General features: G+C 39.5%; 3 protein-coding genes and 1 pseudogene across 4 annotated transcripts; 2 read left to right on the plus strand and 2 right to left on the minus strand.

Moving 5' to 3' along the window:
• Positions 1 to 20,065: 20,065 nt before the first annotated feature.
• LOC132239341 (ADP-ribose glycohydrolase MACROD2-like) lies at positions 20,066 to 812,988 on the minus strand. The gene is made up of 14 exons (XM_059705503.1): positions 812,873 to 812,988; positions 622,878 to 622,908; positions 552,688 to 552,761; positions 223,348 to 223,429; positions 203,059 to 203,100; positions 195,565 to 195,648; positions 155,718 to 155,780; positions 150,853 to 150,921; positions 112,253 to 112,330; positions 97,935 to 98,009; positions 97,575 to 97,667; positions 32,208 to 32,285; positions 28,847 to 28,915; positions 20,066 to 22,410 (listed from the first exon to the last, which is right to left on the minus strand). Exons 4-13 carry the CDS (start codon positions 223,367 to 223,369, stop codon positions 28,854 to 28,856), a joined length of 666 nt encoding a protein of 221 aa, XP_059561486.1. The 5' UTR covers positions 223,370 to 223,429; positions 552,688 to 552,761; positions 622,878 to 622,908; positions 812,873 to 812,988; the 3' UTR covers positions 20,066 to 22,410; positions 28,847 to 28,853.
• Positions 366,838 to 368,472, plus strand: LOC132239339 (L-lactate dehydrogenase A chain-like). Of its 2 annotated transcripts, XM_059705493.1 has the most exons (2): positions 366,838 to 367,608; positions 367,878 to 368,472. In XM_059705493.1, exons 1-2 carry the CDS (start codon positions 366,922 to 366,924, stop codon positions 368,016 to 368,018), a joined length of 828 nt encoding a protein of 275 aa, XP_059561476.1. In that variant the 5' UTR covers positions 366,838 to 366,921; the 3' UTR covers positions 368,019 to 368,472. The 2 variants fall into 2 exon arrangements, with proteins under 2 accessions (XP_059561476.1, XP_059561475.1); XM_059705492.1 differs by having other exon boundaries at positions 366,838 to 368,472.
• On the plus strand, positions 536,594 to 537,117 carry LOC132240251 (nuclear prelamin A recognition factor-like). The gene has a single exon (XM_059707551.1). The coding sequence runs from the start codon at positions 536,627 to 536,629 to the stop codon at positions 536,939 to 536,941; it is 315 nt and encodes a 104-aa protein (XP_059563534.1). The 5' UTR covers positions 536,594 to 536,626; the 3' UTR covers positions 536,942 to 537,117.
• Positions 812,989 to 1,080,494: 267,506 nt separating the features above from the next.
• On the minus strand, positions 1,080,495 to 1,081,885 carry LOC132240252 (elongation factor 1-alpha 1-like; annotated as a pseudogene).
• Positions 1,081,886 to 1,153,433: the final 71,548 nt, after the last annotated feature.

A 1,153,433-nucleotide genomic window follows, 5' to 3' on the forward strand; every position in this document is an offset into this window, starting at 1 on the left:
CTTCACCTTTGCCAGCTAGGTGACCTTTGGAACATATCCAAAGTATCGTTTCCTCATGTGTAAATGCTGGTAATGACAATGAGACTGCAAATGGTTTATGAGAATTCCATGAAATGATGCATGAAAACTATTTAGTTCAATGCTTTTTAAGGGCTCAATTAATATGAGCTATTATTATTTTAGCCACAGGCAAGAAAGGGCATGTCATGTTGTAATGTTTTTTCTCCGTTTACATTAATTTTAGTCCAATGTAGAGAATACTGGTGGCACAGTAGAAGGACATGCAGAGCTGCTTGCCCTGCATCCTGCAGGAGAAGCCTTGATCAGCATCCTCAAGGGGATTCTGGAGGGACATTGAGGATTAGAGGGGGGGCTTCAGCAGACTATCTGTGGGATGTCACTAGGCCCACCCCAGTAAATAAGCATAGGCACTGTTTACCTTTCACAGCTGGGTTTACAAGTAAATGTCTCTCCCCATGCTTTTGAATTTGGAAGGCCATCACTCTTGCAAAAAAAACAGCAGCTCAGCAAGGGATAGACACTATCATTTCAAATTGCAACCACATTTAGTGTATTTAATGAAAACTGCCCTCCACACTCGACCTTAACCTAGCAATTCTTATCAACGCCAGAAACCTGGCTCATTAATTAAAGTTGCCCTTGGACTGAGCTGCATCCACAGTGATGATTGGCTAGAGAAAAACAAATAATCCTAGAGAGGAAGAAGAATGCTTGGAAGGGGCCTCCAAGGGAAATAGCATCAGTGCAGCTGGCCTGTTGAAAATTCTGGGGCCAGGCTGGCGCCCAAGGACTTCATGTAAGACCTATGTTTATAATACCCTGATATCTTTCGGTCTCCTGTAAACCCAAACCCAGGACAGACTCCATATCTCTCAAACAAATCATATGTGACAGGCTCACAGCACAGCAAAATAAAGTTATAACATTTCAAATTCATAGAGCTTTGTTGTTAAGAAATGATGGGGAATCTGGGCTTGAAAATCAAGGTCATACTAACAGGTTGTTGAATCACAATTTGAATCCAGGTCTGTGCAACTTTAAAAAAAAATGTGAACTAAGCACTTAGCATACCGCTGAAATTTGTGAATGCTAAAGAAAAAAAAGTATTTATTGGTGGTAGGTATAGCAAAAGATCGTTGGAATTCTGGAAAGTTTCTGGCCAGCAGATGATGTCAGACAGAAATGAATCTACCGTATGTTTTGTTATTAATTGAAAATGTGGAAAATATAAATAATAATATACTAATCAGCATTTAGTGTGTTTTTTTCCTTTCATGCATGAGTTGGGTTTGTAAGAGCAGTGATAGACTTACTGTACCCCCCTCCCCTGACCCCCCACAAAATACTTATTTTCTTAAAGTTCTAAGGTGCTCAATGTGAGTTCTTCTAACTTGGGGATTTTTTTGAAACTTAATGCTCCAAGTAGGGCGAGGTTTAATATTGGATGAAGGAAAGTGACTGAGGCCCCAGAATCCAACAGCATTTGGTAACACTCTTCTGAAAGATTTTATTGAAGAACATCTTGAAATAGACTTTTTTCCACCCTCAAATATTATCAGCAAGTTATTTCTGCCTTTCACGATGCTATAATTACACTTTTCCATGGAAATGTCAAATCAGGCAATGATACAGTACAGTGTATAATTACTGAGCAGGAAGAAGAGCTACACAGGTGACTACTGGTGTTTGCAAGAGAACTTGAAAGAACTGGAAAGGGTGGCTTTTCCCAGAGAGTCAGGTGGGCCAGGCTTCGTAGCTGGCCTGGGGACCCAGAACCTGCCTGGGCAGAGAGCATGGCAGATAAGGAAGGAGGAGGTCAAGGTCAGGAGAAAGGGCAGCACAGTGTGTGAGTATGTTGGTGGGGAGGAAGTGACACCGAGACAGGGTCTCAGCATTTGCACAGCACTGCCCAGTAATGAGTTCCATGTTTCAGTCTGAATAATATCAAGAAGTTGGGTATCAGAATTAAAGGGGACAGGACTCCTGTGTCAGGGCTGAAGGTTGCACATACAGGCCAGATCAATTCTTGCTATTGAAAACAACAAGCAGCATGCTCTGGTTCGGCTTTTCTAGAACGGTGGCTTTAGGCTGTAAAATAAAATGTCCCTAGCATCCAAACCATGTGATTGCTGCATACCATTGTTTTCTCTATATGGATTTTAATGTGTTTTGGTCAACAAAATCTCTATGAAATACAGAAAACAAAAGTCTTATCTCTTTTTTTAAATATAAGAGCTTTATTGAAATATAATTTATATGCCATACAATTCATTTAAAGAGTAGAAATCAGTGATTTTTAGCGTATTCACAAAATTGTGCAAAAATCACCACTAATTCCAGAACATTTTTATCCCTCTGAAAAACCATTTTTATTCCCCACTTCCCTGTAACATCCCTCCCCACTGCCTTAGGCAACCATAAATATGCTTTCTGTTTCTATAAATTTGCTTCTTTCACTTAGCATTATATTTTCAAGGTTCATTTATGTTGTTCCATGCATCATTTCTTTTTATTGCCAATTAATATTTCATTGAATGAATATGCAACATTTTATTTATCAGTTGATAAACATTTGGTTTGTGTCTCCTTTTCAGCTATTATAAAAAATGTTGCTATGAACATTTGTGTGCAAGTTTCTCTGTAAATATACTTTTTCATTTCTCTTGCATATATACCCAGGAGTGGAACTGTTGTCATATAATAACTCTATCTTTAACCTTTTGAGAAGCTTCTGGACTCTTTTCCAGAACATCTGCATCATTTTACATTCTTACTAGCAGTGCATGATGCTTCCAATTTCTCTACATCCTTGCAAATACTTGTTATCTGTTTTTTTTATCTTTATTGTAGAAAGCATTACAGATATCCCATTTTTTTCCTTTGTTGACCCCTTCCACTCCACTCCTGCCCCTTCCCCACACCTTCCCCAAACTATTGTTTGTCCATGGATATGCATATCTGCATATAAGTTTTTTGGTTTATTGTAGTTATCTGAATGGCTGGGAAGTGATGATATCTTATTGTGGTTTTGCATTGATTTGCAACTGATTGTGTTGGCTTTGCATTTTCCTAATGACTAGTGATGCTGAACATCTTTTCATATGCATTTATACATTCTCCTCTTTTTAAGAGAATCCTATATAATAAAAGCCTAATATGCTAAGTATCTGGTTGTCCAGTCGGCTGGTCAACCAATCAAAGCATAATATGCTAATGATATGCTAAGGCCGCTCAACCGCTTGCTATGACATGCACTGACCACCAGGGGGCAGATGCTCTGACTGGTAGGTTAGCTTGCTGCTGTGGTCCGGCTGATCGGGACTGAATGAGATGGGCTAGACATGCTCTGAAGCCCTCTCGCAGTCCCTCCCCAGATGGCCAACCTCCTGTGTCCCTCCCCTGCATCAATCATGCACCTGTGGGTCCCTTGGCCTGTCCTGCACCCTCTTGAAATCTGGGACCCCTCAGGGGATGTTGGAGAGCTGGTTTCGCCCTGATGGCAGAACAACTGGTTGCTATGATGCACACTGACCACCAGGGGGTAGACACTCAATGCAGGAGCTGCCCCCTGGTGGTCAGTGTGCTCCCATAGGGGGAGCACCGCTCAGCCAGAAGCCAGGCTCACGGCTGGTGAGTGCAGCAGTGGTGGCAGGAGCCTCTCCCGCCTCTGTGGTAGCACTAAGGATGTCTGACTGTAGGCCTAAGCTGGCAGTCGGACATCCCCTGAGGGCTCCCGGACTACAAGAGTGTGCAGGCTGGGCTGAGGAACACCACCCCGCACCCCCCGCCCCGGAGTGCACAAATTTCATGCACCAGGCCTCTAGTGTCTACATAAAGATAGGTGTTTAAGGGGAGCGGTATAGATGGGAATAGATCAGGAGATAAGGATTTATATATATATTGGGGATATCTGATAGGCAATTAGATATACAGCTCTGTAGCTATGAATGGGGGTCCAAGCAGATGGTAACTGAATGACTGAAGCATTCAGATTATGCAAAGAGGGTGTACAGCATGAAAGGTAGACCCAGGGGGTAGTTAAAAACATGTTCCAAATACTATTGCTGCATTAAAAAATACCTCTTAACTTTGGTGTATACAATTGTCTAACCACTAAGCTGTATACCTGAGACTAATACAAAATAAAGTTGAAAAATAATACCTTTAAACTTTGAGGTTTCAAGACTTGCTCACAAATCGGCTATATGGGCAGGGCTCAGTGGAGAAGGCTCATCTCTACTCCATATACTTTCAGGTGGGGCAACCTGACTGGAGGGGGAGGGTCCATAGATGGCTCTGGGAGTTTTGAAGTAGAGCCCACCTCTATGGCTGGCAAGTTGGTGCTGGCTATCAGCTGGACCCTCAATTCCTCTTCACCTGGGCTTCTCCATGGATGCTCGGGCTTCCTCCCCTTATGGTGGCTGGGTTCCAAGAATAAGTGTCCCGAAAGAATCAGAAGGCAGCTGTGTTGCCTTTTATGACCTCCTCTCAGACTTCAGAGTTTCACTTTTTTGGCAGTCACAAGGCCAGCCCACTTTAGACCACCTTTGTTGTTGTTGTTATTGTTAATCCTCACCTGATTTTTAGAGAGAGTGGAAGGGAAGGATGGGGGGGGGGGGAGAGAGAGAGAGAGAGAGAGAGAGAGAGAGAGAGAGAGAGAGAGAAAGATGTGAGAGAGATACATCAGTTGGTTGCCTCCTGCACATGCCCTGATTGGTAGTGGGATCGAACCTGCAGCCCAGGCAGGTGACCTTGACTGGGAATCAAACCTGTGGTGACCCTTTGGTGTGTGTGGGCTGACACTCTAACCATTTAGTCACACTGGCTAGGACAGAGCCACCTCTTAATGGGAGGAGGGTTGAAGTCACACTTAAGAAGAGCATGTGGAAGGAAGGAGGTACTATTTGGCCATCTTTGAAAATAGATCGGCCACACCCACTGCTTTTGGGGGCAGTCTGAGAAAGAGAATCGGCTGGGGTTGTGGGTGGCCTGACTGTGTGCCTGGTGCTCCTTCCTATCTACTCTGGCCACTGAAAGGCTGATCCCCAGGGCAGCCCCTTAGCATCACCTGGAACTTGTCAGAAATACAGACTCACAACTTAGCCTCAGAGCCGGTAGTGAAAGAGATGCCTGCAGATGCATGTGCACAATCGATTTGAGAACTATTTATCTCCACCAGACGGCTCCTCTGGCTGCTGATGCCCAAGGCAGCATCCCAGTTCTCCCCCACCCCCCTTCTTCCCCAGTCCACTGCAAACCATGTGTCAAAACTGTGCTCCACAGAGACTCCTCCTGCAGGTGCAAGGGTTTAGGAAGCGGCGTGGACACGCTTCCTTTCTCACTCGCATCCCTGGCAGGGCTGCCGAGAGAGCATTTTTCCAGGGCATGGCAAACATCCTCTGACAACAGGCCAGTCCCAGCTGACTGGCACACGGGCACTTGGAGAGAGAGAGCTGCTCAGTTCATTACTTTCTTCACAAAGGCACAGGCCAGGCTGGCATGGAAGCAGAATGCACTTGAAGCGCCTTCAGAAGTCCCATTAACTCTCTGGGCCAGGGCACAGGCCCTTGAGCCTTCTGCTCCAGGAAACAGATTACAAATAGCTTCTGCTGTCATTTGTCAGGATTCTGTTCATGCAAGGAAGGCTGTTTGGGAAAATATAAAAAGCCACAGCTCGTCTGCATGCTAATATATGAAGGCCAGCCTGCGGCCAATTATGGACACTCATGACCTGAAGACTGATGCCACTGCAGTGAGCATCTTAGCCTCTGGTCATTCATTCCTCACAGGTTTGTGAGCTCTGTCTTACACTGTTTGGGGCACTGGGGAGGCAGCAGTGGTGAACAGGCAGGGCAGGGAGGTATAAAAGCAGAAAGTCGAATGTTAGGTTATGAACCAATTGGGTGGCATCCAGCCTTGCCAGCCTATTCCAAGCTCCAGCTCTTAAGGTAATTGCCCTCCAACTCTGCGGCTGTGCGGTGATGAGTGGCAGGCTGGCAGAGCCTGGGGTTTTAGTGTCTCCGCTCGGAAATGAAGGCCAGCATGGCCAGCTCTTCCCACCTTATCAGGACTGATGATGGAGAGGCCAGCACCTGCTGAAGGGACAGCTCCCTCACTGGCCAGGGGCCTGCACTGCCCCACATCCACAATTCACGTGGCCACAATCCTTTGTACTTTTCCAAGTCCTTATTTGGGCAGAATGTCCCCAGAACACCTGAATGACCCTGAACCCCAAGGACAGTTTTGTGGACAAAGTTGGGGGTCCAAGACTCAGCCAACAATCCGGGTTCCCAGTGCTGCTGAGCTCTCAGTCACCGGATGCCTGGTTCTCTGGTTTTAATGTGCTGTGGTCATCTTGAGACCTTGTTAAAAAACAAACAAAACAGACAATGCAAGAGGGTTCCGGGGTGGGGCTGGAGGTGTGCTTTCCTAACAAGCTCCCATGGTTGCCGATGCTGCTAGCCCAGGGACCATGCTTCAGTTAACAGCCATCTAAAGCAGGGTCTGCAAATTATTTTCTGTAAATAAAGTTTATTGTACACAGCCATGCCCACTATTTTATATGCTGTGGCTGCTTTCAGGCCACACTGGCAGGGGCCAGTATTTGGGACAGAGACCAGCTGGCCCACAATCCTAAAATCCTTACTATCTGGCCCTTTACAGAACAGGCTTGTAGACCCTGCTCTAGAGTGGAAGCTGGGACTCAGTCAAGACTGTTTATTCAACACATCTGGGAAATTCTCACGTGGTGCCTAGGCCCCACCCCCAGTCTCTGATTTACTTGCCCTGGGGCGCAGCCTGGGCACTGAGGTGTCTGAAGGCTCCCAGCAATGCCTCAGGGCTGCAGGCCACAGTGGGTTAATTGGAGCACCACTTGGTGCCCTTGCCTCCCTCCTCTCTGAGTCCTCCCCAGCTCAGCCATGTGATTTTCATTTTTAGACTGGGAATTTGCAGCTGATTTCTGCAGCTGTTTCAGGAACAGATTTTGGGGAGAAAGTTTGAATGCACAGCTGAGCCCTGCGGCTCCCCCCACCCCCAGCACATTTATATGCAAATAGCCAAGAGCCTTGTTTTTGCAAGCACTGAAATTGAATCAGAATCTACAGGCCTTGTTAGGTTGTTTAACCTTCGTGATTTTTTTTTCCTTGGCTTTTCTGGGCAGATTTTTATTGTCCTTTGTTTTTCTTCTTGCTTCCTTCAGCCCGTGGTCAGCCTTTTGCTGCCTCCTTATTAATCGAAGGAGATTAAGCCTCATTTTCTTACAGCTGTGTTTACTGGGAGAGGTTGGTATTTAGCGTTTTGCCAGTTTCCACAGGGAAGGGCTCATCCTACTGGGTAGCAGTAGAATAAAATTCTTCCTAAAAGGAACATCCCCAAAGCTGACAGGGGAGGTTAATACTTGTTTGAAGCTGGAGATGATCTGAAGATGCCACCTGATCTCTATCCTTTTCCAAAAGGCAGGAGGGTTCTTGGAGCTACAGCTGTCTGTCTTAGCGTGGACAAAAAGGGCCCACATGCTAACCCGACTAGCTCAGGGAAAGCCTGCGTCCTGCTTGGCGGCCTTGCAGACCCAAAGACCTAAAGTAACCTCAAAAGGTGGCCTGAAATTAAAACTTTTTTCAACTAAAAAGCAGTTTATGGTGGGTAGTCATGGTGGGCAGGTATCTTCCCTGACAAAGGTCAATCTTTAAGTCTGTCTATTGTCTTTTTGCACCTAAAATAACATATTGTTGAAATGTCAACGTAATTTTCCTTCCTTTTTCTGACCCTCTGCGGAGACCACAGATCCCCTCACTGTTATTGAGCTCATTTTGTTGACTGTTAACTATCCTGCACCCACCTAAGTAAAAGAAGTGTGTGTCTATTATTTTACTTTTTATCCAATCTCAGAGGTCCCCCCACCCACCACTTTGCTTTCGCCCACCTCTCTAATCGATCACCAATGGACTTCATGTAACCCACTTACTTCTTGCCTCCACTTTTGATTGTAATGTATTAAAAAGAGGCGCAAAACTGCCACTCCCCAGAGCATTATCTCAATCCCTCGAGATTCTGCTTCCCGGCAGTTGTCAACAGTTTGGCCCAAATAAACTCACAAAGACATTCTTCACAGGTTTGCATGTTTCCCACATTCACATTCGTGCTGATTTCTTCCAGGAGGAAGACTCAGATTCTTCCAGAGAAGCATCTTTCAGAGTCTCCACGGAGCACATCCTCCTTATTCCCATCTCATCTCTTACTCTCCCTAGAAGAGGCTCCCTTTGAGCCTTGGGCTGCAAAGAGATACTCTGGGAGGAGCTGACACCCCTCAGAATGAAGGGATCCTTTAGTGCCCCTTGGACAGAAGGAAACTTTAAGACAAAACCCCCTAAAGACTTACAAAATTCCAAGGTGCTGATCTGGTTAATCTCTTCCATAGTCCACCCCCCCACCCCTTCCCTCTGACATCTGTCAGCCCGCTCAGTGCATCCATGCCTCTGGATCTATTTAGTTCCTTAGTTTATTTTGTTACTTAGATTCCACATATAAGTGAGATCATGCAATATTTATTTTTCTCTGATTGGCTTATTTCGCTTAGCATAATACTCTCCGGGTCTCTCCATGCTGTTGCAAAGGATAACAGATCCTTCTTTTTTGCAGCTGCATAGTATTCCATTATGTAAATGTACCACAGCTTTTTTATCCACTCGCCTAGTGATGGCCACTTGGGCTGTTATCAGATCTTAGCTACTGTAAACAGCACTTTGAACATAGGAGTGCACGTATTTTTTTCTGATGGGTGTTTCTGGATGCTTAGGATATATTCCCAGACGTGGAATCACTGCGTCAAACAGCAGTTCCATTTTTAATTTGGGGCTCTAGTCCCACGATGTTGAGGTATGGGTCTGAGATGTGGTCTGGGCAATGTGTTTTTGTTGGTCTGTTTGTTTGTTTTTTCCATTTTGAAATAATACAGACTTTCAAAAAATATGAAAAAAAAGTACAAAGGATTGCTATGTATCCGTCACCCAGCTTTTCCAAATGTTCACAATTTACTGTACATAACCATAGAATCATGCTCAAAATCAGGAAGTTAACTTTGACACCTGTTATGATCTGTTCTCACTCAGTTTTGTTGACTAGGCCACCTAGGTCATTTTGAGGGATCCCACGTTGCATTTAGTTGTCTTGTCTTCTTAGCCTCCTGTCACCTGGGATAGTTCCTCTGTCTTTTTTATCTTTCTTGACCTTGACACCTTGGAAGAGTACTGACCATTTATTTTATAGAATGTCCCTTAATTTAGCTTTGGGTAAGGCATGTGCAGACTCTCCCTAGATGAATATAATGTGCAAGTAAGTTGGAGGACACTGATCCAACGTGGCTGGGATCATTATACTTAGTAAATTACTGCTTAAGGCCATGAGAAAACTGTGGGGTGAGGAGCGGAGAAGAGAATAAGGGCCAAGAGAATAGCGGATGCATCTTTGGTTTGGTCTCTCCCCAGGTTTTTCCCCTGGACCTCTACTCTTTATTCTCTCTTTTTCCCCCTCTTTCCTCTTCTATATCCTGGCCTGAAATCAGAGACTTCATTAGGTATCAGCCCAACGCACTCACTCTGCATTGACATCAATTCACTTTCGAACTTGGACCATGTCCTTCCTCTGCTTAAAAGCCTGCGAATGTTGACCCATCTTCCTACATGGCCTTCTATGATGGCACCTGGTCCTCCCTCCAACCCCATCTCACATCCCCGATCCTCACCTCACCAACACTGGCCATGCTCAGAGGCTGGGCATGAGCCAGCCTCCAGTCCTCTGCACTGGCCCTTCCTACTACCAGATGCTTCCGACTGATGACCACACAGCTAGTATTCTCATTTCCTCCAGGTCTTTGCTTTCAAGTCTTGTCCCCCACTCCTTCCCTCCCCAGAGTCTTCATATCTCGCTCCTCTGCTGCAGGTGGGGGGAATCTTTGCCTAATATTTGTTACCCTGTATCTCCAGAACCTAGAGTACTGGCTGATACCTGGTGTGTGTGTGTGTGGTGGGGGTAGGGGGAGTGGGGGGAGGGGGGTGTCAATGTATATTTGTTGAATAAATCAATGAAATAGATCAAGAGATTTTACAATAGTTTAATTTTTGACTGAGAGGAGACCCCACTTATAACACTGAGTAAGGTTATTTAAAAATCTGTCTCATTTTTGCTTGGACAGCTGCCCAGACTGCCAAGGTGTAGATTGCCCTGCCCTTTCTGGCACCTCCCATTTTTCCAGTTCATTTCTTATTTCTTTTGCACAAGAAAAGATGGCCCTTGAGATGATTCAGCCCGTAACTCCCTCTCCTTTCAGCAGGAATAGATAGGATGGGGACAGATCGTCAAATATGCTGCTCTCTTTTATATCCTTGTCACAGTTATAAGCTGTAAAGAAAGTTTGGGTGCTCGATGTGACTCTGGCAAACCTTACTGCATGGCTTCTCAAAGTTATACTTCTTGGCTGGTGTCTGAGAGGAAGGAGGGAAACCAGATATGCTCTTTTTTAAAAAATATAATTTTTTATTGATTTCAGAGAGAAAGGGAGAGGGAGAGAGAGATGGAAACATCAATGATGAGAGAGAATCATTGATTGGCTGCCTCCTGCACACCCTATACTGGAAACTGAGTTCACAACCCCAGCATGTGTCCTGACCAGTAATCTCATGGTTCATAGGTCAACACTCAACCACTGAACCACACCAGCCGGGCACATATGCTCTTTTTATAAAATAAATAACCATTATTTCTATGTGCCAGTAATGTGTGTGTTTGTATTAAATTTGCCTTTACTAAAGTCCTAAGTGCCAAATAATAGTCCTCACTATTTTTTGGGTATGATAACTGAAGCTTAGAAAGATAAACTTAGCTGGTAACTGACAGGACTAAGATTTAAACCCAGGTGTTTTGATGCTCCAACCAGTGCTCTTAATTCTCCCCAATATTTGAGTAGTTGGCTATAGCCAAACATAAATAGGAGGAAGGTGGTGCCTTGCAGGCAGTAGCAGTTTTGAGTTGCTTAAGGGACTGGATGAATATAGTAGGAGGTCAGATATTCTGACTTTAGAAGCTAAGAATTAGCTCCATGGCTTAATCATTCTGTGGATTTGTTTATCCTTTCTCATCTTCACAGGAACACAACTGCCTATCATTTCTGTGAAGTGCACTGTGGTGGTTCTCAAAGTGTGGTCCCTGAGTCAATAACAGCAGCAACTGGGACTTGACAGTGGTTCTCAACCTTGGCTGCACATTAGAATCACCTGGGGATCTTTTTAAAATCCTGATTTCTGGGCCTCATCCTCCGGAAATTCTGTTTCTTTGTTATAAGGTGGGGCCACAACATTAGTAATAAAGAAACAGAATTTCCAGAGGATGAGGCTCAGAAATCAAGATTTTAAAAAGATTCCCAGGTGATTCTAATGTGCAGCCAAGGTTGAGGACCACTGTGATAGAAGCATGGAATCCTGGCTTCTAACTTCTGACCTCATAAGTGAGAAACTCTGAGGCTGGGATCCAGAAATCTGTGCTTAACAAGCCTCCAGGTGATCCCAATGCCTGACCTACTTTGAGAATCTCTAGCACAGTGGTTCTCAACTTTCCGAATGCCTCGACCCTTTAATACAGTTCCTCATGTTGTGGTGTCCCCCAACCATAAAATTATTTTCGTTGCTACTTCATAACTGTAATTTTGCTACTGTTATGAACCGTAATGTAAATATCTGATATGCAGCATGTATTTTCATTGTTACAAATTGAACATAATTAAAGCATAGTGATTAATCACAAAAACAATATGTAATTATATATGTGTTTTCCGATGGTCTTAGGCGACCCCTGTGAAAGGGTCGTTCGACCCCCAAAGGGGTCGCGATCCACAGGTTGAGAACCGCTGCTCTAGCACATGGTTAGGATAGTAACCACTGGCTCCAGGCTTCCTGTGTCAAGTCATGGCCCCATTCCTATGAGCTGTGTAGCCTTGTGCAAAATATTTAGAGTCTTTGTGCCTCAATTTGCTCATCTGTAAAGTGGGGATAATAATATTACCTACCTCACTGTCCTCAAGATTAAATGAGTTAACAGATAAAAAGTGGTTTGAACAATAAATAATGTTATTTAACATAGCTACATAGTTGTTCTTTTCCCATATTTATTATATATTCTGTTTGCAAAATAAAGAAAGAAAAAGACAAAACAGAAAAAAAACAACACTCTTTCTTTCCCTGGCTGCCCTGGTTCCTTTAAAGAGGACCCAGCAGCTCCGTGTAGCCTATCAGTCTCTGCCAGGTGAGGCTGCTAATGCGTCACTGCTGAGATGATAATGCCAAGACCAGGTATCAGGTGTAGTAAAACCAAAAGCCACAAGATTGCATTTCAGTTTGCTTCAGGAAGGACTCCGACTCATGTGGTGGTAACAGGAGCATCTGGTGACCAAATGGCGTCTGTCTTTGTCTTTGGACGCTGCGGGTGAGTCGTATGGACCAGCTCCGCTGAACTCTCAGCCCTTGTTTGCAAAGTGGATGATGATGACTCGGGGCACGGTGATATTTACCTAGCTTTGCCTCCTAAATCACTGGCAGGATCAAATGACTCAAATGAGAGTGAAGGGACTAGATGCCAAGGCAGAAGAAAGCTTTGGAGCAGAATATCGGCAAACCGATTGGTATTCAGCCCACGGCCAAGCCTTGTCAGAAGGCCAGGGAGGAACAGGAGTCCAGCTCTTCTGGGGAACATTTCAGGAAGCTGCAGTTATAACAGATGCCCTCTCCGTCTGGCCTAAGTGTGGGCTGACTAAACTGACCAGCTCATCTATTTTTCTGGGGATGATATGAGAGGGAGAATTGAGCAAGGAGGACTGCTTAGCGCAGGGGAGTGTGATAAAGTTATTTTGAAGTTTATCTGGAACACTAAACCATGAGTAATAACCAGGAACATTGGAAAATGAAGAAGGGGAGAGGCATTGATTTTGCCTTAATAGACATGAGCACATACTGTAAGACAGAATGACACTAGAGAAACCAAAGGAAGATGCAGTCAGGAAAAACGGAGCCTTGTATAAATGTAAAATAAGTGTATGGTAAAGAAATAAGCTCAAGGCAATAGGATCTAGATGTATTATTTAATAACTGGTGCTGGTAATATTGTTAGTTACTCTATCAAGTGTCTTCCCACCAAATACCAAAATAAATTCAAGGTGCATTAAAGATGTGCATTTAAAAGTGAAATCACACACATAAACATAAATATCAATAAAATAAAATACAGATGAATATTTGGAACAATTTCCTATTCTCAGACAAGGTACTATTTTTTTGCAATTCAAAAGCTTTACACTTTAGGACCTTAAAATTGTAGACATACAGCAGCTCACATGGACCAGGGCTTCTTTTGATTTTCTTAATAACAACCAACCAGACAAAAACCGGTTCTTGAATAACAAGTGATAGAGGTCAGTCAAGGGCTTATTCTACCAAGTCCTTATGTTTCTATCCAAGACATTCAGATTTTTTCCATCTCATCGTTAAGCCCCTGACCCCACATGGAGTTGTTTTGATCATCTCAGATGCCCAGCCAACACTCCCTCCCTAAGTCACTGTGGCTCATTTGGTCTTGGGAGTGGAAATAGAGGGCTTGTTGGCAGCACACAGCTCTGTCTCAGAGGAGGAAGTTGTTCCACTTCCAAGGCAAAAGCAATGCTAGCTGATCACCAAACACATTTCATTCTCCTGCCAGGTACTTGGCCAATCTACATTTTCTAGGAGTTAGAGTGGAGCCAAGAGACTGAGTTGTGGCCATGAGAGGTGGGCAGCAGGTGTGTCATCCCTCCTGTGCTTGGCTCATAACAATCTCCATTCTCTCCTCTTGTTCCATGGTGATCTGGGAGGAAGCATGCCAAAGGTGACAGCCCCAAGGGGTGGAGTAAGCAAGGGCCCCTGTGTCACAATGTCTGTAGGAAAGCTGCCCAACTCACAAGGGGCTGTGAGGCAAGAGAAAAGTCAATTTTCATTGTGTTCGGCTATTGAGATGGCACTGTTTTCCCAGAGTAGCCTAACCAATACCATCTGAACAGCCCCCGTCATCACCTACCCTTGCGTAAAAAGAAAGACAGCGTGGTAACATCAAACATAATCCGTGTTTTGTTTGATGCAGGGTTAATGAGCATAGTTCCCTTCCCTTCCCTTCCCTTCCCTTCCCTTCCCTTCCCTTCCCTTCCCTTCCCTTCCCTTCCCTTCCCTTCCCTTCCCTTCTCCCCTCACACCTAATAGGGAATAGGCATAATTTCTGAACCAAAGAAAATTTTCACAATAATTTTGCAAACATTATTAGCTCGTTCATTGTACTAATAGTTATTTTCTGGGATGGGTGTAGCCTTTATTAACTTGTTTAATAGCCACAGTTTAATTTTATTTCTCCTCTATATTTTCCCCAACCCCCCTAAAAAGAAAAAATAAATCCTAGTCAGGTGGTCACTAGTCTCATAAAAAGGAATTTGCCAAGGGTTTCCCAGGGGAAAAAAATGAGCAGAATTTAACAAATATGTATTTAATGAGCACGTAATATGTGCTGGGTACTTACTGCTCTGATGCTTGGGATGACTCTTCAGTGAACAAATCAGACAAAAATTCCTGCTGTCCTCAAGCCTATATTTTTCTTATAGAACGGGGAGCTTTTCAATCAATTTTGTAAAATGAATTTAATAAGTAAGTAACTCGTATGGAATATTAGAAAGTGATAAGTGCCATGAAAAAGGGGGGGAAATTAGAGTCCTGAGGAGGCCATAGCTGGGGGTGGTCATGATAAGGCTCCCTGAGAATGCTTTGAACAGACTCCAAGGAGGTGAGCAAAGTAACCATGTATGCATCCAGAGGGCTAACTGGTGCAAGGCTTCGGGGAGAGAAAGATGCCTGGTGCACTTGAGGGGGCCAGTGTGGCTGGAGTAGTGAATGAAGCCCCTGGAGGACATAGGAAGAGCTGAGTTTGCAGAGGTAATGGAGGGTGTGTGTGTGTGTGTGGCATCATATGGGACCCTCGGGACATTTGAAGAATTTTATTCTTTAATCTGAGAGTATTGGCGAGCCATTCAGTTACAAGAGCCAGGAAATTAACTCAAACTTACTTAGAAGGGACTCTATTAGCTCACATAACAGCTTTTTTGGGGGGTGGGGTGTGGAGTGTGTGTGTGTGGGGGGAAGCTGCCCAAATCTCCAGATTTACTTACATGCTCACTGTGACTTGTGAGTTTCTCTCCCAGTAGCCACATATGAAGTCTTAGGGAAGACACTGATTGGTCCAGTTTGGGTCACAGGGCCTTTCTAAACCAGTCACTGAGAACAGGCGATAAAGTCCTGTGATTGGCCAGTCTGGATCCCATGTCTGTCCCCTGTAGAGATTAGGGTTGGGAGATTATCTCCAGAAAATGTATAAAAGAACTTTTCTGCCAGGTTGAAAAGATTCATCACCTGAGGAAGCAGGAATGGATGCTCAGTAGGCACAAGTAATAACTGTGAACTACAAAAGCAATGAAAGTCAGTACAAAGGGAGAGAGATTTGATTGCATGGAACATAAAAAGAAGTCTGTATGTCAGAAAACACCACAATCAAATTCATAAAACAAAGCACAAGTAGAAAATTGTGTGCAGAAAAATATGACAAAAAGATACTCTCAGTATATAAACAATTCATAAATGTCAATAAAAATCAAAATCTCAATTGATAGATGACCAAAATAACATGAACAGATTAATTCGCCAATCAGGAAATACAAATAGCTGACATAAATCTGTTTAACCTTCTTAGTAAATGGAGAATGTTAGTTAAAATAATGACAAACCATTTTTCACACTGACACATCTTGGTGTCAATAGGTGTAGGACCCTCAAGGACAGGGAGAATTTTACCAAATGGAAATTCTGAGTGTTCTGAACTAGCAAATATGGCATTAGGAAGGCAAACACAAGTTGGGGAGGGAGATCTACTTTGAAACAAGGTACTTGGAAAAGTCATCTCCAGGAAGTGACATTTTAGATGGGATCTCAAGAATAACAAGTTGCTAGTCATTGAGAATGGGAAGGAAAGTTTTCAAGTGCAAAGCCTGGAAAGCATTTGGCCTGTTCTAGGAATGGACAGAAGGTCAGCGTGTGGCAGCACTGTGAGCCAAGCAGAGAGTCACACAGGATGAGGTTGGAGAGGCAGGCCGTACAAGTCTTCTCTCCAGGTTTTGTGCTGACAGAACAGCCTCTCTAGGGTGTTGCTGGTCACTGTGATAGAGGGAAGAAGAAAGCATGAGTCCTCAAGCTTCTGTCTGATGTGACATATGCCATTTCTGCCTGCGTATCATGGGCCAAAGCAAATTACACTGTCGAGTCCAATTTCAGTGGGGTGAGGAGGTATACTCCTCTTTTCTTCTGTATTCTTAGATACACTGTAGTTATAAACAGAGAAATGATTACTTAAAGTGATTTACAGTGTATCAGTATTTTGTGATATGAATTTTAAGAGCTCAAATATTCCACTTGTTTAGGTTTTAGAAAACAACTTTCTCTGATTCTCATGGGTCCTTAATTCAGAGGCAAAATTTAAATCAGTAAAAAGGCTTTCATATTTACTGCCCAACTGTAAGGGTTGTTTATTCTTTTGGTTAAGCGTCTTGAGCTCATGAGGGGCCATTTGCCTGTAATCATCAAATAGCAGAATCTAATGGCAATAATTTCGCAAGTGCTTTTCGAAATGGCAAAGTATAATGTCTTGGTACTTTATTCATGTTTAAATTTGTAGGCGAGCACAGGAATGCATCAGTTTTTCCATCTTCCAAACCAAGAGGTGGAGGTTTGTTTTCCAAAGCCCCACAACTGGGCAAGACCATCATAAACACTTATTGTTATCCCTTTTGGCCTAAGAACCACCACTAAAGTTAAGCAACATTTAACAGTACCTTTGGTTGAAGTGAGGCAAAGAGGTAGAAGTATTGGCTAGAAACATAAGAATGACAGGCAAAGAGATGAAAAACTGGCTGCAGATTAAAAACTCTATCTGGCCATGCTTGAATCATGTCACATTCTCTTACTGTCACTCTGAAGCATTTGTGTTGAGGTTGCTCCCTGCAGCATACGACTGTACTTCCTACAATTTTTTATTTTTCTCACCGAACTGTTTACTACTGGAAAATGCTCCTCTGGTACAACAGTTTTAAAAGCCTTATTTTCCTTTAACTATTACATTTCTGACTTTCATGGATAAAGGGGTTGACTTTCTATATTGCTTTCTAGAACAACAAACCAGATAGCACCTCTTCTATAGGAAATGGAGGGGATTAAATTTGATGGAACACAGATTTCCATTTTCAAAGGAACATTGAGTTTTTCACATAGTGATTCTTGTTGATTAATTGCCATACTCTTAACAATTATGTAATTCAATCATAATTCTATCAACAATAGACTGAGGAAGCTCATGCCTGGGTGATCACATAGCCAGCACTGGGACTGGCTCATAAAAGGTGCTCAAAGAGAACCCCAATGATGAGTGATGGGGCGGGGTCCAGGATGGCTCAGACTTGGGAAGTTTTGTCCACTTGCTCCTCGCACTGGTCTGGACGTGCAGCTAAACTGGAGAACATTCGGTCCGAAAAACCATTTGAAAAATAGCTGATCTGAAATATCGTGAGCGGGGAGTGCAGAGAGGGGACAGAGAAATGCGTAGAGAGTAAGTGAAATCTGCAGCTGCGCAGCTGGAGAGCTGGAAGGAAGGTGCGCAGCCCCTGTTCCCTGGGAGCGAGGGGCGGGGGGTCTCAGCCCCAGGCAGGGATCCCCAGTCCAGATCCCCAATCCACAGCCCATGTAGCATTGGGCAAGGGGACTTTGTGGTGATTGGGTCCAGCTGGGCGGGCAGTTCAGCCCACACTGTCCCAGGCCCAGAGCAAGTGCTTTGTTACAACAGCTGCTGGGAAGTTTGCCCCAGTCTGTGTCAGTGGAAGGGCCAAGCAGTGGAACATGGGGCCAGTGGAGGGGTCTGACCGCTTCACCCAGCAGTGAATCTGAGGGACTGTTTATTCTCTGAAAGAACTTTTGGCAGAGAGCAGGACCAGGCCAGGCATAGTGCCCCAGGGGAAAGGGTCGATCCTCCTCAACTCAAGCACAGGGGAGGAGCCCCTGCCTGAATGGCTCTGGGCTGGAAATCTGCGCCTGTGATGCTGGGCCTGGCAGCATGGGGGACTCAGACACCTGGCCTGGTTGCCCAGGGACACAGACAGTATACTGTGTGTTGAAGGCAGGGGCTAGATAGAGGGGGACAAAGTGGGGGAGATAGGGTACATGTGTAATATAGTCAACAATAAAATATACATAAAATAATAATGAATGATGGGTTCTGAAGGATGTACTGATGTTCATAGAACCATTGGCTTTATCTTAATGACTTATATTTTTCACCTCAAAGGCTAGTGTGATTAGCTATCTAGCGTTGAGAGGAAGGTTACACAATGGGATTTGCTTATAGTTTATAGTTGAAAAACATGGTCAAAGCATTAACCAGTATTAGAAAGGGAAGAATGTTGGTAAGTTAAAGTTCATTTAACAGGGCATTATTAAATACATATTTGCAACCAAAATTAAAGTATTTAATGTTCATTTTGAGTTGTTAATTGCTCATGACTAAGGAACAAATTGCACAAACCACAGATAATTCCACCTTATCCTCTCAAACAAATTTTATTTGTATTCTCCTCTAACAAATATAGTATGAAGGCAACAGTTGTTTAGGTTTTAGTGTATGGCAAAGATGAAAAGAAACAGATTTAGAAGCTGTTCAGCATTTAAATGCTGGTTTAACATAAGAGGCACGTATTATTCTACTTAGCAGTTTATACCAGATATCAGAAGACATATTTTTCCTTGCAAGCCACAGACTACATTTATTTGCATTAAGTAAAAACATATCTTGATCAAGAAAATTACTTTTTTTTCTGATTTTCCTTTATATCACAAATGTCAGGGTAAGGCAAATCCTTAATGAATCCTATGATAAAAACCCTACTCCCCAAGAAAATATATTAAACATTCTGCTAACTTTGTTATTTTTCAAAGCAAAGCCGACATGCACCACATACAGGGGAATGTCATTTCAAATCAAGTGCATCAAGCAGAACTGAATTAATTCACAAAGAGGCTTTTCAGTGTTTCACAGAAAGATTTACAATTAGCTGCGGTGACTAATATGTGACCCAGTATCATAGACAGTGTTCCGGACGCCTCCTTTGTATGTTTCTATGAAAGGAGGATTGTCCATCATCTGAATAGTTAACCAGCCAGAGGACAAGCCCCTTTGTCTCTCCTACAGTCAGTACCTTTTTAATTAGAACTCTTCCGTGGAAGGCCTACTTCGTTTTCTGTGTGCAAACATGACTAATATGAGGCTGTTTCCCACCCTTATCCTGTAGCCCCTCATGCCACATAGCTGGGCTGCAGTGTGGCTGGAAACTGACATCCAGAATTCACGTGTAGGAGAGCCAATCAACTTTTCCAGCTTTCCATCGTGTAGCTGTGCAACGACAGTGCCAGTGAAATGAAGATGTCTTCTGTTCAGTTGTCTTCGATCTGGCTCGTGGCTAGATGTTTAATATTTTACTATTAAAATGGAAATTCACTTCATCGTTTATTTTAAAGCATAAAATCTTACAGCCCAATAGCAATCAAACAGCATAAGAAAACAAAAATGGAAGCACAATTCAATCATCAAATGAAGGTTAAACAACTTTGAGAGTGGGGCGGAGGACAGTTACTCCTCCCCCTCTTACTTTCCTGGCCACAAAACGGACTTTCCTTTCTCGATAGTGTTCAGGCAGAGAATGCTTTCCTGGCCTCCCGCACATTGAAAATAAATGAATAAAATGACTGTCCTGGGTGATGAGGAGACACCTGGACTGAAATAATGCCAATCCCAATGTTCCTAGCAGGTGTATTAGGTCTCTTTCTTCTGTTTCCTCTCTTCTCTGGAATGTGTGCTCCCACCAGGTGCACTTGTCAACTACTTCAGAAGAGACAGTGACTTTCAATTAAGTTATAAAGATCAGCCCAGCAGGTGTGATTCTGTGGTTGAGCATCGGCCTATGAACCAGTCAGGGCTTATGTTTGGGTTGTGGGCTTGATCCCCAGTGTGGGATCTGCAGGAGGCAACCAATCAATGATTCTCTCTCATCATTGATGTTTCTCTCTCTTTCTCCCTCTCCCTTCCTCTCTGAAATCGATAAAAACGTATTTTAAAAAGTTATAAAGATGACATAAAATATGAAAAAAATAGTATTAATATGGTGTCATTTCTTGAATTATTTAAAATGAGTCTTCTTTTTTCCCCCCTAGAAAGTGATGTCTAATGGCAGTGGGAGGCTGTAGAATAAATGGCCGGAGACATGGCCAAGTTCCAAAATCATGAGGTCACTTAAAACAGCGGCTCTCAACCTGTGGGTCGCGACCCCTTTGGCAGTCAAACGACCCTTTCACAGGGGTCGCCTAAGACCATCCTGCATATCAGATATTTACATTACGATTCATAACAGTAACAACATTACAGTTATGAAGTAGCAACGAAAATAATTTTATGGTTGGTTCACAACATGAGGAACTGTATTTAAAGGGCCAGAAGGTTGAGAACCACTGACTTGAAAGAAGCATGGCTGCTAGGTTGATGAGATTGTTTTTAAAATATGGACTGTTAAAAATCATATTACATATGCAGAACTGTAACTCACACTTGATTTCAGTATACCAAGTAAACTAGGCATAAGGGCAGCAAATTCAGAGAGGCCAACACAGCTTTCACTGAAAGATAAGGAGTTGAATTTCCATAGAGGAAAGGGCAAAACTGAAGAATTTCATGGAATATTTAAAAAGCAAAACATCCTTTTATTTTAGAAATACTCGATTTGATCCATTACTTTTATCGCTCTACTAAGAAAAATGTATATAAACAACTTACAATTCTAAAGCTCTTATAAGAAAGATGGATTTAAGAAGCTATGCAAGAAATGATAACAGTTTCCACAGTGGGGGGTGGAGGGGGATGGTCTTGGGACCCAAGGAGACTGTGGGAAGCAGTCATCTTGCCCCACGAGGGCCCTTGTTCATGTTGGCTCTTGGACAGACATTTGTGACGTCTGACCTTTTCCTGGGTCCTTCACCCCTGCGCCGACTGTACTTCTGGCCTCTTGGATCTTAACTACAGCTGCTCCCCCCTTTAATGGTCATAATCTGCTGAGAGAGGGGGCCAGCTATCACATTAGTCTTGGACCTGGCGTGGGCAAGCCACACTATTTAAAGGGAACTGGAAGCCAAAATTGCAAGCGAGACCTCTCACTGCCTCTAATTTCAAGTGAGAATCTGCTCTGCAGGCCATCAAACCTTGGGTAAAGATAACATGTTTTATTTTTATGAAAAGCATGTATATAAAGAGAGATTCCAAGTGGAGCTTTTAATATCACAGGCATATGTTTGGATCCTAAATGCAGCAGCCCCCCTCTCTTAATTAAAACACCTAGAAAAGTGTCATCCCTCAGGATGGTGTCAGACTGACTCACAGCCCACTGGGGGGCTCCACATTGCCGCACTCGGTAAAGACCTCACAAACGGAGAAAGCTCTGCTAAAGGTCAGTGTCAAATAAGAACATTCCTGCTGTCCTACCCATGGAAGGAGAGGCATGAAAGCTGTCAGGGCCTGCCCTCCTGTACATCTCTGTGCTCGGCTCTGGATGAAGCCCTGCGGGCATATTCCTCTCTAACCGCATGTTAAACAGAGCTGTAACCCGTGCTGTGGGAATCCCTGAAGAAGGTATCATTTTCAAGTCACCATCCTGACCTTTTCCCAAGTGATTTCTGAGGGTTTTGCCCATTTCCTCTCCTGTCTCCTTTGCCTGTGGATTATACTGATATTGGGCTTGGCGATTCCTGAAATTTAGCCTGCAGCTTATCAAAACAATGGTCTTCCTCCTTTCTTTGAAGAAACTACTGTCCAACCAGCTTTGTGAAATAACCAAGAAAGCAGACAGGGCCAGGATACACACGTGAGTGCTAAACCATGACGCTGGGGCGCAATTGTGAGAAAAAAGACAGAAATTGCAGGAACAGAGCCTGAAAGATGCGTTAATGTGGGTCGCCCCACCAAGTTAAAGAAAGGTTTTGTTTTTTCCTTTTTCTGCAAGTAAAAAGAACAAAATGCAGCTGAGAAATTAGAGCAAAGGATTCCCCATCCTTGTGTGGGACTTGCCTCCCCCACCCCCACCCTCCTCCACAGCACCCCTGCTGGCTCCCGCTCTTCCCCCAGGGCCAGCAGAGGCTGGAATGCTGAGGTGGCATCTACTTCCATTTCTTTGTTCCTTTGCTTCATCGTGTGCCCCTGCCAAAGACAAGGAGAAACCAGCTCTTAGATTAAAGATAAACCATCTTTATAAGCTTAGCAAGGAATATCTTTTTTTTAAAAAAAAAACCTCAACTGAGGATATGTGTTTTTATTGATTTTAGAGAGAGGAACGGGGGGGGGGAGAGAGAGAGAGAGAGAGAGAGAGAGAGAGAGAGAGAGAGAGAAAGAGAGAAAGAAACATTGATGTGAGAGAGAAATATTGACCAGTTGCTTCCCATACTCATCCCGAATGGGGATTGAACTGCAACCCAGGTATGTGCCCTGACCAGGAATTGAACCTGCAGCCTTTTGATGCATGGGAGGACGTGTCAACCAACTGAGCCACCTGGCAACGGCAGGAATATAATTTTAATACAATTGTTGCCCCTTATCTAAGTGGAGGGACACGTTCAAAGACTCCCAGTGGAGGCCTGCAACCCCAGATAATGCCCAACCCTATATATTCTATGTTTTTCTGTATACATGCATACCGATGATAACATTTAATTTAAGAACTAGACATAGTAAGAGAATAACCAGAATTACTAATATTGAAATAGAATAATTATAACAGTATACTTTAATAAAATTACAGGGATGTGGTCTTTCTTCCTCAAAATATCTGGAATTTCCATTTAATATTTTCAGACTGCAATCAACTGAAACCATGAAAAGCAAAACTATATAAGTAGAACCACTATACAGCCATTTAAATGTTTCTCACCCCTCAAGCAGGCCTAGGAATATTTTATTTGACTATCAGAGGACTTTGGCTATCTAAGCTGTAATTGTTGGTACATGGTATTTTTAAAAAGCATCTTAATCACTGTTTAATAAATGTATGCCACACTGACAACTTGCTTCGGCTGATGGGTATGATTAACCCAACTCTTCAAAGTATTCCTTTAAAAACCTCACCTTGACTGGATGTGCCCTCCCTTTTTGGGACCATTCATACATTCTAGTATCCAGAGCTCAACAGAGAAATCATAATAATCACAAATTATATACAATTTATATAATGTTGATTTGCAAAAGTTGTTGATGGTTAGTCCACATTTTGAGATCTTATTAAGTCTCTGCTGTGTTCTTCACCTGAGAGGGCTCTAAGAAGATACCATGCCTTACAAGAGTCTATAGACTTTATATTTTTAAAAACAAGGTATAAATCCACATAGAGGGAAATGCACAGGTCTTAAAGCTACTTCAGTCTGTTTTGAAAAAATGCGTAAATTTAATTTACACCACTATCAAGATGTAAAGCATAGCCATCATCCCAGAAAGCTCCCTTTCCAATCATTAACCCCACTCCTGCTGAAATCAATGATTCATCTGATTTCTGTCACCATAAATTTCCACATTTCTCCAAGGAAGAATTAGAGCAGACGTCCTCAAGGCTAACTTTTACTCTGATATCATATGAGTCTTTTTGGGAAAAAAATACCTTTGAGGTTTGTAGGTGTATGTAAAAGCAATATTTTAGACAATTTAAAAAATATCCATAAGTAGATAAGGAAAGAAAGAATCCTGCATAATCTTCGCTTTAGCAATAACTTCTGTAGTTAATATTGTGGTGTTTTAAAAAAGCATATTAAGTATTTCCTTATAGCAGTGGTTCTCAACCTGTGGGTCGCGACCCCTTTGGGGGTCGAACGACCCTTTCACAGGGGTTGCCTAAGACCATCGGAAAACACATGTTACATATTGTTTTTGTGATTAATCACTATGCTTTAATTATGTTCAATTTGTAACAATGAAATTGGGGTCACCACAACATGAGGCACTGTATTAAAGGGTCATGGCATTAGGAAGGTTGAGAACCACTGCCTTATAGGATTTTTCTATATCTTTCCTACATATATACCATAATTTTAACAATGAAAATTGTAAACATGAAGAAAATTACAGACAATAGTATAACATATTTAGAATATATCTACTATCCAGATTTAATGTGTTAATATTTTTCAAATTCCCTAATAATGTTTTTTAATTTTCATTTTACTTTAAGAAAGAAAACATTACAGATAAATTAATTTAACTTACAGATAAAGAAAAACTATTTCTCTTCCTTCACAGAGATGACCAAATCTTAATATTGGTGTGACTCAATAATTTACATAGTTTTATACTTTTAAGTACATATATTTATAACATGCACACATATAATAAAAATTATATAGCATTACTTTGTATATTATAAAATGTACATAAATAGTAGTTTTGTTTTGCCCTGTTTTTAACCACACACCAATTACTATTATAAATCTATATTCAATATTTATTTTGACTTGCCTTTGTGCTTACAATTTTTCTTAGCTCACAATTGTTTCCTGCATCCTACTCTGTCCTCTGGGCCCAATTTTCTTCTTCCTGTTGTATATGTAGGAGCTTTTAAAGAATTTGAGAGGCAATTTTTTTTTTACCTGAAAAATGGCAAATACCATTTTCTTAAGTGATAGGGCAACTAGTCTAGAACTCTCTATTGGCAATTATTTGTATCCAAGTTTTGAAAACTCACAACTAGTCCACTGTCTTCTGACCTAAACGTTTGTTGGGAAGCCTACTATTCACACAGTCCTGACTGCTTTCTAGGTTAGCTCCTTGTCTCTCAAATTGCTTTAATTTCTTCTCTTTGGTGGATTTATTTGGTGGATTTATAGTGCCTGCATGTGGATTTATTTTAAATATACATCTTTCTTGCGACTTATTGTTCTTCCTTTAATTTAAAATTCATGACTATTATCAACTCTAATAAATTCTGTCATTATCTTTCAGATATTGTTAATCTATCTCCTTTTAAAATGGCTATTGAACACAAAACATCTTGGTTATGTCTTATCCTTCACATCTCTTCATGTGTCTTTTATATTACTACACTTTTATTCGCTTTTTCCAAATTATTAATTTTTCATAGTGTTGCTCTTATTTTATATCTGCTTTTCATCTTTTTGTCATTTTTATATATATTTACTTTATAAAGTCTTCAAAATTTTCTACTCTCTCAAGTTCTTATGGTACTAATTATCCTGTAATTTTACCCTCCAACCAACTCTCATTTTTGATGGATCACTTCCTTGGGTGTTTTATGTCTTAAAATTGTGAACTCACGCTGGCTGGTTGCTCAGTGGTTAGAGCAGGGGGGGGGGTGGGCAAACTTTTTGACTCGAGGGCCACAATGGGTTCTTAAACTGGACCGGAGGGCCGGAACAAAAGCATGGATGGAGTGTTTGTGTGAACTAATATAAATTCAAAGTAAACATCATTACATAAAAGGGTACGGTCTTTTTTCCCAATAGTTTTATTCATTTCGAACGGGCCGGATCTGGCCCGCGGGCCGTAGTTTGCCCACGGCTGGGTTAGAGTATCAGCCTGTGGACTGAAGGGTCACAGGTTTGAATTCCCAGTCAAGGGCACATACCTGGGTTGCATGTTCCATCCCCGGCCCTGCTATGATGTGGGTAGGAGGCAACCAATGTATATGTCTCACACCAATGTTTCTATTCCTATTCCCCTCCTTTCCTCCCTCCCTCCCTCTTTCTCTAAAAATCAATGGGATAAATATCCTTGGCTGCGGATTAACAAATGCAAACAAAAATATTGTGAACTCATCTTCAGATATTTTTTCTTCTGTGACATTTCCAAGTGATATTTCCATTTGCTACCTATAATCAACTATATAAATTAATTTTTGTATATTACTATATGACTTTGGATGGCATGAATTTGTTGCAATGTCATGGTGCATTTATGTTTTCTACTTATGATGGGAGTCTTCTTCTTTCTCCACACTGCACCCTGGGCAGACCCACGTCTCCTTGTTAATTTCTTGAGCTGAGAGTCCCAGATTTATACATGTAGAGGTATCAGTTCCAGCTTCTTACCCTGAGTGGCTCAAGGTCTCAGGTGGGCATTAGAACCCCAACCCTAGCCATAGGGCCTATTTCTGCATCAACAACGATCTGTAGCCCTTAGGGTTGCTGCATCTCCAGCTCATCAGATTATTGTTTTGGCTTTCATTTTCCTCATTACTCCTGGTGCCATTTGCTTTTATGTCCATTGAGCTTTGTACTTTAAAATATTTTTGTTATAGTTTATCTCTCGTTTATAAGTATTTGTGTTGAGAGGAGTTCTGTATTACTTCCATTGCTTCAGTTACCTATTGCAACATTACAAATAATTCCAAAACTTAGTGGCTATGAATATCAGCTATTTATTATTTCTCATGATTCTATAATTTGGTCTGGCATCAACTGGGCAGTTTATCTGCTCCAGGTGGTCTCTACTAGCACCAGAAGGTCTCTGACTTTCTCTCCATGTGGCCTTTGTTATTCTATAGATGTGCCTGAGCTTCACATAAGGTGGCTGAATTCCAGGAGCGGGTATTCTGAGTGAACAAAAATAGAAGCTACAAGGCCTCTTGATACCCAAACTGGAAGCTACAACCCCCTCCACCTGCCATATTTCTCCAAATTTCTGTAGTTCCATAACCATCTTTACATGCCCTCAAATACTTATTAAAATTCTTTTTACATTTGCAGAATGTTCTATTTCTCCATTAATCTGTTCCCTTATTGTTATTTTTGATACCCCTGATTTTTCACAATTATAAATTACACAACACGAAACATTTTTGCATTATGTCTTTGATCTTTCTAATTCTAATTCAGTTTCACTGTAAGTTCTTTAATTTCCTTACAGGTATGATACACAGAACTAAAGGTTAAGTTCTTTCTTCCTGTTGAACTACCAGATAACGTTTACAAACCTAACTGCCTAAATATTTCTGTAGGAATCAGTGAAATTCCTCAGGTCATACTGTTCTCTGTGACACCTGTGTTAAAAAACACCTCACTATTGTTTGAGGAATAATATGGTGATATCAAAGAATTTGTACTTGGAGTATCTAAACTTCCATTGACCAGCCAAGTGACCCTGTGTGAGCCCCTTCTCTTCCTGGAATTGAGTTTCCTTAAACTAATATTGAAGTTTAAGTTTTGACAACTCACTCATTTGGGTAAAGGTATAAACTGGTGTTTATTGTCAAGGAAAATATTTTGACAGTGATCACAGAAAACAGATTTGCCCTGGTACAATATCTGGAAATTGAGCACACTGGAAAATAATAGTGTCGATAAGAAAAAATAATCCAGACAAGAAGTTTACAGTTGTTGCCAACTAAAGGGCAAAAGGTAAAGCAACACTGAAGAACTTGTATTTATAATGTTCAGGTTTAGTCTCACTTCATTACTTTTCAATGGCACTTCTCTACCATATCATTTTTGCAGCTTAGCAGCATATTTAAAATATATGAATGAGGTTATCAGTAAAAAAAGGAGACATGTTTCAAGACCATATTTGTGTGTGTTTATAATTTTTTAGCAGTCCTATGCTATACATGCATTATGCAAATTCTGTTATATCTAGTTTTAAATGATGTTCAAGATCATGATGGGAAGGACAGATGCGTGTGTATTTTCACACGTTTTCAAACGTTGTTCTGCTGTCATGCTGGGACTCAAGGCTCTGGTGCCGCAGGGCCTCCTTGGGGTGCAGAGATCTACTGAGAAGATACAGGGAGTGCAGGGTGGTGCTGGAGGCAACAGTGTCAACACATTTGTGTCTTACACTAGACAACCCACAATTCATTTATTCCGTAGGGTGTTTTTTTTTTAGAATAGCTAACTATTTTAAGTTAGGAATTGGAATAGCAAGCCTGACTTATTTCCTCTAATTTTTCTCACCAGCTTTCAAGATATGGAAAAGACTTATAGACCACTCATCATTCTAGATATACTTCATTCTCTGCTGAGAGATTTAGTGTGTTGGTCTGGAAAAACTCCTAAGTGTGGCCTGGCCCAGACTTTTATTTGCTTTGGGAGTTCCCTGAGGCTCATTCAACTCAACAAACCTTTGTGCAGACATACAGTTCCACAGGTAGTTGTGCGAGAGGTTAGGATATGAGACAGGTTTCTTTCTGCCAACATACTCAAGGGGCTTTACACATTCCCCAGGGCAAAGCTTTAGTTGTTATGCTTAAAAAAAGATCTACTAAAACAACTCAGCAGGTAAATTCTGGAAAAGCAATACTTCAGAATCAGCTAGGGGCTGCTGAAATAATTTAATCACTCCAGGAGGCCAGGAGGTGAGATGAATGGAAAACCTTTTTTTTCCCCCTTGTTGTTAAAGCTCAGAAAACCAGAGTAATGCATGATTTGAATATGCTGTGGCTTTTCTTTTTCTCTGAAAGATGGCAGGCTTCTATGGTAATCTTTGCTCCTTACACTGTGTTATTTGGTATAAAGATTTTTAAAGTTTAGCCTGATCCATGCTGTGGGACTTGGTAGAGTCGAGGGAAATCCAGTATGCCATTTACAAATACTTCCTCAGACCAGTTTAACCAATGAAAAATCCCACCACAAGGACAACTTACCTATTAGTTAATCTTCTTGCTGACTCTCTGTTGGGTCATTTCCACTGTCAACCTGACTATTCATTTCAACTATAACCAGAACGGAAAACAAAAAGGTTAAATATTTATTAAAACCAAATCTCTTAAACACATTAAAATGGCCCATGACTTGATACTTTTCTGATTTCCTGTTTTATACCTCTTTTCAGTTCATTTTCATTCATTTATGATTTTAGGGTCATTCTTGTGGATTTTTACTGAAGAGAAATGGGGAGGGCAGAATTGCCTTTTTCCTGAATTGTAGAAGCTAAGTTGTCATTTCATACCAGATTTTGGGGTTGATATTTGGGGTATATGTATTACCACCCTTAGATAAATTCAAAGGCATTAACAGATATATAAGAAAACAAAGGGAGCCTTAGCCGGTTTGGCTCAGTGGATAGAGCATTGGCCTGCAGACTGAAGGGTCCCAGGTTCGATTCCGGTCAAGGGCATGTACCTTGGTTGTGGGCACATCCCCAGTAGGGGGTGTGCAGGAGGCAGCTGATGGATGTTTCTCTCTCATGGATGTTTCTAATTCTCTATCCCTCTCCCTTCCTCCCTGTAAAAAAAAATCAATAAAATGTATATTTTAAAAAAAGAGAAAACAAAGCAAAAGAGATCATTGATCTGCAAAGAGGTAAGCAGCTCCCTTTGAAGGGGCTAGCTATGTCAATAGTCCTCTTTGTTTTGCCATGTTCTCAATTTTGAAATTCCAAACAGACCTTATAAACCTGCCATTGGGTATAGCGGCAGTAGGTGCTATGAAACAGAAAAGCAAAACATCTAACCGGATCACACAGAAATAATAAAACCTGTGCTTTTACTTCACTGTGTATTGTTCTAGGTGAGCATTTGCATACAAATAGAATTCATAATTACTGCCATTGTCCAGAAGTAGCCAAGAGCAGGCATAGCAATCACTCTGGACATTTTCAAGGGTCATTGGTTTAATTAGGTTGATATTTTTAAAGCATCAAAGCCCATATTATAAACTGAGAAACAGTACACAAATGGACAATGGCTAGGCCATATATAACAATAGAATTCTGACTTAAAACCTATGCAGCAACCAGCCCAGGCAACCAAACCACAACCTCTGCAACAATTAGCTCAGCATGGTCAGTGACTGCTAGGTTCCATATGCTCGCCCCAACCAAGAAAAGCAAAGTATGTCCCCAAGCCAGTCGCCTAAGAAGTCCCACTTCTGCTTAGCCCAAGTGTTCTTTCCTCATGCCAAGAACTTTAATCAGAGGTTGCTTTGAGCCTCCCCCCCTTTTTTAAACATTTATTTTTATTGTTGAAAGTATTATAGATGCCCCCTTTTTTCCCCATTGATCCCCTTCCCCACCTCTGCCCCAGCCCAGGCTTTCACTGCACTATTGTCTGTGTCCATGGGTCATGCATATATGCATATAAGTTCTTTGCTTGATCTCTTTCCACCCACCCACCCATGCCTTCCCTCTGAGATTTCATAGTGAGGGACCTGGAGAGTATTATGCTAAGCAAAATAGAGAAAGACAGGTATCACACGATCTCACTCATGTGGAATCTACAGAATAAAATAAACTGATGAAGAAAATAAATTCAGAGATGTAGAAAGATGGAGCCTCTCTTTTTGTAAACTATAAAAGTTTCTCACTTCCCTGCCTGCCTTTGAGTTGGCCAACCACAAGTGCTAATGGCTGACACTTTGGTAAGCGCGGAATAAGTAACCTTTGAGTTTTCTCATTTGGGTAGCCTGTATTTATTTGCAGGAAATCAACAACTGAAATCAGTTTTTCCTGAACTTCAAAGCATGACTAAAGTAAAATAGTGGCAGATGCTCGTTTTCATTCTCCAAAGAGGTTTGAAAGAGGGAATGACGTCATGTGGTAACCCACCCAACTCTTTCTTAAGGAGGAAGGTTTGAAAAACAGGTCTCTTTGGTCTCACCTGGGTTTCTAATGACATGTGAGCTCATTCTAAACCCAGGTGTAAACTGGCCAGAGGCAGACGATTTACCTATATAAAGAGAATAATACAGGGACTTTCAATCCTGGTCTACAAAATTTTTGTAAGTGTGCCCATCTCAGTGTGGGAGCATAATAAAATATAGTAGAATATGCCTTTTCTGTTTCTTCTTCTAACCCAATAGTCATTAGTTCCAAAACCTATTAATCAATGTTACTATAAAAGCATTCCATGATTGAATACATTTGGGAGAAGCCTGTAGTATGCATGGTGAATCTCCAAGTAAGGACTAAAACTTAGTACTTCTCACATTTATTTCTCTTGTATTCAATGAGCATTATATGGGCTTGGTCTTGGTGTTCTTCAGAACATGCTTTGTAAAAATTAGTTATGAACTATGTCTACAGAGGCAAAACCAAGTTTTGTTCAACTGGGCATGACTAACACGTGGTAGCTTTTAATGGATAGATCTGGTATTTAAAAACATTATTTTTCCAGATAATGTTTGCCCACGAGTGAAAAATCAGTTTGTGGAAAAGGGCCTAGAGCAGGGGGGAATACCCAGTACTATGGGAAACTCTATGTAAAACCACTAAGTAACTTCTACCAGTGGCTAAATTTTTTCCAAGGTCATTTATTGACTCAAAGTAATTTGCAAGTAACTCAAACAGCAAGATACATATAAACAGTTGAACACTGATCGATTCTGTTTCTCCTAAGCTCTGTGGGACAGTGGAATGAAATATTTATTAAATCTCATGTGCTCAAACAGTAGTTTTTTCTAATGCAAGTAATGACCTTACAAAAGGTCCCCAGCAGGAGTTGAGGGTATGCTCGAATTTCAGAAGCTCCAATCTTCAGATGCTTTCAAAATGAGATGTGAATAAAAAAAGGTTTTTGTGAGTTTATTTCTAGGGTGCTTTTAAAGACACAGTACATATTTGGCCAAGACATTAGATGTGATGCAGTGAGATAAAGTGATGAAAGTCCAAGAAAGACCTTAGCCCAAGCTCAAGCCAAAGCTCTGGGGTGGTAACAGTGGTAACAGGGGTAACAGTGGAACAAGCATTTTTTCAGAAGTAAGTGGTGCTTCTGTAAAGTTCACCAGCTGGACTTCCTGCAGTCCAGGCTAGCCCTGGAATTACCCAGCGTGGCCTCATTTTTGCGAGTTACGATTTAACTGAGGCACATGCTGTTTTTTAAAGTTAGAGTCAGTGTTTTAAAAAGGCTGCCAATTTTATTAGTTCCTAGTAGAAAATGGTTTTTGAACTTGACTTTGTCCTAACCGAATGTGTTAATTCATAGAATAGTGAGCTCCCTTAATCCTAGATTACACACAGGAAATGTGCCGCATCTGTAGACTGCCTGGGCTCAGTGCTTAGGACCTTACCATCAGGACTTGCGGAGTTTTCTGTGTCACAGGAGCCTTCGCTTTTCACAGGAACTCTAGGCGTGTCCTCGCCTTGAGCTGAAAGAGTGAAAGGAGACAGTCCCTTGATGAACAGAGAATTAGAGGTGTCTGACTGCCAACTGTTCTGTCCCCCTCCCCTGCCCTCTCAAATTCAAAAATTTTCCTGGGACTCAACTTCTTTTGTAGAAAAAGTTAAATAAGAAAATAGTAGTTTGAGCTGTTGGAATACTGTAGTGCTGCCATCTTGTAAGTCCTCCAATTTATGAGATAATCACATCTATACATACATACACGACTTTTAAAATTAGATATCTGGTGGCATGAAAGCAGGGGAATTTGGTCTAATCAGAATAACCTGCAATTTAAATTTAGGAAAATTTGTATATTTGTGTGTTTAGGTAGCTTCACCTTTGAAGAGAGAAAAGAAAACCTACTTTGCCTTCGGCTTGCCTGAATGAAGAGAGATTCATTCCCCTGGCAAAGAGTTTCTTGTTTAAACACAAATGAATGGCTTAGTTGCTGCCCTAGGAGACCGCTCTGAGCTGCCATTTTGGATTGCCAAGAGTCCAGTCTTTAATTTCTGCTGTGATTGTTCTCTATTTGCACAGCTTCTAAGGTTTGTCATCAACTCACTGTGACTGAGCTGTATCATGTGCTTAAATGTAGCAATAAGGGAATGTTGTTGTTTTTTATTGTAAGAAATTTCCCAGATAGTCAATATCCTCTTATTTCTTTAGTTAAGTATCTATTATGTTTTCACAACTTGAAAGGCCAGAGCATTTGAAAATATAAATACACATGTGGTGTTCTGGAAAAATCCATACTTTCAGAGTTTTAATTATTTCTGTAATTTTTTAAACAGAAGATTAAATTCATGTTTATTACATGAGTGCTTGTTGAGCCTACAGTATATTAAAGTTGGTGTGCCTGAGGGTGAGAATGAAGCAAGGTTGGGAAAGATACAGTTTATAATTTCTTCAGAGAAAAATATCTTCAAAGATGGAACTTGCACTTTTGTAATGATTTACTGACAATAGAGAAGTATGACTCAGAGGTGACCAATCTCTTGAGTCTGGATGTAGTATTTGAAGACATATAAAAGAAGCAAATTTGAGGAAGGTAGAGAAAGACATTTTAGATTGGAAGTCTGAAGTACTGGGTCCTTTCTGTGAAGATGCCAACCCAGCTTTTGCACCCAGGGATGAGGAAGAGAATTATGAATTAGACATGCACGTATTTTGGAGACATCAGTAACCCTGATGATATGAGAGAAGTCAGAAGGAGGATAACACAGGAAGAAATGGAAAGACTCATAGGCTCCCAAGCCCTTCAAGGACAACATAAAAACTGTGTCCATGAGTTCTTTTCATTAGTTCCTGGGGCTGAGGAAGAGAAAACAAAACTTAGGACTTCCAACTGGACTTAACACTGTATCATATCCTTTCTCACTCTGCCAATTCTAGAAAGTGGACCATTTTTTAATTTTTCATCAACACTTTCTTTAAAGACATAATCACAGAAAAAAATATTGGTGGATTTCCCCAATCCTGAGAAGAGAAAATATTTGCTGACTATGCTTGAAAGCACAGAATTAATAACCAAAAAAATGGAACTATTTTACTTTATATAAACATAATAAATTGTGGGTAGAAAAAATACCATAAGCAATGTTTTAAAAAAAGAAAGGTTATAAATTGAGGAAAATATTTATACCTTTTATCATAGACATCTTTAATACATAAAGGACTCTAAAATAGAGATGAAAAAGATAAAGAATACAATAGAAAAAAATTTACAACAGTTCATTAAATTTTTTTTAAATGGCATGTAGTCATGTGAAAAGATGATTCACTTTGCTAATAAGGAAGGACATGCAAATTGAAATTACATTAAGAAAGGAAATTTCTGCCTAGGGTAGAATATTATGATGTAGCCTAACCCTTGTACCAAGAACAGCTAGAAACACTGGAAATCTCTCTATATAAAAAGCCAGTGGCCTAACGCCGTAACGCCGTCATGACCAAAGGAGCAGTGGATCTTCGGGCAGGCAGGGCAGGCATCCTAGCAGTGGAGCTACTAGCAGGGGAGAGCTATGAGCAGTGGAGGGCAGGGTGTGAGCTACAAGCGTCTATGGGCGGGGCGGCCAGCTGAGGCAAGCGGAAGCGAGCTACTCCTCGTGCATGATTTCATGCGCACTGGGCCTCTAGTATTATATAAGACCTTATTTCAAGGCCCCAAGAGTCATCAATGCATCACAGCATTCAGGAGGTGCAACATAGTGAGCCTGAAATTCTACATGTGCCAAGTTGAACAGAGCCTCTTGAAGCCTTAAGAGGTTTGGAGGGGTAAAGATAAGAGGGACAGACAGAACTTGGAGGTCAGGGCCCACCAAGAAAGAGGGGCTCTGATAAGTACCTCCAGTTTTCTGTGGGATCTCCTGAAGGGTGAACTCTGGGGACATGGATGAACTTGAAATAGACCAGCTCTTTAAAAAAAGTGAAGTTATCAGATTGCTGAGCTGGGCGGTTTTGTGTCCATTAGCTAGCTCCTCTCTTGCTGGCCTCATCTTAGAAGAACAGAGTCTTTGAAATATTACACGTATGCACTTTCCCTAATCTACCTTCTCCTAACCAGGGTAAGCAGAGATCTCACCTGTTAGCTTTTCTCTACAAGGCCTTCCACTATTTCTGCCTTTCATTTTGGGCCTGGATGCAGCTGCTGCTGCTTGGAGTAGAGATAAAGAAAATGTTTTCTGTAGGTTGCTTAATGAATAATGAGGATCAGAATAAAGGTCTCTGAACAACTTCAAAACGAAAACAAAACACACACACACTAACCATTAGGGAAAGACTGACGATCTGGAAAACATTCATCAGCATCATTAGTTTATCAAAACACACCATTAAGAGAATGCAAAATAAGCCAGTGGAAGAATATATATACAATATAGGTCATTTACGAAGACTCTGTACTAATACATTAAAAAATCAATATATGAAATAACAGAAAACACAGGAAACTCAACAGAAAAAAAAAGTAAGACACAGATATATCACAAAAGAGGATATCCTGGTTGGCCATTTAATTTTTTGAATGACTTTTACCAAATCTCATAGTATTTAAAAGCCTTGTCTTTTTCATTATTAAAATGACTATAAAATGGTCTAACTCCTTGTCTAACTCTCTGGGAAGCTACTAGAACTAATTAAAACATAACATTATTGTTATTTTAATAAGAAATAAAAGGAAAGGAAATTTAATTGATCTAACACTATTTAAACATTACTTCCTGGACTTTCTCCTCAGGTTTGTTGTTTCTAATGGTAGGATGTAGGGGTACCGATGGCTGATTCTTCCAGGCAATTGCTTTCAAACTCATTATAGTCAATGGTAATAACTTGAGATATTACTATGGAGCAACCTCCTTGACATTGTCAGGATGCTAGCCAATTAAACAATGCTCAATGAAAATGAAGGAGCACTCAAAACACTTTTAAGAGCTGGGTGAGAGAAGAAGGAAGAAGTTGAAGAAAGCACAACCCCAAAGGCAAATCAGACAGTAGTAAATATTTAAGTTGTTGCCCTATGTTTTGTTTTAACTTAATCTATAATAATAAAAGTGTAATATGCTAATTAAACCAGACATCCTTTTGGATGTCCTTCCAGATGACCTTCTGAATGAAGCCAGGGCTGCGAGAGAAGCCAGGGTTCCAGGTGCCTGCCAGCGGTCGGAGAGAAGCCCGGGTCCTGGGTGCCTGCTGGTGGCTGGAGGGAAGCCCATGTCCTGGGTGCCAGAGGGAAGCTAGTGCCAGAAACCGGAGGAAGAAAGGCCTACTCTTGCATGAATTCCGTGCACCAGTGGGGTCTCTCGGGCTGGCCTGTGGGATCCGGCCGAAACTGACTCTCCGACATCCCCCAAGCGGTCCCGGATTGCGAGAGGTTGCAGGCCAGGCCGAGGAACCACACCGGTGCACGATTGGGGCTGGAGAGGGACATGAGCGGTCAGCCAGCCAGGGAGGGACTGTAGGAGGGCTCCAGGGCATGTCCAGCCTGTCTCAGTCCCAATCGGCCAGACCCCAGCAGCAAGGTAACCTACCGGTCAGAGTGTCTGCCCCCTGGTGGTCAGTGCATGTCATAGCAAGCGGTTGAGCGGCCTTAGCATATCATTAGCATATTACGCTTTGATTGGTTGAACGGCCGACTGGACATTTAGCATATTAGGCTTTTATTATATAGGATACAATACATTCATATGAGAATCTTTGGCTTGTGCTGCCATGTAGGAACAGATTAGCATGAGATGCAATGAAAAAGAAAAGCAGAAATCAAGGTTCTGGAAGCAGAATGAGGCATAGTTTGTTAGATCTGCTTTCAAAGACTCTAAAGGTATGTTCGGTAGAAATTATTCATTTATTTAATATCATGATGAATGCATATATGTGTGTACATGTGGTATGAATATATGACTGTGTGCATTCAGTTGCATACTTATGTGACTATGGATGTGCATATATGTATACATGTGCAAGTGTGTGTTATTTGTGTGTGTGTGTGTGTGTGTGTGTGTGTGTATTTGGAAAGAAAAAGAGGAATGACAGACATTTGTTATTCTGGCATGTGTGGAACTGGTATTACCCTAACGATTTCTCTCCTGCTGGGCAATGCAACTGAGTGTCTCAGAGAAATGATTCTATTTCCCATAGACAACAGAATCTGATCAAAACAAAAATTGCCTCTACAGTCTATTTATTCCAGTTTGCCTGTCCCTTTCCCCATTTTGATTACTGCTGCTTGAAACACAAACAAGAGGTGTATTTTAGGGCTCCTAGCAGGAGATAAAAGATACTGAAATAGAAGGAGTCTGGAACATTCAGAACCATTTTAATTTTAATTCACCAACTTCACTGTCTTCCTCAAAGCCTTGATTATGTTAATCCTTTGTAGGTCAGTTGCATTACATAAAAAGTAATAAATGAAGCAGGTCTCATCACAAAGAAAAGATACTGAGATGCATATAGAATGCAATTAACCAGATTTGTAAACACATAAACACAGATGTTAGAGGGACCTTCAAGTTTTTGATTTGAGATTTGTGTTGGCAATACATTCCATGCAACAAATGGAATTACAATTATTTCTCAGAATGTGAGTTTTGTAGGTGTCATGGCAGCTATAGACAGCAGGGCCTGTCTGGGTCTGGATTCAACATTAATGAATTAGAGTGGTGTTGACTTAAAGCAAGCACTCTTGAACCATCTTCAACACTTTTGTCATATCTCTGTTACAACTCTATTATTAATGTTAAATTAGGTTATTTTTCAGAAATGTTCTCTTCCTAGCTTCTTTTTTAAAAAAAATATATTTTATTGATTTTTTACAGAGAGGAAGGGAGAGAGATAGAGAGTTAGAAACATCGATGAGAGAGAAACATCAATCAGCTGCCTCCTGCGCTTCTCCCACTGGGGATATGCCCGCAACCCAGGTACATGCCCTTGATCGGAATCAAACCTGGGACCTTTCAGTCCGCAGGCCGATGCTCTATCCACTGAGCCAAACCGGTTTCGGCTCTCTTCCTAGCTTCTGTCCCTATGGGAGTCCACTGTCCCTTGGCATTGGCTTGGCCAGGGGATTTGCTTTGGCCAATGGGATATTAGCAGAAGTGAGTCAAGCAGAATCTTGAAATGAATTTGTAGAGTTGAGGATTTCTCTCTGTGCTCCTACCTTTTACCCCAAGAAGAATAAGCTTTCAGGAGCAGCATATCTAAGGATTATAAGACATGAACTCCACTCACAGCCTGACCGCCTTTCTGGCTCAGATGATGCGGTGGATCCTCACATGCATGAACAAAAGTATAGATGATTGTTCTAAGCCCCAGAGATTGAAGATGGTTTGTTATGCAGCATTCTTGGACAATAGCTAAAGCATTTAATATGTTTTTAATGGACTCAATCTTAATATTGCTTCTTAATTTTGTCCCATAGCAATTATAGTTATAAATTATGAACTTGATTTATGCCTAATTTATAACACATTATAATAAATATGTTAATTTCTGCATAATCAAAAATTGTCTTTAGAATTATAGATGGTGCATGCATGGAACTTTGAGAAATACCAAATTAATGTATATAGGTGAGAGGTTTCTTAACAAGCTAAACTCTGCTGACTTCATAATGGTATTGAAATGGAAGATAACTGTTGTTAAGAGTTTATGGCATTTGTCACAGTCATTTAAATTATAAGCTCAAGTGGAAAGAGGCTATTATTCCACATGCATAAACATTGATTTATGTTATTTTGAAGCTACTGATAGTTAGAGGAGATGAGCTTAATTAGACCTTGCTTTACCTTAGACTGCTGAGTTCACTTTCTAGGTGTAGAATCCAAGGAAGAACAGACTGTTAATGAAAATACAGGACTTGAAAAGAAGTTGAGTTGCAGTAGTACACTGTGTTATAATGATATTTCCTTACAATCTCTCTTTACAGTCAAGTCACAAACACCACTTAAAATTATCTTTAAAAAGTCACTTTTCTCATTGATGTGGTTACAGTAGCCAGGAACTAAATATGTTTAATCTCACAAAGTAAATTCCAATCCTTGGTAGTGGCATGGGCTTACTTATTTATATAGCTGCTTCTGTGGCATACAGGTTTCATAGCCAGGTGTTTTATGATAATACTAGTGGCCTGGTGCACGAATTCATGCACATTGAAAGGAAATTAATTAGAAGAAATATTTTAATATCGCTATTCACCATTTCTCTATAATAGAAGTGTCAACCAAATTCACAATTGACAATGACAGATCAAAACACATGTGCGATTATGTATGGCGCATGCACAAGTCAACTTAGCCTTTTATAGATATAGAATAAACTTGCTTAATTAGACCTGCTTTCTGATTTAGCTAAACTTTTTCCAGCCCAGTGAAGCACCTCAACTTCTCTTTCAGGTAATTGCCAGCAACACAGCAGTAAATATCAACACGAAGCAGATTATTATTGCAGATCATGCAGGGAGAACAAATGGTGAAATATTTAACTGCAGCAGTGTTTGACTATATTATGTGCAGTGAGAAAACCTGAAGTCATTTTCAAGGCCCACCATTTCTTCTTTTTAGTCAGGTCAAGTTTCCAAGCTTTCTAAATCTCCATTTTCCAGCTAATGAGAAGAAAATAGGATTCCAGTGAGTCTCCTATCTATTTACTCCAGGACTTCTTTGAGGATCAGATGAGATGAGGCACGTGAAAACGCTTCACAGACATTTGGTTACAGTGTGAAATGTTTCCACCTGGCTATAAAGCAAGTCATGTTCTGGGGCTAAGAAACTGCAAGGAGGCTAGTTGTCGCTAGGGAGAGGAAGCTGGGTGTTGCTACGTGACATCATTACCCGAACATTAGGACTCTTAGCATATTAGCCTTATATATATCTATACTAATAAAAGGGTAATATGCTAATTAGACCAGACATCTTCCCGACGTCCTTCTGGACAAAGCCATGGTGGTGGGGGCCAAGGCAGAGGTGGTTAGGGGCGATCAGGCTGGCAGGGGAGAGCAGTTAGGGGTGATCAGGCTGGAAGGGGAGGGCAGTTAGGGGCAATCAGGCCAGCAGGGAAGGGCAGTTAGGGGTGATCAGGCTGGCAGGCAGAGGCAGTTAGGGGCGATCAGGCCGGCAGGCAGATGTGGTTAGAGGCGATCAGGTCAGCAGGCAGAGGCAGTTAGGGGCAATCAGGCAGGCAGGCAGGTGAGTGGTTAGGAGCCAGCAGTCCCAATTGCAAGAGGGATATCCGACTGCTGGTTTAGGCCCAATACTGCAGGATTGGAGAGGGTGCAGGCTGGGTTTAGGGACCCCCCCCCCACCCCTCCATGTACAAATTTTGTGCACTGGGCCTCTAGTATAGATATAAGAGTGCAGGGGTTGAACACCTACTCGTGGGAAAATTCATCTAACGTGAATGGAGGCAAAATCAGGCAGCATTTAACAAACTTTACCACCCACTCTCCTTACAACAAATGCCACAAGTCTGGCTGCTATCCATTCCTTTTCTCCATTGAATATGCCTTTGTTTTGGTTTTGTAATTTTGTTTCCTGTTGAGCAGGCTAGAGTCTGACCCTCAGGACTGCCCATTTCTGGCCACCTTCCTCAGAAGTGTCACTACTGGTGTCAAAGGATGGATTGCAACTCTTTATAGCTGGTCCAAAATCCAAGCTCTGGATTTCTGTTTGTGTGATTGTGGGCAAATCCTGCTCACATCCAGAGTCTCAAGTTTTTTCACTTATGGATGGAGGTTATGATATATCCCTCATAACATTTGAGGATCAAAAGAGATAATGACTGACTGTAATAAGTTCTTGATTAATATTTATTGGCTGAGAGAAACAAGTTTAATATCTACTTCTGAATATTTTTCATCACTGACCCTTATGCACACAAACTTAGCTGAATCACCTTGTTGTATCATTCAAGAATTTATTACATTTCTTTCCTCTCTGGTATCATTAATTCATTAATTCATTCATTTATCCAGCCAGCATATGTATGTTGAGTCCCTGCTATGTATGAAGCTCAATAAAAAGAACTGAATTAAGTAGAGGTCTGGCTTAGCTGGATTAAACTTCAGAGGAGAAAGCACTGTTGTCATTTAAAATAAGTATCAAAAATAAAATGCTACCCATTCCTCTCTTTCAGGCTTTGGAACAAGCCTGGTTCCTTGCAATTTGCTAAAGGTAAGTTGGTCCAAAGTCTTCCATAAAAAAAACAAAATTTCTTTTAGTCTTTAAGTTTTGGGTTGGAAATGGGAAGTTTTAATTAGATGGGTCCAAGAGTGGATTTTTAAAAAAATCAAAACCTAATGCTTAAATTCTTTAACTATACCACTTAAATTAAGCCACATGCTTTTAACTCACTGTCCTGCATTTCAAAGGCATTTTCATTTTCATTTACCTCTTGGTATGTAGTTGTCCAGATTCTCCCTCTCTTCTCCTGTTCTTCCTCTTTCCTTCCCTTTCCCTTCTTCCCTTCTTCTTTCCATTCCTCCTCTGCCCCTCACTCCCTCTTACTGTTCCTCCCTCTTTATTGTCATTTGTTTTGGTATTTTTCCAATTTCCCTATTTGGTTGTTCAATTTTTTTTTCTTATTTACTTTCATATTCTCTTTATAAATTAAGGAAATTAACTCTCTCTGTGTCAAATATGTTGCAAATATTTTCTCCTACATTGTCATCTGTCTTGTTTTTCTTTAAGACACACTAAAGAAACTTAACTCTGCTTTCTTCTAAAAGTTTTAGATATTTTTTAAAGTGATACCTAGATGCCAGGAGAGATATAAATTTTTTTTTCAAATTTATTAACTTATTTCTATTTGACATGTTTTCAGAGTGAGACTTAGCTATTGGTTTTTGAAACAATTCAGTTGTCCCTTCATCTTAGGGAATTTCCCTCTTATATGTGGACTTATAAATTTCAGGGACTTTTAAATTTCAGGGACACGAATTTCCCCCACAAAGGATAGTTTATTTGTTTTCTCTTCTGTATAGAATATTTTTCTCTAATTGTTTTAGAGTTTCTGTGTTCTTTTTCACTGTGATAATCTCAAGTCTTTTTTTCCTTTTTCAGTAATTTAGTCTTTGCTGTTCTTAGTTAATTTATTTCTCTATGGATTAAAAATTTATTTCCTGGATTCTTACATTTAAGTTCCTTTATGTTTAAGCTCTTTAAAAAAAAAACAACACACAAATATTTTATTGATTTTTTTACAGAGAGGAAGGGGGAGGGATAGAGAGTCAGAAACATCAGTGAGAGAGAAACATTGATCAGCTGCCTCCTGCACACCCCCCACTGGGGATGTGCCCGCAACCCAGGTACATGCCCTTGACTGGAATCGAACCTGGGACCCTTGAGTCGCAAGCCGACGCTCTATCCACTGAGCCAAACCGGTCAGGGCACTTTAAGCTCTTTAATATTCTTTAGAAGTTTTCAATAGTAATCATAGAGAATTTAAATATTTTATACTGTTTTATATAATTTGTATTGATTTCAGAGAGGAACGGAAGGGGAGAGAGAGATAGAAACACCAATCATGAGAGAGAATCTTTGATCGGTTCCCTCCTGCACACCCCCTACCGGGGATTGAGTCCAGAACCCGGGCATGTGTCCTGACTGGTAATCTAATCAGTGACCTCTGGCTTCATGGATCTATTACTATCCTCAACCACTGTCCCATACTAGCCAGGCTAAAGACTTTTCTCAGGTCATGCTTTCTTCCATAATATACCCCTCACCTGTCCTTTGCTGGCTTGCACGCTTACTTTCTCTCTCTCTCTCTCTCTCTCTCTCTCTCTCTCTCTCTCTCTCTCTCTCTCTCTCTCTCGGCTTCCGTGTGCTTGCAGAGGGAGGTGTATGGCACACATTAGCAGGCTCCTCACAGGAGGTGTGATCTGTTGGTCCTCTAGGCGTTCTCTAGAAGCGCTTTCTTTTGAGAGTTCTCTCTGGGAGGAGTAGGCAGCCAGAGCACTCACTACATTAGTTGTGCTGAATTTCTCACCATGTGTCCCATGCCCAGCCCAGGTTCACACCAATTTGTCTGCACTGTTGCCTTTCACAGTGGGAAGCTGTTCTTTGCATTTGGATAGTTTTCTCAATTCATCATGAGACAAAACTTTTGTTCCAAGGGCAAGAGTCAGCTAGGGAGGCTCCCTATTCTCTTTTCTGTTTCTCTCTCAGCCTCCCAAACCAGAAGATGGTAATAAATCCTCTGCAGACGCTAAATAAATTCTGTAGGGAGGGAACAGGGCTCCTTCTTATTATTTATTTTGGCCTTAACCCTGTAAGCCCTTTTCACCTCTCATGAACGTTTCCCTTCTCATTTAGGCATTCTTTTATTTTTCTGTAAAAAGCTTTATTGTTTCATTTGGTCCATTGCATGGGAGAGGGCTTCAGGGTGGTTAAAAGAATGACTAGTAGTTTCAGGGGGGCTCAGGTAAAAGCCAGACACCAGGGGAATACACAGGGGCCTTTCAAAGGCCTCTGGGCTCCAAAGGCTCCTAGTCGTGATACTCGCCCAGCCCAGCCTGGGGGCCGGCAGCCTGCAGAGGTGAGTCAGGTGTCGCCCATCTTCTTAATGAGTCAGGTGTCGCCCATCTTCTTGATGAGTTTCGCCTCCTCGCCCAGGAAATGGTTCTCAGGAAGTCACAGAGCTGAAGGTCTGCACAGGTAGAACCCAGGGCCTGCAGCTCCAAAAGGGACTGCGTCAGGTTCCTCTCCACGGCCAGGGCGGCTTCCATGGTATCCTGAGTGTCACCTCACTCACCTTGGGGAGGCTTCAGCACGTCCTGGAAGAGAATGCGGCCACCGCGCTTGTTTTGCAACTTTAAGAGACGCTCAGCGCCCCTCGTGCTTCTCCGCCAACTCGCAGAACAAGTGGCCCTCACCCTCCAGAGTCACATCATTGCAGTGGAAATGGAAGCCCAGAGAGAGGTAGGTGTGGGAGGTCTGCAGATATAGGTTGGCCAGGTTGTTGACTGCAGCCTCCACCTCGATGGAATAATTCTGATGAATTTGGGAACTCATGGTTGTTCAGCAATAAGGAGTTAAAGTAGGGAAGAAACAAAAAAACACCCACACCCACAAAAAAACGGTGTGTTGGCTGGTCACAGAGATGGGTCTGAAGGTGGTGACTGGATAAGATGCAGGAGAGTGGCCAGAGGATGCAAGAAAGGGGTGTCCCTGGGTCTGTTCTGTCCAAACATTGTTGAAGCAGGAGACAGATCTGGGACCGCCGAGGGCACTGCCTAGGAGATATTCTTTTCATTGCATTTCAAAACAAAATGAAGTATGCTGTTCCAGTCTCTATGCGGTCTCCACTTTCGGTCCTCAGTTATCAGGGTTCTCTGCAGTGAGTCTTCTGTTGATTATTCAGGAAGTTGTTCTGTATTTTAGTTGTAATTCCAGTTTGTTCCTGGGAGCATGTATGTGCCACCATTTTTAATCTCCCAGGGCTCCATCTTGAAGGAGGCTCCACCTGAGCCTTTTGAGCACCTCCTTGCCTGCTCCTGCTCACTCCAAAGATCTTGCCTTATTTATTTCCTCTTTTGTTTTCTATTTGGTGAAATACTTGTGTGTTTTGGTTTTTTTTGCTAGAGGTAATTAGTTCTCAACATTTGTTACTGGCCTGCTTTCCCTCTCCCATTTTCCTCTCAGCAGGAGATAGTAAAATGGAGGATTACAGAAAGTTTTCCTGCCTCTTTGGGGAAAGGTGGAATAAAAGGTGTTCATGCCTAACTTCATGTGCCTGTGAAAATTCCCCTGGCTGCCCCTCTCTCAGGGAGGTAATGGTAGCTAGTAAGATCATATTCAGGATTATTTTTGAGCCTGGTGGAGTTAGGGGTGGGTTGGGGTAATACCCTTGCTCCTGCCTTCTGCATTTCTGGAAATGTGTCTTTCCTTTTGCTGGTATGAGCCTGTTCTGTCTGATTACTGTTTTTTGTTGATGTTCTTCGTTTGGTTGTTTTACTTAATCTACTTTCATATTGTTGTGTTTGAAGGAGGGTGACGTTTGGAACCTGACTTCAACCACCAGCTGAAACCCAAGACCAGGTGCCTCGATGCCTTTGATTTGTGTAACTGGGTATTCCCTATGGACCCTACACACACCTGGCCTTTGCCAGCCGCTGATTTCAGGACTATCGATCAAAGTTCGTTCTGATCAGACTTCATGTTATAGACTGAATGTTTGTGTCCCCCCACATTCATATGTTGGAGCCCTAATCCTTCATGTAATTGCATTTACGTCACATAATGATAGGGTCTTTATGGAGGTGATTAAGGTTAAGTGAGGCTCTGATCTGATAGGTCTGTAGCCTTATAAGAAGAATAGAGAGATTTCTCTCCGTCTGCCATGTGCCCATACAGTGAGGGAGGCCATCTACAGGCAAGGAGGAGCACCCCCAACAGAAACTGGCCGGCCCCTTAATCTTGGACTTCCCAGTTTCTGGAACTGTAAGACAATACATTCCCATTGTTTAAACCATCCGCTCTACTGTATTTTGTTATGACAGCCCAAGCAGACTGATACAGTTGATTTACATTTAGTTTATACTTTGGGACAAAGGTATATTTGTACACCATCTGTTCCTCACCTAGCCTGTCCCCCCTCCACGCAAAAAAAAAAAAACAAACCCAGTGCTAAGGTTGCTACTTGACCCTCTACCTCTCTTCATCACTTTGAAAAACGCTATGCACACATGTCCATGGCTTCCTCTCCAAAGACAAATAATGGATAATTAAACTGACAGGGTCATACTGGTGGAAAATTCTCATGTTTCTTTGAAACACCCTTTCCATGGCAACACACCTCTTCATGTATTAATTGAGAATATTTTATCCTAATCAAAATCAGAAGCTGTCCTTAGTAAAAGATGAAAGGCAGTGGTAGTATCTGGGGGTGGACATGAATCCAAATATATATAAATTCTTCTTTTATGTTTAACCAGATACTGTGCCTCAATGTAGTTACTCTGAGAATGATTTGAAAATTCATCATTAGCTATTGTCAGAATAACCACTCTACAGAAACTCAATGTTTAAAAAGAAAAGCCCCCAAAATATCCACTGGTATTTCATGTGATTGGATGCAAAATGAATGAAGCATATGCTGCCTTCATGGAGTTCACAAGCTAGTGTGTGTGTGTGTGTGTGTGTGTGTGTGTGTGTGTGTGTGTGTAAGAAAGCGTGAGAAAGAAAGAGAACTCGCACTAACTACACACAAGCCAAATGACAAGAGCTGTGGCATAAACCAGGAATTATGGGAGCACAAAGGAGAGAGTGATTCACTTTTTCTGAAGGGGGTGAAGAAAAATGTTGGAGGACAAGGAGACGATATGCAAGCTGAAGCCGAATGACTAAGTCAGTTTCAAGTGTTCCGGAGAGGTAGAACTCATGCCAAGCATTTGGATAAATAGAAATATATCTCCCGTGTATAAAACATGTGGAAGATTCAGTTTAGCATCTTCACCCTGACTACCTTGGGCTTGACCCTTCTCCTCCTCCACCCTTCCGTGCTGGTTGTACTGCTCCCCCAGAAATCTAAAACAAAGGTCCGGCCCCTCTGTATGTGATCACACCATTGGAGCCTTCCCAGGTGTTTTCCTGTTAGGCTTAGCTGAGCTGGCTTCTGATCACATTCTCCATGTCGGCTTTTTCTTTCCCTTTTCCAGGCCCCAATGAAGCATCTAATTCTCATTAAGCATTCCCCACCCCTTTGAGGGCCTGGCAGGAATGAAGGCCCCAAGGAGACCCTTCTCAGCCGAGGGCTGCCAGGACTGGCCTCAGATCACAGTCTTTTCAGCAGGAACAATACAAATTGGGTGTCTCTCAAACTCCCCCACTCACCATCACACACCCTTTGTGGCTTTTGTTTCTCTACAGCAACCAGAGACATCTGTACCCAGCAGGGTCCCAGTGAACAGAGTTATGTGTTTTTTCCAGAGGAGCCTCTTGATTCTTTCACTCTAATAGGGCTTTAACTACGTAAGGAGCCTCAGTGGGGCAGCTTTGGGCTTTTCAATGGTTCTTTATGTGGAATCTCTCATAAGGAAGAAACTTACTGCCCGAAATAGCCAAAGCTGGATTCTTAGTAACTTGATCATACACTTAAGGTTCCTGAAATAAAGCATTTTTGACTGCTTGGGTTGAAATCCTGCATAATTATGTCTATAGTTCTCAATCAAAGAATAATTTAATCCTATACATTCTTAATAATAGATTCCTTAGTTATTTCCACTAGATTTCCCCTCTTTGTATGCTACATTTCCCTAAAAAGAGCACAATTTATTTTGAACATTTCATAAAATCTAGTGCATCACCTCTGTCCATGACCAAAGTGCTAGCAATCTATGCCAGGAAGAAAGTTGCATCTGAGAAATAAGGAGCAGATTTACAGACGCTGCAGAGGTCAACTGTGGGAGGGCCCTGAACCGGAGGTGAGTGTGTGCAGTGCTGCTAAGCTAGTCCATTTCTGGTCTTGGCCCCTCAACACTAATTAACGAAAAGTGATAGAATTTTTCCTACTAGAGGGAGTTTTCAAACACACCTGGTATTAAATGAAAGTTCATTTCCACCCAGCTTTTCTTCACAAAACCATATTACAGATACCAGGAAATTAATCTTTGAACTTCTTTGGAGTTAACCATTTTTGCACCTTCAGCTGAGTTTATTACTACCATCGCAAACACCACACACACACACACACACACACACACACACACACACACACCTGTAAACCTGACTAGGCCACATTCACTACACATAAAACTAAAACTACTCGTCAACTCAGCCAAAAGCCTTTCACTAAAGGGGATTCTAAGTTACCTGTGAGAAGTTAATGTTATGTTTGCCAAACCTTTCTGTCTAGGGGCTTTCTTCCCCTTGTAGTTTGTAGGTCACTGTTGCCTTTTTATTATCTGAATAAGACTGCTTTCCTCAAGAAATAAAAGGTCCCTGACCGTATTCCAGTCCAACCAGATCCCTCCACTGGGCCCCAGAGAAGTGGTGTGGCTGTCCCAGGCCACCCAGCAGGGAAGTTGGGGCTAAAAGTTCTAACTTCACTCCTGGGCTTTTTCCCCTGCATCACCCAATGCCAGTGACAGGGGTGACCGAGTACTATGAAGGCAGCTGAAATGGGACTGGAATTTCAAAAGTGGCCCAGAATCTTTTCTCACAGGTCTGTGTGGTCAACCTTAACCCATTTGAAAGCAAGGGATGTGAATGTCTCCCATATCCCTAAAATGGCTTGGGTGAGGGCAAGGCAGCACAAACTGATTCACAATGAAGCGAATAAGTCCTCCTCCAATGCCTGGGACTTCTCTGTGGTCAGCGGCAGGGCAGCAGGTTTAGTAGAAATGGTGGCAGCCAAGGCTCTATCCTTCCATAGCTTCTGCAGGGCCCTGTCACACAGACAGCAGTCCCCCTCCATGTGGTATTTGAGAGTCAAAGCGTAGTAATGTGATTCCCCTTTTGAAGATAGGCTTACCCGATGGCCTCTTTAATCTGGAAAACCAGGTTAATGCCACTCTGGAACTCCTACCACTGGGGTTAGAAGTATATGATGTTTTGTTTTGGAATCCAGGGAGAAGATTCTAAAAATTAAGCCACATAAGGTTTCATGGCTTCCTTGGGCACCAGAGGACTGGTGGTCCCCAGGAGTAAAGTTGGTGGTCAAATCAGCAGTGTTTGGGTCTGTGGTGATGTCATGCCAGGCCTCAGGAGTCTTTCTGTATTCATGCTATAGCACTGGCCTCGGGCTGACATCACTGGGTTGCTCAGGACCCTTCTGATCCCTCTGTGCTGAGCATCTTACTGGCCTGTTGCTTCACAGCTTGATTGACTTCTGACTGCTGAATTTAGCTTTTATCTTGATTGCTGATATCTCTGGACTCCCTCGTATTTCCCATGGTCATGAATCTCTTGCTTGTTCCAGAACTTTTCTACCTGAGAAATCCCTAGCCACCTGTTTGGCTGCCTTTTTTTGCCTCTTTTCTCAGATGGTCAGAGCTACTCCTTCTGTAGTTTTCAAGCTGATTTCATTCTCTGTGTGGAAACAGTGCCTCCAGTGAGAGAAAGGGCTCCGACGTCACTAAATAATGGGCCTCACACCTGCTTTATCTCTTGACATTTAATCTCTTGTTCTAGGAGACAATTCAGTAAACTTTCCCATAATAATAATAAAAAAATAACACCCAGACTTTTTCCTTTCAGGCAAAGAAATCTTAATCCTTTTTTTGTTCATGTATTTTACCAAACCAGAGGCCCTGTCACATAACCTTTTCAGCCAGATAACAATTCACTTTTGAGGAGGAGGCAATCCAATTTTGATTGATTGATCTCAGGACACAATGCTTTTCTAAAAAAAGGTGTATACCAGTCCATACGTGATTGTCAAATAAAAGCTTGAAGACCAAGCTTTTTAAAAAGGAAGAAACGAAGAATTTAATTTCTTTCTTTTTATAGAATTATATAGACATTTTCCCTTGTAAAAAACTTGTCTTTGAAAGTTGAAAATAATGCAGCTAGAAGCAGGAGCATTACCCCTGCCCTGTGGTTTTCCTGGGGTAAATGGAAAGAGTTGTATTAAAAGCTGCCCTCAAATTTTAGTTTTCTGCTGACTTCAATTGAACATTATTTGTGTGATTGTAAATCTTGGAGAAAGAAAGAAGACAGGTTCTCATATACCAGTAAGTGTCCTCCATTATAAAGAGACATCTATTAGAGGTATGATGATGATGATGTGTGTGTGCATGTATGTGTGTCCGTGACAAGTAAACATGTTTGTATGTCCAGGAAAAGAAAGGGAGTGCTCTTATGCAGGAGTCTTCTATTCACAAACCAGCTATCTCCTTCCTACATAAGAAGACTCCCTGCAGCTTCTATGGACCACACTGGGACATGAGTTTAGGACACAACCCTGCATGATTATCACCAGCTTGTGATTCCACTCCTCAAGGGAGACATTTTTAACCTCCCTCTGTCAATGCTAAAGGTAAGACACTCAAGTCCCCCAGCTTTTGTGAGCAGCTATTGGTGCCTGGGCCATCGCTCCTGGGCCAGCTCTGAGATCCCTGCAGTGGACAGTACCCCACGTACTCTGATGGCTTCCCCTTCCAGGCCCTGCATCTGTCTGCCTCTCACTGGAAGTGCCAGGGTAGCTTGTTCAGCGCAGGAGTCCTTGCACATGGGGTCTGAAAATCACTCACTTATTAACTGCTCTTCACCAAAATGTCCTGGGGAACTAATGCCCCCCGACAACGCTCAACCAATGAGGAAAGGGAGTCATTTGGTAATGCCCCAGCTTCCCTGTCGCTCCAAGCAGCAATTCTAAGGTGTGTTCTGCACGGTGCCTCCCAGGGTCCTCAGTGGGACTGAGCGCATTTGCTCACAGCGGCAATCTGCTCATGACATCACGCTTCATTGGTTGCCTTCCCTTCCCTGACTCATTTCCCCGTTACCTCCTTTGTGCTTCCTGGGGACGCTGTCAAATAAACTACCTGCGCACAGGCCTGGATCAGGATTGGCTTTGGGAGGGACACAAACTAAGGCCCTGTCCCCTATTTCTCCTTTAATCTCACCGAGGACATCACTCTTTGTTGTCCTATAATAAATTCTCCATTTTGGAATTGTTTTCTTTCTCAGTGATACTTAATAGATGAGTAATTCTTATGATTGAAGGCATCATAATTTCAATGACATGCTATTAATGGAAAAATAAAACTCTGCTGGGATGACATAAACACATTAAATATGCAAAATGAGTCATTAGCTCCCCCCCCCCCCCGCAAATCAGTATAAAGTATTAAATAGTTGTGAAATATTCTGTCCACCCTGATCCAATGAAGTTAAGCTGGCACATGCATGGGTCTAAGGACTTACAATAGAGTTCTAAAAATCATGATAGGAAATAATGGACATCAAACAGTTTTATTCCAGTAGTTTTACCCTTTGGAAAAGCTATGTTTGTTAAGATTTCTCATATGTGACATATTAGCTGATGGCAGCCCCCATGGTCAACTTGAGTTTTTCAAAATGTGGTCCACAGACCATCTACTGGACTCGCATGGATATTATTATGAAATGCAGATCTCTGGGCTTCTTATCAGATCTACTGAATAAGAATCTGTGGTTGGTAGGGCCTGGCAACCTATATTAGAATGAGCTTCCCCAGTGATTTCTGTGGTTATGGAAGTGTGAGGATCATTTTCTTATTGACTGATTTTCACAAGCAAATAATTAAGGTCAAGACCTAAAATTATATTTTTTCAGTGTCCTAGAGGAGAAGGCTATGTCTTTAAGAACCTCTCCTACTATGTGTACTTAATGTATTAACTACTATAAATCATATATGTATATCATAAAAGCTATTTCTAATATTTTTAAAAAGAAAACTGAATTATTGGGAATAGCATTATCTCAGTAATATGCTCTTTTAAAAAATGACTACAATTCTTTTTGTTGTTTTGACTCAGTTCTATAATTTGACAGAAATTCTGGAAAAGCACGTTGTTCATTCATTCAGCAACTTCTTACTCAGTATCTATAGTTTGTTAGGTTATGTGATTACAAAGATGAATAAAACTTTGGCATCTCAAATGCAATGACAGTGTAAAGAAGGTGGAGTCAGGTCTGAGAGTATGAGTTTAAAGTGTGAATTCTGATTCTGCTACTTAATTGCTGAACAAGTCTGGGCATGATATTTCACCTCACTGAGACTCAGGTTTCTAATATGTAAAAGGCATAAAATAATGTCTGCCTCCCAACTAGGTAATAGATATAACAGGGGACTTTGTGGAGTGCTTGGCCTATAATAAATGATTATAAAAAGCTATGATTTTAGTAGCAATAAAGTACATGATCTAGCAGGGCAGGAGAAAACACAGGCAGTACACTCATTAGTTACACACCTGGATTCTGGAGCCAGATTTGCAGGTTTCAGGTTTTGACACCTATTAGTTGTGTGACTCTGGGCAGGTGACACGGCCACCTCTTCATCTTCCCTACACAACTCTGCCTCCTCTCTTTGACTTTCACATACCTTCTTCCTCAATAAACCTTTTGTTCCTAGCTCCACCTAGGTGTCTACTTCATAGAGAACCCAACGGACATATTGTTATTTTGGACATGTTTCTTTGAAATGAGAGCAGTAGTCATGCTTGTAGACCGAGGGTGAGAGAGAGAGAGAGAGAGAGAGAGAGAGAGAGAGAGAGAGAGAGAGAGAGAGCGCGAGCGCGCGCTGATGAGGTAAAGTCCACTAGAAAAGGGATTATAAGAGAACCAGGAATACAGACAGGCAAGGGTGAGAGACAGTTGCTGCTATATTCTGTTAACTTTCAGAGCTAGTGCTACTTATTTTCATACCCCTATGAAGGGTATTGCTATATTTTTCAAAGGAGAACATTCTCTGAGTTTAACAGTTTTAATTGAAAACTACTCCATCTGAATGAGTCATGGCAAAAGCACTGACAGGAATAGGGGGCTGATTCATCCAATAATTAAGCTACTGAGAGATCTTCCTTGTCCTACCAGCATCAGTAAGCTTTAGTTTCTGTTTTCTAAACAATGTAATTTGATTATACTTCAAATACCGAGCTTTCTTATTTTCCTATTTATTATGTAAATTACATATGTAAATTCACATGGGATTAAAATATGCAGAATTTGTCTATAAAAAAGATGTGTGGACTATAACCAGAGCTTGGCTTTGAGTTGATTTTTCTGGTGATGAGATAACATTTGACTCACCTCAGTCCCACTTGTATGCAGTCCCCTTATATTCAGAGTTGAAGGTCATGGCTATAGCATAGGTGTAGTACTTAATTGAGAAAGAGTAAGAATATTGGCCTTACTAACAAATTCTAGCCAAAGAATACAGACAATCAACATTCTCATCTATAAGCACCTACTGAGCATCTATTAAACCACTTTGAATTAATTACTTAGCAGATATTCACTGAGCATGTACCATGCACCAGGTTCTTTATGGGCAACAAGGAAACAACGGTATGTAAGATACAGTCTGTGCCCTCCAAAGACTTATGTGGTTGAAATGAAAAGTGGTAAGAATTATTCTAGGTCAGTAGAAGGAGTCTAACCTAGTCTTAAAGGAGAAATAGGGAGTGGTTTCAGGGAGATGTTTCTGGACCATGTCACATCCCATCTGAGCCCTGAGAGGTGAATGGGAGCAGCCAGGAGGAAGAGAGCATGGGGAGAGTAGCAGGTGCAGTGGCCCAGAGAAAAGGGCGTGTGGCTGTTATTGTAGCAGTTCAAGACGGATGGAGTTTAGAGTTCAAGGGTGGGGAGCCAGTCCTTGGAAGGTTAAGAAGTGTCATTCAGAGGCTAGGAGATCTTAGTCAAGGAGATTTAGTCGGGAGTGGCACAACAGGTTCACCTTTTAGGAAGATTAGTCTGATTGCTGAGGGCAAATACATTTGGGGCGGAAGAGACGGGAAGTGGGAAGAACAGTTAGGAGAGGAGTTCTTTTCTTCCTGAGCATAGAGCTAGATCAGTGATGGCGAACCTTTTGAGCTCGGCGTGTCACATTTTGAAAAACCCTAACTTAACTCTGGTGCCATGTCACATACAGAAATTTTTTGATATTACAACCATAGTAATACAAAGACTTACATTTTTGATATTTATTTTATATATTTAAATGCCATTTAACAAAGAAAAATCAACCAAAGAAATGAGTTCGCGTGTCACTTCTGACACGTGTGTCATAGGTTCACCATCACTGAGTTAGATTATATGTCCCAACTTCTTAAATAGGTAGGCAGGGCCTCATGACTGAGTAGCAGCCACTGGACTGTGGCGAAAGCAATGTATGCTACTTCTGGGACTATTCCCTAAAAACCCTCCTGTGTGGTCCACACTCCCTGCCCTTCTATGCTAGACCTTAGCAGTGGTTCTCAAACTCGAGAATCACAAAGACAGCTTGTTGAACACATATTTCCATATCCCAGAGCCGAAGACGATGATTCTGCCAGTCTGTGATGAGGCCCAAGCATTTACATTTTTGACAAGTTATCAGGTGATAATGCTGCTGGCTCAAGAGCCACATTTTGGATACTGATGCCCTAAGAAATGCAACTTTAAGACATATAAGAAGAAAAGATCCTGGATTCCTGAATGACTGTGCAGATAAGCTTCTCCCTCCTCAGAACCACTTTGAATATGAAGTGAGTAATAAATATACTTTTCTCATGTTAAGTTACTGAAATTTGGAGGTTGTTTGTTTCTGTAGTTCAACTTCTCAAATTAATACAGGTAACACTTGTAGAAGGGACATATTAGAAAATGTCATGATGTGATGTGTGTGATTGCCAGTACTGTGTCTACCTGACAGGGTGATCATTTTTGTCATAATTGGATGAAGTGGGAGTGTAACTTGAAGACTTAGCTTATCTCCCCCTCCTTGTTGGCCTCAGTCCAGGACTTGCTCTTCCCTTTCACGTGGACTTATTATGATCGCTCATTTGGCCTTTCCCCCATTAGACCATGGGCTGATAGACAACCAGGAATTCTACTCAACTATCCTCACAGAACTGATTCTCCACATGAAATAAGGTACTTAAATAATTTTTAGTTAGCTTGCCAATGTGTCAGTGAACACTCAAGTGCCCAGTGAATGTGAGTGAGTGGAGGTATGCACCCTGTTGTCCTCTCCTATAGACCTTCACACATGCTGTTCTCATTCCCTGAACATTCACCCAACTCAGCCCAAGGGAGCTACCTACTCAGCTTAGACATCTCTTCCACCAGAATGGCTACTCAGATGAAATCCTGGCTCATTGCCCACCCTCTGTCCATTTACTTCCCTCTCTAGTTTATAAAATATGCATGTGTATATATGCATCATTCTATTTTGCAATCTACTTTTCTAAGTACGCTTGTTCTTTCTAAACTTTTTTTTCAGTGTTGTTTCTCTTTGAAGCCCTATAAAATTTTTTGAATCTATTTGCATTCCTGTAAAATAACATTTACATTTGACTCAGTGGTTATCCAACTAGTCTAGTGTCATATGTCTATAACTCATTCAAATATTGGATACACAATGCCCAAACCTTGCCTGGCCCTCAGAAAGTACTCAGTGATATTGGAAATTCATTTATTGTATTACTTAAGCCATAAGAATGGACAAAATCAAAAGGAAAACTTATATAAATAAAGAAGAGTAGAAGGCCTTGAGATGCTGTCTACAGTCCTATCTAATAAAAGAGAAACATGGTAATTAGCCATACCTCTGCTACCCTTCCCATTGGCTAATCAGAGCCATATGCAAATTAACTGCCAGCCAAGATGGCGGCCGGCAGCCAGGCAGCTTGAAGTGAACATGAGGCTTCCTTGCTTCAGTGACGGAGGACTCCAACGTTCCCTGCCTGCCTTGCTGGCCTCTGAGCTTGCAGTTTGAAACATTGTTACAAATATAGAAGTTAAACAAAACCCCAGAAACCTGCTTTCAGCCAGCTGGGATCTCAGAGCTGGAGTTGAAACAGTGTTTCGATTATAGAACCCAAACAAACCAGATACATGCTTTCAGCAGCCGAGGCCTAAGAGCTGGAGCCATGCCTCAGAGCTAAAGCTGGCTCAGAATAAAAAAAAAAAAGAAAAGAAAAAAAGGAGCAGTTGGGAGCTTCAGTCACCTGCCAGCCTGAAAACAGCCCTCAGCCCCTCACCCAGACTGGCCAGGCACCCCAGTGGGGACCCCCACCCTGAAGGATGTGTGACCAGCTGCAAACAGCCATCATCCCCTCATCCAGGCTGGCCAGGCACCCCAGTGGGGACCCCCACCCTGATCCAGGACACCCTTCAGGACAAACCAGCCGGCCCCCACCCATGCACCAGGCCTCTATCCTATATAGTAAAAGGGTAATATGCCTCCCAGCACCGGGATCAGCGGAGCTGCGTGGCCTCCCGGCACTGGGATCAGCGTGACAGGGGGCAGCGCCCAAACACCCTGATCGCCCTGTGGCTCTGTGTGTGACAGGGGGCGGGGCCACAACCTCCCTATCTGCCCTGCTCTGTTCGTGACAGGGGAAGGCACCCCAACCCCCTGATCAGCCCTGCTCTGTGCCTGATAGGGGGGAGCTCCCCAACACCCTGATCGCCCTGCGGCTCTGTGTGTGACAGGGTGCGGCGCCCCAACCCCCTTGATGGGCCCTGTTTTGTGAGTGACAGGGGGCAGCGCCCCAACCCCCTGATTGGCCCTGCTCTGTGCATGACAGGGGGTTGCGCCGCAACCTCCCCATTGACCCTGCCTTGATTGTGACAGGGCGATGCCCCAACCCCCAATCGGCCCTACCCTGAGCGTGACTGAGGGTGGCATCACAACCTCCCAATCTGCCCTGTTCTGTGCATTACAGGGAAAGGCGCCCCAACTCCCCAATCGGCCCTGCTCTGAGCCCGACCAGGGGCTGCACCTAGGGATTGGGCCTGCCCTCTGCCACCTGTGAGCAGGCCTAAGCCAGCAGGTCATTATCTCCCGAGGGGTCCCAGACTGCAAGAGGCCACAGGCTGGGCTGAGGGACACCCCCTCCCCCCCCCGAGTGCACAAATTTTTGTGCACCAGGCCTCTAGGAAAATCTCAAGGAAAACTTATTTAAATAAAGAAGAGTAGAAGGCCTTGAGATGCTGTCTTCAATCTATAATAATAAAAGCCTAATATGCAAATAGACCGAATGACCAAACAGCAGAACGACTGTCTGGATGACCTTCCAGATGACCACCTTATGACATGCAGTGGCGCTAGGCCAGCCAAGGCAGGTGCGATGTGATTGGTTGGGGGGCCCCGCCACGCCATCACCCCTCAGTCGCCCCACAGAGGGAGGCCCAGTCCACCAGCAAGCGATGCTGTGGCGTGTGTGCGGGGCCGGCCAGCAGTCACCCCACAGAGGGAGGCCCAGGCCAGCCAAGTGATCACACCCCATACCTGTCACCCACAGAGGGAGGCAACCAGTGGTGGGGGAGGGGGAACAGCACTGTACAGATAGCAAGCAGTGGCAGTGGTGGGTGCGGGGCCAGCTGCCAGCAGCCTGGGGAAGGAAAGCATCAGTAGGCCCTGATTGCTGGCCAGGCTAGGGACCCTACCCAAGGGGTCCTGGATTGCTAGAGGGCACAGCCCAGGCTGAGGGACACCCTCCCCCAACCCTACCCCCCATGCATGATTTTTCTGCACTAGGCCTCTAGTTAGGAAATAAAAATAATTTGGAGATGATGTCAAAGGAAAAGTCAGTGTGCATGCATCATGCTTTAAAATCAAGTGAAGCTCATGGAATGAATGTTGAATAACAGCCAGGCAGAGTCAACACTGAAAAATGTCCACCAAATGTGAAATGTAGAAACCCATGTTTGGTATTCACATTTGTAGCATGGGAGTCCAATGTGAACAGAGCCACGACTGAAGCATGAGTAGAACTTCATTATAATGGAGGAACTGTACTGTGAAAGAATAGAGCTAGCATGTCATGCATATAAGACACCTAGCCATGAAGATTCATATGGGCTTGATGGGGAGAGATGGGCAACAGTAGCTACCACTGATTTTCTGTGGGAAGACCTGTGGATTTTGTAAGACCAAAGGGAAAAACCTAGTAGAAAGAGATATGCACGATGCTGGTAAATTGGAAAAAATTGAGGAGATAAGCCATCGTTTGACAAACAAAAAGGAAAAGGGTTCATGATGCAATGTTAAGGTTAATTTTTGGAAAGGAGAAATGTAGTTATTATGCAAACACAGAAGAGAATGAAAAGAAAGGTGTGTTGGACCAAAGATGTTTTTGGTAGAGAAGATTGATGTTTATGGAATTTCCTCTATAATGACCTTGATTTTTTCAGAAAAGTTAAAGCTAGGACAATCTGTGGGGAGAAAGGGTTTACAGACAAGAAAAAAAAAAGAGAGAAAAAGAATTGGAAAAGTTTCGAACAGCTACTGAAAAGCTAATAAAAATATGACTTACAGGAACCATTACACATAGCACATCAATAACATTATTTTTTTAGTCTAGAAAAAGAAGACCATGTTAATTTATAGCACCGGAGGTTTGGCATTGCTCTGAAATGAATACCTGAATTGGTGATCTCATTGTTTTATTTCTTTTCCCTATGAGAGTTAATTAATTCTAGGCACTTATTTTTTGCACGTCTTAACTCCTTTGTGTATTCTTTTTATATGGCCTCCCTTGACCATCTTGTAATATTACTTTCTAATATTTTACTCTCTGTGATTCATATTTGCTGTCTTTCAAATGAAAGGAACCTGATGGAAAATTTGTGTGGCCTTTCATGTTTGTTCAGCACACATCTATGCAGTACCACTAACTGCCAGGAGCCGTGGGAAATGGCTGGGAAGTAACTAAGAATTAAACACTGAACCTGTTCTGTGGAAGGCAAACTTACAGATATGTCATTTTAGCACCCTGTGGCTAGTGGATGTCTGGGGGCGGTGGGGCACAGATCTTACGATCTTGGCAGCTACACTAATGGTATCCATTCATCCTCCAAATATTTTGTGAGCGCCCACTATGTGTCATGGGAGGTGAACCTCTGGCTAGATGATGTTGTGGAAAATAACAGGTCTTTGCTCTTGGATATGTACCCTGAGAAAAATAAGAGAATGTGGTGTGATAGAGACAGCAAAGGGGAATTATTCAGTTTGAGTCCTTGGGAAAGGTCTCCAAGAAGGCAGCTTCAAAATGAGACCTGAGTGAGGAGTCACCTTTGTGGAGATGCTTCCCTGCAGAAGGCACATCCAACAAAATGGCCCAAAGGCTCAGATACGCTGGGCCTGTGCAAGCAGAGGGGAGGCCAGTGTGGCTGGAAAGAAGTGAGGGAGGGGGAGAAAGGAATGAGTTGCTGTTGGAGAGCTAGAAAGGGGCAGAGTGAGTTTTATTCTAATGCAATGATTCAGAGCCCAAGCAGTAGTATCTCGGTGTTAGGAATTCAACTAGTTTTGCAGAGGCCACCTGAGGCCACAATATTCTTTATATCACCACCACCAAACAATGATTTCTAGTCAGTATTGTTCATTCAGTCATTCAGTAATCATATATTGTGCATCAGCTAAGTGTCAGACACTGTTCTACGTGTTGAGGATTCAGCAGCTACAAAACAGAAAAGTCCTTGCAGACCTGGTGCATATAGTCAAATGTGCATGGGGGTGAGCATTTCAAATAAAGGAGCACTAAGTACAAACGCCCAGTAAGTACAAGAGAATGCTTTTACTATTTGGAAAAAAACAAACAACAAACAATAACCAAAAAAAAAAAAAGACATGAGTTAATGAAGAGAAACTGCCAGAAGAGGAGAAACCCTGGAGGCAGGGGCATGGCTCAGTCTCACTTGCTTAATGAACTAAAGAGAGGAATGGAGACATGACATTGTACTGAAAGTGGGCCTGTATAAGACTTCCAGACTATTCGTATTTATTTCTAATTTCATAGACTGCTTTTTTAGGGGAAAAAATCAAATAGAAATGATAAAACTTCTGGTTCCTGAAGAGTCTGTTTGCTGGTGATAACCATGTTGGGCCAGCTGCAGTGTGAATAAAAAGTAAACCTATTAAAAAGAATGTTTAATTTTCTCCAGCAAGTTTCACTCAAGTTTCACTTTCACTGGTGTGTTGTGCATTTGCTTATATAAGATTTTCTATAAATTTACTGATTTGCAAATGCTAATAATTAGCTTTAAATTGCCATTTAATTTTCTCAAAATGATTTAAGGTTACTATATCATGAAATAATTAAGAGTGTGATATATGGCAGTTATTTTGTGGGAAAAGCAGTTTCAATTTGCAGTATCAAATATATAAAATATACTTCATAAGAAATTATGTAAATGAAATATAACTTTTGTAATAAAAACAGATTTGGGAGTTAGCAGCTGTTGATGATTAATTTATTAAATTAGGGAACTGTTACTTTAAATCAAATAAAGTAACCAGATAATGCTTAATTTAAGAGGAAAATGAGAAAGGAGGCTAGTATTTGGGAGGGAAACTTCTGGATAAAGATCCAAGGGACATGTTTTCAGTCCTGATTGTCCACCAACTTTCTATGTGGCAATGGAAAGGTCATCTCATCTCAGTTGCTTAATTTGTAGAACAAAGGAGCACAAAAATAATCTCTAAGTCCTCTAGCACCTCTAAACTAAAGATTAAAAATCAATAGCCATAATGTATAAAAGACTCATAAATCAATAACATAAAAAATGAATATTTCAATTCTCCAAAGAAAAAATAAAAATAGTAGTAAGTAACCAAAAATAGTTCTGGCACCAGATTAAATAGTATGACTAAATTTTAAAAAAACACTAATACAAACAATAACAATAAATTGTATTTAAAAATAAACTCAAAACAAAAATGCATGTAAGTGAAAATTTTAAATGCTATTAAGGATTCTAAACAAGAGTATGCTGGTGATGAAGACTGATTGTAAGGATGGCCTAAATTTAGCTTACTCCCATTAAAAAGTACCCATTGTAGAACACAAACTAATGATGAAATTTGTATGGAAAAATAACCATTCAACAATTATTTTCTATCCAGAAAAATTTTCTTAATGAGCTCATTCAACATAGAGGGTTTTTTTTTTTTTTTTTTTTTTTGCTTGAAGTGGATGAACAGAGCTATAGTGTGAATTAAGATTGGGTTAGTTGAATTAAGACTGATTCAGTTCATTAATAAGCAATTGCATGTGGACCGTCCTCCAATTCTCCAGGTCATCACTGTTTTATTTTCTACAGAGATGACAACAATAGTAAAATTCTGTGTGGGTACCATTGAATATTAAACCCTTCAGGATTTTACTTTTAGGGAATGTGTTTCTACTTGGTATATACTTAAACATGATATTTCAGTTGCACTTAAATCATTTGCTTAATTTTAATGGTTAAGTCACCAGTAAGGAAACCCTGTGACCAAATGGTTGAAGAAAAACAAAGAACCAGGTTTCTAAACATATAAATGGGTCCTTCATTTTTAGTCTTCAGGGCCCAACAATATATCAATAGAAGTTGAAAAATAAAATGAAACCCCCCTTAAGGACTGAAGAAATATTGCTTTCCTACAAAAAAAACATAAAGCTGGGAAGAGTAAGTGATGCCTAGCAGTCAATAAGTAACTGGCAGACAGTCCTCCTTTCCTGCCTCTCTGCCTCCCCCTCACCTTTCTATAGGCCAAAGACAAGACTCTAGGATGAGGTTTCATGGGTTACCAGAGTGCCCTAACCCTAACACATACAAATGGTACAGGAGTCGAGGAACTTCAAATGCCGACCATGGTTACCTCAGGAGGCAAGGGTAGGGTCCATCCTTGGCCAAAGGGAGAGATGCTCCAAAAGAAAGGCAGGTGCATTGAACACTACAGCAGATGTTTTGATGAGGAAAAATGGTCCCGGTGGGAAAGGAACACGGCACAGAGATATTTAATCTGCTATGCTGTATTTTTCTTGGCTTCTGTTGAACCCAGATGGTGCTTGGGTTTTTCCCCAGCACACGGACTCATGGAAGAACAGAAGGTTTTTTGCTTTGTAAGTGAGACAGGAAAATTTGACCTAGTTATCTGCAAACTCACACAAGATTTCTCCTTTTGAGTTGATGACAACCTAGGGAGCAGGCATTAGGCTATTGATGCTATCTTCTTCAGCATAACAAGCTGACATTTACTGAGAATACTTTTGGACTAGAAGGAATATAGATCAGATCCTCCTAATAGTGGTCATCATCGGTTCTCCATTTCATAGGTGAGGAACGGAGGCTTGAAGAAGAAAGGAAACTTGCTCACGGTCACCCAATAGGAATTGATAGGCCTGGGATTTGAATTGTGTTTATATGAAGACAAGGCATGTTTCTGACTTGTGTACCTGGCTGTCCTAGATTTTAAAACTCAATAGAGGTAGAGAAAAATGTAAGGAAGCCCAGAGATAAATAATGGCACTCCTAGGGGAGAAGTGCTTGATGTATTAAATGTTAACGCTGGAAGGGAATTTAGAACTTGAGTCAGGGAATCTCCGCATTTTTCAGGTATTCTGGAAATCAAGTGATACAGTTGAGGATGCAGAAGGCAGGTGTAGCCTGGATGAGACATCGTAGGTCTTTTCACTTCAGTGCTCTATTTACATTCCCTGTGGTCTATCTCCACAGACACTTCTCAGGACATCTAAAGGCACAGGCCACACAGACTAAAACCATCTGCTAAAACCTTCTGGCACTAACAGAATACCATTACTTATAGTTATGGTCCAAAGACTCTGCAAGGTGGTAAACTGGAATGCTACTATGTGGATTCTCCATAAATGTTACCTTCTCTCTATATCTCTCCTGGGAGAGTTCAAAATTTAAAAGAATATAAATACAGCAACATTGTGGCAAGCCATGACTCACTAAAATGGAAGGTCTTGGCCATGGAGAATCTAGGCACCTCCAGCTAGGACAGTGATGGTGAACCTATGACATGCGTGACACATGAACTCATTTTTTTGGTGAATTTTTCTTTATTAAATGGCATTTAAATATATAAAATAAATATCAATAATATAAGTCTTTGTTTTACTATGGTTGCAAATATCAAAACATTTCTATATGTGACACGGCACCAGAGTTAGGGTTTTTCAAAATGCTGACACGCCGAGCTCAAAAGGTTCGCCATCACTGAGCTAGGATGTAACACTGCTGTGAGCTGGAGCTTGAGCGCCAGCATTCTGCCTGGGGCAGTGGGAGGCTGTAGTTACCATCAACACAATGGCCTTGACTGATGATAGTCTCCCAAACCATCCCTGATATGCACCACAGTATTGGAATCCCTATTTTATTATTTTTCAATCTGTAGTTTTTGCTAGATATATGGACAAGGTAAAACTTTAGAAATACAGAACCCTTTTTTGTCCCAGACACCCTTCTGTGCTCCACAATTTCTACTTCTTGTTCTCTGGGTGGTCACCTTCTTACCTTTAAATACCATGGAAATAGCTGCTATTTTATTTATCTTTCTTAGATTATATCTATTGACTCTTGTAATGACCAATGGAGATATATCACTTATGCCTCCACCCTCTCTTCCAAGATTTTGATAGCTAAAATAATTTCTAGCTTTTCTGTTGGTTAGATTTAAATTTTTTTTTAAATATATTTTATTGATTTTTTTACAGACAGGAAGGGAGAGAGATAGAGAGTTAGAAACATCGATGAGAGAGAAACATCAATCAGCTGCCTCCCGCACATCTCCCACTGGGGATATGCCCGCAACCCAGGTACATGCCCTTGACCGGAATCGAACCCGGGACCCTTCAGTCCGCAGGCCGACGCTCTATCCACTGAGCCAAACCGGTTTCAGCAGATTTAAATCTTTAATGCACCCAAAGTGTACAAGTTCTACAGACTTTCTGTCGAGCTTTCCGTACTCCCTTTACTGTTCCCGCCATCTGTCACACACTTCCCCTGACATGGTCCAGAATAACATTTATATTCTGTTCTATAACCATAAGAAACCAAAATACTTTAAATCTTAAAACTAAGAAATAGAATGTTTATAATAAAGGCTAAAATGAGACAATGTATTGAATATATTATTTTGATTATGTTTTATCCCTCTTCCTTATCTAACACCTTTTCCAGCGGACAGTGACCATTGTAGCCACTGGAAAGTGGGAAGGCTACTTCCACCTCAGGAAGGAGGGAGAATGTAGAGCAGGGTTCTCACCGTTGGCTACACGTTGTAATCACCTATGGAGCTTTAAATACTGATGCCTTGTTGTCATCCCAGGAACATCTAATATAACTGGTATATCATTTGGCCTGGGAGTTGGGATTTTTGAGGTAATTCTCATTTGCAGTTAAAGTTAAGAGGAATTACTGGTCATGAAGAAAATGTAAATGGAAAGTCTACCCCATATGACATTCCCTTTCAAATGTAGGATAAAGGCTAAATACCCAGAGAGAGGCAGTATGCAGATAGGTTGAGAGGAAAACCAAAACCTAAGGAGGGACTTTTGCTTCACTTCTTATTTGGGATGTAAAGCGTATATCCCAGGAAGGTCTCCCCTCCACCATTCTGCATGAGCTGATAAATGATGGTGTCCCAGTGGGATTAGGTTTAACTCCTCAGAATCTCTCTATGCTTGTTGTAAGCAGAAGTCCCAACATGACCTATGGGTAGGGCACCCAGAATGTAGCTGATGATGCCCACTGGTGAGTTTACTTTGGTAGTCACCATAGCAAGGTGCAAGCAACCTTCAGCAGGACCACCACGTGCAGCTGAGCAGACTATATAAATGACACATCTGCACGGAGCATCAATGTCAGTTGTGTTCCTCCAGAGTTGTGATATATAGAGCCTTGATCCTCTAGCTAAAAAGTGCAAGATGAACCACTAGGGGTAGGAAAAGATTATGAGTCGCAATCACAATGAAGGGCCAATTGAGGTCAATGGGTGGTGTCTTGGGAGAAGCCTGCATTGGACTAGAGAGAACAGACCTTAAATTGATTATTACACTTCTACTTTTCTGTCATATTTTCCATTTCTTGATCTTTCAGCTCATGTATTGATTTTAATTTTGGACTAGAGAGAACAAAATACATAGATTTTGGTGTTAGATGGCAGCAGGGTGCTCATTATTAGGTAGCAAAAGGCATTGCTGGAGAAGCCAGAGGACAATGAAATGAGAGAAAAATATGGAAAACCAAGGATATACATAAAATAGATTAAATCCCCAAAGATACTTTAAATTGTTGGCTCAAATTTAATTTCCTTTTTTTTTTGTTACACAAAAGGATAGAGTTTTAAGAATTATTGTATCTACCAGCATTATCTCATTTAGGTATATATTATCATATTATTTGCATTTTTGAATTAACAAATGTAGATGGTGGGCCATCTTACATAATAATATGAATTTTGTTTTCAAGTGGGTCAAAAGTACACTGTAGTCACAGATCTTCTCCACAGAACCAAGATTACAGCACTAGAGTCACTCAATAGGGAATGACCATAGCATCAAAGTAAAATTAATTAAAATGGTACCACATTTTAGTTTACATCATATTAGGACAAATTTTCTTGGACAGCATTTTGTTTTTCCTCTGGGTTGAGCCCAGTATTTACTGGATCCCCCGTTTTCTTCCATTTTAGTTTTCTCATTTTGTTGGTGTGCTTTATCAAGCAATTTCCTAAGAAAGATAAAATATATTTATTTTGGCTATACCTTTATTAGAGGAGGGTATTCAAGTTCAAATAACTTCCCCCCAAACTTGGAAATCTATGTTCTATTGACTGCTAACACTCAAGAGTTGCTGATTAGTAAATATGGTTTGTTGTTTGATTGCTAGTTTTCTAATCTGAAATTTCATGACAATATCCCTCAGTGTGAGTCACTCATACAGGTATTAGTCTCTTTCAATTAAGTCTGGGAACTTTCCTTAAATTGATTATTACACTTCTACTTTTCTGTCGTATTTTCCATTTCTTGATCTTTTAGCTCATGTATTGATTTTAATTTTGGCAATTTTGTTTTATATTTTAAACACTCCTTATTTTCTAGTTGTTGCTATTTAAATGACAGCCTCTTATTTTGAAGATTTTTTTTTATTCAAGATACTATAAATTACTGCCATTTCTTTTTGTGTGTGTTTTTAGGATTAGTTCTTTCTTAAATTTTTTTTTAAAATATTTTATTGATTTTTCACAGAGAAGAAGGGAGAGGGACAGAGAGTTAGAAACATCGATGAGAGAGATCGATCAGCTGCCTCCTGCATACCCCCTACTGGGGATGTGCCCGCAACCAAGGTACATGCCCTTGGCCGGAATTGAACCTGGGACCCTTCAGTCCGCAGGCTGACGCTCTATCCACTGAGCCAGACCGGTTCGGCGTCTTTCTTAAATTTTTAAAAAATTTATTTTACTTCTATTTTTTAGTCTATCTCTTACTCTTTCTGATTCCCAGTGCTAGCTTTCCTAGTATGTTTACCAATTCAGGGTTGCCATTCATATACATGAATAAGAGACCAGGGTAATACAGGTTTCCTCTGATAGGGACATAGGTCTGTCTCCCTGCCCATGGCTTCCGTAAGGAGGATTTCCGATTGGGTGGGGGATCCTTGTGAAAAGCGGTGTGCGTTGACAGACAGATTTACCTTAAGGTAAAATGACAAGGAGAAAAATGTCAGGCCCTCAAGTGCCAGAATGAGGGGCATTAATCTTGGGTGGTTTCATGTTTGGTTTAAAACAAAATTGAAAATGTGAAATCGAAGCCCCAGCCTTTGTTCAGTGTTGCTTTATTTAGGACAATAGTATTTTCCCGAATGCATTATCATTGGCCCAGTAAGCGTACAATCTACTGTATTGATATTTACTGTCATCAGAGATGGGCAGAACACAGAAGCCAGCAAGCTCAGTTTAATGTTCATTGTAAAACGTATGTTTCTTAGGACAACTTGGGGTTAAGTAAATAATAGCCATGAATATAGTCTTTGCAGTGGAGGAATAATCGGATAAATTTTAATACATTTTTGTCCATGTGAGAACCATTAATGACATTATTATTCCCCCATTTAATTCAACTTGACAATACAGGGGAAAACCCATAATGCTAAAATGTAAGTTATGCTAGAAATGTGGTTGAACATTAAAAAGTCCATATACATATAACTGTATTTAATTTAAAACACATTAGCTATGATACGGCAGTGACATTTTTACACCCCCTTTTCATTTCATATTCTCTGGGTATTATTACCTTTTAGACACAACTAGGCATCCATGACATCTTCCAAAAGTGCAAAGATGATAAAGCATGTGGGTGATACAAATTATCTGGCATATTTTGCTCCCAAAAGTGTTTCCATAAGGCACCACTATTTGCCTTGCACACTTTAAGCATGATCCCTGATGACCTGAGAACATACATGTGTTATCCAGATCTTTGATGGTCATAGGTCATCTGGCTGCTTTGAGCATGGGGTAGTAAGAGCATGTTCCAGAATAAGGTAAGGTACCAAAATAGTTATAATATAGAGAGCCAGTAATTCTGTTATTCTGGACCCCAAAAAGGGAAGGGACATTGGCATTAAAATACTTGCTACTCATAGGAATGTAAGTAAAGTGCTACATAACTATAAAGGCAGTGAACTGGGTTGCTATCCCCACAAACATTCTGCACTTGATATAAACTAACACCATTTCAGAGTGATGGAACATGTAGAGGAGAAACTAAACTCATCAAAACTGAGACCTACTTTGTGCAACCTGGGTTAGAGAAAAGGGAACACAAGCTCCCCATTTTCTGGGTGGTGGTGAGAAAAGTGAGGGAAAAGATAGGTGCGAGTTGAGGTGCTGCTCTAGAAGTCTTCATGTCCATTGCAGGGCACGCTTGGCATGCAGGGCTCCCACACAGGAATCTGCAAATCCTCAGTCTTGCATTCCTTGAAACATTCAGAGTGGGGTAGTGAAAGTTAGTACAGAATACGTTTTCAGATGTGACTACAAAGTAGGGTTAACTTCAGAGCCCTCGATAAAAGCCTACACCTTCTCAAATTCTTTCTTTTGAAAGAAACCTCACTTATTTTGGATGTCTAAATCTCAAATATTTTATAACAAATTTAGGAATAAGACTAGCTTGGTTTTGAGAATTAGCTATACACTTACACTGTGTACTTAAAAAGTAATTTATTGGCTGCTTATCTGAGTTTCTAGGACTTTGAGTGGCAGCCACCCAATCACAGGGAGTGCCATTGACTGAGGGCCCAGCTGCTGGGCGCCAGCTTATTTGTTCTGTGGCCGTGTTTCCCTCAGGCTGTTTCAGACAATGACTGAGGGGAACTAAGGCAAGTCTGTTGTTGGCTAAATTTCCTCAAAGACTCCCAGGTGCTTTGTCAATTCTTACACTGCACACTCCCCAACCCTCCTTCTTTGTCTCCTTCACTTGGAGGTCACTCTTACAACTTAAAATGTGGTCTGATGGCTCTCCCCACCTTCCCCAACCCCCTCCTGCTTTTCTCTCACACAGGCATTTCCCTGAAAAAATATTTCCCAAATGAATCTCAATCTTAACATCATCCCCTAGAAAGACCTAGCCAGTGGTCGGCAGGCTCATTAGTCAACAGAGCTAAATATCAACAGTACTTCAAAATAGACTCGCCCAGGCTGAAAACCGACTTCTGTGCATGGACCATGAAGTTTCAATCGCACTGTATGTGCACCTGCACGTGGTATTTTGTGGAAGAGCCACACTCAAGGGGCCAAAGAGCCGCATGTGGATCGCGAGCCGCAGTTTGCCCACCACGGACTAGACTAACACTCTGCACCTTAGGACAACTTGCATTGCTCATAACCTCTAGAATCTGCTGGTATTTCAACCTATGGTTCAAATCCAGACAATTAGGATTTTACATCTTCCTCAGAGACAAGAAGCCAGGTTCAGCCAAAGGGTATGGTCAATGGGCTCATTCTAGAACAGTGGCTATTGTTTCGGCTTCACACAGTCTGTTGCTGTACTATCCGGCTGGTGAGCATTGACAGACCTTCAACAAACAAATGATGCATCCTCAGTATCTGGTCTCACACCCCATTGTTCAATAGGGGAGCAGAATGCCAGGATCTGGACTAGGAAACATTATTCAGATTCCCAGTTCATAGCACTTCCCATGACACAAAGCATTTCTCTCTCATCAACATGGCCCAGCCATGGGTTGACCAAAAACATCTTGTTTTCTATTTAGGGTAAGATCCACAAAGTCCCAATCTGAATGCATTGAATGTGCTCAGGGAAGCTTTCCCTCCCAGCCTGTGAAAGATTTGAAATGCATTCCTGACATTTGAAAAGGACTGGCTTGGTTTTGAAAATGAGAATGACATTTGGGAAGAAAGGTTTTGGTTTTGATAAGACCGCATAAAATTGTGTTGAGAGGGTACAGTCCCTCTCTCTGGGTTCCCAAGTCTGTTCCCTCATCAGGGATACTTTTTTTTTTAATCCTCATCCAAGGATATTTTTCCATTGATTTTTAGAGAGAGGGAAAGACAGAGAGAAACATCGATGTGAGAGAAACACATCAGGGCTACTTTTATTCCAGTTGCTGATTTGCTAGAATCCAAATCATGAGGAATCTGGATTCACAGGGCCCTAAATGAGATTGGGGGAAAGTGATTGCCAAGGGCTTCTGGTCTATCTCCTAGGGGATGGGGCGAGGGGTGGGGGAGAGAGTGCTAAGTCTCCCCACAAGTTTCTCACACCCTAAGTCCTTCAAAAGCCAAAGGGCCACATCCCAGGCACAGCACACATGGAAGATATGTAATGAGCTGCCCATGTGGGCTTTCAGGCTGCTCCTTGTAGCTGAAATCATGAACACACTCTGAAGAGGGTAAAGCCCAAAGCACTTTGATATAATGGTTGTGGAACCGTAGTGCTATTTCTATTTTCTAAAACTGTCCTGTTGCAATATGGTTGGTACAAAATACAAATTCTAGAGGGAAAATAAGATAAAGTGGTAAAAAGACAAAGCACCATTCTTTTGTATTCTATCCCCTGGTCTTTGTGGCTGTGATCACTGGCATATGCTGAGATAAGTGAGTGCCTGTGGGATTTTGTACCCAGCACGAAATGTCACAAGATGCTAGTCCTATGGGAGCCCTGCAGAGGAGGGCCTTTGGAGGTCAGCTCTCTGCAGTTAGGCTGTGTGGTGCTGCCTGGTGACCCAAATATACCAGGTCTTACATCACAAGCCCATCTCCTCTCTGTCTTTTTCTAAGGTGAGATTTCTATAATCATTAATAATCTTAAAAAGAATTAAGACAGCAATAAATTAAGACAGCAATGATAATGTAGCTTATCTAAAGCATTTAGAATCAAGTAAGTGGAGAGAAAAATTGGACTTCTGCCATTGTAGTCTAAGGTGGAACGCGTCAAGAATGACCTAGAAGGATTAAGAAGGGTTCCCATTGTCTTTTTCAGCAATTCCTTACAGTTACTGACTTGCCAGAATCCAAATTTCTATTTGTCCTCAATCTAACACTTCTCTCTGAGAATGTGGCTCCTTTGGGGATTTTGAGTGTCTGCATAGGATGAACGGGGGAGGGTGTGGGATGATGTTTCTGTCCCCTGCTTTATAATATGCTTTGATTCCAACATCAACAGCTGGAAGAAGTTCTAGTAGATTTAAAACCTCAGAAGAAGGAACATGAGTTAGGAATTAATGATAAATCCTAAAACTTTATAGCTGAGTGATAGCTGTTTCTATACTACTGTGTCTTTGTTTGTCCAGGTTTCTATACAAATGTCAACCAGGATTATGGCAGTCATGTTATATATTCTGCAGCATTTACTATTAGGTGCCTACATAAAAATAATGTCAGTGGGAGCACCTAGATCCACCTCTATTATTTTTGTAACATTTTTAAATTGAACTTTTTGGGATCACATTGGTTAGAAAAAAATTATAAGTTTCAGATATACAATTCTATAATAAATCGCCTGTGTATTGTGTTGTGTGTTTACCACTCCCCACACCTCTTTCCCTCTGGCAATCACCATAACTGCTGTCTGTATCCGTGAGTATTTTTTCTTTGCTTTGCTTAATCCCTTCACCCTTCTCACCCAATCCCCTCTGACAGCTGTCAGTCTGTTCTCTGTATCCATGAGTCTGTCTCCACCTTGTTTGTTAGTATATTTTGTTCATTATATTCCACATATAAGTGAAATCATTTGGTACTTAACTTACTTTCCCTGACTGGCTTATTTCACTTAGCACAATAATCTCAGCTCCTGGGTCCATGCTGTCACAAAAGCTAAGATTTCTTTCTTTCTATGGGTGAGTAACATTCCATTGTGTAAATGTACCACAGCTTTTGTATCCACTCATCTACTGATGGGCACTTGGGCTCCTTTCAAATCTTGGCTATTGTAAATAACACTTCAATGAACATAGCGGTACATACATTCTTTCAAATTAGTGTATTGGATATATTCCCAGAAGTGGAATTGCTGGGTCATAAGGCAGTTCCACTTTTAATTTTTTGAGGTAACTCCATGCTGCTTTCAATAGTGGCTGCACCAAACTGCATTCCCAACAGTGCATCAGGGTTCCCTTTTCTCCACATCCTGGCCAACACTGTTGTTTGTTAATTTATTGATGATAGCCATTCTGGCAGGTGTGAGATGATACCTCATTGTGGTTTTAATTTGCATCTTGATGATTAATGACAATGAGCATTCTTTCATATATCTATTGGTCATCTGTATGTCTTCTTTGGCCATTTCTTAACTGGATTATTTGGTGTTGAGTTTTATAAGTTCCTTATAAATTTTGGATATTAAGCCCTTATCAAATGTATTGGTGAATATGTTCTCCCATTCAGTGGGTTGTCTTTTCAGTTTGTTGATAGTTTCCTGTGCTGTGCAAAAACATTTTAGTTTGATGTTTGTCCCGTTTGTTTTTTCTTTTGTTTTCCTTGCCTAAGGGAGATATATCAGAAAAAATATTGCTACAAGAAATATCTGAGACTCTACTGCCTAAGATTTTTATTGTTTTGAGTCTAACATTTAAGTCTTTAATCTATTTTGAGTTTATTTTTGTGTATAGTGTAAGAAGGTAATCTAGAAAAAAAAATTCAAGAGGAGGGAAGACTCCAAAGTTCATTTTATGAGGCATTATCCTAATTCTAAAACCAGATAAAGATACTACAAAGAAAGAAAAATTATAGGCCATATTGCTGATGAACATAGATGCTAAAATCCTCAACACAATATTAGCACACTGGGTATAGCAATACATTAAAAAGATCATACACCAAGTTGGACTTAATCCAGGCATGCAAATTGGCATAATATCTGCAAATCAATAAATGTGATGAATAAAATGAAAGATAAAAAACACATGATCATATTAATAAATATGCAGAGAAAGCATTTGATAAATCCAGCACCCATTTATGATAAAAAGCTCTCAGCAAAGTGGGAATAGAGGGAACATATCTCCATAATAAAGACCATATATGGTAAACCCACAGCCAACATAATATTCAATAGGGAAAAAAAATGCATTTCCCTTAAGATTGGGAACAAATCAGGGATGTCCACTTTCATCACCTTTATTCAGCATAGTACTGGAAGTACAAGCCACAGAAATCAAAGAAGAAGAAGACATAAAAGACATCTAAATTAGAAAGGAAGAAGTATACCTTCCATTATTTGCAGATGATATCATACTGTATATAGAGAACTCTAACGAGTCCACCAAAAAGGTACTAGAACTGATAATTCAGTAAAGTTGCAGGATACAAAGTAAATATCTGTATATCAGTTATATTTTTTAAATATGTTTTATTGATTTCATAGAAGAAGGGAGAGGGAAATAGAAAGATCAATGATGAGAGAGAATCATTGACTGGCCGTCTCCTGCATGCCCCACACTGGGGATTGAGCCCGCAACCTGAGCATGTGCCTTGACTGGGAATCAAACCCATGACCTCCTGGTTCATAGATCCACACTAAACAACTGAGCCACACTGGCTGGACCCTTCAGTTGTATTTTCGTACACCAATAATGAACTATCAGAAAGAGACACTAAGAAAACAATCCCATTTACAGTTCCTTCAAGAAAAAAGAATACCTAGGAATAAATTTAATTAAGGATGTAAAAGATATACTCAGAAAATGGGGAGGCACGAAAGAAAGAAATTGAAGAAGATACAAATAAATGGAAGCATATACCATGTTCATGGATAGGAAGAATTAACATAATTAAAATGTCCATACTACCCAAAACAACCTTTAGATTTAACACAATTCCTATCAAGATATAAATGGTATATTTCACAGATCTAGAACAAATATTCCACACACACACACAGAAAACAATCACAAGAGCCCCAAATAGCAACAGCAATCTTGAGAAAGAAGAACAAAGTTGGAGGAATCATGCTACAAGTCCACTGTGATCAAACAGCCTATCCTATCTAATAAAAGAGAAAAATGGTAATTGGCGTACGACGATACCCTTTTCATTGGCTAATCAGGGCTATATGCAAATTAACTGCCAACTATGATTGGCAGTTAACTGCCAACTATGATTGGCAGTTAACTGCCAACTAAGATTGGCAGTTAACTGCCAACAAGATGGCGGTTAATTTGCATATGTAGGCACAATGCAGGGAGGCGAAAGGGAAAGCAGGAAGAAGCCCCCTGCCACTGACAGTGATCGGAAACCCAGGGGGGAGCTAAGAGCTGGGGGGCAGGGCAAAGGCGGCCCTGGGGCCACCTTTGCCCTGCCCCCCAGCCATGATTGGAGAATCAGGTGCCTTTGCCGCCCTGGCCAGTGATAGCAGGAAGTGGTGGTGGAGCCAGCGATGGGAGCTGGGCACAGTCGAAGCTGGCAGTCCTGGGAGCTAGGGGTCCCTTGCCTGGGCCTAAAGAGGAGCCCACGATCGCGGGGCCGCTGCAGCTGCGGGTCCCCGCTGCCCGGGCCGGACGCCTAGGCCAGAGGCGTTAGGCCTGGGCAGGGGCGGAGCCTGCAACCGCGGGGAGCTGGGGGTCCCCTGCCCAGGCCTGACACCTCTGCCAGAGGCCTCAGGCCTGGTCAAGGGGCCGATCCGGTGATTGGTGATCGGAGGGTGATGAGGGTCAACTCCTCTGGCCAGAGGCATCAGGCCTGGGTGGGGGGCGGAGCCGGGGATTGGGGGGATATGATGGTCCCCTTGCCCAGGCCTGAAGCCTGGGTCAGAGGCGTCAGGCTTGGGCGGGGGGTGGAGCAAGCGATCAGAGGGAGATGGGAGTCCCCTGCCCAGGCATGATTCCTGGGCCAGAGGCCTCGGGCCTGGGCGGGGGCCAGAGCCAGTGATGAGGGGGAGATGGGGGTCCCCTGTCCAAGCCTGACACCTCTGGCGGAGGTGTCAGGCCTGGGCAAGGGGCCGATCAGGCAATCGGAGGGTGATGGGGGTCTACGCCTCTGGCCGAGGCATCAGGCCTGGGCAAGGGGCCGATCCTGCGATTGGAGGGTGATGGGGGTCAACGCCTGAGGGCTCCCAGTATGTGAGAGGGGGCAGGCTGGGCTGAGGGACACTCCCCTCCCCACACACACCCAGTGCACGAATTTCGTGCACCGGGCCTCTAGTACTAATATAAAAACAGAAATATAGAACAACTGAACAGAATAGAGAGCCATAAAATAAACCTATGCACTTATGGTCAATATTTAACAAGGGAGGCAAAAACATACAATGAATGGAGTAAAGACAGCCTATTCAATAAATCAGGGGTGGGGAACGTCTGTCCTGCTGGCTATATAAGGCCTGCAAAGTTATTTGGTTCTGGCCCTGCCAAAGCATTAGGGATGAGTTAAATGTTTGACCAAATATAGCAGGTTAATTTTTAAGTTGACAATTTTGTATGGCCCGCAAATGATGTTATAAATATCCAAATGGCCCTTGGCAGAAAAAAGGTTCCCCACCCTGCAATAAATGGTACTAGGAAAATTAGATACTAGTACATGCAAGAAAATGAGGCTAGACCACCTTCTTACACCATTAATGTTTTATCCTTAAGTTTGCAGGCCCATTTTTACCAGATTTCAGCACTGTTTGCATGGCCCTGTCATTGCTGCACACAGATAGAATCAGCTGTGACATTCTCATGACACAACGCATCTGCCAGAAGCCAACGGCTGCAGGGTGTTTCTCTTGATCCGCTGTATCCCTTTAATGAGGTCTCTTACTATCAAAAACATCAGCAGCTAAGGAAAACTGTTGGACATCTAGCTGGGGCACATTTGGAGGATGAAGGTAGATGTCTCTCCGGTGCCCTTGTGGTCCCACATTGTGCTGTCAAAACCGGGGAGTAGATTAGCCATGTCATTTTAGGGCAGAAAGTAACATTTCATCCAGGGTTCCTGTAGTCTTTGGGTTTACCACTGTTCATCACAGAAATGTGAGGCTTTTCTTTGGTTTGGAGTATGGACTTCTGTTCAGTACAATGATGACAACATGGTTAATTTAATGAAGAGTTTACTATGTGCCTGGCACTATTGCTAGAACTTTATATGAACTCATTTGAGCCCTATAATTCTCTGAGGTCCGTGCTATTGTTATCCCCATTTACAGATGGGGAAACCAAGTAAACGGTAAATCATTTGTTACTGGCTCATTAGAGGAAAACCTGGCCGCAAGCCTAGGTCATCTGGCTGCAGAACTAGGGTGCTCCTCCCCTCACTGTGAGGGTACTTCCCCAATTCTCTCAGGGGGATGTTTATACTCAGTTGCCAGGGCCTGACGCCATGCCTTTTAAAAATAATGATGATGAAGGGGTTTGGAAACTATGTAATATGAGGGGTGTTTGGACCAAGTAAAGAATGAATTAAATGACTAGTCAGAAAACACAGGAAGTGGCTCTGTAAACTGCCTTCAAATGCTCAAGGGGTTCTCATCATATGGGCCAGGCTCACTTCAGTTCCCTCTCCCAGAAGAACTGGGATGAAGGCGCAGAAGCTTCAGGAAAATCAAATTCATTTTTTAAAATCCTCACTTGAGGATATTCTTATTTGAGAGAGAGAGGAAGAGAGAGAGAAACATTGATGTGAGAGAGAACATTGATCGGTTGCTTTCAGTCTGTGGCCAGACTGGAATCCAACTCACAAACTTTTGGTATATGGGACAACACTCCAACTAACTGAGCCACATCGGCCACAGCTCAAGTACATTTTTGAATACTCAGAATGAACTAGGATGGAAGAACAGCTATGAATGGTAAGAAACTCCTCATATCATGTATGTCCTGTAGTGGAGGCTACACCTGCTGTGCATCAGGGCAGGGGGTTGAACTGGGTGACCTCCAGGATCAAGTCCAACTCCGAGATTACAGTTGGGTGATTTTACCACTTCAGAAATGGGATAAGTTAAATTTCAACAGACACCTCTTGACATTCATATTCTATTAGGCACAACCCTTTTGGGAAGCTTCTAGGGAAAAAGGTAGGGTGGAAAGAACACAGGGGCACAATTTAGACAATAAATGTCGGGTCCTTCCCCCACCATCTACATGTATGACCCTGCTCATGTGCATTACCCCTCACACCTTAATTTTTATAGCTTGGAAATGGAGGAAAATGGGCATCATCATTTTGGGAAGTTCTAAAATAGTGATAACTGGCTCCGAAAGTTTTTTGACTAAACATGTTATTTGGAAAACGGAATGAAACAAAGTTATCCTGCCCATAGCAGTTTGGCCAATGGTGCAACTATTGTACAAGGAGGTCTGTAGAAGATCATTTCTGCACATTTTCTGAACATTGAATTTACCAATAGACTTTGTGCCTCTTTGTATCTTGTTATAAAGTGAAGGTTTTCTCAGCAATTTCTTTTCCTTCTCGTCTTTTTCTGCACCAATAAAACTAGTTTGTCATCTTGACCTATCCCTCTGGCTGGGATGGTCTAGTGTATTCCAGCTTACTGCATTCCCAGAAATAATAGTACAGCTTTACTGTAATTGATTTTCATTCTTCTATGCAAAACAAACATTTTTAAAAAAGCATTATATCATGCATGTCCTATAATGGAGGATATAACACCTGCTGAACACCAAGTTTGTTTTTTGTCCTACCTACAGAAAACTCTCATTCTGCTTATATCCTTCTGTAAGTCAATTTGTGCTTCAAATGTCATATTTTGGAGACAAGTTAATTCCATAAGCGTTTGTAGTCTGCTTTGCAAGCCTCCTCCATGGCATAACATGCTCACAATACACTTCCCATGTTGTAAAAGGAATTTTCCTCTAGATCATTATTATAATGTCCTCTGAAGGCAGGGCGTATATATAAGATCTCCACATATCCATATCTATTTTTAAAAAACACCTCATTAGTTCACTTAAACAACAACAACAACAAAACTCATTCTAATCGCTTTTGGTATTGGTCCCTTTTACCCAAATCTTGATAATGAGAAACTGACATGAAAACAGACCTAATCATCCTACTACCCAACACCTGAGGCTTGGAGCCTCCCACTCCAAGGCTTGGGGAAAATACACATCACACCATCTAAGGATGAGCCCACACCCCTATCCCACCACTTACCGCTCCCCCCAAAAAAAAGAAATCTGCAGTTCATATATCAAATGCTCCTCACACCGTTTAAAAAAAATAGAAAATTAATTTTGTCTCAAAATCTTTTCTCCCAACTATAGGGGGAAAGGGCTTGGGCTGTGGGATCCAGTGTTTCAATACATGTGGCTACTGAGAAATAGTTTCCCCTCCACTCAAAGACAGGGTGCACATCTGTATTGTGGTTAATTTAGCTTTCATATCGAATGATGGGAATGGCAAAGAAGGCTTACCAGCTAGTTTCTAAAGACCAAAGGATAAAAAGCTGAATGAAAATGCTAAGAGGTTTAGCAAACAAGTTGTTTGCCATTTGGGAGTGACAGGCTAGCCAAGAAAATGCCCCTTGGTTGAAATCAATTAAAAGGAACCAAACATTGACCCCACAGAAGGAAGCTTAAATATCCCACCTACCCAGTAGTGGTCCCAATGGAGCCGCAAAGCCCTGGAGACCTCATGAATATTCTAAAAATTTAAAATACAAAAAAGAAAGAGCGATGGGGAGGAGGAGAGAGGTCTTTGCTTCTCAACAATTGTGGCTCTCCTGTGGTTTTGCATAGCTTTCCAAGATTCGCTTTCCAAGCTCTTTATTGAAATTGCTCAGGTCTTTAACTGATCTCCTGCAAGGGCTCAAAAGCCTTAAACTAATTACATTTGGCTGAGATATGCTTGATGAGATGGGAAAAATATAAAGCTGTTGAAAGGGTGAAAAATCTCTAACCATCTGCTGGTGGTGTTACTAAAAGAACAATAGGGGGGAAGGAAGAGGGCAGCCAGCCAGAGTGATAAGGTTCGGGATTTCTTTAATTACTGGGTCAATGATTCTGTCACTGCTTGGAACATCAGGACAGACCGACCAACCAAGTTTAGGGGGCTAAGCAACACCAGTGACTAGCAAATAAGCAAAGCCAAACACTGATACAAAATAAGGGATGCCTTTCAGAGGGAGAAAGAAGAATTAGGTCAGATTAGATTGGAAAGGCATTTCTATTTAGAAATCACTGGTAGTTTTTGGAAAGGAGAGAAAGATGTGCTTGTAAATTGGAATTAGGTTTCAGAACAACCCCTCTGCTTCTTTTCAGGTAACCTGCGCGCTCAAAGGCAGTTTCAGATGGAGCCCTGGTGAGGTGCGTCCTCTCTGATGCGTCAGCCAGACAGTTGCTTCTGTTTTACTTGGCAATCCGGGTGAGCAGCCTGCCTTCAGCTTTCAAATCAGTGCCCCAGGTGTTGCTTCAATATGGCAAACAGCTTATGTGCATTGCTCTAAATGCCCTGCTCAGTTTCTTCTTTTATTTTTTTAAATAACGAATCCCCTCACATTCAGCTGAGAAAATGTTAGATTTTGGAAGACAAACTGACTTAAATCAGTTAGGGACTGCTAAATCAAAGTTTTTTTGTTTTGTGTTTTTTTTCACTTTGTGTAGGGTAACTCCTGTAAGTTGAGCAGCAGTGATGCCTCCAATCTTATTTTTGTTCTTTCTTCAAACTTTGCAGAGGAAATGTCATTTTCTTTCATGTTGTTCCATCTTGCTTCTGTGCCTGAAGGTGGCTAAAACTACTAATATAACAAGGAAATGTTTTTTTGTTTGTCTTCCCTCTTTGTTATTCACTTTTGATCAAAATCAGGGGAAAATTGACTTCAGTGGGGAATGCATTTTTTTCAGATAAACAACTCAAATGCTGTGAATTCTCAGATACACGAGTCAGGATGTTCTTGGAGTAGCCTGGGTCTGCTTTCCAGTGGACAAGCACAGTCTCTTTGTTCTCTCTTCCATGTGCTCTCAGACTGGTCACTGTGGGAGGGACAAACTGTGCCATGAACCACAGGAGAGCACTTGTGGGCAGAGAGGCTTATAAGCAGGTGATTTCAGACACACTGGGGTTTGAGTTGGGAAGAGGTCCCTATCCTACCACAGCTCTCCTATGCTCAGTGTCCCATATGCAGGTCCTGGGAGTTCATGGTGATACTAAAAGGCCTCCGATGATGCCTTTTGTCCGTCAGATGAGTGGATAATAAAGGCTTTGCTAATGGTTCTTAAAGTGCGATCCCTGGACCAGCAGCATCAGCATCTCCTAGGAACTTGTCAAAAAATGCAAACTCTTGCCTGCCCACCATCCCCAGATCTACTAAATCAGAAATTTGAGGCACAGGGCCCAGCAATTCATCCTTTAACAAGATATCCAGGTGATTTGGATCTGCTGAGAAGGGAGTATGTTCTATGTCATTTATCTATCTATATCCATTATCAGCCATCTGCCTATATGTTATCTTTGTCCTGTTTAAACAACCACCCTCCAACAAAAATAAGGCAGAGGGAAAGGTTGAGGGATTTTCAAAAATAATAGTCTAAATTTGGATACAAAATACTAGAGTTGTGGTGCCATTCAAAATGTGGTCCACAGACCAGTAGCATCACCATAGCCTAGAAAGAAGCTAGAGGTAGATTCCAAGGCCATCTAAGACCTACTGTATCAGAATCTCTTGGGCAGGGTCCCAAAACTGTTTCAATAAACACTCTAATTTTTATACAGACCTAAGTTTGTGAGCCATTGTGCTAAAATAATATACTGACAATATCTGTGGTTAGTTTGATCTTAAACTATTGGAAAAAGTTTAAAGTCAAGAGGTTATCAATTTCCAAATTGTGCTGTTACTTAGTTAGGGAAAGCCAAATTGGATAGAATGTTAAACATGAATTTTATATCTTTTATCTTCAAAAGTTATTGTTTGAAAATTAAGAAACCTAGGAATAAACTTAACTAAGGAGGTAAAAGACCTGTACTCAGAAAACTACAGGACATTGAAAAAAGAGATAGAGGAAGGCATGAACAAATGGAAGAATATACTGTGCTCATAGATTGATAGAATCAACATTATTAAAATGTCCATACTACCCAAAGCAATCTATAGATTCAACGTAATCCCCATTAAGATATCAATGGCAATTTCACAGACCTAGAAAAAACTCTTCAAAAATTCATCTGAAAAGAATAAAAAGACCCTGAATAGCTGCAGCAATCCCGAGAAAGAAGAACAAAGTTGGAGGGATCACAATACCAGATATAAAGCTACTAGAGGACTGGTGCATGAAATTCGTGCACTGGAGGGGGTTTCCATCAGCCCAGCCTGCCCCCTCACAGTCCAGGAGCCCTCAGGGGATGTCCTACTGATGACTTAGGCCCACTGGTGGGCCAAAGCCGCATTCTGACCTCCCTCTGCGGGAGGCAACCAGCTGATCAAGGGAAGGCGCCACCCCCATCATCCTGCTGTTGCAGCCGCTGCAGCCACCAAGGTGTTTTCATCAACATGGACTCCAGTCCCTTCACCACGAAAAAATGACAACTTTCTTTAGGCATAAGCTGTCTCTTTCATAGGATATGACATTTCTTTCTTTCTTTTATCCTCACCTGAGGATATCTTTCCATTGATTTTTAAGAGCATGGAAGAGAGAGGGAAAGACAGAGAGAAACATCAATGTGAGAGGGACGCTTCGATTGGTTGCCTCCTGCATGAGCCCTGACCTGGGCCCAGGCCAGGGAGGAGCCTGCAAGTTGGTACATGCCCTTGATCAGAATTGAACCTGGACCCTGCGGTCCACAGGCCAAGGCTCTATCCACTGAGCCAAACCAGCTAGGGCAGAATATGACATTTCTTAGCACGTCTAGCAGTGGACCTTCATTTTTTCCTCCAGGAGCGAGGTGGAGAAACCCTATATTACCTTCTTGGATTCTTATTACCCAAGTTACCAAGAATGCTGCGAGTGGCATACAGGGAGCTTAGCCAATGAGCAATAAGAAAAGGTGTTTCCTCTGCAGCTCACACACAGAAGCAAAACTGCTGGTGCAGTCTCCCAGTGGAGGCGGGCCCCCCTGTGTGTTGTGTCTCTGCTTTGGGCCTGCCCCCAGCCACGCTGCGGCCACTGGGGCTGGCACGCAGTCACCTCCCACCCATCTGCACGCGCAGCTGCTTCCTGAGCCAGTCATGACTGTATGACTGTTATAGCGTCCTGGCTAATTTGCATATTACCTCTCTCTCTCTCTCTCTCTCTCTCTCTCTCTCTCTCTCTCTATATATATATATATATATATATATATATATATATATACACACACACACACACACACACACACACACACACACACACACACACACACACAAAGCCATTGTTCTCAAAACTGCCTGGTACTGTCATCACAAGAACAGACATATAGACCAATGGAGCTATAGAACCCAGAAATCAACCCAACCCATTATGCTCAAATTAATATTTGGCAAAGGAGGCAAGAGCATACAATGGAATCAAGACAGTCTCTTCAATAAATGGTGCTGGGAAAATTGTACAGATACATGCAAAAAAATGAAACTAGACCACCATACACAAAAATAAACTCAAAATGAATAAAGGTCTTAGATGGGAAACCATAAAAATCTTATAAGAATCCACAGGCAGCAAAATATCAGGCATATGTTGTAGCAATATCTTTACCGATATAGCTCCTAGGACAATGGAAACTAAGAAGAAAATAAACAAATGGGACTACATCAAAATAAAAAGCTTCTGCACAGAAAAAGCAGCCATCAACAAAACAACAAGAAAGCCCACTGCATGGGAGAACATATTTGCCAACATTATATCTGATAAGGGTCTGATCTGCAAAATTTATAGGGAACTCATACATCTTTACAAAAAACAAACAATCCAATAAAAAAAAAATGGGAAAAGTCCCTAAATAGACACATGCTCAAAGTCACTAATCATCAGAGAGATGCTAATCAAAATGACAATGAGGTACTATCTCACACCTGTCAGAATGGCTATCATCAACAAAGGACAAGTACTGGTGAGGATGTGGAGAAAAACGAACCTGTGTGCATTGCTGGTGGGAATGCAGACTGGTTCAGCTACTGTGGAAAACAGTATGGAGTTTCCTCAAAAAATTGAAAATAGGACTCACATTTGACCCAGTAGTCCCACTTCTAGGAATATATCCTAAGAAATCAGAAACACCAATCAGAAAGGATATATGCACCCCTATGTTCATAGCAATACAATTTACAATAGCTAAGATTTGGAAACAACCTAAGTGCCCATCAGCAGACGAGTGGATTAAAAAATGGTGCTACATACACAATGGAATACTACACTGCTGTAAAAAAGAAAGAACTCTTACCATGGATGGACCTGGAGAGCGTTATGCTAAGTGAAATAAGCCAGTCAGAGAAAGATAAATATCACATGGTCTCACTCATTTGTGGAATATAATGAGCAAAATAATCTGATGAACAAAAATAGATCCAGAGACAGAGAAGCATCAAACAGACCATCAAACCATAGAGGGGAGTTGCAGGGTGAGGGTAAGAGATCAACCAAAGGACTTGTATGCATGCAAATAAGCATACCCAATGGACGCAGACACTAGAGGGGTGAGGGTATGTGCTGGGACATGGGCATGACAGGGAGAGGTCAATGGGGGAAAAAGACATATGTAATACTTTAAACAATAAAAAATTAAAAATAAAATTCTTTTGCAAAAAAAGTTATTGTTTGAACTTTTATTTTCCCCGACCAGAAATTAGAAAACAGCTTTTTCTCTTCTATCTTTCTTTCTTCTCTCCCTCTTTCATTGTTTTCTTTCTCTCTTCCTCTCCCTTTCTGTATTTTCCTAATGCCTTTACTGTAATTCCTTTTCTTCAAATCTCCTGGAAATGCTAACTCTTCTACTGATTGTGCTCATAGTAATTAGATTTACCTGAATTAAATTCCACTTGTGCAACCAACAAAGACTGACCTTAAAAAGTGATGGGTCATTATAATAAAAAATGCTGCCTAATTTAGCATGGGTTATAGGAGGAGAAATAACTTTATAGCAATTCACAACTAGAACATGGAAGGATACTGGAATCTCTGTTTTCTCTGGGGATCTATTAAGACAAGCCTAAATTTTTAACATGGTTTAGTAAACTATGTTGAGAGGTAACATATTAGTTTCCCATTGTTGTTGTAACATTTCCATAGAGTTGGTGGTTTAACACAGCACAAATTTAATATCTTATAGTTCTGGAGGCCAGAAGTCTGAAATTGATCTTACAGGGCTAAAATCAGTATGTCAGCAGTTACCTTCCTTCTGGAGGCTCTGGCAAGAATCCATTTCCTTACATGTTTTAGTTTTTAGAGGCTCCTTCATCCATCTTCAAAGCTAGCATCATAGCATTTTGAAATCTCAAGTGCTCTCTCTCTCTCACACACACATATTTTTTTATGTCTATTACTTATCCTACTTATTTATAATTACTAGTGGTTTTGCAAGTTTTATTTATTATAAACCTTATTGCATAAGGTTGTCTATACTTTAATGGAAAAATAAGAAAAATGAATATTAATTTTGAACAGTATTCCCTTACATTAAAATTATATGTCCATATCTTAATAAGTTATGAACCATACATCTCTTAATCCTGAATATTATTATTTTATGAACTATGTTCAAAAGAATATGAAGAACAGGTAAAATAATTTTTGAGGAATAAACTAAGTATGATAATGGAAACTTTTTCTTTAAAATATGTCTCCAAGAAGAAATATTTGTGTTTTTTTCTACTAGTTTCAGTTAAAATCCAAGGCTAATAAACTATGACATCCCTGAAAATGAATAGACATGCTTCTGTGTCAAAAAATGTAAGGTGTAAAAATGAGATGATATTTATTGTTTGGAAACATGACTGATTCATCTTGATAATATTTCCTTTAAAGATGAAATAAAGCGACCACATACAATCAGTCTAAACCCCTTGCTATTGTTGAAATGTTTACTTCACTTTTTCCTTTTTTTGAAAAATCATTGCAGCAGATGTTATAAAATAAATGTAGTGAAACAATCAAGCAGCAAGCTCCCTAATTGTTTCTGTCTTGATTATAAAAACACATTGAAAGGTAAATCCTCACAGTGAAATAAATGAAAAATATAATTAACATTCAAAGTACTCCGTATACCACCTGCTCTTTACATACTGCGCTGAAATGAAGGCACCTGATATATAAAGAGTAATGAAAAGAAATTGGGCTTCCTTCGGCGACAAAGAGAAAAGTTAAACTTAAATTTGAAAGCAGATACTCTAATATCTGAGTTTAAGGTTATATGTTAATATTTGGGTTGACAAGATTTTGGTCTTTACAACAAAGTGCGTAAGTGAACACATTTATACATCCGTATTACTACAGTCCCTGTCAACCCCACTCATTTTATGGATCAGACCTGTATCTGTTCTGTCACCTGATGGTCTTTCTGTAAAAATGTTATGATTGGGATGTTCAGTTCACCGTCCTAATGCAAATCTCACTTGCAATATATTCAGAGAAAGCAAAGCACACAGTAGGTTCACTAGTAAGTAAAGGGAGCCCCCTTTTAAGTATAGCAGCAAAAAGAAACGTATTTAAAGGAAACTTACATTTTTATTCTAAGGGAGAGAGATTACGTCACACCATAGCCTGAAATTCTTGGGGCTCAAGCCACAGCCCTATAGGTCACCTCTACTGGAGGTTAACATTGGGAGAGCCATTTTCTCCCAGGCCACCAGTTTGGGGAGAGGTGGACAGAGAAGACTCTGTGCCTAAGAAGGGCAAGGCATTATGAAATAATCTTGTTTTCCCAGTTCTAGTGAAACACACATGTGTATTGATAAACAAACATGTGTATTGATAAAGACTGCATCATTGAAGAGTTCCATATAGCAACGAGAGGCTTCACATTCAGGGTAATTTGGGCTACATTCACATAGATGCTATACACCGCGGGGGGTGGGGGGAGTGTCAGCAATTTTTTTTTCTATTAAGGCCCAGATAGTAAACATTTTAGACTTTGTGTGTTCTAATAAAATTTTATTTATGGACAATAAACTTTGAACTTAATGTAATTTCCATTTCTTATAAATTAATGTTACTCCCCCCCCAACCATTTAAAAATGTGAAAACCATTCTTAGCTCACATGCCATAGGAAAAGGGGCAGCGGGTCACTTTTGGCTTATGGGTCATAGTTTGCTCACCCTTGCTATTCTTGCTCACCCTGATCATTCTCCAAAAATGGTTTCATTTCATCTTTTCCGCAACTGGAAGGAGAATGAGGATAAGTACATCTCTCGCTGAAGAGGAAACTGAGGCTCCGAGGGTCTTAAGAAGCCAACTCTTGGTTATAGCTAGGCAGTGTCAAAGCCAGAACTAAAAAACAGATCTTCTGAATCTTCATCCTAACACACACACACACACACACACACACACACACACACACACACATACACTTTATAGGGTTCATAGGGAATAGTGAGAAAAAAAATCAGAAAAAAAATGAATTGTATATACACAGTGTTCCTTAGTATCTGCTGGGGATTGGTTCCAGAATCACTTCCCCACCCTGCCCCCAGGATAACAAAATCTGCAGATGCTTAAGTCCCTTAGCTCTTAGTATCCACAGTCCTATATCCTAAGCCTAAGGACAGGATAATTTATACTTGTTGTTAGCCTGCACTTCACTTTCTACTTGTCTATAGCCCCCCCTTATTTTTTTCCTTTTGCCCCAAAAGACCTTGGACCAGTGGTTCTCAACCTTGGCTGCACATTAGAATCACTGGGAATCTTTAATATCCTGATTTCTGGGCCTCATCCTCCAGAAATTCTGTTTCTTTGTTATGGGGTGGGGCCACAACATTAGTAACAAAGAAACAGAATTTCTGGAGGATGAGGCCCAGAAATCAGGATTTTAAAAAGATTCCCAGGTGATTCTAATGTGCAGCCACGGTTGAGAACCACTGCCTTAGACCATAATATATCTTCAGTCTCTGTCAATTTTGGTCAACTTTAAGTAAATAGAAAAAGGATTGCTATTTCATATTATACTAGAGTCCCAGTGCACCGGTGGGGTCCCACAGCCTGGCCTGTGGGGATCGGGCCAAAACTGGCTCTCCGACATCCCCTGAGGGGTTCTGGATTGCTAGAGGGTGGTTTTCAGGTGAGGCACCCCAGAATTGGGCTCTCTCCTCTCTGGTTCCAGGTGTGTCACCTGAGAACCGCCGCTGCCAAGTGACCACAGCTTGGCAGCTCCTGCATTGAGCATCTGCCCCCTGGTGGTCAATGCATGGCATAGCTACTGGCCACTCGGCCAGTTGCTTAGGCATATATATATCCTATCTAATAATAGAGAAACATGGTAATTAACTGTAACTTCGCTACCCTTCCCATTGGCTAATCAGCAATATATGCAAATTAACTGACAACCAAGATTGTGGCTCGCAGCCATGCAGCTGAAGTGAACATGAGGCTTGCTTGTTCCAGTGACGGAGGAAGCCAAAGTTCCCCGCCTGCCGCAGCCCACCTCTGAGCTCCGGATGCAACAATGTTGCAATTATAGAAGCTAAACAAACCCAGAAACCTGCTTTCAGCCACCAGCGGGCTCAGAGCTTAGAGCGCCAGTGATGGCAACAGAGTTTCAACTATAGAAGCTAAAAAAAACCCAGATACCTGCTTTCAGCCAGCCACAGCCTCAGAGCTGGAGCCGGGTCTCAGCTCCAGTGACAGCTATAGAAGGTAAATAAATCCCAGAATAAAAAAAAAAAAAGAGGCTGGGAGCTTAAGTCACCCACCAGCCTGAAAACGACCCTCAGCCCCTCACCCAGACTGGCCAGGCACCCCAGGGGGAACCCCCATCCTGAAGGGGGTGTGACCAGCTGCAAACAGCCATCAGCCGGTCATCCAGGCTGGCTAGGCACCCAAGCGGGACCCCCACCCTGATCCGGATCACCCTTCAGGGCAAACCAGCCGGCCACCACCCAGACACCAGGCCTCTATCCTATATAGTAAAAGGGTAATATGCAAACTGACCCTAACAGCAGAAAGACTGGGAATGACTGGTCACTATGACACACACTGACCACCAGGGGGCAGATGCTCAATGTAGGAACTGCCCTCTGGTGGTCAGTGTGCTCTCACAGCGGGGAGCTCTGCTGTGCCACAAGCCAGGCTGATGGCTGCCAGTACAGTGGTGGTGGTGGGAGCCTCTCCTGCCTCCTCAGCAGCGCTAAGGATGTTCAACTGCAGCTTAGGTCTGCTCCCTGCTGGCAAGTGGGCATCCTCTCAGGGCTGCCGGGCTGCCAGAGGGATGTCTGATTGCCATCTTATGCCCAATCCCCTGGGGAGCAGGCCTAAGTCAGCAAGTGGTCACCCCCAAGGGGTCCCAGACTGTGAGAGGGCACAGGCTGGGCTGAGGGACCCCCTACCCCCCGAGTGCACAAATTTTTGTGCACCAGGCCTCTAGTGTATGTATGTGTGTGTGTGTGTGTGTGTGTGTGTGTGTGTATCCTATCTAATAAAAGAGAAAGATGGTAATTAGCGTACAACCGCTACCCTTCCCATTGGCTAATCAGGGCGATATGCAAATTAACTGCCAGCCAAGATGGCAGCCGGCAGCCAGGCAGCTTGAAACTAACATGAGGCTTGCTTGCTTCAGTGACGGAGGAAACCAACGTTCCCCGCCTGCCTTGCGGGCCTCTGAGCTTGCAGTTTATGAAACATTGTAACAAATATAGAATCTAAACAAAACCCCAGAAACCTGCTTTCAGCAAGCCGGGATCTCAGAGCTGGAGTTATACATTGTTTCGATTATAGAACCGAAACAAACCGGATACCTGCTTTCAGCAGCAGCAGAGGCCTCATAGCTGGAGCCTCAGAGCTAAAGCTGGCCCAGAATAAAAAAGAAAAAGAAAAAAAGGAGCAGTTGGGAGCTTCAGCCCTCAGCCCCTCACCCAGACTGGCCAGGTACCCCAGTGGGGACCCCCACCCTGATCCAGGACACCCTTCAGGGCAAACCAGCCAGCCCCACCCATGCACCAGGCCTCTATCCTATATAGTAAAAGGGAAACATGCCTCCCAGCACCGGGATCAGTGGAGCCGCGAGGCCTCCCAGCACCGGGATCAGCGTGACAAGGGGCAGGGCCCAAACCCCCTGATCGCCCTGCAGCTCTGTGTGTGACAGGGGGCAGGGCCACAACCTCCTTATCCGCCCTGCTCTGTTTGTGACAGGGGAAGGCGCCCCAACCTCCTGATCAGTCCTGCTCTGTGCCTGATACGGGGGAGCTCCCCAACCCCCTGATCACCCTGCGGCTCTGTGTGTGACAGTGGCGGTGCCCCAACCCCCTGATTGTCCCTGCTCTGTGTGTGACAGGGTGTGGTGCCCCCCCCCCCCACGGGCCCTACTCTGTGTGTGATGGGGTAGAGCCATAACCTCTCCTTCGGCCCTGCTCTGTGTGTGACAAGGGGTGGTGCCCCAACTCCCCTATCGGCCCTGCTCTGTACGTGACAGGGGGGAGCTCCCCAACCCCCTGATTGACCCTGCTCTGTGCGTGACAGGGTAAGGAGCCCCAACCCCCCTGATGGGCCCTGCTCTGTGCGTGACAGGGGGCAGCGCCCCAACCCCCAGATTGGCCCTTCTCTGTGTGTGACGGGGTGGCGCCACAACCTCCCCATCGACCCTGCCTTGAGTGTGACAGGGGGCGGTGCCCCAACCACCCAATCGGCCCTACCCTGAGCGTGACTGAGGGTGGCATCACAACCTCCCGATCCGCCCTGCTCTGTGCATGACAGGGGGCGGCACCCCAAGTCCCCAATCGGCCCTGCTCTGAGCCGGACCAGGGGCTGCACCTAGGGATTGGGCCTTCCCTCTGCCACCTGGGAACAGGTCTAAGCCAGCAGGGCGTTATCTCCCGAGGGGTCCCAGACTGCTAGAGGACACAGGCCAGTCGGAGGGACCCCCCCCTTCCCCCCAAGTGCACAAATTTTTGTGCACCGGGCCTCTAGTATGTATGTATGTATATATATATATATATATATATATATATATATATATATATATACACACACACACACACACACACACACACACACACACACACACACACATTATCTGACACAAGAAAAAATAATCGGGATGTATGCATTCTATATGACACTTAGAAAAAGTCCAATATGTTCATAATGAAAAATAAATTCAAATAATATCATATAATAATGACACAATGTTAATACAGTTAAAACTTTATGTCAAATATTTCTAAATTTAGCTAGAAATAAAAATATTTAGGAAAACATTTAAATATTTGATGCCAACACATAAGATCCATTTTAGAGGAGACTCCTGTAATATTACTTTCCTATTTGGTTATTAACCTAAGCGATGCTCTTTTACTGGGTTTCATATGTGCTGTAGATCCTGCTGGGGAAGCATAAAGCTGAACTCATTTAGGAAGAGGCAATGTGGCCATATGAGAAAAAATGCCATATGTGAAATCTCACTTTATGCCTGTTGAAATTTTTGTATTTCAGGTCTCCTAGGGACATGTCCATTGTGCTGTTGTATAATTTTATCAGCATGAGCTTCTGCTGAATATTTTCTCTTCTTTTCAAAAGCCATATTTTGGTAGAGCTAACTTCAAAACTTAATGTTGCAACATCTGTGCCCATACACCTGAGAGCCTTAGAAGATGTATCCTGAAGATTATCTACATTTTCTAATCTTACAGAATGTTACAAAATGAGAGGAAAAGGTTATACATTTCTCCTGGTCTGGAATTTTTTGAAAGAAACCCCTTTATATCTCCTTAGGAAGATTCTCAAAATAAAAGAGAACCGATATTTATAGAACTATAAAGAACATCCCTAAAAATGTAATACTAATTTGTTTTTGTTTGCAGATAAGAATGTCTTAATACATATGTGAAACTTTCCATTAAGAGATACTGTGAAGATACACAAAACCTGGAGCTATTTTCTCATTGATGTTTTCAAACAAGATTCTTTAATACGTATATGAAACAAAAGAAAATTCTACTACTTTGAATTTATTTACTATTTTGAGTCTGTGGATCTACCTATAAATCATGGCTGCTTCTTTATGAATCATTATGTTTCAAGCCTGAAACTGATACCATTGTAATGATCTAGTTATTCATAATAGGAAAAGAGCAATGGAAAGGCCAGACATTATAGGGATGTCATTTGGGCAGCTTCACCAGGAAGGAAGTTGCAACTTTGCACTCCCCGGAGAACCACTGGCCCATTCCCTGCAAATTACTGAGGAAAGGAGTGCAACAGAGGGGAGATAGACACATGCCCAGTAAAGTTGGGGTGACATAGGGGAGGTACTTGCTTATCAATCTAGCGGGGGGAACCATGGATTGGCCAGAATGGGCATGGCCACTGCAAGCCCATGAAAATGTGGGAACACGTAATCCCCTAAACAGTGGAGTTCCCTCTCTCTTGTTGCTCTCTTGGCTCTTGACTCACGGGGTGCTCTTGTTCCTGCTTCCTTGCGTTCATTTGTATGGCCCATAGCCATGAGGACCTCACATTCAATGGACTGATGGACTGCAACCAGAAAAACAAACTCGGCTAGCCTGACTGCTCCAACATGGAACAGAAACTCTGGACACTAGCTCTAATTCTAGCTCTATGAAAGCCATAGCTACGCATCTTTTTATTGTGGGGCTGAGGGAGAGGGGACCTTGGAAATTCAGGGATTTAATTCCATGCAAATAAAACTTTCTAATTCTGTGTGATCTCAAAAAAATTTATTTTTTGGGGTGGGGGTGGGAGGGATATCGCAAGAATTCCACTCCCACAAACAACAGTTGGGGACAAGGACCTCTCCCTACCAGTAACAGATGGCAACACAGATGGGACGCTACTAGGAGAATTGACTAATGGAAAGTATGGAAAGCATCTCTTCTCCTCCCCTGCAAAAGCACACTGGCAGCCTGCAGACCAGCACTTGGAGGGTGAAACAGCAGGAGAAGAACCTGGCCTGGGTGGTGGGGAGAAACCCGTCTCCCTGGCCTGGGAGTTTGAGAATTCATTTCTCACCCTATCTACTGAATTGGTGCTTGGCTGGATTTTTCACTTGTTTTTCTCTTCCCTACACCACTTTTGCCTCTTTAGATGCAGACCCAGGAGAAAGCAGCACCCTGCTCCCAGCATCGAAGCCACAACAAGCTCCAGAAAATGCTGGGCAAGTACAAGACCCCGATGTTGCCACAAATTGATGCCTAGTGCCCAAATCTCTTCCCCGTTTATAAAACTCATCTCTCCACACATCTCTGCCTTTTGCCAGTGTTTCTATGGTTTATCTTCCCTCTGCTTCCACCCCAACGTGACTCAGACTACAGCTTTGGATCTGCTGTCTTGGATCCAGCACTGTGGGCCTCTGCAGGGCAATGGGCACATGTGCCAGGAGAATCCAGAATGCATGGAGCTGGCACACACTTGCCACTACCTTGGGATTTACTTCTGGTGCATGAAAGCCCAAATTCTCCCAACTTTCTTAAGCCCTGGGAGGTCCTGGCAGCACTGTGCCTAGGACAGGGCTCTCAGCCCAGCATGGCCTGGGCCCCAGACCCTTGCTACCCTCTGTTCCCCCTCTCCCCTCTGCTTCTGCCCTTAGAGTGTGCCTGCCTAAGCAGGGCACAGATTTAATTTCCAGGTACCAAGGTGCTGACGGGGGAGGGTTTGCAGAGATAGCCACCAACTGAAGCTGCTGGTGAGAGGGACCCACAGTTCCACCTTCTGTCTACACTTGTGAGCTCTCCAGCCAAAGCGCCCCTCGAACCTCTTGGGCCTTTGGCTCTGGTTCATGCCTTTCACCCAGTGGTGGTAGAGAAAGCCTGGATAGAAAGCCACCAAAATAAAGCTGCTGCCAGGGTCCTGCCTTTGACAAGCCAGGACTGCTCCCTGCCTGGCCCAGCCCTCTTCCCTGCTCCTTGCTATGAGGGGAGCACTCCTGGCTATGCCAGAAAGCACCACCCTGACAGCCAGGATGCTTAAGGGCAGAAATCAATTTTAGTTTCTATTACAAATGCAACTGCTATATTTCTGACTTCTGTCAACATTGCTACTTGCCATTAATGCTTCTTCCACGTATAACTAATACAGAAAAACCTCAAATATACAGGTGCTCAGAGAAATGAAAGTTTTTTATGAAGTAACCTTGGAGACTGACTGCAAACACAATTTAATCCCAGGGCCTGGGTGTTAAATCTCTGACTTGCCAAGTTAACAGAGAATGCTCTTTCTCCCCTCCTCTAGCTCAGTGAAAGAATATAATTTTTCTGACCAAGACAGTAAAGGGTGAAAACTTCCAATAGCTTCAGAGACCATCAGAATTACCCCTGTGGAGTTCAATAAACCCAACTAAACAGTGCCTGATCAACACTGACTGTTGGTAAAACTCCACATCTGGGCAAAATTGTATTACTATTTTGGGAAGGTCTTAGCCCCTGATGCAGTCCCATGTCACTGAAACTGATAGTGGGGTGTTGTGTAGCAATCCTAGGCTCTGGCAACATGACATCGAAACTAGGAAAAATGGGGGATACTCATATTTTCCCATAGCTATCAAAAGGACAAAATATTTGGGGTTTTTTCCCCCAAAGATAATAGTAGTACAATCTCAATTCACAGTGCCTTGAAAAGGCCTACTCTGGCAAGGAATTTTATTCTGGGTTTTTCAAGAAAAGGACTGTCTGCCTCTAAAGTGCTAATACCTGGTCTCCAAAAGGACTCTTTTTTGAGCCATCTATTGGAATGCAGAATCTGAGAAATAGATCTTACGTGAACCAAAGCTATCTAAGCCAATCAGTTTAACTCATTGATTTATTAAATCAGTGAATTTTTCTAAATGGTACTTTTATTCATGGAAGTATGTCTTTTAAAATATTAGTGCGTTTGGCAGTAAATGAACCTGTGTTTCTAAAAGTTATAGAATGTGTTTTCCAATCTTGGACATTATAATTACATGATAATTGCTTACTTTTTGCTTTTTCTCCCTACTTACCCCTGCAGAATTTGGCAATTCTTAAGTGGGTCATGGCGATATGTTTTTTTGCATAAATCCCATAAGACCAGTCTTCACCTGTGTTCTTTTAACCAAGACTTTGACCTGAATGCCATGTCTAAGAGACGCATGCCTAGACTCCGGATGTCACCAGAAAGCCTTATGGAACTAATGTTGACTTCCAAAGCCAATCAAAGCCCACTGAAGAAATGGCCTGATACTTTGCGTGGTCACGTGGTTCATGCAGTCTTTTCAGGTAAGGAATGAAAGTTGCTTTCCTGAAAGATGGCAAGGAAGGAACCTCAAGATATCTTTGGGGACCTCAAGGACTTGAGAAATTGATCCAAACCTACAGTTATTACAGGCAAAGCCTGATGGCAACTCTGGCTGGGCTTCTTTACCCTGAGGGTCTGATATAAAGACAATCTAAAGATGTCTTGTGAAAATTCCAGCAAAGCAAATTTGAAAAGGCCTGTGTGATCTATTTGATCAGTTACTATTCTTGTTGTGTTAAGGCAAATAATCAGGCCAAATTAAAACTGGACTTAATGCAGTTTCTTTAATGGAAATGAGGGTAATCTTAGGGAGTAAAACTGTATTTCAAAGGGAAATTAGAAAACGTAATTGAGAATATTGGACTCCAGTGCAGTTAACTGTTTTCAAAGTTTTGTTTTTAAGGCTCTGTCTATGTATGCCATACAGAACTCATCACCGGATGACATCACCAGAGATGTTCTAACTGCAGAAAATCTATCAGGTTGTCACTCCTTGACTTCATTCCAGCAAAAGCCTTGCATCTGGAAGTCTTCTCAACTGGTTTATGATTTGCTGTATTCATTAACCTCTGTGTTTTGTAGTCTTCTATTTTCATAGAATGTATGTCCTTATTTGCCTGATTGCTTGTTCACACAATATAAATCTGACTTTAGAAGCCATCTGCATCACTGTCTCCTGAAATTAGACTCAACAGTTTGGACTTATGGTTGAGTCAATGAAGTATGGATAGTCTACTGGCATTGCTTGAAATTGCTTTTCCTTTTCTGACCAAATGGTTCCGACAGTAGAGGCCCAGAGTTTCTCATGGGGGAAATTTTATAACATTTCCCTTAACTTATTTGAGTTAAGTATGATGGGCAGAAGAGCTTAGAAAGGTTCGACCCACTTCCCTCCAGGGAAGCCACTCCTCCAACCTAATCTAGAACATTGTCAAGTTATTTCCTTTATTACATGGGTTTATACCTCTCACCAGACCTTTAGTTACTATAAGTCCCCTTATATTCAAATTATGCCTTTTAACTTTATTGTCAAGTTTTTCACTTCTAGAATAAAACAAAGATGCCAATTTGTCCAACAAACTAGCCTCTGGACATCACCTATGCCACCTCCCAGGGACACTAGACTGCCCTGAACTGTAAAAAATCCCCTTCCTTGCATGAAGACTCCATTCCTTTTTGCTTCCTCTTCCTCTGTCAGATAGGGGAGAAACTCTAAGCCTTGGGATTGGCAGATCTATGCCCCTTGAGAGCAAGAAGCATACATCGGTTCTCAACCTGTGGGTCGCGACCCCTTTGGCAGTCGAACGACCCTTTCACAGGGGATGCCTAAGACCATCCTGCATATCAGGTATTTACATTACAATTCATAACAATAGCAAAATTACAGTTATGAAGTAGCAACGGAAATAATTTTATGGTTGGGGTTACAACATGAGGAACTATATTTAAAGGGCCAGAAGGTTGAGAACCACTGACGAAGAAGATCTAGAGACCTTTGTCCATTTGCCCTTTGTAGGATTACAAAGAGGTTAGTTCTCTTTAAAGGGGGACTGATACCTTTGTAATTAGCTAGTTATTCATAATAGAAAAGGAACAAACGGAAGGTCAGATATTATAGTCATGTCATTTGGGCAGGAACCTGCAATTTTGCACTCCCCAGGGAACCACTAACCCATTCTATGCAGACTACTGAGGGAAGGGGTCCAACGAAGGGGAGATAGACACATGCTCAGTGAAGCTGGGGTGACATAGGGAAGGTATTGGCTTGTCAGTCTAGCCTGGGGAGCCATGAATTGACCAGAATGGGCATGGCCACTGCAAGCCCATGAAAATTTGGGAATACATAATCCCCTAAACAAAGCAGTTCACTCTCTCGTTGCTCTCCTGGCTCTGGGCTCACGAGACTCACTCATTCCTGCTTCCTTTTATTCATGGCCATGCAGACCCCACATGAAACCGACTGATGGGCTGCAACAGGACACACAAACCCAGCATGGAACAGAAACTCTGGACACTGGCTCTAATTCTAGCACTATTAAGGCCAAAGTTACATATCTTTTATGGTGGGACTGAGGGAGAGGGGACCTTGGAAATTCAAGGATTTAATTCCATGTAAAAAAAAATTACTGACTCTCCTGGGCATGTCTCAGAAAATTATTTTTCTTGGGATATTGCAAGAATTCCACTCCCATGAACAAAATTGGGGACAAGGACTTCTCCCCACCGGTAACAAAATTATTATAATGATGTCTGTCAATTCTCAAAAAAATTAAAATTATGGTTGATTCAGCATTTCTCAAACAGAAGATTGAGATCTTGACAAAGAAAAAGGACGTTATGAATAAGAGATATGCCTTTCATCTCACCTTTTATTAATTATTTTACCTTTATAGAATAAAACATGCCTATTGAAACTTGTTGCAGATGATGGTGCTAAAAATGGAGTGTGCAGAACAATTCTTGTTGAAGGATAATGTAGCATATGTAAAGTTTATATAGATGCAAATAGTTAGGAAGGACAATGAATGTATTTGAGGAACTCCACATGTGGATTCTCTTGACTTTGTCACCAATTTATCGAATAATGATCAATACTAAATGGTACTCGAAGCTTTTCATGTGCTAACTCAAACTTTCACCACAACTGATGTGACTTTTGTCATCACCATCTTACAGATAAGAAAACTGAGGCATTGAAAGATTAAGTAACTTTTCCAGGTTCACCCAGCTTGCTAATTAGGGGCAGAGCTAGAGCAGAGCACCCTGAATCTACGTTGCCCCATTTTCCTTTGGTTACTTGTCTTATACGTAACAGAATAGCTTTGAAGTTTGCTTTGAAGCAAATAATAAAACAATAAAGGCAATGCATTTTAAGTTATTTCAAACTTAAACAGAAATATTCAAGGCAAAGTGAATCTAAGTATTTGTGGTAAAGAAGGGAAGGGCCAATGTAGTTAATTCATGACCACAGGCATTATTACTCTCCTACAGATAAAAGTCAGATCTTAACAAAACACACTAAACTTCAAAGTTTTGACAGTCAAGTAGCAGAAGTTGACCTCATTTCTTTCTCACATGTCATTTCCCTGTTTGCAGAAGAGATTGGTAGCATCACAAGGGAGGGTAAACAGTGGGTAGTTAACCAACTCCTCAGTAGTTACAGGAGTACTCAGTGCTAGAGAAGTTGCTGTGAGGAGGGTGACATGTCCATGTGTGCTGAACATGAGTTTTTTTTTTCCCCTGGAGGACAAGTTAATAAACAGAATATGTATACCACTTAATGTTTCTCATTGGCATGTCTTGACATACACGGTACAAAATAAATACTTTCTGCTATAGAGAAACTATTCAGGCAAGCACCACTCAGCATTTTATATTTTTGAAGTACAATTGAAGGGAGCAATGCCAGGTAACTGTGGCTAAAGTAAGGGTTGTATCAAATGCCTGTTATCATCGTCATACATAAAATACACCAAATATCTCATTTACTTGACTTGCCAGGAACATGGTGACATGAGCCTGAACTAGAATTTGCAATACAGAAAGGCTATTAGATGCAGAGAAATGGAAGACTATCGGGTTCTATATTGAAAATTTTAAAAAAAGAGGTGTCATAATCACTAACATGGCTTACTAATTAAACTGTATCAATGCCCCTGTCAAGAAGAGTTCATAATTTGGAAGCTGTAGCTACTATTGACCTGATTTTACAATTGAGATCATGTCTGTATTTTAATTTGGAAACAAAATTGATCACTGTGTTCTATAAACAAGGCCTGTCAAGTTATTACTTTGCAACTGCTTTGCAAACACATATTTATTTAAGAGCAGCATGATTTATGATATAGTGTTCCAGAGAAATCATTTCACTTCATATTTCATATTTTAGTTTCTTTTAAGAGATTGCTTTATATATGAAAATGGAATTCTTCAAGTTCGTCAGTAAATATTGAATTTCTTTGATAATGGTTTTTTAAAATAGTTTCTTAAAAAGATTGCTATCTTTACTCCAATATATTGACTTCTTGCCCCAAATAGTTTTAAAATTTACAGTGTTCATTCCTCTTATGTCTTCAAAAATTATAATAATGCTATTATTTTTAACAGTATTCTATATTATGGCATCCTAATATTACCAGACAAAACTTGCAATTTAGAAGGTTCATGTAATGTACATATTTCACATAAATTGTTTCTTTAATCACCACCATATAAAGGATGGCGGAATAAAGTCAATACTAAAGGTGACATTTGTTTTATAGCCATTTAAAATTTTCTAAGACTCATCCATTACTTCATAATTTTGATATCTTATAGGCTTTCTCAATAACATAATCTTTAAATTAAATGGAATCTAAATTAAAAAAACATTTATACTATTTAGAAGGACAAAAAACTGTTACCAGTATCTTCTCTTGCTACTTGATAATATTCTACTCACCAAAGTAGATTTAGGATTAAAGAAGTGTTCATCCCTCTGCCCTTAACAGACTGCAGTTGCATAAGGATAACTCTGATGGTGAATTCTAGGCAGGAATCCAAAGAAACTCTCTATTTTGATGGTTTAATATAAGAGCAGGCCTACCTTTTTCTCCTTCTTTTTCTTCTTGGACATCTGTCAGTGGGACCACTTCTGGTTGCTCCACAATCGTGGTATCTCCTTGGTTTGATGAAAGCTCTAAATAGAATGAGAAGGAAGGATACTCAAGGATGTTTTAGTTGAAATCATTGACAAAACGCAGTTACTAAAGCATAGAAAGTTTAATTCAATTCTCCCCGAGCCCTCCAATTTTTAATAGGCATACAAAACAGAACACTACTGTCATTCTCCGTAAATCATTGCCTAAAAACACACATGCACACCACTCGCACACAAGTCTGTATAAGGGTCATGGTTCACAGTTTCATCTCATTCTCTGGTAACAATATGTCCTGGTTTCAGTACCTTCTGTTTCCATGTATGAGCTCTGTGACTCTTCCTCAATTTTTATCTCATTATTCGCTGAATCATCCTCTTGTCCTGTTAAAAATAGTGATTGGAAAATAAAAGAAATGTGATATGCATAACCATAGTTTTACCCCTGGTTTGAAAAAGCAAAAATTTCAGAAACCATGCTTTGATCATACATGGATAGGTAGAAAACAGTTTTAAAGAAAGTGAAGGGTAAAGATACCATTTTGCAAATCAAATTTATCTCAATTATTTTATAAAAAATATCCAGATAATTTAGACAAAATCTTCTTTGAGCTGACTGGTATAATTACTATTTGGCTTATGAACGTACTAACAGCAATGGACACAACCTGGAAGTTTTGAAATTTTAAATAATTTCTGGGCTGCACGAGTTAATTACATTTAAGGTTCCTTTAAGATGTAGATAGTTCCTGTATTGAGGATTCCTGGGAAATTAAAACACTCCTTGCATGTTCTTTCTCCCATCAACAGAGCATGAGAAACTTGAGTAACATGAGCACACACAGATTGGGTCACCTCATAGCTCCACTATTCTCTAATGGCACCTACTAAATACAGCCAAGGTCAGGAGGGAATTCAGCCAACTCTTAGTTACGCTGAGGCTGATTATCTATTAAGTAATAATGCTTTTCTTCTACACACCCTGGCTTCTCCCCCACCCCTTCCCAGTAGAGATTAAAACATTTAAGTGCTCATTAAGAGAGAAAATGGAAATCTTTCCATTTTGCCTAATAATAAAATAATGCTGAGGCTATTTCACTGTTGAATTAAAAAAAAATAAATCCAGAGCTAGGGGTGGTTATAGGCACGAAGGGGATGCAGAGGAGCTTGGGCTCTTTGCCTGCTATGGTCCTGTGGTAGATTGCATTACTGCTCCAGCCTGTCCCTACTGATTTCTGTAAGAGGGCACCACTTCCCTGTCTGTGACCATGTGACCTGTCATGGCCCTTGTGCGACAAGTGTATGTTCCCACCTCATTGATGCCAGGCCTATTCATGTGGCTTGGTTTAGGAAAATGGCACAGCAACAAGCGCGCTGGGTACTGCATTTCAGCAGAAGTTTCGAGATCCATTTCTCTCTTTCTCCTGAAAGAGTATGTTCCTTCAGCCTAAAACTTGTGGAGCAGAACCAAGCAGTGACATGGCAGACCTTTGTGGTTGTAAGCTTTTGGGACTTTTGAGGTTGTTACCACAGCACAGATGACTTAAACAACCTCTCATCTTTATAGCTTCCTCTTTACCACAACTATACTTAATCTGCCTGCTATAGTGCTTCCCCTTGGTTCATTCTCTGACAGATTGACCAACTCTAGGAAAAAAAAAAGTGTGTTTTTTTGACATCCATTGCTCTGGAGCTCAATTTTATTCAAAAGGACCTGATAAAAAAAATTACAGCTATAGTATATTTATATATTTGATCTTTGAAGCTAAAAACCTCAAGCTAACTTGGATGTCTTTCTGTTATCACTCCTAAATTCAATGAAATGCCAAGATTTGACAATTCTGAAAAATGCTTTTTTTTCCCTATATAGTCCCCATCCCCTTTCTTTATTCAGGGATATATTATGTCTCTCTTGGGTCATGTGTGCGTGTGTGTGTGTGTGTGTGTGTGTGTGTGTGTGTGTGTGTGTGTGTGTAATCTATCTTATGAAGTGCTAACATTAATATCTTTTAAAATATGTATTTGATCAAGACCTTTCCACTGCTGATAAACCCCATTCATCCCCATTCTCCCTATTGTTACTCAAAGTGTGGTCCATGGGCAAGAAACATTAGAACTTCCTGAGAGCTTTTCAAAATTACAGGATTTTCAGGCCTCATGTCAGACCTGCAGAATCAGAGTGTGCATTTTAACATTTCTAGGTATTCCATTTGCACATTAAATCTTGCGAAGCACTAGCCTAGAAAATATATTTGCAAATTATTGATTCCGTACAAATGCCATACATTGTCTACCCATTTTATACACATTTTCTCTAATCGTATCAGGCCTGTAAAGTATTATGATCCCTATTCTGCTTTCAGAATTCTTAACTAGGCTTATCTGACTACTAATCCCTTTTTCTTTTTTTTTGCTTTTATTTTGTCTTTTAATTTTTAAATTGCAGTATAGCTTGCATATAATAAAACACTCAAGCCTTCAGAGGACAGGTTTTTAAATATACAACCATGTATCTCCCTGTCAATCACCACCCAGACCAAGAACATTTCTAGCACCAATAGCTCTGCTACCTCTGTTGGTTCCTGCAGATACCCTCCCTGCCCCCATAGGTAATTCTGATGTTTTTGAATTAAATATAAACAGAACATAAAGTATATGCTGTATTTTATCTTACTTTCTTACACGTTTTCTCTGAGGTTAATCCCAGTTGCTGCATGCACTCATAAATTCACTATTTTTCACTGAAGTAGACTATCCCACTGTCTGATTATTCAACAGTATATAGGTGTTAAAATGTCAAATTATTTTCAAAATGAGGTTATTATGAATAATACTGCTAAAAATTCTTGTACATGTATTTTGGTAGACATATGTGCTCATATGTACTCATCTCTCTTAAGTATAAATTCACCAATGAAACTACTAAGGAATCGGAAGCATACATGTTTAGCTTTACGGGGTACTAAAAAACAATGTTCCAAAGAGTTTGCCCCATTTTACACTCCCTCCTGAAATGTATGAGAATTCCACTTCTGCTTTTTATTCTTTACTGTCATGATAATAATCACAAAATTCTTTAATATGGAGGAACCAGGAAAAATCTTTCCCCCAGACCCATTTCCACCCTTCTCGCCTTGGGGGACTATAGAAAGTGATCGTATCTTTGATTATTGAGTTCCTTTGCTCATTCATCTATTTATTATTCTCCTTAGTACACTGTAATACAGTGGGGCCTTGACTTACGAGTGTCCCGACTAACGAGTTTTTTGAGATACCAGCTGTCTCTAGGCTGATTTTTTGCATTGAGTTGATAGAGTAATTTGAGTTAACGAGCTTCTTAACGAGCTCGGTCTCAGAAAGAATTATACTCGTAAGTCAAGGCCCCACTGTAATAGCTTTGTCTGCTTTAGTCTCTCTTACCAGGTTATAAACATGGTGAAGACAAAGATTGTGTTTTATTTGTATTTTCCTTCCTAACACCTACTGATAAGGAGTGATCAATAAATAACTATTTAATTTTCCCTTTATTATAGTACCCATCAGTATCTGTAAATAGTAATCAGGGACTGTAACTTACTTCCCACACACCTTTTAGCAATAAGTGCCTTAGGCTACTAATCTCTTCATAGACTATATTGATGGCAAAGAACCAGGAGAGGAGAACTGGATGCTCTTTGGGATTTACTTTCATTATTATTTTTAAGGCCAAATAAACTACATAATATCTTATATTCTCTCTATATTTGGCTTATATGAAGCTATGTCTCCTGCTAAAGTTTCTAGTCACATTGACATTTATACTTGGGAAGATGATATTGAGAGGGAACCTTCACTGTTTATTGACCGAGCCTCATTCTCTCTCACTGGGAATATTGGGAACTCTCAAAGTCATTGCTGGGAACTGAACTCATTATTTGTGATCTGTACAATGAAGAGAGAGAGGAGAAGCAAGCCGCTCTGTATTCTTGTGCATATCCAGTCCCGTTGCTCCACTTGGACATTTTTAGAGGAATTCGATCAGGAATAGGGAGATCAGGGCCAGGAGCACTGCTGATATGGTGGGGCTGCCCCAGGAGGCAGCCTATGGCTGTTGATGAATACTAACTAGGGCTTTTCTCTGTGACCAGCAAGGTCTGTCACTTCACTTTGTGGATGAGAGGCCATTGCAAGACTTTTGTGTAGTATTTCTCTCCTTTGCCTTTTTCTCTTGTCCCACTATTGTGTTTACCTATTTTACTAATCTTTGCTTGAAATGGAAATGCATATATTTTCTCCTTTCTAATTTTTCTGATAGTAAAAAAAAAAGAAATGAAGTGTATAGCTTTGAAATCTAAGAATAATCATATCTGCTTATTCCTGAACCAAGCCAGGATTTGGCATATCACACAGAGGTATGTGTGGTTCCTTGCCCGGTACCCAGGCCTGCTGCCGGTTAATGATGACTCCAGCCCATCTGCCTTTCTCTCCAGTGCACTCAGATATTCCACATTCCATCTTGCTTTCTTGATCCCATGGGGAAAGCTTTATGTTTAGGTCTCCACATTCAGTCTAGTTGAATTCTATCCCCTGTCCTTTGCCCTAATCCCTCCTGGCTGAGATAAAAAACAAAACAAGAAAACTTAAAGGATCCTGCAGTTTATATGTATATTTTTTATACAGTGATCTCAATCATCCATACTATTGGGAGGGACCATTAGAAAAGATAATCCAAAAATCCATTCAATTTTCTTTAGAAATAGATCACATGATTGCTTCCTGGAGCCCTGGTAATTAAGTGTGGCTCAAGCTAATGTTTTAATTAATTTGCATAAAAATTTGTCTGGGAATGTCAGTCTGGAATTAAACATTTCTAGAGGATAAACCTAAACTCACTTTGTAAATGGACTGTTTTTAACCAATAGCAACAAAAATATGGTTTGCTTGTAGATTATTAGATGCTTATGTCTTCCTAAGGATAAAGACTTTGTTTCTTGGATGTCTGTCTTAAAGATAATAGAAATTGTGTTCTTTTATTAAACTTAAAATGTGATTGCTGCTGTTCTTCAAAATTGTATTTGTTGCCCTGGCAGGCTGGCTCAGTTGGGTTAGAGCATCTTCCATTACCCAAAAAGGTTGTGGTTTCCATTCCTGGTCAGGGCACATACCTAGGTTGAGGGTTTGATTTCTCGGAGGCAACCAATTAATTTTTTTTTCTCACATTGTTCTTTTTTCTCTCTCTCTCAAATCAATAACCATATCCTCGGGTGAGGATAAAAGCAATTGTACCTTTCCGTGTCTAAAGTACCCCAGATAAGAGCAAAACTTTAATTAGAGTGAATTTGATTATCTGTTAGTCATCCTTAGTTTTTTCCTAGGGAAAATACTTTCCAAAATTGTTTTGTTTTGTTTTTTTGTAGTTACAAAAGGCAATTTCCTTATGGAAATACTGAAAATGCAATCAAGTATTGATATTTACAGATATTTACAACTAAGGGGTTGCCACTGTTAATATTGTAAACTTCTATCATTCCCGTGTGTGCACACAGGTATGTACATAACTGTATATATATGTATGTAAATATATGTACTTGTTATATGTGCATACACGCATATACAGAAATATATAAATGCTTTGATTTTTACTATTTTAACTAATATTTTTATAAGCATCTTTACACTGTCATGATAATTTCTTCAGAAATCTTATTTTTAAATGATGCATCTTATTCCATTTTATGAACAAACATTGGATGTTTCCTTCTTTTGTGTCATTAAATTATTGCAATGAACATTTTTGTGAATAAATATATATATACTTTTGGTGGGTGTTAATTTAAAATAAATTCCCAAAGCATAATTTTTGGATCAAAATATGAACATTTCACCTTTTATTAGGTTTTGTCAAAATTACTGATGAGGAAGTTATGCCCATTAGTCTCCCACTAATGGTGTGTGTGTTTGGACACCATATTCAGACTAATGTTATTCACTTTCAATCATACTGAAATATACTATATTCAAAAAGAAAAGATAAAATCATGTTTTATCTTCATTTCTTTAAGTAATGAAGAGATAGGCCATGTCTTCATATTTATAAATAGAGGCCCGGTGCACAAAATTTGTGCACTGGGGTGGGGTGGGGGGGCCTTGAGCCCGGTCTGTGCCCTCTCACAGTCTGGAAGCCCCACGATGGATTGCCCCAAAGAGGTAGGCCCTGCCCACCAAGCCAGGTCTCCACGATGGATCGCCCCACAGAGGGAGGCCCTACCCACCCACCCACCCGCTGCAGCGCCACCACTGGGTAGCCTGGGCCTCCCTCTTTGGGGCAATCGTGGGGCCCCCCGATTGATTGCCCCACCAGCCAGTGGCCTGGGTCTCCCTCTGCAAGGTGATCATGCAATCGATCGTGCCCCTGCAAAGGGAGGCCCTGCCCACCCGCCACAGCCACCAGTTGGTGGTCTGGACCTCCCTCTTTGGGGTGATTGTGGAGTCTCCGATTGACTGATCACCCCACTGGCCGGTGGCCTGGGCCTGCCTCTGCAGGGCTATCATGGGGCGATGGCCATGCCACCAACCAATCGCATTGCACCTGCCTTGGCTGGCCTGGCGCCAGTCGGTGTCACAGCGTGCTCATCTGGAAGGTTGTCCGGAAGGTCATTCTGCTGCTCGGTCGTTTGATTGATTTGCATATTATGCTTTTATTATTATAGGTGACTACATTTTTCTTTGTAAATTATAATTGAGTTTTCTGACCATTTTCCTCTTGGGTTATTATATTTTTTCTTAAGGATTTATGAGGTCTTTCTTTTTGTATTAAAATTGTCATTTAAGCTGAGAACATTTTCCCAGTAGTTTTTTAGAGTGTGTTTATAACCTTTACTTATATGTCAAAATTTATAAATTTAGAATTAGCCATTTCTCTCTTTTATGACATATATTGACATATGTGTGCACACATATTACAGACGTGTGTGTGTATTTTATTGTCTATGTGTATATATTCAAAGCTCAAAAGTAGTCTTTAGCCCTAGCTGGTTTGGCTCAGTGGATAGAACATTGGCCTGCAGACTGAAGGATCGTGGGTCAAGAGCATGTACCTGGGTTGCAGGCTTGATCCCCAGCCCTGGTTGGGGCACCTGTAGCAGGGCTGCATGCAGGAGGCAACCAGTTGATGTATCTCTCTCACATTGATGTTTCTGCCTCTCCCCCTCCCTTCCACTCTCTCTAAAAATCAATGGAAAAATATCCTTGGGTGAGGATTAACAACAACAACAACAACAACAACAACAACAACAACAAAAAGTTGTCTTTATTTCAAAATATAAAAAGATACCTTTTGGTACTTTTAGTCTAGTATTTTTATAGTTTCATTTTTATATTTCATCCTTGATCCTTCTAGAATTTAAGCTGGTGTAAGGAATGAGATTGGGATTCAGCTTATCTTTGCAAATGGTCAAATAGTTGTCTTAATACCATTCAGTGAAGTCATCTGTCTTTGAACTGTCAGCCTAAATATGTACTGAAATCCCTTATCTCCTTGGGTCTATTTCTAAACTCTTTAAACTGTTTCATTGATCAGCCTGTCCATTCCAACAGTAGTTCTGCACTGTTAACCACATTTTTCAAAGATTCTATGTCATTATTTAGTCTATTTATTCTGTCATTGACTGAAAATATATATGGGAATGCCCCATTGCATTTCCAATGGGATTTTATTCATATTGTATCTTTCCATATCATCTGACACATAAAAACCCATTACTGTTGTATTTAATCAGGAGTTTAAATATCCTATATAATAAAAGCCAAATATGCAAATTGTCCCCTTGCGCATTCGTTTGACAAGGAGTTTGACTGGGAGACCAGGAGTTGGACTGCTTGCTATGATGTGCGCTGATCACCAGGGGGCAGCATGGAACATGGCAGGCGTAGGTGACATGCTGTGACATCTCCCTGGCTACCTGGGGGCAAGGGTGACTGGGACAGAGATGAAGTGAGAATGCGGGGTGTCTGCCAAGCTCTCTCTCACTCCCCCTGCTACCCTCCCCTGGGATGCCCACCCCAAACCTGCATGGCCTCTTCTGGGTGAGCCAGGCCACAGCAGCTGGGACCACAAGAGCCAGTCAGGCTCCCTGTGGGTTAGCACAGGAGCTGGTCTGCAAGGCTGGCTGGGAGAGAGCATGCTGGCTGCCCGGCTTCTGTGCAGCACTGCTAGGTGGCCCAGAGGCCCACACTGTGCCCCAGCCTGTGGCATCCTGCCGCACTCACTGCATCTTCACGGGGGACTTGGGCACCATGACTCAGGCGAAGGGGGCCATGTGAGGGCCCAAGAGCTGCCCAGGGCCCAGAGGTGAGGTGGGACATGCCCTTCCACGCCAGATGCTTGTGCTTTGATCACTGGCCAGGCCTAGGGACAATACCTATGCATGGATTTCGTGCACCGGGCCTCTACTTATTTATATAAAATGACAAACTTTCTCATTTGAGACATTTTGCTAGAAAGCTAACTAGGTATATTCTAAAGCAGTTTTTCATGTTTTCTTTTTGATGTTCATTTCCCAACTACACCTTTCTCTAACTTTGTATTTTTAATCTCTTAGTATTTTACTGAAATTAATTCAATCTGATTTTTAACACTTAATAAAGTAACTTAATTACATTTACTATCGTAACTATTTACATGTATTTCTGCCATCTTATTTAATATATTGTGCTGTGTTAGACTATTTTTTAAAATTATTGTTTGCATTACTGACTATACTCTCATGTTTGGTATGAACTTTTCTGGGAAATTCAGAAAGTATGATATCTTCCTTTAATTCTATTGTTATTTAATTCTATTTGTGAGCATCACAAAAATTTTCAAATTATTCTTAAACCTAACATTGTCAGAACCTGTAGCATAGTATGATTTTTAGTTTTTCATTATCTTTATGGAAGACAGCCTTATATGCCATAACCCCAATCCTCATCATAATCTTTGTTTTATAAACTCTGCTGTTGATATTTCCTTTCTTTTTGTTCTTCCTAATTTCCTTCCTTATTACCTTTATTTCTTCTGTCCTATTTTAATTATTTTATAAAAATGCAACATTAGGAAAACTACACACAAAAAAATACAGAGTGCAATTAACCAAAAACAAGTAGAAAATATTCTTAAGGGAACCATTCAGCCCAGAAAGAATTCCAGCTCACAGTCTAATCAGTGCCTCTTTCCCGTCACCAGTTAACCAATAACAATTGTCATAGTAATAGCTACCTAGATTTTCTTTATTGTTTTTATCATGTAAGCACATCTTTCTATCAGTTATTTTTCCTACTTTTAAATGTTGACATAAATGAATTGTACAGAATATAAGCTTTTATGCTTTCTTCAGCTTAATATTATATTTTTGAGATTCATCTTTGTTTCTGCCTGTAATTGTAGTTTATAGTTTATGATGAGACTTCTACTTCATCCTTATGTTTGTTCCTCTTTATGTAACCTGCATTTTCCTTTTGAGATTGCTTTTGAGATATTTCTCTTTATCACTTATGTTGAGCAAGTTGGTTATGATGTACTTAGGTATAATTTTCTTTATGATTTTTGTGTTTTGGGGTCATAGAACTTCTTGGATATATGGGTTCAGAGTTTTAATGAAATATTTGAAAATATCATCCATTATTTTCTCAGATATTTTTTTCTGTCTCTTCCTCTCAGGTCTGTCTTCAGAGATTTTAATTGATGTATATTGGAGTTGGAATTATCCTTGGAGTTGTTCCATAGCTCACCAAGGGCCTTTTCTTTTTCCTCACTTATTCTCTGTTTTTTTTTTTAAAAAAATTTTTATTGATTTAATTGAGGAAGAGAGAGGGAGAGAGATATAGAAACATCAATGATGAGAGAGAATCATTGATAGGCTGCCTCCTGCATGCCCTGCCGGAAGCCAATTCCAGTATGTCATAATTGCAAGAGTTTCATCAAAAGGTAGATGGAACTTGGGGTCTCAAAAAGGGCTGAGTCACATATGTTGTCACCTGTTGGGAATGGCTGAGGGCATTTCCCTAAACCTGAAAAGGATATTAAATTGCTTGCTTGCTGCCAGACAGCTCAGGGCATCTTAATCTATGTTATTGCCTCCTACTGGCCAAACACCTGAACAGCGGTTGGCAAATTCTTCCAATCTGACAATGGATTCTGTACGAAACCCTGCCCTTTGAAGTATATATCTACCTTGCCTTAGGACAAATTGTGTTAATAAAAAGCAAGGGGTCCTGAGATGAGGAGAACTTAGTTCCTTTAGCTAAGTCTTTTCTGACTCCCTATAATGCCTTTCAAAATTATGTTTTGTATGCACAGCCCTTCTCTAGATTTCTGAACCCTTCTAGATGCCAGATCAAAACTACTGGCAATGCCCCCCACTTGGGGATCGAGCCCACAACCCAGGCATGCCCCTTGACTGGAATCGAACTGTGATCTCCTAGTTCATAGGTCAATGCTCAACCAAGGAGCCACACTGGCTGGGCTATTCTGTTTTAATTTGAATAGTTTCTATTGCTACAGCTTCAAATTCACCAATCTTTTCTTTTGCAGTATCTAATCTGCCACAGTTCCTATCAGGTATGATTTTCATCTCAGCCACTGTTTTTAATCTCTAGAAATTACATTTGGATATTTTTTATATTTGCCATGTTTCTAGTTAACATGGAAAATCCTTACTTTATCTTTTGGAAGTTTTGGATACCTGTACAATAATAATATTTTTGTAACATGACCGTTCATATTATTATTCCATTTGTGCCACTTGGATTGGTTTCTATCAATTGACTTCTTCTACTGGTCATCATTTTCTGCTTCTTTTCATGAATTGGGAAGGGTCTGAAATTTTACCTCACTTGCACTTAATAAGTTAGCCAGTCACAATTCCCTGGCTGCTGCCAGAAGACAGACTCCCAGGCCAGAGATGAAGAATAACTTATTATTCAGAGCAATAGCAGTAGCCAGACTAGTTTCACTTGTTTCCTGAGCCTCAGTGCCCACTGGGTGACCAAGTGGTACTTGCACACTCGGTGGGTTGTATTATGGAGAGGACGCTTGACCTTAGATAATTTGACTATTTTCTAATGGACAGTGAGCATGTCTGTCCCTTGGGGGAGGTACACTATTCTTATCTTCCAAGGCTGTAAGCAAGCCTGTTGTTCGCTCCAGAGGGAGACAGTTTTCTGTCTTTGAAGATTGTTCACTATACAACCATCCTGGAAAAGATTGGCCAAACAAAGGCAATCACCCTCTGTAAAATGTACAAAACGGAAGAGATGCATGGAGATTTGTCTTGCAATGCTTTTTTATACCCAGTCATTTTGTCTATTACTCTGATGGGCATGAGATATATTTAGATTTCTATACATATTTTTGAGCTTTATTGTAGGATCAGTTAAGTTATTCAGAAACAGTTTGAACTTTTCAAATCTTGCTTTTAAGCTGAATTGGGGGAGGACAAGAGCAGCACTTAATATATTGCTAGTTTTGGTCCACTACTGAGGCAACGTCCTTCTAAGCCCTCCACGAATTTATATATTTTCCAGTATGGCTGGAACAGGCATTTCTCTCAGAACCTCTGGAAACTTCAGATATTCTCTCAAATCCTTTAGTGTTCTTACCCAGCCTCTCATGCTTGCACTGGTAATTTATAATCATGCATGCACTGATCAGTACTCAGCCAGAGACTTGAGGGATTCCCTTTGTAGATCTCTAAAATGTTCCCTCTGTGGAGCTCTTTCTTCTGTGCTCTGCCCTGAAAATAACTAGATACCTTGGCCTTCCAGGAATTTTAGCTCTAGCTCCTCAACTCAGGAGTCTGTTGAGCTCTGCCTGAGTTCCTCCTCTCTGCATTTTGGTCTGGGAAGTCTCTCCCAGCATTTATCTGGGACATCACATGACTCACCTCATTTCCTGACTTAGGTTATCACAGAGACATTAAATTTTAATGTTAATTGGTGTTTTTATTCTCCACAATGCCAATGTGCCTGGAAAAATAGCACAATTAATTTACCTCATCCCAATACATGCCATTATTGTAGTGTATTTTAATTTGTGATATATCTTTTAAAATTTAATATCTCAATTATACTGTTTTAGTATATCTTAACTCCCACAATACATTGCTATTATAATAATCATTATTATTGATTTGTGCCATCAATATTCATTTAGACTTATTTAATAATTACCATTGACTTTGCTTTTAATTCCTTCCTTCATCTTTGACCTTCTAACTGAAATTGGTATCATCTTACCTAAAGAACACCAGAATTTCTCCAGTGATGAAATTTTCTTTTATTGGTCTGAAACATCCTTAATTAACCTTTATTCTTAAAATATATATTTTCCCTGGATTTAGAATTCTTGGTTAGCAATTTTCTATTTCATCTTTTTATTTTCATCATATCTATTGAAAAGTCAGCTGTCTAAATGTTTAAAGATTGCTTTTTGTGTGTTCTGTTTATCTTTGATTTTCAATAGTTATGCTATGATGGGCCTAGTTGTGAATTTATTTTGCTTATAGTTCAAAGAACTTTTGAAACACATGGCTTGATATCCTTTAACACTATAAAAAAATCTCACCAGAATTTGTTTAAATATTACTTCTGCCAAATTTTCTGTGATAGACTGTCATTTCATCTTCCATGTCTTTTCCTTTTCTGTAGTGTTTGCTACTCTGTGTTTCTCTTTTGGATATATTTTTTTGGATATACTGTTTTTATTTTAGATATATATTTTGTGACATAACTTCACATTCACAATTTTTCTTTCATCTATATCTAAATATGCTATTAAACCGCAAATTCATTCATTGAATTCTTCATTTCAGTTGTGGCATCTTCTACTTTTAGATTTCTTTTCCTCTTTTTTTTTGTTTTGAATTTCCAGTTCTCAGATCATTTTTTTCAATCTTGTCTTTCTTTATATATAGCTTTTGTGTTTTATAATTTGTTTATAACTCTAATATTTTCAGCCCTAGTGGCTTGCCAGTCTTGACTGTTTGTTTGATTTTCATATTACTTTGTTTTCTCATTTATTCTAGCTATTTATTATATGTGTGCTGAATATTATATTTAGCAAATTGCTTATGAAAATTGTTTAAAATTTGTAGCACTCTCCTTTTCATCTAGTAAATATTTTACATTTGCTTTTCTTAGGTGCCTAGAGGAACTAGCAATCTGGGTTGGTTTTAATTTAATTGAGGGATTGAGATGATTTAAATCTGGTCAGCAGTCTTTCAGAAGGCTGATCTGCTGGTTCACTTTTTCTGCTATGGTACATATCTTTGGGGTATCAACCCAAGAAACGGGGGATTTACCAGAGCCCCTTACACTTCTGAGCAATGTGATTCAAGATACCTTCTGAAGAATCAGCAAATGCCTTAAGGTAAAAACAGTTTCAAATTCTGAACTCACATCTCTGGATATCCATTTTCTCCTATAAACCAGCCAGATAATGCTCTATCTCTTAAACCTCTCTGATGCCTTTAATCAGACTCTTGCTCTCTGTGTCTCTGTCTTTCTCTGTCTCTGAGACATATACAAATATTTGTTCTATGTTGTCTTCAGTGAGAATAATGGAGTTATGGTCTAATTTACTTAAAATTTTATTACTAAGAGCAAAGTGTCTCCATCTTTGTAATTTATAAAAAGCCCTTACTATAATTCTAAAAGGTAAAAACAAACATTTAAATAAGATATTTGATACTAATTTGAAACAATCACTACAACATTTTCATATATATAATGAGTCTCTTATCATTCAGTCCTTCTTAACTGTATCTTTCTCAAGCTTGAAGTTTTCTTTCCTTTCTATATTTATTGTTTTTGCACAGTGCTCTGTTAGTTTATTCAGAATGAGTACTTGGGTGGTATATTTTCTTAATCTTTGTATTACTGAGAAAATATTACCCTTGACTTCATGCATGAATAATAATTTCACTAAATATAGAAACTGTGTTATTTGGAGCTCTGGAAATGTTATTCCGTTTTCTTCTACTGTTTAGAGTTATGGAAGAAGAAAGCTAAGGGTAATCTGATTTTGTTGATTAGTTTTTTAAACTGATTTTTGACTTTCCTATTTGCTTTAAAAGCTTTTCTTTATCATTGATCTCCATAAATTCCGTGAGCCCTTATAGATTTCTGTTCTCCTTTGTGTTTTCATTATCTTTCCCCATCCCCATAAATATAATATGTACCTTTGTGTTTTAGATAGAGGAAGTGGTTTGCTTTAGGAAAACTTTTTTTGTTATTTTTAATTTTTGTTTGCTCTGTCTCTCTTCCTTGTATTCCAAGAATATGTAGCTCTAGTATCCTGGATCTATTTTCTATATGTCTCACATTTATTCTCATTGTTATTATATCCTAATTTAAATAGTTGTAAACTCAATGCCTATAGAGTTCAGGCAGTAAAAAGAAATAAAGCCAGGCTTGTACAAATGTAATAAGTGATGAGGATTATGGAGGGCAAATGCCTCTTCTAAATGTGGCCACTACTAATCACCTGGTATTCAGCTCTAATAAAATACTACCAGATTCCATTTTTTCCAGAAAACTAAAATTTGAGTTTCTAAAATGTAATATTCTACAATAGAAACAACAACTTGAAAGAGTACCTCATAACTTACCTTTGGGATGATCTTGGTCACACACTGAATGATCTGTTACTTCACTGTCATTTGCAATATTGTCATCTTTTGCAGAATCTGACACGACAAACAAGTAAAACCTCTAGTCAGCATTTTTAATCAGAAAAGAGAGCAGCTTCCAGCACTAATATGATAGATTTATATTTGGTGGGATAGCACTTATTTTTAAAATAGCATTAAAATACTTACATATTTTCACCAATAAATACAATTTTCTGAAAACACTACATGATATATCTGAATAAATGAAATAGGTCTTTCATTTATTCTACAAAGTTTGCAAAATAAAGATGGTAGAGTTTATTGGGATATATATATTTTTGCAACAAAGAAGAAAATATAAGCAGGCTTTATACATCAGTGAAAGTTTTAGGAGAATTGTGCAAAAGTATATGAAAAGAAGGCAAAATAGAGAAATTAAAAGAATGTCTAATTTTAATGTGCTTAATGCTTCCATTACTGTAGTTGTTCATATTTGAGGGCTTGAGTCAGTAAGAAAGCCAAATGCGGACGTTTGAAATCCAGTGGTAATTAAGTTCATCTTTCTTAGGAACTGTACCAGTAGAACAATGGGAAAGGGGGGGGATGCAAACCTTCTGTTCTGGGCAATTTCATCCTCACCCCTGCATAGCACATTTAAACGTGAGATCAGCATAAGTTCTTTTTTGGCCATCCTATACAATAAAAGCTAATATGCAAATTGTCCCCTTGACTGTGAGTTTGATCGGGAGTTTGACCACTCCCTATGATGTGCGCTGACCACCAGAGGGAGGCACGGGACATGGCGGGCGTCGGCGACAAGGTGCTAGCAATGGGACGGGCAGTAGTGGAGGCGCTGCAGGCCCCAATGGGCCCTGATGACAGTGGGACCATGGCGATAGGTGGAGCAGGTGAGCGGGCAGCTCTAGGCCAAGGTAGGTGCAAGCGGGGCCCGATCACCCTGCCGATCACCCCACAGACAGTGACCAGCGGTGGTGGCAGGGAGCAGGGCCGTCACCTGGCTCCCAGGTGCTGAAGGAGCCAGGCGAGGGCCTGATGACTCAGGCCAAAGGGAGTGCACAGAGCCCTGGGGGTCCAGGTGCTGCCCAGGACCCAGAGGTCAGCTGGGACCTGCCCTTCCCTTCCAGACGCTCACTTTTCGATCGCCGGCCAGGCCTAGGGACCACAGCCATGCACGTATTTCGTGCGTCAGGCCTTTAGTATGATATACTTGATGATGGCTAAAAGGTTTCCAATGACTGTGGACTCTTGCAAAGCTAGAAAGTGTCCCCTGTTAGATGCTTGAGAACTCTCTGGAGGCACCTTAAAAAACGACCATAAAAAACACGTGAGTAGTTCAGCAGGGAAATAGAAAATAGATCTTTCACTTATTCTACAAGTCTTTATTAAGGGCCAATTCTATGCCAGACACTGTTCTTGATTCCGGGGAGTCTACAGTAAACACAATACCAAATTTCTGCCCTCATAGAGGGTACAGTCTATTGGATATTTTCCATGCAGCTAAAAGGGTAGTAATCCAGAGATATAGATAGAGAGTCATGAGTTAATCTTGTATGCACAGGGCCATGAAGAAATCTGGGGATGGTAGAATGGCACCTCTATAACTTACAAATAGGGTCTCTCCTGAGCTCATATTGCTCAGCCCTAACAGAGCTGATTTATGTGGAATCTAAAATAAATCATTTTAATTTTTGGTTTTCCTTTCCCTCTTTTCTCTATCTCTCTCCAAACTAGGAGATAGCTTTAAACAACTCTGCTTGGAATATTATGAGAAAATTTGTTTCTTGAACCTACCACAAGCAACATTTGATGGACAAGTGAGAAAACTGGGTAGTTAACATATGATTCAAATTTAATAACCAGTGAAGCAAGTATCCACCCAAAGTGTATGGTTTTAATTAACTGCAGATAAATCCCTCAAGGCAAATGTTTAATTATCTGCACAGCTTCTTATTTATTTCTGAGACTGACAAAAACTTTCAAAGTCCAAATTTGGAAGCAAAACTAAGCATAGACACATTTTCCAAACTGTTACTGCGCTCATGTCAAATTGTTTTAAACCAGCTGCCATTAAAATATGCCTTCTTAATTTTGAATCTAACATGTGGTTTAAAAAATAGCCTTTGAGTACTTTTTTTTTCCACATTAGCACTGAAAATGAACAACTGAAAAAGGTACTGTATGGATTAGGCTAAATTTTAGTTTTGAAAGTGTTTTAGATTTATTTATAAAATATGATTTATATCATTCAACATTATAGTCTTGTGTACATTTTGCTCATAGTTAAAATTTGTTCATTCTCAATAATTCATTATGCTTTTTAATTTACATGAATATTTACATAAATATTACAAAAGAAATGTCTTAAAAAGTGTTTTACATTGATTTTACAAATTTATGATCTAATGATTCACATATGATAGGTGAAAGTATTTAAAAAGCTAATCAATAGACTGTACCTGTTTTGTCACCAAAATCTGTGTCTTTAACACATGAATTGACCCTTAAATTTCAATTCCCTTAAGGAATTGCTGTAACATTGCTAAGGCAACTTTTGACTTTATGTGCTCTAATCTATACAATGTAATTTATTGAATCCAAGACTCCATCAATTGTTATTTGCAATATTTTTTGTGTGTAGCTTTAGAAAAAAATTCAGCCAAATGAACTATAATACACTATCAATTCTAAGAAGCTATTCTAGTTTCAGAAATAAATTATATGAAAGACTATGCATCATAGAAATATGACATTGGAATATATTCTATGTGTATAGAAATATATACCTTTAAGTAATGCTAAGGATTTCATTCATATCAACATTACTCCACGTTCATTTTGTCTTGTATGTGAGCCTATTCTCCAAAAATGTGTCCACATACACACACATGCTGTATGTACAGCAACAAAGCAGGGTAGCAAGTATAAGCTCATGACAGAATCCACAGCTAACCGGGTGTCTATGGTAGATTGTTACCACTATGGTTCCTCTAGTAAAAAGGCTATTTGAATTCATTTCCAGTGTCATAAACTCCAGCTAAATTTAGATCCTCAATGTTTTAAATCAGGAGCCCCATTACATTACGCTTGCTTGCAGGTTTGAAACAACAGTGGGACTTTTTTGCTTAGGAGGTGATTAAAGCTGCACTGTACATGTATACAAAATTAGTATTCATAATGACAAAGAATGAACACATATGCAGTATCCATGGTCACTAAAAGGGCTTATGATTTCTATGTAAGTTCTATTAATGACCATGGAAAATGTATTTGTATATACTAAATTCTTGCATCACCTTGGATTCACATTTTTCAATTTTTGTATTTATTGAATTTATTGGGATGACATTGGTTAATAAAATTATATAGGTTTTAAGTGTTCAATTCTATAATACATCATCTGTTTATTATATTGTGTGTTCACCACAAGTTAAGTCTCCTCTATCATTATTTATCGCCCCCTTACCCTCTTTTACTTTTTCCCACCTTCTTTCCCTCTGGTAATCACCATGCTGTCATCTGTGTCTATAAGGTTTTTTTCAAAATTATTATTTCCTTCCACATTTTGATTCCAGAAATTACCATCTGACAATGTTTTTAAAAAGTAAGAGTTATTACCTAATTCTGAGACTCAGTCTATGTTATTTTAATAGTAGAGAACTAGAATTAAATGTATGTGTAGATTCTAAGTTTCAAAGTCTTTAAGACCAATATCCTATTAGAGATTTTTTTCAAATGCAGTATTAAGTTGAATATTCAAGCCAAAATTCTTAAGCTAGTCTATCTTTCAAGATGAAAAAAACAAAAAACTTTAATACATTTTTAAAAAATCCTCATTTACAAAGTTGAAAAGAGTTTAAAAGAAAATTTAAACTAGATTAAAACTTAAAAAACAACAACACACACATAAATTCCAAAATGTAGGTTTTTAGTTTTTATTTTTATTGATTTCCAAGAGGGAGAGGGAAAGATAGAAACATCAATGATGAGAGAATCAGTGATTGACTGCCTCCTGCATGCCCCCTACTGGGGATTGACCACAATCTGGGCATGTGCCCTTGACTGGAATCGAACCCAGGGCCCTTCAGTCCTCAGGCCAACATGTTATCCACTGAGCCAAACCAGCTAGGGCCAAAATGTAGGTTATTTTTAATGTAGTCAATTATACATCTACACAGAATAGTACATGTATAGAGTTAAGCTGTGATGGTAAATGACGAAACTATTGAATTTTTAATAAACACATCTAAACTATAAATAAAAATAAATGCTATTTCTTTCTAAGTACATTCCCTTAGCACAAAACTTCTTGATCTGAGGGGACCTCGGAATAGATTCTAGAGGTCCGCAAGCCCTTTAGAAATGATATGAAAAAATGTGTGCATATATTCATTTATATGTTCATTTTTTTCTGGGAGGAAATACCTTCCATAATATTTTCATATGACCTCAACAAGCTTAAAAATTACTACAGACAATCATACCCTAATTCCCATGACACTGCCATCTTACAAAAGATTTTTAGGACTATTATTAAGAAACTAGCTATAGAACTTGTTGCCCACTGCATTAATTCGTCAGTTATGGCAATTCTTGAACTTTTGAGGTAAATTTGGCTTGAAGAAACAGCCAAAAAATAAAGAGATGTGTTTAATAAATGAGGAAGACAAACCAACTCACAAGAAAGACTTTGCATCCAATTTAGAGGGAACTAGAGTGTAAAAATCTAGTAATCATGATTAACTGTCTTTGAAGACATTTTCAAGCCCGGAGGTGTACAAATGCCATCTATAAGAGAGGTTGCCCCTAATGACTATTTAGAGTAGTGGCAGGAGGTCATTGGAAACAGTTATAATGGGTCTGAACAAAATAGTAAATGCTGTATAAAACGCCTACATGTAAAACATTCTCATTCTGTAACATGTAAACATCCGCCCACGTGTACCTTAGCTTGACATAAAAGTTGCACAGAAACCTGGATTTCCTTTAATTTTTGTAAACTGATGTGATTATACTAAGCAATTTATCCTGGCCTGCACATTGATTCACTGGCTTATTATGGAAGCAATTAGAATAAAGTAGTTTTTTCTTTATTAAAAAGTGTGCTTATCCACAATAAACTAGAGTCTCCACAGCCAATTCTGGCTTCATTGAACCTCTTCAGTGGGTATTCCTCTATATAGGAAAAAATGTATTGTAATGCGTTCCCAGAGTATTCAGATGGCCATGATCTGAACCGTGCTTGGTCCCCTGAAGGTGGATATACAAGGCTAAATGATATTTAACTGAAAAGTAACTGGGTCCACAAGACAGGACATTGCCTTGAGCATCGGGAGGCCTGATGAACTATGGCCAGTCATTTATCTTCATTATGCTCTCATTAACCCCCATTAAAAGGCGGCCAATCACTCCCAGAGTTATTGAATCAGTCACTAACAGTTTTGAGAAGATGCTGGGAAAACTACCATCATGCACTACTAACTTTGTTTCTGCTAATAAAAACCATATTTCTAATTCCAAATGATACATTTGTGCAAACCAGCTCATGCTTACATTAGAGGTGATATTCATCTGTAGGTTGTGATTGAAAATATGAGCAAATAGGAAAATCAGTTGGGATGGACACTGGCTTGGGTTAGGATCCTAGATTTACAACTACAAGCTTTGTAACTCTAGCACAACCCAGGCCCCTTACATAATCTCAGTTTCTGCACCCAGAAACTGAGGGTGGTGAGGCAGATAACCTCTCTTAAATACCGTACCACGCTAATCTCCAATTATCTTTGTTCAGAACAACACTTCTCTGTAAACATTCCCAGGCTTCCCTCATTATCTGTCTACCTCAGTTGGACAGTTCTCACTCTGAGACTTTTACTACTTATTTATAAAATATAGGTGAACAGTGGGAGAAGTAGTGCCATGTGACGTCAGTGCCACACTGGTCATCGCTAACTCTGCAATGTGATGAAGAATCATCACCATGTAAAACAGAACAGCTGGATATGACGCTGGGCTGGAACATGATGGAAAAAGAAATGCTTAATTACCCTTCCCATCAAGTTAATTTTTCCCCTTTGGCAAAGTAAACAAAGGCAAATCTGCTCTTGTTTTGGTTGTCTGTGACCTGCTCTCCTTGACCTCCATTCTTCTGATTCCGTTCTCTTCTTGCCTCCCTCTGCCTTGCTAAGCCTCCCACTGCAGGCTCTCTTGACATCATTAAAAAAAAAAATCGGGCCAGGCCACAGACATGTAAAGTAGCTCTGGTTTTAAATATATACGGACTTGGAATTTGTTAAATGTTCATGTATAAATCAGGAAGAATACAAGTGTTTTATTTAAACTTTGGTTTCCTTCCATCTGCTACTGAAAATTTTTTGTGACTGTACTACCAAGGGAGTAATGATGAGGGCTTTTTCGCTCCTAACTCTGAGCATGGTTACAACCACATCCTTGTCTCAGGACTTGTTTTGGAGAACCCAAAATAAGACAACCAAGATAGTCACTAACCTTCTCCTGCTACTTAATAGCAAAACTGTAAATGTTCACTCTACACTCCAGACTCTTATACCATGCTGCCTTTCACTAGGAAACATTGGGTAAATGTCTGCAACCTAAGGAGGGGAACAGGTTGCCATATTTGGCATCACATAATCCTGAGAGCTGGACCACAGATGATTGGTGAGGGATGAATCCTGGGCAGTTGTCTACAGGTTGGCCAACAGACATTAAGGTAGCCTATCATGAGAGTTCCACCTATCAGGAGAGAATTAATATTTTATGATGATGGAAGGAATCCATCAGCTCCTTTGTTCCAGTGTCCTGGCAACTACTTCTCAGTTATTTTATTTCATGGAGAAGGTGAGGAAGAAGACAGAGTCTATTTGTCTATTTACAGAGTTATAAATGCTTCAACTTCTGGGCTTAGGTTGTTTACAGCCAGATGCTTGGAGAGTGTGGCTGAGATACCAGGACCTCATGCTGCTGAGAGCCAGTGATTCCCTACAGTCTTCAATGTGTGAGACATAACTCATCCTCTTGGAGGAAAAGTTCTTTTGTTTTCCCCAAGCGATGAGACATGTGTGGACACTAAGATAAGCATTTGGGCTCTTTATGGGAGTCACTCATTTTATGTGAGCTTCAAAGACCTGGATGACTGCTCATTAGCATCTATTTGTTCCTCCGCCCCCCCACCCCCACCCCCTCAAGGATCCACAAAACCATCCAAAATGAAAATGGTTGTGTTCACTTTTTTCTACACCTTTCCCACATGCTATAATGTGGATGGCTGTCAAGTGGTTCACTGTGTGGATCTTCCACAAGATATTTTACTGTTGCCTCTTTCATCAGACATTCCAATGGAATCCAATTTCTGGCCATTCTAAATAATCCTATGTTGTTGTTGTGCTGGGTATCCCAAGACTGGATTTACTCCACTCTCCTTTCTGTTGCTTTTTCTCAGCTTGCTCCCATCTCTGAGCTCTAGAGCTAGAATAGCTAGAATAGAAATAATCCATGTCAGCTAAACCTTCCCAAAGGATCCAGAAGGTAAAACTCCAGTTTCCTCACTCACCCCACAGGGAGACAATGCAGAATGCACTCTAAATATCCCTTAGACGCCGTGGTTCTCAACCTTCCTAATGCTGCGACCCTTTAATACAGTTCCTCATGTTGTGGTGACCCCCAACCATAAAATTATTTTCATTGCTACTTCATAACTGTAATTTTGCTACTGTTATGAATTGTAATGTAAATATCTGATATGCAGAATGTATTTAGGTGACCCCTGTGAAAGGGGCATTCGACCCCCGAACGGGTCGCGACCCACAGGTTGAGAACCGCTGCCTTAGAGGCATGGCATCCCGGTGCCCCTCAGCAGTAACCTGCTCATTAATGTGCTTTCTATTGGCTATCCTCCCTTCCCTGCCTCACTTTCCTACCCCTCACTTAAGCCTCTTGGGATCACCTCCCAGATAAACCAATTGCACCCACAACCTTGTCTCAGGACTTTTTTTTTGGAGAACCCAAAATAAGACAACCAAGAGAGTCACTAACCTGTCTCCTGCTACTTAATAGGAAAACTGTAAATGTTCACTCTACACTCCTGACTCTTATACCATGCTGCCTTTCACTAGGAAACATTGGGTAAATGTCTGCAACCTAAGGAGGGGAACAGGTTGCCATATTTGGCACCACATAATCCTGAGAGCTGGACCACAGATGATTAGTGAGGGATGAACCCTGGGCAGTTGTCTATAGGTTGGCCAACAGACATTAAGGTAGCCTATCATGAGAGTTCCATCTATCAGGAGAGAATATTTTATGATGATGAAAGGAATCCATCAGCTCCTTTGTCCCAGAGTGTTTCATGGTAACATTTACAAAGAAAGTTTTAAAGTCTAGAGTGGTGTAAAGGCAGAGATTCACTGAAAGCGAAGGGGGCGGGGGGGGGGGGGGCACAAATCATGAATGAGGTAGAACAAAGAAGCATAAAGATTTACTTGGCAGCTTTATAAGAGTAGAAAGGTATTGAAAATCTAGGATACTTCTTGAATGGATGACTGTTGGAGAAGCTTTGAGTGTCTAGAAGAACTGCTTGAGCTATTGCTGCCTCTCAAATAAATAACCCAGTTCATGAGGCTGTTAAAATTATTTCTCCACTCTCAGATTTTTCTACCAACTGAGGTGACCTCAACATGTGTCACTTTTGCATAATTCAAGAGTTTGACTCACTTACTTTATGGTTGTTAAAAGTCCATTATTTAATCATAATGTGTGTGTGTGTATGTGTGTGTGTGTGTGTGTGTGTGTATATATATTTTAAACATTTCTAAAATATTTTTCTTTTTCATACAAATATTATTTTAAGAAGTATGGCATTATTTTAGATCCATTTTTTAAACACTCACCTTTTGGGGCATTTCAAATATACAGCACCCTCATGCACCTTATACACAGATTGAAAGATACTGGATGCAGAAACTTAGAGAAAGTTAAAGAGGGGACTAGCCTTGTCATGCACAATAAAACAAGTTCAGCAAATTTCATTTTCAAGAATGACCCTGGGGGGCGGAAAAATCAGGTGATATCTAGCATTACAGGAAATGGAGTGTAGAGAGGCATTTGTATGATGAGGGCAATGTTTTGCCTCATAAACTGAGAAAAAAATTAAAACAAAATACTGTACAATGCTAGTTTATGGGGACCTTGGGAAGTATACTAAGATTAACTTAAAAGTGCTATTTTCTGTTTCTGGGAATGTTTTATTTTAATCTACTACTAATTTAGACTAGGTTTAACTATAAGGTCCAGAAATCATTATTATAGATTTTCCTAATGCAATGATTGACTATGTTAGTCTACTCAGGCTGCCATAACGAAATAGCACAGATGAGGTGGCTTAAACAACAGAAATTTATTTTCTCATCGTTCTGGAGGTAAGAAATTCAAGATCAGGTACTGACTGACTCTGTTTCTAATGAGGGCCCTGTTTTGGCTTTCAGGAGGATGCCTTCTCATGTCCTCGCATGGCCTTTCCTCAGTGTGTATGTGTGGAGAGACAGCAATTGAGGTCTCTCTCTTCATCATGAGGGCCCTACCTTTGGGACCTAATAAAACCCTAACTACCTCCCAAAGACCCCATCTCCAAATACCATCACATTGGCTAGGGTTCAACTTATGACATTTGTGTTTGAGGGAAACAAACATTCTGTCCACAACGCTGACATGAGCATTTGTGCACATGGCCATCTGGATGACTTATATAGCTTTTGCGCATTAGCTTTCAAGCTGGTATTCCTGTTGTACATCAGAACAAAGTCTCAAAACAGAGTTGAAAATGGGATCTTCCCTAAATGCAAGGTTCCCCTTTCCCATTCCAGTTCTCTTGAGTCAGTTTTCATCAGCCTCTAAACTGCATCAAGTCGTCAGTGTTTGGGTGGATGAAAAAGTGACAAGGGAATCTGGGGTAACAGCTAAGCCTTTATAACGGGCATTAGAGTTGACCAATCAGAATGGGATATCCACAGCACTGGGACAAGGGCAAGGAGCCCGCTGGTGTGCCTGGGATGGTGGTGTCCTGGGGAGGGGAATTACTTGCAAAGTGGGGAGTTAAGTCACTGTTTGCCAAAAATCATGTAACTATGTCAGTCTATCAAAATCCCTTGGTATAGTGGCAGAATATCAGTTCTGTTTATGGTAGAGAACTATATCAATGAGTTTCAAAAAAAAGATAATGTAAGTATTTTAATAATCAACAATCTCTGCTGTGCTGATATTGAAGAGAATGAGAAGTAGCTTTGTTGTTACAGACCCAAAAAGTCTACTGTGCAGGGATAGAATAATTTTTAAACACATATTTCTGGCCACCTCTTATTTTGTGACCTTACCTGATAAAGTACCATTGAAAATAGAACCAATAAAAACTTTAGGTTAGTAGTACTTCTGTCTGGAACACGCATCCAATTAAGGCCACCCTCACAACCCCCACTCCTTTGCTACGAACAGGCTATTCTACTGCTCCCTGCATCACTTCTGAGGTAACACATCTGATCAGGGGCACTGTATTAGCAGATGAAGCTGATGGCCTGATGGCTGTCTATTGTGAGATGTAAGGGGACACCAGATAAAACCATCAGTTCCAAATTTTCCACTCTGTCCTTTCGTCATTCCCAGGATAGCATTTCATTCTTTTGGGACTTGAAGCCTCTCTGTCTTTTGGATTATTTATTTATTTTATTATTATTCAATATATTTTTATTGATTTCAGAGAGGAAGGGAGAGGGAGAGATAGAAACATCAATGATGAGAGAGAGTCATTGATCAGCTGCCTCCTGCATGCCCCCTACTGGGGGTCAAGCTTGAAACCCAGGCATATGCCCTAACAGGGGATTGAACCTTGACCTCCTGGTTCATAGGTCGACGCTCAACCACTGAGCCACACTGGCTGGGCTCTTTTGAAATTTTTTAGATCACCTTGGAAGGATCCTGTTTGAGGCCACTTTATTGTAATGACTTAATAATCAATTGCTAGAAATAGGTCTGAAGGCTGCTGAGAACAAGAAAAGGATGACACTGAGCAGAGACCAAGAGGGAGAGAAGCTCCTTAATTAAATAAGACACAAGAGAGCAGCTTACGATTATCCTCTAACCCTGAGAAGTAGTAACTGGGTCACCCTTGTTTATGGTAGAGAACTAGATCGATAAGTTTCAAAAAAAGGGGAAATCTCTATTTGTTGTTTAAGTGGGGCAATGAAGGGGGGTATGTTGTTACAAGGTATGTTATTCACATACTAAACACTTTCGCAAAGAGTTGCATTCATGTGTTTTGTAAAAGATTTGAAGTCATAACTTTTCACAAAGAAAAGTAAAGCTAAAATATATTGAATTTGGTAACCAAAGTCAATTTGTCTACAAATTGAATTGTACACAATAGATGGTCTTTTACTCTGGTTCTTTTGCTCAACATAACATTGGTAAAATTAATTCATATTGTTGCTTGGGAAAGTGGATTTTAATTGCATTAAGAACGCTGTCCATGTCAACAGATCCTAAGGTGAACCTTATGTGAAGAGTGAAAAAATTTTTTTCTTACCAAACAGCCAACATTTGCTGCCTCCCCATACTTTGCCCTCAACTTATTATTTTTTTACTACAGTGGTCCTTAAATATTAGAGTACCCAGGAGGGCGTTTTAGCACTCAGACTGCTGGACCCCTACCCCCTGAGTTTCTGAGGGCATAGGTCTGGGTGAGGCCTGAGAATTTGCATTTTAACAGGCTCCGTGGGGATGCTGATCCTGCTGATCCTGCTGATCCTGCTGATCCAGGGACTACTGTAAGAAGTACGCTAAAATATATTGAATTTGTTAAGCAAAGCCCATCGGTGTGCATTGCTTTTCTCTATCTAAGTCAACTTCCATTTAAAGTAGGGTTTTCAAAGTAAGTATCCTAATATGAACTGCTCATGCATTTTCTGTTGCGGGGCGGACAGCACCTTATATGTGGTGAGGAAGGACACAAAGTTCCATGTCAGCTGAATCGGTGAGTCCACATCAATATGTGAAGACATGAGAGCCATTTCCAGAATATCCCCACCTTAATCGTAGATATACTGGATCTTACTGTTTAAAAATCGGAAAGACCTTGCAACTTGACATGTATCTAGAAAAAAGCCTGAGCAAGTATCAAGAAAGGCCCCAGTCATATATATCATAGTGCTTCCATCAAATACTACAGGCAAAAGCTCCTAAAGAATGAAGCTTTACTACTCAAAGTAATAAATCACTGCTACAACACATTCCTCTCAAGCTAGTTCTAGATATTGCTCCTTACATTAGCCCCCAGACACGTGGCCAGTGAGTCCTTGTAATGTTGTAAGTCTGAATGACAAGTTTTGGAATTGTAAAATGTGTTCTGGGTTTCACAGATTTAGTACACAAAAATGTAAAATATCTCATCAATAATTTTTATATTGACTATATGTTAAAAGTCATATATATTTTGACTGACTATATATATAATTGACTATATATTTTGGATATATTAGTTGAATAAAGTATGTTATTAAAACAATTTTTTCTGTTGTTTCTTAATGTGGCTGTTGGGGTCCAACCCCAGCAGGGCTTCCGGCATGTGGCTAATAGAAAATTTTATTACACATGTGACTCTCATTTGTGGCTCATACTCATTTCTGTTGAACAGTGCTGTTTTAGATAATTTAGGATTAGCCTGACTTATACAAATATTTTTTTAAATATATTTTTATTGATTTCAGACAGAAAGGGAGAGGAGAGGAGAGGAAGAGGAGGAGGAGGAGGAGGAGGAGGAGGAGGAGGAGGAGGGAGGGAGGGAGGGAGAGAGAGAGAGAAACATCAATGATGAGAGAGAATCATTGATGAGCTGCCTCCTGAGGGCCCCACAATGGAGATCACCGCAACCTGGACATGGGCCTTGACGGGGAATCAAACCATGACCTTTTGGTTCATAGGTTGATGCTCAACCACTGAGTCATGCCAGCTGGGCTATACAAATAATTGAAGACATGTTTGAAGGCCAAAGGTATGAGGATGGAAATCACAACTTGCCAAAGGATGGTTCATCAGAAACTAGAAAATCACACTGAGCTTACAGGAAGCATCTACAAATGCTAATAGCGATGGCTGGGAAGAAAGAAGAGTCTAATTAGGTATAATGAGAGAGGACGTTCTGAGAAGGAATTAGAGGAGAAAAGAGAATGATAAATTCATCAAAAACTACCACGCTAAAAAAGAAACTACTTAAACCCAAACAATATCCAATGGTTGAAAATTTTTGCTTTATGTTGATTTGACCCAGATTTCTTAGCCTGGCATTCAGAGTTCTCTATAATCAGGGCTCTAATGTAGTAACTAATTAATGAGTGGATGGATGGATCCAACATTTAAGCCACGTGGATCTATTCATTGTACCTAAATAGGTTTTTTGTGTCTTATTTCTAATGTTTCATGAATGCTCTTATTCCTCCCAAAAAGAGCTGCTTTCTATTTCATTACATTTGTGCATCTTTCAGATCCTGGCTCAAATATCATATTCTCTTCCTACATTTCACAGATAATTTCAGGCCAGTGATACTTCTTGATCCAAGCTCCTTTAATATGTTTCCTGTAATCCTTTCTTAGTATTCGTCATTCTCTGTCCCTCTTTAACTGTCTTGCAACACAGTTTTGTGGCCTCAGAACACTTACTTATTGCTCTATCTGTAGAGTGGAATGATATTACATTAATATTATAGACTAGGGGCCCGGTGCACGAAATTCGTGCACTGGGTGTGTGTGTGGGGGGAGTGTCCCTCAGCCCAGCCTCCCCCCTCTCACATACTGGGAGCCCTCAGGCGTTGACCCCCATCACCCTCCAATCGCAGGATCGGCCCCTTGCCCAGGCCTGACGCCTCTGGCCTAGGCGTCTGGCCCGGGCAGCGGGGTCCCACAGCTGCAGTGGCCCCGCGATCGTGGTCTTCACTTTAGGCCCAGGCAAGGGACCCCTAGCTCCTGGGACTGCCAGCTCCACCGTGCTCAGCTCCCATCGCTGGCTCCACCCCTACTTCCTGCTATCACTGGCCAGGGCGGCAAAGGCACCTGATTCTCTGATCATGGCTGGGGGGCAGGGCAAAGGCAGCCCCAGGGCCGCCTTTGCCCTGCCCCCCAGCTCTTAGCTTCCCCCTGGGTTTCCGATCACTGTCATTGGCAGGGGGCTTCTTCCTGCTTTCCCTTTCGCCTCCCTGCATTGTGCCTACATATGCAAATTAACCGCCATCTTGTTGGCAGTTAACTGCCAATCTTAGTTGGCAGTTAATTTGCATATAGCCCTGATTAGCCAATGAAAAGGGTATCGTCGTATGCCAATTACCATTTTTCTCTTTTATTAGTGTAGATGAGGGTAGAATGAGTGAAACCATGTAAAATTCTTAGAATAGAATCTGGCATATAATAAGCATTAGATAAATATCAACTGCTATTATTACTGTTGTTGCTGATATCAGCTATGTAACACACACCTGCATATTTATTTTATTTTTTTATCTATATTGTAAATTCCTCAAAGGGAAAGAATATATTTTTTTCTTCATATAAGGTCTTAATGAAAAGTTAAAACCCACTATATATCTGTGGATAATCCTAAACACTGATACATTTCAAATTTGCTACAGGCCATACTGTGTACTAATCATTAGGAATAAAATGATGGACAACACAGATACTGTCTTCCCAACCCACCATGAAACTTAAGTTACAATGGAGAGAGATGGACAAAAGGTAAGTACATAAAAGGAAAAAAGTTCTGCCTAGTTACAAATAGCGGGACGTGTTATGAAGTAAGGAAGAGGAGGCTAGGTTGGAGGTTTAGTGGGTCAAGGTTCTACCTAAAAACATGAGCAGAGAAGGCTGGGACAAGACTGCAGCAAAGTGAGGAAGAGGGGATCCTGTGAGATAAAAATGGAAGGGCGAGAGAGTCCATAATAGTGCATCTTACAACTTATAGTTATGCCTTTGCATTTTATTTTGAGGAAATATCAAGGTATTATAGGAATTCCAGAATGAGTGGGCTGTGATACGTTTATTTTACTTTGCCTGGTAATGTCAGTAGACCTTAGGAGCCGTCACTTTTTACTCGACTTTTGAAATGAGATCATATTCAAGTATTAATATGATCATGAACTTTGACTATATAAGGTTAGCTGATTCATATAGGTTAAAATATATACACTTGACCTTGGATTCATTAAACCAGCTGTGTGAAATCCTAGACCACATATAATAAGATATCTGCTACTAGGAAAACCAATAAGCAGACCCATGAATTACAGTTCTGTTTGAGCCTCCATTGTGACACCTTCACATTTATTAGCTTATGTAAAGACCCTGCTGGTCATGACAGGTGTCATATTTGAGGGAACCACTAACCACTTCAAATAGTAAGGAAGGATAAAAACATTATACAAATGATAGAGTCTGGTATAAAAAAATAGCATGCAAAAATCTGAACATATTATCATTTGGTTCTAGGCATTAGTTATTTTAAAAAACAGCAGACAACTTAACACATACAACTGTCCTTGATAACAGAAATGTAAAAGAAACCCCAATATTTACCATTCATTTTTTCCCTGCAAGATTAACTGACATCCCCTAAAGACTTAATAATGTGTGCATGTTTGTATTTGTGTGTATGTGTGTGTGTGTTCAGAGCAGACTCACGGCATAAGAGAACAAATAAAACAAAACTGAGAAATGGGAGGTTTTTATTTATTTGTTTTTTCAAATGTTGCAAGCTCAAATCTATTCTTTAGCCCTCACTACTTGTGTAGGTATCCTTGGGCAAGCTACCCAGGTTGAATCTTGATTATCTGATTTGTACAATTTTTTGTGGGGGTTGGGGTTGGGGAAATCCTACCTCCTGTCTCTGGAAAAAGCCCCTCAACTGAGTAGCTGTTCAAATCCATTTCCTTTGTGTAGTCTCACAGGAAGGAGGAAGTTGCAGGACGAAGGAAGACCTCCCTTGCAGTCAGATGGGGCCATATGATTGGGCTCTGGCCCATGGAAAGTGAGAAGTGATGTGGGCCACTTTGGGGTCTGGCCATAAAAACCTCCCCTGCAACCCTTTCTCCTCCCTATTTGCCCGCTGGATGTCAAGACTCAGGACAATTTGGGGGACCACAGTTTGAAACTCATAAGCATCTATCATCTTGAGTCCCCAAATGATTGCAAGGAATATGACCTCTCACTGTGGATAATATTATGTAAGAAAATAACTTCTCTTGTGTAAGTTTGATGTTTGTGTTACAGTAGCTAGCAGTACCTAATGTATACTTCATCTCAAAGAGTCATTGAAAACATTAAATGAGATGATTTCTGGAGCACTATTAATTATTGTTAAAAGAGTCATTATTCAATAAAACTATAGAATCTATGGACAAAGCTCTCAGTACACGTACTTTATTATTGCTGAAAGGGTTTTCAAAATAAAGGAGAAATTAGCAAAGATGACATGACAGAAAAGATATACTTAGGGAGAAGAATATAATAATTATTTTAAAAATTTCACCTCTTATTTTTATTTTTTCTTCTCCTGAAAACTTAGCAAAAAACTTGTGGAGACTACAGCCAAATCTAGTTTCCTATGGGTTGATAGTCTTTGCTCAGGGAAAAGTGTTTTTTTTTTTTAAATTATTATTTTCCTCCCATAAATCCCATTTTATAGTTTATAAGAAGATGGAATCTTTGGAGTAAGAATTGTACATAAAAACCCAGGGCATATGGCCACCATGTGGACCAAACGTGAATTCCACTATTGTTGTTTTTTATACTTGATAAAAAAGGGAGATTGTTGAGTGGGAAGTATGGTTCAGTGAGGAGACCCATCAAGTAGAAGAAGGGGAAAGGCATTGGTAGAGATGAAAGAATTGATGCTTGCAAATTTAGGAGACACTGTGTCAGGGTATAAAATAGAAACTGAGAAGACTGGCCTCAGACACCATCCCAGATCCTATATCCACTCTGGTAAAAGACCTATTACCTTATCTGGGACTGCAGCCTACTGTGAGCCACAGAATGTGCACCCCTCCTATCAACCTGCCACTTCAGTCACAGGACCCGGCGCCTGGGCCCTCTGGTGAGTTTCAGAGTGCACAACCCTCCCGCCAAGACAACAGCTTCAGCCACAGGCAGTGTACTACCTTGTGCCTGTGCTCTCCGGTGATGGTGACTCTTGGAGTACATGACCCTCATGCCAAGTCTGCCGCTTCAGCCACAGGCCCCACACTACCTGGCTCCTGGACCCTTCAGTGAGAGCAAAAATGAGGAGACAAAGAACAACCACCAAAGGAAAGAAAAGGAGAAATCACCAGAAAAGGAATTAAATAAAAACAGAGGCATGCAATATGTCAGAAAAAGAATTCAGAGTAAGTGTCATACAGTTCCTAAACTGGCTGGATGAGAAAATTAATAATTTATATAGGAATAAAGAGGAAATCAATAATGATATAGGTACAATAAAAAACAGAAGGAAGGTTTCAACAGTAGACTAGAAGAAGTGGAGGACCAAATTAGTGAGTTAGAAGATGGGATAGGAAAAAAACACAGCCAATCTGAACAGCGATTGGAGAAAAAAATTAGAAAGCAGAAGGAGAGCCTAAGGAAGTTTTGGGCCAATATGAAATGAAGTAACATCCATATAATAGGGGTTCCAGAAAAACAAAAAGAGGAGCAAGGATTAGTAAACCTATTTGATAAAATAATGACAGAAAACTTTACTAATTTGGAAAAGAAAAATGTTACACAAGCACAGAGAATGCCAAATAAGATGAACCCAAAAAGACCCACACGGAGACATGCTGTAATTACAATGGCAAATGTTAACAACAAAGAGAGAATCTTAAAGGCTGCAAGAGAGAGACAGAGAGTTACCTACAAGGGATCGTGCATTAGATTATCAAATGATTTCTTAACAGAAACACACCAGGCCAGATGGGAATCAAATGAAGTATACAAAGTGATGCAAAGCAAAGGACTGAATCCCAAAATCCTCTATCCAGCAAGGCTATCATTCAAAATTGAAGGGGAAATCAGGAGCTTCACAGACAAAAAAAAAAAGGCTAAGGGAGTTTATCACTACCAATCCAGCAATTCAAGAAATGCTAAAGGGACTATTGTAAAAAGAAGAAATAGAAAGGGAAGAAGGAACACAGGCATAAAGAATAAAAATGGCAACACACAAGTACCTATCAATAATAACGTTAAATGTAAGTGGATTAAATGCTCCAATCAAAAGACATGGAGTAGCTGAATGGATAAGAAAACATGACCCATATATATGCTGTCTACAAGAGACACACCTCAGAACAAGGGACTCACACAGACTGAAAGTGAAGGGATGGAAAAATATCTTTCAGGCAAATAAAAAAAAAGCTGGGGTAGCAATACTTATATCTCATAAAATAGACCTCAAAGTGAAGGCCATAATAAGAGATAAGGAAGGCCACTTTATAATACTAAAGGGATTGATACAAGAGGATATAACTCCAGTAAACATATATGCACCCAATGCAGGTGCACCCAAATAAATAAATAAATAATTCTGGAAGATATCAAGGGAGACCAAAAGCAACACAATCATAGTAGGGGACTTTAATAACCCATTGACATCACTGGATAAATCCTCTAGACAAAAAATCAATAAAGAAACAGCAATCTGCTGAAACTGGTTTGACTCAGTGGATAGAGCATCGGCCTGCGGACTGAAAGGTCCCAGGTTCGATTCCGTTCAAGGGCATGTACCTGGGTTGCGGGCACATCCCCAGTGGGAGATGTGCAGGAGGCAGCGGATCAATGTTTCTCTCTCATCGATGTTTCTAGCTCTCTATCTTTCTCCCTTCCTCTCTGTAAAAAATCAATAAAATATACTAAAAAAAAAAGAAACAGCAATCTTATACGACTCACTAGATCAGAGGGACTTAATTGACATCTTCAGGACATTTAACCCCAAAGCTACAGAGTATATATTCTTCTCAAGTGCACATGGGACATTTTCAAAGATAAAGTACATATTGGTACTCAAGGCAAAGTTTCTTCATATTTAAGAAGATTGAAATCATATTAAGCATCTTCTCAGATCACAACGGGATAATATTAGAAATCAACTACAATAAAAACAATTAAAAAATCAAACACTTGGAGGCTAAGTAGCATGTTATTAAACAATGATTGGGTTACCAAAGAGATCAAAGTAGAAATAAAAAAAATACTAGAAATGAATGACAATGAAATAACAACAGTCCAAAATCTATGGGGCATAGTGAAAGCAGTACTGAGAGGGAAGTTCATAGCATTATAGGCCTGCTTCACAAAATAAGAAAAACTGGTAATATATTATCTAACTCTACAACTTAAAGAATTAGAAAGAGAGCAACAAGAAACATCCAGAGTGAGCAGAAGGAAGGAAATAACAAAGATCAGAGTGGAAATAAAAAAAACTACAGAGACCAAATAACACCACAAAAAACAAACAAACAAAAAACACACAAAAACAAATAAACAAACAAAAAAAGCAATACAAAAGTTCAATAAATCCAAGAGCTGGTTCTTTGAAAGGATAAATAAGGTTGACGAACGTCTGGCCAGGCTCTCCAAGAAAATAAGAGAGAGGAACCAAATAAATAAAATCAGAAATGAAAAAGGTGAAGTAAAAACAGACCCCACAGACATAGCAAGGATTGTAAAAAAATGCTATGAACAACTCTATTTCAATGAACTGGTCAATCTAGAAGAAACAGACATATTCCTAGAAAAATATGATCTTCCAAACTCAATCAGGAAGAATAAAAAAATCTGAATAAACTGATAACTATGGAAGAAATTGAAGCAGTAATCAAAAAACTTCCAGCAAACAAAAGCCTTAGGACAGATGGCTTCACAGGGAACTTTGACCAAACATTTAAAGAAGAACTAAAACCTACTTTCCTCAGACTATTCCAAAAAATTTGAGAGGAAGATACACTTCCCAGTTCTTTCTATATAGCCAGCATTACCCTAATCCCAAAACCACATAAAGACACAACAAAGAAAGAATTACAGACCAATATCTTTGATGAACATAGATGCTAAAATCCTCAGCAAAATTCTAGCAAATCAGATCCAGCAATACATTAGAAAGATCATAAACCATAACCAAGTGGGATTTATTCTGGGGATGCAAGGTGGGTACAATATCTGCAAATTAATAAATGTGATACATCACATAAACAAATTGAGAGACAAAAATCACAGTCATATCAATTGATGCAGAAAAAGCATTTAACAAAATCCAACACCCTTTCTTGATAAAAACTCTCAGCAAAGTGAGAATAAAGGAATCATACCCCACATAATAAAAGCCCCACAAACCTACAGCCAACATCATACTCAATTGGCAAAAATTAAAACCATTTCCCCTAAGAACAGGAACAAGGCAGGGATGCCTACTTTCACCACACATGTTTGACATAGTACTGGAAGTGCCAGCCATAGCAATCAGACAAGAAGAAGAAATAAAAGGCATCCAAATTGGAAAAGAAGTAAAACTGTCATTTGCAGATGACATGATATTGTACATAGAAAACCCAAAAAACTCCTTTTAATAAATGAATTTGTCAATGTGGAAGGATACAAAATTAACACCCAGAAATCCATAGCTTTTTTTTTATACACCAATAATGAACTCACAGAAAGAGAAATAAAAAAAAATACCATTTACTATTGCAACAAATAAACTTAACTAAGGAGGTAAAAGACCTGTACTCAGTAAACTAAAGGACATTGAAAAAATAGATAGAGGAAGACATAAACAAATGGGAGAATATATCATGTTCATGGGTTGGTAGAATTGACATCATTAAAATGTCCTTACTACCCAAAGTAATCTATACATTCAAAGCAACCCCCATTAAAATGTCAATTTTAATATTGATATCACAGATCTAGAACAAACTCTCCAAAAATTCACATGGGATAAAAAATAGACCCTGAGTAACCGTAGCAATCCTGAGAAAGAAGAACAAAGTTGGAGGGATCATAATACCAGTTATCAAGCTATATTACAAAGCCACTGTTCTCAAAACTGCCTGGTACTGGCACAGGAATGGACATATAGACTAATGGAGAACCAAGAAATCAACCCAAGCCATTATGCTCAATTAATATTTGGCAAAGGAGGCAAGAGCATACAATGGAGTCAAGACAGTCTCTTCAATAAATGGTGTTGGGAAAATTGGACAGATACATGCAAAAAAATGAAACTAGACCATCAACTTATACCATATATGAAAATAAACTCAAAATGGATAAAGGACTTAAACATAGGATCGGAAATCAAAAAATCTTAGAAGAATCCATGGTAGCAAAATATAAGACATGTAGTAGCAATATCTTCACTGATATAGTTCCTAAGAAACTAAGGAGAAAATAAATGGGACTACATCGAAATAAAAGGCTTCTGCACAGCAAAAGAAACCATCAACAAGATAATAAGAAAGCCTACCGCATGGAGAATATGTTTGCCAATGTTATCACTGATAAGGGTTTAATCTCCAACATTTATAGGGAACTCATACAAGTTAACAAAAGGAAGATAAACAATCCAATCAAAAAATGGGCAGAGGACCTAAATAAACACTTTTAAAAAGAGGACATTCAGAAAGCCAAGAGACATATGAAGACATGCTTAAAGTCACTAATCATCCTAGAGATGCAAATCAAAACAACAATGAGGTACCATCTCACACCTGTCAGAATAGCTAACATCAACAAGTCAACAAACGACAAGTGCTGGAGAGGATGTGGAGAAAAAGAACACTTGTGCACTGCTGGTGGGAATGCAGACTGGTGCAGCCACTGTGGAAGACAGTATGGTTTCCTCAAAAAACTAAAAATGGAACTCCCATTTGACACCATGATCCCACTTCTAGGAATATATCCCAAGAAAACAGAAACACCAATCAGAAAAGATATATGCACCCCTATGTTCATAGCAGCACAATTCACCATAGCTAAGATCTGGAAACAGCCTAAGTGCCCATCAGTAGGTGAATGGATTAGAAAACTGTGGTAGATCTACAGGATGGAATACTATGCTGCTGTAAAAAAGAAGGAATTCTTACCATTTGCAATGGCATGGATGGAACTGGAGAGCATTATGCTAAGTGAAATAAGCCAGTCAGTGAAGGAAAAATACCACATGATCTCACTCATTTATGGATAATAAAGACCATTATAAACTTTTGAACAAAAATAGATACAGAGGCAGAGCAGCCTCGAACAGACTGTCAAACTACCACGGGAAGGCCGGGGAGGGTTGGGGGGCAGGAGGGGAGGGTAAGAGATCAACCGAAGAACTTTTATGCATGCATATAAGCATAACCAATGGACATAAGACACTGGGGGGTAGGGGAGGCCAGGGGATTGTCAAGGGCGGGATAAAAAGGAGACATATGTAATACTCTTTGTAATACTTTAAGCAATAAAACAATAAAAAAATAAAAGCCTATGGCTGGGTGGTAACATGAAAAAAAAAAGGATATGGGTTACTTAATTTATGATGGTACAATGTTATTGAGGAAACATACTCCTAAGTTTCAGAAAAGGATGTAGTCGATCATGCTCTGAAGAAGTGGTCGACAGCAATGTTTGTCTCAGTAAATTAGGATAGAGATTGAGTGAACATTCTGCTTCAAAATGTGGTTGGCTGAGATAACATTGATGGATAGTTTAGGTAAACTGAAGCAGTTTAATATCATTTGAAATATGTTTTATGAAAGTCTTAAATCTTTATGATGTATCAGAGAAACATCATAAATCATAGATCAAACTGAGGTAAATGTTTTCTTATACAGATTTGTGTGGGATCTCAGAACTGTGTGTGTGTGTGTGTGTATGCACATGCATGTGTGTTTTTGTGTATGCACACATGTGTATGTGTTACTCTCCCTCTGCTTGAGGAAAATAACCTGTTTGCCTTTCCACTTCAATTTGACACATCTACTGCAAAGTATCAGGGCCAATTGCTAAATGAAATGGGAAGACACATTTCCATTAAATGTCATCAGTGCTTACTAGGAAACCTTGTCTTTGTACTTGATTTAAAAGTGTTCCAGTTTTTACCCCTAGCTAGCCAACTATCCCTTTCTTTTTGTTAAGGAAGGCAGCAGTTCTGAGACATTCTCTGTCTCTCTGTCTCAAAAAATATAACTGGGACTAGTGGTGGGAGCAATAGATAATAGCAGACATCATTAGGCACGAGGAAGGACAACCCATTTCAACTCATGAAAATCTATTGTCAAAAACTATGATAGACTACATCCTTTTCTGAAACTTAGGAGACTGTTTCCTCAATAACATGGTACCATCATAAATTTAAGGAACCCAGACCCTGTTTTTAAACATAATTTTATCATTGCTTATTTTGTATTATATTAGTGTGATTTATTGACATCAAAGCTTTCTACTGTTCTTTCATTCTTTTGGGTAGGATGTGGAATTTTTTCCTAAGCTATATTTTGTTAGATAAAAGTAAATGTAACAAAAACAATTAAAAATAAGATTTGGTCAATTTATGTTAGAAATGCCTTATGCTTCTGTCTCCTCTGAGCTTCTCAATGCAAGTTATCATGTTAAAGGCTCTGAGAAGTCCTGCACTGTAGAAACTACTTAACTTTGTCAAATATTGTAGTTTCCAAAAATTTTTTACTGCTAAGCTCTTTTTATAAGCAGCATTTATTAACATCCTGAGGGATTCTATAACATTTTAAACCTGGTAATATCTGAAAAAGAACTTCACTATGTTGCTTATGAATTGGAATTATTTTACATTGTCTTTCTTGAGTGCCATTGCCTTCTCCAAATATGATCATGTGCTATTCCGCATGAATTGCCATCACCATCTCTGTTTTTTAGTGAAGTCATATTTTATATAGTAGCAAAAATACGTATCTTCAAAATGAACTCTGAAAATATTTTAAAACACCTTTAAAATACATTATTCTGTTTTTAATTCAAATATTACTGTATATTTGACTCCAATAAATATTAAAGTTTGAGAATCACTGGGTTAGTCTAAAAGATATTTCATAGAAAAATATACAGCACTTAGTTAACAAATGTTCTGGGGCCTGTCCATATTGACTAGGAAACACCATTTGTGGGAATATTCTAAAGAGTAACTCCGAAGATTATTTTTATACTAATTAACAAGGAAGTGTCAAGACCAGAAAAAAAAAGATACTTTAAGAACAGTACATTTTTAAGGGTCAAAGTTCAACAGAGATTTTTGAATATGAGTGAGAGATATAATTTTGATTTGTAGACAGGAAGAACTTCATGCATTTTCAGTAAAGTGAGTACACATCTTGATTTCCCTAGTCTCCATTTGGTTAACTGTTCCAGTATAATTATAAATTATGCCCTCATCACTCTCAAAGGTGTAGCCATTTTGAAGATATGTGATTATTCTTATTAGGCCATGCTGACAAAAGCATCTTAAAGTATGGATATAGAAGCCTTCCATTCAAGGTCTTTTCTATCTATCTATATATAAAAGGCTAATATGCTAAGTGTCCGGCCATCTGACTTGTTGCTATGACACGCACTGACCACCAGGAGGCAGACGCTCAACACAAGAGCTGCTGTGATGCCCACAGAGAAACGGCACCAGGGACCTGGCACCCACAAAACAACACTCAGCTTCCCCCAGCTGGGACACAGTTCCTGCCACCACCCCGGAGTGACACCCCACCAAATTGCAGCCAGTGCTGCTGAGACCCATGGTGCAAAATGTGGCCCAGCCCAGCCTGGAAATGGTGGCTGTGGGCGCCAGGTGATGATGTCACGTAGCAACACCGGCTTCCTCTCCCTAGTGAGGACTAGCCTCCTTGCAGTTTCTTCAGCCCAGGAACATGACTTGTTTTATAGCCAGGTGTAAACATTTTACACTTTAACCCAATATCCGTGAAGCGTTTTCACATGCCTCATCTTATTTGATCCTCACAGAAGTCCTGGAGTAGGTAGATAGGAGACTCGGTGGAATCATATTTTTTTTTCATTAGCCAGAAAATGGAGATTTAGAAAGCTTAGGAACTTGACCCGACTAAAAAGAAGAGATGGTGGACCTTGAAAATGACTTCAGGTTTTCTCACTGCACAGAATATAGTCAAACACTGCTGCAGTTAAATATTTTATACTTTGTTCTCCCTGTGTGATCTACAACAATAATCTGCTTTGTGTTGATATTTACTGCTGTGTTGCTGACAATTACCTGAAAGAGAAGTTGGGGTGCTTCACTGGACTGGAAAAAGTTTAGCTAAATCAGAAAGCAGGTCTAATTAAACAAGTTTATTCTATATCTATAAAAGGCTAAGTTGACTCCTGCATGAGAAATACATATAAAACTCTCACTGGTGCCAATCACACATGTGTGTTTCAATCTGTCATTGTTGATCATGAATTTAGTTGACACTTATATTATAGAGAAAGGGAAAATAGTGATATTAAAATATTTCTTCTAATTAATTTCCTTTCAATGTGCACAGATTCATGTACCAGGTCTCTAATATAAGAATAAAACACAAAGCAGGTAGAATGTCTATAGGATAGACACAGGAAAGTTTCTGTCAGGTATTCAAGTCACGCTACCTATTGGTGTATGGGGCAAGGTGGGGAATTCTGAAGTGTTTCTGCTTGCCTGTTTCTAAATATTCTACTGGTTTCTGCCACAATGGTATACAAGCTGGAGTTCACTTTGATGGGCAGGTACTGGGTCCCAATTGTTGCTAAATATTTTGAACATCACTTATGATTAAGCCTCTCCAACTTTAATGCATGTCAACAGATTCAGTGATTTGGTGATGATTCAATGAGATATGGGAGTCCTACCTGGAGAAGTTAGGATCCTAAAACCAACACATAAATTTAATAATAACAGTAATGTAAAAGAAAAATGGTTATTTGTAGAAGTTAATTCTTTTACATTGCCTTTCTTGAAATATTACTATGCTTGAAAGATTACTATGCTTGAGAAGCTATTCTAAGCACTTTAAATATGTTTACTCTTTTTATTTTCACAACTCCATTATATAAATACTATTATCCCCATTTTATAGGGGTAAACTGAGGCACAACCTAAGAAAGTTACCCAAGATTCATAGCAGTGGTGATATAAATTCAAAATAAATTGAGGCTCTTATAGGTTGCAAGTCTTGTCCCAAAGAATTAAAAGAGTATTGCCAGTGAATCTGAAAAAAGATCACAGAGATGTTCACATTAATCTAGACCAGCCTTGGGCAAACTATGGCCCGCGGGCCGGATCCGGCCCGTTTGAAATGAATAAAACTATTGAAAAAAAAAAACCGTACCCTTTTATGTAATGATGTTTACTTTGAATTTATATTAGTTCACACAAACACTCCATCCATGCTTTTGTTCCGGCCCTCCGGTCCAGTTTAAGAACCCATTGTGGCCCTCGAGTCAAAAAGTTTGCCCACCCCTGATCTAGACCTATCTGGATTTAAATTTAGTTCTAAAATTGTGTATTAGGCAAAGGGGCTGCAATCCTCCCAAATAATCCCTATATCCTAGCTGGGTTGACTTTGTTTCCAAGCCTCACCCACCCGATCTTTAGAAATATGTCCTAAAATATCATATAACTGAAATGATTGTTACAAATATATAATTACTAGAGGCTCAGTGCATGAAATTCATCCACTTGGGGCAGGGGGGGTCTCTCCACCTGGCCTGCACCCTCTCACAGTCTGGGAGCCCTCGGGGGATGTCCAACTGACACAGAGGCAGGAGAAGCTCCCACCACTGCCGCTGTGCTTGCCAGCCGTGAGCCCACTTAGGGCTTCTGGCTGAGTGGTGCTCCCCTTGTGGGAGCACACTGACCACCAGAGGGCAGTTCCTGCGTTGAGCATCTGCCCCCTGGTTGTCAGTGAGTGTCATAGTGACTGGTCATTCCACAGTTTGGTCAATTTGCATATTAGCCTTTTATTATATAGGATAGCCACACTTAATTTGCAAGGAAAAACTATCCTATAAAATAAATGGCTAATATGCAATAGACCAAACAGTGGAACAACTGGGACAACCAAACAACTGAACAACTGGTTGCTATGACATGCACTGACCACCAGGGGGCGTGCTCAGAACATGGCGGGTGGTGGTGGCAGCAGGATGGTGGAGTAGGTGAGAGGGGGTGCCAGACCAAAGCAGGGTACTGGTCGCTATTATTGGGGGCGAGCATCTGGTGGTTACTAAAATTTACTTGCTCCTGTGCACTGCAGTACCGCCTGGTGCATGCACCTGCAGCCAGCAGCTGGCCCCATTCACACTTGCAGCCGGTGCTGGAGCTGCTGCTCACGCCCGCTGCCGGCACCTGGCACCAGTCCCAACGATCGCTCAGTACCATCAGTGGCTGCGAGCGGTGGCTGCTGCCCAGATCACCTCTCAGGAGCAGGGGGAGGGGGAGAAGCCCTCAGGGGCGACTGGGGCCGGCAGCCCCTGCTTGTACCTGCTGACAGCGCCGAATGATTGGGACCAGTGCTGGGTGCTGGCTGTGGGTGCGAGCAGGGCTGGTGCCATCAGTGCATGGGAGTGGTGGCAGAGGGAGCGGGGCTGCCGGTAGAGAGGGGACCAGGAGCATGGTGGGGCCAGGAGGGGGCATGGAGGATGGGCTGAGACCCACCCCCGTGCCCACCATAGCCTCGCGGCCCACAGTTCCTTTCAAGGTGCACAAATTTATGCAGTGGGCCCCTAGTCTATAATAATAAAAGTGTAATATGCTAATTAGACCAGACAGCCAGACAACCTTCTGGATGTCATTCCAGACGTCCTTCTGAATGAAGCCATGGCTGCCGGGGCTGAGGCAGAGGTGGTTAGTCACAATTAGGAAGGCAGGGGAGTGGATAGGGGTGATGAGGCAGGCAGGCAGAGTGATTAGGGACATCAGGCAGGCAAACAGTTAGGAGCAACCAGGCAGGCAGGCAAGTGGTTAGGGACAATTAGGCAGGTGAGGAGTTAAGGGTGATCAGGCAGGCAGGCAGAGTGGTTAGGGGCAACCAGGCAGGTAGGCAGGCAAATAGTTAGGAGCCAGTGGTTCCGGACTGTGAGAGGGATGACCAACTGCCAGTTTAGGCCCTGCAGGGATCCCTGTGGGATAGGGCCTAAACTGGCAGTCAGATATCCCCCAAGGAATCCCAGATTGTGAGAGGGTGCAGGCCAGGCTGAGCGAATCCCCCCCTGCACGAATTTTGTGCACCAGGCCTCTAATATATATATATATATAAAGTGTAATTGGAAGGTACCTGCTACTTGCCTTCCAATTGCCAGGTAAGGGTATTTTAAACTATACTAAAGGTAGATAACTATCTTTTATTAGTAATACTAAAATAGTAGATAAGTGATTTTATTTATGTTCACCTACTTAATCCAAATTTATACATACATAATCGCAGCACTGAAAAATTATCAGAAAAGCTTCATCATAAATAAAGTATGAATAACTGGCTTAAGCCATGGCAAATACTTTATACACACTTGCTACTTAGAAGAACTTTATTTTGTCCTCTTATAGGGTGAGAATATGAACACATAGGAAGTCTCTGGGTTGACTTTACCTTTGTGATATTGCTACATGACATTTGGAAAAAATTCACTTCAGAAACAGGCAAATTCTATAAAGGAATTTCCTCCATTAGAAGCCTTAAGAACAGTAATAAATATCTTAGAAAAGTGGCCATGATATTAACATTATAAGTGGCCTAAAAAGAAGTTTTGTTTCATTTAAATAATCCCCTTCCTCCCTTCCTCTCTTCCTCCCTCCCTCCCTCCCTTCCTCCCTTCCATTTTTTTAGCAAATTAATGGCCAACATAGATTGACGCCAAAATGGGCAGAGAAAACAAAATAGTGACCCGTTTTCTACAATAGCTTCTATATCCAATACAGAGGACCTGCTATGAACAAGTCACTGAGTTGGGCTTTGTACAGAAAATGAATGAGACGTATACCTAATCTTAAGATATGTACATTCTAATGAGGTAGATATATCATGTACACAACTACTCTATTTATCCGCTATACAAGATAATTTTTAAAGTTTTACCAAAATGTTTTCAAGAAGCAGATCGGACAGTTCACTATTGTATGGGTTGAAATATGATGAAAGGGGGAAAATTCAAGAAAATTGAAAATAGGCAGACCATCCTCCCCGCAACATTTCTCACATAATTCCTGTCATTCAAATGTTTGCTGAGATAATTTGTGATGGAGGAAGAGAGGGAGGGAGAGAGGGAAGAAGAGCGTGATGGAGAAGGGCCAGTGTAAGGGTAAAATGTTGGAGATGAATCTTTGGACCCCAGATAAAACTGATGCGACAGAAGGACGGCAGGATGTTGTAGGCCAGTTGTTGTAGGTCTTTGGGAAATGACAAGTAAGTTGGGTTACTGAGCCAGGTATGTGCTGGGCTTTAAGGAGGCATGGAACCAGACTATAGGAAGATCATGGACAACATGCAAAGGGGTTTGGGATTTTTTTCTAGTGGTGTCTATGGTTGGGGGTTTCTATACATCCATTTCATTGTAGGGCCCTGTTAGGGTCAAGATTATGATGTGGACAAAGTGGTTCCCCTCTCTGTTGTCTCAGTCTCAAGGCCCTACTCACCTAGCTTGGGTCTCAACTTTCCCATGCTGCCCTTTGTCTGCTCTGCACCTTCCCGCATCCTACCCACTCAGGCGAGGAATGGCCCTTGCTCTGAAAACATGATGTGGGAAGCAGCAAGGTGGCATGGGGGTAGAAAAAGCATGGGCTATGGGTTCAGGCAGACATGGTTTCCAAATTATGGTTTTATCTTTTGGTTAACTGAACCAGTTACTCACGCTTTCTGAGCTTCAGTTACCTGCAAAATTGGGATAATGGTCCTGACCTTTTACAAACATTGAGATAATACTTTACATCCATTGAACTGTCAAAATTTAGAAAGAACAAAAATAATGTTTGCTGATGGAAATACAAATTGTTATAGCCTTTTAGGAAAGCAATTTGGCAATATCTATTAAAAACACATACCCCTCAAAGCATTCCCACTCCTGGAATCTTTCCCATACAAATAAGAGCACTGCTTATAAGGATATATGGGTAAGGAACGTCTGTTGCAGCCTTGTTTGTAGGCAATAAAGTGGAAAGAAAGTTCTTGCTCATCATAGGAGAATGGTTGAATTAACTGCAGTGCATTCACACTATGGAATATTCTGAGAACTTTAAAATGGATGAATTGGATCTACACCAAATGACTCAGAGAATATATCCATAAAGTTTCGCAGTCTCCAACAAAAGAGGATACAGAAAAGTGTGTATAATATGATACAATATCTGGAAAATAAACATATATTTAACAATGGATAAAAATTTTGAGCCTCCTATTGTCCTAAAATGTTTAAATGAATTGATTTGCTTTAGTATCTTGTGATGGAGTTGCTATTATCCTTCCTGTTTTATGGATGAGGAAGCTGAGGTGCACAGAGATTAAGCAATTTTATCAGGGTCACACAGATCAGGTTAGGGCTGGAATCTGGACTCCGGAAGTTGAAATCAGAGACTAGACTCTGGTCACAGAGTATATGATCAATTTATACAAAATTTTGTTTATGTGCATATATTCACAAAATGATGCATGAAAGGATGGTCCCAAAATGTAAATGGTAGTTATCTTGGGGTGCTGTAATTACATGTTAGTTTACTCTATTCCTTATATTCTCTTTCATTATATGAGTTTTCTATAATGAACATTTAAAGGGTTAAAGAGAATAAAATGGGGCAAAGAAACTTATTGTGCTTAGCATATATCTTGCAGAAAGCTTGCAGCCTTGAGCACAGCATAGCTCAGATAACCAGAAGACACCTGGCATAGGAGGAACCAAGGATGGACCAGACCCTTACGTCAGCAGAGCAGCTTGCAGCCAGCAAAGATTAATAAAAACCTATCTCTCGCTGAACCGGTTTGGCTCAGTGGATAGAGCGTCAGCCTGCAGACTCAAGGGTCCCAGGTTCGATTCCGGTCAAGGGCATGTACCTTGGTTGCGGGCACATCCCCAGTAGGGGACGTGCAGGAGGCAGCTAATCGATGTTTCTCTCTCATCGATGTTTCTAACTCTCTGTCCCTCTCCCTTCTTCTCTGTAAAAAATCAATAAAAATATATTTAAAAAAAAAACACCTATCTCTCCCTCCTCTCTTTGCTGATGCCATTCTCGGTATCAGCCCACCTGCAACCAGGTAATTGGAATAAAATCTTTTTTTGCTACATTAAGGCCTCATGTCATAGGTGCGTGACCCCGGCCCACTCTGAACCTTTCAAACATATATTATTTAAAGAATCAAAAAGGAATGAACTCTATTCGTTGTAGAAAAACAAAGACTTGTATGCATTTCTATTTATTAGAATTTTCTTACAGAAATGTTCATGAACATTTACAAAGTTAAAAGGATATTCCTGACCAGTATAAAATTTAAAACTAAAACTAAAGAAAGGACTCAAAAAGGAGACTGGGTAAGTAAATTATGGATGGTCATTCATAGGAATATACAATAAAGTAATGTTAGACTGTGAAAATATATGAAAAAATTCATAATCTATTGTTATATTTATAAGACAGTTTCAAAATGGTTTGCATTTCAGAGTAGCCTTAAAAAATCCATATATGTATGTGGCATCCCAGAAAAAGACAGAAGTTTATATACCAGCATAAATCTACAAAGAATTAAGAATTTATCCTGAGGTACTGATTATAGTTACACACCAAGATTTATGTAAAACTAGAGGCCCAGCGCACAAAATTTGTGCATGTGGGAGGGGGGTGTTCCTCAGCCTGGCCTGCACTTTCTTGCAATCCTGGACTGCTGGCTCCTAGCCGCTAGCCTGCCTGCTTGCCTGCCTGATCGCCTCTAACCACCTCTGTCTGCCTGATGCCCATAACTGCTCCCCTGCCTACCTGATGCCCCTAACCACTCTGCCTGATTGCCCCTAACCACTCTGCATGCCTGCCTGATGGCTCCCAACTGCCTCTGCCTGCCTGCCTGATGGCCCCTAACAGCCTCTGCCTGCCTGATTGCCCCTAACCACCTCTGCCTTGGCCCCTGCCATCACAGCTTAGTCCAGAAGGACGTCCGGAATGACGTCCAGAAGGTTGTTTGGCTGTCCGGTCTAATTAACATATTATGCTTTTATTAGTATAGATGTTTGCGCTGCATGTCCCTATTATTTGGAATAGAGAGAAAATTGTAAATTACTAAATACTTTAACATAGGGACACTGGCTATGTGAATGGTGGAACAACCATATGATGAAATACTATGCCTCCAATAAAAAATCATGCCTTTGAGGAATATTTCAAGATTTGGGAAAAATGTTCCTGGTATATTGTTAACTAGTAAAACAGAATAAAGATTTGTTTTTAACAATTTAATCCTTAAAGAGAAAATGATTATAGGCTTTTACCTGTTATCCTTTTCTGAATTTATAATTATTTTACAATAAATACATATTATAAACAAAAAATAAATGTTATATTAAAATAGAATAAAACATTATTGTTAATGAGGATTATGTAAGCTTGTAAGTAACAGCTATGGAGTCACCCTTATGAAGTGGTTCTCGTTTCCCCAACCCCACACTCTCTCTCTCTCCCTCCTGAGTCTCAGGTTACTCTTTATGAAATGAAAAATACATTGTAGCTAAACATAACGCATTATGCATAGAAGACACTCTATATATGTTGGTTCTTTCCCCTTCACTGAACTGCCAGTGGGCAGCAGCTTTCATTCCACACTTCAGACTCTTTCTTCTTTCTTTCTTTCTTTCTTTCTTTCTTTCTTTCTTTCTTTCTTTCTTTCTTTCTTTCTTTCTTTCTTTTTAAAGAGTGTATGGGTAATTTTTGGTTTCTCTTTTTTTTATATTTTTTATTGATTTCAGAGAGGAAGGGAGAGGGAGAGACAGAAACATCAATGATGAGAGAGAATCATTGATCAGCTGCCTCCTGCACACCCCACACTAGGAATCAAGCTCACAATACGGGCATGTGCCCTGACCAGGAATCAGATAGCGACTTCCTGGTTCATAGGTTGATGCTCAAACTGAGCCACTCCAGCTGGGCCACATTTCAGACTCTTAAAATCCAAAAGACCCAGGGGTTACAGGGCACCCGCTCCATCAGTGCAGCTCTAGGACAGGGACAGCTTTGTCTCACTTTTGTGGGTAAAGGGGAGGATGCTTAGTAGAGGGGACACCAAGACTAGGAAGACACATCAGCCCAAAGAAGCCTGAGGGGAATTTCGTGGGTGGGCCAATGTTTTGTTTCTCTCCTAAGATTTAGACAAGGGATGGAGATAGCATTCACAGCCATCTGGAGCCCACCACACTGGCCAAGGCTTACAGCGATGTATAGTTGGGAATATTTATGCTCATCTCTCACACACTCTCCAATGTACTTCTTCAGACGTAGCCTCATCCTTTCTCTTTTGTTGTCTTTGGCAAGGCTAACTTTGCTCTCTTTCTCCCTGTTCTATAGAAAATTTGACCGCTAGCAAGTCTTAAACTTAGAGTGAGGGTTAAGAAATCCTTTGCCAGGTGACATCTGACTATATAAATACCAAACAGCAATGGCATGACTTACACAAAGCTCTAAGGAATCCCAGCTTGCTGTGCATGTACCTGAGTATTAATTGATTTTGCCTTTATTATTAACTAGAGACCTGGTGCACGACATCTGTCCACGGAGAGAGGGGGTCCCTCCTCAACCTGACCTGTCCCCTCTCAGGGAGTGGGCCTAAGCCAGCAGGTAGACATCCTCCAAGGGGTCCTTAATGCTGCCACGGAGGTGGGAGAGGCTGCTACCACCACCACTGTACTCGCCAGCCACGAGCCTGGCTTCTGGCTGAGTGGCACTCCCCCTGTGGAAGCGCACTGACCACCAGAGGGCAGCTCCTGCATTGAGCGTCTACTCCCTGGTGGTTAGTGCATGTCACAGGGACTGGTCATTCTGCCGTTCAGTCTATTTGCATATTAGCCTTTTATTATATAGGATGAGCATATGATTTGGTCTAGTTGAGCTTCAAATTCAAATTGGGTAGTAAAATACTAAGACAGGAGAATCAAAATGTGTGTTTAAATAGCTGTCCTCCCCCACCCAAGGTGCCTGGGCCTTGGCTGTGAGTGAGGATGAACTATTATTATGAGTGTTGAGAAAAGTAGAATGAAGAGTTCTCCTTGAATTAAAAAGATTGACTATATTTCAAATAATAATAACTATATAGTAGTTTCAACCAGAGTACTTGATATTACTAATATGAATTTTATTCCTGTATTTATACTCCCCTTTTTGTGATTACCTTTATATTTGATAACTTAAGTAGCCTTAACATTTGTACTCCTGGGTGTTTTTATCTTTATTTTTAGGATTTAAAGTATAAACAGTCATTAAATCAATAATTAGAGTATTTTTTAAGAGTAGAGGAAGAAATCTCTCAAAAATCAAGTGAAAGTAGTATTTTACAAATAACCTTAGAATTTTTATTAACCTATAGATAATTTCTTAAGCCAGCTTTACCTTGGAATTCATTTCAATTAAATCCTGGCTGCCACATCCTGGGCAGGCAGCCCTGTGTGATTAGCTTACTCATCAGTAATCTTCCTCCTCACATCTCATCCTCTCCATGCAACTCCTGCCCATCTGAGGGCTGTAATGATCATTGGAAACAGGTGTCTTCAGTCTGCAGCTCACAATCTAGCTATTGTGACATAAGCCAATCAGTAGTACCTCCTTCTGTCAGCAGCTTGCACTGTTAGCAATTACGTGGGGCACATGGATGATAGGCATCCATTCTAAGTACCCAATGGGAAATATGTCTAGAACATTTGAACAAAATCACTGTGATAGAAGATACCCCCAGAAGACATTTCCTCTTAAAATTATTCAACTTTCACATACCAATTTTAATTTTTTAAAAATCTCAGCTCCCAGACCAAGGCACATGAGCCAGCCCATGTTTTGTTTGCTTGTTTTAAGCCTTGCACTCCAGAAGATGCTAGTATCCTGTGGGGTCCAAAGTTATGACAAATGTAAAGCCAGACAAACCAACGAGAAAAGCTGGAAATGACTGATGAGTCTTGAAGGAGAGAGAGAGAGAGAGAGAGAGAAAGAAAAGGGCAGTTCATTAGATTATTTGTTCCCAACCCAAGAAGAAGACGCTGGGTCAGGATCTGAGTCTGGAAGCAAAGGCAAGAGAGCAAGGGCTCCTTCAGGCTGCTTGGTCAGCAAACATGTTCTGCCTTTTAAATGGGAGAGTTTAATATGCATTTTTATAAGCAATCTTATAACTGCAGAGCTCATAAATAGCCCAATTGTCACCAAGGAGATATACTTCTGCATGAAACTAATAATAGTGAATATTTGAAATGAATCCCCAACCCTATTAACTTCAACTTGACCTCAATCTTGGGAGATTTCAATGGCAAATTCATTTCTTTTTTTCATTCTAAGCTACATAATTACCAGTCAAGATAGCAGTCCTAAGCTTTCAACTAATAATCAATTAAAAACAGTGGTACAATGTCTGTACAGAAGGCCAAGAGACATATGAAAAAATGCTCAAAGTTACTGATCATCAAATATATGCAAATTAAAACAACAATGACGTATCACCTCACTCCTGTCAGAATGGCTATCATCAACAAACCAATAAATGACAAATGCTGGCGAGGATGTGGAGAAAAGGGAACCCTAATACACTGCTGGTGAGAATAGTGCAGCCACTATAGAAAACAGTATGAAGTTTCCTCAAAAAAAATAAAAAATAAAAAAATAAAAAAGAAACTGCCATTTGATCCAATGATTCCACTTCTGGGAATATATCCTAAGAAACTCGACATACCAATCAGAAAGAATATATGCACCCTTATGTTCAAAGCAGCACAATTTACAATAGCCAAGATCTGTAAACAGCCCAAATGCCCTTCAATAGACAAGTGGATGAAAAAGCTGTGGTACATGTACATCATGGAATACTAGGCAGCAGTAAAAACGAAGGATCTCTTACCCTTTGAGACAGCATGAAGGAACCTAGAGAGTACTATGCTAAGCAAAATAAGCCAGTCAGAGAAAGATAAGTATCACATGATCTTACTCATATGAGAATCTAATGAACATATGGAATCTAATGAACAAAATAAACTGTTGAACAAAATAGATTCAGAGACATAGAAGCATGGAATAGACTGATGAATCTCAGAGGGAAGGTGGGGGTGGCACGGTTGGGAGAGATTAACTGGGAAATTTACATGCATATATGCATAGCCCATGGACATAAACAATAGTGTGATGAAGGCTTGGGAAGGGTGGGTGCAAGGTGGAGGGGGTCAATAGGAAAAAAAGTGGGAACATCTGTAATACTTTCAACAATAAAGATAAATTAAAAACAAAAACAGTGGTATATGCTGTTTCAAGAAGGAAAAGGCAAATATTATATCCTATATGCTCTATTTGTAGTGGTTTACATGCTAATGGGGATTTTAAAACACTTTTCCCTAGATCAAGAGGTTAATGAATATTAAAAATGTATTTCAGTAAAATCCTTAAAACTTCACAATTAGTCATTATCAGGGAACTGCATTTGTAATATATGGCAGAACTCTTTGCCACCATTACAAATTTCATGTAGAAAAAAAAAATCCTAAAAGCATTATGAGAAATTGATCCTGGCATGAGCAATTAATGGTGTGGGATCCTGAAAGCATCAAGAAACATCACAAACATTGTGTTTCCATAAAGGTGTGATGTCTCCAAACCTAACAACTCAACAGGGAAACACCTCAGCTTCACGAACGTAAATTAGGTTCTTGTTTCCTAAACTTTGCCATTCAACTTCATGACATTTACAAAAAAGTTCTTTCCCAGCTACATGATTGGGATGTCCAAAATTATTTACTTAGGAGTAACATCACGTTCTGTGTTTTCACTCTGACTTGGTCAGGTTTATTTCTCTGTCTAAAATGATCTTGAGTTTCTTATCGGAACCTATGTGACTATCTGACATTATTTGTATTTTTAGATATAACAAGTGATCAGGGATAAATATATCAGATAAAACCAGGAATGTCAGAACACATATCTGAGTAGATGAAGGGAGTTGCTAAGGGATTCATTTTAAAAGTGGCAATGAACAAGATAAGGGCCACTGAAATAACAGTGTAGAGGATGGTGTTGGGCCACCCAGATCCCCCTTCAGGAATGAGGAACTTATTTTCCCAGCTGCAGGCGGGCCTCACCCATCTCAAACCCCCTCAGTACATAGGAAACCTCATTTAGAAAAGCTCATTTACCAGGCAACATGAAATGAAGGATGCAAATAGCTGTGTATTAAACTTTTAGGACAACTTTAATTTTCTAAACACCAGTTCAAGGCATTTAGAAACTATGCTAGTATCAATTGTCAAGTATGGGTTTGTTTTCATAACACTCCAAACTAAAGAAATGCACTGAGCATATCTACCCAAAAGTCTCAACTAGATCACCAGATGTCCATTTGTACAACTACAACAGAAGGATTTTTCAGTAGTTACCGGTGACAGATATAAAATAATACTGCCTTTTTAAGGTAAAGGGATTAAGAACTGAAAATTGGTAGTTACAAAATAGTCACAGGGATATAAAACACAGCCTAGGGAATATACTCAGTAATATTGTAATAACTGTAAGTGCCAGGTGGGTACTTAAAATATCAAGGGGAGCACTTTGTAAAGTATAGATTGTCTAACCACTATGCTGTACACCTGAAACTAACACAAAATAATACTGAATATAAACTGTAATTGAAAAATAAAATTTAAAAAATATATACCAAAAAATAAATAAAATAATGTTACCTATTTGTGTGGGGAAAGACAAATGTTACCTTTAGTCAGGAGGGAAAGAAAATATTATGGACCCGGCGACATAGAAGCACGAATGTCTCCACTATTTCTCCCTCAAATTTTCTCCTATAACCTAAGTCAACCTTTTTCTTCTTTTGGAGATACTTGGGTCAGCAACATTTCCTCATAGTAACTGTCCATAGAATGAGGAATGATGCTCTTGCCAAAGATTTATTTCTAAGGATCCTTTTCAAACTTCTTCCTTCTTATGTCTGGATAATGAAGCTCTCTGGTAGGTGGATCCCAAAAGCCACTCTTTTAACTTATTCCTGAAGAGTAGCCATAAACAGAAGAAATGCCTAATTCTGTTTAAACATCTTTAAACATAATTTCTCCAATCATTCTCTTGTTTCACAAAGCTACTTTTCAGAGGAACAAATGTAAATGCACATGTAAATTCTAAGAGGCAGATATGGAATAAAGCAGAGTGGGTGAGATAATTTATTGAAATAGAGATGCTTAAAGAGAATTAGATAAGATTTTGCTTGCTGCATCATTTTTCCATATAAAGCAAACTCAAATGGCCTCCTAAGCGATTTTGATTTTTAGATGTAGTAGGAGCCTCTTACCTTCGTCTTTACAGACTTCAGTGGCCTCTTCTGAAGCAGGGCTGTGCACAGTAGCAGCACTGACGCCATCTACAAAGCAGACAAGGGAAACACCAGCTCAGAGTTAATGCTGCCAAGCAGAGCCTCACTGCCAGCATGCCCCCCCCCCCCACTGGACCACAGGAATATGAACCTGTTTCATGCTCTCATACACTGAACAGTCTTTGAAGCGGTTAGTGGTTTGTGATTCCCTCTTATAATTAATGAAACAGAAACCTTCACAAAAGGTTAAGACAGAGCCCAATGAACTAAAAACTATTTTCTGGCAAATAATGCTGTTTGTTGGTACTATCGTACCTTGGCATTTTGTTTCTTCCCCACCTCTAGTAGAATGGTACACCTTTTTCTTAAAACGGATTGTGGAGGAAAGGATACTCTTGCGAGTTTCCACAAAGTGCTTTCATGTGTGTGCTTTTCAGATTTGGTTTTCTTAGCACAGCACCTCTGCGCCTAGTGCCAGGCTGTGAACCTGCAGGGAGCACTTTGAAGGCTGGCAGCACAGACCCCGGAGAAGGGGATCCCTGGTAGGAAAGCACCACAAGCCACTGGGAGATTTTATGTCACCCACGCGCAGAGCGGGGAGAAGGAACTTGGAGGTCCCCGCGCCCCTTAGAGCAGCAATTAACCTCCTCAGAGCCTATCTGTCTTCTCGGTACATGGGCACCCCAGTGATTCCACTCACATTTGCCTTCCAGGGTAATAGATAATTAACTTACTAACATGAAACTGGTAAATTTAAGACATGAAACATCATCAAAAGCATTTGAAATGTTTAATGCTTGACAACTGGAAAAGGAATAGCACATATTATTTTCACGCAGTAACAGGGCCTTTAAACTAAAATGTTATACATGCATGGAGATTGACATACTTTTAAAGGCAAATCCCATACTTTCTAGCATATGTCTTGTCCATAATGTATATGACTATTACTTTTAGGTCATGTCTCTATTGGAACAGAGATTAAAAATTTTAGTAGGGGGATAATTGGAAATAATGAATCATTTTCTTTTGTTAAGTGACCATTTCCTATTTAATAAAGAAAGAATAAACCATTAACCTTGAGGTCACATCTTCCCATTTCTTTATTTCTCTTTACGGCAAAACTCCCTTAAAAGAGCTGTCTGTAATATACTTCCTCGGTGCACAGACTCTCCACAACCTACTCCAACTGGCTTCCATGCTGCCCAGGAATTTTCTTACAAAGTGTGGCGGTGACCTCCCTTTGCCAAAGCCAATGGTTATTCCCCTTATCTTACTTGATTTCTCAGTAGCATTCCTTTACTCTGTTCTTTCTGAAACACTTTCTCCTTGTGGCTGCTCCTTCTCCCCTGTTGCCACATATCTACATGTAACAGTGTCCCAGGGCCCACTGATTTCTTTACTCATGTTCTTTCTAGTGAATCTTATTCAGTCTCATGCTTTTAAATATAATTTATATGCCAGTGACTCTCAAAACCATACCTCTGGCCTAGAGCTCTCCCTAGAAATCCAGACTTCTATATCTGACTGGGTTTTTTGACATTCCTTTGGGCTAAGAGTTCTCTCAAATTTACCATGGCTACAACTGAGCTATTTAACTTTCTCAGCAAAAGCTGTGCCCTATGGCCAATCCTCCACATATTGTATAGGTAAGTGGTACCATCATCCCATAATTAACTAGTGTTAAAAACCTAGGCCTTGTCCAGCTGGCTTTGCTCAGTGGTTGAGCATCGACCTATGAAGCAGGAGGCCACACTTCAATTCCCTGTCAGGGCACATGCCCAGGTTGTGGGTTCGATCCCCAGTGTGGGGCATGCAGGAGGCAGCTGATCAATGATTTTCTTTCATCATTGATGTTTCTATCTCTCTCTCCCTCTCCCTTCCTCTCTGAAATCAATAAAAATATTAAAAACAACAAACCTAGGGCTTTCTTCTTCCCCCATTTCCCACCTCCAACCCACCAGGATAACCTGTTACCTTTGTCTCTAGAATGTAACACAAACCAGTCCATTTTTGTCTCCAGTTGCAGAAACCACCATCATTGCTTTCCTATGGTACCTTCTAACTGTTCTCACTTTGGCTCTTTAGACCATTTTAACTCACAGCCAAAGCAAGCTTATTATATACATATATACATAACCATGGACACATACAATAGTGTGGTGAAGGCCTGTGGGGTGTGCAGGGTGGAGTGGATCAGTGGGGAGGAAAAAGGGGGGACATCTGTAATACTTTTAACAGTAAAGATAAATGTTAAAAAAATAAATTGAACAAAAATAAAAAGTAAAATAAAACATAGCTTATGTCTCTCCTCTTCTTAAAAACTCTCACTGACTTCTCTTTGTAGTTCTAATAAAATCAAATCTCATACAGTCAGAAGTAACCTGGAACTATGACCTCTTACCAGATCTCACACCACACTCCTCCAGTCCACCGTGCTCCAGCCATCCCACCTTCTTTCAGCAACATGCCAACCCAAACTGGCCTAGAGGCATTTGCATTACCCATTCCCTCCATTTTAAAGGACTTTCATCATCTCATCACTTAGATCTCAGGTTTACTTTTTCAATTTAATTTTAAAATGTATCTTTACTGTTGAAAGTATCACAGATGCACCCTTCCCCACCCATTCGTTCCCCTCTTCCCCGTCCCGCTCTCTCCCCAGGCCTTCACAGTATTCCTTCTACATTTCCTCATTTCTCTGCAAGGCATCTGTCACTATCTTACACCTTCTGGTTGTTTATTATTTTTGGACCTCCCCATCAGAATATCAGCTTTGAGCGTTCAGGGATAGTGTCTTTGTAGTTCACTGCTGTGTCCCAGTATCCAGACAGCGACTGTGAATGACTGAGGAATATAATATCCACGACTTTGATTTGGTCTGATTGTGACAACAGTAAGAACGGATGGGTTATGCTAGTTTGAGATTGTGGGGTTTTTTCCTTGATGTGGAAGAAGCCTGCAGAATTGCATAATCAAAATTGAAGTTGGAAATTATATTGAATGAAAAGCAGGTGTTTTTAGTTTGGAAGAATAACTGCAGGTCAAAGGGCTTTAATAACCAGAACCACATCTTCAGTTCCTCTGCACTTGGATTGGGAGGCTATGAAATGAGCAGAGTGGGCATAGCAACATGTGTTGGCACTGGCCAGGGTTGCAGATGAACCCTGCCACTGGGCCCCAGGCCAGCCAGCCGGCTCATCTGGAAGAGCAAGAGGAGCCCCTCAGGTGTGCATTTAGGAGTGTTTTTCACATTGAGAGGTTCCCATCTTGTGGTAATGACACTATTGATCCAAGAGGTAGAGAAGAGGGATTACATTTTACTTGCCTGCTAACAGGCAAGATGATCCCAAATAAAGAAACTGCCTGTTCTCAACTGCTTAAGGGGGAAATGGTAAATAAATAAAACACAGGTAAATGTGTGTGCACATATATACGGGTGTGTGTGTGCATATGTGTGTGTAAACAGGAATAGGACAATTCTATGTTGATCAAGACAATTTGAGACAGAGCAGTGAGTGAAAAAATCTGTGACTCCTCAGCATTCAGAGGATGGCCTAAGCTGTCAGCAGTTAGCTGACTAATATTTATCAGCCCAAACAGTCAAAGCGGTGACAGCTTTTCACATAAGACTCATCTTCCATGGAGGATAATGATGTGTGGGTCGGGAGCTGGGTGGGGGCGTGAATAACAACAGCTTGCTTTATCAGAATTCATTTCATTGCACGCACTGCATCTCAGCAGAGGGAGCCCACTGACCCCGTAGCAGCTGCGCAAGGTCCCTGCTGCCTTGCTTCAGTGCTTTCTCTGATAGGCCTTCCTCAATTCCATCTTCCAGGTCAATAAGAAAAGCCTCCAGTTCTCTTGCTAAAGTTCCAAGGTTAATGTAGGAAGTTTCCATTGCAAAACTTATCCCACCACCTGGTTTATTTCCAAGATTTCAGCAGAGGGCCCAGGACGTGCCTGGCACACATTAGATAGAACCACTATTTCAAAAATGCACACTCCCCCCTCCACCCCAGCACCACAGGCTTATTAAAACTGGGAGAATGACCTGCAAATTAAAGAGGAGAGGGTATTTTAGTCTGGGTGGTTGTGTTGATCGCTGCATAATTGTGTCTATTGTTTTTAAAGGAGCGCGCCTGAGTACAAAATGGGTAGAAAGAGATGATACCTTGAAGGTGATCACAATCTCTTTGGAGTCTTTTGAACATTTTTTAAATGTTCAGTTTGTAATCTACAGTTGAAGATCTGTAAACATTCAATTGATACATCTGTTCTGTGGTGAATAGAGGGGATGTCAAGAAGCCTTCGGATCTCATTTCAGCTTTGTGTGTGGGGTGGTCAGGCTCAGCGACACCACCTCCCACAACACGCAGAGAAATAACCAGACATGTGGCTCTTCAAAATGTCATGCAAAACAGTAAAGAACACTCCACTCATTGTGGCGGGGAAGGCTCTCATTTAATTCCTTTAAACATTTTTCATTTCTTTCTTTCCCCCGCCCAAATCACATCTGCTCATTTAAACCTGCCCTAAGTCAGCCACGCTCTGACTTGACATTCCAACCTCTGCTCATCCCTCTTCGATCTCTGCTAAGCAAGCTGTAATTACATGGAAGAAAAATGGAATCGGCGAATGAGACATGACAATGTCCCCTTCTGAGAGGAAGCCCTGTGACTCCGAGTTAATAGAGTTGGTGGCTTCCTGAGTGAGACCTGAATGAAAGTGAAGTTAACCTGGTAAAAAAGTAGAAGCATTTTCAGAAAACAGTACTGAGTAAAGTCATTGTTCACCTCTGTGGATGAGGCCTAGGAGACTCTTCAAAAGAAATCTGAGCCCACCTGCTTCTTGGCTCGGCCCTTCCATTTCTTCCACGCTTGGCTTTTCCTCTGGACCGTTCTCATCTTTCAAGAAAACCACAGAGGGAAAACATTACATCAAGTCAATTTATAAAATATCTCTTTATGGCTAATATGCAGCACTGAAATTAATTGTAACCAATGTAGCATGACTCCCCATAAAGCAAGGCAGAGAGATGAATCAGAGGTATGAAACAGAAAAATTACCTACATAAAAAGGTGCATTTATACTCCTCCCTTCCACACGATTTGCTTGATGAAATGTTGAACTGCAGTAAACAAAATTCACTCAGCACTTCTAGTAACATCTCTCTTCTCGCACAGCATTTCCCAAAATGCAATACAGATTTTAAATCCAATCTTTTCTCCCTTGACTCAAGCAATATACACTGTGTAAGAAAACTTGGTTAAGTTTCTATGTCCTTTATTTTCCTGTTTGAAATATATTGTAAAAATATCTATTTTTATTTAACATATACATCAAAGCCTAACATATCTACACTATGAAATATTTTGTCTTGAATAAATTATGATGGTCCGGTTTACGCTATCACACATAAATCCTTGAAAAATAAATAACTGGGCAGCTGCAATGGTGGCTATCCACTAGAAACTAACATTTTCTTTAAGCTTAAAGTATATAATATATTTCTCTGAATTTATGTGTAGAAAAACAAACTTTTCAAAGGCAAATAAAGGCATTTTTATAACTCATTTTTGGGAGGCTTTCCAAGTCTCTTTTAGTTTAGAAAAAAATTTTAATGATAAATTTATATAAAGACACAGAAACAAAATATAAAACATGTAGTTAAAGTACAGAAAACAGAGACGCAGACACTACCAGCGTACATTACTGTATCCTTTGTCTATCAGGAAGTGGAATCTCTCTCCCCTTTCCTTGAATCCGGACTGGTGCTGTAACTGAGACCAATGAAACATGGAGGTGATGTAGGCCCTCTGAGCGAAGGGCACTGAGAGCTAGTGGCATCCACTTTCTCCCTTTGGGAAGCCAGCTGTCATGCTACAAAGACACGCGGGCTAGCCTACCAAATAGAGAGAGTGAAGGGCCACACGGCAGAGCACCAAGGGGCCAGGCCTGTGAGTGAAGCCTTCTTATAGCCTCTAACCCAGCCCAGCTGCCAACTGAATGCAGCTGAACAAGGGCCTCAGCCAAAGACACAAGGAGCAGAAGAATAAACCCAGCTGAGCCCTGTTAAAATTCCTGCCCTCAACCAGGCCCAGATCACTTAACCTTGTTTTGTTGGAGTGCTTTGACCCACCATCTGCTATTACTATTAACTCTTCATCCAGAGGCAAGAGGATGGTGAATTTTCCCCAGAAATCTCAACTAGCAGAGCTAAAACAAGAGCCTCAGAGAAGCAATGGGAAACATTTCCCCAAGCAGCGCTGTAAAATAACCTAGTGAAGAGAGTTGCAGGTGGGAAAACATTCAGAATTGACCTGGATGAAAGAAAAAAGCTTATCATAGAATGACAAATGAATAAAAAGAGTGACACTCAGTGGGGAAGAAATGCTATCATTGGATACTTGAGTATGGGTAGAATCACCTCTGCCTTGCACTGGGGGTCAACTTAGGAGACACAGTCAACTTAGGGGTACAGCTCTGTAGCTACCTAAATCCAACGTTCTCCGTTGCGTTTTTACAATGACCACGTGATGATATGACATTTTCTCTCTGGCTCTCTGAGTGGGCTACGGCATTGGCTTTTGTCCTGGGAAGGAAACAGCCATCCCAGCTGCTCTTGCTCCCTTAATGAGGCAAGTTAGTGCAGGAGCACATTTCAAAACATAGGTCAGTATGTCCCCTCTTCCTCTCATCAAACAGGCTGAGTCAAACAGGAAAAATCTGCCAACTTATCTGTCTCACCCAACAGACAGACCTTTTAACACGAATTTCACCATAGGCTTGAAGTTTACAGTGACAGGTTGGCTTTAAAATTAGTCTAGTTACCACATCTCCTAAGGAGTGGGGGGTAAAACACTTTCTTGTGAAGAGAGGAAGGGAAAGAGAACAATTAAGTCATAGGAAAGTGAGAAATTGGTTCCAGCAGTTCTAAATTCATGAAAAGTAAATTCATGGGCAGACCCCTGAGTCAATACAAACCAGTTTGGCTGTCTTCCTAGTCTACTGTTAGTGAGTTTTTACCTTTATCCTCCATGCCCTCTCATTCCCTCATGTAGCCACTGAGTGGCATGCTTTTGTTTTCCACTTTGAGTCTTGGCCAAACAGTGTTCTGGTTACAGCATTTCTGCCTTTGGGCAGAAAACTCAAGAGACACTTTGCATGTTTATCAGGGAGAACATGCATCCTAGAAGAATGCTGGATTTGTCATTGGAGTCATATGCCCTCAACTGAAAGGCTCAGGGATACTGCTTTCACAATTTGCAGACATGCATCTGCAAATCCAGCAGGGGGACCCAGTATAGAAGTCTTGCTTTCAAAACCCAGTTGATGCATTTTTGGGCAATTAGATTAGCACTCATTTCACTCTTTTAAAAGGACAGTTTGGCTGCCTTATAACTTTTCATCCATTTTAAATGCCTCAAATAGGTGAGTTCTTAGTGAAACAGAGGGTTTCTACTGGTAGGAAAAAAAGAAAATCTCATTACACAGTTACCCCTAAGGATTTTATAAGGACAAGCTTTCTTTTATCAGCCTTGTCTGTCTAGTTATCTTCACAGGAAGCACATAAAAAATAAAGTTGAGTGGAGTGGGGAATCTAAATGTCTGGTTTTTAGAAGGGTTTAAAAGGCATATAATAGCCCTGGCTAGTTTGGCTCCATGGATAGAGCGTCAGCCTATGGACTGAAAGGTCTCGGGTTCGATTCTGGTCAAGGGCATATGCCTGGGTTGTGGGCTCGATCTCCAGTAAGGGGCATGCAGGAGTCAGCCAATCAATGATTCTCTGTTATCATTGATGTTTCTATCTCTCTCCCTTCCTCTCTGAAATTAAAAAAAAAAAGGTGTATAATGAACGTGAAGAAAGACAGGAAAGTAACATACTATTTTGTTAGCTAAAAAAGAAAGTACTAGAGGAGCTGAATTATCTGTTAATACACCAAAAGGTGATTATTTACTTCAGAACATAAATTTCCACAGCATTGACGTGTCACATGATGCTTTATTTTCCTATGCTCAAGACCACAGTGACCTGTGAGAATTCTAGGGGTGGCATTATTTTTGTTTCTCCAATATTAATACAGTGCTTCTCACTGTTTCAACCCATATATATTGAGCATATACTATATGCAAGATATATCAGAAATTTTATAAAAATAAATATGAGAGACTCCTGCTATACAGTGAATTCATGTAAGTGGAAGGAATATACCACTGTTTGGAAGATGATAAGTATGCAGTCCATGTGTTATTCTATATAGAAAAGTTTTGCAAGGGCAAAATCTCAATGTCATGGCCACAAATTACTTTCCTGATATCTGTAGTTCCTTTTGTGAACTGTGTGTGGGATGGAGAGTAAATCAGAGCAAATCCATCCTTACAGCTGTGGAAACAACCTGCTGCTTGCTGCTTGCTGCCTGCTGGTACACAGTTGCCATTTCTTACAAAACTCCCGAGATTTCTGGACCTGGACAGAGCACAGGCCAATCAAACACTGTGGATTGCAAATTGGATTATAGACTCCAATTCTTCAGTCTCCTGCAATGTATTATACATCTCAGTGTCCTCCCACTGTAGGCAGAGAATACTTCCCACTCCATTGATGTTGGACTTGACCCCAAGTGACTTGATTTGACTAATGAAATATTAGTGGGCATGATGTGAGCAAGGGGCTTAAATGTGCTGCATAATTGAACTTGGTGCTTGTGCTTCTGACACTTGCTGTGATAAGAAATGCCCTTTAGCACTGGTTTAAAGAAGAGGAGAAATATTATGGCGCAGATTTCAACCTGAGCCACAGTTTGGAGTTAAGCCCAGACAACTCACACCTTGAAAATGTGCTGCCCAACACAGCACTACCTACATCAACTGAGCATAGCCAACCTGCACCACCTGTGATCATGAGAATAGATATTTTTGTTGTAAGGGACTGCATTTTGGGGTGATTTTTCACACAGTATCATTGTAAAATAGCTGATTAATGCAAATACTATAATATTATTTTTTCTCAAGTCAGGAGGGCTCAAAGATTTTTTTAATTAGCACTTTTTATTTATAAAAATTTAGTCTTTAATTTTGTATTTTGACAACCAGCTACATTTTCATCTGTCATATTTTAAAACTCTCTAGAGGATACACACTTGAAAAATAAATGTACCTTATGTAAAGGGAGCATGCTGTCAAAGAGGATGTCCTGCCAACCGTGATGTTTATATTTTATTTGATAGAGCCATGTAGGCAGCAAGATACTAGTTAATACTAGCTAACATTTATTGAATATTAGTTATGTCCTACTCGGTGTCTACATGCTTTGAAAAGATTATCAAATTTAATTCTGAGAACTCAATAAGGTTGACATCATTATTATCCATGTTTCATGAATATTGAAACTAAAGTGCAGTGATGTTAAGTAACGTGCCTAAGGGCCCACTGCTAGCAAGTACTGGCAGCTGGATTTCAACTCAACCAGCTGATGCCAGCACCCAATATTGCTTCCTTGGAAAAATAACTAATATTTGTGTATGGGTAAGATATTTTCATTATTGGTCAGCAAAAATGTGGGAAAATGATAATATGAAAATAGCAGAACTACACTATAGTCTCATAAAGATTAACACAGAACACTGAGAATATGGAGAATTGAGCTCTTCTGACACTTAAACCAAGTGGGTGCAATGCTGTAACTCCAGACTTATTTCTTTAATGCTAAAGGTATTTTTATTTGGGCATAATTTTAAACAATAGAAAGTTACAAGAAACTTTGTTTTCCTGAACCATTTGAGAGCAAATTTGGGACGTAATCACCCCCATCAGCCTTGAATACTTTAGTATATTTTCTACAAACAAGGACATTCTCTTCCATAACTATGGTGCAAACAAGTTTGAACAATTTTCAATACTATCTTTTATAGCAACCGGGGATCACACACTGCATTTAGCTGTCATGTCTCTTAAGTCCCCTTTAATCTGAAACAGACAAGCTTCCCCATCCCTAGCCAAGCTCTGTGCTGGGTATTTTGCATCTTTCACCCTGCCTCCTTCAATGTGAACACCGACCTTGCTAAGCTCTACCTAATGGCTTCAGGAAAAAGGAAAGGAAGGAAGAAAGGAAGGGGGGAAGGAGGGGAAGAAGGAAGGAAGGAAGGAAGGAAGGAAGGAAGGAAGGAAGGAAGGAAGGAAGGAAGGAAGGAAGGAAGGAAGGAAGGAAAGAAGGAAGGAAGGAAGGAAGGAAGGGAGGGAGGAAGGGAAGGAAGGAAGGGAAGGAAGAAGGGAAGGGAGGGAAGGGAAGGAAGGAGGGACCAGGGAAGGTTAGTTTGAAACATTGTGTTCTGGAACTCATCAGCTGATTGAGTTATTTTAATAGATTCATCTTCGGAAAGTAAGTTCCTGAGTTGGCTGCCTCATTATTCTCATGCCTCACATGACTCTTTAAGTGCAATTACCATGACATTGTAACAGTTCTCTGAGTTGGACTTTTATCTACATTTTTAGAGATGAAGAAATCAAGGTTGCAGAGGGTCAAGTTCCCTGAAGTCCCACAATTAGTAGCAGAGCTGGGATTTAACCTCAGATCCAGATATGCCAAAGCCTGAGGTCTCTCTTTCTTGCCTTAAAAATTTCTGTGACCTCTTCTGACCTTTGAGAGTTAAATTGTAAGAGAGATGCCCTCGCTGTTCCTGTGTGGTCCTCAGTACCCAGCACAGTCCTAAAATCCTTGGGGTCACAGGACTGAGAAAGAAATGTCATTTTTCCCTAAGCAGTAATTATTATTTTTTTGCTTGAAATATATTGTAGTTCTCAATGTAGAAAAAGCACCTGGTGTCTATTGAGCCTCTGGTTGAGCCTCATTAAATGGTGGATTAGTTTTAAAATGTCACATCTCTTTGATCACACATAATGGCTCCTAAAAGTCAAATGTAGTGATGTTCAGGGAGCACACGGAGTTCAAGTCCATCTGCTTTCATCACCCCTGGGCCGGCCTCCATCCCTCTCTCCTGGGTTGTGATAATGACTCTAATCATGCTTTCCTCCTTCAGCTCTGTCCTCAAAGTCTATTCTCAACTAAGAAGCTAAATTGTTTGTCTTGAAATGTTAGTCAAATCATACCATTTCCCTGCCAAATGCTCTAAAAAACCTAAAATTATCAAGGCCCTATGTGCTGTAGACTTCTATTGTTTTCCTGCCCTGACCTCTTTCTAGTCTCCTCCCACTTCCTCTGCTTCAGCTGCACTAGGCTAGGGTGCTATTCCTCCAGCACACTAGGTCTCTGCTCTCCTGATCTTTCTACCGCCCATACCCCTGCCTGGAGTGCTTTCCCCAGGTCCTTCAAGTCTGGGCTCATCTGTCCCATTTCCAATTAAGTCTCATCTCCCCATTCACACTCACTCCATTTTTCTTATCCTAATCTACCTTTTATTTTTGTTCCCCCACCCCGCCCCCACCAGTTACTATCACCTTCCATAGAATTTAGATAGGTATTATATTCATTGTTCCTGTCAGTCTATTCCCATTTGACTGTAAATGTCTCCAAGGCAAGCATCTTTGTTTGTGTCATTACCTGATTGATGTCTCCTAAGTACTTAGAAGAGCCATATGGTAGGTGTTCAATAATATTTGTGAATTAATGAAACATGCTCTTCCCGTACTTGGCCTTATATGGCTACCTCACAAATCAATCAGGAAGAAAAAAAGAGAAATTATCTTCTAGTCAAGACTATTAGAAATATACTCATGGAATATAGATTACTTATGAAATACAAGGTTCATCTGATATGTGAGACAGACATAGAACCCAGGCTCTTGTTATGCTATATTTATCACAATTTTGTGTTCTTTTTTTTAAAAATATATATATTTTATTGAATTTTTACAGAGAGGCAGGGAGAGGGATAGAGAGTTAGAAACACTGATGAAAGAGAAACATCGATCAGCTGCCTCCCGCACACCTCCTACTGGGTATGTGCCTGCAACCAAGCTACATGGCCCTGACCAGAATCGAACCTGGGACCTTTCAGTCCACAGGCCAACGCTCTATCCACTGAGCCAAACCGGTCAGGGCAACCATTTTGTGTTCTTACTGGGGCAGTTAAGAGAAGGAATCCCTTCCCTAGGCTAGTGAATATTATCTGTGAACTTGTTATAAAACAGTTACCCAGACTAGAGAGACTGAATACCTCTTAAGAAGATAGTACCTCTTAAGAAGATAGTGGGACATGGATAGTCAGTTGGTGGGAATGCTGAGCAGTGCTGTCCTGGTTGCCAGAACCAGTTCTACTCAGAATAAAATCAAATGGTATTATAAGCATGCCCCATTCACAGAGAGAATGTATGACCTACAAGTTGACCTTTAATTATGGGGCAGAGAAGACAATCATCTTGGTCTTGTATTTTTCTAGGAATGTCCCCAAACAGCATACTTGTCCAGCAGAGGGAAGAGGAAATCATTGAACCTGATGTTTTCAAGAATACGTGTTTGTCAGGGGAGACCTAAGTGTGACGCATGTTGAGAAAAAGACACTTATGAGAGAAGAACATGCAACTGTCCCTTCTAGATATTTTGTATGAACATAGGTAGAGTGCTAAGTATTCAATAAGGTACTCAACAAATACCTGCTGAGGGGCTGACCTCGGCAGATTTCCACACTGAAGGTGTGACCCTGGGCTACTAAAACTTGCCATGGCATATCTTGGTTAAAAATAGCACAGGACAATACCCCAAAGAGCTATTCTAAATACCACACATACCCTCTTAATAGGTAACATATGGTTCTCCCATATGGCATGTTAATACAAGTACTTTTACTCTGATACAGTTAGTTTTAATCCAAGGATTTCCAAATAATTTACAAACACTGTTCATTAGCATGGTCATCCCTGTGGAAGGTGCAGAGCCTCACAGAGACACAAAGCATCCTGCTTACAATCAATAACCATTAAGGAATGACAATAATAAGAAATATATTAATAGGGCATTTTTTTAAAATTACGGAATCAACAAATGGGAATCAAGCAACTTTCCCAAAGACCTTCAATGACTTCATGGTGTAAGCAGGGCTAGAAATCAACTTATGCCGATGCTTATGGCTATTCTGCTAGTTGACCTATGTTGGTGAATTGGCCATGGATTACACTAGTTTTCAGCTGTGCACATAACCTCAAGTCTATACCATAAATGGGAAAATTATGGTATGGTAGACTAGAATAAAGTTAGTATAGTAGTATTACAGTGGGATTTCTTTGAGCTCTCTCACTGTCTTAAACACAACGATAACTGTGTTTTGTCATTAACTTTAAGCACTAAAATATCTCTCTGTATTGTCATTTATGTTTCTGAATTGAGATAACTGGTATGTCTACACATTTGTTTAAAACAGGCACAAATTGTGCTCGATGCAGATGTTAAATCTGAACTGGCAAGAAGAAACATTGTTTTGCTTTTTTTGTTGAAGAATAGAAAGTATATTAAAAATGTTCTTTGAGTCATTCAAAGAGGAATCATTCCAGAAATAAAATCAAAAGCTCTTCGGCACCCCTGTCATCAATTAATGTTTGCTGAGTACCTACAAAGGTCAATATTGTGGAGAGGGAATACATTAGCCTGTTCAGAAGACAAAAGGCCTTCCCTTTAGGAGTTGACAAAACGAAGATGGATGGAGTGGTTTCATGAGAGGCACGAGGTAAAATTGAGGCTAAAGACAATTACACAGAGGAAAATAGAAAATTTTATCTCATTTCTGTAGATCTGAATAAATGGTGGGTATTTGAGCTGAATTAAATGAGGAATATCTAAATAAGTGCTTCTGTTGCTTTATCCACAATGCTCTTCCGGAAATCACTGGTTAAGGATGTATCTGTAGGGGGTACAGGTGCCCTCAGGGAGGGGGTCATTCAATAAATGAACATCTGAATTTGCAAGCAGCCCCACATTATCATAGGAAGTAAAAATCTTAATCTTTTTGTTTCTATCCTGTATCCTCTTTGAAATAGTTGCTCCTTTAGTGTAGAAACATGCTGGTTTAAGTGGTGAAAATAAACATTTTCAGATTCTGGTTTGGAATTTTGAAGTTTAGGATGAAAGCAATGTATGGGTTTTCCACAATTCAGTATGAATGTTCTACAAAATTGTTCCCTTACTCAAATTATCACCCTATAGAGGATGAAAACTGACAAGCATTCCTAAGTGTACTATCAACTATAAAAACAACAGTGCTTTCTATTAGTCTTTTATCTATCTTTTAAAAAGGCAGAAATCTAATAATGGTTTTGTTTAACCAAATGTTTACTTAATAGCTATTTGAAATTGTACCAGAATAAATTTCAACATATTATTCTATTTATTTCACGTGAAAATAATTCATAATGGCAGAAACCACACACCTTTGAGCAGAGAGAGCATGTTTTATTCATGTGAAAATTTAGTTCTGGGAAACTGCCTTCCCTGGGACCCAGTGCTTTCTGTCTGGAGGAATCTGGAGCAGTGTTTCTCAGACTTCTCAGTGCATCAGCATCCCTTTGGGGATGGGGGTGGGGTAGTTAAAATACAGAACTGGGTTCTGGTTCAGCAGAGCTGGAAGAGGCCCGAGCATCTGCATCTCTAACAAATTCCCAGGTGATGCTGCTCTGTGGTCTGGGCACCACACTTTGAGAACCATTGGTCCAGGCTCTGGAGAACAGAAAGTATCCTATGATTTATTTTCATTCATTAAATATGGCTACCAATAGCCATTCTTAGCTTCGTTAATATTGTTGTTCGTTTTCCAACTTCTTCTGACTCTCTGTAGCCACTAGTTGAGTACTCCCTTAAGATTACAGTGATATTTCTTAGTAGAAAGAAGAAATGTTAGACTTTTCATGAAATAAATCTATAAAATGTACCTTTTCAATTTCTGCATATATCCTGTGACTTCCAGACCCACTGCATTTCCACCTTCTCCTACATGTGTTTATTATCTGCATGATTTCTTTCCCATCAGATTTCTTTCCCATCAAGCTGTGCTTTAATAAGACATTGGCTATCATTTTCAATTTAGTGTAAATTACTTTTATTTAATGATTAACCCATCACCTCTCCCAAGACTACTATAACACTCTAATTATCTAGTATCCCTACTTATAACACTAGTTCTATAATTATATACTGAGCATCAAGACCCCTGGTATTGCATGTAAATACTCCCAAATTTCTATTAGGCATATTTAAAAAAGTTGTTGGGTTCATACTTCCCTTTGAACTGTATGTGTGTGTGTGTGTGCATGTGTGTGTGTATATATATATATATATATATATATATATATATATATATATATATTTCAAAGGGAAGTATGGATCATCTCTGTTAGATGATAATCACATTCTTAATAACCACTTGAAACAATTAGTCATCAGACTAAAGGACTAGGAAAATATTGCCTAAGGTGGCTGATGTTATTTTAGACAAATCAACGTAAGTATCAGAAGCCACATCAAAAGACAAATAGAAACATCTGTTTCTTCTCTCTTGGTGACAGAGTAGGCCACAGACAATTAGTGTTGCCAGTATGTGCGATGCTATAGACATAAAAAGCACGTGAATTCCTAGCTGTACAGTGTTTTGGTCCGTGCTTTGTGCTTTCTGCCAAGTTGGTCAGTTTGCAGAAGTCAGCCCTTATCTAATGCACTCTTTTAGAAAACTCTAAAGGAATTCCGGCTGTCTCCTCTTCACATGTTTGTATTTTACCAAACATAGAAATGGAAGTCAGTCTGCCTAGTGGACATAGATGACATTGGCCCATCTCCTCTCCTGGTTCTAGGGACAGCCGTGTAGTATGTAGAGCCCTTCCCACTTAAACTAGTGAAGCCCCATGATGAGGCAGTGAATTCAGCAGAGAGCAATAGATGAAATCAGCCCAGTGGTGGAAGGATGAGGGCGCACAAGCAATAGGGAAGACCACAGGAGAATACTCGCACCGCGATAGCGTGAGAAAGGTTTTCAGGACTGTCTATCTTCTTGGCAGTTTGCTTATGGGAATAAATTACTCTGTCTCCCCTAGTTCTCATTACAAATGTCAGATGATCCCAGACATGGCGGAACCAATTTCCCTGTCTCACCCCAGAAGATCTATGGTTCTAGAATGTCAAAATGGCCTTGAGTTTTTCATATTTATGCTGTGAATATTTTCTTCAGAAAACCCCGAAATAGCAGCATTGTAATGAATGCTGTCTTGTGACTACAAACGTCAATAAAAAACATGTCAGGTTAGAGAAAACATGTTTCTGATCACAGGGCAATGTTTGGACAAATAATCAAATATGTGCTATACCTCTTGAACCATTCAAATGAGTGGCAAGTGAATAATTTCCTCAACAACTAGCTATTAAACTTATGAATGGAATAATTTACAAGAACAAATAATTGCAGGAAGAAACATTATGTATTCAAAATATGAAAGATGGTCCTGCAAAGTCTGTCATATTAAAGCTAATTAAAATATGATTTTGGTCAGTTTTAATGACGCTAATAATGAGTTCTAGTAGTACAAATAAGTTTAATAGGGTTAAACAAAGATTTAAACCTGCAGTTATTATGATTAAAAAGCAAAAATATATGCCAGACGTATTACCCCTTTAAATAACTTATTTTATCCATAGTGCAAACTCCCCACTTATGCAAGAGTTTGCCATGTTTTCATTTATGGTTTTCACGTAGGCCTTTGAGGTAGCAATTTTGTAGTTTGGGCATAGTAGCAAAATAAGAAACCGGCATATCTGAATATCTGGGATATCTGAAACATTAAATATGAACAGCTTTTAATTCCTCCCTTCAGTTTTCATTTTGCCTCGTCTTGAATAAATTCATTAATCATGTACATATTAACATATTATCTTTCATTGACTTGTAAGCTAAATAATATATTTGTACTAATGCTCTGGTAAAATGAAAATGTAGATATTTTTAAAGAATTCCATCAGAGGATTTTGATTCCTGTTGCTGATGAAGACATAGGATGCTTGTGTGTGTGTGTGTGTGTGTGTGTGTGCGTGTGCGCGCGTGCGCGCGCGCATTCACTGTTGTTTGTAATGCATGCTGATATTAGAGAAGGCAGTGCAAACACAAAAAGTCATGGTATAAGAGGGGATTATTTTTCCCCATTAAAAGCCAAATCTGACATAAATTCCCTAAACATCACCACTGTCTTAGAAAGCCTTTCTGATGCCAATATTTAGTGAGCAGTGAGGAGTACTTACCGGCAGTCCATACACTCTTCACTCTGCTTGTTGGAGAAGGTTATTGTTATTCATGTGATGGATAGAAATGCAAAATGAGTTCTCGGAGAGACCATAACCCTGCAGGTCCATAATTCTTCTCTGACAGTAGCACATTAGTCATTTTAGTGACTTAATTTTTGAACCTGTTTCTGTCTCTCTGAAGGAATGTTAGAAATCCTATGCAAAATGCATCCAACCTGTAAAAAAAAGGACTCTCAGCTCTTTACCTCAAGTGAGACCTGGGAAGGAGACTCCGTTTATCATGCCTGGGCAATATGGAGAAGCACTTCTAAGTATTTCCCAACGACACAATGAGCGTCTTTCTATGATTATTACAGAGAAGAGGTCAGCAAATTCCAGCCCACAGCCCTGCTTTTGTATGCCCTCCCTGTAGAGATGGTTTTTACATTTTTAAAGGGTTGTAATAAAAACAAAGAAAAATATGCGACAGGGGCCATATGTGGCCTGTGAAGCCAAAAAGATTTCCCTTCTGGTCCGTTACAGACCTGTGCTGACTCCTGTTGTAGGGCAACCTGATGAAATAGCGGTGAGATGACAGCCTACAAGGCCATACAGCTGAATGCCTTCTTGAGGGGAAGTTATCCTTGTGGCTTAGAGATTAGCTTGATCCACTATTAAGATAACCTTCAACCACCTCCTGTCCACCAACGACATCCCTTTCTTCAAGGCAGTAGAGTCCTGACTCTGACATGTGTTCACTTATTTCAAGACGTCAGATGGTATTGAAAAGGATTTTGGTCTTAAACATGAGCTTAAGTCAAAAGAGGATTTCATATTTGAGGGGAGGGGCAAAGAATATAAGGGCAGAGGCACAGTCAAAATGGAAGAAAGTCTTAGGATAGAAAACTAGAAAATGGAATTAGGGCGATTTTAAAATATGCCTACAAAATTTTTAGATACTCCTCCCTTTAAGAGGTGGTGTAATTTGCTTCCCCTGAGGGGGTACTGGGCTTAGGGACTTGCTTCTAATGAAAAGAATTTGGCAGAGATGATGATATGTGATATGTTATGGCCAAGGTGATGATATGTCACTTTGAGATTAGGATATCAAAGGTTGCCACTTCTGTCTTGAATGTGATCTTATTCTCTTGGTCCCTTGCTCTGGAGGAAGCCAGCTGCTATGTCAGCAGGCCCCAGATCAGCCTACAGAGAGGCCCACATGGTAAACAGCTGAGTTCTCTGGCCAACAGGCAGCAAGAAAGTTCCCAGAGCCCTGACTGCTTTGGCTCAGTGGATAGAGAGTCGGCCTGCTGACTGAAGGGTCCCAGGTTCGATTCCGGTCAAGGGCATGTACCTTGGTTGCGGGCACATCCCCAGTAGGAGGTGTGCAGGAGGCAGCTGATCGATGTTTCTAACTCTCTATCCCTCTCCCTTCCTCTCTGTAAAAAATCAATAAAATATATATTTTAAAAAAAAGTTCTCAGAGTCAGCCTCCCTCAAGAGACAGTGTAGGGAGGGCGTGGGGAGTATGTGGGGACAATGAGCTAAGTAGACACTACAAATATTAGACTTATCCCACCTTCAAGCAGGAATGAAGGACCACCATGGGTTGAGTCAATTCTCATGTATTTATGTTTTTTTTTTTCTTTTTGCAGTCTGCTTTTATCTGCATAGATTGCAGCTCTTCATGATCCAGCCCAGTCTATCAAATTCTTCCTATTGTGTGGAAACTGATTTTTGAATTTCTAAGTTCAGAACAGTGTGTTGTTGTTGTTTTTCCCCAGAAATCCCAATATTGCCTGCAGAGAGTCATTCTCAAGCTATTGAAGGCGTTCACTCCAGCACTCTTCTTTCTCTGTGTCTCCCCTCGCCACTTACCTCCGTTTTCTGCTACTTCACCTGTCCTTCTTCTACCCATGTTACCCTGCCCTGTGCATTTCAGGGTGTCACTGGCAGAAGACAAGCTCCTCCCTCCAACCCCACACCCATAGCTCAAAGAGCCATGGAGGTGAAATGTCATTCCTCCTGATCTGATCCAGTCCTCTCATGGGTACAAAGGGGAAACTGAAATTGCTGTAAGAAGATCCCCTTTGTCATTTGGCATCAAAATGGTAAAGGTTGGTTTGGTCACTTTGGTTTTCCACATACTGAGCACATGCTATTGTGATACAATGAGAAATATATATTCAGTCTGTGACCTCAGTCCCTGGCATAGAGCTCTTAAAACCCCTGCAATTTTCTGAGTAATAGGAGCATCTTTTGTTGTACATAATAAGCATTTTAAAACCATAATTGAGTTTATGCTGATGGGCGACTTTTGATGGGCTCCCAGACAGCTTCAGGATAGAGGCTGGTTGCCAGAGGACTCAACCATGTTATTAGAGGGTTGGTACTTTCAGCCCCAGCCCTGACCTCTGGGGATAACAAAGGAGCTGGAGATTGAGTTTAATCACTAATGACCAACAAGCTAATCATCTGTGTAAGGGAATCTTCATAAACCACCGAAATAATAGGGTTTGAAGACCTTCTAGGTTGGTAAACACTTCCTTGTACTAGAGCAGTGGTTCTCAACCTCTGGCCCTTTAAATACAGTTCCTCATGTTGTGACCCAACCATAAAATTATTTTCGTTGCTACTTCATAACTATAATGTTGCTACTGTTATGAATCGTAATGTAAATATCTTATATGCAGGATGGTCTTAGGCGACCCCTGTGAAAGGGTCGTTCTACCGCCAAAGGGGTCATGACCCAAAGGTTGAGAAGCGTTGTGCTAGAGAGTATTACTCCAACTCCATAGAAGCTACTGCTTTTGAGACCTTTTGGACCCTATGTATATCTTTATTGGCTGGTCATTTGCATCCTTTATAATATTCTTTATAATAAACGGTTAATAGTAGATAAACTGTTTTCCCTGAGTTCCGTGAGCTGTTCTAGAAAATTATAAAACTCCAGGAGGGGGGTATGAGGACCCCCTTACTTTACAGCCAGTCAGTCAAAAGTATGGGTGGCCTGGACTTACAGCTGGCATCTGAAGTGGAAGTAGTCCTGTGGGACTGAGCCCTTAACCTGTGGGGTTTGATACTAACTCTAAGTAGAACAAAGGGGCTGGAGATTGACTCTTTGTTGTACCCAACTCTGAAGGGTTGGTGTCAGAATTAAATTATAGGACACTCAGTTGGTGAAGTTGGAGTTGGAGAATTGCTGGTGTGAGGAAAAAACCCACACATTTGGTGACAGAAGTGTTGTGAGTAGAAAGAGATCCTGGTAATAATAGTACTAGGTACTGTGCTAAGTGCTTTCTCTATACGCGCTGTATCAATCCTCACTCGACATCTTTGCTCTACCTTTTTAGATAAGGCAATTGAGGCTTCCAAGTGATGTATACAAATTCCCACTGAGCAAGTGAGAATGTAGACTCAGTCTGACTATCCTAAAATAATGTCCATAACCTGATTCCCACATCCTTGGCAGCACCCTAACAAAGCCATCGCTGGTTAGCATCGGCCAGAAATGATCTTCACCTCCCAAAGATCTGTGTTTATAGGAAAAACGGAAGTGGCTCTGGGGGTAGATTTAGCTGTTGTCAGATAACCACAGCTCTAACATTCTGGGGGTTATTCTCGGCCCAGGAAAAGAAAGATTTCAAAACTTAAATTGTACACAAGGCAGGCAATCCTAGGAAAGGAAGGGGATTAATAGGCTTCTTGTAACTGTAACTACCACATTCTGCTTTCAGGAGCAATGCTTTATTACACGTTCACTGCTCTCTTAGTCCCTAAAGAACTCTTTCAACAATGATTTATCTTAATTGAACATTCCCTCCCTCCCTACACCCCCAGGAAAGCAAGCAGTACACTTCATTCAAGAGAAATGACTTGCAGTCATGGTAAATTCCCTTTGTTTGTTCACTTATTCATTTGTTCATTTATTTGGCCACCTAAAATATTTACTGAGTGCTGGGTATTAAAAATGCCATTTCTCTAAAATACTATAAGCCCTTCCACTTTTAGAGGTAAATGTATGTGAGACTTTATGACTGCATTTGTGCTCAGTATATTTTTTATAACACACTGTCTGCTTTGACCAGAGTTGAAGTTTCATAGTAAAAGTCTGTTACCTTGGCAATGAAAAAGTGGCCAACCGCCAGTAATAATTGACAGTTTTTTAACATAAAGAGCAAAGAGTGTTCTATAAACTAGAAAAGACACAAACAAACAAGTGCATTCCAAACTTATATATGTTGTAATTTTCAGGAAGCTGGGCTTTTTATTTTTTTCTCGGCTGAAACTTCACTGTTAGCTCATAAGGGTTTATGATTCTTTTTGCTGGAACCTGTTGAAGAAATAATGGCAGACTTACTGAAGGTTGAGCAACAGATAGATGGCCTGGGGTCTTTCTACTCAGAGGAAAACAAAATTATAAATCTCTTTAGGGAAAGAATACCCATGTCAGGGAAAACATAATTTATCCATAGTTTTTCTGTTATACTGGAAAAACTTCCTTGGCCTGGATGTGACTTAGGTAGACCAACTCGCTTTTCAATTCTGCACTCAGGCTATCTAAAATGGTATTGTGTTTTGGGGATTTTCTTCCTATGCAGGGGAAAAATGGATATTTATCACCTAGAAGAAGTAATAATAATAATAATAATAATAATAATAATAATAATAATGAAATAAAAATAATCACAATAATGCCTATAATTTTTGAGTGCCTAGTATATATGTACATGTCAGACTTTAGGCTTGTTCTTATATACTAGAAGCCCGGTGCATGAAATTCGTGCATGGGAGGGGGGGTCCCTCAGCCCGGCCTGCACCCTCTCACAATTCAGGACCACTGGTTCCTAACTTCTCGCCTACCTGCCTGCCTCATTGCCCCTAACCACTCACCTGCCTGCCTGATCACCCCTAACCGTTTGTCTGCCTGCCTGATTGTCCCTAACTGCTTGCCTGCCTGCCTGATCACCCTTAACCGCTCTGCCCCTGCCCCTGCTGCAGTGACTTCATCCAGAAGTACGTCCAGAATGATGTCCGGAAGGTTGTTTGGCTGTCTGGTCTAATTAATATATTACACTTTTATTATTATAGATATTTTACTTCTAATGCTTGCCTAAATCTGGAAAGTAAGAATCACTAGTTCTATTTTACAGAGGAGAAAACTGAGGCTGAGAGGGACTTAAGGAAGTCTACAGACCAGGAAGTGGCAGGACTGGGATTCAAACCTGGATCTGGCTGCTACTGTCGCCTGTGCCCTTTCTGCCATGATGCACTGCACGGTGACCCTCCTACTGGCTTTAGACCAGGAAAACTTTCCCAAATTATTGTATAAAGTACTCAAGTCAAATAATTAAATTTTAGGAAGAATTCTGTTTGAATTAGAATCTAATTAAATCCTCAGGCATACATTTATTGTGACATCATCACAATCTTTTGTTTCAGAACTTTGTTTGCAATCCCTGTCCCAATAAGCATCCTCTTTGCACACCAGTACCCTCCCCTGAAGGCAGCTTTTGGTACTAAGAGACACGATGCTTAATCGTGTTTCACAGATGACTAACTTCTGTTGTCAATGAGCTAGGCTACTTGGAAACTGTCCTTATGAAACTTCATACTTGGACATCTAACACTGTATACAGTATCAATATATAAACTGAAAAGTAAAACTTCAGGGTTCAGCCTCCTAAGATCAAATCAGATCTTAAACTCATAACTTGCTTTTCACAATGTTTTTAAGACCGCTTTTTCTAAAATGCATCCTGCCCTGGCCAATGTGGCTCAGTTGGTTGGAGCATCATCCTGTGCACTGAAGGGCTGGGGATTCTATTCCCAGTTGGGGCACATACTCAGGTTGTGGGTTTGATTCCCAGTTGGGGCATGTGCAGGAGGCAACCAAGATGTTTCTTTCTCACATTGATGTTTCTCCTTCTCTCTCTCTCTCTCTCTCCCTTCCCCCGACCCCCTTTCTTCTTCTCCCTTCCTCTTTCTCGCTAGAACAGCGGTTCTCAACCTGTGGGTCGCGACCCCTTTGGCAGTCAAACGACCCTTTCACAGGGGTCACCTAAGGCCATCCTGCATATCAGATATTTACATTAAGATTCATAACAGTAGCAACATTACAGTTATGAAGTAGCAACGAAAATAATTTTATGGTTAGGTCATAACATGAGGAACTGTATTTAAAGGGCCAGAAGGTTGAGAACCACTGCTTCAGAATCAATGAAGAACATGTTCTTGGGTGAGGATAAACAACTTATAATATAAAAAAAAAACAACAAAAACATATAATAAAATTCATCCTGAGGAAACCTTAACCTGGCCAAACAACACTGAAGGATACTAGTTATCGAAACATGGAGCTGGTAAAGTAAGATTAGAAAGCTAAGCAGATGATGAGGTCCAACTTTCCCTAATTTAAAGAGTGGTAGATAAGGAAATAGGCAGCAGCTGAACACCAAGAGGGACGCAATTCCCTGTGGCTGCTAATATATACACACCCGGCTTCCAAAGACAAAGGATTTTCCAGTGTAAACAGAAGCTCAAATTTCGCCTTTGCCTGGGGCTGCCATTTAAAAGGAAGCCACCCATAAGCACAACTTTTGATGTTCTTTGACCCACCCTCAAACAACCTGGAAATGTCGAATGACATTTTTAAAAGTGAACACGCAAATTTTACAAGTCTAATTTCACACTGCCTCCTGATGCTCGCTCTCTTAGACTAACAGCACTATTAACTTTCTCTAAGTCTCATTCTTATTAGTTACAGGATCTCTTTCCACAAGTCTGTTTCCTATGGGCACATTCCAGCCACCAGTGCCAATCACAACATGCCTTTCTTTTTTATGCCTTTAATTCCTCCTCTGATGTTTTATCGATTCTCCCAGCACATTGATTTTGAAATGGGGAGTCCTTAAGACTGATTCAATTCTAGCTCCTAGTCTATATACGTGTATGTATATATACTCTTAAAGACCTAGCCTCCTCTCTGTCCCCCTGATAATAAACAACCTCAGAGGCACTAGAAGTCAGTAGCCTCACCTCTGGCAGACTAAAGACAACATCTTGACCTAAGTTATGTTTCAACTCCTGAGCCCTAAGTTGGAACAACCCTCTGCTACTTTCCCATGAAACCAGACAGAGGGACCAGAAAGGACTTCAGAGCTGCCTTCATGACCTGAAGAAGTTGTTGGTTACCCTTACCTTACCTTTGACCAATCAGCTCCCAGCCTGGCCAGAAACCCTAATCCATGGTATCTTGTGATTTTGTCCTATATAATTATAGCTTCCTGTTCTCCTGGATGGCATCATTCATAATAAAATAACCAACAGTTCTCCACTGCAATGCTTGGTGTCTAGTGTTTGGTTCTGCTAGTGCCGGGTCAACGAACTCTTTTGTTCTGCAACAATTTTCATTTTATATCCCTTCCTATTCACTTTCACTTGCCCCTGCTTCTTTCCCATCCTTGGGATTTATCTCTGGTGGAGTACACCTTATTTATAGCTTCTCTCCACACCTGCAGTGCTCAAGGTGGGACTTTTGAATAGTATCAATGGTTCCTTGAAAATTCATTTTGATCTGTCATAATGAAGTAACAATAGAAAGGGGGGAATTAGTAACAATGAATATTATTAGCCATAACATTGTGTCCTCTTAACTGTCATTATCTCTCTAAGAAAGCAAAGGCACAATAATTCATTAATCAATAGTATTTACTGATAATGAACTATAGTAGAAATGTTCACTGACCATTCTTCCCACTGACAGTTCTGTTTTTTTCCTAGCAAGCCATTCCACCCCAACTCTTGGTCCATGAGTTTTAAGCATAGTTGACTGGCTCTCTCCCCAACCCTTTTAATCCCAGAGTTTTCATGTGACTAGATCTAGTCAGAGCATTGCATGTCCCTAGAGCAGGGATTGGCTCGGGGGTAGACACTTGACTCAAGACTGGCCAGTCAGTGGCAATGAAACTCAATTCCAGATCTTTTGTTAGAACTGTTGAGAAAAAGAGCACATTATTTTACTGGGTTGATGAGAGGACAGCTGGTGGCAACCTTTGACCCAGTAAGAAAAGAGTCTAAACTGGAGCCAAACACAGAGGAAGGGAGAGCCCAGAGATGGAGAGGAAGAGCCAGCCCTAATGCTATTATTTGTTTCTCTGATGCAGCATTGCCTGGACTTTTTAGATACAGGTTTGCTTAACCAGTTTGATTTGGCTTTCAGTCCTTAAATCTGAGAGTTTTGCTCTACACAAACTTTATGGTGGATTGCTTGTGGCTTCCATACTTGGTTGTGTGAAAATTTTAAATATTATTGATTTAAAAATATCAATAGACTGGTTCGTGCAATGTCATTTATTATGCTCATCACTTAAGCCTCAGCCACGTTGAGCTCTGTTGTGCCTATTGAGCATATCATTGCACGTGAAAATACTTTCCAAAGAGAATTTTGTAGACAATTCTGGGATTGCCTTTTAGTTTATATCCCACTTCTTTTATATCTCTCATCCTTTGAATTTAGTGCTTATTTTGTAACTATGACTTAATATTACCAATATCTGGTTGAAAGATAACATCAGAATGGATGATATCTGATAATGAGCCTGGGCAAAAACTGCATATCACCAGAAATTCCACATTCCCCCTTTCCCACGATTCCCTTATATAGTCTGGCTGAGGTATCTGAGATGATAAGATGATTTTTAAGGACAGGAGTCTGCCATCGTCTCAGGTTGCTAGCACCTGAATAAACCTCTTTCTTTATTCATCATATCTGTCTCATGAGTATTGGCTTTCATAGCAGCAGGCAGCAGGCCTGCGGGTCATTTCCCTGGTTGCACTTTCCTTTTCTACCATCAAAACTGTCTCTTAGAGAAATAGAACAGTGCCAATTTGACTTGGCTACAGTAAAATACCCATTTCCTATTATGCCTCTGATGGCACACATTCAAAATGAAATTTCCATGCACAAAAGAAGAATAACTCTTGAAATAATGCTTGGTGCCATCAAGAACTTGATTTAGTGGAGCTGCATAGACAGCAGAGTATGACTGCTGAGCAAAAACAACAAAATTTGGTCAGCAAATATTGAAAGAGAGTGATTTTAAACAGGAAACAAATAGTGAGAATAAGATGGCATAACTGTATTTCAACCTTTCACAGAACCAGGGGCTTTGGAAGAGACCTCATGATCACGTAGATTAAACATTAATTTGACAGAGTTAGAGACTTGCTGTTATCAATCAGCATAGAGAGGAATCCAGAGTTTTGTTCCCCCAACTATACCTACTGTTCATCTCCCTAATCCTGAGTCCTAAACCCCATGATTATATAAAATAGATTCACAGACTTCCATACTCACATCTTCTTGTCTCTATTTGCTTTTCATTTAGCATTCTCCAGTATTTTCTTCAGAAACTCATTCCATAAGATTTTAACAACACACACACACACACACACACACACACACACACACACACACACGTATAGTGGATACTAGAACAGACTGTGTTTTCAAAAAATGGCTACAATACATATCCCATTTCACATATTTTAAAAATACTGTGACATTTATACTCTTCATCAAGAGATGCAATTTATATGTTCTCCCCTTAAATCCGGGAGGCCTTGTTAACTCTTTCAACTGATAGAATATGGTCAAAATGACACTGCATGACTATCCAGTCTAGACCACGGAAAGTGAGGTGGGTTGTAACTGGCTGTTGCTCTTGCTCCTGAGATATGCACCTTGGGAGTTCTGAGTCAATGTATAAGAAATCAGACTTCAGACTTCCCCAAGCCCCTCATGCAGGTAGGCCACATGGAGAGACCACATCTAGCTAGAGAGATGCATGAGGAGCCCTGGTTATTCCAGTTTTCAATTGTTTATCTTCTCAGCCTTAGACTCAGACAGGTGAGTAAAAACCTATGGGTCGTGACCCCTTTGGGGGTTGAACGACCCTTTCACAGGGGTCGCCTAAGACCATCAGAAAACACATATATAATTACATATTGTTTTTGTGATTAATCACTATGCTTTAATTATGTTCAATTTGTAACAATGAAAATACATCCTGCATATCAGATATTTACATTACGATTCATAACAGTAGCAAAATTACAGTTATGAAGTAGAAACAAAAATAATTTTATGGTTGGGGGTCACCACAACATGAGGAACTGTATTAAAGGGTCGTGGCATTAGGAAGGTTGAGAACCACTGATCTAGATGATTCCACCTCCCAATTTCTAAGCTACTCTAGCTGATGCTGATTGGAGTAGAAACAGCTATCCCGCCTGATCCTACCCAGCTTGCAGAAATAAAAGCTATCATTATTTTAAGTAAATACATATTAGAGTATTTGCTATGCAGCCATAATACTTGGTAGAGACTACATTCCCTCTTGCCAGTAAACAACACTAACCTGTGGGGAGACAATATTCAAGAGCCTGCCTGTCAGCGTAAGTGGGTGTTAGTAAATCTAAGAGAAACTTTGGCATTCAGGACCCAAGATCCCTTGGCTTAATATCCAAATGCAAATCCATGCAAAGCTAATGAAAATGAAACAGGAAGGGAAGAAATAAGAGACATGAAGAAAATCAAACTCTCACCACCAAGGTGCATTTTAAAGAGTAAACACTGTTGCTAAGAAAGGAATAAAGGAAGAGCAAGATTACAACGAGGAAAAAGAAAAGATTAAAGATAGGATGTGATTGAAGTGACACTGTGAGTTGGAGGCTGGGTTACGGAAGGTGACAGGAATTCCATCTGGAAAGAGACCACCCATAGTCCCAGCAGGAGGCAGAGGGTGTGAGGAGTTTCGAAGGGATATTTTAAAAGCTGCATGCGGAATTGAGACATGTAATAAAGGACAGTGGAGCTCCCCAGGGCCAGCAGTGGAGGGAAGTCATTGTTAATCCTGGGCTTGAGAGGAAATGAGTGCTTAACTGGAACCAAGCAATAGCTAGAGATGGGGAGAGCCACCTACAAGTGATGGGGCCTTGGATGGTGGAGCAGTTATTTCTTGTACCCTGGCAGCAAGGTACAAGAATAAATGCCCTGACTGATTTTCTTCCTACCCTCCATCCTCCTGCAATCACTTTCCATTGGTCTAGCCCAGTGGTTGGCAAACTGTAGCCTCTTGAGTGTGGCTCTTACACAAAATACCACATGCGGGTGCGCACGTTCAGTGTGATTGAAACTTCGTGGCCATACTCAAGGGGCCAAAGAGCTGCATGTGGCTCGCGAGCCGCAATTTGCTGACCACTGGTCTAGCCCATGCCTACCAATATGGGGCTAACAGTTGTTCTTGGCAGGACAGAACAAAACATAAGCCCTCCAAAAGGCCACTATCCTATCTAATAAAAGAGAAACATGGTAATTAGCGTACGACCGCTACCCTTCCCATTGGCTAATCAGGGCAATATACAAATTAACTGTCAGCCAAGATGGCGGCCAGCAGCCAGGCAGCTTAAAGCGAACATGAGGCTTGCTTGCTTCAATGATGGAGGACTCCAATGTTCCCCGCCTGCCTTGTTGACCTCTGAGCTGCAACTCTAAGCAACTATGTTACAAATATAGAAGATAAACAAAACCCCAGAAACCTGCTTTAGTCCGCCAGGCTTCAGCCAGCAGGATCGCAACATTGTTTCAAATACAGAAGGTAAACAAAGGCCAGAAGCCTGCTTTCAGCAGCAGAGGCCTAACAGCTGGAGCCAAGACTCAAAGCTAAAGCTGGCCCAGAATAAAAAAAAAAGAAAAAAAGGAGCGGTTGGGAGCTTCAGTCACCCGCCAGCCTGAAAACAGCCCTCAGCCCCTCACCCAGACTGGCCAGGCACCCCAGTAGGGACCTCCACCCTGAAGGGTGTGTGACCAGCTGCAAACAGCCATCATCCCCACATCCAGGCTGGCCAGTGGGTACCCCCACCCTGATCCAGGACACCCTTCAGGGCAAACCAGCCAGCCCCACCCATGCACCAGGCCTCTATCCTGTATAGTAAAAGGGTAATATGCCTCCCAGCACCGGGATCAGCAGAGCCGAGAGGCCTCCTTGTACCGGGATCAGTGTGACAGGGGGCAGCACCCAAACCCCCTGATTGCCCTGCGGCTCTGTGTGTGACAGGGGGTGGGGCCACAACCTCCCTATCTGCCCTGCTCTGTTCCTGACAGGGGAAGGTGCCCCAACCCCCTGATCAGCCCTGCTCTGTGCCTGATAGTGGGGAGCTCCCCAACCCCCTGATCGCCCTGCAGCGCTGTGTATGACAGGGAGCAGCGCCCCAACCCCCTGATTGGCCCTGCTCTGTGCGTGACACAGTATGGAGCCCCAACCCCCTGATGGGCCCTGCTCTGTGCGTGACAGGGGGTGGCGCCGCAACCTCCCCATCGACCTTGCCTTGAGTGTGACAGGGGGCGGTGCCCCAACCCCCCAATCGGCCCTACCCTGAGCGTGACTGAGGGTGGCATCACAACCTCCCAATCTGCCCTGCTCTGTGTATGACAGGGGGCGGCGCCCCAACTCCAGAATCGGCCCTGCTCTGAACCCAACCAGGGGCTGCACCTAGGGATTGGGCCTGCCCTCTGCCACCCGGGAGCAGGCCTAATCCAGCAGGTCGTTATCTCCCGAGGGGTCCCAGACTGCGAGAGGGCACAGGCCCGGCTGAGGGAACTCCCCCTCCACCCCGAGTGCACAAATTTTTGTGCTCCGGGCCTCTAGTATATAATATTTATGGTATTAAAATTTCATGATAGGTGGAGAGAATTAGGACATAATGCCTAAAATAGCTTTTTTAGAGAGTGCGATAATGAAAATCGTTGGAAAAACATTGGCTAACCAAACCCATGCTCAAAGGTGAAGGAGTCCAGTCCATGCATCCCCTTGGAGATGAGCACACAGGGCTTACTAAAATTCTTCCTGATCGCTACCCTTCAGGTCTCTGAGTCTATGCATAGGAACAGATGGTGGTTACAATGGTTAATCCAGAGAAACCATTTACCCAGCAGAACAACTAATGAGTAGATTTAGCAAAATGATTGTCTATAATTGCAGCAAACCTTGCCATCAGTGTAAAAATTACCATTATCTTGGGTGCATTTTAATATTTACAAGAACTGAGTAATATACACCTACATAATTCAAGGTGTATATTAATCCTTTGCTAATTGGTTAATTTGGTAAACAAGCAAAATTTCACAGCAGGGCTGAATTAACACTTTTAGAAATCCTAAACACCAAATAGATTTTGGTGCTCGTTGCTATCAGAATAAAATAATATTCTATTTTTTTTAACTTGGTCAGTCTTCACACATGCTTTAAAAGAAGGCTTTTCTTCAAATTATCTGATTGTAATCTGGATAATTAATTAAAGCTAATCATTTCTCACCCAGCTGGTGTGGCTCGATTCCTGGTCAGGGCACATGCTTAGGTTGCAGGCTCAATCCCAGTGGGGGCCATGCAGGAGGCATCCCCTTGATGATTTCCTCTCTCATTGATGAATCTCTCTCTCTCCCTTCCTCTTTCTCTAAAATCAAATAAAAAATATTATTTTAAAAGCTGTCCTTCCTCATTTATTTTGGGTGGCTCCTCTTTCTTGATACCCCAAAGTGTATGTTCTAGCCTCTATATTGGGAGTTCACCGAGCTTTGACCAGTAGCAGTGGTGATGTGTATCTTCTGACCATGCAGCTCCATTTTATGAAGTGCATTCTTGCCGGGACTTGTTAAGTAGAAAATGTCCTGGTAAAATTTGCTGCCAGGGCCATGTTTTGTGATATTGACATACAGAGCATCACTTTGTGCTTCATTTCAGGTCATACAAGGAGTGCTGTGTCACTTTGATGGTGAAAAAGCCATATGTCTGCCTGGCACCCTGTAAACAAAGTCAAAACATGTCTGCTTGTTTCTCATAGTCCTTACTAACATAGCCTCTCCCATATCTACATTGAACTACGATTTCTCTGACACGTGGGCAAAACTCTATTTCCTGTGTGCCAAAACCTCTTGGGTCTCATGCCTTTTTCTAGCCAGCCTAATAGTCCTTTCCTCCTGCAGTTTCCCTGCTCTGTGGGAAAGCCCTGGGACTGTGGTACAAATTTAAAGGCCCAGTCTCTACCCTCCTTTGATGAATGTGCGCCTCAGGGTTCTTTCTAAACACTCCAGGCGATTCAGATATCAAAAATCCAAAGTTTGAGAAACCAAAGAATTTTGGGTTTAAACCCGAAGTTTGAGAATGACTGGCCTGTGGTCAGGTATCACACTACCTTATTTTTAGGTCTGACTCTCAGAATTCCTAGCCATGTGACTTTGGGCAAGTTCTCCACTTCTCTACGCCTCAGTTTCCTCATCTGTAAAGTGGGGATATTAGAGTGCATGCTCAATAGCATTGTTATAAAAATTAAATGAGTTAATAAATGTGTTGTGCTTAGAATAATGTCTGGCACAGAATAGGGGCATAATAAATGTTACCTAAATGCCCCTTAGGTGCCTGGAAGTGTTAATGTTGCCCTGTAAAGAGCCTAACCAATACAGGCAGGAAAATTATTTTCAGGTTGAGAGAACCTGTAATTCTGGACCAGATTCTCAGTAAACAGGATTGCTTTAACCTGTGATCCTCAACCTTCACTCCATGTTAGGTTCACCAAGGTGCTTTAGAAAATACTGTTGCCTGGGTTCTGCTGTCAGAGATTGGACTTCACTGGTCTGGGGGTGGGACCAATGAAATAGGCATTTTTGCTCCTCAGATGGTTCTAATGTGCAGTCTGATCAACACTGGCTTAAGCAGTTGATCAACAATTTTTGTTTGTTTTTTGTTTTTTTTAGTATCATGACCTCCAATTATCTCCTACTTTTTGAAATGCTGGTTAGTAATTAGCCACTCTCTGTAACCATGCTGGACTATACTCTGGAAAATTTTACCAAAATAAACAATTGACTTTCTTGGCTACAGTTGCAATGGAAGGTCTGCAGGAAGACCATTCTGGCAATTAGAGGACTTCATCAAGAAGCCTGGATCTTGCCCAGCCAGTGTGACTCAGCGGTTGAATGTTGACCTATGAACCAGGAGGTCACAGTTCAATTCCCGGTCAGGGCACATGCCCAGGCTGTGGGCTCAGTCCCCAGTAGCTGATGTGCAGGAGGCAGCCAATGGATGATTCTCTTTCATCATTGATGTTTCTATCACTCTCCTTCTTACTTCCTCTCTCTGAAACTAAAAAAAAAAAAAAAAAAAAAAAGAAGGCTGTATCTTGCCAGCTGGGTCTTCACATTTAATCATCAAAATAATCTGGTTATTCTATTTTATTTTTTATTTTATTTTTATTTATTTTTTTAAAATATATTTTATTGATTTTTTACACAGAGGAAGGGAGAGGGACAGAGAGTTAGAAACATCCATGAGAGAGAAACATCGATCAGCTGCCTCCTGCGCACCCCTTACTGGGGATGTGCCCGCAACCAAGGTACATGCCCTTGACTGGAATCGAACCTGGGACCTTTCAGTCTGCAGGCCGGCGCTCTATCCACTGAGCCAAACTGGTTAGGGCTGGTTATTCTATTTTAGAAAATGTTTCTCAAATTGTGTTCCACACACTTAGCACCCAGATCTAGTTTGTCAATACTGTTCTCCACTAAATAGAATCAAAATTTCTTGAAGAAATGATTGACGTTGGGGCAGGGAAGATATAAAGTGAACTTGGGCATCTAGTTAGCCAAAAAGCAAGGAGGTGCTCAAAAACTGATAAGGGCATATCAAAAGGACACAAACCAACCACACTGAGAAAATCTTATAACTGATAATCCACTGAGCAGAATAGAAAACTATGAGTCATGATGATATAAATAAGTAGATAAATAAATGGAAAGATCAATGCAGAATGGGATATCTACGTAGTTTAACTTACCTCCTGCCAGAGATACATAAACTATAAATGGTGCAAAGAGCATCTGGACAGTGAGGAGCCTTTCACACACATGTTAAGGGAACATGGCCAGTATTGTGAACTGAAGTGACGGGTACCTCACCGCATGCCTTGAGAAGAACACAAATCAGTTCTGTAAAGTTTCAAAACCTAAATTTAGTCATGAAAAATCATCAGACAGACCCAAATTGAAAACATTTTCAATATAATTGGCCTATGATCTTCAAGAGTATCAAGGTCATTGAAGTCAAACAAAGGCCAAGGAACTCTTTCAAAGTGGAGGAGAGTAGAGACATGACAACAAATGAAATATGTGATTTTGACCTGGAACTGTTAGTTATAAAGGACATTATTGGGAAAAGGGGTGAAACCAATGGGGTCTGAAAATTTAGATGATGCTATGTATCAATGCTTATTTTCTGATCTTGCTCATGTGAGAGGACTGGCCATGTTTGTGGAAAATACACAGTGAAGTACAGTGGGGCTTTGACTTACGAGTGTCCTGACTAACGAGTTTTTTGAGATACCAGCTGTCTCTCGGCTGATTTTTTGCACTGAGTTGACAGAGTAATTTGAGTTAACGAGCTCCTTAAGTCAAGGCCCCACTGCATTTGGGGGTTGAGGACACCAGATCTGCAGCTTAATCTCAGTGTTCTAGAAGAAAACAGTTCTTTTTACTGCACTTGCAAATTTGCTATAAGTTTGCAATTTTTTAAAATAAGAAGAAACAAGTACACTGTACATTAAAAATGGTGCTCCAAAGAGGCATTGCATCTAGTTAAAATTCAGCTTTCTGATTTGGTTGAGGGCTGGGACTGGGGCGAGAATTCACATTTTTAGCATTCACTGTAAGTGGCAGCTTTAGACGGAAGGAATAAGCAGTTTTCTGGAGAGGAACAGTTTGCAAGCATTCATCCAACACTCGGCAACACTGCCCCATTTTCACCCCACATCCCAGCGCCAGCCTCCCCATCCCTCCACCCTTTCTTCCCAAAACTTGTATTTACTTTGCTTATGCCAGCAGCAGAGATTGTTAGAGAACAGCAGGGAATTCTCAGGGTGGAGAACTGAGAAATGATTCAAGTGGATCAGCTAGCATTTTTGTCCAAGGAGAATAGAGTTCCCTGGTTTTCTGTGTCTCAGTCCTCAAGCAGGGCAATCCCTGGAGGTAAAGCCATTTCCTAAGATCGCCCTGATGGCTCCAGAGTGACAGGGGTTCAGCAGAAACAGGCCCGCTGGAGCAAGGCATCAGGAGAGCGTGGCAGGCGTCCAGGTAATTCTAGCATCAGTGGCCCATTTTAGGACTCTCTCTGGTATAATAGGAAAGCAAAACTTTGTTATACTAGAAGATTGAAATTTTGAAATATAATGGCAAAATCCTAGTGTGAAAATCCAATATTGTTCAAATAGCAATACTTCTCCTAAAAGATAAAACAAAACAAAACCGGTCTCTGCTGAAAAGTTTGTATTTAATATTTTAAGCTGTCAAGTGTCCTATCAGCATGGTGCCTGCATTGAGGGAAAAAAAAATCACTCTAATGGTTTATCACTGTCAACCCAGGTTTTCAGCAAAACAAGGACAAACACACGTGAGTGATGCATTCTTTATCTTCAATCGAAACAGACAAGTGGTTAAACACACATAGCCTGAATTACTCATCAGCACCTATAAGATTTAAAGAAAGATACTTAAAAAATGACTACTAAACGCCCCACTGTACATGCCATGCTCTTTTAAGTCCTCTTTTCTTTTGTTATTTTTAGTAGCTAACTTAGGGTCACCTTTCCTGTGAGTCCTCTGGACAATTTTAGAGGATTTTTAAAAAAATATATTTTATTTTTTACAGAGAGGAAAGGAGAGGGACAGAGAGTTAGAAACATCAATCAGCTGCCTCCTGCCCACCCCCTACTGGGGATGTGCCCGCAACCAAGGTACATGCCCTTGACTGGAATCGAACCTGGGACCTTTTAGTCTGCAGGCCAACACTCTATCCACTGAGCCAAACTGGTTACAGCATTTTTTAGAGGATTTTTAAAAGAAGTTTCCCCATCTGTGTATTGAGAGAGTTGCCCAGGATACTCTCAGAGCCTATTTGACTATTGGAATGCATGATTCAGAGCTTTTGAATTAAGAATGGAGATTATTTACTGGGCATGAAGGAAAGAGCTCATAAAGAATCAGTTTTCATGAATTTGATGATTTACATAATTTGATATCTGGAGGGGACCTCAGGAACATTGGGTGAAGGATTTGATCATGGGCCTAAGAGATGAAAATAGAATTCAGTGTCCTGGTCCTAGTTGAGGGCCTTCCCCACTACTTTATACCTTTATTTTCCCTTTCATTTCTTTCCCCTTCTGTGCTGCACCAGCATGGCCATGGGTGAACCTGAATGGGGGTGGTGAAGAATTAGAAAAGGTTGTGGGCACATCCCCTTAGGAGGTGTGCAGGAGGCAGCTGATCGATGTTTCTTTCTCCTTGATGTTTCTAACTCTCTATCCCTCTCCCTTCCTCTCTGTAAAAAAATCAATAAAATATATTTTTTTAAAAAGACAGAGAAGAGAATAAAGCTGGGGCTAGGTAGGATGCTATCCTCTGATTAGAGAGACAGTGCCATGGCCTTCAAGCCGAGTCTTTATTTTATAGCCAGATTCCATGAGGCAAAGTAAGGGTGTGGTCAAGATGTTTACAACATTCTCTCAGGTTTCAAATCTACTCAATTACATGCAGTTGATCAAGCTTTGTTTACTTGCTGCACCTCCCACAGCCTATATCACTTAGCCATGTGGGACCACAGGTTTGGACCATAAGGTCAAGCTTACAACTATAGGCTTGAACCTGTCCAAACACTGTAGCCACACTCCACACACTTCCCTTCCTACACCCCTTCTTTTCTTCCTACTTTCCCTCCTTCCTGCCTTTCCTCTCTTCCTCCTGGGCTTAGCAATCATAAATGAAAACAATGCCTTGACCATCCATTGACTGGGAAATTGCTTATTGGAAATAAACACATATCAACAATATTATACACCTCTTGTGGAGAGGAGAACATACTGGAATCCATAGTATCTAGATCATCCTTTATAATAAAAGCCTAGGTGGTATCATGCCCTCATGTGACATCACAAGATGGCCACCACAAGATAACCGCCACAAGATGGCCAGCAGGGGAGGGCAGTTGGGGGCCATCAGGCCAGCAGGGGAGCAGTTAGGTATCAATCAGGCTGGCAGGGGAGTGGTTAGGGGGCGATCAGGCTTGCAGGCAGAAGCGGTTAGGGGCAATGAGGCAGGCAGGGAGGCAGGCAGGCAAGCAGTTAGGAGCCAGCAGTCCAGGATTGTGACAGAAATGACCAACTGCTGGCAGTCTCCCTAGGGGTCCCAGATTGGAGAGGGTGCAGGCCGGGCTGAGGAACTGCCCTCCCCTCCCCCAGCACGAATTTCATGCACTGAGCCTCTAGTTTAAAATAATCTTTATCTGAGTTATCTTTGCTAACACTCCTGTGTTTTCTCTCTTTTGTTGTTATTTATTAGAGTGGTTATGCCTGAATATTTTGCTTTATTGGAAATTTAGCCTTAGGATGGGCTAATATGGCCTTCCTGGGGTGGGGTGAGCAAGGAGTAACTATGCAGATATGCTGGAGGATAGCAATGGGAATAATTCTTTTCCTCAGAAAGTTTGAATTAAGTACAAGCAGGGTACAACTTCTACTCTAGATTCAATAGTTGAAAAGATGATAAACAGACTCATCCTTGACTCCTCTCTTTCAATGCCACAGCCAATGTCAGTGAACTCTGCTGACTTTATCTTTAAAACAGTGGTTCTCAACCTTGGCTGCACATTAGAATCACCTGGGAATCTTTGTAAAATCCTGTTTTCTGGGCCTCATCCTCTGGAAATTGTTTCTTTGTTACTAATGATGAGGCCCAGAAATCAGGATTTTACAAAGATTCCCAGGTGATTCTAATGTGCAGCCAAGATTGAGAACCACTGCTTTAAAACATATCCAGAATCAGACTAATCCTAACTCTTTTCCTCCACTGCTTCTTGGGATAAGCCACGAGTATTTCTTACTTCTGTTCTCTCCTTAGCTCCTTCCAGTACAATTTCAGCACAATGACCAGAAGATTCCTTTTAAAATGTAAGATCAGCCCTAGCCAGTTTAGCTCAGTGGATAGAGCATTGGACTGAGGATCAAAGGGTCCTGGGTTTGAGTCCGGTCAAGGGCACATATTTCGGTTGCAGGCTCCTCCTCCACCTGGGCATGTGCAGGATATATCTCTCTGTCTTTCCCTCTCTTTTCTACTCTCTCTAAAAATCAATGGAAAAATATCCTCAGGTGAGGGTTAAAATATAAAATAAGGTGTAAGATCATGCCCCTTTTCTGCTTAAAATGTTATAGTCTCACTTCACTCAGAGAAAAGACAAAGTTCTTACAGTGGTCCACAATGCCCTAGTCAGCGATTCTAAAAGTGGAATCCTTAGCCCAGGTCATCACCTAGGGAATTATGAGAAATGCATTTGCTCAGTTGCCCCAGACCTCTTGAATGAGAGCCTGGGTTTCATATGCCCTGCAGTGATTCTGTTGCACACTCAAATGTGGACCCACCTCTCTATGAGATCAGTCCTCAATGACCTCTACAGTCACTCACATTGGCCTTGCTTTTCTTAGAATCCGACAGACCTAGCTCTCAGTAGAGCTTTGGTGCTTGCTATTTTCTCTACCGGAACACTCTTTTCCCCCACATAGTTGCTCAGTTTACTTTTTATGTTCTTCAATTTTTTTTTTCCTCTCTCTCTTTCAAATTAAACTTAATAACCAGTGAGATTCAGCATATTTGAAATCTTAAACTATCTCTCTCCTAAATCTCCCTTCCCTGCCACCAACTTACACACACATGAGCATCCCCCGTCTCCTCTTCTCAGCTTGATTTTTCTGCATGCCACTTGGCTTGGGATTGCTCATGAAATTTCTATCAAGATGTCAGTCAGCTCTGTGGTCATCCACAGGCTTGCCTGAAGCTGAAGGATCTGATTCCAGCCAGGATGGCTTGCTCAGATGACATGTCGGTTGGTGCTTACTGTTGGCAAGAAGCCTTGATTCCTTGCCAGATAGACCTCTCCACAATGCTGCTGGAGTGACCTCAGGACATGGCAGCTGCCTTATCCCCCAGTTAATGATCCAAGAGAAAGCCAGGCAAAAACCACACCCTTTTATAACCTAGACTTTTATGACCTAGGATGTCATATCATGTACTATCATGGGATATTATGACCCAGAACCATCAAGGTAAGATACTCTCAAATTTCTGACTCATGGGAAACCTGAGATAATAAATGCTATTATTGCTTTAAGCTGTTAAGTGTTGGAATACATTTTCAGGCAGCAATAGATAAATTTTCAGGCAGCAAAAATTCTTCATGTGCCCCTATTGACTTACTATATATTTTATTTAATTAAAAAATCCATCAACCATTGCCTCCACATATATCCTAGAACAGAAACACTAAAAAAGAAGGGTTCTCTGTGTGTGCTTCTTCAGTGCCCAAAAGAGTGCCTATACCAGTGATGGCAAACCTTTTGAGCTCGGCGTGTCAGCATTTTGAAAAACCCTAACTTAACTCTGGTGCCGTGTCACATATAGAAATGTTTTGATATTTGCAACCATAGTAAAACAAAGACTTATATTTTTGATATTTATTTTATATATTTAAATGCCATTTAACAAAGAAAAATCAACCAAAAAAATGAGTTCGCGTGTCACCTCTGACACGTGTGTCATAGGTTCGCCATCACTGGCCTATACTATCAAATAGACATTTACAAAAGTGCATGGAATTAATACGTAGAGAAGCTGTGCCTGGGTAGCAGGGAGCTATGCTAGGATGGTTGGGGGAAGAAAAGTACTGTGGGAAACCTCTGCGGTACCACTATTTTGCGCAACTCGACAGGGCACCATTTTCACTGTATACCTGGTGAATGAAGGCTTCTGAGATCACAGCTCCATGTGATATTCATTTTGGCCTTGCAGATCCCTTGGGCCACAGTTTGGGAAACACCCAGGAGAACAAGACCAACCACAAGGACTTAGGACAAGACCCAGTTTCAGCAGAGAGATCATTGGTCTGACTCTAGCATCTTATAGAACTAGCAGAGAGTCAGAGACTTCCAAAGACTATGGGCTCTGGACAATGAATGTCTCAGTGGCAAGGTCTGAACTGATGGCCAAAGCCCACCTGATCTAGAGTCCACCTTCTCCTTCACGTCACTGACTCAATCTGGTTTCCTCTATGAAGTTTTAGATGCAGAAAGTAGAGGTTGAGGAATGGCTGAGAGGGGTGGTTGTCTAAATATTGGGCTACTCTAGTTCCTTGGGATACTTGACTTGAAGAAAAGGAGAGTTGAAATCAGGAAGGAGAAGAGAGACTAGGAGAAAGTTGATTTGGAACAGGAATTATGTGGTTGGGGGGAGGGTAGAGTGTGCTGAGTGAGCTTAAGAGAGCAAAGAGAAAAACAAAACAAAACAAAACGCCTAATGAGATATGAGATTTAGTCAGTGCATATTAAACCTTATTTCTACTTGCAAAATTTGTTTTCATATTAAAAGGAATTCCAAGCATTAATAAACAAGGTAGGTGAGTTTTTGGTGGGAACTCTTTCTTTTGCAAATTCAATACATTTTGACTTACTGGCAGGTAATTTCCATATATTATCCTGTTTAAACCTCCCCATAGTCCCACAAAATCAGTGTTTTTTTCCTATATTTAATATGAAGAAACTGAGGTTTAGGTAAAAAAAAAAACTAAAAAAACCCAAAACACCTTCCAGGGGCCTGGCCGATATAGTTCAGTGGTTGAGTGTCAACCTATGAATCAAGAGGTCACTGGTTCAATTCCAGATCAGGGCACTTAGTGTGGGGCATGTAGGAGGCAGCCAATCAATGTTTCTCTCTCATTGATATTTTTTTAAATATATTTTTATTGATTTCAGAGAGGAAGGGAGAGGGAGAGAGAGATAGAAACATCAATGATGAGAGAGAATCATTGATTGGTTGCCTCCTGTATACCCCCTACTGGGGATCAAACCATAACTCGGGCATATACCCTTGACCAGACTTTAACCCAGGACCCTTCAGTCTGCAGGCTGATGCTCTATCTACTGACTGAAACCAGCTAGGGCTCTCTCATTGATATTTCTCTCTATCCTTCTCTCTTCCCCTCTTTTTCTAAAACAGAAGTCAATAAAACATAGTGAAAACAACAACTGCCCAAGTAGGAAGCATAAGTTGGACAATCAAGAGCTCTGTCCACACTCATGCTGAATTGTTTCTCTGTGGGTAGGAGGATTCATGATATTGCCTAAATCAAGACACTTCTAAGAGTGAAAGCAAACATTGCTAATAATATGCCAAGAACAACAGGCATAGACCAGGATCATTCTGGGTCACACAGGATGGACCTAAGGTAATTCTATTCAGGCAGGTGCAGCCTTTGTCACTATGAAAAATCCCTCAGGACTGACTCACTTTCTCTAAGCCCCACTTAAATCCCAGAATTGACTCTGAAACAGGAGTCTATGGTCATAACCACAGCTGTTTAATGGGTAAGTGTGGAGAGCACTACTGAAAATGAAATAGACTGTTGAGTCCTTCTGCTAATTCGCAGCAGGAGGGTGGTTCAGAACGGCCCAGAGCCAAGCAGCACAGGGAGTATAATTAAAGCAAGATGATGACATAAGCTTTTATTATATTCTAATTTTCAGCACAAAAATTTACATTTTGCTTAAATTCTTGTTACTTTAAGGAGAGGATAAAATAAAGATTTTCTTCATGAAAACACTGCTTTTCTCTATTTCCACTTTCTTTTAAAATAAAGCTGGTCAGTCACTAAGCTAAGCTCATTTGAGTGATGGCAAAGTCAAAATTATGACTGCCTGATTTTACCCTTCACTGCACTTGTCACAAGAATTAAATTAAAGATCATGCTTATGAATATAATGCATGAACTGCTGCAAGGCATTCTGAAAGATAGAATGTCCCCCCTGTCCAGCCACTCACAAAACAGCGTGTCACATGATATTTTAATATGCAGAGAAAATAAGAGGGCAGAGAGAAAATTCCAGCGCCCAGGGAATGCGAAGTGCATTCCACCAATGGTTCATGTATTCAGAAAAAAATTATTTTTAGTAAAAACAATAATAATAATACCTACAATAGCAACATTAGATCCTTCAAACTTGTATAGCGATTTCAAGTTTCTAAGACGCTTCCACGTATAATTTCATCTGACAAAAGATATCATTAACATTTTAAAGTGCAGAATAGGGTTGCTTGATTTAGCATTTAAAGGGCCCGGTTTTCTGAAGAATGAGCGTCACACATGCAGGCTTGTTGAATATTCTATGTGGAGGCAATTGTAGAGCAAGAGTCGAAGTGCTAGTGCTTTCTGTACAAATATGAATGGAAATAGCACTCATTTCTAAAACCCACTGAAGGCTTTGAAGGTCTATGTACAGGGAAAATTACTGTTCTTATCTTGCTACTGCATTTTAGAAGCATACTGTACATTCTCTTTTGTTTTTTAATGAAAATATGTTTTTGTTTTATAAATATGAAATGATTCTTGCCATATATATTTTTCAATTACACATACATTTTGAAATTGAATAATAAACACTCCAAAAATCTTCCCTTGCCCCTTCTCTACTCCACCGAGATAATTCCTGAGGTCATTTGATATATATCTTTCATCTTTCCAGACTGTGCATTATAAATGTAGGTATGCATACACATACAGATATGGGTACATATTTATTTGTGGTTATGTACCATCTACCAGTCATTTATGTTCTCTCTCTCTCTCTCTCTCCCCTTCTCTCTATCTGATTCTTGAATACATGGCTGAGTTGATGCTTTTGTAAGGGAACTTCTTAGAAACAGGAAATTATGAAGGAGATTGAATCAAGGATTATAAGCAAGCACTGAAATTATTATTTGCTTTGAGGCATTTGTCAATCCCGGATGATCTAGACTAGAATAGTGATTCTCAAACTTGAACACATATCTGAATACCCAGAAGGCTTTTAAAAGCACAGATAACTGGGCCCCACCTCAGAGTTTCTGATGCAGTAGGTCTGGGATGGGGCCCTTGAATTTGTATTTCTACCAAGTTCCCAGGCGATGTTGGCGATGCAGATACACAAATACTCTCTGAGCACCACTAGCTAGAGCTTGGGTTTGAACAGGCCACGCATGTAAAGCACAGAAGGGCTACTGCTTTGGTCCAAAATATAGTGGAAAATTTGCCTGCCTCAGTTTAGCACTGGTTGGAGAGGGGAAAAGGAAGAAAAAAAAAACATTTGTTGAGAATTCCTGATCTTATACACACACTAATATGAGTTTAAGGACAAGTAGCAAGCAAAACAAAGCCAAAAATCAAACCCTGAGAAAGTTATTTTTTAGTTCAAAGAATTCCTAAGGTGGTAGTATCGCCAGGTACCTCAAACAACAAAATGTGAATAACCCAACTTCAAAAACCATTCACAAATAAAAATGCAAGGAATTTGACAATCAAAAATGATAAAATACAGCCCTGACTGGTTTGGCTCGGTGGATAGAGCGTCGGCCTACAGACTGAAAAGTCCCAGGTTCGATTCCGGCCAAGGGCATGTACCTTGGTTGCGGGCACATCCCCAGTAGGGGGTGTGCAGGAGGCAGCTGATTGATGTTTCTCTCTCATCAATGTTTCTAACTCTCTATCCCTCTCCCTTCCTCTCTGTAAAAAATCAATAAAATATATTAAAAAAAGATAAAATACAAAAAGACAACAATAAGTATGAGTCTTCAGAAACAATAAATGACAGAATTTTACTTACAAAGATTAGAGATATTTAAATTCCAGATACAGGTTATTTTAGAAGATAGTTTATGTTTCAACTAAAATATAAATAACCAGAAAGCATCAAAGGGAGGCAGAGACACAGAGTACCAAGGACACCAGCACTTTCTCCTGAAAGCACCAATGGTGTTTTTCATATGCAGGAGTGAAATCCAGCATTCAAAAGCCCATTAGGGGTCAAGATGCGCCACTCTGACCTCATTCAGAATAAAGCAAACCTCATTCAAAACAAACAAAGTTTTATTTTAAACTTTCTTATAGATTTGCATCCTCAATTGGTTCTGAACCCTGTGAGGGGGAAGGCAGTGCCACTGCTTATCATGTAGAAGCCTGATGCTCACACAGATGCTGTGCAGTCATGGAGGGGAGCTGCTCAAGATCTCCCCTCAAGAGAGAACCTGCTACTGGGAATGAAGTTAGCTGACAGCTTCCAGCACCCACACTTTTGGAATTCACTGCAGCCTAATATTCGTGCCAAGGCTTCTTTCTCTCCAAGCTGCTTGCCGCCAGGGAATGAGCAAGGGAAAGGGACTCAGGAGCCCAGCATTCCTGCCCTGAGCATGGCTCCTCTGATGACCAACCCTTGCTCTGGACCTCCCCAGCCTTTCTGCCTGCAAAGCAGACTGAGGGTCTTCCCGGCGAATCCTCATCCCTCCCTTCACTCCTTCCACCTACGCCTGCTCTCACTCCTGCTCCTCCTTATCCTTCACACACTTTCCCCCTCTAACTTTTCCTGCACTTCTACTTCATCTTGGCATCTTGCTCCGGGAAGACCAAAGCTGACACTGTCAGCATTATTGTTCTCTCTATTTCACAGTGGATGAAGTGGGGTTCCAAACAAGGTAGTAGAATGCATAAGTGTGCTACCCTTTCAGAAGGTTACGCTTGCTCTTAGCTTAGTGGATCGCTTAAAAAATTCCTCACCTACATTTTATTTATTTGTTGTCGTTTTCTTATTAAATTGATTGCAGTGACATTAGTCAACATGAACATCTAGGTTTCATGTGGGTTTCTATGCCACAAGATCTGTATATTGCACCGTGCGCCCACCAGCGAAAGTCAAATCTTCTCCTCTCACCTACATTTTAAAGGAAAAATTTGAATCTCTTGAAAGCGATACTAGTGTTGTAACAGAGAGACAGCTATTTCTTTACAAAACTGAGTCCAATTGAACCTGCTTATTCAATGCCTGAGTGCAAAGATACATTGGCTTCTAGAAAACGGAAGGAAACTCTAAAGACAGGAAGCATTTCCACCACCCAATGCTGAGGTCTGATGCTGGACTCAGAATGTGTTCGTGAGAAAAACAAATGATCACAATAAGCCAACAGCCATGGCACTGCTCATCATGTATAGGTCTCAACTTCAGCCTCACAGGATTTCAGAACGCTACTCTCAACTCCGTGCTTGGCAGAAATGAGAAATGTAAATCACACTGAGAATAAACAATTTTTTTTAAAAAAATTGGTTTTTACCTTAATAAATTAAACTTAAATTTGATTTTTTAAAATCTCATTTAGGGGAGAGTAAACATATTAGGAAAAGAAAAAGAATTGCCCTGTGATTTTTGGACCTTAGAAATATCTGCAAACATGACAGCATACACATAATTTAAAAATTAAAGAGAATTTTTTTTTACCGGCAGGATTTATTAAAGAAAGGAGAAGCATGACTTACCCTCGCTAGAGTCTTTGGAACTTTCCGGCTTCTTGGCTTTGCTTTTCTTGTGGGGTGGAGAGAGGGCTTTTGGCTCTACCCCTTCTGGAAGCACAAAGATTTAAAACATTCTTATTTAAATATTTACCAGTAGAGCTCAACATTATGTTAAAGTTTAAAAATGTTTTCTTCTGAGTAAACCCCCACACACAGTGAGGTCTAATTGCAGATTCATCTGTCATCCTGGTTGAGCTAAGGTTTGTTGATTCTCCTATGAAAATAGACTTACACTTAAGTTCAAGCTTAATTTTTTGTTGTTGACATCATTAATGATTCATACAAATGTGAAATCTTAAGTGCTTTTCATAAAATTAAAATTTCTCTATAAGGCAACCTCAACTTATTTTTTTTCAGGAGAACTTGATTTAAAACTTTATGGATTAATTAATTAACGGTTTTTATTGTGCAGTTTCATACACAATTTTTTTTTAATGTCTGCAGACCTATTCTCCCCATAGTATGGTGCATTTGAAGGAATAATATTGGTATCTACCTAGGAATTAAATTTAAAAAAAACCTGAGATATCCTTAATATTTCTCTTCATTTATTTTTCTAGCAAAGCAACTGTAAGTTCTATCATAAGTCATATCAGCTCTGCTCCAAAATATATCTGACATTCAACCACTGTGCTCATCCTTTGCAATCATCATCCCAGGCCAGACTACCATTTCTCTTACCTGGGATAATAAAATTACCTTCTGAATTCTAACTTATAGCTTTTAAATATTCTTACACTCTATCACTCTCCATATAGTAGCCAGAATTGTCTTTAAAACATAAACCAGATCTTGTTGCTTTCCTGTTAAAAAAACATTGCTCTTAGAATAAGATCTAAATCTAACTTTATGGCCCAGAATAAGATCTAAATCTAAATTGGGCTCCTTCTAGCACTCTAGTTTCATCTCCCCTTTCCTGTTTGGCTTCAGATTATTGGCTCCCTGTGTGTTCTTCATTGACTACTAGATTGGCTCCTGCCTCAGCACCTTTGCACCTTCTGTACTACTCTACTCCCCACTACACACACACACACACACACATACACACACACACACACACACACACTCGTATGCCTACCTTCTTCTTACTTTTTTAAAAAAATCCTCACCTGAGGATATTTTTCCACTGATTTTTTTAGAGAGAGTGGAAGAGTGAGGGAAAGACAGAGAGAAACATTGATGTGAGAGAAATACATTGATTGGTTGCCTTCTGCATGAGCCCTGACCAGGGCCCAGGTCAGAGAGGAGCCTGCAACCTAGATATGTGGACATGACTGGAATCAAACCCAGGATCCTTCAGTCCGCAGGCCGATGCTCTATCCACTGAACCAAACCAGCTAGGGCTAACTTCTTACATCTTAATCTCAGATCAAATTCAGCTTTCAAGAAAGGCTTTCTTTGACCACCTAATGAGAATTCCTGCAAGGAAAATCTCTCTGAAACACATAATTTGGTGTATCTAAAAAAATCTTGTCCCCTTATTTATGTCTTTATTGTGTGTCTCTCTCCTCTACCCCACATGTGAGAATGTAAGTCTAAGGAGAAAAAAGTATTTATGTTTCCTAATCTTTCTTGTGACCCTGCTGCCCAGCAGTGCCTTCAGAATTTCATTTCAAATTCTGTTTTATTTTCCCTTCACCCAGGCCTTTTTTAAAATGGTGCCCATGCCTAATTCTCACTCTCTTAGCAGCTGTGGCCTTATGCCAGCATTATAAAATTACACTACATGGCTATGGCAACTCATTTTTCCTTTCCCATTTATTAAAAGAGGAACCGAACAAAAAATGCACTTGCTAGATATGCCACCAAAAACATTGGAATTATGGACTACAAAGCTTTTGGAGCACTAGGTTAGGTTCTCTGTCGTTGCAAGCCCACCACATCTAAGATCATTACCACAGGCAGGGTGAAACATTTTGCCAATACTAAATTAGTAACTCCCCCAAAATTCTGTCACTAGGTGTGAGATTGGCATTGACCCTTCAGAATTGGTTCAGTACAACAAGAATTGAGGTACTTGGCACAGCTCACAGAGCACAGATGCTCGGCTCAAAGGGATTCATTAAATGGGCAAAAGCAACACTCTCTGGGAGTAGACTCTAAGCCTTCCGTGTCCCTGAAATTCGTGGATCAAGAAGAGTATTTCCAATGCTTGGAACAGAAATTCAAACCAGCATTTCATGAAGGTGGGTGTTTGAGAATTAAGTTCTTAATTTTTGATTTCCCACCCGAATGGGAATTCCCACCTGAGTTAGATTTAAAAAGACAACAATTTGCCCTCTTTTGAGATTTGTAAGAACCCCCAAAGTACTAGTGCTGCACTGTTGAAAAGTTGTAGGGCACTCCTCAGGTAGTCTGTGGGCATGGATACATGGTAATCATGAACATAATCATCTATGACATTAGTACAGTATCATTTCATAACCCCTGTGGAGCAACTCACACAAAAGCCACTGGCACATATGGCCTCTATGCTCAGATTCCTCTTGTGGTCAGCAGGAACCACTCTCCCTCTTGGCCTGGGAAGCTAAAGAAATGTTTCTACAAAAGCACCCACGCTTCTCCTTGACAGTGTATTACATTATGTATGTTGTCTCTGATTCTGGCAGAGAGTGGAAACCTGGACATTTGCCATGAGCTTGGCTTTGCCACTTGAGGAACTCAGCTCTGTTCCTGGCTCTCATGTGGCTGAAATGGCATGGGTGGCTGCTGGTTTTCTGTCCCTGCTGGCTCAGTTTGGGAACAGTGCATGGTCATGGAAATGGAAGGACCTAGGGAAACATTTACTGTGCTAGGATTACAGAAATATTAACACTAGATTGCCCAAGGAAGTCATTTTGACTGCTTTTTAATTTCAATTAGAAAAACAATTATGTATATAAGGACACAATGTCTTAGAATTTTGTGACTTTTTGTACAACATATAAATGCGTTTATTAATAATTGTAGTTACCTCCCCCTCCTTCATTTCTGGTATATATGTGCTATACCTATATTGCCCAAAAGCAGTCATTTTGACTGCTTGGGAAATTTTAAATAATCAAATGACTCTTATTATTGAATTGAGTAAATTTCTTATATGACCAGTTCAGCTCTGTATTGAAATAACAGTTTTCATTTTTTTTCGATTACCGTCACATGATAACATACAAGTACATGATAAATTGTCGATACTTGATAAGTTGCAGTTGCTCAATAAGCTAAACTAGTACTTGTTATTCGAATATTTATGCAGTGATACTTGTTCTAATAAGTTGTTTATTTTATTTCTTTTGTGCCCTAAATTCATGAAAGAAGTGTCAAATAGAAGTGAGTTATTGGAAAAGCTAAGGAACATAAGTGAAGAGTGCTCCGATATTATTCTTTCACAATGCAGTCATTTTGACTGCTTTTGGGCAATATAGGTATATACTAAGTTTCAGTCTTTCTAGTGTTAAAGGACTTAAAATAAACCGTAGGCATTTAAACCAGTCTGTTCCTACCATTTCCCCATGCGGGCAGAGCCTCATCCTGAGTATGACCTAGTCCAGTGGTCGGCAAACTGTGGCCCCTTGAGTGTGGCTCTTCCCCAAATACCACGTGCGGGCGCACACGTAGAGTGTGATTGAAACTTCGTGGCCACACTCAAGGGTCCAAAGAGCCGCACGTGGCTCACGAGCCGCAGTTTGCTGACCACTGACCTAGTCTGACATCAACTGAAATGTTCCTGCCTCTACTTACTATTATAGTTTGGAGACAGGAGCACAAAGTTAAGAATATGAGTTTTGAGATCAGATACAACTAAATTCTGTTTCTAGTATTTAAGCAAGGAACCAATCCTTCTTAAGCCTCTGTAATAACATTCCCGACCTCCTAGAGTTGTTGTGTATCTTAAATGAGTTCATGTATGTTGAGGGATTGGTACAAGGTACATGTTCAATTAAAATATGACTCAGCAGAGGTATGCTGGGGCTGACTTGAACCAGCTCACACCAGCTTATTGTACCCATCTCTCCTCAACTCTGACATGCATCAACCTCATGCTTGGTAGATTTAACAATACCAAGTAGGTGTATTTCATCACGAAATCTGCAAACCCTTCACATTGGGGCTTCTTCTACCCAGAGAGCCAGTTTACCAGCACCCCACTGGCTTTTTGTATTCAAATTATTGTTCACTATTATCTACTAGCATTTGTTGGCTGGTTGCTTCACTCAAGTAGCCTATCATTTTCATTAATTCCATTCTTAAAAAGTCCCTCCAGCATTTCTACTTATATGAGAAGAAGAGGTGATGCATGGTAGAGGGGAAGCAGCAGCTAATGGTCTTGGGAAATTTGTTCAGACCCATCTTGGAGACCAACATGCCCAAATGTGCGATCTCAACTGAAGCCGGCCTGTTCACCAATGTCTGGCAAGCCCAGCTGGCACCCCATGGAACCATCCAGCACAGAAATCACCCATGATTTCAGCAATCATAGATACTAGGAAATGGAGAGCAGCTTCCAAAGTCCATTTTGCCTGCACCCTTGAACAGCTGCGCCCAGCTGCTGGAGACAAAACCCCCAGGAAACGTGGTGGGACTAAAATCAGACATGGTGATCCAATTAAGGACTCCAAACTGCAAGTGCTGACTCCATCCTAGCGGGCTCTTCATTAGCATTACTAATGAGTTCCTCCAAATCACTCAGTGGTTTGGACAGCTATCTGCATCTCATTAAGAAGACAACTCCCTTTGCCTAGAAATGTATGCTTATGGCACTTAGGCAAATGATCCTTAGCAAAATACGGTCTTGATGCTGGCTAGCTAAAAGGACAATACTCCTTTGCTGGGAATATTGAAGGATTTTCCAAGGATACTTTATGTGGGCAGGCTAGATGAGAATAGCAAACATTAACGTTAAATTCATGAATGCAAGCCAAAACAAGGTGACCACGTAAAGTCATTTTTCAACATAAGTTGTTTCCTTTTTTTTTTTTTTTTTAATAATGAGACATCCTGCATGGGGATATGAATTGACACTTTAATTTAAATTTTATCTTGGCCTTTGTGTTTTACAAAAGGCAAGCAGAGTCTTGTTTGAGTTTGGATTGTCTCAGAAATAAGGCACTGAGACAAAGGTTTGAATGTTAGTACTTAGAGAGATTATCCCAGGAAACACCAGAGTAGGGAAGTGAAACAGAAAAGGAAAGGCAGCCAACGCTGGGTGTGCTAATGAGCAAGTTCCACAGTAAACAATCAGGGCTCAGTTCTCCTGGGGACTCTGGGCCATGATACAGAATCTTACTGTCCAACACCACATACTGCCCAGGAGCACTTGAAAGGTGGCTAGTCTGAATTGAGATGTGAGTGTAAAATGCAAACAAATTTCAAAAACATAGGATGAAAAGAAGAAAAATGTCTGACTAATTTTTATATTGTTTATATATTGAAATTATGTTTTATATATATGATGTTATATAACAATTATTAAAATATTATTCAATTAAATCCTCTTTTTTTTTTTCATTGTGACTACTAGAATATCTGAAATTATACCTGAGGCTCGCATTTGAGACTTGCATTATATTTCTACTGAACAGTGCTGGAGAAGAACATGCCTCTGATATGTCCTACAGGGGGGCTGATCAACTCATGACTATCCTTGATTGAGGGTTGCTCCAGAGAAATTAATCTCCTGGTATTTTGAGTTTGCTTTCATGAGCAGAGAAAAGTACTCAGCTGAGAGTCACAAGAACTTTTCCTCAGAAAGCTGTTGAAGTTGGAAAGTGACAGTGAGTGTCAAGGGGACACAGGTAGGAAACTGACAGCTGCTGCTACCATGCCCCATCCACCTAGTTCTTTCCTGCTCCCGAAGTCTAGACTGTCCCTCTGCTTCTAGGACCCTCTGAATATTGCCCTGAGGAGACCAGGGGAACTTTAGAAATCAGACGTGTTCCGACTGAAGAAGAATAGATAGAAGCAATGATCAATGTTCCAATGAACTGTTAGGAAGAAAAGGAACCGGTGTTATTTCTCCAGGAAGATAGTCAGAGATCAGGGAAGGGAGGTAAATTTGATTTAACAAGGAGAAGGACAATTTTAACCAAACTTTACCTAATGAGATTGGTTGCCTCATAATTTAAAGAATTCCCTGTTAATGGAACTGCTCAGACTAAGGCTGTCAGTAATTTGTAGTCAGTTATGAAATTGAATAGAAGTTACACAAAAATTAGAACCGCTAAGATATCTATTTTCATTTTGAAATTTGGATTTAATTCATGCCTTGAGTAGGGTAGCCATCGGAATCGGGAACTTATACCATAGAATTAAGTCCTATACCCTTTCAGTATTTGTTAGAATGAAATAGAGAAAAGTAATAATTTATTGAGTGTTTATTATGCTCCAAGACACATTTTGGACTTGATATAATGTAATCCCTCAAATAAGACTATACGGTGAGTTATTGCCCCCAGAGGTATACACTGAGATTATAGAGAAAAGACAGTTGCCCAAAGTAAAAAAGTGATGGAACCAGAATCGAATTCAGGCCTGTTGATTCATGCATTCATTATCAGGCACAGACTGAGTGGCTACCTCAGTCCAGAGCCTATGCTTTTCGCCACTAGATTTCTCTCATCAAACACTAGTCTTTCTGGAGGAGTTGGCAGGCATCTTAATTTCTGATAATGAGAGCAATATATTACATGTACCAAATGTATTTTCCAAAAATGCCCACAGCAACATTTCAGGTCCTACATGCTTTGCAGAACCTCACTGCTCCTCATTAAGAGATTGAGTCTATTTTCTCTTTCCTTAAGCCTAGGTGAATTGACTGACTGTTCCGAAAAAAGTTCAGTAGAATTGATGCTACAGTTCTCCTGAGGCTGAGTTCTATAAAGAGCTAAGCTCCCTCTGGCTTGCTCACTCTCTCTATAAACCACTTTGGAACCTGGCAGCCATGCTATGAGGAAGCCCAACCAACATAAAGAGGCCATGCATAGGTGTTTCAGAAAACTGCCCCGGCTAAGGTTTCAGCTGATAGCCAATATTAATCACCAGCCAAGCATGTGTGTGAGGGAATCTTCAGAATATTTCAGCCCAGAGATGTTGAGTTTTTCTGCTGAGGCCTCAGGACTGTGAAGGAGGATTATCAAGTCACTCTTGCTATGTTCGGTCTGAATTATTGGTCCACTGAAAATATGGGCACAATGAGTGAGTGTTTTAGCCATCAAGTTATGGGGGTGACATGTTACACAGCTCTATTAACTGCAACCTTATTTTTCATTTTTACCTTAACTCAGGAATCTCAAAGTAAAATTTAATGCTTAAATATAGTAGCTATATTAGCCATAAGAGTTAACAAAACTACTTTATCTTATGATCTTGAACATACATTTCATAAACCTTATTTTGTCTTTTCTTAAAAAAAGTAAAATGTACATAATCAATAGGATGATTTTTTCCCTTCCTCTAAGAATAAATTTATAAATTTAATACCTGAATCTTCTTTCATGTCAACATCTTCTTCTTCATTATCACCTATTAAAAAAAGATAAAGAAAAATTCATATGAAAGCCAGAAGCACTTGAATTCTCCAATTGATTAATTAAAAAAAGAAAAAGAAAAAAACTTAGTAAAAAAGAGGATGATACCAGTATCATATGATCTTACTCATATGTGGAATCTAATGAACAAAATAAACTGATGAACAAAATGGATCCAGAGACATAGAAGCATGGAACCGACTGACAAATATCAGAGGGAAGGTGGGGAAGGCTGGGTGATGAGAAGAGATTAACCAAAGAACTTGTATGCATCCATGCACAACCCATGGACACAGACAATAGGGTGGTGAAGCCTTGATAGGGGGTGGGATGGAGAGGGTCAATGGGGGAAAAAAGGTGACATATGTAATACTTTCAACAATAAAGATAAAAAAACACTACCCAAACTCTACCTTAGAAACATATACATTTATTCTAATACATCATTACAACATGCAAAAATTAGTTTTGCATGTAAGTAAAGACTGAGAATGGTAAAAACTATGGCAGTTTAATTTTGGTCATTTGTGGGATTACATGTATATTTAGTATTTTGCTTTTAATTAAATAAATATTTTGGCAATGTATATGTAATAAATAATTTATTACTATCCCTTTCCAATATGCATTATTCTGTTTAAAAAAAGAGGAAAAGAGAATGATACATCATGCATTTTTACTGTCTTATATTATCAGGTAAATTAAGAAGAAAGTACACACATTAGAGCACCTGGGGTTTATCTTTTTTAAAAAAATATATATTTTATTGATTTTTTACAGAAAGGAAGGGAAAGGGATAGAGAGTTAGAAACATTGATGGGAGAGAACATCGATCAGCTGCCTCCTGCACACCTCCTACTGGGGATGTGCCCGCAAGCAAGGTACATGCCCTTGACCGGAATTGAAACTGGGACCTTTCCGTCCGCACGCGACGCTCTATCCACTGAGCCAAACCAGTTAGGGCTGGGGTTTCTATTTCTTTAAAAAATTGTCATATATTTATAACAAGCTTTATATGCAATAATTTGTTGTAAAAGTTATGCATGCTCACTTAAATAATTTCAGTTCCTAAAAAATAAAACTCACAGACTTTACATACCACCTTTTCTGCATTTAGTAAGATATGCCTGCTCACCTCAAATATCTGAGAAATGTGGGCTCACCACTGGGTTGTAGTACAACATAGTGACCAAGCCCTGACTGCTACACATCTAAGTCCCAGCCTTTAACGCTGTGCTTTCACATGCCCCACCAGAGTCACCACTCCCGTTTTACTCCCCTCCTCTCCGTGCCCAGGCAACCCCTTCAACTGGATAAGGACATGTGCTTCCTCTGTACTCTGGATGACATATTTGCTGTTTTGAACTTTTGTGTTGTTCTTATGTATTCCTCACATCTAGTCAGTGCCAAATACTGTCTATTTCCATGTTTCCTCCTTTCTACTCACATACTGCAACCCACATTCAGACTATCAGTGCCATTTGCCCTACCTGGATTATGATTTCCAAACTGGCCCTCTGTTCTTGCCACTCCTGACTCCAATTCCTTTTACATGTAGCTGCCAAATCAATCTTAAAATACAATTCTGATCTGGTTCACAACCTTTCAGTGACTCTTTTTTGCTTAATGAGAAAAGTCTAGGCTTTTGGGGGGTAACACTCAAGGCCAAGATATCTGGTTCCAACCAGTTTTCCCCATTTCACCACCCCTGTTCCGTCCATGCTGGCACCTACATACTTGACAACACCTGAATCTTCTCTATTTTCTCAGGGACTCCTTTAGCTTCCTTTACCTGCCTCAGTCTTGGAAGCAAGGGTCTGCTCCATTCCTCCACTCTCATCCTTTAAGGACAAGGCTGAGGTGTCCTAACATTTGCTCAAACCAAGTTTGAATGAATAATATTCCCTTTGACATATTTTATTGCTGTCAACATATGAATGTTAAGGACCTTTGGGTTTATGTCTGCATACAGGTTCCTCCACCCACACATTCTCTAGGCATGTGATCTTGGAGAAGTTACCAAACCTTCCTGAGTTTCAGGCTCATCCTATCTAATAAAAGAGAAAAATGGTAATTGGCGTACAACGATACCCTTTTCATTGGCTAATCAGGGCTATATGCAAATTAACTGCCAACTATGATTGCCAACAAGATGGCGGTTAATTTGCATATGTAGGCACAATGCAGGGAGGCGAAAGGGAAAGCAGGAAGAAGCCCCCTGCCACTGACAGTGATCGGAAACCCAGGGGGGAGCTAAGAGCTGGGGGGCAGGGCAAAGGCGGCCTCAGGGCCGCCTTTGCCCTGCCCCCCAGCCCTGATCGGAGAATCAGGCGCCTTTGCCGCCCTGGCCAGTGATAGCAGGAAGTAGGGGTGGAGCCAGCGATGGGAGCTGGGCACCGTCGAAGCTGGCAGTCCCAGGAGCTAGGGGTCCCTTGCCTGGGCCTAAAGCGGAGCCCACGATCGCGGGGCCGCTGCAGCTGCGGGTCCCCGCTGCCTGAGCCGGACGCCTCAGCCAGAGGCGTCAGGCCTGGGCAAGGGGCCGATCCTGCGATTGGAGGGTGATGGGGGTCAACGCCTGAGGGCTCCCAGTATGTGAGAGGGGGCAGGCTGGGCTGAGGGACACTCCCCCCCACACACACCCAGTGCACGAATTTCGTGCACCGGGCCCTTGGTCAACTATAAAGTGGGAAATAATACTGCCTCCTTTATAGAGCTCTAAAAATTCAATGAGATAATGCCACATAAAGCATTAGGACTGCTACTGAAACATTGTCAAGTGCCAAATATTAGCTATTATTACCACCAAATTCTAGTTACTAGTTAATATATCTATCTTCCAAATATTCATCTCTATATCACAAGTTCTGCAAAGGTAAAGACCATGTGTTATGTTCCTTTGTATTCTGTGGTACCTAATGTAATTAATTTTATACATTGAAATCAATAAAGAAATTTTTCACTGGATTAAATTTCTGTTATTTCCTATGTTGCTCCTATATATTAGGACAAAATGTATCTATGTGATGGTCAGAAAATAATGAGGACTCAGTAAAGATTTGCAACTTCCTTCTGGTTGTGTTTTATAATATAGTAATTTTTAGCCACATTTATTCAATATGGCACTCTTCTTAGTGTTAATTATAAATAAAGATTAGAGGTATATTAGTCAGTGGAAATGGAAAATGTATTTAATTTGAGGTATTAGAAAGGTAATTCATGATAACCATCATTAGCTTTTAAAAAGGTAAATCTTTTGTTCAGCTGTTGGAAACATTAGCGATTTTCTATACAATTTCTTTCTTTAATTCTTCCTATAAATACAGTTTTGGGAGAAAGAATACCTATTTCTTAGAAATATAATTTTCTAACTAAATGATTATCAAAATGTTATAAAGAAAACTCTTCACAGATTCTTCCCTGAACTTACTATATTTACACAGAATTCTGTTTTCAGAACCATCTAAAATCTCTATGACGACAGACTCCCTGGAACCTCAGAGTGGGGTGAGAATGAGTCTCTACAGTTTCTAGGAAAAGATAATGGAAGAGTCCAATATTTGTTTGCTTGTCACCCATGTATCCAATAGTCTACCTGGAAAACACTCATTGGTAGTCTGTTGTGTGCAAGGCTTTGTGCTTGTGGAAACAAAAAACACCTGATGAATCAGACTCTTAAGCAGTTGTCTAGAAACATCATTAGTAAGAAAACTAGAACATGAAGATACATCTGAACATATGGTAGTGAGTTGTCAGTGCCATTATGAAAGGTGTCAGAGAAGGGATAGATGCTTCTAGTGGACTACTTGGAAGGGTTCTTAGAAAATGTGACATCAGAGCAAACATTTCAACTTTATAGACTGTTCTAACAGCATCATCCCCAGAATTAGCCTACTGTGTTGAAGAATAAGATTTGGTGATTTCTTTCATTCATTCATTCCTTCCAGTCATTCACTAATTTATACTTATAGTAGTTAAGTATGTATCCAGAACCTGGACTCAGACTGTTTGGACTTACTTCCAGGCCCAACTATAAATAGCTGTATAATCTTGGGCAAATTCTGTAAACCTATATACTTTAGCTCCTCATCAGGAAAATAGGCATAATAAAGGTACTAATATTCTAGAGTTGGTAATACATGTGCAGTGTTTACACAGAATAAGCATTCAATAAATACTGGCTTTCACTATTACGATGTCATTATTATACTACTTTTACTACCTAAACAACCATTTATGGAGCAACACCACATGCCAGAACTATGCAAGGCCCTGAAGCAATGGGTTTACAATTCCTTCCTTCAAAGAGCTCCCAAAGAAGTGGGTGATACAGAAAATTAAAACAATAATCAGAAGAGAAAGTAACAGAGTCTCTGGTGCAGGTATGCAGAGGTTCTACTGAGAAACAGACATGTGGCCGCTAAGTCAGAGAGAAAGTCTGTGAAGGCTTTCCAGAAGAGGTGAGACTTACACGGAATCCTAATTGGTGAGAATTCACTAGGGGGGAAAGGCTGCAGTAGATTCCCAGCAAAAGTGGATGCTCTGCCTATTCCTCCATGTTCCTTGATGCTTCAGTGATTGCCAGTCTAACATCCAGCTGCCAGCCCCTAGGTCTCTTTGTCTGAGGTTTTTCTCTGATTTGTTTGCATCCACTCAAGAAATATAAGGGAATTTTCACACCCTAGAGGGCATCCTATATAATAAAAGCCTAATATGCAAATTGTCCCCTCAACCAGGAGTTTGACTAAGAATTCGGCCGCTCTCTATGACGTGCGCCGACCACCAGGGGGCGGCACAGAACATGGCGGGTGTCGGCAACAAAGAGCTAGCAGCAGGTGGCAGTGGAGGCACTGCTGGCCCTGATGGGTCCTGAGTAGAGCGGGACTATGGTGGGATAGTGAAGCAGGTGACCAGGTGTTGCCAGGCCAAGGTAGGTGCAACAGGAGGCCCAACACCCTGCCAATTGCCCCACAGACGGCAACTAGTGGTGGCTCTGACACTTCCATTACAGAGAAAGGGCAAATAGCAATATTAAAATATTTCTTCTAATTATTTTCCTTTCAATGTGCACAAATCCGTGCACCGGGCCACTAGTTCTTTTGTAAACAACTGACAAGAGTTGCATATAAGTACTCCAGCTCCCTTGCTTCTTGGTGGGCTAATTCAGAAGCATGCTCTATACTGTGTCCGAGTCTCCTTCTCAGCATTGGAAATGAGCCCCAGTTGTCCAGTAGTAATGTGCTTATAACTTAACATTCCTGCCTTCTTCAATTTCCTGTCTCCCTTCCCCATTCCTCTGATGGTATTTCCTGGGATCATGTCCCAAATAAATGACTCCCACTTGAATTATTGTTTCAGATCTACTTCTGTGGGGACCCAACCTAAGACAAGGGTAATTACACTCAAGAAGAGGGAAAGGCAGCTGTAAAAAAACATGGATATAAATAGTCAAGATGCTTTTAAGGAAATAAAACAAGTTCTGAATGACTGGAGAGGGGAGTTATAGGAGAAACTAAGGATAAACTAATCTGTTCCGACTAGATAATGAAGGATCTTCCATGCTGAGTATGATGGTTAATTTTATGTATCAACATGACTAGGTCATGAGGTACCCGGTCATGGGGGGCCAAGACATTTGACAAACATTCTTCTGAGCATGTCTGTGAGGATGTTTCTGGTTGAAATTAACATTTAATCAGTAGACTGAGTAAACTTCTGCTAGAGTTCCTTTGTGCTGGGACACCAGAGTTTTCTTGCCTTTGACTCATATTGAAACACCTGGTCCTCCTGGGTCTCAAGCCTGCAGGCATTTGGATAGAAACTATATAATTCGATCTCCTGGTGCTTAGGTCTTTAGATGCCTACTAAAACTACATTCATCACATATGGATCTCTAGATAGCCAACTACAGATTTTGGGACTTGTCAGCCTTCATAATTGTATAAGCAAAATTCTTTCTAATAAACTAGAGGCCTGATGCATGAAATTCATGCATGGGTAGGGTCCCTAGGCCTGGTTGGTGATCAGGGGCGACCGGCGGGGTGATCTGGGGGGCCCCCTGGCACCCACCTTGGCTGGCATGGGGCCTGCAGGCTGGGGGCAGCTCCTGCATTGAGCATATGCCCCCTGGTGGTCAGTGTGCATCATAGCGACCAGTTGTTCCCCCATTTGTTTGATTTGCATATTATGCTTTTACTAAATAGTATATCTATCTATCTATCTATCTATCTATCTATCTATCTACCATCTATCTACCTATCTATCTATTTATCTATCTATCTGTCTACCTATCTAATATATCTATATATATATGCTCTTGGTCCTATTTCTCTGTAGAATCCTGATTAATGCCCCAGATTGAATCATTTAAACTTTATCTTGAAAATTAAGCAACTTTGAACAGAAGAATAACATGCTATCTTTTGAGAGATAACATTTTTATGATACAAATTTACTAAAAATCTACAAAACATATTGTATTATTTGCATTAAAAATAAGCATAGAATATTTTTGGTCTGCAAAGCATCTAATGTGCTATTACTTGTTAATGAAATCCACTTTAGTTCAACATTATTTTATATAATGTGTTTACTTGAGCCATATTTATGCAACACATTTCTAGAAAAAGAAAAATAATTTCTTTTTCTAACTAAACAAAGAGCCAAAGAGAAAATATATAATAGAAGATGCTAGCCATTATATGCAGGAAATCATGCCATTCAAAAATTGGAGCAGTTAGGAAACTGATGGAGGATGGGCACAGAGCCACTGCCCTTTTTAACAGTTCTTCAAGCATCCTACTTATTTTTTAGAGCACAAAAATAAAACAAAAGGTTCTTAGCCAAAGTGATGCAGATATCATTTCAAAATACAGAGCAGTCCATCAGATGATATTGTTCTGTTTGTTCAGAAATCCAATTCCAGGAAATACCTTCCCTTCCTAGGCAGAGACCACCCAAAAGCTAAAAGCTCTATTTCATCTTAACATCATTAACGCCTCTTTGATGTTAATTTCATTAATTGAGGCTCTTTTTATTCACAGCACCACTGTTAGATTACCCTGTTGAGTTCTGCACAAAATGTGCAAATATAAATGAAGTTCTTATTTTGATCAAAAACTTGTGAAAGAAGGTGAAGAGATAGAACTATATGCATAGCCCACCGACAACAGTGTGTGGTGATGGCCAGAGGGAGGGGTGGCAGGTGCTGGGTGGAGGTGGTGGTGGGGAGATGAGGGATGTCTGTAATAGTCTCAACAATATAAATAATATAAACACAGTATCTGGTACATACTGCGCTTTGTGTAGGTACCCATCTTAGGTATAACTGAAATTGTTATAATTCTTATTTTAAAAATAAATGTGAAAACTGACTAATTTCCTATGAATAACCATTTTCCAGTAACAGCTAGCTTCATACACTTCAGAAACCCTTCATAAGGAAGTATCTAATGCACTTTGAAGTATATAACAGCTACTTCACCTTCTTTTATGAAAGAGTTAATATGAAAATTTGTTGTCTTAAAGATACCCATCCTTTAGAGCAGTATCTCATTTCCCAATAAGAAATAGTCTTTTACTTCTTTGTAAAACAAAATATACCATGGATTTTGCCATGACTCGGGTTTGTCTTAGTCCTTTACCTACTGAAAGTTTGAGACTGGTCTAAAAATAGCCGGCTTGTATCAGAATTGTTGAACTATTTTGCACTGAATAAAGTTTCTTTCTTTACTGCACCCTGCCCCTCCCCCCCAAAAGATATCTTTAAAAGGTCAGTATGAAATTTTCTAAAATAAATAAATAGATAAATAAATAAATAAATAAATAAATAAATAAATAAGCAAGCTGATATTTATGTGTTGGAGGAGAATCTTCTAGAAACAGTAGATGCCCCACTGTTTGTTATCGAAGCTGGGCTAGCTTGTGATTTATAACCAACATTAATGCTGGTAAGGGTATGCCCACATCACACAATTCCTGGGATTGAAGAAGTTATTCTCTCCATAAGATAGTATATATTTTCTTCTGTGCTTGAAGTCACCCAGCTACCATGCAGCTTACTGGTGCGGTTATCAGGGGCCACGCCAAGGACCCTTAGATTGGCCGAGGGACAGGTACATGGATAAAGAATAGCTTAAAGGGACCTGTAGGTTGCAGGGAAAAAGAGTGTGTTTTGAAGGAGAGAAAGTTACCCACGTGGGCTCTTAAGGCAGGCTCTCCACTTCCAAGAAAATAAAAGGACAGGCACCTGAAATAGATCATACAATTTCCTGTCAAAATTTCAGGGACAGCCACACATATGGGCAGGCCTGCCAAAAAATAATTATAGTGATCTTGTGGCTTTTATTTCACGTGCTCCCAAATCCTTCTTTCTCTTAAGGTTTAATTTCATACCACAGGCTTCTTCTGTAGTCTGTTTGTTTTTTGTTTAAATAATTCATTACCAAAGGTTTCTAGCAGCAACTTGCATTTGTAGAGAAAGGAAATATTCATAAAAATAAAGTGCTCCAAGCTTTTTAGGATTTCTCTGAAGTAAGGAAGATGTTGCTATTCTTATGGCTTCTTGTCAAACTTGACAAAGCAGAAATGCCAAGCAAAGAAGTCCTCTCAGAGCAGGGATCCTCCTGCCATTAGTTGAAAACCTGGACTCACTAAATCTAACATTTGCTAAATTCACTTTATGCAAGGTAATTGACAGGGCTATAGAAAATTTTTTAAGAATCCAAAGCCAGATACCAGCACCCCCCCTCCCCCCCCGCCCGCCCCCCCCCCCCCCCGCCTCAACTGGTCGTTGGCGGAGAAGAACACTCAAATCTCATTGATTTATAAATCAATCAACCAATAAAAGGTACTTCTTAGGACATTGCATGGTTCTGCCACTTCTGGCTTGGCCAACATGGGGTTCAGGAGGAGGAGGTTGGGGTAGGGGGAGATTTTGAATTTAGTTTCAGAGGTGTTGAATTGGAGATGCCTGAGGGACTCCCAGCTGGAGATGACCTGTGTGCAGGTGAGAATACCAGAGAGCAATTGTAGGAAGAGAAGTGAAAGAGCATGGTCAACAGGATAAAGGCTGTCCATTTAGGTAAGTTAAAGGCTGCAAAGGGTCATGTCAAGTCATGTGATCAAATATGCACTGGTTTCAATAACTATGCTCCACCCATAAAAGAGGTTCCTATAACCTCAATGAGGACAGAGTGGTAGCAAGGTGGCGAGAATGACAGGATTGCTGTGGATTATGGAATGAATGGCAAGTAAAGGAGATAACTCTTCAAGGACATGTGGCCAAGAGTGGAAGTTAGGTCTACGCATATCGTGCAATATAAGTGGGAGGACTTTCATTTGCTTTTTTATTTTTATCTTTATTCTTACTTCTGTGTCTTATTAGGAATTATTTAATTCACATAGTATTCCTCAAAATTAATTCTTCCTCCCTTCATTTGCCTCAAAATTTTCAACTATAGAACTGAAACCAGAATGTTTGAAGGGTCTTTTAGAAGGACCCAGCAGGGGTCTCTGTTTAGATTCTCAGGGCATTCTCCCTTCTCCAAGCAGCATTTTATCTTGTCTTTTTTTTCTTTTTTCAGAATTTCCTAACTAGATCAAACTGCTTAGTCAATGAATGCTCCTGTCTCTAGGTCTTTATTTGTTCTGCTGTTTATCAGCATTTGCTACACACATTATATATTCCTCGATTTTGAAGGGACAGATTGCTTTCTGTCTATACCTGCTGCTTGTTTCTGTATTCAGGTTGCTTGGTTACAGAAACACTTCACCAAATTTTCATGGAAGGCACAATGTGTACATAGCTTTGAGGCCCATCATGTGGAAATGGTTCACACGCATTTCCTAAGAAGGCAGTCAACTGATTCATGTGACATTACAGAAAGCACATCTTATATAATTCTAAACATCAATGTAATCCACACATTAAAGTGTAGAAATGTGCACAAATATGCCAAATCCCTTTAAATATTCACAATTAAAGAAAACTCTGAATGCATTTTCTTTGTAGTTTTTTTCTACACAGTGAATGTGTCATTGGAAAACATATGTACAATTCAGACTGTATAAGCAGTTTATCTTGCATTTTTTATACTTACTTAAGAACAATTTGTGTATTTGTTTATTGGTGCTGCTGTAACATATTTCTACATACTTAGTCGCTTAAAACAACATAAATTTTTATCTTATAGATCAAATGTCCCACATGGGCCTAATGGGACTAAAATCAAGATGTCGGCAATGCTGCATACCTTTCTGGAGGATCTAGGAGAGAACCTGTTTTCTTGCCTTTCTAGCTAATAGAGGCCACCCACATTCCTTAGATTGTGGCCCCCATTTTCCAGCTTCAAAGCCAGCAATGTTTCCTCTCTGAACATTCTTCCACAGTCATGTTTCCTCTGACCCTCTTCTGCCTCCCTCTTCCAATTTTTAAAGACTTGTAATTACATTTTGCTCATTCAGATAATTCAGGATAACATTCCTATCTTAAAGTCAGCTAATCAGCAACTTAATTCCATCTGCAATCTTATTTTTCCCTTTGCAATATAACTAACATATTCACAAACTAAGGCATCTTCAGTGAGGGGGGAGATGAGAGGAGGCATTTTTCCTCTTAACCACACCTGGTAATCAGGAAGCAGATTGCCTTGCATAAAAAGTATCTGAGTTGTAAAACACAGAACAATTCCATTTAGAAATAAAGTGATTTCCTATGGGATCAAGTACAGAGGATTCAAATCAAGATCTTTTCTGAGTTTTTAGTTTTCAACTTTATTCTCTTATAAAAAGGGTTTCTTATTTTTCTCTTTTTTAACCTTCCTTCCTTCCTTCCTTCCTTCCTTCCTTCCTTCCTTCCTTCCTTCCTTCCTTCCTTCCTTCCTTCCTTCCTTCTTTCCTTCCTTCCACATTTTCTTTTATATATTTTTGTCTTTATTTCTACCTTTCCTCATTGTTTTGTTATAAAAGAATAATGTCAAAAAGACAAATGACAGATGAGGCATCTATTTGCAACATATATTTGAAAATATTACTAACATTATATACAAAGAGCTCTTACAAATTAATAAGAAAAAGATGAAATAATCAAAAATATGCAAAGGATATATTAGCAAGTTCACATGAGACATTTGGAGATACAATAAATAAATAACTGAAAAAAGGATAATCCATACTATTAATAAAATATACTTTGTTACTCATTAATTACCTTATTTCATGTATAAAAGGGATAAACTGTAATATGCCCCATTATGAGAAGTGGGGAAAAGTAAACTCTCACATACTGCTCATGGGAGTGGAAATCCTTTGCAATGAACTGAATGTTTGTATCCCCTCAAACTTATATGTTGAAATCCTAATCCCTAATGTGTTGGTATTAGGAGGTGGAGCCTTTGGGAGGGGATTACTTCATGAGGGTGAAACTGTCATGAACGGGATTAGTGCCCTTATAACAGGTATCAGAGAGGGCTCTCTCTTTCACCAGGTGAGAACACAAGGAGAATGAAAATGACTGTCTACAACTAGGAAGTGGATCCTCACCAGAACCCAATCATGCTGGCACCCTGATCTCACACTTCCAGCCTCCAGACTGTGAGAAATGCATTTCTGTTGTTTATAAGACACCAAGTCTATGCTATTCTGTCATAACAATCCGAAAGGACTACGATATTCAGGTCACTTAATACAGATGTTGGTGTTCATATTTTTGACTCTGTGAATGGAGACCCCTGAAGCTATTCAGCACATGTCATCGACCCATGGTGCTGCAAAAACAATAGCCGATTTGTCAAGTGCTATCAAAAGCATCTTGGTTTTGTATGCATTTTGAAAAAGCAATTCCACTTTTAGAAGAGTATTCTAAAAAAATATGAATGTGTGCCAGTATTTACCTATTTATTCATCTATGTGTTATTTATATAAACAGAGAATAGTTTTCAATAATAATTCTACAATTCAAGAGTATGGTTTTGGGTGAACATTAGGTCTGTTAAAATTATGTTTTGGAAGACTTTATGATGATAGGAAAATATGTTAAGCATTGGTGGTGACACAAGTTATACGACTGCATTTCTGGATATTTGCATTTTCCATTTTAAAACACCTGAAGGATAAACAACAAAATCTAATTCATTTCTGGACCATAGGACAGGAATGGTTTGTATTTTCTTCTTTTTGATTATCTGTTTTTTACTACACATCTGTACTATGTTGATAATAAAAAGTCATATATATTTTTAAAAGGATGGTCCCAAAGTTGAAATACCTCCTTTTAAAATGGTAATAAGAAATAAACATTTAAAAATTTATAATGCTTGGTTTACATGCCTCTGTGAATATTCATTTACATTGTTATTCATACTATTTGAAATTGGCTCATTCCTATGTTTGCACATGACAAAACTGAAGCACAGCAAAGTTACTAGTAAGCAACATGCACAAAGTCACAGAGTTCTAAGGTGGTTGTAATGGAATATAAAGTATTTCTTGTGATTATAAACCCAGTGGCTTCCCTCCACATATAGATGATTTTGACTATGTATTGAGTTCTTCATCTGTCATTTGTTACCTATTTCAGATATTAACCACCATTTTCACCAATATTGCCTTCAAGCTTTGTCTTCTTATCATTATTGTTTTGGGAAAACTGATGTCCATGGAGTAGTTTGGAAGATGAAAAAAAATAGAACATGTAGATATGCCATATGACTGTAGACACACTAGCTTTAGAAAAGCTCTAGCACTATTACTGTAAATAGATCATATATATATATATATATATATATATATATATATATATATATATGCAGAAAGTGTAGCTTTAAACAATTCTCCATGTTTTCAGGATTGCTATGAGAAGTGGATGATGAACCTATGCCATAGGATTATTGTTGGAAGGCCGGACTCTAAGTCAGGACTCAATTAATTCCTTTAAATATAAGAATTAATTCTTAATTCTCCTTAAATGTAGGATCTGTCACAGTACCATTCAGCTCAAGGACTTCCTCTTAGCACCAGCATTTCTTAGGGATTCACAAACTGGATATAAGTATCCTGCTTACTTTTCAAATTCTCCTGTCCGAACTGCCCTTCTTTGCTATGTCACTTCCACAACACTTGGAATCATTTCTCTGTACCTGCTGAACCTTTAAAGATTACTGAATGCACCACATTATTAATGAAATATACCCCTACACCCTGGTCCTCATACGTATTTGCCTCTAAATCCCTGGGTGCTATGACCACACTGATGCTATACATGATTATTTGCTAATATTGTCTTCCAACTGTTCTGCATAATACTTGCCTCTCGGGCATAATATAACAACTCTATCTTAAATGCAGTAGTGATTGAAGCCTTGGCCACATAGTAGGCTAGGCATATAATAAATTATTTGTTTACTGATGGGCAGAAAGATAATGAGTGATGTGGATGAGAAAAAAGAGGGGAGAATGAAGAAGATGTAATGTGAATGCTTTCTCTTTTTCACTTTTAAAGAGTAGATCCAGGTAAATATTTTAAAAATATGTCCTTTTGTCAGATTATATAATTATTAGAAATTTTGGATAAATATTTTTCTTTGTTGTGGAAAGTGAAAAATATAGGGAAAGAAGTGTAATACCCTAATCTAGCTATAATAACAATTCTTATAGTTTCTGGGGGAAAAAACTTTTTACGTGAGACTGGTTAGATAGAGTTTCAGCTTAACCTCATGGTAGTTTGGTATTTACTATAATAAACACCTTACTATATATTTACAAATCTTCCAGATTTATTGGAAATGCAATGGAATATTAGAAGTGGTCTTTGATCTCCAGAAACTTACCTTTTCATTAGTGAGACAAGACAAAGAGATCAAAAAGAAATCATAATATAAAAATCCATCTGGAGCTGCCTTGCATGAATGTGTATAATTTAGACAGAAATAAATGACACAAACACATAGAAAAAAAAAACTTACTCATTTCAATAATATTTACTACATGTTTGGAATAATATAAGCAGGTCAAATGGGGGGGGGGGGGCAGATGCTCAACGCAGGAGCTGCCCTCTGGTGGTCAGTGTGCTCCCACATGGGGGAGCTTTGCTCAGTCACAAGCCAGGCTGATGACTGCCAGTACAGCGGTGGTGGTGGGAGCCTCTCCTGCCTCCTCAGCAGTGCTAAGGATGTCCGACTGCAGTTTAGGTCTGCGTCCCACTGGCAAGTGGACATCCCCCGCGGGCTGCCGGGCTGCCAGAGGGATGTCTGACTGCCAGCTTAGGCCCAATTCCCCGGGGAGCAGGACTAAGCCAGCAGGTGGTCATCCCCCAAGGGGTCCCAGACTTTGAGAGGGCACAGGCCGGGCTGAGAGACCCTCCCCCCCGAGTGCATAAATTTTTGTGCACCGGGCCTCTAGTCCTAATATATAAAAACCCAGGGTCCGTAATGACTGAAGACTCGACTGACCAGAAGTCAGTCCTACAGTCAGTGCTTGGTTGCTGTGGTGACCCAGCACTGACTGCTGAGGGGGCTGTGGATCAGGCCTGGATAGAGGTTCAAAGAGAGAGGCAGGGTCTGATCCACAGCCTCCCTGGCAGCTGTTGATCAGCTGTTGCCTCTCCCTTTCTCTCTGGGCTTTACCATCAGCCGCACCTCTGTTTCTCTCCGGGCCACCATGGGGGCTGCTGATCAGCCCCACCTCTTTGATCAGGCCCAGAGATAGGCCCAGGGATGCTGACTGGCATAGAAAATGCCGGGAGCCGGTCCATGCTTGCTGTTTCACGGGACCTGGCATATATGGCATACTGTTCTTAATATGTTTGCTCACCTTCTTGGCACTATGTGTTTTAACCAAGGTCTCTGAGAAAGGTTGTTTCCCCAGGTAGGGATTTTCCCCTGAAGTTAGGGAGGGAATAAAACCTCTTAACTAAGTGCCAGGTGGGTAATTAATCACTAACTACAAACAATCATGCTTAAGCTACATAATCTTTACTCCCTGGAATGGAGATAAGAAACACCCTAACCTTTGTAATAGAGATTGATAGGATTGAATCAACTGGTATAAATACAGATGTAACAAGACAGAAAGAGTCAGAACTTAGAAGACAGAACTTAGAACACAGAACTTAGAAGACAGAACTTAGAAAACAGAACTTAGAAGACAGAACCGAGAGACAGAACCTACCTAGCGAGAGAACATGGCAAAAGATCTTGGACTGAACCTGTCTATAGAACATGGCAAGAGAACCTGACTAGAACCTGGTGACTTAACCTGGCTGGAGAACCTGGACAGAACCTGGATGGAGAACCTGGAGATCCAAAGCAGAACCTCTCTGGAGATCCAGACAAGAACTTGGCTGGAGATCCTGGCTGGAGATCCTGGCTAGGCTTCTGATCAACTGAACACTGTCTCCGTGTCCTTCCTTCTTCGCCGACTCCATCCACACCTTTGGGGACCCCTGGACCCGCTGGGGTTGGACCCCAGCAAGAAAACAACTAATTAGGACCAAATCTGGGTGAAGTGTGAGGAGCCAATGGCTGCCTAGGAGGCAGAGCTTTTGATGCTGACTGGCATAGAAACCAACCAATTAGAACCTAATATGGGTGAACTGCAAAGGTAGAATCTAAGCTGGGGGCTGAGGAGGGGTTTTAAGGGCAATAGCTGTTTGGTGTAAGGTGTAATAAAGCAGTTCAATTTTTTAATGACTGGTTTGGCAGTATAGTGCATATGGCTAGCTATCAGTCCAGATATAGGGATTATGTGTTTTTGTCTGCCAAGAGCACCTCCTCCTGCTGAAAAAGGCTGCTCCCCCCCCAATTTAAGCAATCCTATCCTATATAATCTATCTATATTAATAAAAGGGTAATATGCTAATTAGACTGAGTGAACTGGCCATCTTCTGGATGTCCAACTTCCTTCCAGACAAAGCCATGGTGGTGGGGGCCGAGGCAGAGAGGGCAGTTGGGGGCGAGATCAGGCTGGCAGGGGAGGGCCATTGGAGGAGAGATCAGGCCAGCAGGGGAGGGCAGTTCGGGGCGATCAGGCAGACAGGCAGGTGAGCAGTTAGGAGCGAGTGGTCCCAGATTGCAAGAGGAATGTCCAACTGCCGGTTTAGGCCCAATCCCTGTGGGGTACCCTATTGGAGAGGGTGCAGGCTGGGCTTAGGAAAACAGCCCCCCCCCCCGCCCATGCACAAATTTTGTGCACCGGGCCATTGGTATATAATATTTGACTATTAATAAGTTGGTACAAATATTTTACCTAAACCAAATAAACTTCTTAGCTGGATAAAATATTTATAAATTTTCTTGCTTTCTGGGTTAAAAAATAAAGAGAATATGGATGTATTTTTAATTTTTTCATATTGATTTCTGAGAGAAAGGGAGAGAGAGACATCAATGATGAGAGAGAATCATTGATTGGCTGCCTCTTGCATGACCCCACCAGGGACTAAGCCCACAACCCAGGCATGTGCCCTTGCCTGGGATTGAACCCAGGACCCTTGAGTCTGTAGGCCAACATTCTATCCACTGAGCCAAATCAGCTAGGGCTGGATGTATTTTTAGTCATAGGTTTTCACTGTGAATGAATCAGTTGAGATTTAGAAGTTGGTGGGGGCTGAAGATTTCTAAAATGAAAACATATTTGTGTGCTTACAAGGGTTTTTATCAACCGATGGTCATTAAGCCAATGATTAATGATAAAAGTGAAAACTTTTAGCCAATGAAGAAAAAAGCTTTGCTTGAGATATGTAGAGAAAATAATTGGTGAATTTTTTTCCCTTGCTTTGTGTATTAGCCTTTACTTCCATACTTATTCATTAGGTGTATAAAACATACATAGCTCTTAATCATATTTTCTGAGAATAATACACTAGAGTCATGGGCAGCAATAGATGAATGATACAAGGACTGGACTGGGGCTGGGAAATCCAGTCAGCTGAGTAGGAAAACCAGGCAGCTGAGGGGCGGGTAACATTGTTAACAGAAGTCAACACATAGAAATCTGTGGTTTGAGAGGAAGTGAAGAGAGGGCAAGTCCAAAAGTCTGGATAAGGAGGGGTCATGAATCTGGAAAGCCAGAGGTTGGGCTAAGGGCACAGTCTCCAAATCCAGCTAGACAAGTTTGGGTAAGACATCACCCTATCAAAATAAACCCAATCTGAAGTTAAAGTTGCTTTAATGGCCTGAACTGTAAGAAAGAGATGGTTCTAGTAACCCAGGGCTTCTTAACCTCTGCGCGGTGGATTTCTGTAGCTGGATAATTCTTTGTTGTGGGAGGCTGTCATGTGCCTTTTGGGATGTTTAGCAGCTTCCCTGGCTTCCACTCCCCCCCCTCCGCCCCCGCCCCCCCCCCCCCCGCCATGGAAACAAAAAATGCCTCAAATGTCCCCTGAAGGGCAAAACCACCCCAACTTGGAACCACTACAGTAAACAAAGTAAAATGAGAGAGGGAGGGAGGAAGTTTGACCATATCTCTCCAATTTCCAACATCAGGATTCTTTGATATAGTTGCAAATTGTAAAATTGACATTGTTATTGGGAGATAAGTTAATATCCCCAAATTCTCTATTAGGATTTAGATTCCTGCCGAAACCGGTTTGGCTCAGTGGATAGAGCGTTGGCCTGCGGACTGAAAGGTCCCAGGTTCGATTCCGGTCAAGGGCATGTACCTTGGTTGCAGGCACATCCCCAGTGGGGAGTGTGCAGGAAGCAGCTGGTCAATGTTTCTCTCTCATCGACGTTTCTAACTCTCTATCTCTCTCCTTTCCTCTCTGTAAAAACTCAATAAAATATATTTTTTAAAAAAAGGATTTAGATTCCAATTTTTTAAAAAAATTATCTTCCATATTCCAAATCAATAAAAACTACACACAATAAATCCTATACACTAAAAAATATAAAGCTTTTATGCTGAGAACAAAGAGATTTGAGCTGAATCATACCAATATTACTTGCTGTAAGCCATGAAATGATGCACTGCAACTATACATTATTTGCAACCAAAGTCTATGGTAATTCCACAAATTTGCCACACTAGACTTCCAAACAACACATCTGGAAGGAAATATGTCAAATGTGCTTCACCAACAGCAAGATATAAAACTGTTGGAAAAAATTGTTACTGGTTTCCTTCCTTTGAAGTTCCTATTGCATTTCCACGATTGGCTTTGTTAGGGCCTTAATTGTACCCCTCTACCCCTAAATATATATGTCAACATCTTAACACCCATTACCTCATCATGTGGCTGTGTTTAGAGATAAGGACTTTGAATAAATAATTAAGTCAAAATGAGGTCGTTAGATGGGCCCTAATTGAATATGATTGGTTTCCTTATAAGAAGAGGTTATTAGGACATAGACACACACAGAAGGAAGACCTCACGAAGATACAGAGGACATGGCCATCTGCAAGGCAAGGAGAGATGTCAGAAGACACAAAACCACCTGATGCCTAGATCCTGGAACTGTGGCCTCCAGAATTTGAGAAAGTACATTTCAGTTGTTTGAGCCATCTGATCTGTGGTCCTTTGTCACAGCAGCCCTAGCGAACTAATACAGGCACTTTTCCATCTTCCTTCATGGCTGTTAGGTCCTTTGACTTCCTGGTGACCACGTTCCTGCTCACCTACCGGTAATAGCACCACAGGGACTGGATGACTTGGATGGGATTTAATTTTGAGATCATCAATTTGACTCATATTAGGAAAGATTTTATGATTGTAGATATTAGAAGAAAGAGAAGCATGGTAGCTTTGAAAAATGATGGGCATTTAATTAAATTAGAAATAAGACTTTCTCAATGTTCCAAATGCAACTGCAAAGTTGAATCCATTCTTCCCTGAAGATGTTCTGAGGAAATTAACCTATTATCACTTGTGCAGTGACAGATGTCATAGTCAATTTTAAAATATGACTCCGTTGCTCCTAGCTGTATACCTCATTATTCTCAAGTATCCATAATCTTCTATATCTAAAAGGTAGGGTTAATATAGTGCCTGCTGTCTTAGAGTTATTATGAAGCTTAACTGACTTGGTCCATGTATCTGGCTAATAGAAAGCAACTATAAATGTTACCTGTTATCCCTATCACTAATATTAGGTAGTACTTATGCATGTGTTGTATGTTTAATACTATCTTTTCTAGCCTAACTTGCATTGTTTTCTCATACATTGTGTTTCAGAAACCTAATTGTAAAATTTAAAGACATATGATTACCCCCAAACATAGATATTCGGTTTAATATAAAAAATGATCTTTTCCCCTTTAAACTATTATCATTATTGCTTTGGAAAGGGTTAAGAAGACTAATTAAAGATACCCTGAATAAGTCAGATTAGGAAGATTATATGGCAAGGAAAATTATATTCTAATCAAATATGATATAGTTATAAATTAACCATAAATTCAAATTTTGGACAGATAATATATGTCATCTATAGTAGTAGTTACATATTCCATTAGATGTTACCCTTATTTTATACTGAATAATTAGAATTTACAAATGGCTGTTGACTCAGCATTGCAAAAATATTTAACAAGTTGGGGGGATTTTGACATTAAGTTTTAAAATGCACTTGCTGTTATAAATATGGACTGGAAATAATTTCATGAACATGCCATGATTTAAAGCATTGATGTAAAATTGAAAGTGATTTTATTATTATTTCAGTGGCTCAAGTATTAAAATGCATTTTGCATTTATTTAGAATAGCAATTTTTCAACAACCATTTATTTGCATAGTTATTAACACATTCTGAACCACTAAAACTGTCTAATTTTAAAAATGTTTGTATGATTTTTGGCTTTGCATCATTGGAAAGACCTGCTAATGGGTAGATTTGTTTCAATATAATGGCTTATACTTATGAATTTTTTTTTTATCTTGGTGGATGTAGGCACAGGCCTGGGCAATTTATAAGTGTGGAGAAGAAACCACAGATCATGCCATTGTGGGCCTGAGGAAGAGCCTTTAGAAGTTATTTGGTCAAATCTGTCTTTTTTGATGTGAGGAACTGAGATTCAAGAGATGCTTTGATGTCCCCAAGATGACACAATGACCTTGTTGGACAGAGATCTTGGGCCTAGATTTTCTATCATCACCCCGAATTCTTAAAAACTATGATACAAGTTCCCTTGGGTGACCTCTGCACAGAGACCACATTTGTTACCATCTTTAAGATGCAAAATGAAATAGAAATATAAGTGATGCCTCCATTTCTTCAATCCTCAATTCCAAAGGAAACAAATTGCTTTACTTACCTACAGGGAAAAAGTCGTTCATTTTCTTCTTGTAGATTTTGAAGTCGACTTCTAAGAAGACACAGAAGATGATTCGGTCCACCTAGAGGCAAACGATAAAACACTCAAAGTGAAAGGAAATATGGCAACTGCCTTCCCAGAACATGGACTTAGAGCAAAAATCAGATGGGAAATCCTCCTACAGATTTTTGGTGCTGTGCTGCTAGCTATATGACAGCACTGAGTGAAGTTTAACTCTGTGTGTGTGTGTGTGTGTGTGTGTGTGTGTGTGTGTGTGTGTGTGTTAGAATATGTGTGTGAGTATATGTGAGTGTGTGAGTATGTGTGTGTGAGTGTGTGTTAGTTTGTGTATGTGTTTGTGTGTGTATGTTTATGTGTGTACTTTTTATTTAAATAAGTCCATGGGCTTTTTCTTGGAAAGATGTTACATAAATCAAATAAGAAATAATGAAAATAAGCCACTTTACAGCGAGCTAAAAATAAGATCTAAGATTCTGAAAGTATACCTAGACTTTATGTCTTATAAAACAGCCACATGAGAGCTGTACAGCAGAGTGACAATAAAGTATGTCAGTAAACAAAGCTCTTTGCCCTACCCTTGTTAAGTAAATACACTTATCAATCCTGATAGACTGAAAAGCTTCTTCCAGTTTAATTTGCATGAGGTCACTTGCTCTTAGCTTAACATATTCGGAAATAAAATACAATTAATTGACAGTTATATGAGGCCAATATAACTTTAATCTAGGAAGTATTATGGGATAAGTAAATGCCACTTCAAAAGTAAACTGTGCATGCAGGACCTTCTTTTGGCTTTGAGAGAGTTTCTGCATGTCAGGAGTTTCTTTGAGACATTCAGAAAGTACGGTAAGCAGAGGAGAGAAATGGAGTATGGGCAATAGCTCACATATATCTGATACTGAATCAGGGACTCAATTTTGTGCCTTGAAATAAATACCCCTTTAGTTCCTTTATTGTAACAATCTACCACAAGTTAAAAATTACTTAATCTATCAAACTACAAGTGGTAATTGAAAAGAACATTAAGGGAGGCATCTTTCAGGACAGTAAGGAATGGAAGTGGGATGTGCTCACGGCAGGACGTGAAAGAACACAAATGGACATGCTCCTCTTAGCCCCTCGGCTCTCCAGCCTGTGGGGTTCGGATCCATGCTAGCCAAGTCCAACGTTCCCAGCAGGAGAGATCTACAGGGGTGCGAGAGCTGGGACACAGGAATCGCCAGGATTCCCTGATGGAAGCTCAGAGTTGTGGCTCCCTGACCCCTGCAGAAGTCTAGACCCACATCTAGATACACTGCCTCCTGGGCACTTACTGGACTTCTATGGTATTATCACTAAACACTATGCAGCCCCGGTAACTGCCTGCATATTACAGATTTTAAGAGAAAGCACCTGGCTTCCCCAAATAGGAGGAATGGTGTGCAGATATCCATATTTTCTTTTCCCTGTATTCACTTGAGCTTCTGGTATCCAGTTCTTTCTGCATATCAATAACATTTTCTTCAAATGCAAAAACCGTCACCATCAACTTACTCTCCAGGTGAACTATAAGATCAGTTACATAAATGATTGACTATCTGCAATACTGAATGCTAGTCGACACTCTCCTCATGGCATGTCTATGCCCTGTGACTAAAGATAAATATCATAATGTCGAGCAATAGAAACAAGTTCCAACGGAACATATATTCTATGATACCATTTATATAAGTTTCTAAAGCACAAAGATACAACAGGGAAGGGAGTCATTCATAAGCATGAATATACAGAAACAACCCAAGAATGTCATACACAAACCTCAGGATGCTGATGATTTCTGGGGAGGGAGGGAAGGTAAAGAGATGAACAAGTAAGTCTTTAACTGGACAGCTAATATTTTATTTGTTTAGAAGGGAAAGAGATTAGAAAAAATATTGCAAATGGATAATAGCTATAACTATGGGGCTAAGTACATGGTTATCACGTAATTTCCTGTATTTTCTTGTATATTTGAAATACTGCATAATTAAGAGTTCTAACACTAAAAATAACACTTGTCTTAGACATACTCTACTCTCCAGTTGCACTGAGCTGCTTGTTGTTTCCAAACACCATAATTATTCTGACTTCTGTACCTATGATGGTTGCCTTTTTCTCTAGGCTTCAAGTAGTCAGATTATTTCTAAAACCACCTAGTTGAGATAAAAATCAAAAAAAGAAAATTTGACTTATCACAGACCTAAGAAGACCAACCAGCACTATCTCATCTATACACATTTTCCTTTATTTTATGGTCTCTTAGTATAAATTATCAATTTTTTAAAAACACTCATGTAGTGTGTGCATGTGCGTGCGTGCGTGCGTGCGTGCGTGTGTGTGTGTGTGTGTGTGTGTGTGTGTGTGTTTGTGTGGAGAGGGGTTAGTGGTAATACTTCACAGACTAAATGCAGATTTCTTAAATATTGCAAAGAATTTTAATCCACTTTCAACATTTTCGGCTTTGTTACCATGGAAATGGTATGACAAATTCAGCAACCTGATTTTATTTTCTCAGAGAGAAAGTAGATGATGAAGAAAAGGTTCATTATTTTAAATTAATTGAGTGGCCAAGTTCCCTGCCCTGTCCTTCCAGCATGACACTGAAAATATCTTGAAAGCAAGGTGAATCCAATAATTAACTTCACTTACCAAGTACTTGTTATGTATGCATCTGTAAATATATTTATATATGTGTGAAAAAGCCTAGTCTCTGTTAGTCAAGACCTCATTTGGGTTACAAGCCTGGTGTTCACAAACTCATGGTTTGTATTGATCAGTGCTTGCAGTAGATTGTATTTTCCAAGATGGTGTTCAGCATGGTGTCTGGTCCTACAGGCTCCTCTTAAAATGTGATGCTAACACTCCTCTCACTGAAAGGCAAGATCTTTATTCCCTCCTCTTGAATCTGGGAGTGTCTGTAGCTCTGGCACAAATGACATGTAACTTCTGAGTCCACATCATAGGAGATGATGTGGCTTCTGTCTGGCCCTCTTTGGAGGCTCACTCTTGTATCCAATCACAATGCTGGAAGGAAGCAGAGATACTGGATGAAGAATCCACACGTAGAAGTTCTAGCCAATAGGCCTGGTCAAAAGTGAGTTGCCTGTAGAATTAGCTCCTGACTTTTGAGTTACCCAAGGCGATACCACCTGGAGCAGAGATATGTTGTTCCTGCTGAACTCTGCCCAAATTGCAGATTCGTGAGTAAAACATAGAATTCTATTCCTAGAGATCTGATATTCTTCTAGCTTCTTCCTCTTGCCACTGTTGGGATTTTTTGTCTTTCAGCTATGTGACACTGGGCTCCTGCTGAAAATCTCAGACTGAATGGATCCAGTAGAAGACACAAAAATATAAATACAGAAAGTCTAACTGCTACATGACCGACAGAGAGATTGGAAACCTGAATTGTGTCCATTCTTGCCCCAGATAAATTTTATGAGAATATGTAGGAATATGTAACGATGGCTTTAATTTTTCTTTTAAGGTAGGCACTAGAACAATTTTATAACATGGTTGTTCTTGAGAGACTGTGTTTATTCATTTATTCATTGGCTATTAACTGAGCATCTTCAATGTGTTGTGCCTCACCCAGGTGCCATTCTCTCACCGGAAAACTTGAATCCAGAATTGAGTATTTTTCCCAAGGCCAAACGATTAATTAATGGCAAAATCTCAGGCATCTTAATTTCACGTCCATAGTTCTTTTTGTAATATCACCCAGATCGACACACATGGGACTGAGTTTATATACCTGTCACTAGCTCTGTGACATTGAACAAGCCAGAATCTCACTGGGCTGCAGTTTTCATGTTTTTATAAAGAAAAGATTGAATTGTATCCTCCTTTTATTTATTCTTTAATCCAAGTTATAGTCTATCCCTGTGGTCATTTTGTGCTCCATCAACCTAGATAAACTGGAACTACATTTCTCTGTATGGTTCTGGGTTAGAGTTGGCCACAGAGAAATTTCCATGAGATTTGGAGGGCAGAAGCATGCAACCACTGCACTAGGCAGGTGAGTACAGGGCATCAGGCTCTGGGCAGGTCATGTACATGTTGATCATCAGCTGGCCCTTGGCTTTTGCAACACTTGATGGTTCCCCTGCCTCAGGTGGTCTGAGTCCTGGGCTGGGCCCACGTGCAGCTCTGCTGCAAGGACACCCACTTCTTCTGCAGGGCATTGCCGTCTGGGGATGCCATGCACTGAGAGACAGATGCATGTGGCAGTCTGTCCCTGTGGGTTCCAGTTTGCTCTCATAGCTTCTACTTTGTCCTTGTTCTTTTCAACTTTGCAGTCAGCTTTCCTCTTGATCATCTCTTGACCTGCCCCTTGATGACCTACTTTACTGACATACTCCAGATCTGGTCAAATGCAGAAGCAATGGCCTTCCATAGACTTCTTCACCAGCTTTGCTCTGCTCAGCTAATCATCCCCTTTGAACATTAACTTCCCCATTTCCACCTACAATTGTATAAAATCAAATCCATATAACAACTCCCTTATTCTATACCATCCACAAGATTCGGCTTCCCTTATTAAACCCTGCCCGATCTAATCTTTAATATCATATCATTGAAGATCAGGTAGAAGAACACAGCGAAGGACAAAAAATAATAACAGTGTTCCTTTTTGGAGGCATTTAACCTGTCAAGGTTACTCAAATTCCATTTACTTCCTTCAATATAAACTTTTATTGGTCCTGCTCATCTTCTTGGTGAACTTCCTAAAGTGTGCAGCCATTCTTTGGTAGTTAAAGCAACTCTGTGTACTTAAAATGACTCACACTTTTTTAAACAAATATTTATCTATCTATTCATTTATTTTAAATATATTTTAATTGATTTCAGAGAGGAAGGGAGAGGGAGAAAGAGATAGAAACATCAATGATGAGAGAGAATCATTGATTGGCTGCCTCCTGCACACCCTCTACTAGGGATTGAGCCTACAACCCGGGCATGTGTCCTTGACTGGAATCGAACCAGGGACTCTTCAGTCTGTAAGCCACTGAGCCAAACTGACTAGGGTTCACACTTTTTTTTTAATGGACAAGTTGTTAGTCAACTCAGATGGGTCCTCAGGCTAAAACATAATAGCAAATAATACAAAAGGCAACATTCATATTTCTAGAAAATAACTGTAGTCCTTATTATATTTTAAACTAGAACCTTATGAAGAATTGAGTGGTGCTCATCGTTATTTCCAGTGTGTGGCATAGGTCCTGATATATAATATGAGCTCCATAAATATTTGCAGTGTATGTGTTCTGGAAAACAGACTTGACTAAAATGTAAGTATATGGCAGATATTGTTCAAGGGTGTTTAGTTCCAGAACCAGAAATTAACTTCTTTAGGAGGTAGAGTTTCCTTTATGTTTTTCAGAAGACCTGAGAACTGAATTATAGAGGCATCTGGGTGATTTTACGAAGTGGGAAAGAGCTATATAAAGAACGTGAGTCGTTTATTGTTACTACCCGTCATCTTACCCAATGATTCTATGCGGAGTACAATGGCTTTTGAGCCCAGTATTGATGTTTTCATATAGGTGCTTATTAGTTTCACAATAGAAACCATGATAACACCTATAAAGTAAAATTTATTAAAAGTTTTAAAAGCTTTTGTAAAATGAAAAGACAATATTAAGTATTGGCAAAGATATGGATTAACGAAACTTTCATATCCTGCTTTTGGAAGTAAAAATTTATACAAAAACTTTGGGAAATTCTATGGCAGTATCTACTAAATTAGCTGAATTTGCCCATAGGCTATGTGTTACTCCCAACACAATGTACATGATATGTTCCCCAAAAGATACACACCACAATGTTCATGACAGCACTATTGTAATATCTCCAAATTGAAAGCCACTTAAATGCCTAAAATGGCAGAATAGATAAATAAATTGTGATTTATTCACACAAGAATCTAGAAAAACAAAGAGTATACGCTGGATGATTCCATGTTGGGGTCCAGCACCAGCAGGTCCAGGGGTCCCCAAAGGTGTGGACCGAGTTGGCGAAGACTATCCACCCTATTCCTACGGTGGAGTCGGATCCTTCCCGAGTGTGGGGCGCTTAACTAGGGGTTCCTGTTCGGGCGCCAGATGCCAGGGTCTGACCCCAGCGGGTCCAGGGGTCCCCAAAGGTGTGGACGGAGTTGGCGAAGAAGGAATGACACGGAGGCAGCGTTCAGTTGATCAGCAGCCTAGCCAGGATCTCTAGCCAGGATCTCCAGCCAAGTTCTGGTCTGGATCTCCAGAGAGGTTCTGCTTCGGATCTCCAGCCAGGTTCTGTGGCCATGTTCCCTCGCTAGGCTCTCCAGCCAGGCTCCGTCCAGGCTCTCCAGCCAGGCTCAGTCACCAGGTTCTAGTCAGGTTCTCTTGCCATGTTCTATAGTCAAGTTCAGTCCAGGATCTATTGCCATGTTCTCTCCAGCGAAGTTTTTCTGTCTCCAGGCTCCGTGTAGGTTCTGTCTTCTGAATTCTGTCTCCTGAGTTCTGAATTCTGTCTGTTGTTGTCTTGTTGCATCTGTATTTATACCAGTTGATTCAATCCTATCAATCTCTATTACAAAGGTTAGGGCGTTTCTTATCTCCATTCCAGGGAGTAAAGATTATGTAGCTTAAGCATGATTGTTCGTAGTTAAAGTGATTAATTACCTGCCTGGCACTTAGTTGAGGGGTTTTATTCCCTCCCTAACTTCAGGGGAAAATCCCTACCTGGGGATTCAACCTTTCTGGGAGAGGTGACCTTGGTTAAAACACAGCGCCAAGAAGGTGAGCAAACATATTAAGAACCGTATGCCATATATGCCAGGTCCTTTGAAACAGCAAGGATGGACCGGCTCCCGGCAATTCCACTTCCATAAAGTACAAAAAATATTACAGAAATAGACAAAATCACCTATGTCGTTAGATGTTAGAAGTTAGACTAGAAATAACTCTGGGTGACAGTAGGTGGAAAGGGACCAAGGGGAATGCTAGGAATCCTGGTTGGTTTTTTGTTTGTTTGTTTGTTTGTTTTTATCTGGGTGCTATTTCTATGTTCAGTTTGTAAGAATGTATCAAGCGGTACACTTAGGATATGTGTTCCTTTCTGTATGTTACACTTCAGTAACAATTTTTTAAAGGTTGAAAGTCTTCTGTTACAGTTGTCTTGGTCAACAACAAAAATCTATTTTCATTGACTTAGAGGTCAAAAAAGTCCTTTTAAAGCTGACCTTCTAAAGTCAATCTCTCCATATATTTCCACTGATGCCAACTGTAGCTCACCCATCAAGGTATAAAGGAGTAAAGATGTATTTCTTTCACCAGGATATCCATTAATCCACAGTTGGGTGTTTTATGCCCCATAAACATGATGACATAGTTCTATTAATCTTTTTTAGCATCACATCCACTGCCCCTGAAAAGCATTACACAGTGAAGCAGGTTTCAAATACCTACAGTGCACCTCCTTTCTTCACAGCTACCAGTCCTAGGGCAATTGACATAGCAAAGATTATCCTGTGTTCAGCGATACTGGGAGAATGAATGGATTCCGATGAGTGTAATTTGCTTTCCCAATGACAAGTGAAAAAACATTCAAATGTCTGGTGTGCATGCAAATAATGCTTTAACGAAGGCCTAATGGAGGGCTACCTGTGTAAGTGCAGCCTGATGAGCAAGGGGTGAAGTCTCAGCCTTCCTAAAAGACAATCCAACAGCCTCACCAATGCAAGCTTGGATATTGGGGCATTTCATAAAACAGTGGCTACTGCTAATAAGTGAATTAAATTTCAGGGTTTAAGTATCAAAGTTGTATTAGGACAGGTTTTGAGAGGGGTGGAAGAACCGCACCATCAGAGCTTGCCTGGTGATATGAGTGAACCAAGGTTCAATAGTGGAACAAGGGGATGAGGTCACTCGTGATTAATTGAAGAACAAAAACAAAAAGTTGGGTTCCCTGAGCCGTAGTTCGTCCCCTCCTTTCAATTGGAGTAAAGAAGAGCAATCTGCCCTTGTCCCAGTGTGGTAATTCTCTGTTGTGCATTACAAATTTAGTAGCTTGAGCCAACAATTGTTATATTATCTCACAGGCGAAAAGTCCAGGCCCAACAGAGTTGGGTTTTCTGCTCAGGGTCCCCAAAGCTGCAGTCAAAGTGTTGGCTGCGCTGCAGTGCCGACCTGGGGTCCTCTTCTGAACGCATCTAGGTTGTTGGCAGAATCTAGGACCTAGGTCCTTACAGTTGTAGAACTGAGATCCCGATTTTTTTTCTAGCAGTCAACCAGGGACAGCTTTTAGCTACCACAGGCCATCTGCAATCCTTGCCAGGGGCCCCGGAAAGGCAGCTCAGGACATGAACACTTTCCTTCTTCCAGGGCGACTGTGTCTCTACGGGTTTCTCCTCTCCAACTTCTAGACTCATTTTGAGAGCCCACCTAATTAGGTCAGCCCACTCTCCCTGTTAATGAACTCAACTGAGTAATGCCTTAATTGCATCTATAAAAATCTTTCACCTAATTGTGTGAATGACTACCCCATCATATTCACAGGTGCCACCACACTCGAGATGAGACTGGACAAGGTTTGCACAAAAGGGAGCAGGTGCCAGAGAGCATCGTAGACTTCTGTCTCCCACAACCAGTCATCTCCTATGTAAAACAGCTGCCTATATTCCAACTTGGACTCGACCATGTACCAGCTCTGTGACCATGAGCAGGTCATCTAACCTTCCTAAGCCTCGGTCGCCTCATCTCTAAAATGGAGGCTGGTATATTAGTGGGGGTTGGTATATTAGTTTTCTATTGCTATTTGACAAATTACCACAAACTTGTAGCTTTAAACAACCCTGCTTATTAGTTCATGGTTGTGTAGCTCAAAGGTCCAGCATGGTGTAACTGGGTTCTCTGGGCATCATAAAGGTGAAATCAAGGTGTCATCTGGACTGAATTCTTGTCTGGAGGAGAAAAATCAAGTGGTACCCCTCATTGTTCTTGTTGGCAGAATTAAGTTACTTGAGGTCCTAGACTGATGTCTCCATTTCCTTTCTGGCTGTCACTTCAGAGTCACTCTCAGTTTCTAGAGGCCATCTGCCTTACTTGCCAACTCTATGTTCAAGTTTGCAAAGGCATTTCAAATCCTTCTTGATTTTGAATCTCTGAGTTCTTCCATATCAGATATCTACACACAGATTTTAAAAACTCATGTGATTAGGTCAGGCCACCTGGATAGTTTATCTTAAGGTCAACTGATTTGGAACCTTAAGTACATCAGCCAGATCCCTTCACAGCATTACCTAGGTTATTTTTTAATAACTCTGAGAAGGTGTGATTCACTGGATGATGGGAATCTTGGGAGAATTTTAGAACCCTAACTGCTACAGTTGTCTATAATGACCACCTGAGATACTCTATGTAAAATGTTTGGCAAAAGGTTTGACATATAGTAAATGCTTCATAAACATCAATTATTTATTTGTAGTTATTATTCATAAGGTTCCTGAAATACCTAGTACAGTCCTGGCATCTGTATATATAAAAGGCTAATATGCAAAGTGTCCACTTGGGAGTCCAGCTGGAAGATTGGGAGTTCGATCTCTTGCTATGGTGTGTGCTGACCACCAGGGGGCAGTGTGGAACATGGTGGGGGACAAACAGCAATGGTGGGGCGCTGAGGGAGTGAGGGAAGGGGGAGGCAGGGAGGCAGGAAACCTGATGGGCTCTGATCACTGGCCAGGCCTAGAAACGCTATCTGTGCACAAATTTCATGCACTGAGCCTCTAGTATAGATATAATCACTATTCACTTGCTCACTTGGTGAGTCCTTTATTTTTATTCTGATCTTTTAAACAGGTCAGGAAAAGTATGAGCCAGTTAGAGAACCTTGGTAGCACTTTTTTGGACTGCTCTGCTGAAAGGCCATTTTATTCCAATTTCACAATTGCTAAGGAATTCTATCTTAAAAGGAACATTTACAAAAATGGCTCATGTTATATATAAAGCAGTTCCTTTTCTTTATTGTTTTTATTATTTTTTTGTCTGGCCATATCAGCCAAGAAGAGAAAGGAAAAAAGAATAACTGAATAGTTGGGCTGCAACAGTGGACAAGACTTCACAACACCCTACAGGAGACTCCGTCCTGATATTTTAATTTCCTTGTCAAATGTCACCAAATATCATTCTTCTAGTTCTTAAGGGCCTTGAGTATGTTCATATTTGTGCACTGCACCACAGAAGCTAGCATTTAAATCTCCAAATTACAGAACAGGAAATTTTTCCTCTCCATGTTCCCAATGACATCGGGATGAGTTGAAGGGCATTTTAAATCCATAAACTCTCAAAGGGCATCTTTGCATTGTAAAATCATTTCTGCATTCTTAAAAAGGATACTGTGGGGTTTTTTTTGTTGTTGTTGTTGTTTTTTGCAAACTCAGTTCATCTGTCATTGCTCTGTGGCAGCACAATTCAGAGTCTCCTTGTTTTGTTTTGATAAATTGCTCTTTGACTTTTCTTCAACTCTGTAAGAAAAAATGGCCATGTAGCTGAAGAACCAAGAGTTATTTTGATTTGTGCTGCAGGCTCATTCATACAAGTTAATTTCCACGCGTGTGTCATATCCATCAAAATGGACAACCTCACAAATGGACACATCTGCCGTGGTCCTTGAAGCTGCTCCATATGCTTAGCACAGAAGAGATAGAAGCACAGACAAGGGTATAGGACCTGCAGTTCTAAATGCTGGCATGGCCCTGGTCATGGATGAAATAATCCTGGGAGATACTGGGGAAAATGCCAGTCAAAGATAAAGAACAGAGAAACATCGATTAGACCATCAAACCTGAGAGGGAAGGCAGGAGAGGGTGGTGGGAAGGGGGAGAGATCAACCAAAGGACTTGTATGCATGCATATAAGCATAACCAATGGCCACAGGCACCAGGGGGGGGTGAAGGCATGAACAGGAAGGTGGGGGGGGGGTAATGGGGAGATAAGGACACATATGTAATGCCTTAATCAATAAAGAAAAAAAGATAAAGAACAGATTCCCTTTTCAGAATTGGAAAGGGTGCTGTGGTATGCTACCTATCTGCCCCTTCCTTCAGAATGAGAGCCATCATTCTTCCCATTGCTGGATGTTTAAGTGACTGACAGTTCTGAAGAGACCCTCTCAGAGGACTGTCCTCTGCTGGAAAGAGCACCTTACCCACACCAACCAGCTTCCTGAAGGAAGGCAGCACCCAGTGACTGGCTAAGGCAGCAGTCCAGAGTCTGAGACCCCCTTCCTCAATTAGGGCCACTAATTATGGGCTGAATTCCCTCCCCTCAATTTATATGTTGAAGTCCTAACACTCAGTATCTCAGAATGGGACTGTACTTGGAATTAGGCTGTTTAAAGAGGTAATTAAGTTACAATGAGATCATGAGGATGGGCCTTAGTTCAGTATGACTGGTGTCCTAACAAGAAGGGGGTATCAGGTCACAGACACACATGGGGAACCATGTGAGGACACAGGGAGAAGACAACCATCTACAAGCCCAGGAGACAGGCTTCAGAAGAAACCTACACTATTGACACCTTGATCTCAGACTTCTGGCCCCCAGAAGTGTGAGAAAATAATTTCTGTTGTTGAAACAGCTGAGTTTGTGGCACTCTGTATGGTAGCCCTAGCAAACTGATGCACCACCCTGGCTTCCGAGCTCCTGGTGTGTTCAATGTTCCGTCTTCCCAACACTGCTCCCCTCATCCCACTCCCAGCACGACCCAATAAACCTCCTGCTCACAGTCTCCTTTTCAGCCTGCTTCTCAGAAAACATCACCTTTGGCAATAACCCTCTATTTTTGGCAATTCGAATTATTTCCTTTTCACATCCACTTGCTATGTCATTTCCAATGATACAAATGACAACGGCCAATCACACATGAAGTCTATCCAACAGCCAACTCTGCTACCAGCTCTTTGTGGAGACACAACCATATTCTGTAGTTGGGCTAACTAATGGGTAAGAGGCTAGGATTCATTTTAAAGAAGTATTAAAAGTCAATACAAGCTATAAACGTGTTCTAAATAATGTGGCAACAGGTTTGTTGAGATCAGGGTTCCCCCTGAAACTCACCATTGGGAAATGACTCTAGGAAAGCTCTTTGTGCCTCTATTCTGAAGATGGGAAATTGGATCCATTCATGGGTGAGAGTGCAATGACAGCCATACCAAGTCTAGGTAAGATCTGTTTTAATATGGCTGATGGTTCCCAGAGCTGAAAAGAAATACATTTCTACAGATGTATTTATTTTTTCTAATGGTGGTTATATATTTTTGTATAAAAGTAATGGATTTCCTTTTGTGTAAGGTCAGTTACTTAGATGGATTTTAACAAATCTATAAAAAAGAAAATGAGTCTGTGTAGTCTGGAGGTGTGATAGGCCCCAAGGTGCCCTATCATATTCCCTCGTGTCTTAGTAGTAGAAGCCAGAGAATGACCAAGCAACTGTATGTCTTTTCCTGAAGGGTTTCTTTGTACTAGGAGATTCTTATCAACTATCTAGTAAGCTGGGAATTTGGAGAATTACTGTCCCTACCCTAGCAGCTCTCAAGCAAAGAATAGCAGGAGTTGATGTTGAAATACCCCCACTTCATCACCCTTGGGTGAACTCTCTGGCAGGGGGTGGGGGTAGGGATTCTGGTTGTTCAGGGTGGTAACTTGCTTGCATGCTCTATGTTGACCTTCTTTACTCTACTAGTACTTCATTCACAAATAATCTAAAGGCATTCTAATCCTTGTCTCAGGGTCTGCTCACAGAGAACCCAAATCTAAGACATGAGAAGAAAATTGGTCAAATCAACTTATTCTCTCAGTATCCAGCCAATCAAAGGTTAATTTAATATGATTCTGCTTCTAACTTGGTTAAGATACATTTTTCTATCACTCACATAGTGCCCTCGGTACCCTTAAACTGAAAAGACAGTGCCAGAAAGAGGTCTTTGACTCAAAATTTTCAGTTTAGTCTGTGATGTGAAATTACCTTCCAGTGATGAAGCTATTGTTTATCAAGCACTCATGCGGAGCTCATTTCAACCCAGCAAACCTAGCTGCAACCCCCGATTGTATATTCCATACTTCTCCTTCTGAGAACATTCTTCCCTTTTTCTTTTTTTGATTAAGAACATCTGCAGAGGTAGTTCAGCTACAAAAGTTAATAATTACTCTTTTGTTTTTTCTCCAAGTGATTAAAAATTTCAAGGAAGAATTGTCATTCACTGCTGCTTAGGAGCTTGCCCATGGAGGACAGTGCTTTATACAGCCAACAAATCACAATCTTAAAGAAAAAAAAATGCCATCATCAGGAGAAATTAAAATCGCTCCTCAAAATGGAAATGCTATGCCAAGTCACAGGATGGCTCTGAAGCCTGGTCATGATGCTGAACAGAATGGGGCCACAGCATAACTGTACAAACCGTCTGTCCAGTGCATTCTCATTTTCTCAACATTTCCATTAGCATCTGAAACCCATGCAGACACTATGTACAGTTCAAAAGAAGCTTATTAACATAGCATCTGAAAGAGCATTTTGTGAGGACAAAAGCTGTTTTTCTCAAGCTGGTGTCCCTCCCACTCCTGCAAAGAAAGGATCTTTTTTTGTTCAAAACCCAAACCCCAAGAGAACAATCATTCTTGAGTAATTTTCCATAGGCTCATGCCTCACACAATAAGAAGAAGCAAACCAGAGTGGTTCTATCCAAAATGCCCCTCGGGGCTGGGTGGTAACAGCAGAGATGCCTGCATGTGTGGGGCACATGTGTGGGTGGGTGTTTTCGTGGAGTGTATAAAAGAGAGAGGAAAGGGAGTGTTTCATCTATGTCGCTCCTCTCACCACCCCCGCCATCTCTTTCTCTCCTCTAAAATGTACTATCTGCTCCAAACCGTGGATAATTACTTTGTGGTTTTATCTACTTGTAGCTATTTTATATTAATTCTCTCTAAGTGCCATATAAAGGAATATGTGCCCAACTAGACTATAGACTCTTGAGGTAGACACCACCTTGTACTTCAGTCCTGCTTCTACCTAGCAATTGATGTAGCCGACAGAAGGGCATAGAGCAAGGCCTCCCTTGTACTTCTCCACTGGACCAGTAGGCAGGCTTTGAATGGCCTGATGACCACAATTCTCTGACACAGGGTCCCCCAAAAGAAAGAAAATATGAGGAAAAGGTAGAAGGGTTGGCCCCTGGCTCCCTCCTTGGAAGAAGTAGCCTTTATTCTCCTCCCTTCTTCTTTCTAAACACATTGCCATCCCCCTGACAGACAAATAGGCTGGTTCCAACTTCATATTTTGAAAATCATTGTATGTTCTTGCCTCCGTTGTCAAATATTAATTGAGCATATTGGTTCGGGCCGATTTCTGGGCTCTCTATTCTATTCCATTGATCTATATGCCTATTCTTGTGCCAGTACCAGGCAGTTTTGAGAACAGTGGCTTTGTAATACAACTTGATATCTGGTATTGAGATCCCACCTACTTTGTTCTTTTTCAGGATTGCTGCAGCTATTCGGGGTCTTTTTTTATTCCAGATGAATTTTTGGAAAGTTCGTTCTAGATCTCTGAAGTATGCTGTTGGTACTTTAATGGGAAGTGCGTTGAATTTATAGATTGCTTTGGGTAGTATGGACATTTTAATGATGTTGATTCTACCAATCCATGAACACGGTATGTTCTTCCATCTGTTTATGTCTTCCTCTATGTCTTTTTTCAATGTCCTGTAGTTTTCTGAGTAGAGGTCTTTTACCTCTTTAGTTAAGTTTATTCCTAGGTAGCTTAGTTTTTTTTCGGTGCAATGGTAAACGGGATTGTTTTTATAATCTCTCTGTCTGAAAGTTCACTATTGGTGTATAGAAATGCCTCAGATTTCTTGGGGTTAATTTTGTATCCTGCTACATTGCCAAATTCATGTATTAAGTCTAGTAGCTTTTTGATGGAATCTCTAGGGTTTTGTATGTATAATATCATGTCGTCTGCAAATAAGGACAGTTTTACTTCCTCTTTTCCAATTTGGATGCCTTTTATTTCTTCTTCTTGCCGAATTGCAATGGCTAACACTTCCAGTACTATGTTGAACAGGAGTGGTGAGAGGGGGCATCCCTGTCTTGTTCCTGTTCTTAGGGGAAATGGTGTTAGTTTTTGTCCGTTGAGTATGATGTTGGCTGTGGGTCTGTCATATATGGCTTTTATTATGTTGAGGTATGATCTTTCTACTCCCACCTTGCTGAGAGTTTTTATCAAAAATGGGTGTTGAATTTTGTCAAATGCTTTTTCTGCATCAATTGATATGACCATGTGGTTTTTTTCTTTCAATTTGTTTATGTGATGTATCACGTTTATTGATTTGCGGATATTGTACCATCCTTGCATCCCTGGGATAAATCCTACTTGGTCATGGTGTATGATCTTTCTGATGTACTGCTGGATCCGATTTGCTAAGATTTTGTTGAGGATTTTGGCATCTATGTTCATGAGGGATATTGGCCTGTAATTCTCTTTCATTGTGTTGTCTTTACCTGGTTTTGGTATTAGGGTGATGCTGGCTTCATAGAATGAGCTTGGAAGTGTTCCTTCCTCTTGAATTTTTTGTAGTAGTCTGAGGAGGATAGGTTTTAGTTCTTCCTTGAATGTTTGGTAAAACTCCCCTGTGAAGCCGTCTGGTCCTGGGCTTTTGTTTGATGGAAGCTTTTTGATGACTGCTTCAATTTCTTCCATAGTTATTGGCCTGTTGAGATTTTTAGATTCTTCCTGATTGAGTTTTGGAATGTTGTATTTTTCTAGGAATTTGTCCATTTCCTCCAGGTTGTCTAGTTTGTTGGAGTAAAGCTGTCCATAGTATTTTTTAACAATCATTTGTATTTCTGTGGGGTCTGTTGTTATTTCGCCTCTATCATTTCTGATTTTATTTATTTGGGTCCTCTCTCTCTGCTTCTTGGTGAGTCTGGCTAGAGGTTTATCAATCTTGTTTATCCTTTCAAAGAACCAGCTCTTGGTTTCATTGATTTTCTGTATTGTTTTTTTGGTCTCTATGTCATTTATTTCTGCTCTAATCTTTATTATCTCCTTCCTTCTGCTCACTCTGGGGTTTTCTTGTTGCTCTCTTTCTAATTCTTTGAGTTGTAGAGTTAGATGATTTACTACCATTTTTTCTTGTTTTTTGAGATAGGCCTGTAGAGCTATAAACTTCCCTCTCAGGACTGCTTTCAATGTGTCCCATAGGTTTTGGATTGTTGTGTTTTCATTGTCATTAGTTTCCAGGAGGCAAGAACATACAATGGAGCCAAGATAGTCTCTTCAATAAATGGTGTTGGGAAAATTGGACAGATATATGCAAGAAAATGAAACTAGACCACCAACTTACACCATACACAAAAATAAACTCAAAATGGATAAAGGACTTAAATGTACGACAGGAAACCATAAAAATTCTAGAAGAATACAAAGGCAAGAAAATCTCAGACATATGCCGAAGCAATTTCTTCACTGATACAGCTCCTAGGGCACTTGAAACTAAAGAAAAAATGAACAAATGGGACTACATCAAAATAAAAAGCTTCTGCACAGCAAAAGAAACCATCAACAAAACAACGAGAAAACCCACTGTGTGGGAAAACATATTTGCCAATGACATATCTGATAAGGGCCTAATCTCCAAAATTTATAGGGAACTCATACAACTTAACAAAAGGAAGATAAACAATCCAATCAAAAAATGGGCAAAGGACCTAAATAGACACCTTTCAAAAGAGGACATTCAGAAAGCCAAGAGACATATGAAAACATGCTCAAAGTCACTAATCATCCGAGAGATGCAAATCAAAACAGCAATGAGGTACCATCTCACACCTGTCAGACTGGCTATCATCAACAAATCAACAAACGACAAGTGCTGGAGAGGATGTGGAGAAAAAGGAACACTTGTGCACTGCTGGTGGGAATGCAGACTGGTGCAGCCACTATGGAAGACAGTATGGAGTTTCCTTAAAAAACTGAAAATGGAACTCCCATTTGACCCTGTGATCCCACTTCTAGGAATATATCCCAAGAAACCAGAAACACCAATCAGAAAGGATATATGCACCCCTATGTTCATAGCAGCACAATTCACCATAGCTAAGATCTGGAAACAGCCTAAGTGCCCATCAGTAGATGAATGGATTAGAAAACTGTGGTACATCTACACGATGGAGTACTATGCTGCTGTAAAAAGGAAGGAACTCTTACCATTTGCAACGGCATGGATGGAACTGGAGAGCATTATGCTAAGTGAAATAAGCCAGTCAATAAAGGAAAAATACCACATGATCTCACTCATTCATGGACAATAGAGACCATTCTAAACTTTTGAACAATAATAGATACAGAGGCAGAGCTGCCTCAAACAGATTGTCAAACTGCAGCGGGAAGGCCGGGGAGGGTTGGGGGGCAGGAGGTAGGGGGGTAAGAGATCAACTAAAGGACTTGTAAGCATAACCAATGGACATAAGACACTGGGTGATAGGGGAGGCTAGGGGACTGTCTAGGGCGGGGGGATAAAATGGATACATATGTAATACCCTTTGTAATACTTTAAGCAATAAAAAAAAAAAAAGAAAATCAAACTCATGACTTTTAGTGGTTTTATCAATTAAGTTTTCTTTTTAAAGAAATGAAATCAGAGAATACTGTGAGGATTGTTAAATCTTCTTTGGGGAGTTGCAATGATGCCCAAAGTGTCCTCTGCAAACTTTTATTTGCCACATGTTTCTTTGTTTAATGGACTGCATGAAATGTCCATGCTTGTATATACAAAAGCAACATTTCTCCTCCCTATTTTTATTGATCTGGGAAGATAGGCTCTGCTCTACAACTGGTCCCAAGTCTTCCCTGGCACATGATTCTCTAACCTCCTTGGGGACAGAACACCACTCCCCAGAGAATGATGACTTAGTGACAGAGTGCAAGTGTGCTTGTTATATTGGTACATTTGCATGATTCGATTATAGATAAATAGATAGATGATAGTTATTGTTAATAATGCAGTCTTCTAAACTCTACATTTTAAGATCAAATACATTATGAAAATTATATCTTCTCAGGGGAAGAGAAGGGAGAGGAAAAAGACTAGTTGTTATTGAACACTTTGTGCTGGACTCGAGGGGTTTGGTTTTATGTGTGTGAGCTCAGGGCACCCAGAACACTAACTGCAAAATATCATTATCCTTAATTTGGTAAGATACTCTTTTTATTTGTCTTTTCAAGCAAAACAAAAATTAAAACAACAGAGAAATAACCAAAAAAAACCCCCAAAATAACAACAACCTTTCCCCACAGAAAAATAAAGGAAAGGAAAACAAGACTAGAACATAGACCTACATGTTAACCTTTTAGTCACTGGGGGCATATGGGGAAAAAAGAACAATAACAAAAAAAAGTCAGGTACTCACCAAGAGCATTTTAAAAGAGGGTAACAGAATGACAGCTTTCTGAAAATAGCCAACAGATGTCCCACCCATTATACTGAGCCTAGTTATGTAATGTTTGCTGCTGTAATCCTTTAAAAATCTATTTTCTAGACTTGATTCTGCTGCAGCATCTGTGATACTAAAGGCTGCAGTGCCTGTTTCCTTATTTGCACTGATGTTTCTAATGCTGGTTACAGGTCAAAAGTTAAGAGTAGTAAAAATAATTTGTTTGCATTTTTATCAGAAAAACAATGCTGTATTCACATGTACCGTATGCTGTATCTAAAAATGTTCTGTGCAACCATCTTTCAGCAGGCGAGAACATGCTCTAATTACAAAGATATGAACATGTAATTGGCATATTTGCACAATTTAGAATAACTAACTGCTCAATTTCTTAGAGAGATGCTTTCCTAAAATAACATTGCCAATATCCACAGGAAACTTTCCATTTGAAGTATGAACTTGTTTCATAGAATTGAACTGCGTGATTTATTTGTTACAAGCAAACTGATCCCCCATGTTATACTTTGGGAAAGTTTGGGAAGGGGAGACATAACTTAATTTTGTGAACATATGTAAAAAGTATTTGGAAAGACCCACTGATGATGTGTTCCTTGAACAACACTAACCAGGATTCTATTTTGCTATTGAATTTAATTTCTAAGTTGGGAAACATATACACCCATTGTGGAAAACAAATTATTTAATATTTAACTCACAGGTCAAATATTTGGGAAACCGCATGTGCAGAAGCCATAAGTCTTTCAACTTGTTTGAGGTCCAGTTTGGAACAGTCCTGGTTTTCAGGGAATTAATTATATTGCTTTGCTTTCTTTCCTTGACATTGAGGATCTTGCTGCTATCCTATTAGTTTACCACACAGTCTAGTCATGCAGTATCCTCCTTGTTTTCTATGTCAATCAGCAGCTCTGACCTTTAGCCAGATTCTTCTCCAACCAGCAGGTATGAAATGAGTAACTCTTTTCTAGACAGCATGGGGCATGGGCTTACATAAGACTTGTCATGGAGCTCTTGATTCTCTCAGTACTAGAAATACCATTTGTTCCCTTTGGTGCCCAATCTAGAAATTATGTTGTTCTGAAAAGGAAAAAAAAAAGACTAAAACCACACACTCATTGTTATGCACTGGGAAAATGGAGTAGGAATAAAAATCAGGGGGCTCAGATGACAGAAAAATGTTTCTCCATTAAGTAAATATCTATAATAATAAAAGTGTAATATGCTAATTAGACCAGAGGTCCTTCTGGACGTCCTTCCAGATGACCTTCTGGATGAAGCAGGGGCTGTGAGGGCCAGGCAGCTGCCTCGGCTGTGAGGGCTGAGCCCATTGCACCAATTTTGTGCATCTGGCCTCTAGTGTTGGCATAAATGCCTACATGTTGCAGAATATATTGGAGAGGCAGACTACTATAGGAACCAATTGAAAAGGACTAAGTAGGGAGACTGCGCCATCTTGGGTGGTTGTTGCCAGCATCCAGAGACCAGCTTCTAACCTGGAAACAGGGGATCTCAAGCAGCGTGACTGCGTGAACTCAGACGAGCACTGCTTCTTCCCACGGAAAGCGCAGCAGAGAGAGAACTACATAACCAAACACCTTGAGAAGAGAAATCATGGTGAAACAAAGAACCAACCCAAATATGAAAGAAAAACAGGCATCATCAGAAAAGGAAGTAAACGAAATGGAGGCAATGGAGGCAAGCAACCTGTCAGAGAAAGAATTCAGAGTAATGGCCATAAGGTGGATGAAAAGGACTAAGTAAAGCAAACTAATAAAATGTCTGCGATGTCCTAAGCAGTCCAGTGTGGAACTAAACTGGTGAGGGAGTCCATGAGATTACTTCACAGTATTTACCATAGAGTAGCCTAGAATGCTGAAAGTTTTAAATGAGGATCCTCACATTTCCCAGCTTACCGATGATGTTCTGAGAAATTCTTGTCAATTGCAAAGTTTCCTTAAATATGCATCTTTTACTTTAAAATATCATTCACTTTTTAAAAAAATTCTACTCAATTATATATTCATGCCTAATTTAGTATACAAACTCTTCTTTTACTAACTATTTGCATACAATTGGGGCTCCTGGAATAGATGGCATGCCTAACCATGACTTCAAGTTCAGCCAGTCTAAATGACAGGGTCAGTTTTAGACAAGCCACATGGTTTTAACAAGGAAGATGCTCTATTCTATGGTAAATGGGAAAGACTGAATAGTATAGGCTTCAATTCAGACCATCAAGATTTTGTATATGAATTTGGTCACTTGTCAGTTCCAGTGAATTGTTTAACTCCTCTAATGTCAGTACTTTCATCAGTAAAATAGGGCTGATAATAGACTGATACCACAGAGTAGTCTAGACTATTCAATGGGGTGATGTGTGTGAAGTAATTGTCACAGAATAATATTGAATACATGGTAGTTGTCACTCTTAACAAAGTGTGGCTTGTTCTGGTGCAAACCTGTTACTGGAACCTCTCCAGGTTGTTTAGTGTTATACTGAAGTTGGAGGCCAAAATAAAATTCTGTAAATCCCTAACACACTTATCTAATGCACTATTCACAATGGCCTCTATGCCTCTGTCTGCCTATAGCACATTTTCATCACAGGATTATCTTGCTTGGTTGAGTGTCAACCTATGAACAGGAGGTCATGGATTGATTCTAGGTCAGGGCACAAGCCAAGTTTAGGGGCTCAATGCTCACTAGGGGGCATGCAGGAGGCAGCCAATTGATGATTCTCATCATTCATATTTCTCTCCCTCTTCTTTCTTCTCTGAAATCAATAAAAACATATTTTTAAAAATTAAAAAATATATCATCCTTTATCATGTCACAACTAAGCTCCTTGATGGAGAATTACACCCAGCAGAGTTATATGCCTTATACATCTTCACCTTTTCAAAAGTCATAGTTTTCAAACTTTAGCAAGCATAAAACCTACAAATAAAAATGCCAATTCTTGACTCTCCTCACAGACACTTTGATTTGGAGGTTTGGAGTGGCACCCAGGAATCAGCATAGCTTTCTCCCACCATTGGGCATTTCTATGCAAGTGATCAGTAGTTCTTCACATGGTCTTCACATGGCTTTCTTATATGAACATCAGTCACACGATTTAGGGCCCATTCTAATTCAGTGTGAACTTATCTTAATTTAAGCAATTACATACGCAAATGCCCTATTCCAAAAAAGTCACATTTTGAGATTCCAGTTAGACATGAACTTTGGAGGTACACTATTGAACCCAATATACTCCCAAAACTTGACTTTGAGAACTGTAGTTTTACTAGCTGATTAGGCTATAGCATAAACCAGTACCATCAAGTGTGATCTCTCTACTATTATTTGAGGTTATTATCAGAATACTATTTGACCATATTTTTATAAAATAGCCTTCTTGCAACAGACTTTTATGCTTCCTATAAAAAACCCTATTCTTCATCATGATCTTTCTGATAAAAATACACTGCTGGTATGCATGCTGGTACATTAATGAGGAATTTTTATATTGAATTGTCATTTTCCTTATCCTTTTACATATCACTATGTATCAAAGATGGAGCTGGCACTCAGCAAATATTGAGTTGAATGCATATCTTAATTCTGCAAGCAATGACAGAGACTATGGAGGACTTAATACTTACAAAATATAAATTCTCCTGTTTTCAAGGATATTTTACTGTAAAGAGGAGAGAATCCCTTACACACACACACACACACACACACACACACACACACACACACACACACAATGCCTGGTGGACAGTGTAGTCTTGGAGCTTATAAATCCTGCTGATATGACTTAACAGCTGCATTATAACCTTGGGCAAGCTACTTAACCTCACCAAAGCTCAGTTTTCATGTCCATAAAATGGGGATTATGCCATCACCTACCTTACAAGACTGCTGCAAGGAATAAAAGATGATCTGTATTAAGTGTTAATTGCATAGCAAGTGTTCAATGAACGTTAGCAATTACAAGGACCCAGGAGAAAGAGAGATGTTGTTACATTGATGATGATATTTTATTTGATAACTAAAGGCCCAGTGCATGAAATTCATGCACTTGGGAGGGGGGGAGGAAGTCCCTCAACTTGGCCTGCACCTTCTCACAGTCCAGGAGCCCTCAGGAGGCAGCTCCCACATTGAGTGTCTGACCCCTGGTGGTCAGTGCATGTAATAGCGACCAGTCGTTTTGCTGTTCGGTCGATTTACATATTAGCCTTTTATTATACAGGATCATGTTTCCCAACTGGATTATAAACTTCCTGACTGCAGGGACACTGTCCTAGTGTCTCTCATAACCCTAGGCAGGTCAGCTCCTCTTAGAACAGTGGTTCTCAACCTTGGCTGCACATTGGAATTACCTGGGAATCTTTTTAAAATCCTGATTTCTGGGCCTCATCCTCCAGAAATTCTGTTTCTTTGTTACTAATGTTGTGGCCCCACCCCATAACAGAGAAACAGAATTTCCAGAGGATGAAGCCCAGAAATCAGGATTTTAAAAAGATTCCTAGGTGATTCTAATGTGCACTCAAGGTTGAGAACCACTGTCTTAGAGGATGTGAATAATGTCACCAAAGGCAGTACTGGCCAATTGATTCACTGAGTCTGTCAGTCTCTTTGTTGGCAGCACTAGCAAAACTTGTAAATGTTCTAGGTTTTTGTTCCTATTTATAGTTTTTTTCTTAAGCAGTGTAAATTTTTGTCACTCAAATAGTTGTATGCAGATGGCAGGGTGTAGTAGGCTGATGGCTGATAAGAGAGAATGCCCAAGTGATGTGGGTTGTGAGGGATGAAGCTAAGATTATTCATATAAGGCCAGAGTGGAGATGGATGAATAATGAAAGAGAACTCTTCATATTCCAACTTTAATGCCATAAAACCGAAGTCATTGCTGATGCCTAATTTAAAATTTTTATAACATAATATGCCATAATACGCAGGGCGTCAGGGAGCAAAGAAAATTGCAGGCGCTAATTACATAGCTTTCTTTTTCCTGGAGTGGCTGGACTTTCAGTGGCAGCTTTCTGATCATACACATAATGCTTTGTTATTTTCACTTTGATGTGATTATTATGATATTGATTTTTTAAATGGGTCCAGGGTAGAAATTGTATGCATATGCTAAAGAAAATTCTACCATGACTTTTACATTTGTACTTCAGAAATTATCCTAAACATGCAGCGGGAGCCTTGAAGTTAATGGATTTTCAGCCAGTTAATTTGGTCTGCGACACCCAAATACTTCCGCATAAATCCACTTAAGTATCAGTTATTGTGAACAGGCCTATTTATTTAGCAGAAGTCACTTTATTATGCTGTTTCCAAAGCAAAAGCACTGGAGGGAAAATATCACATAAAATTAACATAACTGTAGCAATACGCGAACATGATTCGGTATAAACTGCATGAAAAATGTTACTCTGCTCAGACTGTACATGTAGGAAGAGCAGTAATCTTACTTTACCTACGTAACAAACTAGAGTCAGCTACTGGAGATGAGCTCCTGCCTTCTTTGTACTTGTTCTAACCCAGTCAGTTACTAAGGATCAGGAAATGGTGATAATAAATGCTTGATGACAAGCCAATTGGCATCAGCATAAAGCTGTTTAATTGTCAAAGTGTTTTTCATGTCCATTACCTCATTTTACTTCACTATTACAATGGTGGTGTCCAGAGGAGAAGTATGATAAATGGCCCTATTTTTTTCATTAATTTATTAAGATCACATTGATTAATGACATTATATAAACTTTAGTATACAACATTATAAGTTGATATCTGTATACTTTCCAGTGTGCTTATCATCAAAAGTATATTTTCCTTCCACTACCATGTATTTGACCCCCTTTACCCAATTCGCCCTCTCCCATCCCCCTTCCACTTTGGTAACTACCATTCTATTGTGTGTATCTATGAGGTTTTTGTGTTGTTGTCAGTTTTTTTTGTTACTTTTTATTTTATGTACCACATTTGAGTGAAATCATGTGTTTTTTGTCCTTTTATGTCTGACTTATTTCACTTAGCATATTACTGTCCATGTTGTTGCAAATGGCAATATTCCATCTTTTATATGGCTGAATAGTATTCCATTGTATCTCTCTGTCTCTTTTTAAAAATATATATTTTATTGATTTCAGAGATGAAGGGAGAGAAACATCAATGATGAGAGAGAATCATTAACCAGAGCCTCCTGCACATCCTGCACTGGAACCTGGGCATACACTGTGACTGGGAATCAAACCGTGAAATCCTAGTTCATAGGTCAATGCTCAACCACTGAACCATGCTGGCTGGACAATATATCTCTTTATCTATCTATCTATCTATCTATCTATCATCTATCTATCTATCTATCTATCTATCTATCTATCTATCTATCATCTATCTATATCTAATTGCCACATTTTCTTTATCCATTTCTTCTGTCAATGAATCATTAAGCTGTTTTCATATCTTAGCTATCCTATATAATAAAAGGCTAATATATAAATTGACCAAATGGTGGAACGACTGGTTGCTATGACTTGCACTGACCACCAGGGGGCAGATGCTCAATGCAGGAGCTGCCCCCTGGTGGTCAGTGTGCTCCCACAGGGGGAGTGCCACTCAGCCAGAAGCCGGGCTCACAGCTGGCAAACGCAGCAGCGGTAGTGAGAGCCTTTCCTCCTCTGCAGCAGCACTAAGGATGTCCGACTGATGGCTTAGGCCCGCTCCTCACAGGGAAGCATCAATGATGAGAGAGAATCATTAACCAGATGCCTCCTCATAGGAAACAGGTCTAAGCCATCAGTCAGACATACCTCGAGAGCTCCCGGACTGCCAGAGGGTGCAGGCTGGGCTGAGGGACACCCCTGCATTCACGAATTTCATGCGGTCCTCTAGTTATAAATAATGCTGCAATGAACATAGGGCTACATATATTTTTTTTTTCAAATTAATGTTTTTATATTCTTCAGATAAATACCCAGAAGAATTGCTGGATCATATGGTAAGTCTATTTTTAATGTTTTTAAGAAACCTCCATATTGTGTTCCATAGTAGTTTCACCAATTTACAATCTCACCCATATCATAAATAAGGTGAGTATGGCAGCAGAGATATTACACAGTCAGTTAAGTGCCACCAGGTGGTAAAGAAAAGAGTTGAGATCAAAATCTAGTCTTTGGTCTTCTTTCCTGATACTTATCCTACTAAATAATTCTGCCTCAGGATATAGTCGACCTCTAGTCAAATTTTTCTGGGAAATTAATCTTCATATTAAAAAATAAAGTATCTCACATATTAAGCAAAGTCAGATGGAGCAAACTGACTTGGAAGCAAATGAAGCAAACTCCTGAGGCAAAGGAGGTAGAGAGTATCACATGTCTCAAATAAGCTCGAGATGTGTAGTCTGTCCAACAGTGCTGAAAGTTGTCTATCTATATCTCTATCCATCTCTTTTATGTAAGCATTTGAAATAAATCACAATAGAATTTAAAACAAAAATTACTTATGATGTTCAAAATGGCAAGTCAACCAATATGATGATTTTGGGAGTGTATTTCTGTTATTCCCATTAATGTGAGAATCAAGGGAAATTGAGAAAAAATAAATTAATGAAGGAGTTCAGAAAAATTACCTCTAATATGTGCCACTTTGGCATGTGGGCTATTTTGAGCTGAAGGTAATCAAGACCCAGAATATTCAAGAAAACTTTTACCTATTCCTTAACTACCTAAAAAATTTAGTTATAGGGCCTGCCCTTGAAAGAGAACTACCACTAGAAATAACTATAAAATTACAGACTAGTTGTCCTAAGCTGAAGTGGGGACTAGGCAGGGCCTGAAGATCAAAGTCTTCTAAATGTCCTGTTGTTTCTGCGTGGCATGGTACACATTTGTTTACCAAACATTTGCTCTTCCGAACTTCCTATGAATCATCCTCCTCCCTTTTAAATTCCCAGACCCCTACTCCTTCTCCTTAGCTCAGGATGGAATATACGTCTTTTTTCCTGACTGTCTGTGGGTCTTATAATTTTATGGGGCCTCTGTACATATGTAATTAAATTTGTTTTTCTGTTGTTAATATTATTTATGCCAATTTGATTATTAGAGCAACCAAAGAACTTAGAAGGGTAGAAGGAAAAATTTTCCCATTCCTATATTAGCATTGGCCATTTTCTTTGGTGTTTTTCAGAGGTAAAAGAAAAAAAAATATTTTTAAATAAGACTTCTGGCTCATTGATTCTGGGTCTTAATTATTAATATACTAGAGGCCTAGTGCATGAAATTTGTACACTGGAGGGGGGGGAGGGTGTACCTCAGCCCAGCCAGCACCCTCTCCAATCTGGGACCCCTTGGGGGATGTCTGACTGCGGGTTCGGACCTAAACCGGCAGTCAGCCATCCCTCTCACAATCCGGGACTGCTGGCTCCCAAAGGCTCACCTGCCTGGCTGTCTGATTGCCCCTAACCACTTCTGCATACCACTTTGATCACCCCCTAACCACTCCCCTGCCAGCCTGATCAATGCCTAACTGCTCCCCTGACGGCCTGATCGCCCCCAATTGCCCTTGCCTGCTGGCCCGATCGCCCCCAACTGCCCTCGCCTGCTGACCTGATTGCCCCTAACTGCCCTCCCCTGCTGTCCCAGTTGCCCCTAACTGCCCTTCCCTGCAGGCCTAGTCCCCTCTAACTGCCCTCCCCTGCCAGCCATCTTGTGGTGGTCATCTTGGACCACATGGGGGCGGCCATCTTATGCAAGGGCATGGCAGTCAATTTTCAAATTACATCTTTATTATATAAGATCACAGACTGACTCAGAACCTCTGTTTTTCATCTTTGAAATAAAGGGGCTTAAATTGGAAGTTTACAAGGTCTTTATAGCTCTCAAGTTATATTTGATGCTGTAACTTTCCTATTGCCTCTCCTATTGTATGTCCTAGGCACCACAAAGCAGTGCCAGGCACCTGCATATTCAGCTCTACTGAAATCAGTGAAGTCACAAAGCTCACCCTGACAGTGGACATTAATACTGAGAGATGGCATCCCGAAAGAGTCCAATCTAGTTTTGCATCATACTAGAGCTGAATTGTGCCACATATGACCCTGGAAATAGAGTCTTGTTGCAGACTCCTCACATTATTGACCCTTCTCATTTTTCCCTAGTGTCCAGTACCTTTTCAATCTCCTCCCTCAACTGAACCCAACACATCTGCATAATTTCTGTTAATTCCTCTGTCGCTGAGCTTGGCTTCCTATTTACTCTCCTTGAATTGAGCTCAAATCCCACTGCTATATGGGAGGGAATGGGGTTAGAACAGAAGCCACCTGTTTAATTTTTTAATTTTTGCCATCTCTATTTTCTAGGGCTGAACATGCAACTGAACACAGAATATATTACCTCTTCCTTATAAACAAACCATTACCAGAGCCCAGTTAAGCACCACTCTCTAGACTTCTGGCAATCATGCTAACCCTATGTCCTCACATTGGGCCCACAGCTATCTGGGTAGATCCTGACACTGGAAAAGATGATAAAGTCTGCTCATGTTCCCCATGAAACCAGTTTTTGATCTTCCTCTACCTTCATATCCCTTCTGTTCTCATATATCACCTTTTGCTCAGCTCATTCTCTTTCCCATAGCATAGGGTGAGCCACCCCATGAGGAAGGCGAGTGTGTAAATGCAGATAAAGCCATTCAGACCCACCAGGGTGATGTGAAGATAAAATGAGATTACAAGGGTGGAATGCTTTGACAAACTTAAAAGTGAAATACAATATGAGGTTTTATGTGCTATGAACTTTTTTAAAGATTAAAATTTATACAGAATTCAGAGTTTTTCTGTTGAAAAAATACTTTTCTTTATGATGACAAAAAGAATTCTCAGACTTGTGTGTGTGTATTCTTATTTTAATTTAACCAATGTGAGTAATATTGGGTATGTTCTAAAGTCTTTCACGGTGTGCCTTGAGAGATTATTATGCCTTTTAAAATTCCTGCTCTACATGTTTCCCATACTCTTTGGACTAACATGTTATACAGGAAATATTCTCATAGTGGTGGCAAAACTGCAGGATCAGGGAGAGAAACCACACCAGGTGTCTCAAGGCCTAGACTCAGAACTAACACAGATTCACTCCCTGTGTCCTTCCATCAGCCAAAGTATGTCATAAGGTTGAGGCAAAGTTAGGGAATCAGCACATATACTTTCCCCACATTTAGACAATGGCAAGGGTGTGGATGTAGGGAATGGTTGAGAAATTATTTATTCCACTAAGGTGATTAAGGAGACGTGAACTTAATTTGGTCCAATAGTCCGTAGTCTTCAGTTCAATGCTCCACTTCTGGGCAAGAGACACTTCTATTTCTGCTCTTCAGGGAGCAATATATTGTAAGGAGCCTCTTTCAAGGGATGAAGGACTAAAAAAAACCCAAGGCCTGTTCTAATATTTGAGATTTAAGCTGAAATAAGCAGGAGGTGAATAGAATGAGATGAATATTAGACATAAACATATCTGGATATAATTTAGGCAAAAGAGAGTGCATGTATTCATACCTATAACCATGCTAAAAAATACGTTATATGCATACATATTCACATATATTAGTTGGCTATCCAAAGCAGTTCCACCAACTGTCTGGGCTTTCCATTACATTTCTTACAATACCAACTGACTTTTAAGGAAGCATTCTTAGTTTTACAAATGCTTTATCAAATAAAATCAGACTGCAAGTTCACAATTTTTCAGATGTATTTATTTTAAAGGTTCAATCTGCCTTATAACAGAGCAGTTTTTAATGCAAAATGATATTTATCAGTTTTATTTTCATATTCTTTTTTTGTGTATATGAGATCCAAGACCTCACCAGAAGCTAGCTGGCCCACTGGATTTTATCTCACAGTTATTGTGATGTGGCTACACTGGGTAATCTTTTTTCATCAAAACACTATTGCCACAGAAATTCCTAAGTGGATGAAATACAGTTGCTAAAGAATAGTAAAATGAAATGAAACTCAAAGCCATCTTGCCACTATAAATCATGAAATTAAACTGCAGTGATCTGAAAACAGAATATAAGGATGTGTGTAGTCCAAAAAAGGCTAAACTGATGCTGAATTTTTGCATCACATCTGCTAATGAGGTAATTAGGAACTCCACAAGATGAAAACATTAAACATTTTGGGTAGAAAAATAAGAAATGCAAAGATCAGTGTCCAGATTCCTTCTCTTTCTTTGTAATGTGAAATGATTTGTCTAAAACTATCTGGTTGGTTCTTTGTTCATAGTTTGCTTTGTCCCTTGTTAGAGAAACTAAATTTTACTAAATTAAAAGGTAAGAATGGAATGTATCATAGCCCCATCAAAACACTGGGTTTGATAGTCTACGTTGAAAATTGTCTAAGCTTTCCAACAAAATTAACCTAGGCAGCTCCCTAGGCCCTTTAATGAAACATTCATACCCATTTTTCTCAAGCTTCCTAGTCTGAACAAATTTATGAAGCTACAAAACTACTTTGTGCTACAAAACTCAACAACCAACAGTCCCAAATGCTCAGTGGCTGATGATTCTAGGATATCTGATCATATTCCATTTGGACTGCGGGTCCAGGGTGGTGGAGGTGAGAAACCAAGCAGTTGTTGATGGGCTAAGTGTTTCACAAAGTTACACAAACTGAACTTATAAGAAAACTAGGCAGGTTCTAGGACCAGCAACCAGGTTATAAGGGCCTGCTTTTTTTTTTTTTTTTTTGTATACCATCAGAGGTAGACCAGAGTTTTTGTAGCCAGGGGAAATGTAGAAGTCTATTGTTAGAAGCAGCTCACAAATAAACACAAAAGTTACAAAAATTGTTTTACAAATAGATTTTAGAAAACCAAGTTTCCAGAAGGTGAAAACAGAAAGACCAGCCTTTGGTGATCTGAGAAGGAATGGGTATAGAATGTAGCATGTCAGGGAAGACAGATCAATGGCGCTAAGCTCAACACAGGGCCCCCTCATTAGAGACCTCAAGGAGTTCTTGTGATGGCAAGAAGTGGCTCATGCTAGAGGAGGATGAGTCTGCAGGGCTAAGAAAAATGTTGAGGGACCAGCATCCTCTCTGACACAAAGGGAAGGGATCCCATTCACAAGATTTTTTGTGGCTCACTCCCATAGACTTTCTCTCTCGGTTAAAAGAACAGACTCAAGCAATCCCATAGAATAAATAACAATGAATATTCTATTTTTAAAAAAAGGTTTCTGTGGTTAAAAGATGGGGGGAAATACTGGGCATTTAACCTTACTTAAAGGTTAAAAAGTGTTTCCCCAATGCCTTGGTTCTCCTTCATGGTAAAGCCCTGTCCTTCAAAACCAATAGTCTTAGTAACCTAAAGAGAAACCTACAGACTAAGTGCATATGTGTGTGGGTGCCTACAGCCCATATTTTTTCAAAGAAAAACAGATATCCGTATTGAACTCAGGCCAAGTCCTCTTATTTTTCTGATTCCAGTATAGACATCCAGGGGCCCCATCCTTCTGGTTTCCATTTAGCAAGGCGATCCTCATAAGCACAATCTCCACATACAACTGGACCTTCTACAAAGGAATAGCTGTGGTCTACTTGCCAAGTTTCTACCCAATTAGATCCACATTGCTTCCTTGAAAACTGCTGAGGTTTACCATAACTTGGCGTTATTGTTCTACTGCTCAGCTAAGGGGGGGTCTTAGCCAGATCACATTAAAGTGGTCAAGTCCAGCAGTCACTTTCATGTCAAAGCTACAATGGATGGCCAGTCCCTTTTAATGCATCATTTATTTCTTGAAAGCAATTTGTAAAATGGATAAAAGAAGCATTTCAAGTTATAATAACATTACAGAAACTATTTTAAAGTTAAAATACATATTCAGGTCATTGAATGTTTTTCTGGCCAACTACACATAACTAACCCAGCCTCAGTAGACTGATGTGGTAAATTTTATCTCTCGCTCTGGAAAGATCATGCATGGGTTGTGAATAAAGGAGAAAAAAACAATACATATATAATGATTCCTATAACTCAATTCATATAACTGACCTCAAATTGGTTGTAATGAGATTGCTTTTGCAGAAGATGCAGGTTTTAAGGGAGGAGCATATATGTCAATCATAAGGGATTCTCTACCAGATACTTTCCAACTCTCATTCCATAGTGAATGAGATTCCCATCTGTATCAATTCCGTTTACTCTGTCATGCCCAGAGAAAGGAAACAGCTTTGTAATCTCCACAATGCTATTAAAAGTTAAAGCCTTTCCATGATTAGATATCTATTCTGCATCTGAGAATGGCAAAGAATATTGAGTTGCAGCACTGTTTCCTTCCACAGGAATTAGAAGACTCACCCAAGTTTCATAATCCCAGAAAACACTGGGAATCTTATGTGAAAATGGTATGTTTTCCTACCTGGGGTTGCTGCTGCTGATAGCTCTGTCTAATGGCCTGGATCTGGGCACCTCTTAGACTTAATTGGGTAGAAATACTCTGTACATTGTGAAGGGAAGGGAGAGAAAATGGCATGTGTTGCTTGTGCCGTATCTATGTATCATGCAGGGAACTTTACAGTTTTATCTTATTTAATTCTCACAACAACAATACACAGCAGCACAGGTTAAGTATGACTGAAGCAATTGTGCAGGTGAGTAAACTCAAAGCTGTAGCGTTAATTTACACTGCTTATGGCAGATCTCACATTGAATCGTAGTTCAGTATCCTAATAGTTGTTTGAGTTTGAATGAATTAACTGCTCTAAGCCTCAATTTCCTCATTGTTCAAACAAGGATAACAATATTGCTCTCACAATATTAGATAAAATAATACTTAGATAAAATAATACTAATATTTCCATCAAAACATTAGTATTTAATAATATAACAATATTAGTGGCATTTAATAACTCAAATGTTATTTCAAATTAATAGCAATGCTGTCAATATTTTATTATAGTAACAGTATATTAATAACCCTAATATTTATTTATAGTACATTATTAATATTAAATTGAAGACAAGATTTTAATGGCAGACCCATTTTTTTTTTTATGACACTGTTATATCATCCCCCCTGGGAAGAGGTAGAAGGAAGAAATTTTTGTTATCTATTGCTACATAATAAATAATCCCCAAATTTAGTAGTTTAAAACAATAATATTCATTTGTTGTATCTCATTTTCTATGGGAATTTGGGATTGGCTAGGTAGGAGGTTTGTGGCCCCTCATGAGGTTGAAGTTAGATATGGGGGCTGCAGATGACTGAAGGACTGACAAGAATGGAGAATGTGTTTCCAAGATGGCACATTTGGTTTGGCAATTTGGTATTGGCTATTGTCGAAGCCCCAGTTCCTCTCCACATGACCCTTCCCACAGGGTTACTTGAATGTCTTAATGGCATGGTGGCTGGCTTCCTCCAGAGTGAGAGATCCAAAAGACCAAGCAGAAGCTGCAATGACTTTTATGACCTAGACTTAGAGGTCACACACCATGCTCTGGCTGGTGTGGCTCAGTTGGTTGGGTGTTGTCCCTGTGCATGGAAAGGTTGCCTGTTTGATTCTTGGTAGGGTACATGCCTGGATTTTGGGCTCCATCCCTGGTAGGGAGCATGCAGGAGCCAGCTGATTCTTGCTCTCACCTTGATGTTTCTTTCCCTCTCCAATACCCTCTCCCTTGCTCTCTCTAAAAATCAGTAAAAATAAAAACTTATATGGAATCCAAAAGACACAGACAATAGTGTGGTGAAGACCTGGGATAGGGCAGGAACTGAGTGGAGATTGGCAATGGGGAGAAATAGGGGATATCTGTAATTCTCTCAACAATAAAGATTAAAGAAAAACAATTTTTAAAAAAGCACATACCATCACTTCCACCATATTCTGTCACTCCATAGATCAGCTTTGACTCAATATGGGAAGTGTTATACAAGAGCATGCATACTAGAAGGTGAAAATCTGTGGGGCCATTTTTGAGACTGGCTTTCACAAAATCTAAATAAATAAATTATATATATATATAATGTTTTATTGATTTTGAGAGAGAGAGAGAGAGAGAGAGAGAGAGAGAGAGAGAGAGAGAGAGAGGAAGGGAGAGGGATAGAGAGATAGAAACATCAAAAAGAGAGAAACATCATGGGTCAGCTGCCTCCTACACACCCCCTACTGGGGATCAAGCCTGCAACCCAGGCATGTGTCCTGACAGGGAATCAAACCTGTGACCTCTTGGTTCCAGGGTTGACACTCAACCACTGAGCCACAGTGGCCATGCCTAATTTTTAACTAAGCAAAGAAATCTATAAAACCATTCAATTTACTTAATCAGATACTTATTGGTTCTTTATTATGTGCCAGCCTTCAGGGATACAAAGAATTAGATAAAGTCATAATGACTGAAGAAATACTAGTCAAGTAGAGGGTAAATAATAAAAAAGAAATTACTTAAAGCAGGGCAGAGACTTGTATGTGTTGAGAGTCAATAAAGGAAGAGCTTTGGGAACACAAAGGGGAGAGAGGTGAATCTAACTGGGCCATTGGATAGGCAATGGAAGCTTTGGGATTTGATCATGGCTTTAAAAATGGAGAAGTATTTGACAGGTGAGGATGGGATTTGGGTTTTAAAAAGGTACAAATGTTTGAACATATAGAGTGGGTTTAAATAACAGCAAATTGTTCTGAATGATTGCAGTAAGTGGTGAAGACAAAATTCCAATACATATACCTTTACAGGACACAGGTACATTCCTATAGTACAGTCTCATTGAACTGAATGTTCTAAGGGTCCTGATAGAATACCTTATTCTAATCCTGTCATTTCAGTTGAGGAATCCAAAGAACAGAGACTTTGTGAGAGTCACTCAAGATTATCTGGAGACTAGAGGCACAGGAAAAATAACCATTTGCTACACATGTTGGTCTTGCCTTAGTTTGTATCAGACCATGAAACCAGTGATGAGGGGAATGATTGGGTCTAAGATAATCATCAGTCATTGGCACTGTTCTTAATGAGACAAATCTGTGGAATAGCAACACAGAAATCTAATTGTAATGATGTAAACTTCTTATATTAAAAAAGTAAATTACATATTAAAGGTGAATCAATTCTAGTTGGTGAATCAAGTATTCAAATCCTCCAAATCTTCATTCTCTATAAAGAGCAGTGGCCCTATTTTACATATGTCTCTTTCTCTGCCACGCTCCTTCCATATTCTTGTCTTCTCTTCCTACTTACATATAAACTAAAAAACACCCAAATATAAAGTTACCAATCCCTTTTATTAGAAATAAGTGATGCCAGTACAGGGTTTCCCTTAAGGCATCTTGAGTTCATTTGCCACAAAATTCCATGGATTAAATCAGAATGTTTGTATCTGCTTCCCACACCCTTGCACACATAGAACATTTCCATAAATAAAGATTGATGTGTGTTAATCAGGGGAGGCAGTTTAATGCCTTAAGAAAGAGTTAATTACAGTACAGTCTAGAGCTGAATTGAAAAAATAAGGAAGTGTGTGGAGCACTTAGCTAACATGCTCATGGGCTGAGCGGTTCACAATGAATGTGAGTGTGATTTTGGACACTATTCTCATTTGAGGTTTCTATTTTCAGCCATCAGTTTTAGATATTAATAACGATGAATGCTGGAAATAGTTGTACTACATTGTGGAGCTAATTTTAAGTAAATGCACCTCACTTTTTCTATACATATTTGATTATTGTCCAATGTCATTTTTTTTTTTTTGGTTCACTTTTCATGGTTCCTACGGGGCTGTGCAAAAGGAGAAACTTTTTATTACATAAAAAAATTGTAATATAGTCCATGTGTTTTATTTATCATATTTGGTTTGCTTAAAAAAAAAAAAAGCAGAGGAGGAGAGGGCCAGAAAACCTCAACATCTTCCCACCATCAGAATTGATGACTATACTTGTTCTCCTTCATGCGGCCTTATGCAAGAACCTGACAAGGTAAGGAATTTTCCACATTATGGAAAGGTTATACAATGCTGGTGCACACATGCATCATCCAGGCAACTTGCTGAAAATGCACATTCCAGGCTCTCCTTTCAGAGATTTGATTTAATAGGTGTCGTTTGCCTGTTTGCCCTCACCTTTACTCCGTGCTCTGTTGTGTATGGTGGGGACTCACACATCCCTGGTTACCCCAGCCCTGAGGCTTCCTGTGGCATTTGGTCAATGGGAATCCCTGAAGGAAGACTGGCAATTTCAGAAAGGGGGGGAACTTGTGGTATTTGTTCCACTCTCTCCTGTTTCAAGGCCATCTCTGGCAGTGACTGTGCTTCTTCTGAAATTCCAGTTCATAGAGGACAGCCCATACCTTCATGGTCCCAGCCTGTCTGATGGACCTGGCTTCTGGAGTTGGAATAAACACCACCACCTGTGTTCCTTCCCTCCCAGGGCTGGTAAAGCTTTCTGCTGCTGCAGACGCTTGAGTTGTCTCACTGTCTCCCTCAGCCCTGAAGGCAGGTCTGAACAGCACAATGCAGCATCCACTAGTTAAGGGCGGGGTGGGGTGGGGGCGTGGTTCTGGATTCCCCACAGGAAGCCTTCCTGTCTCATGTCTGGCTTGCACTTCTTCAGAAGCTACACACACACACACACACACACACACACACACACACACACACACACACACACACTTTCCCAGGTAAAAATTCACTGTTAAATGAGGACTGTTAAGAAAACTAAAATGTGGGTTTCTCATATCCTTTGGCTACTGACTGAATATTGTCAGTATTGGAACTTTTTGTCCACTTTGAACCACTGGGTAAAATCAGATCATGTAGTTCCAACAAGAACATATGTAAGTAGAACTGATCTGAATTCTCAGCTCTAGTCTCGGTGTAAGGCTTAGATGTTAAGTCCAACAAATCCCAGGGATAGTGGTGTGACATTTAGATAACATTTTCTGGGACTTTGCTGAACAACACAAACATTTCAGCACATACAATCATGAGTGGAGGCTAGGTCACCTAGAGGCAGACTTTATTTTTCCTTTAGCCAGATTGCTTCCAGGACAAAGGCCTGGGCCTTGGGACCAGCTCACCTATCCAGTACCTGATGCTATATGGACAGCATTGGAGAAGTGCCTGAGTCACACTACCAGGTCTACTCGTGGGACCTGAGGCCTGGAGGGAAAAGAAATCATGGGCATAGACCAAGTAATGTCAAGGAATAAGAGAAGAACAAGTTGTGAGAGCAAAAGGCCAGGGGAGCAACATGCAAGCAAGGCCTCAAAGCTGAGCACGGGCTGGGACAGATAGGAGAATAAAGCATAAAATGGATGAAGCACAAAGCAAATGGAGGCAGAGGGAGAGCTGATGCAGGCCATCCTGGACCAGGCAGACATCCTCTGTTATGGGTAAATCAAGCCAGGGGAGGGGCATGAAGCTTTAGGCTCCTCCCTCCAGACACTGTAGTAACTCTTCATACATTCAGGTTTCTCCTTGTAGTTCTTGCAAACACTCACATCTCTTTGACTAAGGCTGGGAAAATGCCCAGAGATGCAGCTGGCAGAGAGCAAATCCCAGAAACAGTCTCTGAGACTCAGGGCCAAGCCCACCTTTGATCAAGACACCTAACAGAGCTCAGCCTCAGAGTCTGTCTTTGCAAGTGGGGTTTTATCACCTGTGGTTATCAGGATCTATGAGAGAACACCCAAAGGGGAGCTATGGAGCCATAGTCATTTAAATTGAGGGCAGCATTATATTTTTTAAGGGCACTCATGATTGTAGACTTTTGTTTATAGTAGCATCTAATGTTTTCATATTTCAAAAAGTACGATTATAAATTCATGTTGGTCTTAAATAATATGAATACTTCACATCTTATATCTAAAGACTGTGAAGATCTGTGTCCATTGGTTAGGCTTATATGCATGTATACAAGTTCTGTGGTTGATCTCTCCTCCTTACCCTCACAAATAAAATGTTTAAAAAAATACATAAATAAAAGAATTGCTTTAAAGATTGTAAAAATATATGATGTACTGATGCTTTTTGTGTTTTCATACCTATTAATTTAGATATATAAAAGAAATAAGTTCATCATATTTTTATTTTAATAGGAAACATGAATGTGTTTCTTCTATTTTAATTTAAAATTTTAAGTATTATTTTTATTTTTCACTTCAAATTGTATACATTTAACAATCCAGTTTTCTAGAGCACAGTTTAAAACAACTGACCTCTGTTTATTGAATGTATTGAAATATTTTGTGTTTTAATAAATTTATTTTATCACCAAAAATAATAAATAAATAAATAAAATAAAGACTGTGAAGATCACATACTCCAACAAAGGCCCTTCTGTGAACAGAAAAATGCTCCCTTAGACTATCACACTATAAATATTCTAAGAAAGAAATCAACTTCCCAAGTATATAATAGACCTATGCATTTATAACATTCAACGATGATAATTTCCATTTACATAGGGCTTTGTGGTTTGTAAATGGCTTGATATAAATTATCTCATTTGGTGAATATTATTTTATTTCCTTGTCATGATACCATTTTTTTAAGTTAAGACAACAGAGGCTCAGAGAGTTCCGTATCTGATAACAAACAACACAGGCCCAAGTCTTCTGATCCTGTTTTCTTTTACTCTACCAGCCCACACACGGCAGGGAGATCCTCTGTGCATTAATGCTCCCTTTTGGAGTCTTCATTCACATTTGTGGGTGCTTCCTCTCTTCAGTGCTTACCTGCTCCCTTCCGTCAAACAACTTGATCCCTGGGTTTAATGTGTTACAGCTCCTCAGAGATACAAATTATATACATGGGCACTTTGGGGGCAAAGACAAAACCCTGCTCATAGGATTTCATTGATCAGCCCCAGCCTGGATATTTCGAAGGCTTTATGGCAGATTGGAATCTTCCTGGCACAGTTCCACCCACTGAGATTTAACAGCCTTTCACTTGCTTATCCCATGTCAGCAGTCCCCTCTGGGGGCTTTGCATGTTGTGCATGCTTTCCTTGCTCCGTCTCTAAGGGATTCACATTGATTTAGAAAGGTTTCATTTGGCATATGGATGTGCTAGGGAGAAATACTTTAGACTGTGTTATGATCTTTCTCCATATCACCCACTGTGGCAGCGGGTCCCCTAAGCCTTTAATGTCTGCCCATCACCCTGACTCTCATGAGACCACATGGCCCTTAATTGTCCAGCACCTTTCATTAGTCCCCTCAAATGCATCTCACATTCCAGTCATACATACCCACCTGGCCTGCATATTCTGGCCAGCTTTGCTGTTGTGTCTATGCTGTTCCTTGAGTCTGTGAAGTCTTTTTCTTTTTCATTCTGTCAAAATATCTTCCACCAATGATTTCTAGATTAACGCCTGCATATGCACCTCTAGGCTGAATTAGGTACCTCTCTACTGTATGCTCACATTGCCTTTATAGAGCTTAGTGTAACACTTAACATATTATTTTGGTATTTTTCATTCACTTATGTATGTCCACTGTCTACTACCCTCATCAAAAGGAACCTGGGTGTATGACTGTGAGGAACTCAACTCTTTCCCTGTATCTAATATATATATATATATATATTAATAATAATATATATATATATTAGAGGCCCGTTGCAGGAAGATTCCTGCAAGAATAAGGCTTTCTCGGGCCAATGGCACTGCCAAGCCCCGCCGCCCAGGGCCGCACATGGGGGGCCCACCGTCCAGGGTTACACACAGGGGTCCCAGCTGTCCAGACCACACACGGGGGTCCTGTTGCCCAGGGCCACACATGGGGGTCCTGGCTGGCGGCAGGCCCCGCTGCCCAGGGCTGCACATGGGGGTCCTGGCTGGCGGCGGGGCTTAGTCGGCACACGGGGGTCCTGGATGGAGGCTCGCACTGGCCTGCCCTGTCTGCAGTATGCAAATTAGACACCATCTTTGTTGCAGTTAATTTGCATATCACTCTGATTGGCTGGTGGGCATAGCGAAGGTACAGTCAATTAGCATCTTTGTCTTTTATTAGAATATATATATATATATATATTTAGGAGAGAGGGATGGAGAGAGACAGAAACATCAATGATGAAAGAGAATGGTCAATTGGCTGCCTCCTGCATGCCCCCTACTGGGGATTGGGCCCACAACATGTGCATGTGCCCTGAATGGGCATTGAACTGTGACCTCCTTGTTCATGGCTCGACACTCAACCACTAACCCACACCAGCCTTTTTCTGTACTTCTGGCACACCACATATGCTCCTTCAGAATGAATGAATGGTAAATAAATGAGTGAATGAATAACTTTGTTGCATGTAGAATCTAATTTAAATTGGGTAAAAAATGAGCTCTCCACAATTTAAGTCTTTGAATGAAGCTTTCCCACTTTGCCTAGAGCAACCAATTGGAGTCCACTCCAATTCAAACAGCATCTGTAGGACAGGGGTGGGGCCAGGAGATGACAGTGTTCATTTAATGTAATTTATGATTGCTACAGCCGGTGTGGATAATAGTGTATTTTTTTTTTAATTTTGTTTTCTAAGTCATGATTCCCTTAAATGATTCTACTTAGCTTGCAGCTGGGGACTAATTCAAATATGAACTGTTAAGACAACATAGAATATGCTGTTTTACTGACAAGTTACTTCAGAGGACTTCTTGGGATAGGATAAAAGAGGAATATCTTACAGTTAAAGGACATAGTAACATTTGAGTATGGATGGGAGAAAACGGAGTAGCATAGGCTAAATTCTAGGGGTGCTTTCTGAGGAAAAGTAATATCCTTTATTTTTAAATATTTTTCCTCTGGGATCTCATGTTCAACTTCAGGGTTGTTCTGTTACGTATAACAATCAGATGAATACTAAAACAACTTATGCTGCTCAAATATTGCCTTGGGCACAAGGCATTTTTTTATTGAATAATCATTAAACATAATCCAAAAAGAATTGCTTTCAAATATCAGCCATGTAATCAACAGCTTGTTAAACTAATATTCGTTCTTCTATAAAAATTATTGAATTTATAAACAACGGAAAGATTGCAGTTCATAGGAACATTTCTGCACTTCATGTAAGACTGAGATTAAAGCGTATCATCCAGCCATTTATCCTCATTCATTCAGTCAACACACGTTTAAGTGCCTATCAGATGCTATCCAGTTTTTCAATGAAAGCGTACACAGAGTACCGCTGAATACAGTTACAATATGAACAGGAATGCTCAAAAACTTAACATATTTTATTTGATTATAAACCAGAAAACACATTTTGGATAGTCCTTTGGAATGTACCCAAAGTACCAATGGATACATTACAATATAGGGCAGTAAAAACTACTATGAAAACATCTCAGCTTTTTCATGTGGAATTATAAACTCATCTAAAGAAAACTGATCTTAATTCTATAATTTGCTCATGGCTTTAAATTGGCAGAAACCAACTGTTCTTCCCCTCAAGAGATCAAGTGGGCATTTGTTACCTTGCATCTCTAAACTGAAAGAGAACAGAGTTTGAGGGTTTCGAGGGGAGAAAGTGGAGTTCCTGGCACACAGGAGAGATAGACTTACATTAGCTAAGTTTCTTCCACTTCAGCCGACATTGAAAATACTTAAAACCGGAAAGAAACTAAGGCAATGTGCAATGACTCCCACTTGTCCTGACCTAAGTGTCGCCTATGTTTATTCTGTGCTTTTCAGAAGAATGCACAAAGGCCACCGGACCCCTGGCCTAGTTGGGCATTGATATGATAAGTGAGAGGGCAGGCGCAGATGGACCACCCAGCTGAAATCCCCCTGTGACGTCCTAGGAGCCACACATCCAGCACTCAGCAGCACTGTCAATCATCCAGACACATGAGCTTGCTCTACCCCCTGCTATGGAGATGTACATTTCAGAGCCAAGCATGTCACATTGTTTTAGACAAAAGCTGTTTAGTACAGCCTTGGCCAGCAGCTAGAAAGAAAGGTAGACAACACATCCACAATCCTGTGTTGAGGATTTATTATGTGATCGTCATTTTCCTAGATGATTGAGCCTATTAATTCTGGACACCTCTCCTAAATCTCCCTCCCACCCGAACCCCATTTCCATAAGCAGAAGAGGGAAAGGCAATGGACAATAGAGAGGGTATTATTCTTCTTTTAAAAGTATATGTGCCTAGACGTATCATCCTTTCTCTTCCACTGCAGTGATCAGGCTACCACGTAGACTCCAAAAGACCACTGAGACACCTTAAGAGCATTTCTTAGGTAGCCTTTGAAGAAACTTCTTGCAGTTTTTGTCTTATTTCCTATGAAGGCTAGGGTTGTACAGAATAGTATGTTTCTTTATAAAGTGTATCACAGGAATAATTATCTTAGCTTTTTCATGATCCTCTTGTCTAAGGAACATCCTCTATACAATAATCTGCCTTAATATTTACTGAAAAGACCTCTAAAGTCTTTTTGAGGAAATAGAGTATAAAGCATATGTATCCTTGAAAAATTGATCTGAGGACAATTGACATTCTCTGAAATACAGCCATTATTTTTCTTTTTATCTTTGAAAAGTTTTACTATATCACCAGTGACTACAGCAATAAAGATTTTACCCATCAGGAGAATGATAGTTTTTGAAAACAGTTTCTGAATAAAACATGGCTTTCAAGAAACAGCCATCAAAGGAAAAGTTTCACTATTTTTAATGCAATTAGTTCACTATTTACCATAATTCAGAACTCCATATTCTCATTAATGATGACAAATAGAACTTATTGCACTTATATTCCTTTAATCACTCACCACCCATTAGAACTGGAATATGTTAATGCTGCAGTATCAGTCATATTTACTATTATTAAAATACTAGAATTTTAGAAGGACCAAAATAAACACAGATGGTAGAAGTAAAAGCTATATCGTTTCACATTATTTTATCGCTTATATTCTTCCCAAGTCCATTGTACAGACTATTTTTCCTCTTCATGTTTTGCAGAAATATAATTTATAAGACATTATACTAAACATCATTGTAAAAAGCAGTTTAATAAAAGAGTATGTGTTCAGTCATGCCTTTGATTATGCCTTTTGTAGAAAACAAATCCACTGATTTAGGAATAAGTAATCTCACAGCAATAATGCTTCAAGGTAGGTGAGATTTCTTCCCTGTTCAAAAGCATAGAAAAGATTTTGAATAAGATAATGTTTACTAATAAAATGTTTAACATAGAGGAAAATATACATGTTTATAGAAATGTGTGCATTATGAAAGCTTTAAAATCTCCAAGTTTTAGAAAAATATAGATAGAAATGACCACATAGTAAGTTTTCAATAAATGTTTTCTCACCTTTCTCTCCCTCCTTCTAACCTATTCAAACCCCTCATCCCCCCAACTGGCTTATTCCCCTACAAGTGACAACAATAATATTAAATAGGACAGTTTAAAATGAGTGATCTGAATAGAATGTCAATACATTTTCCTACAAAGGTATTGACATGTATGAACTATAAATACCAGATTTTTAAAAATTGAAAATTACCAAAATCTGTACAAAACTTCTCATTAATACCAAGGTTTAATGTTATTATATTTTCTAGTAAGCACATATGTTTAAAGATGGGCTGTGCCACCTTTGTGTTGAATATTTTCACTAGAATTGTTTGAGCAAAAATTGCCTAACTGATATTTAGAGGAGGAATTTCTGCAGAGAATGTGAAGTTGGTTTGGGCAGAGGTCTTGAATTCTATAGGTAAATAAAGTTCATTTTAAACATTGGGTGCTACACGGGATTCCCAACTTTTTACTATTCCCAATTAAAGACATACATCTATACATATTGCTGCTCTCTACTCTGACCATCATGCCAAAAAAGTGTACAAAATCAATGGATAAATAAATTATAATATATACATATGATATATTTATGTACATATATAAGTCAACACACACACACAACCCCCCCAACATGCAATGAAATACTATTTAGCCATAAAAAGAAGGAAATCCTGTCTTTTGTAACCACATGGATGGATTTTTTTGAGGTTCAAGTGAATTTTCTTTTTATTGAAATATAGAATGCTTAAGTCATGTAAAAATCATGGCACATTTCAATTTCCCTCATATTTGTGTTAAGACCTTATTGTACATTTTCTGTTTTTTCCTGGAGTTTCTATTTGTTTGTATTGTTTTCTTAAAAACAACAAAAATGTATACATTTCCATATCCCCGAGTTTTAACACGCTCCTTAAAAACGTAACTTGTTTTTATAAGACCCACCTTTTTTCTTTTTTATTGAATTTATTGGGGTGACATTGGTTAATAAAATTATATAGGTTTCAGCTGTACAATTCTATATTGTATGGATTTTAAGGGTATTATTCTAAGTGAAAGAAATCAGACAGCGAAAGACAAATACTGTAGGATCTCATTTATATGTGGCACCTAAAGACATCAAACTCACATAAACAGAGTAAGATGGTTGTCAGAGGATGAGGGGTCAGGGGTCCATGAAATGAATAGATGCTGGTCAAAGGTCACAAACATTTGGTTATGATGAGTAATTTCTGGAGCTACAGAGTACAGCATGGTGATGGTAGCTAACATTATATACTTGAAAATTGCTATGAGAACAGAACATTTTGCAATATGTCAGTGTATCAAGTTATCACATTATATACCTTAAGCTTAATACAATGTTATATGTTAATTATATCTCAATGAAGCTAGAAAAAAATATATATTTTAACATAAACAAAATAGGAAGTACTCCGTGGTTGGCAAACTGTGGCTCACGAGCCACATGCGGCTCTTTGGCCCCTTGAGTGTTGCTCTTCCACAAAATACCACGTGCGGGCGCGCGTACAGTGCGATTGAAACTTCATGGCCCATTCGCAGAAGTCGGTTTTCGGCCTGGGCGAGTCTATTTTGAAGAAGTACTGTTGATATTTTGGCTCTGTTGACTAATGAGTTTGCCGTCCACTGGCTAGGCAATCTGCCTGGCTGGTGTGTTTGGTTGAGCATTGACCTATGAACCAGAAGGTCATAGTTCAATTCCTGGTCAGGGTACATGCCCGGGTTGTGGGCTCTGTCCCAGTAGATGGCATATAAGAGGCAGCCAGTCAAGGATTCTCTCTTATCATTGATGTTTCTGCCTCTCTCTCCCTCTCCCTTCCTCTCTGAAATCAATTAAAAATACATTAAAAATGAAAATAAATGGAATAGGTAATCCTTCTGAGGGAACTAGAGCTGAGAATCTCGCACTGGTGAATACGTATCATTATTACAGTTATCTATGGGTAAAAACAATGCACGCAGAACTTGGTGCCTTAATAGTTAAGACAATAACTATTATCTTAGTTATTAGAGTTAACTATTATCTCTACAATTGTGTGGGTTGACTGAGCTCACACAGTCAACTCACACAATGTAAGTGAGCTTGCTGTGGGTTGGGAGCTCAGCTGTCTCTGTTGCCAGAGTACCTACTGGCAACATGTGGTCTTTCCATGTTACTTGAGGTTTTTTGTTTTTGTTTTTGTTTTTTAGTATGGTGACTGGGTTCTGGGAGAGAATGTCCTAAGAGCAAGATTTCCAACACAGGAGGTAAGTGATTCCAGCCCTCCTAAAATCTAGGCTCAAACTGGCACAGACTACACAAGGACCTCCTACATTTAAGAGAAAGGGAAACAGATTCCACCTCCCAGTAGGAGTCATGAAGAAGGATTTGTGGACATTTTTAATCTCTCCAAACTATCATTCTTATGTGTTTGTTTTAGTTTTCTCATTTTGCTTTTGTCTGGCAAAGATTGGTAGCTGTCTATGGACCATTGTTAGGAAATCACAGGTGGACTAACTCACCTCAAAGTCATTTCCAACTCAGAAATTTATTCTTCTCTTAAAATAAGTACACATGTCTACCTCTACATACCTGTTTGTCTTCAACTATTTGGAGAGCAGTTTTTTGTGTTTGTTTTTTTTTAAATAACACCTACTCAACAGACATTTATTGAGTATCTAGTTCAGGTACAGTTGGGTGGTGGATGTAGCAAATCAATTCCACACAGCAGCCCTGGCAAAGAAGAGCTTGTGTGAGGAGCTAATTCTCTTCTTGGAAGGACAGTTACCATTGGCACTTTCTCTTGATGGGAGGAGGAGAGCTGAAACACTCACTGGATCCATATTTTTTCCATAAAAGTATTACAGCAATTATTTCTTTCTTGTATCATGCCACACTGGCACAAGCTCTTTTTTTGGGCAACTCAGCAAGACAGAGATAGCTGGCATAACTATGTCATAAATAGGTTGCAGTAACCACATGGTGGGCTTTCTCAGATTGGGCATGGAAGGGGGAAGGAAGAATGCTTTTCTATAATTTCTATTCAAATGTGCATTCCCCTCCCATTATAGGAACAAATTGCTCCACAGATCTCTATAACAGTCTATATAGCTTTGCCATGAAACTTACTCAGGCAAGGTAAAATAGCTATATCATCAAGTAACATTATAAATCACTGCTGTCTCACAAATTTATTGCAATTGAGAAATTTAACACACATACTTAAGTATGTGGTGCATCTATAGGGTCAATGAAATCACCAAAATAAAATAAAATCTTCCCCATCCCCAGCATGGTAATTACAAGTTGTACAATCGGCCAGGACACTGTACAGACAGTTCAAGTCTATCACTGACAGCTGAGCTCATCAGTGAGACCACCAGGACCACCAATTGCTCAGCAATTAATTGGATCTCTCTGGTCCATTCAATTACACTATTAAGAAATAACCAGACCAACCATTTTTACAGTCTGGTTACTCCAGTTGTCTTAATGACTGAATTGGATGGGGTTGCCCAGTGACCCAGGCAATGGCTTCACAATTGGCCTGCAAATGATCAAGACAGTCAGTCATCCGTGGCCAGTGTAATTTCACTAATAAAGCGGAGCTGTCTTCTCATATGCTGCAGGAGCACTAACAGGGTTGTTTTCATGATAAGCCATGGTCCCATCTGACAAGAGGACATTTTCTGACAATTATATAGCCATATGCACCTTTGACCAGCCGCCCATCGCTTGGAATAACTCTACCAGCTCAGTCTGGAAGCTGCAGTGTTACTGAAGACCCAAATCTGATTAAGTAAATTGCAGTTTCAAACCAGGCATATTGATAAATAGTTGGAAACTTTTATGAACATTGTGATGACTGCTATTTAATGTAAACATCTTCTCCCCACCCCCACCACCTGCTTTCAAAAGAAATAAATGACCATTTTCTTCCTCGGCTGACATATTTGATCAAAGAATGAAATAAAAACATTGGAGAAGGAGTGCTTTTAAAAGCAACCTAGTCATTTGCAGACTATAAAACCTAAATTACAACCCCTGATTTTCCCGGCAGATGCTTGAATGAAGCACTTCTCTATTCAGCAGATATGGGTCTTATTTTATAAATATGATTTGCTACACACACACACACACACACACACACACACACACACACACACACACACACACCAGGAAGAGCTCACTGGCTCTATGGTACATTTCCCTTTCTCTTTAGTCAGCTCCATTTGCAGAGAGCAGATTTTAAAGCAGTCATTAGAGATATTTTATTGTTCACTTTTGCTTTGTCATTATCAATAGTCTTTCAAATATTTATCCACGTTGTCACCCAACCAAACATTTATGAGGCATTTGCAAATATATTTAGAAGAAAAGCTATTATCTGTGGGCCATAAACTATTCTGCCTACAATAGATATTAATTCAGCAGTTTATTTGAAGGTATGTCAGTGGGAACTAACATGCTGTCTGGTTCATGACCTATAGGAGCATCGATGGCGTCCTGTTTAATGAGCATCACAGAACAGACAAATTAAATTGTCACTAGAGCAGATATTCTTCCTCTCCCTCCCCCACTTGCTGTATCATCTGTGCTCTTTCCTACTTTACAATCCTCTCCTAATCTTTAAAATCTCCTTCTCTCCTCCCCTAGCAAAAGGTCAGACTGAACACACCATTAAATATTGATGGGTAATTTCAAATATGTATATGAAAAACACAGCTGGTCTATCTAACCATATAAATGCTAAATGGGGATCAATTTAACAAAACAATTTATTTCAGTAATGCCATGTATTTTCTTACATGCTAAACTGAAAAGTTACATTTTCTATTTTTCAACCAGTTTTGACATAATTATATAAATATAATTACTTATTTAAATTTTAAAAATAGTAATTTTCAGTTTCATTCCTATGCATTATAAATTCTTATTAATAAATAAAATTTAAGTTATGAGTTCAAACATGATATATTTAAACATAACTTTTCCATAAATTAACCATGAACAAAATAAGGGAAAATCCAATTATTCAAACAGAAGTTTAGAATGCATCACATCATTTGGCTTAGAGAACATTATTATATTTTATATTAATACATTATTATCAAAGCATATGTATCAAATTTTAAATCTCTTTTCAGGCATATGTATGCCAAAAAGATGACAGGACAGTCTCAAGCTGGATTAATTTCCCTGGCTCCACCTTGATTAAATTTGTATCATTATCTTGGCCAATTGACTTGACTTATCTACCCCTAATTTGCAGATCTTTTAAGTGCATTCTGATGTTTTTGATGATTAATGGCTTCTAACTAAAAGTGACAAAGCAATCTTGAATTTCAATGTGCTTCATGTGTATCACTATGCTTTAGACAAAGTACTCTATTTAAATGTTATACACTTAAGTCCCAACATCACATTAAAAGATGTAGTGCTATAAAAGAATGCAATTTTCACACTCTTCATATGCATTTATATAATCATGTCCTTTTTAATAAGATAATTTACAAATTAGCATTTTCAAAGAGGGAGTCTGGAATTTATTTAATGCAAAGGTATCATTGTGGTGTAAGGTTAAGAAATCTATTTTTAGCAGCTAGTACATTTTCTTATTTTAAAACATAAATAATTCTTCAAAAAATATTAAATTCAAATACTATTTACAACCAAAGAATTTGTAAGTTGTCATGGCGGATGGTGGCACTCATAGAATAAAGAAGAGAATTGATGAATATTTAGAAACTACAATTTATATAAGAGAATATGAAAGAAGTATTTTTTTAAAAATTAAAGAGATGATATATACAACTTAAAGACATGAAAATTAATAAACAATGTTATAAGGGCATATATACACAAAGTAAATATAAAGAAGAAAAATTGCATTGCATTAAATTTAAAAACTTGTGTTCATTACAAGCCATCATAAGAGAATAAAAAGGCAAGCCCCAGAGAAGATATTTGCACTCTGGCAAAATTTGTGTACAGAATATATAAAGGATTCTCTTAATAAGAAAAAAAATCCAATAAAAGTAAAAAATGTAATACATGCTTCACAAAAGATATTCAAACGGACAATAAGCATATGGAGACATGCTCAGTGAAATCCAAACCGCATGAAATATCTCTACTCTTGCACCAAAATGGCTAAACATAATAATATTTTAAAAATAAGATATCATTTGGGAAGAATGTGGAGCAAATTGAACTCTCAGACTCTTTGAGAGTGTCAACTGTTGCAGCCACTTTGGGAAGAGGCTTTAGCAATCTCCAGTGAAACTAAGAATACATATTCCGTAGGGCTCAACAATTCCATTCTTGATACGTTTATCCAACAGAAATGATGAACATCATGTGCATCAATATTCTGAGAGGTATTATTTTAATATACAACTAGAAACAACTTAAATGTGCATCAAAAGGAAAATGGAAAATAACCTACCTCATACTATATTCATATAGCGGAATATTCCCCTCAACAATGAAAAGAAAGAAACTATTTGATACATGTATCAGCATAGAAAAATCGTGGGGAGGGCGGGGAGGAGCAAAAAACTAAACTAAAGAAAACATTATATTCAGTAAAATAAACCAAACACAAAACAACAAATACTATATGATTCAATGAACAGGAAAAACAACTCTATGGGGATAGAAACTAAAGAGGGGACAAGCGGATGATCATAGTGGGAGGGAGCATGAGCGAGGTTGCTGGAGTGCTGCTAACACTTACTATATTGATGTGAGTGCTAGGTTAAGGGTATATTTATTTTGCAAAAATCTATGACGCTTCACACTAAAGATGTATGCATTTCATAGAATGTTATTATAATTGGTTTACAAAAATGAAAAAAATATATACAGGGTGTCCCAAAAATGTATAACACTTTAATAACTGATAGCTCAATTTTAAAGATGAAATGGATTTTAATGAACACTGCCTTTATAATTATTCAAAGAGTGTGTATATATTTTTGAGGACACCCAGTATAATATAAATAATTCTGTGTAAGGAGGTTAGAGGCTTGATGCAACATTTTAGTGTAATATACATTTACTTCTACAATATGCATCATGTGACCAAAAATTAGTCTTTATGAAGGAAGCTACTTGCTCACATAATTGTTCCAATGTTCAGACCAGAGTAGACTGACAACCCTGCTCATAGACGGCTTCTAATTTGGAAAGTGTGCAATCATGAGGCCTTCATGAACTACCTTGCTTCAGGAAAAGCAAAGTCAAAGCCAATCTATGCTTTTAAGATATTTTGCTAATTAATAATAAATACAGAATGTATTCTCTATGAATACTAGACCTTTTCCATGATAATTTTTCAACATTACTGAATTTTAAATATAAATATATATTTATTAAATTTGTTTAATTTATATATATAATTACTATACATATTTATGTATTAATACACAACTCATATATTAATGTCAATGTTAACATATATTTATGAACATACTACGGGCCCAGTGCATGAATTCATACACCTTGAAAGGAACTGTGGGCCGCAAGGCTGCAGTGAGCACAGGGGCAGGTCTTGGCCCATCCTCCACATACCCCCTACCCTCCCCTTCCCGCCACTGACCCGGTCCCCTGTCTGCCAGCAGCCCCACTCCCTCTGCCTCTGCTCCCACCTGCTGATGGTAAGAAGCGATTGGGGTTGGCACCAGCAGTGGGTGTGAGTGGCAGCTGCTGCCCCGATTGCCCCTCAGGAGCAGGGGGAGGTGGAGAAGCCCTCAGAGGTGATTGGGTCTGGCACCAGCTCCAGAAGTGGGTGCAAGCAGCGGCTCTGGCATCAGCTGTGGGTGCAAGTGGGGCTGGCGCTGGCAGTGGGTGCAAGATCTAGGTGGGACTGCGGGGCGGAGGAGCAAAGAATTTTCAGTAACCACCAGAAGTTTGCCCTGATGACAGTGACTGGCACCCAGCCTTGTACTGGTGCCCCCGCTCACGTGCTCCACCATCCCACTGTGGCCGACACCCACCATGTTCCGCGCATGCCACCTGGTAGTCAGGAGACAGCATAGCGAAGGGTTGTTTGGTTGTTAGGTTGTTCTGCCATTTGGTCTATTTGCATATTAGGGTTTTATATATATATAGATAACTGCATGTAATTTTTCATTGTTGGATTATTTTTAGCTGAATTATTAAAAACAAGTCAGCAATTGCAAGAACATGTGATGTCTTAGTGAAAGATGCATGATAATTATCTATTTGATGGCAACATTCTCAGAGAGGTGTTCCATTCTGTAATGTAAATTTTGGGTCCTAGTTTCAATGCTGAGCACAATTCATTAAGGCAATTTTGGGTTCTAAAGTCTAAACTAAAGTATTATTTTTTCCTGAGTTGATATAAAATAAATATGAATTACTAAATATGCATTAGAAAAGCTCAGATGACCCCTTAAAGAGAGATAAAGACAACAGCAAGAAAGGTAGCATAATAAAAAAAATCTTTCTTTTTTTAAGGCAGTCCATATTGGGAGGTTTTATAAGCAGAGTTTGGGCTAGGGCAGTGGTCGGCAAACTGTGGCTCATGAGCCACATGCGGCTCTTTGGCCCCTTGAGTGTGGCTCTTCCACAAAATACCGACTTCTGCGCATGGGCCATGAAGTTTCAATCGCACTGTACATGGGCGCCCGCACGTGGTATTTTTGTGGAAGAGCCACACTCATGGGGCCAAAGAGCCGCATGTGGCTCACGAGCCGCGGTTTGCCGACCACTGGGGTAGCGGAATGATAGCAGTGAACACATTTAACAAAATATGTATTAAAGCTGATTTTTTTTCCATTCTAATAGAACTTTGAGAACAAGTAAAGAGTTAATGTAAATGATTCATTGGATTTTAGTTGGAGTCATATCCTATCTTCTTCAAATATTTAAACTAATGTCCTGAAAACTGAAAGTGAGGTCAAGGGTGGTTTGTGGGGGGTACTTTAGGCTTAGCCACAAAGTATAAGGTCAACCTTCTCTGAAGACATTGGAACATGGCATGAATATCACAGCACTATACTTAAAGTCCAAAGAACTGGTTTTTGAATCCCTGCTCTTCCAAATACTAGTTGTGTAACTTTTAACTTCATTTGTCCAGAAGATATTTGCTGAGCAGATGCATAGCACCAGCTTTTCAGAATATATAAGTGAAAAGAATCACAGTTCCTGAATTCCAAGAGGGAGGAGAAAAAACACAAATGAATAGTTGCTTTCATTAGAGCATGGTCAGTGCTATGGCAGAGTCTATTAACTCAGGGCATTTGCTCCGGGAGTATGGGGTAAAACATGCAATCTGAGTTCTAAAGGATGGGCAGGGTTTCACCAAGGAAAGAAGGGATGGGGGCAACACCCATAAGAGAAAGCTTCAGGAAAGAGAAAGCATAACTCTTTGGGGAAGGGCAAGTAGTTTAATGATTAATTAGCATATGAGGCATAAAATGATAAGAAGTAATGCACGAGAGGTAGGAAGGGCCAGGCCAAGTCACACTACGTATCCCCCAAAGATTTATTCTTAGACCAATGAGGAACCTTAGGGAGGAATCAGCCCTATCAGCATTGCAATTCTTAAGATCTCATTGGGATTCTATAGGATGGGATAGAAGGGATGATGGTGGGAGGGATAGACAGGGAGATTAATTAGGAAGGTGTGGCATTGATCTAAGTAAGATACTGTGACTACCTAACCTAAGATATTGACTGAAGGGATGGAGAGAACATAGATTTGAAGGGCATTAGGGGGGGAGGAATTAAAAAAAAAAACTTGATTAGATACAGGTCTTGATGAAAAATCGGAGATCAGCTGGCCAGTGTTGCTCAGTGGTTGAGCATCAACCTATGAACCAAGAGGTCATGGTTCAATTCCGAGTCAGGACACATACATGGGTTTTGGGCTCAGTCCCCAGTAGGGGGTATGCAGGAGGTGGTCAACCAATGATTTTCTCTCACCATAGATGTCTCTGTCTCTCTCTCTCTCTCTCTCTCTCTCTCTCTCTCTCTCTCTCTATCTCTCTCTCTCTCTCTCTCTCCCCCTTCCTCTCTGAAATCAGTAACAACATTTTTTTTTTTAAAAAAAGAGTGAGGGATCAGAAAGAAGGTCTGAATTTTTAGTTTGGGCATCATGGTGTGTAGACACATTAGATACCATTTGAATATGAACAATACAAGCTTCAGATGAGAGTAGCACTTTTCATAACCTTCCACAACAAAATCTGCTCTGAAAAAAGTTACTCTGATGGTTACATTCAAGGAGGCTAATCAGTTGTGAGGAAGATTGCAATAATTTTTCAATGAACACAACAAGAATGCTTTATCACAGGGGTAATAGGACAATCTAAATAAATAGGGCTTATCTCTTTCATTCTTCCTGTTGAGTAATGAGCTTTACTAATTGGTTAGAACACACATTTTGTATTAGAAGTCTATCTTTTCTTTAATTAAAAGGAGACTGAATGCTTGAAATACTCCCTCTCTAGCTGACTTTGTGGCTTTGGTATGCGGTACCAAATCAAACACATACCAATAAATGTTCATAATGAGAAATGTTAATTGAGCTCACAACATGTGAGAAAAATCTTGGGAATTTACAAAGGCTCAGCCTCTTGCTTTCAATGAAGTCCAGAAGGTAAGTTAATGAGTATAATTTTCCTGTTAGTGGACAAGCAGGTATTGAAAACCCACTAGCAGGAAGCATGGCACCTCATTTAAGCCATTAGAGTCCTACCATCAGAATTTATCAATTCATCACTATCAAAGTTTTAAATGCATCTACCTATTTTCATAAAATCCTATTGGGCTTTTACAGCTTAAAGTTCTCTCTTTCCACCTGGGTCATAAGTACAGTGTAGATAGGGATCCTGCCATCCAGTCTCTTTGTGTCTGTGCTTACTATCTAATAACTAGCACAAACCAGAGCTAATGGAACTCCTACTCTCTGAGATTGAACTGTTCAGAGGGTAGAGCATGCTCCCAGAGTATCAGACATAAGCTTGCTTATCAAACATCAGAGGAACATGAGGAAGAAGGTGTTGAAATTATCAAGGTCTTTTTTTTAATATATATATTTTATTGATTTCCCACAGAGAAGAAGGGAGAGAGACAGAGAGCCAGAAACATCGATGAGAGAGAAACATCGATCAGCCGCCTCCTGCACATCTCCCACTGGGGATGTGCCCGCAACCCAGGCACATGCCCCTGACCGGAATCGAGCCTAGGACCCTTCAGTCCGCAAGCTGACGCTCCATCCACTGAGCCAAACCGGCTTCGGCTATCAAGGTCTTCTTGATCGGATATAAGGCCTATGATTATTTAAATCAATTTGTATCTAGTCATTTAGGTTAGTGGCTGCAACTGGCGTATTTCTTTGGCTTGTAGATTTAGAAACTCTGAAATTTCTTGTAAAAATTAGAAATAAATGACAGTTTGAAGCCAATGCCATTTGTGGATAGATGGTGTTTCACACTTGCCAGAAGAATTCAGTTGCCATAGTCTGGTTCACATGAATTAATGCAAAAGTCTGTTTCCAGCATAATCTAGTGGTTCAATGGATCTGACCTAGCATGTAAAAGCCATTTCAGGTCATCCTTGGAGCACACACCACTTAAAAGAAATGTTATCTACTAAGTGGAACAAGAAGGTGAATTATCTACCAGATAATTTATAATACATTAATTCATTGATCTTTCTACCATGAACTCTCCCCATATTACTTCAATTAGGCCTATGAGCAAAGTAGTGCTGGTCAAATAGGCTCTTCATTGTTCTAATGTATATATACACATAATGTGTGTGTGTATATATATTTATATATTTTCCCATAAATAACGATTAAATGTTAGCTTGGTATATTCAAAACTACTTAGGCATTTAGGTTCCAATTAACTAATTATTTTCATAGTCTCCAGATTTAAAAGTTTGAAATGTAGTAATTGGCATGGTGAAATAAACAAACCCTGTCAATGTCTAGCAATTCCTATTCCACTTGAGTGACAATAGTCTAACTGAGGAAAGAAGAAAGTTGCACATTTTGACTAAAAGTTTAAAAGTCAGACATATAATTTCAACTTAAAAGAGATACGTGAGGTAATTATTTTTCCAGGAAATCCCTGCCTCAAATTTCTAGATACCTAGAGTAACAAAATTTCAAGGCTTTGAATGATCCGGGCAACTATCATAATATTTCGCTTTATTATGATAATGAAGACCTAACTCAAGTAGAAGTATTTTTTTTTTTTTTTTTTTTTTTACTATTCTCTTTCATTTCTTCTCTGACCAGAAGAGGTTGAGATTGAGATAAAAGGAGGCATTTTATAATATCATATGAATACCAGCTGTTGTGTTTAGGCCTGAAGCTCCATTTCATTTTAGACTATATTGGGGAAAAATATTGTTTTGCCATTGAAAAACTGTTGAAATATGCCACAAGTTTTCATCTCCGGGCAAATAACCACATTAAAACCCATCGAGTTCTTTATTCTCTAAGCTTGAAGACACTTTAGAGAAGTGTCTGCAAAATAAATTATGTGCATTTTTACCCAATTCAGGCAAGCTTTCACTTTACTATACTCTGAGTGATAAACTTTCTCTCTCTCATATTCACATTTCTTAAGAAAAGAGTCACTGCATACTCAGCTTCCATGGCCAGCACTTGAAACCAAATTCTTCTCATTTGAAAGAGAGTGAGGCATCCAGAGTGACTGGTTTTATGAGTTGGACCTCTGTGATGAATTATTCCCAGATGCTGAGATGAATAAAGCACCCGTCTCTGCTCTGAAATACTTGTGCAAGCAGGTGGATTTCAACCAGATGACTTTAAGCACTGCATGTTGTGCTATTCTTCTGGACACAGTTTAAAGTTGGATAAAGACCTTTCTACTGCCAAGACATAATCATCACACTTCATCTAAAAAAAAAATTATGGGGCATAGTCTTTGTGTATGAACTATAATAAGGCTCAAGCCTTCCATTCATGGAGTTTGTCTACATTCAGAAAATATTTATGAAACACTTTTGATGGGTATTGAGCAGAACAGGGAGAATGGATGTCTCTGGTAAATGCAAAATCATAAAAAATTTGTTAATAGCTCTTAAAAACAGAAGCTGCTATAATTCTGCTTATTGAACTGCAAAGACAAACTTCTATGAGCAGCAATAGCAGTTGTTTTAGTTTGGATTCCACCAGGAACAGAGCCAAGGACTAGGGTTTATTTGGGAGGTGAACTCAGGAATCATGGAGGGAATGGTAAAGTGGCACAGGGTAGGGAAGGCAGTCAATAAAGGTTGTTACCAGCCAGCTACCACAGTGGGTCGCTGGAGCCTAAAGCAGTGGGGAACCCTGAGAATTGGTGTAAAATAGATGTCTTAAATGTATGGCACCCAAGAGGAGAAGAATTGGTGTATTTACACACTAGAGAATCACTGGATGAGGGCAACATTCCCAGAAGACCTCTACTGGTAGAGAAGACATCCACTTATGGAAATAAGCCCGTAGGCACAGAATGGCATATAGTGACAGCTGGGAATTGGTTGGAGCACAGTGAAATGTTAAGGTCCATGGAATATGAACAGGGCACAGGCAGTGCATGGTTCTTCCCTCCTCTTCTCTTCTTTTTTCCAACTATGTCTTTCTCATCTAACTTGATTAGGGGGTATCAGGGCTGAGAGATTAATTTGTCTCTTTCTTAGTTATTATTTTTCCTTTGAGAAAGTTCTTTCACACCTACTTGGTAGTATCATGTGAAGATATATTTCCACAAATAACTAGAATAATAAAACACAAAACGTATAAGAAAAGCGATTCTATGTGAACCAAGCTGTTGTATGTGATGTGAACTACATGAGCTGCTTAATTTCTTCCCTATGTGCACACATATCACAGTGACTTTTCTAAAACATATCTGAAGCTCAGGATGTTTTAATATTCAAGTTTTGATGGCATTCAACTCTACTCATTTGGCATGTAAAAGGGAAAAAAAAAACTTTCTTTAGTTCATGTCTTCCTAGGTCAAGATTTTCTCACAGAAAATCAATTGACTGGGAGACTTAATGTGACTATACAGCACTGGATTGTTTTGCCTTTTATCAGAGCATCATTCACCAATGAGATTAAGAAGTAGCAAATGTTATAAGCAGCAGATTGTCAGATGAGGTAGTGTTTGCACCAAAGTTTTAGACATATTCAACAGCTTTGAGTGTTGAGTTATGATCCAAGAAAGGGTTTCTGTAAATTAGTTTGTACTTCTTTAGGTACATGCTTAATGATTAAATGAAAATGTTCACACAGAAATGAAGACATAGAAAATTAATAAAATATATAGAAAACATATAGCAATAAAGTGAAAAAAAAACACAAAAAACCCAGTCATATGAAATATAAGAAAGCTTTGGGGTACTTCCGATGAATCTGAACCTATTCACATTCCAACTGATTACAGTAATCATTATTATTAGCATATAATTTCTTCATTTTATTCACACTTCTCTGTCATGATAATCACAATAAAATTCCAAGGCTTTTGTTTCAGCCTGTTGTAAACAATGGAACTCTAAAAGATAATTTCTGAAACGATGTACAAGCAAAGGCATCATTTTTCCTTCTGACACTGAAGCGACAAAAGCAAAGCAAACAACATTGCTTAGTGCAATACCAGAATTCTGATCACCAAGACTTGGTTTCTATTTAGAGAGTCATTCAGATGTCTTTAAATAACTTGCTGAAATTGCATCTAATGAAGATGATTCTCTGAAAAAATGGGCAGCCATTTCAGAATTGATCATTCCCACATGAATGCAGCCTTTTCAGGTGAGCTCCTTGATTTATTAAAGAAAATATCCAGTAAAATTTATTTAGTTTCCCTGTTCTTTTCCAACTTGGGGAAAATATATATGCTCAATCTATGTCTCTGGAAAGTCTCTCCTCCACCCTCTTTATTGTCAAGGTGGTGGTTTTCCACAGTGAAAGGCTTTGGAGCATGTTAGTTTATTGTGCATGTCCATCCTCTACATTAATTCAACATAACTGTTACGGAGGATCAATGGAGCATGAGTTATTCTTGCACTTGGTGTGATGTCTCAGCCCCAAATATCTGTTCAGACAATGGCCTATCGAATAATATGGAAAAAGACTGAGTTTAACTCAACAGGCTTTTGCTGGGAATCTACCTGGTACCAGGCACTGTGTTAGATCCAAAAAATAGAAAATAAAAAAAAAATTCAGGAGGTGAGAGAAAGCCTCTGACTTTAAGTTTAGAGTCTCATGAGGAGCTGACACACTGAGGTGAAATAGGCAGAGTTACACAAAATGCAGGCCTCACTTTGTAGAACTTCCAGACACGTGGGTTTATAATAATGTCCAAATCAGGCTCCTTTCACAATCACTTCTTATGAATTGATGGCCACCTGCATACCCAGCCCCTGCCTGCCTGTCCTCACATCTCAACATTAGCCCACTCTTGCTGCAAGTTGACAGAACTTTATGTACTTCTCTGACCATGGCAGCTTCTTTCTGGTCACTGATCCCTTGTTCATCTGTCCAGAAGTTAAGCCTTTTGCTGATTACCTGGATAACTCCTGCTGACAACTTCCGTGCCAGTGAAGGAGCTATATCCTCAAGGAAATGTTCCCTTATCTTCCTAAGCTGGATTTGGTACCACCTCTACTCCCTATCCTAGCCCCTGAATTTTCCTGCCTTGATAATATCAAACTCTATCATATTCCATTCATCCATCCATCAATCCTCCCAGCCAGCCATCCAATCAGGAGAGTTTAATTATTGATGACTTTTTATGTGCCTGGGAAAAAATAATCAAATGCAAGGTATAAGGCTTTTGTCCTCAATTCTAGTGAGAAAAAATAGACAATAGACAACTAAATAAATTTAAAGTAAAATATAATTTTAGATAGACGTTAGCACTACAAAAGTTAAAATGGAAAATTGAGACACAAGGTTACTGTCAGAAGTGTAGGAGAGCTACTTAACATAAGTGATTAGGGATGGCAACTCAGAGGTATCCACAGGGCTGACCCTCCTCTATTTTCCATTATTCTTAAGCTTTAAGAAAGAGTTCCAGGCAGAGGATGGCAATGCTCAATCACTGAGCCACACTGATCTGGCTCAAAGTATATTTTAAATCCCTATCCACAATGGACAAATTAAGCTCATCAAGTTTTTCCATCACCTGGCTCATTCAATTAATAATGCAGTATCCTTAGCAGCTTTCAAATAGTGCAAAATTTACATCATTTCAAGACTGCATGCCCTTTCCTCCACACTAGATATTTAATTAATAAGCTGAAAAGTAATATTAAAATAGTTAAAGACTCTAATAATTATCTGGTGAAAAGTGTTATTTAGGGCTCAGAGAGCTCTATCCTATATAATAAAAGCCTAATGTGCAAATTGACCAAACAGCAGAACAACTGGCAGAATACTAGCAGAATGGCCAGTTGCTATGATGTACACTGACCACCAGGGGGAAGATGCTCAATGCAGGATCTCCCACAGGGGGAGCCAGCAGATGGACATCCTTTGAGGGTCCCGGACTGCGAAAAGGCACAGGCTGGGCTGAGGGGACCACCCTCCTGCCCCCCCCCCAAACACACACACTCTGCATGAATTTCATGCACCAGGCCTCTAGTTTCTTACAAAAAAATATAAAGTCAAGTTGTAAAGTGCTTATTTAACATTTTGTCAGCATTTGAGACCTCTATATTTTCTACTTAGCAATAAATATATAAATAAATAATCAAACACGTATAATAGACAAACAAAAATTCTAAGAAGCTGGGATAGTCAGCGAAGCCCTGTGTAAAGACACTTGAAAGGTGTTAAGTGGCTTGGAAAGCTGTGGGAAGCGGAAGCTCCTGAAAGAGTGGTTCACCTCTGTTATCCAGCAGGGAGCATTCAGTGTCTCCAGTGAACATCTGCAAGTAAGACCACCACTGGCTGTGATGTTGAGAGAGGGCCACCAGTTGCTAAACAGGTCTTGGCTTTGCCAAATTTGGAAACGAAAGATGAATTTCAGCAGATAATGAGTTTGCATCTCAGATAAACATCTACCAGCATTTGGATTTCCCCGTCTCCAGCATTGTAATCCTGGTCCTAGGAACCAGAATATGTCCAAAGAGCCCCTCCCCTGAGATAGTACATGGGTACATAAGAGATGCCTCTTACTCAGGACGGTGTAAAATGTATTTTTATGAATACAAAGCATGGTGGGGTGGGCAAGGCGATTGGAGTTTGTGATTGTGCTACCTTACTCTGAAAATGTGGCCACTTTGAAAACTGTACTTTGCTGGAAATTTGCCAGCCATCACCAACTGGATTTTGATTGTACCTTTTCTCCCACCCTTTAATCTGATCTTGACTTAGTCGGGTGAGGTGGGGCAGCTGACTCAGACTTTTGGAGTTTGTTCTGTTACTAGATGAGCACTCCAGTGTCAGCCACAAACCACTTCATTCCACTGTTTCAGTTTCAAATAAAAGGAAATATATTGAAAAGAAAGGTAGCTCTGATCATTCATTAGAAGGTAGATTGTTAAGAAAATATATCATTTTATTCACAAAGAGAAAAAAAAGTTTGAAGATTTTCAGTGTAGGAAAGAGAGAAGAAATTTGATGTGTACTGGAAGGCTGAATAAAAATGCATAAAAATATATGAGACACTGACTATATCTCCAAAGGTTTCACAAGGCCTATTCTTTTGGAGAAATGGGTCCCGTTCTGATGAACTATCTAAGGTTGCTTTAGGATAGTCTCAAGACCAATAACTATTGCTCTGTAAGCAGAGGCTACAAATTAGTCGTAGAACAAAACTGCCAAGGGCATGGCCATACTCCCGGTTCTCCAATTGGGTTATTTTTGCTTGCTCCATCTTCTTCACTTTTTCATGACCAACTCATATCAATCACCAAGGATTCTCCTTCACCTGTCTTAGATTAATTCCTCATTTTCATTTCCTACTCACTAAGCCAGTGGTTCTCAACCTTCCTAATGCCAGGACCCTTTAATACAGTTCCTCATATTGTGGTGACCCTCAATTTCATTGTTACAAATTGAACATAATTAAAGCATAGTGATTAATCACAAAAACAATATGTAATTATATATGTGTTTTCTGATGGTCTTAGGCGACCACTGTGAAAGGGTCGTTCGACCCCCAAAAGGGTCGCGACCCACAGGTTGAGAACCGCTGCAGCCAAATGCTCTTTGCTTGCCCTGCTCAGTAACCACAATAATAGTGCTAAAACTTGCTTCCCTGGGCTGGAGGCTATCTCCCAGCAACCACTCTCCCCTCAGTGCAAAGCACGCTATACACAACAACTCCCATCATTGTCCATACACAGCATACCTATCCCTCACTCAATAGCCTGTAGCGGTTCTATATCATTGCCTATTCTATTCAGGATTGGGGTTCTCAGATCCCCCTGGCTGTAACTAATCCATACTGTGCCTTTGTGGGGATCAGTCTCACTCTATCTTAAATTGGGTCTCTCCATATACAAACCCCAGAGATACAGACAGAAGTTTGAATAGCTTACTTAGAAAATGATTTTCAGAAGCACCATTAGGGAAATTAGAAAGTGAAGAAGGGAAGGGAGTCAATGCCAATGCATCGTGGAGCAGATAACTATTGTGAGAAACTAGGATTCCGTGTTGCTGGGAGATTTCGAAGACAGTATAAAAAATCCCTCGATTTAACCCACCTGTGATTGAGGGATCTAGGGTATGTGTGATTCAACATCATCGATCCCTGAGTGTTGTGACTTTATTAAATTAATATATGTAAGAAGAACCTCAGGGTGTTGAATAGTGAACCCCAGTTCAAAAAAAGACTATAAGGGAAAAAAGCCAGTCAGAGAAAGACAAGTATCACATAATCTCACTTATATGTGAAATCTGGTGGACAAAATAAACTGAAGGACAAAACAGATCCAGAGGCATTGAAACAGGAAACAAATTGATGTATCTAAAAAGGGGCAGGGGGAGCTGGGAGAGACTAAAGAACTTATATACATATATGCATAACCCATGAACAAAGAATAGTGCAATTAATTGGTGGGGGAAGGGCTGGAGGCCTGGGGAGGGGACAACAGGACTGGGGGTGGGGAGAGGAAAGGGACATTTGTAATACTTTGAACAATAAAGTTTAAAAACTATAAGGGAATTGATGCAGAGAAGTTTATAATCGCCAGGTCCTGGAGGAAGTACATGGCAAGCCTTGAGGAGCCACATGAGAAGGTCAAGGCAAGAAGGTCAAGGCAGAGAGGTAGTGATTGCACATGGGGCACATGCCTGCATTAGGGTCTGTGGAAGAAGTGCAGTAGGGTTCATGAGCTAAGGCTGGATTGATCCATTCAAACCAAAAAGAGCAGGGTTGTGGTAAGCTTCTCAGAAGTTTTTGTTTCGTTTTGTTTTTATTGTTTAAAGTATTACAGATAGTAGTACATATGTCTCCTTTTTCTTTTTCCCCATTGACCTTCCCCAGGCCTCCCCTACCCCCCCAGCCCCCCGCACATGCCCTCACCACCACCCCCCCAGTGTCTTGTGTCCATTGGGTATGCTTATATGCATGCATACAAGTCCTTCGGTTGATCTCTTACCTCCCCCGCCCCACCCCAACTCTCCCCAGCCTTCCCATTGTAATTTGACAGTCTGTTCCATGCTTCTCTGCCTCTGTATCTATCTTTTTGTTCATCAGGTTATAATGCTCTTTATTATCCATAAATGAGTGAGATCATGTGGTGTTTTTCTTTCACTTCCTGGCTTATTTCACTTAGCATAATGCTCTCCAGTTCCATCCATGCTGCTGCAAATGGTAAGAATTCCCTCTTTTTTATAGCAGGATGGTATTCCATTGTGTAGATGTACAACTCAGAAGTTGTGTTTTTTTAAAGAAGCACACAAGGGGAAGGCTCTGAAGGGGGGCACGAGGTTGGCTGTTGCTAACAAGGACTGCTGAGGAAGTCATATGAGGAGTTACAATTCCTTGTGGCATTGCAGGCGGTCATCTAGGGCCTGCACTCAGAGGATGGGCTAATGACAGTCCAAGGCCTCTGTAGGCTATTTGGCCACACAAAGTTGATGCTGAGGTAGCAATATCAAGGAGTAGTTTTTAACCCTCCACACATGGCAGTATGAAGTCCCTAGCTCTTCCTGCCTGCCTCACACACTGGCAGAATGGGCTACAACAGTGAGAGAAGGCCCGTGGCCAAACAGTCACAGGTATTTGCATTTGGAAGCCATTGGATTGGCATTCCTGGGCATTCCGAGTGCCAAGAAAATACAGGTGAGCACTGATATCTTTCTCCAGGAAGATGCAGTCTCAGAACTACATACTCAGCTTGGTGAGAGCTCCACTCATCTTATATGCTCTCCTTTGTGCAGTAACAACCTGAGCTACAGTGTGCAGTGGCCCTGAGGGAGCTCCTCAACTAGACTACCACTATCGATTACAGTTTAGCTACAGTTGTCTCTCCAGAGAATCTAATAAATTTAATTTCCTACTCAGTATGATCATTCCATTCTCATAAAAGAAAAGATGTCCTATCAATGTTATTTCTACCATTTTTCCAGTTTAAAATGGCTTCTTAATAGTCTGATCAAAATTCACTTCCTCTGGAATTAATTCAGCCTCCACATTGGACACCACCTAAACACAAATCTACCATTCATTGGGGTTGTTTTACAACCATTTAGTAATGTAATCTTGACACATTCTGTAAATAAAACTAAGTTGGGAAGAACTTGAAAGCAGTGCATATAGGTTCCAGTCCCAGCTCTATCACCTGGCTAGGGGAAGCTATCTAAGGCCAAAAACTTTGTCAGACCCTTGGTCTCCTCATCAGTAAAATGGAAATGACAGTAATACCTCATAGGTTCTTGTGAGGATTAAATGAGACAATTATTTGATAAATGTTAATTCTTAATATCATTGATAGTAATATGAGTATTCTTAGTGGTGCTACATTGCTGTAAGAAAGGCACTAAAGTTCATGATCATGTGATCTGCTTCTTTGATATACTCTTTATACCTGACTTTTTAAAAAAATATATTTTATTGATTCTCCACAGAGAGGAAGGGAGAGGGATAGTTAGAAACATCGATCAGCTGCCTCCTGCACACTTCCTACTGGGGATGTGCCCTCAACCAAGGTACATGCCCTTGACCGGAATCAAACCTGGGACCCTTGAGTCCGCAGGCTGGTGCTCTATCCACTGAGCAAAACCAGTTAGGGCTATACCTGACTTTTTAAAGACAGATTTTATGTGCAATAAGCAGTCAGTAATAATTATGTTTTAAAACAGAAATAGGCACTATTTAAATTTAAAAAAATTTTAAAATTCTAGCCATGAAAAAGTGTTCAGAGAATTCTTGAGAGCATGCCTTTAGTTTTGGTCCAAATATTGATTTTTTTAGTGTACTAGGGAAAGGAGACAGGCTACTTATCAGTAGAATCTCTCAATTCTAGAGAACACTTTATTAACATACCTTAGTGACATTTTGACAATGCACATGCTCTAATGTAAGTTTTCATTGCTGTGTCAAAAGGCAACTTTTTAAAGCCACTTCACATTTAATAGAGAAATGTACAGTAAATGTTATTCAAATGAAAGTTTGTCATGATTTATAGAACCAGCGAATATTTGGAACGAGGGAGGATTAAAGTGGACCCTTTTCTTGGATGCCAAGGTATTAAATATCATACTATTAGGATGCTTTAAAAAAATAAAAAAAGGTAAGCACAAGGGTTTTTCACACATATATGGGTAGAACTTGTACTGATGTGATGTCATAAGGATTTACTCCCCAACTCCAATGAGACCTATTGAGTCCCACTCTTGCATCATTCAGTACTAGGAAGTTCTTGCCCCAATCTACTATCTCTTTCTTTCCATCCACCCACCCATCCATCCATCAACAGTCCATCCATTCATCTTCTTTTTCTATTATCTTGCAAGTTAATAAATTCCTCCAGTAGGGTGGCTTTTTAAGATATTCAACCTCACTTTAAAGCAATCAAGATGTGTCTCATTTGGCGCACACCCTGTAAATCTCTCTATTGATTTTCATCTTTTTTTATTTTTTATTTATTATTATTATTATTATTATTATTATTATTATTATTATTAGGATAGGTCCACTCTCCCAACGGCTAAGCTCATTAGACAAAAGAAGTGGTGCTTTGGATTTTAAAGCTCCACTATTATTCTTACACAAAAATAAATTCAAGGTGTTTGCTTAATAATGATAAAGAATGATGAATGATACCCACTCTGAGTTTCTTTCTTTGTTCATTTGTTTTGATTCCATTCCTGCAGAGCTGGTCACTGAGACCTACATGACATGACAAGCAATGCAACATGGGAAAGCAGCAGCCCTGGCCAGGTCAAAATTAGTGGTCATCCCTAGATGTGCTCCCATATGATGTTCTGCTAGACCTACATTCTGTGGTCTGAGGTAGGACAGAGACTTCTCATGAGGACTTCTAGAGTCTTAAAAATCCTTCAGCAGTGATGTGTTAAACATTGTTATGTGTCTGCCTATGGCAGGATGTACTTTCCACCAATGGCCACAATAATATCTTGTTAGAAATGCAAACTCTTGACCTCTACTCCAGACCTACTGAGTAAGAAATTTTGGGAGTAGGACACAGAAATTTTTGTTGTAGTTAACTTTTCAGATGAATTTGATGCACACTGTATTTTGAGTCCCATTGCTCTATGATAACACAACCCTGATGTTTTTATGGCTACACTATCCCAAGCTTTAGCTTATAGATTGTGAATTGTCTATCTAAGAAAATCCTGTTTCCTGCTTTTCTCCATTCCATTATAGCTATGCATGACTATGTGACAGTTCTGGCAATGAGGTGGAAAGAGAACACTCCTGGGGGTACTTCTTGAAAAAGCTCGGCTTTACGGATAAAATGACATATGGTGATGGCCTTTCACTCTTTCTTTTGGTCTCTGATGCTGGTAAGAGGTCTGAATGTCACAGCTGCTTTATGATCATGGGATATGTAACTAGCCTCAGGAGAGAAGCCTAAAAGGTAAGAAAATAACAAAGAACCTGGGTCCTCAGAGACTTTCTATCTTGATACCTATTCAAGTATTACCAATAATTACTTAAACCACTGTTAGTGGCAGCCAGATACATTCCTAACATATATAATAGGCATACAAATCTATATTATTTTTTTAAAAAATCTTCAAATACAAACCTGGCCTTGAAGGGACATTCTAAAGCAGCCGTGGGCAAACTACGGCCTGCGGGCCGGATCCGGCCCGTTTGAAATGAATAAAACTAAAAAAAAAAAAAGACCGTACCCTTTTATGTAATGATGTTTACTTTGAATTTATATTAGTTCACACAAACACTCCATCCATGCTTTTTTTTGTTCCGGCCCTCCGGTCCAGTTTAAGAACCCATTGTGGCCCTCGAGTCAAAAAGTTTGCCCACCCCTGTTAAACTATAAGAAGGGTCAAATATACTTATTTGTGGCTGGAATTATAACAGTTCACTTTATTAACAATAATCCTTTTACAATATTTGGAAGTCAAATTTGGCTGCATCAGACACAAGGAGAATTTTGGGGAAGTGAAAATTGTAAGCATTATGGACCACTTGCCAAATCCCTGGCACTTTGCTTACATAACCTCAGATATTTATTTGCATCATGATCCCAATTTCTCCCCATTTCAGAGTAAAAGTTGACTTTTCCAGGTGGTATACCATTCATATCAGCACATAGAATGCCAGTTCCGAGAGTACTTTCCCAACCACCGCTAATATTAAATGACTTATTTATTTAATTGAAAAATCAACAGACATTTATTATTATCTTATATCAAAATTTTTGAAAGACACAATCTTGCAGAAAATGTATAGATCAAGAAGAAAAATAACAAAAAAGTAGTTTTGGGTGTGAAAACGTCCAAAATTTCTGAAACTGGACCGCTCAATGGTTATCGGTCTCCACCTCAAAGTGTATCCATATGCCTTGCATCTTAGCAGGAATGAGAGTTACAGGGATCGAAGAGGAAACATTCTCTGAGTGTTCACATGGGCTTCATATAGTCAACGCCTCTGTGGAAAATTGCTCAGATAAAGCAGGGTGTGTATACCATTCCTTTACATTCTTTATTGCAACTTCCTTCCATAGATACCTACACCCATTTCTGCTTTCCCAAATTGATCCCCTTTCTGACTCTGGAGTTGTTGGGGTACAGCATGAAGCATTTTGACAGACACTTCCCCACTGAGATGGTGCTCTTCAGAGGGCTCGGAAGCACCCCTTTTGTGTCTACAGGTTGAGAAATGTCTCTCCACAGATCTCCCAGACTCTTATGACCACAGAGCATGAGAATAGAAATGCTAATGTGGCATTATGAGTGAGAGGTAAGCACTGTCCAGCCTTTTGTGGATAGGAGGCCTTTGGGGGTGATTGAAATGTGTGCATACAGTAGAGCAAATGCCATCGGCGGATGTTCCCACAGTCAGCACTCAGAGATAGCCCCGGCACTGGTGGGTCTTTTATTTCGGTCCACTTTTGAAAGACAACTTGACATTCTTATAATGTCATGCAAATTTATCCCCCTATACAATGCCAGTGATTACTCAGACTCCCAAGACAAGCCATACATATCTTAATAAATTGAGACTACAGATTAAACAATTTAGTGAAGAATGGTCTTTCACTGAGAGAGAAGCCATGGTTTATGTTCTTCAAATTGCAAGAGAAAGTATTTCCATTATCCTCAGTTAGCATTCACCCCAAACAAATATGGACAACAGTGGCATTCTTGTTGTTCCCCACTACATCATGCTCCATCCTCCAACTCCCCTCCCATCACAGTGTGACTCATTCTGGAATGCCCAAATCAAATGTCATCTCTACAGGGCCTTTCTTGATTCTCACACCACATCCCAACCACAACTCATTAAACCCTCTTTGCTGATTGTGGACTCCTTTATCTGGAGCTGTATAGCTATGTAAGTACAAGTTCAGTTATGAGCTATAGTACCCTGTGGCTATGACTCTTCCCCATGAGTTCTCCCCCCAGTTGTGAGCTCTAAAAGGGAACAATGCCTTATAAGTCATCATCATACAACCCCCTCCAAAATGCTGGCTTAGACTAGTGCACATGCATGGCTGGGCAGGCTGCACACCTCCTGGGGTACTATTCCCATCCAAATCTATAGAAATGGCAACTTCTAGAATTTTGCAGCATGCAGATATTTCTTAGTAGCTTCCTAGCACACAGGAGATGTTTATTAAATGTCTGTTAAATTAAATAATAGAAGACTAGTTGGGGCAGGGATAGGAAAAAAGAAGACAATCATTTATTTAACATTCATATGAACTAGCCAGGGTTCAGCTCTTTTCAATGGCATATCAGCCTATCGGATCATAGCTAATCAGGTATAGCGGCATATGGTTTCAGAGAAATAGTGTTCTCAGAAATAGATGTCAGTTATAAAAAAAAGAAGAATTTGAAAGCTTCGGTTGATGAAACTGCCTGCTTAACTTGAGGCCATAAGGAGACGGTGACAGAAAAGCTTTACGTCCTCTACTTGCAATCAATTTGCTCCTGACCGTGATTCCAAGTATTAACCTTGTTCTGTCAAACCCCTGGAGTGTGGGGCTGGGAAGACAAGAGCATGCACAGCGGAAGCTGTGATCAGCCAGAATAGCTAATGAACCACCGGATTTGATCTGCAGGGGAAAGGGGAAAAAATGGCCTTGGTATAGAAAACAAAACACAAGAATCTATTATTCCCTTGGTAACTCGACCACAGCTTGCTTTGCGGCCGACACGGTCCAGTGCAATGCCTGTTGGCTCAGGTTTTCTGCCCCAACAGACGATCTGGGGGTTGGCAAAAACAGAGATTCAAACTTTTAGCTATTTTGTATTTGTTCCCATATGTTGTACAATGCTCCCAAGGGAGACTATACAATGGATACTGAATCAGTGGAAAAAAAAATCTATAGAAAACAACAATACCAAGAAAAGATTATAGAAATATGGCCCGTTAAAAGAAAAATAAGACAGGGATCGAATTGAACAATCTATTCTTTTTATCATTGTCACTGTTCTAAAGGTTTATAGAATTCTGAACCCGAAGAGGCAATGCAGTAATAAAGATGTATTGATAGAAATACACATAATAATAGAAATACATGGTAGCAAATGCCAATGCCACCAGATCTCCTCAGGAGTTTGTCATTTCATATCTAATGTCACCTTAAATGGTGCCTGTTTAGTGACTGCATGCTGTATATTTGTCATTTCTATTTTACAGAACACAACAATGGCTTTTTTTGTCTCTTACTATTTTATATATAAATTTGGCATTAAATTAGGTATTATGAAAGGATGTGCATCTCAGCATTCTTGAAATATTCTTTTCTTGGAAGAATATCTAAGCCAATGAAACTTCTGTGTTCAAATTTGGACACAAGGAAGTATCTAGGTCCTAATAGGGGTGGGCAAACTTTTTGACTCGAGGGCCACAATGGGTTCTTAAACTGGACCGGAGGGCCAGAACAAAAGCATGGATGGAGTGTTTGTGTGAACTAATATAAATTCAAAGTAAACATCATTACTTAAAAGGGTACGGTCTTTTTTTTTTTTTTAGTTTTATTCATTTCAAACGGGCCGGATCCGGCCCGCAGGCCGTAGTTTGCCCACGGCTGATCTAGGAGTTGGTTAAAAGTGGGAAAGATTTAATACTCCACTACGTCCATTTCTAATGAAATGAATAACCAAACAAAATATTAAGTTTAGGTAAAAAGCAGTGTATTTAATTTTATTTGGTCAATTAAAATTATTTTACTATTGCTTTTAAGCTGATAAGTTTAAAAAATAAAATTAAAATGCCTCAAAATCTTACTACTCAGAGCCACACACAATAAAAAATAAAAAGAATCAAACAGAAAGATATAAAGTTGAGAAGCTTAGTTCTTCCATATCCATGCTCCTCATAGTGTGGTTTCTGGAGCACTAACATCAACATGGCCTAGGGAGTTGTTAGAAATGCACATTCTTAGCCCCCAGCCCAGATCTACTGAATCAGACTCTCTGGGGGTGGAGCCCAGTGATCTGAGTTTTAACAAACCCTCTCCAGTGCAGGATAAAATTTGTAACGTCTGTTCTACACAAAGGCAAACAAAGTTAAATTCCTTATGTCTTCCAGTTGTATCTTAAATACATGTTCACACGCACACAGACATACACAGTTTTTCTTTACACATGAGGAACTATATTTTACAAACTGTGATTGTTGCTCTAATTTTTTGAATTATATCATTTATCTTTAGGTCTTTCCATGTCTGTGCTGAAAGATCTATTCCATGTTTCACAAGACTATACAGTCTTGCACTTGAATAAGACAATTAATTGGCATATGCTTTATGCCTTAAATGGTTCAACCAGGTCCGTTGTAAGATCATTTCTGGTATTTAAGGTTTGTTAGTTTTACCACAAACATTCCTGCTGTTGCATCTTGGAATACATGTGTGAGTATGTTCTTGAATAAATTCTAAGCAGAGGAGATTCAAGATTATAAGGAAATGTATATTTTACATTTTGGTGCATATGACCTAATTGTCTGAAAATGAAGTTGTATCAATTTACACTTTAAGCAACAGTTTACTAACATCATTTGATTTTCTGAATCTTCACTGACACTGATAGTGTCAAACTATATGAACTGTTATCAATCTAATTGATTAAACATGACATCTATTAATGTTTGGTTTGCCTTTCTTTAATATGAAAATGATTTTCATTTTATGTTCTTTTTTTGTTATTTATGTTTCTTTTTGAGTGACTTCTCCATTGTCTTTGGGGTAAGCTTATTTTGTCCTTGCTGATTTGTATGAACTTCTGTAAACTAAGACAACTAATGTTGGTCTGTCATTTGTTTCTACTATATTTTTTATTCAGATTTTTTTAGTTGATCATAACTTTATAGATTTGTTAATGTTTTCCTGTTCACGTTGTGTGTTGTGATCTTCCTGAAAGACTTTCCAATTCCAAAATATCAAATAAATTCACCCAAATGAATTTTCTCCTAAACTTCATAGTTCAGTTTTTAATTTCCATAATTTACTTTGGTAAAAGAAATGAGATGGGGATCCAGTTTTTGTTTTTTCATATGCTAGTCTCTTGATCCAGGATCACTTAGTGAGTACATTCTCTTTTGCCAATGATTTTAATATCCCTGCTGCTCAGATCTGGTAAACTTGGAGACATTGTCCTATAATTTATTGGTTCTCTATATTTGAGCTATTTTAGTTAGGACAGCTTTGTTAACAGGTTTTTTTTTATGCCAGATAGGACTACTTGCTTCTACCTCATTTACTTTTCTTTCTGGAAAATGTCATAACATTTTTCATTTGTGTATTTTTCATGGTGAATTTCATGTCATTTTGTCAAGTACAAAAATAATTTTAGATGAAATGTTGACATGCTGAATTTATAGTTTAATAAATGGAGCTTTTTCAATTCATAATGCACTGGTTTCTTATAAAAGAATACAATTATCTCTAATTTTACTGAAGTCTTCTTTTATGTAACATTAGAACTTCAAGTTTTCTTTATATAGTTCCTTCACATTTCTGATTAATGTGAATATTAGATATTTAACTTTTTGGTTGTAGTTGTAAATGTTTTCTTACTCCAATTGTATTTTCTAACTGTTTATTGATTGCATACAAAGTTACTAATTTTTATATCTTTCACCATATACCTGCACTATACATGATATTTCTGATATATGCATTGAATTCTTAAAAACTTCACATGCAAATAAAAATGCTTACACATCTAAATAAGTGTTAACTAGTGAAAAGAAGACATGAACAGAATTTGTTGAGAATGTATTTTGAACATATTATTTTTTTAATTGCCCACAAGAGAAAATACCCCATTTACTTTATAGTAGCACATGATTTTTTGACACAGATTGACATGCATTTATTTGGTCAACCAGTATATCACTAAGCCTTATTTAGACAAAAGGAACAACTTTCTTATATCATCCTATTAAAAATAAACAGAAGAAGATATATTTCCATTTAGAATATTCCAAAAAATAGAATGTGAATTCTAAAGAAATTTCCCAAAATGAATTTCCATAAATGCCTGGGCCAATGGAGTGAACATCGAGATCCCAGAGAAGAATTTAAAAGAACAACTAACTATACCTACTGACATCAAAAGAATGTAGAAAAAGATTTTTAAAAATTGGAAATACAGCCCTAACCAGTTTGGCTCAGTGGCTAGAGCGTCAGCCTGCAGACTCAAGGGTCCCAGGTTCAATTCCGGTCAAGGGCATGTACCTTGGTTGTGGGCACATCCCCAGTGGGGAGTGTGCAGGAGGCAGCTGATCGATGTTTCTCTCTCATCGATGTTTCCAACTCTCTATCCCTCTCCCTTCCTCTCTGTAAAAAAATTAATAAAATATATTTTTTAAAAAATTGGAAATACAAAAGTAGTAGAATTTATTAGTCAGACTAAGAATTTTAAACTTAAAAAAAAATAAAACAACATAAAAACAAAAGAACACAGATACACAGTATTTAAATAATGGGACAATAACAGATATAAAGGAATATAATTAATGAGAAAAAAACACTTTACAAAACTCATGCACAAATGTAAAATTACCTATTTTCTAGGTATAGTTAAAACTAACCAAAGAGAAAAGATGAGAAACCAAGGCTGATGATTTTATTGCAAGTAACTCTTAGGTATTAATTGTTTTATGAATTTTCAGTTGATTTTATTGGATTTACCAGGAATACAATTATATAAGCAGCAATTAAAAATACATTTTGACTCCTTACTTTCAAACTTTCTTTAGAATCTGTATATTGGATATTTTAAAATATTTACTTATTAAATTTATTGGGGTGACATTGATCAACCTGAACATATAGGTTTCACGTGTGGGTTTCTATGTTACAAGATCTGCATATTGTACCATGTTCCCACCACCCAAAGTCAAATGGTCTCCTGTCATCTTATATTAGCACCACTTTCTGCCACCACCCCCTTCTATCTAATAATCACGACACTGCTGTTTGTGCTCACAATTTCAGTTTTATATCCCACATATGAGTAAAGTCATAAAGTTCTTAGCTTTTTCTGACTGATTTATTTCACTAGCATAATGTTCTCAAGTTCTACCCATACTGTTCCAAATGAGGCTATTTCATTCTTATTTATGGCTGAGTACTATCCCATAGTATATATGTACCACATCTTCTTTGTCTAGTCCTCTATCATCAGAAACTTTGGTTGTTTCCATATCTTGGCCACTGTGAATAATGCTGCAATGAACATAGGGGTGCATATACTTTTGTGAATACATGATTTTGAATTTTTCAGGTATATACCCAGGAGAGAATTGCTGGGTCGTATGGTAGCTCTATCAACTTTAATTTTCATTTCTCAGTTCAACTGAAATCTTTTTATTTCTTTTTTAAAAATATGTTTTTATTGATTTCAGAGAGAGGAAGGGAGAGGGAGAGGAAGAGGAAGAGGAAGAGGAAGAGGGAGAGGGAGAGAGAGAGTTAGAAACATCAATGATGAGCTAGAATCCTGGATCGGCTGCCTCCTGTAAACCCCCTTCTAGGGATCAAGGCGCAACCCAGGCATGTGCCCTGAATGTTACCTGACTGGGAATGGAACCATCACCTCCTGGTTCATGGGTGTATGCTCAATCATTGAGCCACACCAGCCTGGCTGCAATTGTTTGTTGAATAATATTGATAGTGAGGATAGTTGACATCACTATATTTTTCTTGATATGAAAATAAAACTTTAAATGTTTTCCTTTTAAACTTGACATTGGATATTTATTTGAGAAGTATATATTCTTGGTTAATGTTATATTATTCCTTTAATGTACCACTAATGAATTTTCTAACATTTAGTACTTTTGCCTTATATTATGAAGATTGTATTAAAAAAGAATATTGTATTTTATCATTTGCTATTTAAATGTTATGTCTTTGTATAAAGAATTTGGAAGTTTGTATTTTTATGTTGAAAAGTTTAAATAATTTGTAAATCAGCTATTTATGAAGGATTTAAATTCCTCTTTGAAAATTGTTTGAGTCTTGAAATTTCTTTTTCCTATTGCTGTTTAAAAAATTTCTAAATAATTTTCATAGTTACTTACCAACTTGATATTCAACTCTTCTCTAGGGTAACTACTTATAACCTTTAGGTTCTTAAAAATCTGGACATATTTAAATGCATTTTATAAAGGTTTTCAATATAGCATTTCCTTTGTGCCATTTTAAATTTTGTGTGTTTGTATTTTCTTCCTTCTTTATGCTCTGTTTCCAAAAATAGTACTTAGAGTTATTGATCAGCTTTCAAATGTATTTCCTTTTTCTAATCCACTATTTCATTTTTTTTATTTGCCATCTCTTTTTTTTTCACTCTGCATATTTTAAAAAATTATTCTATATCCAATTTTGTTCTTAGATGCTAAATAGTCTTTTGGCCCAGGATATTCTGAAACCTCATGTTGGAAACTCTCTTTAGAATCTGTATTACATTTCTTTGAATTTTTTAAATTGTGACATATCTTTCTCCTTTTTGTGGTATGCTGTAATATAAGAAAAGTGTATGAATATCATTTCAAACAAAGCTTGCCTGATATGGTGGTTGACCAACTTGGTCATATGATTTTATGTAAAAAAATCACGTGATTCTGTGATTAAAAGGGGCATTTTTTTGTGGTTCTCATACACAGACTCTGCAAACAATCCAAAAAATAGTTCAAACCTTGCTTTCACCAAGGCCATTTTGTAGAGCCTAGCATGCCTCTGGATGTGTAAGCACTTCTTTTTGTCATTTAAAGGGCTCATTACCATGCAGTCAGATGTCTTTTCAGTGTGGCTAGAAATCAGAAAGGCAGATAAACCAGAAATGAAAAGCAAGAACTTAGCAAGGCTGGGAACTCTATGGTCCTCGCCCTTAGACAATCTTCATTTAGTCTAAAATGCAGTTATTCATTTAAAGGGAAAGGATACTGCATTTATTTATAGCATTAGATAAATGAGCAAAGGAAAAATATGTTTTTCTAAATGAATAATAAAACACAAGCTAATATAAATACTTTAAAACAGGGTGTGCTTTTGATAAAGAATAATTAAGAGAGAACTATAAAAAAAGGCATGGGTAAACACAAAGTTCTTATGTATGCTTTAGCTGATGCTAGAGTTCTGTACAGTCTCCTAATATCCTTATTCATTGTAATTCTGTCATTTTTTCATTTATGAAGAAAATAGTCACATTTCTTTGATAATTACTGCATACCTACTACAATGAATTATGTCTCCAAAAATGTGCATTTATTCCATTCCATTTGGCTAATGCATATATTTTCCTTCATCATATCTGCTATAATGTCAACACTGCTATGTTGGAAAAATCAATAATTAAATAGCTTTACAGTAATTACCTCCCAGTAATACATTTTTTTCCACCTTAACAACACAAACCAAATCCACTAACATGAACATTACACAAATATATTGGTGAGACAGTCATCATGTAAAAATATAACTCAGTTTATAAAAATTTAAAATTATACTTTCATAGGAGGAAACACTGAGTAAACCTCCTGAGCAGCAATCATGAACTTTAGTTCTACACTTATGAAGAGGCACACTTCATATTCTTGTGGCTCTCAGAATTTGAAGTCAGCCTTAAAATGTACAATTCACCCCCCAAAACAAACAAACAAACAAACAAACAAACAAAAACCCCTGTGAATCTCTGTAATGACAATAGAATATGGTATGTCTCATAAAATTTCAAGGTGCCTTCTAGGTTTTTTAGTAAACCAGTCATTTTGTTTCTAACCTATCAGAAACTAAGTGGAACTGATCACTCCACTGATTTTACCATCTTAATGGCTAACATAGGTGACCATCCAGTCAAAGTAACAGGTCATGCACAACAGAGAGGTCCAGAGAGATGGATAGATCATATAATTATCCTCAAAGTTATTTCTGTGTTCACACAAGATAGAGGTGATTACATTTTAAATAGAAATATGACTATCTTTTGAAAAATATGTAAGTATATTAGAAATAAATACAGAAAAATAAAATATAAAAAGAGCCACTAAAATCCCCAAACCCAGAACCATTGTCATCTTTAGTAAACAGCATTTCATACAGCTTTGTAGGCTTATTCACAGGATAGATTTTACTTGAATTCAAATGATTAAACAGTTAAGCTGTAGCACTCTGTAAATTTCGTTTAAGGTTTCCATGGCATAAAATGTCTCTTAAAATCTTTAAATTAAAAAACAAAACAAAACAAAACAAAAAAAAACACCAGAAACTAGATTTTTTTTTTAAAGTGTTAAAAAAAAAAACTTTAAAAAGTTGGAGTCGATATGTGCATTTTAAAGCTTGGTTTGCAAAATGGTCTTCATACAAGGAGGGCTAGGAGAGACCGAAGAAAGAGGCAGACCACTCCAGATTGGTAGGTGGCAGGTTTAAGAAACAAGGAAATTTACAAACCTGAACACACCCACTTGAGTGACCCCAGTCACAATCAACAGAACAGAAGAACTTCCCAGCAGAGCCCAACACACAGAATTAAGATAAATCATAAATCTTTTTCGTATTAAGCCACTAAGCTTTACAGTGGCATATATGGCTGCTCCTAATTCAGTGGTGATCTTTGTATCTGGCATTCTGCAGGTACAGTGACCCTGCACCCAAGTCCACCTAAAGATTCTTGAGTATCTTACTTATCAAAAAACATTGTCAAATGAAATGGCTGGTTAATTGTTTCAGATTTGTATTAGCTACTGAAACCCTTCTATCGGCTACTTTATTTTCCTATGTTCAGACAATACCACATTGAATGAGCACTCCAAGGTGCAGGGCAATAGCACATTGTTGAAAATAGACTGGTCTAGATAATTTAGGAATGAAATCTGGCCATTTCAAGCAGGAGATGAAATAATCGTCCTTTATCTAGCAATTGCGAGAGATTGAATGATCTCTTTGTGAGAGACTGAATTATCAAATTGTCTTTGTCAAACAAGGTGATGGCATTGCGATGGTTTTACTGAGGTAACTAGATATCTGCCAAAGTGACTTTAGGGGAGGCCAATTAGGGAAGTTCCTATAAGACTATTTAAAGTTTGGGTCAGACTTGTATGCATGCCTATGAGCATAACCAAAAAGGGGGGGTGAGGGCATCTGCTGGGGGTGGGAGTGGCTGAGGAGAGGTCAATGGGGGGGAAAAGGAGACTCATGTAATACTTTAAACAATAAAAAATTTAAATTAAAAAATAAAAAGTAAATAAAGTTTGGGTCAGAAGAATAATGTCACCTAAATCCTTATCTGTGAATCATCTGAATTCTATTTTGTTGATTTTTTTTTTAAGTTGGTCTTTCATGGTTATTCCTCAACTACTATTTTCTCATCTCTCCTGATTCTGGTTCACTCTCATTATCCTTTAATGATTGGTAGTATCATAAACACATCAAGATGTTTTTTACTGTCTTCTCAGATCATCAGGAGTCTTCATAAACACCTGCGGAATTCCCAGCTCCAACCTCACAGGTACTACATTCGGGGAGCTGGTCTTTTCAAGTTTGACACCCCTTCAAATAACAGAGTCCAGAATAGTACAGAACATTTAATAAACATGTCATGATTAGACATGTCTTCTTATTCCATGCACAAACATAGAAATATACATCATATTTGATTTCATGATCTTTTCACCAACTTGGATAAAAATGGTTATGAGGATAATAAGGAACAATGATTAAGAGAAGAATTAGTGGGTTTGGAATCTGATTAGGCTTGAATTCTGACTGTACTTTCTAGCTATGCAACCATGGCCAACTTATCCTCTCTGAGGAATTGCATCCTCATCTTTAACATAGGTAATATTGACTTCATGGGGTTAGTGGAATTGTTGAATTAATTAATGTTTGAAAGTGCCTGCATATAGCAAATACTCAATAAATATTAGTCAAATAAAGTACAAAGAAGATTTGCCTAGAAATTTTGAGCCTTGTGTTCCAAACCTGGCTCTACCACTAACCAGTATCTGACTTTGAAAAAGTCTCATGTCTCTTAGTCTCTTTTCCTCATCTAGAACATAGGCCAGCTGAACTAGATCAGTGTTTTTCTAAAATTTTCTTGTCAATACCATCATTTTTAAAAAGTATAATCTTACATGGAACCTCATTATATAAAACTACATAAAAAGAGTACCTGCTGCCCTAGTTGGAAGCAGAAGCTCAGAATAACACACATGTACATATACTTATACATATCACTTAATCAGTGTATATACATATGTATGTGCACATAGATCACAACATATTTATGGTAATAGCAAGAAGAAACTGTCCCTAAATTCCTAAAACCCCCACAAGTAAGCACTCCAGCAAGAACACTCAGTAGATATTAGTCAGTGCCTCAAACAAGAGCTTTTGTTTTTATAGAATCTAGCACTGAATCACAACGAGCTGAATTTCAACTTTCATTCATCGTTAATGGACAATAGATAAACTAATCTATACTAAGGAGGTTTCTTTTCATTTTAACAGTTACATTCCTTTCAAGTAAGCAATGCAATGTGAAGTACTTATAGTGATTGCAATCTCTTCGAAGATAATCTTCTATGGCACTTAAATATAATCACTATCTAGCTCAGGACAACTTGTGTCATCAATACACTTTCTTGTTGAGTAATCAAGACGTGAGATTTAGTTTTGCTTTTTTTCACCCTTTATAAAATAGAAATTTATTTTTTGCAGTGAACATGCTGATGCTGGGCTGATCTGCAAATATTAACTTTTAAGGAGGCTGTTCTTGTAATTCAGTTTAAAAAGAGAACACTCTTGTAGTTATACATATTAATAGTAAAAGGCAAAAGATTTATGCAATCTGAAGAGAAACCAGAGTATATGTACATATTAATGGCATCAACGCATATCATCGTTGCCTAGAAGTTTAAATATTTTATTATATAACTTGATTTAAATGAATGCTAAGCTGTCATTTGGGTGCAAGGAAAAGGTGGCAGCCTGGGACCCACGATTAGAAGGAGCCAGAGCTGGTGTAGAGAGTAGCCAGTGTTCATCAGGAGAGGCACCAAGGTAGATGGAACTACTCCTTGGGCTAAGAGAAAGCTCACGGGTATACACAGCCCATCATTCCACAGGACATCTTGAGATAGAGGCTGCCTGTTACACACAACAGCCATAGTAGCCCAGCAGATCAAGCAAATAAATGAAGTGTGCCAATAGTCAGACAATTGAGAGTATGTGTATGTGTGAGGGGGATTGCACAGTGTGGTAGGGGAGTGAGATGTGACCACGAAGACCTGGAAAGTATAGACTATAACCAAAAAGAGTAGCTGCTATTTAATTCTTGGGCATGTGTGTCTAAGTCTTCCACGAGAAGCCATCAATTTGGATTTTATATATAACTCTCCATTGTTAAGGGTTGTCAATAACTTTGTTTGGTTTTTAAAATACTGTGAAAATGGAGGCAACCTTATGCTAGCTAAATGGAACACATCTTCAAGACCTCCAAAGCCATAGCACTTCAAGTCTGAGATCTCAGACTTGCATGCAGGGAAAGTATTAGTGTTCCCATACAAATACCTTTATTCCTTTTTCCATCCCCTGAAACTTTATTCTATTTGGAGTTCTTTCCAAGTGGATGCAATGAAAATGCTGAGGTGAGGCTGTCCTCTCCCTCTTTGGCCAGTGCCCCTTACATCTTCGCCTGGCTCTCCCGTTAGCAAGGCCTGTTCTGATGTAAAAGCCTTTCCTCTTCCTTCGCCACTCAGTGTGGAAGAAGGAATTCGGCTCTTCGTTGGATCCCAGAGAAAGTATGACAACTCAGAACCTCCAGAAAGTGTTCAAAAGTAGACAGTGAGCCCTAACCAGTTTGGCTCAGTGGATAGAATGTGGGCCTGCGGACTGAAGGGTCCCAGGTTCGATTCCGGTCAAGGGCATGTACCTTGGTTGCGGGCACATCCCCAGTAGGGGGCGTGCAGGAGGCAGCTGATCGATGTTTCTCTCTCATCGATGTTTCTAACTCTCTATTCCCTCTCCCTTCTTCTCTGTAGAAAAATAAATAAAATATATTATATAAAAAAAAGTAGACAGTGAACCCTCCAAGGAACAACCTTTAAAATGTCAAAGGATAAGGGTGCTGGGAAACTCTAAGTGGCACAGTCTAAAGAAGAAAAGAAGATGGGGCGCCACAAGAGGGGTCAAGCATCTTGAAATGGCATTTAACACAAGTGTCTTGAATTGTTTTAGCATTTTTAAAGCTGCTTCCCTGTGACTTCACTGCTTTTACATATAGATAACTTTTGCCTCTTTAGGCACCAGTTAATACCATCTATTAAAAGTCTTCATACAAAAACCAAGTTTCAAACCAGGCAGTTACAACTGTCTTAGAGCCCAGGAAAGAGAAATGATAGGTCCTCTGACCTGCAGGGATGCTATTTTATTACGCTAAAGAAACACAGGAAGAGAGTAAGAGAGAAAACATTTTCTTTTTTTAACAGCCATAAAATCATACAGATTTTACTATGTGCAAAATATATATCACTATTGCTTTTCCTTGGTGGGAGGCCTTCAACTCATTGCTCCAAGGGAGATATTAAAAACAAAACAGCAACAAAATACTGGAAAAGGAAATTAAATGGAAACTGCATATGGTCTTCATCTTCTTTATTTTCACAAACTTTGCTTTGGGAGTGATGGTACTTCTCTCAAGAGCAATACTGTTCATGACATTATTCATCCTTTTGTATTATCATTTGGGGATGTAGCAACACCTCCTAAAAGGCTGTCTTTTATCCACCATCTTCAGAAAAATAGATAACACTTGAATGTAGTTTAAACATTATAATTTCTAGGTTACCAACTTGTGATTGAAATGCTGCATGGTTCTATTAAATATTAAAATAAATCATTATAATATACTTGGCAAACTGAGCTTAGACTGTTAGAATGAGTTAACAGGAGGATGAATAACTCTAAAATTTATATGGAGCTACACAAAGACCCTGAATAGCCAAATCAATCTTAAGAAAACAGAACAAAGCTGGAGGGATCATGCTCTCTGACTTCAAACTACACTACAAAGCTATAGTGGTCAAAACGGCATGATATTGGCCAAAAACAACAACAACAACAACAACAACAACAACAAAAACATATAGACCAATGGAACAGCAGAGATAGCCCAGAAGTAAACCCACACATATATAGTAAATTAATTTATGGTAAATGAGGAAATAATATACAATGGGAAAAGTACAGTCTTTTCAATAAATGGTATTGGGAAAATTGGATAGTTGCATGCAAAAGGGTAAAACTGGACCACTATCTTATACATATACAAAAACTCACTCAAAATGGATTAAAAATTTTGAAGGTAAGATCTGAAAGCATAAAACTCTAGGAGAAAATATAAACAGTAAACACCTTAACTTGGTCTGGTTTTAGTGATGTTTTTATTATGTTTTATTTTTTATTTCCAAAGGTAAGAACAACAACAAAAACAATTAAATATATGAAACTACATCAAACTCATCAAACTAAAAAGTTTCTGCACAGCAAAGGAAACCATTAACAAAACAAACAGTCAGCCTACTGATTTGGAGAACTTATTCGAAAAGAATATGTTCAATTAAAGTTTAATATCTAAAATATTAAACTTTGCAATGCAATAACAAAAAAAATGCAATTCAATAATAAAAATCAATTGAAAAATGGGCAGAGGGTCTCAATAGGCATTTTATTAAGGAAAGCACACATACCATATGACCAATAGGCATTAGCAAATGTTCATCATCACTAATTATCAGGGAAATACAAATCAAAACCACAATGGCATATCACCATATACCTGTCAGAATAACTACTATAGAAAAGACAAGAAATAACAAGTATTGGCAAAGTTGTGGATAAAAAGGAAACCATTGTGTGCTATTAGTGGGGATGTAACATGGTGCAATCACTATGTAAAACAGTATGGAGGATCATCAAAAATTAAAAATAGAGCTATCATATGATCCAGCAATGTCACTTCTGATGAAAATGAAAATTCCAATTAAAAAAATATGTTCATTGCAACATTATTTATAATAGGTAAGATAAAGAAACAATACAAATGTCCACCAATAAATTAATCAATAAAGAAAATGTGGTATATATATTTATAATGGAAAACTATGCAGCCATGAAGATATTAAAATCTCATCATTTGTGACAACATAGATTGACCTTGAAGGTATTATGCTAAGTAAAATAAGTCAGACAGAAAAAGGCAAATGCCACGTAATTTCAATTACACATAATCTAAAAAGCAAAATAAATAAACAAGCAAAACTCAACAAAAGCCAGGCTCATAAATACAAAGAAGTGGCTAGTGGTTGCCATAGGTAAAGAATCTTGGCAGAGGGCAAAATGGATGAGAGAGATCAAGATATTCAAATTCACATTATAAAATAAGTCACAGGGACATAATATATAGTGGAAAACACAGTCAATAATATTATATTAACTTTGTATGGTGACAGATAGTAGATAAATTTATTATCGTGATCATTTTGCAATGTATAAAAATTTTGAATCACTATGTCATACACATGAAACATAGTCATAATCTTTTTATTTGTTGAGTATCTTGTCTCAGTGTTGATAGTTGTTGTCTGATCAGGATGGTGGCTATGGCAATTTCTTAAAATAAGAAAACAATAAAGTTTGCTGCATCATTTGACTCTTCTCTCCATGAATGATTTTTCATGTGATGCTGTTTGATAGCATTTTATACATACTTTCAAAATTGGAGTTATTCCTCTCAAACACTGCTGCAGCTTTATCAACTAAATTTATGTAATATTCTAAATCCGTTATTATAATTTTAACAATCTTCATAGTATCTTTACCAGGAATCATTTCCATCTCAAGAACATACTTTCTTTCCTCATCTATTAAAGTTTTATCATGAGATTATAATAATCTGATCAAATCTTTAAGTGCCACTTATAACTCTAGTTCTCTTGCTATTTTTGCCATATCTATCATTACTTCTTCTGCTGAAGTCTGAAACCACTCAAAGTCACCCATGAGAGTTGGAATCAACTTCTTGCAAATGACTGTTGATATTTTTACCTCTTCCCAAGAATTGGTAGTGTACTTCATGACATCTTGAATGTTGAATCCTTTTCAAAAATTTTTCTATTGCTTTGCGCAGATATATCAAAGGAATCACTTACTAGAATAGCAATAACTGTACAAAGTGTTTCTTAAATAATAAGGTTTCAAAGTCAGAATAACTGCTTAGATGGATGTTATGTTAGCAGGCATAAAAACAACATTAATCTCATGGTATGTCTTTGTCAGAGTTCTTGGGTGACCTGGTGCATTTTCAATAAGCAATAATATATTGAAAAGTATGTTTGTTTGTTTGTCTGAGCAGTAGGACTCAACAGTGGGCTTCAAATATTAGTAAACCATTAGATAAACAAGACTGATAAAACACTAGCCAGACTCATCAGGAAACAAAGAGAGAGGACCCAAATAAATGAAATCAGAAACAAAAGAGGCGAAGTAACAACTGACACCACAGAAATGCAAAGGATTGGAAGAAATATTACAAACAACAAAATGCCAACAAATTGGACAACCTGGGCAAAATAGACAAATTCCTAGAAAAATACAATCTTCTAAAACTGAATCAGGAATAATCAGAAACTATGAATATACTAATAACAACTAATGAAACTGAGACAGAAATTTAAAACAAAACAAAACTCCCAAGCAAACAAAGGTCTTGGATTGGACAGTTTCACAGGGGAGTTTTACCAAACATTCAAAGAAGAGCTAACACCTATCTTCCTCAAACTTTTCCAAAAAATTTAAGAGGAAGGAAAGCTTCTAACCTCTTTTAATGAGGACAGCTTTATCCTAATTACAAAACCAGATAAAGACACTACAGAGAAATACAATTACAGAACAATATCCCTAATGACCATATATGCCAACATCCTCAACAAAATATTAGCAAATCAGATCCAGCAATATATTAAAAAGATTATTCACCATGACCAAGTGGGATGTTTCCAAGGTATGCAAGGCTGGTTCAATATTTTCAAATCAATAAATGTGATATACCACATAAAGAAAATGAAATGTAAAAATCATGTGATTATGTCATTAGAAGCAGAAAAATCAATAAAATACAGCACTCGTTTTTTGATAAAGACCCTCAGCAAAGTGAAAATAGAGGGATCATACCTCAACATAATAAAGGCCATATATGACAAACCTCTAGCCAACATCATACTCAATGGGAAAAAAACTAAAAGCACTTACCTTAAGTATAGAAACAAGACAGGAATATCTGCTTTCATTGCTCTTACTCAACACTAGAGGCCCGGTGCATGAAATTCATGTATGGGTAGGGTCCCTAGGCCTGGCAGGCAATCAGGGAAAATCTGTTGGGCAACTGGCAGGGCAATTTGGGGGGGAGGGGGGGGCTCTCTGGCACCTGCCTTGGCTGGCTTAGGGCCTGAGGGCAGCTCTTGTGTTGAGCATCTGCCCCCTGGTGGTCAGTGCGAGTCATAGCAATTGGTCATTCCACCAGTTGTTCCACCATTCGGTCAATTTGCAGATTAGATTTTTACTATATAGGATAGTACTGGAAATCTTAGCCACAGTGATCAGACAAGAAAAACAAAAAAACAAAAAGCATCCAAATTGGAAAGGAAGAAATTAAAATGTCATTATTCACACATGACATGATATTGTACATAGAAATCCTTAAGATTCCCCCAAAAAACTACTAGATTTCATAAAAGAAGTTGGCACAGTAGTAGGATACAAAATTAACATCCAGAATGCCATTTTATACACCAATAATGAACTCTCAGAAAGAGAAACTAAACAACAATCCCACTTACCATTGCAATAATAATAATAATAATAATAATAATAATAATAAAATACCTTAGAATAAACTTAACCAAGGAAGTTAAAGACCTGTATGTGGAAAGCTGCAGGATATTGAAAATGGAAAGAGAGGAAGATACATATGAAAGAATATATTGTATTTATGAATAAGAAATATTAACATCATTAAAATGACCAAAACAATCTATAGATTCAAAGCAATCCCAATGAAAATACCAATGACATATTTCACAGATCTAGAACAAATTCTCCAAAACTTTATATGGGACCAAAAAAGATCTGGAATAGTAGCAGCAATCTTGAACAAAGAAGTACAAAGTAGGAGGTATCACAAAACTGAATATCAAATTATACTACAAAGCCACTGTAATAAGAACAGCCTGGTACTGTCACAAGAACAGGCATATAGATCAATGGAACAGATCAGAGAGCCCAGAAATCAACCTAGGCCATTATGCTCAACTAAGATTTGACAAATGAGACAAGAGCATATAATGGAGTAAAGACAGTTTCTTCAACAAATGGTGCTGGGAAAATTGGACAGGTACATGCAAAAAAATGAAATTGGACCACCAACTTCTATCATATACAAGAATAAACTTAAAATGGATAAAAGACTTAAATGTAAGTTGTGAAACTATAAAAATCCCTGAAGAAATCATAGGCAGTAAAATCTCCGACATCTCTCATAGCAATATGTTTGCCAATACATCTCATAGGGCAAGAGAAACAAAGGGAAAAATAAACAAATGGGACTACATCAAATAAAAAGTTTCTTCACAGCAAAGGGAACCAGCAACAAAATGAAAAGGGATCCCACTGTATGGGAGAAATTTTTGCCAGTGATACATCTGCTAAGGGGTTAATTTCCAAAATATATAAAGAATTCATACAACTTAATAAAAGGAATACAAACGACCCAATTAGAAAATGGGCAAAGAACCTAAATAAACAGTTCGCCAAAGAGGACATACAAATGGCCAAGAGACATATGAAAGAATGCTCAACGTCACTAATCATCAGAGAGATGTAAATTGAAACTACAATGAGGTAGTTTCACACCTCTCAAAATGGCTACCATCAATAAATCAACAAGCAACAAGTGTTGGCAAGTATGTGGAGAAAGGAAACCCTAGTGCACTGCTGGTGGGAATGCAGACTGGCGCAGCCACTCTGAAAAACAGTGTGGAGTTTCCTCAAAAAAATAAAAATGGAACTGCCATTTGACTCAGTGATCCCACTTCTAGGAATACATCCTACAAATCCTGAAACACCAATCAGAAAAAAATGTATGCACCCCTATGTTCATAGCAGCGCAATTTACAATAGCTAAGATCTGGAAACAGTCCCAAGTGCCCATCAGCAGATGAATGGATAAAAAAGAGGTGGTACATTCACACCATGGAATACAACGTAGCTGTAAAAAAAAAAATAAAGAAAGAAAAAAAGGATCTCTTACCCTTTGAGACAGCATGGAGGGACCTGGAGAGTATTATGCTAAGCAAAACAAGCCAGTCAGAGAAAGACAAAGTGTCACATGATCTCACTTATATGTGGAATCTAGTGAATAAAATAAACTGACAAACAAAAGAGATCCAGAGACATGGGGGCATGAGACAGACTGAGGAATCTCAGAGGGAAGGGAATTGGGGAGGATGGGAAGAGTTTAACCAAAGGACTTATATGCATACTAGAGGCCCGTTGCATGAAATTCAGCTGCCTCGTGCCCCTTGGCCCTAAACCCCCCACCCACTGGTTGTTCCGGAAGGTGGTTCCAGAAGGTTGTTTGATCATTCCTCCATCCGGTCTAATTAGCATGTTAGCTCTTTATTAGATAGGATATGCATAGCCCATGGACACAAACAATAGTGAGGTGCAGGCCTGGGAGTGATGGGTGAGAGGTAGAGGGGATCAATGGGTGGAAGAAAGGGACATCTGTAATACTTTCAATAATTAAGCTAAATTAAAAAAAGAAAATATGAGGCAATCTTCTCTCTCTCTTCATTCTTACCTCTGTTGAGGATAAAAGCCTTCATTTTGTACAACTCTTCATAGTTCTTTTCTGTTTGCCCAATGGGCCACCTCCTAATTCATGATCATTGAATAAAGCCAATTTAATATTTAAATTTATTCAGTTGAATTTTTTTTTAATAAGGAAAATCAGGGAAAAACATCCAGTGCTTATATGAACGATGGTGATACTAGGAGAAAATTTATTTGAAAGGCAGAGTTAGTGCGACTCCCTCATGGATTGGAGGTGGGGTGTGAGGGAAGGAGAGATATCAAGATACTTCCTAGGCTTGGAAAGCAGTGAGTGGGTAAATCATGAGACCATTTATAATGGTGGGAAAGACCGGGGCAAAACAGGCTTGGTGGAAGGGGAGAAACCAGGTTTTCTTCAGATATTTAATTTTCAGGTGCCTATTAGCCATCCATGTAGAGAACCACGATTCTCAAGGTAGTCAATAATACTCAGTATGGTGCCTGGTAGGTACTGGAAATATTGGGGGGATGCTTTGTAAAGTATATGATTGCCTAGTCATTATGCTGTACACCTGAAACTAACACAAAATAGTAGTGTATGTAACTACAATTGAAAAATAAAATTTAAGTTCATTTCAAAAAAGGAAATCAGTTTAGGGGATAGATATCATGTTCAATGTTATTACTACAATTGAATAAAAATAAAAATGATGACATTGAACAGATGAACACAGAACAAATAAATATTCTTCGCAACAGTGAAGTAAATCAGGACTTGTTAATGATCCAATGTGTTAGCAGTGTTCATCTTAACCAGATCAATATCACAGAAACATTAACTAAATAGAGAACACAGAACTTGAGACCGGAACATAAATATTAGATCATATTTAATTGGGTTGCGAGTTTAATGAGGCAAAAATGGAAAAGGAATTCTCTTCATCACACATTTCTCTCTTTTGAAATGACAGTGGGGCTTTGTTTCCACTGGCTGACCACTTCCCATCTCTCTTCCAGGGAAAAGTCCCCTATACATTCCCCCTCAAACCACCAGGGCGGATGTGCATATTCTCTTCTAAATCCTGGGATCTTCCTATTTACAAATGGAACTCCTTAATACGATATTGAAGTCACACAACTCTTACTAAAATCTAGCCCAAATCAAATAAAAATATGTACTTCCCACTTACTATTATAAAATTAAGGCATATTTTTACACAGATTCCCAACTATCATAAGATACACATTTTATTTACACATTAATAAAGCAAACACTATTTCAAATGAATCAATTTGCCATAAAACTATATAGCCTTTGAATACTTGTATTTGTTTATAATCATTGATCAAAATCTAGATTTTTCAGTGGGATTAGCACAAATCATATTAAGTAAAACATTGAGACCAAAATTGCCTTTCTTAGGTAAGATTATTTGGATCTGATCTTGGTCAAAATTAAGCTAGTCCTCTACTTCATCTTATATATTTAGTCATAGTCTAAGAATGTAGCAACAGCTGTATTAAATATTCATGTCAAGTGCCATATAGGTCAATATGCCAAAAGCCAAAGTTACAAAGGATTTTTAGACCTAATCACAATCTGAGAACAGCTTCAAATGCCTGTGGAATGTATGTGTGCATATGTGTGTGGATGTATGCATTTGGACTCTTTAATTCCTTCTTCATTTAGCCTTTGTTTTGTATCTCAGATCATAAAACTGTGATACCACTTGATAGCGTACTTTGATATTGCATATTTGCCTCCCAATGAACATTTATTCATCACTGCTGACCTTGTTCGAAGTAAAAACCCCCTTGCTAGCCCTGCAGCTGAGAATAAGCGGAGTAGGAGTTGGCAGGCTAGCACTGAACTGTCTCTGCTCTGTGGGGGTCCTGATGCCTCCTTCTTACTGAGATGTGTCAGGTATGCAAAGATGTCCCTGGGAGCCTCAGTTATCAAGTAAAAAGTCATCAAAGACCAAAGCTAGACCGCAGCAGCTAAGCTGTCTTAAAATGTCTCCTTGATTTATAATGGGGAAACTAAGGAAAAATGGAATTGTGATAACTAAAGGAAAATGCAGCTGAAACTCACTCTCTTGTGATAATAATAAATTTATTTGCACCCAATTGCTATCTGGATGTAAGACACCACGACTTATACTCAATTAGGCATGTGTACATGTTTGTGTTTGTATGCATACTCGCCCATTCATTTAGCACATACTCTTCAAAATAAACCACATAGAGTGTATCTGTTGCTATAGTAATTCCAAAAACCACCCAAAAGAAGGGGTCAAAGAGGGGAGGGAAAGGGACGTCTGTAATAAAGTTAAACAATAAAGTTAAAATAATGAAAAAAACTCAGATGGCAATGATTATTTAATAGTGCTTATGCATCTCTGTATCATCTAAGATTTATTAGCAGGTTACCCAAGGAAGCTCTGTCCCATATGTCCCTTACACTCCTCATAGCCATGACAAGGTACATAAGGACACGCAGAAGCACTGGGGCCAATGACAGCCTGGGCCAAGAGCTGCTAACATGCTGTCTGTCACCTCTGCTTCATTATATTGGTCAGAGCAAGTCAAGTTGCCAAACCCAAGATGAAAGAGTGTGGAGTGGGGAATAGACTTAGCTCCTTTAGTGGGAGGAGCTCCAAAATCACATGGAAAAGGGTGTAGGTACAAGGTGGTTGAAGAATTATGCTCAATATTGCCATCGGCACCAAACATTCTATTCATCTTTTATGGAGAAATAAAAGTTGCATAAGATCATTAAAAAAATCATTTTTAGGGGGATAGACAGACCTGAGTTCAAATCCTTTCTAGTTCTAGCCTGGAGCAATCAACATAACCCCCACACCGATAACTAGGAAAGAATAACAGTGGCCTCTCAAAAATTCTGGGATTATTTTAAGACATAATTTATGAACAGTAGTTAGTCCATCCTAGTTTTCAAAGGAGTAATGACAAATTATCATTGTTATTATTGGAATCGTTCCCATTATTATTGTTATTATTCAAACCTAAAAATAGTGGGGGCTTTTATTCTATGGAAGTTGGCAAACTCAATTTATTCCTCAAATTATGCTTCCAGATGTGAATCATTCTACCTCTGTCCACAGAAGGAAACCAAACAGAACAAAATTAAAACTGTGGACCTCATGAGCTACCGCGTCATTTCTGGCCCACATGGCTCTTTAAAGGAGAATCTGTGGAATGAAATGCAGGGTCTCAGTAGGAAATTCAGAGGGAAGCTTTGAAACAATGAATTCAGATAGGGAAACCAATGATCCGTTTGCAGTCAGTTACTGGGGAAAATGAGTTGTTTCGCTTTTGGAGTCCTTAGTTTGTTTTGGACTCATTTGGAGAACAGGTTGCGTGGAAGGGTCAGTGGTTGAATAAGTGGCCGGTGCTGGTACCTGTTCAGGTAGCTGCTGGCTTTCTCAGGGTTGGATCTGCTTGGAAACCTGCGTTTCCCACCCTGCAGCCTCAGCCCTTTCTCCTCATCGCTTGTTCCCATTCTGTGACCATCCTGGTGTTCTCCTGTCATTTTAGCCAGAATATGGAGATATGTTTGTGACATATTCATAAGTCAGCTAAAATAGACCTAAATAAACCTTTTTTATCAATTGAGCACAAACTTGAAGTTATTTTTTTCCATATTTCTTACATAACTAAAGTAATTGTTTTGTTTTCTACTAAACTAAATGTATTCCTTTTCCACTGAGGTTGTATTTGGACAATAACAATTTAATTAATTTTTAACAAAGGAAAATTCAGAATAATTCAAAATTTTAATCTAGATGACTACACACAATAAATTAAATTAATGTTATTGGTTCTCTTGATTGTTTAAGTATATGCAGAGTCTCAATTTCTTTCTTTCTTTCTTTAAACTGTTTTCTGAATCTAGCACCTTTATTGTCTCTCCCTCTACAGAAAAAGTCCTTGCTTTTTCTCTTATTTGAACTTCCAATTTTTACATTTCTACATTATTGAATTATAGTTGCACAACAAAACACCTCCCTTCTAAATCATGGCGTCAAACAAACAGATAAACAAACCAAGCTGTGTACATTCAGGAAATAGTAACTGATAGTCAGCATGCAAAAAACTTCCAGGGATGTTGCTAGAAGGCGTTGGTGGGTGCCTACCTGGAGCATACATTGCTACTTCTATCCGTCCCTATCCTGAGGAGTCCTCCTGGCCTCTTGCTCGGAACTCTGCGCCCAGAGATGGACAACCTGTTTACAGTGGGGACAGTGCTCATGGGAAGGAGGAGGGTGCTTAATGAGCTGGGCCTTTCTCAGCTGTTTGCCAAGCTGCACTTGTAAACACAGCAGAGCCCCTCCCTGTAAGTCCAGCCCCAGCTGGTGAGCCCACCTGGCTATTTGGCGGCATTCACTTTGAGGATGTGGATGAGAAGCAGCTGGGGGGCCCTCCATGCATTGGCAGCTGCTGCCAAATCTTCGGTTTCTCTAGCTTCAGTGAGCAGCCCTGGGTCATTTCTATGGAGCCCAGACACTCCTCGAGATGATTCAATCCAAAGCATCAGATATGACCCTGATTTTTTTTTTTTTTAATCTGAAGTTACAGTACAGGAAGTAGCTTTTTGCGGTCCACTTACAAGTTGGTCTCTGTGGAGCTTCAGCTCAGGAATCTAAGGAAGAACAGCTCTGTTCACTTGTACTGTGAACACAATATCGTCACTATTATTTACACTTTTCTAAGCTTTACCTGGCAAAAATTCAGTCTGCCTCTTGGGGATGCAGCTTTTCTTTAAAGCAAGAATTGCAGCGTTTTCCTAATATAAACGCACACACAGGTTTTGTAACATAAAACTCCTGCAGGCATTTGCTGGTGTTTCCCTTCTGGCCTAAACTGCTGGGTGTGACTAGTTTAAAAGCTGTCAAAATGACTTAAAACAGTTATTAAAACCACTGGCTGCCTCACTGCCAGAGGGCAATAGTGTTCCATAAATAGTCTGCATTGCAACAGCGCTCAGAGCAACCCTGAGCCATCAAACCTAAGGGCAGCAGGCATTTTAAACACACAGCAAAGTGCAATCATATGTAGAATCTCGCATGTAAGTAAATGGAAACATTTTTTTGCAGCAGAAATTTGGGCAATAGGTACAAATGAAACATAGGTATTTTCAGTATCTATTTGAGCACCTAAGTGAACATGTAATTGCACAATGAGCCTTTCACAGCAACTCAATTAAACATGTAAATTATTGTCAAATGTTCCCAGCAGCCACAGAACATTTTTGGTGTCCAATGTCATTATCCTCTATTGGGCATTTGTGCATCAGAGTACACGTTTCTGTAATTAAATAGCAATTATTTTTTACTTCCAGTCACATTAGTAATATTTAAAATCAGAAGTGCTATATGGTCTTTCTTCTTTTTTTTTTTATTGGCTGGGATTCACTAAAAGTTGAATGAAAATATACTTTATGGAATCAGTGGGTCTTCACAGAGGTACCTTTTAACATCCTCTCTCCTGGAAAGGTAGGGTGACTGTGGGGTTCTTTTTTTATGGGGTCCGCGTACAGACAGAATCACATGAATGCATTATTCTAAAATGTCTTTTTAAAAATATATATTTTTATTCTTTTCAGAGAGAGGAAAGAAGAGGGAGAGTGAGATAGAAACATCAATGGTGTAAAAGAATCATTAATCGGCTGCTCCTGCATGCCCTCTACTGGGGATTGAGCACATAACCTGGGCATGTGTCCTGACCAGAAATCAAACTGTGACCTCCTGGTTCATAGGGGAACACTCACCCCTGAGCAAAACTGGCCAGGCTAAAATGTCTTTTTGAGGTGCTCACCCATAGCATTCACTTAGAGATGAGCTGCTGGTAGTTTACACAGAATATTATCAGGCTTAAGAAATTAATACCCAACAAGCACTAGCCCACAGTATTTTTTAAGCAACTGTCTATCCTATGAAACTGATGATAGTTGCTTCTTTGGTTTAATTTATGGCATTGCTTGTAAAAGGTAAATGGACGAGCCCATGGCATTATTCTGAGGTCCTCTGTGTGTGTAGTTTGGAAAGAACTAAACGTAAGAAATCGGAACCTCCTTGTGGAATAACGTCCTGGAGTGAATGGCCGAATTCACATCATGGGTCAGTTTTCAATCCTTCCAAGAGAATTTAAGTAATAATATATCATAAAATATTTGTGATAAGAAGCATAATCTATGATATGGGAGAACATTACTGTCAGCCTCCTGTGTATATCTTCCACAAGGGAACAAAACTACATCAGAATCAGAACTAAACCCTACTAAGAATTACTGAGTTAGCCAAATGAGATGGGGCCAAAACAATCCATTCGACTGGTCTATTTTGGTCTCTCCTTCTACTAAAAAAATAACTATTACTGTTCCTATTTTAACTACTTAGGAGCAGGTGACAGAAATCCTGAACATATAAAATACACAGATTTCCACAGGGCGTTCTTTTCATTGTTTTGGTTTTACTTTCCAATAAATTATGTGAAGGGATGTGTTCTAAAGTTTCAAGCAGTTTAAAAAAAAATCAAACTAATCCAATCAATTTCTCAGTAATTGACTTTGAAGAAACTGAGACAAGAGCAATGCAAACAGAGTGCTTTTAAATAAATCATAATTACCCATGCAAATGTCTCCAATAACTTGAGGGTTTAATCAGATGGCAATTTGGAAACCCTCTTGCATTTGGTAATGTGACAGGCAGCAGAGATGCAGAGGAGAAAGCAGTCTGGTAAGGATCATCTGAGCCGCGAAAAGGAGGAGCTGGATTAACATCTAAAATTATCCAAAGCTGGAAAAGTCTCAGGTTGTTTGTGCATTCACCTGATTAGTGGAGACCTGCATATATATTCAACATTTCCAGCTTGTTTTCAAGCCTTTGAATTGATCTGGAATGGTTGCAGATTGCCTTTTCCCCTTCAGACGATAAAAGCATAAAAGGAGCAGGTGTTGCTGGTTATTCAAATTCGGAGCATGTTACGGCTTCTCCCCACAGCCCCTTCTCTATTTCATGCTGGTGTCCTCCTGTCTTCTCTTGCCACCCAATCTCCTACTTTCTAATTACAGGAAACCTTTCAAAGGAGTGCACTTGTGTAGCTCTAGATGCTGCAACCTTTAACAATGTTGTTTCACTCCTGCTCGAGGGTTAAAAATCAATATGGTGTGTGACTTCCTTGTGATATTTTTTTTCTGAAACCAAGAAGCAAAGTACTCCACTTAGTGCAGTTTTAATTAAACCGAATACATTATGAAACACTCTCCTAATTTGCTTTGCCTAGAAAATGTTTTTTAAAGTGTTACAAATCAATCAACTAATTGAGCTGTGTAGTAGGAAATGCAGATGGCATCTCGTTACTCTGTGTTTTTACTCTGCCAACCAAGTGCCTCTTCAGAGACAGGGTTTGTGATGGGGCTGGAAATTTGCATCCCGTGGCAGCAGTGGGATGCGAGGGTGTGGCTTTGAGCAGCGCCAGGTTAACAAGAAACAACAACACAGAGTGCACTGACCAAGGGCAGAGACGGTGTGTGGAGATGGTGGCCAGGGGAGCTCCTTGCAATCCCAGCTGCCATCTATTCTAATTGGACCAAGAGCAGATGGTTTTATCTGTCTTTTCAGAGTGGATCAACAGAGAGTAAGGGCATACCTGCTTTGGAGACTAACCTCCCCCCCCCCCTCAAATATTAAGGTTAGTCTCCTTCGGTGCCCTTTCAGTTTAATTTCATAAATATCAATTCAGTATCCAGCACTCTACTAGTGCTTAGATGGCATGCTGACTGATGGAGGAGGGGAGATCATTGCTTTTGAAGGGCTTTTCATTTAACAAACATTTATTGAGCATTATTATTATTATTATCGAACAAGTAGAAATCCTTAGGCACAATCTTGGGTGCATAATAATCAAAGAAAAAACACACAATAAAGAATGTAGCTGCTCTCAAGGATCTTCCAGTTTAGAGGGAAACAGATATGTCAACAGTCACTGTAATATATTGTTTTATATTTTTTCATGAAAGCACGTATGAGACAAACACAAGAAAAGAACTATCTTTGCTTGGGAAATGTTTGAATCCTTTATAGAAGAATCAGAAGGTAGAGTGTATTCTAGGGCAAAGGCATATGGGCTCTGGGTAATGGAGAAAGTTAGCATCATCAGAAGTGTGATGTCTTTTCTTTTTTTGGTAGCTATCCAACAAGCATCTGTCTACAGCTCACATTCTGACTATTCTCCTCAATCCTGAATTCTAAATTTATCCTTCCTCTCACATTAGAGTTGATTGTTCCAGTTTAAAGCATTGCTTTGTGATACTTAGGGCTGTTGTTATATCAACCCACATCTGAAATGCACCATGGGAAATTCTGATGACTCAGCAGCCATATGCTCACATGCTTTAGAAACATTGACTAAGGTTTTATCAGAACCTACTTAGTTTCCTAGTGATGCCATAATCAACCACTTCAAAGTTCCAAAGCCTGATATTCAAAGCTTAGGATATGCCAGTAAACAAGTAAAACTGGGAAGAATAACCTATACCCGTGGTCGGAAAACTGCGGCTCGTGAGCCACATGCGGCTCTTCGGCCCCTTGAGTGTGGCTCTTCCTAAGCCTTAGGAGTACCCTAATTAAGTTAATAACAATGTACCTACCTATATAGTTTAAGTTAAAAAAATGTGGCTCTCAAAAGAAATTTCAATCGTTGCACTGTTGATATTTGGCTCTGTTACTAATGAGTTTGCCGACCACTGACCTATATCATTGCTAATGCTCTTCTTTAACCAATTGGTACTTACTGTCTTTACATTTTAAATGAGCTTCCCATTTAAAAGAATGACTATTCAAATATTGAAAATCTGAAGAATGATTTATTTAAACATGTAACAAAGGCTAAAGCCAGGTTTGAGTCATTTGAGTGATGTTTGATAAGACTGCTGCTCCTTTGTACTGACATTTAACAGTTTCCAAAGTGTGGTCCCCAACCAGCCGCATCAGTAGTCCCTGGTAACTTGTTAGACATGCAAATTCCTGGGCCCCATCTCAGTCCTACTAAGTCAGAAACGCTGGGGATGGACCAAGGCTCTTGTTTTTGAAGCTGTCAAGTGTCAAGGTGATTCTAATGTAGGCTGACTTTGAAAACATGTCGCTAGTGGTTACATAATGCCCAATGCATCAACGTGTCTCTTGAATTTAGTTCTAAATGAATTTAGTGCTAAATAGCAATAACAAACACATTATTTCTAGCCAAAGTATATTAACTTGCTTATGAAATGCTAGTGAACCAATTTTTCTGATTTCTTTTTTTCTGAAGAGACCATGATTTTTGGCTACATGTAAAAAGAAACAAAAAATGAACTTTAGTTGAGAGTCATTGGAGAAAACAACTAACTTAAGTGACTGATTATTTTACTTTTCAGTAAATATTTTGCATTTTCATATCTATTACAAATTACACCTATAGCTTATGATAGGTGAAATGATTCAATATATACCATTCCCTCCATTCATTCATTAAGTATTATATGTCATTTATTATATTTTCTGTCTTATATATTTTTCATCTTCTTTATCTATCAGATTTTAGGAGAGAGATACTAAAATATCCCATGATGATTGTGAATTTGTCAACTTTCCCCTATAATTCCGTGAATTTTTTACTTTATAAATGTTAAAGTCAAGTTGTTAGGTACATGTAGGTATATAACTTTGTTTATTGTACATTCTTTATAAGCTCTTGTCATTCCAGAGGAAATGGTTTAAGAGCCACATGGTCAATTGTACTTGCTGTGCAAAAATGTATTAGCATGTTACTAGATCTGGCTCCCACTCTAATCCACAATCATTATTTGTAGCCAAATTTTACTCCCAGAGCTCATCCTCCCACACTTAAGGTGACTCAGTACATTGCAATGATATAATGTGCACACTGTTTTTATATGAACAATTATGACAGAAAGTGCTTTGCGAGACACTGTGGATCAGACAAGCTTCCTAAGGACTAGAACAACTATGCAAGAGAACTCAGCAAAATGGAATCCCCATCATGGGGGGGAGGGGGGTAAAGATGCAAAGATCAATGCAATCAATGACATTTGAGTTTGTTTCAGCACAAGAACAAAGTTTGTTAATTCAAGAGTAACCATGCAGCTAAAATATAGCCATCTTGCATCAGGGAGCACATCACCTAATTTCAAAGTCATCCTCTTTGATAGAGAAGTTGGTATGACTGTTAAATTATTAATGTCTAAAATGAACTTACACAACTCATCAAGAAAACAAACAATCCAACTTAAAAATAAGAAAGGACCTGAATAGACACTTCTCCAAAGAGGACATACTGATGACCAATAGACATATGAAAAGATGCTCAACCTCACAAATCCTTAGAGAAATGTAAATTAAAACCACTTTACACCTGTCAGAATGGCTATAATCAATAAATCAACAAACAAGTGTTGGAGAGGAAATGGAGAAAAGAGAGCCCTGGTATACTGTTGGTTGGAATATAGATTGGTGCAGCCACTGTGGAAAGCACCATGGAGTTACCTCAAAAATTAAAAATGAAACTGCCTCATGATCCAGTGATTCCACTTTTGGAAATATAACTACCCAAAAAACAGAAAATAATTTGAAAGGATATATGTATCCCTATGTTCACTGCAGCATTATTTACAATAGCCCAGATTTGCAAGCAGTGAAGTATCCATCAGTGGATAAAAAAGCTGTGGTACATTTACACAGTAGAATACTACTGACCCTAAAAATGTATATCTTACTTTTTGTGACAACATGAATGGACCTGGATACCATTAGGCTAAGTGAAGTACGCCAGTCAGCGAAAGACAAGTACCATATGATTTCACTGTTATATGGAATCTAATGAACAGAATAAACTAATAAGTAAAATATAAAGAGACTAATAGATACAGAGAACAAACTGACAGCTGTCAGAGGGGAGGGGTTTGAGGCTCTGGATAAAACAAGTGAAGGGATTCAGCAAGAAAAACTAATTTCACAGATACAGACAACAGGATAGTGATTACCAGAGGGGAAAGGGATGTTGGGGGAGGTAGAAGAGGATAGAGTCGTGACAAATGATGATGGAAGGAGACTTGACTAGGGGTGGTGAACACACAATACAATATATAGGTGATGTATTATAAAATTGTACACCTGAAACCTGTATAACTTTATTAATCAATGTCATTCCAATAAGTTCAATAAAAATTTTAAAGATCAGGTAATAATAAAATTTTGTATAAAAATCAAGAGCAAACTCTATGCTGCCTATAGGAGACTCACTTCAGCTTTATGGACAAACAGAAAGTAAAGGGATGGAAAAATGTATTTCATGCTAATGAAAACTAAAATAACCTAGGGTAGCTATACTTATAACAGACAAAAATACATGTAAAGACAAATACTGTAATAAGAGATGAATAAGGTTTTATATATGATAAATGTGTTAGCCCAACAAGAGGAATTAACACTTATAAATGTTTATGCATTCAACATAGGAACATCTAAATATATAAAGCAAATATTAAAATTTTTGAAGGAAGAAAGAAACTAATACAATAATAGTAGGTGAATTCAATAGCCCACTTTCAACAATGAACACATCATTCATGCAGAAAATCAATGAGGAAACATTGGATTTAAACTACACACTGCAGCAGATGGATGTAACAGATATATAGAGGACGTTTTACTCAACAGCAGGCATACACATGAAACATTCTCCAGGACAGATCACATGTTATGTCACAAAACAAGTCTTAGTAAATCTAACAAGATTGAAATTATGAAGCATATTTTCTGAACACAATGATATGAAACTAGAAATCAATTACAAGAAGAAAACTAGACTATTTATGAATATGGAGAAATTAAAATTAAAACCACTCTCCTAAAAAAACTAATGGATCAAAGAAAGAACCAAAAGGGAAAAAAATATCGAGACCAATGAAAATATTAACATAAAATACCAAAACTTATGGGATGAAGCAAAAGCAGTCTAAGAGAGAAGTTCACAGTGACAAACACCTACAGTAAGAAATAAAATCCTATTCATAAAAGCTTAATATGCAAATTGACCAAACAGGGGAATGACCAGTGGAACGACCAATCGCTATGACATGCACTGACCACCAGGGGGCAGACGCTCAACACAGGAGCTGCCCCCAGCCCATAGTCCCCAGGCCAGCCAAGGCAGGTGCCAGCAGGACCCCCTGAATGCCCCACCAGTCACCCTGCAGGGGGAGGCAACTGACAGTGGCAGTGGGAGGGTGGGGAGTGGGGCTGGCAAGTGGGCAGTGCCATGCCGGCCAAGGCGGGTGCCAGTGGGGGTTCCCTGGTCGTCCCGCCGATTGCCCCACAGATTGGCCTTGATTGCCAGCCAGGCCTATGGGCCCTACCCATGCATAAATTTTGTGCACCAGGCCTCTAGTATCTAATAAACAATCTAACTTTATACCCAAGGAACTAGAAAAAGTAGAATAAATGAAGCTGTACTTTAGTAGAAGGAAAAAAAAAAATAACGAAGATCAGAACAGAAACAAATTCAATGAGGATTAAAAATAGTGAAACTAAGGGCTGATTTTTTTCAAAGATAAACAAAATAGGGATGGCACTTAACCCCAACATATATTTGAGGTTCATATGTACAACTGGTAGCAATTGAGACCCTGTGGGATTCTGCCATTTGCCCCAATGAAATGCTCATCTGTTAGGTCTAGTTAGTGACAGAGTCCTGCTTCTCAGCAGGGCCAGCATTTCCACAACACTGCATGGGTCCTCCTCTGCTCACCACTGGGTGGTGGTGGAGGTGAGGTAATTTGAATATCAAATTTTAAAGTTAATAAATAGTCATATTGGGAAATGTATCTCTGCAGAAAGCTAGTGCAGATATCTAATAGATTAAATTGACCTGACAATGCACTTAAGGCACACAAGAGTAGTACACAAGCATACCTACAAATTTCTCATTATCACACACTCGAAATACCCTGGGGAGTTGGCTTATTTTATTTTTATTTTATATATATTGATTTCAAGAGGAAGGGAGAGGGAGAGAGAGATAGAAACATCAATGATGAGAGAATCATTGATTGGCTGCCTCCTGTATGCCCCACACTGGGGATCGAGCCCGCAACTTGGGCATGTGCCCCGACTGGGAATCAAACTGTGACCTCCTAGTTCACATGTCCATGCTTAACCACTTAGCCACACCAACCAGGAATTGGCTTTTATATATATACTAGAGGCCCTGTGCACAAAAATTTGTGCACTGGCTGGGGGGGGGGGTGGTGTGTGTCCCTCATCCCCACTTGTGAGCTCTCACAGTATGGGACCTCTCGGGAGATAACGACCTGCTGGCTTAGGCCCGCTCCCGGGTGGCAGAGGGCAGGCCCAATCCCTAGGTGCAGCCCCTGGTCAGGCTCAGAGCAGGGCCGATTGGGGAGTCGGGGCACTGCCCCCTGTCATGCACAGAGCAGGACGGATTGGGAGGTTGCGATGCCACCCCCAGTCACGCTCAGGGTAGGGCGATTGGGGGGTTGGGGTGCCGCCCCCTGTCACACTCAAGGCAGGGTCGATGGGGAGGTCGTGGCGCCAACCCCTGTCATGCACAGAGCAGGGCCCATCAGGGGGTTTGGGTTCCGTACCGTGTCACACACAGAGCAGGGCTGATCAGGGGGTTGGGGAGCTCCCCCCTCTCAGGCACAGATCAGGGTCGATCAGGGGGATGGGGTGCCTTCCTCTGTCACAAACAGAGCAAGGTGGATAGGGAGGTTGTGTCCAAGCCCCCTGTCATACACAGAGCCGCAGGGTGATCAGGGGGTTTGGACGCTGCCCCCTGTCACACTGCTCCAGGGGCCAGGAGGCCTCGAGACTCCGCTGATCCCAGTGCTGGGAGGCCTCACTGCTCCGCTGATCCTGGTGCCAGGAGGCCTCGTGGCTCTGCTGATCCCGGGGTTTGAGGCCTCGTGGCTCCGCTGATCCCGGGTTCGGGAGGCCTCGCAGCTCTGCTGATCCCGGTGCTGGGAGTCATATTACCCTTTTATTATAGAGGATAGAGGCCTGGTGCATGGGTGGGGGCCAGCTGGTTTGCCCTGAAGGATATCCTGGATCAGGGTGGGGGTCCCGTTTGGGTGCCTGGCCAGCCTGGGTGAGAGGATGATGGCTGTTTGCAGCTGGTCACACCCCCTTCAGGGTGGGGGTCCCCACTGGGGTGGCTGGCCAGTCTGGGTGATGGGCTGAGGGCCGTTTTCAGTCTGGCAGGTGACTGAAGCTCCCAACCTCTCCTTTTATTCTTTTTTTTTTTTTTTATTCTGGGATTTATTTACCTTCTATGGCTGTCACTGGAACTGAGAGCCGGCTTTAGCTCTGAGGCTTGGCTCCAGTTCTGAGGCCTCGGCTGCTGCAAGCAGGTATCTGGGTTTGTTTGGGTTGTATAATTGAAACACTGTTGCAACTCCAGCTCGGCCAGGTGGCTGAAAGCATGGGGATTGTTTAGCTTCTATAATTGCAACATTGTTTCTTAGAGTGCAAGCTCAAAGCTCAGAAGCGGCAGGTGGGGAACTTTGGCTTCCTCCTTCACTGGAGCAAGCAAGCCTCCTATTCGCTTCAGCTGCCTGGCTGCCGGCCGCCATCTTGGTTGGCAATTAATTTGCATATCGCCCTGATTAGCCAATGGGAAGCATGTCGGAGGTATGGTTAATTACCATGTTTACCTATTATTAGATAGGAGATATATGAAGGATAGAGAGTTAGAAACATTGATGAGAGAAATATCAATCAGCTGCCTCCTGCACACCCCCTACTGGGAATGCGCCCACAACCAAGGTACATGCCCTTGACCTGAATCAAACCTGGGACCCTTCAGTCCACAGGCCAACACTCTATCCACTGAGCCAAACCAGTCAGGGCCAGGATGTAAACCTGAACCATCCCTCATTTCTGTCAATTGTATCTGCATTTGCACTAGAAGAAATGTATGATGATTAATATCCTATTTTATTTCCTCAGTAGCTTTTTAAAGATGAATCTGAAGTTACAGCCTAAATAGTAGCTAAAAGAAATTAAAACTGAAGAGTTATTTTAGTTAATATCAAAAGGAGGGCAGATGTCAAACCACATCATCAGTAAACTAGTTGTTAACTAAAAACAAATTCCTTAAGTCTTTATTTTATTTTTCCATTTCCTCTGGCAACAAAATTTAGTAAAAATAGAAGACAAAGCCAAATACACCCTGGGTAGTGAGTTTCTTCTCACACTGATTTTCTATATTATGGGTTCTTCCCTCTATGCACTAAATTACTATTTATCTGTGCAAAATGAAACACAAACTGAAGAGGGGATTACTCAGATAATTTAGGTCAAAAATAAGTTCCCAGAAACATCCAGATTGAAGCAAACATGTTTTCTATGGTTCATATCATCCTGATAATTGCCTTAATTCTCCACTTCGTTTTGCTTCTGTGGACAGCTTAATGGCAATTAAGATTTTTTTGGATCTTCATCATGAGAATACATGCTCAATTAAGGCTTTTTCAGATGAGTCAGAGAGAGAAAATCACTGTAGCTGTAAGTGATGTATGCTCTCCACTCCCAGCCACTTGCTGGCCTGTGAGTTTTCAGGCACAACTTGAAACACAGAAAATATATATAATGGCAAACTGAAAAAAAATCAGTAATTCATGAAAAAAAAAGGTAATTTTGTCCTTACCAAAGTATCAAATTAAAATCCAGCTACTGTCTGTGGCTAGGAGCCCAGACTATTATAAAAGTCATTTGCAAGGAAACTGCTATTTTTGAGGCAATCATTTAATTATTAATTATTAAGTAATCAATTAGTGTATTTGTTAACTTGTTTATTCATTCTTTTAATAAATATTTACTAAACCAGTTCTATATTCTATTCTAGGAGCTTAGGATACATCACTAAGCAAAAAAGCAGAGTCTGACCTCATGGTGTTTAACACTCTAGTGAGGAGGTGGGAGGCCAACTAAATAGTAGACTTACTAAAAAGGTAACTTCCATACCGTGTGTCAGCATGAAAAATGTGCTGGAAAATGAAGAAATAGAATAAGTTGAAAGGGTCATGGACTTATTGGAGGGGCCATTTTGCTTTCTTAAATATGATGACCAGATCAAGACTCTATTTCAAATGTGACATATGAACAAATATTTGAAGAAGGTGGGAGAGTTACCCACAGGGCTACCTGGGGATAGAGGATTTCATGCTGTATAAACATTCAGAACTAGGGCCTGAAGCAGGTCTATATCTGATATGTGTGAGGAACAGCAAGGAGGCCAGAGTTTGAAGCGAAATGTAAACAAGAGGTATCAGAATTTGAGAATCATATTGGCCATGATAAGGACTCAGGCAATGATTTTGAATGAGGTGGAAGCCATTGGTGAGGTCTGAGTAGAGGTGTGGTTTAATCATGCATTGAAAAGAGACTGGGGAAAGACGGATGGCAAAGGCAAGAAATGATGGTAACTTAGGACAGGATGGTAGCAGTGGAAGCTGCACAAATTAAAGTTTGAGCCAACATGATTTTCTGATTTAGTAGTTATTGGATATGAGGATAAGAGAAGAGTCAAGAATGACTTCCAACTTGTGATTTGAATACCTGGCAAAAGCATTACCATCAACTAGAATTTTAAAAGATTCCAGGTAGAGTAAATTCTGGTGAAGATGAGATCAGTATAGTTTTGGCTGTGTTAAGCTTGAGAGACCTATAAATACCAAAATAGAAAGGAAGAGTGGTAGTTGACTATATATCATAAATGTGGGGAGTTTAGACAAGAAGTCCATTTAGGATTTTAACGTTCTCCCAACTCTTCCTAGTACTTACTGTTCTTAGGATGAAACTGATTCCTTTTTGGCTCCCAAGGATTTGCTTAGGGCATGTTCATGGATTTGTCTTTAAAAAATAAAACTTTTTTTCAAATCATCTCCATTCTACAGGGAATGAATTTGACTAAGAATGTTCTAGATAACAACAATAATAATCATAATAGCAGTTAAAGTGACTGCTATTGTTGTCATCAATGCTTGTTTCTTTTCCTCCAGAACCCTTAGTTAGACTACATTTCTCAGCCTCCCTTGCTGCTTAAAAGAATCATGTGACTAACTTCTGGCCAATGGAACACAGATGAAGACCAAGGGTAGCATTTTCAATCCTTAAGATTCCTCTCCCACACGTTCCTGCACAGTCTTTATTTCCTTGTCTGACAGATGGTCATAGAAGATCCACTGGATTGTTCAGTGGCCCTGGGGGATGGCAGCACAATAGCTGAAAGACCATGAAACTCTCAATAATTGCACGTAGCAGTTCTCCCATGTCAACCCATATTGGATTATGACTCTAAAGGGAAATAAATCATGTTATGATAAATTACTGAAATTATGTTATTTGTAGCATTTTTCATAACTTGACTAATAGATAAATTGAATGTTTATATGTGTTAGAAGTATTATAAGCTCTTGAGATATAATGCCATTATTATGTCAACTTTATTTTACATCTGTCCTTGAAGGCAGGAAGTAAAAGAGAGGTATAATTTTATATTCTCAATATTGTCATTAACTTCCTCCAGTTTTTGCCTTTCTCTTAAGCTATTTCTATCTTGTATCATCTCCATCATGCAATTTCTTTTCTCCTTTTTTCATCCCATTTTTTTTTTCTAAAAACCAGGTGGACTCAGCCCACTCTTGCTGTCCTGTGTCAACTGGAACCTCATAGCTGCTTAATAGATTTCTTATTGTTTTTCTTACAAAGCGGTCTATGCTCAATGCTAATGTTTACTTCTACTTCTTCATTTCTTTGCAACCTAGTTTCCATACTCACTACTGAACTGAAAAACAAATAAACAAAAAAAGTGCTCAAGGCTCTCCCATGTAATAACAGAGTGAATGAATCTCCTCCCCAAGAAGGTATTTCTTTCACTGTTCAGTCCTAGGACCTGACATCCTTTCCTTAACCCCAAGATTCACTTCCTGTGACACATCCCTGAGGTTCTAGTGGGTGTGCCTCAGGTTTTGGGATTTTGACTACCTTCCCAATCCTGTGCATCTTCCTGAACACATTTATTTCTTTTTTCCATAGTCAAGTTATTTGTTTACAAATACATTCTGTGAGATAAAACTGTGGGTTATTTTGTGCCTTCTTTTATCCTATGAATACTATTTTCTATAGCCTCATTTACATTACCTTGATTCCTCTCTACTTTGCTAAACTGCTTTTTGAAGTTTATCAGTGAGCTTTCAATTTCCTGTTTCTCATTCTCAACTTTTATCATTATTACTAAATACTGTGAAATATATCATCTTTTGATTTTTTCCTCCCTCAGCTTCAGTGGCACTGTCCCAATTGGCTCTCTTCCTAGTCCTTTAAATTCTCTAACCTCTACTCATCCACTCTTATTTATCTGTCTCTCTGTTCATCCATCCATCACTTGATTTATTTCACATACTGATTTCTTTTCCCATTCATTACATATGGCTGTTCCTGAAGGTTCAGTTTTGAGCCACATTGTTGTCCTCCTAACCTCTCATTAAAGCAAAGGTTCTCATCCAAGATTTTGTGGTACAGTGATTAGCACTGGTAGATTACTTACAATGAGTTATCAGTATTTGTGAATTATTAATTTTTTAATAAATTAGAGAGGATTTAGAATTATTTTAATAGCAATGCCACTGTTCTCTCACTTTCTTGAGAAACATGGCATTATAGCTCTCACATGTAACTGAACATCATCATGCATATTGTCAGTCATGTGCTGACTGCTCTATGACAATGGAAACATTGTTGGTGTTCACCACCATACTGCTGGTACACAAAAGTGTGCCTGGTAGGCAGTACATACATCAGTGTCTCAGTAAGTTTGTTTAACAACACAAGATATACTGTATTTTCCATGTATAAGACGCTATTTTTTTCTAAAGTCATTAGACTAAAAATTATACACGGAAGTCAGGCGAGGAGGGAGCCATGTGGGTGCACAGCTGCCCACACCTTGTCAAACAGGCTTCCTCCAATCATGAGCCTTATTGTTATTGATGCCAGCTGATGCCGTAATTGGAGGTGGAGGTGGGGAGTATGCAAGTGCAACAGGGACCAGAGCGTTCTGAGGCCATAAAGATGTCAACAAATAAGAAGATAAATATTGGCAAGTGATTGTCTTACTCTTCAAAATTCAAACTGAATGTAATCAGCTATGCAAAAGATCATGGAACTAGAGCTGCAGAGAGACAATTTGTACCCCCTCCCACTGAGTGTATGATCAGACAGTGGAGAAAACAGGAAGAGCAACTCCTTACGATGCCAAAAAAGAAGAAGCCTTAAGAAGAAAACCAGAAAAATATTTAAAATATTGATTTGTTAATTTTGGGTTGGAAAAGTGGGGAGCATCTTATACATGGGGGCGTCTTATACACAGAAAAATGTGGTAGTTGATAAACACTAATTTAAAAAAAAAAAACTCATCTGCTTTTAGTTTTTTTTTTTGTTTGTTTTTTTTTCCTGCTTTTAGGTTTTAATTACTCCATGAGGATGAAGGAAAAACATCTTGATTTCCTGACTTGTTTCTTAAGTTTGTCTCCCCATATGCCATCTATTGACTAGAGCTTTCTATTTGAATGCTCTGTAATCACTTTAAGTTGAAAATATCTAAAAGCAAGCCCATTATCTTCCAAAATTAATTCAACCTTCTCTCGTTTTCTGAATTAGCAAGTATTGAATATTTGGATCAATCTTAGTTTCATCTTTCTTTTTCACCCCTATATATCTATCAATCTTGTACCAAAGCCAATCAATTCTTCCTTCACTGAAGTTCTATACTTTTTTCCCTTATTGCTCCTGCCATAAGTCCAATTTAATTTAAGCCTTGATTGTTGAAACTTTGGTCACTTAATTTTTATTTTTCCTGAATTTTAAGCTAGTCTAGTTTTCTTAAAAATATCATTTTCAGCCTGGCTATTGTTGCTCAGTGGTTGAGTATCAACCTATGAACCAGGAGGTCACAGCTCCATTCCAGGTCATGGCACATGCCCAGGTTGTGGGCTCTATCCCCAGTGAGAGGCATGCAGGAGGCAGCTGATCAATGATTCTCTCTCATCATTGATGTTTCTATCCATCTCTTCCTCTCCCTTCCTCTTTGAAATCAATACATATATACTGTATATATTTAAAAATATATCCTTTTAACTCAAAAGTCATATGACTTCCATTTCCTCAGAGACATTTTAATTTCTACAAATTAATATTCATTTAGCTTTAAACATTTACCTTTCCCCATTTATTTACCTAAATTATCTGTTCTAGTCAAATTATTCTACTGTTAGTTCTTATAAATGACATTTGTGATCCTTCCCCCAAGATGTTCTCACAATCTTTACTCAGCCAGAACTCTCATTTCTTTTCCACTGTACACATCTGGATTAGCCACCTTTAAGTCCTAACTCCAATTTTGTCAATTTCATGAAGCCTTACCTGGTTATCTCTACTCCAAGAAATAGCAACTCTATTAATATTGGTGACTCACAGGCCTTTCCTTTCTAATACTCTTCACAATTAATTATGCCATACATATGGCACTTGCTTTAGAGTTCCTTTGAATTTGTGTCTCACTGTGAACGTACATCTTTACAATATGACGCAACAATCATGACTATAAAAAATGAGAGACCAATGGTACTGAGCAGCTATAAGGTGCTAATGCTATTTGTGTTATTTTAAGTAGTCTTCATGATAGTTATACATGGAAGTGTTAGTATTCTCATCTAATAGTCAGGAAACTAAGGCTCAGATAAGTTAAGTTTCAGCTAGTAAATGGCTGTTGGGGCCCAGGTCCTTTTCTCTCTACTGTGGTATTGAATCTCTGATACATATACATGCCCCCAAAAGTTTTGTGTAGTTTAGAGCACATAGTAGGTGTTGAATAAAAACATATTAAATAAATGTTGGAATTTGCACACTCCTTTGAGGACACAGGAGGATATATGGACTACATTGATTTGTCCTCTAATTATGATGTTGAGGTCAAAATAACTTCCTCATTTCGTGGCAAAATAGGAGAGATAAAGCGTGGGTATTCAATTTGTTCCTTTATTAAGTAACAAAATAAAGATATAACCAAAGAAAGAAAAAGAAAACTTACTAGTACACTGAAAATTTTCAACAACTCTTTCCAATGAAAAAGGAAAAGTAATGACAGCCAGTGGCATATCCTGGTACAGTATGTCATTGTTCCAGGTTAAAAGTAGTCAATTTCATTTATTGAGCTGACTACCAAAAGTTAAAACTGCTCCAAATGAAATAGAGCATGTTAACAAAGCTCTTCCGAATTCTCATGCAAAGTACTGAAATCTGGCATGGAACTTCTGAAAAAACTGACTCCTGCAATTTTTCCAGAAAAACTGCCAATACTGTGGCTTCTGCTAAGCTAAATTAAAGGGATTTTAGTCTTTATTAAAAGCAATTCATCTTTATTAAAACAATTCTTCCATATTCATTATGACTCAGACAAACAAATAAATTAGCCATTAGTTGTGACATCATGAGATTTTATGCACAAATATTTCAATTAAAAAACTCAAGTTGTTCAGCTAAAATTCCCTCATTTTTATCGCTGATGCAATTTAAGATAATTATTGGTGTATTTTCTCAGTACTGAGTCATTTTGCTATCATAATCGAGAGCAGTATGAAAAATTAATAGCATTGAATATTTTTATTTGAAGAGGGTAGGTATATATTGAGGGAAATACTTGTAAATGTATGTCAGTGCAATTAGGTAATTAAAAGTAATTTTACCTATAGACACATATCCCAGGAAAAAATATAAAAGGAACAAGAGATAGGGGTAAGGCATCTTATTGAAGGTGATTCTTATTTTCTGAAAGCATCCTAATTATTCACTCTATATCCAGGGAACAAAATACTGTGGCAATATATGTTTCAGAAAAATACCTCACACAGAATGTGCTAACTTTTCTAATGCCATCTATTTCCCAGTGAATTTATTTAAATCACATACAATCTTAGTAACTGGGTGATGCAGGGTGAGTCACTTAACTTCTCCTTTTGTCTGCCTTGTTGACCTTCATCAGTTATGGTGACACATTGGATAATGCAGAATTGTCTAAACCTTGGAAAATGACTTCAAGCCCATAGAACTCCAATTTGCTGACTCTACATGGACCCTAGACCATCCATATTGCTCTTTTGCCTTGGATCATTCCACTAATGCAACCCCTGCCAACCTCATCCAGAATTCCAACCTCACCCAGGGCTTGGTACCTTTGCAAAGGGCACTGACACCAACATCTAACTTCCTCACATGTCAAACTTCTATTCAGCCTTTTTAAGATACCCTCTGTAAACTTGTCTGATATCACTGTTTCTCTCTCCCACCCATGTCAGGTAAGTACTCCTTCCATTGTGTTCCTGCAGCACTCGGTATACATCTCTATCTGAACACAAATTGCCTAGCAATAATTCCTGGTTCTTGTGTCTCTTTTCCTGACCATAGAGTGATTCTTGAGATCTGTCCTATTCATCACCTAATGGCCTCAGATAGCTGGTACATGTGAGTGTCCTTTTGATCTATAGTTATCTCCAATGTCTAAAGTGAAAGAACTTTCATCCAAGTAGGAAACAAGACAAAAATCCAGATAATGAAAACAAATGTATCACTCTTTGGTCCCCAATTCAGTTCCTAGTTCTTATAGTCATTGGTATATGTGTGTGTATGTAATGAATAGGGTTGGCGGTCGACTGGACCTGGCTTGTTTAAATGCAACATCTAATAGCCACTGTCAGGGCATTTACTCTGGGTTGTTCTTATTAGTTAGATGAGTGGTCAGCAAACCGCGGCTCGCGAGCCACATGTGGCTCTTTGGCCCCTTGAGTGTGGCTCTTCCACAAAACACCACATGCGGGCGTGCACGTACAGTGTGAAGTTGACTTAAAACTTTAAGTAAAGTTTATTAAGTTAATTTTAGGGACCGTTGTGGAGTGAAAGAAGATGTAGTATCGAGGATTGAGAAAGGTATGTTGAGATGGTTTGGACATATAGAGAGGATGAACGAAAGGAGACAGAGGAAACAAGTATACAAGATGAGTGTGGATGGGAGAGTTGGAAGGGGTCGATCTCAGCGAACGTACCTCAATCAGATTGAGGACGTTTTTAGCAAAGGCCAGCTTAGGAGTACCCTAATTAAGTTAATAATAATGTACCTACCTATATAGTTTAAGTTTAAAAAATTTGGCTCTCAAAAGAAATTTCAATCATTGTACTGTTGGTATTTGGCTCTGTTGACTAATGAGTTTGCCGACCACTGAGTTAGATGATCTCTGACTGCCTCTGCCCTGCCATCTGTAAAATGGAGAGAATGAAGCTTCTCAGGATTGCTGTGGATTAAATAAGATGTTGCATGTAATGAGTTTAAGACCACACTGGCACACAGCAGTCGCTATACAAGTGCTAGCAGCTGTTGCTATTATCATCATCTTTGTTAATATTATTAAATTTCCCTTCTGAGAGGCAGGACACATGAGGATGCTGACTTCACTATCTTCCTTTGGCTTTAAGAAAGCCTTCTGTAGCTTCAGAACAAAAGGGGATGAAGAGCAATGAGTTAGATTCTAGTCTCTCCTTTTCTTTACATTTAATTTTATTTTTCTGTCACCTTTCTAGTCTTTTTTAAGGCGTTCTTTATTTTTCTTATCAGGAAAGCCCTGGAGATAGGAAAAGAAAGGGACAGAATGCTACTGCCTTCTGAATTTGCTACATTACACTTTTGCAGAAGAAAATTATTTTTCTAACAGAAGACCCCTGTCTAGAAATATGAATAAGGACATGTTTTCTAAAACTAAGCCTCTACTGTGTTCCAGACACTGCTCTAGACATTGGGGATGAAGTAGTGAACCTTAGATGCCCTCAAGGGTCTTTCACTCTAGTGGCTGGTATTTCCCTATCTCTCATTACCTGAATGATGGATTATAGGATGACATCAATCAGCTGCCTTCAGCTTTACCCTTTATTTTCAGTTATATATTTGAAATTAGAGCCCTTAAAGTTGAGAGAGAAAAGCAAGAGAGTAGAGAATTTTTTTGAACTAAGTAGGCACATGCCCCAACAGTTCAAATATACTCATTAGAAGAATGTACACGAAGACAAGTTACTCACGATCGTATGTGTGTCAATGCCTTTGTCAGGCTGCTCACAAAGACATCCTCATGGACAGGCATCACATGAGAAATACAACTGCCAGAGGCCAAGAAGAGTGGAAGGCAGGGAAAGGGACACCCACTCCCTGAAACTCAGTCTATCCAAGGACCAATTTTCCCAATGATTATTTCAACAGATTTAAGGAGAAAAGATATATTTTTTAACCTTTTGCTTTACCATTGCCTGTGTTCTTGTCCTAGAGATGGCTACACAAGTGTGACAAACCAGTTCTAAGATAATATGCCACAACGGATTTTGTAACAAGGGTAGGGCAGGAGCCAGAGTAAACTCAGGATATAAGTTTCTTAAAATACAAATAAAAAGACAGTAAACTGCATTCAAGAGAAAACATGTACATTTTTCACATGTAAAAATCAAAGGCAAAGAAACACTGACATCAGAATTCAAATAACAATCCTAGCATCAGATTTACACATATGTAGACATGAGTTACATAACAAGGTGTCAAGGCACAAGAGCAGTCTTCTTAGTAAGTTTAAATGAGGCAATTGAATGCCCATTTGAGAAAACATGAAATTGTCTCTCTAGTTCATACTTGACATTACTATTAAAGATATAAACACAAAAGACAAAACCACAAAGCTTTTAGAAAAATTATATAGGATAAATATCTTTATGATCTTGGATAGAAAGGTTTTTATAAATAGAACATTCAAAGCACAAACCATAAAGGAATAGATTGATTCATTTAAATTCATTAAAATTAATACATTTACTTCATTAAAGAACACCATGGAGATAGTAAAGACTAGTCACAGAACTGGAAAAGACGTTTACAACCCATATATCTGGTAGCATACAGAAAAATAAAGAACTCCTACAAATAAATATGAAAAATACAGTCAGTACAATATGGAAAAAATGAATAGAAAACCTGCAGATGTACTTCACAAAAAGGAAATTCAAATGACTAATACAAGGGATAGAGAAATATGCTCAAACTCATTAGTAATTAGAGAACTGCAAGTTAATATTTTTGAAGTAGAGTGAAAAACACATTAGCTTTTCAAAGTATTTTTTAAAAATCTGATCATAGCCAATGTTGGTGACAATGTAGAACTGCCGGTGAGAAGTATCAGTAGGCAAAGCCTCTTTGGAAAACAGCTTCACATTACTACCAAACTCGAAGCTGTCAATTCCCCACCAATTAGACTCATGGGCATTCACACTAGGAAAACAAAAATTTGCAAATATTTCCCAAGAAACATGTCCAAAATTAATTAAAACATCATTACCAGATCCCCCTTAAGAGTAAGATGAATATATAATTTATGGCACACTCATTTAATAGAATACTATACAGTATTAAGGATAAAAGAACTATGGGTGGGTTAAAACACCCAAATGGATCTCATAAATATAGCTTTGAGCAAAAGGAGAGGGGAAAAAAACACAGGAAAAATAAGCCATATTTCTTGGTATGACTAGTTAAGAAAGTATTATCACAAGGATAAAAAGAGGGGTGAAAGACAAGACACAATTAGGGGCTTCTGTGTTATTAGCTAGTCCTCACAATGATGATGGTTACAATGAGTATTTATAATTATTCTTTAAACCATTCAGGTGTATTCAATGCACTCTTTTGATATATCACAAAACTTATACACATTATGAGAAGATAAGTCAGGTAACATAAATTTCCCTAAAACTTATTATAAAATTGTTCTCATTTTGTAATAAGAACAAATAAAAATGATTAATTACATTACTGTAGGAAAGAAAAATCTACAAAAATACCTGGAGGTGTTAATGGTTTTTTTTCTTTGAATTGTGGCACTGTTAATGTTGTCTTTTACTTTTTGTGTTTTATGAATTGTCTGTAATGATATACATTAAGTTATATAAAAATAAATTAATTTATTTAAAAACAACAGAGGCCAAGGAAGGGTCAAGTATGAAACTATAGCCTCAAAAATGCTCAGAAATGGATCTTTTAGTAAACCAATCACTTTAACGGATTTTGGCAAACAAACCTACATTTGCCAGGTGATTCATACTATACCACTCTATGAGGTCTGTGAATGAAAAACCAATTGGTTCTGAAAAAACACCTTTTCTGTGTATGTTCATGTACTACCAGGTGGTAGACATACAAATCACTGCAGTGCTCCCCAGGAAGCATACCTTGAAGCCAACACCAAGATGTGCACTTAAGGGTGGCGATAGGCTTGTGGAAAGCTTGTTAAGGTCTCTACAGAGGAATCTGCCTACATATAGAAATTATAAGGCATAACATAGATTCTCCAAAAGTTTCTGTAGGAATGGGTTTTGAAGTTTTAATTGTTTGGAATTTTTGGAAATGCTTAATTTACCCTTAACATCTAAGCAAAGCTCAGTGGAGAGACACAACACTGAGAAAAACATACAACCTCAACATGACTGGCTTAGGGAAGAAAACAACGAAGCAATGAACTGGGCTGGTTTGGATGGCCTTACTTGCCCTGCTGAAGAAAGCCTCTTGTTTAATTATGTTTATGTTTTAGGGGAGTAAAAACAGAAGCCTTGGCTTTATATAATGTCTTAAACACCATTCCTTTATAACAGGCATTAATTAGGACTTTCCAAGCTTTTTGTCCCTTTGAAGAACAAAGGGGCATGATAAATAGGATAAGGGACCTTCTGTGAAGACTCATGCAGACATACTACTCACTGCCCAGAATCCAGTGTCCCAAACCAAGGGAGTTGATTAAGCCAGCCAGCAATAGGACAGCAAATCTATGACTGCAATGCTAATAAAAATATAAATTGCACCATTAATGATATTTTGATTTTTTTTTTAATCAGCCAATGTGTTGAATACAAAGATGCACTGGTTGGTTGGTTCTATCAATTAAAACCCTGGGTTAGGGCAAATTGTGATTAATGTAAAGGAAGGGTATGGACAGTTAAGTAATTACAAAATGTTTAGAATCTTAAAAATAAAATTTGGTAAAATGCAGAGATGTGTTTGTGCAATTAAAAAATAAATTACCATTTGATGAGTATCCAACCAAACAAAAATTCATTTTTTGATGATTATGTTTAATTTATTAACTGATTTATTTCTTGAATCTTGGTTGAAATTGATTACTTTCACTTTTGATATTCAAACTTGGCTTTCAGAAGACTCTGGGGGTAGAGCTAATTAAGTGGATTTTCCTTAATTAGGAAAAATATCTATTACAGCTAATCACAGAATAGTTGGCTCCAAAGATGCTTATTTTATAGACAGCAAAACTCCAGAGTTCAATCATTACTATCATAGCATGTTAAGAACGAGTAAATTTTGAATATTTCACTGCAGAACTTCTTTATCGTCAGCAAATTATATAAATCCTTCTCCAGGAACCTCTGCCTAAGAGCTTGTTCAAAATTCCTTATAATAGAACTGCCAGTCATTTCAGAGCCTATGGTGCTTATTTTTTAAAAAGCCATTATCCATAAATTTCTGATATTTACAGCCTGAACACGGAATAAATATAGTTTTTGTTCCATAGCATTCATGAATAAACAGCGGTATTTCTCTTTGTCTGTGCAGAATTAAATGCTTTGGGAAAGATTCATCACTCCAGAAGGATAATTTTAAGGACTGCATTGAAAAAAAATGCAGGCCAGTTAGGATTATAAAACTATTTAATAATCGGCACAGATACAGGATTGAAGATAGATAATTAGAAACTTTAATATGCAGAATGTCCTTTGAAAATACATCTGGTAGCTAATACCACCATCTTCACATCCAAAGAAGGGCAACTGAGTCGACATATGATAACCAAGAACCTTGTCCAAGGTCGTGTGGAAAATGGAAGGAGAGATTTCAGTTCTCCTCATACATGTTCTCATTAGATTTACTGCCATCCTGCCATATAGTTTTGGAATATAATTTCCCCATAAATGTCATGGATATCAGATGGAGAATCCTTAATATGTCCATTGACTCCTGGAGTGACAGCTGAAAGAGAACACTTCCTATCTTTTCCTTTTGGGGATTGGAGACTGAGAGCCAGCTTTGAGGAGGAAGATTTGCTGGTTGACAGAATCCTAAAGTGCCTTGGTGCATATTAGGTTAAAGCACCCATCATGAACACAGGGCTTGGCAAGCAGATCTTGGGTTATATCTTTTGGAACAGATACTATGTTTTTGTGACATTTGAAAGATCCCATGCCCTTGGCATTGCCTGTTGGTATAAATGCTGCATAAAGAAGAAAATTCATAGTTGTAATTGAACTATGGTCAGGAGCCAATGCTTTTGGTAGAAACTGAGCCATTTTGACACGAGGAAATGAGAGGAAAGGATGCTTGGCTCTTGTGCTAAGAATACAGAATGAAAACATAGACATTATCATGCCATTAAGTGACTTCCAGTCTGCCATGTCACACCCTTCCTCTCCCCTATGCCCACTCTTGTTGGCCCCATCTTCCCTGCCAGCTATTTCTCCATTTCTCTGTACATCTGAGAGCAGAATTCTTTGAAAGAGATGCCTGTACCTGTTGCTTATATTTCTTCTCTAAATCAGGCTTCCCTTCCTGGAACTCCCCCAAAAGGACGGTTCCCAATGTCTTCCGTTGGCAATCCAGTAGCTAATGACAAGGCACGTCACCCTATCTTGTTTCTCCTCCGAGCTCACAGATGGCTCCTTCTAAGCATTCCCTTGCTCTCCTCTCCCTCCTCTCTCAGTTATCTAGATCATTGAGTGCTCACACCCCTTTGGTTCTTACATCCCCAGGGCAGTGCTAACACATATCTAAAGGACTTAGACATTTGGAGGCCAAATTTCTGGCACAATTTATTCAATGTTTTATACTTTCCCAATTGCTTATCTCCATGATTCATGGGAGTACATAAATAAATAGTTCTATCCAACAGGGAAGATACCAGCTTTGCCCCTCACCTCTTTCGCATTCATTGTCACAAGTTTCAGTTCATGCTTTTATTTTCTTCAACTACTTAGTTCTTATTTCTATAGGGCAAGCAGATTGTGGCTTTTCACTTGACTCAGCTTATTTTTTTTTAATTTAGAGGAAAAATAAATAAAAATGATTCATCTTATGGTAAAAAAAGAAATGATGACTCTAATTATTAGCCCTAGACTTCATAGGAAAAACAAATAAGCTTAGAAAAACACACAACAACTCTTTCTTCTAAAACTAAAGGGACAAATTAAAAACCACTGTAATTATTTCAAGGGATACATTTGTTCCTTAACTAAGAAAGAAATACTTATAACCAAGAGATGGTCTCCTTAGTAGGTGCCGGTTCACAGCTGATCACAGTAATACTCTTGCCGACACAATGGAATACAAGGGAACAAGAAATAAATGTCCACAAGAAAAAGACAGAGAGAATAGGTCACAGAAAATAATGTTTTGTCCAACAGAGAATTGCTTTGCTTCTTGTGTCATTATATTTTCATTTCTTATTACACCTTCAGTTTCTTCAATTTCTATCTTTTCCTAATCATGTAAAATTTCTTTTCCCCTTCTTTTCAGGTAGAGTCTGTTATAAAGTGTTAGAAAGGATAATGCCTGAGAAATTGGTGCTCCGCAAAGAAAACCTGTTGATGGCTTTCCTGTTAGATTGTATTCTTTTCCTTCTGTTCCTTTGTTGTTGCTTCTTAAAAGTAGAGTCCTCTTGTGATGAGAGAGGGGAAAAAATGTGACTTCACAAAAAACAAGTTTTTAAAACTTGTTTAGAATTTGTGGTAGAATATAAAGCTCTGGGTCTTTAAAAGACTGTCTTGAGTACAAAAGGTAGCGCCCCCTGCTGACCTGCTTATTAACCCTTTATAATGGTCACCAGTGGCTCTCCAGCTGGTTTTGTTGGAGCCTTTCCAAGTAAGTCTGGGAAATATAGGGATGAGTCTGGAACATCTGATTGTAATCAAAATGTGAACACATATCTAGAATTAGCCAAATTTTAAGCAGTTTAAACTGGCTGAAAAAGCCGTGTATTTGGAGTATCAGATACTCCAAATCTGCTATAGAATAAAACCATTCACAGAAGAGATTCTTACTGCAGTCATTTATGAAAGAACCCCATTAACTCTAAAATAACATTAATAAAAGCAATTAATCAGATAACATTTTTGGGCGGCTATTACGGGAAGTTTTTACATATTTATTTAAATGGTAGTCACTCCTATGAGCTAGTTGAGAGAGAATTAGCTGATGACCTTCCCATATGCAGTATATGTAATGAATGAAGATAAAGAATTTAATAGTTTTATTTATATTCTGGACTATTAAAATGTAAAATGCTATAATGTGCATAATTTAAAGTAAAATGGCAACATACTATGTAGAGTATTATTTTAAAAAACTTTATAAAATCTTAATAAAATTGTCTATTACTATATGCATGGTGAAATTGATGAGGCAGAACAAAAGTCTTTAATCTTTTTATCTATAAAGGGGTGTGTGTGATAAAATGATCTACCTCCTAAGATTGTGACAACTAAGTGACTGTAAAAACAACGAAAACATCAAGCACAAACTTAGAACCTGTCATTAGAATTAGGCTCTAAATAAATGGTACTGATCATCAACATCATTTAATGAAGGTACATGCAATATTAAATTAGCAACTTCTTCCAGGTAAAGTGCTGATAGAGTGTTCATCTAACAAAATATTTAATATGTCTATTGCAATATTGTTTGATTTTCTAATAAACTTTATCCTGTAGACAGGAAAAACATCAAACACTGTCGAGTCTCTTTCTGAATGACTGTAAGTTTGGTAGAGTTGGACTACTGATACATTTCATCTTATGCCATAAAATCAATACAATTTTTATGCATTGTATATGCATATATATATATTATTATGTACATTTTAATATTATAAGGTTTTATTAATTTTAATTTGCATTAATGTGTTTACATTTTTAATTAGGCAAGAATAAAAAGAAAAAAACCCCTCAAGGTAAGTTCAGAATTGTTTTGTTGACCAATGAAAATACTGTTTTCTTTGGCTGAGCTTAACCCTTGATTTACACATTTGCCCACATGACTTAAAGATGGCACTCCATCATATTTATAAACAATGCTTCACTATAGTCCCAAATAAATATTTTAAAATCATACTAAAAAAATAAAGATAATCCAAATGAACTTGGTTTTCTCATTATTATAAAATAATTAAACACAATAGGTAGCATTTTATACGTAAAATTAGATTCCATCAAAAAAAGCCAAAGTAACATTAATTTCTAATATAAATCTGTAAACTCCCTTGCCATTGCGTCTTAAACAACATCTTAACTGGCTTTTTCCTACAACAATGTAACAATGTGTAAGTGATTACAATCACAATACATCCTTGAGTAGAGTGGAATTCCAATTCCCCAGAAGGCTTCTTGATCTCTTTAAAATTCATGGGCATTTAATTGAAAAAGATTGGGGGTTTTAAATTTAAAAACTTGGATTGAAACTAGACTACTATCTTGCAGGATACAGAAAAAGTGACTTAAAATGGATTAAAGGCTTAACAGTAAGACCTGAAACCATGAAACTCCTAGAAGAAAATATAGGCAGTAAGCTTGACAACATCAGTCTTGGAGATGCTATTTAAAATCTGACACTAAAAGCAAAGGCAACAAAAGCGAAAATAAACAAGTGGGACTATATCCAATAAAAAGCTTTTACATCGCAAAGAAAATAATCATCAAAATGAAAAGGCCACCTACTGAATGGGAGAATTCATTTGCAAATCATGCATCTGATAGGGCAATGGTCAGCAAACTGGCCCCTTGAGTGTGGCTCTTCCACAAAATACCACGTGCGGGCGCACACGTACAGTGCGACTGAAACTTCGTGGCCCACGCCATGGGGCCAAAGAGCCACGTGTGGCTCGTGAGCCGCGGTTTGCAGACCAGTGTGATAGGGGGTTAATACAATATGTAAAACACTCACAGAGCTCAATAGCATAAAGACACAGATTTCTATTAAAAATTGACAGAGGATTTGAATAAACATTTTTCCAAAGAAGATACAAAGGCGCATGAGATGTTCAACGTCACTAATTAGGGAACTGCAAATTATTGGGGAAATGCAAAACCACAATGCAAAAACTGCTCACCTGTTAGAATGACTGTTATAAAAAAGACAATAAAGAGCAAGTATTGGTAAGGATGTAGAGAAAAGGGAACCCTTGTGCACTGTTGGTGGGAAAATAAATTATACAGCCACTATGGAAAACAGTATGGAGCTTCCTCAAAAAATTTAAAATATAATTTACATAGGATCCAGCAGTTTTACTTCTAAATGTTTTCCCAAAGAAAATAAAAACACTAATTCATAAAGCTATATGCATCCCTATGTTTAGTGCAAATTATTAACATCAGTAAAGGTATGAAAACAACCTAGTTGTTCGATGCTGGGTGAATGGATACGAAAGATGTTTATATACATATAAATATGTGTATGTGTATATATATATATATGTGTTTATAAAACTTCATATATATAAAACCATATATATATATATATATATATATATATATATATATATATATGTGTGTGTGTGTGTGTGTATGTGTGTGTGTATATATAGTGAAATACAATTCAGCTATAAAAAGAATGAACTCTTCCCATTTGGGACAACATGGATGGACATTCAGGGCATTGTACTAAGTGAAATAAGTCAGATAGAAAAAGACAAATACTGTATAATCTCATTTATATGTGGACTCTAAAAACAAACAAATAAAATCAAACTCATATATACAGAGACCAGTTTGATGATTGCCAGAGGGGAGGAAGAGTATGGGATGGGCAAAATGTACAACCTTCCAGTTATAAAATAAATGAGTCATGTATAGCATGGTGACTATAATAGAATTGTATTGCATATTTGAAAGTTGCTAAGAGAGTAAATTTAAAGTCCATGTCACACAAAAAAGAAAAAAAATTATAACTTTTTAAATTAAATCTGTTAGTTTTTTATAGAGTCTTTAGGGTTTTCATGTCATCTGTGAATAATGACAGTTTACTTCCTCCTTTCCATTTTGGATGTCATATTTTTTCTTTTTGTCTGATAGCTATGGCTAGGACTTCCAGTACTATGTTGAACAAGAGTGCTAAAAGTGAGCATCCCTGTCTTATTCCTGTTCTTGTGGGAAATGGTTTTAGTTTTTGCCCATTGAGCATGATGTTGACTGTAGGTTTTTCATATATGGCTTTTATTATGTTGAGATATGATCCCTCTATAGCAGCGGTTCTCAATCTGTGGGTCGCGACTCCTTTGGCGCTCGGTCAAACGACCCTTTCACAGGGTCGCCTAAGACCATACTGCATATCAGATATTTACATTACAATTCATAACATTAGCAACATTACAGTTATGAAGTAGCAACAAAAATAATTTTATGGTTGGGTCACAACATGAGGAACTGTATATAAAGGGCCAGAAGGTTGAGAACCACTGCTCTATAGTTTTAATCAAAAAAAGAGTGTTGGATTTTGTTGAACGCTTTTTCTGCATCAATTGATATGAAGAAAGAGTTAATGTATACAAAGTAAATAATAATAATATTAATATAAAAATAAATACTGACATGTAAATGAGTAAAGTAGCATGATGTATGCAACCTACTCTTAATTATCAAGGAAAAAGTATGGAAAAAGTGAAAGAATGCTAAAGCAAATGTTGCAAAATTATATATAAATTGGTCAATTGGGAGAAAGGGTGTACAGGAGATATGCATATTTACTGCAACTTTTCTATAATTTTGAAATTATTTAAAAATAAAATTAAAAAATTAACGTAAAAATATAAGTAGACATGATGATGGATGGTACGTAGACTTATTGTGGTGATCATTTCTCACTGTGCACAAATATAGAATCATTATGTGGTACACCCAAAACTAATATATTATATGTCAATTATACCTCTATAAAAAGATCAATTAAAAGACAGATTGGCAGATTAGATTAAAAATAAAAAAAAAACATGACCCAATTATGTACAGCAATAAAAATGAACAGTTGATATATGCGATGACTTAGATGGATCTTAGTGAAAAAAGCCCAAATCAAACGACCATAATATTTTCAAAATGACAACATTTAGAGATGAGAACAGATTAGCTGTTGCAGAGGTAAGGAGGGGAGAGGGAGGTGGATGTGATGGAACAGTTCTGCATCTTGATTGTGGTGGTGGTATACAAGGCTACACTTGTGATAACGTGTCATAGAATTATACATACAAACTGTACTAAGGACCTTCCCTGCAGCTATATAAAATGGAATAATCAGAGTAAATTGGACAAAGTGTACATGGCACCTCTCTGTACTACCTTTGCAACACTTTCTGTGAATCTGTAATTATTTCAAAATTTTAAAAAATGTTTATTAAAAAGAAAAATTTAGGAGTGTGTATGTATGCACACACTATTTCAACAAGATATATATGTATATATGCATATACATTATATACCTATACATACATATATATTATAAATATGCATATTTATATATGCATATTTATTAGTGAAAATTAAAGTATATGGCATATAGTTGTACAAAGATTCTGGGATTTCCCTCTAAGCATTTAAGTTTCATAGGGATACATTGTTTGATTCAGGGTAAGTAATTCATTATGGGGGTTGTGTTAAGAATCAGGCCTGGAAGCTCCACACCTCATTTAGAAACCACCTGGCTTATATAATTAGTAAAAACTTTTCCTTTAGACTTTTATTTCTAATAAGAAAGAGCCCACACTTGGTTTCTTAAGCATCTTTGGCTTTGGCTACTCATTCTCTTTACTTTATTCCCTTTCTACTTCAGATATAAAAAAGTATCCATTGGAAGAAGGTGACAAATGTTCTTTAGCAAAGGATTTAAGATAACTGTAAGGAACTGTAAGTGGCAGAAGCCAAGGACTTAGTGGAGCAAAGAATTTCCTATGGAAAAAAAGGAGGAGAAGAAAAGAGATCTTCACTGGTCTACATCAGTTAAGCCTTAATTCTCCTGTGTTTGGTTCCGTGCTGAAGAGCTAAGCATATGATCAGCTTGTCTATGATGACTGGATTTTGTTTGTTTGCTTGTTTATTTCTATGTCTGGAGTTGACACACTAATTTATAACAGGTAGAATGTCCTGTTGGGACATGGTTGTAAGCAACCAACCACCGCTATAGTCTCTTTATTTATATCTCGTGTGTGTGTGTGTGTGTGTGTGTGTGTGTGTGTGTGTGTTTACTAGAACATAACTCCTGCCTCTATATCCCAACATCATTACCTGCTCTGATCTTCTTTAGAATTAATAATCTTTAGCCTTCCCTCCTAGCTTACTGGGTTTCAGGGACTATGAGTTTCCAATATTACCACTTAATTCTGACAACACAATAGCATTTGATTTGCCTTCTCACACTGCTTGGGCAACACCATGTCACTTTGGTTTCTAGTCTCCTACAACCTACCTGACCAGACCAGACCAGACCATGCAGCCCATCCCCAGGGTTCCTAAAGTGTGAAGATTCAGCTGTTTTACAAGAGCACTGGGAGCCAGAGCTGATGAGGACATTCCTGGGTAGTGCTGATCTTTCTTAACCATAAAGAAAGAGACAGACTCTTGATAATTCTTGACCAAAGACATGTCTATCACTACCATTGGTCCTGGAGGGAAGCACCGTACGTTTCAAGAAAATTCTCAGCCTGGTCTTCTGTAGATTTCTTCTTCTATACAGAAAATGGTGTTCGGCATCTCAGGGTATTGATAACCTATCTGAGAAGAGATGTGAAACAGGCATGGTGAAACCAGACCCTCAGTGAATGAGGCCTGATGAACAGTACTGATGAGGGCAGATGTTAGGACACTCAGTGGTGAAGCCTAACTCCATTCCACTACATATGTAATACAGAATCTTGGCCAAGTCACTCAACCTCCCCAGGTCTGTTATCTTATCTATAATAATAAAAGTGTAATATGCTAATTAGACGAGACATCCTTCCAGATGTCCTTCGGTGGCTGCTGCTGTGAGGGCCATGGTGGCAGCTGGGGCGGCTGCCTCGGCCCTTGGAGCCCCTTGCACGAATTTTGTGCATCGGGCCTCTAATATACTAATTAGACCGGACGTCCTTCCGGACAAAGCGGGGGCTGCGAGGGCCGAGGCAGTCCTCGTGGTTGCCTGGGGCCGAGGCAAGCAGCCATGGCTGCGAGGGCAGAGACCCTTGCATGAATTTTGTGAATCAGGCCTCTAGTTAGCAATAACAGTACATAAGATGCTACTACTACTAACAATCACTTTGAATGATTGGGGCAGGATCACGTCAGGTAAGGCACGTTGAAAGCTTTCCATAATGTCAGAGGACTAGTGAAGCTGCTAAGGTGAGGTTAGGAGATGTAGCATCTCAGCCTGCCAGGGAAGCTGGCAATGAAAACAGGGGCTGGGAGCCAAATTGAGTTCTGCCCTTACAAGCTTGGATGACAAAATAAAGCCACAGTATACAGAGTTTGCGATTCTGGAGCACTGGGAGCCAGAGCTGATGAGGGCTTTATTTAAAAACAAAAACACTTTCATGTCCCCTGCCTACTCTGTTGGTGATGGATTCAGAGCAAATAGAATGCAAAACAAGATGTGTTATTAGATAAACAGAAATTATTGGGTGGGCAGATTTCTGCTAGGACCCTTGACAATATCTTCCTAATCAACTAAGAGCAGACAGAAACCAGCGATGCCAAAAGTTCCCCAAGGATCATCTTCTATACCAAGGGTCAGCAAACAATTGCCTCTGGGTCAACTCCAGTCTACCATCTGTCTTTGTGAATAAAGTTTTATTGGAATACAGCCATGCTTATTTACACACCATCCATGGATTTTTTTACAGCACAACTCAGAGTTGAGCAGCTGTGATATTAACTGTGCAGCCTGCAGAGCTTAAAATATTTACTCTCTGGCCTTTTTGAGAAAAAGTTTGAAGATGCATATTCTATACCCTTAATTGTTTACATGTGTGAAAAGCGACATTTGGACTGCCAGATCAATTTCAGGTTGAAGGTGAAATCCTCAAAGGACGGGGTTCGGGTATTCTCTGAGGATAATATACTTGTTTTGCTGCTGTTATCAAAGCGAATAACCAAGAATCCTTGAAGAAAGCAACAGTCATGCATTTCAAAAGAGGGAGTAGAAAAAAATCCAAATTAAATCCTCGAAACTCAGGGGGTTGTAGGGGAAAATCATGCTAGCAGTCTTTAGGAAACAGTGTCAGATGCCCACCCCATCACAGCTATTCTCTCTTAATCAATAACACACGGGGAATCCAGCAAAGTGGGAACCTTCATGGTTTTTGCCTGAGAAACCTCAAGCAAGAATGCTATTACTCTAGAGCAGAGACGAGTCAAGCCAGTTGTCAGAAATGGATTGCAAGGATATGGCAGTAGAAATTAGTATATACCAGCATGCAAGAATAACTATTCTCATATGTACTTTTTCCCTCTGTGAAATAAAAGCACAAAAGCACAATGCAGTGGTAAGAGATGCACCCTCAATTTTCCTGAGCCGGGGTGCCTGTGCTATCACAGCGGCCTGTGCAGGCAATCGCTACACACAGCAAGGAGCTCGGAGTACGGCAAATGGAAGGCCAGCAGCTGCTCCATGCAATCAGGGGAGAAATGACAATGGCCAACATGACACTCAAGGTTGGGTGGGGCTGTGGAGGGGGAAAGAAATGGTCCTTAACATACTGAAAAGTGTGTCATTGTCAAACGTTCAGCATTTTCCATCCACACAAAGCACCTATTTTCATTTCCCATTTATTTTAGCAAAGAGCACATAACTCCCGGATATTACCTCCCCTCCGTATAACTGATTAGAAGCATACAGTGTCCCCTGTTTAGAAAGTGAAAGGAAAGATTAATGAGAAAATAAGCCTTCATTCACCCGGCCCCACACTTCTAACACATACTGTACATTCTCCCCTGAAAGCCTACAGGTTTCTCTTAGGCGACACCCTTGAGAGACATCAAGAATACAAAAGGAAGGATAACGGGATTAGGAAACACAAATCACTGGTAAAACTAATGCAAGATATTAAAACAATAAAATATGGATGAGTTACTTTTCCTCCTTGTTATGCCCAATACAATTTAATTCTGTTTCTATAAAAGACAGCAGAAGGAAATGGAAAAGATTAATAACTGCAGGAAAAGAAAACTTTGCTTGTGTGTTAGCAAAAAGCTAGCGCCCCAACAGTGGTCTCCATGCAGCCATGCTTCCCTGTCCTGGAGGCCCCTGGGAAGTCAGGACTGGCAACTGTTTGGAAACCACTAATCGAAAGGTCACGTGGGACACATTCTGCCAAAAACAGCAGTGATAAACGTGTGTTATAAAATACCACATCGCTTCTTTAATGTTTATGCGGCCTCCGCGATTTCAAAAGAAATGTTTTGTGCATAAAACAACATAATGAAAGAAAATCCTGCTACTTGACGGGGTTTGCTTTCATGGAAAGGCTTTTTCACACCCATAAACATTTGATCCCCACATCTGTTAGAGATAAAAGGAGAGTATAACTTCCCTTTTAGATGCAGATATTCAGTTCCCAGAGACCATATAACATGCTTAATGAGGACAGCAAAAATGTTGTAATTTCCCTGAGTAAATTAGTACTCTTCTGAAATTTAAAGCTTTATGGACTGCTTCAGGTATTTTTTCTTTAAATATGGCTTTGGCTGTGTGTTTATATTTTCATTCTAGGAATAGCTTGTTATTGTGATTTTGGGAAGTGAAACTGGTTCTTAGGTTAAAGAATAATAAAAATATTTTCCCCAGGAAGCAATGCTGTTCATTTCTTAAATAATGAGCACCTACAAGAGCCAGCCTGCTCATCCTCCCCATCACTGTCCACAAGGCCACCGTGGCCTGATGTGGTGGTGGGACCCCATCCCATGGTCTCTTCACTTCACGGGAAGCTCACCCTTCCTATCATTGCCTTTCCTATCATTTGGGATGCAAGTCTGGTTTCTGTGCCTACCCTGATCTTAGAATGACAGCAAAGACCCTACGATGCCCACCCATTTCTCTCAGAGGAAAAGCCCAAATCCTGGCATCATTGTGTACAGCCAGGCTCCCATCACCTATCGGATCATGCCTCCTGCTTATTTTCTCCTTGCGCACTCTGATGTAACCTTATTGGCTTCCTTACTCTTTCTCCAACACGACTATGCACAGGTCTCACTTTATCAGAAGGCTCTTTCCCATGTAGCTGCATGGCTACTTCCCTCATGGGCTTCAAATTATGGCTCATGCCTCACCTTCTCAATAAGATCCTCTCTGACCATTCCACTCCCACACTCTCAGTCCTCCTCACCATACTTTTCTTTTCCATAGGTCTTATCTTCTATCATATCATCCAATTTGCTTAGTATGACATATTACTTATTGTCTATGTCCCCACAAGAAAATAAGCATAACAAGGCCAGGGAATTGTCTGGAATACTGCAAGATGCATAGTCGGCCCCTAATTCATGTTTTAATGAACAAACCATAAATGAATGAATAAATGTTTGAGTTAAATAGATTTTAAAAGCCCTCTATTAAAACTTCTCCTCTTACAGAAGGGCTAAGCTTCTCATCTCTTTGTAAGATGATTGCATTTGAGGTCCCCTATGTTTAAAACACTCAGATCTTTCTTGCATGGCTTCCCTTTTATCATTAAAATCTCAGTTCAAACATCACTGCCTGGAAGAGAATAGCTCCATGACCACCCACAAGCAGCAGCCCCTAGTTGTAATCTTTTATTTTTTATTACATTACCCTTTTCAATCTGCCTCATCACACCAGTCACTACCTAATGTGGTCCTACTGTTTTTTTTTTTAAGTTTTGTAAATATATTTTGGCTTCTTTATCTTTCCTCTAGAATATAAACTCCTCAGGGGCATGGGCAGTTTTGTTCATCACCATATCCCCAGTGTCTCACAAGTGCCTGGCATAAGGTAGAGGAATAGTAATTATTGGTTAATTTTGTTGACTAACTAGATGAGTGCCACAGTCATTAGTAAGAGTTATCAGAACTGGATCTACATATCTCACCTGGGCATAGCCTCACTACCTCTGGTGCAATGATGTCAAATCAATTACTCCCTAGACCAGTGTTTAAGAATGACTATCTTAGGTCTTCACACTCAATTCCTTCACCCAGGATCAGGTGACTGCACAGATCCAGTGATGCTTCTGTGTAATTTACTATGCATGACGATGTGTACTTCTTTATGTGAATGTATGGCACTGATATATTAGGTATAATTCACTGTCTTTAACTTTTAAGGCAGTGGAAGCAGCAGGCAGAGCTTTTCACCTGGAGGGATAACAACCTTTATGAAACCAACCACAAAAATATTTGTCCATAAAGCTATCCAAGTTAGATGGTAGCAATGATAGCAACCCTTGGCATGCCAACCTGGATTTGTAACATCAGGACCCATGGATCACATGATAGGCCCCTTCTGAAAATCCTGCTGAGATGCTGGCTTTAGAGATTCTGAATTAACATGAATATATAGCTCAGAGCCAACCCCTTCTCTGTGCAGAATAACATTTGGGATTATAATAATGATAAAGCTCTGGGTTGAATTAGATTGTACTATTAAACTGAACAAATTGCCCTCCCTAGTAGCATAGGACTTTACTAATATGTGTCAGTAATAGTAAGTCAGTCACTTGAGCTTTCTGGGCTGCAGTTTCCTCATCTGTAAAACAAAATGGTTGGAATTAATTATGTTTAAAATTCCCTTTCTATGAGAGAATCAGCATCAAATTAATTCATGTCTTTTTAGTCTATGTTACTTGATTTTTCATCAGCTTAATTTAACAACCTAGTGACTTTTGTGTCGGCTCACTTGAAATTCTATAGAATCATTTCAAGAGTTTCATGATAATTATTTTAAATCACTTCACATAGTGCCTGACTTAGAAGCATTCAAAGTGCATTGCTCTTTCAACTTACACTTTTACAGCTATAAGAATTTTATATGCCTTCACTTCAACTCTTTCATTTCACAAGTGAAATATTGGAGACCAGCAGAAGTTAACCGACTTGTCAAGGGTCGCACAGCTCCTGAGAGGCAGAGCTTCAAAGAGTTGCCAGGTATTCTGACTGTTCAGGCCTCTGTCAACTGTACTGCACGCTGCTTTATTTGACCTTTAGCAATTTCTGACATTGAGTAAACAAAATAAGTGGCATGATTTTCTTCTGACACTCCTAAAAGACACAGAGATCTTTCTATGATGCTAACATCTGTAAGGCCGACATTTAACAATGCCCTATTTAGAAGTGTGACTAATTTTGACTACCAGATACAAAATATTTGCAAAATGTTTTCATGCTTTAAAATGGCCAGGATAATTTGGCAAAAATAATTGTATGGGAGTGCTTAAAAATAAAAAGGTACAATCTACATCAATAAGTTGTCTGATTAAGAAATCGTACACATTTAAGGAAAAGTTAGATTGTTCTAAGGTTACAAAAATTACTGTAACTTATCTATCCTATTCATTAACTTATACAATGACATCCTATAAAAAAAGCAATAATGTTCTCTGAATTGGTCTTCATTGATATTTTACATACTGTAAAAAATAGCTTTGGAGGCATAGTAATAAAATATAATCAATCTATTATAAAATCTAGTAGGATATGAACCAAACTACTGGTCCTCAAATTTGTTTCATGTTAGAGTTAGCTGGGAAGCTTTAAAAATTACCTTTATCTTGGCACAGACTTAAAGATTCTGACTTAATTGGCTTGGGGTATAGCTGTGCATCATAATTTTTCCATTAATCTGATTACGTTATTTTCTATTGATTTGATTATTTTATTTTAGTAGGTTATCTGATCAATTAATTACATTTTTTATTGTGAGGAATTGTATTATGTATTATAAGGAATTATAAACAAATAAATTAATATTTATAGTGGAAAGGCATTTTGAGATGCCCACACTGAAAACTGAAATATTTTGGGAAGAGAAAATCTTGCAAAGTATGATGGGCATTTATACAGGGCTGGCTGAGAATTAGCTGCAGAGTAATCAAGTGGTAGACATTTATTGAGTACTTGCTCAGGAAAAGAAACTATGATTCAATTCTGTGGGTGATATGAATGTACTCAACTCAGAGCAACCTATAATCAAGATTGGAGGATGTAAAACATATCTGTATGTGTAAAAATAATAGGCAGCACCATAGAACAATAAATAAATATTTGGGTGATTCACAATTTTAAACATTTATGCCTTGCCAATTGTAGTAATCACACACGGCCATGATTCTCTTCACTGTTTCTCTCTTTCAAGCTATGCACAATTCATATCCTATTGTATGCCCATGTTCCGTACCTGGCTACTTCATGTGTTTAATAGACCAACAGCATCAGCATCATCTGGGAGTTTGTTAGAGAGGCAGAAGCTCAACCTTGTCCTCTACCTACTAAATCTCCATCTGCATTTGACTAGATCCCTACATGATTCTTATAGCTATTTAAGTTTGAGTAGCACTGCTGTGGTAGATACTGATTTCTTCTCAAGTATATCAAATACACCATATCAATATTACTCATAATACATATATAACACAGTTCAATCTCGAATTAAGGGTATTTTTTTCAATGACTCACACAGGTTTTTGTAGTAGTATTAAAGGATTTCCTGACACAGAAAGAGATGAGCTCTTCAGACTATTTCATTTGTGAATATGAATCACTTCCTATGTGTGAGTAACTGCTAAAATGTGTGATAAGAATAATGAGACCACAAGAGAACAAAGAAAGCTGCAATTTCTTTAGGCAAAAGAAGTCAGAGAAGATGTTGCAGGGAAGATGGGACCAAGATGAGCATAAAGAGATGGTTTGTGACAGGAAAAAACAACAACAAGATAGAAAGAGAGAACATTCCAGATAGGGAGAAAATGTTGAAGGCTAATTCCATGCCTAGAGTAGGAGAGAGTTGAAACTATATGGCATCCTGGTTTAAAAATTTCCTGGTCCAATGGTTCTCACTCCCAGACACTCATACTTGGTCACTCTTTTCCACTTTGATTAGGACTGACCTGTATAACAAATAAGATGATGCAGAAATGATGGAGAGTGACCTCTGAGGCTACATCTTTAAAACACTGTGGCCTCTGCCTTGCTTTCTTGGCTCACTTGCTCTGGGAGCAGCTAGCCTCCATGGCATAAAAAGGAGAGATCCATGTGGTAAGGAACTGAGGCCTACAGTCAACAATGAGCATCAATTTACCAGCTGCACCATGACCATCTGCTACAGGCTGATCCTATAGTCTGGGTTGAACCTTGAGATGACTGAAATCCAGATCAATATCTTAACCTTAATCTCATGAAAGACACTGAGCAAAAGTCACCTTGATAAGCCACTTCCCAAATCTTGCCTCACAGAAAACGTGAGATAAAAATGTGAGGTAAAGGCAATCTGTGTTGCTTTAAGATGGCAGAGAAAATTGGTTATTAGTAATTAATAGCTAACATTAGAAATAAATAACAAATAAAAACTAATACAAATGATAAGCTACTAATAACAGAAACAGAGTAAGTAATTTAGAAGATGCTAAATGAATAAGAATGGCCTTATTGGAGAGTTTATAGACCTGGAGTCACAAGCTCAGATGCCTCCATGGGCCAACAGGAAAATTAAATGAGTGAAGTGGGTCAGGGAAAAAAACAGCAGGGGGGCAGAAACTGTGATACCCCTGCTGGTGAAACTCATTACTATCTCCATTTCTGAGCAGGTCAATGCAGCACCTGCAACTTTGGGAACTCTCAGGTGGTAGATAAAGAAATGGTACTGGTTTGGTGTTGCAATGTGGAAAAATTGGAATAACAGGTGTTTTTTTTTTTTTTTTTTTGGAAACAATCATCATTTAATAGCTACACTTAGGGTATTTATTCTGAAAATGCTATCTAGAAAACACTACAGGGAGAAAATTGTGGGAGGAAAAGACCTGAAGAGATTGGGGCATGAGTTAGAGTTATGGACATATGAATGCAAAAGAGAATCTTTAAAGGCATGTAAGCCCCATGAGGATAAAACTGTATTGTACTTTTGTACAAGTTTATCCTGCTAACCCAGAATACAGCCTCTTCCTATAAAGAGATAGTAAATATTTTAAGCTTTGCAGGCCTCATAGTCCGATAGTCTCTGTCCCTACTACAGTGGGGCCTTGACTTACGAGTGTCCTTACTAACGAGTTTTTTGAAATACCAGTTGTCTCTCGGCCAATTTTTTGCATTGAGTTGACAGAGTAATTTGAGTTAATGAGCTCCTTTACAAGCTCGGTCTCAGAATGAATTAAACTTGTAAGTCAAGGCCTCACTGTACTCAAGTCTGCCCTTAGAGCACAAAGGCAGCTGTAGACAACCCGTAAATTAATGGTTGTGGTTGTGTTCCAATAAAAAAAAATACAAAAAGAAGTATGGACTAGATTTGGCCCATGGGTTGGGTTGTGGTTTGTCAATTCCTAACCTAAAATAGAGTAGGTAAGTGGTTGGCAGAGTGTGGTTCTAGACCAGCAGCACCCATATCAGCATCACCTGAGAATTGGTTAAAATGCGGGATGAGGCCCAGCATGCTATGTTTTAATAGGCCTCTTAGGTGACTCTGATAAAAGCAACTTTGAGAGACATTTCTGGAGATACTCAAGAACACTTATTTGATAGATAAGTAAGCGAATGAATTACATCTCCATATGTGCTAACTTTTGCCTCCATTAGAATCACATATAAAAAAAAGTACTTGAGATGTCACAAATTATACTTTGGCTATTTTAAGTCTAGCTTTGGGTGTTAAAATTTCATGGTATCCCATAAAGCATCCCATGGATTGCAGGCATTCCACCACCTAAAAGACTTAGAAAACCACTAATCTAATACAGCTGCAATTTTCTTTTTTTAGAGAAAAAGAACTTGAGGCAAACACACACACTCTCTCTCTCTCTCTCTCTCTCTCTCTCTCTCTCTCTCTCTCTCACACACACACACACACACACACACACACACACACACACAAAATACAACCCAAAACCCCAAATGTGTAATTACCGAGAGTTAAAAGCATCTAATTTTTTTTTCTAATAAATATGCCTCACATGTAACCTTATATATTTGGCCTTGCTAGAGCTGCCACATGGTGAAGAAAAAAGTGGTCATATGACCTGGTAGAAAAGAAAACAGTGATGAGTCTTGTTTTTAACAATGGAGTCTCATTTATATGTACTCAGTTTTCTCAAATTATTTATTAATGACTGGGCTGGGTTGATGTTTCCAGGTTCTGCTCAGCTTCATAGACTGAAGGGCCAGTAGTGAGTGTGGGAAGGGGGTGAGGCAGGACAGTAGAGGAATATACATCTCCGTCAGGCCTTTCCTCAAGAAGGGTTATATAAACTGAGCCACAGGGGGAATGAATCAGCCAGTAGTAAAAGCAAGAAACTCCCACAGACCTAATAGGATACAAGATGATGTCTCGGGGTGAAACTCAGATAAGAAAAGATTTTGGAGCTGAAATTCACAGAGAAACCAATAGATTTATGCATGATGTGTGTTCAGCCAAAAAGCCAGAAACCTTCATTAAACAAAATTCCCCCCCCCCAAAAAAAGTAAGTTTGAATTAAAGGGAAGAGAGGTTTTCAGCTGATATACACAATGGCATGCAGGGTGGGTAAAGTAAGTGAAATTTTATATATCAAGTATGAAAGACAGTGCCTATTGAAACATAAGAGAATCCTATTGTGTTACCATTATGACTAGAGGCCCTGTATTGCCTCTCATCAAGAGTAGCCAAGTGGGTCCCACCACAGGGCCCCTGCCATCAGCCCTGTGACCTCTGCCCTCCCTAGCCTCTGGATGTGAGGGAAAACAACGCTCCCAGGACTGTAACTGTATTTGGGACCTGTAGTCTTACATTTGCCCGGCATCAGGACTTACCTGGAGTGGAGGAGCAGAGTTCTTTCCTTGTGGTCACTCCACTGGACTTTCTAATTCCCCCTCTCAATCCCGGAATAGGTTTGAAGCAGGAGTTCAAAGCCATGGTTGGTATACAAAATCAGCCCACGTTCTCAGTCCATGTAGTCACAGTGCGTGCATGCCTGGGAGAGGGGCTGGCTCCTAGGAGACCCTGCAGAGGAGCATTCATCATCCCCACCTCCCCCTGGTGACTTTACCCTTGAAAGTCTGATTTTGCCATGAGCCTGAGAGAAGTCGCAATCCATTAATCAATCAATGTTCATTGAGTGCCTACTATGTGCCAGGCACTAACATTACCTAAGTTCAGAAGGTGAATGTATTCAATTAGAATGACAGTTGCCTAACTTATAATGAGCAAGAGTTGTCACAGTAACTGGGATAATCAAAGTCCATGTGATCAATATATTCACTCTATGTGGCCAAGCTACACAGGGAACCAAATCATAATTAGAGGGCCTCTGTATCAATGTATAATGAGAAACAGCTAAGACCTGAAGCTGAGTACTTGACGTCTATGTGATTGGAATATTCCCTCCAGGTGGGAAGGTTTACCTGGGAAGGGAAATAATTATTAGAAGTTGTTTGGTGAGCACAGATTCAGAGACATAGCAGTTGTATTCATGATAGATACTAAAGCATGGAGAGACTCTCTCATAATGCAGCCAGTGGGAGGAAAGAGCTCTAAAAGCTGAAGTTTTCTCTAGGCTCCACAGTGAGCAAGTGATCCTGGGCATCACCCATGTCTGCGTTCGACTCTCCTTTTTCCAGGATTGCACAGCTCAGTAATGGTGTCAAGCACCGTGCTAAGCTCATGTTGGGTGTTATCTCATTTAATCCTTGAGCAGGTCCCTGCTCAGAGAAGCCTTCCCTGACTTCTCATGATCCTCAGCATGGCTGTGCTTTCTTCACACCTCTTGTCACTAACTTTCTAGTCCGCATTGATTTGTTAATTGGTCAGTGACTGCTTCCCCCAAAGGATACAGTCCCCTGAGGACAGCAGTTTTATGCTGAAAATGGTTCCTGGCACATGGGAGGAGCTTACTAAGTGTTTGGTGGATGGATAAAGAAAATGGTTAGTGGAAATTTGAATAAAGGGATGGATGTATGGATTTACAAGTAATCTGAGAGGTAGATATTAGCATCACCATTATTACAGAATAGGAAATGGAGGCTACTTCTAAGGTCACTTAGTTATCAAGTGGACAGCAGGGATTTGATCCAATTCTGACAGACTCTATCTACAGCAGTGATGGCGAACCTTTTGAGCTCGGCGTGTCAGCATTTTGAAAAACCCTAACTTAACTCTGGTGCCGTGTCACATATAGAAATTTTTTTGATATTTGCAACCATAGTAAAACAAAGACATATTTATGATATTTATTTTATATACTTAAATGCCATTTAACAGAGAAAAATCAACCAAAAAAATGAGTTCGCGTGTCACCTCTGACATGCATGTCATAGGTTCGCCATCACTGATCTAGAGCTTTGCTATTGATTGCTACTCAGTTTTGTTTTATTTTTGAAGATTGATACATCCAGGAAGATTCCATTCAAAACTAGACCTCCTTGGGCCCCTGGAGTTACAGAAATCTTCACTTGGCCAAGCCCTACTCTCTACTTTGTGATTTTGGCTGTGAAATTGCTTAGTTAAGTTTTTGGGGCCCGCATTTTCATTTGCTGAAAATTGAAATAGCAATGTCTGCTTAAAGAGTTGCATCAAACAATATATTGTACACAATCTTCCCACTTACTGCAAGGACAAAAAATAGAAATGAGATAATAAACATAGAAGTCCATGCAGACTGCTATTCTCGTATGAGTAATTAACACAAAGTCTCAGGGACAAGAGTAAAAATTAAATCTCCCCCATGGTCATGTCATTAGAGCCTATTTAAGACTATGAGTTCCTAGAAGGCAAAGACCACAGTTGTTTAATTTACTGTGCACAGAACATTCTCCCAATGTATGGAAGCATTATACAAAAATGAAGCTGGTTCATGGTGTTTAAAAAATCTCATAAAATATTTTTGCTAAAAACAAAAGATTACCTATGTGCTTTTATTCATCCTGTGGCTTTAAATACCATCCAAATGGTTAAGTCCTCCAAGTGCATTTTTTCCAGCCTTTGCCTTGACACTGAAACCCTGTTGGCGTTGCCTACCTCCTAGATCCACAACCCAACTTGGGCTCTACCTTAGCCATCTTAGAGCTATCCCATACCGAAATGGAACTTTATTTTGCTTTTTCCTCTTCTGTATCTCAGTAAATGCTAAAACCACCATAAATTCTATTCCTGAAGTCAAACTCCTAAGAACCATTCCTGATTTCTCCCTTTCTTTTGCCCTTCTACACCTCAAGTTAACTAAAGAAGCTGTCTATGCTACCTACAAATTATATTTTAAATGAGCTACTAACTATTATATCCATTGTCAATATTTTAGTGCCACCAACCATCTTCCCTCATCTGTGCTATTGTGAGTGAACAGAGCTTTTCCAAACATAGGGGCAATTTATTAGATGTCCCCGGTGCCTGGAATGCTTTCCCCTGATCTTTCACAGGGTCAACTCCTTCTTCTTTAGTTTGCACTTTAAATATCATCTCCTCCTAGAGATGTCCTCTGATACTGACTAAGGTAAGTTCTCCTGTTGTTCTTGATCAAAATGCCATTATTATTCTTTATTATACATTACAGTGGGGCCTTGACTTACGAGTTTAATTCATTCCATGACGGAGCTCGTTAAGGAGCTCGTTAACTCAAATTACTCTGTCAACTCAAAGCAAAAAATCGGCCAAGAGACTGCTTGTATCTAGGAAAAACTCATTTCGGGACACTCGTAAGTCAAGGCCCCACTCTCTCTATATATGTACATATATATAATCCGTAATCTCATCACAATCTGTTATCTAACTTATTATTTGTCTAAGTTTATTGTATGACTCTACTCTACAAGCTCAGGTTTGGGAGGCAGGGCCTAATCTGTCTGTCCTGTTGAGCAATGTCCCCCTAGTGTCCAGTATAGTGACTGGCCTGAGTTCAGTGCTCAATGACACTTGCTATCCATAACAACATGTCATGTGGTAAATGTCAGAGGTTGACATTACCTGTTTAGTAAAAGGCATTATTAACCACCGACATTTCTCTTTATATTTTTTCATATTTTAATAATAAGAAAAGGTTCCTTTTATCTTTTCTTGGCTGAAATCTGTGTCTTTCTCTTTTCACATCCATACGGCATAGAACTCACTGAAAAAAAACAACAACCAGTAACTATTTGAACAAATGTGGGTCAAATTCACTTTCAGAAAATTTATGCATATTATATGCTTCAATAAAAATGTAGGCATTTTCTCCCATATATTAGACCATTTTTTAACTTATATTTGGTGGGATATAGGTCGCAATCCATGGCATTGAAAATTCTTCCCATTTCAAAGCATGATTTTGCTTGTTTCTTCCCTAATATCCCCTTCTGCCAAGATCAGATGGCTCCTTCAAAACCCACCTCAAATATTGATGTTTCTAAGAAGCCTTCTGCCCTGTTTTTACAGTTTTAGACTTCTTAGATTCTGTACGCCAATGTATGGTAGTGATATGTGCACACTGCCATGTTGCAGGAAAATATTATGCTATTAACCTAAATAATTATTCTTTTCAAGAATTTCTTTCTTTCTGTTAAAACTAAACTTGTAGTAGAGACAATAACCTTTGGAAATAGTAACAGGAGTTGTAGTAAAACAGAAAGCAAATATTAGGAAATTCTTACTTGAATTTATAAATTGGCTTTTTAAATTCACATAGAGATGGTAATTGCAGAGAAAGGAGTTTTGAATCTCAGAAGTCTAAGTGTATAAACACATGAGCAAAATCAGGGATAAATGAACATGTTTAGAGTTGTTTACTCAAAAGTGAATCATCTGGTATATTCAGAGCATGGGGTTCTCAGGGCTGGCAGATCAGCTCTAACATGTTCTCCCTGTTCTATTTGAGTTCATGGATAGAAAAAAACGTATCTTTACTACCACATTTCCAGTGCCTAGCATAGAACTTAGCATATATTATAGACTTGGTAAATACGTTAAATTTAGCTGAATTATTACAATACCCAATTACAAAAAATTCTAAAGCATCAAGTAAAAATTCAAGTACTATCCTGGAAAAATACTAGAAGGTGGCACAAATGCGTTGTCAAATAAGCAATCTTTCTCCATGTTAGCTGTTTAAGACCCATTTTGCAACTGAGTTTATAGGGACTTCTAAGTTTTATATTTTATTTTCATGGTAAACATTATGATTTACAGGTGGGTCCCATCAGCCAATCCTATCTAATAAAATAGAAACATGGTAATTGGCGTACGACCGCTAGCCTTCCCATTGGCTAATCAGCGAGATATGCAAATTAACTGCCAGCCAAGATGGCGGCTGGCAGCCAGGCAGCTTGAAACTAACATGAGGCTCGCATGCTTCAGTGACGGAGGACTCCAACGTTCCCCGCCTGCCTTGCCGGCCTCTGAGCTTGCAGTTTAAGAAACATTGCAACAAATATAGAAGCTAAACAAAACCCCAGAAACCTGCTTTCTGCGAGCCCGGGATCTCAGAGCTGGAGTTATACATTGTTTTGTTTATAGGACCGAAACAAACCAGATACCTTCTTTCAGCAGCAGAGGCCTCAGAGCTGGAACCAGAGCTAAAGCTGGCCCAGAATAAAAAAAAAAAAAGAAAAAAAGGAGCAGTTGGGAGCTTCAGTCGGCCTGAAAACAGCCCTCAGCCCCTCACCCAGACTGGCCAGGCACCCCAGTGGGGATCCCCACCTTGAAGGGTATATGACCAGCTGCAAACAGCCATCATCCCCTCACCCAGGCTGGCCAGGCACCCCAGTGGGGACCCCCACCCTGATCCAGGACACCCTTCAGGGCAAACCAGCCAGCCCCACCCATGCACCAGGCCTCTATCCTAGATAGTAAAAGGGTAATATGCCTCCCAGCACCAGGATCAGTGGAGCCACGAGGCCTCCCGGCACTGGGATCAACATGACAGAGGGCAGCGACCAAACCCCCTGATAACCCTGTGGCTCTGTGTGTGACAGGGTGCGGGGCCACAACCTCCCTATCCGCCCTGCTCTGTTCGTGATGGGAAGGCGCCTCAACCCCCTGATCAGCTCTGCTCTGTGCCTGATAGGGGGGAGCTCCCCAACCCCGATCACCCTGTGGCTCTGTGTGTGACAGGGTGCGGTGCCCCAACAACCCCCCCCCCGCCCACGGGCCCTGCTGTGTGTGACGGGGTAGAGCCATAACCTCCCCATCGGCCCTGCCCTGAGTATGACAGTGGCAGCGCCCCAACCCCCTGATTGGCCCTGCTCTGTGGGTGATAGAAGGTGGTGCCCCAACCCCCTGATCCGCCCTGCCCTGAGTGTGACAGGGGGCGGTGCCCCAACTCCCCTATCGGCCCTACTCTGTGAGTGACAGCGGGGAGCTCCTCAACCCCCTGATCGGCACTGCTCTGTGCATGACAGGGTACGGAGGCCCAACCCCCTGATGGGCCCTGCTCTGTGCGTGATAGGGGCAGCGCCCCAACCCCTTGATTGGCCCTGCTCTGTGCATGACAGGGGGTGGCACTGCAACCTCCCCATCGACCCTGCCTTGAGTGTGACAGGGGATGGTGCCCCAACCCCCCAATCGGCCCTACCCTGAGCGAGACTGAGGGGCGCCGCAACTCCTCAATTGGCCCTGCTCTGAGCCCGGCCAGGGGCTGCACCTAGGGATTGGGCCTGCCCTCTGCCACCCAGGAGCAGGCCTAAGCCAGCAGGTTGTTATCTCCCGAGGGGTCCCAGACTGCGAGAGGGCACAGGCCAGGCTGAGGGACCCCCCTCCCCCCACGAGTGCACAAATTTTTGTGCACCGGGCCTCTAGTTTATACTAATAAAAGTATAATATGCTAATTAGACCGGATGTTTCTGGCCATCCTTCCAGACGTCCTTCTGGACAAAGCCACAGAGGCTGTGAGGTCCAAGGGCCGGTGGTGCAGGAGAGGCAGCGGTACAGGCCGGTCCAGCACCACAGCCCCTTTCGCAGAGGCAGCGGGCAAGAGGCCTCGGCACGGGCGGATCCAGAGCTGCGGCCCCTTCCACAGAGGCAGCGGAAGAGGGAGCTGCGCGGTCCTGGTCCCAGTGTTGTCTCTTCTGTAGAGGCAGCCACGAAGGCAGTGGCGCAGGCCCAGTCCCAGCACCGCGTCTCAGCAGAGGCTGGACAGGGTGCAACCTGCTGTTCTTCAACCTCCCACAGCCCCTCCCCAGCCGGCCTGGCTCCAGATCACTTCCCACCCACAAGTGGGTGGGTGGCAGGGCCAGCACTAAGAAGCAAGGGGCTGAGGGCCAACAGCAGAAGCTGCCGCTGCGAGGGCTGAGGGAAAGCAGCTGTGGCAGCTAGCAGTGGCAGCTGCGGCGGGGTGATGGGGGCGGCACCTTCCCCTGGTTGGCCCAGTTGCCTCCCGTGGAGGGGGGCCAGACTGAGGCTTAGGCCTGCTCCCCAAGGGCCTAAGCTGTCAGTAGCACATCCCCTGAGGGCTCTTGGACTGTGAGAGGGGGCAGGCCTGGCTGAGGGACTTCCCCCCTCCAGTGCATGAATTTTTGTGCACCGGGCCTCTAGTTATACATATTTACCTATATGTATACATACAACTAATTGCAAGCATTTTAAATGACTAATATTTATAGCTTTTGGTTATATAAAAAAAAGCCTCTTCCTACTACCTATTCTCTTTTTAGCTGGTCCATATATTGGTTTATATATGTGGTGACTATGTAGACAGATATATTAAGTCTATTTAAAAGAACATGACTTGCTGCAATAATGTCATTTTACTGGCACTTCCCTTCTCAAGTGGAACTTGCTCTTACAGTGGTTTTTAATCTCTCATACAACTCTAAAACTTATATTGTGTTGAAACATGATAAATCCATTTGAACCCAGAAACACTAAGTTTCCTCTTATATAGGCATCTAACAAATTATCACTGGCAAATATATTAGATTTATTCTATTTTTTAAAATCTCTCTTCAAAAGGGAAAATGTTCCAATCTGCAATCCACTGAAAAGATTTATGTCATCTTGCACATTAAAAAAACAATGACATCAGCATTAAAGTTTAGTCACATCAGTCTTCTCATTGTCTCTAAGCCAACCAATCAGTCTTATCTCTGTAACTTCTTTCATATAAATCATGTCTATTTCCTCCCTTCCTCCCTTCCTTCCTTCCTTCTTTCCTTCATTTCTCCCTTATTAAACATGTTTTTTAAATAACTAATATGTGCCCGGCACTATGCAGAGTAATGGGTAAAGTAAAATACTTCACATACTCTGGAACATGGAGGAGCCACAGTCTATTGGAAGAAATACAGATCTAAACAATCTATTTCAATATTGAGTGGAAAATTCTTTCATGGGAACAGTGCATGCAAACTTCTTGGCAGCTTGAAAAGGAGCAATAAACCCAAATTATGAGAAAGCTAAAAAAAAAAAAAATCCCAGGAATTTTTCTGAAGAAAGTCTCAAACTGACTGAGAACTATGATTGCAAAGTCATAGTCCATGCAAAAAAAAAAAAAAAAAAAAAAAAAAGGAAGGCGAAGAGGGTTCAGGTGAAAGCCTGGAGGTTGGAGGGTCCCAATTCAATAGGAAAGTAAATTATTCGGCAGCTGCAGGAGCTGGTGAGTGGAGTGTGATGAGAGATGGATCCTGCCCCTGCTCCAGATGAAATCCAGATTCTTAGGAGAAATTCAAGCGATGACTTCTTTAGGAAGCCCTTCTCTTCTCAGATCGCTATGACCTCTCAGTTCTCTGATCCCTTCAGGCTTTATGTAAATTCCTAATACACTTCCTTCAGACATCTGTGTTTATCTCCTGGTCGAGCAGAGAAGGTTCCAATCATCTCTTTATATGTTTGGAAGCTTTGGTGGCACACAAATAAAATACATAAAAAATCAGATGAAACTATTCCTCTCCAAGCTATCTTCTCCTTTAAGTTCCAGAAAATGCAAATGTTCACTGAGCAAATTTAATTAGAGTCTCTTTGCTCCCAAGGTAAAAGGTGGCTACTCATCACATGAAATATACTTCATAAATATGGTACTTCACTCTATAAAGAACATTTATAATATTTTATGGTTATATATTAGAACTCACATATCACAGAGACTGTTTTATTAATGACCCTTACACTATGGCCAGTGAGAATAATAATAATATTACTCATTATGATTTACTTTTTAAATGATCTATTTTTCTTGTGGGTATTGCCTAAACTCTGGAGTTCATTTTGTTAACAATTTCATAGAGCTTATAACTAGTGTCCCCCATGATTTGTGCAATTTCCTCCCCTCTCACCAAAAGTGCATAATATTCACCCTTTTGCACCAAAATAACAATGCTATGAATGACCTGACATTTATGCATAAACGCAGGTGTTCAATTTTTTTCTTTTATGTCAATAAATAAAATAATGGCCACATCTTAATTTTAAAAAGTTGTATTTTATTTTCAACTGCATACTGGTGTCTCCTGGTAGAGTATATTTTTTTCCACACGGAATATGCAAAGGAAAATTTATAGTCAATGGATACTACCTAGAGTGCACAGGGACATTTCCTATCAACAATTCTTTACTTTGAAAAATACTTAATTGGACTGTTAAACCTTCTGGGTTAAGCTGAATATGGATCAAAACTTAGAATGAATGTCCATTTTAAAAGAACATACCTTTGTGACTTATGAGGAGGCAGCCCTTGTACTAAACAATTTTCACAGGTGAGTGTGAGCTACCTTAGCAAACTCACTTCAAGTTGGCAGAGCGATTTTCCTCTAATCAGAAAATATCTCCTTCACCATTTGAAAGACCTCTGGGGAATTTTCTTCAGAAATAGCATTTTACACTATTTGATTTGGCCCATGTCTTACCTATCCATTGACTATCCTTAGGTCTAAGCTATTTTTCAGGACACAGCTGGTCCCTGTCATTCAACCTCTGTTATAGAATGAGAGATGACATATGACTGTAATGAGGATAAGAGACAGCTTTCTTACACAGGAAGAAATCACAAGGTGATTTGGGATGGACCATAATTCTTTGGAGCCTAAAATAAGAGTTTACAATGCAATAGGAAGCTATAAGTGGGTGACCATATCTAAATAGGGAGAAAGATGTATAAAATGGAAGTTAACTGGAGGTCATTGAATTAATATATTCATTTTAATATTTAAAATAATAATGTTGAGGAAAGGTAAATGACTTGCTCAGGAGCACACAAATGGTGGGTGATGCTGAGATCAGAATCTTTGGGTTACCAACATAGGGTTCCTTTCATTTTCCAATTATTTTATCATATTTCCCAAAGAGCTGTAAAAAGATATATAATAGAAATTACCATCTTGGTTATTTATGAATAATTTTCAGCATGTTATAAAAAGAAAGATTGAACAATTCATTCTCACATTGCTTTGTGGAGGAAAGAAGCTTAAATGCTATATTTTAATGCAAAAGTTTGCCCAAGGAGATGTTGCATTATACAGTAAGTGCCATAAAAAGATTAACTACCTTGCAGGCTGCACCTTGAGCAGGGAAACTCAATGATTTCTATGTAAAACTCATAAATGAAAGTGTTCATTTATTCATGATATTCTAACATATTTCATACTGTTTTTCTAAGGCAAGCAATGCATGGCCTTTCAGTTTTATGCTGTTACTTAAAATATTTGGGAAAAATTGTTCCTCAATCTCTGATTATATTATTACACTCAAAAGGAGGTTAATTACTATTTCCTGGGGTCACTTTTAGCAGAAAATATTTAATGCATTGTTACCAGGGAATGATATCATAGCAAGGAAGACGTGACGTACAGTTTCTACAAGATGGCTAATGTAAATTATTTCCAGAATACAGAATGGTAAAAAAAGACAGAGTTTGTCAAGTCAAACTCACTTTTACCAACAAGGTACTTATTTTCAGAGAATGATCTATTTTTATACCTCATCATGATAAGAAAAGCAGAAAGTGATTAAACAGAGGATGCGTTAACACAAAGCATTAAAGCAATGCTATATGGAATCACACTGATATCAAACTATACTACAAAGTAATCAAAACAGTATGGAACTAGTATAAAAAAAACAAGCATATAGATTAATGGAATGGAATAGAGCCCAGAAATCAACCAAAAGCTTTATGGTCAGTTAATATTTGCCAAAGGAGGCAAAAACATACAATAGGGTAAAGACAGTCTATTCAATAAATGGTGTTGAGAAAACTGGATCAATACATGTAAAAAAATGAAACTAAACCCCTTCTTACACAATACACAAGAATAAATTCAAAATGGGTTTAAGACTTAAATGTTAGACTCAAAATCATAAAAATCCTAGAAGAAAACATAGGCAGTAAAATTCAGGCCTTTCTTATAGCAGCCGCCAAGTCCGGATCCTCCCTCGCGCATCACCGACCCCTGCCCGCCCGCCGTGCACGCCCGGTTCCTTTTGGTTCCAAGTCCAAAATGGCAACACTCAAGGATCAGCTGATTGTGAATCTTCTTAAGGAAGAACAGAGCCCCCAGAATAAGATTACAGTCGTTGGGGTTGGTGCTGTTGGCATGGCTTGTGCCATAAGTATCTTAATGAAGGACTTGGCAGATGAACTTGCTCTTGTTGATGTCATGGAAGACAAATTAAAGGGAGAAATGATGGATCTCCAACATGGAAGCCTTTTCCTTAAAACACCAAAAATTGTCTCTGGCAAAGACTATAGTGTGACTGCAAACTCCAAGCTGGTTATTATCACAGCTGGGGCACGTCAACAAGAGGGGGAGAGCCGCCTTAATTTGGTCCAGCGAAACGTGAACATCTTTAAATTCATCATTCCTAATGCTGTAAAATACAGTCCCAACTGCAAACTGCTTGTTGTTTCCAATCCAGTGGATATCTTGACCTATGTGGCTTGTAAGTTAAGCGGCTTTCCCAAGAACCGTGTTATTGGAAGTGGTTGCAACCTGGATTCAGCCCATTTCCGATACCTGATGGGGGAGAGGCTGGGAGTTCACCCATTAAGCTGTCATGGGTGGGCCCTTGGGGAGCATGGAGACTCTAGTGTGCCTGTATGGAGTGGAGTGAATGTTGCTGGTGTCTCCCTAAAGAATCTGCACCCTGATTTAGGCACTGATGCAGATAAGGAACAGTGGAAACAAGTTCACAAACAGGTGGTTGACAGTGCTTACGAGGTAATCAAACTGAAAGGCTATACATCCTGGGCCATTGGCCTATCTGTGGCTGATTTAGCAGAAAGTATGATGAAGAATCTTAGGCGGGTGCATCCAATTTCCACCATGATTAAGGGTCTCTATGGAATAAAGGACGACGTCTTCCTTAGTGTTCCCTGCATCTTGGGGCAGAATGGAATCTCAGACGTTGTGAAGGTGACCCTGACACCTGAGGAAGAGGCCCGTTTGAAGAAGAGTGCAGACACACTGTGGGAGATCCAGAAAGAGCTGCAGTTTTAAAGTCTCCTGATGTCCTACCACCTCACTGTCTAGGCTACAGCAGCAGGATTTTAGTTGGAGATTGTGCATATTGTCCTTTTTATCTGATCTGTGACTAAGAACATCCGTTTCCTAAAGATAGAACTAGTAATGGTTCATAAAACCCAGCATCTGCATCCCGATGCTGGAGGGTCCTTATCTTGGGTAGCCCTAAACTGGTTAGTGTGAAATAGTTCCACCTCCTCAGAGGCACCACTGCCAATGTTGCTCACGCTACAGTTGCCCTTCAGACTAGATGTGTGTTCACCGTGTGTTTTATGACTTGTGGTTCCTTTTTCTATAATTAGTCACATCCTGGGAGCCAATGTAAAGCCAATATTGCATGTTTTGTGCATAACTGTTCTAAAGGATCTTATTCTGTGTACTATATGTATCAGATTAGTGTATATTGCCATAAATGTAAAAAGAAAAGTCTACATATAAATAATACAGCCAACTATCCAAGTGTCATAGCAACTAAAATGCCAAATAAACCTTGAACAGTGAAAAAAATAAAAAATAAAAAAATAAAAATCTTTGCATTTTGACAATGACTATAATTTTTGTACCACTCTACTAATGCTAACTATTATTGAGCAGAGGGTTATAGCAAAACTAATTATGCTTACAATCTCTGTGGAAGTTTCACAGATATATCCTGACCAATTAGTATTTCCCTATGAGATGCGTCTGTTCCAGAAAACCAAACTGAGCACTATAGTGTGATTTTACTTTGTCTTCCTACTTTGTTCAACTAAAGTCTAAAGAATTTCCAGTTAAATTCTCAAATACAAGAATATATTGTTAAAATGTGGATTCCATTCCATCATTTGTGCTTCTCTTTGTTGTTCCTAAGAACTTAGCTTTTCCTTATCCATGGATCACCTGACCCACTGTGAGGTACCCAACTCAATCTCCCCCTTCACTTGGAAATGTCTCAAGTACCTCAGTACTTACTTAGTCCCATAATTGGGTATACTTTATGAAATACATATTACCACAGGATTGACAGCCTCTGTGCTATTATTGAAGTTAAAATTCATTATAACACAATTAGGCAAAGATTATGAGCCAAAATTGCCAAGACTTTTGAAATTGCTATGTAGAAGGATGGCCACCACATTGATCACCTGGTGAATCATAAAAATGGCCAAGCAAATGACCTAAGATCAGGTGCATAATAAAGGGTTTAGTCTCCAAATCCATAATACCATCTCGAATAACAGAATAGAAGTGTGTGGCAATTGAACATTGAAGTCATTATAACTCCATTTTTAGTTCACTACAAACTCCAGGTAACATACAAATTTACTAAAAAGCTTCAGCATAAAAATGATTATTCTAGCCCTAGCCAGTTTGGTTCAATGGATAGAGCATCAGTCTATGGACCGAAGGGTCCCAAGTTCGATGCCGGTCAAGGGCACATGCCTGGGTTGCAGGCTTGGTCCCCAGTGTGGGGCATGCAGGAGGCAGCTGATCAATGATTCCTGTCTCATCATTGATGTTTTAATTGCTCGCTTCCTCTCTGAAATCAACAAGAAATACTTATTAAAAATTATTATAAATGAAAACAACAAAATGTAATCAAAATGACCATAAGACAGGCAATGTCCTTAATATCAATGGGAAAATATATAGTACTAGAGGTCTTATTCACGGAATTAGTGCAAGGGTCTTGGCCCCGGGCCCCGCCCACTGCTGCTGCAGCTGGGGGCCTCTGCCACCTCTATCTCGGTCCCTGCCCACTGAGGGTTTGTCCAGAAGGATATCCAAAAGGACATCTGGTCTAATTAGAATATTACGCTTTTATTAATATAGATGGGCAATCTGCTAGGCATCCCATTCCCCCACTTCTCACCTGCTGTTGAAAAGGATACTATTCTATATAATAAAAGAGTAATATGCAAATCGACTGAACGGCGGAATGACCAGTCAGTGGGGAGAACGGCTAGTGAACAGGTGGCACCAGGCCAGGCAAGGCACTTGCCAGTGGGTAGAGGGAGGGGACGGTGATGGAGGTGGGGAGGCTGGAACTGTCCCCTGATCAGCTGCCTGGTTGCCTCCCACAGAGGGAGGCCGGCGGTGGCAGCAGTGGGGTGATGGGGGTGGCACCATCCCCTGATCACCCACCCAGGCAGTAGCAGTGGGGTGATGGTGGCGGTGCTGTCCCCTGATTGTCCCAGTCGCCTCCCACAGAGGGCTCCTGGACTATGAGAGGGCACAGGCCAGGCTGAGGAACACCCTCCACCACCACCCCGAGTGCATGAATTTTCATGCACCGGGCCTCTAGTGTCTGATATAAAAGTGAACACTGACTCACATACTTGGAGCCCCAAACAAATCCGATCATACCTAATGCAGAAGATACAACTGCTCTTAAACAGGTTGAAAATATGCATTTCCCCCTTCATTCCCATCTCATTTGGATTTCTTGGAAGGCTGAATTAGTAGAGCTATTTCTAGAAAGCACAAACTAAGGGCAAAATTGTCTGTGTTGCCTAATGAAAGATGTCCAGGATAGTTTCTGGGTAGCACTGGTTTTCAACTGTCATTGGGCCACCTTGCTTTTGATTAGCACTTTGTACTTCATCAATCATTTTTGTAACTATTTGAGCATTAAAACAATGCCATAGGTAGATATATAAAAGATAAAGTCTATAAATTATATATGAAGAACACTAGGCTGGAAGATTTCAAATGACCCATCTTGATGTCAAGTGGCAAACCTAGACTAGGAGACCAATTGCTGTAACTAGGTAAGAAGACCAAAGGGGCCATGATTTCACTCTTTTCCCAAACACTCGGGAGCATCTTAAAATGTGACACTGAACCAATACATAACTGAGATAGCAACCTGAATTTGTTACTTGTCTTTCTTACAAAATTGGATAGCACAATGTATATGCCCTTGGGTGGTACCTTGGAGACTATAATGTAATGAGTTTTATTCAAAACAAAGGTTTTACCAAAAGCTTCTAAATTGTTTTGTTTTTAATATAATTAATATCTCTGCCTCGTTTTCAGTTTTTTCTCTGCCCTAAAGTTGTCAATATGTTCTGTTCTTATGATGTCATCAATCACTTTATCTCCATAGTCTTTTTAATCCCCATATCTGTTTGCATTAATCTTATGACAAACATATCAACATCTTGCTGCCATTAAGAAAATACCTGATGAAACCATTAAAACAAGATTTTCAAATTAATATTTTTATTAATTTTTTTGTATTAAAGACATATAGTAAGCTTTCCATCTTTGGATATTTGCTTATTTCCAGATTCACAGTGGGTCTCAGCTCAAAGATAGTGGCTACTTAAAGTTATACCACAGTTTAATTAATTCAGTGTTTACAAAACAGACAAGTTTGTTTCTCTTTCAGTGTTATGCTTTCACAATATTCTCTCAAGTCATGGAAGGCTGAGTTCCTGGCCAACCACACAATGTCCAATGTCCTCAGCTCTACTCACAGCTGTTTCTGGTAGCAGCAGCCACTGCTAATGGTCCTGATGTGGACAGTCAAGCACATTACTCAGGCTTCCCTGCCGTGCTACCTAAACCTGCCTTTGTGGGACAGCGCATTCAGAAGTCAACAGGCCAGGAACATGGTGTCATATTTTCACGGCCTTTTTGGAGGCACACATGATGCAGATTCCTTCAATAAAGGAGGAGTTATAAAGGAGCACAGGAAACAGAATAAAAAGAAGCAAATTGCTTCCTTAATTGCAGATCACATATAATAGATTACTACCAGTCGATTCAAAGTAAAGAGACAGACACATAAGAATCTTGTTAACCTAATTAAAGCTTTTGCAGATACACATGTTTCTGAAGACTCAAGTTTCGAGGCTCCTTTGGAATAACGAACACAATACTAGGCCTGACCACTTAACATGTCATTGCTGCTGGAAGAGGTTACATTTGTCCTCAGCAAGTTCTTATGGGTTACAAAGATAACTCCTGTTCTAATGGTCATCCACATGCTTTTTTTCTTAATTAAAAAATTAAAGATATTTAAAATTGATTTTTAGAGAGAGTGGAAGGAGAGGGAGAGAGAGAAACATCTATATGCAAGCAATACATCTACTAGCTGCCTCCTGCATGACTCCTACCAGGATGGAACCCGCTATCCAGTCAAGTGCCCTGACTGGAAATTGACCTGCAACCCTTTGGTGTACTGGATGATGTCCCTCAACTAAGCCACACTGGCCAGGGCCATCTGCATGCTTTTAAAACAATAGGCCTTCCCAGGCTGCTGCTAATTGACCTATTACAACTTTCGAACCTTTAGTGAGCCTCAATTTTTTGTTTTCAATAAAGTGCTCTGTCAGGAAACAAAGGTATGAATCATTATAAATAATACACTTTCGTATTAGCTGACACAGTAATTCCTCCAACATTCAGTTTTTTAAATTGCCTTGAAAAGACTTGCCATTGTAAAATTGTTGAAGACAGGGCTTTAAAAAAATCCTGGTAAGTAAATGCATTTAAGAACTCTGAAGACTCAATACTGCCTACTTTCTAATGTCAAAGATAAAAGTAGATTAATAGTTTAATTAAACATGTTAGAGTTTCTGGGCATTGTAGCTATTACACCTTTGACCTCATGCAGGGCTGCCAGAGATGTAGGGAGGGTGAGTACTGAGATTCCATATTTATGATGAACAGCAGACTTGAAAGCATACCAAGCTAGACTGAACTTGTAATTAACCAAAAGGTGCAGTAAATTATGAAATCAATAAAATTTCCTGGGTGCCATAGTTTTCAGAACTAGTTAGTGCATTTCTAATTTATTGGCACAAACTTCACAGACTCCCAAGGAAGATAAATAAAAATGCCCAGCTGTAAAAATAAATATGTATGCTTGACAAATCTGAAATACACTGTTTACAGCTAATGAGGAGGCAACTGTGCGTTTTGCTGCATGCTTTATATCTACAGCGGGGCAGAACATTAAAACCAATATAACGAATAACCTTGGTGCCAACAACATGAGTCTAGATTTCCCATTATTCCCCAGAGATGAAATTAATTAATGCTTGTCAAAATCAAATCGATCCCCTGCTGTAAAACTAAAAGTAATGGAGAGGCCATGAATAGCTTGGCTCTACTCCAAAAATATCTCTAATCTATTTGGGAGAAAAATACTGCATACATCTCTATATGCGATATATATATACATCCTTAATCCCACACACCTCACAAACAAATACATTATTTTTGTTGGCTTTATCTTTGTTTCACAAACATTTCTGAAATGCCATGTCAGGATCCAGAAAATTAAAATACATATATTAAGAGTTCACAGCTTAGTGAGGAGCAAATTGAGGGTACATTTCAATTCAAAGTGTCAATGATTATGATGGAAAAATATACAATGAATTATGGGGACACAAAGAGGTGCACCTATCCGAATGTGGCAGGGAGGTCAAGAGGTGGAATGGAGAAGAGCCAGCTGAAGGTAATGATACCTATATTACTGCTGACCAGCTTATTTCTCTGAGAAACACTTTCCAGAGTGATTTAGAGACCTATTCACCCAATGCTTCCCCTCTCAGATTGCCTCCCCTTACTCCTCCCTCCTGGTGAGCTCACAGGCATCTTACAGGTTTCACCTCCAGGAACACCTTTCCATTGAAGCCTTTTATGAATCATTTCCAATTTAAATTTAGTTCTAAATCCTTCCCCTTTAATTCTCTTTTATAGCAACCTGTTCTCCTTATTGGTTTTAGCATATTATGTAATTATGAACATTATTTTCAGTTTGATGATTATTAATCAAAGTGTGGTCTGTGGACCAGCCCCCTCACCATCACCTGGGAACTTGTTAGAAATCCAGACCGTCCACCCCACATCAGACTTTACTAAGTCAGAATCTGTAGTTTAATAAGATCTATGGGTGACTCATAGGCCTATCTATACTAATAAAAAGGTAATATGCTGATTAGAGCAGACATCTTCTGGACATCCTTCCAGACAAAGCCATGGTGGCGGGGGCCGAGGTAGAGGCAGTTAGGGGCAATCAGGCCAGCAGGGGAGGGTAGTTAGGGGAGATCAGGCTGGCAGGGGAGGGCAGTTAGGGGCGATCAGGCAGTTAGACATCCCCCAAGGGGTCCAGGATTAGAGAGGGTACAGGCTGGGCTGAGGGAACCCCTCCCATGCACGAATTTTATGCACTGGGCCTCTAATTGAAGTTTAAGGGGGAAAAAAAGATTTTAAATATTTTGCATTTCAATATAGTAGTAGCCACAAGTCAAATGAGGCAACTCAAATTAAAATTATTTATCATTAAAAATAAAATCTCACTAGCCATATTTCACACACATAATAGCTGCATATAGCTAGTGGTTAATACATTGGACAATGCAGCTAGAGGCATTTACTAGTACATCATAGCAGAAAATTCTATTGGATGTGGTGGACTATAAGCTCCCTGTGGGACATTTTTTTCCTCACTACTGAGCACCCAGCATCTACAGTGTCTATAACTTTAAGATATTTTCCTCCATTATATTTAAGAAAAACTTAAATATAATGAATGAATGGTTTGATTCCCCAGAAGAAAGTTAGGGTGATGCTGTTAGTATAAAAATGGATTCTAGGTGACAAAACAAAAGAAAAATGTTTTTTCTTAAATATAATGAATGAAAATGTTATAGTACTTTAAACAATATCTAGCCTACAGAAGGTGCAAAATAAATTCTATTTCCATTCTCTATTACCTGTGATCTTCAAACTCTCTCTGAGAGATGAACCATAAACAACTAATAAGCAGGCTATATTAGGAACTAATACGTTTTTAAAAAACATCCTTGTGTTCTTCTGGAGATTGAGACTTGGTGGAACTGAGCTGTTATAGTTCTAACACTTGAACTAATTTTAGACTTGGTTGTCTGGACAGTGAAATTCCATCTGTTCCTCAGGAGCTGGCTGCATTTTCTTTTCCTGATGGATATCTAATAAAATTAATTTGGGTTTATTAAAAGTAAAGTATCAGAACTTTCACAAGCAAGTGCCAAAAAATCCAACTCAAGCTTAAGAAAATAAAATATATTGACTTCTATATCTGAGAAGGCTGATGTGTGTGTTAGAATCAGATGTCAGCAGGATTGATCTTTTCACACATTTCAGTAATAATTTTTTATAAAATACTAGGGGCCTGGTGCACGAAATTCGTGCACTGGGTCGGGGGGGGGAGTGTCCCTCAGCCCAGTCTGCCCCCTCTCACATACTGGGAGCCCTCAGGCGTTGACCCCCATCACCCTCCAATCGCCTGATCGGCCCCTTGCCCAGGCCTGATGCCTCCGCCAGAGGTGTCAGGCTTGGACAGTGGACCCCCATCTCCCCCCGATCACTGGCTCTGGCCCCCGCCCAGGCCTGAGGCCTCTGGCCCAGGAATCATGCCTGGGCAGGGGACCCCCATATCCCTCTGATCGCTTGCTCCACCCCCCGCCCAAGCCTGATGCCTCTGACCCAGGCTTCAGGCCTGGGCAAGGGGACCATCATATCCCCCCAATCCCCGGCTCATCCCCCCACCCAGGCCTGATGCCTTGGCCAGAGGAGTTGACCCTCATCACCCTCCAATCACCAATCACCGGATCAGCCCCTTGACCAGGCCTGAGGCCTCCGGCAGAGGTGTCAGGCCTGGGCAGGGGACCCCCAGCTCCCCGCGGTTGCAGGCTCTGCCCCTGCCCAGGCCTAACACCTCTGGCCTAGGCGTCCGGCCCAGGCAGCAGAGACCCGCAGTTGCAGCGGCCCCGCAATCGCGAGCTTCGCTTTAGGCCCAGGCAAGGGACCCCTAGCTCCCGGGACTGCCAGCTTCGACCGTGCCCAGCTCCCATCGCTGGCTCCACCCCTACTTCCTGCTATCACTGGCCAGGGCGGAAAAGGCGCCTGATTCTCCTATCATGCCTTTGCCTTGCCCCCCAGCTCTTAGCTCCCCGCTGGGTTTCCGATCACTGTCAGTGGCAGGGGGCTTCGTCCTGCTTTCCCTTTTGCCTCCCTGCATTGTGCCTACATATGCAAATTAGCCGCCATCTTGTTGGCAGTTAACTGCCAATCTTAGTTGGCAGTTAATTTGCATATAGCCCTGATTAGCCAATGAAAAGGGTATCGTCGTACGCCAATTACCATTTTTCTCTTTTATTAGATAGGATGTTTACTTTGGATTTCCAACTTGTAGAAAGATGGCAGCCACGATCTCCAGGCTGCTCTTTCTCCAAGTCACACCCAGCAGAAGAGGACAGATAGCTTCTGAGTCAACAGCCTCAGTGAACATGAGAATGCACTGCATTGGCTTTGACTGGGAACTTACCATCTCTGACCTATTACAATGGCTAGGAGAATATATTGTGCAGATTTCCAGACCTGAGTCACATGCCCATCCCCACCAGCACCTCTTCTGCAAAATACGGAGTAAGTGTGAGAGAGATGGTATGATTCCCCAGAAGAACGTCAGGGTGGTGCTATCAGTATAAAAACGGATTCTGGGTAACAAAACAACAGATGTCTACTACATGCCACCTCTTTTAAAATGAATGAATGGATAAATGAGAGAATAAACAAATGTGTGTGTGTGTGTGTGTGTGTGTGTGTTTAAAACAGAACGTATTTTGAAATTGAATTAAAATGTTTACTAATTACTATTTAGAGCTATGCAAGTGCTTGACATGGAAAATTAAGACTTTCTAACCTGGGCCCAAAGCCAATTATAATTATAAATATTAACAGGCTTTAAATATCTATTCCTTCATCAGTACACAGACCATTCGTAAGTCTAAATCTACTCCAGACCCAAAGGAGACTGTGCTTTATGTTGCCAAACTAAGTTTTACTATTTCCTTTCAATTTAAGCATTTTAGTGAGCCCCACTGCTTCTCAGTATCCTATTTGTGGTTGCTATAGTGGGTCAGAAGCCCAAGTTACTAACAGGTCTTTCCAACCCTGAACAAATAATTTCTTTATCAAATATTGTTGTGTTGCTCTCTGGCAAAATTTTCAGTTGACAAGGCACAATGGGACAAAATGAAATAATTGAGTCCAATAATTCAATGTAAAACTACAAGCCAAGACTTTGGCAATGGCTTCAAATTTTCAATTGAATTTTGAAACAAAGAGTTCACAGGCTCAACCTCACTTGTTAATAGTGCTCATAGATTGTAGATCTAGGCATTTTGCATGATGGAGGGGCCCTGATCCATTGTGTGTTTTGCTCAAATAAATGTCCCCCGATATTGTTTATAAAGACTTTCTAGATGCTATTTGGTAGGCCAGTGATATTTGTTCACAGTCACGAGATCCCAGAGTTGGAAGAACTCTAGATATGAGCTAGTTGGAATTTTCAAATTTGTACCACTGAGTCCCAAAGGCTCCATAGACACTGTTAGAGACCTTCGCTCAGCAAGAGAGACAGGCAGTGATTTGCTCCCTTGCCCTCCCATCTACTGTAGCATTTGGTGTTTGATGTATTTTAATTCTGGAGTTTGATCTACTATTTTTTGTTTATTGAACAGGGATTTTATCTGTTTTAAATGTATAGAAAGGAATACAGCCATTTGAAGAAATTCATTAAAAGTAATGGGACAGATCTCCATGTGCTAAAATGCAATGACCTCTAAAATCTGTAACCAATTGAAAAACAAATTATGTGCAGGACGCTTTGAATCCATATGCACTTATGTAAAAAACAAGTAAAAATAAACAAAAAAAAACTGTACAATGAACAATTCTAGAAAAATATGCAATAAAGTGGTATCAGTTGTCTGCGGGATGGGGACCTAGAGGGACAGATCTGAGAATAATGTAATATTTATTTATTTATTTATTTATTTATTTATTTATTTATTTAGACTGCTTTTTAAAATATGTTTTATTGGTGTGTTTTTTAGAGAGAGAGCTATAGAGAGAGAAACATCAGTGGGAGAGAGAAATGTTAATCAGTTGCTTCTCACACTCACCCCTACCAGGGATCAAGCCTGCAATCTGGGCAAGTGCTCTGACAAGGAATCAAACCTGCAACCTTTTGGTACGCAAGACAATGTTCAACAAACTGCCACATAGTGGCCAGGCTGTGTTGAATGTTGCTGTTTTTTTAAAGTTTTTATAGATATGGTGACAGTAATAATTTGGGGATTTAATTTTATAATATCGTTGGAATTTATACAAATCAAAGCTAAAACGAGTATTATGTTCATGGATGTTTAAGAGTCATTCGAATAAAAATAAATTAAGCAAATAGCACCCTGAGTCTCTTTAAAAGAAAAATACATTTTTAAACATCAGTCTAGCCTAACTTCCAGCCCCATGCAAAAACCTTCTCTGTGACATCCATGTCCACCTATGCTTCAACAATGCTGCCTCCTCAAAGGAACCTCGTCATTGCTTACGGCATACCTACTGCATTTAGAGACAGAGTCAATTATTTTCAGAATTTCTTCATCATCTTCTTTTTGAGGAATTTAATATTTATTTTGATTTATATACTTCTCTATTATTTATATACCTAGTCTATAATTACATTTCTGTTTTATTTTAAACATTTCTTGAAAATGTTTTAAAACCACTGATTTAGCTTAGTCATCTCATTTAAGTCTACCTGGGCATAGCCTCGAAGGCAGAGGGAGGTTGCATGAGGCCTGGGGGAGTTTCATGACAGAGTTCCTGACTCATGGAAATACAGGCACAGCCATGGTTTCCTCTGGGCAATGTGGAGAGAGTAAAATCCGGGGTGGGGGGCGGGGGGGGGGTTGTCTCTCTTTCAGGAGTATTTCAAGAGAAACTATACCTACCCAAGAAATTCTACTGACCTCATCTGGGCATGATTCCAAAAGAAACGGAAAGCAGACACTCAAAAGCTAAGGTCACTCAGAAGTATCCTTGGTTTAGCTGTTCTCCTGTCTTTCTTAATGCTCAATGACACTTCTGATCAGCACTGTTCAGAACCATTGAATTTCCTTGTTGTGTTTCTAATCAGTAGAGTAGAATTGTTCTATTGCTTCATGGGTACCAGGACACATTGGTACCAGTCTGACATTTCAGAGGGCAGTACCATGCTGGTCAGAATTATTTTTGCATTAGTGCCTGGAAGTCCATAGGTATTCCAAAATTCTATGACCGCTGAGTGACTCTCTCAAACTATTTATAATCTCTCATTTTTGGATTCTCCTATTTTAATCTTTTCAACCTAGACCCTTGTTCCTGCTTTCTCCACAAGGAAACGCTTACCAGGCAGAGATAGAATCATTTCTCTACTGATTAAAAGCCCAGGGGTCAGGGATACCCAAATGCTCATTGACTGGGTGACTTCAAGTAATATGCCTCAGTTTCTTATTCTAAAATGAGGATAATAAATGGACTGGCTTCCAGGTTGTGGATGGGTTAAATTAGATAATGCACACAAAGCATATAGAATAATGCCTATTACATATGCAGAGGTCCTCAAACTTTTTAAACAGGGGGCCAGTTCACTGTCCCTCAGACCGTTGGAGGGCTGGACTATAGTTTTAAAAAAAAACTATGAACAAATTCCTATGCACACTGCACATATCTTATTTTGAAGTACAAAAACAAAACGGGAACAAATACAATATTGGTATTTGCATGTGGCCCGCGGGCCGTAGTTTGAGGACCCCTGACATAGAGAATACTCAATACATGGTTAAAAATGAAGAAATAAAGCAGTTGCTGGCAACACGTTTTGTCTCCAGTCTTCATCCAGCCCACCGCCCACTTGTTGTCTACACCCCTCTTTCTAAACTCTACCTCCTAATTATTTTCTTAAGTCTTTCTAGTTAGAGCAACTTGGATTTAGGATGTAGCCTTGACTTTGGCATATGGCATTTAACTGTCCTCAGTCTTGGCTTTATTCTAGCTGGGCAAGTTCTCTAATGACACCCCTCTTTTCCATCCTCTAATGGCCAGCTCAAGGTGCTCTTTCAGGAATAAAAATAGTATATTAGTCACCTGGGTTTTCATTATTCTCTTACTCATTTTCCCATCAATATTTCATTCATTCTTTCTTCATTCAATTCATTCCTAGTATTTGCCATTAATATTTCATTACATATTCATAGATCTAAACTCAAATTATTGGAGTTAAATCTACTCACAAAAATTTTTCAAATTTCCCCTTGGATTAATAAACTGTCCCTTCTCAGAAGATCAGGGAGTGTGATGGTGATGTTGATGTTGTACTTCTGGCTATGAGACATTGTGACAACACTGACCATTCCACGACTAAAAAAGATCCTGGGTATATAAGTCAGCTTAGTTTAATCCCAGTGAACATTTCTTAGTGTCAGAAATGAAACCTTATAATGCAGGCATACACAAAAATTCACAGCCTGCTCTTTCATGTGCAAAATAATATCTACTAAGGGCAAAATAAGCAACCTCCTATTATGCTACAAAATTTTAATTAAGCAGGCAATATTGAGCAGTAATTGTACATGAGTACTTTGACCTCATTTCCACCCATGTACAATGTGTTGTCCTTTATTCAAAGGACCCAGTTACAGCAAACTCATTAGATATGGGATAAAAATGAGCAACACAGTTGGACCTCTCTTTTCTCATCTGTTAAAAGAAAGGGTTGATATATATACCATTTTAGGTACCTTCTACTTCTAAATTGCTATGGTTTTTCAAAAGTTCATGTTCTTAAGCTTTTAATTTTATAAGGCTAGATATTTGTCATTTCTAGGTCATGTTCTACTCAAATATACCTTCTTTTAAAAAACAGATAAAAATGAAAGTTCGTTACCAAAAAAATGCTAGCTAATCTATGTAGAAGGAAAGATTGAATTAGAGAATCACCATATTGCTGACCCCATGTACTGATTCATATAAGGCTCATAAATGATTAATACAAGGTTTAGATTTGAGTAAACAAGGGGTGCAATGATTCCAAGGTATCTCTCTACAGATTACTCACTAATTGAAAAGAGAAAAAAAATATGTTTATAATAGACACAATATGATAGCCAAGTGATCAAACATAGCTCCACTAATAATATTATGAACCTCCTAATATGGATGGAAAACACATAATTACCTAGAAAGTTCTCTAGCCAAAAATGCTTAATCTGAACCTAGTCAAGACCCAAGATTTTTGCTTACAAGAAATAGAGGATATGGAGGAGCATATTACACAGTTCCTTAAAAGGTCAATCATAAAACTCCAGGATATTACTGGACTTTACAAAAGCAAGAGAGTACTGTTCTACAGTAAAAGAAACTAAAGACACAAAAAATAAGTATAGTGCTTATACCTTTACTGGATGATGGTTCCAATAACAGGAATATAAAGCCACACAAGTTTTGAGGCTTCATTGAGGAAATGCAAATATGACTGAATATTAAATGATATAGCATTTTTGTCCGTTTCCAGGACATATAATGGCATTATGGCTGTCTAGCACAATTTTATTATTCTTTGGAGATGTATGCTGACATTTTTTGGGTGAATTGTCATGATGTCTCCAATTTGCTTTAATCTAATAGATAAATGATAGATGATATAATATTTTGGAGTATCCCCCAAAATGTATACACACTTTAACTGCTGATAGTTGTAGATTCTATTACATTTTGAAAATTAAATATATTTTAATAAACACTGCCTTAAAAGTGTGTATGCAATTTTGGGGGGGCACCCTGTATGTATACATATATGGATGGATAAATGGAGAGAGAAAGAAAGCAAATAAAGAACACTTAATTGTTGAATCCAGGTGGGAGGCATGCATGTTCATCACACTATTCTTTCAACTTTTCTGAAGGCTTGAAAATTTTCATACTAAATAAATTGGGGGGCCAAGTACCTTTTTCCTTGAGAAATGATATAAACGTTAGGGTGAGTGGGTCTCTTCAACAATGTAAAAGGTCTTCCCCTGTCAGGCCCTTGTCACTCTGCATTGCAGGGGTGCTTGTCCTCCACTAGAGTGTGACCTTCTTGAGGCTCAGGGCCAGTCTGATGTCATCATATGTCTAGGGTTTTGCCCCAGTGCCTTGCACATAGCTCACGCATAGCAAATATTTGTTGAATTTCATTGAAGTTTATGTACTGACTGAGTAACCACATATACTGATTTGAAAAAAGAAAATAAAAAACTTATTTTTTACACATAGTGATGAAACCTAAGAATACAAAACTCAATGTTCAGAATAAACCTGGAAACCAGTAATAAATAGTTAGAAAAATATTACACAAATCTTTACCAGAGTCATATAATTTTCTTAATATCTGGCATCAGAGTTCTTCCATGGGGAGGAAATGAGTCTTTATTAGAGGGGTGCTCTGACGAACAATTACGTGTCAAAACAAAAGACACTACAAACAGGCTGTGGACAAATAAAGTAGAGACAAAGAAGGGTTGAATCCCTCTGAATTAGAGGTAGAAGGGATTAATTGTTTATTTATTTAGTCCTTTCCTCCTCCTCTCTGTAGTTGCCAGAAGAACAGGAGAGTCCTTTATTCTTTAATAAGAGGTGTCTAACCCTCCATTTCAAATTGTTCCTTTTTCTGGGACATAACCTGCTCTGTGTCTTGTCAAATGTCCAATCCAGTAATGCAATGGGATATGAACCAATTTAATGAGGTCTTAAGAAATCAGATGACAGCATATAAAAACCTCAGCTTAAATGTAATTTAAATACCTTGTTAATTACAAGGCTCTTCATTTACTTTTCCATTTATCTTTACACTCTTTAGTTTTAACTACCACTCTTTTACTATTTTCTTTCAGCATGAAATGTCAAGCATATTTCAAAAAGAAACAAAATAAGGATGAAGACCTGGGTGGGCAGTTAACTGAGGAGGGAGAGCTTCACTGATGGCCTGACTTACAAAAGGGTCAACACAGGCAGGGATCTCATGGTAGACCTCGTTTCATCAGAATGCCCAGCAGTGAGGATGCTTAGGGAATGGATCTCCTATGCATAAACATAAATGACACATTTTTTATTCATAATCATAGAAATCTCCTGTCACAATAATCATAACTGCCACCTTCTTCCTAGAATTTGAACTTAAGCTGGAAGTATTCTTTGAAGGGACATATCCAACCCATGGCTCTTTTCTCTCTCTAGAGACTGAAGAATACTTTTTGCTAGGTGAAGGTAAGGTGGGAGAAACATTGCCAAATTCTTACTCACTTGATCCCCTGCAGATAGAGTGCAACCCAACAGCTTTTGCTTTTCATTGTGGCAATCATATTGCAACCCTACATCTCCAGGCTTCCTTGCAAATTCCCAAGGTTGCTCACTCAAATTTGCACAGACAGTTCTGTGGCTTATCAGTGTATAACAATTTTCAATGGGAGTAGTTTAATTACAAGAGGTAAATTATGTCTCATTATAAAGCTTTTTGTCCATCAGGACACCAACTATAGCATACTATTACCTATACTTTTAATTTTGAGGCTCTCAAAGCCAATTAAAGTAGGTAGAGAAATAATCCTTTTAGAAAAAGCCTCACAACTGGCAGACAAAGTCTTATAAACTCTTGATGAAGCTCTTGATTGAATTGAACATTAGCTCAAATGCTCACCAATCTTTTAGAAGTAAAACCGACAGCACTGGGACAGCAAATGCAATTATCTCCCATTGGAATTCCCTTTAAAGCTTTTGAATGATGTCAAGGAGAAAGTTTCTGTTTGTGTAAACCTTTAAATTCTGTCTAGCACTGGCTAATGCCTGTTTTCATTATTCAATTCAACTCTATAATGTCATATTCACATAAATCATACAATCATCTTTGAACACCTCGCACTTGGAAACATAGCCTATGGTAGATTGAATTATTGTCCCTAATCCGGCATCCCTCTGTGTAGTCAGTCACTTCGCCTTGTGGCAAAGTGTATTCAGTCCTTCCCACTAATGATAGAGTATGCTGCCCACATCCTGACTTTAGGTTTGGTCATTGTGATTTGCTATGACCACTGAGATTATAGCAGAAGAGACGCAAGCAGAGGCAGACAATGTGTACTTGAACATATATCTGGTACTTCTGCCATTGCCATAGAAGAGCTTCTCTTGGTTAGCTGTTGTTCCTCAGCCTGAGCTGCCAGAATAGGCACATGAGGAATGATCCTGAGCACAATAACAGAGAGGCGTCAAGCCTTACATCATTGTCTCCTTAATTAAACGAGAGATTAACATGGATGAAGATCATAGCCTGGATTGATGCACAAACATCACTCCAGGGTTTGTTCACTGCTGGACACACAGGTGAAGGTAGAGCCATTGAGGTAAGACTGGCCTAGATCAGCCAAACTCAGGCCATCCCTAGACGCATACATGAGAATAAGTGACTGTGGTGTTAGACAACAATAGCTGGCATACATTGACTAAACTCAAAGTAATTACCCCAATTTTGAGGTCTTAACTATGTATTACAAGTGAAATACTTTTATGCTGCTTAAACCAGGCTCCATTAAGGAGAGAGTACCTACTCTTCTCACCCTGCAGCCTGCACTTGCTCTTGATGTCTTCCATCATTTCATCTAACCCTCTCTGTTGTTCATTTCTTACCTGAAGGTTTGATTCCTCTTCTGCTCTCCCCACCCCCTTTTTTTCCCTCAACAAAGTGAGGCTTGTCTGAATATTCCCAGAACTCTTGGCCATATTTCTTGGAAAGGCACAACTGTTTAATCTAGGTGCACACGCAAACTGAGGGTGATTTCTTTAATTTAGTCCCAGGGTTTACTGCTGATCTAAATTACCAAACTGCCACACTCATGATTTATGATGCAGAAAGATTGACCAACTGATTTATATCCTGTTCCTCACCTCAGACTGTGAGTTATAGCTTATGGGGACACAGCCGAGCTTTCCAGAGACAAGGGCACCTGTGGAGCCATCATTACACACACCACTGTGATTAAACTTCAGCTCACATGGAAGCCACATGCACGGACTGCTACTGCTCTCTTTCTGTTCTAGCAGTCGGCATGTTGACGAGTGATAGATAGCCTTCCTGGGAAGAAAAAGGCTCATTGGTATTAGCACTTAAAGTGGAGAAAATGCTACTTGTTCTGTTCTTTAATATTAAGTGTGTTTTGGACCAGATAACCTTTGTTTAGCAGAGTCTGAAAGTGGGAGCCATTCGAATGAACAAAGACCATTTTTGTGTATTGGTTGGCTTCTACCACTGCAAAGGGTATTTGTGAGTCTGTTTGTTTAAGTTTTGTATCAGTGGCCAACATTTAACATTAGCGATTCCATGTAAAAACCATATTCTGGCTGTTCTTGAAGAATAGAAAGGTCTGGCAATGCTCAGTCCCTATGCATCCATCCCCCCACTGTCATCCAGCACACACTGTCTCCCAGAGAACCAGCACCCCTTGAAGAAAGAGGGGACATGAGCTCAGTTTGGCTTTCCTTTTGGAAGTTAAGTGAGTGATTTGTCTTATACCCAGTTTACTTCTTCCTTTACTTATTTTGTCTAACTTCTTTAAGTATCTATACTTATTAGCCTTATATTAAAGGGAAACAATAGTAAAGACACCATTATTGATTAGGTAAACATTTGAAAACTTCAACAATAATGTGATGTACCAGTAGGTAAAAGACAAAGGAGAAGAAAGGAACAAGAGACTAGAGCAGGATTGAAGTTTTTACTATTCTTTCATTCTTTCAAATAGTGCCATAGTTATTAAGTTCCTACATGTGCTAGACATCATGCTAAGCACCAACAATACAAAGGGAAATAAGACTGAATCACAGCCCTTCTGAAACTCAGCACCTAGTATGGTGGTTCTCATGATTTACTATGGCTGGCTTCAAGTGAATTCCGGAGCTAAATATCCATATTCTTAGCCCCATTCCCAGAAATACTGATGTATCTGGGTGGATATAGATTTCTGGGTGGAATGCATGAATACACACTTCAATAATGGTACTATTAACACATGTGCAGAGATCACACTCTGAAAAATAACACCCAATTCAGCGCAGTGTGAACTGTGCTCTGAAATGGGGTAAACCAGGAAATCAGATGAATCTTGGGTTATCCAAGGCCAGTCTGGTGGCTGGAAGCATAGAGACATTTAACTTCAGTGTGGGTTCAGGGCAGGAAGTTCGTTGGATGGAAAAGAATAGTGAGTGGGAAAGGGTAAGGTGTTATCGAAAATATAAAAGAAGGTTGAAAAGATAAGAGTATAAAGTTAAACCAGGGTCAAATCACTAAGGATCTGATAATTCAACTATATTCATAACAATAGATAAAATCCTCATGAACTCTATCTAGACCACACTAAGAATGCCGCATGCATTCTTTCATTTCTACCACATGGCTGTGATTCAGGTGATAGCACTCTCCTAATTTCACAGAGGGGAAAACTGCAGTTTAAATGTTTGGCCCTATTGCCATCCAGTGAACTCAATGATGTGGAAGGCAGTCTTGTGCATTGCTGGATGTTTCCCAGTAACCCTGGCCTCTACCCACTAGATGCCGGTAGTGGTCCCGTTCTTCCCCTGCCAAACCTGACAGACATTGTCAGAAGTCCTCTGGGGCATAAAAATAACTTATAGTTGAGAACCACTAGTTTAAATCATGACAAGTAAATTCTCAGAAGTAGTAAGTGGCCAGGCAGAATTGTTATTCTATAAATTGCCTACCTCAAACTCTGAAAGATATGCCAAGAAGATTAGCACAACATAAAGATGATCAGATTAAAATTACGTTTTGCAAAATATATAATTACTTTGCAAAAGTCTGAGTATAAAATAAAGCTAAAACCATCTTAATGTTTTTAATAAAAAGAATAGAATCAACTAAACATAGCATTCATGAGCCTGAATGGTTTGAGCTGCTAATGGAGGTCTGGAGTTAAGGTAAAAAAGTCACAGTCCATGCCCATGATTCCTGCAATTTTCCCCCATGATGCCTTGAAGTAAATGTAACATTGCACACATTTTAGCATCTATTTTCCCAGCAGGAAGTGAAGATAAAGAGACTCAATCAGTATGTTAAAATAAGATCTGATGCAGGGAAGGGAGAAAAGCTTTCAGATCATAAGAAATATCATCTCGAGGAAATTAAAAGCCTGAGATACAGCATGTAATTACTGACACCAAATTCCTGCTGTTGCACTTTTGAAGGACTTTTAGAGACCTTTTCTATTTGCCAAATAAATCTGCAAAACTACATTGCCTTCTCAGGTGTCATTGTTCTTCATTGGGACAATTTGTGTGCATGGATATCATCAAATTTTCTCAACTGAGGATCTGTTGGAGAAAAATTAGTTGCTTAAATTAATGACCTGTCAAGTGAAAACAGTTTAATGCTTACTTTTTCAAGCTTTTATTTTTCATCCATTCCTTCCAAGTAAATTAAAGAACAGATTTGTACCACATAGATGCTATGGTTTGAAATCAATCAATCAATAAGCATATCACACTGATACCTTTCTTTCTTGCTTTCTCTTTTTCCCTTTCTCCCTGTCTTAATTACCTGCCTTTTCCCCTTTCTTCATTCCTTCTTTCCTTTAATCTTCTCTCATGTTTTCTCTTCTTCAAACCGAGATACCTTCAATGATCCACTCATCCAGTCATTTACTTAATATTCATTAAATGCTCACTACTAGTATATGTCAGGCACTGTATGAAGCTCTGGGGATATATAATGATGAACCAAAATAGATGTAGCCCCTGCCCTTGTGTAACTTTAAATGTAGAAGGGAAGGTAGATATCAATCAAAATACCACTGAAGCAGGCAACCGGCAATTCTAATAAGAACTATGGGAGATGGGCAACTGTTTCTAAAGAAAAACTCTTTTCTCATCTGGAAGCAGGGAAGGCCTCCCTGACTTACTATCTGAAGGCTAAGTAGGAGGTATCCACATAAGAAAAGGAAAGCATTCTATGCAATGGAGAAAACTTAAGAAATAAACAAAAATTCTCTGATTTTGTGGGGACATTTGAAGGACTAAAAGAAGGTGGGTATGGGTAGAAGGCACAGAACCAAGAAAAGGATGGTGAAGTAGGTGGACAACCTGGTCTAGGCTATGTTCTAAGCCTAAGAACAAGAGGCAACAGAAAACCTTGCTATCTTGCAAGTTTTTAAATCTAATTTCTGTAGAAGACAGGCATGCACAAACAATAAATTATATGACATTTAGATCTGATCATAAAAATAGCTAGACATAACCAACATGAGGAACTGTATTAAAGGGTCGCGGCATGAGGAAGGTTGAGAACCACTGCAGCTGTAGTGGGCGCTTTTGTCAAGCAGACACCCACAGAGCTGAATCTTGCAAAACACATACCATTTGGGAAAGAAAGTTTCTTTGGAAAGCAGATGATGTAAACAAGGCAATGGGCAGGTGGGAGAGGGTGTATGTGTGTGTGTACAGTGGACTGGGTAGCCAGTCACTGGGTCAGATGATAATTGAGAAAGCTGATAATAGGTAGATGTTGATACAATGATGGCTGGTCCATGGCTCATCAGAGCTCTTCTAAATTGTTTTGAATCTCCCAACCCACCTCACCACCTCCACCCCTGGTCAGAGATCTGAAGAGAAGGTTTTAGACTGGACCACACATAGAGAGGCCCCCAGACACTAAGAGCCACTAGTAAATGCTTTTCTTGCCGAGTGGGTGATTCCAGCCCACAGCCAGCAATATCTAGTCTAGTGTCAGTAATACAAAGCAGGGCATATAAGAATCAACTGCATACAAGCAAAGCAATAACAAGTTTATGAAAATCATGTGAACGTATCTAACTGGTTTCCCCCACTACTCCCTGAGCATACTCAAATAGCAAGCTCTGAGATTCCATGAGAGAAATTGAGCTGGCCAAGCACTGAGCAATCTGTATAGGATTTGGTGAATTTCACAGAATAAAGTAGAAATGCTCAAGTAAAAGAAATGCTTGTGTTTTGCCTACCTTTTTTTATTTTTAAGAAGCAATTTCAAACTATTTCAAGTTTTTTTTATTATTAAGTATTTTTATTATTTAATCAGTAACACTGTGGTAGCCAGAACTGCTACTAGCTCCTTTTAACAAATGAGGAAATAAAGGTTATGAAAAAAAATCCAGTGATCATCTTTGATCTACCTAGGAGCACAAAACTAGTTACTAGATTATTAAACAGAGTCTGAGGTCTAGCATCTGATATGCTGCCTATTTTCTGTAACCTATTTAAACCCTGAGCACAATATAGATATTGATATGTTTTAATTTTTTAAAAAAAATATATTTTATTGATTTCAGAGAGGAAGGGAGATGGAGAGAGAGAGATAGAAACATCAATGATGAGAGAGAATCATGGATTGCTACTCCCGCACGCCACCTGACTGGGGATGGAGCCCACAAACTGAGAATGTGCCCTGACTGGGAACTGAACTGTGACCTCTTAGTAGTTCTTATGTCGATGCTCAACCACTGAGCCACTCTGGTTGGGCTGTTTTACTTTTTTTTTGTCTTTAGAGTTTAAGAGTGTATTAAAGAATTTTTTAAAAAATATATCTTATTGATTTTTTACAGAAAGGAAGGGAGAGGGGATAGAGAGTTAGAAACATCGATGAGAGAGAAACATCCATCAGCTGCGTCCTGCACACCTCCTACTGGGGATATGCCCGCAACCAAGGTACATGCCCTTGACCGGAATCAAAACTATGACCCTTCAGTCCCCAGGCCGACGCTCTATCCACTGAGCCAAACCGGTTAGGGCTAAAGAATTTTTTAAGTACTTTTTTTTTTGGTAAAGAATGTCTGAAAACTGACTAATCTAAACTGGTATTGATTTAAGGAAATACAATTTCATGAAAACCAACCACAGGTGCTTGGAACTGCTTTCATGCTTCCCCAGAAACACAGCTGAATTAGATTTCTTTGTGCCATGTCTCTAGTAAGGCCTATGGGCTAACGCTTGTGAAAAAAGAAAAAAAAAATAGAAAGCAAGAGAAACAAGAGAATCAAAAGAATTCAAGAAATAATGGATATTGCTGTGATTTTTTTTAAATCCCATTTGCCAGGTAATTGAGGCATAATCTAATACAGGAGAAATGGGTTTATTTACTGGCTGTAATTACTTTTACTCAGTATTAGATAATTTCAAAATCTCCCCTATCGTCATTCAAACACATTTATTCAACTATTCCTCCTGCCTTCTTCCTTTCGTCCTCCTGTCCTTTCTTTTCTATTCTTACCTGCCTGCAATTATTTGTTCCTTTCTTCTTTCCATGTCAAGTAAATATACCAGCAAGTTGAAGAGGCAAAGTTTCAGAAATCAAATCGGAAAATCTTGATTTTTACAATATATTGCTTTTCTTAAAAATAGCCATATTTTAATAAATGATTCCTTAATTTTCTCTAATATTCCTTTATAGTATCTTCTTACTTTTAAAAAAAAGTACAGTTGCAAACATTATTTGAGGGAAAGAATTATGAAACATCTACTAAACACAATAGAAAAACAATTTATGTTAAGGTGGGTATGTCACACATCTGGATGGGGAACTATACACAGCTACTTACATTTTCTATTTTGTTACCAACTTATAGATTTATTTGGTGTTTTTGAAATGCCTTACATCATTGTCACCTTAATTAAATGAGAGATTAACATGGATTAAGATCATAGCCTGGACTAATGCACAGGAGTCACTTAGAACACCACTCCAGGCTTTGTTCTAAGCGTGATGCCCAGTCTTCATGTGGGCAACAATGGAATTTGGTGCCCTAAGGTGAAAGAAGGCAGAGGCACCCAGTAATGTAATGTAGGTCTTTGTAAAAAGTTGGTGCTTGGATTATCCTGTGCAGAAGTAGGAAAAATGTTTTTTTTTTCAGGACTGCTCTATTGTTTCCTTTTGAAGAAAAGAAAAAAACAAACAAACAAAACAACCACCTCCAGTATGTTTGGCTTTTTGTTTTTCAATCATTATTTACAATTTGCAGTGGTTAACTTGGCAAGGCTTCCTCTCGTGTTTGTCCCTGTACCACCATTTAACATTTGACTGTTTAGCAACAGTCAAAAGAGACAAATATTTATTTTTATATTTTTGGTCCCTTTTCAAAACATTGGAAAGATAAAAATCCATTAGACCTTAATTTAAATATAAATGTTAGAACTCAGCAATGTTGGCTTTTTGGTTTTATACAGTATTTGTTTTGTTTTGGTTTTGAGTGTGTATAATAAGGCATTAGCAATATGGTTCCAATAGAGAGAGGTTAAATACATATAATTAAAGGAGACCTGTAGCAGCCAAAGATTTTGATTTAATGGCAAATTGATTTAATGGCAAATAAAGGAAACTAATTAAAATATTTTTGTTTTCCTGCTGTAATTCTGCATTAAGCTCACATGGGAAATCATGATTTTGGAGTTTGGATGGAAAATTGTTTCAAATTCTAATTGGGAATATTTTAAAAAATAAATACTATAATATAGGTATCAAATTATTACCTCCCCCTTTGTGTTGAAATTTTTTTAATTGATAAAACTTTATTTCCATTGTATTCATAATGTTCTGTTAAACATAACATTAAAATATTCACTTAAATAAAAATAAGTTGGTGCTTGGTAGCACGGCTTATGTTACTTTCAGTCAGTGATGATTCCTGAAAGTTCTCTATTTATTAACATAATAGTTAGGAATAAATAATGAGCATCAAGAGCCCAAGACAAGGTATTTAATATACCCAAAGCCTTATCAATGTGCAACAAGCTTTTTTAGAGTACTTGTTTTCCAGCTGCTCAGCTTTATCTGCAGTAGGTTCCAGTAGTCAAATCCTCTGGAAAAGTTCAGAAGGAAGCAAAGGAAACCCTTGGAAATAAAGCTCATGGCCATATTTTAATAAATGATTTCTTAATTTTCTCTAATATTCCTGTCTAGTCTCTTCTTACTTGTGCTAAAATTTCGTAGCAAGATCCATTCTCAGGGGCAGGGCTAGAGCCATTAATGTTTAATTAATTTATTCATCTGTACTTTATAAGTCCTTTATAAGTGAAGACAAGTTAGCCATGTGAGAGCAACTGTGTGGCATTTAGTCTATAGCCAGGCCCAGAAAACTCCCCCATGCACCCCATCCCTGTGGCAGAGCCTTGGGTGGGGACCTCTAGCAGCTGATCTCCATTTACACCGAACCTTTCCCTTATTGGACACATATGAAGGGGCTGCAGCACTAGTTCCAGGGTTGCCACAGATGATTCTGATTGTTCCCTTACTCAGTATTCGAAGATAGGGCTCGGCAAGATACAAACACTGGCTTCACGGACAAGGTTAGTGATAAGATGCAGCTCTCCTCTGATGTCATACTTGAGGGAGGCAAAAATGGTAGTCACCCCTGTTCTTGTTCTCACACATTTCATTTCTGGTACCTGTGTGTATTTCCTGCTTAAAGAGTGCGGGGTAGAACTTCAGCAGTTCCAGGCTATGGAGTTGACACAAGCTGACTCTTCAAGAACTAATTAGCCCTGTTATCAGAGGAGAAGCCTCCTACTCCTGACAAGCTGCTTAGTCAAAGTTAGGGGAGCATCACCAGCACGTGCCTCAGTACTGCAACCCCAGGACAATTATGCATCATGACTTTCTACCATCACTGCAACTACCGAAAACCCCACACCTTGTGTTACAAAGGCATGTGTCCGAGATAAAAACAATAGGAGAGTTAGCTCAAGGCATGTGTCCGAGATAAAAACAATAGGAGAGTTAGCTCAATCAGGGTTACTACTAATACAAGATGGCTGGAGAAGTTTCTAAAATGCAGGTGGTACCTGTAAAGGTATCTTGCTCACATGCCCTTTTAGTATTAAGTGATGGTAAAGATTTCATTTTTAACGAGGAAATTAAAAAGAGCAGAGATCAAAGATGGAGAAATAAATTAGCTTTTTTTCTTTTGAGCTGCTCATTCTGTTTGATTTATGCCATATTCAGGAGCAAGCATTTAGGAACAAGCATTCTAGACCCCAGTGTGGGTGAGTCTTTCTGTGTGTGTGTGTGTGTGTGTGTGTGTGTGTGTGTGTGTGTGTGTGTTGGGGTGGAGGGGAGTGCTCCAAAAGTTTCCAGCATATGTTTTCTTTGACAGATGAAATTATAATAGAATGTTGTGACATTAAAAATACATCATTCTAAGAAATGTTGATATGACTTTTCCTATATAACTTTTTCTTTTCTTTTGTGGTAGGTGGTGTAATTTTACACAATGTTTAAAAAGTACAAGGAAGGCTATGAATAACTTCTTTCAAACCTTCATGTTAGGGGAACAACTTTTCAAGTTATTTTAAAGCCCAGGACTTTCTGCTCCCCACACCTAAACCCTAAACCACTTGTGAAAATTCCGCTTTTCAAACAAAGCCCAGCCCTATTACTCCTTGTCAAGTGTCCTGACACACACATATTCCATCGGTAAATCAAAAGAGACAGGGGAAGAGGATGTAAAAGAAGTGGGACAACTAAAGTGAATGTAAAACTCCTAAATATCTACCTATTAAATAACCTGTATGCGTGGCATGTCAGTTAATTCTCTATATTTATCAGGGTTGTCTTGTTTCACATGTAAGTATTAAACTATCACCCATTTTCCGGACATACAAACACACACAACCAACAATATACATACTCAATAGATACGTATATAAATACATAACACACATATGTATGTATAATGCGTATATGTATAACACACACACACTGTGTGTTTGAAGACATATCCTTCAAGTGACTGAAACAATTTCTGTACATCTGACCTCTTAGCATTTCTATTAACTGCTGCCTCACTCGAGGCTTAGTTCAGTGCACGTGACTCCTTTCGGCAGCCTCCACCTTCTCATTCCAGCTGGGAATCATGTATTCGTTATCTACAGTGAAGCATTCACATTTTAATACTGTACATGCAGTGAAGGATGGGTCCCATCACACAGGGACAAACTGAGAGTTGGTCAGCATTTTCTCCCTGTGGCAAACAAATTAGGCTACAAGTGGTACTAATTGACACCCTCACAAGTTATGACATTTCTCATCTGCTGCCAAAGGGCAAGAGACAGATGTGCAAACTGCCTTTTCTTCCCTGTGTAACATTAAACAGATGCCCAAGGAATCGTCTCCATCCCAACCCCACAGACACGGGCCAGTTTAGATGACAGATTTAACCATCTCCCCACCCCACCCCCTCATTTTGAAGGTGGTACTTTGAATTGGTTCAAACATTGTGTAGAAAATAAAAGCACTTAAAGTAATGGGGTGCTGGGGAAGAGGGGGGATACATATATTGTGGCATGTAATCTTGCAAAGAATTCTGAAATCTCAGATTCTTTGAGCCTTGGCCTCACTAGTCCAGCATTTTCCTCCCCGAAGGCTAAGAGTAATTGGTAGTGGCACATTTTAAACTCTAGGGGGCGTTCATGACATTCACCTACTTCATTTTTGAGCAGAAGGTCTTTTTGAAAAGGTGAAGCTTCTATCAGGAGAAGGAGGAACTTGCCTGCTAATCTCTCTGCTCTTGACTTTCATGGTTCTTCCTTGTTGCTTTCACTGGACTTCTGCATTATGTGTGATTTTGTAACTGCTGATGGTTTTTGTCTTCCTTTTGCAACTGGCAGCATAAGATGGAGACAGAGTAATGTGCTGTTCGGGCGAGTTCCCGCCCTATCAACCTTGAAAAGCACAATATAACCAGGAAATGAGACCTGGGGTGGGATATTTATTGCAGCTCTTCCCTCATCTGAGGGAGATAGGTGATCATTTTTTCCCATGTTTTCTTGCTTGCTTCTTGCTCTCACATTTAGAGTGGGAATCTCGAGTGGAGTCTAGGAAAGACTTAGCTTCAACTCCAGCCCTTTATCCTCAGCTACCAAAGAAATGCTGAGGATCGCAAGGGTTTCACCAGTTCTCCAGAATGGACACAGAATAGGGATTTGGAGCCAATGCCATAAAGAGGGATTATCTTTCTGTAGATTCCTGTGTTTATACCTTAATCCAGTGCACTGGTGGGTGGTGGGAAATGATTCAAGAATGTGAATCTCTTATAGTCCTTGTAAATATATGACTATCAGCAACCATAGGCCCCCTAAAGGAGACAATGCTGACTTCCTATCAGAAGCTCCACATGGCAGCCTACAGTAAGATACTGATTTGTGGAGATAATGAACACTTTTATGGGGCAACCAGATGATGAAGTGGTGGAATTTATTAAGGATGATTATCCCAACTGAATCAAATTGCTTCATATTCAAACTGAGTGATTGATGGTCTATTGACCCGGCTTATAACCCAAATATTCATCTACAGTACAATGAATTCTGCCCATATTTGCAGATACAGCATATTGACTTTAGTTACCTGTCTATATATTTTTCCTTCTTTCTTCAAGATAACAGAAACCATGTGTTTCTCACCTCTTTATCAGCTACAGTATAATGAGTAGAGTAATTGACCAAAAATTATTTATTCAATAAAGACATGCAATTTTTGTGCGCATATAAAGAAGGTGCTAACTTTTTGGCCACATCTACCTAGTAGTTTAGGATTTGAACAGTGTCTAGGGTCTGTAGTTGGAACTAGAATTTAAGACTTCTTATACTTTTGTCTTTTTCAATGTCATCTCTTTTAGATCTTTCCAACCTCAATGATTTTCTGTACTAGCATTGTACTAGAGGAGATGATGCAATTATCAGGCCAATTAACAATAACAATAATTATGATAGTAGTATTAGTATTAATTGTAGTGTTAGTGTTACAACAGTAATAACATATTTATCACTTACTATGTGTAAGATGCTCTTCTATGCATATTACTTATATTAATGTGTTTAAACCTCATGACAACCCTAAGGAAGGTAGTATTTTTATTCATTAGTGTACAAATTTTATGAGTAAGGAAACTGGGGAAGAAAGGGTAGACGAAGCACTCAGGTCGAATAGCTAAGTAAGAAGAGCTGGGACATCACAAAATTAAAAATCAATAAAATAGACACCTGGGATTCACACATTTAACATCTATGGATTCCCATACTTATATTGCACTCAAAGTCCTTGATGAAGTAAGGTAAAGTTTTACAGATGTCCAAATGTGGGGAGTGCTCACTGTGAGGCTGACATAGAGTCACCCAGCTAGGGCATGAACCTAGTCACTCACCCAGCAATCACTCCTCAGCACACATTCTTATTTTTTTATATTTCCTACTAGAGGTCGATCCATGAAATTCATGCAAGGGGCTTGGCCCTCACAGCCCTGGCTTCATCTGGAAGGTCATCCGGACAGTCGTTCTGCTGTTAGGTCTAATTAGCATATTAGCTCTTTATTATATGGGATATCTCTGCTGTAGTAAACATTCTTGTTCTCTTATGAAAAAAGTGACTGTTAAAAAGAGAGAATCTTAGTGAAAGATGAAAGAATAGTTCATTGTAATATAAATATATGCATGCAAAGTACACATCTCTCATTAAAAACATGAACCAAGAAAAGTCAGTACACTAACATTTCCAAACTCTTGAATTTGTAAGAATTACCTTTTGTGCCTATAAGGTATCTACTGAACAACAGCCTCAGTAAGAAAAAAAGACTTTTTGTAAATAATCATGGAACATCTGACTAAGACTAGCAGATAAATGTTTGCTTCTGACATGACTTTATGGAATCTAAAAATCAGATATAATTTATCACAATGCTTATCAAATGCTGTGAGTAACTTTCTGAGCCAAGCACAAGAAATAGGGATGCAGGGCCAGACCTCCCATGGCCATGTACTTAGTCTATTTCCAACTTTCTTTCCTATTGGCCTCTATGGAGCTGCCATTTCCACCATCATAGCCACTGGTCAAAGGCTTTTTCTGAAAGGTTCCTACTACAATCCAAAGCAATTATAGAAAGATAATTGAGCATTCAAACTCCAAGCAACTCATTTGCATAACCATTTATCAAATTATTTCATCAGTGAAAGGAAATAGTAAAAGTTATGAAAAGTGGGATAAAACCAATCATGACAAAGCATGGGAAACAGGGGGTGGACGAATGTTCTGGAAGAATGTAGAGTGGTGGTCCTTGGGAAAAGCCTTGCAAGAAGAGAAGACACAATGGAAGGGCGGAGTGAATTGAAAGTGGGACCATTGACGAAACACTTACTGGGTGCCAACCCTTGGTATCCTATTGACCCTGTTCAACTTCGTGTGTGATGCAGCTAGAATGGGCAGATACACCTGAGAGCCTAAATTAATGGCATAAAACTACAAAGCTGAATTTAATGAGACAGACATTTGCCAAAGACCCCAGTATTTGCTACAAACCTGATATCTCTCTTAGTGCAAGTTCTGGGTCAGAGAGTACACGTTGGCTAGCACCAGACCCCTTCTGCTCTCATTCCCAATTAATTATAGATGTTGGGTCTATAAGATCCTTTGTTAGAAATAATTAAATAATAAATGTCTATAAAGCAGTTTGCATGCTGAGTCTAATAAGAACAAACTCCATGGAAATCCAATTTAAACACTTATTGCTTTTCTGTGCCAGAATTAAATTGGATTTGTGTTTCTGAACTCGTTGGCATAAAGATCTACTGTGGCATGGTTGGATTTGGCATGATAACTGCATTGGGGCCAGCTGTGCAGAAATATTGTTTGCCTCAAAAGTTGGTATTCCTCAAACATGGTCTCAGAGCCAAACCATGGGGCTGACTATTTTCAGATTCCTAAATGGTGTCATGAAATTCTCAAAAATATGCTCCCAGAAAAAATAACTTTCATTCATTTCAATTTCAAAAAGTAATAAACAGAACCCTGTAAGAGAAGAGAGAGTGTATATGCCAGATACAAATAGAAAGGCTGGAATGCCCTAGTTCTCAAAGGATGGAGGATCATTGGCAGGGTGTACTGATAACACTCATATGGTCAAAAGTAGAGAGCTTTGAGAAGATAGAGATGTAGATTTTATAGGTTTTTCTTTGTTTCCCATAATTTAACACTTTTTTTTTCATGCTAGATCACATTTAAATCCACTGACTAACAAAAACTCCCACCTTTTTATACTATTACATCAGTGCTGCTTGCTAACCATCAGTATCATTGACTTTAACTGCTAAATGGTGTTTAGAAAACAATCATGTAATTTAATTTTGGCATTATTTTATAAAAAGTGAGTGGAAAACCAAAAAAAAAAAAAACTTTAAAGTATGTATTCATTAGTTCTACAACTGGGACAAAGATGGTCATTCTCAGACCAGCCAAAAGCAAAGAATTTATTCAAATCAGAAGCACGTTGGATTGACTAGTTGGCTATGAGTGTTTGCCAAGTGAAAGAATACAATTAAAGAGGACATCAAAAGTGTGAGAGAAATATCAAAGAAAGAAAAGGTAGTTATGGGAGAGATCAACCAAAGGACTTGTATGCATGCATATAAGCCTAACCAATGGACACAGACACCAGGGGGGTGTGGGCATGAGTGTGTGTGTGGGAGGGTGGGTAATGAGGGGATAAGGACATATATGTAATAGCTTAATCAATAAAGAAAAAAAGAAAGAACTCAGCCAAACCATTCCAAAAAAAATTTAAAAGGTAGTTAAAAAAGAAAAATAGAGAAATCAGATATTGGAAAATAGCATAAGAATTTCTTTTACAGAAACCCAAAAGCAGAGAAAAATGTCCTACTGCATAGAACTTGTTATGCTTTGTCTTTTATCAAAAGGGAAGAAAAGTTGGTGTTTAGCTTTCCTGTGATCCCTTCCCCCCCCCCCCCCAGGAAAACTGATTAGATACCAATAAAGTCAGTATCACTGAGCCCAGACAGATCACCTATACATTCCCTGCTAAATTACTTGGCACAAACCCGAAGCAAGTCTTCCTTCTGCTGCCTTATCTGTTAAAAAAAAAAAAAAAAAAACAGAAAGAAAGAAAAGAAAAGAAAAGGAAAGAAAAGAAAAGAAAAGAAAAGAAAAGAAAAGAAAAAAGAAAAGGGGTCATATAATAACACCCAGTTCAAAAGCACCGTTTTCAGAATTAAAGGAGCCAATATATGAAGACTTCCCAGCACAAACTACATCTTTTTTTTTAATTTTTTTTATATTTTATTGATTTTTTACAGAGAGGAAGGGAGAGAGATAGAGAGTTAGAAACATCGATGAGAGAGAAACATCGATCAGCTGCCTCCTGCACATCTCCCACTGGGGATGTGCCCGCAACCCAGGTACATGCCCTTAACCAGAATCGAACCTGGGACCCTTCAGTCCGCAGGGTGACGCTCTATCCACTGAGCCAAACCAGTTTCGGCCACAAACTACATCTTAACAAATTTTTACCTAGTCTTTGTCATAAATCTGAAATTCTTCTCTTGCTTTATGGTAAAGAGAAAGTCATGTTTGGGGCTTATCAGAGGGTTTAGTTCCTGTTGTGTGATAAGGTGATGTCATTATAAGACCAGTATGGGTCCTGGCATCAGATTTTCAGATGATTCACAGGCATATTTGCTATGAGTTTAATAATAATTCTGAACTCATCTTTTACTTACTTCAGGATTGTGCTGGGAAGAGTATGTGAATAATAAATAACGTGATCCTAAGAGTTCAGAAATGTGGGGCAGTCCAGTGTGATTCATACAAAAAGTGCTGAGGAGGAGCAATAGGAGGAGTTAAGGTAGTGTAGCTCTAGTGCCATTAAAAAATGTTGACCAGAATTTAATAAGTGGGAGAACCAAGATGGCGGCATAGGTTAACGCCGGAGTTTGCTGCTTTGAACAACTACTTCAAAAGTGAAACTAAAACACGGAACGGACATCACCCAGAACCACAGGAACGCTGGCTGAGTGGAAGTCCTACAACTAGGAGGAAAGAGAAACGCACATGGACACTCAGAGGAGGCGCAGTGGTGAAGTCAAATTCTGAGGTGCGGAGTGCGCGGAGCGGGCTGGCGGTGGAGGGCGCGGTTGTTGTTTTCAATTGGGAGGGAGTCCCAGACTCTGAGCACCAGATCCGGGCGAGTCTTTAGGGACCCAGACTCAAACGGGAGAAGCGGGACTGTCTGGCTTCGGTCAGAGCGAGTGCAGCTTTCTCTCCGAGCTTTGCAGTGGGTGCTAGGACTCAGAGAGGCAGAGCCCCTGGGGACAGGACTGAGAGCCGCCATAACTGCTCTCTCCGGCCCACCCTGTTGATCCTGTGCGACCCGCCCCGCCCAAGCCCTGCACAGAGGCATTTGCCGGATAGCCTCAGGCAAAGGCTAGATTAGCACCTCCCTAGAGGACAGAAGTTCTCTCACTGCTGACACAGCTGATTCTCATAGCCACTTGGCCTGGAGGTCAAACCCTCCCTGGAATTAGCTACAACAATCAAGATTTAACTATAAGACTTCGAACAAAGACCACTAGGGGGTACACCAAGGAAGCATAACAAAATGCGGAGACAAAGAAACAGGACAAAATTGTCAATGGAAGATAGAGAGTTCAGAACCACACTTTTAAGGTCCCTCAAGAACTGTTTAGAAGCTGTCGATAAACTTAATGAGATCTACACGAAAACTAATAAGACCCTTGATCTTATATTGGGGAACCAACGAGAAATTAAGCATACACGGACTGAAATAACGAATATTATACAGACGCCCGACAGCAGACCAGAGGAGCGCAAGAATCAAGTCAATGATTTGAAATGCGAGGAAGCAAAAAACATCCAACCGGAAAAGCAAAATGAAAAAAGAATCCAAAAATGCGAGGATAGTGTAAGGAGCCTCTGGGACAGCTTCAAGCGTACCAACATCAGAATTATAGGGGTGCCAGAAGATGAGAGAGAGCAAGATATTGAAAACCTATTTGAAGAAATAATGACAGAAAACTTCCCCCACCTGGTGAAAGAAATGGACTTACAGGTCCAAGAAGCGCGGAGAACCCCAAACAAAAGGAATCCAAAGAGGATCACACCAAGACACATCATCATTAAAATGCCAAGAGCAAAAGATAAAGAGAGAATCTTAAAAACAGCAAGAGAAAGAAACTCAGTTACCTACAAGGGAATACCCATACGACTGTCAGCTGATTTCTCAACAGAAACTATGCAGGCCAGAAGGGAGTGGCAAGAAATATTCAAAGTGATGAATACCAAGAACCTACAACCAAGATTACTTTATCCAGCAAAGCTATCATTCAGAATTGAAGGTCAGATAAAGAGCTTCACAGATAAGGAAAAGCTAAAGGAGTTCATCACCACCAAACCAGGATTATATGAAATGCTGAAAGGTATCCTTTAAGAAGAGGAAGAGGAAGAAAAAGGTAAAGATACACATTATGAACAACAAATATGCATCTATCAACAAGTGAATCTAAGAATCAAGTGAATTAATAATCTGATGAACAGAATGAACTGTTGATTATAATAGAATCAGGGACATAGAAAGGGAATGGACTGACTATTCTTGGGGGGGAAAGGGGTGTGGGAGATGTGGGAAGAGACTGGACAAAAATCGTGCACCTATGGATGAGGACAGAGGGCGGAGGGTGGGGCGGGAACTGGGAGGAGGGGAGTTATGGGGGGGAAAAAAAAGAGGAACAAATGTAATAATCTGAACAATAAAGATTTAATTAAAAAAAAAATGTTGACCAGAGGGAATATTAGGCATTCTTTTGTAATTTGCATACTATGGGTTTGTAAACAGTAAATAATGCTTCTGAAAGCCATGCCTACTATTATGTAGCATGTGTATGTGATTTCAAAATTAGCTTGCCTGCTAAGTTACCAACCGAGTGTAACAAAGCCAAAGAGTAAGTGCAATGCATTAAATATGTGCTTCTTAAAAATAAAGGCCTAACTAGGCATTTAGCCTGTCTTCAATACCACATATTATATATTTACATGCCTTGCCTTATTAATTCTACCTTACTTATTCCAATTTAACAGAGCAGGGTGTCTTACATTTTGAGAGACATTTCCATAGGGAATCTCAGATTTCTTCCCACTTACTTTATCCATGATGAAAATGTTTTTAAAAGAAAGAGTGTCCATAATAGTTGTCTTTTCTCTGCCAGTTCTTTTTATTGTTGTTTTTCTGTTTTAAAAAACTCAGAGATTTCCCATGCAAGATGAGGAAGTCAGCTTTTCTAAATTTTCAGAGCAAAATGATTAGTTTTACAGAAAAAAAACTCTTTAAGTTTTAGACTGTCTTCAACCTATATTTTACCATCTTAGAACCCCTGGAATTGTACAGATAATTGGAGAAAAATGACACGGCAGAATTCATTATCATGGCATGATGTCTACAAAGTGACTCAACACAGAGCAAAAGGAAATTCCACATTCATCTCTGCAGTGAATGAAAGATTTGGGGATCTGAAATGACGTGGTGAATTTCTGCCTCTGAGTCACCGGCTATAGTTTCACACAGGTAGGAGGTAATGATCCACTATTCTAGTGTGTCAATTGCTTGGTGGATCAGGTAAAATGCACGCACGATCCAAGTCAAATCCTTGATAAACAAGTTCCATCCCAAGAAACCTAAAGACCCACCTATAGCCAGGAAGGCCACTGGTATGACATTCCTAGAAGAAATTCAGCATCTTCCCTGACTTTGCACGTTGACTTTCCTTCGCTTTCCTTACCCAGACAGGACTAAAACATCATAGAGAAACTGGGTCTGTGGCCAGACCAGCAAGACCTTTTGGCTTCCAGACAAATAGAAGTTGTCAAGCCTCAGGCACAAGAAACACAATAGCAAGAGCAGAGTTTACTTTAGAAAACAACAAAATAAGGCACAAACTTCCCTTCAGCTCAGAAACAATCACTTACTCTGCATCACCAAGGTTGACTTTTAAGCATGATTAATTTGGAGAAAGTGGAGATGAAAGCACCAAAGGCAGCGTGGTTCCATTGGAGAAAGCTTGTTATAAGGATGAACTTTGAAGTCAAATTCTTGGTGTACTTGAAAAAATTACTTAACCTCTCTAAGCCTGATTACCCTGTCTGCAATGGGTTCAGTTATGGAAATTGAATGAACTGATTCTTATAAAAATAAAACATTCAGTAGAGTAGTGAATAAAAGCAAATTAAGAATAGAAAGTATTGCCCGGCCGATGTGGCTCAGAGGTTGAGCATCGACCCATGAACCAGGAGATTAGAGTTCGATTCCCGGCCAGGGCATATGCCTCGGTTACAGGCTCAATCCCCTAACTGGGGGTGTGCAGGAGGCAGCCAAACAATGATTCTTCCATCATTGATGTTTCACAATCTCTCTCTCCCTCTCCCTCTCTCTCTGAAATCAATAAAAATATGTTTTAAAAAAGAATAGAAAGTATTAGTAGTAGTAGTAGTAATATTAAGAATAGGGGATATTTATATAAGAAAAGAGAAAGGGAGGGGCTATTGAATGAAATGAGAAGGAGTTGGGCAAATGTAGGCACCATACAATGTCTGTCTGACAATTAATAGGTTCCTCCCTGAATTCTGGGACTATAAAATTGAGATTAGAATTGAATCCTAGCTTTATAGTCTACCACGGATCTCTCAAGAGTGACTTGGAGAGCAATTATAGTACCTGGTGTGTCTGGGACACTTAGATGCTTTGGGAAGAATGCAATGATGCTAGACCTGGGTTTCCATTTCAGCTCTGTAACGTATTAGTTGTGTGAATTTGGGAGAGTTTCTTTCTCTCTGTTAGATTCAATAGAGATATAGCACCAAGGGCTAGTCCCTTTCCTCCTCAGAAACAGAATCTCATATTTGTTTTAGGTAAGTACATCGTTGCCCTAAATTACTTTCTTGTAATTGATTTTTGGAGAGAAGAAGAGAGGGAAAAAGAAAGAAAAGCATTGATGTGAGAGAGAAAGATCTATCAGTTTCCTCCAGCTGATGTATGGGATGATGCTCCAACCATCTGAGCCACATCTGGCAGGGCACCCTAGATTGATTTTGTCAGCTTGTTTTATATATAGATAAAACATGTGTCTATATTCTGACCAATGAAACATAATCCAAAATATTGTGAAGACTGTTATTGAGCTTCTTAAAGTGACCAAGGCATTCCCTTTTTTTTTTTTTTTTGGCTTTTAAAGTAACTTTTTTTTTTTTAAGTTAACATGTGCATATATAGGAAGCTGAAAAACACAAGTGAAGAACAGAGCCATTCATAATAACAAGCAGTTTATAGTCTGATGTGTCCGTCTAAATCCAATGTATCTACACAGATAAGCTTTCATTTTTACGTAATTAAGATGGTACAGTTATGTATCATGCTTTCTCACACAACCTGAATATTTACCATTTCAAAGTCCCAAAGCTATGAGTATTTTGATATCCAAGAATACCCTACATCAACTCAATCTGGAAGAAAATGTAATCCTGTCTTACAAAACTTTCATAAAGGACAAAAATAGCAACAGACCTCTAGATAAAAGATATTCACAAAGTTACAATTAAAAGACTGTGTTCCCTTAATGTGTCATTAAAAATGAGACCCAGCCGAAACCGGTTTGGCTCAGTGGATAGAGCTTCAGCCTGTGGACTGAAGGGGCCTAGGTTCGATTCCGGTCAAGGGCATGTACCTGGGTTGCGGGCACATCCCCAGTAGGAGATGTGCAGGAGGCAGCTGATCAATGTCTCTCTCTCATCGATGTTTCTAACTCTCTATCTCTCTCCCTTCCTCTCTGTAAAAAATCAATAAAATATATATAAAAAAAAATGAGACCCAAAGCAAGAGTACACAAAGTATAATGCTTCTAAGAGAATTATGATTTACTAGAGGTCCGGTGCACAAAAATTTTTGCACTGGCGGGGGAGGGGGGGTGGGGGGTGTCCCTCAGCCCCACTTGTGCCCTCTTACAGTCTGGGACCCCTCGGGAGATAACCACCTGCTGGTTTAGGCACGCTACCCAGGTGGCAGATGGCAGGCCTGATCCCTCGGTGCCTGCCCCGCCTCCCCGGGTCACGCACACGGCAGGACTGATCCAGGGGTTGGGGCGCTGCCCCGGGTCGGGTTGCACACAGGATGCCCAGGTGGGCCGGCCAATAGCTGCTGCCCTGCCCGGCCACCCCGGGTCAGGTCACACACGGACGCCTGCCGCCCCGGGTTGTAGATAGCAGGCCCAGATGGTGGTAGGGCGGGCAGGATGGTGCTGTCCCGCCCTGCCTGCAGTATGCAAATTAGCCGCCATCTTTGTTGGCAGTTAATTTTCATATTGCGCTGATTAGCCAATGGGACGCGTAGCAAAGGTATGGTCAATTACCATGTTTGTCTATTATTAGATAGGATACTTTAAAATATTAGCAAGGGGGCAAGTTTTGACTGAAGTACTTAACAACATATTCCTATAGCACAGCCTAAAGAGATGCACGCACATCAGTGGTTATCACCACAATGTGAATATGAACACATCTCCCCCCCGCATGACCATCTTCCCTTGTGCCTGTGAATTTTGTTTTACTTAGCTGCGTACTAGTATATATTGTATGTGAAGGACAAACTGTTCTAATTTATAACATATAGTCTTTCTAGATGTTACAGAGGTTGCCAGTATATGACAAAACTAGTTAGTAAACAAATACATGATGAACAGTATGTGTTATATTCCTAAGAAGGACTGTTCTGAAAACATTAGAAGTAAAATTGTTAAAACCCTCTCTAAGAGTTACAGATGCTTATTGTACTGTCCACTGTGTTGACAGAGATGAGATGGGGAAGGGTTTTAGGCCAGAAAGTTCCTTCCTATTCAGAAGACACTTTCAGATTATAGCCTCTATGTGCAGTTAACCAAATATATCCTTATTTGAGATAGCTAGTCTTTCTAGATGTTTGAAAGTGCACAACATATCTTAAAAGAGTTAAAGTGACACCCTTTAAGTATTTTTCTGTTAATTTATAGGAATGGTGGTATTTGAGGAATGGAATTGTTAAATTTGATGTCTTGGAGAGTATGCTGACTATTCACAAGGGAAGGGGGAGGAAAGGAATTACAAAAAAATGGTTCTGTGCCCATGAGTCTTTAGAGAAATTACAATTATCTAACCATTGTTACATATCTGCATGTTAGTTAATATTCCTGTGTATTCAAGGATAATGTTCAAAGTATATTAAGAGTAGAAGTAGTAAAATAATCCTATATAATAAAAAGCTAATGTGCAAATTGTCCCCTAGACCAGGAGTTTGACCCAGAGTTTGACCAGGGGAGTTTGACCAGGGGCGGGGCCAGCTGGCCAACAGCCCACAGCCCCTCTTCCCAGCTGGCCGATCAGGGTGGGCTGGCCGGACCCCACCCATGCACAAATTGGTGCACCAGGCCTCTAGTCCCTTTATAAAAGTCTTCTTGTTAGTTTTTAGAAGGACTGTCATTTGGGAGTGTTTTTGTTAATCCACCTCTTGGAGCCAGGTGTTCTGTATTTAGTCACTGACATGGTGGAAGAGGGCGAAGAGGAAGGGTAAAGGGAAGGGCTCTTTGCTAATATCTCCATGCCTAGAAGAAAGTTTTAGGATATAACTATAGGTCTATATGCATTTTCGTAAAGTTCCTGTGTTTATTGTGGACAAGGTTCTTTCTTTATTTTGCAACATTGGAACTTTTTAGATGTCCTGGGGTTGACAATGTCTGATAAAAAATAGAGCTAGTGAATTAACCAATTTGTATATATCTTTTTGTTATAATTGTTGGAAAAGAGGCATCTTAGACATGGAGTTGTTGAACCATCTCAGAAATGGACATTAGGCATTCCCTCTTTTATTTCTTCCTTCAACCTCTTGCATAGAAACAGAAGTGATGGCTAGGCCCCTAGCATTTATGTTGGGCATGGTACAGCAGATGGCAATTCGAACCACCATTCTGAAAATCTTTTATATAAGATAATCAGAAATTTGTATCTTGTTTAAGCCACTGCAGCCATACCTAAGTCACAACTAAGGCAAGTATAATGCTGTATATCCAAAGAGGTTTATGCAGTGATTTAACAGGATAAAGAGCTAACACAGTCTGCTTTAATATATTCATCAATTCATTCATTTATTAAATATTTGTCATAGATACTTTGCTCCAAACCTCTCATTGGCATTGAATAAACAATGGTGAATAAGACTGCAAGGTCTGGTCCATTAAAAGATCACATTTCAGACGAGAGACAGATGATAAATATGCAATGAAGAAAATCAGCTTGACAGAGAGTGATATACCATAGAAACAATTAAAAGGGTTATGGAGCCCTAACCGGTTTGGCTCAGTGGAGAGTGTTGGCCTGAGGACTCAAGGGTCCCAGGTTTGATTCAGGTCAAGGGCATGTACCTTGGTTGCAGGCACATCCCCAGTAGGGGGTGTGCAGGAGGCAGCTGATCGATGTTTCTCTCTCCTTGATGTTTCTAACTCTCTATCCCTCTCCCTTCCTCTCTGTAAAATATCAATAAAATATATATAATTTTTAAAAGGGTTATGGAATAGAAAGTAGTGAAATGAGGGAGGGTAAATTACAGTGATCAAAGATGGTCTCTTTGAGGAAATGACATTTCAAATATCATTGCAATAATAAGAAGAGAATCAGGCATAGGTTTTGGAGGAAGCACAATTCAGGTGGAGGAAAGAGTAAGTTGGAGGACATTGAAGCAGGAAGACAATTACTATGGGATCAAATTAAGTTTCTCTAGCCACAGCATGGAGAACAAGGATGAAGGTCAGAAATGAGACTGAGGTAGGCACAGGGAAAATATCATATTGGATCTTGAACAATTGGCAGAGGAGGTACCCATAAATATACATAGTGAGAGTAAAATTCAGGCCGCCCCCAAATCCATGGTTAGTGCAATTAAACACTGCCACATGTTTCTATACTATTTTTGGAATATTGGGGACCTTCTTCCCCAGTGAAAGCTAAGTGGACAAATATCACAACAAGATGTCTAGTTGGTGGCAAGGTGTTACCAAGTTTGTACAGGTCCATGTGTGGTTAGATCCAATGAGGAAGTTCCTTATCCCTCAAGCTCTAGCTGCTGATGGATGAGAAAGGCAATAAGTTGAAACGCAAGTAATGCCTTGTTATCTGTGCCCAAACAAATGTCATACATGTGTATATGTGTATGGGAAAGAGTACAATGTGCTTCAAAAAGGAAAGTGAAGATTCAATGGAGTACACACACCCTACACAAACACACACACACACACACACACACACACACACAGGACTGTTTGTAGTTTTTCTATTTTTTGTTTTGTTTGGTTTGGGGTGTGTGTGTGTATGTGTGTGTGTATGTTTGTTTGTGTGTGTGTGTGTGTGTGTGTGTATGTTACAGTTACACAGGCACATAATTCTTTCCTCCACTCTCTATTTTAGTATAACCATAAATCAGAGAGAAAAACAACTTAATGACGTGATATTTTGCTTTATTGAAGGAGAAACAGGTACAGACATTTTTTACCTGGGGAAATTGATACTGTGCCATTAAGAACACTCACAGAAGGTTGAATCTGCAAACCATCTAATAGGTAAAGCTAAAGAAGAGTGAGAGTGGGAAATGGTTCCCGGGATCGATTCTAGACCCGCTTGCTTTATGATGCTTGTAATTGTTTGTGCAAGAGGTCCTGTATGGATTGTTTTTCTGTGACACTATCTCTCCTCTCTGAAATAAACGAGGACAGGAGGCTGAACTATCGCCACAGTCACCCCCATTGTCCAGAAATGAGCTGCAATGGTTTGAAAACTTCTATTATTTTTGTGGTTTGCTTGATCACCAGATATAGAATCTTTTGTAAGCTTGGGGCACTATGCCTTTCTTTATGCTCTTCTTTCTTGTTTCCCACAAATACTGAGCAGACAGGGAAGAAAATAGGTTTTCCAAAATTATCTCTGGATTCTTAGGGCTTCTTATGCCAAAAGGCACTGTTGCAGCAAAGCCATCTTCAGATCACTTAGAAAACGGGAGACTGAAATATATATATTACACATACATATTTTATGTTAAAGTGAACCCTCCTGTTTCATGATTCACAATGACTTTCTAAAATAATTTTAGTAAACAAAGAATAATTGGAAGAAAATTTTATTCGACAATGGCTATAGCTATTTTTGGTTAGAAGACAAAAGACACCTCTTGACTATACTTAAATATCATATATTTTTACTCCTCCCAGGCTAGTCATTTATTCACTGGAATTAACTCTCAAATATATTGGTGTCTTTGAAAAAGGCAAAGAGCTGCGGAGAGGTTTGTCTGTCAGAAGGACAAAGACCCTACACACCCAAATGCACGCCGCAGTCTATATTTTGCCTGTACATCTTCCCCATCAATAATGGAGCCCTTGTTGCATTTTATATCAGATTCCATGGAGGCAAAATAGCTTATGATTCTGGGTGATGATGAATGATACACAAGTCTCGTGAAGACCATTGAACTTCAGAAATTTGGCAAGGCATGAATTTCCACAGAGACAAGGCTTTCCCGCCAGTTAGTGATATTCCTTCCATTAACCTGTACCATTAATTCTCAGCTGACTTGGCTGCATTTGTTTTAATGCCAACATACTCTGCTCTAGTCTGATTTGAAACAACTCTAAGTCCCAAAGTACTTAGATGCAAGGGTGAAGGCCTGGGAGAAGCAGTTAAATAGAAGAGAAAGAAAGAATAAAACTAAGAATGAGTGGAGAGTAGAGCTTGGTTTGTAAGCGGAGTGATAAAACTTTTAAGAAAACAGGGAAGGGCCCTCTGTGAGCCCCCATAATCAGTCTCTTCAATAAATTCTTTTATTGTCAATATACCTGCTCTGGCAGGATTGCTTCTTTGTAAAATAACATTAATGTGCACAGCTACCAGGTCATCCTTCCCATTGACCTGAAGGAAATGGAGCAAGTCTGGAATGTGAAATTTAAAGAAAAACTTCCCACAAGTCTGCCCTTCCCCCTTCACCATGTCTCTCCCCCTAACTCTTTCTTTTTCTCTCCTCCTCCCCTCCCTCTTCCTTATCACTGTCTGTCTCTCCAACACACCAGTGGCTGTAGAGAAGAGCCTGAGGTTTCACTGAACAAATATGGCTGGGGGCACTACCCCCTAGGAGTTACTATCAGAGAAGAGGGCATGGGCTGGAGAGAGACCCCTGAGTCTGGCTGTGGCAGGGCTACATTGAGTGAGGAGTATGTGCCTGTGAAGGCTCAGACCCGTGCCTGCCTCCAAGTGAGCGGAGCCTCTTTGCAGATGGCTCCATAAGGTCAGGGCTTTCCTACCTTGGTGTGGGGGATGGGGGTCCTAGAAAGTGAGAATATGGGACAATCTCAGGACACAGGTGACTTCAAACTTCATAGAAAAGATGCTAATGTTTGCTTTCATCTAACTGCCTTCTCACACAGCCTTCAAATCTTCTAGGATTAAGTAATACAAGTTGTGAGCTGCTCTGGTTATGAATTCTTCAATCTGGCCCAACTTTCTCCATCATCTCCTTTTGCTCTGAAATACTTTCTTTGCATACACTGTAAATCCCTATCAGATTTTCTCTTTATTGTATTTTTTATTATTCACTCAGCACTGCATCAGTCCTTCTGCTGTGAGCTATTTCCATTGAAGGCTCATTTGTATGTGTTCCTAACTCTGTGTCCAGGATTCATCTATAGGGCAGCCAGAGATAAGCCCTGAGCCTCTCCACTGATGTCTTTCTTACATTCCAAAGTCTTTCACAGGTGTCTTCCAGAAGCATTTAGCTTCGGCATTTTATTTTATTATTTTATTTATACTTTTACTAGTGCCCCAGTGCACAGATTCGTACACATCGAAAGGAAATTAATTAGAAGTTGTCCAACAGGGCAGGACTGGGCAAGATGAGTGGACATGCCCTGGACCCAACTTTCCTCAGTCCCTCCCCAGCCAGCTGCACCTGGGGCGGCACTGTGGCTCGAAGGGTGTCTGGGGAGTTAGTGGGGTTCCTCCAGCAGGTGGGGTCCCTTGGCCTGGCCTGCAGGGATTGGGCCAAAACTGGCTCTCCAACATCCCCCAAGTGGTCCAGGATTGTGAGAGGGCGATTCTCAGGTGACACACCCAGGAATTGGGCCTCCTCCTCTCTGGTTCCTGGGTGTGTCACCCAAGAACCGCTGCGGCCAAGTCACCACAGCTCGGTAGCTCCTGCATTGAGTATCTTCCCCCTGGTGGTCATTGCATGTCATAGCTACCGGTTGGACAGTCTCTTAGCCATATATATATATATATATATATTTCAGAGCGGAAAGGCAAGGGAGAGAGAGATAGAAACATCAACAATAAGAGAGAATCACAGATTTTCACACTGGGGATCAAGCCCGAAACTTGGGCATGTGCCCTGATCTGGAATTGAACTGTGACCTCTCAGGTCATATGTTGATGCTCAACCACTGAGCCATGCTGGCCAGGCAGCTTCAGCCTTTTAGGAAAAAAAATTGACACACCCAAACCACTGAGATTGTCAACCAGCTGTCTGCTCACACCGCAGACTTTAAAGTATTTAAACCTGATGTTTGCTAGAGTGGAGAAAATTTCCAAATAATCATCAAAATGTCCTCCTCACTGGCCCACAATTCATGGACCCTTTACCATCTCTTGAACAAGGAAAAGTTAACCACCTGGCCCCCTTTGCCCCAACCAGCATGCTATTCTCTCCCACATAATTATCAGCTCTTAAGTAGAATTCTGATTTTATAGCGCTCTACTATCATATGATTTAATAGCACTGGGCCATAGTGGTTATTGTTAGTAACCTGGATTTGTCAAAAGAAGAATCCAGGAACTTGTTCAGTCAATACTGAAGACAAAGGTAGGCTGTTACCCACAGCCCTGGATCACACTGCCCCCCCCCCCCATGAGGATTGCCTGCCTTGTCCATGACCTGGGATTCTTTTTTGATGCACATAGATTGATGCCCCATGACTTTCACCTTCTGTGAATATTTTTAGCTTGCACAAGTAGTTATTTCTTTCCCATTCCAAGCAATCTTATATTTGGTATGGCTGACTGAGTGGTGCACCCTGTTAGAAAAAGAAAAAAAATAACTGGCTTCTATTTCTGCTAAGATATTTTTATTTCTCCCTCTCCTGGAAAGAAAGGAGACACACGGAGGGTTGGCAGGAGGGAAGGGAGTAACAGAGCCTGACGTTGCCATGTTTCCCTGCAGAATGCAGCTCCATTCCCTAATACCAAGGATTTTTTTTTTTATGCCAGAGCCAAATTCTCCATTTGTTTGACAGTCAGGTGGCACGAAGAATGCAGGGATCATTCCAAGGGACCTCAGTTATGTGCTTTAACTCAGTGGACACAAACCTAATAAAAATATCCATGCCTCCCCATTATTTCCCTTTTACTAAAGGAGGTTAAAGCCACAACATAATCTTTAATTACATTTGGACATAATAAACCAAAAGGCCAACTGCCAAAGTAAGCCAAGATGTTTTATAAACTTTGATTACTTACTAGACAAAGACAGAAAAATAAGCAATCATTGTTTTCTTGTTTAGAACTTTAAAAAGAATGAATAGGATTTCTGGCTTAGGCTGAGGTTAAAAACGACCAGAATTTCAACTCCCCAATCCTTCCATCATTGTGGAGGGATGGAGAGGGCAGAGGAAGGTACTGGACCCTGACCTGACCTGGGTCCATGATCTCTCTTCCTTTCTTGAATGTTCACCACTGCAATGAGCCTGCCTTAGGTCTCTATTCTCAGCTGCTTAGCTGCTTTGAGATGAGTGCCTGAAGAAATCTGGATTCTCTCCCAAGCACTGGGAAAGCCATTGTGAGACAACCCACTGGCCAGGCCAAACTGTGCTGAATGTTTGCCACCAGATTCCTGGGTTCCGGTTCTTAAGATTTAGAGTGAGAGTGTAAAGGCCACTTCCTCCCACTTAATCATTTGGGAGCTGCAATATTAGCATAGAGCCAATAAGAATAAGTAGATAATTTCTCTTAGCTGACTTCAATTATTTGATTTCACACTTTCCTCTATGAGATAGACACTATTCTTTCTTTCATTTTACAGATGGAAAAACTGAAGAACAGAAGTAAAATAATCCAGTAAGTATATACTGGGGACAGGATTTAAAGCTAAGCTGCCTGCCTCCAGAGCCAGGGCTTAGGAAGGAAACAAGCAGCCCTTTACCAGGGAACGCTCTATACCCTCAGAGAAGGAAAGCATCTGTACACTCCGGGGGTCTGAATCACCTGCAGCACCTGTCCATCACAGCCAGTGCACCGTGCTCAGGACCACAGCAGTGGGGCAGCCCCACTCCTTCCAGGCAGTTCTTCCTAGAAGCCTCCTTACCTCTCTGTAACTTCCACTTTAGTTATTACCTTCGCTTGACCCCCACAGTCAGACCTCCTCAGACACACCATCTCCAGTCCTTTCACCTCTGCATCTGTGACCCCAAGTTGAGTCCTCCCATGGGCTGATCACAGGCCCACTTACTTCTGAAAGGGGCAGTGTGTTCAGCCCTTGCCACTGTCCTCCCTGTCTCTCTTGACAATGGGAAGCGTATCACCCTCCCACTGTCTTGCCTTTTGTTTTAAACTGGGCCACAATGGCTGAAAGACCCAGACAAAGGAAATACTTTGTCTTTCAGAGTCCACTTCAGCCTCTGAAAATTTAGAAATATGAAAAACTTTCTGAAAAACATCAAAGGGAACTGAAGCATGAAACCTAATCCAATAAGGAAATCATTTCCCCCTCGATGTTGTGATAAGAAATACAAAACAGAATGGATGAATGCGATGGGCTAAATAATTGCTCTTAACCTGTATCTGTGTATCCCAGGTACCAGGCTGATGTGGGATTGCTTCAGTGACGTAGCTATCCCAACAAGTAGTGAAGGGTGCACATATTTTTTCTGATTCATTAAATCATGTGTTCTTACAGGGTCTTTTATTTTTAGTCAGTGGCATCATAAATCCTATATTTAGGATTATAAATTGTTCCAGCCCTTAGATATTTCCCTAATCCTATATAATAAAGAGGTAATATGCAAATTAACCCTCACACCCTCACAAGATGGCTGCCTACAACCAGGCCAGCAGGGGGGTTAGTGAGGGACGACCAAACGACTAAACAGCAGGTTGTGTGGGGCAACCAGGCTGGCAGGGGTTTAGTGAGGGATGACCAAACGACTAAACAGCAGGCTGTGTGGGGCAACCAGGCTGGCAGGGGGGTTAGTGAGAGATGACCAAACAACTGAACAGCAGGGAGTTAGGGGTGACCAAGCTGGCAGAGGGGGGGGCAGTGAGGGGCAAGCACGCTGGCGGGGGGAGGCAGTTGGGGTGACCAGGCTGGCAGGGGGAGGCAGTTAGGGGTGACCAAGCCAGCAGAGGGGGGCAGTTAGGGGCAATCAGGCTGGCAGGGGGGGGGCATTTAGGGGTGACCAGGCCAGTGGGAGGGGCAGTTAGGTGTGACTAGGCAGGCAGTCAGGTGAGTGATTAGGAGCCAGCAGACCCGGATTGTGAGAGGGATGTCCAACTGCCAGTTTAGGCCCAATCTCCAGGATCGAGCCTGAACCAGCAGTCAGACATCCCCTGAGAAGTCCCAGATTAGAGAGTGTGCAGGCTGGGCTGAGGTGAACCCCCCTGTGCACAAATTTCTTCCACAGGGCATCTAGTTTTTAATAACAAAAGATATATCAAAGCTTTTGCCCTTTGTATAGTAGCTTTGCAGACAGAGAGACCCAAATTCAAATGCTGGCTCTGCCATTCCCTGGCTCTGAAGTTACCCAGTCTTACTGAGGCTCAATTTGGCTGGCATTTAGTAGATACCCAATAAACTCTAACATGGTTTCTGTGGCTATTATTGCTGTTTTTGTATCTGTTATGGTTAATTGTGGGCAACAGAAACCTAGTATTTCAAGCACAATGGTATTCAGTGAAGAAGATTAGTTTCTTGCAAAATTTCTAAAGGGATGATGGATCAGAAGACAGAGACACAAAGATGCAGCTGCTAAAGCCATCACTGTTGTTGCAATAACTGCTTCCATGAGGCTGAGTCTGACAGCCACAACCGCCTTAAAACACTCGTTTCTGCACCACACTCAGCAGCAGGAACAGCAGCTAGAAGTTGGCTTCTGCCTCCATTGTTTTCAAATCTCATGCAAGTGAGTCTAATTAACAGAACATATTTTTTTTGTCTAGAACATTAGCTTCAAAGGAATATGAAAAGCTGGTTTTTCACTCTCAAGTACCGTGGCACAGTAAATCCCATAGAAAAAGGTAGACATGGATGCTGAATGCTGAATGACAATATACCTCACATTGCTCCTAGCTCATATCTCTACCATCAAGAGCATATTCTTGGTACCATTATCACAGCCATAGGAACAGTTTGGTACACAGTTTGTAGCAACTTTAACCCCCTGAGGTAAGTGATTTGGGTTTCTGGTACTGCAATCTGTAACCATTTACAGAATTTTTTTTTTTACACTAATTGGACCATATGGGATCAGACGCACAACCTGTCCTGGTTAACATCCTAACAGCAGAGTTTATCAGCCCTGAATAGAGAGTCACTTTCAGAATTAAAGCAAATACATGGGTTCAGACTAGAGAAGGTTTATGAATAATAAATAAATACTCTCTGATTAAACACATGGCTTGGTGCTCAAGTCACAATTCAAACAGGAAATCAGCTCTTACATCTGTTCTTTATGATAAGCATATGGAATCACACCCTATGAACCTCCAATTATCCATGCCAGTAATATATTATGTCAAATGGGTAGATCACAGGTAAAGCAGAACTATCAGTAATCCAAACTGCTCTTTCACCTTCTCCTCAAAATGTATGAGGATGTACGAATGCCATTTTACCTGTCTGCTGATCTTTCTTGTTCTTTCTGCTCTGTGATTGGCCTGAAAAACAATCCATCGGAATAGAGAAGCAGAGAATAAAATGTAGTAGACATTAAGCTGAAGAAAGAGAAAGAATATGGATCCACGGTACTGAGAAACTAAAGAGGCATGAGCAGATGAAATGAATTCTTTGAGTTTAATAAATAAAAGTAACATCATTGAATCCTGACTCATCAAACATGCTAAAGAAGCTGAATTCTTTCTTATGACAGAGTCATGTAAAACCACTTACAGAGTAAATACTCCTAAACCATTTGTATTTAGACAAACATCTAACTATATTTTCCCTTACAGAGTAATAAGAAATAAGCATTCATTTAAAATACTAACTTAATTATGATAATAGATTCAGTATAATTCAGAAAATTATGGGCTGTTGATATTAGCTTGTTCAATTTTAAAATAACGTGTTGACTATTAATAGTGATGTAGTCTTGGTAATAACTAGATCATGACAGAGGAATAGTAAATACACATGAAATAATACAAAAAAAAATTCAAAGGATGCTGCGACAATGACTAATGAGACTTGCCATGGATAAAAGAGCTCCTACCTCACTAAAAATGAAGAAATCAAAATACTTGTTGTCTGTTAATATTTCCCTTTAAGATAAAAGCCAAATCAAAGATAAAGGTTACACTTCAGCATGGTGAATGGCATTTTCTAGTTCAGGAAATAAACTTGCTATTCCCTGCTTGTCACACTAATGAAGTCCCACAGTAAGATTCACGCTCATCTGTCATCATCATTTACACTTCCATTGGAAAGTAGCTGTTTTCTTACTTATGGTATTTACCTTAAGGTCCAATTTTGAGAATACAGTAAATTGTGCTAAATATTGACTCTTGTAGTTGTTCCAGTCATCTTATCATTTTCCCTTTCAGTATAACTTTGAAATTAAAAGAACTAGTCACTGTTATTGTAATACCACCATATTTCTCCAATTGGGAGAAGCAAAATAAATAATATGAATGCAATGTACACAAAACCATAAGTGATGCATGAGTTAGAAACAGAAAGAATAAACTGAAAGTAAGGTTAGTGGAAAAGTCATTTTTGACTTTGAAACCTGTTGTTCATTTTAACAATAAAAAGCAAAGTTTGATGGGCCTGGCTAGGTAAGTAGGTAGGTATGAATATGGGTAAATGGGTGGAAGGAAGAAGAAAGGAAGGAAGGAAGGAAGGAAGGAAGGAAGGAAGGAAGGAAGGAAGGAAGGAAGGAAGGAAGGAAAGAAGGAAGGAAAGAAGGAAGGGAAGAGAAGAAGGGAAAATAATTGTGTTGATTCTCATTGGACCATTACTAAGATTACACTTACAGATGCTGGTTTTACCCATGAGACCCAAGTTATTCAGCATCGTATAAGGCCCTTACTGAGTTCCTTCCTACAACTCAAGTCCTGTCCTTCTCTTCTCTTGGCCCTTAAAGTTTCAAAAATACCAATCATTTGTTATATTTGAAAAATTCCTCTGTGAAATATTCACTAGTACCCTTCTCTTTTTCTGTATGTTTCCCTGCTTTGAACCAATGTCTAATTTTGTATTATATTGCACTATTTTGTATTCTGTTGCGTTGTAATTGGATTACATTTGTTTGTCCTTCCAACTGCCCTCCCTCACCACTAAACTGAGCTCCTTAGGGGCAGAAATATATTTTCTTATTTCTGTTTGTATTCCCAAAACATTGCCTATGGCTTCATACAGTGTATACACTAAGTAAACATTTCTTTAAAATTTAACTTTTATTTGACATTTTAAACAGATTTTCCTATTAGAGTCCACAAAATAGGCCAGACTTTTCAAAATTCCCATGTGCAGCTCCTCCTCCAGATCAAGGAAATAAAAATGCCCAGGGGTGAAAACTGGACATCAGTATTTTACAGAGACCTTCAGGTGGCCCCAATATGCAGTCAAGTTTGGGAATCGGTGCCTTGGAGCCATTGTTCAGCCCCTTTTGATGCTTTGTGTCAAGTAAAAGAAACATTTCCGTAACTAAGTCTTGCTTCTCCAAATGTATTTCAAGTGAGGAAGACACAGTGTGACTGGGCAAGGTAATGGGATTTAAGAGTTTTCCCAACAAGTCCCAACCCCAGGTTCTGGACAATATCTTTCTCTATTCTCTCATGATGACTCTCTGGGGGCTAACACAGAGTTGGAAGAATGTGTTTAGATTAAAAATCATTTTTTCCTAGATGAAAAAAAATGGATAATCATTGACAACAAATCTGCTTTTACTCATTAAAGAAATAATCAATGACACTAAAATCCGGTCCTTAAACTTACTTCTGATCTGAGTATCACTAGTTGAACACACACTTCATATTAGTCCAGTGGAACATGCAGATGGCCTTTTTTTTGTACTGAATGCTTCATAAGAATGTACTTAGGGAGCTGAAATGGCATGACGTATCTCTGTGGAAGCACTTGGCAGTGTCTCTTTTCCCTCCTATTTGTGGATGGATGTGTCTTCACACAGTATGTCCCTCTCATTTGGTTAGTTTGCGAGTCTTAAAACAGTGAATTGCATTTTGGCCTTGAATACAGTCTTGTTCAATAAACTGATTTTTAGTTATGTATACAGAAAGGCAGATCATCCTATAAATATTCTTTTATGCAGAATTTGTAGTCATGTCCACAATGATCTGTTGAGCAGATGCCTCTGTGTTCCAGATAAACTTGAAGTTCTGTTGGAACAATTTTGTGTCCCTTCTTTGAACTCCCTGTCCCAGTTTGGAGCTTCCAGCTCAGTAGGTGGTTCCAAACCAAGGCTGCAAAAGAATCTATATGACAACAACCACATAGCATTCTGCCCCTGAGGTGAGAACTTAGTTGAGGGTAATTCACAAAGAGCTGGAAAAAGACCACTCTCTCCCTTGCATTTCATGCATGACCAAAGGGCATATACATTTGCTGTTGATGCGTTTTGTGAACATTAAACTCACTTGTAGAATTTATTCTTCATTCCCCATTAGCAGAGTTATGCAACCTGAATCCTTAATGGATTTAATCAGCAGGATAACATGACATTTCTTCACTCTGTGCTAAGTACAAGGCAAAGTACAAAGATCTATTTGAGACATCTCTGCCCTTGAGGATTTTATAATCTAGTTGCAGAGATGAGAGTCATAAAATTACCTTAAGGTATGACATGTCTTCTAAAGGGACTGTTCAAGTCAGGGCTTATTTATTTGCAAGGGGGAGAAGCAACTCAAAGTTGCTCAAGTTTGGATGCAGAACTACTTTTTGCAGAAAGCCCAAGCAAAGTTAACCACTGGTTTCCAGGAAAGGCATATGAAGGCAGCTGGGAATTCTTGCCTTATCTCTTGCTCTGTCATCTTGCCTGCTTCATTTCTCCTCTCTTGTCTGGGCTCATCTAAATCTTTGCTCTGAGGATCACTATACATCAAAACTTTCTAGAAGGTACTGTACAAAGATTAACCCAGTTAATTTTTATTATGTTTTTTATTGATTTTTAGAGAGAAGAATGTAGAGGGGGAGAGAGATAACAAAACATCAATTAGAGAGAAACATTGGTCAGCTGCCTCCTGCACGTGCCTCCCCACCCCCTACTGGGGATCCAGCCTACAACACTTGTATGTGCCTGACTGGGAATCTCTTGGTGCATGGGTGGTGGTTCAACCACTGAGTCAACTGGTAGGGCCTAACCCAGTTAATTTCATACTCAAAAATATCTTAAAGGGGTAGCTATCTCCTCTATATCATCCTCATCCTCATTATAAGGTAGCTACTACATCAAGAGATTTCCCTATCCTGGAAAGAAAGTGAAAAAAATGAGAAAAATAAAAGGACAGGAGCAAGAGGTTTTTCAGAAGAAAAGTGCATACTTTGACCATTCCCCCATTACAAAGCGACTTCAGAACATTCATTCTAGCAGAGGCATGTGTAGCTAAGGCTCCTTTGCACTTGCAATTTGAGGAGACATCTTTCACTACATCTGTATTCCTAGGAAGAAATAATTTATTATCTCTTTGATTGCTTGCAAGCTGATCCCAAATTCATTCTTAAGTCTCTTATTTTGGAGAAAAAAAAAAACAAAAAAACCCCACATACACATATTGGATGAAATTGAACTGAATTTAAATGTCTTAAAAATATCCAAAATTCAAATTTATCACCTGAAAATATTTTTTTCACATATTTAATTGCACTGTGATGGACACAGATTATAGGAATAGACCATCAAGAGAGAGTGAATGTCATTTGGCTCTAAGATGTATATAGACCACCAATAAGATGTCAGAAGAGGTCATTTCAGTTTAAGATCCATTTGAATTATTGCTCTAAAGCTTCAGTAGAGATTTGAGAGAGAGATTCCATATATCCCTGTGAAATAAGAAAATTGAGACTTAAATGGAATAATCAGACAACAATCTCCCGTAATCTGTCAGGAAAGCATAAAGAATTATCTAAGTAGAGAATATTGAATGGCAGAAAATTAGATAAGGTCAATCTACATTAAAACAACCCCTTCAAAAGAGCTAAAATTAAGAAGACCTGATACTACCAGTTGACACAGAGCAAATGAAATTCTCATACACTGCTGGCAAAAGTGTAAACTTGTACAGACTATGAAAAAATGTTAATGGTGACATAGCATGCCCTGTGACCCAGCAATTCTACTACTATTTCAACAGAAATGTGAATATATTTCACACAAAGACATAATCAAAGAATATTTGTACTGGCTCTATGCGTTATAGATCAAACTGGAAAGTACCCAAATACCCATTATTAGTGAAATAGATAATTAAATTGTGGTATGGCATATAAAGTGATACAATACTGCAATTAGAAAGAATGAACTCAAGTACATGCAACAAACTGTAAGAAATTCGCAAACAGAATGTTGAACCAAAGAAGCCAGACCCAAAGATTATACATTACATGATTCCATTTATATAAAGTTCCACAATAGGCAAAAGTAATCTATTGACTTTTTGCTACCTCCTTGTTGGAGAGACCATATGCAGGGTTCTGTTGGACAGTTCGGCTGAACCCAGACTTTCAGTCATCTTTGTCAAGGTATAATGCATGTGAGTAAAGCTAGACCAGTCCATCTCCCAACTGAATACCACTGAGTGTCCTCTGTCACTATCCTATCTAATAATAGACAAACATGGTAATTAACTGTACCTCCAACACGCTTCCCATTGGCTAGCCAGGGTGATATGCAAATTAACTGCCAACCAAGATGGCAGCCAGCAGCCAGGCAGCTGAAGTGAACAGGAGGCTTGCTTGCTCCAGTGATGGAGGAAGCCAAGGTTCCCTGCTGCCACTGCTGGCCTCTGAGCTGCACTCTAAGAAATAACGTTGCAATTGTAGAAGCTAAACAAACCCCAGAAACCTGCTTTCAGCCAGCTGGTCCTCAGAGCTGGAGCTGCAACAGTGTTTCAATTATAGAAGCCAAAAAAGGCCAGATATGTGCTTTCAATAGCCGAGGTCTCAGAGCTGGAGCCGAGCCTCAGAGCTAAAGCCAGTTCTCAGTTCCAGTGACAGCCATAGAAGGTAAATAAATCCCAGAATAAAAAGAAAAAAGAATAAAAGGAGAGGTTGGGAGCTTCAGTCGCCCACCAGCCTGAAAACAGCCCTCAGCCCCTCACCCAGGCTGGCCAGGCACCCCAGTGGGGACCCCCACCCTGAAGGGGGTGTGAACAGCTGCAAACAGCCATCATCCCCTCATCCAGGCTGGCCAGGCACCGAAGCGGGACCCCCACCCTGATCCGGGACACCCTTCAGGGCAAACCAGCCGGCCCCCACCCATGCACCAGGCCTCTATCCTATATAGTAAAAGGGTAATATGAAAACTGACCCTAACAGCAGAAGGGCTGGGAAGGACTGGTCACTATGACACACACTGACCACCAGGGGGCAGATGCTCAATGCAGGAGCTGCCCTTTGGTGGTCAGGGCGCTCTCACATGGGAGGAGCTCTGCTCAGCCACAAGCCAAGCTGATGGCTGCCAGTACAGCGGTGGTGGTGGGAGCCTCTCCTGCCTCCTCAGCAGTGCTAAGGATGTCCGACTGCAGTTTAGGCCTGCTTCCCACTGGCAAGTGAACATCCCCCGAGGGCTGCAGGGCTGCCAGAGGGATGTCTGATTGCCATCTTAGGCCCAATTACCCGGGAGCGGAGCGGGCCTAAGCCAGAAGGTGGTCATCCCCCGAGGGGTCCCAGACTGCGAGAAGGCACAGGCCGGGCTGAGGGACACCCCCCCTCCCCACCAAGTGCACAGATTTTTGTGCACCGGGCCTCTAGTCTTATATAATAGAAGACACGTCCTGACAAGCCTGTCCAAACTCCTCATCAACAAAATGGTGAGCCACAATACAATGGCTGCTGTTTTAAACTACTAAGTCTTGAGCAGTTCATTAGGCAGTAAAGTATGACTGGAACACGTCCCAGTCCACCTGGATTGAACCTTCCTTGTTTTCTCATCCTTTCCCCTCCACACTTCAATAAAGACAACAAGCTTGTGGTTAAGAACATAGGTGTTGGATCCATACATCTGAGGTTCAAAGTCCTACTCTGGGGAGTCCTAGCAGCTTGGCTTCAGGCTAGTGACTCAAGTACTCTAACTCTTAGTTTGCTCATATGCAAACTGGGGATAAAAGATAGTCTATCATTATAAGCCTTAAATACATATATAAATAAAGGCCTAATATCTTAAGGAAATTGATGAATGCCATTTTCTGATAAGTATTTGGCATATTGAAAGTATAAAATATGCAAACCCTATTAATTAGTGAGCCTTGTAGAATACATCCTTACTGTCTCTCTCCCACCAATATTCTTCTTTCCATTTCTGCTACCACCACCCAGTTAAGTTACTCAAGATTTCTCATATAGGCCTTTGCAATGACCTTCAAATTTATCTTCCACCTTTGCCCCTCTCTGGTGGCATCATATATCTCACAGTATTACCATACTAATCTTCCTAAAACCAAATTTTAAACTCAGTATTTAGGGACTTCCATAGACGATCCTAGCTTCCCCCCGCCCCCCTAATCTTTTCTATTTTCTCTGCTCTCCTTCTCTTCCAGGACTTTCCCCCATAGCAATGAACTCCATAGCAATGAATCTGGACCTCCTCTGTGACAATTGCCTTAAACAACTACATATTACAGTCATTTGTAATTTTTTTGAACCCCTAACACAATGCAAAGCCTTTAGGTCTAGCCAAATGACTTGCACCTAGTGGGAACTTAATAAATATTTGTTGAATTGGACCAAAAAGCTAGAAGTGAACAAAATCTACTGACAAAAAAAGGCAGGGACTTGTCAAGAGTCTGCACATCAACCAAAATTTTTGTGTGTCTAATCCATTTTTAAAAATTACTTACATCTCAAGTGATGAGAAATCACATCTATTTTTATAAACCTCTAAGAAAAGATATTTTACTGCTTCTGTCAGTAACATATCCCAGTATATAATAAGCTCTAATGTCAGAATAATCTTATTTCTCTCCAACCTAAATTCTTCATGTTGCAGACTGAGCTATTTTTCACAGATTTCTTTTTCAAGTGAAGATAAAGAAATAATGCAGTGGTCACTTAGAATTGTCTGCCAATTTCCTCTTTGCAATTAAAGGTTCCTTCCTCCATCTATATGGTTAATGCAGGGGCACAATATTATCACCATTCCTCACTAATCCAAGGTGACTGCCCCTAGAGTAGTTGCTTGACCCACAATGGGTCAATAAATCTTTTCTCCAAGATTTTCTCTTCCCTGAGATTATAACAAGAGCTTTAGATTAGTCCTTTTTTTTAGGGGCCAAGGTTATCTGATATAAATTTCACAAGCTATCAGGTGTCATGCTTAATGCTATGGGGAGAAAAGCAAGTCTAGAAGGAGAAACAAGAAAGGTCATATAGAAGAACTGGAGAAAGAATCCAGAGGGAATTCAGGAGCCTTGTTCCAGTCATTCCTGACACCCATCTGCAGCCACTCATTTCTGAGGCTTGGTTATTCAAATCCTCCTTGGATGTTTCAGCTCTAAAGGTACAAATTAGCCTTAGCTATTTATTATTGTTTCTGTCATTTGCAACCAAAACATTCCTTCCAAGTCATTCTCTATCTTATATATGCTTTAATCAGTCATCAAGTGCTTACTTTTTATATCATAATGAATATAGATGGTAGAAAAAATTATATCAATCCATCTCATCTTTTTTATTTTCCAAGGTAAATTAAGTCAATCTCCTTTACCCTTACAGAAATAGTTTTTTCTACTCCTTACTCATTTCCACTGAAGGTCACATAGCCATCTTCAACTTTTTTATAATATTCTAGATCTGGACATCTGCATGCAGGTGCCTGAACACCCTATATTCTGTGCTTACCTGTATATCCCTTGGCTATGGGTCTTCTTAATCTCATTTCATAATAATTTTGTGGTCCTCTCTACATGTGAGTGTTTCTCTGTAGAAAAGAGCATTGATCATTTCCCTCTTTCTTTCCCACATTTTGGCTTTGGACAAAATAGTACTAGCCAATGTATCAAGTGTCTTTTTCTTAGATTCACCTACTGCTGATATGATATACCATATGTTCTAATGGAGAGAGAAAAGAAATGAAACAAAATATAAATCACAAACTGTCAGATGTGTAAAGAAGTATACCAAATGAGTTGGTATAAAGGAGGATAAAATATTAGAAATTACTTAGAGCAGTAGTGTGAAAGAAATAACTGATTTATGACCAATAGGGTGCTGGGCTCTGCAGGGTTAAGATATATATATATATATATATATATATATATATATATATATATATGTAAAATTTATATATAATGTTATAATTATATATATGTAATGTTTAGGAAAAAAACTTAAAATAAAAATGTACTATATAATAATGTTCTATGACAATGATTGGCAAACTTTTTCTTTAAAGGGTTAGACAGAAACTATCTCAAGTTTTGGGGCATTTGGCATCCATTACAACAACTCAACTCAGCCACTGTTTGTCATTATTTGTGGGAAAACAGCTATAGAGACACATAAAAGAACGGGCATGTAAATTTTACTTGTAAGTACAGGTAGTGAACCTGATTTGGCCTGTGGGCATTGGCTTGTCGACCCCAGTTCACATATACAGTCAATATACGTAGCAGAGCTTTATTTACCATAGAGTATAAAGACTAAAATGATTGATGACAGTAGGTTTTCATTAAATCCAGGGATTTACATAATTTGACATAAGTTACACATAGTATTATTGAATATCACACAACCATGTATGTTTATCTCTACCTATGTATTCATGTAGATTAAATAAATAATTAGATAGATAGATGATAGGCATATGACTTACCAAACCGAGTTAAGCAAGATTTCTGAGATTGTGACCTGACAAAGTAAGAAGCTTGCTAATAGCAAATCCTCTATCTTCTCTCCATCTGTGCACTAGCCTCTAGCATATGGCCTGGTTTAGATAAAGGTACCTCTACCTCTTAAAATAAATTAATTCTTAGTTCCTTACCCTCTCCCCACTTTACAAATTTCTCCTCAGTCATTCTCTCTCTTCTCACTAACAATGGCCTGAGCCTCAGAAAGGGCATTGTCAGAAAGCGAATTTCAATCATTCATGTATTCATTCAGCAAGTATTTATCAACACTGCGCATATAGGCTACAAGCGTTAATACAGTTGTAAGAGATAGACATTCTTGGTGAATATGTTTTTTTAAAATACATTTTATTGATTTTTTACAGAGAGGAAGGGAGAGGGATAGTCAGAAACATAGATGGGAGAGAGACATCGATCAGCTGCCTCCTGCACACCTCCCACTGGGGATGTGCCCACAACCAAGGTACATGCCCTTGACCGGAATCGAACCTGGGACCTTCCAGTCTGCAGGCCGACGCTCTATCCACTGAGCCAAACCAGTTAGGGCTTGGTGAATATGTTTTATCACAGTTATATATGCCTGTCATATGGGAAACTTAGTGACAACAAACTGGATTTTTGAAAACAGTTTATATGTGTTTGCATTCTAGTTATTTAACAATGATTATTATTTTCCTTTCACACATGTGAAATTTATATTAAAACACAAGTGCATGCACACACCCACAGAGTTCTCTTCTTATTGCCAGATGACTGGTTTCACTCATTGGTCCTTGGATTATGCATGGCCCTAAAATTTTCTCTCTGATGGAATTTGACACCAAAATTAAAATAAAATATTGCTCAATAATTTAAAAAGTGCCATCACGATTTTATGAAAAATCAAACAAACAAAAATTCCCCATGTAAGAGATTTCTCTCCCTTCAGAATACCTCCTTATACTTATTTGGAGAAAGCTTGTTTTTCAATAATGACAACATCCAAGTTTGAATTGTTTCATCAAAAGAATGATGTTATGCACCATTAGCCAAACTCAAAGCCCCAAAGAGCATGCTTTTATGAATTTTCAGAATGAAACAACTGCTCCATTCAAAGCAGACACTATTGGTGCCAAGTCTATATCTCCTTGACCTTCCCACTTCAGTGCACACCCTCCTGAGTCACAGCTGCCAGCACCTGCGGCATGGCTGGGGGCTCTCTCCTGTTCCTCAAGGCCACTGTGGCATGGATGCCACTTCTGCCCTCCCTTTCTTTTGCTGCCCAAGGCAAATACTTACACATGAGTCTTTGATTGAACTCTCTCCTGGGGAACCACAAACAAAGCCAAAGAGGTAAACTCAGCCCTTCTTACTGTAGAAACCAAAACACAATCACTGTAAAAAAATGTTTATTTTTACCTCCCAAATCCAAACATAGTATTGGTCTGGTTTTGGACAAATCTTTCTTAAATATTATAAGTTCTTGGGGAATCACCTATAAAATACAACTAAAGCCCACATTGTCCATACAGATTTGAAGAGCCTAAACTACCATCCATCCATTAAAAGTATAATCTGAGTAGCTTGGTGTGGCATGCGAATCTCCTTGGTAATATTTTCTCATCCTCTCCTTTCCTTTAAGTAATGAGAGGTTCTCTATCTCCTTAGATGGAAGAAGTAATTTGAGATGTGGGTGTATAGTATTGAATAAAAAACAGTACTTTAGAGCCAAATACTAAGGACATTAGGAACATGAAAGGAAGAGAACTTGCATTTATAACACCCTCTCCAGAGGCAAATTATTCTTTTCCAATTTTGAATAAGTTGTTAGTTCCAATGTTATTTCTAGAAAGGAATAAATTGTGAATTCATTTTATAGATTTTCTGCTATGGCCCATTCTCAAACTGTTTAAAATAAGTTTCTATATTTTCAAATAGCTTTTAATACATGTAGAGGTTAAAAAGCTAATTCTTACACTCTGCATAGCCTGGGCAAAATGTCCTGGAAAAATGAGTATACCCTGAGTGAGACTCCTTGCAGCCTGTCAGAATAAAAAAAAAAATGCCACCCATATCCAGTAGTCATGGCAAGTTTGAACTTAGAAATCTTTTTATTTTATTTTTTTCATCACCATTTTTCTCCTCTATGCCCTCTTCCACACATCCTCCTTCCCCGCCCCCATGCAATTGCCACACTGTTGTCCATGTCCATGAGCTCTTAGGAATCTTACTTTATTTAAAGTCAAGATGCAATGCCTGGGTTTTTCCAAACATGTGGGAAAATACTTTGAAACAGACTTCTAATGAACAGGTGACCATGAATCAATGAGAGCAAAGAGCAACGAGTTAAAATATTCTACCCCAAACAGAATAATGTGAAGGCAGTCTAAAAGTTCACCCACGTATCCTTCTTGATTTCTAGAATAGCAATAACTTGTTGATATCCCCAGGTATCCCACGACCTGCTTGTAACCCAGAATGTCCCCATCTGAGCTAGATAACTTCCATGCCAGTCAGTTACCCCTTACGAGAGGAAGCATTTTGTGTGACCTCTAAAGTCAAAGTGATGGCAATCATTCCAAGCCTGAAGGACATGTTCCCAGAGCTTTGAAAAACTCATTTGCTTCTTTTCTGATCATTTTCAGGTATTATTTCTACTACCTAGAATACTACCTCAGCTTTTCTCAGTTTGTCCTCACTTTAAAAATATCAACAAACTGAAAATGATGTTATCAAAAGCAGTTTGATCCTCTTAATAGGTTTTGTCCTCCTTTGGTGGGTGATACCAGGGACACCTCTTAAAAGGTGTAGCACCTCCAGAGAGAGTCTCTGGCAATATATCTAGATACTCCATCTAAATTCAGAAATAAATCTTATGAAAGATTAAATTATTTCTCCATCCTCAATAAATTAATATAAATATTAATAAAAACAAACAGTCATTGCACAGGTGTCTTCTTTGTATCTAACACAATATTATGCAAATTTATCCTACTACTCTCAGAGGTAGATACCATTTAAGTCAAATAACAAGATGTTGTCTTTGGTCCTTTTTATTTTTACTCAACTGATCTAAACATCCAGCCTGGGTGGTTCTCTCTTGAGCCCCAGATACAAAATGGTCTTCTCATCTTTGATGTCCCCAGGCTCTGAGACTGAACACAAACTCAGTGAGCAAAAACCAACCAAACAACAACAAAACCACCTCATTCTCTTCCATCCCAAGTTCTTTGATTCTTTCCTAACTCAGTGGGTAGTATTTAACCCACCCAGCTTACCAATCCAGGTAAGGGTCCTGCTCTTCCTTACACTCTGTCTCCTTGCAGTCATTATATCTCTTAGTAACCCTTCCATCCCAAAGGTACTGCTTTAATTCAGCCCACCATCACCTCCATCCTAAATAGCCACATCAGCCTCCTGGTAGATTCCCTATATCTACCTCAAAGTCAGGAATGAAAATTTGTTTGAGCATCTCCCAGTTTAAGATTATTGATGGCTCTCTAGAGATATCAGAGAAAACATCTTAATTGTTAAGACATTTTGAAAAAGCTACTTGATCTTATCCCCACCAACCTTTCCTGTCTCACTTTTCACTCACTCTCTCTTCCATGCCTATGTAGACAATACATGTTGCTTGTTTTTCAAGCCTGCGTCATTTGTCCTTTGTTTCTGAAACTCCTGTCTCCATCCTTCAAAATTCAGTTCAGGTAGCTCCACTTCTAGAAAGCCTTCCCTGAATTTCCTCACCCCAACACAACCATCATAGATGTCCTCCATTGCACTAAACACCTGCAATGAATGAGCTATTCTCTTCTCTAATGTGAGACCAAACACCATGTCTCCCACCTCTGTAACCTGAGTGCTTATTACAATGCCTGGCACAGTGTCCACACATTGACTATTTGTGGAATGAATGAATGATGAAGAAGATGGGATTCTCCTTCCAGGAATATATGGCATCTGTACTCCTTACAGTCTTAAAAACTGTTCAGTTATTCTCATAAGTATGTTCATATGTATCATTTCATATGAATTGTTACTTTTTTGTAATAATTTGGAAAAATGAGGCATCATTTTCATCTATCAGCCATTGGTTTTAACCACTCCTTGGTTATCCTGAGAAAAGTTAAACTACATTTTTTAGATCTAAACCAAACTAGTTTTCATTTTTCTGTCTTGTCTATTCATGCCTATCCTGTCCCTCATCTTCTCTTACAATCTCACCAGCCCAACTGAGCCTGAGCATATGCTAGTAGAAAGCAATAAATAAAACAAACACTAGTAGAAAAATGACCAAAAAACCACAAAGTCTGATAACCTGAAATGAAAAACAGCCCAGCAGGAATTATCCTGCAAAATATCCCTGAGAAGTCACCATTTTAGCACTGCTAGGGACACAGATACTCACAATGTGCATTGGAGATCAGAAATGCCCAGGCTGAATAGAAGGAATAGCATTAGCAGCCGGGAAGAATGGATTTATAAATTTGAAGCCCATATGGATACCCAACTCCAGTAGCCATGTGTTAGAGGCTCCATCAAAATGGTCCACTGCAAATAACAGGAGGCAAAGAATTGCAGGATCTTTGGTGACAGAGCCCAGAATACCATGTAGGCCTAGTGCTTCCAATTAGAGCCTGAAAAGAAATTTTACTAGCTTCAGGGATAACAGAGAAGTTTGTGTAGAGCAGCGGTTCTCAACCTGTGGGTCGCGACCCCTTTGGGGGTCGAACAACCCTTTCACAGGGGTCGCCTAAGACCATCGGAAAACAATATAATTAAATATTGTTTTGTGATTAATCACTATGCTTTAATTATGTTCAATTTGTAACAATGAAATTGGGGGTCACCACAACATGAGGGACTGTATTAAAGAGTCGCGGCATTAGGAAGGTTGAGAACCACTGGTGTAGAGGAAAGAGGAAAGAGAGGAGATGGAGTCAAGGATAGAATTAAAGTTAGAGCCAGGAAATTCACAGGGCAGCAACAAATCAAACCAGCATCTGGGGGTGTGGCAGGCAGCCAGTACAGTCAGTCTGGGGAGGTTGTCAGAGCAAGGGGTTTGCTGAAGGCGAAGAACGAGGTCAGAGGTTCACAGTAATGAGCTTCTAGGCACGTGTCCAAGAGTAGGTTTCAGCCCGAATGTTAAGAGACTTCTTTGATTCCTACTCTGTCATAAAGAATGGAGAGCTTAGTGGGAAACTTAGTACAGCCACCAGAGGGGTACAAATGAGGCCACCTTTGTTTAACTCACAGCTGATACCAGCTTTGCTCTTGGGCCCATGGTCTGTGTAGAGCTGACACTTATTATATTCCATTTTAGTAGGTAATTTCTTTCCGTCATTTCTGGTTTAAAAACAGTCTCTCTTTGGAAAGCTTCATTTAAATTAAGATAATATCATATTTCTACACTGCAGTTTAAAATTTCCATCCTTGGGCTTCCTTATGCTTCTCACAGGCATTTCCTTGCCTTCCTCTCTGAGTGCCATTTGTAATTTCCCTGAGAGCTTATGCATGGGGCACCTGGTAGGTAGGTAGGGAGGGAGGGTTGATATAAGCACATGAGGGCTTCAAAGTGGAGATGAGAAAGAGTAGCCCATTTCCTGAGCCTGATGCAAGCCCTGAAATGCAGTGGGTGTGGTGGCTGGGCTGTGGCCCCTTCTTTGCTGACCTCTTCTGCTGATATTTCACTGGCCTGGTCTCTTGGGCTGGCTGCACCCAGTGCTGGCTCTCTCATGGATGACTTTTGGAAATCTCCATTGGTGCCTTCCTGACAGAGTCCATCTCTCCACCCATCTGACAGTATCAAGAGGACCCTGGTGTGCTGGCTGCATTCCTTTAGTCTTGTGGCTACTCTGGATTTTTCCTGAACAACTCAGTGTGCCCATCTCATCACTTGACTCCTTCGAAACTTAAAAATGATTTTTGTTTTTACTTATCTCTAGCTCTCAAATTATTTTTCATGTCTTAAGTCAACAGTGTTCCAGAAGGTTCTGTCTTTTTTTAGAGGAAGAGATGGGTGATCTCCTCAGGTTAGAGGATGAGTTCTTAGGCTCTTTCATAAAAAACTGTTTTAGCCCAGCTGGTATGGCTCAGTGGTTGAGCATCAACCTATGAGCCAGAAGGCCACAGTTTGATTCCCAGGCAGGGCACATGCTCGGGTTGTGGCCTCAATCCCCAGTGTGGGGCATGCAGGAGGCAGTCAGTCAATGATTCTCTTTCATCATTGATGTTCCTATCGCTCCCTCTCCCTACCTCTCTGAAATCAATAAAAATTTTACAAATAAAAACAATGTTCATACTGGACTCCAATTAATAAACTGATGGGCCAGGCATTCCTGCTTGTGAGTAGACCTTCATGTCGACTGGGGACAGTTGTCTCCTTAGAATCATGGGGCTTTCCTGCTGGCTGCCCTTTGGAGATGATGGAAAGGTAAGTAGCAAAGGCATGTTTTGCTACTTAACTGGCACACCACATGAAGGGATCAGAATAATTTCAGCAAAAGAAAGAAACAAAACAACCTGGAGAATGTGCTTTAAAAAAAACCCAGAGAGATGTACAAATTTATTTTTAAATCTAGAAGTAAGAATTATTTGGCAAGATATTTTAAAATTTACAATTTTTTTTCTCTTACATTAAGACATGGGTATATCAGTTTGGCAAAGATCTTGGAAACTTAATAAAATGTTAACACCTATCATGCTGCATCTTATCAGAATAAGGATGCCCTGAGGGCTGGTTTGTTCTTTAAGATACACCAAACTCTTCCAGCTTTGCCATTCTTTAATATATTCCAATGATCTGGCCATTTATGCCTTAAATTGCATTGCCAGGCACCTGCAAACCACTTTGTATATGCACAATACTTTTTTGTTTCAATGCTGCATAATGTATATTTAGTGGTAGTTATCCCAATTTAACTTACAATTCAACCATATATGGCGTTGCCAATGCAAATAGCTCACCTGTGTTGACAATCGGAGGAACAGATACCTTGAACACATGGCCCAATGTGCTCATTCACAGGTGATACCATCTGGGCAGCTGGCATGTTTTCCCTTATTCTAATTATAAAATGAATTACAATTGCAGAGATTTTCAATTGTGGGGAAAAAATTGGAAATTCAGTGAGCTACAGGAGTAGCTGGGGAGACTGGGTATGGGATAAAATCATCAGAGAAAGAGTAATACTTATTTTTACCCATAGGAATGAAAGAATAAACAAGTAATGGGAAACAAAATCAGAGTCTTTGAAATCTACCATTCTTTGAATGCCTTCTTTTTATTTGTCACTTTACGTTAGGTAACAAATAAAATTTATTTTGTTTAGTTTTCATCTATCAGAACCTGGAAATAATGAAAGTGGCTTCCTCAAGGTCACACAGCAGGAGTGGGCTGGACTTAAACTCGGGCTTTCCTGTGGACAACTGAAGAGCAACAATGTGTCCCTAATGGCCTGGCTTTTCTCTGCAGTCCTAGAGGCCTTTATAATGAGGGCAACTCCTTCCCAGCCCTCGTTCACCCACTGCTGTCTAAGGGATAGTCACAAACAGTAACTAGCTCTACAAATAATGACGGCAGCAGGCCAGAAATCTATACCCAGAGCATCATTTGGACCACCAGTCTGTCTGTTTCTGTTTTTAGCTAGCCTCAATCATTTTAAGGTAAAATGGTCAGACTCCATTATTTTATATCCTTCTCGCCTGGTTTGCTAAGAGGCAATTTCCACTGTGTGAAAGCAGCCTACAGTGGGTAGAATCAAAGACTTTAAAGTAGGATTTGGATCCCAGCTATCTGACCTTATGCCAGACTAACTTCCAGAAACGTCCATCTTGTCATCAGTACAGTGGGTCATTGTGAATACCTTTTAGGGTTATTGTGAAGCTTAAATGAAATAATATCTTAAAGCTTTAAGATATTTAAACATGGTCGTTGATACAAAGAAAAAGCACCATACCATAATAAACAAAAAAGCCCTTGTTACTTAAATTCAAGTGTATATAGGGAGGTAAAAAAAAGGAGGGTTAGTTTTTAATCATTCTGTTACATCTCCCAATGTAATTTTATTTTATCTATTTTATTTTGTTGTTGATCCTCACCCGAAAATATTTTTCCATTGATTATTTTATTTATTTATTTATTTATTTATTTATTTATTTATTTATTTATTTATTAGGGAGAGTGGAAGAGAGAGGGAAAGACAGAGAGAAATGTCGATATGAGAGAAACACATTGATTGGCTGCCTCCTGCACGAGGGCCCGGGCCAGGGAGGAGCCTGCAACTAAGGTACATGCCCTTGACTGACCAGAACCGAACCCAGAACCCTTTGATCCGCAGGCCAATGATCTATCCACTGAGCCAAACTGGCTAGGGCCTATCTACCTTTTTAAAAGCAGAAGATCCAGGTACCAAATAAAGTGTAAAGGAAGAGTGCTTCTTTATTATTAGACAAACCAAAATATAATGCTGCAATGCTGGTATGCCAATAGAAGACCCAAATGAGGAGAGAGCACGCTGTCATAATACACAGACAAAGCCATTCATAATTTTAATGAATCTGAAAAGATCCGAGTGGATGCAAAACTTTAAAGCCATTAATTTCTGCCTGCCTACGAACACCGAAAGTTCATCTGGGTCAGTGTGTCTGTCATTTTAATATAATCAACTGGCCAGGGCACTGTCACACTAATAAAGTAGGTGCAGCTTAATTCCCAGAAAATATTCATTTTCATTTGATAGCTTTCTGAAGATGACACTGGATATTTTTCCTTTTTTGCCACAGGGAAAATGATTCCTCCCAGCCACTTATAAAATGACAATCATTGGGCTATTGTACTCAGGTTAGAACTGGAAATCACGCTCCGCCTGGTGTGTGTACAGAACATATTGGAGTTCCACCTTGCTGCCCGTGTGAGTCTCCTTGTTAGGCAGCCTGTTTGTCTGTCTGTCTCATTTTATTGGTAATTTTCTAGAGCCAGAAACCTGCCATGTTTAAAAGAAATTTCTACATTTTTCTTTTCTCTCTCTCTCTCTCTCTCTCTCTCTCTCTCTCTCTCTCTCTCTCTCTTTCTCTCTCTCTTTATATTCACTCCTTTTTGTCTAGAGGCACATTCTATAGAACATTTTAAAACTGACTACGAGAAAACAACAGAGCCATCATTCCTATTCATCTTCTCCTCTGATAGCAGAACTTCTGTGGCTCTAATTCCACTGCCCTTGATGAATAGCTGAAGCTCCGGCAGCAGGGCATCCTTCTGTAGAACGTGCAAGTCTGCAGTCTCATTTATTTTGCTACATGTCGTAAGAATACATGATTTTTCTTTTAAATGTTACTTCTGAAAGAGCTTCATTGCAAAAGATATTTCTAGTAGAGTCTGGGGCTTCATCAATCACCCATGCTTTCGCAGACCTTCATAGGAAAGGCAGAGATACTGTAATGTGCGTTATGCAAAATTAGTCAAAAGTGAGGCAGGGGAACAGCATCAGGGACCGTGATCTCCCAGAAGAGACAACACAACAGAGGCAGATCATTTAGATTAGAGCATTTTCTGAACCAGGCCAGAAGTAAAATCTTGGGGACAAGATAATATTCAGATTGGGGCAACAGCCAAGAGACAAGAATCCTAAGCCAGCGCGGCAGAATCTTGCGATAGCTGTTTGTTGTACTCTAGTATTTGGAACAAGACTGACTCTTGGAATTAAAGCAATGGGTTTTATTTACTAAAGTAGCAATGGGATCCATAGTGTGCTGTGGCCCAATTCTTACAAACAGCTGCTTCTTTCTCAAAAACTATAGGGGAATATACTCAGCCTGTTAGTCACCGTGAAGTTAGTTCATTGTGGGAAGTATGGCCACTTGTGTATTGTGGGGAGAGAAAGTGCTAGATGATGAATTCCAAAGGGGCAAGAGTAGACAGGTAGGGAATAAATAAAAGAAAAAAAAAGCCACAGTCTGTGTCTGACAGTGCTCACGACACAGAAACACACACAAAATAATGCATGTTCAGGTACAATGCATAATCCCTACAGTGTGTCTGACTCTAGGAATTGCTCAGGGCCTTATAAATAGTGTCGAGCAACTGCTTAAACTGCCAGGTTTAACACTCTCCCTACAATAGATGCAGAAATGAAATTGTTTAGAGGCAGTTACAAAGCAATATTTCAACAAGAGCAAATGAATACAGCACAACCTTAGCATGTAAGTGCCTAGGGAGGGGGTGTCACAGCATGAAGGAATGGTCAGAATCAGATGGAATTAATGACAGTAGAGTGTGGAGGGATGCTGGCTGGAATGTTAATCCCTCGGGCTGGGGTCAGTGACTGCCCTACTGAGATAACTGTGTGGTTTTTCATGCGCATCAACTTGGAGTAACAGAGAGACAGAGCACCCAGTAGGTGCTTGGCAAGTTCTCAGGACACCTATTAAAAATCTTGCCGAGAAAATCATAGGTATAAACAATGATTAGAGCGTATATGCCATGCTAGCAAGTGACTACATAATATTGCATGGAAGAGTCATGAAAAATGTCTGGACAAGATCAGAGAGCAAGATGCCAGTCCTGACTCTGCCATCGACTAGCTATGTTACCTTTGGACAGCTTTATATTGTGTAACTTCTTTGATATTCAGCCAACTCATCCATAAAACAAAATATCAATATCTACCTTAAAGGTTTGTTATGAGGATTAAATAAAATGCAATTTATAAGTGCAGTGTCTGGCACAGAGCAGGCTATCAACAATGGCCAGTGTGTTCTGATGTGTACAGACTGAGAGGAGTCTATTAGAACTGCAACACAGGAAGCACTATTTATGGGTATTAGGAAATCCAAGGGCCAGCGTGGCCATGACTTGCTGAGGATAGAAAACATTTTCCTGGCTAAAGAGAAAAAGAGAGTCAGGTGGAGCCAGTGAAGTTCTCAACTCTGCATTTCTCTGAAATTGCAGAGAGTCCTGTTTCTCTTCTGCCTCTGACATGTAGCTAAGGCCAGGTTATAAAGGCAACCATTTTTGCTGGTCCAGTGGCATTTCTTTGCCAAAATAATTCAAAGGATGGAGACTGCACTGAAGTATAGTTGAGGAGGTATTTCTGGTTACCTCCAAGCCCAAAGCATGTGGTAAATTCAGAGAACTGTTGATGGCTAAAGACAAAGAGGTCTACGCACAAGGTATCTGAAGTGGGTTGAATGGTGGCCCCCTTAAAATATATGCCCAGACCAGCCATTGTGGTTCAGTGGTTGAGCGTTGACCCATGAACCAGGAGGTCACAGTTCAATTCCTGGTCAGGGCACAGGGCACAGTGCACATGCCCCAGTTGTGGGCTTGATCCCCAGTAGGGGAGGCAGCCAATCAATGATTCTATCTCATCATTGATGTTTCTATCTCTCTCTTTAAAATAAATAAAAATATATTTAAAAAATAAGATATACCCATATGAAATCTTTAAATGTGACCATATTGGAAAAAAAACCCCAAACATTCTTTTAAATTTCATTAAATTAAGGATCTCCAGATGAGATAATCTTGGAATACATGGATTGGCCTTATATTCTATGACAAATGTCTTTGTTAGACAAAAGAGGAGGAGAAACAGACAAAGAAGGCTATGTCAAGTCAAAGTCAGAATTTGGAGTTATTCAGTCACAAGCCCAGAAATGCCAAGGATTGCCAGCAGCCAAGAGAAGCTAGAGAGTTGTGAAAGAAACTAAACCTGAGGACAGCTTGATCTTAGACTTTTGGCCTCTTGAATTATGAGATAAAACCTTTTTTTTAAATTTAAGCCTCCTGATTTATGGTGATTTGTTAGGGCAGCCCCGGGAACTAAGATGGTGCTCCCACTTAGGGGAAGGAATCAACTGGCAATGATGGAAAAGTGGATGGACATCTCAAACTGAGGTTGCCCAGGAAATTTATGTCCAATCTGCCCATTTAATAGCTGGGCTGTGAGCTAGCAAGTAAATTATGTTAAGAAAAACTCTTCACACAATTTTATAACAAGAGTACTTGTTCTATGTTTCAGGCAGTCTCTGGAGTGCTAGAAAAAAAAGAGACAGAAGAAGAAATATTCCACATGGCAATATTCCATGAAACTCATTAACTGGGGATCTGTAAAAGATTACATGGATTAAATGCTATAGAGGAAAGTAATAGTGTTGCTGGTGAAAATGGGGTTCTTGCGGTGCCAGGAAAAAAGCATTTCAGGGGCCTAGGTTCAGGAGGTTGAGGTGTAGTGGTAAGGTTTTTTGAAGCTGGAGCAATCACAAAGGACTGTCTCTAGGAGCCCAAAGTCTGTGTCTCATCCAGAGCCAGGTGGTTCAGCTCTGTCCACTGTGGAAAAAGTCCAGCCTTGTTTTGATCAAGCCTAGAAGAAGGGCCATGGTCCAGAAATTCTGTGCCATCAGTTTAGTCCATGCCAAAGCTTAGTCCAGGTCAGTCTCTGTCCCCTTCCGGCTAACTTAGTCTCTGTTCTGGCCGTGTTCCAGCTGGCAATGAACTGCCACACGCAGGCCCATACTTGGAGTCAACCCTGGAATCCATACTTGGGACTGCGACCAGCAAGGCAGGTGATGAGGAAGGGGTATTAATCCTCTAGGCAGAGCAATGCAGCTATCTCCTGGAGCAAGCATGTCAAACTCACGGCTCCCGGGTCTCATGTGGCCCACAATAAATATTTTTGAGGCCTAGCCAATATAACGGTATGTAAGAAACATTTTAATAAAAATTTTATAACTTAATTTTTACAATATCCTGTTATACATAATTATTAATAACAAACTACAATGTTTGCTAATACCTAATTACTATAATCGTGTTGCATTCATTCCCCTTACGCACCTTATGTGCAGGCACACAATTTCTCTCCACTAATACTAGCAGCGAATATTTTAGCAGCCAATCGCCATGCCATTAGTCTTATACTGACTTGTTTGGGGTGAGCAACAGGAAATATTTCTCTTTCGGAGAATAGGAAAAATAGGTTTATTTGCATTATGCTTATTAATTTGTGCAGTTATCCAGTGTCTGGTAAGCTAATGTTCAAGGAAAATATTAATTTTAATTAAAATGTTCTATTATTTTATGTTAACGATTTACTCATTTATTTCAGTCCTTTGTATTCAGCATGTCTCTATCCAAATAAACCTATGTTTCCATGAAAAGTGAAGCTTTTGTTTTTTTGAGGCCCACATAAACTTAAGCCTTGTTTATTTGGCCCATGTTAGCCTTTGAGTTTGACTTGCTTGTCCTGGAGAGTGTGAAGCTGTAGCTTTCAACCTAATTAAGTTTATCCAATTTTGTTCCTTTCTCTTTTATTAATATTTAACTATCTATGCTAACAATAGCACCTTTTGGACCTTTCTGACTGTGGACTGAATAGCTAGTGGTCAATCTGAATCTCCTGAAAGTGTTGGTAGGGAACTCAGTGCCCACTGTATGCATTTGTTTGAGTGCAATTTTATAATCTATACTGAACAATCTAGCCTCTGCTGATCTTTTAAGAAAGGGTTTAGAAACCAAGGATTCCATAAAGTAGTGAAATTAAGCCATCCCACATTCCTAGGGCATCCCTGAGAGCTTGCAGGTGGCGGCATGGAGCAGCCATCCTCCTTTCCACTCAGCAGCAGGATTCTAGGAGGATTCCTAGGGACAATTTGGATACTAGATTTTCTGTATTAACTCAGAGAAGCATATGGATGGCTGTGTTGAGTGGCCTCTGGGTATCTTAGGCTGATATTTTGTTCCAGTTTAGCAAATACATCTTCAATATTGCTGTGAGCTAATGGAGAGAAAGCATACACCTTCTCAGAATTTTGCAAGACAAAGAAGAAGCTTGTTTCTCAGTCTGATACAATAGATGTACCTTATACTGTGTTTTCTCCAAATCTTGTTTCAGAAAACAAAGATAACATTAACAAGCTCTCATGGTCTTCCTTCCCTCATTTGGCACATCCCACCTCGCCCTCTTCTTCTTTTTCCACTGTTAAAAGACAAAGCATCCTGGGAGGAATGAAATTAATGAGCTCCATCTCAGCATTTGGGGGTGGATGTACCATTAGAGCTAAAAAGCCAAGTGAAATTATCAAGGGAGGATTTCAGACTATTTGTTAATATTCCTTTCTCCTTCTGGAGGAACAGAGTGGGTGAAAGAAGAGCAGAATGGAGTTGGCCCATCATCCCACACGGACTGAAGATAAGGAGAAACAAAAAAGGAAGAAAGAACATAGATGGGCAGGAGTAGACCCAAAAGGAATAGAAGCTAGAAGGTAAAGAACTCAGTGAGCAGTAGAAGAAAAAGGCAAAAATGAAATAAAACATAAAAATATTTCAGGAGGAAGTAGCAAACCAAATAAAGGGGAAAGAAAAGGAATAAGAATTGAAAAAAAAATCAATGTAAATGAATACAAGCAAAAGGTACCTAGAATCAAATGGAATTTCTAAAAGCCTACGACAACAGAGAAAGGGAAGGACATAAGGACCAGGTAGAGAAAGCAGGGGTCAAGTATGCAAAAGGCTTAAGACTTTTAGATTTGATAATCAAGGGGGAGGAGTTGTATCAGTCATCTATTTCTACAAAACAAACCACTGCCGGGGTCCAGCCCCAGCGGGTCCAGGGGTCCCCAAAGGTGTGGACGGAGTCGGCGAAGAAGGAATGTCACGGAGACAGCGTTCAGTTGATCAGCAGCCTAGCCAGGATCTCCAGCCCGGATCTCCAGAGAGGTTCTGCTTCGGATCTCCAGCGAGGTTCTGTAGCCATGTTCCCTCGCTAGGTTCTCCAGCCAGGTTCTGTCCAGGCTCTCCAGTCAGGTTCAGTGTCCAGGTTCCAGTCAGGTTCTCCTGCCAATCTCTGTAGTCAGGTTCAGTCCAGGATCCCTTGCCATGTTCTCCCGCTAGGCTCTGTCTCTAGGCTCCGAGGCCAGTCCCGGTCCAGGATCCTCTGGCATGCTCTCGCCAGCGAAGTTCTTCTGTCTCTAGGCTCCGTGTAGGTTCTGTCTTCTGAATTCTGTCTCCTGAGTTCTGAGTCTTTCTGTCTTGTTACAACTGTATTTATACCAGTTGATTCAATCCTATCAATCTCTATTACAAAGGTTAGGGCGTTTCTTATCTCCATTCCAGGGAGAAAAGATTATGTAGTTTAAGCATGATTGTTCGTAGTTAAAGGGATTAATTACCCGCCTGGCACTTAGTTGAGGGGTTTTATTCCCTCCCTAACTTCAGGGGAAAATCCCTACCTGGGGATTCAACCTTTCTCGGAGAGGTGACTTTGGTTAAAACACAGCGCCAAGAAGGTGAGCAAACATATTAAGAACCGTATGCCATATATGCCAGGTCCCTTGAAACAGCAAGGATGGAGCAGCTCCCGGCAAATTCCCCCTTTATTATTTTTTAAAAGCAGGCATTAAAAAGAAAAACCTGAAATGCTCTCTTATATCCATTTTAAGAGTAGGATTGGCGCTTTCCGCTATTACCTGAGTCCTGATCTATCATCCCAGGGAGAGCTTGCCAATCCTGCACTTTCCCAGGGTGGAAAGGCTGCAGTGGGGTTAAGGATAAGGCTCCTTGGGCCTACCTTCTCCCATGCTATTACATTTACCTTTCCTTCCTCAGAAAAGCATGGACATACTTCTTGTATAAAACGTTCTGTCTGACTGGGAGTAACCTTAATTCCTCTGCTAGCAAGCATATATGTTAAAAGATCAATACAGAGTCTTTTTTCTTTAGACTCAGTATGGCACATCTTCTCAATCTAAGTTCTGTACTATCCACCTTCTTACCCTACTTATCCTCTATAGGGGGGTCTGTAGCACCCTGGTGGAGTCCTATCCGTCCCGAGTGTGGGGGTTCTCAATGGGGGGGGGGGCTTACCTAGGGGAATCCTTTTCCAGGTGTTCCCAAAGGTGAGGACGGAGTCGGCGAAGACTATCCACCCTTTTCCTATGGTGGAGTCCGATCCGTCCCGAGTGCAGGGCGCTTACCTAGGTGTCCCTGTTCGGGCGCCAGATGCCGGGGTCCAGCCCCAGCGGGTCCAGGGGTCCCCAAAGGTGTGGACGGAGTCGGCGAAGAAGGAATGTCACGGAGACAGCGTTCAGTTGATCAGCAGCCTAGCCAGGATCTCCAGCCCGGATCTCCAGAGAGGTTCTGCTTCGGATCTCCAGCGAGGTTCTGTAGCCATGTTCCCTCGCTAGGTTCTCCAGCCAGGTTCTGTCCAGGCTCTCCAGTCAGGTTCAGTGTCCAGGTTCCAGTCAGGTTCTCCTGCCAATCTCTGTAGTCAGGTTCAGTCCAGGATCCCTTGCCATGTTCTCCCGCTAGGCTCTGTCTCTAGGCTCCGAGGCCAGTCCCGGTCCAGGATCCTCTGGCATGCTCTCGCCAGCGAAGTTCTTCTGTCTCTAGGCTCCGTGTAGGTTCTGTCTTCTGAATTCTGTCTCCTGAGTTCTGAGTCTTTCTGTCTTGTTACAACTGTATTTATACCAGTTGATTCAATCCTATCAATCTCTATTACAAAGGTTAGGGCGTTTCTTATCTCCATTCCAGGGAGAAAAGATTATGTAGTTTAAGCATGATTGTTCGTAGTTAAAGGGATTAATTACCCGCCTGGCACTTAGTTGAGGGGTTTTATTCCCTCCCTAACTTCAGGGGAAAATCCCTACCTGGGGATTCAACCTTTCTCGGAGAGGTGACTTTGGTTAAAACACAGCGCCAAGAAGGTGAGCAAACATATTAAGAACCGTATGCCATATATGCCAGGTCCCTTGAAACAGCAAGGATGGAGCAGCTCCCGGCAAACCACCCCAAAGTCAGTGGCTTAAAAAATAATGACCATTTATTCATGCCTGGTGGCTGGTTCATCGAGGTTGAGCTTCTCTGGGAAACTGCTTCAAGTTCTGGGTCCAGGTAGACTTGGCTCCTTAATGCAGATTGGCCCCAGGTTTTTTTCACATGTGCTTTTTCTGGGACCAAGGGCAAAAATGATAACAGCTATCCAGAGAAACGTCATTTCAGGACAATGGCAGGACTCAACTATCAAGCCATTTCAAGCTTCTGTTTGCGTTATACTAGTAACTCCTAACAGTGAATTGACCAGATTATGTCTCAAAGCCAAGCACAAGATTGATGTGCAAAGAAATGCACTCTTCTCATTGAGATGTCTGGGAGGAAGTACACAGTTGAAGAGTATTCTAATCAATCACAGGGGTAAATGAGGAAGAAGAAATAGGAAGTAATCATAAAGGGAAAACAAGATTATAACAGGCTTGAATGAGGGACAATAATGCACATATAATAGAACCAAAATACAACTTTATACCCTGCATTTCTACAAGGTCAAAACACATTATACCTGGTAAGAAGTATGTGAAGTGGAGGATTTCTAGTTTTCTTTCTCTCTTACTAACTTGTGATGGAAAAGCATATGGCTATCTTAAGATGGGCCAAGCCATTGCCAAGTAATGCCAAATATCCATCTTACATATTTTTCCACTCATGTCATATTTCTTTGAGTCAGTCTCTAAGTATTGTTTTTAATAAGCAAACACACTTATAATACCATGCAAAGAAATGTATCATATCTATAATAATAAAAGCATAATATGCTAATTAGACTGGATGTCTTTCCGGAGGACCTTATTGATGAAGCTGGGGCTGTGAAGGAAGCCTGGGTCCCGGGTGCCAGAGGGAAGCCAATGCCAGCAGCTGGGGGGAGGAAGGCCTATTCTTGCACGAATTTCATGCATCAGTCCTCTAGTAGGATTAAAGTTAGGTTTGCTTACAGAAATTTTTATTAGGCAGAATGTCTGAGATTTACAACATTGTGAAGCAATGGTAGAGTCCAATCAAGAGCAGAGTAGATATGGAAGGAAATGGCCAATGGTTTCGAAGTATCAAGCTCTTAAGTCAGTGTGAAAAGAAACACACACACACAAACTAACAAAAAAAACTAAGAGGGAATATTACTGGAATGTTCCCAAATGTAGGTAATTAGGGAAAATCAATATAGTCAACTTATAGCAATGTTTCTCATAGATAGGTCAAATTATACAGCTCAAAATGTGTCAGAAGCCAACAGGGATATATGGGCCCTACTTTCCCCTCAGTTATAAAATTAACCTTTAGCGTCTGGCATGTTCCTTCAGTTTCCTGTGCCTCATTTTTGAAATGAAGTCATTTTACTGGTTAATCTGTAAGGTTCCTTTGGCTCATGCATTCAAGAAGTTTTAATTGACTCATACTTGTGACTCGATGCTGAGGGTGCTAGGGGGAAGTGGTCATGGCTGTGCTGTCAAGGAGTCCAAAACCTATTGGGATGAGTCCCAAGACATATATGAATTTAAGTGGCAAGCACCATATAGAGAAATATTTAGGAGGACTTGGGAGGTCAGTGGAGAAGGAAACGCAGGGCCTTGGGAAAGCTGAAAGTTGTATTGAGTTCCGAAAGATGGATAAAAACTAATCATTCAAAGGGATAAAAAGAGCATCTCACAAATAAAATAGGAATGGAGGCAGGAAAAGGCCTGATGTGTGTGAGAAATCAAAAGTATAGACTGTGGACCAGAGATTAGCCTAGAGAAGTCAAGGATGTACTCATCCGGACCCTTACATGCCCTGCGAAAGTGTCAACAGTGAGGCAGTGAAGAATATTCAGTGAAAAAGTACCATGGTATGTTTGCATTTTTAAGATGGCTTAGATCATCGGAGAATAGATCTTGGTATAAAGCTAGAGACACAGAAGCCAAGTAAGAAGCAATCGTGATATAACAAATAAAATATTATAAGAATCCAAACAAAGGCTTTTAAATTAGAGATGGGGAGACAGGACAGGTTGATACATATTTACAGTCAAATATTAAGAAAGATAATTTGTTCACTTTGGGACGTTCTGAACTGACATGTCAGTGGAGATTCCTAGAAGAGATACCAGCAAGTATTGTAATTTACTTGCAATTAAGAAACAGGTGGTTGGCATACGACACAATATGCAAATCATGTATCATAGAAATGTACACTTAAAACCAATGGGATCTTATTAACCAATGTCATCCCAATAAGTTTAATGAAAAACAAAAACAGGAAAACAAGAACCCTTAGATGATATTAAAAAGGTATGACATGTTCTAAGAACTGGGAAATGTTTTTAGTGGACATGATGGGAGATAAGTTTCAGGAAGCTCTAGACAATAGTATCTATGTAATTAGATAGGGACTACGACACATCTATGTTGAAAATATGAAAGTCAGTATAAGAATGGCTTTTAAATTAAAACCAAATTATCACCATACTTTTCTAAATTGGTATATACAAAAGTATAAATATTATGTGAGCTTTTATAATGCTATATTCTTGTTATGAGCTAGCAAATAGTTGGTATTTTATTTTATTTATTCTATTTGATTTTGCTTTCAGGGAATATCTAATGTTTATTTACTCCTAAGGAAACATCAGGATTGAGAAACACACACACACACACACACACACACACACACACACACACACACCCTGTTTTTCTAACTGAAGTCATCTGAAATAGTCTATGCTCTACAGAAGAAAAAAAAAAGAACCGATACTCTCTTTGCATCTTTCTTTGGCCATTGTGGAAAAACATGAAAAATATCTATAAGGCAGAGTGATGCCCCAAGACAGCAGAATCAAGAATGCTCAAAGACGGAAGGACTCACAACGTTCACCCAGGCACCTTTTCTCCTAATAGGAAAGCAATGAAAGAGTGCAGGTCATGCACTACATGTATGCTGCCTTGCAGGTAGATGAGAAAAGAGGGAAATGAAAATATTTCAGGGAACTGGTAAGGGTTTGAAATGACATAATAGTGTGGGGAAAAATCATTCAACATTTGCTTTTTAGTTTTAAAGGACAAAAAAAAATCACATAAAGGGACATCTGTGAATAAAATAAAGACTTTTTGCTAATGTGACTACATCTGCAGTTCTACTAGAGGCCTGGTGCACAAAATTTAGGCATGGGAGGGGGGTCCCCTCAGCCAAGCCTGCACTCTCTCACAATCCAGGACCACTGGGTCCTAACTGCTCACCTGCCTGCCTGCCTGATTGCCCCTAACTGCCTCCCCCCACCAGCCTGATCACCCCTAACCACATTTGCCTTCCAGCCTGATTGCCTCCAACTGCCCCCCCTGCCGGCCTGGTCACCCCCAATCCCCTCTCCCCCCACTGTCCTGGTTGCCCCACACAGCCTGCTGTTCAGTCATTTGGTCATCCCTCACTAATCCCCCTACCAGACTGGACACCCACGCAGATTGCTGTTCGATTGTTACTGTGAGGATGTCCTGACCAATTTGCATATTACCCTTTTATTAGTATAAGTTTCCAAAAGTGCCACTATTTAAAAATTAACACAAACTGCTACAGGGCAAGAGTGGATGCCTGTAAAATGAATTGTTAAATTATTTCATCATCATTTTTGAGATTTATAACAGAAATATGTAAATCTAAGCTAACTAGTTTTAATTAGTTATCAGTGTCTCTACAATAAATATTTTGCCCTCTTCTAACTGTAAAAATCTCTGTTACTCTGGAAAAAACCCAGAGGAGCACAGAATTAAAAAAAAAAATGTGTCTTACCAAGAATCTTTTCTCATCTCAGGCAATGTATCTGCCTCCCTCAGAACACTGAGACACTTAGGAAGATTGATAATGGCCCAGAGGTGGCACAGGCATTCTGTGGTATAACAGTAGAGATGCGTGAGAATTGGTGGTGAAACCTACAACTTGGCATGCCCCGTTCTGTACTTAGGTCCATTGGTACTTTCCTTCTGGGTGGGGAAATCTGTGCTTAAAGTATGGACATGCTACAGAATTCCTGTGGTGCTTTTAACAAACAAAGCTATTCAGGGTCTATTCCCAGAAACTGTCTCAGTGCTTGAGCACATGCATTACAAAGAAGACAACTAAAAACTCAATTGGTAATTTTGTTGCATGGCCTGGGTTAAAAACTAGACAGAGAAAAGAGGGAAGAAAAGGAGAGAGAAAGAAGGAGAAACAAAGAAAAGGAAACAAGTAAGCCCATTTTGATCAATTCTTACCCCTGTGCATTGAGATTGTGGACTCCAATATTCTGAGAAATACTCTGTTTTGGGCCATTTCCTGTCCATTCTCATACCTAAATAGAAGCCCGTGTGGTAAGTGTACTTCTAAGTGGACCTGGTGTGCCACTTCTTGCCAATTTAGTAAAAGTGGTAGGATGCAGAGAAGCTGGTCTATAAGCAGGACATCACAAAAGGTTGTTGTCTACTTCTGAACTCTACTGGAGTAAGAATTACACCCAAGGCTTGAGATTAAAAAGGAATTGAGTATGAAAACTGACTTTAGGTAGTGGGGAAGTATTGCAGAGTACAGTTCCAAGAACACATGTCATTGAATAAACTTTAAAATAAAAAAGTAAAGATTCTCTGTGTTTCCAGGAAAACATTCATAAACAAAATTTCTTTAATGTCCTCTAAAGGATGGTCAGGTTGAACACCTATTAGTGACTCACATTTACTGCTGCAATGATGCTGTGAGTTGATAGGGAAACTTGGTGAAATTCTCTTCTATTTTCCTTTTATGCTAACTAGTTTATTGATTTATCTTACAATACTGGATATGTAAGATAAATCAATAAACTAGTTGGCATAACCAGTAAAAGCTGGAGAACCTCAGGACTTCTGCATCTCTTATGAAGTATAGAACCACCTTTGCTGATCAAGTCTTATTCCACCCACTCAGACTGCATTGATAGAGGATGGCTTTGTTGATTTCCCCCCCTAGATCTTAATTTTTTTTATTTGAGATATGCATCAAAGAAAAATCAATGAGTGTTTCAGTTTAAGCAAGACATCTCTACATATAATATTCACAGTTATTTGATTTAGTCATATTTGTATTGAGTTTCTGTTTGAAGTGGCTATTGGCTCTGAAAGAAGTATCATAAATAAAGCCTCTCTCCTCACACATCCACATTAGTGTAATTTTTAGACTGAAACACATTCAAGAAACAGAATAGATTTTTTTCCAGAACAGATTTAAAAATATGGCATTGGCAAAATTTTCTAGGACATATTTTATGTAAAATAATCTATAACAACTTCCAAAGGTTGGCCATGAATAGAGACCTCCTTCTATTGTAGGGAGTAAAATGGCAGAGATCCCAATAATAATTGGGGATTGGAAGCAAATAGCTTATGTATACATCCACTTTCCTACCCTTCTCACCTCTGCCCTCATTACACAGGCATTTTTATCCTAGACCCCTCTTTTCTTATCAAACTCATGTTCTACTAATCTCACCTGAAGAAACTTGGGCTTTCTAGATGAAACTATAAAATTGTCGCATGATAATTTGCCGGAGAAGTGTATCATTTAGCACATTCTTTATAGTTTCTGTGCTAATAAGGAAATCTCACTAGGTCTCTATGTGTTAACTCAATAGTTTAAAACAAAATAAAGTAACTGTCACAATTTTGGTTCCCTATGAAACTGACCCTTAAATGAAATTGCATGCCTGAAGATAGAGAGGCTCTTGGGAATCAACCTCCATAGGGTGGGAAGGGAGGGAAGTAAAATTGGACAGAGGCCACAGACAACTGGGGATGGCGAGGTATCTTAAACTAGCATGAGTGTGCGGAAGGTGTGAGTTTTATTCCCACAGGTTGTCAGTCTCTGGATATAGCCCAAGCAGAATGGGGGCATGAACTTGGGTTCTCATCAGCTGAGGCAGTGCCCAGAGGGGCTATGGGGGGCAGCTGTCTGCCCTCTGGCAGTCCCAGCACTGAGGAAAAGTGGGCTCTACATTCTTAAATCAGGATGGAGCAGTGCATCCCTGTTTTTATTGGATTATCTTTAGTGATTCAGGGATGACTGAAGAGCCCAAACTGTTCAGCTTCAACTGTGAGAAAATTTACCTAGTCCACTGTGCTTTAATGTAATGAAAAGAATGAATGAGCTGTGTTTGAGGGTCAGAAAATTTGTTGCTTTGTTATTCTCCTTGGAGGGCTTAAAGCCAATCAACTGATAGTAAAGTGATACTTATCACTGGATACCAGGCCTTCAAGAACTGTCCCCCAGGGATAGGGTGGTGTTAAAATCTAAGAGACAACTATTTAATTGTACCTTTAATTATCATATCCACAAGAACAGAGTATGTTTATATATCTTTACATACTTATTTTGCTCATTTCAACTAAGGTTTATTGACAGGGCATATGCCATGTGGAATGGATGAATGGATGCACAAAATTAAGTGGAGATGCTTTATACTGCTTGGGTTTTCTGCAGAAGGAAAGGACAGAAACACTGGCTTTTCAAGAAATACCCACAGAAGAGCTCCAGAGAAGTGTGAAAAGATGGGTGCTGCACGACCTGGATAGTCCAGTGGCCAGCTCCTTTCCCAATGATGGGGGGCTGGCAACTGCAAAGTCAGTGAGGCTCAGGGTGCTATTAATGAGAGTATTCTACCCAATGTAATGAATAGACATCATGAATTGAGTTACCTTCATCATGTCATCCCTGATTCAATTTTTAAAAGTTATCAATGTATGCTTCTTCTAGCTTCTGTCACTGTGTGGTTTAAATATTCATATTAGTGGGAGCTGCCTGGCTGTGTGGTGAAGCTGAACTACAGGAGTCCTGAAACAACACTTCAAATGAATGAACGGGTTACAGGGAAAATAGTCAGACACAAAAACCGGGCCCTGAATTTCCCTTCTGCGTCTTTCATAAAAGATGGTCAGAATGTCAAGGTTTTTCCAGCAATAGTATTTTTGAGCTCCTGTGTTTATCAGTAGGCTCTCCTCTGTCACTGCATTTTTTTCTGCAGATATCAGCATATTTGCCACAAACCTGCTGATTGCTCGCATTAGCCTGTGGCATTCATCTCAAGAGCTCATCAAGCTCCATTTGTCTCCTCTGAGCTTCTGATTTTTTAAAAAATGCCTTTACCTTCCTCCCCAGGCTCTTAGCTAAAGGTTTTTCGGTAAGACATTTTTCAGTGTACTGGACATCACAACTATTTTGTCGTTAGCTTAGACTTCCTAAAGCACTCCGGGAAGTCCCTTGCCGCTTTGCCATTAAAAGAGCTAGAAAAAGAAGAAGGGGAAAAAATGCATGAAGGGATTTTGTTTTCCTGCATTTGGCAAGCAACTTTTTGATGAAGATCAGAGAAAATGACTAAAAACAGAACTGATAATGAGCAATGCAAAATTAATGTCAAATGTGCTTTCCTTGTGACTTGCTAGCTGGAACAACGAAAGCCACAGCAAAAATTAATGAATCAATAGGGGACTTAAAACAGACTACAGGGAACTTGGAAGAAGCAAATGTGGAGTAAGTGCTGAAGCCGGTGAAAATAAACTTGGGAGTCTGGCACGCAAGAGAAAGGTCACCTAGAGAGACAAACTGCATTTGCTCCAGTGGCTCAGCCTGCCCCGGCCTGAGGAGCACGGAGTCCAAGTCCTTAGGGTTAATCGTCATGAGACACCAGCACAGCTTCCGTGCCCTGGGAAGGAGACACCCTCCAAGGTTGCGTAGGGAGGTCTGACGTGCAGCTTTTCCTCATCTGCCCTTTCTCAGTTTGCGAGCATCACCCAGAGTGGGCAGCCAAGGAGGGAGCAGAGCACGGAAAGGTCTGACTGCTGAGAGGGGGTTCTGGAAAAGCCCTCAGTGGGGAAGGCGTCTGCATTGGCTAACCAGAATTCTTGGATCTGTTGTGGTTCCAATAGCCCCGGCTCTGCCTGAGTGCATGAGGGAGTCATTCCTGTGGAATTGCATGTTCCTTTCAAAAAAGTAATTTTCATGTACTTTTTTTCTGTGTAAAAAGAATGCCAACAGAGAAATTTTTAAATTTAGACATACTGCCTCCTACACTGCTGCCAAGCGTAGTAGCATTTGTAAGAGCTTTTATGAGGCTGCATGTCAGTTTGCTTCCATTGGCTTATTTGGTTTTCATTACAGTTCTCTGATATTCCTAATTGGTGGGGGGGCAAGGCAGAGAACTCAGAGAGGTTAAGTAACTTGCCCAAGACCACACTGCTAAAGAAGTTTCCCGGTTTGGCAGAAAAGTAAAGCATCAACAGTTCTTTCAGTTTTATTTTTTTTTAATATATTTTTATTGATTTTTTACAGAGAGAAAGGGAGAGGGATAGAGAGTTAGAAACATTGATGAGAGAGAATTATTGATCAGCTGCCTCATGCACACTCTGTGTCCACAACCAAGGTACATGTCCTTGGCCAGAATCGAACCTGGGACCCTTCAGTCCATAGGCCGACGCTCAATCCACTGAGCAAAATGGTTAGGGCAGTTCTTTCAGTTTTAACACTGCTGCACATGAGGGGCAGAGGTAAAAAGTGAGCACAGGCCAGAATATTTGAAGATAATTTCACTGTAAACAATTTAAACTCTTCTTTATAGTGGACAGACCAGTTTGCAACCATGTGTGCCAAACTTCGACTTGAATACTAGGATCACCACAGATATATGTGGCTCTGAGACCATTGCAATTGACCCAGTTATTAATTAATTTATAGGACAGGAACAATGGGAAGGCCAGATAATGTAGGCATGCTATTTGTGCCAAAAAGCTGCAGCTTCACACTCTGCAGGTCTGTTCCCTGCAGATCGTAGGGGAAGGGACTGAACAAAGAAAGAATAAACGCATGCCCAGTAAAATCTAAATGACATAGAGAGGATGCTTGCCTGTGAATCATACATGGGAGCAGGGCATTGGTCAGAATAGGCGTGGCCACTGCAAGGGCTCAAAATCTGAGATACATAAGCTCCTAAACAAAGCGAGTCCCCACTCTTGGCCCTCTTGCTCTCTTGGGGCTCTGGTTGCTCTCCCATTCTGCACTCACCTATGGGCCATGTGGACCCCACACACAATGGACTATGGGCTGTGACTAGCCTGATGCTACACAAGACCCAGCTTCACCATGGAACAGGGACTGTGGACACTGGCTTTGCTTGTAGCTCTGCTGAATCCCCAGCTGCACGTTTTCCAGGGCTGGTTTAAGGAAAACGGGACTTTGGAAACCAAAGAACGTGATTTCACACAAATAAAAACCACCCATTCTCCTGTGGGAGTCTTAAAAAATTCTTTCTCTCAAGATATCCTAAGAAACCCACTTCCACAAGCAACAGAGAAATCCCACCCGCACAATTCTCCAGTAACAGCTCCATCTCTGGGCATTTTTAAAAAAACTTAAGACCTATGCCGGGGTTTCAGGCTTGATCCCCAGTAGGGCTCGTGCAGGAGGCACTGATGTTTCTCCATCATCAATATTTCTCTTTCCCTCTCCCTTCCGCTCACTCTAAAAATAAAATCAATAGAAACATATGTATTTTTTAAAGGTTATGACCTAAATGTAATGTGACTGTGCAGGAGCAGAAGAAAGGGTCCACTGGAAGTTGCCACTTAAAATACAGGACACCCAGTTAAATATGAATTTCAGATAAATAATAAAAAATTCTTTAGTATGGATCCATCGCATGTAATATTTAGGGCATGCTTATGTAAAAATATAGCGTATCCTTATTTTCATTTGATAAGAGAGCTGATCTGGAAACCCTAGTTAAAAAAATAATGTTAACTTCAAACCTTCATTTTGGTTAGCCTGGAAAATATTTTATCTAGTCCAATAGTAACAGGAAGGGACACACTTTGAGTTGATTCTTCATGCTGATGCTATGACCTGACCCATACATACTCTTCTGCTCTGTCCACTTTGCAAAGTGTATGCCCCCAGGTAACTGATCTTTAAAAGGTGAGATCTCACTTTCCACATATGACTATCACCACACTTCAGAGCAGCTGCCACACCAGGAAGGAGCACTGAATGGCCAGCGGGAGGGTTGGGCAGGATGGTATCAGCCAGGCCTCGACATTGAACAAAGACAACTTATGGTATGAAACACGGAGCAACTTAACTTTTTGTTTCCCATCTCCCCTGGGTGGAAAAAAATTGTTTATAGAGAAGGCTGTTCTTTCTCATCCTTAAAGAAGTTCTGTGCATTCCACATCTTTACTGATCATGCTTAGGAAATAAAATGCCTTAAAGGTACTTTAAGTCATCAGATACAGTATGGTTTCCTGAACTCTAGAATGTTGATTCCTATATAATAATCAAAACTGCAAACGTGACTTGAACTTGAACCTCTCCCTTTTGGCAGCTGGTGCTTGTCAAGGAGGGAGCTGGGAAATGGTGTATGGTCAGCCTTCTCCTCTGACCCTTCCTCTCTTCTCTTGCTAACTTTAGTTTCTGATGCCTTCTAAGTCAGAGAGGAGAGGTCTGAGAGATGAGGACAATGACTTTTATTTTTTCTCTTGGGCCCAGCTAATATTAAAAGTTAACTTTTTATGGATCATTTTTGTGGGTTCTTCAAAAACTCCACGATCCTACATTGTCATCAGACACCTCCTACTTGTGGTACTTTTTACAGATGATGTGTTTCCTCTGGTGTATCACTTACTCCCCCAATTGACCAAGAAATCTGGTAGTATCATCAGATTCTCTTTGTTGTGGTCATTTTATGCCTCTGAGCAGTGTCACTGGACATAATCTAAAAAAAAAAACAACAACAACCTATATCGGTTCTTTTCCACTGTCTGGTCCATGTGTGCCACTCATATTTTTTGACCCCCAATATACCTAATCCTAATAGAGCAATGACCTTCCCTTTGCTCCACTGACAAGCTATGCTAAAACATTTCCAACCTTCCACATTATTAAGGAAGGGGTCACAAATCAGGCCAACATATTCCCTAACTGCAAATAAATGCTTTTGAAGTTTTTGGAATACTCCTTTTAGAGCTTTTCTCACCAGGCTTGATGTGAGAGGCAAACACTTTCCCCACCTCTCCTCCTTGAAGTAGAGGGATATCACATCTACAAAACATTTGTTCTCAAAACAACGCCTCCAAAACAAGAATGACTTTCCCCAACCCGTTTAGACTAAATGTGTGGAAAAGAGGTTTGAGAGTTCTTTAAGGGATCAGAGACTTCCTGTTAGAACTTTTTTCAGAGTGAGCTCCATGGAATGTAATAGCATCATTGTCTCATGCCATAGTCCAAAGTGACAGAGAAAGAATGACACTTTAACACCCCATTACTCTGGGAAAATGCACACCACCATGAAGAGAAAACTCCTATTTGGAGTCTGCACTGAGTCTAGGAACTCAAGCCAAATTGGGGTTCTCAAAGGGCTTAGAGGTGTTTGATCTAGGAAAGGGTTTGTGTTCTTGACATTTCTAATAGGCAGGAGTGCTCTAGTCTCATAATTTCTCATGGGTAATGCATGGGCTCTTTCATTAGATGCACATCGGATGCACTTCAGATGCACATATAATAAACCAAACACTTAAAAGCCCTTCCTTGAAAGCGCACTGCAAATCACTGGGGGGAGGGGGCCTGAAGGGCTAAGAGAGTCCTTGCCAATCATGACTTTTGAGAGCACTTATAATTTAAATGCGCTCTCAGAGCATTCTGAATTTCCTATAGTGTGTGGTATAAAGGCTCACCAAGTCCATCAGATTTTAATTAGTGAGTCAAGATGCTTCTGAGGAATGATCATGGACCCCTGAGTACATTCTCAAGGAGACTACCAAGTCCCATGACTTTAGCCAGCTCGCACACTGAATGATCTTCCTCAGTACCTCACTGTTCACTGTCACCAGTGGAGGCTGCAAAACAGAAACTTTAGAACACCCTCTGCTGAGGTCTTTGCTCAGCCCTCCTACCCCTGAGGAGGCTGTTTCTAGGGCCTTACCTGCTAGCTCTCTGCAGAACTGGCCCTGCCACAACCAAACAGGATGACAAAATATCTAAGCCATAATAACCAGCGTTTCTTGTTCTCCTTTATTCAGAATGTTTCAGCTGGTTAAATAGTAGGGGTTAATGCCAGGGAGCTCTGGGTCTGTGCATTATGGCTCCTCAGCTTTCTAGCTGTAAGACTGATCTGGGTTTATTTCCACATTGAGAAATTAGACTCATAACAGTACCTGCCTCACAGGATGGTTGGAAGGACCTACTAAGGTAGTACATGTAGATAGCTCAAAAAAAATGCTTACTGCATGCTATGTATTTATTTTACTATTAAAATGGGTTATTATGTTGGAAAGGCTCAAGTCTTTCCTTCTGAGTGACTTATAAGCTCTGTCTGGGTTAGGCATCAAATTATAATTCAGAAGACACTTTCACACAGATCTCAGATAACCCACCCACATACAGATGATCACTTCATGTTTTAGTATATTTCTTCCCACTTTTATTTTATTTGTATACATGCATATTTTTTAAGAATTGGAATCATATTAAATTTAGTTATGTATCCTACTTTTTCATATAAAATAATCTCAACATTCCTCACATTGTTAAATATATCTCAAAACTAGCTTTTAATGGCTACATTTTCCTTCCTATGATCAGACCAACATTAACTTAACTAGTCCTCTTGTTGAATTGTTAGATTAAACTTGGCATTATTACATATCATCAATAATGCTTCAGTGAACACACAAGCAATTCCTTGACCTTATTTCTGATTATTTCCTTAGTACACACCTGAAAAGGGTATGGACATTCTGAAGGCTCTTAATACATTGCTAAATTACTTTCTAGAAGGTGTATCCCAGTGCTGTAATTTTTATAAGACTTCTTATATTTATTTCCTCAACTAATTGCAAGATCCATTTTTTAAAAAAGTGTGACAAAATACACACAACCATAGTTAGTGTATAGTTCAGTGTTCACAATGTTCACATTGCTGTGCATGGGATCTTCCAAATTTCATAATCTTGTGAAACTAAAACTCTGTGCCCATTAAACAACTCCCCATTTTCCTCTCTCCTCAACCCCTGGCAACCTTTCTGTCTCTTTGAATTTGACTGCTCTAGGTACAGTGCATCTTATGTAAGTGGAATCAGTCAGTATTTGTCCTCTTGTGACTGGTCTTAATGCGGTTTTAACTTTTCAAATGGTCTGATTCTCTCCCAGGAAGAACGCTGTCTTACAACATTTTGACCAATTGGGAAAAATCTGTTTATGTTGTGGGCTGCACGTTGTGGCAGTTGTTTGGATCAGAGATGTGTTTATTTTTCTTTTCAATTGTTCAAGGCTCCTGGGTGTGTTATCATAGTATGTGTGTGTGTGTGTGTGTGTGTGTGTGTGTGTGTTTGTGTGTGTGTGTGTGTGTGTGTGTACTTTCCAAAAGGGAATAAACCACCACCAGGGGGAAAGGAGGGGGCTGTGGGGATAGAAAAAGACAAAGAAATTTTAGTGTTTCCAGATCCTGACAAGATAACAAATGGACATGGGCTTTAGGATACTTCCCTCAAATTCAACTCTGAGAGAGCAAGAGAGATGAAAGGAAAGCACAGATCTAAGACACTAATATTTAAGCAGTGTGATCATCTGGGGAAGACTAAAGGCTGTTGAGAACTGGTATGTGCATTTTGTTGGATGCTTGTCATGGGGAGGAAACTGCTGAGTCATGAGGAAGAAGGAGCCAGCGTGGCCCTGGTGCAGCCCCCACATTATGCTAATGTTTCTCCTATGTGTTGCCAAGAAATCATCTTTGCTTTCCCCGTAGGATCTTGTGGACCAAAGTAATTAGATAATAAAGGTGCACTACCACCAGAGAAGAAGTCAAATTACTGCCAAGATAGCTCTAAGTTTAAAGTGAACATAATAAATAAATGCAAGGAAATATGGAGGAGATAAGCAAGAACAATAAGTCATAAAACAAACCAACTGGACATATTAGCTACAGATAATAGAATAATTAAATTAAGAACACCGTGGATAGGAAAAGTAAATGAATATCACAGAAAAATAAATCAGTAATCTGGGAAACTGATTTTGAAACTGCCTCATATTATGTCAGAAGAGAATAAAGAGAGAAACGAGTTGTGTACCACTTACTGCAACAGCCTACTTTAACGGACTGTGCTAAGAGCTCTATATCCAGCATCTCACTTGCTCCTTATATCAGTTGAAGAAGAAAACTAGAGTTCTCTTCATTTCCCAAATGATGAAAGAATGGCTCAAGAGGTGAATTAAGATAGTGGGGTCATATCACAGGAATGGATCAGGGCAGACCATCTTCAAATACCCAAGCTCTCGACACCATCACCAACTGCCCTGCTGAAATCTGTTCATAAAGATGGCAATGGTGACCACATTGCTGAGCACACCCATGGACAGATGTGTTTATTGTGTCACCACAATGCCACAGCTGTAGCATGGCTTGGCCATTGCTCCTCCGGTGGGCTGTACCACCCCATACCTCACCGCACACCTCATAGATGGGGGCAAAGGGGGACAAGCCAGACACAGCATCTGGAAGTGGCCTCCTCCAGCCTTTTTGAAAGATGCCAGATGCTTCCTATTGTGTGTGTGGTTCAAACAAGTGGATGTGATGTAAAATATTTAAAATGTGAGCATGCTGATCCATGCTCCAAATTAAAAAAAAAAATCTGCTCTCAGAAAAATGAAAGAAATCTACCAATAAAAGAGCTGGAAAAAGAGCCATTCAGATGAAAGCAAAATACTGACAGAATGCCAATTTCCACTTCAGAGAATAGACCACCTCTTGGAGGGTGAAATTTCCATGCCCTTAGGCACTCCTCCCACAGAGTGAACCTGAGCGTGTGGTCTTAAATCCTATTCCATATTCCTTAGATTACTATTAAATGGGGTTACTAGAAGTGCCTCTTATGAACACAGGGACTATTGCAAGTAATTACAGGGAAAAACAATAATGTCTGCCTTTGTTATGAGTATAGTTTACAATTAGCAGTAAATGCCATTGTGCCAATATATACAGAAGGGACCGGCACTAGAGAATTTGAGATACAAATCAAATTTTGCAAGCGGAGAAAGAAAATGGCAGTACCTCATGTTATCACTTCTTCCCCTTAATAACACCAGTAAACACCAGAGTCTCAACCTAAGAAAGGGAAGATTAAGCCAGCGAGCCTTATCAATCTGCCATGAGAGCCTCAAGGTGTCAGAATTAAGTCCTGCAGGGTCACAGCGTGAGATGAGGATAATGTGCAAAGACAGCCCAAGCATCAATATTCCAAAAAGCAACTAGATAATTGCTTCATATCATATCTAACACACAATGATAAAGAATGTCAGAGTAATTACTCCTAGGATAGCAGGGACCGCCACATAGCAATTATCTCTGTGGCCTGGGTTGGTTTGTATGTGCCTGTGTGTCTCTCTTGCTGCCACTGCATTGACTCTTTGCAGATATGCCACTCAGATTTGGAGATTTAGCTCTGGGAGCCACAAGGGTTCCTTCTGAACTACAGAGATTGAAGTGCACCAGTTTAATATTCGCTTGTTACTGGTAAAAGCTTGAATCCTTTTGACAAAGGCTGATGAGAAAGAGAAGCTTTGAAAAATGAACCCTAGACCCCTAAGTCTACGAAGGATTTTCTTCAACATTCCACTGCTATCCCGGTATATTTTATTCCCGAGATTTCAAATAATGAAGACAATCGAGTCAATGGCTCTAAATAAAGAATGTTTTCAGCTTTGCTGTGGAAAAAGAAATAAGGGAATTAGAGAGCTTTCATTTACTTCATTGTCTCCCATTAGTAATTTTTGGGGGAGGTGATCACATTAGCTATAGAACTCATTACTAACAGCTTCTGCAAGAGTTGGACAGTGGAAGCTAAGGCCAGGGAAGAGAATGGGATCTTTTATGACTATGAGCTTTAATATTAGCATTTCTGGGCCAGTCTGAGGAGTCGGGTAAAGCTGATCAGAGTTTCTGGCTGATGACAGCTCATGTGTTGCAGGTTTTCTATTTTCAGACTAAGGGCCAACTCTGCCTCTACTTTTCTTCAATGTCAGCACAAATATGCACCTCCTTAAAATGCTCCTCTCTTCTATAAAATAGACCAGAGCTGGCTATAGGTAAAAATATTTATCCATATCTGCAAATCTTAGCTCTGTCATAATAGTAATAGTGATAATTTATTGAGCAGTTACTGTGCACTAGGCATGGAGGTACTTCACATGTATTGACACCTATTAAGTCATTTAATTCTTAGGCACTCTCTGAGGTCTTATTATTATCCCTATTTTATAGATAAGAACAGTAAAGTGTTGGAAGACTTAGTTACTGGGCAGTTTTACAGTAATTGAGTAGCAATACCAGAATTTGAAACTCAAAAATCAGACTTGAGAGACCTTAAATTTGACCATGATGGTATGTGCTCACTATGACAACCATGATGAGTCATCTGACCTTTGACACGAACAAAAAATATTATTATTATTTTTTAATGTCATCAAATGTTTTCTATTTCACAGCTAGTCTGAAAGTGCTGCATCAAATCCACTTTGGTCTAGATTTGTGATTCATTTTATCTTTTTTAAAAAATAGAAGGTGGGGGTGTGGGTGAGGGTGGTCAGTGAGGTTGCACAGTGCCTATAGACAGATAGAAGCTTAGTTTAATTTTCTGTCATACAGATAATCAGGCACCAAATAGGTCCCCGAGGTAATTAAAAACACAATAAACCTACTGAAACAAGGGCTACATCCTGGTTAAAAAGGAAAAACCAGAAGTCATAAGTCACTAGCAAATCATGAATTTCTTTAACAGGTGGCTCATACTCGTTTTATCAAAAGCACTGACATTCCTCAGAATGAGGAGTTGAGCTGCCAGTCAGCTATGCATGGCCCAGCATCATTGTGAGCAGCAAGGATTGTTACCTCCTCCATGAAGACATAAGCATTGAATTGCTATGTCAAGTTTCTGGCATCTTTGGGATGCACTGGTTACCAGAGGGAGGCTTCCGATGTACCTGAGAGAGCCAGTCTTCATGGAGGAGAAGAGCCTCTTTGCCCTTCCACATTTCCTGGATGAGAGAGAGGCCCAGGAATAGGGGAACCCAGGGCCCACCCAACCATTGTGCCTGGACTTGCTCAGACCTTGTCCCTAGCTGGTGACAGCCTTTCTCCCTGCCTGAGGCCCTGTGATAACACACCATTGAGGTAGAGCTTCTCCTAACTTAGACCACTCAGACCATTGGTCCTCCTCTAGCTTGGTGATCTGAGCTGAAAAATAAGACAATTTCCTGCAAAAAAAAAAATAGTTACAAATATATTTTTAAAAAATCATTTTAATGATTTAAGTTTATAATTAAAAACTCATGTTGGCTATCCTAAAAATTGAAGACTCAAGTGAAATAAAGACAATGAATAGAAAATACACATATGATAAAGGAACTGATAAAAAAAATATTGCTTAATGAGATTTAAAATTTAGTGCAGAGTAGAGCCCCAGCTAAGGCGGCAGAAGGCTAGAGTTTGAATTCTATCTGTGCCACTCTGCTATGCAACTGTAGACAATATATCTCATTTCTCTGGGGCTGTTTTTTTCTGCTTTACCATGGAGATAAAAAGTCTTGCCTGAGGGAATTTTGTGAAGATTAAACAGGATAAAACCTTTGGAAATGCCTAGCATGTAGTCAGAAATTTAGTAAGTTTTCAATATACACTAGTTGCAGGTGAATCTGAAGCAGTGCCCAAAGAAACAATAGTAATGACACAAATGAGTACAGGGTTCATATTGCAGAAATTGATTCCATCCCTTCACCAACAACTAAATGTCAACTTTTTAATGTACTAAATACCATGTATATTGGAGTTTACTTCTGAGTTTCTAAAATTAACTAATATCATGTTTAAATTATTAAGATTTTGTAGTATGTTTGAATATTTGATGATGGTCTATTTCCACATCAATTACAGAAATATAACATTTTAGTTAAAAAAATGCATGTCAGTATTTTATTCAATATGAACAAATTTATATGGAATTTATCTCTTATTTAAAGAAAATGAGCATTAATATAAATTTGAGCCTTGCTATTCAAGAACATGGTATCATCTTTCTTTTTTTTTTTAATATATTTTATTGATTTTTTACAGAGAGGAAGGGAGAGAGATAGAGAGTTAGAAACATCGATGAGAGAGAAACATCGATCAGCTGCCTCCTGCACATCTCCTACTGGGGATGTGCCTGCAACCCAGGTACATGCCCTTGACCGGAATCGAACCTGGGACCTTTCAGTCCGAAGGCCGAGGCTCTATCCACTGAGCCAAACCGGTTTCGGCGGTATCATCTTTCTTTGATTCAAGTCTTTCTTTGTACCCTAAGGATATTCTAAAGTTTTTATTTTTATTTTTTTTCATTTAGATCTTGCAAACTTTAAAACTATACTTTACTTTTTAATATCTAGTATTGATATGAATAGATTAGACCACACTTACTTTTCTTTTCTCTCCTTCCCCTCTCACTTCAAGAAAGGACAACTTTGCCTTTATCGCCCATCAACTCAGCCACTGTGCTTCTACAGTGAATTTTCTAAGATTGCAGGGGAAGAGAGGCCGAAGGTGAGGCCATTTCCAGCAGTCAGAACTCCAGGAGATATTTTCTAGTAGGTAACTCTGAACTCTCAACCTCGAAAGAACCTTATTGTAACAGTTTAGTACTAAACACAGTGTCAGAACAGTCTTTCTCCTGAGAATGTAAAGAGATGAAGATACATGAACTGCAGTTTGCAAACCTTGGTGTTGCCCCAACCTCTCACATTGCAGCAAGGTTGCTATCTAAATAAAGAGGAAGTGAGTGGATTCTGCAGCTTACAGCATGCCATTTTGCTCAGAAAGATATGGAGAAATAGGACTCTAACAGGGAAACTGAGTAGTGCAGAGGGACTTTGGAAATCACCTAATTCCACCATGTGAATTAATGCATAGCCTTTGCCAAGAGTATGCATGCTTGTACATGTTTCTATAATCTGTATTTTATTTTTTATGTATTTATCTTTAAATATGTTTTTATTGCTTTCAGAGAGAGGAAGGGAGTGGGAAAGAGATAGAAACATCAGTGATGAGAGAGAATCATTGATGGACTGCCTCCTGCACGCTTCCTACTGGGGATGAAGTTCGCAACCTGGGCATGTGACCTGACCAGGAATGGAACTGTGACCTCCTGGTTCATTGTTTGACACTCAACCACTGGCCAGGGCTTTAATCTATATTTTAAAAGTAAGCACTCTCAGCCATGTATATACATCCAAATATCTTTTTTTCTTTCTATTTTTGAGATCAAAGGAAATGTCAAGATTCTGGACGGTTAAGTATATGTATACCAGGCACTCATGACATACCTCTCAGGGTCCAGCTGAGTATAGTCACAGACCATGTACTTGGTGAATTTTTAACTAACAACCTGACTGGTTGATTAACTGACCAAATCAAGGTAAATAAAGCAAGGTAGGCAATCAGTGACAAACCATGATGTCAAAGGATTTATTTTGTATTGTCAAGAAAGAAAAAACAAAAATAATAAAACCCTGAGTTTTAGTTAATTCATCCAATAAATACATAGTTAGCGAGATTTCAAACATCCTGTCTCTTTTGCTAGTTTGGGGGATAAGTAATAGATATCAACAAATGAAAAATTTCTTATAGTGACAATTGCCCTGAAATAAAGTAAGCTGAGTGACAGGTAAGAGAGAGCAGCAGTTTTCCTATAGTGGTCAAGGAGATGGCATTTGAGTGAACACTTGAACAATGAGTAGACACCAATTAGGAAGGTATGGAATTCCAGACAGAATGAACACTATATATAAAATACTTGAGATTACAAATAATGCCAATTAGTCTGAGGTAAGGTAAATGTATGGAGTGACATAATCAGATAGGGCAGAAGTTGGCAAACTATGACCTGCAGCCTAATTCTGGCCCATTGCCTGTTTTTATAAATAAAGTGTTATTGGACCAGAGTCTTCCCTATTCATTTATGTATTGTGTATGGCTGTTTTCATGCCACAAAGTACAGTTGAGTACTTGTGATAACGACTAGCTGGTCCACAAAGCCTAAAATACTTGCCATCTATCCTTTACAGAAAGTTTACTGACCCCTAATGTAGGGACTGGTTATGATGGCACAGAGTTTGGTTTTATTTTGCGTCCAAGGAATATCTACTAGACTGTTTTTAACAGGCTAGCAGTGGGATCTGCCTGACTCTAAAGTCCCTTGAAACTATGTGGCACATGGATTGCAGGGTCAAAAGTGAGGAAGCAGGGAGATAAATTCAAAGTCTGTCACACTATTCTAGAAAAAGGTTGTGATTTGTGTCATAATTGCAACATTAGAAATAATAAACAGTTGTTGGGTTACAAATATATTTTGGAGATTTCATTTATAAGAATAATTTATAAAAATCATATATAATAAAAGGGTGATATGCAAATCGACCAAACAGCAGAATGACCGGCTGCTATGACATGTACTGACCACTAGGGGGCAGATGCTCAACGCAGGAGCTGCCCCCTGGTGGTCAGCGGGAGTGCCACTCAGACACACGGCTCAAGGCTGGTGAGCGCAGCAGCAGTGGTGGCAGGAGCCTCTCCCGCCTCCAAGGCAGAGCTAAGGTTGTCCAGCTTAAGCCATCAGTCAGACATCCCCTGAGGACTCCTGGACTGCAAGAGGTTCAAGTTGGGCTGAGGGAGCCCCCCTTCAGTGCACAAATCTTATGCATCGGGCTTCTAGTGAGTTTATAAGAACACCCAGAAGACTGAGTTTATAAGTTTGAAAATTTTGCCTGATGAAATTACGTAGGATGTGTAAGTTATTGAGAAGATAGTAGGAGGGGCAAGTTGGAGATGGTTGGGAAATCTAAAGCACTGTTTTCAACAGGACAAGTTTAAGATGTTTATGAAATAAATATCTATGTGAAATGTAATGAGCAGCTGTTCCTTCACTCTGGACCAATAGGAGCGGTGACAGCTGGAGTTATAAATTTAGAAATCATCAAGGTATAGATGCATTGAAAGCCATGGGACTATAGAAGAGCATCTGAGAGAAGGTCCAGCATGAAGCCCAGGGCATCTCAACACTGAAATATCAGGCAGATGATGCAGAGCCAGAAAAAGAGGGGACAGGGAAAACAAAAAAAGAGCAACACGTGAGAAAGAGACTGTACCAGCTATCAAGCTACTGATATGTTCAAATTCAGCCTTGCATATGTACCCTGCTTGTGATGTAGGGCTAAACCCTAGCGTTCCTTGCCAGTAGTTCCCTGGGAGGCTGTAGCTCTAGGGGGCGCTAGAGAGAATCTCTGAAACACATGGACTTAAAGAAAGGCCTTGGGTTTTCTTTTCTGGTAGCACCATCTGGGTTTCTTTTCTTCACCCTGGCTGTAGCAGTACTTTTTCTTAGCAGTAGTTTATGTCATTTTACTGACACCCCCCCCCCCGCCCCCCAACACCCCCGCACACACACCCTGTTCCAGCGGCTCCAGCACCAACCAGCTCAGAGGTCTGGCCCCTCCTCTAAGCTTCTAAATTTTAAGCATTCCAACATCTTCCTTCAAGAAGGTGAATGCTTCTTGTAGTAACTACGTCCATAACACATTAGAGATCTCTTTTCACACGTTACAGTGATGTGAGTTAGTGTTCTTTGTATATATCATTCTATACATCCCTTTCTGTTACCTACTTGACATTCCTTTTTGTGTTAAGTTTCTCCTTATTAAAATCAGTGGAGGATGTACTGTCACAGAACTCTAGAGAACAAAGTTTTAATAAGAGAGGTCAAATAAGAAAGGGCCCAACAATTGACCAGCATTAGCTTTAGCAAGAGGTCTTGGTGACAATGATGTCTGGGTACTAATGGCCTTGAGAGCCCAATAGAAATGATGGAATGGACTGCAGTGAATGAGATGGATTACAAATGCATTCTGGAGATTGAGTTTATAAGAAAACTTCAAAGATTGAGTTTATAAAATGCATCCAGTGTTTGTGGCCTGAGGAAACGGTAGACGGAGGTCCCATTTATAAAAAAGACTGATGCATTTGGAAGCCCAATGGAGTTGGCTTAGGAGAGAAAAGAGGTGAAGAAGGAGAGACAACTATTAGAGCTAATTCTCTGAGGATTTTTGCAGGGAATAGAGCCACTGAGGGCTTTATTTTTTTGAATTCAGAGCTGTTAAGGCTTGTGTGTAAATTAATAGTGGCAGATACAGTGGGAGATGGAGCATGGTAGTGAGAGTAAGGTCCTTGAGTAAGAACAGGTGGGATCCAGAGCACAAGACAAGGGTTCCTTTGGCTTTTAATAGAACCAGGGCACTACCCTCAAAGGAAGGAGGCAGAATGCGAATTCTCAGATACAGGAAGGTGGAGGGATTTGGTTATGGGGAAATACGGTGACTTTCTTTCTCTCTCGCTTTCTTTCTCTCTCTCTCTCTTCTTTCTTTCCTTTATTTTCTAGATAAAAACAACCCATGGCCAGAGAGCCTACAAACACTTCACATTGCAAAATGACATTGTCACACATACATTACCAGGAAAGCAGTTTTGATTCCCGGTGATCATAGAAATCAATATTCAGGGTGTAAAAGTGACAAAAATTATCTTCTCCACTTGGAGTATAAAGATATAGGACTCTCACATTCTGGAAGTGATGCGAGTACCCATAATTGCCACCATAAATTTGCTGAGCACTAAAAACAATTCTGTATTTTCCTGTAGGATTTGCAGGCTAATAATAAGCAATTTCCAGCTGTGTGCTGTGACAGCAAAAAAGAGGGTCTAACATCCTCATAATTATATTTTCCATATCTATATTCATATTAGAAAATACTGATTAAGACTAATCTGCTTAAATTATTTTTTCATTGTTAAAATCTCTATACTCGGTGACTTTTATGAAATCGGACTATATTGTATACATTGGACTTCAAAAAAGAGGATTACCAAATATTTTACCCCTCAGGCTTTTAAAATACACATGTATGCTTGTGAAGCAAAGGACTGACAACTGCGAGAATTGAAATTTGTTTTTTCAGAGCAGATTCCACAAACACATTCTGAGGGCTCCCCTCAATTTGGCAGCTAAAGCTGCACTGAACAGCAGGCTTCCCCATATGAAATGTTGGGCCTAGCTCGCTTCACTCTGCTTGACAAAATCAGTGCGATTGTTTGAGAACAACTAAATCAAATATCTATTTCTTGGGTCTGTTTTCTCAAACTTCAAATGTTCTTCTGAGCTATTGAAATGTCACTACTCAAAGAAAGGAGATAACTCTTTGTCATGAATTCACCGTTACTTCCTAGAGGTATTGTGGAGAAAGAATTACGCGTCAGGACAACTTGATAAGTGTAGCTTGCTGCTGGATGAGGCCACTCCTCCTGGGGGTTTCTCAGGCTTCCCATAACTCACTGCAAAGCCCCCAGAGAGTGGCCTTGATGTAAGCAGACAAGCTGATGCTGTTGATGCTGCATTAGCACCCCTCAAAATAATCCATAGGAATCCAGGCACATAATTGTCCCCACGCTGAATATGGAAAGTTCTCTCAAAAATATGAAGAGTTTAACAAAACCACTTCAAAATATGCATGATATTGGACTTGAATCAATATTTTCAACTAGAGTTTCCTAAAATTTAACAAAAAACAACAAAAATTTAAATGGAAAACAATGATTAGCATTATCTATCTTATCTATCTATCTTATCTATCTATCTATCTATCTATCTATCTATCTATCTATCTATCTATCATCTATGTTCCAGGAGTCCAATTGCTAAGAATAAGATTAACATTATCTCTTTTTTTCAATTTTAACTTTTCACTGAAGTATAAAATATATACAGAAAGGTGCATATTAATAAGTGTACAGCTCAATGATTGTTTTGAAACTGAACACACCTGTGTTGCCAACACAGATAAAGAAAACAAAATGATCAACACTCTTATGCCTCTTCTAGTCACTCCCCCTCCAGAGATAATCCCAATCTTGACTTCTAATGACAAAAATTTGTTTTCTTGTTGTTATAATGCATGTAATTAGAATCTCCCTTTGTGTAGTCTTTAGTGTATAGCATTTAGTTGTGGGTTTTTTTTTTTAACTATAATAATTTGTTGAGCTTTGGTTTACTGCATGTCAGGCACTATGCAAAGGCCTTTACTGCATCATTATCACATTCAATTCTCACAATCACCTCATTATTGGGCTTTATTATTATCTCATTTAAGTAGGTGAAGACATTTCAAGCCTAAGAATATTAATATATACTAAATCACCCAGCAGTAAATATTCATGCTTTGTTTATTTGGCTCCAAGTATAAGCCTTTCTCATATAGCCTATCATGAATGTACGCCAGGTCAAATTCCACTAAATCATCAAAACCTACTAGGATCTGAAAGCTCAGGAAACAAGGTCACTTAAGTGTGGCATCCATCTATCATGCTAATGTGTATCTCACAGATTAAATGAAAAGTGGGCCCTGGTTGGGTGACTCGGTTGGAGCTCCATCCCATATACTAAAAGGTTGTGGTCTGTTCCTGGTTGGAGTGTGTACAGATGACAAACAATTCATGTTTCTCTCCCACATAGATGTTTCTCTCTCTTAGTCTCTCCTTCTCTCTTCCTCCTCCTCCTCCTCCTCCTCCTCCTCCTCCTCCTCCTCCTCCCCCTCCTCCTCCTCCCCCTCCTCCTCCTCTACCTTTTCCCTCTCCTCTTCTCTCTAAAATCAATAAAAATACAAACATATCCTCAGGTGAGGATTAAAAAATAATAATATGAACAGTGGCACTTTTATATACCAACAATGAACTATTAGAAGGGAAACTAAGAAAACGATCTCATTCATAATTGCTTCATAAAGAATAAAATACCAAGGAATAAATTTAACTGGAAATGTAAAAGGCCAATACTCAGAAAATTATAAGACACTAAAGAAATAAATTGATATTTATAAGATATACATAAGTGGAAGCATATACTGTGTACATGGATAGGAAGAAGTAACATAATAGTAATTAAAATGTCCATATTACCCAAAGCAATCTATACATTTAATGCAATTTCTAGCAAGATACCAATGGCATATTTCACAGATCTAGAACAGATATTCTAAAATTTTATATGAAGCCACAGAAGACCTAAAATAGCAATAGCAATCTTGAGAAAGAAGAACAAAGTTGGAGAAATCACACTATCTGATATCAAACTATACTACAAGCCACAGTAATCAAAACAGTATGGTATTTATTTTTGCATTTCAGGGCACATCTGCCAGTTGTTCTCAAGTCAGCTCTACATATTTCTTTTCCACTCCATCGTGGGATTCATTATGAGGATTTAGAGTGATCTTCATCCAAATGCCAGTATTTCTGTGTTCTGTGGCTCATGTGACCCTAACTCTCAGAAGGAAAACACACACACATATTCTGCAGAAGACAAGGTAGTCAGTCTGGTGGAACGCTAGGAGTATTTGATGACCAGAAACATGTCTTGCTCAATATAGACAGACAGACTCTGGCCTTTTGTAATCAAAAAATGAAATGGTTTAATATAATGGAGAGGCAAAGATAGAAGAAGTGGGCATGGACAATTTGCAGCTGGAAAATTTTTGAAGGATGAGAAAAGTTTCATCATTACTGTCTGGACACTCAAATTGTAAAGCTCCTTCAGGAGTTGCCAGAACTTAAGGCTGGGGAAGAGTGTGACCAAAAATGAGTAGCAGAAGGGAGTGTTTTTTGGGTGATGGAATTTTTGGGAATGTAGCTTGAGGTGGTGGTTACATTTATCTTGCCCATGCCAAACCGCATGTATCCATGCACAAGAAAGAAAGAAAGAAAGAAAGAAAGAAAGAAAGAAAGAAAGAAAGAAAGAAAGAAAGAAAGGAAGGAAGGAAGGAAGGAAGGAAGGAAGGAAGGAAGGAAGGAAGGAAGGAAGGAAGGAAGGAAGGAAGGAAGGAAGGAAGGAAGAAAGAAAGGAAGGAAGGAAGGAAGGAAGAAAAAAGAAAGAGAGAGAGAGAAAGAAGAAGAAGAAGAAGAAGAAGAAGAAGAAGAAGAAGAAGAAGAAGAAGAAGGAGGAGGAGGAGGAGGAGGAGGAGGAGGAGGAGGAGGAGGAGGAGGAGGAGGAGGAAGGAAGGAAGGAAGGAGGATGAAAGGAAAGGAGAAAGAAATAAAAAGAAATATATTTTAGTGCATTCAAATTAAAAATAATAATAAAAATCAATTTAAAGCCCCAAAATATTCTAAACATCATGGTTGTCAGTTGCATGGCAGGTGTTGAAAAATTTTTGAATGGATCAATAAGCTAATAAACAGATGGATGAAACCATGAGTGAACAAAATTCTAATTTAAAAGTGAGGACAGAGTAAGTTATTGACACGTGTATTTTAAAATGCACTAAACTTTTAAAAAGATAAGAAATTAACATAGTGGGTATGTTGGTAAAGGAAGGAGTCATGGCTGGAAAAGGACCCACAGCTCCTTGGGAGGCTAAGACATTCTATTTTTTTGTTCTGGATGCTGGTTACATAGACGTGCTCAATTTGAGAAAATTCATCCAGCCATACATTTACAACCTGTGCCTTTTTCTCAATTATGCTTCCATAAGACATTAAAAACACACAAATAATTTCAAATCTACCCTATCTGTAAAACAGCTATAGTACAAATGCCTTTCACAACTCAGTTGTGGGGCAAATTGCCTCTACTAATGAATCAGTATGTTACCTTTCCACCTTCTCGGCCATGTGCACACACAGGCCAGCTAATGAGAATTAATCGAATCCATCATTTCTCCTTTCTGTCTTGGTTGCCACAGGGATCTGGGTAAGATCTGCTTAGTCCTAGGAGCTCACTTATTCTGCTGGTCTGTTTTTACCTTCCCATCCATGACTTTTCACTTTCTAGTTCTATTTTAATGATGTTATAAGCCAGCACCAAATACCTTTTTGGATGTAGATAGAATATAAATCACAAGCTGAAATAAAAATTGTATCTTATTTAAGAGCTATATGAACAAACTTTGAAAGAAATAATAAAACCCTCCTGTGTTCAAGTAAAATACTACTGATCCCTTGTTCTTCAATGCAACATACTTTTGATTGCTAACTGAGGGAGAGTAGCAACCTACCTGTTCTGGATAAATACTTGGAGTGGTCCAATTAACTTTGAGTTTACATCCAAGGAAGTTGGAAAACATGTTATAGGTGCTTAAGTATAAAAAGAGAAAAAGGTCAAAGGAAAACCCTAGTTAAGAGAGGAGAAATTCAAATCTTATGTTTTGGAGCTCAGTGATAAAATAAATAACAGCTGAATCTAATTTCATCCATAAGTTTGTTAAATGAGAAGAAAATGGAATAACTAGCAAAAGAATCTAAAACAAATGCAGCCATTTGCTTATGCCCGATAACTGGATTTTCCGGTTATGAAATTCATTTCATTTTCAGATTTCAAGCATACTGAGAACGGTCCTTCACAGGCTGACTCCACACCGCAATGCAATAGGCAAACGAAAAGTATTTGGACTGATGCAATAAAGTTTAAGCCCTATATGGTATGTGATGCCCTGAAGCTGAAATGATAGAAATTTAAACCAGGAGATGCTGGAGGGATTGCCAGAGTTATAAACCCTCTATGACATTCCTACCCTTTCATGGCACACAGGTTTCTTCTCCCAGCCTTAGCAGCTCCCCCTAGAGTTTGTCTGTGTTCTTCATGTAAAGTTTAGGAGACTTAATCTTCAATTCATCTAAAATAAGATTTCATGAAAAAGCCAACTAAATTTAATTCTACTTTGCAAGATGAGAGTGATAAAAGAGAGAAGGTCTTTGAAACATATTCCAAAATCTGGATGATTCCAGAGCCCTTCCTAAAGTAATGAAAATTGTCAAGATCTGATATTTCTCTTGCTTTCTTGTTTCACTAGAATCCCGTATGGTTTGTTCAGGAAAAGACATCATTATGAAATGTCAAGTGTACAGCATTGGCCCAAAGGGGTGCCACCAGGTGTCTACAAATACTTTGAAATTTATACAACTGAATATGGCTTTTTGTTGGTCCATTATGCCCCCGAAGTAATTAGAGTAGCTTTGCCAAAATATCTGCAGAAACAGTGTACTTATTTATGATGGGACCAATGTCTAAAGTTTGTTAATATCAGAAATATGTCACACATACAATCACATCTAGCTGCATCTTTTTGATAAGTTGAGATTCAAGAGAAACCAGGGGACTTTCCAGGGACTTATGTTTTAAAAGTTAACCTGAGAATCAAGTGGGAGAGTGACACTGTCACAGTTGATGTCAATAAAAATGCTGTCAAGGCAGGATGACAATTAGAACAGGTTGCACCATTCCATGTACTAGTTCCCTTAGGAGTGGTTCTCAACCTTCTGGCCCTTTAAATACAGTTCCTCATGTTGTGACCCAACCATAAAATTATTTTCATTGCTACTTCATAACTGTAATGTTGCTACTGTTATGAATCGTAATGTAAATATCTGATATGCAGGATGGTCTTAGGCGACCCCTGTGAAAGGGTCCTTGGACTGCCAAAGGGGTCGCAACCCACAGGTTGAGAACCGCTGCCTTAGGGCAAGAGAGGGACTGGGGGCGGGGAGTGCAGGGAAAACAGAGGGGGGAGTGCAGAAGGGCTACTCCATAAAGGCCAAGGAACAAAATTGTGGAGGCAAGCATGTGGCACAGGGCAAATCACTGTAGCACATTTCCGGTTTATTTAGCAGATAAGGTTTCTTTATTGAAACTTTAACTTGCTGGATTTTACAGTTTCTCATGGAATGCTACCATCCCACAGAATAAGTACTTATAAGAGAATCCCTGGGCTCTTTTATCCTAGACTGTTTTTTTTCTATGCTTTTATTAGAGAATTAGGGGATGAAAGAAAAACCTTTGATGACATTTTAAAGAAAATATTCCTACTAGCCCATTTGCCATCTTAAAGTCTGCAACGTGTATTCAAACAAGGGTTGTCATGAATCCTTCCTACAAGGAGGAGCCTACTTTTATTCTCGGGGGGGGGAATACAAAACAACAATTAAAGTTTGTTTTAATTAAGGAAGTACTATTCTGGGTTGGCCATGTGGGAGCAGGTTATGATGCTATTAAAAATGATGTTCATTTTGTTTTAAAATGACATGAAAAAACACATTTAGTCTAGAGCTTGGTGGAAAATGAGAGATTGAAGGGAAATATGCCAACACATTGCAATTATTCTGTGATCAGAATGGGGTGGGGAGGTGCTCCTTTCTGGGCTCACAGTGTTTTGCTATGAGTTTATTTTCTTACTGAATAAGATGACTTTGAAAAGTAACCTCGTGGCTTTGATTTAAATACTTTGCAATTGATTGGTGTAAGAATACTATTACCTATATTTTACAATAATGTAATATAGATATGTTGTTGTTATTTATTATTTGAATGTTCTGCACTTTAAAGTTGCTTCTCTTGCATTTATAAGGTCCTCAGATGAAGGTTTCTTCCTGGGGCTACAACTTCCTTCTACCGATCTGGCATGCTGCTTCGATGGTTTGCTGACTGCAAACTTGTACTCCATCAATTTCAGCAAGTTGGCAATGAGTTTCTTTAGCAGAATCATTTTTCAGGTTCAAATATAAAATTAATGTGTGGTTCCAATGCATTGATGAGAAAGGCAATTACTTTGAAACTAAGAACACATATATTGTAGCAAAGATAATATACTTTACAGTTACATAAAATAAGTGTCTATTAATATGTACTAACTAAATAAACAAACTTTATAAGGTAACATTTCACATTCAGCTCTTCATAGAAATTAGCTAAATTAACCAGTAGTTCCTGCCTCACTGACTAAACCCTACATAGATTACAATGAACACCAGTGAAATTTGTTTTTCTTTCCATATTCTGTTTGTCAGGAATTAATGGTGAAAATTACATGTTCAAAAAGGTTAATTTTATAGACTGTTTTACCTTGCACCAGACTATTACTAAAGGCATTATGTAAGTATGGTTTTCATTATAAATTTGGGAATAAAACAAAAGAAATTCTCCTGCTAATGGATTTATGATTTATAATAATGAGCACTGAACTGATTTATGCAAGGACTTGGCAAGGATTATGTTGTCGTTTCCAGGAAACGTATCCCTTCCTCTTACCTGGGAAATTGGAGTGAATATATACTTGCAATCAATATTGGTACGTGAAAAGTTTCCTTTCCATTGACTAAAGTGGAAAGAGCTTAAATTCTACAGAAAGGATTTTTATCAGGATAAAGCATGTTTTTTTTTAAAAAACTCTGAGCAGATTTTAACACATTTCACAAGTTTGTCCTGTGATTCTATAGGATGTTAATAGCTGTTATAGCAAACAATGCTATGGTCAAAATAGGTTTGCTCAATCCCATACTAAAGTTGAACAGGATTTATTATTATTATTTTTAACTATAGGGTTTTTCAGAAAATTTGATATGACAATGTCTATGTTTTAATCTATCTTTATTGTTGAAATATTATAGATGTTCCCTTTTTTCCCCTCTCATTGACCTCCTCCACCCCTCTCCCGTCCACTCCCCAGGCCTTCCCAGCACTGATGTATGTCCATGGGCTATGCATGTAAGTTTACAATGTCTATTTTTAATTTCCAAAGAGGAGAATGTAGAATGCAGCATTTTCCCCAACATATCTGTACAAGTAACCCTTGCAGTTTAATGTTCTAAGAACATACTTTGGAAACACTAAGTCAATATATGTTTGCAAGTTTAAATAAAATCTCACTTCCCATCCTCATTTTATTATGCCTTAGTCATTTGGCCCCCCTGTTGGTCTGTGTATTTCCTATTATCATATTCCCATCTCCCAAATAAATGCCTTCTGTAATCTGTTAAAGATAAAGAAGCTTAATAAGCAATATTTAATTTTCCCCCAGTATGGAATTTATGGAATCTAAGTAGCTCACTAAATTCATTTTTTAAAAACTTAAATACATGTAATCATAAAGTTTATAGCTAAAATAATGCTGGGTGTTTGCCAAACAATTAGTAGGGTATATTTTTCTAACAAAGTAAATGTTAAATTTCCATTAAAGGAGGAACTCTTTTTAAAAGGAACACATTTGTATACAGATATATACCTGTAAAAAAAAGAAAAGGAACCAAGTTTGGGGGGAAGAGATATGAAAAATAATTATTTTTGTCTCAACATTCTTGACTTGGGTAAATCCAAAGAGAAATCCAGAGATTATAACCATGTGATTATTTTCCATTTCAAGGACATCCAAACCATTTCCAGCTATCTGCAGGCTTCCAGATGTACAAACAGTACCATATTAAAAATAAAATAGTAGCTTCAGTAAAAAGTACTTCTGTTTTGATTACTTAGACCTAGAATTATAGATCAAAATAGACGTCATGGGTTAAAGTGCTTCAGCAGAATTTTAACTTCCAGGGATCTGAATATAGTTTGCCAAGTCAGCGGGTACAAGAAAAGATCATGTTAATTAGTAGAGATAAAAATATAATAAGGTAGAACAGAATAGAAAGTTCATAAATAGACCCACATAAATATATTCAATTGATATTTGTAAAAGTAGCAAAGGCAATATGATGGTGAAAAAATATAAAGACAAGTGGTGGTGGAGCAACCGGACATCCACATGCAAAATTAAATAAATGAAAAAAGTCAATACTTAGACTTTATATTCTTCAAAAAAATTAACTCAAAATGGATCATAGACCTACATATAAAATAGGAAACTATAGAACTCTGTTTCAAAGTGCAAATGTGTGTATTGATTGCCCTCATACAACATGGTTAATGTCAATAGAAGGTTTATAATTCTACCCCACCAATTGAGGGATGAGGAATTAAAAGCATTTAAGGGAAAAGTTAACCAGAAGTTACTTCCTCATTCTTCCCTACATTTTGGGGGGCTTGAGGTTGTGTTTGAAGATTTTTTGGGGGGAAAGTCATGTTCTCATCACAGTTTTTAGTAACATTTTTTTTTTCTCCTTTCTCCTATGCTATCATCATGATATGGCAATAGAAGAACAGCAGCCCTGGATGGGGACACTTTAAACTTTAGAATTCTAAAGTGCTAGTGTTTTCAAGTTTCAAACTTTATTCATGAGACTTAAGGTAGAAAGTGCTTGTGATAACGTCCTTATCATGCCTGCAGAACTGACCGGGGCATCTATGAAGGAACTGAGGGTACAAGCACCTGTAGTTGCTTATTCATGGGAGCCCCAGTGCTGACTTTGACAGTGAGGTAAACATTATCATAGAAACAGTAATGCTCAGTCAGGATCTCATGAACTACCTCATATTCCCTGGCCTCACTTGCAATTCAGCTGGAACCACATGATTAATTCCTGCCAAAGGGCCATAAACAGAAGAAATATGTATCATATTTGGAAAAAACTGAAGTGTCCTAAGCTAGCAAGTCTCTAGAAGACATATCTGCTCTCTTCCTAAGCTATCCAGTCCCTAGAAGACATATCTTGAGATGACATCTTCACAAAGAAATAGATCATTTGTCATTTTTCGGTCACTGAGTAACCATGTTGAGTATTTCCACTAGCTTACCAGGGTTAGACATATAGTGAGAGCAACAGATAAAAGTTTGTTATATAGAGCCACTGAACATTTAATGTTATGTTGTTATGTGGCATAATTTAGCCTTCACTGGCTAATACAACAACAAAAAAAGAATGATCCTATCTAATAAAGAGAGAATATGCTAATTGACCTTCACACTGTTGCAAAGATGGCGGCACCCACAGCCAATAAGGAGGGAATATGCTAATTGACTGCCCCGCCCTCAAAGATGGTGGCGCCCACAGCCACAGATGGTGGCGCCCAGTCCCCTCAGCCCTAATGGGGAAGCAGGCACACAGCAAGGGCCTGGCCTTCCGCACGCCTGCCTCTGGAGTCCCCCAGTCCCCTCAGCTCCCCAGCCGCCCAGGGCTGGCCCAAGGTGCAGGCAAGCCTCAGATGGTGGCTGCTCAGGGCCGCCCGAGGCTCAGATAACCAGGGCCAGCCGAGGCTTGAGCTGCTGGCAGTGGCAGCTGCAGAGGTGTGATGGGGGCGTCACCTTCCTCCCGCCCCTGAGGGCTTCTGGACTGTGAGAGGGTGCAGGCTGGGCTGAGGGACCCCCCTCCAGTGCATGAATTTTCATGCACTGGGCCTCTAGTGTTTGTATAAAAGTGTCGCATTCATCCTGAAGGCCTAAACCCTAGAAGTCTTCATTTTACTTGGAAAGAAACAGAAAGAATTAAAGGTATGCAATTTTCCTAAAAATCTAAAAGGAACTTTTAAAATACTTGCAAATGCTTGGCCTGATGTGGGAGCAATAGGGATGGGCAGGGAATGGTTAATCCACAAAGCTTTTTTTTTTACACGGCAATTTAAAGCCAGAGTCCCAAGCGTTGGGGCCCATGTCCAGATAGAGCCAACGGGAACTTGAACCACCCAGGTCCACTACTGTCTTTTTTAATTCTTCAGAATTCAAGAACCAGTGATCCAAAGACATAGCTTAACCAGCAAGGTGTTTTTCAAATTGAATTAAATTTGCCAATATTTAAGATTCAGATTTCACACAAAAATCTGAGTTTCCAGCTTCTCCTGACAGATGAGGAGAGGGGATAACTCTGAGCCCACACTTGACCGGGAGCAGAGGAACAGGCTGCTCTTTAAGGGGCACCATGATCCCCCCCCACACACATTTACTCTGCACCCTATTGCAGGCCTCACTCATGGCTACCACCTGGTTCTTATCGGTATTGGGGTGCATTGCTTTTAAACAGACTCGCTGGGATATAATTCTCCACTACTTAAAAATTGCCAGGCAAATTTGGCAGCCACATTGGGGCCTTTACCTTGTCACTAGAGTACCCCTTAATGCACTCCAGAAGTACATCATGCGCAGGTTTCCAGGAAGCCTTGAAAGGGTTAAGACTCGGGGAGAATGTTCCTGATTTTCTCCCAGAGAGTGGTTTATATGCTGTGATAATCTGTCTCAAACTTGAATGTGTTCCTGGAAGCTATTTGCATCCCCTGTTATTCCCAGGTGCCGGAAGCTGTTGTCCATGTCCCATATGCTGGGCAACATGGAGGCCCTGTCTGGGGCTTTAGCCCAGCCTCCAGGAGTAAACTCTCCTGATGTGAATACTCAGATCTCTACACCAGCTGGGCTTTTTCTCACTCTTCAATTATATGACCTAATTCTCCTCCTCATGAATGAAAAAGAGCAGTGTTTTATATAATTCATAAAATGATAAAACCTTAAACAAATTATACTTGCCATTCATAAAACGATCCAAATATTTTCTTCAACTGTGAATTGAAACCAAGTATATTTAATAGATTTTCTGAAGAAAGACATACCAGCTATTTAAAGCAGAAGAGGATAAAATGTTGAAAATGTGTTTCTTGCTGTCATTAATCTGCTTAGTAAAGTAACAAAAGCACTTAAAAAAAAAGGTATAGCTAGCTTCAGAATTTGTATTTATTTTTTTTTCCCATGATGAGAGTAATTTGAGATATAGGGCATACTTCTGTTTGCTGAACAGATAAGTGTAAGCAGATACTATTTTTAGATAATGCTGGTATTTGGATAACTGTGAAAAGAAACAGTATAACTATGGTAAATTACTTGACAATTTCAAGAAAATGGCTTTGAGTGTTAGAGGATACATACAGATAAACAGCTGAAGGTTTTGAGATAAGCTGCAGAGTGATGCTTATTCACACAAATGATGAACTGTAGGGTGTTTTATTGGGCTAAGCCATAAGATAGAAATGATGAAAGGGTAAACTGGTCATGTCAAGAGGTTTCTTCTCTCTCTCCCCGTTTATTAATCCTCACCAAGGATATTTTTGTATTGACTTTTAGAAAGAAAGGGAGAAAGAGAGAGAAATATTGATGTTACTGAGAAACATGGATGGATTACATCCTGTACACGCCCTGAACAGGGATTGAGCATGCAGCCTAAATATGTGCCCTGACCACGAATTGAATCCACCACCTTTTGGTATATGGGACGATGCTCCAATCAACTGAGCCACCTGGCCAGGGCCTCATGTCTTTTTAATGGCAAGCACCTGCTCTACAGTGGAAGAGCAATTGAATAGCAAATAGACAGCAATTGAACACTTTATTTTTAAGAACAAACTGGGGTTTGGTAATAATTTATTAAATTAATTATGTTTCTTTCTTACCTACATCCTGGCCTTAAAGAGACGTCCCACAGTCTCCTAGCACTCAGATCACCTGGCTGAGTCGCTTTATTTTATAGACTAGAGGCTCGATGCACGAAATTTGTGCAAGAGTAGGCCTTCCTTCCCCTGGCTACCGGCACCGGCTTCCCTCCAGCACCCAGAACCAGGGCTTCCTCCCTCTGGCCACTGGCAGGCACCTGGGACCCAGGCTTCCCTTGCAGCCCTGGCTTTGTCCAGAAGGATGTCCAGTCTAATTAGCATATTATGCTTTTATTATTATAGATGAGACGGAGACCATAGTGTCAATAAATGACAGGAAAATGGTTAGTATTCTGATTTATAAGTCCAAACACAGTATGGCTTATATTACAGCTTTTTGTCCTAAGACATTATTTCAAAAATAACAAGCAATCCCATGAATGACTTTTCTACATCATTTCAAGAATACCAAGCAATCCCATGGCTGACAGTTCTACATTTTACATCTTAAGAAACCACACAAATAAGTATTTTAGAGTTCAAAAATGTCTCGCATTGTTTGGTATAGTATTTAATTGCAAAAATAATGATCTCAGGTCAGTGCACACACTCATCATTTTAGAGACTCCAAACTATTATCTGTATAAGAATATTTTACTGTAAAGTAATTACCATATACTTATGAAGTCCATAGGCCCTCATTTATGATTAGAGCCATGCTTATAATTAATTCTGTGAGGCAGGGGTGGGTGGGAAGAGATCAGCCAAAAAACCTGTATGCATATATGCATAACCCATGGACACAGACAATAGTGAGGTGAAGGCCTGGGATGGGGGGGTGCAGGGATGGGCTAGAAGAGGTCAAAGGGGGGAAAAGGGACATATGTAATACTTTCAACAATAAAGATTAAAAAATAATTAAAAGTAATTATAGATTGCTTGGGTGTTCACCTCTTTAGACTCAGAGATTTCAAGATGAATGTTGCATTTGAAGTGCTTCCTGTTGGAGATTGTAACATGCAGGTTGGTTACCAGAAAACCAGAAGCATTTAGCAACAACATCTCAGAAGCAGCCCATGCCCTGTAGGTCCTATGGGTGGTTGCTCCGTATTGTCTTTAAAATAGTGTAGTTTTAAAGCAGCTTCATGATATTCCAGATAAAGACTAATCGTACATGGCAATTAAATGTAGTGAATCCTGGGAAAATTGGCAAAATTCGAAGACAAATTGTGGATTAGACAACGGTATTGTATCAATTCTTATTTCCTACATGATTGGTTTCCCAGGGTTATGTGAGAAAATATATTTTGGCAATACTAAATTATTTAAAAGTACAGGGGCATGATGTATACAACTTACTGTGAACTTGTTCAAGGGAAAATATAAATTTAAATAAATTTTTGTATAACATATATTTGTATATGTATATTCACATTTACATAGTGTGTATATATACTTGCGTATATATGTACATATACCTACTAATAAATGTTTATAGATGATATAGACATAGATATAGATATAGATATAGATATAGATATAGATATAGATATAGATATAGATATAGATATAGATATAGATAGATATATACATAGATACATAGATAGATAAATTATATATATAAAATCTGGTAAACATATACCAGAGTTCTTGCTACAATTCTTTGAACTTTTCTGTAAGATTGCAATTATATTAAAATTAAAAATTAGTGGGAAAGCAGCTTTACGAAACAATGTTATTCTCACCTCAAATGATCATTTTTCAGGCATTTCTATTTGTTAGTCCTGCTCCGTTTTCCACACTTGTTGACATGGTACCTAAAATTGCCTGATAATATGCTTTTAAGCCCAGCTGCAGAATTTGCTATAAATAATGTCAGTGGTACAATGAAAAAATTAAAAGTAGGTAGTAGCATGAAAAATACGTGTTTCAACTTGCAAATGAAAAGTGATAAGGCAGAGAATAAAGGCTTCTTAAGGAGACATGAACATATGATCTTTTGCATCATGTAAAATTCCTTATCTTTTCCCCAGCATATAACCAAAAAGTGACCAGAAGGCATTTGCTGTCAAAAAGATATCAGTGTTCCACTGTGTATCGCAACATAGACAGATAGCAGCAAGAATGTGTGAAGGTGCTTAAATGCGCTATCTAAAAGTGTGGCTGGTTTGGGGCTGGAGTTTAATACACTTACCCCAGTTATCTTCACTTTCACAGTAATGGTGATGGCAACTGACAGCGTAATTATCTTTCAAGGACTGAACTGGTCTAAGAAATACCCTTCTAGCATGTCACACACTGTTGATATTAAACTGGTGACATGAGAAACCATCTGGAAAAAATCTGAGCATAAGAAAGTTTTAGGGGATCTAATCCAAGCTAGGTTTTGGCTGATTTACTTCAGTTCACTCAAATCTCATTTAATAACATAAAATAACACAGAAAAGGAAAAGAAAAATGCTATCCTTTGTTTCAGGGCTGATTAAATGAAATTATATGCAAGGAAAACAGTTTAAGGATCCCTTCATCTGCACCCCTGCTTTCATTGATCATTTCATTGGCCCTGCTAGGAAGACAAACAAAGTGCTATATCCCTGTCTTTCAAACTACGTTTTTAAAGGGTTTTATAGGCACAGATTTCCTGCAAAGCACTAACAGGAGTGCGCAATATAGTATATTATTTTATTTCTTTGATCCATTTCTACCACACTCTGTTACATCATTTATCCTGCTACATAAATGCATTTTTCTTTTAAAGAGTTTTCCATAGCTATCTACTTAAGTGAAATATACTCTTTAATAGTTTAAATCCAAGATAATTTATAGCCTTCCTTTTAAGATAGTTTGCTACATATTCTTTCTTTCTATCTCTAACGTTTGCAAACCTCACATGAAATCTGAATGGGAGCATGAAGCTTGGTTAGACTTTTAGAGAAAGGCTTTCCTGGACCATAATGACCAAGTTCAAAAGCAGCACAGCCCTACTGGACCCAGAATTAGCAGCCTCGACAAGGTGTAAGTAGGTGCAGGGAAAAGGGGCATCCCCAGCTTCTGAGGGTGGTAAGTCTTTGGTAAGGAGAGGCGATTGGATCTTAAGCTAGACAAGCCTTCTCCATCTTCTCTGATTGACATTGGTACCAAAACTTGAAAACTACATCTTCCTAATTCTCATTGTTATTACCCAGGCAACAAGTGTTATTACTTTGAAGAGTACCAGCACTCCATCTTTACCTAGGAATCAGTATTTGTGCAGAGTCCCACACATGCAAATATGTGACGGGTTCTATTTGCCTGCAAGTCAGAGCATGGGCCATAAAGGAAGTTACTGATTCTATTTTCTGATTCCCTATACACACCATCACTACATGTTCTGCTCAAACTGTGTATGTTTTTATCCAAATATAACATGCATTGTGGTGCATTCTCTGCTGCTGTCTGTCCCTGGCTCTCACTAGCTCTATCCTAACACATCCATTTCATTTTATGTTCCTTTCCCCAAATTAAAATGACTCATCTTATTGTATTCAGCATAATTCAGAGAGCTATTTTTTATGTTTGCCATGGAGATAATTTCCATCAGAGACCATACAAATAAAATGCTGATTTAACATCAGCCTTACTTTGGAGCTATTTTTTTAAAAAAGCACTGCTTCATCAAGGCCTACCTTAAATAACATTTCAAAGATCTCAGAAGAGTTGCTACTGCTTAACATTTAGAAGGAAATAAATCACCTTCATGTCCACAAAGGATGGCAATGAGCTCTAACAAGCCTATAATACACACACACACACACACACACACACACACACACACACACACACACACTACTTTCCAATACTAATTCCCTTTTGCCATGCACCCATAATGTTGCAGAAGGGAATATTTTAGAATTTCCATGCTTGGATCTAGTTAAAAATATTAGGAGACCTGGATCTAGTTAAAAATATTAGACCTGGAAAGTTTAAGTGCTCATAATCATAGTTGCTGGCAAGAAATGTGGTAGAAAACGGCACTTTACATACTAATTAACTATATTCGCACATGGGTTTAATTTTCCACATGACATACTTATATGAAGGCTTCACATTCTAAAGGGTCAGGATCCCATCAGAGACAAAGACATCTATTAAAGCCTTATCCAGTTGTTTCAATATGGAAAGAGCTAGAAATACACCAAAAACTGGGGATGGTGGGGGTAGGGCAGTGATATAGTCTATAATGACAGTATATAGAGGACAGTGATCAAGTAGATAGTAACAATGGAAGCTACTATGAAAATTAAAGTTTGAATTCTTTATAAGAATAAGTTATCTGCCTATAATCAAAATGAACATTTTCTATATTCAAAGCTTTATTATGACTCTCTCAGTTCCAATAATTAAGAGAGGGGCTGGTCCCTTCCAGGAAAAAGTCAGGCTTAATTTTTATACTGATTCAGCGTAATCTTGACACACAGGGCAGCAAAGCCTTTTCTACCAGGAAAAGTACATGTGTAATTGTTGGGAGCTACTAAGGAGTCTCTTGTTCAATGTGGGATGTCAAGCAGAGATGCTGCGGTGGTAGCTCAGATAAGGCAGCAGTGAGCTCTGTTCTAATTTTAATTCCCCTGGTAGCCCCCAGGGTTCACATGGTTGTGGAAGAAAGAGCAGCCACTTTTCTCTGCAGTACAGCTTGTCTAATGATAATTGCTGATAAACAATGTAGCATCAAATAACAAAAGACAAAGGCACTCTCTAAAAATTCCTCCCAAACATCTTGCTCCTTTTCACGTCATCTCTCATTGATTCATTCAGTCATTAATTTTAAAAATGTGTTTGATTTTCACAAAAGATAAGGGGCAATACCCTATTGGGGGGCAGATGAGGTCCAAAAGGTAGTGGTGTTAGGGAGCATGGACAAGACAGTATTTGATTTAAACTAGTGGTACAGAGCAGCAAAGAGAATCTCTCACAAAGTCTAAATAAGTAACCACTCCACTTAGCCAGACTCAGCCCAAAAGGTGGAAACTCAGCTACAAGAAGGCCCCATGATAACCTCACTACAACATGCCAGCTAATTTCCAAAAGTTGAACAAATCTACCCATCATGGAGAAAAGATCTCTTATCTTTCTGGTTCCCTTTTCACATGTTGTGGGAAAGTGACAAAGCTAATTGCGTAATCCATGCTTATTCCAATGAAATTATAATGAGAGTAACCTGGATTTACCTGCACTTTGAAGAGTGAGGATATTCAGACACAGGAGGTGAAGGTGCTGGGAATGGACCCTGAAGGAAGTCATTGTATTGGCTTTTTCTTAGAACAGCCTCTGCCTCTATGTCAGATTAGTTTAATCTGCCTCCATGTCAGAAGTATGAACCTCTGGTGTCTCCTAATTACACCAAAAGTATCATAGTGTTTATTGTGCCACATCCTCTTAGCATCCTTAAATTTTCCTCCTTTTTTAGCCCATATATTAGTAAGAGCTACTTCTTGATATTTTAGATTTAACCATCTTGAAAAATGTAGACTTTGATCATCTCATTTATTCTATCTGTCCAACCTATTCCCCTTCTGCTTCAAACACAAACAAGATTCATTTAAAGAAGAATTACTTGTGCAAGAATGAAAAATAATACATCAACATCTCCCGAAATACCATGATTAGTCTTGACTGATCAGGTCATTTCTTTAAAAATAATTTTATTTTTATTATTTCTGGAGAGAGAGAAAGGGAGAGAGAGACATTGATGGGAGAGCAAAATATAATGCCCCTCCTTTTCCCCTATTCATCTCTTCTAGCCCTCCCCTACTCCCCAGCCCAGGCCTTCATCACCCTACTGTCTATGTCCACGGGTTATGTATATATGCATACAATTTCTTTGGTTGATCTTTTCCAACATGCCCACACTCCCCTGCCTTACCTCTGAGATTCCACAATCTGTTCCATGCTTCTATGTCTTTGGATCTATTTTGTTCAACAGTTTATTTTGTTCATTAAATTCCATATATGAGTGAGATCATGTGATACATGTCTTTCTCTGACTGGCTTATTTCGCTTAGCATAATATTTTCTTGTGGGGAAAACTAAACTAAAAAATGCAGCTTAGACATAAAGTCAAAAGTCTTTCTAAACTCTGACTCTGTATTTTTATCTTGAGGGACAGAAGTGTTGAGAACTGGTTTGCAGGAAAGACAATTAAGCAGAGGATTTCATAGAAAATTTGATTTGCCTCATCCCTTATCAAGCACTTTGAGCTCAAAAGAAGTGACCACATATGAGAAGTGATCCATTGATTTCACTCAACAAAGGACCATGGATCTATGGGTGTCTACTTCCTCTCATTAAACTAATCATTTATCCTCCAGAGCTAGAAGCCAGAGAATGCTTGAGATAATTCAGCTCTTATCCCTAATTCTTCTAAGAGTTGGCAGAAGTTCTCATTTTAAGTGGTGGTAAAGATATGGGAAGTGGACGAGATAGCTTCTCCACAAATAAATATCTACTTTTATCTTAAGTATAATGGCTGCTTTCAACATTTAACTAAAAAAATAACAGCAAATCTATTTTACTACATTAAAATATGCGAAATACATTTAGTGATCTTATTTCAGAAAAGGATTTAATTGGGACTATTATTTTATAGTTTTATTCACTATTGCTACCAAATACTTCTAAGGTCTTACCCTCATCCACATGTAATAGAGTCAGGTTGGGGATATTTAGTACATTACACAAGAAGAATCCAAAGGCAACAAAATCTCAGACATATGCGGAAGCAATTTCTTCACTGATATAGCTCCTAGGGCACTTGAAACTAAAGAAAAAAATGAACAAATGGGACTACATCAAAATAAAAAGCTTCTGCACAGCAAAAGAAACCATCAACAAAACAATGAGAAAACCCACTGTGTGGGAAAACATATTTGCCAATGGCATATCTGATAAGGGCCTAATCTCCAAAATTTATAGAGAACTCATACAACTTAACAAAAGGTAGATAAACAATCCAATCAAAAAATGGGCAAAGGGCCTAAATAGACACCTTTCAAAAGAGGACATTCAGAAAGCCAAGAGACATATGAAAACATGCTCAAAGTCACTAATCATCCGAGAGATGCAAATCAAAACAACAATGAGGTACCATCTTACACCTGTCAGACTGGCTATCATCAACAAATCAACAAACGACAAGTGCTGGAGAGGATGTGGATAAAAAGGAACACTTGTGCACTTCTGGTGGGAATGCAGACTGGTGTAGCCACTATGGAAGACAGTATGGAGTTTCCTTAAAAAACTGAAAACGGAACTCCCATTTGACCCTGTGATCCCACTTCTAGGAATATATCCCAAGAAACCAGAAACACCAATCAGAAAGGATATATGCACCCCTATGTTCATAGCAGCACAATTCACCATAGCTAAGATCTGGAAACAGCCTAAGTGCCCATCAGTAGATGAATGGATTAGAAAACTGTGGTACATCTACACGATGGAATACTATGCTGGTCTAAAAAGGAAGGAACTCTTACCATTTGCTACGTCATGGATGGAACTGGAGAGCATTATGCTAAGTGAAATAAGCCAGTCAATGAAGGAAAAATACCACATGATCTCACTCATTCATGGATAATAGAGACCATTATAAACTTTTGAACAATAATAGATACAGAGGCAGAGCTGCCTCAAACAGATTGTCAAACTGCAGCGGGAAGGCCAGGGAGGGTTGGGGGGCAGGAGGTAGGGGGGTAAGAGATCAACTAAAGGACTTGTATGCATGCATATAAGCATAACCAATGGACATAGGACACTGGGGGATAGGGGAGGCTAGGGGACTGTCTAGGGTGGGGGGGAAAAATGGACACATATGTAATACCCTTTGTAATACTTTAAGCAATAAAAAAAGAAAAATGTATTCCTACTATTATAACATACTGCATGGTTTACCTAGAGCATCTGAAATTATTTGCAATAATTAAACAAAATCTTAACTTTTGATAGTCACTTAGACCAACATTTACTTCAGAAAGAAAGAAAGAATGAAAGAAAGAAAGAAAGAAAGAAAGAAAGAAAGAAAGAAAGAAAGAAAGAAAGAAAGAAAGCAAGCAAGCTATATGGTTTTCAGTAACCTTATTTGTGTAGGAAAGGATTTCAGATCCAGTCTTAGAATTCACTGGACCACCTGAAGCTTGCCTTCCTCACCAAAACATCTGGAGCTCAGCCAACAGTAAAAAGAGATATGTTGCCAGAGGAACATACTTCTTATACCCTTTCCAGATTTTGGTGAAACCCTAAAAGATGAGAGAAAAAAAAAATATATATATATTTCAGAGAGGGAGGAAGATGGAGAGAGAGAGAGATAGAAGCATCAATGATGAAAGAGAATGATTGATCAGCTGCCTCCTTCACAACCCCCAGTGGGATCGAGCCTGAAACTCTGGCATGTGCCCTGACCAGGAATTGGAACATGACCTTCTAGTTCATAGGTTGATGCTCAACCACTGAGTCACACAGACTGGATGAGAGAAAATTCTTTAGAAGCACACTGTAGTGAAATTACCACATTTCAATGGTACCAAAAAACTCCCCTCACCAAGATGTGAGTAAGGGGGTAACTCCAGCAATTTTTTAAAGTGTTTTAGTGACTTTTCTGTTACCCCGGGTGGAAAAAAGTAGAAAAGTCTTATGAATTTAGTGCAGAAGGGAAGGGACTGGGGTGCGGGGGGCAGGGCCCACATTTCAGTAGTTAGGCAGTTGAGGCAGTGTCATGAAGAATACAGTGCATCCAAGATCAGCAGCATGACCAGAATAGAGACCCACTGGCATCTTTGGTGGTGGTGAAATGATCATAAAGTCTCCAGAGCCAACATACATGGGCAGCCATAAGAGTCTTGCTTGCTTTGTGTCAGGATCTAGTGAATTGCAGCTGATACAATCGTAGAATAACCTTGAGCATCTGACAAGATCGGAGATTCTTCTCATCTTTTTATATCTTAACCAAGCTCATCACATAGAATGGCATGAGATGCTTGCATATAGCTCAGCATAGCGTCTAGCTAGCATCTAGTAGGCACACATTACATGAGGACTGTATGAGACCATCCCTATTAGAAGTGCTTTCTGAGTGGCTGCTCGTGTGAGGCAGGAGGTGATGGCTCCCACACAACATGGCTGGTGATGGGATAAAGAGGAAAATGCCCCAGGCTGTCCAGGAATGGCAATCTGCTGGAGCTCCATAAGAAAAACGCTAAACAACATGGCTCAGAGACCAGGGGGTGCTCTAATAACAGCTGTGCCAAATTAAGCCCAATCCCCCTTCCATGCGCTCTGCCTTTCATCATAAGCTTGGAAAGATAAAATCTGAGACTGCTTCGGAATGCTCTCTATAGTAAACATCTGATGACTGGGGATAGATTTCCTATGGGCCCTTTTGCTTAGTTCAGAGAATATCTGACTTGGCTGCTAGGGTCTCAGGCAACCATAGGTTCTAAAAGCTCTGGTTTGAAGATGACCAGAGGGCCAATGGCAAGTTTCTGACATCTGTGTGGCAAGGAAAACCCAAAGACTAAGATTATATCACATTCCTTTTCTTTTGGTTTTTGTGTTTGCTGTTTCTTCTTAAAAAACAAAAAACAAAAAACAAAACCCTAATGTGACCTGACTGGATTGCTCAGTTGATAGAAGAACAAATCTCTCTCTCTCTCTCTCTCTCTCTCTCTCTCTCTCTCTCTCTCTCTCTCTCTCTCTCTCTCTCTCCTCTCTCTTTCTCTTTCTCCTCACCCCTTCCTCTCTCAATAAATAAAACTAAAGAAAGGAATAAGGAATATTCTTTTTATTCTTCCCCCTCTGTAACTGAATTATAGCTATGTTTCCCTATGCCATATCTCAATAATAGAATCAAAAGCTCTAACACTATTACTAATTTAATCAAAGATTTAAGAGAAAGAAGTGGGAGTCCTACCTTGTTCATTAGTATTCTAACTGTACTTTAAAATATTGGGCTGAATTTTACTAAACAGATTTGTACCTAAGGAAAACTGAATTAATTTATTTAAAGAGTTTCAATATTTACTTACTTAAAATGGAGTGTTCTGTTGAATGTGTTTTATGAATGAAAAAAAATGTAGAGAAGTAAATTGTTTGCAATTTTTATTCTAAAGGGGAAACTATAATAAATGAACCAGCACCTATTATTTGCATGTGAATTTTATGTTGATGCCAGTTTCTCTTTATTTGTAATTTTCTGATTGATTAATCCATGCCTGTATGATTGATCCGAGCTTGCCCTGCTTGCAATGGTCAAGCTTGAATGCCACACTGATATGAGCCTTAGATAGTGAAACTGAAATTCATGGAATAAATCCCAAACAGTAAATAATGTTGGACACTCTAAGGACAAGAGTCTTTCCCTTTTTCCTGACAAGCATCAGTCTCACAGAGTGATCTGGATCCAACTTCACCCTTTGTAGCAAATCACTACCAACCCAGAGATAAGTCATAGCAGAAGAGTGTCTATTGACAACACATAAGCCCCACACTGTATTCAGTTTATGCCAACATTTGTTCTTAATAAGAAAACTATAATCCCATGAAAAACAGAAACAGGGATGGTGATTCTTTTCAGTAATATCTGCTGAATGCTTTTCTTATGTTCTAATGATGAATAGTAAGCACAGATTTAACCATGTGAACTACATTGCAATGTGGAAGAACTCTAGTTCAAGTAGGTCTCTTCCAATACTCTTAACATTGAAGAACTTCAGTGCTTCAAATAATGCATGCCATCTAACCAAAAATATTTCAGAAAGTGGTAGATCGATTACTGATTACCAATAACTGAGCATCATGAATACCCAGAGGTTATTTTATCTCTGGGTAAATAGCTTCAGTTTAAGCAAAGATTTCAGGAGAATAATAAGCCAGATGTCCTAGTATAAATCAAGAGACCCAGGATTCTTTAAGTAAACACAGTGCCCCAAATCCATCATTTATATTGGAGTAACCAGCATTCCGGAAACACGTATTACAAGTGAGCAGGCCTCCAGCACAGCCTTGTACTCTGAGAAGCCAGAAGGTTTAATCCCCAAATAGATTAAACTAGACAGATGGGTAAAACTGTTTACGATGTTCCCAGAATGGCTGTTTTTGTGATATGCCTCAAAGAGGACACAGATGCATGTGACCCATTTTAATTTTCCTCCTCTAAGCCTCTCTGCTTCACTGAGCCAAGCAGAGTGCAGAAGCAGGTTTGAGGAAGTCAGGAATGCAGGAGTTCCAGAGAAACCCACTTATGACCTGAGAGCCATAAAGATCAGGGCAATGAATCCCGAGTAAACTACCTTCAAACCACATAAACATGTTCTTCATTTGAAGATTATGCCAAGCTATAAATGTCACACAGTTCAATTGCACTTAATTTACAGTTATTCCTAATGTCAAATTTTCTTGATAAGTGGGAGAAGCTCAGAGTATAAATTTGAAAATTCATTGTCCCAACTGTCAACCTCTTACCTGCTCCTCCAGACTCCCAGTGATCTGTTTTGGACTAGCAAAGGGCAGAACCCATCTATCACTTCCCATGATCAACAGTTACAGTATGTGCCTTTCTTATTTTCCTGGAAAATGCTAGATCACTATGACGTATGGCTTTAAAAGTGTATTAAACTGTATTGATAAAACCATAAACTAGTTGCAAGAAGAAGAAACTGAAATAAAAACACTTGGTTCAAATAAAAATCTATAAACGGGCCTAACTGGTTTGGCTCAGTGGATAGAGCGTCAGCCTGTGAACTGAAAGGTCCCAGGTTCGATTCCAGTCAAGGGCACATGCCTGGGTTGTGGGCTCGATCCCCAGTGGGGGACTTGCAGGAGGCAGCCGATCCATGATTCTCTCTCATCATGGATGTTTCTACCTCTCTCTCCCTCTTCCTTCCTCTCTGAAATCAATAAAAATATATTTAAAAAAAGATTTAAAAAATCTATAAATTGGTCAATTTTCAGATCTCATTCATACCCCTTCATCTCTCTATTCTAAAAGAGGGACAGGAGTGGATGGAATTAGTCAGGGCTCTGATGTGGGAACAGACAGGGAGGGTAGGAGAGCTTCTCTATGCAGAACTATGGCTGGCGTGGGGGGATTTGAGAGGCACTGGGTTTGTGAGCTTCCACACTCTGCCGTCTCTCATGTCTTCCTCTCCGGACCACCAGAGCCCCCTTCACACACTCCCTCCCTCCCCCATTGATACACACACTCAGACCCCTTTACACGCCCTGTCTTTAGAGATTCTCTGTAGCCTAACCATATAAAATCAGGAATAAACCAAATTCCAGTGGCATACACGTAGCTTCTGCATTCTCGTGGCAGTGCTATAAGAAGCAAGGGTTGCTCTCCCTTGATGACTTATACAGTTTGAAATGAATAATGGCTAAGGAACTGTGAGCATGGACACACTGTTCACAGGATTAGTATGCATGTGACTGTTTGTTCCCTTCAGGGCTAAACAGCTAAAGTCATTTCATTCCAAACAAAGGTCTTTTAGGACATTTTATTCAGCATTAAGAATTTAAACTCATGCCTTCTTTATGGGCCAGCTTGCTACCTCAGCTCCATTTAAGCTTCTTACCATTCCTCACATTTCCAAAAGAAGCAATTTCAAAATAGGAAACTGCATGTAAAGAGCTAGAATCAATTTCATTAAACCATTCCAACAAATAACGATTCCAAACATACAAGTTGTATAATCATGTTTTTTAATAAAATGAATATTATATTGTTTGGGATTCTTTTGCCAGCTGGGACTACCTTGATTTATAGGTTCTAGTGTTAAAAACAAAATACTTATATAATAGAAAAATTAACATATTATACTGAATTTTCATCTTAGTAGAAATACTTTCAGATTTACAAGGCTATAAATTATCTAGCTATACTTCAGTGACATATTTTGGATTTGTCTTTTTTTTTCCATAAACAATCCTTTTAGATATATGTGGGCAAAAGGAAATGTAATATAGAACAACTTTGGCGAAACTTCCTTTCTTCTTTTAAGCACCATCCTAGAGTGAATTCCTTTCTCTTCACCTTCACCTTCACCCTTCAACTCACTGCTCCTCCAGTGGACTCTGCCTGAGAGAGCTGTGCTGGCCAGAGCTCAGGGCATTGTCTCCCTCTACCCCACTGCTGACACCCAGCAGTTACCAAGTCACATCCATTTTACCTCCGAATTTCTTTCCTGCCCAGCCATAGCCTCATACCCCCACCTCCACTAGCAGATTTGAGACCAATATCCTTTCTCATGTAGATTATAGCACAGCTCTCTAATTCTCTAATTGATTCTCCTGATCTCTGACTTGCTGGCTCTGATCCAATCTTCATAATGCCTACAGAATATACATGTGAAATGCTAAACTGAATTTGTTCTTTTACTAATTAAAACATCTTATTGGCTCCTGCTACTCCTAGGAAAAAGCCCCCTACTCCTAAACACACTGTTCAAAACCCATGTCCAGCTTTTTGTCTCTCCTTTATCTTGTTACTAGAGTCCTGGTGCACGAATTTATGCATGGTTGAGGTCCCTCAGCCTGGCTGGCAATCAAGACCTATTGAGGGGCCAGCCAGGGGGAGGGAATCTGGGAGGGTGATCAGCTGGCCTCCTGATTGGGGTTTATTGGGGGGGCTGGCTGGGAGGGGGGAGGGACTAAAGGAAGTTGGCTGGTCAGCACCCCCTGATTGGAGCCAATCAGGGGGCTGACTGGGGGGAGGGGCCACGGGAGGTTGGAAGTGCCATGGAAGTGCACTGACCATCAGGGGACAGCTCCTGTGTTGAGTGTCTGCCCCCTGGTAGTCAGTGCACATCATAGTGACTGATCGACTGGTCATAATCGACTGGTCGCCTTAGGCTTTTATATACATAGATTCTGAACAAATTGATCATTTTTGCAGTTCCTTGACTATAACTCATTTTTGAAAATACCTCTTTTACTCAATAAGTACTTCTGATATACCCATTGTTTCAGATTTTGTGCTAGAAGTTGAGAAACAGTGGTAAACAAAGTATTTCTGACCCACCATGCATTCCTACAGTCCTGGGACTTCTCTCATTGTAGGCCCCAATCTGCATTATAATTGACTGGTTGTTTGTCCATATCAGCACTGGAGTCTAACCTCTATATTGGAGGGGAGTGGGCTGTGCTTATCTTGTTCACTCTTATGTTCTCTGCTCCCAAGCAGGAAGCCTGGCGCATAGCAGCAATAACAGAGATTTTTAAAAATAATAAATTAACTGTTATTTACAGCATAAATCCACCAGTTGCCCGTTAAAAGAAGGCTAATATAGTTTCATCAAAAACAAATAACTTGATTTCACCAAAGCAGAACCAATTTCCAACAAAGTGTAATAGTACATTTTTGGAAACTTGTTGAATCTTTGCAACAGTTCCTTCAAAAATAGACCCTAAGAGAAAGACTTGGGTACAGTTAGTTTATTTGAGAAGTAATCCCAGCATGTACAAGAGGGAACATAGGAAACAAATAAGAGAAGAGAGGAAGAGAGAGAGAGAGAGAGAATCCAATAAAGGGTTATTAATGAGTGGCTACCAGGGTGGATAACTGGGTCTAAGATTACACCTGAAGAAGCACATAGGCCATTGTTCAAACTGTGCCAGTGAGGAAGGAAGATGCCAAGATTCCTGTCCTCTATTGGTTAAGGGATGCCCTTGGAGCATTGCATTTTTGTCACTTCCAGGCTACCCTTCACTGGGACTGAGAGAAAATTCCAGGGCACTGAAGAAGTCCCTGGAAAGGAGATAGGGAGATGGAGGTATTTGAGATGGAAAGCTGTCTACATATATGGGAACTGTACTCTGGGACTACAGTAGTATCAGAGGGGCCAAGGGCAAACTGAAAGGCACCGTCTGCATCTGCTACAGAACACCTTGGCACATCACATTTAATAAAAATCTAGAAACCTGGGGTGACTCCCACTTTTACTAGTATTTGCTAGATCCACAGTTGGGCTTGGTCTAGAAAGCTAAGGAAAGATTATGAGCATATACACATGCTCACTAGTTGTCAACAAAACAACCCAAGGATTGTGACAAAGGTTCCAATAATGCTTCTGGCAAGAGAGTGATATTTCTTTAATGGTGTCCCAAGAAAAAGAACTTCTAGTAAACTATGGTGGGAGAAAAAGGCATGCTCCCACTCCATATAACTTTCAAATCTTTCTATAAATTAATAAATATGTATTTTTTAAAAACAAAAAAAAACAAATCATAGATATGCTTGAAGAAAATTATATATGCATATAAACAACCAGAATAAATTTTTTCATTTCTGATTATTATTATAGTAATCATCAGAAATAAATATAATAGTGTGCTCACACAGGAAGGGAATATTCTTGTATGTAAAACAATGCAATATGAATAGAGATTTAAGACATTTGTGTGTAGAAATTGAACTTAAAAATACCAAAATACACAAAACCTAAAGTTTTCCTCTCCACTCCCTTCTGAAAGTTCACTAAAGTGATGGTAAAATAATAATGATAAATAAAAGCTCACAGGAGCAGACAATGGGACCTGAGATTACAAAAGGTAAGAAAAAGCAATCAATGTTTTCCTTAAACATACAGGATTAGAGGTATAAGAGTAAGGTACCCTGACCAGTGTTTCTCAGTGGTTAGAGTGTTGTCCTGCACCCTGAAGTGTTGTGGGTTTGATTCCCTGTCAATGACAGGTACCCGGGTTGTGGGTTTTATCCCAGCTGAGTCAGGGCATGTGTTGTGTGGAAAGCATCCAGTAGATATTTCTCTCACATCGATGTTTTTCTCTCTCCCTAACTCTCTTCTTCCTTCTTGCTCTTCCACTCTCTCTAAAATTAATGGAAAAATATCCTCCAGTGAGAATAACCACCCCCCAAAAAAGTACAGGAGAAAAAAGAAAATATAAGCAGAGAAGCCACCTACATAATAAGCCAGTGACTGCTTTCAGAGAGCAGTAGAGAAGATCCAGATGTGAGAAACCCGACACCAGTGAACAAAGGGGCAAAGTTTAGGTGTAAAAACAGAAGGCTGGCCTGGCCAGGGCGGCTCAGTTGGTTGAGCATCATCCTGTGCACCTAAGTTGGTAGGTTTGATCCCCAGTCTGCTGGGTGCATATAGGCGGCAACAGATCTAGGTTTCTCTCTGACAACGATGTGCGTGCGTGCGTGCGTCCGTGTGTGTGTGTGTGTGTGTGTGTGTGTGTGTGTGTGTGTGTGTTTCCTTTCTCTCTCTTCCTTCCTCTCTCTAAGCCAGTGGTTCTCAGCCTTCCTAATGTCGCGACCCTTTAATACAGTTCCTCATGTTGTGGTGACCCCCAACCATACAAGTATTTTCGTTGCTACTTCATAACTGTAATTTTGCTACTGTTATGAATCATAATGTAAATATCTGATATGCAGGATGTATTTTCATTATTATAAATTGAACATAATTAAAGCATAGTGATTAATCACAAAAACAATATGTAATTATATATGTGTTTTCCGATGGTCTTAGGCGACCCCTGTGAAAGTTCATTTGACCACCAAAGGGGTCGCGACCCACGGTCCCCGCAAGCCAGGCTGAGGGAACCCATTGGTGCCCAAATCTGCACCCTGAGCATCTGGTATATATATATATATATATATATATATATATATATATATATATATATATATATATATATACTAGAGGCCTGGTGCACAAAAATTTGTGCACTCGGGGGGACAGGGGTCCCTCAGCCCAGCCTGTGCCCTCTCACAGTCTGGGATCCCTCGGGAGATAATGCCCTGCTGGCTTAGGCCTGCTCCCAGGTGGCAGAGGGCAGGCCCAATCCCTAGGTGCAGCCCCTGGTCGGGCTCAGAACAGGGCCAATTGGGGAGTTGGGGCGCCGCCCCCTGTCACACTCAAGGTAGGGTTGATGGGGAGGTTGCGGCGCCACCAACATCACTCACAGAGCAGGGCCCATCAGGGGGGTTGGGGCTCTGTACACTGTCACGCACAGGGCAGGGCCAATCAGGAGGTTGGGGTGCCGCCACTCTCACACTCAGGGCAGGGCCAATGGGGAGGTTATGGCTTTACACAGTCACACACAGAGCAGGGCCCATGGGGGGTGGGGGGTTGGGGTGCCACACCCTGTCACACACAGAGCCGCAGGGCGATCAGGGGGTTGGGGAGCTCCCCCCTATCAGGCACAGAGCAGGGCTGATCAGGGGGTTGGGGCGCCTTCCCCTGTCAGGAACAGAGCAGGGTGGATAGGGAGGTTGTGGCCCCGCCCCCTGTCACACACAGAGCCGCAGAGCGATCAGGGGGTTTGGGCGCTGCCCCCTGTCATGCTGATCCACGTGCCGGGAGGCCTCGCGGCTCCACTGATCCCAGTGCTGGGAGGCATATTACCCTTTTACTATATAGGATAGAGGCCTGGTGCATGGGTGGGTGCCGGCTGGTTTGCCCTGAGGGTGTCCTGGATCAGGTGGGGGTCCCCACTGGGGTGCCTGGCCAGCCTGGGTGAGGGGATGATGGCTGTTTGCAGCTGGTCACACACCTTTCAGGGTGGGGGTCCCCACTGGGGTGCCTGGCCAGCCTGGGTGAGGGGCTGAGGGCTGTTTTCAGGCTGGGGGTGACTGAAGCTCCCAACAGCTCCTTTTTTTCTTTTTTTTTTTATTCTGGGCCAGCTTTAGCTTTGAGGTTTGGCTCCAGCTCTTAGGCCTCCACTGCTGAAAGTAGGTTTCTGGCCTTTGCTTACAATGTTGTGATTCTGCTGGCTGAAGCCCGGGACTAAAGCAGGTTTCTGGGGTTTTGTTTAGCTTCTATATTTGTTACATAGTTGCTTAGAGTTGCAGCTCAGAGGCCTGCAGCGGCAGGCAGGGAACTTTAAAGTCCTCCATCACTTAAGCAAGCAAGCCTCATGTTAGTTTAAAGCTGCCTGGCTGCCGGCCGCCATATTGGCTGGCAGTTAATTTGCATATCGCCCTGATTAGCCAATGGGAAGGGTAGCGGTCGTACGCCAATTACCATGTTTCTCTTTTATTAGATAGGATATCCTTGTAGTGTACATATTTGATATGCACATGCATGACAAGTGAACAGACAATACATGCTAAACTGGTGATTTATTGAGATTCAGTGGGAAACTGCTTGGATTGTACGTCATGATGACTGGGACTGAGAGACACACGAAGGATGAGTTCTTTCTAGGAGGACCTGGGAAATTGTGACAGCAATACCAATGCTCCCCAGTAGCCACTGGAGATGAGATTTTCTAGGCCAAAATAAAATATCTGCCTATATTTAATTCCATTACCAAAATGATTAGAGAATACTTAGTGAGATACCCAGTCTTTAAGAGATGATGTGTGTGTGTTACACAACCTAATATGTAAATGCGAACCTAACCTAGGAGTAAAAGATTGAAGTGTACTGGCTTCCAAATTTCTTTTAAACAGTTTTTTTATTGATTTTTTTTTTTTTTTTTTTTTTTTTTACAGAGAGGAAGGGAGAGGTATAGAGAGTTAGAAACATCAATGAGAGAGAAACATTGATCAGCTTTCTCCTGCACACCCCCTATTGGGGATGTGCCCACAATCAAAGTAAATGCCCTTGACTGGAATCGAACCTGGGACCCTTCAGTCTGCAGGACGATGCTCTATCCACTGAGCCAAACCAGTCAGGGCCTGGCTTCCAATTTTATGTAATTAAGAACTTCTCTCCATACCTGGTTAAATCATATGATCCTTTGAGGAAAAGATATTGTTAGTCAACCATGCTTTCTAGTTGTATTTCTGTCTCAATCTCCATCTAGTAGCAAAGCTTAGAAAACAAATATAGTTTAAACCAGAAAGATGAAATTTAGAAAAAAAATTAGTTGATTTCTAACAAAATGAAATTGTTTTATTTTTTATTTTTAATAGCCTTTGATAGACTCTTCCTTTCCAATGGAGGAGTATTAAAGAATTAGCAATATGTTTTAAAACCACTAGGTTTCAACTGTGGAGTTTTAAACACTTTTTATTAGAACTCTAAAAAATTAAGCTTTTACTGGACAAATCAGAGCAATTAAAAAGTTGGATTACCTTTACATAAGCAGATAACAAGGTAAAGCTAAGTTCTGAGACTATCTTCATATATTAAGAAATATTGAACAACCAGATAATGGACAGATAGATAAATAAAAGGATGGATATAGATGAAAATGAGAGAAGAACTATTGGTCTGAATTCAAGAACAGTGTGTGGCTACTTCCAACCCTGACCATTACACTAGGGTTGCAAACAGCTGTTAGAGTGGTGGTTCTCAACCTGTGGGTCCCAACCCCTTTGGGGGTCGAACGACCCTTTCACAGGGGTCGCCTAAGGCCATCGGAAAACACATAGATAATTACATATTGTTTTTGTGATTAATCACTATGCTTTAATTATGTTCAATTTGTAATAATGAAAATACATCCTGCATATCAGATATTTACATTACGATTCATAACAGTAGCAAAATTACAGTTATGAAGTAGCAACGAAAATACTTTTATGGTTGGGGGTCACCACAACATGAGGAACTGTATTAAAGGGTCACGGCAATAAGAAGGTTGAGAACCACTGTGTTAGAGGGTGCTTACACTAACGGCACAGTTCATTCAGAAACAATTGCTAAGTAGGATGAAACCAGAGTAGAGGGCAGGTTCTGACACACAAAAACGCTTAATAGGCCTAATAAGGAAATGAGGATTTACACAGGAGAAACTTCTCTGGATCAACACAGAAATCCATCTGTCTTGGCCAGCTGCTCAGTTCTGCAACAGAATCAGTAATATGATGGCGGCGCATGGCAGGAGACAGATTACCCTCTGAAAATGGGAATAAAAAAAATTTGGCAGGGGAGAACAATTAGATGATTTATTCCATCCTACAAATTTGCAATCACACTACATGTGTTCTTTAGTTTTCTCAGCCAGGGAAATTACTGGGATACAGAACCAGACTGAGATAAGTACTAAGATAACGGGAGGTAATATGAGAAGTACGACTCCACTTGCTTAAAAGTCTAAAGGCTACAACTGGGCTAGTCTTCCAGTTACAACATATGGCTTAGAGACATGATCCCTCATCATGAAAATGGAATAGAACTTGTCATCATGGACAGATTGTTAGGGGGGAATAATGATGGCAATGGGCATATTATGAGATAAGAACAGCTAGTACTGTTATGTTTGGAGTGCTCTAAAAGCTGCAGTAGCATTTGTTTTGCTCCCTGGATTGATTCCATCTGTCTAGTGCTGCTGAGAATATTTTGACAGTGGGAATTCGTGAGATGAGGCAACCTCCACCATGCAGTGACATTTATTAGTCAGAATATCCATGACGGAAGGATGAAGGGTCTGAGACATCGGTTTAAGAGAACTGAACCCAAAATATCATGAAGGTCAGACTAATGGGATTTAAGTAAACCTTTGAGAGTGGAGACTTTGGTATCAATCGCTGGGGTTTGAGATTGAGGGGAGAATCTTTCTTCGTTTTTGACTCAACAGCAAGCTGTCCAGACAGCTGACAGGTGAGATAATTGTTAGCTCTGTGGTTCACTAATTAAAGGAGATGGGGGGTAATAGGAACATTAATTTTGTGCACTCACCTGAATCTCCTTTGGAAAAGGGAACTCCTTTTGAATCTTAAAAGATATCAATTCACTGCTTGACATGCACCCAGGTGAGTATAAAAAATATGCCTCGAGGCTGAGTGATGTATGAATCAGATGTCAAGCTTCACATTGTAAAAGAGTGATATTACCCTTTAATTGCTCTGGGAGATGGACAGTCCTCTAAAGCTGAGGCAGAAACCACTGAAGAAAGGGCATCAAAAGGAATCATATTTTAAAACACGAGAGAGCAAAAGGGAAGACCAAAAGCTTCTCTGCCCCATTCGCCTTTGCATTGATGTGCTTTGTGTGTCCATTTCAACATTTCTAACACTTTCTTTTAAGTGAACCGGAATTCTTTCCTTTATTCGTAGGCGGCTTCCTGCAGATGTTCAGGATGAAACAACTTCATTGTTATCCCATCCCCAATTTGAGCTTAAATGTGGAGATTCCTTAAAGCAAAACTTCCCAGGTTTTCATCCAGACTCCAAAACTTATTAGCTACAGAACTCTGAGACTGTTTTCTCATGTGCACAATGCAAATATTATGAGAGCTTTCGTGGGGCTGTTGAGAGGATTAAAGGAGAAAGTTCATGTATCCAATTAGCACAGAGTGCCCGGCCCATGGTTCACGTTCAAGAAGTGCGAGCTACCATTATGTTTGGGCATAGGAAATGAGAGTCCCTGTTTCCATTAGAAATACTGTTCAAATACAGGTAAAAGATGGGCTTGGTCAAAGACAGATGGGAACAGGGTAAATTTGAATATGCCATATTCTACCCTCTCCCCTTCATGCTACTCCCTCTTCCACTCTAGGCCTGTATCCACCTCACAGCCTTCAAGTGGAAAGAATTATTCTGGTATAGTTTCAATTTCTGGTGTGCACTGCCAGTTAGATTTTTTTTTTCTTGAAAACATGGCAAATCCAGGGATTTATGAAATTACGGGCTAAACAATGGCAAAATGAATCTCCAAACCAAGCTGTAAACTCTCTGTCCCTTGAGGGCAAAGCTTTTTCGCCTGTTCACAAGCATTTCAGAAAATACAAGGAAACACGATTTGTTTCCAATACCATATATGGTGAAAAGGGAAAAAAAAGAAAATTAGAAACTTTAAAGGTGACCCCATAATTCTAAGGAGACCCGTTTTTATTCTCACAGAGCAACAACCTCACTCCCAGATTACTGAGCGCGCAGTATTTGTTTTCTGTAGGCCGCTGCCAACAGATGGCTTATTTTGAGTGGGAAGAAATAGCATTAAGGAACAAAGAGAAATTAGGACTAAATAGGAAGTTAAATATGTTCTTGGGATTACAACTGATGATCAAGGAGTTGCAAACCAGTGATTTGCAGCTTAATATTTTGCCTGCAGCCAATACCCACTGTTTTAAGGAAACCTTAATATTAAGGCTTTTCTCAAATCATACAATTTATTTGTCTTTCTGTCTTGCCAGTGCCATTCCCAAACATCATAATTTGCCTAGAATCCTGAAATGCAAGATGAACAAATAATATTCATTTACTCCGTGGGGAAAGCATCTTTGATTGAATCGTTTCCTTCCATCCCAGTCACTGTAACTGTGCTACATGTCAGAGATGTGAAATTAAGTTGAGTCTCCTTGAAAGCAAAGTATAAATTAGCTTCTAAATGAAAACGGTTAGAAGAAAAGCATTTTCATATGACAGCCGAACTCTATCAGCTCTTAAAGTACTCGAGGCCTCTCTGAGGAATTCAGCATGAAAATGAGGGCGATATAAGCCCAGAATGTGACCCTACCACTGCTCAGTGGGCTAAGGAATTTCCCTGGAGGACTGGGGGTCTGTGGTTAGGCTGGAAGTCAAAGGGTAAAGATATGCTTCCTCTAAACACCGGTCTTTGTAGTTGACTCTTTAAAGCAGTGGTTCTCAACCTTCCTAATGCTGCGACCCTTTAATACAGTTCCTCATGTTGTGGTGACCCCCGCCTTCATTGCTACAAATTAAACATAATTAAAGCATAGTGATTAATCACAAAAACACTATGTAATTATATATGCTTTTTCTGATGGTCTTAGGCGACCCCTGTGAAAGGGTCGAGACCCCTTTGGGTATATGCTTTAAAGCAGGTTGAGAACCACTGCTTTAAAGCATATACCTAACATTTTACCTAACAATACTAAAATATAATAAAAATAAAAACAATCAAGAGCAACCTAATGGGATATGGCTGCATCCCAAGTTAATGCTCACATGCCTGAAGAAGCTGGTGGAGTAGAAGAGGATTTGGGAGCGTCCAGAGTTTGTCAAGCCATGCAGCACTGTATTAATGTACTTATGAGCAAATTCACATTAGGTTCTTGGATACAAGACTGACTCTATTCACAGATGAGGACAAAGCCAGGAAATCTAATCTCAGATGATTTCTCTGCTGCTTAAAACAAATTAGTATTGCGCATATCTCCCTGGTATAATTCAGAGAATATATTGAAGATTGTAATCAACCCTCTTCAAAGTAGTTGTTAAATCAGTGAGAACCTATTCAAAACAGTTGGGGATAATTCTTGCTACTGGCTAAAGAGTTTATATTCTTGAGATAAGAGTTCTGGTTATTTCTTTTAGCTCGGGCTGTGGCTATATGAGAGTCACTGAGCATTTCTGTTATGCTGCTATTGTTGGTGGCACAGTCAGTTACTAAAGCAAACTATATGACTTCAGGGACAGAATTAATATTAGGGCAAGAAATCTATTTCCCAGAATCTAGATGCTGTGAGGTGACTGGCCTCTAGGGCTGTGGTAGGCACAATGAAGTCCCCACTCCTTTGCTCACTCTGTATCCGTGACCTTTCCCACAGGCCTTTGCAGTACTCTCTCACTGTGGGGAGGGTGACTCCCCTGCCCTTGACTTTGTGCTCAAACATGTGACTTGCTTTGGACAAATAAGATGCTCGCAGATGATATGCAAGCAGAATTTTTGGATCATTGGACTTTCTCAGCCTTGTAACTCTGCCACAACCATGAGAAGAATATGCCCAGGCAGGCTGTATCCCAGAAGGAGGATGGAATACCGGTAGAGCAGATCTAGTTGACCCAGCCAAGCCTCGCCTAAATCCGTCAACAGCCATCTGACTCCCAGAGGCACACAAGCAAACACATCTGAGACATCAGAGCTACTCAGCTGGAACTGCAATCCTATAGATTCATAGGTCAAACAAGTGCTCACTGTTCTTAGCCATTTATTTTCAGAGGGGAGTGCTTATTGTTTTAAGCCACTGCTTAATATTGTGGCAATAAAATACTAAGCTTTTTTTTTTAAGTTTTAGTTATTTACCTGATGGAAACCATTTTTTTTAAGTTTTCATTCTCAGCAGCAGGATATCCCATTATTCCACTGTCATGACTTGAAAGTCAAGGTATAAGATTTCAATGGCTGTGACACTGAGAACTTGAATGTCTGCCTGAGACACTATAAAATAATAGTAGCTAGATTTTATTGAAGGCCTATTATATGCCAAATACTCTTTGCAGTATACACTGTACCCTCAATATTAGCTATAACCTTATAAGTAGGTCATTATTAACTATTCTCTTTGGAAATATGAGAAAAATGATACTCAGAAAAGCAAAGTAAGTTACGCAGGGAATTAGAACAAATATATTTGAACCTGGGTTTAAATGGATCAAACTAAGATGTAAAGTCCTATGCCATACTTCCTCTAATCATTTAAAAACCCCAAATAAAGAATTTTAGTATCAAGCAGTATTGTATAAACAGTTTTAGAAAGCTACAAAAATGAGTGTAAGTTTCAGTCAGTTTCCAAGAGATCACAGATTCTAAGTCTGTGCCTGTCCATTACAATGCAGAACAGAAACATAAACCCAGAGTCCAGTCTGGAAGGAGCTGATCTTTGGCAATTCCCAGATCCTGCCACTCTGCCAGCAGACAGTACATGGAAGAAAGAATCATTTGCTCTGATTTGAAGAGTTGCGCCACAAAGAAAATGGGCAAGACCCTCACATAAACCCCAGTCACAAGTCCTGAACACACAGAGTTGCTATTGTTCACTGAAGAATGATGGAGTTTCCAGTCAAGGGAAAGGCAAAGGTCAAGATCCCTATTTTTTAAGAAGTCACTTGGCTATTTGATGAAACTCACAATACTAAATATTGTGAGAACCAATGCTTCAGCAGAAAATGTGTTGAGGAGCAGATTTCAGAGAAGTCAAAATCGGTCAAGGGCCTAAAATGCTTTCAATTATTTTTAAAGCAACCCATCTTTGAAGGTCCATTGATGTTTCACCTCCTTCTAGAACCCTTCCTGGATTACATGGTCACCCCCATTAGCCCCTCTTCACTCTAAATACCCATGGCAAGTATGGCATCATCTCCTCCTCAGTCCTACTTTCTCAAATGGTTTCTTAGTGAGTCCATGCGAAGGCACAGTGCTCTCAGGTGTCTAGTATTTGGTGATGATAAGTTTAAAAGTAATTTTTACTATTCAATGAATTTGTCTATATGATTATTCTCTTTACAATCATTAAGCTCACATTAACCTTAGTAAGCAGTTACTGTTATAATCCCCATGTTATAAAGAAGAAATGTAAGCTTATAAAGGTCACATAATTTGCTCAAAGCTACACAGCCAGAGTATTTGAGTGAGATTTGAATATAGCCAGTCTGACTCCAATGATCTTGGCCTTCAACTGGCTCACAGAAGACACTCTCTTATATGCTTTGTGCGTGTATGTATGAACCCAAGGTGCAGGCACACTGGAAGGCACAGAACCAGCCCTCATCTGCATAAATTGTGCAGGTCACAATGTCAGAGGTTTCCAACAATTACCTGATACTCTTGTTTAATAATAGAGTTCATATCAATGGAAGAAAAGACCCAAGTCAGGCTCATTTGCTAGCAACACTTGGGCTTCTTAACAAATACAATATCATGGAAGAAAGAGGAGAACATTAAATAAAGGTCTATATACTACATGAAAATATGGGCTATAGATATTATTTTCAAAGCCTATGTCCAGAATACTTAATCAACAGCCATTCAGCAACTGGATTTATTTAGCATCTACCATTTATGGGGTGCTATGTTGGAAAATAATGAATTATATATGAAAAATAACTATTTCCTCAGAATCATTTTCCTTACTATCAGACAACCTATTAAACAGTAATATATTAAGGAATTGGCTAAATGTTCTGGGCTTTCTGAAGACAACTGTCAGGCAAAACCTCAATATCACACAAGATGCTGCTTTGGGACATATGTCTATGTGTCAGTCATATGACAGAATCAAAATATTACTAACAAAATCAAAGATTCAGTTCCTTCCACCAAGTTTGGGCTGCTTGTCCATTAGTCAAAACTCATCACACAAATGCCAGGTTGTTGAAATTTATCTGGAAAGCTCTCCTGTATTTGTATACTTGGCTCTTTCCTTTTGATTTTTTCAAATTTCCACTTAATATCCAAATTTTTGCTCTTATGTTAGTATCATTTAAATATTTTTTCATTAAATAAAGATAAATAATAAATTATACTAGGCAGTATACCCAAAGCCTGTCTTTTTAAGGAACACTGATTTCTATGTTCCAGACTCACAATCCAGTTCTAGGAAAAAGACATCACCAGACACCTGTCAGAATGGCTGTCATCAATAAATCAACAAACAAGTGTTGATGAGGATGTGGAGAAAAGGAACACTTGTGCACTGTTGGTGGTATTGTAAATTGGTACAGCCACTGTGGAAAACAGTATGAAGATTCTTTATTATTTTTTAAATTTATTTATTGATTAACGTATTACATGTGTCTTTATTCCCTCACTGCCCCCCCATTCCCCCACTCATGCCCTCACCCCCCCGTGTCTGTGTCCATTGGTTATGCTTATATGCATGCATACAAGTCCTTTGGTTGATCTCTCCCCCTTACCCCCACCCTCCCCTACCTTCCCTCTGAGGTTTGATGGTCTGATTGATGCTTCTCTGTTTCTGGATCTGTTTTTGTTCATCAGTTTATGTTGTTCATTATATTCCATAAATGAGTGAGACCATGTGATGTTTATCTTTCTCTGACTGGCTTACTTCACTTAGCATAGTGCTCTCCAGTTCCTTCCATGCTGTTGCAAATGGTAAGAACTCCTTTTTTAACGCAGCGTAGTATTCCATTGTGTATATGTACCACAGTTTTTTAATCCACTCATCTTCTGATGGGCAACATGCTCAAAGTCACTAACTATCTGAGAGATACAAATCAAAATGACAATGTGGTACCATCTCACACCTGTCAGAATGGCTATCATCAACAAATCAACAAACAACAAGTGCTGGCGATGATGCAGAGGAAAAGGAACCCTGGTGCACTGCTGGTGGGAATGCAGACTGGTGCAGCCACTGTGGAGAACAGTATGGAGTTTCTTCAAAAAACTAAAAATGGAACTCCCATTTGACCCAGTGATACCACTTCTAGGAATATATCCCAAGAAACTAAAAACACCAATCAGAAAGGATATATGCATCCCTATGAAGATTCTTTCAACAATTAAAAATAAACTAAGCAATTCCACTTCTGTGTATTTATCTGAAGAAATCCAAAAACCAATTTGAAAATATATATATGCACTCCTATGTTCACTGCAGCATTATTTCCAATAGCCAACATATCGAAGCAACCTCAGTGTTCATAGATAAAGGAATGAATAAAGATGTGGTACATATATATAATGAGAAATTATTCAGCTGTAAGAAAAGAATGAAATATTACTTGTGACAACATGGATGGACCTAAAGGGTATTACACTAAGTGAAATAAGTCAGAGATAGAGAAGCATCGATCAGACCATCAAACCTCAGAGGGAATGTAGAGGAGGGTGGGAGTAAGGAGGAGAGATCTACCAAAGGACTTGTATGCATGCATATAAGCCCCATTGGTCGGCAAAACTGCGGCTTGGCAAACCATGGCTCGTGAGTCACATGTGGCTTTTTGACCCCTTGAATGTGGCTCTTCCACAAAATACCAGCTCTTCCTCAAAATACCGACTTCTGCACATGGGCCACGAAGTTTCAATCGTATTGTACATGCGTGCCCCCACGTGGTATTTTGTGGAAGAGCCACACTCAAGGGCCAAAGAGCCGCATGTGGCTCACGAGCCAAGGTTTGCTGACCACGGGCCTAATCAATGGACAGACACCAGGGGGTGAGGGCATGAATGGGGGGATGGTGGGCAATGGGGTGATAAGGACACATACGTAATACCTTAATCAATAAAGAAAATAAAGAAATAACAAAAGACAACCAAAAAAGAAAAATACCAATATAATATGTGGACTCTAAAAAAACAACAACATCAATAAACAAACAAACTTGTAGTTACAGAGAAAAAATGATGGTCACCAGATGTGAGAGGGTTTGGAGGGATGGGTGAATAAGGTAAAGGGATTAAGAAGTACAAATTACCAGTTACTAAAATAGTCATGGGAATGTAAAGTACAGCATAGGGAATAGAGGCAATAACATTGTAATAACTGCATATGGTGTCAGATGAGGACCAGATTTATTGGCGTAATTACTTCATAGAGTATATAAAGTCTTATCACTATGTTGTATACCTGACACTAATGTAATATTGTTTGTCAATTGTAATTGGAACATAAATTTAAAAACAGAAGAAATATCATTTTAAAAGAAAAATATCATTACTTGAATATCCCCTTGGTATCTGAAACTCAGTGTTAACTAATATGAATTAACCATTTATTTTCATAAAAATTGGACTATCTTCATGCATTCCTAATCTCTATGGTAGCATCCTATTATGGGTTGCATTGTGTCCCCTAGAAAGTCATGTTAATGTCCTAACTCTCAGTATCTCAGAATGTGACCTTATTTGGGGGGGGGGGCATTGCAAATGTAATTAGTTAAGATAAAGTCATACTAAAATGGAGTGCGCCTCTAGTCCAATATGTCTACTGTCTTCATATAAAGGGGAATTGGACACAGGTATACACACAAGGAGAATGCCATGTAAAGATTAAGATATAGATTAGGGTGATGCTTCCGCAAACCAAGCAATACCAAAAATTGCCAGCAAACCACCAGAAGTTAGGAGAAAGAACTGAACTCTGCTGACACCTTGATTTTGAAACTTCTAGCCAATGAGACTATCAATTTCTGTTGGCTAAGCCTCCCAGTTTGTGGTACTTTATTACGGCAAGTTTAGCTAATATATGCCCCCAACAAACCAGTTAACCCAGAATTCTTCTCTATCCTATCCAGCATCCAAGTTTGAGATTTATGCTTTGTCCTTAGTTCAAGTGTTCATCATTCTATTTTAATGAGTCTCTTAATTGGTCATCCCACCATGAGAAGGATTCCTTGGCTCACCTCCCAATCAACCTCCCCACTGTAGTTAGGGTCATCTTTCTAAACTGCAAACCTGGTCACATTACTCTTTTACTGAAAATCCTTGCACACTACAGGATGCGGATTCCATGACCTTTGGGAATCTTGACTCTTCAGCTTGGCATGCAAGCTGACCACGATTTGCTCCTGACCAGTTGTTTAGCCCATCATACCACTTCCCTGTATTCAAGTCATATTTCAGCTCATGCACCCAACCATGCCCAGGTATTTGCCACAATCCAAGCACTCATGCTCTCTCCAATTCCAATATTCTTACATATTCTTCCCTATGTCCCCCATGTGGAATTTCTTTTCAGCTGTAACTCTCTTGTATCACATCATCTCTACTACCTAAAGTATAGCATAGTGCTCACCGTGGAAAAATTTCTAAATAAGTGTTTATTGAGTGAATGTGTAAAATCAGAATTTCATCTTGTTAAAATACAAGCCATCTAATATGCTGGGAAACCCCTTGGTTAAAACAAATCAGAGAAAATATCTCCACCCAAACCTTAGTTTATTCCAATTTACTCAAGCATTTAACTAAAAATTTGCTGAACAAAAAACATATGCAATTGTTAGAATAGACACTGGAAAAGCAATACCCGAGTTGGTCTGTTTTAAAATTGCTGCACACTTGGCCCACGTTTCATGTAATATTATAGAACTGGCAAGGCAAGCTGTTCTTAGATAATTCTGTATGCATCTGTGATATTAATGTACACCTGTGTCTTCCTACAGTCAGCTTAAGCCCCACATGCTCCTCCTTGTCACTGACTCTAATTTTCCTCATTTTAGAAAAAGCATCGGTTTCATACAATATATCATGGGTTTATTTGGTTAGAGTTTCATGCTTCTGGATCTCTGGAGATTTTGAAGTTTGCTGCAAAACATATTTATTACTGTATTTGTTAGTTATATGCATTCCTAAGCATTTTCTTAAAGGGAAAAATGCAAGTTATACATTTTTAAAAAAAGAAGATAAAAAAATGGAATAAACTATTCTAGCATGCATTTAAAAAACAAAACTGTAATATATATATATATATATATATATATATATATATATATATATATATATATATATATATACTAGAGGCCCAGTACACAGATTTGTGCGGGGAAGGGAGATCCCTCAGCCTGGCCTGCACCCTCTTGCAATCTGGGACCCCTCGGGGATGTGCGACTGCTGGTTTAGGCCCACGATCAGGCCTAAACCAGCAGTCAGACATCCCCTGAGGTGTGTAGCAGTGCGCCAAGTGGTAGGCAGCCAGGGAGGAGCCTGAGCCAATGCCGCACTTCTCGCGCTCATCCTGGCCTGCTGCACCTGCCACCACCACTTGGTAGCACTGCCCTGGAGTGGGAAGAGGCTCCCGCCACTGCAGCTGAGCTTGCCAGCTGTGAGCCCAGTTTCTGACTGAGTGGCATTCCCCCTGTGGGAGCACATTGAACACCAGGAGGCAGCTCCTGCATTGAGCATTTGCCCCCTGGTGGTCAGTGTGCGTCATAGGGACTGGTCAACTGGTCGTTCCAGTTGTTCTGGTCATTTGGTCATAATGGTAGCTTAGGCTTTTATATATATAGATCATATTTTTATAATTTATATTTTATATAATATAAATATACCCTTGAAACCTATATAATTTTATTAACCAATGTCACCCCAGTAAGTTCAATAAAAAAGATAAGGAAGCCAGATTAAAAATATATACATGCATAAATACACAACACTTTATTATATAATATACAGGTGTTTTATATAGTATATATTCTAGGGCATGCAATTAGCACAAATAAAGCAGTAGAATAGCAAATTTCAATTTAATCTGTAGCCACTTAATAACAATACTTTATTATTTGTGTCCTTATAACTATTTTGTTTACTTTATATTCAAATTACATTATCTATGAAATATATTTCTTCAGCATTTCTTTGCCAAAAACATCAAATGCTTTTATTTATTCATTCAACATATGAACACTCTAAAGATCAAAGAAAAAAGCAGCGGTCTCCAAAAAAATTATGCTTATATTTTTAAATAGGCCTCGCTATCTTCTAATTGTTATAGGCCAACGTTTATAATCACACAGAAACTGCACTGAACAGTGAAATTTCATTCCAAAGATTGTGACTGTGTCAGCTGATTCACCTGCACATCTAACTGATAGATCCTCCCTTCCCCCAACTGGTGGGCGAAGCATGACATAATCTGCAGCCTGGAAATACCTGAGTGCCTAACCATGTATCTTATATGGACTACATGTTGAACCACCAATCAGCACCTGCCAAATACCCTAAGCCCTTGATTCCTAAGTACCTGAGTGCCTAACTATGTACCTTTTATGGACCATGCATTAAGCCACCAATCAGCGTGCACTGAATACCCTAAACCCCCATTCCTTCCCATTCCTCCCCTCAGAAGGAGTGCTCACCTCTGCACGGGTTGCTGCTCTCCCTTTGCGAGACAGCCCGGCAGGTCATTCTCCGAATAGAGCCTGTAATACCTGGGTTTTGGCTCCCAACTGGTCTTTCACTAACAAGCATCTCAAATTCAACGTGTTCAAAATTGGGTTCTCTACCTTTTTTCATGACTTGCTATGTTTTCTGAAGTCCTAAAACAGGGTTAATATAATCACCCTCTATATAGTCACTGAACTGGCAACCTTATATTCCTTTCAAATTCCTTCTTTCTTTTACATCAATAATTGTTCAGTGGGTTCTATTGATTCTACCTCTAAAGTGCCTTTGGAATTCATCCCTACCTTTCCATTTTCCAAATACAGTTTTTTATTGCTTCAGCACCCTACATGTATATTGTAGGCACACAATAAATCTTTGGCAAGTGAGTAAGTGGACAATAAAATCAGCAATTTAGATATTTTTTCTTTTTCTTTTCCAGACAACTATAATAGTCTCCTGTATGAAATTGTGCTTATTAATCATCTACTCTTTAATTAGATCTCCAAACTTACTACTACAAGGGTTATTCTTCTAGAACACAGCCAACAATATAATTTCTTGCTCAAATAATTTGATGGCTGTTTTGTTCATGAAAAGCCAGGAAGGCACTCTAATAAGTGCTAGGGATAACTTGAACAAACAACAGTGTCTATGTTAGAAGATACTCATTAATCAAATAATTACTCTAAGAGAAAACTATAAGATGCTTTGAAAGCATATGACAGTGTCATAATCCATCTGGGAGACTGGGCTAGGTTTCTAGGCATAAGAGTTGTAAGAGCTGCTATATGAAATGTGAATGGAGTTTCTAGGCAAAGTAAAAGGACTTGCTCCTGGCCAGAGAGAAACACATGCAAAGATTGTGTGTGAGGCAGAGGTTGGCCTTTGGGTATCTCAGAGGAGGGTAGTGGGTTCAGAACTCAGAGATCAAGTGGTGAATCCTGCCTGTTGAGCTCACGAGGACAAGCAGTAGTAAATTGTTTATTGTTTGCCGACCACCCTAAGAAAATATCCATGAAGGATTATAAACAAGGGGTTACAGGATCACTTCCACTGGTTTCTTTTCATCAACTTCTATTTTTAAAAAATCAAAAGAGAAAGTATACCTTAGAGTGAGTAGGATTGTATTAAAGCTCTGGGCCACGGGAAATGTGCCCGGGAGCATTAAGAGTTGTTGGGGCATGAATAAAGGACAAGTTTCTTTCCAACAAATCTTTTGATGGGCATAACTTATGGCTTAGTGGCTTCACTTTTGTTTCTGAATCCATGTTAATAATGGGCATTCTCAACATGCCAAAATGGTCATTGCATTCTTTATAATACCCTCTTCTGCAAACCAAAGATAGCAGCACAATTAACACATGTGATGAATGCAAGAGCACCTTAGCTTTGTTTCTGACCTCACTTTTTAATCAACACGGAGTCCTTTTAACATTTAGTTTCCTTCTTTCATGAATATTTCTAAAAACACCCAATCCCAGGGCTCTTGGAATAATGGAATCCACCTTCCTTTGTTTTAGTAGTGGAGAAATGATTGCCCCCCCCACCTCAGTCTCTTCATTTGTGCCAAGAAGACAACCCATGTGGAAGTGATGACAGAGATTTCACCATTTCTGCTTGCAGGCCTTTCAGCAAAGAACAGAACCAGGGGTGACACGTCTTTATCAACAACTGTCAGCTCAAAAAGTGTTCTGTCTTTGGCAAATAGAGCATTAACCTGTGTGTTTGCTGAGGCTGCTCGCTAGACTCACGCCTCTGGAAGTCAGAAGTGCTGATGCGGGGGAACAGTGGCACATAGAGGGTGGCAAACGGCATGAACCTGCCCCTGTGGCAGTTTTATTATTCTTGTAATTGTAATAATAAATAAAACACCATGACCTTTGGTGTGCGGTATGATGCCTCAAATCACTTCCTCAGTTCCAGCCCAGGCATTGCTACTCTTCTGGAGCAGTTTTTCATGCTTTGCTTTTTGAGATGGCACACCTGTGTTATCCCCCAAAATTGCCAGATAATTACCAATCAGTTTTTTAAAGGGATGCGTTTCTTGTCTTCCGGTCGTTAATTTATGTCTCACTTGTAATTACTCAATACAAACTTATTTGAAATACGTAGATGAGCATTCAATCTGAAAATTATCTAGGGAGATTAAAACCCCAGGGGCGAAGACATAAGATTTAAAAATGAAGTATGGCCTGCCTTGTCTGTTCGCTTGCATAATCATCTATTTCTCCCGCTTACAGGTTCTTCATGGATGCAGTCAAGGTAGAGATTAAGTTGTGAGGGTCTCACTCCAATAATCTGGGAATCATCCTTTTTTCTGAAATAACTTTAATTTTTCTCCCTCATCTGAGGATGTGCTTTTTATTGATTTTTTTTTTTTGGGGGGGGGGAGGAAGGAAGAGAGAGAGAGAGAGAGAGAGAGAGAGAGAGAGAGAGAGAGAGAAGAGAGAAACATAAATTTGTTGCCTCTTGAACATGCCCCAACTGAGGATGGAACCCAGGTATGTGCCTGGCAGGCAATTGTACCCTCAACCCTTTGGTGTACTGGAAGACACTCCAACCAACTGAGCCACACCAGCCAGGGAAGCTCTCTAATTTTATAGTGTAAAACAGTGGTTCTCCATCACTTGGAGGGCTTATTAGAACACAGTTTTCTGACCCTGCCTCCTAGTTTCTGATTTAGCAAGTCTGAGATAAAGCCTGGAGGTTTATATTTCTAATAAGTCCCCCAAACTATATTTTGAGAACTGCTAGTGTAAGAATAAAGAGACTTTACATTGTTCCCAGGAGCTACCAGAAACATAAATTACTCAAAATAATGCCATGGAAATACCTGGTTTTATAAAAAGTCAAAGAATGGTAAAATTTAGAGTAAGCAAGATACTTAAATCACAGACATAACATACCTTGGAGAATGCTAATGGTATAGCCATGGTCATAAACCAGTTGGTGATGGAGATGAGAATATAACATTCTGAATTCCCATGTCTTTGCTCTACAGCTATCTGGGTAGCCAGGTCTGACATCAGATCTATTTAGTCACTAAAAATTATACCTTTGGTTAGGGCATTTATAGGCTGGGAGTTAAACTGATTATGCAGTTGAAACTGGCAAGTTTATATCAGCCTTCACACCTACTGTTCTGTTACAATTTTTAAGAGTACCTTTTATTATAAAACTTCCCAGTTAAAAACAATAGACATATATTACTTTTGTACAGGCAAGAAAGAAGCCTGTAAGGGAGGAAAAACATGATATATTTACATGAAAGAACTGTTCCTTAGAAGAAAAAGTGCAAATCTTATCAAGCATTCGGCTATTTTAAAACCAACCAATGGAATTGGGTCAATTTGGATATTTTTTAATGAATAACTCTTGAGTTTATTAAATGCAATAGGCTTCAATGTGTTTTATTTTCTTCTACCAATTAATTTGCACATAGAGAGATAGTTTTGGCCATATATTTTTCAGAATGATTTAAAAAAATAATTTGGATTACTATAGTTTGAAGGATATGGGTCTACAGGCAGCAAGCACATGGTCCTGAAGCTCAGGTCCCACCTCAGGGAGCATTTCAAGGTTGATGAGGTCATGTTTATGCAGTCAGCATGGAATCATGCAAAATCCATCTAGATTTTCTGGTTCTATTGACCTGAGTTTGAATGCTGTCAATTACTCTGTAACCTTTGGAAAATCGATGAAATGCTTCTTACCCTCAAGGTTATCCTTTGTGCAACCAGAAAAATATAACTCCCATATCACAGGCAGTGCCAGAACTCAAAAGTAGCTTGGGAAAGATTTCATCCCTCCATAATTTCCATCAGATCCTGTCCTCCCGCAATCCCTCTCACATCAAGGTGCTACAATGAAACAATCTGAATAGAAATTGTAAACTTGAAGTGCAAACGTAGCTTCCAGACATGTCTTCTACTCAATTCCTCTCCCAAGCAGTATTGCAGGCAAGTTCCTTTCCTACCCCTCAACCACAATGTCACTTCCAACCCCCTTCTATAGCAGTAATTCCAGAGCCCACAGTGTGACTGTGATAAAACATGCTCTAATCTGCAAGGTATCTGTCATGTACTCCCCTTTCTCCCCTTGCCAATTAATTTCCCCTGTGCTAGACATCTGGCTGTACTAGGACTGAGTTTCTTCTCGAGGGGAAAAAGGGTAGGATGAATTATATATAAGGTTATTTTTGTTTTTTATTAAAAAATAACTTTAAAGTATCAAAACTGCACTTAGAGTATACAAGTAATACAAACGGGGAAAATTAGGGGGTGGCTGTAATATGTTTATACATTGCAGTAGAAAGCATCTATCTCATGTATCATTGTCTTTATGCCTGACATTATTATGATCTATGTACTACATTTCGTTTTACCTTCTACAGTTCCCTTAAAAAGTGAATCTACAATTTAGCCACCAACATTGTCCTTCCCAAGAAAAATACCATTTTAGCCTACCCTTAAACTTTTAGAATTAGCTTCAAAATCCGGAGAATACGCTTAAATCCTGACTTCATTTAAAGGGCACACCCAGCATCATAACGTGAATATTGGTGAGAGATCTCCTTTGGATTTAATTCTAAATTATTGCTTTGCATGAATGATATCATTACATTCAAAGGTGAAGCTTTCATCCATTTGAATAAAGAAGAGTGAAGACATAAAAGTGGCAGAGTTTTAAAAAACAAGTAAACAAAAATTTGTTGGCCAAGAGCCGGCTTCCTGAGTGCCATGGATACAAAATTATTGTCTAGGAACTTAAAGGTGAAATCAGGGGCTACTATAACTTCAAGTCTGGAAATGACCTTAGATATCAATCTTTCAACCCCCTTTAATTAACATATGAGAACAGAGACTCTTAGGAGGGGTCAGGTACCTGCCCAGCCACAGAGTTCATAAGAACTAGAATTAAGATTTCCCAAAATGCAGGCCTATGTTGTTGTTGTTTTTTTGTCCCCCAAAATAGGCTGATTTTAGAAGGTGTTAAGTTTAATACAATGGAGTGTGTTTAATATAAGGTAGTGTGTTTGTGGCTTTCTGCTTTTATTTTTCATTGAGCATGTGTCAATTTACACTTAGGAGAAAAATGTAATCAATGAGTTAAAATAAAATTAAATTATTTTATATGGTTGAGTACTTTTTAAAAATATTACTTTGCTATCTTCCTCAGAGATGGGAGCAAGTTTGTCTTTTCAATATATTAAACAGATAGCTAAAACTTGCAAAATATTTTGTCTTATCATAAGACTTGGAAAAATAAAAGGGCAAGGGAATAAAACTAACAAAAATACTGAACAACTAAACATTTTACATGTTATGGTTTCTTAGGGTTACCAAATTTAGCAGATAGGAAAAATATAGGATGTCCCATTAAATTCAAACTTAAGGTGAACAGTGAATAATTATTTTTTAAAATATATTTTATTGATTTTTTACAGAGAGGAAGGAAGAGGGATAGTTAGAAACATTGATGAGAAAGAAACATCGATCAGCTGCCTCCTGCACACCTCCCACTGGGGCTGTGCCCACAACCAAGGTACACGGCCTTGACCGGAATCGAACCTCGGACCCTTCAGTCCGCAGGCCGACGCCCTATCCACTGAGCCAAACCAGCAAGGGCATGAATAATTATTTTAATATAGCTCATGCAATATTTGAGATATACTTATACAAAATAATTATTGTTTATCTGAAATGTAAATTTAACTGCAAATCTTATATATTTTTTCCGGTGTATGTATATATGCTAACTTTAAAATATTTAATTAAAATGTCACATGGTGGAAAGGCAATACTAATTTAATACATATACCAAGTTCATACTATACCAAATTAATTCTCTCAAGTATATTATGAGAACAAAATCATTCAATATTTAATGAGTATCTGTTGTGGTGATTTATTTCTAAGGAATACGATGAAATAGTAATTTGTAAAAGCCACATTGATTTTATTTATGCATTCATATAATACACTCCATATAACACAAGGCAAACCAACCACAAAAATAATAGACTCCTCCCTATTATAGAATGTAATTAATTGATCTTTTACATGTAATCAATATTTATTTAAATTGATAATCCTTTGGTAAATAATTGTTTTGCTAAATTTTATTACTGTGGCAGACAGAGAGATAAAGGAGACTTAAAAAGAAAGAATAAAAAGAGAAAGAATATTAATAAAGAAATATTGTGTTGGACACTCACTAGAATCAGGTCTATGTCAATAGAGTCAATATTTTCTCCAATCTAGATTTTGTTGTAATTCTTCAAAGATATTACAATGTGTCAACTCAATATCAATAATATCATGCAGAACTAAAAGGATGCATGATATTGCTTTTTAGGTGTTTTTTCTTTTATATTTTAACCATTCACATGTTTATACACAGAAAAGTTTTTTGTTTTTCTCTTTAGATTTAACAGCTGTTGAATCTTAGAGGTTGCACAGGTGTTCATTGCTCTATTCTTTCAGCTTTTCTCTATGTTTGAAGATTTTTATAACAAGTTTGGGAAGAAGAAAAATGGAAAAAGAGAAAAATAATTAACAACTATATAATCATTAAAATTGTTCTAAGTATAGCAAAATATGATGGGATCTAAAATATGTCATTTCTAGTTTCTTATTTAAAACACTAAAATTATTTTTATATTTCTATCTGGATATAGTCAACAGATACATTTATTGGTTTTCTTTGGATATCTCTTTGCTACATTTGTCATTAAATGGTAATGCACTTGTTATATTTTAATTCTCAATATTCAAAATATGTTTTAGTTAATTTTTGAACACTAGTATTAGCAACTTGCATGAAACAAGGTTTTTTTTTTAACCTTAGATAAATCACTTAGAACAACCAAAACATTAAAAAAATTTTGCTTTATTAAAATGTATCTAAGGATAAGAATAAATATTCCAATAAATAGTGTTGTCTTATTGTGTTTGGGCTGCTCTAACAAATATACCATAGACTGGTGGTCTATCGCAGACTGGACTTAAAACATAAGAAACTTATTTCTCACAGGTGGTGAGGATGGAAGTCTAAGATCAGAGTGCCAGCATGGCTGGGTTCTGGTGAGAGTCTGCTTCCAGACAGAAGACTGTTGACTTCCTGTTGTATCCTCGAATGTCAGAGAAATGGCAAGAGAGCTCATTGTAGTTTCTTTTATAAGGGCACTAATCCCATTCAAGACTGATGCACCATGAATCACTCCCAAAAGCCCTGCCTCCTAATATCTTCACATTGGGGACTAAGAATTCCACACATGGGTTTTTTTTTTTTTTTTTGGGGGGGGGGGTTGTGGGGCACAAACATTCAGTCTATCGCTTTTAGGCCAAATAAAAATTTCTTCAATAAATATATATCCTGAGAGCCAACCTGGCTAATCTTGCTTCTGAAATGAGCTTCCATTTCCCTACCCTGAGCATTAGTTCCACTTTCACATCTGCCAAGGAAGTAGAGAATAGCTAATTCCACATATGATCAAGGAAAGGCTAAATAAACTATGGTGACTAACAGGTAAAGAGTTAGCTTTTCAGGTACAGGTATCAAAGGTTTATTACCAGTTACTTCAGCTTTTTTTCTCTTCAAGTACAAGCTTTACTTTCCATCCCTCTTCCATTTCTATGCTAATAAATTTTCCATGTCCTCCCTTGAATTTTTTCTACTGCTGATCATTATTATTGATTTTCATTCCTCTCAAAACACACATTCTTACCCTATTTCTTTGTCATCTCTTCAACAGTGTTTTGTCCACTTTCCATTGTATTTTCCCCTTTCCTCTCCCATCTTCTAAACTTAAATGTCATTTCCTAAATTTCAAAGTAATTAGTCAAAAGATGGGGGGGGGGATTAGTCATGATGGGAACTTTTAACTTTACAGTGTCAACCACCTGATTTGCTTGATTTATATTATGAAAAGGTAATAACATATAGATGTAAATATTAAAGTTAAAATATAGTTTAAGAAATAATTATTTTTTTCCAATTCACTTAAAATTCCCAAATTTTGCTTTATTAAATTTTTTCTTTCCTCTTTTTGGGGGGAGTTTGGATGGGTCAGGAAATTGTATTTACAGTTGTTGAGTTCTGTCTATTTAAGAGAAATACTGTCTAATATCCATCCATAGAAGAGTAAAATAATGAAAATTTAAAATTACTTAAAATCCTACTTCCCAGAAATAACTACTGTTAACACTTTACACACACACACACACACACACACACACACACACACACCTATGCACACAAGTGCACTATATATTACAATTTAAAAGAGAATGCTATAAGAATTGCCTCTCTCTCCTATTCTCTCAAGTTGGAAAACAGACATGTCTACTTCCAGATCTTCTCCCATTGGGTTGAGAATATTAATCTGAAAATGGCAGATTCATAAGATGGGGGGAGCCTGAATCTCTAAACCATCACATGGAGCAGAGCCATCCTACTGACCTTGACCTGAATGATTCATTGGAGAGAATTACACTCCCATCTTAATTAAATTATAGTATCTGGGACTTTTTGTTAGAGCAACCCTATCCAATACATTGCCTAAATGGCCAAAACGTATAATTTTGAAACATTCTGGGAATTCAGAGAAGAGAAAATGACATAGGCTGGAGTCTTCAGAAAAAAAAAAAGACATTTAAACAAGATAAGAATGATAGAGTTTCAAGTTCAAGATGGCAGCTGAGCACGGGCATTTGCCACCCCTCCAGGAAACCACAATAAAATAGCCACACAGGAATACAAAAGGGAACAAATTAGAGAGCTCAGTTTCTGGATGACAAAAAGCAAATAGAAAAGTGTAGTCAGAAGTTGAGGGCGAAAAAGGCATATATAGTCCAGGAGATGTGCCTGAGGGAGCCACAGGAGACATGGCAGCCAACCTTCCTGGAAGAACTCTGGAGGATTCTGTGCATCAGGGTTTTCTCAACCTCAACACTATTGACATCTGGAGCCAGATAATTATTTGTTGCAAGGGGCTGTCCTACACATTGTATTATGCTGGTAACACTAACCATGTCTCCAGCCCCATTGATAAAACATGTCTCCTGCCTTGGCTAAATACTCCCTGGTTGAGTGTGGTTGTCATACATTATTCATGCTACAAATATTTACTAAACACTTCCTGTATGCCAGGAACTGTTCTAGGTACTGCGATATAAAAGTGAACTAAATAATCAAAAACCCTTTTCCTAATAATACTTGCTAATGGGACTAGGTAGGCAACTAACAAACTAACTGAGTAAAGGATATAATTTGTCAAATGTTGACAGTGCTTTGGAGAAAATAGAGGAAAACATAAACAATACTGACAGGGAGAAGGAAAGCATAACTTTCCAGAACAGCTGTGCCAGTTGCCTTTCAAATCCTTTCCCTAAATTTATATGTGGGAAATATCAAGTGCCCAGTTTTTGCCTCTTAAAATACCACTGGAGAGATATTTGCTATACAATTTGAATGAACTTCAGGAAAGAATTGCAGAAGAGGTAATAATGGACTTTAGACCATTCTGAAGCCATATTTGATGAAACTCAAAGATGGGGATGGGCAATGGGCAGCCACTGAAGGTTAATAAGCAGAAGAGTGAGGGTGGTGCTGAAAAATGATTCAGGGAGAAAAATGGCTGCAAAAACTCAGGAATCAGAGAAGGAGTCTAGCTTCAGATGGTTGAATGGATTTACTGAATCCATTGGCTGAAGCAGTAAATGTATAAACCTTATCTCATTTTATTTTTAACTCATTTTCTCCATCAAACTTTCAGCAATGAGGCTTTACAAGGCTCCGTGAAATGAAATTTCCTTTCAGAGAGTTTCTTATTTCATGCAATTGCATTACAATGCTGAGTCGACAGATAGTTGAATACTATTAACTAAGCTTTACTATTATTATTTCAGAAATATGAATGAGGAGCTTTTTACTTGAATAAAATCTTGAGTTAAAAATTCACTCTTAAGATTCATGGAGACCAAAACACTTAGAAAAATTTACTCATATCTAGTGAGCTCTCTTTATTTTCTCTGATGAACACATGTTGTCAGTTGTACAGTCCTAACAGCTTGCAGCTACAAGTTCAGCCAATGAGGTTCGGGGGGGATGGGAGGAGCGGAGGGGAGGGAGGTGTAAATCTGAGATAGTAGGTCTTTTTCTCCTTACTTAAAAGTTTTATTTTGCATAGCATTTGGCATTCTCTCACCAAAACCATTACCAAAATAACATAGTCATATCCTTTTTATTTCAAACATGTGGTAAGATATGCAAAATTATAAAACAGAGAATGAATGACTGCCTATGTGTGTTGATTATTTGGGGTTACCCAAGTTTCCTTGCTACACGAGAAACAGATAGCTACATGCTATCTGAGAAACTCACTTTCTTTGATGGAGATTTGGGCTGGATGTATATACTTGTAAGAGAGGAAATGAGCATTCTCCTTTGAAAGCCAGAACAACCCAACCAGTTTTGCCAAGAAAAAGAAAAGAAAAAATAAAAAAAGGTCAATTACCATAGGCAGAGGCACATACTTCCAATATGGTTTAGCAATTTTTGACTATGTGGCTTTCTTTCTAACTAAATCAAGTTGATAGATACAACTTCTGCATCTTTAGATAAAACTAGAGGCCTGGTGCACAGATTTGTACACTGGTGGGGTCCTTCGGCCTGGCCTGCACCCTCTTGCAATCTGAGACCCCTTGGGAAATGTCGTAGAGCCGGTTTCAGCTCGATCCCAGCAGGCCAGGCTGAGGGACCCCACTGGTGCATGATTTCATGCACTGGGCCTCTAAGTATGCATAAAATCTTTGGTTAATCTCTTCCATCCATCCCTCCTCCACCCTTCTCTCTGAGATTCATCAGTCTATTCCATGTTTCCATACCTGTGCATTGAGCATCTTCCCCCTGGTTGTCAGTGTCGTCATAGCTACTGGCCGAACAGTTGAATGGGGAATGGTCGCTTAGGCTTTTATATATATATATAGATTAGTTGAAAGTTATTGACCCACTGTTTCTCAGGTTTGCCAGCCAAGTCAGAACACTATAATTCTATAAACATATCTGATCATTCTTGCTTCTTTGTTCATAATGCACTCCAGCCTCCTTCTCTCCCTACCCTGATTTTAATGGCCTCCCTTCTACTCCCACTTAGTCAAACCTTTCATTATATCAGTTTTCCTCACCTCCATAAAGACTTTCTTGAATAGTTTAGCCCAAAATAGTCTCTTCATTTACCAAATATCTAGAGGACTTATGTTATATATCCACTACTTGGGACAGTGCCACATTTTATGCCATCTCATCATTGTCATATAATTGTTTAACAAGGTTAGTTATTGTTAGATCCAACTCGATTTGTCTGGCATATGGTCAGGGAATAAGAGATAATTTTTTGGTATCCACCTCAGCATCTGATATGCATGTTAAAGAAATATCTCTAGAGTGCCCTTAGGACTAAAACTCAAATAAGGATAGACCCAAAATCATAGTCCTAGCCTTTTTGAAGTTTATACTAAGGCATATATCCTTCTTATTTTAAAATATATCATACATTTTTGAACGTTAAAAAAACTCTATTCAATCAGTCCCTTGTTTCACTTTTAATCATTACTCGTTAACTTGCCACAAATATTTTTTTCCTTAGGTTGAGTGTGAAGTTTGCCCAGGGAAACCAGATGTTGAATAGAGATCTCTGAATGTTCCTATAAGTAGTTTTCTGGTTCTAGATCCCTGCATGAGGAAGGGAGATTTAAGTTTATGTAAAGTGAGACTAAATGGTCATGATACAAATAAGGACAATAAAAGAATGATTAGCCTAGTCCAGCTGCCTTTTAATATGATCTGAATATCACTGATTCCTTACAAGAGTGTTGTCATGTGAAATTTCACTGGCTAGTTATTATCGATAGCAACAGGAACACTTTAATGATAAATGCAAAACATACAAGTTGGGTTGACCTTATTCATGCTGACAGTTCTTCATTCGATTGCTTTGGGTGCATTAGTGTAAATAAATGGAAACCAGGTTGGTCGATAATCACACCATAACACCTCATAAGCCTGTAGAGAATGGGAATTATGTATTTGAAATATGTCATCTTTCTTATGTTTTGCCCATCCTCGACACTGTTGTAAAGGAAAATTATACTACCTAAAGCAGAGGTTTATCTAATAGTTGTTGGCTACCAACTCTGTGCCAGGAACTCTGCTAGGTGTCAGAGATAAAATGGCAATGACAAACATGATCTTGTACCTCTTAGTAGGATTCTAGTGGAAAGTAAGCAGCCACTTCCCAATCAAATATCCAATTGTAACTGTGATGAATGGTCTGAAGGAAAAGTGCAGGAGGTAACAGGAGTTCCTTCTCCCTCAGTGACCAAACACTTCATCTTCAAGAGCTGACAGTATGGCACCTGGAAATGACTCAACACTGAGATATTTGTGGACTAATGGAGAAACGTAAACAACACAAAAAAGCTCAAGCCACTGAGGCAATCATAACAGCTACATGGCCAGGATCAGAACATGTTATGACAGAAACTTAAGAGCAAGAAGTAAATCTTAGTCTAGCTATCTGGGCCAATAGAGCTGATCAGAGCTGCTTACAGGGTATGTTGCTAGGGAGAAAACCATACAGGAATATATTTGAGACCAAACACATCTCCTAGAGTTGTGAGCAAGTCCTGCTCACAATTGCAGGAAGTGGTGCAAAGTTGGGACACAGTTCAAGGAACTTTAGTGTGTACAGTCAAGGGACAAGCCAGAGGATGAGAAAATAAGCCAGAATACAAGAGGGGAACCTGGGAAGGAGTCTGGCTTCAGATGGTTAAATGGATTTACTGAATCCATTGGCTGATGCAGTAAATGTATAAACCTTATCTCACTTTATTTTTAACTCATTTTCTCCATTAAACTTTTAGCAATGATGCTTTACAAGGCTCCGTGAAATGAAATTTCCTTTCAGATAGTTTCTTATTTCATACAACTGCATTACAATGCTGAATCGGCAGATATCTGAATACTATTAATTAAGTTTTACTATTATTATTGCAGAGAACTGAATAAGGAGGCTTTTACTTGAATAAAATATTGAGTTAAAAATTCACACTTAAGACCCATGGAGACCAAAAGACTTAGTAATATTTATTTAGATCTAGTGAGATCTTTTTATTTTCTCTGATGAACATATAACCTAGGCTGCTGGAATCCAAGAATCTAGGGCTATATTGTTTTCAAAAGAACTTTCTGCAATGATGCTATATTCTTCTCTGTCCAATATGGTCACCAATAGCCACATGTGTTTATTGAGTGTTTGAAATGTGGTTGGTTAAGTGAGAAGCCTGAAACACCATTCACAAAGAATGTATGCATCCCTATGTTCATAGCAGTGTTATTTGCAATAGCTAATTTATGGTAACAGCCCAAGTGCCCATCAGTAGATGTGTGTATAAAAAATCTGTGGTATATTTACACAATGGAATACTATGCAGCCATAAAAAGAAGTATCTCTTACTCTTTGCAACAGCATGTGGGAACCTGGAGAGTATAATGCTTAGTGAAATAAGCCAATCAGAGAAAGGCAAATATCACATGATCTCACTAATAAGTGATGAACAAACAGGTCCAGAGGCATGGAAACATGGAACAGACTGATATATCTCAGAGTGTGTGTGTGAGAATTAACCAAAGAACTTATATGCAAATATGCATAACCACTGGACACAGACAATAGTGTGGTAAAGGCCTGGGTGGGGCAAGGGCTGGGAGGAGGTGGGTAAAGGGGAGGGTGGGGGGTGGGGGACAGCTTTAATACTACCAACAATAAAGAAATGTTAATTTTATTTAATTAATGTTAATATTCAAATGTAGCTAATGCCCACCATATTGTACAGTGCAAAGATATAACCCATCTTGACTAGAAAGCATACAGAGCTATTACTGGGCATTACATAATAATTGTCTTTTGTTAGACAATTCCTCTGCCTTCAGGTTTCCCATAGTTACTGACTCCCCTTACTCTTTAAAGGAAGAGCAAAAAACAAAACCCCTTGTAGGTGACTCAACATTCACCTAGAATATAGATCATCATGAAATGACATTCCAGGAACCATATCTGGCCCATACGTATGTTTGTGTTGGTTTACACTATAGTTTTTAAATTAGTTTTAAGATTTGTAAAATTGATTTTTCCCCAAAAAAATCTCAATGTCTGTCTTCTTCAGAAAATAATTAGACCATGAGGCCAAGTTGGCTAATACTTCCTGGCAGTCAGTATCTGGAACTGAGCCAAAGAGATGCTTGATGTTTAGTAAAAACACTGCGCAGCCTACTTCACTCATTCTCATGGCCTTTCTTGGCCCCTGGAATGGCTGGAGTTTGAGAGTCCTGATCTACAAATCTTCCGCAGGCAGAAGCATCAAATCTGAGATCCTGATAAGCCTGGTGATGTTACTTCTGTTACTCTGACCTTTAATATTCAGCAAAGAAAGGAAAAGGCTCAATACAAACTCCTTCTATTCAAGTTAATATCTCTTCACTCTTCTTCAAAATTAAATAGGTATGTGCACATATACAGAAGATTTCAAGGTTATTGTATCATTCTGTATGTGAGCCAAGGCCAAGGCTACTGGTTTCAGAATATACAGAAGTAACATTTACCAGCTTGGGCATATTACTTAACCACGGCCTCAGTTTTTAGATTTATAAAATGTTGAGACATAAATAACTTGGAATAGGGCCTGGCACATTGCAAAGACTCAGTACCTGTTAGCTACTGTTATTCTACATTTAGATTGAACGTTAGTTATGAAAATGACCTCCATGAAGGAAGAATAAAGATAAGTCTTATCACCCCAAATAGCCACAGCTATCCTGAGATAGAAGAACAAAGTTGGAGGGATCACAATACCAGATATCAAGCTATATTACCAAGCCACAGTTCTCAGAACTGCCTGGTACTGGCACAAGAACAGACATATAGACCAATGGAACAGAACAGAGAACCCAGAAATCGACCCAAGCCATTATGCTCGATTAATATTTGACAAAGGAGGCAAGAGCATACAATGGAGTCAAAACAGCCTCTTTAATAAATGGTGCTGGGAAATTTGGTCAGATACATGCAAAAAAATGAAACTAGATCACCAACTTACATCATACACAAAAACAAACTCAAAATGGCTAAAGGACTTGAATGTAAGATGAGAAACCATAAAAATCCTACAAGATTCCATAGGCAGCAAAATAGCAGGTATGTGTTGTAGCAATATCTCTACAGACACAGCTCCTAGGGCAAGGGAGACTAAGGAGAAAATAAACAAATGGGATTACATCAAAATAAAAAGCTTCTGCACAGCAACAGAAACCATCAACAAAACAACAAGGAAGCCCACTTGCATGGAAGAACATATTTGCCAATGATATTTCCGATAAAGCAGGGGTGGGCAACCCCTGGCAAGTGTGCCAAACATGGCATGCCAGTAACTCTTGCTGGCAAGCGAAACCTTCTCTTATAATCTTCCATTTACAATTTTTTTCTTAATATCGACTTTTTTATTTTTCAGATAAATTCAGTGTAGGTGCATCTTAGATGAATAAATAATTTTACATAACAAGTTATCTTAAAGACCATAGATAGACATGGATTGACGAGAGAGGGGAAGAGCAATTTCTATGCCTCTGCCTTAACTCTCCCTGCCTTCCTATATCCGACCAGTGTTTTGATTTCATCCACATATGCTTGTGAATCTTTGGTCTCATAGATGAATTTTGTTAAGTCTTGTAATAGGAGTAGCCTGACGGATGAAAGTAGTAGCTCGTGCATATCTCTGAAGGTCACAAAATGTAAACCTGATGTAAAATCTCTGTCATCAGTGATGCAGCAGCAAAAGTCCCATTGATAATATCAAATGGAGTCATAAAGTTTTCTGTCGGACTATCAGTGTACATGTATACATTAAAAAATAAAGGTATTTTTCATCATCATATACTGTGTTTTTGTTGCTCGAATGAATTTTATTATTTCTTCAAGGTTCTTCACATATGTATACTTAAGAGATATCAAGTAGGTATAACATGTTCTCAAAAAATTAGGGTTGGCACGCAGAAGAATTTTGAGTCAGAGATTTTGCTGGTTTTGGCATGCACTCACAAAAAGGTTGCCCACCCCTGGAATAAAGGTTTAATCTCCAAAATTTGCAGAGAACTCATACAACTTAACAAAAGGAAGATAAACGATCCAATCAAAAAATGGTCAAAGACCTAAATAGACACTCTTTGAAAGAGGACTTACAGAAGGCCAAGAGACATATGAAAACATGCTGAAGTCACTAATCATCCACGAGATGCAAATCAAAACAACAAAGAGATACCATCTCACACCTGGCAGAATGGCTATCATCAACAAATCAACAAACAACAAGTGCTGGTGAGGATGTGGAGAAAAAGGAGCCCCTGTGCACTGCTGGTGGGAATGCAGACTGGTGCAGCCACTGTGGAGAACAGTCTGGAGTTTCCTCAAAAAGTTGAGAATGGAACTCCCATTTGACCCAGTAATCCCACTTCTAGGACTACATCCCAAGAAACCAGAAACACCAATCAGAAAGGATATATGCACCCCTATGTTCATAGCAGCACAATTTACAATAGCTAAGATTTGGAAACAACCTAAGTGCCCATCAGCAGATGAGTGGATTAAAAAACTGGCGTTCATCTACTCGCTGTAATACTATGCTGCTATAAAAAAGAAGAAACTTTTACCATTTGCAACAGCATGGATGGACCTGGAGAGTATTATGCTAAGTGAAATAAGCCAGCGGGAGAAACATAAATATCACATGATCTCAATTATATGTGGGATATAATGATCAACATAATTTGATGAACAAGAATAGATCCAGAGACAAATGGTAGGGGTTGGGGGAGGTTAGAGAGCAACCAAAGGACTTGTATGCATGCATATCAGCATAACCAATGGACACAGATACTGGGGCAGTAGGGGCTTGCCCAGGGTGGGAATGACGGGGGAGGGGGGTCAATTGGGGAAAAAAGAGACATATGTAAAACTTTAGAACAATAGATTTTATTTTTATTTTTTTAATATATATATATTTTATTGATTTTTAGAGAGAGGAAGGGAGAGAGATAGAGAGTTAGAAACATCGATGAGAGAGAAACATCGATCAGCTGCCTCCTGCACACACCCTACTGGGGATGTGCCCGCAACCAAAGTACATGCCCTTGACCGGAATCGAACCTGGGACCTTTCAGTCTCCTGGCTGATGCTCTATCCACTGAGCAAAACTGGTTAGGGCTAGACAATAGATTTTTAAAAAGGTAAGTCTTAGCCACAGTATAACATGTTTTCACTCTCTAGTTGATTCTAAACCACAGGAGAGATCTGAGTTGGCTTGTATATGTTAAGTGAACAGTCCCAAGAACAGTTATCAATGACTCAGCAAAAGCTCCCCATTTCTCCACTGCTCTAAAGACTGCAGCACAGCCTGGGAGAGCTTCTGAGTAGCACATTCCCAAATGCCATGCGTGCACAACTTCTCTTCCTGCTGGTGCCCAATGCCCTGAGAAAACAACTCTCCCTGAACAAAGAAAGACAGCAGTCAACTGTGCCCCCAATCAGTCCTTTGTCTGCCCCAGACATGTCTCTTCCAACAGCATTCTTGAGCCACTGAACCTGACTGCAAATTCAGAAAGAAACATAAAACGTCTAAAACTCAGATGGTTCAGAATTCAGCTTTTCTTTGCATATTTACTTTTGAAAAGTACATTTTGAACTTGACTCAAATTGTGTATCACCATTCATGTGATGAAACACATCCTTCTCAAGGCAAAATCTTTCTTTTCTCTGAATAAATTTAGCTTTTAATTCATATGAAGTGAGGCTAATCTTTAAGAATCCTTCAAAGGGTGCTTAAGGCCAACCCAGAGATCACTATAGATGGTCCGTTTTTATTATGGCTCTCACCCAAATGAATTGACGTCTGGGTGGGAAGAATGTCAGGCCTGTTCTTTGCCTGCTCACCCATCTGTCCCAACTTAAACTGTAACTGCTCAAGTTTCTCCCCTCCACCCAGCAGGCAGTTAGTGCCAGTTACCAGCAGGCAGACTACACTCTCCAAGACTAGAGAATGTTCAGTCCTGATTTTCTCCCCAACTCTGGCTATTTTTTTATTTTTATGTTGGTGCCAAGTCACTGTATGCTCATATTTCTGGACTGATCATCAAATGAAACATCAAGAGGATACCATCTCTATTGTCACAAGGCAGGAGAACACAATCCTAGCAAGCACATCCCTAATTTGTATTTAGAAATAAGAAATAATCTCAATCCTGCCTTAATGAGTTATCTTCAACATATTAATTAATACACATTATCTCATTTCACCAACTCAACTGTATATATATATATATATATCCACATTCACATCTTTGCTAATGATAATAGAAATATAACTAATAACCACAATGAGTGGTTAGTAGTTTAGCACAGCTAACATTTGTATAGCACTTCACAAGCACATTCACATACTTTCTCTTATGTACTTTTCAAAAGATACCTATGAGACAGGTGGAGCAAACAGGGATGAACATTTTTTGATGCTCAATATGATCTAAGCATTATGATAGGTTTTTCTGTGTGCTACCTCTTTAAGTGTGCCAGGACCAGAGTGAGGTGCAGGAAGCACAGAGGGTGTGGCACCTTAAATAGTGTATCTTCCTCTCTTCAAAGATGGACAAACTAATACTCAGAAATCTTCAGCAACTTGCCAAAGGGCTCTATTTAGTAGGTCTCTGACCCCATTCTGGTGTTCTTCTTTCTACTGAGGGGGCCAGGGGCCCCAAGACATTTCCAAATAAAGCCACACTAAAGAATTGTATAAGAATTGATTTGGCTGCTTGAACTTTCACTTAAAATTCAGTGTAGATAGCACTCCAAAGAAAATCTTCATTTAATCGTGATCACTGTTTATAAAATGAGAATGCTGCTTATTTTGGGCTTTGTTAGTTTCTTTAAAGTTCTGCAATTAGCATACCCTAATTATGTGTACTATTGGGTTTATCATCAATAATTTTGGTTTGTTTGTACATGTAATGAGGTGAATGGACTACCCAAGAGATAGCAGAAAGTGAATGTGAGTCACACTCTCATTTTTATTTTTATACAATTTCAAAATACAATCTGTCCCCTCGCTCCAATAGAAGTTTATGAAAATCCACCAGAAACTCTTTTTGTGTCCATTACTTTAGCATTCTCCAAAATAAAACCCTCAAGTTAATACTTATCTTGTTCCAAAGTCACTAAAACACAAAAACTTCAAGCTTAAAACAACTTCATTGTAAAGGGCTGCACATTTTATGTCTTCCTCACAGCTTTAAATCTACTCACAGCAGTCCCAGATAGAATTTATGGAAATACAATAATATGCCAATTAACTACAGTCAACCAGTTCCTAATTCTACATCTACAGAATGTCTTTATTATTAATGAAAACCCCTGCCATGCTCACTGAGAAACAAGAAGGCAAGCTGAAAGAAAAACCAACCCACTCTTAATTATACTTATAATTGTTCTTGGAGATGCATAATTCCTCACCTAGAACTTCAAGTTCATGGATCAAATTTAGCCCAGTTCTCTGCTGTGGGAAGCTGCTGACACAATTAGGGCGAGTCATGCAAGAGAAAATCCACAGGCCTATCCACAAAGCACACAGCCAGGAAACATCTAATTATATATTTGTTCTTGCTGTCCCTTCCCTGTGGTTTAACCACCCATTTGCCATTAATTGTATCTGATGAGGAACAGAATATAAATCTGTAAGTTGGGGGTTTTGGCTCCAGAATTAAAAACTCTAGTGAGATCTATGTTTGGCTCATGGCTGGACTTCCAAATCTATTGTCAAGAATTAGTGGGGGTTGGCCAGTGTTGCTCAGTGGTTGAGCATTGACCCATGACACAGGTCACTGTTCCATTCCCCATCAGGGCACATGCCTGTTTTGCAGGCTTGATCCCCAGTAGGAGGTGTGCCAGAGGCAGCTGATCAATGCTTCTATCTCATCATTGATATTTCTCTCTCTCTCTCCCTCTCACTTCCCACCTCTGAAATTAATAAAAACGTATTTAAAAAACAAATAAAATAAATAAAAACAGCATTTAAAACAAAGAAACAAAACACTAGTGGGAAAATGGGCATGTGGATATTGCTAAGATCTAGGCCAGGATATTAGTTCAAGTAACAAAAAGAAGGGATCTCTCAGGGGCTATCTAAGCCCTAACTTGCTTTTTATCAAACAGGTTCTTAGACACTTTGGGGTATATAGTGTAGAATATATCCACCTGATTTCCAACAGTGCCATAGAGCAACATGGGGTGTCTCAGGCCAACTGACTCTTTCAGTTCCTCTGTTGAGTCTGTCCTTATCTTTGCAGTCTCAACTGTCATGGAAACTGCAGATCTTTGTTATTAGAGGAAAATCTAGATGCTCCAAGGGTCCCATTATACCTTAAAAAGAGTGAAATCACCTGTGTACATTGGCCATGGCATACAGTGTCACACTAGGCGTTGTCACTATTATCAGTGTTGGTGTCAAATGAGACAAAGGGGATGAGTGCCCTGTTTATGCAATAGCTGTTATATTAACTTTGGTTCATTGGCTCCAGGAAGTCTCATTCCAACATGTTGGAAAAGGTCTCCATGCCATTCCTACTCCCTGGGGATACTTCGCCCAATTTAAATGCCTCACAAAATTACTAGGTAGGTTCTTCTCCTGAGATTCATATGAAAATGTATTTATTCCCTACCCAATTCGGGTTTTACCCATAAAACATCTTTACATCACCAAATGTAACCTATGTAACTGACAAAATTGACCATTCCCATTCAACAAGCTATTTAAAGAAACATTTGCTTACTTATGTCACTAATCATTCTATTATTGTAGCATTTGTCCAGTTCTCATTGCATTTGATGGAATTGATTGAAATGTTTCTTTCTGACTCATCTCTTCCCCTGACTCCAATAGAATAGCTTCTTCAGCATTGTGCACAGTTCCAGGCTTCTCCTTGCCTTTGCCTCAAAAGTCTTTGCAGGCTAGCCCTTGGCAATCAATTATAGGTGATTCAGATACTGAAACTATCTATTGTGCAGACTGACCTCATTTATACTCTGCAGCCCCCGTCTTTAGTCCCTGCCTCTAAGAATGCTGCTAACCTACCTAGACAAGCCAAAAAGAGGACTGAGGGAGATCGAGTCCCTCCAACTGCAGGAGGCCTATTTCTTCCAGCCCATTTCCACTGCTTTCCAAATTGAAGTCACTTGGCACTTGTTTTAGGAGCAAGACCCTTTCTCTTTCATAAGAGTTCATTTCAATACACATTTAAATGCTATTTACTTAATAGTTTTCCTTAAAGTATGTTAATCGTATTTCTTAGCAAACTATAACTCTTAAAACTGCTTTTACATGAAAGGCCTTTCAAAAATTGTTTTATGGATATTCTCAAACTCATTTAAATAAGATAGCATGTTTCAAGTGAAAGTTTAACTTTCTATCTGCCTGGTCCCAAGTACATAATAAACATTCTTATTCTATATAAAGCACTGAATAAAATGGAAGCCTGGATAAGATCTTAATAAATGGTAGTTATTATATTATTCTCATCAGCCACTGACTAGAAAGGAATGGAAGTATTTCTCGTGTAACATTATCAGAACACATGGGGTTTCTTTCCTCCCTCTCTGTGTTCCTGTCAACTTTCCATCTTTCTTCACCTCCAATCTCCTCCACTTTCTTCTTTCCTCATCTTCTGTGTGGTTTCAAGTCAAACATGCAGTATAGTGAGGAAAAAGAGAAAAGGAATGGGAGCACATAAGTTTTAAGTATAGAAGGAATAATTATTGGAAAATAATTTGGCCTCTGCTTAAAAGTATCAAAATGCAAACACAGAGCCAGAAGATATTACTGTATTTTCCCAGTGGTTGGTATTTAATTAGCACTCTGCTATTGTCAATTGGCTTTGCTGCAACTGGGATAAATCATTTGTAAGCTATTTTGGAGGCTCGAACTATTGCCACTACCATTTCATCAATCTCCTCATCAGCTTTGTTATTACAGATCTCAGTGATTTCTCACCTTTTCAAGAACTCTGTGTGCATGGATTTGACCTCTAGAAGTATTTGGCCACTATCATCTCAGCTATTAAATGTGAGATTCAGACATCTCAAGCTGTGTGTCAAGACACTGCATTCTGGCAGTAATGAACCCATTACCTTTCTCCCCCCTCATAAAGCATGCTTTTCAAGTACCCAAAATTGTGTGATACAAGTTCTTGCAGGGGCTCATTTTATCATGTGTGCCTTTGAAAAGAATGTCTGTTGCCAGCTCTATTAATATCCAGACTTTTGATAGTTTGTGCCTGCACATTATGCAAATAATGTCTGCTCATCTTTCCTTGGTGAACCAGGCAGCAGGGTCAGGCAATGAGATATAACTAAGCAACCTGTTCCATTAGCATTTTCCAGGTCTGTTGAGATCAATGGCTTCTTCAAATTGTATTTTCTACTCTTCAAAAATGTCACACTGAGCTTGCTTTGTGCCTGCTAATGAGTCCTGAGAGGGCAGGAAGGCCAGTGGACACTGACTACATCACCGTCAGGCTGTTTCCTATAAACACTCCATCCAGGCTGTTTGTCACCTCTGCACCTATGTGGTGGTGGCCTGAAGCATGAGCATGCTGGCTGGATTCAAAGAGGAAGTCAATGGGACTGGAGAGTAGCAAGCCAGGGATAAACAGAATGGGTGGAACCAGAGAGACTTTTCCTCTGTGTCATGGACTGATTTAGCAGTTGAGTGGAGCCTACATATTCTTCTCAGAATATATATCAAGATTTTAAACAAATAAAAATACAAAAGATTACAAAGGAAACCATTTTATTGAGATAATTACCTGAAATCAGTATGTGCTACAGTAATGTTGCATGCTTCTTTACTGACACATTAAAATAAGATCTAGGGGTTATTTGAAGTCACAGGTAGTGTTTTGACATTTCTATAGCAACGGTAATGTGATAGGAAATATCTGTGATTTCTACTGATAACAAAGTCTCAAGAACTGCTGATACCCCTGTGGTTTGGGGCTACAGTCATGTCAAAAGGAAGTGCTAACTTTCAGTTAGAAGGTAATGACAATAATTGTTTTTATTTTCATGAACTCCTGGAGAACTCCTGAGAGTATGGGGACCATGGGTTGAGGGCTCGTGTTGTAGGTGAGGCGTTTGGATTTTACTCCCAGGAGAATTAAAGTCCTGGGGGAAGAGTATGCAGGCCCTGGGTACTGGTCCACTTAAGTCAGGAAGCACCAAGAGCCTTCCTTGTCTATTCGCTCTACCTGGTGCCCCTCAGTACTCTGGGCATCATTTGTTCTGGCATTTACCACATTAGTGTGTGATAACTGTGTTGTCTCCTCTAATAGTTTAAGAACTATGTCTCTACTATCTTTATATAAACAGTACAAGCTCTGGACATACTAGCTACTGAGTAAGTGTGTGTTAAATACATTAATGAAGACTGGGATGCTTTTGAAAGAATTACACTTACACGTGAATCTACACTGCCAAGATTTTTCTGAGGAACTTGTTTTTCTTTCTGAAAGGGCTTATATATGAAAATAAACATTTTAAAAAATCTCATCATCCCCAGCCAGTGTATTTGAGCATCATCCCATGTACCAAAAGGTCACCGGTTCAATTACTGGTCAGGGCACATGTCCAAGTTCCAGGCTTGATCCCAAGGAGGGTGCGTGCAGGAAGTAGCCAATTGATGTTTCTCACATCAATGTTTCCCTCTCTCTCTCTTCCTCTCCCTTCCTCTCTCTAAAAAAACCCAACAAAACCACATACACAAAAATCAATAAAAATTAGTATAATCAGACTTTAGAACTGAAAATAGAAATATTGACATCATCAGCCAGATTAAAATCAAATAATTTCAAAGTAGATTTATCTAAATAAATAGTGTATCTACCTAAAAACCTTGATTTAAAATCACAGGAGTCTGTGCAGGTAAATAGAAGACCAGGTAGGCAAAGGGATGAAGAAGCACTGAGCACACCAGCTAGGAGTCAACAAGTCAAGAGCTCATGCAAGGGGATGAGCTTCCAGGAATCTTCATTTTTTTCTGGTTTGTCCTAGATTCTAGAATAAGCTCTCTAATTGAGGCAATAGCTGAAAGCTGCCCAATTTCAGTCCGGGGCCATACCTGGAACCTGGGTGGAGCTCTGCACACAGGGCTGGTTTCCAGTCCCCATGTTTATTACCGGATGGGGGTGAAGATCAAGGCTTGAACCTTACTTTAGAATCCAATGAAATTCAGGTAAAAGCCTATTAACATGATCAAAAAAGAACCTGCATGAGACAGATGTGCGGGCTTCATGCATGTTCAGTTTCATCACTGTACGAAACAATGTAAAACATGATTTCGGTCAATGGGTTTTTATCAAGGCTTTCCCTTGGATTAAACACACACACAGATACAAATAACCTCTACTATGCACAATGAACATGCTTCACATTTCACTTAGTTTGAGGCTCTACACTCTCCGGCAAACCAATGCATTAAGGAGTTTCACGGGAAAGATAATGGTGGAGGGAGCAATTTAAATCCCATTCCTGCTGCAAATACATCATGCAATTCCTTTTATTACACATTTAATAAATTTACTAATACATTCCAGAGTATACAGTTATCCCCATCCTCTAAGGGGTGAATATATTTCAAAAATGAGGAATGCAATTTCTTTTTTCTTTGCTTCCTGAATAGAACGTGACTATTTGGGGGCTCACTCCCTGCTGGCAAATGGCCATTTCCTGCCTCTAGACAGAAAGGCTTACAAGAACTTATAAAAAACAGTCAAAATCCTCTGTAGACATTCAATAAGTTATAAAGAAAAGAACGTTTTGATGAGTTGGTGCAAATGAATCAGGAACATATGGATGCTATTTCCCTTGAGTTTAAATTTGAAAAGAGAAGAAACTTCTTAGAAAAATGAACTTTGTAGATGTCACTGAACCCAGCAGAAAAACATATGAGATGATTACTCAACTTAATACATTCCTACCTTGCCCTGTGCTTAGCTGAGGCGCACTCAGGTCATTTGTAGCTCAATTTGGACTGTCAAACACACAGCCCATCTGCTCTAATTGTTTTCAGAGTAAAATTCTGGACAGCAGTAGATATGAAGGTGGTTCGTATCTTCAGCAATTAATTTTATTATAGTGATTCATTTTCTATTTTCTCAAAAAAATAATTTTGTCAGTGGCAGGAGATTATGGTGACATCATGGGTAACACATATCTGTATATCCAATGCCCTGGTGGGTGGTGGAAACTGGCTCCCAAGAAGGACAACAGGGTACCAATAAGGACACCATCCCCTGCAGCCAGGCTAAATGGTGCCCTCATGCCCAGGGAGAACTAATTTGCTTCATGTGACTGAGCACTTCATTCTCAAAAGGTTTTTCAGGAACCAATATAATTATAACTGAACCAAGAGGTAATCTGTTGGCTTTCTTTTACAATCTGACTACAATAATTACTAAGATAATGAGTCAATTGTATATGTTGATGACTTTTACTTATATATTAAATACACCTCATGCATGGAAGTATATAAGCACATGTCTTAACACAATGATTACTACAATAAGGATATTAGAAATATATTAAAATGCTTTCTTAACACTAGAAAGACTGAAATTTAGTATATACCTATATTGCCCAAAAGCAGTCAAAATGACTGCATTGTGAAAGAATAATATCGGAGCACTCTTCACTTATGTTCCTTAGCTTTTCCAATAACTCATTTCTATTCGACATTTCTTTCATGAATTTAGGGTGCAAAAGAAATAGAATAAACAACTTATTAGAACAAGTATCACTGCATAAAGATTCGAATAACAAGTACTAGTTTAGCTTATTGAGCAACTGCAACTTACCAAGTATCGACAATTTATCATGTACTTGTATGTTATCATGTGACGGTAATCGAAAAAAAATGAAAACTGTTATTTCAATACAGAGCCGAACTGGTCATATAAGAAATTTACTCAATTCAATAATAAGAGTCATTTGATTATTTAAAATTTCCCAAGCAGTGAAAATTACTGCTTTTGGGCAATATAGGTATAATATATATATATATATATATATATATATATATATATATATATATACCGGAAATGAAGGAGGGGGAGGTAACTACAATTATTAATAAACGCATTTATATGTTGTACAAAAAGTCACAAAATTCTAAGACATTGTGTCCTTATATACATAATTTTTTTTCTAATTGAAATTAAAAAGCAGTCAAAATGACTTCCTTGGGCAATCTAGTGTTAAGGAGAGCCAAAGGCACCTACTGTACGCAGGATGCCACAGAAAGCTGACTAGTAACTCCCCTGGATATTTTCATGTGAATTGAAGTTACACGCTTTATTTAGACATGATCAAACCCATTAGGTCAAAGGGAATTATGGGACTGAAGAGACAAGTGCTTATCAGTAGGAAAGCTGTGGTGGCCACTCTGGTACATTCTAGAGACAATACACCCCACACCACAGGAGGCTCCTAATCCCTTGTTAGGAGGCCAATTATATGTTTGTTGAGAAGGGCTCACTTAGAAGAGCCTTTTCCACATTAGAGAGAATAAATATGAACTTGTACTTTGGCATATTCTAGCTGGAAAAAGATCCTTGAGAGTAATCGGTCTAATCATTCTAAACCACTAGCTGAAAAACATCCTAATATATAAAAATCCTGGGTCCATCATGAACGAACGGAGGATAGCTCCATCCCCTGGCACTCAGGCTCCACTGATTAGGGGCTGGCTATAGGGCGAACCGGGGTCCCTCAGGCTCCAATGAATCTCTGGCAGCAGCAACTGGTGAGCGGGCAGAGGCAGACCGCTTGGTCCCTCTCCCGGAACACAGGCTCCCATTGATCAGGGGATAGTTAACAGGGAACCAGAGTGAGTGGCACAGGGACTGGCGAGCAGCTGGAAGGCAGGCCTCTTGGTCCCTCCTCCTGGCCCTCAGTCCCCAATCAATCAGTGGCGGAGGCGGGGCGGAACTAGGGACTGGCTTCCTTAGTAGCCCTGTAGGTTCAATCTCCAGAGGACAGGCCAGGTACCAATGGACCAGCGCCTTCGGCATGATCCCGATAGCGCTGCTGGCCTCCTGGAACTCGGTCTTGAGCACTGTGGCCACTTCCCCTCCCTAGATGCTCCACAAGGAAGAAAGGATACCACCAGCAGCACCAGGGGCGACCAGCAGTGACTGACTCCTCTCCCTGTGCTTTCTCCAAGTCACTTGAGCCAGCCCCCACCTGCCCCACTCCAGATGAAGTGTGATCACTGCAAACGGAAGGAATATAGGAAAAAAACAAAAACCGATGACCAAGAGAATACTGCAGTCAACGTCCGGAGTCTGGCTCAGGAGAACGGAGAGAAGGGAGAATTCCATAAAGTGGCTAATGCCAAGATATTTCTGAGTGACTGCCTGGCGTGTGACAGTTGTGTGACCGCAGAGAAAGGAGTCCAAGTTTCTCAACAGAACACCAAGGTCTTCTACTCTGTTCTGAACCTTAATAAGAAATGTGATACCTCACAGCACAAGGTGCTGGCAGTGTCTGTGTGTCCTTAGTCTCTGCCTTATTTTGCTGCTAAATTTAGCTGCATCCAGAAGGCTCTGCAGCTTCCTCAAAAGCCTTGGGGCGCACTGTCCTTGACATGAAGATAGCTGTGGACTTCAGCATCCTGGAGAGTCAGAAGGAATTTGTGCGTTGGCACTGCCAGCACCACGAGGAAGAGCCCTGGCTACCCATGATGACCTCTGCCTGCCCCAGCTGGGACTTATATGTAGAGCGTATGCTGGGTCACCCCATCATCCCCACCTCTGAATGGCCAAGTCTCTCGAGCAGGTCATGGGCTCTCTGGTGAAGGATTACTTCACCAGACGGCAGAACCTGTCCCCAGACAAGATTTTCCACGTCATTGCGGCCCTGAGTTATGACAAGAAACTGGATGCCCTTTGAGTAGATGTTCCCACAGCTTTACACGGTTCCCAGGGTGCTGACTGCATGTTAACCTCAGGGGAAACTGTCCAGATAATGGAGCAAAGTGACCTCGCCTCGAATGACACCGCCGTGGACACTCTGTTTGGAGACATGGAGGAGAAGGAGGTGAGGCTCCGTGAGGGTGCCAGCTCCGACGGGTACCTGGCACACATCTTCAGGCACATGGCCAAGGAGCTGTTCAACGAGGACGTGGGGGCGCTCACTTACCACACCCTGAGGAACAAAGACTTCCAGGGGGTCACCCTTGAAAGGGACGGAGAAGTTCTGCTACACTTTGAGGCTGCTTATGGCTTTCGGAACATCCAGAAGTGGTCCTGAAGCTGTAGAGGGGCAAGTTTCCCTGCCACTTCATGGAGGTTCTGGCCTGCGCCAGGCATGCCTAAGTGGCAGGGGCCAGGCCCAGGCGGACGACGGGTGTGCAGACAGGGCACTGCTGTGGCCGATGGAAGGCATCTATGCTGCCATCCCGGTGTGGCTCCTGGAGACCAGTGCCATGTGCAGGAGCTGTACCTGGAGTGGCTGGGGCAAGGGGGCGGGGGGCAACTCCCCCTGGGTCCAGGTGGCCCTGCACACCACCTAGTAGGGTCCAGGGCAGCCTGTCAGGACATCAAGTGGTAAAGGTCCAGCAGACGCCCAGCCTCCAGGCTGCCTGAAGAGGAGTGTCAGACACGTGAAGGAAAGGCTTAGCATATCTGTCATCGCTTTGGATTTCAGAACTCCCTGATCCCCATCTGTTGGCTCCCTCCCTCTGAGGGGCGCTGTCATCATCACATGGGTGCAACTGGAATATTGTATCTCAAGAGGATTGCCCCAATGTACGTATCCTTTTATCCGATGATGAAAAAATCCCAAAGAACAAGAACGGAGACAGACTACTGTCCTTTAGGCTTAAGAAAAAAACCCGGAAGTGTCCTGCGAAGAGCTGAGACTTGGTTCTGTCCACACGCCTCAGAGAGATTGGATGAGGAAATGGCCCGGTTTGGCCCTGACTTTACCCACTTATGTTCCTCTTGAAGGTGTCTTTGCCACAATGTGAATAAACTGCCACCTTTTGGAATAGGGGCTCATACGAAAGTCTGTATTCCCAACTTTTCTTGAAACAGATCTATGTTCTGCAGCTGTGGCCACCAGCCTGAGATCAGGTCCTCTCGACTAGGTCCTGTTGCTGGGAATCAGGGGGCACTGGAGTGAAAGCCCCCTCCCCCACCCGTGCCCTTTTACATTCAGGGATTGAGCTGAACTCACTTTGGGGGATGCCTGGCAAGGGTGACAGCTGTCACAGATGGAAGGATGGAGAATGGAGAGGTCGACACCCTGCTCAGTCCCTCCCTGAGTGGGGTCGGGAAGATGAAGGCCAGCCAGCCTGCACCACAGTTGGGTGAGATAGCGTCCTCTGTATCCACCTCTCACCCCGTGGGCCCAGCCACTCCTCTCAGCTCCGGGCAACCCTCTGCATTCCACAACAGTGCACTCTGCCCTCACATGCTGCTCACCCTAAGTAGAAGGAAGAGAGCAGTTGGTCTACAGAAAACTACACAGAAAGATAGGGCTCACGCTGGTGAGCGCAGTGGCAGTGGGGGGGGGGGAGCCTCTCCTGCCTCCATGGCAGTGCTAAGGAGCAGTGAGCTGAGTGGTAAGAAGCAGTGAGCAAGCGGGCAGTAGCGAGGGGTCCCAGATTGTGAGAGGGATTTCCAACTGTCGGCTTAGGCCTGTTCCTGGGGTCCTAAGTCGGCAGGTGGACATCCCCTGAGGGGTTCTGGACTGCAAGAGGGTGCAGGCCAGGCTGAGGCACCCTCCCCCCAGTGCACAAATTTTATGCACCAGGCCTCTAGTTCTATATAATAAAAGCTCAGCAACCAAATGGAGGAATGACCAGAACAACTGGTAGACCAGTTGCTATGATGTGCACTGACCACCAGGGAGCAGACGCTCAATGCAGGAGCTGCCCCCTGGTGGTCAGTGTGCTACCACAGTGGGAGCACTGCTTGGCTGATTAGAATGAGTGGCTGCTCCCACTGTGAACCATGGGCTGACAGGCAGGAACCCGGTCTGGGATCCTCACCTCCTCGCCCCAGGCTCCTCCTCCTCACTTCCTGCTGTCTCCTCCTCGCCTCCTGCTGCCTCCTCCAGATGCCTGCAGGCCATGAAGCACCACTGCTGCTGGGTTCGCAGAGCTGACCCCGGAGGCTGGGAGGTAGGTTCGTGGCCACCAAGGGACTGAGGCTTACTCTGCTACCTCTCAGTGCTATTGTCCCTGGGCCCATCCCCGACCGGGCCCCTTGGAGAGGCGAGTGTTCTGGCTCCATGGAAGATGCTGGACCAGGGAGCAGCTGCTCAGAGAGCAGGTTCACAGACGCTCAGCTGACCTGGATGATCTGCACTCCCACAGCAGGCTGATCCCCACAGGCCATGCCCCCCACCAGTGTACGAATCCCGTGCACTGGGCCTCTAGTTTTAAAATAAAAGCTGCTGTTCCTATGAAATATTTCAATCTGGTAGATTTAGGGGGTAGCCCAGTTGTTTGATTTAATTATTTCCCAGGTGATTTTCACCATATTTTAGTGACAAGATGGTAACATTTCCCAGAACCTCCTTAGTCCCAGGAGAGTGTTCTTCCAACAAGCTTACCAACTCCTAGGCCATTCAGGGAACTCTTTGGTGTATAATAGGGCAGGAAAAACAGCCCAGATCAAGGGAAGATCTGCTAGTTAGACACAGCCAATGTTTATGTTGCAAAATAAATGCAGCTGAGTTATTCTTAGGTATCTAAAGTCACTACAGAAAGTAAAAATTTCACACTGGCAAAATTATTCTTAAATTTCTTTAAAAAAGCCCGATGTTGGAAACTGACACATCTCTCAATAAATTCAACAAAGCCCAGTTCCCCTCCAGCTTTAGACGAGATTGCTGGAGTTTAAGTTGCTATTGAACGAAGAAGTTCTGGCTGATATTTTAGGAGCAATGTCAGAGAACCAACTAAAAAACAAAATGTCTGTGAGCTAGCATCACATCAATGCAGAAAGAAGCTAAGAAGCATATGAGAATTTGGACAGATGGAAGAAAACAAATGTGTATGTCTTATGAAAAGGTTTATTGTGAAACTGAAAATGAATTATATCATTTAAACATAACTCTCTTCCTATCTCTGTCTTTTTGTAAAGAGTGCCCATAGCAGAAGCTATATGTACAGGTAGCACCTCCTGTCCAATGAACATCACTTTCTTGATCCTCAGCAAGTCACATGCCAGTGGTTACAATTCTTGCTGCAGAACCAAGTCTAAGATCAGTAGTTCAGAATATACCTGAAGCCCTCGCTTCCTTGCCCCAGGCCTTCAAACTTAGGATCACAAATGTTAACACTTCATTATGACCAGGTTTTAGAAACGTGAAATCAACATGGGTTTAGGAAACTGTAAATCTTCCAATATCCTTCTATTCTTGCTTCATTCAAATGAATAGTCTATCAACTAAATGTTAAGACTCCCTGGTATGTAATGAAGACACTACAGCTTACTTCTATACACTCAAGTTCCCATGTGGTGGGACTTCTAAGCTGTGCATGAATAGGACTGAGAAGAACAGTATGATTGAGAAGGGTATATTAGAAAGTCCTTCTGTCATTGGGCTCATACTCCAGCTCCTCAAAATCTGCTTTTACCATAAATGCATTAGCCTAGTCTGATGTTGTGTGAGGTTTCTTCTACTATGCTTTCTGTTGATAAGACAAGAGATTGGAGAAATGATGGTTTTGCCAGACCTACTCATGTTTCTTCCATAGTGGATAGAGGTGTCATCATTGAAGGAGGTCTGGTTTTTATAGAGGCCACCTCTATGTCTAAATGTGCAAGGAGAAACAGTGAGATGGCCACAGTTTCCTTCTAAAACAGAGTCATAGCTGAGAACATTTCCTCTCATAAGCAAATCATTTAATTCCACAGAATGAGAAAGAACCATTTTTGTTCTTCTCTGATTTGAGATAGGTGACAGTGGCAGGACTGGTGATTTTCCATTCAATCATAGCAGCAAATGAGTCCTGACCAATTAAAGGGGAGGGCAAACAAAGGGCTCTTTTTCTTCCCTACCAAAGAAGAAGTACAGCACATGCTTCTGTAAATGAAAATGGTATAGAATGTCCTTCAGTAGGACCTTTCAGTGTCCTTTTTACCTCTGTGGCATATGTAGAGCCAACCGCATACTCGGAGGTTTATTTTCTATTTATAAAAATATCACATCACTAAGATACTCAGCAGCTTTCATAACATAAAGACTTTTAAATTTTGGCTATTTTAAAAGTACCATATAATTCAGATCATTTACAAAAAAGCAACATGGTGGCCTTTCCACATAAGGATTGTTAGTATTGATTCTAAATAAACATATAAAAAACGAGGCCCTGGGTAGCATAGCTCAGTTGGTTGGGGCATCTTCCTGTACACCCAAAGGTTTGATTCCCAGGTCAGAGCACATACCCTGGTTGTGAGTTCAATTCCCAGTTGGGTGCTTGCAGGAAGCAATCAATCAATGTTTCTCCTCTCTTTCTATCCTCCACTTCCTCTCTCTAAAATCAATAACATTTTTGCCCTGGCTGGTTTGGCTCAGTGGATAGAGTGTCGGCCTGCAGACTAAAGGGTCCCGGGTTCAATTTCAGCCACAGGCACATGCCCAGGTTTCAGGCTTGATTCCCAGTGTGGGGTGTGCAGGAGACAGAGGATTAATGATTCTCTCTTATCATTGATGTTTCTATTTCTCTCTTCCTCTCCTTTCCTCACTGAAATCAATTAAAAATAATAACAAAATCAATAATATTTTTTAATTGGGGATCTTCTTAAAGGCGTCTAGACAGCATATGCAAATACTTTATTATGTCAGTGGAAGAGCCTGGAGACTCAGAAAAAACAAAGATGCATGTTGGTGTGACTGTGCTATGATGAGTGGGCAAAAACCAGATGTTGGCTGCATCAGTTGGTGTTGCTCCAAAAGACAACATCAATGGCAATGAAATGTAGACCTGGAAGAGACATGGTCTACCAACCCCATTTTACAGACGAGGAGCCCAGAGAGAGGAAGTTAATTGTCTAAGGTTATGTGAGAATGTGGAAGAATCTGATTAGAGCCCAAATTTTCTGACTCCTGTTCCAATGTTCTAATCTTTACACTAAACTTCCTCTTTGAGATAATAATTGCCAGTGGTGAAGGCAACATATCTTTTCCCACCTAGCTTCCGGAAGCCATAATTCCCATTCTTGTTGCATGGAGGAGGATTCAAGCTACTGTTATATTGAGGCCTAATGGACACAATCCTGGAGTCTTGAAAGCTGTTCCATAATCTTAAGTATGAACTTAAAAGCCATACTTTGTTAAGTGATCCATTCTCTTACAAACACACATCTTATGCTTCTATTTAGCACTGGCTTCTGTTAAAACTTACCTGTTTCTTAACTCCAGGTTAGTGAAGGAGGAGAGAGATATAGCCATCTCTAAGTAAACAAAAACTCTTTTTGACTTGCCCCCTAAAGCAATGATGGCGAACCTTTTCAGCTTGGCATGTCAACATTTTGAAAAACCCTAACTTAACTCTGGTGCCGTGTCACATATAAAAAAATTTTTGATATTTGCAACCATAGTAAAACAAAGATGTATATTTTTGATGTTTATTTTATATATTTAAATGCCATTTAACAAAGAAAAATCAACCAAAAAAATGAGTTCGAGTGTCACCTCTGATACGCTGTTATAGGTTCGCCATCATTGCCCTAAATGAAAGTAAGCTTTGAAAGACCAAATTTTTTAAAGGGCTATTACTACTTTATGATTGAGAACAGTGACTCTAAATATCTTTTACAACCCAGTATAATTGAAGGTCCTGAAATACTCCCATTAAAAGCAGCAGTTCGATAGAGCAGGTTCTCTGAAAGGGGTAAAATGAATTATTCAAAACATATAGCTCTTTGAGGAGGAGCCCTCCAAATGATTCTCAGCCCTTCCTTTTCTTTAGTTGAGAATTATCAGCTTGAGTTGTTAAAACTAAAAATGGATTGTCATTCTATTTTGCTAAAATATATCATATATTGCCTCAGTTTTGATTCTTCACTCAAGCCAGCAGAATGGGTTCTATGACTGCCAACTACCCAACAATGAGTAACATTTTCCACAAACTATTTCCCTAAAGCTCAACCTCCCCCCACCCCAGATGGCAAGAAACATGGCTGCTGGCAGCTTCTGAGCTAAACATCTCTGTTTCTCAGCCAAAGTGAACCCTAATTTTCCTTTCCTAGCTCCAGTTTGCAAAAATGTCCCAGGGAAAGGTTCTAATTTTGGATTCCATGCCTACCAATCTACTTTGAGTGACTACATTTGGGTAAGATACTCAATTTCTCACTAATTACCATTGGCCACAGGAACAGTGTTACAGAAGAACATGCAAAGCCAAACTAGGTAACCCTAAGAATTTTATTTTCCCTGAACTTGAACTATCACATCTGTAAAATTAAGGATAAAATATCCACCTTGATATGTTAAGAAGTGATAACATGTATCAGAAAAGCATGTAATGTATGTATCCCAAACATAAGCCATGGGACACAATAAGTACCAGAAAAATATTGGTTTCCTCTCTACCTTTAGCGATTTCACATACGTACTCTGCATCTCCTAAAACTCTTCTCTAGAATCCCCAAACTTAGTGATATATATATATATATATATATATATATATATATATATATATATACAAATATATTACCAACACATATTTAAACATAATTCTTCCCCCCACCAAGACAGAGTACATTTTCCAGCTCTCTCTATACTTCATTCTGTTTATCTAAAAGCAAGGGGGGCATAATGGGCACTGTACTGGGTTAAGAACAGTTGGGAGAGGAGGACATGTGTTGATTATACCTCAGCACAGAAATAAACAAGCCACCCTACACTACATGGGATTGTAGGTTGGTGTCACCAGAGCTCCCTGGGACCATCATTATCGAGACATGCCTTACTGGAAGAAAAAAAAAAAAGATTAAGCTTTAAGGAGCTCTCCACCCAGAGTAAGACTAGGGGAAAGGATGCTTGGGAAGCCTTACTGAATGTCTAAAATGTATCTTATTACAGCTCTCTCTACCCTAGGCACACTGGCGAACTGGCAAAATTTATATTATTCTATACATTGTGCTTCTATAGGGTGTCCCAAAATTCATGCAAGATTTGAATTTTGCATGAGAATTAACAACAACAAAAAAATAAAAGCCTAATTTTACTTAGTTTATTGAATCAGATTCTAATATCTGTTGCCCTTTGATTTCAATACCTTCAATTTGATAAGCATTACCAACTACCAATTATGGCCCAGGAGCAGGGACAATGAAGATCAATGAAGACCACGGCTTTGCGTAGGTGCCAGCAAAGCCATGGAGGCCATTTACCTGATGTGCTATTCCATACATAACCCTATACTGTATACTTTAAGAATCAATTAAAAAAAAATTACAATTTTTAATTATAAACCTGTGTTTTCTATCAAAATTACTTCTTGTGTGAATTTTGGGACACCCTATAATATACAGGAACAGGGTTATGAAGCTTGGAGGCAATAGCAAGGGGATCTAATTTCTGACTCCAAGATCTTGGGTGTGCATGTTGTGACCAGATGCTAAAGCATGTGGTGATAGAGAGGCAGTGGATTTGCCCACGTGACAGGCTCCAATTTGAGAAAGTCTATGGTGGCATGAGCACTTGAACACAGCCACCAAGTTAAGGCAGAAGCTTCCTTGGGGTGCGGCTTTCACTCTAACAATGGAAATGTAAAACCATAAGATAAAGAGTTAAAATTCCCTTCTGGCCCACAATGTCAGTCTCACAAATCTCAACAAAGACAGCATGAAAATGGGAAGGTATTGTGTGTGTGAATGTGTGTGCATCAAAGAGTGGAAAGGAAAAGGAGGGGAGGGAGGAATGTATGAGGAAAGGAGTAGGTAAGGGTGGAAGGGAAGAAGGAAGGAAGGAAGGAAGGAAGGAAGGAAGGAAGGAAGGAAGGAAGGAAGGAAGGAAGGAAGGAAGGAAGGAAGGAAAGAAGGAAAGAAGATGGAGGAAGAGAGAAAACATAAACTGTTTGCAAGTCATCAGGGTTCTGGAAGAGCCCTAGAAACATGGTATATGTGTAAAGTCTGGGAATAATTTTCCTCAATTATGTCACAGCCAATGAGCATCATGGTTTCCACCTGAAGACCATGCTTGTGCTAGTCAAAGGATACATTTTTATAGCAGCATATTAGAATGATGATGATTATTACCATAACCACAGTTCTGCGCAGAATGTGAGTATTTTAAGATGGAGTTTATTTTATCAAACACACATATTTTATCCTTATATTTCACCAAAAACTAAGGCTGGCATAGATTCTCAAATGACATTTGAGGACATAAAAAGACATTCCCCAGAGAGAACACTGGGCACTTCTTTTCTCCTCCCAGTTCTCTGAATGTTAACCACACCCCTGTGTTGTGTGGAACTGAGGGGCCATGCAGTATGTGTTTTGCATTTCTGTAAAAAATCATTCACAGGAATTAAAACTTGGTGTGAAGGATATAATTTTCCCATCAGAAATATATCATTTTATGTTTCCTTTAAACCCCCCTTTTAAGAACCACAAAGATCCTAAGGCATTTCATGTCAAAGACATAAGGCAGGCCCCACACTGGGTTTTTTTGGTGATCCATAATGTGATTCTGAAAAAAAACCTGACAAACAATTTTTAACACTGCATATGCTCAATGACCTCTGCCAAGAAGGAGAAGAAATACTCTTGGCACCAAAACCTAGAGTTTCCTTTGTGGTCCTTAATGAAGAAACAAGTGACTCTCTCCCTCCCTGATCTTGTCAACTTATCATGAGAACAGCATATGAACCTTTCAGAAAGCTGAACTTACATTTCTTCAGTAGATTCCCAATTCTATTTTCTGGAGTAAAGGATTCTGTTAACCTTTTGCAATACTTTGTGGATTGTGTATATGAAGGTTGGAAGGCAGGGGAGGGTGACAGTGCTACTGCTTCCACACTGCACAAATCAATATCTTTACTTCTAAAAAACACCGATGAAAAGCTCAAAACTAATTTTGTTCTCTGGGAACCATGAGTTGACCTTGAGGCCTAGACCATACTGGGTAAGGTCTGGGACTTTTGCTTGTTACAAATTGCAGAGATGGATGGATATCTGTCTCAGTACAACACAACATACACATAGCATCTCTTTACGCCCTGCTACATCCGTAGGCACACTACTGAACATGCCAAATAGCAATATCACTGGAATCCTGTGTCCCTCAGAAGACACGTAGTAAACAATTTAAAGGACAAGAAGATGACATTCAACATTTTCAACAATAATCTATTTGTGCTAAAAGCACAGTTAAAAAGACTGCATGTTAGACAAAAGCCCCAATTTTGCATGCAGTGAGAGAAAACCTCCATCTTTTTCCTACTTAGAAGACAACTGATTTGGGGTTAAAAAATGCAGAGCTGGTTTTCTCAGTCAATGATATCCAAGTCAAGGCAGGTACCTCATCCAAGTCAAAGATGAACAAGAGGCTCTTCCATTAAATTGTTGCCCCTCCCTCCCCCCGGGAACAAGGATGTCTGCTTGTGGCAGTGGGTCTGTTGGCAAGAGGGAAGAGATTAGGAAATTCCCATCGAGTGACTAAATGGGAAAATTTTCTGGGAAATGCCATCCTCAAAGATCTGCAAAGATGCAGCTGGGGCCTGGTCTCTGGTGAACCACAGCCTCTACTCTGAATGGCTGTACACTGCCACAGCTTAAATCAGAGCTTTCCAGAATGCTGTGCTTCTGCCCACCTATCCACTGCTTTATACTTGGAGTGGGAGGGAGGGGGAGGTCAAGTTTTATCACACTACAACTGAGGCCCTTTAGCACTTTAGGGATTTCACATTTGAAAGTACCCTGGAAACCACCGATCTTCCTTCCAGCACAGAATCTTCATCTGAGATACCTTGCCTTAAGATGAGTTCCCAGAAGGCTTAATATAAGTGCTAGGTGCCTCAGAAGCTTGCTTCCTCGTTGTCTTTGAAATCACTGAACATGACCTCTGTCATGGGAAAACATCTCATAATATCAGGCTATCGCTTTAGGGGTGAAAGATATCCCTTTCTTCTTCCACTTTCTACAGAGAACATTACAGATACTATGTACAATGCCTCAGAGACAAATAGCTACATGCCATGACTCAGTTGGTGTAGAGAGTAATAGAGCAGGCATGTACAAACATTTCTTGGGCTAACATCCAAATATGAAAGGGGTGGCTCAGAGCTGTGGAGGGGGGAATAACTATTTAACAAGAAATGATATTTTCAGACTGCATGAATAATGAGGAATGCACAAAACTGCAGTAGATAACACAGAGCAGCCACCTCAAGTTAGGAGACTGGGCCACATTTCTGCTGCTCATTTCCATAAAAACCCCTTATTTTGTTCACTTGTCTCTGTAATAAAGTTTCTACTTGAGAAAAATGGGAACTTAGGGAAAGGTTATCATGCCACATGCTATCATTTTTTTAATAGCAAACTGACATTCTTTTCTTCTGATTTTCTAAGCTCAGACGTTCTTCATTCTTAATGTAGCCAAAAATGCCAGTGGGTAACCTTCATTCCTTGCCTACCTCATACTGGGTCCCTGGGTCTCTCTGCCACATATCTTGTCTCTTCAGTCATATTCCCATTTCTTTGTATTTCTGTTCTATGTTGTAAGATAAGTCATCTCTCTGGTCTTCTCAGAGCAATAATTCAATTCTCACAAGTGTATATTCTCTTTTGTTTTGCAAATTTTCAATCCCAAGTCATTATAGTTTTTAGCTCTGGTAAGTCATTTTTGTGCCCTAAATATACCCTCTTGAGGATTCTCCTTCCTTTTTTTATTAAAGGTCTGTTCCATCTCTTCTGCTGCAGCCACTGCAATTAGACCCAACTGTACTGTTTGTTCAGCTGGGCTCCCTCAAGTCCCTGTATAGCTTTAAATATGTGGTGACAACAGCCCCCTCACAGTTCAGACTCTGGGCAAAGGAAACACGTGGATGGTGGATGACAAAAACGTGATTTCTCTGACCCGAGTATTCCAGTCAGACCTCTGGATGTGAAAATATCTAGCCCCCCAGATGGGGGTCCTTGGTGTACCTACATAGAATTAAATCAACTATTGGTTTGGAAAGGAAAAGAAGTACCATTTCCCGAGGGTTTAAAAATTCCGGAAGGCTCACTATACACAAAACATTACTATTATTTATGGTAAAAAATTACGAAGATGTGTACCGTTGAATCATACACTCATCTGACGGAGGAAAGTATGGTGGCTGATAGGAGAGTCATATTACATGTGTCCGCCATATTTTCAAAAGAACATTTCAGAGGACCTGACCAGCTGAAAATCCCAGAAGATGCAACTGCATTCACCAAGCTAAACCCCAACCTTGCTACATGCAGAACTGACTGACCCATGAATGGGTAGGCACATGTTAAGCAAGTGAATGAGTAGGGAAGACAATGTGCAAAAAATAATGATGATGAAACAGAGATATGAGACAGAGTTCGAGATAAGAATGAAAATGAACTACTATGCTCTTTGGATTTATTGTTTGCAATTCCAGTCACGCATGAGACCCTGCTCTAGTTCCAACTCTTGGCCTTTAAGACTTTTCGTATAGTTTATTTATTCATGATAGCTTCTTTTATATAACTTAGCTTGAGTATATTTCTAGTTCTTGCAACCATTCTCAAACTAAGACCCAAACCCAAGTTAAAGTTATGACAATCTGACCAATTTTATTACATCTTTGATTCTGATGTATTTCTTGATCTTCAGGCTCAAATAGCCAGCATTCTATTTGAAATCTTCATTATATATCTAATATTATCTTAGACGTAACTGTCTGTAACATGTCTTATTTTCTTTAAAAATGTAAATATGATCCCCTACCAAGTTTCTCAATATGCACCAAAATTTACCCAGGTGCACAGGCCAAAATCGTGGTGGTCATTTTTTTTTAGTCCTCACCTGAGGATATGTTTTTACTGATTTTAGAGAGAGAGGGAGGGAGAGAGATAGAAACATTTATGTGTGTGAGAAACATCATTCAGTTGTCTCCCATACACTCCTCGACCAGGTATGGAACCTATAACCTGGGTATGAGCCCTAACTTGGAATCAAACCCAAAACTATTTGGTGCTTGGGGTGATACTCTAAGCCACTGAGCCACCTGGCCATGGCTCTAGTGGTCATTTTTGGCTCTTTTATTTTCTTCATGTATCTCATTTGACTTGCCACTATGATAGACGTTACTACTAATTATCAATATCCAGTTGCCTCTATTCTGAACATATGAGAGGATTGCATTTCCCTGCCCCCTCGGTGCCTTGCTCTGGATAATGAAATGTGAGGGAATGTTATATGCATCATCCTTTGTAGAAGCATTTAAGGGCTGTTACTTTAGTCTATCTTTTCCTGTCATGTGATAGAGGATGTTTCATATGGAAGAATATCTGTCAGCCTGGGTTTCTGACTAAGCTAGAGCCTTTTGCTGACTCAAAATATACAAATAGGGTGAGCAAAAATTAAACCTTTGCTATTCTACGGCACTGAGGCTTGGATTTTTTTTTTGTAACTGTAGTATAAGCTAGCCTATCTTAAAATAACCCCCCAACTCTTGTTGACTCTATTGTCAAAATATATTACAAACAATGTTGTCACCTCCTCTTCTATCATCACTATATTCCAAAGACCGTCATCTCTTGCCTAGATTTTTTGCAGGAGCCTCTTAGTCTTCCTTTTTCTACTCTGACATCTCTCAAATCTACTCATTCTCCAGGAAGTAGCCAGACTTTCTGTCTTTTTAAAGATAAATCCAATTATGTCATTCCTTGCCCAAGCCCTCAACAAATTCCAACTGGACTTAGAATAAAAATCAAAGTCTCTCCAAAAACTCCAACACTCTTTGATGTGACCCCTACCTATTTGTCCCAAGTTTATCTCCTGTCATTCTTTTTTCTCTCTGCTTCAATTACACCATCTCTGTTACCATTGCTTGCAAACAGTATTAAACTCATTCTCCTCTCAAGGTTTTTCTCTATTTGCTACCTCTATGTGAAATGTTCTACTACAAGATCTCTGGGAGGCTTGGCTTGCTCCTTCGGATCTTATAAATCTTTGTTCCAAGAGTACATCCTCAGAGTAGTCTCTACATTATCTAAAACCACACACCCCTATAACTAACTATCCAATTACCTGTTTTACTTATAGTATTGGAACTTTCTTATTTTTTCATTTGTTTAATTTATGTTTCACTTTTTCTGGACTATGAACATCATAAAGAAAGAATTATGTTTTTCCATGTTATGTACTTTGTATCTAGAAAAGTTTCTTGTGCTTAGTGGAATTCAATAAATACTATCAAATGAGTAAATAAATAAGTAAATAAGTAACTTAAACAATCAGAATGTCAAAACAATACTTTAATGAAGAGACAACTAAGAAGTTATACTTTCATAAATCCTTAACCAGTGTTTGTTTGTTAACAGAGCAAAAGATAAATCAAAATAGTGCTAATCAATTTGTATAGCTTTTTCCATGTCTTACGACTTACAAACCATTTATGAAAGTAAAACCTGATTGTTCAAGCTAACTTGTTGAAATTAGCCAATGTATATTTTTAAACATATTTTTATTGATTTCAGAGAAGAATGGAGAGGGATAGAGAGAAAGAAACATTAATGATGAGAAAGTCATTGATTGGCTTCCTCCTGCATACCCCACAATGGGGATTGAGCCCACAACCCAGGCATGTGCCCTGACCGGGAATCAAACCATGACCTTCTGGTTCATAGGTCAATGTTCAACCACTGAGCCATGTGAGCTGGGCTAGCTAATGCATATTGGAACAGTAAGCCTTCTAAAAGAGAATTAGCATGGCTTGTGTTTAAAGTTGCAATAGCAATAACAGTGTTTCTCAACTCAAATTATCTACATTTTCTACAATAGACCCAAGAAATAAGCAAGAAAAGGATATGAAAGTGAAAGAACAGATTCAAATACATAGTAGGCTAGTAAAGAAATTATAGCAAAAACCATGAAGTAGGAAGTACTGATAACAAATGTCTATGGAAAATAACTTTCTGAATAGTTACCTAAAAGGAATCCATCAGTAGAACTCATCAATAAGGTATAAACATGACCAACATGTTTGCTCTTCATTATCACCTCCTTGATGTTCTATGTGGTTATGTGTACTTCCATCACATGCCAATATGACACATGTGAATTTCTATCAGTGGGAGCATCCCATCAGTTTAGAGGAAATAATGGATTTGCACCATACACCAGCTCATTTATCAACTTTTACTCATGAAACCCTCTACATTTTTGCAAAACAGATGGTCCAGGTGAGGAGTCTTTACTATGATCAAAAGATATATTGAAAATACTGGCTTTCAAAGGGTTTAACTTTCTTTCCCTTTCCTCAGGAGCATTCCAAGAAGGAATGACTGTGAGAGTCAGGAGGGGTGAGTCAAGCTCTTGCCTCTGTGACTCTAAAGCAGGGGTGGGCAAACTTTTTGACTCGAGGGCCACAATGGGTTCTTAAACTGGACCGGAGGGCCGGAACAAAAGCATGGATGGAGTGTTTGTGTGAACTAATATAAATTCAAAGTAAACATCATTACATAAAAGGGTACGGTCTTTTTTTTGTAGTTTTATTCATTTCAAACGGCCGGATCAGGCCCACGGGCCTTAGTTTGCCCACGGCTGCTCTAAAGGCTTGAGTGTGTCATTTAACTTTGTGATTCTAGATGAGGATAAGAAAAACAATACCTATCCTAGATTTTTCATAAGATTGTCATGAAAATGATACTTGTCAAAGATATGTTTTGCAAACTGGCTATTTCAGAATTCTTTATTCTGCTTCTTTGAGGTTATTAAAATTATCCTCTAAATTGAAGTTGTCATATATATACCTTTCAAAGTAGGAGGAAACTAAAGAGCAAGCGGTAAAATGCATATGCTTTGCCATCTGGTCTTCACTTCTATTTGAGATAACAATGTTTATAATTGTTTAAGAAATATTGAAATTATGATCATTAGCAAAATATGACACTGGTATTTTTTAAACACACAAAGGCACCAAGAGTTATCTCTCATTAGGAAACTCTAACAGTTTATTTCCAAACCCAAACATTTCCAAATAGTCCACCCGTTACCCAAGGCAAAAGCTACTAAATTCATGGTCCATCATAAATGGAACAGCATTTTTTATAGTACTCATCTGAATATCTGAGAAGGAAAACAAAATCAGAAGAAAATGCACAAGACTGTTCATTGTATGAAACTTATTTGCTATTAATTGCCAAACCTCTGAACCTCTGACATCTGAACATCCACAGTGCTCTACTTATTGTGTTGCTTTGTTTACTTGAGTAATTTTCCTGTTCATCAAAAAAAAAAAATCCCAAAGATATTAATAAATAAGCAGAATAGGGTGTGTGATGAATATTCTGATGGAAGCATTTTGTTTCATAAAAAATCCTGATCAAGACCATTTAACTATCAATAATCCAAGTCTACTCCAATCTCATACTGAAAAGTTACTTTATGGAAGAGATTAGTTATATATAAAGAAAACTCAGGATGCAACAATTTTACTCTATACCAGGAATCTCCTGTCAACCAAGATAACATAACTTTCTAAAGAAAATCTCTCATTCTTCCTCTTAATGAAATCCATCCTGTTCTCTCTCTTACATACAAGACCTATACTATTGAAATATATAAAAATGAGGTCATTGCTAAGTGAATCCAATCACTTTGCCTCTTCACCACCAAAACCAATCAATGTAATCCCTACAGTAAGTTAATTACAAGAAAATACTCAATTACTCGTGGTACCTGAATGAAGCACGATCATCTAGCTTTGGCTCAATGACTAGGCCTACTTGATATTTAAAAAATACATTTATGTGCTTTTTGGAAATTACACCACCTTGAATGTTCAGTGATTGTGTAGTTCTCCCTACCTCGTGGTGATTCTTGGCCAGCCATTCCTTAATGGTGCTGAGGGCAATCACTGCAGCAGGCTCATTCGGGAAACCTAAGAGGAGGGCAGAATAAAGAAATAAAGAAAAAAGATCAAGGCAACACAGAAGTGAATCATAGTATGATACTGGATTTTTCTCATTTAAACAATATTCAATTCAACCAATTAGTACTAAAGAAGGCAGGCGGGCCTTAGTAAGGCACATACAGATTAAAGGCCTGTGATCCTACAAACTAGGCATTAAGGGAACTAGTCCTACACCAAAATAAAGCCAAAAGCACTAAAGAATTTAATTGCCTCTCTAATTTGAAACAACATCAATTAAACATCCCTAGCTGGTTTGGCTCAGTGGATAAAGTGTCAGCCTGTGGACTGAAGGGTCCTGGGTTTGATTCTGGTCAAGGGCACATGTCAGGGTTGTGAGCTAGATCCCCAGTGGGGAGCATGCAGGAGCCAGCCAATCAATGATTCCCTCTCATCATTGATGCTTCTGTCTCTGTCTCCCTCTCCCTTCCTCTCTGAAATCAATTATATATATATGTATGTATATATATGTATGTGTGTATATATATATATGTATGTATATATATGTATGTGTGTATATATATTATATATATATCAATTAAACATTATTTACATTTGCTTGATAGTTTTCAAAGCCATTTTATATAATTTTCTCATAAGGGATGCTCAAATTAAGATTTATTACTCTCTTATTACTCTAAGTTTATAAATTGAGCCAATACAGTTCAGAGAATACACATGGTTGACCCAGGGTCACAAGGCTAACAGTACTCCATCAATAAACTGACAGAAGACAGGACAACTTGCCAAATAGCCATACAATTGAAAGCTATCATCAGAATTGAAAGGAGGCAATGCCTGCTTCATTTAGGGCCACTGGAAATTATGTTTGAGATTAAGACATCATGAGCTGACCTGGTTTTGTTGTATGGCTTTGGTTTTAAAATGGCAGAAAGACTGACACACTTATAACGATGTCCTAGTGGGCATGAGCACATATCAAAATTCCACAAGCTCACCCAGAATGAACACATTCCTGAACTTGCAGAACCATCAGACATTTTGCCAACAGATAAAAGCATGTGAAGGAATAACCATCTGAGTTACAATTTATGTAGCAGAAAGGAGAAGAAATGGGAGTGACCATTCTGTTGAAACTACTCCTTTTAAGTTCCCCACTGGCTTCCTAATCGCCAAGTCCCATAGGCTTTCAATCAGTCTTCATCTGCTTCACTATTAGATGGCCTTGACTACTCTCCATGTCCCAATCTCTTCACCCCTGGATTTCCCTTAAGTTTATTTTTTAGTGTTTTAAACATACAACTCAGTGATTTTTAAAAATATGTCCACAAAGTTGTATAAGCACCACCACTAATTCCAGAATATTTTCATCATCCCCTAAGTCCACATTAACAGTCACTCCACAATCTCCCCTCTCCCCAGATTCTGACAACTATTAATCTTTCTTTCTCTTCTATATTTGCATATTCTCCTCCTGGATTTCAACCCTGCCTTCTGCTATGTTTCCTCCTACCTGTTTGACCTCCCCCGGCTCCTTTTTTCTAGGACAGCCATGGGCAAACTACGGCCCGCGGGCCGGATCCGGCCTGTTTGAAATGAATAAAACTAAAAAAAAAAAAAAAAAGATCATACCCTTTTATGTAATGATGTTTACTTTGAATTTATATTAGTTCACACAAAAACTCCATCCATGCTTTTGTTCCGGCCCTCCGGTCCAGTTTAAGAACCCACTGTGGCCCTCGAGTCAAAAAGTTTGCCCACCCCTGTTCTAGGAGCATTTACTAAATGTATGTCACTCCAGCTTTCTGCTTCCTCTACTCTCTGCTCTAGCCAGGTGCAGCAACAAATCCTTGAGGAGGTCTAGTCAGGGAGGCTCCTGTGACATTGTCAGTGCAGATGCAGAAAGAGCGAGGTGTTACTGAAATGGAGAGAACTGAGATTTAAAAGACCCAGTTTTATCCTGGCCAGGTGGCTTAGTTGGTTGGGGAATTCTCCTGTACACCAAAAGGTTGTGGGTTCGATTCCTGGTCAGGACACATATCTAGGCTGCAGGTTCAGTCCCAAGTCTGGGCACGCAAGGGAGGCAAACAATCAATGTTCTCCTCTCACATCAATGTTTTTCTCCCGCTCTCTCTCCCTTTCTCTCTCTCTAAAATCAGTAAACATCCTTGGGTGAGGATTAAAAAATAAAAAAATAATAATTAATTAAAAAACAATTTTATTGGATGGCAAATACATATTGTATCAGTTTATACTAACAATTTAAATATCAGTAGACTTTTAGAGAAGATGTGTGCGAAAGAAGTTTTTTTCCCTTATTTCTGAGAAAAAATGTTCCTCTTCTAACTAGGTTTCTGCCTGCTTTGTTAGGGTGTGCATTAGGAAAGGGGACAAAATAATCAAGGGCCAAGCTCAACTCAAGCACTGTTATACAACAGTCAGAACCACTGTAATATGAAAAGTATGCATAAGTTCTTGAAACTTTGTAAATTTATCTATGATATTTAGGATTGTGGATTTGTTTTGAATTCTTTTATCCCATTCATTTCCCTTAAATGGAAGCTTCAGAATGTAAAACTCTTCAAATTAGAAAAACCTATTAATTAATCAATTACATAATCCATTAAACAAATGATTAAACCAGAGGAGTCTAGATCACAGACCCCTTGAAAGAGTCCCTGTCCTCTAAAGCCCAAAGTCTGGAGGACAGAACTGACAAGGGGTAACAGCAATAAAGCATGCCAAGGGGATTAGGGACGTGGGGACACAGGTAAAGAGAACTAAGAAAGAAAGGGGGAGAGGTTCTAGGAAACAAAATGTTTGGGGAAGGGGACAATAGGTGGAGAGAGGAGGAGTAAGCTTATGAAGCTCTGACCAGGTAGCTCAGTTGGTTGGAGCATCATCCCAATACACCAAGGTTGCAGGTTCGATCTCTGGTCAGGGCACAGACAAAAATCTACCAATGAATGCATAAGGGGAACAACAAATCAATGTTTCTCTCTCTCACTCAAATCAATAAATTTTTTTAAAAAAAATAGATATAAGCTTAGAACAGCAAGGAGTTAATGAAAAGGATGAGGGGAAATGGAGGGGGAAGAAAGGAGTACCTGTGGGCTGCAAAAAAAATAAATAAAATAAAATAAAATAAAGGAGGCCAAGATGGGCATTTATGATTAGAGCACAGGAGGCTTTTGCAATTCATCTTCCCCCTGAGTTTACCACCTGCATCTGTCATCAGCTGGATACTTCCCCTAGATGTGCTCCAGAAGCAGAAATGTAACGTCCATTCTTCTGCCAAATGAACCACTTCCTGACTGCAGTTTTTGCCTATGGCTTTACTTCTCTACCAGTCACTACATTCATTCCTGTTGGTAACTGAGTCCGCAAAGCATTGCCCTTTGAAATATCTTATACCACCCTTTCTTTACCTTCCTTTCTGACTGATCTGATCTGCCTCATCCTGACAACTGCAGCCAAATCATAATTGTGCTCCTTCCGGCCTTCTCCCCTTCTGCAATCTATCTAGCACGCCTCTGGCAAGTGATTCTTCCTATAGTGACCACAAGCTTCCACCAAACAATGGCAGCCTCTGCTGACTCTCCAGGCCCTGCAGAGTAAACTTTCTCTTGGCCTCGAATTCTATATCCTGAGGGACCTTTCTAGACTTACACTTTAGTTTTCTTTATTTATTCTCTTCACCTGAAAATTCTTCTCCAACTTTTTGATATGTCCATGAAGTACTTAAATCATAAAATTATAGGGCCTTATAAAGCTAATAAATACTGTAATCACATTTAGTTGCAATGGCCATTAGCATTAACCTTTAGGAGATGTAATGTCCAACAGAGAAATTATACAAATTCTTGCAGAGCCATGGCCACAATGGTCAGTTCTCAATTATTTGTGACCCCCTGGTCATTTCCCCACATTCATCAAAGCCTTTGGCACTGAGTTATGGTTTTCTCCACCTCAAGGTTTGCCATAATCCCTGGGTGATTTCAGCATCCAAGAAATGACCCACCCAATGCCTGGCCTGCCAGGTCTTTGACTTAGTTATTGTCAACAAGAACTTCCACTCCACCTCTTCCCCAGATCACAAGCTGGACCTGGATGTTACATTTCCATTCCAAAATTACTAATTGAAGCAGTCCTTTCTCACCATCTGTTCTCTCTTGTATTTTTGTTCAGCTACTTTCCAAGGAATGCTCTTTACAAGCATTCAAAGGCTGCTCTGTCCCCAAAACATTCCCCAAATTAATGCTAATGTTTCTCCCCTGAATGGTCTGAATCTTTTCTGTCTCTCCAGGCTCATCCCATTTGCTATTGCTCTTCGCTTTTTCAACCTCATCACACTGGCTGTTTTTCTGTCCTTCGAATGTGGCATGTTTCCTTTTGCCTTCTTGCCAAAAGGGCTTGCTCATGTTGTCTCTTCTTCCTGAAGTGACATTCCCCTCCTTTTCTCCGAGCTTATTTTAACTTTTACTGGGCCTCTGCTTAGTCTTTCTCCAGGGAAGGCTTCTCTGACACTGATAACTCCCCATTTTGTGCTTTCATAACACTGTGTACCTTTCTCTCAGAGAACTCATTATACTTGCAACTTTACATTTACTTATGTAAATAATTAATATTAATAGAGTGAAAGCCCTAAGGAGGTAGATATCACACCTGATTTTGCTTATCACTGTATCCCTAAAGCACTGCTGGCACACAAACTATGATAAGTATGTGTTGAATTAGTGAATGGATTGTGGATTCATAAATCTTTGTATTGATAACAGAAAGGGCTAAGTGCTAGGAGAACAAGTTTGTTTAGCCCTAGAGTTTGGGGAGCATGAAGGAATTCTGAGAAGCTGCCTAAGCAGAATGATATATCCCAATTATCCTATTTCTTCCCTAAGGAAAATTATTGAGAAGATGCATAAGATAAAACATAATTCCTGCTCAGAAAATATGCTTATTAATTAAACAAATAAGCATAAAATGGTAATTAAAAAGGGGAGAGAATTACCAAGGCAATTATCTCTGAAAATATGTCTGCTTTCAGTGTGCATATACAAGATAAAGTATGATGTCAGAAAAAACAGCAACATCACAGTGCTTTGTCAGCTTAACTGCAAGACAGCAAGGGTTACAAGGAAACCAATGAATAGATGACAGATTTTTGCCAGGGGATGGGCTTCTGATGACAGTTAGGCCCGCCTTAGGAGGTCACAACTATATTCTGCTCACCAAGGGACTTTTGTTCACAAAAATAGAATGGTCACCCAGAGGGAAGGCAGCAGACAAGCTTGAGATGTGTTATTGAATGAGATGACATAGAAAATCTCTTCCAAGTATGAGAGCCAATGAGTATGCATAAACCATTAATAATTTAGGGCCAGAGTACAGGGAGGTTTTTTTGTTTTGTTTTGTTTTGTTTTTGTGTGTGTGTGTGTACATGTGTGTGTGTCCAGATGTGACTCAAATCTGTGCTGCTGGCATTCTAAAGCTTAGTTCCTTATCCATTAGGATGGATTATTACAATTAATTTTTGTTGTAAATATTGAAGGTAGCATATACAAATACAAATGAATGTACAATATACAAGTGATTTTTTTATTTACATTTATATTGAAATTATTTACTAATTGTATATATATCTAGCTATATCTATAATAATAAAAGTGTAATATGCTAATTAGACCAGACTTCCTTCTGGATGTCCTTCCAGATGACCTTCGGATGAAGCCAGGGCTGTAAGGGAAACCCGGGTCCAGGGTGCCAGAGGGAAGCCAATGCCAGAAGCCGGGGGAAGGAAAGCCTATTCTTGCACAAATTTTGTGCATCGGGCCTCTAATATATGTAATATATATGTATGTAATACATACATGAAACCATCACCAAGTAAGATATAAAACACTTTAAACATTCCAGAAAACTGCCTCTCCAAGTCAACCTCTACCCCTGAAGGAAATACTATTCTCTACTGTATTATCACAGGTTGGTTTTGCCTGTTTCTAGACTTCTTATACAGGGAGATACAATGTGCACATCTTTTGACTGTGTTTTGTTCAACATCATGCCTGCCTGATTTATTTATGTTGCTCCATATAACAGAAGCTCATTTATATCCATTGTAGCGCTGCATTCCATCCTATGAATATTCCACAGTTGACTTATCCATTCTAGTGTTGATGGACAATTGGATTGGTTCCAGTTTGAAGCTGTTATGAATAAAGCTGCCATGAACATTCTCATACTTGTCATTTGATAGACATAAGCACTTGTTTCTGTTTAGATTATAACCAGGAGTTGGAGCTCCTGGTCCATTGGTTATGCAGATGTGAGGTCCTGGTAGATTCTGCCAAAGTTTTCCAAAGCAGCTGTACAATTTCTACTCCCACCAGAAGTATATAAAAGTTTAAACTAACGTTTTTATCTACTTAGTTAGTTAATGTGTCAAGAGGACTTACTAATTCTATTTTCTTGCCCACATTTAAAGCCATTACAGATAGGTTTAGGCTAATCAATATTTTTTATAGCTAGAGGCTCAGAGGCATTTTATGACTTACCTATTTTCTCCCTACACATCAGTGAGTACTTAACCCAGAGAAAGAAGTTTTGTCAACAGAACATAAAAACAATTTAAACAAAAGAGGGAAAACTGAAACAGCAAGTTGACTTTGCAATGGTTTTCATCCCTGGTACATCAAATAACTCACTAGACATTTTCCTTGCACTCAGTTATTACGCAGATATTTCTTTTTCAATCAAATTGCAGAAAGATACAGCATTAGACTTACTGGAGAGTCTACCCAGCCACTGAACTATTTGTCTGTTGAAATTGTTGAAAACCAGAATGCTCGCAATACAATTAAGAGTGAATTTGGTTTTGACCTTGCCACAGTTTCCCTCTCTAGCATTCATTTTTTTGTTTATTGTTTGTTTTGCCGTTGTTGATAATTCCCCACTATCTTTAACTTAGTGTCTACGCTGCCATGTAGAAACTAATTTTGTTCTCCCGATATAGAACTCAAACATGTTCTACTGAAAATCTGGCCTATTCTACTGAAATAAAAATAGATATAACAAACTCTGCCAGTAAAACTGCCCGTTTTGGAAGTAGAAGCAATGGATCAGTTTTTGTTTTAGACTTAAAATGAAGGTCTGCTTAGAGCTATAGAAGCTATAGATTTCCATATTCTATAGAGGCATATGGTAATGACTTAAATCAATTATTTCAAAGAAATTCTTACTAAAATAAAAGTCATATTGAACATAATACCAGGTATAATTAATGCTTTAAAATGTGAACCACATCTACCATTTATAGTCTACCTAGGGCTCTCTCTCTTGCTACTTCCCCCAACATCTCCTTCTGGCCCAGTTACTAGGAGTCACCTCTGCTTTAACTATGGATGCCTTTCTAGCAATTGTAAGAAAAAAGCAAGCTAGAGATCAGTGCCCAGGTGAAGCTCACAGATGTAGAAACTATTATTTATGCACTTAATCATTTTATGTTCAGCTGCACAATTTCTTTGTGGTGGTTTTCACTCCCACCCCACCCTTCAGAGCACTTGGCCCAAAGCTGTGATAAAATACTAGCCATTTTATGAAACCCTAAATCCCCACGTGTACTGCAAGCTGCCGCCCTGCTCACCAGCCTTCAGAGTGACTATAGGCACCAAACTGGTACTGAATGGCTATAAATATCCAGGAGTTAGAAGCAATCATTTTTTTAGAAAAATCAAACTCCCTTGAACTCCTCACATTTAATCAACATCCACTGTGGAGTCCTCCCTTCCCAGCGAGTCTTTATTGTAGAAAGCATGCTGCTCATTTTTTTTCTATTTACCCACAAAATCAAGTTAAATAAAGATAAACACGGGATCTTCCGCATTGATGAACATGTCTGACTGACGTAAATGAGAGGGATGTATCACTGGGTTTATTGAAATGTTAACAGCGGAACGGAGATTATCAACATTGACTAGCAATGCAAAAGTATGCTTTGCTTAATTTTTTTTATGACATAACTATAATACTTTTCATCTTAGCACAAAAGTTCTGATGTGGGGACCTAAGGGATGTGAAACAGTATACTTTACAAGCTAAGGTGAAAGACAATATAGTGTGAGATGAGTTGTGTTTTTCTCAAAACATTCCTTAACAATTCACCCTGAACACAACACAACACACACACACACACACACACACACACACACACCTGTCAGGGTGGGGAAAAGGGGAAGGATAAAGTTGGAAGCTCCGATGGACATGGGAAGTATAGGGATGAATGTATTTATTTATTTTTTATATTTCAAAATAGCTTTTGTGAACCCCCTCCCCCGGGCCTCCTTCTATCCCATAAAAGCAATTCTGATAGCATGATGAAATCAAATTACTTGAGGGAAATGATCTGAAGGAGCCTCACTGTTAAGCAATTGCTAGAGCAGCCACTCAGACAATTCTGGCTAAAGGCTGAGTTTCACAAAAGATAAAACAGGTGAAGTAATAAGGTGCCACTGGCCCTGGTTACGGCAGCAGAATGCTAAGAAGGGTGTCACTGGCTTCCCTCAGGAGAACAAGAGGCACCACAGATAGGCAAGAGTGAGGCATCCGCAGCCTGCCATTAAGATGGCAGAGTCTTAGCCATTCTTTAAAAGGACAAGGCAGCCAAACCGGTTTGGCTCAGTGGATGGAGCATCGGCCTGCAGACTGAAAGGTCCCAGGTTCGATTCCGGTCAAGGGCATGTACCTTGGTTGCGGGCACATCCCCAGTAGGGAGTGTGCAGGAGGCAGCTGGTCGATGTTTCTCTCTCATTGATGTTTCTAACTCTATCCCTCTCCCTTCCTCTCTGTAAAAATCAATAAAATATATTTAAAAAAAATAAAAGGACAAGGCAGGTTTCATTATACGCATAAATGCACACAATATAGCATACAAATACGTGAATAACCATAGCAGATACTGGCAATGCCCCGCATATACCCCCTTGGCAATGTGCCATCCTTGCATTCTGGCTTTACTTATGACCGCCAGTATCTGAGGCCTTTTTAACTGAGGGCTCTCTCTGGTGTCCAGAGCTCACTCAGCCCAAACATGGGGCAGGTCCAAAGTGTCAGGGGCTTGAGGCCGCCATGAGCACTTTTCAACCTATGGCTAATGAGAAGTGCGGGACACATGTCCCAGTTAACTCACTCCTTGGGCTGAACAATGCTGAGGTTCATGCTTTACAAAGTTGCCCAGAGCTGACCAGTGGGATTACTCTCCAGTTGTCTACAGTGGCAAATTGCTCAGCAATGCACTATTTCTTGGCTTTCTTTATCAATCTCTCTTCCTTGCTCCCTTTCCTAAAATCATCTCCCAAAGGAGCTATTTTCACCCAAACCCTTGCCTCTGAATCTGCTTTTGGGAGGAGCCAAACTATGACAGCAATCAATGTAGTCATGAACTTGGAAAATAATGTGTCATATCTTATCTTGACAGCGCCCTTTCTTTAAACTTTTCTAGTTGTAATCTCTAGATTATAGCAACAGTAGAGAAATGTTTTATAAAATAATTAATGAAGTAGGAGAATTAGTTGAGGAACTCACAGACTGTCAGCATGAACACACAATAGTATTTTATTTTGGGAGAGGACAGGCACATGTGATATAGGTTAGGCTCACACTGGCATGAAAATCTGGTCCCGTGCGACAGAAATTTTTCTCTCCAGAAATCTTGACACCAAAGAAATTTGTTATTATTGTTGGTATGGTTGTTGTTAACATTTAATGAGTGATTACTATGTACAAGTCACTCTATTTAAACTTCACAACAAGCCAATGAAAACAAGAAGGGGAAAGAGTAATGTAGATGAGTTGGTTGGTTTGCAAATGAACAATTTCTTTAATATATTAAGGGAGGAGTCATTCAAAGATGATTAATTTGGATTTATATGACATATTGCCACGAGGTGTATACTGTACATGGTCATGGGTGGGAGCCTTGGCTGTCCTTAGGAGACCTGCCACCTTTGGCTTCCACATAAAATAAGCCAAATCTTCAAAACTCCATTCAAGATGTATATGGAACCTTTCCAATTATATAGAAGAGAACAGACTTTGGAAGAACTCAAGCAAGGGGTAGAGCCAGTACCCAAGCCCAGGCCTGCCTGTCGTCCCCCATCCACACCCTGTCCCAGGGCCTGGACAGAACATACCATAACCCAGTGCTGGCCCAACAATCTCTCAAACTCCAAAGAAAGGAAATCCAATTGGAGGTCCCTGTGATCAGAATGCTTGTTTCAGAGTGCCCAGCTCAGTGCCTCCTGCATGGGCCACATCCAGTAGACCTGGCAAGACTAATGCTCTGCCCTCTATCTCAGGTGGAAGCACCAGTGCACAATTTAAAGTCTTCATCGCAGAGTGTGGAATAGGCCCAAAGAGTCCCTGGGGAACATAGAAAAGCGGGTGGTTCTGATTGGACAATTACCTTCAATCCCCTTATCTAAGGCATATATGTTCCAAGATCCCCAAAGGATGCCTGAAATTTTAGATAGTACCAAACACCCTATACACTTTTCTTTCTATGCATAAATACTTATGATAAAGTTGAATGTATAAATTAGACACGGTAAGAGATTAACAACAACAATAATAAACTAGGGCAATTGTAACAATATACTCTAATAAAAATTAGGTGAATATGGTCTCCCTTCTCTCTCAAAATATCTGGAAATTTCCATTTAATATTTCAGAGCACAGTTGGCTGTAAGTGACCATGGAAAGTGAAACTACGGATAAGGGGGGATTACTGCGCTCTTCAACATTTAGATGTCATCGTTGTGGACATAACTGGAACCTGTAAATTGGAAGCTGGCTGGTTCACAACAGAACTTCTGGGCCATCCCACTGTTCCCCATATTCCCGCCTTAGCCCTTACTTCAATGTAGCATTCGTTTTACTGGCAGGACCTCTAAGATTACTCATCATATGAAAAAGGAGAAGGAGAGTTCTTTTACTTCTTATCCTTGTAATCTCTTCACACCCATTCTTTCATTTCCCTTGACCTGATGTGTGCCATAGCAAATGCTATCCCATAAATTCTACTATATTCCATTACTGTTGCTTTCACCTATTTAAATAGTTGGGAAACATGAAGTTTCGTTTCAAGTCGCCCCTCCTCAGCTCTGCCAAGCAGGTATGAATGAACTGTATTGTGAGGGGACATGAGGTTACAATCTGTGCAAGCTTCATCAGCTTCTCAAACTATGAGCTCCGGTGTCTTTTTATGAGCGTGTTTTAAAATCATCTTTTGTCTAAGAAATTATAATAATGACCTGAGAAATGGCTCCTGACATAAATTCTGCCTTATGCAAGCTGTTTTCTACTATTCTCCCATAAGACTCTTGAGAGGAGATGAAAAATCTCATGGAATCACTTAGAATAGAATTTTTATAAAATTCTTTTTTAAAAGAACATTTTTTTTTTTCTACAGGGATAACCAGGGAGTTCACCTGGGACATCACAATTGAGTAGAAAAGATTTATATTGGGGTCTACTTAGAGATGAAAACTCAGTTTCTGGTTTTTGAAGTGGTGGCATTCTATCGTGCATGGACTTGGTAGCCAGTGACCTTCCTAAACATAAGCACATCATGCCACATCCATGCTGGGAGGCCCCAGTGGCTTCCTCCTCACTTTGGACTTTTGAACAAAGTCTAAACTCCTCACGTTGGCCTGCTGTCCTTCTCCAATCTGAAATAATACAGGTTCCATATTCCCGCTGGAAAATAAACCCTGTGAGGCAGAGCCCTTGTCCGTCTTATTCACCTTTCCCCCTTCAGGGCTCAAAGCAAAACGGGGTTCAATAAATGATCATATCGAATTTGGGGACATAGGAAGTATCCTGTTGCTCCAGTGTCCTGTGAGGCTCTCTGTCATCCTGCAGCGATTTTAGGCCACCTGAGGCCCAGGAAAGGTAGGCCTCTCAGTGGAGGGCTGGAAGGAACATTGCTCTCTTCTGCTCTGATACCTGTCAGCCAAGACCCCTCGGGCCTGTGACTGACCTTGACCTAAAGGCATGGCCTAGAGCAGGGGTGGGCAAACTTTTTGACTCGAGGGCCACAATGGGTTCTTAAACTGGACCGGAGGGCCGGAACAAAAGCATGGATGGAGTGTTTGTGTGAACTAATGTAAATTCAAAGTAAACATCATTACATAAAAGGGTACGGTCTCTTTTTTTTTTAGTTTTATTCATTTCAAACTGGCCGGATCCTGCCCGCGGGCCCGTAGTTTGCCCACTGCTGGCCTGGAGAATGAGAGCTCATTCTCTTGGGGTAAGTGTGATAAATAACCAGGGCTTCTTTTAGGGACACATCAGCATAGTGGGTGGATCCTTTAACTTCAACTGTCACTTTCAAGCATGGAACCCCTTATTTCCCAAGAAGTTTCTATGCTCCCACCTGCACAGTCAGTTGCAAGATTCTCCTAAAGGAGCTGCTCTGACCTTTGTCTTGGCAGCGTGCGCCCTGACAACCACCATAAGGAGGAAGAGGAGTTATTTTACTCTGCAATAACTTGTCAAATCCCCGAGGCCTGAGTTGGTGAACTGCCCCCATCTCTCCAGGGGTTCCTCTGAGGCGCTTCTCAATGACCAACGATTTCTTTCTCCATGAACCTCAGAGGAGAATCTCTCCTCGTGATGTTTAAAATGTTAAGACAGATTTGGGCTGCAACTCTCTGCATTCTTCGGTCTGTCTGTACTAGTCCCTCAATTTTAGCATGTGGGGTTATACTAAAAGGCGGGTCCGGTTGGTGAGAACTGTGCTTTGTGGTTTGAGAGCCTTTACAATGGCAGCCACTCCTTTGCTGGTTGAGAAAGAGATTAATGCAGTCTCAGGGGCTAAGACTGTGGTTTAAAATAACACATGATTTGATATAATTTTTGTGATAAAATACATCATTTGATATAATTAAAGCCCACTGGAGGACACCCATCTTGAAAATCATTTTCAAATACATTTCAAAAGATACATTTCTGATAAGTTCTGTAGTCTTAAATTTGATGTGAGCAGTAATGCCAGCATTAGACTGCTGTGTCTCATTTTGATAGTTTAATCTCTTAGTGTGCTGGATCTGATACGTGTCCTCGATTCTTCACTCCTCTTTGTCATACCCTTTGCCACCTGACTTTGAAGAGGCTGTCCCTGTGGGTGAAATTATTTTCTTGCCCCACTACCGAGTTTGGCCATGTGACTTGCTTTGACAAGGGGATGTGAGCAGATCTTCAGTTTTAAAAGCATTTACTGGCACTGCCTTTTCCGACAGGTACCTGATGTGAGACAGGTAGAACCGACTGAGCCCCAACAGAAGCTTGGAATCCTGGCTGGCCGGGGCTAACCCCAGTCTCAATCAGTTAAACAACCTAGATCAGTTGAGCCAACCTGCAGAACCATAAACAAGGGAATAAATGCTATTTGTGGTCAGCCACTGGGTTTCTGACGTGGTGTGTAATACAGAAAAATCTGGCTGACCCACTGAGCCAGAACTGATGTGCTGGTGAATATGTTTTCCTCTACCCACTGAGGATGCACAAGAGCAAGGCTGTGTACACCTTTATCTGAGCCTTCCAAGCCTGTCAAACTTGCTGCCAGTGGGCCATATGCCTTGCTTGGCTGTGAGTTTGACATGCTTGCATGCTTGCCCTATTTGGAATACTGTTTCCCCTGTTCACTCTCTGCCAGGGGTAAAAAATAGTACTTGCACAATAAATTCTGCATACCAGTTCAAGGAGTTCAAGGGGCATGGAATTACTTTAAGTGAAACCCTGGAAAAAGAAAAAGAGAAGAGGTTTTGGAGTCAAACCTATCAGACATAGAGTCCTCCCCTGACAACTACAATCTGTGTGAGCACAACAGGCTTCTATTCCTGTGGCCACACCTTAGCATGGGGCAAAGGCTACCTCTTTCTGGGAAGACTAAATTGTGTAAGTCACATACATGTGCTCCTCATAGTTCCTCTTGTTTAAGATCCTTCCCCTAGGCAGTGGTTGGCAAACTGCAGCTCAGCAAACCGCGACTCACGAGCCGCATGCGGCTCTTCGCCCCCTTGAGTGTGGCTCTTCCACAAAATACTGGCTCTTCCACAAAATACCGACTTCTGCTGATGGGCCACGAAGTTTCAATCGTACTGTACGTGCACATGGTATTTTGTGAAAGAGCCACATTCATGGGGCCAAAGAGCCGCATGTGGCTCGCGAGTCGCGGTTTGCCGACCACGGCCCTAGAGAGTTGATCCTTGAATGACATGGGTTTGAACTATGCAGATTCACTTGTTTTTCAGTAAATACAGTTGGCTCTCCCATCAGTGGTTTTCACATCCACAGAGTCAACCAATGGATGATTCCACAGCAGTATTTTCACGTTTGCCACCCAGTTTCCCCACTGCAGATCAAAGCTGTTGTTTTCCAACAGCAGTTTGTTGACCAGGGATGCAAAGGCCAACGGTAGTTAAGTTTCTGGTGAATAATAAGTTGTAAATGGATTTTTTACTGCATGGGAATCAGTGCCCTGAATTCTTGTGTTGTACGAGGGTCAAAAGTATTTACCTTGTTTACTTTAAGATGTGAGAAAGCTGAAAGATATAAGAAAAGCCTAAAGGTAACAGAATTCTATTCAGCACGTGAGCCTGGAAACTCAGTGGAGAACTCCAAGCTCTTGGATATGCCCAGAGTAGCAACTTCAAGTGGAGGTGTATACAGTTACTTAGATCAAATACAGTCTCACAGTTTCCCCTGAGAACCTGGAAGTAGATTTATGTTGCCTTTTTTTTTTCTCCCACTGAATCCCATTCTGATATGAGAAAATATGATTTTTGGTAAGAGAAATAGGTAATAGGTGATTAGGTTTTTACAAAGCGACCTCATGCATGCCTTAACCTCTGAATGAATAGTCCCATACTTGCCATAGTCTAAAGTATCCACCTCCAATGAGGAGTTCTGGTTAGACCCCCCAAAATGCTACAGTCTGGATTTCACAACATCCTAATACAGGGGTGGGCAAACTTTTTGACTCAAGGGCCACAATGGGTTCTTAAACTGGACCAGGGGGCCGGAACAAAAGCATGGATGGAGTATTTGTGTGAACTAATATAAATACAAAGTAAACATCCTAGCTAATAAAAGAGAAACATGGTAATTGGCGTACGACCGCTACCCTTCCCATTGGCTAATCAGGGTGATATGCAAATTAACTGCCAGCCAAGATGGCGGCCAGCAGCCAGGCAGCTTGAAACTAACATGAGGCTTGCTTGCTTCAGTGACGGGGGACTCCAACGTTCCCTGCCTGCCGCTGCAGGCCTCTGAGCTGCAACTCTAAGAAACTATGTAACAAATATAGAAGCTAAACAAAACCCCGGAAACCTGCTTTAGTCTGCCGGGCTTCAGCCAGCAGGATCGCAACATTGTAAGCAAAGGCCAGAAAACTACTTTCAGCAGAGGAGGCCTAAGAGCTGGAGCCAAGCCACAAAGCTAAAGCTGGCCCAGAATTAAAAAAAAGAAAAAGAAAAAAAGGAGCGGTTGGGAGCTTCAGTCACCCCCAGCCTGAAAACAGCCCTCAGCCCCTCACCCAGGCTGGCCAGGCACCCCAGTGGGGACCCCCACCCTGCATGGTATGTGACCAGCTGCAAACAGCCATCATCCCCTCACCCAGGCTGGCCAGGCACCCCAGTTGGGACCCCCACCCTGATCAAGGACACCCTTCAGGGTAAACCAGCCAGCACCCTCCCATGCACCAGGCCTCTACCCTATATAGTAAAAGGGTAATATGCCTCCCAGCACCAATCAGCGGAGCCGAGAGGCGTCCCGGCACATGGATCAGCGTGACAGGGGGCAGCGCCCACACCCCCTGATTGCCCTGTGGCTCTGTGTGTGACAGGGTGCGGCACCCCCCCCCCCCACGGGCCCTGCTCTGTGTGTGATGGGGTAGAGCCATAACCTCCCCATCGGCCCTGCCCTGAGTGTGAGAGTGGAGGCGCCCCAACCCCCTGATGGGCCCTGCTCTGTGCGTGACAGGGGGCAGTGCCCCAATCCCCTGATTGGCCCTGCTCTGTGTGTGACAGGGTACAGAGCCCCAACCCCCCTGATGGGCCCTGCTCTGTGAGTGACAGGGGGCAGTGCCCCAACCCCCTGATTGGCCCTGCTCTGTGCGTGACAGGGGGTGGCGTCGCAACCTCCCCATCGAACCTGCCTTGAGTGTGACAGGGGGCGGTGCCCCAACCCCCAATTGGCCCTACCCTGAGCGTGACTGATGGTGGCATCACAACCTCCCAATCGCCCTGCTCTGTGCATGACAGGGGGCAGCGCTCCAACTCCCCAATCAGCCCTGCTCTGAGGCTGACCAGGGGTTGCACCTAGGGATTGGGCCTGCCCTCTGCCACCCGGAAGCAGGCCTAAGCCAGCAGGGCGTTATCTCCCGAGGGGTCCCAGACTGCAAGAGGGCACAGGCTGGGTTGAGGGAGCCCCCCCCCCCACCCCGAGTGCACAAATTTTTGTGCACCGGGCCTCTAGTCATTACATAAAAGGGTACGGTCTTTTTTTTTTTTTTTTTTTAGTTTTATTCATTTCAAACAGGCCAGATCTGGCCCGCAGGCCGTAGTTTGCCCATGGATGTGACCTATGAGTATACTTCTTGAAATAATCTAAAATGAATTTTTAGTGGCCTGAACAACCGCCTTTGTTTTGTCGCATATATAAGCTTTTACTATTCTACCTAGAAAATCCTTTTCACTGTAGTTTTCAGATTTCTAAGTTTTACCTACACACAAGATACTGCTCCTGAAAATGCCTGGAGAAGTATAATTGGGAATGATCCATGTACTGTTTCCCTCAAACAGACAGCACCTGGCTCGTTCCTCTTAACCACAGTGAGGCACTTGGGAGATAGTGTTTGAGAAATGATAGAAGAATGAAGAGACCAAATAAGCCACGGAATTGCAAAGCAGGAAAGCTGCAGTTTAAAATGCAAATTTCCCATGATGCTAATCATTGTTAGTCTTAATAATGAGTGACAATATTTCACAAACCATGAGCTCTGGACTAAGCTGGTGGTAGAGTAATGAAATCTTAGAAGGGCACATTTCTCATCCAAAATCAATCTGTCCTCCTGCTTGAGCTGCAGTAAGCAGACACAAGAAAGCGTGAAGTTGTAATGTGCCACGAAAACCTGCCGGGACCAGAAAAGAAGTTCGGGATGCGCTTTTAGTGGGAATAAATATCCATTTAAACAAACATAGATGTTAAATATTTATTGTGATGAATCTCTTTAGGAAGTTGGCGCTTTTGTGTACACTCAAAGGTATTCCAAAGAGAAAAATGAAGTCAATATTTGTACAATATTTCACTTATGTAACAACTGACATTTTTCTCCTTAAAAAGGAGAACGACATCCTGGCATATAAGGAGCTGAGAAGTCATCACTCCCTCTTAAAAATAAAAGACCCACCATGCCGAACAAATCGGCAACTCTTTTTAGATCCCTCAGAGAACTAAGGTCACACTGTCCCTCTAAATTGGAGAGACAGACTGGTAAACACAGAGAATCACAACTTATTGGAGAAAAAAAACAAAAAAAAAACAAACAAAAAACAAATCCCTGAGCAGAAACCTCCACAGACAGCAGGACCAGGGTACAAAAACCTAAACTACAATTGAGAAACTCCTGGAGCTTGGACAAGCCTGAGAGTTAAAACTCTAGGTTGGCCTAGTCTTAGGGGGACTCCCTGACACAAATTTTACCTCCAGGAGCTCAACCAGGTTCTTACAAGAGGAGCGGGGAGGCTATTTTGAAGCGTGCCACTCTGTTCTCAACAAGGCCTGCACTCGGGAGAAAAGATTTTACTAGAGTCTAACCTGCAGGGGTTTTATCAGAGCCTAACATACCTGTGGAAAGGGTAATTAATATTATACTCCAGCCAGCTAGAGCCATCCACATCGGTGAAGGGAAATAATAAACCCCAGCTCACTGTCATCATCCTATCCCACCTAGGAGGGGAGAGAGGAAACTAAAAAGCACCGTGGTATTTGTAGTTCAGAGGTACAGGCTCCCTAAAAGTCTGAGACCTAATGCCAGGACTATAGAACACTTCCCTCCTACAACCTCCATTCCTCATTGCCATACTACTAAAGGTCTATGTACTCCAGTTCCATTTATATAGTATATTATGTCCAGCTATCAGGAAAAAATATAAGGCATACTAAAAAGCAATAACTATAGATTGAAGAAAGAGAATGAGCATCAGAATCAGACTCAGCTATGCTAGACATTTTGGAAAGACTAATATGCTAAGCAGTCTAATTAATAAACTCCAGAGCATACAAGAACAGATAGGCAATATAAACAGAGAAATATAAATCTCAAGAAAGAATGGTAAGAAAAATGCAAAACATAAAAATACTGTAACAGACATGAGAAATGCCTTTGATAGTCTTATTAGTAGACTAGACACAACTGTGAAGACAAAATCTCTGAGATTGACAATAAAGCAACTCTGGAAGTCAATAGAAACTTTCAAAATGGAAAAATAAAGAGAAAAAGACTGAAAAAAATAACAATATCCAAGAACTGTAGGAAAATTACAAAAAGTGTAACATAAATAATGGGAATATCAGATGGAAAAGAAAAAGAAAGAAACGTAAGAAATATCTGAAGCAATAATTACTGAGAATTTCCCCGTTTAATGTCAGACACCAAATCACAGATCCAGGAAGCTCAGAGAACACCAATCAGGACAAATACCAAAACAAACAACAACAAAAACACAACAAAACAACACCTAGACATATCATGTTCAAACTGTAAAAAGTAAAGATAAAATCCTGAGAGAAATGAGAGAAAAAAGCAAAGATAAGAATTATAACTGATTTCTCTTCAGAAACCATGCAAGCAAGAAGAGAGGCAAATTAAGCGAGGGTACTAAACAACCAGCCTAGCAGTTTGAACCCAGCAGAATTATCCTTCAAAAGTGAAGGAGAAATAGACTTTTTAAAAACAAAAATTGAGGGAATTTGTTGCTAGTAAATCTGACTTACAAGAAACATTAAAAGAAGTTTTTCAGGATAAGGAAAACAATATGTCAGACATAATTCTATATAAAGCAAGGAAGGACAGTAGAGAAGAAATAAGTACAAATAAAATAAAAAGGTTATTGTTTTTCTTCTTAATTGATCATACAGATGATAATTTTAAAATAATAACAAAAATAATCTATTCAATTAATTATGTATGTTTATTGTATATGTCCTTGGAGATGACATAGGACAGTGATGGCGAACCTATGACACGCGTGTCAGAGGTGACACGCGAACTCATTTTTTTGGTTGATTTTTCTTTGTTAAATGACATTTAAATATATAAAATAAATATCAAAAATATTAATCTTTTTTTTACTATGGTTGCAAATATCAAAAAATTTCTATATGTGACACAGCACCAGAGTTAAGTTAGGATTTTTCAAAATGCTGACACTCCGAGCTCAAAAGGTTCGCCATCACTGACATAGGAGAAAAATCTTGGTGATCATAGGAATGCTGATTATTTTTTAGATACATTACCAAAGGCTTTATCTATTAAAAAACAAAGGATTTACAAGCTTTCCATTATTAAAATTAAAAACTTCTGGTTTGGGTCAAGATGATGGAATAGGTTAAACACAGTATTTGGAAACTCCTACAACCACAGCCAAATTACAACTAAATTATTTTCAAATATTTTAGCCACAGAAAAGTTTAAAAAAAAATCTCTCTCCACGTTTATGGGTATATGTGTTTACATAGATGGAGAACTTGTCCAATATTGTGGGGCCATTTTGAAGAGTCAGTGGGTGTCAGCGAATTTAGTCAAACTCCATTCCAAGTTACCAAACATTTGTCTGGCATGTTGAAAATGGGAGCAGCAGCTGGTGCGGAAAATGAAGACATTTTCCAGGTTTTTCTTTTAAAAGAGTCATTCAACCTTCATCTTAAATATGTTTTGAAGGTTAATGTACCTGGCAGAACTAGAAATACAGTCAGAATACACAGCACATCTGCCAACAGCAGGGCAGCACTTGCTAAAGTTCATTGCCAAATAATAATGATGATGATGAGAACAACAACAGTATAATGCTGGAGGAGAAAGAGAATCTGGTACTTAACAAGCACCCTCCTAAGTTTTGTCAAGTTAGAAGCTCAGCAAAGCGAAAGCCATGCCTGTGTTCCCCACCTTGTTCTCCCCAAGCCCTTGTCAAGAGAAGACTGTCTCTCGGTGTCAAGAAGGATTTGTGAGCATTAATCTGAGTTTTCTTTCAGAACCAGGGATCCTGGCACTCTCACGAAGGAAGTCTTTAGTACTTTACCAATACGCTCAATTTTCTGCCAGACACATGAGCGGTTTGACATCAGCTCCACCTGCGATGTTGTCTCTTTGTATTGATTTATCTGCTGACCTTGACTAGGGAGGTTTAGACTGCAGAGCCATCTTGCAACAGGAGAAGGCCATTTTGCCTAGTGACAGCTTACATTGTGATTGACAGCCACCTTGCACCCATTCTGCCTGGGCTCTACCAAAATCTCTTGAAATCTGTTTCTAAGGAATAGCGGGTTTCCCTTCTCTGCCGTTTTCATTTAAAAAAATTTGGAAACCGTTGCTGTAAAATAGCCAACTTTCTTATTTACTGTGACATTCACAAGCTGTCACACTCTGCCACCCAACCCATCAGGAAGTGTTTTTCCTAGATGCCAAGCACGGTGCTGGGGCCACTGGTGAAGGGGAGAGAATTTCTAGCCTCAAAACACTTGGTAAATGGGGAACATACCCACTGAGTTATGCACTGTGGCAGGTAATATTCTGCCCACATTTGCTTGCTTCATCCTGCATGTCACTTGCATCTTCAGTGGACAGTCATGAACAAGTCTACGACTTCCTATTTCATACACAGAAAAGTTTTTTTAAAAAATCTCTCTCCACGTTTATGTGTATATGTGTTTACATAGATGGAGAACTTGTCCAATATCGTGGGGCCATTTGGAGAGTCAGTGGGTATCAGCGAATTTAGTCAAACTCCATTCAAGGGTACCAAACATTTGTCTGGCATGTTGAAAGTTTCTCTGCCCTGGACAGTGCAGGAGGTATTTAGAAGTATTGGAAAGCTACTGCCTCTAGGAACAATCCTACCAAATGAGTGACGGAAATCAGTGGGCTAAAACCTTAGTTTCCTTGATGCTCAGTGGCACAATGACCCAGATAGTTTTTCAGAAGCTCCCTGTGTTGGTTTCCTACTGCTGCTATAACAATTACCTCATACCTGGTGTGGTAAAACAAGACAAATTATTATCTTACAGTGCTTTAGGTCAAAAGTCCAAAGTGAATTTCATTAAGCTACAATCAGGGGTTGGCAGGATCATGTTGCTTATGCAGGCTCTAGGATGATTCCATTTTCTTGCTTCCTCCAGCTTCCATAGGCAGCTCACATCCCTTGGCTCCTGGTCCTTTCCTCGTGTCACTGTGACATCCCATTCCATTGCTACATCCTCCTCCCCCCTTCTACTTACGTTGTCACATTGTCTCTTCTAACTCTGACCATCCTGCTTTCTTTAATAAGGACCCTTGTGATGATATTGGCCCCACCTGGAAAATTCCAGAATATCTTCCATCTCAATAACCATAACATAGCAATTTTCAACCTTCAATCTGATACAACCTTATTGTTTGATATGACAAACAATTTGCAACTCTATTATTCAATCTATCTATTTATGGTTCAAGACAGGGCCTTCATACTGGAGGACTATTGTTGGGTTGACTTTTGTCATCTTTTATTTTAAAATCTAAGGGAAAAGAAATCAGTGTCCCTGGCCCCTGGACAGGTATTGCATGTTTTAAAATTTTTTGCAGCACACCTGTTGAAAATTGCTGACTTGACATAATCAACATCTGGAAAATTATTTTGCTGTTGTTCTCAAAGTTTCTGAGGAATAGGGTGAGGACCTTTTTGTGAGGTCATAATTCAGCCTACCACAGTCTCCAATAAAAATGGAACTCCCTTGCCCATAGCAGTAAGCCATTCATTAAGCTGCCTTTTATTGGCTGCCTTTTTCTCTTGTTTTTGTTTCCTATTCCCCAACCAGTGTTTATGAGATTGCTTCTCAAGTTATTTTTTTTATCCAAATCCTTACCACAAATTAAAAATTTGCCCATACACATCAGGTTATTTTATAATATAAGAGGTGTCCAAAGGCAAAATCTAATAAATATACAAAGGGAACTAACATACCACAGACATTCAAACAGGCCACAATCACTCCAAACAGAATCCCAAAAAGTACCATAGAGAAGTAAGGGTTTAAGTTAGACATAAAAGCACTGGCATATTGTGTATAGTCAAATGAGTAATTTGGGATGATCCTCCCTTTCTTCTTAAAATATATGTATCAGCCCTAGATGGTTTGGCTCAGTGGATAAAGTGTTGGCCCTCGGCACTCCGAGGTGTGGGAGACAACCAATTGATTTGTCTCTCTCACGTGATGTTACTCTCTCTCTCTCTGTCTCTCCCCTCCTTTCCGATCTCTCTAAAAATCAATGGAGAAAATATCCTCGGGGGAGGATATATATATATATATATATATATATATATATATATATATATATATATATATATATCAGAGCCAGTTTGTGAGCAATGAAAAGAAGTACAGCCATCTTGCAATCAAGCACTTATAAAAACACTTTCAAGTTCCCGAAGTGTATGACCCAGATTTTTTTAATACCTGACGATATAAAATTTTAAATGCAGGACTCCAAAACTGAAGAAATACTTTACAGGGACATCTTGCTAATTTCCCTTCTTTGCTACTGAAGTAGTATGCAGCAATCCAATTGAATGAATATGCATGATGAGGAATTGAGCACAGCCAAACCCAACCCTGCTAGTTTAGGGAGATACCAACACAAGGGTGTGGCAACGAGAGTATGCTCAAGGAATTTATAGACTTACTGCGGGAGCAAAACAACATAGTTTTCAAAGTGGGAAAAAAAATTATGTGGGTTTTTGATTGTTTGTTTTTAAAGAAAGAAAGGCCAAGTGCCAACTTTTTGACATCACAGAGGATGATGCTGGGTGGAATGAAAACATGACTACTGGTGACTCGGAACAGCACAGGGATTAGGGAGATTCTGACTTTGTGGAGCGGCTGAGGAGTACCTTACTTCATTGATTTCACTTTTATTTTCCTTTTGTGTGTGAAACCAAAAGAGTGATATATGATAAAAGTCACTGCCAAAAATAAATCTACAAGTACTGCCTTGCTGAGTATAAAATATAAATTGTAAGGGGTAGTAAGACACAAAATAGTTGAATGTTTCTAAAATTACAGGGGCTTCCTATAAGTGATAGAATTTCTTGATTCAGTAAATATGTCATTGTGAAGCGCCAAATCATTCTAAAATCTAGGTATATCATCCCTTAATTGCAATTCTATGACAGATGTACTTGACTACAAACACAGTTACATAAATTTAATGGGAGAATAGAAGTGGCCGCCCTTCTCCTCCTTTCCTCATTTTTGTTCTCCTGTGGCTCTTCTTTTGCAATATATTTCCCTTATAGAAGGTAGTAAAGAGCATTTTACTCTCTCTTACATGATTGTAGATGGAAGTGGAAAGTCAGGATTGAAGGTTTTCTGCCATAAGAGTCGACCACAGGTTTATCGGCAGCCCTCCCACAGCAACCTTGAGCTAAGCCTCTGGGATACACAGCCATCTGAACAAAGACTCCTCCCTGAACCTATTACAAGTCACATCACGTGCTGCCACAAACAGGACAGGGGCTTCCCCCAGGCATCCGGTGGCAGGTGGCCAAGGCTCTTCCACCAGCATGATGCATGACTGCTGGGTGCCGCTAATGCAGAGTGGAGAGGTTTGCGGAGGGATCCCATTTATGGCAGAAAATGCTGAGAGATGCAGGGTTTTTTTTTCCAATGTATAGGCTGATTAAAATTTCTCCATCAAAATGCAGATTTCCTGAACACTCTCACACTCTCATGCAGTTCTCTTAGAAAAGAATTTGGACCCACACTTTGTTGCTCGCCCAAAGAAAGCCTGCCATATCATTAATGCCAGCAGTAAAGATTTACCTGAATGGCTTTCAAGTTTTTGGAGATCCGTCTCCCATTAAAAGTGAGAGAGAGGTGACTGTGTACCTGAGACTGAGGGGCACGTGTTACCATGGTAACAAGAGAAATGATAGGCTGCCTCCTTGTATGACAGTGATTGCCATGGTGTATAGGGTGGATATGTGTCACCCTGGCAGGCCTCCATACAAGGTTGTGCTGAGCCAAGATGTGCTCAGAACTGGAATGCAGTCTGGGTCAACTGCCAACGACTGTGCTCAAGTTCAAGGGTAACAACCTTTCTGCCCTCCCCAGAAGGAAGAGATTACTTTTTCTTATACAAAAGCACCCACATTGCCAAGGCCTACACCAAAAGGATTGCCTCTTTTCAGGAAGAATCGTTTTTCTAACTGGTGCCAAGTCACTGTGTCGAATGGCAGTTGAGCTAGGACTAGGGGATGTTTTGTCTGTCTGTTTGTTTTTAATCTGCACCATCATGAGAAGTAGCCAGTTACTATTGTTGGGAGGGTGTTAAGCAAACTAAAGTAAGAAGGAAAAAAAGAGCTGGAAACCAGTGATTTAGATGTTAGGGAAAACCTCATTATAAAGTAGAGTAAGGGATATTTTTCATGCTAGTCTCTCTTGCCCACAGGACCCCAACTTAAAAATCAAGGGTGGGCCTGGAAGGTAGCTGGTCAACATCAAGCCTGACATCTTAAATACAATTTTCATCCTAAGGAGTAACAAAAACAAACCAACTCTAAATAAACAAAGAAACAACAAAGTTAGAATGGATAAATAGAAATACAAACAGGAAAGCTAAGGCATAAAATAAGCTATGAAATTGCTTGCTATAGATGATTTATGATACAATCTTAATATTAATAGCTAATATATTGAGCTCTTACTATGTGCTATTCACTGTGGTAATTGCCTAATTTCATTTAAGTCCTAATTGCCTAATTTCATTTAAGTCCTCCCAATGACACTATTTCATATGAAATAGGTTTAATTTGTATACCCATTTTATAGAGAAGCAAACTGATATTCACAAGGGCTTAAATTTCCCTGAACTCACAAAGCATATAAGTGCTTGAGCTAGGATTCATATCTAGGCAATCTGAACTCCAAAGTCACACCCTGTAGCATGCAGATACATTTCCATTGTAGAAAACAAAAGATCACAAGGTAAGTTTGTTTCTTACAACTGGTAGAAAAGAAAACTGACTATTAACCTTTGGGAAAATATGCTACTCAAAAAAAATCATGTAAATATAATCATTAAACTCAACTGAGTATCACTTATAAAGCGAAGGCACACTGTAAGTAGAGAAAGGAAGTAAGTTAGGGAACTTTTAAAAGCTAAATGTGTTTATATAAGCAGAGTTTGGAAGCTGAGGGAATTGACAAAGTCACTGTAGCACAACCAATAGCTATTATTTTGAAAATGCATGCAAGGGCAGAATTCACTCAAGCTTGGGAAAGAGTATATGGAATGCTCAACTCAGAAAATAAGACTAAGAATGACTGTGGTCACTACAAATAGTTGAAATGCAATTTTAGAATACTGGTTTCTGTTGTCTTGAGGGGATAACTTCAGGCAAAAGTCACTCCCTAAGAGTCGATAGGTAAGTCAGACTTACACCCAGTCTAATTTTAGTCTCGTGTAACTCCTGGCGAACAAATTATAATACTGGGAGAAACTGATAGCAGGTATGTGTGTGCCTCTTATATTTCCAGCTTTCCCATGGTCCAAATATTCCTGTTTCGTGCCCTAGTTTGGATTCTCTAGCATTTCATACTCTACATAGAGAGCCTTTTGCATGCAACAGTGATCTACTTACTAGCAACTTTTGGGCAAACAGAGTGTTAGAGGCTGTGCCATTTTGTGTGTGTGTGTTTTTCCCCCCTCCAAATACACTTTAAAGCCAGATCTTATTATTCTAATTATTTAGTTGGATAAGATGGAGTCAGACACATTAAATAACTAGTGTAAGGGCACACAGCTGGTAAGAAATGGATCTGAGTCCATCCAGGCAGACTGGACTCAAAAGTGCACATTCTTGCTATTCTTTTCTCTTATGACTAAGACAATAAACTAGAGGTATGGGAAGATGTTTCAGAAGTTCAGGGGCAAGAAAATTCCCTACCGGATTGGGGATGAAAGGTAGAGAATGGAGGATGAAGGAAATTTCCTGGAAGAAATGTATTAACAGTAAACATCAGGGAATAATATAAATTAAACAAGAAACAGGGAGCAAGTTTCTGCAGAGGTGATGTGAGCAAAGGCAGAGGGTACTCAAAAGTCTAAGGCATAAATTGCACTATAGAAAATCTAGTTATGCAGACTGACGGCTGTCAGAGGAGAGGGGGTTAGGGGACTGGATGAAAGAAGGTGAAGGGATTAAGCAAAACAAACAAACAAACAAAAAAACACATAGACTCAGACAACAGTGTGGTGACAGCCAGAGGGAAAGGGGCATGGGAGTAGGTGGAGGTGGGCAAAGGAGCACAATAGGGATGGAAACCCACTTTGCTTGGGGCAATGGGGACAAGATTCAGTGTGCAAATGATGTGTTATTTAGTGGTACACCTGAAACCTGTATGGTTTTGTGAACCATTGTCACCCTCAACAAATTTTCAAAAAATTATCTAGTTATGGGAAAGAATATTGAAACATAAGCAGAACATTTTGTAAAGCAGATATGCAAATAAAATAAACTTTGCTGATAGCAGGTGGGAAAAACTTAAATGTTCAATAGATATGGAGAAAAAAAAACTTGAATACAGCTGACATTTAATTACATGTGGGAACAAGAGGAAAAAATGGTTATAAGTAACTGGGGATTTACCTTCTATAATGGTATTGCCATTAACGAAAGAAAAAAAAAAGAATAAAAGGAAAACAAGATGATGGATTTAATCTCAGACAAAATAAATTTGAGACCAGTGGAACAACCAGAAGGAAATGTTCAAAGTGAACCCATTTGAAAAGTCAGAACAAGGTATATTCAGTCCATTAAGCTTGCAATTACAGTAAGACTTTAGAGAGAGAGAGTGAAGAGAGACACAGACAGAAATGGAGGAAGAGAAGCTGATAAAGAAGTATGCAGCCGAAACCGGTTTGGCTCAGTGGATAGAGCGTCGGCCTGCGGACTGAGGGTTCCCAGGTTCGATTCCGGTCAAGGGCATGTACCTGGGTTGCGAGCACATCCCCAGTGGGAGATGTGCAGGAGGCGGCTGATCGATGTTTCTCTCCCATCGATGTTTCTAACTCTCTATCTCTCTCCCTCCCTCTCTGTAAAAAATCAATAAAATATATTTTAAAAAAAAGAAGTATGCAGAGAGGTGAAGCAAAATCCAAGAATATCTAATACAAGAAAAACCAAGGGAAAACCTCTTTGAAGAGGAAAAGGATAATCAAAACACCAAAAGCTGCAGAAATATCAAGAAAAATGAGGATCAAGAACTAATGACATGTCTCAACTACTTGGAGGTTACTGGTATATATTTTGAGAGAATAGTGTCAGTAATGGGCCAATAAGGAAAGAGAAGTCAGGATAAAAATGGTTTGGTGTCATTGATGGGGAGATGGTTAACAGCAATAAATTAAGTCTTTTTTTTCAAATACTTTGGTAAAGAAGGCAAAAGATAAGCTTATTTAGGATATAAAGTCAAGTGAAGCTTTTTGTTTGTCTTTTCTTTAATGGGAAGACTGGTATTTGTTTGATATAAAGGAAAAAGATTGTTTGAAAGGGGAACTAAAGAGGATCTGCAGGAGGGGGATAACTAATGGATCAAAAATCCGGAGAAAGAAGTAGAATATTAGCCTGACTAATGCAGAGGCATGAACTGTAAGGAAGAGTTGGGGATAATTCTTTTAGGCAAAAAGAAGGAGGAACAAATGGATAATGATACGGAAGAAAATTAAGTAAAAGAGAAAGCAGTCATAATGTGGCCTCCTTTATCTCATTTCAGAAAGAAACAAAGTAATCACCACAGTAGAGAGGGCAGGAGATGAGGTCAGGAGGAAAGGTCAGGTGAGGAAGTCAGGGAAAGAGGAAGTGAAAACCCACAGGAATGGGAGTCTAACAAATATGAAATATAAGCTTTTCCAAATTCTATGTGAATTAACCACCTCAGCCTCAGAGTTATCATATGACAAAATAGAAATAATGCTACCTATCAGGTTGAGGCCTGTTAAATACAATCATATAAGACACTTAGCACAATGGTTGGCATCATACATACTTTTCCCTCACCGGCCACTTCTTCCAGGGAAACAGGGACTATTGGGATTGGATGCAGTAAAGGACAAATTATGTAAATGATTAGAGAGGAGCCATAGGACTACTGCGAAGTCCTAAACATCCAACTGAAAAGTAACAAAGTGGATGTTTAAAAAATAAACATAGCCAGTCTGTCATCTTCATTCAGTCAATCTTGGGGGAGAATTGGAAAATAAAAGTGAATAGCAATTTTTCTTCAAGGTTGAGGACTAAGGGATCAACAAAGAAAGAAGACAAAGGAGCAAAGAAGTAAAAAGGAGAAATGTGTGCATATAAAACCTTCATTGAATGACAATCATGGGGTTCAGGATTGATAAGGAAGTTAAACAAAAACGTGATAGACTCAGAGAATAGAGATGACTGGGTGCCAGGCAACATGTCAGGGAACAGAGCACCACCAAAAGCCAAGGACCAAGAAGAGATAAAGGGTACAACCAGTAGAAGTGAGATAACACAAGAGATCAGTGACTATGAGGTTATAGTCAGAGAGGAAGATGTTAATGTTCAACACAGAAGTTTTAGATGACGGCAAGGACCAGGATGGCAGCTGAAATGGGAGTAGAGCAGTGGTTCTCAACCTTCCTAATGCCGTGGCCCTTTAATATAGTTCCTCATGTTGTGGTGACCCCCAACCATAGAATTATTTTCGTTGCTACTTCATAACTGTAATTTTGCTACTGTTATGAATTGTAATATAAATATCTGATATGCAGGATGTATTTTCATTGTTCACAACCCACAGGTTGAGAACCACTGCTAGAGAGTGTTAAGCTGACACATAAATAGTTTTTTGACTAATTTCTCCATGAGGCATAGAGCACATTGCTTAACTTATCCAAACCTCTGGAAAGTGAAGATAACAAATTGACCTAATCTATTTGTTTTGAGGATTTAAGAAGTAGGAAAATAAAACCTTGAGAATAGGACTTGGCATAGAGTCAGAAGTCAGTGTTTGATACATTATTGTTAGGAATAATATTGTGATGAGGTACCCAGGGCCATTTGTATAAATCATCTTTTTTCTCTTCTCTGCACTGCATTCTCCATCACAAATGTGTCATTTTGTCCTCTGAAAGCCCTCTTTGGACTGCTTTTTACATTCCTATTGGTATCACCCAACACTAAGACCCCACCTCTCTGTGGAGTAGATTCCTACAGCAGTTGCTCAGTTTGTCTCCCCATCTCCAAGCCTCACCACCTTCCCTGTTTCCAACCCATTCTGTACCCAGCTGCCAGCCACAATCCCCATGCCCACCTAAGGACTCATACTAGGGTCCTGCTTCCCACCCACAACCTCAACTCCATCTTTTTCATTTTCCACTTGTATTTCACAACTGCCCAGCATGTTTTCTCACATCAGCCACTTCCCAGGCCACCAATCGTACCCTTTTTGTTCCAACTTCCATGTCTTCCCCTGTGCTGTTCCACCACCTTCCTTCCTTTCCATGAATGGATTCTCCCTCTCATTTTAGCTCACCCTATTTCCATCTCTTCTTAGCACACTCCAGACTATGCCAACTAACAGATTTAACATCAATTCTTTTCTCATGCATATTAAATATGTCTTCCAGCCAGCAGTAATCTCTGTTAGCATCAGCACTATGCCTTACTTTTTGTTCTTTTTTTTTTAATCTCCCATAGAATGTATGCCAGTGTTGTCAATCAATAGTTGTAAGCAGTGCCCTAACTGCTTTGGCTCAGTGCATAGAGTGTCGGCCTGCGGACAGAAGGGTCCCAGGTTCGATTCCAGTCAAGGGCATGTACCTTGGTTGCGGGCACATTTCCAATAGGGGGTGTGCAGGAGGCAGCTGGTCGATGTTTCTCTCTCGTCGATGTTTCTAACTTTCTATCCCTCTCCCTTCCTCTCTGTAAAAAATCAATAAAATATATTAAAAAAATAGTTGTAAACAGTTGGTTTCAATAGTTTATTTCTTTAATTCCTGAATATCCATCTATATTTTAGTGATCTCTGTGAAAAATGAAATGCCCTCACTAGGAATGGCGTTCAAAAACAACTCCCCTACCTTAGGAGGCCTTTCAAAGTACCGGAAATCCCACTATTATGGGTTCATTCTTTGGGTCTTAAAACTCTTCTTATATGTTTTAGTATTTCTAAGAAAGTAAAAATGTTCTCAGAGGGAGACAGCTGAGATCATAGACCATGACATGCATCTATATCTCCATCTATATCTATGTCTATATCTCCATCTGTATCTATGTCTATATCTACATCTCTATCTCTATCTCTATCTCTATCTCTATCTCTATATATCTATATATCTCTATCTTTATCTATATATCTCTATCTATATCTATATATATAGATATATAGATACAGATAGAGATATATAGATATATCTTTATCTATATATAGATATAGATATAGATATAGATAAAGATAGAGATATATAGATATATAGAGATAGAGATAGAGATAGAGATAGAGATAGAGATAGAGATAGAGATAGAGAAAGAAATATCTGATGATAAACAACACAAAGAAAGCAGGAGACAAGTAAAGGAGAAAAAGATAAGAAGGCACAAAAAGATAAGGAGGCTAAGTTCATGGAATTCACCACTTTGAACAAATATGGCACTTCCATTAACAGGTAACTTTTTGATGTCTCCCTGTTCTGTGACTGTACAGACTCTGAGCTTCTTTCTCATGCTATAGGCTAGGCTTTTTTGTTTGTTTATTTTTTTGTTTTTGTTTTTCAGAGCCAAACTGTTTTTCATAGATATTGCCTGAGTAATATGCCTAAGTCATCTGAAGCAAGGTTCAACTATGAGGTCTTAAGTACGCTCAGAATGGGACAACACTGGGATAGTGATTTAGTTAAGATGCCAATAAGGCCAAGCACCTGTTTCTTCCCGCTGATTTAAATCAATAGTTTCTCTCTCTCTCTCTCTCTCTCTCTCTCTCTCTCTCTCTCTCTCTTTCTCTCTCTCTCTTTTGAACTGAATGAAGTTATGGAGAAAATATTCTATTAACATGTTCATCACTTCCTCAGCACAGGTACTTTCTAAGGGGGGCCAGTATCCAACTTAGTAAGTTGATGTGGATCCTGCAGTTATATTCAGATTTTGGTCATTACTCCTATTCAAATTCAATGCAGTGGCAGAAATATTCATTATCTACAAAAGGCATTTAGTCTCTAGTGGACAGAAAAGATAAAATAAAAATCTATCCAAAGAGTAAAAAGGAGAGAAATTGGTATTTGCTTTCTGACACATAATCGGCGTGTGAGTAGATGCTTATAAATCAGTTTCCCAGTTCTGAATATTTCTTGAATAGTAGCCTAAGATCTCAATATCACAGAAACCACTAATACCATAGTAAGAACTTTTCACAAATTAGTGTTCCTGCAGCTGTTCTCAGAGGAGACCTCCAATCTCCCACTACATGCTCAGGAAGGAGCAGAGTGGCTGGCATTTGATAGGAGGAAAATATTTTTCGAATAAGCAAAGTTCCACTTCCTGCAATTTTGACTATGGTTACACCAATTAAAATCAATAAATATCTGATTTATTACTCAGCTGCACAATTCATTAACAACATGCATACACATTCCTAAAAGACCATCTCCTAATGTATGTGTCTCAGGTTGGCTCCCCCAGCATGAGATCTTGAGGCAGGGATTTGAGTGCAAGAAGAAATAAAGGTAGGGGCATGGGAACTGAGAGATGAAAGAGGAGGCAACTAATAAAGGATAATAATCAAGCCAGTTGCCACTGAGGACAGTTGGGGACCTTTGGGAAGTGTTATAGAACATATAGTTCAGAGTTATCTTGTCTGAGGAACAAAGGAAGTGGGTTTGTGTCCGCCAAATCCCACCACTAATGGATTGCAGGTGGAGGGTATGAGTAGAGGTATGGATTCCTTGGCATTCTGGCCTGCCCTGGTCTTCAGCTGAGTAGGGTCCAGAAGTCAGATGTCTGCAGAGAGAGGTGCATTTTTGGTGAATGTATGTCGGGCTGGTTGCGTGGACATGGGGAATGGGCAGGGGGGAAGCAGCATCAACTGCAGTGCCTACCTTTGCACTTGGCATCCAGTACATGCTCTCTAAATAGCTGCAAATTATTATCACATCTAATCAGACTTTCTGGGCCTCTAAGAAATATTCTTCAGAAGTAAAAAAAATAATAATAATTTTAATTTGTATAGGCTACCCGGAGGCCTTGGATGCTTCAAGAGCTTGTCTAGTCTGGTCATGAAATATACTCATTATCAGGACCAGAAAATTTGGGAGGGCTGCTTACAGATTATCAAATGCCAGACAATGAGCTTAAATAATAAAATTTATTTCCTATTTATAATATAATCCTGTTTTCTTTCTTAGTATTTCTCCAAGCCCTTGCTTTTAAGGTTTGCAAGGTAAGCATGTAATAGAAAAAAATTACCTTGGAATTTTTAAGCCCTAGAAGTAACATCCAGGGGAAATGATGGCAAAGAATGATGAGCATATCGATGCCAGTGATATGTCCATGGGTCAGATCAGATTTTGAGAAGTTTAACAAGTTGGGACATCTTGTTAGATACTAATCCAGCTCATAAATATGCCAGAGTTAACTTGTAAGATACTAGGTGAATCTCACCATCTTGTTTTGTTTTGACAAATTTTGTCTATACCAATGACTGTTCCAAGGTCAACACAGTACTTGAATAAATGAATGAAATGACTTAAATGAATGCAAATAATCCCAAGTTTAAATTAATTTGAGAGGCTGCCTAGTTAGTATATCATAGTAATGCCAGGCAATGAGCTTAAATAAATGAAAACAGTCATGGTAGATTAATGAGTGAATGAATGAATGAAAGGATAAACACATCAAGGCAAAGACCTGTGCAGAATGCCTGAACCTTCACTCTTTCTGACCAATGCAGTTGTCATCAAATTTAAAGTAGCATCTCTCCACCATACTGACCTCCTAATAGTCACTCTATATCAGGGGTCCTCAAACTACGGCCCGCGGGCCACATGCAAATACAAATATTGTATTTGTTCCCGTTTTGTTTTTTTACTTCAAAATAAGATATTTGCAGTGTGCATAGGCATTTGTTCATAGGTTTTTTAAAAACTATAGTCCGGCCCTCCAACGGTCTGAGGGACAGTGAACTGGCCCCCTGTTTAAAAAGTTTGAGGACCCCTGCTCTATATAAATATCAGAAAAAAGTTTGGAGTGTGCATATAGTAGGTGACTTAGGTATATATCACATACTTTTGTTTTATTTCCTTAGAGTACATGGGACTTAATGAAATTGTGTCAATACTTGTTTACTTGTGGCTGTCCTCACTAGAGTGAAAACTATGAGAGCTGGAGCCATGGGTTTCTTACTCATCCCTGTGCTCACGGTGCCTGGAACAAATCTGACATACAGTATGGGCTCAGTTAACATTTCTGGATGAAATGAACAAAAGGGTGATCATCAAAGTCACCTTCACAGTGTACAAAAGAAGAGAAACCATCAAAGGTAATAATATGGACACATGGAAATACCTGTGGGTGTGGTTGAATGTGGAGTAAGATCTTTTTGTGATGTCTTTAGATGTTGGTGAATTGACCATCTACACTTGCTCAGAGCCAGCCCAGTGTCCACCCCTTCTTCCCAACTTGCAGGTCCTGTTTTCTCCTGCCTCACCTGCCAAGGGGAGAACCTGAGGCATCACCTTGCCTGTTGGTGGACTATGGACAGCTCCAAGCAGGACCTAGAGAAATGTGCATTCATCTGTTCTTAACATTATCAGTGAAAATTATGCTTCTTTTGAGAAATTAACCTCAAGATTTCCAGGCACTTGTCAGGCAGCTGGCCAGAACTTCAGTGAAGTTGGGGCACCTGAAAGCTCTTAACACAGACAGAAATATGGCCAAAATATCACTTCCGCCCTCTCTGGCTCCATTTCAGGAGCATGTTTAATATATTTAATTTTCATGTTAAAAAGTCAAAAAGCATTCTAAGTAAGATATGATATAGCCTAGCATTTACACTTTAAATATCTAATAAAAGAAAGTGTCATTCTTCTTATGAAGGGGCTTCATTCTAAGGTGTTTCAAAAACACAGATATAAAAGTACGGCAAATCTTATTCACGTCAGCTATCTTTATTTATGAGTCTCACCAGATAAAGTACCAAAAAGTTATGTACCTCCAGAAATATTGAGAGAGAAAGAGAGTATGAAGAAAAGAAAAAAATATAAACTAGCTTTCAGCGGGGAATATGCTAAGGTTAGAAAGGGTGTCAAAGGATCAAATCTGGTCTCTTTCAATGAGGACATGAATGGCCATAGCAGTATTGGTCCTATCCAGTGCTTTAGAGCAGCAGTTCTCAACCTGTGGGTCGCAACCCCTCTGGGGGTCGAATGACCCTTTCACAGGGGTCGCCTAAGACCATCGGAAAACACATATATAATTACATATTGTTTTTGTGATTAATCACTATGCTTTAATTATGTTCAATTTGTAACAATGAAATTGGGGGTCAACACAACACAAGGAACTGTATTAAAGGGTCGCAGCATTAGGAAGGGTGAGAACCACTGCTTTAGAGCATTCCCCATGAGACATTCAAGATATAATGATGACTAAGACACATACCCTGCCCTCAAGCAGCCCGAGTTAAAAAATACACTTTTTAAGAAAAGTAATAATAAAGATAGAAACAAAGCTGGCCTGGAGGCAGAGCGATTTTCAGGAATGAAAAAGGCGATGATATCTTAAGATGGATTTTAATTAGTGGCTGAACAGCTACATAAAGAACAGAGAGAGGGAGAGAGAACATCTTTTTCAGAGAAGCAGGGAAATTATGATGAGTTTAGAATTGGGGGGAAATCACTATAAAACAAAACCCAAAGTGGTTATTTTTCCCCCAGCTTGCTCAGAGTGCAATACAGCTAAGGCAGAAGAGTTTTAGAAGGAACTGGGAGATTCCAAGAACGATTAACTTACAAATTAAACACATCATTAGGATTCATTTTTTTTCTTTAAATATATTTCCAAGATCAGTAATTCATATAGTAAGTAACAAATAATTAGGAAAATTCATTTCTTTAAATAGGAATATTGGGCCAATGGATCAAAGCCATATAGCACATACTTTCAGCATATACCTGTACACTCACATTTCTGAGTAAATGCCATTAGCAAATTACTTGTCTTTCAAGAGAACAGCTGATGGGAATATGCCAAGTACAAACAAGATATGTGGGGTGGCTGTTCCACCAATGAGATCAGTGGATGGATAGCAAAGGTCCCTCATGCAATGACTGAAATAACAGAAGGGACTAGGACATTTCAATATTCCATTTTCTTGAGAGAAAAACAAAGGATGTCCTCAAGTGAAGGGTGCAAAAAAAGTGCTTAATAGCAGGATAAGTTTGAAATGAAATATCCAGTAAACTTAACTTGCTTTTAAGTGTATTTTCTTAATATATTTTTATTGATTTCAGAGAGAAGGGAAGTGTGGGAGAGAGAGAGAGATTAAAAGAGAGAGAGAGAGAGAGAGAGAGAGAGAGAGAGAGAGAGAGACATCAATGATGAGAATCATTGATTGGCTGCCTCATGCACACCCCCGCCCCTGGAGATGAGCTCACAACCAAGACATGTGCCCTGACCAGAAATGAATCTATGACCTCCTGGTTCATAGATGGACATTCAACCATTGAGCCACACCAGCTGGGGTTACATGTATTATTAAAAAGACTTTATTTTTAGAGCAGTTTTAAATGACTTTTAAGCTATATTTTTTTTTTTAGCTTGAGCCTGTGTTATATTTATAAATTAGGGACTATCCCTTCCTGGAGAAAGAGAATTTAAGTGATCCACCCAGTCAAAGTCTGGTATGGCACATTTTTGGCTTTTCCACACCTCTTCTCTCCTCCCACTCTGGCAGATACTGCTAATTGGTAGCAGTACCCTTTTTGTTCAGAAACCATCCTTGGACATAGTCCTTCAGGCAGACATTCCTCTCTAATGGCACTGACACATGAGATGGAGCACATTGCCCAACCCTGGTTGTGCCAAAACTTCCTGAACCAGTAGCCATGGATTTCTAGGGGACTTGAGGGTTATTCCAAGAGTCTTGTGAATCCATATGTGCATCAGGACTTGCCTGTAGCATGAATAGCATGCTTCATACATGTATTACTACTTTACAAATGTACCTGCTAATTGTGGTTAATAAAATATTTTATAAACCATTACATAATTCATAGCTGTCTTTTTCTTGTTATAGAATACAGACTTATGAACTGTATTTTGATGTTGCAAAAAATCATTTCATTGAATAAGTTTGGGGACAATTGGTTCTTGATCGCACTCAGCATGAACCATCAATGTTTGCCAGGTGAAAGCTGCCCAAAGTAGCAATTATAACACCCTCCAGCCAAAATCAGTCTCTTACACAAACACCAAATTGTGACACAAGTGTATTACAAAAGACAACTATATTCAGTCAGTAAATATTCTTCTCCCTTTTACCAAACTTGAGGTTGAACAAAAGTAAGTGGCTTTCAAATCAACATGTAAACCAAGACATCAATGAAACAAAAATATCTGATGTGTTCAAAATAGCCCAGCTGGTCTAGCCAGCATGGCTCAGTGGTTGAGCATCAACCTATGAAGCAGGAGGTCATAGTTCAATTCCAGGTTGTGGGCTCAATCCCCAGCTGGGGATGTGTAGGAGGCAGTTGATCAATGATTCCCTCTCATCATTGATGTTCTATCTCTCTCTCTCTCTCCTCCCTTCCTCTCTGAAATCCATAAAAACATATTTAAAAAAATAAAATGGCACAGCTGTAATATGTGTTTGCTTCTTTATCCTAATGTCACAATAATAGCACTTTCCTTCCCTATCTTACAAGGATTTTCTTTTTGAGAATTATGGGAGCAAGAGGTCATGACTTGCCTTGAAAAGCAAATATGTTACACAAATGTAAGGGGTTCTCATCACTTCTGATTATAGATCATTTGTAATTGCCATACAGTAAAAACTTCATTTTGAAATATATTCCTTAGGTGCAATTAATTTTTGGTGGTCTCTACTTTTCAGAAAGAACAAACACAATGAAAAATTGTGTGATTATTAGATATCCCAAAGACATTCATAAAATATCTGTGAACATGTACTCTGCCCTTACAAAAGTTATGCCTTTATATTTCACAAGCAATCTCTCCAATAATTTCCCAAGAGTAAACTTTCACTTCACCTAGACAGTTTCTAGGGGAATATCTTTAGAATATCTCCAAAATTGGCAAGAAAGAAACTCCATCTGGAAACTAGATTTCATGTAGCTCTTATGGGCGTATCATTTTCACCTAGCAGGATTCCAAAGTAATTTGGGTGGTGTCTGTGATTTTGATGTGTTCACAGAGTAAAAGAAAAAAAATATGCCACCAGTTATATGTTCAACAAAATATGTAAATAAGATTTAGGTCTAGTACTAAAAAAAATCTTATTATTTTATTTTTACACAGTTTACCTGAAGAAGTCTACAGATTGACTGTTTTACATAGAAAAGGCTTCATTTGTATCTTTAATGCATAATAAACTATATAGTAATTCAGGAAAAACCCTAAGGTTGTTGTTTTAAGCCACAAAGTTTCAGGATGATTTGCTATGCAGCAGTAGTGACTGGAACAATTTATTTTATGCAATAGGCATTTATTGAGGGCCAATTTAGTGGGAGCACTGGGGTATGGGGAGGTTTGCAAAACTATATAAAAAATAAGCAGCATTTTACTTACACTTCCAATGATCATACAATTTATGTAAGTAGGTATTGTTATCCTTGTATTAAAAAAAAGCAAAAGGCTAAATAAAGCCAGGTTAAAAACTTGCCAACAATAATTCACAAATATGCACAGCATTGTAAGAATTTCTATGTCATGGTTCAATGCTCACTTATGATATGAGCTGTTTCTTGCCTTTCTGGAGAGGACTGTCTAGTACTGAAGAAAAATGTAACATATAACCCTATTATTAAGTAGAAAATAATGAATGTGTTAAGAAAAATACAAACAAAATTGATTGACACACAGAGCAGAGAGAATTTATTTCTGGCAGGAGTAGAAATAGACAACTTCAATCAAATAGCTAGGCAGTGATCTTTTTTACAGTATTTTTTTATATTTCTTTATTGATTTCAGAGAGAAAGGGAGAAGGAGAGACAGATAGAAACATCAATGGTGAGAGAGAATCATTGACCAGCTGCCTCCTGCATGCCCCCTACTGGGGATTGAGCCCGCAACTCAGGCATGCGCCCTCGCCTGGAATCAAACCCGGGACCCTTCAGTCCACAGGCTGATGCTTTATCCACTGAGCCAAGCTGGCCAGGGCTTTACTACAGTATTATATTCCATAAATCAATAAAGTAGGGAGACCACCCTTGGAACCCTTTTATCATGAACCTGATACAAAAAACAATATGGAAAAAATAAAGATACTTATGTTTGGTGAAGAAGAGTAAGGGTTCCTTGTTCCTATCCTCAATTTACCATCATAGATAGGTTGCTCTGGAAAATACAGAGTTCACTTTAAAAATCGTTGATTTTAGTAGAAAAGATCACTAATTATACACAAATTTCAGGCAGGCTATCGCAATTCGGTAGAAATGAGAACTTCCTCTTTTGAGTGCTTTGTCACTCAGGGTCAAAAAAGGCAAACAGAAACCTTTAGTTATTTAACAGACAATGTAAAGGATTAGTTGAACAGTTGTGGAGGAAAAGGTAACATATAAGCAGCCCCCACTCAAAGTTCTGGTGGACAAAATAAATTTTTATCATTGGTCCTAAGAAGCTTGGAGGAGTGTCTCCTGCAGAGTGGAAACCCAGACCTTGAGGAGCAGGCACTTCTCAGTGGGGGTATTGGAGTCTCAGGAGCTTGGAAAAGGTCCCCAGGTTGCTGGGACACAGACCTCTGAGGAAGGCATTGAAGGTTGTGAGAATATGCCACCCCGAAATACGCCACTTTGCGTAAGGGTTATTTTTAGCTAAAGGTGCTTAAGAAAACAGCAGATGCAAAAACAGCATTCTAATCCCCCTTTTTTTCTTCCTGAAAACAGGAAATAGAAACTCCCTTGTAAAGGATGCCCTCTTTGTACCAGGAGAAAATAAACATTCTTTGACAGGGTGTCAAAGCTGAGACAACTGTGTGGAAACAGACCTTGTTAAAACTCTTCTTATCTTCTTTTTAGCCTCCTCATATATTTTAGTGACTTTTCCACAATTGCCTCTTTGGTCAACCTAGTATAAAAACATGTAGGTTTTGCTACTTATCTGGGTCTTCATTTCAATATGAGGGCTCCCAGGTCACATGAAACTGAAATACTACATGTGCATGCTTTTCTCCTGTTGATCTACCTTATGGCAGTTTAATTCTCAGACCCAACGAATGGCTCTGAGGGCAGAGGTAAAATTGAGCCTCCTCTATAAGGAAATGCCTGCTGGTGCTGCTATTTCTTGGGAGAAGCCAGGAGCCTGGCACTAGAGAGACAGCGGTGTGGGAGAGTAGCCTGGAAGCTGGAAACAGCTGCCACCAGGGGAAGGTCAATGTGGCGGGGGGTGGGGGGGGGGGGGAGACATATGTACTACTATTTGTAATACTTTAAACAATAAAATAAAATTTTGCCAGAACCGGTTTGGCTCAGTGGATAGAGCGTCGGCCTGTGGACCGAAGGGTCCCAGGTTCGATTCCGGTCAAGGGCATGTGCCTGGGTTGCGGGCACATCCCCAGTGGGGGATGTGCAGGGGGCAGCTGATCGATGTTTCTCTCTCATCGATGTTTCTAGCTCTCTATCTCTCTCCCTTCCTCTCTGTAAAAAATCAATAAAATATATTTAAAAATAAATAAATAAACAATAAAATAAAATTTAAAAAATATAAAAGAGCTGTACCACTGTGTACCCCCACTCCTGCCCTAATGTCTCCCCCTCACATGCCTGCTCACATGTTATGCCCTACAAACTGAGACCAAAGAAACATCCATCCACAGAGACAGTCCATTGGAAAAGCAAAATTGAAAACAGCCCATTTAATCAGATGTGATTCTATAGTCTCTAATACCAACCCAGTTGGGCAATTTTACAAAACTGTACTTTACATTTGGGACAAGAAACTTTTCTATAGGCATGTACAGGATAGTACTCTTATGGCCTGGAATTATGAATTCCATTTCCAAAACTGTCCACTTTCCTATGATCAAGTCTGCGCATGCACAATGACCCCTGCCTGACAGGTATCATAAGATGCTGTCTTTTGTAAGACATGATAATGTCAGAAGTGTGAAAAGGTGAAAAATGTGCACCTTATATTCAATGAAGTGAGTGTATTTTTATAAAAGTATAACTCTCCTCAATGGCAGGGTCCATGACTTTTTCGTGTGTGTGTGTGTATGTGTGTGTGTGTGTGTGTGTGTGTATATATATATATAAATATATATATATATATATATATATTAGAGGCTTGATGCACGAAATTCGTGTGGGGGTGGGGGGAGGGGGACTCCCTCAGCCCAGCCTGCACCCTCTCCAATCTGGGACCCCTTGGCAGATGTCCAATTGCCGGTTTAGGCCTGATCCCTGTAGTCGGACATCCCTCTCACAATCCTGGATTGCTGGCTCCTAATCACTCACCTGCCTGCCTGCTGGTCGCCCCTCACTGCCCCCCTGCCAGGCTGGTCACCCCTAACTGGCCCCCGCTGCCAGCCTGGTCACTCCTAACTATACCCCCCCCCCCGCTGGCCTTGTCACCCCTTACTGCCCCCTACTGACCTGGTCACTCCAACTGCCCCCCTGTTGGCCTCGCCACCCCCAACTCCCCCCCCTACCTTCCTAGTCTACCTTCACTGCCCCTCATGCCAGCTTAATAGCCCCCAACTGCCCCCCTGCTGGCCTGGTCACCCCCAGATGCCCTCCTCTGCCTCTTGGTTGCCCCCAACTGCTCCCCTCTGCCAGCCTGGTCACCTCCAACTGCCCCCCCCCCCCAGTTGGTCTGGTCGGCCCCAACTGCAATCCCTGCTGGCCTGGTTGTCCCTCATGGCCTGATGTTCAGTCCTTTGGTCATCTCTCACTAACCCCCCTGCCAACCTGGTCACCCCAAACAGCCTGCTGTTCAGTCAGTTGGTCATCCCTCACTAACCCCCCTTCTGGCCTGGTCATAGGCAGCCATCTTGTGAGGGCGTGAGGGTTAATTTGCATATCTCCTCTTTATTATATAGGATTGATTCTATGGTATAGAGATTCACAACCAGTTTGTTAAATTGAATTACATTTAGTAAGGCATTTTTGAGTAAAGGACAATAAAATACAAAGTGAATCACCCAGGAAGAGGTAATGCAAGTTATCCTCTAAGCATGGCTTTTAACATAAGTATCTCCTGATTTTAAGGTAAAGGCAGTAGATATTGTCAACCCCATTTTAAAGCTGAGGAAATCAAGAATCCAACAACCAGTTCTAAGAACTCATGACCAGTAAATTGTAGTCAGTCCTGAAAGTGGTGAATGCATGCTGTGCCCATAGCTGTGGTAGATCAGACAAACCAAAGCTAGAGAATTATTTCAAGTTAAGAAACAGCACACATGCCCTCTCCCCTCCCCCTCCCCCCGTTTATAGTGTGCATGTGCAGCCTGATACCTAAAGTGGTTAAGGTTGGTAAAAGTTGTATTGTTTTGTTTGGCTTCTTTGACTTACAGAAATAAAAAAACGAGTAAAATACTCAGAAAGGGAAATGTTTGCTTTCTGTTTATGGGCTTGAGTTAGACCTCTGTGCTCAATTTACACAACAGCTTAGAGAAAGAGAAAATGCATACACAGTAAGGAAACTGTCCTAAAATTCTTTACAGAATTTATTTGTGTGCTTGCTTGTTTTTAACAAAGTTGTAAGTCAAATAATCCTAAAGTTAATAAAGGGAGAAAATCATTACCCAATTTCAATTTTACTCCACTATACAACCAATGAATATAGTTTGTATGTACTTATCAAAACCTACTCTATGATTTTGTGTTTCTTTGACTTTTAACTTAAAAATATATCCTGGATAACTTTCCATGTCAATATATATATATATATATATATATATATATATATATATATATATATATGACTTACTCTTTTATCTCTTTCACAAGAACCCATATTATATATGCTCTATAATTTATGCAATGATTTTTCTACCCACAGAAATTCAGATTGTTTCTAGATTTTTACCACTACTAACAAAGTTTCAATAGGAATACTATATACATATTCTTAAATAGTTCTATTTCCATAAGAAAGATTTCCAAAGGTATAGTTATTGATATATGCACATATTAAATCTGAGAAGCTATTGTTAAATTATTTTGCAAAAACAGGTGATTCCCATTCCCACCTACAATATATGAAGTGCTAGTTTCTCTCTACCTTTGCCAGCACACATTATCAATCTTTTTTTTCTTTCTGGTCAAATGCATGGAAAATTAAATTTTATTTTTGTTTTCCTGATAAGTGAAGATCCTTTTACATGTTTACTGGTTACTTATATGTCCTCTTTTATGAGTTTTCTGTGCATGCCCTTTGTCCATATTTTTAACAGAGCTGTTTGCACTTTTTCTGAGAGTTATTTACCTTCTGATTTTAACCCTCTGATTACTAAGAATGTTTTTTCTCCCATTTGCCATATTTTAGTAAAATCTAATATCCATCCAAAATCTTCCCATTATTTTTAAAACTACATAAACATAATTCATGAAATAAATAAATGTTGACACATTTGAATTCACATTAAGTTCCCAACTATGCATAAGTGCATTTACAAACTCTAGTGAGGAAAACTATTTGATGCATTGAGACCATTTGATAACATTAATTAAAGGATGCCATGGAATAAAAAAAAAAAATGTTGTTCTGGTGAACTGCTCTTAGCAATTGTGGACTTGTTTTATTTTTTATTTTTTTTTGGGGGGGTGTTATTTTTATTTCTTCACATGCAATATTCTTCTGTCTTAGTTTCAGGTATAAAACATAGTGGTTAGACAATCATATACTTTAAAGAGTGGTGTGGACTTGTTTTAGAAGGTACATAAAGTCCCAATAGTTGGAGCTTTTACTTTTAGAATTATGAAACATAGAATAGGTTTGTAATAATGAAGTAAAGAAAGCTAATCAATAATGATAACAAACACTTCTCAAGTAGATACAATGGCTCTTCATAATGGAAATAGAATAAATTAAATTGAACCTCAGACATAAACCAAAAGCTTTTGGTTTTGTTTATAACAGTGTGGGAAACCAGCCTCACAAGTGGAAAAAGAATGTGATATACACACAAATATTCTTTAGACGCTGATTTTTATATCACTTGGTACATTTTAGGTTGCAAGTTATAAATAAAAGGCCAACTCAAATTTGCTTGGCGAAATGAGGATATATATTGGTTCACATAACTGAGCAGTTTAAGAGTTGTCTCACTTCAGAATGGCTTGACCTAGAGACCCATCTGATACAACCTGGACCTAAGCTCTCTCCATCTCTAAGATTTTCTTTCACCTATGTTGGCATCACTTTTGGGTTCAAATGGTTGTAGAATAGTTCAATTTCAGCAGAAATGATAGTGATGTCTCTTTGTAATAACTCTCCAAACTTAGTACTCTCATGGAATAAATGATCATGGCTCCATGTCTGAATCCATCTCTGTAGCCAGAAAAGAAAATCAGTATATTTGCCAGACCTTTTTATGCCTATTGCTAGTTCAGTCAGTATGGCAGCCTGAGGTTACAAAGTGCATTTTGTGGCTAGAGATAGAAACACACAAGAACTGTTTAGATTGATGGTGGAGGTGTGGCCTCAAAAAGAAACATTAGTGAACTGTTATGTCCTATTTGAATAAATAAGAAGGAGGAATGCTGAGAAACTGAAACACAAATTATATATATATTTCCTATCTAATAATAGACAACATGGTAATTAACCATGCCTTCCCTATGTCTCCCATTGGATAATCAGTGTGATATGCAAATTAACCCAACCATGATGGCGGCCATGCAGCTGAAGCGAGCAGGAGGCTTGCTTGCTCCTGTGATGGAGGAAGCCAAGGTTCCCCGCCTGCCATGGCCTGGCTCTGAGCTCCGAAAGCAACAAAGTTTCAATTATAGAAGCTAAACAAAACCCAGATACTTGCTTTCAGCCCGTCATGGCCACAGAGCTGGAGCGTGCAGGAGCCGGCTCTTAGCTCCAGTGACGGCAACAACATTTCAATTATAGAAGGTAAATAAATCCCAGAATAAAAAGAAAAAAGAAAAAAAGGAGAGGCTGGGAGCTTCAATCGCTGGCCAGCCTGAAAACGGCCCTCAGCCCCTCACCCAGAATGGCCAGGCACCCCAGTGGGGACCCCCACCTTGAAGGGGGTGTGACCAGCTGCAAACAGCCATCAGCCCCTCACCCAGGCTGGCCAGGCACCCAAGCGGGACCCCCACCCTGACCCAGGACACCCTTCAGGGCAAACCAGCCGGCCCCCACCCATGCACCAGGACTCTATCCTATATAGTAAAAGGTTAATATGCAAACTGACCCTAACAGCAGAAAGACTGGGAATGACTGGTCACTATGACACACACTGACCACCAGGGGGTAGACGCTCAATGCAGGAGCTGCCCTCTGGTGGTCAGTGCACTCCCACATGGGGGAGCTCTGTTCAGCCACAAGCCAGGCTGATGGCTTCCAGTACAACGGTGGTGGTGGGAGCCTCTTCTGCCTCCTCAGCAGCGCTAAGAATGTCTGACTGCAGCTTAGGTCTGCTCCCCGCTGGCAAGTGGACATCCCCCAAGGGCTTCCAGGCAGCCAGAAGGATGTCTGATTGCCATCTTAGGCCCAATCCCCCTGGGAGCAAGCCTAAGCCAGCAGGTGGTCATCCCCAGAGGGGTCTCAGACTGTGAGAGGGCACAGGCCAGGTTGAGGGACCTCCTCCCTCCCCAGTGCACAAATTTTTGTGCACCAGGCCTCTAGTATATATATATATATATATATATATATATATATATATATATATATATACACACACACACACACACACACACACACACACACACACACACATACACACATACATAAACATATATATAGCCTCTCATTAGAACCACTTTTGTATCTTAATAACAACTGAACTGTCTAGAAAAAGATCAGGAAGTGACTAGGTCACCTGAACTCTGAAGACCCTAACTTACCTCACACTGCTTCCTGTCCCCCATGCCCAGCTCCTTACAGTTTCTGGAAATTTGGCAGGCAGCTGCAATCCTCCACTCAGGTTAGAGAATCAAAACTGATGGTATCTTGGATAGTTCTTAGATAATGATCAAGATGGAGAGCATTTCACTTCATTGGAAAAAAAATCAAGAAAATATCTATAAGAAGATAATGGGGGTTGGGGAGGCTGCCATGGATTCAGCAGGTGCTAAGAAGATACTGCAGATTTGAACATACAGCACAGAACTTCTAGCTCCTTCTTCTGCTCTAACTTTCTTCACCTTGTATAACTACATCTTTTCTCCAAATGAGAATCCATAATATCTCCACACTCTACTGGGGTGAGTATTCGGGAGCACAATAGATATGAGAGACTTGGGCAAATAAAGGTGATAATATGAAATAGTAATGGAAAATGATGGATAAGAGGTTTTATTTTGATCACGGAAAAAAAAAGTCAAGTTCCCCAGCTTTAAATATTAGCAATGTTTCTGAGACATTGTGCCTTCAAGAATTATGTTTCTCTGTTTATTTTATCTGATCAACAAATTACTTTCTGATACTATTTCATCCTCTATTCTTCCAACCAAGGAGGCCCTGACAGCTCCAGGAACCTTCTGGAATGTCTACATTTGGCTCTCTCTTTTAAAATATATTTTCATTGATTTCAGAGAGAAAAGGAGAGGAAGAGAGAAATAGAAACATCAGTGGTGAGAGAGAATCATTGATTGGCTGCCTCCTGTACGCCCCCTATTGGGGTTTAAGCCTGAAACCTGGGCATCAAACCAGTACCTCCTGGTTCATAGGTCAACACTCAACCACTGAACCACACCAGCCAGACTACATTTGTGTCTCAACTGGAACTTCTGCTTGTCCTTAGAGATGATGGCAAGCTGACCTGGGACCTGTACCAAAGGACTTAGAATTCTCTGATGCTCACACAGTATGCATTACCCAGGGGCTTAAAGTGAAAGCCAGCTCAGGTGATGGGGTGCTTCTCCGCAATGGCCCAAAGCTACCCTCCTGCATCCTGGCCCAGATATGCCAGGTCCAGAAGAATCTCTGTACACAGTGAGGTGGGCACTCAGAAAGCACCTGTGGACCTCTGAAAAAAACTAAGTGAATCTATTTATGTCGATCTTTTTTAAAAAATATATATTTTATTGATTTTTTTTACAGAGAGGAAGGGAGAGCGATTGTGATAAAGAGTTAGAAACATCGATGAGAGAGAAACATCGATTCAGCTGCTTCCTGCACGCCCCCTACTGGGGATGTGCCTGCAACCAAGGTACATGCCCTTCACCAGAATCGAACCTGGGACCCTTCAGTCCACAGGCTGACGCTCTATCCACTGAGCCAAACCAGTCAGGGCTATTTATGTCGATTGTTGATGTCATTTAGTTCATACCAATTGAATAAATGAAATGATATTTTTTTAACAGCTTATCACTTTATCTCTCCAGGAGAATCTTAATATGTTTATAAGCTTAGTGCTGTTCTCTGAGTCAATGCTAAATAAATTTGTCAGAATATTGGTGTTTAACCGGTATGCTCACTCAGGAGACATCTTCATCCTAAACCACATTGTTATCACTAATGATAACTTGTGGTATATATTCAGCAGCTTCATGAACGTGAAGTTACCTTCCCTGGGGAATGCATACATCTTGCTGAGTTGGACCATAAAAATGAGGCTGTGGTCTAATTATTACTGGGAACTTTCTAAGAATAACAAGGCAGAATATAATTTCTTTTTATGAATTAATTCTTATGTGATTTGTCTGAATGATGTGGTCATCCTTGACCCACAAGGGAATGGTTTCTGAAACATGTGAATTCATTATCATTCAAAATGTCTTTGGAAATGCACAGAACAGCTTGAAAGCCAGCCCTATGTGTCAGGACTCAGCATTTATAGCCCACATTTTCTTTTACTGGTGGAAATAATTGGAAAAAATGTAACTTGAGATTGAAAGTTTAGAATATAGGACTAAATACTACCTAGCATTTATTATGAAAGTGGTCCCTGTGAATCTGATGTGGCATTAAGTACTTAGACACTCTTACCATATAGACTACTAAAATTATTGGACAAATTTTTTCACATTTAATATGCTGAGCAGCTCTGTTAGGTTACATTCTGCTATCTCCATTTTTTCAGAGAAGGGAAAACTACAGCTCATAGAGATAAAATAATTAGAGGAAGAGATAGGATGTGAATCCTGGTCTAAGCAACTTCAAAGGCCTGAATTGTCCAGGACACCTAGGGACTGGAAACTTATTAAAGCTGCAACTATGGTACGTCAGCCAAATAACTCAGAGCATTAAGCTGTAAGACAGGGAATGGACCAAAGGACATATTTCCACAACTAAAGACAGAGGAGTTTGGTCACAAATTCTTCCACCAACATTAAGAGAGTCAAGTCATATTCTGGCTTGCCATCATAGTGGTTATTACTGGAGTAATGCTCAGATAAAACTGCATTTCAAAATTCTCCAAATAGCCAAATCCAGTTGCTTTATATTTCTACCTGAAATATTTTAGTTCTCTGTATCTTTGGGATCAACTATATGAAACCAATTTGTAGCATTGCAAGATTCTCCTAACTGTCAGAAAGAATAAGGAGAGGATGGTCAACTTAGTATCATCAAATTGGACAACAATAGGTTTTACAGACTTGCCTTATCTGTCATTATACAGTTCTAACTTCTTAAGATAGAAACATCTTAGTTGAGGATTAGCCAAAGCCAAAAATCACTGTGACATTCTGAATTCTTTGGCAACATCAAAAGTAACTGAAATTTTAATTTGAGCACTAGGATTTGAGAGTAAGTATAAGACAACCATAACCATTTTAATTAATCCATAGCTCCAACCCAAGGAATGCTCAAAAGCCATATTTTTAAATAAAAAATGAATTCCATGGCCTTTCACAGCTTCTGTCTTTGCAGGTACTAGGCTACCTGCCCAGGATTAGACAACATGAAGTGATGTGAGGTCAGTGTACCACTGCAAAAACTGAAAGCTGAAACTACAACTACAAAGCTGATGACGGGGCAAGCAAACTTCACTTCTGTCGGCCCAGTAGCTCTCAGCCCTAGCTGCATATTAGAATTCCCCAGAAGACAAGAACAAACCCTGATGTCCACGGGATACCCAAGACCAATTACATCAGAATTTCTAGGAGAGGACACCTGCATTTTTAAGCTTCCCAGGTGATCCAAAAAGCAACGAAGTTGTAAACCACTGCTCTAAAGTAAATAGACAAAGGAGAGATCAATAGCAGGCCTTTGCCTAGAGTTGCCTCTAGACTCCATGAAAATTCCCTGACCTTGGCAGTAAGAATCAGTAGTCTTGCTTACAGACTCAATGCAGGTCAACTTGAGTTTCCCTTCCGGGTACAAAGGCCTATACCTGCCTTCAAGGAGTTTGTACATAGTTCCTGAATGCGATACACAGCCACAGAGAATGTGAGAGAATGCGATGAGGGCGTTCCAATTCTTGTCCCCAAACAGCAAATCACAATGGGGATCAGAAAGAAAAGACTTGTTCCCAGGTTGATAGTCAGCAGATGCAAGATTCAAGCCACATTCATGGAAGAGACAGCACCTAGGGAAAAGTTGCCCTTAGGGGGAGGAAGTGTGTAAGCAAAGGCCTAGAGGTGAGGAAGCAGGGAAGTCTTAGGAAGAGTTGGAGCATGGATGATGTCAGGAAAGTTGGGTCAGATAGTTCAAGAAGATTCTTTTTTGTTTCAGTTGCCCAAACAGTTCTGCAATGCCTGGAATTTGCCTCCAGGATTCCAGTTGCCCCAGCAGTTACTGCCAGACACCACATTCTCCCAACACACATAGTTCTCCAGAAGGGAATGGTTAGAAGCACATTTTCTGTAGTGACATCCTGCTGCAAGGAACCTGATGAGGTCAACAGAAGTATCCCTCCGGCTTGTCTAGGTCTCTGCTAAGCTGATAAAAGAGAGATTTCACAAAGCAGAGAGCTCATTTTTATTCTACAGATTTATGAAGGGAGCCAGTCTGACTGGTGCAAATGTCAATCAATTCCCATCTTAAAAAATGAGCTGAAATGAGAGGGCAGTCAGCATCTAGAAGGTTGCAACCCACGCAAGAAAACTGAGCACAGAGATGACAAGCCAGTGAAAAACTGGTAATGAAAGTGAGTCCGCGGTAAAAGCTTAAGTAATTAATTCTTCAAAATATGCATCAAATTTCACAACTATAATTTCGCAGCCTGCCCTTTGGAGACGATTTCGACAAGCCTGACAGTTATTTGCTCAAAGCCATATGATATTTCACCAGAAGAATTCTGAAATATAAAACCATTGGGAATTTGTGTAAAGATGGCTTGGTATGTTTTATAGTAAGTGCAGTCACCCCAGGGTAAGTACATAAATCACACATCTGAAGGGTCCTCGCAGTTTCATTTATCAGTTGGTGAATGTTCTGGGTTGTTCAGATGCTAGAGATACTTTCATTCCTGACCCTGGTTACCTATATCCAATTTAACAGTGACGACTCGTTAATCGGCCTCCAAAATCACTAGACAGCATGCCACCAACTGGAATCTCCATTAACTCAGATGACAGAAAAGAGAGACCCATACGCATACTCATTATCTTCATCTGGCTGACATCACTGGTTTGAAAAGACCACTGAGTAAAATGCCCTTTTATTAAGTAAGGGCACTATTATTCTGTTTTTGCATTAAACAGGCCCATTGGTGATTGATGAAATATTTCTCCACAGCCAGGAAGCCCAGGATCTCAGAAAATGCAGAGGAAGAAGGCGCCTAAACATCACAAGAATATGACCCTTGCTGTTGGCTAAGTGAAGTCAGGATGACTGGGTCCAAGGTTCAGTCACCATTCTGACACTGATGGTCTCTGCATGACCTTGAACCAGCTGCCTATCTGTTCTGAATCTCTTCATCAATGAGAGCAACAACACTTATGCCACAGATTATTTTGTACAGTAAATGGGTTAATACACATAAAGCAATGACCCAGAACCAGCAGAAGGCACAAGGTGAGTGCCCAATATGCATCGGCCATATCTATTAGTAATTAGTTCTTCTCCATGACTAGGTCACCTCCATATTCTAAGTACTGGGAACTTGACCTAGAATGTTTGGCTGTTTCTCATGAAATTGGAAAAAAAATCTTAAGAAGATATATGATAAATATAATATACACATGCATATATAACTATGTATTCACATGTGTGTTTGTGTGTATATATGCTAATATATCTAAAATATGATAATACATACATACACAATCATGCCTGATGGGTAAAAGACTTAAAAGTCCTTAAAATTCCAAAACACCGATCAAAAAGAATATATGCACCTCTATGTTCATAGCAGCATTATTTACAATAGCCAAGATCTGGAAACAGCCCAAGTGCCCATCAGTAGATGAGTGGATAAAAAAATCTGTGGTACATTTGCACAGTGAAACACTGTGCAGTTGTAAAAAAGAAGGATCTCTTACCCTTTGAGATAGCATGGAAGGACCTGGAGAGTATTATGCTAAGTGAAATAAGTCAGTCAGAGGAAGACAAGTATCACATGCTCTCACTCATAGGTGGAATCTAATGACCAAATAGATCCTTACACAGAAGCATGGAACATCCTGACCAATCTCAGAGGGAAGACAGGGGTGGAGGGGTAGGAAGAGATTAACCAGGGAACTTATATGCATACTAGAGTCCCGATGCATGAAATTCGTGCAAGGGGCTCAGCCCTCACAGCCACAGGGGCTTATCTCGGCCCTTGCAGTCCCAGCTTCATCCAGAAGGACAACTGGAAGGATGTCCAGAAGGTCTTTAGGCTGACTGGTCTAATTAGCATATTATGCTTTTATTATTATAGATATGCATAGCCCCTGGACACAGAAAATAGTGTGAAAGTCTGAGAGGGGTGGGTGCTGGGTAAAGGGGGTCAGTGGGGAAAAAAATGGGGACATCTGTAATACTTTCAACAATAAAGAGTTTAAAAAAAATAGAGAAGGATCTCATACCCTTTGAGACAGCCTGGATGGACATGGGCAGTATTATGCTGGGTGAAATAAGCCAGTCATGATCTCACTTATATGTGGAATCGATAGAACAAAACAAACTGGCAAACAGGATAGAACCACAGACATGGAAGCATGTAACAGGCTGGCAGATCTAAGAGGGAAGGGGGAAGAGATTAATCAAAGAACTTATAAGCATATACTAGTATGCATGGACACAGACAATACACAGGTGGAGGCCTGGAGTGGGGTGGGAGATGGGTGGAGGGGGACAAAAGGGAGAACATATGTAATACTCTCAACAATAAAATAAATTTTAAGAGAGAGGGAGAGGACCTTCCTATCAACCCATCAATTTTCCTAACCTAGAAACATCTAGAAAAATGTTGTAGCCCTGAAAATAACAGTTGCATAAGAGTGTATGTGTGCGCAGGTGTGTGTTGAAGGAGGAGGAGGCAGCTTCTGTTAGGCAGAGACAGGAGAGAGAAGGCAGTGTTAGCGCAGGATATAAGGAGGAAAGAGAGTGAGTATGATTAACTTGAAAAGAAAACTGCTACCAACGATGTTTTCAACCTGTACTTAAGACTGCTTTAAAAATTACTAACATAATAATGTTCTGTTCTTACTTTAGACATAGCTGCACAAACATATGATAATTAAAGCACACAGAAATGATTTAAAGGCTTTGATCATAACTATGTCAATTGAAATCCTCATCTAAAGCTTACAGCCTTTATTGGCAATTGGCTAGGGACACACCACCTCAACTGTTCAGCTTCCTTCAGAAACCCAATATTCATTTTTAAAGCAGAATAATGATCTGGTGCAGGAGACAACTGATCCATATTCCTCTCTCATCAATGTTTCTATTGCGTGCTCTCTCTCCATTTTTTCCTCTCTCTAAAATCAACATAACCACATTAAAAAACAAACAAACAAACATTCACTACCTATCCATAAAACCCTAGCCCCTATTTATATGAAAACCGTATGGGATAGCCATGAATGCCACTGCCCAGAGTTATAAGAAGCTAAGGGTAAACTTAATTAGAAATGAGTCCACATTATTATTCTTGCTTTATTCGAATCAGCTCAATCCCCTATCTTGAACATTACAGAGGAGGCATGAGAGAATACATACTCTTCAACTTAGGATGCCTAAATAATTTCACAGATATTCCATCACATAGTTTGGCTGACTTTTACAAAAGCACAACCATTTCAAAATACAATTTTTCTCCTCTGCTATACTGGCAGAGCAGAGAAGTAGACTTTGTTTATTGGGTTGTTTTTGTCATCTTTCACTATTATGCAACTTCTTATTGTCAGAAACGACTTTAGGATCTCCCTGCTATCTTTCAATTTACTATTGGCTGAGCAACATTTGTTAGAATTATGGTATGTCTACAATAGGAGAGATTAGACCCAGAGGAAGAGCCTGAGAGAATTTCTTATCGGAAAAGTTTAAGAATTTTATTATCGGGCCTGGGCACATATGTAAATAATGTTCTTAAAGGTATTTTCAACTTCTTGGATATATGTTGAGTAGAGAAAGTTGTCCCGTAAGCGAATTCCAATAAGTGAGTGGGAAAAGCTAGCTATTTCATTACCCTGCTGATGAATGACAGATAACACAGAAGCAGCAAGCACAGGCAGATGCTCCCATTTGGAGCCCACAATATTCCTCCACCAATTTCCCAATAGACACAGCACCACCCATTGCAACTCCCTTGGGCCACCTTGATCTCAACCATCTTATATGCCACTGCCCAGTGACTCTCTCAGCAGGACTCAGACCTTCCCCTTTCCCTGCAGCACTGACTGATCAGGCAATCGGTGGGCCCCAAGGAAGCCCCGATTGGATCAGCCAGGCTCTGAGAGGCGAGCGAACAGTTTGTTTATGGGTGGTGGTAGTGACAGGCAAACCGCAGTGTCCCCTTGTTCGGTCTAATGGGGTAAGTTGAACGATTCAGCTGTCAGAGCAGCGTGAGGCCTCATTTTTCTTCCCCGCAGCACAGGGTGCCCCTTGCTTCAGCCAACATTTGATTGTGATTAATTTGTCAGGGATGGCTGTACAATGGAAATGGAGAAATGGATTGCCAATTACAGCTGGTCTTCTCTCAGACAGCTTGGCAAATGAGGGCCTTTCGGCAGGGCTGACAGCCCCAGAGCACACTGGGTTCAGCCCAGGAGGAAAGGAACCCCTTCTCAACTGTGTTTTAAAGATGAGGAAAGGGGCAAAGGTGACCCATTTTTTTATTTATCACCCTTCAAGAGACTTGTTGACTATATCCCGGCCCACTTGGCAAGCACCATAGGAGGGGAAGCCACTCTGAGGTTGGCTCTTTGTTCTGTGGATTTAACATGCTTTGTACTTCTGATTGAAGTCTTAACAGCACCAATGAAAGGTGTGAAAGAGTTTATCCCACACTTCACACTGAAAAAGCCCAAAGAGCAGCCTATCCCTGACTCCCTCTGAGATGTTTGAAACATGCTAAGGTAGACTAATGAAAAACGCATGTAGGCATGACACATTTCTTTCCTTTTATTTCCAAGAGGCAATGCTCAATTTTACATTGGTATTTATCACAAAGTAACTCGTGGTGCTTGTTCCCTCATAGAAGAGATGACCCTTTGTAATTTTAACAATGTCCCAAAGGAATAGATGAATAAATGAGGAAATGTCTTCAGCTCTGCAGCCCTACTGGTATATGTCTCATAATCAGATTTGCTATCAGATGGTGAAGGAGATGGACGGAACACCATTCTGCATTTGTACAAAATCTTGGACAAACTGACGCCAATATTTATAATTCTAAAAAACCTCACTGAACTTCATAAATGCCTGGGCTACAACTGTTGCAGGATTGAACTATCAATTTATTCTCATCTACATGGTTTGCTCAGCTGTGGGGTAGGAGTAAGTGAACTAGGTCATGTTGTAGTGGAAAAAAACTAATTGTCATTATCTTGTAAAGAATAGGTGAAAAACTGAGCACTATTGTTCAATAGCAATAAGATTAAAAAATAAAATCTTAACATCCTAAAATTTTTTTACACACTATTTTAAAAGTGTTTGGGATATAGGAACACACGTCACATTCTCTCATATTTATACACAAGAACACACATAATAGGTAATATATTTTCTATTATATATTTTATATATATGTATATCCATACAGGGGTGGGCAAAATTAGGTTTTACAGCGGTTCATATACTAGAAAATAATACAATAGTTAATAAATAATAATACAGGAATAAACTGTGTTTTGCATACTCCCAACCATAAACCTACTTTCGCACACCTCTGCTTTACATAGAATACATAACACCCATTATATGTACCTATCTATAATAGCAAAAGTGTAATATGCTAATTAGACTGGACATCCTTCTGGACAACCTTCCAGATGAAGCCAAGGCTGTGAGGAAAGCCCGGGTCCTGGGTGCCTGCTGGCAGCGGCGGGAAGCCTGGATCCTGGGTGCCAGAAGGAAGCTGGTGCCAGCAGCCAGGGGAAGGAAGGCCTACTCTTGCACGATTTTGTGCATCAGGCCTCTAGTAAATAATAAGTAATAATTCAAAACTATTACCTTTCAATTAGCAGATAAAAAGAAATTTAAAAAAACTAGAGATTGTGAAAGAAATGGACAAAAATTAATTAGATACTTGTTTGAATTTATGTATACTCCCACAATCTTTTTAAAGTAATTTAGGTTTCTCTCCAAACCAGTACATACATACATACATACAAACTTGTATTTATACTTTTAACAGTAAAATGTATACTATTTCTCATTCAAAAACTTTACCCTATAAAGTCTTTATTATATTAATATATACATGTATACATATTTACATGCACCTATATTTACTATACATGTATACATGCATTTAAAGTATATAATATAGGGTATATATGTCTATGATATATAGTATATATGTATGTATAAACAAATATACTATATGTGATATATGTACATATATATATATATATATATATATATATATATATATGCATGTATATGTGAGAGGTAACATTTCATTGTGTATTTTTTATTGAATTAATTGGTTATCAAAACCATGCAGGTTTCAAGTATACAACTCAATGAAACATCATCTACACACTGAATCATGTGCCCATTGCCCCAAGCAAAGTCCTTTTTCATTCTCATTTTTCCACCCTTTGCCCATCTCCACCAACACCCATCCTTCTTTTCCTCTGGCTATCACCACACTGTTGTCCGTGTCTCTGTGATATCTATATCTATATCTATATCTATATCTATATCTATATCTATATCTATATCTATATCTATATCTATATCTATCTATCTATCATACTTGAAACCTGCATGGTTTTGAAAAATAATAAATTATATATATATATATATATATATATATATATATATATATATATATATATATATTGCTTAATCCCTTCACCTACTTTACTTTCATCCAGTTCCCCACCCTCCATCCCCTCTGACAGCTGTCAGTATGTTCCATGCATCCATGCCTCTATTTCTATTTTGCTCATCAGTTTATTCTGTTCATTATATACCATATATAAGAAGTGAGGTCATATGGCATTTGTCTGTCTCTAACTGGCTCATTTCACTTAGCATCATAATCTCCATGTCCACCCATGCTGTTGCAAAAGGTAAGATTTCCTTTATTTTTTATTTTTTGTCTAAGCAGTATTACATTCCGTAAATGTACCAGAGTTTTTTAAATATATATGTTTCTATTGATTTCAAAGAGGGCAAGAGAGATAGAAACATCAGTGATGAGAGAAAATTATTGATTGGCTGCCTCCTGCAGGTCCCCCCCTACAGGGGGTCCAGGGCCCAACCCAGGATGTGGCCTGACTGGGAATTGAACCCTGTCCTCCTGGTTCATGGGTTGACATTCAACCATTGAGCAACACCAGTCAGGCTGTACCACAGTCTTTTTTATCCACTCATCTACTGAGGGGCACTTGGGCTTTTTGAAGATCTTGGCTATTGTAAGTAACACTACAATGAACATACTGATGCATATTCTTTCAAATTAGTGTTTCAAGTTTCTTAGAATATAATCCCAGAAGTGGGATCATTGCGTCAAAATGCAGTTCCATTGTTAATTTTATGAGGAAACTCCATACTGTTTTCCACAGTGGTAGCACCAGTCTGCATTCCCATCAACAGTGCACGAGGGTTCCCTTTTCTCCACATTTTTGCCAGCACTTGGCCCTATTCCAAAGCCACACAATCCAATGACCATCTGACAGTCTGCATATAGTTTCTCTAGGAAAAGAGCTCACCACAGGTCCCTGTTGGCTGCAGCCAACAGTCCTTCCCACCAGACTCAAGTTTGACAAGGACTGGGTTAATGCACTTCCCCAGGTGGTGCTGTGAGAATAGGAGTGTCCGACCTTGGAATATGGTGCCTGAGGGCAGTGTGGGATGTTTACTCAGGACCAGAACCTCAGTAGCCAACCTTCTAGATCTCTCTCCAGAGCCATCTTCTCTTTATGGCTTCCATATGCCTTGAGTTGCCTTCCTTCTATCAGTGTTCCAGGTGAGTGCCCGAGGGCAAGTTCCTATGCATTGGCCCTGGGATTCTAGCAGACTCCCTCCTCTTTTGAACCCACAGAGTCCCCACTGATTTTCACTGCCAAATGTTATGTAGGCTTCTCTTCCTGGCCCTGGTGCTCTGGTTTGGGGATCCCAGCAAGAGGTTGAGACAGCACACTTTTTTTGGGGGGCGGGGGGGGTGAGGGACAGCTGCTGCCAAGATATCCCTCTAGCTTCTCATCCACTGCACCCAGGCACAGGAACCAGTCTTCTCTGCATCTCCGCCCTTCTTACCATTCGCTATGTAGCTTCTTCTGTAAATTCTTGGATATAATATTCCTATTCTGCTGTCCTTTAGCTGGTCACTCAGGCTTATTGCTATTAGAGATGTTGGCCTATAGTTTTATTTTCCTGTAGTGTCTTTATCTGGCTTTGGTATTGGGATAATGCTGGCCTGGTAAAATGAGTTTGAAAGTGTTCCTTCCTCACCCAAGCTGGTTTGGTTCAGTGAATAGAGTGTCAGCCTGTGGACTGAAGGTTCCCAGGTTCGATTATGGTTAAGGGCACATGCCCGGGTTGCAGCTTGATCCCCAGTAGTAGGCATGGAGGAGGCAGCCAATCAATGATTCTCTCTCATCATTGATGATTGTATCTGTCTCCCTCTCTCTTCCTCTCTAAAATCAATAAAAATATTTTTTTTAAAAAAGAAAGTCTTCCTCTTCATTTTTTTAGAAGAGTTTGAGAAGGATTATAGTTAATTATTTAAATGTTTGGTAGAATTCACCCAAACCATCTTGTCCTAGGCTCTTCTGTGTTAGGGGATTTTTTTTAAATTACTAATTCAATCTCATTATTCATAATTGATCTGTTCAGTTTTTTTGTTTTGATTTTTTTTCTTCATGACTCAGTCTTGGTAAATTGCATGCTTCTAGGAATTTATCCATTTCATCTATGTTATAATTGTTAGTAAATAATTTTCATAGTAGTTTCTTATGTCCCTTGGTATTTCTGAGACAGTAATCGTAATGTTTCCTCTTTAATTTATAATTTTATTTATTTTGGGTCCACTTTTTCTTGTGGTTACTCTAGCTAAAGGTTTGTCAATTTTTGTTTATATTTTCAAAGAACTAACTCTTACTTTTATTAATATTTTCTGTTGTTTTCCTATTATCTATTTCATTAATTTCTGCTCTAATTTTTATTTCTTTTTTTATTCTTCTAACTTTGGGTTTCATTTCTTCTTTGTACTTACTGGAGGTTTGGATGCTTTTATTACTAAAACCTTCCCTCTTCAATCTGCTCTTCTTGCATCCTTTACATTTGGTATGTTGTGTTTGCATTTTATATGTCTCAAGATATTTTTTTTATTTCTCCTTTGAGTTATTCTTGGATCCAGTAATTGTTTATGACTGTGTTAAGTTCCATATATATATATATGTGAAATTTCCAGCTTTCCTCCTGTTATCTATTGAGTTTCATTCCACTGTGGTCAGAAAAGAGACTTGATAAACTTTCTATCTTCTTAAATTTTTTAAATTTGTTTTGTTGCTTAACATATGACCTATCCTAGAAAATGTTCCTCATGCCCTTGAGAAGAATGTGCACTCTGCTGCTGTTGCATGGAATGCTCTGCATGTTTTTTTAAGTCCAATTAGTCTAAGTGTTGTTCAAAAAACACAGTCCTGGGACAATTTCTATCCATCTTTGTTGTTGGCTCTGAATGGCATGAGGAACAGAGCCACCATATCTTACCATCCGTCACTTCCCCTGTAGGTTCTTTCTTACCTCGATTCAATGCAGAACGCAAAACAGTTTCAATGCTTTTACTCCTTTTTCTACTTTTTTAAGTAAGCACATAGTTTCTTGAACTTCTTGATAAAGGCTGCCTTTGAATAAAATAAAATATACAGTGGTGTAACCGGTCAAGATCAGTTTATTCACCACTGAACCTCCATTGGGCACTGCACTTCTCTCTGGAAAAGAAAGCTGCATGGAGATTATGATGGACCTGTGGCAGGAAAAGCGATGGAGCTGGAGGAGAGCTGGTAGAAATATAGAGAATTCCTGCCTTCCCATTAACTTAGGTGATATTAGCAGCTCTGACACAGTAGCCCCATGTAAGATGGCATTGCTTCAAGTGAAAAAGAGGGTGTTAAATGGAAGGAGTGGATGGTGGAAGGGATGGGAGCAAAGAACACTAAATGGAGAGAACAGGAAAGCAAATGATTTTCCTAGGCAGAGGTTGGTCTGCATGTCCCAGTCTCAGTCTGCCTAGCGATGGCCTCCCTGTATGAGACTGCCAGCTTACTTGCTCCAGCGTCTTGGCATTTCCATCTTTTTGTCACTCTTCTCCTTCACCATCTCCTCATGCTCGCACCATGTTTCCTACTTCTTACTTTACCCCATGGCTGGACAAGTGGTTTTGAGCGAAATCTGTTGGCAGAAAAGCTAGACCAGGATCCCTCCTACACACACACACACACACACACACACACACACTGCTCTTAGGTCGCAATATGCCTTCAACATGTGCAGAGTTCTACAAAAAGAATTTCAAGGCAAGTCTTTTTACATTTTTCTGATCCCCTGATGCATACTCCTGCTTTATCCTAGCAATGAGGCGTATTTGCATTGTTTTATGAAAGATGAAAAAGGCTGATGAGTCTTCATTTCCTTCTATATGCAACATGGGAAAACAGCAATGCTGTGCACTTCTCTTTCTCTTTCACTATGGATGAGGGAATAAAATATTTGCAAAGTTGAAGAAATCGAGAGGCAATAATTTAGGAGGCTAACCTTTCCCTATGGCAGTGCCAGCAGATCTTTCCAGCTTGCTAAGGGATTCAGAATTTGCAGAAGCTGAGAGTCCCAGAGCTGCTGGTGATCACTTTCCCAGGTTCCTGTAATTATATGCAAGGGCTGACATTTGTAAGGTTGGTTGAATGCCTGGCTTTTAAAATGGGGCATTGGCAACGTGCCAGAGGCACCATAAACCACAGGATGGGCAACTTCCTGAGGGTTAATTTTACAAGATTTATTGGAAGAGGATCATAAAATTACTTAACAGGTAAGTAATGCAAAGCCTTTGTTTCAAGAAAAGGATTACAATATATTCATGCTTTAGAATATAATGTGATATTTAAACTAAAAAATAATTTCTTACTCATATAGGCTATGCCCTGGGACCCCAAGGATGTTACAGATGCATCAAAATTTACATTAAAAGGGGCTTTGATAACAAAGTAGGATCAGTACTGATATGATGCAGAGATGGATATGCAGGTACTTTCTGTATTAACGCAGACTTCACAAGTTACTGAGGTCAGACCCAGTGGCCTGGGGTGGAATGGTCTCTACAAAAAGGATGTGGCAAGAAGAAGCTTGAGTAGAAGAAGATGCAGGGGAGGGAGTAGGGGCCAAAGGGGAAGTCATGAGCCTTATTGGGATAAGTCTTTTGGACTCACTTCTGAAGAAACCTCAGTCCAACTCAGTTTTAATTCTAATAACTGAAAGTATATATTAATATTCTTCCCAACTACATACGAAGAAGTTTAGAACTGTGATTCAAAGAAGAGGTTAGAGAGAAGACCATTCTGAATGATAATCTCATGTTCCTCTGATTGCAAATCCCTTACCGGGGCATCTGTTTGCAATTCTCACAGGAACTAGTTGGGTGTGGCTAGGCAAAAAAAAAAAGGGTCTCCTCTTTTTTCAGACAGAAAAATACAAAGTTAAGACAGGTCTGACATCCAAAATGCCGTCCAGCTCAAAGAGCCTATCATCTTAGACATGAAAAAATGTGCAAACTTTCTCAGTGCTTTTAGCAACAAAAAGCAAGCATTGGACTTTTTCCCTCTTCAAGCCAAGTGGCAGTATAATTGTTATCTACTCCCCAAGGTTTCCTAAAAGGATGCATTAGCAAGCTATCTTACAGAGCCGCAACTTGGGTTTTGTCCATAAGAATATGCTGTCTTAGGACGTGGGATTTCAATTTTGAGACCACAAATAAATACAATTACTTTGTCTCTCTTATCACTGAAATATGTTATGTACATACAGACAAAACAGAATGGTTTTATTCCTAGGGCTCAGATAAATAGCTTGGAATTACAGAAGCAAGGTGACTATTGTTTGAGCAATAGACTACAGTGCTTATTATGGTTAATCTAATATAGAAAGCATAGTGTGATGTTACAAACAGGTTTCATTTTCAGACACCAAACTTACAAGGCTGAGCTACAGGACACAGAGGTAGCTAAGAAGTAACAAGTGGCCTTCAGAGAAGCAGCAGAAGCAATCCCACAGAAAGCAAGGTGGTTCTCATGATAAGGGACTTCTGACCAGTGTCATTCGGAGCTCAAGTAAAGCCTCTTTCAAAATAAATTACTAGCGGATTACGGCTCCAACCCCGGTAGGGGGCATGCAGGAGGCAGCCAACAGATGTTGCTCTCTCATCAATGTTTCTATCTATCCTTCTCCCTTCCTCTCTCTCTAAAATCAATAAAAACATTTTTGAAAAGTAAATGACTTGTTCAACAGTTCAGATACTCTTCTAGAATCTAGTTATACAAGTGAATGAAAGCCTTCTACTCTCAAGAATCTCAGATTCCAGAGGGAGAGTAATGCTGACAATAGTAGCAAAAATAAAGTTACTACTACAAATAATAGTAACAATCATTCTTAAATGTTTATCTTTATGTATCTGATACCATGATAGACACTTTAACATATTATCTAATTTAATCTTATAACAAGCCTATGAATGGGCATTGTTATCCCATTTGACAATTGAGGCCACTGAGGTCTAGAGAGAGTAACTTGCCTGAGGACACAAAGCTAATAAGATACAGCCTCAGAATTTGCACCTAGATCTGTGGGACCCTGAAACCCATTCCCATAGTGACTCCGATATGTGCCCTCCTTCTTCGCTATTCCTTGGTACTCTTAAGAGAATCCTGATGCAACTATCTCAAAGACTCATCACACACAATGATAGAAGAAACCTACATCACCACCCAGGCAAGCAGGACACAGAATCATGAAGCAAAGGTAGGCTTAAAGAGGCTTGAGAGAAACTGGGCAGCCGAAGAATAAAAATGAGAATTGTTTCAGGATGATTAAAAATTAACAACAGAACACCACTGAATCACAGTTATAATTTATGCATTTAGATATATAAGTTTACCTAAATTAACTGCATATAAGCATCATTCATAATAGATAAAAATCATTGAAAACTCAAATATTAGTTAACTGATGAATGGATAAACAAAAATGGCAGAATGGCCTTCCAGAACAACCTTCCGGAATGACCTTCCAGAACGACCAGTGGGTAGGGCCACATGGCCGCGAGGCAGTAGGGGCTGTGAGGGCTGAGGCAGCCAGGGCTGCAAGGGCCTACCCTTGCACGAATTTCGTGCATTGGCCTCTAGTTTTAAAATATTATGTTATGTGAAAGGGGCTTGTCACAAAAGAACACATATTTTATGACTCCATCTATAGAAAATATCCAGAACAGAAAAATATATAGTGACAAAGATTACATTATTATTTGTGCAAAGAAGGGAGAGGGGCTAAGGAGTGATAGCTGTTGAGGGGACTGTAAGGACTGACTACACTTTTCATTGGATGAGTGAATTAATTTCCATGTATTTTCTCATTTTTCTCACCCAGCTTTAAATTATCTTTTTTTTGTCTTGCTCCATATGTATATATAAAGAGAGCTGACCAATGTTTATTTGACTTTAAGAATGAAGTTAAATAAACATAGGCCAGCTCTCTTTAGAAAGAACTTCAAAAATAATTTTGACAGTTCTTAGAGAAGTTGGGTATGTTTAGCTCTTTAGGACAATTATTTTCATGTCAAATTCTTTTTAGTCGATACTATTTTATAAATGCATCTTGAAATACATTTGAAAGAGACTATATTGGTTAAGGTAAAGCTAAGATGCTGTAACAAAGAGGCTCCAAAATAGAGATGTTTAATAAATATAGATGCTTATTTCTCTCTATGATAACAGTTCCAAAATGAGCATTCTGCTAGTGAGAGAATTTGTTCCATTCTGTCACTTCACAGCCAGGAATCTACCATGATGTTAAGTAGTTGATTTGCCTTCCTTAAGGCATTGTTCTCACATTCTTACCTTTCCTGATTCCAGCAAAAACAAACAAACAAACAAACAAAAAAACAAACCAAACAAAAAACAACACAGGATGGTCATATACCTTATTTTATGGTACCTGGACATAAAGTAGCACTCATTACTTCAATCTACCTTCCTTGGAAAGGAATTGGTCTTGTGACCAACCTCACTAAAAAGAAGATTTTAAATTTGTTCTAGCTAGCATTGATGTGCCTGACTACAATTCTGCTATGTAGAAAGAGGGGGCACTGAATTATGATAGACTTTAAGATACCATCACTATTAGACTGGCCCAAATCCAAAACATTAATACCACCAAATGCTGGCCAGTGTATAGAAGAATGGGAACTCTCATTCATTGCTGGTGGAAAGGCAAAATAGCACAGACACATTAGAAGACAGCTTGGCGGTTTCTTACAAAACTAAACACATTCTTACCATATGATCCAGCAATTGCACACCTTGGTATTTACTCAAAGGCGTTGAAAATGTATGTCCACACAAAACCCTGCACGTGGCTGTTTTTTAGCAGCTTTGTTCCTAATTGCCAAAATGTGGAAGCAACTAAAATATCCTTCAATAGGCGAATGGATGAACTGAGGTACATCCAGACAATGGAATATTACTCAGCACTAAAAAGAAGTGAGTCATCAAGCCATAAAAAGACATGGAAGAACTTGAAATGCATCTTCCTATATGAAAGAAGCCAGTCTGAAAAGGCTATGATTCCAACAATTCTATAAAAGGCAAAACCATAAAGACAATAAAAAGATCCATGTTTGCCAGGGATTGGGTGGGGGAGATGAATAGGCAGAGGGTAGAGGATTTTTAGGGTGGTAAAAATAATATTATAATGGTGCATACATGTCATTACCCATAGAATTTACATGAAGAGCAAACACTAAGGTAAACTATAGACTCTGAGTGATTATGATATGTTAATGTAAGTTTATCTTTTGTAACAAATGCACCACTTTGGTGCCTGATGTTGATAATGGGGGAAGCTGCACATGTGTGCTTCAGCAGGATCAGCTCCTAAAACAATATTCAAATGTGATAGAATTGAGGTGGCTTCGGCCATAGCACTGTATTTTCCCAAAGAGTAATAAGTTTACACTGATTCTAATGTTACTTTGCTTTGAAAGCCAGCAATTAACTCAGGGATTGCCAAGAACAATAACGCTTCATACAGTGGGAATAACATGACCAGGACAAAAAACATAGAATGTCAGAGAAGGGAATTTATGAGAGAGAGGAAAAAAAAAAAAGAGTCATCATTAGACCACCTGAAAGGAAGTTTTCAAAGCAAATGGAAATATCAAAGGGAAGAGAAGAAAGCAAGAGGGAGGGGAGAGCTGTCAGGTGGATGAAAGAGAGGGGCACACATTTTTGTCGATTTTGCTCTGGTTTCCAAATGTATTACATAAGGTAAGTCTTCCAGCAAGCCCAGAATTGCACAGCAATCGTTGTCACACCCTCTGAAATCTGTCAGCGTTTAAAGCTGACACGGGGCATGCCCTCAGCGTTGCCGTGGCAGAATGCCTTGGTTTCTTTCCAAGTCATGTCTGTGAATTTAGACAGATGTAGTGATAAAAAAAATATCGGCCGAGTAGGTATAAGGTTAACAAAACATCGCGTTGGTCTCCTTTTTACCAGTTAGAAGCAGAAGAGAAACCTGAATGCAAATGAGGGATTCGATTAGAAAGCTGTGTCCTGGCAGCATTTCATGGAAAGCAGGGGAGGGGGGGGGGCACAGGTGACTTGATAGAAACATGCCTTCCATGTTGATAACAGAAATATAATGAATAAATATGCGAGCTGCATTAGCCTGGTGATGCTCTACTTAATGTTTTTTTCTGAAAATTTCCAGCCAATATCTCAATGTCTGAAATTTGTTCTTCACTGAGAACACCGCCTCATACCTGGAAAGCAAGATTCAAGATTTCTCTTTTTCTCCATAGAGAATATTTCCCCAGTTACTCCAAGACACGCTTTTCCACCTGGACTTCATTTCTGTTAACTCTACTGACTCTCATAAAATGGACTAAACTTAGTTTTGCTGTTCACTTCTCCGTAAAAATTCCATTCCCATGTATCATGTCTAGCCTCCTTTGTTAAACTTATTAGCACCACAGTGGCCAAGCCTGGCTCGGAGGGCAGAGGCGCACGCAAGATCTGAAAAGTCTATCAGAGAAGTTCAGGTCTCTCCCTCGGAGACTGGCTTAGCGGCCAATCCAAGTCTTTAACAGGAATCTGGGAGTTAAGAGCCCCTTTAAGCCTCATCTGGATCTATTTTTCCAAAAGTAGCACAGGCCTCTCTTTGGTATTTTACCAAACATGGCTTTTCATCCTGACTGCAAGCAGGCGGTTGGGCGCCCTGTGGACCCATCCTGGAAACATTACGTTGGCGCAGCAGCAGAGGCGGTAGCTGAAAGTTGAATGAAAAGTCTGGATCCTGCTCTGGGGAACTTCAAAGTAGGCAAACCTGCCCCCATTGCGTTTCTCCCTTAAACATCGTGGAGTCTCAGGGCAGAGATTCCTCCGTCTCTGTCTTGCAAGAAGGCACAGCTGCTTTTGCTGCCCACAGATCTTGTCTTCCACAGGCCGAGGAAGGCGGGAGAGGCTGGGAGAGAAACTGGCTTCCACCTGGGCCTGAGCACCCCCAAAGGACTGGTGTGCACCAGATCCTACGGTCATGCTTTGACTGTGGGGATGATGTCGGAGTTTCCATGAAATGGGAATGCTTACTCTTGAAATTGCCCTGGCATGAGATCGTGTTGGCAATTAAATGAACAAACCCCTTCAAAAGATGGCTCCACCACAGTCAAAATGTTGTTATAAGAGAACTAGAATGACATTTGGTTAGTGGGTCATAGGTCTAAAAAGGCAGGTAAATCCAAAGCAAATAGTGCCTGAGAAATGACAGCCGGTGCGGAGGTGGGCTGGCATGAGGGAGGGTGAGGAGGGACCTCAGGACACCCTATACCTCCCTGACTGCCCATGGGCCTGTGGGCCAGAAGAAACAACAAAGCTTTCTTAAATGACGTTAAATGCTGTATTCACCTTGGCTCCCTAACTGAACAAGTTCTCATGTTTGCATTTTACCTTGTCTAGGTGAATGCTGCCATGCCTACACATACCGTTTCCAGTTTGAGGATGCTTTTTAAAAACACACTTGTTTTTTCTAAAATAGACACATTTGCCCATTAAGGAAATACTAACTGGGTAGCTTCCTCTGCCCGTTATTTTGCCAATGAATCATTATTTTTTAAAAAAATTATCTTTATTGTTCAAAGTATTACAGATGCCCCTCTTTTTATCCCATTGACCCCCTCCATCCCCCACCCCTCCCAGGCCTTCACCACAGTATTGTCTGTGTCCATGGACAATGCATATTTGCATACAATTTCCCTTGGTTAATCCCCAACCTTCCCTCTGAAATGCATCAGTCTGTTCCTCGCTTCCATGTCTCTGGATCTATCTTGTTCATCAGTGTGTATTTAGTTAGCCAATAATTTGGGTTATAATCATTACTGCTGTCCTAAAACAACAGATATTTGCTGAGCTTCTGCTAGGGACACAATGCTAGGCACTCAAGTGTGCACAGAATATGCACAAGTGAATCTCTGCTGATTCAAGAATCCAAATTGACTTGGAAAACAGGCAATATAAACAGAATTCTATGGAACAATATGAGGGAGCAGTTGTCAATTGTCCAAATTACAAATGCTGAAAGATTTCCAGAGATATAATGGCCACCAAAAGTTGGTACATTCAAGGAAGACTTCTCAGATATCAAGCTTCAACCTGTATAAGCACGTATGATGTGTTTTTGTTTGGGGATTAGGGTACAGATCAGAATAAAGTGGTGGCGGTAATGGTATGTGTGAGTTTGGTGCATGTGTGTGTGTGAGTGAGATAAGGAAGGGATACAGGGTTGTATATGCCATGTTCTGCAATTCATCAGCTCATCTGTGGGTAACAGAAGGTGTACCCATAATGAGTGGATGCCAAGAAATATTTGAAACTATATTATGGCCCTAGCCGGTTTGGCTCAGTGCATAGAGCATCAGCCTTCATATGGAAGGGTCCCCGGTTCAATTCCAGTCAAGGGTATGTACCTCGGTTGCAGGCTCCTCCCCGCCCCCCCCCCCCCCCAGGCCCTGGTCGAGGTGCCTGCAGGAGGCAACCAATGGATGTATTTCTCTCAAACTGATGCTTCCCTCTGTCTTTCCCTCTCTCTTTCACTCTCTCTAAAATCAATGGAACAATATCCTTGGGTGAGGATTTAAAAACTATAATATGGAAAAAACATTGTCCTGAAAAAGGTTGAGGGAATAATAATTTATATGGTCAAATGACCACAGAAAATGATGCAAACTAAATGTGTCTTTTAAAAATACAAAGCAAGAGTACATATAAAATTTTTGGCATACCAATCTTCATCCTGGAGAAGAGATTTCTTTTTCCCTCTTCATAAAATTTGAAAGTACTGATGCATAAAAATGCCTATTGTTTGGTCTAGAAGGAGTGAACATTCACCAGAAAGTAATGGAATACGATCAAATTCTTCTGAGCAGATGGAAAACAGGCACCAACTGGTGTTTTTGAAAAATTAATCTAGTAAGCTTTCGAATGTGGAAGAAGAAGGGCTGGAACCAGGAGACCTTTCTGAATATTTGCTCTAAATCCATTCCAGTATGACTAACATAGTGTTGGGAATTTTGTTTGCTTTATTTTCAAAAATTTTCTTTTTAGCTGTGGACTACTTTCAATTAAAAAAAATTAAATTAAAATTTTTGGGGTGACAATAGTAAATACGATTATATAGGTTTCAAGCATATAATTTGATGGTAATTGGATAAAGAAAATGTGGTATGTAGTAGGTTTACAGTTGTGAGTATGCAAAACAGAGGTAATTCTTGTAGGAATATTTTTTAATTATTTTATTAGTTTCCATATAAACAACTGCAATGGACTACTTTCTTTAAATAAATATTATTTAAAATCCCTATAAATAAAAAAAGTGAAGCTGATCTGGATAATGGAGACAAAACAGGTGTTATGCATAAGAGCAAGAACACAGCTGCCCTGCAATATGTGAGTGCTAGGAGGAAGTCAAGGACCTCTGCAAGGTGCAGAGGAAATACTTTTCAGGTTGCAAAATGCTAAAGTGTCCATGGACTAAAGAGAACTGAAATAATCAGAAAGTTAGTAAAACAGGATCTCATGGAGTTAAAAATAAATTCTGGGGCTAACGAAAGAAGGAACCCCTTTTTTCTCAGAGATTAAAATGAAACAAGAGCCACGTTGGGTTTGATTTAGTTCTTGCTATCCTCTCTTGAGCCTCTGATGTTCGTGTCCCTCCTCATTTTCTTTACTTTCCTATTTTCTTTTTCTGCTGCTCCCTCCCCTGTTTTTAAGTATGTCATGTTTAATTCACCTTTTGAAATTCTCAAAGATGAAACAGACATCAAGAATATGACAGGTAATAAACATAGAAAATGATGTGCATAGTAGTTGGATTTTTGTTAGTTTTTGTCAAGAAAAATCAAGATTGTTGTGGAGAACATTCTCAAAATGAGAACCATTTCTGCAATGGAGTCTGATTTGACTCTAGACAAGGTGAAATGAAGATGTTAGGTTTTGATCAGGTAAACCTTTGCACATAATGCTTCTGTTAAGCAAATATTTAGGAGTTCTAACTGTGAGGCAGAAAGAATGGCCATAATGGGGATAATGCTCCCACACTGTGCTTCCACAAACACAGTCTGTAGTGAAAACCAGACCGAAAAAAAAGGCATGCCTCAAATTATTAAATAGTGTGACCAAATCCTCCCCCATTCAGCTTAATTCAGGCCTACAGTTTCCATTTTATTCTCACTGAAACCTCCAAAAGAAATACCAGATTAAGAAGAATTAAGTCTCCTACCTCTGACATCAATCTACGCATCCCTCTGCTATAGTAATGAATTTTAACTATTTCTTTACATTTGTACACATTTTATTTCCCAGATAAGAGTCTCCTTATAAGAAGCTCGAGCTCAGAAAGGTTATAATCTATTCTGCTTGATCAGAAAACCCTACAATGACAAATAAACTCCATTTTACCTTAATATTGTAACCCAGATTTATTAACAACCTGAGAAAAATAATTAGGGAAATGTCAGTGTAGTGGAAGAATATTGGAGAGCTTTAGGCTAGTGAAAACAAATGATATAAACACAGATGCTTGTACCTGTAAGTGAAGCAGTCACTACTTAAAACAACCCATCAGTACCAAAACAATTTATCTGCAGTTTATTAAAACTAATAGTTTTTATTAACAGTCACCTCTTCGGATTTTTAAAATTTAAATATACAGATATATGCATGTATTTGCATTTTAACATCTGTTATTTTGTAATTCACAACAAAATAATGATAATGCTAGGTTTCATAGGCATTATGATTCATCTCAGAGAAAAATCCTGACTTTATTAAAAAGAAAAGAAAACATTTTCAGAGGTCAAATCCTACTAGAGAAAAATGTTTAGTTTAACAAAAGACATTGAGTCACAATTTATGTAATCATTACATATGGTATCTGACACATAAGATTCAAGAACACAATAGAAGATATAAATAGCCTTTCAAGATTCCTCAATGAGATTTGGCCTTCATTTTGAGTCTCTTTAAATCACAGCAAACTATACCCATCAAAAATCTCTTATTTTTTCCTGTTAATATCACCTTTAACAAGAAAATAAAGAAATAGAAACAGTATGAAAAGCTAGATCACTTACCATAAATGCCTGTTGAAATGCAGGGAAATGCCTGTGAATAAACCACAAAAATAACAGTAAATTTTAAAGATACAGCTCTGCTCAATCCCGACACCATTTATTTCAAATTCTCTGTGGCTTGATAAAGGGATGCCCTCACATACTCAGGGTTGTGAAACCCCACTCAGTTCATGTAGGAGATGTGGAAACAGACACATTAGGTTCACTGGAAACTTTTTCTTACCAGCATTCATCTCAGCTCACAAGAGACATCTGTTTAATTTCCAGTAATCTTGTGAACCAATTGCTAAACACAGTTATTAATAAGAAATTAAATTACATAAACTGTCACAAAATAAGTTATATCTAAAAAAAATACTCAGAGATCATCTCATCACTTCCTAATTTGCCACATCTTACTATTGCCCCTGCTCTTAAGATTACTTATGCCCATCCTATGTGAATGGTGGAAGTACTAGGTAATGGTGTGCTACTGAGCATCGTGTCCCCATTCCCTATTAAGTGATATGTTGATGACTTAAAATCTGGAAATATCAATCAGCATTCATGTTGGACTATACTTGTGGGTCAGTAGAAACCGTAGTTTGGCTATAGATACAAAATTTTGATAAAATTTAATAAAAGTATTCTTGAAGAATCAATTAACTATACAAAATTCTATCTAATAAAAGAATTATATGCGAATTAACCATCACTTCATGATAAATAGGAGGGAATAAATAAGCAAATTGACACGACAAAGATGGCCACGCTGGCCAGAGCCACAGAGCCGACCGGAGAGCGGGCGGGAAGGTTTGGCGTCCTGGTCGCTGGGGAAACCTAGGATGCCAAGTCTGGCCAGAGAGCAGAGCAGGAGGGCAGGCTGGAGTTCCCAGTCCTTTTGGTTTCCTCTGGACCAGAAGCGGCCCCTGGACCAGAAACAGAAGCCCAGAGCGCGGGGAGCACCAGGAATGCTGGGAATTGTATTTCTGATGGCAGATGCATTGCGTGATGTCTTAGACACTGGAGCAAAGTGAGCCTGGAGCAAGTCACTGTTGCAGGTGGGGGATGGAGGGAAAGCAAAGGTGAGAGACATAAGTAAAGTCAGGGTGTCAAGGAAAAATTAAAAGGAAGATATCCTGCAACTTCTAGGAAATCTCCACCAATGGAGCAAAGGAAAAAAAAGACATCTATTATTGTATTAGCACCAAACCAAACTGGGCTGGGGTGTCAGACAATTCGCTCATATGATTGCAAAGACAGACAGAAACTTCACTCTTTTATGTATCTGGGCAGATACAATGCACAACATGCACATTTTCATGAAAGAGGACTTAAGAGCACCCTTCGATAAGTCACATTTTTGGTGGCCATCTGTGTTGGTTAGTTGCCATAATCAAGAGTAAAAATTAAAACTTTTCTATCTCTATGACAAGCAGGTCCTTACAGCTTGAAGCGAGGCAACTATCTATAATAATAAAAGTGTAATATGCCAATTAGACCGGATAGCCAAATGACCTTCCAGACATCATTCCAGACGTCCTTCTGGATGAATCTGTGGTGGCAGGGCCGAGGCAGAGACGGTTAGGGGCGATCAGGCAGGCAGGCAGAGGCAGTTAGGGGAGATCAGGCAGGCAGGTGAACAGTTGAGGCCATCAGGCAGGCAGAGTGGTTAGGGGCAATCAGGAAGGCTGGCAAGGAAGCTTCCCGGATTGTGAGAGGGTACAAGCAGGGCTGAAGAACTGCCCCCCTCCATGCATGAATTTCGTGCACTGGGCCTCTAGTTTAAAAAATAAAATTATATATATATATATACATACTCATTTTTTAAGTCAGTTTTTAAACATTTACTGGCACACCACTGTTTATACCATATGCTAGGGACTAAATATTTTTCCAAATTAGGTCATAGGAGTGGAGCCTCATGATGGGGTTAATGCTTGTGTAGCAACCCGAGTTTTCCATCACACGAGGGTACATACAATGTGAAGAAGGTGATCTGCAAACCAGGAGTAGGAGACCCTCACCAAACACCAGATTGGCTGACACCTTGATCTTGGACTTCCCATTCTCCAAAACTGTGGGAAATAAATATCTCTTGTTTAAGACACCCTGTCTATGGACAATTTTTAAGCAGCCCAAACTGACTAAAACACTATATTTTCTGCTTAAAGAATTAGATTGAAAGAGAAAATGAACAAATGTAAATATATAGTTAGCTCTAAATTAGACTTTCTAACAGTGGAACATGACCTGAGCATGGCAAAGTCCTCTGCCAATGTACCTTTGTGTGAAGTTAATGAAGCTGTTTTCATCCTTCTGGGCTTCCTATTTTCAACTGAAATTAAAGATGATAACATCCACCATATAGAAATGTGCCGTGGGAATTAATAACAGAATCTGAAACTGCAGTTGCTGTTGACTGCAATAATTAGCATTATTATTGAGCTCAATAATAATGAAACATCTGTTGTTGTTTTTTTATATTTTTCAGTTACATGTATACTACATTATATTTTCCTTAACGTTTTTAGAGACTGTATGCTTATTCCCTTTACATGGATATTCTATTTTAAAAGACACAATGTGCATGATTTTGTTTTAGAGAGAATAATAATTGACTCTGTTTAGTTAACCTATATGTCTGAAAAATGACAGTTTTTTTTTCTTTTCCTTTATTAGTACATGCTCATGTTTCTATCAAGAAAATAAGACAGTGTCTGGAATGATGTGGGAGCTATTTTATAATGAATTAAAGAGCTAATTCTTTGATTCCTTGTTTTCTTGAAGTTCCAAAAAAATCTGAAGAATGTTCTTGAATGACTCAACCCATCCAATGAATCAGAACCAGGAAAAGAGGGTACGAAGTGAATGCTCCTGAAAATGTTGGTGTCTCTTTACAAGCATTCACCAGGACTACCCACAGGTTTTGTTCTCAGTGCAAAATCACCTGCAAGCTACTGTAAGCAAATTGTTACTAATCACGAGTGCTCAGAGAACCAAAATAGCCTACTTAAAAATATAAATTAGAGAGGAGTTAGGGTCATCTCTATAATGTGTGCTATGCTCCCTCAGGTTCCACTGTGTCTTTTAAATGAGGTAGAGAGGTGAGTTTTGAAACTCATACCCAGAATTTCATGGGAGGGAACTAAACGCAAAAATATCACCCATCTTGTGCTTGCAGTACAGGAAGAGAAAGGTTTCAGAACTGCTGCATGGATCCATCAAGCGAAAGCTAGAAGATACTACAATGTTCTCAACAAGTGCACTTTCACTCCCACCTGGGCATCCTTTCAGTTTATGATTATGAGACTTGCTTCAAGGGTCTATGGGAGGATTCAGATGAGTGAGCAATATAGAGTATCTGTCTGACAAGTAATCTTGATTAATGCCAATTTCTATGTTGGACACCGTGATGCCTGCCAGACTCCACTTCATGGAGGTATTTGTTGCCCTAGAGTAGGGCTTCCCATCCTTGGCACAACTGATATTTTGGATCAGATAAGTATTTGTTGCTGGGGGCTGTCTTGTGCATTTTGAGATGTTTAGCAGCATCTTTAGACTCTATTCACTTGATGCCAGTAGCATGCCCCACTCATGACAATCAAAAATATTTCCAGATATTGTTAATGTCCCCCAAGGGGCAAAGTCACCACAGACTGAGGACCACTTCCCGCTAATCTAGAGCCTAGACCCCAGCAGTGCCATCAGGGATTGCCTTTTCAAACATTTCCTGAGATTCCAAGAGCCACCTCACTCAAGGTCATGTCCCTTCCCAAGACAATCCATCCCCAATAACTAATCAATGCAGAAGGTAAAGGCTCATCTTGGCTCATTTCAGTGATGGGCACTATCTGCTTCCCTGTGCACACTCTTGCTTCCTCCCCTTCTGTTCTCCAGGGATTGATCCCAGGGGCACCCATTAATAAACATCCTGCCGAAACCGGTTTGGCTCAGTGGATAGAGCGTCGGCCTGCAGACTGAAAGGTCCCAGGTTCGATTCTGGTCAAGGGCATGTACCTGGGTTGCGGGCACATCCCCAGTGGGAGATGTGCAGGAGGCAGCTGATCGATGTTTCTCTCTCATCGATGTTTCTAACTCTCTATCCCTCTCCCTTCCTCTCTGTAAAAAATCAATAAAATAAAATTTAAAAAAAATCATGTATCCTAAACTGTCTGAGAATCTGCTTCCTGGGGAAATAACTTGAGTTAACTCCCTTCTGCTTCCCTGTTAGGCTCAGTCATATGAGTTGTTCTCCCCTCAGACATAGCAGAAGAGAGCACATACTGAACAATTAATGGCAACATTCCTTTGCCTCAGCTCCCAGCTCTATCTCTGAATAAATCATGCAACTTAAAAATTGAGTCTGAATGTACCAACTGCCTTGTCTGTTTTAACAGGGACAGATAGCTTCATCTGAAAATGACATTGTTGCCTTGAATGTGAAGGCAAACAGATGTTTAATGGAGGATAACTTTGGTAATATTATTGCATTAATTCAAACAAAAAAGGCAGTGATAAAGCAGAGGTGGAAATGCAATATCCACCTCTGGAAAATATTTTATGTAAAACAACTTTACATATAATTCATCCAACTAAATCTCCCCCATTAATCATTTGTTATTACTCAAGAGAGAAAGAGAAAGATTGAAGATAAAAAAGAATGAGCAACTAAGCTCAACAGAGGGATTTTATGGCACATATTCTATGCTCTTGGTCATAATAAAGTTCTGATCGAGCCACCAGGAGTGTGTAGCATGAAATTTCTTTATTTCAAAACTATACTTAACATATACTCATACTTAACTTTATACTTAACACCTCCCCCAAAATTTCTCTCCCATGGAAGAATGGTAGATTGGACCAAAACTCAGGCCAATTTTGCCTGTATTGTTTTAAGTGTACATACGTCAGCAGTCACCTATAGAACTTGGAGAATGACATCACCAGCCTAATTTATAAGTCTCTAGATTCTTCTTCCAGCAAGACCAAAGAGCAAGAAGTCTCTGTACTAAGCGAGTCTGAGCATATAGCCATCAGAAACCTTCTTCATAGCACTTGACTTTTATTTAATATTTTCCCCAAATCAGTATGCATTTTCTCTCTCGGGGGAACAAAACATTCATTTGACTTAGAGAGTCAAAGAGGATTTTCCTTTTGTGAAATTATATATTGAGAAAATGCTTCTTTATTCCAGCATGTGCATTCCAAGTAGATTCATAAAAACACAAATCCTTAAGGCTGTATAATACGTCTCTCATCCACTTTCATGTCTTTCTCTGCTTATCCCATTTCAGTAATTTGAGGGCAAGGAAGGAAATATCCCTCCCCCTCTTTTTCTTGATCCTAACAGTTCCTCAAAACCAGGGCAATCCAACATCATGGCCTTTACTTCTTTTTTTTCCGTGACCCTGCATTCTAGGTTCATACATTCTTGCAAAGTGGGAATTTCACCCTCTCCTCATTACCTATGGTCATTGCCATCCACCCATTGCTTATGCAACAGACTTGTGATCTGAGTAGGACTGACTCTACCCTCAGCTTCATAGGAACTGCTGATTGACCTAAATAAACAGCACACACTCCACTTAGCCACAAGAATAGAGAGATGGAGCATTCAGACACCACTGAGCTGTTGTTGTAAACTAACTATAAAGTGCTCCCAACTTCTAGAATCTTTCCATTGCTAAGCCAGAACTTTTTTATTGTTTAGCCAGTTTTAGTTAGATCGTCCATTACTTGAAAGCAAAAGCATGCTATCTATGTATCTTTTATTTAAGTGCTTTTAATTATATATCACATTTCACTGAACTGAAGAAGCTGTTGATTGCCAAAAGTCATCATTATTTTGTTGAAGCTCTATACGTTAAATATAACAAGTGTTTTCATATCCTTCAGGATTTTTAGTGTGTCCTTATTGAAATTGATATTTTGGATTTATTTAGATAATTTTTAAAGGCACATCTTGCTGCACAGATATAAAGGAGATAAATTAATTAAGTTTTACTAAAACTCCCTCACATTCAGAGTCCAGTACTTCTGACTCCCATTTCAAAACAGAACCATTGATCTAAATTTTCCAGAGTTCTATCTATCCTGTGCTCTCAGGGATGGTGGTGTTGGCCCAGTCCTTCATGAGTGCTTCACTGTTGACTCTGAACTTTTCTTCCGAGCCTCTAGCATGGCCCTCTCTCTAAAGTTGAAGCTGACTCCTCCTTCATTGACAGTAAATTTTTTCATACAGCACCCAAGACACACTCCTCCTCCTCAAATGGCCCCACTTGGTTAACTGGTTGAAAGTCCCAGGGGTCAATTTTCCAGGAATGACAACCAGTGAACCTCATCACAACTATGCTGGACTGTAAAATAGCTCCGTTTATAAGAGGCATCCTGATTTCCAATAAGTTAGAGTATGACAAAATGTGCATCAGTAAAATTCAGGGGACCATTCTTCGTCTTTAGATGTTTGGTTATCAGCATAGTAGGCTGTGCCATATTTCCCTTATCCAGAATGCAGAATAGTTGCATATTTCTCAAAGTGTGATATGCCTAACTCTAAGAGTATGCTTTGTCCAATTCAATGTAATACATACATACTCCATTATTTTCCCCAAGTTTTCACCTCTTCTCACCTCACCCTTTGCTATGTGATAGTGCATAGGGGAGGAGGCAGTTTCCTTGTCCTGCTGATGATGGATATGACAGGGTTTGGCCAATTGGATAACTACAGACATGACATTCAGGCTTGTACTTTTGCCTTTAGAGACATGACATTCAGGCTTGTACGTTTGCCTTTGGAGGAAACTCATGAATAGAACATGCTTCATATAGCTGCTGGTCCATAGAGGCTGAGAGGCAAGTAGAGCAGATCAATTGAACCCAGCCAAGATCAGCTGTGCCCCAACCAACCCACCAGCATGTGGCAAGGAAGATATGCTTATTATTGTATCTCACTAAGTTTTGGAGTTGTGCTTGTTACACAGCATTACTATGAGTGATAATATAAATATGCTAAAACAATGCTATTATAATGTATTGCAACAAGGATAATGGTTTCCCATGTATGTTGACATTATAAAGTTTTCTGTGAAAATAAAAATACTTAAATAGTCTATTAAAACATCAGATAGTTATATTATAAGGTGGAATCAGAATGCTTAAAATTAAAGAAATATTGATGCAGTAAATAGTATTGAATTTTAAAAATGATTGAATTAAAAACAGTATTGAATTTTTTAAAAATACTGAATTAGAAGGCAAGAGACCAGGGTCACTCACTAGCTATAAATATGACAACCAATAGTATACTCCCTTCAGTTCCTCCGTTTCCCCATCTATAAAGGATCAGAGGTGGACCAGATGGCTTAATCAGCTATTAGATTCTATGGTGCTATAAACCAGCCTGCTATCCTTCTCTATAGCTCAGGATAAAGGTGACAGAGAGACGGGCAATTTTATAGCATCCTGAATTCCTCATGATGTTTGGATGTGGTAGGTGGCAGCTAGCAACAACAATGGCTGTCACTCTTGAATTACCACACTGTGCTGAGCACTGGGCTGAGAGCTCTATGTATATTATCTGATTCATTGTCATGAACAATCCTGTGATAAAGAACATATTATCCCCTTTGTATAAACATGAATAAGAATAAAGCTGAGAAAGCTAACTTGCTCAAGGTCACAGAAAGGAATGCTAACTAAAAGGTTCATTTATTATTTTATGTAAGCAATCATTAATCCCATTTTTGCTTATAGTATTTTTTATTATACTAATAAGATATGAATAAATTTTCAGACAGTTCAATAGGACAGGTGTAGGCAGACAGCAGTGAGAACTTTCTCCTAGAGCCATGCCCCTCCCTTCCTCTGAGTTAACTAGAATAACCATCTCCCAGGCCCTTATGGTCATTAGTATGGTGAGCATCATACCACCCCATGCATTTACACTATAAAGGCTGAGTAAAATTGCAGCTTTTTGTTGATCTCAATCCTCTAATCACTTCTCATCATACTTTAATAACATTTAAAGTCAGAAGTTTCAAGCTCCCAATAATCTGGCTTCCTCTCTGCCTTCCTTCCTTCCCACTTTTTCTCTTTCTCACAGAGTCCCAGCCATGCTGGCCTTGTTTTGGTCTTCAAACACTTAAAGCACAATCTTGCTTCAGAGGCCTGGCCTTGTTGTCCCCTGTGCCTGGCACACTTCCTTTTAGATCTCTGAGCAGGTGTCCCCTCCTCAGAGACTCTCTCCTGCATGCAGCTAAATCACTCTCAATTATCTTAGGCTGCATGGCATCCATTTAGGACTCCTCTCACCACCAAAACACAGATGGTTGCTTGTTCATCATCTCAATTTCAGCCCTCCCCCCCCCCCCCCCGCCAACACTGGCATGCAGAATCCCAGGAAGAACTCTGTCTTATTTGTTGTTGTACCAACTGCACCTGGAAAGGGGCCTGAAACTCAATCAATATCTGACAAACTACTTGATTAACAATTGATTTCTATGGCATATGCAACCATAGTCAAATATACCTTTTTCTACACAAACTGGAGCACACGTTGTGTTTTATGTTCTGAGACTCGCTTTTCTCATGCACTAGATCTTGCAGCTTTGCAGTGTCCATGTATATTGATCTATCTCATGTTCCTAATGTCTATACACTACTCTATGGAATGGTTCCTCTACGTTTATTTAACTGTTGCCACATCGATTACCATGTAGATAGATTATAATTTTTTTCTATAACAAATAACTCTGTAATAAGCATTCTTGACTATGCCCTTATATATTTATAATATTCTGTTAGGATACATTCCTATACATAAAATTAACTTTTCTAACCATCAGGTTAAAAATATACATTTAACATTTTGAAAATACTGACAAACTGCCCAATCCTCCAATTTTATTTTTCAGTATAAAAACTTCTTCAACGGTAGAAAAGAACAAATAACTCCACTACCCGCCCCAATACATGAGTGAATAGAATAAAAGGATACTGTCTCTTTAACAAATTACACTGGGAAATGCAAATACTACCAGTGTACCTCTCATTCCCAAAATGAAATAACCTGAAGGTCAAGGTCAATTAAAGAAGACTGTGCATAAGCTCACATGGAAATGGCCAGTGAAGTGTTTGGAGTGCACTGTGCAAGCTCACCCAGGCACAATAATTATAAGCAATCACTTTGTTTTGTTTTCTTCATTATACCTTGGAAATAGCTGTCATAAAGTCATTTATTGCCAGCTGCCTTCATGTTTATAACTACAACTCCATGCAGCATAAAACAAACTATTACACAGCCGTGAATAGTAACAGTCCTCTTCCAAACTTTATATTTTCCAAGAAGACAGCTGGATTCATTCCAAGGTGAATTTATTAGATGCAAAATGCCAGAACCAGCAAAGGGGGAAACTCGCCTTTGCTGAAGCTTGCTCATGTAACTGGAAGGAATGTTTTACTATAAACTACACATATGTGAAAATGAGAACAGGTCACCATAAACCTGTGAACCCAAAAGAATGTGTATTCTGGCCCAAAATGTCTACATCTGTAAACTCACTTTACACAGAAGCTAAGGGAAGAAGCAATGGTTAAAAAAAAACAAAACAGCCAAACCCGTTTGGCTCAGTGGATAGAGCATTGGCCTTCGGACTGAAAGGTCCCAGGTTTGATTCTGGTCAAGGGCATGTACCTTGGTTGCGGGCACATCCCCAGTAGGGGGTGTGCAGGAGGCAGCTGTTCTATGTTTCTCTCTCATCGATGTTTCTGACTCTCTATAAATATATTTTTTAAATAAAATATATTTAAAAAAAACAACAACAGACAAAAATCCTTCTCATATCACAGCAAACTAGTTGTGCAATACGAACGCTCCTATTGAAACAAAATGTGCCTGAAATGATGTCTTTTCAATAACCTAAACCGCGTCCAATTTTGTAAGTATCCCCTCCCCGTCTTTCTCTGACTTAAATACGTGTATTATGTACACTTTGCATCCCTGGCACCGAGGGCCGGGAGCGTGAGGGGTTGCCCACCGGTGACCTTTTCCTCTGCAGACTAGGCAAAATAGAGGTAGCAGTCAATCATTTCAGATTCCCGGGGAAGTAAATTACACACTTGACACTGAAAGGCTCACAGCTCATAACCACTGCCTACGCCTAACTTTGGCTGCAGGGAGGGACATTCCTGGCTGAAGGAGGGGCTGAGATGACAGGGAGGAGCCCTGTTTCCAGATGACTGAGGGACCAGAACACTGCCCGAAAGAGCACAGGGCTTCAGGGGAGCCCTGGGGGACTCACTGACCTTGAGCTTTCCTCAGCATGGCTGCAAGAGACACTGTCAGCGTCCAGTCCTTTATCATTCCCGTGTGCCCCCGCCCATGGTGTGCCCCCTGACACACACACACACACACACACACACACACACACACACACACACACAGCTACTGTCACAGGATTGCCCTTGGGTTGCTGGAACCTGTTTTGCAGGTGCATTCAGAGAGCAAGGAGTTCCAGAATCAAATCCCAGGACAGCTCTTAACCAATGAGCATGGGTGGGGTGTGGGAAGGTGTCAATACCCAGGAATCCTAGCCCTGGTGGGGACAGTGTTGAGAGGTGACCTTCACCCTCTGGTGAACATCACCCCTGGAATGGTGGTCTCCTGGGATTTGGCCCGATCCCCACCCATCCCTTGTAGTCTCAGTTCATCACATCTCACCTATTTTTTTTCATCACATCTCACCTACTTTTTATTTTCCCTGGGATTTTCCCAATAAACACCTTTCCCCCAAATCCTCATTTCAGAGTCAGCTTTTGGGGAATTGTTCATTTGTAGTGTTATTAACCTTGATGAGGCTGGCCATGGAACATTTAAAATAAAATAAAGTTAGGGTGAGCCTTGGAGGAAAGAGACCACATGATCATTTCCAGTCAGTATTGGTAAAAGGGAGAAGAAAGTCTATCCTTATAAAGCTATGAAAAGGGAGAAAGAGCATCCTCAAGACCACAAGAAACATGAGCAACCAATATCTGGCTGGAAATCAATGGGAGGCTGCCAGGGAAGTAGAACTGTGTGGAAATTCAGAGAGTAACCCTGTAGGGAGGAGGCAGTGGTCCAGGGGCCTCATGTCTTCCATGCTGACTGCAGGGCCGCACAAAAAAATGTGTGCCATGTTAAAGTTTGTCAAACAAGTCCAAGCAGGGTTAGTATCTACTCTTGGTTTTGAGTCAATCCCTGGCTTCCTTAATAACTTGAATCTTCATTGCTCCCTTAATTAGAAAGTTGAAGGTCTGACTCCCAAAGAAAACATTTATGAAACACCATCAACAACAAATAACCACAAAACAAGAAACACGGGTGGTCTCAGAGAGGAGCAGCTAAAAAGCCTTCACACCCTTGGGTGGTGAGGTGATATTTCTCAGTCTGTGAGATGGGCACTATGGCTCAGTAACTCAACCGTTTCTTAGCCAACCTGTGTCTCAAATGTTCTGCCAAGCATCACTGATGATCTGCCAACAAACTTAACAGCTTTCAAAAAGGAGAGAGATCATATACTTTCGATAATATTTCCTGAAAGACCAGGGAAACCGACAGGACACCAGGGTGTCGCGAAGCTTCAACTATCCGGTTCTTCTCTTGTAGCTGGAGAAACACATAGGAATAAAGGTACCACCTAATCAATTCCAAAGCTCCGGGGATATTTTCTCATGGACTTTGCTGTCTCTCATAAAAACACGCAAGACTGAGAAGAGGCATTATTATTACTGTTCCCAGATGATGGAGTGAGTAACCTCCCTAAAGTCACACAGTGGCTAAGAGGAAAAGCTCAGACAGAAGCCCTGATCTTCCCACTCAAAATTCTAAGCGCTTCTCACTGCAGGATTGAGTAAGTGAGGTCAAGGGATAAGGGGACAGGTGAAGAGAGGAGGAAGGCCCATCACAAGCACTCTAAATCCTTGAGAAAGGACTGTTTATAGTTGAGAACTCTTTTTTTTTTTAGAGAGTTGAGAATTCTTTTTCAGCATAACACAGTATGAAACCCTTCTCAGCACTAGCCACCTATCATAACAGTATAAAGTTTGCCATCACATGAAAGATCAGTGGAACTATGTAACTGAAGATTAAGATGCTTTGGAACCACTGCTCTATTCTGTTTAGGGGAACTGAAGATTGGACACTTTGAGAACCACTGTGTTATTCTATTCTAACCACACTCTTCTGTCCCCACTGCTACTCCAGACCATGGTAGCCCAGGCTGCATCCTCCTCATATCCAGCACTGACTCTTTCCCCTGGGATGAGCGGAGGTCCTCTCTTTTCTGTGCCAAGTAATCTATCACAGACCATATACTTGCGGTGGGAGCAGATTGCAAGATTACCAGCACGTGTCGGTTTTATGCCTGAGGATTTTTGGACACCTCTGTTTTATCTCTTAAAATGTCAGCATGATCTTTCTACAACTTGGGCAATTCCATTTCAACCCCTCCATAATTTCACGGTGGGAAGCTGAAAACATTACATACAAAAAGAGATGGGTGTTCACGTGCATACAGCCACTTCTGAAGTCAATTATATGTGCAAACGCCTGACCTCATTTCCTATTTATGGAAGCCAGGTGATACTCTCTTGACAGTTGCTTGGGGCCTAAGCTACAGTGTGGTTCTTAAGAATAAAGACTTTAAATAAAATGTGTTGTGATTATGCGGCTTGAGTCAATATGTAAAGGTAATAAATTCTTCTTTCCTTAGTCACGAAGGAAAACATTAGTCAAGCCTAATGTACACTTTATGTTTAACAAGGGAATTAATTAGGGGATAATGACTAAGAAAGAGGTGTGCAAAGGACGCACCCTGTAGGGATGACTAAATAAAGAAAAGCAAAGAAGGAAAAGGAAATTGATCATAGTCATATTTCCCAAGTTTAAGGATTACTACTCATGGCCTCAAAATGGCTATGCTTTGTGGACCATCAATCACTGTGAAGAGTTTTATTAACTGGAGTCTGTTATGGAAATGAGCAAAAAAAACAAGGCAAGAGCAACCAGTCTGCAAGGAGATGTTTGACAGCTCAGGTCCCAGGAGGTGAGTTATTTGTATACATTTTTCCAGTGATCACAGTATTAACCCAACCAGAATCATCCCAGAACCACAAGGAGGAGAGCAGGCAGCTGTCTTTCACTGTACATACAATAAGCCCTCACTTAATGTCACAGATAGGTTCTTTGACTTAAGCAAAACACCATATAAGGAAACCATACATCTCTATGATAAAAGAAATACCATAGGCTACTTGATATAAACAAGAGTTAAGTTCCTACAGCAGCTCATCAATATTAGTATAAAATTACATTGAACACAATAACATTATTCAAGGACCTGTTGGATACACCAATGATCAGTATTGGTTCCTGTACTGGGAGATGAACAAATTCATTTTTTTTTTCAGAAGGTTACACACCTGTGAATCACTAAAAAAAAAAATAGTGTATGTACTAAATTGTCATTTTTGTTAGAGAGTCAATGAGGAGGTCATCCACACATTGATTGGCGGATGGATGGATAGCTAGGAAAAGTATGGCGAGATAGAAGGATAGATGAATGGATGAATTGGTGAATGGACCAATTCTTAATTTAAAAATGAATACTTTTAGCTACCATTAGCTCTGGTAGATTTTTATTTCATTGCAAGTTTAATTTCACAAAGGGAAGGATTTAATTTTTAAGAACAATATCACAATTGCGTTTTTAACAAGATAATACCAATGCTGCTGATCTTGGCACTATCCTCTGTGTGGCACGAGTTTAAAAGATTAATCACTGAACTTTCACACTCTAATCCCTCTGTTCCTGTTGACTGTCATGTCTGTAAATTTTTTTGTGGTGCAAACAATAGGCAATTTAACTCCAAGTAGCACTCAAAAGAAAATAAACTTATATTCTTTTCTAATGTAAAAAAAAAAATCCACTGGTATGTATAACTTCAGGTAAGGCTTGATCTAGCTAATCAATGATGTCTCTAATTACTGTACCAAGTAACTGCTTGGCAGGGTAATTGGCTCTTCTGAACCACATGTTGTATACACATGCAGCAGTTTTGAACATGCCACCTGATGAGGAAGATGCCAAGTCATATGTCAGGTGCTTTTCTTTGTTCTTGTTCTATTTGTATAATACAAAAGCTGAGGTGTCCCCTCTGATCAAAATTGCAAGTGAATGTTTTTCTTAGGTTGAGTGGAAGTCCCTATGTAATGGTTTCTGAGAACTACTTATGCTCTAAAGACTATGATTCAGTGATCTGAAAAACTTCCAAGAACTTGGTCATAATTCAAAGGCAGAGATTATTAAGGACTATAAAAACACCCACAAATATATGAATTATTATTTCCTCTCTTTAGATTGAAACATAAATGACCTGTTAATTTATAATTTTTTAAATCTCCATTAAATATTCTCTGAAATCTTAACCCAATATTTAATAACCCTTTCTAATCACATATACGTATTTTCTCCTATGCCTTTTCCTCCTCTTCTATAACCTCGCCCTCCATTTTTTTTCGTTGTGATCAGTAACATGGAATTATCCTTAATGTGGCACATTGGGCCATGCTCATGGGGCTGAGCTCCTAATCAACTACTTCAGAAAAGTTAATAAGAAAATACAAGTTTCTCTTTTTTCTGTTTCTTTGAGGTATGGAGTTCCCTTAGTCTGGTCACTCCAGTTCTTCCATTCAGAATTCTGAAGTGCCTGGAATCTCAACCTTCATTTTCATTCACCTTTAATGTAGAGCAAAACTTGACAAAAACAACAGAAAAGTTTCACATTTCTTTGAGAAATGTCATGACATTTTGCATTTGCAGTAAGTGCACAAACTTACAAGAGTATGTTGATGTGATGGTGACTCTGCTATCACATCCAGGAATCAAAAGGATAGAAGAAAAATACAAATATTTAAAATGAAATCAAAGAATTATGGACAGTTATTCTATTTTTCACGTCTTGAATACTAATATACAGTATTTTCTAGTTACTTATAGTAAGGAATATTTTTGGAAAATTATTAGCAATGCAGATATGAATATCTTTGGGTATGTTTTATTAGGGAGATTTTTAAGTATGTAATGACTCACCTATATTTTATGAGCTTTAATAAATGGGTCATTTATCCATATAAGTAATTTAGTTGTAGAAAATGAACATAGAGTTATATTTGGATCTTCATTACACAGGCCAGAACCACTGGCGTAGTCATTAGACATAATTATTCCTAAGCTTTTCAGAAGAATGTACTGATCAGAGGGCATCTCACTTGGGTCATTTTCTGGCTTTAAGAGGCCTGAAATATTTTACGCTGAGGTTTCTCAATAATTTAAATGATGCAGTGTTTGTGCTAAGATCTCAGAGAATTGTCAATGTCCAGGTAGAAAACACAGCCTGGGTCTACAGAGGCCCCACAACTTTGGAAAATCGATGCAAGAATCTGGATAAATCAATCAAAATGAAAATCATGTTAGACAAGGTTTTTCTTTAACCCACACTGTGCTGATGCTTTGCTCTTTTAGCCCATATGCTTTGAGTTTTAGTTCCTACATTATGACTGATTGACAAGATATGACACGGTCAAAAGGCAACACATAAAGTGTATTAGATAACTCTATTAAAAGAACAGGCTTTTCTTCCTTCTTGATCTTTTCTACTATTATTTCAGCTTTTAAAAAAAAATATAGTGCAAGTGCAAAATTAAATCCCCTTGAACTTGCTTAACCTCTGCTCTGCAGGTCATCATTTGTCTCACTAACACAAAATTATAGAGTGTTTTGATGCTTCAGCTGTTAGCAACAACTATCATTATTTACAGCTCTTTTCCCATAGCAGTTGCACTTTTGGGAAAATAATGAGAAACTAATTACCACTGACTTAGCATATAAACTTTTCAAGTGTTTTTTCTTGCCCCCTAAATAGCAAGAATTGGGAACAAATGAGGAGGAAGAGAGGAGAGTGTTGGGAGGTGGCGAGATCCTATGCAGCCACAGGTGCATCAAGAGGCACAGGAATATTCACAGCAACAGCAGGCTCAGGGCCAGGGCCACTTCCAACCCCACTCCCATGATGCTGTGCAGCAACCAGAATTAAGGCCTTTGGACACATCCTCCTGCAGACTGGAATTTTGCTTCAGGTACTAATAGAAGGCCTTTTGGGTAAGAAAATATTGGTCATATTTTTCTCACAACTTTATACAGAGTCTAAAAATTAAATTGTACTCAAAGCATAAAATCTCAATATTTAGATATAGTGTGAAGGGCTAACTATGTAATTTTAAGAGAGTTCTAATACTAATTAGGCTAAATGCTATTGTGAAGTTAAAGGAAATGATGCTTTTTTTCTATAAAATTTATTCAAAACCATGCAATCATAGCTTTATATTTTCAAGGTCCCATGAGAAAATTTAATAAAACATACATCCATGCGAGGATGCAGCCTTTAAACGTATACCTGAAAGAGAATGAGATGAGGGGATATGCAACAAAATTTTCAAAATATGATTTTTTTTAATCTTTAGACAAAAGATAAAGTTACGATAAAGTGGAAGCTCAAAAATAAAGTTCTGATGTTAATTAAGTAAGCCACTTTACAAAGTAAAAGTAGAAACACTATAGGGGAAGAATAATAAAAATCACTACCAAAACTTCAGGCTACCAACCATAGAAAATTTCAAAGTAATGAAATATTTTGCCAAAAAAGACAAACCATGATTTCTGAAGGGTTTCTATTTTGGAATATTGCCTAGATTGTGATTTGGTTTTAAATCAGTCTCTAAATCTCCCTCTTGCACCCTGGAGACAATCTATACTAATAATAGACAAATATGTAAATTGATAGTCCCTCCGCAACATCCACAAGTAATCAGGAGTGAGTATGCAAATTAACCTAACAAAGATGATGGGCCTGTGGGCAGCACACATGTGTGCAGGAGCCGAGCAGCCGGGGGTGGGGTGGGAGAGTGGGCAGCTTGGGGGGCTTGGCTCCCTGGGTCGCTGGAAGCCCCCCAAGCTGCCGGACAGAGAGCAGAGCAGAGCGGGAGAGTGGGCAGAGAGCAAGCAGCTTGGGGGTGTTGGCAGAGTGGAGAGCAGATGGAGAGCAGGCAGCTTGGGGGGCTTGGCTCCCTTGGTCGCTCCCAGCAACTAAAGGAGCCAAGCCACCAGACGGAGAGCAGGCAGCTTGGGGGGCTTGGCTCCCTCAGTTGCCCCAGTTTCCTCATCACCACCATGGAGACTGACAGCAGGGAGGAGGAAGTCCCACCCCCACAGAATCAGCCAGAATCACCTGTTGGTCAGACAGATGTTGGTCAGACAGTGGAGTGTCTGGACTTGTCAGCCCAGCCTGCGGCTGAAGTTCCCAGTCCTTTGATTTCTGCAGCCCCTTGACCAGAAGCAGAAACGAAGAGTGCAGAGAGCACCAGGAATGCTGGGAATCAAAGTCTGGTGGCAGATGTGTTGCGGGATCTCCTAGACACTAGAGCAAAGTGAGCTTGGAGCAAGTTACTGTTGCAGGTAGGGGATGGAAGGAAAGCAAAGGTGAGAGACGTAAGTAAAGTCAGAGTGTCGAGGAAAAATTAAAAGGAAGCTATCCTGCACCTTCTAGGAAATCTCCACCAATGGAGCAAAGAAAAAAAAAAAAAAGACCTCTATTATTCTGCGAGCACCAAACAAGATTGTGCTGGGGTCTCAGACAATTCGCTCATATGATTGCAAAGACAGACAGAAACTCCTGGATTGGAGAGGGCTCACAGATTGGAGAGGGTATAGGTCGGGTTAAGGGACACCCCGCCCCCTGCTGTGCATGAATTTCATGCACCAGGCCCCTAGTTAGCTAATATGAAGTGCCCTAATCTAATATTCACTCTCCAGAAACAGCTGTGTCAACATAGCAACTACCACTATCAAATAGCAGAGAGTCAGTTAATAAGCAAATAAGATTAGAAGATTAGAGATAAGTCTTCATTGGTGAAATAAGAGGTGTTCAAGATATATTGCTGTCTAGAGAAATTGTGTGGACACCATCACCTCTGTATGAAAGTGTGTATAAGAATATAAAGATTCTGGCAGGCTCAGCCACCTAAGACCTGTGGAGTTGAGCCAAGGTCACATCTCTGTCCAAAGTTACAATCACAGGTTGACTGGATGACTCCATGGCCTGATTCACAAGGATTGGCTGCTTAAAACAAACTATTTAAAAATGTTGTTGGCATGCCTACAGGTACAGGGGAACTACTAAATTTACAGGATAAGATTGGATGACTTTTTAAAATCAATTTTTATTGATTTCAGAGAGGAAGGGAGAGGGAGAGAAAGATAGTAACATAAATAATGAGAACGAATCATTGATCGGCTGCCTCCTGCTTGCCCTTACTAGGGATTGAGCCCATCAATATGAGAGAGGCATGATTGTTTTGTCTAATTATAAAATATACTATCAGCTCAAAAATTAATGTTATCATACAATGTGTGTTTTCTTATCAAGATGCATTTGATAGCAGCAGCTGGTACAGAAAAACAAGAGATATTCAACAGTTCTATTTAGGGGGAGCAGGTGGAGGAAGGCTCTGGTTTGGTTGAAACTTTTTCTTCCATTATCAATCAGCTAAGAATGTTTCTTGCTAACAAGTATCTTTATTATTTCCCAATTAAATTTACTTACTATTTTGAAACTTTAAGAAAAATTAAAAGGAAAGAATAAAAATTTTAAAACAGAAAAGATGAGTTCCTGGCCACTGTGGCTTAGTTGGTTAAACATTGTCCCATGTAACAAAAGGTCACCAGTTTCACTCCAGGTCAGGGCACATGCCTGGGTTATGGGCTCAGTCCCCACTAGGGGTCATGCAGGAGGCAGCTGATTGATGTTTCTCTCTGTCTCTTTCTCTCTTTCTCTCTTTCTCTCTTTCTCTCTCTCTCTCTCTCTCAAATCAATAAAAACATCTTTTAGAAGAATGACTGAAATATTAGAGGAACTTACCCAGAAAAGACATAAAACAAGTGGGCTGGATGTTAACTACCAATTAAATACCCCAGACCCTGAGGTTTCACCCTGTTTAGTTTCCTTAGCTCAACCAGTCTTGGTTTTCACTATAAGTTGGTGTGTAGCATATGCTATTAATGTTTCACCCATGGCCCCTGGAAGCTCGCCGTTCCCATGCACACCAGTACCTCCTCATCCCAAGCCTCTGTGGCTCTCTGGCCATGGATGGATGACTTGAGTGATGGATATAAGGTGAGACAATTCTGAGATATGCTCCCAGTCTATCATAGGGTCTCACGGGATTGAGGCCTCGTTGCCCACACCAGTAACCTGTTCAATGCTGCACCTGATTGGCTTTCTGCCATCCCCACTGTCCTTCCACATTCCCCTATCAGTGGGTCCTGGCATCACCTGTAAAATCAACTCCATATACTCACCAGTGACAGTCTGCTTCTGGGGGAACCCAGCCTCAAACAGTGTTCATATTAGGTACATGTGCTCACATTAGTATTCATATGAAGCACACAGTCTCAACCATTTTTAATCTCCTGGATATATGAACAAAAAGCCCCTTCTCTTTACTGCTATTTCTGCATTCCCTTGCCAGGTCTGGTTCTCCCCCTTGAAAGAATAATAAATTGCCACATCTTGACTTCTGGAACTGCATATAATCACTATTCAAGAGGAAAAAAGAATTACAAAAATAAATACTTCCTGCAACTTGCTATACAGAAAATAAAGGTAAGGAAGTAGAGAAATGAAATCTTAGGCAAACTTGATGCTAAATCTTGAGCACCAATAACCATAAAATTGACAGGTGAAAGCTTTAGGATGTGTATAATGAGTCATTTGGTTCCAAATAGAGGTTATTTTATTGTATAAAGCCTCAAAGATTGTCCATTTGTGTACAGTTGATCTATCTCCAACCAGAATTGGTTTCCATGGGAGCTTTAAAATAATAATAATAATAATAATAATAATAATATAGGATAAAAACACATTAAAGATAACCTTTGGCCTGTACCCTCCAGAGATGACATAATTATTAATTATTATTATTATTAATTTATTTTGTCATAGTTTTGATGATAAGTTGTAGGTAAGTAAAGGTAGGGAAGAAAAGAGGCTTGGTATATTAATACTGGATTGGTTAACAAGCAAATGAGATATTAAAAATAATTCCTTATTGGCAAAATGAATGGTGTTCAATATATACAGTAGGGAATAAAAGCTAAGGATAAAAGTCTACCAACCTGATGATCTGGTGGCAGCTATTTTCTGTGAGACCAAAGGGTTCCTGAGGCAGAATAAATGAAATGACACTATTTTCACAAACCAACTCACTTCACCTTTTGAGAGATTCCCTTTGCTAGACATGCTCAAAGATAAATAGAAACATGACTCTCGGACAAATATTTACAAATCCCAGCACCACAGAGCTCTCTCCTTCCCATAATGTTTTGTGTATTTCTACAGAAACACACTTGCTGCCACTGAAAGATGTCATCTCTGGAGGCTACAGGCCAGAAGTCACCTTTAATGTGGTTGTATTCTACTGATCTCAGCGGCTGAACAGAGGGAGAGCTTTCATTTAGTGAGGTCTTTTATCTGACTCACTTCTTCTGGCATCTTCCTGTGCTTTGCCCCTTCAGAGTTTAAGGTCAAAAGGAAGGCCAGAAGATGTAGCATGCTTGGGATGGTGGATAAAAGAAGAGGGACTTTAAAAAGCCAAGGTCTGTTACAGAAACATGTATTTTTATCTTAGTTATCTAGTGTAAAGCTCTGTTAGCTAACAGATACTACCAAGGCTGTGAGCTATAAGCAAATAAATGCTGTCAAATATTCTCAGGGCATCCACTCCACCCAGCCAGCGACTGTCATCGGCGCAGGACAGAAGGTTACGCTGAGGTCTATAAAGGACTCTGCAGAGGAGGATATTTGTATCTAAATTATACCTTCTCCACGAACATTCTGCCTATTGCAGAGTTAATTTTTTAATCTGGTTTTAAATTCATGGGATCCTTAAAACCTTCTATAATTCCTGCATATTTGCTGCCTTCCACTGTCTAAGAATTTAAGACAAAAATCAGCAAATTGAAATAGCTACACTGGGTCCCTTTTCTTTCTTCTTCTCCTTTTTTTAATATGTGTTTATTGATTTCAGAGATGAAAAGAGAGAAGGAGAGATAGAAACATCAATGATGAGAGAGAATCATCGATTGGCTGCCTCCTGCTTTCCCCCTACTGGGGTTCGAGCCTGCAACCCAAGCATGTGCCCTTGATCGGACTCGAACCCAGTACCCTTCAGTCTATAGGCCAACACTCTATCCACTGAGCCAAACTGGCTAGGGAGTGGGTCCCTTTTCTTAATGGAATTTTTGGAGGAACTGTTTTGAAGCTGAATTTTGGCAACAGTGGGCACTGGGCTGAGAGATCTTTAGGTCTCGCTGTCACTAATTAGCTCTGTGACCCTGTGACCCTGAGGAAACCACTTCACGCCTCTCTGGGACTCATTTTCCTCATGTGGCAAATACAGAGGTCACACTAGCTGATTTGTAAACTTCTTTCCCAGTCTGATTATTTTGATTCTAAGAACCATAGCTAACCTTCATGAACACCTACCGAGGGCTGTGAAGTATTCAAAAAATGATATATGGATTATTTAATTCTCAGCACAAGCCCATAAGGTGGGTATGATATTTATCATTGACCCCATTTATGGCTGAGGAAACTGAGACACAGAGAAGTTCTGTGTCCTCTGTAAGATGATATACCTAGTGAGTGGCAAAGCCAGGGCTTGATGAGGCACTCTGCCTCTAGAAAATGCTCTCCTAACCACCAGGCTACCTTGCCCCTGACCTCTGACCTCCTTAATGCTGTCCTAGAAGTAAATGATGTACAGTATGACATAGTATCTAAGGCCAGGTTCCTCCAAAGCAGACACTGAACATACTTTTTTTTGGATAAAAGTATTTTATTTGGAAGTTGATTTCAGAAAGTGCTGTGAGAAATAAGACGAGTGAGACTGGAAGAGAGGAAAGCAGTGCAGCCTCCATTAATGAATGAGTTACTGTGGGCAATTGGTGCTCAATCCTGCTGGGGGCCCTCTGAGGAACTGTGTAGAACACAACTTAGAGTTTGCCATTGAGGGATAATTAGGCTGTTTGTAATCCTGCCGGAAGCCGGTCCATCCTTGCTGCTTGACACAGTTGCTGCAGGGAAAAACATCTGCACAGCATATGTTTCAAGGGACCTGAGGTATATGGCATACTGTTCTTAATATGTTTGTTCCCTCCCCTTCTTAGCCCTGTGTGTTTTAACCAAGGTCACCTCTCCAAGAAAGGTTGTTTCCCAGGTGGGGATTTTTCCCTGGAGTTAGGGATTAACAGGACTAAGGAAGGGAATAAATCCGTAAAACCCCTTAACTAAGTGCTAGGCGGGTAGTTAATTACCTTAACTATGAACAATCACGCTTAAGCTACATAATCTTTACTTAGGATAATCTCCTTCAGTTACTTCCTTGTAGCTTAACAGAACAATAGAGTAACCTTGGAATGGAGATAAGAAACACCCTAACCTTTGGAATAGAATGGATAGGATTAAAATCAACAGGTATAAATACAGATGTAACAGAGCAATAAAGATAGAACCTGGCTAGTGAACCTGGCTGGAGAACCTGACTAGAATCTGGCTAGAGAACTTGGCTAGGCTGCTGATCAACTGAATGCTGTCTCAGTGTCATTTCTTCTTCACCAACTCTGTCCACACCTTTGGGAACCCCTGGACCTGCTGGGGCTGGACCCCAACAATTGGCACCCACTGGGGCTAGACCCCAACACACTCCGGCTCCCATCCTCACTGGCTTCCTTGAGCCAAGCACAACCTCTCAGCCAGAGAATGCCTCAGCCTGAGCTGCAGGGAGTTTGCAGCAAGTATGGGAACTAGTTAGTATCATCCTGGGTAGACTAAGTGGCAGGGTTTGAAAGGTTCTGACAGCATCTGCTACACAGGGCTAGGAAGTATAGGAACCAGGACTCACATGTAGCCCATTTGGCTCCAGCCCTTGGCCTTTGAACAAGCTAATCATCTACCTTGACAACTGCATAAGCTCAGAAGTTACTAAGGGGAAAAACAGCCTTGTTTGGTCTTCCACCAAGGATCTCTCTGCCAAAGAGGCTATGCTCGGTGCAAGGGAAGAATCCTGAACAGTTCTCTCCTGTGGTTTAATTCCAGATTTGACACAGCCCATGATTTATAAGCGGCCTGGGCTACTTAATGAGCTTGATCTGTGCCCTGAGCTAACTGCATCTTCCCCAGCTCAGCTGCTATTGATTACAAATAAATGCTTTCTTTGTTTGCTCTGGACAATTTGTTTGTCTTTTCCACAAATGCCCCATTAGCTATCAGACTCATTTTTTAGTTGAATTGCCAAGACCAGTAAAGTTTGTATAAGTGCAAAATGATACATGGCTGCCATTTATGCTCTAGTTGAAGGCACTTAAAAAATATCTGAAGCAAAACTTTTCATCTTCTTTTAATTAAAGAATAAAACCCAGTTTGATCTTATTACTCTGTGAGATAACATTTCCCCAGTAAAAGACATTCCCCAAGGACTCTGATAAAAAGAACAAATATATTCTTATAATATGATTAATCCATATTAAAGATTCTCTTATTAAAGAAGGTCAGCACGGTTCATTTGATAGCTGGCTTAGCTTTCAGCCAGGAGGTCCGGGGTTGTTACTATTTGACATTTATAGACCTAGCAGTAGAATATGATGAAGTATTTGAGTGAGCAAACCGGACGTGACCTAACAGCCCAATAAAACAATGCTGGGCCCTTGTGCTGAGCCTGGCAATCACTTAGTCATCTTATCCTCACATTGCATTGCAGGTGATTCAAATGTAAATGACAACTGGAACATCAAATTACTTCACTGGGTTCCTGTGAGGATAATGTCAATAAAACTTTTCAACTTAAGGGAGGGAGAAGGATTTAGCAGTGAATGGACCTCTCAAAGCCAGAGGGGGAAAACCTCTCCCCTCAGAAATCCTAATCCATTTTTCTCACGTAGCCAGATAGACAGGAGAGCGCTACTTCTATTTATTCATTCAACTGGTCATCATGCACTCATTCAGACCTTCCTGTGTGCCAGACACCGAGAGTGCTGATGACAGGTCCCTACCGGTAACAACTCAAAAATCTGGCAGGAAAAGACAATGAAGGTAAAGAATCACACCAAGGTGAAAGTACGCCTGTAAGAGTTGTGAGGATGGAAAATTGCAAGATGACAGTTGGCAATTTGACCAGAGTATAAAGGTCAGGGTTGGAAGAAGTCCCTGAGGCAATGTCATATGAGCTAGATCTGTAAGATGGGGAGGAATCCAGGAGAAGTGTAAGGAAACACTGAACAAAGAGAATCCCAGGGAAGAGAATGCATGTGCAAAGTCCCTGTGTTGGTGAGGGGTGCAGGGGTTAGGATAGAGCTGGTGCTCAGACTGCATGAGAATTTGGCACAAGATGAGACCAGAAAGTCTTCAGTAGGTATTTTTGCTTTTATCTCAAGCAGCATCTCATTTGAGAGTATCTTCCTATTGTTCCTGGAGGCTGGCCCACATTGAGGTGCTGATTTGATTGCACATCCCCTTTTTGCAGGATGAGATACTTGAGGGTTGAGACACCAGCCTTATTTGTTTTCTCCTCCTTCCAACTTAGCACCCGCACTGGCTCAATCAGTCTCTGTTTTATATTAGTGACATAAAATTACCATGCCATAAAAGTTCACCATTTTAAAGTATACAATTCAATGGTTATTAGTATAGTCACAAACTTTTACAACCATTACCACTACCTAATTCCATAACACTTTCAGCACTCAAGACAAACAACAACAACAACAACAAAAACAAAAAAAAACACCACCTCATATTCATTAGCAGTCATTTCCCATCCTCTTCTCTTCTCAGCATCTGAAAACTAATCTACATTCTGTCTTTGGATTTGTCTGTTCTGGATATTTCACATAAATGCAATCACACAATATGTGACTGTGTCTGGATTCTTTCACTTAGCATAATATCTTCAAGGCTCAGCAATACATGAATAAGTATTTCATTATTTTTATGGCTGAATAATATGCCATGGTCTGAATATACCACATTTTGCTTATCTGTTCACCAGTTGAGAGGCATTTAGGTTGTTTGGAGTTATTGTGATTAATGCTGCTATGAACACTCATGTGTAAGTTTTTGTGTGAATAATTATTTTTAATTTTCTTGGTTATAGGTAGGATTAGAATTGCTGGGTCATGGTAACTCTCTGTTTAACTTCTTAAGGAATTCTACTAGTATACTGTTTTCCATAGAAGCCTGTGCCATTTTATATTCCCATCAGCAATGTACAAGAGTTACAATTTTTCCACATCCTTGCCAACACTAGTTACTGTCCGTCTTTTTTATTACAGACAGCCTAGTAGGTGTAAAGTGGTATGTCATTGTGGTTTTGATTTGAATTTTTCTAACGATGCTGAGCATTTTCATGTGCTTATAGGAAATTTATATATCTTTGAATAAATGTCTATTCAAGTCCTTTGCCCAATTTTTAAACTGGGTGATTAATCTCTTTGCTGTTGAAGTATAGCATTGGATACTAGAGCATTTATCAGCTATTTGAATTATAAATATTCTCTCCCATGCTATGTGTTGTCTTTTCAATTCCTTGACAGTATCCTTTGGTGCATAAATGTTGATAATTTGGGTTAAGTCCAACTTATCTATTTTTCCTTTTGTTGCTAGTGTGTTGGATGCATACTTAAGAAACTGCTGTCTAATCCAGCATCACAAAGATTCACACCTATGTGTGAATCTTCTCATAGTTTTCTAGTTTCAGCTCTTACATTTAGGTGCTAAATCTATGTTGAGTCCATTTTATTTTTTAAGTAATGTGTGAGACAGGGTTGTTCCAAATTCATTCTTTTGTGTGTGGATATCTAGTTGTTCCAGCATGTTTTGTTAAACTATTATTTCTCCATTGAATTTTCATGTACCTTTACAAATCCTTATGCCTATATAACATTGACTTGATTACTATAGATTCTTAGGAAATATTGAAATTGGATCCTATGACTAAAATTCCTCCATTGTCATTAATCATCCTCAAAGCTCTTGGTTATTCTTGTTGATAATTTATTAGCAAACATAGATAATATTTGCTAATAGTATTTTAATAACTTTACAAATATTAACAAATTAAATCCTCTGGAGTAGGTACCATTATCATCCCTATTTATCAGATGAGGAAAACAGAGGGGTCAGGTAATTTGCCTAACAGCATCTGTCTAGTAAGTGGTGGTCTGGGATTGCACTCAGGCATTTTCATTCCCAGCTATAACCACTAACAATCATATTACATCTCATTGCAATTGGAGGCCTTGACCTTGGTGGTCCTGTAGCCAAATTTTACTGATAAAAAATTCCTATGACAGCCCCAGTGAAAGAGTGTTTTTAAGCTTTGATTTGGATCCTTTCTTCCCTTAAGATAAACACCCATCAAAATCTGTTATCCAAGTCACCAGTGATGAATCTAATCTCACAAGGCTGGCTTCATGTCCCAACCAACAGGGCAAGTGGATGCTAGGGTCTCTAGGTAGGAGACTATTGCTATTTCTCTCTCCTCTCTCATGGGGCCTCAATGAGAGGCCTGCAATTATTCCTCTCTATTCCATTAAACAGTGTTACCTGGTCAAATCTGGAGGCAAAACAGTACAGTTTTAACACCTCCATCACTCTTGCATACCAAATCACTGATGTGGTTTGGCAGAGCATATGTAAATATTCCAAATGCAAACATTAGATGTATTTGGAATGAGACAAAATAAATAACCAAAGCCATGTGTATGATGGGATCTCAAAACAGTGGGGAGAAAACCCAGAACCAAGAAATTTGAATCATTTTTTCCCACTTGGCCACTAATTCCTCTCAGAAGATTTCTTATTCCTTCTTTTTGTCCTGAAGCTAATCCCACACACCTAGCTTTTCTCACAAGATCAAATTTAATCCAGAAATATGACCTGACTTCTCATTGGATAGAAGGCGCACAACTAGGCCCTGAGGACAGAACTGTGAACTAGCCACAGCCTCAATAAATAACTCCACCATAAAATGGTGAGATAGATATAGTCCCAAGACATTAAAGTATGTGATGTGCCTTCCAAAGGATCAAACAACTAAACCATGGGGTCAGCGACTGCTTCCCAAAAGCAAGAGGCTTCCAAGCTGAGGCCAAACCAATGAGGACAGTGTCCTGAGGCCCAGTGTTTCCAGCGGTGCCCAGTGACCCAAGCAGGAGACACACTGGGGGCAGCCTGCCGCGCCAGCACAACCTGAGAAAACACACAGACTAAGCTGAAGACAATACGTTCCTATTTTACAGGTTGTTTTAATGTTTGTTTAAATTTAAGAGGAAAATATAGGTCTGTTATAATCCTTTAGCAGAAAAACTAAGTAAAGGAAAGCATTTTCTTTCCAACTAGCCAACTTCTTTCCTAGTGATTTTGTTGGAGGGCAGTGAGCATGGATGGGTCTTCCCGAGTTGTTGCTGGTCATTCCTGCTGCCACTCAGCATGAGTGGCTTCCACAGCTGCTCACCATAGCAAGTGACCCTCTCACAGCAGAAGAAGACCCTCTCGGAACAGAGCTGGGGGCTCTTAAACCCCAATTCAGATTCTCTTCCTCCCTTGGGCAGAGGCCCCTGAGACCTCTTCAATGCAAAGTTTGTTTGTGCCATTAGAGGATGGCCTGAACCTGGAATGGCTTTCTGAAATCAACCTTAGCTTTAACAACAACAACTACTTAAATTACTAATACTTTTTCTTTAAAAACCACACACACAAAAGCAATATTCTTCCCAGAGAGAAAAGAATTCCCTCACTTGTATGGCTCACATCTCTCTGTTCTAAAGTCTACGTGACTCACATGAATGAGAAGAAATGACTTCTAAAATTATGTCCTAAGTAAATAATAAAATCATTAAAGAGGAATGTTTGAGAAATGCCAAAGGAAACAGCAGATAGAATAAAATAGCCTTTCTTACTAGATATACTTTCTAGCAAGTGAAGCTTCCAGGGCCAGGTTTATTTTTCTTTTTGGGAAATCGCCACAGGGGTGCTAGCAGAGTATCATGCAGTAAATCAGGGTCTGCCACCTTCTTTTGAAGAGCAGCTACTTTTCATTTCCCTGCAGCTTAACAAAATCACCAGGTGAGACCAGGGTGAGTACTGACAATGAAACCTCTCTGGACTGGGATATAGAAGGAGGAGGCTGAAAGGACCCCATTAGTCACTGTTGCAGACAATGTGTGTTGCCTCTCTAATATCCATTTCCCCCTTTTCCTGAATAATAGAATTATGTTTGTTTGGGAATGGCAATGTGCCCAGTCCCAGGGAAGATAATCACAACACAATGCCGAGTTGACCAGGTGACACAACTGTAACTAATGAGACGGAAGCAGAAGACTCCCATACCTGGGAGCTCTGAGTAAACACCCACTTTTCCTATTGAAAGCAAAGATATGGGTGCTTGAACACAATTGTGATAACTGGAACTGCAGCAGCCATCATACCCCCATGAACCCACAACCAACACACTAAAGATGGCAGGACAGAAAGAGACAAGATGTTTATATGGATCTTAACAAGGCTCAACAGCTGTTGACAACCTGCTCTGGACAACCTAACTCCGGAATCACGAGAAAATGGATATTTACAGGTGAGCTTATTCCTGACACTAGGCTAATGCCGGAGTTCTTGATCCATCATCTCTAGAAGGATTCAGTAATCTGGAGAAGCGCTGTGTATAAATGATTAAAGAGTCCAGAGATGAAACATAATTTTGAAAGGCATTTTGGGGAGTCAGAGAAGACTTAGCTAAAGGAACTAAGTGCTCCCTAGTCTCAGGACCCCTTGCTTTTTACTAACACAAATTGTCCTAAGGCAAAGTAGATATACATCAAAGGCCAGGTTTAGTACACAGAATCCATTGTCAGATGGGGGGAACTGCCTATAGCTGTTCAGGTGTTTGGCCAGTAGGAGGCAATACCATGTAGATTGAAATGCCCTCAGTTGTCTGGCAGTGAGCAATCTTTTATGCATCTTTTTCAGGTTTGGGGAAATGCCCTCAGCCATTTCCAGATGATTCAGCCCTGCTGACATGCTGGAATTGGCTTCTGGCACTAGGCTCCCATTACTCATATCCTTAGAAGTGAACAGTATCCTCTTCTTCCTCCTCCTCTACCACCACCACACTCTCACTCCTACCTGTGCTCCCCACCCCCACCACCCCGTCCCGTTCCCTGCAGAGCAGCCTGATACATTAAAGTGAGTATCTCTGGGTTGGGTTCACATTCCAGCAATCTCATTTAATAACAATGTTATACCAAATACTTAACTCTTCTGAATCTTAATTTCTTTTTCTATAAAAATCAAGAAAACTATATGAGTTGACAGTCCCATTTACTAAATGACAAAAAAGTAATAGTTGCCTTAGAATCTCAATGAGTCAAAAAATGGATGGGGTGAAAAAGCTCAATAAATGAAAATGAAGATGAGAGTAGGGGTAAACAGCAATTTGTTTACTGTTCTTCCTGGACCAGCGTCAGCATCACCCCAGTTTTTACAACCATATTAAGCATTTCCAGAATACAGTGGGGCCTTAACTTACGAGTGCCCCAACTAACAAGTTTGTTGAGATACCAGCTGTCTCTCGGCCAATTTTTTGCATTGAGTTGATAGAGTAATTTGAGTTAACGAGCTCGGAACGAATTAAACTCGTAAGTCAAGGCCCCACTGTATTCAGCTTGCTGCCTTGTCAATTTAGCATTGCTCAGAGTCACCTGACCCTCTGGATGGGCAGCTACAAGAGCTGTGCATGCTCTGTATACTTCTTATAGCAAGACGGTATAGTTCTTCTCTGCCCAGAGTTTACTAAGTTGATGTGTATTAGGAATTTGATATATAATTTACATACTGGAGAGACAAATAATTTCTCTATGCCCAAATATTTTTTGCTTTGTTTTTAGCTAATGAAAATAAAGCCAGAAGTGGATTTGGTAAAGATATCCCTGGTGTTTCATTCCTTTATATGGGAAGCATTTCCCATAAGAAGACAGTGGGAGGATAAACTCCCACCATGATGTACAGATTGGGGCTATGAGTTTAATAACTTAATGATATTTTACACAATCAGATTCCCATAACTCAAGGAGTTATGAATTACATAGATCTTTACTTCTAATATCCACCTTAATTTTAAAAAGCTATTATGAAAATGTACACATAGACAACATATGAGGCTAAAATTATACCTACAATAAACACCATATGTAAGAGTGTATCATCTGACCTTAAGCTTTTACAGTTATGGTTGTTTTACTTGAATAGCTGTTGTGCTACTGCACTGGAATTCCCCACAGAGAGCAGACTGTTCAAGCAGGGCCTTTCCTTAAGCCATATGACCAGGATATACTTTATATTCTTTAGACAGCAGACAGTATCTTCTGCCTTAACCATACTTTCCCAGGGCTCTCAGCTACCCTCTGGGAAATTCAGAAAAGGCATCGTGGGTCCTAGAGTCTAGATCTAAGCTTTTAATGAAGGAATCCTCTCCCACTCAATAGAACATCATGGGTGGCTTGGCCTCACAGTAGATGAAGAGCAATGCAATGTCCCCAGGAGACCCATGAGTCATAATAAGTGAAAACTTAAAAGAGAAAAGTTGGTGCTGGCTGCTGTTTCTCAGTAGTTAGAGTAATGGCCTGTGCATTGAAGGGTTGTGGGTTCGATCGCTAGGCACATGACTAGATTGCAGCTGATCCCTGGCCTAGCCAATCGATGTGTCTCTCTCACTATCGCTATCTCTCTGTCTCTCTCCCTGCCTCCCCTTCCACTTTCTCTAAAAATCAATGGGGGAAAAAATATCCTTGGATGAGGATTAACAACAACAATAAAAAGAGCAAAGTTGCAAATTGTAGTCTTATACCGACTAATGTCTCCAGCAAGAAGAAGTCACCTTCTGATAAATTCATGTTCTCTTTACTGTTATTTTGTCAAGAAGCCATGAAATATTAAAACACAATGCAAACAAAAACAAATTAACTTTTAGAATAACATTTTGCTACCAACAGTCTCAGACTACTTTGTCAAATCCAAAGCTCTATGGACCTCAGTTTCCTTGTTCTTAAAATAAAATTATACTGAACACTCTCTAATATCCTTTTCTTATGAGATTCTATTATGGATCTCAACTATCTCCAATTTGTAGAAGACATACTTCTTTATATTTACACTATTAAGGCTATACATTCTTGTGCCCAAATACTATCTGGGCTACATAGGAGTTATGGGACTTTTATTAAGTTATCTAGCCTCTCTTAGCTCCAACTTCCTCATCTATAAAATGGGCATCATAAATATAGCACTTGATTCATAGGGTTATTAAGAAGCTCAAAGTACCAGAAAAGTTCTTAGGATAATAACTGCTGTGAAATTAACTCAATATGTGTTGGTTATCTTTAATATCACAGAGAGAAATGTGTGGTCCCTGATGCGATGGGATTTAGACAGCATCACGGGCTTCCCTGACCATGAGAATTCTCCCGTAGCCCTCTGCCAAAAATTTTACAATTTGAAGTAGATTTCTGTGCATTTAGAATATCCTCTTTTCATACGTAAGTAGTCCTGACGGATGAGCAAATTAAGCTCCCATCAGTGATCCACTCTTTGATGTACATTATTTGGTTATGTCGTCTGGCTAGTTGAACAAAATGCACTGAGAGCCGGTAAGTTGTGATAAGGGAGGAAAGAAGACAATTCATGGGCTACCAAGACACGTCAGTTGGCATAAGAAAGTGGGTAGTGAAAGGCCTGAGACACTGGCAGGGAAAAGAGTGACAGGGAAGCATGGGCCTCAAAAGTGACTTGGTCAAAGGTCAGCCTTGTTTCTAGAAATATTAACCTGTTTGAGGCAGGAACAAAGCTATATTCATTTGTATACTCCAGAACCTGGCATAGTAATATAAAAACAGAGGAGATACTCATTGTGTTAAATTGGGGGTCAGGAAGCAACAGACCACTTTCTGTTAGTTGTTGTGTGTGTTTTTTTAAATAAAGTTTTATTTGGCCACAGACAAGCCCATTCATTTATGTACTATATATGGCTGCTCTCATGCTCAACAGTATATCTGAGTAGTTGTGACAGAGATTATATGGTTGCAAAACCTAAAATATTTATTATTTTTGCTATCTGACCCTTTACAGATAATATCTGCCAAGACTCGTAACAAATAAATGATTAATAAACAAACTAATGAATAAATGTAATTATAGATTTTATTTAAAACATTTCCAAAGAAAATACAAGAAGAGTGAGTAATTTTTGCTTTAGGACCAAAATATGGCAAAAACAGGTAAGAGAAAAATAAATAGGGTGGAAGCTCACTATTGCTAAATAATGGGCCACATTCAAATGCATTCCCTTTAGCACCTACTTGCAGGTGTTCTGTTTACTAGTATATTAGAAATATTTGTTGAAATTATCTGTTTGATGGATGTGGTACAGGGTGGAGTGTGAAAAGGGTAATAGTTAAGGATAAATAAAATGAGGCATTCTCCAAGATTTTATTATGAAATCATAATGATCCTGAAGAAATTTGTGTCTGGCACCTTTGCTCCAAAACACTCATTGAATTTAACCAACAGTGGGCTATCAGGTTTCTCTACCAAAAACAAATAAGAGATAAAAAGTAATTTGTGCTGCCAGAGGGGCCCTTCCAACCTGTAACTGGGGTGACTTCTTAACAAAGTAGCAGAGCAGAACATACCTGTGAGGTGCTTTGTGAATGAGGGTTTGGACATACTTGTAAGACCTGAGCTACTGTTCTCCTAAAGCAACCCCAAAATGGGTTAAGGTAGACCCTCAGATTAACAGACTGAAACATGTGGGTGACTTCAAGTGATGGTTGGTTTATTAGTACCTTCATCTGCTTTTAATAAGTATCAACTTTTAAAAAGATTATTCTATGAAGAAGAATTTAATATTCAAAACAGGATCAGTTATACCTGCCTGTTGCCCATCATTAACACTAGAAAGACTGAAATTTAGTATATACCTATATTGCCCAAAAGCAGTCAAAATGACTGCATTGTGAAAGAATAATATCAGAGCACTCTTCACTTATGTTCTTTAGCTTTTCCAATAACTCACTTCTATTCGACATTTCTTTCATGAATTTAGGGCGCAAAAGAAATAAAATAAACAACTTATTAGAACAAGTATCACTGCATAAAGATTCGAATAACAAGTAATAGTTTAGCTTATTGAGCAACTGCAACTTATCAAGTATCGACAATTTATCATGTGCTTGTATGTTATCATGTGACGGTAATCGAAAAAAAATGAAAACTGTTATTTCAATACAGAGCCGAACTGGTCATATAAGAAATTTACTCAATTCAATAACAAGAGTCATAATTTCCCAAGCAGTCAAAATTACTGCTTTTGGTCAATATAGGCATAACACATATATATATATACCGGAAATGAAGGAGGGGGAGGTAACTACAATTATTAATAAACGCATTTATATGTTGTACAAAAAGTCACATTATTCTAAGACATTGTGTCCTTATATACATAATTGTTTTTCTAATTGAAATTAAAAAGCAGTCAAAATGACTTCCTTGGGCAATCTAGTGTTACATATAACAACTCCTGGGAAAGAGATGGAATCTCTTTCCATCTGGAAAGTCCATGAGAGCCTGGGAAATGAGCAAAGAAGGTAAGATGCTGTCACATCCAAAGACTAAGCCTCTGTCGCTGCCTCCTGGTTGGTATGCAGAGAGACCCAAATTGTGGCTATTGGCTTCCTTTCTTGTTTGAATATGCACTCCCAGGTCAAAGGGAGATCTTGTTTGTTTCAGAAACCTTTCCACAACTTTTTTTTTAATCATTATACGACTTTCGAGCTTTTATTTTTTAAATTATTTTCCCTTTATTGATTAAGACATTACAAATGTGTCCTTATCCCCCCAATACCCTCTCATCCCCCCAGTCCTGCCCTCACCCTCACCCTCTGTTGTCCACATCCATCACTTATGCTTATATGCATGCATACAAGTCCTTTGGTTGATCTCTCTCCCTCACCCCCACCCTCCCCTACCTTCTCCATGACTTTTTTTATACCCATTACGCATCACAGTTGAGTTTACTCCACTGAATGAAGAGGAGTTCTTTCCTGTTAGGTTTATTTAAGGAATCTTCTGGGAATGGCAATAGGGAAAGTATGTCATTTACAACCATGAGCCTTCTGGCCAGAATCTCATTAAGAATTTTCTCCTTTGCACTTGTTCTATTCTTTCTCATTATCTTTATCACTATCAAAACATTATCATGGACTTATAATGCAGAGGTCTATATGATATGAAGGGAGGGTTATAGGCAAATGTGTGTACACAAGTGCTTGTGGGCAGGTACATGCACACACAAAAGGAGGGAAGGTATGAAATCGTACTTCCAGAGAGAATACTGTCAACAAATGCTCAGAAAGGGCACAGCCAAGAAGTAAGATAATGGCAGTCTTGCCTTATCAGAACAAGGATGGTGTTAAAGGACATTTGAGTAAAGAGTAATTACAGAATACCTTACATTCTGGGCTAAGGAGCTCATTCTATCTAATAGAAAAGCACTGAATTTTAGGGGCAATGGCTGATTTGGCCAAAATAGTTAATTAAACTAATAATGAACTCGGAGTTGAAAAGAAAAGTTTAGAGAAAGGACAATAGGAAAGAAAAAGCCTCAAGAATTTGAGTAGGTGTGGGGGAGACAGATGAAGAGCCAGAATTGAGGGGAAATGATATATATCAAATATAATGAAGGAAATCTTATGAGATTGACTTGTGAGAGAAGGACAGAAGAGCAAAAGATAACTGATATTTTGATCCAAGGTGACAGGAAATAAGAATGATGAAACTGTTAACAGAAATGAAAAAGTGAATAAAGAGTCCCATTGGAGAAAAAGATGTGTTAAACTTTAGATAGGTAGCATAATCTTTTCTACATCTGCTCTTTACCAGTCAGACACTTATCCCAATCAATGTCATGGAATAATCAAAGATGCAAAATGTCCATCTCATTAACCTCCTGGCAAGAGGCCATGCTGTTCTTTCACTTTGTGTCAACTTCAGAGATCAGAGGACTCACCCCTTGCCACAGAATCAAAGGAGAAAGCTGTAGGATACTTTTGGGCTGGAGTCTTGCTTCCAGAAAAGTAAGAGACTGCCTGCAAGAGGGATGAGATTTCTCACCCAGGGCTTTGCAAACTGCACACTGTGGCCCCAACACCCCCCTCAACCCCTCTTACCAGCACTGTGAACTGCATGGGGTGAGACATGGCCTAGAACAGTGATGGCGAACCTATGACACATGTGTCAGAGGTGACACGCAAACTCATTTTTTTGGTTGATTTTTCTTCGTTAAATGGCATTTAAATATATAAAATAAATATCAAAAATATAAATCTTTGTTTTACTATGGTTGCAAATATCAAAAAATTTTTATATGTGACATGGCACCAGAGTTAAGTTAGGGTTTTTCAAAATGCTGACACGCTGAGCTCAAAAGGTTCACCATCACTGGCCTAGAAAGTATTTACCATGAATAGAAATTGTAATTCTACTGTATAATTTCTTCTTCTAAAATAGCCCCAACAAAATTTTCTTGTAGTATATTCTTTAAAAAATAAATAAATAAAGGACAGACAAAAAACAAAATGGGGGAGTGAAGATGGAAAAGAGGGAACAAGGGGTGGAGAGAGAACAAAAAATAAGAAAGAAAAGAGTGAAGGAGGAGGAAAGCACATATTCTGAAAACAGAAGTTTAGAACTTTTGAAAAATTAGGTAAGTGACTTTAATATCTCTGAATTTTCAGTTCTCCTGTTGGAAGAGAGCCATAATGAAGCATTATTATTCACCTCAAAGAGATGATATGAAGTAAAATGATACCAATTATGCAAAAACAGAAGTAATTGAAAAAGAAGTCTAACTATCTTAAAATGTGAATATTAAAGATGTGGAATAATCAAGAACCATCTTACAAATTAAAATAATAAATCACATTAAATATGGTATTAATGTCACATTATTGGCTTTCCTCATACTAATGGGCAACATATTCAAACACTGAATATGAATCTCACTGAGTAGAAAACCAATCATAATAAAAGTCAATGACGGTGGATAATTAGGCATTAGTGAACCCAAGCCACACTAGCAAGAATAAGGACTTTTTTTAAGAATGTAAAAAGATATTTTCCTGTAGGTCTTCTAACCACCAAAAAAATCTCCTTTCACCTTAGCTGGTTTGGCTCAATGGATAGAGCATCAGCCTGTGGACTGAAGGGTCCCGTGTTCGATTTCGGTCAAAGGCATATGCCTGGCCCTGGGGTTTCGGGCTCGTTCCCCAGTAGGAGGTGTGCAGGAAGCAGCTAATCAATGATTCTCTTTCATCATTGATGTTTCTATATCTCTCTCCTTCTCCCTTCCTCCCTGAAATCAATAAAATATATATATATTTTAAAATCTCCTTTGAATGATAAGTGAATCTTATCCAGCTTTGAAGTTTTTAATAACGGGTTCCTTGTGCATTGTCTGCATTTACCAAATGGTAAATTAATGTAATAATATATCAGAAGTACCTGTCTCTTCCTATTCCATATGTTTCCCACTTAAAATTAACAACAACAACTAAATAACTAAAAAAAATCCTGACCCCAAATACCAAAATAATGATATAAAGGCAAAGTTTGGGAACTGACATTAAATACCAGCTTGATAACCTCTTGGCTTTGTTTTCTCTTGTTTATCATCACAAATTAGTGTGGAATCTTAATTATTTCTTTCTTGGAAGGCAGCTATGCTCACCACTATACCACCAACGCCAACAATTATTTCTTTCTTACTTATAGGTGAGTTTTACAAATGAAAATGGAGCCCCTCAATTGCGGCCTACACTGAAATCTCTGGGATAGTTATAAAGCCTTTTCACTTTTGATGGACAGATACCCAGATAATTCTACATACTTTCCAAGAAAAGCTTACAGAGATACAGAAAAAAGGAAAATAAATTCAAGAAAATAAAGAAGAAATGAGAATTTGAGGATTAAAAGAAACCTTGGTGACTGCCTGGAAACTTCCATAAAAACCACCATCCAATCACATGGCTGGAATAAATGACTTCCTTAAGATATAAACTCCTTTTGACTTCCAGTGTGTGTGGGAGCCTGACTGCCTTTTGGCAATGATAACTCCATCACTGTAGACCAGTGGTTCTCAACCTTCTGGCCCTTTAAATACAGTTCCTCATGTTGTGACACAACCATAAAATTATTTTTGTTGCTACTTCATAACTGTAATGTACTGTTATGAATCTTAATGTAAATATCTGATATGCAGGATGGTCTTAGGCGACCCCTGTGAAAGGGTCGTTCAACCGCCAAAGGGGTTGCGACCCACAGGTTGAGAACCACTTCTGTAGACCTTGTCCATGTTCTGCACAGCACCAAGCACCTGAGCAAGGGCTTACAGATGCGAACTAAAAATATGAAGCCAGCTGTGGCATAATGAAGTCATCAAATCCCAGCACACAACCTTATATCGACAAGATCATTCCTCTACCATTTTTTGCTGCCATTAAATATTTTGCTTTTTAAAAGGCAAAACAAAAACATGCACTGATTGAGCAGATGTTTCTGCTAGACTGTTTAGGAGGACTCCTAGATGCCGCTTTAAAAAGGTTAGAATGATCATTCAAACCCCTTAAGCAGGTAGGAGTGTTTTCAGCTGATCCAGACTAGTATTTGTTAGCTCACTTTTATTTACCAGCAGTAGAGTTCATGTGCCATCAACCTGTTCAGTTACCTCTAAGCTATTTTCTTAGGTGCCTCAGCCAGCTCTCACATTGTTCCCCTGTTTTGATGGAGTGAGGTGGTACTGGACACCCTCCTGGGCCCCAGGAAATTGGACCCACAGGCATTGGTATCCTCTCCATCTACCAAAAGAATGATGTGTCAATGAACCAGCAGGGGTTAGGAAGTGTGCCAGTAAGGAGCTCTGGCTACTCAGCTCCTTTTTTTTTTCTTCTTCAGTTCTCTGATTTCAATAATTCTTTTTTGCAAAAGGTTAAACTTATATGAACAACCAACCAATTCAAAATGCCTGCTTATAGAAAGAGTTCATTTTTTTTTATTGTTTAAAATGTAAAAATTTTAAAATGTATAAATGGGTTGTATTCCAATAGATTTTTAAAATGTTATTTGGTGAAACTTAGAACATAATTTTAAAAATATATTTGTTGCCCTAGCTGATTTGGCTCAGTGTATAAAACATTGGCCCCTGGACCAGAGGGTCCCTAGTTCGGTTCTAGTCAGGGGCACATGCTCAGGTAGCAGCCTTGATCCCCAGTAGGGGGCACGCAGGAGACAGCTGATCAATGATTCCCTCTCATCATTGATGTTTCTATCTCTCCCTCTCCCTTCCTCTCTGAAATCAATAAAAATAAGTTTAAAAATAAATAAATAGGTAAATAAATAAATAAATAAATAAATAAATAAATAAATAAAATATATCTGTAAACTATAGATAAGAATCTAAGACAGGCTACAGATTCCCATTCAATTCTTAGAGTTTGGTGTTATCAACACCCATAATGCATTCACTCATTAAACAAATAGTTATTGAGCACCTGCTATGTGCCAAGCACGATTCTAGATGCCAAAGACACAACTAATGGGGCTTCTAAGACTAAGATTTGTTTTAGCACTTCATCCTATAAACATTCTGATTGGTCAATACATGAGCAATGCTTGCTATTAAATACTTTAAATATCAAATATTTTAATCTGGGGACAGACTCACAGGCCACCATCCCTGGGAAAGAGTTCATTTACCACCATACTTCTGGCCATAACAGAGTCTCCTTGGGGTTTTCTTCTTCTTTATCATCATCTTTAGCATATATCATTTTAGTCCCCCTTTTCCTCAGTTTCTCTCTCTCTCTCTCTCTCTCTCTATCTCTTCCCATCCCCCCTTGCTTCTCCCCACTTGAACACTTTTCCTAGTCAGGAACCTCCCCTTTCCCTCTTCAGCATCTCCTTTCTTCACTTCCGCCAAGAAGCCTTTTCAGATCATCTCAGGTTGGGTTCCTTTAGAAAAATCCCTTCTCTCATAACAGCTTAAAACATGCCTGAATTTTTCTACTGAACACAGCATTTTAGTATGGATACCTTACCTCTTGTGCTTGCCTATAAGGCCTGAGGTAGGAGGACTGCATATGCTGTCCCAGGACCTGGCACAGAGGGGAAAACACTAAAAGAGCTTGAAAAAATATTTGTGGACAGAAATGGGGAAAAGAGAAGGAAGAGTGAGAAAAGATTGAGTTAAAAGAGAGTTGCGTGGAGTGAGGGAGAGTAGGAAAAGTGGAGTGGGGAAAGGGAGAGAGGGTGAGAGAACGGAGAGAGCACAAAGAGAAGGACAGGGAAAAGAAGCAGAAAGAAGGAAGGGAAGAAGGGGGAAAAAGGAGAAAGGGAGAAGAGAGTGAGAGAGAGAAGAGAGGGAGAAGCAATGGAAATGCAGAGAAGTTGGGGAAGGACTATAGAGAGGAAGAGAGGAAAGGAGGAAGGAGAAATGGAGGGAAGGGGAAGAAAGTGAAGTATATGATTGACTGCAGGTGACCTATTCAGAAACAGCAGCACACCAGGCCACATAAGGTTCTGCTCCCTGCTGGCTTGAACTTCTCACCTCACAGCCTCAGATTTCTTTCTGAAAAATCTTTTTATGAGCTACGACTGTGTTCTAAGTATTTCTTAAGGCGAACTTTATTATTTCTGCCAGTTTGGCTTCGTTTTCCTCACCCTTTTTGTGAATTTTTATTAGTTATGGAAGCAGGCTTTAATAATGGTTGGGCTGAATTGTTCCTATCTCACTAAGCTGAATGCTTTTTTCTTTTGCTTTTTCTTTAATGTTTTTGTTTTTGTTTTGTTTTAATTTGGAAAGATAGTGGGGGGATAGAATAGTAAAGAGGTCTGATAATGTCAGGCATCATGGACAAGTCAGCTAGGGATCACAGATTATAAGAACTTTAAAAGAGTAGATGTTACCAAAGATAAACACTTTTCAAATTATTTTGTTCTCTTCTAACTCAATAATAATTGATTTTCCAATGATTTGGTCAATATGGCCTAAAGAACCACTTTTATTGTTCGAGGGAAGGTGGACTCAATAGGGTATTAGGCCCACCTCTGCATAGAAAGCATTCTGTTACTAACCTTCTCACAACTTCAGCCAATGCATTTCAGAGTCGGAAATTATAATCATCGGCTGCACTATTACATCATCAGTGGAATTTTCTCAGCCCTGGCCCCCGCTGTTCAGGATCACTCTGTGACATGAGGGTTTTGAATCACTCAACAGTACTTTTAGTGACTTCCACTGAAATCAGAATGAAATTTCCCAAATGGTCTCTTAAAAGTTTCACTGCTATCAATGGTTTGACGATAGCAGGTCACTTATCCTCTCTGGGTCTTACTTTCTTCATTTTAAAGTGAGGGATTTGTACAAAATTATTTTTAAGGTCCTTACCTACTTTAAAATTTTGAAGGCCACGTGGGGCGGAACAGAAGAATACAGAAGGAAATGAGCTACATAATACTGGTGTACATTAAACTGTCCTTTAAGAGCCTACAGATACACTATGGCTCAGGGCAAAGGGGGTGAAGTCTACTGTTTTTGTCAGTAGCTATGACATGCAATCTATTTTGCTTAAGAACCCCTTTACTGGGACAACCCAGAAAAAATACAGATGGTCTATCATTTCATGGCCACTTTCTGACAATATTCTGATAGTTGTCATCTCCCTGTTTAAGTTCTCACTTTTGGAATCTCAACATCCTAATATTTGGCAGTGTGGGACTAAAAGAGAGCAGTCTTTCAGACTCTCAAATATCAATTTGTAAAAACCACCAAAGATTCTGACTACTTTGTGTTAGAAATATTATAAAACATAAACTCATAGAACAGCTCAAGTCTAAGAACTCTTATTTTATGCCCAATTAAGGGAAGTTTATCTTTCCACTTTTAACAAAAGAGACTCTTGAGGATACATTCAAGTTTAGCTAAAGAAATCATTTTGGGATTAAATAGATTCAAAGAGCAGTTGGCTAACTTCACCTTTGCTGTAAGATATAAATTTAAATAAGAATGGATTTTACTTTAATGGAAAGAGACCAAGAATAACTGATGGGAAACAAATAAAGCCATAATAATTCACAGGATGTTACTGGACCTGTCCAGGGGGAAGTTAATAATTTATGTCAGTCCAGGTATCTATTCTCCAGAGGATGTTAACACAGGTCTCAAGGTAGTCCTCAGACACTAATGTCAGGAACATGAAGGAAAATAAACAGACAAGTAAGTCCCTATGGTTTGCTCAAATAATCCAGACTACATTCAATTACACAATCATGTCACTCAGTATTTATTCACCTAAAATATGACTGCCTCCGGCCTTCTCTGGTACACCACTTTGAAATAATTTCATTTATTTCCTGCTAACGACAAATGGATATATTATATTTTGCAGGAACATGCTTTTTCATGGTTTGAGTCCAAAGAGTAGTTACCTTACTCCAAAACTCACTGACCTCTGTTCTTTATGAGGTCAAAGTTCTGTCTTGTTAAATTAAAAATTATTCAAGACAGATTCTATGTCTGTCCTCAGGGTGTTTGAAGGAACTTGAGTCTGTCATGCATAGATACCATCTGCCCTCTCCTTCCTCTCAACCCCAAAGCTTCCCTTCTCTCCCCACCCCCTCTGTGCATTTGGAAATGATCTGCCTCAGATGTGGCTCTCAAGGCCCTGTTGATTACAGAACACAGAACATTCAGAATAGTTTCTGTACTTATTGTGTCATTTTCTTTGTCTCCCTGTACTCTAATCTAGCAGTTTATTTCCTGTGAAATATTATCATGGTTTCACAGGGACTTGTCAAGTCAAAGAACCAAATTAGGTGGTGGGTGGGTATTACTTTTCCTAATTAAAACCAAAGTGTGGGCTAGCACAGTGTTGGAAGAATCATTTGACTATTTACCAAGATGCAAGTGAAAAAAAAAAGTGAATGCTAGGTAAATGGGTTTCTTGTTTATTTTACTGCTGGCATAACCTCTTCAAAGAAAGCTATGTATTTGGGCCCAAAGAACTTTATTTCATATTTTAATTGTGATAATGGGCTCATTGGTAATGATTTGAAAGAGACTATATAACTATGCAGTTTTCACAAGTATGGGCCCTGCCTCAGAATTTGGTACAATGCCTGGCACATAGTAGGAGCTCAATAAATGTTTATTGGATAAGTAAATGGGTGAGCTAAACTATTAGTCCCTTAGGGTATATAAAGTTTTATAAGATGCATCCTTTGCTCTCAAGAGACCTTCAATATTTTTTTAATATATTTTATTGATTTTTTACAGAGAGGAAGGGAGAGAGATAGAGAGTTAGAAACATCGATGAGAGAGAAACATTGATCAGCTCCCTCCTGCACAGCTCCTCCTGGGGATGTGCCTGCAACCCAGGTACATGCCCTTGACTGGAATCGAACCTGGGACCTTTCAGTCCGCAGGCCGATGCTCTATCCACTGAGCCAAACCGGTTTCTGCGAGAGACCTTCAATATTAAGAGGTTTCATTTAGTTGGAAGGAGATGATCTTAGATCTGCCCAGAAAAAAAAAAATGGATACAAATAACCAATTGCACTACCTGAAGGTTATACATTATGGATTAAGAACTGAGTTGAACCTGGTCGGCTAGTTCAGTTAGTTGGAGAGCGTTTGCGAGTATGGTCCCTGGTTAGGATGCATACCTAGGTTGTAAGTTTGGGTCTAAACCACAGTCAGGATGTGTGCAGAAGGCAACCGATCAATGATTTTCTATCACATTGATGTTTCTCTCTCTCCTTTTCTCTTTCTAAAAATCAATAAAAGCATATTCTTAGGTGAGGATTAAAAAACAAGAACTGGGTTGAAGCCATGGTGCTAAGGAGAAGCCAGCATGTTATTAAGCAGGGCATGTGGTTCCTAAATCCTCCATTCCAACATGACTGAGGCAGATGACATATGTAGAGTGACAGTAAATGTTCCCATGCAGTTTTGAAAAAATAAATGTTTTTGACGAAGCAGAACTACAAAGCATTTCCCAGATTTTCCATTTCCCAGAATGGCTGAGTTGTCCCCCGGGCTCATTAATGGCCACTTTTTGAGATCAGAATTTAAATAGAGAAGTATTAATAAAAGAAAATCCACTAAAGAAAATAGATCTAGACTACCAAAACCAACATCGTCTTAAAATTCCTTTTATGACAAGTAGAAAACGAAATGTTTCTGCTCAATGTGAAACATCAATTGTTTTAAAAAGAGAACGCACATTATCTTTTGCTTCTGGGAAGTGCACCACGACCATAGAAAACACAAGCTTTCCTGTAGATCAATGCTGTGAGTCTGCATACAGAGAACTAAAAATAATAGGGACCAGAAAATCCAATTGTTGGATCCTCATGAAAGCCAGCGAAATATGCTCAGCCTCATCCATTTGGTCCCTTAATAACATTAGAGCCAAGGGGAACATCATGTTAAAATAAAGTTGAACCCTTTACTGGGAAGCACATGCTGTCCTAAAAGGAACCTGGGCTCTAGGTTATTTCAACTATGTTTGAAATTCCACTTGGTAACTGAGGGAACTTGGGCAAGCTTTAACCGCTCTGAGTGCTTTCACAGGAAGAACAGCAACTTCTCAGGGCTGCTGGAAGGAGTAAACTGCAGCACCTGGTACTTAATACATGTTAGCAACACTGGCTCACTCAGACAGAAGCTACAAATTTCTTCTATGACATGCTTTAAAATGTTGGGAAATGTGTGAGAAAATATTTAGGAATGTTTCTAAAGATAGTCAAATGCTAGTTATTTTCATACAACTCTGTTCAACTTTCAATTTATTAAAATTTATTTTTTCTTCATCCCCTAACCTCCTAGAGTTTTCTAACTAGTTTAGGCTAAAGATTTCAAGTAGCTTTAGCTTTATCTTTGGAGAGGGATGGGGCGGGGTATTGGGGGACAGGAGAAGGAGTACATGAAGATAAAACTGTAGAGGCCACTTATAAAGTTTAACTTTATCTAAGGGCCTCTCTGCTCTTTTATATCTTTAATTTATGTTCCTCCTTTCTTTCCCTCAGACTCAGAGGACTTTCCTAGTCACTTAACAATATCACAGCTCTTTGGCCGTTTGTCTGTCTCCCTCTTCTAGAATCTAGAAGACTATTTTTTTTAGAACCAATATTCCAAATACTGACTACACATGTGGGTGTATGTGGCTAAAACAACCACTCCTCCATTTCACTGATCAAAAACCATATGCATTGGTTTCCCACATAAAAGGAGCCCCTTTTCCAGATCCACTCACGTCCATCTTTCTTATTAATCATTCAGAATGGAATGTTCTCATACTTTCTGTTCTTCCCACCAAGAGAACATTGATATTGAAAGCAATTTACATACAGAGCTTCTCTGAGCTTGCTCCATCAGGTGCCGAAAAAAGGGCCAGTGAGCTATCCTTCATTCCTTTTCACATTCTCTAGTGTAACAAAGGTTTACAGGGTGCCCCCTATATGCCAGGTCTTTGGTCACTCAGAGATTTCAATTTAGAGGGAAGATGATAAATATACTAAATAAATATTGCTTCATTCAATAAGAATGTCTTTAGGATTTAACCATAAGGCAACCATATTTTTATCTCTTTCAGTTGATTTGATGGGAGTTGGGTCTTCTTTAGATATCCAGTCTTGTGTAATAGTCAACATATAAACCTGATTAAAAGTTGAGTAGTTTTGTTACCACAGCCAGGCCCATTCTAGGTGAAAACCCAGCTAATGGGGAGGGCGGGAGTGGAAAGATGACTTTTGTTTCTTTTCCCCCAATTTGTGCTTCTCATCTTGCTAACCTGGTGACCAACAGGAGGAAATGGATGAGCAAAGTTCTACTGTGACTGGAACTGTCACAAACTGGCAGTAGTCACTCCTCTTCTAGTTGTTCAAAGATGCCTCCTTCTCTTTGGGGCATATTAAAGGCTTCTTCAGGGATCCCCATTCCCAATTGGAGACCTCACCTGGAATTCTTATGCAAGACCTGTAACTCCTTTGGCTTTAGAAATCTAAAGGCCATTTCTAGATTACATATATATATATGGAAGGGAGAGGGATAGAGAGTTAGAAACATCACTGAGAGAGAAACATCGATCAGCTGCCTCCTGCACATTCCCTACTGGCCTACTGGGGATGTGCCCGCAACCAAGGTAGATGTCCTTGACCGGAATCAAACCTGAGACCCTTGAGTCTATAGGCTGACGCTCTATCCACTGACCCAAACAAGTTAGAGCTATTTCTAGATTCTTTATGCCAATTCATTTTATGCATCTGGGCAGCCCCCCAATGAGGATCTAAGTTGACCCTGAGCCTGATTTGCCACATGGGAGGCCTGTTACTTGACCCCTCACCACCTCCCATGTGAGGATACAAGGAGAAGTCTAAAATCTGGAAAAAAGCCCTCACCTGACCACGCTGGGACCTCATCTTAAACTTTCAGCCTCCAGAAGTGTGAACAATGAATTTCTATTGTTCATAAGCTACCCAGTGTGTGGTATTTTCTCATAGCAGTCCAAAAGGACAAGCAGACCTGACATACATTTAAATTTAGTATGCATTATTAACATTTATTTAATTGCTTTTTTAAGTTGAAATTATCAACACACAATAAATTAAGTCCTGATTACAGTGTTTGGCAATTTCTTTGGTGTAAACATTCTCACCTTGGCTAATTTTAACCACCAATGTAATGTCACCAAAAACAGAGTTGAGAAGACATCCTATATAATAAGGAGGTAATATGCAAATTAACCCTAACACCCTCACAAGACGGCTGCCTACAACCAGGCTGGCAGGGGATTTAGTGAGGGATGACCAAACAACTGAACAGTAGGCTGTGTGGGGTGACCAGGATGGCAGGGGGGCCATGAGGGGCAACCAGGTCAGCAAGGGGGGAGGGGGCAGGTGAGGGTAACCAGGCCAGCAGGGGGTAGGGAGTAAGGGCTGACCAGGCACGAGGAGGGAGCAGTTAGGGGTGATCAGGCCAGCACGCAGAGGAGGTGAGGGGCAATCAGTTCGACAGATGGGTTGGTTAGGGGTGACCAGGAAGGCATGCAGGTGAGCAATTAGGAGCCAGCGGTCCAGGATTGTGAGAGGGATGTCCAACTGCCGGTTTAGGCCCAATTGGGCCTAAACCTGCAGTTAGACATCCCCCAAAAGGTCCCGGACTGGAGAGCGTGCAGGCTGCTCTGAGGGGACCCCCTCCCCCCTGTGCACGAATTCTGTGCACCAAGCCTGTAGCACACAATAATATATCTATCTATCTATCTATCTATCTATCTATCTATCTATCTATACATTAATAATAGCACTCCAGCCCTAGCCAGTTTGGCTCAGTGAGTAGAGCATTGGCCTGCAGACTGAAGGGTCCCAGGTTTGATTCCAGCCAAGGGCACATGCCTGGGTTGCAGGCTCAATCCCCATTGTGGGGCGTGCAGGAGGCAGCCAGTCAATGATTCTCTCTCATCACTGATGTTTCAGTCTCTCTCTCCTTCTCCCTTCCTCTCTGAAATCAATGAAAGTATATTTAAAAATAAATAAATAAACAAATAATAGCACTCCAATTGCTAACTTAAGAAAAAAAAAAAAAGCTTTCCCTAAATAATCTCTTACTCTCCACTTCTCTGATTCTTTAATTTTCTCTTTGTAGAGGAGAAATTTGGAGTCATCCACCTGATTCCCAAGTTCTTCTTTGAAACTTTATTTGCATCTTGCTTGCTCTGTAAAGGAATGTTCCTTGACTAAAATACATTTGAACATCCTACTAGAAAAAAAAAAATGGATAAGACAACCTGAGATGGTGATAAGTGCTCTGGAAGCTTTGTAAAGAATGACATAATGAAGAATGGCAGATGGGTGATTGTTTAGATTATGTTGCCAGAGAAGACCTCACTAAAGACATGCCATTCAAGCAAAAACCTGATTGACTAGAAGGGGGCAAATACCTGAAGATATGGTCGGTCATTTTTCAGGAAAGAGGGAACAACAGAGTCCACAAGGGAGAATGTTTCACCTGTTTTCAGTGTACCTAGAACATGGCAAATACTAGGGTGGGAAGAAGAAATCACAAAGATAAGTTGGGCCAGAGTATGCAGAGCCTTGAAGCCATTGTAAGGACTTTGGATTATAATCCTAATGTCATGGGAAGCCAATTGAGAGCTTTAAGTAAAGGAGTGACATGATCTCATTTACATTTTTAAGTGTTTTTCATGTTGTTGTTTAAGAATGGATTAGAAGAAGGCAAGAGTGAAAAGCTGAGTGACTAGCTAGGATTCTCTTGCATGAATTCAATTAAAAGATAATAATGACAATCTCAGGTGTTGACAGTAGAAACAGAGAAGAGCAAACAAATTAGACATATATTTTCCAGGGAAAGCCAAAGAAATGTCAGATGAACTAATGCAAGGTTCTAAGGAAAGGGAAGAAATGGGAATTATACCCAAGTGTGAAGCTTGAACAACTGAATGAATAATTTGCTAAAATGTGGACCCCTGTAGATCCCTGTGATGAGATGAGGTTTGCAGTGGAGGAAACAAGGAGTTATTTTGATGCCTGGGTGATGCCAAGACAATGCCAAGAGGAAATGTCAAGTTGAGAATGGCATATATTAGATGAAACCATGTGAAACTATCATTTTTTTAGACCAAAACTCATGAAATATTGGAAATTTTATATGGTTTAACATAATCTGCATTTGAAGGCCAGTGGAAAAATCAAACATCTGAGAAGACACTTTACATAATGAAGGCTATGTCACTGTTAGGTTTTATGTAATTTATAAGCATAAAATATCATGTGAACATAGTTTATCTTGGTACTATGTGTAACACATTAACATAAACTCATACCCATTAGTACAACTAATCAGATTATGAGAATTTAACATCTACCAGGGTTTCCTTTAATACTCCACTTTGGCTTCACAGGATTTCTTCACCTTTATGAGGACCAATTTAGAGTCCACACGCCTCAGTGGCAGCTGAGCACCATGAAATGAGAGTCGCCATGCAGTCATCTTTGCAGTTTACAGCTGGCACGCTGTGCCGGAGTCTCTTCTCAGGGGCCTGGTAGCTTGCCAGTTTAGGATAGAGATAATCTCATGCATCATTTGCAATTTTTCCCCATTTTTTTATGATTTTACTCTTCTGTTTGAATTTTATTTGCATAAAAGTTTCCAATATATAAAAATCAATCATCACATATACTTTAATTGTTGAGGTGACCATGTGTCATTAATGTTGATAGCAAATACACTTTATGAAGGACTTACCTGTGATCATTTATTTCCATTAAGAAATAAATTAAATTACCTTCTCAAAGCAAAGGAAAACTATATCATAATTTAATCAATAATATAATAACAGACTATCTTAAAATCCAAATAAATGCATAATGTTACCTATAAATGCAAGATCCAATACATTCAGTCATAAATCTCAACTTTTCCTTTAAAACATCTCTAGCATGTTTTCCCACCTTTTCCTTCCCTCACCATTGGTCTAGCATGGCATTATTTTCTCTTGCCTGAGTCACCAAAACTGTCCTCTAATGGTTCTCCTTGCCACCTATCTTTCCTCCCCTCTATAATCCTGCCACTCCAATCTTCCTGCCATCATTGGCATCATCAGAGACTAATGAAACTTTATGTATGGCTCACCACAGACCTCTCCACAGGAGGCTAGGTGTGGAATTTGCACCATTCTGCAAAAATATGTATCCCCAATGTATGTGAAGCATTTAAAGGAAGACCATTCTTTTAATCTTTACATTTCAGACAAGTAAGGAGAGGGAATTTTTCTTTACCAAGTAGGACAATGTATTATGGGAAGTATTCTCATTCTATAAACATGATTGACTGTGGGCATTTCTTGCAATGTTTCTTACATGGATCAAATGTTCTAATTCACACAGGGAGTACCTGGGATATGCAAGATAATGAGAAGCCCTCATTCACTCATAAGAAAAGTACGTCATGAATTTAAGAGTTTTCAAATTTCACTTTTCAACTTTATCTGGAGGTAAACAACCAATAGTGAAGTAAATTTTGTTTGTTTGTTTGTTTGTTTTAAGGTTTTGTTTTGCCTCTGGTTTTCGTTATCTCTGTGGAGACCAATGAGCAGTAGGAGCTCTAGAGCTATAATTATTTTCTAATAAAGATGATTTTTATAATGTTTAAATATAAAGCACTTAAGCAAATGAACATTAGAAATAAGGATTACAAGACTAAAGAAAACTAGGAGTTGACATCATTGAGCTAGAAGTGAATTTAATTTGAGTTTCAGTCTTAGTCTTATTGGGAACTAATTGTCAGTTGAAGTAGTCAATTAATTTTTCTACTTCACAGTTTCCTCTTCTACAAAATAGAAGTGACCTGAAAGTCTTATGTTACATGCAAGTATCATAATCCTTGAATCTCTCATTTCCTGTGATACTATAATAGGAATGTAGACAGCACTATCTCACAATCCTGTTTTCTCACAATTCTGTTGGTGGAGTGCGCTAATATGGATGGAGTGCCTTTTTCCGCCATAATTCTCACCATCAAGCTACAGAGGACAGAAAACCTGTTTTGACTAACATGACTTCACTTTTACCTTTCAGCAATAAATACGGAGATAGTGATAGGCCACTGGTCTGCATTTTCTTACCTACTATAGAGTGTGACAACGTACAGTCCCATATATTCTAAAAGCTGTCTCAGCTTTCTCCTTGATGATCTGTGGGTTATACGGAATTTTACTGCCTATGTTATCTGGAGGTGATGCCCAGAGGCACTTTGGTCACTGTGCTGGGCCACACAGATTTCTTCATCTTGACCAGCTGAACAGACTTTTAGTTGGACCCTAAGATTCCCCAACCGCTGGCGTCCATTCCTTTGTGTAATAACATTCCCTTGAGTGTAAACAGAACTCGTCACTTGTTTGCAACCAATGAGTATGACAAAGAAAATGGGATGTCTCTCTGTGATTACCTCGTGTTGTGTGGCAAAGGTGACGGGAGGTGACATTATATAAGAATGCATCTTGCCCTGACCAGTTTGGCTCAGTGGATGGAGCGTCAGCCTGCAGACTCAAGTGTCCCGGGTTCGATTCTGGTCAGGGCCGTGTGCCTCAGTTGCAGGCACATCCCCAGTGTGGGATGTGCAGGAGGCAGCTGATGGATGTTTCTCTCTCATCGATGTTTCTGACTCTCTATCCCTCTCCCTTCCTTTCTGTAAAAAATCAATGAAATATATTAAAAAAAAATGCATCTTGCTAGCAGACTTGCTCTAGAGGTTTGCTCTCCTTATTGGCTTTAAAAATGAAAGCTGTTCTGCCCTAGCTGGTTTGGATCAGTGGATAGAGCATCAGCCTGCAAACTGAAGGGTCCTGAGTTCGATTCCAGTCAAGGGCACATGCCTGGGTTGTGGGCTCATCCCCAGTTGGGGGGGGGGGTGAGGGGGGAGAGGCGCGCAGGAGGCAGCCAATCAATGTTTCTCTCTCATTATTGATGTTTCTCTCTCATTATTGATGTCTCTCTCTCTCTCTCTCTCTCTCTCTCTCTCTCTCTCTCTCTCTCTGAAATCAATAAAAATATATGGGGTTTTTTTTAAAAAAAAAGATGGAAGCTGTTCTAAAGTTCTATAGTTGCAAGCAGATAAATTCTGCCAACAACCTGAGTGAGTTTGGAAGCAGACCCCTTCCCCTCTCCAGCCTTCTGATAAGAACCCAATCCTTGGCAACATCTTAATTTTAGCTTCCAGAGGACACAGATAAGCTGAGTTTGCCCTCCTGACTCACAGAAATATGAAAAGAACAAGAGAATGTTGCTTTAGCTGCAAAGTTTGTGGCAATTTGTTACATAAAAATAGAAAAGTAACGAAGGAATTTATTCCCGTAATTGCTGGGAAGGCTGCTGGCTGAAGCTTCCCAGATATCATCCCTCCTCAGGAATTGCCTCAGGTAAAGAGAGCCACCTCATTCAAAATTACACCCCTTCCTAGGGGAAGCCCACATCCAGTGACCAATGTGCAGATATAAAGGCCTACCCCTTGCCCCATTTTGAAACATCAGAACCAGCTCTAGAGTAACTGAAGGGCCAAATTTATCTCTCTACCCAACCCTGCTTCCTTCCCCTTGTGCCACAGAGATCTATATTTGTACATATTCCTATACCTATACCTGTACCTGTACCTATACCTATACCTATACCTATACCTATACCTATACCTATACCTATACCTATACCTATACCTATATTATGCCTATGTATCTATAACTTTGCTAGGTTTTGATATCTATCATATGAGCCATTAAATTATCTAACATTTAGTAAGGCTATCTTCTATTCATTCTATCTTCCATTCACCCGATCTAAAGGACCCATAGCTACAGAGTGGATATCCTGAGATAAGTGTCAATAACAATTACTAACAATATTCCCAGTCTCTCTGATCCACACACATGTTCGGAAGGACAGCCAGATATGCCAGAATTATCTAGTAAACATGAAACACATGGTATCAAAATGTTCTCAGTTAAGCTAGATAATATGTAAAAATCAAGGAGCATTTAAATAGAGTTGATATGGACATATGTTGATACATATATTCATTATTACTGTTGGTGCAGAAGAGAGTAGCAGGCCTTGCAAAAAGGACATTGCATTTGAATGGTTAACTGTGTGACCTGGAGAAACTGGCTTACCCCATTGAAACACAATTTTATTATCTATAAAATGGGAAAATACTCGTCTCACAGGGTTGTGAGAATCACATTGAACAAGCTAAAATATGAAAATACCAGCACAGTAACCAATATGCAATAGGCACACAGTAGGTGCTAGCCTCATTTCTTCTTTGTTTTGTTAGATTCTCTATAAATCTTGATTTGTGTTTTTTTTTTTTAGAGAATGTAAGGATAAATGTGAAATATCCAGAAGGTAACTATGAACAATTTCTCATTAATTTAAAATTCAGAAGGAGCTGAGAGTCAGCTGGTCCAGGCTCCCCTACTTTAGTAGTCTTTTAATAACCTCCCAGGTTACTGTTTTTTTCTGAGACTCTAGTTATGCAATGGGTGAAATTTGACATACTCAGATTTTCCCCAAGGTTTTTCTGATTCCTGATTCATAATGAGCAGCTGTCTTACCAAATTACCACACAATTATAGCACCCGAGTCATTCTTGGAGCTCTTTCAAGTAACAAAACAAAACAAAAAAACTAAAAAACTAGCTGGGATTTTCAAGGCTTCATTTTCTGCACTTTGTTGGTCCACATCAAGTGTATTATTTGGCACCATATAGGGATGATAGCTCTAAGTCCAAGATACCCCATGATTTATCTATAAGCCATATGACTTTATTATGTCAATAAATGTTCTGTTACTAGGTAGACCAATAGATTTTAAATGACAATAAATTGAGAAGCTCTTGATGGATGAACCTTCCCAGTTAGATAATTTAGTGATATCAAGATGAAGGATTTATATGGACAGTTGAGACATTTACTTGGATAAAAGAAGACTGGCATATATTGAAAAATGTAAGAGTTGACAAGTAGAGGCAGGAACTAATGGATGTTGATCCAATATCAGCCCATTTCCTAAACAAACAAATCCCTTCCTTTAAGCTGTGGAGAACTTTAGCCAAACCAATCCATCCTCATCCCTGAACAATTGTTTGGTCTTTGTTGTACACTGGACTGAAGCAAATCATATATTTTACATGATAACTAACCCCCTCAAAGCAAACAGCATGCTTTTTAAAAATGTTTTGCTGTGTACCATTAGCAGAAACAAAAAGTGATTAATAAACAGCACTGCCAATTCTCTGACTTGGATCTCTGATGGTTATAAAGGCAATACAACATGTACATGTGTTTACATGTATGATGGGAGAGTGGGAAGGTTCAGGATATAAAACTGGCAGGGTCTCTCCCTTTATTGTTCTCTTGGGAAGAGTTTCCAGAAACAAATTATATCAAATGTCTCTACAATCTTAAAATGCAACCATATAAGGAAAAGCTGCATAGGCTTAGGGAAACCTGGGCCCGGGGAAAGTGTGATCCTTTCTTCAATGAATATTAAGTGGAAGACAAATATATAATGATGGAAATAGCATTCTGGGTAAAAATAGGTTTGGTATAAATGGAAAATGGAAAAGAGAATTTGAGAACCATGAAAGACTCTTTCTCTCTCAATAAAACATATAATATTAATATATTGTTGAATGAGGAAAACATGAGTCCTCATTTAATGCTGGAAAGAATGCTAGCATACACAGATGATTTGGATAATAATTAGAGTTTTATGAATACGGCTGAAGATGTATACACTCTCTGGGTCTCAGGTACACCTTTAGTCATATACCCAGCCTAGCTCACCACTTGAACCTGTGTGTAAGGATGTTAACTGCCAACCAATTTTTCAGAATGAGGGAGGAGAAAGTACTTTAATACTATTCCATAGAGGGAAAATTAATTGCTTATATGTGATATATTTATAATATGAAATTGCAGCAGGTAAGTAACATGAATAAATAGGAATCTACATGTTGCAACATGGAAATCAGAAATAAGTGTCATATGAGAAAACAAGATGGTCAATGATATTTATAACATTTATTTTTTTTCAAAATTACACAATTTCTATAATATATATTTTAATGAATATCTTTACATGTATAGTAAAAGAATGAAGACTTAAAGATATTAGTTGTATGTGGAGAGAAAACAAAGGAGATATGTTTGGGGAGATTTAAAAAGGGATTGCATTTATTCTATTATGTTCTTTTTTTAAAATATATTTTATTGATTTTTCACAGAGAGGAAGGGAGAGAGATAGAAAGTTAGAAACATCGATGAGAGAGAAACATCGATCAGCTGCCTCTTGCACATCTCCCACTGGGGATGTGCCCGCAACCCAGGTACATGCCCTTGACCGAATCGAACCTGGGACCCTTCAGTCCGCAGGCTGACGCTCTATCCACTGAGCCAAACCGGTTTCGGCCTATTATGTTCTTATTGTGAACAAATTAATATTAATTCTAAGTGCTTGATTTATTCTATGTATATATCTAAAATGTAATGAAAATACAAAGATAACCAAAGAAAACTATTGGCCACACCTCTAATCTTATACAATAACTGTTTTATGAATGCGCATAAAGCATACAGAATTTTAATATAATTTCAGATGGTTTTGTATAATTTCTAAAAACCATTGTAAACATTGCTAACATTCTGAAGGCCATCCAGCTGAGGTAGGATCCCCTGGCTAGATGTTCCACAAGCCTCACCCCTCATCATCTGTGAAGTCCTTCTACTCTAACACATTTGGCGGTCTTTACCCAGTGGTTAGCAAACTTTGTTTCAAAGCAATTCTTAATAGAATCCAACATGGTATAATAGAGGAAAACTACGTTGTTCTGAGTAAAGTGGTTTTGCATAAATTGTTCTTCCTCTTACATAGGAAGTGGCTTCTGAAACCTCTAAGAGAATTCTGAGCTAAGAGATTTAAAAACCAACATTTTAATATCTTATATTTAAAATCAAGCTGGGATGATGACCACAGTCAATCACCAAATCATTCTACTGCTCAAGTTCCCAACATTAACAAGCTGAGCAGTATGATAAAAGGAAGAAAAACAAAATACTAGTTGTTTTTTGATTGGTGGGTTGCTTTTGAGTGACATAAGGATAGAATAAGCCCTGGCCTGGTAGCTCAGCTGCTTAGAGCATCATACCAATACACCAAGGTTTTTGGTTTGATCCCTGGTCAGGGCACATACAAGAATCAACCAGTCTATACTAATAAGAGGGCAACATGCTAATTAGACCAGGAGACCTTCCTGGAGACCTTCTGGACATACCCATGGTGGCGGGGCTGAGGCAGAGGTGGTTAAGGGTGATCATGCCAAGAGGGGAGGGCAGTTGGGGGTGATCAGACTGGTACAGGGGGAGGGGAGGCAGTTGGGGGCAATCAGGCTGGCAGGGGACAGCAGTTGGGAGCCATGAGGCCAGCAGGGGAGGACAGTTGGGGGCGATCAGGCCAGCAAGGGGGGCAGTTGGGGGCAAGAAGGTTGGTGGTAGGGGCAGTTGGGGGCAAGCAGGCTGGCAGGCAGAGTGGTTAGGGGTGATCAGGCAGGCAGGTAGGTGAGTGGTTAGGAGCCAGTGGTCCCGGATTGTGAGAGGGATGTCCCAAAGGGTTCAGGCCTAAACCAGCAGTTGGACATCCCCAAGGGATCCCAGATTGGAGAGGGTGCAGGCTGGGCTGAGGGACAACCCCCCCCCCCCTTGTGCACAAATTTCATGCACCAGGCCACTAGTGAATACATAAATAAGGGGAACACAAATTGATGTCTCTCTCTCTCCCTCTCTCTTTCCCTATCTACCTTTCCCTCTCTCTCTAAGATCAATCAATCAAGCAAGCAAGCAATCAAAGATAAAAGCACTGAGAGATTTTAAAAATGACTTGGATATTGACAATTAAACCAGGTGATCTATGGATAAAAGTTGCCAGCAAACATTTATTGGGTATTATCTATATGAGGCCTAACAAAGCCTATTGCTCTGTGTACAGTTAAAACTTAGAAAAATAGGGATGTACAGGTTTTATTTGCTGTTGCTCTCAAGGAACTCAGAACTTAACTTTATATAAATTAAAATAAATTATATCTCTTATTAACATCCAGTCTTATGCCCCTTTTTTCATATTTTCTGTCTTTCCATCTTTATTCAAGATTTAAAAATAAGGTAAATATTTCCTTATTGTAAACAGCTTCAAATATTTTTAGAAAGAGATGTGGATATAAATAAATAAAAAGACTTATTTTCATTAGCTCCAAAATTTTCATTACAGTCTCTCAATCTTCTACAATAACTATTTTATGAATGCCTGTGAGTATACCACTTATTTCATGTATTGGTAGTAATTTTTCACTGGTACATTTTTTATACATATTTTTTATTGATTTCAGAGAGGAAGGGAGAGGGAGAGAGAGAGATAGAAACATTAATGATGAGAGAATCATTGAACAGCTGCCTCCTGCATGTCCCCTACTGGGGATCTAGCCTGCAACCCAGGCATGTGCCCTGACAGGGAATCAAACCGTGACTTTCTGGTTCATAGGTCAACGCTCAACCACTGAGCTATGCTGGCCAGGCCAGTGGTACATATTTTTAATGAAATTTCATTTTTAATTCTCCTTCTAAATAAACTGATGACAATATCAGCCATCAAAATAATAAAGACAACAAGATGTAATTGGGCAGTAGACTAAGAGATTTAAAGGTCCTTCAATTCGTTATCAACTCACATACATTCTGCCATCACAGAAATGTAAGTTCTTACTTAAACATCTACGTGAGACTATCAGACTCTTTTTTTTCCATAAATGTTACTTAATGAAAAATATAAGGTTTATATTTTTCAGATCTGAAAAAGATCCCAGTTTTACCTCTTTTGGAAACAGAAATAAGGAAGCTACAATAAGTAAACATCTCATAAGAGCTCACTGGTGAAGAACGAATAAGATTTAAGTTGATGAATGATTTCAAATAATCATAGTGGATTTCCTCCCAATTTATATCAAGTATTCCATGCTCAGTCTTTGATCTTTCTGCATAATAGACGTGTGAAATCACTCAGCCAGCCATAGAGTCAGTCATATAACTTTATGGTTAAATTCAAAGCAGATATACAAAATAGTTTCATTTTGATAAGCATTTTCTCTTTTTCTAAAAGTTAAATGAATAATTTTAGGCTGTCATCAGCAAAACAGAGGTCAGAGATTTTTTAGAATTAATTTACATTTCATTATGAAACAATTCCAGGTGCAAAATTAAAATGCTTCATTTTGCTTCTCAATCTTTAATTAAAATTCCATTTATATTTTCATTCCTGCAGAAATGACATCCTACACTCATTTATGTTTTATTTGTTTGAGGAAAAAAGAAAGTCTGAACTCAGTCTACTGGGATCTAATTATCGGAACCTAATTCTAATTACAGTCTTTTAAATCAACGCTGTCGGCTTTCCTCCTCTCCACTTCATTTAGAAAAAAAGGGCCATTTATATTGTTCAGAAGCTTTCCATGTTAGATACCTCTATTTATAGAAACCATGTACTAAGGGTTTTGTAGCTATAGAATCTCACTTTGCCAAACAACTTCATGCTCATTTGAACTATGGAATTTCTTTGTAACTTAAATGCGCAGGATAAGAGACATGCAAAGATGAAACATATACAAATCAAGACTTTCTTGTTGAGATAGAACATAACATCTCCCTTGAAACCTAATTTTTGCAAAAGGTATAAGGAGAGCTACTAATAGGAGATGTTGCCTGTAGATGTTTAAATAAAATGCATAAATCTGAGCCCTATTATTAAACTGTCATAAGACCACTATCAGAACAGTATTTTTCTACTAACCCTGAACTGGCAACAAATAATAGGCAACACATTCAACTTGCAACTTTACAGTGCATGTAAAGATAATTACTCCTAATTTTCCTCTTTATTTCATTTACTAGTATATTCTCCTTTGTAACATTTTTTCTCTTGTCAGATAGATAATAAATATTAGTATTTAGTCCAAAGGCTCTGAATTTTTTCACTTATGCCCTGTTCACTTACTGAATATTCACACTTAATTTTCACTCAGATATGTTACCATCTTTACTAGTAAGCAAAGGCAAATGTAATCTCTTCTGTCAGTCTTGGTTACACAAGAACCATTATCATGACATTTCATGCCACACACACCTACTCACTTATATTAAGATATACGCCACAGGCAAGTACTAGGGAGAAAAAAGGTGAATCAATGCAGAAGGCAATGAAGTATCCCGCTACTGACTAATCAAAGGCTGTGGTTTTCCTCCTGGTCTAGCCACAAGAAATACATCAAACACTGATGAACACATATAAATGTATTGATGATTCAGGTTGAAACTAGCAACTGCACTTTGAGCCTGGACTCAAACACCATATCTCTACAGGAGTGTGGCGTTTGATAGAACATCATAGATATTCCATGGTCAACATTTCGGGCCAACAGGGTTGAGATTTTCACTGTGATGTGGCATGTATGTGGTTTTTCTTCCTCTGCAGAACTTCTTAGAAACTTTAATGAGGCAAAGGAGGAAACTAAGACAGTGGTTCTCAAACTTTAGTGAGCAACATAATCACCCGAAAGCCTTATTAACACATGGATTGTGTTGGGCCTCCAGAGTTTTCTGATTCAGCAGGTCTGCGGAGGGCCTGAGATTTTACATCTCTAACAAGCTTCTAAATAATGTGACTGCTGGTCACCCAGTGGCCACATATTGAGAAGCTTTGAGCTTAAAAATACATTTCACAGTTTCATTGATTTTTTTTTCCTTTTTTATGAAAAATGTATCTTACAGTACTACTGTTCCCATGATATATGTTAGGAAGATGTTTTAGCTTCGGAAAGAATTTTGACAACAAAAAAGAGCAAAGTGATTCCTTTACTTTTAATATGACACTTTAGAAAGAACTTATAAACCTCTGAAATTGAACAATATGGAAAAGAGTTCATGAAGATAGTTATCTCCTCATCGTAATTTATGACAAGTGATAGTCCTTTAGTTATTTCTGATATGTACAGTTTAGTATTCTAACATATAGGAATTAGGTAAAGCAAGAAGTAGATAATAACAGGAATATCAAAATTCTTAGGTGCAAAGTGTGTATTGTTAAATAATCTTTCCATTTACAAAACTTTATAATCAAGGCCTTTCATTGGGGGAGATAAAAGAAAGAATTTTAAAAGTTTTACTAAAATAAAAAGGGCTTGATTTCTATTTCTTGTAGTGGACTTTGAAGTGTTCACTAGTTCCTTGGGTTTTGTGTTAAAGTGTTTGAAAATTTGTTTTCCTAAAAAAAATAACTCTTGTGTTTATAAACACATAATCCTATATAATAAAAGCCTAATATGCAAATCATCCCCTGGGAAGCTGTTTGAAGTTCGACTCGGAGTTTGACCACTCGCTATGATGTGTGCTGACCACCAGGGGGCGGCGCGGAACATGGCAGGCGTCGGTGACATGGTGCTGGCAACGGGTGGCAGTGGAGGCGCTGCTGGCCCCAATGGGCCCTGACGAGAGAAGGGCAATGGTGGCATGATGGACAGGTGAGCGGGTGGTGCCAGGCCAAGGTGCAGTGCCAGGTGGGGCTGTGAGGCTAGAGGCGCAAGCTGGGGCCCCATCCCCACAGGCCACCCTGAAGGACCCCACCCATGCATGAATTTGTGCACCGGGCCACTAGTAGTACTATAAATGCATACCAGTATAGGAAATAGTACTGTAAAATAAAAAATATATATATTCATAGGTTTTACTCTCCCAAGGAAATTTATTCTAAAAAAATAGTTCAAAAGAAGAAAAAGTTTATGCCCTAAAACATTGTTTCCAATATGAGCTACAATATTTTCAAAGTTAAATATCTCCAAATGGTGAAAGAGCTAATAGATTGTGGATATTAAATTGAGGAAACAGAGTTTCAGATTAAACTGAAGTTATGAAAGATGTGACAGCATAAGGATGCTATGTGCAAAACTAAATCTCAAAATTACTTCTCTGCTCAGATAGCACTGCATGCAAGAAGGACCAGGGGAAAAGGAGAACGGCTGAATTATAGTACTGAGAATATAGATAATTTTGATTTTTCTTCTTTAAAAAAAAGTCAATATTATTTAACAATATATAAACATTTTTCTTTTAATCCTCAGAGGATATTTTTTCCATTGATTTATAGAGGGAGTAGAAGGGAGGGGGGAGAAGCAGAAAAAGAAGGGGGAGAGAGAGAGAGGGAGAGAGGAACATTGATCGGTTGCCCCTTACACCTGTCCCAACTAGGCCAGGATCAAACCTGCAATCCAGGTACATGCCCTTGACCGGGAATCAAACCCACAGTCCTTCTGTGCCTATGCTCTAACCACTTAGAACACTAGCCAGGGCAACAATATATAAACATTTTTAAATATTCCTATCAATATGTTCATTCACCCTAAAGTGTACAACTTTAACTTTCTGGCAACTGGTATTAAAAGCGCTAAGCTCAAGCCCTAACCAGTTTGGCTCAGTGGATAGAGCATCGGCCTGCGGACTCAAGGGTCCCGGGTTCAATTTTGGTCAAGGGCATGTGCCTTGGTTGCGGGCACATCCCCAGTGGGGAGTGTGTGGGAGGCAGCTGATCGATGTTTCTCTCTCATCGATGTTTCTAACTCTCTATCCCTCTCCCTTCTTCTCTGTAAAAAAATCAATAATATATATATATGTATATATATATATATATATATATATATATTTTTTTTTTTTTTAAAAAAAAGCACTAAGCTCAGAACATGATAGACATGTCTGGAATAGTTAGATAAAAAGTTAGTGGAGAAAGGGGATGAATAAAAGGAGATTGGAGGCTTCCCCAACTTAATTTTCCTCATATCTTAAATGAGGCTCTCCACACACAAACAGCAGGCCCAAGCCTTATATCTGTATTTACTTGAGTAGTTTCCTTTTGCATCAAAGCAAGTGGATTTGTGCCCACTAGAAATTAATAATCACTTTTAGGCCTTAACATTTCAATTTTTCCTGTATTTTCTACATTTCAAAATAAGCTGAATGTAAGAGAAATATATATAAGACTAGGGTTTGTTTTAGTGGACATAACTTTAGACCCCTTTGTTTTCCTTTAGCTGCAATCAGGTTAAAATTCTGGGTGATAATTTTGCTCTTTTTAAAGAAATGTTATTTTTTTCTCATAAAGAAAGCACACACCCTCTCTTCATTGTAATTAAGTGTTAACATGAAATTAGAGATCTTACTGATTAAAAACTATATTTTCCTCCCATATTTTTGCTAAAAAGGCTCAGGATTTTGAAGTTGAATAGAAAGGCTCTGAGTTGGTTACTCACTTAACAAGGCACAAGGCTTTTTTCTTTTCTCATTAAAACATCTTTACATAGATTTTTCAATATTCAGAGCTATAAGTATATTCGCTACAAAACACTGCCTTTGATTTAAAACATCTGCCTTAAATTTCTGACCCTCAAAGAATAATTTAGAAGTACAGAACATTTTTTCCAGTTATTTAAAAACTGATGGGTGGTACAATTATAAAGTTGCCCTAAAAAGCAAATCTCAGCATATTCTTAATCAGAGTAAAATGCGATTCTTTCCAACAAATGCACTGTTGAATTTCTTTCTGCCTTTGTCAGGAAAACAGCTGTGAACAGATTAAACTTTCTGATTTTTTAACTCTTCTCTCATGACTCACTTGAGACTTCCTTTTATTCCTGTTCTACAGCTACTCGAGTGTTAGAAGAAAGAAATTGGATCAAACACATATCCCAGTTCATACAATTTTATGTTACATTGTCACACAATTTTATGTTATATAGGTTTGAAACTTAAAGCTAGCACAACCTCCAGTGCATGCCAGCATCCCTGTGAGGCTCAGCTCCTCGGTGAGTATGCACATATTGAGGACCTACTATGTGCTGAGCACTGTCCTTAATTGCTGTCCTAAGTTATCTCTAATTTCAGTGAGAGAGGGAGGAAAGGCATGTAGCTATGCAGCTTGCACTGTCCTGATGAAAAGAACTAGGAAACCATTGATATGACTGAGAATACAGTCATTCAGATTGATTAGATAAATCTCTCAAAATTCTTGAATTCCGCCCTAACCGGTTTGGCTCAGTGGATAGAGAGTTGGCCTGCGGACTGAAGGGTCCCAGGTTCGATTCTGGTCAAGGGCATGTACCTTGGTTGCGGGCACATCCCCAGTAGGGAGTGTGCAGGAGGCAGCTGATCGATGTTTCTCTCTCATTGATGTTTCTAACTCTCTATCCCTCTCCCTTTCTCTCTGCAAAAAATCAATAAAATATATTTTTTAAAAAATTATTGAATTCCACTTCTGTGAGAATTAAGATTTTGATCCAGGCTGATGGAGGGTCATCAATAGGAACAAGAGTAATGGAACCATTGGAACCATTCCCCCAACATTGAATGCATAACAAACTAGACAATCTCTACTCAGGGAAGGACTGGGGTGTGTTCATGGAGACAGTAACAGTTCTTTCCATGTCAAAAGCCAAGGTGCACGTGCCAACATGTACAGAAGGGTTCATGGGAGCAACAGGACAAGGAGCTTCAAAATGGGACTACCTTGAAGTAAACTGGACAGATGGACAATACTTACAAAGCCACTGAAATACACAGGGCACTGGCATCCATGCATATTTAAGGAGGAAGGAGAGTTGAAGGAGACAGCAAAAGTCATAACCTGGAGATCTTTAATGAAGACCATTAAGCACACTCATGAAGGCCATGTTAGTCTGTTTTATTATGAATAAAACTTAGTTTGGGCAGTTGTCATGTGTGTACTCTATGCAATAACATCTTCATATAAAGTCAGGTCTGTAGCAGGAAATTTAAAACCAAAGACATTTAAACATATCCATTAAAATTATATTAGGAATTAACAAAAGTTACCCAAAACCATTGTAAAAGAAAATAAGACAGGTGAGTTCATGTGAATAATTCAGACACTAAAAATGTAAGTGGAGTACAATTAATGGATGTGCTAACTGCTGTTCCTTGTAGCCTGCAAAATTTCCATCCACTAGCCCCCCACAGATACATTATACCAGGTTGTGAAGCCCTTTGCAAAGTATAAAGTGCTATAAATATACTGGATAATAATGATAATTCATCTTGCCTTCCATCTCTATAGCATTTATTTATATTACACTAAATTTGAGCTTTTATTGTTCCCAAATGAATCTATGGGCCCATATTTCTTTTCCTTCCTCCTGCAGTAATACAATCTAAGCATGTCAGGCAGGCCAGAGCAGGATGGGAGCCAGTGTTTGCCTGCAGTGGTTTATACAGAATGTGTGAAAGGACCACAACACAGTCCACTTTCCTGATCAATTACAATGGGTACCATCAGATTTCCTCTCGCTGGTAAAAGCTGACAGAGTGAGAAAGCCCCTCTCGGTTGGTCATTTCTGCCAACAATTAATAGCATTGTCCTATGAAAGCAGCATCTGACCATTGTGTCTTTTGAAAGATTTTCTTTTGAACTTTAAAGGTTCTTATCCCAGCACGCACAGGTTTGCACAGTGATATTGCACCCTGGTTTTTCATCTTGCCTTTGCTCTGCCCCATATCTCCATGAGAGACAGGCTACTGAAACTGGAGACCCTGTGATCTCCTAGTAACAAAATGGTTCTATTTGAATATCACACCACTTAATTTGTCTCCACTAAATAAGCGGTTGGCCATCGCTGGCCTGCATTTGGACTCCATGGGAGTTCTGAAGTCAGGGACCATCCAGCTTTACAAAGAAAAGGAGGTGATGACAAAAAATAAACATCGGAAGAAATGTAGGGAAATAGTAATATAGTTGAATAGAAACTAAGTTAACCTGTGTACTGTCATCAACTTGTATGGGTCTGTTCTTTTCTTATTTCTAATATCAACGCTGTATCAGATTCCATATAGTTTCTTCTTAAAATTTCCTTACAGATACATTCAACATAGATGCAATGTTTGTTATTGTACTAGAATGACTAACTTCCAATCATGAATTAAATAATTATTAAAAATGTTATTTTAGATCCTTTGCCCATTTTTTGAATGGATTGTTTATCTTCCTTTTGTTAAGTTGTATGAGTTCCCTATAAATTTTGGAGATTAGGCCCTCATCAGATTTGACATTGGCAAATATGTTTTCCTGCGCAGTGGGCTTTCTTGTTGTTTTGTTGATGGTTTCTTTTGCTGTGCAGAAGCTTTTTATTTTGATGTAGTCCCATTTGTTCATTTTCTCTTTAGTTTCAAGTGCCCTAGGAGCTGTATCAGTGAAGAAATTGCTTTGGCATATGTCTGAGATTTTGTACCTTTCAAAAGAGGACATTCAGAAAGCCAAGAGACATATGAAAACATGCTCAAAGTCACTAATCATCCGAGAGATGCAAATCAAAACAACAATGAGGTACCATCTCACACCTGTCAGACTGGCTACCATCAACAAATCAACAAACGACAGGTGCTGGAGAGGATGTGGAGAAAAAGGAACACTCGTGCACTGCTGGTGGGAATGCAGACTGGTGCAGCCACTATGGAAGACAGTATGGAGTTTCCTCAAAAAACTACAAATGGAACTCCCATTTGACCCTGTGATCCCACTTCTAGGAATATATCCCAAGAAACCAGAAACACCAATCAGAAAGGGTATATGCACCCCTATGTTCATAGCAGCACAATTCACCATAGCTAAGATCTGGAAAAAGCCTAAGTGCCCATCAGTAGATGAATGGATTAGAAAACTGTGGTACATCTACACGATGGAATACTATGCTGCTGTAAAAAAAGAAGGAACTCTTACCATTTGCAACGGCATGGATGGAACTGGAGAGCATTATGCTAAGTGAAATAAGCCAGTCAATGAAGGAAAAATACCACCTGATCTCACTCATTCATGGATAATAAAGACCATTATAAACTTACGAACAAAAATAGATACAGAGGCAGAGCTGCCTCAAAGAGATTGTCAAACTGCAGCGGGAAGGCTGGGGAGCGGAGGGGGGCAGAATAGGTGGTGGGTAAGAGATCAACTGAAGGACTTATATGCATGCATATAAGCATAACCAATGGACATAAGACACTGGGGGGTAGGGGAGGCCAGGGGATTGTCAAGGGTGGGGGAAAAAAGGAGACATATGTAATACCCTTTGTAATACTTTAAGCAATAAAACTAAAAAAAAGTATTATTTTAAACAAATCTATGTAATTCCTGTAATGGGCTAAGAAAAATAAAAACCAAAACACATAACCATGTCAATCCATGCATTAAAAATTGGACAAAATTTAACATAAATTCATAATAAAAATCTCAGAAGAGTAAATATAGAGAACTTCTTCAACTTTACAAAATATATCTACCAAAAATAATAAGAAGAAATTGAAGCTTAATATCATACTTAATGGTGAAAGACTGAATGTTTTATGCCCTAAGAATGGGAATAAGGCAAGGACATCTACTCTTACCACTCCAGCCTCCGCAATAAGGCAAGAAAAGAAAATAAATGTGTACAGGTCAGAAAAAAAGAAAGGAAACTGTCTTTTTTGCAGGTGACATTATGGTCTACATAGAAAATCCCAAGAAATCCCAAAACAACTCCCAGGATAGGTGAGTTTGGCAAGGTCAAAAGTTACATCACCATTTAAAAAAAGCAATTGCTTTTATGTGCTAAAAAAGAACATATAAACACTGAAATTAAAAATACAATCTCATTTATAATCATTCAAAGATGGCACAATTAGGGTAAAAGTCTAAGAAAACAAGTACAGGACTTTCATGCTGAAAACTATAAAACATCATGAAAGAAATCAACAAAGGTCAAAAAAATGTAGAAGCATACTGTGCTCATGGATTAAGAGTCAACACTATGGGGTCTGATGGGTACTTGAAATAGCAGGGGGGGGGCACTCTGTAATGTATGTAATTCTGTCAGCTGAAACTAATAGAAAATAATGCTGAATGCAAACTGTAATTAAAAAATAAAGAGACGACACAAAAAATGTCAATTTCCCCTAAACTATATATCAATTTAACACAATTCTAATAAAAGTGTCAGCAAAAGTTGTCGTAAATATAGATTTTTGCATCCAAAAATTCATACTACAAAGGAACTAGAATAGCTAACAACTATGAAAGAGAAAAGTAGGAAAACTCACTCTACCTGATTTAAATGTTGTTATATAGCTACATTAATCAAGACTGTATGGTATCGTCATAGAGACTGACACATAGATCAATGAGACAGAATAGTGAACCCCAAGATAAACCAACACAAGCACATCCCACATATTTTTGACAAAAGTGCAAAAGAAACTCGATGGAGAAGACTTTTCAACAAATGTTGGACCATATAAATAAATAAACTCCATCTAACTCTCACATCTTATACAAAAGTCAAATCAAATGTATTGTGTATTTAAATGTTAAACATACAATAATAAAACTTTTAGTAGAAAACATGAGAGGAAATCACCAAGATTTAGGGCTTGATAAAAGTTCTTAAACACAGCAATGAAAGTACAATCTATAAAAGAAAAGAAAAATTATAATTAGGCTTTGCCAAATTGTTAAAAGTTTTGTCTGTGAAAGACCCTGTTAAAAGATGAAGAAACAAGATACAGACTGGGAACAAAATATTGGCAAACCACATGTCTGTCAAAAGAGTCATATTTATAATACATAAAGAATTCACAAAACTCAACAGTAAAAAATACAGACACCAATTATAAAGTGGACAAAGGACATGGAGACATATTTTACTGAAGAGAATGTTTGGATGGTAAATAACCACACAAAAAGATTCTCAACATCTCTAGCCATTAGTGTAACACAAATTAAGACTATCATGAGGTATCACTACAAACCTGTCAGAACCTCTAGAAAAAAAGTAATGGCAATGCCAAATGCTAGCAACAATGTAGAGAAATAAGATCTCTCCTGCATAGTTGGTGGAAATGCAAAATTATACATACATTCCAGAAAATTGTTTTGTGGTTCCTTTATAAACTTACCATGCACTTAATATGTGAACCAGCAAGCACAGTCTTGGATATTTATCCCAGAGGAATAAAATTGTACAGCCTCACAAAATCCTGCACATGAATATTCATAGCAACTTTATTTGTAATAGCCAAACAGCTGAAACAACCAAACTGCCCCCTCAGAAAGTGAATGGTTAAGCAAACTGGAGTTTACCCATACTATTGTCTATGACAGGTACACCTCAGAGATATTGTGGGTTCATTCCCGACCACCACGATAAAAACAGTATTACAATAGAATGAGTCACACAATGTTTTTGGTTTCCCAGTGCATATAAAAGTTGTTTACACTATAGTCTATTTGGTGTGCAATTGCAGTAGGTCTAAAATATGTACATACCTTAGTTTAAAAATACTTTATTGTTTAAAAAATGCTAATTATCTTCTGAGCTTTCAGTGAGCCATAACCTCTGGCTGTCTTGTTTTGATGCTGATGGCTATTGACTGATCAGAATGTTGGTTTGCTGAAGGCTGGTATGGCTGTGTCAGTTTCTTAAAATAAGACAACATTCAAGTTTGTCCCATCCATGGACTCTTCCTTTCACAAATGCTTTCTCTGTAACAGGCCATGATGTTTGACAGCATTTTATCCACAGTGGAACTTCCTTCAAAAGTGGAGTCAATCCAATCAAACCTTGCCACTGATCTAACAAGTAAGTTTATGCAAAATTTTAAATCCTTCGTTGTCTTTTCAACAGTCTTCACAGTACCTTCACCAGAGGTAGATTCCATCTCAAGAAACTACTTTTTCTGTTCATCCATAAGAAGCGACTCTTCATTAACTTTCATCCTGAGATTCCAGCACATTGGTCACATCTTCAGGCTCTGCTTTAATTCTAGTTCTGCTCTGTCAACCACATCTGCAGCTAACTCCTCCACTGAAGTTCTGACCCCCTCAAAGTCATCCATCAGGGTTGGACTCAACTTCTTCTAAACTCCTGCTAATGTTATTTTGTCCTCTCCCCATCACAACTCTTCTTAATGGCAACTGGAATGGAGAATTCTTTCCTTCAATTTATTTTATGCAGATCTAATAGAGGAATCACTATCTACAGCAGTGGTTCTCAACCTTCCTAATGCTGCGACCCTTTAATACAGTTCCTCATGTTGTGGTGACCCCCAACCATAAAAGTATTTTCGTTGCTACTTCATAACTGTAATTTTGCTACTGTTATGAATCATAATGTAAATATCTGATATGCAGGATGTATTTTCATTGTTACAAATTGAACATAATTAAAGCATAGTGATTAATCACAAAAACAATATGTAATTATATATGTGTTTTCCGATGGTCTTAGGCAACCCCTGTGAAAGGGTCATTCGACCCCCAAAGGGGTCACGACCCACAGGTTGAGAACCGCTGATCTATAGCATCTATAGAAGCTATAGCCTTAGGGAATACTCTTCTTTCTTTTTTTAAATTTATCTTTCTTGTTGGAAGTTATACAGATGTACACTTTTCCCCCCACTGACTCCTTCTAGTCCATCCCCTCCCCCTGTCCCAGGCCTTTAGCATACTATTGTCTGTGTCCATGGTTTATGGATATATGCACACAAATTCTTTGGTTAATCTCTTCCCATCCACGCAGTCACGCCCCCCCCACCCCCACCCCCACCCCCATCTTCCCTCTGAGGTTCATCAGTGTGTTCTTGTTTCTGTGTCTCTTGGATCTATTTTGTTCATCAGTTTATTTTGTTCTTTAGATTCCACATATGAGTGAGATAGTGTGATACTTGTCTTTTTCTGACTGGTTTATTTTGCTTAGCATAATACTCTCCAAGTTCCACCATGCTGTCTCAAAGAGTAGAGATCCTTCTTTTTTTACTGTTGCATAGTATTTCATGGTGTAGATGTACCACAGCTTTTTTATCTACTTATCTACTGATGGGTGATGGGTACTCAGGCTGCTTCCAGATCTTGGCTATTATAATTGTGCTACTATGAACATAGGGGTGCCATATGTTCTTTCTGATTGGTGTTTCTGGTTTCTTAGGATATATTCCTAGAAGTGGGATCACTGGTCAAATGGCAGTTCCATATTTAATTTTCTGAGGAAACTCCATACTGTTTTCCATAGTGGCTGCACCGGTGTGCAGAGGAATCACTACCTCTGGCAGCTATAGCCTTATGAAATATATTTCTTAAATAAAAAGCCTTTAAATTTGAAATTATTCCTTGACCCATTAGCTGCAGAATGGATGTTGTGTTAGCAGGCATGAAAACAACATTAATTTCATTATACATGTCCATCAGAATTGTTGGGTGACCAGGTGCTTTGACAATTGGCAGTAATATTTTGAAAGAAATTTTTTTGTTTTCTGAATAGTAGTTTTCAACAGTGTGCTTAAAATATTCAGCTGTAAACAGATGTGCTATCTTCTAGACTTTGCTGTTCCATTTGTGGAGAATAGGCTGAGGATATTTAGCATAATTCTTAAGGCCGTGGAATTTATGGAATAGTAAATAAGCATGAGCCTTAACTTAAAGACACCAGCTGCATTAGGCCCTAACTAGAGAGTCAGCCTATCCTTTGAAGTTTTGAAGCCAGGCATTGCCTCCTCTCCTCTAGCTATGAAAGTCCTATATGGCCTCTTCTTCCAATATAAGGCTGTTTTATATATGTTGAAATCTGTTGCTTAGTGTAGCTCTATTGGATAACTTGCTGCAGCTTCTAGATCAGCAATTGCTGCTTCTCCTTGCAATTTTATGTTATGGCTTCTTTCCTTAACCCATGAGTCAATCTGTGGTACTTTCAGAATTTTTCTCTGCAGATTCCTCACCTCTCTCAGCTGCCACAGAATTGAAGAGCATTGGGGCCTTGGTCTGGATTAGCTTGGCTTAAAGGAATGTTGTGGCTGGTATGATCTTCTACCCAGACCACTAAAACTTTTCCCATATCAGCAATATGCTGTTCTGCTTTCTCCTCATTCATGTGTTCATAAGAGTAGCACTTTTAATTTCCTTCAATAACTTTTCCTATATATTTACAAATTGGCTAACTATTTGGCACAAGAGGCCTAGCTTTTAGCCTCTCTCAGCTTTTGACATTCTTTCCTCACTAAGCTTAATCAGTTCTAGCTTTTGATTTAGAGTAAGAGACACACAACTCTTCCTTTCACTTGAACTTATAGAAGCCATTGTAGGGTTATTAAGTGGCCTAACTTCAGTATCATTGTGTTTCAGGGAATAGACAGAAAGAGAGATGGGGAAATAGTGACCAGTGGAGCAGTCAGAGCACACACGTGTCAGTTAGGTTTGCTGTCTTATGTGGGCACAGTTTGTGATGCCACAAAACAATTACAATGGTAACATCAAGTATCGCTGATCACAAGTCACCAAAACAAACATAGTACTAATGAAAAAGTTTTAAAAGTTATAATAATTACCATAATGTGACACAGGGACATGAAGTGAGGAAATGCTATTGAAAAAAAAAAAAAAGGCATCAATAGACATGGAGTTGCCACAAATCTTTAATTTGTTAAAAAAAAAAAAAACGCGCAGCATTTTCTAAGTGCAATAAAGAAAGCTCAATAAATAAGGTATACCTTCACTTAGCAATAAAAGGAACAAACTATTAAAACATGCAATGAGATAGATAAATCTCAAGGACATTGTCCTGAGTGGAAAAGACTCAATGTCAAAAGGTCACCTACTGCATGATTCCATTTATATGCAGGCATACCTCACTTTATTGTGCTTCACAGATACCGCATTTTCATCAACACTGAGGTAAGATCATCTACCAGCAAAAATATAATAACTCACTGAAAGCTCAGATTATGATTAGCATTTTTAGTAATAACATATCTTCTTAAAATATATTCATTGATATTTTACAGAGAGGAAGGGAGAGGGATAGAGAGTTAGAAACATCGATGAGGGAGAATCATCGATCAGCTGCCTCCTGCACAGTCCCTACTGGGGATGTGTCTGCAACCAAGGTACATGCCCTTGACCAGAATCAAACCTGGGACCCTTCAGTCCATAGGCCGACGCTCTATCCACTGAGCAAAACCAGTTAGGGCAATAATAACGTATTTTTAAATTATGATATGCCCATTTTTAGACATAATCCTATTATACAGTTAATAGACTACAGCATAGTGTAAACATAACTTTTATATGCACTAGGGAAACCAAAAAGTTTGTGTGACTCACTCTATAGAGATATTTGCTACAACATGGTAGTCTGGAACTGAACCTACAATATCTCTGAGGGGCTCTTGTAACATTCTCAAAATGGCAAATCACAGAGATAGGGGATTGACTTATGGTTTTCAAGTATTAGGGATGGTGGAGGTAGGGATGAGTATGACTACAAAATACATAGCATGAAGTAGATCTTCATGGTAAGGTAATATTTCTGTACATATTAGTGGTTAGTATTTCTACATATGTGATCAGATGGAATGGAACTATGTACATACATGGTACCAGTGTCAATTTCCTGGATTTGGTATCTAATCTAATAAAAGAGAACATGCAAATTGACTGCACATCTGCTACACCCAAGCCATGCCCACCAGCCAATCAGAGTGACTATATGCAAATAAACCCAACCAAGATGGTGGCCAGCAGCCATGGAGCTGGAGCAAGCAGGAGGCTTGGTTGCCCCAGCAATGGAGGAAGCCAAGCTTCCCGCCTGCTCTGGCCAGGTGTGGCCTCCTCTCAAGGCAACAAAGTTTCGATTATAGAAGATAAATAAATCCCAGATACCTGCTTCCAGCCAGCCTCCACTGGGAGCTTGGGTGGCTGGGGGCTGTGACCAGCCTGCAAACAGCCATCAGCCCCTCACCAAGCATGGCCAAATCCTCATGGGGTGAGGGTCCCCGCTGGGGGGCTTGGCCAGCCTTCAAACAGCCATCAGCCCCTCACCCAGACTGGCCAGGCACCCCAATGGGAACCCCCACCCTGAAGGGGCTATGGCCAGCCTGAAAAGAGCCATCAGCCCCTCACCCCGGCTGGCCAGGCACCCCAGTGGGGACCCCTACCCTGAAGGGGCTGTGGCCAGCCTGCAAACAGCCATCAGCCCCTCACCCAGGCTGGCCAGGAACCCCAGCGGGACCCCCACCCTGATCCAGGACACCCTTCAGGGAAAACCAGCCAGCCCCTACCCATGCACCAGGACTCTATCCTATATAATAAAAGGGTAATATGCAAACTGACCCTAACAGCAGAAAGACTGGGAATGACTGGTCACTATGACACACACTGACCACCAGGGGCCTGACGCTCAATGCAGGAGCTGCCCCCTGGTGGTCAGTGCGCTCTCACAGGGGGAGCTCTGCTCAACCACAAACCAGGCTGACGGCTGCCAGTATAGCGGTGGTGGTGGGAGTCTCTCCCGCCTCCTCAGCAGCGTTAGGATGTCCAAATGCAGCTTAGGCCTGCTTCCCACTGGCAAGTGGACATCCCACAAGGGCTGCCGGGCTGCCAGAGAGATGTCTGCCAGCTTAGGCCTAATCCCCCGGGGAGCAAGCCTAAGCCAGCAGGTGGTCATCCCCAGAGGGGTCCCAGACTGCAAGAGGGCACAAGCTGGGCTGAGGGACCTCCCCGAGTGCACAAATTTTTGTGCACCGGGCCTCTAGTCAATACTAATAAAAGGGTAATATGCTAATTAGACCAGATAGACCGGATGTCTTCCAGACGTCATTCCAGACACCCTTCCTGATAAAGCCAGGGCTTGGGCAGTGCCACCCTGGGTCCCAGTTGCCTGTGGCCAATTGGAGGAGGGAAGCCTGGGTTCCGGGTGCCGGAAGAAAGCCAGTGCTAGCAGCCGGGGAAAGGAAGGCCTACACTTGCACACATTTTCATGCATCAGGCCTCTAGTTGTGATATAGTTATGTAAAATGTAGTTTTCCCCATTTGGGGAAACTGGATAAAGTGTACAAAGATCACTTTTGCAACTTCCTATTAACCTATAATGAGTTTAAAAAATAAAATTTTAAAAAAACACAATGATCTCTTTTAATTAGGCACAAGCAATATGTTTTATATATGCATATAGAGAGATGTTATAAATAGATGCATATCTATAAGCATAGATAATACTTAATATTCTTTGAAAATCTTTATAACTGGATGTAAACTCATCAAAACCTAGAGAGCATAAGAGAAATAATAAAGACATCTACATATCTGAGAATATGTAGACTGAATTTCTTTTAGAGGCTCTTAAGCTGACCACTCTGAATGGTACGGATAGTTTTGTGGCTGGCAGAATATTACAACATATCACTGGTTCTCCAAAATGGCCAAAAAAAAGTAAGATACCTCTCAAAGTATCTGCCATTCTGAGAGAAGACTTTCCTTAGTTGAAGGTTCTAGCATAAAAAAATCAAGTCTCTCCCTCTCTCTTTCACACACATACTCTCACACACACACACACACACACACACACACACACACACACACACACACACTCACACACTGTGGAATGAATGAATGAAGAAGTAAAGCATAAAAGAACAAATACAAGATGAGTTTATTTTATTCTCTGAGACTAAACCCATAAACTACAAGAGAAACTTTGTAGCCTTTCTATGTGAAAAATCAGGTCATTGGTCTCCTTGAAGAACTTCTAATAAAACATTCACCTCAATAGGCCACCAATATGAAATTATTTCATCTCTACAGAAGGGGAGTAATGTTTGGAAGAAGAATAAATGATCATTGACCTCTAAGTAATTAGTGACTCTTACAGAAGAATCTCTCTCTCTCTCTCTCTCTCTCTCTCTCTCTCTCTCTCTCTCTCTCTCTCTCCCCCCCTCCCTCAGTATATACAGTATACCGATTAAAGGCATACCTTATTTATTGTAATTTCTTCTGACTGTTCAATGCCTGATGTCTTTGACTACAGCTATGTGGATGCATTTCTTATCTCTCTGTAACTTTTTAGTGAGGTGGTTCCATTGACTGGGTCTACTAGTTCACCTGGTGTTCATCACTGGTTGCATAGTCACTATCTCAGCTCTTCCATTCATGTTAAGGCTGATTCAAGACTTCTATTATCTCCTTCTTACTGACATTCAATAAATTTGGTATACTCTGAACTCAGGTTGCAATTCTTCCGTGACAGTGAAAATGTCCATAACACATTCTCTTTCACAGCAATTTGGGTAACCTATAATAAGAGTATTTTGTTATAGGGCAAATGATAATATTCTTTTTCTCCCCCAAATTTTGGATATATTTATTTTTTAATTATATTACTGGTAATATCCCTCCGATTCTTATCAAGAATCAAGTAAAGTTCTATATATCCTTGATATATTCAAGTTTTATTTTAGAGAAGATCTAACTTAAAATCATATAAAAATTTGATGCAATATAAATTACTTACAAGAACATTTATTGCATATTTCTGCCAAAATCACTGCTAAAGCTTTTACCTGCATTGTCACATCTTATTCTTTTAGCAACACTGTGAGATGTATACTACTATCCTCAACATTATACAAATGAGAAAACTGCAGCACGGAGAGGTTATGCAAATGAGCCAAGATCACACAGGAAATGATGAAGGTGGAGTTTGGACCCAGAGTGTATGACTCCTGAGCTTTGGTCTAAATCTCAAATAGCCTTTAATTATGATATAAGCCATCTAGAAACCAGAGAATGATGAAAAATTAAAAGAAGAAACTTTTAAAATTATTTAAGAAGCCATTACAGAAAAATAAACTGAGGCCATGAAAGTGAGGTGACCTGGGGAGAAATACAATGCTTGTGAGTTACTGGAAGCAGAGCTTGTTGTAAGGGTTTGGACCAAAGTTAGAACCCAAAGTTCTTTCCATTGGATCATCATTATATAGAGAACCTAATGATTTCTCAAGAACAAAAGATGAACTTTCCTAATTCTGAAAGACACTCGAGGTACAATAAAAAAATATATCTGGTCTTTGTCCCCAGTTCCTGGTATGGAGCATTTAAAACCCTGGGAATTTCCTGTGACAGGAGTGTCTTTGTTATGCTAATGAAGTCACTCTGGGGCCAGTAAATAGCTTCAGAATGGAAATTTGGTCACTGGAAAGCCAAACACATAATTAGACACCTAATACTTTGGGCCAGCCTGACCTTGTGGAGAAAAAAGGGGCTGGGGATTGAGTTCAGTCATGGGGCTAATGACTTGAGCAAGCATGCCTACATAATAAAGCCCCTATGAAAGCAGGCACTGACTCAGTGGAGTTTCCTTGTTGGTGAGCAGGTAGGTGGATGAGCTGGGGGATCCACAAGCCTATAGTCCATGTGGAGAGGGGCCTCCCACCCTGCACACCTTGCCCTTAGGTCTCCTCACTTGGCTATTCCTGATCTGTGTCTTTATCATCTATATTTATAAAATCCTAAGCGACCTGTTGACTAATTGACCTATCGCTATGATGTGCACTGACTACCAGGGTCAGAAGCTCAACACAGGAGCTGCCCCCTGGTGGTCAGTGTGCTCCCACAGCAGGAGTGCCAGTCAGCTGACTGACAGATGCTAGAAGCCAGGCTCATGGCTGGAGCGCAGCTGTGGTGGCACAAGCCTCTCCCAGTTCCGCAGCAGTGCTACTAGGCGGTGCTGGCAGGCACAGCAGAGCCAGGATGAGTGAGAGTGGTGCGGCGCCTGCCCAGGCTCGGGCTCCTCCCCAGCCACCTGCCACTTTGTGCACAACTACATTTCTCGAGGATGTCAGACTGCCGGTTTTCGGCCCAATCCTTGTAGGCCTAGCTGACATCCCCCATGGGGGACCAGGACAGGATGAGGGACCCCACCAGTGCACAAATCCATGCATTGGACCTCTGGTCCTATATAATAAAAGCCTAATATGCAAATAGACCGAATGGTGGAACAGCCCACGGAACGACCAGTCGCGATGACGTGCACTGACCACCAGGGAGAAGACGCTCAATGCAGGAGCTTCCCCCAGCCCGCAGATCCCAGGCCAGTAAGGTGGGTACCAGCAGGGGCCCCCTGGTCACCCCATCAGTCGCCCAGCAGAGGAAGGTGACCAGTGGTGGTGGCAGGGAAATCAGGGGCCGCAACCAGCTGGTGAGCGGGCTGGCGCTGCCCCCTATCGCCCCACTGGTTGCCCCACATATCGGCCCTGGTTGCCGACTAGGCCTAGGAACTCTACCCATTCACAAATTTCATGCACCAGGCCTCTAGTAAAACTATAATCCTAAGTATGACATTTAACTGCGTTCTGTAAATTTTCTTTCAAACCATCAAACCTGAGGGGACCATGGGAACTTTAAAATGTATAGCCAATTGATCATAAGAGAAGATGGTCTGGGGACTCCCAAAGTGTGGGTGATGTCTCAAGTAAGTGGAGTCCTGTGGAGATTTGAGCCTTAGACATGCAGAATCTGACACCAACACCATGTGGTTAAAGTGAGAATTGCGTTTCAGTATCGCAGTCGGTATCAGGCCAGTTGGATTGAAATGGAACAACACTTCAAGCTACAGAGTATTAGGTAAATTCGTTCCACTCTCTGTGTCTAGATTCCCCATTTGTAAAATGAGAATAAGAATAATGTCACCCATAAAGTACCAAAAAGTATCTTATCTATAGTTAATTGATAAATTATCACTATTGTTATTATTCCTAGACAAGTTTATTATGGTATAGATATAATTTTATATCCCCCATTATTTTTCACCTTGCAAAGTACAAGCAGTTTTCCCTGTTGCTACATAATCTTTATAATTCTCATTAATGTCTGCATAATAATCTATAAAGTAGAGACAGCATGGCTTACTTTTACCACTGCCCACTGAAAAGAATATAGTTTCATTTTTTGTTTTTAAATTACATAACTTTATATGTAAGATTTTTCCATATTTCTGAAAATGTACATGTGAGTTCTTAAGATAGAATTTCTCAGCCAAAGAATATAATTATGTTTACAGGTTAAAAACACATTGTCATGTTGCTTTTCAAAAACAATAGTATTATTTTACAATGCTCACAAATGTACACAAGTAAATGTTTTCACCACCATCTCTCTAACAATGGTTATTAGCAATATTTACATATTTTAATTTATATATATATAATTAAAATATTTAAATATAATATATATTTAAATATTTAAATATAATATAATATATATATACATATATATATATAAATATAATGTGTATTTTTCTATGCTATATAATAAAAGCCTAATATGCAAATCGACCAAACTGAGGAACAACCAGTCACTATGATGGGCACTGACCACCAGGGGTCAGACGCTCAACACAGGATCTGCCCCCAGCTAGCAGGCCCCAGGCCAGCCAAGGCGGGTGCCAGCAGGGGTCCCTTGATCTCCCCGCAGGTTGCCCCACAGAGGGAGGCAACTGGCAACGGCAGTGGGGGGTGGGGATGGAGAGCGGGGGCAACAGGAGGGCCAAGGTGGGTGCTACCTGTGCATGAATTTTGTAGACCGGGCCTCTAGTATTTTATATATATGTATATATATATATATTTTTTCAATCTTTTGAACACTGGAGAAGTTAAATATTTTTTCACTTTTTTTTTTAAATATATTTTATTGATTTTTTACAGAGAGGAAGGGAGAGAGATAGAGAGCTAGAAACATCGATGAGAGAGACATCGATCAGCTGCCTCCTGCACATCTCCTACTGGGGATGTGCCCGCAACCCAGGTACATGCCCTTGACCAGAATCGAACCTGGGACCTTTCAGTCCACAAGCCGACGCTCTATCCACTGAGCCAAACCGGTTTCGGCAATATTTTTTCACTTAAGAAAAATAGAATCCCCTCTTATAAATTAGTTCTTTCAGATATTTTTGAGTATCTGTTGCTATTTTTATGTGTTTTGGCAATTTGATGAGTTTTTCATCGAATGCAGATATTTAGCCACTATCTTTTTTGGCCATTTTAAAATCACCTCAGCATCATAGGGGATGTCTTTACCAACACTCTTTTAGTTGTAAGGAATGGGAATCCTCACACGTGTGCTTCAGTAGAGGGTATTTGAAAGGACATAGAGGAAAGTCATGAAAAGGAAGTACAGAGAAAAACACTGGATCTTAAAAAGCCTAAAAAGTGACCTGTCCTGTTCTCATCCTGCGAGGCCTTAGCGGCTGGCTCTACTTCTCTCTTCAAGTCACTTTCATTCTTCATGCTCTCTATAAACTGCCTTTGTGCACTCTGCTGAACACGGACAATTCTGGCTGCCTCACAGTTCCTGGCCACAGGCCTCAAGTCCAGGTGATCTGACAGATTGAAGACCAACATCGACTAACTGAGTCTCGGTGCCCATATTCCAAATTACATTAGTCCATTTTCACTCAATTATCCACCCTTTTGCACCATGTCCAGGGTTCTGAAGTCATGCATTATTTGGGATCATTTTTAAACCTTTGGCATGAAAGTTTTTCTAAGGAAATAGTACAAAATTGGCTAAGAAAATGATTGGCATGCCTAGTAGTGGGTGCAATAGAGAATGTTGGCTTTCATATGTGCCTGGAGTTAGCCAGATGGCAAAGTTTAAGAGCATAATCCCCAAAACTATCCTCACTTCTGATACCAACTACAAATTTGGGGTGCCCCAAAGCCAACTTCAGGTTTGAAAATTTACTAAAAGTTCTCACAGAACTCACAAACGATTAGACTCAGATTTATTGTTAGTTAGAGGGAGGGAAAGGATACAGATCAAAATAAGCCTACTGAAGAGATGCATAGGGGAGAGTGTGAGAAGGTCCAAATAAAAATCTTCCATTGTCCTTTGCTGTGGAGTCAGGAAATATTACTCTCCCACATTGATATGTAAAAATACAGAGTACTACCAATCAGAGACTTTTATCTGAGCTTCAGTGGGCAGAGTTTTATTGGGGCTCTATTACATAGGCATGATTGCTTGATTGAATATCCATGTGGTTGAACTCAGTCTCCAGGATGACTAAGCCACATGGTTGGTCTATATGGCATGGCCAGTCCCATACTAAAACCGTGATGTATGCTCAGTTCCACCACAAGATTATGTCTGTGTGGCTGATACCATTGTAATTAGCGAGTTATTAATATTAAAAAAGGAGCAAAAAGGAGGACAGACATTATAGGCATGCCATTTGGGCAGCTTCAGCAGGGAGCTGCAATTTCACACTCCCCCGGGAACCACCAGCCCATTCCCTGCAGGTCACTGGGGCAGGGGTCCAACAAAGGGGAGATGAATATATGCATAACGAGTCAGGATGACTACAAAAGATATCTGTCAGTCAAACCTGGAAACAGAGATCATTGGCTAGAGTAGGCAGGACGCCTGCAAATCTGCAAAAATTGGAGGATACATAATACCCCAAACCAAGGAGTTTGCTCTCTTGGTGCTCTTGGCTCATGGGACTCTCTTGTTCCTGCTTTCTTGCATTCGCCCATGTTTCCTCCATAGCCATGTGGCCCTGCGGACCCCACATGCAATGGACTGATGGGTTGCAACTGGGAAGACCAACTAAGCTAGCCTGATGTTGGATGGACTGTGTAGACATGGAACAAAAGCTCTGGATAATGGCTCTAAGTTTAGCCCTGCTAAAAGCATGATGGTACTTCTTCCTTGAGAGAACTAAGGGAAATGGGACCTTGAAAACTCAGGGGTTTGATGCCACAGAAATAAAGCTTTCTAGAATACCTCATCCTCCCTTGTAAGTCTCCAAACATTCCTTTTCTTGGGATATCACAAGAATTCCACTCACACAAGCAACAAGTAGAGACTAGGACCTCTTCTTACTGGTAACATGACCACTCTGCAAACACATCACATTGTTACTATGTAGTTGGCCTAAAGCTTCCAAGCAAACATGAATTACCTCCCAGTTACCAAAGACCTAGGCCAGATCTTCCCTTAGCCGAGGTTGGCAAACTGCGGCTCGCAAGCCACATGCGGCTCTTTGAGTGTGGCTCTTCCTAAGCCTTAGGAGTACCCTAATTAAGTTAATAACAGTGTACCTACCTATATAGTTTAAGTTTAAAAAATTTGGCTCTCAAAAGAAATTTCAATTGTTGTACCGTTGATATTTGGCTCTGTTGACTAATAAGTTTGCGACCACTGCCTTAGGGCAAGGTTAATTCTTTACTACAAATATAAAATATTTTAAAAATAGAAATTAGTGATAAAATTAATCCAACTTTTATATAAATATATTATTCATATAGTTTCATTTGATCCTCATATGGATCAATAAAATAACTTATTTTTTTCTATAACACAAATAAATAAAATAATGATCACAGAGGTTAAATAATTTGCCCACAGTCACATAGCTAGTAAATGCCAAAATGGGATTCAAACTCCAAAACGGGTTCTTTCCCCTCTGTACTGCCCAAGCTTTAGCAATGACAAGCCTGATGGAGTCCAGGGTGTCATTGTGTCCTCCTGGATCACAGTGCAGCTGTGAAAAAGTCACTTAACCCCGACTGAATGCCATTGCCCCCAGTTCATCCCACCTCACAGGCTTTCGGAAGGAAGTAGCCAGAGAGCCAAGTGAATGCTTAGAGTTCATCAGGGGAAAAATAAAGAAAGGTCCTTACTCAAAACAGCAAAAATCCCTCCTGCTGACACTTTCCAGAAACACACTTACAAAAATGCAAATACCTAAAACTATAGGTGAAATTCTTTCTATTATTCTAGATGTTATATTAATCTTTGTTGCTATTCTTATGCATCCATGGGAATTAATGCACGGAATGGCTGGGGGTACAAATCTTAACTTCCTAGTAAAGTTGTTTAAAGGAGGAATGTAAATAAAAACAATCTCAACTATTGTACATGTTGTTGCTCCACAATATCAAGAAACTGTAACAAGTTTTACTTCTTTGAGTGAATACTATTAAGAAATTCCTAGAATACCAGTTTTTTTTACTAACATTGTTAAGAATATAATAACCTGCTGTCTACATGCACTACCGAGTTAAAATGAAGATTTCTGGAATAATGTATACTTACATAAATTTAGTTCAGTATTTTGATGAGCACATATTCAGATTAATCTGCATAGTACTCAAATCCTAATGTGTGATCGTAAATAAAATAAAAAAAACTTTCAATTCCCCATCTGAATAAACACCAATTTGCATTTGTGATTAAAGGTTATGGGGATATTTAATATCAAGCTGAGTTTTTCCTTCCACTCATCATTTCCTCCCTTACCTATATCCAGGTAAGAACTAAAAATTAACTCTATTTCGGGAAGTGTATCAGCCATTAAAAAATTATAATTGAAAGTCAAATATAAACACATTTAATCATTATTAGTTTCACCTGCACTTCTCCAGCCCGACTAGCCTGTGTGAATGGGGTCTTGCGGGGTGGTGGCGAACAGCCTCAGCATTATGATCATTACAGCCTTATCAAAAATCAGAGGCCAAAGCTATAAGGATGCAGAAGCAGATGCCAAAAACAAGAAGTCCCAAGCTACTGGCACTCAAAAGGTATCTTCTCTCTATTCAGTCAGCTCATTAAACCTCCAAGTTAACCAAAGTCAGTTTCATTAGACTTCTCTTTGCAGATACGTTTTCAAAGCCAGGCTAAAATGTGTATATGCAATGCATGGTATAAACCCACTTCAAGTTGCTGCAAGAGCAGGCCCCAGTGTACTGTCACTATCAGCCATGGGAAGCTTGCCCCAAGGTGGTGGAGGGTGGCAGTGGGGCTATGAAGGAACGGATGTGGCCACATAGCATCCCTCTCCAGCCTAGATGAGGCCACTCAAAGGAACCTTCAGCCAAAGAAAACATATTCTCAGACAGCTTTTCCACTTTGACAGTTCCATCCACTCTAATTAAGACTTGTTATTCAGCCATGGTTTTTCTTAATGCTTGTTCCAAGAAAGCAATTGCTTGAGGGGAGATCAAAAGCTGGAAAAGGTTAGTGTCTCCACAGAAACACGGTGTGCCAGCTTACTTAGGTAGTAACATATGGACCACAAGTGACGCTCCAGACGTAAAAGAGAAACATGAAAAAAAACTTCAGGAAATAAATATAAAAGGAAAAACTTAGAGCAAATAAACTGAAAAATAGGATTATGTTTCTTGGTTCTCTTATGGGGGCAGCTATTGAATATAACAAGTGGATACAAACATTCAAGTAATTGAAAATGTTTCTAAAACACAGCACACTGGGTGGTTTCTGGAGGAAACAAATAGGACAAGTAAAAAAAAATAAAATGAAAAATGAGCTGGGTATATGCTAAAATTCTCCAGAGCCTAATGCATCTCTTCCATGAAAGAGATTAATCCATTTTTTAAAAAAGTAAATAAATAAAAAGGAAAGCATGTCAATTAATTGATTGGAAAAGGAGAAGGATTTCTTTTTCTCACTGTATTTTAAAGCTGAATTTTTTTCTTAAGTTAGCACATTAGTCTATAACAAGGAGCACGAGGCTTGTTTCAATAACACAGTCACACTCTACAGCAATGTTTCTTCTCCTTTTAAAATGTCAATCCTTCTGTTAATAAACAGAAAAATTTCATGCTCCTGGTTAGAGAAACACTAACTGCTTTTGTAACAGAGCAAAAAAGGTCTCAGTGGTTTAATACAGACACGTTTACTCCTTGTATGGTTATACCAATGCTGATGTCAAAGTCCACTGTGTGTGTTTGGGGTGGATGGGTTCTCCCCTGCGAGGCTCTCCTGGAGGACACGGAAACTTTCCTCTGATGTACTTGGCCACCTTCAACAAAGAGGTCTAAGGGTGCTCTGGGGGTCAGCTTCATTCAACCCAGCAGAAGAGGAAAAGGACTTGGAGGACTGAAGAGGCAGGTTATCACAGACCCATCTGGAGGTGACACACATCATTTCCATCCATGTTTCATTGGCCAGAACTCTACCACATAGTGGCCAATGAAAGGGCAGATGGGAAATGTAGTCTAGTTGGATGCCAAGGAAGAAAGGGAATGAGCGGGCGAGCACTGACTAGTCTTTGCCACATTTCCCAAGAAAATCCTAATAAACCCTCATAGAAGATGCCACTTATAAGGTTCATGTTTTAGAGTCTAGATATGACATGTCCCTTCCAGACAAGAAGATTCCTGCCTTCATTCAGCACATGTGTACTGAGTACCTGCTACATGCCAGAAGCGATTTAAGTAAGAAGATACACTAATGTAAAAAACAAAAATCTTTTTTGTTGTTGTTGTTAATCCTCACCTGAAGATATTTTTCCATTGATTTTTAGAGAAACTGGAAGGGAGGGGGAGAGACAGAGAGAGAAACATCAATGTGACACAACAATTGGTTGCCTCCTGCATAAACCCCTACCAGGGCCAGGAATCAAACCTACAACCAAGTTACATGCCCTTGACCAGAATCAAACCTGGGATCCTTCAGTTCATGGGCCGAGGCTATATCCACTGAGCCAAACTGCTAGGGCAAAAAATCCCGTCTTGTAGATTAATGGAGAGTGGTAAGACAATAAAATAATGAGGTAAATGTTATAGAATATTAGAAGTGATTAGGACTAGGGATAAACAAAAAATGAGACTGGAGAGGCAAAGAATTGAGGAAGCAGTTAAATTTTAAGTATGGCAGCCAGGACTTAAAAGGGAGTGATGATGTGCGCCATAAGAAAGCATAGTCAGGCATTCATTATGTGGTTTGTATAAAAATTTCCCCAATATAATTTTATAGAATCCTGAATGTGGCTTATCAAAATATAATCACTTCTCTGAAATTCTGATACCCATCTTTTCTCCTGCACCAACCCAAGTGATAATCCACTGTCCTATAAAATAAGTATAAAGTGCTTATCTTTCCATTTCTAACAAGTACAAACCAAGGGAGATTTTATTTTTATTACTCATAAAAAAATATATACCTTGCATTTCATGTACTCCACTGAAACCTTTGATATGTGAAGGTACTCAAGGGTAGTTAGTGTCAGCCGTGGGCAAACTACGGCCCGCGGGCCGGATCCGGCCCATTTGAAATGAATAAAACTAAAAAAAAAAAGACCGTACCCTTTTATGTAATGATGTTTACTTTGAATTTATATTAGTTCACACAAACACTCCATCCATGCTTTTGTTCCGGCCCTCCGGTTCAGTTTAAGAACCCACTGTGGCCCTCGAGTCAAAAAGTTTGCCCACCCCTGGTGACCAATAAGACCATATAGATGGCGGGGCAAGAACAAGAATCCATTTAAACTAGGTCATTTTGAGAAATAATTTCATGTATGTAGGGGCCTACAACTTCCAAATAACCAATAAATTTTAAAGGCTTTTAAAATGACCCAAAACACTCACCTTGAATAGAACTGGTCCAACAAAGAGTTGTGAAGGCATCAGGAAAAGGCTGAAATGAACTTATCATAGTCCCCTAACCTAAATCTTTGCTTTTCTCTCTAATACCTGGCCATGCACTCAACTGCCCAAGTCAGCTTTGCTCCTTTTTGAATCTTAGGTTCTCAGTCCTAGAGATTTCAGGCTAGATTGATTCCCAGCAGATTCCCCTGACTTAGAATGTCATTGTATTCCATCTCTATTAGGCCTCACTGTGGTTGATTTCATGACACTAAAGCTTAAGACCGTGATCATAAATGGAGAGAATTAACCACTGGTAGTATAAACTAACTTGACAGGGTTTATAATGTGTTTACTAGTATATTGAATTGCTTTCTAAGAGATGGTTTCTTTCTTCTAAAAACCCTCACGGAGAATCACTGAATCTCTGAAAAAGCAAAGACCTCCATCTCTCCACCCAGCCAGCTCCAGGCAAGAAGAATGGAAGGTGCCGCTTTAGCTTGCTGGACTCAACAGCATGTGGACTTTGCTGCTGTTTGCTGTATGAAATGGAGAATAAGCTCTTTTATTACAAATCTGTTTCTTTTCTGTACCCCAATTTTATTGATAAGCAACTGCCTACATTGTTTTCCTGGGCTCAAAATCCATCCCAATGGCACAGTTTCTCCAAAAACTGAAGTCTTGTTTCCCTCTTAAAAGCCTTCCTAGGAAACATAATTCTGCTTCTGAAAAGTAACCTAGTATTTAAAGGTCTCCCTTTATCCCAGCCTCATGGACTCTGGTCACATATGACATGCTGTCATACTTGTTGCCAGCTGAAAACTCCCATTCGGAGCTCTTACAGCCTTCCTGGGCAGCAAACATCTGCAGAGGGGGCTGCCAGTTGACAGCATCTCCAGGATCCAGCTCTCCCTGCCTGGCTAAGCACTTTCCTATATCTTGACACTTGACACATGAGCAGTCAGATGTCTGGATCCCTGGACATCCAGAATGGCCGGTGGCATTTTCCTTAGGAGCCACCTGCCAAAGAGGAGCAGCAGCCTCTCATCTTCCAGAGACCACAGGAAGCTGTGGGTCATCTAGAGCTGCATGGCCCAGCACAGTGACACTAGCTATGTGCATCTAGTGACATTTAATTTTCATTAAATTTCATTAACACACATAAAGTTAAATAAAACTAAAAATTCAACTCAGTTGCACTAACCACATTTCAAGGTCTTGAAGCTGCATATGCCTAGTGGCTACCACACTGGACAGCACAGAGAACAGAGCATATTTCCATTATCACTGAAAGTTATTGAACAACACAGATCAAGAGCCTGCAAGTACAATGTGAAAGGACAAGGATTTGGCCAAGAGGAGTCAGGCCAGATTCATTCATGCAACTAAAAGTGTGCACTGAACTATGCTGATCCTATTCCTAGCAGTAAGTAATATTCTAAGAGGCTTAAAGCATAGATGAAAGAGAGAGATAGTTAAATGCAAGGATCATTGTCTATTTTACCCATTGATAAATATAAGAACACAGGACAGAGACAGACACATTGTAGAAGCACAGTAAATACATTCTAATTGAATGGACAGGTACACATGGTCTAGTTAATTATAAGGAGACCACCGCAGAGAATTAGAAATTCTTTTCTAGGCTCCATTTCAGGTCCCATTAAATAACTCACTAAATATTTCAACCCTTTTTCTATGGAGACCAACTTTTTAGTCCCTAATTCTATATCTTAGGCCCATTAATACTAAGAAAGAATGAATAGACAGACAGGGCCATCCATTGAGGTTTCAAACTAGATTAGTCACATTGAAGTTGAAAGCAGCACACATAATCTGTGAATCTGGTGCATGAATAGGTTTTCAAGGCTGATGTTCCCTGGAAAAACACACCCAAAAATTTTATACACAAAATAATCTGACACTCGGCACTTAGATCAAATTGTTCCCTATTGTGGCCGCATCTGAGCAGTCAAATCCTTGATTACTTTATTTAGCATTATTTAAGAGAAACAGTGTTTGATGGCAAGCTTGTAGAATAGGAGCGCTTTTGCCTGGCCCTCCCAATCACTCAGAATTGTACATACAAAACTGAGTCATGCTTCTCCCATCTCTGTCCCACCCATGTGTTCCCAGTTTGGCAGGTACAATCTGACAGAGGATATAGACTGAGGAGTATCAAGAAGAGAATAATACCTAGTCAAAATACTAGAGTGAGGAATCTCCAAAGTCAGAGGAAGTGACTAATATTTTGGGAGAAGAGAAAGTAAAGAACTGGGCCCTGGCTGGGTGGCTCTGTTGGTTGGAGCATCGTCATCCAAAGGTTGCAGGCTCCATTCCCTGGTTAGGGCACACACCTAGGTTGTGGGTTTGATTCCTGGTCAGGGCTTGTAAGGGAGGCAACTGATTGATGTTTTCTCTCACATTGATGTCTCTCTCTCTCTCTCTCTCTCTCTCTCTCTCTCTCTCTCTCTCTCTTTCTCTCTCTCAAAAAAAAATCAATAAGCATATTCTTAGGTGAGGATTAAAAAATTTTAAAACTTGGGGATATTTAGGTTTCCACCATTATGGATGGATCTGTATCTATACTGTAACAGAGAATTTCTATTTTATCATCTGAATGATTATTTAGAAGAAGCTTGCTTTCACTATGCATACCTAGATAACTAAAACTTCAGAAGCTTATTTGGATTGGTGCTCTTGTGCCTTTTTCCACACTTATCTATACATAGATATATTTTAAATAGATGGGAGGTATATATATTTACTCACATTCCCTCCTAGGTCTATCTGCTAAAGTCATATTTTAAGGAGGTGTGTAGACTTGAAGGGAAGAAGTAATATCTCATAAAACCAAGTAGATCACAGAAATGAGTCTTGGGGTGGCATGAAAGATGTTACAGCTGATCTTCCTCACACCCTAAATGCATGGCCAGTCAGCTTTATGCATAACCATTATCCTGAGATCTTTGAATGAAAACCTCAGGACCTTTTAGGAAGAATGAATGTTTGGTAAAGCTACTTGAGAGTCTTCTTAGAAATGATCAAAGAATACTCACATATATAAAATTACTGAATGGGGGAGTCAAGATACCATATTTCTAGTCTTAATCCTAGCACTAACTACTGTAGATGGATTATTTACTTTCACAGGCTTATCTTGTGTGGTCTCTTACATTGTTTTCTTGTATGTGGTTTTGGAGGTTGGAGGTGGGTCAATGTTAGATTTGATAAAGAGAGAAAGCAAGAAAGAGCAACAGAAATAGAGAAAAGCTATCACTGAGTGTCAAAATATTAGATAAGTAATGTTCTAATGAAGACTTCTCCTGAATCATTGCCCTATTTATATCTGGCAAAACAAGTAAAGTAAACATGCTATTTTAACATTTTTATTCAGTAGATCAATTTTTCATCCTCAATCAGCTTGACACCATCTTTGGAAAATGCTTGCAATAGGCACTCTGGTTTCCTTTGCTTACAAAAGGGCTTAAATTCATCCAACAAATGAACATACAAAATGTCAAAATAATGTTGTAACAGAAGCACGCACAAGCCAAGTAGCATCAGATGTGCTCTCAAATGTGCGGCCCTAATTCAACCCGATGTGAGTGTGAGGCCTGACTGATCCTGGGCCCCATGAGGACTTCTGACAACATGTCTCTTGCTTTGTACTGGGCATGCTGCAGTTCCTAGGTGCCTCTGAGTTAGCACTGAAGCAATGCTTTCATTTCCAAAGCACTGCATAACCATTAATGATTCAAGCCTTACAACATCTCTCCAATGGAGGTCAGTAGCAAAACACCAGGAGCACAGATGCAGAAGCAAGAGGAAGATGTTAAATGACATGGTAGAAACGGCAAAGAGAAGAGAGCCCTCCACTCCTCACACAGATATATCCAGGTGAGTGAGTGATGGAAAGTATTTCCAAAATGAGGTCACATCTATTTCCTCACCACCAATGAAGTTAAGCTCTCCAAAAACTCCCCTCCCTGTCTCCCCCTTTTCTCGTTATCTCCTTAATCCCTTAAATGACTGATGTCACATTTTCACTTCGTGAAAGTGAGTTTGTCCTTTTCTATTTGCAACTCAGTTGGGTATCCTTGACTGTAATTTAATAGAAGTTAATAAAAGACCCTATATAACCAAGAGGAAAAGACTAAATATAGTTAAATTATACCATTGGCTTGTCCACAATTTTTCCCTGATATTAAGGTTTGCACAGATCTACTGATGTCCATCCATACACTCCCTGGGACTCAAGTTCCTACTATAAGAATGCTGATTGTTCCCAAGGGCTTCTGTTCCCACTGCCATACTCCCATTCCCTATTCTAGGATCTGACGGGCCCTAGTCACAGACACTTAACAAACCCTAATTTAAGGAACCCTAATCCAATTTCTGGAGGTCATCTGCCTAGTTATATCTGTGCAACATGCTTAGATCTCACAAAGAATCTATTTCTCAAAAGCTGTAGGTTCACCATCATTTTATAAATTATCTGACATGTTTCTATTGATTTACATTATAACGTAATGGATTTTTTACCTTTAGGTTAGAGGTATATCAAATTGTCAATTGCTCTTAGTGCCTTAATTTTAAATGTATTTACTTTTCTCCTTCCCTTTTTTTTTTCTACCAATCAATATTAGAGAAGCCTGAAATGTAAAGTTTTAGAAGTGTATGCTTCTGTATGTTTGTATAAAGTGAATAAGTCCTTAATTCACCCTCTAGATTTGTTGCCAACATTTTTCTTAGTGAAGGGTAAAGCCATTATTAAACAGAAAGGTTCTTCAAAGACGGCTTCAGGGCAACGCTTTGCTGATGGTGAAGCTCAGGTGAATAAAAGTCTCTGCAGATTTCTTATGCTTTCCCCTTGGTTGCACCTGAGTACAGTTTCTCACAGGGTAGTCCTGGACTCATCAGGATCATACCACACTAAGGTAATTTAATAGATAATATAATATTGCCTTATATCATTTAATGGATTTTTACTATTTAATATAACATGAATTGGTGATGTCATCTTCATGAATAGGACTTTTTGTTAATGTTCAGCGAGTGATATTAACAAGTTAGAAGTTACCGAAGAGCAAATCACATAATCAAAACATGCAAACTGCTTTTCAATACCTTCCTAATCATTTTATGTCCCACAGAAAGTGCAAATGGTCTTGGTGTGGGGATGTATTGGATGTTTTTACAGCAAGTGCTTTGTGCAGTGAGTGGAATGCAGTAACTCTTCATATGTCACTCTAGAGCAGTGGTTCTCAACCTTGGCTGCACATTAGAACCACCTGGGAATCTTTTTAAAATCCTGATTTCTGGGCCTCATCCTCCGGGAATTCTGTTTCTTTGTTATGAGGTGGGGCCACAGCATTAGTAACAAAGAAACAGAATTTCTGGAGGATGTGGCCCAGAAATCAGGATTTTAAAAAGATTCCCAGGTGATTATAATGTGCGGCCAAGGTTGAGAACCACTGCTCTAGAAGGAAACAGCTACCTCCACCCCTTAAAAAAATCAGTAAGTAATTAGGCACCCCAACTCTCTACTCAAAATAGTTTTGCTATATTTTCTGCAAGGTAGAAATATAACATGGTTCTCATTTCATGGAAAGAAAGTCTGAACACCTGTATTTTGAAGAAAGACCATGTGAACAGAAGAGAATAGTAAGCATGGAGCGGGGAAAGCATGTGTGTGGAGGCTGGGTAGTCAGAAAGCCAGGATTTGTAACTTTTATTCAGCACTGATCAGGGGAGAATGACACTGGATGGAAAGGGTGTAAAAAGCCAAAGTCTAGAAAAGTATATTCTATTCTGAGACAAGGACGGGTTAGTCTGGAGGACAGAGCTCCAGGACACTTGACTCCATTTTCACTCTCTCCTGTTCATCAAGGCATCTTCTGTGGCAAATTCACCTCTCCCAGGGCTCTGAATCCAGGACGTCCAAGCAGAGTGCTGTTTTATTTTATTTTTTTTAAATATATTTTATTGATTTTTTACAGAGAGGAAGGGAAAGGGATAGAGAGTTAGAAACATTGATGAGAGAGAAACATTGATCAGCTGCCTCCTGCACACCCCCTACTGGGGATGTGCCCGCAACCAAGGTACATGCCCTTGACTGGAATCGAACCCGGGACTCTTCAGTCTGCAGGCCGACGCTCTATCCACTGAGCCAAACCGGTCAGGGCCAGAGTGCTGTTTTAGACTCATCAAAATCAATACAGCAATATGAGTATAGTTTATCCAAAAGAAAAACCTAATCCCATATTCTGGTGATTTTACCAGGATAATGGGAGCAGGTGAGGCCATGCTAGCTTTCCTACAGACCTTATTTTTCCTGTAGCTATTATAAGCCTAAGAAATTCAGGTCAATAATCTACTCTCCACTGCATTATTAAAACTACACTGTAATGGAAGAGAAATATAACAAGACTCATTCTTCTTCTTCTTCTTCTTTTTTTTTTTTTTTTTGGAAGGGGCAAGGGTTATCATAACATTAGGACAAATAATATCATGACATGTAGCTGTATTCCTACCTTCAGCATTGCCAGCCAAACTACAATGAATATTAGATCAGAAAATAAATATTTCCAATTAATTTTTCTGTGTTCCTTAAACAGAAATTGGTTCAATAATAGCCAATAAAAATCACAGTATTAAAAAATTGGCCTGGAAACATGAGATTTACTTGTTCAGAAGTCATTACAACAAAACAGCTCTCTTGAAAAATGCAAATTCACTGATAAGTGCAAGATAAGTTACTTCAGAAACAGTTTTCAGCCATGCTCAGGATCCCCAGTCATGCTGGGCTTCAAGTGCGAGGAACAATTTTGCAGCCAGTATTTCCATCTGCCCTCCACTTGGCAAGCAGCCATCAGCCACGATGATCAACAGCGTCTGGGGCTTACGACTTACCAGCCAATGAGTAATTTATTTTGCTGTTTGGTGTTTTGTCGATTGATTTCTTAGAGTGAAAATTGCCAATGCTGGAACCCACCTGCCAATACTTTCATCTCTGCCAAATTATTTTGAAAACATAATGTGAACATCAGGACACACACAACCCAACACCTCACCTGTGAGAGATGAAACTCTATTATCACTGTATACTAAGGAACTTAGTAGCTGAAAAAGATTTTCAAATGTTCTCTCTTTCTCTCTACCTATCTATCCATATATATGTGTATACATATACACATACACACTTGTGTATGTGTATATACTTCCTTTGAGTTTCTAAACACAATGAGTAGTCCTTCCTACAATATCTTTCCTACTAATGACATATTTGCTAGAGGCCAACTTTAATAAATTAAATGGGCTTATTTGAAAAAGCCAGTAAAGCCTGTTGTTGATATTAACAAGCTTTGGTGAAATGTTCCAAACGTACAGCGTGTACAATTCCAAAGGCTATCATCTAAACTGTGAACATTGTGCTTATAAACTAAAAAATTACAATCATACTTTTAAATGAACCATAACGCTGTGTTTACAATTAGAGTTGACAAAAGCTGGGTGAGATACTGCACCATTTGGCAGAGTTATTAAGAACCAAAATTAAGAACTAAAACTAAGCTGATCCTTTGTGTTCCTAATCCATGCTCCACTTCTTACTAAAATATTTCAGGCAAATAACTTAACCTCACTATGCCTCAGTTTCCTCACCTGCAAAATGGGAATAATAATATAGCATGGGGTTATTCTAAAATTAAATGAAATAGCTAAAGAGAAGTCCTCTTAAAAAGCACCTGGCCCACAATAAATCTTTGACAACTGTCAGCTGTCTTTATCCACCTTGAATTTATAAGCTCCTCTGACATAAATAACCAGACAAAGGAGAGAAAAATTTCAGGCCTTTTGGTGGATCAGCAGTCCTTAAAAGTGAAGGCTTTGGGGTGGGAGCTCACCGCAAACTTCAGAAGACTTAGCCAGACTCTCCAGGAAAGAAACTCATTGGCATATAAAGGTGAAACATGGGTGAAAAGCCAGGGGAGAAAGTTTGTCTGAATAAGTACAAGATGGGGTATTTTTAAGCAATATCTTTTAAGTCCTAATGGGTTGAATAAAAATTATAATGCAATATTATGTATAATTGGGTTTTATGTGTATGTGTAGATGAGAGAAGAGAAAAGAGAGGCAGATTAATAGAAAGAAGTGCTCCTAGGATAAAATATTTTAACTAAAAAAAAAATTAATCTGAGAGAGGGGGCACTCTTAGTATATTTTGGAAAGTATTTCAAAGCCACTGAAGAGTCTTTAGTATATTTAGTGGATTTATGACCTCCTAAATATTGGCAGGGGTGGTTGAGGAAATAAAGTTTGGGGGCAAAATGTTATGGACATTTTAGAAAGAAGACACAAGTGAGAAAACTGAATTAAAAAGAAAGGTGGGTAATAATAGAGCGATGTTCCATCACAATTCTCTTACTCAAGGAAATAGCTTTCCTAGTTCCCTAAACTCAAGGTAGTCATTGACTTCAGAAAGGACAAACACACACAGCACATCACACCACACAATATGTTTGGAAGTTACCAAAGCCAAAAGACCTGTTGAAAACTTGTTAAAGCAGCAGCGCTGAGGTTAACAGGCAGAACTAAACGTACAAGAGAGAAAGGGTCAAGCAGGGAGCCAGGTGCCATTCTGACCAGTGACACCTGAGTGCGAGGCAGAGCCTCAGAGCCTGGGCAGATCCAACCAGAAGGCACAGATGCAAAGGTTTAATTATGAAGAACAAGAGTTAGAAAATGTCTGAATTCTTCCCAGAAGTTCTAAGAAGAAAAATCTATGAACACATTGAAGAGGGAGAGGGCAGCCTAGAGAAAGCTCCATTTTAAAAATCTCTCCTGCCCCATCTGAGGGTGAGGCAAAAAGAGATAAGAAGTGGAGGCAGAATACAGGTCAAAGAAATAAGAAAATTGCTGAATCTCCGTGGAAGACCTTACAAGGAAAATGTATCTACAACAAACAAAAGATAAATTCAACGTCATATATATATATATATATATAGTTTGTTTTAATTTTTGTTGTTGTTGTTCAAAATTCTTGGTTAGTTCCTCGTTTGTAATTTCCACTTAGGTAAACCAAAAAATTGTTTTCTCACTCTAAAATGTTTTCACTATCAGATTGTAATAATACAATCAATCAAAAAAAGTTTATTAAGCATCCACCAAACTGTGCTTCATTCAGAGACATAGAGCTAGGTGGGGAGGAAATTACAATGACTAGCAAGACAGGAGCTTGGAGTATAGGTGTGGAGATAAGATTCAAACATTTAAATAAATGAGGGCTCATTTAATTTTGAAAAAACGAGAAGTTCAACTAGTATTCAAGAAGAGCAAAAAGGAAATTGGATCTTGGGTCGCTGGCTTGCCCGGGGACTGAAGGTATTTTAAGAAAAGGAGATATTTCAACTAGGTTTCTGAAAGGAGGGGTTCATAGGTAGAGTTACTAAAAGAAGGCATCCTAAGTGAGGGGAATACAGTGAGCAGAGGTCTGGAAGTGAAAGTGCAAAGCAAATGTTCTAGAAGAAGTAAGTTCTGGGGAATGCAAATAGATCCAATTGTCTAAAAAATGGTGAGCAAAGGTAGAGGGCATCTCAGATCTGACCTGGAAATCCCAATTGTCCTGGGTGTTTGGGGTTGGCGTTAACAGACACTTGTGCTAGTGACTGACTCAAGAGACTTGCTTATTCCAACCTCCTAGATGTTGTTTTTTATGTCCTTTTGCTACATGTGGCAAGTTTGAGGGAAGGGAGTACATTTCCATTCTTTAAGAGAATTATCTAAAAGATCACAAACAACAAGTGTTAGCAAAAATGTGGAGAAAAAGGAACACTTGTGCACTGTTGGTGGGATGGAAAACTGGTGCAGCCACTATGGGAAACGGTATCAAGGTTCCTAAAAAAATTAAAAATAGAGCTACCATAAAGGCAGCAATTCCATTTCTGGGTATTTATGTTAATTTAATGAAAAAAATAATCTGAAAAAAATATGGGCCCCCATATTTACTGCAGCATTATTTGCAGTAGCCAAAATATGGAAGTGACCTGGCTGTCCATCAATAGACAAATAGGTAAAGAAAATGTGATACATATATACAATGGAATATTATTATTACTAAGCCATAAAAAATGAATTCTTGCCCTAACCGGTTTGGCTCAGTGGATAGAGCATTGGCCTATGGACTCAAGGGTCCTGGGTTCAATTCCAGTCAAGGGCATGTACCTTGGTTGCGGACACATACCCAGTAGGGAGTGTGCAGGAGGCAGCTGATCGATGTTTCTCTCTCATTGATGTTTCTAACTCTCTATCTCTCTCCATTCCTCTCTGTAAAAAAATCAATAAAATATATTTTTAAAAAAATGAATTCTTGTCATTTGCGACAACATGGATAGTCCTAGAAGGTATTATGATAAGTGAAATAAGTCAGACAGACAAGTACCATATGATTCCACTTATATGTGGCATCTATAAAACAAAATAAAGAATAAACAGAACAGAGACAGGCTCAAAGATGCAGAGATATTGACATGAGAGAGGAGTTGGGGCATGGCTCAAAAAGTTGAAAGGGATTAAAAAGTACAAATTGCTAGTTATAAAAATAATAATGGATATAAAACAGCATAGGGCGTATAGTCAATGATACTGTAATAACTATGTATGGTGTCAGATCGGTACTAGTCTAATCACTATGTTGTACATCTGAAATTAATAAAATATTGTATGTCAAAATAACTGTAAAATATGTTATTTAAAAATGAAAAAGAAAAAAAAGAATATGGCCAATGACACATTGAAGTCCACTGTCGCTCTGGACTTCATATTATGAGAGAGAGTAAATTTCCTTATTCTTCAAGTCAGTTTGTGTCAGAGTTATTTTCTTAATTTCTGTCAAAAATCAAAAAAATGTTTCTAGTCAGGGTTTAAACATTGGTTAAGATAATTGCATTCGTGTGTGTATGAGGAGATAACTTTAATGTGCCAAAAAGAAATAAATGCCAATCTAGAATTCTATGATGCTACACCCAGGAAAAATATACCTGTATATCAATAATGACATTTCAGGCAAACAAAAACTAAAATGGTTCACCATCAGGTGAAGTACACATAAAGAGAGTCATTTCATAATGTTTAGTTTTAATTTAGCAGGAAGATATTACAAACTTAAATATGGTTAGCTATCAAAATAAAACAAAATAGCCTCAAAATATATGAAGCAAAATTTTACAGAAATCCAAGGTGAAATAAACAATTCACCATCCATCCTGGGACACTTTAACATAACTTTCTCAGTCACATAAAGCAGTAAGGTAAAAGAATAAAAAGGAATAGAGAATATTTGAAGAGCACAATTAACAAATGACTTAGACACAGAACACTACTACAGGCAAATTTAGAATACTGCTTTTTCTTTGGGGTTTTTTTGTTGTTGTTCTTAATCCTCAACTGAGGATATTTTTTCCATTGATTTTTTTTTTTTTTTTTTTTTTTTTTTTTTAGAGAGTACAAGGGAGGGGTAGAAGACAGAGAGAGAGAAACATCTATGTGAGAAAGACACATCGATTGGCTGCCTCCTGCATGTGCACCCGGGTCCGGGATCAAGCCTGTAACCAACCAAGGTATGTGCCTCTGACTATTATAGAACCCACTACCCTTCAGTCCAGGGGTCAACACTCCAACCACTGAGCCAAACAGGTGAGGGCTAAAATACTGCCTTTTCATGAACATGCACAACAGTTAAAAAAATTAACCATTCACAGCCTGAAATACTATACAATGAGAATCCTATGTAATAAAAGCCTGGTATGCTAAGTGTCTGGTCATCCAGTTGGCTGTACAACCAATCAAAGCATAATATGCTAATGATATGCTAAGGTTGCTCAACCATTCACTATGATATGCACTGACCACCAGGGGGCAGACAGTCGACTGAATGACCAGTTGTTATGACTTGCACTGACCACCTGGGGGGCAGACACTTGACTGGTCAACCAGTCACTGTGACGTGCACTGACCTCCAGGGGGCAGATACTCTGACCAGTAGGTTAGCTTGCTGCTGGTGTCCAGCAGATCGGGACTAAGCAAGACGGGCCAGACACAACCTGAAGCCCTCCCACAGTCCCTCCCTGGCTGGCCAACCTCCCACATTCCTCCCCAGCCCCGATTGTGCACTGGTGGGGTTCTTCGGCCTGGCCTGCGCCCTCTCACAATCTGGGCTGAGGGACCCCCTGAGTGCACAAATTTCTCACACCAGGCCTCTAGTGAATGATATGCAGCTACCTACCCACAACCATACAGATCAATCTTACAAATAATCACATTTAGAAAAATGGCAAAACAAAAGTGTATATATGCTGTATACTTCCATGTATGTAAAGTGTAAAGACAGCAAAACTAATCAAGGCTGTTAGAATCCAGAGCAGTGGGGGCGGTGACAGGAGCTTCTGGTTTTCTGACAATGCTAGATCTATGTGCTAATTACAAAGCTGTGAATTATAGAACTCTATAACCCAAAGATTAGAGAGTATCTCTATGTGTAGAATATCTCTATATGTGTTTGGATAGTGAAAAAACATATCTCTGAATGATCTATGGGCCGAAGAAGATATTAAAAGGAAATTAGAAATATACTGAATGCTTGATAAATAAAATATTACATATGAAAATTTGTGATGAAATTATTGATAACTTGTTATGGCCCAGATTATATTTAATTTTGGTAAATGTACCTTTAAGCATTTTAAAGTGTTTGTATTTTGCAGTTGTTGGGTGGTTTCATACCTACACACCTGTTTGTTAGTTAATATTCAAATCTTCTACATCTTTATTGATAAGAAAATTGCATCTTGTAAGTTCTACTTACTACTTAGATACATTTAATAATTAATAATTGAACATTCAATACATTGCAATAAATTTTTATATCTATATGTAAATGCAGATATGCATATGTAAGGCAATCAATGAATGTAAATTATCATTCGCTTTTAATAGCTAACATTTGAATGATACTTTGCAGTTAAAAAAAAAAAACACAAACACAAAAAAACAGACAATAGTGGAGTGAAGGCCTGGAGTGGTGCGGAGTAGAGAGGGTCAATGGGGAAATAAAAGGGAACATTGTAATACATTCAATAATAAAGATAATTTTTTTTTAAAAAAAGCATCCACTTTTCTGCCATTTGATTTTCTCATCATCACTCTGAGGGAGCACTATTCTCTCAGTTAAAAAACTGATGAAAGTGAGAAATTGATCGAAGAAGACAGATGACTTTCCTGAGTCAAAAGCTAATTGGAAATAGAATAGAACCATGTTTCTGGCTACAAATATTTTGCTGTTTCCAATGCCCTATACAATATTTTGCTATAATACATAGAAGAGATTAGAAACAAAGGTCTATATTGGTGAGTCAACATGGTCTTCTTATTGACAAACAAAACCTTACAAGATTTTGTAACAGGAAAACAAAAACAAAAACCTACGCACAAGAAAAGCTAATTGCCATCTTTAAGAAGCCAACTTTGAAATAAAAGATCCAGATACTAGAAGGCAAAATGTTCAGAGACAGTTACTGGGGGGACTGGGGACAAAAAAACTTATGTGCATGTTTTGAGAAGAACTTTCTAGAAAATGATTACTTAACTGAGAACCCACAACAGCTTTGTAAAAACAGGACATTTAATTTGTCTTGGATTGTGAATGCCTTTTAACACAGCTCTAATTGGAAAAATATATTCTCCTAAGACCCTCTTAAAGCTGTGACCTATATGATCCAGTTTCAAAAAGTGTTTTTAAGCAAAGCAAAACTTCATCAATCAAAACTTAATTTCTAAATCACTGAGATTCTTTTCTTGTTTTTTTCAACTCCATAAAGAGAATATGCTGCATACAGCAATGATAGCTAATGAATATTAAACACAGTTACATACACTTTATATAAATTAACTAATTGGATCTTTATAATATCCCTTTAAGTTATTCCTGTTGTTTTATCTCCATTTTACAGATGAGGAAACTGAGTGTATAGAAGCCAAATAAATGGACCAAGTCATGCATCTTATTAAGTGGCAGACCTGGGATTCAACTGCAGACTCTACAGCTGCATCTCCATTCACCCCATGGATTCAACTCCTCATCCAGCAATTCCTGGGAAATTTCATCTCTTAATTCTGACCTAATCTGCTCTTCCCTCTCAATTCTGCATTACAAAATTCTAAACCTACTAAAAGTTTAACCTGTCAAGGAACTAATCCCCTTTGGAAGAGAAGGGAGGGAAGGAAACTGATTAATGAAGCCTAATGCTCTTCAGTTGAAAGGGATAACAGAAAAAGGCAAGGGACTTGAGTTTGTATTAGAATTACTGGAGGCTTTACTAAAACACGAATTCCGAGGCCCCACCCCTACAGTTTACCTTTCAGTTTGTCTGTGGTGGGGCCTGCAAATTTGTGTTTCAAAGAAATTCCAGATTGATTCTGGTCTGAGAACCACACTCTAGGAATCATTGCTCTGGGTTAATAGCTCTTTGCTCCTATTTGATAAAAAGGACACTACTTTATCCAGTTATCCAAACGTTCTTCCACATTATCTAAGTCTAACAGCAACTTCCTCTAACCAGATATTGCTGGTCCCAGCCTAAGAGAAGTGGGACCCAGAGGAAGAAGCCAGGCTTCTTCTCCCTCAACTAATAAAATAAAATAACCAGTCTTTCTGACTTCATCTTGTTTAAGCTCACCCAGTTAGCAACTTCTGCTTAGCTCTGTGCATAAACATGGTAATAATTAAAGGTATCTAACCTGTAGCCTAGGAATTACTAAAACGACCTCTTGCTTAAAACTAGCTCCCCCAAATAAGTATGCCAGAACCAGTTCGGCTCAGTGGATAGAGCATTGGCCTGCGGACTCAAGGGTCCCAGGTTCGATTCCGGTCAAGGGCATGTACCTTGGTTGCGGGCACATCCCCAGTGGGAAGTGTGCAGGAGGCAGCTGATTGGTGTTTCTCTCTCATCGATGTTTCTAACTCTCTATCCCTCTCCCTTCCTCTCTTTAAAAAAATCAATAAAAATATATTTAAAAAAACAAACAAACAAACAAAAAAAACTAGCTCCCCAAGGAGATAAGAAAAGTATCTAGGAAAATAATGATTGAAACACGAGTTTGATGACCAAAAGCAAAGATGTTATGCCATCCCTTTGGACCTTTGCTGGCATCAGATGTCCATAGTCAACAACTTGTTCTTGACCTCAAACTTCCACTGATATAAAAGAAACCTGAATTCTGTATTTTCTCAAAATGAGTTTTTAAGACACCAGTCTACCATCTCCTTGGCTTGCTGACATTCTGAATGGTTTCTTTCCTTGTCCCAACTCCTTGTTACTCGACTTATTGTATGTCCTCCAACAAGCAGTAATAACTTTTACTTGGTTACACTAAAGCCAGCAATCTCCTCCCGGATTAAAAAAGCAGCACAGTTGGGTGCCTGGCCAGCCCATTCTGTGCCTCTGCCCTTTCTACCAATATTGGTGTACTTTCTTCTTTACTTCTCTAGTTGTAGTACTTCCATTCAGCCAGCTTTCTGGCAGCTCTGGATGATGGTTGTTCTGTATTTTTGATGTGGTTGTGGGAGGCAGCGAGTACAGGCATTTACCTATTCCACAAGCTTGATTCTCTCTTTTAAAAAGAATTCTTGCCATGGCCAGTTTGGCTCAGTGGATAGAGTGTTGGCCTGCTAACTGAGTGGTCCCAGGTTCGATTCCGGTCAAGGGCATGTACCTTGGTTGGGGGCACATCTCCAGTGGGAGGTATGCAGGGGGCAGCTGATCGATGTTTCTCTCTCATCGATGTTTCTGACTATCTTTCTCCCTTCCTCTCTGTAAAAAAATCAATAAAAAAATATATTTTAAAAAAAGAATTCTTTGTATTACAAATCCACTTAATTTGTTATCAAGCAGATTTTGTAAGTTACTCCTATGCATGTCTCTAAAATAATTATAATATAGTCGGTAACTTGTGGAATCTTTTCCCAAACTTATAAGGACATTCCCATGTGTTATTGCACCTGTTGTAAAGAATTAAACATTAACAACCTTGCCTGCTTGTTCATATTAAGGAGACATCATAATTATCTATTCCTATAAACACCAAAGCTAAACTATTTTGCCACCATTTTCAAAGAAAAGAAAAATGATAGCAGTGCATGTAGAGGCTCCTATGAAAGTCACAGGTAGGATATAACCAGGGGCAGAGGAAACATTTTCACAGGCCAAGCTGTGAAATTATTTCACAGCAGGAGGAAGCTTGCTGAGAAGAGTAACTTCATTTTGGGACTCTACAGTTGGGGTGACATCTGAGCTTATAAGCCCTGATGGCTCAACAATATCACAGTGATTTAACACCTTCCTTTCAATAGTATCACCTTAAGCCATTAATCCAAACTGGCAAGAAAGTCTTCCATTCCACCTGTTAATATTGACTTCCCTTTCATATCAAGATGGAAGATTCCTATATTAGCTACTTCCGTGGCATTATTTTTCCCTTGCTGTAATCATGGAACGCCAGTTTGGATTCATTAGAGATATAACTGCAACTATAAAATTGCCCTACATTTTTTCATTTCTATGAATATTGGCTGCTTATTATCTTTCATGCAGCCCTCCTCCAGGTGCCCAATCCCTGATCTACACCTTGACTGGGCCATGTTACTTCCTCTGCGGGGTGAAGCCATGCTTCACCAGCTCCCCTGGGAAAGTCCTCTGCAGTCGGGCTGCCTGAGCTGACAGTATACCAGAGTCAGCCACTTCTGCGCACGTGGCATAGAACAATGTTTGTCAGCTTATTTAAAAACACACAAAGAATCAAAAACACATAAGCATGCCTAAGAATCATGTGGAAGGCTCAATAAAAGACAGATTTCTGGGAGTGAAGTTGAGAGTTTGAATCTCTGATAAGCTTCCAATCCCATTTTGAGAACCATTAGCATAGAGGCTAGATTCAGACAGATGTGTGTCACACAGGTACTTGTGAGGTCACTGCAATATTTCGTTTTAAAATATCATATAGTCATTACCATGATCAATTTTTTCTTTGAGGCTAACCTACTTGAAAATGTATTTCCTACTCAACTACCAGATAAACAGTGCATGCATGCACACAGGGAGCCCAGACTACAAGCATCGTACCAAATTACCTACAGACATAGCACTTCCACCCACACAAGCCCACGGTCACTGAACTGGATATTAGGACCTTCTCTAATCTTTTCATGGTACCTCCTAAAAGGAGCATTATAAGATAGTTTGGTAGTGAGTCAGATAAAGGTAAGATAAATACAAAAACATCTAAAAATATTTTACACAGTCATATAGACTCCATTAATATCTGTTGCATTTTCTTCCAGACTTCTTCTTTATTTTTGTACCCTACTTTCATTTGCATTTTTCATTAGAATTCTTCTCATAATTAAAATTGTTTTTAATAGTGTATAATGCTTTATTTTATAAATATACCATAACATTTCTCTGTTGGCATATAAATATATTTAGATTGTTTCTGTTGTTCCACTATTATATAATCTATATATACTTTATACTTGGGTAAATAATCTTTAGGCATGTCTATTTTTATATTTTGCATAATTTCCTTTAAATACATTTCTAGAAGTATAATTGTTATGTGAAAAATAAGAACATCTTGCCCTGGCCAGGGGGTTCAATTGGTTGGAGCATCACCCCATATACCAAAAGGTTGAGGGTTAGATCTTCAGTCAGGACACATTGGGGGCTGGGGGGAAAAGGAATCAGCCAGTTGATGTTTCTCTCTCACAGCATGTCTCTCTCTCTCTCTCTCTCTCTCTCTCTCTCTCTCTCTCTCTCTCTTTCTCTCTCTCTCTCTTTCCCTCTCTCTCTCTTTCTCTCTCTCTAAATTTCAATAAAAACACATCCTTGGATGAAGATTAAAAATCCTATATAATAAAGAGCTAATATGCAAATGGTCATCACGCCCTCACACTCTCACATCCCTGACACCACGCCCCCAACCCGACACCAGCCCGGGGGCCTGAGGCTGCACTCCCCGCCTGGTAGAGCATGACCGGGGACCTGAGGCTGTGCTCCCTGCCTGGCAGAGCTTGATGGGGAACCTGAAGCTGCATCCCCCACCCTGTGGGGCTTGACGGGGGTGGGGCCAGCCGGGTCTGGTTCTCACACAATTTCAAGACGTGCACAGGTGGGCAGGGACTTGACTCTGGGTCCCGTGGCATGCCCCACACTCTGACAGGAAGGAGATTTTCATATACATTTTACTAATTTTCTTTCATCTCTGACACTTCTATTATAGAGAAAGGGCAAAGAGCAATATTAAAATATTTCACCTAATTGATTCCCTTTTAATGTGCATGAATTTCATGGACAGGGCCACTAGTAAATAAATAAACAATAAAAATGTCTATAGGGAAAGCATATTTAAGAACCTAGGGGAAGGTAGCAAAAGAGAAAGTAAAATAAGTCAATAAGAAATTTAAAAATAATGTAAGTTTTTATATTTTATAAATTAAAAATGTTTAAAATATAGAAACTGTACCTTATATCAGCTTATCCAGTAAGGTCAAAACATAATGCTAAAATATATCTATGAATCTCTGGAGCTATGTATAGAACTGGGATATTTGGTCTTATTAAAAAATTTCAATTTTAAAGAAAAGAGCATTGTTTTATGAGACTAGCAAAGATAAATGCTGTTATCAAGATAAGGATCAATGAAAACATGTCCAAAGTGACCAAAATATTTTTCTAAAATAACTTTCTCATTTTGTTTTGAAAACAAATCTCAATGTATTTTAACATCTCTAGAAAATATGAAAAATGGTCCTGATGGCCTACCTCATTCATCATTTTTGAAATTAAGGAAAGATAGTTTTTTCCTCTTTCATATTTGTTCTCTAGAGGCAGATATAATGAGGCCGAGCAAATCAAACAGTTTGGATCTGAATATGACGGATATGAAAACATCACAGGGCTTATCGGGAACCTAAATACAATTACTAAGAATGAAAGAGAAGGTATTAACTCCCTGGGAAGAAGTGTACTGCAATTTAAGTCATTAGGCAGTTCTTGTGTGATTGGGATAAATCCTGAAACCCTCTTCCAAAACACCCAAAACTTGGAGAAGGCCACCATATGTCATGCTAATGGAACCTCTGTTTCCTGTTGCCTGCATGAGCTCTGATTAATGAAGGACATGCTATGAATGCTACAAGTGATTGCACTACGTAAGTTAGGAGGCAGACAGGCCATGGCTTGATTAGATTCTGGAACAAACACGTCCTCTCTCCTGGGGCATGGCTATCCACAGCACAGCAGTCATCTGTTAAGTTGTGGTTAACAAGCACCAGTCTAGAATTTAAAACCTGCCTTTCCAGAGCTGCGTTAAAACCTACCCCACACCCCCTCCAATAATAATTAGATTGAAGGCATACATGAGAAGAATTTTAAAGAACAATTCAATAGAATGTAGAGACCCAAATATGGCAATCCATGGACAAGCACAGGTGTGTTTCTAGCCTTAGCTGTGATGAGGATTTGTAATTTCCACTTTGTAAAAATATTCTTTATGGAGAATCTAGTATACCTCAAAAAGTAATTTACTTTAGTCAAATGTTCAGATTCTCAAGGAACCTGGCAAAAGAAATAATGAGACACATTCTTAGCCAACCACCGCTATGGACAACAAGGACCAAAAGGGGTGAAAGATCTTATTTATTGTAAACTAACACCTTTAGACATATTTCATTGTCATGTTGTTAGGATACAGATAATATTCATGTCTGTCACACTAACTGCTACTACCATAGAAAGGACAATATTTTAATCAACAAGCTCAAAGACTTAAAATTTGTCTGCCTATGGAAGAAAACCTGAACGGCTTTTTACATATGGGTAAAACAATTCTTCAAAGACAGGTTGAATATTTTTTTCAAAGTCAGGCTCTCAACTGTAAAATATTTTATCCTTATATTCAAGAAATGTAATAAGAAAATTTCCATATATTACCTTCAGCTTAGATATGCCTAAGATTCAGCTAATAGATTCTCTAATTGTGGCTGAAGACCAACACCACCTTTTCAACCTATGTTGTGGTTAAAGAGTATGATGGCGAAATTCATTCAAAAATTCCAAGGACACACAAGACCTCTTCAGAAGGCCCTTGTCTCTCTTCTAATATTTTCAATGTCCTGATTAATGTCAACTAGTGTGATGGCACAAGAGAGTAGGAGCTTGAGGCAAATGATATTTCAATTTTAAGCATCTGATATCTGGATCATCAAGAAAACCTGAAAGTTTAGAAAGTAAAGGCAGAGTCTGGGCCATCAAAATGTTCAATGTTTTTGGTAAAGTAAGACATACAATAAGCTCACACAAGACAGTGATTAGCTGCCAATGTATGTAGCAACAAGAACTTTAGGGATTCATAGCAAGATTATTGAATTGTGCTGTGTTGACAGGTCTCAGAGAGATGAAATCTGAAGCTTATTCTTGAGTATGGGAAAATTTTATATAAAATCAAAGACTGAGCATGAAAAGGAAGAATTCAGCTTATATCGACATCTTTGGCTATAAAGGTTTCATAAGATATCAACATACGTTATAATTCCCTAAGGGAGAAAACATGTGAAACCTTTTGAAGAAAAACAAATAAAAACAAACCATGTCAAAAGAAATATTTCATTTTTATATTAGATGAATTGATGTTATGTTATAGCAATTAAAAGAAACCAAAGCAGAGAGCTGATGTCACTAAGAAGGCAATACTGGAAGCTCCTGGTTTCCCCTCCTTCCACGTATGCAACAAATATACGGCTACAGAAGGATCAATTCCCTCTAAGAGAAATCCAGAAGCAAGTGGAATGACTCCTACACATTGGCCTACTTAGAAAATACCCAAATTGAAACAGGTAGAAGAGGTGGAGACATACTTTTACTATAAAACCCATCCCAGAACAGCACCTTAAAATCAGGAGCAAAACCCCAACTCCATCTTCTCCCTGGACTACCCATCTTATGCCCCAACTTTACGGCTGCCACCTGAGAAACAGATTCCTCTTCACCTAGTTCTGACAGCCTGCAGGGCTGACCTTCAGCAGGTCCACAGGACTATAGAAAATAAAGCAGCAATTGCTAAACAGGCATGTGAGCACTCCCTGGTTGTGCTTCCCACATACACACAATGGAAGAAAAGCATCTTACATACCAGTATCTCGATGCAAACATTCTCAACAAAATACTGGCAAACTGAACCCAATATATTAAAAGAATCATACATCATGATCAAGATCAAGGATAATGCAAAATATTTCAACATACAAAAATCAATAGATGTGATACACCATATTAACAGAAGAAGGATAAAATCATATGGTTATCTCAATAGATTCAGAAAATTCATCTGGCAAAATTCAACATCCTTTCATAATAATAAAAACAAAACTCTCATAGAATTAGGTATAAATGGAATGTACCTCAACATGATAAAGGCCATATATAACAAGCCTACAACTAACATCATACTCAATGGTGAAAAGCTGAAAGCTTTTTCTCTAAGGTCAAGAATAAGACAAAGCTACCGAATCTTGCCCTTTTTAGTCAGCATTATCCTGGAAGTCCTATACAGAGCAATTAGGCAAGAAAAAGGAATAAAAGACATCCAAATTGGAAAAGAAGAACTAAAATTGTCTGTTTGCAGATGAAATACTATTATATAGCGAGAATTACAAATATGCCAAGAAAAAAAAAACTGTTCGAAATAATAACTGAATTCAGTAAGATTTTAGTATAAAAAAATCAATATGCCAAAATCAGTTGCTTTTCTATACACTAATATTTAACTATTAGAAAGATAAGTTAAGAAGACAATCCATTTACAAAAGCATCAAAAAGAATAAATACTGCCCTAACTGGTTTGGCTCAGTGGATAGAGCATCAGCCTGGGGACTCAAGGGTCCCAGGTTCGATTCCGGTCAAGGGCACATACCTTGGTTGCAGGCACATCCCCAGTAGGGAGTGTGCAGGAGACAGCTGATTGATGTTTCTCTCTCATTGATGTTTCTAATTCTCTATCCCTCTCCCTTCCTATCTGTAAAAAAATCAATAAAATAGATTTTTTTTAAAAAAGAATAAATATTTAGGAATATTTAACCCAAGAGGTGAGAGATATGTACACTGAAAACTTTAAGACATTCTTCAAAGAAAATGAAAAAGACACAAATAAAAAAAGTATTCTGTGCTCATGGATTAAAAGAACTAATATTGTTAGAACATCCATACTACGAAACAAGCTAAAGATTCAACTTAATCTCTAACAAAATGCCAATGGCATTTGTGAGAGGTTAGTGAAAGGGTACTAACATTCAGTTATCCTATATAATAAAAGCCTAGTATGCTAAGTGTCTGCTCCACTGTTCAACCAATCAAAGCCTGATATGCTAAGGCCGCTCAACTGCTTGCTATGATGTGCACTGACCATCAGGGGGCAGACACTCTGACCAATAGGTTAGCTTACTGCTGGGGTCTGGCTAATCAGGACTGAGTGAGATGAGAGGGGCATGGCCTGGAGCCTCCCGCAGTCCTTCTCCGGCCAGCCAACTTCCCATGTCCCTCTCCAGCCCTTGATCGTGCACCAGTGGGGTCCCTCAGCCTGGCATGGGCCTTCTCGCAATACAGGACCCCTCAGGGGATGTTGGAGAGACAGTTTTGGTCCAATCCCACAGGCCAGGCCAAGGGACCCCACTGGTGCACAAATTCATGCACCAGGCCTCTAGTAAGACTTAGGATCCAATTGATAACATGAAGACTATAACTGATAATATTATATTATATAACTAAAATTTGCAAGAAAAGTAAAATTTAAGTGTTCTTACCAATAAAAAAAAGGTGAATATGTGAATGATGGATGTGTTAATTAATTCAATGGTGGAAATACTATCACAATGTATATGTAGATCAAATAACGAAGTTGTACACTTTAAATACAGTATAAATTTATTTGTCAATTGTACCTCACTAAAGCTGAAAAAAAAAGAAATACAATCCAATGGGTAATTGTTTCCTGCAACATTGGAGTAATGTCTTGTATGTATCTTGTTTTAGAACACATTGAGCAAAAGAGGCACAAGTACGAGCAGAACAGAAAAACTTCTAAAGTCCATTAGGTGGCTTTTACAATAAAGGCAAAGGAATGAACTGGAAATAACTTAGAACTTGGATACATGAGGCTTACTTTGCAGTCTTGGTGTTATCTGTTTTTTCAAGAGTGGCCTCAGGTTGAGGTTAAAGAAAAAAACTTGATGTGATTAGAAATTGGAGTCACAAATCTGGGGACATCTGCAATGGTCTAGAATAAGCTCGCATAATAGCATCCATTGAAGAGGAAGGGACAGATGATGAAAGTGCATAGAAAGTAGAATCAACAAGATTTATAGAAGTAATTAGGTAGAATGTTGTCCATGGAGGGAAGTGGGAAAAGAAAGGGTAAGGGTGATGACTCGGAGGTTTATGGCTTAGGCCACAAGCTGGGTGGTGGCATCATTTACCAAGATAAAAAATATTTGCAAAGGAAGAGCAGTCGGTGGTGGCAATATTAGTTCATTGGATTGAGAATGCTTATGAGGTTTTGTATATAACTTTTTTAGAATCCTTACAAAAATAAATTTCTCAGAGAAAAGAAAATCAACTAAGTCTAAAAGCTTTTGGCGATTTCAACACTGATATCTATATATAAACATTTTATTGTAAAAGCAGAATACTGTTTCTTTGTTCCTCTATGGACTTTACTCTTAAGAGTGGGGTTTTTATTGCAAGCCAATGGTTCTTTTGAATCCATTGGTCTGTAAGACAGGGAAGGCCAGAAAAAAGGTTCCTCAACTGCCAAAGATTTTAACTGTCAATTGGAAATAATGAGAGCAGTTTGCCAATTACTGCCCCCTTGTGCTCAGAGTGGAAAGGCATATTATGCAATTCAGTAATATACAATGGCAAAGTGTCAATGTCAACATGTAGCAATATTCTAAGTGACAAGTCCCAAACTCTTATTTTATAGTTGAAACCACTGCAGACTAGGGAATGACAATCACAGAGCTCACTGACAGAGAGACACAACTAGAATTCAGATCCTCATACAAAATCCTTTTCTCTTGACACAAGTCCCTTTTCTTATAAATATGTTTCATGAATTCAGTCATGTTTTTAGTATGCATACCTTATTTGTGCTTCAGTTATAGAAGGGGGATCCATAATAAAAAAGGAAGACTCCTAAGGTTTAATACCAACAAAACAATCCACCATTAAACAAAAGACAAATTTAGGGAGAATGGGTTACAATTGCTCTCAAAAAGGTCATTCATATATTATACAATTATGTAACCAAAAACCCCAGGAAGAAACAATTCATAAAACCTAAATCACTTTAATTAAAACTGATCACTCAGTTCCATAAATGAATACTTAACTCAACCTTGTGGCTTGGTGGGGTTGGGAGAGGGGGGTAGATTTTGACTTTCAACAATTCTTCCACTTAATTACTTTGAGAAAAAGAGATTTCAGTAAGTAACTGGGTTTTTTCCCTAAAGTTTTCATGATTCTGATGAATTTTATCTTATTTGGAGATTCTTATTGTCAAGCCAAAATGATTTTTATTCTATGTGGCTCCACTGCTGTGAATCACTGCTCTGTCTCCGAAAAGGAAAGGCATAGCATGTGCTTGTAAACGTTCCCCTCCTATTCCAGCCTAGAAACCATTCTCTGAAACATACTCCAGGCAATCACTGTCAACCACTGGCATGCAAAATTAAACCCATTTGCCATCATTGACTGAATTGAACCCACTGGCAATTGCTTAATATATTAAAAAACATATTTTCCAAACTTCAGGAACCACACAACCACTTGAAGAGCCACAAAGCTGAGATACTAACAAAAGATTAGAATGAATTTCAGCTGATAGAGTTCCAAGAGCATGTGTAGTGACCTGATCTAAGGACAACTAATCCATTTGAGAAATGGAAAAGCATAACTTTTAATAGCACTACACATAGAGAGAATAGATGTAAATTGATTTATGTATTCCCTTGAAGGGAAGAAACAAAGAATGTTCTTTTGTGTTTTTTCAAAAAAAAAATAATGTACATCACAAACACTTTCCAATCTATAACCAATACAATCGAGGAGGACATTTAATTAGCAATTAGTCTGATTAACATTCCTTGGAGAGTATTGTGTTTTACCAGATGGCTTTCATAAAAATAATTCTTAGAGGATTTCCTCAAAAATCAGCAAAGCTAATTGTAAGATGTAGGAAGAGATAGAAATTTTAACAAGAACACATTACTATGTTTGAGTTGTAAGTTGTCAAGATATGACTGAGAAGTAGAGAATGCCAAAGCAGAGTTGAGGGCCTGCCTTGTGAAGATACTGAGCCAAGGACTGGGAGCAATTTATTGAGGGTCTGAGTCACATAGAAGCTGGAGGTGAGCAAGATGTATCAGGAAGCCAAATACCAAATTAGACACTGGAAACAATACTGGGTCCAAACCAAGGGAAGTTCCAAAACACAAGAGAAGAGAAGAGAAAGAAGAGAAGAGAAGGAAGAGAAGAGAAGAGAAGAGAAGAGAAGAGAAGAGAAGAGAAGAGAAGAGAAGAGAAGAGAAGAGAAGAGAAGGGAAGAGATGAGAAGGGAAGAGAAGAGAAGAGGAGAAGAGAAGAGAGCCCAGAAAGAAGTCTGCTCAGTTCCTGCCTGGAAACCACATCAAACTGCCTTTGCCACAAGGAAGTGTCTGTCCATGGGCTTGCATTCTGAGACACATTCCCAGAAGCTGTGGTGGATTCTCACTTACCAACAAAGAAGGAAGCTCATAGTCACTGAGTGCCTACTTTTATCAGGCACTGAACTAGAAGATTCAGATACATTATCCTAAGTGGCTCTGTACTCAACAAAATCTTTTTTTTTTTTTCCCTCCTGATACACACAGCTAGTCTGCCTTTCTCAGCCTCCTTGCAGGTAGGCATTTCAATGATGCTGAGTTATGGCCAATAGCATTTGGGGAAAAGTGACGCATTCTACTATCTAGTACCATTTCATGAAAACTTTCCATAAGTAATCTACCGTGTGTTTATCTATTTGCTGGCTGATAGGAGACAAGACTACACAAGGGCCTAAGAGAGTGAGACCCTGATAACCATGAAAAATGTTCCCCTACTCATGAACATACATAATGGACTGTTGCATTAATGATGAATAAATGCTTATTGTATTAAATTTGGATATTTCTTTGCTATTGAAGCTAGCTGCACTATGCATCTGCTTATTTAATGACTACAAACATTTGTTGTAGTGGTATTTTTATCCTAACTTATCAGATGTATATACTAGATGTATCAGGATTTGAACCCAAGTCTGTCAGATTCTAAAATTGACTTCCTCTTACCATATGCTCCAGTAATCAATATATGAATAAGAGAGATATGTGTTTTGGCTCTTTAATTGAAAACAATCCAGTGGCATTTAGTACATTAAAAATGTTGTGCAATTGCCACATCTACATAATTAAAAAAATATTTTTATAACCCCAAAAGTAACCCCAAACTCATTAAGCAATTATTCCCTGTTTGTCCATCCCCTAGCCCCCAGCAAATCTGATTTCTGTCTTTATGCACTGACATATCCTAGACATTTCATATAAATGGAATCATACATTATGTGGCCTATTGTGTCTGGCTTCATTCAATTAACATACTTTTTTTTTTTGAGGTTCCACCATAATGTAGCATGTATCAGTATTTCATTCGGCTTTATGGCTAAAAATTACTCCACAATTTGTTTATCCACATATTCATCAATGCACATTTGTATTATTTCCACCTTTTGGCTACTGTGAATAGTGTTTTGATAAAAATTAATTCATATTTATTTGTTTGAGTACCTCCAGTTTGAACTTTTGGGTATCTACCTAGAAGTGGAAATGCTGGGTCTTATGATTATTTTATGTTTATCTTTTTGAGAAACTGTCAAACTGTTTTCCACAGTAGCTGCACTATTTTACATTCCCACTGGCAATATATAAGAATCCCATTTCTCCTCCTTTTTAACAACAATTGTTATTTTCAGAGATAACCCTCCCAATTCACACACGCACATATAGATATAGATATAGAGATAGAGATAGATATATATATTTATAGATAGATAGATACATATACATATAGATATCAGAGAGGAAGGGAGGAGAGAGAAAAATATCAATGATGAGAGAGAACCATTGATTGGCTACCTCCTGCATGCCCCCCACTGGGGATCAAGCCTGCAACCCAGGCATGTGCCCTAACCTGGAATTGAACCATGATCTCTTGATTCATAGACGCTCAACCACTGAGCCACTCCGGGTGGGCCCTCCCAATTCTTAACCACCATATGTGAGTATGGGACCTGCCCATTCCGAGTCTCCACCACTCCTACCAGTCTTCGCCTTTTTTATCATGGCTTCTTCTGTGTAGCCTTAGAGGACCTCTGTTCAGCTAGTCTTCAGGTGGTTCTCCAGAGTTACTGTTCTGTACTTTTATTGTAGTTTCAATGTGGCCCTGGGAGAGGTGAGCATAGCTTTTACCTACTCTGCCATCTTGACCGGAAGTTTGAGTTGCCTTTTCCTTGATTCAGCATTCATTTGGATGCTGCAAACATCTGACTGTTTTCCAAAGTTCTGACACAGTTGATTCTGAGAAATTTTTATTGATTTTTAAAAATATTTCTGTGATGGATAGGTCTCTGACACTATCTTCTCCTCCATTGTTGCTGACATCACTCATCATGTGGGTTCTGACATGACACTGAGTAAAAAAAGCCTTGGTCCTAAATGAGACCATATTCTTAACATAAATATTCATTATTACTACATTATTACCAATTTAGCTGGTGAATCACAAACATCACCTAATTAGAACCCCCAAATAAAAGGAATTTAGTGAAAATATCAATAAAAACACAATTATGGGACAGGTTGCAGAGAGTTTTAGCCAGGAAAAAAAAGTAACTTTTGTAAGTAGGTAAGAAAAAAAGTTATTTCTTAGTTTTCCTAATGCATTATTGGTAGGGAAAAGGCCATATTCGGGAATATCCACTGTCATTAATCCACCACACATATACACATACACAAATACCTTCATTTATCTCTGCCCCATCTCCTGCACCCACCCCACCTAGTGTAGTAGATAGTGAGCAGCTGAACACATCAGATTCCTTGACATTTTCATTAAAAGAAGTGAGAAAGAAACCCCTAGAGAAGGCGAGAGTACAAGAAGTGACCCCATAAAACAAGAAAATATTCACGCTTAAATGAAAAGTCTGCTTGAGTCATTGCATTTCAATTTTTAAAAGGAAAAAGATTCTCCATTCTTTTACAAAAGGGAGAAAAAAAACACCTTATTTTAAAATGTATTACTTTCCTATCTCTTATTAAGTTCTGACCAGTATGGCAGAAAATTATAAAAGCATAGTATAAAATTATTTTTTATCTCACCTGATAACATAGAGATAAATATACATAGAAAAATCAATATGCTTAATTCATCTATGACCCTTTCTGACTCTCCTCTAGCACCGATTTCTTTTGAAGCAAATACAAGGCATTATATTATTTTAATCTGTAAATACTACTGATAATAGCTCTAAAAAAAGACTAAAAAAACAAAACCAAGTAGCACCATCACACCTAAACAAATTAACAATAATTCCTAAATATCCAGTGTTCAAATTTCTAATTGTCTCAAAAGTGTGACTGTGAATAAAAATGTTGTTCTAAACATGTAAGAATATGTCTGTAGGATAAATTCCTTTAGATTATTTTCATACCTATTTCAAAGATAGCCCCCTAGTTTGTCCTTTATCCTTCAACTTTGTTACACTTTGCTATAGTGATTTTTTTTTCATTTAGGTATAGTCACCTTATCTTTATTTCTTTCATTATGTTTTGGTTTACTTAAAATGTTTTTATGTTTTCCTGGCTCCCTAGAATATATTTTCCAAAACATAGGGGGTGCAGGCAATGGGGGGATAAGGACACATAAGTAATACCTTAATCAATAAAGAGAGAAAAAAATTAAAATTAAAAAAATAAAATAAAACCTGACCTCCCATCTAAAAATAAAATAAAATCAAGCTTCAGAATGCACTATCACCATTCAAAGCCAAAAAAAATAAAATAAAAATAGTAGTATACGATTCACCAAATGAGGAGTAGATATATTGCTATTAAACATCACTATCCTGGAGATCCTTGAAATTATGCCATTATTTGCAACATTAGTACTCTTGGTTAACCATTATTGCATAGTTTATAGCATGTATCCTAACACATATATTAGGAAGTCATTTAAAATACAGATTTTCTTTCCTTCCTGAATTTTTCAGAAGTTTCTTCCAAATCATTGGCTCACAATTTTATTATTCTCCCCTTTGCACTCTGGAAATGTTTTTTTTCTCTTTGGTTTACTGGGCAGTAAAACACATGGAAAGTGAAACCATGTTGGCCACCATTTATTGGCTTCTACTTATTGAAATACCCTCCTAGTTTCCCTGAGTGCCTTTTATTACCTAAACTACCTGTAGAAATACTGAAAATGGGCTGGTGGCAGTTGACCTTCCTCTTTGGGCCAAGAATTCCTCTGTGTTGTCTGAGTGGTGATGAGGAAGGAGAGCCATTCACCAAGCTTTCTTGGCTTGAGTGAATTTCACTTTTGCCTTATCTGAGGAAATTTTTTTTTTTGCAAGATGCTATAATCAATGAGGATCTAACTCAATATTTTTAACACAGTTTCTCTCTCAAATCCATGCATGTGTGTGGTAGTATGCACTCTCTCACCCCTCAGATCCTGAATGTTGATTAAAACTTCCTGGAGTTTTTGCTGAAGCGTTCTTTTGTTTGTTTGTTTTTTCCTGACTTGAATCATTCTTTTTCTTACTAGTCATCCCTTTAAGAGAGCTGTGTTATTCAGATATCAGATATACATTTAGCTGTGATCGGCAGCCCTCAAGGAAATAGGATTTATTTTTATTGGAGTGAGACCAAATGAGTGTAATTTTAAAAGCTTAAGGTGAGTCTAGCTGATTTAAGAAAGCTGATCAAACAGCATGAAATCCAGATTTCAGAGCTAAGTATTTAAGACCTTCAATATTGAGCCTAAACCCTACTTCCAGATTTACTAACTCCATTCATACCTCTTCACCTGGTGAGGGAACCAGAAAAATACCTGGTGGATAATCACTCTTTCCTGGGCTCTGCTCCAAGCGCTATTAAATCTTCTCAACAACCCTGAGGGATGGATACTATTATCTTCCTTTTACAAAAGAGATAAAGAAGTCTTAGAAAGATTAAATAATTTAACCAGGCCATACTATCCTAGTAAAACATAGAAATAAAATGAAAATCCACATTAGCCTGACATCTGAACCTGTGCTCTTCCAAGCAATTCATACTGCTTTGAGGAGTCTCCAAGTGGCACAAACTTGGGCCACATCAGACTTTACATATTTGCTCAAATACTCTATAATTTTATGTATGTCTAAGCTGCTCCTCTACATGTTTTTCCTCTGCTTAAAATCCCTGCCCCCTTCTCTTTCTGATGAGTGCCTACTCATTCTTCAATACCCAGCACAAATGTCACTTCCTCTTAGAAACCTTCCCTTAATTCTGCAGATATAACCAATTGTGCTCTCTTTCGTGGTCCCACAGTACTCAATACACAGGGAAATATAATGTTCTACTTGTCTCATGTCTGTGTCCTCCCAAAGCAGGTCTCTGTTCTTATTTGTTGTACTTCCAGTCAACACCATAGTTCTTGATACAAAGTAAATAAAATACATATTTACTTCTTTAATTGACTCATCAATCCATTTAGAAGTCAATCAAATGATAAAGTTATTAGTGCTTATGGGCACTAGATGAAGACAGGACATATGGTGGTAATTTGCCACATCTATAGATGCTGAAGAAACGCAAATGTGAGGAGAGACACCTCCTAGTCAGCAACACACGAAGGAGGGTATTACTCAGGGTGATGTCAGGATCAGTTTGGGACTCAGAAATATCTCTGCCTTTCCCAAACCAGTCCTTCCTTTCCCCTTCTAGAGGGAAAAGAGAGTGACAAGAGGGATTGGCGGAAAAAAAAAAAAAAAGGTTTCCGCAGCCTTTCCCTGAGAGGTGTGTTGCCTAAGGGGATGAGTGAGGCAGATTCTATCTTCCTTACTAAACTCTACATTCTTTTGGTCTCAGATTTGATGTGCAAGACTTTCTCCGGTTGGTTATTGAACATAGGTTTATATGAAAGTAACTCCATCCTCTCAATGAGGAAAGTTTTCCATATACATGAGTATTTCTTACAGTTTTCCATCTGTAAGGAATCAATAATAAGGAACAATTAAATGTGTAGAGAGATGGAGCAGTTTTAGTGAGCATGTCTGTTATCATAACATTTTTAGGGAAGAGAAGTGACAGGTTCAAAACCCCCAGAGGGAAGTGAAGCTGTTCTTGAGTCGAAGAGCAAATGTTTAGATTGTAACTTTCCAAGCTTTGGGGAAAACGGCAAAGTACAAGGAGACCCAAGCAGGTCAGTCTGTTTCAAATCAGTGCTTTCCCGAAGACCATATTGTAGCTGCCAAGGCCTCTGAGTGGGGACCATGAAGCCAGGACTGGAAGAAGTACAGGTCACGTGTGCAATGGGAAGTTAATCCTTAGTGTTGATTTTGCAGGCAGGACATAATAAATGTCTATATTCCTTTTATTTGTCCCCTTAGAAACCATTGCTTGAACCTAAATATTTGATATTTGGCAAGGAAGTGGACCTCAACTATAAACAAACCATTAAAGAGTGTAAATTCCAATGTGAATGACCTTTATCTTTAACATTTGGAAGTCTGAGCAGGTTTTATTCCACAAAGCAAAATTTCACTTGGATATATTTAAAGAAATACCTAAGAATGTGTTCAGATCTATTTTTCCTTATATACTAACCTTTAGTCTCAGGAGTAAAGAGACCGATAATTACAACTTATAAAATTAAATATGGCTGGCCCTATTTGAATGACTAATTCACCCACATGGTACTAAAGTGACTGAATATTAAAGTTTTATTGTTGCTCAATAAGCCATGTGTAAGTAAAATTTACAAAACAAGAATCTCAGTACTCATTTGGCAACCAATTTAGAAATAATATTACACCCAACACAATTGGGTGAAAAGCTCTATAGGATATTTACATTGTTTCAACACATTTCTTCATAATACACATTTATTACGAAGGGGAAATAATAACTTCACAAGGAATAATTCTGACAGATATCATCTTTATCAGGTCTTAAAACTTACCATGAGACAAATAAACATGTCTGGCTCCTAATATAATGCACTGAGGACACAGTGTCACTTCTGTGATATTCCTGGCAAAAATGCATATGCTAAATCTAACCATGAGGAAACCATGAGAAGCCAGAATTAGAGATATCCCATAAAATAACGTACTCTCCCAAAATGCCGAAGTCACTAACAGAATGACGAACTTTTCCAGATTTTAGGAGACCAAAATGAAATGACAATGACGTGTATTATATGATCCTGGATTGGACACTAAACCAGAGAAACAAAATTATTTTATTATAAAAAACAACCACACTTGTTAGGACAGTTGCTAAGATTCAAATAAGGTGTGCTGATTAAAAAATAGTATTATTATCAATATCAATGTCTAGATTTTTAATAATTGCACTATGGTTATATAAGAAAACATTTTTGTTTTTAGGAACTACACAATGGACTATTTAGGGTTAAAGGGTCATTATGTTAATATCTTACTTCTAAAGAGCTTAGAAATAAAAATAACGGTTTGTATTAAAGACGAATCTATATGTGTATGTGAGGGGGGGAAATGACAAAGCAAACATGGCAAAATGTTAACACGGCAGATTCTGTGTGAAAGGTAAATGGGAATAAGAATTCTTTGTACTAGTTTTGAAATTTCTCTGTAAGGTCCGAAATTCTTTCAAAATAAAAATGTCCCTCGGAAACTAAGTGATGGAAGCCTCACTCTCTGATGGAGGAAACCATGATCACACAGCTGGTTCACTGCAAATCTTGATCTTAAGATTCTTTTTTAAAAATATATTCTATTGATTTTTTACAGAGAGGAAGGGAGAGGGAGAGGGATAGAGAATTAAAAACAGCGATGAGAGAGAAATATCGATCAGCTGCCTCCTGCACACCTCCTGTTGGGGATGTGCCAGCAAACAAGGTACATGCCCTTGACCGGAATCGAACCTGGGACCTTTCAGTCTGCAGGCGGACGTTCTATCCACTGAGCCAAACCAGTTAGGACTTGATCTTAAGATTCTGAGGCTTTCCCCACTGGAGTCTGAAACATCAACTTGATCTCAAGAAATATGCATAGAGCTTCTAATTTGAAAGCATTACGGGGCTACAGAGTTGTAACAACTCTGAGCGTTCATTTTGCTGCTCCTACCAGCCTCTAACTAGAAATAGCCTAGTTCTGATTACACTCTTGGCCTGGGACACAAGAGAGCCCTTTCTTCCCTCCTCCATTTCCTGCTACAGTTTCACACACAAGAGGGGTTGGAGGAGGAAGACAGATCTCTGGAGAGGGCTCCTTTCCCCTCAGCAATCTAAATTAAGGGCAGAGCTTCTAGCTTGGATTTGCATATTAAGATTCCAGTTCTGCCCCTTTCATACCTATGTGAATTTGGGAAAATTATTTGGCTTATATTTCTGTAAAATGGCTATAACAGTATCTGTCTTTATCATTATTGAGAGAATAATGTGACAACTTTATCATTAAATGTGACAACTTTGGCCAAGCATTTAGCTTGAAGTGTGACACATAGTAAGTGCTCAGAACATGTGAACTGTTGTTTATATGACTAAAATGGGTGGGTGGTATTAAGTCCAGATTGTCATTTCTGAAAAAGGGAACTCAAGAATAACCCAGTTGCTAGATCCTTTTGCTCTCAAATACCTATGACTATTAACAGTTGGCTAGAAACACAGTCCTGCAATGACTATTTTACCTCCTTCTTTTCCATCAAGGAAAACTGATCATTAAACTAGAAAGATAATTGGAAACAACGTGAATGTCCATCGGCAGGAAATTAGTTCAATAGGTTATGATACTCTCCTTCATTGAAGTGATTGGAAGCAATTAAGAAGAATGAGGTAGGTAAAAATGTACTGGAGTCGAAAGATATCCAATTCAGACTGGGAAGTAAGGGTAATAGAATCAAATGGAACAATGGAAGCTAGAGTATGTTTGCAATTTTTAAAAAGGTGCACAAGGAAAGAAAATGGGATTATATTAAAAACTACTAAGATATACCTGTGAATGAGATTGGGAAGAGAGTGGAAATGTCTGAATTCCACCTTACTGTCTATAGTTTATTTGGTTATTTCAATAATAAGCATTACTATACATTCATTATAAGGCTACCAAACATGCTACTGAAAATTTTGATAGATGATGATGATAGATAGATAGATGATAGATGGATAGATAGATGATAGAAGATAGATAGATAAATAGATAAGAACTCTATTGATTCAACATGATAATAGCCCTGCCAGGTCCCTGATGGTATCACAGAAATTGCCAGAGCTACTCAGATGTAGCTTGTCACAATTGTTACTGTGATAGAAGGAAGAGAACAAAACAAGACTTAGCAAACAATAGCAACAGGGAGTACTTAAGCACTCATTTGTTTTCTTAACTTTATTGCGTAGTTAGCAAAACAATCATGTACAGGAAATTATGGCATTTCATAGTGTTACTACACCCCAGATAATCATAAACTATTTGTTAAACTATGAATCAGTTTTAAAAAGAGGACAGCATAAGTGGAACAATATAATGTTAAATAGGTACACTGTTCTATGAAGAAAATTGTTAAAATGTTATGTTAGAAATTTTAACCATGGGGAAGAAATGAATAAAAGAAGTAAGAAACGCTTGGTAAATGGAAGATGTAGAATGGTGTGACTTATCCCCCATGATACAATTGAGAGCATAAGACCAGAGTCACAGTCACACACTGACTGCTGTGATCATGAACTCAGATGGCTGTAGGGTTCATGTAGGTAATGCCCATGGGTGTGGGGGCCCAGTGTGTGTGTGGGTGAGTTGTATCAAAGATGAGAGTCTGAGCCAGCTTAAGGGTGGCAATAGTTGCTCATCTTCATTGATTGTACTATTCAAAAATTCAGACCTACTTTTAACCAACATTTCTTCTTATGAGGAACTCCCATTGTAAAGGTTGGCCAACCAGTACAACATGTGTTCATATACTATTGTATAAGAGTAAGCAGAAGGTATCTATGAGAAAAACTAGTCCCATTGCCACCATTTGTCACCCCTTAGAATCTAAGACAACTGCTCGGTGGCAAAGCTTTCTCCCTCCAGTCATATTCCATTCGTCCGCACCCCTTACACTAGTCATGCATTTATTCTAATTTTTTTTTTTTTCAAAAAAAAGGAAGGAGAACTTACAGGGTACAGGATAAAACAACTAAGACTGCAAGAAAGACAATATAATTAGGAACAAGAAGCAGGTTCTGGCCTTTAAGAAACTTAGAATTTAGTTGAGCAAAAAGAATTTCATAAAGAACCTGCTATAGTAATAATTACTACAGAAGAATCAAAATGAGACATGCTATGGGTAACAGCTAGAATAGTTGATTAATTCTAGCTTGATGAGGAGGAGGCTCTAAATAGAGGCAAAATCCTTGAAAATTAATAGAATTTCAACAAGTACAGAAGGGAGAGATATCATAAGGTGATAGGCCAGCACAGCTAAAACAGTTTAGTGTGCCCAAGCCTGGTGTATTGGTGGAGTAGAAGAAAATTGGTGTGATGGAAAAATAGGGTACATAAAGGAGTGGGGACAGTGTCTGTGAATACCAGTGTGAACCTTATTCTGTAAAAGAAGGGACTATGATCTATGATAGACAAATGCATTAGAAGGGTGATGTGATTTTGCCACTGTTTTAGATTTCCTCTCGCTTGTAAGAAGTGGACTGGAAAAGTGAGAAGTCAGCAGAGAAAAGACTGGTTAGTTAGCTATTTTTATTGGTATTGAGGTAGTGAACTAGAGTAGGAACTGATCATAGAACAGAGGGCATAGGTTGAGTTATTGTAGAGGCGAGCTTTAGAAAGCTTTGCAATTGAAGTGAATGTCTAGGACAAGGCAGCATGATGACTTTGAGATTTCAAGTTCAAAGGTCTTAGAGAAAAGAGTGACCTTAGGAGTATCGGAAGCACTGGTGGAAAGACCCTCTTTTGGTAATGTCCCTGAAAGACAAAAACTTCTTTAAAAGATATAATTTCAAGATTCCTGAATGGAAAAAAAAAAGTCACTGATCTGAGGATTCCCACTAATATCCCCACTCATTACCAACCAGTGATAAGTAAGATGGTTAAGTACCTGTGCTGACTGTCCTGAAAGTCTGGACACCAAAGCAAATCCCAAGTCCCTGAGGAAAGAAGACTGCCACTGGGGAACAAACATAATTTGGGGACAGTGCAAGTTGGTGACCATAACCCCTAACTGCTCTTCCAACTGCTGCCTCCTATCCTCTGAACCTGTCAGCCAGGCTTGTCTCATGCATATATATATTGATTTCAGAGAGGAAGGGAGAAGGAGAGACAGCTAGAAACAGCAATGAGAGAGAATCACCCATCAACTGCCTCCTGCCTGCCCCACACTGGGGATGGAGCCCGAACCCCAAGCACGTGCCCTGACCAGGAATCAAACCATGACCTCCTGATTCATAGGTCCATGCTCAACCACTGAGCCACACTGGCAGGGCTCATCAGCCTGGTTCCTCTTCAGAGGCATTCTTACCCACACTCTGGGGCAGGCCCACCAGATATCTGCTCCCCGGTCCTAATCAATCAAATGGGATTGGGGGGAATAACTTAGATCCTCTCCCTGCCTTTTCACCTTAGGCCCTAAAATAGAGTCACTTGGAAACTGCTTTGGGGAAATTATACGTCCCCCTCTCAGTGGAAGGAGGGACAGCAGGCCAGGGAGATGGGGTAAATGGTCACTGCTCCTGCCTGGCTGCCCACCATCTTGCTGGCTCTCCTGCCTCTGAAGCGTCCTCAGTGGAACCTGTGGTCCTCTGTCCTAAAGCTGCATGGGCAGGGCAGGCTCACCAGGGCAAGACTCCCTGCCCTGGTCATACACACAGGACAGGTCTGGGTTCTCTGGTCTCTCTAGACACCAGCTGGCTGAGAGGAGAGAGTAAATCAATTCAAGTAGCAAGCAGTTTCCCTTCGGTCTCCATTTCAAATTGCATGCATTTCCCAACATTTTGCCAACAAAGAGATAAAACTGTACCTTAATCTGCAGCTGAGTCTCATGTCCCCATTGTGGAGGCGGTGGCTCCTTCTTAATCTCAAAAAAAGAAGTGGGATTTAACAAAAATTAAAATCAAAATATTTTAATCAGGAGTCGGTCAGCACTTCTCAAACTTTACTGTGCATATGAATCACCTGGCTGTCTTGTTAAAATGCAGAACCTAGTTTAGTAGGTCCCGGAGGGCGGGGCCGAGTATCTGCATTTCTAACAAGCTCCCATGTGATGCCAAAGGCAACGGACCACACTTTGATTAGAAAGGATTAGGATAGCAGTTCTAAAACTTGGCTGCACTCTGGGATCACTTAGGAATCTGAAAAATCTCTAAGCCTAGGTCATACCCTGGATCAACTAAACCACGAGTGGGCAACCTTTTGCTTTGCCATGGGCTATTTGGATATTTACAACATCATTCATGGGCCACACAAAATGATCAGCTTAAAAATTAGCCCGCTATATTTGGTCAAACATGTAATTAACTCACGCCTAATGCCTTGGCAGGGCCCGACCAAATGATTTCGTGGGCCGTATATGTCCCATGAGCCAGACGTTCTCCATCTCTTGAACTAAACCAGTGGTTCTCAACCTTGGTTGCACATTAGAATCACCTGGGAATCTTTTTAAAATCCTGATTTCTGGGCCTCATCCTCTGATTTTTAAAAGATTCCCAGGTGATTCGAATGTGCAGCCAAGGTTGAGAACCACTGAACTAAACCATAACCTCTGGCAGTAGGACACAGTAAACACTATTTTGGAAGCTTCCCAGGTGATTCCAATGAGCAGCTACCCCTGGGATTCACTATTTTGAAATAAGGAACATATTTGCAAGTGATAAATATGAGTAAGAAATATCTGACAGCTTTAGATAATGCATTAGGTCTCAGGCTAAATTAATAAAAGTAGATTCTCTATTTAAAAAGTAATAAATAAAAGTCAATCGTTTTCACCATTCTTTGGCTGAGCCATATGTCAAGTTCAGTTTGAGGAGCTGCATTTTAAGAAAGATATTGATATCACAGACTACCGCAATAGAATAGGTCATGTTATAGAGAAAAAGGGCCATAACAGCTGTCTTCAACTAATCTAAGGCCTGTTGGACACACACACACACACACACACACACACACACGCGCGCGCGCGCGCGCGCAAATAAATAAATAAATGAATAAATAAATAAATAAATAAATAAATAAATAAATAAAATACAAGAAAAACAACAAAAACTAGGCTCCCTACTCCTTCCTCTCTTCTCAATTGAATGAGGCATTGACACTTGGATGAACCAGTCTAGATTCTGTTTAGATAAGCTTTCTTTCACATTCCAGCCCATTCTAGGTGGGTACCCACACCCATTTATGTCTGAGTCAGTAGGGAAAGGTCTGGATTTTAAACTGGGTCCTAATATATGAGCTTTGCCTTATCATTGCAACTACTTCCTTTTATTGTATGAAATGAAATCTTTATAAAGCACCAGTAGGGATGTGACTGAGTTGAGACAATATTGATTGCTTTGCATGAATGATAATGAGGATGGTCACTGGAGCATAAATCTTTGTCCACACAAACTTAAACAACAAATGCATACTTTTTGGCAATGTCAATTCCTCTAGGAAAATCTGATGTAAAAGGCCAAAATACACAAAAATACTATCAGCCTTAAAATGACTTCCTTGAGGTCTGTTCCAACATTTAACAGTATCTGCAAAGCTATAATGTCTCTTTGTTGAATTAGGAAACATTTGCAATCTGTTCATGCTTTGTTTATGCTGTGTTTAAGATTTAATGAAGATTTGTTACCGGTAGCCAAAGACAAGAAAACTTAAATGCTCGCTGCCTAAGAGATTTTAAATGACCCTGGACTATTTTGTTCTGTGAGTAGCTGTGTTTCTAGATAATGATTCTTGAAATAGTTTCAAAAGTGAGAGTTAGAAACAGCAGAAGAAAAGATATACACAAATTAGAATGGTATTTACCAGTCTACACACACACACACACACACACACACACACACACACACACACACACACACACACAAATTATACATTCTTTTCCTGTCCTTGCCTCAGAGGCAACAGTGTTAGAAACATAACAAAACAGCAAACACTGGTTAAAGTATGCTTCAGTTCTATAATTTATCACTTCCAATTATTAGCAATATCAGAATGATAGACATTCATTATTTTAGTAGCGGGTATATGATGGGTTTAGGTGTCATAACATAGGTTAATGAGTCAATATCTTGAATTCAAACTCTCATCCCTGCCATTTAATACCTGTGTGAATTGGGGGAAATTGCCTAAGTTTTCTGAGCCTCGGCTTTATACCAGTAAAGTCAGGAGAATAATACATTGCAGGATTGTGGAAAGGTTAAATTAGGCCACACATGAAAGGTGTAAAATATAATGTTTGGCTTATAGGAGCTATTCAGTAATTTGTAGCCAGTTACATCATTATTTTAGTACCATAAATACTCTCTTAATATATAAAATAAAGCCTTAAACTAAATGTAAGACGTATCCAATAATCCACTAACACGATGCCACCAAACTCAAATATTCAAAAGTAGTTTATTAAACACTAGTCAGAGACAAACATTTGTCACAGTCCTTATCATTCCCACATAACTACATGAACTTGAGCTGTGCCTGGAATTCTTGGACTCTTTCCTTTACCATTGGATGCCGCATGGCAGTTGCATCTCAAAGGCAGCCATGCAGAACATTAACCTCACTCTTCTTATGCCAGCCAGTCTCTTTCTCTTCTTCCATTTCTCTCCCCTGCTCATTCCCACCCCACTTCCATTTATCCCCTCCCTACTTTGTCATATATTCATAATTTTGTTCTAAAACAGATGATTTACAAACAGGAAGATACCATTGTGGCAGACCGAGAGTCTGGTTCCTGTCTAAGGAGGGACTTCAAACCAGTGGCTTCTTCACTTTAGTGCCACTGATGAATCAGATGGCCTGACTGGGAAGCCCAGAACTGTCCCTCCCCAGACATCCAATCTTGACCCATCCTTAAGTTTTCAGTTTTAATGTCCTCATCTCTACAATGGGAATTATAATTCCTGCCTTATCTGTCTCATCTCAGAATGCATATCAGGATAGACTGACATAATATATCTGATGAAAGCACTTAAATCCAATATCAAAGCCTAGACATAAGCCATTGTATTTCTTAGGCCTACCTTTTTGTTAACCAGAAATAATAGTGAAATTTGCAGAATGAGTACCACACCTGTGATCAAGTTTATTGGAATTCCACCCTGGGGACTGTTCATGAAGATGCTTAGAGCTAACCTCAAATTCCAGATTGGAATGGAGGAAGAGATAAAGGGAAGTAAGATTTTGGTAAAAGACTTAAGAAATCATAGTCCAGTTACCAACATACCATAATATCCCATGTAGGATTTCTCAATTTAAACTATAGACACACACACACACACACACACACACACACACACACACACACATGCACACACACACATTCACATACAAGTGCACTATTTTTATTTTTTATAACAGAGGTATAATTTTTATCAGGCAAGAGAAATAGTGATGGGAATGGGGACAGGGTTGGGGATCATGAACTCTGGCCTACCATATGGTTTAGAAGCTTGAGCTTTCGAGCTTCCATGGAAAGGTTTAAACCCAGATTCCAAAACTATGATCTATGTCACACTGAGCAAAGTATTTAATGCTTTGTGCCTCAGTTTCTTCATCAGTAAAATGGAGATAAAAGCCTTATTACATTTGTATAAAGCTCACATACATTGGTCAGCATATTTCTGGAATTTAATGTGCTTAATACTTATTAATTAACTAGAGGGCCAGTGCACGAAATTCATGCACGGGTAGGGTCCCTAGCGGCTGCCGGCTGCCTGCTGGGGCCTCCCTTCCCCGACTGCATGCCGCTGCTGCCAGGAGGGTAGGGCCGGCTGGGGGAAAGGCCTTGGGCGGTTTGCTGGCCATCCCCACCCCGTGGCCCCTGATTGAACTCCCGGTCGAATTCCCCATTAAACTCCCCATCGAGGGGACAATTTGCATATTAGGCTTTTATTATATAGGATTACCATTATACTTATTATGATGATATGTCTATCCAATATCTTTTCTCCACTATTCTTTATTTTAAAAGGCCTCTCTTAATCAGGGGTGACAATGTCCCAAGATGGGAAGTTATATTTTCTAGTCTCTTGTGCAGGTACTGTTTACAATGGAACTAAATTCTGGCCAATGACCTGTAGACAAAATGTTTTCACAATACTTCCAAGAAAGTTCTTTAAAAATGGGTCTGGCCCTGGCCGGTTTGGCTCAGTGAATAGAGTGTTGGCCTGCGGACTGAAGGGTCCTGGGTTCGATCCCTATCAAGGGCATATGCTGGGGTTGCAGGCTCGATCCCCAGTAGGGGGCGTGCAGGAGGCAGCCAATCAATGATTCTTTCTCATCATTGATGTTTCTATCTCTCTCTCTCCCTCTCTCTTCCTCTCTGAAATCAATAAAAATATATTTTTTAAAAATGGGTCTGATTCAGCTTGAGAATTACTGTCTTCTTTCCTCTTGTTGCTGCTTTGAATTTGTGTAGGGCCCCATGGCTGGGGCATAGTATCTATCGTAAGACCACAAAGCAAACTAGAGAGTAGAAGCCACGTGCAAAGAACATCAGACTAGAAAAAGGAAGCCTGGAGTATTGAAAGCATCATGGAGCTACCATGCCAATCCTGAATTGCCTCTTTGTACACTTCTTTAGACTAAAAGTAAATAACCCCTATCTTCTTTAAGCTACTGTGCTTGATATAAACATCAAGCCAATAATGGGTTTATCTCTATGCCAGACACAGAAGAAATCAAAAGCTCTGTGAATATAAAGTACTTGCCTATAATAAAGAATTTCCTCCAAGAAATTAACAAGACTAACTTAAGGGTTGAATGAGGACTACTCCTACTGCTAATTTTTTGCAACTTTTCCCTGAAAAAGCACCTGATTACCTTCAGGCAAAAGCACTGTTAAAGATAGGAGAATGAAATCCAACACAAAAGAGAGAGAAGAAGATAGAAATAAAAGAAATTGGTAAAAATCTAGCAATATTGGAAAAAACAAAAAAGTGATTTATAATGATATGACATAGTTTAGAGCAGCAATTTTTTCAACACTTTTCAACTCATTACACACATATACTAATCACTAAAATTCTACAGCACACCAAATATATATATATATATTTTGTCGATCTGACAAAACAAAAAAAAGTTATGATTTTGATTCATTCACACCAGATGGGTATCATTTTGTTGGCTGCTGTCATTTTTTCATTTGACAACCTAAGGAAAAAAAGGTCCGTGCCCCTGAACAAATAGTCAGATATTGTATGTCTGAAAAATTCTTGCAACACACCGATTAAAAATTTCTGAGTTAGAGGAAAGTCAAAGGAGGAAAATAGGAAAGGATAAAGGAATAACTAGCAAAGAAGGAAACTAATATGAAGGAAAAAGAGATCAGGAGCTGTACATTGTGTATAGTCAAGTATGAATCATTCACAAATATGTACTTATAAAAAAAATGGTAATGCCTTCCCTCAACATGTTAGTGCACAAACCAACTCTTAAAAATCAAGCTAATTGTTTGCTCTATTGACTAATCAACAAATACATATTGAGTGGAGACAAAATAATTGGGGTCCTGAGTAGGTCAGACAGATTCAAGAAGGACAAAGCTAATAGCTGTGCAGATGGCGACAAGTGCTTAGATTTGAGATATATTTTGAAGGTAGAGACACAAGGAATTACTGATGTTTTCAATGAAAATTATGAGAGAAAGAGAAGAGTAAAAGCTTTTAGGTTAAGCAACTAAGTAGATAGTGGAACAGTTTATTGAGATTTGGAAGGAATTGTGGAAGGACATTGAGGAGTATCTCTCTCTCTCTCACCATTTTTTATTGGAGATACCTGTGAAAGAGTCAAGTGAAGCTGTTGAATAGGATGTTTGATATGTGTCTGGAGCTCAGGAGAGAAGTCTAGACAGGATGCACATAACCAGAGATGAAATGTAAAGCTATGCAATTGCAGAGATTACCAAGGAGATGGGAGAGCAAGGGGTTCCAACATTCACAGGTCTGGAAGAAGAGGAGGAGTCAGGAAAACAGATCGGAAATAGTTGCCTATGAGGCAGGAGGGAAACTGAGCAGGTATGATGTCCTGGATGAGAAAGTGGTTAACTATAGTAAATGCTGCTGGGAGACCAAGTAGGGTGAGAATGGAGACTGACCCCTTGCCTTTGTAAGATGTAGATCGCTGACTATTCCTTGAGAATGGTTACAGTGGAATAATGAGGGCAACATCTTAGCTGGAGCAAGCAGGCAAAGAGAGACTGGGAGATGGAGCAGTGGGGGGAGTAGCAAAGATATTGATTTCAGTTTTGTGGTGCAAAGAGGACAAGTGTCTGGGAATGAGGGAGAAGGTTTTGTGGGGTGAGTGAGGGGTGTTAAAACTTTGATTTTGCCTTAATTGTTTTTATTTATATCCCAAAGGGAATTATATTATAAAGGGGGAAAATGATGTTTTCATAAAGGACAGTGGATAATTCTAGGATGAAAGTCTCTGAGAAGGTAAAAGAAACTGCAATCCAATGTCCAAGTGGAGATTCAACAGCTTGATGGAAAATGAATGTATCAGTCACTTAAAGGTAGGAAAAATTACTTCATTAGGAAAATGCAGTAAGCTTCTCTGCCAGAGTTGATTGCCCATCTGAAGTGTGCACTCATAAACATTGATTAGGTTTGCTAGTACCACTGCATATGTTTTTCAAAAATGCTTGAAAGTTTAGTGCCAGTTGTTGCTGGTCAAAGCCAGTCTCATTTTTTTTTCTTTTTCTTTTTTTTTTTTTTATTGCTTACAGTATTACAAAGGGTATTACATATGTATCCATTTTATCCCCCCGCCCTAGACAGTCTCCTAGCCTCCCCTATCACCCAGTGTCTTATGTCCATTGGTTATGCTTATATGCATGCATACAAGTCCTTTAGTTGATCTCTTACCCCCCTACCTCCTGCCCCCCAACCCTCCCCGGCCTTCCCGCTGCAGTTTGACAATCTGTTTGAGGCAGCTCTGCCTCTGTATCTATTATTGTTCAAAAGTTTATAATGGTCTCTATTGTCCATGAATGAGTGAGATCATGTGGTATTTTCCTTTATTGACTGGCTTATTTCACTTAGCATAATGCTCTCCAGTTCCATCCATGCCGTTGCAAATGGTAAGAGTTCCTTCCTTTTTACAGCAGCATAGTATTCCATCGTGTAGATGTACCACAGTTTTCTAATCCATTCATCTACTGATGGGCACTTAGGCTGTTTCCAGATCTTAGCTATGGTGAATTGTGCTGCTATGAACATAGGGGTGCATATATCCTTTCTGATTGGTGTTTCTGGTTTCTTGGGATATATTCCTAGAAGTGGGATCACAGGGTCAAATGGGAGTTCCATTTTCAGTTTTTTAAGGAAGCTCCATACTGTCTTCCATAGTGAAAGCCAGTCTCATTTAATACACTGTCTTAGTTTGGCATCCTCTGTAGCTGATATTAAGATCAAGATTCCAGGGCAAGTAGTTTATCTGCAAGGTGATCCCAAAAGAGAACAGTAGGGAGATGGGGAAGGGAAGACTCCCGGGGGTGTTTTATCAAGCCAGTTATCACAATGGGCAACTGAGGTTTAATCCCATTGGAAAGCTAGCAGATGGTAGAACGTGCTTCAAAGTTACCCCGCCTGCAGGACTTTGGCTATATGCACCAGCTCCATTAATTATTGGCTGTGGGTTGATCCCAGGAACTTTCAAATCCAAGGTAGGTCTAGTTGTCTAGGATATGCGCAAGTAGAGTGTTCTACAAGGGGCAGGAAAAGCCCTCGAGCAAAGAGATGCAAGTGCACAGAGTTAGAAGTGAAGCTGGATGGGCCAATGGAATATGGGTGGGATCTTGACAGCATCTGTTAAGATCCATCACCAAGGACCATGGTTATATTTCGGCTTGTTTCCTCCTGTTCCCCTGTCACAGAACTCAGAGCTGCCTGGGTGGCCAGCTGCTAAGACTGCTCTCCCTGCCTGTGCCTTCACGCTGAGTGCTTGGAACCAGAATAAGAAGTCACCAATGCAGTTTGCATGCATTATCTCATTTCAACCTCATACAAGGCCTGTGTCAAGGGCACTGTTAGCTTCATTTCCCAGTAGAAGAAACCAACACTTAGAGCTTTGTCAAGATCACATCTTTAGTACATAATAAAGCTGGAGTATCAGAGCTCTCAGACTCCAAAGCCTGAGCTCTCAACCTGTGTTCTCAGATAACCAGATCCCGGTATGTCATTCACCTGCCCCCCCCTCCCCCCCCCCCCCCCCCCGTCCCTGTCCACGAAAAAAGCGATCAGAGCTTACTCTGGCAATCTCTTTGAAGGACAATTTGTTTGGAGAACATCCCACACAATATGCCTGGCTTCATTCAGTTATTTTATTTCCTTAATTTGTGAGCAGACTTTTCCAAATGGAAAAATTATATAAAACAAAAGGTTTGAAAAGCATCACATTGTAATGGAGTCATTAAAAAGATAGTCATTAGTAATGTATGGACTTTGATTATACTTTCAGTCACTGGAAGCTGTCAGTGGAGAATGACTATTCTCTTCTGACAAATTCAGAGTCATATAGGGGTCTCTGACAATGCACGCAGTTGTTCTAGCATTGTATAAGTGGGAAATTGTGCTCGCGTGGAAATACGTTCTAAGGCCATAGGGCCACCATTAACATCTGAAAGGTTGTATTCCAAGGTTGGGATGGGTGAAGAACAGAGAGAATGGAATCTAAAATAAATCAGAAACATCCAGTCCATTAAAGATGGGTTGGTAAACACCGCCCCTGCCCTCCCTTTGTCAATGCTGCATAATTTTTTCATGAAATCATTCCACTATGCTCCTCTATGCTAGTAAATTCTCTATTGATCTTTGCGGTCTGCTTAATTAAAAAGAAAGTTGGAACGTAAAAGTAGACAGCTTTTAGATCTTAGATCCACACCTTTTTCTTCTCTAAAAATACAAACACACTGCAACAATTGGATTCTGAAATTGACTCAGGTATTCTGGGCTCGGCGCCAAAGTCCATATGTGTGTAGTGAAGAATTCTGCACTTATTGGAGTGAGTGCATCAACAGGCAATAACTCTCCCAGCCCCTCTCTGGGAAAGAGTTTACAGACTACTTAGAAGGGCACAGAAAAACAATCTGCAATAAACATTTAAAGCTATGCAAGAGCCCTCAATATCCAGAGGCGGCCAAGGCTGCCAGCAGAAATCATGGGTCCCCTCTCCCATGTGAGGCCTCCAGCTTGAAACCACAGGAAGTGTGACCATGGGACTCACAGGGCCTCCAGGAAACCAAAAAAATAAAAGCCATAAAATGGTCTAGGCCAGTGGTCGGCAAACTCATTAGTCAACAGAGCCAAATATCAACAGTACAAAGATTGAAATTTCTTTTGAGAGCCAAATCTTTTAAACTTAAACTATATAGGTAGGTACATTGTTATTAACTTAATTAGGGTACTCCTAAGGCTTAGGAAGAGCCACACTCAAGGGGCCAAAGAGCCGCATGTTGCTCGCGAGCTGCAGTTTGCCGACCACGGGTCTAGGCTGAGAAATTTTCACCCCTCTCAGGCTACTTTCATTCTGGCCTTGATGTTGCCATTGTCACCTGTGAGCTTTCAGCATGAAAGAAGCACTGTTTTTTTTAAAGTGAGTTCTGTAGGGAGATACTGTGCCAGCACCTCAAATTCATTAAAATTGCATTAACATCCACTTACGGAGTTGCCATTTATTTGTTGCATAACATTTTCTGGTAACACTGGAGAAAGAGATACATGAGATTTTTCTTCTTCGGTATCAGAAATTTCTTTCCAGGCTGGATAGGTATGGTCTTGTTAGGCCACCGTATTACCTCCTCACCGCCTGTGGGTGAGGGTCCACAGGGGCTTGTCGCAATGAGGATGAGTTGGGTGGACATTTACAGACTGCTGCTGCTGTGATTAGATAAGGGAGCATGGTGGTCCAGCATGCTCTTTTGTTTGTTTTTAAACTCTTACTGTGGAATATTATCCCTAACTTATTCAAAATCAGAAAGAATTTCATTTATACCTCTATCCACTTCCCTCTTGCTTGGATTTTCTGAACTAAATGGCAGACAGTATATTATGTCACCTATCTATTTCTAAATGAGGAAGACTCTTTTTTAGGACTGGGGGAGGGGTACAGGTACAGTAGTACCATCACAACATTTAAAATTATTAACAATAATTCCTTCAGTTTATTAAATACCTCAATAGGGCTCAATTTTAAAATTGTCTCATAAAATTCATATTTTAAAATATTTTTTGGTGTGAAACTATCCATATTTGATGATTAAAGTGATTTGTAGGTCTTTTATAGTTATTTTTAAATATATTTTTATTGATTTCAGAGAGAAAGGGAGAGGGAGAGAAAGAATCATCAACGATGAGAGAGAATCGTTGATCGGTTGGCTTCTACATGCCACCACCTGGGATTGAGCCCACAACCTAGGCATGTGCCCTTGACAGAATGGAACCTGGGACCCCTCAGTCTGTAAGCCAATGCTTTATTCACTGAGCAACACTGGCTAGGGCTATATTTATTTTTTTACTACAAGAAACATACTATAATTATGATTATGAAAGGATTGTGGGGAATTCTATATAATATCTTTGTAGCCATCAAGCAGAATAAACAAATGGTATTTTGTTTTCTTTGCTTAAGATTGGATATATTTTAAGCCCCTTTTTGCTACAGTTTCTTTCCTCTCTTCTCTCTCTCTTCGAACTTATATGTTGAAAAGGCAGGCCATCTGTTTTGTAGAGCTTTCCAGTATAGATTTTTTTTCTTCTGGCTCCATGGTGTAATTTAACATGTCCTCTCTTCTGTTTATTTTCTATAAATTGGTAGTTATATCTAGAAGATTGATCTAATTTAGGTTGAATTTTCTTAGGGGATGGAGATTGCTAAGCTACTTCATAAGTAGTGACATAAAGAGACACAGGTCTAGTGACTGTGTGTGTGTGTGTGTGTGTGTGTGTGTGTGTGTGTGTGATGTTGGAAACCTTGGATGAGCATTGCCTAGATCCTTTAATTCATTAGGTTTGCAAAATGGTGACTACCTTATCCTATCATTTCTTTTTCACTTATGAAAGGAATGATTCTTTTTTAAAAAATAGATTTTTATTGATTTCAGAGAGGAAGGGAGAAAGAGATGGAGACAGAAACATCAATGATGAGAAAGAAAATCGCTGACTGGCTGCCTCTCGCAGGCTCCCTACTAGGAACCTAACCAGCAACCCTGGAACGTGCCCTGAGCAGTAATCAAACTGTGACCTCCTGCTTCATAGGTTGACACTCAACCACTGAGCCTTACCAGCCAGGCAGGAATGCTTCCTTCTATAAAGAGAAGCTGTCCTCCATCTAATCTTCATGTGCCAGCTCTAGTATGTGTTTTTCAAAGCTATATTATCACATTCCCTATCTCATGCCCACCTCAATAGACTGTGCACAAAAGGAAAAGAAAAGCAGAATTTCTTTTTTCCCCCTATCTTTGTAGTTATGAAATAATACTAAACATGTGGAAGTTAAAAAGAGTAATATAATAAGCAATCTGATGGCTAGGACACTTCTCACTGTTGTTTCAAATTGAATTTCCCTGATTGCTAATGAGGGTAAGTGTTTTTTTCATGTGTTCACTGGCCAGTAGACAATGCACTGGCTTCTGGTTTTCTGTTATTGAGGGCCACGCGTATCAGATTCCAAGGCAAGGGAAGGAGGGGCAAAGGTTGTCGTGGTGTACACTGCTGCAGGTCACCTTATCCCCACTGCAGCCCAGTGTGAACACTGTAGGAATGAGATTATTATCCATGTGAGAAACACTCTGTCGGTCAGGTGACATGACAGGAACAAATGCTGGAAAACCACTAGACTGGAGGTGAAAAGGTGACGGTAAGAAGTCTCAACATCTGTGAGAGGAGATCTGAGCTTCAAAGCAGCCTGAAGAAATAAACCTGAGAAAGTTCGCACATGTGTGTGCTATGTTGGGTTGAGTAAAAAATTAAAGGGAACAGTTGGTTTAGAAGAGGGAAGGTTGTGGCAAGAAAAATGAAGGCAAGCACAGCCTGCAGATGCCTAATAACTGGGGCCTCAAAAGCCCACAGGAATCAAGCAGACAATAAAAATGGAAGGAGTGGACCTCATACACCACCGAGAGGAAGAGGTGGGAGCTCTGGCCACCTGGAGATGTCCCATCCCATCAGCTGTAGCATCCCATTCTTAACTAGTTAGAATATAGGTCCAGCATTGCCTGAATTCTTAAGAGTTGGAAATCTAGCCCTAACCGGTTTGGCTCAGTGGATGGAGCGTCAGCCTGCGGACTCAAGAGTCCCAGGTTCGATTCCGGTCAAGGGCATGTACCTTGGTTGCAGGCACATCCCCAGTAGGGAGTGTGCAGGAGGCAGCTGATCAATGTTTCTAACTCTCTATCCCTCTCCCTTCCTCTCTGTAAAAAAATCAATAAAATATATTTTTAAAAAGAGTTGGAAATCTAGATTTTACATAGAATCTACTGATTTTTAAAACATTTCATTTATTTTTGTTTTGTTTTGTTGTTGTTGTTGTTGTTGTTGTTGTTATTTTTAAAAAAAGCTTTTTCATTCTTTTTTTTTAAATATATTTTATTGATTTTTCACAGAGAGGAAGGGAGAGAGATAGAGAGTTAGAAACATCGATGAGAGAGAAACATCGATCAGCTGCCTCCTGCACATCTCCTACTGGGGATATGCCCGCAACCCAGGTACATGCCCTTGACCGGAATCGAACCCGGGACCCTTCAGTCCGCAGGCCGACGCTCTATCCACTGAGCCAAACCGGTTTCGGCTTTTGTTTTGTTTTGACATTGTGCCAGCCAAACAAAATATATACAGCCACATTCAGCCCTCTTGGGTCTCCAGGTTGCTGTCATTGCATCAGAGAGTTGGACCCTCCATGGGGCCAACAAAATGTCCTTTATTCTTGGGCCTGGGGCCTGCTCCTAGCTCCTCTGGCCCACCTAGACATGATCACAGCCATTGCTTAAGTAGAAGTTATTTCCATTTCATGTGCCTTTGAATACAATCAAAATTTTTTCCACCATGGGCATGACCGAGCACGTTCCAATCTTATCGTTGGATTAGGATTTTTGTAGCATTCAGCAGAGGTGCCCAAAGTGCTGATGTATACATGAGTTGGAACATAAGGTCACTGAGGTAGCTTTAGAAAAGTAAATAAATTTGTACTTTGTTCTCAAACAGTACATATAGATATATGAAACATAAAATATTATAAAACTTCATTCACTTGAAGATGTTGCAGTGCATTATAATGAAATGCCACAGTTCTGATAATACCATACTAATCATAAATCTTGGGGTAAAAAGACATACTTCTCGAACACCTAAAGCATTGTATATGATAAATTAATAAAGATACGGAATAAGTATACTACGTGTTTTTAAATGTCTGCAGGGCTGCCATGCGATAGAGAGTATTAACTTAATATATATATATATATATATATATATATATATATATATATATCCCTTAAAAGTACAAAATTTGGGGAAGAAGTAGCTGAAAAAGAGATCAAAGCTTGGTTTAGTATAAGTAAAATCTCATAGCAGTACTTCTTGAATACAAGAACACATTGCTTCAGCAATCAGTGAGTTTCTTGACGCTGAAGGCATTCAAGTGATGTCTACCACAATATGGGAGCAGAAAATAGTAGCATCTGGGTCACCCCATTAGATAACATATAAGCTCCCTTTCAATCCTTAATTTTAAAGATCCATAAAATTTAAATCCATAAACAAAGGGGAAAATATCCCATTAAAATTAATAAAGTAGGAATTTAAAAAATACAAATGGATCAAAAGATTATATCAAGAGAAAAAATAGTAAATCAATGTAAATTGATATAAAGCATGCTTAAACATATTCAGTAACACTCATTATTTCAGTTATATTATTTAATATACTTTATAATAATGCTGTAGTGTTTTATAATTATAATCAATTACATAGCTCAGGTCTCTGGGGTTAAGTGACTTGCCTAAGGTCATAAAGGAGCATTTTAATCAACAAATTAGAAGCCAAAATTTTGACTCTGAGCCACATTATTTTTACTTTGCATATGAACTACCGCATAATCCAAATCACAAGTATAATAGGATGACTTTATTTATTAATCAAAACACATTGCAGAAGCTAATATTGGGTGAATAATAAAGGATAGGATAAGTGGAACAAATATTTATTAAATACTCTCTCCACTCTGGGTTATAACTGGATCTTTTACATCCCATCTCATTTTATTCTCAGTCACACCTGGGAACAGTGTTTATTGGCCAGAATGGGTGTGGCCACTGCAAGCCCAGGAAAATTTAGGAATACATAATCCCCTAAACCAGTGGTCAGCAAACTCATTAGTCAACAGAGCCAAATATCAACAGTACAACGATTGAAATTTCTTTTGAGAGCCAATTTTTTTTAAACTTAAACTATATAGGTATGTACATTGTTATTAACTTAATTAGGGTACTCCTAAGGCTTAGGAAGAGCCACACTCAAGGGGCCAAAGAGCCACTTGTGGCTTGAGAGCCCAGGTTAGCCTACCAGGGGCCTAAACAAAGGAATTGTCTTTCTTGACTCTTTCTAGGCTCTTGGTTCTCCTGCATTTGCCCCTAGGTCCCTGGCCATGCGGACTCCACAGACAATGGACTGATAGACTGAAGAGGGAAACACTAGCTAAACTAGCCTGATGAGGTATTGGACTGTTCCAACATGAAGTGGAAACTGGACACTAGCTCTACTTTAGCCCTTTTAAAGCCACAGCTACACTTCTTTTATGGAGGGACTAAGGGAGAGGGAACTTGCAAACTCAGGGATTTAATTTCATGCAAATAAAAACCACTCATTCTCCCATGCAAGTCAGAAAATTATTTTTCTTGGGCTCTCACAAGAATTACAAGCCCATGAGCAACAGGAGGGAACCAGGACCTCTCCTTCCCATGGGTAACAACAGGAAAACAGCAAAGGTCAAGCAGTTGATATGCCATAATGCCATCACCAGGAACTTGTTATTTTTCATCTCTCCTCTCTTGGGTTTAGATGGGTTTCTCACATTGAAAACTTTATGGAGCAACATTTAACTCAATTTGCTTTTATGTCAGAAATCACAGAGATGGACGTGAAAAGGGCTAGCTGATGGAATTTGCCAGCATTAGTGACTCCCAGGGAGCTGAATTCACAACTTCATTTGCAATACAAAGCTCGCTTAATTAATTTGGCTGCCTGAAATGTCTTTTCTTTTTCTTCTCAGAGATTGCTTCTTCATCCTACTGCCCTGTCTCCCCAGCAGCATCCAAAGCATTATACATTTAGACTTGATAGTTTATATTTCAAGTTTTAATTTTATTACAAATACATTTTATACATCTGCCTTTCTAATTATACTCTGTAAAGGTAGTATATTATTTTTTTAATTTTAATTTTTAACATCTGGCTCAGCACCTAGGAATTGAAATGAATGAGTGAGTGAATGGATGGATGGTTGGATGGGTATCATGCAATATGATTTCAGAAACTTCGACCTACTCAAATCACAGCCCCTTCATTTGCACAGTGGGGCTGGAAAAAGTTAAATGTGATAACCAAGCAGATGAGACCTGTGTTTGTAATGCTGCTTGTATCTTGCTAGTACTTTCTGCAATAAATGCACTCTTGTGATTTCACTGCTTTCTGGCATCTTTAATAGCCTTTCAATACCTTCATTTTAATGGCTCAAAGGAAATTGTTACAATGTTTGCAATGAATGCAAATTATGGATCCATAATCCTGAGTGTCTCATACAGAACCTCGCTAAACAGTTATTGTACCTATACAATAGCGTCTCTTATGACATCCCAATGAGCCAGCTTTAAAAAAACCCTTCTTGCCCAAGTCTGCAGTGCATAATTTTATAAATAACTCCACTGGCTTTTATCCACATCTCCCCTACCAACACCTGGTATAATGGAAGAAAAATCAGAATATACAAAATTAGTCTTATAAAGACAGACATTCCAAACTAAATAATGCTTATTTCAACTAGATAGTGAAGACTTCTGTTTTAATATGTTCTGCCCAGTAACTACTTCTTGCAGGGAGAAAATCAAAGCCTCTGGGATACAAATCAAGCAAAGGCATTATTTGAAAATACGTTACATATATTTTGAAATAACACCTTGCCCTCATTTTCTATTTCAAAGTTTACAAAACCCTTTCATATCTGTATTATTTCACATCATTGCACAAATAGCCCTGTGAAGCTGAGTTCTTGCTATTGTTGTCATGTTACATATGAGCAAAGAGATTCAAACAATACCTGGCTCAGAGAATGTTATCACCCTCCTCCCAAGAGCTCAGGCTGAAAACCTGCAAGTCTTGTATTTTCCCTCTTATAGCTATTTGACATCAAGTAAGTTATTCTGTACTAAATTGCTTTATATGTGTCTTCTTTTTTCTATCCCCATTGCCATTGGTTTAGACTTTGTTTCACCCAGTGCCTAGCACATAACAAGGCATTCAATGATTATCTCTTGAGGGAGAGAGGGAGAGAATAAGCCAATGAGTGAGTGAGTGAGTGAGTGAGTGAGTGATTGGATCCTTTGAAACTATGGAGGTTGCCTCTAGTTTCAAAATCTTTCAAAGGAGTCTCCAAGTGACCACAAGAGTGATCTTTTTTTGGTATACACAATTGATGTATTTTATTCCTCTGGTCAATACCTGCAATCGGACAGAAAGAAAAAATAATAAAACCCCATTGATTGACATAAAGGGCTTTTTCAGACCTGCCTCTGATTAACTGTTCAGCTCCATCTCCTGCCACTTCCCATGCTCTTTGTGATTGTTCCACATTGAAGAGGTAACCACTCCAGCCCTTACATGTGCCCTGCCCTCATGCCTCCTCCCACGCTGTTTGCATTGAGTGGAAGACAAGCACCACTCCAAGTTGCTTCTTTCCCAGCTTTCCAATAAAACATGCAAACCTAGAAGATCTGCCCTTGGGAGAGCATCGACTTTGAATACATTATATTTTTGTATTATATGTGTTTTCTTATGTGATTATTTCATACTACATTTAAAATTCCTGGAGGCTAATCTTCTATGTAAAACCCTTCTATCACTACCAACACAGTGCCTGGTATATCATAAAAATGGAACTCATCTTTGAAAGTGAGTTGGAAAAGCATTAATGAATAAGATCCAGCCAATCAAAGTTCAATGTTCTCTCTTCCTAGTTTCATCAATTCATTCTCAAATGGATAGCGGGCCTGAGCAGGACCAATCAGTGTCTTCACTTTGACTTTAGTCAAAAGTATTAAAAGCAGTCTCTGTCTCCTTCCAGGATCACCAGCTATCAAGATCAAAGAGCCTGGAGCTGCCATTCTGCCCACCATGCAGAGAGAGCTTGACTGAAAATTAAGCTAGCACTGAGGGAAACAAGACGGAGACATGGAGAGACTAATTATAGATGGCCTTGTGCAGGCAACTTGTTCCTGTAGCCTTGCCAGAAGTCCTTGACATTTCAATCACATGAGCTAACACAGTCCCTTTTTCTTTTTTTAAATATGTTTTTATTGATTTCAGAGAGGGGAAGGAAGAGGGAGAGAGAGATAGAAAAATTGATGATAGAAAAACATCAATAGGCTGCTTCCTGCAGAACCTCTACTGGGGATTGAATCTGTAACCCGGCATGTGCCCTAACCAAGAATTGAACCAGCGACCTCCTAGTGCATGGGCCAATGCTCAACCACTGAGCCACACCAGCTGGCCCTTTTTCTTATCTTGAGTTAGATTTCAATTTTACAAAAGCAACAAAAAAGCTTTGTTTAATACAGTGCTCAAGATAAAAATTATTAAGCAGAAGAGAAAATCACCCCAGGTCACGCAACTCCATAAAAAGAGGCATTTCTATCCCAAACCATTATCTATTTTAACAGAATACTCCTGGTCTTTCATTTCCTAAAATTAAATCTTGAATGAGCTTTCTGAACATTTCAAACAGCTCAAAGAAATACAAGTCAGAAGAACTGTAATTTAAAATGGCAAATGCTAAATAGCTCCTTAATTATAAAGGCATCATTTCATATTTTATAATAAAGCACATTTAATGGAACAGAATTAATGAATGAGTTCTTCAACTGTTTAAAACTTAGGCAAGAACAAGGAACTGTTCAGAGAAAGCAAGCAAGAGGAGCACAGAGAACCATGAGCCCCTTCTGATCTCTAGGGTGACTTCCCATCTCAGCTTTCTGCTTCTACTGAAGACCACACTATCACTAGTGGAGAGTGAATAGAAATTTATGTCCATCATAAAATGCTGTCCAATAGGTACTTTTAGGAGATTTATATACATGCATTAAGTCACTCTGTCCTTTGACATGCACCTCTAATAAACCTTGTGGTTCTCCCTCATCATTTCATGCCAAATGAAAAGTGGTAATATTACCAGATTTGTAGTTAATTATTATGAAATATGACTCCTAATGATTTAACATCTTTGTTAAGAAGCCATGGTAACATGGAGCACAGTGCTGGAAAACATCATTAAACCTATCATTTATCCATGACATTTACATTTTGTTCACAGTCAAGAAAAAGCTAATTGACAAAGAACATCTACACAATATTTATTGAGAAAACCTCTCTCTTTCTCTTAGTTAGTTTAGCATATTAAACTTTTATTTATAGGATCTATCATTTCTATCCTTTCTAATGACCTTGAAAGTGACTCACATTTCATTCCCTTTAAAATGAATTTATGGGAATATAATCCTCCCTCAACAAAGGCGCTCAAACTTTTAAAGGGAGTTGCTTCACATTCTGTTTCCCTGATGAGCAAACATGTTTTATGAAAATTCTAAGGAACTGTTACAAATCATGGCTAGGGAAATGTCAAATAGCTTCTCTTTGTCTAAACAGGAAATGCTTTTAGGGAGGGCTCACTGTTATTCTCTCTTCTCTAATATGTACCTCCAAGCCATGTTCACCCTCAAAAATATTTCTGCCTTCTACAAATCTATGTTTTAAGTTTAATATTAGCATTAGCTTCTGAAGGATACAAAATATTGCAGATTCAATGAGCCATCAGGGTTCAGATCTAAAAAAAAAAAACTTTCATTCATTTGTAGATCTATTCAAATTAGTCCACAGGAATCTGATGAATTTTGTCTACTTGGCTAGAATGGAATAAAGCCTTACTTAAGCTCCTATGTAATTTAAAATAGTACCTCTTTCTCTCTATCATCTACTCAGCCTGTTTTATGTCTTCACTCTCCTCATCTCCACTTGATGTATAAAACATAACCTATCTTTATTTCTGTGTTTGCTATATTCCTCCCCTCCCAGTGAGAATGTAAGTTCCCTGTGGGTAGGGTCTTTATCTTGGAGTACATTCCCAGATTCGTGAACACAGCCTGGCACATAATCAGCACTCAATAAATATTTGCAGAGTAAAAATATGATCTAATAAACTTGGAAAATCATGGTGTTAGTTTCCAGGTACTTCTTTATTCAAAAGCATGGTTTAGGGCTCAATAAGTAATGTTATGGTAATTCTATTCTATACCTAAGTACCTCAGAGTATAGTAAGAGGCCCAACACACTACTAATTCAATTTTTAATTGAATGTTCTTTCCCTTTTCAATCCAGAAGCCTCACATGCTCTCTTCTCAAAAACCTTTGGAAAACTTCTCCCCATCCTCCACTCTGATGAATTCCTTGCCATCTGTTCCTTCCTACCTCAGCATTTAAAAATGTAGCTGAATTTAAATTTTTTTAAAAGTAAGAAAGTCTCCTTCTCCTTTATGCATGTGAGAAGGGTAAAGATGAGGTGGATATTGTGCTGGAAATAGACAGGAGGTTCAGGAAAGAGATGCTAATAAATACCTTCTTATTAACATTTAGAATAATCATATATATATATATATATATATATATAGTTATTAAGCCACTAACTACAAATTGATGTATATAGCTATATATTGATTATTGATTATGTCTCTAAATATCCTGCTAAAATTACATATAGAGATATTTAGAGATCAAATATTTACTTAGAATTGCTTCAAAATAATCCAGGGGTTGAGAAACATGGGAAAGGCATAAAAAAATCATTTCAGCTGTAAGATAATTGTTGAAGATATGTAATGGGTACATGGGAGTTTGTTATTCTATTGTTTCTACTTGTATGTACACTTGAAATTTTTTGTAATAAAATGTTAGAAAAAAAACACTAGGTTGTATACAGATAAATTAAATAATGTAATAAACTAATCCCCTTTCCAGTTGTATTGAGATGTAATTGACATAAAACATTATGTAAGTTTAAGTTGTACAAGTTTGTGAATATATATATATATATATATATATATATATATATATATACTGAAATGATAAGATTGGTTTATCACTTCACATAGTTACATAGTGTATGTTTGTGTAGGTATAGTGAGAGCTTTTAAAATTTGCTCACTTCGCAACTTTCATATACAATACAATACTGTTAACTATATTCACCATGCAGTACATTATATCCACAGAATTTAATTATTTTATAACTGGAAGTTTGTGCCCTTTAACCGCCTTCACCCACTCCACTCCTAGCAACCACCAATATGTTCTCTGTTTCTGTGAGTTAATGATGTCCCATAAATCCTCATTCCCATAAATTCACTCATTTGTATTCCTTTTGCTTCTGTGGCTGAATGATTTCAAATTACCTATTTTTCACTACAATGATTCTTTCTTCTGTTGGTCATGTCTGCTGTTGAAGTTCTCTATTGAATTCTTTAGTCCAGTCATTGTATTTTTCAGACCTAGAATGTTTTTGGTGGCTTCTATCTCTATGTTGAACTTCTCATTGAGTTTCTGAACTATTGTGTTTTTTTTATTATTTCATTTAGTTGTGTGTTTGTGTAGGTCACTGAACTTCTATAAGAGAATCATTCAGAATTCTCTGTGAGATGGGTCAGTTGCAGGAGCTTTATTAGTTTCCTCTGGTCCTGTCATATTCACCTGATTCTTTGTGATCCTTTAGTCCTTGCATTGGTATCTGTACATTTAAATAAGTGGTCTTCTTTTACAGACTTTAGAGGTTTGCTTTGGCATGAAAGGACTGTCAACAGTCATTCATCTTAGAGCACTGGACCTGTCATCCAGTAGCGTCCGCAGGCAAGTAAGGCTTGCTGTTGGGTTCTCTAGTTGGGCAAGGCCATCACCCATGCTCTGAGGCCAGGGAATGTGCTGCTGGGTGGGCTCTGAGGTAGGAAGGAGCTGCTGGGTGGGATCCCTGAGTGGGCAGGGCTATTGGCTGTGCTAGGCAGCCAAGTGGGGCCATTAGCTAGCCCCTGCAATCACTCCTGGATCACTGAGGTCTCAGCTGCGCTCCTTGAGTGGATGGTGTCACTGACTGTACTCCATGTTAAGTGTATCTGCAAGCTATGCCCCAAATTAGGGTGGGAAAACAGGCTGGGATCTGTGATCAAGGAGGCCACTGTCTGTGCTCCGCTGCTGGGCAAGGTCATTGGCTGGGTTCTCTGGTTGGGAGAGGCCTCCAGCTATATCATGAGTGGACATGAGACTGTGTTCCATGTTTGGGCAAGTTTGCTGTCCAGGCTTCTTTGTCAGGTAGAGCTGCAAGCTATGCTCCATGATTCAACAGAGTCACTGGCTGGGCTCCCTGCCTGTGAATGCTGCATGCTGTGTTCATCAGGGCAGGGACCTAGGATGGGCACCACTGTGAGGCAGGGCTGCAGACTGAATTCCACAGCTGGGCTCCAAGCATGTCCTCCTCACTGCTCAGGGTGCCTGGTTACGTGGGGCCAGAGGCTGTGCTCAGCAGTTGGCAGGACTGCTGGTTTGACTCCCTGCCCAAGCGGGGCTGTAGAGCTCCATAGCTACCTAGGTTTTCTGACCAGGCTTTCTGGTATACAGGACTTGGAGGATATACTGAGCAGCCAGTTAGGGCTATACATTTGCTTTTGGGGCCAGGAAGGGCCATAGAACAGGCTCTAGTACTACTATAGCCTATTGTCTAGGGACCTGAATCAGACAGAAATGCAAACTGGGATCCCTGGCCAGATGGCCAAGTCAGAGCCACTGGCTGTGATCTCTGCTCTGCTACCTGCCGATCCTCCCCCTAACCGCCCTGGGATCCCCATAAGGAAAATCCTGAATGGGCTTCTTCGGGAGTCTTGCAATTCTAGGGGAGCAGGATATACCCCTGAGGCTCTCTTTTCCCAGGAACCATAGGCCCAGGGCACTCTCAGTATATCAGTGTGCTAGCATGGAGGATGGGTGACACAGAGAGGAAATATGGAAAATGTCAAAGCTGCCTCATATGAGAATGCCTCACTTTTTGAGAAAACAAACTTTGCTAAATATTTAAGTTAGCTGACTTGAGATGTTACTTGCAGTCAAAAGCATTCCTGCTGATTTCAATTATGTTCTTCTTTTGGTGATAAATGTGTTATAAGAAACAGCCTCAGTGTGTTTGCTAAAGGCAAGATGAATTATAGCAACCAGTCCACTAGAAGGCTCTTACCTTGATCAGATAAGAAATGTAAAATCAGACTCTAGGGTTCCTTTTTCTCTTCAGGCACATTTCTGTTTCCCATCACCTCTTCCTTTGCACACCTTCCTCTCCCTTGGTTCACCTGCTCTTTTTCCATATTTCCTCATATGAGTATTCCTCAAGAGCTACTGAAATAAGGCCTTAGCTATCCTCAGCCAGTTCGGTTTGTCCTTGGCACCCATCCCATTATAGTTACAAAATGGTTGCCATAGTTTCTGGCATCTTACGAACACACTATGCTATCTAGTGGTAGAAGGAAAACATTTTCTTATTTCCTATGTGATTAAGTATTAAAAGCAAGTAATCCTTTCTCTGAGTCCTCTCTAGAGTCTCATTGGGAAGACTTGGATCAAAAGTCCACTTCCGGTGCATTTACCAGCAAAATTAATGAGATCTGCTTGAGTGGAGGTCGCCTAATGGAGTTTGAACTTTCAGTAATATGATGTCTGGGTGTATAGTGGTTTGCAGGTTAGGAAGAATGGCTGAATATCTGCTAAGTAGGTTCTTATAACCTGGATCAGTGTTCCTCTAACTTTAAATTTTAGAATCGCTCTGGTCTTGTTAAAATGCAAGTTTTGATTCAGAAGGTCTAAACTGGGGCTGAGATTCTACATTAAAACAAGCTCTCCAGTGATTCTGATGCTGCAGGTCCACAGACAGTGCTCTGTGTACAGGATCTAGACTCCCAAGGACCAAATGGAGGGCCAACTAGCATGAGGGAATCCAACCAGACTAGAATTTCTAACTGTGTGATCTTGGTCATATTACCTAAAATCTCTAAACCCCATAGGGAAGAAGAGAGAGAGGGAAGGAGAGAGGGAGGGAGGAGGAAGGAAGGAAGGAAGGAAGGGAGGAAGGAAGGAAGGAAGGAAGGAAGGAAGGAAGGAAGGAAGGAAGGAAGGAAGGAAGGAAGAAAAGGAGGGAGAAAGGGAGGGGAAGAGGAAGGGAGAGAGGGAAGTAAACCAGACAATGGGAATCTCTGAAGCAGTGAGATTTCTACTCACTTTTGTAATTTGTCAAGGTTACTCTTTAGTAACAAATGAGATAACCAGGCAGAAATAAACAGGATGGTGGTTAATAAGTACACTCAGTAGAAAAAATAAATAAACTGTAGCATAAAAGCTGGGGAATGGTGACAAATGCATATGTATGACAGAATAAAGGCCCCGGGGTCCCAATGGTAGCAAGCTGTGCTGACATAGCACAGTGATGTTATAGTTAGAAAACTCGCCCTGCCTTTGGGATGCCTAGCAATGCATACATTATGTCCAGGCTACAGGGTTCTGAAGAATAAATATTTTAGCCCCTGCCTTTCACCCAGAAGGGAACTGTAGTAATTTAGGGACAGGTCATGAGGAAAGAATAGAGGAAGAGAATTCTCATTCTGAGAAGACTAAAAGGCCACCTCGCCCAACTTCGGGGCAGGGGCAGGAGATGACTTCACTTGAGGAGAGGACAATGAGCTGTTTTCCCATCTTGAGGAATCAGACAGAAAAAGTGAATAAGGGTTCAATAATAAGTAGCATGGGCATAGAACAAAACCTTGGCAGGGAACCTGAGTCTAAATGTTTCCAGGCCTGCTTCTGAGTTGCCCCCTGTCTTTGGGTACTTGGCTTAGCTTCTCCGTCTTAAGTTCCTTGTCTGTAAAATGAAAGAAACACCCCCTTCCTTTCAGAGCTTAGTAATGTTAGAGACAAATAGGAAATATATCTGCCCAGAGTACACGCTTAAAAAATAGGAACGCATACTGTAACAACTCGTGATAAAAGGTTTAAATTGCTGTAGAAGGAGTTTCCAGTGCTGCATATAACAGGTATCTGTCAAGAGCGACTGAAATAATAACTTAGTGTTGAGTGTGTATCTGACAAACAGGCACCACATGGAGGTCCGTTACCTTACCTACCCTACCAGCCCCACAATATGGGTGCTATGAAAATGCGGTATTAACTGTTGGGGGGGAGGGTGGTGTTCTATAAACACTGATCATTTCCCTTGTCCTGCCCCCTCCAACCCAACCAACCTTCCTTCTCCACCTTCCCTGTAAGGACATGAGGGTGGCTGGGCTTCTTTCACAATAGAATTCTAATATTTCACACAAGTCATTTCCTCAGTCTTCATCAGGCATAAAATTCGGCCAAATAAACAGTGAAAATTATTCCAAAACACTTTCACTATGAGTCCTCACCTTGGACCTTGTTTTGCATGCATCCCAGTGTTTTGCGCATTTTTTGGAAATGTAACGTGGTTGCCCAGTATGCCCTGTATTCTCCTCGAATTCTGGCTACATTCATTTCTGGGCACTTGAAATGCATTCAAAACAAGTTAATAACTGGGGTCAGGTTGGGTTTTGTTTCCTTCAATGAAAATGAAGGGAGTTTAAGTTTATTCCCTAAAACTTGCAATGAGTAGTTAGTGGCAGCTTACTTCTTTAAAGACAAGATCTACGAGCGACATTTAAAATGTGTTTTCTGCCCAGCTGGTGTGGCTCAGTGCTTGAGAGTCGACATTCCCGGTCACGGCACATGCATGGGTTGCGGGCTTGAATCCCAATGGGGGCCATGTAGGAGGCAGCCTATCAATGGTTCTTCTCATTATTGATGTTTATCTCTCTCTCTCTCCTGTCCTCTCTGAAATCAATAAAAACATATTTTTAAAAAATAAATAAATACAATGTATTTTCTTTTGTGTCATCATGGCTTACTTTGAGGCCTGCCTGCAAAGTATAGAAAATGTCTAAATAATGCGTAGAGACACACATTATTTAGACACACAGTGCAGAAAGGTCAAGATATTTTGACTCCTCAGCGCTGCCTTTTTAACAATTGCCCTATGACCTTTGAGGAGGCATCTCAGAGAACCCCTGGGATGTTCAGGGTACTCTCTCTGCAGCCACGAAGACTGCTAACACGGACTTTCATCTATCCCCAGGCTGGGAAGTCAGGGCTTTAGCCTGGTTATAAAGAACCCCAATTTTATGGCCCAAGTACAGTCATTGTCCAATTATTACATATCAATTACTAATGCAAGCCAGTCTCTAAGAGGACAACACAGAAGTATTTTTCAAATTTAGTAACTTGAACAAACAAGTGATCAGAAAACTTAAACTATAACTTTCCATACCGTAATGATACTCGTACTGGGACTTACTCATTTGACATCCCTGAGAACATTCTTATATTGGGGTGGTTTAGGAATAGTTTCATCTACAGGCAATCACTCAAATAATGATGGTATTAATGATAATGCTAAGCACAATAACATCGATTGAGCATTTTCTGTGTGAACCCGCGTGAATCAGAGCTTATAGCCATTATCTCATTAAAGCTTTTTTAATATAGTGCAAATATACTGACAAATTCTAAGAGTTGACATTAGGATAATAAAATGTTCTTCATATTCAAATATAGTACACAAGTGCAATGCACCAGCCTTAAGGGCAAGGACTTAGCATTTTGTATTTTCTGGCACCATGTAATATGTGGCATAGATGAGACACCACAAATATTTATTGAAAGAAAAAAGGTAAATTTGACAAGATTTCAAAATCTGGAAATCTGAATTATTTCTGTGAAAAAAATGCAGTTTGATAAAACCATTTCAGTGTTACCACATTATTAAAAATGATTACTACTTTATTTCTAAGTTGTTTGTAATGAAGATTTTACTTTTACAATCAAAAAGTGATAAATATTCATCTCCCCAAACAATGCTTTCTTATAGAAGTAATAGCACCAATGCATAAAGATGGTTTGGTAAGAATATTCATTGCAGCACTACTTGGTAAAGCGAACATAGAGCAGAGCATATAGAGACCCTGGTTGAGTAGCTCAGTCCGTTAGAGCATTGTCCTAATATGCCAAGGTTGTGGGTTCCATCCCTGGTCAGGACACATGCAAGAATCAACCAGTGAATGCATAAATAAGTGGAACAACAAATCATTGTTATTTTTTCCTCTCCCCCCCTTCCTCTCTCTCTTTCTAAAATGAATGAATCAAAGAATTAAATGTGCATATAGAAAAGGAAACAGAGGTGGGGACTTTTATCTCCTGTTATAAAATTTAGAAATTACATATTGGGGTAATGGATAATCATTTAATAATCATATATTCATTCATTAAGTGTTGAGGTTAAGCATAAATTTTACTTTTCTCTCCTTCTGTATTTTTTAAATCACAAATCTTTTTACAAAAATCACAGTCCATATTTTTGTCACAGGAACCAGGAGATCAGAATTGCCTGAGTGGACTACCCCCTGGTGTGTCTACCTAAGGAGGGATCTGAGATTGCTGCATTTACCAGTGGGCTTCTTTCACAGCAGGAAAATTTTAAAAGTAGAACACTTAGCCCAAGCTATTTCATTGGTCTTCATTAGGCATAATATGCAGCCAGGTTAAAGAGCAATGCAATTCCAAAGCATTTTTATTGTAATAGCCATTATATTAGAGTGAGTGTGTGTGTGTGTGTGTGTGTGTGTGTGTGTGTGTGTGTGTGCGCCCCAGTATTTTGTGAATACGTTCTAAATTTAAAATGATTGCCCAGGATGCCCTGCTTTCTCCTGGCATTCTAGCTCAAATAAATGTTTATGTACTTAAGGTGCATTTAGAAAAAGACAATAGCTGCATTGAAATTGGATTCTGTTTTCTTCCATGATAATGAAGGGAGTTTAAGGTGTTTCATACTTCCCACTGGAGATTTGGGAGGCACTCATGAACTGCTGGAAATTCAGGTACCTTTAATGCTCAGACAGGCTGGACCCTACATTTCAAATATGAGTCACCTGTGCAGCATAGCTTTGTGCCCCAAATTTTACTTCTACCCTTTGGGACCCTCTCCTTATGGGGTCCAACAAGATCAGGGACTTCTCCAAACTACCCTGGATGTGTGTGCTTGCATTCCACCTAGGGTTTACTGCCCCGCATGGAAAGATCAACCTATTCATCTTTTTCCCTCAACAGAGGAGCACCTATCACCACCCAACTAGTTACATTTTCACCTGGAGACTTTATATTCAGTAAATTTGATGCCCACTCTACCCTGACTCTACCACTCTATGTTATGGGGCACATAGCAGAATTTGCTACATGCCATGAACATCCTTCACCATATTTCAACCAGAGGGATCCTCTCAAATGCAAATCTGATAGTTTTCACACCAGTAGTCCCTCTCTATAAACAAGGCACTGTATGTTTAACTTAGAATTTCTCAACTCTGACTCTACATTAGAATCACCTGGAGAGTTTTGTTGTTGTTGTTTGTTAGTTTGTTTGTTCATTTTTTTAAATAAAAATAATGCCAGAGACCCAGCCCGTGCCAGTTAAATCAGAATCTCTACAGGGGGTGTCTAAGCCTACTTGTCTTTTACAAGCTCCTTATAGGATCTTAGTGTGCAGCCTGTTGCATTCTAGCTTAACTCTTGGTACTTCAGCCTCTTTCAATTATTAAAGTCCCCCATACTTCTCACCGAAATACCTTGTCCCAAACTGCTGAGGATATGCCCCAAACCAATCCGTAAGCCTTCTTAGACCACCACGTCTCAGCTCCAAGGATGCCTTAAACTTTTCCCAACCTCACAGATGAGGTCAGAGTCCCTGATCTAAAACATGCAGAATATGCTGAACTTTCTCTGTTTAAATTACCACAATTTGCAATGAAACAGTTTTCATTTCTGGAATTACTTGATTAGTGTTAATCTTCCCAGGAGAAAATGAAATGAAAGAAAGCAGGATTATGTCTGCTTGGCTCAATTTATTTTGGCACATAGGGGAGCACTTAACACATAGTAAGTACTGAATATTGAGTGAATGGATAAATGGATGAATTAATGAAACCCACTCCTCTCTATTCATATCAAAACTTCGGAGAAATATAAGGAAGAATTAGTCTACTCAGGGCCTTCATATTAAAGGACACAATTCAACTGTCCATTGCTAACATATCACCTTCCTTAGCTGAACATGATGGTGTAGAGAGAGAGAACTGAAGTGAAAAACAGAGAGCACCCAACCACATTATTGTATCTAGAGTAGAGACTGGAATAAAGCTCAAAATCATTTTTACAGAAGAATGGGATCTGACATGTGCCAAGACTGGTCCTATTTGTCCTCAGATGTGCAGGACAACACAGCCCAGAGCAGTTGGACATCCAGCTACTGAGTCTAATGGTAATGGGTTCAAAACACAGCCTGTCAGGCCAGACTCTTCATCCAAAAAAAAAAAAAAAAGAAACTTATTTGTAACTGGGCTCTCAGGCTACTCCCAATAGATCCTGATGGCATGTTTCAGTTTCACCGGTTTTCAGACAAACATACAGTAGCAACTTTCTTATTTCCCCTGTCCACCTTCTTTCCTCAGGTAATAAGCAGCTTTCCTCATGTCTCCTGTTCTTACTAGTTATGAGGTAAGGCTGCTGTAAGTCCTTAGAACTGCCTTAGCTCACTTCACCCTTAACAGAATGGTAAAGACCATGCAGGCACCATCATAAGAAGAGCTACTGTTTATTTAGTGCTTATGTGGTAACCAACCACTGTGATAAGTGCTTGGCATATGTTATTTTCAATCCTTACAACTTGGCCAGGTAGATTTTAGTATTCCCACTTCAAAAATAAAGAAACCAATGCTCAGAGTAATTACAGAAATTGTCCATTATTATAGCTATTACAACAGTGGGAAAGGCAAAATTGTAACACACTTTTTGTCACAGGACCCTAAGACCTGAATTCTCTCACCATCCACTGTACACTATGTGCCTGTAAACAGAGCACCCAATTGTCAGAGCCAACAATTGTATCCAGATACCCTAAGGGCAGAGCAGAAATCAATGACTTGGCTACCCATACACCCCTTTAGTCACTAGGCCTTCAGGAAAAAGTGCCTTTTTTTCACCCTGAGATCTTTTATGCTTATGTAGCAGTTCTCTTAAAAAGCCAAAATCTCACCTTCTTTCTTCACTTTCATTTTCTTTGCAGTTCACTGTGGAGAAGGTGTTAGCTTGGGTAGGGAAGCTTAATTTTTAGAATCTCAGACAATAGTGGGTTTCCTTTAACAGATTTCAAGGTCAAGGAAACCGCATGAAGATATGTAAAAACCTTCCAACAGAAGTACCATGACAAGTCCAGGCTAACTGGGAGTAGAAATATTGGGAGCCAGAAAGGGACACTGGATGAGAAAACCAATTGGCAACTGTAAATACTATTCTATATAAAATGCAGTTTATGTGGAAGTATATGATATAGATTATTTTACTTCCCACATTGAAAAAGAATTGACCTCACTATGATCTGGAAATGACCAATTTCTACTTTCTAACTTGCATCCTGCCTTCAGAAATTATTTGTTCATCTGTGCCTTCAAGACCACAAGTTCCTACCATTCACATCATAAATGTAAGCAATATGTATGTATAGTGGTAAAGAGAAACCAAAAAGTGGCTTCTTAACCGTGATCTTGGTGTCAGACATGTTTTTGTTTATGCTAAATGCTTCACAAATAGATTATTATAAATAACAAAATAGAAAGGCCTGGAAAACCACATATAATTGACTTATAACAAAAACATTGACCCTATAAATTAAAATAATATTTTCCTATGTGTACCTTTTGAATGAGTTCCAAGGAAATAGACTCTTAAAAAATACAATCCCAACTATGATTTGACTAGATAAGTCCAATATTCTGTTTGATATATACCAGGAGATGGGAGGGGAGAACATTGAAAAACTTCCCGATATTTTTGTGAAAAGTCTTATAGTGGACACAAAGTATGGAAACATGCTAATACATTGGGACAGCACAAAAATAGAAGTCTATTTCGAACACAGTTTTCTACATCCATAGGCAATTTTCCTTTTTTAAATTTGTAATTATTTTCTAATTAACTAATTAGACATTTTAGCAGACTTAAACACTACAAAGGTTAAATATATAATTGTGAAATGGTTACTGTTACTGAGAAAATGGTGTTAATCAGGGTTGAGTTCTCCAAACTTGCTTTTCCTTTTTCCCTAAGAATATAATTCTATGTTAGGCAGTGCCTTATTATAAATATTAAGGGTGGGTGGAGTGGGAATAGTTCCCAAGTCTACTTTGAAATGTGGAATTTTGTAGATGGAAGGGTAGTATTTCCATATGGCTGTGTCTCTGCTAACAGGAGCTGGTTTGTTAACCACAGTAGACCACAGCGTGTCTGAGGGGAAGTGAAGTTGTGTCCTGGCACTGTTTCTGGATGGGCCCACCCACCCTGGGCTATGACTGGTCTTAGGGTAGGGAGGCCCGCTGGGCTGCACTGCAGATTAATGGGGGAGGTGAGGGCAAGGAAAGTATCTTCCTCTTCAGAGATTTAGAGTTCCCCTACCTTTCCCATTCATTCACTCATTCATTCATTCCTCAAAGTAATTATTTTTCTAATAGTTATTTACTGAGCCTATACTATATTTCAGGAAAAGAGCCAGGCACTTTATATGTATTATTCACTTATTTGACATTCATTAAGTATTGCTTGAGGTCCTACACTGTGTGAGTAGTGTTTTAGAAACTAATAAATAAGGTAGACATGGCTTTCACCTTCATAAAACTTCTCTGGGTGTTTTATGTGGGGTTTTTTTGGCCCCTTGCGGGGGCGTTGAATCCAGGTTTGGTGAGGCCTAAAGTATATACAACTTTAGAGGTCCTATTTACCAAAAAGAAGACACAGTTATAAAAACTGGCCTTGCCGAAACCGGTTTGGCTCAGTGGATAGAGCGTCGGTCTGTGGACTGAAGGGTCCCGGGTTCGATTCCGGTCAAGGGCATGTGCCTGGGTTGCGGGCACATCCCCAATGGGAGATGTGCAGGAGGCAGCTGATCGATGTTTCTCTCTCATCGATGTTTCTAACTCTCTATCTCTCTCCCTTCCTCTCTGTAAAAAATCAATAAAATATATTTAAAAAAAAAAAAAAAAACACTGGCCTGCACAAGTGTGGAACCTGCGGCTGAAGTTTTAGGGACTTCCTGGGAAACCAGCCTCCAGGCTGTACACGCCCAAGATCTCCTGTTTTAGAGTCTCCATCAGGGCCTTCCAACCAAGCAGGTCACCAGCCATTGGAAATTTACTTCTTTTGGGATTAGCAGCATGTAAGCTTTCCAGAGTCTTTTAATAACTGCAAATTCTCCTAAATGAGATCACAGCTTAAGGTACTATTCTCTCACAGGTGCTAAATAAATACTGAATTAATTAATTCATTAAAGTGGTAAGTAGCAGCCTTGTTAGCCAGTGAGGGAGTGGAAGCGTGAAGAGTGAGGGAGTGGAAGCTTGAAGAGTGAGGGAGTTTCGGGGACACCCATGGAAAACAATAGGCATGGAGAAGGCAGGCACATACAAAGTAGGAACTGTCTTCCTTACAAATCTCTTCAGAGTCTGCCTGCCCAAGACAGGCAGAGTAGCACTAGGGTTCTCAGTAGTTACAGTGACAGTTGCTGCAGCAAATCCTAAAGGACAGGCAAGTGGCCCCAGAGCATATGAACAAATCTCCTCCGGGGGCAATTGGCAGAACACTCTTAACCATAACCTAATCCAAAGAATTCTCTTTAAAGCCAAACGATATTTGTCAGTATTCAGCATTTCATGTTAAAATAACCTTGTATTTCTACTTTTCAGTTAGAATTAATACATGATTCCTAGGCAGCCACAGCAGCTACTGGGGAGAGGGGAGCAGGGAGGTAGGGGGAATTGGCAGCTAAAAAATGAGAGGACAAAAGGCTGGGAAATGATGAGACTCCTTCAAAACCCAAGGGAAAACCTTGCTCAAGTACAGGAAGAGGAAGCTCGTCTGAACCATGTTGGTCTGGCTGCCATGTGTAGTAAGACCTTTTTTGTGGGGAAGAATCAAGGACATACTCTCTGGAAGGGTTGCAATATTGAACACATTTTACCTTCCCAGGCCTCTGTCTGTGTCCTATGAACACTGTGAAAGCAGTTATTTATAATCCAGCAAAACTAATTTACAGATATATAATAAGCCCTCATCTGATCTACATAGTCAAGAGGATTTGGAAGAGAATGTTGTTAAAAAATGTTGCTATCCATTTAGAAGAGGCCAATGGAAATCTTATGGTTTTGGGTTTTTAGAGAAGCTAATTCAGAAGGCATTCTTTTCTGAGGAGACAATGAACAGAAAGAAAGAAATTGCTGCTATTATGGTCTGCTGCTTCCTGTTTCCCATGGTCTTGAGGGAAGGCATTTTTTCTGGGGCATTCATGGGTGGAGATTCCAGTTGCTATCTTGGCCATGATCCTAAGGAAAACACGGCCCCTTATTCATTTATTTGTTCAATAGTTAATGCATTCACAACCCTTAAGAATCCTAGATTCTTATATTATGATCCCTATACTCATGCGAAGAAACCCACAGTTCAAACAGCTAGAAGGAGGGAAGGAAGGAAGGAAGGAAGGAAGGAAGGAAGGAAGGAAGGAAGGAAGGAAGGAAGGAAGGAAGGAAGGAAGGAAGGAAGGAAGAGAGGGAGGGAGGCAGCGAGGGAGGGAGGCAGCGAGGGAGGGAGGCAGCGAGGGAGGGAGGGAGGGAGGAAGGAGGGAAGGAAGGGTTGTAGGAGGTGGGAAGGGGACTGGGTGGGTGTGCTTGAGTTCTGGTTAGGAAAGAATTCAGAATCAAGACTCCAACTATAAAAGAACATTTATTTATAAAATCAAAGAGGTAGAAGAAGTAATTTTTAGAAGAGATGGGCTTAGGAAACAAATTATAGAGGCAAAAGAAGGGCCCCTGGAACCGGGGAGTGAGAAAGGTGATGGTAACTGTTTGAGGGGAGGGGGGGGGGGAGAAAGGGAAAGAGAAAGGCCTGGGCATGCTCCTGGGAGAGAGCACCCTGGGATCTCCATCCTAAGGGTTTCAAGGGTGGAGATTTTACAGGAGGTCCCAGGGGAAGATCTCAATAGACTATTCAGCAGTTTTCCAGGTGTGTAGTTTGGGGCCTATGGTCTCCACTGATTGATTGGTTGGCACCAGGACAGGGAGCCATTATGCAATACAGCTGGTCCTGAGGTCAGCTGTGGCTGGTTTTGTTGCTTTTCTGGGCCGGGAGCTAAATACAACTGAGGCCTAGATGTTATCTCTAGGAAGGAATGGTCAGGGGGTCCAAACTTTGTGATATGCTAGGGGCTGCAGAAAGGTCACCCTGGGGGCAAGATCTCACCCTACAATTGTCCTTTGCTAGGCACTTGGGACTTTCTGCCCTGGTGACCTTCTATACCGGGCTCACGTCTGTCTAACTGCCTACCACAGAAATAAGAAAAGGAAGGAAGGAAGGAAGGAAGGAAGGAAGGAAGGAAGGAAGGAAGGAAGGAAGGAAGGAAGGAAGGAAGGAAAAGAAAGAGAAAAAAAGCAATTCTAATTTATTTTTAAATACAATTTTAATTTGTAGAATTCTAAGTTTTAAAAGATGCTTCTGAAAAACTTCTACCAAGATTATAAGTATCAATAACCATCTTGAATTTCATTTTCTCTTTCTTATGTTGAAATTTTCTGGCATCCTGCACTGCTCTTGGATACCTCCTTCAACAAATCAAATTAAATCAAACAAATTTAAAACTCTCTTTTCTCTCTCTTTCTCCTCAAATCTCTGCTCCTTCCCTTCTCTTTTTCTCACCTCTTTCACTAACTCTCCAAATTCACCTCTCACTTCCTGGGATTTGTTTATTTATTTATTTTTCTGCCCAGTCTCTAATTCCACAGGAGAAAAGCCTAGAAATTTGTCGATGGGAGCAGGTGGGGAGAATGAGAAGATGGTGGCTTTTGCCTGGAGGTTAGGTCTGGGAAGCTCTTAAGTCATAGTTGAATGTCTGACACTGTCCCATATTCACTACGTATGGGTTTTGAACCCCTATGTTTTGCCAGGCATCGTGCCAGGCTTCTGGGGACACAAAGACAGCCAAGGCACTGTCCCTGCCCACCAGAGCAATCAGTGCCGGCGGCAAGATAAGCAAACAGCAAATGATAATGCCTGTGATAGGCACCGTTCCAGATATTTTTTTAACATGTTGGACCAGATCATTTTTTTAAAACATATTTTTATTGATTTCACAAAGGAAGGGAGAGAGAGAGACAGAAACATCAAGGCTGAGAGAGAATCACTGACTGGCTGCCTCCTGCACGCCCTCCACTGGGGATTGAGCCTGCAACCCTGGGCATGTACCCTGACCAGGAATCTAACCATGACCTCCTGATTCATAGGTCGACACTCCACCACTGATCCATGCCAGCCGAGTACCCTTCTACATTTGAGTACAGATTTCTGGGGGCCCTGGCTGGAGGTGGGGAGGCAAGTGACCCTGAGTCATGGGGAGGGCTTCTAAGGAAGCCCTCCCTCTGAACCATGTTTATTAGGAGTTAGCCAGGTAGGGGTGAAGATGCAGAGGGGAGAGGGATGGAAGAACAGTTCTGCAAACAGACATGTGAGGAGATTTCCACTGAGACCCTAGTCTGGCCTTGTTACCACAGCCTTTCCCTTTTTCTCTTTGCCTCTTACATATGTCTTTAGCCCACAGCTGTTTCTCTCCACCTCTCCTGATAAAAAACAAATTGTTCTAACAATGACTGCTAATCCCCAAGAGCAATTCCTCTTTTTTTTTTTTTTTTTTTTTGCAAAACTTGCAAATACTCTACTCTCCTTCCCCAGTTAGAACCTCTGCCCAACCTTCTCATGCCCCTGCATTTTAGAACACAACAGAGGCACTTGGCAAGGATGCTCTGGGCCAGCGGCCGCCAACCTTTCGGATCTCATGGACCACCAGTGGTCCGCGGACCACCGGTTGGCAACCGTTGCTCTGGTTGATTTTCCTTCATAGGCACAACACAGAGGCAGGAGCAGGTAGCCCATGTGGGTAACTCCAAATGCGGCTGAGTCCAAAAGTGGGGGCACGAACAAGAGCTGTGGGGGACCAGAGTCTTCCATGGTCAGCCTTGAAAGTCATATTCTAAACTTGGGACTTAGTACTAAGGACCTTGAATCCACTGAAGAGATCCATTGGGGACTCACTGAAACCAGAAAGGAATCGCATGGAATCCAAACATAGAAAATGGATGGTTCTGAGACTGGATTACATAGGAAGAAAAAGCAAAGCAGGGTGAACTCCTGCGAAGTAACTGCAGTGAGCAAAGACGATGTCTTGTTGTTGCCTTTTGCCACCTGGTTGGTGAGGACACTGGGGACTCTGGCCAGGCCTGATATACTGCTACTTAACAGGAGTCACACCTGTCCTCCCTTAAATACGCGATCTTTACCTGCCGGATTACACAGCACAATGCATGAAGTCATCAGCACAGTGTGTGGGACATGGCTGATAAGCAATCAAAGTTCATTGTCTTGAATTAAGATACCGTGTAAGGTTCCAAGACCTCAGGCTTATCTAGTGAAAGGCAGTGTGGAATATATTAGCCTCAACCATGAAGGAAATTTACATCTTCTCACTTCCTCTTGGGGTGATAAAAAATCATTACAGCAGCAACTGTGTGTTCAATGTGTTTGTTATAGTTTACAATCCAGCTTACAGATTTCTTTTAAGTTTATAGAGATGCTTAAAAAATTACCCACATTTTCCAATTTTGCCACCATCTGGGCAAACAATGTGAATATTTGCAAGCAAAGGCTTACAGGTGAAGACTGAGGCTGAGCAGTGCTTTGAAACCTGATAGCATTGCCCTTCAAAATTGCCCATGGCTTCCCTCCATTGTGCTCCTTTACTAAGCCTTTGAACAAGCATGGAACACCCTCAGGGAACATTAGCAGATGCTAAAACATTTTATTAGCTGATTTATTAAGCAATTGAGGGCCATTCTTTGAAAAATGGAGAGAGAAATCCAGACACAACAGAAGTTAGAGAAATCAGAAATCAATGTTTGGAAAAATGGTAGCTAGTAATTTCTTTTCTTTGTTAGCATACCAACCTAATTCAAAACAGACCTACGTCTGTGCAAATGCTTAAGTTTTTGCTTTGTTTTGTTTTTTGTTTTTTTCAGTGAGAGGAGGCTCAGGAAAAGTGTGGAAGTAAAACAAACAAACACAAACAAACAAAGAAAAAATTGCAAGCCCTGTTGCTGTATTTACAGGAAATACAAATTGAACTGGAACATTTTTGTAATTTGTCCCCTTTCAGGTCTGCACAGAGCTAAAGTTATATAGAAAAAAACAAGTCACATGATAATATCTGTAGCTAAATATCTTGATAGAAGAACATTACCGAGAATGGGCACCTTATTGTTTCAGTGGAGTGGAATGGGTGAATACCTGGCTAGGTTTGACAGGCACAGGGAAGCCGTACCAAAGAGTTCTCATTAGATGGCAGAAGCTGACATGCACACTTTCAGATAATGTATTTTCCTTCTCTGGGTCTAATTTTGAGATAACACATAGTCCTGGAAAAGTGAATGGAAGGAAGTCACTCCCAATTTAGTGTGCATGTGCTTCTAAGATGTCTTCCTTATGACAGACAGACTACAATAATGAATGAGAAACCAAGGCCAGGGAAGCAGAGCAGAGCTTGCAGGGTATTCAGGCAGCCACTCCATAGTCCCTCTTCCTTGCAATTCTGTAGCCATGGAAAACTAAAGCAACCACATTTTCTTTACAGTTTCCCCCAGGTCCTGCCATGCTGCTAAAAGAACATCATAGATTGTTCATTCGTGTAATGATTTTCATTCGCAATACAGACAGTACAACATTCATTAATAACAAGGAGAGACCCAACCTACTGACCTTCCAGAATCACAGCAGATCGTGAATCATTAAGTAGCTGATTAAAAACAGTCCACATTCTGGCTCTTCTTAAAATACTGTTTTATTTTGTGCTTCCTTGTATTCAAAGAGCCGCCTTCTATTAACATTCAAAAAGCAAAAAGGTAGGATCAGAAGAAACAGCAAGACAGAAGTCATGTCAGCCAGATGGACCAAACTTGGCTTTGTTGGGCCAAGCATGGGCTCTTGGAGACCTGCTCATGTTGTGGAAGCCAAATTAATTGCCTATAAGTCTCTGCCTTTTAAAAAGTCATGATGGGCAGTTCTCCTTGCTCATTAATAGTAAAGCAATTGTTGGTAATTGTTCTGGATTTCAACATCTAATTAAAGCTAAATGGCTAGATTTGCATACAATGAACAATAGAAGTGATTTACACGCCCCCCCCCCCACCAATCCCACAGGCATAGTCAGCTTCACAATGCAATGTTATTAAAACTTGCATGCTAATTATTGCTAATTGTTTCATGCAAATAGAAGCCATTTCATTCAGAAGATAGACTTTTTTCCCCCAAAAGCTTAAATCTTGCTGTTCATAAGAAAGACCCAGAATGCTTAACTCACCTTAAAAAAACTATTCAAGAAAGATTTTATGGTTTTAGTATTTCCCCAAGATATAAAGGAATCTAGGTTTCTTTATTGAAAGGATTCAGATCTTCCATCAAAGGAAGCTACTTAGATTTAACCTGATTATTAATTGCACTTGTTGGCAAAATGTGAAATTTACCAATTAGAAATCAATAGGTGTTCATCACTTTTTTTTCTTTTTGGTTAAACAAATATTATTAATAGCATTAAACCCTAGAATGGCCCTTTAGTAGTTGTCCCCTAATTAATCCTAGAGGGCCCCATGAACAGTGAAATATTGGACATGTTTGATGTAGACACAAAACTGGCCTTCTCCAAAATCAATGCTAAATGCTATAAATCCAATGATTGATTGTCAAAAGTCAAATGGAAAAAAAACGGCTAAAATAAATGCTGAGTGTAAATGGATTACTAGAGCAACACCTCATTTATTTTGTATTTAGAGCTGTCCAGTTTTGATGCTGCCTTAAACTGAGCCTGGAAATGTTTAATCATGCCATCACATTGAGTAAGACCAAAGATTTGTGGTATAGTCATAGTTTACCACCTCCTTGGAAATGACACTAAAAAGATTGAATAATCCCATGGCCCACAGTTTATTACCTGCTGGGGAGGCTCAGCTAGTATGAGAGATTTTAAATGAATTGTTATCAGAGAAATGCATGGATGGTCTTTCTACATTGCTAGTGGGAGTGGGGTTATTGGGTGTAAGCATTTCTGGAGGCCCCCAGAGGAGGGTGAGATGTGGTAGAAACCTTTATTTTCATGGAATTATGTTTCTCACTTTGCAAAGTCGCATTTCCCTGAATCCAGTCCTGGAAGATGGGCTGGGGATTCAGCAGAGCTAGAAGCAAAGACAATGTTCCAAGTTTCTGTTCCATGTTGGAACTGGGTCTGGTTTAGCATTAGGCTAGTTGCAATCCATTGGTCCATTGTGTGTGGGGTCCACATGGATGTGGGCCATGTGTGTGAATGCAGGAGCATGAGACCCCCACAAGCCAGGAGTCAGTTGAGAGCAAACTCCTTTGTTTTGGAGCTTTAGTATCTCCAACCTTCCTGCACTGCCAGTGGCCACACCTCCTCTGGCTACAGATCTGTTCCCAGTTGTGATTGATAGGGAAGTACCCAGACCTTAGTGGACATGCATCTGTTCTTCCCTTGTCCAGTCCTTCCCACCATCAATCTGCAGGGACTAGAGCTGGGAGTGTTAAACTGCAGCTTCCTGACAAAGCTGCACAAATGATGGGCCTACACAATTTGGCCTTCCTTTTGCTCCTTTCCAGCTATTCATAACTAGGTTAAATTGCTGTGGTGTCAGAATGGATATTTCTTTTTAAAAAAATATATTTTATTGATTTTTTACAGAGAGGAAGGGAGAGGGATAGAAAGTTAGAAACATCGATGAGAGAGAAACATCGATCAGCTGCCTCCCGCACACTCCCTACTGGATATGTGCCCGCAACCAAGGTACATGCCCTTGACTGGAATTGAACCTGGGACCCTTGAGTCCAAAGGCCGACGCTCTATCCATTGAGCCAAACCAGTTAGGGCCAGAATGGATATTTCTGAATGTAATTTGTTTTGTAAAAAGAAAATTAATATCAGAGAGAAAAAGATGTTTTGTGTGTGTGTGTTTTTTTACTAGCAGAAAAAGTTTAGACAAAAAAAGCGTTTCAGGAGAGATTCCATTCCATTGCATTTTGTGACATTCTGTTCCCTGCCTGTGGCCTGAGAAGGGGAACTGGACGCTGTTTCTGTCAGAGGCACCCTGGGAGAAGAATTGGGATCACTCCCAGATTTCATTACCTGTCTGCAATAGGGGAGGAAAGCAATGGAAGAGAAGGAAAGTCAGGAGAGATAAGCCCACGGGGCTAAGACAGGGAAGGTATGGCTAATAAGTAGAGGCTGTGCTTGGTTTAGTGCCTGGGTGGATCCAATCTTCTCTGCCTTAGCCGTCTTCTGCTTTTATTGTTTTTGGCATTTCCTTCCCAAAGAGTTTCAACTCTCTGACATATAAAGGGGTGGTTTTAAAAACAACCAATTTGTAATTCCTTGGCAGCACACAGATTTGATTTTCTGACTTTTTAAAAACCACCACCACAAGTACAACAAAGTATCAAGTAAATTCTCTTTAAAAATTGGCACCAGGTCAGAGTGATTCATCTGTCACAAAAGAAAATATAAAACTGCTCATGAAATGGCCTAGATATCCACCTATATTTCTCCCTTCCCCCTCCAAAAAGGCTTTGTCTTACTGGAGATTTCCTCCTCATTTACAGAAGGCTTACCTCCCATGCCTGCTTTCCTTAACTGTCCTTATCGTAAAAGCCTACTACCGTTCTTCTCTCCCACTTCCCATTGTTCCTGAATATTTTACTAATAAAAAAATAATCCAAGACTTGAAATAAGGCAAAAGGATGGGCAGCACAATGTCATATGGGGAAAGGCCCCCAAGAATTATTTAAGGGAATGTGTTTTGTTCAATTCACTAATTACTAATTTTAAAAGATCCCCCAAAAGTAAGTTTCATGCTAATTTGGAGATTTTTATTCAGGGAGACAAAAATAACATATCCAGGAGAAATTATATTTTCAAAAGTTATCCTTCATTATCTTACAGGAAGTTTTATACCTAACCTAGCAACCTTATCTTAATATTTTTTTTTATTAAGTTGCCTATGAATATCTAGCTCCTCTAATGCTCTTTGAATTGGTTCTATCATCTTGCTGGTTCTCTCATTAATTAAGGAGTTAAACAAAATCTTTTTTTAAAATATATTTTTATTGATTTTTTACAGAGAGGAAGAGAGAGGGATAGAGAGTTAGAAACATCAATGAGAGAGAAACATCGATCAGCCGCCTCCTGCACAACCCCCATTGGGGATGTGCCCGCAACCAAGGTACATTTGACTGGAATCGAACCTGGGACCCTCCAGTCTGCAGGCTGACACTCCATCCACTGAGCCAAACCGGTCAGGGCTAAACAAAATCTTTGACACTTTTCTATTTGTGTGAGAACCACAGTTTTAATGTCTTGATAATTATATTTTGGCAGTAATCAATTTTTTATATATTTCTATTACTAATATTATTTAACTCACTGGTTTTACTTTTTAATTATACTGTGAAATTTTCAAAACCAGAGCTTTTTATTTCTGTATATGTGTCACCAGCATGGGTTCCTGGCACTCAGTAGGTGCTCAATGAATGCTGTTTGTATATTGCTGAATTCTATTTCATGACTACACTCAGACATCAACAGAGCACAGTCATCTACATTTGGTCCCAGAAGCTTATATTTCTTTCTCCCTGATTTGGAATTTGTGTTGGTAAATAGTTTTTATTTTAATTCATGCTCCATAACATAAACTGGACCCTAACCTGCCTCATCTGCTATTCCACATGTGTGTACACTGCAAGAGATTCAGATGTGCAAGCAGGGCATTCTGCCCCCTATACTTAATCAAATGCATATATGTGAATATCTACATGCTAGTGAAGAGTAGGAAAATTAGCCAAGAGAAAGGAAAGAGGCCACATTGTCATTGGCATTATGGTTTTCACAGATTCTTCCTCCATAAAAGTTGCTAATCTATAATAATAAAAATGTAATATGCTAATTAGACCAGACATCCTCTGGACGTCTTTCAGGATGACCTCTGGATGAAGCTGGGGCTACAAGGTAAGCCTGGGTCCCAGGTGCCAGAGGGAAACCAGTGCCAGCAGCAGTGGGAAGGAAGGCCTACTCTTGCATGATTTTCATGCATTGGGCCTCTAGTTTAACAATAAAATTTGAACTTGCTTTTTAGTGTATAAAACTGCTGAAAATTTTTATATTTTTCCCCTGAAAATAGGCTTCTTTTCTGGACCAGATGCCATACTTGAATATGAACCAGTGGGATGGGGTGGAGGTGGGCGGGGGATGGGAGAAGAAAGAAAGAAAAGATAAAACAGACACTGACAGCAGTAACCAAAATAGGTTTCAAATACTGTTAGAAAATTTCTGACATTTCAAAATAAATCCAAGTCTACAATATCCATGTCATTTCACTGAAGGTTGCATGGTTAATGGCACTTCAGAAACCTTGTTTGATCAGTTTCTCATATCCTCTTACCATACCTAATCCTTAGAAAGGATTTTGCTAGCCAGAACTTGTATTTTATGTTTCAATTGGTTTAAATTACTATAAACAACTAAAAGTTTTAAGTAATGAGTCAAATTCAATTTTCTCAATTTGCTACTACATAAATTAGGGTCTTTAATCTTTTTTTATTATTTTCCAATCACTAGACTACAGATGTAAAACAATACACATTTTATTTTTAGGTATTATTTATGTACTTTAGACTGGTTCAATAATTTTATCTTCCATGCATTCTATACCAAATCCAAATTTCTCAGAATATTTACTTCAATATTATATCTCAAAGACTCTGGAAGAACTTTTCAAAAAGTATGGATAAATTCCCCAGATGTTCTAAATTTCATTTTAAGAAAAAACCTTGTCTCTAAACAGTATTTCTTTATACATTTTCAAACAAAAGAAAAGGATACTAAGAACTGTGAAAACTCAATATAAACATAAGAGTAATCCTATCTAATAAAAGAATAATACGCAAATTGACTGTCACTCCAACACACAAGATGGCCGCCCCCATGTGGACACAAGATGGCCAGCATGGGAGGGCAGTTGGGGGGGAACCAGGCCAGCAGGGGAGGGAGGTGGAACCAGGCCTGCAGGGGAGGGGAGTTGGGGGGGACCCAGTCCTGCAGGGGAGGGCAGTTGGGGGGGAGAAACTAGGCCTGCAGGGGAGGGCAGTTGGGGGGGGGGGGCAGGCCCACAGGGGAGAGCAGTTAGGGGCGACCAGGCTGGCAGGGGAGGGTAGTTAGGGGTGACCAGGCCAGCAGGGGAGGACACTAACTCACAAGATGTTGATGGTCTGTAACAGAGGTTGGCAAAAGCCAAATCTAGCCCATTGCCTGTTGTTTAGATAAAGTTTAATTGGAAAATAGCCATACCCATTTGTTGATGTATTGCCTTTGACTGCTTTTGCATTATAACAGAAAAATTGAGTAGTTAAAATTGAGACCACATGACCCATAAGCCTAAGAAATTTACTATCTGACCTATTATAGTAAGTTTCCTGAACTCTGGTCTGTAGGCCAGAAAATTTATTTATTGATTTATAAACTATACAGTAGCTCAGAAACTTCAGATTTTTAAGATAACATATCATCTACCATGTTAAGTCTGAGCAAAGCTAAATTATGAGGTTAAGAACAATGCAAGGAAGCACTTCAAACCATTTATAAGACATTGAACATTAGCATAACAAGTTATATGCAATGAGGCCATCACATCTATATCTATATCTATATCTATATCTATATCTATATCTATATCTATATCTATATCTAATCTATATCTATATCTGTATGTGTGTATAGATAGATAGATAGATAGACAGATAGATAGATATGGCTAATATGCTAATTAGGTAGACTATGTTCAAATATTTGGTGCCTTTTCTCCAAAAGATGATATACCTCCTCATTTCCCTGTCCTTTTAAATGTAGATATGGCCATATGACTTCTTCTAGTAAATTAAATTATTAATGATTGGGTAAATGAATGGTAGATTCTTTAAGAACTGCCTTCTCTCTTTCCCTTCTGCTGCTGTGACAGGCTGGGTTCTAGCAAGAAGCAGCCCTGTCAGCTGGTCCCGAGGTGAAGGTGATGGCTAAGTAGATCTATAGCTGCCCAGGATCAACACACAGCCTGGCAAAGAACTAAACCTTGTGGTTACAAGCCACTGAAAAGTTGGGAGTCACTTCAGCATGGCCTAGGCCAGTGATGGCGAACCTATGACACGCGTATCAGAGGTGACACGCGAACTCATATTTTTGGTTGATTTTTCTTTGTTAAATGGCATTTAAATATATAAAATAAATATCAAAAATATAAATCTTTGTTTTACTATGGTTGCAAATATCAAATAATTTCTATATGTGACACGGCACCAGAGTTAAGTTAGGGTTTTTCAAAATGCTGGCACGCCAAGCTCAAAAGGTTCACCATCACTGACCTAGGCTATCCTAACTGATACAAGACTGAACTATATGCTCCTTAGACATGATCTCTAACACTCCGTTTTTAACAAGATGAGTTTTTAAATTGGCACAATATAGTTGACTCTTGAACAATGTGGAAGTTAGGGGAGTAGTCAAAAACCCATGTACATGACTTTGACTTCCCCCAAATTTAACTACTAATAGCGTACCATTGACTTAACTACTAAAGCCTTACCAATAACATAAACAGGCAACACATATTTTCTATGTTATATGTATTATGTACTGTAGTCTCACAATAAAGTGAGCTAGGGGAAAGAAAATGTTATTAGGAAATCAGGAAAAGAAAATACATTTACAGTATTTATTGAAAAAAGCCTATGTATAAGTGGACTCATGCATTCATGCTTGAGGTTTTCAATGGTCACTGCCTATATAATTGCATTTTTTCAATGCTCATATGCACAAAGGAAACAGAGCCTAGTATTATCTGTGCAAAATTAATTATAGAAATGCATGCAATAAAATAATCTTTACATTGTTTGCATGGTGTCTAAAATCTACATAATACCAACTACTTCAAATGACTAAATCTTGAAATAAACAGACTGAATTAACAAATTTAGTCAGAGCTACATGATACCACTTATTCACCCTCTTACAAAACACTAGCTAATTATTTTTTTCCTTTCTACTGTCTTAATATAACTTTCTGCTTTGAGCTGAAGAATTCATACTTGGGGCTTATCAACTGCAAACAGTAGCAATCCAGAGACATTTAATTAACTGTGGGGTGGGTAGTTGCATTTTTTAGGTTGTTACCTGGAACTTTCTCAATTTAGAATAGTATCTTGTTGCCTAAGAATCAATCACTTGCAATTGAAAACAGAGCAGTTAGCACTGACTTTTTTTTTTTTTCCAAAGCTAGTCATTTGGAAATAAAGACAGAAAAAAAATAAGTAAGAAGGAAAAGGAAGGGAGAAGAAAAAGATGTTAATAAGGAAATTATGTGCAAATCCGTGTTTTCTAAATGTTTGTAATGAATGAGTCTTCTCTACAGTTGGTATAACATTTCCTTTTACTCTAAAATCCTTCATTAAAGGTTACAGGGGACACATTCTTCATGGATTTATTTTATTTTTTTGGTATTTCTCACTGAAGTATATCTTTTCCATTGATGTTTAGAGAGAGCAAGAAAGAGGAAGGGAGGGGGGAGAAAGACAGAGAGAAACATTGATGGGAGAGAGATACATGAATTAGTTGCCTCCTGCATATGCCACAATTGGGGCCAGGGGTGGAACCTGCAACCCAGATACATACTCTTGAAGGGGAATCTAACCACCGAGCAAAACCAGCCAAGGTGGGGTTTTTTTTTGTTGTTGTTTTCTCCTGCCTCTTCCTAAAATACTCAGTGCTGACAAAAGTGCTACAATTTCTTTGAGCAGCATATTGCTAAACAATACATTTCCTGTTTGCTCAGTGAGAGTTTATACTGGGAAACCTCAAAGTGTGAGGTTTTCTAAGCAAAGGAAAGGACAGGCATGGCATTGTCATTTATCTAATTTCATCACATCACTTTCAGGCAAATAAAAACATGGCAGCTTTGCAATAATAGGGAATCCTTTTTGAAGTGAAATACTGCAAGTGGTTATAAACAGAACTTTGGACATTGCATTCTGTCCTATTTTGATTACCTCACTCTTACCCCCTTTTTCAGAAAATAAAGTAGTTCCTGATTTCTTTCCCACTCAAAATTAAAATTCCAATCCCCGTCCTCCCTTATCTAAATGCCTTCTGTTCTCACAAAGCAGGAAGAATTTCCACCTTTTGTAGGAAAATCAGCATGTCACCATTCTTCAGAATAGTCATCATGCCTTGACACATGCAACTGAAGCTTTCATATGTTAATACTTCATTTCTTTATTCACACTTATTCCACAACCTTTTACCAAGTGCTTACTAATGTTGGGCAATATGCTCAGTTGTGGAGGATATTAGTAGGGAGCAAGACAGATCTTGTCTCTACCCTTATGAAGCTCTTGATCTAAGGAAGAAAAAAATATTCAAATAATCATAGAAATATAAATATAAAACTCTTCCCTGAGGAAGAGCAGACAGAGCTTAGGCTCAAAGAATGAGAAGGACAAATAACCCTGGGGAAGAGGGAGGGAAGATCTGTCTAGAGAGTGACATATGCAAAGATTCTGTGACATATGCAAGGTATATAACATATCCTATCTAATAAAAGAGAAACATGGTACTTAGCATATGACTGCTACCCTTCCCATTGGCTATTCAGGGCGATATGCAAATTAACTGCCAGCCAAGATGGTGGCCGGAAGCCAGGCAGCTTGAAACTAACATAAGGCTTGCTTGCTTCAGTGATGGAGGAAACCAACGTACCCCGCCTGCCTTGCCGGCCTCTGAGCCTGCAGTTTGAAACATTGTAACAAATATAGAAGCTAAACAAAACCCCAGAAACCTGCTTTCAGCGAGCCGGGATCTCAGAGCTGGAGTTATACATTGTTTTGATTATAGAACCCAAACAAACCAGATACCTGCTTTCAGCAGCAGAGGCCTCAAAGCTGGAGCCAGAGCTAAAGATGGCCCGAAATAAAAAAGAAAAAAGAAAAAAAGGAGCAGTTGGGAGCTTCAGCCCCTCACCCAGACTGGCCAGGCACCCCAGTGGGGATGCCCACCCTGATCCAGGACACCCTTCAGGGCAAACCAGCCAGCCCCACCCATACACCAGGCCTCTATCCTATATAGTAAAAGGGTAATATGCCTCCCAGCACCAGGATCAGTGGAGCCGCGAGGCCTCCCAGCACCGGGATCAGCAGAGCCGAGAGGCCTCTCGGCACCGGGATCAGCGTGACAGGGGGCAGCGCCCAAACCCCCTGATCGCTCTGCGGCTCTGTGTGTGACAGGGGGCAGGGCCACAACCTCCCTATCAGCCCTGCTCTGTTCGTGACAGGGGAAGGTGCCCCAACCACCTGATCGCCCTGTGGCTCTGTGTGTGACAGGGTGCGGCACCCCAACCCGCCCCCCACGGGCCCTGCTCTGTGTGTGACAGGGTAGAGCCATAATCTCCCCATCGGCCCTGCCCTGAGTGTGAGAGTGGCAGTGCCCCAACCCCCTGATTGGCCCTGCTCTGTGGGTGATAGAGGGCGGTGCCCCAACCGCCCCCCCCCCCCCACGGGCCCTGCTCTGTGTGTAATGGGGTAGAGCCATAACCTCCCCATCGGCCCTGCCCTGAGTGTGACAGGGGGGAGCTCCTCAACCCTCTGATGGCCCTGCTCTGTGTGTGACTGGGGTGAGCTCCCCAACCCCCTGATCAACCCTGCTCTGTGTGTGACAGGGGGGAGCTCCCCAACCCCCTGATCAACCCTGCTCTGTGCGTGACAGGGTAAGGAGCCCCAACCCCCCTGATGGACCCTGCTCTGTGCGTGACAGGGGGCAGCGCCCCAACCCCCGGATTGGCCCTGCTCTGTGCGTGACAGGGGGTGGCGCCGCAACCTCCCCATCCACTCTGCCTTGAGTGTGACAGGGGGTGGTCCCCCAACCCCCCAATCGGCCCTACCCTGAGCATTACTGAGGGTGGCATTGCAACCTCCTGATCTGCCCTGCTCTGTGCATGACAGGGGGCGATGCCCCAACTCCCCAATCGGCCCTGCTCTGAGCCCGACCAGGGGCTGCACCTAGGGATTGGGCCTGCCCTCTGCCACCCGGGAGCAGGCCTAAGCCAGCAGGGCGTTATCTCCCGAGGGGTCTCAGACTGCGAGAGGGCACAGGCCAGGCTGAGGGATTCCCCTTTCCCCCCGAGTGCACAAATTTTTGTGCACCGGGCCTCTAATCTTATATAATAAAAGCCTAATATGCAAATTGTCCCCTCAGGTGGTCGTTCGAGGAGAAAGTTATTTTGGAAGATAAGAGAGGCAAGAGTCCTTGACTAAAGGAATGGTCCTTGAGTCAAGTACTATGGCAAGCTCAAGTAAGATTAGGGCAAAGAAGGACAGGCTCTTACCTGGAAAGTGGCAGAGAATAGCCCTGAGCAGAGAGTTTAGAGAGAACCCACCTCAGTGGCCTAGAGGCCTCATGGAATGAACTGACCTCAATTCTGGCTCTGGGTGAGCTTATGTCCGTCCTAATTTAAATAAGGAAGGGCCAGCTTGTGAGGAGCTCAGAGGGTGGTGCTTGAAGCCCATTTGGTCGCCTGCAAACTTTCCCTAGGATTCCAAAAATAATATTGGTTTTAAAAAAACACACAAGTCTCAACAAAGCCCATCTGGTGTCAATTGAGTACTCATTCTAGACAGGGTGCAGTGTCCGGGGTACGGAAAAATAGAGATGAAAACAAAAGAAGCTTCTGTCCTTTAGGGATTTTTAGTTCATTAGGGCAGTTATTACACAACCCCTGTTAACATGCATATGGTTAGCATGCATATGGAGAAAATTCAAGTTCTGTACATCTTTAATCTCCATTCTTTAAAATAAATTCTTCGTTTACAGTTTATTCTACAAACACTTGACTGAGTGTCCTGAATGACATTAGCCCTCTGTGAATTTCCCCCTAACGACATAAAGTTGATTTCCATACAAACCCTCTCAATCCAGTTACAGACACTGAGGCCTGTGTTTTTCTCTATGCAGTAGCATGGATTGCTGAATATGATTTCAATTCTATGGAATTTTCCAGTTTCATTTGATTCTTACAACAATCCTTTGATATAGGTAGGGCAGGTTTTTTAAATTACTTTTTAATTGAAATATAATCCATATACCATAAAATTCACTATTTTAAGTTATGTAATTAAAATTTTTGGTGCTTTTTTAGCATTTTCACAGAGTTATGCAAGCATCATTATTATCTGATTCAGGAATTTTCATCCTCCCATAAAGAAACTTCATATCCACTAGCAGGCACTCTCCATCTCTCCCTCATCTCCTAACTCCACCCTCTGGACACCATTCATTTATTTCCTGCTTCTATGGATTGGCTTATTCTGGAAGTTTCATATACATGGACTCAATGTAGCCTTTTGCAACTGGCTTCTTTCACTTAAAATAACAGTTCAAGGTTCAACCTTATTGTAACACCGGTATTTCATTATTTTTATTGCTGAATAATAATCATTGCATGGATGGACCACATCGTCTATTCACTAATTGTGTTGTTTCCACTTTGGGGCAATTATATATCCTGGTGCTAGGAACATTAGTGTGCAAGTTTATTTGTGTACATGTTTTTAACTTTCTTGGGTGCGTATCTAGGAATGAAATGGCTGGGTCATATGGTAACTCTATGTGTTACTTTTCAGGAACTGCCAAACATTTTCAGATTGAGTGTACCATGTTACAATCCCACTACAATGTCTGAGGGTTCCAGTTACTCCACATCCTCACCAACATGTGTTATTTTCTGATTGACCTGGTTAAGGGCAGATTTTATTATCCCCATGTCACAGATAAAAAAAATATTGCCCTACAAAGCAATTATTTAAAAAGGCCACGACTTAAATATTAGTTTTCAAATTCTTAGGTCAGCTTTCTTCCTGTGGCACCCCAAATTAATTATGAAATCATATCAAATATCAAGGTGTTATAAAGGCATAAAATGATGCCCTAAAAGTCACTTAGGCATGACAATTCAGAGAAGTGGTGCACACTACACACACATTCACATTCATGTATGTGCACCCATTCATCATGTTACTGGTTTCACAGTACTCAACAGAATACCAATGCACTAAGTTTTTGAAGAAGTTGAATGTCAATTATAGTAATACTTTTGACACTGAGAGAAGATGATCCATTAACATTAAAAGCATGTATTTTTTTAGTTCTTCAGATTGACTTATGTTGTGATTATAGCCTATGGTTCACTAGGTCTGGACACTTCTATTCATGCCATCAGATCATTGTTATTTTAGAAAGAAGCACAGTATTATCTCAAGCTAAAGTATCCAATTCTTCAAACTGCTTCTTAAATTGTTCCAAAGCACAATCTCTTTGAATTTTCTCTAAGGTGTATGTCCTTAGAAAAGTACATACTTGAAGTTTGGGCATTGACTTGATTATTATTTCAGCTAAATTTGTCAAAATTGGAAATGCTGTCAGACAGGTTATAAGAATAAGACAATAAAATTGACAGTACATGGCCACCAAATTAGTCCCTGACAGTTTTTTTCTAATGTAAACAATATAAATATATTGCGAGTGCCAAAACAGCATCTTTGACACTTGTCATAGGCAATAGATGAAGTGTATTTTCTTGTTTAAAGCAATAGAAAGACGTTGATGCCGTATGTCAGAAACCTTACACTGAATGAAAATTTCCAGTCTAGTAGAAATCAATTCCAGAAGAAGGAAGCTGAGACTGAATTTTGAGAAAGTTTCTATTCCTTTATTTAAATCAAACAGCATAATGTAAAAAAATGAACGTATGAAATAAACATGGAATTATCTATTCACTTCAGATGCTCACTCTCCATGTCTCATTAACACGATCATAGTGCACAGTTAGAATCCATCTCTGAATTACTTTTCGAGTCTATGATGTTATATTTTTATGATAAACTCACAGGTATATATTATGGAGAGTTCTGCTGAGCTTGAATTTGAAATAATTCTACTAAGTAATGGCTTACAGTATTTCAATGTGTGCCCATAACCAGTAGGCTAATTGGAAATATTGGCAAGTGTTTGCAAAGTCTGCTAGACACATTAGATTTGAGGTAAAGCAGATAAAGAAATGTTTGCAGTCGGCCTTTACCAGTCTAAAAAAAAATGGTTTGTAGTTGCCCATAACTTTACAAATATGTTATACTGGTGTTGAACATATCTGTAATGTTAGTTAAAATTCCTAATACCAAAAGGAAAATCTACCCTGAAGGTTTGTTTTGAGTTTTTAGCAGAGAAAAACTGTTGGAACTCTTTTTCTAGGAATGTTATGGGGTTCGTGTGTGTGTGTGTGTGTGTGTGTGTGTGTGTGTGTGTGTGTGTGTGTCTCAAACCATTACTTGGAGTGATGCACAGGGAGTGGTAAGAAAGGAAGGAAGTATCTTCCTACTTAACCATTTAACCATAAAATCTGGGGATCAGTGAGGCATCAACCAACAAGCACTCCATACCTCAAAGCCTTCCATGTCTCACGATCCAAACTAGGCAATGAAAACCAAGCCTGCCAGGCACTAAAGCCATCACTTGTGTATAAAATTATCAGATTCTGATTTTGTGTTGCCATTGCATGAGCAGTAATACGACCATCTTAATATTGCTAATACATTCTTTTTTCTAATGTTATAGCATGAACAAGATAAACAATAGATGTTAATCCATAGAAAAGGGGGAAGACTTGCTCAAAGGGATAAAACTATGTGACAATGAAGGGGAGGTAGGCTTTCTTCCCCACACCTTGACCCACAAATATCTATGTATACTTATGATTGAAGTAGTGAGATTTTTTAATATATAAAATTGGAAGCACAAGTTATTGATGAAGCAGTTACTCTTCCTTGAAAGGCATAACCAAATGCCCTTACTTTATGCAAACTTAGTGCAGAGCCATTTCTTTGCCTTTTGCAAGAGGAAGTTAAATTCAAATTTAGTTCACACTTTTTGCATGTATTTTGCAACACTCTGCTAGGTTATTGTGCATTAGACTGTGAAGTGTTAGCATCAAAATCATTTAAAAATAATGTAACTGATGTACAAGCCATTACGGTAATTTCTATAAAGTTTGGGAGGCTGTTTCTGAAAGTCCAGCGCTCTCTTCAATTTCTCCCCTGCTGCACCATTAGTGCAGGATCGCCCAGCGGCAGGGGAGCCTGTGGAGAGCACATGCTGGCAAAGTGGGAGCCCCACAAGTTGTGTATTTGCTCACTGGAGTGTCTGTGTGAAAGAGCTTGCTTTTTTATATCTAAATTTAAAGAGGAAAAATAGTTATCATTGAGGGACAACAAGAGTATTGATGGCTTCCTTGGTTTTTTTTTTTCACTGCTCAGCACTGTTTTTATTTTGAATTATATTTAGAATCTTTAAGGACTCTATTCATAAAACTGTAAAATTTGGAGCACTTAAAATTTGTTAAATAATTTTAGGGATTGCTTCAATGATGCCTTGATATATATATATATATATATATATATATATATATATATATATATATATATATATATATATATATATATGGCTATATATTATTAAAAATATACATATATACAGTCTGGCTGATGTATCTCAGTGGTTGAGCATCGACCCATGAACCAAGAGGTCCCTGGTTAGAATCCCGGTCAAGGCACATGCCTGAGTTATGGACTTGATCACCAGTAGGCAGCTAATCAATGTCTCTCTTGATGCTTCTATCTCTCTGTCCCTCTCCCTTCCCCTCCCTCTAAAATCAATTATATATATATATATATATATATATATATATATATATACACACTAGAGGCCCAATGCATGAAATTTGTGCATGGGGGGGGGGGTCCCCCTCAGCCCAGCCTGCACCCTCTCCAATCCAGGATCCCTCTCACAATCCTGGACCACTGGCTCCTAATCACTCACCTGTCTTCCTGGTCATCCCTAACTGCCCCCCGCCCCTGCTGGCCTGATTTCCCCTCACTGCCTCTGTGTGCCAGCCTGATCACCCCTAACTGCCCCCCCTGTTGGCCTGGTCACCCCTCACGGCCCCTCCCCCCCCAGCTGGCCTGGACGCCCCACGCAGCCTGCTCGTTCAGTTGTTTGGTCGTCCCTCACTAACCCCCCTGCTGTCCTGGTTGCCCCATGCAGCCTGCTTGTTCAATCATTTGGTTGTCCCTCACTAACCTCCCTGCTGGCCTGGTCGCAGGCAGCCATCTTGTGAGGGCATGAGGGTTAATTTGCATATTACCTCTTTATTATATAGGATATCTTTCTCTATCTATAACCACACTATTGCAGAAATTGACAAATGAGTGAGGTTCCAATATCAATTTTGGTTAATATTTTAATTTTTACAGACAAATAAGACCAAAGCAAAATAACAAAGATATATATCAGAACTTTCCTCATTTGTCAATAAATAAGTAGATTCTTTGTTGAGTAGAATAATAGTCCTTAAATACCGAGGAACATTTCTATAATTTCTTGTGGTATCCAAAATGTAACAGCTATGGATATAAAATATTTTTAAGTTTTATTGTCTTTTATAACATTTTTCATCACTTTCTTAAGTTTAGAGAATAACAAAATAATAAAGTGAGTCCAAATTTACAGCATTTGTTAATTTCTGTGGTGTAGGTACTTTCACTGTGGCTAACAAAACCATAATTAGATCCCTCAAGGCATGTATAAATACTAAGGAAATATATTAATTTTATTGTGGAAGAGCCCAGCAGATACCATTTTTAACCAATTTCAAGATTAATTTCATCAGTAATATGACATCAAAATCATAAGCCTCTTGATGTGATAGATCACTCCATCATTGTTGTGGTATTTTTGCCAAAAATACATAACCTCAGTCCAATCATGATGAAAAAGTAATATAGCTTAGCTTCTTGCATGAAACATAGACCCAATGAAGAAATGGTTCCATTTTAGGCTGAACATATAACTTATTCTTTATTAATGCTGTTGACCACATTCTCATATGAGACCTAGTCTCCCCATGATAACCAGACATCCCATCAGACTTAAAGCATTTAGCATGGATTCTAGCTATTCCTTTTTATTAGGTATATACTTTTAATATCTATTTTTTACATTAAAAATATCAAATTCTTGAAAAGTAGTTTCTAGATTTTCATTGTTTTGAGACTTTATGCAGTGGTTTGCCTCACTTTTTCCTCCAGACAAATTTCTAATCAATTCATCAAACTGTCCAATCAAACCTGATCTTCAGAAATAGCTGCTGTGCTTTCTTCACAGGACCAGTCATATAATCTTCTATCTTCACAGATGGATATTAACTGAGAGTTAGTTATCTTATTGCCATTTCATAGAACTTGCATCTAGAAACATTGTGAAACCTTCTAATAATAGCAATGAAAACTACTACCAATAGAATGTAAGCTCCACAAGAACAATATATCCCAAGTACTTGGAACAGAGACTGGAACATAGTAGTTGTCCAGTACATATTTATTAGACAACTTACCATTAATAAACCTTACTATGCAATCTTCTAAGCATTTTATGAATATTGTTTAATTTTGACTTTGGCCAGTATGGCTCAGTTGGTTAGAGCATCATCCCAGACACCGAAAGATTGATTTCCAGTCAATTTCTCTCTCTCTCTCTCTCTCTCTCTCTCTCTCTCTCTCTCTCTCTCTGTCAATAAATGTTTAAAAATATTGTTTTAATTATCATTTAATGATATGTCATTCTTTTTAATGCAAAAGTGCATTATTGTGTTATTTGAAAATATTCAGTTGCTCTATAGAAGAAAAACAAATGGGGAAGTATGAAACTCACATATTAAGTAATAATAATAGCTAAGTAAGTAGGTTTTGGGATACAGGTAGGATTGATAAAATGCATTAAATACAGTACTAATTTAATAACCTCTAAGATTTAATACATGCATGATAAAAGAAACGAAACTAATGAGAGTGTTACCTCTAAATAGAAAAAGATGGCAAGACCAAATCATGAGCTTGAATCATGCCACCTCTAGAGTGAGAACAATGTCATCCCTAAAGTAGCCTCCTACTGGGGACACCCATCATTGTCTCATTTGGCCCTACATCTGCTCTGGCTGAGAAATACAGATAAAACCCGCTGCTGTTCACCCTGAGCTCCCTGTTGGGCACTCTTGCCCCTGTGTCTCTCCGACAAAGCAAGAATGTGTTGTTGGCACCAGATACTCACCTTCTGCCATGTTGTCTTGCTCAAACCTCAACTCTGGCCTTCCTACCCACATCATCTCAAAAAAGCTGAGGGAGAGAGAGAGAGAGAGAGAGAGAGAGAGAGAGAGAGAGAGAGAGAGAATGGGAACAGCCAGCCCACATGCATTACCTACTCCTCTCTGTCCCCTGGTTTCTGTACCCTTGATTAAAAAAAAAATGTTCAGGTCATAACTTAATTTGATCTGTAAGCTTATCTGTTGTGTACCCTTTGGGATAGCTTACCTGCTAGTACACTAGCAGTATACACATTTCCCAATCAAAGGGCTCAGAAGAGATGGATAGAATGCATTGAAGTCACTCAGCTCACAGGATGGTCAATATATTGTTCTACTTAGGCCATCATTTTAACTACTGTGCTACACGTATTTTCATGAGATACCTGCCAGGCAGTTTTACTTTTACACACTTTAGAGGTGTGTGTGTGTTGTGGGGGGGGGGGTGTGGAGGGGAATAGTTGGTGTTCAAAATAGAGATAATTAGGGTGTTGCTTGGACCAGGTCTGTGACATGTTTTCCTTTTTAAAAAAAAAAAAATCACCTTTGCAACTCTACTGGAATTTTTCATAAATAAGTCAAGAAAGCTTTCTTGATACTGACAGATTTATTTTTATTTTTAAAATGTATTGGCTTCCTTTACTTCGCTCTTTTAGTCTCTCGGTTCAACAGCTAAAGAATAGCTTAAATTTTATACATTGAAATTGGTCATCTAAACAAACATATCTGAATATTTGCAGGAAAAAAAACAAACGTACCTTTTAAAAGCATTGCCTTTGCACTAGACTATTACCCCTCTAGATATATGGCAAAATGGTCCCGTTGTTCAAATCTAATGGCAGGCTCGGGACTCTGTGTTCGTGTTTTGAATTGACTATTTCCTCATGATACAGTGATCTAATAACTGCTGCTCGGGTCAGGGACAGATAAAGCACTCAAAATGGAAGCTCGCATTGTAAATCTGTTTACTGTTTCTATACAAATTTCACTGTAATATACTCCCTTTGACAATGTACAGGGCCAGTATTTCCTCTGAAAGACACTAGTACTGCAGAAGCCAGTAACGATTTTTCTGGAAATGTTCCCTAGCCTGATTAAAAGAACGGAAAATAATTAAGTTGAGAAATCTGGCTAAATCGAGAGGTTTTATACTTTCATGTGAAATAGACTTTCCTTGGTGTTTGCTGGATTTACATCTGCAGAATGTACAAGTGACTAAAAATAAGTCTTTCGAAATGCAAATGAGATGAAGCAAGAAGTTTCGGACACTCTTACAGAAAGAATTGATTATAGTCATGTTGTAAGATTTTTGAGAAAAAAGATAAGTAATGCATTTCCTAAAATGTTAAAAGAAGATATAATTTGAAAAAAAATCTTTATATTGCAATGAAATCAAAGGTAACTTCCTAATCAAATTATTCACCTCCAATATGTCTTCTAATCAATGAACAATTTTATATATCCAACCATAAGTGGCCAACTCTTCCACAGTTTGCATGATGAATCAAACTTTAGTATTATGTGTTGAGAAAAAATTCAACCATGGTGACACAATATTGTGATACCATTTCTTCACTACTTAAGCATTACATTCATAACTCCATGCATTTCATAGAATATAATGCCAGTCACATTAATTACCATTCTTATGGCATCTACATCACACTATTTTTAAGAAGCACATAATTTGGATGCCTGAGTTCAAGAATAAATAGAAGTAGGAAACAGACTGGAATCTCAGAGGGAAGGCGGGAGAGGGTGTGTGGGTGGGAGAAAGAGATCAACCAAACAACTTATATGCATATATGCATAACCTATGGACACAGACAATAGGTTGGTGAAGGCCTGAGGTGGGGCAGGCTAGAAGAGGTCAGTGGAGAAAAAAGGGGGACATATATAATACTTTCAACAATAAAGATTAAAAAAAAAATCTTTGGATAACTTGTACTTATCACATTGCCCTTTCAGAAACTCAGTTCAACTTAAACTAATGTTTTTCAATTCAATCATATCTAACAATGTCTTTTTTTGTAATAAATATTTTGTAAAGCCCTCTTGCCTATGCTAAAATGACATCTATAAATAGCACAACTCAATCACATATAGGAAGCAGAAGGTATCAGTATCCAACCCCTATCTTCCAAGAATTCATCACTCCTGTACATGCCCTCACCCCACTGCCCAGCATCCTCCCACAAACTCCCTGATGAGACTCTGCGAAGGGCTTTCTCTCAGCCTGGCCAAGGAGCGGATAAGAAATGCTGAGAAGTTAAGGCTCCAATCCTCTGCCAACCACATGTAGAAGTTTAAGATAATAGCTCAGCTTTCTCTGCCCCTTAGATGGGACAATTCCTCAGCACGTTCTGCAAGGTCTCCCAGAGCTGCCCAGCAGGACTGAGCCGCAGCCGTCCACAGTGGTAACCTGCTTAATGCTGTGACTCTTAGCTGCCTTCCCTTCCCTTTCTCATGTCTCACTGCTTGGCCAGTGCTTCCTAGCCTAGTCTTCTAAATAAAGTACATGCATACAAAACCTTGTCTCAGGGTCTGCTTCCAGGGGAACCCAAATCAGAACAATACATCAATTTAAAAAAAGCATCCTGTTCAGCGTGGCTTAGCGGTTGAGAGTTGACCTCTGAACCAGGAGCTCATAGTTTGATTCCCGGTCAAGGGCACATGGCAATCAGGGCACATGGCTGAGTTGCAGGCTCACTCCCTGGTAGGGGGTGTGAAGGAGGCAACTGATTAACTATTCTCTCTCATCATTGGTATTTCTATCTCTCTCTCCCTCTCCCTTCCTCTCTGGAGTCAATTAAATTATATTTTAAAAAATTAATATAATGAAAGCCAGAAATGTAATATAAAAGGAAAGTGACATAGTAAAATTCTGTTTCAACATGTGAAGACTTAGGCATGACTACATGTTGCTTAGTGCAACACGTAATGTGTAGAATTAATCTGCACATAATGCGGTAGGTAAAGAGTTGCTTCCCTAGTGGAATGACCATGAAGAGAACATCGGCCGATACAGACTCAAACAGGTGTGGTGTATTCCCAACTACCACAGGTGGCACGGCCATCAGTGGCATGATTTTCTTGGCACACCTGGTAGAATTTTGAGCTAAGCCTAAGCTTCCCTTAATTTTCATGGTAGTTCAGTAATACATGAAGAGCAAGAGGATTTTTTATATACCCCATTGCTCATAAATAAGTTTTTACTTATATGACCATCCAAAAAAACATTAAAATATTTTGTGGAATGAAAGATAATTTTTCCATGTACTCCTGGTCAGCCCTCAACATGCAGCATCCTTGGCCCTGCCCAAAACATGCTAGTGGCACAGCAGAGGAAAGGAAAAAGGAGTAGCTTAGTGTCTGCAGCCGCTGGATTTAGACTTCCCTTCGTCTAAATCCCACCTTCGCTTTTTGTTAGAGGTAAGACCTTAGGTAGTTTATTTTTGGTCGTTCTGGCTCATATCCCTTATCTGTAAAGTGAAAGAAACCACATTCTCTAACTCAGGATTTGTTCTGAGATTCAATGAGTAAAACACAGTGCCTGGCATATACTGAGAATTCAAAAATATTAGTTATTCTCATTACTATGTTTCATGACTAAATGGTCTCCCTAACTCAAATTATCTCTCTGATGTGGCCACTGGGAGACATAAGTTGTGCAGTATATACAAATCTGGGTTTGAGTATATAATTTTAAGTTTCCCAGGCACAATCTGTGAGTTTGCCATCATTCCATGCTTTTCCTCCTCCTCTTCCCTAATGTCCATCCTTGGTCACTTGCCATTCCAGTAATAATAACCTGATGGGTATATTATTACAGATTCTGTACCTTGATGCCCAATTAGGAGACCTTATGAAAGGTGAGTTTAGGGAAGAAAGAGAAAGGAAAAGTCTTGATTTAGCATCACCCACTCCCCTCTGGCTAAACCAGAGAAACACAGGCCTCCCGGTAGAGGACCTGAGTAACAAATGAGATCATGCATAGGGATGCACTGCCGCAAACTGTACAGTGAAGCAGAAGTGGTAAGGTGCTTTTGTTCTTGTTACTTATTAATAGTATCATTAACCACACAGCTGTTAGAATCCTGGCTAGAAAAGACACAGAGACATAGCACCATCCTTTATAAATGAGATAGCTGAGAACCAAGACTAGAAGTTGCCAAAAAGAAATGGGAAAAGAGCAAGCAGACCCTCCACAGAAGAGGGTATTTGAGATGAAGAACTGCCTGGGAAATGGTGATATCAAGTTAGGCAGAGGAATGGAGGTGACAAATGAAAAGGTCAGGTTTTTTTAAGGCTACAGAAGCCTTCGAGGAAAGGACTGCATTGATTGATGTGGCCTGTAATGGAAACTCAGATAATGAAATAAAACCAGCATTTAAGAATTTCCGGCTGAGAACTCATTGCTATGGCAACCTTCTCAGAAGGGAACTTGTATAAGAAAATAAGATTCACTTGACTACTCCTTACAATGAAAATCTACACTACAGTGAAACAATTAAGTGCAGAATTTCAGAGTTGCCTATTGCCAAAATGCCTAGAGGTAGCACTGAATATGTATGTCTATCGTCTCTTCCATTGGAAGATATTACTTCTTAAAATCTATGACTCATGGAGGATGTGTCACCCAAGTTTGAGGGATCTCTTGACACTGGGTGACACTGGGTGTCTCCTACCAGTGAACATTTACAATCTTTTCCTCTCTACAAATCATCTAGCACAACACTCATATGACAATCACAGTGGTACACACCATTTAAACAAATGCTCAACTTTTAATCTGTCCATAATCACATAAAACTACCAAATTCATATGTCAATTATTAGTTATACTTTATGGAAAATCATTTTAATCTAAATAACATCTGGTTTATATTTAGCTTATGATCATTTTAGTAAAAACATCTATTTTATTTCATGTTCTTCCTCAAAGAATGTTAAACTGAGGACACTATATTTTGTCAATTAAAAAGAGTTTTCTGAAATATCTAACAATGACCAATATGAACCCATGCCTTTTAACTAATACTGAGAAAATAAATCACTGTGATCTTTTTTGAATGACATGGATTCAGTTCCTAAAATTGAACCTGGTAGTAGAAGAATTTGCCATTGTGAAATGCTTTATCATATTGTAAAAAAAGAAATAGAGGCTAAGAATAACTTATAAAAATCATTATAAAATATTTATATGCTAACTTATACAAAAAGAATACAGACAACATCTATATATATAAAATGTTAAGCGACTGGCAGACCAGCAGGTAGGTATGACATGCATTGACCACCAGGGGACAGATGCTCAAGTGACAGCAACTTTGCAGGGTGCCTTCTTGCACTCCAGAACCCCTCAGGGGATGTCGGACTGCCGGTTTTGGCCCGATCCCCAAAGGCCAGGCCAAGGGATCCCACCTTTCAGAGGGACCCCAAACACTCTGCAGATGCCCTTTGAGCCCGGGGCTGCCCTAGGTACAGTCAGCCAGGGAAGGACCATGGGAGGTAGGCTCCAGCGCGTGTCCAGCCCATCTTGCCCAGTCCCACCCCCTGGCCACCTTCTAATTAATTTCCTTTCAATGTGCACTAATCCATGCATCAGGCCTCTGGTGATATATAAGATTATACCTATGCCATCCTATACATCAGCATCAAGTTATAATGGGTAAATGGGTACACTATTGCTATTTCCATTTACCAGCCCTTGCTCAATTGGAATTTTCCTTCTCTACCTTCATCCTTATACTTATCCCTATGTTTTCACCAATATGAATAATTTCCATTTGTCTGTTTTAGTTAATATACATGCAAGTGCATATTTTGCATATGAATCACCCTCCACCAATTCCATGAGAATCTTTTAATTTTCTCAGGACACAATATTGTCCTAGATGTCAAAATAATTTAGTTACTTATTTTACTATCCTGATTATTCATTTCTTAAGTCACATGCATGCATTGGAATACTGTGCTTCTAAGACCTGTATCTATTTTTTTGACATCTATCTTTCTTTCCTAAGGTTTTACTGAGAAAATCGGCACTCTCCTGACTTACCTTTCATCTATTCTTTTCTTATTCTCATTTCCAGTTTATTCTATTTATAATTATCCCCTCATGGTGCCTTATATTTTTGCCTATACTGGAATGAACATTCTCAAGGTTGTCAAGAATGTATATAAGAGTAGATTTGCATATATTTGAATTTCCCAAAGGGGAACTCATGGTTAGAGAAAAATATCTGAATAATATTGGAAGTAAATTGTACGGAATAAGATATTTGCACAAATTAGGTCTAGGAAGCATGGGCTATTGTCAGATTTTTCACTTGAAATTATGGTAAGATTGGAATGAGAATCATGATTAAAATCCTAAATTTAAACATCCTTTTGTATTAATAAAGCTGTGCTAATTAATAATTCATAGAAGAGGCATGTCACTCTAAAATAAACCATTAAATATATTACAGAATTTATTTTTATTCTTTTAACATTTAAAACAAACATGTGATGTACATTTTTAAAAGCCACCAAAAACAATGAATAGAAAAAGTCATGTAAGCACATTTTCTGTCCTAAATTATTAAAAGGAATATTATGTTTTTCATAGGGAAAATTTATCCACAAATGTCACATGCAGCAAACAAATAACTACCTTATTTCTACATAGTTATGTATGGCTATCACTTCCCTCTTCTCCATTTAAAAAAGTATCTCCTTTTAGAAAAAGTAGGAGGTAAGTAAAATTTATTTGTTTTGCACTTTGTTTCCTGTTTCTCCTAACTTCCCTTCAGAGTCCCTTTCCAGTCTCTTCCCCTAGCAGGCTGACGCTTGGTCCTTTTATCATCCTCTAATTTATCCTGCCAAAGTGAGGAGTAATCTGATAAATTCCTTCATATTAAGGTATTAGAAAATTAATTATCTTCTAATCTCATGAGTATTTGCATTTTAAAGGGAAATTGCAGAGAAAGAAAAATGTCTGACCATCTTAAATTACACATCAGTTATGGAATTTCAGGCATGTGTGTGGGAAGATATTTAAAAGTGATGAGAGAACAAGAGAATACTCTTAAATCATAGAATGAAAAGATGATTGTCTCTATATTTATTTGTCAGGATGGTCAGGAGATGGAGACAAATCCTACATTTGAGGATCACCATTATATTCTCTGGAAGATACCTAAAAAATAGCTTGGTGCACAGTGGGTGTTACTATTTATTAAATAAATGCATGGTCATATTATTTGCTTTACCGCCAATAAAAACTTGAAGAATATATTCCTTTGGAGAAATTAGAGTAAAGCAATTATCTCTGACCCCTCAACTGTGATCCCACACCCTTTGGCTTAACTTTGGCAGAAAACTGGTGCCCACCAAATAGTTCATTAATTCATGGACATTACTCTGACCAGCTTGTAGTAGGCAGGGCTATGCGAATAGTTCTGGTCTCTAAAAGGAGAACAGAAATGATGTGTATCACTTCTGAGCTAAGACAGTAAAAAAGTTCATTTGTGATTTTGCAAAGTCTCTGTACTATGGCTGAAGAGGTTGTCAGTTCCAGATAGTACAGCTATGAGAGCATGGAAAGTCCACAAGCCAGGGTCTCTGAATGTAGGTCACCAAGCCTTTGAGGTTATTTGTAGTTGCAGCACAGACCAATAGGTTAATATGTTCCCATTATGGCATTCACCATATTGATTCATAGCTAATTTGTTATATATCTGCTACCCCCTCTTAACTGGTTACTCCTTATTCATTTTTGTAGCTTTGTTCTAAAACAAAATGTAGTAGGAGAAACAATAATAATTTTAGGGGATTTTTTGGGAAAAGTTAAAAATTAGATCACAATTTTAAGGTAGTTAGATTGTGTTACAAGATTAGTATAATTCAATTCGATTCGTTTCGATTCAATTCAATTCATCTACTGAGCAATAAAAGTGTGATATGCTTTGTGCTGTCAATAGACATTAGTTGGTGATGTTATTAATGAATACAAATAAGATGCTATTAATAGTCTTTAACAATATTAATAATAATTTAACTGACTAAATAAGTATCTTATGAGATAATAGAAAGCAGATATTGGTCTCTATCCCTGGTTCAGGCACAGAGTCCTAAAATTCTTATAAATTCCTAAATGCTAAGAGCAACAGGATCATGTTTTGTTTCAATAAAGCAACTCTGGGGAGAGAAGGGAGAGGACTCTGCATGGGCACTGGTTACCAGAAAGAGCAAGTCGTGATTAGAAATTTGGAGTTTTCAGCCTCACTAATCCTCCGGAGAAGTGAGGGGATAACAATGGAATTAATGGCCGACCATGCCTGCATTAGGAAGTCTTCATGAAATCCCAATAGTAGAGTGTTTGAAGCTCTTCCAGGTTGGCAAACATCAACACTGGGAATGTGACACACCTCAACACAGTGGGGACAAAAGGCACTGTGCCCAGAACCTTCTCAGACCTCACCTCACTCCATGTAACTCTTCATCTGCCTCCTTTATCATATCTTTTAATAAACTGACAAATGTAAAAAGTGTTTCCCTGAGTCCTGTGAGCCACTCTAGGAAATTCATTGAACCTAAGAAAGGGGTCACAGAAACTTCCCATCTAGAGCCCTTTGATCAGAGCCACAGGTGAAGCGTGCACGTGTGTGTGTGTGTGTGTATGTGTGTGTATGTTTGCAATCTTGTGGGAATGAGCCCCTAACCTTTGAGAGCTGGCTCAATCTCCAGGTAGACAGTGTCAGAATTGAGTTAAATTATAGGAAACCCAGCTGGTGTTGCAGAGAATTGCTTGGTGTGGGTTAAAACCTCCACACATTTGGTGACTAGAAGTGAAGTGTTTTGTGTGCGTAGTAAAGGAAATTCACAGGGAAGAAAGACAAAGTAGGGGAGAATAAGGTTTCCTATACACTGGAGGAGGAAGATATTGAATTTTCCTTTTCAACTAGACTAACTGAATGCTTTATAATAACATAGTTCTGGTTTAAAAGCATCAATGAATGGTATGATTAACGTCTAGATGTCTGGTTTTAAAAACAGATATCAAAGGAAGAATGATATTAATCTCCTAAATTTGCCAAATCATAAAAATGTGAAAAATATCTTATACCTGAAGTGATATTGACAAATAGTTTTATAGAGAGTTACATTTTTTAGTTATATTCATTATCTCCACTGCTCCCCATAATAGTTCATGAGTTAGTTCTGCGATTACAGAAATAAATTACAGATTATTTGTATGTGGAAACCAAGGCTACAATATATTGACATGACTTGTCCATGGTTACACAGTGATAATTGGTAGAGCAAACACTAAGCTACTCTGGGTTCATGAGAAATTTATTTGACATGTATATAAATGATCTCAAGTTAAGTTTTTCTTCCATTTTCACAAGCAGGCTTTTTATATCAACCATCTCTCCCCATCTAGTGTGATCAATCTACAGAGTACAAGCCTATACTATAGAACACTTATTCAGTCAATCACATTTCTAAGAATTTTCTAGTAATCCCCTAATAAGGAGGACATGATGACATTAGCATTATGTTTGCAATGTTGCTCAAGAACACAGCATTCCATGTAAAGTAGAAAGCCAGTTTCCTCCTTCAAGGAAAAAAAGAAGGAAGGGATGGAATAGAAGAAAGGGAAGGGAAGGGAAAGAAAGAAAGAAAGAAAGAAAGAAAGAAAGAAAGAAAGAAAGAAAGAAAGAAAGAAAGAAAGAAAGAAAGAAAAATTTTTTTCTTTTTATGAATAAGATTCAAGACATTCAATGGCAACTCCAGTCAATCATGCCATAACATGGAGATGAATTTAGCTGAACATTTACTTCACATTTTGCAGATATTTTCCATCTCCATTTTTACTTATTAATATTGGAATAACTTCAGTTAATACCGCCTGCTAATTTTATCCCAGTAACATGTATAGCCTCAAAATCATCACCAAAGGTGTTAAGGTAGACCTACATATCCCAAAATGATTATAGTATTGCCTAAGTCCATCTGCAGGCCATGATAAAAGTTAGTTTAACTTCATAATTCACCATCTTCTTAAGTAATGGTGGCAAGTAGTGCAATAGTAGATGTGATTATTTTACAATCATCTTAGTTTGGAATGTTTCTTTTTCCTATTAAAAGAATAGGTACTATTTTTACACTGTTTCTAATAGTCTAGACTCTTCTTATTTATTTACAAACTAGAGGCCCAGTGCATGGATCTGTGCACTGGTGGGGGGTGTGGCCTGCAGGGATCAGCCCACTGTGGGAGTGCCACTCATCCTGGTCAGCTGAGCGGCTGTGAACTCGCCCACTGAGCAGCTGTTCCGCTGCGGAAGCGCCGCTCATGTCAGTCAGCCAAGTGGACTCCCACTGTGGGAGTACACGCACCACCAGGGGGCAGCTCCTGCATTGAGTGCCTGCCCCCTGGTGATCAGTGTGTGTCATAGTGACTGGTCATTGTGGTTGTTCTGCCATTCTGTTGCTGGGCTCTTATACATATATACTAGTAGCCCGGTGCACAAAAATTTGTGCACTCAGGGGTGGGGGATGTCCCTCAGTTATTAAACACTTATGGGCACAACACTGACCACATTGGTGGTGGTGGTGGTCTTGTCAGAATGAAAATCTATTTAAACAGATTTGATATATATATTTTCAAAGATGGAAGAATTGTCCCTGTCAACTATTTTAGTTGATTCATATCTTCACTAATTGTCATTATTGCAGTTTTCAGTCCCCATATGGATTGCTGGATATAATAGGTCATGCGCTGTCCCTGTCCTTTGTAGCCTTTGTTACCTTAAGGACTCTAGTTTTCCATTTATATGTTTAAGTACCAACCTTACTGGCTTAAAAATGTAAGCTTTTAACACTGCTCTCTTTGTTTCGTATCCTTCCGATGAAAAGTGGAGTTGGGTTGCAGCACAGGAGAGAAATTCAGAAGGGAAATATTGAAGTGATGACTGCGGTAAGAGAAGAGGAAACCTATTTCCCTGGCCACAGGCGCTGGCGCCCTGGACCACAGGGCTGGCAGCTTCTCCAGGTGGCTGCAGCCTGGGACCTTGGGCGGGTAGCTTGTCCGTCTCCTGGGCTGCAGCCAGCCGCAGGCGCTGGCGCCTGGACCAAAGGCGGGTGGCTTCTTCTTCTGGCGGCTTCTTCTTCTTCTGTGCTTCCAGGGAGGGCAGTCAGTTATGTGTATATGTGTGTGCATGCAAACATAGGCGTGTACACGTGTGTATGTGGAAATCTGCTGGGCAACTCAAAACCATAGAAGAGTTCCCCCCTATCTCTTGAATCTTCCAGAGATATCCCCCACTTTTTTATTCTATCACTACTGGAGAGTCAGTATTTGCAGCCAGCCAGCCAGTGACTCTCTCAGTGTTTATTTCTGACTTCTTCTTTCCCTGTCTGTCTTCCAACCCCTAATCATATTTCCACCTGGATGCATCATTTTTACTCCCAATATGCTGTATAGAGAAGGAGTCAGGATGCTGTCTTCCCATGAATAGTACTCAGTAACAAACCAATTGCATTTTAGTTGGGCAATGCCCCTACCCACCCTTCAAATCCCTTCCACCATGCATTTCTGTTTCCCTTTTTGTTTGTTGGATTGTTCTGCTGCTCCTTCTCCTCACCCCACCACCCTTGGATCTTAATGTAAAATTCTTTTACCATGTCAAGAAATTATTAAAAATACAGGTACTTTGAAAAAAAAAAAAATACAGGTACTTCTCCGAATACCAGCCAGAGGGGACAGGGGGAGGCGGCTGCCGGCAGCCGCCTCTTCCCTGCCCCACCCTGCTTCTCCAATCACGGGCCGGGGGCTTCTCCCCCAGGCCGCCTTTGCCCTGCCACCCTGCTCTTGCCTGCTGCCTGGGTTTCCGATCACCGTCAGCAACAGGAGGTTTCTTCCATCCTTCCCCTTTCGCCTCCCAGCATTGCACCTACGTATGCAAATTAAGCGTCATCTTTGTTGATGGTTAACCGTCATCTTTGTTGGCAGTTAATTTGCATATCGCCCTGATTAGCCAATGGGAAGTGTAGCGAAGGAAGGTATGGTCAATTACAATGTTTGTCTATTATTAGATAGGATAGATTAGAGATGTCATTGAATTTACTAGTAAATTCTCTTCAGGTCTCAAGGTCCATATTTTCCAAGTTGAAATTTCTATACATAACCATTTTGTGAACACTTCAGCCCCTTGCCTTTTTAAATCATTAAGCCATATTGAGAACATTTTAATTACCCCCTGAATGTGCACACCTGTTTAGATTTTCTTTATTTTCCTATGTAGAACAAAATTAGCCAACTGGTTTAGTAGTTTGCTTTGCTCCAGTCTCTGAACCTGAGTTTTCTCCTCTAAGACAGAATGGTCTAATTGACTCACTTACAAAGAACTTTTTTTAAAAAATATCAAAGAGTGAAAGAAAATATCCAGCTCTATTAATAATTATGCAAAGATTTTAAAGGCTATATAACTGCCTTGTAAAAAGTATTTTTATGTTAAGCAAACTCACTGACATACATTGAAAAAGGACTTTATAATGATAATCATGCATGAAAAATACAGTGATGAACAAGTTATCTAAGTGTGTCTGACTCTCAATGCTTCTTCATGCAAATAATAAAACCACCACTTTTGTGAACTCCAGGGCAATGCCAATCCATTCAACCTTCTATGAAGTCAATTGTTTAACTGCCCCACAATTTCAAGACTAATTCTCTGTGAAAAGACTCAAGGGATTCGGCCCACATTAACTCACTCTTGTGTGTTTACACTTTCATTTTTCTCGTAGTTTTATTTTCCTGGTGTAATTGACATGTAATAAACGTAGTACATGCTTTAAAAGAAAAGCAGGTGAATAAATACCTCTAAATCCAACTAGAGAAAACTGCCTTTCATCTCAGCCTACTGGTAAAGAAATAGATTAGATCCACATTTTCTGAACTCTCTCTGTCTAAATTGATAAAACTTAGAAGGAATGTGGCATACCCAACCACAGAATATTAGTTCAGGAAAAGAAAAATAAATCTAAAAGAATAACAACCGTCAAGTAAAAACATACATGCACTCTTCAAAAGATAATAGCAAAATGAGAGAAAATAGATGAGATGGTTCCAGTTCTGGAATTCTAAATTGTTCATGATGTTTTAAATCCCCAAACATCATGAACAATTTAGCAAATATTTAGGGCATCAGAAAAGTGAAGCCATGATAACCAACAGAAGACATCACTAAGATTCTTAAACTCAGTTTTCAGAATTTTGGAAATGATTTTCTACCTTCATTTTGGACAAGACTGATTTCCAAAATATAAAGGCTGAAAAAGAATAAGAAACCAGGAACACAAAAGTACTTACAACTGATCGGATGTTATTTTCTTTCACCAGCTTCAGAGATGATTTATAGCAATTTGCAAGGTCTTCCTTGTGGGAACCATTAATATGGCCTCTTGCTATTGGCCCTACGGTATGGATGACATCTGCAAATGCAAAAGGAAGACAAAACAGGTATTTTTATCTTTTCACTTTTCACTTAAATGGTGCTTTATTTATTTTAGGTATTTGTGTTGGAGCCTGGAGACAAGCAAGCTAGGAAATACTGATGATGCAAATGTAAAAGATTTTAGGTACCACAACCTCTTAAAGTAGGTAATTTCCCAGGAAGATATTGTGAAAAGGAATCCCCTACCAATAAATTATTCCATCATTATTGGTCAGATCCAAGTGAGACGCATTATAATATAAGTTGTGAATTATTGGCACCATGGAACAAGATAAAACCTTGGTGGGAAATAAACTAAGAAATAATTGCCTGAAAAATGAGCATTTTGAATTGACCTGGGAAGAACCAATGCTACACATAACTTTACTTGTAAATAAAACAATAGATGCAGGCACTGTACATAATAAAGAAAGGCAAGTTTTGGAAAATATGCCAAGATAATTTATGATCATCAGTAATAGGCCTAAAAGGAGTAATTTGAAAACATCCCTACCAATTATAGAATGCAACCTACCAATTCTCACATACATGAGATTTCCTAGGGATAAAATAGTACCTAGTTTCTATTTTTTTACTATACAGGATAGGGCAAACATAGGTTTACAGTTGTTTGTAAGGGAAATAATACAAAAAATAATAAATAATAATATAAAAACTCTGTGTTTTGCATATGCCCAACTGTAAACCTACTATGGATACACCATGTATTAAAACTTTCAAGAAGCAATCTATATTTTTCGACCTCTATCTATATTTAAAAACATGAAATCTGATTTTTCTTTTTTTGCATATAAAGACAGCCATTTTGGTATTCTTTTAACATCTACACATACATAAACGTATAACATTAGAATCATAATGAAAAAGGACTGTCCTAACATTTAGTCCATAAAGATTATTTTTTTTAAAAAAACACACCCAAAATTTAATCTAAATTATTTGAAAATGCCTTAAAACTCTTGCTTCCCAGTCTCATCAGTTAATCTGGATTATGAGTCCATTTTATTGCTGTAACACCTAGCCAATTTTGATAAAAATAAAAATCCAGTCTATTAGCTTTGGAGTAGTAAAATGAAATGAAATTATTTTCTTTGACTAATCATACCACTGCTTAATTTAAAAAACAAAAAACAAACAAAAAAAAAAACGAGAATAAGAACACATTACAAGAAATGAGTAAGCGGAATAGTTTTAAATTTCACATGAAATTTAAATAGTAGAAACTAAATCACAAAGGGAAAGATCTTCGTTGATTGAATGCTAAATGTCAAGAGTAACATTTGATGTTTGGGAAAATCCACAAAATGTTGATTATAACTTTTAACTCTGAAATAGTATTTATATCCTAATCAGATAATATTAAAGGTGACACCTTGTGATTAGAATAGGCAGAAACATCACCAGTGAGTTCATGCAGATATTATTTCACAGGCAAACCTGGGTTTAAAGTGAGAACCGCTACAATACAAGGAAAAGATAAAGAGAGAATAGGTTGTGTTTATCAGAAAAAATAAACACAAACAAAAAAGACCAAAGAAACAAAAGAAAGCACACAGTGATTTTTTTTGTAATAATAATAACAAGATTTGCATATAGAAACAATACAAGTCCTATATATAATACATTTTTATGTGAATATTAGAGGCCCGGTACATGAAATTTGTGCACGGGTGGAGTCCTTAGGCCTGGCCAGCGATCAGGGCCAATCAGATTCCCTGCCTCCTCGCCTCCCCCCATCCTCCTTCCTTTGCCGCCCATGTCTGCCACCACCCAGTCCTGGTTCCCCATCCCAGCCCGGGGCCCGGCCCCAATCAGGTGACTGGGACCTGCTGGCAGGGGGACGGACCAAGAGGTTGGCCAGCAGTCCCCAATGGGATGATTGGGGCCTGCTGGCAGGAGGGAGGGGCCAACTGCCACTGCGCAGGGCGGGTGGTGGGGGAGAGGTGCAGGAGGAAGAATCCAGGAGGTTGGCCGCCAGCCCCAAGGAGGGAGCCGGCCTTTAGCCCCCCCGGGGAAGGGGGTCACATCTGCCGCCACCCACCCCTGTTTCCCTGTCCCAGCCTGGGGGCTGGCCCTGATCAGGCAATCGGGGCCTACTGGCTGGGGAAAGGGACCAGGAGGTTGGCTGGCAGGCTCCATTGATGATTAGGGCTTGCAGGCTGTGGGTAGCTCCTGCATTGAGCATATGCCCCCTGGTGGTCAGTGCATGTTATAGCAACCAGGTGTTCCAGTTGTTTGTCGTAATGGTTGCTTAGGCTTTTATATATATACTAGAGTCCCGGTGCACAAAGATTTGTGCACTCGGGGGGGGGGGGTCCCTCAGCCCGGCCTGTGCACTCTCGCAGTCTGGGACCCCTTGGGAGATTACGACCTGCTGGCTTAGGCCTGCTCCCAGGTGGCAGAGGGCAGGCCCAATCCCTAGGTGCAGCCCCTGGTCGGGCTTAGAGCAGGGCCGATTGGGGAGTTGGGGCGCCTTCCCCTGTCATGCACAGAGCAGGGCGGATTGGGAGGTTGCGATGCCACCCTCAGTCACGCTCAGGGTAGGGTCAATTGGGGGGTTGGGGCACCGCCCCGTCACACTCAAGGCAGGGTGGATGGGGAGGTTGCGGCGCCACCCCCCTGTCACGCACAGAGCAGGGCCCATCAGGGGGGTTGGTGCTCTGTACCCTGTCATGCACAGAGCAGGGCCAATCAGGAGGTTGGGGCGCTGCCCCCTGTCACACACAGAGCAGGGTCAATCAATGGGTTGGGGAGCTCCCCCCTGTCATGTACAGAGCAGGGCCGATCAGGGGGTTGAGGAGCTCCCCCTGTCACTCACAGAGTAGGGCCGATAGGGGAGTTGGGGCACCGCTCCCTGTCACACTCAGGGCAGGGCTGATCAGGGGGTTGGGGCGCCTTCCCCTGTCACGAACAGAGCAGGGTAGATAGGGATGTTGTGGCCCCGCACCCTGTCACACACAGAGCCGCAGGGCGATCAGGGGGTTGGGGCGCTGCCCCCTGTCACGCTGATCCTGGTGCCGGGAGGCCTCTCGGGTCCGCTGATCCCGGTGCTGGGAGGCATGTTACCCTTTTACTATATAGGATAGAGGCCTGGTGCATGGGTGGGGCTGGCTGGTTTGCCTTGAAGGGTGTCCTGGATCAGGGTGGGGGTCCCCACTGGGGTGCCTGGCTAGACTGGGTGAGGGGATGATGGCTGTTTGCAGCTGGTCACACACCCTTCAGGGTGGGGGTCCCCACTGGGGTGCCGGGCCAGCCTGGGTGAGGGGATGATGGCTGTTTTCAGGCCGACTGAAGCTCCCAATTGCTCCTTTTTTTCTTTATTTATTTATTCTGGGCCAGCTTTAGCTCTGGCTCCAGCTCTGAGGCTTCTGCTGCTGAAAGAAGGTATCTGGTTTGTTTGGGTTCTATAACCGAAACACTGTATAACTCCAGCTCTGAGATCCTGGGCTTGCTGAAAGCAGGTTTCTGGGGTTTTGTTTAGCTTCTATATTCGTTACAATGTTTCTTAAACTGCAGGCTCAGAGGCCCGCAAAGCAGGCGGGGAACGTTGGTTTCCTCCATCACTGAAGCAAGCAAGCCTCATGTTAGTTTCAAGCTGCCTGGCTGCCGGCCGCCATCTTGGCTGGCAGTTAATTTGCATATCTCGCTGATTAGCCAATGGGAAGGGTAGCAGTCGTATGCCAATTACCATGTTTCTCTTTTATTAGATAGGATAGATTTTACTTTAGATTCTATTTTTAAATGAACACTATACTACATGAAGAAGAAAGATCGTACTTAGCTTTACTTTATTTTTCCTTTTGTGACTACTTGCTCTTTGTGTCCAGCTATCATAATTCTACAGAGCAGCATTTCCCAAAGGAGGTTCAGTAAGATATGGGTGCAAAGGCCAATTGAATTTGAAATCACTGGATGAAATTAAGTCACCCTTAGGCAGAGCCTCTCTGGGCATTTAGTAAACTTATAGCACATTGTCAGTCTCCACATGGGGACACAGAATACTCTGTTCTTCAAATAAACTTGACTACTAAAACCCATGTTTTGCAGAGCACTTCATGGAATTAGATTTCCACAAATTAAGCTTTAAAAAATGTTCCAGAGAAATTTTGGCATCCTAATTGCATTGTTATAGGTGAAAGCCATGTTTTTTGTTTTTTTGTTTTTTTTTTCAGTCTTTAACCATTGCCGTTGTACATCAAACACTTAGTACATAAGGAGCAACAGTGTATTACTTTGGTTTCCTTATTTCTGGATGGAGGAGATTAAGGATAAATGCCTCTTATCTGGGATCATAAAGATGTGTCTACTTGAGCCAAGTAAAACAGGGCTTAGGGGCATGAATGGGGAGAAAAGAAAGATCTCAGAAGATCAGGAAATAGTAACATCATAACCCCTTTCCTTGCTTTTTTTCCCTTATCCACCATTGTCTACATAACGGAAATGAAATTTATGAAAAACTACTCCTTTCATTTCTTTAGATCTCCATTTAATTTAAAAGTCTGAAAAGACATAGCCAATAAATGAGCTTCCTCAACATCAAAATATAATCTCTATATTTTCTGCTCTCTGTTAAATTTACAACATGCAGGATCAAGTAAGTGTTAAGCAACACAATGATGTCTCAGAGCCACAAAGCTGGAGGTGAATCAGTGTGAGGTTTGGAAGGAAATTTTCTTCATCATTTTATTTGTTCCTAGTATTTGTGAGAAACTCTTCCACACTGAGGAGCTGTTTTATTTTCTGCTATAAAATTCAGCCAGGAGTCCTGCCTTCTTTTTTAAAAAAATATATTTTATTAATTTCAGAGAGGAAAGGAGGAGAGAGAGGTAGAAACATCAGTGAGGAGAAAGAATCATTGATCGGCTGCCTCCTACATGCCCCCCACTGGGGATCAAGCCTGAAACCCGGGTATGTGCCCTGACTGGAAATTGAACAGTAACCCCCTGGTTCATAAGCTGACACCCAACCACAGCCACACTATCCAGGCTGAGTCTTGCCTTCTAATTCCAGCTCCAAGCCCGGCTCATCAAATGGCCCAGATCAGCTGTGGGCAAACTACGGCCCGCGGGCCGAATCCGGCCCGTTTGAAATGAATAAAACTAAAAAAAAAAAAAAAAAAAAAGACCGTACCCTTTTATGTAATGATGTTTACTTTGAATTTATATTAGTTCACACAAACACTCCATCCATGCTTTTGTTCTGGCCCTCCGGTCCAGTTTAAGAACCCATTGTGGCCCTCGAGTCAAAAAGTTTGCCCACCCCTGGCCCAGATGAAGGCATTATTTTATTGGTCCATGCCTTGATTTTCCTATCTGCAGAAAAAATCAGCTGCTTAGGTGATGGCCAGAGTCTCTCCTGTGCTATGTTTCATCATTGATATTTGACCTTGTAATGGAGACAGATGGACAGATGGAGTGCACAGTGATGTCTGGGCAGTTGACCGAAACCTTAAATACAGTTAAGTGGCTGGTGAGCCTTGTGAATATAAGGATCCATTTTTAATACCAGAGATATTACAGACCACTCTTTCCCGCCAATAGTTTCAAAGTCCATTGACTGAGAACAAGTTAGAGACAAACAGCTATTATCACTTGAATGATGCTTTGTTTTAATTTATATCTTAGTGTTAACCACAACAGCATTTTCACATACATTTGTGGATCTCACGGTGTAAATATAATAATGTAAACATAAGTGTTTAATTTGATGTCTGGTGCATGCATAGGCTTAAGAAATAATAATTATCACCAGCAACAGTAGCAGTATCACAGTATCATCTAAGCAGTGGTTCTCAACCTGTGGGTCACAACCCCTGAAAATACATCCTGCATATCAGATATTTACATTATGATTGATAACAGTAGCAAAATTACAGTTATGAAGTAGCAATGAAAATAATTTTATTGTTGGGGATCATCATAACATGAGGAACTGTATTAAAGGGTCGCAGCATTAGGAAGGTTGAGAACCACTGAATTATTAAGGCATCTTGAAGATACAGGCAAGAATGACAGAGGAGACTTTTCAATGTTTACTTGTTATATTTTTGTTATCATCTCTGTTCTAGTGTGGACAGAACACTGGACTGTAAGACCTAAGACCTAATTATAAGTCAGATGTCCCAGATCTGTTCCTAACTAGCTGTGTGATCTTAGGCAAATCGCTCTCCTATTTGCACTTCCATCTTCAAAGCTAAAAGAAGGAATTGAATGAGGGCCTCTAAGATACTTTGCTTCTTTTAAATGCATTCTTCTTCTGCATGCATTTCAAGAATCAACATATATATTTTAAATAGTATAGTTTATTGTTTTTGAGATAAATAAGTATCAGTCATGGTTCAAGTTTCTCAAACATGCTTATCAATGAAGTGCAAATTGGTCCCATTCCAGAGATAGCATTTTAACCATTTCCATCAAAAGTATAAATAGAGACCTGGCTGTTTTGTCTCAGTGGATAGAGCGTGGACTGAAGGGCCCCTGGTTCAATTCTGGTCAAGAGCACATGCCCAGTTTGTGGGCTCGATCCCCAATGGGGGTGTGTGCACGAGGCAGCCGATCAATGATTCTCTCTCATCATTGATGTTTCTGTCTCTCTCTTTCTCCCTCTCCGTTCCTCTCTGAAACCAATAAAAATATATATATTTTAAAAAGTACAAATATAGACTTCAAATGCTCTATTTCTAAGAATACCCTGTAGACCAAAATGAAGATTATATGGTTTATTCAACCATGTTTCTGGATCTCATATAACATATTCCTACGATGAATAAAGATTGTTAATGTGTTTTTCAAATATAATCTTATTTATATATATATAAAAGCCTAAGCGACCATCCAACCATCTGGCCATCCGACTGGGAGCTATGACATGCACTTACAGGCAGACACTCTGACCAATAGCTATGATGCACACACTGACCACCAAGGGGCAGACGCTCAACGCAGGAGCTGCCGAGCTGCAGTGACTTGGCAGCTGCTATTCTCAGGTGACACACCCAGAACCACAGAGGAGGGAGCCTGATTCTGGGGTGCATCACCCAAGAACCACCCTCTCGCAATCCAGAACCCCTCAGGGGATGTTGGAGACCTAGTTTTAGCCTGATCCCCACAGGCCAGGTGGAGGGACCCCACCGGTGCACGAATCCATGCACTGGGCCTCTAATATCACTATACATATTAAAATATTCTTTTTTAAAATATATTTTATTGATTTTTTTACAGAGAGGAAGGGAGAGGGATAGAGAGTTAGAAACATCGATGAGAGAGAAACACCAATCAGCTGCTTCCTGCACACTCCCCACTGGGGATGTGCCCGCAACCAAGGTACATGCCCTTGACCAGAATCAAATATGGGACTCTTGAGTCTGTAGGCCGACGCTCTATCCACTGAGACAAACTGGGTAGGGCTTAAACTATTCTTAAGTAAAAAATGTATAATCCCGAGGATTTAACAGAATGACTCCACTAGTTATATTTTTCCTTTCTTTTGCTACTCTCAATAATATCTCTCTATAAGATAATTATTTTCAGATAAAAGGTTTAAATATTAGACAATAAAGCATTTTTCCCCATATGGCTGGTATCTATCTTTAAAATGTTACTGTAATTTTAATATGCAAACTGGGTTCGAAATACCTTATAGTGGAAATGTAGTACAAGGATATACTTCTTAGGTATCTCAGTAACCAAAGAACTTTGAATAATAGTCAATAATTTTTATAAATGAAAGGAATAATAGAAAATATTTAATCAATTTTCCCTTATTTAAGGGAGCTAGAGAGGCAGAATAATATGCCTAAAGTCAAAGATCAGTGTGGGAAGACACAAATCATAATGACAATATGGTCATGAATAAACATTTCCCAAGGTGACTACTTATTGAAGGAAATGGCACACATTTGTCTATAAATTTTGGCATGTTTATAATAAATTCCATTACTTTAGCCTCATACTTTGTATACACGCAGATTCTGGTTTGCTATTATTGTGCAAAATATCACCCCAGAACATAGTGACAATAACAAACTTATTTTTTATGGTTTCTCTGGGTCAGAAATTCTGAAAGGGCTCAGGTTGGAGTCTGGCACAGGGTCACTCATATTGTTGCAGTTAGTCCATGGCTGGTAGTGGAAGAGGGGAAGGCTGTGCATCTAAAGGCTGGGAAGGCATCTCTCCCTCTTCATGTAGCCTCAGGGACACTCATGTGGTCTAGTTTCAGTTTCCTCACAGGATGAGGCCTCCTCAGAGCAGTCAGACAGCTGACATGAGAGCTCAGGGATCCAAGAGCATGTTCGGAGGAGGAAGCTGTGCCACCCTTTCTACACAGCCTTGGGAGCCACACAGTATCACCATCACTATCCCTATCACTTGTGACTGTCACACAATTCCACCCATTTCAAGTGGACACACAGAGACACTACCCCTTGGTGGGAGGAGTAGAAAATAATTTTTATTTATTTAAATTCTTTATTGTTTAAAGTATTACTTATGTCTCATTTTCCCACCATTGACCTCTCCTCAACCATTCCCACCCCTTAGCACATGCCCTTATATGCATGTATATAAGTCCTTTGGTTGATCTCTTACCCTCTCCTCCCCTGCCTTCCCTCTGAGCTTGGACAGTCTGTTCCATGCTTCTATGTGGCTGGATCTATTTTTGTTCATCAGTTTATGTTCATTATATTCCACAAATGAGTGAGATCATGTGATATTTATATTTCTCTGACTGGCTTATTTCTCTTGGCATAATGCTCTCCAGTTTCATCCATGCTGGTGCAAATGGTAAGAGTTCGATCTGACCTTAGAGCAGTGGTTCTCAACCTTCCTAATACCGCGACCCTTTAATACGGTTCCTCATGTTGTGGTGACCTTCAATTTCATTGTTACAAATTGAACATAATTAAAGCATAGTGATTAATCACAAAAACAATATGTAATTATATATGTGTTTTCTGATGGTCTTAGGCGACCCCTGTGAAAGGGTAGTTTGACCCCCAAAGAGGTGGTGACCTACAGGTTGAGAACCAATGCCTTAGAGGGAAGGCAGGGGAGGGTGGGGGGAAGGGGAAGATATCAACCAAAGGACTTATATGCATGCATATAAGCATAACCAATGGACACAGACACTACAGGGGTGAGGGCACAAGAAGGGCAGTGGCAGGGGGGGCAATGGGGGAGTAAGGACACATATGTTATACCTTAATAAAGAAAAAAAATAATATAACATTGTAAGAAAAAAGAGTTCCTTCTTTTTTTACAGCAGCATAGTATTCTATTGTGTAGATGTACCACTGTTTTGTAATCCACTCAACTGCTGATTATTTAGAAATAGGCACTTAGGCTATTTCTAAATCTTAGCTATTGGAAATTGTGCTGCTCTGCACATAGGGGTGCATATATCCTTTCTGATTAGTGTCTCTGGTTTCTTGGGATAAAGTCCTAGCAGTGGGATAACTGGGTCAAAAGTTCCATTTTTAACTTTTTGAGGCAACTCCATACTGTTTTCTACAGTGGCTGCACCAGTCTGCATTCCCAGCAGCAGTGCACGAGGGTTCCTTTTTCTCCACATCCTCGTCAGCACTTATCATTTGTTGATTTGTTGATGATAGCTATTCTGACAGGTGTGAAATGGTACCCCATTGTCATTTTGATTTACATCTCTGAGATGATTAGTGACTTTGAGCATGTTTTTATGTCTCTCAGCCTTCTGTATGTCCTCTTTCAAAAAGTGTCTATTTAGGTCCTTTGCTCAATTTTTGATTGGATTGTTTATCTTCCTTTTGTTAAGTTGTATGAGTTCCCTACGAATTTTGGAGATTAGAGCCTTATCAGATATAACATTGGCAAATATGTTCTCCCATGCAGTGGGCTTCCTTGTTGTTATGACAGGGTAGTATTCCATTGTGTAGATGTACCACCGTTTTATAATCCACTCATCTGCTGATGGGCATCTCTCCATGATTAGTGACTTTGGGTTTGTTTTTATATGTCTCTCTGCCTTCTGTATGTCCTCTTTCAAAAAGTGTCTATTTGGGTCCTTTGCCCATTTCTTGATTGGATTGTTCTATTGTTTTTTTATACACCAACTAGAGGCCTAATGCACAAAATTCGTGCATGGGGGGTGTCCCTCAGCCCAGCCTGCACCCTCTCCAATTTGGGACCCCTCGGGGGATGTCCGGCAGTTGGACATCCCTCTTACAATCAGGGAATGCTGGCTCCCAACCGCTCGCCTGCCTGCCTGCCTGCTTGATTGCCCCTAACCGCTTCTGCCTGCCAGCCTGATCACCTCCTAACCACTCCCCTGCCAGCCTGATAAACTCCTAACTGCTCCCCTGCTGGCCTATTTGCCCCCAACTGGCCTCCCCTGCTGGCCTGGTCCCCCCAATTGCCCTCCCCTGCCAGCCATCTTGTGGTGACCATCTTGTGGTGACCATCTTGTGGTGACCATCTTGTGACCACATGGGGGAAGCCATCTTGTGCAAGGGTGTGATGGTAAATTTGCATATTACCTCTTTATTATATAGGATAATGAACTCACAGAGAGAGAAAAAAATCCCATTTACCTTTACAAGAAAAAAAAATTAAGCTACCTAGGAATAAATTTAACTAAGGAGGTAAAAGACCTGTACTCAGTAAACTACAGGATGTTGAAAAAGAGATGAGAAAGACATAAACAAATGGAAGAACATATTGGGTTCATGGACTGGCAGAATCAACATCATTAAAATGTCCATACTACTCAAAGCAATCTATAGATTCAATGCAATCCCCATTAACATATCAATGGCATACTTCACAGATCTAGGACAAACTCTCCAAAAATTCATCTGGAATAATAAAAGACCCCGAATAGCCACAGAAATCCTGGAAAGAAGAATAAAGTTGGATGGATGACAATACTAGATATCAAGCTATATTACAGTGCTGCCTTTCTCAAAACTGCCTGGTACTGGCACAAGAACAGACATAGGTACCACTGGGACAGAATAGAGAACCCAGAAACTGACCCAAGCCATTATGCTCAGTTAATATTTGACAAAGGAGGCAAGAAAATAATTTTTAAACTGTGGTGTGTGTGGGGGTTTTTTGTTTGTTTTGCTTTGTTTTTTTCTTAATCCTCACCGGAGAATATTTTTATATTGATCATTTAGAGAAATTGGAAGGGATGGGGAGAGACAGAGACAGAAAGGAAAATATCAATGTGAGAGGAACACATTGTTAGGTTGCCTCCTGCACATATTGTTTGGTTGTCTCCTGCACCGGGTCCAACTAGGACTGGGGATCAAGCCTGCAACCCAGGGAATCTTGCCATTTTCAACAACATGAGTAGACCTTGAGGGCATTACATCAAGTCAGACAGAGAGACAAATACTATATGATTTCACTTACATGTGGAATCTAAAACAACAACAACAAAAGAATGAGCTCATAAATACAGAGAACAAAGTGGTTTTTGCCAGAGGCAGGGTTGGGGGTAGGTGGTGGTAGCATTGGATGAAGGTGATTAAAAGGTACAGACTTCCAATTATAAAATAAATAAGTCCCAGGATGTAATGTACAGTCTAGTGACTATAGTTAACTAGAGGCCTAGTGCACGCAATTCATCCACTTGGGTGGGGGTGTCCCTCAGCCCGGCCTGCACCCTCTAGCAGTCCGGGAGCCCTGGGGGCGGGGGGGGGGAGGTGGAGGGGGATGTCTGATTGATGGCTTAGGCTCATTCCCTTAGGAGCGCACTGTCCACCAGGGGGCAGCTCCTGCATTGAGTGTCTGCCCCCTGGTGCTGGTGGTCAGTGCACATCATAGCTACCAGTTGTTCTACCATTTTGCCCATTTGCATATTAACCTTTTATTATATAGGATAATACTGTATTTCATATTTGAATGTTGTCAAGAGTAAATTTTAAAAGTTCTCATCACAAGAAAAAAGAAATCTATTCCCAGTACTAAGTTATCAGACATATTACCTGGATAAGTAAACTATCGATTTAATGAAAAATCAGAGCTAGAGAAAAATTAGAGTATGGGATTAATACATTTATTAATTGTAAATATGATCTAATTTAGAGATCACAGTGTAATTATGTGTAGCTCCCAAATGGAATTGCCTAGCCCAACACTAGTTTTGTTGCTTCTTCTGACTTAAAATATGGCAGGAACATGTGGTCAAAGGAAAGGGCAGGGATAGCTTTTTAGAATCAGCATCATATCTCCCTGTGAGCAAGAAAAGTAATGCTATTTCTATAATGTTGTGTCCAGCTCCACATTCAAAACAGGAAAAGCAGCCTTCATGAGTTTGAAGACCTTTTTACTGCAACTGAGGAAAACAGAGAAAACAGCAATGAAATTTGTACCTTGACTCAATATTTCAAATGCAACCCTTTGAAGAAATATGGAAAATGAGATGGCAGGCCCTTTTGTGCTTTATCAGATTAAAGTGTGGCCAGACAAATAGAACCTGGTTTTGCTCATCTATTTCTGAAACCAATCAGTCTATAAATCAGCTCTTTTGTTTTGAAGCTATAACCACCACCTCACACTCCCCTATCTCATTTTACCCTGGGAAATTAGTCTGAACTACATAGAAAAGGAGGGTAGGACAGAAGTTTTTCTTTAAAGGGGGTTGGCAGAAAAACTCACTTTCATTTCCAAAACTGTAAATTAAAAAATACGTGATTGGAATGTCAAATAATTGAAAGCACTAGAATTATTTACAAAGATTCAATCAGAATTACCCTTGGCAAAACAAATGCATGAAAACATTCTGCAAAAAATATTAGCATAATGAATTTTAAAACAAATGAGAGAGCACATATATAGGTTGCTCTCATCATTTTTCATTTGAGAAGCAACTGTGCTACATTCAAACTGTTAATGAACAGTCAGACCAAGTGTAGAATCAATTACACGTTGCTTTCATTCTCTCCACTCTTGTATTCATAAGCATAATCGGTCCATCTAACAGACTGCATAATGGTGCAGTGCCCTGTCAATCATATTCAAATTGCATGAATTTTAAGGAGGAAGCCAATGCATGGAATTAAATTGATTTTCTTTTCTAAAGCTACAACCACAAATCCGTGCACTAAAGGTATTATTTGTAAATCTTATTGGCCAATTTATATGATAAGCACCACCAATCTATGACCTGAAACAGAATACTTGAAGTTCAGTTAACGGGAAATTGAATTACCACCTGATAGCATTACAAAGTAAATGCTGCCTTTTCTGCCCATATAGGTCAGTGTTTTCATATACACATTTTCAAAGCTTGTTTTTATTATATTTCAAGAAACAATCAATTGTCCATAAGCTGTTCCTTTTCAATCTATAGCAGACATCAGTTAGAATGTATTTCAACTATTGCCTGCAGCATGCTTCTAAGTTTGTATTATTCTATCATGCATTTCTTCAGCTGCATGATGGATTTCTTTCCATGCCCAGAAAGACTACAGTCATCCAACTCTTTGTATGAGTTTAGAATAAACTAGCGCTTATAATGTTGTTTTCCAGTCCATTTTCCTTTGAGTCTGTGAGTTGGCGTGTTTCTTTGTTTTGTCTTTTTTCCTCACTGTTTTTGGTTATGGAGAGCTTTGGGTTTACTTCCCTTGGCCTCCTTGGTGCTATGACTCCCTGAAAAAAGGTGTCTATGTCTAAGATTAAATACACAGTAGCTAAACAACAATTGCATTTTGCATGAGATAAAGGCACACAGAATGCACTGTTAAACCTTGAATGAATACACCCAGCTCAGTTTGAAGTTTGATCCCATTTTTATGTGAGAATGTGAGAATGCCACCACAATTTTGGACAACATGTGCTGATAATATGTTTCATGCTTCGTTGGCTTCAAAGTTGTGAGATTTTATGCTTAAATTGTGAGATCTAAGTTACCAAATATTATTCGAACTATTCTACCAAAATGTTATCCTCTAAATTTTTTTAAAGGAAGGGGTAAAGCTCATCTTTAATTGTTATTAGCTCTCCTTCTGCCAACAATCTATTTAAGGTCAGTCCTTTTGATGGGGCTGTGTCCTGTTTCAGGGTCCGTTTTCAATAACACAGACTGAAATTTGGGTAAAGAGGATATCCTGTGGTCAGCCAATTATAGAATCTTTGAGATTCCATGGGGTATTGGGAGTATTTGCATTACAGTAGTGTTATTTCCAACAGAGAGGGGTCTCAGAGAGACTGTGGGAAGCTGAAGTTATCTGCAAAGTTCCAACATTTCACATCATTTTAGAATGAACCCAAAGAAGACACATCCTAGAAGGAAGTGAGTCAAACACATGGCATTTCTAACACTTCAATAGCAGGGGTGAGCAGAGCTGGAGGTCCAGATAGACAATAAGACTTTTTCAAAGAAGATAATAATAAGGTCTTTGTCCTAGTTCTAGGGATGGCAGCAATATGCAGCCTTTTCAGAGTGATGCAAAACCAGTACTTTATTAAGACATAAGGGGAAAGTAGGCTTTAAAGTCCTATGTAGTGGGTAAAAATAAACAAATGCTAGTTCCCACTGCAATGTTAATTCTACAAATGCAGAGACTGACATGTGCAGAGGGGTCAACGTCAAAGCATGCAGGCTGATGCTGAGGTTTCATGTGCTTGTGTGTCTTCAGCCTTCCTTTATAGATCCCTCCTCATACCAAGTCTGGATGAGAAAGACTCTTCTGCAGTCATTCACCCAGTCATTAATTTTGTCCTTTATCCAATCAATATTTATTGAGAATCCACTATGCGACATGTACGTAAGGCAATTGCTCCACTCACATCAAATAAGTCTTGTTCTTATCTGACTTCAGGCCTTTCCTGGTGTCAAGAAATTCCCTCTGTGTTTGCTTCTCAAAGTCCTTCTCATTCCATGAAACCCAAAGAGAATTTGCCTTTCTTTAAGATATGATCCCAGAACCCCAATACATACATTAATTTTGAACTCATTTTTCTTCTTCTGATGTCCAGTATCACTTATGTTTGACCTTGTATATGACTATTAACATCAACATTGCTGTATAGCACAATGAAAAAGATTCTGTGAATCAGAGCTCGCCAATAATATAACCTTCTGCTTGAGGAGGCAGGGCATTTCCTGTCATCGGAGGGAATCAAATATGACTATATATGTTCCATGATTAATTCTAGTTCTGAAAATTTATGACTGTTTCCTGTATTCATGTAGACCCTCTATGCTTCTGCTATAGGGAACATCACAAATCTATGTTTAAGTCACCTGCAAAGTCCAGAAATCTACGGAACAGTTGTTTAATGGATAATTAGTGAATTTTTGGGTAATTAAATAAGAGTTGGCTCAATAAAATTAATCTAATCAGAGATGATACACTGGGTTAAAGAAAACAATGAGGTAGAATGGACAGTCTAGACTGGGCAAGCAATGGAATGCAGTTCTGCTGGTTCAGGTCATTCAAAAGAAAATTTCAACAGAACTGAGAATCTGTTAGCAAAATCTGATTAAAGATTTCCTAATAACTGCATCATAGATGATTTAAAAAACACTATAACACCATCATATTTTTAAACAAAAGCTAAGAGTCTTTCCAAAGATTTCCAACAGAAAAAAATAAAAAGTATAATGATTCCTTTGTCCTTTTTTTTTTTTGGCAAGAGATAATAAATGCATTTTAGAAATGTGTCATCCCCCTCATCTGCATATAGCTCATTTTAGAATACATTTGCTTTGTTCTAGAGATTGGTTTTGGCTCTCAGATCATAAAATGGAAAATGACAGATTCTCTACATACCATCTCCAGAAATTAATGGGATCACTGTTCACATTTTTTAAAAGTGACATTTGAGTATAATGAACCTAAATCTCCATCAAAATAAACCAGGTTTAATTTCTCTCTGAGACCAGTATATTGATAGGACAGTTCTGGACCACAGCTAGTTCATACGTTTATACCTGCAGTCTCATTTGGGTTCTACTCCCATGGTTTACACATCCACATTAAGTTCCACACCTAATTTTCTAAAGGAACACTTACAATTAGAAAATACAATTAATAAGGACAGATTTTTTTTTTTGGGGGGGGTAGGCAAAATTTTCTTTACTGTAACATCAAATGCACAGTCCAAAAAATAAAAGAATGATAAATTGGATTTCATCAAAGTTGAGAACTTCTGCTTTTTGAAAGACAAGGCTTAAAAGAATGAAAATACAGCTGTGGACTAGGAGAAACTATTTGCAAATAACTAGTAAAGGACTTGTATCCAGAATATATAAAGAGCTCTCAAAACTTAATTATAAGAAAACTAGAGGCCCGGTGCACAAAAATTTGTGCACTCGGGGGGGGGGAGGGGGGGTCCCTCAGCCCAGCCTGTGCCCTCTCGCAGTCTGGGACCCCTCGGGAGATAACGACCTGCTGGCTTAGGCCTGCTCCAGGGTGGCAGAGGGCAGGCCCAATCCCTAGGTGCAGCCCCTGGTCGGGCTCAGAGCAGGGCTGATTGGGGAGTTGGGGCGCCGCGCCCTGTCACACTCAAGGCAGGGTCGATGGGGAGGTTGTGGAGCAATCCCCTGTCACACACAGAGCAGGGCCAATCAGGGGGGTTGGGGCTCTGTACCCTGTCACGCACAGAGCAGGGCCCATCAGGGGGTTGGGGTGCTGCCCTCTATCACCCACAGAGCAGGGCGGATCAGGGGGTTGGGGCGCCGCCACTCTCACACTCAGGGCAGGGCCGAGGGGGAGGTTATGGCTCTACCCCGTCACACACAGAGCAGGGCCCGTGGGGGGGGGGGGAGCTCCCCCTTATCAGGCACAGAGCAGGGCTGATAGGGAGGTTGTGGCCCCGCCCCCTGTCACACACAGAGCCGCAGGGTGATCAGGGGGTTTGGGTGCTGCCCCCTATCACGCTGATTCCAGTGCCGGGAGGCCTCACGGCTCCGCTGATCCCAGTGCTGGGAGGCATATTACCCTTTTACTATATAGGGTAGAGGCCTGGTGCATGGGTGGGGCCAGCTGGTTTGCCCTGAAGGGTAGGACAGATTATTTTGACAATTATATTCTAGAAGAAATCATTGTGGAAATTTATATTCTGTGATGTTATATTTCTCATGAATTTACTTACACAAATTCAACACAGACAGGAGGTGAGAAGGAGTAAGAATCACAAAATACTATTTAAGAAGGACAATTTCACTACATGTTTCTCTAATGAGTGTTTGCTCTAGCATGAGATGAACAGGTTCCCTTATGTTGCTGGATCCCAGGAGATCAATCTGCATTCCCTCCTATCTCTCAGAGATGATTTGCTTCCCCTGCATAGTAGGAGCTATTTTCAAAATTTTGAGTTTATGGATATCTTTACACTCTTAAAATAACGGAGGACTCAAAGAACTTTTGTTTTGGTGGATCATATCTATCACACAAGAAAACAAAAGCGCATGTACCATTAACTATCAGGAAAATAATGTTATTGCATGTCATGTAGCCTCTGGAAAACTGTTCTGAATGAGAGAGAGAGAGAGAGAGGCAAATAACCTTTACATGTTGTTATTATCATGGCATTGACCTCACCAACCCCTGAAAGAGGTCCCTAGACCACAATTTGAGAATAGTTACATTACAGCTTCTTACTGTACAGCCCTAATATTTAAATATGAATAGTTCCTTTTTTAATGACAAGTGGACACCATTAACTACTTTATATGATCCTTAAGGCTGAAGAAACAGTATCTCCTTCAACTGTATAGGGAAAACCAGATGTATTGGACTTTTCAAGAAATTATATTTCTCGCCGAAACCAGTTTGGCTCAGTGGATAGAGCATCAGCCTGTGGACTGAAAGGTCCCAGGTTTGATTCCGGTCAAGGGCATGTACCTGGGTTGTGGGCATATCCCCAGTAGGAGATGTGCAGGAGGCAGCTCATCGGTGTTTCTCTCTCATCTATGTTTCTGACTCTCTGTCTCTCTCTCTCCCTTCCTCTCTGTAAAAAATCAATAAAATATATTTAAAAAAATAAATAAATAAATAAATAAAAAGAAATTATATTTCTCTGCTTCAACTTTTATGTGACTGAAGGCATTTGTAAACAAAGTAATCTTAACTAAATGCAGTCTTTGTCTATTGCTCAATGTTTAGAATTTAAACTAATTTCTCCTTCCTCTTCTGTGAGGTGGTGATCAGGTCATTTCTCCTCACTAACTCCTTGAGAATAGGGAGGGGCTTGGTAAGCAGTTTGCATTGGATTCTGGTAGAGAAGAAAATGGTGGGAATAGCTTTTTAATTCTACAAGACATCACAGGATAAAACAAAAGGGGTCCTTTGAGATCATGAATTCCCAAGAGAAATCATGACAATGATTTTAGTTCCTTGCACTTCTTTCTTTACAATATTTAGTTAGACAGGGGTGGGCAAACTTTTGACTCGAGGGCCACAATGGGTTCTTAAACTGGACCGGAGGGCCGGAACAAAAGCATGGATGGAGTGTTTGTGTGAACTAATATAAATTCAAAGTAAACACCATTACATAAAAGGGTATGGTCTTTTTTTTTTTTAGTTTTATTCATTTCAAACGGGCTGGATCCGGCCCGTGGGCCGTAGTTTGCCCACGGCTGAACCTACTAAAGACACTAAAGGAGATCAGCTAATATTAAACCCGGTTGGCAGAAATGAAAAGGGAGATAATTCAAAAAATGTGGAACTAAACTGGCAATTTTAATGATGGTTTCAAGGTAGGTGGGAGAAGAGACAGGGAAGAATCAAAATTCACTCAATGCCACTTAATTCCGGGTAACTGAAAGGATAATAGAAATAGAAACATTAGGACAGTAATTGAGGTAGAAATTATGGAATTAATGTAGTGCTTCTTAAATCTTCTGAAAATTAATCATTAACATAAAATAGTCAAGAAGAGAAGAATTAGTAAGAGAAACAAACAAAAATTATACAGTTGTAGGTAACTAATTTTTCTGTATCAAAACAGCCTTTTATAATTTTTTTTTATACTTTTCTCCTTCCTTGCCTATTTGGTCCTGGCTTAGAATCACTGAGGGGAAGAGAATAGATCACTGACCCTCTCAAACATAATTCACTGTGAGACTGAGACTCAAAGAGGTCAACATGTGCCTTGACAAGATTATTTAGCAGAAACCATTAATGCAAAACCACTCACAGAAAAGCAAGAGACCTTTTCATAGTAATTCAGCTGCCAAAAATGAAATGTTTGCATGAGAGCATCCACAATTGTATGAATATCTGATTTTTTTTAAAAAAAACCTGTAAATAAATAAAATCTGTTGACTTATTTCGTAGTAATATACTATTATGGAGGTCAATGCATAAAAGTTCTCACTTCTAATCAGAAATGGGGCTGTGGCTGCAATGATATGATAAGATGGCTAAAGAGGCACTACAGTAAGAGAAATAAAAAGAGTAAAAGAATGGGCAGATTTGGTCTGAGTAGAAAAATAATTATGTTATAGAGCAATGTCTGAAGATATCAGAAAAAGGTGGTCACCAGAATGTATAATTATAATTAGACAGCATGATAGGAAAAGGGCAGAAAAAAACGAGTCTTCATATTCCAGTTGAAAACCTCACTCACCAACTGGTGAACTTAAGGAAATTACTTTTCCTCTCCTGCAATGACAGCATAATATCTACTTCTCATGGGGAGTTAAGTATGTATTTTATGTGAATGTATCAAGCACAGCAGCTGGCATGTACTAGGTGATGAATTCTGACTGGATTTCCATTAGGACTTATAGGTAAATACATTCACAATGTACACAAATGGGATATCAATAAGTTCTTTCATATTTAATTGTATTTCATCATTATACTCTTAAAGGTCATAACTATGCATATTAAGCAATTATGTCAGAATTGATATTTTACTAGCTTCTTTGTTTCCAGTGCTTCTTGGATCCTTGGTCCTCACTTCCTTAACCTCATTTATTTAATTCCCTCCGCCTCGCCCCCCAGTATATCCTTTAGTAATTCTTTCAGAGATGGCCTATAGCTGGGAATTTTCTAAATCACTGGATTGTCAAATGCTTTTCTCTCATTTCTGAATGTTAGTTTTACAGAATATATAGATCTGGATTTATATTCATTTTTGTCTCAAAAGCCTTAAGATTTTGTTTCATTCACCACATGAGAAAAAGCCAGTGATTTTTATACGTTCACAAGTAAGCTGATTTCCTTTCCTCTCTGGAAGTTTTGGGAACTTCCTATTTATCCTTGGAATTCTGAATTCCACCTTCTTTCAGGACAAAACTTTTACGCCCCTGTTTTAGTTATGAAGTTTCTACTGCTCCTTCATTTTCTCTATTCTTTCTGTAACTCCTAATAAGTGGGTTTTATATTTCTGGGAGTAAATCTCAATTGTCTTCACTTTCTCTTAAATATCGTATCTGCTGTACATTGTGAAGCGTTTCCCTGACTTACTCTCTGGATCAGTAAGTTCATTTCAGCTTTCCTTTCCACACGCTCTTCTTCATTCCAAACTTTTGTTCTTGTTTTCACTTCCAAGAATTTCTATCTTTTCCCCTTTCATCAGAACATATTTTTCTGACTTCTACATGTATCATTTATGATTCCTTTTCCACCAACCATTCTTACTGTATATAAATTCTTTTGCTGTCTAGACTAAACTTAGTAATAGCCATCTGTCAGTGGATTTGAATTCACTTAATATACACCTTTCTACTTTTTTCATAATACTTGTATAGCCATATAAAAATAATATAAACAGAATATAATATTCAATAATGACTTTAAATACTTTCAAAACAGCACCTTAATTTTGGAGTGCATTTATAAAAATCATCATAAGAAGGATAATTTTGAAAAGTGGAAAAACTTTTGAGAATACTTCAGGTTATTTGAAATAAAATAAGGATATAAAAACTGGAATACTAAATAGTGATGTTAGAACTGCAAATACATTTTTTTAAATGTGTATTTTCATCATATTTTAATTTCTAGTGAAAATAAACAATCCTTTGGCTGGGTGCCTCTAATAAGAAAAAGAATAGAAATGTAATTGCTGACTGAATTATGCATTCATTTTAACAAGGACTATATTCCCCATGTAGCTAACTGGATTCTAATAATTGATAAGACTGTCACTTTTTAATGTTAAAAGGTGTCATTTTTTTAACATGAAAAACCGGACATGGTACCAAGTTGAAAACACACACACACACACACACACACACACACACACACACACACAAAACACATAGAAAAAAAGGAAAAAAAGGAATATATTCAGTATTTTCATAACTCAAAACATATCCATCATCAACATTCTAGCTATTTCATAGTGCTTTTTTTAGAACTGGTAACAACATTGTTCCAAGCCAGACCTATTTTAGACCACATTTTTATAAATAGTATATACTTTCAATAAAAATGGATTACACATTTTCCAGAAGGGAATAGTTCAAATTTGAAGAGTTGTTTATTTTATTCTTACTTTTTTAAATAAGAAAGCCGCTTCACTTTTATTACGTAAAAGCAGCATGATGGCTGTAAAATAAACCACTACATCTGCACACTGGCCCTAATCCTGTCAGCAGTGGGGTATAAAGCCAGGCTTCATCTCAAGGGCCCTCCCTGCATTAAATACATGAGGGTTGTACAACCTCTGGCCCCCAATGGCTCACATGGAAAGTTTTCTCTACTGCCCACCCACAATTAGGAGCCTGCTAGGAACTGCTCTATTTCAAGAGGAGGAATAAAAAGACCAGTTTTGAAAGTAAGAGAACTGAGTTCATTTTATGAGTATAATAGTTTGGCTGGAAATCTGTTAACATCTACTCTACAAGTAGATACATGGACAGTGTCACAGCTTATACTTGATTTGGGAGATGTTCTGTTTATCTTCAGTTGGAGTACATATGGGCCACATGAGACGTGAAGGCCTTCTAGTCAGAAATGAAATGGAGTTGGCTAACTTCCTGTTCAAGCAACTTTGAAATGTTGTTTTATAATACCTGATTATTATGAATTAATTTAAATCCTATTTAAACTGCTTAAAGTAAAAGGACTAGTTATTTTGCCCTAAACATCAGAGGTAGATGCCTTATTACAAACTTAGCTGTCCAGAGATATTTCAAGCAGAAACATACCAAGGAGCTGGGTTATTTTCCAAAGTATCCTTGCTGTACAGCATTTTGAATACACAGAGGACAGTATCAATAGCATGTTCTGATGGCATTTTAACGGTTTTATTCTGAAAGACTAAAGTCTTAGTTCTTTCTACTACAAAAATGAACTACAAGAGTGTATTTGACTCTGCTGTCCAATACAGACCCTAGAAAACAACAAAATTAACCTTTCAAATAGAATTGTTATTGATAATTTTATTGGTAGAATAATAGAAAAGGTTCCATAGAATTACACCAAATATGTTTTGTTATTTTTTGTCTTTTAATGTTTTTAACTAAATGGAAAAAAACACACAATCATAGTGACCACACAAATGCAACTGATTTATAGAATAGCATGAAGATAACTTTGTCCCCTTTTCAAGGGTCTCAGAATCTATCCATGACCAAGGAATCCATGGGATGTTCTTAGAGCCCTCACTTAGGTTCGAGAAGCCTGTGAATGTGAAAGCCTGCAGTTTCCGGAAGCCTATGGTGACATTTCTCTAAATGTCTCACGTTATCACTGTCTTACAACCAAGAAGAATGAAGCCACGTTTGCTCCTGGCCTGGGAGACAGAGAAAGCACAAGGGGCCAGAGGTGAAATAAAGTTTTTTTCCTGTTGTTGGAAAAGAAAGTTCCAAGGGGGGGTTTATTATGATAGAAAGAGCATTCTTTCATCCCAGGACAAGGCTGGCTATATTTGTAGCTTCTGAGAAATTTGCTTTTATTACATCATTCCAGTGAGAGCTGTATGGCCCCTCAGAGATATTGGCCCTCTCACAAACTACTTAGCTTTGCTGGTATCTTCCTCATTATTCCTTATGACATGCTCTGCCAACTAGTATGAATGTCTTCACTCAAGGAATGAAGCTCAGACCTGGAGGATTCTACTCCCTACTTAATAACACACCCCACTTCCTCCCAGGCCAAGGTATTGACCCTCCTTCGCTTTTATAAACTTGGTTTATCCAGGATTTTCTTACCCAGAGTGAACTCTGTCCATGTCCGAGTTCTTGACTAGAAGAAAAGAGGCCTCTGAAGGCAACTATTTGGCAAGAAGACCTCCATATAAACATGGCTTTTGGCTACAGGCTGTTCTTGTTGTGTGTCCTTAGTTGTCCCTAAGCCTTCGCTTTATTTACAAATCTCCTTCTCCTTTTTCTTTCCTTATAAGTTTGGATCAATGGTTCTCACATCAAAATCATCCTCAGGGCTAATTAAAACGCAGGTTGTAGGGTCACACTTCCAGAGTTTCTGATTTAGTAGGTCTGGGATGCGTATGAATGGGGATCAAGAATTTTGTGTTTCCAACAAGTTTCTAGGTGATCCTGATAATGCTGATTTAGAAATTACATGTTGAGAACTGGTCTAGACCAATAGTGATGGTCTGAAACTCTCTTACCAGTATTATACTTATGACCTGATAATTGATCTGGAACCCAATATTCTGACATTGATCTTGCCAACTGGCTTTTCATATACCAACTTCACCCATAGTTATGGTATTTGGTTTATATTTTGTGTTAATGACCTTTTTCTGTTGACCTGTGTGATTTTTGCCATGCCTAGTTGTAACACACACATTGACAATCTATAGTTTTAAATGTTTCCATGTAGATAATTTAAAGCACAACTTGTCTTGTCCAATCTCTAGTGACATCAAGTATAGCAAAGGGTCACAGAGGTAAGCACATTTTGAATAAAACTGTAGTAAGAAGAACTCATTTTGAATTAAATGTCAACAGAACATGAATGACATCAATTGAGGCATTGATTGAAATTATTTCTATTATAAGATTAGGATGTGTGTACACCAATGGTGAGAAAAAAGAGAATTTAAAGAAAGCATGCTTCTGAGTTAAATCAAAGAACAACCAGGCCAAACCAAAGAAGAAAAGCTGAACAGGTAATTTAGACTTTGAATACATTCAAAGAGAAGTCAAAGAAGACATTTAGAAATGGCTGGAAAGACAATATATAAATGGCCAGTAAGTACATGAAAAGATGCTCCATTTTCTTAGACACTAAGGAAGTGAAAATCAAAACCACAATGAGATGTCACTTCACACCCACCAGGATGGCTATGATCAAGACAGACAATTACAAATGTTAGTAGTTGGAGAAACTGGAATCCTCATATTCACGGTGGGAATGTAAATGCCATTTTGAAAAAAACAGATAGTTCCTCAAAATGTGAAACATGGAGTTACCACATGATCCAGCAATTCTACTCTTATACTCCTACCCAAAATAACTGAAAAGATATGATTACACAAAAACTTACACACAAATGTACATGGTGGTATTATTTATAACTAGAGGCCCAGTGCACAAAATTATTGCACAGGTAGGGTCCCTAGTGGCTGCCAGCTGCCGGCTGCTGGCTGCCGGCCGTGGCCTCCCTTCATTCCATGCCACCCTCTGGTGATCAGCACATGTCATAGCAAGCAATCAAACTCCTGTTCAGTCAAATTCCCAAGGAGACACTTAGCATATTAGGCTTTTATATATAGAGATAGCCACAAAGTGGAAACAATCCAAATATCTATTAACTGATGAATGAGTCACCAAATATATACCCATACAATGGAATATTATTCAGCCATAATAAGGAATGAAATACTGATAGATGCTACAACATGGATAAACCTTGAAAACATCATGCTGAATGAAAGAAGTCCATCACAGAGGGCCACACATTGTATGATCCCCTTTACATGAAATATCTAGAATAGACAAATCCTTAGAGACAGAAAATAGATTAGTGGTTGCCAAAGGTGAGAGTGGGTTGGGAATGTATAATGATTATTAGTGAGTATAGGGCTCTTTTTTAAGGTGATGAAAATGTTCTGGAATTAGATAGCAGTGGTGATAATTGTACAACTCTGTAAACACACTGAAATCATTGCATTATACACTTTAAACACACACACACACACTTCTCTGCATACGCAAGAAGCAGTGTTGGGACATGCCAGAAAATTCAAACACATGACAGTTAATATATATTTGGTAAATGGCTACCTGAATAGCTGAAATGGTTAATTAAATAATACTGACATTGGGAAAATGGAGTTTGTCACACCATGAGGTCTGTCTAGGGCAGTGAGTGGTGTCACCTCTGACATGCTAACTCATTTTTTCGGTTGATTTTTCTTTGTTAAATGGAATTTAAATATATAAAATAAATATCAAAAATATAAGTCTTTGTTTTACTATGGTTGCAAATATCAAAACATTTCTATATGTGACACGGCACCAGAGTTAAGTTAGGGTTTTTCAAAATGCTGACACGCCGAGCTCAAAAGGTTCGCCAGCACTGGACTAGGGGCTGCTTATAGTGCAACTGGAAGGCTCAGAGTTTTTTCACCACGGTCCCATAGGACAGACCTTCTGTGACTGCATCTCCTACGAGTACTGAACAAAACACACAGGAATGAGAACTACTTGCCATGCAGAACTGACAGTGAATCTAAGGACTGAGAGCCACTCCATTCTTCACAAAGCCTGTTTGGATATTTCAGTGCAACCAAGTCAATTCTCCAAGCACTCACAATGTCTGTGAAGGTAATAAATAGTACTAGTAAGCAGAGGGAGACAGCCTCCAGTGGTACTTGGAATCATTAGTGTCCGTTCTCCATCTGGAGATCTGAAGTCTTTAGGTGTGTGTTTTTTTTGTTTTTGTTTTTTTTTTTCCAGCTGATCACAGAGCTTTCACCAGAAATATAATTACAGGGACTCACCATACAGAGAATAATGTTTTGTTTTACAAATAAACTTTATGGAGAGTCATCTTTGCATGAGAACACTGTAGGTCAAACACTCTTCAGCACAAGTTACCATCTTCTTAGGAAATGAAGAAAACCCTTCCCACATCCTTCCAGGAAGACTTTCAGATTCTATATGTTTTGGCCATAGGTTTCTTTGCCTTTGCCGGTATGTAAAATTCAGAGATCTTATGTGTATTTATACATATGCATGTCCAGTCAGTCTCATGCACAGACAAGAACAGATAACTCTGTGATGGTTTCTACATACACTGCTGATGTGAGGGATTTGAACGTGATTTTCTATCTCTCCTCCAAACCTGGGCATAGCTTGTCTTATAAAATAAGAAGACTGGACTTTCAGAGACTTCAAGACTATACAAAGAAAGTGATAGCTATTCATCATTAAAACCTTATCATGTAGCTTACTATGTAGAAAAGATTATTTTAATCTCTCCTTATTTTAGCGCTCACCCAGACCTAGCATTAAAATATGCATTAAAAAAAGCAAAAATGACCCAGTTCTGGATCAAGATTGCGCAGATGGACTTCTCCTAACTCCTCTTGATAAGTGTAGCAAAAAACCCTGGACAATTATATAAAACACTAGAGGCCTGGTGCATGAAATTCATGCACTGGGGGGTCCCTCAGCCCAGCCCACCCTCTCTAATCTGGGACCCCTCAGGGGATGTCTGACTGCCGGTTTAAGGGATCGGGCCTAAACTGGCAGTCAGATATCCCTCTCTCAATCTGGGACCACTGGCTCCTAACTGCTCACCTGCCTGCCTAACCACTCTGCCTGCCTGATCGCCCCTAACTGCCTCTGCCTGCCTGATCGCCCCTAACTGTCTCCGCCTGCCTGCCTGATTGCCCCTAACTGTCCTCCCCTGCTGGCCTGATCACCCCTAACTGCCCTCCCCTGCCAGCCTGATCACCCCTAACCACCTCTGCCTCTACCCCCAGCTCATTGGCTTTGTCCAGAAGGGGGACTGGACGACCAGAAGATGTCCAGTCTATCTGGTCTAATTACCATATTACCCTTTTATTAGTATAGATAAGAAGGCTCTAAAAGGGGGAAAGAAGAAGGCAGGCCTTGGAACCCAAAGAATAACATGATAGTGACTTCCTTGGTTTTTCTTTTTGCTTCATACATCCTGCATTGGGTGTTGGAGGATCAGCAACCCAGAAATGGCAACAAGAGGAGACAAAATCATCTCCAAGGACTTGTATGCATATATGCATAACCCATGGACACAGACAATAGTGTGGTGAAGGCCTGGGGTAGGGGGAGTGTGTGGGCTAGAAGGTGTCAATGAAGAAAAAAAATGATGACATCTTTAATACTTTCAACAATAAGGATAAAATAAATAAGTAAATAAGTAGAACAGATAAAGTTAATATGTAGTGAGAGAATTCAGAACAGTATTTTCCTTTGAGAGATGGGGATTCACTGGATTAAGCATGATGGAAGTTTCTGATGTGATGGAAACATTTCCCATATTGATTTGTGTCTATACATTGTTAAAAATCACCAAATTATATACTTAAAAGTTTTGCATTTCACTCTATGTCAATTTTATTTTAGTAAAACAAGAGTATTTATATAATAAAAGCCCAAGCGACCATTATGGCAGAATGACCAGAACGACTGGTCGCTATGATGCGCACTGACCACCAGGTGGCAGACACTCAATGCAGGAGCTGCCCCCTGGTGGTCAGAGCACTTCCACAGGGCATGTACTGCTCAGCCAGAAGCCGGGCTCACAGTTGGCAAGTGCAGCGATAAGGAGCAACGAGCAGGTGGGCGGTAAGGAGCACAGGGTCCTGGACTGCAAGAGGGATGTCTGCCTGCCAGGGAGTGGGCCTAAGCCATCAGGCGGACATCCCCCGAGGGGTCCCAGAATGCGAAAGGACACAGGCTGGGTTGAGGGACCCCCCTCCCACCATGCACAAATGTCATGCACCGGGTCTCTAGTGATGATATATTAAGCAATAGTTCCATGTATGTCACTATTCCAGTCTCAGATTTTCAAAGCAGAACACAAGTAATAGATATTTATAACTGGTAAATTACTTTCCTACTTACATATAGTTGATATTCCACATTTCACAGGGTAAAGCAAATTTAGGATCAATATTTGCCCTTCTAATTCTTTATATTTGGAAATGAACCAATGAATTTAACAATATTCATACCTAAACCATATCATTTGAAGAGTCTTTTTAAAAGAACCAAAAATTTGCTGTGTAGCAAAATAAATGTTATTCTTGCTTTCATTACACACATACACAGGCATACCAAAGAAGTATCCTCTTATTAAACCTGCTGGGGGACTATTTCCCTCCAAATTGCTTTACTGCCCAGCAAGAAATAACACAAAGTTGACTCATTCCCTGTGGCAGGCAGTATTATCCAATATAGCAACAACAATATCTTTCATCCCACATGCTTTTCTGCAGTTGTGACCCTGCCACTCCATCACGGAAAGCTGGAATATAAATCCCCTCCCAGCCAACCTCAGACGGCTATAGTGACTTGCTTATGACCAATAAAATGTGTTGAAGTAATGCAATGGAACTTTGAACTGAAGGTGAGAAGAAGCCTTTTAGGTTCTGCTTTGGCCTCTTGGAATATTTGCTCTCTGGATGCTCCTTCTAGTCCTAGATGGAATGCCCAGTGCAATGCTGTGAGAAGCCACAGGCACATGCATAGGCACGCTAACGGACAGGTCCAGCTTAGCTCATCCTGTGCGTTGCCCTACACCAGGCATCAGACATGTGGGTGAAGAAGTCTCCAGATGATTCCAGTTCCCAATCACTCAAGTCTTTCCCAATAAGGATCCATACATTATGAAGCAGAGACAAGCCATTTGAATTTCTGTCACACAGAATCTGCAAACCTAATAAAGTAGTTACTGGTTTACTCCACTAGTTTGGGGGTGATTTGTTAGGCAGCAGTAGAGTACTGAGACATTTTCCTTCAATTTACTTAATGCCCAGAAAGTGATAAAATGAAGTTGACCCCAATTCTTTAAAATGGATTATGATCTCTTCTGACTACATTATCCTAAAGGAAATTGAAGTACTTGAAGTTCCACGTTTGATTTAACTTTGGGGCTGACTTGTATCATACTTTTAACAATATAATAGTCTTTTTCCCCCCAAAATTCACTGTTCACTGTCACTGCTTCTGGTGACATTCACCCACTTGAATCATGCCATAGTGTGTGTTGAAAATAGCATACAAGCTGGGGAGGGGGGGGTCGGTCTTTGTCTTAATGTTTAAATTCCAACTTTGCCATCTACCATCTGCTGATATTGGATGAAATTTTGAGAAACATCTGTAAAATTGTCATAGTAATGCTTTATTTATGAGGATCCTTGAGATTATTAGAAATAATGGTTAAAGTATATTCCTTGACACAGGGTTGAAGTCCCCAAATTTAGTCATTATTACTAGATGCACTCCCTCCCTCATATGGAACATTACTTTATCTGTAGACTGATTAAGGCTTATGTTCCTTCTCTACATTAGGGCTGTTCTATTCCCTAGAACAAATGATAGGGTGTTTTTCATCTCAATTGCTGGTGGTCCGTTATTCATATAATTGGGGCTCTTGGAAGATTCCACACCATTATTTAATGGAAGCTCTTTCTTTCCGAGCATTTAAAACAGCCACTATAGTAGAGAAACTCCTTGAGAAATGCCATAAGGAATTCCTATTAAAAAGTCTAATGAATGTTTTCCAGCTAACATATTATGTTCTAAATTTATATGAACAATCTGAGCAAAAAAGGTCTTGACAGTCATTTAATGGAATGATTACAAAGGCAAATTCATATGCAGATTGTGGACAGTATTCATTTCATTGTACAAGAGAATTTTAAAATTAGTTTCAGAAAAAGGGCACTCCATAATAAACTTTTAATTTCAAGAGTTGCACAAGGTAAGGGCTGAACATTACAATAGACCAGGTACCATGTCAACTCTGATATACTACAACACTTCTATACGAGCACATTACAATTCAGAGAGCTAATAATAAAAAGAAGTGATGCTGAGCTGATGAATTGATGCGATGCAATTAGAACTATTAGAATTCACAAGAGTCGACAGGCAATAATCAAACCCCTTTCATGCTGCCCATTGCAATTATCTTTGCACTTAAGAATCAACAAAGCACATAATGACTTGCACTCGATTAAGGAATTTATAAGAAATGGAATGTTAATTAGTATGTAGAAAATTTGGGCCATTTATTACTTTATAGGACAACAAATTGTAAAACTAGTTAAGTTAAAAACAATCAGTAGTGATAGATGTTTGCTGAATATAATGAGGAACCTGGACAATGGAAATTTCCAATAGTTACAAGTGAATCCATCAAGGACAGGATAAGAAGTAAGTTAGTGGACAATTGATATCATCATTGATTAATAAAACAGGTAAGTCTTTTCCCAATTTTGACTTTCCCAAACCACAGTATTTCATATTAATTTACACACACACACACACACACACACACACACACACACACACACTTTCCCATGCATAACGCACATCAGATGCAACAAATAGCTATTAACTGTTATCAGTGTGTAATAATTTGTATAGCAAATAAGGAATATATTCTTAGAAAAGGTGGGATTATTAACTCAACATGAATTTTTTTAAAGTTTACTGAGTGAAGATAATGCTTAGTCAACTGGCAATGTTAATAATCATGAAAAGCTGCTATGTAATGGCTGTTTGTTTTTAATAATGTTTATTCATAACAGACATGCACTTGACCTCGAGCAAGAAGATTGAATTAGCTTAATATATCTCAGATATAAATAATAGGCTTTGGCAACACATAAATTAATGAAAATTAATTATTTATTAAAAATATTTCTGGATATTAGTTAAAAGGTACCATGTTTATAAATGCAAAATGTCAAATGCCACTTTGCAATGCAGACAATTTAATAGCATATTTCCCATGCCCAATTTACCATATGAAAAGTTAGTGTAAAATACAAATAGTTGAGGAAGTGTCCACAATGACTGTTGCACTCTGTGAATAAAGAAAACTAAACCAAGATAATACAATAAGCCCCCCACCCCACTCAGTTCATAAAACAGTCAGGAAAGGAAATCAATATTTATGAAAATAAATTATTGATTCAATCCCCAAACAAAACCCAATTGTACATAAATAATTCTAGAGTTATTACCTGCATCCTATTTAAAAATAGTATTTATTTTGTGATTGAAAATGATGCAAATTTGCACTGTAAAATTCAAATGTTTAAAATGTGGAAAGTGTTTGAGTAACAGTCTATCCAATATGGCACCTGATATTTTAAATTTTAATGACAATAATGAGAAGTTAAAATTTTCCCTACTTCACCACCGGTCAAGAATCTGTGGCAGAGTTTGAAGTTTTCCACCTCTACCTCCTTTCTCATCTTCCTTCTCAGTAACAGAAACTTAATATTTAGCTGCGTTTGTTGTTGCCAAGTATAAAACATTACATTTTCCAGCAGTCTCATCAATAGATGTGGTCATGTGACTAAGTGTTTTGAAGACCCTCAGAAGAAGCTGCAGAATTAGAATGACTTTATTTTGCTCTTCATCTCCTTTTTCTTTCTGTATGTTTATAGAGTAATCACACAACATATTTTCTGAACCTCAAATCGGGGTTATGCATTGTGCCATGTTACAATATTTTAGCATATGGAGTTTAAATAATCTACAGAGTGCTAACAAATGCACAAACCTACAGCTCCTATTGACCCCCTTACTTAGTTAATATGGTTTCACTTAGGATTATGTTACACAGGCTGTCTAAGCTATAGGTCCATTTTACAAAGCAAATTGTACATATTTTAAATCTACTACAGAGAGTGGCACATTTTACTGAACCATTCAAAAATTTAAATCTGACACAATTGTGGTGAATGAGATGCAGTCTTTAAAAAAATTTCAGCAAACCCTATAGTCTGCTACTAAAGATGTTTAGATCTTTTCTCACCTTCACCCCACCAAAAATGTGTTAATTGGGTGACAGGGTCAAACATTGCAAAGAAAACCAGATGGAAAAAATAAGGGTATGGCCATTTGAACTAAAAGAAGGTTATTGAATATATAGTCATCAAAATAGCATGTGAAGTTTCAGTATTTAAGTCAGTCATCTTTGAACTGGAGAGTTAAAAACAAAAGAAAGGTCATCTAAACCCATGACATTTATTTATTCAGTTTTTCCTCCAAAATGATCCAGTCTGCTAATGACACAATCTTAGATGTAACTATAAAGGCCACATTTCAAAGGCTAAGATAAAGTTGGAGGCAGATTTTTGTTAAAAAAAAAAAGTTTTTTCTCTACTTTTTTTAAAAAGATTTTTATTTTGTTTTGTTTTATTTTATTGTTTTATTTATTTTAGAGTGGAAGAGAGAGGGAGAGAGAAAAATAGATGTGAGAGCATTAATCAGTTGCCTTCTGCACTGGGGATGGAGTTGGCGACGTGGGCATGTGCCCTGACCAGGAATCAGACTTGAAACCTTTCTGTGCATGGGATAATGTCCAACCAACTGAGCCCCACTTCAAGGACTTTCTCTTTATTTTGTAATGATGGCTTACTCTTCCAACTGTTTTAGAACAAGTACAATACAATTTGCCAGCATTACATTCCCAGAACTGTTCTTTTTACTTGATTTCCTGTTTCATTATTGAAAAATAGGTGCTGCTTGGCTCTTTACATTTCTGCCCCTTAATATTAATGATGGTAATAATCAGGTAGTGACAGTACACTCAATGGGTTATAGCTACTTCCTTTTCAGATAAATGCTACCACAACTGTTTTGGTCTTCCTCATTTTAAAAAACATGAAAGCATCCTATGTAATAAAGAGGTAGTATGCAAATTAACCCTCATGCCATAATGTCATCACAAGATGGCGGCACACACAGCAGGGGTGGGCAGTGGGGGTGGGGGTGGTGGCCCCTCCACAAGGCTTCCACCAGGGTTCCTGCAGCCCAGTGGGGGCGTGGGGGTCCCGGCGTCCACTTCACGTGGCTTCTGCTGGGATTTCTGTGGCCCCGCATGTGCCGGTGTGCACGGCCCATAGGCGGGGCATCGGGGCAGCACTCCAGGACTTGGGGTCGTCCCGTGGTGCACTGGCCACATGGGGTGGGACTCTGGGACTTGGGGCGGTCCCAAGGTGCGGGCGATGGGTGAGGGAAGGGGTCCTGGGTCTCACGTGATTTCACACAACGGGTCACTAGTAATTAAATAATTTAACAAATGCTCATGGCTTGGAACACAGCTGGGGGTGGCAGGGGCAGCGGGGCCAGGATGAGCAGCAGTGTCTCCGTGTCTGGCCCCAGCTCGGCCTCCTCCTCAGCCGCCTGCCACTTGGGCACTGCTATATCCCTTGGGGGATGTCAGTCTGCCAGTTTCAGTTTCAGCCTGATCCCCCAGGCCTGTGGAGATCGGGCTGAAACCAGCAGTCTGGCATCCCCCGAGGGGTCCCAGATTGCGGAGAGGGCACAGGCCAGGCTGAGGGACTCCCCCCTCCTCCCCATGCATGAATCCATGCACCTGGCCTCTAGGAATTAAATAACTTAACAAATGTTAAAACAGCAAGAATCATCAACAAAATAAAAAGACAAGTTACAAAATGGGGTTAAAATATTTACAAATCGCCAAAACCGGTTTGGCTCAGTGGATGGAGCGTCAGCCTGCGGACTGAGGGATCCCAGGTTCGATTCCAGTCAAGGGCATGTACCTAGGTTGCGGGCACATCCTCAGTAGGAGATGTGCAGGAGGAGGCAGCTGATCGATGTTTCTCTCTCATTGATGTTTCTAACTCTCTATCTCTCTTCCTTCCTCTCTGTAAAAAATCAATAAAATATATTTTAAAAAAAATTACAAATCATATATCTGATAAAGGGTTAATATCCAAAATTTATAAAGAACCCATATAATTCAATAGAAAATAATGAATTAAAAAATGGGCAAAGGGTATGGCTATTTTTGCAAAGAAGACAAAGAGGTAGGAAACAGGTACCTGAAAAGGTGCTTAACATCACTAATCATCAGAAAAACACAAATCAAAACATAATGACATATTACATCATACAGTACTTGTTCAATGACTATCACCAAAAAGACAAAAGATAAATGCTGGTGAAGATGTGAAGAAAGGGAACCCTGTGCACTGTTAGTGGGATTGAAAATTGGTACGGCCATTATGGAAAACAGTATGGAGGTTCCTCAAAAAATTTAAATAGAAGTACAATATGATCCAGCAATTTCACTTCTGGGTGGATATACAAAGGAAATGAAATCACTATGTTGAAGAGATACCTGCAGGTCCATGTTCATTGCAACATTATTTACAATAACCAAGACATGGAAACCACCAAGTGTCTATCAACAGATGAATGGATAAAGAAAATATGGTATGTAAATGCAGTGGAATACTATTTAGCAATAAACAGGATGCCAATCCTGCCATCTGCAACAACATGAATAAAACTTGAGGGAATTATTCTAAGTTAAATATGTCAGACATTCATACTCACACACAGTACAGATTAATACTACATCTGTCCAGGTGCCACTATCTAAAAGGACAGGGAGAGTATACAGAAAAAAAATGAAGTCCTGATGCTAATCAACATTTGAAAAAATATTCAACCAAGACACTATTTAATAAACTTAAAACATCTATTAGAAAAGACTAAATAATATATGAAACTCAAACCTACTCATGAGCCAGGAAATTGGCACTGGCATAAACACTGGTAGGATTACATGTCAAGAGTCTTAGGTACTCATGGTTCCCAGCACACTCCTACACTTTTGAGAGTCTATACATTGTTGGGAAAAAATAGATTGGCAACAATAGGAAAGTTTACTTATGCAGGACAATACTGATGATATAGTGTTTTAGTAAAAACATAAAGACAATCTACCATCTACACTATTATCTTCAGTATACAGACAGCAGACATAGGTAGAAAAAAAGAAGAAAATACCAAATACAAAATGTTCACAGTAATTCTCTCTGGGCACTGAGTTTATGGCTAATTTTTATTTTTTCCCTGTGTCTTCTAATAAATATATTCACTCGGAGCTGATGTGTCTACAAAGTTTATAATTTGTTACTTAAAGAAGAGTTACTTTAAATTTTTAATATTGGAAATTTCTAAAATAATCACAGAAAAAATACATTTCATAAAGCTATCATTTGGTTACCTGGGAATTTAGTGAGGGGTGGAATAAAAGAACACTAACTTAGAGGAACTGATTGATGTGCATTAAGTCTACTCTCTGTAAAACTTGGTTTCAGGCCAAGGATTCAAGTGTCCGGTGGATAGTCTTGCTCCTATGCCCTTAATCTTGATAAAGCTTCTCTCTCTTCATACAACAAAAATATAATGTATATTTTAAATATTTCACTATCTTCTAATAGCAACACAGTAATGAGACATAATATATTTAAGGCCCAAATAATAGAGCTCAAAGTTTAAAAATCTGTAATATTATAAAATTATATATACATAGGGTTTTTTTAAATAATAAACAATATTTATTAGTATTCACTTGGTGTCTATTATAAAAAGTCAATTTCCTTCTTTGGGGCCTTACTTTGAAAAACCAAACTTTAGGCAAAAAAAAAAAAACCCTTCATGGATTACTGCCAAGCTTAATGAGGAAAGTAGTGTAATAAAGGTACCTTCTAAAGAAATGATTACTCAAACAGAAAGAATAGAGAAGCCCAGCAAAGCATGCAAAGAGCCAAACTAGAAATGAGAATCAAATTAAGGGCCTTGTGAGAGTGAGCAACACCCTCACCCGTGTGAGGGGGCTGGGCAGCACTTTTCCTGTCTGCCTAGTTTCCTAAAGGTATACTCTTTGGATGTCTGGGTCCTAAAGGCCTCACATTTCAAAGGCTTCTTACTTAGTCCTCAACAGGTGCCTCAATATGTAGCAAATATACTGTATTTCTGGCAAGGCCTACATCCCTCATCTCCTAAACCTTTTCTGATGGTGTCAGACCTGCATGGATAGGACTTGGGCACCTTGGGGCAGGAGGGAGAGGCAGAGAAATGCTTATGGGGCCTGTGCATTGTACTAAGTGCACATTGTACCTGATGCACAGTTTCCTTTCTGCTCAGTCCTGGCCAGCAATGAAAGACAACTTAAAACCCAGTATTAGAAGACATGTCCCAAACTTGGGAATGGGTGAAGAATACTCTTCTCAGGGCAATGCTAAGCTTGACTTAATACAGATTGCACTATTTTGCAAATCTTAGATGCAAAAATTAACCCAAAGATTTTGCCTAGTAGAGATAGATGCAAATGATGTCTCTTCAATAAAATAAATAATTCTCAAGATTATGGTTGATGGCTCTGGAAGACATTTACCAGTTTTGCATCTAACTCAGAAATCTTATTATAACATCTCTTTTGAAGTTGCCATATGTACCTAGCTCCCCAAATAGTTTTTAGACAGTAACATTTGACAAGTTTCCTCATTAATCAATAAGGTAAATAAAATATCTAATTAATATTTGTTTATATTGTGTTGTTATATAATATTTTTAGCATTTGAAAATTATTCTTTAATACCACATAGCTCCAAATTGAGAGAATTTCTACAAAATAATTGGCCTATACTCTTAAAAATGTCAAGATCATAAAAAACAGAGGGAGGCTGAGGAATGGTTACAATCTGGGAGGAATCTGACAGATAAATACAAACAGTAATCCTGGGTCAGATCCTGGACCAGAGTGATTTGGTTATTTTTTGTTTGTTTTTATTTCACTGTAAAGGGAATCATTGAAATAATTAGTAACACTCTTATAAGATCTACACATTAGATAATAGAATTTAATCATGATCACTGTTAATTTCCAATGTTAATTTCATGGTACTGTGATTATGTAATAAGAAATGTACACTAAAATATTTAAGGGTAATAGCCATCAAGTCTACAAGTTACTATCAAATAATTCAGAAATGAACAATCCACAAATATTATTCATAAGTGATATAATGTCTAAAAATGTGTGATGAAGATAGCATCAGTTGGTAAATTGATAAAGGGTATGCTGGAAATCTTTGTACTGTTTTTATAAGTTTTCTGTGCCTAAAATTTTTTCAAAGTAACATTGTTAAAATAACATCACTTAAATAAGAATCAAGTTAGAAAATGTGTAAGTCATGGATTGAGGATCCTCAGTAACATCACTAATAAAAAACCCTCTGTAATCTCCCTGGTTTCTGCAAGCATTCATGATGCAAGCTTTTTTTCTAACCGAAGCTTGGAAAGATTCAGCACTGTCATGTGATTGCTATTCCAGTGATTTTGCTGATACCAGATGCTGTTTTTCACTATAGACATGAATTGGAGGTTTTCCAACTTTTTCCTTGGGACCTACCAAGGGAGAGAGGGCTGTGCGACAGGGTGGAGGCCTGACAGTGGGGCTGAAGGGATGAGAAGATGGGGGTGGGAACCAATGGGCATGATTTATTTACACATTGACCATTTATTGACCATTCATTGGCCATTTCTACCATTGTGTTTAGATACAATAGTGTAATTCAGGCAGAAAGAACTGCTTGGGCAGAAATAATTATGGCTCTATCAGCCAAGTTAATTTTGTAAAAATTTTGAAAAACTACATGTAAAGTAATACTCTATTACATATTTTTGTGGATGCAGGCAAACTATAAAATGGTGAGACAGAAAAGTAAAGATGAAAGAGGGGAGAGAAGAAAGATTAGATGAGAGGGCACTAAATAAACAGGCAGACCCAGGGTTTGCTGGTATACAGTGGACTTATTGTTATGCACAATTGAAAACTCTAATCTGCTTCTTCAACCTCACTGTCTCTCAACCCAGCCACTTGGACAACGCCAGGAATGACAGTCCTGTCCCTGTTAATAGGACTCTTAATTAGCTTAGCATTGTGTTTGACACCAAAAATTCACTGTGGAGTTAGGAACCAGTTTGTTAGGAATGTTGCAAACTATAAAAATCTAAAAGGTTTTAAAATATTAATAGTATTTGAATGGTTTTCTCCCAGATGGCCACACAGCTGACTACAGTTCTTTCCTAGAACCCTCTGCTGTTTATCCTCCAAATGTCCCCAGTATAAAGCAGCTTTAATCTTTTGTTGCTGCTGTAAAATTTGATCTGCTATGGGACAACATAACTGTCAGTACCTGGATGTATGGAGTGAGAAGCGGACAGAATAATCCAGGATGGTTGTCACTAATCATTCAGTTTATGGCCCGGTGATAATGGGATTCCTGATTATTAGCAAAACCCCTCACACTGGAAGCTGCTTAGCTTGGAGCCCAGGAATGTGGCTGCATCAGGTAGAACTGGCACTGGTAGGGGCAAGTGAGCCTCACTTTCTGCCTATCTATTCCGGGCCCCCAATCTATTAAAGGCTTATGAGTGCTCACTGTACAATTTCAGTGGTGCCAAGGAGAAAGGAACAGCAGTTTGATCTGAAGGATTTAATTCTGTTTTGTACACGTTCTTGTAAAAGTTATGAAAAGGGGTTGTGAATTCAAATATAATTCATAGGAGTTACTGTCCTGGTGTTCGGGTTTTCTAGCAGTGCTGGGAGGCAAGCCCAGGTGATGTCCCAGGTTATATGTGCAGACAACAAGAATGAGCAAAAAAGAAAAAAAAAGCATGCCCGGCATGGCTCAGTGGTTGAGCATCAGCCTATGAACCGAGAGGTCATGGTTCAATTCCAGGTCAGGGCACATGCCCAGGTTGCAGGCTCGATCCCCAGTGTGGGGCATGCAGGAGGCAGCTGATCAATGATTCTCTCTCATCACTGATGTTTCTCTCTCTCTCTCCCTCTTCTTTCCTCTCTGAAATTAATTTAAAAAAATAAAAAAAAAATAATTGAGGAAAGAGGAGACAGAGAAGAAGAATGAGAGAGTTGGAAAGAAAGGGATAAGAAACGGAGAGGAGGGGAAAAGAAAGAATAAAAGGTAATGAATATGAAGGAGGAGGAGTTCAAGAAAAAGGAGAAATGGGATATGAGAAAGAAGAGGTTGTTGTGTGCTTAAAATTCTCCATGAATCAGGCAACATTTCATCCCCCAAATTGAGATATTACTGCTTCCTGTTTCATCTTTGGGCCAGAGCTTTGTCTTTCCTAGACAATGCACAGAAGGGCATAAGCAAGGTTTTCCTCCTTTATGCTCCCTTTTCTGTTTTCATAGCTGACAAAAATATTTCTGATTGGCAGAGGATCTTTTCTTTAGACAAGTGAGACAGTTTAGTTCATGGTTGTGAGGGTGAGAGGTTTTGGGCGCAGCGCAGTATTGGTTGCATCTCTTGACTTCAAATGCAGTGGGGACAAGTTTCCTGACTTCCCACTACACACACCTGCAGAGTCCTCAGCTTTTCTGTCTCAGTATTTTCTCTGAAGCCCTGGACACATACTCAGCCTGTGTCTGCAAGCTCTTTCCAGAAGGGCACACATGTGAATGTCCCCAGAGTCAATGCTCAACCCTTGTGGGATGGGAGTTGTGGAATAGATATTTCCAACTGGTCTTGGTAGGGACAGTTCTGAGGTAAATTTACACAGTTGTTCAGAGAATCCTCAATGGAAATGAGCCCCAGATTTTTTTTGATCCACACCTGAGGATTATGTTTATTGGTGTTCATTGATTTTTTTAGGGAGACAGGAAGGGAGAAAGAGAGACATCAATCAGTAGAAACATCCAGCAGTCACTGACTAGGGAGCAAACCAGCAAACTAGGTATATGCCCTGATCAGGACTCAAACCTATAATCTTTTGGTGTATGGGATTACTCTCCAATCAAGTGAGCTACCAAGCCAGGCCATGTGCTCCAGTTTTCAACAGCTTTCTTTCCAATTTTAGTCTCCCCACTTCCTCACTTTTGTTTCCCGGTATCCCTTTCCAAATAAATTGCAGTCTGTATTAACTATATTTTCTAATTTTCTGTATTCTTGATGTCCTGGTATCAGGGACCTTGCTGACCATGGCTAGGCAATTTTTAAGAGGTCGTAAATGACTTGCCTGGGAGCATGCCTTTAATATGCAAAACAACAAATCCAAAGACCCAGTCCTTGGAACCACCTCCTCTATCTGGCTCTTACACTCCAGCAAGTAAGATTCCTCTGTTTTAATCATTTCAAGGTCAGATACTGGACAATGCTCCATGGTCCCTCTACCCAAGAGCCCACTAAAATGACTTAAACTAGCCAATCATAAGCCTGCTGGCACTGCCTTGTCTTGCATTCCCCTCAGAAACCACAATAAAGGCTCTTTTCCATGCTTTTCCCTCCCTCCTGCATCCTGACCAATCCTGGGGCTTCCCAGTGTGGTGCTGCATGGCAGGGTGTGTCCCCTCCTCTTAGGGACTGTGAGCAGCAAACTGTCTTTTCAATGGCAATAACCTCCCCATATGTTGACCTCATGGACCTAAATAATAATAAAAAACCTACATTTTAAAACACTCCCAAATTCTTATATTCAGTTTGCAGGAGAATCCAAATAAAGAATGATTATTACTTTTAAATATTTTCTAAATGAATGACTGAAAAAGAATGATGCTACAGAGGAGGAAGGGGGACAGCATCCAATTCAATGGCCTTTCTACAGAGGGGCCTAGAAATAGGGTGTGACCATCGAGCTCATCTGCTGGGTCACTGGACCATATGCCTCCTAGCTTCACAGCATCTACTTCCTTATTAGCCATCCTCTCTCTCCTTCAGATATCTGGGACAATCGTGAACAGTAAGTAGCTTGCAATGTAAGATGCCAGAAGGAGAGAATGAGACAGAAATTAAGAAAATCTACTTAAAAGAAATACATACAGTCCTTGTTAGGGAACAGATTTCCCATTTTTATTTTTAAACTGAGAGTATATTATAGTTATATTTTAAACATACATAAGAAGAGGATAAAAAATGAATGCCAACCCAAGTTAAAGAGAAAGCAGGAAGTGGTACATATTTGGGCCTCTCTGTGAGAAAAGAGGACATTTTTCATCCTAGGCCCCAGGGTATCTGTTAGTGCACTGGGAGAGGTAATTCATTAAATGGACTTAAGGTTAATGCGCCTTCAAAAGAGAGCAATTTATCTCCTCTTCTCCAATAGGATCAGGCCAGGAGGTGCTACAGTTCAAAAAATGTTATCCCGGTGAGATACTCCTGTAATGATCTCGGGTCCCCTACCTTCCGCTTTCTCATTCATTATACCCAGATGACTAATGCAGGATGGGAGGGTGTGGGACTTTCTCCTGAAGGTGTGAGTACTTAAAGTTCTCTCCTGAACACCAGGAAATATTATGTTCTGATTTATCTATTAGTCCTCAGATCCCAGCCCGACCAAAGTGCAGCAGGGCGGTGTCAAAAGTCAGGATATGCTAGTTTAAATGGGTTGAAGTGAACCTAGAATGGTATTAGGTCTATTTTAGAAAAAAGCAGTTACAATGTTATTATAAAATCTTCTGAGTTAACCAAGTGAAACCAGGCAAAATGTAGGAACCCATGAGTGAATTTTTCATACTAGATTTCCAAAAGTCCGGTTTTAATTTCCTCAGAAAAATTCATGTATTCATTCAATCTTTCTCTCTTTCTCGGTATATACACACATACATTCTTATATCCATACACATATATGGATGAAGCCAGAACATGCATAAAGTTACACACACATACACACACAAACACACACACATCCATACATTCATATACTTCTGCCTCCTGCCTCCATGGTTCCTGCCCTGGAAGGGAAGATGTGTGTGTATGAGAGAATTATGATGATATAATCAGTTCTGTGGAAGAGTAAGTGGTGTGCAAAAAGCTATGGAGAACTGGAGAGCAGCAAGTAGAGAATAAGTAATTCTGACTTGTGTGACTTAGATCTTGAATTGGAGGTGAGTCAAGGATAAAGTCCAAAGCAATAAGCCAGCATTTCTCAACTCTTGAGTACACCCTTAGAATATCCCCAAGAGCTTAAAAAAAATGACAACACTTGGATTCTCCACCTAGCAACTTAGATTCAACTGGCACAGGGTGGGCCCCAGTCATTTGACTTGCCTCTGCTCTGTTTTATCAGCACCTAAAAAATGCCTAAAATATATTTGCTGACTACACAGTCCCCTAAATATTGGGGGAAAGGACTGGTTAGAGGGCAGGAAGTGACTTTGAGTCTTGCTCTTTTCTGGAGGGCAGGGTTATGTGTTTGCGGCTGGAAAGGGAAGACCTGGGTGCCTGGCTCAGTCCCCGGGTATTTTTAAATGGGCAGTGCAGTAGCTCAGTGACACCTCTGGAGGCACAGCTCTGTGGGTGATGAAAGGGTGCAAGCAAAGACTTCTACTGTTGCCACAGAGCGTAAGGGTGACTGTTTCTTCCCCAAGTCAGATTCTATGAGCAAAATATTTCAAAAGAATATACCCACATGCGCATACACACAGAGTTTTACTCTATCAGTCACTGTGGAGTAGGCTAAATTCTGATAACTTCAAATCCAGGGGTTTAATATCATAAAAGTGTATTTTCCTCTCATGCTACATGTTCAATACAGGTCAGCTAACTGGCTTGTTTACCGTAGTCAGTCAGGTATTCAGGCTGGTGGAGGCTCCCAGTTGGAGAGGGTTTTTCATTATTACCATCTCAGGAAGAAGGAAATTTACATGGTGAATTGTGCATTAGCTCAACACTTCCACCAAAATAAACTCTGTCACTTCTGCTCACGTTCTATTGGTCAAATCAAATTGTGTGTCCATGTTGAACCTGAACGGGGGTAGGAGAGTGCAATCTTAGCAAAAGGCTAAAAGGCAGGGAGCCAGAAATATTTGATAAATAGCAGTGATGACTATGACATTTACCAATAAACAACAGTGAAATTCCATTGCATTTGGAGTTTATGTAAGTTTAGCTAAATTCTAATCTACTGCACAAAGACTGAACAGCTTCAAAAAGAGCTAGAATAAGTTCTTACTATTTAAAGGGGGAAAAATTACAAATTGCCAGACAGGTTTGCTACATGTATTTCAAGGTTAAAAAACCCATATTCCTTTAGGAACAGTGCCTTATAAATAAGGTCATTGTCATAGATGACAGCTCACATAAAGAATCACATACCAACCACAGAGGGTTTTCATCACCCGAGTCTCACAGAGTAATAAATGTTTCGCAATGCACTGGAGGCATCATCTTATGACCTGGGCTTACAATGAGAAACGCACATCTTCCAAAAGCATGAAGAAAAGAATAAGGGCTTTCACATGAAGTGAGCAGTGCTACATCCAAAAAAATAGTCTGGCTTCATTGGAAACTGTCCAACATGGGAACGAGGGCCTTTTCCAGATACTGGGATTGAAACGCCTTTAAACCAGTTAACCCTATAGATTAATGTACTCACCACACTATGTGTGTCTTTGGAGATACAGGGATTTGAACACACACTTTTATGGATATTTTGTATTATTATTTCAGCACAGATTAGATGCTTTCCATTTTGTCTGCTATTTCTTTCAACACTGACTTCTTTCAGCATGGTGGAGCGTGGAATAGCTCTGCTGGGCACACCCTCATTGAATTGTGTGCTTAGGGAAGCAAAAGGTCAGCTTGCTTTCTCAAGCATAAACCCACCTAGAGAGCTGAGGTCAAATCAGATTGGGATAGCTTATGTGAGAACTTGAAGACTTTAGAGAAAAGTGTCCCAATCTAAGCCCCCATCTTACCATTGAGTGTTCTTTACCTAGATTGATGTTCTGAGTTTTATAAAAATCCCATCATCAGGTTTCTGAAAGTATCTATTATATTAGTGTGCAGGAGACTGGATGGGTTGGGAGTCCAGGATAATTAAAGATATTAGAAGGAATAGAAGGAAAAGAAATAAAACAACGGATTTTTCAATCTCTATCGTGGTACAATAATTATAAAAAAAATGAGCCAAACATTGAACAACCAATTTCTGAGAACACAGAACAAACTGCTTACTTGTGGATAATTATGAGACAAATGAACAAATAGCAGGCTCAGAATATATTAAAACCTTAAAGGGGAAATGTAATTCATGATGACAATAAAAATGCTAAGTATTTGCAAAAACAATTACAACACGTTTGTCTCCAAAGGTCTCAGTTTTTAATGTTTCTTTTCAGAAACATCATTCGAGTTTAATCCAAAGGCACAGGAAAGATATATGGTTGATTTCTTCCCTAAATGGACTGAATGCCCATGTAAAAGCTGTTGGTTATCACAGGGAGGTGTTCCAGAGTACATTGAAATGGTCCCAAACAACATGCAGAAGTGGAGCTGTCTCCTTGTCCAATAGTCTTAAACATTGGGCTCCCTTTCCTCTTGGCCAAATGATCCATTACTGATCTATCGCCCTTGGGTTTGTTTAAAGCAATTGAAAAGTGATTTGTACTGTGACCTATTCTCCTTTATTTTTTATTTATTTTTTGTTCTTTATGACTTTAGTGCCTTGGTAGAAAGTATGTTTGAATCTGCCCAGTTACAAGTATCACAGAATTCACAGCTGGAAAAGATCTGATGTCATAACAGAGAGGAAATGTTGTCTGCCTAAAGTCACACCGTGCAAAATAAAAAACCCAGTCCACTGGACTCCCAAGCAGCCTCCTAACGCTAGCTCAAGGTCAGTTAGGTCTAAGGCAGGGCAGTTCCAACCTTTATTCATGCCACTAGCTTCTTTGGTGGTCTGGACAAGCTGTGGACCCTTGCATAGTCATATTTTCAACTAAGATTACAAAGGAAACATTGTATTAATATATACTTCTTAAATATATAGTTTTTTAAACAATTCTGTAAAATGCTAACATATGCATAATTATTAGTAAGACAAAATGTAGTTGAATTTCTAATATCTAAGATAATTTTTAGGCAGTGATGTACATAAATGAGATTTTTGAGCTATCTGCAATAGTGCAATGTGATGTGAAAATATCTGTCATTTCTATGGGTGGCCAAGTATCAGGCACTGCTGTGACTTTTGTGGAATCGAACTTACATTCATTATCCAGGACATAGTAAATTTTAGTTAGAAGTTAGTGAATATGCCCTAGCCAGGTGGGCTCAATGGATAGAGCATCAGTCTGGAGACTGAAGGGTCCTGGGTTCGATTCTGGTCAAGAGTATATACTTCAGTTGCAGGCTCGATCCCAGGCCTGGTTGGGGAGGGGAGCATGAAGGAGGCAACCAATCAATATGTCTCTCTCACATTAATATTTCTCTCTGTCTCTACCCCTCCCTTCCACTCTCTCTAAAAATCAATGGAAAAATATCCTCAGGTGAGGATTAAACACACACACAAAATAAGAGAGAGAGAGAGAGAGAGAGAGAGAGAGAGAGAGAGAGAGAGAGAGAGAGAGTAGTTAGTGAACAATAAAGACACCACTTTTTTTTCTAAAGATGCAACTTCATGGACACCTGGTTTCTAGTCCCTGATGCTAGATTTATCAGTTCAACAACACTGGAAAGAGCATTCACACATTCACCATTATGATAAGTGAGCATACCACCACCAACTAATACTTATTTAGCACCTCTTGCCTGCTTACGAGGATACCAAGTCCAGAAAAAAATACAGCGTATGGTTCCTGCTGTGTGAAGTGGAGAATATAATTAGGAAGACACCCACACATGTAGAGATTTAGAAACATTCACCTCAAGAGGACATCAGAGTTCAGATCATTGGAGAGCAAAGCTGTCTAGATTCTGGTGTTAATTCAATGGTAAATACATAATTGCAGATGTAGAAAAACATGGGCATTAGCCTGTGTGTGCTGACTGCCTAATGCAGCCACTATCATGGGGGAGGGAAAGAACCAATGGCACAAGTAATTTGAAAATTTAGGTAGAGAGCCACACACACAAGGCAGATCCTGAAAAAAACAAAAGTGAAGCAATATATCACCAAGGTGCAGACTAAACAGACACAATTTCAGGGGTTTCCAGAAGAAAAGGTGCTTTCACTTCATGCTCAGCACAAAGGGAGGTCTCTGGGCAAAGACTCCATTGTTCTTGGTTTATGGTCACTTTCCATCCATCTGCAAAAACACACATCTACCCCAGTCTTTGGCTGATATAAGTGGTTCCAAATTTCATTCCTAGGCTGGCAAACAAGGAGTCATTTCTTATGAGTGAGTGATATATGATACCACATTCCTAAACTTTTCCTCTCCCAAATTTCCACAGAAGTTGAATGGCCACTTTGAAACTTAATGATAAACGGTGGAAACTCATTTCCTTCTGGTATTGGTGTTAGAACAAGACTCATTTAGCAAACAACAGATTGTCGATTCTGAACTAAACAGGGGAATGGCATCTGGTTCATAGTTTAGAAGCTGAGATTTCTTTTGCTTCTACTGAATACATTCAATAATAAAATGGAGGGAGGGCCTGGGTAATTTTAACTTCGTTATCGGGACATCTAAATTATTACATTTATAAATAAATTACAGAGTAAATTTAATAATAGGTAGTAGGTATTCAAAACTGACTTCCTTTAAACAGTTCCTAAGCTAATAATGACTAAACTAGCTAAGAGTATGACATAATTGCCTTGAAACCTAACCTGAGCCATTTTAGCCCAGATAAATGATACAGCATGTTGCTTAAATGAAATCAGCACTTGTTACACAGTCAGGAAACTGTAATTTAAGGCTAAATGTTGTGAATTGTTTGAAGATAACCTATTTGGGCATCATACAATGAGCCACCGTAGGAATTTTGGAGAAGCAGAAAGAAAAGAATTCAAAAGAAATGTATATTATCATAGACCAAAAGTTTCATTAAAATCTTATAAGCTGCTGAACACTAATTTTTCTTCTCAACCCAGAAGTCTGTGTTTATAACTTTCCTATTAGAAACTCATTCATTCATCAATTTGACAAATGTTTATGGGCACCCCTAGAGGCTAGGTAGGAGGGAGGACACACAGATGATGAATAAAGCATAATCTAGGTTCTCAGGGATCTTGCATTACAGTTACAAGATAAGACCTGGGAACAATCAACCAAGTGTCAGGCTCCACATGGTAAAAGGGCACGGCTTCAGCTCTGCCTCCAATGCATTAAGGGGTCCATTAAAGCCCCCATCATATTACTATGCAGTTATTTAGATGTCTGTCTCCCTACTGAAGCATCAGCTCCTAAAAGATACAGAGGTATCTTATCACGGTGTCCCTTAGGTCTACTATATAACTGGCAGGTACATTTTAAGCATATAGTAATTGGGTGGATGGACAAGCTTGTTTCTAATTAGTATTATCAGGGAATATTTATGGATTAGTTTGATTTTTAAATGGGCCCTTGAAAACCAGTTTGCTATTTTCATCCTGGTCGATTTCCAAGGATTGTCCACATCTGGGTGGGATCAGGTGACTAAGTTCTGGCCAATGTGGATGAACGGGATGAAGGCCACTCTCAGGCCTGGCCAGGACATGCCCTGCTAGACCTTTTGTCCAGGGATTTAGAAGTAGAGGACTTGAGATGGTGGAAATCACATGTTGGAAGAAACCTAAATCCCTGAGTTTACTGCTTGCAGGAGAGTCCCCACTAGGAACAAACACAGTGTTCTTTGAGTGAATAAGAAACAAGCCTTTGCTGTGTTAAGTCACTGGGATTCTGGGGTTGTTTGTTACAGCAGCTGGCCTATTCTGACTAATACAGCTGGGGGCAGTATTAATGAACAAGGTCATTCCTTTTGGAGGGAATGGCATGAGCTAGATCCACAAATGCATGCAGAAAGGAACCAACTCCAATATTGCCACTAAAAATACAATTGTTCCCTTAGCTTATGTTCAGAGTTAGAATATAATAAAACAGAGGTAGTGCTCATATGGGTCAAATCTGTTCCTTAGAATGTTTTGTTTGGCCCACATAGTGTTGGTCCACACAGTATTACTAGTATAAAAAGTTGAACTTGTCATTGCCAGTAATTTTTAAAAGGAGAACATGTTTCTTAAGTTTTTGTTTTTTAAATCAGCTGTCCCAAGTTATTCAGACTGAATAGCATCTGATCTCTTTAAACAAAATCTGGGTTCTCTACTTTTCTACAATGCCCACCACTCCCAGCTACCTCACACCCAACCTGTTTATTAGTATGTGACCTGCCCAGTTCTGGCAGATATTTGAGTTTCCACCCCTTCCATTAAGTCACTGGGGATTGAGGTTGCAGGCCCACGTGTTGACTGTGTGTTTATTTTATGAGTTATCTTTATCTTGTTCACGATATTGGCTCCATAGAAATATATGCACTTTCTTAACATTTTCTGGTGAGAGAAAGCAAAAGTGTTCATGATGCAATTGGACACGCCACAAGCCATTTTATCCTGGATGATGCCATCTATTTGGGGCCAATGATAATGTGGCTAGTTTAGCCATTCCAATAGAGACCAGACAATTTTATTCTGTCCATTTCTACATAAAAGAGAATTTTCTCAGAAAGGATCATTTTATTTGAGTAGATGCTGGAATTTGGGGTGGGGGTAGGGGGGAAGCAATAATCCAGAAATATTTTCTGAATGCAATATAGTAAACTAGATCTCATTTTCAATTGCTGAGAAATGGAAATGTAGAATTATTGGAATTCCCAGTGAAAACAAGATTCAAATCCACCAGTTTTCCCCCCCTTTCCTTTCAATTGTCATAAGAGGTATAAGTGTATTCTAAAATCCTGCGATGTAGCCACACTTCAGTATGGTCTAATCAAGTCAAGAAATGCAACAAAGCATCTTTATAGATAGCAGTGGGAATAAGAATGGGAGGAGATCAGGTAGTTCATGCAAACAAATATAGTTATGATTATAACAAAGTAAAACAAGTAAAGCTTCCAATTGGGAAAAAATGATGCACTAACCATGATATTTTAATTTGTGCCTCTTCTGGTGGTACCTGTTTGCATGTTTTAATAGACATCACACTAGCCCTGGCTGGTGTTTCTCAGTAGTTAGAATATCAGCCTGTGCACCAAAGGGTCACGGGTTCGATTCCCAGTCAAGGACACATATCTGGGTTGCGGGTTTCATCTCTGACCTAGTTAGGGCACATGGCCGAGGCAACCAATCCATGTGTCTCTCTCACATGAATGTTTCTCTCTTCTCTCTCCCTCCCTCACTTCCACTCTCTCTAAAAATCAATGGGAAAAAAAATCCTCAGGTGAGGACAAACATAAATAAATAAATCCTATATAATAAAACAGAAACATGTAAATTAACTGTCTCTCCACTATGCTCAAGCCACGCCCACAAGCCAATCAGGAGTGAGTATGCAATTTAACCCAACTAAGATGGCAGTGGCCACGGAGCTGGAGCGAGCAGGAGGCTTGGGTTGCCACCGGCAATGGAGGAAGCCAAGCTCCCTGCCTGCCCTGGCCAGACCTGGGCTCCGCTCAAGGCTACAAAGTTTCAATTATAGGAGATAAATAAATCCCAGGAAAAAAAAGAAAAAAAGGAAAAAAGGAGAGGCTGGGAGCTTGGGTCACCAGGGGGCATGGCCAGCCTGAAAATGGCCATCAGCCCCTCACCAAGGCTGGCCAGGCACCCCAGCGGGACCCCCACCCTGATCCGGGACACCCTTCTGGGCAAACCAGCCGGTCCCCACCCGTGCACCAGGCCACTATCCTATATAATAATATAATAAAAGGGTAATATGCAAATTGACCCTAATAGGGTAATATGCAAATTGACCCTAACAGCAGAACAACTCAGAAACTTACACGGGAGATAAAATTGATGCAGTATATAGGAGGTGTCAACTATAAAGCTACATCTTAAGCATACCTATATTTTCACTGGTCACTATGACACACACTGACCACCAGGGGGCAGATGCTCAGACCACAGGGGGAGCTCTGCTCAGCCACAAGCCAGGCTGCCAGCTGCCAGCAGAGTGCTGGTGGCGGGAGACTCTCCTGCCTCCTCAGCAGCGCTAAGGATATCCGACTGCAGCTTAGGCCTGCTCCCCGCTGGCAAGTGGGCATCCCCGAGGGCTCCCGGGCTGCCAGAGGGATGTCTGACTGCCAGCTTAGGCCTGATCCCTGGGGAGTGGGCCTAAGCCAGCAGGTGGTCATCCCCCGAGGGGTCCCAGGCTGTGAGAGGGCACAGGCCGGGCTGAGGGACCCCCTGCCGAGTGCACAAATTTTTGTGCACTGGGCCACTAGTAGATAAATAAATAAATAAATAAATAACAAAATAGAAATCACACTAGTGAAAATATAGGTATGCTTAAGATGTAGCTTTATAGTTGACATCTCCTAAATACTGCATCAGTTTTATCTCCCCAGTGTAAGTTTCTGAGTGATTGAATGAATGAGTGGATAAATGAATGTTGTATGAATAAATGAATGTTATAAAAGTATCAACCTTACTATACAAATCCAGCTGTCTCTAGTGTTTTCCCAAAGCAAACCAGGAAGTCTCCTAAAATATTGATGGAAAGAGATGCCTAGGGGCACACACCTGTTTGCCTCTAAGTTATAAATAATGCTACTTTGCTGGTGCCAGAAAAGATACATTTCTGTGCTCATTGATATAAATTATTCTTCCCTCATTATGGTCTAATGAGCCAAGATTGGGAAAACCTAGATTCAGAATCTTCCACTCCAGAAAAATCAGTTAGGTGCTCATGACTTTGCTTAGCTGATTTGCTGGCCCATATTTTTACACATTTCCCCACCACCTCTAGTCACAGAAAACCAGAATGTTAATGTTTCAGTAATTTATACCAGAAATTAGAACCAGCATCGCACTTACTGGTAGCCTCATCACTCCAAATAACCCATTTTATTTTTTAGTGCCCACTCTCTCTCCTCCTCTCCCCCACTAAATGCTTTTAGTTTTGTTACTCTGGGAAGGAAGCTTAGGAAAATGGATATCTAAAGCATAACAGAGGAGAAGTGATAAAAATTATATGCAATAGTTTGTTTTAGGGTCTGTTCTTTTGCTAATCTACAAATCTGGCTTAAGCTTTTCGTTCTATTCAATTCCATGGCAGAGCAGATGTGAAGAGCCCTGTGCCCCAAGGGCATGAAATGGCCACCTATATTGAAACAAGTCATTTTTCCATAGTGATAAATTGACTCTCAAGGAAAGGAAATTTATCCTAATCAGAGTATTCACTAGATTTAGGAAATAAGAATCTCAAAGGAGACAAATAATTTTCTTCAAGGACATAATTAACTGCAAAAGCACAGGCTTATCATTGCCAAGAAGAAGCATTTCTTTAGCTCCCACCATTGTGCTGTAAGGATCATGCTGGTGCCATTACAAAGGCACAGCCAAAGGATACACATGGTGAGATGCATAAACATATAAGATAACGAGAAGGGAAATGTTTCGCAGATCCTTGAATGTAAAACTTTACAACATCAGAAAGCATTTCTAGAAAGTATTAAAGTAAGAAATACCATCTATAGGAATCTAAGCATGCTATTCAAAAACAACAGTGAAAAAAGTACTAACTGGCCAGTTTTTAAATTAGAAAAGAGGCTGTCTAACATAGTATATTTAAGAGGAAAGGAAATTACTTTATAGTATCTATTTTTTAAAAAATTTTAAGTCACAAGGAATGACCTGCTTCCCCAATACACTGCTTTTGACCTTTGCTGAAGTCAGTACTTCAAACAAACACTATGTTGATATCTATTTAGAGTAAGAAATAAAAATCCCTGCTCCTAGGCTCTTGGGATTTTATTCTATGAATTAATAGGCATCATTAGGAAGAAGATATTCAATGCAGTATCATACATAATTTCAAATAATGCAAAACAGCCTAAATGTACAAGAAGAAAATGAATAACTTGCATTCTATCAAATTAATGGAACTATCAAATATAAAGTAATTATAAAGTCAATATGGCAGCATGGAAAATGTTTCTGACATGGTTAATAAAAAATCAAAATATGAAATTGCATTTACAACATGATGATTGTTACTAGGAAAAATATACTATATTTTCCCGATTCTATGCTGTCCATTTTGAGGTATGATTTAATAACAATCATATGTAGCCGATAGATCATGTAATAGTCAATCAGATTTTACAAGTTTTTAATAAAATATTAAGGTAGCATTTCTTTATTCATATATTATGTTTAAACTTAATAAACTCCTAAAATACATCACTGAAACTAAATAATCAAAAATTTTCCCAGATATATTGAGACATGACATATAACATTGTATAAGTTCAAGGTGTATACCACAATGATTTGGCATGTATATAATGCAAAATAAGTTTAGTTAACATCCATTACCCCACATAGCTATTTTTTTCTTGTGATGAGTACTTTTAGGATCTACTCTCTTAGCAACTTTCAAATATACAATACACTATTGTCGACTTATAGTCACCATGCTGTACATTACATCTCTAGAATTTATTTATCTTTTAACTGGAAGTTAATAAATTTTGGTCAATGAATGAAGGTGGTCAAAATAATAAAAGTCTTGATGTAATCCATAATTAACCATCAAGTTTTAGAAGGTTGACTTTCAAGTCTCTCTAAATGACAAACTCATATACACAATTGTTATAAATACTTTTATACATACACACTTATAGAAAAAGAGTTTGTAAATAAATTCTTAGAAACACATATAATTCTTATAAACAGTCATTTCCCTATCTGAAAATAATCACAAAATCCACCATTTTTGTGTTTGTTGGTAAGGCCGCTTTGGCTTTGTGTTCAGTGGGAACGGTGGATGTCAGCATGTTTACTGGCTGGGTGGGACCGGTAGTGACTATGCCAACTGAACCTTGGGGAAACCTGCTAAGTTTCAGGTAGATGGAAGAAGAGCATGACATCCCATTGGGGACTTAGGCCACATTGGCTCAGTTCTTTCCCTGCTTGGGTGGCCAGGGAGCTCTGAGGGGGCGTTTGTGTGCTTGGTGTAGTTGAATTGTCGGGGTGATCAGTCTAAAACATTGGTTTCTCCAGAGTGTCAGTCTGTAGGAGCTGCCCAGAATGTCCCCCCACTTCTCACCTAGAACTCTTGGAAGGTCTGTATAAAGCCTTCTCCCACTGGGAGTACAGGCCAAAGGTGCACAAGGTAAAGAGAGTGTTGGCAGTGGGAGGGGGATAAGAATAGGGTACAAAATCACAAAGGGTAAAGCGCCTGCCCTGGCATATTTGCAGTTTATTACAGAAGATGAACAAGTAGATGATTATAAAGCAGTGCAACTGCTGGGTCTATGGCCAGAAAGGGCATATACTTAGGCTTGACTTGAGGAACAGACCAGACAAGCTTCTGGAGGAGAGACAGTGGGTAGGCAGGGTAATTAGTTATCGGGGGAAAGTGCCGGGAGCCGGTCCATGCTTGCTGTTTCAAGGGACCTGGCATATATGGCATACTGTTCTTAATATGTTTGCTCACCTTCTTGGCACTATGTGTTTTAACCAAGGTCTCTGAGAAAGGTTGTTTCCCCAGGTAGGGATTTTCCCCTGAAGTTAGGGAGGGAATAAAACCCCTCAACTAAGTGCCAGGCGGGTAATTAATCACTTTAACTACGAACAATCATGCTTAAGCTACATAATCTTTACTCCCTGGAATGGAGATAAGAAACACCCTAACCTTTGGAATAGAGATTGATAGGATTGAATCAACTGGTATAAATACAGATGTAACAAGACAGAAAGAGACAGAACTTAGAAGACAGAACCAAGAGAGACAGAACCTAGGCACAGAACCTACACAGAACCTAGAGACAGAAGAACTTCGCTGGAGAGAACATGGCAAAAGATCCTGGACAGAAACTGGCCTCGGAACCTAGAGACAGAACCTAGCGAGAGAACATGGCAAAAGATCTTGGATTGAACTTGACTACGGAAATTGGCAAGAGAACCTGACTAGAACCTGGTGACTGAACCTGGCTGGAGAACCTGGACAGAACCTGGCTGGAGAACCTAGCGAGGGAACATGGCTACAGAACCTGGCTGGAGAACCTAGCAAGAGAACATGGACACAGAACCTGGCTGGAGATCCGAAGCAGAACCTCTCTGGAGATCCAGACAAGAACTTGGCTGGAGATCCTGGCTGGAGATCCTGGCTAGGCTGCTGATCAACTGAACGCTGTCTCTGTGTCATTCCTTCTTTTCCAACTCCGTCTACGCCTTTGGGAACCCCTGGACCTGCTGGGGTTGGACCCCGGCAGGAAAGTGTTCCAGAAGAGGGGATAATATGTGTAAAGTCCTGGTGACATGGTTAAGCATGGGTATTTGAGGAACTGGAAGTTCCTTCCAGGGCAAACGGCTGCAATGCAGGAAAATAAAATTCATCTCTGAAATTCTAAAATGTATGCATTTTGATGTTCATTTTCTACTTATGCTCTCTGATTTATCAGATGGAAGTTTAAATTCTGCAATACTGTGATTTGTCTAAATACACAAGCATCATAGCTAGCTCAGACCACATCCCGTGTAAACTCAACTAATTCAATTGGATTTGGCCATGTATGCAGGAGAAAAAAAATGTTTTTTTCTTATTTTTAAGAACCCTGCAATTAGCAGTCATTTTCATTGGTTCTAAAAACCACACCCAATTTGGAAATCTTTAAATTGTCCAGTTATATGAAAATGCAAAAGAGCCCAGGTATTGTCTAGTGCAGCAGTTCTCAACCTGTGGGTCGCGACCCCTTTGGGGGTCAAACGACCCTTTCACAGGGGTCGCCTAAGAGCATCGGAAAAACACATATATAATTACATATTGTTTTTGTGATTAATCACTATGCTTTAATTATGTTCAATTTGTGACAATGAAATTGAGGGTCACCACAACATGAGGAACTGTATTGAAGTGTCAAGGCATTAGGAAAGTTGAGAACCACTGGTCTAGTGAGAATGACCTTGGCAGTGTAGAGCAAAAACTAGCTAGCCCTACTTGGAGCAGACTGGAATTCATAGGTAGAAAGGTAAACAAATACCAAACGATCCCTGTCCTCTCAGCACTTGTGTGCTTGAGCCTGGCCCAGCTGGGTGCAACATGGGCTTTTTTTACAGAGGGACCATGTCCCCTTTTGTGGAACAAGATGAAAGCAGTCTTGTAAGCAGGGTAAAACAATTTGGAATTGGGTGAAAAAAATAGTGTGGAAGTGCCAGCTGCTAGCATCTAGCAATTTTTGAGTGTTGGGTTTGGGTGCAGACTTCCTTGGGGTGGGGGTGGGGGCACTGGTTTCAGGTCGCTTGTTACTAGGCAACCCAGGGAGTCTCTATAGCAATTTAACTAGACAATCTGGGTTGCCTCTGAACAGATAGAGTTGTTTTATATTTGTCAGTTAAAAATACATTAAGGTACCATGAGCATGCAGTAAAATGCATAAAATTTAACGTACAATTTGATAAGTTCCTATATATGTTTATGCTGGGGTAAACCACCACACTAAGAAGAGTATAAAAGAGAGTACAGGACAATGAGGCAGCCTAGGGGAGGGTCAGGGAAAAATGGAAACAGACAATGTGTGACCAGCCAACTGAATACTTCCTAGTCAGTGACAAGCCAGGATGTCTAGTGTTTTCCCATATTTGGTCCATTCTTATCTTTCATTCTCCTGTTCTAGTTGCCTCTACCCAGGAGGTGACAGGGCCCCCCGATTGTGACCACGACACATCACTACCGGGCATGGAAAGTCATGGGAAAGCAGACTTACACAGCTGAGCTGCTTTCCATATCCCATGCTGCAAAGCAAAGGGGATTTTCTGGCAAATTAGCGGCTTGGGCTGCTGTAGTCACTGGTAACTTTGTATTCTGCCATGTACATATTCCCTCTGAACCTGCCCCTCCCCAGCTCTTATGGCTGAATATCATGCAGCCCTGCTTACTTTGCTACGGGGGCGGTAAGGGACACATGTTAACTCCACCTGGACACAGAAATTGTTCAGGGGCTCAAAGCAGAGTCACGAGAGCCCATTTTCGGGATTGATATGGCTATTAGAAGAAAGAAGGCATCTTCTTCCTTTGGGGATCTCAAGCACTAGAGTAGCAAGTTAGAGTAGGGGTCATATGCGTCTGTACTAGAGCCAAACTGGCTACTAAATTCCGGTTCTATTCCTTATGATGACATAATCTCATAGGATGTTTGTCAGGAATAAACGAGATAATGCTTGTAAAATGCGTAGAAGAATGCCAAGCACACAGGAAGTTCTTACAGAATGGTAGCCATTGCCAAATTGCTTTAGGCTGCATTGGTGGAATTATTTTTGCTGCCCAGTAAGAAGCACCTGCTTGAGACCCCAGAAAGGAGCACACTATCAAGAGAAGAAAGGAGAGAAAGAACTGGAGTCCTGATGACCTCATTCAATGCATGGATGCAGCCTTGCCTGGAGTGACAATCTCTGCTTGGGTTGTCACATTACCTGAGGAAATACATTCACTCTTACATTTTTCTTGCTCTGGATGGAAATACATTTCCCAGTGGAATGAGTTTTGGAATCTTACAACTCTGATGCGAGATGCTAGCCAAAGCTTCCTGCTTTCTCCTGCAGTAAAAATGCATGTCTACCCTTCTCCCTGCAACAGGATATGATGGGCTGCTAGGGTGAGCGAACTGCAGAAGAACCAATTCTGCCTTAATTTTCTATGTTCTTAAATAATAGGCATGATTTTGATGTATTCCATGATAGCATCAATTTTCATTTTCTTTGTCAATTGTGCCCAAGTTGAAGACGTAGAACCAAGCAAGAGGGGAGAAAAAGTTTACTTATGCTGTTGGTTCTGCTCCTTTCTGCCTTTCTAGAATAAGGAAATAAATTGTAGAGGTGGATTTATTTACCAGTAAATGTCACACTCATTAGTGAAACTCTCAACATACAGTGAGGCAGATGACTGTGAAGATGGAAAAGTGCCCAGTTCACTCTCCAATTTCCTGTCAGGATATGATCTAAAATAAATTTAGATTAATAGGCACGAATGAGTCAAAGACAAGTTTCAGCAGCATCTCTGACCTGCATACCACAGGCTGGCAGATGTGTATTTTTTATTTTGGAAAGTCAGGCTGCAGATGTTTAAAGCAAATGCATACATACTGACAATCTTTACCTTCCTCCATCCCAAAAAGCCAGGGAGAGAGTAAAAATCTACTTAGACCAGTACGGATTCAACTTTCTAAAACAAGCTTGTATCCCCCTAAAATTCAAATGGCATAAAAGACAAAGAGTGAAGACTGTCATAAATTACTGTGATATCTCTGTTTGCATTTTTCTGTCTAAAATTTCTATAATGTCATCCCCCAAGTGGTAAACTCATTGCGATTTTAGGTTTCATCAATTTTCCAATAACTAAGTCAATGCGACTAAGTCTGTGTTTCAGTATTCAGTAATTAAACATTTGTAGTATAATTAGACAAGAAACCTGTATAGCAGAATGATTATCTCTAGTTCCTATATTCATTTCAAAAGTTTCCAATGAGTGCCGTTTATGCCCATATGTTATACTTTAAAAAAAATCTGTGTTGGATTCTCATAATTAAAAATTCTTCTAAATTATAAAGGCTACAAGTAACATTGTGTGACAAATGGAAAAAGGCAGAAGAGATAGGAAGAAACCATATACTCCAGGATTTTATATTGTTTAGAAGGAGACATTGCACTCAAGTGTAATGAAGATAAAATATTTTCATTTTATATAATACTCTGTATAGTCCAAAACTACACCATTTAGATTCAGAGCAATAATTAGAAAAACTATGATTTAAAAGATTCAGATGTGTATGTTGTTTAGCAATGAAGTAATTTTCAGTGATAAGTTATTTGCATTCAGGGTTAGATTTATAAAATAAGCTTCTATTACTGATTAGAAACTTAGAGAATACATTTTTTTAAAAAAAAAAAAATCAAGGAACAAAACACTTTATCCCAAACTCTATGCTTCAGGGGACATGTAGGTCAAAAAGATAAAGTCAGTAAGGCAACATTTCATTGAATACCATTAACCGGTACCTTAAGTTTATGAGGGGGAAAAATAGAATAATACCCAGGTTATGTTAGGACTCTTTATGAGTGTTTCGATGAAAAATATGCAACCGTGATATCATCAAGCTAAAAATTTGTTGTGCATGATTGAAGCTGAGGCCCACTGCACTGACTGTATTTATACCCAATTATCAAGCTATGACCCTTGACTTCCTTTTAATGCCATCTGCCAAAATGTTTAATTAAAACACAGCTTGCCCTAACTGGTTTGGCTCAGTGGATGGAGCGTCGGTCTGCGGACCAAAAGGTCCCAGGTTCGATTCCGGTCAAGGGCACGTACCTTGGTTGCGGGCACATCCCCAGTAGGAGGTGTGCAAGAGGCAGCTGATCGATGTTTCTCTCTCATCGATGTTTCTAACTCTCTATCCCTCTCCCTTCCTCTCTGTAAAAAACCAATAAAATATGTTAAAAAAAAAAAAAAAAAAAAGGAGAGAGAAGATGGCGGCGATATAGGCAGATGCGTCCCAGGTCGTGTCCCGGAGCAAATGGAGTCAGCAGCTTAAACTAATAACACCCACCCCGAATTGGCGAAATTGCTCAGCTGGTGAGACGGTTTGCAGCCAGGAAGAGCAGAACTCCCCTGGAAAGGTAAACAAAACCCAGGGATTTGGGCAGGAAAGTTTGCCAGACCTCTGAGCCCAGAGAGTCGGAGGGAGACCGCATGGCGGACAGCCACGTCCCTTGGGACAGGCACAGCCCCTGACGGGGGAAAGGAGAACCGCGGGATTCCTGGCGCCACCGGGGGAATTGAGAGCTGGGTTCTGTGATCACGGAGGACTGAGCCTAAAGGGGACAGCCAGAAGAGCTGACCTGACCATGCAATCCCGGTAAGAGAAGAAGCTTACAGAAACCAAGCCTTCCCCGTTTCCGTGGCCGGCGTTTGTTTGTTTGTTTTCACTGAATCCTGTTCATGGGACATTTCGGATACAGACACTCACCTGTGCTGAAGAGAGGGAGAGTGTGCGGAAGAGTGGAATCTGGGGAGAGACTGAGGAGAGAAGGGGGGCCGGGAGAGGTGGGAGCAAATTGAGTGCTGAGACACCCCTGAGCCCAGGACTGGGGCAGCCATTCTCTCCAGAGAGTGAGACTCCTCCCCCCAGCCCCCAGGCAAGGAGCACAGCCACACCCAGATTCCACTCTGAACGAGATCAAGGATTAAAATAACCTGATCAGTCCCTGGGAGTTAACAGGGTCTGGCCTATAGAGGGATTTTCAATCCCAGCAACAACACAGCACCAGTAACTAACTATTATGCAGCCAGCTCTGGGCAGTGAACTTCCACTGGACAGAAAGGCCCTATAGCCTCAGAGGCCAACCCCAGAACACTGCCACCCAGAGGCTGACCCACAAACTGACTCTTTGCTAAACACAAAATAAGGCAGTCTGGGAAACAAATACAGCCTGCTTTAAAATAAGGACTGTAGTTTACAACACAAAGGAACAGTGTATCGCAGGGAAACTATACACGCTCCTGAATACCTGGCAGATCTAAGGTGAGCCACACTGAAGAATAGAAGAACCGAAGAACCTTCACTACTGCAATTTTTTTTTTCTTTTTTCAACTTTTAACTAAGAAACCAATTTTTTTTCTTTTTTTTTCTTCTTTTTTTCTTTTTTTTCTTCTTTTTTTTTTCTTTTTTTTCTTCTTTTCCCATCACCTGATTTTATCCTTTTAATTATTACCTTCTTATTTTTAACCAGTATTATTACTGCTACCATTTTACCATTTTTTAAAGTGCCATTTTATTTTCTCTTTATTTTATTTTGGGATTAGAGTTCTCCATTCTATTTTCATTGTTATATTATTGGTTGTTTCTAGTTTGCATTCATCTCCAGGGAGCTGTTGCTGGAATTTGTTGGAATTAGTGGAGGTTCTACAGGAGTATTCTCCTCATATAAAAAGTATCTTCCCCTCTTCCACTTCATTCTCTCTTTTCGCTCTTTTTCTTTTCTTTTCTTTTCTTTTCTCGCTTTTATTTTCCCCCCTCCTTTTTCCCAATTTCATTTTTGCACTCCTTTTTTTGGTCCCTACTTTTCTTTTCTTTTTTCTCTTTTCTCTTTTTCTCTTCCTTCTTCCTTATCCCCTAATTCTCTTAATTCAGGTGGTCACCTTCATTTGGGGTTATTAATATCGTGAATATATTTGTGTATAGTGCCTGGTACGTTGTGCCTTGTTGTGTTGTATTTTGTGCCTTTAAATCAATGCAGCAGATCCAAGCAACAGCAACCTCCTGAGCACCACATCCTCTGCTGAGGAACAGCAGCTGTACGTGAAACCTCACCCCACCAGCCAGAAGAGCCACCACAGCTGTGAACAGCACCCACCAGAGGAGCTGCTGCCAACTGAAGAGCAGCTGCTACCACAACTGACCGAAGAGCAACCACAGACCAAGGAGTCACTGCCACCCAGGGAGCAGCCACTGAACGACTCAACGTCTAGATATGTCAGTGAGATCAAACATGCGTAGACAAAGAAACCCCCAAAGGAAAGAGAAGGAGGACTCTCCAGAAAAGCAGCTAAGTAATACAGAGGCATGCAACATGACAGAAAAAGAATTCAGAATAAGGGTCCTAGAGTGCATAAACCGGATGGAGGAAAAAATCGACAACCTCTGCAAGAAGCAAGAAGAAACAGATGAAAAAATCAATAACATATGGAAGAAGCTAGAAGAAACAGATGAAAAAAATCAACAACTTATGTAAGACCCAAGAAGAAATGAAGAGTGATATAGCTGCAATGAAAAACACCATTGAAAGTATCAACAGTAGACTAGGAGAAGCGGAGGACCGAATAAGTGAATTAGAAGACAAGGAAGCAAAACACACCCAAAATGTACTGCAATTGGAGAAAAAAATTAAAAGATAGGAAGAGAGCCTAAGGGAGCTTTGGGACAACATGAAACGAAACAACATACGAATAATAGGGGTACCAGAACAACAGAAAGATGAACAAGGATTAGAAAACCTACTCGAAGAAATAATATCAGAAAACTTCCCTGAGGTGGGGAAGAAAAAAGTCACACAAGCCCAGAGAGTCCCAAACAAGGTGAACCCGAAAAGACCCACACCAAGACACATCATAATTACCATGGCAAATGTTCAGGACAAAGAGAGAATCTTACAGGCTGAAGAGAGAGACGGAAAGTTACATACAAGGGATCTCCCATTAGATTGTCAAATGATTTCTCAACAGAAACACATCAGGCCAGAAAAGAATGGACAGAAATTTACAAAGTGATGCAAAGCAAAGGACTGAATCCAAGAATACTCTATCCAGCAATGCTATCATTCAAACTTGAAGGAAAAATAAGAAGCTTCACAGACAAAAAAAGACTAAGGGAGTTTATCACCACCAAGCCAGCAATGCAAGGAATGCTAAAGCGACTGGTATAAAAAGAAGAAATAAAAAGGTCAGAAAGAAAACAGCCACACAAAAAAAGAAATGGCTACAAACAAGTACCTTTCAATAATAACTTTAAACGTAAATGGACTAAATGCTCCAACCAAAAGACATCGAGTGGCTGAATGGATAAAAAAACATGACCCATACATCTGCTGTCTACAAGAAACCCACCTCATTAGAAGGGACTCACACAGACTGAAAGTGAAAGGATGGAAAAATATCTTTCAGGCAAATGGAAAGGAAAAGAAAGCTAGGGTAGCAATACTTATATTGGACAAAATAGACCTCAAAGTGAAGGCCATAACAACAGATAAGGAAGGCCACTTCATAATACTAAAGGGATCAATACAACAAGAAGATATAACCCTGGTAAACATATATGCACCCAATGCAGGAGCACCCAAATTCATAAAAAAAACTCCTGGAAGATATCAAAGGAGAGATCGACAACAATACAATCATAGTAGGGGACTTTAATACACCACTGACAGCACTGGATAAGTCCTCTAGACAAACAGCAAAGATACAGCAATCCTAAATGACTCACTAGATCAGATGGACTTAATAGACATCTTCAGAACACTTCACCCCAATGCCACGAGAATATACATTCTACTCAAGTGCTCATAAGTCATATTCAAAAATAGACCATATATTGGGTCACAAGCAAAGTATCCCCAAATTCAAGAAGATTGAAATCATAAAAAGCGTCTTCACAGACCACAATGGCATAATATTAGAAATAAACTATAATAAAAACAACACAAAATACTTAAACACCAGGAAGCTGAATAGCATGCTATTAAATATTGACTGGGTTATCAATGAGATCAAAGAAGAAATTAAAAACATCCTGGAAACTAATGACAATAAAAACGCAACAATCCAAAACCTATGAAACACAATGAAAGCAGTCCTGAGAGGGAAGTTTACAGCTCAACAGGCCTATCTCAAAAAAACAAGAAAAAATGGTAGTAAATCATCTAACTCTACAACTCAAAGAATCAGAAAGAGAGCAACAAGAAAACCCCAGAGTGAGCAGAAGGAAGGAGATAATAAAGATTATAGCAGAAATAAATGACATAGAGACCAAAAAAACAATACAGAAAATCAATGAAACCAAGAGCTGGTTCTTTGAAAGGATAAACAAGATTGACAAACCTCTAGCTAGACTCACCAAGAAGCAAAGAGAGAGGACCCAAATAAACAAAATCAGAAACGATAGAGGCGAAATAACAACAGACCCCACAGAAATACAAATGATTGTTAAAAAATACTATGGACAGCTCTACTCCAACAAACTAGACAACCTGGAGGAAATGGACAAATTCCTAGAAAAATACAACATTCCAAAACTCAATCAGGAAGAATCTAAAAATCTCAACAGGCCAATAACTATGGAAGAAATTGAAGCAGTCATCAAAAAGCTTCCAGCAAACAAAAGCCCAGGACCAGATGGCTTCACAGGGGAGTTTTACCAAACATTCAAGGAAGAACTAAAACCTATCCTCCTCAGACTACTACAAAAAATTCAAGAGGGCCGAAACCAGTTTGGCTCGGTGGATAGAGCATCAGCCTGCGGACTGAGGGGTCCCAGGTTCAATTCCGTCAAGGGCATGTACCTGGGTTGTGGGCACATCCCCAATGGGGGATGTGCAGGAGGCAGCTGATCGATGTTTCTCTCTCATCGATGTTTCTAACTCTCTATCTCTCCTTTCCTCTCTGTAAAAAATCAATAAAATATATTTAAAAAAATTAAGAGGAAGGAACACGTCCAAGCTCATTCTATGAAGCCAGCATCACCCTAATACCAAAACCAGGTAAAGACAACACAATGAAAGAGAATTACAAGCCAATATCCCTCATGAACATAGATGCCAAAATCCTCAACAAAATCTTAGCAAATCGGATCCAGCAGTACATCAGAAAGATCATACACCATGACCAAGTAGGATTTATCCCAGGGATGCAAGGATGGTACAATATCTGCAAATCAATAAACGTGATACATCACATAAATAAATTGAAAGAAAAAAACCACATGGTCATATCAATTGATGCAGAAAAAGCATTTGACAAAATTCAACACCCATTTTTGATAAAAACTCTCAGTAAGGCAGGAGTAGAAGGATCATACCTCAACATAATAAAAGCCATATATGACAGGCCCACAGCCAACATCATACTCAATGGACAAAAACTAACACCATTTCCCCTAAGAACAGGAACAAGACAGGGATGCCCCCTCTCACCACTCCTGTTCAACATAGTACTGGAAGTGTTAGCCATTACAATTCGGCAAGAAGAAGAAATAAAAGGCATCCAAATTGGAAAAGAGGAAGTAAAACTGTCCTTATTTGCAGACGACATGATACTATACATACAAAACCCTAGAGACTCCATCAAAAAGCTACTAGACTTAAAACATGAATTTGGCAATGTAGCAGGATACAAAATTAACCCCAAGAAATCTGAGGCATTTCTATACACCAATAGTGAACTTTCAGAAAGAGAGATTATAAAAACAATCCCGTTTACCATCACACCAAAAAAATTAAGCTACCTAGGAATAAACTTAACTAAAGAGGTAAAAGACCTCTACTCAGAAAACTACAGGACGTTGAAAAAAGACATAGAGGAAGACATAAACAGATGGAAGAACATACCGTGTTCATGGATTGGTAGAATCAACACCATTAAAATGTCCATACTACCCAAAGCAATCTATAAATTCAACGTACTTCCCATTAAAATACCAACGGCATACTTCAGAGATCTAGAACGAACTCTCCAAAAATTCATCTGGAATAAAAAAAGACCCCGAATAGCTGCAGCAATCCTGAAAAAGAACAAAGTAGGTGGGATCTCAATACCAGATATCAAGTTGTATTACAAAACCACTGTTCTCAAAACTGCCTGGTACTGGCACAAGAATAGGCATATAGATCAATGGAATAGAATAGTGAGCCCAGAAATCAGCCCGAACCAATATGCTCAATTAATATTTGACAAAGGAGGCAAGAACATACAATGGAGCCAAGATAGTGTCTTCAATAAATGGTGTTGGGAAAATTGGACAGATATATGCAAGAAAATGAAACTAGACCACCAACTTACACCATACACAAAAATAAACTCAAAATTGATAAAGGACTTAAATGTACGACAGGAAACCATAAAAATTCTAGAATAATCCAAAGGCAACAAAATCTCAGACATATGCCGAAGCAATTTCTTCACTCATACAGCTCCTAGGGCACTTGAAACTAAAGAAAAAATGAACAAATGGGACTACATCAAAATAAAAAGCTTCTGCACAGCAAAAGAAACCATCAACAAAACAACGAGAAAACCCACTGTGTGGGAAAACATAATTGCCAATGTCATATCTGATAAGGGCCTAATCTCCAAAATTTATAGGGAACTCATACAACTTAACAAATGGAAGATAAAAAAATCCAATCAAAAACTGGGCAAAGGACCTAAATAGACACCTTTCAAAAGAGGACATTCAGAAAGCCAAGAGACATATGAAAACATGCTCAAAGTCACTAATCATCGGAGAGATGCAAATCAAAACAACAATGAGGTACCATCTCACACCTGTCAGACTGGCTATCATCAACAAATCAACAAACGACAAGTGCTGGAGAGGATGTGGAGAAAAAGGAACACTTGTGCACTGCTGGTGGGAATGCAGACTGGTGCAGCCACTATGGAAGACAGTATGGAGTTTCCTTAAAAAACTGAAAACGGAACTCCCATTTGACCCTGTGATCCCACTTCTAGGAATATATCCCAAGAAACCAGAAACACCGATCAGAAAGGATATATGCACCCCTATGTTCATAGCAGCACAATTCACCATAGCTGAGATCTGGAAACAGCCTAAGTGCCCATCAGTAGATGAATGGATTAGAAAACTGTGGTACATCTACACGATGGAATACTATGCTGCTCTAAAAAGGAAGGAACTCTTACCATTTGCAATGTCATGGATGGAAATGGAGAGCATTATGCTAAGTGAAATAAGCCAGTCAATGAAGGAAAAATACCACATGATCTCACTCATTCATGGATAATAGAAACCATTATAAACTTTTGAACAATAATAGATACAGAGGCAGAGCTGCCTCAAACAGATTGTCAAACTGCAGCGGGAAGGCCGGGGAGGGTGGGGGGGCAGGAGGTAGGGGGGTAAGAGATCAACTAAAGGACTTGTATGCATGCATATAAGCATAACCAATGGACATAAGACACTGGGGGATAGGGGAGGCTAGGGGACTGTCTAGGGCGGGGGGAAAAAATGGACACATATGTAATACCCTTTGTAATACTTTAAGCAATAAAAATATATATATATATATGTTAAAAAAAAACAAAAACAACGCAGCTTGTATTTCAGCCTATTTCCAGAATTCTCCTTAATGGAATGGATTCTTTGTGCTGCATGGGACAGGAGTAACGGGGTGAATACTAAGGCCTCTTTCTCTCAATTAGACATTCTCTCCACTTGCCATATTGGGACAGGAAAGAGCCCAAACCAAATTAGAAGCAGACAAAAAGACTCCTTCACTTTGATCTTACAGTGAATGGTCTCCATTGGGCTAAAACAGAGAACCCCTAGGGACAGCTTCTCTTTAACTACATAGGTGTGTTTAGCAAACATTAGCAACTACATTCTCACTTCATTTAAGAAAAAAAAGGAATATATTCAAGTAATCACAGTCTAAACCTGTAACAGACTATTTGAAATAAATACACAAAATAAATTTTATGTGTGATGAATTCAATTTGTACAGTAATAGATGGTTTCTTTGAGTTAAAGATTAACCTAATTTTCACAGATTTTTTACTTTTTAAATTTTGCAAATTTTAAAGCCAAAAGTAAAATTAAAATGTTTATTCACATACACAAAAGATTCTTCAGTTTATACATGCATATTTTTCCACATTTAAAAATTTTCCACTTGGGGATATATTTTTATTGATGTTAGAGAGAGAGGAAGAAAGACAGAGAGAGAAAGAGAGAGAGAGATACATCAATGTGAGAGAGATCTCACATCAATTGGTTACCTCCCCTACACACTCTGACCTGGAATTGAACCCCAACTCGAGTATGTGCCCTGACCAAGAATCAAATCTACAACATTTTGGTGTACAGGACGACACTCTAACCAACTGAGCCACACTGGCCAGGGCCTCATAGATATTTTTAAAGATCAGATTTTTATGTTTCTATTTGTTTTGAATGATTTTCATGTCACTGAAATATTGATGCTAACTTATTCATAAAATGCATGAAATCTGTCAGGCATTTTATTTTGTGGATTAATAAAATATTTATAAATTGGCTTAATATGTATACACTACAATGCTTCCCCAATTAATTGTGATTAGCATTTTGGTAATGACTCTATTGGCAGATTGCTAATAAATTGCCTATAATTATAATCTGCCCTCAAGTAGTTCAAATCCTTTCACTAGAAGCACTATGCCAAGGTTTACTAGTTTTGTAAAGGTAGGTTGCATCTCTTATCTTTACATCTCCATATCCCTTCCACAATTTGCTTTGCCCTGCCCCCATATTTCTGATCTTCTTTAGCTAACCCACACCAGATTCTATTCTTTCCTAGTACAGTCCCTGAATAGGCTATGGGATTTCCGTTTTGCCTCTCCCTTCACTGTTGTACTCACCTGGGGATCCCCAATAACTAAAGTATTGGTCACACAGAAGGTTTGTACTATCATATGAATGCTTTCCTTTCTCCTACAATTGATCTCAGGAATCAAAAGGGATTAGGGATTTTGGCTTAGGTATTTTGGGAAAAACGTTTTTACTTCAGATAACCTAGTTTAAAATTTCCTTTCTGAAAAGCTTTAAAATATGACTTTAAAATCATTTATTTCTTATTCATCCAGGAAGCATTTATTAGCACCTTCTACTGCTGTGTGCTAGCTGCTGGGTACATGTCAAATAAAGAGACATGGCCCAGTCCTCAGGGAGTTTACAGTTCAATGTGTGGGATAAACAGGTCACAAAAATAAATACATAATGTTAAATTGTGGTAATGCCTTGAGGGGCATGAAATTATAGTGATAGAGAATCATGGGAGAGAAGGAGGAATGCATATTTCATTAAGTTTGTTTCAAAGAAAGTCTTTCTGGAGAGGTGATTTTTAGCTGAGATCTGAAGTAGGAGGAGCTATTATATATGGAGGGAGGGAGGGAGAGAGAAACTAAGTGGGGAGTAGGAGTTGAAGAAGGCAGGAGTTGGGTTTTTAAGGTCAGGAAGGAACTTGTGAAGATCCTATTGGTACACAGAGCTTATTGAATCTTAAGAGAAAGAGGGAGTGATGGAAGGAAAGTGTGGAGGGAGAGAGACAAAGGGAGAAGATGAAGAGAAGGGAGTGGAGGAAGAAAGATGAAGAGATAGTAATGGAGGAGAGAAGGGGAAGATGGAGGGTGAAAGGTAGAAATGACAGAAAAATAGAAAGATAGAGGAGTAAATAAAGTAATGGAGGAGGAGAGATACAGGGAAAGAGATGGAGGAAGTGATGGAGGAAGTGTATGGAGAGATGAGAATAAATAAATCGGTCTGAGCCCAGGTGGTACCCATCAAAAGAAACCTCAGATTTAGGTGGTGTTGGAGAAACACATTTAGGAGCAGATTCCCAGACTCTCCTCATCTCCCTAGCTCCCATCTCAGGGCTCTGCATGGATTCTACTTGGGAGTCTTCGGCTTTTCCCAGGGTCTGTCCTGTCCTATTGAGGGCCAGTGAGGTATTCAGCTCAGTGCTAGTCCTGGGAGACAGATGTTTTTTCATCTCTGTATCATCCTTTCTCTGGGGAGCTGAAAAGTCTTTGCTAACTCTTAAATATCTTGTCTTGTGATAATAAACAAAAAATATATTGCCTTTTGTGGCTTATACTGTGTTACCATGGCTATGCTGGAATTGTGTTTCCCAGAACCCCCTTCCCTGTATGGTTCCTGTCTGAGTTGGCCTGAAGATGAATCTGGGGGAGCTTAGAAGGTGAACTGATGAGGTGGTCATTGCTTCCTTCAGGCTGTCACAGTCATAGCTAGAGGCACTGTCCTTGCTCTTCATGCTCATGGCCAGCTCTTCCTCCAGACGGCCAGCCCTTTTGGCCAATGGGTCCACCAAGCCATCATCAGATAATAGATGCACCAGTCTCTCTCTCCAATTTCTCTCCTCACTGATCTCCCTATGCTGCCTTTTGATTTCTATTTCTCCAGCTTCTCCAACCACTGTATGACTTCTGAGTCCTCCAACAGATCCTTTATTGTGCAAAATATTCATGATATGTTGCTTCCCTGATTGAAGCTAGGATTATATATGCTCTATTATACTGAAGACAGGAAAGTCATCTTTAAGAATTTACATACAGGAAAACTACTTAGGTTACAAGTTGGTAAGCTAACTTGAAGGATAGTTGGAATTTTAGATAAATTGCAAGAATAAATCTAAAATGTAATTCAAGTAATACCAAATGCTTTTAATTACCACCTGACTTACAAAGCAACATGGCTGCATTCTGCATGTTGCTTTCTTTGGGTAGGGTAAATATAAAAATAAGAAACAGGTAGATTGATCTTAACCCCACTATTTCAGCAAGAAGATTATGATGTTAATGGGTTTAAATAACCTAATTGAAATACAGTGATAGTAAAGCCAACAGAAAAAATGAGAAAGCCACCAAAAAACTAAAGTTCATTGGCACATCCATGTTTTTAAGGAGCCAAAGTATTCTCTAAGGGAAGTGTCTACATCTGATAAAAAAAAGTTATAAAGTATTTTGTGTCTATTATAAATAACACATCTTGTAATTTTGCTAACAGTGTATGTAAGAGAACAGATTTGCTTTAATCTGACATACAACTAAAAATGGATCAGTGGTCATTGTATAGAGACAACTTTTTTTTCCCTTAGAATAAACTGTACAATTTTCTTCCTTAAATCCCCCTGGAGTAAGTGGGCCATTGTAGAGGTATGTTAACACCTTCAATTCTCTGCAAAGTTAATGTCTTGAACTCTCATTGTGGCTGGTACTTTCCTCAAGAAAAATGTTGACCCCTTAGCAAAGAACATGAATGTATCAATTAATTCTAGCTCCCTAGGGACCAGAAAAAAAATAACTTTTAGTTTACTGAAACGGCCTAAGGTCTAGTCTCCCATTTTCTCTAGTGGCCATTCCTCTGAGAATGTCCTTAAGCCATCTTGAGCTTCAGATCCAAATTTCCACTCCTGTTTCTGCTCCTGTTCCTTTCTTTTTTAAGAAACTTGGGCATCTCTTTTACTTCCTTGCAAGCACAGCAATTCTGTTATTATCCAGTATCTGCATATTTTTCACCTGTAAGATGTTTTATAATATCTAGCTTTCATACTGGTATAACAGTAATCTGTATTTTAACATATTTATTCAAAAACCAGTGTTCAGTTATTCCTGTTAAGCCATTTTGAATAGCATATGCCTATGTCAGCAATTTCCAACTTTTTCATCTCATGGCACACATAAACTAATAACTAAAATTCTGAAGCACACCAAAATAATACATTTCTTGCAAAATTGACAAAATATAGGTATAATCTTTTTTTTAAAATATATTTTATTGATTTTTTACAGAGAGGAAGGGAGAGAGATAGAGAGCTAGAAACATCGATCAGCTGCCTCCTACACATCTCCTACTGGGGATGTGCCCGCAACCCAGGTACATGCCCTTGACCGGAATCGAACCTGGGACCTTTCAGTCTGCAGGCCGACGCTCTATCCACTGAGCCAAACTGGTTTCGGCAAAAATAGGTAGAATCTTAATTCATTCACACTGACTGCTATTGTTGTGTTGGCTGTTGTTATTTTTTTTTTTGACAGTCTAAGGGGAAAAAAAGGTCAGTGCCCCTGACTACATAGGCAGGTATTGCATGTTTTAAAAATTATTGCAGCATACCAGTTGAATATCGCTGGTCTATATCAATAGATTAATTTTCAGCCTTTGAACCTTTTAAAAATGCATTTGTTTCTATCCATATTCAGTATTAAATTCCAACCTGTAGTCAGAGAAAAATCTAATAAAAGATTTCATTCTAATTTGGACTTTGATTTTTCTGAATGTTGAAAGACTAATTCTATGCTCTGTTGGAACATTGATGAGAAAACTCTTTATTTCAGCATCCAAATGGAAATTAAATATAGCTGACAGGTTCCAGAAACAAGCATTCTAAACTGGATTTAAAAAATAAATAAATAACAATGAGTCCCCCCCTCCCACCTCCCACTAAAAGAAATTCTTAGTGTTGGTTCTTTTAAAGATACTTGTTTTGAGGGAAACTTTCAGCTTTATACATAACACTGACTCTTTTAAAAATAATAGAGATGTTTATTCTTTTGATAGAGAAATAGAAAAGCAATGTCACTCCAAACAACCATCTCTCAGGAAGATCGCTTCTACAGAAGTATAACGAATTCTGAAGTTTCTATGTGAGTTTGACAAATTCTGAATGCAAAGGAGATATAAAGTATTATGTAAAGAATATAAAGCAGAAAATACTGCTGGTACAGAAATATCTGATTGTACCATTTACTACACTAGGAAGATATTTACTCTCTCTAAGATTTGAATCCTTGTTTGTTAAAAAATTGGTAATGCTCTATTATATTTTGAAGAATAAAATGAGTTAATAAATGTGAATTTAAAAAAAGAACCCACATGGATTTTCTTCTTCTTACTGAATATATCCTTATCTACCTGGAGAAGAAAATGTAAATTAGTGAGATAATGCCAATATTCAGATGGTGATTTTAAGAGAAATAGTAATGTACTGGACTCCCTTCTTTGCCAAGCCATATCCTTATTCCAGTTTCTTTTTATGTTTACTAATAGCCCACATGCAATGACATGAAAAATTTGTATCTGCCCCGAAAAATGTGTGTCTCTTTAGTATAAACGTGTGCACGCGCAAACACACACACACACACACGAAGATATATATATATATATATATATATATATATATATATATATATATATATTAGACTGTAGATTTGGGGCACATGAAACTAGATATCAGGTCAAATTAAGCATAGATAATTCAATATTTTTTCTATAACTGTCATAGATCAGAAAGTAATAGTAATTTACTTATTAAGCAAAATATGGGCTCAATTTTAAATACATACAGAAAAAAGCCTATCAAATAAATATAAGGGGTCTAAGTTGTTCTACAGATTTTTTTCTCCTTAACTAGAAAATAAAACACATGGGGACGGTATGAGGGAATGAGGTTATGTTTATTTTTTCCTGTTTATGCCTGTCCAAGATAAGAACTCATTCATTTTTTTAATAAAATATGTTTTTATTGATTTTAGAAAGAAAGGAAGGCAGAGAAAAAGAGAGTGAGAAACATCAATGTGAGAGAGAAGCATTGATTAGCTGCCTCCTGCACACCCCCTACTGGGGATCAAAACTGAAACCCAGGCACATGCCCTGACCAGGAATTGAACAGCCACCTTTAGGTACATAGAATGAAGTTCAACCAAATGCACCACACCAGCCAGGACTCATTCTTTTTTTTTTTCTTTTCTTTTTTTCTTTCTTTCTTTTTTTTTTTTAATAAATAGGTGACTCATAGGCTTGACACTAAATGAGGTTCCAAAAATAATGGAGTCAAATGACAAATAAGACTAATATTTATTTAGCAAAATGTATATTTCTCTATTAGACTCTTAAAATAAACCAAATTTAGAAATCTACCTGATCCTGCAACAGAATGGTCTTAAGATGTTTTTAATGGGCTTGTTAGTCTTAAACTGCCTTTTCTGGATGAGTTGATCAGATGCTCCATTGCCTCCTGAAGAGCTAGCCAGAAAGGTGTTAGGCCTAGAAGGATTGGGCATGCTGACCAGGACCCCTTCCAAGAATATAAAACTAAAGGCCACAGATCTGAACATCTGATGCACTTGAACTCATAAAACTCTCAATGATTTCATATTGTATTTCTAAAAAAATTCTGCCATCCTACCATGGTTAAGATTTAGGAAGAGAAGCAATAAACAATTGATTCCATAACATCCATTTTGGAACCATAAATTGGGAGCCAGAAAACCTCCCCTTAAAGCACATCACAAGCTTGGGGTATGGAACACTATTTAGATACTTAGGAGTCACTTGTAGCACTAAGTAAGCTTAGACAGTATATTTAACTCTGGCCTCAGAAACTGGAGTCAGGTTTCTGAGTTTCCCAACCCAAATAGCCACCAAAGTATAACCCTCTACCAAAATATATGACTAATTTCAGCACCATAATCACTCAAAGTTAAAGTCTTCCTGGCTCATTGCTATTGTCTTTGCTTTAACCCAAAGGCCAAACAATAGCAGTGATTTCTTGGGATAGTGGGTGATGGGAAGTTGCCAAAGGGCATGAGATCACCCAAGGCTATGAGGAGATCGCCAGTAAGCTCCCAGAATCCTCTCAATAAATGCTGAGTCTAACCAGAATGGATAAACCTGAATCCACTGGATTGGTAATCCTTCAAAAAAATCTCAGTTGCCTGACATAACTTAATAAGCTAAAAACTATATAGTTAATTATATTTAGTGTTGATTTTCATTACTAATTATTTATCTCCTGCTAGCATGAAAACCGGCTAGGATTAACCCGTCCATCAGTAGCAGTGGGGAGGGCAGGTGGAAGACCTTTTGAGCCATCAGTTTACATATGCTAAATAATCACGAAAAATAACCAACAGCATTTGGTTGGACCACATAAGCCAGCAGATAGACTTGTTGGACTTCTCACCTAAACACAGCTCTCCTGACAGTTAAGACTTTAGAATTTCTGTAATAGTGCCAAAGAGCTAGCTAGTAGTATTGTTTTATTTCATTTTCATAAAAATTACATGGCTTAACTTAGATAGTGTTCATAGGTTGGAAAGGGGTGATAGAAAGATAGAGCTAGAAAGTAGAAAGCTGTATATTTCCTCAGTTCTCATTTGACATCATTATCATCTCAAAGGTTGTGTTTTTTTTTAAATGGAAGAACTTTCAATGGTCCATAATACTAAACATCGAACTAATTTCAAATATTCAAAGCTAATGGATTTTTGATACTGAGTGAAAAGGTTTTAATTAAAATTAAAGGTTCTAATGGGTAAAAACATACCTGCCTATAGATATCTGCATATGTTTAATGTATGTTTAGTACATAAAAGTGTTCTTTTTCCTTCCTTTAAATCCAACATCTGAAACTCTGCAGTGACTCTATCTGCTCTTGGACTAAGTCCTCACCCAGAACTTGGCTGACAAGATGTTGTTGAGTGGTGTCTAGCCAAACTCCTATTTGCACCTTGGACTATAATGAAACATCACCTCCAAAGAGAAGATTTCCCTAACTGCCAAATGTCCTTCTAAGTAGTCCTCCCTGATATTCTCTCATGCATTCCTCTTTTTCTCCTTACCATCTAAAACAGACAGCAATTGTGCATTTACTGTATATTTATTATTTTTTGTTTATCTATTTAATATATTTTCCTTTCCTTCATCCCCATCCACCCCAGATTAAAAGGTCCAAGTAAAGAGTATGCATGTCTGTTTGGTTCTCTACCAGACACTCAGTGTCTAGCACATAGTAGGCATTCAATAGTTATTTGTTGAATAAAAGTGGTTGTACAAAAAAAAGAACATTATATACTATCTAATAGAAATTCAGTTTATCCATTAGTAAATTGATGCCTAAATAAGTTAACTAATACCATGATCCAAGTTCATATAAATTATTAAAGACAGATACAGCTTTATAGACATAGATAACAGCTAACATTTTTACAGTACTTACTATAGCTAGACTCTCTTACATATATATGATTAGGTCTTACCCACTGCAATCTACTACTTCTCATAAAGTTATTGGACCTAAATAGAGATTTTTTTGAAAGAGGACATAAGGAAGGCCAAAAGGCATATGAAAACATGCTTAAAGTCACTAATCATCTGAGAGATGCAAATCAAAATGACAATGCAGTACCATCTCACACCTGTCAGAATGGCTATCATCAACAAATCAACAAAGGACAAGTGCTGGTGAGGATAAGGAGGGAAGGAACCCCTGGGCATGCTGGTGGGAATGTAGATGGTGCAGCCTCTGTGGAAAACAGTTTGGAGCTTCCTCAAAAAATTAAAAATGGAACTCCCATTGTACCCAGTGATCCCACTTCTAGGAATATATCCCAAGAAACCAGAAACACCTATCATGAAGGATATATGCACCCCTATGTTCATAGCAGCACAATTTACCATAGCTAAGATTTGTAAACAGCTAAGTGCCCATCAGCAAATGAGTGGATTAAAAAACTGTGGTACATCTACACAATGGAATACTATGCTGTGGTAAAAAAGAAGGAATTCTTACCATTTGAAACAGCATGGATGGAACTGGAGAGCATTATGCTAAGTGAAATAAGCCAGTCAGAGAAAGATAAATATCACATGATCTCACTCATTTATGGAATATAATGAACAATATAAACTGATGAACAAAAACAGACCCAGAGACAGAGAAGCATTGATCAGACTGTCAAACCTCAGAGGGAAGGTAGGGGAGGGTGGGGGTAAAGGGGAGAAATCAACCAAAGGACTTGTATGCATGCATATAAGCTTAATCAATAGACAAAGACACCAGGGGGATGAGGGCATGAGTGGCGGGGTGGAGGGGGGCAATGCGAAGATAAGGACACATATGTAATACTTTAATCAATAAAGAAAAAAAAAATAAATAAAGGCAAATTGAAATATCTTTCTTCCTATATTGATGTAGAAAGAGATATAGATAGATTTACATGTAGACCTTTTATTAGTCTCTGATTTCAAGCTCCCTTCCCTTTCTCTGTATCCATTCCTGTTAATGGAATCATTAACAAATGAAACTTTAAATTTGTCACCTATAGCTTCTTCTTAAATCACTAAGATCTGCCATTTTTCTCCCATTTGTCCCGTCTCTCCCATACGTCTGAAATAGGTAGAAATTATGTCATTGTCAGTGCTCACACTTGGAGGTCTGTTTTCTTACTACTGCTCTGGACAATTGCAAGAGCCTCCTTACTATCTCCTTATTCCTGTCTTTTTCAGCCACCCCATTCTACACACCCTGCCAACATATTAGAAGGTTCCACTTGCCTCTAAAATGCAGTTCAAACTTTAATAGGATATCCAGTGACTCTCCATGCCATGGTCTAATACACTAATTTATCTCTAACCTGTTTCTTTCATGCACCTTTGTTCCTATTAAACCATCATTATCCTTAGTTTCTGAAAACTCTAAGTTCTACCTACATTGCTTTGCTAACTTATTTCTTTTTTTCTTTTTCTTTTTTTTATATTTTATATTTTTTCTTTATTGATTAAGGTGTTACATATGTGTCCTTATCCCCCCTATTGCCCCCCACACACTCATGCCCTAATTTATTTCATCTTCTTGAAATAACTCTCTTCTCTCAGTATTTTTCCTGAATAGACAAGTCAATTAATATGCCCAGGATCCAAACTTTCCCAGTACCCTCAGCTAGAATTTAGTATCTTTCTCTCCTGTTCTCTTAGAGTAATTAGCTTGCATTTTATTAGACTAACTGCATACTGGCATATTATGTGAGTGTGTGTGTGTGTGTGTGTGTGTGTGTGTGTGTGTGTGTGTGTGAGAGAGAGAGAGAGAGAGAGAGAGAGAGAGAGAGAGAGTGTGTGTGTGTGTGTTATAACTACTCTGCTAGATTATAAAATCCCTTAAGACGGGGGAACTGAACCATCTGATGACTTGCACGGTAGAAATATAATTCATTCTCCCGTACCAGTCAATCCTGGGCATTTTAAAAGAAAGGATTTTCTGCTTCTTCCCTTTGGTTTCCCAAAGAATAAAGCAAATGACATTTTTCTCTTGCCTTCCCAAAACAGTGAATTACAAAATAACCCTTAAGTTATCCTGCCAAAGAGTGTTCCAATCACTATACTTCTGCATCAACTCACAGAGTTGCATATATTTAAAAAACAAGATATAACACCTTAAAGAGCCTTCTTGATGGAACTCTTACTTCAATCAAATTTACAGAGTCATTGTTTTGACAAAACAGTGACTACCTATAAATACAGAGAGAAAGTCCAAGAATGAACCACAAGCAGGGTAAAGAAAGAAAGGTCATCTTCCCAAAAGTTATATTTTCATCATCTAATAAAAATACACTTTTGCCCAAGGCTTTAGCCTTTTGCTTTATGAAAATTAAGAGAGAAAAGGCAATTCTAGAAAAGATTCTAAAAAAAAAATTATTTTGTGTTCAATGAACGGTAAATAATTTTTCAAAGATAATCAAATTATATCTTACAATTACAGCTTGGATATTGTGTTTCATCTTTACACACATATATTAAAAAGAAAATTTCCTTTGTGAGTAGGAAAAACGTGTTGCAGATAGAGGTCTAGCAGTTGAAGGAGAAAAATACATTAGGCTATTTAAAGAAGAGATAAAAAGAAAAGAACTATGGTCAATGTCTTCAGATACCCCGCTGATAAATATGAATTAGATATACAACTCCTTGTCATTCTATAAGTGAGAAGTCTGAGCTCTTGAATCACTTTATATTCCATTAGTGTCTATTTTGCACTCCATTCAACATGTTAATGATCTTATCATAGGGTTTCAGAAATTATATATTCAGAGATAAACAGAGAAGCCAGCAGCTGTCCTTTTAAAAAATCACTAATATTGCAAGGTCCAAGTATGTGATTTCCATTTGCATTGCAAACAGATGACCAAGAAACAAGGGTGTTTATTAAAATGAACTCAACACACAGGTAAATTGAAGTTAATATCATTGACCTCCTAATCTCTCTCTTTAAACCACCACATTTCCTCATCATAGGAAGAGTTGAAAGATTTGTACTTGACTTCTATTGAATGTATCTTTCCTTTATCTAAATTTGGAGGACATAATCTTTCTGCAGAACTCAATTTTTCCATCTGTGAAATAAGGAGGAAAAAGTAACTATCACATGAGCTTTTTGTAGGGATAAATGGGAAATGGCTATGCAAAATTATGTGTCATGCTATATACAGGATGGGGCAAAAGTAGGTTTATAGTTTTGAATATAGCAAACACAGAGTTTATTCTTCTAGTATTATTTACTAGGGGCCTGATGCATGAAATTCGTGCAAAGGGCCCGGCCCCCACCGCCATGGCAGCTGCCTCTGCCTCATCCCCCGCTGCTGCAGCTTAATCCAGAAGGTCATCTGGAAGGATGTCAGGAAGGACATTGGTCTAATTAGCATATTATGCTTTTATTATTATAGACTAGAGACCTGGTGCATGAAAATTCGTGCACTGGAGGGGGGGGTCCCTCAGCTCGGCCTGCCCCCTCTCACAGTCTGGGAGCTCTCAGGGGCAGGAGGCGACCCCGTGATCAGGGGAAGGCGACACCCCCATCACACCTCTGCTGCTGCCACTGCCGGCAGCACTAGCTTTGGCCAGCCCTGGTAACCTGAGCCTCAGACATCCAAGCCGCCATCCAAGGCTTGCCAGTGCCTCAGGCTGGCCCTGGGCAGCTGGGCAGCTGCCATCTGAGGCTTGCTTGTGTCTTGGGCCAGTCCTGGGCGGCTGGGGGGATGAGAGGCAAGCACACTGAGTGGCTGGGCCCGCCTGGGGATGGGCCTGGCCTTGCAGCACACCTGCCGCCCCAGCAGGGCTGCAGGGACTGGGTGCTGTCATCTTGTGACTATGGGCGCCACCATATTTGAGGGCATGGCAGTTAATTAGCATATTCTCTCCTTATTGGCTGTGGGCATCACCATCTTTGCAGCCTGCTGCTCAGTCGTTTGGTTGTCCCTCACTAATCCCCCTGCAGGCCTGGTCACCCCACGCAGCCTGTTAGGTCGTCCATTCAGTTGTGACGGTCACTTAGGCTTTTATATATAGAGAGATTACTTATTGTATTATTTTCTATATGAACAACTGTAAACCTACTTTTGCCCCAACCTGTAAATGCTGGTTACTGTTATTGTTACTATTAGTGTTGGTATTATCATAGCTACTGTCTTACAATTTGAAGTACTTTTAATAAAAAAAGAAATGGTGCCTATTTGGAGAGTTATAGAAAAAAACATGCAAATTAATAGCCACACATTTCAAAATCAATTTGAAGCCATTTCACAAATGTGGACAATATCCTCTTTTTGATGTCCCTGCCAAGGGAGCATGGTGTGACTCATTATAAAGTGATGAAACATCTGCATTCATATCTTAATTGGAATTGCACATTATGTGTTCCTAACGAGAGGTGTGATGGGGTACCTGACAGAGTAGCCATGCTCCACATGGTAACTAAAGAGAGTTCAATGAAAGGGCTATTTTTAAAGGTGGGATGATACAGTTCACTAGGGCTTGTCCCAATGGAGCACCTTTACTATCATCAGGTCTAAAGGGACAGGAGAGAAATGGGTTATTGCAGTGGTTCTCAACCTTGGCTGCACATTAGAATCACCTGGGAATCTTTTTAAAATCCTGATTTCTGGGCCTCATCCTCCGGAAATTCTGTTTCTTTGTTACTAATGTTGTAGCCCCACACCATAACAAAGAAACAGAATTTCTGGAGGATGAGGCCCAGATATCAGGATTTTAAAAAGATTCCCAGGTGGTTCTAATGTGCAGCCAAGGTTGAGAACCACTGGGTTATTGGAACCCAGTGAAAACTGTTACTGAGTGAGAGGGCTGTTTCTACAGAGGAATATAGCCACTGCTAACCTGCAGCTGTGGGTGCAATAACAAACACTTTGCCTCTTTCTTGTCCTGTGCTCAGATCTCCTGCCAGTGCCCACCATTGGCTGAGGTAGAACAGGTGATACAGTCCATAGAGGTCAGCCTCCTGGGGCACAGAGCTGAGTCTCAAAGAGGTGAAGAGTGGGTTAGGGAACAAAATAAAGACAGGGCCGTACCCTAGATGCTACTAACCAACACGGACTACTGAGTTTATGATAAAGATTATCAGTAAGGAGAAATAGAGAACCAAGATGGCGGCATAGGTTAACGTCGGAGTTTGCTGCTTTGAACAACTACTTCAAAAGTGAAACCAAAAAACGGAAGGGACATCACCCAGAACCACAGAGGCGCTGGCTGAGTGGAAGTCCTACAACTAGGAGGAAAGAGAAACGCATACGGACACTCAGAGGAGGCGCAGTGCTGAAGTCAAATTCTGAGGTGCGGAGTGCGCGGAGCGGGCTGGGGGCGGAGGGCGCGGTTGTTGTTTTCAATCGGGAGGGAGTCGCAGACTCTGAGCTCCAGATCCGGGCTAGTCTTTAGGGACCCAGACTCAGGCAGGAGAAGCGGGACTGTCTGGCTTCGGTCAGAGCGAGTGCAGCTTTCTCTCCCAGCTTTGCAGCGGGTGCTGGGACTCAGAGAGGCAGAGCCCCTTGGGACAGGACTGAGAGCCGCCATAACTGTTCTCTCCGGCCCACGCTGTTGATCCTGTTCAACCCGCCCTGCCCAAGCCCTGCACAGAGGCATTTGCCAGATAGCCTCAGGCAAAGGCTAGATTAGCACCTCCCTAGAGGACAGAAGTTCTCTCACCGCTGACACAGCTGAATCTCATAGCCACTTGGGCTGGAGGTCAAACCCTCCCTGGAATTAGCTACAGCAATCAAGATTTATCTATAAGACTGCGAACAAAGACCACTAGGGGGTGCACCAAGGAAGCATAACAAAATGCGGAGACAAAGAAACAGGACAAAATTGTCAATGGAAGAAATAGAGTTCAGAACCACACTTTTAAGGTCTCTCAAGAACTGTTTAGAAGCTGCCGATAAACTTAATGAGATCTACACGAAAACTAATAAGACCCTCGATCTTATATTGGGGAACCAACTAGAAATTAAGCACACACGGACTGAAATAACGAATATTATACAGATGCCCGACAGCAGACCAGAGGAGCGCAAGAATCAAGTCAATGATTTGAAATGCGAGGAAGCAAAAAACATCCAACCGGAAAAGCAAAATGAAAAAAGAATCCAAAAATGCGAGGATAGTGTAAGGAGCCTCTGGGACAGCTTCAAGCGTACCAACATCAGAATTATAGGGGTGCCAGAAGATGAGAGAGAGCAAGATATTGAAAACCTATTTGAAGAAATAATGACAGAAAACTTCCCCCACCTGGTGAAAGAAATGGACTTACAGGTCCAAGAAGCGCGGAGAACCCCAAACAAAAGGAATCCAAAGAGGACCACACCAAGACACATCATAATTAAAATGCCAAGAGCAAAAGATAAAGAGAGAATCTTAAAAACAGCAAGAGAAAGAAACTCAGTTACCTACAAGGGAATACCCATACGACTGTCAGCTGATTTCTCAACAGAAACTTTGCAGGCCAGAAGGGAGTGGCAAGAAATATTCAAAGTGATGAATACCAAGAACCTACAACCAAGATTACTTTATCCAGCAAAGCTATCATTCAGAATTGAAGGTCAGATAAAGAGCTTCACAGATAAGGAAAAGCTAAAGGAGTTCATCACCACCAAACCAGGATTATATGAAATGCTGAAAGGTATCCTTTAAGAAGAGGAAGAGGAAGAAAAAGGTAAAGATACAAATTATGAACAACAAATATGCATCTATCAACAAGTGAATCTAAGAATCAAGTGAATAAATAATCTGATGAACAGAATGAACTGTTGATTATAATAGAATCAGGGACATAGAAAGGGAATGGACTGACTATTCTTGGGGGGGAAAGGGGTGTGGGAGATGTGGGAAGAGACTGGACAAAAATCGTGCACCTATGGATGAGGACAGTGGGTGGGGAGTGAGGGCGGAGGTTAGGGCGGGAACTGGGAGGAGGGGAGTTATGGGGGGGGGGGAAAAAGGAACAAATGTAATAATATGAACAATAAAGATTTAATTAAAAAAAAAAAAAAAGATTATCAGTAAGGAGCAAATAATCAAAAGAAACTCACAAAACTATAGAACTATTCGATGTTATCCACACAGACAGAGGAGGTTCACGGTGACCTTTTAAAACTTTGACTAAATGATGGCGACACATACATAGTGGATGAGGAAGTTGAAACATATTTGAACTGTTTAGTGCTATAATCACACAAACTCACAACAGAATGAAGTTCATCTGGCACAGATTTAATGATTGGGTGTTTTTATTTTACTTTGAAATGTAATTCTTCTATTAGTGGCCAGAGAAAAGGAGAAAAATAAAGATAGCTGTACAATGACTTAGCTAACTGAGTCAAATCTAGGTTTACCAAGGGCCTTCTACGGGGAAGGCAAGGCAGTGAGTGGAGGGCGGGCAGGGAGTAGGGGAGAGGAAGCTGCTTATTAGCCTCTAAAGCAGCGGTTCTCAACCTGTGGGTCGCCAACCTGTGGGTCACGACTCCTTTGGGGGTCAAACAACCCTTTCACAGGGGTCGCCTGAGACCATCGGAAAACACATATATAATTACATATTGTTTTTGTGATTAATCACTATGCTTTAATTATGTTCAATTTGTAACAATGAAAATACATCCTGCATATCAGATATTTACATTAAGATTCATAACAGTAGCAAAATTACAGTTAGGAAGTAGCAACGAAAATAATTTTATGGTCGGGGATCACCACAACATGAGGAACTGTATTAAAGGGTCGCGGCATTAGGAAGGTTGAGAACCAGTGCTCTAAAGGCACCTGGCCTTCCCTTCCCTTCCCTCCTGCAGGCACTTCTCATTGGATCTCCTGGAAAAGGGAGGAAGTTGCGATGAATCCTGTCCAGTAATTCTATATGCGATGGGCTTAGACAAGAGAATCTGTCAGAAAGTGTTGCTTAGGTAATTGACTTAAACGTGCAAAACACTGTAGGTTGTATCAGAGAGTGTCTTAAATTCAGGTGATTTGAGCAGATAGATGATATTAATTATGAGTTAATGGAGGATAAACCAAAAGGGACTAATTTTCCCTAAAGAGAAAACTAAAGAAAAAAAATAATGGATATCATTGAGAAAGCTACTGATTGTGTTGCTAAGCTAAGATTCCTGACCACATGCACTCATTTCACTTGTTTGGAGGTCTCATTTAATGTGAATCACTCAGTGTTTATTTTTTGATATCTAACTTCGTTCATTCAACATTATACTTGAGAGACAAGTCCAAATTGTGTAATTGTTCTCATTGCTGTGTTGTGTTACTTAGTGAGTTCACATCTCCAGTTATTTAATCTAAGCAAATACAGCATTTTCCCCCTAGGAATGACCACAGTGTGGACCCATTTCTGGTGATTCATATAGAAACCACGATTGTGCTTATGCCACTGGATATAGGTTTAAGGACATTGCTTCAGCCTCACTGCAACATGAAAAAAATATAGCATCAAATAATTTTGAGGAGCAAAGGGGGATAAAATATTACATAAAAATTGCTAGGAGGAATCAGGGGTGGAGGAACTTTTAAAATGATAATACTTATTTGGTTATTAAAGAAACAAAGGGCCCTAAGAGGTTTGGCTCAGTGGATAGAGCATCGGCCTGCAGACTGAAGAGTCCCAGGTTCGATTCCGGTCAAGGGCATGTACCTTGGTTGCAGGCACATCCCCAGTAGGGGGGTGTGCAGGAGGCAGCTGATCAATGTTTCTCTCTCATCGATGTTTCTGACTCTCTGTCCATCTCCCTTCCTTTCTGTAAAAAAAAAATTAATAAAATATATTTTTTAAAAAAGATAAAAAAAGAAACAAAGGCCCTGGATGAGGAAAAAAAGATCAGATGCTACACCTGTTTTACACACGCACACACACACACACACACACACACATTTTCCTTTGTGTTGAAATAATCTACTTCCCCATGTTTTAATATTTCCTATGTAAAACATTCTTTACAAAATCTGAACTTTCAATCAAATCCAGTATTTAGATGAGAGATAGAATTATGCAATAGCAATTTAGCATTCAATCTCTGTCATTTGAAGATGAAAGCACCAGTTTTGAAAAGAAGAAAAAAGTAGCATGAATTAAAATGATAAAATAAAGGCATTTGGTTCATCTTGGATACACCATTTGGAATGACAGCCTTGACTTTTTTTCCATCCTGATTTACAACTTGTTCTCCTGGCTGATGCTCCGATTTTAAGGGCATTAAGATATGATTTATTTGCATCAGGCCAGCATCGGGTTATCCTGTTCTCAAAAATTAGGGGCCAGCACTACTCCACAAATGAAACAAAAATGTTAATCATGTTAAAACCGGGTCTCAATGATAGAAATAGTCAGGCTGCAAATCAGAATGATTAACAATGATGACAAAACCAGAAACAAATTTATACTCTAAAGAACACCTTATTATCACTCTTTGCTTGTCTTCTCAAAAGCTGGGTGCTCATAAAATTGGTGTCCCAGGATGCCTCATCTTGATCTTTCACAGTTTAAAAAGAAAAGATAAATTATTTTTCCATTCCTCTCTTCTCTCCTCATTTTTTAAAAGTTAAAGACATGAAAAAAAGTCAGGTGTAAAAATGGACTCTGTCATACAAAGAGAGGGCCTGGAAAAGGCACATTATAAATGAAAACACAAACTCCGGTGCAACTTATTCCTTTGATGATAACGTGTCACAGTCAACCAAATACAAAAGAGCTGAGGGCGTCCTGCTCTCCTATTCCTGCTCTAATTGGTAGATTCTTCATGTCCATAGAACAACATGACCAAATCAGTTTTCCAGCTCTCAAATAATATGTAATTTTATTTTATTTCCTTACCATCTGCAAAAATGAGATTCCAGTGATTAAAATAAAACAAAAAACAACAACAGCAGCAAAAATAGGCCTACTTTCCCATTTTTCCTACTCTAGTGAGGGTTACAAAAAATAAAATAAAAAAATAGGATTAGGCCCTAACTGATTTTGCTCAGTGGATAGAGCATCAGCCTGCAGACTGATGGGTCCCAGGTTCGATTCTGGTCAAGGGCACATGCCCAGGTTGTGGGTTCAATCCCCAGTAGGGAGCGTGCAGGAGGCAGCCGATCAATGATTCTCTCACATCATTGGTGTTTCTATCTCTCTCTCCCCTCTCCCTTCCTCTCTGAAATCAATAAAAATATATTTAAAACAAATAGGTTCAGAACACTTAACACCAATACTCTGTACAAAGATTTTAATAATTACCAAACTTTCTGGGCATCCTATATTCATTCTATTATGACTAAACATTAAATTGTTCCAAAGGAAATAGGAAAAAAATGAAACAAATATGTTAATTTTGGAGGAAGACATTATCAACTTAAGAAGCATTAGAACACCATCATACTTTAATGAATTGAGCTAAAATTATATAAGCTGCCAAATATATTGAAGCTCTATGAGACTGAAAGCTAAAAGGTTGAGAGTTAAGGTAAATAAATAATTATCATTTTTAATTTATAGATTTTTGGAGAGAGAGAGAGGAAGGGAGAGAGAAACCAATGTGTTGTTCCATTTATTTATGCATTTATTGATTGTTTCCTGACTGGGCATTAAGCCAGCAACCTTGGCATATCAGGATGATGCTCTAACCAACTGAGATGCCAGGCCAGGGCCTTCATTTCTGAATGTTTAAATTATACATTATATACTCTTTAATTGCATTCTTGTTAATAATGTATACTTGTAACATGCTTTACACATGTTTATGTTTGAAAGCATTTGTTGTAAAAAGTCTGAAATTTCTTCAAAAATAGTCAGCATTTTAATATTGATGATAGTGTTTCCTGAAACTTTCCCCACTTGAGAGCCACTGTGAAGTTAGACATAAACACATATACTACATTTTAGGTGTGTTTTTAAAATATTGAGCACAGATTTATATAAATATAAAAAATATTTTAAAATTTTCCTATCACTCACAGGAAAGGTGTTATTTGTATATTTTAATCCTTCCTTCCTTCCTTCCTTCCTTCCTTCCTTCCTTCCTTCCTTCCTTCCTTCCTTCCTTCCTTCCTTCCTCCCTCCCTCCCTCCCTCCCTTCCTTCCTTCCTTCCTTCCTCCCTCCCTCCCTTCCTTCCTTCCTTCCTTCCTTTTTTATCCTCACCCAATGATGTGGATGTTTATTGAATATTTTTATAGAGAGAGGAAGGGTGGAAGGGAGAGAGGGAGAGAGAGAGAAAAAAAACATTGGTCTATTGGCTCCTGTACACAACCCAACCAAAATTGAACCCACAACCTACGTATGTGCCCTGACTGGGGATTAAACCTGCAACCTTTTTGGTGTATGAGACGATACTCCAACCAACTGAGCCACCTGGCTAGGGCACATTTTAATTCATAATTTAAATGTCATGGTGATGGTTGTCTTTTCAAGTTTCATATACTCCTGGTTTCTTTGCTTATTCTTGATTTGCACTGTCTTAGAGAAGTCCTGTACTAAATCAATCATAATCAGAAACCATGGCAAAAGTTTGGCGTGTTTCTTTCAGATATTTAAGTGTCTTTGGAATAAAAATGCTGTGTGTGTTTTTTCCCGTCCCTCACTGCCCAGGAGGTTCAGGCTATTCAGAATACCAAATACCTTGCAGAGGATGTCACCGAACAAACAATATGAAATCAAAATGATCTTTTTATTATTGGTGTCATATAAGAGAACATTCTTGTTTTTTCCTCAAAAATTGTGTGATTTCTTCTCCCTCTACCAGCTGGTGCATTTTAGTTTAGAAAAGCAGAACCTTGTCCCACAAGCCCAGGAAACAAACTGCAACGACTTACATCCTTGGCTATAATTTTTTTGGCTACTTCCTTCATCACCAACTCAGTATTGGAAAACATACTGCTGATCACCGAATATTGTCTGTGTGAGAATTTCCTTGTCACTCACATGGCTGTGCTCTGTCAGTCCTCTTCCCAGGATATCTTTTCCAGACTACATCAGGGAATCCAGGAAAACAGTCACCAAGTTAAAAGTAATCTTGATCCCTTGAGCGTGGGTCCCCAGTCATACACAGGACAAATAGTTGCCGTGCACCTACCTCTCCTTCACCTAAGTATCACACATGTACCAAACGCAGGCTTCCATTCTGTACTTAGGTATTATGTTCTGTAGTGCAATAACTGCTCACCTCTTCCAGGAGAGCAAGTGCTTCTCCATGGTGTAGGCAGATCCGAGTGCCCATTTGGTTCAGTAATCTTGCCAAAAGCTCATTATGCTTTCTCTCTGAACATACAATTTATCATTAAACTTGTGACTGGTTTTATAACCATCTCAGTCACAGTGTGACATTTACCTATTTTTGTTTGTTTGTTTTGTTTTACAGAGGGCAAAGTTGAATTATGTTGCTGCAATTTTGGTGACCTCCCATTCTTTTGCAACAGGATGCATTAATTATGATGAGGAAAGTATTATTTTACTTCCTAGAGAAACTTAATTGGTTCAACAGAACGGTCCTTGTGGTTTGTTCAAAAGCTGCAGGAAAGTTTCAAAGTATTGTGACTATGTGGCATATATATATATATATATATATATATATATATATATATATATATATAATAAAAGGGTAATATGCTAATTAGACCAAATGTCCTTCTGGATGTCCTTCCAGATGACCTTCCAGATGAAGCCAGGGCTGCCAGGGAAGCCCGGGTCCCAGGTGCCAGAGGGAAGCCTATGCCAGCAGCCATGGGAAGGAAGGCCTACACTTGCACGAATTTCGTGCATTGGGCCTCTAGTATATATATATATATATATATTTACAAAAGGGGTAAAGAAACAAATTTAAAAATAATTAACATCTTATTTCCTGCTCAAATTTTTCCTTTGTGGTTGCTTGAATGAAATCACCACACCATCCTAACACAAACATTATAATTTTACATTTACACTGGAATCCTGATCCCCACTTACTTTTTTTTTTTTTACATTAACCTTAATTGCAGTACTTATGTTACTACTCATCACAATGTTTATGCTTTTTAACCTGGCCATCTATTTTTCATGAACAGGTGATATAAGTCAAATTCTGACAATAAAAAGAGGAAAACATTACAGATAAAATAGAGGAAAATTACAAGAAATTATATATTTGGGGAAAATTACACCATTATCTGAGTGATGACACGACCAGTAAAATCTTTGCAATGTATTTATAGCCTTAAATAACCTAATAGGACTTAATAAAATAACCCAATACCTATGAAAATCATCTTTAAACTTACATTTCAAAAATGTTTAATGTGTGTACATAATTTTTCTCTGATTTTTTTTCTTTTATATTATTAAGACAACAACTGCCTGGTCATTTTTAGACCTCACTTTGAGAATATTTGTATCTAGGCATTCAGCAGCATCAAAAACATTGAACTTCAAAAAAGAGTCTTTTCAAAGTTTTAGCGATTTTTTTAGCTTGGTTTTATTTATTTTTCCTAATTTCACGTATTTATTGAGTGTGACTATTTACCACGTATTGTGTAATATGCCAGAAGAGACATGTTCTATGCCTTGTAGGAATTTATAATTAATAGGTACTGCAGGTATGGAAACAGCTAGTCATAGTTCAAGGCAAGCTGTCGATAGGGCTGTCCTCAAATGAGAACAGTCCAGTATGCTCATGCTCACAGGAAGGAGAAGTGACTGGGATGACCGGCAATTGGCTCAGGGAGAGATGCATTTCAGGTAAACCTTAAAGGATCTGGGATTCAGAAGAACAGGAACAAGGTGCAAGGCTTGGAAAGGGTAGTAGAATGCCATCCTCTGAGGCAGTCTTTTTTTTTTTTTTTAACAAAGGAGGATCTATCAAGTTTCTGAGAAATGGAAATGAAAGTATCAGGCCTATGTTTTAGGAAAATCACTCTGGCAGCCCTGAACAACATAACAAAGAATATGAAAATGTGGGTTTATTCTGAAGAAGCAGGAAAAAATAATCCAGATGCTCAAATTAGAAAGGTGTGAGTCCACATACGTGAAAGAAAAGAACAAGTGCACTTTCTGCACTCACTGGGAACCAGAACAGGAGGCATAGCTATTCCCTCTCAGCCCCAAGATAAGGGCAGGAGAGGAGGCAAGATGTGTGCAGAGAGGCACAGACAGATACGGAGCCAGATCATTTGCCTTCAAAGCCCATACTTCTACTCAAGCAGACTCATAATTATACATACATGTTATATGCACATACTCACACGTGTATGTATGCATGAATGTTGTATGCCTGCATGCATGCAGGTATGTGCATGTAATCTGGGTGAATACGAACTTAATGCTTTCCATGCATCCCAATTCTGCCAATATGGTGAACACTGTGACTGAAATCTGGTTCACAAAATATGGCCCAAGTAGGCAATTACTCAGCTTTCAAAACTGACTTATGATGAATGAGGGCAGTTAAAGCATGCATTAGCTTCAGGAGAAGGTGATGTATTACTAAGGCCCTAAATCAAGGATCTGAGGGGGCTCCCTGATGGTTTCACATACAGGATTCCTTTTCCCAAGCAACTTGCTTCACCTCCTTGACCTCACCCATTTCCGCCCCAGACCCGGCTCCAGCCAGCTACTTCCAACGCAGCCTAACGTTTGAGCAGAGAACATCATGATCATAGAAAGTAATTTCTTACCAGTATTAGTGTGGAGGAGCTAAATTTGTTGAGTGATAAGTAAACTAATGATCTCATAAAAGTTATGAGGATTCCCCAAAGTATATCAAGACTTCTCAAATAAAACACTACATTATCCAAGTAATATATTTGCTCCTCGCTGGCCGACATTTCCCATCTCTGTTATATGAATTATGACACTCTACACATCCTTTTAAAAACTAGCAATAAACAACAACAAAAAAAACTTGGAATATTTCAAAGAGAATAATATTGCAAAGCAATGAATTTCAACTGGTGTTCTGCAGCACACTGGTGTGACACTAGAATTTCTGAAACATGCAATACCTGACTATTTAGTCTGGGCCACTGATGCCTTTTTCCCTTATGGTCAAATTATAAAAATGACAACAGCCGATACAACAATAGCTGTCCAGTGTGAAAGAATCAAAATTACACCTACTTTTTGTAAGATCAACATATGGTTTTGGTGTGCTGGAGAGTGTGCCATGAGATGAAAAAGATTGAAAACTGCTGTTATAAAGTATTGACAAATACACGTTTTCACTGTTTCCTTGAGCCCCATAGCCCATCCCACTAAAGTACCAGGGCTGTTCTACCTTAACAGATTCAAAGAAAAGTAGTCATTGTGACAGACAGGTAGCATGGCCAGGACACTGTTGAGAGGGAAGAGGTGAGTGAGTGGTATTAATCATGAGGCAATAACTCTGGACTGTTCCGGGAGAACCTGGATGTTCTCTCTCGGCATAAGGCACTACCTAAATAAAATTTATAGGAAATTCCAGATACATGTCTTGTACATGTGACTTTGTAGACTATGTTCATTTCCACATCCATACACTTGCTCAACAATCATCCCTTTTAGTTACCAAACAAGCAAAAGGTAAACGACTGGGGCTGCCACCTCAATGGAAATCCCAGGTAAGAGATTGTTTTTCCTTTTCAGCATTGAAGTGGCTCCTGTTTCATTTGCAAAATGTACTGCCATCTCTCAGGAATTAATCCTGGGCCACTGGGAGGTCAGCTGCAAACCCAGTCACTAGATGCCACTCGCACATGTCAGCACCAGATAACTGGAGAGGACTCTGTGCAGCCAGTCGCCCCCGGTAATTTCCCTAAACAGTCTCAGCTGGGCCAAGGTGTGTTGACGCAGCTGTTTAGTCAGACTTATCCGGCACCTGTTCTCCGAGGCCTCAATCAGACAGAGCGATTAATTTCAGTCAGGCTTTTCCTAGCACCGATATCAAACAAATCCACATGACTTTTTCCCTAATACCTTCTGCTTGGAACCCCCCAAAAAATAAAAACCAAACTCCCTGCACTGGGACAGCTCTTGCCTCTTTATCTCATCCAAGGTATAAGCCAGGATAATTATGGAGAGACATATGCCGATGGTAATAAAGCAGTTACGTATGTTCACTCTCTGTTTTGAAGATTAACTGTCTGCCACATTGTGGTATTTAAGCATGAGACCCTCTTAGGTTTAATACACATCCCCCAATCCTCCTCTCGCCCATAAAACATAGTCTAGGAAAAGACACAATTTACATAACTTACAGCCAGAGGACTTCACTAATATAAACAATTCTGGAGCATAACAGGTGGCACCCACAAAGACTATTTATGAACTCCCTGCTCCTCCCCGCTGCCAAATCCTGGGTGACATGTTCATTGTTTTCCTCATAAAATCTGCGATTGCTTCTGCAGGAGCAAGAACAAGGGCTGACTTTTTATTTCATTTTTATAAGCATGGATGAGCAGATGAAATTCAGAGGGGCCAAAACGAATACTAAGTTTCAGTCTGTCAGCTTCCAAAATGGCAAAGACGTTAAGCCTCCACATCACAGCTGCTAATGGAATTACTAGAACATTGTCAAGCTTCAGGGTTGGGTTTTTAAAAGATAAACTATGTAGCCCTAACCGGTTTGGCTCAGTGGATAGAGCGTCAGCCTGCGGACTGAAGGGTACTAGGTTTGATTCCGGTCAAGGGCATGTACCTTGGATGCAGGCACATCCACAGTAGGGAGTGTGCAGGAGGCAGCTGATCGATGTTTCTCTCTCATCGATGTTTCTAACTCTCTATCCCTCTCCCTTCCTCTCTGTAAAGAAACAATAAAATATATTTAAAAAAATAAAAGATAAACTGTGATACGTGCCACGTCCCTTTAAGACAGCGGTTCTCAACCTTTGGGTCGCGACCCCTTTGGGAATCGAACGACCCTCTCACAGGGGTCGCCTAAGACCATCGGAAAACACATATATAATTACATATTGTTTTTGTGATTAATCACTATGGTTCAATTATGTTCAATTTGTAACAATGAAATTGGGGTCACCACAACATGAGGAGCTGTATTAAAGGGTCGGGGCATTAGGAAGGTTGAGAATCACTGCTCTATGAGTAGACTAAGGTTAAAGATAGACCTCCTCTGCTCAAATCACTGGATAATAATTACACTAAGTAAATACAAATAAACAAATGAAAATTATCCAGGTGTTGATGTTCAAATATGGTGAAAACTGAAGACAAAGCTCTTTCCTATTAAGAAATCAATAACTCATTCCAACTCATTCATAGCTACCAAGACATTATTTTTTATCACTGAAATAGGAATTTATGTAAATTATATCTAGGAATTCAGCCACTGCTTTAATAACACACTCTACATAAAATAAACATAGAAAATGCCATGCTTATAAAGACTTCAGTATGTGCGGCGACAGTAAAAATAGCAATGTGGAAGGATAGTTTAGGAAGCTTGAGTTTTTTGAGAAATAATTAAAGGACTTCTTTAAAAAATCTTTCAGACCAATCTAGCTGAGTATATAGTACTTCTGTAAGGATTAAAAAGGCTATTGCATAAGAAACACAGCATATTCGTTTGATATAGCTCCCACTCCTTGAATTTTACACTAGAGACCTAAACAAAGAATAGCTTAAGTCTATAATGGTCCATTATGAGACATTTCATATGCATAAATTCTCAGTATTTCATAAATACTGGAACTATGAAAAAAATCATTCATGCCTTACATTTAGAAAATGGACCCTTGTGGAATATTGCCTTTTTCAACCTCAGCAAACATAAGTTAAATATTTATAAAACAAAATATATTGAAATTATTTCAATTCTTGGGGGAGTAGAATCGACATTTAAAAAGAATCAACCTGAACTTAGTAGTCTTATGTGTATTCATCGTCTATATGCAACAACTCTCTGTAGAAATATTAAAACTGATAGAGTTCCCTAATTTTCAGCTCACACCAGAATTTATAAACACAAGCTGTATAGTCAATCCTTTCAGAATTATCTTACTAACTGATTAATACCACTAACATTGATTAGTTTGGTTTTTAAGGGAAATATAAGAAAGAAAAGTAAAAATAACTAGTGCTCTAGAAACCTCAGTTGGTATATATGACGATTAGATAATGTAAACAATACAGAAAGGAAACAAATAGGGAAATTCTTTCTCCCTAAACCCCATCCCTTTCTCCAAAGGCAGCCACTGTTAACTTTTCCTTCTATATCCTTTTAGAAAAAGGGAGAAAATGTTTTTTTTAATGTAATAAGGAACAAATCATGCATCTATGCATATTTTCACATATTTAACACTGTATTTTTTACTTTAAAAATATACTCATGTATACTAGAACTATCTCCCTTATTATTCAAAAGGTCTTCAAAATTCTTTATCATGTTGTAACTAGAGGCCTGATGCACAAAATTCATGCAAGGGGCTCGGCCCTCACAGCACCGGCTTCATCCAGAAGGTTGTCCGGACAGTCGTTCCCCTGTTTGGCCCTCTAGTCTAATTAGCATATTACCTCTTTATTATAAAGGGTTATTTAAACAGTTCCATACTAACCAATACTTTCATTACTTTTAGTTGGAAGGGTGCAGATAGGGGAAGTGTATAAATAAAGATGAAATCAACATTATTGTGCAAACATGTTGGTGGACTTTTGCAAGTCTATGCATAGTGTGAATTCCTACAATGATATGTTAGGATAAAAGGGTATACACATTTAAATTTCTGGTAAAAACATTCAAACCTCCCAAGATAGGACAGTGTATTTTATAACCTCACAAGGTAGAGTTCTTTATCAATATACCAACTCCTGGTATTTTCAGATTTAATTATTTAACAATGGTATTGGTATAAATGTTAGATTTTTTTATGATTTCTATTTATATATTTTTAGCTTTGCTGCTGAATGAGGCTGAACAACTATTTATATGTTAAATATTCACTTTTTTGTTATTCATACATTTTCTGTTCATATCCTTTGCCCATTTTTCTTCTGTCAGTTGCCTTAGTCTATTAGATATTTAAAAATTAAGAAAAATTATTGTTGATCTGGCCTATATAAATATTTTTCTCCAATTTTTTATTTGGCTTTTGTTCTTTCTCATATCATTTTCTATTCATACAAACTCTTTGTTTTCTAATATGTTTTATGTTGTGAAGTTTATTAATATTTTCTTTATAAATTCGGGATGTTCTACTTTTTGAAGAGTTTTTCTCTGCCAAGATTATAAGTACATTTAGCAATGATGTTTAAAAACTTTTTATAGGCGGTTTTTTAATGCTTAATAGTTTCTTCCATCTAGGATTTATTTTGAGGTAGAAAATATAGTAGGAATCCAGTTTCATATTTTTCTGCACCAGTTAACCACTTGTCCCACAGTATTTGCTGAGCAATATCTTTTCTCAGTGATTTTTAACAAATACCAATACCACAGAATAAACGTTACACACATACAGGCCTGCTGTAGTGTCTTTTTTTTTGGGCTTTATCCAATACCAGTTTACTTTCATTACAACTTCATGATGCATTTTAATATTTAGTAAAGTAGTGCTGTAATATTTTTCAAAATTATCATGAATATTCTCAGATGTTTATTTTCCAGGTGAATTTTAATTTTAATGGCAAAATTATTCTGAATTATATCAAATGTACATTGTTTTTATATATTTTATAAATAAAATGATTTTTTATTTCCCTGTGATCCAAAAATTAAGAAGTTTTTGTTTTTGTTTTTAAGGTGGTTGGGTTTTATGTTTTCCTTCTACTGAGTCCTAATTTTATTGCATTGTGATCAGTGTTGTACTTTGTTATTTTACTTTTGGGGACCATACTAAAGTTTTTTGGTGTTTTTTTTTAATATTTTATTGATTTTTTACAGAGAGGAAGGGAGAGGGATAGAGAGTTAGAAACATCGATGAGAGAGAAACATCGATCAGCTGCCTCCTGCACACCCCAAACCGGGGATGTGCCCGCAACCAAGGTACATGCCCTTGACCGGAATCGAACCCGGGACCCCTCAGTCCGCAGGCTGATGCTCTATCCACTGAGCCAAACCGGTTAGGGCCTAAAGTTAATTTTAAGGTCTAATATATGCTCCAGTTCTGTATCTGACCCAGAGGTATGGAAATAAAGATTGATTTCCAGAGGTATTCAATCATTCATTCATTCATCCATCCATCTAACCAACCAGCTGTCTAGTTATGTACCTCTGTATTTACATATATATTTAAACATCTCAGTGATTTTATTCAGACCTTATATATTGGTCTACCTAATTTTATTAATGGCTAACATGATAGTTTAACTTCTCTTGCCACCACTGAATTTCTGTTAAATTCTCTTTGTATTTCTCACAATTATTTTTAATTTTATTTGTTATGTTACATTAAAAGGTACTATCTCATTTAGATCTATTGCTGTAAAAAGTAATCAACATTGCATATTACATTTTCTAAATGTAATATTTCTTTGTTTTTACTCTCCTATATGAGTTATCTTTTTTTGAAAATGTATTTGACATATGTGTGTTTTCCTCTCTAGTGATTTGGCAGTTTTAAAGTTTGTTTTTAGTAACTTTATTCTACACAGTCCTCTCGCCATAGCTGAGATTCACTCAGCTCACCTGGATACTGCAGTTTGATGACTGCTTATACCTGTGACCAAGGGCAAGGGGTGGAGTGTGGGAAAGGGCTGGGCTTAGTTGTGGGCAATCTTGGTAATTTTGGGATTTGCCATAGCCTCTCTGTTTTGTTTTGTTTTGTTTTAATTCTTTTATGCCAGGGTCTGTTTCACATTATTTGGAACCAATTTGATGCCTATGACTTCGGATAGTTCCCCTACTCAGCCCAGGACTTCTTAACCTCTGTTTCCATTAAGATTAATTTAGAGGGTTAATTTAGTCCAATTAGCTGCTTTCTTCCCCAAAGCCCTCAGACTCAACAGAGATAAGGCATGAGGCTGTCCACAGGCTGAAGGCAACATCACCCAGGGATTCTCCTATATGCTTCCCCATTCATTCCTGCTCCTTGTCCAATTTATTTTCTCTTTTGTTTCCTGATCAGCTAAAACATTGTTTATTGTTGAAGATAATTAGCTCTGAATGTTATAATCGTTCTGCTTTTTATCGCCTACTTTCATGTTGGCAGGGAGACGCCAAGATGAAGAACTACAGAAATTCCTGAGAGTCAGAAGACTGCCACCCTCACAAAAGTTTCCATGTTCTCTCTCAGGACCGCTCCATTAGTGTCTCTATAGTTGGGGGTTGGTCATTTTTGGGACATTATTTTACTCACATTTTCCATATTTAGTTTATGTGGAAAGCCATTTAAAACCACATGGTGGATTGCTAACGTCACCACACAGGCTCTGGGTCTAAGATCTGCATCCTTTGCTAAACACTAGTATTTTCCTCTGATTGATAGAAAATTTCCCCCCTTATTATACATATGCATATCTGTATGTATAGATGGATGGATGGATGGATGGTCAGAGCTGATTTTAATTACATGCTGTTCATGCCATTGGTCATTGGTTTAAGGAAAAAATATTTTGAAATTCAGCTTCACTTTGTCATTGTAAACCAGAAGATCTTCTTCACAGTTATTAACTTATTGATAATATAATAGTGTTGGCTTTGGAAGTGTTATTTTAAAATACAATATGAATCTTGTATAACTTATTTTATTTAATTTTTTTTAAGTCTGTCTTATAGAGGAGCACAGGTTCAACACTTAGCCTGACTTGGGAACTCATTCTAAATAAAAAACAATTTTGAAAGACTAAATACAGTTTTTATATAAAATCTAAGGTTGTTATCAAATTGTAGTTGTACAAGAAAAATGACCTACTGAGTCATTTAAGTAGTCTGTTCCTCAGTGCATGTAAAACAGAAATTGGTTTTTATACTGAACTACAATAGAGATAGAAAAGTTGATTTCAGCTTTTCAGAAATAGTGCTATGGTGTTATGTGCCATATCATGAAAGTCTAGGAATCTCATTGGGGTAGGTAGGAAGGGAAAGAAAAAAAAATTCCTTTCTGTTAGTTCCAGTTTGCCCATTAATTATACTATACTAGAGGCCTGGTGCATGAAATCCATGCATGGGTGGGAGTCCCCTCAGCCCAGCCTGCACCCTCTCCAATCCGGGACCCCTCAGGGGATGTCCGACTGCCGGTTTAGGCTCGATCCTGGGGATCAGACCTAAACTGACAGTCGAACACCCCTCTCACTATTCGGGACCCTTGGTTCCTAACTGCTCACCGGCCTGCCTGCCTGATCACCCCTAACTGCCCCCCCTGCAGCCTGAGCACTCTTAACTGCCTCTGCCTGCTGGCCTGATCACCCCTAACTGTTGCCCCTACTGGCCTGGTAACCCCCAGCTGCTGTCCCTGCTGGTCTGGTCACCCCTAACTTCCCCCACCCACCGGCGTGGTCACATGTTACTGCCCTCCCTCCCAGCCTGGTCACTCCTCACTGCCCCCCCTGCCAGCCTGGTCACCCCCAACTGCCACCCCTGACGGCCTGGTCTCCCCCAACTGCCCCTCCTGCCGGCCTCGTCATTCCTCACTGCCCCCCCTCTGCTGGTCTGGTTGACCCTCACTGCCCCCTGTGCCGGCCTGGTTGCCCCATGCAGCCTGCTGTTCGGTCATTTGGTTGCCCCTCACTAAACCCCTGCCAGCCTGGTCACTCCATGCAGTCTGCTGTTTGGTTGTTACAGTGAGGGCATCCTGACCAATTTGCATTTTACCCTTTTATTAGTGCAGATGAATGATGTTTCTAAGGATTCCTAAATAAAATAAAAATAAAAAGGTAGGACACTAAAAGTCTCCAAAATATAAGGTAAGTTAGCAATCAATGTATTTCTAATGATTATAATACAACTAGAGGCCCAGTGCATAAAAATTCATGCACTGGAGGGGTAGTCCCTGAGCCTGGCCTGCCCCCTCGCACAGTTCAGGAGCCCTCAGGGGTGGGAGGTGACCCCGTGATCAGGGGAAGGTGACACCCCCATCACACCTCTGCTGCTGCCACTGCCGGCAGTGCTAGCCTTGACTGGCCCTGGTTACCTGAGCTTCGGGCGGCCGCCATCTGAGGCTTGCCTGAACCTTGGGCCAGCCCTGGATGGCTTGGGGGCTGAGGGAACTGTGTGCCATCATCTTATGGCTGTGGGCGCCACCATCTTTGAGGGAGGGGAAGTCAATTAGCATATTCCCTCCTTATTGGCTGTGGGCACTGCCATCATTGTGACAGCATGAGGGTCAATTAGCATATTCACTCTTTATTAGATAGGATATTAAAAAGTTAATCTTTTATGTTTCAATTTTCCTCAATTCATATTAAATATAAATTTTAGCTTGTGAAAAATCTTTCCAAAATAAATTATGTTCAATTAATAAGATAGCGCCTATAACCTTTTTTTGCCTACTGAAAACATAAATACATAGTCTGACTCTGACATCTTTATCTGTTTTGTTATTGTTAAAACACCATAGAAAAATATAATTTATTAAATGTACTAAAATAGAAGGATCTATAGTCTCTGTTCTTCCCAAACTTCCAAATACCTAAACTGACAAGAAAGAAGCATAAAAATGATCATAAATCATTTAAGTTACTGGTGATTTTATTTTGTAAACATCTCTCCAATTAGGTATTTTCAATGAAATAAAAATTAAAAAGTAGATAAAAAAAGCATAGTCTCCATTTATGATGACCATTCTTCAAATACTGTGCAGTTTAAAGGAGTACACATAAAAAGCATCTATGAATATATGGTAATATAGAGAAATGGAATATAATCCAAATTATCTGAGGTTCAAATGCATCATTACCATTTAAAATAAAATTGAAACCCAATTTTGCCTTAAAATAATTACTTTTCAAAGAAAAGTAAAATATACATGATTACTACATATAACCTGATCCCATTAGCCCAAAATTGGAATTTCTTTAAAAGGCAACTATAGTATATGTTAAAGGCAGCTTGAACTTACTTTAGACAATAAAAATATAATCTCTCATATTCCATAAATTGTGTGATTGTGTGATAGACAGAAAAGATGTATTCAGAGAAAATACTAATGGATTTATATAATTTAATGGGTCACAGTTTAATTTTTGAAGTAATGAAAACGTTACAAGTTTTATTCTTTATTCTCTTTTGGTGGAACCACAAACATTGTAAAGCATGGAAATTTGGAAGGGAGACTATTTTCTATTGATTGGAGGGAACAATTCTCCAAAATACCAGCCCTCAAATAGTAAGACTTAAAAACCTTTCACTTAAAGGAAGCACTTTACAGCTTTTCTTTGGAATATCTGAATTACCAGCATCACTACTCTTGCACTTTAGGGCCATTATTAAGTAAAATAAGGGTTATTTGAACATAAGCCCTGAGATACCATAGCAGTCAATCTGATAAGTAAAGGAATTACCAAGTGACTAATGTGCTATATGGTATACAGCAAGGATAGGCCACACAAAGGGATGATTCATGTCCTGAGGCAGACGAAACATGGCAGAACTAGATTTCATCATCTTACTCAGAATGGCATGTGGTTTAAAACATAAATTATTTACTTCTGGACAAGATACTATGGTTCCATGCAGCTAGTAGAAACTTAAGATATAGGATTAAATTCAATAGAGTTAAACACAACAATTTGATTTTTAAAAACTTTCTATTATCAAAATTACAAATGTTTCATATAAGCTGCATGATAGTGAAAGGTTGAAAACCACAAGATTTAGCCAAATAATTTCCTCTTTACTCACAAAATCCTCCTTCCTCATCTGCCAACTCTAATGACACTCTAATCAACAATTAGATTACTGCAATTCTACTTGAAAACTGGAATGCAGAACAAAATATAAGGGACTGGTGTTTTTCAAATGATACTCAGGTTCTATTTTATTCAGTAGTCATTCATGTATTCCACAAACAAGAAACCCAAGGATAAGTAGTATACATCTTTCCTGGAAAGAAGATAGCTCTGTTAGTTCAATGAAAGTCACTGGAGATGAAAAATAAAAACAGAAGTTAGGGAAGGCTACAATGTCAATAATGATTAATCTGAAGAACTGGAAAAAATATAAAAATAAAAATTCCACTATGAACTTATATACAAATTATCACCTTTGTAGAAAAAAAGATAATACTAATTATATCCTGATAAATCCCTAAAAGTTTATATAAAACAAAACTGTGGCAAGAAGGAAAATATATTCATCTTGTTAATACTTTTTTCCTATTGTTAGAAATAATTTGATAAGGTGTGCAATTTACCTATTTCACTATTAGTGGCAACATATAGTTTCCTTTCATCTGTTTGCATTTATAGAGGATAGAAGACTTCTACTCTAATAAACTGACAACCTAATAACTTCTCTTCCTACTTTAAAGCTTGTAAAAGTTATCTTTGCCTTCTTGGTTTTTCAAACTAGGACATTAAATGTGACAGTTTAAAAGTTCAAATAAAAATATTTTTATAACATATGTGGTAATAACTTACTTTGCTTTAGTAAAAAGTCATACACTTGAACATTTTAAAATTTGTTCATTTCTTTTGCCATTGGATAGTGTTCCTTTACATCCTTCACTGCCACTCACATGGAGTTTTACTTCCTAAGCCAGTTGCTGTTGAAATGGCATGAAGGTGAGAAAATAGGAAAGGAATGTACCAAAAAAGTGAAATGAGTCTGGAAAAAAAAAACACAAAGAAAATTTAATGATATATATATATATATATATATATATATATATATATATATATATATATATATATATATATATTAGAGGTCCGGTGCACAAAAATTTGTGCACTTGGGGATAGGGGATCCCTCAGCCCGGCCTGTGCCCTCTCACAGTCTGGGACCCCTCGGGGGTGACCACTTGCTGGCTTAGGCCTGCTCCCTGGGGGATTGGGCCTAAGATGGTAATCAGACATCCCTCTGGCAGCCCGGCAGCCCTCGGGGGATGTCCACTTGCCAGCGGGGAGCAGGTCTAACCTGCAGTCAGACATCCTTAGAGCTGCTGAGGAGGCAGGAGAGGCTCCCACCACCGAGGGCTCTCAGACTGTTAGAGGGGGCAGGCTGGGCTGAGGGAACCCCACCCCAGTGCATGAATTTCGTGCACTGGACCTCTAGTTTATCTATAAATAAAAATAAATCAAACACAGAAAAGACTCACTAGAATATATGTAGTCATAGAAATATTAACTGACCATACTTTTCACCTCAAGAATTTGATGTTTCCAATTTGAAAGACTAAGATTCAGGAAAGTGAAGGCACATATGAGTTAGCATGGCAGGTAGGTAATTAGGAAAACAGGAGGAAGCTACTCCTTCCTGAGGGTGGCTTTCCCCACAACTCCAACACGCCTTGCCAGCAGCTTCTAACAGCTATAGTCTCTTATCCACATCTCTCAAGAGTGAAGAATCTCTTCAGGTAGGCGCCTCAGAAAACACCCCCAGTCTCATTATTTTTTTTGCTCAGTGGATAGAGCATCACCATGAAGACTGGGGTCAATTCCAGTCCAGGACATGTACCTTGGTTGCAGGCTCCTTACTAGCCCTGGTTGGGGCTCCTGCAAGAGGCAATCAGTTAATGTGTTTCTCTCACATTAATATTTCTCCCTGTCTTTCCATCTCTCTTTCACTCTCTAAAAATCAATAGAAAAATATCCTTGAGTGAGGATTTAAAAAAATAATAAAAATAAATAAATAAAAAGAAACAAAATATTAAAAAGTTAAAACAAAAAAGAATCAACCAATGAATGCATAAATAAGTGGAACAACAAATTAATGTCTCTCCTTCTCTCTCTCTCTCCCCTTTCACTCTTTAAAATCAACAAAAATAAAAATAAATAGATTGAGTCATATACAGCTACTAAACACTTATAATGTGGTTATTGAAACTGAAAAACTGAATATTCTTTTCGTTAATTTAAACAAAGAAGCATATGACTTGTGGCTAACCTATTGAGCAGCACACCCCTAAATTATTCAGAGAAACAAACTCAACATAGACATGACATTCCAACCACAGAGGGGTGAGGGTGGTGGGGACTAGAAGAGATTAGATAAGCATATAACATGCACAGCTCATGGATATAGACAGCAATGTGGTGAAGGCCAGGGAGGGGTGGAGGACTGGATGGAAGAGGGGACAATGGGGTTTAAAATGGGTACATCTGTAATAGTGTCAACAAAAATAAATAAGTAAGTAAGTAAATAAATATTAACGGGTGGGTCATAATTTGGCTGTGTAATATTATAGTCTATGCTGCAGTGATGCAGAGATTGGCAGATATGTACCAAATGTGGATTTTCTGTTTAGACACAGAGGGGAAATTGGGGATTTCACCGTCTTAAGGCAAGGAGTGCTCATTACTGATATTGTTTAGCTTTAGTATGGGTGGAAGGTGTTATCTTTCTCCCAGAGGAACAATAAGAGACATACATAGAATGAATCATGTACAAAGCTCTACTCAGAAGAAAAAGGATGGAAATCTGAGTAAAATAATGAATATCATTGGCACCATAAACATTGGTTGAATAAAAGGATTACGTTTTGAGGGGAAAAATAAAACAAAATGCTAATCTTATCCTATGATGCTATTGAATGAAATAATTCCTAAGCAAGTGTAGAAATACCTCACTGTTGACTTTTCATGTCAGTAGATAGTTCAAAATGTCAAGGCAATACACATTCTGCTTGGTAAATTTGCCCCAGTGGGCATGTTCCTGAATAACTTTCCATGTACTGCAGCAGAAAAACAACTGGCTTTCTTCCCAAAGTCCGCGCGGCCTCATCCCTCAGTGCTAGTGAGGGCACTAATAATGGGGAAAGTGCCTTCAAACAAATAGCAGTACATCCACAGGATAGAGAAAATTGTATTACAGAACCAATGTCCGTGAACCAATAACCATTTTGAAACATTTTAATGCCAGAGCTACAAAAAGCTTACTCCACTGAGGAAAAGGAGAACTTGTTAACAGGGAAACGTATGTTTTCGTTTGTCATTTTATTTTTTGAAGCACAAATATTAAATTTGAAGTTATCATTAGCATGTTAAGAAAGAAACACTAAAAACAAAGGGAAACTGAAGAATACAAAGAATATACTAGTTAGCCCTAACCGGTTTGGCTCAGTGGATAGAGCGTCGGCCTGCGGACTGAAAAGTCCCAGGTTTGATTCTGGTCAAGGGCATGTACCTTGGTTGTGGGCACATCCCCAGTAGGAGATGTGCAGGAGGCAGCTTATTGATGATTCTCTCTCGTCGATGTGTCTAACTCTATCCCTCTCTTTCCTCTCTGTAAAAAATCAAAATATATTTTTTTAAAAAAAGGAATAGAGCATTTAAATGTGTAGCTTGGTGTATTAGAAATTGGGCATAAATTGAGTTAGTTTTTTCCCCTCACATATTAATTTCTCCTTCTTTGTAAGGAAGAAAAATAATGATGGATTTCAAACTAATACAGCAGCATTCTAACCTAGTTATCAAATAACTAGAGGCCCAGTGCACGACATTTGTGCACTGAGGGGGGGGTCCCCTGAGCCAGGGACCTCTCAGGGGACAGCCCCCGAGGGGTCCTTAGCGCTGCGGCAGAGGTGGGAGAGGCTCCCACCACAGACACATGAGCCGGCTTCTGGCTGAGCAGCACTCCCTCTGTGGGAGCACACTGACCACTAGGGGGCAACTCTTTTGTTGAGCATCTGCCCCCTGGTGGTCAGTGCATGTCATAGTGACCAGTCATTCGACCGTTTGGTCGATTTGCATATTAGCCTTTTATTATATAGGCTATGTTATTATATAGCCTTTTATTATATGTTTCTTGAAGTCATGACTTTCATCTTAGTTATAGAAATGTCACTGTTCTGAACCTTGATGCCATTCATTTTTTGAGTAATACCAAACACGTTCAAGTCATCTTGTCTTTCAAAATGATCTAGAAGACTTTCTCAATGGATGAACACAAAGTGTTTCTATGTGTAAAATGGAGGTAAATAACAAATAGGCTATGGAGAGGATTAAAAGAGCTAGTATATGCCAAACACTTGAGACAAATAACCTACACCTGGTACATTCCAGGGGACTGTACCTATTCAACTCAAGCACACCCTACCCCACACTCCTTGCATCAATTCCTTTCCAAGAGCTAGAAGTGTGTATAAATGGTTTTAGTGTAAAAGAGCCTTTATTATTTTTCTTTGTACATTACCTACATCAAATATAACTGGCAAACAGAAGAAGAAAATATGCAGAAAACTGAAAAGAAGCCAAAGGAGAATCAGGAAAGAAAAACCCAAAAGCCTCAATAACAGTAGATGTGGTTTTCAGACAGTAGTTCCTGGCACAGGAATGGTATTAATGGTTGGTGACAGTTGATAACAAGTAAAGTAGAAGAGACCCCACAAGAGAGGGTGATCAACACTGTTAAATGTTGCAAGTGTTAAAGAAGACATAGTCTGAGGAAAGTCCACGGGACTAAGCCATCATATAGCCAATATTCTACCATTTCAGGAGGAAATTATATTGTAAAAATGTTAAGAAATGAATGGGAAGAATGAAGTGGTCAGTAAATAATTTTTTTTTCCTGATCAATAAGGGATACAAAGGAAAACAAAGAATGGTAGCCAAAATGTAAGAAGCAGAGATAAAACTCAAGGAATGGATTAAATATGTTTTAATCCATATATTAATATATTAACTATATAGAGAAAAGCTGATCATGTTTCAGCCCATTCAGAGAACTAACTGAATAAGGTAGTATTTGCAAAACAGGCCTTAATACATATTATACCATCAGATAAGTTAATTCAAGGTTACTGTATGCAGAGTGTTGGTCTTAAATAAAATGACATATAAAATATTATATTAAGTAAAATGGCATATATACATATTATATTATACTAGAGGCCCAATGCACAAAATTCATGCAAGGGCCTTGGCCCAGGCCCCTGCCTGCCACCTCTGCCTCAGCCCCTGCCCTCTGCAGCTTTGTCTGGAAGGAAGGACATCCAGAAGAATGTCTGGTCTAATTAGCATATTACACTTTTATTATTATAGATTCTGTGTATTTGTTCATTGGTTGGTGGATATCCCTCACTGCATTTGAAAATAATCTTCAAAATAAACTTTATCAATATGTGAAATCAAAACTCCCATGGGAGGAAACAGTAGTGTTTGTGTGTGCCTTAGAAACTCAACTTAAGACAAAGTTAGAGTATCCTTTGAACCCATTTGGTGGCAACTGTAATAATGTCTTTTCTTTCTTGCTGAGCTCTGAAGCAATCGAACCATTTTTAGTTAATTTAGGATGTGTCTGTCATCAAAACAAATCTAAAATGCAAGCAGCAGCAACTTTATTAGCACATACTGATCCCAGGGGTGATAAATATGTTTGTTTACTTATAAGTGCAAGCGTAACTGTTGGCAAAAGAGCAACTGCTCAGACTGCTAAGTAGATACAATTCACATTAAATATAAAGTGATGTATAATCCAAGTAATTTTCAGAAACTATACCAGCAATGGTACCCTTCTGTGGCATCAAGGGCCACAATTGTCAACCTGTGAGAAACATCAAGGTTGTTGATAATTTCCATTAGTTTACATATATTAACATATGATTTGCATCTAAGTACTTCAAAATTTTAGTTTCCCAAATATTCACTAAGCGTTCTATGTTATTGTCTGACATTTGTCTAACACAGCAGAGTATCTCATTCTTTCTTGGGCTTTTCTTTCTTCCCTGAAGATGTGTACACTTGGTCAAATGGGTAGAATGGGTTTTAAAATGCTCCCCAGTGGGACATGATTGGCCAGAAGCTTTAATCTCCTTTCCTTTTATTCTCTCTACAATGTGCTCTCTGCAATCTTGTTCCTTGGAACGCTGTATCATCCTGATTGCTGTCCACTGACACTCCTGGATTTGAAGGGCGTAGCACAGTGTGTACCTCTGTGGAACAGCAGAGCCAGCTGGGTGTAGATGTATACACTACATAGTAAATGGTCTTGCTGATGAGGGAAGATGGGTTTTGTTAAATGGGAAAAAAAGGGTAAGCACAAAGCAGAAGAAGCTGCCAAAACCTTTAACCTAGGGAAATACTATGGGGTAAAGGAGAGAAGGGCGGGGGTTCAGTGAAGCTAGCCAGGCAAAGCTTGCAAAATAGGCTGGCAAGAGACCACTCCTCATAATGTGTCAATCCCTTGGGGCCAATAATGGTTTCCAAATGGTAGAGGGGGGAGGTACTCCGAGGGTTTGTGATTTTCATAGGCAACAGGAGACATTAATTACTCGTGTTTGGAGGATTTTACACACTGGCAGCCCTCCACATAGGGTAGTTTGATACAAATACGCACCCGCCCACATGCTTCACAGCAAACCTGTTTTCCATCTCGTCCATTCCCAGAATGAGAATGTGGATGTCCTTTCATGTCAGGGTGAAAAGTTTGACTAAATAATTAAGTCCTCCTGCTTGATAGAAACAATGCCAAGTTCTCTCTGAAAATGGCTGCATTTCCAACAAAGTATTAAAGTAAACAAAAGAGGAAACTGATTTTTAAAGGAGAAAAATTTGTCAACAATCTTGAAGAAAAGATCAAAACAGTTTCTTCAGAAAGCATAAACACATCCCAAAGGCCACTGATTCAGTCCATCCCTTGAATTCTTTATGCAATGAAATGTCTGGGGATTGTGAGATGGCTTTATGAGGGAAAAGGAGGAGTATCAGATTTACCTCAGATCTGATTTCCTTTGGGACTGAGGGTACATCCTTCAAGAAGAATTCTCATTGGTGTAGGAAATACTGGATATAACCAGGTTTCAACGCTCCCAACAAAGTCTAGTAATAGTTCCCATCACAAGCTCACTTGCCTAAGAAGTTGCATATAAATTGGCATTTCTTTGGATGGTGAGTCTAGAAAATCAGCTTGGCTATACACTAGTACAGCTTCAATTTTGGTACAATATAAAATGGCATTTGTCAATTCCTGAAATATTTAGTTTTGGTAGGAGTATCTCTCAGTGAAATCGCCACAAAAATTAATTTCAGAGTTCTTTGTAAGAAACGCCATTGACTGATACTTTACTGGGGTTTCAGTTCAAGGGTCCTGACTGTGGGGCTTAATAGGAGCTAGAAAGCAACAACTTCAGATCTCCAAGCACAAGACACTATTGTGCAGTTAATGTGGATAGTGAGCAGTATTAGCTCAATGGTGTTAAACTACTGAAGGTATTCAAGCTACCATTCAAACATTGAATACAAATGAATAAAACATTTATATACTAATGCAATCTACTTCCGCACTCATTACATCAATCTTTAAAATTTTTAATTATTTTTGTTGTGGCAAGAATCCTCAATGTGAGATTTATTCTCTTGACAAATTTAAGTGTACAATACATTATTCACCAGTTGGATCCTTAATTTTTCAGTCATAATATATGATATAAAACTAAGATGCAAAGCCCCAAATACCAATCTCTAATGGTTTTGTCTATGTATTGGGACACAGTAGTAAAGATAGATGAAGGGTAATAGAGATTTGTTTCTATGGTCTTCAGTCCTTCTCAGACAACATACCTTGACTATAGGAAAAATAATGTGTTTCATTATGACTTTATCGCTTCACATGATTATTTATAGCATTCTGACAACTCCCAACTTCCAGACTGTTGGAACATTGAAGTCTGGTTATATCCAGCATTTCCTACACCAATGAGAATTCTTCTTGAAGCATGTACCCTCAGTCCCAAAGGAAATCAGAATCTGATTTAAATTTCATACTCCTCCTTTTCCCTTATAGAGCCATCTCACAATCCTCAGACATTTCATTGCATGAAGAATTCAAGGGATGAACTGAATCAGTGGTCCTTGGGATGTGTTTATGCTTTCTGAAGGAACTGTTTTGATCTTTTCTTCAAGATTGTTGACAAAATTTTCTGTTTTAAAAATCAGTTTCCTCTTTTTTTACTTTAATGCTTTGTTGAAAATGCAGCCATTTTCAGAGAGAACTGCTCATCTACCTATATCAGATGAACAGTTATGAAGTTAACTACAGTTGAGGGTGATGGTCAGGGCTTGGGAGGCAGGATGTATGGCACACAGAACACTTGCTTAAGACTCAATAAACTGTCTATTGGCAAAAGGAAATGGGAGAGAGAGTGAGTTTTTCCAAGAAGAAACACTCTCACAACGAAGTTAAGAACTGCCCATTTAAAATCTTGACATTTCCGGAGGTCTAGGATTGATTTCATTTTAATCTACCCTAGAAGGTGGTTGGAAGAGAAGGAGATCTTGTAAAGGACCATGTTCAGTTTTATGTTTCAAAGGATATATTATAAAAACATCAACTCTTTTAGCAATTTCTTTTAGCAATCATGAAACAAAAGCTCAACTATGTTTTTGTAAAAGGAAATAGGCAATATAGTATTTTATGTAGTACTTTATAATGCAGCTAAAACTTGCCCTAGAGCACGGTAAACCCACTAAAGTTTCATAAAATCTACTCTTCAACTATGGATTTTCTTTGTTATGTTTTCATACATCTCTCTCTTCACATTGGCACATCCACTCTCATAGATACACAAACTCTATCTCACATGTGTTCTCAACTATAACAGTATAGGATGTTGTTTATATTTTTTGAAATCTCACCAAAGCATAAGCAGAAAATTTCTCAGAACAGTTTTAATAGGGTCGTTGTAGAACCACAGTGAAAAAAACCTCAGTTCTAATTCAACTAAATTCAACTAAAATAAATGCTTTATCATAGTTGAAAAGGTGTCTTGGACTTGGCAATAAGACAGTCTTATTTTAACTCCTTTAGATCCTTCTTTGTAAGAATATAATCTGAATTTTCACACATTATGACTAGATATGAGAGGGGAGACACTTTGCAACACTTTTCACATAGACTTTTTCCATGAAGGAAAGATTTGTAGATCAGAGGGATGAGTCCAAAGACAACTCTGATAACATCTCTCCATTTTCAATACTTATTTTTCATCCTATTCAGGATATTTTGTTTCCTTCAAGATTCCCCCTTCATCTTTGATATTTCTGTCCAGGACATAGACACCTTTACACATCCATTTTTAAACATTATGGAAAGCACCCCCAATAGCTATTTCTTTTTGTTCTGAGAGGAAAAAAAAAAAAAAAAAACCCTGCTGGGAGCCATTCTATAGCCTTTATTTTCCAAGTTAAGGAAAATATATATATATATTTTCCTTACATATAGGGTGTCCCAAAATTCATGCAAGAGTAATTTTGATAGAAAACACAGGTTTATAATTAAAAATCATAAATTTTTATTCATTCATAAAATATACAGTATAGGGTTATGTATGGAATAGCACATCGCATAAATGGCCTCCACGGCTTTGTTGGCACATACGCAAAGCCGTGGTTTTCATTGTCCCTGCTCCTGGGCCATAATTGGTACTTGGTAATGCTTATCAAATTGAAGGGATTAAAATCAAAGGGAAACATATATTAGAATCGGATTCAATAAAACAAGTAAAATTAGGCTTTTATTTTGTTGTTGTTGTTGTTGTTGTTAATGCTCACGCAAAATTCAAATCTTGCTTGAATTTTGGGACACCCTATACAACATACATCTTGATGATTTATCCTTTTGGAATATTTTCTTTATGAGATCTAATAAAAACAACAACAAAAAACGTGGTTCTGATTAAAAGAAAGAAGGTAAATTGACAATTTTTATGTATTACTTTCAGCCTTCTGATTGCAAAATCCTATCATTTCAATGCCTGGATTCTCCTTACCCTAGAAGTGCTTTGGTACAACATCCATCATCAGCAAGAATTAGTGATGAGAAGTGTCTTTTAGAAAGAAAGTCATATGCAGCCCAGGGAGGAAAAGAAGGTTTGAGGAGATTATGACAAGGCTGTATGTAGCAACTTGAATCCTTTGGTTGCAACAACAACAACAAAATCAGACTCTAATTTAAGCAGGAGAGAAATTTACTTTAAGAATCTAACGGAGATTACAGAATAAAAGAGAAAGCTGAAAAATCAGAATTGGCAAAGACAGACAGTAAGAAATCTCCAGAAGAAATGGTAGCAATAGTGCATCGGCATAATGCTGCTGGGATGAGGTAGCTTTTAACATGTCTAGCCTTTTTGTCACTCGGTATTTAGATTCCCAGGATGAAACATTTGATTGGCCTAGCTGGGTCTATGTCTTCCTGTGGCTGGGGGAAACCAGGGCATCTTAATTGACAGCACCACCAGGCAGAATCCACAGAAGAAAATAGGTCAATATAAACATAAAAGGAACAAGCAGAGAAAGGGAAGGTAGAGTGCTATGTGTGCCGGATGGTTTTAGTTTTCTATTGCTATGCGACAAATTACCAACATATAGTAGCTTAAACACACACACACACACACACACACACACACACACACACACACACACACATTTACTATGTTCTGGTTTCCATGGGTCAGGAAACTGGGTCTGTTGCTCAGGGTTTTACAACTCTACAACCAATGAGCTGGCTGGGCTGTGTTCCTTTCTGGAGCTTGGAGCCCTCTTGAGTGTTGGCAGATTCCTATCCATTGTGGTTGTAGGACTGACTGGGACCCCCATTTTCTTTCTGGCTGTCAATCAAAGACCACTCTCATCTTCTGAGTCTGTCCCTTCCTTGCCATGTGGCCCTGTCACAATGTGGCAGCTTCAAGGTCAGCAGAATGATTGCTCCTCCAGTCGGCTAAGAGGGAGTCTTATATGAGGTAACATACTCAAGGGCGTGACTTCTCATGGTCTTTGCCATTTCATATTGGCTAGCAGCAAGTCAGAGGTTCTGCCCTCACTCATGGGGAGGGGATTTCACAAAGGCCTGACCACTGTGGGTTACCCCAGGGTCTGCCAAATTGGGAGAAAGGTCTCCACGTGTGGTCATTTTGGATCTATCCCCCTCACATATATGCGTGCACATGCATACAGACATACACCTCAAGACCACCCAACCTGGCACCTATCCACATGTTTTCATTTCAACTCCCAGTGAACCTTTTTATGGCAGAAACAAGCAAAATCTTCAAAGCAATGATAAACAAGCACCACCTTCTGCTGCAGGTTTTTGGGTTCTGGGCAGATTAGACACACAATTCACCGCTATCATACCCTGTAGTTAAACATGCTGTGGTGTGCCTGGCAGAAAACAAAGCAACTCCTTTTGCAAATAGTTAAGCTTCTAAATGCTGACATTATATCATTTGTTTTGACACCTCAAAAACACTGACATTTCATCATATTTAAAGTGTACTGAAAAGTTAAACATGCCCTTTTATTCAACAAGCGTTAGTGGGGGAAAGGAAGAATGTTATTTGAAAACCATCACAAATCGTATGACAGAAATGTTGGTTCAGCTGATACACAATGGAGCATCAGACCCACACTGCTACAATATCTGTGCTATCGCCCCCTCTCATTCATCATCCAAGGCAATGTCATTGTAGTCCTAAAAACACAGGATTATAAAATGGTGCAGCCCTATGGAAAACAGTATGACAGTTCCTCAAAAACTTACCAAAAAAAGCCCTAACTGATTTGGCTCAGTGGATAGAGTGTCGGCCTGCAGACCAAAGGGTCCTGGTTTGATTGCAGTCAAGGGCACATGCCTGGGTTGCAGGCTCGATCCCCAGAAGGGGATGTGAATATGCTTAATGCCATTGAGCTGAACATTTAAAAATGGTTAAAATGATAACATTTTGTTATCATTTTACCACAATATTTTTTAAAAAGAGCACAAACTTTGAGCTCAAGTATATTTGGTTATGGTGGGAATTTTGCTACCTCTTAGTTCTATTATCTCACTGCTTTGCTTCTTCATCAGTACAATGAATGTGAAAGTTGACCAACCTTCCTTATGGAGTAGTGAGAAACTATCACCTGAAATTTAGAAAAGGCCTCAAGTAAGAGAGTCCACTAGATGTTGAGTTCTGGAAGATCCATGTCATAGCCTCAGGACCTAGGGCTAGTGAGAAACTATCACCTGAAATTTAGAAAAGGCCTCAAGTAAGAGAGTCCACTAGATGTTGAGTTCTAGAAGATCAGTGTCATAGCCTAAGGACCTAGGGCTAGCTGTTCAATGAAAGTTCTTTGAAAAATATAAATTGCTTATCAAAGACAACTTTTATTTTTGTTATTATTCCTATTATAACTTCAAGTGTATTCTTTAGACCTGAAGATGAACCTATTTCAGAGACCTAGTCATCATCAAGATTCCTCATTGTCTGAGCCACTTCTTATAGGTCTATCCAGTAACTAATTTTATTGCCTAAATCTCTCAACACTTTATGTTTAAGCCCAATTCCCTTCTCTTATACTTCCGGGTCCTCTTAACACTGTCTGTAGAGTAAGAATATACACATTTTAAATTTATAGGTGAGAGAAATCCTAACAGCATCTTTGAAACGATGTATGTATTAGGACATCAATTAAATGAAATCATCTGGCCATATCCCAGACCTCACCCTGGTGTCAGGTTCTATCCACAGAACCATGGATGGGTGGTTGGTTATGTATTAAGTTTTAATATGTCAAATCCTGGCTCTGAGGACTCTGGGTTGTGCTTTAATGTCTCCCTCTTTGTGTTAAATACAGAACGTAAATATTAATGAAGGAAGGAGTTCTCACTTTGTATTTTCAAGAGCTTGGACTAGGCAGGGGCTGAGTAGAGGTCCCCAATATCAACTGGCATCTGACAGTCCAAAGGCTGCTCAAGCTGAGCATCTCCCAGTAAGGTTTTTTTCTGCAAAGGCCATCCTTTCCCTTTACAAGTTGTCCTTTTTTACATAAAACTGCAGTGGAAGCTGTGATATTTGCATGTGATGCCTGCTTCATCTTCCTGGCCTTACCCAAAGTGCATAATAGAAGTTGAAACCATCTTGCTATAACTCAGACAGCAATAGAAAGGACCAAATATATCCCAGACCTAGAGTCTACCTCTTGTCCCCTAATACCCCAAGAGCTAACTCTGCAGTAGTAAGAGATATCAGGAAGAGTATACATTGGTCTCTGTCCCTGTATCTGACACAGAGCTCCTAAAACCCCTGCAAACTCCCAAGTGATAGGAGTATCTTTTGTTCTAATGAGGTGACTTGGATGGGCTCCTGGATGGGGGATGGTTACCAGAAAGAACAATCCATCATTGTAAGCTTGGAATTTTCAGACCTGCCACCACTTCCATCCTCCAGAGAGGAGAGAGGGCCTTAAAATGGAGTTAACAATTGACCGTATAAGGAAGCCTCCACAAAATCCCAATAGTATGGGGTTTAGAGAGCTTCCAGGTTGGCGAACATCCCCACTAGGGGGGGGTGGCACACCCCAATTACATGGGCACAGAAGCTTCTCTCATCAGAACCTCCCAGACCTCCCCCTATGTCTCTCTTCATCTGTGTCCTTTATTCTATCCTTTAATAAACTGGTAAACATAAGAAGTGTTTCCCTGAGTTCTGTGAGCTGCTCTAGCAAATTCATTGAGGAGGAAGTCTTGGGAACCTCTGATTTGAGGCCAAATTGAACAAAAGTTGTGGGTAACATGGGTACATGCTTGTGTTTGACATCTGCAATGAGGTGGGAGTAGTCTTATGATAGGAACCCTTAACTAGTGGAATCTGACAATATCTCCAAGTAGACAATATTAGGACCAAGTTAAGTTGTAGGATGCCCAGCTGCTGTTGCAGAGAATTGCTGGGTGTGGAAAAACCTGCACAGATGTGGTGACTAGAGTGTCAGGAGTTAAGTGATGTCTGTGTGAGCAGTAAAGGAGATGCACAGGGGAAAAGCATTCAATAGGGAACACCTAGGTTTTTTTCTACATGGGAAGGAAAAAGCGGAGTTTCTTCATCATAAGTAGTCATCAAGCACCTGCTTCAGCTGTAGAACTTCTTGATCAAATTATAAACAAACTAGTGGCCTGGTGCACAAAATTTGTGCACATTAAAAGGGGATTAATTAGAGGAACTATTTTAATATTGCTATTTTCCCTTTCTCTATTATAGAAGTGTCAGAGATGAAAGAAAATTAGTAAAACGTATATGAAAATCTTTCTCCTGTCAGAGTCTGGGGCATGCCATGGGACCCAGAGTCAAGTCCCTGCACACCTGCAATGCCTCAAAATTGTGCGAGACCCAGACCCAGCTGGCCCCACCCCCATTGGGCGAGATCCAGACAGGACTGGCCCCACCTGTGTCAAGCCCCTCGGGGCAGGGGGTTCAGCCCCAGATCCCCTGGCCTGGCACTGGGCGGGGGGGAGGGTGCAGCCTCAGATCTCCTGTCAAACCCTGCTGGATAGGGGGGGCGCAGCCTCAGGGCCCCCATCAAGCCCTGCAGGGTGGGGGTCACAGCCTCAGGTCCCCTGGCCCAGTGCCGGGCAGGGGTGCAGCCTCAGGTTCCCTGGTGTACCCTCAGGTCCCCCCTGACCCGGCGCTGGGGGGGGAGACACGGCCTGAGGTCCCAGGGCCTGGGCCAGGGAAGGGGGAACACCCTGAGGTCGCCGTCAAGCTTCCCAGGTGGGGGATGCAACCTCATGTCCCCCTGCCTGGCACCGGGGTGGGGAGTGTGGCCTCAAGTCCCCCATCAAGCCCTGCCAGGCGGGGGCACAGCCTGAGGTCCACAGTCAAGCCCCACATGAAGGGGGGCACAGCCTCAGGTCCCTGCTGATTGCTCATTAAGTCTCACTATGAAACTCGGCCTCTGCTGTGGGCACAGCCATCTTGACCGTTATGGCGTGATGGTCAATTTGCATATTTTCTCTTTATTAGATTAGATAGCAGAAAACACACCAGAGAGGTTAAAATTATCTGGAATGTGGCTGACTTAAATGACTTTGGGAAAGTTAGTTTAATGCTCTAAGACTCATTTTATCTTCTGAAAACTAGGTAAAATGACTCTTACTAGGATTATTATAATGATTAAATGAGCAATGGATGCAGCTTCTGAGCACAGTGCCCTGTACATAGCAAGTGCTCAGTAAATGGTGGTTTCTATTAGAGTAATGATAAACACGGATCATAAAACCTATGGATTTTGAGTATTGGTGCCAGCAGTGAACACTTCTGTCAGGGCTAGAAAATGTACCTGCCCCTCAATCCCAAATGAAAACTGCTAGGGAGCACCCAGCAGGGTTTCTGCAAGTCTCTGCTATGAGTTAAGAGACACACAGGCCCCTCCCAGAAGGGAAATCAGGCTTATGTTACATGCTTATATTTTCTTGTGTGCATATCATGCATGAAGGGAAAGAACATGACTGGGTCATTGTTATTTTCGGTTTTCTACAAAATACATGGAAATATCTTAGCATTCAAAAATCTTACTTTGAGGACAATGAAGTCTGGTCACACAAAGTTCATGTTTTTGCCCTATTTCTAAACCTCTTTCCTGCTTTCCCACTTCATCTTCACTTCACCATCAATCAGCTTCTGTCATGGGTGCTGCCTTAAGTATTAGAATGGATTCATCAAATTGTGTGGCGATAATTTCTTTTGGAAGCTTCTCCCAGATACAAGTCTTTATTCATCTTGGTGCCCCAAGTCCAGTGCAGGGTGCCCTGCTGGCCCTTGATGAAAATTAATTGAATTATGAATGAAGGAACCAAGGCGGAAACCATTTTTCTATAACATTTCTTCATTCATATCACCTGAAGTATTTTCTCACATTTTTTTGGACACCACTGCATAGGGACATCAGAAAGATAAGCTCAGGGCATCCAAATTATTCCCTGGAATTAAATTAGGTGATAGCAGTTGAAAACTGCACTCATTCTCTCAGGCCTTGAAAATGTCATTTGGTAACTTTCCATACTTTGAGCTCTTTGGAAGGAGAAGCATATCCAAGTCTAAAGCTTAACCATCATCATGTTCCTGGCACATTCTGAACACGGTTGACTGCAGATCTTGGCAAAAGCATTATCACAACCTGTGCTTGTTGCCTCACTGCCCTCTAGGCTCCCAAAGGCAAAATGCCTGGCAAAGAACCACAGCTTGCTTGCCTTTGTGAGACTGATTTGTGCTTAGTTCTTTTGGAATTTTGGCATATTTAACTTCAACAAGTGGTCAATTTTTCTGAATGATTGGGTATTCCAATATATCCCTCCAAGTAGGTCAATGGCAAGCTTTCAGAGTTCATTCAGCAGTTGATTGCACACATATTTATGCAAATATACACTCATTTCTGGCTCAGAGAATTTTGTAGCTGTTTACTTTCTTAAAATTCATATTCTTTGTTCAGCTGCTTTTCCTAATCCCTCACCTTAGTATTTTGAATTCTGCCATTGATTTCACAGTTTCCATCCCTTAAAAATCACTACCCCATTTTTTTTTTTGCAACCATCTGTTCTTTCTTGGTTACAATCAGGCAGAGGAGGCCTGCCATCTCTTCAGCTTTCTACTTCTTCTACATTGAACAGTGTCAGCAACCCTTGAATAATCTGAATACTGTCAAGTCAGTTTCCCAATAGATAGCTAGGTAATTAAAATTACCTAATATATTCAGGGCTTAGGACTTGAGTGATTCTTCTAATTCTCAAGGCACCATTTCCGTCACCTTCATTAAAGTGGCAAAGACTCGGATCAGAGTTCCTCACTGTGCACATTCTAGAATCATCCTTGTTTACTCCTGTGAATCCAAGTATGATCTATGTCAGAGGCCAACAAACTCTTTCTGTATCGGACCAGATAGTAACTATTTTAGACTTTGAGGCCCAGACAGTCTCTAAGAAATCACTCAACTTTGCTGCTGCAGCATGAGGATAGCCACAGAAATATGGAAACGAATGGGCATGGCTACAAGCCAATAAAGCTTGACATGCAAAAGCAGGCTTTTGTGTAATCACCATGCAGAGAGCAGGGGAGTCTAGGGTGGGGTCCTGGTGGTGTTGCTCACTGGCTGTGCAACCTAAATTAATTATTTAACCTCTCTGACCTCAGATTCCTCCTTGACATAGCCTATCTGAAGGATACAGAGCAAAAGGCAAAAAAGGAAAGAGCCAAATCACGGGACTAACATTCTTTGCTGAGGGAGCTTGGGTGGTGTGACAGGGTTTTACCTAGAGGTTACATCATTTGAATTGTGCTTCTCTATCATTGCTCTGGTTCAAATGCAGGTAGTAGATTTAAGGGAAAAATACTAAAAGAAAAGACATCTAGTAAGTCGGTTGGATGGAACCGGTAAAAATTGATGCATGATGTTCTAAACTAGAGAAATGGCAGTAAAAATGGAAAACAAGTTGATTCCAGGAATATCTAGAAGGAAATTGGCAGTAAAAGGAGGCAAAATCAAGGCTGCTCTCACTAGGTACAGAGCAAATAACCTGGATGAACTTCAGGCAATATGGCCTGTAGAAAGGAAATGCACAGTGTACTGAAACATTTGTAACTGGCACAAATTAAAACAATAAGAAATAACAGCCACCACTGTGCACCCCAAATTATTAAATTCCATATAGGCATTTCTACTTTCTCTGTCAATGCTTGCCAAAGCATAAGAAAAGAAAAACAAACAAACAAACAACAAAACAGCATTAGCCATCCTTTATTCATTGCTTAGTATGAGCCAAGCAATAGCACATCAAATCTTTACCTAAATTCTAAAAGCTCACTAATGACCATCAATTCACAGACTGTCACAAGTGAGAACAGCAAATTAAGTAACTTGTCCAAGTATCACATAGCTATGAAGTGAGGACACAGGGATTCAACCCTACGAATGGTTGAATCCAAAGACTATGTTCTTAACCACCACCCTCTACTTCCTTCCCATATATCACTGACTTTAGAAGTTTGTTTTCAAGAGTCCAAGGGGCTTGCCTGCTTAATTCACTGCTGCTTGTGAAATTCTGCAGGCTGAACATGAACACCATTAGTTCCATGACTTTAAATGAGTTATTTAATATCTATTAGATTCTGTTTGCTCATCAGCTGCACTTTTGCTATTACAAACAGTAAAACTCCCACATTCTGTCACATTAAAAAATAAAAATATCTTGCAAATAAAAAACATCAAAGTTAGGTAATTTATTTTGTTGTTTCATTGAAACAGAAAAGGGAAAAGAGAATGTGGAAAAATAGGCTAGAGAGCAGCAATCATTTCTTTCAGGAGAGTAAAAGTGTCACCAGTCAGAAAAAAACAGCCTCTGAAAGCATTAAGTCAGATGGACAGTAACCCTGGAGTATATACTATTTAGCCTCATTGCCATAATCACACTTCTGGTTTGAAAAAAAAAAAGTGGTAAAAATCATAATCAAGAAGAATATGCTGCATGCTTAAGAAATCATGAATCAGAAAGAATTATGCATTACTGCAACGTTTTGAAAATGGAAATTAAAGATTTACAACTCTTGAGGCATTCCCAATAATGTTCCTTTGCAAACCTACTTTTAGCTAAATTAAAAGATTTTGACAATAAATGGTAGGGCTTTTTTTTTTTCCTTTAACTAGCAATTGGTTATATGTCAGCTCAGCTTTCTAGAACTAAATTACTTTTTGAAAAATAGAACTACATCTTTTTGTGACTTGCTAAATAAATGTCCAGGAGTTTAAATATAATTCATGTCATATGTGTGTTTGTTTTAATGTTATAAAGCTGGGAGAACGTTACAAAAGGTAGAGGTCAGAAGGTAAACTGTTCATATCATATTTTATGGTTTCATAAAATGCTGATATGAGAATTCAAATCCCAGGAAAGATTTTATGGTATAATACTTGTTTAAAAACAAAATCCAAATAAACTTAAATGTTATGAATCAGAACAATCTATATGTTTAGATGTATATAAGAGAATGTGTATAAGTTTGTAATATCACATATTCCATATGTATAATTTATGGATTAGGTGATACTATGTTTATATATGTATCACATAGTTAATGTATATTTTTATAAAACATAATGTGTTTCATATATATTTCATAGTATATATTATAAATATTGGTATACCAAATATCTATGGCCAATAGTTCTAATAGTACATTTAATCTAATAAGTATTTATTGAGCACCTAATATGCATCTGGGGTTTGCTCTGTGCTGAAGATGCAAATGTGTCTAACCTCAGAGGGAAGGCAGGGGAGGGTGGGAGTAAGGGGGAGAGATCAACCAAAGGACTTGTATGCATGCATATAAGCCTAACCAATGGACACAGACACCAGGGGGGTGAGGGCATGAGTGGGAGATGGGGGGCAATGGGGAGATAAGGATACCTTAATCAATAAAGAAAAAAATTAAAAAATGAAATAAACATATTTTTTTAATTAAAGAAGAAGGAGGAGGAGGAAGAGGAGGAGGAGGAGGAGGAGGAGGAGGAGGAGGAGGCTCCTCACAAGGGCAGCACAATCCAAAAGGCACACAAACAATGTAAACTCAAGAACCATAATCTGGTGTGATGGCTGCCACTATCAGGCTGTTCTAGTCTAGAACGGGTTCTCTAAGGGGAGCTGTTAAGCCTTGCCCAACTCCACTATTCAAAATGTCTTTTGTAGGTTCAAGGTTGGATTGGACTGTGATGAAGTGTCCAGAAAGGAGAAGATTGTACATTCTCCCTCATGATTATCCTGAAACCATCCCAGGATGGTACAGCCAATTCATTTCACATTGATCTTGTCCCCTTACATCATATATTAGGCATTCATTACAATGAAAGCTTACAGAGAAACTAATAAGTTTCTTGTTCAGGATATTTTAAAGTGTTAAAATTTACATTATCATTTATGTTTACATCTTAAAGTAAATGCCACAAAATTCAAATGTTTGACAAAGAGATCTGGGTTTAAACGTGAGCTACAGCACTTCTGCTATGTGAACTCAGACAATTTCCTTAACCTGCCTGAGGTTCAGTTTCCTCATTTGAAAAACAGGGCTAGTAGTCAAATATTTGTGAGTAGGTTATGAGATGATATGGACCAAGCACCTGGCATGTAGTAGGCAAATCCTTTCTACCTTTTTTGAGTGGGGGCTGCTCCTGGTGCTAGAAGGTCAGAAGTAAACTACTGAGAAGCTCCCTGAATAATCTGTTATCTTAGAAGATAATACCATGTGATACTGGGTGGTTTTTCCTGACATGTTATTAGAGGTCCCACATGAAAACATCCCTGCCTGTAACAGTTAGGGTCTGAAACAGAGCCATGGGAAAATGTGTCCTCTGGCTCCTCGGCAAGGATTCCCCAATGATTTTGGTATCAGCAGGCCAATTTCCTACTGGGAAACTCACTACCCTCATCCTCCTCTTAGGCCTCATGCTTAGACAGGGTGGATTCAATCCCCTTTTCAAGAGGTAGAAGGAATATAATCATTCAGGGCACTTCAATCCCCTGTCACAGAGATATTTTCAGGAATGGGCACCAGGAGATTTTGCCCAAACTGCCAGAAATAGGATTCGAACCTGAGAGATATTAAGGCTAGTGCTGCTATAGCTATCTTGCCACCTTGAGGGAACAGCCATGTACAAATGGAACCAAGACAATGTAGGGAAGCTGAGTTAGCAAGAAAAACCATGCCCTGGATGTAACATTTGAGTCCCTGCATAGAGCAGCACCTCTGTCTTTCAGTTATGCACAAATGCCTTCCCTCTGCAGATGTAGTTGTGTTTTCCGCCTCTCACAACTAAAAGAAACCCATATTCTATATGGGGGCGTTGCATGTCTTCTTTGGGGTGACAATTCATCTTACTTTCACTAATACTCTGCATTCAGATTAACGGTGTTTTGCTAGTAATTTTATTTATCTTTTTATGAATAAAGAAGGAAAGGAATAGTCTAGATGCCTCTTTTTTTTAGGACTTTAAAAAATTACACAAAACCATGCACTTTCATGTTCAGATATGAAAACCAGAATACAGTTTTAAATGGATCTCTGTACTAACAAAAGAAGTTATTTTAATGGCCAATATCTATTCGTTGGAATTGCTTTTTAAGTATGCCATAGAAAGTTAATGGTCTAAATCCCATAACCAAGACGAAGGCTGCTATTAGAGGTGATGAGAGCATGTTTGTTAGCAGGCAAATAAAAAGTCCAGTCCTGAAGGCAATGCACCCCAAGAAGGCAACATGGGCCCAAAAACAATCAGGCCCTGTGGGCGCCAGATTATTCCAGTGACCTCAAGAGAAGCAGGAATGAGCTCAGGCCACCCAAGTGACCTGTTGAACCCTCAAACTCTTGCTTATTCAAACACAGAAGTTTTGTAGGGTCTTTGTGGCGATCTCCTTCCCACCTGCTGGTAGTCTTCAATGGTTATGTCCCTAATTTGTTTCTGTTTTCCTGGAAGGCCATGCTAACCCAGTATAAATTAAAGCACTTCCCATTTCACATCTGGAAACGTGGTAGGGAACGTTGGGTTCTGAGCCGTGAGCAGAGATAACTGAGTTCTATGATGTCTGCTGAGGCTCAACATGCTGACACAGCCTCAGGGAACTCTGGAAATGCAAAGAACTTGTCCTGCCATCACAATGGACTTTTCTGGAAGTTTCTCAGCATTGGTTGATGGTGTCTCTTTCCAGGTTAGCCTTTCAGCTGTGACCCCAAGAGACAGCTTATCACAATAATACCTACTTGTAACCTCTACCCCGGGTTTGTCTTTGCTCCTTTGTATCGCTTTCTGTACCATTTTACTTTCTCTTCACTGTCTCTACATAAGTAGGTCCATTTCACTCTGTTTCCAATGTCCCAACCCTAGTCAAAGCCAGCATCATCACTTGCCCGGGTTTTGCAACAGCCATCTTTAAAACCTTACCAGACCACATCAAACCCTGATTATAACCCTCCCTTGGATTCACATTCCCCTGGACACACTGTGAAAAGTCCTTGCCAGACCTCATAATATCCACCGAATCTGGCTCTGCCTGGGTCTTGGACTTCATCTCCTGCCATCCTCTCACTCCCTCTCTTCCTTCCAGATGCACCAGACTCCCTCTTTCCCTCTCACACAGCCAGCTCGTTCCCGCACCAACACATCTGTTCAAGCTTCCTGCACTCTCTTTCTTCAGATAAGCTTGTGGCTGCTTTCTTCACGGGATTCAGGTCTTGGCTCCAAGGCCATCTCATCAGTTAGGTTTTCCAGTCACCCTCTGATTGCTCTGCCATGAAACCCAGTGTCCTCTTTTCTTCATGGAATTTTATCTATCTGAACTTATCTTATTCATTCGTCCTCTATTATCAGTCTTCTCCACTAGAAAATAAACTCCACTAGAACACTCTGAGGAGCCTGCTGGTGTCACCTCTTTATCCCTAGGGCATATCATGTGCAGCCACTACTACTTGTCCAACAGAACTTTCTCCTCAAGACTGGCAGAGCTTTGATTTTATTGCAGTGCCCCCTCTTCCTTCTGCATGAGGTGGATAAATCTTGAATGGAATTCACCAGTCATGTTGTGCCCGTTGTCCTGCTCATTATCTGGTGCAAGAATAGACATGTTACCTCGGTCTGGCCAATCTGCTACGGGGCTTCTAAAAAGGAGGTCATTAAAAAAACTAAACAAAACGAAAAACCCAGATGTGGAAGAAATTATCTTTTATCTACCACTGGACTTGGCAAGTGTACGTGTGATACTTTAAACATCAGTAGCCAACATGTGACTGAGAATAAAACACCATATTGAGAGTGGAAAAGTGGAGTGAAGGAACAAACTAGGATCTTAGATGATGTAGTTGAGCCTCTAGACTTCTTGTTATGTGAAAAAAAATGCACCCTCTTTTATTCCTACTGAAATCAAACAATAGGAGATGTAGTCCATCTCAACCCCTTTTCTGTCTTTTACTCTGTCCTATATTTTGTGTTTACTTTTCTCATGCATGAGTATGTATTTAGCCTAAATAAGATATAATGTCTTTTTGTGTCTTTCAAATTTTTTTGTCAGGGTATCATATGTAAATAGCTTTGTTACCTTGCTTTTTTAAAAAAAAAAAACAAAAAAAAACACCTCATAATTATACCTTTGAGATGCATTTATTATAGATCCGTGTAAATCTAGATCATTTATTTTCACTGTGTATTATATGGCAGAGATATCACACCTTATTCCTTCTTTCTCCTTCCACATTTGTGCTGTTTCCATTTCCTTGCCATAATAAACAAAGTCTCCTTTCTCACATATCTGAGAATTTGTCTATGACAGTGTTTTTCAAATATGTTTGACCATGATCCACAAAAATCAATACATTTTAAAATAAGCTTTCATGTTATTACATACACATATATAGTTAGAAGAAAATTTACAAAACAATAATTATTCTTAATACATGTGATGCAGTATTCCTATTGCTATTCTATTCCATTAAAATTTTTTAATGCCCAGCCAGTGTGGCTCAGCGATTGAGTGTTGACCCAGAAATGATTGAGAGGTTACGGTTTGATTCCTGGTCAGGGCACATTTCTGAGTTGTGAGTTTGGTCTCCAGTGTGGGGTGTGCAGTGTGGGGAGGCAGCTGATCAATGATGTTCCTCTCTAATCAATGTTTTTATCTCTCTATCCCTCTTCTTTCCTCTCTCTTTTAAAATCAATAAAAAACATATTTAAAAATGATTTCATGACTGAGTAATATGTCAAAGTTGTAAGAATGTAGTAGTTAAAACATGCATATATACCTAGAAGTATAATTGATTGCTTCCTTAAAAAATTGGTGTGTCCTGTTAGAATGGCTATCATCAACAAATCAACAAATGACAAGTGCTGGTGAGGATTTGGAGAAAAGGAACCCCAGGCACTGCTGGTGGGAATGTAGATGGTGCAGCCACTGTGGAAAACAGTTTGGAGTTTCCTCAGAAAGTTAAAAATGGAACTCCCATTTGACCCAGTGATCCCACTTCTAGGAATATATCCCAAGAGATCAGAAACACCAATAAGAAGGATATATGCACCCCTATTTTTGTAGCAGCACAATTTATAATAGCTAAGATTTGGAAACAGCCTAAGTGCCCATCAGCAGATGAATGGATTAAAAAACTGTGGTACATCTACACAATGGAATACTACACTGCTATAAAAAAGAAAGAAGTCTTACCATTTGCAACAGCATGGATGGACCTAGAGAGCATTATGAAAAGTGAAATAAGCCAGTCAGAGAAATATAAATATTACATGATCTCATTCATATGTGGAATCTAATGAACAACATAAATTGATGAACAAAAATAGACCCAGAGACATAGAAACATTGAACAGATTGTCAAACTTCAAAGGGAAGCTAGGGGAGGGTGGAGAGGGAGAAGAGATCAACCAATGAACTCAGCCTATATAATAAAAGCCTAGGTGGCGCCACACCCTTGTGTGACACCCTGGTGTGATGCCCTCACAAGATGGCCACCACAAAGATGGCCACCACAAGATGGCCACTGCAAAGATGGCCACCACAAGATGGCCACATGCACAGCAGAGGTGGGGTCCAGCAGCTGCTCCACGTGGTGAGGCCACGGCTCCACATGGCATGGAGAAAGCTGGTCCTGGTATCTCCACTGCCTTGTGCAGAGGAGGCCGGTCGGGTAGTTGTGGGTGATCAGGCCGGCAGGGGAGGGCAGTTGGGGACGATCGGGCTGGCAGGGGAGCAGTTAGAGGGCAATCAGGCTGGCAGGCAGGTGAGTGGTTAGGAGCCAATGGTCCCAGATTGTGAGAGGGATGTCCAACTGCCAATTGGAGAGGGTGCAGGCTGGGTTGAGGGGCACCCCCACCCCCCGTGCACGATTTTAGTTCACCAGGCCTCTAGTATGCATATAAGCCTAACCAATGGACACAGACAGTGGGGTGGTGAAGGCTTGGTGGTTGGGGGGGTGGGGGGCGGGAGGGGAGAGAAGGCAATGGGGAGGAAAAAAGGAACATATGTAATACTTTCAATAATATTTATATATAAAAAAGAATTGGTGTATCATCAAATTTACCAGACATTATCAAATTATTCTCTCAAAAGTTTATACTGATTAAACTCTCTTCAGTGTTTTGAGAGTCCCTCTTTTTTTCACATTCTTGCCAATATTTTGTATAGTCAGGATTTGATGTGAAATTATATTTCATTTTGTTTTTTAATTTACATTTTTCTGTTTAATGAGTTTGGATATTTTTCCCTAGGTTTGTGGGTTATTACTTTTTTTTTCTTTTTTTCTTTACCTATTTGTATTCTTCATCTATGTTTCTATTGCTTGTCTTTTTTATTGATTTGTCGTTTGTTCTTTCTGTATTCTGAATATTAATGTCTGCTCATGAATTGCAAATACCTTCTGCACATCTGCACCTTAACTCTTGTTTTATGGCATCTTTTGATTCACAGAAATTTTTAACATAAGTGCAGTTAGATTTATATATTTTCCTTTATAATTCAAACTTTTTGACATGTTAATGACCTTTATGTTGTATCTAATTTTGGTGGAACTCTTCATTATTTGCAGGGAAACATCCTAACAGATTCAGCAGTTAATAAATACAAGTTGATTGAATGAGAAAATAAACAAATACATAAATAAAGTGATTTTCACATGATAAAAGACTGATAAACCTTACATTAAATAATATCTTAAGTAATATAATATTGAGTTGACCATTTAGAGAACCTATATTTTTGAAGGTTACAAATTATTCTAACCACAGCTAGAACCCAGTCTATTACTCATATTCTGAAATATTCTTAAATATAAATGGACAAGATGGTCCTACACTTAAAAAATCCAAAGAGTTTTTGATTTCTCTCTGATGCTGTGTACATAAATAGCTTCCAACCACTAAATCTTAAATTTCATAGAAAAGCGAAATGTCTCATTGTCATCAATTACTCCAGGACATTTAATTTTTTAAACAAACCCCTGGGTTTTATGTGCTAAGCTAGCCAATAATCATGCAATCTATCATTTTTATACTGTGTCACATTAAAAATGGAGAGGAAAGAGATTTTTGCATTTTACATAGCATGTTGACTTCCCTGAATTCAAGTAACTCAAAGTAGAAGGCTCTACAGATAAATCAAGCTAATCTTTGTAAAGTCACTGTCTAGATTCAGAGAGGCGATAGAATAATTTCAATCCGTGAAATGCCTTATATTCACAATGAGAACAGAAATACCTTAGTCTGAATGTGTGCAGGCTACATGAGGTGACAGAAATAGAACACAAAGAATTGGATGCATTCATTTTTCAATCACTTTGCATATTTTTAATTCAATCATTTTATCGACTTTATGATGCTTGTGTGTACACAGGAAAGATTTCTATCAGACATTTATAATCAGTTCTTTCCATCAGTTCCTTTACAAAGGAAAATGTAACACAGTATCTCAGACATCAAACTCTCACATTTTAAAGGAAAAAGAAAAACCTTTCATGGCCAAAGCAAGGAAATAGGTTGCATTTTCCCTTGATCACCTGTGGAGAATCTTTTCCAATGGCTCTTTTTCTTCACTCTTTTCCCCTCTTAAAGTATAGAACCAAACAGCATTGCTAGAGACCTAAAGCGAAAGTCAGTTCCTATTTTGTGGTTTCCCTCTCTACATTTTAAATGGAAACAGGTATGTCAGAAATAATTCTAGAATTCACATTATCCCAGCCAATGAGTCAGCATCTGCTTTCACAGGGCACTGATCAGCAGAAGGTTCCAGGCAGGTAACTCTCTGGAATGTTTCAGCTGTAACATCTCTAATGCTTACCCATCTAAAACCCAAAGATGCAAAAAACACAGTCAACCACTTAATTCTCCCTTCTACTTCATATAAACTCCTGGAAAGTCATCTGCTGGATGAGGAATTGCAGCTACGTTGATAATTCCCTGTTTGCGTGGTATTCCTGGTATTCTCAGTGAGGTGCCCAGTTGTACAGGGATGTCTCTCCTGCTTTTGCCATGTAGCAAAGAAGCTTTGGGAGTTTTTGAAAAGAACGCTGGAGACACTTAGGACACTATTACATAGTCATGTTCTGCATAAGGAGGTTTCGGTCAATGATGAACCACATATACAAAGGTGGTTTCATAAGATTATAATGAAGCTAAAAATTTCCCATCCCCTGTTGATATGGTAGCTGCCATAATGTCAAAGTGAACACATCACGCACGTGTTTGTACACAAGCTGGTGTATGCATGCAAGCCTACTGAGCTGCCAGTCATATAAATGTATAGCACGTGCAATTATGTATAGTATATAGTACTTGATAATGATAATAAACAACTATGTTACTGGTTCAGTATTTATGATACTATATCTTTTTTATCTTAGAGCTTACTTTTTCGACTTATTTAAAAAAAGTTTATTGTGAAACAGTATGCTGTGTTATGTGTGTTATGCTGGCAAGTTCCTCATACATCTTGTTTAGTGCTTTTCTTGATGGCATCACAATCTCTTGTGCTTGATTTACTCTCATTATGTTTTGTACAGTAACACACAGTACAGGCTTGTAGCCTAGGAACAATAGGCTATACCAGTGGTCGGCAAACTCATTAGTCAACAGAGCCAAACATCAACAGTACAACGATTGAAATTTCTTTTGAGAGCCAAATGTTTTAAACTTAAACTATATAGGTAGGTACATTGTTATTAACTTAATTAGGGTACTCCTAAGCTGGCCTTTGCTAAAAACGTCCTCAATCTGAGGGGTCGACCTCAGAGAAAGTACCCCCACTTCTTCTAACACCACTTCTTCAAAATAGACTTGCCCAGGCTGAAAACCGACTTCTGCGCATGGGCCACGAAGTTTCAATCGCACTGTTCGTGCGCGCCGCACGTGGTATTTTGTGGAAGAGCCACACTCAAGGGGCCAAAGAGCCGCATGTGGCTCGCGAGCCGCAGTTTGCCAACCACTGGGCTATACCATATAGCCTAGGTATATAGTAGGTTATACCATCTCAGTTTATGTAAGTATACTCTGTGATGTTCAAACTAGAACAGAATCTCCTAATGATGTATTTCTCAGAATGTACCCTCATCATAGAGCAGCACATGACTGTATAATGTATTAGTCTTCTCAGGCTGCTATAACAAAACACCATGAACTTGGTGCCTTAAAAGAGGAGATTTTTATGTCTCACGGTTCTAGAAGCTGGGAAGCCCAGGATCTAGGTGCAGGCAGGTATGTTTTCTGAAGAGGGCTCACTTCCTGGTTTGTACCCAGCTGCCTCCTTACTGCCGAGTGTTTACCTGCCTTTTCCTCCATGTATGGACGTGGAGAGAGAGAAATCTCTTCCTTTTCTTATATGGATGCTAATTACATCAACGAGCCCCATCTTTGACCTCAACTTAACCTAAATACCTTCCAAAGGCCCCACCTTCAAATATCATCACATTGGAGGTTAGCTCATCAATATATGAATTTTTGGAGAGACACAAACATTCAGTCCATGACAATATTTAACGTTAATTATCAATTTATAATAATATTTTTCCTGCTAGTCAACAACATTTGGGTTACCAAATACCAAACTGAAATCTTCAATGTGTCCACAGAAATCACATATTCCATACAACCTGTTCAGGTTCAGACGTATGTCACATGGACTTTGTAAATAAAAACCTGGTTAAAGTAGAGGCAGTCCCTTCTGTAGTGACCTCTCAGCCAAACTATGAACAGGTCCATTATTTACAAACTTACATTCCCTTGAAAAAAAAAAATCCTTGGCTGATATCTACTTTGAATGCAATCAGAGCAATTTTCCATGGGGGAATTCTAAGGATTGCAGCCTTTCACTTCAGGCTTTGGTTTATACCACTCCCTCTTCCAAGAACACCTTCTGCTTTCTCCTCCACATGAAAAATACCTACCCACACTTAAATCTTAGATGTCTCTTTAGGTGTCACTTCTGTACGTGTTGCCCTTCTGTGGTCCAGTGGGCCCTGTTCTACCACCATCACAATTTCTTCTATTTGGACCTTGGCTTAATTGTCTATCCTTCTAAAGTGTAAGATTAGGACAACAGGAATCAAGTCTCCTTATTCACTTCTATAGCCACAGTGTGAAGCATGGTGCCTCGTATAATGTCAGAGCTGCAAGAGTAAATAACTAAGTGAGAAGGTGAATCGTGGCATAGATGTCCAACAACATAGATGCTATCCAACAACATAGATGTCTAGTCATTTCTAGAGTAACTTCAAGCCAAACATGGAGGACACATCGGGTCTTTATAGAGAATATAACATTGGAGAGGGTCTGTTTTGAAGATGAGAATGAAGACGGGGTAGAGCAAGAGCGACAGAAATAAAGGAACACTTTTGGGAGGAGAGCAAAGAGCCACTTCCCAAATCCAGGTGAGAAGGTTTGTAATTATCATGGAGTCTTCTGGGAATAATTTATGGGAATTATTATGAAATGAAAATGCAGGACCCCTTATTCAAAAATTATTAAGAATTTCAAAATGGTTGGAGCAGAGCCCCAAAACAAACACTTAATGTGGGTCCCTTCTAAGGATAGGGCCTTATGTGACTACATAGGTCTTATGCCCATAAAACCAGATCCACCAGGCCGAGGTCCCAGGCACATACTGGTTCAATTATATAACATGGCAGCTTGATCATTGTATTGAAAATAGTATCATCAAAGCACCTGCCTACTCTCTCAACAAGTCATGGCCTTGTATATTTTATTTTTGTTGCATATGTTGACTTTTTCCCCCTGCTTCCCACAAAGGCATCAAGAGCAACTCAATCTTATTGCTATGGCAAATTGTATTGTTCAATCATGACATTTTATTTGGACACTACTCTTACAGCACCTTGCATTAATCTGCCCTAATAACTACTGGGACATTAAAAATAATTGATTTTTCACATCTGAAAGACATTTTTATGCTATGTCAATGGCAATAAAATAGGAGAAATACAAAAGCAAAATGGAACTAAATGCCAAGATAAATGTTATATTTTGGCAGTATTCTTGCAAAGTAGATGACAGATGTTAATATAAGCAGTGCATTTTTGTGTGAGAATACTCATCTTTTCCTATTATTATACATACTTTATGACATACAGAAAAGATATGATTATTCAGGGACCACATTTTGGGAAATGTCACAGCCAAATTTTGCATCCTGTTTTCCCATGTGGATGTATAAGTTTATTCTCCAGTCTCCAAGTCAAGTACCAAAGTGATTTTTGGCATACAATTGAGTCTCACAAAAGCAAATTAATACTTTAAGGAAATAGCAAGGGGTTTATGGCTAATATTTTAAAATAATCATAGGAGCCCAAGGGAAAAGTAAACCTGAATAGTAAATTCTTAGTGGTCATTTATGAACTGTACGTCCAAAGCCCATTTGAAAAATGGAAAGCAGCCACATTTATTCTCTACTTCTTAACGTCTCCAGGACCCTGTAATGCACTGCGGGAGGAGTGATGAGTGCACCTGGAGGAGGGGTTGAAAGCTGGAAATCCAATCTGACTCTCTAGCACAAGGGAGAAAGGGATCTGAGAACTGCTGCTACTGGCAAACCCTATTATGAGTGACCTATTGCCTTCTCCTTCCTTCAGAACTTTAATTGTATTTAGATTTATGGTTCCATTACTTTATATGCACATAAAGAGAGTTAAGCCTTTGGAAATGTATCTGCCTATTAGCAAAGACACTCACTCATTTGCTAATCCCAGACTCATTGAATATAAACTGAGAATTTTAGTGATATTAGAAATTCTGTTAGTCAATCTCTGCTAAAGTCTTATAGTTTAGTGTTTATTTGTTTTGTCTTTTTGGTTGGTTGTTTTTTTTAAAAAAAAATATTTTTTTTCTTATTAATTTCAGAGAGGAAGGGAGAGGGAGAGATAGATAGAAACATCAATGATAAGAGAGTATCATTGATCAGCTGACTCCTGTATGCCCCAAACTAGGGTTCAAGCCTGCAACTTGGGTGTGTGCCCTGACCAAGAATTGGACTGAGACCTCCTGGTTCATAGGTCGATGCTCAACCACTAAGCCATGCCAGCTGGGCAAAAGTCTTACAGTTTTGATTGTTTCTTAAATGTACTTCAATTTTGCTTTCTCTCATGCAGACAGACAGACACACACACAGAGTACATGTTGCCATCCAAACATAGAGAAAGAAACTTCCATAAAGAGGCCTGTTGTAAGCATGCTGAGCAAATGTTAAAGAACAAAGGCTGATTCAAGGACCATTCTCAAACTGACTCAAGAGAATGAAGTGGAAAGACATCACAGGGATCAAATCCCGTGGTCCTGTTTACAGGTAAAGAAACAGAAATCCAGAGACCTTACTGACTTGCTCAGGGTCACAAACTCAGAAAAATTACTGGAACTTGACCCAGACTTCTCCCTTCCACACTCATGGCCTTTCCTTGTAGATTTGTAATCAGAACCACAATGTCTCTACATTAATTTCATAAATAACAGAATCAGTAACCTTACACACAAGAATAGGCTTCATGCTTGTAAATAGCATCTTAAAGATATTTTCATGTTTTACTTTTGTTTTTGTTTCAGTTTATGAAACAAAGAAAACCGAGTATTTTAAAATGAACACAGAGAACCATAGTAAAATCTAAGATAAGTGGCCTTTTCCCTATGTTTTGTGTTTGTCCAAGTAATATAAATTTTGACAAATATATATAAAAAAACCACTTTCAAAATAAAATAGTTATGTGTTCAAAATGGGAAATTTTTATAGAAGCTTCAAATTTGCTTTTTTTTTAAAAAAATATATTTTATTGATTTTTTACAGAGAGGAAGGGAGAGAGATAGAGAGTTAGAAACATCGATGAGAGAGAAACATCGATCAGCTGCCTCCTGCACATTTCCAACTGGGGATGTGCCAGCAACCCAGATACATGCCCTTAACCGGAATCTAACCTGGGACCTTTCAGTCCAAAGGCCGACGCTCTATCCACTGAGCCAAACCGGTTTTGGCCAAATTTGCTTTTTAAATGGTTAACACTTAGCCTGGCCAGCGTGGCTCAGTGGTTGAATGTCGAGCCAGGAACCAAGAGGTCACTGGTTTGATTCCCTGTCAGGGCACATGCCTGGGTTGTGACTCAACCCCCGGTAGGTTGTACAGAAGGCAGTCAATCAATGATTCTCTCTCATCATTGATGTTTCTATCTCTCTCTCCTCCCTTCCTCTCTGAAATCAATAAAAATATATTTTAAAAACTTATAAAGAAGATTAGAAATAACAGAGGTCCTTTTTTTTATAAACCATCAGTTCTAAAATAAAATTATAAGTAAAATCAATAATCTTTTGGGTTTTATGTTGGGGCATGGTTGGAATTTTATCTTAATTTTGCTTTTACAAATAATTATTTGATTGTCACTTATGTGGCAGAGTGAATTATGGTTTATTAGGTAAAAGAAGCTTCTAATTTATTCTTAATATTTCATATATAAGTGTTAATTATATATTTAATTGTCTGTAAATAAAACTTTATCCAAGTAGTGATATTTATTCAGGAGTTAATGCCATTCTAGAGTGTAGAATATAATGCCATTAAGACTCCAGCCTCAGCCATCAGTCATTTAAAGCTTGCATTTCTTTTAATGTGGTCATATTTTTAAATAAAAATTGTAAATTTATTTAGCCTTAAAGCTATGTTTCCTTTGGAATAAATCAATTTCTTCAAATTAATATTATAGGATTATAATCATTGTATTTTTTTTCTCCAAATACAAATAGTACTTTAAATATGCAGCTGCTGTTTTGATATAAGAACCAGACTATCAAACAACCTAGATTTCAGCAATATTTTAAAAATTAAAGGTGTTTAATATTATCAAAATAGTAAACAGAAGAACTTAATGCAGTTTAAGTCTACTTTGTAAATCATTTTCTTTTCTAGAAAATCAAGGAAATGTAAGAAGTTTCCTAAGGCCCAGCTACATTTACAAAATATACAGCTCATTATTAATTGATTATATTCAAAACCGTGTTTGCAATCCCTTTCCAGTTTGTGCATAAATCTTCAGGCTTAACCTACTTCATTTGAACTCTTAGTCACATTTGAAAATTTAGTCCAAAAATAAAAATATATGAATAGAAATATAAATAAATATAAATATATATCATCAAAAATTTAAATCTATAGCTTATGTATGTGCTCTACACACCTTTTAAAATGTCCTGGATGAATGACCAAAACATGCCTGCTTGGTTTTCACATTGGTGAAGGAAAAAACTAAATGAGCATTTTCACATTTCAGTTTATTAGGAAGAGAAAAGAAAGGGCAATAAAATGTGTTTGCAGATGACTTTAGTGTAGATGTAAAACCACTCTGGGTCTACAAAATGACCTCATTCCCAAGCCCCAGAAATAGGATATTCTTTTCCAGCCTAAGCATTTATCATTTGTTACAAAGAACTCAGTATTTAAAAATATATAAATACAATGGCAAAGCATTGAATTGACACTTATGATAAAATGTATTTGATTAAGACTTAATAAAATACTGTGTATAGTACTAGTGAATAATGCATTGCCAGATAAAGTTGGACACAAAGCAAATACAGTGTCAAAGCTAATCTACCCAGGCATTATTCAGCCACATTACTTTCTTTATTACTAGATTTTAAAATGCATATTGTGTTTCAGCAGCTTTTTCATTATTTCAACACATAATACAAGTGCTCTTTGGAAAAGACCACCTAATTCCAAAAGGAACTACTGCAGTAGGAAACCACAGAGGACCAGACAATGCATCCCTTAGTGACGTGGGCTCCCATCACCACAGTGAAAATATGCTTGGGCTTAAAACACAAGTTTTCAAAGCTTACTTTTAAAAACACCCACCCTGTTTCTTTCCCTTCAGAAAGTCCTAACCCAGAAAATCAGTAAATAAAAATGTTTCCTGAATTCATTTTTCAAGCGATTTAGTTAAAAGAAAGAAAGTAATCTTTAAAATCTCTCTCTCTCTCTCTCTCTCTCTCTCTCTCTCTCTCTCTCTCTCCATATATATATATATATATATATATATATATATATATATATATATATATATATATACACTCTCCTTTGTCTGATCATATCTGTTATTTACTTTAAAAATTTTTTTAGTTTGGTTTTATTTTCCAAGTTTTGGTACATAAATTCTCATCTCATTTGGGATTCCTACAAAGTAAGTTTTGGTACGAAGACTCAGGTGTAGCTGGGTTTGTGGGGGAGTCCCAGATGACACCAGTGTGGCAATGGCAAAGTGTGACTGGAAAGAGAAAGCAAACAATGCCGGCTTTGTCAGCAAGTGTTAATACTGCGCATAACTGCAGCTTAACTTTACTAGGGATCCCAGGGGTAGTTAACCTAAGTCTCAGGGATCCATTTTTATATCATTCAGGGAGGGATGGAGTTGGGGCATTTATACTCCATTGCTTAAAATATTCTATAGCTGTGGGGGTGGGGATAAGGAGAGAGTCAGTGCTTCCTTTCTTTTTAAATGTGTTTTTCATTAGTTTTTAGAGAGAGGAGGAGAGGGGGAGAGAGATAGAAACATTGATGAGAGAGAGAAACATCAATCAGTTGCCTGCTGCATGCCCCCTACTAGGGATCTATCCCACATCAGGGGCATGTACCCTGACTGGGAATTGAACTGGTGACCTGTTGGTGCATTGTCCTACACTCAACCAACTGAGCCACACCAGCCAGGGGAGAGAATCAGTGCTCTAAATGCTGTTGTTTTTTTTTTTTTTTTTTGCATTGCTATACTAGTTCTAAATCGACTCCAGTCAGAGAAAGCTCTTATGCTAAGAAATAGATACAATGCCTTGTTGAAGTAGCCACTTGTAGGACAATGTTAAGGTCAAAAGGTGTATGGGCGGGGTAGAAAATGTATCTCTTATGATCTATATCTACTTCCCTAGGCTTTGTATTTCTGGCTTCCAATGACACTTCTATGTCTCCAAAACCCACTTTTCCCCCACTGCTTACTCTCATATATGGTCTTTTTCCACATTGCTTTTAAACTCTTAGAGAGAGACTTATCTATTTCTCTAACTTCCCATGAGCACCCCATGGCTTTCCCGAATATACTCGCTCACCACATAATGCTGAACAGCAATTTTAGTCCCATCCACGCATTCAATTCTACCTCTCTTCTTCTTTCTCCAGGAGGACTTAATTCTTACAATTATAGTTGGAGCAAATGTGTATGTGCCACATTTACGTGACTCATAAATAGGCCAATTACAAGCAATTAGATCTGGAGTGTACCCTTTGTTCTTGCAAGCAGTTCAAGAAGTAGGAGAAAAGATAGGGGTCTGGGCAAAAAACATTCCACTTCATTGCACTGGCTCCTTGAATACCCATCAAGATAATCATCACCTTTGGGAAACATAAGAGTGCCGATTCAAACAAGAGTGCCATGGATGCAAGGGCTAGTTTGTATCCAGTGTGCACTAGAAAGAAGCTAATTATCATTCTTAACCCTATCACCATCAGTCCTGCTTTTCATACATATCTGTGCACATAGGCATACATGCATATCTAAACTGATATTGTATGTATATATCATGTCTACCGTTTCAGATCAACATATGTCTTAGAGAATTTGTACATAAATGCAGTCTGTTAGTTAAGACTCTTAGGATTTATTCTCTCTCAAGAGTCTAAGTACACACTATCTAAACTACTCCTCTGATAGTTTCTTTGAATGCCTCTAACATATGTAGCTTGCACTGCTATTTCATATGGCTACATCACTTTTCAGTAATCCATGGCTCATGTTAGCAAGAAGACACCTAAATCCCTGAAGGTAAGAACTTCCCACAACCCAAATACTTCCTGCATCTTAACCATAAGGCTTCCCTCTCTGAGCCTTTCAAGCTTTCTGGGTGTGGCAGTGTCTTTGAAAAAATGAGAAATTGTTCCTAGCAAACTTTGAAGGAAAAGATGTTCGTGATCAGCTGAAAAGGGAGACCTTCAATATGGCAGGTCTCAGAGGCAAAGGGGGCTGGGTACCAGATAATGTAGAAGGGATGGGGGGGGGGGGAAAGGAGACCTCTTTGCTTTGGGCCTTGGACATAAAATGTATTATTCATCATGTGAGAGACCATAGATTATTCAAGAATTAGAATCAGATGAAAGCCTTGACATGCTGAGTGTACGGTATTAGCTACATAGAAGCCATACCCCAGTCTGGCAGATTTTACTTCCAGAACTCGGTATAATCAGTGCTGTTAAAGTTTCTTAATTACACTTGGCAAGACAATCATCAATTGCTCATTTTCCACTTTAAAACCTGTCCTCTGTCTAAGTGGGGATAAAGACACCCTTTCACCCATCCCTCTAGCTAAAACCCTCTGAATGACCTTTAATTCGAGGTAAGGTTGAAAGGAGCACTGAGATAATACAGCTCAATTTCCCAGGAACCTGTGGATTACATATTGTATTTCCTACTTGGAACTATTCTAAGTCAGTACTTTCATAAAATAACAGGTCTATGCAAGGCATTGGATCTTAAATGAATATGTGATTATCCTCCTTGACCAAATTACAACTATTCTGATCGTTAATGTTTGTGCCAATAACTGTTGTCTACTGATGGGAGAGAAAAACAAACCCCCCTATTATATGGGCATAAAAATTAAACCTATGTACTTATTTTCAACTCAAATGCGTAATACATAGGTTAGTATTCCTTATAAAAATATTCATATTAACAAAGAAATATGTGCAAGCTCTCCCTTCCCTCATTCCCTAATAATTTTTTTTTTCTCCTAACAGGTCCAAATTAGCAGTTTGGCATGAGTCCTGCCAGAACTGCTCTATGCATGTGAGTACAAGATTGTTCATGATTTGACTTCTGTCTTTATTTTAAACACTGAAACATTCAACAGACTGAAGAATTTCAGAGGGAAGGGGGGAGCAGGAAGAGATTAACCAAAGAATTTATATGCACATGTGCATAACCCATGGACAGACAATAATGCAATGAGGGCCTGGGGAGGGGGCCAGGACAGGGGGAGCAGGTCAATGGGTGGAAATAAAGATAAAAGAGAACAATAAAGATACATTTTTAAAAAAGAAGATAAATTAAATCTGACACATTAAAAGATAAGAATAATTTTAAGTTACAAAGTTATTATATGCTTCTTGTGACTTGTGAAATAATTCAAAGATATTTAATGATGAATAAATCTTCCCTATCAACTCTTCCCCAGGGCCAGACCACCCACCCCAACATAAGTGGTGTTCATTCTCTCCCATTTTTCTCTGTGTTCATAGATTCATAGATGCATATATACACATACACAGGGTTTAATTATTTTCCAATATGAACTAAATCCTCACATTTCTCAATAGCTTAGACTGTCTTTAAATGCCTATTCTTTGGTTCAGCAGATAATCCCATTTGCTCGATTATTATCACCTTTATCATAGTCCATGTAATGGATGTGACATAATTGAATCAGTTGTTCTATTATTGAAAAATATTCAGATTATTTCCTGGTTATTGCCAATATAGTGATACTAAAAACGCACCTTTGTACACTGATTCTTATGAATCGCAACCTGATTTTTATGGAATAAATTATCCAAAATGTAAGTGCTGTGTTAATGGGTGCATGCACTGTTTAATTTAACTAATATTATTTAATTTCTCTGCAATTTTTTAAAACAATTCCTATTTTCTCAACAACAACAAAAAATGGCAATGTCCATTTCTCTATATTCTACCCATCTTGGAAAGAAATTAATATTTTATTTTTCCCAATCTATAAATGAAAAATATAATATCATTATTGTCTTTATTTGAATTTGCCATATTACTAGAGAATTTGAGCAGATTTTAATATGTTTATTGGCCATTTCAATTTATTGTTCTGTGTATTATCTAAATAAGAACTTCTGTTCATTTTTCTGCTGATTTTTAAAAATATAAATCTGAAAGAACTTTCCCTGCACAGTAAAACTATGTTTTCCCATCCTATTACTTGTGTTTTAATTTTGTTTGTTATCTTTTGCTATATGTATTTTAAATTTTTAAATAGTCAAATATATTTATTCTTTTCTTTATAGATCATCTTACTTAAGAAGTCCTCCCTTGGCCTGGCCAGGTGAATAGATTGGTGGGAGTGTCATCCTACACACCAAAAGGTTGCAGGTTCAATTCCAGGTCAGGGCACATATCTAGGTTGTGGATTCGAACCCACTTGGGGTTCATAAGGGAAGCAACAGATTGATGTTTCTCTCTCTTCCTTCCTCTCGCTCTAAAATCAATAAACATATTCTCAGGCGAGGATTAAAAAAATAAAGAAGCCCTCCCTTGCCCCCAAAATTGAAATATTCAAATTTTCGCTTTATTTTACATTTTATGCTGTACATTTAGATATTTAATCAATGTACAATTAGATATTCCATCAATCTGTGATATGAAACAGGACATAGCTTTACTGTCTTTCAAATGAGTTGCTGATTTTGTCAACTCCATTTATTAAAGAAAGTGTTCTTGTTCAAGTTAGTCTTTGATTATATATTATATTTCCATGTAAACCTGGATTTATTTCTGAATTCTTTATGTTGTTGCCCTGTACTGCTACCATAATCTTTCAAATAGGTTTGAAAAAGTTTTAACATTTGGGGTGGCAATTTGCTGTTTTTCCTCATTCTTTTTTGTCACTATTTTCTTCCTTATTTGAGACATCTATAAATCTATCAATATTAACTTAATTCTATTAATTGAATGGAGGTAATATATATATATTTTTAATATAATAATGACTGCCTGCATCTCACTGATAGACGATAGATAGAAAATAGATAAATAGAAAGATAGATGATTGATAGATTTTTTTCCCTATAATTATATTATCAAAGATTAAAATTCTTTTGCTATCTTCTACATTATTGATACCCACTGAGAAGTATGGAATCGAGAGTAAGACTCAGGTAATTTGACAAAGTTCCCTTAGGCAACTCCAATATTCTTCCTTCTTTGCATCTTGGTTGATAATCACTGCTCTATTACAAAGAAAGATGGGTGAAAAATTTTCCCCAAACAAAATTAAACTACTTATAATTAGATCAGACATAATGCTTTGAATATCTTATTTGCTCAGTACACAGGAATTTGGTTTGAGTCATGTCAGTGGCATGAATTGTGTAATGTTCTATTGCTTTCAGAATTGATGATCCATGTAGGCCAGAAGAACCAACTAATAAGAATATTACACTTCCCAACACACCAATAAGAAAGAATATGTGCACCCCTATGTTCACAGCAGCATTATTTACAATAGCCAAGATCTGGAAACAGCCCAAGTGCCCATCAGTAGATGAGTGTATAAAAAAACTGTGGTACATTTATACAATAGAATACTACATGACCATTAAAAGAATCTTTCCTTTTGTGACAACATGGTTAGACCTGGAAATTATTATGCTGAATAAAATAAGCCAGTTAGAGAAATACAAGTAACATATCATCTTATTTATATATGGAATCTAATGAACAAAATATAACTGACAAGGAAAAAAAAAAGAAACAGAAGCATGGATACATGGAACAGACTGACAGCTGCTAGAGGGGAGAGGGAGGGTGGGCTGGAAGAAAGAAGGTGAAGTGATTAGCCAAAGAACATATATACATAACCCATAGACAACAGAGCATACTTTGGGTGGCATCCTATAAATAAAAGGCTAATATGCAAATTGTCCCCTTGACTGGGAGTTCAACCTGGAGTTTGGCCAGAGGGTGGGGCCGGATGGCCAACCGCCTGTGGCCCCTCCCCCTGGCTGCCCCGGTCCAATCTGTTCCAATCGGGGAGGCCGGCTGGACCCCATCCATGCACGAATTTGTGCACCAGGCCTCCGGTAATCCATAAAGTGCTTAAAAAATTCTCAGGGAAAGGATCTATCATTCATGTATTCATTATCTGAGTTTTATCAAGGGCAAACATGTGTAAACCCACTATGTCATATGTCACTATTGTGTTAGTTCTGTTAATGGATATCTAACTTCCTAAAGATATATCAATTCTCCTTCTTATACACTCTGATCCTGTCCTCCTTGTCCTCTTTATGACACTCACATAAAGAACAACTTTGTTGTTCACTTTTGAAGAGTTTTTTTTATTAATGTCTGCCTCCCTAAAAATAAGTTCCCTTAATGCAGAGCCAAGTCTGTTGTGCCCACTATTGAATCCCTAGCATCTAGCATGGTGCCTTTTACATAGTGGGCACTCTACAAATATTTGTTGAATGGATAAATGAAAAATGAATCAGATATAAGATCTTATTTTCAGTATTACTAAAATCTACTAGAAGATAAAGTAAGATACTACATTCCCTAAATGTGGTTTTGAGTATAAACTGATGACTTACTTATGAAAAAATTATTTGTATGTCTTCTTGGGAGAGTTGTATTTTTAGGTCCTCTGCCCAATTTTTGATTGAGTTGTTTGATTGGTGTTGGAGCTACTGTTTGCAAATATCATCTCCCACCTGGTTGGCTGCCTCTTTCTTGTGAAGTCAGTTTTTTAAGTGTCTCCTACAAAAAGGCAAAGACTCTAGTGATGGTGGTGATAGGTAATCTTTTAAAACATTTTTAAAATTATTTTGCAATTATAGTTGTTATGCAATATATTATTTTCAGGTGTACAACTCAGCAAAACATTTTTAGTAAAGATTGTTGAGATACTAACTTCTAGTAAAGAATGGGGTACCTGAGCCTTTTGGAGAGGGGCTCTTAGAGTAGCTGGAAGACGGGAAGAAAAGAGAGGCAGACATTTCTTATTGGCAAATGTCATACTTTTGCTAGGTGGGGAGGTCCTAAAAAAGACATGTCATCCTATCTCCAGAGAAAAAGAATCAACAAATGTGTAGTTGCAATACAAATCTATTCCCCTTTGCTTCCAGCTGAGTTCTTCACATGAACCTCATGACAATCTTTCACAAGTTTAAAGAATCTAATTGAGTTTCATTTTCTCTGATATCTTATTTCCCACAACTTTAACTGAAAAAATCTAGCTTATAAGCTTATGTTTGTGACTCAGTATCTCCTACTAACTGATGTAATACATTTTTATTGTTTTTTGAGTATGTTTTTATATTTTATTGAATTTTTAAGGTGACATTGATTAATAAAGTTATAGAGGTTTTAGGTATACAATTCCACAATACATCAACTGATATTGTGCGCTCACCACCCCAATTCAAGTCTCCTCTAAAAGTATTAATCTTTCTTTCTTCTATAAAAATATGTGCACAAGAATGGAGAGAGAGAGAGAGAGAGAGAGAGAGAGAGAGAGAGAGAGAGAGAGGAGAAAGAGAGAGAGGAGACTATTTTTATAAGACTAGGCATCATGGAAGATTGAAAGATTACGACAAAAATGAAATATCTTGTACACTAAACTTTCTATTGAACAAATGCCCAAAAGATTAGTCCTTAAACTCTTCTGTTACTATTCCCTTAAGCCAGTGGTTCTCAACCTTCTGGCCCTTTAAATACAGTTCCTCAAGTGTGACCCAACCATAAACTTATTTTCATTGCTACTTCATAACTGTAATGTTGCTACTGTTATGAATCGTAATGTAAATGTCTGATATGCAGGATGGTCTTTGGTGACCCCTGTGAAAGGGTCGTTCGGCCGCCAAAGGGGTCACGACCCACAGGTTGAGAACCGCTGCCTTAAGCATTCTATAGGACTGCTGCTTGTGACCTCTGTCAGAAACCCACAAGCCATATGTTGGTAGAATTGGATGCCACTTTGAAAAGGGAGACAGTTTTTAATTGATGGAATTTTTTAAAAAAATAAAAACATATTCACAGCCTACTGAGCTCTATGTGAGCTAGACTGCACCCTGGAAAATACAGATAATGAGATCTCAGGGTGAGCAAAGCTTCAGGATTATGTCACAATTGAATGGGACATCAGACATAACATGATTTTGCATCTACGGTTAATGGTTTCATAACTGTAAAAACCTATTTGTCACCCTTTGGCAGCCAGCTTTTATTATTCACAGGAAAAATATCAGTTCTATTGTAGAAAATTTTCTCTATCAGGGAGAATTCTCAGTGAGAGGATATGAACATAAAAGAAATGTCAGAAGTGTTATTCAAAGGAGAAAATGCTAGCAAAGAGCAGCTCAATTTTTTAAATCTTTGCTACTTTGTAAAGAGTGAATCACAAGACTGTTGAGATCCAATTCTCAAATTAATTTTCCAAATGAAATTAATCAATAAAGAAATAGCAGCTTCCATGTTGTTGATATGTTCTTCAATTTCACTCTTAAAGATGCCTGCAATTTGACTTTGTGAGGAAGAAATATTTCACTGACTCAAGGATTTCTCCATGACTTCACGAAGGGCAAACTACCCTTAGTCTACCATTCCTGCAAGTTCACGGTGAAGTCCCTCACTGCAACAGAGCCTCCAAACTGCCATCAATGAGCCTCCTAAAATATAAATCTGACCATATGAAAGGATTTTTAATGACCTTCAGTGATATCCCTTTGTTGAGTGGCGATACAGACATACTGTTTGTTTGTTTATTTGTTTTTGTTGATTTCAGAGAGATGAAGGAGAGGGAGACAAGGATAGAAACATCAATGATGAAAGAGAATCATTGATAAGCTGCCTCCTGCACACACCCTACTGGGGATTGAGCCTCCTACCTGGGCATGTGCCCTGACCAGGAATTGAACCCGTGGCCTTCTGGTTTATGGGTTGACACTCAACCACTGAGCCACACTGTTCAGGCCAGGCACACTGTTTGGTTATAAATCCGTTCTCCCCTCTTCTCCATAAATTCAGATATCTTGAAAGAGTATGGTTTGCCTGATAAATTAGTAAAGCCTTGCAGTCTATAACCCCCCACTCTGGCTGAGTCCTTAATTCTCACAATGATGAAAGGGAGCTGGAATGAGGCACAACACCCAGTATCTTACTCTATTGTTGCTCAGAAGGCTGAGTGTGCAAGGGGTACCAGCAGCCTGGCTCCTGCCCAGAACATCTATGAGGTGGCTCAAGAGCATCCATGGACCTCTTCAGATGGCACTCCGTTTCCATACCTTCTGGACTATGTCCCACTGCAGTATAAGTAATGGGCTTCAAAAAGCATTAATTTTATGTTTTGTGTTCATGGATTAAAAACACACACAAAAATCCTACCTAAGACACAGATGAGGTATCAGAAATTAATTATATTCTGTAAACTGAGTGTGGTTTCTCAACAGAAAGCTATAATTCACAGGAGGACTAAAACATAGGATTTGGGGATATGCCATCTTTAAATCATCAAGAGGATCCATGTAGAAGTAAATTATTTCTTTTTCCTACCAGTTTCTACTCCCCCTTCTTGTTGTTATAGCATTTCCATTTTCCTTGGAAACTCTCCCTTTCATGCTCAGTCCATATAATTCAGAGGGGTTAAGCCTTTCCCATTTCCCAGCTTCAAGGATGGGCATGTGATCCCTATCTGTCCAATTGATTGTAGTCTAACCCTTTGATCAGGGGTTGGTTCAAAAATAGTCATGTGATTTAGGGTTACAAGACTCGTGTTGAGATTTCTATTGGAACTAGTTGGGAAAAGAAATTTAGGCCTCGGCTGCAGTGAGAGAATATTATTTTAGGACTGAAGTCAGAAAATTTTTCTGTAAATGACCAGAGAGTAAATATTTTCATCTTTGTAGTCCATAAATCTGTCACAAGTATTCAACCTACCACTGTAATGAAAAGATAGCTATAGACAAAATGTAAACAACTAAGAGTGACTAGATTCCAAAAAATTTATGGACATTAAGCTTTGAATTTCATATAATTTTTAAGTGTCACAACATTTTAATTTTTAAAAAAACATGTTTTTAACTAACTAGACAATAAGCAGCTAAAAGTTACATACATGAGTATGAACTTGGGGAAAAGGGAGGGGCTGAATTCCTAAGAACATAAATCATATTAAAGGCTGTGGTCCTGGTTAATATCACTTAAGTAGTAAATAAAAATAGAAAAGAAAAAAGGTTCTAAAACTCAGCCCCAGAGGGCTCTAAAATTTAATGGAAATAAGCAAAGGATAAGTGGATAATGAAGCAAAATAAAATCAGAGTAAAGAATGTCCAAAGGTGTGGGAAGAGCTCAGGAGGTTTATCTCAGTGCAGTGGCAGATTCAATGGCGTGAGCGCACTCCGCCCATACAAGCTTCCTCGGCACACCGGGAAGTGGCAGCGCCCGCCTGAGTAAGCCCCCTAGAGCCCCTACATAGTACCCTATCTTTCCTACCATTGGTTGCTCTAAGATGGTGTAAACTTCTGATTGGTCTGGAATGTTATATATGTTGCTGCACTTAAACAATAAACTCAGACTGCGTCTTGAACCGGTCTCCGGAGTCAGGCATGCTTCATTAGGACTCAGTTGGCCTCACCCCCGCAGGACCCCCTGCCTCACAAAGGTGTTTCAAAAAAGGAAGATGACCATTTTTTTTCAAATGCTGCTGCACTGTGTACTAAGATAAGATCAGAGAACTGACCATTAGATTTAGCAAGATGGAACTCACTGGTGACCTAACAAGTGTGTATGGCAGTGGGCTACTGAGTTCAAGAAAGAGCAATTTTGAAGAACTGGTGAGATGATAGAAATAGGTCTTGCGAAAAAGTTTTCTCTAAAGGCATAGGGCAGTAAAGGGGAGGCATGAGAGTAAAGGATTTTTTTTTTCTGTTTGTTTTGCTTTGGTTTTAAGATGAAAGATATTAGAGTCAGGAGAAAAGACAAAATGGATGAGACAGAAGCAAACTCAGGGACTAAAAGGGGAACAGGGATCCAGGGAGAATGTATGGGTTAAAGATGCAGGCAGATTGGTAGATTTAATAGTTTGAAGATGAAGTTCTCTTGTGGTGGCTTCTGTTTTTTTCAAGGAAAAGTTGAGAATAAATAAATTGGGGTTGGGTTTAATGTTTAAAGAAGGTGCCCAGTGGTTGTCGTGGTGACAGGGGAGTAACTTAACGGAAGAAATGTGGAGAGGCTCTTTAGCAGGCTGAGAGCCCACTTGAGCCCAGAGAGTGGTTGTGAGCTTTTCCTCAGCCATATTCAGCTGCCTGGGAACAGATGGAGAGTAGGCAGAAAGTAGGACTTAATCGGTGGTGTGTTTTTCTCTGGGCAATTTTGATAGAGAAAGTCAAGGGACTTGAGAATGTGCACTCTGGAGAGATCATCTCAATGGCTTGTGAGCTCCATGCTTGGGAAGTGTGAACATGGAGAGGAGGATGAGTGGTAACAAGTGCCAGAGATCCATGCGGGTTAATGGCTTATAGGATGCTTGAAACTGATATTATGGAGCAGGTGCAATTGCAAGATCAAGAGCAGTAGAATCATGCAGTGAGCAACCAAGGATAGGAAAAGCAGAAGATAATTGAAGAGGATTATGGAACTCAGGGGATCAGGTGATGGATGGGCCAGCCAAGAACCTTCCATTCTGTTGAAGGCACCAAGAAATAAGATAATAGTCATGGGGAAAGGAAAAAAAAAAAAACCATGCTAAAACATCCTGTAGTTGAGAGGAAGTAACCAGAAAGAAAACAGATAAACTTTCGATGATATAATCTGAGAATATATAGACATTTGCTTCAAAAGAGCTTACTTTTTCTTTCAGAAGAGTAGGACCAAGTGGTTTTTAGGGAAAAGTTGTTAACTTCCTTTTCTCCAGAACTTGTGGTACAAGATACTAGTATAAGGGGGGCAAGGGGAAGGGAACAGCCCCATTTGAGAAGGCTACGAAGAGCAAATTCTTAGGGGACAGCCAGGCCTCACTGAGAGCAAGAACGGGTTGTTCATAGCATTACTGACTTGTGGCCACGGTTGCTCCCAACAGGGCTTGATAATGTCTAAAAAAGTTAAGGAAAAACAGGTATAGCCTGGAAGGAACTGACATTTTTATAAAGTAGATTTCTCACATCTCTCAAATATCAATTGACCGATTTAAAAATTGTGTCAAAAAAGCAATGAGATAGGCGATATCATACTATCACCCAGTCATCTCCAGCAGTCAATCTTTCTGTGCTTGAGTTTCTGTATATGCCTGATAGTAAAGTAACAGGAACTCCCGCTCATCCTCCTACTCTGTGCTTCGGAGAAAGGGTCCCTTGGAAAACCAAGAACAGATCTGCAGACATCACAAGGAGTAGAAACTCAAAACACACGCCAGACTTCAAGATAGCTTCTATTATGTCCCAGGGCCCTTCAGTTGCCTTAAGTTTTTTCCATCTGGCAGACTCCAAGTCCCCTGCCTCTTTTCTGCTCTAACCCTGAAATTGATCCTTTCTTACAATTCCCTAGGACTTGATACATTCCTCAAGTCCACTTTCTATGGAGAATGCTGGAATGTTCCATCATTATTTTTTTCATACAAAACTAAAGTTGGAAGGGAAAGGTGGCCAGTTTCCCGGGACCTTCCTCCTCTCCAGCCTCTGAGTTTTCTGAGGACTCCCCTGACCCTGCCCCGCTCTCAAAGCCTCGGGAAAGTCATCAGAGGCCCTATCGGAACTTCCAAATGTCTTAGTAAGAGACACTTCTACAGTGGGCTCCTTGTTGGGGTCCCTAGAGTATCTATCTGAAATTCAGTGATAAAAGAAATAATTAAGAGAAAGACTAGTCCGCTGCACCCATGAGAAATGACATCTAGGTATCTGAAACTTAATGTAGACAAGACCATAAAATTGCAATGTGAGCATCCAATCTCTCTCACCAGGATGGCGTGGGGATTAATCAAACCAAACCAGGAAAGTGTTTCAACCAGTCTAGAAGGCAAAATCAGCCATTCTCGAACTAAAACATATTTTTCTTCTATTCATCTACTTAAAAATATAAATGGCCTATACCAACCTTCAGCAACATGATTTACCACACTGCTAATACTAATCCTTTACATTTATACAGTGCTTTACACTTTCAAGAAGCTTCCACATAAATTATTTCTGAGCATATTATATCCCAGGACAAAAAAATATGGTTCTAGAAATGAAACAACTTTTTCCCCAACACCCTCATACTTGGCTATTCTGATTTGTTCTCTCTGATGTTGTGAACCTTAATCACAAGTGTTTTTGTTTTGTTTTGTTTTTTTACCTGTGGATATTGAGCTTATACTATTAACTTATAAAGAACATTTACAACTTTTATTTACTTAATAAGAAAATAATGTGGGCAAGTGGGAAATAAAGGTGAATTAAAAATGAAAAGGGGAGTTAAAGAATGTGATTTGTCCTTTGTTAACCTTTTCAACTAAACAGAGCTTGAAACAATCCAAGGTCTGTTTTGTGTAAATGTCTTACTACCTTTAATAACTTAATAGTGTAATTGTATGCACAATTGCTCCCTGTTCTGGCAAGCTGCCACAGGGCTGAAATCTTTTGTCTCTCCTACAACACTGTAAACATCGTTAAAATGCCAAAACCCATAAAGCACTTTTATGAAGTAATTTGCAAATTTTATGAACTTAATAAAGTCAAAGCAAATTTTATCCTGAACTACCAGATATTGTATTTTCATTCCTTCATTCAGCCATTCATTTTTCTTTCATCTATTCATTCATTGCTTATCCTATATGGAGTTATGTATAAAAGTTCACGTGCTTGAATCCCAAAGCCTGCGTAAATATTAAACTAAGAAATAAAAAAGAGTAGAAACAGAGAGTAATAAACAAAAAACATGACAAGTAAATGATTCACCTTATGTTTTTAATGTAAAAATGTAAAGAAGGAAGAAATGCAGCAAGGTGGTAACAAAAGAACATCAGTGATGTAAAACATATCTGTAGTACAGGGGCCCTTGGAACTGAAAAAGTGAGATCGCATGTTACTATCGCCAAAAGGTAGTTTTTTAAATAATAGTTATATTAATGATAGTAATACTTGGAACCAATAGAATAACCACATGAGTAAAGGTATAAACAGGGACAAGCTTAATATAACATTATGTATTCAGCATTAAAAATAATCATATAATCGGGTGTAATGCTATATTAACTAAAAATCTTTTCTAAGGAAATAATCAGGGATTCTGACAATGATTTATTGTAGAAATAATTACCACAGCCCTGGCCCGTGTGGCTCAGTTGGTTGGACATTGTCCTGTGCAGTTGAAGGTTGAAAGTTTGATTCCTGATCAGGGCACAAGCCAAGGTTTGGGGGCTTGATCCCTGGTAGGGGGCATGCAGAAGGCAACCAATTGATTTTTCTCCTCTCTCCCCCCACTTCCTTCCTCTCTCTAAAAAAATCAATAAAATATGTTTAAAAAATAGTTCCATAGTGTCAGCAACAAAGTAAAAGTTGATTCAATGTAAACATTCTATAGTATAGGAATATTTACATACACTAATACTTTCATGTAATATACTCCTATGCAGGCATTAAAACAAAATTAATGAAGAAATCTTAAAGATATTGGGAAGTGTTAATGATATAAGGTTACAAAAGGCAAATAGCACACAAAAGTATATATAGTTAGTGCTATAACAAATTTATGACATATGTATGTGTGTACACACACACACACACACACACACACACAATGTTTAAAGGAAATGTCCAAACATTATGATTATTTTGAAGTGATAAAATTTTAAGTGATTGTTATATTCTGTAGTCTTTTTTATAGTTTTCATGCTGAACATGTACTGCTTTTATAATATTGGAAACAATATTTCATTAAGATAGCTCTCTTTTATAAAAACATATTCCACCCACAAAATTTTCCAAGGTACCTGGTAGTCACAGCACTGTGCTTGTATAAATCAATGTGCTCTCCACCATTATTCCTTCACTCTCCTGGAGGATCTGTCTTGTCACTACACTGCGGTGTTCACTGGGCTGCTGCCCTAGAACTATTTCACTTCTTATGATAAGTCTCAGTCAATCATGGGCCTCTATCCACTCACCCTCTTGAGAGATTTGGATTCAGAGCTGAGCAGGTCAAAGTCAATTTAAGACAAAACGCAGTTACTCAGAGTAACTGGGGGACTGAAGGTGGTCATTTTTCTCAAAGGATAGGGACTAGGCTCCTGGTGGCATCCTGTGAGTGGGGAGGAACAGCCTTGTGTTGAAGATGATGTGTAGGCAGCAGAGCAGGAGCGTGTGCCTCTGAGAGAATTATTGAAACACCAATTAATCATCTCTGAAGTCTGTCCTAACTTTTGCTCCCTTGTTCTGTATAATAACAACATGTCTTATATTTAAGCCAATTTTAGTTGTAAATTCTCTTATTTTCTGAAGGATGCAAAATGTAATTTATTCTCTAACATCAAGTCCTTTTGGTCTTCAGATAAAATCATGGGGAGAATTAATGAAGGACAACTCTTCAGACAACTTACTTTTCATGCTTTATTTATCATTAAATCTGCATAAAAATTAAATGCCAGTCAGAGTCATATACCACTCTCCCCCTATAAACTCTAGACTTTTATTAACATTTTATAAAAATTTTCAAACACACAAAATTAGTTGAAAAAAATTTTATACAAACCCACATACAGTCTATAATTAATATTTTACTACACTTGCTTTATCAATACCTATCTATCTATCTACCTATCATCTATCTATACTACACATCAATTGATTTTATATTTTTATTCCCTATCTTTTAAGAAATCCTTCCACCTCTTCCACCATCAAGGATCAACTCAATTTTTACTTGCTTATTTAAACACTAGAGGCCTGGTGCACAAAATTTGTACACAGGGAGGAGGAGATCCCTCAGCCCAGCCTACACCCTCTTGCAATCTGGGACCCCTCGGGGGATGTCTGACTGCGGGTTTAGGCACGATCCCTCCCCCTCTTGCAATCCAGGACCACTGGCTCCTAACTGCTTGCCTGCTTGCCTGCCTGATTGCCCCTAACCACTCTCCCAGGCTGCCTGATTGACCCTAACCACTCTGCCTGCCTGCCTCATCACCCCTAACCACCTCCACCGCGGCTTCATCCATAAGGATGTCCGGAATGACGTTCAGAAGTTGTTCAGCTGTCCAGTCTAATTAGCATATTACGCTTTTATTATTATAGGTTCTATTTTTATTTAACTTTCCATGCTTTCATATCACTTATCTCCTGATATATGATAGTGTAACTGGAGGGGAGAGGTCACTATCCCTACCTGTTGCTAGTAGGGGTAGCTTTCTTTCTATCCAAAGGGGGAAAAAAAATTGCTAAGACTTAGACAGGAGAATGAGTGAATTTTATTTCCATGGAATGAAATCCCTGAGTTTCCAAGGTCCTTAGTCTAGTCATAAAAGTGTGGCTGGGGCTTCAGCAGAGCTAAAATCAAAGCCAGTGTCCAGAGTTTCTTTTCCATGTTAGGGCACAGTCCAATCCAGAATCAGCCTAGCTTAGCTTGTGTTTCCTGCTATAGTCCATTGGTCCATTGCATGTGGGGTCCACTGGGTCACATGGCTTAGAGGAAACATGGGTGAATCTAAGAGAGCCAAGAGAGAATGTCAAAAGCCAGGAGGGAGAGCTCCTTTGTTTAGAGCATTATGTATTCCCAAATTCTTGAGGGCTTGAAGTGGTCCCACCCATTCTGGCTAATGATCTTTGTTCACAGGTTAAAGTGACAGCAAGCACCCTCCCCACATCACCTTGACTTCATCCTGCATGCCTCTATCTTCCCTTTATTGCACCCCTGCCCCAGTGTTCTGCGGGGAATGGGCTGGTGGTTCCCTGGGGAGTGTGAAATTGCTGCTTCCTGGTGAAGCTGCCCAAATGACATGCCTATAATGCCTGGCCTTCCCTTTGCTCCTTTCCTACTATTTATAACTAGCTAATTATAATGGTATCAATAGGATCCTTAAGGGAAGATGTCGTGCATGATTTGCATTGTATGTGCCTAACATCTTATGTGAATGTTTGATATCAATAAATATGTAAAAGTGAAATAAACTTCAGTCATTTTAATACACTGGATTTTGGTGACTCACTGTAGTTTCATAGCAAAACAAAGACACAAAGGTTATTTCAATTGACTACAAGCTCTGGAAATGACATTCGTTATGATTTTCTTGGTAATATTTTATGTATCAAACTCTAGAAGCACATCATGTTTTTCTATGAAATTGAATGGGACAGACGGCAAATTTCTATAACAAATTTCTATTTAACAAGGGATCTAAACATTAACTCTTGTAAGAAAGAAACAATATCCTGTTTGTATAGTCTATGTCTTTTAATCAAATTACTATTTAAAATATTTTTCCCTAGAAAACATTTTATGTGAAGATTAGTGCTAAGATCCTCACTCAGTCCAGCTAAATGAACTGAACAAAGCCAGAGCTAGACTTAAGAGTAAAAGAAACTTAAACATTAGATGGAGTTTTCCTATTGAAAAATTCTAAAACTGTTTCTTTCTTTTCTTCCACCTTCCTGAAGTAACTTCTGTAAAGCATTTTCTCCAGGTTATAAACTATTGAGAAGTTATTGTACCCATGTGTGTGTGTTTATGTGTTAAGAGGATTGAGAATCTGAAATAATTGTCCAAGTCTGGATTTTCATCAAATTAATGCAGTTTTTTATTTTAAGAGATTACTTTGATGTATAATAATAAATAGGCCATAATGTTTTAAAACTGTGTGTTTCTAGTAGTGAGAATGGTTGAGATATAGCATTTTTACATTTTTTTCTTTTAAATAATAACTTTGGTAGTCATTGGAGACATACTTACAGTCTTGTGAGAGTCCTTAAATATGATAGCTTTCAGTTTATCTTTATCAGACTTCTTCGTGCATTATAATGTTTGATTTATTCATTTTCAGATTTCCAAGGGGTGTATTCAAACTTAAAATATAAATGTTTGCTTTCGAATAAGACAACTGGGTAAAATATAATATATATTACCTGGACTCCAGACTGTATAGTAGGATGGCCAACCTCAAATACCAAGAAGCTTGCAAATCTGTCAGACTGAGGAATCAATTAATGGGGAGAAGGGGAAATAATGGGACAACAACCTAAGTATTTTCTGTTGTAAAGAAAACGTTACTTCACCGGTCCACACTAGGGAAAAAGGCCAACATGCTAACCTATAGAAAGGGAAACAGTGCTTCTGCCAATCAGAATTGTTAGTACGTGTTTTATTTGTTGCAGACACCCACAGTTGAAATATTCGTGTCCTTGCCATTATCAATGACAGACCTCCACTATGTAGACAATTCGGTGGAAAATGAATGATCCCACCTGTCTTTGAAGTGTTAAGCATACAGTATTAAGCATTACTCTAACATGAATTGTTTTTTAAAATCAGGCTAATCGTAGGCTTTAGAAAAGATACCACAGATTTTCTTCCAATGAATTATCAAAAGAGTAACATCTATGAATATTTGGAAATACATAAATAATTACAGAAAAGTGTGTCTCTTTATCAAAGCATAACATTATTCTTCAAAAGATTCATTACATATCATTTTAAGCTAGAGACCCGGTGCATGAAATTCCTGCATGGGTAGGGTCCCTAGGCCTGGCTGGCAATCAGTGCCAATATGTGGGGTGACTGACGGGGATATAGGGGGGCCCCTGCTAGCACCCGCCTTGGCTGGCCTGGCACCACCTGCTTGCCGACCCCACCCCCTGCCACAGCCACTAGTCACCTCCCTCTGCAGGGCGACCAGTGGGGCAATTGGGGGGCCTTTGCTGGCACCCACCTTGGCCTGGCTGGCCTGGCACCACCTGCTTGCCAGCCCCACCCCCTGCCACTGCCACTGGTCACTTCTCTCTGTGGGGCGACTGGCAGGGTGATTGGGGCTCCCGCTGGCACCTGTTTTGTATAGCCTGGGGCCTGTGGGCTGGGGACAGCTCCTGCATTGAGCATCTGCCCCCTGGTGGTCAGTGTGCATCATAGTGACCGGTCATTCCACCGGTCATTCTGCCATTCAGTCGATTTGCATATTAGGCTTTTATTATATAGGATGCGTACAGTCATATTGAGATGTTATCATGTTAATAATTTAAGAAAAAATTTTGAAGAGATGTATTTTTCCTATTTAAATCATGCTTTTTTAGTAACCTTACACTATTTTCTTTTGAGTTACAAAATACATTCTCTCCCCTCAAAAATTAAAAAGGAAAGAAAAAACACAGAAGAAAGGGCAACTTCTAGGTAATAAGTAGAAAGAGAATCATAACAGAAGAAATGAAACCAAATGCAAATAAAAATCTATAGTCAACCACAAGCCTATTTTATGGTCTAAACATTATGTATGAATTTTAGAATTTAAAACTTGAAACAGAATTTACTTTAAAGTAACAAAACCTGAAACCTAATTATTTTTCTTTCTAAGGTGTTGATTTTAATTTATAGAAATGTTTCACTGTTTTTCTATGAGGTAACATTTTTATTTTCGTGACTAAAAACACAGACTTGTTTAAAATAAATATAATGTAAATTGTATCTGAAAAAGTCAACACTACCAGCAATAACTGGGGAAAGTGCTGAGTATAAAGTAACTTACGCAAATATTTTTCATAGAGGTTTAAGTAGTATTCCAAGATTTTTTTCTCTCTTCAAACATTTATTGAACACCTACTGTGTTCCAGGCACTGTGCTAGGGAAGGAAGGCCATGAATATGACATAGGTACTAGCCTCCAGAATATAGATGAGGATAGGATGCATTCAGATAAATTACATGTCTCAAAATCCTTCAAAAGACTATCTTTTGGCTTCAAGTCTCATCTGCTTTTTGGAGACGGCTGATTTAGTGGAATCAGATGTCTTCTTAAATTGCAACTCACTTAAGTAAATAAAATTGGTCTAAATGGTTTCTATTATTTTCATCTTCTGATCCAGTAAAAGCATGTCAGCTGTGATTAATCCATCAACAACTGTACAAAACTCCCACAATTGTAGTATTTAAATTCCATTGTCTATTGGTGCTTACATTTCTTTTCTTCTTTAATATTCAAAAGTTCTTTCAAAATGGGACCAAACCCCATAAAGTCATTTTTCAAAAACAGTATTCTTGGCTATGATAGTTTTACAAGTTTTATTACTTAAGATCAAATTGTTTTTTTGTTTATCATTACTTCTTGTTATTCATAAACTTAATAAAAAGCTTTTTAATTTTTTTAATAATTCATGCTTACACCCCCCTCAAAAAATGGGGAGATTTCCCTACCCCTTTGTTTACAAAATTTCTATACTTGTACTACACACATTAATGGTTCAAAGTCATTACCAATAGTTACTATTGACAGTATACTATAAAACTAAAGATAATATATGTTATAGTCAACCACAAGTAGTCATGGATATATTTGAGCAGTCAATCAAATAAAAAGTCAATGACCATGTGCATTCCTTAAAAAGAAGAAATTGAATGAACTACATTATGTCATCAGGAGAGTGAAGAAAATTATAATCTAGTGTCCACTGAATGGCAGAGGAATATCCATCTAGGTTGTTTTGAAAGACAAAGTACATAGTCCAAATTGAACTTTTTAAATTAAAAAAAAAAATATATCTAAAGAACCAAAGCAACAACTATGTGGTAACAGCAAGTCCCTGGTCAAATATTTTTTAAGATTCAATTTTCTCAATAGGTAAAACATATAATAAAAATATTTTTTTCTACAAAGGATATTTATAACTTTTTCATATATAACTATCACCTACCCCTATGCAATCTTCATCACCAATCAAAACATAGAAAAATCAATGTGCCTGTGGATGAGTGTGTATACAATGTTTATTCAAAGCTTGATAAAGCATAGCTATCTAAAAGAACTTTTAATAATAAATCTCAAAAAAAATAAAACAAAGCTTCTACATTTAGTAATTAGGTAAATCACAAAATTATATTTCAACACATTTGTCTGAAATATTAAAACAAGTGAATTTTAAATATTAAGCTGAATTTGAACAATGTTCTATTTAATAAAGCATTTAAAAAGTTGCACTGCTTGATGAAATTCTGAATTAGCTTTCTTGGTACTATCAGAGTTTCTGTCTCAGAAGATAAAGTAGAATATTAAGTAGGAAAAGGGAAAAAATGGACAACTGTCTGCCAAACTTTCATTTTCTGTATCTTTTTTCTTGAAATTTGACTATATATACCAAGATATTATTTTAAGTAACACTTATGAATGTTATATAAGAAACTGTAATTCACTGCATTTTGTAAAGCTGAAGGTGTGGTTATGGGAGAAGCATTTTTTTCTAGCATCACTGATGTCAGTCTTTTTCATATAAAGTGATGGGGCCAGTTGAATGTGGGTAGAAGTGACCCTGTGCCAGTTCCAAGCTTGGTCTTAAGAGGCATCTCTTGTTTTCACTTTATCCTCTGGAAGCTTCTGGCTCTGATATGAGAAAATCCTGCCACTGACTCCAGCCTGGGCCCCAGAATGTGGAGTAGACCAAACACACCCTTCAAACCTGAAGCAGAACCACTTCCTCTGGGTGACAAATGTGTATGTGAAACATGATGCAGATAGTTTCACACCAATAATTTTTTGTGGCAGTTTGTTCATTAGCAACAGCTAACATACACTAACATTACTTAAAATTTTTCTTTTCTGGAATATATTTGTTCTTTTATTATGTAACTATCAACACTAATAAAAGATAAATATGAAAATTGATGTCACTCTGCTACGCCCAAGAGCCAATCAGGATGAGTATGCAAATTAACCCAACAAAGATGGTGGTTAATTTGCATATGCAGGCACAGAGTGAAAACTGAAGATGACTGAAGACTGAAGAGGCTTGGCTTTTCCACTGCAGCTGGAGTGGAGAAGCCAAGTCTCGCTGCTGCGGCCGGACCAAAGGCCTGGGTCCCGGGTGCCGGAGGAAAACCAGTGCCGGCAGCCAGGGGAAGGAAGGCCTATTATGCAAATCTTCGTGCAACGGGCCTCTAGTTATTAAATAAAATTCATTTGGAAGAAAATTTTTGCAACTTTGAGGGAATAAACTGTTAGGCATATAAGCATATGTAATATGCTTAAATAAAAGAAAATAGAATTATATATTAATTTCTCTGAAGTAATGCTACAAAAGAAAATCACCATGATGTAGACAAAAGTAATAATACTTCCTTTTCTTTCCTTTCTTTATTAAACAGGCTTCTTGAATAAGAACATAATGCATTCCCATCACTAGCTAGCTGCCAGAGGAATGAATGCAGATACTGTGTTATTTTCCCATTATGAAATCCAAAGAGGTAGTCTAGTCATGCTGAGACAATAGGAATTGATCACATGGTTCTGCCTAAACCCGGATTATCCACCCTTTAAGATATTGTTAAGATTGGTTCTCATGCATAGAAATGCTGAAGAAAATAGAATCATCTTTTTTTTTAATTTCCATTTAACATCTACTTATAAAGTAGCATACATGGCTGTAAATATAGTATGTATAGTTACATTTAAGCAACATTAAGACTGGATGTGCCACTTGGCCATTGAAGTCTGTCCTCACACTTGTTCTGACACGCCAGCATCACTCAGGCTTAATTCCGAGTTCTTATGCCACACAACTCTCTTGAATAATTATAAAACTTAAAAAGGAGTTCATGGGACACAAAGGCAGTGTGTATCTTGCCTAGTATAGTAGAATATGTCTTTGGATCTTATGGAAACAGCAGCCCTGACAAGTAAAGAGCTCATTTGCACATCTTTAAATATTTTTCATCTATTTTTATTGATTTCAGAGAGGAAGGGAGAGGGACAGAGATAGAAACATCAATGATGAGAAAGTATCACTGATCAGCTGCCTCCTGCCCACCCCCTACTGGGGATTGAGCCCACAACCCAAGCACATCCCTTGTCCAGGAATTGAACCATGATCTCCTGGTCCATAAGTCCATACTCAACCACTGAGCCACGCTGGCTGGGTGTCATTTGCACATCGATAAATGGATCCTTGCATTTGTCTGAGTTGTGGGTGGATGGGGTGGTATATGTGAAATAACTATTATTCAAAACCATCAAACATTAAAATGCTTAGGAAATGGCTGCTGCCAGTGCAAATGTAAAATGGAGAGTTACTTACTTGACTGATCAGCACAGTCAACAAAAAAATGAAACCCATTAGAACTTCCTGGGTAACTCTGCATCATAAGAACTGCAACATGAAACATTTGAAAAGCAAAGACAGTAGGCCTAGAACCTAACTGGTAGGGCTCATGTATCTAATCAAAAGTCTGACTCAATAGACTCAATGATTATGAATTGTACAAACTAATCTACACTGGGGTGGGGCCCACCTGTCAGGTTCTAAGGACAGGGTAGTCCTGGGGTGGCCTCACAGCTCCTCGCTTTGCTTCCAAATTCACCTCCAAACATTCTCAGAGTCCATCCTTCTGGAGAGGGTTAGAGGAGCAGATCATTTTCTCACATTGTGCAACCTTCAGAAGATGCCAGGATGTCAACTCTGATGGCTGGGGATGTGCACACACACCCATCCTCTAAAGAGGGGGCAGCAGGTATTGTGGCTCAAACACTGGCCTGGAAAACTGTGACCAGCCAGCCCTGCCAACTCAGGTAAGGCGCTTTAGCATCTGTGCGCCTGTTTCCTCACCTCTAAGGAAAATGAAATTTGGACTAAAAGACCATTTAGGGAATTTTAGAAATGAGATCATGGTTTGTGGAGCAGCTCCAGCTTGTCAGGTAAATATTTGATTTCTCAATTCTGCACACAGTATCGAGTTTCCCTATTACCACTGATGAATGGGGGGTGGGGGGAACACAGTCAAGGGGAATAGATAGCATAAGGAAGAAAACATCAAATTTGCATCCTGTTCGGGTAACATTTTGCAAGAAAGCAACATTGAAGGACATCTAAATACACACACACACAAATTCATACATTCCTAAGACTAGTGCAGACATGTACTTTGTGAAATACATTTTTGAATGTGTATAAAAATTATCCTAATACTTTTCTTTCAGAATAAAAAACATTAAAATATAATACTCTCCCCAAAGGTACTTCACTTAAATATGAGCATCAAATTAAATATGGACAATGAGCCACAGTAGTCCGACCCTGATTTTCCCAATTGATCATATTAAACCCAATACACCCTTTCTTGATGGGCAGCACTCTTTTATTGCAAGTTCTGTTTGTGTATGGTTGCAATTTAGTATCTATGTTTGTTTTCATTTTGTGTCCCTCCCAGAGGGTTGTAGAAAGATTTAGGAAAGTAAGGAGGAAGCAAAACTGTAATTAAATTCTACCAGAGGGAGGTGAAGTATTTCCTGTTTCTCATTTTTTTTTTAACAGTACAATATAAGATGACCCTACAATTTGACATCTCAGAACCGATGGTTTCTTAAATTGAGGACCTTGTATTTCCTTACTCCACATATCCATAATCATAGCCCTATGAGCTATGGGCCAACACCATCACAACTTATGTTTCTTTTTTGACTGAATGAAGTGAATGGTGAATGAATGAATAAATGAATGAATGAGTGAGTGAGTGAGGCAAACGTAAGATATGCTTCTTCAAATCCATATGTACTAGTATATGTATCACCTGGTCTAGCCAATGATTCTTCACTCAACTACTATCCACAAACAAATCTTAGTAAGTTGGAGCAGTGATGACACTCAAGGTTTTCCTTTTGACAATGTCCCTGGGGGAGAAGAAGACACTACAGGGCAGCGAGGCAAAAACTGAGAGAGCTAAGGCAGGAATCATTACCCTCTTGACCCCAAGTTCTATCTTGTTTGCCAAGTATCTATACATCACTACAATAAAAGCTCTGTGAGGTCAAGAACCTGGTCTAATCTTTCACTGCTGTTTGCCCTGTACTTAAAACTATGCTTGACATGGATTACTTAATTAAAAGAAATAAAATAATTCATTAGATTAAGCATCAAGTTTCATTTAGTTTTTAGTTTAGTATGGGAACATAGCAAAGCTTTCACCTTCTACTCCAAGGATTTTTTTCTTTTAACCAGCATCATACCACCTACTTTATTTTCACAATTATTTTACTTCTAGTTTTCTTTGGAACTGGTGGTGAGGTAGAAGCAAAGTTTCCAGATAAAATACAGGATTCTAAGGTAAATTGAAATTTTCAGACACACACACACACACACACACACACACACACACACGTTCATTGTTTAGATAGAGTTTAACTTAACGGGGTATTTTGTATTTGTATTTGCTACACCCAGCAATCCTACTTCTCAGCAGCTATATCCAGCTGCTCACTGTAACCTCTTTCTGCTGAAGCCATGTGCCATTGAGGTGCTCCTATTTTCAGCACCTCAGAGAACATGCCCACTGCATCTCTCCCAGGCACAAGGCCAACATCCATTCTATCAGAAACTCGCATCCTTTGTCAAGTATGTTGTCAAGTTACCACCGGGATGTTGGGCAAAACCAAGACCGCAGTACCTGCCCTTGTCCTGCCTTGGGAGGAGCAAGCTGCTGGCTCTCCACCTCTTACCTTTCTAGGAGGCAGGTGCCAGTCCATTGTGTTTCTCTACTTGCAGCGCACCTATGAGAGCTCTGCAAGGAGTTCTATGAAGCCCCTGTCTTTGGGCTCGAATGAGAGATAAGATTCCCCTACCCTCCTCTGAGCCTCATAACACTCTCTGGAACCTGAAATTCATTTTGAGGCTTCCATGGAAACTTCTAATTTAATACCTGAGTGTTCTTTATAATTAAGTATCCTTGCTTAACTTGCAAAGCCCTTTCCCCTTCACTTTTTACCCAAAACAAATGTTAACATCGCAAACAAATCCTCAGTGAAACCAAATACCCACAATGAGCCATAGCTGCTAAGAGCATAAATAAGTCCATAGTTTTGCTCCCTCATAAGCAACCCTTGAGACAAGGACTCAACATGCCAGTGGTTTATTTGGAGAGTGATCCCAGGAAACACCTGTAGGGAGTGGGAAATTAGACAGGTGAGAGAGAGGGTAGCCAGTGCAGGGTTTATTATCAGACACACTGTCCTGTGAGCAACATAAGCTCAACCCTACTGGGAGCTCTGGGAGACAGAGATGGTGTGGGACACCTGCCTCAGAGTTATCCCACCACAGGAGCCAGGAAGAAGCTGGGGTAAGTATCAGATGACTCCTGGTTGCCCTGAAGTGATGCCTCCAGGAATCACTCTCTATTACTTTGGCCTTGCCTATGTATGAGCAATATGCTCCCACTGGCAGGTTGACTCACAGCTATTCTAGGAAGATGCTTTTACAGGGGACTGGGAAGGGCTTGGCAGGGCAATGACAGGACCCTGAACAGTGAGAAATGAGGGTTGTCTCCAAAGGTGATTCTAGCAGTCCAAAGAAGGAAACAACTCAGATATCCAAGTACACACCATCCTAAGTGTCCAGGCCTTTAACACCATGAAGATTCTTTCCTCTCTTCCATCAACAACTTCATACCATTCTGACTTTTATTGGATTGATTTCTCTGAGCTTTCACCCATACAGAGTGCCTGCTACTCAATTTTAGCAGCAACACCTCCACACACGTTAAAATCAGTGTGTTTTAATGAGGCCAGGCTTTGTGAGCTGGCTTCATTGTGTATGAACTTCCCTCTCAGATGAGACTCTCTTTCTCAAGAAGTTCCCATTACTCACTGGTGAAACTGCTGATGCATATTTGGTTGTTATGTTAAAATGCAAACACATGAGCTTCTCAAGTTGACCTGCAGCAAGGCAGGGTCATTTGCATAATGCAGCGTTAGCCACTTTGAAGGTGGGCTGGTTCTAAGAGGAGTTTTGCAGTTCAACTGAGCTGGGCGTCAGGAGCACACTGACCATTAGCTCATGAAGCTATGGGATAAGAGATTTGTCAGAGTTAGCAGACCTCCTACAACTATGGGAGAAGCTAGAGAACGGGAGAAGTTGGGAAAGTAGTAAGATCAGGGAAGTGACCACACAGTCGATCTGAAAAGTCAGGCATGACCTGTCACCAAGGGAGGGCTGGAAAGGAAGATTTGTGGGGAGGGAAGCTCACTTCTGTGTGGCGTGGCCTCTGTAGGGGTGTAGTCAAGCCTCTGGTGTGGGCCTCAGGCCACTCTTGCTCACAGGGGAAGCTGGTAGGAAAATGAGCAAGATACAGAGTAGAGGAGAGCAAGGACCAGCAAGGATGGTCGGCATCTCTGTGACTATCTGTCACCCTATCTAACAAGGACACTTCTGTGAGCAATGGCTGCTGCCCCATGTCTACCTTCTAAATTCCTTTTTTTTAGTCAACTCTAACCAGACTATACAGGGAAGAGGATGCTTGGAAATGCAATTCCAGCTTAACTAACTTGAAATATTACACACAGTGCTCAGCTTTCTTATAAAAGAACTAAGAAAGGTAATGCTAGTCACTGCATTCACAAGAATATAAAATGAACAGTAACACAGGCATTTTGGATATGGATATATTAGTGTTTTTATCACATATTTTTACTTAAATATTTTCCACTTTTGTTGAGGGGCATGGCAGCAGTCATATTTATATTGTTTATATTGGATTCTAATCTGTAATACATAGAAAAAAGTTCTAATATTTTTAGTGTTATCTTCTTTTAGACTGATAAACCACAGGCTTTAGGGAGTCTTTATTTTAATTCACTGAAAATAAATTGCTTAACGACATCTATTTTTACCTTCTTGGCTACATGATATTGGCTAGCCAAGAAAATGGTGTTAGAGACAAAGAGCTTTAAAACTATATTTCTTAAGACATTCTGTTCTCAGCTGCAAATTTTCCGCGCCCTTGAGAAATCACATGAAATTCCTATCTGTTGAGTAAAAATATTCAGCTTTCAATCTTGTGAAAAATAATGAGTCAAACTGATTGGAATGGACTTTGCTCAGAATAAGCCTGATAGGAATAGGAGGAGGGGAGAAACTATTCCATTCTGAGGCAGAGCTGCCTTTTCCACGGTCCTAAAAGAAATAAAATGCCACTGCCCAGATCACGGAAACAATGGTTTGCTCGAATAATCACTGCTATTCAATATTCATAGCCCACCTCAAAATACAGTCATTGCTGGGATCCACTTAATCAGGTATACTGTCTGGATTCCTTTAATTGTACTCCTAATTCTAATTATAATTACACTATATAGATATAGTGGAGATAGATAAGCAATATTAGAATTTAAATTTGAGTAAATTATTAGATAATGGAAGCACAGATAACCACACGAGTCAGTCAGCAAATGTTGATAAAGCCTCTACTATATGGGAATTGTTTTTCTAGGTACTGACTGTGATTCAGGGAAGGTTACTTCCCTACAACCACTGCTTGTTAGTAGTTTATTTTTTTTTGACTTAAACAACTCTGTCATCCACAATTATTAGTACAATTTTTTTTAAGTATCAAATGATTAACATTTGAGTTGCATTTTGGGACAGGTAGTTATATAAAAAAATAGAAACTTGAAACCTATATAGAGTTGGACTGTGAAGGCCTTTTGAGAGGTTATATTTGTGAAAAGGTGTTTGACATAGAGAATAAAACATTATTCTGGTACTACAGCATAGCATGATTATATATATACAGATTTAGTTGGCCCAAAAGAGCAGACAACTCAAAATGCTTCAAAAATGCCCTTCTACCTACATGTTTTATATATATATATATATATATATATATATATATATATATATATATATATATATATATATATATGGAGAGAGAAAGGGGGGGAGGAGAGAGAGAGAGAGAGAGAGAGAGAGAGAGAGAGAGAGAGAGAGAGAGAATTTCAGTTAAATACTTTTGTTACTCCTCATCAAAGGATATTTTTTTCCATAGATTTTTTTATAGCAAGTGGAACAAAGGAAGGAAGAAAGGAAGGGGGAGAGAGAGAGACAGACAAAGACAGAGTAAGAGAGAAACACTGATGTGAGAGAGACACATTGATTGGCCTCTTGGGAGCTGGGATCAAACTTGCAACCCAGGCACATGTCCTTGACCTGGAATGAAACCTGAGACTCTTAAATGAAGGGGCTGGCCAATGCTCCAACCACTGACCCATATAATTAATTTATTTGGTCAGGGCAAAATAAATTATTTTTAATGTATGTCCCATAAAATATTTCAGACATACTTATGCTAAAAAATCTTTCATTGTTTACCTGACATTCTAATTTAATTGGGAACTTGTGTATTGTATCTGGCAATACTATACAGAAAGAAATGAGTAACTGTTAAAATGGAATACAACCACTGAGGTAAAATAAATGTCACGGGACACATTAACAGCTCTGGGACCTCTGAAGAAACGTTAAGGTCATAAAGCCAACTGTCAAGTAAGAACATTTCTACATCCCTTACCCCTCAACCTCCCACCCTCACTCGGGTAAAATAACAAACTTCAGTTTTCAAGCTAGTGAAGAAAATAAAGTGGTAGATGTAAAAACAATAGATAGAAAGGCTATGCCTTCCCTGACCCTTAAGCAGCCAGACCAGAGCAGGTCCCAAACTAGGTAAAAGAAAGAAAAGTAAACTTCAAATCCAATTCAGAGTGTTGATACACACAACTTGATATAGTAAATTCTGAAATGAGACTGTGATTATTCTGTCAAGTGATGTTAGGATGTTCTATTATCTAAGAGTCAGCAGAAAAGTCATGGGAGAAATCAAGTTTTCATCTAGGGACAGGGGAAGAAACATCTCCACTGAGTAAAACTTAATGGGCAGTGAGAGGCAAAGAAAGAAAGATGAAAGAGGGAGAGGGAGAGAGAGAGAGAGAGAGAGAGAGAGAGAAGATAGGCAGAAAATGGCATTTCATGGATATGCAAATGTCCTAATCAAACCCAGATACCTACTTCCTAAGCAAACCTGTCTCCATTGTGGAATGTCATGGCCCAGCTGAGCTCATTTACACCCCACTGCATCATATGTGCAAATGTATATATGAATATGGTTGCTGTCATACCTCTCCTGTGGGAGAGGTCCCCTGAGTAAAAGGCCAACCCTTGAGATGCATTCTCACCTGCCTATTTGACCAGAATAAGCCAAATAAGCCAGAATACACCTGACCTCTGAATTATTCTGATGACCACAGAGAGGAGGGCATCCCATCTAGTGATGGGCTTCAGAACTTTCTAACAACCAAGACGAAATGTTTACTTTATATTATTTTCCTATAAATATCTTCTACAAGAGAACAGTCCATATTCCTAGAATGATTTGGAGGGGATTAGATTGACATACTACATACACATGCACTCTGTTATATGGGGAAAAGTTATGTCAATAAAATTAGGATTGCAGTTTTAAAGCTTAGTTATGGCTATGTAACATTATTATTGACTAGGGGCCCGGTGCATGAAATTCGTGCACTGGGTGTGTGTGTGGGGGGGTGTCCCTCAGCCCAGCCTGCCCCCTCTCACATACTGGGAGCCCTCAGGCGTTGACCCCCATCACCCTCCAATCGCAGGATCGGCCCCTTGCCCAGGTCTGACGCCTCTGCCAGAGGTGTCAGGCTTAGACAGGGGACCCCCATCTCCCCCCAATCACTGGCTCTGGCCCCCGCCCCGGCCTGAGGCCTCTGGCCCAGGAATCATGCCTCGGCAGGGGACCCCCATCTCCCTCTGATCGCTTGCTCCACCCCCCGCCCAAGCCTGACGCCTCTGACCCAGGCTTCAGGCCTGGGCAAGGGGACCATCATATCTCCCCAATCCCCGGCTCAGCCCCCCGCCCAGGCCTGATGCCTCGGCCAGAGGAGTTGACCCTCATCACCCTCCGATCACCAATCACCGGATCGGCCCCTTGACCAGGCCTGAGGCCTCCGGCAGAGGTGTCAGGCCTGGGCAGGAGACCCCCAGCTCCCCACGGTTGCAGGCTCTGCCCCTGCCCAGGCCTAACGCCTCTGGCTGAGGCGTCTGGCTCAGGCAGCGGGGACCCGCAGCTGCAGCGGCCTCGTGATCGTGGGCTCCGCTTTAGGCCCAGGCAAGGGACCCCTAGCTCCTGGGACTTCCAGCTTCGACCGTGTCCAGCTCCCATCACTGGCTCCACCCCTACTTCCTGCTATCACTGGCCAGGGCGGCAAAGGTACCTGATTCTCTGATCATGGCTGGGGGCCAGGGCAAAGGTGGCCCCAGGGCCGCCTTTGCCCTGCCACCCAGCTCTTAGCTCCCCCCTGGGTTTCCGATCACTGTCAGTGGCAGGGGGCTTCTTCCTGCTTTCCCTTTCACCTCCCTGTATTGTACCTACATATGCAAATTAACCGCCATCTTGTTGGCAGTTAACTGCCAATCTTAGTTGGCAGTTAACTGCCAATCTTAGTTGGCAGTTAATTTGCATATAGCCCTGATTAGCCAATGAAAAGGGTATCGTCGTACGCCAATTACCATTTTTCTCTTTTATTAGTGTAGATAGTATTATATCAAGGCAGTGCATACATACTGAAAAAATTAAAGGTATGGCAAGTCATTCAATGAAAGACAGGAGTCTCCCACTCATAGACCCCATCACCAATTCCATTTCATTTCCCAGAAGCAACCACTCTCATGGTTTCTGATTGATGTTATTCAGGCAACCATACAATTCTCTGGGATGAACTTAGGCTACTAATTCTTGATTTATTTTGGCTTCCATAAAAAAAAAACACAATTCATTTTTATCATTCACATCTCAGCACCACCCTCTTTCTCTTGATATTTGAAAATGACTGCACATGATATTTGGAGCCACACTTTATAGTTACTTTCAATGTTACCATTTATTTTGTATTTAAAATATTGAAATAAGCATGATTTAGTTTTAGTTAGGTTACCCCTTGATTTATTCTAAAACAAATAACCAAACCACTAAACAAAGTTTACATAATTAGGACCATGTTAAAATTATCTACAGTAGAACCAAGTAATATGAATGGAGGAAATATACATGCCATTCCTCCAAGGGCATCCCTGCAGCTGTGCACATCACTTCTGTCTACATGCTGCTGGCCAGAACTTAGTCACATGGTCACAACCAGATGCAAAGGACATGAGAAATGAAGCCCTTATTTTAAAAAGTAATCACCCTAATTAAGGGGACCCAGGAGATTTGCCCCATGGGCTTCAGACTTGCCATTCCCCATCCCTATGAATTTCTGATTTGCCAGCCTCTATAATCACATTTTATAAATATATATAGACACACACACACACACACACACACACACACACACTCACACACACATATATATGTATATATAACCACAGACATATATACTCACATTTTTATGTAAATAAAAATCATGTCAATAAAGTAATAATATATAGTTATGTTCTTTAAGGTAGGTTCAAACTTTGTGACCGAGTTATAATTTTTATCCTAAAAGAAAATATACATATATGTATAGATATGTGTGTGTGTGTGTGTGTATTTTTCAACTTCCTATTGGTTCTGAAACCAATGGGGAAATCTTAATCAAGCAAGAAAAACTGATAGCAATAAAAATTCTAAAAATTACTCTGTCCATTTGGTTATAATTGATGCAGACAACCATTGCGGTCACAAACTAATTTTTCCACAACTAAACAGATTAAATCTAATAGTTACATTAGTTAAATCAGACAGTAATGTGGGTCCTCTTGGCAGGTTTTTAAAAATGGATTTCAGTTATAATTAGACTCCTGAAAATCACCAAGTTTGGAAAGAATGAGACATTCGGGCATATCAAAAAAAAAAAAGAAAAGAAGAAGCTTTCTCAGCATCTGAATCAAATGGAACAAAAATTCTATTCAACTATAAATTTACATTTCAGAATGGAATTCTCTCATAAAATGATAATTTCCAAATCTTGACTGACACTTGAGTTGACAAAAAGTAATCTTCACTATAATTTAAAAATAAGTATAAAAAGTATGTATTCAACCTTATAAGATGGATGAATTTGGTTTTACCTTCAAATGCCTTCCCTTCCTTTGAGATATGTGATTAATTTTACTAATCAAAGCAAACTGGGCTTCAAAACAACTTTGCAGAGCCAGAATTTTCACTGTTCTCAAAAGTGTGCAATCTGCATCTATCTAATTTTAGATCATGTTTAACAAGAGGAAGCGCCGGTATAAATGGACAACAATGTCAGAATCCCATGTCAATTTTCATACATGAGTATTCTTACTTTTTTGATTGAAGTGATCACAATTTACACTGAACAACTAGTCAATTAAGAGAAAAATATAAAAACAAATTAGGTGTTGTTCAAAAATACTTTAATAAAATATTTGCTTGGAAACAAATGGGATGTGCTCTACTGAACTGCCTCTAAATTAACATCCATAACTCCATTTTGATGTTGATATGAGAGAAGAGGGTGAATGGCAGGTTGGAGGGAGTCACTGAAAGCTCCTTTGACATGACACTCAGTGCTTTAGAGCACAGGACAAAGGCAGAAATAACATTATCCTAAAGGAAGATTCTTCAAGGAATTTTGAGATTGGCTGGTTGTGTGACTTCACAAAACAAAATTAGAATGACAAAGGCTTTCCTGATATGAAACACACTTGTTTCATGTAGACAAGATCATATTATGTGGCGATGTTCTTTAAGGTATGTTCAAACTCTATGCCTCTATTAAACGTTTTATTTTAAAATAACAAACTATCTTTTGATTATCCCAGTTGCCCGCCCCCTGTTGAATTTGGCTTATGCACTAAAAATTAAGTTTCTGACTTTAAAAATTAAAACTATACAAATATTGGAATTTCTTAAAGGTCCTTGAAAAAAACCTATTTGTAAATGCTGAGATAAAATTGAGGGTAACACTGGGCTGCAGCTGAATAGCAGCTGCTGCCTTTAGAAAGGCATGTGCTTTTCCAGTGGCAACAATTCTCTGTCTTCACTCTTCTCCTTCTCTTCCTCTCCCTCTCCCTTCTTCCTTCCTTGTCTCTCCTTCTCCCTCCTCCCAATTTCTCTACTGAGCTTACATCTCTAACTTTATTAATTCATCTCTCTTGTCTCTATAGGCACTAGTGTTGGTCATAAATATTACTATTATTTTGTTTTCACTGACCTCTTTCTTTTGTACATTTTTAAAAATAATTTTAGTTGTGTTAAGTTATAAGGAGTATTGGTTTTTTTCCAAAGAAAAACATTTTGATTGAGAAATTATATAAAGCAGGGTTCATTCATCCAGCTGGGTCATTGTGAAACCATCAAAAAGAAAAATGAGGAGAATGTTCAAAACATAGTGTAAAGTGACTAAAGATGTTGAAAAACATTATGCATAAAAGTATGCTTTTATGCTTATTCACAAGAGACTTTTAATAGTAGATACCACTGGAATTGGATAATGGGGGTGGTATTGGGAAGGAATATTTTTGCTTACAATTTTACCCTTCTTTGCTGTTCAGATTTACCATCAGCATACATCTTTAAATTAAGAATAGTTTGTAAGTTCCTAAATTATATGTCACTGAAAATAGTATCTTATGTGCATGTATATAATTTTATTTATATAATATTTTCACAAACATTATTATCTAATATGATCTTTATTATAATTTGATGAGGTAGGCACTTAGATAATATACTCTTTATTTTTCTTTTCAGATAAGCAAAAAAAAAAAGGGCTAATTGACTTACATTAAGTCATATAGCCAAGGAGATTTAAAGCCAGAATCACACCAAGTGTATCTGTCAAGAGGGGCTAGGTTAGGAGGAGGAACAAACACTGCCCTCATCTCAGTGGCTTCAAACCACAATTGTGTTTTTGTCAAGTTACATTTCCAGGGAAAGCTGGCTGTTGCTCTGCTTCATGTTCTCTTCATTGTGGATCCAGGCTGCTAGAGTAGCCTTATCTAGGCCATTGCTGGTCATCACAGCAAAGGGCAGGTCTGACATTGCAATAAAAGCCTTACAACTCATTGGCCAAAATAGGTAATATAGCCCTGGCTGTGTAGCTCAGTTGTCCTGTACACCAAAAGGTTGTTGGTTTGATTCCCGGTCAGGGCATATATCCAAGTTGTGGCTTCAATCTCTGGTCAGGGTATGTATAGGAGGCAACTGATCAATGTTTCCTTCTCACATTGATATATTTATTTTTTCTCTCTCCCTCCCTCTTCCCTTTTCTCTCTAGAAAAAACAATAAAAATGTATTTTTTAAAAACTGTTCATATACTTTATCCAATCACAAGAGCTCCAGTAAATTTAGTCTTGCCATATACTCAGAATTGCTGGGGATAGGATGATTGGTAAATTTAATCACCAATACCCCAAAGCCTTTACCTCCAGGTTTCTCATAATAAATTAATAAAACATGGATCTCTAAATACGTGTGTGTGTGTGTGTGTGTGTGTGTGTGTGTGTGTGATACTTATTCATCTTATATAACTCTATAAAGATATCCTATCCTGTTTTTTTTTTCCTTTTTACTCACTTAGATTTCCTCAGATTGTGATAGCCAGTACGTGTTTTGTCATTCAGTAGGTAGGAAGAAACATTGAGGTTGAGCATCTCAATGCCCCTTTAGCCACCCCAAGTACAGAATGTTAACAGAAGGGAAAGCCAGCTGCAGCCCATGATTGCCTACCACACTGCACAGTTCATACTATTACCAACTATCTACAAACACTCACAGGCTCTTAACCCCAATCATATATCCTTAATCAGATGTAAATTCAGTAGCAACTTTTCTTAATAATGATGATGTAACATTCATTAGTAAATAGGAGACATCAATTATATCAAAGAGCATGCTTGGGCTGCCAGCTGATCATGAATTAAACACATTGATAAGCGATGTGTTTTTCAACCAAGGGCAAGAGTGAACACAGTGACTTATCAAAGAGATATACAGAAAGACATTGCACTTTAGGAAATGTCACAGCAGCTGTTAATCAGATGCAGTTAGGTAAGTTATAGTTGACAACAATTTAAGAATAGCAGGATCAAGAGTCCAGGTTACTAAAGTCCTGTTCAGGAAGAAAGCATATGCCAAGACTAGAAAGTTGTGAGACATAAGACCTACAATTGAGTTAGTTATAACCTAGATGGGCAAAGGAGATAGGGTGACCAGCTGGACAGGTACTACGGTAGTCCAGAGTGAGGGAAGAGTGGCCTGGGGCTAAATAAATACATAAACAACTGGATTGGAGAGGAAGGGCAACTTTTAGGGTCATTTCAAAGGAAGAATCCAGGATTTGGAAACTGAGTGGATGTGGACAATCAGAGAGAAGTCAGGTCAATGCAAAAAAGACTAATCACACACATACAAGCATGTTTACTGGGAGTAATCGCATCATAGACAGAAACAGACACTCTAAAAGAATTTTGTTTTTTCCTGCTGGTAGGAGGTTGTCTTTGAGTTTAATCTTGGTCATGTCGAATCTGAGATGATGGAAGGGCTTGAGCATGAAATGGTTTTTCAGTACATTCTTTTTGCAGAATTTGTGCTTTGGAGAGAGAGCATAGATAGGATTTACTACTTTCAAAGTCATTCATGTGGGAAGGGTCAGAGATTCATTTTTAAATTATCCATAAAAAAACGCCTCTTTACTACAAATCAGTTCATTCACATTTTTGTGTTTTCATATATTTTTTGGCTTTATGTGATACCATTATTCTGCCTTATTCTGGGAAGAGTTTGAGAAACCCTAAAAGATTAAAACCATATAAAAAAGAAGAGTTAAAGGGGAAGATGTAATACATCTTCAACTACTTCAACTACTCACTTATATGTATTGAGTAGTTAAAGTACTGAGAGTAAAGATAATCTACAAAAGAAAGGGCAACTGAGGAGAGGATACTGCACATAGGAAAAGGCAGGATTTATGGAATGTGCTGCTCGTCAGGAAGTGACAGGGAGAGAGAGAGCTAATAGAAGAGGGACCCAGGGCAGAGAGAAGAACAGAACTCAGAAATCTCCTCCCCTGTTCTGATGTCCATTTTTCGTGTTTTAGAATATTTTTCAGAAAAGCACTTTAACATAATGAAGTTCCTTCAGTTCCAATAAGATCATTTTTCACAGCCATTTTGGCAGACAGTCGTACATTGTGCTGTGTTATTAGCAAGAAAACCAGAAAAATCTGGTTTGGAGAGAAATCAACCAAAGGAACATCAGAATGAACCAGCTGGGCCCTGGCTAGGTAACTCAGTTGGTTAAAGCATCATCCAGATACGCCAAGGATGCAGATTCGATCCCCTGTCAAGGCACATACAAGAATCAACTAATAGATGCATAAATAAGTGGAACAAAGTATTGATGTTTCTCTCTTTCTTTTTTCCTCTTTTTCTCTCTAAAATCAGTAAGTGAAATTTTTAAAAATTAACCAACGGGTTTGAAGCAATTTTCAAAAACATAAACCTGTGGGTAATGGTCTTCTTTATCTGCTTGGATACAACATCATATTTCACATGTATGAACACCCACATATATGTGATATATGAATTTAATACTCAGAGAATCACTTATAAATTTATTTCAGAAGTAAACCAAGGAAAAAATCCAGGTTTTGCAACAACCACGCATCACTTAGTGGATGGGGCTACATATGAGAAATTCATTGTGGTACAAACATCATAAAGTGCATTCACACAAACCTAGATGATATAGCCTGCTACTGTCCTAGGCTACATGGATTACTCTTAGGCTCCAACCCTGTACAACACATTACAACACCGGATACTGTAGGCAATTATATCACAATGCTATTTATGTGACTAAACATATCTGAATGTAGAAAAGGTACATTGAAAATTCTGTATAAGAAATTAAGAATGGTGTACAAGTATAGGGCTGTTACTATGAATGGAGCTTGCAGGACTGGAAGTTGCTCTGCATAAATGAGTGAGTGGTGAGTGAATGTGAACTGTAGGACATTACTATCCACTACTGTAGACTTTATAAACACTGTGCACTTAGGCTACACTAAATTTGTATTTTTTTCTTTCTTCAATGAAATAAATTAAGGTTAGCTTACTGCAACTTTGCACTTTATAAACATTTAAATATTCTTTTAACTTTTTGACTCTTTTACAATAGCCGAAAACATTATACAGCTATACAGATACATTTTCTTTATGTCCTTACTAGTGGCCCAGTACACATTGAAAGGAAATTAGTTATAAGAAATATTTTAATATCTCCCTTTCTCTCTATTAGAAGTGTCAACCAAATTCATGATCGACAACGACAGAGTGAAACACGTGTGTGATTGGCACCAGCGAGAGCTTTATATGTATCACGCATGCGCGAGTCAATGTCTATTTTCAAATTGCCAGTGCATGTCATAGGTACTGGTCAGTCAGTTGGACGGTTGATGGATGGATGATCACTTAGCCTTTTATATGTACAGATTCTATAAGTATTTTTCTATTTTAAATATTTATTTATTGCTTTTAAACTTCTGTTAAAAACTAAGACACAAACTCACACATGAACTTAGGCCTACACAGGGTCAGGATTGTCAATATCACTACTTCCCTCTGCATCTTGTCCCACTGGAAGGTATTGAGGGGCAATAACACACAGGGAGCCATTCTCTCTTATGATAACAATTCTTTCTTCTGGAACACCTCCTGAATGACCTGCTTGAGGCTCTTCTTGATGAGGAGTTGCTCTTCTTAGAAATATGTCCATGGTCGTTTGTTTGTCTTGTTTCTTATTTTTTTCTTCATAGATTTGCTTGTAAGCAAATAATGTAACATGAACATTCCTCTCTATTAATAAAAAACCTTTCAATGTTGGGGGTCCACGTTTTCAGACATTTTAAGGAGCTTTTTGAGGTCTGAAAAAGCTTAAGCCAAACCCTTCACTGTGACTTTTCTTGGGGGTTCTTCTTCCTTTACTTTTCCTGCAGTTTCTTTTTCTCTTGCCTCTTCTTCAGCTATGTATTCTGGCTCCAGTTCCAACAACTCCTCATTAAGTCAATTCCTCAGGAACCACCTCTAGGGAGCTCCTCAGTGCCATCCTTATCCACACCCAGCTCAAAGTTGCCATCTCAACCACAGCCTTGTTGATTTTTGCAACCTCCTCATCCTTGGCAAATCCTTTGAAGTCATGATGAACCTCTTGGGTGTCTCCTTCCAGATGCCATTCAAACACCCTTTGGTGATATCACCCAAAGCCAAGATAGGTTCTTGAGGAAGTTGTAGGTGTTGTAATCGTTCCAGAATTGCAACAATGTCTTCTCACCTCTTCCTCAGTTAAAGCAATAGCCTGGGCAAAGGTCCTCCTCAGGTAGTAGGCCTTAGAAGCTGCTATAAATTCCAGATCCATTAAGTAGACCAAAGAGGTGGTATTTGGAAAGAGAAATATTACTTTGACATTGGGATAAAGATCATCAATAAAAGGAGGATGCTCAAAAGCATTATCAACAATAAGCAAAATCTTGAAAGGTATGTTATCCTTCAAAGTGCACTTCTCCATTTTCCTGACATAGCAATCCAGGAGGGCATCTTGGAAGAGGAGCTGAGTCATCCTTGACTTCTCATTGCTCCTGTAGTTCACTAGCAGTGTGTTCTCTCTGCTGTGCTTGAAGGCCCTGGGCCTCTCACTGTGCCAGATCACAATGGGATTCCATTTGTAGTCTGCAACATTGCCCTCAAGCAAAACTTTTATCCTTAACACCTGGCATTGACTTGGCCTCCTTATAAATGAAAGTCCTTTCAGGCATCCATTTATAGAATAGGGAAGTTTAATCCATATTGAATATTTGCTCAGTATGTAATTTTCCTCCACAATCAGCTTATCTAGAATTTCCAAAAATTCTTCAGCTGCCTTCATGTCAGCAGTGACAGACTCACTTCTCACTTTCACATTAGGTAGTGAATATCTAGTCCTGAATCACTTAAACCACCTAGAGCTAGCAGTAAGTTCAGCATTGCAGTTGGGTCCAGCCTTTTCTTTCAAAATTGCAAACTTTCTGCATCGCTTGTGATCGTCATGGTGCTGAGAGGGACATGCTTCTCTGTCTGGTCTTCAACCCAGATCACAGAAATTTCTCCATGGCTGATTTAGGCCCTCCTCAAATTTTTGTTGGTCTGGTTGCCTTCAATGAAGCAGATCCCATAACAGCTTCCATCATGTTGTTCTTATTCTTTAAGATCAGAGCCATGCTGGAATGGTACATGCCTGACTAGCAAGCAATAATCATCACTGATTTCTACCTTCATAGTCCTTAATCACTTTTAATTCTGTTTCCAGGTCAGTCATTTAATGTGGCCTCTTACTGGCAACATTAGCAGTGGATTTTGCATGCTTAGAAAAAGAAATGATCCAGTCAAGAGACTTGACAGGCACAAGATATCTAAGGATGTTGCTGGGGTAATGGGCATATCATTTTAGAGAAGTTTTTTTAAAAATATAAGTAGAATGAGTAAACTCTAAAATAATGATAAAAAAAACTACAGCAAATACATAAATGAGTAACACAGTAGTTTATCATCATTATCCAGTATTATATAGTGTATGTAATGTATGTGCTATACTTTCACATGACTGGCAGCACAGTAGGCTTACATCAGCAGCACCACAAACACATCAGTGATGCATTGTGCTATGATGTCAACATGGCTCCAATGTTATCCGGTGATAGAAATTTTTCAACTCCATTATAATCTCATGGGACCACTGTCACATACGTAGTCTATCATTGACCAAAACTTCCTTATGGAGCACATAACTGTAGCTTCACCTGACATGCCAGACCGAATGTATTCTGAGCAGTATGTAAAATATCTGTGAACACTATTTCTCTCCCAGGTGTTAAATATGCACCAACAAACCCTTACTTTCTTATTCTCTACACAGGCCACTAGCATGAGTGGCACATCCATGTCATGTCTGAGTGAACTTAAGGGGAGAAGACCACGGACAAGGTCACGCACTCTGGCAGAGGTGGGAAAGGTACCCTGTTTTACAAAGGGTTTGGGATTCCCAAGCTGAGGCACTAACCTCACACACTGTTTCGAAGAGTATTAAAAATTTAACTGAGTGAAACTGTGTGTTCTGACTACGGTCTTCTGTTACCTGGGAACATGCACCCAGGGCATAGTGAAGCCATGCTAAGCTTGTTATTGATTTATCTTCCTCAGTTGTTGCAGACCTAAATAACCCCCATTTTTTGTTGTTCTATATCAGCTTAAATATTATTAGATTCTCTTAGAAACTGGTGCATTGGGGATTCCTCGTGTGTTAAAGGTTGTGATGTACGAGTTTAAAAGCGTCAATTCAGTTACTCTATTGTTTTTAACCACAAGTGAATGTTTTATAGAAAAGTCTTACATTGCTTCGTGGTTCAAATGCTGCATTTGAACACTGATTTATTTTTAGATGATACTTAGAATATGCATAAACATTATTGAACATGGCTATGGATACACAACTGCATGGAAAGTTATATTCATTAAAGTCCCAAGAGGAAACAGATGGCACTTTCAAATTGAGTAATTTAAAAGTGGTTAGCAAGGAGACTATTTATAAAAGAGTAGGAAGGGTGTAGCAACCACTAGGGCCAGTGCCATTCCCTTAGGCCAGTAAACATGGCACTGCCACTATCCACAGGCCAAAATGCACGAAGAGATGGAGCAGTTACCCGAATGTGGAGACAGAAACAAGAAATAAACACCTCACCTTTAGTCTCTTCCTTCCCTTGAATTTCCCAGTGGTACTATCCATCGACCAACCTCAGTAGGAAGCCACAAGGCAGGGAAGCCCATTGAGACAGTCTGTGCAAATCACTTTCCATGGGCAGAGAGATGAAGGAGAAGGTGAAGAGTGGCTTTGGAGGGCAAATGGAAGACATCCAGCAGAATGTACTCACTGACTCAGGGGAAGCGAGTGTTAATACAGACAATAGGAACAAGCTTCATTATGGGATTTTGAACTTCTAAACCAAACACTCCTAGGGCACTAAGACTTAGAACATAGTCAAAATGTCTCAGCCAGAATCAAGATACAGACAGAGTGTTGGAGAGAAGCAGAGGGAAGGAAGCAGACCTCCCCTCCACCACCCACAGATCACAAAAAGGAGCAACAAGAGGGAAAGACAAGAGGTGAGGAGTGAAGGGAGATCTGTAAGTCCAGAAGCAGAGAGACCTGTGTCAATCTTCCAAAAAGAGCTTCTCAGAGAAAGAATATGAGTGTGCATCATTGAGGCAAAGTGCAGGAGACTCAAGTGAATGAAGGGAGCTAAGAGCAAAACAATAGGGAATGGTGGGAACTGTGCTGACCTGGAGAGCTCACGTGCCACCCAACTGGGCCAGCATCAGCCAGCTGCATGGGGAGCACGCCATGCAAGATCTGAGTCAATGCATTTTTATTTTTAAAGAGATACCAAAAAACTAGATTATTCAATAAAACTTTCAGATTCTTAAAGTTTTGAGCTTAAAAGAAAAACAAAAGTATTTGCGGACCAAACTCAGTACACACTCTGGTCCTAGGCAGATGAAGTCCTAGAGCAGCGGTTCCCAACCTGTGGGTCGCGACCCCTTTGGGGGTCGAATGACCCTTTCACAGGGGTCGCCTAGGAACATCGGAAAACACACATTGTTTTTGTGATTAATCACTATACTTTAATTATGTTCAATTTGTAACAATGAAAATACATCCTGCATATTAGATATTTACATTATGATTCATAACAGTAGCAAAATTACAGTTATGAAGTAGCAACAAAAATAATTTTATGGTTGGGGTCCCACAACATGAGGAACTGTATTAAAGGGTCGCGGCATTAGGAAGGTTGAGAACCACTGTCCTAGAGGCTTGCTCTGCCATGAGAAATGCACCAAAGCAGAGGGAGATTTACTAGAGTTAAGGGACCACGTGGACTGAAATGGAGAACACATCAAATCTTACCACGGAACACAAGGGTCCTCCTTCTACCCAAGCCCTGACTCGACACGGGCTTTCAGGAATGATGAGAGAACCCAGAGAAGGTGACGGGAGTGCACAAGCAATGAGTTACAGCTTTGTGCCATGCATGTGTAAGGAGGACCCAAACAGAAAGAGCACTGTAGGAAAATAAAGCAATCACCGCTCATCTATAGTCCCTAGTTCCCTTCAGTAAGGTCTGGCTTTAAATTTCCAAGGCATAATCTAGGCTCCTGCCTACCAGCCCAGTGGAGGAATGTAAACAGAGTTGATCTCCTGCTTCTATTCCACATAACATGGTTTCGCTGAGCTTCTGCTGATGGGATGTTGGTGCTGTGACAGGGATCTCCTTGGTTCATTCATAATCCTGAGATAAGGATTTGTGGGTAAAAGATGATTACACCGAGATGATTCAGACTCTGGCCCCAGAGTAGACATAATTCAACGTGGGGCCTACAATGAGATGTTTCTTTCCTGATTGTCCCCGATACTCTTGTCATAAAAAGTGAGGGGCCGGGGTCAGAACCCAGCTGAACACGAAGGTCCCATTCCCTTGTAGGATGCTACAGGTGGTCAGGTGGAGGTGTTATTGTAGATGATGAGCATTCCATAAATGAGAAAGCTCATCATGATTATAGAATAACTGATCCTTCCAAACAAATTCAGCTTTTCCTTTTACAGAATGAGATTAGGCATTTTCCTGCCTTTGCTAGAAACGGTTGTAATTTATACATGTCTTCTGCATTTACTCTATTTTTCACCAATCAGCAGATTCTCTCAAATATAGGTTATGAAAAATATAGGTTATGAAAGAGAATTTCACTTTCTATTTGTCATGGAGTAATTTATACCACAAGGAAAGAAAACACTTCCTTGTTTTTATTTTCCTTTCATGACTGATGTTTAAGACCGGGAACTATATGTTTATTACTCAGGATTTGGGTCTCCAAACTTTCCTGAAAGCCTCTCACCAACCCTCTTGTCCCTGAATTTCTACAAGTCTCCCGGTTCCCTGGAATTTTGCATGGCATGTACAGTACAGATCAATATCACATATTTTTCTACCTTTTGAAGACATGTTTCAGTTACAACATTGTATGTTATTCAACAATGATATGGTACATTTCAATATTAAACTCAAAGTAGCAATGATAGATAAATTAAGTACTCAATGGTAAGAAAGAAACACATTTTTTTAAAAGTAAAGAAAGCACATGCAAAATTTAGAAGTGGTACTCTTTTAAAAAATCTAGCGGTAGGCGTCTGAAATTGTAGTATGGCCCAAAATGAGCAACCAGAATTTTGCTCAGTATTGAACAAATATTAACATTATAGAGAAAATGATTCTGACCAAGAGATGCCCTCCAGTGACTTGGAACTGTGCTATAAACAAAGTTTTGCCCCTGTATTTTATGGCATAATAGGATTAAAAAGTTTGATTTTTTTTTTTGGCTTCTCTTTTGATTTCTTAAATAGAGATCTCCAATTACCAGGTTCCAATATTTAAACCACACAATTCACTGAAGTGAGTCCATAACAAAGCTCAAATATGAACCCTATCATAATGTCCAGAATGCATATGACATGTCAAACCAGTAAATTAGATGAATTGCAAGAATTTTCACCAAAAGTGAGTTCCAAAAATAATAAAAAAATGAAAGATTTAAACTACTTCAATCAATCATTAATACTTCTGGCAACTTGATCTCTACCCAAGGAGCTTAGTAGCAGCTGCAAACACATAGTTCAGCTCAAGGCCTGAACTTCATAATTGGATGGGAGTGTTAAAAGCCAATACTTTAGAGTTACTTAAATATATTACAAATATTACAAATTGCTACAGTGAACATTTCAACCCAGAAAACACTGAGCATAGCTAAGAGGTTGCCCAGTAATAAAGAAAATAAAGCCACCCGCTGGACAATGCTCTGATGGGGTCAGAGAAACACTATTTTAAACCCGTACAGGAAAACTACACACGGGGAGTTGACAAAAGGTAGAGGAAACAGAAACCCATGGTGAGGTGGGAGGTTGAAGTTTGAGATAAGGGCCTCTAAAGACATATCTTCACCTTTGTTCTAACTGGTCATTCCAAAAGTCTACTTCAGTACAATCACACCAGTAGAAACAAAGTCCCACAAAACCCCTGGCTAAAGGCTATAACATTGGGATAGAGTGTGGGGAATGGTGATGGGGTGACAGAATAAGCCATTGGCATAATGATATAAGCTAAGTGTAAGGAGTAGAGGGAAGAAACGGACCTGACCAAATATACTGCTGAGGAGGGCTGCACTAGGGAACCTGTAGTGATGAGAGAATCACACCTTGGCATGGTTCCCACAAAACAGACTTGCCCCCTCCACGATATTGGCAATGTTGCTACACTTGATCTTAGCCAAAAGGCCGAGAAGCGATAATATTGGCAATGTTTCACATCTAAGAAGACCCCTATAGAAACCTTTGGGTAATAAATGCCACTAAATAGGATCAGCAAAGACTCTGAGGCATCTAACACTCCAGAAACTTTGAGAACATCTAGAACATTGCAACAACTAGATTAAGATAATGGCATTCTTATTTTGGAAAAATTACTCAGATTTGAAAAAAAATAATAATAATAAGCATTAAACATGATATGAGATGTCACGTGTAAATATTGAGTCTGCAATGAATTCCTCCGTTTGTGCTGGTTTCTCTCTTGTCCTTAACAAACCCTAAGGTAGCTTTCTGTTTATTTGTCTGTTACGTCTTTTTCCCAATTTCCCTCTACTTGCCTAAAATCTGGCACTATGGTTTGTTAAATGGATTGACTGTACTAGTCCCTCAAGTCCTTGTTGACCAAATTAATTAATTAATTAATTAGTACTGGCATTCTTTGCCTGGGTTGTGTGGTCCAATCACATGCATTGGTAATGAATGGATACTCCACTCCATATCATCACATAGCCTGGCCTTTCCTTCACCTGTTTCAAATTCATGAAAGACAGCATTAGTAACACCTCTCGCCTTCTCAACCCAGGCTGCATCAAAAGGTGTCATCAGAGCAGCCACCAAGAGCCATCGTCTGGCTTCCAGATTATCCAGGCCTGAGCTTATCCTCATGAGGTGTGTGCTGGGTCCACACATTGAACATAGACACTAAATAAGAAGTGAAACATGTCCTGGAACTGCTGGGTTCAATAAGTTATAGCTCTTGGCTTCAGCCATAGTAGAGTCACATCCATACACAAGTGGCCTCTGGCCATTCGCATTCATAGGTTTAGCTCATATTTTACAATTTCTTTGGCCACAATCAATAACAGAGACCAGAAATAAACCACAAGAGAAATACACTGCTAACCTCAAAGAAATTTTAGAAAGAATTTCTTGATGAATAAGTTGGAAGCTCTCCCCGGTTGTAAATAAAACTTAATTTACAACCAGAAGACCTTGTTTCCTCCTTTATAAGTAAGATTTTACTACAGAGTCTCTTCTTGAGATGGTTGAAAATAGAAGTCAAAACATAAATTAGTTTTGAGGTGAAAATTATCCAGAGGTATAAATGTGATTTAAAATATTAATATTGCTATTTTCAATCATACCAAAGAATTCCTAAATGATGGATGGGGGTATAAGATTATCTCTTATGTCCTAATAATATGTTTCTAGCTAGGTGGCAAATATTCCAAGCATTAACCATATATTAGCTCCACTAATTGGTAATGAATGGATACTCCATTCCATATCATCACATATCCTGGCCTTTACTTCACCTAATTCATTCATGTAAGACAGCATCAGTACACCTCTTGATAAACCTGTGAGGGGGGATTTCCTTTCCCACTTTACAGATGAAGAAACTAAGGAACAGATGATCATATGGCTAATACATGGTAAGGCCATAATTTGCAACCTGGGTAGTTATTGGGTGAAACTAAAAAAAATTTAATATTTAAATAGTTAAAAATAAAGGCAGAGGCTAGTATCAAGGTGGTAGAAAGTAACCAAAAGAGGGGAAATCCTTCCTTTATTGTGTTTGCCTCTTTTTGTGTTTGCCTATACACTGAAAAAAAAAGGGGGGTCATTTTTTAAATGTATATATGACAGTTTTAGTGTATTAGCATAAAGAGTTGGATTACACTGAGGGTGTAAGAGGTGAGTGGTGTCTTTTCTGGATGGGCAGCTGCATTAAAAAATGACAAATTGCCCAGCCAGTGTTGCTCAGTGGTTTAGAGTCAACCTATGAACCAGGAGGTCATGGTTCAATTCCCAGTTAGGGAATGGGCCCAGGTTGCAGGCTCCATACCTAGTGTGGGGCATTCATGAGACAGCCAATCAATGATTCGCTCTCATCATTGATGTTTCTCTCTCCCCTCTTCCTTTCTCTCTGAAATCAATAAAAATATATTTAAAATGAAAATGCCAAATAAGAAAACTGCATTAATTCTCCATATTCTTTGTTTTTTAACTGCAAGGTTTCACAGAAAAAAATTGAAGAAAGTATGGCTTTTGATGATCTTTCACTAATATCCATTGAAATTCTCTAATTTCCTCATATCCCCTTTAGGAGATTAAGTCCTAAAATCAAGTTAATTTCCTAAAGTGTTTGACTTAGATTAAAAAAATGTAAAGATGTTATTTCTAGTACTACAATTCAGCAATGAATCACAAAGCTTCAAAGGGCAAACCACATGTAAGAAAACTTCTCTATAATTAGCAAAAAAATCAGAGAAGTTTTAGCTAGCTTTTTAGAATAATTTACTGATTTTTAGAGAAAGAAGGGAGAGGGAGAGAGAAACATCAATTGTCTGCCTCTTGCATACCCTCTACCAGGGATAGAGACTGCAGTCCAGGCATCTACCCTAATCAGAAATCAAACCAGCCACCTCCTGGCACATGGGACAATGCCCAACCAACTGAGCCACACCAGCTGGGGCAGCAATGGCTTTTTGATGTTCACACTTTTGGTATAGTTAGTGCTAAATGAATTTTGCTTGTCTATATGCCAAATTCTGAAATTGCTTGATGATTATGAGGAGTTTTTCTAAATATACAACTTTAGGTACAAATGGTTATATTAATTTTTTATATGTGCAGTTAAACACTAATTTTAGTTATAAATAACCTTATCCCTGTATTGCAGTGAGCATACAACTCATGAGTTAAATGTGGTCTGATTGTTGGGTACAGCAGTGGTTCTCAAACTTTAGTGTGTATCTGATTCACCAGCAGGACTTGTTAAAATATAGATTGCTGGGTCCCATCCCAGAGTTTCTGATTCCATAGGTCTGGAGTGGAGCCAAATAATTTGCATATCTAACATGTTCCCTATTAATGCTGATGGTGTTGATCTGGGAACACACTTTGAGAATCACTGAAGTAGACAAAGGGTAAGTAGACGGTCATAGTCTACTAGAATCATCTATTATCTACTGGTCATATAAAAGCATTATCAATCAAGACTTACTAGTTGTCTTTCCAAAGATAATACTAATCCAAGAATATGGATCATATTTGAATATTAAATATAAAACATATTATCCCCAGTACCATTTTTAAGAAACAAGTTCTAATGACTAATTATAAATACACACAACTCATGCATGTAGGTAAAGGAAACTAATTCAGGTATTTATTTGTGCTTTATTTCCCTCCACTTCTCACTCATCTATTTCTCCATAGAAGAGAGGGCCAGTTAATCCCTCATTGTTCCCCATTCCCCTTGCCTTAGACTTAGGTGTTGCTTCACTGAAAACAGAAACTGCCTGAAGATAGCTGGCCTATTTGAGTCTTTTCACTTAAGCCTGATGTCCTAAAAAATAATTATGGTAGGAAGAGAAGGGGAGAAATGCTTGCAGTGCAAGAGAGGAAAATATCCAAGGATAGAAGGGAAAAGAGTTTGCATACCCTTAGGATTCCCTGGCAGGCCCCAGGGAAGTGAGAAAATGATTGAAACAGGAACAACCCTTGATACAAGATCTCTTGGCCTAGTTAAAGGCCCTGTGGCCTCTTGGCATGAGCTCAATACAAATTAATACCTGCGCCTTCCTGAGGCAATGAGGGTCTGACACTGGTGGTCTCAGCAGCCTTCATGATGAAATCCAGCTACACCCCATTTTCTAGGTATGAACTTAGAGAGAAACAGGCAATTCCCTAAGGACTGGGATTGATTGATTTTCTTGACAGTGCAACAGGGTAGAGAAGAGGTAGGTGGTAGTCAGGGTAAGACTAAATTAGATTTAAAGAAAATGAAGGCTATTTCTTATATGCCCAATTTTAACTGCAAATTTATATCTACCCTATATTTTTTAAAATTAGTTCATGCCTAGTCTTTATATTTTTTTAATTAATAACTTTCCTATATTATAAGAAAATGATTCCTTTACCAATGCAATAAAATTTAAAAAATAAGATTAAATCTTTAAAAATGTGCAGAGCACATATGAGGAAAACTACAAAACTTAAGAAGGGCATACACACACACACACACACAAAAAATGATTTGAATTGAGAGACAAAACCATGTCAGCATGTGAAAAAAAGCCATTATTAGAAAGATGTTGATTCTCTTTAATATATAAATTTAATTCAATTCCAACTGTAGCTTTGGGGATGCGGTGGGGGGGGGATTGAAAGAGGTTCTATGTGTCTTTTGAGAAAAGCAGATATTTAAATCAGTTGATATTTATCTATCTTTCTGTGTATTTATCTCTATCTCTCCATATATATATATATATATATATATATATATATATATATATATATATAATTAACTAATAATTTGAGGACAAAATAAAAATTTCCCCAACATAAAACAGTAAAACACACCAAAATAAATTTAAGAGGGACTAAGGATACAAATGCAAAAAAAAAAAACTGTACCAGATGAAAACAGGATCAGGCGATGGCTTACAAATCAGAGCATCACAGATCATAGAAACCATGAAATTGATTACATTATAGAATATCAAATCTATAGACCAAAGGGAAGAAAACATAAACAAAAATAACAGAGAACTGACACTAAAATGTTTGTGACACATATAAGAACTAACTAATTAATATCTTTACTATATAAAAGACATAAATTGATAAGCAAATATAAATACTAATTAGAACAGGCAATGTGTTTAAGAAGATTTATAAATGCCGATAAGCCTTGATAAGGTGTTCAAATCAATTTACAAGTTATCAAAGAAATTAAAAGTAAAATAATCACATAATGCCAATTTTTGTCTACTATATTGACACCAACTTTTTTTATGACAATATGTAGAGTCACAAGAGTTAGAAAACTGGCTTCTTGGATCCTGCTATATTAATGTGACTGGATATCAAAAGACATAAAATTTTGTTAAAACATTAATCCAGCAATTCTACTTCAAGATATTTTTCTTAATTAAATCAGTAGGCATATACAACAAAATCTGGTTACCATGATGGTTTCCATAGAGCTACAGTGGGGCCTTGACTTACGAGTTTAATTCGTTCCATGATGGAGCTCATAACTCAAATTACTCATATGTCAAATCAAAAAGTGAATGAGTGAGACACGTGATGCTGGGCTGATGTTGTGGCGTTCACTGTGACGTTCGCTGAGCCAACTAGCGGTGGGGTATCTGAAGCTGGCTCGTAACCCGCATTTTAGCTCGCAACTCAAAGCAAAAAATCGGCCGAGAGACGGCTTATATCATGAAAAACTCATTAGTCGGGACACTCGTAAGTCAAGGTCCCACTGTATTTGTATAAATAGGCGGACCAGCTTGAGTGACCAACAATGAATTAAAGTAGATGCATAGCAGAGCATTCTTTGCAACTGCTAAATATAAAAAATTTTAACATCAAAAGATATTAGTAATTTCTGTTAAGTGAAAAAAAGCAGGTCATAAAATATCATGTATAACACAATCATGTTTTCATTAATTATATGCTTCTGGATGTGCGTATTCATTTTTTAAAAACCTCAAAATACATATGGACAACGAATAAAGCAAATGCTATACTATACCTTGCTGATTTTGACAAAAAAAGTTTCACAATTTACATACATTTGAGAATAGTTTTCTGCCTTGTTAATAAATATCCTCTAACATTGGTATTTTATAATTTAAGTCTCCCCGGTGTATCAACTCTAGTTTGAGGCCCTCTTCAGAGCCCTGTTTAAACTGAGGGGGGCAGGGAAGAAGGGAAGTGGTAGGGGCAGATTCCTAATGTCCAGAAAGTGATGCTGCTGATTTTGCAGTCTACACCTCCAGGAACATAGCATGGAGAATGATTTGCTTCCCCTTGTAATACCTCAGAAACCTCATTACTGAAGATGGCACCACTCATTCTAGAGCACATACATTGTGAGGTCTTATGGAGAGTGTATAGAATTACAACCATCATATTTGGTAACAGAGCTTATATTAGTTCTGAAAAATGTAATAGTGTCTTCTTAATTCCCTAGGCTGGCAAGGCTCACACAGTATCATTTATTTATGGATATCTACATTTTCAAACACTGTTGGGTGAACACCAACCCCATCAATCACTTTGACAGGCTACGTTCCTCTTGAGTTTATCTTCCTGTACATTCTGTGCCAGATTTAGTTTGCAAACCTCCAAATGAGAGAAACCTGAGTCTTGTTTAATCTGCACAAATATAAAATGATGTTGTTAGACGATCATTTGCTGTTTGAACTCTCGTTCATTAATGAAACGTTGGTTAAACAACAGCCTAGCCACCTTTAAACTGTAATACTCCCCTGTGTCTGTTGGACCTTTAATGGATGGCCTATTGCAAAACACAGGGGATATTTTATTCCTGTTACAATTTGTGTGAAACTTGTCATGGTAGAGGACCTTTTCTCCTCTCACTGTGGACAGGTTTGTTTATTTTAATTTCCATTAGCGTCTGGGAGGACAAAAATGATGAATGATGATTCTCCAGCTACAGCTTTCACAAGTCAGAGAGTTACAGTGGATGTGTTTTGTTTATCTGAAGTTAGTTTATCAGAAGCCCAAACCACCATCACCCCCATTATACATGAAGACCACCTTATTTCAGTTTACATACTAGAACCCCTCTCAAGGTTACCTCAAGTGTCTGAAGAGAAAGAGCAAATGAGTTACAGGCAGATAACATGAATAAAATACGTATCAGGCAAAGAGCAAAGGAACAATTGGCAGGACAGTGGACCCTTTGAAATGACCCTTTTCCCCAGTTTTCTATCCTTTCTATACCATGCTACCTGGCCTGGCAGAAGTGAAGAGAAAGAGAAATTGCAGGTCAGCTGAAAGTTCAGCAAATGGAGAGTAGGAACACACTGAGTTTTCATTCCCGGTCCTTGGTGTAAGGAAAAACATTTTAAGAAACTTTCTTGGGTATCTTCATATGGTATCATCATAGCAAAATATATGCATCATAATATACATTCATCATTTTAATAATTTTTAAGTGTACAATTCAGTGGCATTAAGTACATTCACATTGTTGTACAACCACTGCCACAATCTGTTTCCAGAACATTTTCATCATCCCAAAGTGAAACTCTGTGCCAATTAAACCATAATTCTCCATCCCCCCTTCCCTCAGCCTGTTAACCTCTATTCTACTCTCTGCCTCTATAAATTTGTCTATTCTAGGTACCTCATGTAAGTGGAATCATACAATATTTGTCCTTCTGTGTCTGGCTTAATTCATCCAGCACAGTCTTTTCAAGGTTCGTCCATGTTTAGCATGCATCAGGAGTTCATTCTTATTTAAGGCAGAATGACATTCCATTGTATAGATATAACACATTTTGCTTGTCCATTCACCTGTCAATGGACATTTATTTCCATATTTTGCCTACTGTGAGTAATGGTGCTATGAACATGGGTGAACATGTACCTGTTAGAATCATTATTTTCAATTCTTAACCAGAAGTGAAATTTCTCAATAATAAGGCAATTCTATGTTTAACTTTTTGAGGAATCATCCAACTTTCCATAGTATAGCTACCAAAAGTATACTTTTAAAATATGGAGAGAAGACAAAAATTGACTAGTTATCCAGTAAATGTGGGAAGCTGTGACAGCCACTCTGGAGAATTCAGGCTAACATATGGATTTTAATCTTTCAGACTCTTGCATCCCAGCAACCTGATGCTCCAGTCCTGGTCAGTTGGGGTAATTTGCCTGCGGGCTGACTCAGCCTGCCTTTGTCCAGCCCCAGGACCATACTCTGGGTTTGTAGGTCCCCGTAATTCCCTGTCAAAAGAGCTTTGAATCTTTTTCAAGGGCTTCTTACACATCTTCCACAGGTCTTTCTTCCTAGGCCACTCCGTGCCTTAGTGTATAACTTCCAGGCCTCAGGAGCGGCTTCCGCCTTCCTTTTGATGGAGCAGGAGATGCAGCTTGGCTGTGTGGATTGGGGTGTCCACACAAGGTCTGGCAGGCCCCCTGCACTGTGTAAAAAAGCTGGGCTTGGGAAGAGGGGCAGGTAGGCTGAGAAATGAGGGCCAGTTCCCCCTAGGCCTCTGTATCCCAACCCTAATGAGACTAAAAATTCTAAATTTAAAACAGATCTCCAGATTTTGAAAGTATTATTTGTCAAGGTAGATGAACAAAACACAGTTCATTCAACAGCTTGTTAAGGCAATTTATAATTTGAAATATAGGGCATCCCCAAAATACGTATACACACACTTTGCATAATTAAAAAGGCAGTGTTTATTAAAATACATTTCGTTTTCAAAACTGAGCTGTCAGCTATTAAAGTGTGTATACATTTTTGGAGACACCCTGTCTTTACATAGAATATGCAGGCCTTCGCGTGTACTCTTGCCCTGGAAGGAACCCAAAAGAATGAGAGGTAGGCATGTTTATGCTCACAACACAATTTTTTTTAAAAATATATTTTATTGATTTTTCACAGAGAGGAAAGGAGAGTGATAGCGAGTTAGAAACATCGATGAGAGAGAAACAGCAATCAGTCGCCTCCTGCACCCCCCCCACTGGGGATGTGCCCGCAGCCAAGGTACATGCCCTTGACCGGAATCGAACCTGGGACCCTTCAGTCTGCAGGCTGACGCTCTATCCACTGAGCAAAACTGGTTAGGGCTACAATTTTTTTTATATAGATTGCATTATCAATATCCCCATTTTATGTCTGTGTAAATTAAGGCAAAAAGAGATCATGTGTCTTTTCTACACAAATGAGAAGTGGTACAGCTATGATTCCAACAAAGTCATCTGGCCCCAGATCCTGCTTTCTTATATCACCCAGTGAATAAACCATGATGGCGGCTTTTCAGAGTTAGAACAGAGCCCTAAGTCAAGAACACTAAAATCAGAGACTCAGGGATGCGAGACAATAAAATGACAGAGTTAAAGGTATGCAAATTAGCCTTAAAGGCAAGAAGTAGATATACAATAAGAACAAGAGATGGACAGGCCTATAATAAAATGGGATAATAGGTGAAAATATTCCCTTTATCTATGAAACATTTTTTAACCTAATTAAAAATATAAAAATGAAAAGAAAGGTCTTTTTCTTCTGAGTCTTTCTGGACTCTCCTAACCCTGACCCCTACTGTCTCCTCATTTCTGAATCTGCCAAACAACATAAATCACCATGCAAACCAAATCATTAGTGTTGCCAGGTGTTCAATTTAGAACCAGACAGTCTGGTATTTGAGTTTTCAGCCGAGAAAACAAATAGAGAAAATACCAGCGATTTTTTAATTAAGTTTTGTTATTATCATGTAAAGATGAGCTTTCAGGGGAACATTCACACTACTTCTCCAGGCTCTGAGCCTGCTTGCCACTTAGATATCATCCTATCTAGGCCAGGCTGTCTCAAACCAAGTGCTAAAGCAAGCTGATGAGCTTGGCTCTAAACTCATATTGGCACCTTCGACATATTGGCTAGGCCCCTGCCACTGTGCTCCATCATTTTCTTTTACTGATACCTCCAACGCTCCTGCAGCAGTTGGCAGAGCCCCTGGGTCTATTTTAAAAATATAAAATAATACATAAATAAATACCCAAAAGGGCATTGAAATCAAGGCAAATGAGCCATTGATTAAGAAAATCCTATAAGCTGAGCGTGTTTATAGGTCTAATCATGGCCATTGAATAGGTGAAGGCAGGAAAAATTGTTATTTCATCATTTGCAAACAAACAAAATGATTCTTAAGCAAAATTCTAGTTAGGTCCAATTATATATGGCTCCCGTACCATAATACTAAATTGGTGTGGGAATCAAGGGTGAGAGAATAGCTAAAATTATTATATTTGGACGAAATGGTACATACTCTAGTCACAGAATTTCCAAACAGGTGAAAAGCAAAGGGATTTGGATGGATATTAGTAAGAAAACAATCTCATCTCCTTAAAGAATTTTGTTTAACCTTAAATAATGGTAACTTTTTACACTAATGTTCAAAGACCTTTAATGTGTATTCAGAAGGAGAAAAAAAAACCACTTTTGTTTTCCAGAACATCAACTGAACTCCCCCATTGGAAGATTTTTTTTTTTTTTTGAGGAAATGTTAGTTTACTCCAATGAAACTTTGGAGCTACAAATCTTTTTGTCAGCTAGATCACTATATTTAAATTGCATAATTTTAACCCCTACTTGGCTCTTAGGAGACACTTCACTACAATAGAGAAACATTCAAAAATATCACAATAGATGGCTGCACCACCAAATTGATCCTCATGCTTCAACTTTTCCTGTTCTGCTTCTCACCGATGCATTAGCCTACAGGCAGTGCCTCTCAGTGGGTTGGGAAGAGTGGATTTTGACCTCCCTCTCCAGGGGGTCATTTGGCAAAATCTGGGCACAGTTTTTATTGGGAGGGGCTATGAGCATCTAGAAGCCAGGGATGCTGCTAATCATCCTGCAATGCATGGGACAGCCCCCTAGGCTGAAGAATTATTCAGCCCAAAATGTCCATTGTATAGAATTTTAGAAGCCCTGCTTTATAAATCTTTAGAACAGAGAACCCAGCAATTTGGGATTATTGGGATATCAGACATGGTGGTAATGATGTACAGGCTAGTTCGTCAAGAGATCCTGAGGGTGGGTGAGGGGGGAGAAGGTAAACAAGAATTTACTTTGTGCCCTTAATGCCCAGGCCTCAGGGTATGGTCAAGTCTCCTGATTAGGCCACCAGAACTGCCTCTTCTGAAGCAAAGAAGCGGATACCATCTCAGCCTGACACTGACAATACTGGCACCCTAAACGGATTGATTTAACACAATGTTTATTAAGGGCCTTCTATATGCAGGGACCTGCACAGGGCACTGAGGATGGTGCTAGAAAGGATAGCCATAAACTTCCTAGTGATGCTTACAGACTGGTTTCTCATGCAAGAAACCCATGCCTTTCATTCCAGGAAACAACCCATTTCTCGTAATTTATTTTTCCATTCAAATAGCCCAGAAATCACAAAGTAATACCCAGAAGCAAAATCAGGTTTGCATTTGTTTTATTTGTCCAGCTAAGTGCTTTTAAAAATCACTAATTTTAAAAAATCAGATTTTAAAAAAATAAGGATTTATGACTTGTCTGGAAAAATCACAAATCTGGCAACACTGGGCATGAATAGCAGCAAGCTGTTAGTACCTACTGACCACACTGACCCAGCCTGTATAACCCTAAAAAGAAATGCCTACAGTGGCTCATGTGAGAAGTAATATGGTGAAACAGGGAAGAGGGAAAGCCAGTTCACGAATATGTACTACTATTTGTAATACCTTAAACAACAAAAAAAATTTAAAAAAAGAGAATGTGTTTCAGAGTCGGCCACTGCAAAATAACTTGCTCATTCCCTCAGAATCTCTAAGGAGCCTTCTGAAATGTGTCTCAGAACTGTCCATCCAGAAAATAGAATGGAGGAGCATTTACCCAACAAATCCTGACCCCACCAGTCAGAGTTGCCCCAAAGGCATTCGTTCTACCAACTATTCAATTGTTCCAACCTGGGTTGTGCATCCATGAGCATCCCCAGTTATGGATTAGAGAAACTATTGGGGCACAAAGTGAAATGTGGGATCTAAGTCCATCAGGTTATACCCGTGTGAAGCTGGTCAAAGCCCATGCACACTGCTCTCTGTATCTGTGGCAGAAATAACCGTTAACGCCAAGAAGATTTGAAGAAGTGCATAAGTGGTATTTCATCTAGCCACTCATCTATGTTAACTGGCTGGTCCTAAGGAGCTCTCGGTGCAGAAACTTTGAAACGTCCTATCTTCCTGCCTTTAACCAGCCATTCTCTTCTTTCTCTCTCTCTCTCTCTCTCTCTCTCTCTCTCTCTCTCTCTCTCTCTCTCTCTCTCTCTCTCTCTCTCACACACACACACATGTGCAAACAAAGGCACATACACAGCTGTCTCCTATGAGCCTCCATGTAAGAATGTGCACTGTACTAAACAGCCTAGCTTAGGGAAAAAATGGAATTGCAAGAAAAATGTGAAATTCCACATTTTTCTGGCCAGACTGTGTGCCTGGCTGTGTTCAGTACTCCACCACCACAGCCCAGCTCCAAGGAGGGGCACCTTCTGTTAATTTTTAAAGTCTGCACAAAGGTAATTATTTCTACTTACCAAACCATGCTACCAGATGACAGGGTACCTTGCTAATTTAACCAAAGATGCGATATAGAAAAGCAGCCTAGTTAACATCTTAAGTTAATTTCCAATGACAAAAAGCTTGTAAAAGTGATCTTAACGTAACTGCAGAAACACACCTATAGGATATACACCTATAGGTTTACCTCTTGAAATGAACATACCTCTTGAAATATCAACCAACTAGAGAACACAAGTTTTAACATTACAATGTAAATACAAGCAGTCCTTTACCCAATGCAAATGACATACACATACATATATACAAACATACACATGCAATTATATATTTATATGCACATACTCCCACATACAAGCATATTACATGTAAAATCTCTCTGTCTCAATTTCCTTATCAGTTAAGTAAGGATGATAGCCCCCTTACAAAGTTTATACACACACATACCCTCACTCTCTCTCTCTCTCGCTCTCTCTCGCTCTCTCTCCAATAAATAAAAAATTTAAAGCTGCTCTTTAATACAAATTATAAAATTTAATTCTCAAATCCCCCAAGAGGGAATAATATGGAAGATGTTTCATTGTTAAATAAATATCCCCATTGTGAAAAAATGCTTTTCACTTAACATAGCCATATTTATCTTGAAAGCACCAAATGTGTAAACACAAAAGCCAAAACATTAGGGAATTGACACTCTTGAAAATTCAGGATATCGTGTTGTCACTCATTCAGGATGAATGCTTCTCATGTAGCTAATGGTGAGAAATCTTCCTGATGAAGAACAGTAATTCAAACCTAGATGCTGGCCTCCTGGGGAGAAATAAGAACTGCCAGCAAATTCTGTTTACAGGGAGGACCTTAGACAGCGGCTCATTTCCCTGGAGGGAAAAGCAATCTCTTGATCAGTGGATATGGTTTTTCAACAAAATTGCTACAGAGCTAAATCTGTTAAAACTGGTTTAATATTCTGTGCCCATTCTCTGTCAAATAGTGGAAAGCAGTTTTGGTGTCAGCTGTAATCTACGGAAACCACAGATTAGATGTAGAATCATGAAGTTAACTTGCATCTTTAGGGAAAAATCTGAGTTTTTGAACATTAAAAATTTGTTTTAAAGTCTAATATAAATATGTAATGCAAAGCAGACTATCATCAAAAAATTTCCCATATGTTTTAACAAATGTTTTCAATTATGGTGTTTAATACATTTCATAACACTGCTTGACAAAGCTACAGATCATTCATAAGTTAGGCATATACTCAAATTAATCAAATTAATTTAGGTTTACAGATGGCGCTAAGAATATATTCTAATTTCCTCTTCTTCTACCCTTTCCACTTCTATTCCTATTTTTCTCTTCATCCCCTTCTTCCTAGTCTTTCCCCTCCTCTTTTATGTTAAGAGTCATGGTTTTAAAACCTCAATTTTCTCAATTTTGGGTTAACATAGTAACCTCAAAGGGAAAGTTTAAGGATTAAGTCATGAATAATACTAATAACAATAATAATAATAATTTTAATATATTTTATTGATTTTTTTACAGAGAGGAAGGGAGAGGGACAGAGAGTCAAAAACATTGATGAGAGAAAAACATTGATCAGCTGCCTCCTGCAAACTCCCGACTGGGGATGTGCCCGCAACCAAGGCACATGCCCTTGACCGGAATCGAACCTGGGACCCTTGAGTCCACAGGCCGACACTCTATCCACTGAGTCAAACCGGATAAGGCATAACAATAATTTTTAAATGGCTAGAATATGGTGGACCTTCAATAAATCTCTTTTGGCATTAACCGTGGTTTTTTGGACTATAACCAACATAGGGTGGGAGAGATAAACTTAGTTAAATTTTACCAGCAATAAAAGTCCTCACCATTAAGGGCCTAAGAGGTGCCAGATTTACATCCTCCTGTGATCCTTGTGACAACTCTAGGATGTGCTGACAGTAACGAGTTACACTTACAGAGGCGTGTCTGTTAAATCAGTTCCTCCTCACAATAGCCTGAAGGTAGGAGTACCATTCCCCACACTTGACCAGAGAAGAAACCATAGTCCAGGGAGGTTAGCCTGGGTGCTCCTTCAGGGGGTGCACAAGGGGTGCTGCTCATCTGACCTGCACTGCTCTTATGTATTAGGAAAGAATGCCCTCTCTGGGACATCCATGAGCCAGGAGTGGCAGCTGGGTTCCAGGCCTGGCCTCCTTCATGGGGGGCTCTGTGAATAATGGCATGACCTTGAATAAGCCTCCCCGGATTCCCAGAGATGTAAATGCCCATTGAGGCCTCAAAAGGATTTGAATAAACTTATATTTCCAATTACAGCAGTTCAGAGGATCTGTTGGGATTTCAGCCCAAAACTTTTCCCTCTAGAGCTACCTTCTTAACTCTCTGTGCCACATTCAGCAAGTGATGCCATCCTAGTCCTGAATATTCATGAGGGCACGGAAGCTGGGCTGAGCGTGGATTCTGTCCACATCTCTCCAGGTCCTCATAAAAGTGACCAGCTAATTGCTGCTTTCTTGTCATTGTGGAGAACCGAGTTGTCTTATCTTTTTAAGAAGATATCACCAGTGTCTACAGAAATGCACTGAAACTGAGCTGTGAATGCCTGATTTAGAGAATAAGTGTGAATGAGACTGTCACATGAATATAAGATTTTAAAGACATATTCATAATTTGTATAGAATATTCTGCTTCAAGGAGTCTGTCTAAAGTAAAATTTCATAAAGTAAGGCCTATCCAACTTTAATGACACAAGATAATAGTCTACCACACCAAAAGAAATATCAAAAAATGTGGAACAATGAAAAGAAAGCCTGGAAGTGGAGATTTTCTGCTGTCAGATCCTAAATTCCTCAGACTGTGAATTGATATTGAACATGCAATTGTCTACATTAGGAGAAACCCTGCAATTATAGGTTGACTAGCTAAAATGTTTTTCATGTTTGTGTGACACAGAGGTAAAACCAATATTGTTTACAGCAACACATACAGGGTGGGGCAAAAACTAGGTCTACAGTTGTTGGTATGGAAAATACTAAATAATTAATAGCTAATAATAAAAGGATAAATCTGTGTTGCACATATTCACAACCGCAAAACTACTTCTTCCCCACCCTGTACTTTATAAAAGCCTCATAATTATCAAGTCCGTCCACATTCAATATAATTCTTTAGTGATAAAATAGGTACCACAGCTGAAACCGGTTTGGCTCAGTGGATAGAGCGTCGGCTTGCGGACTGAAAGGTCCCAGGTTCGATTCCGGTCAAGGGCATGTACCTGGGTTGCAGGCACATCCCCAGTAGGAGGTGTGCAGGAGGCAGCTGATCGATGTTTCTCTCTCATCGATGTTTCTAACTCTCTATCTCTCTCCCTTCCTCTCTGTAAAAAATCAATAAAATATATTTAAAAAAAATAGGTACCACAAATACATTATTGGAATAATTTAGGGTGAATCATATCATGCAATAGTTATTCCTGATAACTTTGCTTTGTATACACTAGCATACTTATGAGCCTTTATGTATTGGTCTTTAATTAATAGATTTTCTTTTTAGAGCAGTTTTGGCTTACAGAAAAATTGAACAGAAAGTACAGAGAATTCCCATATTCTCTCTTCCCACTCTCTCCCAGCCCTAGTGTCCCTTATTATTAACATCTTGTATTGGTGTGATACATTTGTTAAAATGAACCAATATTTATAGGTTAATATTAACCAAAGACTACAGTTTACATTAAGATACACTCTTTATGCTACACAGTTCTACGAGTTTCGCCAAGTGTATATATCCACCACCAGAATGCCATGCAGAACATTTTGCTGCCATAAAAAAAAGTCCTATGCTCCACCTATGTATCCCTTCCTCTGTCCAATCACTGGCATCTTCTGATATATATCACTCTCTGAATAGTTTCTCCTCTTCTAGAATATTATAGAGTTGAAATCATATAGCGTGTAGTGTTTTCAGACTGGATTCTTTCATTTAGCAATATACATTTCCATGTCTTTTCATGATGCAATAGCTCGTTTCCTTTTATTGCTGAATAAGATTCCACTGTATGGATGCACCCGTTTGCTTATCTGTTCACCTATTAGAAAACATTGGTTCCAATTTTTATTTATTTATAAATAAAGCCACAATAAACATTTGTGGGCAGGTTCCACATGGACGTGGCAACTAGCTTGGGGAAAAACACCCTAACAGGATAGAGCCCAGGAAATGAGTACTCCCTGAGCATTTGTTTGTAAATAAATGCATTCTCATTCTGACAACAGTTACTATGTTTCAAGTCAGTGGCAGAGTTCTAATTTTCAGGACTCTTACTAACATATAATTTTATTTTCATCTTTTTTTTATGACTGCTATAGTACTTTATATATCTTCAGGAAGTATATAGCATAGAAAGATTTTTATTAAGATCCCAGAAGTAAATTAATCTTGTTCCCTAAGAACAAGAGTCTGTGACCTTTAATTCTTGCAAACGAAAAGACAAGGCATCATCTCTGAGCTTTCTCGAGAAAGATCTACCCCTTGGAAGAAGCAGAGAACGCAATGCCCTGAGTGGAAAAATGAACATGGGAGTCAGAGTTTGTGTTCTGCCAAATAGAATATGGTCCCAAGGAGCTTCCATTTTCCAAAACTTGTGCTTAGAGCCCTCTGTGTCTGACTTATGATTCTGGCTCCTTTTTACCCAATATCAGCCTATTTAAGGACACCCGAGAGGACTATATGCTCAAATAACCATCTTGCTGCTAATGCACTTTATAAAAGCCTTATATTCTCCTATAAGCATTTTTATTTTATTTACAGTGATACTTCTATAAAAAAGTTTATAAATAGAACAGAATGGGTTCAATGAGGGATGGCCTGATCCATGAACATCAGTTCCTGGATCTTTTTGTTTTTTTGATTTGAGAATACTTAGAACTCAACAACTGTCATGTCCTCTTTGGCAATCTTAACCCATTTACGTTCTTCCAATATTGAGGATTAAATGTGTTATTAAATACATTGCTTTTCATAACTGGAGTATATGAAACATAAATGGCGAAGGAAATCACACTTCACATACTTTTAATTATTGGGAAAATTGTTTAATATGTGCTCTACCAAAAAAAGTGTGAACATAAAGAATATAGAAAGAATTAACAAATCAGGCTTTTGGGACACCGAAACGTCTTAGTGTAGTTTTAAACATTACTAACTTCAGAAGTATAAGTAAATTACATTATGTAAATGTAATTTGGAAGTTCAATGAGATAAATTTATGTAACTTTTATGTAGTTTTGTGACTCAGAATTCAAATTTTTGGCTTCAGTCCCTTTGAAGAAGCCAAATGTTGAGTGAAACAAACAAACAAAAATAATAATAATAAAATGAAAAATTAATATAAAAATTTCAAAAACTAATTAATGTAATAGAAAAAATAAAGTAAAACAAGTTTGCATAATTATACATTCATATGTATATAAGTCTGTAGAATTTATATTTTTGAAATTTTTGAAGCTTTATTACACAAAGGTTTTTGGGACATCCCTATTTATTCTAAAATATTCAAGGACCACCTCATCATGTCATATGGTACTCTATATTGCAACTTAAAAATAAATTGGAATTAGTATTTCTCTTAAAGTGACAAAAACATACAAAATTATTATAATAGAGCACATTAATTTTCATCAAAGACATTTGGACAACATAAACTTTATATATTATATCAAATATATGGAATTACATCTTATAGCATTAGAGCCTTAGCCAATTTGGCTCAGTGGATAGAGCATCAGCCCAGGGACTGAAGGGTCATGGGTTTGATTCCAGTCAAGGGCACGTACCTCAGTTGTAGGCTAGATCCCTGGCCCTGAGTGCCTATGTGGGAGGCAACCAATTGATGTGTCTCTCTCACATCAATGTTTCTCTGTCTCTCCCCCTTCTTCCGCTCTCTTTAAAAATCAATGAAAAAACATCCTCAGATAAGAATTAACAAAAAAAGAATTAGACTTTGAGTTGGTAAATATGTAATGGATTATATAACAGCTACTGAGATAGTTTGGATTTATGTAAAATGATCTTGCAGGAGCAATATGCATGCATGTATAATAGTTGCACACCCGCCCACACACACATACACACACACACTTAAGTGGAGGATTGTCTGTTTAGAATTTATGATTATTTTAGTGAGGCAGTAAGAAACAAGCATGCAAACCACAGGTATAATACAAGGCCACTGCCATGATTTTAAGGGCATCCCTTCAACCTGTTATTAACTTTGAGCCCTGGTGATCATTACTCTGGCTTCAAGTTATTAAAAGTGTCCCCAACATACCGCACACATGATGTTTGTTTTTAATCACTGTGCATGAGAGATTTCACCTAGGGGAAATGTTGGCAAATATTTTATAGACTACCAAAAAATATCCTGATAGTTAGATAAATGCTAGTGTGCAGCAATTTCCTTCTCACCCTTATAAAAGCAGGGCTTTCAAGGCAATATTTTGATTTCCCGAGAATTCTTAAAGTGCTCTACATTTAAAATGGAATGGGAAATGCCATTTGTGATAATATTTTAATTTTAAACTTGCTAAGAGTTATGCTGTTATAAAGGTAACTACCATTTACTGTCTTGAAAGGATGCCTCGCATCAGAGCCAGGAGGGAAACAAAGATTAGATGATAGTTTTAATGCCAAGCGCCTTTGAAAAGCATTTAATGTTCACAAGAAAATGATGACATTCCGGTTGTGCCTGAATATAATCAAAACTACCAGTCAATTTGTTGAATAGTCAACCTCACAATGGATTCTGGGTGGCCTAAAGGGAGAGAGGCATGGCCAAGGTTTTCCCCTGTGCTTGGACTCTGAGCTGGAGTCAGGAAGGATGTATGATTTGTGTCACCTTCTTAAGTCCTGCTGCAGATTATCATCACCTCTGTGCTCAAAGTGATGGCTCTTACTTCAGTCCCTGAGTTACACCTCTAGGAAAAAATACTATTTAGTTTGGTGTTGTAAAGCGGGCCCTGCAAGCAGGAGCTTGCAGGAGCTAGCATAGGGAGGGCTCCAGGGACTCACCTCTATAGAAGGGAAAGAACAAAAGCAGGATTGGGCAGAGAGAACTGCAATGCAGCCTCAAGGGATGTCTCAGGAGCTCTGAAGATGGGTTGGCCTTTCTCAGTTATCCTGAGATGAGGTTAAAAAAAAACAGAGAGACAGGCCTTTTTCCCTAACTTCAATCAGTTATTAGATGTGGGCTACCCCTGAAAGGTAGCATGGCTTTAAGTAAGAAGGCTGTCTTTAGCTGAGGCAATACCTGAAAGGCTGACAGCTGCAGACTGTCTGCCAGCCTCACCCCCAGCAGCTGGGGGAATAATCCCTCGATCCTAAAGGGGTATCCGAGTGGCCCAGCACAGCATCCACCATGCCCAACAAACAAAGACACATTGGCCCCAAACGGCTTTTTTAGTCTTCTCTCCAATTATTCTTCTCTATGAACTTTAGTGACAGAAAACCAATCCTAATTGGCTTTAACCAAAAGGAATCCTATGACTAAAGGTCCAGGAGGGAAGCCTGTGCAGATACAGCTGGACTCAGAGCTCAAACCAGGTTACCAGGCCTCTTTCTCTCCATTCCTTAGCGCTTGCTTCCTACTGTGCATTCTGACTTTTGTCATGTTCCACGTGCTGGTAAGGTAGTCTGGTAGACTGGATCACTCCTCTCAGTTATTTCACTTCTTCCGATATAATAATGTAGCTGGGCCCTTGCCATGGTTTTGTGAGTGTCCTTTCTGCTCTCTTGATGTTGGGCGTGGCTATGAGGCTTACTTTGGACATGTTACTGGACATGACACCAGCCGAGGCTGAAAAAGTGCCAGCATCACTAGGCTGTCACCCAGTAGCTGCTGCTCCAAGGACGATGAGACAGACCATGAGCAGATTTGAACCTAACCTGTAGTCCACTGTCTGAACTCCAGTCCAACTCAGCCCCGCAAACTCAGTCAACCCATTGGCCCCTGATTGAAAAACAAATGCCTATTGTTTCAATCTATTTATGTTTGGGACCATTTTTAGGCACTTTACTTACAGCCATGATATACTGACAAAGATGCCAGCAGCTTCAAGCCTCCATGTACTCTAGGTTTAGAATCTTAAGAAAGAGAGCACCAACTCCCCCATTTCTCAAACTAGGTCTGTGGGATGAATCTCAGTCTCTGGTTAACCTGAGTTAAGTCATGAACCTATTTCTGACCCAATCACAGTTGCCAGGATGGAATGCAATGATTCCATTGGCCAAGCCCGAGTGACACGTTTCCAGTAGAATAGGGGGTTCTACTATGAGAGTAAAATGAATGGTCACTGGGAAACCTAAATCAATTCATGCACCTCAAATATTATTTTAATACTTTTATACTTTTTTTGCCTTTGCTCAAACCCTTCTCCCTCTCTGGGGTACTGTGTGTACTTCTCCAAAGGCACACATGGCAGGCATGTAAGCCATGTCTGCTGGGATTTGCAGGCAGTAGCCTTGCAAGAGGTCACGGCCAAGGTGCAGAGAAAACCCACCCAGGAACATCATTCAAATGGCAATTGTGCTGCTGAGGCTGGGATGGCTGAGCTCCCAAGGCAGCTCTGGGGTGGAACAATGACTGGCTGCCGGCAGCTGTGCAGACAACTGGGGACAGGGGACTGGGATGGGGGAGTGGAGGCAAGGCAGGTGGTGGCTTTTATCTTCTCCACGCCTGGCAGGGCCCATTACTGACAGGCTCAATTTGACAGAGCTAACGCCGCTTTCCTATTCAGAAGGAAAAAGGAAAATCAATGGGGGAAAGAGACTTCAGCACTGGATGCATGAAATGAAAAAGGTTGCTCCTTCCTAGCAGCTCCAAATGCTATTGGAGTTGCCGGGCTGTTCACATAGGGGTTCTGTAGCTTCCTGAGCAACCTATTATTTTCATGTTGGTTCCCCAAATTATGTCAGAGGTGTTTTCTTTCTTCTAGGTAATTTGCTTGAATGAGCTGTTTACTCTAAATAAAAACAAATAGCCATGATATCGATTATTGTTCTCTAGTTCAGAGAAAGGGAGAAGTCTGGCTGATTCAACACAGAACTTAAGTGGCCTTAACTTATTATTATTATTGTCAAACTTTCACTATTCAAAATGATTTGCCATAGTGAATGTTTTCATTGTTTAAATCTCACCTCCCAATGAAAAATTAGTTACCAAATATACCTATATCATTTTAATTGATTTGAGAGAGAGAGAGAGAAAGAGATCAATTTGTTGTTCCACTTATTTATGCATTCACTGGTTGCTTCTTGTATATGCTCTGACTGGGGATCAAACCCTCAACCTTGGAGTATCAGGATGATGTTCTAACCAACTTGCTTCCTGGCCAGGGTCCAAATATTTTTAATGTAATCAAGTCAGTATGAATCTGTGGGGTTCATGTGGGTAGCCAGTAAGAAAAATCCAATTCAAACTGACTTAAATAATAACTACTCACATAACTGAAATATACAGAGGGAGAATGGGCTACAGGTAATGACCAAAAGACTCTATTCTTTGCCCTTTCTTCTCTCTACTTTCTACTGTTTCTTCTTTATACTGTTGTTGGTGTTCTTTGGGTCATAATATGACTGTCAACCGCATACAGGTATGTCTATTTGCTTCTTCTTCATAACCAGAGGTAGAACCCTGTTTGGCAAACCACAAAGAGCCCTGAGGTTCCCTTATTAAGAGCACATGACCAACCCTGAGCCAAACATTGTCTTCCAAGAATTGGAAAATAACCTTAAACACAGTAGGGCCATCCCCCGCAGCTGAGGATGGTCCATCCAACACAGAGCACGTGCCCGATACCGGGAGAGATGGGCTTCCAAAAGAGATTCCGGTGATGTGACCAGAGAAAGCTTCTTCTGTAAAGGAATGAGTCATGAGAGAGCTGATGGCTCAAGTACTGATTCAGTGAGTAACAATGTCTGCACCCTCCTTGAAGATTACAGCTTCACCTTTCCCAAGGGCTTTGATGAGGCCATGGCCAGAGAAAACAGCAAGAAGAACTTGGAGAAACAAAGAGTCCTGTGTTCATTGTCCATCATTGAGCCTCACAGGTATGAGCATACAATATACATTGACTGGATAATAGAGGCAGCGTTCACCTATTGATACGGGAAAGTTCTTAAGGCCTTGAAAATACCTATTAAAAAAGGCACAGTTGGCATTCTCTCTCTCTCCATACCCTTCCTTTCATACTACCCCACCTTCTTCTCTCTTTTTCCCTCCTACCACATAGGAAACCCACTCCCACTGCAGGACTTCAGGGAATGGCAAAACCACCGACCCCAAATGACACAGTGTCTCACATCAGAAAGTGGAATCCGCTTGAAGGTGGCAGAGAAGCCAAGAGGCCTGTGGATCAGCCACATGCCCTGCTCTGTCAATCCTCATGAGAGGGCATCGGTGAAGGGGCCTGGCTGAAACAGTAATCCATTTGGAAGCTTTCCACCACACAAGCAACTGACTGTCACTGGCATCAAGCAGCCGTGCTTCTTTCTAGCTTTCTATGTGGTAGTTGGAGTCCTCAGCACGCTTTAAGGATGTCGCTCCAAAACAAGTAAATTGAAGCCAGGTTCACTCCAGTGACATTGGAGGAAACCCATGAGAGAAACAAATCTAAGATAGGCATGCCAACTCTCTGCTGTTGGGTATGAACTTTTCTGGGAGCCCGTGATACAAGCAATGAATTGTAGTCTGCTTCACTTTCTAGCTTATTTTATTATTATTATTTTAAAATATGTTTTTATTGATATTTTAATGAGAGAGAGGAAAGGAGAAGGAGAAAGAGACAGAGAGAAAAATCAATGGGTGAGAGAAACATTGATTGGCTGCCTCCTGCACAACCCCTACTGGGGACCGAGCTTATAATCCAGGCATGTGCCCTGGCCAGGAATGGAATCAGGAACCTTTTGGTGCATGGGACAAAGCTCAACCAATTGAGGCACACTGGCCAGGGCTTATTGTTTATATTTATGCTTTCCTTGTGTTAAGCTAAAAATGTTTTTAAAACAATGATAATATACATAAGTAAATTAATGGATATATTATGAACTAATGGGAACAAACCGGGTTTTAAGAAGTAGCCAAACAAAGAATAAATAGAAGTAATGCTCTGTTCCTAAATCATCGTGTGCAGACAGGAGAGGGCTTAATGCTAATCACTGTTTATTTGTTGTCACTTGCCTGTATTTACCTGTAACCATAAAAGTAAATGGCCCACCCCGCATATGTGTTTTAGGAGTGTCTATTAGGGCCATAATGACTTGAGACAATAATTCATTTTTTCAGGAAGGAAGAATGTGAAGGTGCTTTCTCCTGCTCTGAGCTCTGGCTGTAGCAGGGAGATGAAGGTGGCTTACATGTTTTAAGGAGGCTCTTAGGATGAAAGTGTAACTATCTACATGGTGGCATGGTGCCCTGCACTTTTTGGCTGGTGCTGATTTTCCAAAATAAGGTTCTACTTAGTAGGGAAGATGAGTGCTGCTATTTACTTAGTCTCGCAAGTCTTACAAAGCTCACACTTCAAAAACTTTTTTTTTCTCCTATTTACTTTGTCCTCACTCTGTCTGGCTCTCTTTATGACATGCCCCTCAGCACCACAGTGAATCTCCACAGAGGAACATGTTGATTTTGGATGTATAATGTATGGTAATGTCTGAACTCTCCAATCTTGGAGTAAAAGCATCATGTGAGCTGTCTTTATAAAGTTGAGGTTAAAACAACAAAGGGAACGTAATCTTGCCAATAACACAAGAGCTAGACACTTTACATATTAGGAAAAGAAGAGAGAAAAAAAAACACTTGCTTCTAAATTGAAATTTGGTTAGAAGTCAGGAGATAAATTTTCAGGAAGCTACTCATAACTCAGCTGAAACAATTTATCCAGTGTAAAAAAAAAAATTAAAAAAATAGGGGGAGTGAGGAGAAACCTCTGAAGCTCAAAAGATGGAAAAACATTCCAGAAAAAAATTCAAGGAAGGAGTTTAGCATGTTTCATCTCTCAAGTCAGAAAAAAATGTGGCTTGGTTATAAAAACAAAAAACAGAACAAAAAACCAGAAGGATATTTAGTATCCTGCTACAGCTTTTCTAGGAAGGACAAAAAGTACTCTCTACTGAAATCTGGGGTAATAATTAATAATCCCTGCAATCAGGCCTCTCTCATCGGAGTCCCGAGCGACAAGTGTGAGAAGACACACACCTGGAGTGACGACGGCTTTCCTTCTCCATCCCCCGCTCAGTGTGAAAAGTCGATCCGAGGGGCCCGCAGGCACTTGAGGAACTCCTATAACCCCGCAGCAATCTTTAGGAGGGCTTATAAATCTTCTATAATGTCATGATGATAGATTTTGCCAAGAATCCTATATGTTTTAAGCTTCTTTGGGGAAGGATCAAATTAAGGGGCATATTTTAAAATGTGTTGTCTTGGTGGAGTGTCTGGAGACTCCAGCTCCGCCTGACCTGAGCTGTCCCCAGTGGCCTGAGTCGACACGCAGAATGAATGGAGCAGGATACAGGGAAGGGAGGCACAGTCGCTGGCTTTTTCCTGAGACCAAGCGCCTCCTCCTACGCTGGGGCTGTGTAACCAGCCTTTGCAGCCAGGATCCAACTGCCTCATATGCAACCCTTGTTCCATCAGAGTCCACCCCGCTGAACCCCACAGGTTCTCTTGTTACCTCGAGTGGAGACAGCCAATTACACGGAGCTGCCACATTTTCTGGCAAGGTCAGACTTTTAAGCTTTCCAAGTCCACCAGACAGAAAAGAAAAATGAAGGGGGGAAATCCATCCAACCATGATGTAAAGTGTATAAACACTTTTAAACGAAATGGGCTCTGATACAGCTACCTTAATAAGGTGTTAATGAACACAGTTTGTTAAATAAGTACATAATAAACAGGCTCTACCCACCCACTTTAAGTACATTTTTACTAATTGTATTCCCTGTAGTTTATGTGGACTTTCCCTTTTATAAGGAGGGAAGTGGCCCTCCTTTTTAGCACCAAAGAACCATTAGCACCTTATTATTGCTGCCCAATAATATAGCTATTTGCATGTGCATCTGTCTTTCTCACCAGAGAAATATCAAGTTATAACACCATGTGTTTAAAAAAAAAAAAAAAAGATATGTTGAAGTTCCAACCCCCAATATCTGAGAATGCAACCCTACTTGGAGATAGGATCTTTACAGATGTAGTTAAAATGAGGTCATTAGGATGAATCCTAACTTAATATGACTGGTGTGCTTATAAGAGGAGAAATTTAGACACAACACAGACACACACAGGAAGAAAGCTACATGAAGATGGAGTATTGGAGAGAGGCATCTACAAGTTAAGGAACACCAAAGACTGCAGCAAGCCACCAGGAAGAGGCAAGGAAGGCTCCCTCTACAAATATCTGAGACTCCCTGCTAGCACTGATTTCAGACTTCTGGACTCCAGAACCATGAGACAAAAATATCCCCTCGTTCCAAGCCATGCAGTCGTGGTACTTTGTTACAACAGTGCCAGGAAACGAATGCACATTCCTAAGATGGCCTTCCTTTATAAAAAGTGAGGATTCAATACTGTAATAGTAATTAGAATACTTCATTTGATTTGCTTCTCCCCACATACATTTCCTAAGTAGATTTTTACTTCCATCAGATCTGTTCAATTTAGGAGTGGGAAAGTCTTCAATATCTAACACTTTTATTTCGTGCAAACACTATACTGATAACTGCAGCTCTTATCCTGCTTTATAATTCTTCCTGTCATTTATCACTAACATTCAATGTGTTCATTTTCTCTTTGCCCCACTAGACCTTAAGCTCCATGAGGATAGGGTTTTTTTGTATGTTGTTTGTTATGTTTTGCTCGCTGTTGGCTTCCAGATGCCTGCCGCAGTGCCTCGTACATAGTAGTCCAATAAATGCTTGTCATGTGGCTAAACAATAATAAAAATTGATATACCATGTGAGGGTCTTGAGGGCCAATGATGGGACCTAGATTATGTGACAGGGAAGCAGGGCAGAGGGAATCCCTTTCTGGGGGGGGGCAGGGGCTGAGCTGGTTCCTGCCCCCAAATATGTGTCCACACTTCCCTTTATCAAAACCAAACCCCCCTCTTTAGACCAGAGGGAACAAGTGGGAAAGCACAGGCCTGGGCCTCAGGTGACTGGGTTTTAAGTCACAGCTTTTCTAACTGCAGCTATTGTGTTCATAGAAATAAAGAATTTAGGGTAGATGTGACATATTGATATAGGGTCTCTGGATTACAAAAGGTGATGGAATTGTATGATTCCAAATGATTTATTCTAAGCAAATCATGAGAGGCAAAACCAAGCTCCTGCAATCAAATCTTATTCAGAGAAGGTCTTTAGATTACACCACTATCAATCAAAACACTGCAGCTCAAATTGGTCAGACAAGGAACTAGCTGGTCACCCAGAACAGCCCTGAAGGAATAGATTGATAGGGTTTGGCTGAAGCCAAGCACAAATTCTGGGGATCTCAGGGGGCTGGGCGTGTTCCAAACTGCAATCAGAGGAGCTGAGGAGTAAATTCTGCCCAAAGCTGGGAAAGCACCTAAAGACAGAGGAACCACAGCATAGAGGATAAAGGAGACAAACTTCCACTATTGCATCAAAGTAAGCTTTAAGCCACGTGAATGCGACTTCAATGCAAACCAAAGTTTTCTCTTTGAAAATTAAAATGTATGGTATGTGCAACAGCTCTTCAACAAGAATATTCAACTAAGTAGCACATACCATTCTCTTGGCCATGTGAGGTAAGCTGGAGTTTGCTGTGCTTAAATGCACGACCTCCCACTTGAACAAGTCTGTACACAAGACACTTAGAAGTTCCCATGAAACAAACAGACCCCTCAGGCTTTTGCAGGTGAATTTAATCGTTACCATGTTATTGCCATGATGAAAGACAGGGTAAAACTTGTATTCCTCAAAGCCAAGCACAGTTATAGGAAATTCCAGTCTCTTCTGTTCTGTCAGTAACACCTGCCATCAGATATTGAAGTGTTTACTTTTGACAGAAGCTTTTCCACAATTGTTTTTTATGTCTGAAGGTGGGTATTTTATTTAGCTAAACAGCCAAGAGGTCTTTGGAGTTTCCCACCTCATTAGTTAAACCGATACTTCATGACATCATTCCTATCTAGATTTTTATCACGAATGAATACATTGTTCTTCCATCCAGAAGGACCAAATAACTTTTAAAGAGCAATCATCAACTTCCTCCTTACCGCTCACAAGGTTATAATTTGGGGGAAACTGCCTGCAGGAAGTTTTGAAGATATGTTGGGATCAAATGATCCCTCCTCCAAGCCTACAGAGTGTTGTAAGTCAGAGGGAATACTCAGAAGGTACTCATAGAAACGGAGCATGGGGACCTCTACCGCCTATTTTGGTGACTAAAGCACAATTAACAGTAAATAGTTTAAAGAGTAATGCACTCGGCATTCCTAAGGCATATTGTTTCCATTTTCATCACAACCAAAGAGCTCCAGAATTGAAGAGCGTTTATTCACTTATGTGCCTTCTCTGGGGCTATACTGCAGTTTGCAAGTAGAAAAAACAAATGGCTGTCACTGATATTTAACTTGCAGGTAAAGTAAGATTGTCTTCAGGGGCAAAAGAAATAAAATACTATGTGAATAAGTGTGTGTGTGTGTGTGTGTGTGTGTGTGTGTGTGTGTGTAAAGAGCGAGCTAGCCAGGTAGCTGATAGGGTACCCATTTAAAAGACATAACTGCTTAGTTAGTATCATTAAAGATGTGTTTTAAAGAATGTCAGAAGGATTAGCTAAAGAGAGGCCCTCAGTGCCCCACTTCCTTTAGAAGTTGCTGGTGAAGTAGTTGCATGACTTGTTTTTGCTTGTTGTGACTTGGTTAAAGTAAAGCACAGTCCATCCAGATAGAGGGTACCTATTTATACAATATAAAAGGGGCTCACTCATTCCCACCTATTCCCTGTGGCATTAAGAAAAATATCAGCGAAGCCTCCACCCGCTGAAGTTTTGCAACACTAAGTGTCCCTCTTACGATTAGATTTGTTTAACAACAAATATAATGATGTGTTTCTTCTCCCAGACCAGGAGCCGCCTGACAATAGAAAACATGCTTGTTCATCTCTGTAACCCTCTTAACTCACACAGGGCCTGGGGCCTAGAAAGTTCTTAATAAATACTATCGTGTGAGTGAGTACAGAATAAATGCATATAGTATTTAACACTGTTTCATATCCTTTTTATGTAAACTGTGTGCCCTAGTTCCCTGACTACATTGGAAGGATACGGTTCACAGAACCACACCAAAAAAAGCCCTAGAAGGATTCGGTTTAGCAAAAGAGTGTGTGTTTGTTCGTTCCTAAATGGATTGGTTTTTAAATTGAAAGACTTTTTAAGAGAGAGATATTTCAGGTTTCTTTGGAAAAGTAAAGATTTGATCGCAGCACTGGGCCCAAATCCCTGCGTGGCTATAATCAGCCAGAGCTGAGTGGAGCCAGGCCATTGAGAAGGTTTCAGTTTAATACCACTTTCCACTGTCTTCACAGAACTCAGGCAAATTAATCAGATTCCATTTACAATGACACACACTTTCTTATTTTTCTTATACCATCACCACCTTGTTCATGTAGGTTATCCCTTCGGTCCCCGTAGGCCAGTGGTTCTCAACCTTCCTAATGCCGCGACCCTTTAATACAGTTCCTCATGTTGTGGTGACCCCCAATTTCATTATTACAAATTGAACATAATTAAAGCATAATGATTAATCACAAAAACAATATGTAATTATATATGTGTTTTCCGATGGTCTTAGGCAACCTCTGTGAAAGGGTCGTTTGACCCCCAAAGGGTCGCGACCCACAGGTTGAGAACCGCTTCTGTAGGCATTGAATTTGCACTCACATTAAGCCTAGTCACTCTTCCCCATTCTGAATCTGATACCAAGCTGTGAATGCACCAGAAAATGAGTAAAGAGTGGTTATTAATGATCCAGTCACTGATCAGAATAAAACAAAAACCAACCAATAAGGTAACATGTCTTTTTTGTTTTTTAATTACTTTAGTCAAACTGAAAATAGACAAAGTAGATTGCATTGCACTATGAGCCAATGACAAACTAATATCAGTAACAGTATATTTTAAGTACATTTTAAGCACACTTAAACACCTCGAGTTTCGTCCTGGAATTGACCATTTGACCTGACACATTTTAGAGGAAGCCTGGACAGAAGTCATCTCTAGCCAACAGCAGACAACAAATACGACAGAGCAGAGTGTGTGCCTCTCGTGTCTTACCCTCAGACAACGGCCCTTAAACTGCAGGCTGATGCTCAGTCCTGAGTAACTGAGTGCTGAGTGAGCTGCTCTTGGACAAGAGCACTTCCAGAGGTGGTCTGATAGTTTATCAAATGAACATTTACTCACTGACAGCTGTTGTACTTGGAGGATTCCAGTCCTTCTCTTTCCCAAACAGCCATTTTCTTCTACTGTTGAGACTGTTTTACCTGCTATCAATCTAACCATCTGTCCAGAACAACAGCATTATTCTGAAGATCATAGGTATAGAGAAGTTTGTAATCATAGCATTCACCAGCCTTTTCATGTCTTCTCATGCTACAGTAATTTTTGCTAGAGTCTGAGAAAGGGAAAAATCATAGTATGGCACAATGGGGGAAAAGTATGGTATGGTGTTTTCCATACACAAATTTGTAATTAAAATACAGCCTAAATCAAATATAATTTTATGGAAAAAAAAGAAGGAAAAATAATTTTATAAAGTATATTTTTGAAATGATTCAAGTATTATAAGCATGTAAAAAAGCATAGAGACAAATCAGTATAAATCTCATTCACCTATGTTACATTTATACATTTTACCATATTGGCTTCAGAAATAGCCATTGAAATATAACACATATACAACTAAGTAGACAAATATTACTAGTATGCTGTATGGTTATTGTACTTCTACAAAATAACACTGCCCTGTATATTCCCCCTTGATCAAGTTGTAGAACATCACCAGAATTAGGGAAGCCTCATTTATGGCCAGTCTCAATCATTTATAACAGATCTTAATATTTGGGAGAATACACTTTAATGATCCTATATAATAAAAGGCTAATATGCAAGTCAACCGAACGGCAGAATGATTTGTGATTTTGTAAAGTTGAGGTTAAAACAACAAAGGGAACATAATCTTGCCAATAACACAAGAGATAGACACAAAAAAGAATCGTTGTACACTGTTGTTGGTGATGTAAATTGTTATATCCATTATGGAAAACCGGAATGGAGTTTTCTCAAAAACATTTTTTTAAAAATAGAATAACCATACGAACTAGTAATCCCACTTCTGTGTATCTATCTAAAGAGATGAAATAAGCATTTTGTAGAAACATTTGCATTCCAATATTAATTGCAGCATTATTTACAATAGATAAGATATTGAAACAACCTAAGGTCCACAAATGAATAAAGTATAAAGAAATTGTGATATCTATCTTTATACGTATATCTCTGTCTATCTTTGTATTTAATGGAATATTACTCAGCCATAAAAAGAAGAAAATTCTGCCATTTGTGACAACATGGAGGGACCTAGAGAAAAGTATGCTAAGTGACATAAACCAGACAGAAGATTAATAATGAATGATATCACTTATATGTGAAATCTAAATAAGTCAAATTCATAGAAGCAGAGAGTAGAATGGTGGTTGCCAGGGAATGGAGGAAATGGAGAGATGTTGGTCATAGGGTACAAACATTAAATTCTGGGGAAGTAATGTATAGAATTGTGACTATAGTTAACAGTATTGCATTTTATACTTGAAATTTGATGAGAGTAGATCTTAAGTGTTACACACACACACACAAAGAGTAATTATGTGAGGTAATGTGCTAATTAATTTGTTATGGTAATCATCGTATAGTGTATCTATCCTATGTAATAAAAGGCTAATATGCAAATCAACCAAATGGCAGAACGACTGGTTGCTATGACGTGCACTGACCACCAGGGGGCAGACACTCAACACAGGAGCTGCCCCTTGGTAGTCAGTGCGCTCCCACAGGGGGAGTGCTGCTCAGCCAGAAGCTGGGCTCATGGCTGGCGAGCACAGTGGCTGTGGCAGGAGCCTCTCCCACCTCCAAGTCAGTGCCAAGGAGCACCAACGATGGTGGGAGACTCTCCCACCTCCACTGCAGCACTAAGGAACCCTCATGGGATGTTCACCTGCCGGCTTAGGCCCACTCCCTATGTGCCTAAGCTAGCAGTCGGACATCCCCCGAGGGGTCCTGGGCTGTGAGAGGGCACAAGATGGGCTGAGGGACACCCCCCCATTGCACAAATGTCATGCAACAGGCACCTAGTATATATAAAAGCCTAAAAGCCTAAGCGACCAGCCAACCGGCTGGTAGCTATGACACATACTGACCACCAGGGAGCAGATGTTCAATGCAGGAGTGGAAGCCACAGGCATGGAAACATGGAACAGACCAATGAATCTCAGAGGGAAGGGGAGAGAGGGGGATGGGCGGGAAGAGATTAACCAAAGATCTTATATGCATACTAGAGGTCCGGTGCACTGGTGGAGTCCCTCCACCTGGCCTGCAGGAATCGAGCTGAAACCGGCTCTCCGACATCCCCCAAGGGGTCCCAGATTGCAAGAGGGCACAGGCCAGGCTGAGGGAGCTCACCTGTGCGTGAATCCATGCACTAGGCCTCTAGTATGTACATAAAATCATCATCTTGTACATCTTAAATATATGCAATTTTTGTGACAAAGAATAAAATAAAATTTAAAACTAGCAGTCAAAAATATTTTCTGTCTCCAAACCCACTCTTGCCTCCCTGACCATGATTTTGATGGTGGCTACAATCATCAAAGGCCACAGTTCCTGTCAGCCATCCCTTCTACTAGCAGAAAGTCCTGGAAACTTTTTTTTCTTTTACTCATTCAATCGAGTGACAACTAATTTCAGGTTGTATGCTAAGTGATATATAGTTAAGTTCTAAGAAAAGAATATTATATGTATACATACATATATGTGCATGCATATATTTGTGGATGCATTTGTATGTGTTATGTGTGTGTTTTCTCTTATTTAATTTCTAAAGCAACTCTTGGATAGCCTCCTCTACCTATAGTGAGAACAATCATACCTGGTGCCTTCTTGAAGATTCAGCAAGAGAAGCTTTACTTTTTGAAGATTTACATGCAATTAAACTTGGAAGGTTAAATCATATTTTTATCACATTGAAAGCCAGCTATTCTTTTAACTCCTTAAGTGGATTCTGGACTCCTTAAGAAAGTAAATAATTCTTTCTTAAAGATGAATTCCACCCTAATTTATCTGTTTTCTAAGTTAAAATTTATATATTCAGTTTTTCTTTCAGATTTTAAAGTTCAACCTGTACAAATAATCTGTCTTACTATGACTTCACTTAAGCTGTCAGTTAAGAAAATAAGTCTCCAATTGTCTGCAGACTAGAGCATCCAGTTGATGTTTCATAGGTCTTTTATTACTTCAGATGTTATTTTTTTTTTCCTTTTTAAATATCATAACATTTATTTTCAATTATCTGGGCAACATGACAGTAAATCTGTGATGTTTAGGCACAATAAGAATGTAAATGATTTTTTAGTTTATAATTTTATCATCTTCAACTAGATAGGTGACAAAATGTTTTTGGAAACATAGGTTTTTCTGATTAGTGCCACATAGTATAAAGACATGGAAAATGAGAAGCCCTTATTTATTGCACACAGAACATATACTCTCATAGTTGAATAGTCACTGGTTGTGATTAAAAGTTTACCCAAAGGGGCATATGTCTATAAAATTTGAGGGCAGTTAACCTAAATATGGTAGTAAAAGCCTTCCCTCAGACAATTTTTGTTTTGTAAAAAAAAGCTATCATAGCAGATAACATCTGGTTGCATGTAATGTGAATTTATCTGAAATCCCAATGTAAACAAGTCCACCAATAGCAAGGGGCAGTTAAACATTCCACTGGCTTTAAATAATTAAAACCATCTTCTAAAAAATTACCTTCAATTACCAGACTCCAGGAAAAAAGCAGACAGGTCTAGCAAAGTACCAGAAAGATTAAGGGGGAAAGAGAAAGAGAAAGAGAAAGAGAAAGAGAAAGAGAAAGAGAAAGAGAAAGAGAAAGAGAAAGAGAAAGAGAAAGAGAAAGAGAAAGGGAAAGGGAAAGGGATAGGGAAAGGGAAAGGGAAAGGGAAAGGGAAAGGGAAAGGGAAAGGGAAAGGGAAAGGGAAAGGGAAAGGGAAAGGCAAAGGGAAAGGGAAAGGGGAAGGGGAAGGGGAAGGGGAAGGGGAAGAGAGAAAAAACACAGTCTATTCTCCAAAATACATTGGAGGATCATGAAATGTAAGATAGGATGGTTAATGTCATGCCTACCCGAAAGATATTTTTGGTGGGAACACAGGATTAGAGCCTACAAGGCTACTATCAATGCTTTTATTTCAGATTCTGGCTTTCAAGCAGTAATATCTCTAAGACATCATAGGCCTAAGTTTTCATTTTTAATCTGCTTTGTTAAGTCAAAGGAAGAAACTTCATAATTTCCCATTTCTTAACATTTAAAATAAATTTATCAAAATTTGAAAACATGCACGTGTACCATTCTGGAGAGCGGCTACAGTGTTTGGACAGGTTCAAGCCTCCGACTAATGAGAGGGCATGTCCTCTCATTGCCATGTGCAAGTCCCAGCTTGGAGGGCAGAGCCCTCCCAGCACAATTATAGCCAACAGCTATAGTTGCAAGCTTGAACCTATGGTCTGAACACATGGCCCCATGTGTCTGAGTGATATGGGCTTGTTAGAGTTCAGGTGCATGTAATTGAGTAGGATCGAAACCCACAAGAATGTTGTAAACATCTTGACCACACCCTTACTTTACCTCGTGGAATCTGGCTATAAAATAAAAACATGGCTTGTAGTCTGTGGCACTGTCACTAGCTCTCCATCCAAGAGGTTCTCCATCAGAGAGGAGCATCCCACCGAGACCCAGCTTTCATTCTCTTATCTGTCTTTTCTAAATCCTTCACCGCCCCCACTCAGGTTCACCCTTGGCCATGCTGGCATGGCACAAACCATTGTTTATAAATATTTAAGTGTATACATTTGGTTTTTGAAATTATAAACTAGATGCATGCCTAAAATTTTACAATGTTTCTGCTATGGCATATTTTGTATTAAGCATATTGAGGCCTTCTTTTTAAAGATTTATCAAACCGTTTGATCTTTTTAAAGTCTTTTCCATAACATCTAATCTAAATGATGGGACAACAGATTTGTTTAGATACTCTTACACCTTAAAGGCTATATGTAGTTAGGGAAAATATATCACATTACTTTAGATTAATTATATATTGCAACAGTCAATCCCTATGTCAACCTACCATATTAATATATTGCCGTGGTCAGCAAACTGTGGCTCTTTGGCCCCTTGAGTGTGGCTCTTTCTAAGCCTTAGGAGTACCTAATTAAGTTTATAACAATGTGCCTACCTATATAGTTTAAGTTTAAAAAATTTAGCTCTCAAAAGAAATTTCAATCATTGTACTGTTGATATTTGGCTCTGTTGACTAATGAGTTTGCCGACCACAGTATACTGTCAATGATAATAAAGTTTTTTTTAAATATATTTTTTTATTGATTTCAAAGAGAGGAAGGGTATGGAAAAAGAGATAGAAATATCAATGATGAGAGAGAATCATTGATTGGCTGCCTCCTGCATGCCTCACACTGGGGATCAAGCCTCCAAATCAGACATGTGTCCTGACCAGGAATAGAACCCTGACCTCCTGGTTCACAGTTTGATGCTCACCCACTGAGTCACATTTGCCAGGCAATAAAGTTTTCATGGTAATTTGAACCACCTGCAAATCTGTAAATAATAATTATAATAGTAACTAGGGGCCTGGTTCACGAAATTTGTGAACGGGGTAAGAGGGGTCCCTCAGCCCGGCCTGCACCCTCTTGCAATCTGGGACCACTGGCTCCTAACCTTTTGCCTGCCTGCCTTGCCTGATCTGTCCTAACCACTCTGCCTGCCTGCCTCATCACACTTAACCATTCACCTGCCTGCCTGATCACCCCTAACCACCTCTGCCTCAGACCCCTGCTGCCATGACTTCATCTGTAAGGACATCCGGAATGATGTCCGAAAGGCCATTTGGCTGTTCAGCCTAATTAGCGTATTACTCTTTTATTATTATAGACCAGAGGCCTGGTGCACGAAATTTGTGCACTGGGGGTTAAGGGTCCCTCAGCTCAGCTTGTGCACTCTCATAGTCCAGGAGCCCTCAGGGGATGCCCTAATGTCTCGCCATAGAGGCTTAGAGCAGTCGCCCCGTGTTTGTGTGTGTGTCCACTGGGAGCCTGCCCCCAGCTGCGTCTGCCTGCCCCCAGCTGCGCTGAGGAGGCTCAGAGCAGGTGCTGTGTGTGTATGTGTGTGTGTGTGTCCTCTGGGGGCCTGCCCCCAGCCACACCGCAGAGGCTCAGAGCAGGTGCTCCTCTGTGTTGATCTCAGGCTTGGGCAGAGCCCAGCCCTTCCTCCTGAGCTGGTTGTGACTGTGATGGAGTCTCGACCTCATTTGCATATTACTTCTTTTTACATATATATATAGAGAGAGATATTGCAATTGAATTTTTGTCCTAGACAACCAAGTCTGCCTACTTTTATTTGAGAGGTTGGGACATTATGCATTTTAATTAACTTCTAGACAGATTCAGTACAACACTATTGTGTTTTGTTTACTTTGTGAGTAAGACCATTAAACCAGTCCTGATGCAATATTGCAAACATGCTATGGAGAACATTGCAGATGGAAAATTCATGTTTTAAAAAGATTTCACTTCAGAAAAGTGATTCCAACCTCACTTACCCAGAAAGAAATGTTATTTCTCTACTGCATAGCCTCAAATAAGTTTTAGGTGTAAAATAAATTTAAAATTGCCTGCCATTTTTTACTCAACTCTTAAGCACTATTTGTAACTCTGCATACATGTCTGTGTTAACATCCCAGTCTCTATCTCCCCCCTCCTCAGTATGGCACAGTTCATGAATTATTTGTACATAGGAGTATAGTCAGAGTCAGTCAAAGTGCTTAAAACATAGTGAGGACTCAATAAATGTCTTATGGATGAATGAGTGAATGATTGGTCACAGTTGTAACCATTTTTTATCAAAATATACCCAATTTTTTAATTCACTGTGTACCTATAGACTTGAAGCTTTCATTAAGGTGGTGCAAATAGGATAGTTTAGTTCAATTCCAGTCTGTGACCCAACCTCTCTGTTTCATTGTCAACTAAAACTCCTCACCTTACTCTGCCCTGACCCTTGACAGGCCCATCTGCTCCCCTCCTAACATCCCCCGCCCCCATACCACTCTGCAAAGTAGGCAGCTCTATTTTGAAAGAGAACTTAATGTGCAGTCTGCATCACATCCTTTTTGAAGTAGGCAATGCACAAGTAATAACAATAGATTAAATGGAAGGCCGGAAATGAGGTAACTGGGTCCTTATCCTAGTCCTGTCTTGTGAGCTAAGAGCCATTAGGAGGATTATGCCTTTTTAAACTTGAAAATACACAAAATAAATTTCTAAGGTCTATCTTTCAAGGAAACCTGACAAATATTAAGCCTAAGTAAATTCAGGGTGGGGATTTGCAGGCCTTCCTTACTGTAACATTTAGTTGGAGTCTACCCAAGAACTAGGCATCTGTGTTAGATGTGCAGTCAGTTCCCTTTAAAAATGATACAAAGGTGTTGTTATGGTATCAATGACTCCCAGTATAAAGAAAGAACTTCTGGAGAACGGGATGAGTAGGTTGTTGTTGTTCTTTTTCCACTTGCCATTTATACTAACATCACTCAAGGTTTAAGGATTGGGGAAGGCGGAAGGTGTCTGAAATCATTTCACTCCCTCAAGAGGCCATCCAGAGCAGCAGCAGCAGGCCCAAATAGCTGTGTACAAGGCAAGAAACTACTACCATCTAAGGCAGTGGTTCTCAACCTCCTGGCCCTTTAAGTACAGTTCCTCATGTTGTGACCCAACCATAAAATTATTTTCATTGCTACTTCATAACTGTAATGTTGCTACTGTTATGAATCATAATGTAAATATTTGATATGCAGGATGGTCTTAAGCGACCCTTGTGAAAGGGTCGTTTGACCGGCAAAGGGATCGCGACCCACAGGTTGAGAACCGCTGATATAAGGAATTCCACGTGGAAACTAGATAAATACAGTAAAAAAAGACAGTTTCATAGAAAGATACAGAATCCTGCCTCTTCTTGATCACTCTCTTCCTGGCTTTAAATTCTTGGCTTTTTAATTCTCATTTTACCTGCCTTCTACTTATATGAACAGCTAAAACTTTCTTTTGAGTGATCTGTCAATAATCCTGGGCAATCTCAAAAGACAGAGGTTTACCATGCTCTCCTCTGTGATTTGAGGGGATCCCATAACAAAGCATGTAAGTAATTTCTTTCTCAATACCTTTTATTGCCTCTACTCTCAGCCCTGAACAAAGTCTAACTTTTGGAAAATATTGCGATCTTTCACTTTAACCTAGATCTTCCCATTTCCAGGCACAAAAGACATACTTGAAGACAAGCTGAGAAGGTAATTCTCTATCCCTCCCAGCTCCAGAGCTTCACTCTGAAGGCTTCCTTCTTCCTGAATTTAGACCAGCAATGGATTCACTTCTGACACTTCTGCTTAGGAGATTTTACCATATATCTTAAGTCTTGACCATGAATGAATCATGTTGAAAGCATTCCAAAAATTTACATAACTTCAATCTCATGAGGAGTCTAGCACATACTATGTGCTAGAATGTATACTCAACGAGGATTTGACAAGATAGTGGAACTAGGAAAGTGTGTAAAAACCATGACATGCATCTACAGAGCTAATTTTGTATTCTACAATAATGTATTCCACAGCATCCCCTCCTTTGGAAATAGTCATTTTGGAGGCTGAAATTCATTTGATAGTGTCTTCCAGTCTCAATGTATTTTTGGAAATGCCTTCAGACTCTTAACTTATTCTTCAAAACCTCTGGAATAGTGATTTTAAAAATTGCACATTGAAGATACATTTAATTTTTCAGAACTCTAGAAGAATTCAGAGTGAAGTCTAGTGGGAAAAAACAACAACAGTGTGTAAACAAGTTGTTGAATAACAATGACAGCAGCAACACCAATAATAATAGTAGGTAACACATTTTGAATGCTAACTAGTTGCCAAAGACTAGATTAAGTTCTATTCCTTTAATCCTCAGAGCAGTTTTGACTATCATCCCATTCCAGAAATGAGAAAACTGAGGTACTAGGAGGTTAAGCAAATGGCCATAAATCAAGTGTTAGATCTGGGACTCAAAAATACTTGCTTTTAACAGCGACTTCTATAGATTAAAAGTGAGATAGGACTATAAAAGAGAAGAAAATAAACTTTTTCCCTCTGACTTTTAAATAGGCATTAGGCAGTTTAAACTCTGAGAAATGGCAGTTTCAGAAGAATGGAATGTTTAACAGCTTGAGGTTAAGAATACTACCCCTTGTTTTTTGTGCAGAAATTCTGTGCAAATGTGTAAAAGGCTAATTTCAGCATTTAACATCCCCATACTGTCTATAGAACCTAGGAAGAACTCAGCGCTAAATCATATTTTACACATTTTTAGGCCATGAACATTTTTTGTCTTTGAGCAAGGCTTTGGTTGTGTGGTCCCCTAAGGGTCTGAGGAGGTGAGTGAGAGGGAAGTGGGCTTGGAAATACCAAGCAAAAGCAACTTTGCCAGGATGATCCCCACACTTTTAACCCACCCCTCCCATCAGAGCAGCTCTACTTTGAGCTAATTTATGTTTACATTCTGAGGCTCAGAGTAAGATTTCTTTCTAAATGCTTTTGCTGTTTTCAAAGGTTTCCAAGAACCATTTCATAAACACCTGAGGTGAAGAATCATTTGTGAAACAGGTCCTTTTATTTACCTAAACTTGAGCCTCTCCTGCTAACTTGACTTAAGAGTGCCAGCACTTAGGAAGGCATCTGAGTTATTTGGTTAAAATGTGATTTGAAAGCTTTGGGAAGATAAAGTCTATAATTAAGAGATTGCCTAACAATGGATCTGCAGGAACTAAAGGTCATTTCCCATAAATGTGTGCAACCACAGGGAAACTATAGGTGAGCTATATTGCACTCAGCGCTTGTCATACACTCAGGGCATTCATTAACTTTAATTAGGGCCATAAAGAGATGCCTAAAGAAAAAGGAAATGCTCACTTTAAGATAACATTGAAGTCACTCCCTGATTTCTCCCTTAAGTCAAGACCAAGAAAGAGAATTTTTGCTTGACCTTTATTTAAACATGCAACCAGGAGAGAACAGCCATTCAGACTTGGCCAGGTGCCATGTCTTGAATGGCCCAGGAATAGCCCAGCAGCTGTTTCTATGCCAACCATGAGGTTTGTCTCCACTGAGAACAACTTCCTTGTCAAGATAAAATCCAAAGGTTATTTTTAATCTTCAGACTAAAATCAAAGGCCTTAGGGTGTGACCACTCCCAAATACCTTCCTACAAGGTTTTTAATACCTCCCATTTCTTAGATTAGAGAGCACCATAATCATTTATCAGTCTTTAAAAAATAATAATAAGCTAAGGTGAAAACAGCTAAGATTTCAATCTACCCTCTCATTAAGTCACCAAAAAAGCCATTCCATCAACTGGAAGCACTTGTTAATCCATCTTGCCAACCACTGAGCCTTGACAAGTTTCTTTCAGAAGGGAAGCCTTTTATGGGCGGCCTGAGAAGCAGTCCCTGCTTCTGGGAACTAAAAGGCCCATCAGGTGCAAGCATTTTCCTACATAAGCCTTGCCCCTCCAGCAAGGGGGAGGCAGAGAGAGAAGACAAAGGACCACTCCTTAGGAATAACAGAGAGCTACTCATCACAGAGAACTTCCTTCCTCTGTATGTAGAAACAGCCACAGGGAAATCAAAACCACATCAGGGAGAGAGTGTGGCTCCAGAGGCCAAGTTCAGCACTGGTGTTTGCTTTGGCATCCCAGGGTGAAAATATTATTACTGAGTTATCTAAGTCAGGAGCTCAAAATGCAATTGAGCGAAGGGTCACGTGTTAGCTAACGTCCGACTGGTGGTGACTGTCTTTGGAATTTGAAATGATAATAATGTAAATCCCTAAGAAATCTCTCCCAGACATGAAATATCTTTGAGTCTTCCCACCCCTTATGAGCATGCAGTGATTCAGAATATTTCTCCGTATTTTCCTCAGAATAGACATATTGCATTTGTGGATTGAAAAGGAAGGAAGGAAGGAAGGAAGGAAGGAAGGAAGGAAGGAAGGAAGGAAGGAAGGAAGGAAGGAAGGAAGGAAGGAAGGAAGGAAGGAAGGAAGGAGGGAAGGAAGGAAGGAAGGAAAGAGGGGGGAGTTCTATGGAAAGTAATCTCATAGGGTGATCTGATCATAATCCCAAATGGCCAGGTCAAGTGGGTAGTCATGCCCCAGGCCTCTAATTTCTTTAGTGACAGATTTTAAGGAAGCCCTGCCCATTGTTCTTCTACCTTTAGGTTAGCACACCTTTGAAATGCCAAAAGTAATACCCCTCAAAGGGGATTAACCCTCAAGAGAGCACATATCTTCTATCCAGTAATCCAATCCCACCTCATTTTCTCCAATCTTCCTTCCCTTCCCTCTTTAATTTCAAATGCACAAAAGAAGCTGCAAATCTGTTATTCTCGGAAGCATCTGAGATCTTGCTCCCCAGCATTGTCATCAGTTTGACGCAAATAAATTCCTAAAAATTCTCTACAGGTTTGGACAATTCTCACATGGACACATTGCTACCCCATTTTAAAGGTGTCTGACTCCCAGAGACGACGAGGCAGCAGAATCTTGAACTGCCAATTCTTTTAAACTCATATCTGCCCTTTGCTATGGATAGCATCTGATTTAAACCAAGCAGCTGGTGGCCAGGAGTCGAGCATGGTGCATGGGGTACATACACAGAAAATGATCTTGCTCCTCTATACAGTGGGGCCTTGACTTACGAGTGTCCTGACTAACAAGTTTTTTGAGATACCAGCTCTGATTTTTTGCATTGAGTTGATAGAGTAATTTGAGTTAACGAGCTCCTTAATGAGCTCGGTCTCGACCGAATTAAACTTGTAAGTCAAGGCCCCACTGTATTCCTCTCAGACTGGATCCCTTCCCCCCCCACCTAACCTCTTAGCCCTGTCTCCAATGCAATGCCCATAAATCCCTTACCAGTACACATCAGGATTCCTTTTTCATTTTCTTGGCCCATTATTCTCAAACTGTAGCAATTTTCTCCATTCCACAATTTCATCCCCCCTAACCCAGTTATTAGTTTCCTTCATATATGCCAGGCCTGTATTAATTACTTATTATTATTTGCTATATCCCATCTGAACAACTTCCCCAACTCTTCCTGTCTAGTAGATTCTTTAATAAGGATGCAAGATGAACTGTCCTTTCTCTAGTTAAACTGAAAGTAACAGTGATTACAAATCGCTGGCAAAAAAAAGTGACAGGGAAGCTTCCAAACCTCTAGGCTTTGCCTAGCAGCCAAAGGGAAGTAATACCCGAGTTGTAGTAAACAAACAAAAAGGGTGCCGGTGCCGGGAGCTGGTCAATCCTTGCTGTTTCAAGGGACCTGGCATATATGGCATATGGTTCTTAATATGTTTGCTCACCTTCTTGGCGCTGTGTTTTAACCAAGGTCACCTCTCCGAGAAAGGTTGTTTCCCCACGTAGGAATTTTTCCCTGAAGTCAGGGAGGGGATGCCTCTCCTAGAAAGGTTGTTTCCCCAGGTAGGAATTTTTCCCTGAAGTCAGGGAGGGGATGAAACTCCTTAACTAAGTGCCAGGCGGGTAGTTAATCACTACAAACAATCATGCTTAAGCTACATAATCTTTACTCCCTGGAATGGAGATAAGAAACGCCCTAACCTTTGTAATAGAGATTGATAGGATTGAATCAACTGGTATAAATACAGATGTAACCAGACAGAGAGACAGAACTTCAGACACAGAATCAAGAACACAGGGCTTGGAAGACAGGACCAAGAGAGACAGAGCCTAGGCACAGAACCTACACAGAACGTTCTCTAGAGACAGAAGAACTTCACTGGAGAGAGCATGGCAGGGGATCCTGGACTGAATCTGACTGCAGAGATTGGCAGGAGAGCCTGACTAGAACCTGGTGACTGAACCTGACTGGAGTACCTGGACAGAACCTCTCTGGAGAGCCTAAGCAGAACCTCTCTGGAGATCGAGACCAGAACTTGGCTGGAGATCAGGGCTAGAGATCCTGGCTAGGCTGCTGATCAACTGAACACTGCCTCCGTGTCCTTCCTTCTTCGCCGACTCCGTCTACGCCTTTGGGAACCCCTGGACCCGCTGGGGTTGGACCCCGGCAAAAGGGACCACACAATAAACTACTCCCTTTTGCCATTAATCGTCCTATTGCTAGTTCTCTGCTCAAGCCCATACCAGGGCCCCTCCTAAAAGACCTGTCGTACCCTCCTACTCTCCAAACCCTGTTGTTGCAACACTCATGGAATTGAATGAAAATTAAACTCTAAGGCAGCTTTAAAGCCCAAGGGGAATTTGAAGGCAGGTTCCCTAAGGGGCAAGAATACAAACCAAGCACAAGGCCTTACCAGAGGAGAGGACCTACTGTATTTAGGTTGGTATTTGAGTGTCCAGTGCTTTTAAGCAGCACTGACTTCTGCACAGGCTCTGTCCTTAGCAGAAGGAGGCAAACCTTTAAATAGAGGTTGGGACGGTGGGCTATGCCTTAGCAACCAGGCTGGTTTCCCTGAGTAAGAGTACTGGTCATTCCAATGCCTTATGTGAACTCTGCCTTTCAAAAGTCATATCTCCCAAGAAGGGCTTCATTACTACGACCATATACCACTTGTGCTGTCAATATCACTACTCCCTACCATTATTTGCATATACAGTTGTGACTGAGATTCTTTTGAGTTACTAAAGCTATTGTAATTAAAAATCATAATCTACATGTCTTTTTCCATATGAACAACTGCAAACCTTATAAACCTACTTTTGTCCACTTAGATAGATAGATAGATAGATAGATAGATAGATAGATAGATATGCTTATATATATACTAGAGGCTCGATGCACGAAATTCGTGCAAGGGCCTTGGCCCCAGCTCCCATCCTCCGTCACCTCTGCCACAGCCCCCACCCACTACTGCTGCGGCCAGGGGCCTCTGTTGCCTCTGCCTTGGCCTCTGCCCGCTAAAGCTTTGTCCGGAAGAAAGGACATCCGGAAGGATGTCTGGTCTAATTAGCATATTATGCTTTTATTATTATACATTTACATAATGTATATATGTACATACATACATACATATGATTAGAATCATATTTGTACATATGATTGGAAGTAAGGCTTCTCAAGGAGTGACGTTTAAGCTGAGATGAAGAAAAAGCAGAAATGACCTAGGATGGAGAAGAAGAGAAGAAGGGCATTCATGGGTCTGAGGTTGTGGCTGGAACAGGAAGTGAAGGAAGGGCTGGAGACCTGAGCTCCTCACCTCAGCGTAGGACCTTGAAGCTTGACTGTCCTGGGTGAAAAAGAGAGATGGAACCAGGAAGACACCTGGATTCCCAGGCCAGGCCCTAAACTCAGTGTTTTAAGTACATTATCGTAGTCAGTGAAAACAGTGACTGCTTCCCCAGGATCTGCCATGGTATAGATAGTGTAGTATCACCCTATGGCCACTAGAGCAAAAGACTATGAGGACTTGAAACCAGATCCAAATGCTTAGCAGTTATTTGACGTTGGCTAATCTATCAGTTCTCTTTGCCTCTGTTTCTCCATTTCTAAAGTGGGAGTAATGATCATACCCATGCACAGGGTTATTGCGAGCATTAAATAGGTAATATGTACAGAGTTCCTAGAAAGGTGCCTGGCATATGGTATGCACTCAATAAATATTAGCTGTTACTATTATCATCATGCGACAGGAGCCAACACACACATTGGATATGTTATCCCATCCACCCAGTAGTCGTGAAATAAAAAATGCATTATTGTGCCCATTTTAAAGATGGGAAAGTGAAACTCAGAAGGTTTTGAGAACATCCCAACTCCACTCAGTTAACTTAGTGACAAAAGCAAAACTGAAATCTGTTTTCTCAAGCTTCAAAGGTCATATTTTTCTGTCTGATCAGAATGAGTAGCTTCTCTTTGAAGCTGTGCAGGGTGGGAACAAAGGATAGAAATGACTACATGTTTCCTCGTTAAGCAAAATGACTCATCAAACTAGTCGACCTCCCAGATTGGCATTTGTGAAAAAACTTCTGATCAAACATTGACATCATGTCAAAGCACAATTCACATAGCATATATATATTAAAAAAAAACACATTTATTTTTCTACGAAACTCAAAGTACTGCAAAGTAGACTTCTCTGAATAAGCAATTTAAACTATGCTCTTTTTAGAAATCCATTAACAACACATTGTTCATTTTCAGAGAATATTTATTTTCCTCCTGCTGCCAACCAATAGTAAAACTGTAATGACTTTTTTGCTGGTTCTTTTATGCCAACTTACATTTCAAAACACAATGGCAATATATAGCTCACTGAAATCCAATATGTGCCCAAATGCACACTCTGTTCTAGATGAATCCCTGAAGAATAGTTAGAAATAAAAATTTTACAAATTTTCCTATCATAGTGGGTTCGTTAAAATATAAAAAGCGATGCCATCCTTTGCAAACCAGAGGCAAATTGGGCAGTTTATAATGCAACCAGAGAGAGAAAAGAGGTAGCTGGCATTGCTGGAGTCTCTTTCTTCTTTCTCATTTATTCTGCAATGGTCACGAGGTTGTTAAACCACTGCAGAACCATGGCATTGGGTTTGGAGGCGAAATAGACCCTAGGGATCAATCATGTCTTCCTTCCTCCTTCCCTGGGGAAAAACTTAAGTCTAGGGACTTTAACTGACCTTTTCAAGGTCATAGAGCTAGATGGTGGCTAATGATCAACAAATTTGTACTGAGCCCGGTGACTGATAATGGCATGCTGGGAAAGCTGGGAAGGTTAAAATATTTAATTACCCTGACCATTCCCTGTAGAAGTAATGATTTCTAACTCCTTAGTGGTTTCTGATAACACCGTAAATATCTGGTTGCACAGAAATTTCAAAATGCTTCTCTGAGAATACACAATAATTTAGTAGTAAGTGGAGAGTTTTTATATGTTTTTATCTCACTTTTTTTTTCCCTTGGCATATGGAAAAAACCCAACAAAATCAAACATGCTGGCATGTAAATTATTTCTTTTTTAAACTGTTGATCTGGGATTCTTCTCTAAAGGGATGGCAGTGTGAGGGGGAAAAATCAAGTCCACTGAGTTCTAGTTATAGCTCATCTGCTTCTGTTGACTTAATCGCAATATGGAACTCCAGCTCTATGTCGGCTTACCTGCAAGCAGGTGATAAGGAAAAACCTCATGAACATAGGCAGAAATGAGATTTGAAAGTTTGTTCCACATACAATTAAGCCCTTTCAAATGGTGTTTTCTTCCTAAAGTATTATTAGATTGGTCCCATTAGAAAAGAAATTGGGCAGAATAGTTAACCATTAGCCATACTCCATAAGATTAATGATTTCTTTGTTTATTTTTTCTTCCTACATTACATTTGCCAGTTTTGTTGTTCTGATAATCACTCTCTTCCTCCTTTTTATTTCCACTGTGATCCTTGCTACCACCATCATTGTCACCATTCTTATATACTGTTGTTCATAGTGTGCTAGGAATAGGCAAGCATTTTATATCCATTACTAGAGGCCCAGTGCATGACATTCGTGCACTGGTGGGGAGGAGGGGGAAGGAGTCACTCAACCTGGCCTGCATCCTCTCCCAGCCTGGGACCCCTCGGGGGATGTCCATCTGCCAGCTTAGGCCCGCTTCCTAGGAGTGCACTGACCACTAGGGGGCAGCTCCTGAATTGATCATCTGCCCCTGGTGGTCAGTGCACATCATAGAGACCAGTCATTTCGCCATTTGGTATATTTGCATATTAGCTTTTTATTATATAGGATCTTTTCTGGTTCTCACAACATCTAATAATAGGAGTAGCATAACCACCAATTTCCAGATGAGGAAACTGAGGTGTACAGGATATGTGACTTCCCAAGGTCACACCCAGGGTAACCAAACATTTCAGTTTGGCCTTCCGATCATCCTAGACACTAATTTGTGTGTGTGTATGGTGTCTGTCTGTCTATCTTAAATTTCAGAATTCTTGCTCTTACAAATTACCTAATAACAGAAACCTAAATATTTAGTTAAGTATCAGAGACCAAAAGAAAATAGCATTAAATGAAAACAAACAAACAAATACACACACACACACACACACACACACACACACACACACACACAAAACAAGTTGGGTGCTACAGTGATTATTTTTTCATTTAAGGTGTTAAAAGTAGCTTCACATGATGTGCTTTGTCTGGCAAAGATTTACCCAAAGTTTTGTTGTTTGCTTTACCTTGGGTAGGGAAGGCTATTATTATTATAATTTCTTCTTAATAGAAAAATTAGCAGACTTTTTCCTGGATTGTAAATAATGCCAATTCTGACATCAGGATAATTTGAAGGTAATTACCTATGTCCACCCAGGGGAATTATATTGAGGCAAACACAATTTTTCCATCTCCTTCTAATGTCAAATATGAAGCAATATCTCTTGAGCAACTGGCCTTTGCTTTTAAAGAAATAACTTAATTTAATGGACTAATCAAATGGACAGCATTCTTCTAATGAAAAGACTCTAATGAAAATGTGTATAAAATAATTGAGAATAATAATTTATTACACTTATCAAATATTCAGTGAAGGTCAGGTATCGTGTTTTACACACTGTACATGCATTGACTTAATCATCCCCTCCAAAATACATGAGAATGCTGCCATCCCCATTTTCCAATGAGAGAGAATGTTCAGAGATGTAAAATCACTGACTGGAGGTCACAGAGCCAGAAGTGGCAGGATTTGAACCCAAGCAACAGAGGCCATGTCCTTAACCACTAGGTTAAACCTCCTTTCTATCCATTTCGAATATAATCTAGAAACCAGTTGTGGTACACTGAAAAGAGCCCTCAAATGTATCCATGTCTTAATCTCCAGAACCTGTAAGTGTTACCTCACATAGCAAAAGGGACTTTGGGATGTGGTAAAGTTAAGGACCTTGAGATGGAGAGAGTAACCTGGATTATCCAGGTGGGCCTAATGTAATCACAGGTTTAGTGAGAGGGATCCAGGAAAAGTCAGAATCAGAGGAAAGAAATCTATCTATATATATAAAAGGCTAAGTGACCTTCCAACTGTCCAACCAGCTGGTACATATGATGCGCACTGACCACCAGGGGGCAGACGCTCAATGCAGGAGCTGCTGAGCTGCGGTGACTCGGCAGCGGCAGTTCTCGCGTGAAGCACCCTGGCACCAGAGAGGTTAATTTCCTTTCAATGTGCATGAATCCGTGCACCAGGCCACTAGTGTGATGATAAGGATAAAAGCAGAGGTTGGAATGATGTGCTTTGGAGATGGAGGAAGGGGCCACATGCAAAAGAATATAGGCATTCACTAGAACCCGAATTAGGCAAGACAATTGATTTTTCCTGGGGAGTTTCCAGAAGGAACTAGCCCTGACAACACCTTGCCTTTAGCCCAGTTAAACTAATTTTGGACTTCTACCTCTAGAACTATAAGAGAGTATATTTGTGTTGCTTTAAGACACAAAGTTACGGGAAAAAATAAAATAGTGAGGAAAACAGCTGCACAACAACAGCAAACTCTTTGAAATGATCAGAGAAGCATTTGTAGGCATACGATTGGCACAGCTGTGCTATTAACGTTTTGAAGTAGGAGGCACCTCTAGGAAAATGTTCTACAGTATCTGTTCCAAGTCTGCTCTGGCCTCTGCCCATCTCAACCTCTGCAAAGGGCCTCAAACACCACATTCTTGAGATGGTTGGTTTCATTCAAAGAGGAACCCTAATTCCCCTCCTCTTATACATCAAATATGTCCATAATTTGGCTTCATTTTTCCTTCCCTCCTCATTTCTAAGTGTTGGCATGCATCCCTTTTGCCACTGGAATGTTCTCTCATTTTCAACAACAATTCAGATACCATGCTGGCATTACTAGCTGTGTAAGTAAATGCTCTGTGCTTTGGCTTGTCACTAATGGGGACCATAAGAGCACCCACCCTGACAACCTCCAGGAATTATTGTAGGGCCAAACAACTTAAAACATGTAAAGCCCTCATAACAGTTCCCGAATATTCATTCCGTGCTAGTTTCACTATTATCTCTGGGCTCCCTCTAATTGGTTTCTCCCTTCATCCTAAGGATATATCAGAGAGACATCCTAAGTCTCTCTATCCTTGAGAAAATCATAAGTTCATCTGCTATAACCACCATTCTCCCTCTCTCCTCCTCTCTGCTGTCAAAGAAGACCCATGCTGGCTGCCTCCTTCACCACCTGCCCATCTCAGCCTGTTATAATATGACTAGAGGCCCAATGCATGAAATTTGTGCAAGAGTAGGCCTTCCTTTCCCTGGCTGCCGGCACCGGCTTCCCTCCGGCTGCTGGCACCTGGGACCCAGGCTTCCCTCACAGAGGGAGGCCCCATCCACCCGCTGCAGCCTGCCAGTCAGTGCCCTGGACCTTCCTTTTTGGGATGATTGTGGAGCCCCCCAATTGATCGTCCTGCCAGCCGGTGATCTGGGCCTCCCTCTGCGGGACTATCATGGGGTCATGGCCAGCCCCCCGACTAATCACATTGCACCCGCCTTGGCCAGCCTGGCACCAATGGGTGTCATAGCATGGTCCTGGATGGTCATCCGGATGGTCGTTCCGCTATTCGGCCGTTTGGTTGATTTGCATATTATGCTTTTATTATATAGGATATATTCTACTGCTTCCTGCCTCTCAACTCAACAGACTCTAGTCCCCATGTAGACATTTTTATGGCATTTACACACATTTTGACCATTCTCTGTCAGGCTGTCAGGACAATGCTCTCCCTAAGTGTCTATTGGTAGTTCTCAATTAAGGGTGATTTTGCTTCCTGCCCCCTTCCAGGGGACATCTGGCAATGTCTGGAGACATTTTTCATTGTTACAACTTTGGGGGTAGGTGCTACTGGTGTCTAGTGTGTAGAGTCCAATGATGCTGCTAAATAAATATCCTACAATGCATAGAACATCCCCCAACAACAAAGAATTATCTGCTCTAAAATGTCAATAGTACCAAAGTTAAGAAACTCTGTTGTAAATAAACCCATTCTCCAAGGGTTTGGCTTTCACTATCATTTGTGTGTGTGTGTGTGTGTGTGTGTGTGTGTGTGTGTGTGTGTGTGTATACCTTTGCACAAACAGCTCCTCTAGACCCATTCCAGACTCTTTTTCTCAGTTCAAACAATCTGCAACTCAACCACATACTTCCATCTCTCTGCCCACCTAGATCCCTCTAACACCCTCCCTTCTCCACTCTGCTCTGTGCCCCAAGGAAGTTGGTGATATAGACTCAACAGTGTCCCTCAGGCTTGCCGCTGGCTTCTGCAACAGAGATTGCAGGGAGGGAGGGGAGTTAAAGTCAAGGTAGTTACCCTCTTTGCTCCTTTCCTAGGAGGTAGCCTTGTGTAATATCCTCAACTGGAATTCACTTACTGTAATATGGCTTTCTCTATCTGACTCTCTCCTTCTCTGGGTCAGGTAATTTTTTTTTTCTGTTGTCCATTTAGTTTCAGTGGTGGGTTAAATCACTAAGGCCCAGATAGTGTACTATCCTTTGTACTCCCATACTCGAATATTTGGAAATTACTCCTGTATAAGTAAACCCTTCTTGAATTATCTGCTTCTGTCTAGGTAATAGATTTCCTGCTGCCAAGTAGTCTCCACCATCACCATATCCCTATATGCACGAAAGAACCACCAACTTTCTGGTGACACAGACCCAAAATGTCACCATCCCCTTCTTCCTTATCCACAACAGCCAATAAATTATTAAGTCTCATGGAATTTTCTTCCACATATTTTTTACTTCAACTTTTTCTAGACCCTTTCCCACTGCCTATGGACCTAGTTTAACTATCATTTCATATTGCTATAATGATGTCTAATTTTTTTTTCAAGTATTCAATTGCTTCTCTATTTTCTCCAACTTCCAAAGCAAAATAACCCCAATATAAGCTTCTAAGATTCCCTGGTAGCTACAGATGAAATCTCCCTTTTTGGAAATCTCACTCTATGTCATCTTACCTCATCTAGGTAACTGTCACTCTCATTGTTCTATTGTAACTATAAAGCTGTCTTTTATCTTGATTAAAATTAAGTTCCTTGAGGGCAGAACTGTGCTTTTTTCATATATGTTACTCCCAGGGTATGTGGTATGTGTTCCATACAGAAGGGTCACAATAATATATGTTCTTTTCTGCCCTTCTTTTATTGTTGGTGAAAATATGTTTTCAAATTCCTGTGCAAGTTTCATGGCCTTTCAGAATTATGGCTTTTATTTATTTTTTAAATAAGAGAGAAGAGCATATTCTTTTACAGCAAAAACTACAAGAGCATTCTAAATGCTGGGAAAATAAATATGAGTAGAGGTATCAAATAATGACTCAGACTTAATTCACACTGTCCCCAAATAATCTCTCTGGAACTTCTCTGATTTCTCATCCAGCCGAATTTCCATAATAAGTGATCACTGTCTAAACAGAAAGACAGCAAGGCAAAGCCCTTCCTCTGTCACTTCATAAAACGTAAATACTGACCTCTTAAGCACTCTCGCTAATCCTGAGGATATTTGTTTTGTGTGTCAGTGTGACTTAATGGAACTTTAGAGTCTTGAGTGAAACGCATGGCCTTTAATTAACTGTATGATTTAGGATAAATTTCTATCTCATATCTTCAACTGTATAATGGGGGTAAAAATAACATAAAGAAATGCATACAAAAACCGCTTTGGTAACTACAAATAGTGTACAAAACATTATTGCTTAATTATTCCAGTAGCCACCCTATCAACTTGTTTTAAAGAATAAAAGGATAGCAGCAAGTTTCTGGCTGTTGAGGTTCTATATGATGCACCATTTAATGAGGCATACCTGAATGACAGTGAGTAGTAATGTCTCCATAATCAGCTGTGTCAAGGTGAATCCATTCCAACTGGTAAAGCATCCATGCCTCCACAATTCCCTTCATGGGCACAGGGAATAAGGTGGGGGCTGTAAACACGCCTACTAAATGAATTCAAACTGTTCCGCTCTATATCTTGGAATTGAATAGAATCCCAGAGAATATTTCAATGACATATCATCTATTATTTTGAAATCACAATTACTAACTCACCTCAAATTCCTTAGAGAATATATTGAATCATTAAACAAAATAATTTCATTTTAATTAGATCTTTAATACCATGTGGATAAAAATATATTTAGTATGTAAAGCACCAAATATACTAGAAGGTGTTACAGTGATGCTAAAATTTACCCCTATGCTTAGGAAAGATAGAAAAGGGAAGAGTCAGTGGAAAGGCAAGCGAAACAAGGAAGAGATAGTGTTGCAGGTTGTTTTTTCCAAATATGGCTGCAATAACATCTCCCAGCCCACATTCAACGTGACCTCATTCATGAGAAGAAGGCTATTTCTCCACCCTTTTGGATCTGGGTGAGTTCTGTGACTGCTTTGACCAGTAGAGTTCAGCAGAGGGGACACTATGACAGTTCCGCTCAGAGCTTTTTACTTGCCTGGACATTTCTGCTTCCTGCCCCTTAGAATGTTCCCTGTAGGCAAAACCAGATGCCCGGTCACTCCTGTCACCCTGGGACGGCCATTCTTTTTCATGGGCCGGGGAATCAGAACTAGCTGCTTCGGTGATACTTATTGACCACATGTTTTTCTTATTGTGAGCACCTCATACTACACTAAGAGTGATCTAAGAGTGTTGAGATCAGCTTTTCATACAACATGTCTATGAATTCACCCCAATCACTTTATCTGGTGCTCAACTGAAGAAACAGCTTCGCCCTAACCAGTTTGGCTCGGTGGCTAGAGCGTCAGCCTGCGGACTGAAGGGTCCCAGGTTCGATTCTGGTCAAGGGCATGTACCTTGGTTGTGGGCACATCCCCAGTAGGGTGTGTTCAGGAGGCAGCTGATCGATGTTTCTCTCTCATTGATGTTTCTAACTCTATCCCTCCCCTTCCTCTCTGTAAAAAAATCAATAAAATATATTTTTTAAAAAAGAGAAAGAAACAGCCTCCCTTATACTGGAGTTTGAAAAAAACTGTCTCTGCTGAGCTTATTGAGAAATGTTGGTGTCCAATACAGAAACTCCTAATTAATTTTCAAGGTTAATTTTGACTTAACATGGCTTCATGCTGATTTTAGAATCTCACAACCACATGTGCTATATAGTGTGGATGATAATGACATGATTGATGATGATAGTGATGATAGATGATATAGGAGGAGGACAAGGATCACATGTCAACCAAAGAATAGATTTGGTTTATAAATAGGCCCTTGCTACCTTTTAGAAATCTGAATGTTAATGATAATTAACTGAACCATAATTCAATTATGCTTAAAACATTTCTATGCTTCCAGTGAATAAAAAAATGATTTTATTCTTGGAGAGGCTACTACCCAAGCTGAAAAAAAGACACACCAAAAACAAAACCAGATCCTATTCCAGCTAAATCTAATTTAAATAAACTCTTTAAGACTTCAAAAATAAAAGATTCAAATTAAAGGCAGTTTTTACCACACCAAGTTTTTGTAAGTTTTCTTTAGGGGGGAAAAAAAAATCAAAGGCAATAACATCCTAAAAAAATGGTCCTCCACAGTCAATGATCATTAATGTCTTTATATATGTTTCTTACTACTACAAAAAGACTCAACATCATGCTAAATTTTGTAAAAATACAAAATGGGGTTCCTGTCTGCTAAATAGGGTTGTATGCTCCTGTGTTTGGAATATATCTTACTTTCTTTCTGAGACTCCTGTTATGGTTGGCATGGTTGTAGGTAAAGGTAGTTTCATGAAATCTCAGATTAATTAATGTTTTTTTCAATATTAAGTTTTTAAATTATTTTAATTTTATTACAAAAGTTTGTTAGGGGAAAAAATAATTAGAACATACAGATATCAACAAGAAGGTCATCAGCCCTAACTGGTTTGGTTGAGTGGATAGAGTGTTGGCCTGTGGACTGAAGGGTCCAGGGCACATGCCTGATTGCAGGCTCAATCTCCAGTAGGGGGTGTGCAGGAGGCAGCCAATTAATGATTCCCTCTCATCAATGATGTTTCAATCTCTCCCTCTTTCTCTGAAATCAATAAAAAATATTTTTTTAAAAAAGGCCATCAAATCACTAACCCCAAATACCCTAATATGATATTATCTCTATCAATACCTTGGTGTTTACAGACCAGATTCTTTTCTTTAACTTTAGAGATTTTTTTTTAACTGGAAATATGCATTATAATTTTATAAACTGATTTTCTGGCTGAATTAATAGCTCTAAGGTGATCTCTGTTTACATCTAGGTTTCATTCTCAAATCTCTTTCTTTTGACATATTTTCACTCTGTGGTATCACATATCTACTAGCAAAAGTCATTCCTTGGCTCACATTGAATACTTATTTTGAAAAAAAGGTCAAGTAATACATAGTTAATCCTAAAGCTCTCTCTGAGGAAGTGAGAAAACAAATACAGTTTAGCACAGTGAAAAACAAAACAGAACTTGAATGTCAGAGTTAGAAACATCCAGGCAAGTAAAAAGCTCTGAGCGTGATCGAAAAAGGCAAAAGGATGTGGATGGCTAGCAGGTTAGCCATGTGGCAGGAACGGCAATAAATATCTAAGCCAGTGGTTTCAACTTCTAGTCCCTAATCAGGAGCATCAGTGTCATCCGAGCCCAAATTTTGGGCTCCTCCAGACTTATTGCATCAGAATCTCTGGGAGATGAAACCCACCAATCTATGCATGAACAAGCCCTTTTGGTGACTCTAATGCATGCTAAACTTTGAGTAATGGTGTCCCAAGCCAATAGTTAGGAGAACCACAGTCCAGATTGCATATTAGAATCCTTCTGGGGGCTTTTACAATTCACTGTTGCCTGAACATTAACCAAGCCCAAGTAAATTAGAGAATCCCCTGGGTTAGTAGCTGAACATCTGTATTTTTTACAAGCATCCCAGGTGATGCTAATAAACAACCAGGACTGAGAACTGTTGGTATAACACATGTATCAATCTAATACTGAAAGACAAATTAAGAAAAATCTTGGCTGAGAACTTCAGTATATTCGACCATAATAGCTGAATGCTTGCACACATTTAAATGAAGTATGACCCAAGTGCCCATCAGTAGGTGAGTGGATAAAAAAAGCTGTGGCACATTTACACCATGGAATACTATGCAGCAGCAAAAAAGAAGGATCTCTTACCCTTTGAGACGGCATGGAGGGACCTGGAGAGTATTATGCTAAGCAAAATAAGCCAGTCAGAGAAAGACAAGTATCACATGATCTCACTCATATGTGAAATCTAATGAACAAAATAAACTGTTGAACAAAATAGATCCAGAGACATAGAAGCATGGAACAGACTGTGGAATCTCAGAGGGAAGGTGAGGGTGGGTGGGTAGGAAGAGGTCAACCAAAGAACTTGTAGGCATACATACATAACCCATGGTCACAGACAATAGGGTGGTGAAGGCCTGGGGTGGGGGGCAGGGTGGGCTAGAAGGGTCAATGGGAGAATAAAGGGGACATATGTAATACTTTTAAAAATAAAGATTTTTTTAAATAAAATAAAGGAAGTATCATTTACTTTATTTTACTTCACTGGATCAACAAGTTAGTTTTCTCAAGTTCTTAATATACAGGAATAAAAAAGTAAAAAATAACCCCACATATCTTCCATCACCCTTGAGTATTCGTATAAACATATCCCATCTGAAAAGAGGTCATATTATTCAACCTCATCATAATTTCCTCTCTAGGTTGTGTATGTTAAAGTGTATCTAAACAGAATAGCAATAGTTATGCCTCAAGTTACTTTATCATGATGAAGCAAAAGGAGACTCTTAAATTCTAGCTATGCACACTTTTAAACTGGAGAACATTTATCACCTCTGGAATCAAGTTCTTAGTATACAAGTAGTCCCCACTTAATTAAGGTGGTTCAAATTACTATCTTTTGACTTTCTGATGGTGTGAAAGACATGCACATTCAATAGAAACCATACTTCAAACTTTGAATTTTGATCTTCCCTGAGCTATGGATTATAAGGTATGATACTGCCTTCATACTCCTTCCTGGTTCTGGACAACCTGCAGCAGGCACGTGATCATTAGGTAATCAACCAAGACTCTACAGTGTACTGTGTTGACAGCATAGTTTGGATACTGTTTTTTCTGTTTTTGCATCTCATCATGTCTACAAAATGCCCATCTGTGTCTCTTGCTTTTGGTGAGAAGGGGAGGAAGGCAATTACTCTTGAGATGAAACCCAGGAAAACTGCCCAGCTGTAGGCTAATATCAGTGTTCTGAGCATATTTAAGGTAGCTAGACTAAGCTATGATGTTCGGTAGGTTAGGTGCATTAAATGCATTTTCGACTTACAGTATTTTCAAATAACAGTGGGGTTTTTCAGAACATTACTTCATTGTAAGTGGAGGAGCATCTGTATATAAATAAATATAAGTGTAAATATAAATGTAAATAGAAGTAGAAGTATAAAAAAAATACTTATAGGAATGTTGAATATATAACTTTAAATATTGTTGCTACTCTCAGACTGGTCAAGGAAGAAGAGGGTATAATGTCATTATCTGAAATTGACACCAGCTGCCTCATAACAATAACCATGTGCATTCTTATCCTGCTGGCCAATCAAAAGCCACCATCTCTTTAAAAGCAAACATCTGCTGCCCATTTATAGTAATTTCTACTTGCAAACAGGTTTATCAAAAACAACTTAAGCTTTGCCAACACTGAACATGTGCTTCCAGAAAAATGATCTTTCTGCCTCAACTATACTATGATTTCTAACTCCTTATCCCCAATACTTAAAAAAAAAAAAGATTTTCCAGAATATATTTTCTTCATTGTGCTACACAAAGATAGTTTTCCTTTGTCTGTCTATTCTTCCCATACCTCCTGGAATGTGTTCACCTCTTAGTGGTTATAGAAGCCAAGATGCTTTGGGTTAGGAATTAAAAAGTAAGAACTCAATAAATCAACAAATGGTATTAATTCCATTGTTGTTGCTATTATTGCTATTTCTTACATAATAAGGCAGATAGTTATCATTCAAAATCCAAGATCCTGGCTGGCATGCCTGAAGTCTAATTTATATATTTTAGTTGTATAAAATCAGAAGGAAATTGGAGAGATTGAAAATCTAATTCAGAGTGAAAAAGGATATAGAAAGACTAGCAGCGTGAATCTGTTAATCAGTTTCCTAGTGTACATTCTTGGTAGCCTATGATTAAGTCACTGCCCTTTCTTAACAATCTGATCTTGCAAGACCTATTTTCCTAATGACTCCCAATTTACAAAAGGCCTTTATGGATGTAACAGCTTAGCTAGAGGCACTACCCAGAACAGGCTCTAACAGGGGGTGGGGCCAGCCAGCCAACCTCCTGCAGACCCTTCCCCCAGCTGGGCCCACCCCCAGATGATGGGCCCCCACCACCCCAAAACCCGTCCCCCTGGCCAGCTCTGCCCCTGATAATCCCCTTACTCTAATAGGGGTTTGGGATATCCGGCCAATCCCTCTGTGGCCCCTCCCACTAGCCGGCCCCGCCCCTGATCCCTCCCCCCACCCCAATCAGGGGCAGAGCCCTCTGGCCAATAGCCCATGGCCCCTCCCCCCAGCTGGTCCAGCCCTGATTGGCCAGATCAGGGCAGACCAGCTGGCCAACCTCCCACCTTCTCCTCCTCCTGACAGGCCCGGCCCTGATCTGCCCTGATTGGGGCCAGGTCAGCTGAACCCCACCCATGCAGGAATTCATGCACTGGGCCTCTAGTAATTCAATAAAAACAAATGTTACATGCCATTTATAGTTCATTGAGTTTTGAAGCTCCACTCCACTTTGAAATTTTATTATATATAGAAGAAAAAAACACTGTAAGTTCATTCATGGGAGCTAAATTTCTGCTGCATTTCCATCTCTATATGGTTAAGATGACAAACTCCCTCTACCAAGGAGTTACCAAATAAATACTTGTGGACAAAAAGGGGCCACATGCTAACCTGACTAACTCAGGGAAGGCCTCCGTGGCGGCCTTGCAAACTCAGAGACCTATAGTAACCACAAAGGATGTTCTGAAATTAAACTTTTTTTTAAAATTAAAAAGCAGTCTATGGTGGTATCTTCCCTCATAAAGATCAACTTTGACCTTAACTAAGCCTGTTATCTTTTGGCATCTATGATAATATACCTTTGGAGTATCAGGGTAACTTGTAACTTCCCTTTTATTTTTTTTAATATATTTTATTGATTTTTTACAGAGAGGAAGAGAAAGGGATAGAGAATTAGAAACATCGATGAGAGAGAAACATCCATCAGTTGCTTCCTGCACACCTCCTACTGGGGATGTGGCTGCAACCAAGGTACATGCCCTTGACCGGAATGGAACCTGGGACCTTTCAGTCTGCAGACTGGCCAAACCCATCATTGTGTAACTTCCCTTTTATTGGACCCCTCTGCTCCCTACACAACAAATGCACCAGGGCCCCAGGGCACAGACCACAGATTCCTGCATTGTGATGGTTATCCTGTTAATTGTTGACTGTTAACTATCCTGCACCCACCTAAGTAAAAGAACCGAGTGTTTATCATTTTACTTTTTATCCAATCCCAGGGGTTTCCCCATTTTGCTTTCTCCCATCTCCCTAATCTATGACCAATGGATTTGTGTAACCCACTTATGTCTGTCTCCTCCTTTGATGGTAATTTATACAAAATAGGTGAAAAACCACCATTCTCCAGAGCATGATCTCAATACATTGAGATTCTGCTTCCTGGCAATTGTTGACAGTTTAGCTCAAATAAACTCACAAAAATTCTTTACGGGTTTGAATGTTTTCTTATGTTAACACTCTAAATCACAGTTGTAGAGACATTTATCAAACCATATATACAATTCATTTTCTACTTCAAAAGTCAGCATTTGTTTGCAAGTTATAAGAAGTCCAGATAAATGTTCTTAAATCTAGGTGTTATCAAATTGCTCTAAGGTCTGAGGATCGTCTTCTGGGAACAAAAAGAGAAGTATCATTATGAATCTATGTGAATATCTTTTACTTTTCCCACCTTTCTCCAGGAAGAATTCTGAAAAGCCATTTTCTAGTTCAGTAAGGAAAGGATCATGCGTTCATATTTCCATCTTGAGCTTGTCATGGCATTTTCAGTGTTGTATTCAAGAGTAATAAATCCTATAAAATGCCAGTCAAAACCCACCACCAGCAGGGAATGTGTTGGAAGCTGTTACGTAATCAGCATGCCTGTTTCCGCACAACACAAGTGGCATTTTTCATGTCAAAACTGAATTCACAACTTTAAATCTCAGATTTCCTGTGCCTCCAGGTTACCATGGAAGCCAGGACTGTGGCAATCTGAGCAGTCTGAGTCAAAACCCAAGTGTCTCATTGCCTAATGGAGTAAGGAGTCATTTCACTCTCCCAGGTCTCTTTCCCCTGAGTAATAGAATTATTGGGAGGCTGGAGGGAAGGATAGAGCAGAACACTTCTGACAGGTGCAGAAAAGACTGCAGACGCTCTCAAGCCCAGGCATGCACTCAGATGTCCTAATCTGACATTTATCTTAGAAACTTGAATGCTGATGTAGTACTATGTAATATGCTCTACCTGCCCACCGAGGCCTCATCTACACTAATAAAAGAGAAAAATGGTAATTGGCGTACGACGATACCCTTTTCATTGGCTAATCAGGGCTATATGCAAATTAACTGCCAACTAAGATTGGCAGTTAACTGCCAACAAGATGGCGGTTAATTTGCATATGTAGGCACAATGCAGGGAGGCGAAAGGGAAAGCAGGAAGAAGCCCCCTGCCACTGACAGTGATGGAAACCCAGGGGGGAGCTAAGAGCTGGGGGGCAGGGCAAAGGCGGCCCTGGGGCCGCCTTTGCCCTGCCCCCCAGCCATGATTGGAGAATCAGGTGCCTTTTCCGCCCTGGCCAGTGATAGCAGGAAGTAGGGGTGGAGCCAGCGATGGGAGCTGGGCACGGTTGAAGCGGGCAGTCCCGGGAGCTAGGGGTCCCTTGCCTGGGCCTAAAGCGAAGCCCACGATCGTGGAGCCGCTGCTGCTGCGGGTCTCCGCTGCCCCAGCCGGATGCCTCAGCCAGAGGCATTAGGCCTGGGCAGGGGCGGAGCCTGCAACCGCGGGGAGCTGGGGGTCCCCTGCCCAGGCCTGACACCTCTACCGGAGGCCTCAGGCCTGGTCAAGGGGCCGATCCGGTGATTGGTGATCGGAGGGTGATGAGGGTCAACTCCTCTGGCCGAGGCATCAGGCCTGGGCGGGGGGCTGAGCCGGGGATTGGGGGGATATGATGGTCCCCTTGCCCAGGCCTGAAGCCTGGGTCAGAGGTGTCAGGCTTGGGCGGGGGGTGGAGCAAGCGATCAGAGGGAGATGGGGGTCCCCTGCCCAGGCATGATTCCTGGGCCAGAGGCCTCAGGCCTGGGCAGGGGCCAGAGCCAGTGGTCAGGGGGAGATGGGGGTACCCTGTCCAAGCCTGACACCTCTGGCGGAGGCGTCAGGCCTGGGCAAGGGGCTGATCCTACGATTGGAGGGTGATGGGGGTCAACGCCTGAGGGCTCCCAGTATGTGAGAGGGGGCAGGCTGGGCTGAGGGACACTCCCCCCCCGACACCCAGTGCATGAATTCCGTGCACCGGGCCCCTAGTTTACTATAAGACTGAAAGCCCATTGCACTGTGTTCTGAGCTTATGTCCTCGTTGACGGAAAAGACACTGGACCAGCATGCTATCATCTTCTAACATGCTTTCTCCACAGTATATTCTCCAACCACATAGATGGTAAATGATGTGGGTAATGAAGCTCCTTGAGTTTCCTTAGAATTTCCTCTCCCAGGCTTTACTTAGGCATTATATTATGGAATAGTCCCTTATTGGTGATGATGTAAGGAGAAATAAAAAGTAAGTAAGAAGGAGGAAAAGCACTGGTGATGAGAGTGAGAGGAGGAGAACTCAGGAAGGAAGGAAATATGGAGAACGAAGAGGTGGGAGTCAAAAGAAATAAAAAAGAAGAAATACAAGAGAAAGAAGAGAGAAAAGGCCCCAGCCGGTTTCGCTCAGTGGACAGAGCAATGGGTTCAATTCCAATCGAGGGCACGTACTTAGGTTGCAATCTCAATCCCCAGCCCTGGGCCCATGAGGGAGGCAACCAATTGATATGTCTATCTTACACTGATGGATGTTTCTCTCTCTCTCTGTCCCCCCCCGCCCCCCCCCACATTCCACTTTTTCTAAAAATCAATGGAAAAATATCCTCAGGTGAGGATTAACAAGAAAAGAAGAGAGGAAGGAAGAGAAATAGGAGAAAGAGAGAAAGAGGGGCATCCTTTTACAGATTTTTGTTTGCTTGGTATTCCATGAATCTGTTATAACTGTTTTTCCTTTTGTAGCATGGAGCGTCAGTTAACTAAACAGTATTTCTGAACTTCTCAAAATCTCATAATATCCTATGAATAAAAACTCTAAATAACAATTTATATTTGTCATATGGAACAAAAAGTTGTTTAGAATTTGATTCTGTAGCCCCCTACCCTTGCCTCTGCATGTGATTTTAACCACAATACTTTCTTAATTACTTAAAAATTCTCCATATGTAGTATTTATTTTCTTCTACCCTTTACTAGGCTTTTACTTAAATCATTTAAAAACAGTAACTTAGGTTTCTGTATAATTACACAAGCAATTGTCTCCACATGGCCATGTATTACTAGTATTTGTTTATTATTTGAAGAACAATGTGGTGTGAGAAATTGTCCTTTGCTAGGTATATAATCCCTGAATTCCAACTTTGATTTTGATTAAATTCACAGGACACATCCTATAATTTCTCAAAATAATCTCTTGGTTTTCGATTTCTTCAATCTTGAAGATGATATTTTTAGATTATTAAGTTGTTACACTGCAAATATTCTCAGCATCTATGTTAATAACTCAGCAGAACATATCAAAATTCCACCTTTACTTAAAATCAGCCAAAGCAATTATATTTTTGAAAGGTTGCATACATCCCTACACACACACTGTCACAGCACAGAGTTCTCTATGTATAATAAGTACAGAATATTCTATATCTTGGTGAAAACTATTCTTGAACAAGGGTCTGCTGCCCTCTGCACATAGAAGTCAAAACTATGACACCGGTTTTTGAGAAAAGAGCAGTTTATTTAATGCTGAGTCAGCTCACAAGAGACAGGGGCCACTTCCTCCTAGATGCAGGGTTCAGGGCCAGTTTTTAAGGTGTTGGGGGAACTGGAGGGCCCTGGGACTTGGCCATTTACTAAAAGGAGCTTCAGCACCGGATCTTCTCAGACAAGGGAACCTTAGCTTCAGAAACGGTTCTGGTGTTCCAGCTCCAGTTACGTCCTGGTCCTTTGGTTCCGTGATGGTGAGGTTGAGACTTTGATTCCTGTGCAACTGAAGGTCAGAGTTGTCTTCTCTGTGCATGCTTCCACTGTGTGGCTTGCGGTTTGATCCTTTGTCTCCGAGAAGCAACTCAATATCTTATTAGGACCATTTTGAGCTGGTTCTGCAGTTACAAAGCCACAAATGGCACACCCTGTGTTAGTGAACCAGGCATTATTAGTGTGGAATAAACATGGCAGTTTTTAATAAGACTAGCACTGTTCCAAACCACCATCTCAGAAAAGGAATCGAGCAGGAAGAAATGTGAGTGAATATATATATATATTTTATTAACTGTTCACTCTTACCAGAGTTTCAGTTTCTGGTCTTCAATCTGTATTAATTGATGAGTACAAGTCACTAAATGATGTATGGGTGAGATCACAGAAGATAACTTTTCTAAATGACAGAAAACTCTGCTATAAGATGCCTTTCTAGATTCTAGGTGGAATCCTACCTCTAGAAATGAGAAACCAGAAGCCTGTTTTCCCCTTGGATTCTCCAGCAAAGAGGAACTGATGAGAGGACTTTTAAAATTTTGTAGTGAGATCCAGGCTAAGAATTGACTTTTCCAGTGACAGAATTTGTGAAAACAGCACACACTATGGTAGAGGGATTGCAGCATATTGATCCTCCATATTGGAAAATTTTTTAAAAAAATTCTCTTTGTCATATTCCAAGGCACAGACATGCTATCTAAGCTGACCAGGCAAGAGAATTTAGCCCCAAACACTAAGCCATTAAATTTAATAGAAAGACGGGGACCACAAACCCTCTCCTGGAAAGTCTGTGAGCAAGATGGTGTAGGAAACTTCTACTGGGGGGAAATGTGCCACTTTCTCTCTCAGTGATTAACAAAGGATTCACGGGAGTGGCAGGTTCTGTGATTGTCATTTCAACGTGGGCTAAGGTAAGACATGGCTGAGTAGGGAAGACAGTTTCCAGGCAAGGGTGTGATGTGGGAGAGGACTCCAGAGCTACAGAGGGATTAGACATATTGATGTGTAAATTGGGATGGTCTATTTATTTATGTATGTTTAAATATATTTTTATTGATTTCAGAGTGGGAGAGGGAAGGAGACACAAACATCACTGATGAGAGAGAAGAATGATCAGCTGCTTCCTGCATCCCTCCTACTGGGGGCCAAGCCCCTAACCAGGGCATGTGCCCTGCTTGGGAGTCAAACTGTGACCTCCTGGTTCACAGGTCGACCCTTAACTACTGAGCCACGCCAGCTTGGTGGGATGGCCTATTTAAACTGAATCAGGAATCACTGAATCAGGAATCATGAGCAAAGTCTCTGCTCCCTTCTGGGATTCCCTTTCTTTTCATCTCTTTGGAAGAAAATTCTGACAGGAGGCACTCCCCTGGGTGGAGCCAGGAAAACTTCCTGTGAGTAACCCAATGAGTATGTTCTGAGTCCTCACTGAAGGTGGGGCTGGAGGCAGTGTCTGGACTGGTCTAGGCCTAAGGCTACCTATTGTGCTAAATCAGTCATTACACATGCATTTTCCAGAGTTGGGGCCTGTTAGATACCAGAGGTGCCATCCTATTTGTCGAGTTTCTCTGTGAATGAGGCCCCTGCAGCTGTACATCTCTATGGCACCTCAATTCAATGTTCTTCTCTTCTGCGCTGCATGCATGCTAGGTCTATTTGTTGGTTTGAACATATTGCGGGACTGGGGGGAGGGGGGAGGAATGAAGGGAGAGGGAGGGAGGGCTGGGATGGAAGGGAGTGGGCAGGAATGTTGGAAACAATGGAGGAGCATCAGAGGACTCGTTGCTGACTCTCCTATACTTTCCACCTCTGGAGCTTTGCACACATTGCAACTGTTTGTAGAAACAAAGACCAGTTGGAGAAAAACTGGACCAACATCTGCATGAATTCAGCCTCAGTTCAGTGAGGTTTAAGATGAGGGCAAAGAGAAATATTGCGCAATGGTTCTTAGGTGCAGTCCCCAGGATAGTAGCATCAACAGCCTGGGAAGTTGTTAGCAATGCAAATTCTCAGGTCCCACCCCAGGCATGCTCATTCAGAAGTCTGAGGGTGGGGCCCAGCAATCTGTGTTTTAACAGGCCCTAGAGATGACTCTGATGCAGGTTCCAGTTGGAGAACTGCCACTGTTCAGAATGAGGATGGGAAATTTTGAAGAACTGTGTCTACCAGGCAAAGTTTGAGAGTTTTGCCTGGGAGCCGCTGGCATGCTGGTTTGGGATGCTTAAGGAATACAGTCTGGACACAGGAACTTACAGGAGAAGAATCAGGTTTTGCAGAAGCCCTAATGGTGGATCCAGTGCCAAAGAAAACAATCGTGGTCCTTGTATGAACCTCAGCCTGGATGGGAGTTCCAGGACTTGTTTAGAAAACGCACATCTTGGTTTCCCATTTTTACGTTCGAGTCAAATCTGCCCGTTCAATTTTATGGTCTTCTCATCCACCCCGGGAAGCAAACAATTGTCACGAAACAAAAAAATAACAACAAAAATCTCCCCTACCTCCTCCTTATTTGTGTGCCTGAGAATCTGGACCTCTCTGGAAGCTATCCTGAGCCAATGCCAAGAACCTCCCACTCTTACAAGATATTTATTGTTATATTTCTGACATCATGTTTACAGGGAAAAGAATGCATATTTAAATCACATAAATCCTTTGGGTTTTGTTTTGTTTTTTAATATATTTTTATTGATTTCAGAGAGGAAAGGAGAAGGAGAGAGATAGAAACATCAATGATGAGAGAGAATCATTGATCGGCTGCCTCCTGCATGCCCCCTACTGGGGATCGAGCCCACAACCCTGGCATGTGCCCTTCACAGGAATCAAACCCAAGAACTTTCAGTCTGCTAGCCGATGCTCTATCCACTGAGCTAAACCAGATAGGGCCACATAAACGTTTTGTATTCTCTGCATTCCTGGCCTGCTGGGAATTTAGAAATAGAAAAAATGACACATTTAACCATTAGCAACATGTGAAAGTAAGTGACAGAGTCCAATTTCAGATTCAATAAGAGAGAACCTACAGAAGTCTACTTCCGAAGCCACTGTGTAGACTTCAGCTTAAAGGCTGGATGAGCCTTGGAAATATGAGTGGCAGACAAGAGTAAATATCAGAACGTGAGAGTATGATCTGAGAAAAGCAAAGGACGAATCAAATAAAGCCATTATGATGATTGATAATTAGGTACGTTTTGCAATAAAACTGCACACAAATAGAAAAAGATGGAGATGGCAAGTAGATGGCACATCCAGTGGTCCAAGGACAACAGGAAAACAATTCCATTTTAATGCAAAATCATAGCTGGAGGAGTGCTCCCCATGGTGCTGCCCCCAGTATAGGAAGAAAAACTCCTTGGCATGTTTGCTACCTTGCCTCTCTCCAGCCCAGGGCAGATGGTACTGTCAGAGCCTGCCCACCTCCCTCAGATACACAGCCTCAGCCTCAAAGTTCTCAGGAGCAGTAGCCAGTACCCACTGCCCATTGGTCAGAGCTGCTATGTTAGCACTGGTGACCACCTGGAATAGGCCTGGGCTGTCAAGTTCCTCCTGCTCCCAGCTCTGCCTATCTCAACTCTTCCACAGGAAGCCTCTGCCACACAGTGTCCCCAAATCTACCTGCACTGGTTAGTATTTCTATTAAAATTCCAGATTAGGCCAAGAAGTATTTATATGAAATGTCTTTTCAGTGTTTCATATACACAAACGCATTTCCAAATTCAACAAAGGGGAGGAAATCAATGATCCTGAAACTATATAAAAAATAGAACAAAACTATCCAGTTATGAAAATGAATGGTACACATATAGATCATAAAAGCATATCCCAAAATATGGGGCATTTTCAAGTGGCACATGGTAAATAATTTTTAAGAAAATGATAGTTTTTAAAAATTGCAATGATTATTTTTAATGCTTAATATAATAATATAACATCAAACCTCTGAATTCATGGGTATTGTTGCTATGTCAAAGATAGGTAAAAACAAACAAAAAAAAAACACACCTTTTAATTAACTTACAGAAAACTATTAAGTAAATAACAGTACCGGCAGCAAAACAGTGAAGGTGGCATGTGATTGGTTGAAGTCTGAGACACAGTATATAAATGTGTATGCATGTGTGGGCCTCAGCTAATTTCACTGCAGATTTACTATGCCTTAAGGACAGAACATGCCATCTGCCCAACCACAAACACTTCCAACTGCCCCCAAAGTAAGTGTGACATTACCCTTGCCTTCTAACAATTGTCTTAAATTAAAATTTTATAATTTAGAACAACTAACACATGAACTTAGCTAACACTTGAGAGGTAGAAAAGCCTGGCCCTTTATCTGACCCATAATCTACAATTAACCTAGTTATGTCCTCAGTCACAGCTAACTAGCGTCACCCTTAATTAACTTTCCAAGATAGTTTTTCAATTAGCACTAACAGTTCAAGCTACTTTAAAACAACAGCACAACTTGGCAGGGTAATAGTCCTGTTTCCAAGAGTATTAATTTACTCTGACAACTAAAAACAACAACTAAATCCTAGGGGGAATAATTCCATTCCATTTTATCTTTGCCATTTGTAACATGGTCCTTCCTTAGAGGTCTAATTTAAGTGACATGTTTAGAGAGGCCATTTTTATTATCTCGTATCTGAATTATACTGTTTATTTGTTTTAGAATATTATCAACTTTCTGTTTGTCAGAAGCAGTTGCCAATGAGTGGTGAGATTAAACTGCAAGAGTCATCATCAGCAGTGGTTTGTCACCACCCGCCACATTAATAAACCTCAAGGTAAGCACTAGGCTACACGGCAAATAAGCAACGCTTTTCAATTCCTCCTTAAGCCTTGCACTAATTTGTACACGTAAACATTAGCCCAGGTTTTCAGTTGCAGTACTAGATAAAAAGAATAAGAGATTTAATCAATAAAAACTTCACACAAATTACCAAACACCAGTTGAAAATCTTATTTAATTTGAACCATAACAAATGTATTTTCTTTTTTTAAAATATATTTTATTGATTTTTTACAGAGAGGAGGGGAGAGGGATAGAGAGTTAGAACCATCGATGAGAGAGAAACATCGATCAGCTGCCTCCTGCACACTCCCTACTGGGGATGTGCCCGCAACTAAGGTAAATGCCCTTGGCCGGAATTAAACCTGGGACCCTTCAGTCCACAGGCCGACACTCTATCCACTGAGCCAAACCGGTTAGGCAAAAAATTTATTTTCTTTCTAGAAAAAAAAACTTTAAAACATTTCTGCTCTTAACCACATCATGCAATTTCTGGGTAAATCTGTGAAATAAAGGATTGTCTTTCTGTTTCCCAGAGTCCCTGGTTGCACTGATCCCAGATTACTCCGTTTCTCCGCCTCCTTCCGTCAGCAATCCGAGGGTCTTGTCACAGCTCTTGGGCCACTCCAGACCCAGCTCAGGCACTAACAAGCTTGAAGAGAAAGCCTGATCACTGCAACTAGGAGTCTCAGAGTTGGAAAATCTTCCAGACAAAAAAAGTAACAAACTCTTAATGGTGACATTTCAGGGTAGTAGCCGGGGAAGAGGGAACCAACAAGGCAGGTGGGAAGGTGGGATTCACATACTTCAGAAACGGCTTCTTGGGCCACACAAGCCTAAAAAAAATACCTTTCACCTTGAAAGTACCATAAATGCATACCTAACAGCACCCGCAACAAAATACAAGGTAAAATTCATGTGGTTAGAGGGCACTAGGTATGTAGACCCTGGGTAGTAAACATGATGAGGAAGAAAGGAATAAAGCTGTTGGCAATTATAACTACTATATATGTATAAGTTAACCTCCATTTTACAGATTAGAAAACTGAGGCACAATGATGTTTTTGTAATGTTCAAGCTCACCCACCTGAGCACAAACACCAGCTCTCCCCCCTTCTCTCATTTACCACAATTAGTTTCTCCAAAGACTTGTGAGTAGGTCCAGCACATGTAGCTTTTGGATACACCTCTCTTCAAGTTCCATTTGATATCCACAGCAGGCCAGGTTTAGCATTTAAACCAAACCAAATTCAGACCAAAGAGATTATGAAGAATAGTTTATAAACTACCCCAAGTACTGATTTTAATTTGGAAATCTTGTTTTTGGACATCAATATCATCATGCCAAGCGAATCAATACTTAAGTTATATCACGCAACAACAACAACAACAACAACAACACACACACACACACACACACACACACACACACACACTCTGCATTAGAACTCTAAGAACTTAAGCATTTGTACCTCTTGCCCTCTGAAAGTTAGAAACCAAATAGGTAAGCCGTCAAATTAAAAAACAAACAAACAGCCCTAAACGGTTTGGCTCAGTGGATAGAGCGTCAGTCTGCAAACTGAAAAGTCCCAGGTTCGATTCGGGTCAGGGGCATGTACCTTGGTTGCAGGCACATCCCCAGTAGGGGATGTGCAGGAGGCAGCTGATCGATGTTTCTCTCTCATCAATGTTTCTGACTCTCTGTCCCTCTCTCTTCCTCTCTGTAAAAAATCAATAAAATACATAAACAAACAAACAGGTATTATGCATTCTAAATGAACACTCACTCTCATAAATACTGAGACTAAGGGTTGTTTCTAGTACCAGACACACAGTAGACAGTAGTTCTGTTTATAGATTGGCTGGTAAGAGATTTCAGCAAGCTAACATCAAATACTTTTCCAGTCCCCTGATTTGCAATTTGGCAAACCAGAAGTAGCAATTGTTCCTTTAGAAATCAAAGGAGGGTGCTGGCCCCAGAACTCCCTAGGTTCTAGCCTTTAAAACTATTTTCTTAAAAGAATTCTGTGTGACAGACACTACAACTGCACATCTAATGGGTCAGGGAACTTTCTCTTTCTCTTTTATAACTTTATTAAAGAATGAATACAGCTCCATCTGTAAGGGCACAACTTTATGGGAGTCAGGGACCCTTCACAGCTTATGAAAAGGTCAAAGCTAGCCTAAAAATGGCCAGTGAACCCAATAAATTCTTGAATCAGAGGTCCACTTTATCTGCATTTCATCATCTCATTTAAAAATAAAATGGCTAAGTCCTCTTTTTTTGGCCTTTTATTTATTACATTTCAATAAAGAAGCATGCTCTTTATTAAATTTTTGTCACACACCATACCTTAGTGTGCCTTTCTCTTGAAAAAGGTTTTTTCAATTTTCCCCTCCTTTCTTGAAAAAGAAAGTAATTTTTGGCTCTGTTCTTTCTTACTGTCCATCTCTCTCTGCATCTTTAAAGAAACCAACAAACAAAACTACTTCATTTTCCAGTGTTAGCCATTGCAATTCGGCAAGAAGAAGAAATAAAAGGCATCCAAATTGGAAAAGAGGAAGTAAAACTATCCTTATTTGCAGACGACATGATATTATACATACAAAACCCTAGAGATTCCATCAAAAAGCTACTAGACTTAATACATGAATTTGGCAATGTAGCAGGATACAAAATTAACCCCAAGAAATCTGAGGCATTTCTATACACCAATAGTGAACTTTCAGAAAGAGAGATTATAAAAACAATCCCGTTTACCATTGCACCGAAAAAACTAAGCTACCTAGGAATAAACTTAACTAAAGAGGTAAAAGACCTCTACTCAGAAAACTACAGGACGTTGAAAAAAGACATAGAGGAAGACATAAACAGATGGAAGAACATACCGTGTTCATGGATTGGTAGAATCAACATCATTAAAATGTCCATACTACCCAAAGCAATCTATAAATTCAACGCACTTCCCATTAAAATACCAACGGCATACTTCAGAGATCTAGAACGAACTTTCCAAAAATTCATCTGGAATAAAAAAAGACCCCGAATACCTGCAGCAATCCTGAAAAAGAACAAAGTAGGTGGGATCTCAATACCAGATATCAAGTTGTATTACAAAGCCACTGTTCTCAAAACTGCCTGGTACTGGCACAAGAATAGGCATATAGATCAATGGAATAGAATAGAGAGCCCAGAAATCGGCCCGAACCAATATGCTCAATTAATATTTGACAAAGGAGGCAAGAACATACAATGGAGCCAAGATAGTCTCTTCAATAAATGGTGTTGGGAAAATTGGACAGATATATGCAAGAAAATGAAACTAGACCACCAACTTACACCATACACAAAAATAAACTCAAAATGGATAAAGGACTTAAATGTACGACAGGATACCATAAAAATTCTAGAAGAATCCAAAGGCAAGAAAATCTCAGACATATGCCGAAGCAATTTCTTCACTGATACAGCTCCTAGGGCACTTGAAACTAAAGAAAGAATGAACAAATGGGACTACATCAAAATAAAAAGCTTCTGCACAGCAAAAGAAACCATCAACAAAACAACGAGAAAACCCACTGTGTGGGAAAACATATTTGCCAATGACATATCTGATAAGGGCCTAATCTCCAAAATTTATAGGGAACTCATACAACTTAACAAAAGGAAGATAAACAATCCAATCAAAAAATGAGCAAAGGACCTAAATAGACACCTTTCAAAAGAGGACATTCAGAAAGCCAAGAGACATATGAAAACATGCTCAAAGTCACTAATCATCCGAGAGATGCAAATCAAAACAGCCATGAGGTACCATCTCACACCTGTCAGACTGGCTATCATCAACAAATCAACAAACGACAAGTGCTGGAGAGGATGTGGAGAAAAAGGAACACTTGTGCACTGCTGGTGGGAATGCAGACTGGTGCAGCCACTATGGAAGACAGTATGGAGTTTCCTTAAAAAACTGAAAATGGAACTCCCATTTGACCCTGTGATCCCACTTCTAGGAATATATCCCAAGAAACCAGAAACACCAATCAGAAAGGATATATGCACCCCTATGTTCATAGCAGCACAATTCACCATAGCTAAGATCTGGAAACAGCCTAAGTGCCCATCAGTAGATGAATGGATTAGAAAACTGTGGTACATCTACATGATGGAATACTATGCTGCTGTAAAAAGGAAGGAACTCTTACCATTTGCAACGTCATGGATGGAACTGGAGAGCATTATGCTAAGTGAAATAAGCCAGTCAATAAAAGAAAAATACCACATGATCTCACTCATTCATGGACAATAGAGACCAATATAAACTTTTGAACAATAATAGATACAGAGGCAGAGCTGCCTCAAACAGATTGTCAAACTGCAGCGGGAAGGCCGGGGAGGGTTGGGGGGCAGGAGGTAGGGGGGTAAGAGATCAACTAAAGGACTTGTATGCATGCATATAAGCATAACCAATGGACATAAGACACTGGGGGATAGGGGAGGCTAGGGGACTGTCTAGGGCGGGGGGATAAAATGGATACATATGTAATACCCTTTGTAATACTTTAAGCAATAAAAAAAAAAAGAAACAAAAAAAAACACAAAACTACTTCATTTTCCTTCTGTCTTAAAGAAATATGCAACAAGTATACTTTTGATTTTTTTTTTAGCAGAATGTCACATTCCTTCAAAAAGGGGTATTTTAGATATTGAAACTGACACTTCCTTCTTTGTTAAGACTTATGATAAAAAACAACTTGTTAATTGATAACTCAGTATTAAAAATGATATATACGTACTAGCATATGACAAAGAATTTGTTTACACTGATGATATATGGTATAGAAAGACCTGGCCAATACTTAAAAAATTCATCTCTTGAAGGTTATACAAATAAGCAAGAAAACTTTTTAATCAATATTAAGGTTGCAAGTTGCTAATGAGACTGGTGGGTTGCTTTTGAAGAAAGACAGTACTAGGATTAGCTACTTAAATTTTAATAAGTGGTTTTCTGAATAAGGTCCACTTAGGAAGAGAACATGTCAGAAAATATAACTGCAGTCCAAAATCTCAACTTCAAATAAACTGGAAATACAATATTCAAGATCTCTTTTCTTAGTAAGGATCTTAGCACTTCAAATAAATCAGAACACAATCTTAATAAAAGATATAAATTACATTTCCTTTGAACTTCTGGATGGCAACATTATACTCAATTTCTTTATACTTGACCATGAACCTCAATTCATGTAATCAAATAAAATTAAGTCAATGTGAGACATGCTCAGCAAGTGGTGGGAACCAAGAAGCTAAATTTCCATTTTCCTTTGTCTGTATTTTACAAAATCATGCAAATTCCATGCACAATTAGTTAGAATTGGAACTGCAATCTGATTGCTTGATGACAGAGAAAAATTAATTTGAAACAAAAAGAAAAATAGTAATTTGTGAAAATCATGCCCACTGTTAAGTTAAAGACTCTAGGGAGGGCAGGATGGTGTGGGTAGGAGAGGCCTCTGAGGCTGGAAATTCATTTCCCAATCAAACCTTATTTCTCCATGTCAGCTCTTTTCTTTTAAGTTATGAGTAATGAGCCTGGAAAAAAAGAATGAGATGTCAGCTCTGAAGAGGAGGGACAATACTTTATCCTCTGTCATAGAAAAAACACAAAAAGATGGGGGAAGATAAGAGACATTGAGTGATGGAGGCAGGAAAGGAGGGGAACTCACGTCAAATATCTTCCTTCCTTTCAGGAAAGCCAAAGAAGTTATCTTTTGAGCAGAGGATTGTCATGACTTTATGAACTTGAAAATAAGAAAATGTGGGTTGCTTGGCTGACTTTACTCACATGAGTTGGGTTTGTTTTGCCCAGTCTTTGGGATCAATACTGCCCTCAGAGTCCTGCAGTTGTAGATCCAAAGCTTAATCAGCAGTGACAAATATGTGGCAATGTACTACCACTCTACTCTTACCGCATTCTCATAGTAGACATTATTAATCAAGTGTGACATCCTTTCTAACTGAGCTGATTCAGAGCCTCAGAATCCTTCTCAACACAGTGCTTCAAGCAGCCAGTACTAATTGATCAAAGGAGGAACTTGAGATGAAATCTAGTCACCATGATTGAGTAAAGCATAAATCTTACTATGGACTTGGTTTACCCATAACAGGTTTCCTACTTAGGGAGTTAGCTACAAAATACCCCTGTTATATAAGGATTTTTTGCTCCTGGATTTCAATGTCTTTTATGTATGGGGATCTGATACCAGCTCCCAGACCTCCTAGTCAGCAACCATGAGTTCAGAGCTGATCTATTCATGAGGACCACAGAGCAGTGCAGTAAGTCAAGGCCCTAATCCTCCAGCCCACATCCTCAAGACTCATTCCATAATTAACTACCACTGATGCACAGAGAAGCCTGATGTTTGTTGGTAGTCAACGGGTTACAAAATGATTCTCTACAAAAAAACTTGATACCTGAGGAAGATACACTAAATTTGAACAGTGTTTTGGTGACTTGGCATAAAACATCAGACCCGATAAACCAATAAGTCATTCTTAGCCTTTCAATAACTTCCAAGATTGAGGACAGTAGCCTGAAACAGCATGTTCTCTTGGCCTCAAATCTTCTACTAAAACATCCTCCCTAAAATGGGCTCTGTGAAAACCCTGAGACACAGGAAATGTCTTCAGGGTTGTCATAAGTCACCTGTCCCCAAATGTCAGACACTCTCTTCATTAGGTTAGTGGCAGTCCAGGGTGTAAGTTTGGAAGCCAGGTCATATTCCTCAGAAATTCCTATGCACTGAGGAAGTATTCCCATCTAAAACAATGAACCTACCAAAACCACATCTGCCAAATTATACCCACTGTGGTACTGCCTATGTCTCCAGATCTTTCTGGGCTTGCTGGTTCATTAATGGGACCAGATCTTTGGCCTTAGATGGGTTTTTCTGACTTTGGTGAAAGATTCTAGAATCCTGGTGGTTAAGCCCCACTAAATCCCATGAAACCTTGGATTCAATTAGTTATTCTGAATCCTGGGATCCTGATCCAATCATTTCCTTAGGCCAAGGCAAGACTGCTTTCCATGTCCCTCACAGAAGAGATAGGTGGTAGAACCACCTCCTCTGGAGTGGAGGAATATAAGATGGTCCCTAAGGAGAATCCAGTGTCTGCAGACTATGTGAGTCTGGGAAGCCCAGGTTGAGCCATTCTAGTGGCCAAGAATGACAAAACCAAAGCTTGCTGTGGGCCAAGTCACAAGAGCCCTCTAACCTAATCAAATCCAAATTCTTACTTCAGTCTGACCCTAAATTTTCAAGAGTTAGTTTTCAGAAGTTGAGACACCAGGAACCATTATGTCTCTTACTGCCAAGAGTTGTGCTGAGGTGACAATCCCAGAGATGCTCTAGAAGGGACAATAGGTATAAATATGATATAAAAGTATTGCATTTGTCCTAATTTGCACTTGAGTTGAAATCACAGTTCTATCATGTACTAACTCTGTGACCTTTACCAAGTTGCTTGATTCTTCTAAGTTTCAGTTAAACAAGGGTATGGTGCAATAATAAGAAGATAATAGGATTGTTCAGCTGCTTAGAAATAATATATGTTTAGTGCTAGGCACATGACAGGTACTCTCAACCATCATACCTACACAGCAGTCTCTTTACTAAAGTGTAAAATTAACAAATAAGTATATTTAAAGCATAATGCCTGTCATATAGTAGCACTTAAACACATATGTATATATAATAAAGCAATAAGCCAGGCATGTGTTACCATGGATAAGAGAATATTTTTTAAAAGGAGGCTAGTTCACCAGACAATCAGCTTGGCCAAACATCAATACTTTTTATTCACTATTACTTTGATGCTTCAATTGAAACAAGCCGTGACTTAAATCAATTTATAAAATATTTCTGAAAACCCATCAAACCCACTTAAACTGTGATTTTGACCTGTAAGTCACATTTGAACATTTATAGAAAATTCAATAGTGTTATTTTAAAGAATTTCTTCTACTAGTGATAATATAGTATTTCTATGGTGAACTTTAGAGTTTAAATTTTCAAACTTAGGTATATAAAGATATACCTAAGAAATTTACTTTGAAAAGTAAATTTCCTTTTCAGTCCCACACTTGAGTTTTAATTTTACAGAAAAAAATCCTGTAAATAAAGTGAACGCTTTGGTCTTGGGGAAATGTGTGGCTGGGGTGAGAGTGGGTAGAAAAACAAATCTCCACAGCATCATTCTGATAGTTGTACTCATTGCTGAGTGGCTATCAGAGTGAAAAGTGTGCCTTTCCTATACTAATAAAAGATAAACATGCAAATTGACCGTACTTTTGCTATGCCTTAAGCCATGCCCACCAGCCAATCAGAGCAACTATATGCAAATTAACCTAACCAAGATGGCAGCCGGCAGCCACGGAGCTTGAGTGAGCAGAAGGCTTGCTTGCTCCAGTGATGGAGGAAGACAAGGTTCCCTGCCTGTCTCTGAGCTCCACTGAAAGCAACAATGTTTCAATTATAGAAGGTAAATAAACCCCAGATACCTGCTTGCAGTCAGCCGTGGCCACAGAACTGGAGAGAGCAGGAGTGGGTTGCCCCTGGCGATGGAGGAAGCCAAGCTTTCCATAGGCCTCCACTAAAGGCAACAAAGTTTCGATTATGGAAGGTAAATAAAACTCAGAATAAAAATAAAAAAGAAAGAAAAAAAGGAGAGGCTGGGAGCTTATGTCGCCAGGGTGTGTGGCCAGTCTGAAAACGGCCCTTAGCCTCTCACCCAGACTGGCCAGGCACCACAGTGGGGACCCCCCACCCTAAAGGGGGTGTGGCCAGCCTGAAAACAGCCATCAGCCCCTCACCCAAGCTGGCCAAACCTCCATGGGGTGAGGGTCCCCACTGGGGTGGACATCCTCCGAGGGGTCCCACACTGCAAGAGGGCATAGGCTGGGTTGAGGGACCCCCTCAAGTGCACAATTTTTTGTGCACCAGGCCTCTAATTTTCTATAATTGACTATTGACCCTTCCATTCTATGGACCCTGTCTCCAAATGGAGGAGAGAACTCCCCATCTGGATGATTCCATTTTCTCATATACATAAAAGAATAATACTAATTACATATATAATTTGTTTTGCATTAATGTCAACCTGTTTTTCAGGCTCCTAAAGTAAAGGCATGCTCCATTGATATGACTGTCATTTGAATAAAATGGTCCTGGGTTCAAATCCCAATTCTGTTATTTAGGACAATTTCCACCTTGGGCAGTGTATGCAATATCACCAAGCCTTAGTTTCTTATAATTTCCCCTCAGTACTAGTTAGTCTTTATCCTCTGTCTGTCGCCCCAGTGGATGTGTCCAGGGCAGGTGATTCTCCAGGTTTTCTCCAGGTTGCAACACCACATGTTTGGCAGATAGAGGGCACCAGCAAGAGAACAGCTCTATGTCTCCATTAGAGCTCCTGGGAGCAGTGACAATTGTCAGAGTCTGAGTACCTTCGTCACCCCAGTTCCCAGGCTGTAGACTCACTGGGAAGATGAAAGAAGATGTATGTAAAGCACTTACCAAAGGCCTGTCACCAATCATGAGTGATCGATGCCACCATGTTTGAAGCCAAAATAAGCAAATGGTGTTTGAGGAGGGCCACAGCTAGTTAAGAAGTTGATTGGAATAATGTGCCACCAAGGTGAAGGCAGCAGTTTCAAGTAAGTGTGAGGGAATGAAAATATTTGGTTCCCAGCTATTCCCAACTGTTTTCAAGTATTTGTGCATTGCCTGCTGAGCACACCACAAACCCTCCCCTGACAAAACCCCTGGAAAGAGATTCTCTCCTGAAATATACTCAGAACAAAACACTATCAACATAGCCCAGAGGAACAGCAGCCAGCTGTGGTGTGAGCACAGGGTTGAGGCATTTGCCATGTGCCAGCGGAAGGCTGAATTGAGGTAGCAGATGACAGTGCTGCAATGTCCTGGGAGAGGGAGATCTGCTAGGGGTAGGTGACTGAGCTGCTCCTCGAAGCTTGAGGATGTCAAAAATAAGACAGAGCCTGGCGGGTGTGGCTCAGTGGTTGAGTCTCAACCCATGAATCAGGAGATCATGGTTCAATTTCTGTTCAATTCTGGTTCAATTCCAGATCAGGGCATAAGCCCTCGTTATGGGCTCTATCCCCAGTAGGGGGCATGCAGGAAGCAGCCGATGGATGTTTTTCTCTCATCAATGTTTCTATCTCTTTCTCCTTCTCCCTTCCTGTCTCTGAAATCAATAAAAACATATTGTAAAAAACAAGATAGAAAGTCTTAATGAGATGTTGAAGGATATATATATGCGGGCTCCCTAAATATTCCATAGAGATGTAAGTTGACACAGAAATCCTGATTCTTTTGCACCTTGACACTGGGTCAGGGCTGAGCCACAGGGGCTATTGTTTTAGAATCGTTGTTCAAAGGCTGAAGGATGTAATCACTCTTTGATCCTTCACTTTGTTCCATGACTAAACTACCTAAGAAAAATAGTCTAGAATATGAATTCCTACTTCAGTGATTCTCAAGGTGTGGTCATAGGGCTAGCAACATTATAGCATTACCTGGGAATTTATTAGAACTGCAAATTGTAGGGCCACACCCAGACCTACTGAATCAGTATTCTTCAGGTGGAGCTCATAGATCTGGGCTTTAACAAGCCCTCCAGATGATTCTGATGCACGCTCAAATTTGAGAACCACTGTCTTAGCACAAATGCCTTAGCACCAGTACATATTATTATTATCAGTTACCACTTGCTACCCATGTATTATACATCAAGCACAGTGCTAACCCTTTACTTATAGCATTTAATCTTTACAACAGCTGTGTGTGGTAGGTACTGCTGGTGGCCCTGTTTATGGAGGTAAACTGAGGTTCAGGGAGATTGCAGAGCATGCTCAAAGGCACAGCCAATGATAGAGCCAGAAATTGAATCCATGCTGGCCTTCTCTATGTTCCTGATCACTTCACTTAGTTACTCTGCCTTTATAACAAAGCAAGATGCACCCTTGTAGGGTGAAATGCATTTTTAAAAGAGGTATATTTGTTGAGCCTTTTCTGTGAGACTAAAGAGACTATTTCCTAGCTTGCTCAGTGAATCTGGAGCTGCCCTAACAGGGAACTCCCACCAACTCTAAAATGTGCTCTCCATACAGAAAAGCACAAAGGAATATTTAGGAGACAAAGAATGGGTTGGGCCAAGGATCTGGAGGCCAGATATGTGGCCATATGGAAAGAATCAAACTTGCACAGTTTTTGAGTTGCCCAAATAAATCTCCTCTTTGTCTGAACCAAAAAAAAATTAAGTTAAACACACACACACACACACACACACACACACACACGAAAGTAAACATTGTCTGTACTTTTATCAGCAATTGGGGGAGAATATAAATTTGTATCTATTTTCTCCCCTAAAAAGAGATCAAACTGAATAAAAGAAAATTAAAAAACAACAACAAAAACAAGCTCAAAAAGGAGTTCCTATGAGTTGTTTTATGGAATGTGCTATAGCCTGCCACTATAAAGCATCTACATTCTTTTTTCTACACGGATTAACTGAGGTTTATTTTCACCTGGAGGAAAAAAATATCAACAGATTTATCTTACAGTGATCAATGCCTTAGACATTGATCACTGTAAGATAAATCTGTTGATAATACACACACAAACACACACTAGTGGCCCGGTGCATGGAATTCATGCATGGGGTGGGGGTGTCCCTCAGCCCAGCCTGCACCCTCTCCAATCTGGGATCCCAGTCAGCTGCCGGTTTAGGTCCTATCCCTATGGAATGGGGCCTAAATCGGCAGTCAAACATCCCTCTCACAATCCAGGACCACTGGCTCCTAACTGCTCACCTGCCTGCCTGCCTGATGGCCCCTAACCACTCTGCCTGCCAGCCTAGTCTCCCCCAACCGCCCCCTGCTGGCTTTCTTGCCCCCCTTGCTGACTTGCTCACCACCAACTTCCCCCCACTGCTGGCCTGCTCTCCCCCAACTGCCCCCCCTTGCCGGCCTGCTCTCCCCTAACTCCCTCCCACACACACTGGCCTGATCATTCCCTACTGCCCTCCCCTCCTGGCCTGATCATCTCTAATCACCTCTGCCTCGTCCCTGCCACCATGGCTTTGTCCAGAAGGACATCTGGAAGGTCTCCTGGTCTAATTATTATACTACCCTTTTAAAGAGCAAAAGATAATGAGTAACAAATACTTTAAACAAGAATTTTCTTAATGGAGAAAAATTAATTTACATTTATTGCAAAACATTTACTAAATTTACATTTTTAAATCCCTAATCAAATGCAGATAAAATGTATCAGGAATAAGTGTAGCATCAATCATATTATTAGCGCCAATACATATTATTAAGTGAAACTGCTATAAAAACCAACCTGAAAAAAAATCTATTTGGATATTTTAAAAATACTTTGAAATATCCAAATAGTGAGCTGCTGAGTTTATTTTCTCATTTTACAAAAGGATCATTCTGCAGACTTTGTTGTGGCACTCAGGGGCTTGCTTTCATGCCCTTCAGTCCCCTCCTTCACCCTAAGCTCCTTAAACCCACTGGATTCCTCCTACATATCTTCACATCCACAGGAGTTCCTAGGAAGCAACTTTTAGGAAAAACTTTCGTTTCTTAGACTAACGTGTTATTATTTAAAGGGGGTGGGGCACAAATGTAAAGGCTGCAAAGTCCAGGAAAATGTTGTGAAGAGTGATGTGAGCTGGATAAAATGAAGAATTATATCTTTTCTAAAGGGAGCTGCTACTTCTCAGCTCCATTCAATTATCTTCCGGCAAGAATTCTGGTCCAATGTTTCCTGACCTTCTGATTTGTCAAAGATGAAAGGACAGTTCGGACTTTAAAAAGAAATCTCCTAATTTTAAAAGCTGGCTACCAATACAAAATTTATCTTTAAAATATGGTTGTGTAGTCTGGATTTGGGCATGAAAACAAAGCCAGTCTAAGATGTTCTGGGAAAACCCGTTTACTATAGGAATTAGGGTTTACAAAAATGATGGTCAAGCTAGAATGAATAAAGGTCAGGAAAGTCACTGGGGAAGTTCTGGGAAGCTGTAGCAGAAGGGGAGGGAGGCAAATTAGTGACCTCATCCGGAAAGCACCCCACTGGTGGTTCTCCAAGGCTTATGGGAAAGCTATTCTAGAAAGCTTGGAAATATCCCACTGGTGGTCACAGTCTGCAGCAGTGAAGTGAGTGGTGCTCAAGCCATGAAGCCACCAGGAATCCCACACCTGCCCACACATCTTATTCCTCCCCTGCCTCACAGCAGCCCCTCTCACTGGCAATCTGAAATCAGGATCCTGGGGTGTGTGCTTCTCAGTCTCTCCTCTGCATTGCAGCCACTTGGTGGGAGTGATGCCAAGTTGACAATGGACAATCCTAGCACAGGCAAAAAAGCCCAACTGGATTACGTCCCTAAATATCCTTTTTCCTTCTCCCCCTCTACTCTCTCCCCTTCTTCCTTTCTTTGTCATTCTTTGTCCTCTTCTTCATCGTCCTCTTTCGTGTTTCTTTCTTTTTATTACTCCTCCTCCCCTTCTTCTTCCTGCTTCTTCAACTTCATCTCTGTTTTTTAGTTAGTCTTCTTTGTATTTTAATACCAAGGAAATACCTTCTCAGTGGTTTCCAGGAATCAGGGGTGAGGGGAACATATGACTGAGCATATCAGGGGGTTAGAAGGATGATAAAACTCTTCTATATTCTGATTGTGATAGTGGTTACATGAATATATATGTTAATTCATAGAACTGTGCACCAATAGAAGTTAATTTTACTATCTGATAGTAAAAATACTAAGTACTCATAGCATTAAAACATGAAAAAAAAAAGAAACATACCTCTGTATCAAAAGTGGGCTTCATCAAACTACTTAAATCAGTGAAATACATATATTCTGAGACAGGAAATTTAGAACTGAACACTACTCCCTTGATCCTTACAGAAAGGCAGACAGATAGGAGAAGATAAGATTAAGTGGTAGATACATTTAAACAAATCATAAAATAGAATCCGCTATTAATATTTAGATGTTGGTCCTTCATGAAAGTTACATAATTATTTCCAAAAGAGCACTGGGAACATGTTTATTATATAGGAGAGGACAGTCTTTGCATAGTAATTACTTGGATTAGGGGGAATCAGTCAAATTATCTTAACTACATTCCTGATTATAAAAGGTAGAAATTGAAATTATGGTAGAAAGCAAAATCTATTTTGATAAAATATAGCTCTGTAATTGAGAAACAATAGGATATTAGCCATTCCTAGGCAACAATTAAATAGATTTAATGCACCCTAAAGGAAAAAAATTTTGTAAAACATTTGGATGAATATCCAATGGATAAAAGGAGAAAAATATCTGTATTATGTTGCTTTGACAAAGTCTACACAGCCTGCATAAAAATATATATTGTTCAAATTGCCAAAAATGTAGACATTTAATATACTTAACATGTGTTTTAATGATTCATCGTATCAACATTCTCATTCATGATAATACTGCCTCATCACCATCTGCTACCCTTTCTCTTTACACTTCAAAAATATCTAGTCAAAATTCAACAATTGGTTGATAGAGACCAAATCTTTTTTTCCCTTTTTATTGAATTTATTAGGGTGACACTGGTTAACAAAATTATACAAGTTTCAGGTGCACAATTCCACCATACATCATCTGAACACTGTATTGTGTGTTCAACACCCCAAATCAAGTCTCCTTCCATCACCATTTTTATCCCCCTATAAGCCACACAAGTCCAGGAAGCACAGAGAGTCACAAACAAGATGAACCCAAAGAGGTACACACCAAGACACATCATAATTAAAATACCAAAGGTTAAAGACAAAGAGAGAATCTTAAAAGCCATAAGAGAGAGAGAGTTAATTAACTATAAGGGAGCTCCCAGAAGAATATCGGCTGATTTCCTAACAGAAACATTTCAGGCCAGAAGGGATTTGGCATGAAATATTCAAAGTAATGAAAAGCAAGGACCTATAACCAAGACTACTTTACCCAGAAAGGCTAACATTTAAAGTTGAAAGAGAAATAAATAGCTTCCAGACAAGAAAAATATAAAGGAGTTTGTTACCACCAAACCAGTATTATAAGAAATGTTAAAAGGCCTTTTAGAAGATGAAGAAGGAGGAGAAGCAAAAGGAGGAGGAGGAGGAGGAGGAGGAGGAGGAGGAGGAGGAGGAGGAGGAGGAGGAGGAGGAGGAGGAGGGAGGAGAAGATAGTTAAAAGAATAAAATGGCAGTAACTATATACCTATCAACAATTACTTTAAATATCAATGGACAATCAAAAGACACAGGGTAGCTGAATGGATAACAAAACAAGACCCATATATATGCTGTCTATAAAAGGCCCGCCTCAGAACAAAAAATACACACCGACTGAAAGTAAAGGGAGACAAAATCATTCAATTCATGTCTGCCTTACACTCATATTAGAGCTCTTTTCAACTGTCACTTCAGAATGTCAGTGATTAGCATGCAGAAGGCTTTTTTAATTTATTTCTTTTCAGGGAAAAGAGGTTAGAAACAGCTGTCATTCAGGTGATGAATACAAGCTGCCAGGCTTTGAAGCAGCAGGTAAAGTAGTTGAGGTTGGAATTAATTAACATTCAGACACCCCCACACTGGATTGTACCCTGGCAAGAAAATGGCCATCATTCTTTGCATATTATTTCATCCATTAAAAGGGGTGGGGGGAGAAGGGGATCCTAATAAAAGGTGACAGGAGAAGATTTGACTTTGGGTGGTGGGCACATGGTGCAATATACAGATCTTGTAACATAGAGACCCACGCCAGAAACCTATATGTTCATGTTGACCAATGCCACCCCAATCAATTTAATAAATACATATTAAAAATAAAATAAAAATAAAGTAGGTATAATATAAGGCACTCTGTACAAACATATAGCCAGAAGCTTGAACACTCAGAAACAAACAAAAATTAGTTTTTTGCTCTTTTCAAAAATCTAGGCTCATATGCATAAATCTAAATTCAGTCAAAAGTCACACCTCAGCATACAATAAGTCTTTTTAAAAATTACATTCAAGAGCACAGGATGATTTCTGACTCATATGTGACATTCAACATTAACATTTGAAACTGTTCTCAGTGTTGACCACACAACGGCCCTGTAGCCATTGACCTGTAACATATCATGAGAAGAAGAGTATTTGCTAAGAGAACTCTCTCCCTGACCAAAAATTCTGTTTGGTGTGGGTTTCAATAAGGTCAAACCCTCACAGTACACTCAAATATATCAAATATCAAACATCTTAACCCCCCAAAATGTGACCACTATTCTTCTGTGTTTCAGAACTACAAAGAAGTCTAAACAACTGGACATTTCAAATAAGCCATAGTAAGTCATATGGCATTGAATGTATACACGAAAATATCCTAAAAGCACAAAAATGATTGATATCAAATATTTAGTGATAGATAATAAGTGACCATCTGGCAGCCTCCAAGAATAAGAAAAAGCAGCACATCCTTGCAGTCGCCACAGAAAACCAGGATGTTGATGTTAATTAAAAAGCTCATTATTATTGCCTGGAAGCCAGATATCAAAACATTGTAACCATACCTTCTGCCTACTTCAACCGGGTCAGGGTCAGGGCAGAAGTTTTGATCGTGATTAAGATAAGTCCTTGTTTTGGTAACGGAAGTGGTGATTGAATCCTCTTTTTTTCACAAGAATACTTTTCTGAGAATCAGAATTAATTATTTCACACAGGGCAGGAAGAATTGATCTTCAGAAGCCCAGATGAAACCCAACTCTGCCTTAAAACTACAACCACCACCTCTTTCCCTCTATCTGCCCACCTGCCTCCTACCATCTCTTCTACTGCCTTCCCTCACTACCTCAGCCCTTCCAGCCCACGTCTGGGACTTTTGCCCCCCCCACCACCCCACCATGTCCAAGTCTGCTCCTCTTGCCCACCAACACACCCCACCTTTTCCATTGGCTGCAGCCCTCCTCACTCATTTCTCCCTTTATCTCATTTATAGACAGCACATATTTCTTCCTACTTTGTGTCGTTTTGCATGTATATTTTTACTTGCCTAAAGCATCCTTTAATAGCTTCCTTATAAACTACAAGCTACATCTTACTCTTATTTATTTCTCCCACCTCTCACTTAGTCCTGATGCAATGACTACATGGTTAAATCAGAACAAGTTTTTCTCTCTCTTTCTTCACCAGCTGTCATGGGGAGCAGTTCCTTGGCTACTTCCAGGCTTCCTGCAGCCATGTGACTCCCAGTCCCGGGACCTGCAGGGCCTCCAGCCCAGGGCTCTGTCTATGTCTGACTCATTCTCCTGACTGCAGAAAGGTGCCAGGCAGAGATAGATCTACCTTGAAACCAATTAACCATAGCTTCCGGGCCCTTCACTTACATGGGTGGGACCCTAGTAATTTTTTTCAATTTGTTATTACTCTTATTGAATAAAGCCTTTGACATTGGAAAAGCTTCAGGTCCCACACAACCTGGATCAGCCCCCGGAGGAGAGAGGCACCAATATTTACTCCTATGGCTTTGGATTACCGGCAGTTCTTAATTGCTATTGCTAAAGGCTTGTGGTAACAGAAATATTTTCAGCAGGTCTTCAAAGAGGTAGCTTATGAGACATATTGAGGATATTTCTTCACTGGCCAGCATAGTCACCCTAAAATGGCCACAATGTGTTATTTAAAGACTAAACGCTCTTGCTCGGCCGGTGCGCTGAGCGTTCACCCATGAACCAAGAGGTCCTCAGGTTGATTCCCAGTCAGGGCACACGCCCAGGTTGTAGGCTCAATTCCCAGTAGGGAGTGTGCAGGACGCAGCCAATTAACATCTCTCATCAATGTTACTATCTCTCTATCCCTTTCCCTTCCTCTCTCTCTAAAAAATCATTAAAAACATATTTTTTAAAAAGACTATACACTCTTTCCTGTCTTAGAACATTTGCCTTGCCTAAAATGCTCTTCCCTGGATCTATGCAAGACTGGCTACTTCACGGCCTTCAGTTTTCAATGCCTATATTTCCTTTTGGATGGCCTTCTCTGAAATAGTCTCTACTCCACTCTCTGTTACAGGTCACCATACTTCTTCATTTCTTTCATAGCACATGTCCTCATTCAAAATACTTTTTACTTATGCATGTATTTATTTATTGGATGTTTGTTTCCCTCACCAGTGTGTAAGCTCAAGAGGACAGAAACTTCAGATATCACTATAGTGTCCCTAAGACCTAGAGCAGCGCCTGGCTCCCAGAACAATTAGCATTCATGGGAGAAAGAAAGAAAAGATTGGTAAGTGGATGGGTGAATTTGGTGAATGTGATTCAAATTCAGTAAAATATTGACAAAGTCTGCCATAATATTTTAGCACAACACAGAAATATATGAATAATAAAGTTAATGCAAAACAAGCCAAACATTCATATGTAATGGATATTACTGATGAATTCAGGGGACTGAGCACTTTTTCTGCAGTTCCCTGTTGTTATCAGTGGATTCAAGAGGGTGGCTTGGCCAACAAGTGTGAAGCAAAGAAGTGAGGAAACACTCCCAGGCCAAGTCTAATATTCCACTTCACACTCTGAGATTTGGCCACTTGAAAACTCCCTGAATTTCTGGAAAAACTCTAAAGAAGTGTCCAGTGAAGTGTCACATGCCTCGTGCTGAAGCTGTCATACCAGGGATCCCAGATGCCTATGTTTCGGCTGGCTACACAAGGGTCGCTTGGGAAATGAAAAACAAAACCATGTGTGCATTCCCGGGCCTCACTGAGACTGACTACGCTCTGGGGGAGGCCTGGAAAACAGCACGGAAAGCCTGTCCAAGGGAGCCTGAGAGGCAGCACCTGGGTCTGAAGACCACTGTGCTGGATGACAAAACCAGGGTTCAGAGAGACCTCGACAGGCTTGAACAACGTGTGAAAAACAAACAAACAAAAAAAGACACATGTAGTGTTGGAGTTTTGTATTCTCAGAATCTTGCTAAGATACTGAAGTTGAGTTAATAAAGAAAGAATTCAATTTTTCTAGAGAATAGAAAATCTTGCCGTGAGTGTGTGTGTGTGTGAGGTATACGATTGGTAAGATTGTGCCAAATATTTTCCATGTGACCCATTCAATGTGACCTCTAGTTTGCACTCTGCATTGAGCCTGGAGGCTGACCTACATGGACCATATCAGTGACCTCTCTTTCCCTCTGGCTTCTGGGAGCCAGGAGGGAATCCCCACAGGAGCCTGGAGGAAGAGAGGAAAGTAAGGTCTGGGTATTTCTTCCCTCAGCTCTTTCTGTTGGAGGTCTGTCTTCAAGTGACGGTCACAACATGACTCTCTCCCTCCTTTACTAAACCTTGAGCTTTTCCTAATATGAATATGTCACTTGGTTTTTGTTGTGACTGATTGACACAGAAACCTAATTTAATGGGAAGGAGGTAGGAAGAGTCGTGAGAATGTGATCCTCTTGCCTTGCCTCAATATGTTTCTAGAATCAGATGTTAGTCTCATGGTTCTCTGGACACATCTTGTCTCATCAGAGATGTATGTCCATTTCATTGGTGACTTTGATATGCTGGACAAGCCAGAAGGGCAGACAGATCACTGATTAGATGGGCACATTTCTGGGACTAGGTGCCTTGGTAAGTCTTCAAAATGCTGCAAAGAGAGCAGTACCTAATGGTCATAATCAGGGTCTCTGGGGGCAGAATGAGTTGGATTTGACTCCTGTCCCTGGGACCTATGGTCGTACAACCTTGGGCAAGTTATTTAACTGCTCTGAGTTCCTGGGCTGCTTTCTTAACTGTGAAGTAGAAATAACAGTAATAATAGCAATAATAATAATAATAATAATAATAATAATAATAATAATAATATCTCTCTCATAGGTTATGAGTATCCAATGTGTTACTATCCATAAAGCACTTAAAACAGTCCCAAGCACAAAACAAGTATTATGTTTTAAATAAAATAAAAATTCACATCCCCATTGTGAAAATTTCAGAAAAAAACCCCCAGTATATTTCTTAAAGAATAATGACTTACATTATTTTTTTTCAATAACTAGCAAGATATTTTTAAATGGTTATTTTTCTGAAGAAATTTGTTTTTTTTCTACAATAGCCATTCATGTATAGATTATAACATTAAAATAAAAGTTTGAGATATTGAACCATTTACACCAATAGAAACTAAAACAGTTTAGACATTTTCAATATCATGTTTCTGTGCTAAGACACAGAGAATGTAGTTTGGAAGAACCCACAATAGCATTGTAACTACCCATATCAGCCCTATCCTTGTTGCCACTGATAATGGCTGTTATTTACTTACATGATTGTAAGAAACCTGAATAAGACTTCAATTTCCAACATTCATAAATAATTTCTGTTAAATGTTTAAGGTTTCAAAATCCATGAAGCACGATGTTGACAACTCTGACAATTCTTCATGAAAAAAAAAACACACAACAAAACAAAACAAAACAAAACAACAACAAAGGCAGTCATGTTAAATGAAAAATTTCCTCTGAAAAGCACTCTTTCTATTCTGTTAATATTTATTTTAACACCTCAACAGTTATGTTTGTTCATATAAAAAAAAACACTCTGGGATCATATTTCAATGTAGCTAGAAATGACAGTTACATCATTTTCCATCTTTCATTATTATTCTCTCTACTATTGAATCTTCTATTTTAAATAATCTTTCGGGATCATTTGGAACTTGAGAATATCAGAAGGGAGGTGTTTGTATGGACATCCACAAAAGAAGGAAGATGGATAACTTTTAGAAGATTTCATGTGAAGCATAGGAGGAAGGCAAAGAGACAGTGCAGCACCTTGTCCGGTAGAAAGTGAAGAAGAAAGGTAAAGAGAGCCAAGTAATGCTAATGGTTAGGCTTTCACATGTCTCCTGCTTACCTGAAAGTCAAGGTGAAGCCCTAGCTTGTCAAGTGTGCTCAGTTCTTTGATGTTTTAATAAGGAGCATTTAATAAGTCATCAGAAGCGATGTGGAATGTATTTATTCATTTATAAATTATTTTTATGCATTTAACAATTTTTGAGCTTCACTTGAAACTTTGAAAATTTCCCAAAACTAATTAACAAAGCTTCTTTAAAAAGATTGTTTCTTCTTGTGTGTGTGTGTGTGTGTGTGTGTGTAACTGTATGTATGTGCATTCTAGTTGCTCCCTAATTTTATTCTGAATTAGAAAATGTTCAGAAGTCTACAAGGTTAAAGACCTCATCTGTCATCTCCATGTCCCCAATGAGTTTAACAGTATCTGAGACATTGTGGGTTCTTCATAAATATATTCTGAGTGGATAAAAAATTATGAATAGGAACTAGAAATTTTGAATGCTAATATAAGTAAGCAGTAGCTCTGAGTGAGGCGCCTTGAAAAGTACTTTTTGTTTCCTCTCTAATTTCAGTATCATTTCTTTTTCTTAGAATCTGGATACAATTAACTATAGCAAGACAGTGTTCAATGCAGGTTCTTTAAACTACCTCAGTATTTACTGTGAATTCACTTTGAGTAAAACTAAAAAACTAACAAATTTGCTCAATATTGATATAACTACACAATTTTATATGAAACACATGGACTTTAATATGACAGAATTTGGCCTTTATAAACAAATTTACACATGAATAAATTTACTCTTTGCTTCTCTGTGATAACCTATGAAGTGTTACACCAATAGACCCCCTCCTATAGTATTTTACTATGTAAAGAGATGATTCCTCTCAAGACAAAGATGGAAAAAAATTACCACCCATCCAAAAAAAATAAATAACAGAATTATATAATTCTAACGTATCAGCAGATAATAACACCAGAAATAGATTATGGGCAACTCTTAAGTCTTTTACCTAAGTAGTACTATAGGACGTTACAGTGTTGATGAAAAGAATGCACAGGTTTCTTATTAAACTTTGTTTTAATGGGTCTCAAAATTCTGTGACAGCCCTAACTGGTTTGGCTCAGTGGATAGAGTGTTGGCCTGCAGACTCAAGAGTCCCAGGTTCGATTCCAGTCAAAGGCATGTACCTTGGTTGCGGGCACATCCCCAATAGGGGGTGTACAGAGGCAGCTGATCAATGTTTCTCTCTCATCAATGTTTCCAACTCTCTATCCCTATCCCTTCCTCTCTGTAAAAAATCAATAAAATATTTAATAAAAATAAAAAATTCTGTAACAAATATTTGATCAAGTTGTTTCCATTAAAAAGTACTTACTTTAAACACTAATAACTGAAAAACTGCCACACACACACACAGAAAAACAAATGGTCCACAAAACATTCTCCTTTCATTCTGAAGGTTTTAGTGTGCATTGTAATCCTTAACCAGTCTTTTAGTCTTAAATGGCCAATTGAGGCAAACAGTTCTGAGATTGTTCTTCCACCACTAAGACGGGGTGGCAGGTATTGGGGATAATATTCATTTGGCCTTCTGAGTTTTCTGGTCAGACTGGTGACTGCCAGCTCCAGCTGCCTTCTTGTCCACTGTTTTGATGGCACCTGTGTGTCTGTCTCATGTCATCAATAGCAAAACGGCCAAGAGGAGGACAGTCAGAGAAGCTCCCAACACACACGGGCTTGCCAGGAACTGTATCAATGATGGCAGCAAATTTGCAGGCAATGTGAGCTGTGTGACAGTTCAGCCCAGGTGCATGTCCGGCACTGATCTGGCCTGGATGGTTCAGGGTAATCACCTGAGCTGTGAAACCAGCTGCCTCCATTAGTGGGTCATTTTTGCTGTCACCAGCCACATTGCCAAACACCTTGACAGACACTGAAGCCCACATTTTCCTCAGAGCAGCCTCACTGAAAGTTTTATGGTGCATTTCAACAGACTGCACTTCAGTTGTAACACTGACTGGAGCCAAGGTGACCACCATGCAGGCTCTGAGAACACTAGTCTCCACTCGGCCCACACGGACAGTGCCAATGCCTCCAATTTTGTAGACATCCTGGAGGGGCAGACACAGGGGCTTGTCATTTGGACGAGTTGGTGGCAGGATGCAATCCAGAGCTCTAAGCAGCCTGGTTCCATTGGCATTGCCATCTTTATGGGGGACTTTCCACCCCTTGAACCAAAGCATGTTAGCACTTGGTTCCAGCCTGTTGTTGCCATTCCAACCAGAAATTGGCACAAATGCTGCTGTGTTAGAGTTGTGGCTAATTTTCTTAATGTAGGTGCTGACTTCTTTAACACTCTCCTTGTATCTCTGCTGGCTGTAGGGCAGCTCAGTGGAATCCATTGTGTTAACACCAACAATCAGTTGTTTCACACCCAGTGTGTAAGCCAGAAGGGCATGCTCACAGGTCTGCTCATTCTTGGAGATGCCTGCTTCAAGTTCACCACCAGCAGCAGCAACAATCACGACAGCACAGTTAGCCTGAGATGTGCTTTTAAGTAACCATGTTTTGGATGAAGTCTCTGTGTCCTGGGGCATCGATAATGGTCAATAATACTTTCTGGTCTCGAATTTCCACAGGGATTTATCAATGGAGATACCACTCTCACATTTGGCTTTCAGTTTATCCAAGATCCAGGCATACTTGAAGGAGTCCTTCCCATCTCTGCTGTCTCCTCAAATTTTCCCATGGTTCTTCTGTTGATCTCACCATTTCCATAATCAAATGGCCAGTAGTGGTAGACTTCCGGAGTCTACGTGTCCAATGAGGACAATGTTGATATGAGTCATTTCCTTTCCCATTTTGGCTTTGATTTAGTGGTGTTTTTAACAACACCTGTGTTTTGATGGCAAACCCATTGCAGAAAAGCTTGGCAGGTATTTGACATGCCCCCTCTCCACCTCCTAACAATGCTAAAAGTCAGGGCTATTGATATCCCCATTTTACAGATGACAACATTGAGATAAAGAGACAGCAACTAACTTGCCTCAGATTTCAAAACTCAGAAATAAAAGACCTGGAGTTGAACCAGGATAACTAAACCCCAGAATCTGAGCTAAACACCCCACAGTTAATATGAATGTTGGTAATACCAACTTCCCATTTTTCCCTATTTAAGTCAATAGTTGAGAACTCAAGTATGGCTTTTTATATCCAGATGAGAAATCATTCTACTTTGATAACAAAGTTTGTGTAAAGTAGAGATGTGATGATTGCAATTATTTTCACTTATATACAAATTTATACTTTTAAAAAAGTATTTTATATTGCTGATAAGTATAAAAAAATTAACAAGTAGTTGCTCTCATTTTAAATCTCTTCATAAAACTCTCATACTTTTCCCCTAAGAGGATAGGGGAGCAAAGCCAACAATTAAAATCATACCTGAAGTGTAAGCAATTAATATGGCTTGTTGCAGCTAGTGGGAAGCTAGTGATTTAAAATAGAAAAAGTGTTCTCTTAAGGTATCTTTAGATGTAAAAATAATGTTGGTGCCATTTATTGCACATATTTTAAATCCAATTTTGTCACAAAATGAAGAGGTTCTGGTGAATTTAAGAAGAAGGAAGTTGAAAGTACGGCCCATATTATATGTCGATTGTTTTCAGGTTGTTTTATACAGACATCCTAGAGGCTGGCTCCTTCTGGCGTGTGCCATCAGGTGTGTGCTTCACATAGGATGGCGAGAACTTAGGGACCATGTTTTGGTATTAAGCACCTTCAAAACATTCCAAGACAGAGAGGTGGGGACCTGAATTTTAATCTCAGCTTTGATACTATAACTACCTGTGTGATTCAGGGCAAATTACTTTAGTACGTCTTGCTTTGGTTTCCTCATCGTTGGATTAGGTGACCTTTAGACATTTTCTAAAACTAAAAATATCTTTTAATTTAGTGAATTTTAAAGCTTTTGTTCTTAGAAAATTCTAAATCCTAATTAATAATGCATTTATATGTCTAAAAATTTTTTTTAATGCTTCACAAATTTGTGTACACATGAACAGAAAGATTTAGGTTGGTGACTTACCAGGGTTTCTAAGAATTTGGTTACCTGCCAAGGTTATGAGCCATGGAGATAGAATGATAATTCTACACCCACAATGTCATGCAGCCCAGCTACCTCTGGATCTGATGGGATGTTGGGTAAAAGGGTAAAGCAGCAACACCCCGGAGCTCCTGCAGCCGGGGCAAGAAGATGCATGAATGTGACTCCCCAGAACTTAGCATTACATTCATGGTCCCAGTTTTTCTTTGGGTGCCATTGGATGCCAACACAGTGCATCATCCTAGGAACAGATTAAAACAGTCTGGGTACAGAGCACTGTCCAGACATTCCTGGTTAAGAAATACAAAGTAGCTCACCAGAATTTTGCAGAGTTGACTATTAGTACATATGATAAAATCCTCAAGTGCCTAAGAAAAATGCAATGATTTTCTATGAATAGCAATAGAGTTCCTGGAAAAAGAAAATGATGATCTAACGCAGACCAGTATTTAGTACAAATAACCAAGGTTGAAAAACAGATTTATAAAATTTGAACAAGGTTGAGTCTAGAATAAAAAAATAAATAGATACTCCTTCAGTCATTCCTTAATGAGGTGGAACTGGACTTTAATATCTGAACCCATGGTATGCCCGCTAAAGTTTGTTTTGTACATTTACAGTTAAATTAATATTAAAAACAATGCATGTAGTTCTTAGTCCAAAAGAAAAATTCATTCATTCCTAACCAATATTTTACCATTTTTATAAAATTTTTAATTAAAAAATACCTTCCAAAAGATATGGCTACACATGAATTTCTGGACTATGTGAGTCCTACCTGTCTGTTTTAGTCAAAACACTAGTATCCAAGATCCAAGATAAAGAATGGGCAAAACCTTACAGACTGCTTGCTGACTTAGTCTCAGTTCTGCCTGGGTGTGCTTACATTAAAAAAATAAACAAATAAACACAATAGTCAAATGTACAGAAAATTGCAACACCGTAATAACTTTCAGCCCAGTCCCATTAGTGGCAGATACTGACAAGTGGTTCAGTCAGCATCCATTCCAACTTCCCAGTTTACTTTCACAACTATGTAACACAAGATGAAGAGGCAAAACCACATTTCCCAGGTTCCCTTTGGGTTGGCATGTAATATGGATCCCCCAAAACTGATTCAACTAAGTGAACCTTGAGGATGAAAACAAGAAACATAAAGTATCAGCTACATGAAAGGATGGCCCTTCAAGAAAGCATGGTGGCAAAGCATCTGGTTCTTTTCAAGGAGTTGTGCTAGTTTCTGGCATCTAGACCTTAACGTCCATCATATGCGCCCCAATACAGTAGCAGCAGCAGGGCACTTCTGCCTGGATGGTCCAGAGAGGTAGTTGGGCATTTTTCAAGTTATGTCAGCTTTTCTGTATTCTCTGCTTAAATTACACAGAATGGATTCTGTAGTATGCAACCAAGAATGCTGATGATGCACTATCTATGCCACAGTCTTCCTTTTTCCTTCCTACTTGAACCTCTACCCCCTAGCATGGCCAGCTAAAACAACTTGTTTTTTATCCTTTTACTTAGAACAAAGCATTTAAAGATGACACTCTCTTACCTTAAGATCCACCCCAGGTATACCTTGGGAAACTTTTAAATGGGCAGAAGAAGGTAAGATTCTACTAAAGCTCGTATATCTATATTGAACAGCAGTAGTTTTTCTTCCACAACAATGCAAAGGGTGAACTGACAATAAGTGTGTGTATTTTGTTAAAACCCATATTCACTAGAATCATAAAAAGTCTAATATAATGATCACCAATCTGGTAAAGCTGTGAAGTTAGTTATTTTTATTTCTTGAAACATTCATTACTTTTCAAGTAAACTTTTATAATTAGCTATTGCCTTTTTTTTTTTTTGTCCTGGTCTATCCCAAATACATATGACAAACACAAGATATAGCAAGCTAGAGCTCCCCTCACCCCACCTCAGGAAAAAAAATAGTCATATCAATTGGAAGAATTGACACCATATCCAACAGTTGGATTGGCTCTAATTTCAGTTCCCTGTAATATTCCACTGCCATTTTTATTCAGTCAAGTAATCTCTCTTGCATGATTATACTGTTTTAATTTTTCATCTAACTTTGGGGGAGGGCTATATGAACATTCAAATATACTGCTCTCTATTTTTTTAAAACATCTGCTTCAAACACTTCTCTATGAACAACGATGAAAAATATCCCAGTACTAACTACTGCCTATAGAGAATGGAGTTCAGGCAGCACAGTGAAGATAGGGAGGGGAATAATGGGGAGAAGAAAAGTAACAGTAACAAACAGGCTACTTGTTCCAGATGCCTGGACTGAACACTGAAGTCAGATCTCTTATTTCATTTTCTCAAAATTCATATGAAAAGCCAACTAACTCGCCCACATTCATTAGAATGCCACTGAGACAAGACTGGAACCCAGAACTGTGTGTCTGCAAATCCCCTGACAGGAAACAGAGCTGTCAGGAACATGTTTTATAAGTCCCTATGACTCAAGTAAATAATAAATGCTATCCTGTGTCTCCCCCTTCGCATTTTCTCTGATCAGGTGTACTAGGACATCTTATTTAGAGAATATAATTTAGGGTTCACATGCACATGCAAATATTACTATATGTATCATAAATGTAAAAGATCACATGGATACAGCAGAGAACGTCATTACACTCCATGTAGAAGAGAGATTGGTAAAAATACATTCCATACTGTGAATCACAAATCTATAAATGATCATGGTTTCTGTGGATAAACCAACTCAAGAGCCTCATGTGCAGAGAACCTTATAAGCTAAGCCTCCTATGTGTATTCTGCCAACTTCCAACAGGAGATAAGTCATGTTCCTTTGCAAAGATGATGACTCATGCAGACCCAATGGACAGGGACAGAAATATGTAATGGCCATTTAAAATTTGGCACATTGATGATTAAGTCATGGCTTCAAAAAATTCTCTGGATTTTTCATTACAGTCCTGGTGATCAAGCACAGGGGATAAAGTAATTGTTATGTGTCACCCCTCCATGAGGCTAATTTTCTGAAGCTAAGATCAGTTTAGAGCAGTAAGGTGAGTTTTTTCTCTTCTGGATTTATTACCACAATAGCACCACAATGTTATATTACAGAAGACTAAAAAGTATAAAGAAACATTTGGAAGTGGCATAAGTTCAAGAGCTGTTAACTCCTATTTACCAAAAGGGCAAAAGGAAATACCTAGAAGAGATTATTCTCTGATGAACACAGTATATGGAAACAGATCCTCTCTAAAGATGGCCATAAAAGACAAGCATTGCCTAGTTTCAACCACCTGCCTCATGGGGAGAACTGAATAAGAACAACAACAAAAAAAATGCGCTGACACATTATATACAGAAGGAGAGATATTTAACACAACCTTCAAATATCAGAGTCTGAGGAGGCAAGGCGATTGGAAATACAAAGTATATTCTAGATCAAGGTTGCTGATTAGATTTGTAGCTTTCCTTTCAGTTTCCTACATTTTTCATATGTTTTAATGATAGTAACTTGTGACAAGGAGAAAACAGAACTTGTAATAGAAAATTTTGCTTTCATCGATCTCCAGCTCCGATATTAGGCCTCCAATCTCACAGTCTAGGTGTTAGTGTCTGTTGAAGGAGGATAACAAGACAGCATCAGCAGGATATTTGCTTGAGCCTTCCTCCTGCCCCTACCCCTAGAGCACTTTGACTCAGACTGAACTGCAAACAAAACCTATGTAAGGGTGACTGTTTAGTCTGCTTACCTCCACAAATGATCTTGATAGATGCTCCCAACTGCTCTTCCCTAGTTCACAATCACATCACTCTTATTCTTTTGATAGAAAGCCTATATGTGTGGTATTTAACTTTATCTGCATTATAGGAGTATTTTTATAGTTTTATATCATACTAGAGGCCTGGTGCAATGGGGGTCCCTCAGCCTGGTCTGCACCCTCTTGTAATCCAGGACTGCTCAGGGGATGTCGGACTATCAGTTTCACCCAATCCCCACAGGCCAGGCTGAGGGACCCCCCACCTGTGCACAAATCCATGCACCGGGCCTCTAGTATGCATATAAGATCTTTGGTTAATCTCTTCCTGCCCTCCCCCTCTGAGATTTATCTTCCCTCTGAGATTCATCAGTCTGTTCCATGTTTCCATGCTTGTGCATTGAGCATCTTCCCCCTGGTGGTCAGTGCATGTCATAGCTACCGGTCAGACGGTCGAACGATTGAACAGTTGGCAGGTTGCTTAGGCATTTATATATAGAGATGCTTAAGTTTTTCTTTATAAAACACAATTTGGCCCTAACCGGTTTGGCTCAGTGGATAGAGCGTCGGCCTGCGGACTCAAGGGTCCCAGATTTGATTCTGGTCAAGGACATGTACCTTGGTTGCAGGCCCATCCCCAGTAGGGAGTGTGCAGGAGGCAGCTGATCGATGTTTCTCTCTCATTGATGTTTCTAACTCTCTATCCTTCTCCCTTCCTCTCTGTAAAAAAATCAATAAAATATATTAAAAGAAAACACACAGTTTGATTATAAATCAATTTTACAAAAGGTGAAAATAGCCTTGGTCTAATTTAAAATAGTTTTATAACAGTTGAAAAGAGATACACTTCATAGAAAACTTAGCTTATCATGGTCTACAATCTATAGAACCTACAAGATCCAAAAAGGATTGCTCATAAGTTGAAAATTAATCATTTATTTTAGACTGAGCAGTGATGAAAAGGGAAAAGGGAAGAAATGTAATAGGAATAGTTTTCTACAGCTATGGAGATCCTTCTCTTTCCCCTTCAGCTCAAGAAATCCTGGGGCAGATGGCCTGTAATTCAGGGTGGCCTTGGAGGCCCATGCAGTTAGCCCTCTTGGGTATTTCGACAAGCTAGATCACTGAAGTAAAGAAAAGGAACTCATTCCAGAGTTAAAGATAATTCTCAGATGCTAATGCCTCCTAGAGAGCTTTGAGTTTATGTCACATTCTGGGGAAATTTAAGATATTCTACAGCAAATTGGTAGCAGTTGCCTCTCCTACTAGCTTCTAGTGTTTACTGTTGCCTGAGACCTTCATCCGTCTCCTTGATTTGGACTCTTCAAATTTATTTCCTGGTAGATTTTCTATAATTAACATCTTCAAATGACACGAAGGGGCAAACAGAACAAAGGAATCTATTTAAAAGAAATGTTGGCTAGGTTATCAGGTCAACCTTAAGGGAAAGATCATTTGCCATGGCAATGCATTCATTCAAATATTTATTGAAAGCCTGTTATATTCCAGAGGGTACAGTATGAACATAACAGACAAAATCCTTTCACTCACACCTTCCAGTGGGGTAGATAGATAATAAACAAAATAACACATACTTGTGGGATGTCTGATGGCAATAAAATAGACAGAAAAATAAAGAGAGATACGGAGTTCGCAATTGATGCTATTTTAGGTAGAATGATCATAGAAAACCATTCTTACAAAAGTGACTTTTGTGTAGAAACCTGGAGGAAGTGGTGGCAGGAGAGAAAGTTTTTCAAGTGAGGGAAGAATAAGGAAGACCTTGTAGCTGGGATGTAGTGAGCAAGGAAGAGAACAGCAGGAGATGAATTAGGGCCTTGTGAATTTATAAAGACTTGGCTTTCCTTGAATGAGATTGGGGAGTTAATAGAGGATGTGAAGTGGAGGAGTGACATATCTGACTTAGTGTTTTCCAAAGAATTATTCCAGGAGCAATGTTGAGATTAACCTAAGGAGGGCAAGGTCAAAAGCAGGGAGAAAATTAGGCGAACGCAGCAGTAAATTAAGTGAGAGAGGACAATGATGATGAAGGTAGGACCGGATTGGGGGAAGTAAAGTGATGTGAGAAATGATCAGATATTGTGTATATTCTGAAGAAAAAGCCAGCAGATTTCTGAGAGAATGAACACAGGAAAGTAAGATAAAGAGTTTAGTTAAGGAAGACACCAAGAACTTGACCTGAACTATGAAAGGATGGGGTTGCCATGATCTAAGATGAAGAAAACTAGGGAGAAGGTATTATGTATTTTGTGGAGAAGCCCTTGCAGTGGGCTTTCTTGTTGTTTTGTTGATGATTTCTTTTGCTATGCAGAAGCTTTTTATTTTGTTGTAGTCCCATTTGTTTATTTTCTCCTTAATTTTCATTGTCCTAGGAGCTGTATTGGTAAAGATATTGCTCGGACAAATGTCTGCTATTTTGCTGCCTATGGCTTCTTTAGGATTTTTATGGTTTCCCATCTTACATTTAAGTCCTTTATCCATTTTGAGTTTATTTTTGTGTATGGTGTAAGTTGGTGGTCTAGTTTCATTTTTTTGGATGTATCTGTCCAGTTTTCCAAACACCATTTATTGAAGAGACTGTCTTGACTCATTGTATACTCGTGCCTCCTTTGTCAAATATTAATTGAGCATAATGGCTTGGGTCAATCTCTGGGTTCTCTGTTCTGTTCCATTGGTTTATATGTCTGTTCTTGTGCCAGTACCAGGCAGTTTTGAAAACAGTGGCTTTGTAGTATAGCCTGATATCTAGTATTGTGATACCTCCAACTTGTTCTCAGGATTGCTGCAGCTATTCAGGGTCATTTTTTATTCCAGATGAATTTTTGGAGAGTTTTTTCTAGGTCTTTGAAGTATTCTGTTGGTATTTTTTAATGGGGATTGCATTGAATCTATAGACTGCTTTGGGAATATAGACATTTTAATGGTGTTGATTGTACCAATCTATGAACATGGTATATTCTTCCATTTATTTATCTCTTCTTCTATCTCTTTTTTCAGCATCCTGTAATTTTCTGAGTGCAGGTCCTTTACCTCTTTGGTTAACTTTATTCCTAGGTATCTTAATTTTTTGTTGTGGCAATGGCAAATAGGATTTTTTTTTTTTTTAGTTTTTCTTTCTGTGAGTTCATTATTGGTGCATAAAAAAGCCAGAGATTTTGAAACAGGACATACAGAAGGCCAAGAGACATATAAAAACATGCTCAAAGTCACTAACCATTTAAGAGATGCAAATCAAAACAACAATGAGATACCATCTCACACCTGTCAGAATGGCTATCATCAACAAACGACAAGTGCTGGAGAGGATGTGGAGAAAAAGGAACCCTCTTGCACTGCTGGTGGGAATGCAGACTGGTACACCCACTCTGGAAAATATTATGGCGTTTTCTCAAAAAATTAAAAATGGAACTTCCATTTGACCTAGTAATCCCACTTCTAGGAATATACCTCCCCCCAAAACAAATAAACAAACAAACAAACAAACCAGAAATAGGTCCTTTACCTCCTTGGTTAAATTTATTTCTAGGTATCTTAATTTTTTTGTTGCAATGGTAAATGGGATTTATTTTTTTTTAGTTTTTCTTTCTGTGAGTTCATTATTAGTATATACAAAAGTCAGAAAGGATATATGCATCCCTATGTTCATAGCAGCACAATTTACAATAACTAAGATTTGGAACAGCCTAAGTGCCCATCAGCATATGAGTGCATTACAAAACAGTGGTACATCTACACAATGGAATACTACACTGCTAGAAAAAAGAAGGAATTCTTACCACTTGCAACAGCATAGATGGAACTGGAGAGCATTATGCTAAGTGAAATAAGCCAGTCAGAGAAAGATAAATATCACATGATCTCATTCAAATGTGGGATATAATGAACAACATAAACTGATGAACAAAAATAGAACCAGAGTCATAGAAGCATCAGACTGTCCAACCTATGAGGGAAGGTGGGGAGTGAGGGGGTAAGAGATGAACCAAAGGAATTGTATATATGCATATGAGCATAACCAATGGACACAGACAGGGGGTGGGGAGTGCCTGGGAGAGTTCAACGGGGTAAAAGGAGACTTACATAATACTTCAAACAATAAAGAATTTAAATTTAAAAAAAAATTCATTTTGGAGATGGTAAATTTTAGATGGTTATTAAAATTCTAAGTGGAGACATTGAGTAGGATGTTCAAACCCATAATCAGAGATAAGGTCTGGGCTGGAGATACAAATTAGTGATTTATCAGCATATAAAGTCCAGTTAAGATCACCAAAAATGAATGTAATAAATACAAATTCAATGATTGAATTCTGGGGTTCTTCAATGTTAAGGGGGCAATGATACAAGTGGGAATGAGGAAAAGAAGCAGTTGGTGAAGTAGGAAAAATTCAAGTGAGGAAACTGTTTCACATGGGAGGAGTGTTCAACTGTGTCAAGAGAAAATGGACCAATGGCTCAGAACAGATACACCAATGCTATGAGAGCATGATGAGGAAAGGCTCCTAAATTTAACTCAAAAGCAAATGTTTTGTTGAAATATCATTCTCTCTTATAGAAATATCCTGCTTTATTTGTAACAGGAAGTAAGTTATTTTACTGAGATTATATTGAAATTCTACGGATAGTTCATGTTTTAAAATGATGTCCCTAAACCATATGCTCAAAATACCTCAGGCTTTTAAAATCCTTACTGAATGAGGAAATTATTCAATAAAAGGAAATTATCTCCGTGACTTTGTTATCAGGAATGTCATTTTGTGATTTTCCAGAAAAATGGATTACCTGGCCCAGATGGATAATTTTCTTAGTCTGGTATCATCCAAACTGATAAAACCCATTCTAGTTACTGATTATGAATATTACCATCTTCCTCTGGATATCAGTGTATTGTCTGGGGTTTCAAGGATGCTGTGATTAAATGGACACAGAGCACCTTAAAAGGTCAAGATCCAAAAAAGTTAATAAATTAAATTCCTGTCCAGCAGCATATTTTTACTTCATTGAGGGGTAGGTAAAGGCAGACATCACTGTTTTCTAGGTATAATGATAAAACAATTTGTAATATAAAACATGATTTACTAAGTTTGAAATATACTTTGACCTGTATATTAAAAGCCCTATAGATGTGCTTGTGTTAATTAAAGATGGTTAATAAGACATGTATTTTTTCTGTCAAATCACTTTAGTAATGCCCAGGTGGAAAAAAGAAGAAAGAAAGAAAGAAAGAAAGAAAGAAAGAAAGAAAGAAAGAAAGAAAGAAAGAAAGAAAGAAAGAAAGAAAGAAAGAAAGAAAGGAAGGAAGGAAGGAAGGAAGGAAGGAAGGAAGGAAGGAAGGAAGGAAGGAAGGAAGGAAGGAAGGAAGGAAGGAAGGAAGGAAGGAAGAAAGAAAGAAAGAAAGAAAGAAAGAAAGAAAGAAAGAAAGAAAGAAAGAAAGAAAGAAAGAAAGAAAGAAAGGGAAGGGAAGGGAAGGGAAGGGAAGGGAAGGGAAGGGAAGGGAAGGGAAGGGAAGGGAAGGGAAGGGAAGGGAAGGGAAGGGAAGGGAAGGGAAGGGAAGGGAAGGGAAGGGAAGGAGGAAGGAAGGAAGGAAGGAAGGAAGGAAGGAAGGAAGGAAGGAAGGAAGGAGAGGGAAAGAAAAAGAAGGAGAAGAAGATGAAGAAGAGGAGGGTAGGGAAGAAAAAAGTACATCTAAAGAGAGTTAAGAGATATTAAGAAGTTGAAAAAAAATTGCCCTAGCCTAGACCTTATTTTAAAGCATCTTTGGGGTGGGAGGTGGGGGCAAAATACAAACACAATAAAAATGCAGATATCTTTAAGAATGTGAATTGAGAGGCTGAGGACAATAAAAGAATAGGAAAGATAGTATATTCGTCCAGCATCACAGTCATAGGCATTGTTAGAACCTGAAACCTAGCTCTTCCGAAATCCAAGTTGAGCAGTTCTGATATATAGAAGAAGCCATATAGAGACTACTAGGAGTGTTGATATTGCGGAACAGGCTGGTCTCATACCCACATTTACTTGATAAAAATATGGACAGATATTTTGGCTGCAGAGGTCTCTCTTGAGAATTAAGGGGGGCTGGCCCCCAGTCCAGGGTTCCAGTGTCAGGAAGAGAAGTCCCCACAACTTTTGGCTGTAAAACCAGTGGGGATTGTGACTGAGAGAGACAGAAAGCTGCTGGAGTCCAAGGCAGTTCCCATTAAAGGGCTCATTACTCAGACTCATTCCCTCTGAGCTCCAGCACTGGGGCAGTAGCTTAAAGGGCACCAGGGACATACAGGGAGGATCTGAATTGTTTGGCATCAGGATAAGGTCTAGAGGAGCAGCTTTCTCTCAGACAGAAGTGTTAGCAGAGACCACTGTTCCTTTGATGAGCTCTCCCCCAAAAGAGCTCACAGGCAGTGCCATATCTGAGTCTCAATCATCCTGGCTGTCACTGTTTGCCCTGCCCTGGTGTTTCCCTGAGACCCTGACCCACCAAAATTTCTGGTCTATCCAATCAGTTTCCATTGGCTTTTCAATATGAATGGTCTGTCTTAGCTCATGCTTCAGACCTTCCTAAAATTTCTCAAACAGCATCTAGCCTCAGCATGCGCTCTAACCTGGCACTGGTGGCAGCTGGCCTTTGTTCACAAATTGGCCTCTCCTGGGCATTTCTAAGCCCAACATGAATAACAACCATTTGCACGTCACTTTGTAGCTCATGCCAGGAGGTCCCAGGCAGAACACAGGCAATGATGGCTGACCTTCAACAGCATCAAAAAGGATATGGAAACCATAAAAAGAAACAGAAGTGAAGGATACACTAATTGAAATAAAAAAAATATTTACAAGGAATCAACAGTAGAATAGATGAAGCTGAGAATGAAATTAGTGATTTGGAATATAAAGAAACACAAAACACCCAAGGTCTTAGCCGGGTAATTCAGTTGGTTAGAGTGTCATCCTGATATACCAAAGTTGAGGGTTTGATCCCCGGTCAGAGCACATACAAGAATCAACCAATGGCCCTAGCTTGTTTGGCTCAACACACATATAATAATTAAAATTCAAAAGCTTAAAGACAAAGAGAGAATCTTAAAATTCTAGTTAGTAACCTACAAGGGAGCTCCCATTAGACTATCAGCTGATTTCTCAACAGAAACTTTGCAGGCCAGGAAGGATTAGCAAAAAATATTTAAAGTGATGAAAAGCAAGGACCTACAACCAAGATTACTCTATCTAGAAGAGCTGTCATTTAGAATTGAAGAACATATAAAGAGCTTACCAGACAATAAAAAGCTAAAGAGTTCATCACCACCAAACCAACATTATATAAAATGTTAAAGGGTCTTCTATAAGAAGAAGACAAATATATGTAAAAATATGAACAATAAAATCTCACTATATACAATTGAATCAACAATTGAATCTAAAAAAAAATGAACAAGCAGAACAAAAACAGACTTAAAGATACAAAGAACATTTTGATGATTTTCATTTGGCAGGGGTTGGAGGGATGGGTGAAAAGGTGAAGGGATTAAGAAGCACAAATTGATAGTTACAGAATAGTCATGGGATATAAAGAACAGAATAGGGAATATAGTTAATAATCCTATATAATAAAAGCGTAGTATGCAAATTGTCCCCTCAACCAGGAGTTTGTCTGGGAGTTCCACCAGGGGGTTGGGCCAGCCAGGGGAAGGGAGGGAGGCCCTGGCCAGTGGTTGTGGCAAGAGACTGGGGGGAAAGAGGGAGGCCCCAGCCAGCAGCTGCTAGGGACCTTATCAATGCACAAATTTTGTGTACTGGGCCTCTAGTATTCCAATATCTATGTATGGTATCAGATGGGTATGAGATATATTAGAATGATCACTTAGTAAATTATACCAGGTTCAATGTCTAATCACTTGGGTGTACACCTGAAACTAATATAAGATTGTATGTTAAATGTAATTAAAAATGATTTAAAAATTAAAATTAAAAAAACAAGTATAACAACTCCTTTACATACTAAAGGCTTGGTTAAAGAATCTGATGCAATGTGGTCCTCTTAAATAATGCATGTACAATATTAGACGTCCTTGTAAACTTTGCACACAGAGATTGTTCACTCATAGGAAATTCAATTTGGTGTGTAGAATATATGCTAGTATGGAAATATTTGAATATAATTTCTTCATTTGGTTCTTTTATGAGGCACTTTGCTATACCTGTTGCCATTCCCTCAACTCCATCCTGGTTATAATTTACCAAAAGTTTATCTCTGACACTAAATATATATTAGCCTTGATAGCAAAGTCCCAGCCTGCACAATGTTCTGGATATGCTATTTATGTTGACATTTGCAAATAGCATATACGCAGAACAGCTGGGCAGACATCACAGCATCTGGAGCAGGAATTAGCCTTTAGGTATGCAGTGCCTAACAAAGATGCCAAGTAAAGAAGTATAAGCATTAACAGTTTCATGCTTTTATATACATGACAATAATGCCTAACAAAATGGCTCAAATGTATCAAAGCTCTCTATTCTTGAGAATTTTCAAAACAATCATAAATGGTTCTGGATCAATAGAAATCAGTTTATTCTGTGCTTGGCTCAGGCAAAGACTGTTATAAATCAATCTGCTTAATAATGTACATAAGCAACTTGAAATGACATTACATACCATGGCCAACAAGTGTTGGATGCCAAATCTAAATAGAGTAGATCTAATTTTCACTAGATTGGAATATGTAATACAGAAATGGACTTTTAAAATGTCATGGGAAATAACTGCCTTGCCTCTACTGCCAATTCTCTCCTTAAACACCCAAAACACAGATCAATAGACTAGGGGTCCACATCAGAGTACAGGTTTGATTCATTAGTATTAAAAAAGAGTCTGTCAATTATATAAAAATATAGTTTAGAGGGATGATTGGCATATTCTTTAAAAATTGTATTCTCCATTTCATGCTTCTTGCTCACCAAGGGAGTAGCACAATAAGGGGTTCTTGTTCTGAAAGACTTTTAAAGAGATGAGGCGTGTTGTAAGTGTTATCATTATTTTTAAACCTAAAGAACAAGTGACTCCCCTAAGGTATGTGTGGACAAACCCTACTCAAATTTTCTGTCATAAAAGAACAAAGCAATTTCCCCATTTTCTGGTTAGACATAACCCCTCTAATTTTATTAACTGCACTCATTACACTGCAACTACATTTTACAGGAAGTTCATGTAAGAGAGAAAATGGGAGGAATATTAAATATACCCATCACCACCTCCTCTGCATATAATTATTATAACACGCTCAAGACCTGTGCTGGAATGTCACTCCGGATAAATATGCACCTGCATCTTTTTATGTGAATCTTAAATACCTCATATATTCTAAATCTGTGAATATCTTGAAAAAGTTTTTATCTTCAATGGGTTAGTCTAAAAAGAAAATAATAAAATAACTAAATTAGAGAGCTGAGAGAGGTGAGAGATCACACTTAAACCCTGGGAAACTTTTTAATGAAATTCAAATTCAAAATGAATAATAAAAACAAACTTCTAAGAGTATGTGGCTTGGGGATATTCAGAGAAGAACACTGCATATCCTGCTTCTATTTAGGAAACATTAGATAAAATCAGTTTGACCAGGGAACACCCCTGTTTTCCTTTTGGAATGTGCTAACCCACTATTATCTTATTGATCCCTGAACTGTCCCCTGGCTATTCACACAAGACAGGTTGAATTAAAGGCTGGGGCCTGCATCTTTAAGCCTGGGGCAAAAGAAAGTTGAGCAGGTCACAGAGATGAAAAACTATTTGGCTTTCAAAGGCTGGCAACTCCTCCTTTGGTGCCTGGGTGACCCAGGCTTGGGTTTACTTAAAAAAAAAGGAATTAATTTGTGTCCCTTATTTCAGCAAAGGGAAGAGATTTCTGTAGGGTGCTGGCTGTGTGAGATGCAGGGAAATCACTAGAAATGTCTGCCAGTAGCTATCTCAGGTGGGCACACCTGCCGGCAGCAGGGTAAGAGAAGGGAGACCCAGCAGGCTCTGTGGCATTCTGGGAGCTGACCACCAATAACTGCTGTGGGGAGACGCCTTGATTTCCTCTGGGATAGGAAGACAAAGGAGGGGTTCCTGGGGCCAGGGTAGGTGGGACCTTGGAATGTTTTCTATTTACTTCACCTGACTCTTTTTTGTTATTTTTGCTTCATCATTCACTGGCGTTTCTTCCTCCCTCTCTGGTTTAATTTAGGGGCCGCGTTTGTTTTTGTTGTTCTCCTTGATTTCCAGGAAGACTGACAAATAGTCTAAAGAATCGGAATGCCTGCTTTGAATTAAGCCCACTGAGTCAAATTGCTGATTGCAAAGGCAGCGGTTAGGAACACGTTGATTTTGATTCAAGTTAGAAAGAGGCAGCACTCATGGTTGCAAAAGCAATGCAAGGGGCAAAGAGAACATGGGCTGTCTTCCTTGGTTGCTTGCAAGGGGACAGAAATAAATTGCTTGTTTGTTTAACAGCTTTTGAAAGTAGTGAATAGATTGCTTTTGGCGACTAAATGTGGTTAGGTGAGGTCGAACAATCAGAGTCATTTCCATAATCAGTAATTGCTGTTGCTGAAATTAGACAGAAAAGTAAGTGATAAAATAAAGAGAGAGAAAAAAAGGAAAACCATGTCTGGCATTATTCAATCATAAGCTATCCCAAATGGTTAAAAATGTAGCTTATATTACACTCCTGCGAATTTACAACAACATGGGAGAAACTAAACCACTCAATTTCACAGTTCCAAGGAAAAAGGGGGCTCTTTCTGGAACTTTTACTTTCCCAGCAATGTGTTTGTGATGCATTCCAGATGGACAAGCCTTGAAAAGCGACAGTATCCATCTAGTTGTGAGAATGAACATAGAGAGAGTGAGAGTTTTCACATCCCTGTCTCCCTAAAACATAAACAACTGCAACCCACAAATGAATCCACTTAATCCAATTTGGAGGACTCCTCAGGACAGAACGCTTTATCAGTTATCATCAAAGCATCCACTCCAAATCCTCTTCCCTCAAGTCTCTCTGAGGGAGGAGAGGAGAGTTGATGAAATGAAACAAAATAAAGCTAAGGACCAGTTCTTTGGAAGAAAATATCCAGCTGATATTTTAATGTGTGGGTGACACGGGCTGAAATACATCAGCAATATGTTGTGAGTTCAATTAAAATATAAGAAGATCTTGACAAATTGGAAACATGATCTAAATCTAATAGAATGGCATTTGATGGGAAAAATAATGTTTCGACCTGAGCTTTGTTTCTTAAGAAAGGCATAAGTGTAGGACAGAGGAGACCTTGTTGAGCAGGGACTCCTATAAAAAATGGTTGTCATTTGCTAATCAACGCCAGAAAAAGACAACACTGTCACAGAAAAAGCTAATAGGATATGATTGCAGACAATCTTTAGACAAAGGCATGAACTGAATAAAGTGAGGGAACCATCCTCCTCTGTTGGCAGAACTGCAGCCAATCTAGGGTGTACCCGTGCCCCACCTGCTGTGGCAACCTAAGGGGGGTCCTCCGACCAAAGGCAGCCCCTCCTCTGGATGCCTGGAATTGACTTCCCTCTAACAGTTACCTCCTCTCGCTTCTATGTGCTTAACTTTGCCTCTTCTCTGCTTCCTTCTCAACAGCATTTCATCTGATGTCATCACACTCAAGTCGTTCTCATCATACAAGTCCCCATGACCACCCGTGCCCTCATCACCCCTACCACCCTCCCCTCTTGTGCTGCAGAATCCCTTCACAGCTGCTCTCATCTCCTCCTTGCCTCTGTCATCATCACCCAACAAGGGCTCGATGTCAGCACTCACTGCTTCCCCAAATGGCCCTTTGTTGAGTCCCATTGATGAAAGGGCAGGGGTCAGGCCTTATCTTCCTTGGCTGCTGGAATGAATTTGGTGGTGGGGGGGGGGAGGGTAGGGGGGGGGAGATAGGCTTTCTAGACACAGTTCCATCCTAGTTCTTCCCCTCCATCATGAGCTTCCTGTTCCCAGTTTTGCCTCGTTTTTGGTTTTGTTAGTGTATTTTGCAGGTTCCTTTCCCTCTGTCCATTCTGTACGTTTCCATCTTCCTCGGGGTCCCTGGCCCCTTCCACAGGCAGGTGGAGGGAGTTCCCTGCATGGAAATCAAAGGTCCTACCAGAGAGGCCCACTGCACTGCCTCACAGGGAAAACCCACCAGGGAGGGCATGCCGAGGAGCCACAAACAACAGAACTCCCCATCTGGGACCCATCATGGAACAATCAGCTGTCTTCATGCAGCAGTGCTTTCAAAGCGTTAACAACATCGGAGACTTAAGAAAATTCTGCCATAAGGAAGCATTTTTGAGCTTAAATAAATGGAAGAATAGAGACCCCCATGTCTTACAAAAGCTAACCCCAGGCTCCTCAGGGAGGGGTCCTCAAGAGAATCAAGGGTACACAATGGAGGGTGGAGTAAGTGCTGCCACAGAAATGCAAGAATCCAGCTGAACAGGGATGAAAGAAATAAGCCCCTGGGTCTCTACTCCGGGAAGGATGAGGAGACTTGGGAGACCACCCCACCCTGAGGTGGAAAAGTGGCAGCCATTCCTTTCCTTCTTTTATGGTTATAGCCACCGTTTGTTACTTAGCATGTGCCAATACCTTGTTACCTTTGTGTGGCTGACTGAGACTCCTACTTCTCCCCAGTACCTCTCCTCCCCTTCATCCTTATAAACGGAATCTCTAAATCTTAGCTGGGTTCCCAGTGGTCCAGGAGACAGGTGTCTTTCTAGTCTCCCTGGTCATGAAACTTAATTGGGGATGTAACTAGAAGAAATGAGCACAAGAATTGTACTTACGTTGAAGAGAACTGTCCCTCTAAATCCCTCCCTCCTGATCAAGATGTTCTCAAGCACAGAGAAGAGCTGAAAGAATCTGTACTAAATACGCATATACCCACCACCTCCCTCTATAATTGTTAACATTCTGCTGTACTTGTGTTATCATAGATCAATTATTTATCCTTTCATATATCCATCTGTTTTCTTTTCCTTCCATTTCAAAGTTGCAGGCATGAGTACATTTAATCCCTAAATGTATCTTGTTTTATGTTTCCCACAATGCCATGGGTTAGTTTATTATCATGTCTGTTTCACACGGGGTAAGCAGAGGGCCAGGAGTCCAAGTAACGTAGCTTAAACCATACTCATTCACCGGTAGAACCCCCTTTTGAATGTAGGTCTGCTTCTCTCCAAAGTTCATGCTTCTAACCTACCAGGTTTCCCTCCCTTCAACCCCCACATTCACCCTTCACCCTCCACCCTGGGCTCCTTAGAGATTCTGAGGCTTTAGGGAATGTAAAACAGCTTTACATTTTGATCAGGTTTAGGTATTCCAGGGGCACCGAAAAAGGCAATGTCTGATTGCTCAGTTCAGCTCCCCAACTAGAAAAGGGAGAAGAACTCTGACCCATTCCAAAATCACAGCCCTGCTTCCGAGGATACTGACTTTGGTCACTTCTCTTTGTGTTCTGGTGGGGAAATAAAGAGAACACTGCAGGGTGAGGAACCTCAACTGAGAAAAGAAACTATATTTTGCGTTTAGTTACACATACTTCTTTGTGGCAATAAACAATTCCATTAAGTAAGGTACGCTTTTTCCTCCAATTAATTTGAGAAGAAGTCAGAATTTGAGAAGGCATATAGCTCTTTTTTTTTCTTTTCTGACATTAATTGCCTTTTACCTCACTTACTGCTTAGAAACAAGGCCTATTTTCCACCACAGGTCTGCAGACCGGTGTGCACTTGGGGGTTTGCCCAAGCTTCCGCTGGTGAACAAGATTTCTGAAGCTGCTCCTTTGAATTTCATCAAGAATGATGGCTCTGAGCCTCGGTAATATCACCGTGTGGAAGCTCCCAAAGCAATTGGTTTCGTAATTTATTTTTGTGATCCGTGCTGTGGACATAAAACTTTTCAAAATAAAGCTCAAGTTCCAATCTAAAGATCTGAAAAGAGCATTTTCAATCTGTTGGCACAGGCTGTTTTCCATCAGCCCAGCTGCCAGCGCTTACCCGTGGCACTGGGCAGCCTCGCACAGGCAGGACAGACGCTCCTCCGATGCCGAGGCCAGCCGAGCCCAGAGATTAGCACATTATCATCTCCCGACTGAAACCAGAGTTCCATTTAACAAGCTGACAGGAGCAACAGGACCACGCAGTAACAAGCAGATAGGCGGTGTGGTATTTGTCAGAGATAAAGGGCTGAGCTTCGGAGCTTGAGCTTAATGCTTCTCGAAGGTTTTGGAAGACATTCAAATAATCTACCCCAAATACTTTCTGTTCCTTGAACTTCTCAGATTTCTCTTTTGTGGAGTTACCATTGGGCACAGTAAACTTCACTTGGTGGCAATCTTTTGAAGACTCCAGAAATGCCAATAGAGTCTTCACCGATTTCTTTATGACATGTGCACGTCTTACTTAACATGTGCACGTGCCTGAAACTCTTCAGGGCCTGGGCCAAATTCAATTGTACTTTATTGTTATACCTTCCTAAAGCTAAATTTAGAAATTGCACACAAACATGCACATGTGTTTGCAATAAGACCTTCCACAAAAAAAAATACATACCCTAATTTCTTTATGGTTCCAAAGTAGGCCTAGAAAGAGCTTTATAAAACAAAATGCTTTAATCCAATCACAAGTGCCTTATTGCCCATATTACATAAAATGGGACTTTTTAAGAAATCAGCTTTATTTGCTGCCACTTTAAATTTGGTCTTCGGAGAGTATAACATCCTATAGTTCTCTATTGCATGTATACAAAAATTAAATTTCAAAAGAAAAAAAAAAAAATATATATATATATATATATATATATATATATATATATATATATATATATTCTCCTTGTTTTCTTCAGATTGTGCAAAAGCAGCCAATGCAGCATGAAATATGGCATGCATTAGGAGAATTAATTTTTGGATGAGTCTGACAACATGAATGAGTTGGATAGCTTATGCCAGCAAAAACTGAAGAGAAGCTTTATTTTTTTCAAACACCAAATATCATGTAGATTGAGAGAAAAGTAAACGTCCTTTTATTTTGTAGATAAATTCTTTTAAAAGTCGAATTTCTACAGCTGTCAACTCTCCAGTTAGTCTGAAAACACTTCACACACTGAAATGTGGGGCTGGAGCTCTAGTTGCTTTTTTATGGTTTGTTAGGAGAATCACGTTGCAGGAGGAAGTTTTATCAAGACAAAGTCTTCCCTCATTTGGATGGTACTTTATTTCCCTTAATTCCAAAGCTCATATATAGCTCTGTATGTAACCTGCTCCCAGCAAGGTCAGTTTCTTTGGCCACCTTGATCTGGAGTACTAAGTTCCAAACTTTGCAAACATTGGTCTAAATAAGCTTAAATACGTGTTACCACCACACACTGAACATTCTGAGGGAGACTCTCTCTGCCACAGACAGAACAGTCTTGAATGATATGCACTTTCATGTTGCTCTCTTCGAGTCTGTGGCAGGAAAGAAACACTCCAATTGAGATCAGTTATAACATCAAATTCCTGGCATGTTTCCACTGAGTAAGGGAACTGAAAATACAACAGCTCTCCGTGTTTCAGCAACAAAGAGTGAGTGCTTTGGAACTGAAGTGATGATACCCAGAAGAGCTGGGCTTGGGGAATTTCCTTTCAGAAACATTTCTTATAGAAGGAAGGCTGTAAATTGCTTAGAGCATAAGGTATTTACAGCCAGACAAAAGGAAATGTTTCTAGCACCACTTAGCAGCTGCCTGCAACTGTGGCCCAAGGCAGGCCCGGGAGCAAGCTGTACTTAAGTCTTGGCTGCTGGTTGCTTCTTCCCCAGGATGGCCTATGCAACAGACAAAAGTATCCCATCAGGGTCGAATACAAGGTTACAGTACAGGTATTCCAAATAAATATGAAGAAACACTATGAATCACAGAGTCTGCCATAGTAGACAGATGGAAAAGTACAGTGAGGGACAGTCTCTCGTATGGAATGTTTTTATATGTTAAAAAAGTTAAAAATAATATATAACTAGGGATATTGACAACTTCTGAGATGTAAATTATGGCCACACATAAATGGTACTTTGTAAGCATTATAACAATCATAGTAGTGATGGTTCAAGGACTAGGAAGATCATATAGCAGGTGAAGAATAGCAAGAAGACACAAATAAAATTAATTTAATGCTTATGCATCTAATTTATTTATTAGTCCCTTGCCTTAAACATGGATCATTCTATCATATGCACATAAGATATGCTTGTGTGCATGCACCCATGCATATATATACTAACAGACACACACACACACACACACACACATACACACACACTGCCTTGGCTCTCACAGCTATCACAACTCTCCAAACCTCCCTTTCATCTTTACTTGTTAATTGAATTAGGCTATAGAACAGAAAGCTCTAGATTCTTTATGTGCTGGAGCCAACTGCAAGGCCCAGCCAGCAATCTAAGGAGCTGGAGCCTGTCTCCTGCAAGTTTCTCTACCTGAGGGCATGGATGGGGCCCCACCATGAGAACCTGACAGATATCTTCCATAAACAGATGAGTGTGTGTGTGGGGGGGGGGGGGGGGGGCAGGAGGAGGAGAGAAGAGCAAACCCAAATTTTAAGCTGATAAATAACTACCTCAACTTGATTCAGTGCTTCCTGTTTCATCTGCATTGTTTCTTCCTCCATCCAGTTCTAGCTCTTGTCATTTTGTGAAATGTTGATCCCTCTGTCCCTCTACTTCTCTGTTGTCTTATAGTCACACCTTAGCTTCAATGAACTATCCTCTGAAGTTATCTTCAGAATTCATCACTTCACTTTGATTTCCCTTGGCAATGACCTGTGTTCAAGGGAAATGCTAGAAAATTCCCTTGAAAATTGGTTATCATGTCCCAACAAGAAACTTGGCAAAGTTTCTTTCATAAATGACCTTTGAAGGCCATTTAACTCTAAACATACATTTCAAGTTGCACCATTTGTATTGTGCACTGATCAGAACTGCTTGAAGATTTAGATATAATGCATTTAATGAGTATCTCTTGCTACATAATAATCATGAAGTGTTGATTTTGCTGAATTTAAAGTATTTTAATTATATTGTTTTTAAAGTGTAGGTTTGGAAATTATGGATTAATTATGGATTGATTGGTTACTTAGGCGAGAGAACTGATGGCAGCCTCACAGGAGACAATGAGTCACACTCAGGGAGAGCAAGAGCAGAAAGCTGCTATCCTCCCTCCTCCTTGAGGTTGAAGGACAAGTGGAAGAAGTGTAATTATCAGGTCACCAGAGCCAAGGATGGGATTGTCAGTAAGATCTGGGACCAAGTTACCCCCTCATGCATCTTCCTGTAGCACTTTATAAGTTAGTGGAATGACCTAAGAATCTTAGTGACAAACACAGCAAGACATTGTTATGAGGTTTGTTAATGTAAGTAACATTCAAACCTGTAAAGAATTTTTGTAAGTTTATTTGAGCCAAACTCTTGACAATTGCTGGGAAGCAGAATCTCAATGAATTAAGATAATTCTCCAGAGAATAGCGTTTTTTCACCTTGTTTTATACATTACAATCAAAAGAGGAGATGTAAGTGGTTTACATGAATTCCATTGGTGATAGATTAGGGAGGTGGGAGAAAGCAAAGCAGGGAAACCTCTGGGATTGGATAAAATGATAGACATATGCTTCTTTTATGTAGGTGGGTGCAGGATCGTTAACAGTCAACAATTAACTCAATAACAATGAGGGGATTTGTGGTCTCCACAGAGCGGTGCCTGTGCTTTGAGGGGTACAGAAAAGGAAAATTACTCTGACATTCCAAAGATGTTATCATAGATGCAAAATGATAACAGGCTCAGCTAAGGTAAAGATTGACCTTTGTCAGGGAATATACTGGCCTAGGACGTGACTACCCGTAACTGCTTTTAGTTAAAATTTTCATTTCAGACCACCCTTTGTGGTTACTTCAGGTCTTTGAGTTTGCAAGGCCCCAGCACACAAGCATTCTCTGGGCTAGACAGGTTAGCATGTGGCCCCTTTTTGTCCACAGGTTTAGTTCATATAATGCACTTAGAATAAAAACTACATTATTGTTATTATTATTATTATTATTATTATTATTATTATTATTAGATGTTCAAGGTTTCTGGTACCTTCTCAACTGGCCTATAATCTCCTAGTTCAGCAAGAAGAAGGGGGAATTCAGAGATCAGAGCCCTTGCTTTTGCTGTGAATAAACTATACCAAAATGTAAAATAAATCAGCTGGCGAAGGAGATACCTTCCTGTGAGTAGATAATGTTACAGCGATCTGGAGATGGTTTTTTAACATTATAATCACATCAAGGAATTGGTTAAACCCCAGAACCTGCCAGGGTGGACTCTAATTCAGTAGGTCTGGGATAAAGTTGAGAACGAGACAACATGAGTGGTTTGTGGTAGATGGTCTGAAGACCTCATCTTGAGAAGCACACCCATTGTGACTGAAAACTGAGGCAGAAATGGTCTCCAGTCAACCTCGGCCTACCTTTCCTTTTCCAAATAAGCAAAATGGAGTTGAGGAGAAGCAAAAGTATCAAAGCACATCACACATAGCATTGTTTCATGAAATGTTACTTTTAAATTACAAATGTACGTGTGTCCTGGATTCGGTGTAAAAATTTCTTATTATGGTTTGTGTCAGGCAAAAAGTTGGAAAGACTGCTTTAGGGAATTCACAGCATTCACATCAAGTGACAGGCAATCACCAGGGATTCTAAGCTCTGGAGTCACCTAACGCGTTTAGGATTTAAAAAGGGTAAGGGAGGAGGAAGGAAGGGAAAGTTAGGGGGGTATCAACTGGTGTCAAGGACTGAGTTACCAAGATGCAAAGAAAGAGCAGTCAGTGGGCTGTAACTAAACTCTGATCCATAATTAGAGTGACAAGCATGTGAAATGCCTACTGAATGGATCAGGGACCATGGAGCTCTGACAAATAGTGGAGGAAGCCTACAGTTAAAAGAGGCTTTACATTCTAACCAGCTATTATTACCAGCCCCTGCTTGGTCTCTCAACAAATTTCCTTTCTGTTGTAATTCTTCATGCTTCCTCGGAGCTTGATGGCGATTTTTCCCTCTTTATTTATTTTGGAAAGCCAGGGGAAAATTGTTTCAGTATGTTCTTTAAATTAGTTTCCTTGCAGTGTTTTCCTTGCACACATTAATTACAGCTCCCTCGAGGGGCTAAAGTACCATATAACACACTGTATTTCTGCTTCCCAATCTCCCTTCCCCAATTCAAGTTTCCAATTCTTCCTACAATCTAGGCTCTATATTAATATGTAGTGAGAAGCACATGGCTGAGATTCTTTCAACTATAATATGAGAATGGAGTAGAAAATGTGATCATCAGTGCTTGAGTACACCAAACCTAAAATGAATAGTTTGTGGCCCATAAAATGAAGTAGTTAGATTAAATGACCTCTGAGATCCCTCATTGCAACAAACATGCTCCAAAGAGAGCTTCATTTAATATCTGGAAGTACAGAGAATTGACCAGTGGGACTTTGATGAGGCTATGTGATTCTCATTAGCATGATCTGGCTAGAATTCCAGAGGTGCTCAAGAAAAGAGTACACATCCAAGAATCCACATTTGAGCTGTCACTGTACTAGACACTTAGATAAGGCAGTTAGTCTAAGAAACTGTAATTACTTTTTAATTCCCAAAGAGATAAAATTTCTGAAGTGACCACAATACAATCTTATGTTTCATCCCACAGCCACAGTCATGATAGAAGAAAAAAAAAAATTAGCTAAACATAAAATGTAGTTCTAAAACAAAGGTTTTCAAATTCCTGTCTTTTCAGATAGGTAAAAGCAAGGGAAGGTTGGAGTATCAGAGCAGCTCTTTCATTGACTAGTTAAAACTTAAAGTAAATTAAAGAGGTACATGAAGGAGTTTCCAAGCCAAACTACCTATTAAGCAGGTCATATAAACAGGATGTCAGTCATTCACAGGGTCCCCGGGAGTCCGGGAGAACTCAACAGCATGTAACGACACATAAACAGGGACTATGGCAGGTGTTTGATATAGGTTCTCTCATTTCCTCTGCTTGTCTCTTTAAGTAGATGTATCTACTCCTGTTTTGAAGGTAGAGAAACTTGGGCTCAGAAAGGCAAGTAACAAGTGTCAACCAGCATCAGAGTTAGACTTCTAATTCAGGCAATAATTTGCCCAACCTCAGACAGCTTGAAACAATAGACAGGCCTATTAGGTTTATGAATGTCAAGTTTGTGACCTAACAACATCCATCAAATAGTTCCTTAAAATTTACCATCTTCTCTGTTCTTTTACTTACCCAGATTCAAATTCCTGGGCAGCCCTCTTCTCTCAGTGGCTGAGGATTCGCCAACATGGCTCCAGCAGGGAGCAGTGGTTAACAAGAGAGTTGAGCCTAAATCCGGGGACAGGGAACAAGCTACCCTTGTCTCTGGAATCACTGCTTCAGGAAATGACACCAACTTTCACCCACTTGACTCTTGCAATGTTGTCTTCTCAATAGGCAGACTGACACATACAGAGCAATAGCCAAATTAAAGACAAATATTTGCTGTAACCTTACTGCAGACCTTCATCTCTTGGTTAAAACATTGCAATAAATCCCTATTTTCCCCTAACACAAGTCTCCTCCCTTTCAGTACATTCTCCACATTCCTGCAAGTGTTCATTCTCTACAGACACACTTTTGATCATGTTGCTATCCTGCTCAACAAAGTTCAATGGCTCCTAGTGACTTTTAACAGTAGTTTGTTAACTTATCTTCCAAGTTCAGGAATGTGCTTTATGCAAAAGTGACTATGTATTCATGTATGGCATTTCTCCTAAGAAATAGCACCTTGTGTTATGACCCTTGGAGTTCCCATAATCAAGTAGTAAATCCTTTAACAAAAATTAAGCTGCCTGAATAATTTTTGTGCTCACAATAGCTCAGAACTCATACATACTAAGGGCCTAATAGTGTTTATTCAAGGAATGAATAAATAAATGAAACTATTAAATCTCAGCAGCCAGTACATTTCTTAGCTAATTTTTAGTGTATCTGCATTTATTTTTTTATCTGTGTTACAGGAGCTCTAGAGAGTATGTCAAGTTTCTTACTATATATAAATATGTATGGATGGATATATATATATATATATATATATATAACATTGAACACTATGTGCTAGATTATATATGATCTCACTTTAGTATTTATAACCACCTAGTTTGATTAATCACCATTATTACTCCTACTGTTCACACAAAGTAACTGAGACTTAGAGATTGAGTAATTTGCTTAAGGGTCATCCAGATATTGAACTGTATTATCAAAATGTGAAACCAGATGATTCCAATGTCCAAGATAAAGCAAACAAATTATGAGTTTAGCTCTACTGTTATGAAGTTCAATTCCTCAAGAACATTCTTTAGTTATACATACTAACAAACAGACACATATACATATTAATGTACATATATGTGTGTGTTTATTTATTTATATATGTATATTTATTTATTTTTATTTTTTTTATTGCTTAAAGTATTACAAAGGGTATTACATATGTGTCTCCTTTTTTTTTTTTTCTTTTTCCCGCCCTTGACAATCCCCTGGCTATATATGTATATTTATGTGCATTTACATATACATATATTCTAGTTATATTCTGAGTATACTAGTAATATATTAATTAGGCACAGTCATTTGTCAAAGAAATATCTCATTATTAGTTCTCTCAAAAATTATTTTATAAGGACAAAATTAGTGAATAATGCCAATAATATGATCAGATATACAGTAATATCTCCTATTTTACATGAATGAGTCACATAAACCACAGAGATTAGAATACAAGTATAATGTAGAAGAAATCTATGATTTAGCAAAATTTGACTCTATCTAACAATATTCACACTGAACTTGATTCAAAAGTCAACTTTATAACACATGTAGGAGCCTACCCCAAACCTAGTATTTCAAAGGTCATGGTAGAGGTAGACATAGGAATCAGAGTCCCTCACATGAGTCCAGTGACTGCCTCTACCAGAGGGAAAAATTTTATTTTACCCAAATCTCTCTCTCTCTTCTTTCTGGGTATTCAGTTGGACACTTCCCAGTTTCCCTTGCACTTTAGTGTAGCCCTGTAATTACTAGTATATTCTGGCCATGAAATGTGAGAGAAAATCATAAGTTTTCCTGTATGTTCCTTCATGCTTTTACCTCTTCAGCAGGATAGATATCAATGCCCAGAGTAATCATGGAAGCCACACACTGATAGTAGGAAAGCTCCAGCAGCCTGGATTCCTAAATGACTGTGTATACCAGATCTGCCCCCAACTCCCATTAAACAGGAACACCCACCCACATTGGACTGATCTGAGCACCTAATAAACCTCTATTGTGTTCAACTGATGAGATTTGGGGGTTATTTGTTGTAGCATCTAACATTATCTTCATACTGTACATGTAACAAACTCTTAATACACTAAGTACTCCCAGGTTCAACAGTTTTTACTGTAGAAGAGGCAATTTTAGTAATCTAGGTGAAGAATGATGGTGCCTGGGGCCAGGGTGCTAGCACTGGATGTGATAAGAAGTGGTCAGATTCTGATTGTATGTTGTTTGTTTGCTTTTTAATCCTCACCGAAGGATATTTTTCCATTGATTTTTAGAGAGAGTGAAAGGGAGGGAGGAGAAAGAGAGAGAAACATCGAAGTGAGAGAGACACATCAATTCGTTGCCTCCCACATGTGCCCCAACTGAAGTGCATGCCCTTGACCTGGAATTGAACCCCTGACCCTTTGGCCTGTGGTCAAACCACTGAGAAAAACCAGCCAGGACTTGATAACTTTTTAAATCATTGAATTTTAGAAACAATAACCCCATTGCACTACTGATTAAATATCAACATATTCAAATATGCATTTAAATTAATTTCAAGCATAATTCTGTTATTGCCAGTTTACCCTTATTAGGAGTTAGTAAGAATTCTGTGACTTGCCAGGATTAATTACATCATGTCAGCCTTTTACCCCTTCCTTGATCATGTTTATCTGTTATCTGCTTTTGTGTTCTTCAAATAAATCTGGTAGGAAATGGTCATATAGCCCCCTCCCTCCCTCATAGTCCATTTTTTTTACTGCATGGGTTTCGCTAACAGGAGAGCAAAAAAATGTAAACTCTAATCTTGCCTTGTATTATTGCTTCTGTTATTTTCTACATGGCACCCTCTCAATTTACCTTTCTTGTTTCTTTTCCCCCTTGAGTCTTTGAGCTTCCATTTATGTGTTGTATTCTGTTTCCCTCATGTTGAGCTCATGGAATGCTTTGAGTCCTTCCCAGCTTCTGCTTTCAAGGTTCAATGTTGTATTTAGACAGGTTTTAGAGCAATAACTTTCCCCAAAGGCACTACTGTGGCTTCATGGCTGCAAAGTCCCTAAAGTTTTTCCATCTTTCTCAGCATGATCTAACTACCCTGCTTCTCCTCTCAGACATTGGTCTTTGGCCACCCTGACCACAAACTTACTCTCACTTCTCCCCAGGCTGACTTACAGGACTAATTTGATTTTGAGCTCCCTGGAAAAGGTCATTTTTTTACCTTTGCGGTTTGGGGAGGGCAAATGCTAACTTTCTGAAAGAATGCCACAGAAAAAATAGCTAAAAAGAACACAGAAGTTCCTCTGATGTCAACTCTTACGTCACTATGAAATACTTTGACTTTTGCATCATGAAGGCAAGGAACAAAGTGGCTGACCAATTTATCTGCTGCCCACCTGCCAAGTTTGGCTTACAGATATTACTTGGAAGAGATGAATGGTAAATGGGGCTTCTTACTATTTAAAAAACTTAACTCGTTGTCACAAATTAAAAAAAAAAATAAAACAAGTAAGTATAGTTATGGCTGCTTTATGAAAGTTTTATTTAAAACCATATTCCTAAAATGATCAAATCAGAGTTTGATGTTTTGCATTATAAAAGTATAATTATTTTTACAAAAGGTCCTTCAATGTTTCTACTACATTAGAAGCTCTTAGCACATGTCAAATGTTAGTTATTCTACTTATTGCAGTTGGTCTTTAAAATTATCTTCCAGGAACATATCTACTATTGGCTGTTTAGAAATGAGGTTCAGTGTATAAATTTTACACCAATTTTTTTGTAAAAGTTTTGACATGTACTTTAAAATTACATTTCTCTTTTTCCATTACATTTCTGAGAGGGCCTTTCCTACCTCTGCATAGTCAAATGAAGCCAAAGGCAACCCAAACTGATAGACACACAACCCAGTAATCCTAAACAACCTTAAATTTCAAGATATCCATTTCCACGTATCAAGGCAAATGAGGCACAAGATACTGTCCCAGAAGTTAGATAGACATACATTCTGGTTTGGTTTTGATGGATCAATTTTGTTTTCTAAAATAACAAATTTATTAGCATTGGGTGGTTTCAATAACTGTTTTAAAATACAAAGGTTATTTTAAATACACCACATAGTCTAATCTACAAGTTCTTGTTACACAAAGTAACCCATTTAAATAATTTCGCATACTTGGACTATACAGTATATGAAAAGGAAATTTTCATGAAATTAAAAATAATGGGTCATAACCTAACATAATATATTGTAAGGCTTGTTCAAGGATTTCATAATAAATATTTGCTGTTGTCATTATATTAACTTCCATTATTTAGAATACTGTCTGCTTTTAAAAGAGTATTTGGAAGCTTGGTTTTTTTTTTTTTTTTTGGTGTGTGTGTGTGTGTGTGTGTGTGTGTGTGTGTGTGTGTGTTTAGCTCATTTAAAAAATTGGTGATTGGAGGTGACAGGAGGGTAGAGGAAGGTATAGGAGGATATACGGGGGATAAATAGTGATGGATAGATAGTGATGGATAAATAGTGCTGGATATTTGGGGTGATAAACCCACAATACAGTGTACAGATGATGTGTTGTAGAATTTTGCACCTGAAACCTGTATAATTTGGTTAACCAGTGTCACTTCAATAAGTTTAAATATTTTTTAAATAAATAATTTTTTATTGAATTTATTGAGGTGGCATTGGTTAATACAATTACATATGTTTCACCCCTTTCCTTCTTATAATCATCTTACCTTTGTGTCTGTGAGATTCTTTTTTACTTAAGCCTTTCACCTTTTTCACCCAACCCTCTCTCCTCTGACAGCTGTCAGTTTGTGTCCTGTATCTATGAGTCTGTTTCTATTTTGTTTGTTAGTTTGTTGGTTTTTCATTATATTCCACATGTAAGTGAAAGTATGTTTGGTATAATTCTATGTTTTTGTGAAAGCACTAAAATACTTAAGGGAAATACCAAGAATGTCATGAATTTTCCTTTTACCAGTTTATTGGAAAATAAAATCAAGTGCTTTACATTAAAGGACTGCAGAAGTTCCGTTATAGGTTTTAATTTGCAAATATTTTTTAAAGCTCAAAAACCTTAACTAATGCTAAATAGTATCTTAAGTATGTGAGTGTGTTTTACAGTGCAATAGCATTATAGACATCTACTATAAGCAAAAAATAAAAACATTTTTACATAAAAAATACTATCTTCCATCAGAGCTCTTGGAAGGAAATTTGAGATAATATAATAAATACATTTGAAATCTAAGTGCTCCTGTTCTCAAAGCTTTTCTTTTTTGCTATGTTCATATATGCAGTGAAATATTTTCTTATAGCAGATCTAAATTACTCATTTAAATTAATAGCCTCCATTAAATTTTTCTCAGAGTTATTTTACTAATATAAAATACTGAAAGAAACCAGAATTTGTCTCAATTTTCTACTAGTACTTTAGAGAATATCCATGAAAAAGATCTGAAAGAAACTAGAGTAAGAAGTGCGAATTAAACACAAAGCAAAGCAAAATAAAGGAAATAATAAAGATTGAAGTAAAACTAAATGAAATACAGAATTAATTTTAAAAGGGGGAAATCAGCAAATCCAAAAGTACATTATCTGAAAAGATTAAAAAACACACACAATAGAAACCAAAAACAGTGACAAACTTAAACTGAAAAAAAAAGAGAAGAAGAAGAAGAAGGAGGAGGAGGAGGAGGAGGAGGAGGAGGAGGAGGAGGAGGAGGAGGAGGAGGAGACTCACATTATTAAAATTAGAAATGAAGGCGGAGACATTCCAATGGACTTTGCAAAATTAAAAGGAATATTAGTGAAATATTATGAGCAATAATACACCAACAAGATAGATAACCCATATGAAATTTTTTAAAAAATTCCTAGAGATACACACTATGGAACTGACCCAAGAAGAAACTGAAAACCTGAATAGACCTATACCAAGTAAAAAAATCGAAGTAGTATTCAAACCATGCCCCACAAAAACAACAACAAAATAAACAAACAAAGAAACAAATAAAACCCAGGACTAGATAGCTTCACTGGTAAATTCTACTATATATTTGAAAAAGAATTACCACCAACTCTTCTAAAATACAGAAGAGGAAACACTTCTTTGCTCATTCTACAAAGAGAAGTAGACAAAGATATCACACAAAAAATTGACATACTAATATCCTATAGAATGTATCTGCAAAAATCCTCAGCAATTTACTATTAAATCAAATCCAGCAGTCTATACTAAGAATTATAAACATGATCAAGTGGGATTTATCCCAGGAATTCTAGATTGTCGTAACATATGAAAATCAATCAATGTACTATACCATATGAATACAAGATAAAAACTGGATGATGATCTCAATAGATGCAGAAAAGTATTTGACAAAATTCAGCACCCTATAATAATAAAAATACTCAACCATCTAGGAATAGAAAAGAAGTTCTTAAACCTGATAAAGAACATCTGGTAATTCCCCGAATTTCTTCAATAAAACCATTTTTTTTTCAGTTCCGGCCCTGAAATGTGGATGTGTGTATAATTTATAACAGGAGCACTCAGTGGGCAAACAAGTCTGCCCAGTTATACATTCCTTGGTGTTAATAATTTTTTTTTTAAACTCCAGAATAGACTCAATATTTCAAATAACACATTAAAGAGGCAGCCATTTAAGAAGTTGTTATTGGTTGAATCATGTCTCTCCTCAAAAAGATGTTAGCATCCTCTCCCTCGGTAATTCAGAATGCGACTTAGTTTGGAGAAACAATCTTTGCAGAGGTAACCTCGTTAAAAAAAGTCATTAGTGTGGGCTCTAACTCAATCTGACTGGTGTCCTTGTACAATGGAGATTGGATTAAGATGTGTACACAGGAAGAACAGCTTGTGAAGATAAGGACAATGCTTGGGATGATGATGACTCTACAGCCAAAGAATGCCAACTACCACCAGCAACCAGGAGAAGCTCAGAGAGAGCATGCAGCAGATTATCCTTTATAGCCCTCAGAAGGAACCACGCCTGCCTAAATCTTAGTCACACTGCTTACCTCCAGAAGTGTGAAGATTTTTTGTTGTTTAGACACTTAATTTGTGGTACTTTGTTATGGCAGCCCTGCCAACCTAATACAGAAATCCTCAGTAAATTTTTATTGGTTGTGAAACTCATGGCAAAATAAGCAGAGGGAAATAGTACTGAATTAAAATATGAGTTGAGAAATAAGGCAAATGGCTGCATTCTACACTTGAAAGTATCAGAAATGTGTACAGAAGAAGGAGGCTGGCAAGCAATTCAGGAAAAACAATAATTATGTCTTTGCTATCATAGAAAAAATCCTGGGCTAGAAGTAAGATCTGCACCAAATTTCTGAGGTTAGTAACAATCACGTTATTTATTTCATATATTGATGGTTTTTGAAAAGTAAACTAGAGAAAAAGTCATGGTTTAACAGGGAATCTTCATTGCCATGTACTTCTATAGGTTCCTGTATGCTCTTTGTTGTTTGGAAATCCAGCAAAAGAACTCCATTCCCAACTGGGCAAGATTTGCCACTGTGTGGACTCTGGTGGGAAAGAGGCTTCACTTATCATTAAGAAGCCAATGGACCAGGCAACCAGAAAACTGGCACTCTGCCTAAACTCAGCCATTGTAAGGCTCCTGTTTAGAACTTTGAAATTCTGGAGAACAGTGGAAAGATTTGAGGACAATTGAGAAATTATCTTTGCCAGAGTGCAAATCCATCACAGCCAAAAGCCAATGCACAGCGGAGGTGGAGTGTGTGGGAAGCCACTGCTTGCCGATACTGTCATGAGAGTGCACCAAGGAACACGGAAGGCCGATGGACCTTGGGCATTAGCAGGGCTGACTCTAAACACCTTGTCTGTTGAGATAGTGGTGGCTCAAGGCAATTCCCTAACCTAATAATCCTTTTACAGTTTACCAAAGTTTACCTTTGATATGCCTACATGCATTGCTAAAGGGCAAATGTGTATTCAAGTAAATTAGTAGCAGATGAGGCCAGAACTTGGTGTGCCTCTTCAAGAAAGAGGTTCCAGCTGGCCCCAAATGCCTTCTAAATTCATATTTCTTGTATAGCATTTTCATGTGTGCATCAGCCCCTGAACACTGCTGCGAAGGTCATGGTACTATGCTATGAGGAGATGTAAGCCAAGTGTCTTATTACCCTGTTAGGGAACTCACATTCCTCCTTGGTTCTCCCTCCAGCATTTCTGCCCAATCAGTGACTATCCTTCCACATTCTTCCATTTACTTAGCCAGAAGCGATTTCTGTTGCTTGAAAATAAGCCTGCTATGAATCATTAACTAAAATTAACTATGTAAACTCCATGTGCTGAAACTAGGTACTAGTTCTACTTTCTATAAGTAGAAATAATTCTTATTCCTTATATATCCAGACATCTATTTGGACATCATTAAAAATATATTTGTAAGACCATATTCTGCACAGAAAATTGACCAGAAAAGTTCCTAAAAAGGAACTAGCTATACAATTATAATTACCTGGTAACTATAGACAAATCAATGCAACAGATTTTTTTCAAGGTGATTAAAAACATTGTTTATCCTAGACTAGAACACAGTGGAATTTATCATGTAGACTGGCATTTTGCCTGCAGCCATATGCCATCTGTCATTTTCTTTAATGAAGTTCACATCAATTTACAGGAAGCACCAAATGCCATATAACTGGTAGAAACATTTTACACAAGCAGATCAATGTTTAATGTCTGTGTGTGTGTGTGTGTGTGTGTGTGTGTGTGTGTGTGTGTGTGAACTCATCAGCCAAATCTATGTAAGGAAAACTTTATGAGGGCCCAGTCAGATGATGAAAATATCACAATAAGTTCCTCAGAAGCAAAATACTGAAGAGAAAAGGTCATGAGTTCATGAACTGGACAAACAAACAAATGGGGAGTAAGCCACTAAACTTTCATAACTGTAATTATGTTGCTAAACACAGCAGATGTAAAATTTTGGAAGAAGGAATTCTACACTCATTTAAAAAAGAAGATAATGATATGACTAACTTAATTGAAAAAAAATATTCATTTTAAAAGATTGATAGCAAACATATTTCCCCTCAATATAAAGAACATTATAAACTGAAGAACAAAAATAGATATAGAGGCAGAGAAGCATTGAACAGGCTGTCGAACTACAGCGGGAAGGCTGGGGAGGACTTGTATGCATATAAGCATAACCAATGGACGTGGGACAATGGGGCAGGGGGTGGTGTGAGGCCATGTGCGGGGGCGGGGGGGGGAGAGGAGGGTAGGGGAAGCTGGGGGAAGGTCAATGGGGAAAAAAAGGAGACATGTGTACTTCTATTTGTAATACTTTAAACAATAAAATAAAATAAAATAAAAACTAAGTAAAAAAATGTTTCCCCGCTTTCTAAATGTTATTAACTCATTGTTAATTTATTGTATTAAAGGGAAAGTTATAAATAGTGATATCCAAGCTTACATTTATTTGAAATTGAACTAATATTTCAAAATATTTTAAAACTCTCTTCCTTCATATTCCAAAGTTTTTACCTTAATTTGTCTGACCCTCATTTAAAAATATATATATATATATAACTATATATATATATAACTATATATATTGATTTCAGAGGGGAAGGAAGAGATAGAAAGAGATAGAAACATAGAAACATCAATGATGAGAGAGAATCATCGATTGGCTGCCTCCTGCACTCACCACACTGTGGATGAAGCCTGCAACCTGGGCATGTGCCCTGACTGGGAATCCAGCCATGACCTCCTGGTTCCTAGTTCCTCCTGGTTCAACCACTGAGCTACACGGGGCTGATCCCATTTTTTAAAGCTTAAATTATAATGTATTTTGAACAGAAATAAAGTAATAAAGTGATCACTACCCATATTTGACATATGGTAACATGGGCCTATATTACTCAGATTTCTCTATTTAAATAATTAATTAATTAAACATTGAAGGTTCTGGTAAAGCTATTACCTCCCCACCCCCTCTTCATTTCTCTTTCCCCAGAGGTGAACACTATATAGCAATCAGTGATCATTAGTCCAGTACATGTTCAAATATTTTGTTCAGCTCCATGATCTCCCTTAAGCCTGGTTCATAAAAGCATCCTACACCATTGCTGTATGGATGTTTGCTTTTAATGCATGGCCCTTGCATGGAAATTTGGTGGGGTGGAGAGTAAGCCTTCATCTTCTCCCCACCCCCTACACTAGCACTCTAGACTATCTCTTCCTGACATGCTCACACACTGCCAAAATTCCTAGATCCCATTCTGGAACTCCACAGCAAAGCAATAATTTATGCCCTACAACTCAGCAGACCCAACCGTTGGCATGTAGACTAAAGGAAAACTTAAAGAACATAGACTCCTTTTCTTCTGCTATTTCTTCCTACCTCGTCCAACCCTCTACCACCAACACTTCCCAGCACAGCATCTGTTAAACCTTTCTCTTTTCTCAACTTCCAGCCTTAAATAGTTCTCACACAGAATACTTTCTAATCTAGTTCCCACTCCTTCCCCTTCCCTGAGCTACAGCTGGCTATTCTGCAACACCAACTAAATGTCCCTTTCAAATCACCATGCCTAAAACCCAACTCCTCTTTCTCCTAATCCATTTTCAACTACACCATCCTATTTTCTATTAACAAAATCTTTATACTACAAGTCTCTTAAACTTGTTAATTTCATCTAAACTCTTGCCATCCTCTAGCTTCTCTTACCCACTTGCAATAAATCAGTGACTAGGTACTTAGCAGAATATTTTAAAATGTCTCACATTCATTAACTATCTTCCATTTTCTTTGCCATCACCCTGGATCAAATGTGTGTCACCTCATCCATAAATGTAAACAGGGAGGTGTGTCCCAACAATGCTACATTCCAGGGGGAATACTCCTCAAATGGAAAGAGGTTGAATGTTGTTCACACACTAACAAAACAACAAATGCTCATGACATTCTTAAATACACCTTTGAGACTATCAATTTCTTGCTCAAAAGTAATTAGTGACAAATGTTAGAGTAGAAGGGGACCTAGACAATACAACTATTAATTATTCTTTACCAGATACTATTTTTTTTAATCTTTATTGTTCAGATTATTACAGATGTTCCTCTCCCTGCCCCCCTCTAGCTCCCCTCCACCCGGTTCCTACCCCACCCCACCCTAGGCCTTCGCCCCCCCACTGCCCTCCTCCATAGGGGTGTAAGCTCTTTGTTCAATCTCTTCCTGCACCTTCCACAACCCCTTCCCCCCAAGAATTGTCATTTCCATGCCCCTGATTCTATTATATTCACCAGTTTGTTCTGTTCATCATATTTTTTATTCATTTGGTTTTTAGATTCAATAGTTGATAGATATGTATTTGCTGTCATTTTGTTGTTCATAATTTTTTATCTTTACCTTTTTCTTCTTCTTCCTCTTCTTAAAGAATAACCTTTGAAGAACAATTTGATAGTTTCAAGGTAAAATAAAAATGTGTATTATATTCAATTCAGGAATTCCACATTTAGGTGTGAAAGCCTAGAGAAACTCTCAGACATGTGCACAAGGAGACATGTATGAGGTTGGTCATAGCATAATTCTTTTCAATAGAAAGAAAAAACTTAGAACAACTTACAATGACAATCACACACAGACCAAACCAGATAAACATTATTCTTATACATTTATTACAATACTATGCAGTAATTTAAAAATATGATGTAGTTTTATATATGTCATTATGTATACATTACCAAAACAAATTGTGGGAGATAGACAGGTTACAGAGAGCTATAATACGATACTCTTTATATGAACTTAAATATTCCCAAAATACAATATTATCTATTTGTCCTCCTATCTAATAAAAGACAAAAAGGGCAATTAACCGTACCTCCACTATGCTTCCCATTGGCTAATCAGGGTAATATGCAAATTAACCACCAACAAAGATGGCGGCCGGCAGCCACACAGCTGAAGTGAACATGAGGCTTGCTTGCTCCAGTGATGGAGGAAGCCAAGGTTCCCGGCCTGCCGCAGCCTGGCTCTGAGCCCAAAAGCAACAATGTTTCAATTATAGAAGCTAAACAAACCCCAGATACCTGCTTTCAGCCAGCCGAGGCCTCAGAGCTGGGAGCGCCAGTGACGGCAACAATGTTTCAATTATAGAAGGTAAATAAATCCCAGAATAAAAAAAAGAAAAAGAAAAAAAGGAGAGGCTGGGAGCTTCAGTCGCTGGCCAGCCTGCAAACAGCCATCAGCCCCTCATCCAGGCTGGCCAGGCACCCCAGTGGGGACCTCCACCCTGAAGGGGGTGAACCAGTTGCAAACAGCCATCAGCCTCTCACGTAGGCTGGCCAGGCACCCCAGCAGGACCCCCACCCTGATCCGGATCACCCTTCAGGGCAAACCAGCCAGCCCCCACCCGTGCACCAGGCCTCTATCCTATATAGTAAAAGGGTAATATGCAAACTGACCCTAACAGCAGAAAGACTGGGAATGACTGGTCACTATGACACACACTAACCACCAGGGGGCAGACGCTAAATGCAGGAGCTGCCCCCTGGTAGTCAGCGAGCTCCCACATGGGGGAGCTCTGCTCAGCCACAAGCCAGGCTGATGGCTGCAGTACAGCGGTGGTGGTGGGAGCCTCTCCTGCCTCCTCAGTAGCGCTAAGGATGTCCGACTGCAGCTTAGGCCTGCTCCTGCTGGCAAGTGGACCTCCCCTGAGGGCTGCTGGGCTGCCAGAGGGATGTCTGATTGCCATCTTAGGCCTAATCCCCTGGGGAGCAGGCCTAAGCCAGCAGGTGGTTATCCCCCGAGGGGTCCCAGACTGCCAGATGGCACAGGCCGGGCTGAGGGACCCCCCACCCCCGAGTGCACAAATTTTTGTGCACCGGGCCTCCAGTATTTAATAAAAGCATAAAAATATAGATAAGAAATTGCATACTGATTTTTTATGGCAGATAGTTATCTGGCAAAGAAAAAAATTTAAATCAGTAATATTACATACTCATAAGATCTGAAATTAATATGGCAAAATGTTAATAAAATTAAACCTTGTTATGGAGTTCATCTTTTTGCTATAATATTTGTTATCTGATATATTACTTTTTAATTTAAAAAGTCTATTTGAAGAAATGAGATTAAATTCAAAATCACTAATACATTTCTGATGCACAAGAATTGATGAAAATATTAACACTAGGAAAAGATAAATGAATATTTACCTATTGCATAACAAGATTTCCTTCAGATAAAAATGGATGTAAAAATGAATGAAAATAGTCTTAGATTTGACTCTATCAGTGGTATAGAAGCAAAAACACAATAAATGATATTAAAGTGCATGTACTAATCTGAGAATATTTGTAAAAAATATGAGTGTTACAGACTTAATGTTTGTGTCCTCCTGTATGTTGAAGTCCTAATCCCAAATGTGATAGTATTAGGAGGTGGGCCTTTGGGAGCTAATTAGATTTAGATGAGGGTGTGGCCCCATGATTGGATTAGTGTCCCCCTAAGAGTAAGAGAGGAGAGCTATCTTTCCCTTCTAGCTGCCATGTTAGGACACAGTAAGAAGGTGCAATCTGCAGCCAAACATGAGAGCCCTTATAAGAAACCAAATCTGCTAAAATTTGGATCTTGGGTTTCCCAGCTGCTTGAATTCTGAGAAATAAATGTCTAGTGTTTAAGCAATTCAATCTATGGCATTTGTCCAAACTGACTAAGTAAATGACAGAAAAGTGTATTATATTTTATGTTAATTGATCTTATGAGTCTTATAAATAGAGTGCAGGAAAACCAATAAAAATTGTGTATATACTATAAATTTATAATTCACAACAGACAAAAATATAACTTGCCAGTAGTCATGTACAAAGAAACATCAAATCTTATTAATAACAAAAGAAATACAACCTATGTTATTTTTGCCTATAGTTTATAACCATAACTGTACCTTGTCAAATAAGCAAAGATAAGATGTGCTAACTTCATATGTAAATATTCTGTAAAAATATAAGAGCTTTAAAAAACTCTATGAATATCACACCCATTAGAATGGCCACTATCAAAACAAACAAAATGACAAGTGTTGGCAAAGCTGTGGAAAAATTGGAACCTTTGTGTATTGTTAGTGGGAATATAAAAAAAAAGGGTACAATCCCTATGCAAAATAGTATGAAAGTTCATCAAAAAATTAAAAATAAAATTACTATATGATCCAGAATCCCACCTTTCTGAGTATATATCTGATAGATTCTCCCTTCCCCCAACTGGTGGGTGGGGTATGATGTAACCTGCAGCCCAGAAATACCTGAGTGACTAACCAGGTACCTTATATGGACTATACATTGGACCACCAATCCACACCTCCCAAATACCCTAAGCCCTTGTCCTATATGGACAATGCAGTAAGCCACCAATCAGTGTGCGCCGAGTACACTAAGCCCCCCACCCCTTCCCATTCCGCCCCTCAAAAGGCGTGCCCAGGCCTGCACGTGCTGCTGTTTTCACCTTGGGGTGGGGGGCTTAGTGTACTCGGCGCACACGGATTGGTGGCTTACTGCATTGTCCATATAGGACAAGGGCTTAGGCAGGGGTGGGCAAACTTTCTGACTCGAGGGCCACAATGGGTTCTTAAACTGGACCGGAGGGCCGGAACAAAAGCATGGATGGAGTGTTTGTGTGAACTAATATAAATTCAAAGTAAACATCATTACATAAAAGGGTACGGTCTTTTTTTTTTAGTTTTATTCATTTCAAACAAGCCGGATCCGGCCCGCGGGCCGTAGTTTGCCCACGGCTGGCTTAGGGTATTTGTCAGGTGTGGATTGGTGGTCCAATGTATAGTCCATATAAGGTACCTGGTTAGTCACTCAGGTATTTCTGGGCTGCAGGTTACGTCATACCCCGCCCACCAGTTGGGGGAAGGGAGAATCTATCAATATCCAAAAAAATTTAAAGCAGGATCTTGGTGCTTTGGCTCAGTGGGTAGAGCGTCAGCTTGTGGACTGAAGGGTCCTGGTTTGATTTGGGTCAAGGACATATGCCTTGGTTGCAGGATCCTCCCCAGCCCGAACCCTGGTGGGGGCTCATGCAGGAGGCAACCAATTAATCGATGTGTTTCTCTCACATTGATGTTTCTCTCTGTCTTTCCCTCTCTCTTCCATTCTCCTTGAAAATCAATGGAAAAATTACTGGTATTCTCAGGTGAGGATAAACAAAGGGGTGGGGGGGAAAGCAGGATCTTGAAGACGTATTTGCACAACCAAGTTCATTTCAGCATTATTCATGATAGCCAAGAGGTAGAAGCAACCCAAATGTTTATGCATAGATAGATGGATAAAGAAAAGGTGGTATAAATATCATTAAGCCTTAAGAAGGAAAAGAAGGAAGGAAATCCTGTCACATCCTACAATATGGATGAATCTTGATTGAGAACACTACACTAAGTGAAATAAGCCAGTCACAAAAAGACAAATACTGTATGATTCCACTCATATGTTGCATATATAGTAGTCAACTCAAAAGAAGCAAAAATAGAATTGTGGTTGCCAGGGGCTAGGGAAAGGAAGAAATTGGAAGTTGCATAACAGGTCTAGAGTTTCAATTTTTCAAGATGAGCAAGTTCTAGAGACCCATTGCACAACAATGTGAATATACTTATCACTACTGAAATGTACACATAAAAATAGAGAAGACAGTAAATTTTATGATGTGCTTTTTACCACAATTTTTTTAAAAGCTCTATGTATATCAGTGTCTTTGACAATATAATACCATCGAGAATTTTAATATAAGGAAATAATTATAAATCAGTGAAGGTAGTAAAAAAATGTTAAGCAAAGCAAGAACTATCAAATATATACACATAAAAAATTAGCTACAAGGCTCTTCATCTTACTTTGTTGTATGATGGCAAAGAGAAAACAGCAATTTAAACATTTACTCCAGGGGAATAGTTAAATAGATTATTGTGCATTCACACAATATAATACTCTGCATCTATTGAATATGATATTTTAAATAGTTGTAGAGGCAAGAAAAAAATGCCCATAATATAATATTAAACTGATTGCTTTATAAGAAGGTATTTATTTTATTATTGGTAGGGGAAGTGAGAAGAAAGGAGACTATTTTAAGAATAACTCTTTGAATTTCAACTCTTCAAACATGTATTTTCTACAGATTTCACTTGGTCACTAATCACAAGCCCATCTTTGATTGTCCCCTTACACTGTTCTTTTCTTGTTATTGAACCTGCAACAACTATCTGTATTCTTCCCTAACAAGATTCTAAAGACTTTGAAGGCTAAAACTTCCAGCAGTATAAGCACTGTTTTCTGATGTTTTCTATTACCATTTATCCATAGCTGAGGCTTGTATATAACAGAGCAAGATCGGGCAGAGTGAACACAGAAAATTAAACCAACAAATACTTGTTGCATACCTACTATGTGCAGGACGTGACCAGGGACTAAAAATATAAAGAAGTAGGAGGTATGACTGTTTTCTTCAAAAAGTTTACTATCTTGTTAGGAAAACTATACAGACATGACAGACAAGTTAAACCCTAGGTATACTTTGAAAAGAACAAGTGATTTATGTTAAATTTCCAAGGTGTAAAAAAACAAGTTACTAATACTTTTCTCCATACTTAGTGTATAAAAGCATAAATGTGATGGCCTAAAATAAGTTTATGATTTTCCAAAATCTTTATCTGTACTCTTGGCTGTTTTGTTCACAAAAGAAATGTGAGGATAATTAAAATTCATGCCAGTTTGAAAACTTTAGGGCCAGATCATATTAGTGAAAATCTTCCAAGAGTTTAAAAACAAAATTTCCAAATGGATTCATTAAAGTTGTAATGTCAACCAATACATGAGTTTGGATTTTTAGCTCAATTTGATAGCAGAGCATAAAAAAAAAAAAAAGACAAAAAAAAGGAAGGAGGAAGAGAAGGAAAACAGGAAAGGAAGGAGGGAGGGAAGGAGGAAAAATGCTTTTCAAATTGCTGTGTGAAATCCACCCATGACATCCATGTTGCCAAATCCAGTGGCCATTCTCAGTCCTCAGCTTATTTTACCTTTCAACAGAATTTGACACCATGATCACTCTCTCCTCAAAATACTTTTACCACCAAGACACCACCCACTTGGTTCTCCTTCTGTATCTCTGGTCATTTCTTCTCAGCCTCTTTAGTGCCAGTACTTCTCCCTTGATGGTGAAATGCCCCATGGTTCAGTCCTCCACCCTCTTTCTCGTCTATACTTGCTCCCTTGGCTCTTGGTGTTATCTACCTTTAAGACTTTAAATACCCTCTGCCTGCCAACAACTCTCAAGTTCTATCTCCTACCCAGACTCATCTCCTAATTTATATATTGCACAGTTGGATGTTTAATAGTCTTCTCAAACTTGGCATGCCCATACTTGAATTCCTGAGGCAAACTTGAAAAATCTGTTCTTATTATAGACATTTCCATATTAGCTAATAGCAAATCCATCTTTCTAGGTGTTCAGACCAAAACATTTTGTCATCCTCAATGTTTCTCTGTTGGCTCTACTTTCAAAATATATGCAAAACATGAACCCCTTTGTTCCTTCTACTGCTACCAGCCATCTGATTGAGCATACCACATATCTCTTCTGGATTATTGCCATAGCTTCCTGCTTCTATCCTTATCATGGCATGCCATCCTCCCCAAATAGAATAGTCTGGATAAAAAGATTATGCAAACTAACGTTTTGGAAACTTGAATTGAATCATGTCACTCCTTCATTCCAACTGCAATGACTTCCCAAATCACTTGGAATTAAACCCAGATATTTTACAATAGTCTACATTACCCTGTGCCTACACCCACTACTCTGACCCTACAGACACCTAGCTTACTAAACTGCTCCTTTAACTTTATCCACAATGATCTCCAGAGATTTTGTTGTTCACTTCTGGTTATCTCCTTAAAGCCTTTACTTTAGCTGACCATTATTCCAGAAATGATCTTTCCCGAGATTATCTCCTTGGTTCACTTCTTTACCTCCTTCAGGTGTTTCCGAAATATCTTCTCCTCAATGAGACCTCTTTTGACCCCTCTTTCCTATTTAATACTGGAGTGCACCCACTTTCTCCTTAATCTGCTCTCTTTTTTGCTCTATTCAGAATTTTAATTGGTTTCAAGCATGTTATATCATCTAGGTTATGCAAATATGTATGATAACTGCTTACTGTATATCACTCACTATCCTCCAGCTAAAGTATAAGCTTTAGGAGGACAAGGATCTTTTTCTGCTTTGTTTGTTTTCACTGACATATCCCTACTGCCTACAACAGTCCTTGGCATGCATAGACGCTGGGTACACTTTATTACATCCTATATAAAAAAAGGCTAATATGCAAATAGACCGAGCAACAGAACGACCGATCGCTATGACATGCACTGACCACCAGGGAGCAGACACTCAACACAGGAGCTGCCCCTTGGTGACCAGTGCACTCCCACAGAGGGAGCGCCACTCAGCCAGCAGCCCTGAGCCGGGCTAACTGCTGGCGAGTGCAGCAGCAATGGTGAGAGCCTCTCCAGCCTTCGCAGCAGCCCTAAGGATGTCCAAATGATGGCTTAGGCCCACCATGGGAAGCAGGCCTAAGCTGGCAGTCAGACATCCCCCAAGGGCTCCCGGACTGTGAGAGGGCACAGGCTGGGCTGAGAGACCGTCCCCCCCCCCAAGTGCATGAATTTCATGCACTGGGCCTCTAGTAAACAAATAAAATAAGGCAATAAAGATAACAACATGAGAAGGAGAGGGTGGTCTATGTTTTTGTCTTCATTATAATTCATAAAATTTTACAGGACTTGTTTTTAGTCATATTGCTGTGTGTGGAAAAATATCCAAGTACAAAATTGTATCAAGCCATCACAGTTTACACGTGCAAACTCATGCAGAAATAGTAACACCAAAAGCAGAGAAACAGTGCCTTTTGTTCAAAATTAAGTAGGTAAATAGCTTTTTGCCCAAGAATCAGGCAAAGCCCTATCTGAGGGAGGATTACTATTTAATAAAGAGACTCCCAGCGCCCTTCAACATTATCATGTGGGAAAGAATTACTCATTGTGCTGCTGGAAGGAGCAACGAATTTAGGGAGATCTCATTTACTCATAGATTGTTTTGCTATAGATGTTTTAAATTACAGTTCTTTAAAACTTCAGGGTAAAACATGGTTCAAGTTTATCATGCATAGCAAGCGTGGAGACTTCCAAATCAGGGTCACAACAATGAAACCGTTCAGGATAAATGACTCCTGCTGACACTGTGTAATTGTGCAAATGCCTTTCCGAATTAGGTTGTGTGCTTGCAATTAATTTTATTTAATTTGTTTGCATGGCCTTCTTGCCATATAGCTCTACCAGAGAGACATCACTGGCTCTTGCTGGCTTGGGTCAGTCTTCATGGAGGGGTGGTAAAATTTCAATAAGCAAATGACGGTTCTGGAACTAAATGGAGATTTAGAGAAGCATATGTATCTGCCTGGAGCTCTCTTTTCCTTTCTGGACCTGAAGTGGCACGCCAGTTATCCACATGGTCTGCCAAACTGGAGGCAGTGCAGACACGCCCAGTGAGCCCAGAACTCAGCAGCTTGGAGCAGGAGGAGAAATGAGGAGACGATGCCATGGCAGACTCAGCTCACTGGGCGAGGCTGGCTGTGCAGCCTCTGTGATCAGTCTGCAGTGCGCGAAAGGAAGAAGCGCAGCTGGCAACAGGAACCCATCACATGCACTCAGGCCCCATGCCCGGCAACAGCATGTCTAGACTGAGTAAATGGGAAGACACTAACACATAAACAAAGGCAGGGGCTTATGAGTAAAGAGACCACCCATGAAACATCCCCCAAGTACTTCTGTGGAGAGAACTGACATTCTCTTTTTGGTATAGACAACAAAACATGAATACAGAGCCCTGCTTTCCTCTCCGCTCTTACTATCTGTGATTCTTGGAAAGACTTCAGTTTCTTTGAGCCTCATTTTCTTTACATTTTAAACAAAAGAGCTAAATATAGTTTTTTTCTGTTTATTTTTTCCCCATTTTGAATATTTTGTGACTTCATGAGCTACGTCAAATGGTGATTCTCAAGATGGCACACCTTTCTAATCATGTCCATTAAACAAAACAAGAAAAATATTATTTTGGCCAGTAAGCAATAATTTCTGGTGGTATTCAAGAAGTGCTAACCATATAATCAGTATTGGCATATTTTTCTACCTAATTCATTCTGTTCTATTTATTTCCCCACTGTATTACTCACTACTCTGTTCTGTAATTGTGTAACCACAAGGAATCCACTGAGGGCAAGGATCCCTCTGACTCCAGTGCTAGGCACATAGTACTCAGCAATAAACACCTGTGGACTGGTGATGCCGCCTTTGTACATACATAGGTATGCACACAGGCATTCAGATGCAAATGCATTTTTGAAATATGCTAATGTCCTAGCTATTTTGCTTTGTTATCCTCATAATGGTCTCAACACTGAAGTACTTCCCCTCTCTTGCCAAAAGTTGAAAAGAATCCACTGTGACTATTTTTTTTTTTCAGAGACATGAATGGCCATCTCTAGGTCTGACAAATGGGCAAATGGAATTCTCTATTGGAGACCTCGAGGCAGAATTGAGAACCTGGGTTTCTTAGCTTAAAGCAGGCGGCCATGCTTGCTCTGGGAATTTCATTTCTTTCCTTTCCTTTTCTGTCTTTATCTCTTTCTACCCTTACCTCATTTCCTGATTTGCAAATTGGGGTTTAACACTACCTATCTAAAGAAGTTGCTGTAAGAAATAAAATAATTAAGGATCAGCATGGGCGATGGCATTTGTGTACTTATAATTTCAATGAAATCAAGCATATAGTTGAGAACCTGTGATTTCTGGGCGCTGGATTGGGTGGTGGGAATAAATTGCTAACAAGTTGGACAGAGTATATCCCCTCAAAGAACCTAGACACTAGGAAGGGATATACACAAGTGACAGCACAGGTAAAAAGTTGTGTGATGGAAGTGCACAGTAATGTAGGGAGGGTGCCTTATCCAGGATTTTGGGAAAGAGGTGATCCCTTTAAAACATAAATCAGTGCATGTTGTTGCTCATCTTCTCAAATCATCCCAATGTCTCCCATTTTACTTAGAATAAAAGTTCAAGTTATTGTGATAATGACCTGCAAGGCTTTCTGTGATCTGTCTCCCACTCCCACCACCTCTCTGACCTCATCTCTTCTTCTGCTCTCTCCTAATTCAGTCCAGTCACTCTGGCACCTTGCCATACCTTAAACACAGAGGGATATGCTTATCTCAGGGCCTATGTACTGCTGTTTCTTCTGTCTGGAATATTCTTCTCCCAGATAGCTTCATAATTAGCCCTCTTATTTCATTTAATGCCGGGAGCCGGTCCATCCTTGCTGTTTCAAGGGACCTGGCATATATGGCATACTGTTCTTAATATGTTTGCTCACCTTCTTGGCACTATGTGTTTTAACCAAGGTCACCTCTCTGAGAAAGGTTGTTTCCCCGGGTAGGGATTTTCCCCTGAAGTTAGGGAGGGAATAAAACCCCTTAACTAAGCGCCAGGCGGGTAATTAATCACTTTAACTAGAAACAATCATGCTTTAGCTACATAATCTTTACTCCCTGGAATGGAGATAAGAAACACCCTAACCTTTGGAATAGAGATTGATAGGATTGGAATCAACTAGTATACATACAGATGTAACAAGACAACAGGACACAGAACCTAGATACAGAACCTAGACACAGAACCCATACAGAACCTAGACACAGAACCTACACAGAACCTAGAGACAGAAGAACTTCGCTGGAAAGAACATGGCAAAAGATCCTGGACAGAAACTGGAGATAGAACCTAGAGACAGAACCTAGCGAGAGAACATGGCAAAAAATCCTGGACAGAAACTGGCCACAGAACCTGGAGACAGAACCTAGCGAGAGAACCTGGCTATAGAACCTGGATAGAACATGGCAAGAGAACCTGACTAGAACCTGGTGACAGAACCTGGCTGGAGAACCTAGCAAGGGAACATGGCTACAGAAGCTGGCTGGAGAACCTGGAAAACCTGGCTGGAGAACCTAGCAAGGGAACATGGCTATAGAACCTGGCTGGAGAACCTGGAAAACCTGGCTGGAGAACCTAGCAAGAGAACATGGACACAGAACCTGGCTGGAGATCCTAAGCAGAACTTCGCTGGAGATCCTGACCAGAACTTCGCTGGAGATCCTGAACAAAACTTGGCTGGAGATTCTGGCTAGAGATCCTGGCTAGGCTGCTGATCAACTGAACGCTGTCTCCGTGTCATTCCTTCTTCGCCGACTCCGTCCACACCTTTGGGGACCCCTGGACCTGCTGGGGTTGGACCCCAGCAATTTAAGTCTGATTCAAATGACACCTTCTCAGCGAAGACTTCCCTGGCTACTGTGCCTATGTTTCAACATCCCCACACTTCAAAAATTTATATTGCCCATCCTGCTCCTTTTTTTCCTGCTTAGCACTGATCTCTTACTATATGCTCTCTTGTTTATTGCCTTATTTTTCCACTAGAAGTTTAAGTTCCATGACAGTGGAGTTCATTTCTTTATTTTGCTCACTGTAGTATCCCTGGGGACTAGAAAAGTGCCTGGAGTATCTCAGGTATTCAATTGTGACTGAATCAATGAATGAAGAGCTATAAAATACTTTCCAGAGGAAGTAACTAATTGAAGACTAGGTTGAAATCTGAAGAATGAGAATGATCCCAGCAGAGAAAATGGGAGTCAGTGAGAAGGAAGTGGGTTAGGAAAGAGCATCTCAAAGAACAAGACCAGCCTCTACAAGTCCCAGAGGTAACAGGCAGCAAAAGCACAACAAGACTTTGCTACAGCTGAAGCCTGAATGTCAAAGGTTTAGCCAGAAATGAAAAAGTGCAGCTAGAGAAGGAGACAGGGGCCAGGTCAGGCAGGATTTGGGAGCCATACAAAAGAATCTAACCTAAGAGCAATGGAGGATGTTTAAGGAATTTTAGTCAGAGGAGTGATGTTATTTGTAATTAAAAACAAAGTCACTGCCCAGGTGGTGTGGCTCAGATGGTTGAGCATCATCCCATGCACCAAGATGTCTCTGGTTTGATTCCAGGTCCAGGGCACATTCCTGGGATTCAGGCTCGATCCCCAGTGGGAGGAAAGCAGGAGGCAGCTGATCAATGTTTCCTCTCTCATCGATGTTTCTATCTCTCTCCCTCTTCCTTGCTTTCTCTCTAAAATTGATAAAAACATATTTTTAAAAAGTCACTAAGAATGGATTATACAGGAGCAAGGCTGGAGGAAGGGAGACCAATTAGAAGGAAGGTGAGGTTTGTTGTACCAGAAAAGTAATGATGGCACTTAAAAGAAATAGAAAGAGTCTAGAACCATTAGAAGGAATTATTTTTTTTTAATTAAATCTTTATTGTTCAGATTATTACATTTGTTCCTCTTTTTTTTCCCCCCATAACTCCCCTCCTCCCAGTTCCCACCCCACCCTCCGCCCTCACTCCCCACCCACTGTCCTCATCCATAGGTGCACGATTTTTGTCCAGTCTCTTCCCGCATCTCCCACACCCCTTCCCCCCCCAAGAATAGTCAGTCCATTCCCTTTCTATGTCCCTGATTCTATTATAATCAACAGTTCATTCTGTTCATCAGATTATTTATTCACTTGATTCTTAGATTCACTTGTTGATAGCTGCATATTTGTTGTTCATAATTTGTATCTTTACCTTTTTCTTCCTCTTCCTCTTCTTAAAGGATACCTTTCAGCATTTCATATAATCCTGGTTTGGTGGTGATGAACTCCTTTAGCTTTTCCTTATCTGTGAAGCTCTTTATCTGACCTTCAATTCTGAATGATAGCTTTGCTGGATAAAGTAATCTTGGTTGTAGGTTCTTGGTATTCATAGAAGGAATTATTAATTGATATTTATATGAATAAATATATATAATATATATGATATGTTATGAAATTTTATAATTATAAATTATAAGTATTTCTAGGGTGGGTCATGGAGAGAAAGATAAGTGAAATAGAAGAAAGGGCCAAAGATGATGCTTAAGTTTCTGGCTTGGGCACCTGGGAATAAATTAAAGAGTATGGTAGTGTAAAGGTGGCCAACTTCTTTGACACTTCTCCTAATGATAAATAGAGTTCTATGTCCCTTCCCTTAAATGTTGGCAGGATTTGTGACTTCTTTGACCACCAAATACGCAGAAATGATGCTGTACCAGACTGGAAGATACTGGCTGCTTCCAGTTGCAGTATCTCAGACCCAAGGAGCCAAGGTCCCCTGACAGTACACCCAGTTGAACTTCCAGGCAATAGCACCAACTTCTCAGCCATGTTAGTCAGACATTTGGAGGTAAATCCTGCAACCTAGTTGAGTCACACAAGCTGACACTGTGTGGAGCAGAGATGAGCCTTTCCTGCAGAGCCCTGCCCAAACTGCAAACTCATGAGTAAAATAATTCAGTGCAAATGATTTAAGCTAACACGTTCAGGGTGTTTTGTTATATAGCCATAAATAACCAGAAAAATGAGAGAGGGGTAATGAGAAGAGAAACTGTCATGATTTCTCTGTGTGGAACCACACAGCATTAAGCCGTATTTCCCCCTCCCCCAGTTATTCCTACTTAGTGGGGTGGCACAGGAAAGTAGAGTGCCCTCTAGGGTGGGGTACATTAGTACTTTGGGATAATCTTAGAAGGAGTTAATTATGATCCAAAGGAATGAGGGAGGAAACAGAATATATTAAATACTTTAGGATCACACTTTCATTTTGTTGAAACCACTGGAGGGAATCCAATACCAAATTAATATAAGAAAACCAGAAGCTTGTTTTAAAAATATTTTGTCAGATTCCACAGTTCAGCTTGGGGCAGGGCATATTGGAACCCGGTAGCAGTTACTCTAGTAAAGACAATTTCTTCATTTTATAAGTAGATAAAAGATTAAGTATGTGCTTCTAGAATTGCCTAGGCCAGTGGTTGGCAAACTCATTAGTCAACAGAGCCAAATAGCAATAGTACAACAATTGAAATTTCTTTTGAGAGCCCAGTTTTTTAAGCTTAAACTATATAGGTAGGTATATTGTTATTAACTTAATTAGGGTACTCCTAAGGCTTAGGAAGAGCCACACTCAAGGGGCCAAAGAGCCACGCGTGGCTCGCGAGCCGCAGTTTGCTGACCACGGGCCTAGGCTATAGGTAGACACTGTGTATTACATTGGAGAGCTGTAAGGGTCCATACCAATGGAAGAGCTCCTTATCAGGGGCCAGCACGTATATGTGACAGATGCAGCTGAGTGGGAAAGGAGAACAAACAATTCTTTGCTTTTATTTGAACTTTTTTTTTTTTTAAGTTAGTTGGATATAGGCAGTTTGTTTTAGGAACTGGGATTCTGAGATGGAATGCGGATGGGATTAAAGTAGTTTTATTAGAGAAAGAAGAAGCCCAGAGGGGGGAAAAAAATGAAAAACTCAGTGACTTCTAAAAGCTGACATCAGTCCGACATGCTCACCACAAAGTGAGAAACCACCACATAAACCTCAGGCAAGGACTTTATAAACTCAAGTATCATTTCTATTATCATCCTAATTACCCTCTTCACTGCAAAGGAAGAAAACACACCCTCATTGTAGACATAATGTTCAAATTATATCTGTGCCCTAAAGCTTAAGAAAGGTTTAGGTATGTCTCTTAGTTTTTCATGACTCTTACTTAGAATTACCCAATCGGGCTATTAATTACTAGCATTTCTTAAGTGTAATTACAGTCTTTTTAGGAAATGGGTTGTTGCAGATTTTTCTACCTAAAGACATAATCGAGAGTAATTCCTTTGTGGCATCTAAAACGTATTAGGTTGATGAACAGGTAAGTGGTTCAAAGGAAAGAGAAGTATTGTCATTATTAACCATGACTCAGAATACGGTGGGGCCTGTTCTGTGAAGAAGGCAAATGAATTCCAAACACCTCATCAAAAGATGTGGCCATTCTCACCACCTTTATGGCCTATTTAAAAGGACATTTTGGTGTCTTCTGTAATGTCATGGTTGACATTATTGTTTGCTATTCCGTTATACAAGGTCTACATAATCGATTCCTATTTGAATATGGTTCCAAGTGAAATTCTATCTTCAGAGAGAAATTTAAATTCTATTTTTTCTTAATAAAATGGAGATGATGCAATCCAGCGTATTTCCTTGGTAACCTGAAAGCATTGCCCTAACACTCTGTCTGATCTGTTCTACTTAGGGGCCTGACTGCCTTTTTTTGCTTCTTTAAGATGATTTTATTCAAGTACTTACACTTTAAATGGTTTGTCTTATTGCTTTTCAATCTTTAAACGATTCAACTAAATTGCATTTTGTGTAAGTGAGCAAAGAGAAGGGATGGATAGGGAAAGAAAGTAAATATTTTAACTCTCAACACCCTCATGTTTCCAATCTATTTAAAAAGTTATTTTAAGGGTTCCATGTGTCATAAAATGATTATTCAGCAATTCCTGAGGTTACATAACAAATATAAAACATGATTCTTCCCCTCAGGAAATTCTCTCTTATATTTGGTTGGGATATAGCATAGATAAAAACAAAGAGACTCCTAGTAAAATTAAAAGGTGAAAATTCTAAACAGTGGAAAGAGAAAAAGTGGAAGAAAGCCTCCATGAGAGCATAGGGACTGAGATAGTTATGAACACATCACTCATTCATGTATTCACTCATCAAATATTTACAGAGTGTCTAACATATTAAGTCTGAAAAGCGAGACACAAGCCAGAAGCAAGACAGAACCCTGGCAGGATGACATAATCTCGAAGCGTGTGGGCGCAGGAAGAAGCAAGGCTGCCTGAGCTTGAATCCTAACTTTGCCTCTTAGAAACAATGGGGCTTCCTAGGGCTTTGCAGCGGTTCTCAAGCTGTGGGTCGCGACCCCTGAAAATACATCCTGCATATCAGATATTTACATTACGATTCATAACAGTACCAAAATTACAGTTATGAAGTAGCAATGAAAATAATTTTATGGTTGGGGGTCACCACAACATGAGGAACTGTATTAAAGTGTCACGGCATTAGGAAGGTTGAGAACCACTGCTTTAGAGAAACTACTTAATATTTCAGAGTCAATATCCTCTTCTATAAACAGAGATAAGAAGAGCACCTGCCTTTTAGAATAGTTATGAGTTGATGCGGGTAAAGCATGGCACATATGAGGCTTATACAGTTGTAAGTCTACTCCTTAGAGCACAGAGGGAGACAGGCCAGTGAAGAGGTGGACCTGAGCAATGGGGACTGGGCAGTGGATCAAAATTCCTAGGCACTTCCTTCAGTCCCTTCTCTGACTTAGACTTAGAAGGGCCGGGTCCCAGCAAGAGGTAGGACAGGCAGGTAGTTCTCAGCTAGATGCCTAAAGAATGGTCCTCAGCTCTCTAACTCGAGACATAGGCCAGTGTGCTAATAACCTCACTCCAGATTATAAACAAGCAGAAGGCCCTTCCAAAGCCTGTCAGCATAGAAACCAAGTCAAAATACGGCCTGTCTTCTCCCTGCCTGGTTTCTCAATCTGAAGTGCTCCAGAGCTACCCCCTGACCCTTCCCGGAGAGGCTGTGTGGGCTGCCAGGCTAGGAAATTTATGGATTACCTCATTCAATTCCCAGCAATAAACCTGTGCGATAGCAACAGTGATTCTCATTTTATAAATGAGGAGATGGAGCCCCAGGGGGTTGAAGTGCCCTTGTCAGTGAGAAGATTCACCGGCTTTTACTTTAGTCTCTCAGACCTAGAAACCAAGGCTCCTTCCAGCTGAGTTCTTGATCTTTCAGCCAACAGAGAGCTCAGAGTCACAGTGATGTCTGGTGTGGTCAGACCCATGAGAAGAAGGGGATTTATAAAGCACCCAGGCTGACCGGCTCCAAAGCCTATGGATCTACAATTCCAGCAGGAGGAGAATGGGGAAAGCTTCCACTGATGAGGCCTTCACTTGGGTTAATATTTTCCCTTCCATTATGACATCCTCTCTTTCCTAATAAAGAGACAATGTGTGCTGCACCCTTCCCTGCTCAGGGCAGGTCATCTAGGCCCCGGCTGGGGGATGTACTCATAAGGACTCACACACAGGCATTCCACAGACTTGTGACAAAGGTCCTAAGGAGTCGCACAGCTTGCCAGCCCTCCCGGACCACCCAGGCAAGGAAAGGGCACTGTGATTGAACTGCCCATGCTGGGCAGCATTAATTCCCACCAACAGGAGGCCACTCTGGCCCAGCAAACTCTTCCCTGCTATGGTGGGAGCGGTGTTTGTTTTCTGAGGCCAAGTTCAGACACAAAATAATGCATGGCATTCTGAGACATCAGTTGGGTGCCTCCATCAGTTCCTTTTGGTTTGTTTTTAAAAATCTCTGGAAGTAAAACTTAATAATTTGGGCTTCTCATCACTGGCCATTGGAGGGAGGCTGAATGTGGCTAAGGGAAGTTTTACCACGTAGCTGTAGCCAAAGGCATGACCTTTTCTGAACCTGCAATAGTGCTGAGCAGAGGATTTGGGGCTTCGCTCTCACTTTTCAGGGAGGCCCATGTGTTTAGTTATGTCAGATGCAATTAGGTACAGCTCATCTCTCTTAAATTCCCCAGGGATTTATTACATGGGCCCTGGCAGGTTTCCTTTTCAAATAGCCATAGATTTTCTATTCAAATCAGTGTTCAATGATCACTCTCCTTCTGGCTTGAACTCCGCTGCCTTTCTGTGTCCATGGAAATTGAGGTTGTGAAGAGTGGGGAAAGTAGCAGAAGATAAAAATAATTTTGTAGCATATCAGGCGGTCGGAGGCTATGTTGTTTTGCAGCCACCAGCCTGGCTTCCACATTCCTCTGCCCAACAACCTGGACTTGAGGGAAGACATACACATATTTTCTCAAGATGGAGACAGGAGACTCAGTTCATGATGCAAAGCGTCTTTCTGTCACAGCACAGAGTAAATTGACCCTGAGTCTTAAAGCAGCGCTGGGTATGGTACAATTTGCAGAAGTCCACTGGCCGGCTTTCCACTCGCTGACACAGTTTGTATATTTATCATCCCAAACAAAAGTACAATGCATGTTCCACTCTCAGGAGGACAGAAAAAGGGAGAGGTTGGATTGTAAAAAATTTAGTTCTGCTAAGATTTTTTAAAAATCTCACTTATGAAACTTATAAACAGACTTGGAGGCTTTGAAAGAACTTAAAAATGACTTTAAAGAACTTATATTTGCAAACGTAGGTATATTTAAAATCATTTTCACAGTTTGCTTTTCATCATCATATTTCATGACATAAACCAGGCTTCTGTGCCTTTAAAGTCCTAATTTGCTTTAAAAAAATAATAGAAAAGCACAATGACCAATTGTCTTCCGAATCAGCTACACTCTGTATATACCACAATTAACCCAACGGTTTGTGATGAAAGAATAATGTAACCCCATCATGTTCTCTAACAGTGCTGAGTCATTTCTCCATGAAAGAACTAATCAAGCAGGTTTGTTTCTCATCTCTTCTCAGTCAGGTTTACCTACACTATTACAGCATTTCACCCCTATATTCAATCCATCCTCCTGTGAGGCAGTTTATTTCTTCCACAATTTAATTGGAAAAAAAATAGGTTCATTTCAAATGTCAAATCTATATGTGTAGATGTTATATCTGAATTTCAAAAATGGTTAATGTCAACATGGGTGAACCAATCTGAACATCCTAAAAGATAGATCAAATTAACACTGTTTTGGAAGAATACTTTTCCTTATAATACCAAAGGTTATATTCATTAAGTACAAAGCATGTGGAAAGTGCATCTAAAGGATCATTTGACAAGGATAAGGCACAGTGGACAAAAAGGGGCAGAGTTGGAGGTGAGAAAGAATGGGCTACATAACAGAAGCAACTCAGTCCAGAAGGGCTTTTGGAATAGAAGCATAGTGTTTGAGCCTGTAAGGGCAGGTTGAATTTAACCCATAGGGGGCCTTGAAAACCAAATTAAAATTCTGCTGGTTAATAACAAGAATAGATGGTGTTTTCACTTTGGCCAAACAACTGATCAACACTAATAAAAGAGAAAAATGGTAATTGGCGTACGACGATACCCTTTTCATTGGCTAATCAGGGCTATATGCAAATTAACTGGCAACTATGATTGGCAGTTAACTGCCAACTAAGATTGGCAGTTAACTGCCAACAAGATGGCGGTTAATTTGCATATGTAGGCACAATGCAGGGAGGCAAAATGGAAAGCAAGAAGAAGCCCCCTGCCACTGACAGTGATCGGAAACCCAGGGGGGAGCTAAGAGCTGGGGGGCAGGGCAAAGGCGGCCCTGGGGCCGCCTTTGCCCTGCCCCCCAGCCATGATCGGAGAATCAGGTGCCTTTTCCGCCCTGGCCAGTGATAGCAGGAAGTAGGGGTGGAGCCAGCGATGGGAGCTGGGCACGGTCGAAGCTGGCAGTCCCGGAAGCTAGGGGTCCCTTGCCTGGGCCTAAAGTGGAGCCCACGATCGAGGGGCCGCTGCAGCTGCGGGTCCCCGCTGCCCGAGCCGGACGCCTCAGCCAGAGGCGTTAGGCCTGGGCAGGGGCGGAGCCTGCAACCGCGGGGAGCTGGGAGTCCCCTGCCCAGGCCTGACACCTCTGCCGGAGGCCTCAGGCCTGGTCAAGGGGCCGATCCGGTGATTGGTGATCGGAGGGTGATGAGGGTCAACTCCTCTGGCCGAGGCATCAGGCCTGGGCGGGGGGCGGAGCCGGGGATTGGGGGGAAATGATGGTCCCCTTGCCCAGGCCTGAAGCCTGGGTCAGAGGCATCAGGCTTGGGCGGGGGGTGGAGCAAGCGATCAGAGGGAGATGGGGGTCCCCTGCCCAGGCATGATTCCTGGGCCAGAGGCCTCAGGCCTGGGCGGGGGCCAGAGCCAGTGATCGGGGGGAGATGGGAGTCCCCTGTCCAAGCCTGACACCTCTGGCGGAGGCGTCAGGCCTGGGCAAGGGGATGATCAGGCAATCGGAGGGTGATGGGGGTCTACGCCTCTGGCCAAGGCATCAGGCCTGGGCTGGGGGCAGAGCCAGCAATCGGAGGGGTCTGGGGGTCCCTTGCCCAGGCCTGATGCCTGGGCCAGAGGCATCAGGCTTGGGCAGAGGGCAGAACCAGTGATGGGGGGAAATGAGGGTCCCCTGCCCAGGCCTGACACCTCTGTCAGAGGCGTCAGGCCTGGGCAAGGGGCCGATCCTGCGATTGGAGGGTGATGGGGGTCAACGCCTGAGGGCTCCCAGTATGTGAGAGGGGGCAGGCTGGGCTGAGGGACACTCCCTCCACCACACACACACCCAGTGCACGAATTTCGTGCACCGGGCCCCTAGTTGGAATATAAAAGCTTTTGTCAAGCAAGTTATTAGGTAAAAATGGAAATGTTCTTTTGACAATTCTAAATGTTTCGATTGTTTGTTTTAATAAATGTAGGCAAACTGTATGGGTTCATGGTTGTATACTCTGTGATCTCCAATTCGGAGTCTGTCTTTATCTTATAATGTTTCTCTACATATTATTTACTAGTTCTCATCAAACAACTAATAATGTTTGTGGCTTTTATTTAAAGGCATCTGGTATCAAATGACATACAAAAGTGAGGTCAGAAACTCCCTAACAGTAAGAAAAACATATGAATGTGCCCCAAGCAATCATGCTTTGACACCATCCATGCAGTCTTCCATGGTGCCGCAGTGCTGCCAGTTAATCTTACCCAGTCTCAGATTCTCCCTTTGAGTACAGATATCATCAAGGCCAAGCAATAGCTGTAGAGTTCAAAGGGTACTCTTTCTCCCCCTCTTCAAACCAAGGAATGTCAAGTAGTAACCATACCTATGCTTATACACATTTACCTGTGAGGCAACTGAAAGCAACATGTCTAGACTATTCTCTACTATTTTACTTTACACAGTGATTCTCCTGTTTGAATGACCTTTGAAAAATTACAATTGTAGGCATGTGTTTTTTTAAAGATGTGTATAAATGTATCTTTCTAATCAGTGTTAGAGAGAGGCAAGCTCAATGCAATATTGTACCTAGCTTAGTATTATCTTTACCCTTAACAGATTGCATTCGAATCCAGAAGTGTCTAAACAAAATCTGGTCGACTCAACAGCGCACATATTTAAAACAGTTCTTACCAATTAAAGCATAAACACTAATCAAATACTTACTATGCTCTCCTGAACAAATTAATAGAACACAATCAATTATTTACATATTTATGTATTCATGGCATTTTCATTTCAAATCTCATTTTAATTTGAAGCATTATATTTTATTTTCAATTCTCAATAAACAAGAAGAAATTTATAAAGATCTGTCTAGGTCTAGTAAAAGTGAATGTAGTGATTGACTCAAGTGACTATAGATATAGACAGATAAGTTTCAAAAAGGATTCTGAAAAGAGAAACTCAAAGAGATCCTAGGGGTTTTTATGAGTGGAAAGTCATGATAAATTTAAGTAAAATACCAGAATGATTCAATAAGTTAATAATAACATATATTTACTAAGCTTTCCCTATGTGCCATACATATGCTGAGCACATTTTATAGATTGTTTCCAAATATACTACTCTTTTTAAAAATCAGAATAAGAATAATGACAATAATAGCTAATATTCATGGAGTACTTGCTAATTTCCAAGTACTATATTAAACCATTTTATTTACATTATTTAATGAAATCCTCCCAACAATCCTATGAGATGCACTGATTATCCCCATTTTACAGGCATAGAAACTAAGAGCCAAAGAGCTTTAATAATATACTCCAAACTACATATACACTACTCATTCTCTCCTTGTGAATAGACATCATGAGAAAGAAACTGTTTAGCTATTTGCCTTACCCATTTCATTTTCTTTCTGAGCACACAAGTTTACCCAGAATCCTCTGCAGTTAGGTGTGGTCATGTGACTAAGATATGCGCAATGGAATGTGAGAAAAAGTGTTAAGTGCCACTCTCAGGCTTGGCCCATTCTTTCTCTTCCCCTTTCAATGCCCACAACTAGGAAGCCATGTGTTGAAGACAGCAGAATCTCCATCAGTCTTGGTTCCCAAGTGGCTGCATGATGCAGGTACTGTTCTCTCCCTAATGGCTATTTAGTTTGATATAAATAAGACATAAATTTATATTGTATTAAGTTATTGTGATTCCAGTGATTATTCATTGTAGCATCTAATATTTAATTAATAATGGCTGCTTTCTACATTTTAGATATTTATATCAATGTCAAATACTACTTTGCCAACAATGCAGAATCCAATTTCCTCAAATATTCTCTCTTGTTCCGAAAGAGTTTGCTTTCTGTATCAGCTATATACAGTCAGATCCCCTTGAGATATATATATATATTTACCATTTTACCACTTTAAATTGCATGAACAAGAAGACTGGTGCAACGTGCAGAAGGAGGAAGAAGGACTGATGGAAGCCTATTGCTCCTCTGCATGCATGGCTTTGGTCAAATCATCCTCCCGAGTGCTGCAGGCAGCTTGGCTGTTACTAGTGATCTCGTGGGGTTCCCATATCTGGAATCTCTGAAAGCTAATGGTACCTTTCCCTGAGCTTTGATCCCCAACCCTTCCAAAGTTTTAGAAACATCTAATGTGAAAGTACAAAATCCCTCCCAGCTTAGATGAGTTTCTGTTTCTCTGATGAAACTCTGGGACACTTTGTGATCTCTTCTTCTCAAGGCAATTGATTGTTGGTTATTGCCGTTCAAGTTATTTTCTATGTCCCAGCACATATCCCCTCCAAAGTTGGCAGTAAATGGAACTCAGGCTATAAAAATTCACTATTATTAAAGTCTTAAAGTTAACAACAACTATCAGTAAAGGACAGGCTTCTTGGCTATGTGGCCTGTGCTTAGAAGGGCCCACCCATGGTTTAATGCTCTACTGCTGCCTTCTTAAAGATCGTGATAATTTTTGAACAAGAGGCCATTTTCATTTTGCATTAGTTCCTGCAAATGATATAGTTGGTTCTTTATCAATAATAGCATTTGACCCAGAATCACAGTAGACAGATATCCAGGTATTCTAACCTCTTTGGCTTCTATAGTTAATTGTGGTAATACATAAAGTACAATCCTGCATCTAACCTTAATAGCACTACCAGCATGCCACCTATAACCATGGTGTTACTCTGCCAAGTAAAGTAGAAACTTTAAAAATGGGATACAAATATGTTGAAAAGAAAACCCAGCAATTTAAAATTTTCTGATGGCTCTTTGCATGTATAAGAGTAAAGACACCTTAATGGTCCTTTTCAGATATGCTAACTTGAGCCCCAGACTCTAGGCTGGAGTAGGGTTTGAGAATTAAAGTTTTCTGTATAATAAAAAAATAAGGACCATTATTATTATAGTTGTTAATGATAGTTAACTGTATGTCTGGAATAGGAAATATGGGAGAGAGATGGACCTTCTCAACATGGAAGTTTTGGGACCTAAAATAAGCTAAAGTCAGTGAGAATGCCTTGAGGCAGAGAATGGCTAACGCATTTCTAGGCACAGTGACGCCTACATTCAAATCTAATGTGTTGCTTATTCTATGTTTAGATGAAAACCAAATCCTTTACTCTATCTCCCTCTCCATTGCCACCACCTTTCCTCCAATGCTTACCTTTAACACCAATAGCAAGTGGCCTTAGTTCGTGATGTCTTAAAGGTTTGATGGGGCAAGACAAGGCAGAAAATGTCCAGCAGCCATGAAAGGTGCGCCCGTGAGCAGGGATTTGGGAATGGGGATATGCCACCACAACATTAGGCTTTTCCGACATGGGGGCGATATTAGATACTACAGTAGACTTCCCAAAGTATTGAGTGGAGGCTTAAGCCATTTTCTTTGCTTAGGAAAGAAAATGGTGGCCTGTAAAGTTAAGATACTAGGAGACAGCCAGGATATGCCAATATTTCCTAAAATGGAACTACCTCTGGAAGTAATGGGAAATGAACACATGGCAGAAATCTACATGAAGGGTGTAGATAGAAGGCTGGTTCAGGGTTAAGCTGTGAGGTAACCTACTGAATGGAGACCCAAGCAAAGACAGGAACCCCAAGGCCTGGAGCAACTTCCCACTCATTAGAATCCATGTTCTTCCATATGCACAAAACTTACTTTCCAAATATACTAGAAAAAAAAAAGTCAACTGAAAAATCATTTATACTTTAAAGAGAATGCCACCTGGCCCATTTTCAGTTCCCTAACCAGAAACAAAAGTATCGGTTTATAAGCCCATCTACATTTCCAGTAGCAAGACGTAAAATCTATAGTGTGTGTATCCTTTATGTAACAGACCTCCCAAAATGGTCCCCCCTCCCCAAGAATATAACAGCTCATCCTCATCTCAACATTTACAAGGCAGCTATCAAAATTGTGCCTTGATTCACCAAGTTTCTCTAGGAACTCAGTATTTAATTTAAGAGTAGAATGGAGCTTCTTAAAAAAGCATCAAGTAGGGCCACCTAAACACCACCCTTGGAGAATTCAGACAGTAACAAAAGTCAGATTGCTCTCAATTACCTGCATTGACAGCCTCCACATCACAGAGCTCTGAAATCATAGGATGGGGGAAAAGTTACCCTGAGACAAAGGTAATAAATATAGTTTGAGAGATGGTACATTTATTCTTTAAAATCAAACATCTTTGATTTAACAACTCTTCAAATAACAACTGAGTGATATTTGTTCTTGACAAAGTTATATTAACACCTTAACCTAAAGCAAATTCATATTTATCCAACATACATACACTGTGAAAAATTGCTTACTCTCTGGATAAACATTCAGGCATGCCTTCCCACTCACATTCAGAAGCTAATCTCATATAAGTGTATGTGACAAATACCACAGATACTGAAACGCTTGCTTTTATACTTACAATCTTTTTTTTAGAATCCAAATACCTATATCATAAAAGCCTAAGCAACCGTTAGGGCAGAAAGACCAAAACGACTGGTTGCTATGATGTGCACTGACCACCAGGGGGCAGACGCTCAATGCAGGAGCTGCCGCCTGGTGGTCAGTGTGCTCCCACAGTGGGAGCTCCGTTCAGCCAGAAGCTGGGCTCATGGACGGCAAGCGTAGCAGTGGTGGCGGGAGCCTTTCCTCCCTCTGCAGCACCACTAGGGAGCAGCGAGCCAAGCCGTGAGGAGCCATGAGCAGGCAGTAAGAGTGAGGGGTCCTAGACTGCGAGAGGGTGCAGGCCAGGTTGAAGGACACCCACCCCCCCACCCCAGTGCACGAATTTCATGCACCAGCCCTCTAGTATAATAATATTAGGGATTAACTGTATTGTTCTTTAAAAATACATCTGCAGCATTATAGATTAAATGTTTTTTTTCTCCTGGATGATTTTATGCTCAGGTCTATTTAATAACTTTGAACATGTCATCTACTAAACTATGAATCACTAAGAAGACCTGCTCACCCACAAATTGTTCTGTTGTTTCAGCTGCAACTTTAAAAAATCATCATCTATAGCATTGAGAAGATTAAATTACCTGTGTTTTTTTTTTTTTTTAATTTCAGCAAGCAGTGAAGTATGTATACCTGGTGGATCCTCTGCCAACTGACAGACAAAAGGCTGAGGGGAGTGAACTTTGGGGGTTATCAATTAAGGAAAGGTGGTTCATTAATCTTTACTGTCAACGCCTGAATTCTGCTCTGAGGGCTCCTATGGTATACAGTTGGTTACTTATTTCAAACCAAGACCAATCCAGTTAAATTCACCTTGTAGAAGGATGACAAGCTTTTCCTGGTTGAGTATAAGTTCGTCTTAAAATAGCCAATAATATGAGTGAGATCATATGATACTTCTCTTTCTCCGACTCACTCATATGTGGAATCTAACGAACAAAATAAACTGGTGAATAAAATAGATCCAGAGACATAGAAGCATGGAACAGACTGTGGAATCTCAGAGGGAGGGTGGGGGAGAGTGGGTGAGTGGGAAGAGATCAACCAAAGAACTTGTATGCATATATGCATAACCCATGGACACAGACAATAGGGTGGTGAAGGCATGGGGTCAGGGCTGGAGGGCGAGAAGAGGTCAATGGGGGGGAAAAAGAGAACATATGTAATACTTTTACCAATAAAGGTTTAAAAAATAAAATAAAATAGCCAATAATATGCATCTCTCTGAGAGTGAAATGTTTTGAAAAGTTCTTTTGTTCATTCATTCATTTAATATGCAGTTATTTTGTGTCTATTATTTGCCAGGAATTCTATGCAAAAGTTAATAGAAGGGAACACACATCATGGAGCTATTTTTAGAACCTGATCTCTATGCATACCTCAAGAAGGATTGACCTTTAAAAGAAAAAATTATGGCTGCTTTCCAGATCCATAGAAAATGAAAGTTGCAAGCACATCATTTTGAGAACTTGCTACAAATCACTTAGAGTTTTAAGAGAAAGCATTGCCATATAAATCTAGGCTAGACCTGGGCTTGCTTTAGCATCACAAAATAATTTTTTTTTTCAGTTATTTTCTCAAAGTAAGTATGTGTTACTAATAAATGTTTTTAAACATCAGAAAACGGTTATAAATATAAACTCCTGAATAATAATGGTTACTTCCTGGTGGAAGGCTTTCAGGTCATCTTTATTTTCTTTTAAATACTAGCACATTTCATTGTTTCCCAGATTTTCTACTAGGACCATGTCCTACCTGTACCATCAGGTAAGCATACATTTAAATCACAAGATAATCTTTAATTGAATAGTGCTGGCAAAAGAAGCTTCATTTCAGGTGAGCATTAAAAAAAAAAAAAAAAAGCTAAATTGAAAGAGCACATGGTAATGTATTAATCACCTCCCATTTGGTTAAATTTTCTATATTTAACCAAATAATGGTACATTTAATGGTACATTTATTATTATCTTTAGCAATCGTAGTAAGTTTTAAAATAATGAGTGATATTAAAAGACAATTTGAAACATGTATTTGTTGGAAAAAAAAATTCTGAAATCCAGTAATTTGTGGACTTGTGACCATTCCCCTAGAATTACTAACTCCAGCAAACTTTTGATATTTAAATGGAAACATGATCAGTCAGGGTCCAACCAGGAGTGCACAAGGCAATGAGCAGGTTAAGTGAAGGGAATTTAATTCAGGGAAGTGGTTTCACAGGTGATAGGAAAGCTGAAAATCAAATGTGCAACACTAAGGCAACCTAGGAATTACCAAAGGCGGGAAGCAACAAGAGAAGAGGGACAACACACAGAAGTGGTGATGTCACTAGAGCCCAGGGAGCAGAGTCACATAGAGGAAGTCATAACCTTGTCAGGCCTATGGGGCAGGAGATAACACAGAGATACCATCTAGGCCAAGAGGGAGGGAGGGGGAAAGAAATCCTCTAGCTTCTCCTTCCTCATGGCCTTTAATCTCCTGACAATGACTTCCACTGACCAAGCCAAGGTGGTAGTCAGACCAGGATGGCTGGGGAATGCAGTCTGCAGGGGCTGCCCACTGTGAGACAGAGCACAGCAGGCTAAAAAGACAAGAATGGATGCCAACCCCACAGGCCCAGGACCATTTGTGTGTCTGTCCACACTGAGGGGTAGTCAAGTCAGATGCTCTCACATTATGTGACTCTGGAGTCACCATGAAATTCAACATCAACCCAAACATCAGTTCACTGATGTACACCCTAAAATCCTAGGGATTTGGCATTCTCATAGGGAAATCGCAAACTTAAATCGACCCTAGTAGCACAGGCCTAGAAAACCTCAACAATTTTTTTTTTTTTAATGGCAAACTGGGATTTTATGTCTAAATATCCATCATCAGAAGAGGGTAACCTTCAAAGTCACTGTTTTCTCAGTTATCTTTCATAGCAATAAAATGACTCCAGTTAACACACTCTTGAGGTCCTGGCCCCTTCTCCACTATCTGGTTGTCTTTTATTATAAAGACACGGTCCCTGGGTTCAACACCCACTGTTTCAATATAGGCAAGAGAAGTCTGTTCACTCAGTAGAAAAGCTTAACAGTTGAATTAGTCTTGCTTTAGGAGACAGAACTGACTAAAAAATTGTTCAAAATAAGCAAAGATATTAAAATCTTAAAAGCAAAGTTTTAAACAAAAAATAACCATTCTATAAATCCTTATAAAACTATGGTAGAGCTTGTTTAGCCCTACAATTATCCAAGACTGCCTACCCCAAAGGGTGAGCTGAGAGATACACATGTGGATGTTATTTGGGAAAAGGGTTCTCTAGGCAAACAATGTCTTTGCTGTCGGGCTTCTCAGAGTATTTGATACATTAACAATCATGTCTTAATCACCAAGAAAAGGGTATGATATTAGTATTTTTACAACCCATTTGACAATGAAGCTTAAAAAGATTTTTTTTTGCAGAACAGCTCAAAGAGGGAGTTCTCATCCATATTTTGGAAAATGGGAGCCCAAGAAAACAGAAATAGATCATATAGACTCAGGAAACAGAACAGCGGGGCCCTCATTCTCCTGACCATAAAAGTCACCGCGGAACTTATTTAAAAATCCAGACGCGGGGAGGATATGAAAACTGTGCTTTAAGCCAGCACTCCAGTTTACACTGGACACATGAGCTTGGGGTTTGAAAGCTGATTAACCAGAGTCTGCATCCTGGCTCTGCCACTTTCTAGCCACGTGACCTTGGGCAAGTTGATTAAACTTTTAGAGCCTTGAATATTTCATCCATAATAATGGGATGACAAGTCCTACTTATTAGGAATTGTGAGGGTAAAATGGATATGAAGCTCTTAGCTATAGTATCTGACAAATGTTATATGCTCCACGAATATTATTAATGCTATAATATTAAGCTAGTCATGTCTCTTTTTCTTCTTCTCAATCTAGAAACTTACATTTACCTAATTTATATTATTTCTAGGAATCTCTACTCCTACCCCCTAGCCTCTCACCTCCTGCCCAATATGCTTTTACATTATATTTGGTCAAAGTGTATTTGCAATGTATATTTTAAAATTAAAATGTTCAGCTAGAAGCATTTGGTATAAAATAGTCATGTGCACAACACCTATAAGAATTACTTCTTTATTATCCACCCCTATCTTTCTGCACCCTCTTAAACTTTATAGAGACATTATAACTGGTCTTTGTCAACATGATTTGGGAGGAAATTGGAAGGGACAGGACATCCAGTGTGAAATATGCCCGCAGATACAAGCGCTGCTTGTGTAATGAGCCTACCCATATGTGCATTGGCAAAACTGCAAGTGCCACTCATGAAGAGCTGCTGTCCTTCAGGGATCCTGCTTTTCTTCCTGAAGGATGGCTGGGGAGATGTGAGGCTTAGGGTGGAAGAAACTGGTAAGTAAACCTGGGCAGTTTGCTTCTGCTTTGCTGATGTCTCAACTGAAGCCAGCCCTTAGAGCAGTGGTTCTCAACCTTCTGGCCCTTTAAATACAGTTCCTCATGTTGTGACCCAACCATAAAATTATTTTCATTGCTACGTCATAACTGTAATGTTGCTACTGTTATGAATCATAATGTAAATATCTGATATGCAGGATGGTCTTAGGCGACCCCTGTGAAAGGGTCGTTCGACCACCAAAGGGGTCGCGACCCACAGGTTGAGAACCGCTGACTTAGAGTGAGAGAGAGCAGCCAGTGAATGGTTTGTCCTGATTAGGATTAGAGGGTGGCTTCCTCCATGATGAAACCAAGTGCAGTCACTGTCCATCTTCTGAACGGGAAATGGCCTATAAGCCATCCAGTCATTGCGGGAAAGTATTTTTGTACTAGTATTGTTATTTAAGTCAAGGTTTGGTTCTCACATGAAAACCTGCAGCTCAGTTCTCAAAATCCCTCACTATAATGTTATGTCAATTCTGATGCTCACTTCTGCCTTCGTCTCCTACAGTTCTGTGTCCACTAGGAAGAACGGGGCCACCTGTCAGACAGAGAGCAAGGGCCAGCCCAGGTGGTCCTTCGTCTCATCCTCCCTATAAAAAATAACCTCTGATGCCTCATTTCATTTTGGAATCTGCATTCCATGGTTCCCACAAGCACTCCGGGTCATGATAATGTACATATATACCAATAGACCGTGGAGTCCTGCTTGGCCAGTAACAACAGAACCACGGATATCCAGGAAGAACATTGTAAAGAGGTACCACCTTTTGAAGGCCATTCTGGATTAAGGATGTCCTGCTCAGTGTCAAAACTGCATGAGTGAGCCCACCTTCACAAAGGAAGTGTGAGTCTACCCTTATTACCAATTTATTTGGGGGGAAGAAGCAGAGGGTATCTGTTGAGTTTCTCTGTAAACTCTAAGCTAGTCATTCCATATCCTTCCCTTCTACATGGGCTACAGGAGGCAGATCCAGGAAGTCTGCAGTAACCCAGCTTTCCTGCCAGCTGCCTGCTGCCTAGAGGCATCAGCAGGATGTCAGGGAGTGGGAGGAGAGAGTCAGGCATTTCTTCCCTATTCCCAGCTCTGGAACTGCATCTCAGCCAGTGGCTATGTCCATGTTTCTATACCTAGGCAGCTTTTAAAAATCCTCATGCTCACAGCAAAGATCAATTAGATTAAAAGCTTTAGGGGTGAGGCCCAGGTGCTGGTGCTATTGCAGAACTGTGTGGGTGGAATTTCTCCTTTGCTAATGGGAGTGAAGTTCTTGGGGCGCCACTGGAATGAGAATTTCCAGAGGTCCCCACAGGAGCCTGGGATGTGGTAGAAAGCTTTATTTGCATGGAGTTATAACCCTCAGTTTCCAAATTCCCCATTTCCCTTAATCCAGTCCTGGAGAAGTACAGCCGGGGCTTCAGCAGAGCTGGAAGCAAAGCCAGTGTCCAGAGTTTCTGTTCCACGGTGGAGCTGGGCCCGGCACAGCATCAGGCTAATTCCAGTCCATCATCCATTGTGTGTGGGGTCCATATGGCTGTGGAATGTGTGGTTGGGGGCAGAGAGTGAGAGCTCTGCAAGCCAGGAGTCAGCTTGAGCAGCAAGAAAGCAAGCAAGAGAGAGGAACCCCTTTGTTTTGGAGCTTCAATATCAAATCTTCCCCCATTTGCTGTGGCCACACCTATTCTGGCCAATGACCTGCTCCCAGGCATGACTGAGAGGTTATCATCTTCCTGTGCCATAATATGTGGCCTTCCCTTTGCTCCTTCCCAGTTAATTCATAACTGGGTTAAATACAACGATATCACTAGTATGTTTACCTTTCCCCAGGTGATTCCAATGAGCAGACAAGATTCAGAACCACTATCTTAGGACAACAGCTCTGCAGATACCCCGACCCCCACTACTCCAGCTCTCTCTGGGTCCCAGCAACCTAGCCTTCTCCAGGCCTCCTTAGCCCTGGCAAGGAAGTTGGGGGTTGGGGGTGGTCACAGTTCCCACCAGTGGTTAGGCTCTGAGTGACTCAACCCTGCTCACACTTCTGTAACTGCCTTAATTAAACGTTCTCTCTTTAAACCATCTTGTTGATTTATTTATTTACCTATTTCTTTCTTTATATAGGTAAATTATATTTCCTACCATGGCCCTTTGTTAAATTCCTTTGTAGCATATGAGAAAAGAAAGAGTGAACTGTAAATTGTGATTAAGCATGAGATAAGCAAACAAAACAAAACTTCTAGAATGGGAATATGGTTAAAGTTGGAGACATTCTAATTCAGCCCTTACATATCCAAGGAGAAGCCTGTGGGAGATTTTTTTTTTTTTTTAAATAGCCAAGTTAAATGAACTCTGGAGCATGGAGTGGGTGTGATGTTGTGGCTGGCAGGTTAAGAAGTCTGTACATGTCATCTGTGGGGATTAGTCCCCTGAGTTTGCTCCTTGCAACTTGCTCAGGCTGTGTGCTCACAGCCCTGGAGGGGAGCACCTCAGCAGGAGCCCTCACCTGGTGTCGCTGCCCTCTTTTCATGTGCAAGGATTGCTTACCTTCCCCTTTTGTCCTGCTGCTTTGAGAAGACTTGTTGGAAAGCATCAAAGGGGCCAGTGAGAACTGGAGGGCAGAAGCACAAGTTGCAAAGAGGCAAACAGAGACACAGAGTTGTCCCAGATCGCAGAGAGCAGGATTCCAACAGGGAAACAGGGCAGGAGGCCCAGCAGGGAGTTCTACATTCAGGCTTAGAATGGTTCTCACTGGCACCATAAACCAGGCCCCTGCTTCTTGCTAATCCTCCCACCCTGCACCACAAAGAGGAGATGAGAAGTGAGGATGGAATTATCCCAGGGACTCTGTAGCTATCAAAAGAAAAAAGAAAAATTTATTGATCTCTTAAAAAAATGTATTTTGCATGAATTTTTGTTCTTTCCCCCTATAACTACAAAGCATTTATGACACAGGTTCTGCGTTTGATGAGGATTAAAGAGATGTCCTTTTCAACTCATTCGAGGTCATATTCAGAAATGGACCAGTAATTTGTTCAATTTAGGAGGCAATCAGCCAATATATTACATTGATTATGGTTCTACCACATGTTCCCCCTCCCACTATGATTTTCTTTTTTAGGGACTGTAGATAGCCTTATTTTTAACACTTCAACAATCTGAAATTAATGGATATGCTTATGTGTGCATTTACGCAACATACATTTTAGTACATGGTCTGTAGGACTACTGTCCTTGTTTTGTCTCTGACCTGCTGAGTGACACTGGACATGGCATATCTCCTTACCTATAAATTGAGAATGGAGAGTGAAAGGACAGTGCAGGACGAATGGCTGTGTCCTTAACCCCTCTTTCAAGAAAGAGCCGCAGGGTGTATCAGTTACTCAGCCTGCCCTTATCTCGGCCAATGGAAAAGCTGGGGAAACTAGCCCAAGGCCACCCCCCCTGTCTTTGTGTAACCAGACCCTAGCTGCACCCTGCCCCACCCCCCCACCCCCCGACCCCGAGCCCTATAAATTCTTTGTTCTCTTGGGATTCGGGGCTCTCTCTTGCACCCAGTAATGGAGGCAAGGGGGGGACCAAGCAAGCTTGTATAGGAGACCCTCTGCTTTTGCATCGGACTGGCTGGTTCCCTGGTGTGGTTTCCTTGGGGATCTTGAAATCTGGGCATAACAGAGAGAGTCACCTCAAAAACTCCTTTCCAATTGACTCTTATTGTAAACCTCAGACTGTTATCTAAGGTCTAACATAGATGATCCAATAGATGATATTTAGAGAGCCAATTAACAATTAATGGGCAGTTGAGACTGTGCATTAGAAAAATATAATTCTAGGAATTATAAAAGGAAGAAAAAATGATGGCCATGAAAAAAAAAATCTCAATATCAGAAACAAAGCTATCAATGTTTTAAAAACAGAAAATTCTCATCAAAAATTACCACTACAATGGGTTAATAGTTGCCCTAAGAAATAAAATTAATTTAACAAGTGTTTTCTCATTTATCCTCTGTAATATTTACTGTGATGGATACTCCAGAGGTCAGATGAAGGTGAGCACTAGTATGATAATAGTAATTCTAACAATAATAACAACTAGCATTTATTGAGCACATATACACACAGGCACAGTTGTAAGCACTTCATAGCAGTTAAATAATTTCTAAAGATGCAGCCCTTATCTTTTTTTATATTTATAACAGTAATTATGATAATAATAATAACTAATGTTGTTATTATTATTATTTACAGAGTGCTTATAATTTGCTAGGCACTGAAGCCCTTCTAGATAGTACGACATGGAACTACTAGTTATTAGTTACTGTTCAATCTCATTGACCTCACCAGAATATTTTTTTAAATTAGAACTTACTTTTCTGTCTCCTTTCCTCTAAATCAAAACTTTCACATTATTCATTTAATCCTCACAATTCTTTGAGGTAAGTAATAACTATTATCACCATTTTACAGATAAAGCAACTGAATCTCAGATGGGTTTACATAAAGTCACAGTGTTACTGACTGGGACAGGAGGATAGCACCCAACGCTGTCCCCAGAACACTGTGCTGAATCCCCTGCCCAGAGGAAGACCGGGCACCACAGACTGTAATGAGTTCGCACAGACAGGCAGACCCCCCTATGCAGTGAAGCAGCACTCACACTATGTGCTCTGGGTCACTGGGAAATAAATCTTAGTGTTCGGATGTCAAGGAGGAATCCATTGGATTTCAGATCCCTCACCTGCAACTTTCTAAGAACCTAAGGATTACGCATCTTCATACAGAACCAAGCACATAATCTGGATGAAGACTGCATTTTTTTCCATTTCCTTCCCACCACAAAGTGCCACAGGAGTACTGATACTTCTGCATCATTTCAAGGACCCCCTCCAAGGTGGTGGTCAGGGAAAATAATCCAAAAAGTCCTGCTGGCCACTGGCTCAGCTCAGCAGATCACAGCCCCCTTGCCTCGTCCATGCTCAGAAATTCATGGGGACCCCTGCTTTGAGAAACCACATTTTCTGGCTGCACCCTTTGGGCATCTTTATCACGTTGTTGCATGTGCAAAGTCTCTAACTAACAGATAAAAGTAATAAAAATATATCATGTGACTGTCTTTCTAACAAATATGCTCCAATATAAAACAATTCTCTATTGACTAAATAACTGCATGGAGGTACAAATTGTTAGTTATTAGAAATTCCTTGAAATTAGTATTTAATGTCTAACTGCCTCCATTTTTTCTAAATCAAAGCTTTCACTTATATATTACCTATTAACATTGTGGCTTTTAACTCAGGGTTTTATAAAGTAAGACTCTTTATAAGTTGTGATATTGTGTCTGAACATGTGTGCTAAGACAGTGTTCCACTGTCACACCTTCATAGAAATTCAACTAGATGAATTTCCCAATACGTCATCGAAAAGAAGGGGCTTGAGAGTTAATGGGCACCAGTGTTGGGTTGCTTTAAAATGCAGTACAGCCTGGCTGGTGTGGCTCAGTGGTTGAGTGTCGACCTATGAACCAGGAGGTCACTGTTCCATTCCCGGTCAGGGTACATGCCCAGGTTGCGGGCTCAATCCCCAGTCTGGGGTGTGCAGGAGGCAGCCAGTCAATGATTCTCTCTCATCTTTGATGTTTCTATCTCTCTCTCCCTCTCCCTTCCTCTCTGAAATGAATAAAAATACATTTTTAGAAATAAAATGTAGCACAAAGGAAGCTGAAGAACATCT

This window comes from Myotis daubentonii, chromosome 8 (genome assembly GCF_963259705.1).
Source record: "Myotis daubentonii chromosome 8, mMyoDau2.1, whole genome shotgun sequence".
NCBI lineage: Eukaryota > Metazoa > Chordata > Mammalia > Chiroptera > Vespertilionidae > Myotis > Myotis daubentonii.

Excerpts from the sequence above, each read along its gene's own strand:
- LOC132240251 (XM_059707551.1), top strand. The coding sequence starts at position 536,627 with ATGTTAACCTCAGGGGAAACTGTCCAGATAATGGAGCAAAGTGACCTC.
- LOC132239341 (XM_059705503.1), bottom strand. The coding sequence starts at position 223,369 with ATGAACGACTTTTTCCCTGTAG. Across the intron at positions 112,331-150,852 it reads TGAAGTCTGTAAAGACGAAG|ATTCTGCAAAAGATGACAAT; the intron begins GTAAGAGGCTCC and ends TTGTCGTGTCAG. Across the intron at positions 97,668-97,934 it reads CTCATACATGGAAACAGAAG|AGCTTTCATCAAACCAAGGA; the intron begins GTACTGAAACCA and ends CATTCTATTTAG.
- LOC132239339 (XM_059705492.1), top strand. The coding sequence starts at position 366,922 with ATGGCAACACTCAAGGATCAGCTGATTGTGAATCTTCTTAAGGAAGAA.